This window comes from Schistocerca nitens, chromosome 3 (assembly GCF_023898315.1).
Source record: "Schistocerca nitens isolate TAMUIC-IGC-003100 chromosome 3, iqSchNite1.1, whole genome shotgun sequence".
Classification (NCBI taxonomy): Eukaryota; Metazoa; Arthropoda; class Insecta; order Orthoptera; family Acrididae; genus Schistocerca; species Schistocerca nitens.
The window spans coordinates 308,985,151-310,138,583 of record NC_064616.1 but is presented as its reverse complement, the minus strand read 5'-3'; the positions used below and the strand labels follow the sequence as shown (position 1 = coordinate 310,138,583).

The following is a 1,153,433-nucleotide window of genomic DNA, read 5'->3' as shown; positions in this document are numbered from 1 at the left end:
GGACAGAGACCATGTATATATAACTAAGTGGTATCTTCAGAGCAGGTGGATCAGGCTCGAACTCTTACAGGAATCAGCGAAATCTCGCAAATAATGAAGATAATGGGCAAGGGGCACTACAGTAGTGGTGCGTGGATAAGTTGAGAATTTAGGTCTGACGGGAGGCGTGCTAGGGTGGTCCGCGCAGTTACGCTGACAGCGTCTCTGGATGGCGGAGAGGTCAGCTCGTCTGCCTAGTAAGCAGGTGACCTGCGTTCCAATATCGGTCCAGCACCAATTTTCAACTTTCTCCACTGATTTATTTGATGCCCGCTCGCAGCTAATCTCCATAATTCTTTTGTGTCTTAAGTGGGATATGTTAGGCTCAGGTAAGCCTGCCCAGTTGGTGTGCGGCCATTTGCCACGCCGGACATTTGCCACGCCGGACATTTGCCACGACTTTACCTGCTACGAAGGGTTGGGTCCCTTGTCTCCCCCCCTCCTCCTCCTCTTCCTCCTCCTCATCGCTTACTGAGCCTTTCTGCTGGTTTACTTAACATAGAACCAGAATCTCTTTGGATTTCGACCACATTTCTAGGGAGAGTTTCGTTGTGGGAACTATTAAATGCATCTCGCATTGAAATCCGCACCAAATTTCGGGCCTCAGTAAAACTTCGCCAGTCTTGGAGATTTTGCGTTCGTCTAAATTATACGTGCCTTTTGCGGTGCTCCTGCAGCAGCTTTGTGTCGTGTTTTGTGTATCATGGGGGATCAGTTCCGTCTCTTATTAATTTATTTGGTATGAATCTCTCGAGTGCTGTTGATACTATTTCGTTGAACTTAAGCCACATATGGTCTTCACTTACATAGTTTGGAAGGATTGGATACTGTCTCTTAGAAAGACGTCAACAGAATTTTTAGCTGCTTTTATAAATAGACATATTTCGCGTTTAGTTTTGGTGAATTTCTTTATGGAACTGAGCCTCGCTACGACTCTGTGTTCACTAATCCCTGTATCCGTCGTGGTGCTCAGGATTATTTGTGGCTAAGAGGTCAAGTGTGTTTTCGTAACCATTTACAATTTGAATGGCCTCGTGAACTAATGGTCCCAAAATAATTTTAAAAAAAGCATTTAGAACAATTACGGAAGTTGTTTCCTATCTACAATAGGTCTGAAAATGTATTTTTGTCAACATACGGAAGGTAGATTGAAGTTACTGCCAACTTTAATTGTATGAGTGGGCTACCTATTTGTGATGAGACTCTTTGAACTGTTCAGCAACTGTTTCATCGGAGACCGGGGGTCGGTAAAAGGAGTCAGTTATTAATTTATTCCGGTTGTCGAATATAACCTCTGCCCATACTAAGTCACAGGAACGATCTGCTTCAATGTAGCTTGTGAGCTGGAACACACGTTACATTATTTTTCCTTAAGTTGTGCTTCTTGTTTCTGTTGTAGTGCAAATCATTACAATTACGGCTTTTCCCTCCAAAACCTAGGATGCCCTGTGACCCTGTAAATACCAGAGCTAAACAATGTAGAACAACAACGTACGTTACAAGCATAGCATTATGTAATACTTCATTTCCTTATTTCTAACATTTTAAAATTGTATGTCGACTTTAGATGACATGTCAATCATAGATGATCTTATCTCTGTTTAGTGAACGTATTTTCAGTCACTTTATCAACTAATGTTTCGCCGCAAGGGATATCGCATTTTAGAGAGTTAATTAATATGGAGTACGTCGTTCTTCTTTTCAAACATTCACATACCCATTTCTTCTTTCCTTATTGTCTTTTGGGCATGCAGTTGTAGTAATTAAAGTAGGCACAAATGCAGTGATCAAAAAGAAATGATTAGCCTACATTCGTATTCTCTTTACATCTATTCTTTCTGTTTCTATCGCAATCAGTAAGCGTGAAAGAAACCTACCGTACAGACACAGGGATCTATATTTATACTTGGCACAACTAATTACATACTGACATAATCATCGGTGTTGCTTTCCTTTCCCAAAAGTTTTAAATATTTCTATTTCGGAAAAGGAGCTCTGTATTTGGCCAAGATGTCGAAGAAGAAGGTCACTTACGTACTGGTTGTATCGAGTAAGATGTGGAGACGGCGGTTTGAAAGCGGACAGAAGTAGAAAGGGCGTCCCTTACATGAGGGATCGCTACCTGGCGAAGGGGCAACTGTAGCAAATGTCCGGCGCGGCAAATGTCCGGCATTCGCCCAGTTAGCCGTGCTGCTTTCCGGCGGATTAGTGTCGAGGTCCGGTTTGCCGGCCAGTCTATGGATGGTTTTTAAGGCGGTTTTCCATCTGCTTCGGCGAATGCGGGCTGGTTCCCCTCATTCCTCCTCAGTTACACTATGTCGGCGATTGCTGAGCAAACACTTTCTCCACGTACGCTTACACCATAATTACTCTACCACGCAAACATTGGGGTTACACTCGTCTGGTGTGGGACGTTCCCTGGAGGGGGGAGGGGGGGGGGGGGGTCCACTGGGGGCCGACCGCACAATAACCCTGGGTTCGGTGTTTCAGTGTGGGGCGGCGGTGGGGTGAGTGGACTACTGTAGCCTATTGTGGTGTTGTGTACCACTGCGAGCTACGGCGGGGACGATTAAATACAATACAATAGGTTAAGGTAATAAATTTAGCGGATGTCGGCGAACAAAGGCCCACTGTCACAGTGTGGTGTAGACACTTGTGGAGACATTTGGATCGTGGACATTGTTTGTGATAGATCTCACCTCCGCCGCTGTCGGTGTAGAGGCTACGTGGATTTGCCGATCGTATCGTTTCCGACCCTATCCTTGGTGACACATGTACCGTGGTACTTCCGACGAACTAGTTTCGACCGTGGTATTTCCGACCAGAGCCTCCCCCACTGCTGTTTTACGCCAGTCGTTCGTGAGTAGTGGATATGTCATCACCGTCAGTCTGACAGTGCCCTCGCCGACAGCCTTCGTTACCGTGCAGTTTCATATTTTACTTGAGTCTTATAATCTGTGAGGAATGGGTATAACGAAAATAACGAATGGGAAGGCGTGGCGTCTCGAGGATGGTCATCATTACTGAATGGACAGAAAATGTGATTAGTATACGAAATGGTTATGTGTGAATTCCGAAGGGAGTACGTGGCAGTTTAAAAAATGCAAATGGCAGAATCATAGATGAACAGCAGCATTCTTGTCCGTCTGTCGAAACAGATGTGCAGATTAAAACAGCTAACGCATAACTGCAGGAAAAGAGTTCGTGAACAAAAGACGGCACCTTTCTACCAAATTTTAAAGATGAATTTGAAGATTTGAAAGATAAATGTCTAGATTTCGTTGCAAATATGCTAAATTATGAGAACTAAAAGACTGAACTTGTAGAGCAAGAAGAGGAGCCATCGGGATGATCCATAAAACTGGTTGTAGTTCAGAGCTTCAACTGAGCGAAAACATTTGCAATTTTATTTTAAAAACTACTGATGTCTCTATACCTGACAAAAGAATGCTGGAGTTCTATTGTAAAGTTCCATCCCTATCTATGTTTAGGCCCTGCAGTCTGGAGCCGAGCGACCGCTACGGTCGCAGGTTCGAATCCTGTCTCGGGCATGGATGTTTGTGATGTCCTTAGGTTAATTAGGTTGAATTAGTTCTAAGTTCTAGGCAACTGATGACCTCAGAAGTTAACTCGCATAGTGCTCAGAGCCATTTGAACCATATCTATGTTTATTTAGCAATGCTGCTGGTACTTTTAACGTTTTCTTTATTATTTAGGTAAAAATTCATGTTTTTAAGCATGAAATGCACATTCCTGTCTGTAAATTAAAATGGGCAATATAAACATCTATGTCCTCCTGATAGTGCTCCATGAGACCTATACATAGACACTTTGTTTGTGAAAGTCGCTTAGGCGTTGTGAAGATGCTAATTTTAAAATTTCATCTTAGACGCAAAATACTTAACACTGAATAACTCACGAACTACTATGGCAATCGAGGTCACGTTCTTACCCACACACTCGTTTTAATTTTGTCTTGATACAGATGTTACTGGCTTCTCAGTAACAGGTTTGGTTAAGTTTTTATTGTATTTATTTAATATTTATGCTGGGCACTCAATTCAGCCATGGCGGTTACCCCTTCCACGTTTGTCGCCAACGTCTGGGCGCGCGGTTTTTTCTGACCACACGGCCAGAGCATGCATTTACATGCTAGCCGTTTTGTAGGCTTGGTAATCCTCATACTCAGTATCCGGTAATCACTGAGCCTCAGTACACCATCTATTGATGACACCGCGAGAGTAGCGTGGACCACTGAGCTGTGCCCCAGCGTGGCTTCCACGCCTCCTCAGCTGTCGAAACACGTCCAAGCCCAGCTGCGGCTGCGCTTCACATCACAACAGAACGCGAGCGCATGGCCGCGTATCCGTTTTTAATACTTTGCGGTCTTTCTTACAGGGATGTTCCCTTTCAGTACCCCCACTCGCTGCTCCATAAACGTATTCAACGGTGCCGCAAGTGGCACCAAACACTGTGATACATCCACAAAAATTTATTCCAGTACTTTCAAAAACTAAATTTAAGAAAAATTTGTCAGTTAACTTACGTGGTAGCATCTTCTACCCTAAACATTATCTTAAACATACTTAAACATCTGTATATCTGCAATACCAAAAAAGTCAGTGGATATCTGTGAATAAAACATAAACAACAAAATAGATTCTAGTAAACTAATGTTTCTAAACTCTCATGTGTTGTATGGGTGTGTGCGTAAAACTTGTCATTGCGAACAATATAAACAAATTAAAATTAAAGCCCGCATCTCGTGGTCGTGCGGTAGCGTTCTCGCTTCCCACGCCCGGGTTCCCGGGTTCGATTCCCGGCGGGGTCAGGGATTTTCTCTGCCTCGTGATGGCTGGGTGTTGTGTGCTGTCCTTAGGTTAGTTAGGTTTAAGTAGTTCTAAGTTCTAGGGGACTTATGACCATAGCAGTTGAGTCCCATAGTGCTCAGAGCCATTTGAGCCATTTAAAATTAAAATTCGGTGGCCACAGTTTCACCATGATATTACTTAAAGATCTCTGCGTATTGTCCTTTTCGTTTTGTAATTACTGTAATTACAATTACCATTTAGATCATTGCGCTTCCTGTATGCATTTTCATAACACAAACGAAAGACTTATCAAATCACCTTTGCTGTCTTCTTATGTGCCTCCCAGGTTTGTTATAACATTGCAGCTTTGGTCGTTGGCACTGCTGCAAACTATACTGGCAGCATCATAACTCGGAAATAAAGCAGTTTCAGACAGAACTTTATTCAACATTTCACTCTTATCTTGATGCATACATTACACCGACAAAGTGTGTATAGTTGCTTCCGAATCACCCTGGATACCGTAAAAGGCCCGTGTTGCGTTTATATTTGTATTTGGGGTATATATCGAAGTCTTTACTTGAAAGAATATACAATTGATGCAAATGATCAGCAGAGCCGACAGAGAGGTCAGAAGAGGCTAAAAATGGCGGTATCTAGGAACAAATGAAAAAAGGAGAAATGAAGGAAATGAAAGTAGAACATACAGGAACATGGTGAGGTGGGGGGGGGGGTGTTGTAAAGAAACATGAGGGCCCTCCATGTGAATGCTTTAAAAAGTGTTTCGAGCGTATAAGTGAAAAAGACAAGCAACACATATTCAGGAATTTCTAGCATCTGAACTGCTATGATAGGCGAAATGCATACCTACAAAGTTATTTAACATCAAAAACTGTTATTCGTAAAAGGACAAAAGAGGTTATATCGAGGAGACGTCAAAGTATTGCTTACACAATGAAGTCTGCACGGAAAGACGTCATTGTTTGCAAAAATGTATTTCTCAATATTCATGAACTCCAGAAAAATAGGGGTCATGTAGGAACTTTTGTGAAACGTTTGAACAATGGTTAGTTTCGCCTACGTTTGATGGCTAGGGCAAACACGGCAGACATCGTAAAATGTATTTAATGGAAGACATCAATGACGTGAAAGCGGTTATTGAGCCAATTTCCGAATACACGAATAACTACTCTTGAAGTAAATCAGATGGCAATATTTAGGTGTTAATATTCAACACAACATTATTATGACACATATGTTGAAGAACGGCCGGCCGGAGTGGCCGAGCGGTTCTACGCGCTTCAGTCTGGAACCGCGCGACCGCTACGGTCGCAGGTTCGAATCCTGCCTCGGGCATGGATGTGTGTGATGTCCTTAGGTTAGTTAAGGTTAAGTAGTTCTAAGTTCTAGGGGACTGATGACCTCTGATATTAAGTCCCATAGTGCTCAGAGCCATTTGAAGCATTTTTTTGTTGAAGAACGTGTGGCGGCAAACAAAACAGCTGTTTCTGTACACAAGTTTCGACAAATATTTACAGATGAGTACAACCTAATTGTACCCCCCTCACCCCCCGGCCCTCCCCCCCCCCCCCCCCCCATGGACCTTGCCGTTTGTGGGGAGGCTTGCGTGCCTCAACGATACAGACAGCCGGACCGTTGGTGCAACCTCGACGGAGGGGTATCTGTTGAGAGGCCAGACAAACCTTTGGTTCCTGAAGAGGGGCAGCAGCCTTTTCAGTAGTTGCAGGGGTGACAGTCTGGGTGACAGACTGACATAAACCAAAACGGCCTTACTGTGCTGGTACTGCGAACGGCTGAAGGCAAGGGGAAACTACAGCCGTAATTTTTCCAGAGGGCACGCAGCTCTACTGTATGGTTTAATGATGATGGCATCCTCTTGGGTATAATATTCCGGAGGTAAAATAGTCCCCCATTCAGGTCTCCGGGCTGGAAACAACTCAGGAGGACGTCGTTACCAGGAGAAACATAACCGCATTCTACGGATCGGAGAGTGGAATGTCAGAGCCTTTAATCGGGCAGGTAGGTTAGAAAATTTAAAATGGGAAATGGATAGGTTAAAGCTAGATATAGTGGGAATTAGTGAAGTTCGCTGGCAGGAGGAACAGGACTTCAGGTCAACTGACTACAGTATATAAACACAAAATCAAATACGGGTAATGCAGGAGTAGGTTTAGTAATGAATAATAAATAGGAACACAGATAAATTCCTAGTAACAGCATAGTGAACGTATTATTGTAACAAAGATAGATACAACCCACTACAGTAGTACAAGTTTATATGCCAACTAGATCCGTAGATGAGGAGGAGATTGAGGAAACGCATGATGAGATAAAATAAATTATTCAGATAATTAAGGGGGACGAAAACTTAATAGTCATGGGGGACTGGAATTCGATAGTGGGAAAGGAGGACAGGGAAAAGTAGTAGATGAATGTGGACTGGGGGAAAGGAATGAAAGAGGAAGCCGGCTGGTAGAATTTTGCACAGATCATAATTTAATCATACCTAAAACTTGGTTCAAGCATCACGAAAAAAGGTTGTGCACGTGGAAGAGACCTGGAGACACGGGAAGGTTTCAGACTGATTATATAATGGTGAGACAGAAATTTCGGAACCATGTTTTAAATTGTAAGACATCACCATGATATTACTTAAAGATCTCTGCGTATTGTCCTTTTCGTTTTGTAATTACTGTAATTACAATTACCATTTAGATCATTGCGCTTCCTGTATGCATTTTCATAACACAAACGAAAGACTTATCAAAACACCTTTGCTGTCTTCTTATGTGCCTCCCAGGTTTGTTATAACATTGCAGCTTTGGTCGTTGGCACTGCTGCAAACTATACTGGCAGCCAGTTGACACGACGCTAGCAGGAAACAAAAATCACTCAATGAGTCACTCATTATTTGCATGTCTCTGAATATGAAGGACCGGTCCGATCGAAATCCGCCTGATATGCTATCCAGTCTCTACACAATCAAAGACTAGGTCTTAGGGCGAAACTTGACAGAAACAAATAGATGGTAGTTTTCGCAAGGAATGCATGCTAAATATAGAATTTTCGTTTCAGCCTAGCGGGCGAGGCGTAACTGTTTACCCCGTTCCAGTTCACGACTTTAAGACAACGCTTTACCGACGTTCGCGTTGATTACACGCAAACGCAAATTAGTACGGCGGAGAACAACACGGAAAATGCAAGATGAACTGAGATGAATTAGCCGAGACGATGATACGATTTCTAAGAATTTTGTATCAAAAATATTAAATAAACAAATCTACAGCATGTGCAAGTTACTGAATAATTTATAACTTCAGAACCAGAGCAGGTACACAGAAGAGGGAATGCTCATTTTAAAGGTCTGGTCGAAGCGCAACAACTGACATACTTGTATAATTTGCAGCATTGATATTTCGCTGGTAAAACAGGAATTTTATTAATTTGTGGCTAATAATTCTTTAAAACAAAGACAGATACACGAAGCAAGGCAGTGTATGATAGCGGGTGTCGTTATACACATTTCAACATGATTTGTTTGTGATATTTCTAATTATTATGATACGTTGTCTTTGTTTATTAATAATTTTTGCATAGTTTTGCCCATATGTGTGTAATCTTTGTATATACATAAATTCTGATCGGTGCATCAGAAAGAGCACTTCAAATCCATGCGGAAACTGGTGCCTTACAAAGAACTGTAATGTTATTTAGTGGCACAAATGGACAAAGACAATTTTCGCACTCTGCAAACATAACTGCAAAACATTAAAACATTAATTCTTGGCAAACTACTGCAGCTACAAATGTGTGTAATGTATGTTTTTTGATGATTTCCATTCCATTTCCATTCCGCCGAATGTCGTCGTTGGCTCTGACGTTGACTAGTAGAGTGGTACCAAGGGGCCCTCACGCTAAGGTGGCGACATCGAATTGAACGGAGATTATGTTGAAAAATGGTATTTTCCAGCCAAAAGAGAGGGGAATAATATGGCGTATTGGAATCCTGAATAAAACCAACCTGCTTTTGGAAAAAAATGTGTTGCATTACTTATTGAACTCCCCTCGTATTTGAGCGCTCATATAATAGTGCAAACAGAATAGAGATTGCTCTTCGGTGTAAAAAGTTATACAGAGAAGTGGTGATCAATGACGTAGCTTGGGGAATTTCGGATCGAGGGTATTTAAGCGGAGCTGACACAAAGCTCCAGGACAGAGTTCTGCGCACCTTTGCCGATACCGGACCTGTGTTGTTCGAGGCGACACTTTGGTGACTGTTTTGCGGTTCCAGTAGAGTTGAACTTAGCCAGATATTGCGTGTGCGCGCAAACGGAAGGTAGAATTTTTCGTGAAGAATCCCGACTTAGGGTATTTTCCGTGTGGAACACAGTATGGACTTGTATCTTTTGGTGATTGTTTTTGCAAGCAAACGGGACTTCGCTGCAAAATCGTAGCTGTGGGTCTGTTTCCATTCGAGTGCCGTCACACTTTCCCGCTTAAAGGCTATTGTGGGTCACTGTTTATTTTTTAGCATTCCGAAGTGGGTTTTGGGATACCAATGGGACTTAGTTCCTATGTTGGACTCTAATTATTTTCACCAGATTTCCGAAACAGTGCCAGTGGACTTTAATTGTTCTTAAATCAGCCGGGACTTTGAATATTTTGTGGCATCCGACTCTTAGGAATTCGAGCTAGTGTCTAGTGAACTTAAGATCAGCGGGATAAGGCCGTGGTGTAGCGAGCTGTTCGATTTGCTAAATTTCAATCGATGTTCTTCAGCACTCAACAACTTTACTTAAATTTATAGCGTGTTCAGTATCACTACTGGGGGCTCGAGCAATAATTAAAACACACGTAACTGTTTGGAAGATACTACCAGTGAATTTTAAGGACCTTAACACACGCGTTCGATTCGTCGTTCGACTTCAGCCGCCTAGCCTCTGGTTAACATTTGTACTTGTCGGTCAGCACCATCGAGAGTATTTTATTTATGCAGTTTAACAAATGTTAAGCGCACGTGTCTGGTGTTGGAATGGGTAGGTCAACATCCCCGGGCTAGACGACGAGAGTCAACGAGCTAAAGCATTTGCGTCCCCATTTCCATTCCGCCGAATGTCGTCGTTGGCTCTGACGTTGACTAGTAGAGTGGTACCAAGGGGCCCTCACGCTAAGGTGGCGTCATCGAATTGAACGGAGATTATGTTGAAAAATAGTATTTTCCAGCCAAAAGAGAGGGGAATAATATGGCGTATTGGAATCCTGAATAAAACCAACCTGCTTTTGGAAAAAAAAATGTGTTGCATTACTTATTGAACTCCCCTCGTATTACCCAAATCCGATAATCATTTAACCCTTGTTCTTGCGTCTTCTGATTTTCAATCCGAATGCATGATCAAATTCATGTCTGTATCCTATCCACCATTTATAATAATTTAATATGGTTTGGAATCGTGTTTCATTTGGTAATTACACTACTGGCCATTAAAATTGCTGTCCGCAACTCGTGGTCGTGCGGTAGCGTTCTCGCTTCCCACGCCCGGGTTCTCGGGTTCGATTCCCGGCGGGGTCAGAGATTTTCTCTGCCTCGTGATGACTGGGTGTTGTGTGATGTCCTTAGGTTAGTTAGGTTTAAGTAGTTCTAAGTTCTAGGGCCCCCCATGAACCATGGACCTTGCCGTTGGTGGGGAGGCTTGCGTGCCTCAGCGATACAGATAGCCGTACCGTAGGTACAACCACAACGGAGGGGTATCTGTTGAGAGGCCAGACAAACGTGTGGTTCCTGAAGAGGGGCAGCAGCCTTTTCAGTAGTTGCAAGGGCAACAGTCTGGATGATTGACTGATCTGGCCTTGTAACAATAACCAAAACGGCCTTGCTGTGCTGGTACTGCGAACGGCTGAAAGCAAGGGGAAACTACGGCCGTAATTTTTCCCGAGGGCATGCAGCTTTACTGTATGATTAAATGATGATGGCGTCCTCTTGGGTAAAATATTCCGGAGGTAAAATAGTCCCCCATTCGGATCTCCGGGCGGGGACTACTCAAGAGGATGTCGTTATCAGCAGAAAGAAAACTGGCGTTCTACGGATCGGAGCGTGGAATGTCAGGTCCCTTAATCGGGCAGGTAGGTTAGAAAATTTGAAAAGGGAAATGGATAGGTTAAAGTTAGATATAGTGGGAATTAGTGAAGTTCGGTGGCGGGAGGAACAAGACTTCTGGTCAGGTGACTACAGGGTTATAAACACAAAGTCAAATAGGGGTAATGCAGGAGTAGGTTTAATAATGAATAGGAAAATAGCAACGCGGGTAAGCTACTACAAACAGCTTAGTGAACGCATTATTGTGGCCAAGATAGATACGAAGCCCACACCTACTACAGTAGTACAAGTTTATATGCCAACTAGCTCTGCAGATGACGAAGAAATTGAAGAAATGTATGATGAAATAAGAGAAATTATTCAGATAGTGAAGGGAGACGAAAATTTAATAGTCATGGGTGACTGGAATTCGAGTGTAGGAAAAGGGAGAGAAGGAAACGTAGTAGGTGAATATGGATTGGGGCTAAGAAATGAAAGAGGAAGCCGCCTGGTAGAATTTTGCACAGAGCACAACTTAATCATAGTTAACACTTGGTTTAAGAATCATGATAGAAGGTTGTATACATGGAAGAACCCTGGAGATACTAAAAGGTATCAGATAGATTATATAATGGTAAGACAGAGATTTAGGAACCAGGTTTTAAATTGTAAGACATTTCCAGGGGCAGATGCGGACTCTGACCACAATCTATTGGTTATGACCTGTAGATTAAAACTGAAGAAACTGCAAAAAGGTGGGAATTTAAGGAGATGGGACCTGGATAAACTGAAAGAACCAGAGGTTGTACAGAGTTTCAGGGAGAGCATAAGGGAACAATTGACAGGAATGGGGGAAAGAAATACAGTAGAAGAAGAATGGGTAGCTTTGAGGGATGAAGTAGTGAAGGCAGCAGAGGATAAAGTAGGTAAAAAGACGAGGGCCAGTAGAAATCCTTGGGTAACAGAAGAAATATTGAGTTTAATTGATGAAAGGAGAAAATATAAAAATGCAGTAAATGAAGCAGGCAAAAAGGAATACAAACGTCTCAAAAATGAGATTGACAGGAAGTGCAAAATGGCTAAGCAGGGATGGCTAGAGGACAAATGTAAGGATGTAGAGGCTTATCTCACTAGGGGTAAGATAGATACTGCCTACAGGAAAATTAAAGAGACCTTTGGAGATAAGAGAACCACTTCTATGAACATCAAGAGCTCAGATGGAAACCCAGTTCTAAGCAAAGAAGGGAAAGCAGAAAGGTGGAAGGAGTATATAGAGGGTCTATGCAAGGGCGATGTACTTGAGGACAATATTATGGAAATGGAAGAGGATGTAGATGAAGATCAAATGGGAGATACTATACTGCGTGAAGAGTTTGACAGAGCACTGAAAGACCTGAGTCGAAACAAGGCCCCCGGAGTAGACAACATTCCATTAGAACTACTGACGGCCTTGGGAGAGCCAGTCCTGACAAAACTCTACCATCTGGTGAGCAAGATGTATGAAACAGGCGAAATACCGTCAGACTTCAAGAAGAATATAATAATTCCGATCCCAAAGAAAGCAGGTGTTGACAGATGTGAGAATTACCGAACAATCAGTTTAATAAGCCACAGCTGCAAAATACTAACACGAATTCTTTACAGACGAATGGAAAAACTAGTAGAAGCCGACCTCGGGGAAGATCAGTTTGGATTCCGTAGAAATACTGGAACACGTGAGGCAATACTGACCTTACGACTTATCTTAGAAGAAAGATTAAGGAAAGGCAAACCTACGTGTCTAGCATTTGTAGACTTAGAGAAAGCTTTTGACAATGTTGACTGGAATACTCTCTTTCAAATTCTAAAGGTGGCAGGGGTAAAATACAGGGAGCGAAAGGCTATTTACAATTTGTACAGAAACCAGATGGCAGTTATAAGAGTCGAGGGACACGAAAGGGAAGCAGTGGTTGGGAAGGGAGTAAGACAGGGTTGTAGCCTCTCCCCGATGTTATTCAATCTGTATATTGAGCAAGCAGTGAAGGAAACAAAAGAAAAATTCGGAGTAGGTATTAAAATCCATGGAGAAGAAATAAAAACTTTGAGGTTCGCCGATGACATTGTAATTCTGTCAGAGACAGCAAAGGACTTGGAAGAGCAGTTGAACGGAATGGATGGTGTCTTGAAGGGAGGATATAAGATGAACATCAACAAAAGCAAAACGAGGATAATGGAATGTAGTCGAAGTAAGTCGGGTGATGTTGAGGGTATTAGATTAGGAAATGAGACACTTAAAGTAGTAAAGGAGTTTTGCTATTTGGGGAGCAAAATAACCGATGATGGTCGAAGTAGAGAGGATATAAAATGTAGACTGGCAATGGCAAGGAAATCGTTTCTGAAGAAGAGAAACTTGTTAACATCGAGTATAGATTTAAGTGTCAGGAAGTCGTTTCTGAAAGTATTTGTATGGAGTGTAGCCATGTATGGAAGTGAAACATGGACGATAAATAGTTTGGACAAGAAGAGAATAGAAGCTTTCGAAATGTGGTGCTACAGAAGAATGCTGAAGATTAGATGGGTAGATCACATAACTAATGAGGAGGTACTGAATCGGATTGGGGAGAAGAGGAGTTTGTGGCACAACTTGACCAGAAGAAGGGATCGGTTGGTAGGACATGTTCTGAGGCATCAAGGGATCACCAATTTAGTATTGGAGGGCAGCGTGGAGGGTAAAAATCGTAGGGGGAGACCAAGAGATGCATACACTAAGCAGATTCAGAAGGATGTAGGTTGCAGTAGGTACTGGGAGATGAAGAAGCTTGCACAGGATAGAGTAGCATGGAGAGCTGCATCAAACCAGTCTCAGGACTGAAGACCACAACAACAACACAACAACAACAAGTTCTAGGGGACTGATGACCATAGATGTTAAGTCCCATAGTGCTCAGAGCCATTAAAATTGCTACACCACGAAGATGACGTGCGACAGACGCGAAATTTAACCGACAGGAAGAAGATGCTGTGATATGCAAATGATTAGCTTTTCAGAGAATTCACGCAAGGTTGGTGCCGGTGGCGACACATACAACGTGCTGACATGAGGAAAATTTCCAACCGATTTCTCATACACAAACAGCGATTGACCGGCGTTGCCTGGTGAAACGATGTTGTGATGCCTCGTGTAAGGAGGAGAAATGCGTACCATCACGTTTCCGACTTTGATAAAGGTCGGATTGTAGCCTATCACGATTGCGGTTTATCGTATCACGACATTTCTGCTCACGTTGGTCGAGATCCAATGACTGTTAGTAGAATATGGAATCGGTGGGTTCAGAAGAGTAATACGGAACGCCGTGCTGGAGCCCGCATCTCGTGGTCGTGCGCTAGCGTTCTCGCTTCCCACGCCCGGGTTCCCGGGTTCGATTCCCGGTGGGGTCAGGGATTTTCTCTGCCTCGTGATGGCTGGGTGTTGTGTGCTGTCCTTAGGTTAGTTAGGTTTAAGTAGTTCTAAGTTCTAGGGGACTTATGACCACAGCAGTTGAGTCCCATAGTGCTCAGAGCCATTTGAACCATTTTTTAGCCGTGCTGGACCCGAACGGCCTCATATCACTAGTAGTCGAGATGGCAGGCATCTTACCCGCATGGCTGTAACGGATCGTGCAGCCACGTCTCGATCCCTGAGTCAACAGATGGGGACGTTTGCAAGACAACCACCACCTGCACGAACAGTTCGACGACGTTTGCAGCAGCATGGACTATCAGCTCGGAGACCATGGCTGCGGTTACCCTTGACGCTGCATCACAGACAGGAGCGCCTGCGATGGTGTGCTCAACGACGAACCTGGGTGCACGAATGGCAAAACGTCATTTTTTCGGATGAATCCAGGTTCTGTTTACAGCATCATGATGGTCGCATCCGTGTTTGGCGACATTGCGGTGAACGCACATTGGAAGCGTGTATTCGTCATCGCCACACTGGCGTATCACCTGGTGTGATGGTATGTCTCGGTCACCTCTTGTTCGTACTGACGGCACTTTGAGCAGTGGACGTTCCATTTCAGATGTGTTACGACCCGTGGCTCTACCCTTCATTCGATCCCTGCGAAACCCTACATTTCAGCAGGATAATGCACGACCCCATAGGTCCTGTACGGGCCTTCCTGGATACAGAAAATGTTCGACTGCTGCCCTGGCAAGCACATTCTCCAGATCTCTCACCATTTGAAAACGTCTGGTCAATGGTGGCCGAGCAACTGGCTCGTCACAATACGCCAGTCACTACTCTTAATGAACTGTGGTATCGTGTTGAAGCTGCATGTACACGCCATGTACACGCCATCCAAGCTCTGTTTCTCTCAATGCCCAGGCGTATCAATGCCGTTATTACGGCCAGAGGTGGTTGTTCTGGGTACTGATTTCTCAGGATCTATGCACCCAAATTGCGTGAAAATGTAATCATATGTCAGTTCTAGTATAACATATTTGTCCAATGAATACCCGTTATCACCTGCATTTCTTCTTGGTGTAGCAATTTTAATGGCCAGTAGTGTAGATGACAATTTGGCACAAATTAAATATGTTGCTACATTGTCAATCCAAGTCTCATGTTGCAATAGGCTGTCACCGCTAAACAAATTAATCTGTTGCGCACAATTCAATTAATGCATATGAGCTGTCAGAGACAGCAAAGGACTTGGAAGAGCAGTTGAACGGAATGGACAGTGTCTTGAAAGGAGGATATAAGATGAACATCAACAAAAGCAAAACGAGGATAATGGAATGTAGTCAAATTAAATCGGGTGATCCTGAGGGGATTAGATTAGGAAATGAGACACTGAAAGTAGTAAAGGAGTTTTGCTATTTAGGGAGTAAAATAACTGATGACGGTCGAAGTAGAGAGGATATAAAATGTAGACTGGCAATGGCAAGGAAAGCGTTTCTGAAGAAGAGAAATTTGTTAACATCGAGTATAGATTTAAGTGTCAGGAAGTCGTTTCTGAAAGTATTTGTATGGAGTGTAGCCATGTATGGAAGTGAAACATGGACGATAACCAGTTTGGACAAGAAGAGAATAGAAGCTTTCGAAATGTGGTGCTACAGAAGAATGCTGAAGATAAGGTGGGTAGATCACGTAACTAATGAGGAGGTATTGAATAGGATTGGGGAGAAGAGAAGTTTGTGGCACAACTTGACTAGAAGAAGGGATCGGTTGGTAGGACATGTTTTGAGGCATCAAGGGATCACAAATTTAGCATTGGAGGGCAGCGTGGAGGGTAAAAATCGTAGAGGGAGACCAAGAGATCAATACACTAAGCAGATTCAGAAGGATGTAGGTTGCAGTAGGTACTGGGAGATGAAGAAGCTTGCTCAGGATAGAGTAGCATGGAGAGCTGCATCAAACCAGTCTCAGGACTGAAGACCACAACAACAACAACATATGAGCTTATGGAAGTTTCGTTATGTACCAATCGATCGACATCTGGCAGCAGCAGAGTGGACAGTCGTATGGGTATCACGGGCGTGCAGATTCGTAAGGCCATATCACTTACCTTCAGTCCGGAATAGACTTTTCGAGCAACACTATCATCCACATGGACAGTGTGTGGTGTCATCCGAAGAGTGAGGTCCGAGAGTACAGTTGGTACCTCACAGCGGAGCCACGAGTGAGAGACGACGTTGTAGACAGGCCCTCGACATTTTTCATATGCTGCCTCTGCCGGAAGCTTGCTTACGTCAGAGCACAGCGCCGCTCAGCGCACTCTGTAATCATCGCAGATGACAGCAGCATCGCCTTAGCTCAGATCCGGGTGCGGCTTAACAGAGCTATTACCCAGAACTGCATACTAAATTTTATGGTCAATTGTACACTGAGCTATGACCATCATTCTGTTGTGGTGCACCAGATTTAATGAACAACATCGTCATTAATTTCCACTTGAGCGACATTAAGTAAACCATTATAATATATGCTTCAGACATGTAAATTTATTTATACGTTTTGTGTAATGAAATGTTGGCGTTTTCTGCATGTTTCATGTCGCACGGGGGAAATCCTGGCAGGTGATTCACCGGTGCTCCACCTTCGCACCAAATGGCCAGTGTCGGTCACTAACCACAAGAGCGCCGACGGCCCGCGGCGGCGAGAACTTCGGATTAAGGAGAGGATGCGGTACCAGTCGAAGGAAGTCTCACAGCAAATAACGGGATAGGTCATCTCTCTATACAGTATCAAGTGATAACAGTTATAGTATTCAGCGACAGTAACAAATACGTAGTGACTTCCTGTTGACATGGATTGTTTCCAGGTTAAGCATTGTAGATTGTTCAAATTTTAATAAAGTGATCTAATGTTTTTTGTGTGTTGTATTATCCGCTCGACCTTCTTCAGAGGTAGACCTAAGCTTGCTACGACACACTTTACAGTGTGCACATTGAGGCTCTAGTAGCTATACCACAGATACAAGTATCTTTCCTTTCCTATAACATAATATCTATGGCGAAAATACGTCCGTTTGACATTAGTATAAAGTATCATTTTGCTTTATCTAAATAAATATAGGAGCTCCTCGCAGTTTGGTTTATAGTACCATAATTCTTCCAACACAGTAGTGGAACAATTAAGTTCGTTTTCATAAAATTTCAAGGCCACATTCTGTTTACGTTCCTCCGTGGGTGCAACGAAAGGTCTCTTTAGGGTTGCAGGGTAGTAACGATGATTACCCCAGCTGGAATAAAACGCCATAGTTGTCACTAACTGAAATACCAAAGTTATTATTTAGAATCTGATGATTGGTTTCTTTTTACAGAATGTTATGTATATTATTGTCTTAACGATAAATGACAGATACTTTATTTCTGAACATATTTCATCGTCTTTCTTAGGTTCTAAACCAGAAACAAAAGCATCACAAAGTTTGTCTATATGATCCCAGTTAGTTAACTTATCTGCTACAACCGACAGCTTTAAGACTGAATGTGTAGCGAAAACGTGACGATTTTTTCCACCATATTTTTGTCAAGACCGGGAAGCTGAATCAAATCCTCGTAAAAAAAATTATTACTAAATGCTATCTTAGAATTTTTGTATAGTACCTAGTTCCTGAAAGAGTTTCCTGCTTATACCTTTCTCATTCGTTATTCTTTACCTACATTAATGAATGCAGTTTACATAAACCTTGACTTTATTAACAACATTACTATACATAATCCTAAAAAATCACATTTCGTCTTAAAGTTTATCTTGTGTAGATGTCGGGAAATTAAGTGAATATGTATCAAACTGCTGCTTTTTTCCGTACTGAAACATTGATGCGGCACAGAGCTTCAAAATGATAGGAAGTTTTCAACCAAATGTGCTAGAAAACATCACATATTTAGTCAATGGGCCAAATCACAGTACAATGGAACAGAATACACTAACGACTTATATAATCACGTTGCATTAGTCAACGTAGACTCATATTCATCAGACGAATGCGTGAATGGACGCCATATTTCCCCTGAGACGTATCCATAATCTCCGCTTCTACATCACGACAGTGTTTCAACATGGCAATTTGCATCAACAACATTTGAAAGGCTATTAAGACTTCATTGCCAATATAGATTTAATTTGAAGCAAATATACAAGTCCACACGCGTAATGGTAAGAACTGGCTTATATTTAACATTATATGTTACCAGTCTGCGAAGAATTGTCAGCGTGGCAACCATTGTTGCGTCTTTGTTTGACACAGCAACAGAGAGACACACTGAATGTGGTGCACCCAACACACTCGACACAGGAGAGGCACCACGTTCTCTTCTCAGGCGAAGTATTGGCTCTGTGTACAGCATCACTACGCGTATATTTGTGTGTGGAGGCTCCGAGGAAAATGAACGTTTCTATACCTCATGCGTCATCGTCATATTGGCCCAGCACACTTACGATGGTACACGCTGCCATAGGGTACACAAGACAATTGCCTTTGGTTCGCATAGCCGGTAATTTGGACAGTGCCTTTACATTTTTCACGGATTAAGGTCAGTGTCTGCACTAACTTCGAGGTTTCTGAGGCATTTTCTTTCAACAAGATCACGCAAGACCACACGTTGATTTTGTTGTGTTGACCCAAATTCCTACGTATCCTGGTCCTGACCTACCGCAATACAAACAGTCTCCACTATTGCCCTGGCCATCTCGTTCTCCAGATCTTTTACTCATTGTTGACATCTGATCATGAGTTTCCATGAGCATGTCGCGACATTTCTCGCCAGCCACTACGACTGATGAACACTGGGAGAGAGCTGAAGCAGCACGGAATTACTTAGTTATATCTTTCATAGATGCTGCGTTCGACTCAATGCCCAACCGCTTTTTCTGCCAGAGATGGCGGCTCTATGTAACAAATTTCGCACCCAGTATTCCCCAAGTCACCTAAATTTATTCAAAAATGGTTCAAATGGCTCTGAGCACTATGGGACTCAACTGCTGAGGTTATTAGTCCCCTAGAACTTAGAACTAGTTAAACCTAACTAACCTAACGACATCACAAACATCCATGCCCGAGGCAGGATTCGAACCTGCGACCGTAGCGGTCTTGCGGTTCCAGACTGCAGCGCCTTTAACCGCACGGCCCCTAAATTTATTCTTTCTACTATACTGCACACGCAGAATAAGTAAATTTTTCGTTATTTCCTGTCATCGCTGATGTAATTTTAATGGTGAACAATGTATGGTACTTTATGCAATAGTAAGAGAACCTAATTTTGTCGACTGTTTTAAGTAGCTTGCCTTTTTTTTTTTTTTTTTTTTTTTTTCTTTATTGTTATTTTAACACCTTATACAAAGGCGGGCTGTCAGCAGCACAATACGCCGCTCTTCAGCCTCGAGTTTGGCAACAAGTAGTACAGAAAGGTGGCACAGAGCAGACAGTAAAAACGGTGGTCAAAAAATGTAGACACTAAAAATCGAAAAAACATGGAGCCGTTCACGCCGGACGAGAAACATCACTAACACTGGGCGACACCATGCACAGAACACGGATGATGATGGCGACGGCATGTGAACGGTGGTGGCGTGACGGCGAACAACACTACACACAAACGAAGGCACACACACGAAACACTGACGGCGATGATCTCCGGCGCGCGAATGTTCACTGAGCGTGTACGAGTCCGGGGACCTGCCAAGAGAGGAGGTGGAGGAGGAGGAAGGGGAAGGGGAATGGGAGAGGGGAGAGCAGAGATGCCATGGGCAAAGGAGAGAGGAGGAGGGAGGAAGGGGTAGGGGAAGCCCGGGGGAGAGGGGAGGAGGGAAGGGGGAAAGGAAAGAGAAGGGAAGGGAAGGGAGGGAGGGAGGGTGCCTAAAGGATAGGACACAGGAGGTGGGGTTGTGGATCAAAGTTGATAGGAGGGGTAGATGCAGGGAAGGAGGACATCATCAGGGAGGGGGAGCTGGCGGAAGCCACCTTGGGAGAGGGTAAGGAGGGTGGAGAGATGGAGACCGGGTGGGATATGGGAGTATAGGCGCGGCAGCGGGCGGGGGTGGGAGAGGATCGGGGAGACGAGCGGGTGAGGAGGATCGAGTTTACGGGAGGTGTATAGGATTCGTATCCTTTCGAGGAAGAGGAGGAGGTGGGGGAAGGGGATAAGATCATACAGGATCCGCGTGGGGGAGGGGAGACGGATGCGATAGGCAAGGCGGAGAGCATGGCGTTCAAGGATTTGGAGGGATTTATAAAAGGAAGGGGGGGCGGAGATCCAGGCTGGATGGGCGTAGCAGAGGATAGGGCGGATGAGGGACTTATAGGTGTGGAGGATGGTGGAGGGGTCCAGACCCCACGTACGGCCGGAAAGGAGCTTGAGGAGACGGAGTCGGGAACGTGCCTTGGCTTGGATTGTCTGGAGATGGGGAGTCCAGGAGAGGCGACGGTCGAGGGTGACGCCAAGGTACTTAAGGGTGGGGGTGAGAGCGATGGGACGGCCATAAACGGTGAGATAGAAATCAAGGAGGCGGAAGGAAGGGGTGGTTTTGCCTACAATGATCGCCTGGGTTTTGGAAGGATTGACCTTGAGCAACCACTGGTTGCACCAAGCGGTGAACCGGTCAAGATGGGATTGGAGAAGGTGTTGGGAGCGTTGCAGGGTGGGGGCAAGGGCAAGGAAGGCGGTGTCATCGGCAAACTGGAGAAGGTGGACGGGGGCTGGCGGCGGCGGCATGTCCGCCGTGTACAAGAGGTACAGAAGGGGGGAGAGGACGGAGCCGTGGGGCACACCGGCAGAGGGGAAAAAGGTGTAGGAATCTGCGTTATGGATGGTGACATAGGAAGGACGGCGGGAGAGAAAGGAGCCGATCAGACGGACGTAGTTACTGGGAAGGGCGAAGGTTTGGAGCTTGAAGAGGAGACCGGAATGCCATACGCGGTCATAGGCACGTTCGAGGTCCAAGGAGAGGAAGATTGCGGAGCGACGGGAATTAAGCTGTTCGGAAAGGAGATGAGTGAGGTGAAGGAGAAGGTCGTTGGAAGAGAAGGACGGCCGAAAGCCACACTGGGTAACGGGAAGAAGGCGGTGCTGGCGGAGATGCTGGTGGATGCGGCGGGTGAGGATAGATTCCAGGACCTTGCTGAAGACCGAGGTAAGGCTGATGGGACGGTAGGAAGAGACGGCGGACGGCGGTTTGCCAGGTTTAAGGAACATGAGGATACGGGAGGTTTTCCACAGGTCGGGGTAGTAACCGGTGGACAGGACTACATTGTAGAGCCTGGCCAGGGTGGAGAGGAAAGAGACAGGAGCTTCACGAAGGTGACGGTAGGTGACACGATCGTGACCAGGAGCGGTGTTGCGTTTCGTGCGGAGTGTAGCAATGAGATCCTGTGTAGTGATAGGGGCATTGAGTTCCGTGTGTGCAATGTTGTCCAAGTACTGGAAACCAGGAGCGAGGGGAGGGGAAGAGGTGTCAGTTCGATCGCGGATATCCGGGAAGAGGGAGTAATCGAACTGGGGATCATCGGGGATGGAAAATACATCGGAGAGGTAGGAGGCAAAGTGATTGGCCTTACTAAGGGAGTCAGGGAAAGGGTGATCATCATGGAGAAGAGGATAATAGGGGGAGGGTTTAGTTCCGGTAAGGCGACGGAAGGCCGACCAGAACTTGGACGAGTTGATTGGTAGGGTAGCATTTAAACGGGTGCATGTCTGCCGCCAGTCCCGGCGTTTCTTAGCCGCGAGCAAATTACGAATGTGTCGCTGGAGTTGCCGGTGGCGTCGTAGTGTGTCCGGGTCACGCGTGCGGAGGAAGGCACGGTAGAGACGACGGGATTCACGGAGGAGGAGAACGGCCTGTGGGGGCAAGGTAGGACGGTGGGGGTGGATGGCGACAGTAGGGACGTGGGCCTCCACGGCCGCAGACAAGGTCTGCTGGAGAAAGGAGGCGGCTTGGGTGACATCGTCCGGGTGGTGGTAGGTGAGAGGGTGGCTATCGACCTGAGTGGAAAGGGTATCCCGGTAGGCATTCCAGTCGGCGCGGGAATAGTCGTGGACATACTTAGGGGGAGGGTCAGTACGAGGGTCGGGGCGAGGGCGACGACCGTCTGAAACGGTGAGGAGGACAGGGAGATGGTCGCTACCAATAGGCTCCAGGACATCCACCGTTATGCGGCCAAGGAGGTTGGGGGAGGAGAGGATAACATCAGGAGTGGAGTTGGATTCGGGACGGGTGTGCTGGGGGATGGGAATGAGGTCACCTTGAAGGGAGGAGAGGAACCGATGCCACCGCCGTAACTGGGCGGCGGAACGACTATGGATGTTGAGGTCGGCGGCGATCACGTAGGAGGAGAAGGTACGGTCAATGTGGGAGAGGAAGTCGAAGGGAATAGGGGCGTTAGGGCGGACATAGATGGTGGCGCAGGTAACGGTAAGGCCAGGGAAGAAGAGACTAAGGATCAGGTGTTCGGTGGGGTCGGGAAGGAGAGGTTGGAGCCGAACGGGGATCTGGCGATGGTGCCCAATGGCAACTCCGCCACGCGCAATGGGGAGGGGATTGTCGGAGCGGTGGAGGAGGTAGGGCGAAGTGTGGACGGTGTGGTGGGGTTGGAGGAAGGTTTCATTAAGGATGAAGGCGTCCACGCGGTGGGAGGCAAGGGTATGGAGAAAGAGGTTCTTGTTGGCGGGGATAGCTTGCCTTTAAGATTCTTGTATTTATATACACATCTCACTGCCTCACCTGGCACGAGCATCTTACGGCCTGGAGCTAGCGACTGTGGCGAATGTACTTAAACCATATAATGTCAAGTTGACATTCCAAGCGAAAATAGTGGTCACATACACACACATAAAAAAAAATTGCATCACCCCGATTCCTAGAACTCCTGAAGATAGTCGTTGACTGTGGATATTGTATCACAGGCGCAGTCCCTTTGACTGTTCAGAGATGTCACTAAACCCGCCCAAAGATGTAAACAACCATGCATGAGCAGCGCCTATAAGAAGGAGGGGGTCCGACAACCGACCAGTTCCAGTCATTCCACCAGGAAGGAGGTACACGGATCGTGTTGTCTGTAGTTCAATCATGGGGAGACGGTTAATATCGCGGTTCAATCGCGTCCACATTGTTACTTTGTGCCAGGAAGGGCTCTCAACAAGGGAAGCGTCCAGGCGCCTCGGAGTGAACCAAAGCGATGTTGTTCGGACATGGAGGAGATTCGGAAACACAGGAACTGTCGATGACAAGCCTCGCTGAGGGCGCCAAAGGGCTACTACTACAGTGGATGACCACTACCTACGGATTATGGCTCTAGCTCGGAGGAACCGTGACAGGAACGCCACCATGTTGAATAATACTTTTCGTGCAGCCACAGGACGTCGTGTTACGACTCAAACTGTGTGCAATAGGCTGCATGATGCACAACTTCACCCCCGATGTCCATGGCGAGGTCCATCTTTGCAACCACGACACCATGCAGCGCGGTACAGATGGGCAACATGCCGAATGGACCGCTCAGGATTGGCACCACGTTCTCAAAAATGGCTCTGAGCACTATGGGACTTAACATCTATGGTCATAAGTCCCTTAGAACTTAGAACTACTTAAACCTAGCTAACCTAAGGACATCACACAACACCCAGTCATCACGAGGCAGAGAAAATCCCTGCCCCTGCCGGGAATCGAACCCGGGAATCCGGGCGTGGGAAGCGAGAACGCTACCGCACGACCACGAGCTGCGGACGGCATCACGTTCTCTTCGGCAATGAGTGTCGCATATGCCTTCAACCATACAATCGTCGGAGACTGGTTTCTATTAGTCAAATATTCCTCGGGCCAGTCACTTAACCGGTTAGAAATTTACGATGTGGTACAGTATCGAACGCCTTGCGGAAAACTATGGAGACGGAATGTGCCTGTTCAGTTCCTCTCCGTGTCTCTGCGAATTTGCCTGTAGAAAAAAGTTAAAAATGCATTTGTCCACTAGCAGGTAAACTTTAGCAGGTCGCTTCTAGAAGCTACTTCTGTATGTCCTTCGACGTGGGAACACACCCAGCAAGTAGGTTTCCGCAAGTTTCGTCAGCTGCAAAAGTAACTTCCGCAAATTAGTGGAAACAGTTTTTTGTGTCTTGCTGTTACTGCTTGCCGAACTTCCCATTCCAGTTTCTGGGAGTTTTTCTCAAACCTGCGGAAACTGAGTGTGTTCAGCTCTGATAACAAAATTTCAGTGCCGAAAAGTGAGAAATATCTGTGGGCCAGTGATGAGAGAGAAAAGAGCACAGGTTGATTCTTGTAGAGAAAATGACAGCAACTAGCCAATTTTTATAATGTTCTTAATTAACATAAAAATCGCCGTTACAGGTTTCGAACCGACAGATTCATCATTAGACGGCTTGTTGACGTTAAGATACATTATTCTTGTAGTTTACATTAGTTTTCACTTTTTATTCTCCCATATGGTGGTGTCCTAGAACCAAAAAAATGGTGTGAGAAACTGGCAATTTAACTGTAATTGTGCCTCATAGCGATTTAAAAGGTTGTGAATAAATTATTAAAGTGAAAATGTGTTAGTGACTTAATGTGAACAAGCCGGTCGGTTGGAAACCAGTAACGGCGCTATTTATGTACATAAATAGAATTATAAAAAGTGGGTAGTTGCTGTTATCTTCTGTGCAAAAATCAACCTGTGTTTTGTACACAGCCACGGTCACAAAATGTCAGTTTGCGACAAAATATCAGATAGAAGAGTGCTTCTCTGTATGGTAGGACACGAAATACGTGAAATTTAAGAACAAGCTTGTATAAAGTAGGAGGCACTAGAAAATATTGCGACAGATTTTGGGACAACAGGAAATATGCGGGATAAGTTTATAAATTGCCGACTCAGTATGGACAAGATGCTACTAAAATGTTTCTTGAGAACATAAATATGTACCCCTCTTCTTGTTTTTCATCACGATAGTTCTTTAGTAGTAAGAATAATAATAATATAATGATACAACTACGGCGGCAGCTGCCCCGGTTTTTAAATACGACTTTGCAAACTTCTACTTGCCGAACTCACGACACGACTGTAGTGAAAACGCTTTTGCTAGTACTTGCAGCAAATATTTTAAACTAACTTTCCCAGACGACCAGACGAAGTGAATTTACGCAAGTTTAGGTTCTAATGTAGCAAGTACTTGCGGACGTTACTTGGTGGTCGACACTCGCCTAAATACTGTAGGGTTGTGTTGGGTTGGGTGCAGTGGAATTTTTGTGGCTTACGGCCCCTCGCTGTGGGATCGCGCTGTCGTCCGTTGCGTGGGGAGAAAACGGGACCTTAGTCGGCAGGCACCACCACAGCTTATCGCTTCGTCTCTTCCCCGAAACAAACTACGCTATGGCTTTCTTTCTGCTTCCGCCTAAATATTGTGACCAGAGATGCCTCGAAACATTCTTTTGCAGTGATCTCCAGTCCAAGTACTGATTTGATGCATCCCTCCACGCTGTACACTGACGCGCCAAATATTGTGATCACCTACTTAAAAGCGTGTTGGTCCACCTCTGGAACGCAATTCGGCAGTGATTCTGAGTGCCATGGATTCGACAAGTACTTGATTGGTTTCCAGAGGTTTGTGGTACCAGATGCTCAGATCACACACTTCCCGTAATTAACGGGCGGTTGGTTTGTGGGCGCGAAGCTGGCGCCCGACAGCGTCCCAATTGGGTTTCATCGGATTCAGATTAGACGAATCTGATGGCCAAGACATCAACGAGAGTTCACTATCATGCTCCTCAAACCATTGCAGCACCATTCTGGCCTCGTGACACGAACAGTTATCCTGTTGGTAGATGCTATCGCTGTTGGGGAAGACATGGACCATAAGGCGTTACAGGTGGTTAATAATAATGTTCACGTAGTCCAGAGCTACCGCAGGTGCCATTGAAGCCCAGGTGAATGTCCCCCATAACACAATACTGCTCCCACCGACCTTCGTCCACGGCGCGCTGTAGGTTTCGAGCAGCCGTTAGCCTGGATGACAGCGTCTCTGCACATCATCCTGATTTAACAATAAACGGAATTAATTCGACCAGAGGACACGATTCCATTGACCTGCGGTTCCATCTCCAAAATCCCGTGCCAACTCTAGTTATAATTGACGATGTTGTTGGGTCAACATGGGAAGACGTATGGGTGCTCTGCTGTGGAACACCATGTTCAAGTGTGCTCCAAAACACTTGTGCCTGCGCCAGCACTGTGGTCTGTTGTCAGATCTGCCACAGATCTCCGCCTATCCTGCTTCAGAGACCGGGCAGGCCTCCGATCCCTATGTTCTGTGATGAGGTATGGACGTTCAACTTCTTGTCGCCTACTCGTGGTTTCAGCATTCTTCAACCACTTGTCAGCCGGCCGCTGTGGCCGAACGGTTCTAGGCGCTTCAGTCCGGAACCGCTCAGCTGCTACTGTCGCAGGTTCGAATCCTGCCTCGGGCATGGATGTGTGTGATGTCCTTAGGTTAGTTAGGTTTAAGTAGTTCTAAGTCTAGGGGACTGATGACCTCAGATGTTAAGTCCCATAGTGCTTAGAACCATTTGAACCATTTTGAACCACTTGTCATAGATGTTAACGACAGTAGCATGCAAACAGCCGACCAGCTTCGCCGTTTCCGAGAAGCTCGCTCCGAGGCACTGGGCCAGAACAACCTGGCTTTCGTCAAGGTCGCTTAAAAGTCGGTGGACTTCCGCATTTGCGTCACTTATCGTAGCTAGAATGATTCCCCATTCGTCTCTGCTCCCCTGTTATACTTCTCTTACCGTGTCACGTGCCCTCAGCCGCACCAGGCAGCATAAAACCTTGCGTTGGGCAGTGGTCATAATGTTTTTGCTTATCAGTGTGAATTTATACTGTACAAACCTCTTCATTTCTGCATAGCGACGGCAGCCTACATTCATTTGAACCTGCTTACTTTCCTCAAGCCTTGGTCTTCCTCTACAGTTTTTACCCTCCACACTTTCTTCCATTACCACATTGACGATTTCTTGGTGGCTCAGGATGTCTCATGTCAACCGATTCCTTTTTCAGTCAAGTTGTGCCACAAAGTTCATTTTCCCCCAGTTCGTCTCAGTACCTCTTCATTAGTTATGCTTTCTACCCATCTGGTCTTCAACATTCATTTACAGCACTGCATTTCAAAATATTCTGTTTAGTTCTTGCCTGAACAGTTTATCATCCCTTTTTCGCTTCCGTACAAGACACACTCCAGAAAAATAGTTTCAGAAAACGAATCCTATCATTGAAATTTATATGCGATCTTTTTTGAAAAAGAATTTCTTCCTATTGCCCACCTGCATTTTATATCCACACTGCTTCAATTATTGTCAGTTATTTTGTTGCCCAAAGAGCAAAACGCACCTAGTACTTTTAAGTCTCATTTCCTACTTTAATTCCCTCATCATCGCCTGATCTAATTCTTCTACATTTCATTACCCTTGTATTATTTTTCGTTGACTTCATCTTATTGTCTCTTTTAAATATGCTACACAGTCCGTTAAAATGCTCTTCCAAGTCTTTTACGTCTCTGGCAGAACTAGAATGTCGTCGGCAAACCGCAAAGTTTTTATTTGTTCTCCCTGAACTTTCCTTTCCAAAGTTATCTTTGGTTCATTCACATTTTCATTAGTATACACATGGAAATGGTTCAAATGGCTCTGAGCACTATGGGACTTAACTTCTGAGATCATCAGTCCCCTAGAACTTAGAACTACTTAAACCTAACTAACCTAAGGACATCACACACATCCATGCCCCAGGCAGGATTCGAACCTGCGACCGTAGCAGTTGCGCGGTTCCAGACTGTAGCCCCTAGAAGCGTTCGTCCACCCCGGCCGGCTATAGACATGGAATAGGCTGCAGTCCTGTCTTACTCTCTTCTCAGCTACTACCTCCCACTCATGCCACTCGACTCTTACAACTGCACTGTGGTTTCTGTACGCCAATGGCCCTGCTGCAGTGGTAACACCTGTTCCCGTCAGATCACCCAAGGTAAGCGCTGTCGGGCTTGGCTAGCACGTGGATGGGACGCCGTCCGAGTCTGCTAAACGCTGTTGACAGGGGTGGTGCACTCAGCCCTTTTGGGGCTAACTGAGCGCTACTTGATTGAGAAGTAACGGCTGCGGTCAAGAAAACTGACAACGGCCGGGAGAGCGGTGTGCTAACCTCAGGCTCAGCCATATCTGCAGCCAGTGACGCCTATTGGCTGGTTGGCTGGGATGGCACGGCGGCCGGTCGTTAGCGTGGGGCCTTCCGAGGTCTGTTCAGAGAGAGAGAGAGACTTCAGTACAACTTGTAAGTAATCATCCGCTAGTCAACATTGTCAAAGAATTTCTGTCAATCTATAAATGCTATAAATGTAGGCTTGCCCTTCTTCAACCCATTTTCTAAGATAACTCATAGAGTCAGTTTTGCCTTGTGTATTCCTACATTTCCCTGGAACCCAAACTGATTTTCCCTGAGGTCGGCTTACAAAAGTTTTCCCATTTCCCTGTAAATAATTCTTGTCAGTATTTTTAAGCATAGCTCTTTAAACTGACTTTTAGGTAATATTCTCATTTTTCAGCACTTGCTGATTTTGGAGTTGGAGTTATTACGTTCTACCTGCTGTCAGAGGATATGACTCATAGATTTTGCACACTAAGCGGAATAGTTTTCTCATGGCTGGCTCTTCCAACGCCCTCAGTAATTATGGAAGAATTTCGTCTGCTCCAGGGACGTCGCTTAGATTGTGGTCTATCAGTGCTTTGTAGAATGAAGGCTTTCACGACCGGGTGACATGGCTGTTGATATACTTTCCGGGATGTGAGGTCGTGGTCCAAGAACTTTTCTGCTCCTTACGTTTCGTCCAGCACTGCGCTGGACTTCCTCAGAGGCGCTGCTCCGCTGAGTCTTGCCGACTGCAACAGCTATCAGTGCTTTGTCAGTTTTTCCTCTCACCTTCGTCTACTCCCTCTTCTCTTTCTATAATACACTCCTGGAAATTGAAATAAGAACACCGTGAATTCATTGTCCCAGGAAGGGGAAACTTTATTGACACATTCCTGGGGTCAGATACATCACATGATCACACTGACAGAACCACAGGCACATAGACACAGGCAACAGAGCATGCACAATGTCGGCACTAGTACAGTGTATATCCACCTTTCGCAGCAATGCAGGCTGCTATTCTCCCATGGAGACGATCGTAGAGATGCTGGATGTAGTCCTGTGGAACGGCTTGCCATGCCATTTCCACCTGGCGCCTCAGTTGGACCAGCGTTCGTGCTGGACGTGCAGACCGCGTGAGACGACGCTTCATCCAGTCCCAAACATGCTCAATGGGGGACAGATCCGGAGATCTTGCTGGCCAGGGTAGTTGACTTACACCTTCTAGAGCACGATGGGTGGCACGGGATACATGCGGACGTGCATTGTCCTGTTGGAACAGCAAGTTCCCTTATCGGTCTAGGAATGGTAGAACGATGGGTTCGATGACGGTTTGGATGTACCGTGCACTATTCAGTGTCCCCTCGACGATCACCAGTGGTGTACGGCCAGTGTAGGAGATCGCTCCCCACACCATGATGCCGGGTGTTGGCCCTGTGTGCCTCGGTCGTATGCAGTCCTGATTGTGGCGCTCACCTGCACGGCGCCAAACACGCATACGACCATCATTGGCACCAAGGCAGAAGCGACTCTCATCGCTGAAGACGACACGTCTCCATTCGTCCCTCCATTCACGCCTGTCGCGACACCACTGGAGGCGGGCTGCACGATGTTGGGGCGTGAGCGGAAGACGGCCTAACGGTGTGCGGGACCGTAGCCCAGCTTCATGGAGACGGTTGCGAATGGTCCTCGCCGATACCCCAGGAGCAACAGTGTCCCTAATTTGCTGGGAAGTGGTGGTGCGGTCCCCCACGGCACTGCGTAGGATCCTACGGTCTTGGCGTGCATCCGTGCGTCGCTGCGGTCCGGTCCCAGGTCGACGGGCACGTGCACCTTCCGCCGACCACTGGCGACAACATCGATGTACTGTGGAGACCTCACGCCCCACGTGTTGAGCAATTCGGCGGTACGTCCACCCGGCGTCCCGCATGCCCACTATACGCCCTCGCTCAAAGTCCGTCAACTGCACATACGGTTGACGTCCACGCTGTCGCGGCATGCTACCAGTGTTAAAGACTGCGATGGAGCTCCGTATGCCACGGCAAACTGGCTGACACTGACGGCGGCGGTGCACAAATGCTGCGCAGCTAGCGCCATTCGACGGCCAACACCGCGGTTCCTGGTGTGTCCGCTGTGCCGTGCGTGTGATCATTGCTTGTACAGCCCTCTCGCAGTGTCCGGAGCAAGTATGGTGGGTCTGACACACCGGTGTCAATGTGTTCTTTTTTCCATTTCCAGGAGTGTATTAAAAAAATGGTTCAAATGGCTCTGAGCACTATGAGACTTAGCTGCTGAGGTCATCAGTTCCCTAGAGCTTAGAGCAACTTAAACCTAACTAACCTAAGGACATCACACACATCGATGCCCGAGGCAGGATTCGAACCTGCGACCGTAGCGGTCGCGCGGTTCCAGGCTGAAGCGCATAGAACCGCTAGGCCACAGCGGCCGGCCTATAATATACAATTTATGTTTGTTTCCCATGTACAGACCCGCTGTATATTCCTTCACTTTTCAGCTTTCCATTCTTTGCTTAATATGGGCTTGGCATCTTGGCGCTTAATAATCATACAAGTCAGTTATAACTAGTTTTTTTATCTTAAGCTTACTGTTACATAAGATTGTTTTTCACCAGGCGCAGTCGCTTCTAGTTACAAAACATATTCAGTGGTCTTTTTGCAACTATGGTTAAATAATACACTGCTCAACAGAAGTTTGGAATACTGTTGTGAGGTCTCACTGACCTAGGCACTTCATGTATTATCCAGTTAGAGCCCATATACTGGACGGTGTTTACTGCTGGCAAGCTTTATGGCCGTATCCCAGTCGTGTAAACATTCCGCTGCCGCAGCGGCGCACCGCGAGCAGTCCAGCATCATTCAGTTTGTGTTGAGCACTGCAGTAACATGCCACGTAGAGGTATACGATACTTTGATAGAGTCAGGATAGTAGCTTTACTTTCATCAGGTCATACACAGCAAGATATTTCCGAACGGTTACATGTCACTCAAAGTGGTGTGTCTGAGGTGTGGAGAAAGTACATGTGAACGACAGATCTCGCAGTGGTCGTCCTCGTATGACAGCACCAGTGCTGGATCGTTTCCTCCAACTGTCGACTAGCAGGCGCCCAACATCAGCTGCGAGAAATATTGGAAATGACTTCTCCCGGGCAACAGGGATTCGTATCTCAAACCGAAAAGTGCGAAGAAGTTTGCATCAGGGTAGTCTTGATTCCAGAAGACCAATGTGAAGTTTTGCACTGAACCAACGGACACGACGCAATCGAAGGACCTTGGCTCTTCCACATCGACATTGGACCATTGCAGAATGGACTGCTGTCATCAGTGGCGGCTCGTGAGTATACATTGTGTCTGTCCACAAATTTTTAGATTAAGATAAATTTGAGAGTGTGAAATTAATAGCATCTGCTGTATAACAGTTATGCTTATTAACACTGATACAACCACAGCAACAGTAATAATAATAATAATAATAATAATAATAAGATGCATAGCTTGTTTGTAAAAAAAAGAATAGTTTTTGTGGAATTTTGTTCTCTTGTATATTATTAAGTACAGTTTAGGGCAATAACGAAATACTCTCTGTTTCACGTTTTTGTGTAAGTGGGCGTTTTCATGCTTTACCATTTTTCAGAAAAATGTAAAAGATCCCTAACAGATGCACTAGCTCACGAATTTACTTCCAGGCTGAAAATAAGATATTCTTACGCTGAACCCATGCAACAACTTGTGCTAACTATACACTTGCTTGTTAAATGTTCGCTTGTGGTCACGCTTATTTGGTTTCGCCACTCTCTCAATCAAAGGATCTGTTCACGGATACCCTAGTTCCTTTGCAGCTAATTTTTTCTGCTAATTTACTTTTCTGTTCCTAGAATGAGATTTTCACTCTGCAGCGGAGTCTGCCCTGATATGAAACTTCCTGGTAGATTAAAGCTGTGTGCCGGACCGAGACTCTAACTCGGGACCTTTGCCTTTTGCGGGCAAGTGGTCTACCGATTGAGCTATCCAAGCACGACTCACGACCCGTCCTCACAGCTTTTCTTTTCCGTTAGCATGTAAAATAGATTCAACGTTGCTCACGTTTACACTACACACGAAAGCGATTCCCCCCACGTCCGCAGCTCGTGGTCGTGCGGTAGCGTTCTCGCTTCCCACGCCCGGGTTCTCGGGTTCGATTCCCGGCGGGGTTAGAGATTTTCTCTGCCTCGTGATGACTGGGTGTTGTGTGCTGTCCTTAGGTTAGTTAGGTTTAAGTAATTCTAAGTTCTAGGGGACTGATGACCATAGATGTTAAGTCCCATAGTGCTCAGAGCCATTTGAACCATTTTTGATTCCCCCACAGTAAACAAACTGCCGTCTGTGGAAATGGTTAAACTCAAGTAGACGAATAAAAATGAGGCGCTGAGATCCATAAGGGCCTAAAGCACACCGCCATCAATCCCACATTTAAGTTAATATCAGAGAAACCAGCGATACAGCTGTTCGTGAATTTTCATAAATACAATGTGAGCCTACAGCACAGATAATTCTGATTCACCATAAGATCAGCAGATTTCAGAAGCATGAACGAATGCTACAATCTCACAGTCGACGATGATCTGCTTTAAGCCCTTATGATTGTCAGCGCCTCAAATGGATTACTGTATGATAAAATTAATAACTTAATACACTATAACTCATTCAGAAACCCATAAAATGGGTTTACTGGCAGTACAACTTTAACAGATATTGGCGTCCACTCTAATTTTATTATATAGTGAGTGAATTACCATATCTGAGGAGTGTGCCACCATCTAGCAAGATTTATGCGGAGTGAACAGGGATAAAAGTCTGCCGCAATGTACTACCACCTGGTGGCACTGGTGTAAACTTCTAGTTGAGTGGGAAGGGCTAGCCGTGCACAGCGTAAACCGTGCATGTTGTTTATCAAATCCTTACGTATTTGTCACGTAAGGTAATTACGTCACGCGAGTTGCAGTCACGCAAAAGATTCTTAAAACGTGCACAACTGAAGGTGTGCTCGCGACCCTGAAGCCAAGTTTCACAGAGTCTAAAAGAGCTATAGCGCGGTAGATTTAAGTGCCGTATCTCTCAAATGGTTCAAATGGCTCTGAGCACTATGGGACTCAACTGCTGAGGTCATTAGTCCCCTAGAACTTAGAACTAGTTAAACCTAACTAACCTAAGGACATCACACACATCCATGCCCGAGGCAGGATTCGAACCTCCGACCGTAGCGGTCTCGCGGTTCCAGACTGCAGCGCCAGAACCGCGCGGCCACTTCGGCCGGCGCCGTATCTCTCAGATTGCAGTATCTATGTTACGTTTAACAGCATTCAAATAAAACTTGAAAGGTCTCAGTTGGATTCCTTTCATGTTTAATTTCTTAAATCTGTTGTCATTTACGGCATAAATTCCTCTTATAAATTTACTGTGGCGTTTCTGACTATCTGGGAGGAGACTGAGTAGTGGAACGTGTTACTTTTACACATAAACAAGAACGATCTGTCACACTACTACACTTTAAAACACAGTTTATATGTAATTCATGTCACACAGTCTCATACGGTACCTACATCCGCTTTCTTTTATATACTGTATATGATAAGATACTGTCATCCCCCTTCCCTTCTGTGTGAGAGGATGAATGAGCAAACGTATTTCTAGTTGCATGCTTGAGGGTAGCAGACAAGGCTGTCTGCTAGAGAACAGTAGGACCAACGTCGGAACAGGTAGCTACGCTTTCTAAAAGCAAAGAGGTTTCTATCCTTAGTATGGTCCTGTCCGTCCGTTGTCATGTTGGTATAGGAAGCTGCCCCTCTGGCCACTTCCGTTTGTATTTGTGAGCCACCCTCAGGAAGCACGCTCGGTAGTAGCGGAGGTCAGTCTGTCCGTGGCGAGCGTCTGAAGTGGTAAGATCTCCGGCTAAGCGCGTGTCTGCTAAGTCCGTAGGACAATGGATTTCTTAAGTTCAGCCTAACTGAAAATTTAATCACCTTTATTTCAGGTTTAGCTCTAAAATATCTAATGTTATCTTAAATTGCAGCGCAGTGCAATTCTCGTGTGAAGTTCAGATTATTTTCCGGTAGTTGCTTTGTCACTACTTTATGAGTAAGGTGGAACCACGTGTTGATCAGTAACTCTAACTAAGATCAATCTTAAATGCGAATGCTTGTGTGATTATAACGTCTCGTCTCGACAATATTTTTCAATATAGCAACTTTTCTTTATGTTCAACCCACGTGGGGTGTACTTTGCGAGACCAGTACCACATGCTTATATAACTGTTTGACCCGTCAGGTTAACAGTAAGACGTTAGTAACCAGTTCGAGGTTTTTCTTTTGTAAATTGCTTTTCGATCTAATTTATTTTAATTATCAAAATTATTGTGGAGTTATACGCTTTGTGTAAACCAAGTTGACCACGTGAAGCATGTGGTGTAATCATCAAAGCAGCCCCCAGCTATTCTTTTTGGGAAGATTTCACAGAGAGTTAGTATGAATTTAGTATACCAGTGTGTGGTAATTACATGACGGACAGGATTGTGCTACGAACGTAATTTCTTTGGGTGAGAATTTGAATCTGTTTGTAGTGGTTAACTTTCTCTTGCATGCGTTTCAACGTTCTTTGTGTGTTGTTTTATAAATGCAGTGTTGTATGCAGTCTCCAAATCTTGGCTCCATATTTGATGTGTTCCGTAAGATTGCAATCTCACATTTTCACAATCCTAAATAAGGCACCAGTTTAGTTAGGAATCAAGTGTAATATGCTGAAATTTCAATGATCAATCTTAAAATAAATTTCGAAATATAAACTGATTTCTTTCTTTTTATTTAAATTCTCTTTATATATATATATATATATATATATATATATATATATATATATATATATATATATATATATATATATATATATTACCGGTTGTTGTATGACTATTAAAAGATTATAATTAATGTTAGTCTGTTTGGGAATTTGGTAAACCTAGACTAGATACCTGATGAAACAGTTGCTTAGTAATGCAAGATTAACTTCCCCAGACAGCTCACAGCTTTTAACCCGCTTTTATTGGCTAGCAGTAACGCTTTCATACCAAATTAAAGTAACAAACGTTACAAACTAACCAAAAAATCCTCGAGGTGTCGAAAGTTAGGGCGTTCACGTGCTCTTGTGCTCTTACACAGCAACCGCCACTGAATGCCATGTTTGCTGACGAGACCAGGATTGGTTTGCGAACGGACACTAGACACTGGAGAACTGCTTCGCGATACCAGAAACGCCGATACGTCCAGGAAGCCCATCCATTCAAATGGTTCAAATGGCTCTGAGCACTATGGGACTTAACATCTATGGTCATCAGTCCCCTAGAACTTAGAACTACTTAAACCTAACTAACCTAAGGACAGCACACAACACCCAGTCATCACGAGGCAGAGAAAATCTCTGACCCCGCCGGGAATCGAACCCGAGAACCCGGGCGTGGGAAGCGAGAACGCTACCGCACGACCACGAGCTGCGGACAAGCCCATCCGTCTGCAGGCGGAAATGCAATGTTCTGGGCGGCAATAATGGTGGGATGGCGGACCCCTCCAATTCCCATCTGCGGAAATTTGACTCGTTCCCAATACCTCCAAGAGGTCCTACAAACGATTGTAAGGCCTTACAATCGTCAATTCGGTGACAACTTCATCCTAGTCGTTGACAATGCACGATCGCATCGTACTCTAGCAATGTCTTGGAATCTTCAAGGATGCAACATTAACTGAATATATTAGCCAGCACAGTCCTCAGACACGAATGCAACAGAGCATGCATGGGACCTGTTGAAGGTGGCCATTGTACAGCGAATCAATCCGCCTGATAGTCTTCAGGACGTTACTGAAGCTGCCATTGAGGAATGGGACTTCATACCCCAAGATAAACTTGATGGTCTCATCCAGAGCATGCTTTGCACAATGGAAGAACTTATCCGTGTGCGGGGAAGACATACTCACTGCTAAAGACATAATTATCATCATGAGATAAAGATTTTCACTGTTTTTGTTTTCAAGACGTATACTTAGGACAGAGCCTGCTTTGTTTTGTAATGATTTTTTTGTAACTAACCAAAATCGTTATTGTTTTCAGAAGGACTGATGTTTATTTTGTTAATAAGGTATTGTACAAACCTCAGTGAGTGTACTATAAGAAGTCATTGTAGTAAACTCTGCGGTATTCCAAACTTATGTTGATGTGTGTATGTACCTACACTTTGATATTTATAGGTTCAAAACAGATGACATTTTTAATCATCTTGTTTTTTTTTTAATTCCATCTCATGCAAAATACTATTTATTTTTTATTCTTTCTGACATGTCTCGACACCTACATGTCATTCACATTCTGTGGATCAAATTTATTGCTGTAAAACGTAATTCAAAGTTTATGGTCGTTTATCTACTGTAGGTCTAAAAGTTATAAAAAATTCATGATGCAAGAGAAATTTCGACATCTGCCACAATCGGGCATTGAAATAAATCCGTTGAACTGGAGAAAAAGATGGTCTATTGTGTTTCAAAGAAACCGTGACTAACACTTTGGTGATCAAGATCTGCTGGCTGTCTGCCTGCTGATCAACTTATCAAGCTCCAGCCCAAGGCGTGCCACACCCATGGCGTAGCAGCTGCTGACCTTGGAAACTTTTCCATTGCGAGAAGCTAATGCGCAGCCAGCCTCCGCCGTCTGAGGGACTAAAGCCAACGGACTGCAAGCTGCCTAAGGGAGGCACGCCCTTACAGCCTCCTAGCCACCTAGACGTCATAGGCCACGGTCTTGGTCGCCCCTGATAGGAAAACGGGGCCACTGCTGCTCGCCATCGAGCATCTAGTGTCGGCTTCGCATCCAAGTGCGCGACATGGAGACCACGAGTAAGCGGGCATTCCTTCACCTGCTTGCGGGCTATATGGCGGTGCGGTAGCAGCCGCCCGTCGCCGATAATAACGGAAATCGCAGGTGCCGTCGGCATGAGGCATTCCGCAAGCGGCTCCACTTGTACGTACACGGGACAATCTAGATTCTAGAGGACGGCCGTCGCGCTGTACATTGCTGCTGGGTAAACACTTTTTGATTCTACCACTGTTTCACTATGCGCACCGCTGTAGTCCAAACCTCTCCCACACCATTCCTCTTACCCGTCCTGAAGCATACCGGCCCTGAATAAGCGGGATTGCTACAATATATGTGGTGTCTGTTCTTTCGGACATGTCCGGTACCATTCATGATCCTCCTGTCGTATATACACATGACGAAAGAGAAATTTCATCAGCCGCAATCGGGCATTGAAATAAATCTAAAGGCGACAAGTCAAAATTTGTGCCAGACCGGTACTCTGAACCGGATTTCCTGCTTATCACGAGCATTGCCGGCCGCTGTGGCCGAGCGGTTCCAGGCGCTTTAGTCCGGAACCACGCTGCTGCTACGGTCGCAGGTTCGAATCCTGCCTCGGGCATGGATGTGTGTGATGGCCTTAGGTTAGTTAGGTCTAAGTAGTTCTAAGTCTAGGGGACTGATAACCTCAGATGTTAAGTCCCATAGTGCTTAGAGCCATTTGAACCATTTTATCACGAGCAGTCACCTTAACAACTTCGGCTACCCGAGCATGCTTCCCGTCCAACACAATTTCCCATATGTCGCACACTACAGATGCAGTGTCCCCTGTCCGTTACCCTCATTGCTGGCAGCCTGAGTTGACTTCCGCGTGAGATCGAACGAAGGACAGTCAGAATACATCGTAAAACACAGACAATGCAAAAAACTAATGAGGAACAAGTTGTCGACCATGTCCCAGGTACACGTAAGGCGAATGCGGACGCCAGGCACCCATCGCCTTTCATCTACGTCTACATGTATACCTGTGCTACACAAGTCACGTAAAGGCGTGTGGCGGAGGGCACTTATGGTACCACTATCTTTTCCCCTTCACCTGTACCATTCACAAATGGCGAGTGTGATATCTTCTCTCTGAGTTTCTCATCGTGATCACTTTGCGAGACTTACGTGGGAGGACATAATATGTTACCTGACTCCCACACTCTCGAAAATTCAACAGTAAATCTCTCCATGATGCACAACGCCTCTCACGTAGCGCCTTCCACTGGAGCTTGTTGAGCATCTACACAACGCCCTTGCGTCGAGACAACGTTCTTGTTACGAAACGTGTCACTTTTCGTTGGATTTCCTTCACTAAAAAATCGGTCGAACGAATGAATGTCTTCTAGGCCATTTTGGAACATTGCTAGCACATTCCAACCAACTGTGAGCGGGAATTATCCTGCTTAAATTCTGCAGGAAACTAGCTAAATGTTCTCCTCCTCTGAATCAAGACTCATCAAACTGTCTGTACAGGGTGAGTATTCAGGAAACCGACAAAATGCAAGGACTGATTCCTGACTGGAAATGGAGGAAAAAAAGTCCTATGAACAGTTTTCCTTAATGCATCGAAGCCACGGTAGATGGCGCTGATGAATGATAGTTCCTCTGACTGCACGTCGTGTGTTCCTTGTGCGTTGCAGGATGTGTGATTAACACTGCGTACTGTAAGCAGCAGAAGAGTCCGGTATTCAAGTCGGGAACAAGCCGAAATGGCGTTTGTGTACGGCCGCACAGAGGGAAACGGTCTAGGGGTACAACGGATATACCAAAACAAGTACCCTCACAGACACCAACCCCATCACATATTATTTCAACCCGTTTTTGGGCGTTTGTGCGATCATGGGTACTTTCAGACAAACGAACGTGCAGGGAGACGGTGGACTGGGCATACACCAGACCAAGTTCTACAGGATATTGAGACGAACCCTAGTACAAGCTCCACGCATGTGGCCTGCCGGCATGACGTAAGCCAGAGTACTATTATGTGTATTCTGCATGACAACCGCTACTATCCCTGTCACCTGCAATCCCATAGAGACCACTTTGATCATCTATTGAGAGGTGGATGCGACGCTACTCTGTACTGTGTTCCAGGAGAATTTGTTGTCGTTGCACACACACCGTCCATTTCCGAACACATGTTCAGAGTACCACTGTTCCTCCATTTCCAGTGAGGAATCCGTCCCTACAGTTCGTAGGTTATATTAATGTTCACCCTGTATAGCCCCCATCATTATACAATCTTTTTCTTACCATAATGTCTGCCGCATTATTCTTGTATTTATCAATAATGATTTGTTCATTCTTTGCCACCTTTGCACATATCTACCCAGCTCCCCCCCCCCCCCCCCCCCCCCGCCGAGACTCTCAACTCTAATGTCTAATGAGTGCATGTGAGGCGAGAATGGGGTCCCAAGGCATTGTTGAGGACAGATTTCCTACTGAGAACCTAGCTTGCTCGTAGGATTTCTATTTCCCACATATTTTCAAACGTTCAAATGTGTGTGAAATCTTATGGGACTTAACTGCTAAGGTCATCAGTCCCTAAGCTTACACATTACTTAACCTAAATTATCCTAAGGACAAACACACACAAACCGATGCCCGAGGGAGGACTCGAACCTCCGCCGGCACCAGCAGCACAGTCCATGACTGCAGCGCCTTAGACCGCTCGGCTAGTCCCACGCGCCATTATTTTATACGACCTATTTCAGTGAACTTGTATTCGGACCTCTCATACGAATTTAACAGCCACCTTTCCAGAAAAATTTGCAGAAACGCAGCACGTATGGGGAAGTTCGTCTAATACCCAGCATAATAGACAGTCCATGTGGAGGTCGTCATGTGTCCGTACGGTGGTAGCCCCCTGAATACGTCGGGAATACAGTGCTGATACCTGAACTGTTAGCTCGTCGTACATGCAGACGACTAGATGTCTGTCCGTTTGGGTGCACCAAGACTCCAGGGAGTGGCCGTGAAGCCAGGTTGTACCCGTGGAGAGAGCTCCCGTTTAGAGTAGGCGTCATCATCACAGATATCCAGCACCATGAAAAATCATAAGCTATCAGTTGGTGGCCGTGAGCCTCCGGCAGTCTGTTCAGACACATCGGAACTCTTCAGTGTATATCGTTATGACGCTAAGAACTTCTGCTCCTGGGTCACGCCGAGGGAGGCAAGCAACTCGAAGAAACTTATTCCGCTCCGTTCCTGGTTTGCACCAAGACGGATAGGGGGTAGTTTCTCTCTACTAAGATAATGTTTTTTTTTTGTTGGTTAGCATATTGAAAACATATTTGGGGAAATCTGTTCGCTTCGTAAATTACGGACTTGCTCTCTCTTAATTAAAGCCACATATCTCACCCAATCCCTGTGTAACGCTCTATATCCTTTCTGTTTAATCTGACCGTTTTGATGATTATTCGTGATTTTACCTAAGGTTGTGGCTAAATTAGTGCTATGGACGAGTATAAAGATTAAAAGCAGTTGTCAGTCATAAATGGTTCAAATGGCTCTGAGCACTATGGGACTCAACTGCTGAGGTCATTAGTCCCCTAGAACTTAGAACTAGTTAAACCTAACTAACCTAAGGACATCACAAACATCCATGCCCGAGGCAGGACTCGAACCTGCGACCGCAGCGGTCTTGCGGTTCCAGACTGCAGCGCCTTTAACCGCACGGCCACTTCGGCCGGCGTCAGTCATAAGGAACACCGAAACTCGAGGACATATTTTTACCCAATCACAATGTAAAATAACTAATCACCAGTTCAATGTAATGGATAACTAATTTTCATAACTATTCTGAAATTCGGACACTGAAGAGCCAAAGAAACTGGTACACCTGCCTAATATAGTCTAGGACACCCGTGAGCACGCAGTAGTGCCGCAACACGACATGGCATGGTTTCGACTAAAGTCTGAAGTAGTGCTGGAGGGAATTGACACCATGAAACCTTCAGAGCTGTCCATAAATCCGTAAGAGTACGAGAGGGTGGAGATCTCTTCTGAACAGCACGTCGAAAGGCATCCCAGATACGATCAGTAATGTTCATGTCTGGGGAGTTTGGTGGCCAGCGGAAGTGTTTAAACTCAGAGGAGCGTTCTTGGAGCCACTCTGTAGCAATTCTGGACGTGTGGAATGTCGCATTATCCTGCTGGAATTGCCCAAGTCCGTCGGAATGCACAATGGACATGAATGGATTCAGGTTATCAGATAGGATGATTACGTATGTGTCACCTGTCATAGTCGTATCTAGACGTATCAGGGTTCCATATCACTCCAACTACACACGCCCCATACCATTACAGAGCCTCCACCAGCTTGAACAGTCCCCTGCTAACATGCAGGGTCCATGGATTCATGAGGTTGTCCCCATACCCGTACGCATCCATCTACTCGATAAAATTTGAAACGAGACTTGTCCGATCAGGTGACATGTTTCCAGTCAACAACAGACCAATGTCGGTGTTGACGGGCCTAGGCGCGGTGTAAAGCTTTGTGTCGTGCAGTCACTAAGGGTACACGAGTATGCCTTCGGCTCCGAAAGCCCATATCGATGATATTTCTTTGAATGGTTTGCACGCTGACCCTTTTCGATGGCCCATCACTGAAATCTGCAGCAATGTGCGAAACGGCTGCACTTCTGTCACGTTGAAGGATTCTCTTCCGTCGTCGTTGGTCTCGTTCTTGCAGGCTCTTTTTCCGGCCGTAGCGATGTCGGAGATCTGATGTTTTACCAGATTCCTGATATTCACGGTACACTCGTGAAATGGTCGTACAGGAAAATCCCCACTTCATCGCTACCTCGGAGATGCTGTCCCCCATCGCTCGTGCGCCAACTGTAATACCACGTTGAAACTCGTTTAAATCTGGATAACCTGCCAATGTAGCAGTAGTAACCGATCTGACAACTGCGCCAGACAATTGTTGTCTTATATAGGCGTTGCTGACTGCAGCTCCGTATTCTGTCTGTTTACATATCTCTGTATTTTAATACGCATACCTATACCAGTTTCTTTGGCGCTTTAGTGTATTATTGTACTTGACTGTAAGCATAGAATATAATAAACCCATCTCTGGTAAATTAAGCCTTCAGGGCCTGGACGGGGAGCATATTTTTGTGACAGTTCATACTAGCATATACTGTTAGGAGATAGCCTACACGCCCTTTTGTACGACCCATACTGAGTAATGCCATAAAAGGGAGTGAACAGAAATAACGGGGTGAACAGAAATGTAGGTTCCAAAAAAGGCATATGCAATTATGTTGGAAGATAAATGGAAATGTCATTCGAAGATTGTTTGTCTAGGCTGGTAGTGAACCAATCTAACACAGAAATTGTGGATTTGAAAGCTAGCGACACTGCCAGCCGATGTTTTGCTCACTCTAAGATAAATATCGTAATTGGAGCTAAATTTGCTTACTTTGAACTTTATATGCAAGTACCTACCTAAACTGTGTTTTTTTAAGTAGATGGTACGCAAATTTTCAAAACCATTCATTAACCTAAAGTTCAGTTTAAAAGTATACTTTAATCTGACTTGTGTTTCGGCTAATTGAAAATACAGTGTTGTGTTTTCGGCATTTGTGGGGTGAATAGATACAGTAAACGTCAGTGATTCTTCAGAAGAGAACCAAGAATTTGATGGAAATGAAGAACCACCTGGCACTATTCCCAACTCAGGAGATTATGCTGTGGTTAAAGTACAGGGGAAAAGTAAGTGGTCATTTAGATTATGTTAATTTTTTTTGACAAAACAAGACCGATGAAACACGTTTATCCGATTAAGCCATTTAGTTTAATAGACCAGGACTCATATTTCTTCAAGGAGAATTTGTTCGAAAGCTCTTCGTTACTCCTGGGGATACGACTTGCAGATTCAAAGACATCATTTTTAAATGCGATGTCAGTGACTCGATGTATTACCAAACAAGCCAAGAGCATCAGTTTAATGTTACAATAAAGTCATTAGAGATATAATAGTTGTTATTTGAAAAACAAAACAAAAAACCACAACGCATGTAATATTTTTAATTTTTGTGCCGAATTACACTTTTATTGAACCAGATAATTTTTTCTTTATTCACTTAGATCCAAAACAGGTTTTTACATGTCCCTATGCAATCCAAGGTCGAATAAATAGAAAAAATAACAAAATTAACACCAAGTTCTTAGTTTTTCAGTTATAAAAGCATGAGTTAGGTCGCAAAACTAATTGAAACTTTAGAGTTAGGCAAAAGACCTATAACCGAATATAATTTTGAATCTTCTATTTCTCTTTAAAATTATCAATTTTTTTATAATGTTGAAAATTCTCCCTATTCATCCCATTTTATGGTAACTATTTTTATTCAGTATTAATAAGGTCAAATACAAATAATGCTGATACAATGCCATTTCACTCCAGACCAGAAAAACATTACAAACATACTTTTACGCACCTTGACTGCAAATTTGTACGTCAGTCTGGTGATCTGACCCGTGGTGTAATTTATGAGCAGTATTCCAGAGGGTGTTTTCCAACAGGATAACGCTCGCCCACATACCGCTGCTGTTACCCAGCATGCTCTACAGAGTGTCAAGATGTTGCCTTGGCCTGCTCAATCACCAGATCTGTCTCCAATCGAGCACATATAGGACATCATCGGATGATAACTCCAGCGTTATCCACACAAACAGCGTTAACCGTCTTTGTATTGACCGTCCAAGTGCTCCAGGCATGAAACTACAAACTGACATAAGGCATGCAGGTATGCATGCTTGCATCCAGCGTTCCGTCGGTTACACCGGTTATTAATGTACCAGCATTTTACATTTGCAATGGCTTATCTCACGCTTACATGAACCTGCGATCCTGCAATGTTAATCACTTGAATATGTTACTAGACAAATGTATTCTCGAAATTTCATTACCCCACATTAATTATTTTTTGGTGTTGCGATTTTTTCCGTCAGTGGATTTAAAATCAATGTCAGTCATTTTATTATCAACAAGAAAAATGAAACGATTACTTAATATGTAGGAAGTGTGAAATGATATTTATATTTACGCTTCACCATGTATTACTCTCATACCAAAATTTGGTTATGTATAAGTTACAGTAACGCCCAATAAGAGCCTAAAAAAAGTGCAAGATTTAATTTTTCACCGGGTCTTAACGCTGTAGACATATGAAAAATTAGTTGAAGATTTAGAGAAGGCGGGTATTCACTTTTTTATGTCGTGTATAACGAGATCCGCCAGACAATAAGTTTCACAACGGAGCAATCATCCTCAATGTTGAGAGGGATTCTCTCCCAAAGAAGGACAGAATCAGTGTTAATCGCTGTGATCTGTGGCTATATTTGCCATCGTCAATGTGGTGCTTTAAATGCCGATGTTTCGCTCATACGTCTTCCCGGTTTACATAGATCCTTTTTGGCAAGAATGCTATCGGCCAATTCATGACTACGCACCTGTACGTGTCAATTGCACATACAACCACTCTCCTTCATCTCTGAAGTGTGCTACCATAATTAAGGAATGCAGAACCAGGGACTGAAGGTCACTAGCGCCTCTCATATTCTCAAGCTCGTAAAAAGTACGACCGATTATGTGCTGTCTGGATCATATCGACTTTTGCCACTACTGTGACCAGGTCGCTAGCAGTTCCTTGTGTATTTTCTCGCTCGACATTGATTTCTGGTAGTTGTGTAAGTACATGTGACGATGGGAGAGACAGGCTTTCCCCTCTTGTGGTTCCTGCAGTACTATCTTCACGGATCGTGACTTCTCACACCTGGCTAGAAAAGTGAATTCTCCTCCGGCATCCAGTGGTGAAGGCGCTCTCCTTCAGAAATCGACTCCCTATAAAGCCACGGACTAGTGACTTGAAACCAGCAAATTCCAGAAGAAGCGACGGTCTGTGGGTCCCAGGGCTGCCTGCTACTCTTTGTTTCCATGCCCTCAGCAGATAAGCCCAGGCAAGGGTCCTGACTACCTAGAATAGTGAATGAGAAAAAGAAGAAATCATGGGAGAAGGCTATTCTGGTGACTTCCGAGCCGGCCGTGGTGGCCGAGCGGTTCTGGGCGCTACAGTCTGGAACCGCTCGACCGCTACGGTCGCAGGTTCGAATCCTGCCTCGGGTTTGGATGTGTGTGATGTCCTTAGGTTAGTTAGGTTTAAGTAGTTCTAAGTTCTAGGGGACTGATGACCTCAGAAGTTAAGTCCCATAGTGCTCAGAGCCATTTGAAACTTTTTTTTTTACTTCCGAGGCGCCAAATCCGCCAACGCTGTCGGACTTAGAACCTTTGTTTGTTGAAGCTGTTCGACCCTCACTGGTGACAGACTTAAATCCTGGAGCGTGTCTTGTCCCATTAGCCCCTTCAGTCTCACGAAACTGCAATGGATATTACTGTCACCTGCCAGAATTACAACTAATTTCCTTCTGTTCTGCGATATGTGTTGCTCTTCAAGAAACACGTTTCATTGATGACCATCCTCCAACTCTTTGAGGTTATCGTGCATTTTGTCAGGCCTGTGCTGGTTCAAAAAAAGAAAAAAAAACATTTGGAACTGGTTGAATATTGATTCACACAGAATGTTGTCAGTGAGTGTACTCCCTTCTGTACCATGCCGGAAATAATAGCAGTGCGAGTGCGGAAAACCACATATATCACCATCTAGACTGTTTATTTACCTCCAGGCAGGGCACTTATTTACCTTTGGATGACCACTTTAATCCAACAGCCCCCTCCCTTTTCTCTTGCTTGGGGATATCAACTGCTGTGCCACGAATAAGAACAGGCAAGGATTTGGGAAATTTTTGCAAATTTCGGGCAGTTATTGCTGGAAGGCAGTAGTTGAGGGACCGGTTGGCGCATCGGATGGCAGGTGCGGCTAATGTTGATATTTTGCAAAAGACACGACTCGCAGGCTAGGAGCAACGGCCCAGCAGGCACTGTATACAGCTCTGAAGTAATCAGGGCAGCACAGGGCACCGACATGCTGTGAAGGACCCATACACTGCAACTGCAACAGCGCCTAGTGATCTGTGGATAAGGATCGAAGCGGGCTGAGGAAAGTTGACGATGTACTTATGAAAGAGCACTCCACTTGTCCCCTCCAGAGGAACTACGTCATAGGCGTAGGGAAAAATATAAATAAGCGAGCCCGGAGGCTCAAAGTGGGCAGTAGTGTCGCCATTCTGTCTGCGTCTAGAACCGAAGAGGACGACGATTGTTTAAAGGGGAGGCCAACCACGGAAACCTTTTGGTGATGGTCATCGGTGACCACTAAAGCTACCTCCAACCTCTTCTGCACGGACGCGTCATTCCTGTGACGGGGCGCATCGCACCTTGGAGCTACACAGGCGCGAGGAGCGAGAAGGCTGCAGGCCTCCGCTCTCTGGGTGACATCGTTCGGCGGACTGCAAGGTGCCGTCTGCAGGGGCGGAACTCGGGGGCCAACTGGCGGCCTCCAGGGTGCGGAGCTGTCTGCGGGCACTGAACGAGCTGTCCTGGGTGGACGGCCGGAGCTGCTAAGGCTCACTACAACGACGGCGATCGGCTGTTTGCCTTCGGTGCTCTACGTGTGGTCCACAAGACGCGCTTGAGGGACAGTCAGCCGTGTTCCGGGCTGTCGAGCGCAGCTAATGCACGCGGTGGAGCGCTACGTCCACAAGGCTGGGCAACCAGACACCGACGCCGCAAATTCAGGCATTTCGCGTTGGCACTGACCCACGCACGCTGCGCAGCGCCATCGCCGAGTTCAGCAGAAGACCCGTTTTGTGTCTTCAGTGTAATAAAGTCAATGGCACAGTTGCCTGTGTTTCTCTGTGCGCTTTGGCGTGAGTCATCTCTCTCTGCCAAACCGTACCTCTCGGTCGTTCTGACATATTACAACTCCTGAGCTCAGGGGGTTGTAACACAATGCACACCATACCATGTGGGGAAGTACAACTCTATGCAGTAGTGGCCTTCTGACTGACCAGCTTCTTTCCGATCTTAATCTGTCTCTTCTCAGTAACAGTAATCCTACCCGCATCAGTGCCGCGCATGATACCCTTCCAGCTGTTGACTTTACGATCTCTTCCCTCAGTCTTGTGTTTTCGCTGCAATGGTTGCTACACGAAAATATTTGTGACAGTGACCACTTTCTGGTGAACCTGTCACTTCCATGTCCCCTCTAGATTGACCAATCACCACGCTGGGCTCTCTGAAGAGCCCTCTGGCAACTGTGCATCTCTACCATCAACTACGTCCACTCTCTATTATACTGCATCGACGGGGTTGTGGGAAACGTCTCAGAACGCGATTACCGACACTGCTGGAACGGTTATCACCATTTCTATAGGCCCCCTTCAACGCTAGCTCGTGCATGGTGGACGAAGATATTGCAACAGCTATTCAAGGTCGTCCAAGGTCCCAGTAACGACTTCCTTCTCTAGATTGTCGCACAGATGACAAAATGGTTGATATCAAAATAGATGACAGAGGGATAGAAAAACAATTAAAATCGATTAAAATCGCTCAAAAGAGGAAAGGCCGCTGGACCTGGTGGGATACCAGTTCGATTTTACACAGGGTACGCGAAGGAACTTGCCCCCCTTCTTGCAGCGGTGTACAGTAGGTCTCTAGAAGAGCGTAGCGTTCCAAAGGATTGGAAAAGGGCACAGGTCATCCCCGTTTTCAAGAAGGGACGTCGAACAGATGTGCCGAACTATAGACCTATATCTATATCGTCGATCAGTTGTAGAATTTTGGAACACGTATTATGTTCGAGTATATTGACTTTTCTGGAGACTAGAAATCTACTCTGTAGGAATCAGCATGGGTTTCGAAAAAGACGATCGTGTGAAACCCAGCTCGCGCTATTCGTCCACGAGACTCAGAGGGCCATAGACACGGGTTCCCAGGTAGATGCCGTGTTTCTTGACTTCCGCAAGGAGTTTGATACAGTTCCCCACAGTCGTTTAATGAACAAAGTAAGAGCACATGAACTATCAGACCAATTGTGTGATTGGATTGAAGAGTTCCTAGATAACAGAACGCAGCATGTCATTCTCAACGGAGAGAAGTCTTTCGAAGTAAGTGTGATTTCAGGTGTGCCGCAGGGGAGTGTCGTAGGACCGTTGCTATTCACAATATACGTAAATGACCTTGTGGATAACATCGGAAGTTCACTGAGGCTTTTTGCAGATGATGCTGTAGTATGTCGAGAGGTTGTAACAATGGAAAATTGTACTGAAATGCAGGAGGATCTGCAACGAACCGACACATGGTATAGGGAATGGCAAATAAACCTCATTGTAGACAAGTGTAATGTGCTGCGAATACATAGACCGGAAGATCCTTTATCATTTAGCTACAATATAGCAGGTCAGCAACTGGAAGCAGTTAATTCCATAAATTATTTGGGAGTAGGCATTAGGAGTGACTTAAAATGGAATGACGATATAAAGTTAATCGTCGGTAAAGCAGATGCCAGACTGAGATTCATTGGAAGAATCCTAAGGAAATGCAGTCCGAAAACAAAGGAAGTAGGTTACAGTACACTTGTTCGCCCACTGCTTGAATACTGCTCACCGGCGTGGGATACGTACCAGATAGGATTGATAGAAGAGATAGAGAAGATCCAACAGAGATCAGCGCGCTTCGTTACAGGATCATTTAGTAATCGCGAAAGCGTTACGGAGATGATAGATAAACTCCAGTGGAAGATTCTGCAAGAGAGACGCTCAGTAGCTCGGTGCGGGCTTTTGTTGAAGTTTCGAGAACATACCTTCACCGAGGAGTCAAGCAGTATATTGCTGCCTCGTAAGTACAGGGCTATTACAAATGATTGAAGCGATTTCATAAATTCACTGTAGCTCCATTCATTGACATATGGTCACGACACACTACAGATACGTAGAAAAACTCATAAAGTTTTGTTCGGCTGAAGCCGCACTTCAGGTTTCTGCCGCCAGAGCGCTCGAGAGCGCAGTGAGACAAAATCGCGACAGGAGCCGAGAAAGCGTATGTCGTGCTTCAAATGCACTCACATCAGTCAGTCATAACAGTGCAACGACACTTCAGGACGAAGTTAAACAAAGATCCACCAACTGCTAACTCCATTCGGCGATGGTATGCGCAGTTTAAAGCTTCTGGATGCCTCTGTAAGGGGAAATCAACGGGTCGGCCTTCAGTGAGCGAAGAAACAGTTGAATGCGTGCGGTCAAGCTTCACGCATAGCCCGCGGAAGTCGACGAATAAAGCAAGCAGGGAGCTAAACGTACCACAGCCGACGGTTTGGAAAATCTTACGGAAAAGGCTAAAGCAGAAGCCTTACCTTTTACAATTGTTACAAGCCCTGAAACCCGATGACAAAGTCAAACGCTTTGAATTTTCGGCGCGGTTGCAACAGCTCATGGAAGAGGATGCGTTCAGTGCGAAACTTGTTTTCAGTGATGAAGCAACATTTTTTCTTAATGCTGAAGTGAACAGACACAATGTGCGAATCTGGGCGGTAGAGAATCCTCACGCATTCGTGCAGCAAATTCGCAATTCACCAAAAGTTAACGTGTTTTGTGCAATCTCACGGTTTAAAGTTTATGGCCCCTTTTTCTTCTGCGAAAAAAACGTTACAGGACACGTGTATCTGGACATGCTGGAAAATTGGCTCATGCCACAACTGGAGACCGACAGCGCCGACTTCATCTTTCAACAGGATGGTGCTCCACTGCACTTCCATCATGATGTTCGGCATTTCTTAAACAGGAGATTGGAAAACCGATGGATCGGTCGTGGTGGAGATCATGATCAGCAATTCATGTCATGGCCTCCACGCTCTCCCGACTTTACCCCATGTGATTTCTTTCTGTGTGGTTATGTGAAAGATTCAGTGTTTAAACCTCCTCTACCAAGAAACGTGCCAGAACTGCGAGCTCGCATCAACGATGCTTTCGAACTCATTGATGGGGACATGCTGCGCCGAGTGTGGGAGGAACTTGATTATCGGCTTGATGTCTGCCGAATCACTAAAGGGGCACATATCGAACATTTGTGAATGCCTAAAAAAACTTTTTGAGTTTTTGTATGTGTGTGCAAAGCATTGTGAAAATATCTCAACTAATAAAGTTATTGTAGAGCTGTGAAATCGCTTCAATCATTTGTAATAACCCTGTATATCTCGCGAAGAGACCATAAGGATAAAACCAGAGAGATTAGAGCCCACACAGAGGCATACCGACAATCTTTCTTTCCACGAACAATACGAGACTGGAATATAAGGGAGAACCGACAGAGGTACTCAAAGTACCCTCCGCCACACACCGTCAGGTGGCTTGCGGAGTATGGATGTAGATGTAGATGTAGATGAAGTGACGTCCTTCAAAGAACACCCTCATCGCTTTTAAGCGGCTCCATGCTACGGCTGTTCCAGGTCTCTTCTCTCAGAGTGGTCTTTGTACCAATGTGCAGGTTCTTGCCGAACAACTTGCGATCCATTTTGAGACAGTGTCGGACTCCTCTTCTTACCTGTCTATCTTTAGAATGCGTAAATCACAAGTTGAACACATCTTCCTATTCTTCACCTCTCACCCCGCCTAATTGTATAATGAACCTTTCACAGACTGGGAACTGCTTCAGGCTCTTGACTTGTTTCACGAGACTTGTTTCGTCGAGTACTGCGGTAATCTGGGGAGAGGTCCCATGCTTCCAGTATTTTAGAAAGGCACAGGTGTATTACTCGTGGCGTCATGCTGTTGGGAGCCACGGCTGGCAGTGACTGTGGGAACTCTGACGGCGAAGTGGTACGTCATAGACATCCTGCGTCATGATATGTTAACTCTCACGAGACAGTATCTTGGTGCCATTTACCATCACCACGAGTTGAACCATCTAACTTTTAATCAAAAGCCACTGTGACCTGTGCTACAGAGGCGGTTTTATACAGACAATAACATATCTCCAGTTGGTGCTGTGCCGGGCAGAATCATTCGTTTGCAAAACTCATCACCAGATAGGTTCCTGTGGCGCCACAGGAAACCTTCTGCATTCTCTGCGCAGTGAAAGCGTTTCCCGAGAGCCATAAGCTGACTTTGAGGGAAAAAAGTCATCTTATAAGGCTGACAAAAAAGAGAGTATACTAGTTTCTGAAAGTCATGGACGAAGCTTACCCTCACCTAGATGACTCCAGAAGCATGTCACGGAGCGCATAAAATTAGTCTCCGAATAGATGAAAGATCAGGTTTTAATATCCTGTAGACGAAGAGATCATTAGAAATGGAAAAATTTGCCATGTTGGCATGACGAAATAGCAGATGATCAGAATATAGTAAGTATTGTACAGTCTCAGTTGTATAGTAAGATGTAGCAAACGACCTGTTTCGGATGTCAAGCATCCATTGTCAAGATTCCTACAACAACATAAAATCTAATGTCAAAAACATAAATGTGAAAATTCTACAAGATATATCGAGGTTCCATTTTCTGTAAGATAGCGAATTTTGTGACGTAGGAAATCATTTTTAAAGTTTATAGCTATCGACGTATAACATTGGCTCCGTATTTTTAAACGAAACTACAATTTTTCTGCAGTGTAGAGAAGAGACCTCGAAGAGAATTTTGAAGACACAAAATATGTGAAATTTGATCAAATAGTAACAAGGTAACAGGTCCGCAAATCACTGTCCTCCCGTCAGGAGAAGACTTCCCTCAAACGTCTGCCCTGCTGTACCACATGTAAATAAACACATCACTCAGGTACGATCCATGTCTTTCTTTTTATGATTGTCGTGTGAAATGCTGAAATTTGCCGCTGAGAGATGTTATAAAACGAGTCCAGACAGGCAATACCTCAAGCAGAGTTTCATCTAACTACATCGTAGCGTGGGTCAGTGTTATACTGCATTTCATTTCTTCGAGAGTTATCGATGTTTCCTTGTAAACCTACCGTTTTAATTTTCTCCACAAATAAGAGTGCAAAGGTGTTAAGTCTCTTGCAGGACAGTTTATGTTTCTTGAATGGCCGATCTAACTGTCTCCTAAAGTTCTTTTTAGATGATGTGTAATTATGTGGGCGAAATGGGTGTAGCCGCCGCGCGGGATTAGCCGAGCGGTCTGTGGCACTGCAGTCATGGACTGTGCGGCTGGTCCCGATGGAGGTTCGAGTCCTCCCTCGGGCATGGGTGTGTGTGTTTGTCCTTAGGATACTTTAGGTTAAGTAGTGTGTAAGCTTAGGGACTGATGACCTTAGCAGTTAAGTCCCATAAGATTTCAAACACATTTGAACATTTTGGTGTAGCCGGCCAGAGTGGGCGAGCGGTTCGAAGCGCTTCAGTCTGGAACCGCGCGACCGCTACGGTCGCAGGTTCGAATCCTGCCTGGGGCACGGATGTGTATGGTGTCATTAGGTTAGTTAGGTTTAAGTAGTTCTAAGTTCTAGGGGACTGATGACCTTAATTGTTAAGTCCCATAGTGCTCAGAGCCATTTGAGCCCTTTGGAATGGGTGTACCAGGAGTCATGTTAGTGCCACACGGCTTGCTTTATTCCTAGTGGGATACAGCAGTTTATCTGTAAGGAACTGTCGATGGTTGTGATTATTTAGCGTCGCATCAGTTAAACAGGGACCGATGATGTGATTCTTGAAAAACCCACACCACACGTTGGGAGGTCAAGGTCGTGGTTTACCCATCTCTCAGCTAGTGTGAGTTTTCAGCTAACCAATACTCAATGTTGTGAAAATTGATTGACCCATGGTTTATAAAGGAGACTTCATGAATAAACAAAATCTTGCATAGAAACGCCGCATATTTTTCATTTTCGATAGTTACTATTCGGAGAACTGTAACCTATTCTGAAATTCATTGTCATATTTCTGTTGATGAAGTGAAATGTGGAAAGTATGAAATGCGCTGGAATGTAGCTCATATATGATGGGGCCCCTCCACGCCCACACCATCGTGGTGACCAGACCAAATGTTCTACTGTCACCTCCGTACAACATGTTAGTTTTTGAATCAGGAGTCACAGGATGCGGGCTGTGATGTTATCCATGCGTCTGGGTAAGATTACTCATTTACAAAGTCCATCAGGAGACAGAAGTGGTCGAAAACGGTCGAAGGGTAGCGGTTGTAAGGTCAAAGGAAAAAAAAAAGTGCCAAGGCAAGCGCCAAGGGAAAAAAAAGTCTCTGCGACGGGTAGTAAGGGCAGTAGCGGATTGCTAGCTGCGACAGAGCATGCAAGGTGAGGTAAAGTTAGTGTGAGGTAATGTGCATCGTACCTATGTTGCTGCGTGTTCGTCAAAGCTGGGTCAGTCCGGGTGCTGCGGCTGGGCCCGTGTGGATTCTCCTGGGCCCGCTGCAGTGGCTTCGTCCCTGTAACAAAGGAATTCAGTGAGGCAACGCCCTCTACTGTGCCGTGTCGTCAGCGACTTGGCACAGCTTCATCAGGCTGGTGCAGAACGGCGGCGGCCGGCCGCCATTCGGCGTCCTCCTCTACTGCACGGCGCAGCCCTTCTGCACCTGAGCCTCGAGCAGCTCCATTTGGTCGGAGAACTGCGCGGCTTCAGCGCCGGAGAAATGCACGCCGTTCGCTCGCAATCGTGCGATGAGGGCTGCTTTTTTGTCTTCTCAGTCCCTTTCAGGGGCCGCCCCCGCGGCGGTCGGCGTCGCCGCAGGTACCGTTGGGGCGGCGGTTGTCTTCTTCGCACCTTTCACCTGCGGTGCTGCTGGGGCAGCCGCTGGGACAGGCACGCGAACGTCCTTCTGCGAGGTCGCAGGAGTGTTCGCAGGTACTGCTGCACGGAGGCCACGGGCGAAGACTGCACGCAGTTGTCTCAAGGCCTCTTCCTTCTGTGCAGCCACGGCGGCTGCGAAGGCAGCCCTCTCTGCCGCCACGACGGCTTTGAGGGCTGCAGTGGCCTCTTTCACGGCGGTGCCGAGTTCGAGGCCACAGTTCTTCTCGGGAGCGCGAGCTGCATCCCGATTGCCCGTCTCCGGGCGGTCGTCCCCGCTCCAGGCAGGTGGAGCTGCTTCTGCGCTGTCCCGCAGCTGCGCCGTGATGGTCTGCGCCCTACGTCGTTGCCGACGTCGTCTTCTCTTCTTTCGCTGCGTCGGTGCGGCCGCGGCCGCCTCCGGCACGGTTGCGGCTCGAGAAAGCCGGACAGCCGCGCCAGCTGGCGACGTGCGGGCCGCCACACCGGAAGCAAGCAAACGCAAGTCGGCAGAACGTTAGTGCCGCGGTCGCAGGCGCGGCTGTCGTGCTCGCCGGAGCACTTGACGCACCGCGCAGCGTTGCGGCAATACTTTGCGATATGGCCTTCGCCCTGGCACCTGAAGCACTGGGGCTGGGGGTCCGTGGCGGTCGGGAGAGCTTCCGTCGTAACCGGGAAGCCCAGCAACTTCCGCAAGCTGAAGATGTCGCTCTCGCCGTCGGCCGTTTGCACGGTCTCTGCCTCGCAGCAGCCCTTCCCGGACCGCTGCCTCGTCACAGCACCAGGGTAACCCCCTGAGGAGTGCCTCGGTCGTCTTCATCCTTCCTACGGAAGGTGCCTTCTAACGCGCCGGCGGCGCGTCGAAAATGTGGTCGGCCACTGCGACCTTGATCGCCCTGTGGTCGGCCACGTTTGCAGCCCGAACGCAGATCAGCGAGTCTGTATCGGCAGACTCGTAGACCACCTCGTTCTTAGCGTAATTCGTCATAATGTCGAACAGCGCTGTCCACCCGCCTTTGCACTTGACGTACAAAGGGGGGACAGGCCGCGACTCGTCTTCTCGGGAATTCCTTGCTCGGTCGGCAGTCTCAGTGAGTTGCACAACCGAAGGATCCTTCGTAGCGGCAGGTTTCCTCTGCGCATACTTCTTTCCCATGCTGCGGGGCGCAGAGCACGACAATCTGCAGGCGCTGTGAAAACAACGCACGACAATTTGCTTCCCGCGGCGCCCACAGCAAAGAAACCTCTTCACGAGCTCTCAACGGCCGAGTAAGCGTAGCGCGCAACGGCAGCGATGCGCTCGCCTCGCTAGCTCAGGCCGCTCTGCCGACCTGCTGGAATGTAGCGTTCGCAGAATACTCCTTGGGCTGATTCCACTCGCACACTGCGCTACCTCGTAGAGACTTGGAATGTGTGTTACCGCTGCTAAAATATGCGCTGAATTTCTCTCACCAGTTGTTTAAATTTGTCCTTGGCGTATTTCATCATCACACCTACAGCTTCTTGAATTTTTTGATGATTCCTGATTGATAGACTTGAAGACTATAGGTCAGCACACGAAACGTACCTGGGATACATATTTGCTTAGATTTGGTACAGTAGTGCAGAAGTTTGTGGCACTACTTCTCCTGACGGTGGAACTGTGGTTTGTGGCGCTATTATCTTATTATTGCTTGTTCGCCGAAGTCTCTTCCCAATGACACAAAACATTTTATAACTTGCTATAACTTATAGAAAACCGCACTTCGATATATTTGCTCGTTCTGGACATATTTTGAAATGGTCTGCGAAATCGAAATGGTACAAAGCTTGTAATTAGTGACAGAGGCACCACTTGGTCACAGAGATTTTATATGGAGTTTCCGATGAGTTATTATGTAAATATCTATCTAAAATTATAGTAGCCATATCATAAAAAATGCAGTGTTAAATTAGCATGTAATGCAATATAAGAAAACTTTAATCGAATAATTTGTATTAAGGATCGGCACTCTCTTCATGTATCGACTTCTCTCGAGTAAACACGAACAGCAAGTCACCTACTATAGTCTGTTTAGCGTTACTTTAGGACTGACAGTTCGGCAGGATCACATGGAAGCGCGAAGTAGTGGTGCAACATCCCGCACGGAACACACGCGTGATCAGTTCGTCAAACAGGCAAACTATTCATTGTATAAATATGTAACTGGAATCAGTGTATTCTGAAAGAGCAACAGTCGCAAACTTATTTCAGTCATACATTTTTATGGTATGAGAACTATAATTTTAGAGACAGAGCACCCTATAGGCTTCGTAAAATCTCTGTGACGAAGTGGTTGTTTCATTACTACTTGTAAAAAATTTACCATTTCTATTATATAAGTATACTTATTGTAGAAATAGCTTTTTAGTGCCTGTAGACGTAGGTTTCATCTTGTTACAGGAAATCTGAAAATGAATGCTTGATAACCAAAACATGTCTATGGCAAAATTTACTGTGCAAGTAAGACAATGTTCTACGTACTATGAAAGACGGGTTTTAAGTGATGAAGGAAATCGGCTATCTTCTTTTCAATGGAACCAACCAATAACTTCCCTTAAGCGACTTCGGGGCACCACGGAAAATCTACAGCTGAACGGCCGGACGGTGATCCGAACTTCTGTCCTACCAAATCCGACTCCAGGGTCTTAAAGTCTGCGTCAACCCTTTCTGTCTCTTCGGAGCGAAGTTAGGAGCGAATTATTACTATTACGACAACCCGTCGTTACTGGCTTAAAAAATATACGTTATACTATTTTCGTTGGCCAATTGTCAAAATGAAAAAAAAAAAACAAATGAAATACACAGAAGGAGAGGTTTCAATAGTAAAGTACAGTAGTTTATTACTGCATTCTTACACTTTTGGACAAAATGCGCTTTGCAGCACTAGTTTTGTATATGAGAATGATCTGTCCACCAAATATAATAAATAATTATCTACATCTACATCTACATTCATACTGCGCAATCCACCATACGGTGCGTAGCGGAGGGTACCTCGTACCACAACTAGCATCTTTTCTCCCTATTCCACTCCCAAACAGAACGATGGAAAAATGACTGCCTATATGCCTCTGTACGAGCCCTAATCTCTCTTATCTTATCTTTGTGGTCTTTCCGCGAAATGTAAGTTGGCGGCAGTAAAATTACACTGCAGTCAGCCTCAAATGCTGGTTCTCTAAATTTCCTCCGTAGATCGCCTCCTTTCCTCTAGAGACTCCCACCCGAGTTCCTGAAGCATTTCCGTAACACTCGCGTGATTATCAAACCTACCAGTAACAAATCAAGCAGCCCGCCTCTGAATTGCTTCTATGTCCTCCCTCAATCCAACCTGATAAGGATCCCAAACGCTCGAGCAGGACTCAAGAATAGGTCGTATATAGGTGTGACCCAGGCGGCGTTTTTTAATTGTACTAGCAGTGATAGCGGTTTCCCGAAAACATCAGACACACGCGGCTGTGGCCCCTTCCATCCATTGGCATCACAATTTGGCAGTTCCGAACATGTTCCTGATGCTCGCACTGCAACAGCTAGACCTCAGCACCGCCCCAGAAAGGTAACACAAATTACGCTTGCGTTCTCTCCGTCATAAAATTTCGTTCTTTGTGGCCCGTAGGTTATAGTCTACCTCAGAATTCGTCACTGTCGGATTAACTGCAGCGAGAAGAGGCCCAGAAACGGAACTGTCATCTATTGTTGGGCGCCGAGCGAGATGCACAGTGCTTAAGTCGTAAGTATTGCATAACACAGGATGATCCCGTGATGATATTACAAATTTTCAGAGATGATGGAGAAGGGTGAGTGTACCAATTTGAAATAAGGGACCTTGCTCCAGAATCGAACGAGTCGAAAGTTGTAAGTGAAAATCGTTCTTATACCTTTAACAGTGGAACACGCGTACCGATATTGTTGTTGCTAAGACTGTAAGGTAGGCAACTTTCAGAGGTTATTGTTTGGACCAAACCAAGGAAAAAAATTTTAGTAAACATGGGCTCAAAAATGCGTACCTTAAAAGCTATGAGCACTTGTTCATCTTCGCGATTGTGAAACACTTTCTTCTACTGAACAAGTGCCCATAGCTCTTGCGGCATGCCGCTCCAGTCTGGAACCGCGCGACCGCTACGGTCGTAGGTTCGAATCCTGCCTCGGGCATCGATGTGTGTGATGTCCATAGGTTAGTTAGATTTAAGTAGTTCTAAGTTCTAGGGGACTGATGACCTCAGATGTTGAGTCCCATAGTGCTCAGAGCCATTTGAACCATTTTATTACGGCATGCACTTTAAAGACCATATTCAGTAGACTTTTCTTCTTTCTTTTGGTCCATACTGCCCCCTCCAAAAATTCGGAAACCAAAGAGCTCGCAGTACAACAGATGTGTTCCACACTATCGAAGATGAACAAGTGTTCATAGCTCTTAAGGTACGCAGTTTAGAGTCCATGTTTACTATTCTTTTCTTTTTCTTACTTTTATCCGTACAACCATCTATGAAAGTTGCCTACGCCACAGTCTTAGCAACAGCAGTACCAGTACATGTATTCGACTGTCAGAGGGCCGCGCGGGGTAGCCGCGCGGTCTACCGCGTCTTGTCACGGTCCGCGCGGCTTCCCCCGTCGGAGGTTCGAGTCTTCCCTCGGGCATGGATGTGTATTGTCCATAGCGTAAGTTAGTTTAAGTTAGATTAAGTAGTGTGTAAGCTTAGGGACCGATGACCTAAGCAGTTTGGTCCCATAAGATCTTACCAGAAATTTACAATTTTTTACACTGTCAGAGGTATCAGAACGATTTTCGCTTATAACTTTCGAATCTGTCGTTTCTGGGACAGCCTCCATAACCTCGAATTGGTCAACTCACTCTTGTCTATCATGCCTGAAACTCTGTACACGACCTCATCATCGAATCACCCTGTATAGCAATAGGATTAATATAGGGGCAATTTCACGTAGCAGGTAATCGTACGCATTCAATATTTGAAACCTGAGATAAATATGACCCCTTCCAATCTTCACTGCCATCTTCTGTTTCCTGTAAGTATCAAAGGGACAGGCGTCGTTTGAGCGGTGAAGTGCGTGTGTGTGAGGCTCATAAAACTGGCCAGTCTCTTCTTATTTTCAGCAGACAGAAAATAAAAACATAAGCTTACGGTTGTTATTACGATTTGCTTTAATCAAAATATGTTATTAAAACCTGTAATTCATTGTATCATTGCATGAATTTGCTTTCTAAATACAGCAGTTTTTCATACAGAATCTGATAACGTTGGTAGGTACAGTCCGTCTGTAAACTGAAACGTGAGCAACTCTCATACTGGAGGAAATCGCGTTTCCCGGTAGAACGCTACAACTATCTTACAGGATGACTAAGAATCAGTTTCCCCTGTAGTAGAACAGTGAGCAGAGATTTATGTAGAATCTGGCCACATGACTTTCTTGCATTTGTGTTGTGTCTGTATTCAACCTAGTGTTAACATACGAAATAAATCTCCCCCCCCCCCCCCCCCGCCCTCTCCGGGAGTGCCTGCGTATTGCACTGTCACTGATTCATAAGACGAGCTGCGAAAAGGTCGGTACATCATTGCGAAAAATATACTCCTGGAAATGGAAAAAAAACACATTGACACCGGTGTGTCAGACCCACCATACTTGCTCCGGACACTGCGAGAGGGCTGTACAAACAATGATCACACGCACGGCATAGCGGACACACCAGGAACCGCGGTGTTGGCCGTCGAATGGCGCTAGCTGCGCAGCATTTGTGCACCGCCGCCGTCAGTGTCAGCCAGTTTGCCGTGGCATACGGAGCTCCATCGCAGTCTTTAACACTGGTAGCATGCCGCGACAGCGTGGACGTGAACCGTATGTGCAGTTGACGGACTTTGAGCGAGGGCGTATAGTGGGCATGCGGGAGGCCGGGTGGACGTACCGCCGAATTGCTCAACACGTAGGGCGTGAGGTCTCCACAGTACATCGATGTTGTCGCCAGTGGTCGGCGGAAGGTGCACGTGCCCGTCGACCTGGGACCGGACCGCAGCGACGCACGGATGCACGCCAAGACCGTAGGATCCTACGCAGTGCCGTAGGGGACCGCACCGCCACTTCCCAGCAAATTAGGGACACTGTTGCTCCTGGGGTATCGGCGAGGACCATTCGCAACCGTCTCCATGAAGCTGGGCTACGGTCCCGCACACCGTTAGGCCGTCTTCCGCTCACGCCCCAACATCGTGCAGCCCGCCTCCAGTGGTGTCGCGACAGGCGTGAATGGAGGGACGAATGGAGACGTGTCGTCTTCAGCGATGAGAGTCGCTTCTGCCTTGGTGCCAATGATGGTCGTATGCGTGTTTGGCGCCGTGCAGGTGAGCGCCACAATCAGGACTGCATACGACCGAGGCACACAGGGCCAACACCCGGCATCATGGTGTGGGGAGCGATCTCCTACACTGGCCGTACACCACTGGTGATCGTCGAGGGGACACTGAATAGTGCACGGTACATCCAAACCGTCATCGAACCCATAGTTCTACCATTCCTAGACCGGCAAGGGAACTTGCTGTTCCAACAGGACAATGCACGTCCGCATGTATCCCGTGCCACCCAACGTGCTCTAGAAGGTGTAAGTCAACTACCCTGGCCAGCAAGATCTCCGGATCTGTCCCCCATTGAGCATGTTTGGGACTGGATGAAGCGTCGTCTCACGCGGTCTGCACGTCCAGCACGAACGCTGGTCCAACTGAGGCGCCAGGTGGAAATGGCATGGCAAGCCGTTCCACAGGACTACATCCAGCATCTCTACGATCGTCTCCATGGGAGAACAGCAGCCTGCATTGCTGCGAAAGGTGGATATACACTGTACTAGTGCCGACATTGTGCATGCTCTGTTGCCTGTGTCTATGTGCCTGTGGTTCTGTCAGTGTGATCATGTGATGTATCTGACCCCAGGAATGTGTCAATAAAGTTTCCCCTTCCTGGGACAATGAATTCACGGTGTTCTTATTTCAATTTCCAGGAGTGTACTTTAGTTGCTGTATGTGACATAGTACGGTAGAGAGAATGGGGAATTGCTTGCTCGCTCTTCATTTTGCATACCTATGAAGTAGGGAAGTGCATGGCCACAATCCGGCTCTCTACCCTTCTCAGGCTTCTAACTTCTATCCCGCCTTTCCACCCTGTTACACCCACAGCACTGAATTTATACCTTAATACGGTTCCATTGCACTTAGATGTTGTGCACACATTTAATATTTGTTCTTAACCCACTTCATTCAACAATAAACATCAATATCATACGATTAAAGCACTATGTTTAATAATCTCCGATTCTTCTATCCCCTGCAACGCGGAAACTATTGGTCCTAGAAACAAATGAATAGGATCTTTTTTCTAGGAAATTTAAGGTAGTTTAATTTTGTACTAGAAAATGTTTTCATTAGCTCCGCGCTTTTCGAGATATTCAAGAAAATCCTAAAAAAGTGACCTTTAATGGTCCTCGACCTCCATGCTCGCACTCAGTGTTTTGTTCATGACACTGCCCCCTACCAATGCACAAACATTTGCGCCTACACGAATTTTTCCCCCTGTAGACATTCTTTGGTCTTCGTTGAGTGGGCTGCATTATTGATGCCACACTGGTAGTGTTTGTTTCTGTACTTAGTTCTCTGACTGTAATGCTGTTGGCATACAAAGCACTCACACCTGCCACCTACATATCAGTTTGAGGTTGTCCTGGTATCACATTAGTGATTCCGTGGATTGCGAACAACGTAAAACAGTGAAATGGAATCCAGTTATACCCCCGGGAAATGGCAGACATACTATTCTGTTACAGTGTGCGAACCACGTCAGTCAACAGGCATAAACGACATGCTCAAAGCCGCATTTCATCTGAGAAAAATGACCACCAGGTCTTTCCAGAGAGTTGCAGAAGCAGTATCATTCGCAACCAGGACAAGGAATGGCGGTAGATCCCGTACAGTTCGCATGCCGAATATGGAAGTGCGTGCGTTGCGACGACTATAGCTCGTGTCATGTTGAAAGACGGCCCTATTTTCAGCCGTTCTGCACATCCCCCACCATTAACTGCTTGCAGCCAATAAGATTCATTCTCTTTCTGAGCGGCCAGCCGCGAGTTACAAGCTGCACTCCGAGAATCTCTCTCCCACGTGCTGCGCTGTTGCCGTATTTTGTGACAAGGCAGTTTCATTCACAGAGCGACCGAATTATTCATTCAGATATCGATGTTACTTTCTTGTAGCATTATAGCTGTGAGAATGTGTATCTGTAAACGTTTTTCTCTGCCTCGTGATGACTGGGTGTTGTGTGATGTCCTTAGGTTAGTTAGGTTTAAGTAGTTCTAAGTTCTAGGGGACTGATGACCATAAATGTTAAGTTCAAAATGGTTCAAATGGCTCTGAGCACTATGGGACTCAACATCTTAGGTCATAAGTCCCCTAGAACTTAGAACTACTTAAACCTAACTAACCTAAGGACATCACACACACCCATGCCCGAGGCAGGATTAGAACCTGCGACCGTAGCAGTCCCGCGGTTCCGGACTGCAGCGCCAGAACCGCTAGACCACCACGGCCGGCTGATGTTAAGTCCCATAGTACTCACAGCCATTTGAACCAGCCATTTGTAAACGTTTTAGTGTGATTTCCAAATGAAAATGTCATGTGACGGCAATAAACGTGAAGTTCCTCACAAGCAACTTTAATTAAATTGCATCCCTATGGAGCATCGTCTTAGTCGTGCTACTGGTTTCGTGATTTCCTGTCAGAAAGATCATTGTATGTAGTAATCTACGGAAAATCACCGAGTAAAATAGAAGTGATACAAGTTGATACAAATGATATCTGGCGTTTGCAAGGAAGTGTTAAAGGCGCTCCTCTGTTCCTGATCTAATAAGCGATTTAGGAGACAATCTGAGCAGCCCTCATAGACTGTTTGCTGTGGTTTACTATCTTATAAAGTCATCAGCGATTAAAACAAATTAGAAAACGACCTAGGGAAGATATTTGTATGGTGATAAAAGTGGCAATTGACTCTAAATAATGAGAAGTCTGAAGTCATCCGCATGATTACTAAAAGGAATCCGCTAAATTCGGTTTACAGGATAAAACACACGATTCTAAAGGCTGTAAATTCAACTAAACACGTAGGGATTACAATCACGAATAACTTAAAATGCAATTATGACATGGATAACGTTGTGTGGAAAGCAAACCAAAGACTGCGGTTTATTGGTAGAACACTTAGAAAATCCAACAGGTCCTCTAAAGAGACTAGTTGCACTATGCTTTTCCGCTTTCTTCTGGAGTATTGCTATCAGGAGTGGGACCCATAGCAGATAGAATTGGTCGAAAAAGTTCGAAGAAGGGCAGCTCGTTTTGTATTTTCTAAAAAATAGGGGATAGACTGCCAAGGATATGATACGCGAATTGGGTGGCACACATCAAAACAATGGTGTTTTTATTTGTGGCAGTATTGTCTCATGAAATTTCAGTCGAGTCGCCAACTTTCTCCTCAGAATGTGAAAATACTTTGTGGACGCCCACCTATACAGGGGGAGGGGGGGGGGGGAATGTACATCATAATAAAATAAGAGAAATTAGAGTTCGCAAGGAAAGATAAAAGCGTTCATGTTTCCTGCGCTCTGTTCGAGGGGGAACGGTAGAGAAATAGCTTGAAGGTGGTTCTATGAACGCTCTGCCAGGTATTTTATTGTGAACTGCATGTAGGTGTAGATGCTTTACAAGCAGTCGAGGAGGTGTATGTTCCTCATTTATAACTTATTCAAATTTGAATCTGAAATGATACTTCTAGTTTTGACATGTTCAAGAGTCACGAACAAACTGCAGAAGCACGTGTCAGCAAGAGAACTGTACAGAGAATAGTAAACAAAAGTGTCGGAACTGTACAGAGAATAGTGGAAAAATGTGTCGGAGCTGTAGGAAACTCAGGAAGTCGCCTGAAAATTATCGAAATCGCAAGATATCTGTAACACAAATGGATGGTTTTGCCAACGATGTTTTAAAGGGCTCCGTGCTTGAAATGCATACAAGAAGGGAATACCCAACATTACAAAAACTTGTTATAGTTATACCAGAGCAAACTGGTTTCAAAGGTAGCGCTTCGTCAATGTAAAGAATTTTAAAATACATTGGTTTTAAACATGTTAAAAAAGAGAGTTTTTAATTGAAAGAAATGACATAGAAACAGCACGAAGCACGTCCGTTATAAAGATGCACGATAAAAGAGGAGGAGGTAGTTCTACAGTATTATCTTGATGAAATATGGGTGAAGCAGAATTATTCTATGAGTATCTGCCGAAAAATGAGTGATAGTACTGGCGGTTTGAAAGTTCCCTTAGGAAAAGGTTCTCGGATATTTATTCTGCATGCTGGCTCTCTTCTGATTTCGTTCCTGGGAGTAAACTTGTATTTAGATGTAAGGAAAACAGTAGTGAGTATCATTCGGACATGAACGTTGTCATTTTCAAGAAGTGATTCACTGAACAATTATTGCCATACCTAGCTTCGAAGTCGGTTATTGTAGGCTCTGAGCACTATGGGACTTAACATCTATGGTCATCAGTCCCCTAGAACTTAGAACTACTTAAACCTAACTAACCTAAGGACAGCACACAACACCCAGTCATCACGAGGCAGAGAAAATCCCTGACCCCGCCGGGAATCGAACCCGGGAACCCGGGCGTGGGAAGCGAGAACGCTACCGCACGACCACGAGGTGCGGACGGTTATTGTAATTACCGTGCCAGTTATCATTTAGCTGTTACAGAGAAATGACCAAGTACGAGCACCAGGAAAGGGGATATTGTGCTCTGGCTGAAAAATAAAAATATTCTGGACAATATAAGCCAGACTCGTGCTGAGCTCTTGCAGCTCGTTAATTTATAATTCACGCGACAAAATGTATAAATTTGACTTTCTTGCATGTGAATGTGGTCACACAGTTTTGCGTCTACCCACGTATTACTGCCAGTATAATCTGATAGAATTAATTTGCGCACAGATTACAAGATATGAGGAAAAAAAACATTCTAGATAACGGACACTGAAAGGCTTGTGTTTGAAGCAATAGACAGCATACCCCTTTAGTGTGGGCAAACTGTGTGTGTCACACTGAAAAGTTTCAAAAATAAGATTTTCACAGGGAGGTGAAGGTGGATAAAAGCCTTGAACGTATCATCCTAAATTTACAATCAAATGGTTCGGATATGGACTCAGATAGTACATGGTATTACGATGTAGACTTTGAAACAAACTAATGATCTTTCTTGGTTTTAAGGACTCATGGTTTAAAAACCTTTTTGTCAACATATCAATTGCATACACTGTACATGAAGACTTCCTAACTTTTATTGATTAGGAATATGTAGCCTGTGAATTATTCGGACTGTAATGTTCAAGACAAGGAGTAGTTAAGCTTTTCCTAGCCTTATGTCTTACTTGGGAAAATGCGGATGGATAAATTCGTCAAAAACTCCAGTATTTCGACACGTAAACCCCTGTCATCTTCGTAGCATGAATTGGAAAATACTTTAAAATGAAAGGAAGGGTTAGCTGTCGAGATATCCGTGGTTTTCGACGTTGTCGGTCAGCATTCCGTCGAGTTATTCACAGAAGACGGTTAATTGTTAGCTTTTTCAATGGATCATAAATGCGTTCTCCACTGTAATGTTGTAAGAGTTAGTTTAAACTCATAATGCCTGTTGACACCGAAAAATATGATAACATACTGACAATTTTCACGATAGTCTTTTGCACTAGTGTCTGCTATCAGTAATTCTTTTTTATGCATAGTGATTTACACTGAACAGCAGTGAAACACACCCACTCGCGCATTATACACATTTAAAAATTTATATGGAGTAGAAGCAGGTGTCAAACAAATATAATGATTTCGGTTTAAGTTTGAAGTTTATTTCGTTACTAATTACATCTTTACTTATAATACAGCCCAAATCGCAAAAAAGGCAATTATTGCCACTATTTTTGATTATCTTGTTGTTAGACATCGTCGTTTTGAGAAAAATTGTTCTTGACGTCTTCACAAAGCTGTATCAGCTGTTCTCACCTTCCGACGTCACGCAGACAATTGCTGTGGAGCAGTGGATACAACCTCAAGACTCAAAAGTATCGCTCATGTAGACGAATGATCGAAATCGGTTTTAAAATGTATTATTCCCTCATAAATCTGCACGCATAATGCGATGTACCGAAGCCAAATAAACATGATTGTTGTCCGCAGCAAGACAGTTCGGCAACATGGACTTCGTTTGCCCGCACTCTGTCGCCACGCATGCGCAAACCTCATACCCTCCCCGCCTTCCTATCGCTCCGCTTCTAGAAGCGCCGCCTCAGATGTAGCGGGCTATAGAAGATAATCCTGAAAGCAATTTGGGAAGAAATGGAGATGCTGAAAGCATAAACGAAGCTGTCGTGTGGCCAATTCTGCACAAGCAGTACACGCCAGGCGTGAATCCACGTTTCGGTTCTGTGAGGTATCACAGCTTTTAATTCTCTCTCTCTCTCTCTCTCTCTCTCTCTCTATCTCTAGCTCTCTATCTCTATCTCTAGCTCTCTCCCCTCCCCCACCCCCACCCCCACCCATTCTCCCACAATATAACGTATCGTCATACCTACATTAAAAATGCATAGCATTTTAAACGAAAACGTAAACAACACTCATGGATTGGGCCTCAGACATATTTAGATGCCTGGTTACAAGGCAGCAGGAGGAACGATCTATGATCGACTGACATGTGACCAGCATGTCGCTAATCCCAGCAGCCATTATTGCCAGCGAATGAATCCTGGTGATGCACTCACTTATTCATTTGAGCAGCCCTTCATCTGGCCTAATGGAGGGCCTAGGATTTTAATAATAATAATAAAAGTAAAATATAAAAAACATTTAGAAATAAATATTATAATTCATTTAGCCTACATCAGTGGTCAGTACAGTGTTTTTGCTCTTGTATTTGGAGGGGGGGAGGGGGGGCAAGTACTCCGCCGACGGAGCTGTTCAAGCATGATTCACGACTTGGTCCCTATTCGGTAGAGTTTGTGAAAGACAAAATCCTGTATTTGAGTCCTGGTACACAGTTTAAACTGCCAGGATATGTCCTAATAGCGCAGCACTCTTCTTGAGGGCTATACTTTTAGTCTGGGAATGATACTCTAGGCTGTGGCTGAGCCATTTCTTCGCGATATCCTTTCATCTAGGAGTGCTAGCACAACAAGGTTGGACAGCTTCTGTGAAGTTTGAAAGTAGAAGAGAGGTACGGGTGCAAGTGGAGCTGTGTATTTCGTTTTTTAAATCGGAACGGAGCGCGAAAATAGCGACGAAGAACATTTGGAAAAGCGACTGAACGAAGTATACGCTTCAGTTGTGTTACTGGTAGGTGATGTGTGCACAGATGGGAGCCGACGCAGAGGATGAAGACTGTCTCAAGTAGTGGCAGGCACCGACCGCGTGTTCAGGTCATAACGCATACGCAGGAAATATCAATCAACACTTTACTGCACCGATACGATGCATCGTTTGACATGTTTCTCAGTGAGATTCCAACCAGAGCAAAAGTTTTACTGGCAGTGGACGCGCTGTTGTGGAAAACAAAGAAAGACAGCTGCTTAGGGGCGTAAAGATTTTGACGGCTGCTGAGAGAATAGGACCCATGCAGAAGTGTCGTGGGGGCATTTATTGCAGCAGCCCGGGCAGCGGTAGCGCGGGATATAAAAGAGAAACGAGCTGCGGTTCGTGAGGCAGCACCTGTCGTCCGCCAGCAGAGCGACACTTCCAACTTGAAATACGTCTGCCGCAGACGCGTCAGTTTTACTCCATTTCCGGCAGCGCGTGCAACAAAAAACACTGCTTCCCCTCAACTGCGTATAAGTGTGACCACGGACAATTTTCTGTGTTGGCATTCCGACGCCGGTCGGAGAACCTCTATGCATCTCCATCATCAAATAGTATACGACACGCGTACTTGCGACAACTTGGCAAGGGGGCTAGGAAATTGCATCTCTGCAGGCTATTAACGCATTTGTGCTCTAGTCTATTGAATGGGTGAGGCATACTTAGAGTTAGGGAATAAAAATAGCATCTACATTCATTCCTGACACAATACTGGATGCGCATTCGGGAAGATGATTCAAATTACCGTCCGGGGAATTATATTTATGTTTCCCATGGTTCTCCTAAATCGTTTAAGGTAAATACGAAGATGGTTTGTTTAGAAAGAACACAGCCGATTTCCTTCGGCATCATTTCTCATAACGACGAGGGTTGGTGATCCGGCTAGCCTCGATGTAACTTTTAGGCTGTTTCCCGGTACGTAATTACCAGACTGGTACCCACGTTCCATCTCAGATACACGCTACGTGAACATTTAGGAACCATTCTTACTCCTGCACATAGGATTAAGCAGACAGACGAAGATCTTTGATGTTTAGCTTCTTCAAAGCGTTAATCAGCATAAGAAACATCCTCATCATTTCCCAAATTCCGAACTTGTACTTTGTCTCTAATGACCTTGCCGTTGACGGGACATTAACAATTAATTTCTCCCTTTTTTCCAGAAACAAATGAAATTTGTCTTCTTGGAGATGATTCACGTTTTTGTTAACTTTTGGAACTGTTGAAAGAATTGCGTTTTTGAAAATGTTAACACGTTACTGATTAACTACCAAGTATTTATATGTTTAAAGTTATTGTAAATCTTCTGAAAAAGAATGTTATTAAGGGTCATGCGATCTAAACAACTTAGGTAAAATATACTATCTACAGTATATAGCTTACTGTTGTACAGAAACTAAATTTAGATCTATATTTGGACCACAGGTACCCCATTCAGTCGTTTTATGAACGAAGATACTTAAGCACAATAATGTTCCCGTTGTATAATGTTGTGTAATGTGGTATAGTAGCTTAGTCGTACTTTTAACCTAAACATCTACTGTGTAAATAAAAAATAATTCAAGAATAAGTCTTTTGTGTCTCATTAATAATATTGCAGGAGTTTTCAATCGTTGTGCGGATTGAAAGCTATACGAGTATACTGTTCGTCTCTCTGTTTATGAACCTTCACGTACAAAAACGCTCCAGTATGCCCCACCATTGGTCATCGTGTGCGTTCACAGGCATCTGGTGTCGTAAGACCACTAGACGTGGGCCTTACTTAAGTTTTTAAATTAAATTTGTTATTTACAACATTTTTCATCAACATAATTCGTTTAAGTAATATTTTTCAGTGGTGCTTCATTTTTATTAAGCCTACTTATAAAATTATAAAATTTATAAAATTTGCGGAAATGTTTCTCGGCGGAAGGGAGTGAGAGGGAGGCCCGGCACCCCGCTCCCCTGCTCTGCCTTCTATACTGGACCAAGCCAAGTCCCCACAACGAGCGAGGCGGTACAAAATTTTCCTTGATTTCCGTAAATTGCTCCACGTAAATACCAAGACATTTCGTTTCAAATGGTACGGCTGATTTCTTTATCCAGCCTTGATATAATACGAGATTGTGCTCCGTCTATAACGACCTTATTGTCGACGGGATAGTAAACCCGACTGTTGCTTCCTTCTTCTAAGTGTTTACGGTTCGGCATCTCGTCCACAAGGCCGTAATGGAACGTAAGAAATGTTGGCTCAATGGTTCAGCACTACAATGGTTATGGAACTTCCTTCGTCGACAGTTTGACGACATCTTTTTCTGGCTAGACCAAGAACTACGCGAAAGAATTCTGCCTCTAGTGACGTCACAGCCTGAGTGCTACACACAGCGAAACATGCGACCAAAGAGATGGGTGCTCGCCGCTGCCAGTTCACGTTCTGAATTCAAGAGTGATATTTTGCTCCAAAACTACACACTGTAATATACAGTGCATTTTAAGCAGATTACATTGTGCTATCCGCGCGGGGTGGCCGCGCGGTTAGAGGCGCCACGTCACGGATTGCACGGCCCCTCCCGCCGGAGGTTCGAGTCCTCCCTCGGGTATGGGTGTGTGTGTTGTTCTTAGCATAAGTTAGTTTAAGTATTGCGTAAGTCTAGGGACCGATAACCTCAGCAGTTTGATCCCTTAGGAATTCACACACATTTGAACATTGTGATATAGACTAGAGAAATTGAGAAGAGGGAACAGAAACTATATACACTATTTACCAATAATACTTTGAACACATCTCACCTACTAGGCGATTGATTACTTGCTTTATTTTCTGCCTTTTGTTAAATGTGCAGCCTTGTCATTTCATCTAACGTCAAAAATACAGTTTATATATTACGCTGAACAGAAAAACAAACATTCAGGAGGGAAAACTAGTAGGGAAAACAAACACCACTTCATAGAAGTCAGCGTTTGCATGGAAAACGTAAGTATATTCCATCAATTGTTGTTTACAAAGAGGTAGTTTCTTTTTTTACAGTAGTTTTTTGTGAAGTACAGAGTGTTTCAAAAATACACCCACAAACTTCGAGGGGATGTAGCAGGTGTCTTGAGGAACAAAATGAGGATAGGAACCCGTGTCCGGAAACGTCATCCGACGCTACACTGCGGTGAAGTTATAAACGCTGGCGCCTATTATCTCTTGTACCTTAGTGCTTTCCACATTTTGGGAGGAGATTGTATAGACCAAAACAAAACAAAAAGTCCAGTAAACATTGCCTCTAAAACGCATACCTTAAAAGATATGAGCACCTGTTCAGTAGAGGAGCTGTGTTTAACAGTAGCGAAGATGAACACGTACTGACAGATCCCAGGTATGCGTTTTAGAGCCCCTGCTTACTTTACATTTTTTTTCTTTTCTTTGTCCATACTACCACCCTGAAAGTTGCCTGTCCTACAATCTTAGCAGCAACGCTACCGGTACATGTATTCCACTGTCCGAGGTATCAGAACGATTCTCGCTTCTACATCTACCTCTACGTGGATACTCAGCAAATCACATTTAAGTGCCTGGCAGAGGGTTCATCGAACCACCTTCACAATTCTCTATTATTCCAATCTCGTATAGCGCGCGGAAAGAATGAACACCTATATCTTCCCGTACGAGCTCTGATTTCCCTTATTTTATCGTGGTGATCGTTCCTCCCTATGTAGGTCGGTGTCAACAAAATATTTTCGCATTCGGTGGAGAAAGTTGGTGATTGGAATTTCGTCAGAAGATTCCGTCGCAACGAAAAACGCCTTTCTAAAACGATTTCCATCCCAAATCCTGTATCATTTCTGAGACACTCTCTCCCATATTTCGCGATAATACAAAACGTGCTGCCTTTCTTTGAACTTTTTCGATGTACTCCGTCAGTCCTATCTGGTAAGGATCCCACACCGCTCAGCAGTATTCTAAAAGCGGGCGGACGAACGTAGTGTAGGCAGTCTCCTTAGTAGGTCTGTTACATTTTCTAAGTGTCCTGGCAATAAAACGCAGTCTTTGGTTAGCCTTCCCTACAACATTTTCCATGTGTTCCTTCCAATTTAAGTTGTTCGTAATTGTAATACCTAGGTATTTAGTTGAATTTACGGCTTTTAGATTAGACTGAGTTATCGTGTAACCGAAGTTTAACGAGTTCCTTTTACCACTCATGTGGATGAACTCACACTTTTCGTTATTCAGGTTCAACTGCCACTTTTCGCACCATTCAGATATTTTTTCTAAATTGTTTTGCAGTTTGTTTTGATCTTCTGATGACTTTATTAGTCGATAAACGACAGCGTCATGTGCAAACAACCGAAGACGGCTGCTCAGATTATCTCCCAAATCGCTTTATATAGATAAGGAACAGCAAAGGGCCACTTCTGTTTTACTCGATGACTTTCCGTCAGTTACTATGAACTGTGACCTCTCTGACAGGAAATCACAAACCCAGTCACATAACTGAGACGATATTCCATAAGCACGCAATTTCAATACGAGCCGCTTGTGTGGTACAGTGTCAAAAGCCTTCCGGAAATCAGAAATACGGAATCAATCTGAAATCCCTTGTCAATAGCACTCAACACTTCATGTGAATAAAGAGCTAGTGGTGTTTCACAGGAACGATGTTTTCTAAACCCATGTTGACTGTGTGTCAATAGACAGTTTTCTTCGAGGTAATTCATTACGTTCGAACACAATATATGTTCTAAAATCCTGCTACATATCGACCTTAACGATATGGGCCTGTAATGAGCTTTCAGCTCATGCGTTTCCAGACCAGGGTCTCTTAACTCAAATTGATAGATTTATCCTTCTCCATCACCCATTAAAGTCTGTAACATCGCCACGGAATCACCCTGTATGAACATTCACATACAGGCGAAGGCGCTTGTAACTTCGACGCTCTAACACGGTTTCCTATCTTCATTTTGTTCCCCAAGACACCTTTTACATCCAAGCAAATTTTGTCGGTGTAATTCTGAAATACTCTGTATATCCGAAAATGTGACATGTTTTTGAAGTGATTTCTTTCACATCTGTACCACAAGTATGTGTCTCTGAAAGGCGAAAATAGTCAACTGTCATTCCGAAAATCTGTTTAAACACATATTTATTATCTGTTCTGTTTAGGAACGAACTTTTAAAATAATCAGATATAAGTGTTAGGAAAAAATTATATCCTTCAACGACAGTTTGAAATATTTAAGCACACATTTGCTTTAAGGCGCTTCTGCAAACATTGTATAACTATGAGCTAATGTCCCAATGTCTCTATTTCTCTCGCTCGCACTGAACTCATTACCACTGCAGAAAAGTGATTTACATTTACTGCATCCATTTATGGATTTTCATAAACAGTGCAATCGTAATTCCTACATAGAAATGATAGAAGCTGAAGAACTAAATTAAAATTTGTGCCCCGGCTGACTTGAATCCTGGTCTCCTGCTTGCTACGCAGATGTGTTAACCATTATCTTTATGATTTTTCCATTTTTTTTCGTTATTGTTCGGTGTATTTGGTCGTAGCGGACGTCAAATGACATCCGTTGAAGTTCGTTATTGATCCCTTCACTAAGTTTTTTTATTTTTATTTTATTACAGAGACTAGGCAGCTCTCTGACAGAACACACTGAGCTAATGTGTCGGTACTATTACAGCACTATAGCAGCTTATATCACTATCGTCGATAAAGTTGAGACTCATATGTCTCAATGAAAATATAATTCCATCAGATCAGTTTAAGAATTATCCTACAAACTGTTAATACAGAACCATTTGTTCTCCTCATTTTTTCTTGAGTAAGTATATGCTTCTCGGCGAAATGTTTAGCACAAACTACAGCATTGTTTTCATATGTAAAATCTGCACGATGATTCGCCCGCAACTAGTTAGTGCGAATTTTCTCATCTTTTTGGTAAGAAAATGTTGAAGTATTTCTTTCCTTATTCGTCCTGTAATTTACATTAGGGGACAGCACTGTACCTTGGAACAGTTTTCAGTTTAATATATTTTCAGTTTAATACATTTTCTCATTGTATTTTTAAATGGTGGCAGTCATTTTCAGAAATTACAAAAAGTCCTTCGGAAAATTTAGGTTTTCCCAAATGCAAAAACATGCTCCGAGGTACAACGTGCTCATACGCTTAGGAACAAATATTCTACTGAAATTTGAGTGTTGCTATTGAGAAACTCCTGTCAGTACTGTATTTATTCGTCTATCTGTTAGATTATTATATTACTACATAACAACAAACAGTAAGCGAAATACAATTAAGCAAAAGTATTGTCAAAAACCAGTTTTAAGTTAAATGTATTTTGGAATTCAAGCTATTGAAAACAAAAAGAAATTTCCATTTTCAAGGTAGGTAAAATTGTTAAGACAGTAACGGAACTCAGTTAATTTGCAAATATCCCTCGTCCCTGGTAAAAGACCTTCTGTTTCAAGGTACAAGATGGTGTACGACAGACGAAGTATGGCTTTGCCGTCCACACGTTACATAACTAGTTTTAAAAATACATCGAATTCTACTTGCCATAAAATGCTGAAACTGAATAATCAACAATATATTCCAAATAGCTTTTAGGTACTACACAGCACTCAAATGCGTAAGGTTCAAAATATTTACAAATGCTGCACAAAACACAACCTCATATCCTGCATGAACAAAAACTATAGAAACTTATGGAAACTGCTTATGGCGGAGTCTAGTGTGCATCCCTTTACGTGATTTTAAAATCAGTCACTAGAGCGAAGTAGTCTCCCATACTACAGGGTATACTGCAGATACGTCCCAGTTAAAATACCTGGAACAAGTAACAGACTGTTATAGCCTTTTCAAAACACAAGAAAACATTCCTCTGATTATTAAACAAGAGCTACTTATATAATGTAAAAATTATAGGTATTGACTATCAAGTTTTTGGCTCTTTCAAATGGTTCAAATGGCTCTGAGCACTATGGGACTCAACTGCTGTGGTCATCAGTCCCCTAGAACTTAGAACTACTTAAACCTAACTAACCTAAGGACATCACATACACCCATGCCCGAGGCAGGATTCGAACCTGCGACCGTAGTAGTCGCGCGGTTCCGGACTGAGCGCCTAGAACCGCTAGACCACCGCGGCCGGCTTGGCTCTTTCATTAATACTCTTGCCAGCTAAAGCAGATCTTGCTCATTCTGTGCTATTAAAACTACATTATTTGTATAGGCTAAGGTGTTGGTCCTTCTGCCCAGCCGAATTCCTTTGTGTAGGCTTGTCACTTTTCTCAGTGCTGTTCCAAGTACCAGAGGTAGTCTCGCGCCGCAGTCCAACCCTCACCTAGAACTTCTCTGGCACATTTCTATCCACTTTCACCGTGCATGTCGTCACTGGTATACATGTTTGCGTTAGTTTTATTAGTTTTCTGGGAACCTGCGCCCTTTCCAGGTCTTGCCATACTGCTTGCCTGTTCGCGCTGTTATACATTGCATGGAAGTCCACAAAAATGAAATCCCAGCTCTTTCATAATACTCGGCTTATCGAATGCATTTTGTCTACGGTTGATTTTCCCTTTCGAAACACTGCTTGTTGGGATCCAAGTGTCTCATCGACGTATAGTGTCAGCCGCTTCAGCTGCAGCATGCTCAGGATCTTACAAGCTGTGCATACTAAGGTAATACCTCTGCAATTTCTGCATCTATGAAATATTTATACAGACGAAATTATTCCATTTTTACTTTCTGGCACAGTCTTTTTTATCTTTGTTCATCCTTAGAGAAACTAAAATTTCAGTTGCTCGTACACATTCACCAAGTACTAGAAATTTTATGGCTACTGTAGAATAAGCACTATAGTTTGAAAATATGGAAACACAAGAACACAACACATTGCCCTGCCTAATGCAGTGTAGGAAAACCGTTGGCATTCAAAACAGCTTCCAGTTGTCTCGGAATGGATAAATACAGGTCTTGTATGGTTTTCAAGGGAATCTTACACTATTTTTCCTTCAAAATAGTGGCATGTCCAGGTAAGAATGATGGAGACGTATAGCGATTGCGCACCCATCCCTCCAAATTAGACCACAAAGGCTTAATAATATTGAGATCTAGAGACTGTGTTGGTCAGGAGAGATGGGACAATTCATCCTCGTGCTCACAAAAGTAGTCCTGGTTGGTGCGAACTGTGTGAACAGGGACCATGCTGTCTTGGAATACAGTATCACCATTGGGAACAAATATTTTATCATGCGATGGATCCCATCAACCAAAATAGTCACACAATCCTTCGTAGTACTACGATCCTGAAGAGTAAGCATGGGGCGCCCGCCCGGTTAGCCGTGCGGTCTAACGCACGGCTTTCCGGATTGGGAAGTAGCGCCTGATCCCCGGCACGAATCCGCCCGGCGGACTTGTGTCGAGGTCCGGTGAGCCGGCCAGTCTGTGGATGGTTTTTAGGCGGTTTTCCATCTGCCACGGCGAATGCAGGCTGGCTCCCCTTATTCCGCCTCAGCTACACTATGTCGGCGATTGCTGCGCAAACAAGTTCTCCACGTACGCTTACACAACCATTACTCTACCACGCAAACATAGGGGTTACACTCGTCTGGTGTGAGACGTTCCCTGGTGGTGGGGAGGAATCCACCGGGTGCCGAACTGCATAATAACCCTGAACGAATGGTTCGGTGTGGGGCGACAGAGGCGTGAAGTGAACTGCGGTAGTCGTCGTGGAGTTGTGGACCACTGCGGCTGCGGCGGGGACGGAGCCTCTCCGTCGTTTCTAAGCCCCCGGTTAACATGCAATACAATACAATTATGGGGCCCGTGGAATATAACTATGTGGTTCCTATAGATCAGAAACCGAGCGAGTACAAGTCCAATTTTGTAGGTTACGTGCCTTAGAAGAGGGGTTCTCGAACTTTTTTCATCGTGTCCCACTTCTGAAGCATAAATATTTAGTTAAATTTTGTTTCCATCCATATTGATTTCAATTCATTTAGAATGTTTTCATATATAAAAGATCACGACCAACAAATGGCGACACAAAAATAGACGACATTTAAATGCCAATTTAAAAACTCTTATATCCAAACTGGTCGTTTGAAAAGGAAAACAAGAGCAAAGATGCACACGGCTCAAAATTCTAACATTTTCTGACATTTGTACATCTAGTGTGATGTGTGTGCTTGAATTTGTGAAGGAAGCTGATATATTCTTGGTTCCATCTTCGAAACAGCAACTCGCATCAGAGGCGTAGCGAGGGGGATGCGGAAAGTGCGGTCCGCGCCGGATAGCAGCTCCAACGGGTGACAAAACTTGCTAGGTTCTGTGGCAAAAGTTATAAAATAAACTGTTCTTTCCTCGTTTCGTTCCTGGAAATTATGGAAATGGACGGGCCACTAGCGAGGTTTCGGACTACTCCTGAATCATTTGCCCGCTATTATTTTACCACTAAAACAGTGTGTAAACAAAACACTGTATTTTCTTTTACTGTCGAAATGTCCGAAATAGCGTAATCGAAGTCATTGTTGGTATTATTGTTTCGCGTTAATTTGACATTATTGTGCGTCTGATCCGATAGTTGACATTTTTCTATGATCTGACGCGAGTGAGTGTCTTTTCCGTAAGATTTAGCTTACAGAAAATCCAATAAAATATTTACTCATTTGTACGTAAGTAAATGTATTATTTGTCAGTATTTTTGTGTGTCTTTTTCCTTCTCTTAGTGTATTGAAGGGGACAAAGGGATTCTTTTCCCTTGAAGCAAAATGCTTGAAAATTCTTACGGAGTTACTTTGTGACGATTATGATGTTGATGAATCTGAGCTGAAATGTGATAAGGTTAAAAAAGTGGATACGGTACTTATTCTGATATTACTGCCACTTCCATTGTTGAAACAGTCACTGTAAGTAATGGATTTTTTTTTCATCTAGACGTTAAATCCAAATGAATTAAGCAACCAGTTAGCCAAAGCAGCCCTGGTAGAGTAACACAGAATTATTATCACTAGTTTACCTGAAGCTAGGATGAGCAAGCGCTCAGACGCACAAAAGCAGGACCCAACAATTAAACCAGATCTGTTTTACGTCGTAGATACCAGTAAGATACGTTATATAGTGTAACAATACGACATTGAAAATGACAAGGAAATACTATGGGGGTTGGCTATTTAGTGCAACTGTGACCTTTGCTTCAAGGGACACGGCAGACTAATGAAACTCTCTTTCATAGTGTCAGGCCACATTAGCATCACCCCTGTTCGAACCTTTCGATAGGTACATCGAGCCGTGTGCGTGTTACGTGCCTCAGTTAGTTCAGCACTTTGCAGTGTACGATGTCTGTGGCGATGAACAACGGGCTTTCCTTTTGGCCAGAGCAGGTCCTGCCATCTACCAGCTCTTACAGCAGTTGCATCCACAGGCACAACCTCACGCCGTACCATATGTTTCCCTAAAGGAAAGTTTTGCTGACTATTTCGATGCGCAAATGCACAGTGCCATGACTCAACACAAAAATTTTTTAGCTGTCAAAAACTACATTCTGAGTCCTACAGAGAATGGACTGCCCGATTCCGTGGTCTCTCCCAAGAATGCCGGTTTCATTACTCTAAAGACCTCTTTTATGCTTCAGCCCTAGTTGGGGATATGATTTTAGTTCATGCATCCGACGATCTCAGGAAATTAAAGGACCCCACCTCGAGACATATCTCACTATTATAAGAGATTCTGAACAGCCCGTCTGAGCAGCTGCTTCCATTCAAGATCTGGCTCTCGTCTTTTCCGCCCAACCCACTTCTTATACCACCCACCAGCATACTGATGCTAAAGACAATTAAGATCCTAGTAGCAGCCATTCATTCAAAACCTTATCATCGTGCAACTGTTCTTTTGTTCACCATCCCTGGCATTAGTGTTCAGCAAGACGAAATGCTGCACCTGAGGAAAATCTGGGAACGAGGCTGAAGTCTGTCATCTGTCCACTTCCTTGCCTGTAGGCTGGAGTAGGAACCGTCTGCACACGTTTTTCCTGATGTGGCACTTGTGCAGGCCGTCTTTCCCTGTCCACAAAGTCCATGTCTCTACAAGTAGAGAATCTGTCACCCTACAGATTGATACTGGGTCGTCAGTAGGGATCATATATTGGGCCACATACAAAGCTATTGGGTCTTCCCCACTCCACCCTTTACCAAGGTGCGCAGCTTCAGCAATGACCTCCTTCTGGTGAAGGGTTACTTCTAGATCCAACTTTGTCATGCTTCCAAATCGACCCCAACTCAAATCCTGGTAGTGTACGCCCCTGGGGCATCCAGTCTATTAGGGCTCGACTTGTTTAACACCTTGGGCCTTGAAATAGATGATACATCTGAAGCTGTTCATGCACTGGATCAGTGCCCCTGTACCGAATACTGCTGACTAAATTTGGAGCAGTGTTCCAGAAGTCATTAAAGGGTGTTTCCAGGTTCAATGCCCATATTCCTCAGTTACTGACTGCTGTTCCAGAATCCTTCAAGGCCCATAGCATCGAGTTTGCCCTCTGAGACAGGCTTCGACTTGAACTGAACATCTCCATTATGATAATACCCTCATGCCAATCACACATACCCAATGGGCCTCTTCCGTTGTTATAGTAGAGAAACCTACAGGCAATCTTCGCATCTGGGGTGATTTCAAGGCCACTGTCAACGGCCAGTCGATCGTCACCGCATATCCCATACCCAAACTGGAGGAAATTGTTTTCCATCACACAGGTGGCTGAGTATTTGAAAAAATCGACCTTCACGATGCATATCTGCAACTGCCACTGAATGGCAACTCCCGGAACATGGCGATCATCAACACACCTTTTCGACTGTTCCAAAATATGCGGCTTCTGTTTGGCATTGCCAGTGCCCCTCCAATTTTTCAGCAATATTTGGAACAACTCCTGTACAATGTTCCAGGGACCATCAACAACCTTGATGATATTCTAGTTGCTGGAAAAGACACAGCTGATCTTGCCCAAATCCTTGAGGCTCTTTCTTCCAAATTTGTGGCATCCAACATTCGTTGTAATTTGGAGAAGTGTTCCTTCTTCGTCTGCCAGTTCGAATATTTAGGCAACATCTTTAGCGCCTCCAGCATTTGGCCCGCACCATAACATGTGTCTGCCATTCAGCAGTTACCAGCACCCACAGATGAATCCCTACTCCAGTCCATTTTAGGCCAGCTCAGTTAATACTGGCGGTTCATTCCACATGCCGCAGTGATTGCTGAGCCGCTCCATCGATTGGTCTGTAAGAACGTGCCATGGACGTGGTTCTGCGACTGTGACAAGGCTTCCATGACTTGAAGTGAGCCCTCCTTTGGCCTATGTGCTTGACGGCATTTGATCCAGTGAAATCACCTGCTCTGGCGGCGGACGCCTCTGCCAATGTGCTTGGCATGTTATCGTCACACAATGTGGATTGTGTGGAATGCCCCATCACGTTGATTTCAAAAACCTTAATGGGAGCCCAGTAAATTTACAGCTAGATTGAAAAAGAGACTTTGGACATCACTTTTGGAACTAAACGTTTCCATGATTACTTCTATGGCAGACGGTTCACACTTCTGACAGACCACAAGCCCCTTCTGCCTCTTTTCAAATCCTCAACGGTAATTCCGACCTGTACGGCGCGTCGGTTGCAGTGGTGGGCCCTGTTCCTCTCTGGGTACACATATGACATCCAATATCACTCTACTTCTGGCCTGTCAATACAGGCCTCCACTCATGCTTGCCTCTTGGTGTGGATCCCGACTTCGATGAGAATCCCAAAGCTTGCTTACATTTGGAGAAGGAAGACACAGATCTCATGTCCCAGCTCCCCATCGACACACACCTAGTGGCACAGCATACGCCAAATGACCCGTCTCTCAAGCTGGTTCTGAAATATACCACACAAGGATGCTCCACACAGAGGAAGCAGTTGTTTTTCCCTGATCTCCTAGCCTATCAGACCAGATGACAGGAACTTTCCTCCCTACATGGGATTGTGCTACTACACATTTCCACAAGGTCATATACGTGTGCTCATTCCCACCCTTCAGAAGATGGTTTTATGGCTACTCCATTAAGGACATTGCGGAATTGTCCTCACGAAGTGCCTTGCCTGGTAACATGTATATTGAAGATGTCTGGATATGAATATCACCCAGATGGTGCAGGGGTGTCCCACTTGTCAAAGTAAGCAAATACAACTCCCACATAGATAGTTTCTATGGTCCACAGAAACATCCCCTCGGTCACATCTGCATATAGACTTCACTAGCCCCTTTCTCAGTTCCATGTGTCTCTTGATTGTAGATTCAGGCAGTGGGCTTCCGTTTGTCTTCTGCATATAATCTACCACCTCTGCAAGCACCATATAGGACTTGGTATGGTTATTCACACTGGAAGATTTACTGCAAACATTGGCTTGCATCAATGCACACCAGTTTACATCAGTTGAGTTCCAGGCTTTCTGTTCCTCGAATAGCATCACGCTACACCACACGTTACCATTTCACCCTGCCTCCATTGGTATGGCTGCGCAGTTATTGCGAACCTTCAAGTCTCAAATAGAGAAGCTGGTTCGGCAACACTACACTGGAGATGCCTTTCATCATACCAGGCATTACCTCAGGATGGATCCTCGCCAGCAGAGAAATTGCATGGCCGGTAAGATCGATCACAGCTCTCTTTGATGTACATCTCGGCCAACCCCACACCACCAACAGCTAATCGACGACACCGTTTTTCTCCACAGAATCCAGAATGGGTGCAGACCTATGGTCATGGCCATCCACTGTGGCAGCCTGCCATCATTCTCTGGTCACTCGGTCAGGCGATAGCCGAAGTCCAGCTCCTTCAGGGAAGTCGCAGCCTCTGGCATCTCAACCAAGTCCAGGCACTTAGTGCCAGACCCGCAGACAGATCCTTTAATGATTTTCTCCACTCCAGATTTCCATGGTGAGGTAGACATATGTTCCCCAGTAGATACACCAGGCTAGGGTCCTCCAATGGAAGCTGCAGGTCATCACGCCATCCGCCCGACTACAGGGGATTTGGACCCTGACCCCTCCACTCAGACTGGTCGTAACTCTGACTTCATCGAGGCCACCGGGGCCTGTCGGCGCGTCGACGTCTTGATGAGGGAAGGGCTATGATGATCCAGGGGTACCATCCGCAACCCGCACGACAACTACGGTGCAGAGGCAAGGAACGGCGCCGCTCGTTCACGCGCCGTGACCATGCTGGACGACTAACTTAGTGGCAAGTCACCAGGAGGCGTACCGGGAGCGAGGAACCTCATCAGCCGTAGCCAGAGATCGCTGCAGTACCGCCTAGCCAAGCACCTACCGGCCGCGTGTGCGGAGATGTCAACACATCTCTTCCGGAAGAACGGATGCTTAAGCAGGCACAGCGACCACAGCGGGCAGTTCCCGTCGGCGAGAGCTGGCCACCTCATGCACCAGCTGCACTGCAGTTCCTCAACAGCTCTCGTTGGCGTGCCAGCGAAGTAGACGACCATCCGATGTGAAGCTTGGTTTATAGTGTTATCTGTGTAGATTGTTTATTTTCTGTCCGAATCTTGGGCACCCGCCAGAGTCCAGATTGTTAGTGCATGTGTCACTCCACAGTAGGAGCGAAATGTAGCTTCTGTGTAATTTTTGTTGTTGGTGTACCCTCCTGAAAGGAATAAAGTACCATTGTGAACTTCTACTAGGGCTAGTCGTTAAGACCCAATCTAGGAACATTGTAATCTGAAGAACAAGTTTGTCAACAAAAAATGGTTCAAATGGCTCTAAACACTGTGAGACTTAGCATCTGAGGTCATCAGTCCCCTAGACTTGGAACTACTTAAACCTAACTAACCTAAGGACATCACACACATCCATGCCCGAGGCAGAATTCGAACCTGCAACCGTAGCAGTCGCACGGTTCCGGACTGAAGCGCCTAGAACCGCTCGGCCACAGCGGCCGACGTTTGTCAACAGAACAATTGATCTTGAAACCAGGCAGCATCTGAAAAAGAAAAAAGAAAATGGAGGTATATTTTGAAAAGACTGATTGGCGTCAATGAGGAAAATCTTCCATTCCGTGGTCACAGAGAGTATATGCTGACAGAAACAAGAGAAATTTTCTGCAGCTGATTAAACTGGTATCTAAATATGACGCAATACAAGGGAAAATTTGATCAAATCAGAACAGATCACTCAGTCACAATCGGGCAAAATATTTACAAGCTATTTATCCCCCACTATTGTAAATGTATTTATCTTACTTCTGGGCTGAATCGTTAAGAAAAAGATTTTAAATGACAAAAATTATAAGTATTTTTGTATCACTTTTGACAGCACTCCTGCCATCTTGCGCATGGGTCAAATCAATGAAATCACTCGTTACGTTTATACAGAAGACATAAAAGTAGAAGTAGAGGAGTCATTTTTAGGTCGTTTTCATCAAGCTGGGAAGGTAGCCATTAACATAACGGAAGATATTTTACAAGTTATTCAAATGGATGGTCTGGATATTACAATGTGGTATGTACAAGGATACGACAACACTTCTACAACGGTGGGAGTTCAAGCAAGAATTTGTGAAATTAATCCCTACGCAACGCACTCTCGCGATGAATTACGTGTGACTTTTTCTGAAACCTTTGAAAGCTTGCACATATTTTACTCAGCTTCTACATACTGATAGATAACGCTTCTCGAAAACATTGGAGTTACAGATACATGACGGAGTGCTCATTACGAAGCTGTTAAACCAGTGTTCCAGTGTTTTAAAAAATTATCAATGCAACTGAGGAACTGCCTGATTCTTCGAGAACCGCAGCAACCAGAGGGGTTGCTCTAGCTGTTGCCTGCATTTTGTGTTTATGTAGTCCCATCTCAGAAATCAACCGTGCTCAAAAGTACCTACAGATCCAGCGAGTCAGCTTCGGAATGTGTATTACTAAGATTAGAAATTCAAAGCTCTTTTTCAAAGACAAGAGAAATTATCGTGTTGACGAAGCACTTCGATTTGCGAAGGACACATCTGACGTGATTGGCATTACTGTGGAAAAAGTAGAAATATCTAGTAGAAGAATATGATGCCTGGGGAGAAATTTGCAGAAGAGACGCTGACTTTGTACCAGGAACTCAGAAGGCCAATTTTAGGGTGCATCGACAAGTTTCTACAAGAGATCGATGCACACCTATTATTCTACTGTCTTGAAACATGATTGTGAGTGAATGTTGATACAAATTACGACTCCGTTTTTTCTAGTTACTCGTGGATCACACAAAAGTGTATCAGGCCCATCGAAACTATCGCCTCCTCTGAAATTCCAGAGGTACTCAAAAAGTGTGGACCATGTGCATAAACACAGCAAAGTACTACTGTACCTTTCAATCGCTGCTACTGAAAAGGTTAGAGAGGCGGAACTGATATTCTTGGATGGTGGAAAAAACATGAAAAGGTCTTCGCTGCACGTGTAGCTAAGAGCATAAGTCGTCTGGACTCTAATGTTCTGGATGTCATTTTGTTGGTTCACTGTAAGAATGATCCGTTAAATAATTTCGACTTAGGTTAATTGATGTCGATACTACTCAGAAATTAAAGTAATATTATGAGATAATGTTATTTAAATTTAATGATCCTTTCACGCCGGCCACTGTGGCCGAGCGTTTCTAGGTGCTTCAGTCCGGAACCGCGCTGCTGCTACGGTCGCATGTTCGAATCCTGCCTCGAGCATGGATGTGTGTGATGTCCTTATGTTAGTTAGATTTAAGTAGTTCTAAGTCTAGGGGACTAATGACCTCAGATGTTAAGTCCCATAGTGCTTAGAGCCATTTCAACCATTTGATCCTTTCAGAAGATCTAGAATCGCCTAGGTGGTGGACCATGGTCTCTCAGGAATTTCGTAAAGTTCCGATAACAAACGACAAAGAATTGTCGCGTTACTCTTAAGTATAGTTAAATGATTCCGGCTTGGTTTTTAACAAACGCAGCTTCAGGAAAGTTTATTTTAAAGCAGCCTCTATGGTTGGCCACGGTAGAGTGTTATGTACAACATTAATGGAAGGTGACTACTAATATATACTAAAAAGTCAGTCTGCGTATGCTTTTTGTCATGGCAATTTTCTTTTATTGGCTAATAGCGAGTTGTGCAGCGTATCGGCTATTCTTGCAATTTTTCGAAGACCAGTGTAAATTTATTTTAATATTTAACCGCTATTCAGAGAATAAACCTCATTCTTGTGTCCGCTTTCTTGTATTATCGTCATAGACTCAGTAAATTGTCGAAACTGTTTGTATGTCAACGTAATTATAGACTTTCTCTGAATAGAGAGCATATATTTAAATAAATTTACAGCTTTCTTCGGAAGAGTTTTATTGGTACATTCGCTCACAAAGAATAGAGAGCACATACTTCAATAAATTTACAGCTGCCTTAGTAAAACTTTGCCCGCATCTCGTGGTCGTGCGGTAGCGTTCTCGCTTTCCACGCCCGGGTTCCCGGGTTCGATTCCCGGCGGGGTCAGGGATTTTCTCTGCCTCGTGATGGCTGGGTGTTGTGTGCTGTCCTTAGGTTAGTTAGGTTTAAGTAGTTCTAAGTTCTAGGGGACTTATGACCACAGCAGTTGAGTCCCATAGTGCTCAGAGCCATTTGAACCTTAGTAAAACTTTTATTGAAACATTCACACACACACACACACACACACACACACGCACGCACGCGCACACACACACACACACACACACACACACACACACACACACACACACACCTCGGGTTTCTCTTTTACGTGACGAAGAACGTCCTCTTCAAAATGGAGACTGCAGCACGTCCATGGAGCGCCATAGCCAACCCTCCTAGTTTCGAACATACCAACTTCTCGCAGCTGTTATTGTAGTCAGACGAAGGTGATATGTGATTTCATAATTACAGGTGGGACTGACGGTGCCGCCGTCTTCTCAGGTTGTATTCGCAGCGTGAAGCGGGAGATCTGAAAGTGATCCGATCTTCAAACTCATTTTACATCCAAATGGTACAACTCCGGACTAGGATTTCTTATCAAAGCCTCGTCTACTAAGTTCACTCTACAATCCCTAGAAGCCTGTAATACGAATTTTGAATCACCATGTAGAATAATATTTACTACTAACCGATCAATATTAGTGAACAACATAACAATCCGCCCCGGGTCGCACGGGTAGCAGTATGTACCTACGGCCGGACGGATTGTCTGGCTTAGCGGTAATAAATTAGATTTACAACTTTTACTCGTGAATCAGTCTGCCTGTTAGTGAAAACTGTATCAAAATCCCCTACCTAAGTTCCTGAGGTCATCACTCACATACAGACAAAAAGATGCGGTGGGGACTTTAATTCAGCTCAGTCAATTCACTCTAAATATTTGTAAATTATGTACACATAGCCCCTGCCCCCCATGAACCACGGACCTTGCCATTGGTGGGATGGCTTGAGTGCTCCAGCGACACAGATAGCCGAACCGTAGTGGAACCACAACAGAGGGGTATCTGTTGAGAGGCCAGACGAAAGTATGGCTCCTGAAGAGGGGGCAGCAGCCTTTTCAGTTGTTGCAGGGGCAACAGTCTGTATGATTGACCTGGCCTTGTAACATCAACCAAAATGGCCCTGATGTGTCGGTACTGCGAACGGCTGAAAGCATGGAGAAACTAAAGCCTCAGTCTTTCCAGAGGACATTCAGTTCTGCTGTATGGTTAAGTGATAACGACGTCCTCTCGAGTAAAATATTCCGGAAGTAAAATATTGCCCCATTCGGATCTCCGGGTGGAGAATGCTCAGGAAGATGCCGTCATCAGGACAAACAGTACTGGCGTTCTACGGATCGGAGCCTAGAATGTTAGATCCTTTAATCGGGCACGTAGGTCAGAAAATTTGAAAAGGGAAATGGATAGGTTAAAATTAGGTATTTTGGGAATTAATGAAATTCGGTGGCAGGAGGAACAGGACTTCTGATCATGTCAGTACATGGCTATAAATGCAAAATCAGATGGAGGGAACGCAGGAATAGCATTAATAATGAATAAGAAAATAGGATTGCGGATAAGCTACTACGAATAGCATAGTGAAAGCATTTTCGTAGTCAAGATAGACACGAAGCTCAAACTCATCACAGTTATACAAATTTGTATGCCAACAAACTCAGCAGATGATGGAGAGATTGAGGAAATATATAATGAGACAAATGAAATTACTCAGATAGTTAAGGGTGACGAAAATTTAATTGTGATGGGGAACTGCAATTTGGTAGTAGCAAAAGGAATATGGATTAAGGAAAAGCAATGAGAGTGGAAGCCGCCTGTTAGAACTTTTGCACAGAGCTAACGCAAAAAGAAGGTCGTATACGTGGAAGGGACCAGGAGACTGCGCGAGGTTTCAGATTGATTATATAATTGTAAGACAGAGGTTTCAGAACCATATTATAAATTGTAAGGCGTTTCTAGGTCAAGATGTGTACTCTAACCACAATGTATTGGTTATGAACTGAAGAAGCTGCTAAACGGTAGAAAATTAAGGAGATGGGACGTACATAAGTTCAAAGAAACAAACTGAATTTTCTCATTTTCAGTGTATTGAAGGACTATCTGTTTTAATTATTTTAAACTATCCAAAAGCCAAGATCGCATAAGAAAATTCTTTATTTCAGACGACCGGTTTCAATAGTCATTGCTGTCACCTTCAGGTATTCAACATCTTTTAGTTGTAAAACATGTTCATTTTACGCTGAACAAGATGTCAAATGGATAAAACTAGGCACATTATTAATGTTTATCATTGCGAATCCACTTTAAAATCTAAAATGGATTTGCACTGCGGGGACAAACATTTATAATGTGCTGACTTTTTTATCCCCTTGGTATCTTGGGCGTGAGGTTCAGCGTAAAATGAACAGCTTTACAACAAAAAGATATTAAAGACCTGAAGAGAACAGCAATGATTGTTGAAACGGGTCGTCTTGAAAAAAGAAATTTTTTATGTGATCTTGGCTTTTGAATGGTTTTTAAGAAAGAAACAGAGATTGCTGAGAGTTTCAGAGGGAGCTATAGGCAACGATTGACAAGAACAGGGGAAAGGAATACAGTAGAAGACGAATGGGTAGTTCTGAAGACGGATTAGTGAAGGAAGCAAGGGATCAAATAGGTACAAAGATAAGACCTTGAGAAATCCTTGGATAACACCGGAGGTACTGAATTTAATTGATGAAAGGAGAAAATATAAAAATACAGTAATTGAAGCAGGTGAAAGGGAATACAAACGTCTAAAAAATGACGCTGATAGGAAGTGCAAATTGGCTAAGCTGGCTGTAGGACAAATGTAAGGATATCAAAGCACATACCACTAGGGGAAAGATAGATACCGCCTACAGGAAAATTAAAGAGGCCTTTGGAGAAAACAGAATCACCTATACGAATATCAAGAGATCTGATGAAAAACCGGTTCGAAGCAAATAATGGAAAGTTGAAAGGTGGAAGGAGAGGGTCTGTAAAATGAGTATGTACTTGAAGACAATATTAGAAGTGGAAGAGGACGTAGATGAAGATTAGATGAGAAATGTGATACAACGAGAAGAATTTGACAGAGCATTGAAAGACCTAAGTTGCAACAAGGCTCCAGGAGTAGACGACATTCCATCAGAAATGCTTATAGCCCTGGGACAATCAGCCATGACAAAACTCTTCCATCTGGTGAGAAACACGTACAGGACAGGCTAAAAACCTTCATACTTCAAGAAAAATGTGGCAGTTCCAATTCCAAGCAAAGCAGTTGCTGACAGGTGTGAATATTACGTAACTATCAGTTTAAATAAGTCATGGTTGCAAAACAAACACGATTTATTTACTGAAGAGTGGAAAGCTGCGGAGTCCGTCATTAGGAAAGATCAGTTTGGACTCCCGAGAAATGCAGGAACACGCGAGGCAACATTTACCCTACGACTTTCTTAGGAAGGCAAACCTACGTTTATAGCATTTGTAAACTTACAGAAAGCTTTTGACAACGCTGACTGGAATATTCTCTTTGAAATTGTGAAGGTAACAGGGGTAAAAAAACAGGAAGGGAGGGGCTATTTACAACTTGTATAGAAACCAGACGCAGTCGAGGGGCATGAAAGGGCAGCAATGGTTGGGAAGAGAGTGAGACGGAGTTGTAGCCTATCCCCACTGTTGTTCAATCAGTACATTGAGCAAGCAATGAAGGAAACCAAAGAAAAATTTGGAGTACCAATTAAAGTGCAAGGAGAAGAAATAAAAGCTGTGAGGTTTGTCAGAGACAGCAAAGGACTTGGAAGAGCACTTGAACGGAATGGACTGTGTCTTCAAAGAAGGATATAACATGAACATCCACAAAAGCACATCAAGGATAATGTAATGCAGTCGAATAACCGATGACTGCCGAAATAGAGAGGACATAAAATGTAGACTGGTAATGGCAAGAAAAGTGTTTCTAAAGAAGAGAGATTTTGTTAACATCGAATATAGAATTAAGTGTTAGGAAGTCTTTACTGAAAGTATTTTTATGGAGTGTAGCCGTGTACGGAAGTGAAACATGTTTAGAGAAGAAGAAATGTAGTGCTACAGAAGAATGCTGCAGATTAGATGGCTGGATGGGCACACCAGGAAATATTGAATAGAACTGGTAGAACAGAAATTTGTGGCACAACCTGACTAGAAGAAGGGATCGGTTGATAGGACACATTCTGAGACATCAAGGGATCCCCAATTTAATATTGGATCGAAGTGTGGAGGGTAAAATCGTAGAGGGAGACTAAGAGATGAATGCAGTAAGCAGATTCAGAACAATGTCGGTTGAGGTAGCTATTCGAAGATGAAGAGGCTTGCAGAGGATAGAGTAGCTTGGAGAGCTGTATCACACCAGTCTTTGGACTGAAGACAATAACGAAGTAGACAAGACTCCCTCGTGAATGAGTCTGTCTAATAGACAAAATAGTATCAATATCCCTACAGCTGCTACGTAGATTATCCTTCATAGAAAAACGAGGCGAAGGACTTTAATTTATATTATGCATAGACAGTCGTCATGCCCAGCCGCGCTGTGCGTAGTGCCAACGCCTCGTGTCCGCGGTTATACTTGCGCACTAGGTATACTTGCTCTCCTTTTATACGCTGGTGGGGTCCACTTGTACCCGAAAAGAATCAAGCGATCTGTTTACCGTTATAAACGACCAGCGACGAGACTGGCTAATTGAATCTCCGAGCCTACGGGAACAGCGAGTTCGGAGATAATGTCATAGGACCTGCTGGCGAGTTTAAAGCGAGTTTATTGTGTTGAATTCAAAGCGGAGCTCATTTCTGACCTATGATGGCTGCCCAAATCATCACTGAACCCCAGCCATGTTTCCCTCTTGAGACGTAAGCGTGGCCAGAAAGTGGAAACTGTGTGCAACAAGACTTATCCGACGAAATGATATTCGTTCATTGCTGCACAGACAGGCTTTGATTGCTTCGGCACCATTTCCTATTAGGGACACTTGCATCACTGATTACTGGTTTTGGAATTCCACGTCGCCCTGCAGATCCCAGCTTATGGAGCTTTACTTCGTGTTGTTTCGGCACTGACATTACTTCGTGTTGTTTCGGCACTGACATGATTCACGAATGTGACATTCAGTTCTGCAGTAACTTCTGCAGCGGTCGTCCTCTTATTTTTCATCACAATCGTCTTCATTGACCGTCCGTCACGAACACTCAACATACACCTTAGCCGCGCGGGGTAGCTGCGCTGGCTAAGGCGCCTTGCCACGGTTCGCGCGGCTCCCCCCCGTCGGGAGTTCGAATCCTCCCTCGGGCATGGGTGTGTGCGTCGTCCTTAGCGTAAGTTAATTTAAGTTAGATTAAGTAGTGTGTAAGCCTTGGGAACGTTGACCCCAGCAATTTTCTCCCATAGGAACTTACCACCACATACACCTTCGTTTGCTTCGAGACATAGCGGATTATGTTTTCCGCTTTCCCCGTATTCCGTATAAATATTCCACACAGTGCAGCTTGAAACGCCAAAGACTTCAGCTACTTTAATTACGAAAGCACCCAACATACGAGCACCAACAATTTTTTCCACGTTCGAATTCACTTAGCTCCGATATAATACATTCACAACTACACAGAACACTGTTCTGACCACGATTAACGCTTGCAAAGAATTGAGGACGCTGCACAGGTGCCATTCTTCGTGAAATAAAGTAAAATAAACAGTGTAGCCTAGAGGTCTGCCTAGCATCTGCATCTATGTTAAAGCATGAACTTCTCACGTTTTTTCCATATTTTTGTCCAACCTCTGTATAAATCTTATCTCCAATTGAACGTTTCTCGTATACATTTAAAGGATTCAGTGGCAGCACAATCCAACATTATCGAATTAATCAAGTTCTCATCTTAGCCCTACGGTCTTAATCATTTATTACGCTGGATCACTTCATCATACAAAACCCTTATTACTAGTGTAGTAGACGTAAAGGGTGTCCAGCAAAGGAGTCCCTGAATTCAAAATTAAATATCTCATAAACGAAGATCGATAGACGAATGCAACAAACGGTATGTTTATTGTACACTGAGGTGACAAAAGTCATGGGATGCCTCCTAATATCATGTTGCACATCCTTCTTCCCAGCGTAGTGCAGCACCTTGACGTGGCATGGACTTAATAAGTCGTCGAAAGTCCGCTGCAGAAATACTGAGCCATGCTGCCTCTATAGCCGTTCATAATTGCGAAAGTGTCGCCGGTGCAGGTTTTTACGCACAAACTGATCTCTCGATTATGCCCTACAAATATTCGATGGGATTCATGTAGGGTGATTTAAGTGGCCAAATCATTCTCCCCTATTGTCCAGAATGTCCTTCAAGCAAATCGCGAACAGCTGTGCCCTGTAACATGCCTCATTGTCATCTATAACATGAAGCTTATGAATGGCTGCAAATCGTCTCCAAGTAGCCGAACATAACAATTTCCAGTCAATGATCGGTTCAGTTGGACCTGAGAACTCACTCCATTCCATGCAAACTCAGCCCACACCATTATGGAGCCACCACCACCAGTTCGCATTGTTCCTTTGCTGACAACCAGCGCCACACTCGAGCCCTACCATCAGCGCTTTCCAACAGAAACCGTGGCTCATCTGACCAGGTCACGGTTTTCCAGTCGTCTAGGGTCCAACTGATATGATCACGAGCCCAGGACAGGCACTGCAGGCGATGTCCTGTTGTTCGAAAACCACTAGCGTCGATCGTCTGCTGCCATAGCGCATTAACGCCAAATTTCTCAGCAGTGTTCTAACGGAAACGTTAGTCATACGTCATACATGGATTTCTGTGGTTATTTCACACAGTGTTGCTTGCCTGTTAGCACTGGCAACTCTACGCAAACACCTCTGTTCGCGGTCGTTAAGTGAAGGCCGTCGGCCACAGTGTTGTCTGTGGTGAGAGGTGTTGTTGTTGTTGTGGTCTTCAGTCCTGAGACTGGTTTGATGCAGCTCTCTATGCTACTCTATCCTGTGCAAGCTTCTTCATCTCCCAGTACCTACCGCAACCTACATCCTTCTGAATCTGCTTAGTGTATTCACCTCTTGGTCTCCCTCTACGATTTTTACCCTCCACGCTGCCCTCCAATACTAAATTGGTGATCCCTTGATGCCTCAGAACATGTCCTACCAACCGATCCCTTCTTCTAGTCAAGGTGTGCCACAAGCTCCTCTTCTCCCCAATTCTATTCAATACTTCCTCATTAGTTATGTGATCTACCCATCTAATCTTCAGCATTCTTCTGTAGCACCACATTTCAAAAGCTTCTATTCTCTTCTTGTCCAAACTATTTATTGTCCATGTTTCACTTCCATACATGGCTACACTCCATACAAATACTTTCAGAAATGACTTCCTCACACTTATATCTATACTCGATGTTAACAAATTTCTCTTCTTCAGAAACGCTTTCCTTGCCATTGCCAGTCTACCTTTTATATCCTCTCTACTTCGACCATCATCAGTTATTTTGCTCCCCAAATAGCAAAACTCCTTTACTACTTTAAGTGTCTCATTTCCTAATCTGATACCCTCAGCATCACCGGACTTAATTCGACTACATTCCATTATCCTCGTTTTGCTTTTGTTGATGTTCATCTTATATCCTCCTTTCAAGACACTATCCATTCCGTTCAACTGCTCTTCCAAGTCCTTTGCTGTCTCTGATACAATTACAATGTCATCGGCGAACCTCAAAGTTTTTATTTCTTCTCCATGGATTTTAATACCTACTCCGAATTTTTCTCTTGTTTCCTTCACTGCTTGCTCAATATACAGATTGAATAACATCGGGGATAGGCTACAACCCTGTCTCACTCCCTTCCCAAACGCTGCTTTCCTTTCATGCCCCTCGACTCTTATAACTGCCATCTGGTTTCTGTACAAATTGTAAATAGCCTTTCGCTCCCTGTGTTTCACCCCTGCCATCTTTAGAATTTGAAAGAGAGTATTCCAGTCAACGCTGTCGAAAGCTTTCTCTAAGTCTACAAATGCTAGAAACATAGATTTGCCCTTCCTTAATCTAGCTTCTAAGATGAGCCGTAGGGTCAGTATCGCCTCACGTGTTCCAACATTTCTACGGAATCCAAACTGATCTTCCCCGAGGTCGGCTTCTACCAGTTTTTCCATTCGTCTGTAAAGAATTCGTGTTAGTATTTTGCAGCTGTGACTTATTAAACTGATAGTTCGGTAATTTTCACATCTGTCAACACCTGCTTTCTTTGGGATTGGAATTATTATATTCTTCTTGAAGTCTGAGAGTATTTCGCATGTTTCATACATCTTGCTCACCAGATGGTAGAGTTTTGTCAGGACTGGCTCTCCCAAGGCCGTAAGTAGTTCCAATGGAATGTTGTCTACTCTGGGGGCCTTGTTTCGACTCAGGTCTTTCAGTGCTCTGTTAAACTCTTCACGCAGTATCTTATCTCCCATTTCATCTTCATCTACATCGTCTTCCATTTCCATAATATTGTCCTCAAGTACATTGCCCTTGTATAGACCTTCTATATACTCCTTCCACCTTTCTGCTTTCCCTTCTTTGCTTAGAACTGGGTTTCCATCTGAGCTCTTGATGTTCATGCAAGTGGTTCTCTTATCTCCAAAGGTCTCTTTAATTTTCCTGTAGGCAGTATCTATCTTACCCCTGGTGAGATAAGCCTCTACATCCTTACATTTGTCCTCTAGCCAGCCCTGCTTAGCCATTTTGCACTTCCTGTCGATCTCATTTTTGAGACGTTTGTATTCCTTTTTGCCTGCTTCATTTACTGCATTTTTATATTTTCTCCTTTCATCAATTTAATTCAATATATCTTCTGTTACCCAAGGATTTCTATTAGCCCTCGTCTTTCTACCTACTTGATCCTCTGCTGCCTTCACTACTTCATCCCTCAGAGCTACCCATTCTTCTTCTACTGTATTTCTTCCCCCCATTCTTGTCAATTGTTCCCTTATGCTCTCCCTGAGCATAACCAATAGATTCTGGTCAGAGTCCACATCTGCCCCTGGAAATGTCTTACAGTTTAAAACCTGGTTCCTAAATCTCTGTCTTACCATTAGATAATCTATCTGAAACCTGTCAGTATCTCCAGGCTTGTTCCATGTATACAGCCTTCTTTTATGATTCTTGAACCAAGTGTTAACTATGATTAAGTTGTGCTCTGTGCAAAATTCTACCAGGCGGCTTCCTCTTTCATTTCTTAGCCCCAATCCATATTCACCTATGTTTTCTTCTCTCCCTTTTCCTACTACCGAATTCCAGACACCCATGACTATTAAATTTTCGTCACCCTTCACTATCTGAATAATTTCTTTTATTTCATCATACATTTCTTCAATTTCATCGTCATCTGCAGAGCTAGTTGGCATATAAACTTGTACTACTGTATTAGGCGTGGGCTTCGTATCTATCTTGGCCACAATAATGCGTTCACTATGCTGTTTGTAGTAGCTTACCCGCATTCCTATTTTCCTATTCATTATTAAACCTACTCCTGCGTTACCCCTATTTGATTTTGTGTTTATAACCCTGTAGTCACCTGACCAGAAGTCTTGTTCCTCCTGCCACCGAACTTCACTAATTCCCACTATATCTAACTTTAACCTATCCATTTCCCTTTTTAAATTTTCTAACCTACCTGCCTGATTAAGGGATCTGACATTCCACGCTCCGATCCGTAGAGCGCCAGTTTTCTTTCTCCTGATAACGACGTCCTCTTGAGTTGTCCCCGCCCGGAGATGCAAATGGGGGACTATTTTACCTCCAGAATATTTTACCGAAGAGGACGCCATCATCATTGAACCATACAGTAAAGCTGCATGCCCTCAGGAAAAATTACGGCCGTACTTTCCCCTTGCTTTCAGCCGTTCGCAGTACCAGCACAGCAAGGCCGTTTTGGTGAGTGTTACAAGGCCAGATCAGTCAATCATCCAGACTGTTGCCCTTGCAACTACTGAAAAGGCTGCTGCCCCTCTTCAGGAACCACACGTTTGTCTGGCCTCTCAACAGATACCCCTCCGTTGTGGTTGCACCTACGGTACGGCTATCTGTATCGCTGAGGCACGTAAGCCTCCCCACCAACCGCAAGGTCCATGGTTCATGGGGGGGGGGGGGGAGGGGGGGGCTTTCGGAATATTGAATTCTCTGTCAGTTTCCGAAGCAGACTGCTCCAACTAACATTCAGCTATCAAAATCTGTTATTTCCCCTCGTATGGACACAATCACATCGGTAACCTTTTCACATGAATCCCTGAATACAAATGACAGCTCCACGTTTTTTTTTACTTTATTGTAATTTCAATCCCCTACCCCTATGGGGCAGGGGAGGGCTGGCAGCGGCACAGTCTGCGAGGTGCCGGGGCTAGTAGTGTATTTATCACTAAATTCTACTAGAATCCACATGTGTAAATCATGCTCTAAGCCCCCCCTATTCTAACTCCGACTTTTGCTGTTGCACAAGGATAAAACAAATACGCGAACTGACTCTAATCAACCCTGCTAGTGGAGTAGAAGAGAGTTTGGCACCTGCAATAATTTAATTTGATAAATAAGTTAAATAAACAAAGGTTTCATTAGCATAGTGAGGAATGATAGGGTTGCTCTATTGATTAACAGAAAGAAAGTTCTGTCCAAAATAACAATATGATTTATTAAGATTAAACGCAGAATAGTAAAAGAGACACAGGAAATATAAAACATCAAATTGGCTAAAATTGGAGATTCATACCAACACAGTAAAGGTGAAGTTGTCCCTAACTTAGATCGTGAGGTTTAAGACGAAGTGGTATGTGGAGCCAATTCCTTTCCACTCAAATCTCAAGAGAGACACACAGCTAACCCAATAGTAATTGCTGCTACTCGAAACTGAACAAAGTTAGAAAAGGATGAACAGGCGCGCTCTGCTGAGCTCTGATTATCACCTAGGAAAATCCCTATCTGCCGGTGCTGCGGACGTACATTACCAACAGTCTTCTTATCTCCCAGAACACGATCTGGCGTACCGCAGGCGAGGGCTGGTTGCTCCGACGTCCTCGACCGAAAGGCGACTGCCGACTTTCCAGAGCACCCGTACAGGCCGAACACCGAACATTCCCGCCCCCCACGACAGTGGCCGTGGTTACGTTCCAATCAGCAACTCGAAAACCGGCGGAAATTCCACTCCATTGCCGGAGCACTACCATTCCACCAATGGAGATTCTTGGCGCCAATTTCTGTGCTGATTTTGCAGAAAGTGCGGGAATTTTCCCGCCACAACTGCGTGGGTACACAAGTCATTCCCACGCCTCGCTGGTAGCCCGCCAGAAAGTGTTTTCGCAAAGTTTCTCTGAAGTAACGGAACCTCTAGCCCAGCCGCTACTTCACACCCCAGCGGGCGTGTCTCTTGACAATGTCGGCGTCTGAAAAGCATACACTCGACTGCCTCACACACGTCGGCTTAACTCTCTCCCGTTCCACAGAGCCCGCCTGTCACCGGCCCACCCGGGTGACGAGAGACGCTGCGTGGGAAGTACGCGTGTTAAGGAAAAGCAACCCTCCACCGCATGCAACTAGAGAGGAGAATCGTAAGATAGAAATATGAGAGGGGGCTCATGCCACCTCTCATTGCCCCTACGCCATTTTAGATTGTAATTGGTGAGCGGTTGGCTCACTTAGGAGCAAGGTAGTGAGTCAATCGCCCAAGAACAATCTTACAAAGTGACTCCACATACCGCACTCTATAAAAAAGATCATTGCAACTGAAAAATGCAACTCATAGAGGGAGGATTATTTATGATGTAGCCAACTTCACCTTCTTAATATGGAACACTAACACTCACATCACACATCCATACCCAGGGAGCCCCTTCCCAAACACCGATTCACGCAGACATTCACTCTCTAATATGGCCCGGGCATCTGAGCCAAATATGGAGCAGTTTATTCTTTACAATCAGAGTTGGAGTGCTCCGCAATTAAATGCCCAAGATGTTACAACAATTTTAATCATTAAACTAACCTGAACTCACTCACACATGATACTATATAAGTTAACAATCTCTTTGTGAGCTTTCAGAATCTAATTACAACCTCCGATTCATTCTGTCTCCCTGCAGCAAGAATAACCTTTACAAAATGTTCCCTGAACTGATGGTCCATTCACAATGACAGTGGTGGTATCTGCTTCAGTTTATGGGGACTTCAGGCACACTGTTAGCATACACACAACAATAAACACAAAATACAAAAAAAAACATGATTTGGAGAACAATACAGTAATCTGTAATAAGAATTACAGTGTAAAACACAAACGCATACAAGGTATAACATACATTACAGAAACAACATAAGAGAAAGAAATTTAAGAAAAACAAAAAAAACAAGGTTCATGGGGCATCAAATTGTGCGTGCACATTGCACAAAGTTCACGACTGTGCTGAGAATGAGGCACTAAAACACATTGTTAGAAATATCCGTGGCACTTCACTGATTCCACTGTACTGACATCACATAAGGCTAAACGTCGGTTGTAGTTGCTACGTTGTGGCAACAGCAATAGGGAGTTCTGGAGTGTCTGCAGTACGCTGTTGAGATTGTAGTCAGACCCACGCATATGATCACGGCCGTATGGTAGGAAGACACAGTGATAGGCTCTCCTCACGTCGATTAATTGTCTCTGAGGTCTACTCGTTGGGATACATCACTAGTCTAGGTCTCTTCTCTCGCTGGACAGAACTTTATGTTTCCCAATATTGCAGTTCGACGAGGGATGATGGCACGTGGAGTGACTCCACAAGTGTGTGAGGTCATCCATACAGGATCGAACTAGGAGCGACTATTGTTAAAAACTGCTCTCTAATAGAGAGGAGAAGTAAGACATGAGACCATACATTTGTTAGTGTGGCACGATACTGCTTTGTGTATGCAGATCGGCCAATGCTAGTGAGTTGTAAAAACCCAAACAGGTGAGTATAGAGCGTCCCTTTCTGTCCTGAGGCACATGAGGCGCAGGTTCTGACACGATATGTGATGTTCTTCGTGTACTCACGACAACGTGGTCTGCCGCAGGGAATCCCTCCAAGCGGCTGCCGCGTCCGGAGAGCTAGCAGGCTGTCGCGTGTCAGGGTCAACGGCCAGCCCCACTTTCGCTTGTGGCGGGGCGAGGGTCCCGTGTAATCCCTCAGGTAGGCAGCCGGGTGACTGTCAGCGTGTAGGACGGGACGCTCGCCCTCTAGCAGGTAGCCGAAGACCTCTTGTTTTTGCGCTGGCTGGCCTCTGCATTGCCACGTTCCTCGTCATCTGTACAATTCTTACAAAAGTCTTATGCCTAACTTTTTCCCATGACCTTCTATGTTATAATAAATTTACATAATGAAACATTGATGGTCTGTCATTTCAGACACTCTTATTTTACTTTTATAGTTATTAATCTATGGCAATCATTATAACATCTAATCTAGACATGGAAATAATTTATTTTGATATATGTGTAGAGACCGATCTCAGTATGTACATGGTGTGTGATAACTGATGCTTTGTAATGGATGAACAACTAAATGTGCGGGCCCGCACTAATATTACTATTAATTATATAGATCGACAGTAGACATGCTTCAAGAATTAACTACCATATCCCAACGATCTACATTCTACGTCTTTTAATTAAATTATGTTGTTATGCAGGTCTAAGTTTTACTGTGCTATAAAGAACATGCAACTACGCTACTTTCGCTCGCCCGTCGTCCCTCCATCTCGGGTCTGTGGTTTGGTGACCTGAAAAATAGCAACTCAACAGGCGCGCGCCACACTTGTGGTAGAAAACCCCCACAATATTAATCTAGTTATTGTTAAATCCTACAGTTTAACTTATCCTAGTATCGTACTTTCCCTTTTATTTATTTATTTATTTATTTTATTTTATTTATTTATTTATTTATTTATTTTTTTTTTTTTATTTACCTTATACAATACCCTTACATAGTTCCTGTTACGCTGAGGTGTCTTGCTGCTCGCCGCTATTGACGACAGTGATGTGCGCGCCGTACGACATGACCTCCGAGTTTTCATTACGCCTCACTGAAACTCCAGAGACTGGGTTAGCCATGGCTATACACGACAATAAATTTATAGTTGCAACTTCCTTCTCTATGTGATGCGGTTTTCGCGATCAAAGCACACCTTTCCAGAAGCAATGTAATATGACCAAGCCAGGACTGGTTCCTGTTGAGGATTCAGACACCCAACACACGCCAGCTACACAGTATGTCACGAATATCCAAGTACAATTCCTTGGTGATTCATCTGTGACAAAAACGAGCAGCACGCTAAATCCCCAACCAGCACATTAGCATGGTAGGCTTTTATGCCCTCATTTCTCTCGTCTAGGGCACCATTAGAGTCAAATGCTCACAGGTTCACCCCGACTTGCAAGACAACGATACCGGCGCAGCTCTGCAAAAACTATACTGCCCATATTCACCCTCGAAATCGCGCAATATACCACAATCGTGCAGTGCACTGACGCGTGCCTGCAAGCATTGGTATGAACGTCTCACGAACTGGTTGTGGCCGCTATGGAGCGTATCACGACCTCTCAGAACGCTTCTAAAAGCACGTTCTTGTATGCGCCCGTTTGTGCGACGTCTCATCACTCATCCTTATCCCTTAACATGGACACCAGATAGGAAAGGACAAAAACATTGCTCATGAAAAGGTAGTGTCTCCTACTCCATCGACATTGGAGATCGCAAACATAAACAAAAAGAGGATAGCAGCAGTAAATTCTTATGCAAGACAACGCAGCGTGTTAATACTTTTGCAATCTTAATCTATTAATGTAACGATTATTGTTCCCCGAACAAAGGTTCATATATTTGCCTATTCTACTATGTACATTTTTTACACTACTACTATTCTACGAACTCCTTTATGTGAGATATGTGGTGGAGTCCTATGGACTTCTTTCCTTTCAGCGTCTCCAATTCATAAGCATTGTGGTGAGCTGCTCTCCTTATACGGTACGGGCCGTTGTAAACAGAATAGAATTTTTGGCATTTCATTTTTTGTTTGTTCGAAAGTCGGAAAGACTTAACGAGCACCTTTTGTCCAACTTGGAAGTGTCGTAGACGAGCTCCCCTGTCGGCACGTCTCTTCCTGACCTCTGCTGCAGCCCGTATCCTCTTGAGAGCCAAATCCACTATGGCTTGGTGCTGCGTTCGCGCCCTTGGTGGGAAGTTTACGACCTTGGTTATCAAGTCCTTAGGAATCCAGTTTTTTAGTACTGTAATGGGTGCCAATTTTGTTATCCCATGGGGTGCCTCATTGATCACCTCCTGGAAGTCTTTAAGGAAAACGTCCCATGTCGTGTGCTGTTTGTTACAGTACAACCGGCACAAGTTTCCGAGTTCTTTAATAACCCGTTCTGCAGCATTCGAGCTCGGATGGTGTGAAGATATAAAAATGGGATCAATTTTACATCGACGCAACGTCTCCTTCCATGTTTTTGACTTAAACTGTGGCCCGTTATCAGAAATGATTCTACTCACATGACCAACCTGTGGTAGGAAATCCCGGATGAGGGCTCGTGATACAGTTCGTCCTGTCGCCCTCTTCAGTGGCGTAAAGGTAACGTATTTGGACGTTAGTTCAACAAACACTAATACGTAAGTATATCCTCTTCTTGTTCTTGGCAAAGGTCCCATCAAATCTGTTGCTGCTAATTGTCTTAATTTGGTCGGTACGATTGGGTATAATGGTGCCTGCATGCTCACAGTGGTGTGCTTAGCCTTTTGGCAGTCTTTACACACCGACAGTACCCTCCGAATTCGACGCTCCATGTTTCGAAAGTAACACATGGTCCTTAGCTTGAGATTGCACTTGCGTGGTCCGAAGTGTCCATAGCTAAGGTGAGTATGCCATATAACCTTGTTTATTAGGTGTTCAGGGATGCATACCCCCCATTCAGTGTCATTGGTATAATTTCGGTGGAAAATTATGCCTTTACGCAAGAGGTAGAACTGCCTGATGGTGGCGTGTCTTCTGTCTATCCATTTCTGCTTCAATAACACTAGGGCAGGGTCCTTGTCTTGCTCCTTCTTGATGTCCTGCATACTACAGGTAATAAAATTCTCAAAGGCTACTTTCTGCATATAGTAAAGGCAGTAGTGATTTTCCTCTAGATCTTCTTCCATGTTGTGCTCAAATCCGATCGGTGACCGTGATAAGGCGTCTGCAATAATGTTCTGACTGCCGGGGATATATTCTATCGAAAAGTTGTACTGCTGTAGATATGATGCCCACCTAATGAGCCGCCTGTGATTAAGCTTTGCAGTCATCAAGAACTCGAGTGCCTTGTGGTCTGTGTAGACTTTCGTCTGGCGACCAAACAGAAGGTATCTGAATTTTTCAAACGCCCATACAATAGCCAGCGCCTCTAACTCGGTTACTGAGTAATTCCTCTCACTCTTGGCTAGTACTCTGCTAGCAAACGCAATTGTCTTCCACACCCTGTTTCCTTCATGTACATAGTCTTGGAACACCATGACACCCAGACCGGAGTATGAACTGTCCGTTACTATGCAAAGCTCTTCAGCTAAATTAGGGTGTGATAGGATGGGTGCTTGTAATAATGCGAATTTTAATGTTTTCCATTCGGATTCGGCCGCCTCATCCCATTCCCAAGGAATCTTCTTTCCTGTAAGTTGATGCAACCGAGGACTGCTCTGAGTTTTGACATGTATAAAGCGGTTGTAAAAATTTATGATCCCCAAGAACCCCCTTAACTGCTTCTTTGTCGTAGGAATGGGAAACTTTTCAATCGCTTCGATCTTTTCGGGATTTGGCGCAATGCCCTCACCCGTGATGATATGTCCTAGAAATTTCACAGAGGACGTCCCAAAATTCGATTTTTCGATATTGATAGTCACACCGTATTCCTTGAATGTCGCTAGGAGTTCACCGAGGACCGCATTGTGCTCTCCCCAAGATTTCTCCGCGATCAGCAAATCGTCCACATAGCTGGTGACATGACGTTTCAAATTATCGCTTAGTATGCCGTCCAGCCCCCGAATGAATGCGGCAGATGAAACGTTCAAACCAAATGGTAGACGACGAAACCGGTAACATCTTCCAAATGCTAAAAAGGCTGTGTACTGTCTGCAATTTGGATGGAGCTCGATCTGCCAGAAACTCGATTTTAGATCAACTGATGAGAAGATTGATATTCCATGGAAGTTTTGTAAGAGTTCCTCTAATCGTTCCGGTCTGTCTGTTTCGGGTTCTATTATGGTATTAATTTGTCGCGAGTCCAAGACTAAACGAATACTACCATCTGCCTTCTCGACTACTCTTAACGGGTTATTATAGGCTGAAGCCGTAGGTTCTATTATTCCTTCACTCAGCATTCGCGTAATTTCAGCTGCTACTTTCTGTCGATATGCCAAGGGGATTGGATAGGGTGGCACACGAAACTGGTTGTGCGGACGTACACGAAATTCATATTGGAAGTTCTTTATTGATCCTGTCTTGGGAAGGAAGACCTCCGCATGTTCTACTAGTAATTTATGAAGTTCTTTGCGGTGTTCGCCCCTTATATTCTTTATTGCTTCCACTTTTTCTCCTATTTTCTCCTTTATTTCTCCCATTATTCCGACTTCATTCTCATCCGTGTCCTCTCCCCTATCCGCAACGTCGTCCTGTTCTTCCTTTCTGTCTTTCAGACACGCATAGTTTATCCGAACACAGTTAGACGGTAGTTGAGCTGGGATCAGCTGATCGTCGAACTTAATGTGGACGGGATTCCCTTTCCTCAAAACCACTTCACCTCGTCCTAGATCAACTATCGCTTCATGTTCATTTAGGAAGTCCGTTCCTATTATCATGTCGATCGCCAGATTTGGCACGATCCAGAAGTTAGACTCTATTTTGTGTCCTTGGCAGGAGAATTCCAGTCTTGTTTGTTGGGTGACCTCCGTACATTTACCCGCTAATGCCCCTTTTATTTTGGTTTTCTTAACCGATAGGACAGGCCAGTCCATCTCCTGAGAGCACCTCTTGTATGCTGCCTCAGATATTGCTGTTATGTAGCTTCCACTATCTATTATCGCATTCAGACTCTTTTCAGCTATTGCTACTGTGATAAGAGGCTGCCGATCATGTCGAGGAGTTGCTTTATGTTCCTCGAGCAGGATTTCTGATAAATCTTCGTAATGTATCATCCGTAGTTGGCCAGGTCCGAGATTACGTGCGAAATTCCGGCGGCCTGTGTTCGCACTAGTCTGGCGTCAATCCCTAGTTAGGCTCCCCCTCCTCTGACGTGCATTAGGATTTGCGGGTCTGGTTTCAATCTCCTGGTTCCACCGTTGTCCTTGGTTTCGCTCTCTCCAATTACGGTCGCTTTGCCGTTCGTTATTCCTTCTATCCCAGATTCCTTGTCTAGATTGACCCTGCTCCCTGACGTTCTGGTTTCCGTGTCTTTGGTTTCCATAACCTTGAATAGCGTAACCTTGACTTCCGTAACCCTGGTTTCCTAACTGACCAGTGCGATTATGCAATCTGCTGTCGTCTTCTGTTCCTGGCCGGTGGTATTTGTTACTTTGCCCCTTCTTCCTGTCCTTTGCGTCTTGTTTATCAAAGACTACTTCGAGTTCGCGCAATAGAATCTTGAATGCTTCTATGTCAGCTCCACACTTGCCGACAAGTGTCTGTTGGTACCTAACTGGCAATTTGGAAAAGCAAAATTTAATGATTTCTCCGTTACTATATGGACTATCTAAAAATTGATTCTTCTTGAGTAAATCATCAAGAAATTTGGTTGCGCTCCTATGCCCGGACACTTCCAGTTCAGGACAAAATATTATTTCCTCTTTAATCCTATCTTGCGTTTCCTTTGACCAGTAGGTCCGCAGGAATGCACCAACAAATTCCTGATAAGTCCGACACGTCACTGCCACACCCCGCATCTTTTCCGCGGCTTGGCCTTCGATGTGTCCACACATGAATTCTAATTTTGCCTGGGTTGGCCATGATGCCGGTAATGAATTTGTAAACTGCATCACCCAGCTCTTCGGATGCATCGACCCTCCATTTTCTTTGAACTTCTGGAATTTCAGTATCGACAGGAAGTGATTGTGATCAAAATCCTGTCTGATCCTCGCACTGGTGTTGTCACTCGTTTCCGATACTTGCACGTCTGCTGAGTGTCCTGTTCTATCTTGCTGATAACTGTGATGTGCAACCTCTGTATCACAGTGGAAGTGGCACTCAGAATTCACTCTCCTAAGTGGGCTATAATTATTGGAGCTATTACTTGCTGTTTCTGCGTGTGCATTGTTAGTTCCGCACTCTGTCACTGGGCTAGAGCACGGCGGGCTTTTCCTCGGAGACACAATTCTGTGTACTCCATCATGGGTATCCGAACGCGCAGTGCTCGTGTGCCCGTTTTGCTCTAGTTTTGCTATCCGACTCTCTACTTCTTCCATTCGTTTCGTGGAGTTCGCAACCGCGATATTACCTTGAGTTTTTAAGAATGCTAGGGATTTTGAGTGGGATTGTGTTGTACGTCGCAAGCGCCCTGCGAGTTTAGAAGTTGCTTCCGCGACTTTCATTGCCCCTGTTGCTGCAGTTTTGGCAAGGCCTGCTACTTTTTGTGCTACCGTTGACATTTGTTTTGCTTCTCCACATTCTTTCTTTATTGTTAATAATTCCCCACGAATTTCCCCTATATGCGAAATTATTGCCTCCGTGTCCTTCTTACGCTGTTCGTCAGCTTCTTCCTTCTCCTTCTTACGTTGTTTCTCCTCTTCTTCCTTCTCCTTCTTACGTTGTTTCTCCTCTTCTTCCTTCTCCTTTTTACGTTGTTTCTCCTCTTCTTCCTTCTCCTTTTTACGTTGTTTCTCCTCTTCTTCCTTCTCCCTCTTACGCTGTTCGTCAGCTTCTTCCTGCTTCTTACGCTGTTCGTCAGCTTCTTCTTTCATTGATCGTAGGAAGCTCAGTATTGGGTTTACGTCATCTTCTTGATCCTCTTCAAACATGGGCGATGTAACTCTGGACACCTGGGCGCTAGAGCTCTGACGTGACCGAGCTGGCCTCTGTCTGCACTCGTTCGTTTGACTATAAACTTCTGCTACCGTCTCGACCTGTGTGCCTGTCTCTGTTTCATCCTCTACTTCACTATCATAATCACGGCCGCAACGCAGCTCTGAGATCGCGTCCAAATCACCTTCCTCATCAATGCCCCTGGCGTCCTGTCCTGCTAAAAATGTGCCCATCTCATCTCCGAACCTATTCCCGTCAGTAAACTGCCCCTTATCCATTATGCTATCCTCTTTTGTTTTAGCTTCGCCCGATAATAGTCGTGCCTTACTTCTCGTTATCATTCATAAAAACAAATTCATCTAAAATGCACAATAAAATTAATCTACTCCATATATTTTTTACACATAAACATAAAATTTCAACAACGCTGTTCCAACGCTGTAATCACAAACACAATTTGATGTGGTACAGAAACCGCACACAAATCCGACAAAGTGCGATGCGGTACAGACACCACATCAGCGAAACACAAAAAAAACAATGAACAAAAAATATATACACTGAAAACAAAAACTGTAGTCATGCGCCGCTACTTAAAACTAAACGCGGAACTACCAAAAAAAACTTGGGTATTAATCATTAAAAAAAATAGAGAGAAAAAAAATTGAATGTTCCTACTAAGAATCCTGTTTGTTTATCAGAGATTCACAGGAAAGATCCGAGGCCAAGGGTCGCCATATTATGCGAGGTGCCGGGGCTAGTAGTGTATTTATCACTAAATTCTACTAGAATCCACATGTGTAAATCATGCTCTAAGCCCCCCCTATTCTAACTCCGACTTTTGCTGTTGCACAAGGATAAAACAAATACGCGAACTGACTCTAATCAACCCTGCTAGTGGAGTAGAAGAGAGTTTGGCACCTGCAATAATTTAATTTGATAAATAAGTTAAATAAACAAAGGTTTCATTAGCATAGTGAGGAATGATAGGGTTGCTCTATTGATTAACAGAAAGAAAGTTCTGTCCAAAATAACAATATGATTTATTAAGATTAAACGCAGAATAGTAAAAGAGACACAGGAAATATAAAACATCAAATTGGCTAAAATTGGAGATTCATACCAACACAGTAAAGGTGAAGTTGTCCCTAACTTAGATCGTGAGGTTTAAGACGAAGTGGTATGTGGAGCCAATTCCTTTCCACTCAAATCTCAAGAGAGACACACAGCTAACCCAATAGTAATTGCTGCTACTCGAAACTGAACAAAGTTAGAAAAGGATGAACAGGCGCGCTCTGCTGAGCTCTGATTATCACCTAGGAAAATCCCTATCTGCCGGTGCTGCGGACGTACATTACCAACAGTCTTCTTATCTCCCAGAACACGATCTGGCGTACCGCAGGCGAGGGCTGGTTGCTCCGACGTCCTCGACCGAAAGGCGACTGCCGACTTTCCAGAGCACCCGTACAGGCCGAACACCGAACATTCCCGCCCCCACGACAGTGGCCGTGGTTACGTTCCAATCAGCAACTCGAAAACCGGCGGAAATTCCACTCCATTGCCGGAGCACTACCATTCCACCAATGGAGATTCTTGGCGCCAATTTCTGTGCTGATTTTGCAGAAAGTGCGGGAATTTTCCCGCCACAACTGCGTGGGTACACAAGTCATTCCCACGCCTCGCTGGTAGCCCGCCAGAAAGTGTTTTCGCAAAGTTTCTCTGAAGTAACGGAACCTCTAGCCCAGCCGCTACTTCACACCCCAGCGGGCGTGTCTCTTGACAATGTCGGCGTCTGAAAAGCATACACTCGACTGCCTCACACACGTCGGCTTAACTCTCTCCCGTTCCACAGAGCCCGCCTGTCACCGGCCCACCCGGGTGACGAGAGACGCTGCGTGGGAAGTACGCGTGTTAAGGAAAAGCAACCCTCCACCGCATGCAACTAGAGAGGAGAATCGTAAGATAGAAATATGAGAGGGGGCTCATGCCACCTCTCAAGTCCACTGCTCTTCAGCCAAATGGCTTTAATAAAAGTACAAGGGGAACCCTTACATTTAAAAATGGGGGAAAAAAGCGGGATATAAAAATACAGTAAATGGAGATGATGGGAGTTAAAATGGGGACAGTGGGGGACAATTAAAAAGTCGACATAAAGTTAAAAGAACACAGCTGCCAATTTGTTGTGTACCTAAAATCACTGGAGTCAAAGTTAAAAGTCGGCCACAGTATAAAAATCACACAGAGCGAGACACTTAAACAAAACCACTGGAAACAACGGAACACTCGCAAAGAATAAAAACCACTGGTAGGGACCTGCCAAAGGACTGGAGGTCGGAGAGGAAGAAGAAAGAGGGGAGGGGGGATGGGGAACGGAAGGAAGAGGAAAAAGGGGGCGGGCAGAGGGCACACCAAGAAGCAGGAGATGGGCAGGGCAGGAGATGAAGAGGGAAGACAAGGCAGGAGGGAGTGCAGAGACACTGAAAGGGAGCACAGGAGAGGGAGAGGGAATAGGAGGGGGAAAACCACTCAGGAGAAGGGAGGGGGAGGAGAGGGAGCCCTGAGGAAGAGGCAGGAGGGAGGTGGGGTTAGAGTTGGTAGGATGGGTAGACGTCAGGGTGAAGCTCGTCATCCAGAAGGGGTAGATGCTGGAAGTTGCGTTGGGCAAGGAGGTGGAGGGTGTGGAGATGGAGAGAGGGGGGGACACAATGGTAAAGGTGCGGCAAAGGGCTGGGATGGCGAGGAAGGGGGATCGAGGGGGTGAGGGGGAGCGAGTCGGCGGACAATATACAGGGTGCAGATGTGTTCAAGGAAAAGGAGAAGGTGGGGAAAGGGATGAGGTCATAGAGGATGCATGTGGGGAATGGAAGGCGGATGCGGGAGGCGAGGCGGAGTGCATGACGTCCGAGGATTTGGAGGACTTTATAGAACCTAGAAGGGGCAGAAATCCAAGCAACGCTGGCATAACAAAGGATGGGGCCGGACAGCTCCACCAATGCACTACCCCTTTACACCTTGAGCACACGATACTACCGCTATCGTCATGTCAGTGCAAAAGCTGTAAGAATATTACACAGAAGTTTTCAAATAGTTCGAAGAGATGCTAACAGATGACTCTGTAATCTGAATATGCAGTGCCTATGCAGTATAAAGTGCGCCGCGGCCCAGAGCGATTAATTTCACCATTGGACTATGAAAGGAGGTTAGTGTACTGAAGGAAGAGGTTGAAATTATGTATTCTACTGAACAACGTATTTTCTGGTACTAGAATACCACAGGTCAGAACACAGTCCTACGGCAACGAGACGAAGTTTTAAAACGCAATTTAATGTTCCAAAAGGACCCGATGCGGAAATGATTCGTAAGCTCTTCGCCGAATTCCAACAGCCTAAGGCAAACTATACTTACTCCTGAAAATGTCGCCACGCTTTCTGGAACTCTTCTACAAGATCTAAGAAAATCCGTCTGAAGAATTTCACCTGAGACTGGTTGTAAGCGTTTCAGCTCTCAGAGAATACTGAAACAGAGCCTAAACATGTGAATTTTTAAAATTTCCCCGGCGAATTGGGTGTTCAAAAAAAAATTCGGACGTCGTTTAATTTATTGCTCGATATTTCGTATCAGCACCTGCCAGTCATGTTCAAGTGAGCCATCGAAGACTGACGAAGACTTGCTCCGTTCCGCCCTCTATAGTACACTGTGAGTATTCCGCGCATGCTTCAGAATTCAAGTTGACAGACGGACCACACCTCAAGGCGGCGGCGCCCCGGCTCGTGGAACCGCGGAACTTCGCTATCCTCTGATACCGCTCGCCGTAGAGAGGCCCGCCGCAGCCGTTGGCGCAATCTATCGTGTTCGATTAGAACAAATCGCGGAGACTATGGGGTTCCGTGCACTGTCCAAGTGGTAGCCGCCATCACGGTTCATTAGACTTTCCGCCAGGCGTATTTTCACGGATTCTTTAATAATGGAGTCCCAAAAAGATATAGCTGTGTTCAGAACTACAGTTCTATCATATCTATCATATTCCATTGAATGTTCAGTGGAAATACAGTGTTCGGCAATAGCGGACTTTCCTTGGCTGCAAAATGCGAGTGCAATGTTGATGTTTAGTGCAGATTTCTTTCACATTGCGTGTGGTCAGTCCTATGTAGCCCATACCACACTGACAAGCTATTTTGTAAATTCCGGCATTTCTTCACCTTCCGCAATAAACGAACAGCGGGGAATGCGAGGATGCAGGTCGTCTGATTGACTCAGCAAAATGCGTGTCGAGAATCTGAAGAACAGGAGTTGTTACGTTGCGCACACAAATTTGCGGCCACCGTCCGACTCGAGGCCCACGAGAGAGACAGGCCGTGGCGCGTACGTCACATCACGTAACACTGCAGGTCTTACGAGTGCCAGCAGCCGTCTCCGGTGGAGAGCGAGTAACTACACTTAGGCCGGAACGCCTGTTATTTACACTGATTAGCCAGAACGTTATGATCGCTGCCCACCACTACGTTGAATGCCGCCTAGTGGCGTTGCGGGCACGTGACGCGATAACAAAAGTATGTAAGCGGAGCAGACACGGACGGGGATCTCCCTAGCGAAGATATGGGTTGACAGAGGGCAAATTCATTGAGATAAGCGGCTCTGGCAAAGGGCAGATTGTTGTTAGCCAGAGCCTGTGAACGAGTATCTCGAAAACGGCGAAGCCGGTCGAATGTTCACGTGCTACTGTCGTGAGCATCTGCGGAAAGAAGTAGAAGGACAGTGAAGCTACCATCAGGCGCTAAATTATGCGACATCCACAACCTTCACAGAACGTGGGGTTCGGAGGCTTGTCTGCTCTGTAAAGTAGGATACGTAGTTATCTGTGGCATCTCTTGGAAGAGCACAATGCTGGCACACGCACAAGTGTTTCGGAGAACACCTTTTGTTGTACATTGTTAACATGCAGCTCCGCAGCACACCTTCCCTACCTGTTGACATGTTGACCCAACGACATCGTCAGTTACGACTGCAGCGGGCACGAACCATCGGGATTCGACCGTCGATCAATGGAAACGTGTCGGCTTTTCGGATGAATCACATTTTTCCTACACTAGCTCGATAGTCGTCTCCATAAACGATGTAATGAACCGCGCGGCTGCTACGGCCGCAGGTTCGAATCCTGCCTCGGGCATGGATGTGTGTGATGTCCTTAGGTTAGTTAGGTTTAAGTAGTTCTAAGTTCTAGGGGACTGATGACCTCAGATGTTAAGTCCCATAGCGCTCAGAGCCATTTGAACCATTTTTGTATTTCAGACGAGTTTAATAATTTTTGACTGCGCGTTTAAATGCATGCAAGCTCTCGACAGCACGCAACAACTGAGACCACTAGTGGCTACCTTTCCAACTACATATTGATTTCCCATAGGCCCTGCACGGAGCCGAGCGTTCGCGAAGTGTGGCGGACAATCCGACTAGTGTAACGTAACAAGTTCGTTGCGAGGGCCTTATTTCTCGTGGGGCCCCGATCCGACTCGTATGACCGAATGGGCCAATCGCTCGTGGCGACCCCGCACCGCCCGGGTGTTAAAGTAGTTGGGCAAAAAAATTCACGGCCGACGGAGCGAAATGCGGCGCTCGGAGGAAATATGTAACGAAGGGAGCAGCACTGTTGGCACACTCCCCAAAGCATCCTGTCGCTGTCCCACCCCACTGATTTAGGGTCTTTCAGGATATCACAGGCATATAGTACTCCTGCCCTAGGTAGGATATTCAAGCGTTCTGTAAAACGACGAAAGGGAGATATTAGAGCGATAGCTCTCTGAATAAAATAACAGAGCGAGATGGTACAGTGGTTAGGAAACATGATGTATTCCCCTCTTTGTTCGATTTGAACTTATCCGACGGCCTCCTTGGTGTTGGGTAACGATGCTTTCTTTCCAAGTGGAGGTCAGAGACTTGAGTGCTGTTCGAGCACGAGTGTGGATTGTAAATGTATTTTTACTACGTGTGTTCACTATAGTGTATTGACTTAGTCAGGCAAATCATCCATATAAATGATAACTTACAACGTCCTGCAAGTTGTAAACAACTGGTTCAATCGCCAATGCGTCTACCGGAAGCATGTTTTCTGACATGCAGAAGTGTTATGTGGCAATGTACTATAGTACTGATCCTTAAAAGTTTCAGAAATTACATCTGAAAGGTGAGGAGTAGGATACCTCTATACCAGTAATCAATTACGTGCAGGAAGCTATTTTTATACTCTTTTTTTACACGGCATCTGAGCAGGACTCATACAGCCATCATCATACATATAAGATTTAATTCATTGTACATCAGAATCAAGATAAAATTATGATCGAATGATGTTAAAGGTCCACCTGCCCTTAAGAGGATGTGCTGAAAAGTCATTTTTGATGTGGAAACTCCTAAAGCTTTTTAAATAAAACAGGCGTTAATAACATTCTATATTTTTATTCTTTGTGTCTAGATATTTTTCTCTCAACATAATCACCCTGGTGAAGGACACATTTCTCCCTACGAGAGACCAATTTGTCTATACCGTCACTGTAGAACGTTTGACTTTGTGGACGGAGTCACAACCTCGTCTATGGCTGCACCATTTCATCACTATCGAAGGTGTTCTTTAAGTTTTGGAAGCAGATGATAATCGGATGGGGCAGAGCCTGGGCGGTACGGAGTGTGATCGATGGCAGCGATCCCAAGCATTGTTTCAGATGTCGCAGCGCTCGTGTGTGGTCTGGCATTGTCATGCTGAAGAAAAGGGTGCTCCATGTGTGACAGAACACTAGAACACTTCGAACTCTAAACCACAAATGTATACAAAAGCCGATATAAATTTAAAGCTTTCAAGCAAACCAGAGGTGAACAGACGTTATAGGTGACTTGCAGGGTTGTATCTGCTTGGGCAGCCAAAAAAGATGTCGTTGACAGCCCATTCTTTACCACAGTCACACAGTGAGGATGCGACCAGACCTGTGAGTGTATAGCATGCTATGACTCCGGTATTAATGCCCTGAAAATTTAAGTCCACAACGCTATTTTCTATCACCTGTCGAAAGAGAAATGGTTGCTCTGAAACCGAAGTCTCGAGTATTCATTGCTGCATCATGTGTCTCGATGTTCACTGTCACTTACCACTTACCTTTACTTAGCTGAAAGCTGTATATAAAATCGTAAAAAAGTGTGACTGCTCGCTGCCGTGTATCTAGAAAGACGAAGGAATTATCCGAATGGAACGGAATTCGATAGATATGACGTACAAGTACAGATAAACAAATGATTATAATTCCAGAAAAATTCGATGATTTATTCAAGAGAAAGAGCTTCACAAATTGAGCAAGTCATTAACGCGTTGGTCCACCTCTGACCCTCATGCAAGCAATTATTCGGCTTGGCATAATGCTTTAAGGATTTTCAACTGAGGAAAGATCCGGCGACCATGCTGGTCAAGGCGTAGATTGGTGAGCACGAAGACAAGCAGTAGAAACTCTCACCGCGTGTTGACGGACATTATCTTGCTGAAATATAAGCCTAGGATGGCTCGCCATGAAGAGCACCAAACCGGGACATACAAAATCGTCGACGTACCGATATGCTGTTAGAGTGCTGTGAATGACAACCAAAGGGGTGTTGCTATGAAATGGAATGGCATCCCAGACCATCACTCCCGGTTGTCAGACCGAGTGCTAGGCGACAGTCAGTTTGGTATCCCACTGCTGTCCGGGGCATTTCCCGAGACCTCTTCGCTGGTCATTGGGGTTCCATTCCAAGCGGCACTCACCACTGAAGATTCGTTGGTTGGTTTGGGATGTACAGGGGCCAAATTACAGGGTCATCAGTCTCTATCACTAAGACAATTTTATTCCAGTCAATAAGACTCCAGGCCGAAGCGTGTCTGCTTTGTAGACTTCATAGATTGCAGGTTGGATTGTTTTCTGATGCTGCTTTTAATGGGGATATCCGTTTTTATTTGAAGTATTTTTGCTGTAGTAATTTGTTAAACGTTTCTTTTTTTTCGATTGCTGTGGACTATCTTATTACTTTTATCCTTTAAGATTAATATTGAAGGGTCATATCTTTGTAGTTACCTGGTAAGTATTTTGTGGTAATGTCCTTAGTTCGTTTTCTCACTATTTGTGTCTATCATTAAATCTTCTTGGTATTGACATTTAACTCTTCTTATTATTTATTAGATTACCTGTCTTTGTTCTGTCAGTTCCAAATGTGGTTCTTCCGTTTTGTGACTCTGATACCTTAATCAGACTTGGTGTCTACATATAATAAGAAAGAACACGGAGAAGATGCGGATAGATATTGGGAGCTTTTAGATCAGATAGCAACAAACATAAATGAAAATCACAAGAAAAAAATAATTAGAGATTTTAATGTCCCGTTAGGAAGGGAAAACAAATAAAGAGACATAATAGAGAAATGTCCAACACAAAGAAGAACAAAGAGGAATGGCATGAGACTGGTGGAATCTTGCGCAAACCGTGACATGACCTCAAAGTCAACTTACTTCAAAGGAAGACCAAATAACCTCAAAACTTGGTAACATAGGGAATAGTATTATCATAATTTTTTATAAAAGTCCTTTTTCTTTAAACATGCATTTGTTTATTTGACTTTTGAATTTCTCGAGAAAACCTTCTCGGTGATTGCATGACCTTGCAATGACTTCGTGTCATGGTAAGCTAGCTGTAAGACATTATGGATCTTAAGAATTCTTCCACATTTCCCACAATACCACATTAACGAATAAATTTATCTGAAAATGGTCTTCCCCAGCTTCAAGAGGTCAAGAATCTGCGGCTGACAACAGAACTGGATTGCATGAAATGAGGAATGGAAGAAATCAGTTTACCACGAATTTCTATGAACTATTCTTTTAAAAGTCTTAGCCATTTTGCCAAATGAAATTTGACACAACATTGTAATAATGGTGCAAATCCCGTACAAACATAGGGTCAAGGTTCAAGGGCATAGGTCACAGACCTGAGACAGTTGTCCTTCAAGTTTGCTGGTCAAAGTCCTTCTTCATGGCCACAAGCTAAAGTTTTTCTGGAACAAGCAGTCCATTGCTCTTTACAAGTCAGCTACTCGACCTACCCTTCTTATCTCATATAAAAATATGTCACTTAAGATTATTTATTACCCATCAAACTTACTGCTTTTATTTATTTGTTAATTAGTGACATATCGGGTTTATCACCATTATTAAGGACATATAACTTCAGTCATCATTATTAATGCCGATCACTTTCATCACCATTATTTAATACACAGTTATCATGATTTATTGCCCAAAAATAAGATTTTTTCCCCATCAGTCCAGCCATCAAAATGATTCATCACTTATGTTCTCTACATCTTAGTAAGAGCATCAGATCAACACTCATGTTCTGCCTATTCACACACCTTACATTGACTGTGTTATGCATCACTAGACCAAGTGTCAAAATGTTATGAGTGAGATAATGGACCACAGATTTTCCATTTCCTTAAAAATGTATTTATTGTTGAATTTTTCCCAATATTTTGTACGAAAGGAGGGTTACTGGTGTTTCCTCAATGCAGTTGTAAGTTCGAAATAACATGAAAGAATAACAAAAGTGGTCATCAGCCAACTTAAACTACCGCTTGTGTGGTTTTGTTATGCATCAATAGATTAAAGACGTGAAAGTCCTTTTGTCTCATTATGCACAACTGAACGGTGTATTAGGCCTATTGCAACAATAAAACATTAGTAAACCACATGACTTTCTTTGTCTGACACTACCTGATGAGGACACTTTATTGGAAACGAAGCTTAAATAAGTAGCAAATTATGTTTTGCAAGCTAAATATTGTTGAAAAGCACGCTGAAGATAAAAAAACTGTAGTAATTATAGTATGGACGTATCTTTTATTGATTGTTATGAAACACAAAACAATTGCAACAATGTAAATAACATTAAAAACACAACATGGAACTTCCACGAAGGTCAAAGATAACATTCCTTACGTTCGAAATGGGTTTAAGTGTTACTAAATGTACGGCACAACAGGTCCTACTGTATATATGCAACAAAATAAAAGATAATGAAACTTATACAAACAAAATAACTACAATTAGTTGTCATTGTTCACATTCTATTTCGAAGTCAACTTGTCTACTGAAACCATCGATATCATCTTCCACATTAGTATCACTTTGGAAAGACCAGTACGTTTGTCTTGCATCTTTTGGGATCGGTGACTGTAGGGACTTCAAGTCATTTTTCTTTAGAAAATGTCTACTCAGTTATGAGAGGTGGCATGAGCCCCCTCTCATATTTCTATCTTACGATTCTCCTCTCTAGTTGCATGCGGTGGAGGGTTGCTTTTCCTTAACACGCGTACTTCCCACGCAGCGTCTCTCGTCACCCGGGTGGGCCGGTGACAGGCGGGCTCTGTGGAACGGGAGAGAGTTAAGCCGACGTGTGTGAGGCAGTCGAGTGAATGCTTTTCAGACGCCGACATTGTCAAGAGACACGCCCGCTGGGGTGTGAAGTAGCGGCTGGGCTAGAGGTTCCGTTACTTCAGAGAAACTTTGCGAAAACACTTTCTGGCGGGCTACCAGCGAGGCGTGGGAATGACTTGTGTACCCACGCAGTTGTGGCGGGAAAATTCCCGCACTTTCTGCAAAATCAGCACAGAAATTGGCGCCAAGAATCTCCATTGGTGGAATGGTAGTGCTCCGGCAATGGAGTGGAATTTCCGCCGGTTTTCGAGTTGCTGATTGGAACGTAACCACGGCCACTGTCGTGGGGGCGGGAATGTTCGGTGTTCGGCCTGTACGGGTGCTCTGGGTAGTCGGCAGTCGCCTTTCGGTCGAGGACGTCGGAGCAATCAGCCCTCGCCTGCGGTACGCCAGATCGTGTTCTGGGAGATAAGAAGACTGTTGGTAATGTACGTCCGCAGCACCGGCAGATAGGGATTTTCCTAGGTGATAATCAGAGCTCAGCAGAGCGCGCCTGTTCATCCTTTTTTCTAACTTTGTTCAGTTTCGAGTAGCAGCAATTACTATTGGGTTAGCTGTGTGTCTCTCTTGAGATTTGAGTGGAAAGGAATTGGCTCCACATACCACTTCGTCTTAAACCTCACGATCTAAGTTAGGGACAACTTCACCTTTACTGTGTTTGTATGAATCTCCAATTTTAGCCAATTTGATGTTTTATATTTCCTGTGTCTCTTTTACTATTCTGCGTTTAATCTTAATAAATCATATTGTTATTTTGGACAGAACTTTCTTTCTGTTAATCAATAGAGCAACCCTATCATTCCTCACTATGCTAATGAAACCTTTGTTTATTTAACTTATTTATCAAATTAAATTATTGCAGGTGCCAAACTCTCTCCTACTCCACTAGCAGGGTTGATTAGAGTCAGTTCGCGTATTTGTTTTATCCTTGTGCAACAGCAAAAGTCGGAGTTAGAATAGGGGGGGCTTAGAGCATGATTTACACATGTGGATTCTAGTAGAATTTAGTGTTAAATACACTACTAGCCCCGGCACCTCGCAAGTTTCATTGGGTGGGAAGAAGGTCTTCCTGTTTTCTTTTCCTTTTTCTGAATGCTTATCTCAGCTGCAGTCTCCTGGTCAAAGTCTCTTTTCATAGAGGTGCTTAGAGGTTTGACCTTTCGCTTTCCAGTTTCTCTATATTTATATTGTGTTATGTGAACTTTGCGATTTGTTATTTGTTTTTCCAGCATTTGTGTTCCAACGAATTCTCTCTTTCAACTCCGTGGACAAACAAAGCATTCCTGTTACGACTTACTTTCATGACATTCAATATATCGTCGACAGTGTACAATCGTTGTTGTAACTTCAGTGTACACGCTATGTCTCCAAAATCACTGTCATTCAAAGCTGTGCCCTTGGAGAACATAACGAAAAAGCAGTATTTTCTAACGTGGGCTGATTTTGGCCTCCACACGAGTCTGACCAAAGAATAATTTCCTATGCAGTAACAGTATGTTTTTGAGGCAGCTGATAACCTCCTGAGTGCCACAGCCAGCTTCATCCTCAACCCAGACATAGCAGTGGCCTTCGCCGTCCCTGTCACTGTGAATACCTAATTTATAAACACACACCGGCGTTTTATAATATACAATGTTTGTAGGAATCTCAGGCAGAGGAAATGTTTTTTGTACATCAGAACACAAGGTTTCGACATCAGAAATATCTTTACCTACTAGTGTGTCTTCCTTTCTCAAATCTTGTGCCTTCTGCCCTTTTCCAAATGACAACCTTTCTCTTCCCCCAACAGCTTCATATTATCATCACAATGTTTCATTTCTACTTCTGATCTGTCACACATATTACATGTATCTTTCTTAGATTTTTCCTATTTAGGTTGAATTCGGACAAAAATCTTTTCATACGAAGACAAGCTTACAGGTTTAGTTTTTTCCTCACAGTAGAATTGATGCATTTTTTCTACAGTTCTATCTTCTGTACAAAATTCTGTCCTTTTATTTGCCTTTCTATAATGTGATTTATATTTGAGGAATTTCTATGCGTGTTCAATTACCTCTTGTACACGAATATCTTCAGTTTCATTTTTTCGACCACGTACTCCATGACAAACAGGAACTCCTTCAGGGCGTTTATTATTTTGCACAGCGTTATTCACTTTACAACCTGATACCTTCAAAGTCCGTAAAAAGAAAGTTTTGCATATAGGCACTCCACATAGTTCGTATAACCTTCTAAACCTTCTCTGGTTTGATGTACTTACTCTTTTCCGTTTTGTTTCAAATTCAGAAACCATTGAGCAAATCAGTGCACCCCGGGTATCATGAGATTCAACACTATAAAATTCGTGAAATTCTTTCCTAGCATTCTCCTCTCCAACTTTTTCCTAACATTTGTAGGGGCAGGGGTAATGTCGGAACTCTTTATCATCTTTGAACACATTTCTTTGAATAAAATAGTATTTGTTTAGGATGCACCATTTTTTTCCTAGTCTGCCTGTCTTGGTTTTCGGATTCACGTTTCCGTCCCCTTTTTGTACGTAATTAGTACTCACATTCTTCTGTGGCATCTCTTCATTTTCATTTATTGGCCTCTCACCATTATCAACGTGGATCTGGAGTTCTCATCTTCACTATCAGTTACAGAATCATTGACAGTTTCCTTATCCACTAATTCACATGAGGTTAAATCATTGTTACGATTATTTTGGTTGGAATGTCAACGCTAGGAGATGTATATCCTCCCTACAGAACGAAGGGAGAACGGGATGACTAATATTTTTTACATTTTGTATAGGTCTCCTAGGGATAGTTTTGAGGTTACCCTCCGAAAGAAACTTATGTTTTCGTATCTTTAAAGCTCTAGACTCATTCAGCACAAAATCTAGTATTAAGTCCGTAAACACTAACAGCTCACAGACCAAGGAAAGAAGGCGTTTTGCTTGGTCTCTGCGCACAGCCGATGTTGTTTAACTAGCGTTGTCACCTGTGCGGTTTACCATCACTAGACCAGAGACCAGTAAGTGGTGCATGGTCTACTGTTGCAAAGCAATTTGGAATGTGGCTAGTGGATTTGTGATGTAAAACTGAAAATCAACGGACAGGCGAAGCGCCACTTATTCTTTTCTTGTATTTCATAGCAACCGTTGCTACGATGACAACAACGATTTTTTTCCAAACAGGTTATCTTGTTTCTCAACAGAATGAGCTCACATCAGAAAGTGTAAAGGAATGACGCTTGGTATGGTGATACATAACAACTTCCACATATGCATCAACCTTTGATGCAATTTCGTTTTTTGCAGTTTGCAGTGCCCAATAACGTTTCTGCAAGCACTCCATCGCATGACAGTCTTCTTCCATTGACATACGCACTTCGTGGGCTATTTGTTACTATTTTCCTGATTTACAAAAAATACAGTTTTTTTGGGTTCCTAAATGAACGTTTAACAAATACCACATGTATTCTACATCTACGTGTTTACTCTGCTATTCACAATAAAGTGCCTGGCAGAGGATTCAATGAACCACCTTCAAGCTGTCTCTCTACCGTTCCACTCTGAACGGCACGCGGGAAAAACGAGCACTTAAATTTTTCTCTGCGAGCCCTGTTTTTTCTTATTTTATCGTGATGATCATTTCTCCCTATGTAGGTGGCTGCCAACAGATTGTTTTCGCAATCGGAGGAGAAAACTGGTGATCCAAAGCGACACACGTCACTGGTACCGGCGTGAGCCGCCACCTGCAGTTGGCTGCACCATGTACTGTTCATGGCATCCGGAAGCACCCTTTCCACATCCAGAATGACTCCCCCGGAATGCACACGGAGTGCACACTGGCTTCCTTCCCCTCCTTGGCAGCCATGTTCCTAAGGGGCCTCATTACACGCCTAACGTTGGAGCCCCCAACTACCAGCAAACCCACCCTCTGTGAATTCCCAGACCTTGTGGGCCGAGAAGCTTCCTCTGGAACAGGGTGGACGACTGCATCTGGCTCAGAGACATCTTCAGCCACAGATAACGCCCGAAACCTGTTCGTCAAACGATCCGGGGAGGCCTCAGAAAGTATTTCGCTGCCTGCCAGACTTTGGAATGATCTCCCACTTGACCACGGGTGAGGGGACAACCTCAGTGCAGGCAGTACCCGGGGCGGCCACAGCATTGGACCGATCGAAGGACACGTGGGACGTGCTCGACGTCTCTCGCATCCCCGCGTTCGATCCCCCACAGTGACGCTCCTTGGCAGCAGCCTCAAGCTGTGTGACAGAAGCCAACGCAGCCTGGAACTGTGAGCGAAGGGTCGCCAGCTCAGCTCGCATCTGCACACAGCAATCACAGTTCCTATCCATTACTGCAGTCGCTCCTGTTAAGCTCATAAAAATATGTAACAAAAGAACGGTGTACTCCCCTTATTAGTAGCAGGAACTAGCGGTGCGCTCTAACCGAGGGTCTAACCGACACTGAGCTGTACTAACCAAACAAACAAAAGCCTGTACGATATGAGGGTCGATACAAGTGTCGATAACAACGGCGGTACTCTACGCTACACTGTTATTCAAATAAAAGATTGTGCCTAGTAATCACTCAAACACGCAAGAAATTACGAAAATAAAGTAGTAACTACCCAGATAACTGAAAATAAGTCGCTCCTGTTTGAAGCTCGTAAAATATGTAACAAGCTAACGGTGTACTCGCCTTTATAAGTAGCAGGAAGTAGCGGTGCGTTCTCGCTGACGGTCTAACCGTCTAAATTTAAACAATTTACATGTTTATACAACTGACAGTCTATGGTCTTGGAAATTGATACGTAACATTGATTGGAAGTGTACTAACCTGGTGCTCAGATATGATAGAAACTATGACATTATATGGGTAAGAAATGAGGGTTACTATACCTCCACACATCTCGTTTCTGCAATTTTCAAAATCATCCAGCTACCCTCTGTTTAGCGATGAAGCAAAAATATTTTCGGAAACGTAAGGAACTGCAGCTCACATCAGAAAGCATTATCAGCACTTGTGATACGTATATTTAATGTCCAAATAACTGTCACTACTGTTGGAATAAGGTAGTAGTAATTGCAGGGTATTTATTTTAGGGAACACATTGCTGTGGAGTGTCCCTGCGCACACTGAGTATCGCACCATCGCTCAATGAAACACTGCTGTGTCACATGGACAGTTGGACCTCGTGCACTTGGGCGCCAACCATGCACGAAACTCCCCTCATCGTTCGTCACTGCTGTGTAAGCCCAGTATCCCAGACACATAAAACCCTATGTAGCAGTTGCACTACGGGATATCACTAACAAAATTACACACTGATAATCACTAGCTGCAATTACTGCAAGTATTTTTCTATTCAGTCACATTGAGCCACCAGGTGTATTAGCAGGATATGACAGGCATGACAGATTTTTATTATAATACTAACATATGAATCACTTGGATATTAAGGTTTGTAGCCATCGCTAATAGGAGAGCTTTATGTGGGGGTCCCTTGCTGCGAGCGACCCTATCTGGATGGAGGCAGTGACCTCTCATGATATCAGCTTGTACCTGGGTGAGGGCTGTGGCTAGGCACTTTTCTCGGTGTTACTTCATTCTCCTCTCCGACACCTCATGGGCTGAACGCTGTAGTGCTTGCTATAAGTGTTTTATAATTTTGAAAAATTCCATTAGTGTCACAGCTTACTATTACACATGGCGGTACAGCGTGAATCAATAAAGAGATACCTACAGTAACTGTAATTAGGGGTTATCAGTCTATAATCTTTTTAGCAACTTCCTGTAGTGCTGTCGTTACATAGGGTTTTATGTGTGAGTGATATTGGGCTTTAATGGCAGCGGCAAGCGACGAGGGGAGTTGCCGGCACACCTGGTGCTCAAGTACATACCACAGGAATGCAGCAGTGCTGCGTTGAGAGGTGGTGCAGTACCCAGTATGCATGGGGACACCCCACAGCGCTCTGTTTGCTTAAATAAAGATGCTAAAACGTTTTCAAAAGAGCTCTTGTTCACCGCTAAATGAGGATAGACAGATGACTTTGAAAGTTACCGAAACTAGATATGCAGAGACATCGCAATCCTCGTTTCTCACATATATGACATCATTGGTTTTAACACACCTCCTATCGTTGTATTGTATTAATTTCCAAGGCCATAGTAGTGTAGTGTCCCGGAATAGTAAAGAGTTGGAAACGTGGAATATTGTCAAAGTTTCGTTGCCTATGCCGAGAGCCAGAGGCAGTAGGTTAGCCAAGAGCTAAGAGGATTGCACATGTATTGAATGTGTCGTCACGCAGGGACAATGGCCTGGTTACACAAAACAGGCGATAGGGAATTGCTTAGCACGCGGGTAGAGTGTAAGACAGAGGTATAGCGTCAGCTTTACTGCATTTCACAACTTCGCGTAAGTCTGCCGTAACAACACGTAACTCTGTCACAAGAACACCTAAGGGGCGAGTACGACAGATGAATCAGCAGTATAAGTGGAACGAATGCATTCATTACAAACGAGCATGACGTCAGGACGTCGCTCGTGCTTCCTTTAAATACGCCAGCTTTGATAGCAACAAGGCACTCGCAGTTAGACTTGCAGTTAGATGTGTACTGGGTCGCTGCGTAGCGCTCAGCTCGGTGATCTATATGTTAATCTTTATTAAGGAGATGTTGCAGTAAGGGCGGGCCATCCAGCAGCAGACGTGAGGGGACAGTACCAGCTCTGGTCCTCTCTGCTGCCGCTGTCAATCATCAACCCAGGATTAGCAGACATTGTGGCAGACTGGCTCGCTGCCAATGCTGACCACATCAGTGAGCCGTCATCGAGATCGTGCGGGGCCTAGGCCCTGTGCATCCGACTGCAGCTCGTTCCGCCCGTCCACCGCGGACAAGCCACCAGGAGGAGCAGGGAAGAAGACGGAGTGGGATAGAGTACACTCCGCACTACGAGAACGCCTCTCGTGCCGACAGCGCCGGGACTCCAACCCGGAGCCTCCTACGTGCAGCGTCTTGCTGTCCGCAGCCGAGCCGGCCGGCCAGCCAGGCGCCATCAGCCACGTGCGGCCGAAGTACGAAGTAAGGACATTCCTCCGCTACATAACAGCACGCGGCGCTGTGCTAGCAAGACTGGTGCGGCCCGGAGCTGGTGTCATCGCTACGCGTCAGCGAGGACTCGGGGAAGGTCGTTGATATCACCAAGCTCAGCCAGCCTGTGTTACACGGGCCACATTGTCCTCGGCAGGAATAAAGGTGTCATGAATTAATGTTTCTTTGGCGTTTCTGACGCGTCCACAGTCATTTCCTAGCATCCTCACAACTGGAGAGGTCACAGCTCGGCCTCCAGTCCACTGTAGGGAAAAACGACCAAAGCGTATATAGCAATGGAAGTAGTCTGTGATATGGTGGGGTGCTTGCAGAAATGTCATTGGGCACAATACTTTTTTTTTTAATCTTACACGTCCTTATGACCAAATTGAGGAGCAAATCTCCAAGGTCATGGAAACAGTTCAATACATGAAATTTCAGCATAAAAGTAACAACAGATAAAATAAACTGTTTATGAATCCAAAAAACAAGCCATAACTTTATGCAAACTCAGTCATCAATATAACACAGAAATCAGCCTAATTCTTCAAGGAACTCCTTGACAGAATCCAGGAAGGAGGTTCGATCGCTTCCGCATTGTTACTTTGTGCCAGGAAGGGCTCTCAACAAGGAAAGCGTCCAGGCGTCTCGGAGTGAACCAAAGCGATGTTGTTCGAACATGGAGGAGATACAGAGAGACAGGAACTGTCGATGACATGCCTCGATGAGGCCGATCACGGGCTACTACTACAGTGGATGACTGCTACCTACGGATTATGGCTTGGAGGAACCCTGACAGCAACGCCACCACGTTTTCGTGCAGCCACAGGACGTCGTGTTACGACTCAAACTGTGCGCAATAGGCTGCAAGACGCGCAACTTCACTTCCGACATCCATGGCGAGGTCCACCTTTGCAACCACGACACCATGCAGCGCGGTACAGATGGGCCCAGCAACATGCCGAATGGACCGCTTGGTTTGAACGTTCTCTTCACCGATGAATGTCGCATATGCCTTCAACCGGACAATCGTCGGACACGTGTTTGGAGGCAACCAGGTAAGGCTGAAAGTCTTAGACACACTGTCCAGAGAGTGCAGCAAGTTGGAGATTCCACCGAATCGCCGTTGAGGAGTGAGACAATCTGGACCAACAGTGCCTTTATGAGCGTGTGGATAGTATGCCACGACGAATACAGGCATGCATCAATACAAGAGGACGTGCTACTGGGTATTAGAGGTACCGATGTATACAGCAACCTGGACCACCACCTCTGAAGATCTCGCTGTATGGTGGTACAACATGCAATGGGTGGCTTTCATGAGCAATAAAAAGGGCGAAAATGATGTTTATGTTAATCTCTATTCCAATTTTCTGTACAGGTTCCGGAACTGTTGGAACCGAGGTGATGCAAAACTTTTTTGGTGTGTGTACTATACATTATAAGGGAATGAAAATAAGCAAAGCAACTAATTTTCGTGTCGAACTATCGCTTACTTCAGATACCGTTCGAATAGTAAAGATGGCAGCATTAAGTCTTTGAACAAGTTCCTGAATGTGGGCTTTCCATCTATCTTTCTATCTCAACACCTAGAAATTTGAATTGTTCAGTTTCGCTGATCATATGCCCCTTCTGTGAAATTAAAACGTCAGGCTTTGTTGTGTGTTACAAAGGATAAAAACTGAGTCTTACTGTGGTTTAGCGTTAGTTTATTTTCTACAAGCCATGAACTTGTGTTATGTACTACACTACCTGAAACAGTGCCAGTGTTGCACACAACATCCTTTACTACCAAGCTAATGTCATCAGCAAACAGAAATATTTTAGATTAGAATCACCTGTAATACTAGAGTGCAAATCGTTTATATAAATGAGGAACACGAGTGGCGCCAGCACTGATCCCTGGGGCACCCCCCCCCCCCCACTCCCATTAGACTGTACCCCATCATAGCTATTCTCAACACTTTGGATAATGACCTTTTGCTGTCTGTTGTTAAAATAAAAGGTGAACCAATTGTGTTACTCCCAGTATTTCGTAACGGTCGAACTTCTGGAGCAACACAAATAAATGGATTAGTTAAATCAAAAAACATGCCTAATGTTCGAAGCCTTTTGTTTAATCCATTTAGTAAATCAAAGAGAGTAGAGAATATAGCATTTCCAGTTGTTAAACCACTTTCAAAACCGACTGTACATTTGATAGCAAATTATGAGAAATAAAATATTCTATTATCCTTGCATACACAGCCTTTCCAATAATTTTAGTAAACACTAATGGCATAGAAATAGATCTAAAATTGTCTACATTATCCCTTTCTCCCTTTTCATAAAGCGCCTTTGCTACTGAGTACTTTAACGATTCAGGAAACAGACTATTCTTTAAGGAAAATGTACAAATATGGCTAAGTATAGAGCTAACACGTGCAGCATAGTACCTTAATATTCCGCAAGGTACTCCATCATATCCATGAGAGTCCTTAGTCTTCGGTGGTTTAATTATTGACTTACTCTCCTCTTGCCAGTATCACAGAGGAGTATTTCAGACATCAATCTCAGAAAGGCATTTTCCAAGAGAGTTATGTGTTTCCCTTAGTGACTAAGTTTTAATTTAATTCACCAGCAATGCTCAGGAAGTGATTGTTAAATACCGCAGATATATCTGACGTATCAGTAACAGAAATATTTTTACTATGAACTGATTTTGTACCTCGATCTTGTGCTGCTGACCAGACACTTCCTTCATGACTGACCATATGGTTTTAAAGTTATCCTATGGATTAGCTATTCTATTTGCGTACCACATACTCTTTGCCTTCCTAATAAAATTTTTAAGCACCTTACAACACTGTTTGTAATGGGCTACTGTAGCTCGACTGTGACTACTTCTAACGTTTTGATATAATAATTCCCACTTCGTTCTACATGATATCCTTATCCCACTAGTCAGCCACCAGGCTCCCTTTTAGGCGGTCAAAGGGGTCTTGTCACGGTCCGCGCGGCTCCCCTCCCCCCCCCCCCCCCCGTCGGAGGTTCGATTTCTCCCTCGGGCATGGGTGTGTTTGTTGACCTTAGCGTAAGTTAGGTTAAGTTACATTAATTAGTGTGTATACCTAGGAACCAATGACCTCAGCAGTTTGGTCCCATAGTCCTTATCACAAATTTCCCATTTTTTTTACTCCTAGCCCCCTATTTAGAACGTTCAACTTTCAAAGAGCATGAGAAATGTGTTAAAGAAAGCATTATATTTGTCATCTATGTTATCGACATCCTACCACTCTTGTTCCTTAACGAGGTTTAAAACCTCTCTATTGCCGTTGGATTAGCTTTCCTACATACTTTGTAATTATATATAACATTTCTTTGAGTACAAAAATATTTTAATGTTAAAATTTGTGCATCATGATCTGAAAGGCCATTAACTCTTTTACTAATAGAACGCCCAGCTAGTAATAAGGAATGAATAAAAATATTATCTATCGCTGTACTTTTGTTCCACTGCACTCTTGCTAGAAAAAACGCAGTCTGCATCAGATCATACGAATTTAGGAGATCTTCTAACATCCTTTTTCTTGCAGAATCACATACAAAATTGATATTGAAGTCACTACATATAACTAATTTTTGGTACTTCATATAAAGTGAACCAAGAACCCTCTCTAGCTTGACTAGAAACGCTCTGCAGTCAGACTTAGTGGACCTATGAGCAACAGCAATTGGAAGTTTAGTTTCACTAAATTCAACTGCCTCTGCACGACATTCAAATAGCTGTTGAGTGCAGCGCCATGATAGTCTACAGACTCAAATTGAATACTGTTTTTTACGTACAAATGGTCACTCCCCCATTCTGCAAAGAACTCTTAAAAAACAGCCAGCTAATCTGTATCCTGGTGAAGGAAGCCTCTGAATTGTCAAATTATTTAAGTGGCGCTCCGATATACCAACAATATCACAGTCAACATTTATAAGCAGTTCATTAACTTTACCTCTTGATGGAATATGCTAATTCCTTCACGACTAGAACATCTGATCTCCTTTGAAAGTGATTCCTTTGTTAGAGAGACTTCCTTTAAGCAGGAATACCTATCAACTGACTTCAATATGAAAAAGATGCTGCTCTGTCACCAACTACAAATGTTCAAATGTGTGTGAATTCCTAAGGGACCAAACTGCTTAGGTCATCGGTCCCTAGACTTACACACTACTTAAACTAACTTATGCTAAGAACAACACACACACACATGCCCGAGGGAGGACTCGAACCTCCTGTGGGAGGGGCCGTCACCAACTACTACACCCATGAGTGATCCCACCACCTACTACACTGTCACCTATAAGCTTTGTCACCCTCCCCTTCTCATACCTATTGAGGTGTAAGCCATGTCTAGTGAAACCCGATCTATTGATAGACTCAGCTGGCACCACTGCAATATGAGCCATGCCCTCTGCCCCATGTTAACATGCCTAACAGCAGCATTAAGACGAGGCCAATCATGACGCTGAAACAGTTGCATGAAGTGCACATTAGTGCCACCAGTTTGAGTAGCTATCTTTACCAGGTTATCAACTGAATCATACTCACCATTGTAACGTACACACAATAAATTTGCAGCAGCAGCGGCTAAATCTAACCTGAATAACACTGTGTGTGTGTGGTACGAGTGTCAGTTTCACTGTCATTTAAGTCCTCAACCGATCGTTACAGGAAAAACTTAAAACCAACATTTGGATAAGCAATCTGACTGTGTATTTGAATATGAAAAACTACAGGAACAAATGAACCTGTAACAATGTATACCTAAGCTATCTAACTGCGTTTTTGTACAAGAATTTTCCAATAATACAGAATCTGACGTTTGCAAATGAATTTACTGGACTAGAGTACATGACATGTTCTGGTGTGTCAGTGTCTCTGTTTTGGCTCTAAGTTGTGTACTCACCTCTTTAGATGACTGCCTTTTTCCGCGTGGTTTACAGCAATGCGCAGCAGCATGCAGCAGCGGCGGCTAAAGCTTATTGTTACTAAGAATTAATTTACGTATTGTTTTATATAATGGGGAGTTCTGACACACTCCTTAAATAGCCTCCCTGACGCTTCTTTAAGAATCTGAAAGGGACGTATGTAAAAATAGGACAAAAGGAGCTAAAAATTCTTTATTCAAATATTTAAACAAAATACATAAAAATGTAAAAGTTCTATTAAGGTTAAAAGGATTGTTCATTATTGGCTCAATTACCTTGTGACCATTTTGTGAGCCTTTTAAAATAAGTAATTAGGCACATTTTCATACATCAAAAATTTCAAACTTTAAAGTTCAGAAATATAACAAGAAAAACATGTAGAGTGTTAATGTTTTGAAAAAAGGGAATGTTCACTGCACATGGAGTTTTGCATTGTTTCACACTTAGCACACTTGTAGAAATACGATAGGAGAAGCAACGTCATAAACTGTGTGTAGAGGTGTGTTTAGTGTCTGTATCAAAAACACCTCAATGTAGAAACAGAGTGTAGTAAAATCATGCAGCGGTGTGTACAGTGGATATCTCACTGAAAATCTTTACTTGGAGAAACTGCAGTTTTGATGACACAGCGGCTTGTATTGTCATTGTCCTTTCACTGAGACTGCACAGTGTGATTGTGGCTCTCGAAGGCAAGGCTCAGCATTGGTCTATGATTGCCACTCAAGAACAGGTATTTACTGGAGTCATCCTTCATTATGACAGACCTCCTTGGTTGCTGCAATCATTGGAAGTGCCATCATTGTTGCAGCCATCACGTGATCATATGCATTTTGTAATTTGTTTGTGCTCTGGCAGATCCCAGTTACTTGATACTCTGCAGACAGAAAACACTTATCGTAACAGCTTCAGAAAAAAAAATTACATATTTCTGTAAACATAAGTGAAGACAGGCAAGTAAGTAACTGCAAATGCAGTTTATATGAATAAAAGTTTGTAAATTGTTTCAGCAATAAATTTGCAGCAGCGGTTAAATCTAACTTGCATAACACCCCGTGTGTGTGTTGTATGAGTATCAGTTTCACTGTCATTTAAGACCTCAACAATTCGTTTCGGGAAAAACTTAAAACCAACATTTGGATAAGCTATCTGACTGCATATTTGAATATTGAAAACTACAGGAACAAATGAAACTGTAACAATGAATGTCTAAGCTAACTGATTGCATTTTTGAACAAGAATTTTCCAATAATACAGAATCTGACTTCTTCAACGGAATTTACTGGACTACAGTACATGACACGTTGTGGTGTGTCAGTGTCTCTGCTTTGGCTCTACGTTTGGTACTCACATCTTTAGACGACTGTCTTTTCCATGTGGTTTACAGCAGTGCGCATCACCATGCAACAGCGGCCGCTAAAGCTTATTGTTACTAAGAATGAATTTAATAAAAAGGAGTTTGCTTGGCTCCTGTTAACTACTAAATAACTTTTGAGAAGGGACTTCCTTAATTAAGTCTATTTAAAATTTCAGAATCATCATGAACAAATATTAATAATAAAAATCACAATTGACATATGTCTCAATAATGAATGAGTACCAGATTAACAAATTATTTCAATTTCAAAATTGCACTAACATTTAGTACCCACAGAATATTATTTAGATATGAACAATAATTATTATTATTTGGTGGATAAGGAGACTTTTTTCACTGACAATCAAAGCATGGGATTATTGCAAACTCACACTAACAGTCACGAGCCTAACTCTGCAATTGCTTTTGCCGTATACTTTCGAAATTTTACCTTGAATTCTATCTTTAAGCGTATTGAGGCCATTTAAATCTCTTCTGGCTAAATAAACGAAATCAGACCTTGAGTGTGGTAAGATCTGCCATCACCTACGTTAGGGCAGCGTGACACGTCTTCTATCTCCGACCTCTCGACCGACACTACAATTTCCACTCTCGCAGACAGACCTCGTCTCACAACATTGCTTAGAAACGCGCTCCCATGTTTCGTCCTCAGATTTGCAATGCAAAGAATAGCGTTAAGTTGGACATATTGTTTTATGTAATGGAGAGTTCTGACACATTCCTCACACCGTCCCTATCAAGACTATTTCCAGCTCCACACACAATCACTAACTGATCCCCTTTCGTAAAATTCCTACATAACTCCCCTATGTTAACAGTCACCTGAGCCAATCATGAACTAAGCTTCACAATGCTGGTAACCTGGTACTCACTCCCCAACACTTCCTGCAACTGCTGGCCCACACTTCTGCTGTACGAACTACCTAGCACCAGAACCTTCTTCTTTCTGTTAGAGTTTGCAGCTGACTTAGGCTTCCTAACTGCTGAGGATTGCTGCATGTTTCCTACACCTGCAGCTACAAGAGGCTCCTCTCCACTAAACTCTGACACTTGGTCAAATCTACTGGTTACACGCAAAGTACAACTGCCTGAATATCTCCTCCTCCTCCTAGCTGCCTTCTTACCAACTGCCAGTTCCCATTCGCCAGCTCCTTTCACCCGCCTTAACCTATTTAGTTCCTCCCTTGCATTTTGTAACTGCATCTGAAGGGCACGGATCTTACGGTCCTGCTCCTCTATCAACTTATTTCTGCTACAAATTCTGCTTTCCCAGGAGAGGATCTCGTTAGAATGTCCACTGGCTTCCCCACTGCATCCCCCCCCCCCTCCCCATGAAAATAGGTTGAACAAATCTCACGACGTAACCCACTATCACAAACATATTACAAAGCCCACACTTCTCACTCATGGTAAAATGTTAACAGTTACTGAAATAAACCAAATTTTTACATTACTTAAGTTCAATTAAAACAGTAGAACTATTTAAAGAACTAACAATAGTGATCTCGAATTTAGATCGCTACTAAGAAAGCAACTATTTTTGTTAATACTACTTAACCACACTTTATACTAGTACTGCAAGTACTGTGCTGCAAATTGCAAGAAAAAGGTTGAGACATATCCAGGTGAGCAGAGAGGCATAACATGAGTGTGAAGTTGGTTCGATGCTCTTCATGAGTCAGGCTGCTGGCTAGACCGGTTGGGGAAAAATCATTATTTTTGGGTAACAAATCGTGATAAATAGATATTAAATGATGGTGATAAAGGTGATAGGTCATTAATAATGATGATTAAAGTTGCGTGTCATTAATAATGGTGATAAACCTAAAAGTCATTTATTAATGAACTTGTGATAGATTTTTGTTATGGATGGAAGGATAATAATAGATAGAAGTACAGTTTTCGAGAGAATATTGTGTTGGAATTTGATTTTGGCGCAAATTTCTAGTGGTGGTAGGCCTATAATAATGAATGATAATGAATGTTAATAAATGATTTTGAATGATAATGAATGATAATAAATGATAATGAATGATAATGAATGACAATGAATGATAATGAATGTTAATGAATGATAATGAATGATAATGAATAATAAACAGAAGTAAGGTTTTGCAGCCATTATCATGTTGGAATTTGAATTTGGAGGGAATTTGCTAGTGGAGGTAGGTCAATAATAATAAATAATAATGAATGACAATAAATGATAATGAATGGCAATGAATGATAATGAATGACAATGAATGATAATGAATGATAATGAATGTTAATGAATGATAATCAATAATAATAATAAAGACAAGTACGGTCTTTGCATGCATTATGCTGTTCGAATTCAAACTTCCCGCAATTTTTTCTTGAGGTTAAGTTAGTGGACGTAGCACAATTGAACTATTTTCCCGCCAAAATTCAAACTTCCCGACATTTTTCTTGAGGTTAGGTTAGTGGACGTAGCACAATTGGACTATTCTCCCGCCAAAAGCCGCCATCTTGGAAGACGTCATGCGCTGTTACAAAGTCTACATGCCGCCATCTTGGATGACGTCATCGCCGCCATCTTCAATAAATTTGGCAACAATGCAACGTGTCCTGGTACATAGGTTGTCCCCCTACTGACGTGAATCGTGCTTGGGTAGCTCAGATGGTAGAGCACTCGCCCTCGAAAGGCAAAGGTCCCGAATTCGAGTCTCGGACCGACACACAGTTTTAATCTGTCAGGAAGTTTCAGTGTAGGGTATGCTATATTCTGCCGAAACGCTGCATACCATCAACAATTTGAGTTCCCCATCGAAACGTCTGTCTTCTCTACGGTGAATATCCCATTCCAGAAGCAGTGTTATAGCTTTAAATCGTCTCAGACACAAATACAGTCCTGCAGTCTTTGCTGTTGTCGGGTGTGATGCATATACTAGTAAACTGACTCTCCATATCAAGAAAAACGCAGCTGTCTGCCAGGTACAATTCATGTCGGTAAGGGGCCACGCTGGAGTATAATTCAATGAACATGTCGACAGACTAGCAAAAGAGGTGAAAGACAAATCATAAAAGCCGGCCGAAGTGGCCGCGCGGTTCTGGCCCTGCAGTCTGGAACTGCGAGACCGCTACGGCCGCAGGTTCGAATCCTGCCTCGGGCATGGATGTGTGTGATGTCCTTAGGTTAGGTAGGTTTAACTAGTTCTAAGTTCTAGGGGACTAATGACCTCAGCAGTTGAGTCCCATAGTGCTCAGAGCCATTTGAACCATTTTTGAACAAACCATAAACACACGATTTCAATCTGTCACGAATTTAAATTAACAATATTTTTAATAAAACAAGCTTTCAAGAACACGGGTAAGAAAGTAGAATCAATCTAAAACTGTTAGAGGCAAAAGTTAATACAAACGTACAGGCGAACTAGCAGTTAACCCCAAAAGTAAATAAAGGTAATATACTGCGAATACACAGGAAAAGAAATCCACTACTATACAACCGCACTATGGGAACAGTAACAACCGTAAAATCTCTAGTACTATCTAGCTCCAGTGATGTTAAGTGGAATGTCAACATAAAACAAAAAGTAGTAAAAGCGAGACCCACACTCATTGGAAGAATCTTAAGAACGTGTAATTCATCCACTAAAGAAGTAGCTTACAATGCCCTTGTTCGATGGATTGTTGAGTATTGTTCATAAATCTGGGACCCTTACCAGGGTGGACTGATAGAAGAACTAGAGAAGATACAACGAAGGACGGTGTGTTTCGTCACTGGATCGATTAGTCTGCGCGAGAGCGTTACAGACATGCTCAATAAACTCTAGTGGCAAACGGTATGAGAGAGGCGTTGTACATCACGGAGAGGTTTGTTATTGAAATTTCGGGAGAGTACTTTCCGTGAAGGGTCGGACATTATATTACTTCCTGCCATATACGTCTCGCGGAACGACCACAACGAGAAAATTTGAGAAATTAAAACTAATACAGAGGCTTACCGAACAGTCATTCTTTCCACGCGCCGTGGAACAGGAAAGCGGGCATCAATTGAAGGGCTTATTTCAGTAGTGGTATAAGTCCATTACCTCCACTTTTCTGCCTCTAATGCTTCTGAAATTAATGATCCAAACATCTCTAGCAAGAAGCCATATCCTCGAATATTTCTGGTATCTCAACTGCAGATTTTTCAGCGCTCATTTAACTTTAGGACTCTGTATCTCACAATGAACAAAAACGGACTTGTACCACTGTTGAAATAAGCCCTTCAATTAGTGTTACCACAAGTACCCATCGCCATAAACCGTCAGGTGGCTCACGGAGTATTAATGTAGATGTCGAGTGCTAGTCAGTTTTAAAAACAGATGTCTCTCACAGACAAAGAGAAAGTAGATATGCCACTTATTTGGAATCTGCAGAAGGAACACGCAGAGAACCGTTGGCCTGTTTGACGCCACTTGCGTTTTTCTCAGGGGTAAACTCAAAGATGAAGTTTATGCTCAAGTTCCGATGACCCAAGAGGATTAAAAACATCGCACTTTTACGGCATGTGCAGTGATATCGAAGAAGAAATTAAGATTAGGGTTTAACGCCCCGTCGACATCGAGATTATTAGAGACGGAGAACGCGCTCGAAATGTTCAAGGGAATCGGCCGTGTCCTTTTGAAAGGAACCAACGCGGCATTTGCTTGGAGCGGTTTAGGGAAATTACGGAAAACAGAAATTGTATGAGCGAACGCGGAATGAAACCGTCGCCCTCTCGAATGCGAGTCCATTATGCCAGCCACTGCGCTACCAGGCTCGGTAATGATATCGAAGGAATTTCTTCAGTCTTTCCAGAAGGCCTTACAGAAGCTACTGCAAACGTGTGCTGCAGAAAGCGATGGGCACTTTAAGCAATGAAGACACAAATAGCCGGCCGCGGTTGCCGTGCGATTCTAGGAGCTTCAGTCCGGAACCGCGCGACTGCTACGGTCGTAGGTTCGAATCCTGCATCGGGCATGGATGTGTGTGATGTCCTTACGTAAGTTACGTTTAAGTAGTTCTACGTTCTAGGGGACCTCAGATGTTAAGTCCCATAGTGCTCAGAGCCATTTGAACCATTTTTGAAGACATAAATGGAATATTAAGGAAGTGCTTATGACCACATTCTTTTGTGATTTCCTTGTTGTTTCGCTGTTGATGTTATTTCACAATGTCTATCTTGAGATTAAAATCATGACGTGAAGTTAGTATTTAACAATTCCCTTACGCCAATCCTCTGATTTACAATTCCATTTCATTTTGGACATGTAGCAGTCTTTCAAGGCTCTGTTAGAAACAAGAGCAGAAATGCTACTGGTGAGTCATCCTTACAAGGGAAACTACCCCATCGCAGCCCCCTCTAATTTAGTGGTAAGAGGGCCCAGTGGAGAACTCGTCACAAACTGAACACAGATCAAGCATGAAAACAAGAAGAAGGTGTACTGGAATGTAAAAAAAGAAAAAAATGTAAACAGTGAACTGTTGAAGAACAAGAAGTACAATACAGAGCTGCACGGATCACAAATGAGGTCGTGGTTACGCCGCCACGGTAGCACAGCGTGTTTGGTCAGTTGACTGGTTGTCCTCCGTAATAAAGGAAAACTTAGTTAAGGGATCCACTTAAACGGATGTCATGCGCCGTCAGCCCAGACCAAACGCATCAGGAAAAAAAAAAAGTGGTTGCGGTGTTGGACTGACAAGTGGCCGAGCCGTGTTCAATCCTCCCTCCTGCCATTGTTTTTTCACTGTTCGCTTTATTCAAATTTGTGTCTGTGTCATGGTATAACGTCCGTTTGTAACAACGAGATGTAAAGTAGGGACCTATAACGACAGTTGATTCTGCACAACTACTCTATTAGCACCCGAAAGGAAGTGGCTTTCGAAGGGGAACCGGAAACGTTTGATGACAAGGCGACGAGTCAACCGAACCCTTCACCGGAAAAAATCTCTTATCGAAGCACCTAATTTGTACGACTGGTAAGTGTGTGAGATATACCTCCTTGCCCGATATAGTGTTCATGTGAATGTGATCACTCGCAAGAAAATGATGAAAACATAATAGTTTGTCACATAAGCTGCAACAAATGAACGCAACAGTTTCATAATCACACAGTTTCTTTGTGCTCTGTCAAAACATATGTTTTTAAAGTTTTTGAAGTTGCGTTCCGTTCTGGATGTCTTGACTTTTGAATTCCGTTGTTGTAACATAGTTTACACCCGTTTATTTGTTGTTTTCATTTCTGTAAGACGTCTATGTGATATCTTGCCTGTTCTCACTATTCATCACATTTACTTGCGACGGTAACGTATTCTTACCACATGATTCATATTCTGTAACGAATGTATAATATGACAACGGCCAAGACTACAGAAAGAGAACAAGCATTTCAATGATCGGACGGACAGTTCATAATGTTGTGGAAAAAATATGTATATGACACGCGGAAGCTTTGAACACGGCTCTCTCGCTTGGCAGCCCAACATGATGACCACTTACCCATGACGCCGCTGCTGTTACGGGCTGCTCCTTATTGCACTTCCTGCTCTTGGACCGTTCACTGTTTCTTTTTTGCTTTTCTTTCACAGTTCAGTAGACCTTCTTCCTGTTTTCTTGCTTGATCTGTGTTCAGTTTTTGACGGGCTATCCACTGGGCCATCTTACCCCTAAATCTAGAGGGGAGGGGAGGGGGGTGCGATGGAGAGTTTCCCTTGTTACATGTCCAACCCTTTGCCTTCGTGTTGGTGTATCAGTCGAGCCACATGTAACCAAGTGTGATTAGTGTCAGTTCTAAATTAAACTTTTCCGCAACATTTCACTTTTATCAGGGACAGTCAAATGTAAACGAGATGGACGAAAAAAAGTAAGTAAATTGTGTATTATTTCAAAAGTAATCGTTAAAAGTATTAATACATCTATCCAACTGTGGGACAAAATTGTCAATGCCTCCATGGAAAAATGTTCGCGGTTGCCTACGAAACCATGATTGTAGGCAGCTGGTGTGCACCTCTTCGTCAGAAGCAAATCGATGGCCACGGAGAGTTTTCTTCAGCGCTCAAAAGTATGGAAATCACATGGGGAGAAATAGGGACTGTATGGAAGATGAGTAATGGCTTCCCAGAGAATCTTCTGCAGCATAGTCGAAACAACTTGCCAACAAAATGCCCGCCCACATGTTGCCAAAGCTGCTTCGAGTACACCGCAGAAGTTTTGCTGGGAAGTCCATACACAGCCTCCATAAAGTCCCGATCTCTCCCCATGCGATCTCCATATTTTTAGAGCCCTGAGGAGAGATATTTGTGCTTGAGGCGAAGAGGTGCACGCATGGGTACAATGATGTTTCCATAGGCAATCGTAAATATTTTTCCGTGAAGGCAGTGACCCGCTTGTCTCGCAGCGGGGTGAATGCATAAACAGATATGACGATACTTTTGAAATAATAACAGTTTACCAATTTTGTTCCATATTTTTCGTTTTCATTTGACTTCCCCTTCTACAAGTAGATTCTCATAACTGCGTAGAACTCGAGCGCCTCACGACAGCAATCGGTCTCATGTTCCAAACAGACTAATCCTAATGTTCTAAATATTGTAATTTCTACAAAAATGCTAATCGGATTTTGAAGAGTGAAACGCCATGCAGTTCATCTCTTTTATGACTACGATACTAGCAGCTGGAGCTACTACAGCCGTATTTGAAAAAGAGAAGTTGATACTGACATCTTTGTAATTAATATAGCTATGATAGAAGAATATACACAATTTAAAAAGACTTTTTCACAATTTATGTGAAAGTAGAATTAAGAAATCTTGAACGCACAGCGCTACCTGTTCGCATTCGTGCAGAACATCTACGATGCGTCGTCCTGTCACCGTTCTTGCTTAATACGGCCTTATTACCTTCTTTAAAACGAATTTCATTCGGTTCTTAGTCGTAAATGTCATAATCTGAAAGTCAGCTTTCAGGAGAGAAACTGACGTATACTCCTTAACTTTTCTTAGATAGGACTTTTAAGGAATCAGCACGACCACTCCTTCGATTATGAGGCAAAACAATGGGTCGATAGTAGCTGTCTAAATTGTTGATCACAGCCCAACAATAATAAACCGCCATTGCCCGTACTTTATTGTGCCGTGAACTTCCGATTATGTTCTTCATTTCCTGACTTGCAATATTCATTAACAAGGGACCATCAGAGGTGTTAATCACGGATTTTGAGGACTCTTAGGTATATAGAAGAGGAACCTGTCGGAATATCTGGATAGCGGCTTTTCATGCGACGGCCACTAGTTCCTGAAAAAATCGGTGTTGAAATGTTATCCCTACAAAATATTATACCCGTAACGTTTGTCTTGATTCGGCCAAGTAAGCGCGGCACTGACCAAGGTCCACGGCTACCACTGTGGCTGTACGGATTGAATTTCTACCAGTGCACTTTTTTTCGATTGTTCATATATATTACGATCGATAGTTTTCCACTTATCCAAATGGGTTCCTCCTCGTTTACCATACTCTTTCCATCAATACACGATAGCTTTGTGATTCAGTCGAGAAATTCCGTGCGACAGAAAACTCTTCAAGCTCCATTTTGGTTGGACTACAGTGAGAGCAACTGCTCTTACTTTGTACGATGAAGGCACATAATCCGCAGGTTCCAGCGCGAATTCTTCGCAACGAACTCATTATCCCCCTCTAATTCCGTGCATTGTTTTATGTTTTTCTTTCTGCTCGCAGAAAAAAATAATCACACAAAGGTAGAACTTACTGCCTCATATTCTTTCCGTTCGGCTATTTATTCAACGTCTGTTAAATCACTCAAATGCTGATTTGTCTTTCAGCCAACATATCTTGTACTGTGCTGGATATCGCATCTCCAGATGCAATGGAATTACAAAAATCGTGCTCAGAGGTGTATTTGTAAAAAGGTTCGAATCGTGAAGCAATATTTGGTGTATATGATGCCGTTAGTGAGTTCGCCCTTCGATTGCTCATCACACTACTTTACTTCTGATGGATCTTCTTTTGGCTGTTCTTTTGTAGAAGTGATTGCTTTTCCATTTAATTGTACTCGTGTGACACACACAGCACTGACAACGCGTTGTGAACAAATGATACTGGGTACAAACATCAGTTGGCAGTTTACAGGACCTGGAAATTCCGTAACAGTCGTAACAGGCGTAATCACATCCAGGAAACGCAGGAACCATCGTTGTCCAAATATTTCGAATTTTACCTACGAACTACAAATATAATACACATTTGAAGGGAGTTTGCTGTAATGATTGATTTATTAATGAAATTACTGTAGTCAAACTGGCTATTTTTGAATAATTTTGCATGATGTACACTATTTCGTGATATTCTGTACGTTGAAATTGAAAACAAAAAAAAAAACAAAAAAAAAATACTCTGCCAGAAACTGAACTCGTACCGCAAGCGCGGTAGCCGCAAACATAGCCGCTGCGCTGCGCTCGCTTGGTCGAAACATGACTAACATTACAACACTGAACCATAATTAATGTAGAGTAATGAAATTTCGGAAATACATTTCTCTAGGTAAAATATTCAAGCGATTAACATTGTAAGATCATAAGTTCATGTAGGACAAGCCATTTCAAATATGAAATACTGGTATCTTAATAACTGGTGTAACCGCCAGAACGTTGAAAGCAAGCATGCCAGTGTGTATACATTGTGTTGCACAGGTCCAGGATGTCAGTTTGTGGGATGGAGAAGCATGGGTGGAGCACTTGGCCGATGCTGTTTGTGGATGTAGCTGAAGTTGTCGTCCGATGATATCCCATATGTGCTTGATTGGAGACAGATCTGGTGATCGAGTAGGCAAAGGTAACATCTCGACACTCTGTAGTGCATGTTGAATTACAACAGCGGTATGCATGAGAGCGTTATCCTGTTGGAAAACACCTCTTGGAATCCTATTCATGAATGGCAGCACAATACGAAAACACACCCCGGACCATAGCTCCAGGTGTAGGTCCAGTGTTTCCAGCACGCACACAAGTTAGTTGCAGCCCCTCCATTGGCCTTCTTCTAACCAATAAACGGCCATCACTGGCACCGAGGTACAACCAGCTTTCGTCATAAAACACAACAGACCTCCACCCTGCCTTCCAGTGATCTCTCGCTTGACACCACTGAAGCTCCAAATGGGATGGTTCCGGGTCAGTGGAATGCACACAGAGCGTCTGGCTCGGAGCTGTTGTTGAAGTAACCGATATGTTGTGTCATAGTGGTGCCAGCTGCTGCTCATATTGCTACTGCAGGTGTAGTAAGATGCGTCAGAGCCATATGCCGAACACGATGGTTTTCCCTCTCGGTAATGCCACGTGGTCGTTCGGAGCCCGGTCTTCTTGCGACCGTACATTCTCGTGACCACCGCTGCCAGCAATCATGTTCAGTAGCTACATTCCTTCTTCCTGCAATATCGCAGGAGAAACATCCAAATTCTCGTAACCCTATTACACGACGTCGTTCAAACCCAGTGAGGTGTTCATAATGGCGTCTTTGTCGCCTTAAGGGCATTCTAGACCAACACAGTCACCATGTCCAATCTCAAAGGTAACTAACGCTCACGACCGTTAGAGCGCGTATTTAAAGCAAACCTGATATGTATCCTCTTAGTGGCTCTATTAGCACCACTCTTATGGTTCAAATGGCTCTGAGCACTATGCGACTTAACTTCTGAGGTCATCAGTCGCCTAGAACGTAGAACTAATTAAACCTAACTAACCTAAGGACATCACACAAATCCATGCCCGAGGCAGGATTCGAACCTGCGACCGTAGCGGTCGCTCGGCTCCAGACTGCAGCGCCTAGAACCTCACGGCCATTCCGGCCGGCCCCACTCTTATGCAACTGGCACGAAATCTGCACTGACATTATCTTTCAGATGTAGAAACACGCCTACCAACTTTCGCTTATGTAGTGCAACTCCTTCTTGGTGTCGCGTTTTGTTTTCCATCAGTGAAATATTGTTGGTATGTACAAAACTTCAGCATCGATTTTCTCGGAAACTAAGTGCCGTCGCATGAAAAGCGACTAGTCAGGTACTCACAACAGGTCCTTCTACACCGCGAACTATTCCAGAGGGGTCCACAAGACGCTATTAGAAAAAAAAAATATATTTCGTATGATAAGAGATTTTTTGTTTTGGCTGCTTCCTGCATGAGCAGAGCTTTAGCGAACGCTAACTTCTGCGTCTAGCGTCTTCCTAGAGCCAACTGACACTAGCACACTCTAGCGCAAAACTAGAATTAGATAGAGGCAAATAGTTCTGCTGTATGCCGTTAGACTGCGCGCGCTGCCTCTTTGCAGCTGACAACTGACAGTCACTTTACAGAGAAACTCGCATTTCAGACGAGAATCGGCCATTGTTAATTTATTGCCAGTGCTTTCACAGACCGTGCTGTTTACCTATCCAATATTCTGTATTAAAACAGTAGTGTTTGTAAAGCTAACAATGATGGCTAAATTGAAAAAGTTTTGAGCTCAATATTTTTTTCAATAATGAATATGTCAGTGTTTTTTCTAAGTGCCAAAAATTGAAAACGTATAAAAAGACTCTTAATTTGGCTTTTTTAGGTTCTTGATACTGTGATATGACAGGGTACCAATCATGCTCGATGAGGGGGTCCTCGAGAAAATTTTGTTGGGAACCCCTGTTCTACACTATACCTAAGACTCGTCAAAATCCATGATTAACAGGTTTAATGCTGTCCTGGTAAGAGACTGTCATTGACGGCTAGAGGAATTTCATTTCGGCTGCTGAATAAATTGCTTTGTCGTATGAACTTCTACGATATGGTGCTTGGTTTCTTTTCGTTCTGGATATTTATTCCCTTTGTCATTTCTTATTTGCGAAATTTTCAGCGGAACTTCGCGATACTGGCAATGCTGTATTCAGTTTTCGGTGACCCCTTAATCGCCCTCGCCTCTCGTTTGTTTTCGATTTTCACGACATCCATCCCGACTATTCTTAACACTAGCACAGTCCTCTTCCATTTCTTCATTTCCAAAAACTGTAGGTTCCATATTTCCACCAAAATCCTACGTCTTTAATGCACTTCAGCATCAATACCAACAATAGTATATCTTTCATTCCCAACGCTAGTACCAAACATTTCCCCGCCGTCAACTAAAACTAAACTCAAAACACCGCAATCAGGCCCAAAAGACTTCACTACCGACCGGCCCCCGTGTCATCATATTCCACACACCGTCGTCAAAACTTCCATTAAATGGGGTCCATATTCCATATTGACTGTTAATACTACTATCGATTGGGAGGATCAAATTTGCATTCGCCAAATCTTTTACTTTGAACGGCGTCTTCTTTACTTTGATCAATTTTGAACAACTGTTAGCTTCTCACACCGCTCATCACTTTGGATGAAGCACTTTCTTAAGAAGAATAATAGCAAATAGGCGCACTGATGATAACAGACAACCAAAGAAATTTTGATTTGAACCCGAATCGATGGGAAACACATGGATACACAAGTTGTGACCACGGAAATTATCATTCGCCCTCTATATGAACGCAACAAAAACCAAACACCACTCTACCGAAGGTGCTACTGACTCACCTTTCTTGCTTTCAAATTACACGCAACTGTTTTTGTATGTGTGACTAAATCTTCCGCAAATACAAGCGCCGATCGGCATCCTCTTTCTCTCGGCACCCGAGACCCGGGCCTACCTACCCTATACGCAAATTCAGTCCTGGATACTAGGAATTAAATAGAACTTGTGACACAAGTTTTCATATGTTGCATATTGTTAAATGTTGTTAAATGTTAGTCACACAGTTCACTCATTATATACACTGTTGAGCCAAAACATGATTACCATTTGCTTAACAGCGTGGACTACCATACAACAGCAACTTTCCTAGAATGGATGGTACGAGTTCTTGTTAGGATTCTGGAGGTATGTGGTATGTGATGTCTACGCAAGGATCACACAACTCCCGTAAATTACGGACCGGTGGTTTGTGTGTGTAAAGCTAAAACCCGATAGCATCGCAGACGTGTTTCATATCAGTCGATTTTTGTGGTCAAAACATCAGCATGAGTTCACTTTCATGTCAACTGCAGTACAATACTGGCCTTGCGATACTCTTATTTATCTCGCTGGAAGATGCCATCGCCGTCGGGGTAACATCAATCATGAAGGAGTATTGGTAGTTCACAGCTGTGGAGGTGCCTTAGATTAATATCACAGATCTAATGGAAGCACAGGTGAATGTCCCCGATAGAAAAATATTGACCCCACCGGCCTGTGTTCGTGTCACGGTCCATTTTTTCGAGCAGTCTTTTGCCAGTGTGACGTCGTATCCAGACAGAACCATCGACTTGGTATAACAAAAAATGTCATTCAGCCGATCACGTGACACTTTTTCATGGATCTATGGTTCACGTTCATGATTCCGTCCCTATTGCAATCGTAACTAACTATGTCGTTGGTTCAACATGGGAACAAGTGTAGATCGTCTGTCACGGAGACCTGTGTTCAACGCTACCCTAAACGCCGTGCGTGCTCCGAAATACTTGTGCCTGCACCTGCATTATTCTGAGCCGTAATCTTCGCCACGTATTGTCGTCTATACCGATTTATAGAGTGGGCAATCCTTAAATTTCACGTTCTGTGATGACCGTGTACGTCCCAAACCTTGTCGCCTACTCGTGGTTTTCACCGTCTTTCTACCACTTTCCATAGATGCTCACGCCGGTTGCTAGTGAAAAGCCGATCAGATTTGTCGTTTCCGATATGCCCATTCCCCCGCGTCCAGCGTTAACAACGTTTGTCATAGTCGGTTATGTCAGCGGTTTTCCCCACTTGCGGACCGTACCATCGCAAGAACGATTCCCCATTCGTCACTGCGCTGGTTAGACACTTCCCTTATCGCGTCACGTGCCCGTAACAGCACCGGGCGACATTAAATCACGCACTGGGCAGTGGTCATAATGACTTGACTCATCAGTGTATATATGTTAGTTCACCCTAATATTAAATCATGTCAACGTGCTTCACTTACCATTGTAACAAGGACTGAACTGTGTGGTTTTAAGTATGTTTAATAATAACGTTGATGGATTCGGGGATTTTATACTGAATATTATTTATGTCGTACGTGTTACACAAACGGGTATCAAGCTATGAAGCGAAGACTCCAAAGAACGGCTTGTCTTATAACAGCTCACGTATCGCTTTGTAGCAGCTTTCATTAATAGCTTAATTGGGCTCTGTTACTGCAAAAGAAACAGGATGACTGAAACGCAAGGGAGCTGCTATTGGAACGGAAATTAAATGTTCATTTAACAGTATGGGAAACTAGGGAAACGGACATGTCGCAGTCTCCAACTCTTGCAGACATTAACAACGCATCAATCCTTCTCCAGGGCACTGCATATTCAAACGAAGTGGTATTCCGTCCCCAGTGAGTAATAATAGTGACATAAAAACAATAATGATGATTAGTGTTAAAAGAACATTCCGAAGGAAACTTGTGGCATTTGGCTTATTAAATTAAAGTGTCTGTTTTATATTTTGGAATAACATTACCGTCGCGCGTGTTAAATGTTTACATAGGTACACAACAAGTTATCATTGTTTAGTTTCATAACGTTGGAAAGGATTTCAGAGTTGAAAGTTCTTGTTGGGAACAGTAAAAATGCTAAAACTAATTTCGAAAGAAGTCTTTGATACAAAAATTATCAGAAGAAAATCATATATTTCCTTTTTCCATTTAATGCCCTTTCAAATTCTATAGAAAGTCGTACTACTTAGAAAATTAATGAATAACGCTGATATGTCGTAGAAAGACAGTAGAGTAATAGAAGTTGAACCTGTTTAGTTCGTAATTCTACTGTTCAGGGAAATAATAACATCAATTATCAGTGGCCTCAAAAAAGTGCGTCGGTCCTGTATTATTTGTGCTGCAGTAAGGAAGGGATCCTGGTTGCTGGAATCCAGGATATAATGTCTGCCAGCATGGAAGGATGTGGATATATTCCCTAACTCCACGACACTGGCTATCAGGTCATATTCTTCCACAAACTGGAGTACTTCGTTGATAAATGAAGGGCCCAAATGGTTCAAATGGCTCTGAGCACTATGGGACTTAACATCTGGGGTCATCAGTCCCCTAGAACTTAGAACTACTTAAACCCAACTAACCTAAGGACATCACACACATCCATGCCCGAGGCAGGATTCGAAACTGCGACCGTAGCGGTTGCGCGGTTCCAGACTGAAGCGCCTACAACTGCTCGGCCACACGGGCCGGCTAAATGAAGGGCGTTCAATAAGTAAGGCAATTCACTTTTTCTGAAAACAGGTTGGTTTTATTCAGGATTCCAGTACACTGTATTATTCTCCACTCTTTTGGCTACAAAATCCTGTTTTTCAACAATCTCCTTCCAATGCGACGGCCCTCCGCCACCTTAATGGGAGGACCTGTAGCCCGCATGGTATCATTCTAAAAGTCGGCATTGGGGCAAACGTTTTCCTGTCTCAGTACCCTCCCCATTACCCATGCACTGCTACCCACGGAGTGCATCCTTCTTTGGGCCAAACAGGTGGAAGTCGGAAGGTCCGAGATGCGTGCTGTAGGGTGGATGAGGAAGAACAGTCCAATGAAGTTTTGCGAGCTCCTCTCGCGTGGGGTAGATTTGTGTGAGGACTTGCGTTGTCGTGGAGAAGTTTGTTTGCATCTTTGTGACGACGGACACAATAAAGTCGTTTCTTCAATTTCCTGACGGGAACACAACTCACTTCAGACTTGACCGTTACACAGTCCCAGAAGACCGTCGCCATGACTTTACCGGCTGACAGTGCGGCTTTGAACTTTTTCTTCGGAGGAGAAATGGTATGGCTCCGTTCCATGGATTGCCGTTTTGTTTCCGATTCGAAGAGATGAACGCATGTTTCATTGCCTGTGACGATGTCCGACAAAAAATTAATACGATCGCCTCATAACGCGCAAGAAATTCCGTAGAGATGGCACTTCGTGGCTCTTCATGGTCTTCTATTACTCGGGCATGTGTGATGTCCTTAGGTTAGTTAGGTTTAAGTAGTTCTAAGTTCTAGGGGACTGATGACCTCAGATGTTAAGTCCCATAGTGCTCAGAGCCATTTGAACCATTTTCTTCTGTTAGGCGGCGAGGAACACAGCGGGCACGCACCTTTGAGTATCACAACTGAGGGACGATTGTGTCAGCACTACCAACAGAGACGTCCAGTTGAGCAGCGAGATGTTGGATTGTGATCTCTCGATCAGCTTGAATGAGAGTATCCGCACGTTCCAACATTGGAGGAGTCACAGCTGTGTGCAGCTGGCCAGCATGCGGTAGATCCGACAGGTTTGCGCGACCTTGTTGCGACGATGACAGATGCCTTGCCCAACGCCTCACGGTGATTTTGTTCACTGCTAGTTCTCAGTAGACATTCTGCAACGGCTTATGGATATCTGTGACGCTGTGGTTTCCCGCTAAAGGAACTCAATGACGGCACCTCCCGCCGGATGTTAAGAGTCCTCCCTCGGGCATGGGTGTGTCTGTTGTTCTTAGCATAGGTTAGTTTAAGTAGTGTGTAAGTCTAGGGACCGATGACCTAAGCAGTTTGACCCTTAGAAATTCACACACATTTGAACATTTGAAACTCAATGACAGCTCTCTGCTTGGAGCACTCCTCCGTTACTGACGCCATTTTGAAGGCTATGTACAGTGGCGTCACCTATCAGAACTTCAAGAAACTGTAGGGGCTGAAGCGGGAATATTTAACGATTTCCCACAACAATTCTGCATTTGTTTCAACCTAAATTGGCGGAGAAAATGAGTTGCATTAATTACTGAACGCTTCGATATTTCGTTGCGTCAGTGCTGATCTCTCTTAGATTCATCTTACGCCGAATCCTTAAATTGGTTGACAAATCCATCAGGTTTCTATTTCTTTGCAGGAACCGCAGATAAGGTCCTGTCACTGTCTTGCAACAAAATTTCTAGCTTCATTTATCGCTTCGCCTTTCTCAGCACTGTTAACAAATTTGAAGATTTTGCATTTAGGGCTTAAAAAGTTGAGAGTCTCCGCGTTGTTCGTATTTCCCACTTATTGTTCAAAAGTGGTTTTGCCTAGTTTTCAAATCAAGCACACTATTATCGGTTAAGACGACAACACTAGGAAGGATAAGAAATACCGAAATTCTACTTAATGTGTTTCTGAACTGAATTTGAGTGACGCCACTTCGTGCTGCTTTAGCTCTGCGACATTGTTAATCAGTCGTCGTGGTTGGTGAGTGGTGGCGAGCTAGTCGCTCGGCAGTGGTTGAGGGGTCTTGTAAACGGGTTGGCAGACTGGCCAGGGCGACATTCGAACACCCTCTGAAGGACGTATGAAAGGCTCTGAGCACTATGGGACTTAAGATCTGTGGTCATCAGTCCCCTAGAACTTAGAACTACTTAAACCTAACTAACCTAAGGACATCACACACATCCATGCCCAAGGCAGGATTCGAACACCCTCTATTTAGACAACAGCACAGGCAACATACAGTCGCTTTGTTGAAAGATAACATCACAGAAACCTCTAATTAGCGGCAACCTTAGCATGTCACGAATGTATTGCCCGTTCTCAAAATTACCGCCTATGCGAGCCAAAAGTCATTGTGTACCCAATAGGACTCCAAATTATCACGAAAAGTGCTAGGCCCGTACGACGATTTCAACGTTCGTTCTCCCCGGAGCCTCGACACACAAATGTGTCCATCGTAATATTGCATGCAGGACAGGAACTCTTCTGGAAAGGCGGCCTGGTGCCACTCCTACTTTCAGTGTTGTCTTCTCTCTGCTCCCGCATCAAAGTAAGCTGCGAAATGGTCGCTGTTCCGATAGTCCGTGCTGCTCCATATGGAGTTGCACTATCTTGTCTTTCTGCAAACAAACCCTTTTCCTGATCCAAGGAATGTAATGTGGCTGTGAGACCTTACACGACAGAGCGAACAGTGTGTCTGTGCGCCCTCCTGAAATGATCGATTCCGTATTTGCACGATAATCGTGTGATCGAGACCAACGGGAACAGCAATATCGAAGAACGGTAAACAGCAGTCTCGACAGGCCACTGTACTGCCGCTGTCAAATGGCTCAAATGGTTCAAATGGCTCTGAGCACTATGGGACCACTTCTGAGGTCATCAGTCCCCCAGAACTTAGAACTACTTAAACCTAACTAACCTAAGGACATCACACATATCCATGCCCGAGGCAGGATTTGAACCTGCGACCGTAGCCGTCGCGCAGTTCCAGACTGTAGCGCCTAGAACCGTTCGGCCACTCCGGCCGGCCGCTGTCAAATTCCGACACGTACTGGTAAACGTATCTCCTCCTTCCACAAGGCATAACACGACCTTTCAAGTAACTGCTGCTGCTGAACGAGAAACTCGCTGAGTAATCTTTCCTTACATACAGAACGTAGATGGCTTTACTCTTACCTATTTTGCGGGGTTGCGATGAAATGCTGGTTGGGTTAGGTTAGGTTAGGTTTCCTATCCTAGCATGAAACAGACGTTGAGCCAATGTGACGTTTGTTGCATAATGCCTTCATGCTGTTGCAATTTTAAAGGCTAGCAGTGTAGAAATGAGGTTTTTTCCTCGTTCTGCTCTAGAAAGGAGAACAGTTCCAACTACCACGATAAACACAGGTACACTGTTCGTGTTATAGGGGCATCGAGACAACATCAGGTTTGAAGCTTCCTGGCAGATGAAAACTATGTGCCGGACCGAGACACGAACTCGGGACCTTTGCTTTTCACGGGCAAGTGCTCTACCAACTGAGCTACCCAAGGACGACTCACGCCCCGTCCCCACAGCTTCACTTCTGCCAGTACCTCGTCTCCTACCTTCCAAACTTTACAGAAGCTCTCAAACATCAAGTTTGTTTAAATGGTGTGAGAAACCTTATTCAATAATAAAACTTATTTTTGCCAAGAGACTAAATTAAATCTTATCAGAAAAAAATGGCAAAAACTTTGAACCAATGTGAGTTAATAGGCTCAAACATGTCAAGTTGTGACAGTTCGACAGGAATCCATTAATCGCTGTACCTCATACCTCTCATTTTCACTGTCAGCTCGAATCGTGTACTCCGATAACATAACATTTGGACCCGTGTCGGCAAGAAAAGAACCGGTTGCATATCACTGAATAAACTGAACGGCCGAACTGTCCTTATCAGTTACAGTTTAACATTTTATCCCTTTTTTTCTTAGTCTCACGATCGAATTCTCTGGTGCACAACGCTCTGTCCACACGTTTTCTTTTTTAATTGTTAATAAAATGTAGTACAATCACTCCCATTATGATATTAATGGCATCACAGATCGATTGTTAGTCTCTTTCTAATCTCTGAAAACATTGCTTAGCTCCATAAAAAATTATTCATGCAGAAGAATGGCAGCTTCCTTTAAGTTCTGTAAATGGTGGTTGGATGAGGTATCAGCGCCTCAGCACTGACAGCATCGTATTTGGCCCCCACATCAATAAGGAACTGTGCACTTTCAAGAAAACTTTCATTGCGTGCAACTTCTAAACGTAAAAGTTTTTACTGACGAAGTAAGTGTGTGTTTTCCCTCAGCTACCTTCAAATATGGAAGAACCTCAGGAATTTTTACGTCTCCGTCCGTAATATAAAAGCTAATTACATTAAGTCGTCTAGACACGCACGTATGTTTTTAAAAATGTGAAGTTCCAGTTTTGTGTCTAGCGTGAGCATACACCTTTTTGAACGTGAAACAAGCCACTACAACTTTAATTTTCGTCTAGTAATCAAAATTGTAACCCAATTTCCGCCAGTCGATGATTTTAATTTGGTTTCTTGCATTAATGTCAAGTCACCCTACTTCACCTTACACGAAATTATGTCCATAGCGTTTATTTTATAAATGGACTCTAATGTTTACTGCAGTGCACTCCTTAACTGGCCACTACAGCAATAGAAAGAGTTAATAGAAGGTAGCAGAGACTTCACAATGCGTACATCGCAGGTAGCCAGCGATGTCATCCAGATCACACTTCAGAGATTGCACGAAAGATAAGGTCGCGGAAAAACAAGAGTCAGTAGGTGCACGATAAGCGGCCATAGGCAAAAGCTAAAGACAGAAATACACTCATGTTCAGAAAAAGAAAGAACACCTTGAACTACTTGAGATAGGACGCTCAGATTCCCAGAACGTGGACATTAGTGTGTTCTGCAGAACTGATTAGCAATTTAACCATGTCAGCCCGTCGGTTCAGGGTCAAAATCGATATCGCAGCGCACCACCACCTACCGGTAAAATGTGCCTGCGGCCCCCGTTATCGCTATAAACCGAAGGTAATGGATCAGTGTGACATGAGAAGGCGGGCAGGATGCCTCACAGACTTATGCGCGAACCGCACAGTCAGATCGGTGAGTTTGAAAGAGAGTGCATTATTGGCATGTGAGACAGCGATGCACCCGTCCGGGAAATTGCTGCTCGTATGGGACAAAGTGTATCGGCAGTGCAATGGCTGTGTGCAGAATGGTTCACTGAAGGCTGTAGAACACGACGAGATGGGTCAGGTCGCACCACCCAGACCACTCCCCGAGAAGATCCACACCACATCCGAATGGCATTGCGGGACAGATCTGTGTCGTCCTCAGCTCTGGCGCAAGAGTGGATCGGTGTAACACATCCTACACAATCATGGGTGGCAGTCCGCCGCCTTTTATTACTACGTGGGTTACGTGCGCGTCGTCCACTTCTCCGCCTACCTTCGTCGAATGTGCACAACCATGCTAGACAGCAATGGTGTTTGGAACGACGTTACTGGGGACAGGAATGACATCAGATTGTGTTTTCGGATTAATATATGTTCTATTTCTTTGAAAATGATGGCCGCATTTTGGTTCGCCGCAAACAGGGAGAGCGGCATCACAGTGAATGCATTCGCACACAAGACATACAGCGCCAACTCAAGGTCTTATTGTGTGGGGTGTTATTGCGTTACAACAACAAATCGCAGTTGGTGAGTGTCCAGGGCACTGTGATCAGTATCAGCTACGTGAATGACATACTGCGATCCATAGCCATACCCTTTCTGCACAACACCCCAGACGCCATTTTTCAACAAGACAATGCACGACCACATGTTGCTGCACGAACACTTGCCTTCTTCGTGTCACAGGATGTCAGCCTTTTTCCTTGGCCGGCCAGATCACCAGATTTGCCGCCTATCGAAAATGTGTGGAATTGGTGAAACGACGGGTGCAGCGCTGTGACCCAATGCCAACCACCACACACGAACTTTGGAACCAGGTGAATGCAACATGGATGGCTATACCACAGGACGCAACTCGCACCGATTATGCGTCGATACCATCACGCATGGAACAAGTTATCAGTGCCCATGGTAGACATTGTGCCTACTAGTCAACAGGACACATGCTGAACCGAGGTGACTGAAATGCTAATAATTTCTGCAGAACATACTAATGTACATTTCCTGAGAATATGAACACCCTTACTCTAATCGTTCAAGGTGTTCTGCTTTTTTTTTTTCCTTCTAAATATGAGTTTAGATTCCGCTGAATCTGGCCCTTGTAAACATTCCAAGAATGCCCACAGACTGCAAGCTTCGAGCTATCCTTGCAACAGACCTGCCCTGGCTGGGCAATGCAATCGCGTTCGCTGATCCCAAGTAACAAAATTTGACGAAAATCTTATTATATTGACACCGTCCTGTAAGTTTTAACCACAAATAAAATATTATTGCTGATATCTGCATTCACTCAAGCTTCTGTCAGCCACGTCCGTCTCTAATGACCTCGATGTCGACGGGACGTTAAACCCATCCTTCTTCCTTTCTTTGTCCGCCACGTAACTATCGCTGCAGATATCGACATGCAAGCAGACGTCTCCACCACACTCTAAACGGTAGCACTATTTCTATGGTAAAGACTCAACACTCAAGTTGTAATTGGAGACGGTAACATGCACAATGTAGTACCGGGACAGGCAACTATTACAAATGCGGTAGCATGACAATTTTGATATATTTCTGTGTGAATGTTATTTTGTTTCTCGCTTACTAAATGTGTGAGTATTTTTCTGTCGTGTTTTACGTCAAGAAATGTTTATCGTTGCAAACCAACGTGAAATGAGACCTAGAATTCAGTGAAAAACTCAGGAGTAGGTGGAAAATACACATTTCCTGATATAAGTGGAAGTCAGACAGAAACGCAACTTCTGATAATGTTAAAAACGAATAAAACGAAACGCGAGTAGTAAAACAAAAATGTACATTTTTAGTAGTTGCAAAGACAGATTAAATAATTAATATATAATGTCCGATCATAGGGGACTCTTTCTTTTCTTCTGAACACTCTTTTTATGCAGAAGTCCTCTTGCAAAGTTGAACATGTGTTTATATTTGTATATGCGGACGCTAGTGCTATTGGCTGTGTAATGGAGATTTTTGTGATGAGATTGTTTTCTTATTTCGAATGACCATTTACCGCACTGTGTAATGAAAATTGGGATGTCAAGTATGGTGGCGTGCTTGATGGATAAATCTAGCTCTTATAACGTTTGGACTGTTTGTCTTTCAATTTTTTTTTTCAATTTTTTTTGTTCACCTGGATTAAATTGTTGATAAAGTTTAATGAAGTTTGTATTTATTTTTTTTCGTCTTTTGTAATTTACGTGCATCTCGAACGTGACACAATATGCTCAGACCGAGCGATGTGGCGCAGTGATTAGCACACTGGACTCGCATTCGGGAGGAAGACGGTTCAAACACACATCAGCCATCCTGATTTAGGTTTTCCGTCATTTCCTTAAATCGCTTCAGGCAAATGCCGGGATGGTTCCTTTGCAAGGGCACGGCCGACTATCTCCCCGATCCTTCCCTAATCCGATGGGACAGATGACCTCGCTGTTTGGTCCTTTCCCTCAAGTCAACCAATCAACCAATATGTTCAGCTATACTAAATATGAAGAGATCTCAGAGTTGTTAAGCAGTCAGACCAAGGACGAAGAGCAGTTAGGACTGGAGACTGTAAACATTAGCTCTATTCTCGTAATCTGCTAATCGCATTCATGTTTCTCGTCGTCTAAAAATGGATGAGCCGGTTTTCCTAAGAGTAGGAATTTTTCGCTGCGCTGACGGGACAGGGCGTTCTTCGTTAAAGAAACCGCAAACGCGTGAAATATTCCGTCCACCCGTGATCCCTAGGAAGAGTGTTCAGTTAAAGTGTTGTTGCTTAAACCAAACTACTAATGTAATATACAATACTGATGGATCGCGTGGGAGAAAAAAGAACTCCTGGGTTTGCTGATAGCTAAACACTCACTGAGATGACAAAGTCATGGGATATCTCCTAATATCGTGCCAGACCTCTTTTTGTCCAGCGTAATGCAGCGGCTCAATGTGTCATGGACTCAACAAGTCGTTGGAAGTCCCCTGCAGGAATATTGAGCCATGCTCTCCCTACAACAGTCAATAATTGCAAAAGTGTTGCCGGTGCAGGATTTTACGCACGAACTGGCCTCTGGATTATGTCCCATAAATCTTCGATGGGATTCATGTCGGGCGATCTGGGTGATCAAATCATTCGCTCGAATTGTCTAGAACGTTCTTCAAATCAACAGCGAACAATTGTGACTCGATGACATGTTTGGGAACATAAATTCCACGAATGGCTGCAAATGGTCTCCAAATAGCCGCACATAACCGTTTCCAGTCAATGGTCGGTTCAGTTGGGACAGAGGACACGGCCCATTCGATGTAGACACAGCTCACACCATTATGGAGCTACCACCAGCTTGCATAGTGCCTTGTTGATAACTTGGGTCCATGGCTTCGTGGAGACTGCGCCATACGGGAACCCTACTATCAGCTCTCACCAATACAGATAGGGTCTCATATGACCAAGCCTGATCAGGCCACGGTTCTCCAGTCGTCTAGGCCCCAACCGATATGGTCACGAGCCCAGGAGATGTGCTGCAGCCACGCGCGTCGGTCTTTTGTTGCTATAGTCCATTAACGCCAAATTTCGTCGCTCTGTCCTAGCGTAGACGTCCGTAATGTTCCCACGTTGATTTCTGCGGTTATTTCACGCACTGTTGTTTGTTGGTTAGCAATGACAACTCTACACAAACGCCTCGGCTCTCGGTCGTTAAGTGAAGGCCGTCGGCCACTGCGTTGTCCGTGGTGTGAGGTAATGCCTGAAATTTGGTATTCTCGGCGAACTCTTGACACTGTGGATCTCGGAATATTGAATTCCCTGACGATTTTCGAAATGTAGTGTCCCGTGTGTTTAGTTCCAGCTACCACTCCGCGTTCAGAGTTTAATGTTTGTCAATTCCCGTCGTGCTCCCATAATCTAGTCGGACACCTTTTCACGTGAACCACCTGAATACAAATGACAGCTCCGCCAATGAACTGCACTTTTATACCTTGTGTAAGCGGTACTACCGCCATCTGTATACATGCATATCGCTATCAAATGGCTCTGAGCACTATGGGACTTAACATCTGTGGTCATCAGTCCCCTAGAACTTAGAACTACTTAAACCTAACTAACCTAAGGACATCACACACGTCCATGCCCGAGGCAGGAATCGAACCTGCGACCGTAGCGGTCGCGCAGTTCCAGACTGATGCGCCTAGAACCGCTCGGCCACCAACGGCCGGCCATATCGCTATCTCATGACTTTTGTCATCTCGGTGTATAACGGACGCTGGATTATTTACTCCATATTTCTGCGAAGAGCAGAAAAAAATCGACAATCTGTTCTTGACATTATGTCCATTAACAGTTTACCTTCCTCGGCATTGAAACGCACTTGTAGCTTTTTAGTACATTTTGTAGCCATTTTGCTTACGGCTCTTACCTTCTTGCTTGCAGCAACTGCTTCACTAGAAAGCTGCTTACAACGCACTGGACTCGTCCAGAACAAGGTGACCTGTCACGCCTGGCCTAAAGCGCTGGCGCACTACGCATTGCGCTCTGTCGGGAAACACCTTCACTATTTTGTCACTGTCGAGGGGACGACGCACCACGCCGAGCGTGTTACGTACTGTGCGAACCAAAATTCCCTTCCTGTGAAAACCAAGCTATACGAATGGAAGATGCTTGCTGTTTATGCGCAAGTCGACAAAGATAGTGAGTGTAGGGTGGGGCAGTGGAAATGAAGTGGACTTTATACACGACGGTAGGGAGTCTCCACGCAGTCGCTGCAGGACCTATTGTCTTCTCACTACTTCAATACCGCGCATATCTACATTTACATCTTACTTTGCAAGGCATCTAACTATTTGTGGCGGAGGGCACATCTGATACTACAAACCACCCCCACCCCCCCCCCCCCCTTTCCCTGGCTTGGCACGTGGGAAGAATGATTGCCTATTAGCTGTAATTTCTCAAATTTTTGCTCCGTGATCATTTCGCGAGATGTGTATGGAGGAAGTATTATGGTCTCCATCTCTTCTCGGAATCTGCTCACTCGAAATTTCAATAGTGAACCTCTCTGTGATGCACAACGCCTCTCTTGTAACGTCTGCCCTGGAGTCTATTGAGAGTTTCTGTAACGCTCTGCCGGCCGCGGTGGTCTAGCGGTTCTGGCGCTGCAGTCCGGAACCGCGGGACTGCTACGGTCGCAGGTTCGAATCCTGCCTCGGGCATGGGTGTGTGTGATGTCCTTAGGTTAGTTAGGTTTAAGTAGTTCTAAGTTCTAGGGGACTTATGACCTAAGATGTTGAGTCCCATAGTGCTCAGAGCCATTTGAACCATTTGTAACGCTCTCGCGCTGACTAAACGACCCTGTATCGAAGCGCATCGCTCTTCGTTGGATATTATCTGTCTCTTCTATCAGTCCTACCTTGTAAGGATGCCAGACGAATGAAGAATACTCAATAATTTGTCGAACAAGCGCTTTGTATGCCACTTCCTTCGTGGATGAGTTACATCTCCTTAAGATTCTTCGTATGAATCTCAGTCTGGCATCTGCTTTCCCTACTGTATGCTTTATATTGTTATCCCATTTACGCTCTCTATAGCTACGCCTAGATATTTTACGGTAGACACTGCTTCCAGCAATTTGTCATCAATAGTGTAGTTGTGCAGTTGTGGATTTCTTTTCCTATGTATGTGCAATACGTTGCATTTATTTACGTCTGGGGGTCAACTGGCAGAGCCGATACTGTCTTCTGGCGTTGCTACTTTCTTAAAGACAACCGCATCATCTGCGAACATTTTTAATGAGTTTCCAACGCTTTCTACTAGATCATTTATGTATATTGTAAACAGTAACGGTCCCATCACACTTCCTCGGGGCACTCAGAAAGTTGCCTTTGTATTGTATTGTATGTTAACCGGGGGCCTAGAAACGACGGAGAGGCTTCGTCCCCGCCGCAGCCGCAGAGGGCCACAACCCCACGACGACTACCGCAGTCCACTTCGCCCCTCCGCCGCCCCACACCGAACCCAGGGTTATTGTGCGGTTCAGCCCCCGGTCGATCCCCCCCCCCCCCCCCTCCCAGAGAACGTCTCACACCACACGAGTGTAACCCCTATGTTTTCGTGGTAGAGTAATGGTGGTGTACGCGTACGTGGAGAACTTGTTTGCGCAGCAAGCGCCGACGGAGTGTAGCTGAAACGGAATAAGGGGAGTCAGCCCGCATTCGCCGTGGCAGATGGAAAACCGCCTAAAAACCATCCACAGCCTGGCCGGCTCACCGGACCTCGACACAAGTCCGCCGGACGGTTTCGTGTCGGGGACCAGGCGCCGGGAAAGCCGTGCGTTAGACCGCACGGCTAACGGGGCGGCCTAAAGTTACCTTTACATCTGCCGATTTTGTTCCGTCAAGAGCGACGTGTTGAGTTCTCTCTACAAGAAAGTCTTGAACCCAGTTACAAGTCTGGTCCGTTACTAGGTAAGCCCGTTTTTTTTCACTACACTGCGGTGCAGGACGGTGTCAAACGAATTCCCGAAGTCAAGGAACAAGGCATCAACCTGAGGGTCGAATTCTACAGTGCTATGGATCTCATGGTGAAACAGAGCGAGCTGAGTTCCGCAAGGTCTCTGTTTCCGCAAACCGTATTGATATTGCGAAAGACATTCGTTCTCCAACAACGTTATAATTCTCAAGCATAAAATATCTTCCATAATTCTGCAACAGATTGACGTCAACAATAGAGACCTACAATTATGTGCATCTATCCTACGACCCTTCTTGAAAACGGGAATGACCTGTACTTTTCTCCAGTCGTTAGGTACTTTTCGTCGCTCCAGCGATCGATCTACGATAAACTTCTGCAAGAAAGGGAGAAAGTTCTTTCATGTAACCTTATGGTATCTCATCTGGTCCTGATACTTTCCACTACTAAGCGATTGTCGTTACTTTTCTATTCCGCGATTGGTTACCTCAGTATCTGCCACGATAGAAACGAGGGACCGTGTTACGATCATCCGCGGTGAAACAAATTCGGAAGACAGAATTCTGTGTTTCGGCATTCTGTCTGTTATCTTCCGTTTCGATGCCGGTATGGTCAGTGACGAGGAAACATTCCCAGGAGTCAATAAATGATCTTGATGAAACTTGGCGGGTGTATAGAGGGGCAAAATAGTACAAAACGTATTGTTTTTGTTTCTGCCCAATTTCACTTACAAGCGGCAAAACACACTGGCATTTTAGGTGTACAGGGAATATTTCCGAAACGATGACATATAAAAAAATGTTAGGCGCGTAATGGGGATCCTTAGGAACATGGCTGCCAAGGAGGCGAAGGAAGCCAGCGAGCACTCCGTGTGCATTCCGGGGGGAGGAGTCACTCCGGATGTGGAAAGGGTGCTTCCGGATGCCATGAACAGTACAGGGTGCAGCCAACTGCAGGTGGTGGCTCATGTCGGTAGCAATGACGTGTGTCGCTTTGGATCGGAGCAGATTCTGTCTGGTTTCGGGCGGCTAGCGGAAATGGTAAATACTGCCAGTCTTATTTCCGAGATTACGGCGGAGCTCGCCACCTGCAGCATCGTCGACAGAACCGACTGTGGTCCTTTGGTGCAGAGCCGAGTGGAGGGTCTGAATCAGAGACTCATGCGGTTCTGTGACCGTGCAGGCTGCAGATTCCTTGACTTGCACCATCGGGTGGTGGATTTCCGGGTTTCGCTTAATAGGTCAGGGTCAGGAGTCCACTACACACAGGAGGCGGCTACACGGGTAGAGGGGGTTGTGTGGAAGGCATTGGGCGGTTTTTTAGGTTAGAGGGTCTCAGGGAACCACAGAAGGGACGTCCGTCTAAATGTGGGCAGGTAAAACATAGTAAGGTAGTTGTAGAAACGATTGGTATTGTAGTTGTAAATTGTCGTAGCTGTGTTGGAAAAGAACCAGAGCTTCAAGCCCTAATAGAAAGCACTGAAGCTCAAGTAGTTGTAGGTACAGAGAGCTGGCTAAAGCCGGCAATATGTTCAGCCGAAACTTTTTCAAACGATCTAACAGTGTTCAGAAAGGATAGATTAAATACAGTTGGTGGTGGAGTATTTATGGCTGTCAGAGGTAGTTTGCCTTGTAGCGAAATTGAAGTAGTATGGGTAGAGGTTATACCTGACAATCGGACTAAACTATTAACTGGATCGTTTTACCAACCCCCCGACTCAGAAGATATAGTTGCTGAACAGTTCAAACAAAACTTGAGTCTCATTTCAAATAAGTACCCCGCTCATACAATTATAGTCGGTGGTGACTTCAATCTACCCTCGATATGCTGGAAAAATTATACGTTTAAAGCCGGCGGCAAGCGTAAAACATCATCCGAAATTGTACTGAATTCTTTCTCAGAAAATTATTTTGAACAATTAATTCATGAGCCCGCTCGAAGCTTAAATGGTTGCGAAAGCATACTTGACCTTTTAGCAACAAATAATCCTGGACAAATAGTGAGTATTGTGACGAATACAGGGATTAGCGGCCAGTAGGCAGTTGCTGCTAGGCTGAATACCGTAACACGTACAACCATCCACAAAAAAGGAAAGTATACCTATTTTTAAAAAAGCTGATAAAAATGCTCTTAACGCCATTTTAAGAGACAGTCTTCACTCCTTCCGATCTGATCATGTAAGTGTAGCAAAGTTGTGGAATGTTTTCAAAGAGATAGTATCAACAGCCATTGAGAGATATATACCACATAAACTAAAAAGTGATGGTACTGATCCCCCATGGTACAGAAAACGGGTCAGATCGTTGTTGCAGAAGCAACGAAAAAAGCATCCCAAATTTAAAAGAACGCATAATCCCCAAGATTGGCAAAGTTATACAGAAGTTCGAAATATAGCGCGTAATTCAATGCGAGATGCTTTTTATAATTACCACAACGAAATTCTGTCTCGAAATCCTGCAGAAAACCCAAAGAGATTCTGCTCATACATAAAGCACACCAGTGGCAAGATGCAATCAATACCTTCACTGCGCGATAACAACGGTGAAGTCACTGATGACAGTGCCACTAAAGCAGAGTTATTAAAAACGGTTTTCCGAAACTCCTCCACCAACGAAGACGAAATAAATATCCCTGAAGTCCAATCAAGAACAATTGCCAAGATGAGAAACATAGAACTAGATACCCTCGGTGTAACAAAGCAGCAAAAATCAGTTAATAAAGGCAACGCCTCCGGTCCAGATTGTATACCAGTCAGGTTCCTCTCAGAGTATGCTGATAAAATAGCACCATATTTAGCAATTATATACAACCACTCGCTCACAGAAAGATCCGTACCTAAAGACTGGAAAATTGCTCATGTCACACCAATACCCAAAAAGGGAAGTAGGAGTAATCCGCTGAATTACAGGCCTATACCACTAACGTCGATCTGCAGTATGGTTTTAGAACACTTACTGTATTCGAACATTATGAAGTACCTCGAAGAAAAGGAATTATTGACACATAGTCAGCACGGATTCGGAAATATCGTTCTTGTGAAACACAACCAGCTCTTTATACTGATGAAGTAATAAGTGCTATCGACAGGGGATTTCAAATTGATTCCATATTTTTAGATTTCCAGAAGGTTTTCGACACCGTTCCTCTCAAGCGTCTTCTAACCAAACTGCGTGCCTACGGAGTATCGCCTCAGTTCTGCGACTGGATTCGTGATTTCCTGTCAGAAAGGTCACAGATCGTAGTAATAGACGGGAAGTCATCGAGTAAAACAGAAGTAACATCCGGCGTTCCCCAAAGAAGTGTTATAGGCCCTGTATTGTTCCTGGTCTACGAGGTGTGGCTAGAAAAAAACCGGATTAGTACTGGTGAAACAATAAAACGAATGCAATAAGGCTGAAAGTCGCGTGGCCTGTCACGTGACTCTCGCTCCGCCTACTGCTCGAGTTTCATCTGCCTCCTGCACTCAGTCTGCCCGTGGCGTCTGTTTTAAGTAGTTGACGTTTTGTCTGTGCGTCGGAAAATGTTGAGTGTACAGAAAGAACAGCGTGTTAACATCAAATTTTGTTTCAAACTAGGAAAATCTGCAAGTGAAACGTTTGTAATGTTACAACAAGTGTACGGCGATGATTGTTTATCGCGAACACAAGTGTTTGAGTGGTTTAAACGATTTAAAGATGGCCGCGAAGACACCAGTGATGACACTCGCACTGGCAGACCATTGTCAGCAAAAGCTGATGCAAACATTGAAAAAATCGGTTAACTTGTTCGACAAGATCGCCGTTTAACAATCAGAGCAGTGTCTGAGTTAACAGGAGTTGACAAGGAAAGTGTTAGGCAGATTCTTCATGAAAGTTTCAACATGAACAAAGTGTGTTCAAAAATGGTTCCAAAGTGTCTCACAATTGAACAGAAGGAACGCCGAAGAATGATTTGTTCTGACATCCTGGAAAACATTGAAAGTGATCCCACCTTCTTACAAAATGTTATTACTTGCGATGAATCGTGGTTTTTTACTTACGATCACGAAACTAAACGCCAATCGATGCATTGGAAAACTCCTGGTTCTCCACGACAAAAAAAAGCACGAACGTCAAAATCGAAATTCAAGGCAATGATGATTGTTTTTTTTTTTTTTTTTTTTTGACATCAAAGGGATTGTGCACATTGATTGGGTACCAGAGGGACAAACAGTGAATCAGCATTACTACATTAGCGCCCTGGCTACCCTACGTGAGCGAGTACGGAGAAAACGGAACGATTTGTGGAGAAAAAAGTCATGGATCCTTCACCAAGACAATGCCCCAGCTCACAGTGCGTTGTCAGCGAAGACGTTTTTGGCAAAACACAACATTCCCATCTTAGATCAGCCACCCTACTCACCTGATTTGGCCCCCTGTGACTTTTTTCTTTTCCCTAAAGTCAAGTCAGCTTTGAAAGGAACTAGATTTGAGACTGTTGAAGCAGTAAAAGAAAAAGCGACGGAAGTAATGTATGGACTTACCGAAAATTATCTGCAGCATTGCTATGAACAGTGGAAAATTCGTATGGAGCGATGTAGAGACCGAGGAGGAGAGTACATTGAAGGAGATAACATGAAATTGTAAATAATTGTAAATAAATGTTTTTTCCAGCATCAGTCCGGTTTTTTTCTAGCCGCACCTCGTATATTAACGTCATAGGAGACAATCTGAGTAGCCGTTTTAGATTGTTTGCAGACGATGCTGTCATTTACCGTCTTGTAAAGTCATCAGATGATCAAAACGACTTGCAAAATGATTTAGGTAAGGTATCTGTATGGTGAGAAAAGTGGCAATTGACCTTGAATAAAGAAAAGTGTGAAGTTATTCACATGAGTACGAAAAGAAATCCGCTAAATTTCGATTAGGCGATAAGTCACACAAATCTGAGGGCTGTAAATTCAACTAAATACTTAGGGATTACAATTACAAATAACCTAAATTGGAACGATCACACAGGTAATATTGTGGGTAGAGCTAACCAAAGACTGCGATTCATTGGCAGAACACTTAGAAGGTGAAACAGGTCTACCAAAGCGACTGCTTACACTACGCTTGTCCGCCCTATTCTTGAGTATTGCTGTGCGGTGTGGGACCCGCATCAGGTGGGACTGACGGATGACATCGAAAAAGTACAAAGAAGGGCAGCTCGTTTTGTATTATCGCGAAATAGGGGAGATAGTGTCACAGGCATGATACGTGAATTGGAATGGCAAGCATTAAAACAAAGGCGTTTTTCGTAACGACGGAATCTTCTCATGAAATTTCAATCACCAGTTTTCTCCTTCGATTGCGAAAACATTCTGTTGGCACCCACCTACATAGGGAGAAATGATCATCACGATAAAATAAGAGAAATCAGGGGTTGCGAGCCGTTCGAGAGTGGAACGGTAGAGAGACAACATGAAGGTGGTTCATTGAACTCTCTGCCAGGCACTTTATTGGGAATAGCAGAGTAAGCACGTAGATGTAGATGTAGATAAAATTCATATGTAAGTAATGTTCTTCACAACTGTATAAGCAACTTTTGTAATAATCTGAAATTTTGCAAAATACTACACCACCATTAATTAATTTTGAAAACTGAAAACTTTTGTTACAACATAAATTAAAGAAGTTATCAAGCTACGTAGATCACTCTGCATTAAGCCTGGTTTCTGAAATACCATTTCTGGAAGCTGTACACAACGTGCTGTCGGATTATTTTCAACATACCTAAACATTCATTACAGTTCTAATTACTATGTTATTCGTTTTATGTTTTAAGTTGACGGAATGGGTCACCGCTGAATATCAATTTGACTTCATAGATGGTGGTGCCAATGGAGCAGCAGGTGATTCCTCAGTTTTTAAGTATTCGAATATGGGCAAAAAGCTGCAACGTAACCTTCTGAACATACCGAACGACCGTGGCTGCTGATGAAGCTTTTGGTTTATGGAGGCACATTTTGCACCCTATTGCTAAAAAAAACGCTAACCCCATTAAAGAAAATTTTCAACCGCAGGCATACAACTACTCGCCGTATGGTTGAACACACATTTGGCATAGTGGCGAACAAATGGCGTATTTTTCATAGACCTCTTGAAGCCACCATCGATTTTGCGATACAATAATCAAAGCATGTTGTATGCTCCACAAATCTATGCGCAGAAGAGATGGAATCAACTTTATAGATATGGCTTATGAATATCCACTGCAGAGTATAGACATTGAACACCAGGCTAGAACTATATGTGCTGTCAACATAAGCAACTATTTTGCAGCCTATTTTACGTCCTCTTTAGATTCAAATGGCTCTGAGCACTATGGGACTTAACATCTGAGGTCATCAGTCCTCTAGAACTTAGAACTACTTAAACCTAACTAACCTAAGGACATCACACACATCCATGCCCGAGGCAGGATTCGAACCTGCGACCGTAGCGGTCGCTCGGTTCCAGACTGAAGCGCCTAGAACCGCTCGGTCACAACGGCCGGCGTCCTCTGGAGAATCTGTTCCGTGGCAGTACGATGGACTCTGATTTCACTACGACTCAACAACATTGCAAAACTTACTTGTTCTATCCACAAAACATTATTAAGAAATGTAATATAATAACAATGTTAAAAATGTGTCAATAAAAGCAACTTTGTAAAATAAAAACTTACTTTTTTTTTTTTTTTTTTTTTTTTTTTTTTTTTTTTTTTTTTTTTTTTTTTTTTAGAGAGAGAGTTGTCCCAGCTCGTACTCCACACCTTTACACACACTTCTTCCCACAGTTCGCATTGCAAATTAGTGTCAGAATAATCCTTTAAAGCTTTATTGAACAATGCAGGCCTCTTTTCTACTTCATTTATGAACAATTCATCATCGATGTCTTCATCCCTCACAACAGACATTTTACGAACTTGAAAATTTCCAACTGTAAACAACAGAGACGGCAACTACACTGTCTCCCGTGTGCGCGCGCACGTATAGCCTGTGGGAGGGGGACAGGACGGAGACAGTTGCGTCGCCCTTCCGTCGCCGGCCAGAGCAACTGAAAAGTTGTGCCGCTGCCGCGTCGCTCCGTGTGCGCTTTTACATACGATTGTACAGACTCTGTGCAAAAGATGAGACAAAAAGTCTCCCGTGTGCGCCGGCCCTAAGGCATACTGAATGATGCTTTTAAATTTTTTCCACTTGTGCTCCACATCTTCATCCTCAGCACTAAATATTTGATGCTGACTACTCAGATACCCTACAATTTGTACCCTATCATTTCTGATAAGCAAAACTATTTTCCTACCTTAACGATCCCTGTACAACCCATAGTCGTAGTTGCTATCACAGCCTCATGATCGCTGATACCTTATACCATTCCCAAATTCACTGAGACAGTATATTCACCGCATGAGTAACAGCAATAAAAGAGCAGAATTCTATGTATTCTTCTTTCATAAATGAAGATGTATCAAGCTGTAATTGGTCTTTCCCTCTTATTTGTGAGGTCCTATGACAGGTTTTGGAATAAACATGTCAAAACGGAGCGGTAATTTAGTGCAGCGTTAGAAATCCATTGAACAACATCCAGAATGCAGAAACTACGTATTTGGAAAGCGCAGTTACTAGAACAGCACAATGACCATGTGACTCAGTTAAATAGCAACATACATCTGAGTTCAATTAATTGGATGTCTTACTACTTTAAGAGAATACTTACGCCTAGTCTTCCGTTGTGTAGCGCGCAGCTTGATGCCGTGTTCCTTTACTTCCCTAAAGCACAGATACAAATGGTTCAAATGGCTCTGAGCACTATGGGACTTAACTTCTGAAGTCATCACTGCCCTATAACTTAGAAGTACTTAAACCTAACCAACCTAAGGACATCACACACATCCATGCCCGAGGCAGGATTCGAACCGGCGACCGTAGCGATCGCGCGGTTCCGGACTGTAGCGCCTAGAACCGCTCGGCCACTTCGGCCGGCTGCACAGATACAGTTGCACACTGTCGTTTAGTGAGCAAAATATAACCTTACGAAGAACAAGACCAGATTTCTGACTTGATTTAGAACTTTCTTTGAATTAGAAGTCAGTACGTTATTCTTAACGGGCCGATTTCGACAGATACGGTATATTACACCGCATTACTATTTACAGTGTACATGGTGCAGACGATAACTGTTCACAACTTACCACAATTGTGTAGGGGAAGTCGAGAGAAACCATTTGATAAACGACACTTGTGGTCTTTCAAGCCGGGAAACGGCCTTAAATTGGCCTATAAAAGCCGTGTAATCAACTGCGCATGCGCGCCGCGTAAGATTTTTGAATTCCCCTCGCCCTCTTATGCCAGCGGCTTACTCGTGCAGTTAGAAATCGTAAAATTGATGCTTGTGTAAATTTTACCTCACAGTTTCGTGAGTTTTAAGAGTGCCAAATTAACAATTAAATGATTTTGTTCTTCTGGCCTACTTACTACGAGACCATTATGCTATAAGGATTTCGATCGAACTAGAAAAGTAATTAGTTTTTGCATAACATGTTCAAAATTATTTTTCCTTTCATTACCCTCCTAGGAAAGGTTAACTTATTAATGTTAACGAAAGCCGGTAGGCCGGCCGGGTTGGCCGAGCGGTTCTAGGCGCTACAGTCTGGAACCGCGCGACCGCTACGGTCGCAGGTTCGAATCCTGCCTCGGGCATGGATGTGTGTGGTGTCCTTAGGTTAGTTAGGTTTAAGTAGTTCTAAGTTCTAGGGGACTGATGAACTCAGATGTTAAATTGTTGGTTGGTTGTTTTTGGGGAAGGAGACCAGACAGCGAGGTCATCGGTCTCATCGGATTAGGGAAGGACGGGGAAGGAAGTCGGCCGTGCCCTTTGAAAGGAACCATTCCGGCATTTGCCTGGAGCGATTTAGGGAAATCACGGAAAACCTAAATCAGGATGGCCGAACGCGGGATTGAACCGTCGTCCTCCCGAATGCGAGTCCAGTGTCTAACCACTGCGCCACATCGCTCGGTAGATGTTAAGTCCCGTAGTGCTCAGAGCCATTTGAAAGCCGGTAGCAGAAGAGGGCGAGAGGACATTTAAAATTTCGCGCAGCGCTCATATGCTGTAGCTTAGGTGGCTTTTTTAGGCCAATATGAGACTGTTTCCCAGTTGCATAGACAAAAATGGTACTGTACCAAATTGTTCGTCTAGACTTTCCCTACAGCTCTGTGGTATGTGGTATCGTTTACACCCTGTAAATACACTCTAAGGCCAAAAAAAAAAAAAAAATAGTTGACTGCTGATGGATGAATGTGTGACGCCGCAGTGCGATTTCACCGCGCAGCTGCCTAGGACAGCCAAAGGGGGACATGTCGAAACTAGAACATAAAGTTTTTGCGAATCATTCCGTGTAGTCAGTTGGACAACAACTATTCCTCGCAGACAGACGCGTGAACAATATACGCCTTTGAGAGAGGACCTGTAGCTGGGCTCAGAGAAGTCTGTTGGAGAATCGGCGAATCGCTCGACATTTGAATAAGAGAGATAACACTATTCGATGATGTTGGCAGAAATGAGTGAACCATGGTCGAATACAGCGTCAAGAATGAAGCAGTGGACCTACAGAGAGGACCGAGCAATCGTCAGAGAGTCACTCAGAGTCCCGTTCTCATCATTATCATCGATCTGACGTGCAACTGGTGCTTCAGTGATCACAAAAACCGTTAACAGGCGGCTCGCAGAATGGCGGTTGAGCTCCCGGCGTCTCTTGCCCCGACTACCATCGGCCTCTGTGCACTAAAAAACCCGTCTGCAGTGGTGTCCGGCGCATTCGGCCTGCAATTTCATTGACTGAAGTAGACCTGTCTTCAGTGATGACTCCCACTTCGAACTGAGCCTGATGGCCAGCAAAGATGTGTCTGGAGACGCCCCAGTCAGCAGTGGGGTACCAACCTGATTGCAGCGCGCCATACGGCCCAATAACCAGGAGTGATGGTCTGGGGTGCCATTTCAATTTATAGCAGGATGACTTTGGTTGTCATCCGCGGCACCCTTAGGGTATAACTGTGCGTCGACGATATGCTAAGCTCCGTTTTGTTGTCTTTCATGGCAAGCCATCCTAGGCTTACATTTCAGCAAGATAATGTACGCCCTCACACGGCGAGGGTTTCTACAGCTTGTCTTCGTGCTTTCAGACACTACCTTGGCCGGCAAAGTAGCCGGATCTCTCCCCAATTTAGAACGTTTGGAACATTATTGGCAGGGTCCTCCAACCATCTCGGGATTTTGACAATCTAACGCACCAATGGGACAGAAACTGGCACGATATCCCTCAAAAGACATCCAAAGACTCTGCCTGCCAGTGGCACGCCGAATAACTGCTTTTATAAGGAGAGGTGGACCAACACGTTATTGACTTGCTCAATTTGTAAAGCTTTTTTCCTTGAATAAAGTACCCATTTTTTCTGACATTGTAATCATTAATTTGCCTGTACATGTACATCACATCTAATCATTTCCTTCGTGCTACGTCTTTTTTTTTAAGAGTGTAGATGACCTAGTGGAGAATGTTGCGATGTCCTTGAGGCTTTTTGCAGACGATGCTGTTGTCTACAGAAATAGGGTGACGGTAGGGAGCTGTAACGAAATGCCGGAAGACGGGTAGGTGATCGATGATTGGTGCAGGGACTGACAGTTAAAGCTGAATGTAAATAAATGTAACATGTTATGCGTAAACAGGCGAAGAGTTGCCTTACTGTTAGATGACGTTATGTTTGAATTGGCGGCGGTTACGTAATTACCTATAGGGTCACCCTTGACGAACAAGCCCTGGCTAAGGGGCCGGACGAAATGTGTCCTACAACGACCCATAATTACCTGTCCTTTCCTAATCCGCAAGAGCTAATTGGTGAACGAAGTAATTCTGAGTCTCCTGCTGTCCTTAGTTATTCCTTCTCTATCTTTTCCTGGCTAAGGTATGGTAACCCCAACAGAAGAGTCCCTGGTCCCCCTGACTGGAGTTTTGTGTAGGGCTAATAACCCTTTCACACAAAAACAAATCGTTTCTCTTACTTACGTCTCGGAATGATTTAAAAAACAATGCTGTACGACAACACGGCAAACGAAAATTGGACTTTCATATCGGTGCGTGAAACCAAGGAGTCTATGAAAACCTGGACATATGCAGCAATTGCAAGTCGAATTAAAGGAATATAATATAAAAATTGCTGCAATACAAGAAACAAGATTTCCTGGAGAACACACACAGAATCTCGGATAATACACTATGTTTAACAGCAATGTGCAAACTGAAAAGCATGGATCTGGAACAGCATTTTTCATTTCAAAGGAGCTGGTTCAAACAGTCATCAGGATTGAGACAATTAATGGAAGAATTTGCTACATATGGGTGATAAGTCGATGGTTCAATAAATCTACTGTCATCGTTCATGCGCCTACAAACGACAAAGAAGATGCTGTGGAAGACAGTTTCTATGAACACTTGGAGAATGAGTATGACAGCCTACAGCAGCACGAGATCCAAATAGTACTAAGAGTCTTTAATGCCAAGGTAGGAAAAGAAAGACATTTGCAACCGACGATAGGCAATGAAAGCGTCCATGACGAAACCAATGAAAATGGACTGAGAATGATTTCATTCGCCGAATCAGAAAGCATGAATGTTAGAAGTACAGACTTTCCGCACAAACATATATACACGAAGACACACAGATGGAACGACAGCAAACAACATCGACCATATATTAATCTCAGACAGACATTGGACTGCCGTCAGCGATATTCGTACGTACCGGGGCGCCGACATAGCCTCTGAATGTAACTTGGCGGTTGAATCTATGGTAGCAAAACTGGAAACAAATCACAGGAAGCACAAAGGATGCACAGTGCAGGTTGATGTCCAACCATTGTGGGACAATCGTGAACATTGTCAGTACCAAGTGGAAGTGAGAAACAGATTTGAAATACTTGACAAAACAAGAGACGAGACGAATGAAAGCGAAACTAAACACTTAAATGTAATCTGGGCAGATTTCTTAAAAGTTATTCAAGCGTTAGCTGGAAGCACGCTACCGTAAGTAGAACGGAAGAAGAAGAAGAAGAAGTGGTTCAACGATATGTGCAGAACAGCGGTAGAAGTTAGTACAACAGTCACGAAGGCATGCCTACAGGAAAGAAAAAACAAAGAATTTGAACATCGCTAAAGGGAGATACAGATGGAAACAAGCAAGACCCTACGAAGAAGAAAATGTCTTTGTTTGAGGCACCCCGTAGAGAATATTGAGAACAACAAGAAAGAAAACAACATTAGCAAAGTAGGTATACGGCACTATAAATGACATCGGGAAGGGATATCAATCGCGAACAGCAGCTCTTCACGACATCGATGGAAACATTATCGCTGGATCAGACGATATATTAAATCTTGGAAAGAATATTTTGACGACTTATTGAGCAGATCAGAAACAGAAAATAAGCTGGATAAAACGTGTCCTACAACAGATGAACCTCTTGTAAATAACCCAAAATACGAAGAGGTAACCAACAGTTTGAAAAAAACTGAAAAACCACAAACTGCGGGAACTGATGGAATACCAGGGCAACAGCTAAAATACGGCGGTCATAAAATTCACGAGAAATTGTTTCATCTTATTCTTAAAATTTGCCAAGATTAAAAAAATACCGCATGTATGGAGGGAACTAATCATTGTCCCTGTACACAAGAAAGGAGATAAATGGAACTGCAGGAATTGCAGAGGAATATCGCTATTAGTCACAGCATACAAAGCATTGTCACATATCATATTTAAAGACTCACACCGTATACCATAGTCGTAAATGGAACTACCAGAATGGTTTTCGGAAAAATAGATCAACAAGACCATCTACAAAAAGAAATAAGGAAATACAAGAGTGCCCATTACCTGTTCATAGACTTCCAGAAGGCCTACAATTCGGTGCCCAGCGAAATGGTATGGGAAATCATGGCACAGTACAGTATCTTCACGAAACTCATCAGCTTGGTCAAAATATGTATGGAGAAGGCAGTAACCAGGGTGACATCCTTAGGCTCTCTGTAGGACTGTTTTGAGAACAAAACTGGACTGAAGCACTGCGATGCTCTGTCCCCATTTATCTTCAACCTTGTCATGGAAAACGTGGTAAGAAAAACCAAACGAGCAACAAACGCAAACATCACAGATAAACAACCGAACATAGTGGCCTAGGCAGAATATATAGTTTTAATAGGATATAACAATGGCGAAACTGAAACGTTGTTCAAGAGCTAAATGAAACCTCCATGAAAACACGGTTAAAAATCAGTGAGGAAAAAATAGAATACATGATCATAAGAAGGGAAAGTATGACTACAGGACAACGTGATCAACTTCGCATAGAAAACTACACTTTGAAGAGCATTCCGAACTTCAAATATCTTGGTGTAAATGTAAATGATTGCAATAAAAGACAATACGAAGACCAAACTAGACTACAGAATGCAAACAAAGTCTACTTCTCCCTCCAAAAACTTCTAGCCTCCAAACTCTTGAAAAAGGAAACCAAGCTGAAACTCTACAATACAATCATCGGGCTTGTACTGCAATAGGGAGACGAGTCTCATGGAGCATGGTCAAAACAGAGGAGCACCCCCTCAGTCTTCGAAAATAAAGTGTATAGAAAAATCTTTGAGCCAACATTTGATCAAGCAACACGAAGATGGCTTTGGAGACCCAACGAAGATCTAGTTAAGCAGCCGACCAACCCTCAGTAGTGAACATCAGCAAAGCTAGACGTTTGGACTGGGCAGGCCATGTTGTCAGAATGGACCATGGCAGAATAGTTCGTCAGATATATGACAAGAAGATCGAGGGCTCAAGACCCCTGGAAGACAAAAAGCAGATGGCAAGACGAGGTGACCTCAGACTGCAGAGTTCTAGGTATCACTGAATGGGAGAAAGCGGTACAAGACAAAAGAACTGGAGGCAGGTAGTGAGACGTCCCAAAGAAACCAAGGGAGTGAGTGAGTGGGTGTGCGTACCCGCGAAAAAAATGGTCTACAAAACACGTTGATTATTGGGTTTTGTTCATCAGTATGGAACCTTTGCCAAGAAGAGATAGAGAAGATCAAATGAATAGTGGCCACTTTGACCTTGGTCAGGGCTGGATTTATGCATAGGCGAGGTAGGCCTGGGTCTAGCGCGCTGAGAGACATTGATCGGAATTTGTATTTTCGGTTGAACTGGTCGCAAAAAACGAATTTCTTCCCGTTCGAAAACATGGAAGGCAGCACTGTCGCTACCGTAGCGTTTTATTCAGTGTTGACTTCAGCTAGATTCCTGCCTCTGTCCGCAGCTGCTGTACAATTGCGTGACATCGATCCGTGTACTAGTTGACATTGCTCTGGCTGTCAGTTGTAAATAATTGCGCGAATTAGCTATTATTATTCTTAAAATGTAGTCAACCCAACACGATGGAGCTTACAAGGAGACGACACCTAGTCGTCATCACCGATTTCGTCCGAATATATGGTATATGCAGAACATGACCAGAAATGAAAGTGACAGAAATGAGAGCACCAAATGGCCAGGCTTTAGAAATAATAGCATTTTTGGCGCGGGTCGGGCGACGGATGAGTCATTTATAGCACCATAATTTCCATCCAGCCATCGGCATAGTGGAAGAAATTTAGAACGGGAGGGTCATGGGGTCGAGTCCATATGTGGAAAAGCTTTTTATTTTCCATATTTACGTCATTTACTCTGTTAATAAACCGAAATAATTCTCTCAATATATTGTATTTATTAGTATTTTCATAAAAGGTATTAAATGAGTTGAGAGCTAGCAAGCGAATGATCTTCGCAGTCGTAGCTTGGCCCCAACGGCCATTGAGCCGGTCTTACCTGCACCAAGGACATATTGTTCGCGTACATCTGCCGTGGGCTGCTCGAAGATCAAAATGAAACTAACGGAACACGAAGTCTTGCACTCTTTAATTATAATCACTCATTGAAAAGTTATTTGCAAAGTCCTAATGGACGCTGTAGGTACAATCCTTTCTTGGAAATTTATTAGCTACTCCAAATTTTCCTTTGCCTTTCCGTTTCATGCCTTTTACGAAAATATTAATCAGTGCAACATATTGAGCATTATCTCGGCTTATTTGCATAGTAACAAACACAAGAAAAGTAAATAAAAATAAAACAACGTTTCCGCATATGCACTCGAAACACGTTTCTCTTATTATTGTTCTGAACTCTTTTCGCTACGTTAACCGCTGCCTGACAAGGAAGTTCCCGCAAATGACTCCTGCCTCGCTCGACCCGCATCAAAATGCTTAAAAAAATTTAAAAAAAACGGCTGGCCGTGTAGATCTCCCACTTTTCCATCACTTCATTTCTGGCCAAGCCCTTCGTGTACCGCAATTTTTGATGAAATCGGTGGTGACGAGTAGGCACAGTCCCCTTCTTTGAGTTGACTGCTCACGTCGAATACCGCAATGACGTTGCAGGTCGTAATATACAAAAGACACGATTTGATTACTCGCGACATAATAACAGAAGGCATGTTTTCTACGAAATAGTTACTAGTATATTACATAATTTGGAGAAACGGGTGGAAACGTGCTCATCAATTTAACAAAAAGTTGTTTCCTGTCTAATCTTACATAGGCCGATGTAAATGAAACTGGACGACGAACGAAAAACCTTGGAAGCGTGTAGTCAAGCGATTTTGCAATGCACATAGAAAGGGAGTATATCTTGCGTGGTATTTGAAAAGCAGTACCAGTATGTACAAAGACGAAGGGTTAGATCCGTTGAAGCTGTGACTAATCTTGCAAGAAAATGAACTAGACGAATTGTATGCGATCGTTATGGTGGCTTATTCATTAGCGAAAAGGTCGCTATGTGTTTCAAAAAGACTTAAAAATTATCGCTGGGTTGTTGCTTAGCAAGGAAGACTTGAAATATCTTTGCATGGGAAAGTGAAAGTTTTGCAGAAGTTAGAAATATATCGCGTGCTTCATTGCGAGATGCTTTTAATAATTTCCACAACGAAACTCTGTCTCGGAATCTGGCAGAAAACCCAAAGAGATTCTGGTCATACACAAACCACACCAGTGGCAAGACGCAATCAATACCTTCACTCCGCGTTAACAACAGCGAAGTCACTTATGACAGTGATACTAAAGCAGAGTTATTAAACACGGTTTTCCGAAACTCCTTCACCAAAGAAGACGAAGTAAATATTCCTGAATTCCGATGAAGAACAACTGCCAAGATGAGAAACATAGAAGTAGATATCCTCGGTGTAGCAAAGCAGCTTAAATCACTTAATAAGAGCAAGGCCTCCAGTACATATTGTATACCAGTCAAGTTCCTTTCAGAGTATGCTGATACTATAGCTTCATATTTAGCAAATATATACAACCGCTCGCTCATAGAAAGATCCGTATCTAAAGACTGGAAAATTGCTCGAGTCACACCAATACCCAAAAAGGGAGATAAGAGTAATCCGCTGAATTACAGGCTCGGTCCAGGTTGTATGAGAGTCAGGTGCCTTTCAGAATGTCCTGATACAATAGCTCGGTATTTAGCAATTATGCAGGGTGAAGTGAAATTCGCGCACTCGGGCTTCCCAGCGCGACTCCTCACATGCCAACGATAAAAAAAAATAGCTGTCACAAAATTTCGTCCAGCGAGTACATCCATCAGAAAAAGGACGTTAAGGAGTGGCAATCTGGCAACACTGTAACCACATGTTTGGTAACTACCCTGTCACCCCACGCTATTGCTGCTGTACGCTTGGTACAGCTTTTGGGTTAGCATGCAGGAGGTCGAGGGTTCGATCCTGGTTTGGGGAGCACTTTTTTATTTGCTAATTTCATTCTGACGTTTCATACTGTATTATGCACCGTTTCTTAGTTCACATGTATCCTCAATTTACAACATTTTGTAACGCTGAAAATTTGTAATACGAGGTTTGACATGAGAAACAGATAGTTGAAACAAATTACCTGTCATAGGACAGAATAACTACAAAAAAATTATCAGTCCCAAGTTGCTAAAGACGATAGCACAGTGCAATAACACAACATCTACTTGTCATTTCTACTACACGTAATATGAGCACACAGACGTCGCACATTAGCAACCAGTGGCAATAATAATGTCCATATTAATGACCGCATGACCTTCACAACACAATACGTTGTCCTCAGAACAATAGATGCTCAAACCGACCTCCCTCCACATACAAACATTGTGCAACCCGCCAGATCACACTGCTCTGGACCCTTCACAGCAAAGCTGACTCCACAGTAACAAGAGCAGCATGAAAACGTGCTACCAATTCTTCCACATTCATCGGTGGAGTAGAGTACACGTGCTCCTTCAGGTGTCTCCACAGGAAGAAATCCAGGGGATTTAGGTCAGGTGAAAATGGTTGGCAAATGGCTCTGAGCACTATGGGACTTAACTTCAGAGGTCATCAGTCATCTAGAACTTAGAACTACTTAAACCTAACTAACCTTAGGACACCACACACATCCATGCCCGAGGCAGGATTCGAACCTGCGACCGTAGCGGTCGCGCGGCTCCAGACTGTAGCGCCTAGAACCGCTCGGCCACTACGGGCGGCTGAAAGAGGTGGCCATACAAATGGACCTCCATGTCCGAGCCATTTCCCTAGAAATGTTGTGTCCAAATACTGTCGCACATTAATTACAGACTGTGGAGGTGCACCATCATGTCGGAACCATATCCTCTGCTGAACATATAGTGGAACATCTTCCAGCACATCAGGCAGATAGTCTGAGAGAAATGCATGATTTTTTCGTGCAGTCAACTAGTCAGGCAACATGTAGGGGCCCAAACACCTGTTGCCCGATATTCCGGCCCAGACATTGATACCAAAGCAAACTTAGATAGCGACGGTCAAGGGTGACGTGCAGGTTAACCTCACACCAATGGCAGGCATTGTGCATATTGAAGACACCCTCACAAGTGAATGCTGCTTCATCCGACCATATTTGCAGTGTACACGAAGTCATCGTTAGCTTCCTGTTGTTGTTGGAACCATTCACAGAATTTCGTCCGCTGATGGCGATCTGCAGAGTGCAGGTGTTGCATGAAAGCGTAATGATAGGGGTGCAGCCCATGGTAGTGCAGCACGTAAACAACCTTGCGTTGCGAGACACACAGCTGTCTTGCTACACTATGTGTACTTCGCTGAGGTTCTTGGTGTATGACCTCCAGAATAGCTTCATCAGTAGCTGGAGTACGGCGAGTCTGTGGAAGACCTCTGTCACGCAATTGTGGAAGAAGAGAACCTGACTCTCGAAGGTGCAGCTCCTGATGACGAAACACATATTTATCTGGATGGCGTCGACGAGGATATCTAGCAGCATATCCACGATCTGGAACACCAGACCGATTATCAGATGCACCAAGGAACAGAAACATATCCTCATATTCATCGTTTGTGCATGCCATACGTCTGCCACACTGGTTTAGAGGTTTACAATGAGAAAATTCTATACGTACACGCAGGTATATTGGAGTCTGTCACAGGCGCGTTACTCCACTCGCAACTACTCTCTGTCTGGTGGACAGCACAAGCAGTATAAACACGTCGTCAGTCCTGCACGCCGTTGCACCCAACATTCATTACCCCTCTGACATATATTGTTCTGCATGATTCATCCCAACACCGCTAATTGTGAAATGTTCAGTTTCAAATTACACTGTTTGCCTAACTGTAATAGACATGATGTTTCCACAATCTCATCGATAATAATAATAATGCGTTGACATACGTACTGAACAGCATGCGGTTACCAGACTCAATGTTGAAAGGCATAATTAATGTGACCATGGTGATAACACATATAAATAGTAACTGAGTTTGGACAGCATTTTCAAATAATGTTGCTAGTCCTACTCGCCCTAACAAAATGTAATGGACCTCAAGGAGGTAAGAATAACAGTTGGTAGTAATCTATGGGACCATTGGAGAAGGGTACAAAGAAAACAGGTTTCGCATCTAGTAGATGAAATGGGGTGAAAAATTCACGCCCACGAAGTGGAAAGGGCTTCTTTCAAAGCTGACCAATCTTCCATTTCTATTATTGTAGTATGTAAGTGCAAATGTTTTCTAGAGGACCTGCTGCAATCGCTGTTGACGATTAAGATGCCAGATACCGTAACACCTGGACTACATTTACCAAATAAAAAACATATACCTGAATCTGGGAGCGAACCCTCCACCTCACGCATGCTAACCCAAAACTCTCTCCGCTGCACCTACTGTACAGCACAACAAGTATGAGCTGGCAAAGGTAGTTACCTTACATGTGGTTACAGTGTTGCCAGATTGCCACTCTTTTCTGCCGGATGTACTCGCCGGACGAAATTTTGTGCCAGACATTTTTTTGTCGCTGGCATGTGAGGAATCGCACTGCGAAGCCCGAGTGCGCGAATTTCGCTTCACCCTGTATACAATCGCTCTCTCATAGAAAGATCCGTACCTAAAGACTGGAAATTTGCTCAAGTCACACCAATACCCAAAAAGGGAAATAGGACTAATCCGGTGAATTATGGGCCCATATCAGTAACAGCGATTTGCAGTAGGGTTTTGGAACATATACTGTGTTCGAACGTTATGAATTACCTCGAAGAAAATGATTTATTGACTGACACATAGTCAGCACGGACTCAGAAAGTATCTTTCTTGTGAAACACAACAAGCATTCGATACTCATGAAGTAATGAGTGCTATAGACAGGGGATGTCAATTTGACTCCATATTTTTAGATTTCTAGAAGGCTTTCGACACCGTTCCTCACAAGCGTCTTCTAACCAAACTGCGTGCCTATGGGATGTCGCCTAAGTTGTGCGACTGGATTCGTGATTTCCTGTCAGAAAGTAATAGACGGAAAGTCATCGAGTAAAACAGAAGTAATATCTGGTGTTCCCCAAGGAACTGTTCTAGGTTCAAAATGTCTCTGAGCACTATGGGACTTAAGTCTTGAGGTCATCAGTACCCTAGGACTTAAACCTACCTAATCTAAGGACATCACACACATCCATGCCCGAGGCAGGACTCGAACCTGCGACCGTAGCGGTCACGCGGCTCCAGACTGTAGCGCCTAGAACCGCTTGGCCACTACGGCCGGCAGTGTTATGGTCCCTCCATTGTTCCTGATCTATATTATCGACATAGGAGACGATAAGAGTAGCCGTCTTAGATCGTTTGCAGATGATGCTGTCGTTTACCGTCTTGTAAAGCCATCAGATGACAAAAACGAATTGCAAAATGATTTAGATGAGATATCTGTATGGTGCGAAAGGTATCAATTGACCCTGAATAAAGAAAAGTGTGAAGTTATTCACATGAGTACGAAAAGAAATCCGCTAAATTTCGATTAGGCGATAAGTCACACAAATCTGAGGGCTGTAAATTCAACTAAATACTTAGGGATTACAATTACAAATAACCTAAATTGGAACGATCACACAGGTAATATTGTGGGTAGAGCTAACCAAAGACTGCGATTCATTGGCAGAACACTTAGAAGGTGAAACAGGTCTACCAAAGCGACTGCTTACACTACGCTTGTCCGCCCTATTCTGGAGTATCGCTGTGCGGTGTGGGTTCCGCATCAGGTGGGACATGCGGATGACATCGAAAAAGTACAAAGAAGGGCAGCTCGTTTTGTATTATCTGGAAATAGGGGAGATAGTGTCACAGACATGATACGTGAATGGAGTGGCAATCATTAAAACAAAGGCCGGATCCTCTCATGAAATTTCAACCACCAGTTTTCTCCTCCGATTGCGAAAACATTTTGTTGGCACCCACATACATAGGGAGAAATGATCATCACGATGAAATAAGAGAAATCAGGGCTCGCACAGAAAAATTTGAGTGCTCGTTTTTCCCGTGCACGATTCGGGAGTGGAACGGTAGAGAGACAGCTTGAAGGTGGTTCATTCAACCCTCTGCCAGGCACTTTATCGTGAATAGCAGAGTAATCACGTAGATGTAGATGTAGAAATTGTAAATACAATTAATTGTGTAGATAAAATTTATAATTGTGTTGTAAAGGTGTATCAAGCAACACAAGTGTATGTCTAAGCCAAATCTAGGTTCATGGCTTCACATTAAAATACATTTACTTCTTCAAACATAATCAGTCTGATTTGTCTTGCAGTTAGTGTAAGATGAAAACAGCTATTGCGTTTCTTTCCTACGTACCTCCCTCCCTTCCAATTCGAGCTTGTTCCTTCCCTCACGCCGATATAGTTCTTTTCACAACAGAAAGATCATTTTTAAATGTACTTCAAGCATTTGCATTATTGATTACATATTTTGCAATACGGCATCTTATTTTGTAGGGAAACAAAAAGTCCGGAAACTAAAAACCTGAAAAGTCGAAAGCAGACGAGTGTGAGGGGAGTCGAAAACCCTGTGTCCCAGGGCACCGCCACCCTGATCTTGATGTGGCGGTGATGACTTAGCTGACTCTCTCCACGCACCGCTCTGCATACATGTTTACCTCATACACAATTGTGATTAAATTCTGGAGTTATGCTGTTATGGTGGATTATTTATTAATGAAATAAACAAATAAAATTTCCTTTATTTAAATTTGTTTTGGAACAACACTTCCTTCTGAAAATGGCTCTGAGCACTATGGGACTTAACTTCTAAGGTCATCAGTCCCCTAGAACTTAGAACTACTTAAACCTAACTAACCTAAGGACATCACAAACATCCATGCCCGAGGCAGGATTCGAACCTGCGACCGTAGCGGTCACGCGGTTCCAGACTGTAGCGCCTTTAACCGCTTGGCCACCCCGGCCGGCCACTTCCTTCTGAAACACTTTCAAACTGATTGCTGTAGCACACTGCCAAGATGGAATGGGAAAATTTTTACCTTTATCTAAAAGTTATCTCTGCATAAAACTGTTTAAGAAATATCTACAAGTTTGTTTTCTAAAATTTAGCCATGAAGAATGAGACCACTTCAGCCGTTTATTTCTGGCTCTGAGCACTATGGGACTTAACTTCTGAGATCATCAGTCCCCTAGAACTTAGAACTACTTAAACCTAACTAACCTAAGGACATCACACACATCCATGCCCGCGGCAGGATTCGAACCTGCCACCGTAGCGGTCGCGCGGTTCCAGACTGTAGCGCCTAGAACTGCTCGGCCACCACGGCCGGTCTTTATTTCTGATCCAACTAGTTTCACGGCATTAGAGCCACCTCTTCAGGGATACAGATTTATACTTTATTACACACGATAAGCAGTTTATGACCCTACACTGTTTGTCCAATAGTGATGAAACTATTTAACCGTTAATCGGCTCGGTAGTTTTTTCCTCCAAAGGACGTCAACAAATGCTGGCAGCCAGAAAAAGAACTCTCAACCACTTATTGACAGTGTTTTATTTTGAGAAAGTCAGCGTGACACCAAGAGGAAAGACGATCCTGAAAAGTTGATTTTTAACGCCAAAGTTCGTTCATCCCTTCTTCCAAAATTTGTTATGGCTATAGCAGACTCACATTGTCGCATTTACAACACTGCTTGCTTTCCTTGGTAATTTTTTCTCTCCTAGTAACTTCTTCATTAGTTGTAATATATTGTACTGCAAAATCGCTTCTATGTCTTTATAGTAACTTCGTTCTGTACCCTATTTTTTCTTTCATTATTATGCTCACTATATTCCCAACCTCAGCTCTGGAGGATGGGAGATATAGAGTTGAAACAGCAACAAGTTTCAACTTGAGTTTCAGAGAAAGATTTCTCTGGAATATTTACCCTTTATAGCGCAGTACAACAGATCGGGTTACTGGCACTGTGCCTTCGGGGAGTGAATGAAAGCCGGTGCTGTTCAGTGATGAATCGATTGTGTCTTGGACTATGCGATAGTTATATTCCTGTACGTAAACTGGTAACTGATAAAATGTATCATGTAATCGTACTTGCTTTAAAATACACGGTGGGATTTATAATAGAGAGAGCAGTCTGTAACTCACTGTGACCAGCTCTGGCATTCATCCATGGCACACTAACAATTGGTTCGTACAACTGCGACGTCGGCAGAGGGAGCTATTTTCCAACAGGATAATACGCGCCATACAGCGCAAAGTTCTATACAATTTGTACGCATTTCTCTCTGGCCTTCCAGATGTTCGGACCTCTCGCCCATCGAGCACTCGTAGTATGTGGAGCCAGACGACCATCGCATTCTACATCCACATCGAACTGTAAACCATTGTCTAGTGCATGACTGAGCTTTCTTCCCATCGTACAACATACAGTAAAAAATGATCAAAGCGGAACGTGTACAATTTGGAAATCTGCCCAAATCGTGCAAGTATTTCAGTCCCAACGCGTTTTATATGCTTTTTTTTTTTTTTTTTTTTTTTTTTTTGTAAAGCTGAACGTGCTTAACTTAGAAACGGAATCCAAAATTTAAAACTTGATTAATAATCCATTGTATAATGCAGAAATGAGCTTATGGAGTACTACTGCATTACGGTATACAGTACATTAGTTGTTCACGGCTCTACAAGGACTGAAGTTTAGCGGAGCGAAAACAGGTTCAGCGTCGCGCGGCGCTGCGCGTGTGGACATCAAACCGCGCCGCTCTGTGCAGAAACGAACAAGTGACGCGTAGTGTCGGTAAATCAGAGGAAATGCTTCGTTCGTGAGCGCTCTGCTTGTCGGCGTTTCTGTTTTCCATTATTACTGACGCCCGCAGCCGCACACTGGAACATTGTTGCGCACCCTACTGCAATCTGCACAGTTAAAGAGGTGAGTGTTGTTCCATTAAACCGTGGTCTTACCCGGCAAGGTCAAGCATCCCAAAGAAATGCACTGTCTACATTATTTTCTGCCAGTTTCAGTTGACTAGTAGCACTTTAAGTGACAACATGATGTCGAACAAAAAGAATGAGTCGGTAACACTTTACGGAAAGAGTAAGGTAATCGAGGCGAGTGAAAAAACAAACTCTCTATGTGCGAAATAATGTTGCGTTTCGAATGTGGTAAAACACAAATTTATGATACTTCAAGAAACTAGGATAAGATGCGGGATGAATGGATGAAAGGGAATGGGCAAACGAAAAGAAGGAGCAGAAGACGAAAAATGAAGAAATTAACGGGATAGTGTGGGAATGGTTCGTAAGTGCGCGGGTAAAAAAACTTACTTTTGTCTGGATCCATATTGCAGAGTGAGGCTCTGAAAGTCGCTTAAAAGCTTGGAAATACGGAGTTTAAGGCATCCACAGAATGGCTGGACAGTTTATAAGCTAGGCAGAACATAGTGTGATATGTAGTGTGTGGGGAAGCCAAGGATGTGCAGGAAAGAGTAGCAAGAGAAAGGAAAACAATAATGTACAATTTAACTGCGAATTACGACCAGAAAGACATGTTCAATGCCGGTAAAACGGGACTGTTGCATCACGCACTGCCTTCAAAATCTCTAGCAGTTCGAGGTGAAAATTGCACCGGCGGAAAAATGTACTGTGTGGAAACATGTTAACTGAAATGGAGAAGCCAGTGGCGATTGGAAAGGCGGCAGAACCGCGTTGTTTCAAAATCATAGACGTCAGTAAGCTTCCAGTCACATGACGAAGCAATAAAAAGCCGTGAGAGGTGAGTGGTATTATGAAAGAACGGCTGAGCTCTTTCGATGAAGAAAAGGAAATTGTCAAGTTCTCCTTTCCTAGACAATGCCACCTGCCACCCGAAAGTCAAGTTATCAAATGTGAAAATGGCTTGGTTCCTGCCAGGTTCAACCAGCCTCAAATAACCCATGGACCAAAGTGTTAGTTACACATTCAAGTCCCATTGTCGGCGATTACTGATGCAGCCCGCTATACTTAGTGCTGAAGAAGCTAAAGTGAATTTACTCTTGCATAGTCAGTTTCTGTCCTGGATGCAGTAAACTGGATTGGCTTGGGAGTAACGGAAATAAAGCAAGAGACTGTCACCAAGTGCTTCAACAAAATGGAGTTTGCAGGTCAAGAACAAGACGCTTTGTGGCAATCGAACCTCAAGAAAATGCCGCAGCAATTGTTGAACTAATTACAATGCGAAACATTTCATGTAGTGGCGATGACTGCATTCGAAATGATGACTTTCTGTCAGCTCACTCCACTTTTACTTCAACAACAGATTTAATGGAAATCCGCAACACAGATGATGACTAGGAAGAAACAAAGGAAGAAGAAGAGAAGCAAAACGACGCCGCTAGAAAAATTAATACGTCTGAAGAAGCTATTGCATGCATAAACGATGTTTCGCAATTTCCAGCACACACAAATTCTCCCAAGTTGTTGGAACTATTGCATACAGCAAAAAACTGCGTAGATAAAACAATTGCCGGCCTCTGGTGGCCGAACGGTTCTAGGCGCTTCAGTCTGGAACCGCGCGACCGCTACAGTCGCAGGTTCGAATCCTGCCTCGGGCATGGATGTGTGTGATGTCCTTAGGTTAGTTAGGTTTAAGTAGTTCTAAGTTCTAGGGGACTGATGACCTGAGAAGTTAAGTCCCATAGTGCTCAGAGCCATTTTTTTAAACAGGTAATTCGAACAAGTTTGCATCGTTGACATGTGGCGGAAAAACTTAAATGTAAAGCAAATAAAGACGGGAATAATAAGTATGTACATACAACAATAAACGAATTTAAAATGAGAGTAAAAAATAGAAATACCGTATTGTTTATCAGTTTGTGTAATAGCCTAGTATTCTACTCTACAATATACAGTAAACGAACATCTACTGTGCAGGAGTAATGGTACATAAATACGTGCATAATTACAAATTTATAGTTTCTTATGTAGCCTAGTGAGTTTTACATTATGTATAAACTTGTCCAGTTTGGAAAATTATTTAGTCCTATGCAGTTCCGTTTTGAGGAAGTTTTACTGTATTTGGGTTTCTTCCAGTTCGATTTGCATGTAGAGTGAGGGGAGAATGACTGTTTAGTGATTGAGCGTGTGCTGTAATTAGTTTAATCTTGTCTTTGTAGTCCATAGAAAAGCCAGTTAGTTGTAAGGAGCTCTTGTAGTTCTCCTTTGATACTCGTCAATTAAATTTTGTAAGTAAGCGTTTGCAGGTTAGTCAGCATTGATATTTAAGCATCTGCCACGTCAGGGATATCCTGCATTTCCGTGGACACTCCCACAAGTCAAACAAACCGGTGGCCACTCATGTTGTCACTGTTAGACACATTTAGTATGGATCCATGGGCATTCACAGAAATTTTTCCAAGAGGGGGCAAGATTCAAAAATCGCTAATTTTGATATAACTGAGTTGATGGGTTTGAAAAGAAATGTGACAAGAAGTATGGAGTTATCTACTTTGTGGATAGTTACGTACTTAGTATTTAAAGGTAGATTACTTCAGTACCTATGCAGCAAACATACATCACTGGCATACAAAAAGTGAATCTTTTTATATTATTAATATGAATATGGACGCCACCTGTTTGATTTGATGATCTGAAATTCCATCCACATGTGGGTAAATCCAGGGTATCCAAAACTAGAAGATATTCACAAAACTAGTTTATTCATACTCCCACAATCTTAGGCTGAAACTAAAAACGAAAAATCAGAAATAGGTAAAAATCATAATGACTGAGAAACTTCCACCAGCTATCAACAAAAACGCCACTATAATACCTCTTGAAGTGGGGAAATAGGGAATAAACTTGAAAAAAGTCTTATTCGACTTTGATGCCATCTCTAACAATTTGTTTGCTTATAAAACTTCACATCTGTTCATGATAACTGATTTTGCATTGTTTCATTATTTGTTCTTTAGTGCTGACTATCTTAACTAAAACTTTATAAAATGCATTTGGAAGTTACATTTTTTGGGTTTGTTACATAAAGTGTAGTACAGAGCAAAAAAACTATTAGATGAATTTGAGAAATCTTCTAGAATCATCCTCAAACTTACCTGTGGAATCAACTTTTAGTACCTAGGACTGAACCAATGTAATCAATTGTCACTCAAGTTTGTGACATTACTGTGGCGTCATGTGATGCTGTGCTCTACTCACAAGAGAAGGTTCCAGTTCTCGAGAGCTCAATTTTTACCTTAAGATTTCATGATTTTCTCCCTCTCTTCTAGTGTGGAAAAGGTATTTTCTTTTTTCTAGGGATGTGTGTGTCAGGGCTGAATGAGGAAGCTACAGAAAAAATTGAAGATATTACTTTGGCACAGTTCTGCAAAGCTTCTTATCCACTTTGACTGCAGATCAGGCACCAAATCCATAGCTGCACCACAGGAATCAGCATAATTTCCCATGAATGGAGTGCCAACTAAGAAAACCCAAGATATATAGTGATTGCTAAGGTTGCAGTATTTCTTTTCCTGGTTAGCACTATTAAATCTGCAGTTTACTGCAGTTCCAGACAATGATTGCTACAAATTTGAGATAATTCTGTAATGAATCAAAAACATGTACCCAGAATCCATGAGTGGGCAAGTGCTTCCTCTTCTTCCCCCCCCCCCCCTCCCTTGCAGATGCCTATGTATGGGTCCCACACACTTGAGCAATGTTCTACAACTGGTCACATGAGTGTCTGATAACCAGCCTTTGTAGTTTGACTGATTCTCCCAGCCAATGAATTGAAATTTCAACCTGCTTTACCCGCAGTTGAACCTATATGATCATCCCATCTTATGTTCCCATAAATAATTACAACACAGTATTTGTGAGAGATCATTGACTTCTGCTGTGAATAATAGATTATGCGACAGAACTTTTTGCTTCTACGAAGTATGTAATTTTAAGTTACTGAACATTCCAAACAAGTTGCCCATATTTGGAATACTTTGAAATCTTATCAAAATCTGACCAGATGTTTTTTTCAGATAGTAGGTTAGGGTTAGGTTAGTGTTGTTTAACGTCCCGTCGACAACGAGGTCATTAGAGACGGAGCGCAAGCTCGGGTTAGGGAAGGAAATCGGCCGTGCCCTTTCAAAGGAACCATCCCGGCATTTGCCTGAAACGATTTAGGGAAATCACGGAAAACCTAAATCAGGATGGCTGGAGACGGGATTGAACCGTCGTCCTCCCGAATGCGAGTCCAGTGTGCTAACCACTGCGCCACCTCGCTCGGTTTTCAGATAGTACTTTACTACAGATAACTGCACCACTTGCTAAATATCTGAGGTTATGATTAATAATGTCTGCCAGATCATTCATTTGAGACATGTACAAGAAGTGTCCTAATGCACTTCCCTGGGTGCATGCCTCAAGTTACTTCTACATCTCACACTCACTCTCCATCCACCATAAAATAATGTATCCTCCTTATCAAGAAATCATCAGTCTAGTTACAAAATTCAGTTGATACACCATATGAGCATACTTTCACCAACAAGTGGTGATGTGTTAGTGAGGCAAAGGCTTCTCAGAAGCCATGGAATATTGCATCTTCCTGGCTGCCCTGATATATGGCTTTCATCTTGTCATAGACAGTTTGGTTTCAAATGAACCAAGTTTTCAGTATCCACAGTGGTTTACATTCAACAAATCATTCTGTCTGAGATACTTCATTATGTTTGAGCTCAGAACATGTTCTAACATTCTACAACGGATAACATGATACTGATATGATGTTACAATAATTCTGGATGGTAGTTTCTGTGGTAACTTTTGCCTCCTTTCTTGTAGATAAACATGAATTTCACCTAATGAGTGTAGGATTCTGTGTGCCTGAGAAACATTCAGCAATTTTTATTGCTGTGAACCCCAGCCATAAAAAGTTAAAACATTCAGCAGTTGTATTAAACTTTATGACTTAATGTAATTTTGTCGAATGAAGACACGGTTGGAGACTGAGGCTGTTACTTGAAATAAATTGTTGATGGTGTACAGTAACCAGCCACAAATTGGTTACACATTACTTTATTCAAAAAGTATCATCACCAATTTCAAATTAACAAACTTCATCATCAGACGGTGTTTATACTTTCTTCAAAACAAATTATACACTGGTTTACTGGTGAGATGTCCTAGGATAAACAATAATTCACAGTTACAAATGAGTGGCTGGTTGCTGTACATCATGGACAACATACATAACTGTATGACTGATTAGCTGCTTGTGTGGCATTTCACTGGCCCACACTTCACAATCAGGCTGCTGTGCCTTGCTCTATCACCAAATAATTGTTCGCCGGCCGAAGTGGCCGTGCGGTTAAAGGCGCTGCAGTCTGGAACCGCAAGACCGCTACGGTCGCAGGTTCGAATCCTGCCTCGGGCATGGATGTTTGTGATGTCCTTAGGTTAGTTAGGTTTAACTAGTTCTAAGTTCTAGGGGACTAATGACCTCAGCAGTTGAGTCTCATAGTGCTCAGAGCCATTTGAACCAAATAATTGTTCACTGAACCACAGTTAGCCTTTGTTTTCACCAGTGCAAAGTACAACCTTCCTAGCCATGCACACAAACAGATAAATCTTCATACCATTTTAGTCAGAGTATTACATTATCCCCACAGCACTGTGTTATTGCTTGCTTTTCTTGATCGATTATTTGTAGTATTGATGAAAATCACTGTGGTGTGCAGTTCATCAGTTGTAGAACTTTAATTACAAATTTTTACATGATCAGTGTTTATCTTCACATGAGGGAACATTTCTTTGAAGAGACTGTTCTGTGTGATCAGTCCTGTGATGAACTATGATGTCAACAGCTATACAGATCAATGGAAGTTCTGAAGGTGGATTCTGGTATAACCTCTATGAAACTTACCAAGGAAGAAAGCACAGTGGTTAAGAAACTTGACACTGACTCCAAAGAAGCAGAAATCACTTGCAGCAGTTTCCCAGGTGTTTACGTCAGCTTCACCTACCCATTTCCATTAAGACCAGTGCTCTGTCTCTAACAGCCTCAACAGCAACAGAAAAGTAAACCTGACTATTATTTTTCGTCATATAAATTAGTCAATCATCACATCAGGAGAGACGTGAAAATTTTCTGGAGAATCTGCCAACTATCTTTGTAGCCATTACACTAGTAGATTTCAAATTAGTAAACTTCAGAATAATTATTTTGTGAATATTAGTATATATTGGTTTCAGAATACGTTCTCTATGCAGTTAACTGATTTCCTCTTTCAAACTCAGTGTGCTGTTACTTGTTGACTGACTTTTATTTATTTGATAAGACATCTGATATATGTGTATACTGTGATAAATTATCAATTGTATGAGATTTTAATAGCTTTCTTGACAGTTTCATGAACCTAACAGCTATCAAATTCCACCTATCATTAAGTTACCACAAACAAACTGTACTATCTTTACACAAAAGAATTGAGACTTCTTGCATTACTGACTGGCCATCCACTGCAGTTTGGCAGATTGATTTTAATAATACTTGTCACATAGCAATGACACATTTCAGGTTTGAAATACAGTTAGCCATTAATATACTATGACAAATAATTTCTTAGTGTTGCAATCAGTCTATTTTCTTTTGTGCCCTTGTGGAAAAGCCCACACTGCATTCTAGCCTAAGTCCTAATTGAAGTGTTTAGCGAGTATTTATTATATGTACCTGTTTTGTATTGATGGCTTTGCTGAGTACTTGAGCATCAAAATGAACATTAACTGCAAGTGGCAAATTTATTGCAATCAGCAATCTAAGTACTGCGAGGGCTAAACAACAGAAGCACAGGTGAACTGCATTTGGGTTTTTTTGTGAAGAGAGCTATTGATGACTATGAAAGTTTATCAATCTTTTTGCTTCCTAGTGTTGTACTTGTCTGTACTCTGGACTTGGAACTCAGTATATGTGTGGGTTTATCATAGTGTGACATGATCACAGAGTGAAATGAGTAATTGTAATGAGTATCATCAAAAAATAAAAATACTTCTGTTACCTGCAAACACTATTTTAGTCCAGGGCAAAGCTTTTGTCAACCACTACTGTATAAACTGTACAGGAATGCTAGTCAATCATTGCAACATATGATGTAATTACCAGTGTGGACAGAATCATAAGCCAACTTTCCTGTCATCTGCACTCTCTGGAAACTCTGTATCATCTGGTCAGAAACAGTTTAGCATTAATGTTTGCACCTATATTTTCGCCACACAACTTATCAGATTAGTAATTCTTCCACAGCATCTCGATTCCTATGGAGAGCTCACCTTCTCATGCCCAAGGATGAACCAGGGACAATACAAGTTAGATACCTCTAGCCCACATCTGTTTTACAATTCTCCTTAGCAGTGGTATCATCTATGAGTGATGAACTGACTGAGGCAATCCTGCTAAATGCCACAGACAGAAAATCTATATCTTTTGTTCTAATGTCAACTAAAAATTCCCTGTACACTCAATCATTCACAAACATGTAGTATGAACACCTATTTAACTGTATGTAAGAAATTCCTAACATAGTGTTGATACATAATGTGATTTGTGGGTTGTACTAATAAGGCCTATGCAAACCATTTCACAGTCTGCAAAATTTGACTAATGTAAAGCAACACTAAAATGTTTTATTACATGTTCTTTGTGTGTTTTAATGTACATTATCACAAGTATGTTTGTTCCTTTTTGTGTAGGGAGCCCCTTCATAGTCCAATGCACCCAAGATTATGGAATATTTACAAGTTTAGCTTGAACACCTTTTTGAATGAAATACAATTTGTATTTGAAAATTATATGATGTTGTCCCAACCTATAAGAAATAATTAAATGGGCAGAGCTAATGCTATGTAAGAATATTGTCTGAGGTGACATGTTATATTTCATGTTTTTAGCAACTCCATATATAGTGTGAAATTAAAGTTATTTTCTATGTTAACTCTTAAGATGAATGTAGTATGTTTCCATTATTACAGACTACCAATCAACATCATAGCACTAAAAATAATGAGCAATGTGGAAGCTACAGAAAATCCAATATCTCCATTTATATCCACAACATATCCACTTGTGTGAATTTAATCATAAACCAATTGCTCCACAAAAGACAGCACATGAAAAGCAGCACTGGACAGCTCCATCACACTCGTATCCTGGTGTCCAGACAACTTTTGCCCTGGCCAGTTCTTGAGGATGGCAAGCAAGAATTTGAGGAAATGGTGTATTTATCAAAGGAGCTTTTGGAACTCATCTTGACATCAAAAAAATGAAACACCAAACAGTGGGTCACATTTAAAAATACAGAATATATATTATACATCAATATCTACTAAATATCAAAATATACACTGAAGCATACAATCAGTATATATGAGTCAATATTAATATACTTAAAGGAAGTGATTTTTCTATATAGGCTGTTCTTTTATTTTGCAATAAGCACTTTATTTCATCATTAGGCAGGTAGTTATTTTCACACCGAGGACACTATCAAGCTAGATTACAATAAAAACTGTTATGCTTACAGCATATTTAACCCACACAGCAGAGTGGCGAAAAAGTTAAATGTGATGATGTCCCTAAGAAGAGTTTCACACAGCTGTGTGGATTATAATACACTGTAAGTATAATAATTGTTATTATGATATACAACAATAATGTGCAAAATGGTGAAATCATCCAGTTACAGAATAATTAAATAAAGTGTTAATGTCAAAATAAGGAACAAGCTATTCAAGAAAGAGACATGATTTACGACAACTGCATAAAAATTGTATTAATATAGAGTGATAAAGAAGAAATGATTATAAATGTAACCACAAAAAAACATATAAACACAAAATATACAGGAATTACATAATTAATACATAAGATTAAGAAACAAATCACATAATGGTGTCTCAGAGAAATGAGTCGAAAATAGAGTATATTTTATTTAAAAATAGCTGTTTTAAGTATTCCAAATTCACATAAAATATATTGTTAAGTTTGAAATTGTTAATTTCTTTTCACATATCAAAAGTGTACAGTTTCATAACTATTGATCTTTATTCCTGTAGTACAATTGCATGTTCAAAAACTAAAGTTCCCATACATTTTCCACTGTGACTCAGAAACCTTATTACTCCACAAACTATTTATGTCAGTCTCTACAAAGATATACAAGACTGTTGGTGTGGAGATCTATATACAAAAATAGTTCCACATCTCATGACACAGCAGAAACAATGGATTTACTGAGAAGAACAGTAAAATTTCTTGTAATAACTTCTCATCACTCATGGAGATATGTAGGTACCGTCTTGTACAGTTACAATGAGAATTAGAATGACCTTGTAATATGAATTTTAAAAATTCCAGTTCTATCACTTGTACATACAACAGTAGGAACAGCCCAGACCTTGAAAAATTTTTGCAGATTCCTTATATGTGATTCTGATTATGACTGCAGTCACCAGCAGAAATAAATGAACTTAATAATAAGAAGTAACTTAACAGCTATAATATGAGCCTATTAATATTGATATCTATAAAGAAGTTAGATTTCTACTAAGTAAATACAGGGCAATTATTCCCATCATAGCACAAACATAATGTGGTAACATAATTAATCAATGTATGAAGGAGGATTAACTCTTTTTGTGCCATGGTAAAACATCATGTAAAATGTTATGCCATTTGAAAATAATTTGTTTTAGATTCTATTCCAAATAGATTTCTACACCTCTCTCTATGTTACCACTGATGACGGCACAGAGATGCTGAAATATGTGTGAATCAAGATACACATCACTTATCAGTTGATGTTTGTGCTGCAAAGGAAATACATTTTTTTGCAGATGACAGACACCAATAATACATATTAAATAGCATATTACACTAGCTTACTACAGTACTGTTGGGATATTGCTAACAACTAACACAATATAGGCAACATCACAATTAACACAGATAATTCCGTGAATAATAACAATAATATAAAACAGTCAATTTTTAATATTTGGTTCTAACTTGGCACATATTTCTTTTTAAGTCAGATAATCATTTCTTGAAGTAAATAAACCAGAAAGATGTGTTCATCTCTGAACTATTTCACATTTTCCTTCTCTTCTTTCGTCCAGCTTGTGATTTCCTCTTCACTTGAATCTTCTTCCTTTTTGTACGACCATTTGTTGATGGCCTCTGACGCTTAACAATCATTTTCTTGCCAGTGGGTACCTGTTAACACACATGAGAGTTTTAAGAAATTATATTATTAATATCAGACGTGTTGACATGAATGAATAATATGTATGGTAGAACTATATGTTAGATTCACTCTCATGGTAATGGAAAGCCCCGGTGAAATGCAAATACTTTAAGAATAAAGTTAACAACTCACCACTATACAGTTCAATGGGTTGTTACTTTTACTCCTTAAATTATTTAAATTCACAGTTGTGTGTCTTGCACAAGTTTTTACACTCATCTGGGATGTTCCTCAGTGCTATTGCACACAAAAAATACTATAGCCTAGAAAAGTTGGGAAAATTCTCTAAAATGATTAATAGGCTGCAAGGCTGCACAGGGGACTTTGAGACAAGACTCATACTATGTCTGTTTGATTTGGCAGCTGGGGAGGTGGAATCCTAGCACAGAGTCTAACTCATACAACTGTCAGGTACAAAATCACCAATATTTTTTGCTAAGTAATTAGAAAATTTAAGAAATAATTAATAAATGATAAAGAAACATGAGACTACGCAGATGAACAATGATTCAAAATCAAATCCTATCAATTATATTATCAGATATTAATAACAAAACCCTGATGTAGAAGTACTAAATATCATTGTTTAACTACATAGTTCACAACAGAAAACCGCAGTTTATCCACTAATGAAAGCATAATTAATGACTATGAGATTTTAGTAATTACAAAGGGAAAGATCAAAATCTTGTTACTTCATTTTCCCTTCTAACTTATAGTTGGAGTATAGATGGCTCATTAACCTTTCAAATGAAAATGATAGCGTCTTTTTTATTTATTGCTTATGCAGCCTGATCAGATTAGGGCACCATGGCCCCCTTTTGCACTGGACCAGGAACAACACATACCAAATCATACACATATAACACTAATAATAATAATAATGGACATTAATAATAATATTTCTTTGCTTTGACACATTTGAAGCTATGTTTGGCATCATCATATACAAAAGGGATCATGAAAGAGAAGATTGAAAATGAGACGGACTTGCAATAGATGAATCTGTGAAGAAGGTGAATGGAAGACGTGGGGAGGGGGGCGAGGGAGAGGGGGTAAGGGATGATGACTAGAGTGAGCTGCTAACAACTATATGGAAGAGATAGCTATTGTGATAGAAGATGGACCACTACCCGTCTTTTGAAGTTTGAAAGGAATTTAATTTCGCTAATATTTTGAGGATGATCATGCCAAACTCAGGTTTTTAATACAGAAAACGATTCTGACAAGATGGTAGTGTTATGCAGTAGTACAGAGAGGATTTCACTTTGTTGAAAACGAGTTTTTCTACTGTGCTGTTCACATAGTAGTGTAAGAATTGAAGATAAATAAGAGATAATACAATGATTGAGAAGACGATAGCGGAAAGACAGAGTATGATAGTCTCTACACTTCTTTGCATGCAGCCAGCTTTGAACTCAGGAGTGAGACAGTCGAAGTAGCAAACGTCATAAATGTATCGCCGCACAAGTACTCAAACCCAGTTATAGTTGGCGTGAGATCTCATACGAAACTTCTTGAAGAATAGGATCACCATATTCAAGTATGAGGAGTATTAGAGATTCTAGAAGTTTCTCATTAATATCTAGAGAAAATACTTTTTTATATTTCTGTAGCGAATAAAGTGATGCTGATATATTATTTTAGACTACATTTGTATGTTAAGTCCTATCTGAGTGATGGTCCAGAACTATCTCAAAGTTCTTTGCAGAAATATAAAACACGTATCATTGAGGGCGGAAGATATTCACTGAATTGGGAAGGGTAATACGTCTTTTGTTAGTAACTACGATAAATTCCGATTTAGATGGGTTAAGTTTCAAACATATGTTCTGGACCCACTCAGATAACGCAAACAAGTCAGCAACAACTTACATGATGGATGGCTGTTTACAGGTGTTTTGGAGTTGCACTTACGTATAACTGAAGGTCGTCAACATGTAAGCGATATCTGTAATGGGAAAGAACAACGGTGCATCATTAACATAGATTGAGAAAAGTACAGGACCCAGTACTGATCCTTATGGTGCCACTGATACTACATCCCTCCACTGTATATTTGTTCTGACCATTACGCGTTGTTGGAGGAATGTAAGGCATGAGTGGGACCACTGCACAGAACTTGAAGGAAAATTTTGACTGATGAGGTTAGCAAGCAGAATGTCAAAGTCGACAATGTCAAAAGCTTTTCTGAAGTCCAAAGAGCACATAATACTGTTGCCTCTTGCACTGCAATTTTTGCGAAACCTTAGTGGTATTTATCTAAACTGTTATTTATTTCACGTTAAGTAATTGGGAAGCTGATAATGAACTTGACTCCTTAGATAATGCTGGCTGAATGTGAATGGGTCATACGCGTAGGGTTGTTTGGCAGATTCCTTTTTTGGTAATGGTTTTCTGTGTCCCTACTTCAATGATTTTCGGATTGCTGGAGGTCAGATACACGTTAAAAATGTTCGTTATTTTGGGCAATAGCGGATCGATGAGGAAATTGATCATTTGCACTGTAATAACACCGTGTCCTGCATCTGCAGAACAAATGCGTGCAAATGTGTTACTTCCCGTATCAAAGGTTACGGTCTGAAGAGAAAATTATTCGTGTGTACCAATCACTGATGCTTTAAAGGAATCGATGGTTCGCGCCCTTGTGCGTTGGTCACGTAAAGTTGTCGGAGTAGTGAAATACTGATTAAGATATCCTCAGTAGGAACTAGAGGTTCACTTGTATATTTGGGTTTGTCTATTCCTAGGCCTCATCGACAGGCCTGTGATCGTCCTCTCTTAACGACTGAGCATGCCTGATTTTGCTGTTCTCATACATTGGCTAACTCGGTTACGTAATTGCTTATAATGGTTCAAATGGCTCTGAGCACTATGGGACTCAACATCTTAGGTCATAAGTCCCCTAGAACTTAGAACTACTTAAACCTAACTAACCTAAGGACATCACACACACCCATGCCCGAGGCAGGATTCGAACCTGCGACCGTAGCAGTCCCGCGGTTCCGGACTGCAGCGCCAGAACCGCTAGACCACCGCGGCCGGCGAATTGCTTATAAGTGAGATCGTTATCAGAGGTCGTCGGCTGCTGTTTACGTATGTCCTCTGTGCTGCGTCTCTGGTACTCACAAGGTGTTCAGGGTAATCTTAAGCCATGGTGCAGGTTTTCTCGTTATTCTTACAGGTTTTAAAGCAGCATGTTTATCGTATAAATTATTGAACCTCTCTATGGAATTTGATACGTCATAATTTATATTGAAGTTATTCCCCGTGGTTGCCTGTTAAGAAATATCATATGCGTCAGCAGCAAGCTCAGACATACTCATGAGCTATAAAATCTCTAAAAAAAATCGGCATTTGCGGTTTGTTCTTTGGACATTGCAACGAATAAGTCATGAATATTACAGCGTGAGTAGACATTCCAGTGTAGAGATCTGATCAGTATGAATTACTCTAGTTGGAGATTTTATCGCAAATATATCGATAACCGTTTTTTTCAGTTACAACATTTTGTTGATACAGGACCAGCAACTTTTTTTTAAATATTTCGTGAAGCGTTTATTAAACAAATCTGTCACCGCTGCAACACGTATGTTTGGTATCTAGTTTCGAACCAACTAGTCCATTCTCACGCCTGACCTAGTGAGGCTGCACTGAACGTGTCTGATCTTAGTAACGAACATCAAAATGGAAATACATGATTTAAAAAGTAATTGTAAATAACTGTCAAAAAATCAACATGTGCCTACTTAGCAGGTCAGAATTAGAGTAGGTACATATTGATTTTGTGACAGTCATCAAAAAATGGTTCAAATGGCTCTGAGCACTATGGGACTCAATATCTGAGGTCATCAGTCCCCTAGAACTTAGAACTACTTAAACCTAACTAACCTAAGGACATCAAACACATCCATGCCCGAGGCAGGATTCGAACCTGCAACCGTAGCAATCACGCGGTTCGGGACTGAAGTGCCTAGAACCGCACGGCCACCGCGGCCGGCTTGACAGTCATCTACGATTACTCTTTTACGTATGTATTGCCATTTTTATGTTCGTTACTAAGATCAGGCACTTTCAAAAAAATGGTTCAAATGGCTCTGAGCACTATGGGACTTAACATCTGAGGTCATCAGTCCCCTAGAACTTAGAACTACTTAAACCTAACTAACCTAAGGACATCACACACATCCATACCCGAGGCAGGATTCGAACCTGCGACCGTAGCGGTCGCGCGGTTCCAGACTGAAGCGCCTAGAGCAGCTCGGCCACACCGGCCGGCTCAGGCACTTTCAGTGCAGCCTTTGTAGGTCAGGCGTGAGAATAAACCAGCTGGTTCGATTCTAGATGCCAAGCATATGTTCTGCAACTCTGATAGATCTGTTAATAATTGCTTCACGAAATATTGATAAACATCTCTGTATATGCTGTACGATGAGTCGGTCCAAGTGGAAGCAGTGTAAGTTTTGAACAGTAAAGTACAGCACATACTCGAATTTTGAGTCGGACAGACTGCTGGTTAGAAAATTTATGTTCCTGTCTCCGGCTACAATTACGTGGTCATACAAAGATTGTAGACCTGAGAGAGCGGTTTCAGAGCTAGAGAGACGGCAAACTTTGGGTGGTTTGTATCTTATGCAGGTAACACCCTTTGCGTTGATAGGTTTAACTTAAATGAACATGTATCCAGGCTGTTTGTCTTCGTTTTTGGACATGAGCAGGACCTTGGGGAACATGTTTGCACTTATATATGCTGCCACATTGCCCCTCCACCTGTGACGCCTGTCATGTCAGAAAAACATAACCATTAAGACTTACAGAACTGGAGGGGATATTCTATTTCAGTTATGTCTCTGTCAAAATGACATGAAAGCTGAGGCCCTGAAACACACAGCGGAACTCTTATAAATGAGATGGTACGGACTGCACGTTTGTGTGCTCCGGTTTTAGTTGTTACTGGAATGGACGCCTATCATGCTGAATGGAAGCCTGTCTTGCTGATGGAATACTAGCAAGGAAGTATCTGACTGGTTGTACAATGGAGAGAACGTGTTCTGTACACACGAATAACGAACTATTGTCTGACTGATACTCCTTCCATTGGTGGTTGGTGTGGTTGTTGGATGACACGAATGGCAAGAATGAAGATGTTTCTGTTGGTCACCAAAGCAAAGTGCTGCAAGAGAAAAAACTCTTCTAGCAATACAAGGTTGTTTGGCATATGATATCCTGTGCACTGGGATAACAGAAGAAGATTTATAAAAATGTACAATTATACACAAAGGGATAATCAATAAGATGACAAGAGACATTCTACATTAAAAGAACATGCAAATTAGCCACTGTGTTATCCAGAAATATCTAGTAAACACATTTGCGCTCCACTGTCAGCCAAAGGCATGAGATAATTTTATCAAAGGAGAGAAACGCCTCGTATTAATTTAAACAGCTGTAGCGCTGCCGTTTATCGAGTCGGTGGCAAGAGCAAAGCTCTGTGCGCTGCGAGTGGATGAACGACAATCTGTATCAGAAGCATTACGAAACGTTTAAGCCACACAAGTCGTCGCAGGCAATCATATAAAGTACTCAGCAAATGCACAGCTTTGAATAGGGGAGAAAAAAAAGGCACAAAAAACAACTGAAATAACGAATGGTACGAAATGCACTGTTTTATTTACAGATGTCCTCATCACACATGGTGACCATATTGCAGTAAACCGGTTTGAATCTAACTTATCATCATCAAAACTAAAAAACTTGAAAAGACGAAAGCGCAAAATTACTGTTAAATACAAGCCATTATAATTTTTTGTTAAAAGTGCAGACTAAAGAGAAAAATACCCATCATCTTCCTCCGAAAGCAACACGTCAAGTAGTCTACAAGCACTTGTTGTGGTCACTTGAAATTAACTGCCGTGTTGCTCATATGTCGTACATCAAACTGAAACGGTTATGTTCGCACAAGGCGCGTGAGCATGCTCGGCTCATATCTGCGAGAAATGCAATTTAAAAAATATTTATGTTTAAATAACTGCTAAATAATCTTTATTTTTGCACTTCTTAACACTTTTATAACTGTACAAGCGACGCGCCCCGGCATGTCGCGGGTAGCACTAAATATCTGCGGCCGGAAAACTTGTATGTGTAGCGATAATAAATTACATGCACAACGCTTTCTCGTGAATCAGTCTATCTATTAATGAAAACCGTGACAAAGTTGCCACAGTTTACCGTACCTACAGAATTAATAGCCGCGCGGGATTAGCCGAGCGGTCTTAGGCGCTGCAGTCATGGATTGTGCGGCTGGTCCCGGCGGAGGTTCGAGTCCTCCCTCGGGCATGGGTGTGTGTGTGTTTGTCCTTAGGATAATTTAGGTTAAGTAGTGTGTAAGCTTAGGGACTGATGACCTTAGCAGTTAAGTTCCATATGATTTCACACACATTTGAACATTTTTGAGAATTAATAGTAATTTCGCATTTTTGCCTCGAGTTAACTTAAGAGACGGAAGAAAATGCCAGGTAAGATTATTTAAACCTCCTATTTCATGCACGTTTCGAATACAAATAACGTACAACTCACTCACGGATCATGGAAGTACGCACTAATTCCTACCGACCTAACAGACATGGGGGCAGTGGCATCGGAATTTTATGGATAATGTTCTGTCTTCACATCGGCTGTGAAATTTGCATCTATTCTGTTTGTTTTCGAATAAATTAATGACGATTTTCATTGTACGGTCTTCCGAATATTCGTTTATACTTAATTTGGAAGAACTGAAAGGTTTTGTCTGTGCACCGGAGTTAAGTAACAAAGAAAAGGCTTCCGGACTGGCGAGACGCTGACGTCGCCAGAGGTTGCCGAAGGTGCGTGCAGACAAAATTAGAGGATACTGCAGATCCCCACCTGCTGGGACTCCTCCACGCGCACCCCTAGCGTCACAGCGAAGGTCGCGAGGTGGAAGTGCCGGTAGGAACACTGTCGCAGCTCATGGTTCGAAACCGCCTCTCCAAATCCTTGTCGTTGTAAATGACGTGTGCAGGTGGAGGGATGTAGCTAAGTGTGCAGCGTACAGCGCTTACGGGCTGCAGCTGTGGCTTCGGCTTCGGCTGTGGCTGCGGCTGCGGCGGCTGCGGCTCCGTCTGCGTGGCGCGCGTCTTCCTGCCCCAGTAGTAGAGGTTGCCGCTGCGTAGCCGCCTCGCCAGCTCTGGAGGCACCCCACATCCCCCGCTGTTGGCCAACGCGTCACGCTCCACAGCCTCGACGTCAATATCAGGGACCACGTAATCGAACACGGTAGTCGACGAAGAGGTCGACGACGTACTCGACATTGGCGAAACGGGGCGTAATAACTCGCACGTCGGCCACCAGGAGCTGTGCACTTCCGGTGTTTCTACGGCGACCCGCTTGAAGTCTCGCGGCTGAGACTCGCCACCGCTAGACTCCATGAAGCGCACTGGCAGCACACGCGTCCGGCTATCAGTGAGGATAGGCAAGTCGACTGACGTGTTGTGGATTCGGCTCCTCCCCGCCGTAGCTCCTGCTTCCCCCTCCACACGAGAAACCCCGCCCCCACGTCAGTCGCTGGCCAGTTCTTGGCCGCCCAGAGCTTCCGCTCGTACCCTCACTGCCTCCGTTCACCTTTACCCGCACGATCTGATCGTTCCCACGCGGCTGCGCTTGCCTTCCAAGGTCATACATAGCGGAGACGCCTGCACTTGCCCGCCTCTCTTGCCTCTACTAGTGATTCAAAAAAACTGCCGTCCAGTGTCCTCGATTTGTTGTAAGGTCTTCTGAGTTCAAATGTAACGAGATATCTCGAACAAAATGACCTCCGTGCCAAATAACACGGATTCCGAAAATATAGATCATGTGGAAACCAACTCGCGGTTTTCTCGCAAGACATCCTGAAAGCAATAAATCGAAGTAGTCAAATAGGCGAAGTGTTTCTTGACTACTAAAAGGCATTTGACTCAGCACTACGCATTCGCTTAATGTCGAAAGCACGAGCATATGGCTTATCACTGGAGAGTTTTGACTGGATTGGAGATTTTGTGGTGTCACTGCCAGACACCACACTTGCTAGGTGGTAGCTTAAATCGGCCGCGGTCCATTAGTACATGTCGGACCCGCGTGTCGCCACTGTGTGATCGCAGACCGAGCGCCACCACACGGCAGGTCTCGAGAGACGTACGAGAACTCGCCCCAGTTGTACGACGACGTTGCTAGCGACTATACTGACGAAGCCTTTGCTCTCATTTGCCGAGAGACAGAATAGCCTTCAGCTAAGTTAATGGCTACGACTTAGCAAGGCGCCAATGGTCACAGTGCATGTATCTTACGAGTCTCATTTGTATAGTCAAGAGAGATGTATCACAAGGATTGATTAAAAGTTAAGTATATTCCAAAGATACGTATTTTCTTTATAGTATTCAATACGTATCCTGTTCCAGACTTGACGCCAGTCGGCGTGTGTGTACGCGTGCCTTTCGGCTTCCTCCTCAGTGTGGCGTGACTAGCTTGTTACGCCACAACAGATTTACTGGTGGAGAAGAGGACACGGTACGTTATCTTGGATGGAAAAATGTTTAAATGTGTGTGAAATCTTATGGGACTTAACTGCTAAGGTCATCAGTCCCTAAGCTTACACACTACTTAACCTAAATTATCCTAAGGACAAACACACACACCCATGCCCGAGGGAGGACTCGAACCTCCGCCGGGACCAGCCGCACAATCCATGACTGCAGCGCCTAAGACCGCTCGGCTAATCCCGCGCGGCCTCTTGGATGGAGAAAAGTCGACAAATGTAAAATAACTTTAGGTGTGCCTCAGAGAAGTGTGTTGGGACCTACGCAGTTCATATAGTATATTAACCCCAGAACACCTACGGGTGGGAAATGTTACATTGCTACTAAACCATCATAATAAACTGAACTACTCCAAATTTCTTCAAAGGAAGTCATAATTTTAAGGTTATGCATTAGATAATTACAATTATTAGATCTTCGATGGTATTTTACATACCAAATTAAGTACAAAATGTGCCGTTTCATACCCTACCGCAATCGTAAATTTTACGACGGATTAGTAATCGTGCGGGTTTAGCGGAGCGGTCTGAGGCGCTGCAGTCATGGACTGTGTGGCTGGTCCCGGCGGAGGTTCGAGTCCTCCCTCGAGCATGGGTGTGTGTGTTCGTCCTTAGGATAATTTAGTTTAAGTAGTGTGTAAGTTTAAGGACTGATGACCTCAGCAGTTAAGTGCCATAAGCTTTCACACACATATGAACATTTTTTGATTAGTAATCTAGGGTTAATGCTCTTACAGACAATGTTAACAGTAACTTCACACTCTTCGCAGATTGTGTGGTTATATACAATGAAGTACTGTCTGAAGAAACTGCACAAATATTCGGTCGGATCTCGATAAGATTTCAAAGTGGTGCGAAGGTTGTCAACTTCCTTTAAATGTTCAGAAATGCAAAATGGTGCACATCACAAAACTAAAACACGTACTAATATCAATGAGTTACAGTTGGAATCGATCAACTCATACAAATATTTAAGTGTAAAAATTTGTAGGGATATAAAGTGGCACGATCACAAAGGCTCAGCCAGAGGCAAATCGGGTGGCAGACTACACGGTTCATTGGCAGAATACTAAGGGAATGGAATCAGTTTTCAAAGGAAATTGGATACAAAACACACATAGACCCATCCTAGAACATTGCTCACGTGTCTGGGGCCTATACCAGATAGGACTAACCTGAGTAATTTTTAGGGATACAATGACGGACAGTATTGTTTGACCCACATGACAATGTCACGTGGAAGAGCTGAACTGGCAGGCACGTGAAGATAAGACGTAAACCATCTCTTGAAAGCATACGTAGAAAGTTTTTAGAACCAATTTTAGGTGATGAATCTAGGAAAATACTACAACCCCCTACGTATCACTCCTATAGGGATTGGGTTGGGTTGGGTTCGGTTGTTTTGGGGGAAGAGACCAAACAGCGAGGTCATCGGTCTCATCGGGTTATGGAAAGACGGGAAGGAAGTCGGCCGTGCCCTTTCAAAGGAACCATCCCGTCATTTGCCTGGAGCGATTTAGGGAAATCACGGTAAACCTAAATCAGAATGGCCGGACGCGGGATAGGGATTGGGAAGATAAGATTAGACTAAAAACAGCACGCTCAGAGGCATGTAAGCAATCTTTCTTCCCGCGATCCATACGTGAATGGAATGGAGAAATGGGCTAATAACTGGTACCGTGGGTACTCTCTACAATTGCACTTCACAGCGGTTTGTAGAGTACACATGTGGATGAGGGATAGTTATTTTTAATTATTGCTTTAAAAATTATTTACGTAATTATTATTTTTTGTTTGTTTGCAGATACATATCTGCAGTCCTTAAAGTCAGTCTGTTAACAGAAGAGCAAACAGCACTTGTGGTGGGGGAAGTGACCTATCCAGGAAGAACACTACAACTGCCGTACAGGATGACTAAGAACCAGTTTCCCGTCTAGCAATGCAGTGCAGCTTGTGATGATTCACGTAGACTTAATTGGCTCTGAGCACTATGCGACTTTATTTCTGAGGTCATCAGTCCCCTAGAACTTAGAACTACTTAAACCTAACTAACCTAAGGACATCACACACATCCATGCCCGAGGCAGGATTCGAACCTGCGACCGTAGCAGTCACGCGGTTCCAGACTGTAGCGCCTAGAACAGCTCGGCACCCCGACCGGCAGACTTGATTGGCGTGCGTTTATCTGTATGTTATATTGGTTACTAATTTTGTATTTTGACTTTTATGTTGCTGTGCTACTCTCTCTGACCATCATTTCTTTTTAGATTTCTTCACATTTTTCATGCAGCCATTTCGCTTTTGCTTCCCTGCATTTCCTATTTACTCCATTGCTAAGTGATTTGCATTTCTGTACTCCTGAATTTCTCTGAACATTTTTGTACTTCCTTCTTTCGTCGATCAGCTTAAGCATTTCTTTTGTTACCTATGGTTTCTTCGCAGTTACCTTCTTTGTACTGTTTTTCTTTCCAACTTCTGTGATTACCCTTTTTAGAGATGTTCATTCCTCTTCAACTCAACCGCTTAGTGAGCTATTCCTTATCGTATTATCTATAACCTTAGAGAACTTCGAGTGTATTTCTTCATTCCTTAGTGCTTCTGTATCCCACTTCTTTGCGTATAGGTTCTTCCTGATTAGTCTCTTAAACTTCAGCCTACTCTTCATCACTAATAAATTGTGATCCGAGTCTGTATTTACTCCTAAGTACGCCTTACATTCCTGTAGCTGATTACGGATTCTCTGTCTGACCATGATTTTGCGGTTGATAATGGAAGCAAGACTGAAGAAAAATCAGGATACGTTCATAGGATTTGTCGACCTGGAAAAAGCGTTCAACAATGTCAAACGGTGCAAGATGTTCGAAATTCTTAGAAAAATAGGGATGAGCTACAGGGAAAGCCGGTTAATATACACTGTGTACAAGAGCCACGAGAAAACAATAAGAGTGGAAGTCCAAGAACCAAGTCTCGGATTACAAAAGGTGTGAGGCAGGGATGTAGTCTTTCGCTCCTACTATTCAAACTAAACATGGAAGAAGCAGTGACGGAAATAAAAGAAAGGTTCAAGAGTGGGATTAAAATTCAAGGTGAAAGGATATCAATGATAAGATTCGCTGATGACATTGCTATCCTCGGTGAAAGTGAAGAATAATTACAGGACCTGCTGTATGGAATGAACATTCTAATGAATACAGAATATGGATTGAGAGTAAATAGAGGAAAGACGAAAGTAAAGAGAAATATCAGAAACGAGAACTGCGAGAAACTTATCATCATAATTGGTGATCAGGAGTAGATGAAATTAACGTATTCTGCTACCCAGGCGGCAAAATAACCCATGAAGGCTGGAGCAGGGAGGACATAAAAACAGACTATCACTGACAAAAGGAGCATTCCAGGCCAAGAGAAGTCTAATAATATCAAACATAGGCCTTAATTTGAGGAAGATATTTCTGAGAATGTATGCTTGGAGCACAGCATTGTGTGTTAGTGGAAAATGGACTGTAGGAAAACCGGAACAGAAGAAAATCGAAGCATTTGAGAAGTTGTGCTCCAGAAGAATATTGAAAACTAGGTGGACTGATAAGGTATGCAATGAGGAGGTTTACTGGAGAATCGGCGAGGAAAGAAATATGTGTAAAGCGCTGACAAGACGAAGGGGCAGGATGGTGGGACATCTGTTAAGACATGACGGAATAACTTTCACGGTACTAGAGGGAGCGGTTAGGGTAGAAATTGTAGAGCAAATAATTGAAAACGTAGGTTGAAAGTGCTACTCTGAGATGAAGAGGTTGGCACAGGAGAGGAACCCTTGGCGAACCGCATCAAACCAGCCAGAAGACTGACGATTAGTCAAGAAACAACAAACGAGAAAAAAGAAATACCTGAAAGATGTGCAATAAGATGCGGGCCTTGCTATTAATAGAAGCTACTGTAGTCATTATAAGGTTGAATTGATGCGCATAACAATGAATATAAATTGCATTTAGGTACTGTTTTTTTATTAAATTCTGTACCCCATTTGACATGTCACTCACGATGTTTACTCTGTCGTAACTCTGAGTTATTAGTTTTGCCCGGCCATCGGCAACTAGGGGTTCAATTTGTTTCAGAACATCCTCTGAGACATTATCAGCATTCTGACTTCCTGCATTAACAAAGCTCCAAAATCTTTCAACGGGTTTTTCATCAAAAACGTATCCGAAAACGAATAGCCAATTGAAATTCGCAAGACACGTCCGTGATTCCACCAGCGATTGCTGCAACATACGGTAATCCGCATGTATTATTTCCATTACGAACTTCCTTATGGTACGCTTACAATATGCACTGCAATAGTTCGTTCTGAAATACCTTTGAATACTGGTGCTTGACTGAGATGTACTTGAAGATCTTTATCCAGTGCTGCACTAAACTGCATTAGCTCACGAGAAACCCCCTTGTTTTGAGGGGCCTCAGATTCATCGCGGCTCCTCAGCCAGTTCCAATGCACCACAGAACCGAATACAGTTTACAATACGTACATACATACATCACATACATACATTAATCCTTGTTCCAGAGATCATGAATACGACATTTCGTAATGATGTGGAACGTGTCACTTTAACATAAGTTTTCTTTACACAAAATAATTAATTAATTTTCTTTTTTTGCAGCTACTACATCATATCTAAGAATTCATCTATTGAGTAGAAGGAGTTGTCATTCAGAAATTCTTTTAATTTGCTTTTAAATGTTGGTTGGCTATCTGTCAGACTTTTAATACTATTTGGCAAATGACCGCAGATTTTTGTGGCAGCATAATTCACCCCTTCCTGTGCAAAAGTGAGATTTAATCCAGAATAGTGAATATCATCCTTTCTTCTAGTGTTGTAGCTATGCACTTCGCTGTTATTTTTTAATTGGGATGGGTTATTAATGACAAATTTCATAAGTGAATATATGTATTGAGAAAGTACTGTTAATATCCCCAGTTCCTTAAACAACTGTCTGCAAGGTGATCTTGGGTGGGCCCCAGCTATTATTCTGATTACACGCTTTTCTGCAATGAGTACTTTCTCTCTTAATGACGAATTGCCCCAAAATATGAAAGCAGTGAATGAAAATAGGCATAGTAGGCTAATTTACCGATACGTTTATCGCCAAAATTTGCAATAACCCTAATAGCGTAAGTAGCTGAACCTTAATTAACTTCAGTATAAACTGTATTTGTTCTTTTCTACTTGCTGTTAACTGTTCGTCTATAATGAGAATCTAATTCCTGCTGAATGCTGGTTTTTCCTAGAAAAGAAAGACTCAGAACATTGTTCACGTGTTGCTTTGACATTTCATGTACTTACGTTTTAGACCATTTATGCCCAACATCAGTTATTCCGGTCTTACACCAATGAACATCTGCCGCAAATAACACTCAAAGAAAACTAAAAAACAGCATTGTTTCCCTCACAGCCACAAACTCATTTGCTCTTTTGTTAAATTTCCGGACTAAAATTACAGCATCGAGTTTTTGTTTGCTACTGCAGGTTCAGATTCGGGAGGTGCCTACCCAGAGTTTTTATCTATATCTTTTTCACTGAGAGAGCTGCTGCTAAATGGAATTTTTAATAATCCAGTTATATTGTTCATGTTCTTAACTTTCAAAGACAACTGATTTTTCACTTAAAGAACACACTCTACACAGAGCTATACTTTTTTAATTACCTGAATTCACGATGAACTACAACGTCTTTCGACTGAACTGTGATACACGAGTATTAACAGAAATACTTCACGATTGGTTCGATACCAGGTGCTCAACACATGCTTTTTTTTTCTTTTATTGAATTTCGATTCCCCCCGAAGGGGGCGGGCTGGCAGCAGCTTAGTACGCTGCTCTTCAGCCTACATAATTTTTAAAACATAAGAAGATAAGAAACAATAAAAGCAGGCGATAAAACGGTGACTTAAACTGTAAAACGGTGGAAAATTGTAGAAAGTTAAAACATAAACAAAGGGGGGGGGGGGGGGGAGGCGATGCGAATAAAATACACAGGAAGCAGACAGGGAAAATAGTAGACAGACAATTAAAAAACACGGCGACAGTCTGGTTTCTGTTCGCAAGAGACATAAAAATCACACCCAGAGACGGTATGATGACTTCGGAAAAGACGCACAACACGTTCGCAACACTTCGGAGAAGACGCACAACACTTAACAATCACTGGAAACACTGCACTAAAAAGTCGGCACGAAAATGGCACACCGCAGCCAAGGGCAGATGGGGACTCAGCATATGGTGAATCCGGTAGTTTTCTATTCTGTACCGACGACCCTGCTACTGTGAAATACGACCTCTTACGTACAAAATCTAGCGGCATAATTATATTCAAAACAATATACTTTTATTTATAAGGATATTTAAGTGTATTATTTCTGTATTCGATTTAATTAAGGATTAATTTGCGTTTCCAAATGCATCAGCATCAACTTGCAGGAAAATGGTAACATTGCATTAAAAGAAAGCTTGTGCCCGGAAAGTATTCCACTACTCTCGCTAGATGGCAGAATTGTGCTCCTGTAGCTTCTGTGCTTTACGGCTCTCTTAACGGATGGAACGTACTGTCTGAGTAATATTGGTTCAGCCTCTACCATAAGAACTGTGTAGAAATCGTCACCCTAGCCTTGATACACGGAGGTTATATGTGTAAACATTGTCAATCTGGAGTTGGCTGTAAGCACGGATACAGGCTCCAAGCTTCAGAAAACTGCCGGGAGAGCACTTAAAGCGCCTCTTCAAAACAGAAAACACATACTCAGAAATAACGTTTTATGCGCAATTCCTATTAACTTCCCTTTCCTTCTTTTTCATATAAGTGGTGCCACGGCAAAAGTGGCACTACCCCACGAACCGCCCGTGCCATTTCCCCGACGCTGTCAAAGCCGAGCTGGTGTTTCACTTGCAATGATTTTGACGTCGTCTCTAACTTTCGTCTTCTTCTTCCGAAGAAGGAAAGTCATGGGGTCGACAAACACGAAGATAACCAACAGTTCATTACAAGTGACTGTCCTACAGATAGACTCGGAAAAAGGAGTACTCAACTGCAGGGTACATATTATCTTGACCTTATGGTTAAACCATAGAAACTGAGAAAAACGTTCATTTCCAGAATGAATTTTCACGCTGCTGAGATATGCTGGTGTCATTAAACCTAACACTGAAGGGACAGTAGCGGGGAAGAACCAAGAGGCAGACAGAGACTGGAATACATCAACGAGATCATGGAGAACACCAGCTGCATCACCTATACCGCCGCCCCCCCCCCCCCCCCCACACTCCCCACACCACCCTCTCCCTCTCTCTCTTCTCCGTTTGTGCGCGCGCGGCGTGTGTGTGTGTGTGTGTGTGTGTGTGTGTGTGTGTGTGTGTGTGTTGTGATGTAAGAGAAATGCTACGACTGTGCAGCTGGATTTCTTGGAAGGAAAGGTAAATGGATAATGTTCTCTTTATTTACTCGTAAGGAGGACTGTGGGTTCTGGGTCCATGAGCCCTTCTGTAATGGTGGTTTCTACATGGTTTTGTTGGTTACTGAGGAGCTTCGATGATGGCCCGTGGCACCTGAATCCGGACCAACAGATTGAATATAACCCAGATGGCGGGTGGTCGGCGGGAGGTTTTCAATGGTGTCCTGGAGCTTATGTGTTGTCTTGCTGATAGTATCTCTGATGGGGACAATGCCAAGTTCTTGATGAAGGTCCCTCGTCCGAGCCCACCGAAAGGCTTTCAGAATGAGCTCGAAGACGGCGATTTTGCAACACCTGTACTTATTTGATGTTTGTGTTGCTTGTGATGCCCGAGGAAGTGCAGCCATATAACATGGAGGGTAGGACCGTTGCTCGGTATAGCTTAACTTTCGTGCTCACATGCATATGAGAGCTGGCAAGGAAAGGGTACAAGAAGTACATCAGGCGCAAGGTTTTAACCTTTTTAGCGTTGACATGTTCCTCGAAGAGTAATTTTTATCAATTATGACTCGTCTTCTCTGGTTATATCAGTCAAAATAGCTGCTGCTGTAAGCACCAAACTGCCGCGGTCATGCTTCGACTACTTGTTAACAACACGTCCGCGAACTACGCGGGGACAACTTGCGGAAACATCGACGTGTCATTCACGTACAATATGAAAAATCATTGGGGAGAGGCCGGATTCTTGTCGTAAGCCTTCTTTCAATTCTAGCGCGCTGGAGCGTTGTCCGTTTATCTTGTATACCGCTCTCAAGAGGAAGACCGAGGATATAAATTCGTGGCGAGCAGCTTCCAACCAACATAATTTGTTTTTGGATGCGATCCGCCTTGAGCAAACATGAATCTTAATCATATCATTCCCAGTCGTAAATTTTCGATGCAAATAACTTTTCTACATAAAGTTCTTTACGGTTGCAGGTCACCAACTATGAAACAAAAACAGCTGTAACACAAAATAAAGAAAACTACAAAAACCACAGCATGTGCTAACAAAGTGTACATAAAAACTGTTATCTATTTTCAGATGTGTGAATACTTGCTGGAAAATTCAAATTTCTACAGTTCAGATAGTAAACAGCAGTTTTCCCGTTATTTAATAGAAAGATAATAAAAACGGCCCGATGATGCTGTCTTCTGCGAAACATTCGTAAGTAAAAACGGATACACTAGAATAAGCTTCAACCTCAAGGTGAATTATTTTGAAATATGTCTCGAACTGATCAGTAGCTATAATGCGTATTTTACCGTACAACCATTGAGCTCAACGTGTCATCAACACGCACTCTGGTGATCTGTAGTTCCTATACAAATGAAGTTGTCAACACAGCAGTACATGCGAAACTACCTTGTCCTCTAGTGATCATTTTCTCTTCGCAGAACAGAAGTCTGAACTTATTGGTCACGAATTAAAGGAATGTAGAATACTTTCTAAGAAACAACAACAGCAAGTTTTAGCCGGGGGAGGGGGGGGGGGCGGAAGATTACAGTTTATAAAGACACTCGGATAGGACCACGATTGTGTAGGAATTCGGACATAATCTTTCGAGAGGAAGTATGCACGCACTCGCCATAACAGATTTAGGGAGACCACAGAAAATCTAAATTTCGATGGCCGGGAAGGGATTCGAACCCCCTCGACCCGAAAGTGAGTTGAGTGCCTTGCCACTTCGGTCTGTTCCTTCATGGACATTTGTGAAAGCTGCATCAGCCATACAAACCTCTCTGCTTATGTCTGAAGTTGAAAGTATCTGATATGTTACTGCATAGACAGCTGAAATTTATACGAACTGAAAACAGAAGAAGGGAGATATTTATTAACAGTAAAGTCGTACCCACGAAGCGTACAGACTTGTGGCGTACCAAAGTCAATTAAACGCGTGTGGGGTTGCTAAGAATAAAACATGTAACGAAATTGTAATACGCACTCTTGGAAGGATAACAAACAATGGCGAATCTCAGCAGTGGCTTAAAGAAAAGGCGAGTTAAGGAAAGAAAAACATGAGAATAATGGCACTGCAAGTTAGCAACTGGGCATGTTCGGCGCTTCTCTTGATCTTTCGAGGCCGTCGCAAACATGGGTTTTTCTTCAACTTGCATGGAGATAAGAAATAAAAGGTTTGGCCATCGAACTTCATTAATTTGCTGTTTTCGGCATGTAGAATATTTATAATGATGACCTTGGACCTTCGAGGTGTTCCTAAGAAAAACTTTGGAACTAATAGGACTCCCAAAGCTGACTCCAATGTTGTAACTCGCGGTTTTGATGATTCGTGAGACCTTTGTCGCCTCCTTGCATAAAAAGAAAAGAATAGGAAAAAAAGAGGAGAAAATCCAATATGTAGGGATTTTGTGATCTAGCCAAGTAACCAACCATCGTATTTAGACTAATAAAAACGTTGATTCCTGCTTATTCCTGGCAAAGAAACGGACGATGAATTTAAAGAGATCTTGTTTCAGAAGTCAAGTCGGGTTCAAGTGGTACAACAAAATATGGGAACAATTCGGGACAAGACTATGAATGCAGCTGTCCAGGCAATAGCTCCAGAATGTTATGTTCAGTTCTGTGGCCTTACATTCGTATTCACTGATTAAATTTACTATACTTTGTGGCAAACAGCTGCTGTTGTGCGCTTGTCTACTCCTAGCCACATTTATTCGCCACACGATGGTAATACCTTTCCATAGAAAAATAAATTCAATAAAATTTACCCTTTCTCACTTAAATGAACAAAATTTGCATTTTTAATGTCTTGTTCCCTTTTTTCCCTAGGATAAGAAGATAGATTTACTGCCGCTACTGTGACACACATTTACGTACCTCTACTTCGTGTGAAAGCGTACAAGTATTGCTTTGTTCCGTAACATTTGCATTCTTCTCTAATTTATCAGGAGTCATGTCCGCACACTGGTGACAGCTATTACGGGATGGTAGGGTAGTCTCGAGCAGCGGACTGAGTCACACAACATCTATTTTATAATAATAATTATTATTATTATTCTTTCGCTAGTTGACTGGCCTGAGGTTCTGTAACTTAACAGGTTATAAAGAGCAACGACACGCGTGAGTTTTGTGCTGCTGTACAGATAAGTGATTTAGACTGCAACAAAACTCAGTTTAGTTCAGGAAACTAGTTTAATACGTGTATTAGTGTTTTGCAAGCTTACTATTAAAGGTTTCACTTCTCTTTGCCTATTATTCAAGAAAACACGAAAGGAACATAAAGTAGGGTTACGGTCGTATTCTTGCATACATTTTAGCGCAGTAAAACTTATAGAATCTCATGTAATTGCCCTGTTCCGTTCCAGCAAGTTAAGAAAAGCGTATCCCTTTGTTTTTAACTATTATTTTGCGAAACACAGCGTAAATTTTAAGTCCCGGTATCTGGAAACTTAGCACATACGGTAGTACCTTTGTTTGCATACAGTTGCGACTAGGTATAATTTTTGTAAACGTGTTTTTCTTTTTTTTTATCGATAATCTAACTTATTGTCACTAAAGTAAGTTTGTTTACATACGATTGAGACTAGACCTAATCTTTCGTAAACGTGTTTTCTTGTTTTTCAGTAATTTCATTTGACTTATTGTCGCTAAAGTAAGATTATTACCATGAGTGAAAAGTGCCTGACGTGCCGTAGAATTGTTAGCTCCAAGGTTTGGTGTGATGGCTGCAGTAGTTTTTTCCATTGGGGTGACTGTAGCGGCGTGGAAAATGGGGAAGTTGATCAGACCCATCAGTGGTCCTGTAGGATATGCAGTAGAGATAGCAAAATAGTGGAACAGGAGGGTAAATCTGCTGCCCTTCAGGCACAGTTAGAGCAGGCTAGGGAAGATGTGAACAGATTAAGGAGGGAGAAGGGTAAAGAGAGGTGGGAAGTGGCAACAGGTAACAGGAGGAACAGACCTAGAAATTTGTCAGACACCCTTTCGGTGAATGTGAAGAATAAGTTTGACCAATTGCTTCAGTTAGAAACTGATGAGCCTCAGACAGAGGTAGGTGTAGAGAGGGCACAACAAACTTTCAGTAGAAAATTGAATAAGAATGTAGGGAAGTCAGCAAAGAGAAAGAAAGTTTTGTTATTATGTAGTTCACATGCCAGAGGTGTAGGCCAACTTTTGCAGGACCAGTTAGGATCGGAATACCAGATCACAATTTTTTTTCAAACCTAGTGATGGTCCGGGTCAGGTGACAGAGGATTTAGGTTCATCCTGTAACGATTTTACCATGGAAGACACCGTGGTTATTGTGGATGGGCCGGGCAATAGTATTGACAGAGATCCTGGGTACAATATAGAGTGTGACCTGGCAAAGATTGCATCAGCAACAAGACATACCAGTGTTGAGTTTGTGTCTGTTCTGAGACGCCATGATGGACCTCGTTTAAACTCTTCTGTCGGGAGAGTTAATTTGGAGTTGGAACGGCTACTTGGGTTGGGTGCGAGGTCACATACTGGTTTGGTTCCTGTTGATTCTCTCAGTAGGTGGGATTATACTAGATATGGCCTACACATCAACAGGAAACGGAAGAGTAAACTGGCTCGGCTAATAGCAGGAAATGTAAGGGGGGGAGGCACTGCCATGAGTGGTAATATACCAGTGGTCATAGGTGTTGGAGCAGCACCTTTTTTAGGGTACATAGTACAGAATGAAGTCAAGTTCTGAGAGAAATAAAGATTGAAACAAACCTTCAGTTTGAGAAAGAAATCAAACAGCAAAATCCTGGCACAGTGGATCAGCGAACACAGCTGTTGGTTAAAAATTTAAAACAATCAGCAGAAATTTTATTTCCACCCGATTTCATCTCGGTAAATGTGAAATGCCAACTATCTATAGTGCATCAAAATATTCGAAGGGTTAGAAGTAAAATTAATGAATTACTTATGTGCGTTGATGAATTAGAGTCATCAAACCCAGTTGATGTAATCTGCCTGAACATCATGTGACCACTGTTATAGATATGTTAAACCTTACAGAATTTAAGTTAGCCTCTTACTTCTGTAGACAAAATATGGAGAAATGAGGAGTTGCCACATTTGTTAAAAACAGTTTTTAAAAAAAAATGGCTCTGAGTACTACGGGACTTAACATCTGAGGTCACCAGTCCCCTAGAACTTAGAACTACTTAAACCTAAGTAACCTAAGGACATCACACACATCCATGCCCGAGGCAGGATTCGAACCTGCGACCGTAGCAGTCGCACGATTCCAGACTGAAGCGCCTAGAACCGCTCGGCTACACCGGCTGACAAACAGAATATTGACATTAATAAATTTTGCTTAGAGCAGCACTTATAAGCATGTGCAACAGAGATACAATTTCATAATAGGTCCTTTATAATAGTAGCCATATACAGAGCACCTTCAGGAAATTTCGATCTGTTTGTAAACAGTCTTGAAGATTTATTATCTCATCAAAATTAAAAAACAAAGAACTAGTGGTTGGTGGTGATTTTAATATAGATATCCTGAAAAACAGTCAGTGAACAGTTACTGAAATCAGTTACATTGTCAGTCAGTTTAATTTCTACTGTAAATTTCCCAACTAGGGTATACAAATGTTTTAAGACTGCCATTGATTATATCTTTATAGACAATACTAAGCAACTAAGCCACATTACAAAACCAGTAGTAAATGGGCTATCTGACATGCAACACCTAACATTCAATTTTGAAAATTGTCAGGATGAAACATCTATCAGAACTGAGTACAGAAGGCCAATAAAACAGTGAAAAACTGAGAAGGTTATCCAGAAATCTAAATGCCTGGGAAGAAGATAAATACATCCAGCAATAAAATAAAAACAATATGGGATATAGTGAAATCAGAGATAGGTAGGACCAGAAATGAGGAGGAACAAATAGCTCTAAAAATAAATGAAACCCTGGTAATAAACGCATGTTGTGTTGGAAACCATTTAAACAAGTATTTTGTCTCTGTTACTGATCGCATGGGGTTGTCAGGATCAGTAAATAATGCAATGGAATATCTGAGACCAGTGCACACAAGCAATCTCAGTAAAATGGAACTGACACTTACTTCACCTAAAGAAATAGAATCCATCATAAAGTCCGTGAAATCAAAACACTCTAGTGGTTGTGATAACATATCAACAAAGTTAATAAAAGAGTGTTCATATGAGCTTAGTCGTATCTTAAGTTATTTGTGTGATCAATCACTTATCACAGGAACATTCCCAGACTGGCTTAAATATGCTGAAGTTATACCTCTCCACATGAAAGGGGATAAAGAAATGCCATCACATTACTGACCGATCTCACTTTTGCCAGCTTTTTCAAAAATCTTTGAAAAGGTTATGTGAAGCACCTTAGTGAAAATAACACACTGTCAAACTCACAGTCTGGGTTTTTTAAGGGTTCTGTTATTGAGAAGGCTATTTACACTTACAATGAAAATGTCTGTAATTCATTAGACAGCAAATTAGAGGCAACTGGCATATTCTGTGACCTGTCAAAGGCTTTTGACGGTGTGAATCATAGCATTCTCTTAAGTAAATTAAAATATTATGGCATCCCTGGTGGTGCTGCAAAGTGGTTTCAGTCATATCTTACCAACAGAAAACAAAGGGTGTCATTACGTAACACTTCAGCTGTAGGCAATCAGACATCATCTGACTGGGAAGAAATTACATGAGGTGTTCCCCAAGGTTCCATACTGGGCCCACTACTTTTTCTTGTGTATGTTAATGACCTGTCATCTGATACATTACCAGATGCCAATTTTGTCTTATTTGCAGATGATACAAACATTGGAATAAATAGTAAATCAAATATACATTTAGAAGGGGCAGCTAATCAAATTCTTACTGGTATTAAGAAGTGGTTCATAGCCAATTCACTGTCATTAAACTTTGAAAAGACCCAATATATGTAGTTCAGAACTTCCAAGAGATTTCCTTCTAGTGTGTGTATAAAATAAGATGGCATGGAAATAGGAGAAGTTGAGAGTGTAAAATTGTTGGGATTACAACCTGATAATAAATTCAGTTGGGAGCAACATACTAACGAATTGCTAAAGTGCCTAAAGAAGTCCACGTTTGCAATGCGAATAATGTCAGACATAGGAGATATAAATATAAAAAAACTGACATATTTTGCTTATTTTCACTTCATTATGTCATATGGTATCATATTTTGGGTTAACTCAACAACTGAGAAAAAATTTTTAGAGTACAGATGCGTATAATAAGAGTAATGTGTGGTGTGAATCCAAGAACGTCATGTCAAAACCTATTCAAAGAATTGGGCATACTAACCACAGCTTCTCAGTATATTCATTTCTTAATGAAGTTTGTTGTGAATAATACATATATTTTTCCAACTAACTGCTTAGTACACAGTATCAATACTAGGAATAAGAACGATATATATAAAGATTTAAAATCACTTACTCTTGCCCAGAAAGGAGTCCAGTATTCAGTAACGAATATTTTCAATAAGTTACCAGCAACCATTAAGAGTTTAGTTCCTGACAAGGCACAATTTAAACATAATTTAAAAGAATTTTTTGTGGGCAACTCCTTCTATTCCATCCATGAATTTCTCAACAAGTGCAGTAGACCATTTTAACGAAAATTTATTATACTTTAATTTTTGACAATACTTTGGTTGTAACAGCCAAGTAACTACCTACTGTGTGAATGATGGATGTATGGAAAGCAGATTTAAGTCTGTAAATAGTGGAAGTTTAATTTTAAATCTTGTACATAATTTGACTGTTCTTAACTGAGGATCATTGAAATGAATAATTTACTTTAATTTTTGACAATACTTGGTTGTAATAGCCAAGTAATTAGCTACTGTGTGAATGATGGATTTAATGAAAGCAGATATAAGTATTAAACCTGCAACTATTAGAAGTTTAATTGTAATTCATGTACATAATTTTACTGTTTATTGACTGAGGATCATTAAAGTTAATGAAACTCAAGTTTTTCTAATTACATTTTTGTAATGTGTTTATCTGACGTGTTCCACACCCATCAGGATCCCCTCTTTTGTGGGTCTATGGAATTAATAATTAATCTAATCTAATTTAATCTAATCTAATAAGGCGTGGCACTGCAGCATCAACTGAGGAGTAGCAACACCAGTCATGTGATTTTAAATCAAAACAACAGTCTGTTTTGGAGTGGCAAAATGTTGTGCTTTGTTTGTGAGTCAACATACATATTAACTGCGTCTTTAGCTACAACTGACATTATTTTATACATTGTAGGTTATGACAGTGTTTAGCACAAGTAAAAACAATGTCCATGTTAAATTATCACAGTTGTATGTTCAGGTTGTACCAGGCAATGGGTTTTCTGGTTGTATCAGTCAAAACAGACATCGTAAAAAGTCGATTTTTTGTGTTTTTTTTTTTTCCTTTAAAAGGCAAAGATGGAGAATTCAGGACATAAATGCGATGAAAATAACACGAACGAAGTCATAGAAAAAGTCATAGACTTAACTCTAGAAGTGTATGACGGGGTCACTCTGACACAGCAGTGTGTTGTTCGATAATGCACATGCGCCACTGCCCATACACAGCCCGCTCCCAAAAATGTAAGTTCTCCGCTGAGTGAGACCTAGTAGGGGACAGGCATATGAAGTTGTGAGGCTTTGTTGCTTAATTAATTTGGCAGAAATACATTTTGAAGGGTGCATGTAACTTAGGAGCACACATTGCATAGCTGTTCTGTTGCTGAGTGTGTGTAGTTTGTTTATGTGGAAATAGCACATAGGAATGACATTTTACTAACTGAAGGTGCAATACGGGAAGCACTGTTAGAAGAACTCAATCATGAAAGTACTACTTAAGCTGATTTTCCTGGGGCATTTATGGACAATGGCCAAATTGATCCATCTGCCAAATCTTTCGAGAGAAATGAAGAATACACAGTCATTGTAGGAAGACAGCTGCCCCTAATAGAATAGTCTTGCCAGCTGACACTGTAGTCCACATTCCAAGAGTGTGGACATATTGAATTAATGGGTTTATGAATAATTGAGAACACCTCAAAATATTTGTGTAATATTTGCATTTTTTTAAATGAATAGCATCTTCCTCTAATTAAACAGCAAATAAGATCCTTAGACCAAGATCACTTTCAAGTTTCTTCATTGAAAAGTTTCCATGACAGACTTTGCTTGGTCTTGAATTCTTAATGCATTAATACTACTGTTGATTGAAAAAGTACACAAGAGAGGTGAAATAAAATTAGTTTAGTGCAGGGGAGTCCAATTTCATTATAAAATATTATGTTTTCAGGCAATTTCTCCAGTGAATAATTGAGGGTCACTGTGAACCTGGTGTACACTTCGTGTGACTATTTCAGGGATGTACACTACTAGGGTTAAGTACACTACTAGGGTTAAAGCTTTACAGGAAAACAAAGAGGTAGCAATGAAAGCTGTTTTAAGAACAGAACATCCAGTGACGAACTGTAAACAGTACTATAAAATCATGTTAAAATTTAGATAGTCAGCTTATGTCTTTGAGTAAACACGAGTTTTTCAGCCTAGTGCACAAATATGTAGAGCAATTAAAAATAAAATCTGTTCAATAAGACATGATGATTTATGGCTGAGGGCAGCTGTGTTTGAAGCAAGCAGCAGCTTTCAGCAAGGAGCAAGTTGACAGATACACAAGGTACACAAACTACACATGGGTGATTCCATGATGATATTACAAACTTTCAGGGTTGATGGAGAAGGGTAACTGTATCAATTTTAGGTAAGGGACTCTGGTCTGGAAACAACTGGGTCAAAAGTTATAAGTGAAAATCCTTTTGATACCTCTGAAAGTGGAATATATGTACCGGTAATGTTGTTCCTAAGATTTTATGGTAGGCATCTTTCAGGAGTGGTAGTACTGACCATAACAAGAAATAAATATCTAGTAAACATTGGCTCCACACAGTACTGGTACATGTATTGTGCTGTCAGATGCATCAGAATGATTTTCGCTTATGACTTTCAACTCGGTTGTTTCCAGACCAGGGATCCTTATCTCGAATTGATACATTTACCCTTGTCCATCACCTCTGAAAGTCTGTAGCGTCATCATGGACCCACCCAGTATAAAATATGCAAAGGAGAAAATATTCCGTGTCATTGCAGTGCAGTGTGTAAAAATCGAACACCTGTGTATACAAGAATGAGTGGAAATAATGTACGAGCCATAAAAGAGAACACTGAATATGTTTTAAATAAAGTGAAAAGTTATCTGGTTCAAACAATCCTTATACAGTCTAAAAAGACGGAATAATACCCACATTACCTGCTAATACAGCTAATTATTGACGAAATATGCTGCCTACTATGACTGCATGCACAGCAAATGATATAAAAAGAAGGTGCTTTTGCTAAATGTTGTAACCCAGAAGTTGCACCATCTTAAGTCGGAGACAGTTGAGCACCCACCCTATAGTACTGATCTCTTTCCATGTGATTATCAAACCTTAAAAAAAGGCCTTGAAGGGCCATTGATTCCTGCTGGATGAGGATGTGCAGCAGGCATCAGGACACGGAATTTTACCAAATGGGTGTCTTCAAACTGGTGTGTCATTGGGATGATAGCCTTAATGATCAAGGCAATTTAGTCTCATTGGCTTACCGATTCTGGACTGTGCAGCCTCCGAACTGAAACTTTTTGATAACCTCTTATATACAAAAGATGTAGCAGATGACATTTGTAGCTCCGTGAGGCTGTCTGTAGATGATGCATTTGTCTATAGAAAGGTAGAAACACTAGAGGACAGTATGTATTATTGCTGCAGTGACTGAATGTTGATCCTGTATATAAATAAATGTAAAGTAATGTGCATAAATAGGTGATTGTATACCATAATGTTGGATCGCAGAATGGGCAACAAATCACCGGAGACAGCAAATACCATAAAACATATAAAACTATCCGGAGTGACCTAACGAGGAATGACCACTTTAAACAAACTTTAAGAAACAGAGAGCTATGATGAAATTCATTGGAATAATTTTACTGAAATGCAATACATCCATGAAAGAAGTGGCTAACAAAATACTTGGTAGACAGATTCTTCAGTACTGCTTATCAGACTTGGACCCCCACCAGGTTGGATTAATGGAAGAAATGAAGAAAATATGATGACAGCTCCTTTAGTCAGTGCGAGAGGCTTGTGGAAATACTCAACAAGCTACAGTGGAAGGCACTACAAAACAGGGATCGACTGTCACAGAGAGGTCTCCTGTTGAAATTGTAGAACCGGGAAGAACCAGACAACATATTAATGCCTCCAACATACGAGGTGCATTCAAGTTCTAAGGCCTCCGATTTTTTTTTCTCCAGACTGGAAAGAGATAGAAACATGGGCATTGTTTTAAAATGAGGCCACGTTCATTGTCAATACGTCCCAGAGATGGCAGCACCGTACGGCAGATGGAATTTTACCGCCAGCGGCGAGAATGAGAACTGTTTTAAATACTTAAAATGGTGACGTTTTCCTTACTTGAACAGCGTGCAATCATTCGTTTTCTGAATTTGCGTGGTGTGAAAGCAATTGAAATTCATTGACAGTTGAAGGAGACGTGGTGATGGAGTTATGGATGTGTCGAAAGTGCATTCGTGGGTGCGACAGTTTAATGAAGGCAGAACATCATGTGACAACAAACCGAAACAATCTCGGGCTCGCACAAGTTGGTCTGACGACATGATCGAGAAAGTGGAGAGAATTGTTTTGAGGGATCGCCGAATGACTGTTGAACAGATTGCCTCCAGAGTTGGCATTTCTGTGGGTTCTGTGCACACAATCCTGCATGACGACCTGAAAATGCGAAAAGTGTGATCCAGGTGGGTGCCACAAATGCTGACGGACGACCACATGGCTGCCCATGTGGCATGTTGCCAAGCAATGTTGACGCACAACGACAGCATGAATGAGACTTTCTTTTCGTCGGTTGTGACAATGGATGAGACGTGGATGCCATTTTTCAATCCAGAAACAAAGCGCAAGTCAGCTCAATGGAAGCACACAGATTCACCACCACCAAAAAAATTTCGAGTAACCGCCAGTGCTGAAAAAATGATGGTGTCCATGTTCTGGGACAGCGAGGGCGTAACCCTTACCCATTGCATTCCAAAGGGCACTACAGTAACAGGTGCATCCTACAAAAATGTTTTGAAGAACAAATTCCTTCCTGCACTGCAACAAAAACGTCCGGGAAGGGCTGCACGTGTGCTGTTTCACCAAGACAACGCACCCGCACATCGAGCTAACGTTACACAACAGTTTCTTCGTGATAACAACTTTGAAGTGATTCCTCATGCTCCCTACTCACCTGACCTGGCTCCTAGTGACTTTTGGCTTTTTCCAACAATGAAAGACACTCTCCGTGGGCGCACATTCACCAGCCGTGCTGCTATTGCCTCAGCGATTTTCCAGTGGTCAAAACAGACTCCTAAAGAAGCCTTCACCGCTGCCATGGAATCGTGGTATCAGTGTTGTGAAAAATGTGTACGTCTGCAGGGCGATTACGTCGAGAAGTATCGCCAGTTTCATCGATTTCAGGTGAGTAGTTAATTAGAAAAAAAAATCGGAGGCCTTAGAACTTGAATGCACCTCGTACATCATGACAGACTACAAATAGAAATTAAGAGGAAATAGTACTCAGAAGGAAGTTTGCTGAGAGTACCAGTTGGAAATGGGACACAGAAAGGGGGGGAGGGGGGAGAGATAATGCCACCAGAAGCATCCTCCACCCACACACCATAAATGAGTTTGTGAAACGTAGATGTAGATGAGACCAGAGAAGAGCATTATCTAGCAGTGGATGTCTAATGGCTGATGATGATGATGATCTAATAACTGTTAAACTCTAACGAAATAGTGATGATTTTAATAATTTTCAGTCATGACAGCGAACGATTCTATTTTCCTGTTACCTCTGAGAAAACTCTTTCACCCTCACAATGGAAACTGCTGATACTGGGAACAGAATTATTTTCTGTGTCACTAAATGACTTCACATCTACATCATCTAATCAAAAGTATCCAGACGTCTATTAGTGGACATTAATATGGTATGTGTCCAACTTTCGCTTTATGATAGCTTGAAATCCACTGGGGCACTTTCAATGAGGTGTCTGAATGTCTGTGGAGGAATTACAGCCAATTCTTCCTCAAGAGATGAAACCAGAGAAAGTAACGATGATGGACACTGGTGTCTGGAGTGAAGTTGACGTTTTAAGCCATCATATAAGTGTTCCACTGGATTCAGATCAGGACTCTGGACAGACCAGTCAGTTTCAGGAATGTTATCATCCACAAGTCAATGCCTCACAGATTCTGCTTAGTGACTGGATGCACTGTCATGCTAATAGCTACTATTGTCATCTCTGAACTGTTCCTCTTTTGTATGCAGTACACAATGCTGTAAAATGTATCCATACCCTTCCACATTTAGCATTTTGTTAAGGGCAATACAGGAACCACAACCTCTCCACAAAAAACACATCCATACATAACATGACCTCTTCCATACTTCATTGTTGGCCACATTCTTCAGGCATACTCCATACCTAAACACTTACATTGGGCTTCCACAAGGTACAGAATGTTTCATCATTCCAAATAATTCATTCCCAGTCATCCACTGACCAGTGGCATTGCTCTTCATACCACCTTAAGCACTGCTTAGCACTGACTGCAGAAATGTGTGGCTTATGAGGAGCTAAGCGATCATTGTTCCCTTTTTGTTTTAACTCTACACACAGTCATTCTTCTAGATGGACTGCTAGTAGCACTTTTCAACTCATGAGTGATTTCTTCCACTTATTTCATGTGATTTTTTACAACCACCCTGCACAATTCTCGACAGACTCTGTCCATCAGTACATGAGGTCTGCCTGGTCTTTGTTTAGCTGCAGTTGTTCCTTCGCATTTTCACTTCACTCACATAACCAACAGTTCACTTGAGCAGATTTAAAAGGGTTGAAATGTCCTTGATGGACCTCCTCCTATACTGGTGGGTCCAGCTCTTGTGACATCTAGTGGTCAATTCCGCATTACATATTACATAGGGTGTCTGGATACTTTTGATCAGACAGTGTTTGGAAAGGCCATGTTAGAATCATCACACAAACCATGATCATAAGTACCTCTGCAATGAAACTGGAGGGAGTAATTGAATTATAGCACTGTTTCCTACTCAAATGTTAAAAGCCTGTCCTAAGGGCATTTTTTGATGAAGCACTAGATATACAAAAACTTAGTTTCAGAATGCTGCTGGTACTAGTTTTACATCTTCCATGTGTTTGCACTTATTATTTTCATAAATCTTATTGTTGGACACTGAGATCGTATGGGAACAGGAAAGTAACAATTCTCTAAGTATCCACAGTCCAGCATTGGTTCAGCACAGGGATGTGCTAACACAATTCAGCTGCAAGGCATAAATAGTTTGACATGGTTAGCTTGTCACCAACAGTGCAAAATCGACACTTCTATGTGAGAGTGCAAATGAGCTCAGAGGAGAAGTGTAAGACAAAAGCACACTGAACTGACTTCATTCCCCTCGTAACATTAAGTAAGATGCACTAGATAGTATGCAACAACCCATTCAGCAAATGTTGCAGGGCAGAGACCACTGAACACTAGTAATAAAGGGGACCGATTCAGTCATTATGAATGACATCTCACTGCAAAGCCTCTCCTCAGTTCAATATAAATACCCTGACTATCTAGCTTAGAGGCAGTCAATCAGTAGGATTGATGTCCTCCATGTCGTTCGCACTCGATTCTCATATTACTGTATTGTAACGTCTTGCGTAAGATTGTCTCAGTATTGTCACACTGTGTCAGTCATACTCTCACTGTCTGGCATAATGACAACAGTTCTGTAACCGTGTGTAACCGGCTCCACACTCCAGGACCGCAGCTGCCACCGATGGATCGTCCATAGGTCTACCACCACCGATCCAGTTCAGGGCACAAGCTGCTCTGATATTTCAGCTTTGTGTGGATCAGAGGGCCTACCTAACTGGCAGGCTAAGTTCAGCATACATTACAATATCAGATTTCATGTCGTCTGACACCATAGTCCATTTGATGGGAAAATGTGGGCAGTGACCAGTAAGGGACCGGACACTCTCAAGGCAGTGTATAAGGCAGTTACACATGTGCTGTGGTCACGCCTTCTTTGCAGCAATCTGCCACACAGGAAGTGCCTACAGACTAGGGTGCGGGCAATCCGCCACATCACAAGTCGCCAGCCGATGCTTCGGCTGATACAGCGACGTTCGGCAGCCCTGAGTCTGCCACTGATGACAGCAGGTTCATTTACAGTCTACATAGCAACTGGCCACCACAGTGACAGAGTAATAATTAACCTTGATTTATTGGTGTCCAACAATGCCCCTCAGCTCCTCTTGCCACATACTCTGACAAAACAGGAGAAGTTCCAGCCAAGGAGTGGCTGATCCCTACATTATGATTGTCTGTTTCTCTTTGAAAAACTGTTTTATTGTTCCATCAGTGGAAAATATGAAAAAAGTACATGATTTACACAACAAATTACTAGAAACTCCTTGTAATGGTGTGATGTTGCAAGACCCTTTCTTGTTTTTGAACTGTCACTATGCCGTGACATTTTCCATAAAAATTGATCAACTCACTTTGAAAGAAAACAACTGAAGAGTTCATTACACAACTGTCACATGTCATATTTTTCTTTTGTTTTTGTAGCATCAACGCATCCTCATAGCCGTGCTCAGGACTCACCTTTTGCTCTAATCAAATGTAGCAGAAGCTGCCCCTGTTCTGAGTTATTGCAATTCAAAGGAAATGTGGTTTTACAAAAACAACTCTTGTCATACACGATTCTGACAAAAACAGCCTCTGACAATTGGCAAGGGTTGCTTTTGTATAATGATTGGCGACATGTAACCTGAACATTTTGTGTTGCTATCTTAGTAATAAGTTCTGAAGATAGTGTCCTAAAAAAAGCAGTGAAACAGAAGAAGCTGTTGGGCAAGGCTTATATAAGCCAAGCTGGTAGCGGTGTTCCTGCTAAATGTGTGGGAGATGACTCCCTTTACACACTCCTGTCATTCTTTCCTCTCCTTCTCACATAAATTTTTCTCTAAGGAAACTATGTCCGAGAACTGATGTCTTTCCCCATCAGCAGCAGGTCAAAAAGATTGTAATGCTTTCACTAGGCAACAGTTGAACATCGGAACAAAATTTCTCAGGCTTCTGCACAATGGAGTAAAAACTATTCAAGACCTCCATTTGAGTGGTCCTATAACAGTTGATAATGTGAAACAATGTATGTAGGACGAAGTAGTGCTTAGAGATGAAGCAAGTGGTGAGTATGGTACAAGTTCATTGTCTGCTACCCCTTTTGTACAAGACATATCCTTTTATTATAAAGTCTGAGTGATTACTGATGCCACTGTGTAGAGAGGCATTTATGGTTGTCCATGCTACATCTTGAGGTCGTGTATGCACTGTACAGCAGTGACTGGCTTCGAACAACAGTTCTACAGAGGATAGGAGAAGAAAGCACAATAACAGACCTCATGCAGTCACTCGGCCACTCAAACACAACACTGAACAACAAATAGCCTTATTTAAACTATGAGCGTATCGTTACTCACTAAATAAAAATTCGGCTGAAATGTATGTCCCTGACACTAAGAAAATACATGCATTTTTCTGAACGAGTATAAAATCAATGTGACCTAAAAACTCTGCTGGAAAATGTTCCGTTATTTTAATACATCATTTGGATATCCTAGATCAGACACTTGTTCTACCTATGACTCATTAGAAAAGTGGATAACTGCTGTTGGTGCTAGTGAGAAAGTTGGATTGAAAGCATAAAAAGAAATACAGTTAAGAAAAGCGGAAGCCTTTTATGAAACCTTTGGATTACAGGTGAAACCTACCTCCATCCCAGTTAACAACTAATGCCATATTTTATGTGAGCTAACTATAGCATCATGTTTTTGGTGTTCATGACCTGTCCACTGACAAAGCCATAACGTTTACTTAACAGGGAGGAGTTGCCACATGGGGACAGAAAGAAGTGACCTGTTTACAGTTTCATTCCTTGGAAAAAAGTAGCATTTGGAAAGACATTTAAATTTTATTTCGAGTGGAAGCATTGGTCAGAATAAAAATTTTGTCACGATGTACTTTTTGTACATGTTGGTGCACTGCCTGCAAATGCTCAACAGAATAATCTAGCTGCTCCCCCCGAGTTGTCATTCTCTTTTGACCAAATATCAGCATCTCTACTTTGTTTCATGTACAAACAGAATCACATCATTAAAGTTTCCGATGATTGGAACACAGCCATTGGTTCTTCTTAACAACATCCTACACCTTTCAGAATCTGCAATGTAGACCAGTTATTGACATTCAGTGTGAAAGAAGTTAGTGATCGCTACTGTAAGTCATCTGCAAACAAAACAGTTAAATTGAAAGGATTAAGACTGTATAAAATAGAGGCATCCAAAAGTTACATTTTTATGCTGGACTGGGCCTTGTCATACAGTTCCAATCTGAAACAAACTGACATTTCACATGAGTTGACTTTTCAGTCAGCCTTATGATGTAATCAAAATTAAGAAATAAAAAAACGGAATACTTCAAGGCTGATTTTCCTTTAAGATGCACGAAACTTGGATACAACAGAATCTGGCAACAGTAGTACAGAGGTCCAGTGAAAGCTCGATTTGTTCAATTCTATGTACCTTCAATGTAACATAATGTTTTGTTTTGTGATACATGAGCACATCACGACATTCCTAATGTATAGTTACTGCAGCTACCGTAGTATTCCTTCTTACTGCCACTTAAACTTTCTGACAAGAACAGCGTTTGTCACTGAGGACTATAATGTGACAAAATTTTCCTTTTCGCTAGGCTACACATTAACTAAGGACAATAGCATAGGAATGTTTTAGATATACACTCCTGGAAATGGAAAAAAGAACACATTGACACCGGTGTGTCAGACCCACCATACGTGCTCCGGACACTGCGAGAGGGCTGTACAAGCAATGATCACACGCACGGCACATCGGACACACCAGGAACCGCGGTGTTGGCCGTCGAATGGCGCTAGCTGCGCAGCATTTGTGCACCGCCGCCGTCAGTGTCAGCCAGTTTGCCGTGGCATACGGAGCTCCATCGCAGTCTTTAACACTGGTAGCATGCCGCGACAGCGTGGACGTGAACCGTATGTGCAGTTGACGGACTTTGAGCGAGGGCGTATAGTGGGCATGTGGGAGGCCGGGTGGACGTACCGCCGAATTGCTCAACACGTGGGGCGTGAGGTCTCCACAGTACATCGATGTTGTCGCCAGTGGTCGGCGGAAGGTGCACGTGCCCGTCGACCTGGGACCGGACCGCAGCGACGCACGGATGCACGCCAAGACCGTAGGATCCTACGCAGTGCCGTAGGGGACCGCACCGCCACTTCCCAGCAAATTAGGGACACTGTTGCTCCTGGGGTATCGGCGAGGACCATTCGCAACCGTCTCCATGAAGCTGGGCTACGGTCCCGCACACCGTTAGGCCGTCTTCCGCTCACGCCCCAACATCGTGCAGCCCGCCTCCAGTGGTGTCGCGACAGGCGTGAATGGAGGGACGAATGGAGACGTGTCGTCTTCAGCGATGAGAGTCACTTCTGCCTTGGTGCCAATGATGGTCGTATGCGTGTTTGGCGCCGTGCAGGTGAGCGCCACAATCAGGACTGCATACGACCGAGGCACACAGGGCCAACACCCGGCATCATGGTGTGGGGAGCGATCTCCTACACTGGCCGTACACCACTGGTGATCGTCGAGGGGACACTGAATAGTGCACGGTACATCCAAACCGTCATCGAACCCATCGTTCTACCATTCCTAGACCGGCAAGGGAACTTGCTGTTCCAACAGGACAATGCACGTCCGCATGTATCCCGTGCCACCCAACGTGCTCTAGAAGGTGTAAGTCAACTACCCTGGCCAGCAAGATCTCCGGATCTGTCCCCCATTGAGCATGTTTGGGACTGGATGAAGCGTCGTCTCACGCGGTCTGCACGTCCAGCACGAACGCTGGTCCAACTGAGGCGCCAGGTGGAAATGGCATGGCAATCCGTTCCACAGGACTACATCCAGCATCTCTACGATCGTCTCCATGGGAGAATAGCAGCCTGCATTGCTGCGAAAGGTGGATATACACTGTACTAGTGCCGACATTGTGCATGCTCTGTTGCCTGTGTCTATGTGCCTGTGGTTCTGTCAGTGTGATCATGTGATGTATCTGACCCCAGGAATGTGTCAATAAAGTTTCCCCTTCCTGGGACAATGAATTCACGGTGTTCTTATTTCAATTTCCAGGAGTGTACCTAGAAAGCAATAAAAACATGTAATTGATAACAAGATTGTGTACAATGATTTAGAAAGTTTTATTGCTCTCCTGAAAAACGTAAATTTTTTTACAAAGACTACTTTAATCATGAACTCTTCAATTGGATGTAGCTGAGTTAAGAACGTATTCAATAGTTTTCCTGTAATTGATTGAAAATAGCAACATACAGTTTTCACAGCATGTTAACTACTGTGTGGCTATGGATTTCACTATCACTATCTGAGATGATACGGTTCATGAGACGGTTTGTGTATACAAGGAAACAAGGAACATTCAGAAAGCAAGTGTACTGTGACCATAACAGGCTGTGGATTTTGTTTTTTGAGTGTTGGCAACACTTACTGGTAAAGAGGAATCCCCCGGCCATAACAAGCATCGCAGGGCTGTGGTAGTATGTAAACTCACATTGTAGTGTCCTGTTGCATGAAAGATGTTGGTTAGAAATCCTGCCAAGTGCGAGCCATGTGCAGTGATCTGCTTCCTACTCATGGAAGGGAGGACACCTACCAAAATTTTTTTCTTACTCAAAACTGTTTATGGAAGAGGTTTGTTTAAGTGGTGTAGCGAGTTTAGTGGAGACAGAATAAATTCTCTTGATGAACACAGGAGTTGAAAATATTCTATCTTGACTGATGAGCTGGAACAAAATACAGGGGAACTAATCATGAAGACTGCTGACTGACAGTGGATGAAATTTCTGCAATGATTCCACATCTCTCCAGAACTGTCATATGCAAGGCACTCACATAATGTCTGGGATAGCAGAAATTGTGTGCTAGATGAGTCCCAAAACAACTGCCAAAGCAGCACACAAAAAATCAGGTCAACAGAGCCCTCGAGTTTCTTGAGCAACTTGAATTAGAAGATGAGGATTTTCTTAACTCTACTGTGTCTGGAGATAAAATGTGGGTAGCTCATTACATGCCTGCAACAAGAAGACGGTCACCACAGTCGCATCACATCAATTCCCTATCTGCAAAAAAAAGTCATGGCCTCAGTGTTTTGGGAGCAAAAAGGCATCATTTTGGTTGAATTTCTGCCTCAAGGGGAGACCATCATTGCACAACAATATTCTGAGACCCTAAAAATCTCAAAAAGAGCATTCAAAACAAAAGGAGGGGAATGCTGATGAGAGGAGAGTGCTTGCTGCATGACAACAACCATCCTAACACAACTTTTGCCACCAAGGCACTCTTGGACTCATTTGGTATTGCTCTGACTTGGCACTTTCACATCATTACCTTGCCACTTCCCTGAGGGCACACAAGTGGAATTAAATTTTCAACTGATGAGCAGATGCAGTAAGAGATTCTTAAGTGGGGTAAGGAGCTGTCAGGAGAGTTCTTAAAGAAGGTCATAAAGAAGCTTGTGCCATGGCTCACCACATGTATTGAACAAGTTGGCAAAAAAATAGTCAACAAGTGTAGCAACAATACCCTGTAATCTTTTTTAAAATACAACTTTTCTTAAAAAAAATATGAAAATACAGTACACTTACTTTCTGAACATGCCTTGTAGATAAGGGGTAATCAAAAAGTTTCCATTCAAGGGCTAAACTAACACCTCGCCTACATGTCAGTACTTATAACGGTACACCCACATCAAAGTTATGCTAGGATGCCTATCTGCTGCTGCAGCGCCCTCGAATGGAAACTTCTTGATCAGCCCTTGTAATTTATTACTGCTGCACCATACTGGTCATCTGGCCATAGATACTTAGTGCTGCCCTTGCAAAACCAGGCTGGGTCACTAGTAAAATTGTAAAAGACTATAGAAGGTTCTAATAATGAACACTTATGTACACAGATAAATAAAGCTATTGGAAATTTGGTTAAAAATTAATTGAAACTGTCAGATCGTATATCATTTATAAGGAATCCACAGGAATTTGAAAGATCAGAAATATGCAGTTAGTTTAAAGAGTATCTAAAAAAACTGTACATGCAGGAATTTTTCAAATAAACAGAGCAGACCAAGACCCATGACCTATTTTTTTTTTTAATAGTCTTCTGTGATTTTACAGCTGAAAATTTGGCATTTGGACTGTTGATTGATACTCTCCATTTCTAGCACAAATAAAAATATTACAGTTTGCTAGGTTCCCTAGTGAGGAAACAATTCACTATTTCCTTCAGTAATCACAGAAATTTATATATTGTCACAGAGAGACATAGAGCCCAGTGATTAGCCAGTCTAACCCACAAATACTGACTGCTAAATGGGAATTAGAAGTTCTGTTCATGGAGTGAATAAACAGTCAATTGTGAATCTGGAGACAAGTTATTATTTCTGAATGATGTGGGGTTAGTCTATGTGTGGTGAAAAATGTGTTTAGTCTTAGATGAGTTACATTTCGCTTGGTAGTGATTTGATTTTGGGAAAGTGTGAGCAACTTGGTTGAGTGCAGAAAAGTATAGCTATACTGTTAAAACATCTTGGTAACATAAGTCACAAGTGAGCATTGTATTACATTTTACTTGCACCATTGTCTTTAAAATTCCTTCAGTGTTATTTTGCTTGCCAAAAGAAAATTACACATGGCAGGAATGTTGCAAAACAGCAGGCTAGCTCTGTTGACAGTGCTTCTAATAACACTCCAAGAAAAACAAAACAATATCAATGCATTTCCACATTCAAATCAAGTACACAGAACGAAAAACTGTGTTTGCAGTGAGTTATATGCAGCATGCATAATACTGATGTATTGCTCGATGAGGTGGAGCTGAGAAGAAATTAGGGTAAGGCTAGTTGGTTTTGCATCTTTTTCAGCTGGCAGAGACAACAGTAACTAATTAAGTGCAATGTACTGAAAGTTGCCATGTTTCGCCTAGTTTTAGTGTGGGACATTTGATTATCTGAGTGTTCTGAGTGTGGAAGCACAAGCAAACAATGTCCAGGAAAAAAACACACTCTCTCTCTCTCTCTCTCTCTCTCTCTCTCTCTCTCTGACGCAAGTGGTAATGGCAGTACTGTGTCATTTCCATCAGAAACGGCACATTATTTTCAGACAATTTGATGCTGGGATACCTCAGCGTGCATGTGGAGATGTATGTCAAAAGAAGCAAGCATGGGGTTGTAAGTGAGGGGACACAACGAAGCTGGAAGTCTTCATCTGAGCACTGTTGAGCCAGTCGGTATAGGAGTACTAGCAAAAGTAGTATGTTGCACGTATGCCGGCTGCTCTACAATCTTTCACAAACCATTTTACAAAAATTATTTTATAAATTTATTGATAAATTGATAAATTATTTGATAAAAACTCTTAGTCAGCTTCATGGTGAATTGCCTATTTTTTCCATTAATGATCGTAATTGTTGTGATATCCTGAAATGATGTAAGTCCCTCCATGAAATTTGAGTAGTATGCACTGAGAAATAGGAGTCACTATGAGTTTATATTGGGTGTGTGTTAGTCATACATTGCAGTTACAATATATGTTATAGGAAGGAGCTTATGGGCACTCATCACCAAGATTATCAGCGCATATGTTACAAAAATGTAGGTATGTATGTATGTACATTATGTGATCAAAAGTATCAGGACAACCCCAAAAACATACATTTTTCATATTAGGTACATTGTGCTGCCACCTTCTGCCAGTTACTCCATACCAGTGACCTCAGTAGTCATTAGCATCATGAGAGAGCAGAATGGAGCATTCCACAGAACTCATGGACTTCGAGCGTGGTCAGATGACTGGATGTCACTTGTGTCATACGTCTGTATGGGAGATATCCACACTCCTAAATGTCCCTAGGTCCACTGTTTCCAATGTGATAGTGAAATGGAAACGTGAAGGGACACGTACAGCACAAAAGCGTACAGGCTGACCTTGTCTGTTGACTGACAGAGACTGCTGACAGTTGAAGAGGGTTGTAATGTGTAATAGGAAGACATCTATCCAGATCATCACACAGGAATTCCAAACTGCATCAGGATCCAGAACAAGTACTATGACAGTTAGGCGAGAGGTGAGAAAACTTGGATTTCATGGATGAGCAGCTGCTCATAAGCCACACATCACGCCGATAAATGGCAAACGACACCTCGCTTGGTGTAATGAACATAAACATTGGATGATTGAACAGTGGGAAAATGTTGTGTGGAGTGACGAATCATGGTACACAATGTGGCAATCCGATGGCAGGGTGTGGGTATGGCGAATGCCTGGTGAACGTCATCTGATGGTGTCGTCGTGTTTTTGTGGAGGGGGCTTGCACCCCTTGTTGTTTTGCATGGCACTATCACAGCAAAGGCCTGTATTGATGTTTTAAGCACATTCTTGCTTCCCACTTTTGAAGAGCAATTTGGGGATGGCGATTGCATCTTCCAACACAATCGAGCACCGGTTCATAATGCACAGCCTCTGGCAGAGTTGGATACTTTTGATCACATAGTGTATGTCCCACCTCTCCTCCTAAACCAATGGACCGATTTCAATCAAACATGGTTCACATGTCACTTACTGTTTGTGAAGAATCACTACGGTGTAATAACCATTTACCTACCAAAGGAGAGGGAGTGAAAAAGAATGATAGACCATGATGTGCGAATACCCAGACTTTATTCATCCTATATCTGAGAATGAGAACACTTCATCATTTGCAACAAAGTTTACAAACAATTTCAAACCTTTACCAAACTTTTTCTCACTGAAAACCCTCACAAAATGATGGATGGGTATTATCACTGTTCATGCAGTAAAATATCCACAGCCGATAAGACATTTTCAATTATTACTTCTTTAGAACTAACCATATTCATGACACATTTTGCAGACCGTACTTACATATACCTTTGAATATATCTGCAAAATTATATCATTGTTTAACACACATTTCAGGGGCTATGACCTCATAAACACCGGTATGCCTGATAGACTGCCATACCATGCATGATGCTTTGATTTACTTCTTTGCTACTAATTCTATGTGCAACACATCTTGCATACAGTATCTACATATCCCACTGAATGTACCTACAGAGTTGTATCATTCTATGGCACATAGTTCAGGACACATGATGTCACAAACATTGAGCTGCATCAAAATGTAATTACAGGGCAAATGTGCTAGAGATAAAGGTGAGACATGTGTCCAAATATGTGTGAAATATATTCAATGTACGTGAAACATATGTAAAATGTGTATGTGGCCAAGGCTGCAGATAAAGAAATTACTCCTAAACCTCAGGGTCGATTTCAACCAAACTTGGTACATATATTACTTGCCACCTGGATAGAAATACCATGGGCTTAAGAACCAGCAACTTCCTACTGTGGTGGGGGTTATACAGTGGAGACAGAATGGGGAGAGGAAATGATGGACAGACAGAGAGGGGGAAGGAGGACACAGGCATGGATATAGGGAAGAAGGAGATTGGGGGGGGGGGGGGGGGTACAAGGGCAGAGGAAAACAGTCAGACAAAGGGAAGAGGAGGGGGGCGAGCCGAAGTTTTAAATTTCACGTTCAAGATATCATATACGCAGGAGTATCATACAAACATACTGTCATCTGACCATCGGACAGACTCCCGTATGGACAATATAGTAACAAGCAAATAAAACACGAAGTCTAGATGGAACCCCAGTTCGATTTTACAAAGAGTACTCTATGGCATTGGCCCCTTACCTAGCTTGCATTTAATGTGAATCTCTTGCACAAAGCCCCAAGTGACTGGAATAAAAGTGCAGGTGGCTCCAGTATATAAGAAAGGTAAAAGAGCGGACCAGCAAAATTACAAACCAATATCCCTTACTTCTGTTTCTTGCAGAAACCTTGAACATGTTCTCTGTTTGGATATAATATACTTTCTTGTGACTGGGAAGCTTATGTCCATGAATCAGCATGGTTATATAAATCATTGCTTGTGCAAAACTCAGCTTCCCCTTTTCTCACATGATATACTGAGAACTATGGATGATGGGCAATAAGTGACAGATTCCATATTTCTGGAAATCATTTGACATGGTGCCCCATTGCAGGCTGTTAATGAAGGTACGAGCATATGGTATAATTTCACAGATATGTCAGAGGCTTGTGGCAAGTGTTCATCAGAGACAAGGATATCATCAGGAGTGTCCCATGGAAGTGTGATAAGACCACTGTTGTTCTCTATAAACATAAATCTGCAACAATCTGTGTTTGTTTGCCAATGATGCCATGGTGTATGGTAAGGTGTCAAAGTTGAGTGACCACAGGAAGACACAAGATGACTTAGACAAAATTTCTAGTTGGTGAGATGAATGGCAGCTAGCCCTATATGTGGAAAAAAGGTAAGTTAATGCAGATAAGTAGGAAGAACAAACCTATAATGTTCAGATACAGTATTACTAGTGTCCTGCTTGACACAGTCAAGTTGTTTAAATATCTAGGCATAATGTTGTGAAGCGATATGAAGTGGAATGAACATATGAGAACTGTGGTAGTGAAGGTGAATGGTTGATTTTGGTTTATTAGGAGAATTTTAGGAAAGAGTGGTTTACCTGTAAACGAGACCACATATAGGACACTGGTGCGACCTATTCTTGAGTACTGCTTGAGTGTTTGGGTTCTATACCAAGTCGGATTGGAGGAGGTTATTGAAGCAATTCAGAGGTGAGCTGCGAGATTTGTTACTGGTAGGATCGAACAACAATAAGTGTTACAGAGATGCTTTGGGAACTCAAATAGGAATCCCTGGAGGGAAGGCGATGTTCTCTCCCAGAAAAACTATTGAGAAAACTTAAAGAGAAGCAGCACTTGGAGCTGGCTGTCGAACTATTCTACTGCCAACAACATACACAGTGCGTAAGGGACACAAAGATATGAGAAATTAGGGCTCACATAGAAGCATACAGACAATCATTTTTCCATCACTCTATTTGTGAGTGGAACAGGAAAGGAAATGACAAGTAGTGGTACAGGGTGCCTTCCATCATGCACAGTATCTATGTAGATGTAGCGGAACAGATGGAAAGACGAAGGAAAGAGGAGGAGGTGGGTAGGGGGAGGGGGTGGGAGGAGATAGAGGCAGAAAGAATAGATGGCCTCAGAAGGGAGAGGAGGAGATGGACAGACAGAGGTGAGAGGAGAAGATGAATAGAGAGATGGAGGAGGAAGAGATGGACAGAGAGAGCGGGGCTGGAGATGGACATAGAGAGGAAGAGATGGACAGAGAGAGCGGGGCTGGAGATGGACATAGAGGGGAGGAGATGGACACAGAGAGATGGGAGGAGGAGATGGATTGAGAGACAGGGAGTGGGAGATGGAAAGAGACAAGGGGAGGAGATGAACAGAGAGGAGGGTGAAGGAGATGGACTAATAGAACTGGAACAAATACATACCCGGGAAACATGGGGTACTTAGCTAGTACATATATAAATGAGCTCCACTAACCTGGTCATCAGAAGAATCCTCCTCCTCTTCTTCTTCTTCTTCTTCTTCTTCTTCTTCTTCTTCCTCCTCCTCCTCCTCCTCAGAATCAATCTCTGATATTATGTTAAATTGAGCCTCTGCACCTTGTGAAAATGATATCTGCAGCAAGAAAACTCATATTAACTTTAAAGCAAATGGATACCAAAACTTCAAATGATTAACATCTAAGTTTTTGTATATATCTTCGCCATTAAAAAATTGTCAATCAGAACAGTATTACTTGTTGAAAGTCACCTCGATTACAAATTGGACAACTTAAAACTTTAGTAAGTATGGTAATGTTCTTAACATTCATTCTGGTCTACCAGAAAATACACAAATGAGCTCCACTGACCTGGCCACGAGTAGCATGACTTTCTTCCCCTTCATCATCAGAATCATTCCCCGCTGGCATGTACATGTCGATATCAGTGTCCTCATCAACTGAGCTCAACTGTGGAAGAATTCTCAAATAAATTTCAAGGCAAGCAGATGTGAAAATTTCAAGTGGAAAAAATCAAATCAGGTATACATACCTCAAAAATTCTGGACAAGTCCATAAGTTCCTTATATTCATAAACTTGTGTCACGTAGAAGTCAATACCTTTGTATATGTCACGCCTCCTCAAAAACTGCATAAAAATATCTTAGACTAATTTGTGCACAATCTGCTAGACATCATTTTTAAGACACACTGAAGCTGATTGCTTACCGCTATTTGACCTTTGCGAGTGTCAGTAGAAGGAACTCTTGAGCTCAGGTCCGTCTCATCGTATGAGTCATCCTATAAATATTTCATGAAATGTAGTAGTTAAGTCTATCACAATATTTTGGCCAAATTTCATACTATGCTAATTTCATATGGGAATAGCACTCTACTTTCATTAGCTCTGTAATCCTGGAGATGGGGAACGTGGCCTTCTGCACAACCCCGTGGTCACAGTTCACCACATTACACAATGTTGTCTGCTCTGGACACTATCTTGTAGAGAAACATTGGATTGTTATCTCTACCAGATCAGAATATTACTTCTAGATGGAGAATGAGAGGACACTGCAGAATGCTTGTCTACCAAATGAGACACAATGAGCTTGTAAGGTGAATGTCACCGAGATACAAGCTAAAAGGCAAGTCCCTTACAGTCACTGAAAATTCCTGGCAGTAGTGATGTTCAGAACTGAAGGACATAGGAGACAGGCAGTAGTTATGAAGAGAGTGAGGTTGGACTGCAGTCTGCCTGCCATATTACTGAATCTACATACAAACCAAGCAGTAAAGGAAACTAAGGAAGTATTTGGAAAAGTAATAAATAAAAAGAAATAAAAAGTATGAAGCTTGGTAACAACATTGTAATTCTATCAGAGATGGCAAAGGACTTAGAAATACGTCAGCAAGTGATGATCAAAGAAATTTCTGTGTCAAGAAGAAATCTACAGATGCCAGTGACTGAATGTTGACCCCTATTTTGGCTGTACCAGGGGTGGGGGTCTTCCTACATGTCGGTCAGGGGATTTGAAGGTGGTGTAACGTAGCTCAAGTAAAGTGACAACTGGAAATTTAGATGGCTGAAGGTGTTTTGATTCAACATTTTATACTGAATGGCCAGGGTCCCACAATCACCTGTATAAAGATGGACTTACAGAGATTTTTCAAATTTTATTCCATGCTTGAACACATCCCCCCCCCCCTCCCCCTACATTTTTATCTGCGTTTTATTAGACAGAATGTTTTTCTCTTCTTCAATAGGATTTGAATATTTTGTTTAATCAGTCAACACTGGTCAGTTAATGTAAAAATATAATTTATGGAAAGCACCAGTAATTATTCATACTCCAGCAACAATGGCCAACACCAGCAACGACAGTCAACCTCAGTAACAATGGTCAACCTTCAGCTATGAAATCAAATACAATTTGAACCTCTGAAGAAGATTCTGGTAAAGGCTCCCAGTCATCAAATTTTGTATCGAGAAATGACAAGGCTCCACCTTCCACTGTCTCCTGTCATCACCATGTGGGGTACTTGGATATGATGCACAGTTTTCTTGTGTAAAAATTTTGAGAAAATCAAACACTTCATATGTGCCCTAGACTCTATGGATGCAGCAGCCATCAAGCAGGACCAACAATTAGTCAAAAATGAACACCCAGAGTTGGAACTTTTTGCACTAAAGGAAATAAAGGAAGTATTTGGAAAAATAATTAAAGTTCAGGGAGAAGAAATAAAAAGTCTGAAGCTTGGTAACAACATTGTAATTCTATCAGAGATGGCAAAGGGCTTAGAAATAAGTCATCAAGTATTTGCCTGATGTGATTCACAGTTTGGGAGAAGACGTTATGGACAAGGAGGTACAGTGGAGTAGCTGATGTGTATTAGGGACATTCTTCAAAGATTTGCTGAAGACAAATTTGAATTAAATTTTAAGAACAATCTAGATGTGGAAACCTTTGCACCTTTGACTGAACTTCCTTTATGTACACTGACAAAATATGTTCCATTGGTTTCTGTAGATGTCAAGCAGAGTTTCTCCGTAGATAAGAAGCTATGGAGCTCAAAGTGCCGGAATCTCAGTATCAAAAACATTGAAATGATGTGTGTAATCCAGTATAACAGAAACATGTAAATAGGGCAAAGTAAGTTCATGTAGCTGGTTTAAACCCAAATAAAGTTATTTCAGCAGCACTTTCTTTACACCTTTTCATATGTATTTTCAGAACTTTTCCCCCATTTTCTGACCATAATTTACACCTTACAATCCTTTCACTAGTAATTAAACTGTCATTGGTGTAAAATATTTGCCTACTTTAACTTCGTCTTGCGGGTCAAAGCTGAGCCTGATGAGAATTACTGAGACTGATTTAGAAGCCTAGCAGTACTTAGAAGTGAGCCGGATCTGCTAGTAAGCATTTTCTTCCATATCAGTCATGTAATGAGCACTCTGGGCAAAATCTCTGTCACTCCCAGGAGACATCGCACTAATCCTGGGTATCAGAGCCTGTAGTTTTGATAGTGGTCTCAATTTGGCAAAGAGGGGAATCTAAAAGTTTCCCCAAAGCACACCATACGCTATTGAAGTCACTCATTGATGATTAGATCCCTTAGACTTAGAGCTATCCAATTGCAGGGATGTGGATTGGTCCATTTCGCCCGCTTTCCCAAATCATGCCACATATTCCCTATGGCAGTAAGATTGGGTAGCCAGTCGAGGTGCTGTAGGGTGTCTGATTTATCATCAAGTGATGAATGTATGCATCCAATCCTGCCAGCACAGCTATTGTCATCTTGGAAGATGGGAATGTTCACAGTATTTTCATCACAAAGAGGCAGAAAAAAGGGCAACACTTGCTCACCGAGAACACTGAAATAAACATCATAACCTCACAGAACCTAAGTTATGTGTGAAATGTCTCACTAGTTCACAGGTGCACTTGAAGCCTTACATAATTTGAAATGAGGAAAAATCACAACTCATTGTATAACAATACACATCTCAAGTCAACTGCCATTCAGTTTCTGTGTTGTGTGGCCCATTGAAGGCATGCAGCTTCACACACTGATGTGATCAACGACCTTGTGCAAGGTACCAGACTACAAAAGTCCATTGCATGTAGTTCCCCTCGCAATGTTCGCTTGGAAAGTGCCCGAGATGGACCTGCATTCACTGACAGCATCAATTCCTGTTAGGTTTGAAACAAATTGTCAATGACAAAGTGTGACCTCTTCACCTGTTCCTGTCTGTTAGGATCATCTACATTCAATATTCTTACACCAAGTTACATGGTTACAAGAGATCCTTCTACACCATTTACAGCACTCCAAAGCGACCAATTTGCTCTTTTACAGAAGATGACTAACTCTTTCTACAGTGAGCTTACTTTTAAAACTTTGTTGGTATGCTGCACATCACTAGGAGTGCACCTTTCATCCTGTGGCCTAGCATGGGACTTTGCGTGGCACCACAGAGGGGAAAGAATCGAAAGTCAGGCAACCCAAATTTCTGGTCCACAATAAACATAGTTTAATGCTAAAACACAGCAAAAAAAAAAGGCTGCAACTCCAATGAACATTAAGAAACAGACAGTATTCAGACCTATCCAGTGGCGCACCACTGATGAATGAATTGGGCTGAGGGAAGCTACTTAACCATATACTAACCACTGTGCAGGACTGAAATCACACCATTATTTTACCAAACTACTCCACTACATAATGTTATCATCACGTGTTGAGTTAATAAATCATTTGTCCTGAACCTAATTATTGGTCTAGTCTGAACCAGGCGATACAAAAATTTTGTAGCTCCTGAGCAAATTTTGTGCCCCAGAACTCTACCAAAACTTGCACAATGATAAGAGGTTACCTAGATCTGGTAGGCCCATAAAATCAGGCTTGATCCATGGACACAGGCAACAGAAACAAATTACAGAAAAAAAACCTGAATGTTCTGATCTCTATCCTAGACTCTGTTAGTTGTCAAGTTTTAGATCATATTTGGGGCTTGACTACAAAGTTCAAGGGAAAACATGAAACACAAATTAAGAAATGCTGCTTACTTGGGAAATATGTTTGTCTTTTCAAGTTTAAAAGATAGCTAGTTGTGAACTTTATTGCACAGGTAGATCTCACATTTAAATGTTCCTGTGAGCATTTGAGGCAGTCACTCAATATTAACTCATAAACAAAAGACAATCATGCTCTATCTAGAGTCATTACAATGTGAAATATCTGCGCAAACATGAAACGAAAAATAATACTCAACAGAATCACAGATGAACTTACTGAAGTAGTGTCCTCGGAGAATGAGTCTGCATCTCGAGAGTTGCCCGCCTGTGCTGTTCTAGAGGACCTCGCTGAGCCACTTGAGGACGCTGGTCCGCTGGGTGATGATGAACCACGTGACCTGGATAAGCCACTGGCTCGGCTTGAAGCAACTGACCCAGCTAAGCCACTGGCTTGCCTTGAACTATCTGGCCTAGCTGAGCCACTCGTGTGACTCGAACCATCTGAGTCAGCTGAGCCATTTGCTTGACTTGAACTTTCTGAATCAGTTGATTCACTAGTTTGGAGTGATCTATCTGATTCAGTCGAGCTGCTGGTTTGGTTTAAACCATCTGACTCAGACGAGCCACTGGCTCGGCTTGAATCACCTGATTCGACTGAGCTACTTCTCTCAGCTGAGTCCCTTGGCCATCTTGAGCCACCTGCCTGAGCTGATGGTCGGTGAGAGCCACATGAAGATGACGAGTGGCATGGTTGGGGATGGGCACGTGATGAGACTGGGCAACCTGGCTGGGCTGAGCCCTCTCCCCAGTATGAGCAACCTGGACGAGGCGAGAAACTAGCCTGGGCTGAACTGCCTTGCTGGGCTGAGCCACTTGGCTGGGCCTCGCTTTGCTGTTGCTGTTGATTGGGGCAGATAGCCTGGAAAAAAGCAAGACATGTTTACACTCAAGTACTGCAGAGAACATGCACTGACATTTTTGAAAATTTTAAAAATGCAGTAAAAATACGCTGAATGAATCCATACTGTGAGGACATATGGAATACTGTATAACAAGAAGACATCAGAAAGATGTCAGGTTCATAGATCCTGTAAAGCTCTGTGTACTGTGTCTGGAAAGCTCAGTGGTACACTCAACTCATTCACAGATATGAAACTGAAATGTGGAAGCAAGTGCCAATCTGCTTCTCTGGCATCAAGGGGTGCAATATAAAGAAATGAGGATGTCTGAATGTGGCAGCATTAATTACCACAAAATGTTGTTCTCACACTATGGCATTTTGGACTGTAAAGGATATGCTGGTAAGAAAATGATTTGTGTGTGTGCGAAATTAATCGGCAGAACAGGGTCATATAAAACTCTTCCATCTGGTGTGCAAGATGTATGAGACAGGTGAAATACGAGACAGGTGAAATACCGTCACACTTCAAGAAGAATGTAGTAGTTCCAATTCCAAAGAAAGCTGTTGCTGACAGGTATGAAAATTACTGAACTATCAGTGTACTGACTCATGATAGCAAAATACTAACATGAATTCTTTACACAATAATGGGAAAACTTGTAGAAGCTGACCTCAGCAGAGATCAGTTTGGATATCGGAGAAATGTTGGAATGCGTGAAGCAGTAATGACCCTACAACTCATATTTAGAACATAGATTAAGGAAAGAAAAAACTGTTTATAGCATTCGTAGACTTAGAGAAAGCTTTTGACAATGTTGACTGGAACATTCTCTTTGAAACTCTGTAGATAGCAGGGGTAAAACACAGGGAGTGAAAGGCTACTTACAACTTCTACAGAAAACAGACAGCAGTTATAATGGTCGAGGTCCATGAAGGAAAGGAGTGGTTGAGAAGGGCATGAGGCAGGGTTGTAGGCTATCCTAGATGTATTCAAGCTGTACATTAAGCAAGCAGTAACAGAAATAAATGAAAAATTTGAAATAGCAAACAAAGTTCGGGGAAATGAAATACGAAGTTTAAGGTTTGCAGATGACATAGTAATTCTGTCAGAGACAGCAAAGGACCTGAAAGAGCAGCTGAACAGAATAGACAGGGTCTTGAGAGGAGGATATAAGATGAACATCAATGGAAGCTAAACAGAAATAATGGAATGTACTCAAATGAAGAAACAATGAAATGTAGTGAAATGCAGTCAGGTGATGCTGAAGGAATTAGATTAGGGAACGAAACACTTCCAAAATAGTAGCTGTTTTTTGCTTTTTGGGCAGCAAAATAACTGATGATGGCCAAAGTAGAGAAGACATAAAATGTAGACTGGCCATGGCAAGAAAAGCATTTCTGAAGGAGAGACATTTGTTAACATCAAACATACAAATAAGTGTTAGGGAGTCTTTTCTGAAGGTATTTGTCTGGAGTGTAGACATCTATGGAGGTGAAACATGGATGATAAACCGTTTAGAGAGGAGAAGAATAGAAGCTTTTGAAATGTGATAATGCAGAAGAGTACTGAGGATTAGGTGTATTGATCACATTACTAATGACAATGTACTGTGTGGTGTCACCGCTAGACACCACACTTGCTAGGTGGTAACTTAAATCGGCCGCGGTCCTTAGTACATGTCGGACCCGCGTGTCGCCACTGGGTGATCGCAAACCTAGCGCCACCACATGGCAGGTCACAAGACACGGTATAGACCTCGCCCCAGTTGTACGGACGACATAGCTTGCGACCAGACGTACGAAGCTTTCCTCTCATTTGCCGAGAGACAGATTGAATAGCCTTCAGCTTAGTCCATAGCTACTACCTAGCAAGGCGCCATTTGTATCAGTGCTTATAGCGTACTAATATTCAAGAGAGATGTATTCCAACAAGAGAATAAAGTTAAGTATTATAAAACTACGTACTTTTCTTTAGTGCATTAATAAGTCTCCTGTTCCAGTACTTCAAGCCCGTCTGCGTTAGTTTAGCGTGCACCTAGCTACCTCATTGTGTCTAGACTGTATGAACTAGACACAACATACTGAATACTGGGGAGACAAGAAATTTGTGGTGCATCTTGCCTAAAAGAAGGGATCAGTTGCTAGAACACATTCTGAGACATCAAGGGATCGCCAATTTAGAACTGGATGGAAGTGTGGAGGGTAGAAATCGTAGAAGGAGACCAAGAGATGAATACAGTAAGCAGATTCAGATGGATTTATGTTGCAGCAATTATTTGGAGATGAAGAGGCCTGCACACAGCAGGGTAGCATGAGAGCTGCATCAAACTGCTCTTCGGACTGAAGACCACTGCAACAACATAATTTTTTCAGGAGTCCTCCTTCACCCTGCCATACAGAAATGGCAATGAGAGTATGTGTATGAGACATCACTGTAGTGGCTGCAGTGTGATAGCCTTCATTGTTGTATGGTAGTGCTGGCAAATGCTAAGTGTGTTGGTTTGGAGGCTCCACTGGCTACAACGTGTGATAGTCATTCCTACATATTGGGGACCACCTGATCGTCAACCATAATTTCAGGTTTTTAGGGCCCTAAGACACAGTGAGAAGACTGACAGAGTACTGAAAGACCTAAGTCAAAACCGGACACCCGGAGTAGATGACATTCTGTCAGAACTCTGATACCCTCAAGGGAGCCATCGGTGACTAACTCTTCCATCTGGTATGCAAGACGTATGAGACAGGCGAAATACGAGACAGGTGAAATACCCTCACACTTCAAGAAGAATGTAGTAGTTCCAATTCCAAAGAAAGCTGTTGCTGACAGGTATGAAAATTACTAAACTATCAGTGTACTGACTCATGATAGCAAAATACTAACATGAATTATTTACAGAATAATGGGAAAATTTGTAGAAGCTGACCTCAGCAGAGATCAGTTTGGATATCAGACAAATCACATGACATATTTAAGTCGACCCCCCCATGAACCATGGACCTTGCCATTGGTGGGGAGGCTTGTGTGCCTCAGCGATACAGATGGCCGTACCGTAGGTGCAACCACAACGGAGGGGTATCTGTTGAGAGGCCAGACATACATATGGTTCCTGAAGAGGGGCAGCAGCCTTTTCAGTAGTTGCAGGGGCAACAGTCTGGATGATTGACTGATCTGGCCTTGTAACATTAACCAAAACGGTCTTGCTGTGCTGGTACTGCGAACAGCTCAAAGCAAGGGGAAACTACAGCCGTAATTTTTCCCGAGGACATGCAACTTTACTGTATGATTAAATGATGATGGCGTCCTCTTGGGTAAAATATTACGGAGGTAAAATAGTCCCCCAATCGGATCTCCGGGCGGGGACTACTCAAGAGGACGTCGTTATCAGGAGAAAGAAAACTGGCGTTCTACAGATCGGAGCGTGGAATGTCAGATCCCTTAATCAGGCAGGTAGGTTAGAAAATTTAAAAATGGAAATGGATAGGTTAAAGTTACATATAGTGGGAATTAGTGAAGTTCGGTGGCAGGAGGAACAAGACTTTTGGTCAGGTGATTACAGGGTTATAAATACAAAATCAAATACGGGTAATGCAGGAGTAGGTTTAATAATGAATAAAAAAATAGGAGTGCGGGTTAGCTACTACAAACAGCATAGTGAACGCATTATTGTGGCCAAGATAGACACAGAGCCCATGCCTACTACAGTAGTACAAGTTTATATGCCAACTAGCTCTGCAGATGATGAAGAAATCGATTAAATGTATGATGAGATAAAAGAAATTATTCAGGTAGTGAAGGGAGACGAAAATCTAATAGTCATGGGTGACTGGAATTCGTCAGTAGGAAAAGGGAGAGAAGGAAACATAGTAGGTGAATATGGATTGGGGGGATGAAATGAAAGAGGAAGCCGCCTTGTAGAATTTTGCACAGAGCATAACTTAATCATAGCTAACACTTGGTTCAAGAATCATAAAAGAAGGTTGTATACCTGGAAGAATCCTGGAGATACTAAAAGGTATCAGATAGATTATATAATGGTAAGACAGAGATTTAGGAACCAGGTTTTAAATTGTAAGACATTTCCAGGGGCAGATGTGTATTCTGACCACAATCTATTGGTTATGAACTGCAGATTGAAACTGAAGAAACTGCAAAAAGGTGGGAATTTAAGGAGATGGGACCTGGATAAACTGAAAGAACCAGAGGTTGTAGAGAGTTTCAGGGAGAGCATAAGGGAACAATTGACAGGAATGGGGGAAAGAAATGCAGTAGAAGAAGAATGGGTAGCTCTGAGGGATGCAGTAGTGATGGTAGCAGACGATCAAGTAGGTAAAAAGACGAGGGCTAATAGAAATCCTTGGGTAACAGAAGAAATATTGAATTTAATTGATGAAAGGAGAAAAAATAAAAATGCAGTAAATGAAGCAGGCAAAAAGGAATACAAACGTCTCAAAAATGAGATCGACAGGAAGTGCAAAATGGCTAAGCAGGGATGGCTAGAGGACAAATGTAAGGATGTAGAGGCTTGTCTCACTAGGGGTAAGATAGATACTGCCTACAGGAAAATTAAAGAGACCTTTGGAGAGAAGAGAACCACTTGTATGAATATCAAGAGCTCAGATGGAAACCCAGTTCTAAGCAAAGAAGGGAAGGCAGAAAGGTGGAAGGAGTATATAGAGAGTTTATACATGGGCGATGTACTTGAGGACAATATTATGGAAATGTAAGAGGATGTAGATAAAGACGAAATGGGAGATAAGATACTGCGTGAAGAGTTTGACACAGCACTGAAAGACCTGAGTCAAAACAAGGCCCCGGGAGTAGATAACATTCCATTAGAACTACTGATGGCCTTGGGAGAACCAGTCCTGACAAAACTCTACCATCTGGTGAGCAAGATGTATGAGACAGGCGAAATACCCTCAGACTTCAAGAAGAATATAATTATTCCAATCCCAAAGAAAGCAGGTGTTGACAGATGTGAAAATTATCGAACTATCAGTTTAATAAGTCACAGCTGCAAAATACTAACGCGAATTCTTTACAGACGAATGGAAAAACTGGTAGAAGCGGACCTCGGGGAAGATCAGTTTGGGTCCGTAGAAATGTTGGAACACGTGAGGCAACACTAACCTTACGACTTTATCTTAGAAGAAAGATTAAGAAAAGGCAAACCTACGTTTCTAGCATTTGTAGATTTAGAGAAAGCTTTTGACAATGTTAACTGGAATACTCTGTTTCAAATTCTGAAGGTGGCAGGGGTAAAATACAGGGAGTGAAAGGCTATTTACAATTTGTACAGAAACCAGATGGCAGTTATAAGAGTCGATGAGCATGAAAGGGAAGCAGTGGTTGAGAAAGGAGTGAGACAGGGTTGTAGCCTCTCCCCGATGTTATTCAATCTGTATATTGAGCAAGCAGTAAAGGAAACAAAAGAAAAATTCGGAGTAGGTATTAAAATTCATGGAGAAGAAGTAAAAACTTTGAGGTTCGCCGATGATATTGTAATTCTGTCAGAGACAGCAAAGGACTTGGAAGAGCAGTTGAACGGAATGGACAGTGTCTTGAAAGGAGGATATAAGATGAACATCAACAAAAGCAAAACGAGGATAATGGAATGTAGTCAAATTAAATCAGGTGATGCTGAGGGAATTAGATTAGGAAATGAGACACATAAAGTAGTAAAGGAGTTTTGCTATTTATGGAGTAAAATAACTGATGATGGTCGAAGTAGAGAGGATATAAAATGTAGACTGGCAATGGCAAGGAAATCGTTTCTGAAGAAGAGAAATTTGTTAACATTGAGTATAGATTTAAGTGTCAGGAAGTCGTTTCTGAAAGTATTTGTATGGAGTGTAGCCATGTATGGAAGTGAAAGATGGACGATAACTAGTTTGGACAAGAAGAGAATAGAAGCTTTCGAAATGTGGTGCTACAGAAGAATGCTGAAGATAAGGTGGGTAGATCACGTAACTAATGAGGAGGTATTAAATAGGATTGGGGAGAAGAGAAGTTTGTGGCACAACTTGACTAGAAGAAGGGATCGGTTGGTAGGACATGTTCTGAGGCATCAAGGGATCACCAATTTAGTATTGGAGGGCAGCGTGGAGGGTAAAAATCGTAGAGGGAGACCAAGAGATGAATACACTAAGCAGATTCAGAAGGATCTAGGTTGCAGTAGGTACTGGGAGATGAAGAAGCTTGCACAGGATAGAGTAGCATGGAGAGCTGCATCAAACCAGTCTCAGGACTGAAGACCACAACAACAACAACATTTAAGTCGACTGCTCACATATGGTGAGGAACAATGGGTATCACAGTTTTCCTGGCACATACATATCTGGAATTATTGTTGTGTCAGTATCTCATTCATAGCATAATAATATTGTTGTGAACTACACTATAGGAAATACTACAACCAGCCAGAAGTTTTTCTGAAATGGTTTTATAGTACTAGTGTTAATTTCAGACCTGAGCCCATCATCAGACGGTAGCATTGACTTCTTTGCAAGTTTCATGTTTATGTCCTAAAATATAAGAAAGTTTTTATGATTGCATGGTTTACAAATGGTTTTACATTTGTCTCCTACAGTATGACAAAGTTTTTGTAATTACATAGTTTTACAGTTATATATGATCTATACATTGTACTTATTTAACAAAAGCTTGCCTTTACATATTGTAAGATGGAGGTTCAATTTCCTATTACAATCCATGCTGATCAGTGAGCTGAACTACATACAAACAACATTTGTTTACATTGACTGCTGATTTGATCTGCCCAAGAATGTGATAGGTGTACAGATATGGCACACTTCTGGAGTTACTACAAAAACATTTCTTTGTAGTACACATAATTTTATTATACATTTGTACATGTAATTATTTAAGTTTGAAAGATGCTGGTAATGGCCGATGAAGAATTTTCTCTCTGTCAAATAATTATTATTTCTATCACTTCAAATTATAGGAGTTGTATGAAATTTTGGAGGTACATTGTTTTTTTTTTCTTTTTTTCTTTTTTAAACTCTTATTGATCATTCACAATGCAGTCAGGTTTACTTTGAATGTGGTTGTATATTTCTAATTCCTTTAACAAATTCATCTGTAAGTATATGACATCTTGTATGTAGGCCAGTTCATTGATTAGCATAGATCATAAAAGAAAATCGAACCCCTGTCTTATAATATATAAAGGACAGCTTTTCATGAAGTTAAGTACAGTTTATAGAGCATATATAAGTGTAAAATTACGTAATCACAAAAACTTTATTATATTTTAGGATGCAGATGTAAAACCTTTTGTAAACTATGCAACCCAAAAACTCAGTTGTATTTTAGGACACAAATGCAAAACTTGCAAAGAAGTCACCACTACTGTCTGATGATTGGCTCAGGCCCGAAACTAGTAATGGTACAATAAAATCATTTTAAAAATGTGTGGCTGCTCACAGTATTTCCTACAACATAATTTAAGAAAACAGCTGATATCCAATTAATTACACAAATTAATTAAATTGATAGTGTCATGGTTTTTTGCCAGCTGGAACATGGGTCCCTTTCCCCTCCCTCCTCACCCCTCCCTTGGAAGTTGCAGCAAATCGAAATTTTGGCAGGAAATTGAAAAAATAGCGGGAAATTCAAATTTATTGGTGGGAATAACAAATTTTCTGTGTTCACCTTGAGGTTTGGAGACCAACTGACCTAGTTTATGACACCACCACCACCACCACCACAACAACAACAACAACAACAACAACAACCACCACCACCACCAGAGGGTGTTGTTGGACAGCTGCCACTCCCTATCTGGACCATGGCAGAGAAAGGACTCCGTCTGTGGTGGACTGCTGCATAGGATGGACTTAGATCTGTATTTTGTACGTAGTGGAGTATATTGTTTTTTTAAACAGTTTGAGATGCCACTGATAGAGGACTAGACAGTAGCTCCATCCAGTTTCATTAATAACTGCTAGATCACTGAAGAACAGTCTACAACTGAAAAGTTGCTGCTGGGAGGAACATAAGGATGGGTAATAATAATATTAGAACAGCGACCCATTGTGCCACTGTGCTCTTGCGCTTTTTCTTTTCTTTTTTTCCACTATGTAAATCGTAGTGCCATCATCGATGACGATCCAGACTTCATAGTGGAAGGTAATTAGGTGCTCGGGTTCACTTTATTATGAATAAAATTTTGGGGCCAATCTCATAGGACCTGTACATCAGCCTGTACGAAACCACCAGTTGGTGGAATGGATCAGAATGCAATTGTACCTACGTGGTACACCAAGTTACGCAAAGTGTCTGCTCTGTTGTGCAGGGTCATCATATGGAGAGCAGCGTGCAAGTCAACTATGCAAGTATAGCGGCTGGCATGAAGTATTTATCTGGGACCATATTTTGTAAAACTTGTAGATAGCTAATTTGTGTTGGACTGGCAAGACCCTAGATTGAGTTGCCATACAGTGTCTTAGAGAGAACCATCACCTTATATAATTGAAAGCTTTGCTATGGTACTAAGATCGGCACTCTTGAAAAACGGGTGGAGTTTCTTGTCAACGCCAGAATCTTTGTTCCTGAGAGAGTCAATATGTTTACAGATAAAGAAGTGTTTGTCCAACGTGACCCTCAGGAAAGTCATTGTTCCCCTCACAGGATATCCTGCCACGCAGTCTCAAGTTGGTAGGCATTGAGGGGTTGTTTCTTGCTGAAATAGATGGATGTCATTTTGGTGGGATTTAATTGCAATTTATTGGTCTTGCACCAAGCAGCTGTGGCATCTAGCTGATATTGATGGCTTCGAATGTTGGCGTGAATATGTCTTCCACTGGTGAGAAAAGCCATATCATCGGCAAACTGTGCAATTTGTAACCCTGTGATAGTTGGCATGTCATTTATATTGAGATTAAATAGTAGTGGGGATAAAACGGATGCTTGAGACAGCCCCACCTGCGCCAGTAGGGTATCAGGCAATTGCCCCTCTACTGTGACAATCATCTTTCTGTCTATCACAAAACTAGCTATAAGTTTCATGTTAACAATTAGGTATCGACGTCAGTTCATCTAGTTTCCGAATTAGTTGTTTCCTCCATACCTTATCATAGTAGTAGTAGCACTCCGTCGTCAGGCCACAAGTGGCCCATCGGGACCATCCGACTAACGTGTCATCCTCAGCTGAGGATGCGGATAGGAGGGGCGTGTGGTCAGCACACCGCTCTCCCAGTCGTTATGATGGTTTTCTTTGACCGGAGCCGCTACTATTCGGTCGAGTAGCTCCTCAATTGGCATCACGAGGCTGAGTGCACCCCGAAAAATGGCAACAGCGCATGACGGCCCGGATGGTCACCCATCCAAGTGCCGGCCACGCCCGACAGCGCTTAATTTCGGTTATCTGACGGGAACCGGTGTATCCACTGCGGCAAGGCCGTTGCCATACCTTATCATAGCCCCTTCAATATCTAAGAAGACCAATGCAGTTGCACTAGACAATTGAAAATTCTGGTAACATGTTCTGCGAATAGTTTATGTTGGAAGTCATACTGTTCTGCTCTGATTGTACCACCTGCCACCAATGGTTCCAACATGCAGGCCTGGATGAATGTCACGAAGATTTTGCCCAAACCACTTAGAAGACCAATGGGTCAGTAACCTGCGGCCACGGTAAAGTCCTTCTGTTCTTTGGGAATAGGAACTACCTTAGCGATCTTCCATGCAGTGGATAAATGCTTCGTCAAGAGACACCCATTGTAAATTGTCGTCAAGAGCACCAATAGTTTACACGGTAAGTTCTTCAGGTGTCAGTTGCTAATGTTGTCAACGCCAGGTGCGTTGGTCCCATTTAGCTTCCTGAGTATAGTCCTAATTTCACTAGGTGTAGTTAGATGGCGGCGGAACTGGTCGGGAGTGGTGCTGATCCAATCGACTAGTTGTATGATGGCATGCTCGTGTTCCCTCTGGTCTCTGTTCAGAGGCTCCCACAGAAGCGTCATTTGTCGCTCAAACACCATCGGGTTTGCAGGAGGAAGGAGAACATCTTCTCCTCGTACGTTTCTACTCATCATTCAAGAATCATCGTCTAAACTGTCTTTCCAGGCGATACACCCACCGGCGGTAAGCTCGGTTGCGAATCCTTTGCCATAGCTTCTGGTACCGGTTCTTTGTGGGCCTTCCGTAGTTTCCGAATTAAGTAATCGATGGCTTAATTAATTTGGGCCGTCATCTGAACCTCCATGGTAGGCACAATGTTGTTATTTAAGTACTTCTTGAACTGGGGCCAGTTATTTTCCTGATGAACTCGCTGGTTCAGTAGGCGATTCGTCCTTGGTAGCGTCGCCGGGACATTATCATGGTTCGACATTAAGTCACTGATAGTAACAAGACAGGGGTCAATCCCAAGTCCTTGGGTGACAACAGTGTCAAGAACATCTCGACGTTGATGGTTGGGGGAGGGCGTGAGGATCAGCTCAAGAAATCCCCAGACTTCCAGGTCAAAGTCCTGTTCCAGGTGATGCGGCACCAGTCCCCTAAGGTTGGTGGTACGTGAATTCCAGGTAGGATGGTTAGCATTCCAGTTGCTGCCAACAAACGCCTTGCTGTTTGGCGCTAAGATATGAAGCAACTCTTGTGCTATGAGCTGCGATGCGGGATGAAGATATACCAACACAAAAGCGACCTCTCCCAAATCTGACCAGACTGAAACTGGAGACGCCTCCAACTCCTATAGGTCGGGCAGGTCAACATGCCAGTGAGTACTAGTACAGTGAAGGTAAACTGCTGTGCCACCACCTTCGGAATGTCTGTCAGAACTCACCATATTTCGAAGTTTGAAAGTTTCATTTGGCTGTAGGTGAGTCTCAGATAACAAGATTACGTCGATCTTGTGGTGGCCAATGAAATCTTGTAGTTCATGTTTCTTATTGCGACCTCCAGTAGCATTCCATAGACATGTGCAAGGATCCTTCGTACGTGTGACCATTATGTTAATCTGACCCCTAAAGCTGAGCCAGTGTTTCCACCAGAATTACTATCTCTGAAAACTTGTCTTTAGTTGCCAACATCTTTTTCCCAGCAGTGATGAGTCTGTGTAAAAAGTTCTGGTTGATAATAAATTTGAGAATGGTTGTCACATCCGCAAGTGCAGCATCCAGATCTCGTTGTTGAATAACCAGTGTCACGCTGTACACCCTGCAATGCTGAAGCAAACGGTCGTCCCTCCCGTGTTGTAGTTGCAAATCACACCTGGTACTGAGATGGTGGAGGGGGGAACTTCTTGAGAGCTTTCTGAAATTCGCTACAGCCCTTCCAAGAAGCTGTATGCAGGCCCTGGCAGCCCATACATTTAGGAGGTGAGCCTGGAGGTAGTGGCACCCTGTGCTTGTCACAGGACTCCTGCAGCAATATCATCTGAGAACACTGATGCATGTTTACAAATCGCAAGTCGCATCCTGGTCAACAGAAACTTGGGAAATATATCGTGCGATATTTTTTACGAACGTAGTACTTATTATATTACCTGAACACAGTGGCTCAAGACGAAAAAGAAAACTAATCAGTCACCTCCAGCGCCATATACTGAGAGTATTGTGTACCTGGAGAACCGGACAGCCGGGAAACCTCTCCTTCCGGCCGCCAATGCCGCTGGCAGTGGCATGATGTTGTGTGACTCGGACTAACTGCAGCTCAATCCCTGGCATAGTCTCTTCAGTTAAAAAAAAAAAAATAAAATAAAATTCTTTTGTCAATACATCTCGAATTTCTCAAGTGAAATGTAGATTACTCCATTTCGAAGATAGAAGAAATCTGACGATACAAGCGTTTTCATATCGCTAATGTATCGTTACTTGTTGTGAAAATTCTGTACAACACTGTGGTGTAGGACATACTCATATTTCCTGCAACTATTTTCTCATCAGATAGAAAAATAATTTGTTTTATCTGTTACGTCCTGCATCACAGGACTAGAATATTAAAGTCGTTTCCGGCTGATATGGAGTGCTAAGAGCATACTCTACCTCTGTCACAGGATGTCTCCTCACTTTCGAACTTCCTCTTAACGTAAACAAATATCTCGTCACATCGGAGTCTCTCAAGATAACAGCGGAGAGAAGTTGTAAATAGATATATACTACGTATCACTTTATAAATTCGGTAATATGACTGATTTTATTACGATGGTCTCCCTGTGTAGGTGGGCGATTGATATTCCGTTAAAAGATCTTGCCCCAACGAAAAAATACCTAATTACCGCTACAACTCTCGAATCATATCAACGGTATCTCGCTCTCGCTTCCACCTGACCAACGGCACATCATTAATATCAAATTGATGATGATGATGATGATAATGAAGTCCTATACTCGACAGAGCGTAGGGGAACTAGGCAAGGTCCTAGTGGAGGTGGTTTGCCATTGCCTTCCTCCGACCGCAATGGGGACGAATGATGGTGAAGAAGACGACATAACAACACCCAGTCATCTCGAGGCAGGTGAAAATCCCTGACCCCGCCGGGAATGGAACCCGGGACCCCGTGATCGGGAAGCCAGAACGCTACCGCGAGACCACGAGCTGCGGACTTCCTAATTAATTAATTTGATCATGAGTGTCCCTTTGCACGGTGAGTAATCTTTTCCTGCAATCGGATTACACTCGCCAGGTAACTATTACAGACGCTGCCATGACTTCTTTGGAGGCTTTCCATAGGCTAGGTAGTCAATTCCTAAGATACCAAAATGGGTGGTATCGTAAAATAGCTGAAAACATTCAGCGCTCATTGCATTCTCTCTCTCTCTGTTGTCTTGTCATGCTGGTGGAGGTAAATCGCGCAGAATTCATGTATACTGCTCCCGAACTGATTCTGCTGAGACCTGTCGGCCTATGGGGACAGTAAGATGTTTCACTCTCTTTTCCACCCCTGCGACGCCTCCACCACCAGGTCGCATGTGAACAGCTGTCACCGGGACGCAGAACTCTGCCCGCGCGTCAAGGCTGTACCGCAGCTGGCCGATAACCCACCACTCGCCGTGCTGAACAGTTGTTAATGATTCCAGACTAGCAAAAGTTGTCATATCCTTCTCAGAAAGGCTGGGCCCTTAAATTTCGCTGGGGTAAACACTATGACGTTGAATAAAATGCTTCCCCTCATCCCTTCTGCAAACCAAAGGCGGCGTGAGATGTGTTTTCGAAATATCCCGGAAAAGCTGACACAGTGAGCAATAAGGTTCCCCTCATTAATACAGCCCTATAGCAGCATTCCTATTAGCACCTGCCATATTAGTGAGCGGATGATTCGAGAACTCGAACAGGAACCGCTGGAACGAAAACAATGTTCTTTTTGAGGAACACTGTTGAGTCCTGACATTTTAAACCCATGCTGCCAACATACTCTTCGTATAAGGACCACGAAGATAAGATACAAGAAATTAGCGCTCACAGGGATACATATAGGCAGTCTCCTTCCCTCACTATATTTGCGTCTGAAATAGGAAAGGGAATGACTAGTAGTCGTACAGCATTCCGTCCGACACACACCACACGATGGTTTGCAAAGTAAGCATATATATGTAAATTTAGTCTGCCTACTAAAATTTCAGTCCATCCATTTAGAGGCACACAGAACTCACGGAAGAATGTTGTCTCTTATTTATCACGAAAACAAAAGGTGGAACTTCTGTTGCCGATTGTGTAACTGTAGAAACCTTCATAATAGCCCCTAATTTTCTCGTTGCAGACACTTCGCGAGACATACATGAGTGTTCACTCACAATGCTTAGAAGAAGCAATACAGTGCTCACTTTTCAAATCCACTTTGAATCCACCTCATTTTGACAAGTGAGAGACGTCCCCCGTAAAGTTACAGACCTCTGGTAATTCTCTCGATATCTCGTCACATTCTGACGGCACAGTTTCATTAGTCAAGGATGCTGACAGGTAGAGAGGTATCACAATAATTAAAAATTCACAACCATACAGAGTATACGCAGACTGCACGCAGAAAGTCAGAAGCATAATACCTACAATTTATCGATACCGAATGACTGACTATAAATATCCCTCCTGTGCATGACCTAATCTCCTTTACCGTATTCCCATAATTACCATGCAACAAATACGACAGTGTGATGGTGTCAGAGTCTTCGTTGACAGCACAGTGTCTCCTCTCTCTTTCTCTCTCCCTCTCCCTCCCCCCCGCCTCTCTCTCTCTCCCATCGTTATTTTTTTAACACACAACTGAATAAAACTACGAACTATGAAAGCTTCGCTAATGTTACCTGGTAGAGAACTGAAATAAGATTTTACCGCGTCTCTCTCTTCCGATATATCGGGAAAAAAACACTGTCTGCTTGTTGACATCGACCATATGTGGTGATCCCATTAAATTACATGTATTGGTCCACTGGAGCAGGTGACCAGTGATCGAAGTTGCTTCCATGGACCTGTGAAAAGTTTTGTCACCTGTACGGGAGGAAGATCATATCGACGATCAATCACAAGGAGAGGTTTCATGTGTTGTTGTTTCGTAAGCAGTTTGATGTATTGTTTTTTGTAACACACTGAAGCAGTGTATGACTACAGCTGTGTACACGGCCAACCATTTTGTTTTCTACCATGACTTCGAGATATGTATCAGGTGCTAAATCAACATTAACACTTTCACAGAAAGTTGGACATCTCATAGTGTAGACTATGTGGCTCCCACAACACAGGATGCTTGAAATAAAAGACAAAGGAGGAGTTTCCCATTGACAAAAATGTGGAAGACATCGCAACATATAGAAACTGGAAGAGTTTGCATCATTGTGGAGCGTTTCCAAAAAGCTGCCCATAGGCGATAACTTCTACATTTAATTTCATCTTCCACAGTGATGGGGATAGAAGATGTCTCGGTGTCCCATTTCGAAGAGACCAAGAGATTTGATTCTCCATATTGCAGCCATGTATATGATCACCGTTTCGGTGCAGGCCATTCCTGGAAGGTGTTGCTCCCATCAAGACTCTCTCCATCTCAAACAAGTGGTGTCAATCAATCATTATGTGGTAATCAACAGTGTACCAGTGGACGGACTCAATGGGAATGACACTGTTGATATGGGGCGATGTACTGTAATAAGCACAAGTTGATAGTGCAATCAATTTTAGCAACTGTACCAGTTTTTCCATAATTTCAGCGCCACCCAATGACACAGTTGCATGCTTCCCAGTTTCTGTATCATTGCTAAATCTAACCCTTCACAACCCAGTCCCACAACTGGTAGATCCACTACAGACACAGAAAACACAATCCTGACATAAGGCGTGAGAGCCCACCTTCAAATGCTATCCCACATGTAACACACTGTGGGTCCACCTCTAGACACAATTTGGGATGTTACGTATGGCGGATCTACCTTCAAACCCTATCCCAGACACAGCATATTGTGGTTCTGCCTCCGAACATTGGGCCAGATGTAACACACAGCAGATTCACTTCCCGGACATAGCGTACTGTAGATCCATCAATCATCGCTCCAGATATAATGCATGGTGCATCCACACTCAAACGCGAACTCGGGTCTGCTCTGGGTCATGGGAGCCATCTTGGTCATGGGAGCCATCACAGATATACAGAAAATAGAACAAATGCAATGCAACTGCAGAATATCTTGTTGGAAGTGAGTGTTCTGTCATTCATAAGATAAAGTTGGAGATTGCAGGATGTCCCCACATTGTCTTTGACCAACCCTCCCAGCAACACTTTTGTCGATTTAATTTGCAACTGACCAGAATTAGGAGGGTACTATTTCCGCTACATTCCACATCTCGTGAAGGAACAGAGTGAACTGTGTCCTTAACTGCAGTTCAGAAAAGACTTTCTGCATCAATCTCACTCATAACACCCATCAAAGTGCACAACATCTCTACAGATGCATATTTGTCGAGGAAGTTAGCACCCCTTATTGGTGAATAGTAGATATGACAGTGTTGTGATGATGTAACAGAAGATTAAGAAGAAACGTGTGGTTTATGCATAATGGAGCTCCAAATGACGGAGTTTGTGGCATTTTACGTAAATAAACAGTGCTATTAATTCTGAAGTATTGTTCTAGTGTCTGGGTTCAGTACCAATAACGTATTGGCAAGAGAGAAATGGTTGAAGACTATCAACACATACACTCCTAAGGTTACACGGTTCTGCACTTACACACACGAAAATGTTAAAGCCATGTGGTATCTGAAATATTAGTCAAGTGGAGTGCAACGCTCTTAATACTCTAATGCAGGATATATATGTCCAACATCTGACATACATGGGTAGTGCAAGTTTTCTATCCCACTCTCTGCATTGACAAGCTGTAAGGTGATAAAACTACTTTCTTCTACACCAAAGATAAACATAGATTCTTTGTGACACAAGCACAATATACTTGCCGGAGGTGTATAGTGTCCAGTGCTCACACCCCATTATGATTCAGAAATTATGCCTTGCTCGCATCATTCCTATAAAATCATCAGCAGCAATGGGAAATGCATCTTATGAGAAAACAGATAAATGCATAGCAGCCATGTTTCACATGTGAAATTACACACCGTGCTGCACTAACTCTGTAAACAGGAGAACCGTCAAGAAAATGTACACACACAGTGTTTGCAGTGTCTCACAAACCTCTGTCAGTGAATTACAAAAGGAGTTTGAAACATTTTATGTAAATCACTTGTGCTAACAATTCTAAAGTATTGTTCCGGTGTTTGATGTCCATACCAAGAATGTATCAGAAAGAAAGAAATAATTGTGGAACATAAACACATTCCAAGGGCTCCATGGTCCACAGTACACTGCGTCTGGGATAGGGTTCGACGGTGAATCCATCATGCATTATATCCCAAACGGTGTCTATAGATGGACCCATAGTGTATTATGTCTGGGACAGGGTCTGAAGGTTGGTTCATCATGCCTTATATCCGGACATGTGTTCGCTAAAATTGAGCACACTATCGACTGTGTTGCTTATTACAGTACGTCGCCCCATATCACCAGTGTCATTTCCATCCCATCCGTCCACTGGTACACTGTTGATTACAACATAATAATTGACTGACACCACTCGTTTGAGATGCAGAGAGTCTTGGTGGGAACAATACCTTCCAGGCCTGCACCAAAACAGTGATCATGTACATGGCTGTAATATGGGGAGTCGAAGCTCTTGGTCTCTTTCAAACAGAACAACGAGACATCTCCTTCCCGTCACTGTGGAAGATGATATTAAATGTAGTAGTCATCACCTTTGGGCAGCTGATTGGAAACGCTCCACAATGCCGCAACCGCTTCCTGTTTCCATAGTTGCAATCTTCCACATTTTTATCAATAATAAACACCGCCTCTCTCTTATTTCAATCATCCCACGTGTTATGGGAGCAGCAGAGTTCACACTATGCGATGTCCAACTTTCAGTGAGACCCAATGGCTCGAAACATATTAATGTTGGTTTAGCACCTGACACAGACCTTGAAGTCATGGTAGAAAAACAATATGCATGGCTGTGTACAAAGCTGTAATCATACACTGCTTTGGTGTGCTACAGAACAAACAATGTATCAAAACGCTTACAAAACAACAACACATGAACCCTCTCCTTGTGACTTATAGTCAATATGGTCTTCCTCCAGAACAGGTGACAAAACTTTTCACAGATACAGGTAAGCAACTTCCATCACTGGTCGCATGCTACAGTGGACCAGTACATGTATATGTATTTAATGGGAGCATCACATATGGTTGATGTCAATGCGCAAACGGTATTTGTTTCCTGATATATCGGAAGAGAGAGACATGGTAAAATGTTATTTCAGTTCTCTACCAGGTAACGTTAGCGACGCTCTTATTGTTGTGTGTTGCAAAAATAACGAGGGAGAGAGAGAAAGCAAGACACTGCGCTGTCAGTGAAGACTCGGACAATTACACTGTCATATTTCTAGCATGGTAATCATAGGAACATGATAAAGAAGATAAGGTCATGTACAGGAGGGACATTTCTAGCCAGTCATTCAGCATCGATGAAGTATAGGTGTCATGCTTTTGCATTTCTGTGTGCAGTCCACGTATGCTCTGCATGGTTGTGAATTTCCTCCTGTACATTAGTGTGTTATTTTTCCATTTGTGACAGCTCCCTCCCTGTCAGCCTTCTAAACTAATGAAATAGTGCTGTCAGAACGTGATGGGGTTTCGAGAGAACTAGCAGGGATCTGTAACTTTACAGGGGACATCTCTTACTTGTCGAAATCAGTTGGAGTCAAATGGACTGGAAGATTCGTGAGAATACGACAGGTAAGCGATACTGTGACGAAAGGGCAGTTGAAAGATAAGGTCTATACAATTTCTTCTAAGAATTGTGGGCGAAAATATTAGTCTCTCTCATTACGTCTCATGAAGTGACTGCAATGAGAAAATTAGGGGCTAGTATGAAGGTGTCTACAGAGAGACAGTCGGAAGCAGAAGTCCCGTCTTTTGTTTTCTCGGTAAATAAGAGACCACTTTCTTCCGTGAGTTTTGTGTGCCCAGTAATTGATGAACTCACATTTTATCAGTTAGACTAAATTCACATTTATACACTTATTTCGCAAGCCATCATACGGTGTGTGGCAGAGGGTATCCTGTACCAAACGTAGACATTTTCTTTCCTATTCCACCTGCAAATACAGCTGGGGAAAAAGACTACCTATATGTATTCCATCTGCAAATACTGTTGGGAAAAAGGCTACCTATATGTACCCCTATGAGCGCTAATTTCTCGTATCTTATCTTCGTGGTACGGCAGTCAGCTTCAAATGTCAGGTCTCAATATCGTTCCTCAAAAAGAACATCATCTTCCTTCCGCTGATTTCCATTCGAGTTCTCAAATCATCCGCCAAATAATTTGGCAGGACCCAATAGCAATGACCCTATAGAGCACTATTATGAGAGAAACCTAGGTCTCAAGCTCGTACACGTTCGGGATTTGTCAGTCACTAACAGAAAGGTATTTTCTTATTGCTCACTGTGTCAGCCTTTCCAGGATATTTCGAAAACACATCTCAGAACGTTTCGGTTTGCAGGAGGGATGAGGGGAAGCAGTTTGTTCAAGATCCTGGTATTTACAACATCGCCATTTAAGCGCCCAGTCCTTCTGAGAAGGATAGGGCAACTTTTGTGAGTCTGGAATTATTAATAGCTGTCTGGCACGGCGAGCAGCAGGTTGTCGGTTGTGAGCAGTACAGCCTTGACACACGAGCCGGTGACAGCTGTTCACATGTGACCCAGTGGCGAAGACATCGTGGGGGTGGAGAAGAGATTGAAACATCTTACTGCCCCATAGACCAACAAGTCTCAACAGGAATATTTGGAAGCATTATACCTGAATCCTAAGTGACTTACTTCCACCAGAATGACAAGACAACCGAGAGAGAGAATGCAATGAGCACTAAATATCAGCAGCTATTTGACTGTGGTTACCACCCATTTTGGTATCTTAGGAAGTGACTACCTAGCCTGTGGGAAGCCTCCAAAGAAGTCACGAGAGCATCTGTAATGGTTACCTGGCGACTGTAATCCGATTGTAGGAAAAAAACTACTTACCATGGAAAGGAATTCTCATAGCCAAATTAATTAATTAGCCTATCAAATCTGTTATCAATGACTTGCCATTGAGCGGATGGAAGCGAGGGCGAGAGTACCAAGGATATGATTCGAGAGTTGTAGCCATAATCAGGCAGTTTTTCGTAGCAGCAAGATCTTTTAACGGAATATCAATCGCCCACCTACACAGGGAGACCATCGTAATAAAATCTCATATTACCAAATTTATAAAGTGATACGTAGTATATATCTATTTACAACTTCTCTCCGCTGTTATCTTGAGAGACTCCGATGTGACGAGATATTTGTTTACGTTAAGAGGAAGTTCGAAAGTGAGGAGACATCCTGTGACAGAGGTAGAGTATGCTCTTAGCTCTCCATATCAGCCGGAAACGACTTTAATATTCTAGTCCTGTGATGCAGGACGTAACAGATAAAAAAAAATATTTTTTCTATCTGATGAGAAAATAGTTACAGGAAATGTGTCCTACGCCACAGCGTTGCACAAAATTTTCACAAGTAACGACGCATTAACGATGTGTAAACGTGTGTATGGTCACATTACTTTTATCTTCGAAAACAGCTCGTATAAAATGTAGGAATCTACATTTCACTTGAGAAATTCGAGGTGTATTGACAAAAGAATATCCCAATTTCGAATTTTTTTTAAACTGAGGAGTTTCTGAGCTGCAGTTAGTCCGAGTCCCACCGCATTGTTCCATTGGCACGGGTGGACAGAAGTAGACGTTTAAGAAGGCCGCGGCTTCCTGGCTGGTCATTTCTTCACGTACACAATACACTTGGTAGCTGGCACTGGACGTGATTGGTGGCAACTGGTTAGTTTTTTTTTTTTTTCCGTCTTGAGACACCATGTTCAGGTAAGATAATGAGCACTACATTCTTAAAAAATATCGTATGATTTATTATTCATGTTTCTGTTGACTAAGATGTGAATTGCGATTCGTAAATAGAGGTAAGTATGGTTCGTTCTCAAATTATGTTGCTACAGGAGTAGTGTATAAAGGACAGGCACAATGACCCCCCCCCCCCCCGAGTCCTTTTGTATTCCCCTCCTCTTTTCCCCATCCCCTGTCGCGTCTGCCCAACACCCCCCCCCCCCCTCTTATGGGTCTTCGTCCACCATCGGCTACTTTCCCCCCTCCCCCCCTTCGTTTTTCCTCCCCTTCCCTCTTTTCTTTCCCGTCATCTGTCCAGGTTCCCCCCGTCTGCCCTCGGCTGTGGTATGTCATATTTGTGCCAACTTTTTAGTGCAGTCTTCAAGTGAATGTTCAGTGTTGTTCGTCTTTCCAAAGTGTTGCAAACAGAAATCATGCTGTCGCTGGGTGTGAATTTTATATCTCTTGCGAACAGAAACAAGACTGTCGCCGTGTTTTTTAATTGTCTGTCTATTATTTTACCTGTCTGCTTCATACGTATTTTATTAGCATCATCAACCCTTTGTTCTATGTTTTAAGTTCCACGATTTTCCACCATGTTACCATTCAAGTCTCCGATTTTATCACCTGTTTTTATTAGTTATTATCTTCATCTTTTGAAAACAAATTCTGTAGGCTGAAGAGCGGCATACTAAGTTATTGTCAGCCCGCCCCCTTCGGGGGGGAATAGAAACGCAATAAAAAAAACACAGTGGGTCAGTGTTGTAATATTATTGTTCCCCATCCTTATGTTCATCCCAGTAGCAGCTATTCAGTTGTAGATCGGAGGCTATTCCCTATACTTCAGTGATAGCCTGCTGTCGTATCATTATTACCTATCCATGAGATATAGGGCTACTGGCTAGAGTGGCTGGAGCAACTCTTTAGTGCTAGAGTAATAGCGAGAATATCCTCTCCATATCCAGATTGTATTCACAAGTAGATCAGCGTAAGGCTACTTCCCTGTACTTCAGGCATAGCTTGCTATGCTGTTATTATTATTATTACCACCACCATCGTACTCATACTCATATAGGGCTGTTGGCCAGACTGGCTGGAGCAACTCTCCAGTACTAGGCTATTAGTGAAAATATCCACTCCACATCTAACAGTTACTGACGAAACTGTCTAGTGCTCGATCAGTGGCAACTCAAATTGTGTAAATAAGCAATACACTGCACTGCATACAAAATAAAGACTTAGTCCGTCCTATCCAGCAGCCCAGCACTGCATACAAAATAAAGACTTACATCTGTACTATCCAACAGCCCAGCACAGACTGAGTCTTTTTTCTGCCAATTTCCAGATAGTGGAGGGGTGGGGAGGGGAGGAAAGGAAGAGCGAACAGCGCCCTCTGGTGTTGTGAACTAGGTCAGTTGGAATCCGAACTTCAAGGTGAACACACAAAATTTGATATTTCCGACAATAAATTTGAATTTCCCACCAAATTTTCAGTTTCCCGCCATTTCCAGAGGCGAGGGGAGGGGATGGGGAAGGGACCCATGTGCCGGCTGGGGAAAATAGATGACGTCTTTATGGGGTGGGGGTAATTAATTGATAGATTTAATTAATTCACATAATAAGATGTCAATTTGATATCAGACTTGTGGTAGGAGCCCGGTTACCCCACTACTGTGTTCTCTAACCAGACTGGATAACATTATGGCAATATTGATGTTCTGTGAAGTCAAGAACACAGTGAGAGGGACCGAGCGTGGTGGCGCAGTGGTTAGACACTGGACTCGCATTCGGGAGGACGACGGTTCAATCCCGCGTCCGGCCATCCTGATTTAGGTTTTCCGTGACTTCCCTAAATCGCTCCAGGCAAATGCCGGGATGGTTCCTTTGAAAGGGCACGGCCGACTTCCTTCCCCATCCTTCCCTAATCCGATGAGACTGATGACCTCGCTGTCTGGTCTCCTTCCCCAAACAACCCAACCCACAGTGAGATGGAGATCTGCAGACACACATTCAGGTTCTTACAGACTCTGTGCCATCACATTTAGAAGCTCTCGTTGCAGCACGCAAGTTTTTAAGTGGGTATGTCGTATACAGTTTTTTTTTTTTTAATACTAGTCACTCCTAAGGATCACTTCAGACAGTTGTGGCTATTTTGGTGTTGTAATTGCATAACCGTTAACCCTTTGAGTACCTTCGGTTTCCACGTGAAAGCACCATTTTATTAATTTCTTTAAGTAGCCTTGCCTTCCGTATGAAACCATTGACGCTTATTGCAAGAGAGAGACATCTAGTGGTACACTGTGGTACTTCTATGAATGTAGTGCATTGTAGCAGTCACTTATTGTTAAAGAGTTCACAGCAACAGTCACCACGGAGATTGTGCTACTTGATTCTAGGAGATTGTGGCATTTGGCTATATTTTATAGTGCTCATAATGAAGAGCTCATTGACAGCTTTGAGTTTGTACTACTGCTGTTGCGAGTGGTTCCGAAATGAAACCACTGGAGCAGTAACTACTTTTGATAAAAATTTATTAAAATTAAGGTCCATTTTTGCTTGTTATTTAGGAATATAATTTGTTTTACACATTTTGAGTTCATGGAAGTTCCAAGATGTGGGATTATGTCTAGGAAAAGTGTGAAATTGTTTTCAAATACCAGGGTTGACTGAGAAGTAATGCCTGCACCTTCGTAATTCTTCAGCAGTTGGCAGCATTGGTATGCGGCAGGTACTGGCTTATTCTGTAGTCTCTTCTCTACAGCTCCAGTTGGCGGGAAGCCTTAGCATTGAACGGTTGTGTTGTTACAGAACCCTGCGCAGACGGTCGGTCAATGCGATTTAAGCAACGTGCAGTCAATGAATTCTTGACAGCAGAAGGTGTCACCCCAAAGGAGATTGGAGATTCATCAGACAATGAAAGTAGTTTATGGTGATTGTGTTGATGTGCGTTGGGCGAGTACGTTTAAAGATGTTGAGGCGGAACATCTGACCTGCGTGACAAACAAAGAGTTGGACGGCCTGTAACAGCAACCGCAGAGTTCCACAAGCAAAATGGAGACAGATTGATTCAGGACAATCGTCGTATCACTCAGAGAGAAACTGCAAGCACAAACGGCATTTAACAACAACGTATGGATCACATTATTGCACAATGCCAAACCACACACTTCACGTGCCACCACAGCATAACTTCAGAGACTGAATCCCACCACTGTACGGCATCCTCCATATAGTGCAGATTTAGTACCATCTGAGGATTTGTTTGTTTGGGGAAGGAGACCAGACAGAGAGGTCATCGGTCTCATCGGATTGGGGAAGGATGGGGAAGGAAGTCGGCCGTGCCCTTTCAAAGGAACCATCCCGGCATTTGCCTGGAGCGATTTTAGGGAAATCACGGAAAACCTAAATCAGGATGGCCGGACGCGGGATTGAACCGTCGTCCTCCCGAATGCGAGCACCATCTGACTTCCATCTGTTCCCGATAACGAAAGACGATCTGCGGGGACATAATTATGCTTCTGATGAAGACGTTGAGAGAACTGTGAGACTGTGGTTGCGGAAACGGAATGTCGAGTCTTCCGTGACGGCTTCAGAGAACTTGTTCATCATTGGCAGAAATGTATCCAGTTTTGTGAAAAATTTTAAAAGTAATTTTTTCATATATTTGGAACTCAAAGAGTTAATGTGTAAGAGAGATCACGACCCAGGGGCAACGCTGGGAGTGCCGTTTATTTCTCATTGACAATCTCAAAACACTGCGTGAGTGCTAATAAGTTCCTATGAGGCATTATCGTCATTGCGGTTCACTGGAAACAGGAAGGCAGATTCGCTTTTAACGACAAGGTCAACAGAAACAGAGCACATGGACAGGTTTGGAAAGGATGGGGAAGGAAACCAGTCGTGGGCTATCGAAGGAACCATCCCAGCATTTGTCTTAGGCGACAAAAAGTAAGAGAATTTGTTTTACAGACTTGGATATTCTGAACCATACCAAATTTCATATGAGTAAGAGCACATAAGAGAAGAACACACAGAGAACAATATGCTACGTTAATGGACTTTTTCGGGACTAGATGCACCGATAGTACATGCTGCGGAATACACTATCAGATCAAAAGCTTCAGGGCACCAATTATTTAGACAGTAACATAGGGTTCGTCCGCTTTCGCCTTTATGATGCATTAAACTCTGCGGCGAGCACTTTGAATGACGTGTCTGAATATCTGTGGCGTACTGGCAGCCCATTCTTCAAGATCCGAAACCAGACAAGGTATGCTTCTCCTAGTTTCTTTAACATATTGATCTTAAGTAGTTACAACAACCAGTTGCTAAGGTGGGGCTGCCACCTTTGAGCTTTGGCACTTGCTCCCAATCAAGGTGTTATGGGTTGGGAGAAAAATGTCATTTCCCCTAGTTCCCATTGAGAGGTTTGGTTATACCGCCAGGGCTCTGATTAAAATAACTTTGTAATTGACAGACTGCAGTGCAGCCAGCCGCGCTATGCAAGCCTTCGCACGTACCTACATAACTGGCAACACAGCGAGCAGGTGCCGCTCTAGAAAGAACTACGATTGGCTGGCAGCTGGCCCCTACCTCTCGATTTGCTGAAAAGTCAATCACCAAGTAATTTTAATCGGAGTATAGCGATTTTTTTCTAAATTTATTTATTCTTCACAATTACAACCTATTAACTAAAAATAGGCCATGCAATTCATATTTTCATGGGTAATAATAAATGTTCATTATTTACTCCTGGTAATTAATTTAAAAAATGCTAGTACTACAAAAATGCTAATACTGCAATTACTTTCTACCGCTACAAAACTAGAATTAAACCCTTAACACATTACCTAACCACTAGTACTACTGTTAGTACTGTAGAATGTGTTCTGTTTTTGTCCACTTATTAGGGCGCATTTAAACTGTAGACGGTTGTTTCCACTACTGGATCCGCCCTCATACTACGCTGGTCAACAGCCATCGTCTGCTGGATTCCTTGGACACAGCATGTCAGCAGTGCTTCCACTGTAACAAGCTATTCCACGACTCACTGTCACGTCTTAGAATCCACGTACATTCTAGAAAAACCATTTCATTCAGTAGTCGTCGACCTCAGTTGTCTTCTCTCCATCTGTAGAGTATGTTGTCTAGGCAGGATGATAGCATGCTGGTGTACGACCGAATGCCTCGTCAAGTCTTAATTAGCCTTTCTGCATACTGCCGCTGCAGTATGGTCCAAGATGCGTCAGGTTGACTCCCTCCTCAGGGCTGCTTTGTGATCCAACACCCTTAATGCCTGACGGCCTTTATCCGTTGCGTCTTCGTAGCACATAAAGTCCCACAATGTATGCTCTGGACTGCTCACACTGCAGCAGGCGCAAATGTCATTCATTTGTATTTGATTTTCTACAGGTACAAAGCACAGGGCCATGATCGGTCAGGTAGTGTATCAATCCACTCAACAGGTTAAAAAATCTCACTTTTAGTTCCATTCGCCGGCCGCGGTGGTCTCGCGGTTCTAGGGGCGCAGTCCGGAACCGCGCGATTGCTACGGTCACAGGTTCGAATCCTGCCTCGGGCATGGATGTGTGTGACGTCCTTAGGTTAGTTAGGTTTAAGTAGTTCTAAGTTCTAGGCGACTGATGACCACAGCTATTAAGTCCCATAATGCTCAGAGCCATTTGAACCATTTTTTTAGTTCCATCCTAATGTTAGGGAGAAATTTGTAAGTTCTCCTGCTGTGCACGAAGTGTCCCATTCACTTTTCCACAGTTGCAATATGCAATTTTGTATTAACCATTATGTAGTGGCCTCAGTAACAAGTATCCTTCGCACTTCCACTTGATTGCCTTTCATTAACCATTAAATGGCTTCCCTTTTTCCCCTGATTTCCAAGTCCAATGGGCATATTTCTAGAATTACTCACAAGGCATCATTTGGGGTAGTGTAGTAACGCCCATTAATATTAATAGCACTCGTCGCTGAACTCTTCTGACTAATGATGCTGGCTTCTCCAGCGGGACTCTATAGTGCCCAAACTCTTGCACCATCATATCCTACGACTTACGCTAACAAAGATTGGTGACATTCTCTGAATGTATTCAGGGGAAGTAGAAATAGCCTATTTACGGTGGCTATAATGTTCATCACCTCTGTACCTTTTCTGCCTGCCTCCTCTATACAATGTGCAAAACTATGATGTTCGTCTAGGAATACCACTAGGTATATCATTACAGAGCTTCTTCTAATCGTTGCATCGTTTAATGTTATCTTAGGATTTCTTGCTAGGTTCCCTTCCAGCAGAAGGCACGTGGTTTTGTGAGGTGCTTGTGACAATCTGACACCATCCTTCAGTTTCATGGAGCGCCGAATTACACTTGTCTTCTATTAATTCTCCTGTAGTCACCGCTTACAACGAACGACAAGTAATTGGCAAATGAAATCAGTCCGCTTACATTGCCGCTGTGAAGTAACTTCCATAGTATCGGCTTCAATACCACATCCCAAAAGTCTGGAACACACACTAAGCCCTACGGACAGTTTGTCTTCGTTGTTCCCTTTCCTCGGCATATTAAAGATGCATGTCTCCCAGGCAAACAGTCCCTCAGGTACTTGTACAGAGTCTCTGGACACTTCAACTCCATAAGGCGACCAAAGAAAGACGGCAACCATAGATTATCGAAAACACGAGTAATATCGATTGTCATCGCTACAGCGTACGTAGGATGAATACCTATCGCTAGCGAGATCACCTTATTTATTACTTCTTCAGTTGACTTGCCTCTTCTAAACCCGTACTGGTGAGGGCTCATGCTGTATAAGTAGTCCGTTGCGGTATTCTGTCCGAAGACTGGTTTGATGCAGCTCTCCATGCTGCTCTATCCTGTGCAAGCCTCTTCATCTCCAAATAACTACTGCAACCTACATCCATCTGAATCTGCTTACCGCATTCATCTCTTGATCTTCCTCAACTATTTTTACCCCAACTCCCCCCCCCCCCCTCTTCCCTCCAGTGCTATATTGGTGATCCCCTGTATGAGAATATGTCCTACCAACCGATCCCTTCTTCTAGTCAGGTGGTGCCACAAATTTCTTTGCTCCACAATTCTATTCAGTACTTCCTCATTTGTTACGTGATCTATCCACCTAATCTTCAAAATTCTTCGGTAGCACCACACTTCAAAAGCTTCTGTTCTCTCCTTGTCTAAAGTGTTTATCGTCCACGTTTCACTTCCATACACGGCTACACTCCATACAAATACTATACTTGATGTTAAGAAATTTCTCTTCTTCAGAAACGGATTTTTTGCCATTGCCAGTCTACATGTTATATCCTCTCTACTTCGACCATCACAAGTTATTTTGCTGCCCAAACAGCAAAACTCTCATCTGTTTCTTTAAGTGTCTCTTTTTCTAATCTAATTCTCTCAGCATCATCTAATTTAATTCGACTACATTTCATTATCCTTGTTTTGCTTCGGTTGATGTTCATTTTATATCCTCCTTTCAAGACCCTGACCATTCCGTTTAACTGCTCTTCCAAGTCCTTTGCTGTCTCTGACAGAATTACAATGCCATCGGAAAATCTCAAAGTTTTTATTTCTTCTCCCTGGACTTTATTTCCTACTCCAAAATTTTTCTTTTGTGTCCTTTACTGCTTTCTCAATGAACATATCGAATAACACAGGGATACGCTACAACCCTGTCTCACTCCCTTATCAACCACTGCTTCCATTTCATGCCCCTCGACTATCATAGCTGCTGTCTGATTTCTGTACAAATTGTAAATAGCCTTTCTCCCGCTGTATTTTACCACTGCCAACTTTAGAATTTGAAAGAGAGCATTCCAGTCAACATTGTCAAAAGCTTTCTCTGAGTCTAAAAATGTTATAAACGTAGGTTTGCCTTTGCTTAACCTATCTTAGGGTCAGTATTGCCTCACGTGTTCCTACATTTCTCCGATATCCAAACTAATCTTCCCCGACGTCAGCTTATACAAGTTTTTCCATTCTTCTGTAAAGAATTCATGTTAGTATCTTGCAACTGTGACTTATTAAACTGATAGTTCGGTAAATTTCTCACCTGTCAGCACCTGCTTTCTTTGAAACTGGAATTGTTATGCTCTTTTTGAAGCCTGAGGGTATTTCACCTGTTTCACACATCTTGCTCGTCAGATGGAAGAGTATTGTCATGGGTGGCTCTCCCAAGACTATCAGTAGTTCTGACGGAATGTGGTCTATTCCCGGGGTTTGTTTGGACTTAGGTCTTTCAGTAGTCAGTCAAATTCTTCTCACAGTATCATATCTCACATCTCATGTCCATCTATGTCCTCTTCCATTTCGATAATACTGCCCTCACGTGTATCTTGCTTGTATAGACCTTCTATGCACTCCTTCCACCTTTCAGCTTTCTCTTCTTTTCTTAGGGCTGGTTTTCCATCTGAGCTCTTGATATTGATACAGGTGGTTCTCTTTTCTCCAAAGGCCTCTTTAATTTTCCTGTAGGTTATATATATATCTTTCCCCTAGTGATATAGGCTTCTAAATCCTTACATTTGTCATCTAGTCATTCCTGCTTACCCATTTTGCACTTTCTGCCAATCTCATTTTTTAGACGTTTGTATTCCCTTTCGCTCGTATGTTACGCAAGGATTTCTACTAGACCTCGTATTTTAACCTGTTTAGTCCTCTGCTGCCTTCAATATTTCAACTCTTAACGCTGCCACTCTTCTTCTACTGTATTCCTTTCCTCTGTTCTTGTCAAACCTTCCCTAATGATCCCTCTGAAATTCTGAACAACCTCTGGTTCTCTTAAGCTACCCCGGTTCCATCTCCTTAATTTCCTACCTTTTCGCAATTTCTTTAGTTTTAATCTACAGTTCGCAACCAGTAAATTGGGGCAAAGTCCACATCTGCCCCTGAAAATGTCTTACAATTTAAAATCTGGTTTCGAAATCTCTGAATAGTCAATAAGAAACCTTCCAGTGTCTCCAGGTCACTTCCACACATAAAACCTTCTTTCATGACTCCTAAACCAAGTGTCAGCAATGATTAAATTATGCTCTGAAAAAATTCTACCAGGCGGCTTCCTCTTTCACTCCTTTCCCCCATTCCATATTCACCTACTATTTTTTCTTCTCTTTCTTTTTCTTCTATCGAATTCCACTCACCAATAACCATTAAATTTTTGTCTCCCTCTATTATTCCAATAATTTCTTTTACCTCATCATGTACTTCTTCAGACTCGTCATTTGCGGAATTCGTCGGCATATAAACTTGTACTAATGTGGTGGTTGTGGGCTCTTTGTCTGTCTTGGCTACAATAATGCATTCACCATACTGTTCATAGTAGCGTACCAGCATTCCTATTTTCTTGTTCATTATTAAACCTACACCTACATCACTCCTATTTTGTTTTGTATTTATAACCTTGCATTCACCTGACCAAAAGTCCTTTTCCTCCATCCACAAACTTCACTTCTTCCCATAACCTATCCTTGCCCCTTTTCAGATTTTCTGACCTTCCTGCCCAATTACGGGATCTGACATTCCACGCTCCGATCCATGGAACGCCAGTTTCGTTTCTCGTGAGAACGAGTCAGTAGCAATCTATAATCTCGTAATTTCTTTCATAATAATTTTTCAAATATCTTGCCGAGAATGTTCAAAAGACAAATTAGTCTGTATGATGTGGGTAATATCGGATCCTTGTCTTGCGCTTTACTAATAATCATCACCTTAACATTCCTCCACAGTGCACGGACCCTTACTTACAAAAAAACACTTGTCGTACAGTTCACGTAATCAAATATTTAATTGGTCACGTAAGGCTTGTATTACTTCAGCAGGGATCTCATCCGGTCCTGCAAACATTTTGTTGTCAATATTTAAATTATTTGTCTAATTCCTTATTGTGCGAAGGGGTGCACGAAATTATTGTTTCTATAGTCTTCCTTTGACATTTTTCGTACGCTGTTCTGATTTTCTGTCTCATCTTCTTCTTCATCTTCAAGAAGCAGTGTTTCCACTAGCAGGGAGGATGAATGTTAAAAAAATTTCTGCTACCGTCCTATCATTTTTTTTTACACTGTTGGGGACAGTATTTCCTTGCAGACAGTTTTTTATGGTATTGTCCAGGGATCGGTTTCTAAGGTAATCCCAAAGAATTGTTTCCGTGATTCCATTTTTGTTTTATGACACTCTCCTTTAAAACACTGTTTAACATATCAGTATCCATGCAGCTGTCGGATTCTTTCTTCTTGGTTCATGCTACTCTGGTATAGCTTTTCGGCATTAGTTGTTCCACATCTTAATTTCTGCTGCGCCACGGTCCAGATACAAGGCACTCCTCTAGAAGGCCTCTCTCGATAGGTATCGATACCCCCATTGCTGTACGTGTTGCCACTGTCAGTTATTGCGCTGTAGCTTCTACATCATCACCCAGTAATAGACTACCCAGACACTGACGCACCCTCTTCAGTTCTTCGCAGTCGGCTTCCTTGATGTTGTATATTGGCTTTATGCGCACATTTCATATGGTGTCTTCGATTTCCCTACAGGTGATGGCACAGGGTACGCTACTGTGATCACTCGATGTTTTTTCCACTATCAGTCTTCCAGCCTTTCACACGTCGCGCTGCCGCCAGATTTTCTCGAGTGACGTGTGTTTTTGTGTATTTGACGTTGCCCTGACCCTTCCTTGGTAAGCTGGCGAATTGCGAGGTGCATTCAATACCTGTAGGCTGAGTTTCATAATGGCTTCTTCTAGTTGCCTTCCACAGTCATCAGTCAGGCGGCTATGCCACAACACTGACCTCGCATTTGCATCGCTGGAGTACACAAGAGGCTTACTTCGTCCTGAGTGACTAAAACCTTTTAGCCTTACCAGATACTCGTCGGCGTCTTCAATAAATTGAAAATATATGAAAAACAGGATGCAACTCTCCTTTCCGGTTAACATTTCCACACAGATTACGTACAAAACTGTGATACTGTTGTCACCGCAATGGCTTTATTAAACCCTATTATTGCTGCCAGAGTACGTTGCCCTTGGGTGACTATTTGGACTTTTATTGGTATAGTGAGGACATTTCCCGTCTCAACATACCGTTCTTGGAGACACAATACAATAATCTTCAACTCTTCTGCCACTTTTCTAGCTTAGTGTAATATGCCGACACTTCGAATGGCATTAAGCTATCCTATTTTTATTTCCATTAGGAATGATGGATGTTCAAAAATACTTTCACAAACTTTGGGGACAGGTTCCTTACTCCAAAACAAGGAAAAAGTCGATATAAAAATATGTCCGAAAATCCTTAGTTTACGAGTTATTAATAAAAGTTTATACTTTAAGTAATCGGAGCTTATCAACACATACACTCATAGTAAATGCTCGAAGTGTCCTCCTCTTGCTTCTAAACACGCATGCACTCGTTGAATCATGGACTGTTGCACTCATTCAATTATTTCCTGATGGTTTCGATTGATTTCACAGTTTTCCATGACACGTCGACGAAGAGTTTCTACATCCGGATGGTCTGCTGGATAGACCAGTTGTTTAAGATCCCCCTAGAGATAATAATCCAAAGAATTATGGTAGGGGGAACGTGCAGGCCATGGAACTGGTCCATTTCTTCTTATCCATATGTCATGGAAGATATACAGCCAGAGCATCTCGAACTCTGAGACTGAAATGTGCTGGAGCTCCATCATGCATAAACCACATATAAACCACATGCTTCTTCTTATTTGCAGGGGCACATCTTCTAACAGGTCCTGGAGGGTGTTCTGAATAAATTACCTGTAGACAGTACCTGTAAACGTGCTGGGAGAACGTACACCGTTACCAGAGTGCCACCTGCAATTCTAGCCCACACATTAAGATTAAATTGATGCTGTTGTCTAGTTTGTACTGTAGCATGAGGATTAAGATCGGCACAAATGTGTTGGTTGTGGAAAATTTGTTATTCCACCTCTGCCAAACGTTGCACCGTCTGTAAACAAAACTGCCGAAACAAACAACGGATTGGCAGTTTGTGCAACAAACCATCGGCAAAAGTTCTCCAGTGGTGGGTGACCAGCAGGCGTAAGGCTCTCTACAAGTTGAAGGTGATACGTATACATGAGCTGTGATACCTGGCTCTTCTTTGACAGCTCTTAGAACGTGCTCTTCCTGGTCAGGCGCCCGAGCAGCACACGATCTTACTCGATCAATAGACTGTGGTGCTACAGATCCTGTCTTGGCAACACGACGATACGCAGCACCAAAGATTGGATGTCACGGCATTCTTCGGTCTGGAAACGCCGTCTCATACAGCCGTGCAGCCCCATGTCCAACGCCATTCGTGCGGCCATACATAAAAATCATGTATGGCTGCCCACAAAATCAATATTCTGCCGTGATTGAACGGAACACCTTTTAGTTAATGTACAACTTGTAGCACATGTACATTATGGACACGTTGAAGACAGACAAATGCCGAATGGAAACAAGTCTCCCTTGCAACACAACGCGATCTAGGATACAATGCGTCGAACGGGTGCACGGATAAGTGAAGTTGATGGGTTGTTCCCGGAAAACCGCTGAACGTCAACTTTGATTAACAACTCGAGAACGAAGGATTTTCGGACATATGTTTCTATGAACTTTTTTTATTATTTTGCAGTAAGTAACCTGTCCCCAACGTTTGCGAAAGTATTTTTGAAACACCCTATGTATTAGACAATCTATCCATTCTCGTCTGTTATTCCCCTTAGTACGACCAAGCGTCATAACAAAATGCCAAAGAAAATAATTCATTTCGTCTGGAAGAAACCTGTTGCAATAAATTGTCCAGTTTTTCTACTTGTGGTAATATATTCTCCATTGGGCACATATTCCTTACCAGATGTCCTTACGCCGAAGTAAGCGTGATTGGCTCTTCCAGCCTATTGAGTTACATCACGTTGTCTATACTTTCATAAATCTGTCGCGGATCTGTTCCGGTATGTGTTCTATTGTCTACTTCTCTATAGTAGGTGTTTGTTTCCTGTGCGAACTGACTAGTTAATCTAGTACTGTTTTTGTTGTACATTCATATCTGACACTGTAAAATCTTCCTTTACTTTTGTATGCAGCGCAGTATTTTCATTGGGTTGTATGCTATCGTATTCTACAGACAACTGCCCACTATATGTCACCAAATCCTGTTAGCCTTTATCGTATGTCACTCTTACTTCCGCCTTTGATCTCGCTTCTCTGTTACACCACGTAGTTCTAAATTTTCGAACTTCTTTCCTGCTTTTTCGTTGGTGTATCAAGCTCTACTTTGGTCTGTATCCCAGGCCCTTTGCATGGTACTTACTGCTCGCTTTTTGGCAGAAATTCCTCGGTCTTTCGGCGTCCCTCCTCCTTGATGGTGATTTATGTTCTTTACATAGACCGCCCGTAATGGTGTTCCTTTCTTGTGTTATGAGACGCCTATGCGTGATCCGTTCTTAAAAGGTGCCTTGTTAGAAGGGTTTGATACGTTTCCCGTACACTTTTTACCCCATATTTACATGGCACACACACTACTGTTTGTTTGCTTTTTTGCAATCTTTTCTGATATGGCTTTCTTCCTTTCGGTGTCCGTAAATTTCTATTTGTTTATCACAATGTTTTGCCAGATGACCAGTCTCGGCATTGCGCACACCGTCTCACTAATAGGCAGTTTTCAAATGAAACTGAACGAAATGCAACATACTTTTTTCCGCTTCATGAGAACTGTTCTGACCTCAGGGCTCACTTCAGTAACTTGACGGACCACTTTTCCTCCGATTAGTCTTGTCTTGAATCGTACTGTGAAGCTGCTTTCGAAGTTTTCCTCGAACACTTCATCTTCAGGGTTCTGTTTGTATATTATGTCTTTTAGTGCCTTTGCATCTTGGTCCTCTGGGATGTCGTGAAGTATCATTACAGGTCTCTTTTTCTTAGGTTTTTCACATATCAGTGTGTCTTGCACCTTCCTGTTGTTCATTATCTTTTCCGTGTCACTTTGTGTAGTAGCTTCCAGGATAACTACATTGTTAATCGTCGTTTGTTTGATGTTTGCAAAAATTTTCTCTCTGGTGGGGTTTATTACGGTCTTCAGTTTTTATTGCACCACCTTTGTCTCTTAATTTGTCCTCGACTTAATGAACGAAGTATCTCGCTGCACTGCTTGCATTGCTGCGATTGCAACACTGGAGCGGTTTTAGTTGCATCTCTTCTAGGCGCCATCGTCAGCGCTGCACTTGCGTATAATGTTTTGTCTGCTTTTTAGTGAATTCTCTCTCTCTCTCATTTCCCAAGCGCCAATTAATATTACTTATCTTGTCGCCCATTGTGGTTATTTTCTCATGTAATACCATTTTTAATTCCCTTGCTCTTGCCTGTGCCATTTTTCGCCCAGAAAATTAATTTTCAATGAATACTATCAAATCTTCGTACCGTTGTTGTATAGGGTGATCAATCGTTAACGCAGTTGTTTTCGAGGCGCGCAGACGGCTGGCAAAGCCGGATGCTGTGCTAACGGCGCGGGTGACAGAAGTTTCGCAGAAAATACAGTATGGTTTGTCGCCTACGTTATCTCTAACATACATCACGTAAACCATTTAAAAATTTAAATTACTCACATATATTAAGCAAGGAGATGCTGGAACTGCTTCCCTTCGTTGTTCAAATATTTCTGAAACCTTCTTTGGAAATTGCTTATTATACTCTCCGGGTTTCTGTATCAAATAGCAGCAATTTCTTAACGAACGCTAATTTTAAGTTCATACAAACTGTGTGGGTTTGATCTGTACAAGTTCTCACTCCAATAGATAAAAATCGCAGGCCGTATGTTGTTAGTGATAATTCTATTTTGAAACACGTCATGAAAGCACGTTCTCTCTCAGTTATTTGGCCAAAAATGCCCGCAAAGTACAGGGTGATTCAAAAAGAATACCACAACTTTAGGAATTTAAAACTCTGCAACGACAAAAGGCAGAGCTAAGCACTATCTGTCGGCGAATTAAGGGAGCTATAAAGTTTCATTTAGTTGTACATTTGTTCGCTTGAGGCGCTGTTGACTAGGCGTCAGCGTCAGTTGATGCTAAGATGGCGACCGCTCAACAGAAAGTTTTTGTGTTATTGAGTACGGCAGAAGTGAATCGACGACAGTTGTTCAGCGTGCATTTCGAACGAAGTATGGTGTTAAACCTCCTGATAGGTGGTGTATTAAACGTTGGTATAAACAGTTTACAGAGAATGGGTGTTTGTGCAAAGGGAAAAGTTCTGGACGGCCGAGAACGAGTGATGAAAATGTAGCACGCATCCAGCAAGCATTTGCTCGCAGCCCAGGAAAATCGACTCGCAGAGCTAGCAGAGAGCTGCAAATTCCACAATCAACTGTATGGAGAGTCCTACGAAAAAGGTTAGTTATGAAACCGGAACGTCAACTACCCGAGGCGATGGATCGGCCGCCAGGCAGCCCGTGACAGAGCACTTCATCACTGGCCTCCAAGAAGCCCTGATTTTACCCCCTGCGATTTTTTCTTATGGGGGTATGTTAAGGATATGGTGTTTCGGCCACCTCTCCCAGCCACCATTGATGATTTGAAAGGAGAAATAACAGCAGCTATCCAAACTGTTACGCCTGATATGCTACAGAGAGTGTGGAACGAGTTGGAGTATCGGGTTGATATTGCTCGTGTGTCTGGAGGGGGCCATATTGAACATCTCTGAACTTGTTTTTGAGTGAAAAAAAAACCTTTTTAAATACTCTTTGTAATGATGTATAACAGAAGGTTATATTATGTTTCTTTCATTAAATACACATTTTTAAAGTTGTGGTATTCTTTTTGAATCACCCTGTATTTTCCACATATTTCTCACAGTTAATTGTTTCTTGGAAAAAAATTGGGCCTATTATTATCTCACCACTAACAGCACAATACACTCTTATTTTTGATCACGCTGGGGTGCTTCGTGTACTATGGTAGGCTTTTCAGCTTTCAGTCCAATAATGGTTATTTTGTAAATTAACGTATTCCCTTAGGTGAAACCATGATTCGTCCGAAAAGAAAGTTATGCGAGGACCTATTTCTCTGTCATGCACTCTGTTCAAAATCCATTCACAAAACTGCAACCTTTTGGCATGCACACCCGGTTTAAGTTCTTGCACTGCAATTATTTTATACGGCAGTAACTACGTAGCCGTTTGAACAGTGCCATAGGAAATACCCATCTGCTGTGAAAGACGTCAAAATGGTTTTCCAGAAGACCATTCCAGAGCATGCCCAATGTTATCCAGAGTTTCTTTTGTGAGTAGTGTAAGCGGTTGTCTATGTTTCCTGTCAAGAACACTTCCTTTTTTCATGAAATTTATTTATCACTCAATGAATCGCACTCCGATTAGTAACATGAACATCAGGAAATTCCTCTTGAAGTAATCTCTGTACTGCCGCATCGATTCTGTACCCACTACGAATCTTGGCGAATAGAATACTCGTATTTCGCCATTTCACTTGAAAAACTTTCACTCAGTATACTGCATTGCGTCGCCAAGTGCTGCCTGCCAAAGGCCCAGGAACGGAGGGGAAATATATTCCCCACCAGAGCCCCCGCCGGCTGGCTGTCGTCAGGGCAAAAAAATTCCCGCCAGGCTGTTGCGTTAAGAACTGATCAGCCCGTATATTCACCGCTCCTCTAATTGTTGCAGTTTTCTCTTCGGCATTATCATTTGAATTAGCCACGACAGTTGCCGCCGTTCCTTTACGGCAAGCCATCCTGACTATTTCTGTTTGTCCGTTTGACGTCGAACACACTGCAGTGCACGGTCTCTCCACGTTAAGCTGCCTCGCGTACTTACGCTACGTGTTCCTCGGTGTCACTATCACAATTGTTTAACGATTGTTGTTGAACAGTTAACCGTTGAACGATAATCGTCGGTTACCAATTTACTCGGAACGTCTGCGACTTGATTTTTCGCTAGTGTCGTGTTTCTATTCGCAGTCACATCTTTCTAGCGAAAGTTTATAAAATGAGCTAAAAGTTCACTAAGCGTAAAAGATTGTTATTTAAATGCATTTTTATAATGAGATGGAAACGAATTTTCCACATATATCCGACGAAAAGAGCCAAAATACACCGTATGTTTGAGCTCAAAAATGATAAATTAAGAGGGACTGTATCAAACATTGGTCGTCACCCATTGTGAGGGGACAGCAAAAAGTTCTCCCATTTTTCCGTCTTCCGGTTGGGCAGTTTGACTTTGTTCTAGAATTAATCAAAGACAATACCTACAGTGAATCCATATCACAGAAATCTGTACCCTGTAGCACCAGAAAAAAAATTGCTTATACCTTGGGGTAAGTGCTACCGTTATTTACACTCTGAAATTCTCTTGTCCTGCATTTTCAAACTTACACATTGCGCCGAAACGAATCCTCTCTACTTACTTTCCTCCTCCTACAGTTTGCTCTATTAGTTCTTGATGAATTTTTGTGCAGAAAGTGAAGTTCACCTACCTCAACAGACGTTGAGAAGTCCGTTACATTCACTCTGTGATAGCAGATATTATTGTTAGCCTGTGAAAAACAGCGTTGATGAATAATAGAAACAATGTGCGAAGTATGAAATTAATCGTATAAAATTTAATACTGATTCGGAGTATGATTGTACGTAGCGTTCTTTAAGCCAGGGCTGGGCCGCATCATACCACGACAGGTGCGCCTGCGTGAAAAAAAGAAAGAATACATCTCACTCCTAGTTGCATCACAAGCCACTGTTCTAAACTCGCATACCTTTACTCCATGAAATAACAGCTCGGAATAATCTGTTACGTTACAGTATGTTCAGTAAAAACAAGGACAATAAAAAGAAATGTATATCGAACAAATTTATTGAAGTATAAAGTTGTACAAACTGTAGGAAGAAAAAAATTCTACATCCATTAATTTATGTAAAAGCTTCATCTCCGTCGGCAAAACTTTGCGAAGTTCAAAAGGACTATGAGGTTGCGAGAAAGAAATTAGCTCTGTTAGTGAAGAGCTTTGATCTGAATAGCCTGCTTCAGAATTTGGCGATAATGACTGAGGCGCAACAGTAGCTGAAGAACTACAGCAAAAGCTTTGGCTATTGAAAATGCAGTAGGGACCATGCTGTATTGACTCTATCATTTCAATTTCCAGCCTTGCTATTACGTGTAACGTTTCAGTTTTTGCTCGTTGCTGTAGACCAGCTGTTAATTTTTTTACGAATCTGGCCAAACTTTTGAAACAGAGGTCAACATCATCTCTTTCTTCTAAAATAAATGTGCTCATCATTTCATTTCAATCTGATTGCCTCTTTTCTAGAATTTCTGTAATTTTTTCTCTATTGTTTGATCTTTTTTCTCGGCTTGTTATTGTATTACGAAGACGGAATTGCATTGTTGTTGTCGTCGTTGTTGAGGTTTGCATCAGTGAAATTTCCTCATCACTTGTCACACACGAATCTGCTTGAGAATGGTGAAGCTCCTGAAAGGAAATAATATACAATAAATGTCATCCATAACAGTTTTACGATTCATTTATTTTGAAAAATGGTTACATACCCACGATGTTCTTCAGACGTTAGAACTGATAATTTTTCCTCCAAAGCTCATTTTTTTTCTTTTCTCGTTGGAGCAGCCGCTCAGCCGGTGTTCTTTCTTCTTTTTCTATCATAGGGGTCTTTTATGTTTCTCCAGCGTTTTTTTACACTGATGAACTACAAAGAAATTTATAATAAATAAATCAACATAAAATAGTAATTTAGAATGTAATAACCGATAGTAAATTAATAAGTATTAATGGTTTGGTCGTTATTATTTCCATGTATTTGGCAACAGGTGACTCCTTCCATTCGGTATAATTTCAGTTTCGATTAAGTGTAAGTGAAATTAGTACACTCATAAAACACTCGTTAGCAACACTCAATGAGGCTTTAGTATCATTAATGCTGCCGCCACTGACTCAAGAAAAGTTGAAAAGACAAGCAAAATAATTTGAGTTGAAATGGGATTTCCCCAACTGTTCAGGAGCCATTGATACATATTCCAATTCTATGCCAAAAAATACCTGCTCTTTCTCATAACTACAAAGCGTTTTTGTCAATAGTGCTTCTGGCTGTCATCGACGCAAATTGTAAATTCATTTACATCGACGTGGGATCCTACGGAAATGAAGGTGATGCAGGGATTTTCGAACGATCTGCTCTGGGGAGAGTATTCTATAATGGAGCGCTGCTTCCAGCCCCAAGCAAGCTACCCAACTTCGACGTCGTCGTCGGTGATGATGCTTTTCCGTTGCATCAAAACATATTGAAACCATATTCGCGAGGAAGTGCGATCAGAGACAACTCTAAAGCTGTATTTAATTACAGATTGTGCTTTGTTCGCCGAACTTCTGAAAATGCGTTTGGATTACTAGCGCAAGCTTTTCGTATTTCCTATACCCCAAATAAATTCACTCGCCGAAACTGTCAACGATGCTGTAATAGTTTCCTGCTGCTTAAACGACATACTGAGGGATACCTGTACAGTAAAAACTGGATCTTCTGCTCGTGAGCCAGATCCTTCGCAAAATTGACCCACAGACAATCTGATTAGTTTGGCAAGTGGTCGTGGGTATGCTAATGTTGAACGACTTGGAAGTAAGAGACGCATTTGCTGCGTATTTCAGCACCGATGGGAGGCTGGGCTGCCAACATCAACAAGTTAACAGAACCGACAGAAATTAATTGCGGTACTGTTATTTTCATCCTTGTAGTACTGCAATATCAAAAACCTTGCTCCATTGATCTCAGTTACGAATAATATGTAACACTAACGTTTTAAAATTGTCTTGTTATTATAATTATCTTCTTTCCTTTCTCAGACCTTAGGTCTGGTTAAAATGGAAAGTGACGCGGACCTTGATCAAGCGTGACTTCCTTTTAACTGTACGGTATATGTTACACTGCATTTAGGAACTTTCGGGTAATTGAACATGTATCAATAATTACAGATTTCTGTAGTTGTATATATACGTTTGGATATAGCTGTATTGCGTTGATGTACTGGTGGATATTGTGTGGTATGACTCCTGTAGTTGATAGTATAATTAGTATAATGTCAACTTTATCCTGATGCCACATGTCCTTGACTTCCTCAGCCAGTTGGATGTATTTTTCAATTTTTTCTCCTGTTTTCTTTTGTATATTTGTTGTATTGGGTATGGATATTTCGATTAGTTGTGTTAATTTCTTCTTTTTATTGGTGAGTATGATGTCAGGTTTGTTATGTGGTGTTGTTTGATCTGTTATAATGGTTCTGTTCCAGTATAATTTGTATTCATCATTCTCCAGTACATTATGTCATGCATACTTGTATGTGGGAACATGTTGTTTTATTAGTTTATGTTGTATGGCAAGTTGTTGATGTATTATTTTTGCTACATTGTCATCCGCTTGTGATGTGATCTACTGTTTCTATTTGGTGTTTGCAAAATCTGCATTTATCTGTTGTGGTACTGGGATCTTTAATAATATGCTTGCTGTAATATCTGGTGTTTATTGTTTGATCCTGAATTGCAATCATGAATCCTTCCGTCTCACTGTATATATTGCCTTTTCTTAGCCATGTGTTGGATGCGTCTTGATCGATGTGTGGCTGTGTTAGATGATACGGGTGCTTGCCATGTAGTGTTTTCTTTTTCCAATTTACTTTCTTCGTATCTGTTGGTGTTATGTCATCTAAAGGGTTGTAGAAGTGGTTATGAAACTGCAATGGTGTAGCCGATGTATTTATATGAGTGACTGCTTTGTGTATTTTGCTAGTTTCTGCTCGTTCTATCAAGAATTTTCTTAAATTGTCTATCTGTCCATAATGTAGGTTTTTTATGTCGATAAATCCCCTTCCTCCTTCCTTTCTGCTTAATGTGAATCTTTCTGTTGCTGAGAGTATGTGATGTATTCTACACTCCTGGAAATTGAAATAAGAACACCGTGAATTCATTGTCCCAGGAAGGGGAAACTTTATTGACACATTCCTGGGGTCAGATACATCACATGATCACACTGACAGAACCACAGGCACATAGACACAGGCAACAGAGCATGCACAATGTCGGCACTAGTACAGTGTATATCCACCTTTCGCAGCAATGCAGGCTGCTATTCTCCCATGGAGACGATCGTAGAGATGCTGGATGTAGTCCTGTGGAACGGCTTGCCATGCCATTTCCACCTGGCGCCTCAGTTGGATCAGCGTTCGTGCCGGACGTGCAGACCGCGTGAGACGACGCTTCATCCAGTCCCAAACATGCTCAATGTGGGGACAGATCCGGAGATCTTGCTGGCCAGGGTAGTTGACTTACACCTTCTAGAGCACGTTGGGTGGCACGGGATACATGCGGACGTGCATTGTCCTGTTGGAACAGCAATTTCCCTTGCCGGTCTAGGAATGGTAGAACGATGGGTTCGATGACGGTTTGGATGTACCGTGCACTATTCAGTGTCCCCTCGACGATCACCAGTGGTGTACGGCCAGTGTAGGAGATCGCTCCCCACACCATGATGCCGGGTGTTGGCCCTGTGTGCCTCGGTCGTATGCAGTCCTGATTGTGGCGCTCACCTGCACGGCGCCAAACACGCATACGACCATCATTGGCACCAAGGCAGAAGCGACTCTCATCGCTGAAGACGACACGTCTCCATTCGTCCCTCCATTCACGCCTGTCGCGACACCACTGGAGGCGGGCTGCACGATGTTGGAGCGTGAGCGGAAGACGGCCTAACGGTGTGCGGGACCGTAGCCCAGCTTCATGGAGACGGTTGCGAATGGTCCTCGCCGATACCCCAGGAGCAACAGTGTCCCTAATTTGCTGGGAAGTGGCGATGCGTTCCCCTACGGCACTGCGTAGGATCCTACGGTCTTGGCGTGCATCCGTGCGTCGCTGCGGTCCGGTCCCAGGTCGACGGGCACGTGCACCTTCCGCCGACCACTGGCGACAACATCGATGTACTGTGGAGACCTCACGCCCCACGTGTTGAGCAATTCGGCGGTACGTCCACCCGGCCTCCCGCATGCCCACTATACGCCCTCGCTCAAAGTCCGTCAACTGCACATACGGTTCACGTCCACGCTGTCGCGGCATGCTACCAGTGTTAAAGACTGCGATGGAGCTCCGTGTGCCACGGCAAACTGGCTGACACTGACGGCGGCGGTGCACAAATGCTGCGCAGCTAGCGCCATTCGACGGCCAACACCGCGGTTCCTGGTGTGTCCGCTGTGCCGTGCGTGTGATCATTGCTTGTACAGCCCTCTCGCAGTGTCCGGAGCAAGTATGGTGGGTCTGACACACCGGTGTCAATGTGTTCTTTTTTCCATTTCCAGGAGTGTATATTTGTGGCATTGTGATCGTGTAAGTGTATTGAGTGCTTCTAGATCAGTGTTACTCCATTTCAATACGCCAAATTTGTTATTATTATTATTATTACTATTTTTCCAACTATACACACGAACTGCGCAACGTTACGTAATATTATGTTGCTGGATGTATTGAAACTTTGTTCATTATGTGGTGCATTTTCGTCAATAAATTTTACATTGCAGATTATAAAGTAATTACTAAGGATAAATACTGGTATTTAGATAAAAAAGACAAACTTACTTGTTTTTGCAGTTTCACTGGCAACCTCAGCCCATGTATTGTCCTTGACCCTTTCATCTCTATAGGACACATTTGACAACTGCCACAGTGACGGATGATTCGCCATTTTCTCGACAAGACTTTCATCATCTGCGTCAGAAAACGGAGAAGCCATCATGCACGTGGCCTTTCACAACAGAAATCAAAAGCGACTCACGACTACAGCCAGGCTTCTACCGTACGACTATGCGAGACGTACGATCGTCGTTAACGACTGTGTCGGCAAACAATCGAAGCAACACAGCTCCATAAGAAATGCAAAGCAACAGTGCTCTACGATTATCGTTGCACGTTGAACGGTAATCGCAACAGTCGCACTGCGGGAAACCTACCTTCACGTGGCGTTCCGCTGAGTCTCCAGAAGCAGCGCCGTACGTGTTGGGTGGGGCTCGCAGCGACGGCAGAGCTACTCACAAGGGACATTCCCAACACTCAATAAACCATCTCCATAAAACTTGGCGGGTGTGTAGAGGGGGCAAAATAATGCAATACGTACTTTTGTCTGCACCGTTTCATTTTGCAGGTGTAAAACACTCCCAAAAAGGTAACTTTGCAAATTAGGTTTGGAAGGAATATCTTCGGAACCATCATATATAAAAAATGTTTCTCATATAAAACCTGATATGTAATTAACGTTCTTGAAAATTGTATAATCTAGTTTTGTAATAATCTGAAATTTTGTAAAATACGCCATCACCACTAATTAAACTTGAAAAATGAAAACTTTTGTTACAACATAAAATTTCAATTTACAACCATCCATGTGTAACAAAGCTTGTTTCGGAAAATAAGCTGTACACAATGTGCGGGGAGAGTATTTTCAACAGACCTAATTAAATTTTCTAAACATTCATTTTAGTCTAGTTATTTATTTACTTATATTTATATTAAGTTTTAAATTATTATTTTACGTTTTACACAAATTTTTTGTTTACCATTTCACATACGTGTATTTTGTTAATTGAAACTAATAAGTAACTCACTATTATGATGCGAAATCATTACAATTATGATAATGTTTTATTACATCATGCACATAAAATGAACGAAATTTCCTCAGATAATAAACACGACAGAGAAAACAATATAAAACAAAATTCAGCAGGATTTCAAATTGTCGCTGGTGATCCTCTAAATATCCTGATTTGTATCAAGCACATTTCAGTACATTGGCAAGCCTTGGAGAAAAGAATTGATTATGTACTAGTGACAGCAGCTTAATTATATTGTTTCTCAAGTGCAGATTCGCACCAAAATCATTCAGCAGAACTATGTCTGAAAAACATCTCGCAAACCTCTTCCAAGATCGAAAGTCGTATACACCTCATGACTGTGCCTGTACCGTCGGGCTCTTTGGGATCACCGGATGAACAAGTTCCTTGTCCTCAGGCACGATGCTCTGTACTAGTGGTCGTCAAGTTGCGGCCCGAGGGCAGCATGCGGCCGAAATCAAGTATTCGTGCGGACTGTGATTCTCAGGACTGTTTTATAACAAAATGCATCTAGTAGATAAGAGCCGGATCCAGAAACTTCAATTAACGAAGTGAATCCTAAGCGTGTAATTTTCTACTTACAAGAAAAACTCAGTATTGCACCTCCCTTAGATTTAGTAGTAACATGGCCCAGTGGATAGTTCATCAAAAACTGAACATAGATCAAATATGAAAACAGGAAGAAGGTGTACTGAACTGTGAAAAACGATGCAAAATCGAAACAATGAACGGTCCAAGCTCAAGATGTGCAACACCGTGCGCTCTTAATAGCTACGCGGTCGTGGTTATGTGGTCACGTTGTAGCACTGCGAAAGGGGAGGTCCGTGTTCAAATCTTTCTTGTGCTCCATTTTTTCATTATATTACTTCCGTCCGGTCACTGACGTGTCTGTTCACTGTAATCAAATTTGTGTCAGTGTCGCGGTGTAACGTCCGTTTGCAACAGCGAGCTGTAAGGAAGGGACCTCCAAACTTATGTACCTCCTATTTGTTACGACTCTTGCGTTCCGTATCGGAAGTTTTGCATCTTGAATTCCTTTCTTTGTAACATAGTTCACACCCGTTTATTTTTTGTTTTCATTTCTATGAGAGATCTTTGCGGCATTTGGCCTGCTCTCACTATTCACCACATTTACCTGCGACGGTAATATATTTTTACCAATGTATAGTATGACAACTGTCAAGTCTGCAGAAGAAGAACAGAAACGTCAGTGACCGGACGGAAAGTTCATAATCTTGTGGAAAAAAAATTAAAAAATAAAATGGGGCACGAGGAAGATTCGAACACGGATCTTCTGCGTTACAGTCTAACACCGTGACCACACAGCCACAATACCACCATTCTTGCAGTTCGTTCGACGCTACATATTTTGAGCTTGAACAGCTCACTGCTTCTATTTTGCTTCTTTTTTCACAGTTCAGTAAACTTCTTCCTGTTTTCATGCTTTACCTGTGTTCAGTTTTTGACGGGCTACCCGCTGGGCCATTTTACCATTAAATCAGAGGGGGGAGGGGGGGAGGTTGCGGTGTGGAGTTTCCCTTGCCAGTAAAACCAAAAAATACTTACAAATACAGTAGTATTTTAAGATGTGTTCAATTTTAATAGACGTTGGTGAACTCGGCTGTGAGTTAAGTAAAGCTGGCCGCCTAGTTCAGGAGCTGAGGCTCATGTAGGGTAGCCCCTGCGGAAATAGAGCAGGTGAGGGGGAGGGGATGTTTTATTATTTGTCTTCCATTACTGACAACTCACGGGCGTGTGCGACTCGTATCGATCAGACGCTATTGTACAGATTTTGACACCGAAGTAACATGGATTTTGTGAATGCATATTACACAGACGGTCATCTTGAAATAAGGTCCTTATTTGTAGCAAAGAACCTTAAGTTAATTAAGGTTGCAGTGAGTAGAAGAAAATTAGTATTTAAATTATTTATCAAACTTTATAAGGACAAATGTTATTATTAATCAAAGTCACTCGTACACATAGTGAAACCGACAATATTTCACCATGCATTTATTATGCCACAACCATTAGACTGCTCAGGTTGCTAGAAATCTGAAATCTACCACAATCAACACCAAGTGTAATTTGGGACCGCCGGCCAGCTTCCCGCGTGTCTTCTATAGAATAATACTATCAATAGCAAAAGCGACCGATGATTATAGAAGAGCAGTTTCCGAGCGCTTTTCAGATTACAGAAACCTGTTAGGTTAAGGTTTCAATTAAAATTTCCTCGATGTACTTACCACCACGTAAAGGGCTAAGCGAGGACAGAGAAGTTTACCCAACGTGTTGTAGATATTAATAGCAACTACTGTGTGATTAATATTATAGTGCACTTGAAAATTAAGAACACGTGTTGTCGGTATGATACTGGACCAATCGTATGTTGCAGTCTTGCGTAGGAACTCCACATAGTTGGCATCTGCCCGACATTTAATTTATGAAAAAAATGAATGAGCTGTTACATTTTAAACCTCATGTTTAGAAAAAACTGAAATTTTGTAGTTAATTATCTCAATTTTTACCACAGTTTTTAAAAGATTTGGAAAATTCTAGAGTTTCAGACACCTGTAAGTATGGTTTGTATGCTGTGCAAAATTCATCGAAGAATCTGTCTTACTTATGAAGAAAAGTGTACCTATAGCAAAAAATGCAGCCAGTAGTAAGTGAAAAAATGATGAAACTTCACATGTTAAAAAAATTAATTTTGTTATGTTTCTGAACTTCCAACGGTCCGTCGACGATATTCTACGCCCCGTTTTGTTGCCCTTCATGGCAAGCCATCCTGGGCTTACATTTCATTAAGATAATGTCCGCCCGCACATAGCGAGAGTTTCTACTGCTTGTCTTTGTGCTTGGCAAACCCTACCTTGGGCAACAAGGTTGCCGGACCTCTACTCGGTTGAGAACGTCTTGAGCATTATGGGCAGGGCCCTCGAGCCAGCTCGGGATTTTGACAATCTAACGCCCCAATGGGTCACAATTAGGCTCGATTTCCCTCAAGACATCCAACAACTTTATCAATCAACGCCAGGCCTAATAACTGCTTGTATAAGGACCAGAGGTGGACCAACGTATTATTGACTTGCTCAATTTGTGAAACTCTTTCCCCAGAATCTATCATCCAATTTTTCTGAAGTTGTAGTCATTTGTTTGTCGGTATATGTACATCATATCAACCGATTTCAGCCCCTTTCGAATAATTTCTTCGTTGTGGTCGTTTTTTCCCCTCAGAGTGTATTTGTAGGAACGAATATAAATTTAAATTACGCCTGTTGTAACACAGCGCAATAAGTAGAACTGAAATGATATTGAAAATATTCAGTAAATATTTCTGATCGTGTCTCCTGTTGTATAATGCATTTAAATATAAGTACAGTACTTTTATTAATCAGTTACTCATCCGCTTGCACAGACAACACAACAACACATTGTCAGGCAATTACAGTGCCACAGTTTTAGGGTCGCTGTAGGTGGCAGCAATCTGATCCTGAGAAGAGGCAACATGAAGTGTTCAGGAGATCGGTTGTATCCAGTTGCAAATCTCGTACGACACTTGGTAAGCTGGTTTTTTTTCCCACTAAACAGCGGTGCAGGACAGTGTCAAATGCCGTCACAGCCTTATGATCACTGATGCCTTCCTCTGCGTTAACTGATTCGATAAGTTCAGGTCTGTTGGTTGCCAGAAGGTAGATGTTACCCTCACGAGTTGGTTCTCTAACTATCTGCTCAAGGTAATTTTCGGACAAGACATCCAGAACAATGTCACACGAATCCCTGTCTCTGGTACCAGTTTCGATGACATAACATTCCCAATCTCTACCTGATAAGTTGAAGTCACCCCCTTTAACAACGACATGACCAGGAAAATGATATTCTGCAGGTTCTGTCTGAAGTGCTCTACAACTACAGATCCTAGCCCAGGTGGTCTATAAAAGTATCCGATTACCATTTTTGACCGTTCTTTGATACTAAGTTTCACCCAGATTAATTCACATTCGGAATCCGTGATAACTTCTATAGATTTTATCGATTTTTTTTACTGCAATAAACACGCCGCCACCATCGGCGGCTAACCTACCCTTACGATAAACATTCCAATCTGAACTTAGGATTTCGTTGTCACTGGCGTCTGGCGTCTGGTTTCAACCAGCTTTCTGTTTCCAATGCTATCTGTGCGTTATAATCTTCAGTAAGCGATACTATCTGTGGAATCTTTACTTGGATGCTCCTGCACTTTACCAAAATAATATTAATCTCTTCTATCTCTGATCTGCGAGGATCAAGATTCTCTGACGTCACTGTGGTTGATTTAACAGGCAAATCGTCTTTGATCCTAAGGGAGGTATTCTCTAACTTAAAAAAGCCACATGTGCTCGGCCCACGTACTCCGCTACCCTAGTAGCCGCTTCCTGCGTGTAGTGCACGCCTAATTTGTTAAGGCTTAAGGGGAACCCTACGATTCTGCACCCGATAGCGGAGGTCGAGAAATTCGCATCCAGTACCATCGCAGAGCCGTCTGAGCATCTGGTTTAGAACTTCCATTCTGCTCCGCACCACAGGACAGTGATAAAACCTTGGTACGATGCTACAAATAGACAGCTTTGCCTGCACCCCGCGTACGTTGCTAGTTGCCTTCACCAAATTAGCCAGCCGCCGAAAGGAGTCGAGGATAGCCTCAGAACCCAAGCGGCAGGCTTGTTTTAAGCATTTATTTACGGGTCGCCATTATTGTAATGATTTTGCATCATAATAATGAGTTACTTATTATTTTCAATTAACAAATTACACCTATTGTAAACAAAAAATGAATGTAACATGTAAAATAATAGTTTAAATCACACAAGAAATATAGGTAAAATAAATAACTAGACTAATAATTAGTATTTAGAGAATTTAATTAGGTATTTTGAAAATTCTCTGACACCACCTTGTGTACAGCTTATTTTCCGAAATTGGTCTTTTAGAAACCGGCTTTATTACACATGGATGGATGTAACTTGAAATTTTATGTTGTAACAAAAGTTTTCATTTGTCAACAAAAAAAAATGGTTCAAATGGCTCTGAGCACTATGGGACTTAACATCTATGGTCATTAGTCCCCTAGAACTTAGAACTACTTAAACCTAACTAACCTAAGGACACCACAAAACACCCAGTCATCACGAGGCAGAGAAAATCCCTGACCCCGCCGGGAATCGAACTCATTTCTCAAAATTAATTAATGGTGGTGACGTATTTTGCAAAATTTAATATCATTACAAAATTCGATTATAAAATTTTCAAGAACGTTAATTACATATCAATTTTCATATGAGAAACATTATTTTGCATATCATCGTTTCGAAGATATTCTCTCCAAACCTACAATCCAAAATTATCTTTTGGGATGTAATTTATACCTCAAAAGTGATAATGGACACAAACAAAAAAATACCTGTTGCATTATTTTTCCCCCTTTACTCATCTGACAAGTTTCATCAAGATCGTTTATTGACTCCTGGAAATGCTATCTATTCAGGGCTGTCGTCCGCGTGCCTCTCCTCAGCTGATCTAGTACAAACGCCGACTCGCACTTCCCACCAAAGGGAGAGGGACGATTCCTCCACACTGGCGGCGACCGATCGCACTGAAACTTTAAACACTCGCCTTGCCTATTCACACCTCAGAAAACACGTACGTGGGTAGGTGACACTTCCATAACTTACGCGTGAAGGCACCATTTGCCTGTAACGACACTTGCAACACGAAAACACCGCTTCAGCATAGTGCCGATGTCAAGACACAACTGATACGACGGCCATCTTGTCACATGTATTGGTAGTGATGTTGGACGCTGAGCTCTGGAGTAAAGTCGACGTTCAAACTCATCCCAAAGGTAATCCATTGGTCTCAGGTCGAGACTCTGGGCAGGCCAATCCATTTCAAGAATGTTCTTGGCCACAACCCATTGCCTCACACATGCTGCCATACGTTTGGGAACATTGTTCAAAATGTTGAAATGTGTGTGAATTCCTAAGGGACCAAACTGCTGAGGTTATCGGTCCCTAGACCTACACACTACTTAAATTAACTTACGCTAAGAACAACACACACACCCATGCCCGAGGGAGGACTCGAACCTCTGGCAGGAGGGACCGCGCAATCCGCGACAAGGCGCCTTAAACCGCGCGGCTACGTACTGTCAAGCTGATACAAACAAGCATCGTCTTCGGACGATTCCTCTACTTTATGCAGTACACAAGGCTGTAATTATATATATATATCCTTCCACGCTTAGTGTTTTCTTAAATGCAATAAGGTGGCCACAACCACCCCAAGCAAAACACCCCCGTACCTTAACAACACCTCCCCGGAACTTCACTGCTGACAGGACACATGATGGCAGGTGTGAGGCAATGGGCAAGTTGTGGCGCTCTTAAAATATTCTAAGTTCGTGGCCGCACGGGACGCTCGGCAAGCCGGAGCCCGGCAGCAACTACGTGGTGCCCGACGTTAGCTGAGCTAGAGGGGTAGCCCCAGCGCTTGGTCCAGGGACCACGTGGCTGGGAGTTCCATAGTGACGCTGTGTCGATGGAGACATGCAGGGAATGCCAAAGATGGCGGACTTTGTGAAACCTTAATGGCAGACATTTTACAGTTCATATAGAAATTAATAGTAGCCAGAGGAATCATGATACTTCAAAAAGAAACATGTACATTACCATTATTTGCATGACGATTCTGATGGTGTAATCAGATTTTCAAGATCTTTATTAGTTTGAAGTGTAGTTGTAAATTGTACAAGTAACACCCAGCAACGAATTTCCAAACTCAGAACAGTTCAACCGATTTTGTCGATCGACATGTCTTTAGAAAGCTATTAGTGTAAACCAGAATTGGTATAAATTACAGGTACGTAATTGGAATAGTCCATGAGTTATTGGAGGTCAAAGTGGCCGATGACTATCGATCGCGTCAGGCCATAAGTACTCCATAGTTACACGAAAAAACGGTAGCAGCATGCTTATAAATATATTTATTCATCTATGTCTTTGTTTATATCCGATATATACTATTCATGAAGAAATTGGTCAATTATTTACTGTGTTTTAGAAAGGACAGAGACATTAGGCTACTGGCTTACTTCTGTTCTATTCCTTTGATATATGTTTATTTAATTTGTTTGTGTATTTAATAATGTGTGTTAGAGCGTGTTTATGGTCCAGCCGTAGAAATGTTTGTTTAATTTCCGGTTATTTCAATGTAAATCCAGTATTTCGAACGTGTTTCATTACGTTTGTAAGTGTGCGTTGGCGTGGAGAAATGGCGGGAGCGCTATAGCCAATCACAGCACTCATTAATGGGGAGACTGTATGGAAGTGGAGGAGTTCGGAACAGTACAGGTGAGGGCACAGCAGACGAAAGTCCTGGACAGTACAGTGCGACGGATGCACGGTCGCGGAAGAGACTGGGAAAGTGGAGCAGTTTGCACGTGGTCACGGGTGATACAAATATTTTTTAGTGCCGGCTACTGCACTTGTGAGATTTCCGTGGCTTCTGCAGTGAAGACGTAGTATGCGTTTAGAAGTGAATGTCTCGCGAGCTATGTTGTTGTTCATAACTAATTACGTGAAGCAGGAATCTATTGTTTCCCTGTTAGTCAATTTATAATTTATTTATTTATTTATTTATTTATGCATTTATTTTACCTGGCAAGATTAGGGCCTTCAGGCCCTCTCTTACACCTAACCAGGCATACTCAGATTCAACAAATTTCAGTTTCTACAGAACATTAAGGACATATTACATGTTATACAGTATTAATGTTAAGAAAAAAATAGAGATTATAAACGTAGTACAATGATAATTATAACAATCAAAAATTAATTATAACAATCAAGAATAATAATAATAGTAATAATAATAATAATAATAAAGACTATGTATATGAAAGTAAACATATTTTTCTTTTATGAATGTCAGTCCTATTGCTAGTTGGGAATTTTCTCGTTATATTCTTGCAGCTTGTGAGTTATTCTCATCAAGCAGAGACATAAGACGATAGAATGGGGTGAAAGAGATATAGAAGAGGTAGATAGGTTAGAGGAAGAGAAATAGAATGGTAAAATTCGAAGCTATGATGGAGAGGAGAAAGAAAGAGATGAGAGGGGCCCAACAATGGTGGCTATACCGTCCCTAATATGTAAGTCTTGAGTTCACTCTTGAATGTTGAGTGGTTCCGGATAAGACGCAGATCACAGGGGAGCGCGTTCCATAGTCGTATGGCTGAGATGGAGAATGACACGGAGAAAGATTTTGTGTTATGTAAAGGTACAGCCAAGATGCTAGACGTATCCGATCTGGTATTGCGGTTGTGGAATGATGATAGGTATTTAATGTGAGAAGATAAGTATTGGGGGCACCAGTGGCTAAGAAATCGATGAAGTAAGCACATCGTGTGGAGATCGCGTGCCTTATGTGGGCGTATCCAACCTAGCTGGCAGTATGAAGGACTGATATGATCATACAACCGTATATTGCATACGTATCTAACGCAAGCGTTCATCACTAGCTCGAGGCGTCTCGAATTTTCACTATTTGTGCCGTGTTGAACTACATCACAGTAGTAAAGATTAGGCAAGACTAGTGTTTGGACTAATTTTTGTTTAACATGGGTTGGAAATATTTTTCTAAATTTCTGAATTGCATGTAGGGAGGAGAGCGATTTCCGGCAAGCTGTAACTGTTTGTTCTTCCCAGTTTAGGTGTTCATCCAAGATTATTCCAAGGTCTTTTACTGTTTTTTGGTATGGTAGTTGGGTACCATTGAGGTGTATTTGAGGGACTGTTTCGTGAAAGTGCCGACTGATTAACTTTGGATGAGATATAAGTATGACCTGGGATTTCTTGGGGTTTAGTTTCAGACCTAGGTTCTGTGCCCATCGAGAAACAGAGCAAAGATCCGCATTCATACTCGCTACTGCGTCAGCAATGTTTTTGGGGCTTGCACTTATGTACAGTTGGATGTCGTCGGCATATAGATGGTAGTTGCAGGAGTGAATCACTGAAGAAATATCATTAATGTACAGTGAGAAGAGTAATGGACCAAGGACGGAGCCTTGGGGAACTCCAGAGCGCACGTTTTTCCATGATGACTTTTCCGACCCACAAATGACTTGTTGACTTCTGTTTTTGAGGTAGCTGTCGAACCAGTGTATTGCGCTGTTTGAGAAATTCAGCTGCTTCATTTTAATTAGTAATATATCAAAGTCAACTGTATCAAAAGCCTTGCTAAAGTCAAGCAGTGTTAGGATGGTAGCTTCACGTCTGTCCATAGCATGTTTAATGTCATCAGTTACTTTGATTAATGCAGTTGCTGTACTATGGTGCTTTCGAAAGCCTGACTGATATTTGTCATGGATGTTATGAGTTTTGAGGTAATCCGTCAGCTGTTCATGGACGATGTATTCTAGGAGGAGGAGGAGATTAGTGTTTAACGTCCCGTCGACAACGAGGTCATTAGAGACGGAGCGCAAGCTCGGGTGAGGGAAGGATGGGGAAGGAAATCGGCCGTGCCCTTTCAAAGGAACCATCCCGGCATTTGCCTGAAGCGATTTAGGGAAATCACGGAAAACCTAAATCAGGATGGCCGGAGACGGGATGGAACCGTCGTCCTCCCGAATGCGAGTCCAGTGTGCTAACCACTGCGCCACCTCGCTCGGTGTATTCTAGGGCTTTAGATATTGCAGGTAGTATACTGATCGGCCTGTAGTCACCTGGCGACTTAGGGTTGTCAGTCTTGGGTATAGGTTGAATTAAACTTTGCTTCCACTCAGTAGGATATGTACTACTGACAAGAGACAGGTTGAAGATGTCTGTGATAACTGGAGTAATAGTGTCTACGACGTTCTTGATCATGCCAATGCTCACTCCATCATTTCCTACTGCCTCGGAAGAGATTCTCGTAATTGCCTTGTGTACTGTGCCGGTAGTGACATGTTTTAGGAAAAACTTGTCTCTCGAGAGATTGATATCTTGGGGCTGGTAATTTGTCGCTGCGTGGCAGTTTACAGCTGTTGAGAAGAAATCGTTTAATTCTTCTGCAGACGCTTGATAAACAGCGTCAGATCTTCGCTTCCCTATACCGAAACTGCGCAGCTTTTTCCACAGTGCAGCAGGTTTTGATATGCCGCATACGACAGAGCGGGCATGTCTGATTTTGGCATTCCTCACGCTCTGCTTGGTTCTATTTCGGAGTTTCCTATAAGCTTCGTACGCCTCGGGAGTTGGGTTACGCTTGAAGGCCCTATGTGCAGCATCACGTTTATTCATTAACTGGCGTAATGCAGTGGTGAGCCACGGAGCGGGAGCTCTCTTTACCTTGACAGTGCGTTGAGGAGCATGTTTATCATACAGTGCAATGATTTTGCGACATAATTCCCGAATTTTTCCGTCTAAAGACGGTTCATTGCTTATATCATACCAAGGGATGTCTGAGCAATCCTTTTGAAGAGCGTCATGGTTAACATTTTTTAGGTTTCTGTAGGTTACCAGGTGAGATTTTTCTTTGGTAGTATGCACTGAGTAATTTAAGAATATCACGTCATGAGCAGAGAGTCCTGGAGCGGATGTCTGATTGGCGCGAATTATTTTATCTGGTCGCTTTGTTGCCATTATATCTATGAGTGTATGGCTGTGTGGCGTGTGATGAGTTGGGTCCAGCGGTGTTAAACTCATATCATTGGAGTGGAACAGTCTCCTTAGTTTTTCTGCAGAGGGAGATTTTAACTGTAAGTCGATGTTTGTGTCGCCCATAATGATTATGTGTTCATACAGTGTCACGAGCGAGGACAGGGCAGACTGAAAGGAGGACATAGCACCGACGTTTGGAGGTTTATAGATTACTCCAATTAGCAGTTTCTGATTTGATGTATTTATTTCGAAAAACAAGAACTCTGCTTCTCCTTCGCACTTTGCATCCGATGTGCATAGTACAGTAGGTCTCAGATCAGAGCGAACATAGGCACCCACACCACCCCCGCGTCGTGTTTCACGATCTGCCCTTAGGAGAGTGTAACCAGTGATTCGGATAGCGTCGGAAGAGATGTTTGGTTTCAACCAAGTTTCAGAGACGAGGATAATATGGAACAGCGATTGGCAGAACAGGTTACAGAACTCGTCGAAGTGAGCCGTTATAGTCTGTCGGTAAACTGAAGAGCGAGCGAGCGAGTCCCCACTCTGCCAACCCAGCTACGTCACGAGGCGCTTCTACAGGCTGCTTCACAACATAGTACCGGCCCTGCCGCGGCGCGCGCTTCAAATCTGTGGCGAAACAGTGTACAGATACGTCTCGGCTACGTTTATTTTTAGACAAATGCATTAAGAGCATAAGGAATACAAAAAACAATAGCTTCTTCCGAAACACAACATTATAGAGTAAATAATATTAACATAAGAACGGAAGTCAGGATTCTACTACAAACATAGAACCAAATGCCTGCCTGTTCATGTGAAAGTATGTTCGTCTATTGCTATTCGTAAAACGAACCCCATATAATGCAATCAGTCTGTAGAATTTAAGGCTTGTTCTTATTTCGTGTTTCTACTAAAAGGTAGAAGTTTTCTTTGAAGGACTGCATTGAAACTTAACAATTCTTGCAACACGAAGAGTGTCTTTTTTGTCACTGTCTTTGTAAACATGCCTCAAAAGTATGTGTACTATGTTATGCATTTTGGGTATTTACTGTGTTGTCAACTGTCAGAAAGGTTGTGTGTGTTTTGGTAGCATCAACGATTATTTGTTTTGTATAAAAATAAATTAGAGAATCTGTGTTAAATTTCGTTATAAGAGTGGAATAACGTGTATGAAATTTTTAGAAATGCTAAATATTGCTTTTGGTGAGGCTGTTATGAGTAAACCAAGGGCAGACAAGTGGTATAAACATTTAAAAGCAGGCCTTGAAGGACAGCGATTTTGCAAGCATGGATTAAGAGACCTATGAACTATCCCGAAGAAACAGCTCCTAAACTGCTTCGGGAATTGGGAAAAGCACTGGCATAAATGTATAGTAGGTATTAAGGAATATTTTGAAGAGGATAACATTGCTGTAAATTAACAAAGTTCTTACCAAAAAATAAAAATGAATATGTGAACGCACCTCGAATGTCAAGCTTTTTGCTTAGAAGTCCAAAATCGCTGTACATGTTTCGAAGGAAATTTCAGCTGTGTTTAGAATAGCTATTGCGCACATGTTTTAAGCAATATATATTATAATCAGGCGAATAGTGACCGAGATAGAGATTTAGTGTTCCATAAGCATAAAAGGTTTTACGTGATTTTTAAACTGTCTATAACGATGGGTATCCTCCCAAAATTATTAATTTTCCTTCGCGGCGATTCCAGTAAACCATGCGGCTTATTTTTCCGTTCCTTACTTATGTGTCCTATTGGGAGAGGCTGACGTTTGCATAGATTGCAGCCCTTTGATTGGGACTGATAATATTAACCAAGAGTTCTTTTTGGGCCTCCTCTTTAATACACGCTGTAGTAACATTAGAGACGATCGAACGCTCGTTACTCCCCAAATACCTCCACTTCTACGTATTCTGCACATTTTCTTGCAATGCTGGACGATTATCCGTCACTTCCGGATATCGAAGTACATCAGTAAGTATACAAAGTTATCTCACTGACACTGACAACTAAGATCCCACTAACAGAAATGACATATCACTGCACGCCGATCTACACCGCTAGAACGATAACGGGCAACAGATTTTGGGTACCCTGTAGGCCGGTGGCAGCTTTCTTCCGGGAAAGGCCACTTCCCCCACCAAAAGCGCTGGTCGCTCTTGAGTTTACAGACAGACTATAGCGACTGAGCGTTCGCGTGGGCCACAAAGAGCCCGCCGCCGGAACCGGTCAGTCCCATTGTGGCCGCCTGTAGGACCGAGCGCGCTCCGTTTACCTGCTGGCCGGAAGAGGGACAAAAGCTGGATTTCGCGGGGGAAGACATATTTTCAGGTGTGTCCAAGGTCGTGACTGACTCAAGCGTCTGTGGGCTAAAGGTGAAAGACAAGCTGGAGGTATCGGAGAAGGGAGCGAAAAGAAAGATGGAAAGTGGCAGTGGTGCTTACGAAAAAGATAATAGTAGTAGTAGTGGTAGTGACGAGGATGAAAATAACAGATATAGAAAGGCGGTTTTAAGGAGATTCCTGTTAATGGTGAATGTTAATTCCCGTTTGACTGACAATATGAATATACATGAGCACTTATGATACACAAATAAAGAAGCAATATCTATGTGAAACAATTGACTGATTTTAAGTAGAGTACTTATGGTACTTATAGAATTAACGAAGCAATATTTACGTAAAAAAATGAAAAGAAAGAATACTAATTAACTTATATTAGACAGAGTACAATATGAGACTTCGTGTCTCGCGAGATTTCGCTCAGTCTTTCAGTTCGGACATGTTCGTCACCGTTTTCCTCCCTCCTTCCATCTTGACTACGATCCTGCCATCCTGGGTCCATACATTTTGAAGGCCGAACTGTGTGATCGCAGTGTTCAAAATTTTTAGTCTTTCGCGCGTCAGATCTTCCCTCAGGGTAACCCCACTCTTGGCGAGTTTTCTTTTCTGAGCAAACACTTCAGCTCTTTTCCGATATGACACAAATTTAATTATTATGGGCCTGGGTTTCATGACACCTGGTATCCTGCGCCCAACACGGTGGCTTCTGTCAATATCGGTCACGTCGATGCGCACGCCAAGTTTTTCACGCACGAGGCTAATGACCAGGTCGTCGGTGTTTTCGCGATCGTTTTCAGCTACCCCGAACAAGCGCAAGCTGTTCCTTCGCTGATACTGCTCGATTTCATCGGTGGCCGCAGACAGTTTAGCTTCTAGGTCGGCGGCTTTTTTCTCTTGTGCGGCCAGGGACTTTTTAAGAGACTGGATTTCGGTGCTGTTGCGCCCGACAGACTCTTGCAGTTTGTCCATGACCGCGGCCGTCACAGAATCCGTGATGGATTGCACGATTACGTCTAGCGTGTCTTTGCTGTGCAGCGCCGCACTCACCTGGGACCGGACGAGCTCCCCAATGTCGGGAAGCGAGGCCTCACCTGCCGCCGGAGACCGGGCGCCATCGACACTAATAAGAGTTTTACACTAATAAACGGCATTCTTAAAGGTACTTCTGCTATCGTTCTCATCATTTAAAGTCGTTAAAATAGTACCTGCAGAATATATTTAATTGCAGTCTTTCATTTATAAATGTCTATATTACGTTAAAAATTCGCAATTGCCGAGTGATAGAAACCTTCGACCATTCGATTCATGTGTATATTCATATTGTATACTGTAGACTCAGCAGTACTTGGCTTGTAATGCAGCAGCTACGTATCCCAGCCCCTAGACAACGAAACCAGCCACAACTTTCAATATTTCATCTCTGAGTCGGAGGGTACGTAGTTGATGGCCACACCATCATTTCATTATTATTTTGAAAGCCCGCACAGGTAATGTTATCCAGGGCATTCCCCAAAACGAAACCTTTCCGACAGAACCTTTCCGTTCATCACTCCAAATCACTCGTTTCCACTGTCCAGGTGCGTCGCTTTAGACCAGCTCAAGCGTCGCTTAGCATAGACTAATGAAACGTGTGGCTTGGCAGGAGCTGTTGGACCACTGAATCCCAGATTTTCTAACACTTCACACACATTCATTGTTCTAGTTGGACTGCTAAGAGCACTTTGGAACCCACGAGTGTCTTCTTCCGTAGTATTCACGCGATTTTTTTACAATCCCCACCCTCCCCGCCGCGGTTCGATGATCTCTGTCGGTCAGTACATGAGGTCTGTGCGGTCTTGGATTAGCTATGGTTGCTCCTTCGCTTTTTTACTTCACAATCACATCACCAACAGTCGAGAGGGGCGGTTTCTGAAGGGGTGAAATGTTCGCGAATGGGTTTGTTGCTAAGTTGACATCCAATGACGAGAACTCTCCTCACCGACCCACTCTGCTGTTACTACTTCTGTACTGTCAACTCCTTTTATACTGGTGGTCCACCTCTCTCCACTTTACATTGTAGTGTTCGGATAGTGTAGACTGATGTAATAGTTTCAGTCTCGAAAAGGGTTATTGCTGGCAGAAAAAGGGGATAGTAAAAGATACGAAAAAAAAATGTTGATGTTTTATCTCTGCGACCAGCGGAATTGAAACGTAGTTGTCGCATTTCCAAAGACTGAAAAATAGCTCATGACCTTCATGCCCCATGTCAAAATAATTAATTAAAAAAAACTTCGAAGACAAATCGTATCAATCCTTTGATTGAATTCAAAACAAGCCTTCGATGAAAGTCTATATCAGCTTTTGGAAGGTTGTCACTTGTGTAAGGTAATCAATTGACATTACTTTCAGAAAAATATAGGGCGCGTTCAATAAGTAACGCATCACTCTTTTTTGTTCAATTTCGTTTGAAAAAATGCGGAATTTGTTGTGGGACATCCCGGAAAAATCCAATTTCAGCCCCTATAGTTGCATGAAGTTGCGATGGGTGGCGGCGCTACAGGTAGCCTCTCAAAAATGCTACCAGGAAAGCACAAGTGTGTAACGTCTTACCTATCAGCTAGGTGCAACGAATAGCGGTGAATACGATTATTTTGTCTGATCTTCCAGCGAGAGATCTCTCTAAAAAGGTAAGATATCACATAACTTATGATTAATTTAGTAAACATCAATATACTAAAATAATAGCCTCGAGCGTTTGAATACGACCGCTGCTCCACGACGGGAAACGCAAAAAGCAGCGCTGCCAGATGAAGTAAAGTATGAAAACCTGCGCCGCATGACGGCGAGAAAAACGTTAGGCAGCGCTGGCGTTAACGTGTAAAATAGAAATGCAATTACTGTTATTAATCAATAAATGACATGCACACACAGATAACACAACAAAACTTTGTCAGGCAATTACAGTATCACAATTTTAGGTCGCTGAATGTGGCAGCAATTTGAAACAGAGAACAATTGTCACGAAGTGTATCGAATGGTGCCGATTTTAATGATCAGTACTTGGGGGCTGCCGGCCAACATATTACAACCTTTCTATAGCTACTCTACTGGGGGCTCATAAAAAATATGTGGGTTACCAACTAATAAAAACATCGATACATATGTGACCCGATATCCCAGCCCCAATATCAGTATTGCTCCTTAAACAAAAATGTTCGACGGCCTCTGCTCTATATGATTCATTCATATAATGAATGTTTACACATTTCAATTAGGTATTCTCAAAATACTCTCACAGAACAATGTGTAAACCTTATTTTCCGAAAATGGTATTTTAGAAACCGGTTTTATTACACACGGATGGATGTAACTTGAAATTTTATGTTCTAACAAAAGTTTTCATTTGTCAAAATTAATTAATGGTGGTGCCGTATTTTGCAAAATTTAATATCATCACAAAATTCGACTATAAAATTTTCAAGAACGTTAATTACATATCAATTTTCATATGAGAAACAATTTTTTTGCATATCATCGTTTCGAAGATATTCTCTCCAAACTTATAACCCAAAATTATCTTTCGGGATGTAATTTATCCCTCAAAAATGATATTGGACACAAACAAAAAAATACCTATTGCATTATTTTGTCCCCTTTACACACCTTAAAGTTTCATCAAGGTCGTTTACTGACTCTTGGGAATGTAATCTAGTCAGAGCTGTCTTCCGCGTGCCTCTCCTCAGCTGTCTAGTACAAACACTGACTCGCACTCCCCACCGAACGGAGGGGGACGATTCCTCCACACTGGCGGCGACCCATCGCACTGAAACTTCAAACACTCGCCATGCCTATTTACACCTCACAAAACGCGCACGTGGATAAGTGACACTTCCACTACTTGCGTGTGGAGGCACCATCTGCCAATAAAGACACTTGCGACACGAAAACACATTTCAACACAGTGCCGATGTCAAGACACAACTGATACGACGGCCATCTTGTCACATGTAATGGTAGTGCTGTTGGACGCTGAGCTCTGGAGCAAAGTCGACGTTCAAACTCATCGCAAAGGTGATCCATTGGTCTCATGTCGAGACTCTGGGCAGGCCAATCCATTTCAGAAATGTTGTTGACCGCAAACGACTGCGTCACAGATCCTGATTTATGATTGGGCGCATTGTCTCGCAGATACAAAAAACCATTTTCTTCGGACTATTTGTCTACTGCAGTTCACGAGGCTGTAAAACGTGTATATATATCCTTATATGTTTAGCTTTTTCTTAAGTGCAATAAGGGGACCACAACCACACAATGGAAAACAACCTCATGTCTTAAACACGTCCTCCGAACTTCACTGCTGGCACTACACATGGCAGGTAACATTATCAAGGGAATTTCCTCAAGCCCAAATCCTACCAACAGCTTGCCCAGGGTATAGCGCCGTTCATCATTCCAAGCCATTCTTTTTCCACAGTCATATCCCACTCTCCAGGTGCATCGCTTTGCACCAGCTCAAGCGTCGCTTAGCATAGACTAATGAAATGTGTGGCTTATGAGGAGTTCTTCGAGCACTGAACCCCAAATTTTGTAACTCCCTTCGTATAGTCATTGTTCTAGTTGGGCTGCTAAGAGCACTTTTCTTCCCTATATTTGACGCGATTTTTTACAACCTCCACCCCCAGTCCCCCCGCCAATGCTCGACGGTCTCTGTCAGTCAATACAAGAGGTCAAGAAGTCTGTGCGGTCTTGGATTAGCTGTGGTCGTTCCTTCGCGTTTCCACTTCGCATTCACATCACCAACAGTCGAATTGTGCAGCTTTCGAAGAGTTGAAATGTTCCCAATTGGTTTGTTCCTATACTGTCAACACACTATTTCAACTCCTTTTATACTGGCGAACCACCTCTCGTAGCTCTTTAGCATTCAGGCCAAAAGTAAAAATAAATAAATAACAAAAACCTTAAAAGACAAGTCATATCAATTCTCTAGTCGAACCCAAAACAAGCCTTCGATGAAATCAGATTTTGGAAGGTTGTCACATGTGCAATGTGACCAATTGACATTAATTTCAGAAAAATACGACGCGTTGTTCAATAAATAACGCGACCCTTTTTTTCGGTCAATTTCAGTTTTAAAAAAATTCGGAATTTGTTGTGGAACATCATGGGAAATTGCCGCTTCATCCCCAATGGTTCCATGAAGTTCCCATAAGTAGCGACTCTATAGGAAGCATTGAAAATGGTGTCTGCAACGAAGTGCGTACCAAACAGAGAAAAGTTACTGAGTGTTCGCACTAACTAGACCATCGCAGATATTCATAGGCGCTTGTAGAATCTGTACGCAGACATGGCAGTGAAGAAAGGATGGTGAGTGGTTGTGCGAGGCTTCTGCCATCGTCACAATAAGATCGCGCAAAGCTCTCCGATCTACCGTGTGCCGGCCGGCTGCACACAGCTGTGACTGCGGCAATGTTGGAACGTGCGGACACTCTCATTCGAGGTGATGCGTGCCCGCTGCGTTCCTCGGCACCTAGCAGAAGAATATGAAGAGCCACGAAGGGCCATCTGTACGGAATTCCTCGCGCGTTATGAGGCGATCGTATCAATTTTTTGTCGAATATCGTCACAGGCAATGAAACATGGTTTCATCTCTTCGAACCGGGAAGAAAATGGCAATCCATGGAACGGTGCCATACCATATCTCCTCCGAAGCAAAAGTTCAAAGCCGCACCCTTAGCCGATAAAGTCATGGCGACGGACTTCTCGGTCTTCTAGGACTCTGAAGGGGTTATTCTGTTTGATGTCTTCGCTCACGGTGTAAAGATCAACACTGAAGTGTGTTGCGCTACCGTAAGAAACTAAAGAAACGACTTCATTGTGTCCGTCGCCACAAAAATGCAAACGAACTTCTTCTCCACGAGAACGCAGGGCCTCACACAAGTCTGCCCACGCGAGAGGAGCTCACAAAACTTCATTGGACTGTTCTTCCTCATCAACCCTACAGTACGTATCTCGCACTTTCCGACTTCGACCTGTTTGGCCCAATGAAGGCTGCAGTCCACGGGAGACAGCACGTGGATAATGGGAGATTATTGATGCAGCAAGATATTGGCTCCGACGTCTACCCGTAGAGTGGTAACGACATGGACATGTAGGCCCACCCAGTAATGTAAGGTCGTCGCATTGGACGGAGATCACGTTTAAAAACAGGTTTTTGTAGCCAAAAGAGTAGGGAACAACTTCTCTGTTACTTGGTGGAATACTTTTTACTCGCGAGATTATATTATTGGAATATCTGCTTCACCGAAGAAGATCAAAACGTGGTTCCTACGTTCAACAGTCGCACAGCTGCGAAATTGACAGTTATAGAAGTAACACCTGTACATTACGTCCCGTCGGAATTTCTGCGACTAAGATGACATCGGGCGAAAGTTCACCGCTACTGCTGCTGCTCCTGGAAGGTGAATCTCCCACGGCCTGTAATAGTGCAGACAATTTATCGTGACAAATGTCCATTTAATGACTCATTTCGCTCTTCTACAAAATTCAAACAACTGCTTGTATTCAGCTGTTAATATGGTGTATTGGAATCCTGAATAAAACCAATCTGCTTTCAAAAAAATGTTTGCATTATTTATTGTACGCCCGTCATTTGATAGTTAGCATCTTCGATTTCCTTTGTTGTATGGATCCTTGCATTAAACTTTTACTAAAAGAGTCCGCAGACCGATGACATATCTTCCCCGTGCTTGTAAGTTAAATATCAAGTTATGCCAAATGTGGATGGTAACTACTGGGAAAGGGAAAATTTTCCATAGAAGTTAGAATCGTAACAGCTAAATGCATATGTACACGATTTGTTTACACACAATAGCACTTGCAGTGATCCCATTCAGAGTAACTCACTAGAGCTGGGGGATCCGCTCTTGAACTAATTCATAGAGTTCAATCTTTCAAAGGAGTGAACAATCAGTGATTCAGAAAAAAAGAACGGTAGCTCCAAACGTTTCCCAGGCAGAGAGAGAGAGAGAGAGAGAGAGAGAGAGAGAGAGAGAGAGAGAGACGGAGCATATCAGCAGCGCCTCTGCTGGTCAGAGCACAGTGCACGCCACACAACACAGCCAGCGCCGGCCTCTGCCCTGCTTCTACCTTGGCTGCCTGCATTGTGCAGTGCCCCATTGGATTTTGTGTTTCACATATGCCGGGCCGTCTCTGTGCGTCGTCTGCAGTGTGCACTGTGCAGTGTCTGGCGCAGCTTAACTTCGCATCGCACTCTGTCGGCGATCGTTTCAGTCGCACGTCCTGCCCTCTGGGCAGTTGATGCCAGCAACAGGACAGAGAGCCACCTAGCGGATAACATAGGAACTACTTGCAAAAACCTGCTCGCAAGGGAGCGGACGATTTGTCTCGGAGCGGGTGAGCTCCCCCCACCCTCGGAACTCGCCCGCTCAACGCTCACCCCACCGTCTCGACTCTAGCCAGAGCGTCGAGCAAAGCGACTCTGGTGTCACTCTGGTCTCTGCGGTCTCAGCTCACGCAGTAATACAGCTCGCGGCTCGACCTGCTCGACTCAGCGCCTCTGCATCGGAGTTTGTCCCCACTGGATATTGTTCTTCATAGTAATAGCGCTATGTATATTACATTATTATGTTATGTATACATCAATTGTTTTTATTTTATTTTTATTTGTTTAAACTGATTAGATTAGGTTCCTGATGACTACTCTTACTATAGGATTTTTATTATGGACACTCGAATTTACGCTTTAATTACGAGCGAACCGATAAACGTATCGCAAAATGTGATACACCAATATTTTCCTTGTTTTATTCTGCGTAAGGCTATATGCAGCACTTTCGTTTTACAGTCAAATTTATATTTTTTTTTCTTATTCTGGTACGGATTTTGCGATTTTAGGCGTCTTCGAAAGGAAAAATATATGGCTTGCGATGTATTTGTATGAGGTTAATGAAATTTTAATACATTATAGCCAAATATATTGTTAATGTAAATCTCAAGTTACAACATTTTCCGATCACCCAAAAAACCACGCTAGTGCAAAATAAATCAATAATCAAAAACTTTGTCATATCGTGGAAATTTCAATAAACAATACAAAATTCTTACTCATTATCTATGTTACTTCAAAATAGGATCAAATAAGATCAAAATACAGGTATAGTACTGGAATAAACCAAGTTTAAAGGGCAATGTGCCTTTCATTTATTTTCTTTTGTAAATGAGTGGTGAGTCATGAAAAACAGCTAATTCATTTCAGGGAGTGAACAGTTCTGATCCAATCTCTGAAAAGAACAGTTTTGCCCATCTCTATAACTCACCCGTACATTACGTCCCGTCGGAATTTCTGCGACTAAGATGACATCGGGCGAAAGTTCATCTCTACTGCTGCTGCTTCTGGAAGGTGAATCTCCCACGGCCTGTAATAGTGCAGACAATTTATCTTGACAAATGTCCATGTAATAACTCATTTCGCTCTTCTACAAAATTCAAACAACTGCTTGTATTCAGATGTGACGTCCTTAAGTTCAAATGGCTCTGAGCACTATGGGACTCAACATCTTAGGTCATAAGTCCCCTAGAACTTAGAACTACTTAAACCTAACTAACCTAAGGACATCACACACACCCATGCCCGAGGCAGGATTCGAACCTGCGACCGTAGCAGTCCCGCGGTTCCGGACTGCAGCGCCAGAACCGCTAGACCACCGCGGCCGGCTGACGTCCTTAAGAAAATCACGTATGCTGCTACCTGGAAATGGTAGACTCGTTTAGTAGATTTGTGGTTAACGACAAGGACTTGTTTGAAAAGCATAGCAGTATCCAGTCGGCGCACACAAAACAGACGAACGACCGGTAACGTACATTTTCAATAGGCTTCGTCAAGATCTCACGGTCGTCAATTACCCACCATGGGTCTCGAAATCCAACTCGATGCCTTCTCTCCTTCCAAACAACTTCTCTGTTACTTGGTGGAATACTTTGTACTCGCGAGATTATATTACTGGAATATCTGCTACACCGAAGACGATCAAAACATGCTTCCTATGTTCAACAGTCGCACAGCTGCGAAAATGACAATTATATAAGTAACATGATTTTTTGTTTTTGTTTTAACAAATTCTAGGAATCTTATATATATATATATATATATATATATATATATATATATATATAATAAATTTGTGTCACGTGGCAGCGTTAAGTCGTCTCTCCTTATATAGTGCAGTAAGGGATACTTGCATACCTCAGCTATCTCCAATCGAGAGTCCATGCATCTTTTACTTACGTACTTGCATTTACTTTATGCAGCTTTCTGAACGCATATAGTGAACGCTGGAGTGTTTCAACTTCTTCCGACATACATACTGAATAAACATGTAGCACAAAAACCACAAACTGTGTTTGATAAGTTCGATGAATTCATCTGTTTGCGAAAGACAAAACGCATAAAAAGACAACAACAAAATAGTTTCATTTGCGAATTGTGGAAAGGGGCATGTACGAGCCCAGATAACGGTCTAAGTCAAGCTCAGTAACAACGCTTTTAGAACAAATGCGTTTCGTAATTTCAAGGTCGCTACGTAACCTGCTACATATCACTTGTCAAGATGAGGATACCCCCTTCCGATGCTCATACCTGTAGGCCAATTGTACGACATAAAAATGGCAGGAAAACGAATGTCACCCATCCACTTCCGAGATCACTTTCAAGGTCACACCACACTTCCGCTGATCTAGGCCAACATGATGACTTTAAAATGGCGGAACAAGTCCCCCCATCCTCCAACCCCTCCCCACCCACTTCTCTCTCTGTCCCATTGCGTGAGTTCTGTCATTCGAAGGATGTACACTATAATGAAAGGATCATAATGAAGTGCCAGCAGCAAAGTTATCCTACCCAAAAAATGGCGGTAAATATTATCTTAACTTAAGATCATAAATTACACGAGACACTTTGACATTACAAAGTGTCAATAAACAACTGCGGAAAATTCGAAGCTGGGCGTCAGTAGTGGGGTAAGGGGCTCCTAGGACAATTTTGATGTCAAATTGATATGCAAATTAATTCGCGGATGACGACATGGTTTTTCCCCAGACACCACATGGATCCCTTTCCCCTCCCCCACCAGGCATTGGAGGAAATTTCGAATTTTGGTGGGAAATTTAGAAAATGACGAGAATGTCAAAAATGGGGGGAATTTCTTTTCCCAGGGTTGTGCTGACGTCACACCCCACCCCGTCCCCAGAAACTGGCGTGAATTTCAAATTTGGGTAGGAATGTTTTTTCTCTGCTCACGTGACCAGAATTGGTGGGAGAGGTTCAGTTTATGCTTAGCTGTCATTGTGGAAGCATCGTGATATGTTTGATCAACGAGATGAATGTGAAGGGTAGAGTGGCTTTCAATAGTTTTAGCATATGTACGCATTCGAGGGTGGTCTGTAGCCACAGTTCACTACATGGGGGATGGACAATTATGATAATGTAAGAGTGTAGGAGAAATAAGCAGAAGAATTCGGTTCAGCAGATTGTGGCAATGCAGAGGGATGGAACTAGGACGTATATTGCAACCGATACATGCTCATATACATCAGCAAACTGCCGACATATTCCATATGAAACATTCACTCTTCTAAAATGGAACATATGGGCATCTGATGCTAATTCGCTTCAGTGGAAGCATATTCGTATGTGTAATATATACGACTGAAGAGCGTCAACTGCTATCCCCACCCACTTCCCCCTCCGTTACCCCATCCTCTCATCCCATCATCACTCGTTTGCCATCCCCGGTGCTGCGCGGAATGTGTTCTATCGAAGAGCTGCTGGTGTCTGACCAGGAGTAGTTCAACAGCCATGTTGCCTGTAAGCATACAGCCGACGACTGCGCCCATAGCCTCCTACATACAGAATGGAAAAGAGTTACATTAGACGAGTGCCTGAAGAAGAAGAGGAATACGTTCCATCAGATAATGGCTATGCAGCAGAATGGTATCAAGACGCATTCTGCGGGTCATGCAGACTTACGCTGTTGTTATAACTACTTGCTATTTTTTAAATTCACAGTCAGTTTTCCACCTCACAAGAGACGTCTGCCTCCGATCCAGAGGATCAAGCAACTGGTGTAGTTCGCAAATATGCCACAAGAGATGCTTGAAATTGGCAGTAGCCGATAGGAGCGCAGCATCTGAACACATCGGTGATATAGCGCTGGCCCAGGATCTCTGCAGCCTCAGCTGCAGCGTCACACAGCATGAAGCGCCAGCCAAGATCGTCCAGCGCTGCCCAACCACAGCAGCACAATAGGAAGACGCCGCTGAAGAGTAAGTACCCCTTGCTTAATATCTGTTTAGTGTCGTTGTGAGAAAGATGAATTCCTTGTGCTGCTATTATCGCTCATAACAGTTTTTCTCCTTTGCTTATCAGGGCGTACGGCGTCCTACTGCCTGTCGGGAGCCGCAGCAGCGGCAGCACCCTGGGATCCAATCACGCACCTGTTCAGCTTGTTGGAGCAGGACAATGAGCCGTTATTGTTGGCTGAAGACACCGATCCATTCCCTGACTCGTAGAACTGCACCGGGGTTCCTAAACAGCATGACGCAACTCGGTGTTGCACCCTACCTTACGCGCCATCACAGAATATTCCAGTGATGCTGCATGGACAAAGTGAGGATGGAGTGAATGAGAAGATACCAATTACACCCTGTGCAGCACTACTGTTTGCTTCAGTGTATAACTTAAATGCTAATGGTTCGAAGCGTTTACAAATTGGTATACAGAGTTATTTTTCCACTGTGTACAAACTCTAGGGATTGATCGATAAGAGGATATGGAACAAAAAGGTCTAATGAACTTAAGTCTGGACAGGCATGGTTTCCATGTTGGAGACCATTTATGCTATCATACATTGTTACAGAGACTGCAGTCTAATACGCACTGTACCATGCAGCCACAGTTACAGTATGCATGGCTTCATCCTAAAGGTTGGTATTATTCCTCGTACGTCATGCCCTAACTTCATCTCCTGCCATATTAATTGGAGGTGTTGTGTCTGATTCAGTTCTCTTGCTGACTCATCTTGTAGTGGATGTGATACAACGTTGTACACAATGGTTCCATATTCGAATTGAGAGCTTTCTGACATGATCTTTATTTACGAAAAAACAAATTCAGGATGTATACGTGGATAAGTAAAAAAAATTTCTAGATTTTTCCCGGATTTCCAGGTTAAAAAAATACAGATTTTTCCCGAGTGAAAATACACTTTTTCCGTGTTAAGTAGCAGTATACTTTCCCTCGGAACTGTAATACTTATCAACCCTTTGATGGTTAAGGTTTCTTACACCGGCTTAGAACTTTCCAGCACTTAAGACAACAAAAACACATTTCTGAAAGATCCCTGATATGCAGCAACATGTCCGCTGCATATTTTCGTATTACTATACGCTGCATATTATCGTATTACGAAAGTATAAATTTGAATTCCACTAAAAACAGAACATTCGTTTCAGAAGCATTGAAATCGAGATAGCGATGCGATTTTGTAAGCCAGTCATAGCTCATGTCACGTGATATAGTCAACCAATAGCAATATCACTGTTAAGTAGCACGAACACACAAATAGGAAACGTGAATGGTTTAAACTAATATACATGGTGTAGCTACAAGAAAAGTTAAGCTTTCACATATACTATTGGTCTCTAAGATTAATAAGCTAGAAGAAAAGCTAAGCTTTCGCATATAATATTGGTCTTTCTTTTCGAGTGTTACACTACAACAAACAAATCAAACAAATGTTCCAGTAAAATTTTAATAATGACATAAACCTCTGGTTCTGTGGGCTCGTAATTCTTCGAAGTCCCTGGTCCCCAAAGCGTTAAGTTTTAAATGAGAGTCAAACGCTCTATGATTTAATAAATTCATCGCACAGTCTCACACGTAACATAGTTCATCTTGCGTGAAAGGAAATTTACTTTGAAAGTAACGCTTTTCAAATTCGCAATATTTTCCTGCTACCTGCTGGAAACAGGTTCGTCTCAGCAGTTGCCAGAGAGCGCCAGAAAACAGCCGTTACTGGGTCTACGCAGCTTCGATGACGTCGTAAGCACGTACTTTCGTACGTATAAGGCATTAAGACGTCTTACATTACGGCATAAAAGAAATAGGACATCAGAAGATACTCCAAGAGCATAGGCACTTCGTTAACCATTCTAAAATGCATAATTCGGCTTAAAGTGCACGTTCTTATGTCCAGATTCACAATGAAGTAGGCTCCAACCTGATATTAAGCTTTCCAGTGTGGTTTTCGTGATGCAGATTTTCGTAAAATACCACTGCTATATTATCTCAAGTTGTGTTCTTTATTATGGCATAACGCCGTTTCGTGCCAGAAGATGAAAACATGCACTTGAAATTTAGCGAACAGTTGAAACTACCCAATAGTGTGGAACGAAACACTTCGTTTCAAATAAATTGACTGCCTCTGCGGGAAAGATTAGCAAGATTAGCAAGCCGACAAAAATAACTTCATTGTTCGGCAAGGTGATTAATGCTTGACTGCCAAAAACATGGAACTAAGAAAACTGAAACTAATGACATGTTCGGCCAGACTGTCTCAATCGACGTTTGCTCCAGGTCCCGACCAGTGACTCTACTCCCAAAGCGACGGTCACTTCTTTACCAGACAGCTACGCCACAGCCGTACGCAGCCCCGATGCGTCACTTCAGGAAGCGCCTGTTCTCCCCCCGACACTTCCAACTGGAAATGACGGTGCGGCCGCCGCTTCCCCGGCACCGTCTCCTCCGACGGCTACGAGACCACCAACTCTCCAGATAGACAGTTTCATAGAACACCTGGTCTACTGAACCTTATTTTCCTAAGCCCCACAAAAACTGTAAATTATTCGCTTAAAGATCTGGAAATGTATCGTGAAATATTGCATTTGACTGATCTGCAAAAGAATGCGAAAAGCTGAAGCAATGTGAGATACAAATCCATTATAAACCTATATTGGATAATGAAAAAAAAAAGCAGCGGTGATGGTATTGATATTCAGCATAAAAGAGTGAGCAGGCAACTCCCGCAGTATACAGGGTGTTACAAAAAGGTACGGCCAAACTTTCAGGAAACATTCCTCACACACAAATAAAGAAAAGATGTTATGTGGACATGTGTCCGGAAACGCTTAATTTCCATGTTAGAGCTCATTTTAGTTTCGTCAGTATGTACTGTACTTCCTCGATTCACCGCCAGTTGGCCCAGTTGAAGGAAGGTAATGTTGACTTCGGTGCTTGTGTTGGCATGCGACTCTTTGCTCTACAGTACTAGCATCAAGCACATCAGTACGTATCATCAACAGGTTAGTGTTCATCACGAACGTGATTTTGCAGTCAGTGCATTGTTTACAAATGCAGAGTTGCCAGATGCCCATTTGATGTATGGATTAGCACGGGGCAATAGCCATGGCGCGGTACGTTTGTATCGAGACAGATTTCCAGAACGAAGGTGTCCCGACAGGAAGACGTTCGAAGCAATTGATCGGCGTCTTAGGGAGCACGGAACATTCCAGCCTATGACTCGCGACTGGGGAAGACCTAGAACGACGAGGACACTTGCAATGGACGAGGCAATTCTTCGTGCAGTTGACGATAAACCTAATGTCAGCGTCAGATAAGTTGCTGCTGTACAAGGTAACGTTGACCACGTCACTGTATGGAGAGTGCTACGGGAGAACCAGTTGTTTCCGTACCATGTACAGCGTGTGCAGGCACTATCAGCAGCTGATTGGTCTCCACGGGTACACTTCTGTGAATGGTTCATCCAACAATGTGTCAATCCTCATTTCAGTGCAAATGTTCTCTTTACGGATGAGGCTTCATTCCAACTTGATCAAATTGTAAATTTTCACAGTCAACATGTGTGGGCTGACGAGAATCCGCACGCAATTGTGCAATCACGTCATCAACACATATTTGCTGTGAACGTTTGGGCAGGCATTGTTGGTGATGTCTTGATTGGGCCCCATGTTCTTCCACCTACGCTCAATGGAGCACGTTATCATGATTTCATGCGGGATACTCTACCTGTGCTGCTAGAACATGTGCCTTTACAAGTACGACACAACATGTGGTTCATGCACGATGGAGTTCCTGCACATTTCAGTCGAAGTGTTCGTACGCTTCTCAACAACAGATTCGGTGACCGATGGATTGGTAGAGGCGGACCAATTCCATGGCCTTCACGCTCTCCTGACCTCAACCCTCTTGACTTTCATTTATGGGGGCATTTGAAAGCTCTTGTCTACGCAACCCCGGTACCAAATGTAGAGACTCTTCGTGCTCGTATTGTGGACGACTGTGATACAATACGCCATTCTCCAGGGCTGCATCAGCGCATCAGGGATTCCATGCGACGGAGGGTGGATGCATGTATCCTCGCTAACGGAAGGCATTTTGAACATTTCCTGTATCAAAGTTTGTGAAGTCACGCTGGTACGTTCTGTTGCTGTGTGTTTCCATTCCATGTGATTTGGAGAGAATTAATAAAATGAGCTCTAACATGGAAAGTAAGCGTTTCCGGACACATGTCCACATAACATCTTTTCTTTCTTTGTGTGTGAGGAATGTTTCCTGAAAGTTTGGCTGTACCTTTTTGTAACACCCTGTACATATTACGGCGACCACAATGAGGTAACAGATCGGCTACGACTGCTTGTGGCAACAGAGTTCGAAATACAGTACGCAATCGTATTAAAATGCTAGATCCATGCAAACAGCAATTTAATGTAGGTGATTTAGTATGTATTTCAAAACAGAAGAGCCGGCCGGAGTGGCCGAGCGGTTACAGGCGCTACAGTCTGGAACCGCACGACCGCTACGGTCGCAGGTTCGAATCCTGCCTCGGGCATGAATGTGTGTGATGTCCTTAGGTTAGTTAGGTTTAAGTAGTTCTAAGTTCTAGGGGACTTATGACCACAGCAGTTGAGTCCCATAGTGCTCAGAGCCATTTGAACCATTTGAACCAAAACAGAAGAAAGCATTTGAGATGTTATAAATGCCACTCTGGTCAACCGAGATATTCACAGTCTCAAAAGTGCAGAGAACGGAATCTAGTACCTACCTCTTAAAGGCCAGCAGTAGTACTGAAATTTCAGGATGCTTTCACACACAAGAGTTACAGAAGAGCTCGGAACCAGAGGTGTATCCCGTGAACAGCTGGATCGACGCCAGCGATTTGCTATATAACGCCATGCGCAGACCACAACTACCTCAGTAGCATAACATGCCTGATAGGATATGCATTAGAGGAGGACGTGGTATTCTCGACAAACTACCAGTCAAATCACACATTCCTCGATATAACTCCTGTGGGCCTGGAACAAAACATCAAAAATAATTGGCGGTGACAAGGGGATAAATCTGCTCAACGAAGTGTGTATGGAATATAACTTTGCATATGCAGCAAATAAAGATCATCACACTGCAGATCGAATCTCAACTGATAAAGATTAGACAATGCGTGCGAGTAGGGATATTGATGCAGGTCATCGCATTGAAGAATTTACAGTTGAAAAAACTATGCATGGTAAAGTTAAGTTGGGCTTGGATGTGAAAAAGTTCAGCCAAGTTATGTGCGCTGCATGTCGGGCGCTAAGTAAGAAGAAGAGAACCAAAGGGTGCATGAAAAATTGCATCCTAACAGCGATGTATGAAGCTGAAAGCGCCCTGAAGCAGAGAGTAGCGAGAAAAAGAAGATCGATTAAACCATCCAGGGTTCTACCAATACCCAAGACGTCAGGTAGAGGATCCCCCTTCCTTATTCCTCCCATAGGCGGGCCCTTGGTGGTAGGGTCACTGGCTGGGGGTGCTGCTGCTGTTGACAGCACAGTCAAGATTGCATAAAACTCCTAGGAGCAAATGCAGGACGCAGAAAGACATAACCGCATGATGGGGAGAGTAGCCATTGGGAAAGGACTGTACTTGAAACCGTACAAAATAGGACTAGGTCTCTTCATAACGGACAGCCCCTTAGCAGCCCCACCAGACAGTTCGCTTACAAATAAAGATCTGTTTAAGTTTGTTAAGAAAAAATTCAACATTCCAAGATTACGAAGTGTGTTTATGCGGAATACATACCGAAGACTATGTGCAAATCTGGACCATGCGGAACTGTGAATCTAGATATAGCAGGAGGACCTGGCAGTCACTGGGTGGCATATGTTAAAAAAAGAAATACAAATAACGTCTACTATTTCGACTCATTTGGCAACCTGCAACCTCTTGAAGAATTACAACAATACTTCACAGTCAAAAGACATGTATTCTATAATTTTGGACGCTACTAAGACTTTAATACATTCCTGTGTGGTCATCTATGCATCGTGTTCCTTCTGACGTTTACAAATGGTATATAGGGAGGGGCGTTAAGCATCCTTCACGAGTTGATATTTAGAAGCAATGTCGTTCACTCTGACTTTAAAAGAATGACTGTCTCTATTATATGCAAATTACAGTGAAGCGCCAAAGAAACTCGTATAGGCATGCATATGTTAATACAGAGATATGTAAACAGGCACAATACGGCGCTGCGTTCGGCAACGCCTATTAAGATGACAAGTGTCTGGCGCAGTTGGCAGATAGGTTACTGCTGCCACAATGGCAGGTTATCAAGATTTAAGTGAGTTTGAACGTGGTGGTATAGTCCGCGTACGAGTAATGGGGCACAGCATCTCCAAGGTAGCGATGAAGTGGGGATTTTCCAGTACGACCAATTCACGAGTGTACCGTGAATATTACGAATTCGGTAAAACATCAGATCTTTGATATCGCTGTGGCCGGAAAAAAATCTTGCAAGAACAGGACCAACGACGACTGAAGAGAAGCGTTCAACGTGACAGAAGTGCAACCCTTCCGCTAATTGCTGCGGATATCAATGATGGGCCATCAACAAGTGTCAACCTGGGAACCATTCAACAAAACATCATCGATATGGACTTTCGGAGCCTAAGGTCCACTCGTGTACCCTTGATGATTGCACGACACAAAGATTTACGCCTAGCCAAGTTCGTCAACACCGACTATGGACTTTTGCTGACTGGAAACATGTTGTCCGGTCAGACGAGTCTCGGTTCAAATTGTATCGAGCGGATGGGCATACACGGGAATGGAGACAACCTCATGAATTCATTGACCCTGTATGTCAGCAGGGGACTGTTCAAGCTGGTGAAGGTTCTGTAATGGTGTGGGGCGTGTGGAGTGATACGGGACCCATGCTATGTCTAGATACGACTCTGACAGGTGACACGTACGTTAGCATCCTGTTTGATCACCTGCGTCCATTCATGTCCATTGTGCATTCCGACGGACTTGGTCAATTCCAGCAGGCCAATGCGACACCCCACACGTGAAGAATTGCTAAATAGTGGCTCCAGGAACAATCTTCTGAGTTTAAACACTTCCGCTGGCCACAAAACTCCCAACACATGAACATTATTAAGCATTTTTGGGATGCCTTGCAACGTGATGTTCAGAAGAGATCTCCATCCCCCCGTACTCTTACGGATCTATGGAAAGCCCTGTAGGATTCGTGGTGTCAATTCCCTCCAGCACTACTTTAGACATTAGTCGAGTCCATGCCACATCATGTTGGGGCACTTCTGCGTGCTCGTGGGAGCCCCAAACGATATTAGGCAGGAGCACCAGTTTCTTCGGCTCTGCAGTGTACTTCCCATCAATCGATTTAAGTATTGGAGACTGGAGTATCACACTGATTGGACAGGTGATATTGGCGATGTAAACGAAATTTTAAAACAGCCTGGAAAGGGATTGAGCTCCGAACAAACATCAGTACACTTAAATCTGAAATAAGGACGGTGAATGCATCGACTGATTTTAATCAGAAAGGTTCAACAGGCCGACTGTTGGGTTTCACGAACGGGAAGGTTTCGAAGACGGGTCCTAGTAAATTTTACAAATCTGATCAGACAGTGGATATTCTCCCTGTCAGTACAATTCGTGTTGAGTGTAACATTGCTATTAACTCATATCTCAACGAGAGATTGATGCATTCAGTTTACGGATTTTTCCCATCAGCTGGTACAGGGTATAAAATTGCTCAGACTCCTACCAACGCTACATACCTTCCAGTGGTAGTTCAGACATTGGACTACCTGGAGCGGTGTATTGTGAATCAGAATAACCAACCTGTTGATTTTCGTGGTGAGGAAATCATTGTACGACTACGTCCAAGAAGTATGGACGTAAGGAATAAAATCAGTGCACAAAGCACGGAGCACAGCACTTCGAAGCAGAACCGCATGGATATAACATGCGCGATCTACGAGGTAGGCTTGAAACTCGCAATGACGTCGCTGCTCATTGCTGTTCCAGAAAATATGATGTGAACTTAATGGGGCAGGAATTAATTGTAGTACTCGTAATGTAGGCATAGCATCAACCCCTAAAATATATGTGTCATCATCACCCTCAGATCTGAATGATTTAGAAAATGCAGGATGGTTCATGGACGAACCTGTGGGCAGAACAACAGAGGAGTACCGCCGATTTACTGCTTGCATACCTCTAAAAATGCTTATGAGGTACTTTGAAGAAATGCAGCGAATTATTATGAATTCTAGACAGGAACTTATTCTGGTACGGAGTCCAATGGAGAGAAACTTGTAAAGTCAAGGAGCTCAAGAGGAGAAACATATCATCGTCAATAAACACACATTACTGTGTCAGATAAGAAGCATTTGAAATTTTAAAAGCTCTGACTACCAGTACATATCTTGCATTAACTTTCTGCTCGCGGGAGCTTTTTGAGTATCCAGCGGTACCCACAGCAAGCAGGGAAACATGGGCTGTTAAAACTTCCATACAGCTGGAGACACAAAGATTCACCATACTTGTGTTTCAGACCAACAGAAGGGGGAACTTAGCAAACGATTCCACCGTATTTGACAACTGTAATTTAACTAATGCCAGAGTGGCGGCCAGGATGTATACGATCTAGCATTTGAAATGTAGGCAAGGGTCTGTGATTCTTACTATGAAGGTGTTGAAGAGGAAGGATGCCTACTCAGTCCACGGAAATTCAAGGAGCTGGCACCAATCATCGCAACAGACTGTTGTAAGGAGAATGAGATAATTAAATGAGGGCCAATACATATACGAATCGAATTTCAATCCTCATCAAATTTCCCAGAACACATTGCAGTGTACGCTCTAGTTCTCCATGACAGTGTGATTAATTATTGCCACTTACTTATTGGTGTTATGCAGTATACTGTGCAAATGACCAAGTGCTATGTCATACCCAGAGCATTACACAATGGAAACCTGAAGTGTCTAGGATGATGAGTGTAGACAATGCACATTTAAAGATGTTGCAATCATAGCATACACAGTAGATGCTGGTATAACAGAGACATTCTCAGTAAGCATTGCATCAGCAAGGCCCTTCAAGGATGTGAATTGTGCTAGAACACGGAGGAGCGCAAAATGGTTAACACGTTTCTTCCATCGACTCCACTGGGACAATCCTTGTATATCTTATAAAGATATGATGACATCACTTCGAATATTCGGTCATCCTGATACCATCATCTACATCAAAGGTGAGAAGAAGATCACATGGATGCAACAAATCTGCAAGTTTATCTCCATTCAGGACCTGGAACTCCACGAATTCCCTGCTATCCATAAGCTCAAGAAGAAGACGATATACTCGTATGAAAATAGTGCTGTGTCTGCTTATGAAAATTTAAATTACTTGTAAGTTGGATTAATGAAAATAAATGCATTTTTATCTCACATTCTCTGTTTTCTTTCTTTCTACCTATCTCCCACATAGACAGTATGTAGCTTTGACCAGATGCTACATCTGTGGCTTTGTTCAAACACAAGTGATATAATTTCAGACATTTTTGCTACATGTCTTTGGAAGCTGACACGATCAGGCACCGCCTGCTCCCAAAATCTATACATGCAGCACAACAGGCGAAATCCTATGCAACTATTACACATATTTTGTTTTCCTCTTATCTTAAACAGCACTTCCCTCATGCTTCAAACTAATATCTTGTGCATCCTACACGGCCTTTATACACATTTGTGAGTGTAGGGATTTGTGAAATAACACCAAAGACATATGGTAACGAATAACAATTGTTTTATTCAAACATAAATATTCACAGTGGTACTGCCTCTAATTATTTACATAAAGACTTATGTCCAGAGCTTCTCAGCATCTTGTGGCCATAACACGACACTAATGCTGTAGGTAGATAATAAATTTAAACAAATTTAATCAAATATACACAAATTTAAGAAAATTTTAACAAATTTATAAAAATTATATTCGTATTGAACGGTAATACCATACTAACTCGCCTCAGCTTTAGGAGTAAGCTCTTAGAGCAAAATTCGAAATTCGAAGAGAATGGCGAACACACTTGATGGTGGTACTGTCTATAATTGTTTAAATAAAAACTTATGCCCAGTTCCTTGGAAGAGGTGACTTAGTTTAGTGGAGATAGCCTTTTCTTTCCCGCCATTTTCTTAGGTAAGTAGAGGTAGCACAATTGAGCCATCTTCCCTCCAAAAGCCGCCGTCTTGGATAACAGTAGTCGCGTCATCAGCTGCTGTCAATCGCATCATCAGCTGACATCACGTACTTGCGTCACGGCCGCCATCTTGGATAACGGTACTTTGGGGTGACGCCGCCCCTGGGGTGACGGCAACCATCTTGGATAACGGTAGTTTGGGGTGACCCACTTTGGAGGGACACTCTCCTTGTCCTACTACTAGAAATATACTTTTCTAGACTCTCAGACAGGACACTGACCTGATCTTTTTTCATACTGGTGTTAGCCAGTAGCTCAACTAGTAAGTGAGCATCATACCCACTTAAATTATGGAAGAAGATGGGTATGTGTCACAGTAAGTTATACTTTACGTTGCATGCGTTGTGAGCTGCACAGCAGAAATTCCCCATAAGATGACAATGATCTCTACAGGGAGTTTCAGCTTTTCTGGCTAATGAGAGCCCACAAATATGTCAGTTAACCTCATCATTCCATAATTTTTTATCCTCCTCCGATTCGATCATGGAGATGTTGGTGCTGTAAAGGCTGTCAACATCCCATGAGAGTTCTTGAAGCTCGGTGAGTAACCAAACCACAGGATTATCCCCGACATAAGATTCATAGTGGTTAAGACTCGAATCATGTGAGAATTGAAGTTGGTACACCACCGCATACGGTACGTGTTTTTGCATGAAGGTGGTATGTGGGGCTAAGGGGTTCCCTTCACAGCGGGTGATAGGGGCAAAGAGACATTCAGACTCTGTGTATACAACAAATGGACATCGTTCTTGGTGGAGAACATTCATGAATTTAATGAACTTGTTTTCTTCTGTATGCATAACAACACGTAACTGTTCCTCGGATTCACAGTCCTTCAGATGCCTTTTTAAATACTTCTGTTCCTGAAAGGTATTGACACCTGAATCAAATGTGTTTTTTTACACTTGTTTTTATTGAGCTGGGAGTTAAGGAGGTGCGACATGTCTTTGATCCATACGTAATGTTGATTATCACCTTCAGATAAGAGCAGCATGTTTACATGAAGATCAGACTCACCCGCACATTTCGAAAAATGGAGTGGTCCAACTACAGTACGCTTATCCTTCTCCTGTTCCTGATTATCATCGTATGCTTGTCCTCCTTCTGTTGCTGATTATCATTATCATCAGTCATCTGGCTTGCTTTTCTGCTTCTTCAAGTCATAAACGTGAGCCGACATTCCAGGCTTTTGTGCCTTAATTTTTGGTGTGTCCTGAATCTTCACGGTGAGCTTGATACTGTCAAAGACATAACATCCATGAATGTTAAGGCCTATTCCATATCGAGATATGTGCACTGGACGTACACACTAATTTCTTTCGCAAGCAAAGATTTACCGTGTAAAACAAGCATGATCCTATCTATTTTCGACATTAATCCATGCCCTCTTATTAGCTATATCCTAAGTGAGCTTGATACAACTGGACCCTCCTTTTAACAGATCACAGACATAAATATGAATGTCGATATCTGGTATTTGGATGAGTGCTTTAGCTGACCCTCTTACTTCCATCTTGGAAAACTGGGCCAGTATAAAACCCCATGTTGATTCACGATATCACTCGGCGATCGATGTGCTCCAAGAAATAATTCCATTATCACCCCAGACGTAGTGCAAGCTTTTCTCCTCAGCAACACGCTGCTCTTTGGGTGGGTGAATCAACTCGCAGCAGAGTACTGCGTTACATTTAACAACATTAAATCTCAGATCGTCTAGGGCTTTGAGGAGCTCTGTCTCCAGTGCCGGGATGTACACTTGTAGAAACCCGACTGGATCGCGATAAACCCCTGCCGGATTCTCAGTTCTAGTGAAAGAGATTCGCCCTTCGAAGGCCCTACCAACCACCGAGTATTCTAGAGGGGGGCCATGAGGCCGCTAATCTCACATCCTTCTCAATCAGGACGGGAGAGAGCACTACCGCTAGCCACAAGTTATTTATCATTAACAGTATCAGTAAAACTATGTGTAGGGGAAGCCAACGACTGCGACCACTCGGTGGATGACGACATTGGGGAGAGGGCACCTGCTGCAGTGAGAGGTACGCACTAAGGCACACATACGTTTTGGTGCTAGCGAGGGCAAATAATTAGAGCCGGAGTACGGGGAGGTGGTGGTGGTGGTGAGGTACTGTGAGAGCACCCAGGCTGCGGAGAGAGCACTCGATGCTGCTGCATGCTGGAGCCCTCACCACGACCAGCCTGGAGGGGGGGGGGGGGGGAGATCATTGCTGTTCTTCTTCCGACTGAACCACCCAGAGACGCCAGAGAGAATGCGATGTTGCAGGGGCTGACACTGCAGCTGTGTCCACTGCCTCTCACACAGCTATGAGCAGTGGTTTGCACTCGGGTGCATGACTGACGCCTGTCCCCACAACCACACTTCTAGGCACCCATGTTACAGCAAGCTGTTGTAGTGGCAGTGTTGGCGACAACCTCTGTAACAGACGAATAATGAAAAAAATTAAGTACAATGCTCAATTTTTTTTAAATGTATGCTGTAAACAAATAACAACGATTAAGTACTACTAATAACAATAATTATATGCTGTGACGACGACGGTTGCATTATAGTCACCTTTTATACTCTGGGTTCAAGGATTAAGCAGTTCAGTCAGTGTTCCTACTAGTTCTCCCACACAATCCAGTATTTCCTCCTCCTCATTCAAAAGGGCGAGATGGCACTGCCTTTCGGCTTACTCAGAATCCACCATCTCATGTATGCACTCCGGTATTTCACCCTCCTCAGAAATGCCGTGGAGCCATTGATCCATCCCACTGAATTCGTCTACAACAAGATATTGATTATAATAACAACAAAAAAAGTTGGTACTGAATTTGCCTGCAACGAGATATTGATTACACGTAATTACAAAAAAACTTCATACCAGATGGAAGTGATGACTCCTGGTCCTTGACGCATACCCCTGCTAGATTCTCCTTCTCTTGCTCCATAGCAACACCTAAAACAAGGAAGAATATATGTTTCACACAACTGTATATGATGAAAAAATATTATCTAACATCAATATATTACAAATGAACTTACGTACACGCTGCTGTTGCCTTTTGGTCTCCAGCAGCCGTTCAAAGGCTGTCAACTGCTGCCCAAGTGCTGCAACAGTGAGATCAAAACTTTTATAAATACTTGTTACGATTTGAATACATCGAGAGTTGTTTTCTGACCACGTAAGCTATCACACACACAGGGAATTTGGAGATGCACTTACGTGAAGGTAGCATAACCTCTTCGACTTGCTGCTGCTATCAACTTTTAAGCGACAAATTCTGAACGTGTAAACCATCAGACACAAAATTTGGAAATGTACTTACATGGCTGCTTCTAAGCTTACAGCTAATGCGCTAAGTCTTCATTTGGTGAATGAATGCTGCAACAGCAAGAAAGAGAACTTTTATAACAATCTGATGCGAAAATGTGTCACAATCTCGAAAAATTTGAATACTTTGCTACGAAACCTTCAAACTGTCGCAATTTGAACTCATAATATTCTTTATAAACACTTACATGGCAGTTAGTCCAAGTCTGGCTGTTTCTCATCACCACTGCTGCTGGCGCTGCTACTGGTTGAACGTTTCATCTTGCGATGAGCACACGAACACAACTAGGCACTGTCAAAGACTGATGATGGTTGTGTGATTGAGGGGTGGGGGGTGGGGTGTTGGGCTTTATATACCTTCAGGCTCCACCCTGTATTTTGCAGAGGACCAGACGTTGACGTCGACTGGCTTGCCGTTTGGCGATCGGTGTGCGCTCCTTATGTTGACAATGACGTCCAGTCTGCATGGTACCTTACTGTCAATGGGAAGCAAGTATGCTGGTCACGCTTACATGAAATTCACCTCGCAAACACCCCGCTGTGTGTCGCCTGTGATGTTTTGGACACAGACGAGCACCGCCTGGTGTGATCGGCAAGAGGTGTCTGGATGTTGCTGCGACAGATGTTTCCGTAATTACCAGTATGACTTTTCATCAGATACCTACTAAACTGTTTCTCTTTCCAGACCCGGAATACTTTCCACAAGCCAAGACGAAATCTGTGAAGTGGATCTGTGGACACGCAGCTCACTATTTGTTTGCAGATGGAGAGGAAAGTATCCGTGATTTTTGGCAGTTCCTTAATGAACGCCATTGTGCAATTGTCCGCAATGCAAAATACAATTTTTCTCATATTTCCTTTGCAGTGTCTTCCTTAACCCACTGCAGAGCTGGGGTGTTTCTGTCATGAAGAGTTGATTCCCTGTCTCTTCCACACTTAGAACTGATATAGTCTCTGGTCATCGGAATGTTCTTCTCGGTAAAACTATACGTCTGTAGTCTCAACGAGTCTGACGTCTTCCTGCGCCGTCCTCCTCCCGACGCCGGTTTTCTTCTATTCTCAGTGGTATTAATGACATACACTCCTGGAAATTGAAATAAGAACACCGTGAATTCATTGTCCCAGGAAGGGGAAACTTTATTGACACATTCCTGGGGTCAGATACATCACATGATCACACTGACAGAACCACAGGCACATAGACACAGGCAACAGAGCATGCACAATGTCGGCACTAGTACAGTGTATATCCACCTTTCGCAGCAATGCAGGCTGCTATTCTCCCATGGAGACGATCGTAGAGATGCTGGATGTAGTCCTGTGGAACGGCTTGCCATGCCATTTCCACCTGGCGCCTCAGTTGGACCAGCGTTCGTGCTGGACGTGCAGACCGCGTGAGACGACGCTTCATCCAGTCCCAAACATGCTCAATGGGGGACAGATCCGGAGATCTTGCTGGCCAGGGTAGTTGACTTACACCTTCTAGAGCACGTTGGGTGGCACGGGATACATGCGGACGTGCATTGTCCTGTTGGAACAGCAAGTTCCCTTGCCGGTCTAGGACTGGTAGAACGATGGGTTCGATGACGGTTTGGATGTACCGTGCACTATTCAGTGTCCCCTCGACGATCACCAGTGGTGTACGGCCAGTGTAGGAGATCGCTCCCCACACCATGATGCCGGGTGTTGGCCCTGTGTGCCTCGGTCGTATGCAGTCCTGATTGTGGCGCTCATCTGCACGGCGCCAAACACGCATACGACCATCATTGGCACCAAGGCAGAAGCGACTCTCATCGCTGAAGACGACACGTCTCCATTCGTCCCTCCATTCACGCCTGTCGCGACACCACTGGAGGCGGGCTGCACGATGTTGGGGCGTGAGCGGAAGACGGCCTAACGGTGTGCGGGACCGTAGCCCAGCTTCATGGAGACGGTTGCGAATGGTCCTCTCCGATACCCCAGGAGCAACAGTGTCCCTAATTTGCTGGGAAGTGGCGGTGCGGTCCCCTACGGCACTGCGTAGGATCCTACGGTCTTGTCGTGCATCCGTGCGTCGCTGCGGTCCGGTCCCAGGTCGACGGGCACGTGCACCTTCCGCCGGCCACTGGCGACAACATCGATGTACTGTGGAGACCTCACGCCGCACGTGTTGAGCAATTCGGCGGTACGTCCACCCGGCCTCCCGCATGCCCACTATACGCCCTCGCTCAAAGTCCGTCAACTGCACATACGGTTCACGTCCACGCTGTCGCGGCATGCTACCAGTGTTACAGACTGCGATGGAGCTCCGTATGCCACGGCAAACTGGCTGACACTGACGGCGGCGGTGCACAAATGCTGCGCAGCTAGCGCCATTCGACGGCCAACACCGCGGTTCCTGGTGTGTCCGCTGTGCCGTGCGTGTGATCATTGCTTGTACAGCCCTCTCGCAGGGTCCGGAGCAAGTATGGTGGGTCTGACACACCGGTGTCAATGTGTTCTTTTTTCCATTTCCAGGAGTGTATATTTAAACGGAAAAAAAGGAAAATGTTCATTGTACCTCTACTTAAAGTTCCCTACGTTTTCCTTGGTTCCTGGAGGGTGGGAACGAGACATGGTGGCCAGGTCTCGGATAGGGACCCCTGCCCACTTTGCCCCCACCCATCCCCTTAGGCACTGGGAAGCTTCCTAAAAAACTTGTGGCGTCCTAGATTGATAATCGAGTGGGTTGGCGGGCGACGGTTCGAAACTCGTTGTGGTCTAAAAACTTTTTTTCTTCGGTTTCAATCTCTAAATCATTTAAATATGAAATTCATTAAATGTGTGGTAATTAACTCACACTTTACCATCATCTTTTCAAGAAAATTGCACGTCTTCGAGTTCCTAATTACATATCACACGCAAAACTCTGGTTTTCAACACACATTCTTAACTATCGACCGTTTATAAAAGACTGGTGAAGTTAAGAAAACATTACACAGTTAAGTCTTTTGGAGAAAAATGAAAGATCACATACACTTTGTTTGAACATGCTCATTGTTTTATAGGAAAGATGTGGTCTCACATGAGCCAGAGTGATAAGCGCCGTATAAACAAGGAAAACAATAATTTTCACGGCGCAGATCACGCTGTACAAATGTTGCATTTTTACAGTTGTCACCTTAACACTGCAATCTGAACCCAACAGAATTGATCTGGAGCCAAGTTAACGGACTTGTCGTGAGAAATTACGGGACATTTAAGCTGCCAAACGTACTGGAACTAATGCACGAAGCTTCGTGACACATCACTGCTGAACGATGGCGAAATGCAAAACAGCGCGTCATAAAAGAGGAGGAGGAAATGTAGACGTTTTGGTGGCTTGGCATTCTGTGGCTGATCGCCTCGTTATGAACGCAGCACTACTGAAATGTACCGTATTCCTTGGAGTCCGATATGGAAGGAGTTCAGAGATTACCAGACGACTGACTGTAATACTTCCAATGGCTTAAATATTTAACTACATGGTGAAATCCCAGTAGTGCGCTTTTACGCCACACATAGCTCAAGCAGAAAAATTACCCATGCTAAAGTGAGGAATTTCCATCACTCTTGTTTTTAATTACAGTACTACATTTGCTAAGATCGACAGCACGTTATGTTTTCCATCAGATCACCTAAAAAGCATATAGCTTGAGTTTTACCATTATTTCCTTCTGTTCAAAAATTAAATGACATTTAAGGCTTAATTGTTCTCTGCTGGTCTCTTTTTATGTCTTTACAACAGGTTAGTTGTACCAGGTGGCTGGCCAGTGCTGTCCAAGTTAAATGCGCCGGTAAAGCTGTTGTCCCGTATTATCGCTGAGTCGATTAAGGCCGGTATTACACTATCAAATTTCTTTGTCAAAGATTTGATCAAAGATGTGATCAAATATTCCGTCAAATATATTTGACAAAGATCTTTGACGTAGCGCTAGAAGGGGTATTACACTGTCATCATATTTTTCGTCAAAGTTCAAGATGGCTGACAACAACAACTTGTTATTAACCGCAGCAGTTGCATGTACCACAATTGCACTGTGTGCACATGCGGAAGAGAAGCGGGGAAAAAAAGGAGTTTTACCATTATTTCCTTCTGTTCAAAAATTAAATGACATTTAAGGCTTAATTGTTCTCTGCTGGTCTCTTTTTATGTCTTTACAACAGGTTAGTTGTACCAGGTGGCTGGCCAGTGCTGTCCAAGTTAAATGCGCCGGTAAAGCTGTTGTCCCGTATTATCGCTGAGTCGATTAAGGCCGGTATTACACTATCAAATTTCTTTGTCAAAGATTTGATCAAAGATGTGATCAAATATTCCGTCAAATATATTTGACAAAGATCTTTGACGTAGCGCTAGAAGGGGTATTACACTGTCATCATATTTTTCGTCAAAGTTCAAGATGGCTGACAACAACTTGTTATTAACCGCAGCAGTTGCATGTACCACAATTGCACTGTGTGCACATGCGGAAGAGAAGCGGGGAAAAAAAGGAAACATACCTGGGTGAAGCCGTGGGTTTTACGTCGACACGATAAAAGCAGTCAACAAAAGTTGTCACGTGAGGTTATATTGGAGGACGTCAAGTCGTACATCAATTACTTAAGAATGGATGAGCATACATTTCTGAATGTGCTCAGTGAAGTGTATCCTAATATCACAAAGCACAATATTCACTTAAGAACTGCTACATCTGCAGAAGACAGGCTCACTGTAACACTCCGATTCCTTGCTACAGGAGAGGGTGTTGTATTCAGGGTGCCTCACGTTGTAAAGCGCCTCATCAGCTTCATACATCTCCATTAATTTTGTAGTTGTCGGCACACACAAATTGTATTTACCGGCAATGTTTATAAAAACACTACAGACGACAGAACGCAGCAGCGATGCTAGTGCTCCATGTGGTAACATGTCACATTGCAGTGAACAGAAGACAAGCGACTTCTTTGATCAAATCTACAGCGAGGCCCTAGATTTGATCAAATATTGGACGACATTTCGCAAAGTACCCTATTACACCATCAAATATCTTTGACAAAGATTTTTGACAAAGATATTTGACAAAGAAATTTGATAGTGTAATACCGGCCTAAGCGTAACGCACAGCATAAAACGTAATCTCATTATCATACTTGACTGTAGTACTCGAGACAGCTTGGCTTCCGCTCCACGTGAAACTAAATCCAATAAGGTTCCAACAAACGCGGAAGAATATATAGTGTAGTGGTTACATGAGGTTTATTCTCGAGATGAACGGAGTATAGGTAATAAGGCAACGCGCGCTCACTGTTCCGCCTGCTCCCTCCTGTGTTTGTTCCGGCTACGTGACTACCTGGGTTTTACATTCTGGCAAGTTCTTTAACACCGCTCTTGTTCAATTTTTTAGTGTCTCCTCGTTAGCCTTTCTACCTCCTTGTCAACATGTCTTTACTGGCTATTGATGCTCTATTTTTTATATTTCAGGTTTGTTATTTTATTCTGATTGTTATCTGATCTGTTTTTTGTCTGCATACCACCGTATGCTATTGCCACACGAGTCTATGCCACATTATGTTGTTCTTACGATGGTGAGTTTACCTAATTATATTACGGTCCTCTTATTAATTACCTTCGTTTTAATAACACATTTTCAGACTCTGAATTTTATACCCTACCAATTCTCTTGCTTTTTTATTGTAGGATACCTTGCTATATGCGGTGGTCGCCTCCATCGTTCTATCGATTTTATTAGCTGAATACGTTTCTTCTACGGACGTTTTAATGTATATTGATTTGAATGAGAATGTTGGGTAGTCCATTTAATCATGAATTTTATACGAATTGACTGTCAGTCGTTTACTACATCCTTTTATACCTTGGGGTGAAGACAATATTTTTATTATATTTTTCCACGTTCTTTCTACTCACATGTATACCTGAGGATGCAGCTATAAGCTGCGAAACAGGTCGTTTTAATAAAGGATCATTTAACAGCCGTTACTGTTCTCCATTTATCAAGATGTAATTCCACAGCTGTGGCTGTCCAATGTTTAAAGTGTTTTGTAGTTCAATTCAAACTACAGTTTTCTAAGGTATATACACCCCCAGTCTCTATCATACTGATTTCCAAATGCATGTTGCTTACGATGAATAGTCAGTACTACAACAGACAAGTGGAATCATCCGCATAACATAGATTTCCACATAGTTAACAGGCAACGGTTTAAAACTATACGCACACAGAGCACACTTTATAACCTTTTTTCGGGCTTGAGTATTTGGAAGGTGTAGTTCTAGGCGAATCAACTTCACATTTTCGTATTACCCATGTATACTAAATACAGAACGACAGTAGTGTTACATATGTTTTATACTCGAAAGAAGCCAATTACACATACATCAAAAAAAGTTTTGCATCACTCCGGTTCCCAGAAGTCCTGAAGATAGACGTTGACTGCGGATATTGAATCACAGACACAGTCCCTTTGACTGTTCAGAGATGTCACTAAACCCACCCAAAGATGAAAACAACCTTGCATGAGCAGCGCCTATTAGACGGAGGGGGTCCGACAGCTGATCAGTTCCAGTCATCCCACCAGGAAGGGGGTACACGGTTCGTGTTGTCTGTAGTTCAACCATGCCTAGATGGTCAATACCGCGGTTCGATCGCGTCCGCATTGTTACTTTGTGCCAAGAAGGGCTCTCAACAAGGGAAGTGTCCAGGTGTCTCGGAGTGGACCAAAGCAGACATGAAGGAGATACAGAAAGACAGGAATTGTCGATGACATGCCTCGCTCAGGCCGCCAAAGGGCTACTACTGCAGTGGATTATGGCTCGAAGGAACCCTGTCAGCAAAGCCATCATGTTGAATAATGCTTTTCGTACAGCCACAGTACGTCGTGTTACGACTCAAACTGTGCGCAATAGGCTGCATGATGCGTAACTTCACACCCGACGTCCATGTCGAGGTCCATCTTTGCAACCACGACACAATACAGCGCGGTACAGATGGGCCCAACAACATGCCAAATGGACCGCTCAGGACTGGCATCACGTTCTCTTCGCCGATGAATGTCGCATATGCCTTCAACCAGACAATCGCCGGAGACGGGTTTGGAGGCAACCCTGTCAGGCTGAACGCCTTAGACACACCGTCCAGCGAGTGCAGCAAAGTGGACGTTCCCGGGTGTTTTGGGGTTGCATTATGTGGGGCCGACGTACGCCGCTGATGGTCATGGAAGGCGCCGTAACGGCTCTACGATACGTGAATGCCATCCTCCGACCGATAGTACAACAATATCGGCAGCATATTGGCGACGCATTCGTCTTCATAGACGACAGTTCGCGCCCCCATCACGCACAGCTTCTGAATGGCTTCATTCAGGATAATGACATCGCTCGACTAGAGTGGCCAGCATGTTCTCCAGACATGAAGCCTATCGAACATTCGGGGGGATAGATTGAAAAGGGCTGTTTATGGACGACGTGATCCACCAACCACTCTGAGGGATCTAAGCCGAATCGCCGTTGAGGAGGGAAACGATCTGGACCAACAGTGGTTTGATGAACTTGTATGCCACGAGGAATACAGGCATGCATCAATGCAAGAGGGCGTGCTACTGGGTATTAGAGGTACCGGTCTGTACATCAATCTAGACCATCACCTCTGAAGGCCTCGGTGTAGAGTGGAACAACATACAGTGTGTGGTTTTCATGAGCAATGAAAAGGGCGGAAATGATGTTTATGTATGTTTATGTTTATCTGTATTCCAATCCAATTTTCTGTGCAGGTTCCGGAACTCTCGGAACCGAGATGATGCAAAACTTCTTTTGATGTATGTAACTTGGTAATATCCATATTTTTGAAGGCACTGCGGAGAACAGTGTCTTGGACTGATACATAAATGTGTTTCTTCAGCTACTACAATGAGGCACTTCGGCATAATACTTGTACTGTCGCCTACACGAAGTTGTTGCAATACTGCAGGCAGTCAAAAATGGTTCAAATGGCTCTGAGTACTATGGGACTTAACTTCTGATGTCATCAGTCCCTTACAACTTAAAAATAGTTAAACCTAATTAACCTAAGGACATTACACGTATCCATGCCAGAGGCAGGTTTCGAACCTGCGACCGTAGCGGTCACGCGGTTCCAGACTGTAGCGCCTAGAACCGCTCGGCGATCCCGGCCGGCTGCAGACAGTCGATTCATTAGAATACCCATTACACTGTCGGCATTTCCAGTTCGTAGCAATAGTGTATTTGTTTATTTAAATGATGCACAGTGGTAACAGTTAAACATTAACTCACGGGTACCCCCAATAGGCAGTCACTGGCTATTAGATAGCGTCACTCCTCTGACGTTGAGTGGCAACACGTGATCGATACGGCTGTGGCGAGGCAGCACCGGTAGCATTAGGCACACCGCCGTGGCGCAGTTGCTAATGATATGCCATGGCGGCATTCGCGCGGACTGTGGAACAGACATTGCCGCATCGTTGGCCATCTCCAATGAACTGACTTTAGAATCTACGAATATGTGTCCCTAATGCAATGTAAACCATGAAGAATATGTTATCTTCTATGTCCTTCATATCCGAAGTATCATGTGAACTAATGTGCATATAGTAAACAGCATCGAATCCATTCCTTTTATGCAAAGTACACCAACGTACACTCATTCTCCTCCAAAGCCATTCAGGTTTATGTAAAAACCCGACAACTGCATATGTGAGTACTCCAAGACTTCTCAAGATACAGAAACCAGTACGTTGTCCTCGACGGTGAGTGTTCGTAAGAGACAAGGGTATCGTCAGGAGTGCCCCAGGGAAGTGTGATAGGACGGTTCTTATTCTCTATATTCATTAATGATTTGCGTTGTTTGCTCATGATGTTGTAGTGTACGGTACGGTGTCGAAGATGGGAGGATACAAGATGACTTAGACAAAATTTTTAGTTGGTGTGACGAATGACAGCCAGTTCTCAAAGCAGTAGGAAAAACAAACCCGTAATGTTCGGATACAGAGTTAGTAGTATACTGCTTGACACCATCACGTCGTCTAAATATCTGGGTGTGAGGCTGCAAAGCGATATGAAATGGAACGAGCACGTGAGGACTGTGATCGACTTCGGTTTCTTTGGAGAATTCTAGGTAAGTGTGGTTGATCTGTAAAGGAAACGCTTGTGCGACCTATTCTTGAGTACTGCTCGAGTGTTTGGGATCCCACCAAGGTCAGATTAAAGAAAGACATCGAAGCAATTCAGAGGCGGGATGCTAGACTTGTTACTGGTAGGAATGAACAACATGCAAGTCTTACGAACATGCTTCGGAAATCAAATGGAAATCCCTTTTTGAGGAACACTACTGAGAAAATTAGAGAACCAGCATTTGAAGCTCACTGCAGAACGATTCTACTGGCTCCAACAGACACTGCGCGTAAAGACCACGAAGATACGAGAAATTAAGGCTCTTATGGAGGCATACAGACAGTCGTTTCTCCCTCGCTTTGTTTGAGAATGGAACAGTAGAGGAAATGACTGCAAGTGGTACAGTGTACCCTCCGCCACACATCGTGCGGTGGATTGCGAAGTATCTACACTAATCAGCCAAAACATTGTGGCCATCTGCTTAATAGCTTGTTTGTCCGTCTTTGGAACGATGTACTTCACTGATTCTGCATATCAGGGATCCGACAGTTTGTTGGTATGTTTGCGGAGGTATGTCGCATTAGATGTCTACACACAGGTCATGTAATTCACGTAAATACACTGGTAGATCTAAGTCAAAACAAGACCCCGGGAGTAGACAACATCTCATTAGAACTACTGATAGCCTTGGAAGAGCCAGCCATGACAAAACTCTACCATCTCGTGAGCAAGATGTATGAGACAGGCGAAATACCCTCAGACTTCAAGAAGAGCATAATAATTTCAATCCCAAAACAAGCAGGTGTTGTCAGATGTGAAAATTACCGAACTATCAGATTAATAAATCACGGCTGCAAAATATTAACACGAATTCTTTACAGACGAATGAAAAAACTGGACGAAGCCGACCTCGAGGAAGATCAGTTTGGATTCCATACAAATGTTGGAACACACGAGGCAATATTTACCCTATGAGTTATCTTAAAACATAGATTAAGGGAAGGCAAACCTACGTTTCTAGCATTTGTAGACTTAGAAAAAGCTTTTGATAACATTGACTGGAATACCCTCTTTCAAATTATGAAGGTGGCAGGGGTCAAATACAGGGAGCGAAAGGCTATTTACAATTTGTACAGAAACCAGAAGGCAGTTATAAGAGTCGAAGGACATGAAAGGGAAGCAGTGGTTGGGAAGGGAGTGAGACGGGGTTTTAGCCTATCCCCGATGTTATTGGCTCTGAGCACCATGGGACTTAACATCTATGGTCATCAGTCCCCTAGAACTTAGAACTACTTAAACCTAACTAACTTAAGGACATCACACAACACCCAGTCATCACGAGGCAGAGAAAATCCCTGACCCCGCCGAGAATCGAACCCGGGAACCCGGGTGTTATTGAATCTGTATATTGAGCAAGCAGTAATGGAAACAACAGAAAAATTTGGAGTAGGAATTAAAAACCATGGAGAAGAAATAAAAACTCTGAAGTTTTCCGATGACATTGTAATTCTGTCAGAGACACCAAAGAACTTGGAAGAGCAGTTCAATGGAATGGACAGTGTCTTGAAAGGAGGATATAAAATGAACATCAACAAAAGCAAAATGAGGATAATGGAATTTGATCTACATCTACATCTACATGACTACTCTGCAATTCACAGTTAAGTGCTTAGCAGAGGGTTCGTCGAACCACAGTCATACTATCTCTCTACCATTCCACGCCCGAAGAGCGCGCGGGAAAAACGAACACCTAAACCTTTCTCATCGAGCTCTGATTTCTCTTATTTTATTTTGATGATCATTCCTACCTATGTAGGTTGGGCCCAACAAAATATTTTCGCATTCGGAAGATAAAGTTGGTGACTGAAATTTCGTAAATAGATCTCGCCGCGACGAAAAACATCTTTGCTGTAATGACTTCCATCCCAATTCGCGTATCATATCTGCCATACTCTCTCCCCTACTACGTGATAATACAAAACGAGCTGCCCTTTTTTGCACCCTTTCGATGTCCTCCGTCAATCCCACCTGGTAAGGATCCCACACCGCGCAGCAATATTCTAACAGAGGACGATCGAGTGTAGTGTAAGCTGTCTCTTTAGTGGACTTGTTGCATCTTCTGTGTCCTGCCAATGAAACGTAACCTTTGGCTCGCCTTCCCCACAATATTATCTATGTGGTCTTTCCAACTGAAGTTGTTCGTAATTTTAACACCCAGGTACCTAGTTGAATTGGCAGCCTTGAGAATTGTACTATTTATCGAGTAATCGAATTCCAACGGATTTCTTTTGGAACTCATGTGGATCACCTCACACTTTTCGTTATTTAGCGTCAACTGCCACCTGCCACACCGTACAGCAATCTTTTCTAAATCGCTTTGCAACTGATACTGGTCTTCGGATGACCTTACTAGACGGTAAATTACAGCATCATCTGCGAACAACCTAAGAGAACTGTTCAGATGGTCACCCAGGTCATTTATATAGATCAGGAACAGCAGAGGTCCCAGGACGCTTCCCTGGGGAACACCTGATCTCACTTCAGTTTTACTCGATGATTTGCCGTCTATTACTACGAACTGCGACCTTCCTGACAGGAAATCACGAATCCAGTCGCACAACTGAGACGATACCCCATACGCCCGCAGCTTGATTAGAAGTCGCTTATGAGGAACGGTGTCAAAAGCTTCCGGAAATCTAGAAATACGGAATCAACTTGAGATCCCCTGTCGATAGCAGCCATCGTTGCACAAGAACGATGGTGAAACCATGCTGATTACGTATCAATAGATCGTTCCCTTCGAGGTGATTCATAATGTTTGAATACAGTATATGCTCCAAAACCCTACTGCAAACCGACGTCAATGATATAGGTCTGTAGTTAGATGGATTACTCCTACTACCCTTCTTAAACACTGGTGCGACCTGCGCAATTTTCCAATCTGTAGGTACAGATCTATCGGTGAGCGAGCGGTTGTATATGAGTGCTAAGTAGGGAGCTATTGTATCAGCGTAATCTGAAAGGAACCTAATCGGTATACAACCTGGACCTGAAGACTTGCCCGTATCAAGCGATTTGAGTTGCTTCGCAACCTCTAAGGTATCTACTTCTAAGAAACTCATGATAGCAGCTGTTCGTGTTTCAAATTCTGGAATATTCCATTCATCTTCCCTGGTGAAGGAATTTCGGAAAACTGCGTTCAATAACTCCGCTTTAGCGGCACAGTCGTCGGTAACAGTACCATCGGCACTGCGCAGCGAAGGTATTGACTGCGTCTTGCCGCTTGTGTACTTTACATACGACCAGAATTTCTTCGGATTTTCTACCAAATTTCGAGACAATGTTTCGTTTTGGAACCTATTAAAGGCATCTCGCATTGAAGTCCGTGCCAAATTTCGCGCGTCTGTAAATTTTAGCCAATCCTCGGCATTTCGCGTTCTTCTGAACTTCGCATGCTTTTTCCGTTGCCTCTGCAACAGAGTTCGGACCTGTTTTGTGTACCAGGGGGATTCAGTTCCATCTCTTACCAGTTTATGAGGTATGAATCTCTCAAGTCGAATTAAATCAGGTGATGCTGAGGGAATTAGATTAGGAAATGAGACACATACAGTAGTAGATGAGTTTTGCTGTTTGGGTAGCAAAATAACTGATGATGGTCGAAGTAGAGAGGATATAAAATGTAAACTGGCAATGGCAAGGAAAGCGTTTCTGAAGAAGAGAAATTTAGTAACATTGAGTATAGATTTAAGTGTCAGGAAGGCTTCTCTGAAAGTATTTGTAAGAAGTGTAGCCATGTATGGAAGTGAAACATGGACGATAAAGAGTGTAGAAAAATATGGTTCAAATGGCTCTGAGCACTATGGGACTCAACTTCTGAGGTCATTAGTCCCAGAGAACTTAGAACTAGTTAAACCTAACTAACCTAAGGACATCACACACATCCATGCCCGAGGCAGGATTCGAACCTGCGACCGTAGCGGTCTCGCGGTTCCAGACTGCAGCGCCTAGAACCGCACGGCCACTTCGGCCGGCTAAATAGTGTAGACAAGAAGAGAATAGAAGCTTTCGAAATGTGGTACTACAGAAGAATGCTGAAGATTAGATGGGTAGATCACGTAACTAATCAGGAGGTACTGAATAGAATTGGGGAAAAGAGGAATTTGTGGCAGAACTTGACTAGAAGAAGGGATCGGTTGGTAGGACAGATTCTGAGGCATCAAGGGATCACCAATATAGTATTGGAGGGCAGACCAAGAGATGAATACACTACGCAGATTCAGAAGGCTGTAGGTTGTAGTAGGTACTCGGAGATGAAGAAGCTTGCACAGGATAGAATAGCATGGAGAGCTGCATCAAACCAGTCTCTGTACTGAAGACTACAACAACAGGCCGCTGATTTGCGTACGCGGTGATGGTGCCCGATAGCGACCCAGACAGATTTCATAAGGTTTATATGAGGCAAATTCGGTCGCCGAGACATATACGTGAGTTCACTATAATGCCCCTAAAACCACTGTAGCACGGTTCTGGCCGGAGATACGGACAGTTACACTGCTGAAAGATGACATTGTCGTCGAGGAAGACATCAAGCATAAAGGAGCGCGGGTGGTTGACAGGGGTGTCTTCGATTATTACCAGATCCCATGCAAGCGCAGAGTAATGTCTCCCACAACATCATTCTGTACCCACCAGTGTCAGTCGCGGGCTGCACGATTCGGGCCGCCGTTCATCTCGATGACGGCGTTTGTGCAGACGACCGTCGACCTAGTGTAGCAAAAATGTGATTCACCCGATGAGCCGACAGGTTTCCATTAATTGACGGTCGAATCTCGATGAATCCGTGCCTATTGCAATCGCAACTGACGATGTCATTGGGTCGACATGTCAACACGCAGGGGGGCTTTGCTGCGGATCTCCTTGTTGAACAATGTACGATGCATTGTGCTATTTCGGTAGAAATGCCACAGGTCACAATCTGTTCTACTTTACAGAGCAAACATGCTTCCGAACCCCACGTTCTGCGAACAGTCGTAGACGTTCAACCATTTAGCGCGTAGTGGTAGTTTCACTGACCTTCTGCGTCTTTCCATAGATGGTCACTATAGTGGAACGTGAACATTCGACCAGCTTAGCCGTTTAGGAGATACTTGTTCGTAATAGAAAGACGCTTATCTTAATGTATTTCCCCATTTGCAGCCCATATTTTCGCTGATACCCCGTCCGAGTCTGCTCCGCTTATATACTTTTGTTAGCGCCTCACATGCCGTGATGCCACCAGGCGGCATCCACCGTCGCGGTGGCCAGTGTTCATAATGTTTTGGCTTTTCAGTGTATGATACTTCGGACATGAAAGATACTCATGATAAGTTGGTGTTTATTTTACATAGTTTACATATACGCATTCGCAGAGACGGCGGACGATGCCGGTATGTTTTCTCCGCACTATGCGCGAATCCCACCAAAGCACATTCTTTTTAATTGTGCTTCTCTAACCAAGGTGCTGTGTAGTGGGTCATCCTGCCGCCATTGACTTGCAAGAGTCGCAACGATCACGTGCCGGCCGCCCAAGTCACAGCGGCGATGTCATAACAGCCTGCGAATGTCTGTTTGCGTCCCACGTTTTAATGTTTTACAATTACTACACTGCGTGCCTCAGCGATACAGATGACCGTACCGTAGGTGCAACCACAACGGAGGGGTATCTGTTGAGAGGCCAGACAAACGTGTGGTTCCTGAAGAGGGGCAGCAGCCTTTTCAGTAGTTGCAGGGGCAACAGTCTGGATGATTGACTGATCTGGCCTTGTAACATTAACCAAAACGGCTGAAAGCAAGGGGAAACTACAGCCGTAATTATTCCCGAGGACATGCAGCTTTACTGTATGATTAAATGATGATGGCGTCCTCTTGGGTAAAATATTACGGAGGTAAAATAGTCCCCCATTCGGATCTCCGGGCGGGGACTACTCAAGAGGACGTCGTTATCAGGAGAAAGAAAACTGGCATTCTACGGATCGGAGCGTGGAATGTCAGATCCCTTAATCGGGCAGGTAGATTAGAAAATTTAAAAAGAGAAATGGATAGGTTAAAGATAGATATAGTGGGAATTAGTGAAGTTCGGTGGCAGGAGGAACAATACTTTTGGTCAGGTGATTACAGGGTTATAAATACAAAAGCAAATAGGGGTAATGCAGGAGTAGGTTTAATAATGAATAAAAAAATAGGAGTGCGGGTAAGCTACTACAAACAACATAGTGAACGCATTATTGTGGCCAAGACAGACACAAAGCCCATGCCTACTACAGTAGTACAAGTTTATATGCCAACTAGCTCTGCAGATGATGAAGAAATTGATGAAATGTATGACGACATAAAAGAAATTATTCAGGTAGTGAAGGGAGACGAAAATTTAATAGTCATTGGGGACTGGAATTCGTCAGTAGGAAAAGGGAGAGAAGGAAACATAGTAGGTGAATATGGATTGGGGGGAAGAAATGAAAGAGGAAGCCGCCTTGTAGAATTTTGCACAGAGCATAACTTAATCATAGCTAACACATGGTTCAAGAATCATAAAAGAAGGTTGTATACCTGGAAGAATCCTGGAGATACTAAAAGGTATCAGATAGATTATATAATCGTAAGACAGAGATTTATGAACCAGGTTTTAAATTGTAAGACATTTCCAGGGGCAGATGTGGATTCTGACCACAATCTATTGGTTATGAACTGCAGATTGAAACTGAAGAAACTGCAAAAAGGTGGGAATTTAAGGAGATGGGACCTGGATAAACTGAAAGAACCAGAGGTTGTAGAGAGTTTGAGGGAGAGCATAAGGGAACAATTGACAGGAATGAGAGAAAGAAATACAGTAGAAGAAGAATGGGTAGCTCTGAGGGATGAAGTAGTGAAGGCAGCAGACGATCAAGTAGGTAAAAAGACGAGGGCTAATAGAAATCCTTGGGTAACAGAAGAAATATTGAATTTAATTGATAAAAGGAGAAAATATAAAAATGCAGTAAATGAACCAGGCAAAAAGGAATACAAACGTCTCAAAAATGAGATCGACAGGAAGTGCAAAATGGCTAAGCAGGGCTGGCTAGAGGACAAATGTAAGGATGTAGAGGCTTGTCTCACTAGGGGTAAGATAGATACTGCCTACAGGAAAATTAAAGAGACCTTTGGAGAGAAGAGAACCACTTGTACGAATATCAAGAGCTCAGATGGCAACCCCGTTCTAAGCAAAGAAGGGAAGGCAGAAAGGTGGAAGGAGTATATAGAGGGTCTATACAGGGGCGATGTTCTTGAGGATAATATTATGGAAATGGAAGAGGATGTAGATGAAGACGAAATGGGAGAAGAGTTTGACAGAGCACTGAAAGACCTGAGTCGAAACAAGGCCCCGGGAGTAGACAACATTCCATTAGAACTACTGATGGCCTTGGGAGAGCCAGTCATGACAAAACTCTACCATCTGGTGAGCAAGATGTATGAGACAGGCGAAATACCCTCAGACTTCATGAAGAATATAATAATTCCAATCCCAAAGAAAGCAGGTGTAGACAGATGTGAAAATTACCGAACTATCAGTTTAATAAGTCACAGCTGCAAAATACTAACGCGAATTCTTTACAGACGAATGGAAAAACTGGTAGAAGCGGTCCTCGGGGAAGATCAGTTTGGATTCCGTAGAAATGTTGGGACACGTGAGGCAATATTAACCTTACGACTTATCTTAGAAGAAAGATTAAGAAAAGGAAAACCTACGTTTCTGGCATTTGTAGACTTAGAGAAAGCTTTTGACAATGTTGATTAGAATACTCTCTTTCAAATTCTGAAGGTGGCAGGGGTAAAATACAGGGAGCGAAAGGCTATTTACAATTTGTACAGAAACCAGAGGGCAGTTATAAGAGTCGAGGGGCATGAAAGGGAAGCAGTGGTTGGGAAAGGAGTGAGACATGGTTGTAGCCTCTCCCCGATGTTATTCAATCTGTATATTGAGCAAGCAGTAAAGGAAACAAAAGAAAAATTCGGAGTAGGTATTAAAATTCATGGAGAAGAAGTAAAAACTTTGAGGTTCGCCGATGACATTGTAATTCTGTCAGAGACAGCAAAGGACTTGGAAGAGCAGTTGAACGGAATGAACAGTGTCTTGAAAGGAAGATATGAGATGAACATCAACAAAAGCAAAACAAGGATAATGGAATGTAGTCAAATTAAATCGGGTGATGCTGAGGGAATTAGATTAGGAAATGAGACACTTAAAGTAGTAAAGGAGTTTTGCTATTTAGGGAGTAAAATAACTGATAATGGTCGAAGTAGAGAGGATATAAAATGTAGACTGGCAATGGCAAGGAAATCGTTTCTGAAGAAGAGAAATTTGTTAACATCGAGTATAGATTTAAGTGTCAGGAAGTCGTTTCTGAAAGTATTTGTATGGAGTGTAGCCATGTATGGAAGTGAAACGTGGACGATAACTAGTTTGGACAAGAAGAGAATAGAAGCTTTCGAAATGTGGTGCTACAGAAGAATGCTGAAGATAAGGTGGGTAGATCACGTAACTAATGAGGAGGTATTGAATAGGATTGGTGAGAAGAGAAGTTTGTGGCACAACTTGACTAGAAGAAGGGATCGGTTGGTAGGACATGTTTTGAGGCATCAAGGGATCACAAATTTAGCATTGGAGGGCAGCGTGGAGGGTAAAAATCGTAGAGGGAGACCAAGAGACGAATACACTAAGCAGATTCAGAAGGATGTAGGTTGCAGTAGGTACTGAGAGATGAAGAAGCTTGCACAGGATAGAGTAGCATGGAGAGCTGCATCAAACCAATCTCAGGACTGAAGACCACAACAACAACAACACTGCGTTATTTAAGCAAACTTATACACTCTTACTGCAAAGTGCAACTGGCTGACGTTAAAATGAATGTTCTAATGGGTCGACTTCTCGGACTACTGCATCAGCTTCGTGCAGGTGACTATCGTCTTAGACAACCCAAGTACAAGTGCAATATTATTAAAGCTGCAGAAACAATTTTTTTCTCAATCCAGGACTTTGTTCTCCACAATAACATAAAAAATATGGATATTAACTGATTAGAATTGGGTCCTTTCTAGTATAAAAATATATGTAGCACTACTGTCAATCTGCAGTTACTCCACTGCGGTAACAAAACTCTCAAAAATTGACTGGTGTAGATTTACACCTCCCAGGAAATCATAGCCAAAAAAAAGGGAAAAGAAAAAAAAGCCGGCCAACTCAAGAATCATATCCGTGGTACCCTAGCCATCGCTTCCGCCCACCAGGCGACACGTCACTGGTATCAAATTGATAGACTAATTAATTAAATTGATCATGAGAGTCACTTTGCATGGTTAGTATTTTTTTTTTTTTTCAGCAGTAGGATCACCTTCACCAGGCAGCTCAGATGGGAATCGCTGGAGGGAAGGCGATGTTCCTTTCGAGGAACACTATTGAGAACAGACATTTGAAGCTGACCACAGAAGGATTCTACTGCCGGCAACGTACATTTCGTGCAAGGACTGCGCTACTGAAAACACTATCACAACAACTGAGTACGTTACGGTCACCATGCATTAAACGCGGTCTTGGGTCCACAGGCGTACACAAGAGCCGCTGATAGTGTTACGCTTTCTCGTAAAAATGCTGACTGCGATTTGGAATCAAGTTTATCCATCCAACCACATACTTGCGTTGGATCCTATGGGCACGTCTTTTGATGATTACAGCCACTGGTGAATCATGTTTCTGGCACTCTCATATCTGGAAAAGAATAACCTTCTCCAAACCTGTCTGCTACTAAGGACCCCATGCAGCAAAACTCCAGTGTCGTTTCCTAGACAGTCCCTCTGCATCATGTAACTGTTCCTCAATCTCTGTCCCGCCCTCCCTGCAGCTTTGTCCGTCTGATCGGTCCAATTTAAGTTGGAACTGAGGAGAAGTCAGAGACGGCTATATCTAAGAACGTCTGCATCCTGGAACTGGAAAAGGACGAAGATTTAGCTACTGCATTGCAGTGCGTCTCCAATCTGCATACAAGTACTGCAGTCCGAAGGAGATCTGCAACCCTTAGGGTGCATCCATGTCTGCCACCTAAACATTCTCTCTATCCTCGTTATTTTGTACCAGACAGAGGGAAAAATCTACAAACTATAAAAAATTCCGCAAATGCGACAGGATAGAGATCTTGATAAAATATTACTGCATCCCTCTCTTCCCATATATCGAGAACACATACCACCTGCATGCTGGCATCAGCCATATGTGCCGATCCTATTGGGTATGCACGTATAGATCCATTGGAGCAGGTGGTCTGTAATCGGAGTCGCTAGCACAAACCAGTGTCAGGTTTCGTCGCCTGTACTGTACGAGGATCATATCCCACAGAGTATCAATCGCAAGAGAGGGCCCCTGTGTGTTTGCTTGATATATTGTTCTTCTGCTGTAACAAAACCAAGCAGTGTATGATTAAAGCTGTGTACACAGTCATGTATTTCGTTTTTACCACCACTATTTCGAGATCTGTGTCAGGTGCTAAACTGACATTAACACGTCTTGATCCACTGGTTCTCACTGTAAGCTGGACATCGCATGTTGTCAACTATACTGCTGCTCCCACAACACACAGGAGAATTGAAATAAAAGACAGAGGCAGTGGATGTTTCTTATTGACGAAAATGCAGAAGAAATCACAACTGGAAGTGTTTGTGGCACTGTGGGGTGGTTCCAAACAGCTGAACAAAGCTGATTGATTACCTCTACTTTTAAACTCGTCTTTCACAGTGACAGGGTAGCAGATGTCTTGGCGTTCCATTTCGATTGATTCCTCATATTGCAGTCATGAATGCGATCACTGCAAGCATTGATTCATTTGCTAAACAGCTAGAAACTCTAGTACTATATACACAAGTATCAGGAGGAGAAGTTGCTGACATGCACTAAGTCCTTACATTTCTTTGCAAGCCAACTGCACTTCAGAAGCAGAACGGAATTTGCCGGTGTAAATGCCATAGAAGATTGCAGTTTCTATGAAACGTCTTGTTAATGGTGGGAGGTAGTATCGCATAGCAATACTCTACTAAAAATGGGTACTGACAGCCGTACATAAAGCAACTTGTAGGATACCCTACTAAACAAGAGGGCTGACAGGCATACTGTAGACGATCTTTGCTATACAGACTGCAACATAGCACAGCTTCCTGACAATCAGGATTGAGAAAAGCTTGCAAACTATTCTCTTTCCATCTACACTTTTAACTGAAGAGGTGCAGAAAAACAGGCAACCCACAATTAAAAAAAAAAAATTGGTAAGTGCTGCCATAAGTCGATGGGTACAGTAAATATCAAAATTTACATTGGTGTAACCCCTAACTATCACATTTGATTTTAATACAGCACGGAAAATTTCTTCCCTTTCTCTAGACATAATTTCTGTAATGTCAAAAACAGGCTAACCTTCCACCACACTCCAGCTTCCCTCTAGTGGAAAGAAGCTGCACAGCTGAGTCACAGGATAGCCAACACTATGCCAAAAGATAAACAGACAAAAGTTAATTAACTGAATTGTAAAAGGTTTGGAGGAAGAGACAGATTACATGGGAATAAAAAAAAGTATAAATAGGAAATACGAGTCTCGTATAGTATTTAAATAAATACATTTCTGAACCCATTTGAAGTGTTCAGTTGGGACATTCAATACAGAATACAAATAGTAAACAAGGAATATATAGAAATTGAAAAACTGACAAAAGCATGAAAATTAGTGGAATCTGATGAAGGGGAAATGTGATGTACAGAACTGGTGTGAAGAAGTTAGAAAGAGAACAGTGATAAAGAGGAAAGAAATTATAAGTATGTAGTAAAAAGCCCAAAAACACAAGGTTCAAATTGTGCTTGTGAAAGAAAATGCTTCAATATTCTACCTGCAGTAACATGGGAGAAGTTTTTCCTTCATTTTTAGAATATAAGTAACCATGATCTTCTAAATTCTTATATATTTGGATGAGTGAATATGAATCATGTCAAAGGACGTTACTGACGATCTAGCGAAGAGCAGGCAGCACACAACTAACATCTATAATGCTATTGTAGGTGACACAGACATTCACATTTGTTAAGACGTCTTCTCTAGCAGTTTCAGTATAAGCAATGGACACCTATCTAATGTAATTTGACAAATTAAATTCTGGAACGCCTGAGGTAAGTTTCTGTGTTTGATCATATATCAAAACAATAGACTTATATTAAACATGATAAATTTATGCAGGCCCACAGCCAGTGATGGACTAGAGGTGCAGTCTGCTCCCTGGGTTTTTGTTCTGGCCCTATTTTAAATAGAATATACATTTTTGTTCATTAAGATTATAATGTTCGTCTGCGAAATAGATAAGATAAAATCCCATGTCTTACACCCCCTCCCCCGCCCCCCACCCCCTCTATAGCTTTGTTAAACGCCATGAAAAACTATTTTAATAACATGAAATTTTTATAATGTGAAAATATTATTTTCATGAAGGATGAATAAAGGTGTGTGTGTGTGTGTGTGTGTGTGTGTGTGTGTGTAAATATTATGGCCCTCACTGCAGGTCTGAATACGTGTAACACGGCATTAAATACTAAATGTTAAGGTGTTGAAATGGGAGAGACATAACAATCGCCAAACTAAATGCAGCGAAAAAGACCAGGAATTTGCACAGGCTCATACAAATAGTTCTTCTACGCAGTCAAACCACTATTCCAGAAATAATAATGCCACCATGATATATTTGTGTGCAGATCTAAACATTAGCAAGACAACTACTTTCATCAAGGTAAGTTCAAAGACAACAATAAGGAAGCGCTTAGGCTTGGCATGTATCATAAAATATTTCGTCAGTTTTTCAGTATCGGCTTTACAACACCAAGTAGTGACGTCTGTCAAGTTTTTGATTGTGATCACCTTAAGGTAAATGGTCAGAAAAAATAATAGACTAGAAGGAAAACTTAACTTTCATGTTAACCTGGTTACTACTGCTACCGAAAATTTAACATCGGACACAAAATATTCAAAAGCTAAATCTACCTACGCCCCCACTTATCTGTAGGAAACGCATTCTAAAAATTCCAGCAATAGATATTTAACTTCTGCTTACAGAATGAATCTAATAATGATGAAACAATGTTTTTGTGGTTGCAGCAAGTAGTAGGTAGGGGGACAGATGACACTGTACCATATCTTAAGCAGTATATTATAGTGTCGATTCCTGACAATGTGCCTCGGCTTATGGCGTATTCAGAGTCTTGCTTTTGGCCAAAATGAAAACTTCTCTTCGGCTATTTTTTGAATATATCTAACACAGGCAGGGAGAATCGATGTTGTGGAATACAACTATGCAGTGTCTCCTCGTAAAATATTTACCCCATGATCACAATTTTGAATTAACTGAGAAAAAGCGAAGACAGGTATCTTCCATCTATTTTCCAGATCAGTGGATGGTGCTCCGTAAGAATACAAGAGTAAAGAAACGTTTCAATGTTTTAAAAAATTACATGTGACATGTTTGTTACTGTAAAACCTCTTCTTCATACGGTGCAGAAACGAACAGTATATGAATCTGGGCAGAAGGTTTTATTAAGTAGGATTACATGTTTGAAAATTATTAAAGCTCGCCCTTCTAAGTTATTCTTTAAATATAGTTATGACAGTTTTGACAAATTTGATCCTGTAGATATTAGAAAAACAAGCACCTGATAGCCCATCCATTACTAGTTTGATATTTCCTGTCAAATATGATGGTGCCAGACATATTAAACCTATTGAGCTCAAAGATTTATAAGAATTACTAAATTAAATCCCACAAGTGAACCATGAGTAATACAGATTCTGAGAATATTAATGACAATGCATTGTTTAATAATACCGATTATTGTTATTTAATGAAGTTTTGTGTGCTTTTTAGAATAAATTCATGTAAAATACATTAAACCTGTTATAAAGTGCTAAGGATATAAAAACGCATTTTACTAGAATTAGTGGTAATTTGTGATTGTGGATTCTTTATTACTCAACAATTATTTCTCATGTTAAGTTGCATTATTAAGGATATGACTCATTAGAAACACCAAGAGGTGATTTCTTTATGAATTCCTGTTAAAAAATAAGGTTGAAAACAATTCGATGTATTTTTGCAGGCTCACTTACAACAACCATTTCTAAAAATTGTGGGTTAGCCTGTTTTTCTGCGAATGTCATCAATTATATACTTATAAAAAACGAGGAGATTGTTATCACAGGAGATACAAGTGTTATACAGAAGTTGTGCTATGTATTTTTCATACACCACCATTTACAATATACTGATGTATGCTCTGATTATAGTGTAAACTGATACTCAGCCAATCATTTGCTAAAGTGCTAGAAACTCTAGTTCTATACATAAGAATATAGGAAGAAAAGTTGCTGACATGCACTAAATCCCCTTCCCTCGAATCGTTTTATTACTAACATTAGATTAGTGGAATGTTATTTGTCAGATACCCTTCATTTATGTTCTGAATACTGTATAATTCTTTCCCAATATCTGTGAGCAGTGAGTCATATGTATTTGGAATTGTAAAACACTTGCAAGTAACCATCTGAAAATCTAAAGTGGAATGATTCCATAAAACAAAATGCAAGGAAAAGGCAATACACAGAACGCATTTTGACATTATTATTGACAAAATCACGAGAAGTTTCCATATATCGAGGTGTGGGAGTGTCACAGGAGGTGAGTGCTCTGTGCATATGTCCAACACAAGTAGCAAAGTTCCAGCAGCAAATATCCCATGACTTACCACCAATAGTGTAACAGGACATTAGTGGGCCTCTTCACCTTTTGATATGCAACACATTACATTTACCTGCGTCAGGTCGTCGTCCTCTGTAATTCGCTATTACATATGAACTGCTGGAAAACCTATGTCAACGTAAAAATTCATTGATTTCAACATACAATTGAAAAAAACCATGTTGCATTCCCTCTTGACGAAGATGTATGTGAACTACGGCATTTTCCACTTAAGGCACGCTGCTCGAATTTTACGTAATACCCTATATCACCTTTCAACACCTAAAACAAATTCTATAAACAACATTCAACAATATATAGTTTTATTTGTATGTTCTTACGAGCAGACCCTGCATACCCTCCAGTCACATATAAATAAAATCACGTATTCGTTCTATTTATGTGTTCGTGCAAAGTTGTTATCTTCTTGGTATTGCAGCTAGCCATCTATTACATTTTATATGAGGACTCGGTTAAGAATATAATGTTGGTCAAAACATTAGACTGCTTTATGTTTATAAGTTTGACATGTGATCATAACTTAATTCTCGGTTATGAATCATTAATTTACAGCACAAATTGACACTATCTATAAAATCACACTACGTGAATAATTGGTTTGTGATGTTTTCGACGTGCTTTAGGTGCTACTATCACCTGTATGTCAGCATCCTTTCTGCCCAAACGCTACAAATACGTAACAGTGTATGCAGAAATGTGTTGCAGTCCCACTACTCTGTCCTCAATAAGCCATAGAATACCTAGGACTACCTATCAAGACCGACCAAATTATAACTGCACAGACAGAAAAAATAAATAATGTAATGATATATCGTGAATAAATTTGTCTAGGTAACATAAAAGTGATTAACAATGCAAAACCACATGTTAATGTAAGCGCTAGATAAGCCATTGCATTAATAATCGGTGTAACCGCAAAAATGTTGAATGCAAGCATGCATACGCGCATGTGTGGTGCAGTACACGAGCCGGATGTCAGTTTCAGGGATGGAGTTCCAAGTCCGGTGATCCAATAAGCCAAACCAACATGTCGAACTCTGTAGTGCATGTTGGTCTACAACAGCCGGATGTGGGCGAGCGTTATCGTGTTGGAAAACACCCCCTGTAATGCTGTTCATGAATGGTAGCACAACAGGTCGAATCACCAGATTGACGCAGAAATTTGCAGTCGGGGTGCGTGGGATGATCACGAGTGTGCCCCTGGTATCATTCAAAATCGCTGTCCCGAACCATAACTCCAGGTGTATGTCCAGTATGTCCAGTGCACAGAGAGGCTGGTCACAGGCCCTCAACTGGCCTCCTTGTAACCAACACAGGGCCACCAATGGCACAGACGCAGAACCAGCTTTCACCAGAAAACACACCAAGCCTCCACCCTGCCCTTCAATGAACCACTGAAGTCGCAAATGGCGGTGGTTTGGGGTCGATGGAATGCACGCTACAGGGCGTCTCCCTCGGCGCTGTCAAATTGCTGCTGCAGATTGAGTACGATGCGCTGGACCCATACGCCGAAAACGATGGTCTTCCTTTTCGGTAGTGTCACGTGGCCGCCTGGAGCCCGGTTTTCCTGCGAGTATACACTGTCGTGGACACCACTGCCAGCAGGCATGTACAGTGGCTAAATTCCTGCCAAGTATTTCTGCACTATCGTAGAAAGAACATCCACCTTCTCAGCCCTATTACACGACATCGTTCAAACTCAGTAAGGCGCTGATAATGGCGTCTTTGTCGCCTTAAATGTATTCTTGACTAATTTCACCACACAACTTCTAATTTCGATGGTAACTAACGCTCACGATCATTACAGCATGTATTTAATGCAAGTCTGATTTGCAACCTCACATCGGCGCTACTAGCTCCACTCTTGTGTGACTAGCGTGAAATTTGAATAGACGAAATCTTTCGTTTATCTCGCAATTTTTTTCCGTCACCTGCATGACACGTCATACGAAAAAGATTCCGATTTTCAGATGCGTTTTTACACTGAAGCGCCAAAGAAACTGGTATAGGCATGCGTATTCAAATACAGAGATATGTAAAGAGGCACAATACGACGCTGCGGTCGGCAACGCCTATATAAGACTACAAGGGTCTGGCGCAGTTGTTAGATGGGTTACAGCTGCTACAATGGCAGGTTATTAAGATTTAAGTGAGTTTGAAGGAGGTGTTATAGTCGGCGCACGAGCGATAGGACACAGCATCTCCGCGGTAGCGATGAAGTGGGGATTTTCCCGTACGACCATTTCACCAGTATATCGTGAATACAAGGAATCCGGAAAAACATCAAGTCTCCGACATCTCTGTGGCCAGATAAAGATACTGCAAGAATGGGACCAACGACGACTGAAGAGAATCGTTCAACGTGACAGAAGTGCAACCCTTCCGCAAATTGCTGCAGATTTCAATGATAGGCCATCAACAAGTGTCAGCGTGCGAACCATTCAGCGAAACATCATCGATATGGGATTTGGGAGCCGAAGGCCCACACGTGTACCCTCGACGACTGCACGACACAAAGCTATACGCCTCGCCAGGGCCGGCAACACCAACATTGGACTGTTGATGACTGGAAACATGTTGTCTGGTCGGACGAGTCTCGTTTCAAATTGTATCGAGCGGATGGGCGTGTACAGGTATGGGGACAGCCTCTTGAATCCATGGACCCTGTATGTCAGCAGGGGACTGTTCAAGCTGATGGAGGCTGTAATGGTGTGGGGTGTGTGCAGTTGGAGTGATATGGAATTCCTGATACGTCTAGAAACGATTCTGACAGGTGACACGTACGTAAGCATCCTGTCTGATCACCTGTATCCATTCATGTCCATTTTGCATTCCGACGGACTTGGCAAATCCAGCAGGACAATGCGACACCCCACACGTCTAGAATTGGTACAGAGTGGCTCCAGGAACACCCTTCTAAGTTTAAACACTTCCGCTGACCACCAAACTCCCCAGACATGAACATTATTGAGCATATCTAAGCAACGTGCTGTTCAGAAGAGATCTCCACCCCCTCGTACTCTTACGGATTCATGGACAGCCCTACAGGATTCATGGTGTCAATTTCCTCCAGCACAACTTCAGACATTAGTCGAGTCCATGCCATATGGTGTTGCGGCACTTCTGCGTGATATTGGGCAGGTGTACCAGTTTCTTTGGATCTTCAGTGTAGGATGTTATTCAGAAGGTTAAAAGGATTTTTAGATAGTAATTGCACTCAGAATCATTGATAAATAATACCACGCAGTTGGAGCTGTAAGCTTGCCATTACTTACAAAGATACATGTACATCAGGTTTTTTTCAATTGCCAATTCGAAACCACCATGTCCAGCTCCACACGAATTGTCTGTAACGAAAGTGTTTCACAACGGTCCACCGTATTCACGTGCATGGGAAATGAGAGGTAGTAAAAAGTTACTCAAGGAACCGGCATTACTGAAGGACCGTAAAACAGTTTTGATATGTTTCCGGTTTTTTCTTCTTTTCGTCGTATTGAACTATGGTAGGTAACAAATTTTGGCAATATCTTATAGGAATTAACGTGAGGACAAGTCTTCTACAGTTTCATGTGATACACCGCCATTAGACAGCTCATTAGACTCACCTGCCAGAATTTACCACTGTACACGTAAACAAAACGCAAATTTAATGATTGCATCACGGTCGTTAGCCGTGGTCAGGTGGTCACCATGAAACACCTCATTGTATAATTGTCACTGTCAGTGTCCCAGAATGTTGTCAGAACTGTCGAGTTAAAAAAATTGTTATAGTATAGGAGAACTTTGATGGTGGTGGTAGCATGGACGACGATCGGATGTTAATAATGAATCATTGTTGAAAATGTCCTCGAGAATTAGAGATACATGTAATAAAAAAATATCAGAGTGCTTTAAGATCACACGCATATTGTACTCACTGTAATCGCTCCATTCTCCTCTTCACGCATCGTTCAGTGACGGCCTGTTTGTGTTATCGCGATTGGAGGCAGTTGGCCGTCTCAGATGCGCTTTGTCGGCATGACAAAGAGCGGCCACTCTCCACCTCTCGTTCTAGCATTATCTATCAGGTGTGTTGGTGATTCTTCCTGGGCGATAGAGAGCGGCCACTCTCCATTTCATTTGTATTCCAGTAGCAGTTCAAGCTGTAGAACCGCGACTCTGGCATCAGTTGCGAAAGAGCGCAGTACGGTAGGCGGACAGTGCAGAGGCCGCGAGCACTTATGGAGCATAAAATGGAAGATAGCTTTTGCTTGTTTTTAATGAAGCGCGTGCCTCTGCCATTCTTATCCAATGCCAGTGGTGGTGGTAACAGCACAACCGAGGATATAGTTTATAGTGCTATTTAGCGATGTCTTCTGCGTGCGTTTTTAACGTACAAAACTTGCGTGTAGAAACGCTCCTACTCCCATTTCCCACCATTATTTACAAGGCTACTATAATCTTATAGTGTCAGATTCCTCTAAGGCAATCTTATAGTGACATCATTGTTTTTAACACACTATGTCATTTTTAACACACTAGTATTGAAGGGACATGTACTTCATATGAAACGTAGACCTGGTATGTAACGGGAGTCTGTTTGTCACAGCAGTGCACACACAAAATGCCACGATGTCATTAAAATATAGTAATTCAGCCATTTAGACAACACACCCCTTTGAATTTCCCGCCATTTTTTAGTTACACACTGTAACGTCAAAGTGTGTGATGCGTTTTCGGATTATAAATTAAGATGATATCGAATTTTTTAAGTAGTTTAACTCTGCTGCAGGCATTTCATCATGACCATTCCACTACAGTGTACAGAACTCGAATGACGAAAATCACACTATGAGACTAGAGAGAGAAGGGAGTGGGGAGGTGGTAGGGGGATGAGGGGCTTCTTTCCCCGCCATTTTGAAGTCATCTTGCAGGCCTATATCAAGTTGGGGGGATGACCTTGAAAGTGAGCTAGTATACCCACAGTGGATGGGTGACCTTCATCTCTCCGCCGTTCTTGTCAGACAACTGACTTATTGGCGAGGGTGGCGGAAGAGGTAAACCTTTTCTTGATACGTTGTACGTATCTGATTACATCATGACATCACGACGTTGGACTTAACACGCGCAACTGTCCTACAGACGTGGGCTGTGGCAATGACTAAGATTGTTATCTGGGCTCGTACATACCATGCTCCACTACGTCTGCTGCTATAAGCGTGCATTCTTCTAAGTCCACAGTTGCTACGTTATGAATGCAGACCATACAGCAAATGCTGCATGAAGCTGTCAGCGATCGACGAATTAGTAAACTGTCACATAGGCTACAAACCTTACAGCTAAATGTACAAATGCTCTATTGCCAGACACACAAACAGTCGAAATGACTCAACATGCAGTAACTCACCCTTGAGATACGAGATGGGGGCAGCTCTGCGAGGACGACGACTTCGGGTGAAGATGTATCGCGTTCTGCCTGCAAATAAGTGGAAAGTTGTCAAGGACATAGCGCTATCGCTTAAAAAACGAAGAGGGCAGTGTCACCTTTAGTATTAAATATACATTATAACGGATTCCATACAATCGAGGACAAGACGTCACCTGTAAAGAGAGTCGAGATATAACACGTTCATGAAATTCCAGACAGTATGTGGAAGTTTCAAATAGGAAAATTAAGAAGGAAGAACAATGTTCGTACAAAAGGGTTAGAGTGAATGTCATGGCAACCTGGTTATTAGTAGTATACTGTCAACAACAGACGAAAAGATCAGCGTTAGAAGTACAGTTATCAGCTTCTGCTGTTGCCTCGTGACCCTGATCAGAAAGAATTACCCTGCGGTAGCGAAGAAAGAATATATGTGTACATGCAATAAACACCAGCGCCATAGCGCTCATGACAGCAGTGATGGTGATTTTCAAGCTCCAGATACGAATACACAGTGTTAGCTCCTATTGTTGTTAAGAATTACTCTGCAAGACAAGAAAAAATGTGGAATTCGTCAGTAATACATAGCATTTATGGAAAACATAAGTAATAGTGATTATTAATTTCAGAGGTCTAATCGATATCAATGCCACAGACTGGGTATTCTGTTATACCTCTAGTTGCAATGCTTCATGGCAAGGAACCATATCAATGGCGTTTGATGCATTTATGGCATTTTGCTTGCAAGGCTTTTTCAACTGAGTTCACATTTCTAAGCAGAACTGAGATAATGCTATGTCAAAATACAAGGGCTACAGTGTCCAGTAGAGCCTTACAGCTCCTCAGTGCTCACTGGTGTTCGCTTTATAGACATGGCAGCAGGTAAAGTCGTGAAAGAAATACCGACTGTACGTGTTAACTAAGCAGGAGCTCACAAATCACTGCATAAATTAGGCCCATATTTTGAGGCTGCTGCAGATATCTGTAGTAATAGCTACTGCAGATATCTGCCTTGTATCTGCGGATATCCATTACAATAAGTATTTTAAGCAATACGAATTAGTCTATTTGCATTATATGAAATAGAAATTTATTATTATTATTATTAGTTTGGTTGTGAGTAACTATTATTGCCCGCTTGGGATGTAGTGCCACTATGCTGGTTTGAATGTCCTGAAATGATTAAGTACACTGATGATATCTGCAAGGGCTAAAGATGGCAACAGGACCTTCTTCTTTTCTGCACAATTACACAGGCATTCTGTTTGCATCGTGCTAGCCTTTAGTCAGAGTCATTCCTGTTCCGTTTGCAGTAACATAGGTCACTTATGCAGTCACCGAAAGTCAACACAAAGCTATCTGGAGGCTGTTCTAGGACATTCTATCCATTGGAATCTTCAGTGGTCTGAATGCTGTTTGTATATCACATGCAACACAAATAAAGTTCAGTGTAAAATCAGGAAAAATATCACACGTCCTCTTAAATAAATTGTACACAATCCAACCCTTATTACATTGATAAGTGTAAACACATTAATATGATTCAAAATTACGATAATTGGTGTATATTCGATTGATGAACAATATGAGTAACTTTAAACAGTATGCAAAGTGTGGCGACAACTTGTAACATGACTTCACTTGACTTCCAAACACTGCAGACATGTTCCGCACAAAACTTTTAAGTTTTCCGAGGGACTCTATTTGATACAGGTGAGATACAAATACACACTGGATGTATAGCAGAATCTGTAGCATAGTAGACTGATAATCTGCTGCAGTTTATGGATCGCTGGATCAAGTCTCATCCTAATCAGACTTAGTTTTCGATCCATTTGAAATACCTATCTCTCGTAATTGCAAAATTTATCATCATTTTCATGAATAATGCACGTCTTCTTGTTTTTAATTACATATCTGACATGAAATTCCTGTTTTCATTTCAAATATAATTCCTAATTGTCGATATAAAGATTGCTTAAACTGAGAAAACATAACAATTTAATTTTTAGAACAAAAATGGAAAACCAAATACTCTTCATCTGGATTATGTACATTGCTTCATACCACTGATGTACTCTCACACAAGCCAGAGTGATAAGTATCGTAGAAACATGAAGATAAGTGTTGTAGAAACATGAAAAACAATCATTTTCACTGCATCGAGCACACTATAAAAATGCTACGTTTTTACATTTTCCACTGTACCATTACGATACGAACCCATCAGAACTGATTTGGAGCCAAGTTAAGGAATCTGTCGCGAGAAATAACAAGACTGTTAGCTGTCAGGCGTACTGGAACAACAGGCCGGTTCCCACTAGGGCTGCGACGCATCAAAAAACCGCGCGGCAGAGCGTTGGTTGCCATGGAACTGCCGACAGCGGCGCGGCACAGCCGGCTCTGCGTCGCGGTTTGCCCATATCGAACCGCTGCCGCTGCCGCGTGCCGCGCTGCAGGTCCGCGCCGTCAACAGAACGTGCTGACGTGACAAGTACAGAACCATTGGCTACACGAACTTTCGCCGAAGTGCTGGCGCAGCGCTGCAGCACCTTTGAAATACTTATCATCTGATTTCGAGAATACTATTAGGTGAAAAAATTCGATTCTTCTGCATCTTACAGCCTGATATCTTCGCTCGATAAAGGGCTGAATTTCTTTTCGTTATTTATCGTCATTACTTGCTGTATCAATTTTAAGTGAACTACTACACGACATTTTATTGAAATGTGCAAAGGTAAAAACGCATTGTGTAGACATTGCGTATAGTTCGTTTTAGGTAATATACTGTTGCGTATTAAATTTAGCCAACATATCGAAATTGTTTCTAAAGTTGAGAGCAGAACGATAGCTATCACCATTCTCGAGATATTGGATGACATGTCGGCGGACAGGCCGCGCATTGGCTGTGCGCGGGTCGCGATGCGACCGATACTTCGCTGTGCTCGTCGTAAATCATTTGTAATCAAATTTCGTAAACGATTTAAGAAATCGAATCGTGTTTTTTTTTATTATGGAAGAGTTACGTATTTTGCCGCATAATAAGTAAGTATGCAAAATCTATTTATCTATCGAGATGTGAAAGTAATTACAGGTTTTCACAATGGATCGATGAACTTTTAGGAACAGCATTTAATAGCATGTGAAATGAGAATGACAGTGAAACGAAACACATTAATATTTACAATTCCCTATATAGTCCTACAGAAGTTCAATCGAAACTAATTTGCTGGAATGTCATAAGATGTAAGTTGCTAAGTATCTGCAAATATTGATTATTTCATTTTGTAAATAACAGACGCTTTTTTCTTACTGCAATGTGTGTTACTTGTTACCTTAAGACATCTTCGATGGAGTCTAGGATAATTCAATTTCGTTTTAATATGCGATATATGTAGATTATAAAAGAGTTCAGGTCTTATTTTTTATGTAAATAAGGGATTATTTACAGTTAATCGAGTTTTCGGTTGACATCTGCGTTTCCTATCATCTGCCCACATGCTGGAGGTCGCACTAAAACATAACTTGCGGAACATAAGCACATTTTCACATTCCTACTTTTTCTTCAGAATTTTCATGCTCATTACGCTAATTGGTGTGGAGCTTTATTATTCTACTGTCACTATCTGTAGACATTTTGCCGAAAACTATGATTTAAAGTCGTAACTATAGTACGTTCACTTTTGGCTCTTCCTATTTGGTTTGTTTATGTACATGTTGCCAACCTAACGAATTATATGCTGAAAACTAATGTCTGTTCATTTCTGTTCTCCTTATAGCCGTATGTGTGTGTAGCTAGTCAGTGCGAATTGTAGAAAGTTCAATGTGAATGCAACAGCTGTCAGAGAGTGGTTGAAAGTTTTTGTGTTCGGCTGATTTGAGTTTTGGCTTAAATATTCCGTGGAGGGGTTCATGTAGGGTAAACTCACTGCTTAGAGTAATAAATGAAATAGTGGAATAACACTCCAACAAAAGATTATTCTCAGAATATTATCACCCAACCCCTTTGTCCTCACTTTTACATCAACCTCTCCGCTAAACATTTAAACCAAAAGTCGAATCAGCTGAACACGAAAACTTTCAACCACTCTCTGACAGCTATTACATTCACAGTCAACATTCTACAATTCGCCCTGACTAACTACACACACACACACACACACACACACACACACACACACACACACACAGAGAGAGAGAGAGAGAGAGAGAGAGAGAGAGAGAGGGAAAACAAATGAACAGACTTTAGTTTTCAGACTTTAGTTTTCAGCATATACTTCGTTACGTTAGCAAGATGTACATAAACAAACCAAAGAAGAAGAGACATAAATTGAACACACGGTAGTTACGACTTTAAATCAGTTTTGGTAAAATATCCGCAGCTAGTGACACAAGAATAATAGTGCTCCACACCAATAAGCGGAAAAAAACATTGAAATTGTGAAGAAAAAAGTTTGTAACGTGGAACTGTGGTTATGTCACGTAAGTGATGTGGTGTGACTTACAGCCTGCGACCAGATGGGAGGAAACGCAGATGCCAGCCAAAAACTCGATTAATTATAAGTAATCACTTATTCATGTGAAAAAAAAGACGTGAACTGTTTTATAACCTACCAATATCGCAAAGATTCCACTGGAAATGCCTTAAAGTAAACGCATCTGGAACAAATAAAATACCGTACATCACAGGAAGAAAAAGACGTTTGTTATTTACGATACGAATATTTCTGTGCCTGCTGCTGGTGATGGCCGCTTAAACAAACTTGTAATTAATTATTTCGTTTCGCCTTAAGATATTTTATTTATTTGCATTTAGAATACTTTATAATTATATGTAATAACACCAGATTGCCAATTATTCTTTCCAGCATCGCGGAAATAGTCTTTACAGGTGGTATATATAGCCTCTGATAAGTCGATTTCTTTTACCGAAAGATTTTACATCCCTGATCGAATCTATGTTTCATACATTTTGGGCCCGCATCTCGTGGTCGTGCGGTAGCGTTCTCGCTTCCCACGCCCGGGTTCCCGGGTTCGATTCCCGGCGGGGTCAGGGATTTTCTCTGCCTCGTGATGGCTGGGTGTTGTGTGCTGTCCTTAGGTTAGTTAGGTTTAAGTAGTTCTAAGTTCTAGGGGACTGATGACCATAGATGTTAAGTCCCATAGTGCTCAGAGCCATTTGAACCATTTTTTCATACATTTTGTCATAAAGTACCAAATATAATATTCTATGCATCATCTTCAATATTATAAAAGTGTCACTGTTCCCAGTCTTGAAAGTACTTATGAAGGAACAATCATAGTAATTGATTTCACAGTTACTACCAATGGCCGATTCGATATTTAGTTGCAAAATGCCCTATTTACTTCCTGATTAACCCGCTTTCCCGACACAAAAGGTAATTAAAAATAGTTTCATACGATGTTAGTGCATCCTTTAATAGTCTGAGAATGGTCACATGATATTTGAAGTCAGCGGAAAAGCCTCCACTGTACAAAAAACTAGTGACAGTATATGCAGAACTGTATTACGATACATTAGCCACATAGACTTCTACACAGTTTGAGAACTGCCAGTCCATTCGAAAGTCATGGATAATACGTAACGAGTCACTGGTTGTTGGTTCATGAAGGAATACATGTTCTATTGAAAATGCCACAAATGACAGAATAGCCAATTCTATCATTTGTTAACAGTCGCCATAAGAAAACTGGATTCAAGTTGTAATTTTTCCCTAACATAAGGCTGTTTGCAGTGAGTAATAGAGATGCATACACAAATACATTATAAGTGATATGTGCTACACGCTATATTAAACAAATATCGTGGCTATAAATAAGCAACTGAATTACCTAATGAAAGGTAAAGCCTTGGTCTCTCTATTCCTCTTTACAATTTAGCTTCCATTACCAAACTGATCATTTCTTGATGCGTCAGAATATGTCCTGTCAACTAATCCCCTCTTTTAGACAAGTTGTGCTATAATTTTCTTTTCCTCTTCAGTTTAATTCAGTACCTCTTCTTTAGTTATACGATCTATATATCTGATCTTCAGCATTCTTGTTTAGCACCACATTTTGAAAGTGTCCATTGACAGAACTGGTCATCGTCCACGTTTCACTGACGAACAAGGCTACACTCCACACAAATACCTTTATAAAATACTACCCAAGCATTTAAATTTGTATTCAGTATCAACAAATTTCCTTTTCCAGAAATGCTTTTCTTGCTATTGGCAGTCTGATTTTATATCATCTCTACTTCTGCCTTCTCAATTACTGCTTCCCTTTCAAGTAAGTGAAGTCTTACAACTCCAGTTTGGGTTCTGTACAAGTTGTAGATAATCTTGTGTCTCTGTGTTTTTTAGCTGATATCTCCAGAGGTTCAAAGAGTGTCTTTCATTTAAGATTGTCAAAACCTTTCTCTAAATATACAAATACTATAAATACAAGTTTTCCTTTCTTCAGTCTGTCTACTAATTTAAGTGGTAGGGTCAGTATCACCTTGCGTGTTCAGACATTTCACAGGAATCTAACATTGTCCTCATAATACTTTGTATAGCTCCTTCCCCCTCTCCTCTCTGCATATTCCTTCCACCTGCTAGACTTCTCTCCTTTGCATAGTTTTGGCTTGCCAAATGACTTCTGGCAACCGCTTCTCTACTGAGCAAAGTTTTCTTTCCTATTTTTCTTATTTGGATTCGGCATCCATGTTTTCCGAGCGCAGAACTGCAGTTCGTATTTTGGACTCTGTCAGCGTCATTTTTTAGACATCTCGATTCCCTATGGCCTACTTTCTTTGCTTCATTTTCATCTTTTCCATGTTGTCAACTCAATTCAAAATACCGTGTTAGATCTAAGGATTTCTACTGCACCTTTTTCCCATTTCCATCCTCTGCTGCCTTCACAACTTCTTCTCTCACAGATATCCATTCCAATTCTATTTCAGTCAGTCGTTACCTAATGGTTCCTTCACGACTCCTGAAGAACTCTGGAACTTAGCTTATTCAGATTCGATCTCCTTAATTTGCTACTGTTTACTATCTCTTTACTCGTTGTTGTTGTTGTGGTCTTCAGTCCCGAGACTGGTTTGATGCAGCTCTCCATGCTACTCTATCCTGTGCAAGCTTCTTCATCTCCCAATACCTACTGCAACCTACATCCTTCTGAATCTGCATAGTGTATTCATCTCTTGGTCTCCCTCTACGATTTTTACCCTCCACGCTGCCCTCCAATACTAAATTGGTGATCCCTTGATGCCTCAGAACATGTCCTACCAACCGATCCCTTCTTCTGGTCAAGTTGTGCCACAAACGTCTCTTCTCCCCAATCCTATTCAATACTTCCTCATCGGTTATGTGATCTACCCATCTAATCTTCAGCATTCTTCTGTAGCACCACATTTCGAAAGCTTCTATTCTCTTCTTGTCCAAACTATTTATCGTCCATGTTTCGCTTCCATACATGGCGACACTCCATACAAATACTTTCATAAATGACTTCCTGACACTTAAATCTATACTCGATGTTAACAAATTTCTCTTCTTCAGAAACGATTCCCTTGCCATTGCCAGTCTACATTTTATATCCTCTCTACTTCGACCATCATCAGTTATTTTGCTCCCCCAATAGCAAAATTCCTTTACTACTTTAAGTGTCTCATTTCCTAATCTAATTCCCTCAGCATCACCCGACTTAATTCGACTACATTCCATTATCCTCGTTTTGCTTTTGTTGATGTTCATCTTATATCCTCCTTTCAAGACCCTATCCATTCCGTTCAACTGCTCTTCCAAGTCCTTTGCTGTCGCTGACAGAATTACAATGTCATCGGCGAACCTCAAAGTTTTTGTTTCTTCTCCATGGATGCTAATACCTACTCCGAATTTTTCTTTTCTTTCCTTCACTCCTTGCTCAATATACAGATTGAATAACATCGGGGAGAGGCTACAACCCTGTCCCACTCCCTTCCCAACCACTGCTTCCCTTTCATGTCCCTCGACTCTTATAACTGCCATCTGGTTTCTGTACAAATTGTAAATAGCCATTCGCTCCTTGTATTTTACCCCTGCCGCCTTCAGAATTTGAAAGAGAGTATTCCAGTCAACATTGTCAAAAGCTTTCTCTAAGTCTACAAAGGCTAGAAACGTAGGTTTGCCCTTCCTTAATCTAGCTTCTAAGATAAGCCGTAGGGTCAGTGTTGCCTCACATGTTCCAATATTTCTACGGAATCCAAACTGATCTTCCCCGAGGTCGGCTTCTACTAGTTTTTCCATTCGTCTGTAAAGAATTCGCGTTAGTATTTTGCAGCTGTGACTTATTAAACTGATAGTTCGGTAATTTTCACATCTGTCAACACCTGCTTTCTTTGGGATTGGAATTATATATTCTTCTTGAAGTCTGAGGGTATTTCGCCTGTCTCATACATCTAGCTCACCAGATGGTAGAGTTTTCTCAGGACTGGCTCTCCCAAGGCCGTTAGTAGTTCTAATGGAATGTTGTCTACTCCTGGGGCCTTGTTTCGACTCAGGTCTTTCAGTGCTCTGTCAAACTCTTCATGCAGTATCGTATCTCCCATTTCATCTTCATCCACATCCTCTTCCATTTCCATAATATTGTCCTCAAGTACATCGCCCTTGTATAGACCCTCTATATACTCCTTCCACCTTTCTGCTTTCCCTTCTTTGCTTAGAACTGGGTTTCCATCTGAGCTCTTGATGTTCATAGAAGTGGTTCTCTTATCTCCAAAGGTCTCTTTAATTTTCCTGTAGGCAGTATCTATCTTACCCCTAGTGAGATAAGCCTCTACATCCTTACATTTGTCCTCCAGCCATCCCTCCTTAGCCATTTTGCACTTCCTGTCGATCTCATTTTTGAGACGTTTGTATTCCTTTTTGTCTGCTTCATTTACTGCATTTTTATATTTTCTCCTTTCATCAATTACAGTCAATATTTCTTCTGTTACCCAAGGATTTCTACTAGCCCTCGTCTTTGTACCTACTTGATCCTCTGCTGCCTTCACTACTTCATTCCTCAAAGCTACCCATTCTTTTTCTACTGTATTTCTTTCCCCAATTCCTGTCAATTGTGCCCTTATTTTCTACCTGAAACTCTGTACAACCTCTGGTTCTTTCAGTTTATCAAGGTCCCATCTTCTTAAATTCCCACCATTTTGCAGTTTCTTCAGTTTTAATCTACAGGTCATAACCAATAGATTGTGGTCAGAGTCCACATCTGCCCCTGGAAATGTTTTACAATTTAAAACCTGGTTCCTAAATCTCTGTCTTACCATTATATAATCTATCTGAAACCTGTCAGTACCTCCAGGCTTCTTCCATGTATACAGCCTTCCTTTATGATTCTTGAACCAAGTGTTAGCTATGATTAAGTTGTGCTCTGTGCAAAATTCTACCAGGCGGCTTCCTCTTTCATTTCTTAGCCCCAATCCATATTCACCTACTACGTTTCCTTCTCTCCCTTTTCCTACTACCGAATTCCAGTCACCCATGACTATTAAATTTTCGTCACCCTTCACTATCTGAATAATTTCTTTTATTTCATCATACATTTCATCAATTTCTTCGTCATCTGCAGAGCTAGTTGGCATATAAACTTGTACTACTGTGGTAGGTGTGGGCTTCGTATCTATCTTGGCCACAATAATGCGTTCACTCTGCTGTTTGTAGTAGCTTACCCGCATTCCTATTTTCCTATTCATTATTAAACCTACTCCTGCTTTACCCCTATTTGATTTTGTGTTTATAACTCTGTAATCACCTGACCAGAAGTCTTGTTCCTCCTGCCACCGAACTTCACTAATTCCCACTATATCTAACTTTAACCTATCCATTTCCCTTTTTAAATTTTCTAACCTACCTGCCCGATTAAGGGATCTGGCATTCCACGCTCCGATCCGTAGAATGCCAGTTTTCTTTCTCCTGATGACGACATCCTCTTGAATAGTCCCCGCCCGGAGATCCGAATGGGGGACTCTTTTACCTCCGGAATATTTTACCCAAGAGGACGCCATCATCATTCAATCATACAGTAAAGCTGCATGCCCTCGGAAAAAATTACGGCCGTAGTTTCCCCTTGCTTTCAGCCGTTCGCAGTATCAGCACAGCCAGATCAGTCAATCATCCAGACTGTAGCCCTTGCAACTACTGAAAAGGCTGCTGCCCCTCTTCAGGAACCACACGTTTGTCTTCTGGCCTCTCAACAGATACTCCTCCGTTGTGGTTGCACCTACGATACGGCTATCTGTATCGCTGAGTCACGCAAGCCTCCCCACCAACGGCAAGGTCCATGGTTCATGTAGGGGGGTCTCTAGTCGTAAACTGCAGTTAATAACCAATTAATTATCGTCGGTCTGCGTCTGCACCGGAAATGTCTTACAATTTAAAATCTGATTTCCAAAACTCTGTTCCAAATATGCAACCTTCTTTCTTGATTCTTAAGTAAAGTGTTGGCAATGATTATATTACGTTCTGTGCAAAAATTCTATCAGTTGGCTTCCCCTTTCTTCCCTTCCCTCAAGCCTCTGTTTTCCTACTATTTTCGTTTCCTATACCTGCTATCGAATTCCAGTCTGTCATCACACTTTAAGTTTTTGTCTCTCTTAACTATCTGAATAATCTCTTTTTTTCGTACATTGTTTCAAACTGTTCATCATCTGTGGTGTAGGTAGGCATGTAAACTTGTATCACTGTGGTGTGGATGTTAGCTTTATGTCTACCTTGGTAATGATAATGTTAATGGCGGTTTAGAGATGGAGCTGAGTTTGGTGATACTACTTCATTGGTAGTTTCAATAACTGACACTCACAGAGTGGTTAAAATACATGATCTTAACACAGTAAATATGAGGATAAACTGTCAGATATTTTCAATTATAAATAAATGACTACCACGTAACAGGTAATGTACTATCGTTACAGTAAACTTCGTTTAGGTACTGCAATTTGCAATACTAAATGCTGTTATGAAAGTAACAATGTGTTTCTGTTCCGCGGCCATCGGTTTTCTAAATGAGACAGTAAACAGTTACGAACCATGCTCATCAAATCTGTTTCTGTTGAAATAAAAAAACATGAAATACGTGAAAGAGTACATCGTAAAGAAAATAAAAAGCCGGTATGTCTTCAGCCAACTTCGTCTTTCTTTCATGCAGATTCACGTTGTAGTTAATCAAATGCACCGGGCGTTTTAGTGGGTCCCCCCCCCCCCCTTACCGTAGTGGTGGTCCGTCATTGGCTACAGCTAGCGTCTGCCGCTTCCAGATAGGAACGCCAACTCAGCGAGTCACCGCGGCATTGCCGCGTGCCGCATTGCTGCGCTGTAATGGGAACCGGCCTTAATGCACGCAGCTTTCTCACAGGTCTGCCAAACGCTGGCGCGATACAGATCGGAACGCCATAAAAGAAGAGGAGAAATGCGGCGCCTGTGTGGCTTCGTGGATTACATTGTTGATCGATTCGTTATCAACGTAGCAGATGACAGTTCCAGAACTGAAACGTATTTCGCGGATTCGGATAAGGAAGGAGCTAAAAGATTACCAGACGACTGACTGTAATTAATACCTTCAGTGGCTTCAATATCCAACAATACGGTGAAATCCCTACAGTACACTTTTGCATCACACATAGCTCGCTCAGAAAATTTACCCTGTATTTAAGTTAGGAATTTTCATCACTCTCGTTTGTAGTTAAAATGTTATGTTAGGTGAGAACGAGAGCATTTTATGCCTTCCGTCTGGTCATCTAAGAAGCGTGCGCCGGTGCTCGAGTTTTGCCGAATATTATTTCATTCCCTTTAAAAATTAAATGACATTCGAAGCTATATTGTTCCTCTGCTCGTCTCTTATAACGTCTGAACTCTCACGCCATTGCAGTTTAGTTGGACTAGCTGGCTGCCCAGTGCTGTCCAAGTTAAATGCACCCATAAAGCTGTTGTCCCGCATTATCGCTCAATCTATGTGCGTGTAACAAAGCTTAAAACATATCCTTACGGACGTACTTGATCGTACTGGACACAGCTTGGCTTCCGCTCCACGTGAAACGAAATCCAATTAGATTCAAGCAAACGCGGAAGAGTACATGGTGTAATTTTACTCTATGGAAACACACTATTGTTACAAACATCGTAAACTAAAATCCCACTTACACGTAGCTCTGTTATATTTATAATAATTATTTACATGTTTAGGGGGTGGGGAGGCAACTTTCAACTCATTGTTTCTTCTCTGACTATACCTATTCTATATTTTGATAGGTTAGGGTGCCGCCATCTCTGTCTTAAGACTTCTACAGCCCTGTCAGCGAAGACCAAAAAAGTGTGATTAGGGGAAAAAATCGTGGAGTCGCGAACTTTTGTAGGGTGGGTGGGGGAGTGAGTGTCACGAAGAACATACTGAAAATGCCAACTTGGTTTTAAGCGTTGGGGTTGGGGGTGGGGCCTTTAAAGGTAACTTTTTAAAGTTTTTCTTGAATAAACCGAAAACCGTGGCTTCTAGCGAATATGTTTCCCAATAAAAAACTAATTGTTTTCCTTCAAAAAAAGATCCAATTCACTTGTCTCTAGAATTAATAGTTTCTGCGTTACAGGTGATGGATAAATTGCAAATTATTAAATATACACTGAGGTGACAAAAGTAACAGGATACCTCCTAATATCGTGTCGGACCTCCTTATTACCAATGAAACGCAGCAACTCGACGTGCCATGGACTCAACAAGTCGTCGGAAGTTCCCTGCAGAAATACTGAGCCATGCTGCCACTACATCCGACCACAATTGCGAAAATGTTGCCTGTACAGGATTTTGTGAACGAAGTTACCTCCAGATTATGTCCCATAAATTTTCGATGGGATTCATGTCGGGCGATCTGGGAGGCCAAATAATTCGCTCAAATTGTCCAGAATGTACTTCAAATCAACTGCGAACAACTGTGGCTCAGTGACATGGCGCATTGTCCTCTATAAAAATTCCATAGTCGTTTGGGAAAAAGCAGCCGAACATAACCATTGGCAATCAATGATCTGTTCATTTGGACCAGAGGATCCATTCCATTCCACATCATTATGGAGCGACCACCAGCTTGCATAGAGCCTTATTGATGGCTCTTTGGGTCTGTTCCACAAAAATGGTTCAAATGGCTCTGAGCACTAGGGGACTTCACATCTGAGGTCATCAGTCCCCTAGAACTTATAACTACTTAAACCTAACTAACCTAAGGACATCACACACATCCATGCCCGAGGCAGGATTCGAACCGGCGACCGTAGTGGTCGCGCGGTTCCAGACTGAAGCGCCTAGAACCGCTCGGCCACACCTGCCGGCTCTGTGCCAAACTCGAACCCTACCATCAGCTCTTACCAACAGAAATCGGGTCTCATCTGAACAGGCCTCAGGGTCGAACCGATATGGTCACAGCGCCACAGCGGTACGAACTGGAAGAGGCTAGCAGCCGACACAGGCATGCCAATGATTCGTTTAGAAGTCAACTTAGAATGTGTTCGAAAACCAACAAGGATGCGTTTAAAAATCATATGATTAATCGATAGACCGACTTAAGCTGGATGCTAGGCGCTTTGTGAAACAAGGTTTTTTCCTTCAAGAATATGAATTTGGCGTCCTCTGAAGTTGACGCCCTGGACACATACCCTGGGCCTGCTCAGTAGCGGCAGCGCTAAAGAGGTCACGAAATTATTGCTCGACTAGTACACTTCATTGTTAGCTTTGCTGTATTTCATTGTTCGGCAGTTGTTCTCGTATTTTATTTTATTAATCCACTTCCACCCGCATGAGCCATTGAACCACGGACCTTGCCGTTGGTGGGGAGGCTTGCGTACCTCAGTGATACAGATAGCCGTACCGTAGATGCAACCACAACGGAGGGCTATCTGTTGAGAGGCCAGACAAACGAGTGGTTCCCGAACAGGGGCAGCAGCCTTTTCAGTAGTTACAAGAGCAACAGTCTGGATGACTGACTGATCTGGCCTTGTAACATCAAACAACGTCCTTGCTGTGCTGGTACTGCGAACGGCTGAAAGCAAGGGGAAGCTACAGCCGTAATTTTTCTCGAGGGCATGCAGCTCTACTGTATAGTTTAATGATGATGGCACACAGATCGGAGCGTGAAATGTCAGATTCCTTTATCGGGTAGGTAGGTTAGAAAATTTAAAAAGGGAAATGGATAGATCGAAGTTAGATATAGTGCGAATTAGTGAAGTTCAGTGACAGGAGGAACAGGACCTCTTGTCAGGTGAATAAAGGGTTATAAATACAAAATCAAATACGGGTAATGCAGGAGTAGGTTTAATAATGAGTAAAAAAATTGGAATGCGGATAAGCTACTATGAACAGCATAGTATATGCATTGCTGTAGCCAAGATAGACACGAAGCCCACACCCAACACAGTAATACAAGTTCCGATGAGATGCCAACTAATTCCACAGATGAGGAGGAGATTGAGGAAATGCATGATGAGATAAAAGAAATTATTCAGGTAGATAAGGCAGCCGAATATATAGGATTATTGTAAATGATGGACCTATTTTCAAAACTTCATATTTATTCAAGTACAAATCTAAAATGAACAAGCTTTATACTAACTAAAAGAGCAAGTATCAAAGTTTTTAAATAATGTTTGACATCAATTTAATAAATTTAACAATTTTTAATAATTTGTAATTAGTTTTTAATAATTATTTAATAATTAGAAGTGTGATAAATGTTATAAATGTTAAATTTAGCCACCGTTGGCTGCACGGCAATCATCGACGCGGTAGCCAAACTCGTCCTGCACAAATGAAAGTGTATCTGCTGTTACTGAGTGCACGGCAGCAGTGATCCGGTTCCGCAGATCGTTCAGAGTGGTTGGTAGAGGCGGGACGAAAACAGCTTCCTTCACATAACCCCATAAGAAATAGTCGCAGGGTGTGAGATCAGGAGATCTTCGTGACCAGAAGTGCAGAGCCAGGTCCTCAAGTCCCCTGTGAGTGCTGAGAAGGGGAGTCATTCAAAAAGCCTCATACTCCACGGTGCTAATGGGGCAGAGCTCCATCCTGTTGGAAAATGAAGTCCTGGGAATCTTCCATAACGTGAGGGAACAACCGTTGTTCCAACATGTCCACGTACGTGATTGCTGTTACAGTTCTTTCCGCAAAGAGAAATGGTCCACAAACCTTTGTATGGGATACGGCACAGAAGACGTGGATCTTTGGTGAGTCTCCTTCGTGTTGCAATGGTGAATGTGGATTTTCCAAACCCCATATGCGAACATTGTGTCTGTTGAGTTTTCCACTAAGAAGGAACGTCACTGCATCGCTAAAAATTACACTCTGTAGAAATGTGTCATCCTCCGTCTTTGCTAGCAAATAACCACAAAATGCGAGACGCTTCTCTTTGTCATTCGGGTTGATAACCTGCACCAGTTGTAATCGGTAGGGCTTGTACAGCAAACGCCGTCTAAGAACTTTCCATACAGTTGTTTGGCATATTCGAACTTCTCGACTGGCTTCTATTGGTAGACTTACTGGGACTGCGCACAAAACTTTCTTGAATCTGTCGGACATCACCCTCCGACACACGCGATCGGCCTGTGCTTTTTCCTTTGTACACACTCCCTGTCTGTTTAAACTGCTTAAACCAAACGCTAATGCTTTTGAGAGTTGGTGGTCGAATACCGAATTTGGTACGAAATGTCCGCTGCACTACAATTTGCGACTCACTTTTCGCGAACTCAAGGACGCAGAAAACTTTGTGCTCCACAGGCGTCATCTCACTCACAACTTAAAAAAGACTAAGTGAAACAGAATGACGACCCTATTGCCAGTTGAGCGCGCGATGCCGATGAGTGCGGACAACGGAGCGCGCGCGTCCGAGCCAGCCGACTCGGTCGCGCCGGGGTCGGCCGTTGGCCGGTCGGTGGGGCCTGCCGCGACGACCCCTGCAACGACAACAGGTTCTGAAAGGCAAGATAATGACAGGACCACGACGAGCGCTATGCGAATGCAGAGCGGAGGACAACATACGTCAAACCCCTATAAAGAGAGGCATCAGATAACACAGGAAGATCGGCAACAACGGAAACTAAGACGTGAAATACAACACATCATTCTTCAAAGTCAAGAAGTATACCACAACCGTACTGGTACAGTTCCTGCTTCACAGTCTGAAGAACAAGACGACGACCTCGAACAATTTTCTCCACCAGAAGACGACGATGAAATGGAGGAAATCTCATCTGAAGAAGTTTGGACCATGCAGCCCACCGACGAAGAGGGCGATTTTACACTAGTTTGCCAAAGAAAACGACTCTACGCTTCTCCTAAGCAGAACAACCCTCGGAAGCGACAACGACCAGAAGAACTGAAAACTTCCAACCGTTATGCGGCTGTTGCGACAGAAGATACTACGGATGCTCCAGAACGTATGGACTAGACGAATGCCGTCAATCTAGAAGCAGCTAAAGAGGGGACAGATGGCTCTGGCCGGAACTCACTACGCAAAGTCCCGCCCGTTACTATTTACCACGCCAAGAACTACATGGAACTCAACAAGGCGAATATTGACGGCAGTCTTAAGGCCATCTACCAACGAAGATCAAATATCACTTTGACTCCTATGAAGATCAACGACTGGCCATCAATTTGTTTGTGTCGAATGACATCCACTTTTTTACACATCAGACCGCAGAGGACAACGACCTCAAAGTGGTTGTAAAACGTCTACCTGCCGAAGTTACGGAGAAAGAACTGAAAGATGCACTGATAGAGAAGGGTTTCCCGGCCATCAACGTCCACCAGTTTAAAAATCGAGACGACCACACGAAGGAATTACGACCTCAAGATGCTTACTGTGTCACGTTGCCAGCCAAAAAGGAAAACTACAAGATTTATGACATCAAATACTTTCTATATACTAAAGTCGTTACTGAAACCTACAACAGACAAGAAGGACCTGTTCAATGTCGCCACTGCCAGCGATTCGAACATACAGCTAATTATTGCAGCTTGCCTGCTCGCTGCGTTCGATGTGGAGGGCAACACAGATCCTCATTCAACATGTACTCTTCCCAGAGGGGCTCCACCGAAATGTGCGAACTGTGAAAAGAACCATCGTGATACATGGCGTGGCTGAGGAACTTCTCAGGAAATATAGACAACGGTCTTCGCCTCAGCCCTCTCCACGGAGGACTCTTTGTAGTACGGAACTCCAACCTGAAGACACACCCGCCGCCACACCGTCAGCAAACATCACAAGAACAGCCGGCGACGCCACGGCAGCCAGTAACACAGCTTCCTCCCGAAGCACGCCCACCACGACAGCACCGCCATCATTATTCATACGCCCACGCAGCATCACCACGACGACCGGAACCGGAAACCTACGTCTCACCAGCACATTTGATGGAATCTATAGCGCCAGCGCTCTCTGATGTCGCCAAACTTCTCACCACCGTGCAGCAACAACTAGTGGAGATACTTTCTTTAATCGAAAGTGCACTGAAGGCCTTTGGAACACCTTAAGATGGATCGCCCTGGGACCACGAGAGACCTGAAAATCTGTATATGGAACGCCAACGGACTGAAATACAAGAAAACAGAGATTACTGAATTTTTACAACGTCACAAAATCAACATCGCACTTGTATCGGAGACGCACCTTCGTCCAAAAACTGAGCTCAGATTTCGTAACATGTACGTCTATAGAACGGGCAGACAAGGCCGACGAGGTGGAGGGACAACAGTTCTACTTAAAAGGGAACTGCGTCATCATGATGAAACACTACCACACCTCCAACATCTGGAGGCAACAGCAGTAACGGTTCGATCGGCGGCAGGCAACACCACTTTCATCGCGACGTACAACAGCCCGGTAATCAACTGGTGCCAGACGACCTACGGAGTATCTTCACCAATTTTGACAAAATCTTCCTATGAGGTGACATTAATAGCAAGGATGTCGTGTGGAATTCCCGGCGTACGAACCCTCGTGGACGAACTTTGATTGCCATGGAAGAAGAACTGGGCATCACAGTCCATGGTCCGCGAGAGCCCACACGGATTCCTTACTACGAGCGGCAAGAAGCAGACGTCCTAGTTATTGCTCTCACGAAAAACATTGACACGAACCTCCAGCTCCGCACCGTTGACGATCTGTCGTCGGACCACCGCCCTGTTCTCAACATAGTGGAAAACGCAACGGCCAACTTTCCTCGTCCCCCAGTTCACAAACTCTCAACTGGGATCAATTTCGGACACATCTTGACATCAATATCCGCCCGACGCAGGACGTTTCAACACCGGAGGCCATCGAGACCGCCGTACAAACTTTGACGGAGAAGATAAGAAGCCAAACGGAGGGCAACTACTCACGCGCTCTACCCTGTAGTAGCTTTCGACGAGTTCCCGCCTCTACTTCAAGAACTGAAGAGACAGAGGAACAGGAGCAGGCGACGTTGGCTTCGCTATAGAAACCCGATCGATAGACGAGACACACATGTCTTAACACGAGAACTGCGCAGGGGAGTGGCCGGGTGGTGACAACAGGTCTGGGAAAATAAGATGGATGAATTCTTACTTCGAACCAATAACGAATGGCAGGTAGTCAAGAACATACAACACCAGCGGCCACATAACGAGCCATCAGAGGACCAGATGGCCTCTTCTATGACGAACTCGCCCAGGCGGAGCTTTATGCTACGACTTACCGAGAACTGATGTCTATACCAGCGACCCCCGTGAACGACGTCCGCCTGCAAGAAGAGGAAGCCGTCGTTACAGCAGAATGGACTGCTTTTCGTACTACGCCTGTGCAGAGCCGCCCACAACTCACTACACCAGCAGAGATCCGTAAAATTACCCGGAAGACTCGGAATAACGCGCCAGGCAACGACTTCATAAGTCGCCCAAGAAGCCAACTGTACTCCTTACCCGAATTTTCAACAGCTGCAGGGATATTTTCCTACGGCATGGAAGACGGTTCGAATAATTCCAATCCCAAAGCCAGGTAAAGACCTAGCAGAACCCAGCAGTTACCGGCCAATTAGCCTCTTGCCGACCCTTGGCAAGGTGCTCGAGAGGGTGCTGTTGAAGAGGCTCCATGACATACTCACAGCGCATGATGTTATACGACCCAAACAATTCGGTTTCAAGGGCAAGTTACCTGCCGAACTTCAACTTCTACGGATCACCGAACGGATACAAGGAGGATACAACAAGCAGCACTTCACAATTGGTGTATTCCTCGACATCGAAAAAGCATAGGATAAGGTGTGGCGGCCCAACCTTACCGTCAAACTACATCGCACTACCCCTATTGCGGATTGTTACATTGGACACATAGAGAACTTTCTGCAGGACAGGAAACTGTATGTCCGTGTCGACGATAAAAACTCCAAAATGAAACTGATCTCCGCAGGAATTCCGCAGGGCTCTGTCATTTCGCCTCTGCTTTTCAACTTGTATATAAATGACATCCCAACAGTCCCCCTTGTTATGGCGAGTTTTTATGCGGACGATACGGCCTTTCTGACGACTGGACGACGCTTGGACCAGCTAATCGCAGGTTGCAACGGCAACTTGATGTAATGGAACGCTGGGCGCTGAAAAATAAGATAACGATCAACCCGACGAAGACGGCAGCCGTTATGTTCACAGGGAGGAAACCGATTCTGAACGACAGACTCCAAATTGCTGATCAATTTATCCCATGGTCGCCGGGAGTGAAGTACCTCGGTGTCTACCTTGACAAAAAATTGCTCTTTACGCAGCATATTGACAAGAAGATGGCCAGGTCATTGATTCCGTTCGTGAAGAGTAAGGATCTCAACTCTCAGACTAAACACCAATTGTATAAGGTAACGGTGGAACCCACAATTTTATATGGCTCCACCTCGTGGGGAACTACGTGCGTCTCCAACTACAACAAACTCCAAGCGCTGCAAAACATTTGCTACCGATGGATCACAGGAGCTCCATGGTGGACACGAAACGTCGACATCCGCACCGCACTCCACGAGACCACTATACAGGTGAAGGTCCATGACAAGGCTCTACGGGTTTTTGACAAAATCGATGCCCTCAGGGACGAAGTTCGACAATTAAATCTACATCTACATCTACATCTATACTCCGCGAGCCACCTTACGGTGTCTGGCGGAGGGTACTTATTGTACCACTATCTGATCCCCCCTTCCCTGTTCCATTCACGAATTGTGCGTGGGAAGAACGACTGCTTGTAAGTCTCCGTATTTGCTCTAATTTCTCGGATCTTTTCGTTGTGATCATTACGCGAGATATATGTGGGCGGTAGTAATATGTTGCCCATCTCTTCCCGGAATGTGCTCTCTCGTAATTTCGATAATAAACCTCTCCGTATTGCGTAACGCCTTTCTTGAAGTGTCCGCCACTGGAGCTTGTTCAGCATCTCCGTAACGCTCTCGCGCTGACTAAATGTCCCCATGACGAATCGCGCTGCTTTTCGCTGGATCATGTCTATCTCTTCTATTAATCCAACCTGGTAAGGGTCCCATACTGATGAGCAATACTCAAGAATCGGACGAACAAGCGTTTTGTAAGCTACTTCTTTCGTCGATGAGTCACATTTTCTTAGAATTCTTCCTATGAATCTCAACCTGGCGCCTGCTTTTCCCACTATTTGTTTTATGTGATCATTCCACTTCAGATCGCTCCGGATAGTAACTCCTAAGTATTTTACGGTCGTTACCGCTTCCAATGATTTACCACCTATGGCATAATCGTACTGGAATGGATTTCTGCCCCTATGTATGCGCATTATATTACATTTATCTACGTTTAGGGAAAGCTGCCAGCTGTCGCACCATTCATTAATCCTCTGCAGGTCTTCCTGGAGTACGTACGAGTCTTCTGATGTTGCTACTTTCTTGTAGACAACCGTGTCATCTGCAAATAGCCTCACGGAGCTACCGATGTTGTCAACTAAGTCATTTATGTATATTGTAAACAATAAAGGTCCTATCACGCTTCCTTGCGGTACTCCCGAAATTACCTCTACATCTGCAGATTTTGAACCGTTAAGAATGACATGTTGTGTTCTTTCTTCTAGGAAATCCTGAATCCAATCACAAACCTGGTCCGATATTCCGTAAGCTCGTATTTTTTTTCACTAAACGTAAGTGCGGAACCGTATCAAATGCCTTCCTGAAGTCCAGGAATACGGCATCAATCTGCTCGCCAGTGTCTACGGCACTGTGAATTTCTTGGACAAATAGGGCGAGCTGAGTTTCACATGATCTCTGTTTGCGGAATCCATGTTGGTTATGATGGAGATTTGTATTATCTAAGAACGTCATAATACGAGAACATAAAACATGTTCCATTATTCTACAACAGATTGACGTAAGCGAAATAGGCCTATAATTATTCGCATCTGATTTATGACCCTTCTTGAAAATGGGAACGACCTGCGCTTTCTTCCAGTCGCTAGGTACTTTACGTTCTTCCAGAGATCTACGATAAATTGCTGATAGAAAGGGGGCAAGTTCTTTAGCATAATCACTGTAGAATCTTACGGGTATCTCGTCTGGTCCGGATGCTTTTCCGCTACTAAGTGATAGCAGTTGTTTTTCAATTCCGATATCGTTTATTTCAATATTTTTCATTTTCGCGTCCGTGCGACGGCTGAAGTCAGGGACCGTGTTACGATTTTCCGCAGTGAAACAGTTTCGGAACACTGAATTCAGTATTTCTGCCTTTCTTCGGTCGTCCTCTGTTTCGGTGCCATCGTGGTCAACGAGTGACTGAATAGGGGATTTAGATCCGCTTACCGATTTTACATATGACCAAAACTTTTTAGGGTTCTTGTTTAGATTGTTTGCCAATGTTTTATGTTCGAATTCGTTGAATGCTTCTCTCATTGCTCTCTTTACGCTCTTTTTCGCTTCGTTCAGCTTTTCCTTATCAGCTATGATTCGACTACTCTTAAACCTATGATGAAGCTTTCTTTGTTTCCGTAGTACCTTTCGTACATGATTGTTATACCACGGTGGATCTTTCCCCTCGCTTTGGACCTTAGTCGGTACGAACTTATCTAAGGCGTACTGGACGATGTTTCTGAATTTTTTCCATTTTTGTTCCACATCCTCTTCCTCAGAAATGAACGTTTGATGGTGGTCACTCAGATATTCTGCGATTTGTGCCCTATCACTCTTGTTAAGCAAATATATTTTCCTTCCTTTCTTGGCATTTCTTATTACACTTGTAGTCATTGATGCAACCACTGACTTATGATCACTGATACCCTCTTCTACATTCACGGAGTCTAAAAGTTCCGGTCTATTTGTTGCTATGAGGTCTAAAACGTTAGCTTCACGAGTTGGTTCTCTAACTATCTGCTCGAAGTAATTCTCGGACAAGGCAGTCAGGATAATGTCACAAGAGTCTCTGTCCCTGGCTCCAGTTCTGATTGTGTGACTATCCCATTCTATACCTGGTAGATTGAAGTCTCCCCCTATTACAATAGTATGATCACGAAACTTCTTCACGACGTTCTGCAGGTTCTCTCTGAGGCGCTCAACTACTACGGTTGCTGATGCAGGTGGTCTATAGAAGCATCCGACTATCATATCTGACCCACCTTTGATACTTAACTTAACCCAGATTATTTCACATTCGCATTCGCTAATAACTTCACTGGATATTATTGAATTCTTTACTGCTATAAATACTCCTCCACCATTGACGTTTATCCTATCCTTGCGGTATATATTCCATTCTGTGTCTAGGATTTCGTTACTGTTCACTTCCGGTTTTAACCAACTTTCCGTTCCTAATACTATATGCGCACTATTTCCTTCAATAAGCGATACTAATTCAGGAACCTTGCCCTGGATACTCCTGCAGTTTACCAATATTACGTTAACTTTTCCTGTTTTTGGTCTCTGAGGACGGATGTTCTTTATCAACGATGCTGATGTTCTCTCTGGTAAGCCGTCAGGTATTTTATCGTTTCGCCCAAGGGGGGGGGGGGTCCCTCTAACCTAAAAAACCCCCGTGTGCATGCCACACGTACTCTGCTACCCTAGTAGCTGCTTCCGGTGTGTAGTGCACGCCTGACCTGTCTAGGGGGGCCCTACAGTTCTCCACCCAATAACGGAGGTCGATGAATTTGCAACCATTATAGTCGCAGAGTCGTCTGAGCCTCTGGTTTAGACCCTCCACACGGCTCCAAACCAGAGGACCGCGATCGACTCTGGGCACTATGCTGCAGATATTAAGCTCAGCTTGCACTCCGCGTGCGATGCTGGTTGTCTTCACCAAATCAGCCAGCCGCCGGAAGGAACCAAGGATGGCCTCAGAACCCAAGCGGCAGGCGTCATTCGTTCCGACATGTGCTACTATCTGCAGCCGGTCACACCCAGTGCGTTCAATAGCTGCCGGAAGGGCCTCCTCCACATTACGGACGAGACCCCCCGGCAAGCACACCGAGTGCACACTGGCATTCTTCCCCGACCTACCCGCTATTTTCCTGAGGGGCTCCATAACCTGCCTAACGTTGGAGCTCCCTATAACTAATAGGCCCGCCCTCTGTGACTGTCGGGACCTTGCCGGAGAATCGGCCACTGGCCCAACAGGCGAGGCATCCTGTGGTGGCTCGGAAACGATGTCATCACCACTAGGAAGCACCCCGTACCTGTTGGAAAGGGGTAAGGCAGCTGCCACGCGGCCAGATCCCACCTTCGCCTTTCGGCCAGGCACGCGCGAGCCCACCACTGTCCGCCATTCACCCTGGAGTGATGGCTGACCGGTAAGATGCTCACTGCCGGAAGACGCAGCGACATCAGGGGTTCCATGTGATTCCAAGGCCACCGAAGTATGCACAGGTCTCACCACAGTTGCCCCAACGCCACTACGAGCCGACGCCTGCGCCTCGAGCTCGATGAGCCTAACAGACAAAGCCTCCACCTGCCCCCGAAGAGTGGCCAATTCTCCTTGCGTCCGCTCACAACAACCACAGTCCCTACACATGACTATGTTTACCCTACTCTATACGGTGACAAATTCCCAAGATAATCTTCTGATGAGCTACTCTGATAATCAAGAAACACTCACTGAAATACGAGACGCGAAAACTACGCTAGGTTTTCCCAGAAAAACTATTTAAAAGCTAAGCGCAGCAAATAAGTACAAAATAAATTTCTCTCCTAACGATCAAGAACTGTTAGTTTCTATGCAGAGCAGATAAACACTAATAGAATCCCTTCCTTAGTGGAAGGTCGTAAACAAAATGCAAAATAAACGCTTTATACAAACAGTACTCGCTGCTGCTGGTGCTCTCGCTCTGGCTGTCACAAGACAACTGCTGATTCAAGTGACTAGTGGCTAACGGCCGCGAAACAAACAAAAGACGGTTTTAGGGCGCTTTCTGTTCTAAACGATCAAGAAAACACTAAGAAATCTAACACGAAAACTACGTAAAGTTTTATCAAGAACTGTTAGTTACTATGCAGAGCAGATAAACACTAATAGAATCCCTTCCTTAGTGGAAGGTCGTAAACAAAATGCAAAATAAACGCTTTATACAAACAGTACTCGCTGCTGCTGGTGCTCTCGCTCTGGCTGTCACAAGACAACTGCTGATTCAAGTGACTAGTGGCTAACGGCCGCGAAACAAACAAAAGACGGTTTTTGGGCGCTTTCTGTTCTAAACGATCAAGAAAACACTAAGAAATCTAACACGAAAACTACGTAAAGTTTTATCAAGAACTGTTAGTTACTATGCAGAGCAGATAAACACTAATAGAATCCCTTCCTTAGTGGAAGGTCGTAAACAAAATGCAAAATAAACGCTTTATACAAACAGTACTCGCTGCTGCTGGTGCTCTCGTTCTGGCTGTCACAAGACAACAATTAGAATCGGTAGGAACGGTAAGCCCTGCAAGATGGCACAAGTATCGAGTACAGAAGTCAATAACGTTTCACCCCCCATAGGCGATCTGTCAGAACACGAGGAAGCAGTCATACATAACAGCCTAGACACATCTCACATCCACAGGAGATAGACATCACCAAAGACAGCAGGCTAAAGGACCCATTAAGTGTCCAAGCCTAACTGAATGTGTAATAAATACAGTGTTTTCCTTTTATCCTTACATCCCATCTAGAAGAATAAGTCATCAAGGATGATCTCTTCAGCGCACACTATATATAAAAAGCAACCCTATTGCCGCGCGAACTCAACAGGCCGCTTCTGAAACCATCACCGCCCGCCCGCCGCCGCCCGGCAAAAACTATGAAACTTTCTCTTTTCATTGGTGTAAAGCTTGTTCACTTTGGATTTGTACTTGAATACATACGAATTTTCGTAAATGGGTCCATCATTTAGAATAACCCTGCATAATAGTCATGGGGCACTGGGCTTCAATAATAGGGAAAGGAAGAGAAGGAAAAGTAGTAGGTGTATATGGACTTGAGGAAAGGAATGAAAGAGTAAGCCGCCGGGTAAAATTTTCCACAGAGCATAATGGTTTAAGAGTCATGAGAGAAGACTGTATATGTGGAAGAGACCTGGAGACACAGGAAGGCTTCATGTTTATTCTATAATGGTTAGACAGAGATTTAAGAACAAGGTTTTAAATTGTAAGAAATTTCCAGGGGCAGATGTGGACTCTGACCACAATTTATTAGTTATGAACGAGATATTAATACCGAAGAAACTGAAAAAGGCAGGAATTTAGGGAGCTAAGACATGTATAAACTGAAAAAGGTTGTAGAGGTTTCAGAGAGAGCATTAGGGAACGACTGACAAGAACAGGGGAAAGCAATACAGTAGGAGAATAACGGGTAGCTTTGAGAGATAAAATAGTGAAGGCAACAGAAAATCAAGTAAGTAAAAAGACGAGGGCTAGTAGAAATCCTTGGGTGACGGAAGAGATACTGAATTTAATCGATGAAAGGAAAAAAATATGAAAATGCAACAAATGAAGCAGGCTAAAGGAAATACAAACGCCTAAAAAATGAGATCGACACGAAGTGCAAAATGACTAAGCAGGAATGGCTAGACGACAAATGTAAGGATATAGAAGCATGTATCACTAGGGGTAATACACAGGGTGAGCCACTAACTATTGCCACCTAAAATAACTCCGAAAGTATGGTAGGAGCTGAATAGTTTGTAGGACAATGTTGCATGGGACGACGGGGGCCATAATATGACGTTGGTGTTTTGTTGCTATGTGGGGTCGCGTCATATATATGAAGGTCAACTTTTTTTTTAATGGGATGCTATAATTTGGTACTTATTTTCTGATAGTAGCTATCGAGACGAATCCAATGATGTATAACAGTAAGGTCTTTGAAGGTCAACGATGGTCAAAAAGCTGGCATGAACGTCCATTTACAGAAGGTGTTCGACGTGATGACCATTGATATCAATGCACTGCTGCAATCTTCTTATCATGGATTGAGTGGTATTGCTTATTACTTCGGCACTTATCGCAGAACATGCTCTGACAATTCTCTCTCGTACATCATGCAAATACTAAATATTCGCCGAATACAGCGTATCCATCTAACGTGCCAAAAAATGGTTCAAATGGCTCTGAGCACTATGGGACTTAACATCTGTGGTCATCAGTCCCCTAGAACTTAGAACTACTTAAACCTAACTAACCTAAGGACATCACACACATCCATGCCCAAGGCAGGATTCGAACCCGCGACCGTAGCAGTCGCGTGGTTCCGGACTGAGCGCCTTAACCGCGAGACCACCGCGGCCGACTAACGTGCCATTGAAATGTATACAATAATAGGTACGGTAAGACTAGTATCGCTGAATCGAGCGAATGTGAATGATGTATTCCTTCGAAGAACAAGTGGTTATGCTTCTCACTTCGGAGAAAGCCAACTAAATTCAGTGAGAGCTAGAGACTTATACGCTGAAAGATATCCTCGGCGTACTCACCCTTCACGTCGTACATTTAAATATGTATATGATAAACTGAGAACAACTGGATCTTTAACGCATCGGAAACATATCCGCCAAAGGAAAGTTACCAACAGGAAACGTAAATTGGCACTCTTGCCACTGTGGTTCGAGATCCTTGAGTTACTTCGAGTCAAATCGCAAGGGTATCTGGCATGAGCCAGAGTAGTGTCGTTCGTGTACTGCATCGCCATAAATATCATCCTTACCACATCAGTCACAACCAAAAATTAACTTGTACGGATTGTATGCGTCGCACTGAATTCTGCCAATGGGCTCATCTTCAGATTCAGAGGTTTGACACATTTATTAATTTGATTTTATTTACTGACGAGGCTACATTCACGAATCATGGAAATCTTAATCTGCATAACATGCATTATTGGGGAACTGAAAATCCATCTTGGCTGCGGCAAGTTACACACCTGAAACCGTGGTCGGTGAATGTATGGTGTGGGATTCTGGAGGACAGAATTATAGGCCCCTATTTCATCGAAGGAAATCTTAATGGTAGGAAGTACAACACATTCCTGCACGAAACATTAGGTCTGTTGTTGATTAGATTAGATTAGATTAGATTAGATTAATACTAGTTCCATGGATCATGAATACGATATTTCGTAATGATGTGGAACGAGTCGAATTTTCCAATATATGACATAATTAGGTTAATTTAACAACATACTTAAGTTAATATAACAACTTTATTTTTTTGTGTTTTTTGTTTTTCTTTATTTTTTATTTTTATTTTTTTAATATTTTTTTCTTTTTTTTCTTAATTTATATCTGAAAATTCCTCTATGGAGTAGAAGGAGTTGTCATTCAGAAATTCTTTTAATTTCTTCTTAAATACTTGTTGGTTATCTGTCAGACTTTTGATACTATTTGGTAAGTGACCAAAGACTTTAGTGCCAGTATAATTCACCCCTTTCTGTGCCAAAGTTAGATTTAATCTTGAATAGTGAAGATCATCCTTTCTCCTAGTATTGTAGTTATGCACACTGCTATTACTTTTGAATTGGGTTTGGTTGTTAATAACAAATTTCATAAGAGAGTATATATACTGAGAAGCTACTGTGAATATCCCTAGATCCTTAAATAAATGTCTGCAGGATGATCTTGGGTGGACTCCAGCTATTATTCTGATTACACGCTTTTGTGCAATAAATACTTTATTCCTCAGTGATGAATTACCCCAAAATATGATGCCATATGAGAGCAATGAGTGAAAATAGGCGTAGTAAGCTAATTTACTAAGATGTTTATCACCAAAATTTGCAATGACCCTTATTGCATAAGTAGCTGAACTCAAACGTTTCAGCAGATCATCAATGTGTTTCTTCCAATTTAATCTCTCATCAATGGACACACCTAAAAATTTGGAATATTCTACCTTAGCTATATGCTTCTGATTAAGGTCTATATTTATTAATGGCGTCATACCATTCACTGTACGGAACTGTATGTACTGTGTCTTATCAAAATTCAGTGAGAGTCCGTTTACAAGGAACCACTTAGTAATTTTCTGAAAGACAGTATTGACAATTTCATCAGTTAATTCTTGTTTGTCAGGTGTGATTACTATACTTGTATCATCAGCAAAGAGAACTAACTTTGCCTCTTCATGAATATAGAATGGCAAGTCATTAATATATAATAAGAACAACAGAGGACCCAGGACTGACCCTTGTGGAACCCCATTCTTGATAGTTCCCCAGTTTGAGGAATGTGCTGATCTTTGCATGTTACGAGAACTACTTATTTCAACTTTCTGCACTCTTCCAGTTAGGTACGAATTAAACCATTTGTGCACTGTCCCACTCATGCCACAATACTTGAGCTTGTCTAGCAGAATTTCATGATTTACACAATCAAAAGCCTTTGAGAGATCACAAAAAATCCCAATGGGTGGTGTTCGGTTATTCAGATCATTCAAAATTTTACTGGTGAAAGCATATATGGCATTTTCTGTTGAAAAACCTTTCTGAAAACCAAACTGACATTTTGTTAGTACTTCATTTTTACAGATATGTGAAGCTACTCTTGAATACATTACTTTCTCAAAAATTTTGGATAAAGCTGTTAGAAGGGAGATTGGACGGTAATTGTTGACATCAGATCTATCCCCCTTTTTATGCAAAGGTATAACAATAGCATATTTCAGTCTATCAGGGAAAATGCCCTGTTCCAGAGAGCTATTACACAGGTGGCTGAGAATCTTACTTATCTGTTGAGAACAAGCTTTTAGTATTTTGCTGGAAATGCCATCAATTCCATGTGAGTTTTTGCTTTTAAGCAAGTTTATTATTTTCCTAATTTCAAAGGGAGAAGTGGGTGAGATTTCAATTGTATCAAATTGCATAGGTATGGCCTCTTCCATTAACAGCCTAGCATCTTCTAATGAACACCTGGATCCTACTATATCCACAACATTTAGAAAATGATTATTAAAAATATTTTCAACTTCTGACTTTTTGTTCGTAAAGTTTTCATTCAATTTGATGGTAATACTGTCTTCCTCTGCTCTTGGTTGACCTGTTTCTCTTTTAATAATATTCCAAATTGTTTTAATTTTATTATCAGAGTTGCTGATTTCAGACATGATACACATACTCCTGGATTTTTTAATAACTTTTCTTAATATAACACAGTAGTTTTTATAATTTTTGATAGTTTCTGGGTCACTACTCTTTCTTGCTGTCAGATACATTTCCCTTTTGCGGTTACAAGATATTTTTATACCCTTAGTAAGCCATGGTTTCTTACAAGGTTTCTTACGAGTATATTTAACTATTTTCTTGGGGAAGCAGTTTTCAAATGCATTTACAAAAATGTCATGAAATAAATTATATTTTAAATTGGCATCAGGTTCACGGTACACCTCATCCCAGTCTAACTGCTGTAGGCTTTCCCTGAAATTTGCAATTGTTAAATCGTTGACTGAACGTACCACTTTGGAGGACTGTTTAGTATTGGTGAATGGAGCTATGTCATATATTGTAACTAGCTGTGCACCATGATCAGAAAGACCATTCTCAACAGGCTGAGCATTTATCTGGTTAAACTTATCTTGGTCTATAAAGAAGTTATCTATCAGTGAGCTGCTATCCTTTACCACCTGAGTAGGAAAATCAATAACGGGTGTCAAATTGAAAGAACCGAGTAATACTTCAAGGTCATTTTTCCTATTACCCTCTTTCAGAGAATCTACATTGAAGTCCCCACAAATAATAATTTGCTTCCCCCTGTCTGACAGATAGCACAACAAGGAGTCCAAATTTTTCAGAAATAGATGAAAATTTCCTGATGGGGACCTATATACAGTTACAATTATAAATGTGCCTTTATTTAATTTAAGCTCACAGGCACATGCTTCTATATGTTTCTCTACACAAAACTTTTTTGTTTCTATACTTTTTGCACAATGATAACTTTTGACATATATGGCAACTCCTCCTTTCTCCATATTTTCTCTCATTACATGTGCAGAGAGCTTATATCCACTTACATTTACCTTATCCATATCAGTAACAATGTGATGCTCAGACAGGCATAGTATATCTATTTCATTCTCAGCTTCTAAATCTTCTAAACAAACCAGAAGCTCATCTACTTTATTCTTTAAACTCCCAATATTTTGATGAAATATACTTACATTATTTTTAATTATACCTTTATGAGAACCTTTCCTTATTCTAACATTTGCAGTACTCTCCTGTCTGAGTTTCTCATTGTGCTTAGGCCTAGTTCCTATACCAGTGGTCACACGGTGTTCAGAGAGGCAGATTATGTCAACTGGGTTGGGTGACTTTAATTCATCAATGCAATTACCTAGGACTGAGCTACAACTTGGTGGAAATAAAATTTCTGGTGATTGGTGAAAATTTATAATTGATAGCTGTGATTGGTGATCCAATGTGCTAGAATTGTGCTGTTTAATTTCTTTCCTAAACTGAAGATTTGTTTCAATCCTGACCTCTCGTAGAACTTGACATCTTTCTGTCTTACCTATCCTAAAAAAGGTGCTGCTCCAACACCTGTAACCACTGGTATTTTACCATTCATGGCAGTGCCTCCCCCCCTTAAATTTCCTGCTATTACCCCAGCCAGTTTCCCCTTCCCTTTCCTGTTGAGATGTAGGCCGTGCCTGGTATAGTCCCACCTACTGAGATAATCAACAGGAACCACACCAATATGAGCCCCCGCACCCGACCCAAGCAGCCGTTCCAACTCCAAATTAACTCTCCCAACAGAAGAGTCCAAATGAGGCCGGTCATGACGTCTCAGGACAGATACAAATTCAACATTGGTGTGTCTCGATGCCGACGCAATCTTTACCAGGTCACACTCTATACTGTACCCAGGATCTCTGTCAATGCTGTTCCCTGGCCCTCCCACAATAACCACGGTGTCTTCCCTGGTAAATCCTTTACAGAGTGAACCTAAATCCTCTGTCACCTGATCCAGACTAGCACTTGGTTTGAAAAAATTTGTGACCTGGTATTCTGGTCCTAATTCCTCCTGCAGAAGTTGGCCTACACCTCTGGCATGAGAACTGCCTAACAACAAAACTTTCTTCCTTTTCGATAACTTTCCTACATTCTTTTTCAATTTCCTATTGAAAGTTTGTTGTGTCCTGTCTACACCTACCTCTGCTTGAGGCTCATCAGTTTCTAACTGAAGCAACAGGTCAAACTTATTTTTGACATTCACCACAAAACTGTCAGACTTAGTTCTAGGCCTGTTCCTTCTGCTACCTGTTGCCACTTCCCACCTCTCTTTGCCCTTCTCCCTCCTTAACCTGTCCAGATCTTCCCTAGCCTGATCTAGCTCAGCCTGAAGGGCAGCAATTTTCCCCTCCTGTTCCACTATCTTCCTATCTCTGCTGCAAATCCTACATAACCACTGATGAGCCTGATCCACTTTCCCAACACCCACGCCACTGCAGTCCCCCCAGTGAAAAAAACTACTACATCCATCACACCAAACCCCGGAACTAACAATTCTACGGCAAGTCAGGCACTTCTCACTCATGGCAAAAATAATACTTTAGCTAGAATAAATCAATTAAATTACCGAAAATAAAAAAAGACGTTACAAGAATTAAGCCTATTCACAAATGTATATAAGCAAGTTTCTGATTTAAAATTCCGCTGTTTTTCTGAGATCTGTATTAAAACAATGAAGGTATACGCTATTTATTATATATTTCACTCGATGGAATGAAAAAAAGGACAATTAAACGAGATACTTTAACTTTGATTCTCCAAAAACGTTACGAGAATTAGGCCTATAAACAAATGTATATAGGCAAGTTTCTGATTTAAAATTCCGCTGTTTTTCTGAAATCTGTATTAAAACAATGAAGTTATACGCTATTTGCGGTAGTTTACTTATTTGTTACCGAGAAACTAGTTAAATTACCGTGAAACAAGAAACAAACACGTTTACAAAATTTAAGCCTAAGCGCGACTTCGCGAAGTTACGATCTTTTTGTGTTTTCTGAAAAAATACGAAAAGAAAAGTGAAACCTTTAATGGCAAGACTAAACGATACACTAATGCACGTATTTAATTTGTTGTCGGCGTTAAACTAAATTATATTACTGTCTAAATCACTTATCTTTCTGGAAATGGTTTCTGGCGTCACTTACTCGGCGGCCATCTTGGAAGAAATACCTTTAGGAACAAGGAACAAATGGTTCAAATGGCTCTGAGCACTATAGGACTTAACTTCTGAGGTCATCAGTCCCCTAGAACTTAGAACTACTTAAACCTAACTAACCTAAGGACATCACACACATCCATGCCCGAGGCACGATTCGAACCCGCGACCGTAGCGGTCACGCGGTTCCAGACTGTAACGCCTAGAACCGCTCGGCCACCACGGCCGGCAACAAGGAACAGAACGTGGCATCAACACGATGGGTGTCTGCACATTTTTCGCTGATGGCTAGAAATGAGTTGCAGAGACAATTCCCAGATCGTTGGATTGGACACGGAAGAGATATGTCGTGGCCGGCTCGTTCGCTAACCCTGATGCCTCTGGATTTTTTCTTGTGAGGATTCAAAAAGACATCGTTTATAAAGATGTTCCAACTACACCTGAAAATATGCAAGAGAGAATTGTCTGTCAGAGCATATGCTTCGATAAGTCCCGAAGTGATAAGCAATACCACTCAATCCATGATAAGAAGATTGTAGCACTGCATTGATACCAATAGTCATCACTTCGAACACCTTCTGTAAATGGACGTTCATTCCACCTTTGTGACCTTTGTTGGCCTTCAATGACCTTACTGTTACACATCATTGGATTCGTCTAGATAGCCGCTATCAGAAAATAAGTACCAAACTATAGCATCCCATTTGAAAAAACAATGTTGACCTTCATATATCTGAAGCAACCCCACCTGGCAACAAAAAACCAACGTTGTATTGCGCCCCCTGTTGTCCCATGCAACTTATGTCCCACAAACTTTGCACCTCACGTCATACTTTCGAAGTTATTCTTGGTGGCAATAGTTTGAGACTCACTCTGTAGATACTGCCTACAGGAAAATTAAAGAGACCTTTGAAGAAAAGAGAACCACCTGTATGAATATCAAGAGCTCAGATGGAAAACAGTTCTAAGCAAAGAAGGGAAAGCAGAAAGGTGGAAGCAGTATATAGAGAGTCTATACAAGGGAGATGTACTTGAGGGCAATATTATGGAATTAGAAGAGGACGCAGATGAAGGTGAGAAGCGAAATGTGATACTGCGTGAAGAATTTGACAAAGTACTGAAACAATTACGTCAAAACAAGGCCCCAGCCACAGACAACATTCCGTTAGAGCTACTGATAGCCATGGGAGAGCTGACCATGACCAAACTCTTACTTCTGGTGGGAAAGTTGTACGAGACATGCGAAATGCCCTCAGACTCCAAGAAGAATATATTAATAATACCAATTCCAAAGAAAGCTGGTGCTGACAGGTGTGAAAATTACTGAAGTATCAGTTTAATACGTAACAGCTGCAAAATAGTAACTCAAATCCTTTGCAGAAGAATGGAGAGACTGGAAGAAGCCGACCTCAGGGAGGATCAATTTGGATTCCGGAGAAATGTAGGAACACACGAGACAATACTGACTCTACAATGTCTCGTAGAAGATAGGTTAAGTAAAGACAAACCTACGTTTTTAGCATTTGTAGACTTAGAGAAAGCTTTTCGCAATGTTGACTGGAACACTCTCTTTCAAATTCTAAAGGTGGTACGTCTAAAATACAGGGAGCTATTTACAATTTGTACAAAAACTAGACGGCAGTTATAATAGTCGAGGGAAGCAGTGGTTGAGAAGGGAGTGAGACAGGGTTATTCAATGTGTATATGTTATTCAGTCTATATATTGAGCAAGCAGTAAAGGAAACAAAAGAAAAATTTGGAGCAGGAATTACAGTCCAGAGGGAAGAAATATAAACCCTGAGGTTTGCTGATGAATTGAAATTCTGTCAGAGATGGCAAAGGACTTGAAAGAGCAGTTGAACAGAATGGGCAGTCTCTTGAAAAGAGGATATAAGATGAACATCAATAAAAGCAAAATGAGGATAATGGAATGTAATCGAATTAAATCAGGTGATGCCGAGGGAATTAGATTAGCAAATGAGGCTCTTAAAGTAGTAAATGAGTTTTGCTACTTGGGAAACAAAATAACTGATGCTGGTCGAAGTACAGAGGACATAAAACGTAGACTGGTAATGGCAAGAAAAGCAATTCTGAAGAAGAGAAATTTGTTAACATCGAGTATAGATTTAAGTATGAGGAAGTACTTGTATGGAGTATAGCCAGGTATTGAAGTGAAACATGGACAACAACACTTCGGACAAGAAGAGAATAAAAACTCCTGAAATGTGGTGCTACTGAAGAATGCTGAAGATTAGATGGGTAGATCATGTAACTAATGAGGAGATGCTGAATAGAACTGGGGAGAAGAGAAATTTGTGGTACAACCTGACTAAAAGAAGGGATTGGTTGGTAGGACACAGTCTGAGGCATCAATGAATCACCAATTTAGTACTGGAGGGAAGTGTGGGGGGTAAAAATCGTGGAAGGAAACCAAGAGATGAATACAGTGAGCAGATTCAGAAGAATGTATGTTGCTTTATTTATTCGGAGATGAAGAGTCTTGCACAGGATGGAGTAGCATGGAGAGCTGCATCAAGCCAGTCTTTGGACTGAAGACCACAACAACAACAATCCACTTCAGTAGTTGCTTACTACTCAGTCGTCATTTTCAGGTACTTTAGCCAATGTGTTGCTGCTGTAGTAATTCTATGTCTCTCACCTTCTTTACCATTAAGGTGTAGTTGCCACAGTAAATTCCACTGACAACACTTTTTCCCAATTTTTCCTTCCAAGATGTCTTCTATGAAGCAGCTCTGTCAAATTAAGAGTACAATTATTTATGAATAATAGCCACCTACACTGCTATGTAAGTTGTTTATATTTTATCTCATTCACAATGAGCCCATTTCAGCAAATTGCCATCGTCAGGTGCTCCTTAAAAATTAGATAAGCAATGGTCTTAATGTAATGATTTTGTAACTATGATCTGAAAATTAATAATAAATCATTAGGTGTTTTACCTTACACATAACATCGTTGCCGTCATGTCCTGTCTCTTTTGGAATTATTACTTTCTCCCTGGTGTAGAGTGGAGATGTATATCAGATGTTACTTGTTTCCCATATATGCTACTTTTCTGACAGTTGGATGACAGTGGGTCAGCAACGTTACATGTTTACATCGTTACCATTATAAATAAGAGATGTGTGAAATTCAGTTGTTCATTATTATTTTTTCATATAGGTTTGTTTCTAATTATGGTTCTGCCTAAAGTTAGTTTTAGTTTTATTTTACCTTTTTAAGTTTTCGTAATAATTGTTATTGTCTATGATTTATGTTGATGTTCTGTCTCTGTTTAACAGTACTCATGTTATCACTGTTACTATGGATATGTGTTGTTTAGAGTCACTGATATTATTATTTTACCCGTTTTCCCAATTTGTAATGTGGATAAAGTTTTCTACATACTTTTTGCGCTTTAGGTCGGTTTGTTTGTTCAGTAAATTTGTTGGGTTGCTGTATGCATGTGCAGCTGGCTATTATTCATAAATAATCATGTCATTAAAAGACATATTTTGCTCTGCGGGCCCCAAAGAACAAAAGAGTACCTTTAATTTAGGTTTTTTTCTCTGTAGCATGTTAACCGATGTCCTTTACTTTTAGTATTTGTTCATAGTGTTGAGAATTTATGCAATACTCATTGTAATAAGTTGTGGGTTATTTTAATGTTGGACAAAAACCACTGTTTTGAGGAAATTCACCATAAATAAATAATTCAATTATTGAATGCAGTTTCTGTCAGTCCAGGATAATTTTGGGTTCTTTTCCATTTGTATTGCGTCCTACTTTTGTCAGTCAGTGTTTTCCCAGATACCACCCTTCGCAACCACAGCTTGAAAAACTCTAAATAAAAACCTTAATGAATTTATCTCATGTTTATATATTAAGGTGATTACCTGCTGTCACAGCATATTCGATTACTAGCAAGGTCCCTTGGAAGTCCAGGTGAATGTCTCCCATACACGAAACTGCCCCCATTGGGTTGCATCCATGGCATGGTGCATGTTTCAAGCAGCCATTCACCTGGGCTATAGTGTAACCACACACAATCATCAACCTGGTATAACAGGGAATGTGATTCATCTGACTAGGTGACACTGTTCCATTGATATATGGTCCAACCTCGATGTTCTCATATCCACTGCAGTCATAGTTGACGTTGTCATTAGGTTGACATATGAACACTACGGGTCGTCTGCTGCGGAGCCCAATGTTCAATAATGTGTTTCAAAACATTTGCAAATTGTATTCTGTCGTGATATCTGCAACAGAATGTTACCAATCACAGAACAGGCAAGCCTCTGACCTCCACCTCTTGTAATTAATCATGGATGTCTCACCTGCTCATCATTTCATCAACTGTCAACCACTTTCAATACATGCTAACAACAGTACATGAACAGCCAACCAGCTTCACCATTTCCAAGATGTTCACTCCCAGATGACAGGCCATTAACAATCAGCACTTTGTCGACATTGCTTATGTCCATGGATGTACCCATTTGGAGCTCATATCATCAGTAGAATAATTACATATACATCTCTGTCCCTCTTATGAACTTTCTTGGGGTGCAAGGAAGGAGCCTCCATGAAGGTCATGCATGGAACATTATTCTCAATAAGCAAGATGAGATTTCAATGATCCAGTGTACTGTGGCCAATTTTAGGAGGGATCCTTGCAGCAGATCCTTCCACCACCAGGACCAAAAAGGTCAACGGCTTTCTTCAAAACCATGCTTTCTTCAAAACTCACCCTTACAATAATATCACCTAATATTGGCAGTATTCCAGCTGATAAAGTAGTATTATTGTTTAACATATGTAAACAAACAGCCTGTAATTTTCTGTTAATCCAAGAGACTCACAGAGGTTGAAACAATCCAAGACCAACAATAAATGGAATGAATCTCATCATGGAAAGATCAATTATAACAGATATCAAACAGAACAGCCAAAAAAAATATGGAAATTATTGAAGAGCTTCAACAATGACTCAGCCACTGCTCCTCCTGATCTCTCGAAGATAAAGCCAGACAAATTGACCATCAGTTATTTCTGAATGGTATGACAAAAGGAAGATCTAAAACAAGTCCCAACTCCTGAGACATGCTGATGGCAAAGACTACCTTGGCACTCCTTTCACCTTAAAGGAACTGGATATAGTATTTAAGTATATGAAGAACAATAAAGCTACAGAACTATATGATATATGAACACAAAAATTTAAAATGTTCAGACCTGCAACAAAACAGTGAATATTAAATCTTAAGAGCAACTGTGTTTTAAAATTGCAAATTTCTGAGATTTCACCAAAGCTAAATCAGTAGTGCTTCTAAAACCCAGGAAAAAGCCAACAGAACCAAAAAACATCTGCCGACAAAGGCTCATATAACAGCAGTCAAGTTTTCGTCCAGGACGATCTTGTTGTTCACAGATCCTTAATTTAATCCAACACATTGAGGATGGTTATGAAAGAGATCAAGTCACAGGTGTGGCTTTCACTGACCTCAAAGAAGCTTAGGATACAGTCAACCCCAAAAAGCTGGTTAGAAATGTGTATTAAGCCGCAAAGGATTATGGCTTAGCACAGTTCATCCAATATTTGCAGCAAAATGGGAGATACATTGTCACACTGCAAAATAAGGAAAGTCGATGCAGGACTCAGAGAAATGGCCTCCCCATGGAAGTGTGTTGTCCTTGCTGTTGTGCATCTACACACGTCAAGCCAATGAGCCATGGAACTAGAGCATTTATTTATGCTGATGATACAGTAATTGCTGCACAAGGCAAAACCTATGAGGAGGTGTGGAGAAAGCTTACTAGAGTTCTCAAGGAGCTGGCCCATTGCTATGATGCAAAGCATCTGAAGCCAAACCCTGGAAAAACACACAGTGTGAGGTCAACCTCAAGAAATGGAGTTTCAGCAGTTGTGATGAAATTTGCAAATGTGGTGACTTGCAGGAACAACAACGTCTGTTAATCTGTAGGAACCTTCCAGATACCTGTACCATTGGTGAACTTGTTGCAGATAACAAAACAGCAGTCAAAACCACCGAATACTTTGCACTGCACAGACTGTGAGGTGAATTATCTTGCTGTTTGTTTCTTTGTTCTATTTTCCTGTCTTTCTTTCATAAATTCTAGTTGTACACACAAATCCTTGTATTTGTATTGTTATTATTTTCAGTCTTTACTCTATTGAATTATGTGCAAAATGAATTCTTTGCACATAATTAATCTCTGTATGACACTACTGCTCTAGCAGTATTGTAATAATTTTATTTTCTGGACAAGTAAAATAAACAAACTTTATTTGCCGTATGGCATGCCTGCAAAGTGACTACGTGCCATTCAGTCCTGCAGTAGGTAGTGGTCATAACGTTTTGATTCATCAATGTATCTGTGCGTACTGGAGTGACTTAGCATGTGCTCAACCAAAGCTGACTTTTCTGTGTGTCCCAGTTTATGAACTCGTTTATGTTAGATGGCTCTGGTGTTGGATCCATCTTTCATCTCCATATAAACCTTCCCACAGCTACAGTCAGTAATGGAATAGCAAGACCTCTCGTCTTTTTGTTACGTTGAACTGCACAGATTTAGTGCCTGTTACACAGCATAATATTCAAGAAGACACAATGCTATCAACATCATATCAGCTCTCTTTCGGTCTCTAGGGAGCCACACAGGAAACAAAAAACGAGGTACCAACTGGTCAGATTCTAGAAGTTGGCAAAGAATATATTTTAAGTATAAACAGTTTGACAAAAAGGTCTGTTTTCCTCAAACATAAAACATGGAATGAAAATAGTCATCTGCGAGCATCATAACCAGTAATATCAACACTGTTTATGATGTGTGCTATTTGGTATGACATGAGCAGCAGCTCATAAATGGATGTACTGATAGATCCACACTTTTATTTTTCAGAAAGTGTTTTAAGCTCTTCCAACAGACACATGCCTTTCTAAATCCCTGTCATCATAGTTTCAGTGAATAGAGACTTAAGATGCTGCTGGTCAGGAACATTACTTGACATTTCTGACACACTGGAAGAAAATAGTGTATACATTATATGGGAATCTGTTAACTGAATGATGGGAAACGAATTACTGAACATAGCTAGTAGTCCAAATGACTGTCACCTTGATCATACCAGAGTGAGGAGTGAGTCAGCAATGTGCCGATAATAATAACGTTAGAGAAGGATGAGACAAAAGCCACAGGCATATTTCCTTTTTGATATTAACATGAATTTATGTCAATATACAGACTAAGTGATGTTCAAAGGTAATCCTCCTAGTTGTACTATGATCTGCTTAAAGTTTTCCTGTTTTACTGGCTGTCAAATGTGCTATTAAAATGAAAGGCGCTAACCACATAGACCAGTACTAGCAGCCCTTATTCAGTGATGGGACGGATAACAGGAATTATGTTTTATGTCTGAAGATTTATTGGTCCAAGACTCAGTTTCATACATTGTTTGTACATGTGATATAGGAAAGTGGTAAACCTAGTTAGTTTACAGTACAGTAGTCATTTGGCTACATTTTTGACATAATAAAATGCATAATAATGTAGGTTGGTGTACTACATTGCTTCTACATGTGATAATAGCAGTTATTAAGTGAGATGACATGATAAGCACAATGTAAACTATATTATGAATTGAGAATTAGTGAAATTTGGTAAATGATGTTTACTTATTATGATGTTCCATAAACACAGACAAAGAACACAAGGAGTGGTCAAGCAAGAACTGTTTTCACTTTATTTTAAATGCATTTAGTGTTGGTATGCATTTTAAGTAAGAAGGCATATGGTTATATAACATAGCTCCTCTTTTGCATAAGTTTGTATTTACTGTGTTCCTGTGTAGGTTCATCATCTGTCTAGTTTTATATGTGCGTATATTATAGTCGTGTTTGAAGAGAATTTCCTTTTTTAAGATGCTCTCTTTTGTGAAAATTAATATTTCTTATAGAGGGTGTTACAAAAAGGTACGGCCAAACTTTCAGGAAACATTCCTCACACACAAATAAAGAAAAGATGTTATGTGGACATGTGTCCGGAAACACTCAATTTCCATGTTAGAGCTCATTTTAGTTTCGTCAGTATGTACTGTAATTCCTCGATTCACTGCCAGTTGGCCCAATTGAAGGAAGGTAAAGTTGACTTCGGTGCTTGTGTTGACATGCGACTCATTGGTCTACAGTACTAGCATCAAGCACATCAGTACATAGCATCAACAGGTTAGTGTTCATCACGAACATGGTTTTGCAGTCAGTGCAATGTTTACAAATGCAGAGTTGGCAGATACCCATTTGATGTATGGATTGGCATGGGGCAATAGCCGTGGTGCGGTACGTTTGTATCAAGACAGATTTCCAGAACGAAGGTGTCCTGACAGGAAGACATTCGAAGCAATTGATCGGTGTCTTAGGGAGCACGGAACATTCCAGCCTATGACTCGCGACTGGGGAACAGCTAGAACGACGAGGACACCTGCAACGGACATGGCAATTCTTCGTGCAGTTGACGATAACCCTAATGTCAGCGTCAGAGAAGTTGCTGCTGTACAAGGTAACGTTGACCACGTCACTGTATGGAGAGTGCTACGGCAGAACCAGTTGTTTCCGTACCATGTACAGCGTGTGCAGGCACTGTCAGCAGCTGATTGGCCTCCACGGGTATACTTCTGCGAATGGTTCATCCAACAATGTGTCAATCCTCATTTCAGTGCAAATGTTCTCTTTACGGATGAGACTTCATTCCAACGTGATCAAATTGTAAATTTTCACAGTCAGCATGTGTTGGCTGACGAGAATCCGCACGCAATTGTGCAATCACATCATCAACACATACACTCCTGGAAATGGAAAAAAGAACACATTGACACCGGTGTGTCAGACCCACCATACTTGCTCCGGATACTGCGAGAGGGCTGTACAAGCAATGATCACACGCACGGCACAGCGGACACACCAGGAACCGCGGTGTTGGCCGTCGAATGGCGCTAGCTGCGCAGCATTTGTGCACCGCCGCCGTCAGTGTCAGCCAGTTTGCCGTGGCATACGGAGCTCCATCGCAGTCTTTAACACTGGTAGCATGCCGCGACAGCGTGGACGTCAACCGTATGTGCAGTTGACGGACTTTGAGCGAGGGCGTATAGTGGGCATGCGGGAGGCCGGGTGGACGTACCGCCGAATTGCTCAACACGTGGGGCGTGAGGTCTCCACAGTACATCGATGTTGTTGCCAGTGGTCGGCGGAAGGTGCACGTGCCCGTCGACCTGGGACCGGACCGCAGCGACGCACGGATGCACGCCAAGACCGTAGGATCCTACGCAGTGCCGTAGGGGACCGCACCGCCACTTCCCAGCAAATTAGGGACACTGTTGCTCCTGGGGTATCGGCGAGGACCATTCGCAACCGTCTCCATGAAGCTGGGCTACGGTCCCGCACACCGTTAGGCCGTCTTCCGCTCACGCCCCAACATCGTGCAGCCCGCCTCCAGTGGTGTCGCGACAGACGTGAATGGAGGGACGAATGGAGACGTGTCGTCTTCAGCGATGAGAGTCGCGTCTGCCTTGGTGCCAATGATGGTCGTATGCGTGTTTGGCGCCGTGCAGGTGAGCGCCACAATCAGGACTGCATACGACCGAGGCACACAGGGCCAACACCCGGCATCATGGTGTGGGGAGCGATCTCCTACACTGGCCGTACACCACTGGTGATCGTCGAGGGGACACTGAATAGTGCACGGTACATCCAAACCGTCATCGAACCCATCGTTCTACCATTCCTAGACCGGCAAGGGAACTTGCTGTTCCAACAGGACAATGCACGTCCGCATGTATCCCGTGCCACCCAACGTGCTCTAGAAGGTGTAAGTCAACTACCCTGGCCAGCAAGATCTCCGGATCTGTCCCCCATTGAGCATGTTTGGAACTGGATGAAGCGTCGTCTCACGCGGTCTGCACGTCCAGCACGAACACTGGTCCAACTGAGGCGCCAGGTGGAAATGGCATGGTAAGCCGTTCCACAGGACTACATCCAGCATCTCTACGATCGTCTCCATGGGAGAATAGCAGCCTGCATTGCTGCGAAAGGTGGATATAAACTGTACTAGTGCCGACATTGTGCATGCTCTGTTGCCTGTGTCTATGTGCCTGTGGTTCTGTCAGTGTGATCATGTGATGTATCTGACCCCAGGAATGTGTCAATAAAGTTTCCCCTTCCTGGGACAATGAATTCACGGTGTTCTTATTTCAGTTTCCAGGAGTGTATTTGCTGTGAACGTTTGGGCAGGCAATGTTGGTGATGTCTTGATTGGGCCCCATGTTCTTCCACCTATGCTCAATGGAGCATGTTATCATGATTTCATACAGGATACTCTACCTGTGCTGCTAGAACATGTGCCTTTACAAGTACGACACAACATGTGGTTCATGCATGATGGAGCTCCTGCACATTTCAGTCGAAGTGTTCGTATGCTTCTCAAGAACAGATTCGGTGACCGATGGATTGGTAGAGGTGGACCAATTCCATGGCCTCCACACTCTCCTGAACTCAACCCTCTTGACTTTCATTTATGGGGGCATTTGAAAGCTCTTGTCTATGCAACCCCGGTACCAAATGTAGAGACTCTTCGTGCTCGTATTGCGGACGGCTGTGATACAATACGCCATTCTCCAGGGCTGCATCAGCGCATCAGGGATTCCATGCGACGGATTGTGGATGCATGTATCCTCTCTAACGCAAGACATTTTGAACATTTCCTGTAACAAATTGTTTGAAGTCACGCTGGTACGTTCTGTTGCTGTGCGTTTCCATTCCATGATTAATGTGATTTGAAGAGAAGTAATAAAACGAGCTCTAACATGGAAAGTAAGTGTTTCCGGACACATGTCCACATAACATATTTTCTTTATTTGTGTGTGAGGAATGTTTCCTGAAAGTTTGGCCGTACCTTTTTGTAACACCCTGTATATACAAGAAAGGCAGTGGCAATATTTTCAGAGTTTTAAAAAGGGGTCTACAGGAATACTTACATGTAACTTTTATAAATCAGTGGACGCCACAGAGCCCAACCATATTCAGGCAGGCCCTGTGACAGTTTCCACACCTCTGACTCTATCAGACTTTATAACTGTAGCAACTGTTTGCATGTTGGGTAAATGGCAGTTTTCTTGAAAGTGATGATTTTAATTTTGATTGTCTGAATATCAAAAACTTATGACAGCAGATGCAGCACGTAATATATTAACTTAAATTTAAGACAAATATGAGCCAGCTCTGATGTGATTGATGCCAGTTTTCTTTATTGATACTTTTTTAACACAATAACTTATGAGATGTTGTGATCAATGTGGAAACAAGTTCTAACAGTACATAAAGAAAAATAATTTTCTGGAAATGCAGGTTACAGTGGTTATCAGTTTTATTAACAGTGAGTCTAGAATTTTCTAATTTCTGAAATTAGAGGCAAATTTCAGTCTCCTAATTGTTTATAATTCCCGTACATTAATATATACAATGAAAAATGTTGAATATTGATTGTGAACATTTACAGCAGTACCTAGGCCTTAAAATAATTACTGATATGCATACAATAGCATATTGGGACCAAATACTAACACGTGTGATTATTTGTCTGCCCAGCTGACAAAACAGTGGTCAACAAACACAAAATTTGATGGTTTGTGTCCTATCCTTATCACGTTTTTGTAGCATTTCTGTATACTGCTCACTATCATTTTGCCATCATGAAGAAGAACACATATGTAATTTTAATATCTCTTAAGAAATGCAAACTCTACCAAGAAATTCTAGTGGTCATTGGCAGTCTTGCTCTATAACCTTGAATGAATCTGGAAACTAAGAACAGAACAGAGAACTGTGCAGCACCCAACAGATTCCAAGAAACCATCTGGTTATAAATGGATAATATATTGTACATAAGCTAGTCACAATGCTACTTTCTTTGGAGGTGGACAAACTTGTTTCTAGATTTGTTGGAATCTTTCTGCTAGAGATGACCACTCTGTAGATCTTACTAACTGAAGCTACATTGGTATAAATGAGTTATATGTGCACATCATTCTGCATCTAAGTTAAATTTTACAAAAATTATGTTCAGCCACTGGAAAATGAAAAAAATTATTGAAAATGCTCTCCGTCCTTTTGGACATGTTCGAAGAACAGATACCATCGTGACCATGCAGCTCATTGGAATGAAATTACAATGAAATGAGTACCCTTAGCTGCATACAGACATTGATACAAGTCAACGGGAGCAGTTTAAAATGTGTGCCCAACTGGGACTCGAACCCGGGTTCTCCTGCTTACATGGCAGACACTCTATCCATCTGAGCCAATGCTGCCAAAAATAGCACTATTGGAATCATCACCACATCTCCTTCAAATTGGCCGATCAGTTTACATTTGTCACTAATATAAAATAAGAGGTGAGGAACTTCACAACTGCATTTTTGTTTGGTGTTTACTCCATAGTTTAGATGTTCTTCATTAGTATCTTGTATCTGCTGAAAATCGTAAATGACGATCTGAGTGGGGAAATATAGAAATCATTCTTATCTATTTACTCAATCAGTCTTATTATTAGTGTACAATGGTGCAGATTACCTGTACATTATAAAAACTGTACACTGAAGAATTTTTTCATGTAAATCTGAAACAGAAAATGTAGTGATTCCTGAGACAGTCCTTTGTTTATCAAATAGTTTTCTGTTGAGAAAACCTGCAGCTGCTGCAATCCATGCTTCTGAAATAAACCAATTTCAACTGTACATAAACTTTTACAGGAACATGACCAGTTTCTTGATTTCCAATCACAGTTTTAGGTGTACCTTCGCCAGTAAAACATTTAAGCCCTGATATAAGAAGGAGGGGGACTCAACCTTCTCAAAATAAAATACTGTTACCCACAACAAGTAGGGCATCATACTTCAAATTGCCCAACTGAGAAACTGACATGTTAAAAGCTTGTTCACTTCACACCAGGAAGTGGCAGACAGCAACCCTCCAACCATCTCGATATGCAGGGCCACAGGCTGCCTCATCTAAAGATGTGATTTGAAATCCCAAAACATTCATGTTCTTGTAAAAGTTTATATACAGCTGAAAGCAGTTTATTCATAAACCTTTGTTTATATCATTAATTTTTCATTGCAGTAATTTCTTCTTCAAAGGCATATGGAATAGTAGGTGAGTAAACCAGTGTCCAAAACAGATGAAATATATTACTTCACCTTCACAACTAGCACAGGTAATTGCTACTTCTCAAGTGCATCATTTTACACAGTGTATACATCTTTCATTTTGTGGCTTCACTTGATGTAACTTACTACTTCTACTAATAACTGATTTCTTCAATATCATCTTTGAAAACCAAATCTGACCTTCGGAAACAACTTGCAGGCAGTCATAGTGCATATCTACACTGTGTATCAGAATATTTTCTGCACTTAGAAATGTATTTCACGTACATCAGACTACTTCATGTTCAATGCAATCATCATCAGTGGGATTCTAAGGCTGTGTTCACACTTCACCCAAGACCAACAACATTCATATAGTTTAATATTGCTGGTGGAATCTTTCTTGGGCTTCTGCAGGATTCATGTCTCCCTTCTATCACTGTATCCCTTTCATGACTGACTGAATTACTGAAGAGCGCTTCCGTATAATTCTTAGTATTTTTCTGAAGAAAAGAGAAATTGTCTTTACTGGTGAAAAAGTTACAGGCAGGTATTCCCCACACAGCAAAATACATTCTCGGGTTTGTGTATCATTTGTCAAAAACCTGCTTCCAATCTCCTGAACTTTACCAAATATGACCTAAGTCAATATATGAACCACTGTGCATATAGTTTAAGCACTGATCATCTCTTCCAGCTCACAATCATTCGTACTGTATACGCATACAAAAACTCTCTCTCTATCTCTCTATCTCTCTATCCCTCTCTCTCTCTCTCTCTCTCTCTCTCTCTCTCACACACACACACACACACACACACACACACAGTGTGTTTCAATGTCTTTGCATCAAATGTACAGGAGAACAACTTTTGTTACACACGAAACTTTCATTGACACTTCCCAGTGATGCTAGGAGTCATTTTATTGGATTCTCCAACCCTAGGATGATATTTCAACAAACTAGTAGGGTTTACTAATCAGGTGTGCTGCATCTGCATAGTACCTACTCCAGTAAATTGATAGACGGATTGTCAATGCCTCTACACAGAGAAAGGCATTTTAGAAACTAAGCCCATCCTCCTTCACATAGATCAGATGCCTGGATTATAGGCAACACATATAGCATGTGAAAACCGCAGACTGCATATGCCCTACTCTCTCTCTCAAGGCTGTAACTTATAATTAAAGATTCCTAGCATCAGCAGCAAGTGTCAGAAAAAAAATTTTTCTAACAAAAGTTGTTCACCATGACATGATCTGTCACCCCTCAATGTTTAATGCATAGACATTGAAATACCTCATAAGTTTCTTGCCCAGACGGAAATGAAGTGAAAAGTGTAGAGTTAATAGTTAAGTAGCAACTGTTCCTTGTGATTCAGTATCCCAGTTAGCATTAATTAATATGAAATATCTTTCTTCATACTTCATAATGCTTTACTTATGATTAACTGATTTATACAAACAGTATAGTAAACTACATAATATTTCAAATTGTATAGCTATTTTTGAATATTTATTGAACAATTTAATTTTATATTTTTAACAAGCTATCCAACAAATAAATTTCTGCTGTTGTCAAACATGATATGGAATTCCTGTTGAAGACAGTATTAAATTTGTTAGAAAACTGTTCAGCTTCAACACAGTATCCTTCATTACAATGCTAAGATGCAATGCTACCATGTATAAGAAATCTGATTTATTCACTCAATACTTTCTTGAAAATTGATTGACAAATATTGCAGATTTAAAAAAATCATGGGAAGCAGAAACTAACCACATTTTTTTATATGCTGGGTGTCCTATTTAGCTTGACCACCCTAAATAACTGTTTCTCCATTTTTGAATAGATCTTTAGGAGAGGAAATGAATTACTGAATAAAAAATAAAGGGTGCCATTTAAAAAAGTCATACCGCTGTCCATATCTTTGTAAAAAACAAAACTACAATGAAGGGAATCATGCTGATTGATATCCCCCTGGCAGCTAAAGGACAACATTTTGTAATTTGCATCTGGACAAACAGTTATTTAGGGTGGTGAAGATAAATGAGATGCCCTGTATAAAATTAATACGACATCCATTTCTTGTCATTTTTATAAATATGTTACTTTCCTTGTGGAAAAAGAAAACAGCTGCTTTTCATTCTGAAATATTCAATTGATTTTGACTAAAGTATTCAGCTATTAAACTTAATTTTTCACACATGTTAGTGTAACATTTTAACTTCACTAGTGTCTTTTCATTACTGGTAATACTCATTGTAAAATGAGTGCTGTTTGTCAGCACATGTACTTCATTTACAAATACTGTATGGAATAAGTATGATCACCTGTAGCTTGCCGCAAAGATCATTTCATCCCATACATTACTGCATCTGAAATACAGTACCAAGAGTTTTTGAATTGCTAGTGATACAGTGTGTCTAGCAACTTTCAGAATTAAGCATGAGTTATTGAACAGCATTAATACTGCAACCACAAGTCAACACAGCAGGATAGAAAAAACTTGGTGACAAATGGTTATACTCTACATTGCTTTGCTGTGGTTTTACATGTGCACACACTCTACACTATAAAACCCAGCCAATTAATTCCTGTCCATGTGTTGTTGTGGTCTTCAGTCCAGACTGGTTTGATGCAGCTCTCCATGTTACTCTATCCTGTGCAACTCTGCTTAGGGTATTCATCTCTTGGTCTCCCTCTATAATTTTTCCTCCACACTTTCCTCCAATACTAAATTGGTGATCCCTTGATGCCACAGAACATGTGCTACCAACTGATCCCTTTTTCTAGTCAAATTGTGCCACAAATTTCTCTTCTCACCAGTTCTATTCAGTGATCTACCCATCTAATCCCACCCATGAACCATGTACCCTGCCACTGGTGAGGAGGCTTGCAGTCCTGCCGGCCGGTGTGGCCGTGCGGTTCTAGGCGCTTCAGTCTGGAACCGCGTGACCGCTGCGGCGGTCGCAGGTTCGAATTCTGCCTCGGGCATGGATGTGTGTGATGTCCTTAGGTTAGTTAGGTTTAAGTAGTTCTAGGTTCTAGGGGACTGATGACCACAGATGTTAAGTCCCATAGAGCTCAGAGCCATTTGAACCATTTTTTTCTTGCGAGCCTCAGCGATACAGATAGCCTTACCGTAGGTGCAACCACAACAGAGGGGTATCTGTTGAGAGGCCAGACAAACGTGTGGTTCCTGAAGAGGGGCAGGAGCCTTTTCAGTACTTGCAGGTGCAACAGTCTGGATGATTGACTGAACTGGCCTTGTAACACTAACCAAAACAGCCTTGCTGTGCTGGTACTGTGAATGGCTGAAAGCAAGGGGAAACTACATCTGCAATTTTTCCCAAGGGCATGCAGCTTTACTGTATTGTTAAATGATGATGGGGTCCTCTTGGGTAAAATATTCCGGAGGTAAAATAGTCCCCCATTTGGATCCCGGGTGGGGCTACTCAGGAGGATGTTGTTATCAGGAGAAAGAAAACTGGCGCTCTACGGGTTGGAGCGTGGAATGTCAGATCCCTTAATCGGGCGGTAGGTTACAAAATTTAAAAAGGCAAATGGATAGGTTAAACTAAATATAGTGAGGAACTACAGAAGTTTGGTGGCAGGAGGAACAAGACTTCTGGTCAGGTGAATACAGGGTTATAAATACAAAATCAAATAGGAGTAATGCAGGAGTAGGTTTAATAATGACTAAAAAATAGGAATGCGGGTAAGCTACTACAAACAGCATAGTGAACGCATTATTGTGGCCAAGATAGATACGAAGCCCACATCTACCATAGTAGTACAAGTTTATATGCCAACTAGCTCCAAAGATGATGAAGAGATTGATGAAATGTATGTTGAGATCAAAGAAATTATTCAGATAGTGAAGGGAGACGAAAATTTAATAGTCACAGGCAACTGGAATTTCATAGCAGGAAAAGAAAGAGAAGGAAACATAGTAGGTGAATATGGAATGGGGGTAAGCAATGAAAGAGGAAGCCGCCTGGTAGATTTTGCACAGAGCATAACTTAATCATAGCTAACACCTGGTCCAAGAATCATGAAAGAAGGTTGTACACATGGAAGAAGCCTGGAGATACTGGAAGGTTTCAGATAGATTATATAATGGTAAGACAGTGATTTAGGAACCAGGTTTTAAATTGTAAGACATTTCCAGGGGTAGATGTGGACTCTGACCACAATCTGTTGGTTATGAACTGTAGATTAAAACTGAAGAAACTGCAAAATGGTGGGAATTTAAGGAGATGGGACCTGGATAAACTGAAAGAACCAGAGGTAGTACAGAGTTTCAGGGAGAGCATAAGGGAACAATTGACAAGAATGGGGGAAAGAAATACAGTAGAAGAAGAATGGGTAGCTTTGAGGGATGAAGTAGTGAAGGCAGCAGAGGATCAACTAGGTAAAAAGACGAGGGCAAGTAGAAATCCTTGGGTGACAGAAGAAATATTGAATTTAATTGATGAAAGGAGAAAATATAAAAATGCAGTAAATGAAGCAGGCAAGAAGGAATAAAAACGTCTCAAAAATGAGATTGACAAGAAGTGCAAAATGGCTAAGCAGGGATGGCTAGAGGACAAATGTAAGGATGTAGAGCAGGGCGTAACAACTGGCCGGTTTTGAGCACGAGTACTCGTGTCTGCTCAGGCACCTGCTCGCGAGCAGCTGCAAGGTCGTGGAGTGTGGTGGGAGGGGAGGGAGGGGAAATGCGCGCGCACGTTTGAATAGGGGCCGCAGCGTGCCTATTGAATTCGCGCCGACTGTGTAACGTTTAAAGTACTACGATCAGCTCGTAACAGTCACTTCGCTGGTTAAGAATCATGTGAAGTCGCCGTTGTGTAACCCCAACCATGCTTTCGCAGTTTAACCCCCATTGGGAGGAATTGTATCTGTTTACTGAAAAAGATGGTGTTGCAAAATGATTAGTATGTCACAAAACGCTGAATTCTTTTACGAAATTTAATTTGCAGCGACATTATATGTCGTACCACGCGAAAGACTACGGACGTGGAAAATGTGACTGACCAGATCGTGCACAGGAAGTTATTAAACTTAAAAGGAAGCTATCCGAAGGAGATCTGGACGACGAAGAAAAATCAACTGAGGCAGCTCTCAGAGTGAGTTACAAAATTGCTTTATTTTTAGCAAAATCCCTGCGCCCCTTCACTGATGGCGATTTAATAAAAGATGGTTTTGTAGTTGCAGCGGAACATTTGTGTCTATCTCAAGCTGAACAGTTTCGGATTGTGCCATTATCTGACATGACCATTATGCGTCGCATACAGGACAGGGCAGACGACGTCCAGAGCCAGTTTGCAAATATCTGTAAAGATTTTATGGCGTATTCTCTAGCTCTAGACGAAAGTGTTGATATCACTGGAACAGCGCAGCTTGCCATATTTATTAGAGGTGTTAATAGAGATCTTCAGGTGAGGGAGGAGCTCCTCGATGTAGTAGCCATGAAGAACACTACAACCGGAGGTGATATTTTAAGTAGTGTTGAAGAAAATATAGGATTGTCGTGGAATTCTTTAGTTTCAGTGTCTACTGATGGTAGAGACATACACTAAGCTAATAAAATTATGAGGCACGTGTACATTCTCCTTTATTTGTTTCATTTGTCGCAGTAATAATTCGTGAGTGATATCCCTGCAGGTGGCCGCGGATTTACATCGACTGGCGGCAGCTGTTGTGTACCCCACGTGACTCTCTCCGCTCTGGTCCGATAGTGGGGGTAGCGTGCTCGTGCTGCTCAGTGCTCGCGCCTTGCTGCTCACAGCTTGCTCAGCGAGCACGTATGTTGTGAAGCCCTGATGTAGAGGCTAGGGATAAGATAGATACTGCTTAGAGAAAAATTAATGACACCTTTGGAGAAAAGAGAACCACTTCTATGAACATCAAGAGCTCAGATGGAAACCCAGTTCTAAGCAAAGAAGGGAAAGCAGAAAGGTGGAAGGAGTATATAGAGGGTCTCTACAAGGGCGATGTACTTGAGGACAATATTATGGAAATGGAAGAGGATGTGGATGAAGATGAAATGGGAGATACGATACTGCGTGAAGAGTTTGACAGAGCACTGAAAGACCTGAGTCGAAACAAGGCCCCCGGAGTAGACAACATTCCATTGGAACTACTGACGGCCTTGGGAGAGCCAGTCCTGAGAAAACTCTACCATCTGGTGAGCTAAATGTATGAGACAGGCGAAATACCCTCAGACTTCAAAAAGAATATAATAATTCCAATCCCAAAGAAAGCAGGTGTTGACAGATGTGAAAATTACCGAACTATCAGTTTAATAAGTCACAGCTGCAAAATACTAACACGAATTCTTTACAGACGAATGGAAAAACTAGTAGAAGCCGACCTCGGGGAAGATCAGTTTGGATTCCGTAGAAATATTGGAACACGTGAGGCAATACTGACCCTACGGCTTATCTTATAAGCTAGATTAAGGAAGGGCAAACCTACATTTCTAGCATTTGTAGACTTAGAGAAAGCTTTTGACAATGTTGACTAGAATACTCTCTTTCAAATTCTGAAGGCGGCAGGGGTAAAATACAGGGAGCGAAAGGCTATTTACAATTTGTACAGAAACTAGATGACAGTTATAAGAGTCGAGGGACATGAAAGGGAAGCAGTGATTGGGAAGGGAGTGAGACAGGGTTGTAGCCTCTCCCCGATATTATTCAATCTGTATATTGAGCAAGCAGTGAAGGAAACAAAAGAAAAATTCGTAGCAGGTATTAACATCCATGGAGAAGAAATAAAAACTTTGAGGTTCGCTGATGACAGAGTAATTCTGTCAGCGACAGCAAAGGACCTGGAAGAGCAGCTGAACAGAATGGACAGTGTCTTGAAAGGAGGATATAAGATGAACATCAACGAAAGCAAAACGAGGGTTATGGAATGTAGTCGAATTAAGTCGGGTGATGCTGAGGGAATTAGATTAGCAAATGAGGCGCTTAAAGTAGTAAATGAGTTTTGCAATTTGCGGAGCAAAATAACGGAAGATGGTCGAAGTAGTGAGGATATAAAATGTAGACTGGCAATGCCAAGGAAAGCGTTTCTGACGAAGAGAAATTTGTTAACATCGAGTATAGATTTAAGTGTCAGGAAGTCGTTTCTGAAAGTATTTGTATGGAGTGTAGCCATGTATGGAAGTGAAATGTGGACGATATATAGTTTAGACAAGAAGAGAATAGAAGCTACAGAAGAAATCTGAAGATTAGATGGGTAGATCACATAACTAATGAGGAGGTTTCCATAATGAGATTTTCACTCTGCAGCGGAGTGTGCGCTGATATGAAACTTCCTGGAAGATTAAAACTGTGTGCCGGACCGAGACTCGAACTCGGGACCTTTGCCTTTCGCGGGGAAGTGCTCTACCAGCTGAACTACCCAAGCATGACTCACGCCCCGTCCTCACAGCTTTATTTGTGCCAGTACCTCGTCTCCTACCTTCCAAACATAACAGAAGCTCTCCTGCGAATGAGGGGGTATTGAATAGAATTGATGAGAAGAGAAATTTGTGGCACAACTTGACTAGAAGAAGGGATCGGTTGGTAGGACATATTCTGAGGCATCACGGGATCACCAATTTAGTATTGGAAGGCAGACCAAGAGATGAATACACTAAACTGATTCAGAAGGATTTAGGTTACAGTGGGTACTGGGAGACGAAGAAGCTTGCACAGGATAGTATGGAGAGCTGCATCGAACCAGTCTCTGGACTGAAGACCACAACAACAAACAATCTATCTAATCCTCAGCATTCTTCTGTAGCACCACATTTCGAAAGCTTCTATTCTCTTTTTGCTTTACTGTTTATCGTCCATGTTTCACTTCTATACATGGCTACACTCCATACAAATACTTTCAGAAAAGACTTCCTGACACTTAAATCTATAGTCGATGTTAACAAATTTCTCTTCTTCAGAAACACTTGCGTTGCCATAGACAGTCTACATTTTGTATCCTCTCTACTTCGACCATTATCAGTTATTTTGATCCCCAAACAGCAAAACTCATTTACTACTTTAAGTGTCTCATTTCTTAATCTAATTCCCTTAGCATTACCTGATTTAATTTGACTACATTCTGTTACCCTCGTTTTGCTGTTGTTGATGTTAATCTTAAATCCTCCTTTCAGGACATTGCCCATTCCGTTCAGCTTCTCTTCCAGGTTCTTTGCTCTCTCTGACAGAATTACAACATCATCGGCAAACCTCAAAGTTTTTATTTCTTCTCCATGGATTTTAATACCTACTCGGAATTTTTCTCTTGTTTCCTTCACTGCTTGCTCAATATATAGATTGAATAACATCGGGGAGAGGCTACAACCCTGTCTCACTCACTTCCCGACCAGTGCTTCCCTTTCATGCCCTCGACTCTTATAACTGCCATCTGGTTTTTGTACAAATTGTAAATAGCCTTTCGCTCCCTGTACTTTACACCTGCCACCTTCAGAATTTGGAAGAGAGTGTTCCACTCAACATGGTCAAAAGCTTTTTCTAGGTCTACGAATGCTAGAAATGTAGGTTTGCCTTTCCTTAACCTATCTTCTAAGGTAAGTCATTGGGTCAATATTGCCTTGTGTTTTCCAACCTTTCTGCAGAATCCAAACCGATCTTCCCCGAGGTAAGGTTCTATCAGTTTCTCCATTTGTTTGTAAAGAAATGGGGTCACTATTTTGCAACCATGACATATTAAACTGATAGTTCGGTAATTTTCACACCTGTTAATCCCTGCTTTCCTGTCCATATGGTATTATTAAGTGGAATGTACATTTCGTACTTCAGAAGTGAAGAATGTTCCATCAATAAATTAATGTAAGAAGAGATTTTCCAAGCCTCCATATCAACATTCTACTTTATTGCTACGTAACTGGAGATGAAAATCAGCAGATGCCAAAAGTACAAATATGTGTAGATATGTTCGATGAGGTTTTGGGATTGTAGCTGAATCACATTGACTTCTAGCCACAATATTTCGGATGGCAATCGTCCAGCCATCTTCAGGTGAGTGTCCGCCACTAGAGACTGCAAGGTTTATTCCTTTCTTTTTTGAATTTAGATTCCATCCCAGAGACGGGGAGGGGGGCGGGGGGGCTGACAGCAGCGTAATACGCTGCTCTACACCCGACAGAAAAATTAAAAACGTAATGAGAAGTAACAAACAATATAAAAATGTGATAATAAGGTGACTTTGTGAAAAACAGTAAAATGGCAGACAGTTGTGGAAGTTAAAGTAGAAGAAACACGGTGTTGACGATGCTAATGAAGACAAACAGGAAGTAGGCAGGCACAATAAAATAACAAAAAAATGGTTCAAATGGCTCTGAGCACTATGGGACTCAACTTCTAAGGTCATCAGTCCCCTAGGACTTAGAACTATTTAAACCTAACTAACCTAAGGACATCACACACATCCATGCCCGAGGCAGGATTCGAACCTGCGACCGTAGCGGTCTCGCGGTTGCAGACTGCAGCGCCTAGAACCGCACGGCCACTTCGGACGGCAATAAAATAGCATGGCAACAGTATCGTTACTGTTCGCAACACTTCGAAAAGGGGGTGCACAACACTGAACACTCAAACACTGCACCAGAGATTAGATATGAAGATAACACACCACAGCCTAAGGCAGATGGGAGGGGGGGGGGGCGGACAAATGAGGGGAAAAAAGGGGGGAGCCGATGGTGGGAGAGGACACAGAAAAGGCGGTGGGGGCAGAGAGGGCGCGAGAAGGAGTGGGGAAGGCAGTGTAGGGGAAGGAAAAAGGACTCATTGGAGAGAAAGTAGTCAAAGAGAGGGTAGGCTGGGAAAAACAGGCTGGAAGGGGGGGGGGGGGGAAGGGAGCCCAGGAAAAGGACAAAGGGGAGGAGGGGGAGTTGAGGATCAGAGTTGATAGGAGGGATAAATGGAGGGAGAGAGGGCGTCATCCAGGAAGGAGAGTCGAAAGTAAAATTCTATGTACCGACTTGACAGAAAATCCTAGGAAGTTCTGGTCTTACCTTAAATCAGTAAGTGGCTCGAAACAGCATATCCAGACACTCCGGGATGATGATGGCATTGAAACAGACGATGACACGTGTAAAGCTGAAATACTAAACACCTTTTTCCAAAGCTGTTTCACAGAGGAAGACCGCACTGCAGTTCCTTCTCTAAATCCTCGCACAAACGAAAAAATGGCTGACATCGAAATAAGTGTCCAAGGAATAGAAAAGCAACTGGAATCACTGAACAGAGGAAAGTCCACTGGACCTGACGGGATACCAATTCGATTCTACACAGAGTACGCGAAAGAACTTGCCCCCCTTCTAACAGCCGTGTACCGCAGGTCTCTAGAGGAACGGAGAGTTCCAAATGATTGGAAAAGAGCACAGGTAGTCCCAGTCTTCAAGAAGGGTCGTCGAGCAGATGCGCAAAACTATAGACCTATATCTTTGACGTCGATCTGTTTTAGAATTTTAGAACATGTTTTTTCCTAGAGTATCATGTCGTTTCTGGAAACCCAGAATCTACTATGTAGGAATCAACATGGATTCCGGAAACAGCGATCGTGTGAGACCCAACTCGCTTTATTTGTTCATGAGACCCAGAAAATATTAGATACAGGCTCCCAGGTAGATGCTATTTTTCTTGACGTCCGGAAGGCGTTCGATACAGTTCTGCACTGTCGCCTGATAAACAAAGTAAGAGCCTACGGAATATCAGACCAGCTTTGTGGCTGGATTGAAGAGTTTTTAGCAAACAGAACACAGCATGTTGTTATCAATGGAGAGACGTCTACAGACGTTAAAGTAACCTCTGGCGTGCCACAGGGGAATGTTATGGGACCATTGCTTTTCACAATATATGTAAATGACCTAGTAGAGACTGTCGGAAGTTCCATGCGGCTTTTCGCGGATGATGCTGTAGTATACAGAGAAGTTGCAGCATTAGAAAATTGTAGCGAAATGCAGGAAGATCTGCAGCGGATAGGCACTTGGTGCAGGGAGTGGCAACTGTCCCTTAACATAGACAAATGTAATGTATTGCGAATACATAGAAAGAAGGATCCTTTATTGTATGATTATATGATAGCGGAACAAACACTGGTAGCAGTTACTTCTGTAAAATATCTGGGAGTATGCGTGCGGAACGATTTGAAGTGGAATGATCATATAAAATTAATTGTTGGTAAGGCGGGTACCAGGTTGAGATTCATTGGGAGAGTGCTTAGAAAATGTAGTCCATCAACAAAGGAGGTGGCTTACAAAACACTCGTTCGACCTATACTTGAGTATTGCTCATCAGTGTGGGATCCGTACCAGATCGGGTTGACGGAGGAGGTAGAGAAGATCCAAAGAAGAGCGGCGCGTTTCGTCACAGGGTTATTTGGTAACCGTGATAGCGTTACGGAGATGTTTAATAAACTCAAGTGGCAGACTCTGCAAGAGAGGCGCTCTGCATCGCGGTGTAGCTTGCTCGCCAGGTTTCGAGAGGGTGCGTTTCTGGATGAGGTATCGAATATATTGCTTCCCCCTACTTATACCTCCCGAGGAGATCACGAATGTAAAATTAGAGAGATTAGAGCGCGCACGGAGGCTTTCAGACAGTCGTTCTTCCCGCGAACCATACGCGACTGGAACAGGAAAGGGAGGTAATGACAGTGGCACGTAAAGTGCCCTACGCCACACACCATTGGGTGGCTTGCGGAGTATAAATGTAGATGTAGATGTACAGTTGACGGAAACCAGCTTGCGAAAGGAGATGAAGGATGTGACACCTATCGAAATCCACACCCTCAGCAAGTACTGTTCTATCTGTGGCATGCAGGCACATGCGTAAAGGTGAAACTATAAGTCCACCATCTGTCAGAATGCTCACTCATGTCGCTATAAAGCAGACGTCAGACGTCACCAGTCGTGTCATCATGAATAAACTGTCTTCTTTCAGTAGAAATTAGAGAGAGCACTGGGTCACAAGCCTTGTCCAATTGAAAACCACCATCATGATTTAAAAGATTTTGTGATAAATGTATTTCCACAGATTCTTTCATTACTGAATCCCAAAAAGTTGTAGCTGGGACTAAAATAAATTCTCTTACCTCATAAGCATGTGAGCGGTTTCGCTGCGATGGATTGCTACCATCAATAACCACTCCCTCGGCCTCATTATCAGTGTATGTGCGAAGCCAGTGCTGTGAACAGAGCCCCCATTAACCTCTCACCAGTAAGATTATAGTATGAAATCAGCAGCTAAGAATATTGGCTTACTTACCATTCCGCGTGGAAGCTCTTTAACAATTCGCCTGTTGTCCTCATCGACTGTTGACTGAAAAATGAGTAAAAGGCTGCAATCAGAACATGCACATAGATTTACAAGAGCATCTACATTTTATACTCAGTCGCTAAACTATGATAACCGTAGTATGAATGTGACAGACACAAAAGGAAAAGCTTCAATTAAAGGAAACAGACTTATGCCACCACGGTGCACTTTCTGCCATGGATCAAATTCGTCAGGCAAAGCGCAGCAGTCGAATAAGCTATTCATTGAATTAAGAGACTATGCCATTGATACACAATGTGGTCTGTCTTTCAACCATTACTCTTGCTTCACAAATAATCTAAATCTAGAATGATACACTTGTAAGTAGCCCAAGTACGCATTTTTACTTTTCAAACTGTGCCATACAGTTCCTTGTATTCAAAGTCAAATCTTACCCATCAGTACTGTAGTGTGTTTAAAATAAGTTACGAAGTTTAACAGTTTTGTGAAGATTGACAGGAGGGGAATGCTTCTGCCAACAAAAGCTGAGTGTGGTACGCTTACTTTTGGCGAGGGTCATCAACCAGTCATCAGTGGGACATTTTAAATAATAAACAAATGACAATACCTAGAAGGGCACATATATTTTATGAACACGTACGGTTCTGGTGTAAGAGGAGCCACAGAAAGGGAAGAATCATAGGTGTCCTCCTCTTGGAACCAGAAGTGGTGATAAGAGCTGATGCTGACAAAAATCACCATCTCTCCAAATTTTCCCTCTAGGAATTCCTCATAGATGTGTGTTTCCTCCTTCTTGGTTTGTCTCACTACTCGAGATCGGTCCTGTAGGGTAACATTCGCAATAGTATCTCCACCTCACTAGGCTTAAACCTTTTTATTTTTTTTTCTTAACACATACATGAAGCCCCATCAGGTTGAGTCATTTCGCCGATGTGGTAGGTCTAGGTTTTATACCTGTACAGTTTTACAAGTTCCATTAATTCCATCTTATTTATACTGTATTCAGTTTAATTCGATGGAATGTTAGTATTGGGGCAAGGGGGACACCACACCAAAGTACCGTTATCCAAGATGGCGGCGATGACGTCATCCAAGATGGTGGGCATGACGTCATCCAAGATGGCGGCTTTTGGCGGGAAGTTTGAATTTTGGCTGGAAGATGGGTCACTTGGACTACCTCCACTATCCTAACCCCCCTCCTCCTCCCCTCCCCCCCCAGAAATATGACGGGGAGTTCAAACTCCAACAGGATAGTGCATCGGACAACGGTTATCTCTGCTAAACTAAGAAAAATCGCGGGAATATGGGTCACCTGGGCTACCTCCACTAACCGCCACCTTGTCCTAGGAAATGGTGCCACGTCTGAATTTTGGCAGTAAAGAAAGGTCACTTGGGGTTTCTCTACCAACCAAAGAAAATTGCAGGAAACAAAGCTCACCTCCGCGAGCCGAAGTCACCTGACCGCCACCTCTTCCTAGGGATTGGTGGGAAAAGGACTCAGCCTGCACTGGGCTGCTGGAGAGAGAAAGGAGTGTACTTTATTTATTTTGGAACAATTTATTTTGGGATGGAGTATATTTATCACAGTGATACAGAACACACGCTCTGACATGCCACACAGCATACAGACCTGCAAACTACGTCTCCATAACTCTGTGTAATGCTCTGCACACACACTTGCTAATTGTAAACTGTCAAAATAACGCATTGCACAGTCCACAGACATGCAAACCACTCATAAATAATGCAATACATTTACATCCAGAGAGCAAACAACTCGTAAATCGTCAAAATAATAATCCATCTAAAAGACTCTGCAAACTTGCATGCTAATTGTCAACTGTCGAAATCATGCACCAGTCTTTATTTAAACAATTAGAGGCGGCACCAGCATCCAGTGTATTCACCACAAGGTCCGCACTCTAACTGACCTAGTACACAGTACAGAGAGTGCTGTCGTCCATTTTGTGATGTAATCCAAGATGGTGGGAAAACGACCCTGACCCTGCCTGTGCTGAGCATGAGTATTTATTTTGCAGACAGTGCCTCCACCATGAGATCCAGACTCCAACTAACCTAGTATGCAGTACTGCCACCAGAGGGTGCTGTCATCCCTCCTGTGACATAATCCAAGATTGTGGGGGAAATGGCAGGAAAACGACTCTTCCTGTGCTGGATATGAGTCTTTATTTTGCAGGCAGTGTCTCCACCACGAGATCTAGACTCCAACTTATGTAGTACACAGTACCACCACCAGATTGCACTGTCATAATCCAAGATGGCAGCCATGACGTCAGCTGATGACGCAAGTAGCGTTATCCATGATGGCGGTAGTGTGTTCACCACGAGGTCTAGTCCTAGTACACAGTACCACCTCCATTTTGTGATGTAATCCAAGATGGTGGGTGGAAATGGTGGGAAAAGGACTTTGCCTATGTTGGACATGAGCCTTATTTTTCAGTTATCCTCTCCAACATGAGATCTAGACTCCAACTCCCCTAGTACACAGTACTGCCACCACAGGGTACTGTCATCCCTCCTGTGACATAATCCAAGAGGGTGGTCTGGAGGGAGAAAATGGCGCGAAAATGACTCAGCCTGCGCTGGGCTGCTGGGGAGAGTAAGGAAGGAGTGCACGCTATTTATTTTGGAACATTTTATTTAGGGGTGGAGTATATTTATCACATAGATACAAAACACTCGCCCTGATGTTCTTGGGGTCATGCCACACATCCCACAAACCTGTAAACTACTCCTATATCGGATGAAGTTAGTGGAGCTTTGATAGTTCGTAATTTTTCTCTGTTGGATGTTGCAGAATAATGATGATAGCATGTTGGGGAGATAGATGTGAATGAACGTGGATGTCCTTAAGATTTTAGTATCTGTATCTAGTTTGGAGATGTGCCACATTGCGCGCATTTCCATCAAATGGTCAAAACACGCTCCTGTTGCACTAACTCAGGGCATTCTGTTTCTACACGGGTTGCAGAAGGTGGCGGATATGTCTTTCTACGACGTCTGCTCAGTTCTGACTTAAATTGGAACGATCAGATGCGCAAAGCTGTAGAAATGGGAGTAGTGCAAGATGCGTTGGGGGTGACTAAACCAGGTTGGAATTTTACTGTAGGAGACGGTGTCTCGTTTTGAGATATGAGAGTTCCAGAAATGTGATTCACTTGTGGGTGTGATCTGGGGCAGGTATGTAAGTTGAATGGAAACATTTGATTCCAAATAATGGACATCATTTCTAGCATAAATGTAACACTAGAGATCAGAAAAGCTTGTGTACATTTTCTTATAACCTCAATCAGCACATCAGCTCATCGCAGAACCTGTGATATGGTATCAAGTCAGAATATGTCACAAGTACTATATAAATATATATCTTGGGCAGTGTGAGGGAGTCACAAATACAGCTTACATACCACATCCCTTAGGCGAATCACTTTCAAAATTCTGCGATTGTATAATGAGGTTGCATCATGAGCTGCGTGTAAATGGAGTGCTGGTCTGATAATATACACTCCAGCAAACACAATCTCGGTATTTGTCTGGATAGAAAAACCACATCATTCAGAGATCATGTTGTACCTCGATTTATAAAGCCAGTATAGCTTTTAACATGAATACTTGTGTGCACCTGTAGAATCATGAACGCTTGTGACAGTAACATACAGTAGTTGTTGGGATAGAGTTCTTTTAAGATCTGACCGATTACGTCTCTCTTTCTAGGGCGCTGGCTGGGTTGGCTAAGCGGTTCTAGGCACTACAGTCTGGAACAGCGCAACCGCTACGGTCACAGGTTCGAATCCTGCCTTGGGAATGGATGTGTGTGATGTCCTTAGGTTAGTTAGGTTTAAGTAGTTCTAAATTGTAGGGGACTGATGATCTCAGCAGTTAAGTCCCATAATGCTCAGAGCCTTTCTAGGACACAGTGGTAACAGTCGCAAGAAAAACTTATGATACATGTCCACCCACGATTGATTTTCTCTCAGTATTATTTCGTATCGTCAGATTAGTTGCTGACGAAGTATTATACTTAGTAGTAGAGGTTGCATGATATGTTCACATTTGAGCATCAGGCTTATAAAGCATGTGTTTGTGTTCTGACATGTGCAAAGGAAATGACTATGTCCAGTCGTAAGGTAGGTATGGATTTGATGTGGAGTACTGTGGTAGCATGGGAAGAGTATGTCAAGTCATGAGAATGGTACTGATATTTCTATTTGCAGAGCCACAGCCGTCAACAGAGCGTATTTCCAATACTTTGCTCATTGTCGAATGTCATTCAACTGAGACCACGATTGTAACATTTAGTTGTAAGTACAGGAATAAAATATATATGTGACCGATTTCTTAGGATAAACATTATACCTATGCGTGCTCGGCCTGCAGCACTGGTGACCTGTGCAGGGGTGATTCACGTTTCCCGTTGGAGTGTGTAGGAATGTAGATGAATTAACCGCATTGTCCTCTAGACAACCGAATAGCGAACTAATACTTAGTATGTGTTGGATAGCTTCTGTGATTGCATGGAAATTTGAAAAGATTGACTATGGAGGTGTGTTTGCACTGGATCATTATTTCCTCCCAAATAAACTGTTCAGTTGCCTGCTTCTGCACATTTCGCGCCTTTATTTAGTTGAGGGAAGACCGATTGTGGTGTGTGCATCTAGTGTGTGGAAGACAAGTTTGCCGGTTCTCTAGATATGAGAAATACTTTAGTTGACCTTGTAAATTATAGGGATGATTTGGAATCTACCATATCACAGCCATCGGTATTCGAGAGTGGAAATATCAGTTTCCTCTATTTGTTTTGAGTAAATATCTTCGCAGATGTGACAAGTATCCAGTCAGTCAGTGGTTTACAGCATGCCCCACCTAGCTAAAGTTTTGGGTTTGTAGAGAAATAATTTCCAGTCTATATCTTGGAAATTATGTTGCGCTGGTAGGATGCTGCCTAGTGATTGATATCGAGAAGTACCGTGAAAGAAAATACGTGTGTTCTTATAATCCCCGTGTCTGAAGATGTGTGTGGAAAAGCGAGCAAGCGAGGAAGCAGGTTTGGACCAGAAACAGTTACATGTTTCTGCCGAGGGGAAACGAGTCCGAATTTGTAGAACAGTTCTGAGAGTGACTTCAGTCCACTGAGGGTGCTCTGGTCATGCATTGCGATTGGATGACTTGTGATCATCGGCTGCTGTGAGGAGTATATACGGTACTGTCCGTCTTCGTGGTATATGTACAAATGATGTAAAAAGGATGATTTTGTTTGGCGCAGGATACGAATTGTATGTTTACTACATTGACATGGTACGCAGTGATATATTGCTGGGTTGGAGATGGGTTTCGCACACTAATATTCAAGCTCCTGTCCTTGGTGGGAGAGCAGTCTAATTGAGTAGGAGTCTTTCTGTGTTTGATGATACTTAGTGTACGTGGTGATATATTGATGGGTCGTAGGTCGGTTTCACATTCTAATATTCAAGCCCCTGTCCTCGGTGGAAGACCAGTGTAAATGAGTAAGAGTCTTTCCGTATTTGATGATGTGTATGGCAGTTTGTAAGATTTAATAGCCGGCGCAATAGTGCGATCTGTGTAAAATAACTGCTGAAAGTCTCGTCTGCAGAAGGAAAAAAGGCGGACGGTGCTTCGATACCAGTGGCAACAGTAATTCGGCGAGTAAATTCGATAAGAGCGAATTATAATGCTCGATTCATTCACATCCTTTGTGCTGGGATATAGGGGCCTCTACATAGCGGTGGAAACGTTTGTGTGTGTTGAAAGCAGGAAGGGTAACACGTGCAACGTGAGGAAGACTGCATTCGACGTTATTCTGGGCTATTTTCGTAAATAAGTTCTGTTAGTGCAAGCATCTCCGTGCATACTAGCTGCGACATCAAGAAAGCGAGCGTTAACTATTTCTAGGACAGTATACAATTTCCGCGATGTCGAGTCAGTTCTTATTTTTTACATAGTCATGTGACATCAGTATCAGATTGAGAACCTTGTTAGATGTGCTTGCAATGGTCTGTAGCTACACGAGAGCACTTTGTGGCGATGCATCAGTCACAATAGGCAGTTAAGCACGGTTACATGCGTCTCTCATGTCGCGCGTTAGGAACAATGCGCCCTGTGCTACTCTATCATCAATGGTAAAAACACATGCTGCCCAAAGGCATCTTGCATATAAGACTGGCGTGAGTGTGCCTTGGAGTTCTGTGACGTCAGTATAACACTGACTATATACCCGAAAATAGAAACAACTTTCAGGGCGAGTTTCTTTGTGTCACTGTGATAAATATACACTATCCCTAAATTAAATGTTCCAAAAAAAAATAGAGTACACTCCTTCCTCACTCTCCCCAGCAGCCCAGCTCAGGCTGAGTCTTTTTCCCGCCATTTCCCCCCACCATCTTGGATTACATCATGAAATGTACGACAGCACTCTCTGGGGGTGGAACTGTGTACTAGGTCGAGACCTCGTAGTCAACACACTGTTTGCCGCTATCTTGGATAATGGTACTTGCGTCATCAGCTGATGTCTTGGTTGCCATCTTGGATTACATCACGGACTGGATGACAGCGCCGTCTGGTGGTGGTACTGTGTACTAGGTCAGTTGGAGTGCAGACCTTATGGTGAACACACTGGATGGTGGTGCTGCCTCTAGTTGTTTCAATAAAGACTGGTGCATGATTTCGACAGTCAACGATTAGCAAGTATGTTTACAGAGTCCTTTAGATGGATTGTTACTTTGACAAATTACGAGTTGTTTGGCTCTTTGGACGTAAATGTATTGCATTATTTATGAGTGGTTTGCATGTCTGTAGGCTGTGCAATGCGTTATTTTGTCAGTTTGCAATTAGCAAGCGTGTGTGTAGAGCATTATACATGAGTTATTTAGGACTAGTTTGCAGGTCTGTATGCTGTGTGGCATGTCAGAGAGTGTGTACTGTATCACTGTGATAAATATACTCCATCCCTAAATAAATTGTTCCAAAACTAAATAAATTGTTCCAAAATAAATAAAGTACACTCCTTCCTCTCTCCAGCAGCCCAGTGCAGGTTGAGTCCTTTTCTCACCAGTCCCTAGGAAGAGGTGGCGGTCAGGTGACTTAGGTTAGTGGAGGTAGCTCAAGTGACCCATCTTCCCGCGATTTTTCTTAGTTTAGTAGAGATACCGGTGGTGTGATGCATTATCCTGTTGGAATTTGAACTTCCTGCCATTTTGCTAGGGGGTCGAGGGGAGGGTGGTTAGGTTAGTAGAGGTAGTCCAATTGACCTATCTTCCCGCCAAAAGTCACCATATTGGATGACGCCATCACTGCCATCTTGCAAGATGTCATCGCCGCCATCTTGGATAGCAGTAATTTGGTGTGGTGTCCCCTTTGCCCCAATACTAGTGTTTCTCTGTACTAAAAAATACATAAAAAATATAAAATTATCATCGTCTTTCCTCATCTGCACTATCAGATTTTTGTCTAACACAATGGAGTGTGCGGTGCATAGCCCATTAATAATGTCGATTTTGGTGAAATACTTTGAAGCAGCAAATTGGAAACCCATTCCCTGAAAACTTCTGCATTCATTCCCTAACAATAGTCATCTTGCAAGAAACAGTCTGATATGAAAGCACGAGCTGAGCCAACCTGAAGAACGGTTACCCTGACCCCCTTTCCTTTCTTACTGGTACTATTGTTGTTCCTTCATCTGTGTAGTCGATCTTTTGTTAATGCGTGGCACACACTATCTCATGTCTCATCAAGCGAAACATAAATCATCGAATGAAATTCTCCATATCACGCAGATACCAGTATCTGCAGGGGACTATGTCACTTCTCTTGATGATAAACTTCCGAGACAAAAACTCTCCGTGCCATAAATCAAGCTCCTGAAGACAGTTTTCGAACAGATGGTTATCTATCGTTAAATATTCATGCATGGGGTGTACCCAGAGCTCGCAATTCGCAGCATTGTTCCCAGAGTTGATCGAGGCACTTTGGTTTGGAGACGAGTGTAAAGTCTTAACCACAGGGTTCGTCGACTCTGTGACGGTCTGTTCTGCAGAGCTCTAGACATGCGTTATCAGTCAGGGATTTGTAGGACTCCCTTTAAAAGATCAGGGGTGCACTATACAAAGGAAGCAGCTACTCAGGTAGCAGAGTACTTGCGGAGTACATATGAAGGGTCTTTAGGCTAGACGGTAGTTTGAGGCACTCCGATGAACACTCCTCAGTAGATACGCAGCAAGGGAACTCATACTGTGTTCAGAGTAAAGATACTTCTACCGTCAAAATTTTATGAGTTACTTGTGGCAAAGTTTTCAATTTACTGCCCTCCATGAAAGTTCTCGCACTCAAATTCTTCTCAGGACCGAGGGCTGGCTGAAACCCTAAATTGAAAGCTCTGAGATGTTCAGCGAGTATATATGAAAGATAGATTACAGGTCACAGAAGAGGGAGTGTTCATTGCAGGTGACAAAATATTGTCTTTATTGAGATCGAAGTTGAGTGTGACAGTGAAGTTATCTGGTCGCGTATAACGGGACTAGGCAAAACGAAGGTAACTACTGGATGTTTTTACCAGCCACCCGATTCTGCTATGACAGTTCTAGAGTCAGTCAAGGAATTCCATGGTCTGTAGTGCATTAATACCCATTACTAGGAAGCTAGTTCGGCAGCCGAAACCCAATGGAAATATCTTAGACCTTGTAGCTACAAACAGGCTGGACCTTATTGACAACGTCAGTAAAGAAATGGGGATTAGTGATCATGATGTCATTATAGCAACTATGGAAGTTAAGCCGAGTATTTCTGCTAGAGAGAGCAGATAAGCAGTTGTTAGCATCTCACTTAGACAGTGAACTGACACCTCTTAGTTCCAGTAAGATGGACGTATAGGAATTATGGCCGAAGTTTATGCAGGCTATAAATCGTTGGATAATGATGTGCCTAATAAGTGGATTAAGGATGGGAAAAACCCACCATCGTTTAATCAAGAAGTTCGAAAAATGCTGAGGAAGAAAAGGCTGTTGCACTCGCAGTTCAAAAGAGAACGCACAAAGACAAGCAAATGTAGGAGAGATTTGTTTGTCTGTGAAAGGATCTGTGTGTGAAGCACACAATTACCACTACTGCCATACCTTAGCAAAAGTCCTGGCAGAGAACCGGAGAAAATTCTGACCCTATCTAAAATTGCTATGTGGGTCTAAGCTTCCATCAAGTCACTTGTTGACCACTCTGGCCTGAAGATAGCAAAAAGAAAGCCAGAGTTTTAAATTTTACATTCAAGAAATCGTTCACATAGGAAAATCTTACAAATAAACAGTCGTTTGACTATCGAACCGACTCTCATATGGACAACATAGCAATAAGCATCTCTTTCTCGGAGAAACAACTGAAGGAGCTCAAAACTTAAGTCGCCCAGTCCAGATGGAATCCCAGTTAGGTATTTCAAAGAGTACTCTACGGCATTGGCCCCTTACTTAGCTTGCATTTATTGTGAGTCTGTAGGCCAGCAGGAAGTCCCAAGGGACTGGAAAAAAGCACAGGTGACACCTGTGTATAAGAAGGGCGAAAGAACGGACCAGCAAAATTACAGACCAAATCCCTAACATTGGTTTGCTGCAGAATCCTTGAACACATTCTCAGTTCGAATTTTATTGAGACCGTGAATCTTATATCCACAAATTAGCATGGTTTTAGAAAGCATCGCTCACGCGAAACTCAGTCTCCCATTTTCTCACATGATATACTGCAAACGATGGATGAAGGGCAACAGGCAGAGTCCATATTTCTATATATCCGGAAAGCATTTGACACGGTGCCACGCTGCCGACTGTTAATGAAGGTACGAGCATATGGAATAGGTTCACAGATAAGTGAGGGTCTCGAAGACTTCTTAAGTAACAGAACCCGGTATGTTATCCTCGACAGCGACAAGAGACAAAAATATCGTCAGGAGTGCCCCAGGGAAGTGTGGTAGGACCGCTATTATTCTCTGTCTACATAAATGATTTGCGGACATGGTGGGCAGCAATCTGCGGTTGTTTGCTGATGATGCTACAATGTGTCGAAGTTGAGTAACTGCAAGAGGATACAAGACGACTTAGACAAAATTTTCAGTTGATATGATGAATGGAAGCTAGCTCTAAATTTAGGAAAACGTAAGTTAATGGGGACGAGTAGGAAAAGCAAACCTAAATGTTCACATACAGCATTAGTAATGTTCTACTTGACATAGTCACATTGTTTAAATACCTGGGCGTAATGTTGCAAAGCGATATAAAATGGAACGAGCAGGTGAGTATTGTGGTAGGAAAGGCGAATGATCGACTTTGGTTATTGGGAAAATTCTAGGAACGTGTGGTTCGTCTGTAAAGGAGACTGGTTTGGAGGCTAGTGCGACCTTTTCTTGAATACTGCTCGATTATTTGGGATCTGTACCAGGTCGGATTAAAGGAAGACATCGGAGCAATTCAGAGGCGGGCTGCTAGATTTGTTACTGGTAGGTTCGAACGACACGCGAGTGTCACGGAGATGCTTCGGTACTCACATGGGAATCCCTGGAGGAACATTATTAAGAAAACTTAAGAGACCGAGTACTTGAAATTGACTGCAGAACGATTGTGCTGCCTCCAACATGCATTGTGCGTAAGGATCATGAAGATAAAATACGAGAAATTAGGGCCCATACGAAGGCATATAGACAGTTTTATTTGCAAGTGGAACAGGAAAGGAAACAACTAGTAGCGTTATGTGGTACCCTCCGCTATGCACCGTGAGATGCATTATGGAGTATCGATGTAGATGAAGATGTAGATGTAGATTTTTTGAGGCTAAACAGAAATCTGTTTAATGTACAGTATAACTTGCGTTAACAATAACCATGTATAAGTCTGAATACCTCATCCCGCTGAAATGCATCTTAGTTATTTGTCAGGAGCAAAATTTTGTCTTGCTTAGTGTTTCCAGGTGAGAAATGACCAGTGAATGTTAGATTAGATTAGATTAGACTAGGTTCAGTTTTCATTCCATAGCGTCAAAAATGAGATGATTCTTGTGGGTGTGGTACAAGTCAGAAAGTATAACATAAAAAAACATAAAACATTAGAATATATAATACTCACTGTCCTGATCATGTCAGGAGATTGTCGGAATAGGTGAATATATTACTGTAAACTGGAACTGCTAAACCTGGCAGTATTAATACACTGTCAGAATGAAACATAGTGATGCACTTTTAATAAATTTATCATACCCAAAATATCTAATCCTGACTGTTGTGACCAAGTGCTGTCAAAACTGAAACGTAACAGACATGCTTACTTCAGCTGGTCTACTAGTACCTGTTATGATAATCTTCTAACAGTCCCTGTTAAGACATTCATCTACACAGTAGAAGGAGTTGCCTGTCAAAAAGTCTTTCAAACTCTGTTTGAACTGTGCTTTATCTGAAACCAAGTTTGTAATGGTCACTGGCAATTTATTGAAAATTTGTGTTCCTGAATGTTGAACCCCTTTTTGGACCGAGATAAGTGATTTCAGTTCTTTATGTAGATTGTTCTTATTTCTAGTATTCTACATCTACATCTACATTTATACGCCGCAAGCCACCCAATGGTGTGTGGCGGAGGGCACTTTACGTGCCACTGTCATTACCTCCCTTTCCGGTTCCAGTCGCGTATGGTTCGCGGGAAGAACGACTGCCGGAAAGCCTCCGTGCGTGCTCGAATCTCTCTAATTTTACATTCGTGATCTCCTCGGGAGGTATAAGCAGGGGGAAGTAATATATTCGATACCTCATCCTGAAACGCACCCTCTCTAAACCTGGACAGCAAGCTACACCGCGATGCAGAGCACCTCTCTTGCAGAGTCTGCCACTTGGTTTGCTAAACATCTCCGTAACGCTATCACGCTTACCAAATAACCCTGAGACGAAACGCGCCGCTCTTCTTTGGATCTTCTCTATCTCCTCTGTCAACCCGACCTAATACGGATCCCACACTGATAAGAAATACTCAAGTATAGGTCGAACGAGTGTTTTGTAAGTCACCTCCTTTGCTGATGGACTACATTTTCTAAGGACTCTCCCAATGAATCTCAACCTGGCACCCACCTTACCAACAATTAATTTTATATGATCATTCCACTTCAAATCGTTCCGTGCGCATACTCCTAGATATTTTACAGAAGTAACTGCTATCAGTGTTTGTTCCGCTATTCGCAATATATTACATTTGTCTATGTTAAGGGTCAGTTGCCACTCCCTGCACCAAGTGCCTATCCGCTGCAGATCTTCCTGCATTTCGCTGCAATTTTCTAATGCTGCAGCTTCTCTGTATACTACTCCGCGAAAAGCCGCATGGAACTTCCGACACTATCTACTAGGTCATTTACGTGTATTGTGAAAAGCAATGGTCCCATAACACTCCCCTGTGGCACGCCAGAGGTTACTTTAACGTCTGTAGACGTCTCTCCATTGAGAACAACATACTGTGTTCAGTTTGCTAAAAACCCTTCAATTCAGCCACTCAGCTGGTCTAATATTCCGTAGGCTCTTACTTTGTTTATCAGGCGACAGTGCGGAACTGTATCGAAAGCCTTCCGGAAGTCAAGGAAAATAGCATCTACCTGGGAGCCTGTATCTAATATTTTCTGGGTCTCATGAACAAATAACGCGAGTTGGGGCTCACACAATCGCTATTTCCGGAATCCATGTTGATTCCTACACAGTAGATTCTGGGTTTCCAGAAACGACATGATACGCGAGCAAAAAACATGTTCTAAAATTCTACAACAGATCGATGTCAGAGATAAAGGCCTATAGTTTTGCGCATCTGCTCGGCTACCCTTCTTGAAAACTGGAACTACCTGTGTGCTCTTTTCCTATCATTTGGAAACTTCCGTTCCTCTAGAGACTTGCGGTACATGGCTGTTAGAAGGGGAGCAAGTTCTTTCGAGTACTCTGTGTAGAATCGAATTGGTATCCCGTCAGGTCCAGTGGACTTTCCTCTGTTGAGTGATTTCAGTTGCTTTTCTATTCCTTGGACACTTATTTCGATGTCAGCCATTTTTTCGTTTGTGCGAGGTTTTAGAGAAGGAACTGCAGTGCGGTCTTCCTCTGTGAAACAGCTTTGGAAAAAGGTGTTTAGTATTTCAGCTTTACGCGTGTCATCCTCTGTTTCAATGTCATCATCATCCCAGAGTATCTGGATTTGCTGTTTCAAGCCACTTACTGATTTAACGTAAGGCCAGAACTTCCTAGGATTTTCTGTCAAGTCGGTACATAGAATTTTACTTTCGAATTCACTGAACGCTTCACGCATAGACCCCCTTACGCTAACTTTGACATCGTCTAGCTTCTGTTTGTCTGAGAGGTTTTGGCTGTGTTTAAACTTGCAGTGAAGCTCTCTTTGCTTTCGCAGTAGTTTCCTAACTTTGTTGTTGAACGACGGTGGGTTTTTCCCGTCCCTCACAGTTTTACTCGGCACGTATCTGTCTAAAGCGCATTTTACGATTGCCTTCAACTTTTTCCATAAACACTCAACCTTGTCAGTGTCGGAACAGAAATTTTCGTTTTGATCTGTTAGGTAGTCTGAAATCAGCCTTCTATTACTCTTGCTAAACAGATAAACCTTCCTCCCTTTTTTATATTCCTATTTACTTCCATATTCAGGGATGCTGCAACGGCCTTATGATCAATGATTCCCCGTTCCGCGCTTACAGAGTCGAAAAGTTCGGGTCTGTTTGTTTTCATTAGGTCCAAGGTGTTATCTCCATGAGTCGGTTCTCTGTTTAATTGCTCAAGGTAATTTTCGGATAGTGCACTCAGTATAATGTCACTCGATGCTCTGTCCCTACCACCCATCCTAGACATCTGAGTGTCCCAGTCTATATCTGGTAAATTGAAATCTCCACCTAAGACTATAATATGCTGAGAAAATTTATCTGAAATGTATTCCAGATTTTCTCTAAGTTGTTCTGCCACTAATGCTGCTGAGTCGGGAGGTCGGTAAAAGGAGTCAATTATTAACCTAGCTCGGTTGTTGAGTGTAACCTCCACCCATAATAATTCACAGGAACTATCCACTTCTACTTCACTACAGGATAAACTACTACTAACAGCGACAAACACGCCACCACCGGTTGCATGCAATCTATCCTTTCTAAACACCGTCTGTGCCTTTGTAAAAATTTCGGCAGAATTTATCTCTCCCTTCAGCCAGCTTTCCGTACCTATAACGATTTCAGCTTCGGTGCTTTCTATCAGCGCTTGAAGTTCCGGTACTTTACCAACGCAGCTTCGACAGTTTATAATTACAATACCGATTGCTGCTTGGTCCCTGACTTTGCCTCCCACCCTTTGAGGCTGTTGCCCTTTCTGTACTTGCCCGAAGCCATCTAACTTAAAAAACCGCCCAGTCCACACCACACAACCCCTGCTACCCGTGTATCCGCCTTCTGTGTGTTGTGGACTCCTGACCTATCCAGAGGAACCCGAAACCCCACCACCCTATGGCGCAAGTCGAGGAATCTGCAGCTCACACGGTCGCAGAACCGTCTCAGTCTCTGATTCAGACCTTCCACTCGGCTCTGTAACAAAGGACCGCAGTCAGTCCTGTCAACGATGCTGCAGATGGTGAGCTCTGCTTTCATCCCGCTATCGAGACTGGCAGTCTTCACCAAATCAGATAGCCGCCGGAAGCCAGAGAGGATTTCCTCCGATCCATAGCGACACACGTCATTGGTGCCGACATGAGCGACCACCTGCAGATGGGTGCACCCTGTACCCTTCATGGCATCCGGAAGCACCCTTTCCACATCTGGAATGACTCCCCCCGGTATGCACACGGAGTGCACATTGGTTTTCTTCCCCTCCCTTGCAGCCATATCCCTAAGGGGCCCCATTACACGCCTGACGTTGGAGCTCCCAACTACCAGTAAGCCCACCCTCTGCGACCGCCCGGATCTTGCAGACTGAGGGGCAACCTCTGGAACAGGACAAGCAGCCATGTCCGGCCGAAGATCAGTATCAGCAGGAGACAGAGCCTGAAACCGGTTCGTCATACAAACTGGAGAGGCCTTCCGTTCAGCCCTCCGGAATGTCTTTCGCCCCCTGCCACACTTCGAGACGACCTCCCACTCTACCACAGGTGAGGGGTCAGCCTCAATGTGGGCAGTATCCGGGACAGCCACAGCCGTAGTCCGATCGGGGGATGCGGGACGAGCTGGTCGTCCCCGACAAACCCCCGTCCAGACCCCCACAGTGGTGCCCATTGGCAACCAGCTGTGTGACCGAAGCCAACACTGCCTGTAGCTGGGAGCGAAGGGATGCCAACTCAGCCCGCGTCCGAACACAGCAGTCGCAGTCCCTTTCCATACTAAACACTGTTGTGCAAAGAACGTCTGAACTAATCTACAGAGATCACAAACAGTTCGACACAAAATTTAAACGGTTATTAAAATACAAGACTGTATAGTAAATGCAGTAATGCTGCTACTTGTGCACTGCTGACACACATCTCGGCGGCAGAAGGCTAACTGTACTGTCAGTAACGTACAAAGACTATTTGAAAGAAATAAACAAATGACAGACGACTACGCGACTTTATTCGTCACAGATATTAAATGCAAATCTGCCCCTGCTAATTACGAAACTACACAATGATTTTCCGGATTTAACTAAACAAGTCCGCAAAGAACGCTCAAGCAAATTTTCAACTTGACTACTACACTAATATGAACGCTAAATAAGCCACTTTCTGCTACTTGCGCACTGCTGACACACTGCTCGGCGGCAGAAGGCTAACTGATACTACATATTGAACTATTGGTTGGAAATAAGAGATATACACTGAAGACCAAAGAAACTGGTACATCTGCCTAGGCTAAGCCCAAACTGATACGCGTATAGCACGTGTGCCATGACACGACACTACAAAGCGAGGCGCACGTTTCACACGTGTCGTGCGGTCCAACGCGTATTCACGCGGAAACACACTTTGCACGCGTCGGTTGGCGACGCCCTGCCCTGACAGAAACGAAGCGCGCGCACCACTGTATAATGTTTCTCAAACGCTTTTACAGAAACTATTCAGTAAAACTATTTCATTTTTACCTTGCTTGTAGCGTTATATGTCACCTTCGTGGCGAAGTGCCCATCATCTCGCTAATGTTACACTTATTGTGGTATACACATTTTATTAAGACACTATGCAAAACATCAAAAGTTTGCAATGAGAAATAGGGATCGCTAAGATTTTGCGTTTGGTGCGTATTACACCATACGTTGCTGCGTATGGAATTTAGCTAACATGTTCAATTTTTCTTTAGACTTGGGAGGAAGTCTCTATCTGCCTACGATCTCGATAACTTGGATCCCATGTAGCGCTCTCACTGCCGATCTGTGAAATATTCACATCTCTCATATCTCCTAAACCACTTGAGACATCGAAACGAGAGTTTCGTGTATGATAGTACAAAACGAGGAGAGTATTTTGCCAATTCGTAAGCACACGGAACTTTCTTATCTATGGCGATATACCAGTAGTTATACTTCCCTTTTTATTTTTTTCATTCCAGTCACTAAGTTATCGACAGTTAGTGAAACAAGAGTTTCCTAGTATGAAAATAAACATGAAATTTCTCCTCTTATGTTACTGTAAACCGACAGTATGAGGGTTTTCGTAAGCTATTGAGCCCTTTTTATTTGCCAATTGCTTGTTTAATGAGACACTCTGTTTCAGAATTCTGTCGCAGTAGCTGCTGTGAGATGAGTTTGTGCAAATTACACTGTGCTTTGGCAAAGGAAGTACAATTAACCCTGTCAACAAGAGAAATGTGGCCATTACTCATAAATGGTGATGCTTCTTCGAATGAGAGAAGGTTAACAATTCACACAAAAATAAATTGCCAACTCTGTTGGAATTTTGGTTGAATGCCCGTAACCCATTGTATTTTCAACACTGAACGACTGAAATGGAAACCTACCAGAGGATTTTATTCCTTCTCCTGATCTGAGCAGTATTAAAATAATGACGACCATTCCCTTCTGTTGGAATGATAGGCACATTCCATATGCTGGTTACTCACCTACGGCTTACCAAACTAACAACGTGTGATTCGCGAATAAAATAGTTGTTACTGAGAAAAATAAACAATTGATCTGTCGCCCAACACAATGGTCAGTGCATTGTGAGCAGCTGAGCATAATGCGCGCGAAATGATTGCAGAAGCTAGCCAAATGTGCCTCGTGAACGGGAGTTCAAAAACATTCTCATGAAAGTAGATCTTCCTTTGTCAGCAATACATTTCAACAAATTAAATATATCTTATCACCACACTCTTTCAGAATACTCCTACTTTCTTAATAATACCGACCATTTTTTTTCATTTGTGGAGCCTGTTGTATAATTAGTTTATTAATGCTGATAATGTATATGCAACAACTGAAAAGTTGTATCTCAACAAGGGGAGCCAATTAAAACATTGTTATTTGTGACTGCTTTTCGACGTTTCTAGCTTGCAGTGGAAATGTGATGTCCACATGTACATAGTATAATGTCTCTTATTTCATCCATATCCAAGTAACGATAGTGAAACTTACGTACTTCATTCCTTGGACGCTTTTTATCAGATGCACAAAGGGGTCATATCTGTGGAAATTACGCCTTTTCGACTTTTTGCAACACATCGTAGAGATACGTCAGAACAACAGGCAGTAAGTAGATAACCTTGTTTTACTTTCCTGCTTTGCTTCTAAATCACGTGATTTTTGTATTATTCCTTACTTCCTCATTTACTAAAGAGAATGCTGTGATACACACAGTCAAAGGCTATTGACAGGTCACAGAAAATGCCAGTAGACTCTAATTTGTCATCTAGTGAGATAAGTACATTCTCACTATACATGTAAATAGCTTTCTCCATATAGCAACCCTTAAGAAACCCAAACTATGACTTCGACAATATATTATTTGCATTTAGGTGCTTAAGGAGATGCCTGAACAAAACCTTTTCAAATATTTTTGAAAAATCCTGCAAAAGTGAAATTGGCCGATAGTTGATGGTATCTCTTTATCCCCCTTCTTGTAAAGAGGCTTAATTTCAGCATATTTTAGGCAGTCTGGAAATGGTCCGCTGATAAGAGACTGATGACACAACTAACTTAAAATAGAACTCAACTCGCATGAGCACTCTTTGATTAACTTCATTGATATGTTATCATAACCATTATAATACTTAGATTTTAAGGATTTTATGATGGATGCTTCTTCTTTGGGAGATGTGAGTGTCATTTCCATTTTACTAAAGTTATTTGTAAAGGCTGGACCCAGATACTCCATTTCACTGTTTACCAAACCTGATAACCCCAAGCTGTCAGTAAACGAAGTACTTGTTTAGGAGGTTTGCAACACTACATGCACTTGTTACCGATGTCTCATTTATTTTTAGAGCTATGTGTTCCTGTTCCTTTTTGGCTCCACCTGTCGCTGTCTTCACTATATCCCATATAGTTTTTATTTTGTTGCCTGGTATAATTATCTTTTTCTCATAATAAAACTGCTTAGATTTCTGGATTAATTGCTTGAATATTTTGCAATATTCTTTGTAATTCGTTATAATGCTAACATCAGAGCTATTCCTAGATAATATATAGAGTCTCCTTTCTGTCCCAGATTATACCTTTTATGTGTAATTCATAGTTTATTTTTAGACTTCTGTTTGATTTGAGTTACCCTTAGGGGAAAATAATTCTGAAAAGAGGAAATAATTTTATTTATGAGTGCTTTGTATTTTCCATTTGAATCAGAAGTACTGTAACATCTATCCAGTTCATGTCTTTGAACAATCTTCTAAAATTCTCAATTTTTGACTGATATATTACGCTCAGATAGCCCATTAACTATTGGTTTTGTGGTATGACTTTTTTTCCTAGATTTGTCTACAAAGATGTCATCAATAGCAGTCTCAGAACATTTACTTTCCCTTGTTGCAAAGTTCACAACTGGAATCAAAATGAATGACAGTGTCACTGATTTCAATACTTGTTCACTGACAGAGCTTTTCAATACAACCACATTAAAATTCCCAGCAACCATAATTTCCTTGGTTTTTACTGTGAGATGGGACATCAGAGCTTCCAGATTTTTTATGAAGAAGTTAAAGTTTCCTGAAGGGGCTCTTTATATACTTACTATTATATTTATAAAGAAACACTACTTCTATTGCACAAGCTTCCACGTGCTGCTCTCAGTAAAGTTTCTTAACATCAATATTCTTGAAATCAAAAGAGTTTCTGACAAATGTGGCAACTCCTCTTTTTTCCATATTTTCTCTAAAGAAGTAAGAAGCTAAGTCCAATCCTGTAGCATTTAACATATCTATACCAACGGCTGTTCTATCCATCACTCTTGGAACATCTAAAATCATACTCCCACTACTGCACTCCAGTTCAAAGTACTTGCGCACAGAGCACGAAAATTCACTGTCGTGTTAGCGAGTTGGAATATTCGCCTTCCAGCTTTTGACACCTTTGCAGCCGGTGAGTGAGTTCTCTGATGTCATTTTTTACTTCAAACTACATCTTGAGACATACCATATTGCTGCTAAAACAATGCTAATAATACAAAAATACTACTAGAGCTGACGATCGCAAGACCCTCTAAAGGTCGAAACAATAATTAAAAAAATACATTCACTAGGTAATGATGGTGGTGCATGAAGGGAAAGAGGTTTGTCATTGGTGTTACCTGAGCAACCATGAGTAGTAGGACTAAGAGAGTGTCAGCTCACTCTGCATTGTTGCCAAATTTATTCAAGATGCCGGCGATGACGTCATCCAAGATGGCGGCTTTTTGCGGGAAAATAGGCCAATTGCGTTATGTCCACTAACCTAACCTCCAGAATAAATGGCGGTAATTTTGAAATTTGGCGGGAAAATAGACCAATTGGGCTATGTCCGCTAAACTAAGCGTCCAGAAAAAATAGGCACGAAATTCAAATTACAACAGGATAATGCACGCAAAACCTTACTTTTCTTTATTATTATTCATTATCTTTTATTAACATTCATTATCATTCATTATTATTTATTATTATTGACCTGCCTCCACTAGAAAATCCCCCCCCCCACCCAAATTCAAATTCCAGCACGATAATGACTGCAAAACCGTACTTCTCTTTATTATTATTATTCATTATCATTCATCATTTATTATTATTATTGGCCTACCTCCGCTAGAAAATTGCATCAAATTCAAATTCCAACACGATAATGTCTCCAAAACTGTACTTCTATTTTTTTATTGTCATTTATTATTTATTCAAGATGTCCGATTTTCTCGGCGAGAAACCCATTTGCGTTACATCCATGGCAAAAAATCTATCACAAGTTCAAATCCCAACCCCATAATCTATCACACGTAAAACTTTCGCTGTCACTTATCTTTTTTCACTGGTAACCTATCAGAATCGCGTCAAATAATAAATTGCACTTATAGTAACCTATCTCACGTCCTTTGATTTTGTAGGTGAAAGGGACTGAAGTCTTCATTTCAAGACTTGCGGTCATCACTTGTTCTCCAACACAATCAATACACATGTTCGAGTCCCAGTGCAGTCGCCACGACGTCCACGCCGGCCAGCTCGCGTGCTGCTGATGCCTACGGCGGTGCGCGGGGGGCGGCCCGCGCTAGCCGCTGGACCAGCGATCGCTCCCACGTCGTAAACATGTTTTTCGCAGGACACACTGGAAATTGCCGAGTTTGACGTCACAGCGGTCCCTTGTCCGTTCACCATATGTATTCGTTGCCTCCGCACGTTTCCCGCCAAAATTGGTGCCTCGGAGATGAATCACACAACGGTCGGCCGTCCACAAAGAATGCCCTGCCACACTTTTGGCGCGAAAGTTGTTTTCCTGGGCACGTTCAAACCTGTCGATGCCGACCGTTCACCGTCCACCACGTGTCTTTGTGGGACCGACAACGCCGTGCTACACTTTTGGTGCCAAAGTTTGCTCGACAGTGGAATCCGCCATGACTGTATAACAGCACGTTTGGTCGCCACGAGAACGCTTGCTAATTGAATCTCTCCAGCGCGCGCGTTATAACTGGACACTCGCCGCGCCGCCGCCCCACTTACGTCGCACACCCTCCACACACGCGACGGGCATAGTCTTCTGTAAATATGCTAACTCCCACATCGATCATCTAACCTATCAATTACATAAGTACTTAATTCCATTTCAATTTTAATCATATTAAATAATTCAATTTATAATTTCATGTACGTATGCAAACGTGTTCAACTCCATAATTTCAACTACTTTTCGAGGACCAGACCGCCATCTCTTCCTAGGAACCAGCGCCGAGTTTGAATTCTGGCAGTAAAGAAAGGTCACTTCCGCTTTCTCTACAAACCTAAGAAAATGTTGGAAAGAAAGGACACTTGTACTAACCTCAGCCACCCGACCGCCACTTCTTACTACGAACCAGCGCCAAGTTTGAATCCTGCCAGTAAACAAAGCTCACTTCCACTTCCGTCACCAACCTAAGAAAATTGTTGCAAACGAAGCTCATCACCACTAAACTAAGCCACCAGGATTCAACCTCTTCCCACGCGTTTTGGGTAAAAGGACTCACCCTGCACAAGGCCCATGGACGGACGAACCAATTTACTTTATTTAGGAAAGGAGTATATGTATCACACCGACATGTCCCACGCCATACAGACCTGCAAAACACTCCTACATAACTCATTTATAATGCTCTAGACACACGCTTGCTAATTGTAAACAGTTTAAAATAATGCATAGCACAGCCTACAGACATGCGAACCGCTCGTAAATAATGTAAAACATTTACGTCCAAATAGCCAAACAACTCCTAATTTTCGGAAGTAATTTCTGTGTATAGGCTGATGGATGGAGGAACGAGTGTACTTTATTTATTTGGGACATCTCTTTTTGAAACTTTCGCATCCCATAGGTTTCGATATGTAAGGCTGACCTAAGGCAGGTTCTAAACTCCAGGTGTGCACTACACTTGGCAACACAACCACACCCATCAAGTTATTCATTCCAATCCAGACCTGTAACTTCTCTACAGATAAATTTGTCCAGTTATTTGTTGACTCACTCACAGTCTGACCAGATTGCCGTTTTTGTACAAAAGCGTGCGACAGGGTGGGGATCACGAAAATGAAAGTGCGTTTAGAGGAATGTGTCAAATTTCGTCAAACATGAGATGGAAATTCTCTGATAACCGACGGGTTCACCGTTAACGATCGCAAGTAGATACTGCTTTAAACCACATACGGAACACGTAGCTGTTTACGACTAGAACGCAGGCTATATCACGTGACTAAAGCATCCAAGTGCCGACATTGTGCATGCTCTGTTGCCTGTGTCTATGTGCCTGTGGTTCTGTCAGTGTGATCATGTGATGTATCTGACCCCAGGAATGTGTCAATAAAGTTTCCCCTTCCTGGGACAATGAATTAACGGTGTGTATATGAAATTGCAAATTGAATTATTTAATATGATTAAAATTGAAATGGAATTAAGCACTTAGGTAATTGATAGGTTAGATGAGCGATGTGGGAGTTAGCATAGTGATGACTGGGTGTTGTGTTATGTCCTTAGGTTAGTTAGGTTTGAGTAGTTCTAAGTTCTAGGGGACTGATGACCATAGATGTTAAGTCCCATAGTGATCAGAGGCATTTGAACCATTTTTGAAGTTAGCATATTTACAGAAGACAATATCCATCGCGTGTATAGAGGGTGTGTGACGTAAGTGGGGCGGCGGCGCGGCGAGTGTTCAGTTATAACACACGCGCGAGAGAGAGTCAATTAATGAGCGTTCTCGTGGCACCAAATGTGCTGTTATACGGTCATGGCGGATTCCACTGTCGAGCGAACTTTGGCGCCAACAGTGTAGCACGGCGTTGTCGGTCCGACAAAGACACGTGGTGGACGGTGAACGGTCGGCATCGACAGGTTTGAACGTGCCCAGGAAAACAACTTTCGCGCCGAAAGTGTGGCAGGGCATTCTTTGCGGAACGGCCGACCGTTGTGTGATTCATCTCCGAGGCAAACAATTTTGGCGGGAAACGTGCGGAGGCGACGAATACACATGGTGAACGGACAAGGAACCGCTGTGACGTCAAATTCGGCAATTTCCAGTGTGTCCTGCGAAAAACATGTTTACGCCGTGGGAGCGATCGCTAGTCCAGTGGTTAGCCCGTGCCGCCCCCCCCCCCCCCCCCCGCACCGCCGTAGGCATCAGCAGCACGCGCGCTGGCCGGCGTGGACGTCGTGGCGACTGCACTGGGACTCGAACATGTGTATTGATTGTGTTGGAGAACAAGTGATGACCGCAAGTCTTGAAATGAAGACTTCAGTCCCTTTCACCTACAAAATCAAAGGACGTGAGATAGGTTACTATAAGTGCAATTTATTATTTGACGCGATTCTGATAGGTTACCAGTGAAAACAGTTACGTGATCGCGAAAGTTTTACGTGTGATAGATTATGGTGTTGGGATTTGAACTTGTGATAGATTTTTTGCCATGGATGTAACGCAAATGGGTTTCTCGCCGAGAAAATCGGACATCTTGAATAAATAATAAATGATAATAAAAAAAATAGAAGTACAGTTTTGGAGACATTATCGTGTTGGAATCTGAATTTGATGCAATTTTCTAGCGGAGGTAGGCCAATAATAATAATAAATGATGAATGATAATGAATAATAATAATAAAGAGAAGTACGGTTTTGCAGCCATTATCGTGCTGGAATTTGAATTTGGGTGGGGGGGGGGGGGATTTTCTAGTGGAGGCAGGTCAATAATAATAAATAATAATGAATGATAATGAATGTTAATAAAAGATAATGAATAATAATAAAGAAAAGTAAGATTTTGCGTGCATTTTCCTGTTGTAATTTGAATTTCGTGCCTATTTTTTCTGGACGCTTAGTTTAGCGGACATAGCCCAATTGGTCTATTTTCCCGCCAAAATTCAAAATTACCGCCATTTTTTCTGGAGGTTAGGTTAGCAAAAGCCGCCATCTTGGATGACATCATCGCCACCATCTTGAATAAATTTGGCAAGAATGCAGAGTGAGCTGACACTCTCTTATTCCTGCTACTACCATGTCACGTCCCTTTCACTTGGCTGAACTGCCAAAAGCCGAAAGTCATTTTAATTAGACAATTGTAAATAATCTGTCGACAGTAATAATGACTTAAGATAGGATGACTTCTGTTTTAATGCGCCAGATAGCAATAAAAAATGAATATAACATTGCTGTCATTACCGAAAAGGACAGAGTAAATATTTTTACAGCGGTTCCATTTGTGAAACTGATGTGATAAAATACACATTTGACTACTCTATTACTATAAGATTCACAAATATTAGCTGCACTGAATGTACATTGCACAAAACAGCGGAAGCTTAAAACACTTAACGTGTGTTACTGAAGTAAGCACACAGTAACTCGCAATTTTAGCAAAGTGATTATATTTTGAACTCATATTTATAATGTTAGCCCTATTCTGCCGATATGTCAACACCATTAGGATGGACACCTTTTTGAAATCTTAATACCAAATACTGGTAGATTCCCCCTACAATACTCAAATACACACACAGGGGCAAACTGAAGCTGATCTCTCTAAAAGACATCTCTCTATCAACCTGCCTCAGGAGCCACTCAAGAACATCACCCACAGTGCTTTCTGTATCACTTTAGTCCATATCACACAGCAATGAATTAGATTTTCAGCATTAAAAAAGGCAATTATTACACAAAAAAACAATCTTACTTACATCAGGAGGCTGCCACCTGCCCTCACCCTTCCGACGACCCCTGCTAGTGCCAGCTCTCCTGTTGGCCGCACTCATGGATTGTGCGCGTTGCACTACTACGTGTTGCCTGGCAATACGCACAGGTTGTACACGATGCTCTCCTATGCTTATTCCAGAAACAGCTTCACCACAGCATCCTTGCACTGGCTGTGCCCCCTGCTCTACAATTCCAACTCTGGCGGAGCTACTACTGATGGCTCGTCCCACAGCCTGTGCTCGTTCTGCATTTCTATGCCTGGCACTAAGTAGATTACTTTCTCCATCCCTACTGCCGTAGCCAGCTCTGTTGTTGCGTTCTTCCACTGGCACAGGTTGTGCAAGATGCTCTCCCATGCTCCGCCTCCTCACAGCTTCTGTGTTGGATCCTTGCACTGGCTGTGCCCCCTGCTCTACAATTCCAACTCTGGCGGAGCTACTACTGATGGCTCGTCCCACAGCCTGTGCTCGTTCTGCATTTCTATGCCTGGCACTAAGTAGATTACTTTCTCCATCCCTACTGCCGTAGCCAGCTCTGTTGTTGCGTTCTTCCACTGGCACAGGTTGTGCAAGATGCTCTCCCATGCTCCGCCTCCTCACAGCTTCTGTGTTGGATCCTTGCACTGGCTGTGCCCCCTGCTCTACAATTCCAACCCTGGCGGAGCTACTACTGATGGCTCGTCCCACAGCCTGTGCTAGATGACTGTCTCCATCTCTATTGCTGGAGCCAGCTCTGTTGCGTTCTTCCACTGGCACAGGTTGTGCAAGATGCTCTCCCATGCTCTGCCTCCTCACAGCTCCTGTGTTGGATCCTTGCACTGGCTGTGCCCCCTGCTCTACAATTCCAACCCTGACAGAGCTACTACTGATGGCTCGTCCCACAGCCTGTGCTACATGACTGTCTCCATATCTATTGCTGGAGCCAGCTCTGTTGCGTTCTTCCACTGGCACAGGTTGTGCAAGATGCTCTCCCATGCTCCGCCTCCTCACAGCTTCTGTGTTGGATCCTTGCACTGGCTGTGCCCCCTGCTCTACAATTCCAACCCTGGCGGAACTACTACTGATGGATCGTCCCACAGCCTGTGCTAGATGACTGTCTCCATCTCTACTGCCGGAGCCAGCTCTGTTGTTGCGTTCTTCCACTGGCACAGGTTGTGCAAGATGCTCTCCCATGCTCCGCCTCCTCACAGCATCTGTGTTGGATCCTTGCACTAGCTGTGCCCCCTGCTCTACAATTCCAACCCTGGCGAAGCTACTACTGATGGATCGTCCCACAGCCTGTGCTAGATGACTGTTTCCATCCCTACCGCCGGAGCCAGCTCTGTTGTTGCGTTCTTCCACTGGCACAGGTTGTGCAAGATGCTCTCCCATGCTCCGCCTCCTCACAGCTTCTGTGTTGGATCCTTGCACTGGCTGTGCCCCCTGCTCTACAATTCCAACCCTGGCGAAGCTACTACTGATGGCTCGTCCCACAGCCTGTGCTAGATGACTGTTTCCATCCCTACCGCCGGAGCCAGCTCTGTTGTTGCGTTCTTCCACTGGCAAAGGTTGTGCAAGATGCTCTCCCATGCTCTGCCTCCTCACAGCTCCTGTGTTGGATCCTTGCACTGGCTGTGCCCCCTGCTCTACAATTCCAACCCTGACAGAGCTACTACTGATGGCTCGTCCCACAGCCTGTGCTACATGACTGTCTCCATATCTATTGCTGGAGCCAGCTCTGTTGCGTTCTTCCACTGGCACAGGTTGTGCAAGATGCTCTCCCATGCTCCGCCTCCTCACAGCTTCTGTGTTGGATCCTTGCACTGGCTGTGCCCCCTGCTCTACAATTCCAACCCTGGCGGAACTACTACTGATGGATCGTCCCACAGCCTGTGCTAGATGACTGTCTCCATCTCTACTGCCGGAGCCAGCTCTGTTGTTGCGTTCTTCCACTGGCACAGGTTGTGCAAGATGCTCTCCCATGCTCCGCCTCCTCACAGCATCTGTGTTGGATCCTTGCACTAGCTGTGCCCCCTGCTCTACAATTCCAACCCTGGCGAAGCTACTACTGATGGATCGTCCCACAGCCTGTGCTAGATGACTGTTTCCATCCCTACCGCCGGAGCCAGCTCTGTTGTTGCGTTCTTCCACTGGCACAGGTTGTGCAAGATGCTCTCCCATGCTCCGCCTCCTCACAGCTTCTGTGTTGGATCCTTGCACTGGCTGTGCCCCCTGCTCTACAATTCCAACCCTGGTGAAGCTACTACTGATGGCTCGTCCCACAGCCTGTGCTAGATGACTGTTTCCATCCCTACCGCCGGAGCCAGCTCTGTTGTTGCGTTCTTCCACTGGCACAGGTTGTGCAAGATGCTCTCCCATGCTCCGCCTCCTCACAGCTTCTGTGTTGGATCCTTGCACTGGCTGTGCCCCCTGCTCTACAATTCCAACCCTGGTGAAGCTACTACTGATGGCTCGTCCCACAGCCTGTGCTAGATGACTGTTTCCATCCCTACCGCCGGAGCCAGCTCTGTTGTTGCGTTCTTCCACTGGCACAGGTTGTGCAAGATGCTCTCCCATGCTCCGCCTCCTCACAGCTTCTGTGTTGGATCCTTGCACTGGCTGTGCCCCCTGCTCTACAATTCCAACCCTGGCGAAGCTACTACTGATGGCTCGTCCCACAGCCTGTGCTAGATGACTGTTTCCATCCCTACCGCCGGAGCCAGCTCTGTTGTTGCGTTCTTCCACTGGCACTACCTGTTGCTCTAAGACTCTAGATCTACTTCCAGATGCAGTGTTAGCTCCTTGGATGGGCTGTGGTTGATGCTCCACCACTTCTTGCCTGGCAGCAGTTACTCTGTTGTCTCCTACCATGGGATGTGCTGCTTGCCCTACAAGTTTTTGCCTGCCTCCAGCTGCACTAGTGGATACTTGCAAGTTTGGTGGCTGTTGCTCTACCTCACCACGTCTGTTGCCATTTCCATTGTTGACTGCATCTGTGGGCCGTGCCTGATACCCTACTTGACCATATCTGGCTATAGCTATATTGTTGACTGCCTCCAAGGGCTGTGCTTGTTGAGCCACCACTCTGTTCTGGGCCTCTTCCATAGGTTGTATCCATTGTTCTAACACTACTTGTCTAGTGTCGGTTATGTTGTTGGCTTCTTCCACTGGCTGCTCTATTTCAGCTAGTATCAATGGCAGCACGGCATGTCTGCCACAGCACTTTCCTACTTTGGATGCTTCGTTTTCTAGTGTTGAACTGTCGTCAGGTGTGTCGTCGGTTTCTTGCACAAGCTGTTCCCGATTCTCAAGTACTTCTCCTGTGGCTCCAGTTCTATTGTTAGCACCTTCCATTGGCTGCGACTTACGGTGTACAACTATGTAAGTGGTTCCAGGTTCAACCAAAAAGTATCCATGTGTTTGTCCAGGGTCTACATAATAAGGTTTGATTCTAGTTTTATCCGAGGGCAGTGGCTGAAAATTTGCCAGACCATATCTGGCGACAGATGTATTGTTGACTCCCTCTGTGGGCTGTGCTTGTTGATCCGTTACTACCTGAGTGACTCCAGGTCTATTGTTGGCGTCTCCCATTGGCTTTCCGCGTTGTTCTAAAGCTCCTTGTCTGGTGACAGTTCTATTGTTGGCGCCTTCCATCGACTGAGTCGACTGCCCTCCTGCCACCAGCAGTATCTGTTTGGTATTGAAGTCTGCTATTATGGTTGCCTCCATGGGCTGCCACTTTTGCTCTAATACTCTTGGACTGTCGCCAGCACTATCGTTGGCCTTTTGTCCAAGTTTTTCCTGTTGCTGAAGTCTTTCTTCCTGGGCGCCAGTTCGATTGTTTGGCACTTTCACTGGCTGCGACTGTTGATGTATAATTCTGTGATTGGTACCGACCACATTTTGGGCTCCTACATGTTGATCCTGCTCTACCCGACAATGTCTAGTGCCATCTCCATTGTTTGCAACTAGAATGTGCCCTTCCTGTTGGTCTGTCAAATCGTGTCTGACACTTGCAATAATGTTGGTTCCACCCAGAGGCAGCGTCCGTTGCTCTGCCCCTTGCAGTATGACACCAGCTCTACTGTTGGCTTCTTCCACAAGCTCTGGTCGTTGCTTTACAAAACCGCGACTAGTGCTCGCTTTACTACTCTCTCCATGTATGGGCTGTGATACATCATTTACCAGCCCCCGCCTGGCGCTGTCTCTATTGTTCGCTTCTTCCATTGGTTGTGTGTGTTTCTTGTAAACTATCTGAATAGCACCAGTTCCGCTGCTGGCTCTTTGCAAAGACTGTGTCCGCTGCTCAGACAAACCATGGGTGGCAGCACCTCTATTGTTGAATACTTCCATGGGCTGTGCCAGTAGCTCTACCACCTTATACATTGAACCAGTCGCAGCATTCTCTCTTTTGTTGAACTGTGTTCGTTGTTCTGCCTGTCCATTTCGGATGACAGACGTTTTGTTAGCTTCTTCCACGCCATTTATCGATTGGCCTTCCATTTCATGTCTTACTCCAGGTAGATTATTATTAGCTTCTTCTAGAAGCTGAGCTTCTTGATCTTCCACTTCGTGACCAGTAACAGCTGAATCTCTGCCGTTATTCATTCTGCATTCATGTGCTGGCACAGTCTTCTCCTGCAGCCCTTCATCATCCTGTGGATGAAAACGCATCAACAATCCACTCACAACTGACAGTCATAACAAATACGAACTTAACAAATTACTATTACATTCATTTATTTCCTAATATTTCAAATTCTGTGGGGGCATAATGTTTTAAATACACACAAAGTGAATTCGCTACGTACTATTACATACTAATATACCAGTGTCCAAAAGGATATTCATAAAGCAGATAAATAGAATGAGAAAATGTGAATTGCACTATCTAGGAAAGAAATTCCTCCTTCTTCGGTGCTGCACTTGACTTAAACATGAAAACATCTTTGTTGTGGGCGTAGTAGCCTTTCGATATAGCGGTCAATTTCAACCCAGTCTCGATAGTTATAATCTTCAATCACTGTGTAGCAGTTGAGACATACGTTTTATTCTCAGCAGTATCATGTGAGCCAAACAGTACCATTTCACAGTTTGGATACCGGTCCCAAAACACAAGAAATGTTCATAATAGTGCAGTAGAAGATAGCCCAATAGAGCCGATATCTGATTTAAATGCGTGACATTATCCAAAGATGCCGGGAAGGTATGTGCCTGCCAAGCTTATAGCTAGCTCAAAAGATGTAGCTTCCCGACAACCTGTGTATCAAAGACTCGGAGAAATTGGACTGTGGGCTACATCTCCAGTTGCATCTGTCAGACTACCGGTACAGCAGAGATGGGTCCTTTTATTGATGACTTAGCAACATGCAAGTCTGACTATGAACAACTAAAGGAATGTGCTATTTACAGATTATGGTTCGGTTTGAGTGAAGATGCGTGATGGCACTAAGAACTATTTTTTTTCTGTGAAATGACGTAATGGAGAGAAAGTTCCTAAAACTACATTTCTTATTTCGTTCAGAAACGATTCCAACATAGCCCACTTACGAGGTACAGCCCAGCTTTCTAGATGGGGTGTTGACAATGACCAGCGGTACTATTGATAACAGTCTGTGACTGCACTAATCAGTACAAACTTTTCTTGTCTTAGGCGCTGCTAGACAGGTGTGTGCAGAGCGAATGAAGAAAGCTCCGTCCAGTATACTGCCTGCGGTGGTGCGGAAGCAACAAGCTCCGCCTCCAACATGTTATGCAACCAGTAGTCCAAGACCCACGATTTCTGCTTCGTATCGAGCGCACATCATTACTGCAGGCATGGAAAGATGTCTGGAATGCAGGAACAACAGGACAACGCCTCTGTGAGTTCTTTCCCATTGTGAGGGAAAGACGTCAAACGAGATACATTCCACCCTCGAGAAGTATGAACCATTTTCTTGCAGAACACAGATCTGAACACTATGACTGCGGAAAAGTTGTAACTCAGGACGATACCGTTTGGCACTGCATTCATTTCAAAGACGTCGTTCAATACAAAAAGAGCAGAAATAGGGAATAAAACGAGTCACAGTATCATGCGAGACAAATAAAAGTCGCACAAGTTAAACAAAATAGCCAAGAAGGTATTTAGGAGAGCGCTGGAGATTTATTTTCAAAAAGCACAAAGGGATAACATTGATTCACCACATATCTAGCCGCGCGGTCAAGGCGCCTTGCTACGGCTCGCACGGCTCCCCCCGTCGGAGTTTCGAGTCCTCCCTCAGGCATGGGTGTGTGTGTTGTCCGTAGCATAAGTTAGTTTAAGTCATATTAAGTAGTGTGTAAGCTTAGGGACCGATGACTTCTGCAGTTTGGTCCCATAGAACTTACCACAAATTTCCGAAATTTCCACGTATCTATACATACTATGTACTGAATTAGTCTTCCACCACGTTTTTCTGTCTGTATGTGACGGCTAACCTCAGGAACCACTGTAGGGATTCTTATGCGGTTTTCAAGAATAGATAAACTGACTCATGAGGAAGACTTGTGTTTATAATCTATAATTATGACAACCATGAGTGTGTAATGTATTTACTGATATCTCCATATTTTATATGCGTTTGGAGTGACATCTCGTGAGAATGATAGGAGCTACGAGATGGTCAACTTCACAGGAGTCGGTATCTAGCATGAAAAGCAGTGAAGCGAACAGCCGCTGCAACTCCAGAGAGCAGCGAACCTTTACCAGAACCACTGTGGTTACAATGTCTGTGTTTACGCAGTGTCTGTATCTTCACACAACGATGTCCTTTAGACAAACATGGATGCATGCATGCATTTTCCAGTGTCTGCTGCCCATAATGATCGCAGAACTATGTGATTCCCGCACACGGAGAGACATATATTTTTCTCGTCTGATTGCCTTGGCTTTGGCATGAAATAAGTAGTGCAAAGTCTGTATTTGATGGTGTCTATATAGTTCGATGTAGTGTTCCTTCATACATGGGTGTATGTCTGAAGAGATTGTCATGTGAAGATACAGACACTATATAAATGCAGACATTGCAACCACCAATCATGTATCCATGTCTCGACGGGTTAAAATGACAATAAAATATTTGTCTCTCTCTCTCTGTGGGAATTAGGAAAAGTGCGGCTGTAAGGGTTCTGGAAGGACTATGGAAGGTTGAATCGGTCCTGGAGGTACGCTCGGATAGCAAAATAAAGCGACCACTCGCGATTTGCGGGAAATCCGGGTTCGAGTCTCGGTCAGGCACAAATTTTCATGTGTCAAAACCAGCTGACGTCAATCCGGATTCTCAAAATACGAATCCATTTCCTATTATTGACCAGAATGGATACACATGAATATCTATACATATTATAAATCGATGTCCTCCACCGGATTTTTCTGTCTGTTTTCCCGGGTTAATATCAGGAAATAATATAGTGATTTTGATATGATATTCACTAATAGATGGACTGAGTCAAAAAAAAAAAATGGTTCAAGTGGCTCTGAGCACTATGGGACTCAGCTGCTGTGGTCATCAGTCCCCTAGAACTTAGAACTACTTAAACCTAACCAACGTAAGGACATCACACACATCCATGCCCGAGGCAGGATTCGAACCTGCGACCGTAGCAGTCGCACGGTTCCTGACTGCGCGCCTAGAACCGCGAGACCACCGCGGCCGGCGATGGACTGAGTCACCAGAACGGTTTGTGTGTATAATATACAGGGTATTACAAAAAGGTACGGCCAAACTTTCAGGAAACATTCCTCACACACAAAGAAAGAAAATATGTTATGTGGACATGTGTCCGGAAACGCTTACTTTCCATGTTAGAGCTCATTTTATTACTTCTCTTCAAATCGCATTAATCATGGAATGGAAACACACAGCAACAGAACGTACCAGCGTGACTTCAAACACTTTGTTACAGGAAATGTTCAAAATGTCCTCCATTGGCGAGGATACATGCATCCACCCTCCGTCGCATGGGATCCCTGATGCGCTGATGCAGCCCTGGAGAATGGCGTATTGTATCAAAGCCGTCCACAATATGAGCACGAAGAGTCTCTACATTTGGTACCGGGGTTGCGTAGACAAGAGCTTTCAAATGCCCTCATAAATGAAAGTCAAGAGGGTTGAGGTCACGAGAGCGTGGAGCCCATGGAATTGGTCCGCCTCTACCAATCCATCGGTGACCGAATCTGTTGTTGAGAAGCGTACGAACACTTCGACTTAAATGTGCAGGAGCTCCATCGTGCAAGAACCACATGTTGTGTCGTACTTGTAAAGGCACATGAAATCATGATAACGTGCTCCATTGAGCGTAGGTGGAAGAAACTAAAATGAGCTCTAACATGGAAATTAAGCGTTTCCGGACACATGTCCACATAACATCTTTTCTTTATTTGCGTGTGAGGAATGTTTCCTGAAAGTTTGGCCGTACCTTTTTGTAACACCCTGTATAACCACTACGCCAGGTAAAATGAGGTGCTACAGAAGAATGCTGAAGATTAGATGGGTAGATCACATAACTAATGAGGAGGTATTGAATAGAATTGGGGAGAAGAGGAGTTTGTGGCACAACTTCACTAGAAGAAGGGATTGGTTGGTAGGACATGTTCTGAGGCATCAAGGGATCACCAATTTAGTACTGGAGGGCAGCGTGGAGGGTAAAAATCGTTGAGGGAGACCAAGAGATGAATACACTAAGCAGATTCAGAAGGATGTAGGCTGCAGTAGGAACTAGGGGATGAAGAAGCTTGCACAGGATAGAGTAGCATGGAGAGCTGCATCAAACCAGTCTCAGGACTGAAGACCACAACAACAACAACGCCAGGTAAGTCGTGCAGCTGTAGATACTTAGTGTACTCGTGTGTGGCCGGCGTGGATGAGTGGTAAATAAATACATAGACCCTATATGTGAAGAACCTTGACGCAGACACATGTCGAGCTGCGTGTGGCGGGATCCTGCCTCGGGCATGGATGTATGTGATGTCCTTAGGTTAGTTAGGTTTAAGTAGTTCTAAGTTCTAGGGGACTGATGACCTCAGATGTTAAGTCCCATAGTGCTCAGAGCCATTTGGACCATTTTTGCATGTGGCGGGGTGACAAGCGTTAGATTGTGTCAGCAGTTCTTTTGTTGGACTCCGAGGCAACTGCGACAAGTTGCTGTACAGCGACCAAATGGAGCTGGAAAACTAAAACATTAGCCGTTGTTGCAACATACACTCCTGGAAATTGAAATAAGAACACCGTGAATCCATTGTCCCAGGAAGGGGAAACTTTATTGACACATTCCTGGGGTCAGATACATCACATGATCACACTGACAGAACCACAGGCACATAGACACAGGCAACAGAGCATGCACAATGTCGGCACTAGTACAGTGTATATCCACCTTTCGCAGCAATGCAGGCTGCTATTCTCCCATGGAGACTATCGTAGAGATGCTGGATGTAGTCCTGTGGAACGGCTTGCCATGCCATTTCCACCTGGCGCCTCAGCTGGACCAGCGTTCGTGCTGGACGTGCAGACCGCGTGAGACGACGCTTCATCCAGTCCCAAACATGCTCAATGGGGGACAGATCCGGAGATCTTGCTGGCCAGGGTAGTTGACTTACACCTTCTAGAGCACGTTGGGTGGCACGGGATACATGCGGACGTGCATTGTCCTGTTGGAACAGCAAGTTCCCTTGCCGGTCTAGGAATGGTAGAACGATGGGTTCGATGACGGTTTGGATGTACCGTGCACTATTCAGTGTCCCCTCGACGATCACCAGTGGTGTACGGCCAGTGTAGGAGATCGCTCCCCACACCATGATGCCGGGTGTTGGCCCTGTGTGCCTCGGTCGTATGCAGTCCTGATTGTGGCGCTCACCTGCACGGCGCCAAACACGCATACGACCATCATTGGCACCAAGGCAGAAGCGACTCTCATCGCTGAAGACGACACGTCTCCATTCGTCCCTCCATTCACGCCTGTCGCGACACCACTGGAGGCGGGCTGCACGATGTTGGGGCGTGAGCGGAAGACGGCCTAACGGTGTGCGGGACCGTGGCCCAGCTTCATGGAGACGGTTGCGAATGGTCCTCGCCGATACCCCAGGAGCAACAGTGTCCCTAATTTGCTGGGAAGTGGCGGTGCGGTCCCCTACGGCACTGCGTAGGATCCTACGGTCTTGGCGTGCATCCGTGCGTCGCTGCGGTCCGGTCCCAGGTCGACGGGCACGTGCACCTTCCGCCGACCACTGGCGACAACATCGATGTACTGTGGAGACCTCACGCCCCACGTGTTGAGCAATTCAGCGGTACGTCCACCCGGCCTCCCGCATGCCCACTATACGCCCTCGCTCAAAGTCCGTCAACTGCACATACGGTTGACGTCCACGCTGTCGCGGCATGCTACCAGTGTTAAAGACTGCGATGGAGCTCCGTATGCCACGGCAAACTGGCTGACACTGACGGCGGCGGTGCACAAATGCTGCGCAGCTAGCGCCATTCGACGGCCAACACCGCGGTTCCTGGTGTGTCCGCTGTGCCGTGCGTGTGATCATTGTTTGTACAGCCCTCTCGCAGTGTCCGGAGCAAGTATGGTGTGTCTGACACACCGGTGTCAATGTGTTCTTTTTTCCATTTCCAGGAGTGTATGTCGTTACTGGAGTCATGGAGGCAACTCCTGAGACTGACGACGTACTGAACTGATAGCATCGAAAAGAGACAGTTATTAATGGAAGCCTTAAAAGAAAGGCAGTAGTTACCATTTTTAAACTATTCAGTCTGTTCGTGGCCTTCCGGATTCCAATACGCTAGTGATTGTGACATCTATTTTAAAGGATGTGCAGCTAAGGAACGACCGAAACCTTAATAAGTAAGTTGTTAGTATGTCAATAAATTTAATTAGTAGATATTGTTATCTTAGTAATTAATGAATCAGCTGAAAATTTTTACCCCTTTCAAATAGTTACCAAATGAAACTATAGTGTAATAGTTATTATACACAATAAAAAGACAAAGGCTGCTTTAGTTTCTAGGTAGCTGACTTATACGTAAGCAATCTAGCTATAAATACCCTGACAGCGATCCTTGTTTTCCGTAAATGCCCACAAACGACTTCACAATATTTCATCACTGATTCTAACACGAATAGCCTGAAGACTGCAGCAGTGCGAAATTAAACTCTGCTTACACTGCAGTCGACTGTACACAGTAGTATTTGATCATTAATGTTAGCAACATCTATATTAACACTAGCATACTGAAGTCTTCATAATTCTGCGGATCTACAGACTGTCAACACATATCCACAGTTATTGAAGAAAACAGAAGAGAGTTTGACTTACATCAGCAACAGGAAAGTTTTCATCTATGCCCTCAACATTCTCGTCATCTCGTCTAACAACGCGCAGATCGAGAGCTGGTACATATACGTGGTCCTGAAAATATCGTAACATTGTCATTTCATTCAGGAAAATGAAAACTTTCTGTAATGTTTTACAATTTCTTGCACGTAGCCACTGAATGTGTCATTCAGTAGCTGTGCATTTACATAAGATATGGTAAAGTTTAATTAAAACGAGTTTTTGTACTGATTCATACCGTCTACATCTACATCTACAAACTCTGCAATCACAATTCTCTATTACTCCAATCCCGTACAGCGCGCGAAAAAAACGAACACCTATATCTTTCCGTGCGAGCTCTGATTTCCCTCATTTTATTATGGTGATCGTTTCTCCCTATGTAAGTCACTGTCAACAAAATACTTTCGCATTCGGAGGAGAAAGTTGGTGATTGAAATTTCGTGAGAAGATTCCGCTGCAACAAAAAACACGCCTTTGCTTTAATGATGTCCAGCACAAATCCTAGATCATTTCAGTGACACTCTCTCCCCTATTCCGCTATAATATAAAACGCGTTGCCCTTCTTTGTACTTTTTCGATGTGCTCCGTAAATCCTATCTGGTAAGGATTCCACACCGCGCAGCACTATTCTAAAAGAGGACAGACAAAAGGTCGCAGGCAATCCCTTTAGCCGATCTGTTATATTTTCAAAGTGTCCTGCCAATAAAACGCAGAACATAAAGGAAAAAAGAAACTTGTAAACTTGGGGACACATTGCTTGATTGATCAGGTGCTATAATGAGTCGAGATTGTTTGAGAACGGCGCGGACCTTTCACTAACGAGGAGAACACGGCACGTGCCATAACAAGATTTCCCAAAATCTTCGCTCAGAAGAAGAGGAGTCAACATAACCGAATACGTCTCTCAGCTTATACGTAGACACTCAACCGTTTTGAAAAAACGGCGGTCAGAGTTTTCGAGATATTTTCGAGGTACTCGTACGTGTCTTGCCGTGTGATATATTCGGACGAAGTAGTGTCACACCGGTTAGTGCCGCGGCTTGTAAATTTTGCTCCCCGTGTTTGATCTCCGATAACTACTTTTATTCTTGTTTTTCACTTACATACCCATGTCTGTAGAAGATTACAACACGAATGTTTTCCAGTGTATAGTAATATAACGTTGTCCTTATTAATCTAGTAATTGTTGCGTCAGATGAATGTATTTTAAAATAATGAGAAAATTATTTTGAATTGTTTTCGGTGAAATTCTTGTAGTGTATCTTGATTCATAATCAATTACCATCGACAGTTTTCGGAAAAGTGATCCGTTACGCATAGTTTGTAGCGAAATTATTGCCTTCGCGCACTGCTCGTGGTGTTCGGAATATCTGTGGCTCGAATGTTTCTACGATCTCGTAAGATCGGTATCATCTAAGGGAATGAACCAAAGCCGTCCTGGATAGCCGCGCGGTCTAAGGCGCCTTGCCACGCTTCGCGCGTCTCCCACGTCGGAGGTTCGAGTCCTCCCCTGGGCATGGGTGTGTGGGGTATACCTGCTTCGGAGGAGGAAGAGATTAGCGTTTAACGCCCCGTCGACAACGGGGTCGTTAGAAACGGAGCAATAGTTCGGATCAGGGAAGGGCGGAGATGGAAATCGATCGTGCCCTTTCAAAGGAACCATCGCAGAATTTTCCTTAGGAAAATAGGGGAAAAACAAAATCTGGATGGTCGGAAGAGTGTTCGAAGCGTCGTCCTCCCGAATGCGAGCCCAGTGTGCTGACCACTGCGCTACCTGGCTCGGTCTGCACCTGCTTCGGCAACAGACCGCACCTCCGCTTAGGAACAGTAGTGCTACTGCCACCGAACTGCACGGCGAACGGAGAGTTCTTTTACGGACCAAAAATAGCGAATTCATCAGTGAAATTGAGTTTTTCAGACTCCGGTGAAAAAAGATAATAAACGGTGTGGCAAAATATTCCGTAATTTATGACCCACGACGTGAAGACAACAGAATCTTTTAGTTGAAGATAACGTCCAGCAAACTATAGTAAAGGAGTTAAATAAAATAAGTAAGTACACTGTTGGCCATTAAAATTGCTACACCACGAAGATGACGTGCTACAGACGCGAAATTTAACCGACAGGAAGAAGATGCTGTGATATGCAAAGGATTAGCTTTTCAGAGCATTCACACAAGGTTGGCGCCGATGGCGACAACTACAACGTGCTGGCATGAGGGAAGTTTCCAACCGATTTCTCATACACAAACAGCAGTTGACCGGCGTTGCCTGCTGAAACGTTGCTGCGATGCCTCGTGTAAGGAGAAGAAATGCGTACCATCACGTTTCCGACTTTGATAAAGGTCGTATTGTAGCCTATCGCGATTGCGGTTTATTGCGTCGCGACCTTGCTGCTCGCGTTGGTCGAGATCCAATGACTGTTAGCAGAATATGGAATCCGTGGGTTGAGGAGGGTAATACGGAACGCCGTGCTAGATCCCAACGGCCTCGTATCACTAGCAGTAGAGATGTCAGGCATCTTATCCGCATGGCTTTAGCGGATCGTGCAGCCATGTCTCCATCCCTGAGTAAACAGATGCGGACGTTTGAAAGACAGCAACCATCTGCACGAACAGTTCGACGACGTTTGCAGCAGCATGGACTATCAGCTCAGAGACCATGGCTGCGGTTACCCTTGACGCTGCATCACAGACAGGAGCGCCTGCGATGGTGTACTCAACGACGAACCTGGGTGCACGAATGGCAAAATGTCATTTTTTCGGATGAATCCAAGTTCTGTTTACAGCGTCACGATGGTCGCATCCGTGTTTGGCGACATCGTGGTGAACGCACATTGGAAGCGTGTATTCGTCATCGCCATACTGGCGTATCACCCGGCGTGATGGTATGGGGTGCCATTGGTTACACGTCTCGGTCACCTCTTGTTCGCATTGACGGCACTTTGAACAGTGGACGTTACATTTCAGATGTGTTACGACCTGTGGCTCTACCCTTCATTCGATCAGTGCGAAACCCTACATTTCAGCAGGATAATGGACGACCGCATGTTGCAGGTCATGTACGGGCCTTTCTGGATACAGAAAATGTTCGACTGCTGCCCTGGCCAGCACATTCTCCAGACCTCTCACCAATTGAAAACGTCTGGTCAATGGTGGCCGAGCAACTGGCTCGTCACAATACGCCAGTCACTACTCTTGATGAACTGTGGTATCGTGTTGAAGCTGCATGGGCAACTGTGCCTGTTCACGCCATCCAAGCTCTGTTTGACTCAATGCCCAGGCGTATCACGGCCGTTATTACGGCCAGAGGTGGCTGTTCTGGGTACTGATTTTTGGGATCTATGCACCCAAATTGCGTGAAAATGTAATCACATGTCAGTTCTAGTATAATATATTTGCCCAATGAATACCCATTTATCATCTGCATTTCTTCTTGGTGTAGCAATTTTAATGGCTAGTAGTGTATATTAAAGCTGTTATTTATTAACGAATAGATTCATATATGTTCGCTGTTTATGACAATTATAACACGAGTACGTTCATAAGGTAAGCGTGTATGTTTGGCCACGCGGGGTAGCCGCGCATTATAGGGGGCCTTGCCACGGTTCGCGCGGCTCCTCCCCCGTCAGAGGTTCGAGTCCTCCCTCGGGCATGGGTGTGTATGTTGTCCTTAGCGTAAGTTACTTTACGTTAGAATAAGCAGTGTGTAAGCCTAGAGACCGTTACCGTTGACCTCAGCAAAATGGTTCAAATGGCTCTGAGCACTATGGGACTTAACTTCTGAGGTCATCAGTCCCCTAGAACTTAGAACTACTTAAACCTAACTAACCTAAGAACACCACACACACCCATGCCCGAGGCAGGATTCGAACCTGCGACCGTAGCGGTCGCGCGGTTCCAGACTGTAGCGCCTAGAACCGCTCGGTCACCGCGGCCGGCTGATCTCAGCAGTTTAGTCCCATAGGAACTAACCACAAATTTCCAAATTTTTTCCGTACATGTTTTGTTTTCTATACACCATTATTTACAATCCATTGTTAACAGCTACCGCCTGTCACGCCACAGGACCGTATTCACTGCAGAATAAAATCTATTAAATTTGTCTCTAATTTCATATCCAATGCTGTTTAGTAATCCTCCAAAACGAGAAAAGCTAAGCATGTTGTTTTGATTGTGTCCTTCATTAAAATCGTAACTATAAAAGAGAGTCCATTTCTCTTCAAGGTAACGGTCACCTATCAAATTGTGTAAAACAACACGCCGATAATATCAGGTCGTGAGCAACGTCAGGCACCACAGCAATAGGGTTGTAAAAGGATCCTGTCACCGGCGGAGTTTTCTGTCACTCGACGAGCACGGCATAATGTATAGCACTGGTCGTCAAACCCTTTTTGCTCAAGGACCAATACTGACACTGTGAGCAGGCTCCTCGTACCACATGTGTACCGATCTTATTACTAACAGTTGGTAACCTGCATAAATTAGTGTGTTATGAGCAAGGCTGCAACATATTGGCCGCCGGCCCACATACACTGATCCTTAAAAGTCGGAACCATTCGAAACACTTCGTGCAAACTGCTCTCTGTTTCAGATTACTGCCCTACTCAGTGACCCAGAGCTGTATTACTGTTATTTCCTGACGAAGTCTTGTTGTGTTACGTGTGTGAGCAGATAATTCATTGATTAATAATAGTAACTGGACTTACATTTAACACCTTCACGCCGGCGCTGATAAATGTTTTTCTCGCCATTGTGCGGCGCGGGTATTCATTCATTACTTCATCTGACAGCGCTCCTTTTCGCGTGGGACGGCGGTCGTATTAAAACGCCCGAGGGTACTACTTTAACAAATTGACTTTTACTAAAATAACTACAAATTATGCGATATCTCATTTGCTCAGAAACCTCTCTCGCTGAAGAGTCACAGAAAGTAATTGTATTCACAGCTGTTCGTTGCGCCTGGCTGATAGGTAAATAGATTACAAGTTACTATTTTGCTGTAAATGGGAGGCGATAAGGCTGAGCGACCTGCCGCTCAATCTCATTTGCCGTTCGCGGAGAATCATGTGAACGGCGGTACAAATAAAGACAACAAACGGATGTACACCACTTTCAAAGTAAACGGTTCTTCTTAACAACACGGGCACTGCAACATTGTATTTAGCCGCCGATACCAGGCAGCGATTTTCAGTTAAAATGTCCTCCCCAGTACGCGAATTACATATGTGTGTTTGAGTACAGGTTGTGACGCTGTGAGTCGTGCATGGAGAGCCAAAGCGGTTAAGGCAACCGCTCGCGTAATGCGAAAAATGCGGGTTCGAGCCCCGGTCCGGTTCAAGTTTTCATTGCTGTCATTCCCTTATGCAGCTGATGGTTCTTCGTATTCGCAACTGCGAATACATTTCATCTATAATGAACGGGTATTTAGACGGAACGACAAAACCAAGTGTATTTGCTGTGTTTGCAGTAACCTGTTGAATTATATTCATACCAGTTCATATTGAACCATCAAGTTACTTTCTTTTACCTCCACCAGCCTCATATTCAATAACCTATTCGACTGTTACAGCTTCGTTTTGAAAGCTATACAAAACTCGTGACATTTGTTCATCCTGACGATCAGCTACGTCAAATAATAAAATCCATGTATTTGTGAATATTGTAGTACGTAGAATGCCTCTGAACGTTAATACTGACAGTTTTTATAATACGAATCAGTGCACTGTTTAGCATATTTTACCACTGACGATGTAATTTATATAACTGTTTGAAAAGTGACAAATTCATGGCTTTTATAATTTGATGCCATTCATTTCATACCGCCGAGTATGATTTAAATGTTTTATGAACCTGATGATGGTCCTTGGACCGAAACTGGTTGCTCAACAAAGAATATTTATCAGCGCTCTTGGAGGTAAAACATCACGTTTTTCAAACAGTGGCGAGAGTTGGATTCGTCTCAGTTTTGGCTACGACAATACGTTCACTATACTGTGCATAGTAGTCTAACCGGAATCCGATTTTCTTACTCATTGTTAGATATATTTCCGCTTATAGTACTCTTATTGTTTACTGCCAGACCTGAGGTGCTTACGCGAATTACTTATTTGTTTCACCGCATGTATTACAATCTTCCTATGCTCGACTCAGCTCAACGGTCACTGAGCATGTAATGATACTCATGGAAGGCGGTACACTTGATCTGAGCTTATTTGGACACGTTTTTCTTGAAATGTAATTTGTAAACATTTGTTATTTATTGATCCATGAAGTTCTGGGAATGCTATCAATCCACTTCTCCTCTTGTGGTATTTCGGCTGTGAATCGTCGAGCCATCTTTAGAATGAACCATAAGATACACTATACATGTGTTTTTTTATACTGACCGTCACCAGAATGAATTTTCACTCTGCAGCATAATGCGCGCTGATTTAAACTTCTTGGTAGATTAAGATTGTATGTCGGAACTGGACAGAGGTGAGTAGGGATCGGGTGAGTCTTTCACAGTTGTAGAACATGCTGGGAGCACGTAATTCCTACGTACGGTCTGTTAGCAGGTTGGTCTACTGAGGTCAGGGTATGCTGGAGGCCGAAGTACAGTTTCTGCTTGACCCATGCAGCTTGGACCGTATGGACGCGTTTGACGTCGTCTTACGTCAGCGGCACATGTGCGGGTTTCCCACTGTGCATGTAACAGTAGCCGTCAAAATTTTTTTCTCAAGAGCCAATAATACTGACACTGTAGGGTGGCACCTCGGAACGCAGATTTATCGACCTTCTTATTAACTGGTAACGTACATAAAGTAGTATGCTATGAGCCCCCTATAGACTAGCTATAGTAAGGGAGTAATGAGTTAGTACCTGGACCCCAAGTACCGATCGTCAAAAATCAGCACCATTCGGAACACTTCGTGTAGGCTGTTCTCTGTTCCAGACTACTGCCACGTCCGCAGCTCGTGGTCGTGCGGTAGCGTTCTCGCTTCCCGCGCCCGGGTTCCCGGGTTCGATTCCCGGCGGGGTCATGGATTTTCTCTGCCTCGTGATGACTGGGTGTTGTGTGATGTCCTTAGGTTAGTTAGGTTTAAGTAGTTCTAAGTTCTAGAGGACTGATGACCATAGATGTTAAGTCCCATAGTGCTCAGAGCCATTTGAACCATTTGAACTGCTGCCACCCTCAGCGACCCTAAGTTGTGACACTGTAGTTGCCTAACGATATGTTGTTGTGTTGTCTGTGTGAGCGGATGATTATCAACAGTAACTGCATTTATATTTAAATGTATTCTTTCTTTCTTTCACTGGTGCCATATCCCGCGCTAACGCAGGGTCGGCATTGTTAGGAACGGATGTGGCAACGTTAGTGGAAAGGGGTGGCCGATTGCCCTTCCTGCCGCCACCGCGTACCCACCAGGAAGGAATTAGTGTACCCTTGCTGTCTGCGTCGAGTGTAATTAGTGGAGTAGTGCGAGCGTGTTCAGATGTCTGCGAGTCGTGTAACTGAGGCGGAACGTGGGGACCAGCCCGGTATTCACGTAGCGGGACGTGGAAAACCGCCTAAAAACCACATCCAAGCTGGCCGGCACACCGACCGATGACGGTAATCCTCCGGGCGGATTCGATCCGGGGCCGGTGCGCCTACCCGAGTCCAGGAAGCAGCGCATTAGCGCTCTCGGCTAACCTGGCGGGTTTATATTTAAATGTATTATACAATAGGAAACAAGATCACAAATATTTACTGAATTTTCTGAATGTCATTTTCCTTCTGCTCATTGCGTTGTATTGTAACCGCCTTAATCTCATATTCGTTGCTACAAGTATATAATGCGTCTGAAGATGACTGTCTCTATAACGTACACCCACGAATCCGTGTTACTTCAGTTTGAAATTTGCACTACAGTAGGCACAAACGCCCATGAGCTGTCAGCACTTGAAGGGAAACAAGAAAACTTTCCTCCTATCAAACGCCCTCTCAGTGCGACGACAAATCTATCCGTTACTGCACCCAGCTTCGTCCCTGAGGTGATTGGCCAACTTTTCGCACACTTACTATTATTGCTCCAGTATATTTCCGATTCGACGTAGAAGTTAGATACAGTCAACAATTGCAAATGGTAAGTATTTATCCTTTACCAACAAATTTATGTATAAAAATTATTTGATTAATGTGTCTTTTGGTGTACTTTCTTGTCTTTCTCGTCCGTATTTGTACCTGTTCAAATGTATAAAATCCATATTGCATCTTCTAAATGCGGAGTCTTAGACTATCGTGCGAGACAGCATTCTCATTATACTGCGATTAAAATTACTTTGTACGTGACTGCCGACGAAAGGGATGCACTGCGTTGCCACCTGCAGCGGTGCACCGGCAGTTGCAACAGAGGGTGGTCAGGTTCAAATGGCTCTGAGCACTATGGGACTTAACTTCTGTGGTCATCAGTCCCCTAGAACTTAGAACTACTTAAACCTAACTAACCTAAGGACATCACACACATCCATGCCCGAGGCAGGATTCGAACCGGCGACCGTAGCGGTCGTGCGGTTCCAGACTGCAGCGCCTTTAACCGCTCGGCCACTCCGGCTGGCAGGGTGGTCAGGAAGATGCCCATTACGCAGAGTTCGTAAGCTAGGCAGCAAGATATGGCCCAGTCAGATATTGGCAACACGTGATCATAACCGTCAAGGCTCAGACGATTCTGCGACTGTGTAGGCTGCAGATTCCTCGACTTGCGCCAAAGGGTGGTTGGGTTTCGAGTTCCTGTGAATAGGTAGCAAGGGTTGTGTGGCGTGGACTGGACGGTTTTTTAGGTTAGAGGGTCTCGTGAAAACACAAGAAGGGCTTCAGTCACAAAGGGTGCAGGCTGAACACAGGAAGAACGTAGATAACAGGAACCGTTGGTATAACACTTGTAAATTGTTGTAGCTGTGTTGGGAAAGTACCAAAGCTCCAAGCGCTAATAGAAAGCACTGATGCTCAAATCGATATAGGCACTGAAAGCTGGCTAAAGCCGGATATAAGCTCAACCGAAATTTTTGCGAATAACCTATCGGTGTTCCGAAAGGATAGGCTAAACACGGTTGGTGGTGGCGTTTGTTGCTGTCAGAATTAGTTTATCTTGTCGCGAAATTAAAGTAGATACTTCCTGTGAGTTAGTATGGGCAGAGGTCATTGTTGGAAACCGGAATAAAATAATGATTGGATCCTTTTACCGACTTCCCAATTCAGATGATACAGTTGCTGAAAGGTTCAAAGAAAACTTGAGTTTGAATTCAAACACGTACCCGACCCATACGATAACAGTTGGTGGTGACTTTAATTTACCCTCGATATGTTGGCGAAAATACATGTTTAATTCCGGAGGAACGCATAAAATATCACCCGCAATTGTGCTAAACGCATTCTCTGAAAATTATTTAGAGCAGTTAGTTCATGAGTCCACGCGAATAGTAAACGGTTGTGAAAACACACTTGACCTCTTAGCAACAAGTAATCCTGAGTTAATAACGAACATCAAAACCGATTCAGGGATTAGTGAACACAGAGTTGTCACGGAGCGAGATTGAATAATGTAATCTCTAAATTCTCGAAAAATAAGCGAAAAATATATCTATTCAAAAAAGTAGATAAAAATTCACTTGACCCCTTCCTAAGAGACAATCTCCACTCATTCCAAATTAATAATATAAGTGTAGACCAGATGTGGCTGAAATTCAAAAAAATAATATCGGTTGCAGTTGAGAGATTTATACCAAATAAATTAACAAACGACGGAGCTGATCCTCCTTGGTACACAAAACGGGTTAGAACACTGTTGCAGAAACAACGAAACAAACATGCCAAATTTAAACAGACGCAAAATCCCCAGGATTGGCGATCTTTTACAAAAGTTAGAAATTTAGCGCGGACTTCAGTGCGAGATGCCTATAACAGTTTCCACCACGAAACTTTGTCTCAGAAAATCCAAAGAGATTCTGGTCCTATGTGAAGTATGTTAGCGGCAAGAAACAATCAATGCCTTCACTGCGCGATAGCAATGGAGATACTATCGAAGACAGTGCTGCCAAAGCAGAGTTACTAAACACAGCCTTCCGAAATGCCTTCACATAAGAAGACGAAGTAAATATTCCAGAATTCCAATCGAGAACAGCTGCCAACAAGAGTAACGTAGAAGTAAATATCCTCGGAGTAGTGAAGCAACTTAAATCACTTAATAAAAGCAAGTCTTCTGGTCCAGACTGTATACCAATTAGGTTCCTTTCGGAGTATGCTGATGCATTAGCTCCATACTTAACAATCATATACAAGCGTTCGCTCGACGAAAGATCCGTATCCAAAGACTGGAAACTTGCACAGGTCACACCAATATTCAAGAAAGGTAGTAGGAGTAATCCACTAAATTACAGGCCCATATCGTTAACGTCGATATGCAGCAGGATTTTAGAACATATATTGTGTTCGAACATTATGAATTACCTCGAAGAAAACGGCCTATTAACACACAGTCAACATGGGTTTAGAAAACATCGTACCTTTGAAACACAACTAGCTCTTTATTCACATGAAGTGTTGGGTGCTATTGACAAGGGATTTCAGATCGAAAACACAACTAGCTCTTTATTCACATAAAGTGTTGGTTGCTATTGACAAGGGATTTCAGATCGATTCCGTATTTCTGGATTTCCGGAAGGCTTTTGGTACTGTACAACACAAGCGGCTCGTAGTGAAATTACGGAATATCGTCTCAGTTATGTGAGTGGATTTGTGATTTCCTGTCAGAGATGTCACAGCTCGTAGTAACTGACGGAAAGTCATCGAGTAAACAGAAGTGATTTCTGGCGTAGGTAGTGTTACAGGCCCTTTGCTGTTCCTTATCTATATAAACGATTTTGGAGACAATCTGAGCAGCCGTCTTCGGTTGTTTGTAGATGACGCTGTCGTTTATCGACTAATAAACTCATCACAAGATCAAAACAAACTGCAAAACGATTTAATAACGATTTAAATAACGAAAAGTGTGAGGTCATCCACATGAGTGCTAAAAGGAACTCGTTAAACTTCGATTACACGATAAATCAGTCTAATCTAAAGGCCGTAAATTCAACTAAATACCTATGTATTACAATTACGAACAACTTAAACTGGAAGGAACACACAGAAAATGTTGGGGGGAAGGCTAACCAAAGACTGCGTTTTATTGGCAGCACACTTAGAAAATGTAACAGACCTACTATGGAGACTGCCTACACTACGCTTGTCCATCCTCTTTTAGAATACTGCTGTGCGGTGTGAGATACTTACCAGATAGGACTGACGGAGTACAACGAAAAAGTTCAAAGAAGGGTAGCACGTTTTGTATTATCGCGAAGTGTAAGAGAGTGTCACAGAAATGATACAGGATTTGGGCGGGAAATCATTAAAAAAAGGCGTTTTTCGTTGCGACGGAATCTTCTCACGAAATTCCAATCACCAACTTTCTCCTCCGAATGCGAAAATATTTTGTTGATACCGACCTACATAGGGAGGAACGATCATCACGATAAAATAAGGGAAATCAGAGCTCGTAAGGAAAGATATAGATGTTCATTCTTTCCGCGCGCTATACGAGGTTGGTATAATAGAGAATTGTGAAGGTGGTTCGAGGCCGGCCGGGGTAGCCGAGTGGTTCTAGGCGCTACAGTCTGGAACCGCGCGACCGCTACGGTCGTAGGTTCCTATCCTGCCTAGGTCATGGATGTGTGTGATGTCCTTAGGTTAGTTAGGTTTAAGTAGTTTTAAGTTCTAGGGGACTGATGACCTCAGCAGTTAAGTCCCATAGTGCTCAGAGCCATTTGAACCATCAGGTGATGACGCAAGTAGCGTTATTCACGATGGCCGTACCCAGTGTGTTCGCCACGAGCTCCAGAGCCCAACTGACTTAGTTCATACCGTCGCCACCAGAGGGCGCTCTCCTGACGTCACATCATGACGCAGGTACCGGTATTCTAGATGGCCGTATACAGTGTGTTCATCGCGAGCTCCAGAGCACAACTGGCTTAGTTCATATCGTGGCCACCAGAAGACGCTACCGTGACGTCGGGTGATGACCCAAGAGCGTCCGCTCTGTCTGGCGCCGCGCCACCGGCCCGCGGACGTCCGACCGCTTACGTTACACACCCTCGGCCGCCACCTCCACACACGCGCCGGACATAGTCTTCTGTAAATATGCGAACCAATTTAACTGAACACAAGTGGCCAACATCGCTCATCTAAACTATCAATTACCTAAGTACTTAATTCCATTTCGATTTTAATGATACTCAATAAATCAATCTACAAGTTCAATATTCAATGATCAAATGACAAGTTCCACATTTTCCCACTATTAGCGCGGTGTTCATTCATGACCTAGCACCTCCATCCCTAGAATGCTGCACTCCTACTGGCTACTGCATTAGTCACGTGATTCGACCTCATAGAACCTAGGACTTGGAATCAATTTTCACCAATGCCACACCCACCTGGACTTGGAATCAAATAATTAAATTCTCCACCACGATCATCAACCCAGCACCACGCCCCCTTACCGACCCCTGTTAGTGGACTAACGTGCACTAACCTGTATTAAAGTGTACTAACGTGCGCAGCGCATTGTGTCATCCAAGATGGTGGGGCGAAATGGCCGGAAAACAGATCTGAACACAAGTTTTTATTTTGCAGGCGGTGCCTCCACCATGAGATTTCCTGTCCAACTGACACAGTACACATTACTGCCATCAGTTCGTACTGTCATCCCTCCTTTGACCTAATCAAAGATGGTTGTCTGTAGGGCGTTGAAAATAAGAAACATCCTTGTTCATGGTAACTCGAATGAGTTGGCCCATATCGTGGTACCATAAGCATCCCCACAACGTTGCATAACTGCCACCATCCTGAAATACTCCTTCAACACACTGCGGATTAAATACTTCACTTGGCCGTCGGTAGACCCAACGCTCTGTATTGTTTGAAAAGAGACAAAATCACGACTCTTAAAACCACACCAAACACATACAGTCAGATATTGCCCAGTTTCTATGTTTTTGTTCCCATTGAAGACGTTTAGATTTGTGCAGCGCTGAGAGTAGTGACTTTTTGCGAGGTACCCTATTCCAAATATCCACCTTGCAAGCAGTTTCATTCGCAGCGTTCACTCCTTACTGACAGCAGAAACTCTTTAAGTCTTTGAAACCAATGGTCACTGACAAGCCGTGACAGTCTTCTCCCCTCCCTGTCTGTTAAGATTTTATTAGGACCACAGTTCTAACTCCATGTTACATGGCTACCTGTGGCTCGCCATTTCTTGTTGAAATGGTAGAAAATCCGCGTTGATACACCAACAAATGTAGCAACTACATTCACAACGTGGTCATCGGCACTTTCAGACACCATAGTTCCTTTCTGACATTCTGTCAACCCTTCACGTCGAATCATCATAATGCCTGAATCCATCAACCGACTGACATACAAGCACAACTCAAAACCATAATTTACGTCAGCGGTGCAGGGTCACATGACTGCTTCGTACTAGATCCAAGTCATCAACAGTACCCTAAGTATTCAGAGTGCTCTTTCAAGGGGGTGACTAATTTTTTTTTTCCAGGCAGCATAATACGGCATTTCTGTATTTCACCAACACGTTGTCTTTAGAGAACGAGTAATGGAGTTATTTTAATTTTCCTTTGACAACAATAAGGCAAGTAAGAGAAGATTAGAGCTTCACGTCCTGTGGACGATGGGATGGTTAGAGAAGGGAGACACTACCGTATCTAAGATAGAGGAGGAAATCACCTTGGCTTCGTTCAAGAAGACGCCCTGATTCAACTCGAGAGATTTGAGAATATCACTGAACATCAAAATTATAATGTATGGATGGCGATTTGAACCCTGCTCTTTCCGAATACCAGTGCAGATTTCTTGCAACAGAGCCACGTCGAAACTACTATAAACGTGAAGAGGCCTTTTGACATATACACTCCTGGAAATTGAAATAAGAACACCGTGAATTCATTGTCCCAGGAAGGGGAAACTTTATTGGCACATTCCTGGGGTCAGATACATCACATGATCACACTGACAGAACCACAGGCACATAGACACAGGCAACAGAGCATGCACAATGTCGGCACTAGTACAGTGTATATCCACCTTTCACAGCAATGCAGGCTGCTATTCTCCCATGGAGACGATCGTAGAGATGCTGGATGTAGTCCTGTGGAACGGCTTGCCATGCCATTTCCACCTGGCGCCTCAGTTGGACCAGCGTTCGTGCTGGACGTGCAGACCGCGTGAGACGACGCTTCATCCAGTCCCAAACATGCTCAATGTGGGGACAGATCCGGAGATCTTGCTGGCCAGGGTAGTTGACTTACACCTTCTAGAGCACGTTGGGTGGCACGGGATACATGCGGACGTGCATTGTCCTGTTGGAACAGCAAGTTCCCTTGCCGGTCTAGGAATGGTAGAACGATGGGTTCGATGACGGTTTGGATGTACCGTGCACTATTCAGTGTCCCCTCGACGATCACCAGTGGTGTACGGCCAGTGTAGGAGATCGCTCCCCACACCATGATGCCGGGTGTTGGCCCTGTGTGCCTCGGTCGTATGCAGTCCTGATTGTGGCGCTCACCTGCACGGCGCCAAACACGCATACGACCATCATTGGCACCAAGGCAGAAGCGACTCTCATCGCTGAAGACGACACGTCTCCATTCGTCCCTCCATTCACGTCTGTCGCGACACCACTGGAGGCGGGCTGCACGATGTTGGGGCGTGAGCGGAAGACGGCCTAACGGTGTGCGGGACCGTAGCCCAGCTTCATGGAGACGGTTGCGAATGGTCCTCGCCGATACTCCAGGAGCAACAGTGTCCCTAATTTGCTGGGAAGTGGCGGTGCGGTCCCCTACGGCACTGCGTAGGATCCTACGGTCTTGGCGTGCATCCGTGCGTCGCTGCGGTCCGGTCCCAGGTCGACGGGCACGTGCACCTTCCGCCGACCACTGGCGACAACATCGATGTACTGTGGAGACCTCACGCCCCACGTGTTGAGCAATTCGGCGGTACGTCCACCCGGCCTCCCGCATGCCCACTATACGCTCTCGCTCAAAGTCCGTCAACTGCACATACGGTTCACGTCCACGCTGTCGCGGCATGCTACCAGTGTTAAAGACTGCGATGGAGCTCCGTATGCCACGGCAAACTGGCTGACACTAACGGCGGCGGTGAACAAATGCTGCGCAGCTAGCGCCATTCGACGGCCAACACCGCAGTTCCTGGTGTGTCCGCTGTGCCGTGCGTGTGATCATTGCTTGTACAGCCGTCTCGCAGTGTCCGGAGCAAGTATGGTGGGTCTGACACACCGGTGTCAATGTGTTCTTTTTTCCATTTCCAGGAGTGTAAATTATGATAAAATTACTCAGGCTGCGCTAGGCTGCTGGGGAGAGTAAGGAAGGAGTCCACTCTATTTACTTTCGACATTTTATTTAGAGATCGAATATATTTATCACACTAAGGCAAAACATTCTCCATCTTATACTTGTGGTCACAATACAGTCTCCAGACACCCAAACACCTCCTACTTTACGGAAATAATTTAATTTCAGACATTCAGACTCCTAAATAATGCCTCACTCTGATGTGTAGACACGTTCAGTACTCCTAAACTGTCTAAATAGCGCATAGCACGGCCTACAGACTTGCTCGCGAAATAATCCAATCAACGCACGCAAGCACAGTCCGCCACCCCCTGTCCAATAGAGTACACAGGAGGTAGCGGTAAGTGACGCATCCGTCAGATGTCAAACCACGCACAGGCCCCCCGCCCACGTCACACAAGCGGCCACATCCCTTTCATACTTCATTTCCGAGAAATTGCTATCGAAATACGTGTTCACCTTGACGCCGATGATGACGCGATCGGACGGGAGCGAAGACATACACTACTGGCCATTAAAATTGCTACACCGCGAAGATGACGTGCTACAGACGCGAAATTTAACCGACAGGAAGAAGATGCTGTGATATGCAAATAATTAGCTTTTCAGAGTATTCACACAAGGTTGGCGCCGGTGGCGACACCTACAACGTGCTGACATGAGGGAAGTTTCCAACCGATTTCTCAAATGGCTCTGAGCACTATGGGACTTAACATCTAAGGTCATCAGTCCCCTAGAACTTAGAACTACTTAAACCTAACTAACCTAAGGACATCACACAACACCCAGTCATCACGAGGCAGAGAAAATCCCTGACCCCGCCGGGAATCGAACCCGGGAACCCGGGCGTGGGAAGCGAGAAAGCTACCGCACGACCACGAGCTGCGGACACCGATTTCTCATACACAAACAGCAGTTGACAGGCGTTGCCTGGTGAAACGTTGTTGCGATGCCTCGTGTAAGGAGGAGAAATGCGTACCATCACGTTTCCGACTTTGATAAAGGTCGGATTGTAGCCTATCGCGATTGCGGTTTATCGTATCGCGACATTGCTGCTCGCGTTGGTCGACATTCAATGACTGTTAGCAGAATACGGAATCGGTGGGTTGAGGAGGGTAATACGGAACGCCGTGCTAGATCCCAACGGCCTCGTATCACTAGCAGTCGAGATGACAGGCATCTTATCCGCATGGCTGTAACGGATCGTGCAGCCACGTCTCGATCCCTGAGTCAACAGATGCGGACGTTTGCAAGACAACAACCATCTGCACGAACAGTTCGACGACGTTTGCAGCAGCATGGACTATCAGCTCGGAGACAATGTCTGCGGTTACCCTTGACGCTGCATCACAGACAGGAGCGCCTGCGATGGTGTACTCAACGACGAACCTGGGTGCACGAATGGCAAAATGTCATTTTTTTCGGATGAATCCAAGTTCTGTTTACAGCGTCACGATGGTCGCATCCGTGTTTGGCGACATCGTGGTGAACGCACATTGGAAGCGTGTATTCGTCATCGCCATACTGGCGTATCACCTGGCGTGATGGTATGGGGTGCCATTGGTTACACGTCTCGGTCACCTCTTGTTCGCATTGACGGCACTTTGAACAGTGGACGTTACATTTCAGATGTGTTACGACCTGTGGCTCTACCCTTCATTCGATCAGTGCGAAACCCTACATTTCAGCAGGATAATGGACGACCGCATGTTGCAGGTCATGTACGGGCCTTTCTGGATACAGAAAATGTTCGACTGCTGCCCTGGCCAGCACATTCTCCAGATCTCTCACCAACTGAAAACGTCTGGTCAATGGTGGCCGAGCAACTGGCTCGTCACAATACGCCAGTCACTACTCTTGATGAATTGTGGTATCGTGTTGAAGCTGCATGGGCAACTGTGCCTGTTCACGCCATCCAAGCTCTGTTTGACTCAATGCCCAGGCGTATCACGGCCGTTATTACGGCCAGAGGTGGCTGTTCTGGGTACTGATTGTTGGGATCTATGCACCCAAATTGCGTGAAAATGTAATCACATGTCAGTTCTAGTATAATATATTTGTCCAATGAATACCCGTTTATCATCTGCATTTCTTCTTGGTGTAGCAATTTTAATGGCCAGTAGTGTATTTACAGAGCGCAAACGCTAGAAGCTAGTCCGCGCGACTGCGGTCGACGCGGCCGTTAGCTGTCAAAGCACGCAGCGCTCCGTCACAGCCCCGAGGTGCGGCCGCCGAACGCAGGTGAAAGTCGGGTCTATACAGTCAACATTATACCGACGTCGCAGAATTCCAAGGCGCAGCTCCCATAAGCGAGACACCTCCTAGCAGGCAGATGTCTTTACAGCCTATGACACAATAGCACAGGGCGCATTGCTCCTAGCGCGACATGACACACGCGTTTAACGATACCTAACTACCCAGCGTAACTGACGCAACACCGCCAAGTGCACACACATACTTGCAAACGCATCTAACAACGTTCCCAATGTTATTCTGACATCACATCTCTTTGTAAAAAAATAACAGCCAAGTCAACCTCTCGAGAATTGTATACTGTTCCAGATATAGTTAACCCTCCCTTTCTTCATGCCTCAGCTTGTATGCACGGAAATTCTTACCCGAACAGAACCTGTTTACGAAAATAACACCGAATGCACTCTCCCCAGCGATCCTAGCGTATTACCTTTCCTGCTCCCAACATATGCAAATGTTCCCTACGCTATATCCCTGCACAAAAGATGGAGCATTATGATTAGCTCTTATAGAGTTTACCCGACGAATTACTGATGCCGCCGGTATCGAAGGACCATCCACCTATTCTTTCGGGACCGTTCAGAGATAAAATTATTTTCCACACATCGCTAAATTTCATTGAGAGTTAAACCCGCAAAGTTGTATACAGATCATAAAATACATACTATACTCAGAAGAATATTCGAAGCCAAGACGATATTTACCAGTATAACTAGATTTAAATATTACAATTGCTGCTACAGTCTGACACCGATAGGGAAGTACCGTCAGCCTTTTCTGTCATTCTACAGACACGACATTCAAAACCTCGCAAAGTTGTCTACAGATACCGAAGTCACTCTCAGAACTGATGTGCAAAGACAGGCTCCTTTCCCCATCGCCGGCCGCAGTGGCCGTGTGGTTCTAGGCGCTTCAGTCCGGAACCGCGGGACTGCTACGGCCGCAGGTTCGAATCCTGCCTCGGGCATGGATGTGTGTGATGTCCTTAGGTTAGTTAGGTTTAAGTAGTTCTAAGTTCTAGGGGACTGATGACCTAAGATGTTAAGTCCCATAGTGCTCAGAGCAATTTGAACCATTTGAACTTTCCCCATCGATACAAACGCCATACTGTTTCTAGTCCGAACCTGTCTGCTTGCTTGCCGTTCTACACCCATCTCCATACTCGTCGATTACAAGAACACACTTATTTTCACTATAATATTATTTCATTAATGCCCGATAAAAAGCACACAGCAGTAGCCTCCCGATCGCTCACGCAACATAATTCCCAAGATATAGACTCGAAATTATTTCTCTACAAAGCCGAAACTTTAGCTATGTGGAGCGTCCTCTAGACCACTGAGTAACTAGAAACAAATAGAGGAAACTGATATTTCTACTCTCGAATACCGAAGTCCATCATGTAACAGATCCCAAATCATCCATATAATTTACAAGCCAACTACCGTCTTTCCCATGTATAGAGAACAGGCAAACTTATCTTCCACACACCACATTCGATCTTGTTCAAATGGCGCTGAGCACTATGGGACTTAACTTTTGAGGTCATCAGTCCCCTAGGACTTAGAACTACTTAAACCTAACTAACCTAAGGAGATCACACACATCCATGCCCGAGGCAGGATTCGAACCTGCGACCGTAGCGGTCGCGCGGTTCCAGACTGTAGCGCCTAGAACCGCTCGACCACTCCGACCGGCAAAGTTCGTCAATAAATCATTGCCTACGATACTAAATAATACTGACCCAAAATCAACGATGGGTGTGCATGTCCCTTAGGTTCTTCTTGGGAGTCCTACCACAGTGTCATAGAAAGAGAGACGTAATCGACCAGATGTTAAAGGAAAAAACCCCATCCCAACAACTACTGCATGTTACTCTCATAAGCGCTCTTTGTTCTACATATGCACACAAGTATCCATTTTAAAAGCTATACCCGCTTTACAAATGGTGGTACGACATTACCTCTGAATGAGGTAGCTTTCTTTTATGGGGACAAATACCATGACCGTGATCGTAGGAATATGTAAGCCCACAATGCAACCTCGGGATAAAAACAATGAACTTTGCAAGTGATTCTGCTAAGGAACGTGGCGTGTAAGCGGTATTTGCGATTCCTTCACACTGACCCCAACTAGATAATTCTTTATTATGTGCAGGCACATTCTGTCTCGAGACCATATCAGAGGTTCCACGATATATCCGCAGAGTTATAGGTCATGACTCATTGAGAAGCAACACCAACAGTAGTAGTAGATGATATGCTGATTGAGGTCGTAAGAAGAAAAATGTACACTGCCTTCTCAGATCTCTAGTGTTACGCTATATATGTTAGAAATTATGTCCATCATTTGGAAACAGATCTTTCAATTCAAGCAAATAATTGCACAGGCTCACAGTCACAAGTGAATCATATTTCAGGCACCCTCATATCTCTAAACGAGTCACCTTTCCTCAAACCTGTCTGCTACAGTAAAATTAAAACATATTTTTAGTCACACCCTAGGCATCTTGCAACTCCTCCCATTCCTACAGCATTCCGCATGTGATCGTTCCAATTTAAGTCGGAATTGAGCAAAAGTCGTTGAAAGACATATCCACCACCTTCTGCAACCCGTGTAGAAACAGAACGATCTTAGTTAGTGCAACAGGACCGTGTTTTGACCATTCGGCGGAAATGCGCGCAATGTGGCACGTCCCCAAACTACATGCAAGTACTACAGATCCACGGCCATTCAAATCAGTCAGCCCAACATACTATCTTCCTTATTCTCTACACCCCAACAGAGAAAAATTACGAACTATAAAAGATCATCCCATATAGAAGTCAACTAGGCTCCGATGCTGGTGCAACGACATAGAGCTGCGCTGCGCTCCAGCGCGGAGAAAGAGATTTCACAATACTCCCTAGAATAGCGCAGCGTGCAGCCAGCCAAGCATTCCTAGCGGTATACACAGTCCCTCTGCGAATTTTCACCTCAAACTGCTGCTGCTACTGCCTCCTGTGTCTTACGGAAGAAACCATTAACATGCCACACATCTGCTGATTTTAAATAAACGACACTTACAACATAAGCAAACTGGAAGACTTTTACGGCGTTGGCGTAGGTCTCCAAACTATAGTCCGAAGATGATTCACGAGCTCTACATATAGACTCGTCTCTCACACTGCCGGAATAGCTGACAACTATGCGTTCCCTTTCGACTCATTCCTCATATTGCACGCATGTACGCGATCACTCTTTCGCTGCTAGCAACCCCCGGAAGTTGCTGTCCAGAACTTTTGCATCCTAATACATGCTGCCAGCAGTTTTTGAGGTTATAGTATTGCATTAATAATAGTATTCATAGAAATATCAGTTGGAAAAATTACACTTTAGTATTAAATATTAGTGTTCACGTGGCTGTCTGAAAATGGCAAATGGCTCTGAGCACTATGGGACTCAACTGCTGAGGTCATTAGTCCCCTAGAACTTAGAACTAGTTAAACCTAACTAACCTAAGGACATCACAAACATCCATGCCCGAGGCAGGATTCGAACCTGCGACCGTAGCGGTCTTGCGGTTCCAGACTGCAGCGCCTTTAACCGCACGGCCACTTCGGCCGGCGGCTGTCTGACATTTGCAGTACAGCTGTAATAATTGTCCTTCAGTATGTCATCTACAATCAATAAATATTTTTCAGTGTTGTGTTGTGTAATTTGCCAATTTAGTTCTGTGTGTCCCGGGCGGAAATTTCGAATTTTGCAGTGCCACTATGGCTTTTTGTGTATGGTAATTTTCTGCTAATGTCAGTTTCTGCGTAGAGCTTTTGATGCATTTAACAATTTTTAAGTCTGTGCGTATGTCTGTCGGTTTGTGTTTCATGTCCATGATAGGATCAGTAAATGTAGAATGACTGCTGTTACCTTTAAGTGCCCTTCTGTGTTTAGTGTATCTGATGCTGAAATTTTTACTTATCTGTCAAATACAAGTTGAGCTGCAGTCCTGACATGCGAGTTGGCAGATTACAGACATGTAGTGTTTGTCTACGTTAGTTACCCTCAGTTTCTTTTATATAGAGTGGTCTTTTCTTCATGCTATTTTCAGTTCTTGTTTTCTGAATATGCTGCCATTCCTGTTTGATGCTTTGTTGCTATTGGTGAGTGTGTGCCATTTGTTCTTTTGGATGCTTCTTTTGCAGATGTGTGTGTGTGTTTATGTTTTGTGTGCCTCAATTTATATTGGAAAGACGCCTAGAAATCTCAACATTAGATACACTGAACACAGAATGGCACTTCGAGTAACAGCAGTCATTCAGCATTTGCTGACCATCTCGTGGACATGAAAATATACCAACAGATATAAACACAGATTTAAAAATTCTTGACTGGAGCAACGACCCTCCACAGAAACAAATTACCATACACATAAATTCATAATAGAAGGAAAAGAAGTCATGAATGAATGCCCAGCATTGTGCAATAGAACTCTGTTCTCAGCACTAAAAGAACTATCAGAAGATCAACACACACACACAAGTGTCACTGCAAATTTCGGAGTTCCCCTCCAGAACACACAGCACAAGATGGCGCAACAACAGTGTATGTTGGGATGCACAGCTCAGCCATCCAGTAGAAGCACGAAAACGCGAAATCTACAAAAGTAAGTACACACAACTTACATAAAACCCCACAACTCACCATTTCACAAAGATAGCGAACCTTTGTTGGCAACAGAATGTAAAACAATGACAGTCACGTGATAATTTCATATTACGCCAAAAGAAGGCAAATTACGTAACGTAACGTTGAAAAACCCTTATTCATCGCACAGGACATACTGGAGGACAATAATTGTAGCTGTATGCGACTGACAGACAGCCTCATGAGAACCAGTATGTAAACTAAGATATATATTTTGCCTGCTAATATTTCTGTGAATACTTTATTAATGTAATACATGATCTCAAAAACTGTTACTTGTGCCTATTACAATGCAAATTATTTATATGATATTTAACAGAGAATAAATGAACCCACTGAAGATGGAGAAACTTCTACGACACATCTATGGATACTAAAACAAGAAGAACTGTGTTTGCTCCAGGCAGAAGCACATTTCCATATTATATATTAGGAAGAAAAGGCGGACAAGAGAAGAGTCTCAAACACAAGATGTTTACACTTGTTTCATTTTTGTTGGTGTTCATCTGGTAACCTCCTTTCGAAACATTACCCATCGCATTCAAATGATGCTGCAAATCGTTTGTCGTCTCTGACAGAATTAAAATATCACCGGCAAACGATTCCTTTTTTATTTCTTCTCACTGGACTTTAAGTACCTTTCCCAGTTTCTCAGGGCTTCCTCTCTTGTTTTCTCAACGTACAGAATGAATAACTTGGAAGATAGGCAACAACCCTGTCTCGTTTCCTTCTCAATTACTCCCTCCCTTTCATGTATTTAAATTTTTCTAACTATTGTCTTCTTCCCGTACAAACTGCACGTAAGCTTTCGTTTCCAGTATATTATGCCCGCTGCCTTCAGATTTTCAGAGTATTCCAGTCAAACTTATCTAAACCATTCTCTAAATCTACAAGTGCTACAATAGAAGATTCGCCTTTCTTCATCTGTCTCTTAAGACAAGTCTGAGAGTATTTCACCTGTCTCGTCGATCTTGCATATTGGGTGCAACAGTTTTCTCATGGCTGATTCTCCCAAATATGTTAACAATTCTGAGGGAATGTCATCTCCACGTGCCTTGATTCGAATTACGTCTTTCGGAGCTAAGACAAATTCTTCTCATAGTATCACATCCTCCATCTCCTTTTCATTTACTTTCTCATCCCTTTTAATAATATTATCTACAATTTTCTTTTCTTTACAGACCGCTCCTACATATCCCTTCAGCCTTTGAGCCCTTCTTTGCTTAAAATCGATGTTCATACGCTTTTTCTCTTTTCTCCACAAGTTTCTTTAAATATACTATATGCCGCATCTATCTTTCCCATGTCCATACATACTTATACAGCTTTGCATTTCCACATTACACATTCCTGCCTTGCTATTTTACACTTCCTGTCAGTCACAAAAAAATGGTTCAAATGGCTCTGAGGACTATGGGACTTAACATCTATGGTCACCAGTCCCCTAGAACTTAGAACTACTTAAACCTAAGGACATCACACAAGACCCAGTCATCACGAGGCAGAAAAAATCCCTAACCCCGCCGGGAATCGAACCCTGGAACCCGGGAACCCGGGCGTGGGAAGCGAGAACGCTACCGCACGACTACGAGCTGCGGACTGTCAGTCTCAGCTTTTTGACTTTGTATTAGCTTTTGCCAGCTTCATTCTCTGTATATTTTCTCAACTCATCAATTAAATTCAGTATTTATTCTGGGTATCGTCTTTTTGCCTATTTGATCGTCCGTTGCCATCACATTGATTCAGTTAGTAGTTGCATACTTCTAGCTCTGAAACTTTGAACAACCTATGGTTCTTTCACCTTATCTATGTCCTAGATCTTTAAGTTCTTACCTTCCTGCAGTTTCTTCAGCTATGGTCAAAGTCCACATCTGCTCTCGTATATGTTTAACACTTTAAAATCTGGTTCCGAAATCTCTCTCTTACAATTACATAATCTACCTGAAACCTGCCGGTGTCCCTACGTCTCTCTCACGTACAAAGCCTTCTTTCACGATTCTTGAACCAAGTGTCTGCAATGACTACATTCGGTGCTGTACAAAATGCTACCTGATGGCTCCCACTTTCATTCCTTTCACTTAAGTCCATATTCCCCTAATATTTTTACTGCTCTTTCTTTTCATAGTAACGAATTCCACTCCCCCCCCCCCCCATCACAATTAAAGTTTCTTCTCCCTTAATTAGCCACATACTTTTCCTTATATCATCATCATTCATACTTTCAATCTCTACATCATCTGTGCACTTAGTTCGCATATAAGCTTGCACTACTGTGGTGGCGATTGGCTTTGACTCTATTTTGGCTACGATAATACATTCGTTTTGTTTTTCCTAGTGGTTAACCAGCATTCCTTTTTTTTCTTATCCGTTATTAGACCTACACCTGCATTACACTTATTTATACAGTTTTTACTGCCACCACACTTCACTAATTCTTATTATATCCAACTTCCGCCTATCCATTTATTTTCTTAAATTCTCTAACGTGTAAACTATTTACCGGAGTAAGATATCATACATCCACGCTTCGACTTGTAGAAATACATATTTGTCGTTCTCCTGATGACGAAATCGTCCTGGATGCAGTTGCCCCTCCCTTGATTTCAGCCATAGTCCGCAGGTAGCGGTCATCCACTGCAGCAGTAGCCCTTGGGCGGCCTGACCAAGACATGTCATCGACAGTTCCTGTCTCTCTGTATCTCCTCCATGTCCGAACAACTTAGCTTTCGTTCACTCCGAGACGACCGGACACTTACCTTGTTGAGAGCCCTTTCCGTCACAAAATAAAAATGCGGACGCGATCGAACCGCGGTATTGACCGTCTAGGCATGGTTGAACTGCAGACAACGCGAGCCGTGTACCTCCTTCCTGGTAGAATGACTGGAACTGCTCTGATTTCTGACCTCCTCCGTCTAATAGGCGCTGCTCATGCATGGTTGTTTACATCTTTGGGCTGGTTTAGAGACATCTCCGAACAATCAAAGGGACTATGTCTGTGATACAATACCCACAGTCAACGTCCATCTTCAGGAGTTCTGGGAACCGGGGTGATGCAAAACTTTTTTTGATGTATGTAGAACAGTGATGCCGGTCGCGGGGGCCGAGCGGTTCAAGGCGCTTCTGTCCGGAACCATGCGGCTGCTACTGTCGCAGGTTCGAATTCTGCCTCGGGCATGGATGTGTGTGATGTCCTTAGGTTAGTTAGGTTTAAGTGGTTCTAAATTTAGGGGATTGATGACCTCAGCTGTTAAGTCCCATAGTGCTTAGAGCCATTTCAACCATTAGAACAGTGGTAATGCACCTCTTGAGCGGCACGACTTCAAGAATACTCTGTAATGGTCGCCTCACCACGCCTCTAGAGATCGAGCGCTCTGTCCGACAGGGTTGCGCACCTTCCACGATACTGTATGCTTTGGCACTAGAGCCTCTACTCCAGAGACTTCGCCAACGTCTGGTTGACCTGACATTGGATGGGCACCGCTTCTGCTGTACGCCTATGCTGACGATCTAGTCCTCTAGCTCCGCAATGAAGACGATGTTCGCGCGGCTCAGACTTGGGTGGCGACATATGGGGAGGCATCGGGCAGTTCTCTTAACATTTCCAAATCGAAGGTTCTGCTCATTGGTGAGGGCCTACCTGAGAGATATGTCGCTACTCTAAGTGTGGCCACCAGCGTCCGCTGTTTGGGCACTGATTTCATGAATGACCTCCGACGTTTAGCGGCAACAAACAGTAAACGTCTCCTCCAAACGATCAGGGTGGACCACCGGCTTAGATGCCTTGACAATGAACAGCGTGGGCAATACGTGAATGTCTAACACGCCTTTCGCATGCCCCATGTGGCACAAGTGTTCCTGGTTCCGATTACTCTCGCCCACTGTATGTTGATGGCGATGGGATCCTTTGTCTGCACCGGGATGTTATTTAACTTTGTCTGTACCGGGATGTTATTTAAAGTTTAATATTCCTCCCTTGCCCTCTCACGGGAGCGTGGTGAAATGGGCTTATTACGCGTGCCAGACAGAGTTACGGCACTTTTTGTTAGTTCCCAACTGAAAGTCTGGCGCCCAACGAGCCTGACGGGACTGCTTTTGTATGAATATGCGCCACGCTCCATGTCAGCCCTACTCATGTTTATCAAACATTCCACCCCCGCCCCCTTTTATCACTTTCGGTATTTCTTTCTTGAATTAAGTTACATCCTCCAATCCTTACCACTTCCACGTATACTCTGAACAAACACTGTACATGACATATTACAAATATGTTGAACCCCCAACCCCATCGAACACAAGTTTCCCCTCGTGTGTGGAAAGCGGTTCACGCAGGTTTTCTCGACACCTGTGTCCGGTCTACCTGGTATATCACCGTCAATGGCTAACAGGTCAACCAATTTCGTTTTCACCGCATCCGCCTCGCTGAGACACCCCTCTGTGTTCACTGTAGTGTAGATGACACAGACGCTCATCGATTTTCATGTGGTCTGACGTCTGGGGGCTCGCGCAGCGTATCTTGGCTTTTCTTACCCGACAGACACCTGCTCAGATCACTTTCCAGAGGCTTTTATTCCCAGATGAGGTTCATTACCTTGCAACGAAAACTAACATTGTGAACCTTTTTGGCTCCGACGAGAAATCAGAACTGGGTTATTGGACGCGCCTTAACGATTGACACTGTGCACTTGTTCGCAACCCCAGATATAAGCAGTTATTTTCCAATTTTCTATGGAGCGCCTTTCATGAGCGGCCTTCCAGCTGGAACGTCCAAGCCATGAGATGCTGATGCTTATTTTTCCGACATGATGCTCTGAACGCACTACAAACGGAACCTCTATTAAAATTTCAGGAAGATACGTTTGGATGTTCCGCCAATCGGAAGGTGCTAGCGACTCCTGGAATTCTGGTACATAAAATAATTTAATAAAAAATTAAAAATAAATAAAAAATACACAAATAAAAAACCGAAAATTAAAAAACAAAAATAAAAACAAGAAATGAAATATTAAACTAAAGAAATACAAAAGCCCGTACATGACTACTTTCATTTTCGTCGCTAATCTATATGTCCTTCCTCCCTACTTTCTTCCTTTCCTACACCCTTTTAAAATAGGGCAGCTGTTTTGGGATAGGTGTAGATAGGTGCCAACGCCTGAAGAGGTGCAGTTTTTTTTTTCCCCCTTTCCTGTCCAGGGACGGAAAAAAAGTGGCTAGCATTATGGTCTCTTACCTTCGCGCTCTTTCATTTATATAGCCATTTCCGTAGGTTACTACACGGACAGTTCTTACCACGTTAGGGGATACAAGGGTGTTATATTAATTGTAAAGTTACAAGTCGATTTCACAATAAGTGTCACATTTATTATACAGGGTGTCCCAGCTATCTTGTCCACCCAAAATATCTCTGGAACAATAACAGCTGTTGGAAAACGACTTTCACCGGTATCAATGTACGGCTGGGGCCCATGAATGTACATATTTGGAAACATTCTAAAACGAAAGCATATGTGTTTTTTAAAACAAACTTATGTTTTTTTAAATGGACCTCCTATATTTTTTTCTTCAGCAATCCATAGCATGGCAAAGCACATACACAATGGCGTTGACTGCGTGGCAATATTCCCTTTACATCCCGAGATATTAAGACGCGAAGTTGACGCTTGAAACACCCGACATGCGCAGCTAGCGCACGTCCTGAGGCTCAGGCGTGAACCCCATGCTGCCCGTAATCGCGATGTGATTGACACGCGTACTCACACTTCCATACTTATCAAGAGGTCCGAAACGAATAACACAGTCTGCTGCCATCCTGCATTAACGTCGTACATTCCAGCAGGTATTTATCCCATAGGCTAGGGGTGATGCGGTTCTGTAACATATCTGTGTACCGCAACGTTAGTCACAAAGTGAACTTCGCTTATCGTTAATCCGTTACTAAAAAGGTAATGCCGTTCAACGTTAAAACAGGATAAACAAGACAACCTGACGGGTGTACACCGATCGGTACTGGTTCATATTGTGTTCGTAGATACGTAAAACGTGCAAGAGGGAAACCATTATGTGCTTATGAGAGTTGATGGCAGCAGACCGTATTATTCGTTTCGGACCTCTTGATAAGTATGGAGGTGTGATTAAACATGTCAATCACATCGCGATTACGGGCAGCATGGGGTTCACGCCTGAGCCTCAGGACGTGCGCTAGCAGCGCATGTCGCGTGTTTCAAGCGTCAACTTCGCGTCTCAATATCTCGGGATGTAATGGGAATATTGCGATGCAATCAACAACATTGTGTATGTGCTTTGTCATGCTATGGATTGCTGAAGAAAAAATATAGGAGGTCCATTTAAAAAAAACATAAGTTTGTGATAAAAAACACATATGCTTTCGTTTTAGAATGTTTCCAAATATGTACATTCATGGGCACCAGCCCTACATTGATACCGGTGGAAGTCGTTTTCCAATAGCTGTTATTGTTCCAGAGATATTTTGGGTGGACAAGATAGCTGGGACACCCTGTATATAATGCGTGTATGGTATGTTGAGTGGTTACAGTCTTAATGAATTCTCATATGCTGATATTTCATTCTCTTATCAATGCTTATATCAGTTCTTATATTCTATTAAGAAGATTTGGTACACTCCTTTGGACGATATCAATCGTGGAAACATCCGAAAAATAGAAATTCTAACCACCACGAGCATCGCGCAAAGACAGGTTTGCCACAGCGACATTTCTTTGTATGAATTCCACTCCGCTTCAGCCTGGAACCGCGCGACCGCTACGGTCGCAGGTTCGAATCCTGCCTCGGGCATGGATGTGTGTGATGTCTTTAGGTTAGTCAGGTTTACGTAGTTCTAAGTCTAGGGGACTGATGACCTCAGATGTTACGTCCCATAGTGCTTAGAACCATTTGAACCAATTCCACTCGGGGAAAAAACGACGTTAACATTGCTGAAAATCCATGCGTCGGCAATATCGCACTAAAGCACGCATAACGGATCAGTTTTCCGAAAACTGGCATTTGCAATTGATTGAGAATGAAGATCCACCATACGAATATCATAGAAGAAAATTTCAAATAATTTTCTCATACGTTATTTTTTTATTCGTTCACCAAAGTTAGTGGACGAATGAGGACAACGTTATATCAGCGTACATTCGAAAACATTCATGCAGTAATATTCTACGGACATGGGCAGAAAATAAACATAATAATCGGGTTTCAAACTCGGGGCGCAAAAGTGTGAAGCAGCGACACTAGGCAATGCGCCAGCGATTCGGTCGTACTGTTTACTCACTATGAGGCACATAAAATAGCTGGAATATATTGACCGCCGTTTTCTCAGAAACGGTGGAATATCTACGGATAAGCCGAGACACGTGTGCGCTTAATTGGATCACTCCACCACTGAGCGAAGTTTCTAGGAAACGGGTTTACTGCACCTACCACGTTCTTATCAGTCACTGCCGTTGCCCTTCTGATGTATTTTATTTGTTGTAATAAAGAACTGTAAAGTTTTTGGCGATGAGGTTGTTCAGTTTCCACGCGCGTTCCCAGAGTACAATGGATTCAGCGTTGGTTCAGTTACAACAGCAGCAGCGGCAGCGTACTCAGCTGCAACATTATGAATAACGGTAGTTAGATTTGCTTCGTCAGTTGGTAACGACTTCACAAGGAGCCACGGTCACTCCGCAACTGCCCTCTGCATCCCCAACGCCTCCCCCAGTGCTTCCATCGTTCCAAGAGCAGAAGGGAGAGCGGGACTAGTACGTGCTGCCGCTTTTTTCGTTAGTGACAAAAGAAATAGAGTCTGCCCTATCAAGTGTGGGTAGCTGACCTCCGAAGATTAAGTCGGAAGTGGATTTATTTGTGCTAATTGTGAAGTAATTCTGAAGGTGGCAGGAGTAAAATACAGGGAGCGAAAGGCTACTTACAATTTGTACAGAAACCAGATGGCAGTTATAAGAGTCGAGGGACATGAAAGGGAAGCAGTGGTTGGGGAGGGAGTAAGACAGGGTTGTAACCTCTTCCCGATGTTATTCAATCTGTATATTGAGTAAGCAGTAAAGGAAACAAAAGAAAAATTCGGAGTAGGTATTAAAATCAATGGAGAAGAAATAAAAATTTGAGGTTCGCCGATGACATTGTAATTCTGTCAGGGACAGCAAAGGACTTGGAAGAGCAGTTGAACGGAATGGACAGTGTCTTGAAAGGAGGATATAAGATGAACATCAACAAAAGCAAAACGAGGATAATGGAATGCAGTCGAATTAAGTCGGGTGATGCTGAGGGAATTAGATGAGGAAATGAGACACTTAAAGTAGTAAAGGAGTTTTGCTATTTGGGGAGCAAAATAACTGATGATGGTCGAAATAGAGAGGATATAAAATGTAGACTGACAATGGCAAGGAAAGCGTTTCTGAAGAAGAGAAATTTGTTAACATCGAGTATAGATTTAAGTGTCAGGAAGTCGTTTCTGGAAGTATTTGTATGGAGTGTAGCCATGTATGGAAGTGAAACATGGATGATAACCAGTTTGGACAAGAAGAGAATAGAAGCTTTCGAAATGTGGTGCTACAGAAGAATGCTGAAGATTAGATGGGTAAATCATATAACTAATGAGGAGGTATTGAATAGGATTGGGGAGAAGAGAAGTTTGTGGCACAACTTGACTAGAAGAAGGGATCGGTTGGTAGGACATGTTCTGAGGCATCCAGGGATCACCAGTTTAGTATTGGAGGGCAGCGTGGAGGGTAAAAATCGTAGAGGGAGACCAAGAGATGAATACACTAAACAGATACAGAAGGATGTTGGTTGCAGTAGGTACTGGGAGATGAAGAAGCTTGCACAGGATAGAGTAGCATGGAGAGCTGCATCAAACCAGTCTCAGGACTGAAGACCACAACAACAATTGTAAACAGTGCTACGCCGACTCTTTTATTTGTGACGTCGTTGAACATTCTGTTCCGGACAGAGGTGCGTCGGGAAGCGTTGCGTTTAGAAGATTCTACAGTCGACGATGTTCTGGCTATCGCTCACGGATTCGAAGTGCCCGAGGCTGTGATTGATCAGCTGCGTCCAGTTCCACGGCAGAGGCGCTGTTCACCGACACTCGCCCTGCTCATCCTGTTCGCACCGTTCGCAATCGGACCCTTTTCTGACGCAGGTTCCCCTCGTGTGCCCATTGTTTCGTGCGCGTGCCCGTCGTCGCTTCCCCCATCGGGAGACAGTGTGCGGCTTACAATAAATACGGCCACGTGGCAGCTGTTTGTTGTAGCTGCCCGCGCAGCCAGCCACTCTGACGTGGGGGAGGTTCACAGTGTTCGGGTGCGCACAGAAAGCGGGTTCCCTGCGCAGGGGGGCCAGCGCGAGTCTAACTGGCCCAGCGGGGTAAAATACCCCTTGTTATCTAATGAGGTAGAACACAATGGCAGCCGGGTGGCGCCGCCGTCTGCCTGCCGGCAAACCGGAATGAGATTCCTTGCCCGCATTCGGCGCACCAGTTAGCGACGTGCTTCGGTAAAAAAAAAAAAAAAAAAACTACGTCACTTATAGCTTTTGTCAGCTTCATGGTGAAATGCCCATCATCTCCCTCATGGTCATACTGTGATAACTGGACTTACGTAAGACAGTGTGCGAACTCGAACAAGCTCGGAATCAAAAGTATGGGTTGCCATGATTTTGTGTTTGGTCCACATTAAATCACAGGTTGTTGCGCATGAAATTTAGCTGAGATATTTAATTTTTCTTTAGGCGTGGGAGGAGGTCTCTCCTCAATCTCGAGAAAATGGACTTCATGTGTTACGTTCATTTCAACAAAAACTGCATATAAGTGACTACCAAAACAAAGGCGTGATCCTGTCACAGCAGAGCCACTCTGGTTGTGCCGGAAATACACGATCGGATTATTGTTGGAATGGCAACTGCTTGGATCAGAACTACCGCACAACGTTGTTATTGCGATTGTAAAGAAACTATTGCTAAAAAAATATTCGTACCCTCACGGTGTAGCTTAATAAAAACTAGCTTTCCATTTACGCCTGTAATCCTTAAGTTTTTTCATTATCTTTTGGTTTGGCGAAAGAAGCAAAATTTAACGTGGCATGTACCGTATACGTCACTCAAAACTCGTCATTGATGACACCCTGCCGGCCGGAGTGGCCGTGCGGTTCTAGGCGCTACAGTCTGGAACCGAGCGACCGCTACGGTCGCAGGTTCAATCCTGCCTCGGGCATGGATGTGTCTGATGTCCTTAGGTTAGTTAGGTTTAATTAGTTCTAAGTTCTAGGCGACTGATGACCTCAGAAGTTAAGTCGCATAGTGCTCAGAGCCATTTGAACCATTTTGACACCCTCAAGAAAAAAGGTTTAACAAGTCAGATGAAAATAAATCGCTAATTTCCTTGCAATTCCAGGGGAATCCTGTAATAACCCGGTGTATCGTTAACAATGAACGGCTGGGACCGAAACTACCAAAGGATTTTATTTTGAAACTTCAGTTATGTTTGACATGTGAAAAAGTACAGCAAATAGCGTGCCATCTTTCCGTCCTATCCCTGTAGAGTGACCGAATGAATCTGTTTACTACAAATATGTTTTCAGCCATCAGTGACAGTGACTTTGAAGACTAGTTGGCAAGATTCCGCAAGTAGTCAAAGTGTTTACAGCTTCAGAGTTACGAATTTTATTGAGTCAGTTCTACACCGTAGAAAAATTGGAGCACTGCCCTATTAGAAACAACACCGAGTGAGGTGGCTCAGGGTTACGAAATATCATAGTCGTTAATTTACGAACCGCCTCAAACTACTCATTAAAGTTTAAATAATTATGAATCTATCCTTAACACATGAAAAGGTAATTGGGGTAAAATACTTCACCGCTTCACTCTGAATGGGGACAGGAACACAAATGCTGTAAACTATTTGCTGCGAATTTCCATATTTCTCAGATGAACAGGGAGAAAATCCCTTGGTAAGTTTCCCCTCCATTCGTTCACTATTAAAAATACTAACTACAGGATTCCGCCGAAACTGCAACATAAATGGCGATTTCTTTGAATTGTTAACCATTTCTCATTTGAAGAAGCATCAGTTATGAGTAACGGCTACATCTCTCTTGTTGACAAGTTTAATTTATTATGTAAATTGCAGGTAGAGGAGGAAGGAAAGCAGCTGATATCAGCTACGTCGAGACTTTGTGCGGAATCGGCGGCGACGAGTGAAAATGTGTCTCTAACCCGGGATCACCTGCTTAATAAGTAATTGCTATAACCAATACGCCATCCGGACACAGTGCTTAATGCAATTGCAAGGACTATCTCGGCACGCTCGCCGGCCAATCCACATTTCCACCTAAGGTATCCGCATTCCCCGAATATGTCCTCCATGCTTGCTAATTTTATAGTCCCGCTTGGGGTCAACAGATATTGTGCGTCTGCACTGAAGGCTGTGGAGCCATTGCCCATCGAGGCGAATCAATTATATGAATGTGTGGTGTCTGGTCTTTCGAACATGCTAAAACACAGTATAAATTGCACAAACTCACTTTGCAATAGCTACTGCGACAGAATCTTGAAATAGAGTTTCTTATTAAACAAGCAATAGGCGACCAGAGAGGTCAATATCTTACAGAGTATCTAATTTTCTTTTCATTAGCTGGTGATGACTTTTTAAACAAATATAATACTGTACTGAAGAAATATTGAATATCAACTGTAGCTTCGGTTGCATCACCGTGGATAAGAAAATTTCGTATGTTAATCATATAGCAAAATACTCTCCTCTGTGTGCCATCATTTGCCAAAATCTTGTTTAGACATCTCTAACGGTTTAGGAGACTGAGTAATTTTATCAATATTTCATTCTTGCGCCCGTGCGGTCGGGAGTGAAAGTCCTACATAAAATCCGTTTTCTCCAGGCTGGAGATACGAGTGTCGTCCAATAAGTAATGCCTACACATTTTTTTTCTCAGAAAATATTTATTGTTAAGAGTCAGAATGTGGTGACAATATAAATCACCATGTCTTGTCCATGTTCTATTCTTCTACGTAGTCTCCAACACGTTCTATGGCCGTACGCCAACGTTGTGGAAGAGCAGGTATTCCCTGCTGGTAAAAGCTCTTGTCCTGTAGGCGTAGCCACGTTTTCACTGCACGACTGACACTCTCGTCATCTTCAAAGTGTGTTCCCCATGGAAAATCTTTAAGCGGCCCAAAGAGATGGAAATCCGAGGGTGCCAGGTCTGGAGTGTAGAGTGGATGAGGCAATGATATCGCATCCAATTTGGAGATGTCTTCCCGGGTTCTCAGACTTGCGTGTGGGCCTGCATTATCGTACTGGAGCAAGATTTCTGCTGGATTCTTGTCCGATCGAACACGTCGGAAACGGTCCTTGAGATCATTCACAGCCTTCACGTATGCCTCTGAATTGATGGTTGACCCTCTTGGCATCACCTCCACGAGACTGACGCCATCACAATCCCAGAAGACTGTCACCATGACTTTTCCGGTAGAGATGGTTGTCTTGAATTTCTTCTTTTGTGGTGAATGAGGACGATGCCACTCCACGGACGGCCTTTTCGTTTCTGGAGCAAAGTCTTGCACCCATCTTTCGTCTCCTGTAACGATCCGTGACAGAAAGGCCTCACCGTCGGTCTCAAAACGCTCCAACAGTTCAGATGAAATGGTCTTTCTTCGAAACTTGTGGTCCGCTTTGAGCATTCGTGGAACCCATCGTGAGCACCTCTTTGAATATCCGAGAAAAAAATGGTTCAAATGGCTCTGAGCACTATGGGACTTAACATCTCAAGTCATCAGTCCCTTAGAGCTTAGAACTACTTAAATCTAACTAACCTAAAGACATCACACACATCCATGCCCGAGGCAGGATTCGAACCTGCGACCGTAGCGGTCGCGCGGTTCCAGAGTGAAGCGCCTAGAACCGCTCGGCCATACCGGCCGGCCCCAAACTCTACTCCTAGCAACAGCGGCATCGCCATACACTGCACACAAACGTTTTTGGATGTTCACCACCCTTTCTTTTTCTGCACACAAGAATTCAATAACAGCGCACTGCTTTTGACGTGATTCGTATGTAGACGCCATTTTGACTCTGTACTACGGTTCTGCCATCTGTCAGAGCAGTTCGAAACATCACCGGCGCACAGAACAAACATCAAACGTGAAGCACCAACAAGGACGTTTGTCTACGATATTAATGGCTTTTTAATGAAATGTGGAGCGTTACTTACTGAACGACACTCGTAGATACGACATGACCATTAGCGAGATGATGGGCATTTCACCATGAAGCTGACATATACAGCTACATATAACGTAAAAATCATGTACTTAATAGTTGCTGTTAAATCGTGAGACTGTAGAGCTAACGGAGCGCGCTTGACGTTGTACTCGCAATGGCAGTGCTCCACCTTGACGAGTAGGCTTATCAGCGTTCTGTGCGCATCCATAGGCACGTAAAGTTGCGCTGGACAGCGCGTCGATTTGGCATGCAGACTACCGGTTTTCTTTGTTCTTACACTAACACCGATGCAGGGTCAGGAACTCAGCGTTCCCAGCAAGATCTGTATTGGGTAGCAAATTCAGCGAGAGCTGTTTCTTCTCCACGTCGATACCGAGGCTTCTCTCCTGACTCTTAAAACATATCATCACTTGTCGCCCTGCTCTTCCCTCTACAAATCGTTTGCTCGGTTACAGCTATCAGCCGATTCATGTCAAAAAACCAGTTCACGATCGACGTCGAGTATCAGCATGAGCCACGCGCGGTAACCGAGCGGTCTCAGGCGCCTTGTCACGGTCCGCGCGGCTCCCCCCGTCGGAGATTCGAGTCCTCTCTCGGGCATGGGTGTGTGTGTTGTCCTTAGCGTAAGTCAGTTTAAATTAGATTAAGTAGTGTGCAAGGTTAGGGACCGATGACCTCAGCAGTTTGGTCCCTTAAGACCTTACAACAAATTTCTAAATTTCCTATCAGCTTGACGAGAGGGCGACCATGTTTTTGGCCGTCAAAAGTGCGACATCAGAAAACGTTCACGGTATTTGCGTTTCAAATTTAGCCTGCTGCTCATCTCGCTTCCATTTCCATTCCGTTCGGGGCGTTATACGACTTTAGCCATGACTTCAGGAATGTTTCCGCCTGGACTGTATGCTGCAAAAGACTAAGAGGCTTACATCATCCTTAAACCGTCTACCGACCCCAAATTTTGTCGTGCTTGGCCTTCTCCTTATTCTGTACGACCGGCTGTCAAGGAAGAACTGCACAGGTTGTGTGGTCTAGGCATCACTGAACCCGTTTCTTCCCGCCAGTGGGCTACGCCTCTGGTTATTATTTGTAAGCCTATGAGGGATTTTGAGTGCACCGTTAACGCCCAATCGATTGGTTGCTACCCTATTCCCCGGCCCGAAGAATTACTCGCAAACTGGCGGGCAGTGAATTTTTCGAAAATTGACTTGGCAGAGGCGTACCGGCAGCTTCGTCTGGCTCCGCATCTTTCCTGGGAAGGGAGTGATCCAAGGGACCCCTTCCTAGCGAGAGGAGCCCAAGGAGACTTACATTTTTCCAGCTGAGAAGTGGGGACTGGTGTCCTCGATGGTTGGGGGGACAGTGCTCCCAAGGTAGGTGGTGCGGGAGCAACAGGGTGGGAAGTGCCCCCCCCCCCCCACCATCAAGGGGGCAGGTGTAGTCTTCTGACTCTGAGAGCCGACTGGAACTCGCAGAACTGATGGGGCTACAACTGTTCTCGTAGCGGCGGCATAAGAGGAGGTCTTAGCCACAGGATGTAGGCGCTCAAATTTCCTCTAGGCCTCAGTGTAGGTCAGTCGGTCCAGGGTCTTGTATTCCATGATTTTCGTTTTTCACTGTAAAATCCTGCAGTCTGGTGAGCAAGAGGATGATTCTCTCCGCAGTTGACACAGATGGGAGTCAGGGCACACGGGGTATTGGGATGGAATGGACGTCCACAATCTCGACATGTGATGCTGGAAGTACAGTGGGAAGACATATGGCCGAACTTCCAGCACTTAAACCACCACATTGGGGGAGGGATAAATGGCTTGACATCACAGAGGTAGACCATCACCTTGACCTTCTCGGGTAATGTGTCACCCTCGAAGGCCATGATGAAGGCACCAGTGGCAACCTGATTATCCCTCAGACCCCAATGGACGCGCCGGACAAAATGAACTCTAAGTTGGCGCGCAGCTCGTCGTCGGACTGCAAAAGGAGGTCCCTGTGAAATATAATACTCTGGACCATATTTAAGCTCTTATGAGGCCTAACGGTAACGGAAATATCGCCCAGTTTGTCACAAGCTAGTAATGCCCATGACTGGGCAGAGCATGCCGTTTTAATCAAGACTGACCCTGGCCGCATTTTGGACATGCCCTACACCTCCCCAAACTTGTCCTCTGGATGTTCTACAAAAAACTGAGGCTTCATCGAGACAAATGAGTCCCCATCAGCTCTCGTACATACAAGGTACCAGGGCGAATAAGGTTCGCTGCCATCCTTAGCCTGGCGTTCCTCCCATGGTGTGGCCAGGAAGGGGAACGATTTAGAATCATTCTTCCTTGCACTGTACTGAGTCTTGGAACGCTTACAGACTGGTGGTGTTTGATCACCAGTAAGTGATGACGTGGTACGCTTCATCGCGCGTCATCCGCCCTGATGCCACCCACTCCGACCAGGGGCCCTCCCCACGGGCGCCACCCAGCCACAGCAAAGGCCACCTGGCAGGATGTCCATTGCCGGGAGTCCCGATGCCCCAGGGTGACGGGCATCTACTCCTTGGCATACGTGGGGAGTTAACGGTGCAGGCATCAGCAGAGCAATCCCTGTGTAGTCAGGGGCTACAACCAACAGGGTACATGGCGGTCCCACCACAACGGCCTGGCTACCATGCTGGATATGAGGGGCAAAGAATTCCATGGTCCTCGTCGGTGCAGAAAACGACACTTCATAGTGGGTGGAGGAATACGCGCCCAGGAAGGTGTCCTTACTCAAGAGATGGAGGATGAGCGGGACTGCAATGCCACGACGAGAAAGTGGGCTAAAGGTCTCAATGCACCATGTAAGGCGCCCTTCCCCAATTGGCTCGCTTTTCGGGAACATTTTGAAAAATGGAGGTCCCCTGTAGGGGGACATTTCCGATACTTGTCGAAAAAAATCTAAAAACCGAAAGGTGTGAGACTCCTTTTAGTCGCATCTTACGACAGGCAGGAATACCTCGGGCCTATTCTAACCCCCGGGCCCTCAGGGGGGCCGTTTGAAGGGCTGTTGTGCCAACCGCAGGACAAAACTTCGTCTTTTGTCACTGTGCGCGGGATTAAATGATAGTTTAATGTACATGATAGAGTGGGACGTGGACGAAATTGACAGATCTTCTGGAGAAATTTAAAGACTGCAGATGTCTGTGAGACACGTCGTGCGAAGAATATAGCAACAAAGACACAGAAATGAAGCTCTTGTTTAATTTCTTACCAGATCCATAATGGTTTCACGTGGCACATTGAGTAAAACATATTTTATGAATAAGAAGTCCGTAGCCACTGTGAATTTCGGTTTTTAGGTTTCATTTCCGATACTTATCGAAAAAAAAATCTAAAAACCGAAATACGGATTAGATTGAATATTCGATACGTATCGGACGCAAAGCCTAAAAACCGAAATACAGACAGTCAATTGACGTTTATTCATAAAATACACTTGCTTCATGGTTAAGCTTTAAAATACAGCCTATATCCGAGACTTCTGCTGTGAAGAGTCAAGTTTGGGATTTTTACAGTTGTAACAGTTGCCAAATGATTCAGATCTTATATATCTGTTGTGTTTATTAGATGATGTAGCTACCACCATTTGTGGTCTTCTGATTTGAAATGAGTTTCTTAAGCTTACAGGGCATCTTTTACGCTACATACATATATGACTTCAATTTTACATGGACATAGCTTATATTATTGATTTTGCTTTACCATGACATATTTCCTCAGGCAACTATAAATTACGTTGCAGGTTTGAGGAATCATTTTAGATAATTGTGGGGATACAACAGCACTAAATTCGAGGTGCCGGCCGGTGTGGCCGTGCGGTTAAAGGCGCTTCAGTCTGCAACCGCGTGACCGCTACGGTCGCAGGTTCGAATCCTGCCTCGGGCATGGATGTGTGTGATGTCCTTAGGTTAGTTAGGTTTAATTAGTTCTAAGTTCTAGGCGACTGATGACCTCAGAAGTTAAGTCGCATAGTGCTCAGAGCCATTTGAACCATTAAATTCGAGGTCCTCATAACTTCTGTGGTAATATTTCTGACTTTACAGCCGTCATACTCAGCTACAAGAACTTCTTCTCATCCTCCATCTCTTGAGTAAGGCAGGAGTGGGACGATGACGTAATGTGGTGTGAGGTAAAGATGATAGTTGGTTTGTTCGCTACGGGTATTGTGAAAAAGCCAGCCTAAATCGTGGTCCTCCACCGCGATTGGTTGCTGCGTTCGGAAGTAGCGTGCTAAAGTTATAAATTTTGTTATTAATATTAGAAAAACTAAAGAGTGAATTTACTTGCAGTTTATATAAAAGCTGTTCTCAATAGCAGGTTATCATTCCATTATTTCAAAAGTGTTAATTACATTAACCAGCGGAATAATAGGCCTAAACAATAGCCAAACGAAAAGGCACACGAAGCACTTCGGAGATCTTCGGATCGCGCCTAACTTGGAAGGCGAGTGAAGTGGTTCGGGTATAGGATCAGAGCTGGTTCGGCAGCCTCGATGGATAGACATGGGGTCTGCCGCGGTCAGTGTCAGTTAAGACTTTATTAGCCATTTTATGTGGACATGTAACTGAGAACAATTTGACAGTAATTACGCAAATATGCAGTTCATTGTTTTGTTTTTATTGAAGTCTGAAGACTGGAGATTATCTGTGACTCAAAGCGTAAAATAACTGTGCAGTTTCTCGTATTCTGCTAATAAAAAGGGAGCGGCATCCCGTTTATAGAAACCAGTTTAAAATTAATTTATGTACACAATACTAGTTCCTCGCTAACAGTTTATTACAGCCTCAAGACAACGAATTCAAGACCTGTTTTCTGCGCATGGCACAAAAACTATAGAGGACTGCATTTTGGTGAACATTATTCAGAACTTAGCATTCCACTCAGGGCGATGGAAGCAACTAGGAGCCTGGCGTGTACTGCAATCTTAGTACAAATGAGATCAGTGGCACGTCATCTGTATCATGAAAGTAATATCGGTGTAAATCATAAATAGGAAGTACTGAAGTGCTACGTGAATAAAAGTTAACTCTGTGTACGCGGTCCATGGGATTACGTTATAAACGCCCCCATAAGATTCTTCATGCTACGAGAGCCCAGCATGCACAGGAGCGCGAGCCATCTGTGTTAACTTCAGCACACCACAACAGCGGAGTTGGCAGCTAACAGCGCAGCCCGCAGCACTCGAGAATCAGCGCTTGTACGCCGAGAAAGAAAAGTAGTGTGTTGCGCTTGCATATAGCAGTCTTAAGATTTGAAACTGGAACATCAGTACTGGCAAAATGTCAGGGGAAAAGGAAATGACATACGCTCTCAGTAGTAGAGAAGGAGTTCAGTCGCAGCGATATTCAGGAAGATCTGCAGCGTATAGGCACTTGGTGAAGGGAGTGGCAACTGACCCTAAACATAGAAAAATGTAATGTATTGCGAATACATAGAAAGAAGGATCCTTTATTGTATGATTATATGATAGCGGAACAAGCACTGGTAGCAGTTACTTCTGTAAAATATCTGGGAGTATGCGTACGGAACGATTTGAAGTGGTATGATCATATAAAATTAATTGTTGAGATTCATTGGGAGAGTCCTTAGAACATGTAGTCCATCAACAAAGGAGGTGGCTTACAAAACACTCGTTTGACCTATACTTGAGTATTGCTCATCAGTATGGGATCCGTATTAGGTCGGGTTGACGGGGGAGATAGAGAAGATCCAAAGAAGAGCGGCGCGTTTTGTCACGGTTATTTGGTAAGCGTGATAGCGTTACGGAGATGTTTAGCAAACTCAAGTGGCAGACTCTGCAAGAGAGGCTCTGCATCGCGGTGTAGCTTGCTGTCCAGGTTTCGAGAGGGTGCGTTTCTGGATGAGGTATCGAATATATTGCTTCCCCCTACTTATACCTCCCGAGGAGATCACGAATGTAAAATTAGAGAGATTCGAGCGCGCACGGAGGCTTTCCGTCAGTCGTTCTTCCCGCGAACCATACGCGACTGGAACAGGAAAGGGATGTAATGACAGTGGCACGTAAAGTGCCCTCCGCCACACACCGTTTGGTGGCTTGCGGAGTATAAATGTAGATGTAGAATAGTAATATCGACCCCGTGGGTCAGATACAAGTAAATGGTATTGAAGTCAAATATGGGTTTAATGGTATGTCAAATTTAGTCGAAAATAATTCATGTAACAACGTAGATTCAAACTCTGATGGCGAATCCAAAATAGTAAATTTAATAACCAATGATCTCATTGAGCATTCTGACGTATCCATGAATAATTGCACTAGAAATTTAGAGTTAACGAATAATAAGGACAGTGAGAATGTCGATTTAGTGGCAAACAACAATAATGTAAACCCAGGATATGTAATACCTTGTCAAAATGACTGACGTCGACATTACTAAAGAGCCAGCAGAGGAGTTATGTACATCAAGTCAAGGTACAGCTTTAGCTGACACTTGAATAACTCTGGATGATCTCTATACAAAAATTAATTTTGCAAGAACAAAAAGAAGCGCAAAATAAAATAGATAAGGGTTAAAGGAAGTTAATGCGGGAACAGCTCAACGCTAAGCTCAGTGCACTGGAACACAAGGTTACAAATCTCGAAGCTAAAACTGAGGGATGTTGCAAGAATATAGATTATGAAAAAAAAGAATGGGGTAAAAAATTAGAGTTTTGTAAGTCAGAAAGAAACCAAAAGGTTGATCATGAAATCAGGAAGTTAAATAAGGATTTGTAGGATCAAAATGGTGCAATACAAAAAACAATCACAATAGAACTGTAAGAAAGCTATCAAAGCAGTTAATGATAAACATAGAATACACTGGAATAATTTACAAAGTATCAAAAATGATCATGAAATATTTAGTCGTAGTATTTCACATGTAGACGACGCTTGTAACGGCAACACAAGTACGATCCAGGGTAAACTGAGAGAAATAAAGCAAAAAGTGCTTACTGAGACGTAATAGACACAATAGAGACACATTAGAAAATCGAGTTAAACAAAGTGCGTCGAAATTTGGTGTGAACAAGAAAGGTATTATTCATGTATTTGACGTAGCAGATCACGCTAATGTGTATAAATTCCGTCATTTCTGTAGTTACGGAACCATACATCCAGTAGCCTTCATTAGACAATCTGAGAGGGTCATTCCTGAAAACGTGAATCAACAACAAAAAAACATATTTGTTGTCAGTAGATTAGAAGGAGAAGTAAAATCATCGGGAACAGGGAGTCAGTAACACATGTAAACATATAAAGAATTCGTTCAAGCATTCTTGAATCAATACTGGTCTTGCAACACACAAAATAGAGTGAGAGGTGAAGTAGTTGAGAACAGAAGGTTTGATGGTGAAAATGCCATTTTACCACAAATGGATAGGAGTAAGGTATTAGAAGATCTTGTACCAAAGTTCAATGGCGTCAAGATATTAATAAACAGAGACCTGACGCCAGCTTCTGTCAGAGGTCGCTAGCAAAAAATGGTCAAAGGTATACTACATCCGTTTACGGGAGACAAAGTTGTCAGCTCAGTTTTAGGAAGCATCACATGGGGGTAGATTACGTGGCTGAATTTGAGGAAGTTGTGAATGACATGCATCATTCTACTACGGAAATAACGCCATTACATTTATTGGATGAAATGTCGACCAGTGACACGAGAAAATATGACTCAGTGGGCAATGGCGTTCTTTGTATTGCTAGGTAACTGACAGCATACTTTATATTTTTGCTGTTGTTAATTCTTCCCCTCCTTTCATTCAGAACTACATCTGTCTTCTTTAACATTGGATAAGGCTGTGATCGAAACAAAAACAATGATAAACCACTCCCGTGGTAGGATGTAAACTGTGGCATTGTTTATAAACAGCCAAAATCAAAACAAAACATTTTGTATTATATATTTCTATTGTAATAGTGTATGAAAATATGTTTATTTAAAACTTGTTTCAACTTATTGGGAAACTAATTTTAGGCATTTTGAGTTGTTACATGGAACTGTACAGGAGCTGTACGCTGAGGTTGGAGATGGCAGAATGGACTGACAGTTGAACTTAACACCAGTTGGAAAAGTGTGGAATTTCACGATGCAAGACCACACTGTGGACAACAGAATCATCAATCTGTTGTGGGCTGGTTGCGTATGTTCTGGTAAAAGGTGTGAGTGCAATATTCTTTTGCCTCCACATATTTGTGAAATACAGGGTGATCAAAAAGTCAGTATAAATTTGAAAACTGAATAAATCACGGAATAATGTAGATAGAGAGGTACAAATTGACACACATGCTCGGAATGACATGGGGTTTAAAAAAAAAAAATACAAAAGTTAAAAAAATGTCCGGCAGATGGCGCTTCATCTGATCAGGATAGCAATAATTAGCATAACAAAGTAAGACAAAGCAAAGATGATGTTGTTTACAGGAAATGCTCAATATGTCCACCATCATCCCTCAACAATAGCTGTAGTCGAGGAATAATGTTGTGAACAACACTGTAAAGCATGTCCAGAGTTATGGTGAGGCATTGGCGTCGGATGTTGTCTTTCAGCATCCCTAGAGATGTCGGTCGAACACGATACACTTGCAACTTCAGGTAACCCCAAAGCCAAAAATCGCACGGACTGGGGTCTGGGGACCTGGGAGGCCAAGAATGACGAAAGTGGCGGCTGAGCACACGATCATCACCAAACGATGCGCGCAAGAGATCTTTCACGCGTCTAGCAATATGGGGTGGAGCGCCATCCCGCATAAACATCGTACGTTCCAGCAGGTGTTTCTCAGCGAGGCTGAGGATGATGCGATTCTGTGACATGTCGGCGTACCTCTCACCCGTCACGGTAGCAGTATTGTTGTCCAGCGCGATCTGTCGGACATTTTGTGAACTTTGTTTTTGTTCTAATAAAACCCCATGTCATTCCAAGCATGTGTGTCAATTTTTACCTCTCTATCTACATTATTCCGTGGTTTACTAAGTTTTCAAATTTATACTGACTTTTTGATCACCCGGTATATAACTGTTGTGATTGCTTTATTTGAGACCATGTGAAGTGGACATCTTTATGATGCATTTAAATAAAAATAACTGCAGAACAGCATGGTGCCGATATAACAGTGAGGAAAAGGGTGAAGTGTAAAGAATGGCATGACGGAGGCATCTGATGATGCAAATGTTTCATCGAATTGATAGGACGGCGATGCGCCGATAGTAGAGGTACAGCAATGTAATTTCTCATGACAAAAGTGTCATTGAATATAATGAACGGTAATGCGCGATGAAAGGTTAACAGCAGCATAAAATTTTGCGATTGAAATGGGCTAGGGGACAGTGGACTGCCATAGAGAATTTTAGTAGAAATAATAGACTGTAAGTGAACAACTGACCACCAACAACATAAAGGTGCAGAATAATGCTACTTTGAAGATCTTTACTATTACAAGAATAATGTAGTTAGTATAGAAAGTGTAGGTATATATTAATGATTTTGGAATACAAGGCTGTACATGAATTTGTTGAGGATAACAATTGGTATTTTCTAATCACAAAATAATTACGTCATTAATTATATAGATGAATTAGTAATTTGAAAATGAAATAATATAAAGCAGATTCAAGTTCTGAAAAATATTAACGAACCACAAGAATAACGGAATGGTATGGCTCTTGAGAGATGATAACTGAAATATTTATAAAAATCTGGGTAAAAATTTTATTTCCACAATTGAGTGTTGGCTGCGAGAACATCCCAATTTTTGTAAATCTCAGAAGGAAGCGGATGTGTAGTATTTGTGGCGTTACAGTTGTCATATTCAGCTACAAGAAGCGCTTCTAAGAGCACCTGAAAAGGTAGCAGTGGGACGATGACGTAATGTGGTGGTAAATTCCTATGGGACCAAACAGTTGAGGTCATCGGTCCCTAGGCTTACGCAATACTTAATCTAATTTAAACTGACTTACGCTAAGGACAACACACACACCCATGGCCGAGGGAGGACTCGAACCTCCTACGGGGAGGGGGGGGGGGACCACGCGAAGCGTGGCAAGGCGCCTCAAACAGCGCGGCGGCAACGTAATGTGGTTCAAAATGGTTCAAATGGCTCTGAGCACTATGGGACTCAACTGCTGAGGTCATTAGTCCCCTAGAACTTAGAACTAGTTAAACCTAACTAACCTAAGGACATCACAAACATCCATGCCCGAGGCAGGATTCGAACCTGCGACCGTAGCGGTCTTGCGGTTCCAGACTGCAGCGCCTTTAACCGCACGGCCACTTCGGCCGGCCGTAATGTGGTGTAAGGTGCCGATGACAGACGGTTTGTTCGGCACGGGTATCGTGAGAAAGACCCCCTAAATTGTGGTTCTCCTCCGCGATTGGCTGCTGGTTTCGGAAGTAGCGCGCCAAAATGATAAATTTCTTTTACTAATATCACAAAAACTAAAGAGTGAATTACTTGCATTTCATATAAAAGCATCTCTGACTAGCAGGCTATCGTTCCATTATTTCAAAAGTTTTAATTACCAGCAGAATAACAGGCCTAAACAATAGCTAAACGAAAAGGCAGATGAAGCACTTCGGAAATCTTCGGATACGTTCGGATCGCGCCCAACTTGGATGGCGGGCGAAATGGTTCGGCTGTAAGAGCAGAGCTCGTTCGGCAGTCTCGGCGGGTAGACATTTTATCTGCCGCGGTGGGTATCGGTGAAGTACTTAATTAGCAATCTCTGATTATTAGGACGTGTAAAAGAGAACAGTTTGATAGTAATTACACTAATACGCAGGTCTTTATTTTGTTTATTTTCGACGAAAGTGTGAAGAACGGAAATTGTGATTAATAAAGTTTACTACAAGTGCGCAGTTTCTCGTATTGTGCTGATAAAAAGCGAGTGACATCCCGTTTAGAGAAACCAGTTCATTATTTGTGATTCATAAAGTGTACTATAAGTGAAAAAAAAGAGTTCAAAATTTATTTATACATCACCAGTTCCTCGCTAACAGTTCATTAGATCCTCAACACGACGGACTCAGGATCTACGTGCTGTTTACTGCGCATGGGACAACTACTATAAAGACTGCAGGTTGGTGAACATTAGTCAGAACTTCCGCATTCCACTCAGGGTGGCAGAAGCAACTAGGCGCCTCGCGTGTACTGCAGTCATAATACAAATGAGATCAGTGAGACATCTGTGGTAACACAGACGAGGTATGAGGGAGGGAAATTTTCGAGTGAAAGTAAGCCCAATAAATCTCGCTCCCTCTCTTTCACTTGCCTTACTACCAGTGGCTAGAAACGTAATGTAGTTAACAGCCTCTGCTTACAGCCTCTCTGACTGTATTTTTCCTTATTAGTTCGAGTATGTTCAGCAGTTCAGAAATACGTTTCATCCATTCTTAGGTAACTGAAATCATTGGCTCCCAGCTTCTTAAGTAAGAGCGTTGGTTAATTTCTTCCTTTACCCACAGCTTTCTCTCGGCTTTCTTGGTCTTGTCACCTCTAAAACAATCGAGACAAACACCAGATTTTGTTTCTGCGTAAAACCAAGCGGGATCCCGTAGAACATGATAAATTCAGTGAACTTCAGATAAACACATAAGAGGGCCACTGTAATACCTGAGTGCGTCGATCGGAATGTGTGAAAGCGGCCACTAATTGTAAGTTGATCGGTCGGTCGGCCGATAAATTGGCCCGTCACCATAATTAATTAGTTTCGCAGTGAGGTACAAAAATATGAGAAACTACTACATACGGCAACACTCTCTGGGTTAACCGGCCAATTAACTGAGTACATGGGGTGGCAGGAAACATTTTGAACAGTAGGTTTTACGTGTGCACTTTAAAATTAGCTACTGCACAGGATGATTGGAATGGTAAAGGAGGCGCGCGCTCGCACACAGACAGGAGAGCTTCTTTGTCGTAGCGCTGGGCCGCTTTGATCTGCCGCGCCGCCGTGTTTCGGTTCCGTCATGGGAGTCGGATCAGCTGAATACCTCTTTTACTGAAGAAGAAAATCAAACGGGTAAGTTTAAAGTACGTACTATTTCCCGAAGGAAGCGTAGCTAAAGGTTTACTAAAAAGGCAACCAGTTTACCCATGTGTTTACAAATAGTAAACGTATACGTTACGTGTGATCAAGCTGGGTCGCTACATTACAACAAAAACATTTTCTCGATATTGCTACGGCCATGTGATTCCCGCCACAGACTCGTGTTCACCTACGCTAGAGGAAACTGAAGAGCGCCAGACTGATCTGTGTTCAGAATTGATTGCTTCGTAAGGTAACTGTCAATGAAACTAAATTTCCTAGAAGTATGCAGTTGTATGAAGGCTGTGATTCCTTTCCTCTTGTAATCGTTGGTGGTTCAGGTTTCGGTATGTTATTCTTACTGCGTTAATACGGAGACTCTTTTTATTATTATTATTATTATTATTATTATTATTATTATTATTATTACAAAGAGTTTTCAGATACAGTCTCCGTAGGGCTAGAAAATGTTGGATGTGTTTTTTGCATTCTTGCTACAGACTGCGGGATTTTTTGATCGGCCTTCGAATGTATCTCCAGAATTTGGTGAACATTTAAAAAAACTTGTATGTTGCACAGTTTTGTTCGTGATACATACAAATTTACACACACTTTTGAGTAATTCTGTTACATGACACTTCGACAGACCCGCCATAAGCGGGAAGAAATGTGACTATCACCAATCGTCGTCTTCTAAAAACCGTTTGCCTCCAACGTCCGGCGAACACTTTTAAATTTCGTGCAGTTTATCTGAATATTCCTCACACTCCACGTTGTATACTGGTGGCTGTTACTCAGCTTCAAAGACTTAGCCAACAGGGCGATCTACACGACCCTACTATCAAAGAACAGCAAGCAGCAATGCGAGTAAGTCACGAGCAGACTGTTGACATGCGGCGTTACCGGCTGCTTGGCCGGCCAGCAGCGCCTCCAAGCGGCGTCGTGTGAAGGCCACTATTGGAAGCAGTGTTCCGCCAACGGTGGCGGTATTTTGCCACTGAGCGCCACAGAAGCGCGTTGACGCTGCACGACTGAAGGCGCCCATTCAAAAACCAATGCTCTTCTAGCGGAAGCGCCACCCAAAAGCGCTTCAGTGGCTCCGTGTGAAGGCGGCGACCCCCTCCCACACTCCTACAGCCGAACCCCCACCACTTCATGTAGTGCTGTAGCGCCAACCGCCCGACAAAAGCAGTCTTTTGTCACCGCGGCGCTGTAATCACTCGATAGAGTCGTTTGGGAAGTGTGTAGGCTACACACGAGATTGGTCGATCGATCGGTCGGCCGGTCGGTTGGTCAGTCGGTTGGTGCGTGTGTAAGGCCCTTTGCAGTGTTTCAACAGTAAATATTGCGTTTGAATTTTGCATGTAGCCAGTGAACTGTGAATTATTATGGCTGGAAACATTTTCAACCAAGACAAATTACATATGAACTTTGTAAATCGCCACTGAACAATGAATAGTTGCTATGGTGAAAACTGTTTTGAATAAGTGATACACGTGGCAACGTTGATTACACTGGACGTCAGGAGGAACTTCTTTGATTTTGAACTGGCACTAAGGATTGCGTTGTTGTTAAATGGCACTGAACATTCCGGCATACTGCGTGTGGCAATGTTAATTACAGTGAAAATGCTAATGGAAGGCACCGACTGCTTACTGTTGTGAAACACTGTGGGTATTAGGAACTGAGTGGATGTTTATTGTCACAATATTAATGTGGTGACGACGTGTAAACTGAGATTGGAGCTGGGCGAGTGAAGAGGACGTGATCATCAGACGGCGCGGATGGCTAAGAGTGTGGTGATGGGGGCTGCCCGGGTTGGCAACGCGACTCACGCATCTCCCTTCAGCTTTGTGACAACGCGGAGGTGTTTTATGTAAGTTGTATTTACGAAATTGTTACAGAAAGGAACGTTCGTTGTAGTTCATGGGATTTAATTGTGCAATTTTAAGAATCATATATTTTGCAGCTTTTTGCAAATATTTGCTATTGCAAATCAAGCAAGATGAGTTCAGTTAGTGAAAATGTGGGAAATGTTGCTAATAATGGACAATATTGAGTTAATTAGCAGCGAGAATGATAGTAATTTAATGGAGTAAGTTCAGAGTGTAGAGTACTAGTGCGGTTCTAGGCGCTTCAGTCTGGAGCCGAGTGACCGCTACGGTCGCAGGTTCGAATCCTGCCTCGGGCATGGATGTGCGTGATGTGATGTCCTTAGTTTAGTTAGGTTTAATTAGTTCTAAGTTCTAGGGGACTGATGACCACAGATGTTAAGTCGCATAGTGCTCAGAGCCATTTGAACCATTTTTTGTAGAGTACTCTGACGACGTTGTTTGGCAAATTAGTGGCCTTTTGTTCAAGATAGGACTTTCAATGAGATTCTGTACTAATTTTTTGGGCCATTTTAGGATTTACAATTCATGGGCTGTTGTTATAAAGTAACTAAGGCAAGATGAGTGATGATAATGAGAACACGGGTAATGAAATACCCTTGAGGAAAAAACTTGCCACCATGAATAGCAATGTTAATAAATATTTGGGATGCGAATTTCTCGACCTCCGCTATCGGATGGAGAATTGTAGGGTTTCCCTTAATAAGTCTGGTAGGGATGAGGTCAGGTAGGCATACACTACACGCGGGGAGCAGTTACTAGTGCACATACGTTTTTTACGTTAGATTCTCCCCCCCCCCCCACCTCCTCCTCTTGATATTAGAGACGAAATGCCTGTCGAAATTGGAGATACATCAGCCACACTATTCTCCGGGAATGTTCGTCGTTGTAGATCTTCAGTAACACAGAACATTTTAAAACATTTTGCTTGGAGGATGTCACTTGTGCCTCATGTCGCCCCTTTTTTTAATTACATTTAATCATACAGTGTAGGAAGGCTTACGTTTTTGTACGACAGCAATCAGTTAGGGTCGTTAGCCATCTCCATCCCATAAAACGAAAGGTGACGGAGCGCGAGAACGGAGGCGAAAACAGAAGCCGAGTCGTACTGGTGCCGTGATGAACACTGCGTGATTGGCGGCAAAAACGGACATCGATTCAGCGATAATACGCGATAACTGCTCTACGGTCCCATTTAACTTGGACAGCACTGGCAGTCATCTGGTGTAACTTAACAACAGTGAAGTGAACGGTGACGTTAACGAGTCGAGCAGAGAAACAATTTATCTTCGAATATCAGTTAATTTTTAAACAGAGTTGAATAATATACGGCCAAACGTCAGCAACACGCTACTTACGGGAACAGACGGAAAACATTAAAATGCTCTCGTTCTTAACCATCATACACTGTAAATAGAGATGAATGATGCAAATGCCCTAATTAAACACAGCCTATTGAAAATGCCTAAGTTAAACAGGGGGTAATTTTTCTGCTCTCCTACGTCTGACGTAAAAAGCAAATTGCAGGGATTTCACCGCATAGTAATTACTCTGGCTCGTGTGAGACCAACATATGTGCTATAAAACAAAGGACATAATCCAAATAGAATATTTGATTTTTCATTTTTGTCCTAAAATTTAATTTAAACAACCGTTATTAAAAATCTTTTATAAAATAATGATAATTAAGAATTTATATCTGTAATTAAAACTGTAATTTTAAGTGCACTATGTAATTAGAAACAAGACGTGCATTTTGCGTAAAAAAATGACGATTACATGTGTGTCCATTACCATAATTTTGATGAATTTTACATGTGAAAGATGTAGGTATAAATATTTGGAAAAAAAAATCGAAGTGAGTTTTCAACCACATACATTGTATGTATCCCGTTACTTTTCTGCTTTTTTCGTTCGTAAGCCAAGCCGTCTGCTATTCACTTTTATGTTTTATTTACTTCTTTATTTTTTAAACCGTCAGTCTACCCGCTTTGTTTGCTTGTAGGTGTTCGAAATCAACTATAAGAAAAAAAAGATAAATCACTGCCCTGATATTCGAATCAGCGAATGAAACTGCCTTTCTGTTGCAGCTACAAAGTATAAGCTGAACAGTTTGACTATAAACCAGGCTGACATAAAACTAACATCGTAATAAAGTAGTATATTTTGGAAAGTTAAACATACATCAGAAATCGGAAAACTCAATAAAATCACAGTAAAGGAAATAATTCTCCAACTATGGTTCAAATGGCTCTGAGCACAATGGGACTTAACTTCTGAAGTCATCAGTCCCCTAGAACTTAGAACTGCTTAAACCTAACTAACCCAAGGACATCACACATCCATGCCTGAGGCAGGATTGGAACCTGCACCCGTAGCGGTCGCGCGGTTCCAGACTGTAGCGCCTAGAACCGCTCGGCCACCTCGGCCAGCAACTATGTTTCAAATTTTAATGAATATCTTTCACATATTGAAGCGAATCCTAGTCCACATACAACAGGTAAGTAAAATTAAATTTCAGTAACAACCACTTCATTGTCATGCCACAAATAATATCTCCGTATTGCTTGAAAGCTACATTAGCTTAACACTATTCTCACATAACATACGAAGAAAGATACACACTCACAATGGAGAACCGTATTTCCAACTCCCCCGTGCTGGCGCTATCATCCAGGTATGTCTTCTCGCATGCACAACGGATTCACCGATTCTTCATCTTCCGTTTATTCTTTTATCGCATCGATAATATAACTTCTGCCACCCTGGACGTTCCAGCTAGGGGGGACGGGGTGGGGGACGCTTGAAACGCACTCCATAGGAAGTTAGAGAAATACTGTCGATATTTCGGATTGCTCACGATCTGCTGCTGTAGTTCCTGTAATAAGGTCCAAAAGTCCATCACATTCCTTGGGCCGTCTCAGAACATATAGAGCACAGTCTGCCCTCGAAGCCACGTTACTGCATTCGTTTTAGTACGTCCCGTCCGGGAAGAACATAACCCCTGGTACAATGGTGTGCTGTCCCATTCGAAGAAAGAAAGCTAAACGCCACACTTCCGTCGAGGGGCCGTATATGAGGTGGCGTTCATCGTTGTCCAGAGTTTGGCACTGAGGGCACAGAGGTGAACCTATCAAATGAATCGCATGGAGTCTGGCTCGAGTGACTTTTTACCATTAACTGTTAGGTACCACAGTGCCCGTGTCTTTGTGTCTAAGGAAACGTGGTGTATCGATTGCCTTACTACATGCCAAGTGATATTTGGATGATACCTCCCAATTTTTTTAATTTTTTTTTATAGTGTGTGTGGTGTGGGCTGAAGAGATCATCCTTGATGACTTATACCTCTCAAGGGGACTGCGGCGTTGTCGGATCGTTAGTACCCGATAGATGTCGCGCGCTGTTGCAGGTGTGGCTTCCGGCAATGGTTTCCGGCATAGCCAACTGAACGCCCTACTGATACAGAAAGGCGCGTACATGGTAAAGTGACTCGGAAAAGTGCTGGACCGCCACTGGCGCCATACGAGAAACTGGTGCAAGTTCTTCTATTCCTATTAGACATACCTGATGTTGTCTCCACAGTTTTAACATTGTGCTGATATATATAGCGCCACCACTCGATCGTGAACATGCGCAGACCAAGTACACCAGCGTAAGTACTGAAGTAGGTTGAGTCGATGCGTCGGCACCCTGTGTTGTACCAGCTAGATGATGTACCCCGGGCAACAGACTGCTAAGGCAGCCATACTAGATCACACTCTCATGGCTACTCAAGACAACAGCACAAGACGGTAATATATTCGTACCACATGACTCATATTCTGTAACGAATAGTGAGAGCAGGCAAGTTGCGCATAGACCTCTCACAGAAATGAAAATAACAAGTAAACGTTTGTAAACTATGTTACAAGGAAGGAATTCAAGAGTCACAACTTCCAAAAGGAAACGCAAGAGGCATAACATATTGTACCTGTGTAGTACAAATAGAGGTATGTATGTCTGGAGGTCCCTTCCTTACACATCGCTGTTGCAAACTGACGTTACGTCGCGACACAAATTTGAATACAGCGAACAGGCACGCCAGTGACCGGTCAGAAAGTTCATAATTTTGTGAAGGAAAAAAAAAAAAACACCGAGTGAGATTTCAACCCCGATCTCCCCTCGTACTCAAACACCGTATCCACACAACCACGACCCGACGATCATTAACATTGATATTGCACATATTAAATTTGGGTCGTTCCCTGTTCCTATTTTTCTTCTTTTTTCCATAGTTTAGTACCCTTCGTGTTTTCATGCTTGTTCTGTGTTCAGTTTTTGACAGGCTATCCAAAGGGCCATCTTACCACTAAATCGGAGACGGATGCGATGGGGAGTTTCCCCTGATAAGTAATAAGATAGCCGGTCGTTGTGGCCGAGCGGTTCTAGGCGCTTCAGTCTGGAACCGCGCGACCGCTACGGTCGCATGTTCGAATCCTGCCTCGGGCATGGATGTGTGTGATGTCCTTAGGTTTAAGTAGTTCTAAGTTCTGGGGGACTGATGACCTTAGATGTTAAGTCCCATAGTGCTCAGAGCCATCTGAACCAGTAAGCCGGCCGCGGTGGTCTCGCGGTTCTAGGCGCTTCAGTCCGGAACCGTGCGACTGCTACGGTCGCAGGTTCGAATCCTGCCTCGGGCATGGATGTGTGTGATGTCCTTAGGTTAGTTAGGTTTAAGTAGTTCTGTTCTAGAGGACTGATTACCACAGCAGTTGAGTCCCATAGTGCTCAGAGCCATTTGAACCATTTTTTTGAACCAGTAATAAGATATCTAACACATAAGGAAGATCTGCTTCCAAGAGCGTGACACCAGTACACGTGCTCTACGGCTGCTGACCAGTCATCACGTTTGTGTTTGTGTAAATTAGGTTTATTCTTCTGATGAACAAAGTACAGCTCACTAGGCAGTCTCGGACTTGATTTCGGAGAGGCAGCACAGCACGTATGTGCAGCGGGCTGATCATATTTTCACGCAAAAGATTTAGTGAGTTAGAGTGCCTCGGATAACGTTAAAATCGGAATTCCTGAAGATTCGACTCTACGAACTTACGTTCAAGCATTGTCTTAAATATGGCTCTAAAGACTGTTTTTCCGAATTTTTATTAAAAAAAGATTGCATCCTATTTTTTCGAGACTTTAGGTGAAAGTAGCGTTGAGATTTTCCCACTTGCCACTCCATCATTCAGTTGACAGTATGCTCGTTTGGAGCCACGACCGGTGGAGAAGACAACTAGGACATCGAGACAACTTTACAGGACAAGATGTAAGCAAATCTCGTAATGGTGAATTAGGAAACTTGCAAGTGTGCTGGACCTTCTTTTTGAGTGGGTCAAAGTGGGCCTCCACAAGGAAAAATTCGCAGGAAACAATCTGGCTGTCAGCATGTCAGACGCAGTAATGCCAGGGTAGGAAAACTCGTTTAGTTACGCAGTGAGGTATAAAAATACGAGGTGATTCAGGTGCCCCTAGCCGGCCAAGGTGGCCGAGCGGTTCTAGGCGCTTCAGTCCGGAACCGTGCGACTGCTACGGTCGCAGGTTCGAATCCTGCCGCGGGCATGGATGTGTGTGTGATGTCCTTAGGTTAGTTAGGTTTAAGTAGTTCTAAGTTCTAGGGGACTGATGACCTCAGATGTTAAGTCCCATAGGGCTCAGAGCCATTTGAGCCACCAGGTGCCCCTACCGCTGTCGTTTTATGCAACCCGTAATATGGCAGTTGGCCTTCATAAACCACGCGCGAGATTTTCCCTCGCTCTATGTACAAACTGAGTTTTACAGAAAAAAAATGAGCAGTGCCTTTTGGTAGGAAATTTAATGCAGTTAAATTATGTAGTGGGATACGTTTTGGCCAAATGCCACGGTTTTCGAGTTATTTAAGAAAATTTGCAAAAGTGACCTTCAAACGCACTTCCAACCCACACTCATCCCTCGCCAGTCAGGATGTCTTAGTATGTCACTCACGGCACTCCCTCCTATCACTGTTAAAAAATTTCCAACTACATGAACTATTCCGGACATTCGACATTTTCTGGTCTCTGTTGATTGGGCTACTTCATTAACATTATTAATTTAAACGTGCCCATGAGGATAATGAATGAAAAAGACTTCTGTAAATGTTACGCTAAAACTAATTACGTTGGTAATTCGACCCAAAGCTAAACCTTACAAGCCGCGCGGGATTAGCTGAGCGGTTTAGGGCGCTGCAGTCATGGACTGTGCGGCTGGTCCCGGCGGAGGTTCGAGTCCTCCCTCGGGCATGGGTGTGTGTGTTTGTCCTTAGAATAATTTAGGTTAAGCAGTGTGTAAGCTTAGGGACTGAAGACCTTAGCAGTTAAGTCCCATAAGATTTCACACACATTTGAACAAACCTTACAAGTACAGTAGTTCCGTAGTCCGAAGGCCTGACGAATACAACGGTGTAAATGTTTATTTTATTCTGTTAAAACTCACAGCATTGTTAGGTAAAATTTACATACACAGCAGTTTTACAATTTACAAGTCCTCTACTAAGCCGGTAGCGTAATGAGGCCAGCCAGTGAAGACAGAAATCGAATGTGGGATATGACACGTTCAGTCGTAAATACGACGGTTAGAACTTTAATAGTGACAGCTATTTATTTACAGCTCATACAAAATAGATACGTGTTTCGAAGTTTAACTGACCTTCAAAGTAGTCATCAGCATTTGGTATAACCCGTTGCCAGCGATATGGAAGTCGTAGGCTGCTCTTAGCAGTGCCCGTTGTGTTGCCAATTCGAGCGGCGCGGTCTATTGCCTAACGAATTAGTAACAGTTCTGAAGCGAATGTCGTGATGTGTTCCCTTCAGTTTAGAAATCGAGTTGAACTTACGAGGGCTTAAGTCAGGGGAGCGCAGTAGGTCGCATAGCACTTAGCAGCCCCATCAGTCAAACAAATCAGTAACAGCTTGCACCGTACGTGTTTGAGCATTGTCCTGCAAAATGATGGTCATGTCCTGCAGAAAGTGTCATCATTTCTGTCTCTATGCTGTTCATTTTTGGAACACCACCTACGACCAGCTTAGAGATAGAAGCGATGACACTTTCTGCAGGACCTGACCATCATTTTGCAGGACAGTGCTCAAGCACGTACAGTGCAAGCTGTTATTGATTTGCTTGATTGATGGGGCTGCTGAGTGCTATACCACCTACTGCATTCCCCTGACTTAAGCCCTCGTGTAAGTTCAACTCGATTTCTAAACTGAAGGAAACACTTCACGGCACTCGCTTCAGCACTGCTACAAATTCGTCGGGCAATAGACCGCGCCGCTCGAACTGTCAACACAACAGGCACTGCTAAGAGTATCCTACAACTTCCATATCGCTGGCAACGGATTATACACAATGCTAGTGACTACTTTGAAGGTCTGTAAAACTTTGAAACACGTATCTATTTTGTACGAGCTGTAAATAAATAGTTTCCACTAATCAAGATCCAACCCTCGTATTTGTACGGCGGTAGGAGGGAGTGCCGTGAACAACACAGTAGAAATCCTGTCCGGGGGGGGGGGGGTGTATGATAGCGGGGATGCGTTTGAAGGCCACTTTCGTACGTTTTTCTTGAATAACTGAAACTAAGGCCTCTAGCGGAAACATTTCTCAGTACAAAATTAAACTGCATTAAATTTCATACAAAAAGATCCTGCTCATTTCTTTTCTGTGGAACCAAGTCTGCCCGTAGTGAGCGAGAGAATATGAAGACCTCGGGCGTGGTTTGTGAAGGCCAGCTATGACACAGCGGGGTACAAGAAACGGCAACGGTAGGGGTAGCTGAATCACCCTGTGTAAGAGGAGCAGCAACACGCTCCCACCATGATTGAAGCTACTGTGCGGGCTCTCACACAGGTTTTCTTTGTGTGTTGCACATCGTCGCCGATAATGGCCCACAGTTCACTTCGACGTTGTTTCCTCGCAGTGGTATTACCCGCATCACATGCGCACAGTTTCATCCGCGGACGAACTGGGAGGCGGAGCAGTGTTGCGCCCTTTATTTTCCGATAATGGTGAGGTGATTGTCCTTTTTCCTTCAAAGACACTCCCTGCAGATAAATGATCTTACTCTTCTGGTCATTATGGCAGTAACAGATGTTGGGTTTTTTGACCGATGAGCTATAACAGAATCAGCCGTAATTTATTTCAACTTCTTTGTGGTGATCCTATAAAGAATTTTATACCTCATCCATTTAATCCGAGGAAGAAAATATTTTTGCTTTTTGACACTGTTAATCTGTTTAAAAGCACAACACTGTTAATCTATTTAAAAGCACAAGTAATAACTGGTCAAATCAGCGTGATGAGGAACGTAACAATGTTTTCAGCACTGCTGCGGGCTGCAAATGTTTGTTGGTAAGTTTCAGACAGATCCTCTAGCGCACGGGTTTCATCCGGCCCGCGGAAGAAATTCGTGGCGAGAAAGCGTGACGCATATTCGGATATTTCAGTCGACGCTCATTTTCGGATATTTCAGTCGACGCTCTGGTCGCCTTCGGTTTGCAGTACTCGCGAAATATGCCGATTTGAATAAAGGCAGCAGGGTCCATAACGTGAACAAATTAGTTCACGCGCACTAAGTACCGTGCTAGTTGTTTGCACGAAATTAACTATGTTTCCGTACATCTGTAAGCCGTGGCCCGAGTGAAGCGCAGCGGGAAGCGTTGAAAGCTGTTTTCCCCGCAGCGTGCAACACAAATCTAATTGGCGATAGGGGAGCGTACAGGCGGCAAGCGTTTCGGAGGGGGGCGCGTGCAGCTGGCAGGGAACAGCCTTCAGCGGAGCGTGCGCCTGCAACACAAACCTGTTTGGCCGTCCGCACACGGGTCGAAGCGCACTCGTCTTGGACGACACTCTTTCTATACGCGATTCTATCCCCCCCGCCACCACATTCGATTGGCCACGACGTAAGTGAATGGGTGGCCGCCAACGGGTCGCCTTGCAGTCGTCTCGAAGTCACTGAGGTACTTTACCTTGTACATGCTTTTTTTTCCGAGTGCAGAGCCCATTAGATCTAAGTGCAATAACTGAAATGAAATTTCAGTAAATACAGGATGTACCAGAAGTGATGGTCAATATTCAAGGATATGACAGGAATGGTAATTCGAAACAAAAAAGTCAAGTAAAAATGGGCTCTAAAACGCATACTTTTTTAAGAGTTTGAACTTAGATAGTGTGAAACAAATCCCTTCTACTGCAAGCTCTTTGCTTTCCAAATTTTGGAAAATGGTAGTAAGGGCCAAGACAAGAAAAAAAGTCCAAAAAACATGTGTCCTAAAATGCATACCTTAAAAGTTATGAGCACTTCTTAATTACAAGACTTGCTTGAAAGTAGCGAAGATGAACAAGTGCTCATACCTCTTAAGGTGTACAATTTTGAGCACATGTTTACTGGGCATTTTTTTCTTGTTTTGGTCCATACTACCACTTCCCAAAATACGAAAAGAAAAGAGCTTGCAGTAAAAGAGATTTGCTTCACGGTATCGAAGATCAAGAATTACTCATAGCTCTAAGGCGTGCGTTTTAGAGCCCATGTTTACTTCAATTTCTTGTTTTGTATGATCATTCCTGTTAGATCCCTTAACATTGGCCATCGCTTCTGAAACACCCTGTACATCGTAAGATCAGGCAAATGCACAAATTTTAGATCATTCCTCTGAATCAACAGGCAATAGTTTCACTGAGTACGTGCCAACAAAGCCAGATCCCACGCCGAATGATAGCGATTCTAGAATTACCTTCAAGGTTCTACACAGATTGTTTCAGTACCACGGAATAAAGTTAAGGTCAGTACAAATGCTCCACTCTAATTGTTCCGCATCAGATATGTGGGAGAGGAGGAGAAACATCGTGAGCTATACAATTATACCATATAAAAATATGCAAGGAGAGATAATTACGGATAAAGCGGGGAATGACGTTGCCAAAGAAGTAAACTTGTCAAGTATATTTATTCAAATTTACAAAATGTTCAAGTGTGTGTGAATTCCTAAGGGACCAAACTGCTTAGGTAATCGGTCCCTAGACTTACACACTATTTAAACTAACTTACGCTAAGAACAACACACACACCCACGCCCGAAGGAGAACTCGAACCTTCGGCGCGAGGGGCCGCGCAGTCCGTGACATGGCGTCTCAAACCACGCGGCTATTCAGTTTTGCTTTAACTCTATACTTCTTCCATACCTCATTACATTGCTAAACACAAACAAAGCATATACAAATAAAGATGAGTCAAATAAAAATAATAGAGTCGCGCATGATTAACAAGAACTTAGACCCATATGATCTAAAAAATGCATTGGCGAAGGCTCTACCGCTGAGCCTGCACAAAAAATTCCAAAATAATTCGATCAAACTGAATTTAATCTGATCACGAACCCTCGTAAATGTTTTCAAATATTTTACATGTGAACTTCTTACATGCCCCTGCCAGTATAATGAATCACTGCTCTAGTTTTGCAACCAACTGCAGTTCGGAATTCCGTGCTTTTTACGCGCAGTAAGCCCGTTTCTTTCACGTGGCGGACTGGGGTTTCTACAGCGTAGATACGTTTTTAAAAGCTGGCGTTTCATTTGTTTCTGCTTCTTGCCAACAAAAGAAATGGCTCTGAGCACTATGGGAGTTAACATCTGAGGTCATCAGTCCCCTAGAACTTAGAACTACTTAAACCTAACTAACCTAAGGACATCACACACATCCATGCCCGAGGCAGGATTCGAACCTGCGACGTAGCGGTCGCGCGGTTCCGCACTGAAGCGCCTAGAACCGCTCGGCCACCGCGGCCGGGTTTTCGTTTTAGCACGACAAGAAATAGCTCGCAGAGGTCATACGAATCTGGGCTGTCAGTAAGTAAAGGAAATTATGTAGAACTTCAGGATTTCTTTGTAGAAGAAGAACCACACATGAAAGATCATTTAGCATCCGATGGAACGTTTAACCCCGCAGTCTTGGGATATTGTGTCATTGTAGGTCGCGTGGCGTCTCACAGACGCCATAAGCATTGAGCCAACAATGTACATTTAGTTTAATCTGTTCAAGTTTATATTTGTAAAAGCACTAATCAAGTGCTATAAAAGAGATGAGTAGTTTATGACCAATGGAAAATAATTTATTTTTCTTATTTTTCAGTATAAATGTGCTTCACAAAACTGTTGATTGTCACATTACGTAATTTTTAATGCTTTCATCACAAAGGTGAAAAACTATCATACATTATTCAAAAAATTTCATTACAGTCCTTGTATTGAAACGTTGCTAGTTAATTGCGTTGTACAAATTGTAACAGAAATATCACAATCAGTGAGCACTACTCTCAGCAGTCAGCGCATACTTGCTGCGTATGTTTTAAACACACACAGTTCTTACAGCTGCGCCATCTGTACTTGGTGTAGCGGTTTTTTGAACGAGACTTCTGTCTTTTTAAGCTTTGGTATTCTTCTGTAGGTTGGACAGCGGCTGCATCTGGAAAAAGATTCTGAATATTTTGTCTGTGATTTCTTGGCAACGATAAGCACTGGGAACGTTGACGCAAGTAATCGTCAGATAGATTACGTGCCAGAAGTTTCAGAAACTCGGTGCGCCTGGAGCGAGCACTTCTGTTATTTGCATGTTATATTATTTGCGCATTTACACCTGCAATGTTCATCATGGCCTAAAAAAATCACCATTGGCCATCTGTTGGTTTTTCTTGGTATCATGTAGGCGCTGCATAGTTGACCGACAGTATTATCATCCTGATTTGGTTGCAATATAAAATGTTATCATTTCTGGCTTTTTTTATGGCCAGAAGTGGCATCAGTTGCGATATCGTGTTACATTGTGGATAGTATCAGAACCGCCTTGTTTTTCTTGGCGACATACGGCATTAGAATTGAGTTTTTCTGAAACCCAAACAGTGTTATTCTTACAATGTAGGCTTTCACGGCCGGTGTTGTCTTCAGCTGAAATTTCCGGGCTGAGAGGCCGTGGTCGATGTATAAAATTTCCACCTGACATTTCGTCTCCATCTGCGGGAGACATCTTCTGAGGTCGTCTGGCTACTGCCACTGAGGCTCCAGGTACTTTAGCATTTTATAGAGCGCATAGAGGGCACCACCATTCGTCACGTGATGCCGACGGTATGCCTATCTTTGGAAGGCGTCATCATTCTCGATAAAGAGTAATCGATTCTTATTCTGCTGGCGCAACGTTGACATCCATATTTTGTCCAACTTTAAAACTTCCTCTTTTCTATTAAAATTGTTATGGTGTTTGTGAATCTCTATTGCTTCTCTATACATGCGCGTATGATAATGGGATGTTCGTGCTAGAACGCTTGTCTTATTAAATTTAATTTCAGGATTCCCATCTCGAAAAACTTGCTCAGCTACGGCCGATTTTTCGATGTGTCCTAAGCGACAGTTGCTTTTATGTTCGGCTAAGCGCGTGTTTACACTTCTTTTCGTTGTTCCAATATATACTTGTCCACAACTGCATGGAATTTTGTACACCCCAGGTGTTGCTAGGGGGTGTCGGGCGTCTTTTGCAGTTCTTAAATATTCCTTAATCTTCTTGGTGGGCCTGAAGATTGTTTTGATCCCATACTTGGCCAGAACTTTCCCGATACGGCCCGTGACTTTATTAATGAACGGGAGGAAAACTTTTCCAGTAGGTGACAATTGTTGCTCTGGACTTCTGGCTTCTTTTCTTCTTTGATGGAGGGCTCGATCAATTTCCTTGCTGGTATATCCGTTTTTCATGAAGGCTGACCGTAAGTGATTAAGGAGGGAAGACTCGAACCTCCGCCGGGACCAACCGCACAGTCCATGACTGCAGCACCTGAGACCGCTCGGCTAATCCCGCGCGGCAGACTATAACTGAGAGGAAACAGTAGCTGTGGGGTATACTGTAAATCAATGAGAGAAAAAGGTGGCGGTGGAAGAGAGACATGTGTAGACAGTGACCGTGACAGTGAGAGAAAGACTGGGTGAAAGGATTTATATATTAAAAAACAATGTTCTGCGTTAATGGAGCCTAAAGCTTTGGTGAGGAAGGCGGAATGAGGAATCCGCAGTTCTGTCAATCTGTCCGACATGAGCATTTTTTCCGATGGCTGTATTTTTCGCTCGCTATGAGCTTGTTGCGCGGCAGGGGCGCTCGGCTACGGACATCCTATAACTTCGCTACTGAGAGGTTTCTACGAGAACGTGTTATTTATTTGTATAAATGTTTTCTACTCGTTACTGACATCATGACAGTTCCGTGTTAACTTACGTTGCCATCGAAGCCTATCTGTGATAATTGGTAGCCAACCTTATTCCTAATGTTTTGAGTATTAAGTATTTTGAGTGGCCCTACTCGGACTATACCGTGTTTCTTAGAAACACTGGTGATTACTGTTAGAAGTTTTTTTTAAGGACCTAGCTGGATTTGAAATAATAATACACATTATGTAATTACTTTAAAAAGGCAAATGGAAATGGCGCCATACAGCTGACAATTTCAGGGTATTTTGTGGCTTTCGCAAATGGCCACTTTGAAAATTCAGCTCGATAATTTCTGTATAAGTAATTCTGTTCTGAATTTCCTTTTAATGACCGTGTTCTGAGGTTACAATAAGCTGTGAATTGCACTGTATGGATAACTGTGAGGGGAGTCTCTTGATTCTGATTTGTCAGTTAAGATTTTACGTGATTAATAAAAATGTTTCCTGAATGTTGTTTGCACACCTCTCAACCCAGCACCACAGTAACAGAACTTTCAGTAGACGGAACCTGTGTTCCAATTCCAAATATTGAAACAGTTCGACAGTTCAGCTGCTGATATTTTGCGATACTGATCTGAATGAACATCTTGTAGTTGAGCAGAACTGAACATGTTCCCCAGCCCCCTCCTCTGAAGAAAAAATTATCTACGCCCCTGTTCTATAGGGACTAAAAGCGTTCAGCAATTATTTTCCACTGATCTTGAGTAGGGCATATTAGGCGTTTTTCAACTCATTCCATATGATCTGCGTGGTTTGGTACTATTCGCTCAAATTCTCCCCGACGAAAGTAGAATCCCAGTGAAAGGAATGTATACTCAGTAGGGAAATACCTGAGATATAAATATAAGCGAAATGATTAAATAATTATCATCTTCAGAACATCACGAGAAAAAAATATTCATTTGTACACAATTATATCCTTATCAATCTAAAATTATGTACTTAGTTTTCGGTTACAGTAACTGAATGCAAGGAAACACGTAGGAACCTGCAGAGTACGTTCGTGATGAATTTCACGCCCAAACCGAGTGGTAGTGGAGCAACAAAGAAGAAACCCTATTACCTGATGGATGCAATGCAATTTGCTATTCCTTTCGTAAAATTATCGAGCGTCCCTACTGGTAATCTACTTAAAATCGGTCATCCCTCACCAACACCAGACGTTTCGGAAACGGAAAATCTCTACAAAATAACCCTCTTCTCAGAAAATATTTTGTCCGCGCTTGAAGTTCTCAGTACTGGCCAGCAACAGCCACCCTACCCCAACCATCAAGTCAACCCACATCTCCGGTCGTGATGCCAGTATCACCTTCGACAATTAATGAGCACAAGGTGACACCATCACCTGATCCCATGGGTAAGAGAAAACGAGTCAGGAAGAGAAAATGTTCAAATTTTCGAAGGCTGGAACGATTTTAAACGCCTGCACTGAAAAAGATGAGAGGCAAAATTTTCTGGCCAGCGTCGTCTCAGACCTCTTGCCGATGAGCGATGTTCAGCTGAGGTGTTATAAAAGTAGGGAATTGCTTCTCATAGATGAGGTTACGGGGATCTCTCCGGAAATCTTGTATCATCCCACTAGACGAGTGGCGCGCCCATCCCACCAGGGCACGGCAGGATTCAGAGTCAACCACAGCCAGTTTCACCAATCTTCTCTCACTGAAGACAGACCAACGGGAAGTGGTTTTTCCATGTCGACAGAGCCAGCAAATCACTCTGAACAATCCCTCTCCTCAGTAAAGAACGAAGCAATTTTCCACAATTTGTAAAGTGTTTTTCATATACTTTCATATTCTTTTACTTTATAGTGTAATAATTACCTTCACAAAAATTTAATATCGTTAGAACATATATATATAGATAAACAATATTTTTCATGCTTTTATACGTTTACTACATATGTATATTAAAAGTATCTTAATGTCACAAGTATTCGTTTTTCTGCACTCATACATTCCCTCATATTTCTATTCATATGATGAATAGCTGGAGCTAAAATTTTCACTAAGGTGGTGTAAGATTCTTTAGACATTGTGCAGATGCTAAAAATTTTGAATCACTCTCGTGCAGTTCTCTAGCACGAACCAACAACCGCTGATGAAAATTCTGTTCTATGTACGGATGCACCCACAACACTGTCTTTTTCTTCCGCTGCTATCAGGACATCACAGCATCCCACTCAACATTAGACTTGTTCATTATACAGGTGGTTACTGAAGGAAATAACTAACCAAGTTTTGTTTCTCCCAGTTTCAGGTCGCAAGCTGACTGAAGGAAAATCGCGCCCACGACGAGTGCGAATCGACCCGTGTGCAGACGGCCCTTGTTTCTCGAGCGTGCACCGAGCTGCGAGCCATGTCCTTTGAAGAAATTATCACAGCAGTACAAGAAATGCCAGAAATTTGGCAGTCTTGTCTGTGGAGTGAAATAGCAACGACGCTTAATACAGACGGTAAGTAAATATTTTCATTTCATTGTCATTCTGAACGACAAAAGTAATTGTCTCGCACATTTCTTGCCGTTAGTAATGTTAGATGCAATGGATTAAATTGTGTATACTATTTTCGTTTAAAATAATATTTGAAACAGCGAAAAATATAATTCACTTTTACTTACATCAAGGTAACTAATATTTTCCTCCGGCGATACAGTTGAAAGGAAATTGGTGAAGGGTACTCTCAAGTGAGCATCGATCTTTCTCAAGACGTAATCAAATGTTGACCCAGAAATTCTCGTGCACTCCTGGAATTTATCAGGATTTGATCGTAAACTCTGATACGACGTATTAAACTCTCTAAACAATTCTCTCCGTTTCATTACAATACTTGGACCTATCCTTACACAAAATATATCGACTTTCTGACATGTATTTCCTTCTAGTATCAAATCGGATAGCAATGTGTCTGACATTATTGTTTGTCTGATCTCTGCATCTTGTACATTTCAGATGTACTATGTCCCGATACGGAAACAACCCATGCCTATGTGATCAGTCACTTAAGTATTTTTGGAGAATTATTTAAAAAAATTGCTTGCTAATAGCTTTGATGAACAGGAACACACTAAATATGAAACAAATGACCTGCCTGCTGCCAAAAGCCGCAAAGCCACTCCTAATTGTCGACTGGGATTGCCTATCTCGTTGACCTATTTTGTTTCGATATTCTTTCTCGTATAAAGACGGGTAAACAATACTTGTCTATTGCGGACGTATTAGAAAACTGCAGCTGTTGAAACCGAAGGAAAATTATTATGTATTAGCTACAGCCAGTTGCTTTTATACGCGCTTCTTTTTCCATGATGACATTTCTAGATGCTTGGCGTCCGATCTTCTGATATTTACAATTATTTATGTGTCGTGAACATTGTTTCTTTACTAACGGCGGCGAAACTTCGTAAGTACAGGTACAATGTTCACGACGCATAAATAAATGTAAATATCTATGGAGGAGGTGAACGTAAAATGAATTTACTCTCGGAAACGCTTGTTTTGTGGCGTAATTCGCTGCAGTGTCGGGAAAAGGGTGCTTTTCATACCAGTGCGTTTCCTGTAAATATTCTCGGACGCTATAGTTTTGAATTCATGAGCTAGGAGCGCTGCTGTCACGTCACTTTGACGAGGCGCCCCCCTAGCATAAAATGTGACTGCGAATCAGGCCCGCATGTAACAAACGATTGTCCTTGCCTGCTCTAGAGTAGATCTGATCACTGCAGAGTAATGTGTACATGTTACCATGTGTCAGTTTTTCGGAGTCTTGTTTTGCTTCGAAAAGAAACTGAAAATAATGTATATTAAAAGTTAGATCTTTTTAGGGGACGTCGGTGTAAAAGATCTGACCATGAGTTCAGTAGAAAGACCTGATGAACAAGTGTCTCTTAAGAATATAGAACGTGTTAATGGACATGCAAGTAAAGTAGAAGCCTCTGAAAATGATTTAAGTGTGCTGTCCTATATTGGAGGTTATGTATCTAACTTTTTATTAAAATTCGTGTGTGTGATAAATGTAAAGCACTTTTTTTCAGTGCTGATGAATTCACTGCAAGCAGGATAAACAGTGAGATTAGATCATACTTCCTGAATCTGTGCAGATCTGCCGTAAAGCAACCATTTGATTTTATATTTCAAATTGTCGTTGAAGGATACAAATTATTTCAAACACTTATATCTGATGGCTTTGAAGGTTTGTTTCTAGGCAGCACACATCACAGGAAAGTATTCAAACAGCGCCGCCAGTGTGGCCGAGCGGTTCTAGGCGCTTCAGTCTGGAACCGCGCGACCGCTACGGTCACAGGTTCGAATTCTGCCTCAGGCATGGATGTGTGTTATGTCCTTAGGTTTAAGTAGTTGTAAGTTCTAGGAGACAGAAGACCTCAGATGTTAAGTCCCATAATGCTCAAAGCCATTGAACCATTTTTTTGTTCAAACAGCTTCTGGAAATGACAGTTAAGTGTTACTGCTTTTAAGAGACATGCACTTATTGTAAAGATGTGAATGAAATAATTTCAAAAACGTCACATTTTGAGAAATATTTTCATAATTATTCTAAAATAAGGAAAAACCGCTTTGTAACCAACAGCAGACGAAAGTTGCTTAAATTTTTCAAATAAATGCAGATTTGTGTGCAGTGAAGTTTTCTTTTGAATTTTTTCCGTTGCCACGTGATATAAAAACAGCAATTTTTACCTTAGATAAAATTCCAGGATTGCTTGTTTTAACAAAATCTCCACACAAGCCCTTTTAAGAAATAGCCTAGGAGATAAATTGCACTGATACTGCTAAAAGTGGTTGTAATTTCAATTTCCCTTTCTGATTTCCTTTACAGCTGTTATGTAATCTGCGTGAATTGTGCAATGTTTACACGTTTGAACCCAAATTTCCAACTGGAAATGGCACAGGGAACGGCTGATGTCATGCCTGCGCCTGTGTGTAGTAGGGCTGCTGAAAAAAAAAATATTGATGCTTTTTCAAAAATTTCGATATATATCGGCAATAGTGTCCTTCCCTATGTATCAGTACGAAACAGAAATAGGGAGTGCCGATATTTTTATTTTATATTATATATCTTTCGCGATTTTCGGTAAATATTTGAAAATGCTTTTTTGAAACTATAGTAGAACACAGTTTTACTTTCACTGTGTGAAGGAACCTTACTGCTGTATGAGTGTCCACCACGTCCAGTGTTTCTCACTGGCTGTGTGAAACACGTATAGGTGGCACAAAGCCTTTCTCTTTGACTGGTGGCACAAAGTAGTAGTCCGATTGCTCTGGAAGGCGGGGTGTGAATGGATTAACAAGTTTTCCTATGTGAAGAAATAGCACACCAGTTGCGCTAAAAAACAATTTTTATCGGAACTAGTGTGCCATTTCTTCACACTGCCGTTCTGGAAAAAGAGTTGCTGAAAATGATGAGCAAAAATCTAAATGACAAGACTGGTCTTTGCGCTACGTGTGAGGTGAAATGCTGACGTAATCGTCGCTCGGCGTTACTACGAGAAACTGCACCGTTTAGCTTCACCACGTAATTTTGACACTACAACTGCTAGATTGCTGGCGTTTACAAAAATGAAAAAAACAGGGAAGTTGACATGAAGTGTTCCGGACATTTCCAATACGTGACGAAACGAACGACGGACTTATGGGACACATTTTATTGTGCGACTTACAGTTACCATTGTCAGCAAGGTGGTTATCGCCAAGAGTGGACGCGTATCGTTTTCCTGCAAGCTTGTTGATGTACAGAATATCTGATAATATGCAGCTCTGAAACCGGCAGTATATTAAAATGTGCAGCCGGATTCCCGATATTTTTAAAAACATCAACAGTCCTCGTGACGTCACTAGACGCAGTCGCATGCTTCACTTCACGTAGGTCTCGGCCAGCGCCGAGTTGATGTTTGTGCGCTGGTCGAGTCCGGCGTGACGTCATAATCACGTGTACATGCTGTATCGAAGACGACAGAGGCCGTGTATCGACTCCTGTGATCGTTAGAGACGCTTAACAACTGTGGTAGTCATTCTTGTATACGAATTGAAGGAGCAGTTCATCGTATCTTAAATTTGTATACTGTATTTACTACAATTTCGGGAGCTACTGATGTCAATTTCTTTGGAAGTGTGAATTTTCCAACTTTCGGAAAAATGACCTCAATACAATTTGTAAAATCTGTAAACGTTGCTGTGCCTGTCAAGGTGTGTTGTCCAAGGCGTGACCTCCCCCTCCCCCCGCGGGCATGCCGTCAGCCGCGAAAGGGGTTGCCTGCTCGCGCATGCGCAGTTTGTTTTGACTACGACGCGCGGTTAGTGCTAATGCCGCCCTAAAAACGCACCAGTGACTGACTACCACAGTGCTGCAACCGGGCGACGCAAGCCGCGCCACTGAAGTGTCCTATGTAGGGTTGTCGCTTGATGTCTAGCCAAAGAAAACTGCAATGAGCAAATAAAATTATACTCAGTGAGTTAGTCTCTCAGCATCGGTGTTTTCAGATTTAAAGCATAAGTACAAGGGCGTTGTGTTCCAGCACCGTCACGGCTGGAAAACTGCCATTTGGAAGAAAATTACCCTGCTTGTTACAAAACATTTTCTGTTCAACCAACTGAGAAATAAGTAGGTGACAGTTTATGGAGTAATGCGGACAGTACTTCTTCCACAATTCTGCTGACTTATTTTGTAAATTCGAAAGAAAAATACTACAAATAGGTAAGATTCTCCTGTTGGCAAAACTTAAAAAAATGATGATTAAGCTAGTATGCTTTTATTTTTTAATAAACCTGTATTTCATGACATTTTATGTGATATTTTCAAGAACATACGGCGAAAGATTATGGACTCATGTCGATGAAACAGAAGAGAAAGCAAGCTTGTAACAGTATCAAATGTGTCGGCGAAACTAGCTTTTCCTGGACATATTTCAACACGAAAGACAGTAAGTAAATCAGTTGATATACAGCATACTGCCTTAGCCTATCAATGATTTCTGCTTCCTTGCCTTTAGGAGTAATAAGTATCACCTGTTACAGCGCTTGCAGAAAATTTGACAAATCAGATCGGCATTTTCGGTTAAAATATCACTTCTGGAGCACTAATACCTTGGGAGTGGGAATGTTTTTCTGTTTGGTAACAGAGCCAAAAAAATCTCGTTTTCTGACAAAAATGTCTCCTTCCTCGAAAACTGCTACTCCTGTAGCTCTGAAATTTTTGCTGCTGTTTTGTTAAAACACAGATTTCATGCAGACACTAAAATATGAGTGGTTCCTCAAACTTGGAAAAAAAATCCCTGATAATTCCAGGTGTAAGGATGAAAAATGGTGTGAAGAAGTTCCTGATAACCTCATGGAAATTAATGGTGAACAGGGAGAGGGTAGCATACCATAATAATGACTTTTCTTCCCGCTCAGCTGAGCTCTTCGTTGTTGTAAAACTGTTCATGGTGGGAGAGTAAATAGGAATGAGAAATATGACAAAATGTAACACAAAGGAGTTCAAATTGCCATCTGAAAACATTCGCTCTTAATAAGAAATAAGAAATTACTCAGTGCCCTATGATGTCTAAAACGTTACAGGTTGGTAAACCTTATTTCTGAACGAGCAGACAGTCCCTTTCGCCCCGGAGCGGGCTGTCGCTGTGGCACCTTGAACAACGCACCTTCCGTTAAACGCATTTGTACGGTGACTGAGATCCAGTGTTCGAAACTATTACCAAGGGAGACTCCATTCCTATTACCAGTGACAAGATGGCCCACTGGATAGCCTGTCAAAAACTGAACACAGATCAAGCATGAAAACAGGAATAAGGTGTACTGAACTGCGAAAAAAAATCAAAATAGAAACAGTGAACGGTCCAAGAACAACAAGTGTAATAAAGAGCACCCTGCTGCAGCAGTGGCAACGTGGGTAAGTGGTCATAGTGCTGGACTGCCATGCGGCCGAACAGTGTTCAAAACTCCCTTGTACCAATGGCTTTTTCCCCCCACAACATTATGAATTTTCCGTCCGGCCAGTGTGATGTTTGTTCTCTTTCTGTAGCCTTCGTACTGTCACAATGTACATTTCTCCGGACGACCTCCCCTCGGCCCTCCCGCTGGGAGGAGATTATTTTAACTCGGCTGCGTAATGGGCACTGCCGTTTTTTTACTAATGCACGTTCCATCCTGGGTTTGCCACCTGATTTCTCAGCTGCTTTAGCAAATGAGGCGCAGTCTGTCGCCCGCGTTTTACTTTTTATCCGCCGAAGCAATATGGTGAAGGCCATTTAAATTTTAGTTTTGGATCTCCATTTTTGTATGGTGACTTTTTTAGCCCTTTTTCCACGTGCCTTGTTTAGATGTCTCCTATTCTTCCCATTGGGACTGACATATAGTCGTATTCCTTGTCTCTGTGTTTGTGTTCTATAGTTTCGTCTTGGGCGCGTATGACCTCAGTTGTTTTATGCACCCTGTGGTAAGAACACGTTACCGTCGCAAGTAAATGTGATGAATAGTGAGAGCAGGCGAGATATCACATACAAGTCTCACAGAAATGAAAATAACAAATAAACGGGTGTGGACTATGTTACAACAAAGGAATTCAAGAGTCAATACTTCCAAAACGCAACGCAACTTCAAAAACGTTAAAAACAGACACTGAAGCGCCAAAGAAACTGGTATAGGCATGCGTATTCAAATACAGGGATATGTAAACAGGCAGAATAGGGCGCAGCGGTCGGCAACGTCTATATAATATAAGAAGTGAATGGCGCAGATGTTGGGACAGTTGCTGCTGCTACAATGGCAGGTTATCAAGTTTTAAGTGAGTTTGAACGTGGTGTCATAGTCGATGCACGAGCGGTGGGACACAGCATCTCCGAGGTAGCGATGAAGTGGGGATTTCCCGTACGACAGTTTCACAAGTGTACCTTGAATATCAGGAATCCGGTAAAACATCAAATCTCCGACATCGCTGCGGCCGGAAAAACATCCTGCAAGAACGGAACCGACGACGACTGAAGAGAATCGTTCAACGTGACATTTGTGCAACCCTTCCGCAAACAGCTGCAGATTTTAATGCTGGGTCATCAACAGGTGTCAGCGTACGAACCATCGACGAAACATCGTCTATATCAGCTTTCAGAGCTGAAGGTCCACTTCGCCGGCCGGTGTGCTCGAGCGGTTCTAGGCGCGTCAGTCTGGAACCGCGCGACCGCTACGGTCGCCGGTTCGAATCCTGCCTCGGGCATGGATGTGTGTGATGTCTTTAGGTTAGTTAGGTTTAAGTAGTTCTAAGTTCTAGGGGACTGATGACCTCAGATGTTAAGTCCCATAGTGCTCAGAGCCATTTGAACCATTTTTTTTTGAAGTTCCACTTCATGTAGCCTTGATGCCTGCAGGACACAAAGCTTTAAGCCTCACCAGGGCCCGTCAACACCGACACTGGGCTGTTGATGACTAAAACATGTTCCCTGGTCGGACGAGTATCGTTCCACCCTGCATGTCAGCAGGGGACGGTTCAAGCTGGTGGTGGCTCTGTAATGGTGTGGGGCGTATGCAGTTGGAGTGATAGGCGACCTCTGATACGTCTAGATACGACTCTGACTGGTGACACGTACGTAAACATCCAGTGTGATCGCCTGCATCCATTCATGTCCATTGCGCATTCCGACGGACTTCGGACATTTCAGCAGGACAATGCGACACCCCAAACGTCCAGAATTGCTACAGAGTGACTCCATGAACACTCTTCTGAGTTTAAACACTTCCGCTGGCCAGCAAACGCCCCAGACATGAACATTTTTGAGCATATCTGGGATGCCTTGCAGTGAGCTGTTCAGATGAGATCTCCACCCCTCGTACTCTTACGGATTTATGGACAGCCCTACAGGATTCATGGTGTCAATTCCCTCCAGCACAACTTCAGACATTACTTGAGTCCATGCCACGTCGTGTTGCGTGCTCACGGGGGCCCTACACGATATTAGTCAGGTGTACCAGTTTCTTTGGCTCTTCAGTTTATGTTTTTACAGACTACAGAGAAACTGTGTGGCTGTGAAACTGTTGCGTTCATTTTTTGCAGCTTATGTGACATACTATTAAGTTTTCATCATTTCCTTGGGAGTGATCACATTCACATTCGCCCGAACACGTATATCGGGCACTTGCCAGTCGTACACATTAGGTGTGTCGATAAGAGATTCATATCATATGGCACACGTACTGTCACTAATGCCGTGTATGACACAGCAGACGTGTTTCACGGAGGACGATTCGGTTGACTTGTCGCTTTGCCATCAAACGTTTGCGGTTCCCGTTCGAAAGCCGTTTTGCAGAATCAGCTCTCGTTATAGATCCCTACTTTATACCCCGCTGTTGCACACGGACATTACCCCACGACACAGACACAAATTTGAGTGAAGCGAATAGCAGAAAAAAGTTAGTTTATTGATCCTTGCACTCAGGGTTTTATTATTATTATTAATACAGAGGCCAGTCAGCTCTCTGACTGAACACGCTGAGCTACCGTGCCGGCAACCACTTAACCACGACCCCATTTACTCTTCCCGGCTGCTCTATGTTGCACTTGTTCTTAGAACGTTCACTGTTTCTCTATTGCTTTTTTTTCTCCTCAGTCCAGTACACAGTCTTCCTGTTTTCATGCTTCATCTGTATTCAGGTTCGAGCAGTCCATTGGGCCCTCTTACCACTAAACCTGAGAGGGCGTGCGTTGGCAGTTTCCCTTCTAAGTGTCTGATTTTTTAAACGCGAGAATTTCAGCCAAGTAGCAGTGTGGTGCGGAGTCCACGTTAACCTAGACGCAAGTAGGAAATTAACTTCAGAAATGATTCTGTTGTTAAAGGCTGAAATGTCTAATTTCAAAGCGTTATTTGACAGATATCCTCCATATTGTCAACCAATTAAAAATACCTGTATCGGTATGTCTGCAGTTGTTATAGTAGTTTATTTGTAAGGATTATTGAATCTGACCTTCAAACACACTTCCGAAATTTTCAGTATCACAGGGGAGAATGACAGGTGCCAGCCTGACTTATTTGCATTGCGACATCAGGGAAGTCATTAGTCACATCTAATGCTAAATTTAACTTGAATTTTCGTTTCTGTGTACATGATGGGTACATCATTTTTGCTGAAAATAGGTGATGAAAGAGCTTGTTTCTGAAATACCAATGTCAAGTGACTGTTCTTAGCTGACAATAATTACAAATAACTCTTTACATCGGTAAAATGCCGAATTTTTTTAACGTTACTCATCACGATCATAATGAAAATTAAAAAAAATAGACACACAAACCTCTAAAAAGAACAAAAATGTCTATTTCCCTTTTACGTTTAGCGTAAGTAATAATGTTCTGGTCCAACCATCATCGCGTCGGGGGACCGCTAAGTGAAAAAAAAAATAGTAAAGAAGTTAACAGCAGCTATCCTTTCTACAACAGCACACTTTCATTATTGCTGGGTATAAGCCTCTTCTGTTTGGCGTCAAGTGTTCCAGTCCCGCATCCACATCTCAAAATCCTTAGTGAATTTATAATTACTTATTACATAAAGTATGCCTACCAATCCGCCTTTAAGTAGCCTAACATTGTTATAAATAATTATCTATTTATTTTATATTATATTTTTGCATAATTACGTACAAACTTCGTTCCATACATTTATCTATCTAACGAGGGCAGTGGTTTCATTGACGATTGTGTCTATATTACCAATTTTTAGGAGTAAATTAAGACTTAGGCTCGACGGTTAGATATTGTTTTGATACTGACCTACGTTACCTAGGCAGCTTACTTGTATTTAAATTTCATGGTTTTTTAGATGTATTCTGTTTTTACTTTATTTACTTAACAATCCTCTGGATGCGACACTTGGCTCGAATACTATTTACATTAAACTTAAATGGACTGGAAATGGAAAAAAGAACACATTGACACCGGTGTGTCAGACCCACCATACTTGCTCCGGACACTGCGAGAGGGCTGTACAAGCAATGATCACACGCACGGCACAGCGGACACACCAGGAACCGCGGTGTTGGCCGTCGAATGGCGCTAGCTGCGCAGCATTTGTGCACCGCCGCCGTCAGTGTCAGCCAGTTTGCCGTGGCATACGGAGCTCCATCGCAGTCTTTAACACTGGTAGCATGCCGCGACAGCGTGGACGTGAACCGTATGTGCAGTTGACGGACTTTGAGCGAGGGCGTATAGTGGGCATGCGGGAGGCCGGGTGGACGTACCGCCGAATTGCTCAACACGTGGGGCGTGAGGTCTCCACAGTACATCTATGTTGTCGCCAGTGGTCGGCGGAAGGTGCACGTGCCCGTCGACCTGGGACCGGACCGCAGCGACGCACGGATGCACGCCAAGACCGTAGGATCCTACGCAGTGCCGTAGGGGACCGCACCGCCACTTCCCAGCAAATTAGGGACACTGTTGCTCCTGGGGTATCGGCGAGCACCATTCGCAACCGTCTCCATGAAGCTGGGCTACAGTCCCGCACACCGTTAGGCCGTCTTCCGCTCACGCCCCAACATCGTGCAGCCCGCCTCCAGTGGTGTCGCGACAGGCGTGAATGGAGGGACGAATGGAGACGTGTCGTCTTCAGCGATGAGAGTCGCTTCTGCCTTGGTGCCAATGATGGTCGTATGCGTGTTTGGCGCCGTGCAGGTGAGCGCCACAATCAGGACTGCATACGACCGAGGCACACAGGGCCAACACCCGGCGTCATGGTGTGGGGAGCGATCTCTTACACTGGCCGTACACCACTGGTGATCGTCGAGGGGACACTGAATAGTGCACGGTACATCCAAACCGTCATCGAACCCATCGTTCTACCATTCCTAGACCGGCAAGGGAACTTGCTGTTCCAACAGGACAATGAAAGTCCGCATGTATCCCGTGCCACCCAACGTGCTCTAGAAGGTGTAAGTCAACTACCCTGGCCAGCAAGATCTCCGGATCTGTCCCCCATTGAGCATGTTTGGGACTGGATGAAGCGTCGTCTCACGCGGTCTGCACGTCCGGCACGAACGCTGGTCCAACTGAGGCGCCAGGTGGAAATGGCATGGCAAGCCGTTCCACAGGACTACATCCAGCATCTCTACGATCGTCTCCATGGGAGAATAGCAGCCTGCATTGCTGCGAAAGGTGGATATACACTGTACTAGTGCCGACATTGTGCATGCTCTGTTGCCTGTGTCTATGTGCCTGTGGTTCTGTCAGTGTGATCATGTGATGTATCTGACCCCAGGAATGTGTCAATAAAGTTTCCCCTTCCTGGGACAATGAATTCACGGTGTTCTTATTTCAATTTCCAGGAGTATATATATATATATATATATATATATATATATATATATATATATATATATATATATAAGAGGTTTTTGTGTCTGGGTTTTTTACGTACAATCTACACCATCCCTACATTCACACAGATGCTTTTGAGGACGCAACGCGAGTGACGCAAGATCTTACCTCATCCAAATCTGTGTATTCTGACAATAGATGTATTTTAAAATATAATTGTAGTTGCAAGATTTTGGCATTGTAGTATTGCACATGTGGTTCTTACTGTCAACCTGAAATTCTGACTTTCCTCTTCTTTGGTATTTTTTAATAGTGGTATTGGGGCTGTGTATTTTCTGGCGGAAAGTACCATTATCCAAGACGGCGACGATGATGTAATCCAAGATGGCGGCCATGATGTCAGCTAATGATAGAAGTACCGTTATCAGATGGAGGTTTAGGCGGAAAGTTTGAATTTTGGGAGGGAAGATAGGTCAGTTTGGCTACCTCCACTAACCTAAACCCCCTCCCCTCCCCCCGAAAAATGACGGGAAGTTCAAATTCTGGCAGGATAATGCAATACACCTCAGAATATATCGGAAAGATAGGTCACTTGGGCTACCTCCATTAACCTATTTTCGAGTATACAGTCATGGTTATGCAGACGTCACAGAACTCCAAGGCACGCTCACGCAGACCCCATATGCAAGACACCCCAGGGCAGCATGTCTCTTTACCATTGATGACAGGATAGCACAGGTTGCTTTCCCACTAGCAATACTAACGGAACATAAGAGGTACGTCCTGGCATGCGTACCTGACCCAGCATGTCTGACACCTTGAAGTGAAATGTCTGCGCAGCTACTCGCCATCTAAAAGGTTCTCAGTCTTATACTGGTGTCAGGTGACTATGTAAAAAGTAAGAACAGAGTCGACTTTCCAGAAACTGTATTGTGTCCCAGAAATAGTTAACGTTATCTTTCTTAATGTCTCACTTTGTATGCCCTAAAATAACCTGTACACGAAAATAGCGCAGAATAACATCAAATACACTCTTCCCTGGGCTCCTAACGCGATAGCCTTCCTGCTCTCAACATACGCAAATTCTCTCACTGCTATGTAGAGGCTCCTATATCCCAACACAAAGGAATGTTAATGAATAGAGCATTATTAAAAATGGTTCAAATGGCTCTGAGCACTATGGGACTTTAAACATCTGAGGTCATCAGTCCCTAGAACTAAAAACTACTTAAACCAAACTAACATAAGGACATCACACACATCCATGCCCGAGGCAGGATTCGAACCTGCGACCATAGCAGTCGTGCGGTTCCGGACTGAAGCGCCTAGAACCGTTCGGCCACCGCAGCCGGCAGAGCATTATGACTGGCTCTCATCGAATTTACCTGCCTAATTACTGATGCCGCTGGTATTGAAGCACCATTCACCTTTTCTTTCTGGGACTTTCAGCGGTAAAATTATTTTGCACGGATCACTAAATTGCATTGTCAGTTAAACCCTCAAAGTTGTCTCCAGATCATCAAATACATACGAGACTGACATGAATACTGGAAGCTAGGAAGGTATGTACCAGTGTAACTACAATTAAATATTTCGATTGCTGCTACAGTCTGATACCGATCGATGTACAGGTAATGTCTCCTCTTGACGACTGTGCTTCTGGAATGAATCTCAGTATCAATAGTGCACATAATTTTCCACATAAAAAATCTCTCATACCCTTGCGGTTATCAATGTGATGATTCTGTATGTCCCTCACAATAGGACACACAGTCATCCACTCCAGTCATGCCACAACATAAACCACAGTAACTGTACACACAGTCACCCTCTCTAGTCAAGCCACAACATAAACCACAGGAACTTTACAATGCAATATATACACATTTTACACAACGTAAGCCTCAGTAACTCTACAATACAATATATACACATTTTACACAAACAGTGCAGTTATCTTTTATATCTGCACAGCACCCGAAAAATTATGGTTTGCCTACACTAACGCGGCTATATGTCACGATGCTCCTCAGTCCCAAGGAAGCACCGTCAGCGTTTTCTTGCGTTCTACAGACATGACATTCAGGGGCAATAAACTATTTTACACTGATCACCATACTGCACCGACAACTAAACTTTGCAAAGTGCTATACATATCGTCAAATACGGAAAGACTCTTACTCAATTACACTGCTCTCCCACTGAGGACAGGAGCTTGAATATTAGAGTGTGAAACCGTTCTCCAACCCAGCAATATATCACTGCATACTGTGTTGACATAGTGAACATACATTTCATATCCTCCGCCATACAAAATCATCTCTTTTACATCAGAATACCCTCAGTGGACTGAAGTCACACTCAGAATGTTCTACAAATTCGGGATCGTTTCCCCTAGGCACAAACGCATTACTGTTTCTGCTCCAAACCTGCTTTGTTACTTGATCGCCTTTCTACGCACATCTCCAGACTCGAGGATTACAATAACACACGTATTTTCGCATGGTTCACCATAATATTATACCATTTTCACAGTACTTCTCAATATCGGGCACTAGGCAGCATCCTACCGATCACTAGCACAACATAATTCCCAAGATATAGACTGGAAATTATTTCTCTATAAACCCCAAACTTAAGTTAGGTGCAGCATGCTGTAAACCACTGAGTAACTAGAAACAAATAGAGGAAACCGATATTTCCACTCTCGAATACCGATGTTGGTGATGTAGCGGATTCCAAATCATCCATATAATTTACAAGCCAACTAAGGTCTTTCCCATGTCTAGAGAACATCGCAAACGTGTCTTCAACATCTTAGGTGCACACACCACAATCTATCTTCTAAATAAAGGCGCAAAATGTTCAGAAGCAGTCAACCAAACAATTTACATAGGAGGGAATAACGGTCCAGCACAAACGCACCTCCATACACAATTTTCTCAAATTTCCACATGATCACGAAAGCTGCTCAACACGTACTAAGTATTAGTTCGCTAGTCGATTGTCTAGAGGGGGAAATATGAACTCAGATACATTCCTACACTCCAACAGACCTCTGCATTTGGACGGCTGCTGCCTTTAATGGGAAACGTCAATGATTCCCACCACAAGCCATGTGTACACGGAATCATTCTAGAAAACTGTTCACATATATGTTTTATCATTATACTTACAATTAAATGTTACGATCGTGGTCTGAATTGAATGGCATTCGCCAATGAGTGAAATATCAGAAATACAGCGCTGAAGGCTGTGGCTAAGGAAATGGAAATATCCATACCTTCCTTATGACTGGACATAGTAATCTCCTTTACACACGTCAGAACACCAACACATACATTATAAGCCTGATGTTCAAATGCGAACATATCACACAACCCCCACAACTAATATGTATAATATTTGACCAATAAATGATTCCACACGATGCAAAATAATACTGACCGAAAATCAACGATGGGTGGGCATGTCTCGTAGGTTTTTCTTGTGAGTGCTACCACTGTGTCTTAGAAAGAGAGACGTATTCAGCCAGATGTCAAAACCCGATCGCAACAACTATTGTATGTTACCGTCGAAAGTGGTTTTGGCTCTACAGCTGCACACAAGTATCCATGTTAAAAGGTATACCTGCATTACAAATCGAGGTTCAACATTACCTCTGAATGAGGTGGTTTTTTCGGGACAAATATCATGACGGTGATTGTAGGAATGTGTATTATCAGACCAACACGTTGCCCAGGATCAACCTCATGATAAAATTACCGCATTTTGAAAGTTATTCGGCTAAGAAACGTGGTATGTAAGGGGTATTTGCGACTCTCTCACAACGCCCCAGCTAGATAATTCTATAGTATTTGTAGCGCATTCTGTATCGATACCGTATCAGAGGTTCCACGATATATCCACCGAGTTATAGGCGATGACTGATTGAGTAACAACACAAACAGTAGTAGTAGATGATGTGCTGATTGAGGTCTTAAGAAAATGTACACTAGCTTCTCATATCTCTAGTGTTACGCGATCTGCTAGAAATTATGTCTATCATTTGGAATCAGGTCCTTCCATTCAAGCACATACCTGCATTGGATCCTATTGACAATTCCTTTAATGATTACAACCATTACTCAGTCATGTTTCTGGCACTCCCACATCTCGAAACGAGTCACCTCTCCCAAACCTATCTGCTATAGTAAAATTCCGACGTGGTTTTAGTCAACCCCTAGGCATCTTGCAACTGATCACATTTCTACAGCTTTCTGCATGTGATTATTCCAATCTAAGTCGGAACTGAGCAAAAGTCGGAGAAAGAGAAACCCATCACCTTCTGCAACACGTGTAGAAACGGAATGACCTGAGTCAGTGCAACACGACCGTGTTTTGACCATTCGGCGGAAATGCGCGCAATGTGGTACATCTCCAAACTAGATACAGATACTACAGTCCAAAGAAATATGACTGAGTAGTTGTTGTAAGCAGTAAAGGAATTGTCAATAGGATCCAATGCAGGTATGTGCTTGAATGGAAAGACCCGAGTCCAAATGGTGGACATCATTTCTAGCGGATAACATAACACTAGAGATCTGAGAAGCTAGTGTACATTTTCTTACGATCTCAATCAGCACATCATCTGCTACTACTGTTTGTGCTGTTTCTCAATCAGTCATCGCCTATAACTCAGTGGATATATCGCGGAACCTCTGATACGGTATCGATACAGAAAGCGCTGCAAGTACTATAGAATTACCTAGCTGGGGCAGTGTGACGGTCGCAAATACCGCTTACATACCACGTTCCTCAGCCGAATCACTTTCAAAATGCGGTAATTTTACCATGAAGTTGCATCGTGGGCTACGTGTTGGTCTGATAATACACATTCCTACAATCACCGTCATGATATTTGTCCCGAAAAAACCACCTCATTCAGAGGTAATGTTGAACCTCGATTTGTAATGCAGGTATAGCTTTTAACATGGATACTTGTGTGCAGTTGTAGAGCCAAAACCACTTTCGACGGTAACATACAATAGTTGTTGCGATCGTTTTTTTAACATCTGACTGATTACGTCTCTCTTTCTAAGATACAGTGGTAAGATACAGATACTCACAAGAAAAACCTACGAGTCAAGCCCATCCATCGTTGATTTTTGGTCAGTATTATTTTGCATCGTGTGGAATCATTTATTGGTCAAGTACTATACTTAATAGTTGTGGAGGGTGTGTAATATGTTTGCATTTGAGCATCAGGCTTATAATGTATGTGTTGGTGTTCTGACATGTGTAAAGGAGATTACTATGTCCAGTCGTAAGGAAGGTATGGATATTTCCATTTCCAGAGCCACAGCCTTCAGCAATGTACTTCCAATACTTTGTTCACTGTGGAATGCCGTTTAATTGAGACCGCAATCAAATCACTTAATTGCAAGTACAATGATAAAACATATATGTGAACAGTTTTCTAGAATGATTCTGTGTATGCATGGTCTGTGGTGGGAATCATTCATGTTTCCCTTTAAAGTCAGCAGCCGTCCAAATGCAGAGGTCTGTTGGAGTGTAGGAATGTATCTGAGTTAACTTTGCCCCCTCTAAACGACCGAATAGCGAACTAATACTTTGAATCTGTTGGGTGGCTTTCGTTGTCAAGTGGAAATTTGAGAAGATTGTGTATGGATGTGCGTTTGGGCTGGACCGTTACTCCCTCCTATGTAAATTATTCGGTTGACTGCTCATGCAAGTTTCACGCCTTTTAGTTGAAGACACATTTGCCATATTCTCTAGACATGGGAAAGACCTTAGTTGGCTTGTAAATTATATGGATGATTTGAAATCAGTTACATCACTGACATCGGTATTCGAGAGTGGAAATATCAGTTTCCTCTATTTGTTTCTAGTTGCTCAGTGGTTTACAACACGCTGCACATCACTTTTAAGTTTGGGGTTTGTAGAGAAATAATTTCCAGTCTATATCTTGGGAATTATGTTGTGCTAGCGATCGGTAGGATGCTGCCTAGTGCCTGATATTGAGAAGTACTGTGAAAATGGTATAATATTATGGCGAACCATGCGAAAATACGTGTGTTATTGTAATCCCTGAGTCTGGAGATGTGCGTAGAACATCGAGCAAGCAACAAAGCAGGTTCGGAGCAGAAACAGTAATGCGTTTGTGCCGAGGGGAAACGATCCCGAATTTGGAGAACGTTCAGAGTGTGACTTCGGTCCTCTGAATGTGCTCTGATGTAAAAGAGATGATTTTATATGGCAGAGGATATGAAATATATGTTTACTATGTCAACACAGTATGCGGTGTTATATTGCTGGGTTGGAGATCGGTTTCACACTCTAATATTCAAGCTCCTGTCCTCAGTGGGAGAGCAGTGTAATTGAATAAGAGCCTTTCCGTATTTGATGATGTGTATGGCACTTTGCGAGGTTTAGTTGTCAGTGCAATATGGTGATCAGCGTAAAATAATTTATTGCCGCTGAATGTCATGTCTTTAGAAAGAAAGAAAAGGCTGACGGTGCTTCCTTAGAACTGAGGAGCATTCTGACATGTAGCCGGTATAGGCATACCATAATTATTCGGGTGCTGTGCAGATATAAAAGATAACTGCATTGTTTGTGTAAAATGTGTATATATTGGTTTGTAAAGTTACTGTGGCTTACGTTGTGTAAAATGTGTGTATTGCATAGCAAAGTTACTGTGGTATATGTTTTGAGATGACTAGAGAGGATGACTGTGTGTCCTATCGTGAGTGACGTTAGAATCAGCACATTGTAACTGCGAGGGTATGAGAGAGTTTTTACGTGGAAAATTATGTGCGCTATAGATACTGAGAATCGTTCCAGAAGCACAGTCGTCAAGAGGAGGCATTACCTGTACATCGATTGGTGTCAGACCTTAGCAGCAATCGTAATATTTAATTGTAGTTACACTGGTAAATATCTTCCTGGCTTCCAGTATTCTTGTCAGTCTTGTATGTATTTGACGATCTGTAGACAACTTTGCGGGTTTAACTGTCAATGCAATTTACTGATCTGTGCAAAATAATTTTACCGCTGAAAGTCTTGTCTGCATAAAGAAAGAAAAGGTGGATGGTACTTCGATACTGGCGGCATCAGTAATTGGGTGGATAAATTCGATAAGAGCCAATCATAATGCTCTATTCATTTACGTTCTTTGTGTTGGGATATAGGAGCCTCCACATAGCAGTGAGAACATTTGCGTATGTTGAGAGCAAGAAAGGTATCATGTTAGGCTACGTTCATGCTGCCTTCTCGCAGCTGGCAGCTCGCTGCTGGCACACGGCACCTCGCTGCTCGCCGTGTGTATTCATCCTTCAGCTATTACATCACGGAAAGTGCACAACTGCAGTGGCGTCAAGCGTAAAACATGTTCTCCACATCGTCTGACGACAGTGACAGCGATTCGTTCCCTACAAGAATGTGGTTGTTGGAAAGGAGAAGGAAGAGGAAGTACGGAGTGCACCCTTTGAATGCTGAACGTCCTCACTATGGATACTTTCACAAGTATTACCAACAGCTCAAAAACTATCCATATCGCTTTTTCAGACATTTACGAATGTCGCAGGAAACTTTCCAGTACATTCTAAATCTCATCGAACCAGGAATAGCTAAACAGATGAAGATTCGGCCCAACATTGTTAATGCAATTTCTGTGGAGGAGCGCCTGGTACTCACTCTGAGGTGATATTCGTCAGATTTTATTTATGTCTACTTTATGTACTACATCTGCCATCTGCTTAGGGTTGTCCTAATAGTAAAATTTATAGCTTAGATGCAACTATAACTTTAAAAAATATTACACCTAATTACTAATGACAGATCCTATACAATATTTTTCTGTCACATGATTTTGAATTACAGGGATACGAAAGACTTAACACGATAGCTACAAATAAAAACAATAATAAATACATTTCTGATAGTTTTATTTTATTTTAACCAATTCTAACTACATTTCAAAAGTGCTTTATAATATGACAATGTTTATTTAGTCCCCTTTTTAAGCTCGGTTGTAATGCGGGTCCATTACATTCACAAAACTTACTTCCGCCTCACCTGGGCGATCGTAGTCTGTACCACCAGTTATCTTCTCACCTGGGCTTGATGATTGTACACTATTAACTGTGCAATGTTGGTTACTAAGTGCTGTTCCCGGTGCAAATCCGATGGATCCATTCTCAGTGCTAATATTTGAAGTAGATGGATGAACATGTATATACCGTTGCGAAGCTTCATCGTATCCTGTGTAACTTCGATCTGAAGATCCGTATACTCTTTCCATAACTAGTATCTTCACATCTATTCTGAACGACATTTTGTCGAAAGGAATCCTGCGTCTCACGTGAGGAAGAAGAGACATGAAGGAAGCTACATCTTCATTTTTTTCTGATAACAGGGACCTTTTTCTTTGCGCATTCGCAACTTCTCTTTTTCGATTTCTATCAATTGAATTTCAGTTGGGTCTACAGGTCGTGGCCTCTTCCTAAAGGCCCTACGTTCAGCAGGTGTAGAGTTTGGTGGTGCCTCAGCGCTATCAGAAGACACTGGTGAAAGTGGTGATGCTAAAGATGTTGTTGGTTGGCTATGAGCTTCATCAAAATGAGATTTATATTCGCTGTCGTGTTCAGTCGTATCGCTGGTTTCCACGGGATTCAAATTCCCACTAGTCGCTCTAGGTTCAAAATTATCTCGTAAGAACATCATAGCCTCGAAATACGGCCACTGTATTGGAGCCGTGTGAGCAGCACCGCCTGAGGCGTGTCTAGGAAGCGTGTTCAGCCTTTCTTTGAACTGCTGTCGAAGACTTTTCCATTTTTTTCTTAACATCGCAGACTGATGAAATAAGAGGAAAAATATCTTTGCAGAAACATTAAAGAATAACCAATTCCACTAAGTACACAATGTAGTTACATAAATACACAATGGTAAGTAACACACTTTTCTTTTTTTTTTTTAATTTCAGGTTCTTGGCAACAGGGAACTCGTATGCAAGCCTAACAGGAGAGTTTACAGTAGGAATAACTACTGTTTCTCAAATTGTAAAACAGGTTTTATCAGTGTTGTGGCAAACACTACAACCATTGCATATGAAGCCACCAACGGAAGAAGAGCTCAGAGAAATAGTTGAAATGTTTTATAATAAGTGGGGGTTTCCAAATTGTCTAGGTTCTATTGATGGGAAGCATATACGAATTGTAAGCCCTAAATGGTCTGGTTCTATGTTTTTCAATTATAAAAAATACTTTTCAATAGTTATGCAGTCTATGTGTGATGCAGAATGTAAATTTGCTTTCATTGAAGTTGGAGCATTTGGGAAACAAAGTGACGGAGGCACTTTCAGGATGTCTGTTTTGTACGATAAAATGGTGAAAGCCATGCTTCACATTCCTGAAGACGACTTTCTACCAGGTACTGCTGTTAAAGCCCCCTTTGTCTTCATAGGAGATGAAGCGTACCCCCCTCTCAGAACCTGATGAAACCTTTTGCCAGGAGAAATCTTGATTGCTCGAACGAAAAGTTCAACAAAGTTCTTTCACAAACAAGAAAAACTGTTGAATGTGCCTTTGGAATTGCGGCTGCAAAGTGGCGATTACTAAACAAACTAATTGAAACGAAAGTAGAGACTGCAGAACTGATTGTGAAAGCTGTTTGCGTTTTACATAATGTGATTGTGGACAAAGAGAATGTACTGAACAATGTGGAGTACAGAGACGTACTTCCTGGAGTTCAGCCATCAAGAAGAAACAATGCAGCTCCTGCTGAAACTATCGAGATAAGGAATCTGTTTAAGCGTTTCTTTATTGAATAAAATATTGTGTAATGCAACAGACAATATGCTGCTTATGTTTTACATAAATAAGTAATATGTTTGTGTTCGTTTAATGAAGAAAGTATTGTGTAATGAAATTAAATTGAAATGCAACTTACGTGTTCCACATTTTATTGCAACTTCTTTCCACAGTTTATCCAGTATGAAACGGTTGAGATGATCTGCATGCCTCTGGTCCCAGATGGCGTTACGTTCAAAAACGGCTGAAATAATCATTTGCTTCAAATCTTCACTAATTTTTTGTGGCCTATACGTAAACTGCATCCAACAAACAATATTGTGCGCGATGGGACACGAAAGTACCACGAGAGCAACAAGCAAACAGCGCTCTGCTAGAGTGACCTTGAAGCACCCAATCACAGTAAAAGTTTCAGGCCGGGCGGCGATGGTCGTAGCGCGAAACACAAACCAGCTTGATATCATCGCCTGGCGAGGATCGTAGCGAGTAGCGAGCGGCGCGAGCTGCGATGTTGCACGCTAAATGGGGCGGTAGGATTCTGTGGGTTTGATTCATCATCGCCGTGCCATGCCAGCGAGCAGTGAGGTGGCAGCATAAACGCGCCCTTAGGAGCGCTGGGAAGAGTGCATTTGGTGTTATTCTGCGTTATTTTCTTAAAGAGGTTCTGTTAGGGCATGAATTTTCTTGCATAAAAGCTGAGACATCAAGAAAGCAAGCGTTAACTATTTCTGGGACACAATACAATTTCTGCAAAGTCGACTCGGTTCTTACTTTTTTCAGTCACGTGACATCAGTAAAAGATTGAGAGCCTTTTCGATAGTGAGTCGGCACTCAGACGTTTCGCGACATGGTGTCAGTCACGCTAGGGCGGGTATGCACAGCTGGACGCAGCTCATATGTTCCGTTAGTATCGCCAGGGGGACAGCAACCTGTGCTATTCTGTCATCAACGGTAAAGACACGTGCTGCCCGGAGGCGTCTCGTGTATGTGGTCTGCGTGAGCGCGCCTTGGAGTTCTGTGATGTCAGTATAACTGTGACTCTATATTCGAAAATAGAGGCAACTTTCACCAGTGTCCGGCGGCGGCTCGCGGCTGTGAAGGCGCGCCCCTGGAGCTCTGCGCTCCCACCTGGTCAAGTCAGTACCGGTGTCTAGGAGAACACGTATTTCGATAGGAATTTCTCAGGTGTAAAGTATGAAGAGGATGCCGCCGCCACATGCGTGCGGGACCCTAACGTGCTTCTGTGTGTGGTTTCCCAGCTGACGGTCGCATCACTTCATGGGGGCTGTCGCTAGCCTCATGTGCGCTCTACTGGCCAGGGGGTGGGGGCTGTGATTGCGCGTGTTTATTGCGTGTCTGTTGCATTATTTTGTGAGCGGGCCTGTAGGCTGTGCTATGCGCTATTTTGACAGTTTACGAGTTGATTTCGTGTTTGCACATCTGTGTACTGCATTATTTAGGAGCAGTTCGCAGGTCTGTACTTAAATTATTTCGGTAAATTAGGAGTTGTTTGCGTATCTGGAGAGCGTTATTTAGAAGTAGTTTACAGGTCTGCAGACTGTGTGTTGTGAATCCAAGCACATGAGGGCGAGTTTTTTGTGTCAGTGTGACAAATATACTCCACCCCTAAATAAAATGTTCCCAAATAAATAGAGTACACTCCTTCCTCACTCTCCCCAGCAGCTTAGCGCAGGCTGAGTCATTTTCGCGACATTTTTCCCCTCCAGACCACCATCTCAGATTATGTCACAAGATGGATGTGAGCACCTTCTGGTGGCAGTACTGTGTACTACATCAGTTGGAGTCTAGATCTCGTGGTGGAGACACTGCCTGCAAAATAAAGACTCATGTCCAGCACAGGCAGAGTCGTTTTCTTGTCATTCCCCCCCACCAACTTGGATTATGTCACAGGAGGGATGACAGCACACTCTGGTGGCAGTACTGCGTACTAGGTCAGTTGGAGTCTAGATCTCGTGGTGGAGGCACTGTCTGCAAAATAAATACTCATGCTCAGCACAGGCAGGGTCAGGGTCGTTATCCCACCATCTTGGACCACGTCATGAAACAGACAACAGCGGTCTCTGTACTGTGTACTAGGTCAGTTGGAGTGTGGACCTCATGGTGAACACACTGGATGGTGGTGCCGCCTCTAATTGTTTAAATAAAGACTGGTGCATGATTTCGACAGTTGACGATTAGTAAGCATGTTTGCAGAGTCTTTTAGATGGATTATTATTTTGACAATTCACGAGTTGTTTGGCTCTCTGGACGTAAATGTACTGCATTATTTATGAGTGGTTTGCATGTCTGTAGGCTGTGCAATGCGGTATTATGACAGTTTACAATTAGCAAGCACATGTGTAGAGCATTATATATGAGTTATGTAGTAGTAGTTTGCTGGTCTGTATGCTGTGTGGCATGTCAGAGCGTGTGTTCTGTATCACTGTGACAAATATACTCCATCCCTAAATAAATTGTTCCAAAATAAATAAACTACACTCCTTCCCCTGGGAAGAGGTGGCGGCTTGGTGACTTAGGTTGGTGGAGGTGGGCTTTGTTTCCCGCAATTTTCTTAGGTTGGTGGAGAAACCCCAGGTGACCTTCCCTTACCGCCAAAATTCAAAGCTGGCGCCAGTTCCTAGGGGAAAGAAAAGTGTGTGAAATCTTACAGGACTTGACTGCTAAGGTCATCAGTCCATAAGCTTACACACTACTTAACCTAAATTATCCTAAGGCCAAACACACACACCCATGCCTGAGGGAGAACTCAAACCTCCGCCGGGACCAGCCAGTTACTAGGAGTTGGCGGTCGGATGATTTACGTTAATTGAGGTAACCCAAGTGACCTTTCTTCCCGCCACTTTCTTAGGTCTTGCATTATCCTGTCGGAATTTGAACTTCCCGCCATTTTTCTGGGGGAGGGAGGGGGGTTAGGTTAGTGGAGGTAGCCCAACTGACCTATCTTCCCGCCAAAATGCAAACTTCCAGCCAAAATCCGCCATCTTAGATAATGATACTAGCGTCATCGGCTGACGTCATAGTCGCCATATTGGATGACGTCATCGGCGCCATCTTGGATAACGGTACTTTGCGCCCGAACATGCACAGCCCCAATATACTGTCAACCTGAAATTCTGACTTTTTTCTTTTCTTTGATATTTTGTAAATAAACATGATTAAATTCAGTTCAGTAGGAGGCTTATGGTGATTGATCACAAAAACGTACCAGTTTTAATTTCCCAGATTAATTTTTTGGCCGAATGAAAGTATTCTTCCTAGGTTGAGTACTGTCCATAAGTTGGAAGAGACCACTGTAGAGAAAGCTGTCATTTATTTAGGCAAAAGAACTCTTGCCGCAGTCCAAGCTTGTGTGTCCTTAAGTCGCATAAAAGCTTGCTGGTTGTCGCTGTTTGTGATCTCAAAGAAAGCTGTTTAATAATCCTAATTACAGATCGGCTTCAGCAGAATTGCAAAGACTGAGAAGCAGTACTTCAGTAATTCGCCGGCCGCGGTGACTGAGCGGTTCTAGGCGTTACAGTCTGGAACCGCGCGACCGTTACGGCCGCAGGTTCGAATCCTGCCTCGGGCATGGATGTGTGTGATGTCCTTAGGTTAGTTAGGTTTAAGTAGTTCTAAGTTCTAAGGGACTGATGACCTCAGAAGTTGAATCCCATAGTGCTCAGAGCCATTTGAACCATTTGAACTACACACTCCTGCAATAGGCTGCCTAAACTATTAGGCCAAAAATTATTTGATTTAGTAATGAATTGCTGACATAAAAAAGCTACAAAAAAGTCTGCGACAGAATATGTTAATCTTTTAGGAGTTGAGTTACAGTCACCCTTTTTCTGCTTCGTAGGTGCTGAAACGGGCAACTTCAAAAGACAAGTCATCAGTTCTGCTCAACTGTAAAAGATAAACATATCCTCTCGGACTTTTATTTGAGCTTTTTTGAGATTTACAATTTGGTACTACAAAACTCGATGTAGCTTTCATGTATTACACAGCGTTTGTCAAGAGAGCGAGGGCCGTAAAACTTTTTAATTGATTCAGCTGACTGAATTTAAACGGATGAACAGACTTTCATGGAATATAGCCAGGAACCACTCCGATTAAACAAGCTTTCAAATAAATAAAACTGCATTAATATCGGATTTTCCGTTTGAGAGCTACGATGCCGCAGGCGGATGCAGATACACATGTTAAACTTTTAACGCCCCTCTGTTTGCGTTCGATTAAAAACTTAGGGCGTGACAAATGACAGTGCATATAAGAAAAATAATCTATCTGATACCCGAAACATAACCTGCTGGCCGGCCGCTGGTGGCCGAGCGGTTCTGGCGCTACAGTCTGGAACCGCGCGACCGCTACGGTCGCAGGTTCGAATCCTGCCTCGGGCATGGATGTGTGTGTTGTCCTTAGGTTAGTTAGGTTTAAGTAGTTCTAAGTTCTAGGGGACTTATGACCTCAGCAGTTGAGTCCCATAGTGCTCAGAGCCATAACCTGCTGCTCGTAGACGTAAAAGGGCATAGCATGCCATAGATTATTTTTCCTGGTACTTTAATATCTTCGTCCCATTTTACTCGAAAGTCAACATGTACAGAAATTTTCAATCTAGTATTGATCATCATTTGGAAACTGCAATAGAAGTACTATTGCAAATTTCAAAGTTTGTTTAAAGTCAATGTCAGATGATTAATTTACTGATATAAAAAATCATTTGAAAATTTTGCCGACGCAGTACAGGCACTTGAAACTGGTATTTGAGAAAGAAGCTGTTTATTTACCTATCTTCAGCAAAAATGCTGAACCCATGTACACAGAAACGAAATGAAGTTAAATTTAGCAATAGAGGTCACTAATGACTTCCCTGATGTCTCACGGCAAATACGTCAGACTACCTGTCTTTCTCCCTGGTGAGATTTAAAACCTCAGACGTGTATTTGGTCAGATTAAATAATCCTAATAACCTATTCGGACAACTTCGGACACACTGATGCAGTTCTCCAAAGATACCGGTATGTATAAGAGGTTGACGATATGGAGGATATCTGTCAAATTATGATATGGCATTAGACAGTTCAGTCGTTAATTTGAACAACTTAATCATTTCAGAAGTTAATTCCCTAGTTGCGTCGAGTTTAACGTGGGCTCCGTACCATGCTGTAACGGCGGCAATATTCGCGGTAATTTCGAACACGAATCTCTACCGTTGTATAACTGGAGTTAACTGACTGTGCCACAGTGACATTGCTTCCAAACTGCAGTTTTACCGTTTACGCATCATCTCATTTTTTCTAAACGTTGACAAGTTCACACCTCCAAAGAAAACAGACATCAACAGCTTGCGAAACTGCAGTTAAAATACCAATTGGATATAATAAGCTGTTCCTTTAATTCGTTTGCAAAAATGGCTACCGGAATTTAGCGCCACTAACGATTACGAAAGTAGATGCGCGGCCTCTGTCCTCTTTGGTACAGCATGTACACATCATAATACTAGGTCTTACATTACCAGCAGCAACCACTCACCCGCTGGGCACCTCCACCTGATGTGCTGTTGGGCGTCGGAGTCGGCTGCGCCCGATCCTCCGCCGATGTCTGGCAGCGGTTGCCCGGGCGCCGCCCTGTCCTCCGAGCGCCCGGCCTCCCCTCCCCAGCCGCCGCTGTATCCGCGCAGTCGCCACAGCCTGGGTCGTTCCCGCGCACAGCTCTATCGATCAGGCAGCTTCCGGCCCGGCCGTCTGCAGCGCCGGGCCGGGGACAGCTGCCGGTCCAACCCCGCTACGCCCTTTCGAACGCAGATGGAGGCTAACAGGGTCCCTGTGCAGCTGCCTCTGCTGCAGTCACCTGTGGCCTCGTTGGCCACGCCGACCCGTCATACGAAACTCTATAGTCAGCATCCACAGCACACCTCACGCATGCGCGAAGCCTCTCTGTAGCTTGCACGCGCACCTCACAGCTGTGTTTGTCGTACCGATGTTCAACCCGGTCGTGTGGTTGGATACGTCGAACTACAGTGAGCATCAAAAGCTGTCGTCTTATATTCCTGCCAAATCAAACCCTCAGAAATCGCCACATATTCGGAAAAACTGCCAAATATTTGTGACTAGTAGGAATACCAATATCCAGACTCTGTTGTAAACGCGAAAAAAAAGTTAGCATACAGCAGGACGCGAATCCTCTTCCTTCCGCTCCGTAACTTGACATTTCTACCCACGTAACAACGCTGAATAATGGAAACTGGGTACAGTATTATTATTCGATTATAATTCATCTTAAGATTTCCTGAAGGCCTTCACTGCCAAAGGGTCATGAACTGACATTTAATTACAATAAATCCCACCAAGGGTGATGTGGTTATGAAAAATCTTCAATGCGCCAAAAATTGTGAGTGCGCATGAGCAAGATAAGGGGCGGCTGCTGGCTGTAGCGTCTCGTGCCCGTCTCAAGCAGTGGGTCCCGCGCCGGTACCACGACCGCAGAATTTGTATTCAGGGGTCGATGTAATATTTCTGGCTTGGCAGCCATTATATTCGGGTACAAGAAGCTCTTCTTAGAGCAGTTGAGAAGGCAGCAGTGACAAGATGACGTAATGTGGTGTGAGGTACCGATGACAGATCGTTTGTTAAGATAGGGGTATCGTGAGAAAGACCTCCTCGATTGGCTGCTGCGTTCGGAAGTTGTGCGTCAAAATGATAATCTTCTGTTATTAATATTAGACAAACGAAACAGCGTATTTGCTTGTATTTCAAATTAAAGCAGCTTTAAATAGCATGCGATCATTCCATTATTTCACTAGTATTAATAAGCAGCAGAATAATAAACAACTGCTAAACGAAAACGAAGACAAAGCACTTCGGTTATCTTCGGATCGCGCCTAACTTGGATGGTGGGCGAAGTGGTTCGGCTGTAATATCAGAGCTGGTTCGGCAGTATCGGAGGACGGACATGTTGTCTGCCGCGATATTATTTAAGACTTAATTTGCAATGTTTAGTTTGTAAATGTGAGAGCTGTAATAACACAAATACTCAGGTCATTAATTTGTTGAAGAATAGAAATTATTTGTGACTCTTAAGTGGAATCTAACTGTGCAGTTTATCGTTTTCTGCTAATAAAAAGCTAATGACATCCCGTATAAACAAACTGATTGGAAATTTAATTATTTCTAAAATAACAATTCCTCGCTAAGAGTTTCTTACAGACTCTAGATAACGGATCCACGAACTACGTGCCGTTTCCGGGGCAGGGGACAACAACTATAGAAGACTGCAGATTCCACTCGGGGCGGTGGAAGCAAATAGGCACCTCGCGTGTACTGCAGTCTTAGTACAAATGAGATCAGTGACACGTCATCTGTGGTAACACAGAGGAGGTATGAAGGAGAGAAGTTTTTGAATGAAGGGGTTTATCATACGGACGTAATATCTCAGTCTATCTCTCCCTGACACTCTCTTGTTTTCAACTTCCCGTAACTACTTTTTGCAGAACCTAACATAATCGTGACGTAATGACGTTGTGAAGGCGATCTGAAACGAAGCTATCGATTTGTCGATCGCTATAGCGAGCTGATGTTCGTGGATAAGACAGGAGAATCCCACAGTTTTGGTTGGGCAACATTCGAAATATTTGTGACAATGAAGAATATGAAGGTTACTGCTCATCGTTTCACTCGCTGCAATTTGAGCTGTCCTCTTAGGTTCCTACCTATCCCTGCACTCGGAAATCGCATCGTGTATTGTGTGTCATGTTCCGGTTATCATTATTTATTCAAGCGTTATATCGTTACTGCGTTATTAACCGGCATTCAGTGATACGGGTGACGTGTTTGTGATGAAATTTCAGTGAGCCATTGCTTTGAAATGGCATACTCCGGCACACCAACTACAAAGGAAATCAATAATCGAAATGCGCACAGTTTTTCGAAAGCTGATAATTGAAAGCCCACAACTGACATCAAGACTGCAAAAAGTAGTGTGAAATCTACTCGACTCTGTATTCAGCGACGCCGGCGAGAGGTCGAAACGACAGCGCCTGTCTGCTTCGCTCGCTGTGAGCGCCACTACCGCCGAATGATGCCAGCGGAACGCTGCCTTGCGCTCCCTCGTTCCAGCGGGGCTCACAATCGGTGAAAAGTTCCGCTTACCGACTAGGACAGTTCCGTCATTTGTATGATGAACGTGGCATGTTATCGGAGTCGGCTTTGACTGCTGTGTAATTGTAGTGCCCAGCCACCTTCGTTATACTTCTTGTTTAGTTGGTATTTGTAATTAAGAACTATAGATACTACATAAAGTAAATTGTAACAGGAAACATAGTGAAGCAGTATTGTGTTTCTTGTTAAGGTAGGCTATATGTGAAATTTGAGCACAATTAAATGAGGACATAATCGAAAAGGTTACATTTCAAATGCAGATATTTGTCAATACTTCATACGGAAGTCAGTGGCAACTCGCAACCACACATTCGCAATTATCTCGCAAACGGCCCTTTGCGAAGAACACGTTAAGAATTTTGCTTTGGGCATTACTAAACCCTGCCATAATAGCAAGTTCCTTTAGCAAATTCCGTGAAGATTCAAAAACTTTCATCTCTATATTTTTGTATTCGTGACTTTCTTGAAAGCGGCCGGTATCTCATCTCACATTGGCAGTTTACTACTGGGCTAAGCGACTTAACCCTGTGACGACCTCCCATTGACGTCGGCTATCAGTAGGCATTCACATTAACATAAAGAACCGACAGATGTACAGATCGCACCGCTGCAGCCACGTAGACTGGCAGTGTAAATTTCTAAAAGCTCGTACACACTAGGCCAACGAACGACAGCCAACCGCATCGTTGGCCGAGACTTGCTTATTGTGTACAAGCGACAAATCGGAGCGAACGAAGCGGTTGGCTTTGGCTGCGGTTCGGTCTGCTGGCGGTAAAATCTGTGTTGGCGTCTGGTTGGCCTTGGTACACGTCTCCTAGTGTGGACGACGGGTCAAATATTCGTTGGCTCAGTAGCGATTTGCTGTGTCTCGAGGACGGCTGTGAATTTGTTTTTCAGGACAGCCGGAAGTCGCACTCAGTATGTTTTGTTGACCGGTTTCGCTCTTTAATTTAACAAGACCATCATCAGAAACTCTGAAATTTACAGTTTAAAGTACAGTAGTTGGCTGTTAAACTGAAGAGCGAAACCAGTCAGTAAAACATACTGAGTGCGACTTGTGGTTCTCCTGCAAAACTTGATTTCAACAGTCGCTGTTTCCCTTTAGGGCAATTCCTGCTCTCGCTAAGGGCGTGTATACATTGCATTTAAAAACACTGGGGTATGGAGTCGAATATGGAGAGAGCATTAAAGCTGGCAGTTTTAACTTGAACGGGAATGCTTATGGGCCCCTACGAACTGCGATTATAAAAACGCAAAAGATTAGACGCTTGGAGGGAAATAACTCTGCTATTAGAAAGTGATATGCACGCTGTGGAAAAAAATGAGTCTTTCATTGACAACTTTTCGCCATGAATGACGAAGAGAAAAAATGGTTCAAATGGCCTGAGCACTATGGGACTTAACATCTATGGTCATCAGTCCCCTAGAACTTAGAACTACTTAAACCTAACTAACCGAAGGACGTCACACTACACCCAGTCATCACGAGGCAGAGAAAATCCCTGACCCCGCCGGGAATCGAGCCCGGGAACCCGGGCGACGAAGAGAAAGAAACAAAACTGGGAGTGACCATTAATGTTTATGCTGCAGGTGCAGCCATCCTAAATGAGGTGTCATCTTTGGAAATTTTAGGGCACAATTCAAAAACAATTCAAAATTGTAGGTTTCATTCGGATTAAAATATGAAATAGCCCACATTGCAGTTCAGCTTTAAGGTCAGACAGTAATTTTGTCCCACCACACACACTGTTCCATACTTTGTAACGGATTGGTTGCGCACCAACATCGTTTCTCCATTGTCCTTTTCTGAGGATCAGCTTCTTGCACTAAAATAAACACTGCACCTGCGACGACTGCTAAATCCTCTTCTTCCTTCATATAAAATCGTCCGGTGAAATTGTAATTCAAACGCAACTTTATTATAAACGGAAGTAACGTCGGAAAGTTATCACAACTGCGATTCCACACGGCCGAATCCCTTAGCCCCAAGCCCTTCATTTACTGTGGATGAAAAGCCGAACTCCAATGCATTGGCGACCAACGTTCGGCCGAATCCGGTCTCTGTAGTTCGTTGGCATAGTGTGTACGCGTCTTAACTCTAACCTGGATACCTGTCTTTTGCTAGATACAGCAGAATATCTGAATAATTATTTTTTATTAACTATGGCCTGCGCACATGATGACTTTAGCCATTCCTTAACACATGATGATGCCCTACAAATTATGAGCGTACTACACACGCTCTAACTCTCACATATATACACACTATAAGTTTCTGAACTAGTGATTCGTCCAGCCGCTAAAAACTTAAAAATATAGCAAGCTCCCGATTATCCGGGTGCGGATTATCCGATTTGTGTATTATCCCTGCTTTCTTCAGCGATTTTTGAAAAATTAAAAGCCAAGCCTGCAGTTTTATTATAATCACCAAATACTTTCGTTTTCCAATTTCATCTTCTACCCTTGTAGCACGCCCACGGGCCACATCCTGTCTATTTTTCTTCTTCGTCCTTTAGCTAGTGGCCAACCCGTTGTTTCTGAAATTTAACAAGTAATGCGGAGGGCTTTGAAATGTGGCATGTAGCATGTTTAGTAAATACTACAAAGAGCCGTTTCTAGTTAAAGAAACATGTGTATTTTGTATTATAGGTATATGTCCGTTATCCACGCAGTCTCAGTTCCGCGTTAACCCGGATAATTAGGAGCTTTATTTATGTTTACGTACTGACACATTATTTGTTGCTAATAGTGTCTTCATCCTGGTAGGTAGGTAGCTGTCCACAAAATACTACATACGGCAGTAAATTACTTATCCCATGTTACCGCAGGGCCAGCTGGAGATGATGATTTCGGTATCCTCCTCTGCACCATAACCACGTAGGGGATTTATCAGTCCGTTGTAGAAATTGAGGTGCGCTCGGAGCCTTCCGTGGTTAAAAGCGGAGGCGAAATCGGTTGACGAGGAACTTCCAGTGGTCCAGTTCAAGGTAGTACCATGGTTGTGCAGGGATGTTGTGTACTATATCGGAATAACGTTGTTGATGCTGCTGTTTTCAATGTTCTGTTTAAAGAACGTGTGGATACTGATAGTAGCTTTGATGAAAAAGGGGTAGGGGTGAGTGTGGTAGAGCGACGACACTCAGCACTTCTACATGCCGCGAGAGTTGCGGAGTTGGCACGGGGGAACTAGTAGACTCTTCCTCGACCATTTCTGGGTGCAAATTTCACTGGGCGCAGTTTACGGGACACTGAAAGACTCGAAACCATCGATGAAGAAATGAGTCGTTCTGTCAACGACTCCGCCACGAATCAGCCGTCTGTGTGGAGGTAAGCAGGCTCAAGGATCACAGTATTTACTTTAAAATTCGTAAATTCATGAGTCTATTCCTGTTTCATAACAATAATAATTGATTACATAACAACGTAGTAATGTGTAATTCTGTTAAGATTCATAGGATTCTGGGGCGACAGAAATTTTGGTGTGCCGCGTTGAGTCTAGGCCTGTCGGGATTCACCTCGAGTAAAAAAGGGTGCGGAACATTTATATTTAATATGAAATGTGATTTTCTCAACATATTTACCTCACGATCGTCTTAAATTAGTAATGTTATAAATCGTTTTATTAAACTTAATACAGTAGTATTAATTCAATGTCAATTTCTCCTCATACTCACATCACGAGTGGCTTATATTATTGATATTAATAGTGTGTTCTATTAACTATTAAACTAATATTACTGGTTGATCGTAAAACGTTTTCTGATAAAGTGAATTTTTTGTTTTTTATTCCTTCTCATTTTAAGCCCAAATTAAACACAACTCGTTTTTTTCGTGAAATCCAACAAAACGAGGTAGCAAAAATAAAAATAATAAAACTCGAAAATTAAGTGCCGCCGTAATGCACATGTTGGAGGAACACCGTATCGAATGTTACAGAGCAAAAGATTTTGATTTCACAGATGTTCATTTTCGAACTGATTGATTTTCTTTTGGGTAGCATTTTCTTTTTATTTCACAGTAAATTTTTTAAGGCTTCTATTCTTTCCTTTCCCGCTGTCTTTGAGTCTGAGGCCACACATCTTCGCTGATATGCGAATGATGAAAAAAACTGAGGTTTGTATGGCAGATCGTCCATGATTTAGGATGCAGTAGCCGGCCGATGTGACCGAGCGGTTCTAGGCGCTTCAGTCTGGAACCGCGCGACCACTACGGTCGCAGGTTCGAATCCTGCCTCGGGCACGGGTGTGTGTGATGTCCTTAGGTTAGTTAGGCTTAAGTAATTCTAAGTTCTAGGGGACTGATGACCTCAGATGTTAACTCCCATAGTGCTCAGAGCCATTTGAACCATTTTAGGATGCAGTAATTACGCTGAAATTAAGAAGATAACTGAGAAGTGACAAAAATGGAGAATCGCATCAAACAAACCGAGATCACATGTGCACTGAGTGCGAAAGTTACTACAAGTGTTACTTAACGATTTGAAAGATGAAGACGTCCTGTCGACAACGTGTCCATGCAACAGCGCAGTTAGGCAAGGCTCACGATGAGGCGGGCGACCCATTCAAAGAGAAAACTGCAATCCCAAGCCAGAATGGAAGCTGCTAACCCACCGGGCGCAGCTGTTAGTCCCAGATTACAGTGGAGGGGCGCGACAGAGAAGAGCGGAGCGTCGGGCAGGTGTCGCAGCGCCCCAAGTATTGTGGCGACAGAGACCGGCGAGGCAACATGCAGGCTGGCGACTGAGGTCGGCAAACGTGTAAGCCACCCGACCTGCAAACTTCCTCAAATTTGATTTTCGCGCATCTCATAGCTATATTCGTCAGCTTCATCATGAACTGCCAATCATTTCTTTAATCGTCATAGTTATTGGGATATTTCGCGATGATGTAAACTACTGAAAGAATTTCGGAAAGGCAGCATTGAAAAATAGGAGTCGCCGTGAATTTGCGTTTGGTGCATGTTAGACCCTATGTTTCTGGGAATGAAATGTAGGTAACGTACTGAATTATTCTTTAAACTTAGAAGGATCTCGCCATCTATCACCAATCTCGAGAAAACGGATTATATGTAAAGGGCTTCGTCCCGAACTCGCGCGCCAGCGAAAAAGCTAGAATGAAATATTCGTAACATTTCTCGGATTTTGGCAAATGATTGTACGTAAATGAAGAGTATTTTGCCAGATGCCAGACTGAGATTCATTGGAAGAATCCTAAGGAAATGCAATCCGAAAACAAAGGAAGTACGCTTGTTCGCCCGCTGCTTGAATACTGCTCAGCAGTGTGGGATACGCACCAGATAGGGTTGATAGAAGAGATAGAGAAGATCCAACGGAGAGCAGCGCGCTTCGTTACAGGATCATTTAGTAATCGCGAAAGCGTTACGGAGATTATAGATAAACTCCAGTGGAAGACTCTGCAGGAGAGACACTCAGTAGCTCGGTACGGGCTTTTGTTGAAGTTTCGAGAACATACCTTCACCGAAGAGTCAAGCAGTATATTGCTCCCTCCTACGTATATCTCGCGAAGAGACCATGAGGATAAAATCAGAGAGATTAGAGCCCACACAGAGGCATACCGACAATCCTTCTTTCGACGAACAATACGAGACTGGAATAGAAAGGAGAACCGATAGAGGTACTCAAGGTACCCTCCGCCACACACCGTCAGGTGGCTTGCGGAGTATGGAAGTAGATGTAGATATGATTAATAGTCGAAATTTTCATATGTAACAGATATTTAAGTAGCTACAAATTTTTTCGATGAAATGTAATTTTTTAAGGGCAATCGAGAATTGTTACAGGTTGCTAGAAACCAGAACTAGTTTTCGAGGCATGGCTCTGACGTTCACAATAGGATTCACAACCGTTGTAAGAATTGTGGAGTCAACCACCAAAGTGTTAGTGGGGTTGCCTCCAACCACTCCACATGCGAGTGCTTTCTCAAGATGACTTCTTAAATACTGTAAATGATTTATACAACACACAGAACTTTCTAAAGCAATCGGTGATGTTGACAGAAAATACATTAGTCTAAAACGCCCAGAAAATTCTGGTACAATGTCTTACAGGTATAAAAATTTCCGTTCAGTCGTACTGAAAGCAGTTGCAGATCCTCTTGGGAAATTCATTATAACCGAAGTTGGAGACCGAGTGAGGTGGTGCACTGGTTAAAACACTAGACTCGCATTCGGGAGGCGGACGGTTCAAATCCGTGTCCGGCCATCCACATTTGAGTTTTCAGTGATTTTCCTAAAACGCTTCACGCAAATGCCACAATGGTTCTTGGAAAAGGGCACGGCGGTTTTCCTTCCCCATCCTTTCGTAATCCGAGCTTGTGCTCCGTCCCTAATTTTCCTTTCTTATTTTATGCAGGGGATTTTTGCTATACAACAGCTACAGCGAAACAGTCGTACGACTTCCTGCTTCACACCGCTCACACCAGATAAGGGTGTAAGAATGTATTGTGGCTGAAACTAAAATTGATGATACGCAAATTGTTGCGTTCTTGCCACCCCACTTTTTATTAGCTTTCCCATACACTTCATTTAAAAACAACCATACACTTCATTTGAAAACAACGCTATTTACTGCACTATCACAATAGAAAAACTAGTCGCGTTAAGGTTATTATAGCGTCGCGGGATCACCGTAAGCCATACTGAATATTCTGACTGGGTATCACGAATCCCTTTAGTATACGCTTTACCAAGTCGTAATGAAAATTTACATTACGACGTAAGGTTCAAAAGCAGGTTTAGTGTTTTATTTATGTACAGTAAAGGTATTCACCTCACTTTTTTAAAATTTGAATAAGTACACCGTTTTTGTTCTACAGTGTACTTGTTATTTAATCTTAAATAAAATGTACCACTCCTTGAAATAAATGAAAATCGCCTCAGTTCTTGAACCGTTTAGGATATGGCAATTCCGTATTAGCCGAATTAATTGCATAAAAGTCCCCACTAAACGACGTACAGTCTTCTTTTATAGCTATTTTAATTATAAAGATATACTTGGCTTTTTCAAATGGATCTGTAGTAATTTTTGCTGCTGTTACCGTAGATCTGAAGAGAAGAGTTCAACGACGTTTCAGTCTTCAGATTCAGATTAGTTGTTTTAGAGTAGTTAAGATATTTGGAACTTAGGATTTACTTGTTTACATCATGAAACCTATTGCTGTCTGATGTGGAATTATCACGTCTGGCTGACGGGACTGACATATCTAAGAGTCTATTTGCAAATGCGGAATAGTGAAGAAGAGTTCTAAATTACATTGATACTAATCACACTTGGCTACGTGTGGTTTGAGCGACACATCAAAACTAGTTCGCCTCCTCATGGTGCACCCTGGATAACGCTGAATGAGCTAACACACACAACTGGTAGTCAAACAAAGAGAAAACCTAATTAGAAAGATCGGACCTATCATCCGAATTTGTCGAGTACAGAAGGCATTAGCAGAGCGAAATGACAATCAATACCTGTGTAAGATCATTAATGAGAACGATACTGCGGGCGGTCTAAGGCGCTGCAGTCATGGACTGTGCGGCTGGTCCCGGCGGAGGTTCGCGTCCTCCCTCGGGCATGGGTGTGTGTGTTTATCCTTAGGATAATTTAGGTTAAGTAGTGTGTAAGCTTAGGGACTGATGACCTTAGCAGTTAAGCCTCATAAGATTTCACACACATTTTTGAAGAACGATACTGACGTCGTCGTAATTCAGGGCACGTACGTTGGCAGCGAAGAACAGGTGAATCAGAGGGGAAAGGTAAACTAGTTGGTGCCACTCTCCACCAATCATGGCACTGCTACATGTGTACGAAACAACATAGAAGTTGCAGCTTTAGTAAATACCTCCTCAGCTGACATATATACAAAAGTCGGGGAAGTAATCATTAATAATTTTTATAAGCCACAAAATATTCCATGGCCCCAGCAATCCTTCAATCAGTTCCTGATCCACGTATTTACTCGTAAGTTGGTGACTTCAACTGTCACCACGATCAGTGAAAATACAGATATATAGATATAAACAGCGAACAACTGTCAAACTGAGCAAATGAAGATAACATGCACTTAAACTTTGATGTTAAATACCATGGAACTTTCGGTCATCAGCTTGGGGAAGTTGCCCAAATCTGTGTTTTGGAACAGCTGATATAGATTCTCCTCTGCCTGCCTATCGCAAGGTTTTGATGGATTTCCCCCACTCTCAACACAGACCTGTAATCACTGAAATAAGTATCGCTAGCCCATTCTTCTCTTCATGTTCTCGGTGCATAGGAAACTTCAGAAAAGCAAACTGGAACACATTTTTAGACATTCTTGATAAAACACTTGTTTGGATAGGCTTGAAATATAACAACTTAAGATTTGTCGGAACCGTAATAAGTCCTGCTAAGAAAAGTATTCCCCAGAGGCTACAGAAAACAATGTCTTCCAGGGTGGAGTGAAACTACAGAATAACTCTATCAACGCTCCCTGGAGAGTGAAGATCGTGAAATCTGGATGAATTGTTACGTAATTTGGAGACGGCTAAATTACACGGAGACCGTTGAGCAAGTGAACTTTGCAACATCAAGTAGGAAGGCATGGTCGTTAATGCGTAAGCAGGAAACAAATCCACCCACACTGGTTCAACCACCTCGCCAAATGTAATAGCTGACCATATAATAAAAAGGTCGAAAATACCTTAGGATCGCAGTCATACCATTCAGATTAAGCGGGATGTCAGTGCACTGAAAGAAGCAGCAGCAATAACTTCATATTCAGATCCCTTCACAGTAGGTGAAGTGAATAGAGCCATAAATGACAAAAGACTTAGAAAGGTCCCAGGTGAAGACGGTAGCCATCCACAGTTTTTAAATATTATAGCAAAAATACAAGAGTGTGGTTGTCAGTATTTCTTAGCCACATTTTACAACCTGGTATATAAGACAGCAAAAATTATTGCCATTCTCAAGCCTTGTAAACAGAATGATACACCTGAAAATTACCACCACATATCGCTACTTACGATGATCTAAAAACTGCTAGAGAGTATACTGTATTACAGGACTGCTCTGAAAATACTGACCATTGTACCCCTTGAACAAGGTGGTTTCCGACCAGATAGAAGTTGCGTCTATCAGGTTGTGGCTCTTAAAACACTCATTGAGGCGTGGTACCAAAGAAAATTCGAAAGCTCAGTTGAATTTGTAGACCTTAAGGCAGCGTACGACACCGGAGACAGGATTTAATTTACAAATTATTATGTATTATCGCGTGTAAATGACTGGCAAAGCTGATAAGTGAAATGCTAACCGATAGACTATTACTATGGAACACGCCACAAACAAAAGAAACAAACTCAGTAATGGCTTTCCACATGGGCCAGTTCTGGGACCGCTGCTGTTTACCATGTATATCGATGATATGCCTTAAAACACATCCTTAAAATTTTTATATACTGACGACTGGGCGCTGGCCACCCAGCGTGAACGGACAGAGGAAACTGAAAAGCACATTGACATACGATCTTACCATCATGACTAATTATTTCCGGAATTGGAGGCTATATCTAAGCCCAACAAAGTCACAAGTTACAAGCTTTCACTTGAATAATATAACTGCTAATAGCTCGTGTAACAACCATTTACTCTCTCATAATATGACACCAGTGTATCTAGGAGTCACCTTGGACGGGACTCACAGTTACGCACAGCACTTGACAAAGCTATGGGGGCACAACCTGGGTTTCTACGGCATCCATTCTACGGCATCTGCTCCGGGACTGGTCTACTCGGCGGCAGAATATTGTTCATCAGTATGGCTAAACGAAGAAAATAGACGTGAAATTGAATAGAACCAAGCGAATGATAGCTGGGATAACAAAAATACACCCGTCCCTTGGCTACCGATACTTACTCATGTCCTACACCCCCTCACTTGCGCTGACAGCATGCATTAGAGATTGCAGAAAAATACAAAACAACGCCTAGCTTCCTATTTATTCTTTCTCTGAAGACGGAAATATCAACAATCCATCAAAGAATCCTCAAACTGTTACTGCTGTAGACTTGCAACAAGATGACTTCGACATGAGAGAATGTTTGTTGGCTTAGTGAGAGGTAAAATTGCTTTACTGACACGTCCCACAGAGATTCAGTACATATCCGAAAAACCTCCACAGTTGGACTTCCAAGCAGATTGTGGACTGGGCTAAACAGGATAAGAACGAACCAAGGAAGATGTGCGGACTCCGTGTATAAATTGCACATGGTTACTTCACGTGGCAGGGCTGTTGAAAGACAAACGATTCGACACATCGTCGGGGAATGCTCTATTAGAAAGAACCACGGGCAGATAGACAATAACCTGAATTCGACCGATGAGGCCCTCGAATACATTAGTAATTAGGAAATACACTGATCAGCCAGAACTTTATGACTACCTACCTAATAGCCCGTATGTCCACCTTTGGCACGGCTAACAGGAGTGACGCGTCGTGGCATGGAAGCAATGAGGCCTTGGTAGGTCGCTGGAGGGAGTTAGCACCACACCTGCACACGTAACTCATTTACTTCACCTAAATTCCGGGGAGGGGGCGATGAACACTGACGCCACGTCCAATCAAATCCCAAATGTGTTCGATCGGGCTTAGATCTGGCGAGCTGGGAGTGGGGAGGTGCAGCACATTAATCGGAACTCACCACTGTGTTCCTCGAATCACTTCCTCACACTCCCGCCCTTGTGACATGGCTCATTGTGTTACTGTAAAATGCACTCACTGATACTACATGCACCCTGCGTGTTTCTGACTAGCAGTCACTCCTCACCAGGTAATACTGCTATCGCCTGGACTGGGTTTATGTCGATAATAGGTCGGTGATCATAATGTTCTCGTTGATCAGTGTATGTTTGTGATGTGTATCTTGTTAGGCACCCAGACTTTTGTGTCTTTATATGTATATTTATATATATATTTATACCTATGTACCATAAATTACGTTCATATTTTTCTTTGCATATTTGTGATCTACATGAACCTTTAATTTGTATTCGTCTTCCGCATTTGCAAGTTTATGTACTTCACTGATATCCTTCATAAATTCTGATATGTGGCATACGCTAAATAAATACCAACTGGTAGACAAATGATGTCGCATCTAAGGATCTCTGCTCTTGTTTCTGCCACAGCCTTGAAAGAAAGTTGAACGCTAAAAATGGAATGAATTTGTAAAACAAATAATTGAGGTATAGGGACTATTGACAACTTCGCGTCATGAGTTCAATGCCAAGATATACATTCTAAATAGAAACAGCAGCACCATAAAGGAAATCACAAAAGAATATGGTCAATAAACACTTCCTTAAAATTTTAATTTTGTCATAATGTGTTCGAAATGTCCACCGTCTACAGCAATACTCGTTTTCAGTCACTGGCGCAATCACTTCTAGACAAACTGAAGCGATTCCTTCGAGATCATTGCACATGCTGCAATAATGCAACGTTTTCAATGCCCTTGGGTCGTCGGAACTTGTGCACACTACATTTTCAGTTTGCCTCAAAGAAACTCCAGAGGCGTCAAATCAAGCAGTCGCGCAGACCAACTGTTCTGTTCTTGTTCCTGTACATTTTCGTAAAGAAATAGCGTATCTAGTTCCCATTGCTTCCTGTACAATATTTATTTTTTGATTCGACACGCGTGAACAACACAAACAGAATGAAAACTATATCTCCTCTCTGAACTTTTGATACCAGTATCGCGGCGATGTAAAACTTTCTTCCTTATCGGACGTGAGGTATTAATTTATTTGGGTATGAAATCACTAACTTCCGCATGAGGTCAGCAATGGGTTTTCTGTCAATTCGTAACTTGGCGTCCTTCTACCCCACCGCTTTCCTTGGTCCACCCACGTGAATTTCTCAATATATTACCTTTAACAGGAAAGGGACACGTGGCAGCTGCCGACCTACAGCTTTCGGTGTTTTCAAATAGCCTCGGAGTTCCCGAAATTGCTGTTCCATAACAATAACAGGTGTCGCATAGCTTCGAAGCAAACACTCCATAGAAGAGGTTAAAGTTGCTGTGTCTGGCGTTCCCAGAACACCTGTACTTGAGTGCGTAGGTAAGCCTGCCATCCGGCTTCACCCGGACGTGGCACAACACGCACAGATCCCACTCTTTCGTCAGAGACCATTATCGTGGGAGATATTTTCCTTGCAGCTAAGGTAGCAGGTTTCTCACATTCCCCATTCAAACAAAGAATAACCAGTATGCAGCTTACCGATATCTTCAGATTAAAGCCTCACTTTATGAGCCGTCACAAGCTAAGTTGATACCGATATCTCTGTCATTACTATAGCTATGAAATAAGACTGTGCGTCGTTTAGTGACGACTTTCTAACAAGCAATCTTGCGACTCACGAATGTGCATATACAAATGTTGGTTAAAAATGTTATTGCAAATTTTGGCTCTCGCGTAGGCCTCAGGGGATGATTTCCACACTTGGTGCATTAGTACACTGTTCCACACCTACGCATTAGTTATAGTTTTTGAATTAACTATTCACTCAGATATGAGTACAGTTTATGCTAGGGAACAAAAATTAGGCGATTATAGCAAAATCAGTTTTTCACGATACAGTTCAATCACTGTTTATTGGCGTTGTCCTTTTCTTTCACACAATGAAATTAGCACTGGTAAGTAGGTATATTATGCACACCACATTGTTTCCAATCAATCTATTCACTTTGGAACACGGATCATATATCTATTTGTTTCACAAGCACTATCACTTCTCACTGCCTAAAATGTTTTCCAGGGATGCCCCCCAGACTAGATGTAGTGTCACAGCTCCCCACTCTGGCGCTATTTCCTGTCCTCCCACTAGCCAGTTTATGGAGCACTACCAGGGAACACACAAAATCACCAATGAAAATCTCATATACACGAAAGTTTTCCCCATTTACCATAGAGTGGTCCAGCCTCGACCTATCCTCATGCAATCCAGAGCTGACACAGCTAAGACAGAATTTCAGGGCAAACCATCACTAAGAAACAGGCTAGAGCAACAGCTGGGTAGTTGTGCCCAACAATCTGTTCAATACTAGATTAGAAATGCCCACGTTATTGAGGCAGTACTGCTTGGCGACAAAGCCTCCCTAATCTAAATGATACTGAGGAATCATACAGACTTTAAATAATATCTGACTGTTGTCGTGGCTTGACAGCAGAAACTAAAGAAAAAAAAAGCTTTACTTGATTATTACAGGCAATGAATTAAATTCCAGGGTTTGGCAATGTTTCCTAAAAAATGACTTAATCTACTTTTAAAAATCTCTATTAAAATTCACGTATACACTTCGTTAAAATATCCTCTATTCATATCATCTAGCCCAGACTGAGATTACAAGCAGCAAAATGAACTAACTTTAATTTTACAATCCCCATGCTGTGTTGCTTACCCTAATATTCAGTCCACCAACTTGACCCCCACGCACCAAAGGAAGTTTGGTGTATCTACATACAGAACCCAGTGCAAAATATGTTCAAGTCAACAATTACGCCCCCAAATGTCTCAAACAACATAAACCTTGTGCTGGACCTCCCATGGACCAAAACTTAAGCATATATATATATATATATATATATATTAGTCAGATACCACAGTATGTAATGTTTACTTCTCCAAAAATTCTTATTAGGCTCATGAGGCTTCACCCTGAGTATATGTTCAAAATTAACCACTCTCCCACGTCTCTCTGAGAACACATCTTTATTCTCTACCAGTAAATCATACAGTTCTTCCCTCTCACTGTCACCAGACCCCCTGTCTCATAGACCTTCCTTTTTACCTCCTCCTCAATCCCTACTTCATCCAACATGCACTGGGCCATGTGCAAGCTTGCCACTAAATCATCACCTGTTGCATTTACAAATTTTGTCTCCTTTATACATCCCCCAACATTCAGTTCCAATACCTGACCCCACAGTTAATATTTGCCCCATATTTATTTTAAAAAAATTGTACCCAGAACCATATTTATACTTAAATTTTGAATCACCAGGAATGGGTGGCTAAACAACTCTCCACCAATGTTTACATCTTACACAGCCCCCTTCCTCACTGGCTTGCTGTAATTACTAGTAGCATTTTTTATTCTAACTACTGTGACTGGGAATTCTACCATTTTATCATTCCTGATATAACAGTAGAAACCCTCTGCTATCCCACTGACTGTACTACCTGTGTCCACCAAGGCTTTTTCACTGACTTTACCTATCTGAACTTTAACTATTGGTTGCACCTTCCTAAAATTTTTCTGCTTGAGCTCTACTTCTGCTAAAAGATCCTCCTCCACTTCATTAGCAAGTACTTTTCCATAGTGCATACCTGCTCCCCATTGAATGATTCTATTTCATTATCCCCTTCAAATATTACTTCAAAATCATCTTTGTGTTCTTCTTTTTCTAAGACCAACCATCCTAATTTTCTGGCAAAACTAAACTTCTCCTTCTCCCATACCTTTGGTCCCAACTTCCGTATATACTTAGAAAAATCCACACAATCACTTGTATCAAAATCACACTCACTCTTCCCCATCCAACCAGTATTCTGTTCAGCCCCTTCCATACCCCCATACTTTCATCCTCATACACTGCATAATTATTCACCTTTTCAACTTCATCTCCCTTGTCACACACTCATTTTCCACAATCTGTAACCCTGCAGTTACTCTCCACAGCACATCCTACCATTTCATTTATAAAATCCCCCCTTAAACCATCAAACTTCTTATCCCCATCAAATATTTTCTTGAGTACATCATAATATGCCTCATCCTCAACATTTAACTGCTTTAAACTGTACACATAATTATATTTCCCTACTGTCCAATTTTCTGGAGTATATTTTTGCATCCATTTTGCCCTTGCTACCCAACCATTTAAGTTCAATTCAGATTCCCCCTTAGTTCTCCATTGTTCATCATTCTTTGTTTGCTGTTTAACCCCATGCATGTAAACACTAGCACAATTTGTTTCATCATGTTTCATGGATTCAGATACAGCTTTCCCCACCAAAACATCACTTGCATTACTCTCCTGCACATTACAAACACTTTCACCAGACATCTCAGAACCAGCCCCTTCTGGCTGCTCACAGCTAACCTCATAAATTTCACCAGATACACTTTCTGGTACATATTCATTTATCGCTACATCAACAATAGGCAATACGGCCCCAAAATCATTACCACCATCTACAAAACCATTAGTTTCAGGCACCTTGGCCCTCTCAGAATTAACATTATCATCCACTGTATCCGCTTCCATTACACACAACTCAACAAATTTCGTACTATTACTTTCACACACACTTTGGTCATCACAACATCCATCTATACCTTCAGACAGTGCCTTAGTCCCTAACCTGTTAATAATGCTCACCAAACCGATATTATCTTTCTCGGAATTCACATTCCCGAACTCTTTACAAAAAACATTCTCAGCATTGATTTCTTCCATTTGGGCCTTTAAACCCCTAACATTCTCCCTCTTTAAAGCTCTCCTTTTGCCATGCTCCATGCACCAGCTCCCCAATACATTTTCATCATTTAAAATGGCCTCCATACCACAAATTCTTTCCTCTCTACTACTTCTATGATTATTGTCATACGCCCTTTTAGAATAACCACCCGTAGTCTGATTATAATTATTATCATTCCATCTCTTGGCCCTATTGTTTGCAACTGGTCTTGTCCCAAAGTGTACCCCATATGAGACAACTCCTAGTTTAAAGGATGCTGTCCCTCTTGTGTGCTGTTGTTCTGTCCCCCTCTTCCAGGTCCATTTCCCAGCATTGGCCTTGGTTCATTTCGCACATCACTGCCCCTAAAATCCCTTTGACTGTGGCTCTCTTCATTATATCTTCCCCCATTTTCTCTCCAATGTTCATTTATATTTCTGTCACCATGATGGCTCTGATGATTATTTCCCCAATTCCTATTTCTGTGACAATTTGGATGATTGTTACCCCAATTCATATCTCTTCTCTCATCCAGATCCCAATGGTTATTCCCTGGATTGTTTCCCTTTGAGCCAGGCCTATAGCACATAGCCTGCTCCATCCTCTCAACAAAGTCTAAAAACTTCTCCACAGAATCAGTGGGGCAATGTATGAGTTCCCATTGTAACTCCTCAGGTAATCTCCTCCTTAAAGTAGATATTTCTGTTAACACACCTAAAGGCTGATCCAGATGTACTAATTTATTCAACTCTTCCTGGCAAAATTCAGTCATAGTTTGTCTGCCTCCCCCGTACACAGGTCCATTCAAAAACTCATTTTGCAAGCAACACTCCTTATTTTTACTCCAGCATTTGTCTAGAACCATTCGTTCAGATATTTCAAATGAAATTAACTGTTCCTTAAATTTGTTAGCCCATGTCTGAGCTGAACCTCCCAGCATTCTCTTTAAAAATTTTACGTTTGCATCATCTGATATCCCAGGCAGAATATAGTCCTTGCAACTGGCCAAAAAAAACCATGGCATGATATCCGTTTTCGCCTGAAAATGGTTTTCCACTAGTTCTGGGTAATTTTATCATTTACTTTTGAGGTGACAGTTGCCATTTCCTTTCTGAGATCATCAGCTGTGCTATCTAAATACTTGTCAGCACAGCTTTTGTCTCATCATTGCTAGCCACTATTTTTGCATCCACTTCAACCAAAGATTGCCTTGTCGCCTCTTTCCTACCATCACACATCTTCCTTCCCGAAACAATTTCACCCCTCTGCTCAGCCTCAACTGCTTCAACCTTGGAATGCCAGCTTTCTTCTATTTTTTCTAATCTATTATCTAATCGGTCACAATTTCTTGTTTCATTGACCCCAATTGACTATTTATTTGGCCCACATTAGTTTTTAGAGAACTTAATTTCGAATTTTAGTTCCAAAATCAGTGTCTAAACCACTTAATTTATTATCCATATCAGTCTTAAATGAACCTGTTTAGCTACTCATACTTTGGAGAAGAGCAATTACTTTGTGATTCACTACTACTCCCTGACGACACGCAATAACTAAGCGATTTTTTAATTTCGTGCTCCATTGCCCTGGCTAGCACAAGAACTGAAAACAAGGAAACCAAAAACAAAAATTGCGCCTGCTGTGATCACTTATCTTTCTGGAGGGGCTGCGTCAGTCTCAGTGCTGCTGAAGAGGCTGCGTTTCGGAGCGTAATCACGGCCGCCGGCAGCCCGTTGCCCGGTTGAGAATCGGCTGCGCCCGCACTCTGCTGGCGCTGGGTCCACGTCCGCTGGTCGCTTGCTCTCCGCTCCACTGCATAGCGTCGTCGAACGGCGAAAGTAGGAGCGCACGCGATTAACGGAAACACACGTTTCCACGAATGTTCATGCTTTGCCTAGTTCCACTAGCCTTCGGGCCTAGTTGCCTAGCACACTAGTATCCCGGACGAGCACCCATATGCGAGGGGGTGATAAACAAAGAAGTGCGGTTGAAGAGTTCACACGAATGTTCATATACAAATGTTGGTTAAAAATGTTATTGCAAATGTTGGCTCTCGCGTAAGTCTCAAGGGATGATTTCCACACTTGGTGCATTAGTACACTGTTCCACACCCGCGCCTTAATTATGATTTTGAATATTATAGTTTTTGAATTAACTATTCACTCAGACATGAGTACAGTAGGGAACAAAAATTAGGGGATTATTATAGCAAAATAAGTTTTTTCACGACACTGTTCAATCACTATTTATTGGCGTTGTCCTTTTCTTTCACACAATGAAATAAGCATTGGTGAGACGGTTTACAGTTTAACTTTAATAATAATTTGACTCTGAGGCCCCAATAGCAGCAATGTAGGCTGCTATAAACGAAAATTACTCATTCAATTCGAACAGAACCACAAGTCCCACTCTCCTCTTTGTTCTAACAGTTTTGGCGCGAAATCACAGTTCGCCACATGTTCACTTAGGACGATGTATACCTCGTAAATCGTACTCGCACAAATAATCGTAACACTTCCAGATCACCAAATATTTACTTGCACTATTAAACAATACTCTTTGTCGAAATAAATCGGCGCGAAAAATTCTTACTCGAACAACCACATGGGCCACCCAAAAGTGGGGCTTGCACGCCACCCACCCTCCAAAACGACTGACCTCTGGCCAAGATGGCAGCTCACTTATATAGGCTCGGATGTCCACCCCCCCTCGCCGGCCGGGGTGGCCGAGCGGTTCTAGGCGCTACAGTCTGGAACCGCGCGACCACTACGGTCGTAGTTTCGAATCCTGCCTCGGGCATGGATGTGTGTGAGGTCCTTAGGTTAGTTAGGTTTAAGTAGTTTTAGGTTCTAGGGGACTGATGACCTCAGAAGTAGTCCCATAGTGCTCAGTGCAATTTGAACCATTTTGAACAACCCCCCTGGTTATTTAAGTACCAATCTCACCAGTTAGGGTTACAAATTTTGATACATACATCCCTCGACAGAAATAAGTACATCATCAGAACCGCATTAAAAAGTACATCTTATTTACTATTTTACATTAATTTCTAGGATTATTCTATCGCCCATAAATCGAGTTTGTTTTTGCAAAATTTCGCCACTTAGCGCAAATTTGTTTGTTTACATCTGTGCTGAAAAGTTTTAACATAGAACTGCATATAGCACCGTTTTTAGACGTAATCTATAGCGATCTACACACTGCGCTGCTCAAAATCTTCCTATCTATAATAATTAATTAATTATGGGCGATAAATGTTAATAATAATAATTTGCAAACAATGTAAACTATTGCAAGTTAAGTGTATAGTATAAGTTAACTAGTTTAAAATACGTATGATGCCACCCAAAATATTATATAGTACCATTCTTTATGTCATGAATTTTCTGTTGAATTTTATAAACAATTTTCCCTCAAACTTTGTTTATTGCTCTTTACGGGCTTAATTATTTATGAATCTTAACATATGACTACGACACTCGATCCGCTATGACGAAACGTTTTTAATGAGTGCTCGCTCATCCCTTTGAGGTTACCATAACTTTTGCGTCTCGTGACTTGAAATAAAGATCGATCGACCATCCCACCGACCGTTACAAATCTCGCGCGTGCGCGCCACGGGCTTTCGCGAACCGCGCGCAATGTAGCGCGCTCGCTCTCCATAAAGCAATCCTTGTATTCTAGAAATATTCATCTAGTGACGGGGGTTTGTACCGTCACACCGTCAGGTGGCTTGCAGAGTATGGATGTAGATGTAGATGTAGATGAAACCAAAATTACTATATCTTAAACGACTCTGGTAATATTTGAGGTGAACAGCTTGGATGAGCCAGTCCACATATGTCAAACATTGTCGCTATGGGTACGAGATTCACTCAACATAAAAACAACCAGAAAAAGTAAACGTGTGGCTTCTACTGATTCATGTTTAACCCTAGGACGCCTAAGGGGGGGGGGGGGTTCGTTGAACCCACAATTTTTTTATGTACCCTGCTTTTGCCCAAGGAACTTTCATACTGCATATTCCCTTTGAGTTATTGTTTGTTGGCTATTTTATGAAACGCTAGTGTCAATATATTTTATAGAAAATTCCTGCTTTGAAAGAAAAATAAATAAGCTAATTATGGGTCCAACAACCCCCCCCCCCCCCCTTATGCTTCAATGCTATAGAAAATATCCCTTAGTAGGATTTCGTACTTCTCATCTCTACAACAATGCAAGTTAGTTTCTTGTTGGTTGGTATTCTTGATATTTTCAACAATCGGTTTACTTTCAGAGGAAGTGATTGTTGATGTCAGTCAGCTGTTATTTATCTTGTAAACTTGCAGGGAGTTAGTGCAGTTCCCTACTGTTCACACCCAGACTTAGAAATGATTAAAAGAATACGTCACTCGTCTTTAGAAAATGTTGTAAATGAAGTTTTAGATGAAAATTCTGACTCGGGGAGTGATTGTGAATATGAGGATGGTGTTATGGAGTATGATTCAGATCGGGAAAGTGATGTGGATGTTAGAGAAGGTGAAGATAGCGCAGCTTCAGGCAGTGACCATCACGATGTTATAGTGGCGAAGTCTGGAAGAAGGTACGTAACCACACAGCCTAGAATTCCTCGGAGGTCTGTTGCTAATATAGTAAGAGAGCAGGAAGGAGTAACTCCAGTTGGTGTTTGCCATTCACCTGGAGAAGCCTTGAAGTTACTTCTTACGCGTGACATCATGGATGTTATAGTAAAACAATGAAGAGGCAGTTAGGCAAAACGTTACTTTGACTAATGAGGAAGAATTGTATGCCTTTATAGGAATCCTGATACTTATTGGATCATATAATGACAATTCTATCAGTGTACACGATCTTTGTTCAGACCTAATGGGTCGGCCAGTTTACAAGGGTATTATGGCAAGAGAATGTTTCAAGGAAATTATTGCAATCATAAGGTTTGATGACAAAAGTACCCGCCAGCTAAGAAGGGAAGCAGACAAGTTCACAGCAATCCCTGATGTTTTGAACAGCTACTGTATAAACCAGGGGTCCACCTCACCATTGATGAGATTCTCAGCTTGTTTAGAGGGCGCTGCCCCTTCAAAGTATTTATGAAGGATAAACCGGGCAAGTATGGCATCCTTATACGCATGATGTCCGATGCAGTTGACAGATACATCTTGAATATGGAACCCTATGCAGCTAATGTTCAGAATTTGTCGAAAGAAGAATGGGGTTCAGCAGCTGTCGTCAAACGTCTGATAGCACCTGTGAAAAATACTGGTCGAAATATTACTACAGACCGATACTACACATCGGTGGATTTGGCGGAAGAGTTATACCAAGACTACAAAGTTACTACAGTAGGAACTCTCCAGTCAAACAGGAAGCATATTCCAGACATAATCAAGAACACGTCAAATCGAGAGCTATAGTCATCATTGTTCTTGTTCACAGACCCATCAACAGATAGGCCTCCAGTAACTTTGGTGTCCTACATAGCAAAAACGAAACCAAGTAAAAGCTTACTGATGTTGTCAACAATGCACCAAGATAAAGGCACTGTTGGAGGAGAGAAGAATAAAACCGAGATAAATGCATATTATAATTCCACTAAAGGTGAAATTGATACCATTGATCAAATGACGCATATGTACACCTGCAAGAGGGGAACAAAGAGATGGCCTCTATCTATATTTTACTCTCTCATCGACATTTGTGCTACCAATGCAACCACCATATTCATCCAGCAACATCCAAGATGGAATGAAAAGAAACACAACAAACGGAAACTTCATCTTCTGCAAGCTGGGATGGAACTAGTGAAATTGCAGGTAGAAGAAAGAAGTACCAATGCAAGAGGGTTATCTAACCAAATTGTTCAATCAATGGAGAATACTCTACAAAAGAAAATCAATGAAGTGACAACAGAAGCACGTCAGCCTCCTGCAGGGAAAGGTCGGTGCCATATTTGTGTAAGAGAAGCTAAAACAAAGAAGCAGAAGTACAACAATCTAAGTAAACCAAAACAGTATTGTGGACAGTGTCATAAACATGTGTGTAACACACATTCAGAAAAAATTGTGAAGTGTGTCTCTTGCCTTGAAGTTGAGGACTCAGATTAGTCTATTGTATATGAACACATCTGTCTTTTGCATTGTAATATGTCAATTTTTTATTCACTCAATCCAATATTTATAACAATTAGCAACATTTATAAACCGATGCCTTAGTTAAAATACATAAACCATTTGAAAGTTGTAAGTTTTCGTCAGTAAACTTATTTAATACCTGTGGGCTCACAGAACCCCCCCTTTAGGCATCCAAGTTAGAAAAAAGGCTTGGGCGTCCTAGGGTTAAGACATCTGCTGTAGTCTGTCTCTAGATCATAATTTGTTAATGACACTCTAAGACAGCTTACCTTGACAGCTAATATGGTTCCTGCTAATATGCTTCCTTGCCGATCTGCCTGATGCGCACCCGGAGGAGGGAGCTATAAAAAGAACAAATATTCTATAATACAGTACGAAAATCGGTTGTATACAAACTACACTGCATTTTAGAAACGATATTCAGGTCAAACACTTTTATCAAGGTGTGTTCAAGCTGTTCTCTTAGTGTTTAGTGAAGTCTGTAACAACGGCGTAGGCGCTGCTTTACAAGCATTGTTCAAAATCTCAATCACACCTCAAGTATTGTTCAAAATGTTGACCATTATGACCACAGCAAAGTGTATAGCCGATATGAAATGGCAGTGCCAGTGGTATTTTAAAAAGTACGATGCAGTGTTACTTCGGACATCATGTATGTCCGAAGGAACAGCGACTGCAGCGACTCCAGTCGTCAAGAAATACAGAAAATGCACTCGCAGTCGCATGCACGTCCGAAGGAACATTGCATCGTATTTCTTAATGATAACACAGGCACGACTATTTCGTGTTTATTCGCCAACACCAGTCTCTCGACTCTCAATATGTCCATCCCAAACGAGAAAATACGTAACGTACCAAAGCAGGTTGTGACACATGGACGATGACATATGGAAGTTTTGGTCTGGGCGTGATTCGTGCTCGGATGGCCCAAGCGGTTAAGGCAACCACTAACGTAAAGCGGAAAATCCAAGTTCGCTTCCCCATCCGGTATAAATTTCCATTGTCGTCATTCTAATATACAACCGAACCTGACGTTCCCAATAAGTCTTGTAGGATCAAGAATTCCAGGATTTTTGCACGGGACCACCACAACCAGTCCACTGTTGTACAAGCTCTACATCAATTTTGTTCATAACATCGACTGCAAAGAATACCGGCACCCCGTAAGTTCAGACAACACAAGCTGACGAATTTTCGGCGGAACATATTCTAGGAACAGTGGAGAACATGTTCAGGGAACGATTTTTTCACAACTCAGTTCAGTATATCTGTAACCAATCACATAACTCAATCGCCCCACATATACGTGTGGGTCTTCGTCACCTCATACATGGCTATTTCTATTGTTACACATGCTTTATCTTGTAAAATGGTCTCGTCAGTAAAAAATACGAGAGTGGAAAATAATGGTTGTCTGCAAATCTCTGAAGAAACCAATTTGCAAAACTCCACTCGGTATTGTAAATCAGCTGATGCAATGATTGCACCTTCTGTGTATGGCAGAGGTACAGTTGTTCATGTAAGATTCTCTTAACAGATGTTTCACTTCTGTTCAGAGCTAATGCGCCGTGCCGACTGCTTACGGCACAACTGTTATCAATCAGGTGTGACGCATTCTCTTCTGGATTCCGGAGTTCTGGCATAGCTCGCATTCCCTGTATCTTCTGTTCTAACACGGAACGATCGGGTTTCTCGTAGGTACCTATGTGCAGATTGAAATGGTCTGTAATGTCGTTCCAGTCGCTGTGGAAACAGTTCGGCACAGTGCCGTTCATAGGGTGAGCCCTGTGAGAGAACGGAAACACTGGGATGTTCTCCTCATGTAAACAAACTGCTCGTTTCTCTGTGGCTTTTACATAAACCAAAAGGACGACAGGTTACTTTAACCTAATATAGAGCCCATAACTGTCATCTTAATTACCATATTGTACTATCCAAAACGGTCGTCTCTCTTCCTGCACTTCTGTAGAGCAATACTAGTGGTGGGATTTGACCCCGTGCGGTAGCGTTCTCGCTTCCCACGCCCGGGTTCCCGGGTTCGATTCCCGGCGGGGTCAGGGATTTTCTCTGCCTCGTGATGGCTGGGTGTTGTGTGATGTCCTTAGGTTAGTTAGGTTTAAGTAGTTCTAAGTTCTAGGGGACTGATGACCATAGATGTTAAGTCCCATAGTGCTCAGAGCCATTTGAACCATTTGACCCTCCCTCTCTCCCCAACCACCGCCACTCTTCGGGATATGGTGGTCATGGACTTAGCATTGATGCTCTGTGCCGTTGGTCGATCAACTCCATGAATATCTGCAGCAGCAAATTCAGGTGATAGTTGCAATTTTGTTTTCGCAGTTTGCAACACTATGCGCCCAATGTTGTTTTCTGCAAGTACGGCAATGTATGACGATGCCGTTTACAGCTTTGGAGCAATTTATTACTATTTTATCGATTTTCTCCCACTTTTAATTAAAGATTGACATCCTGACACACACTTAAATATAGTCGCGCGGTCTAAGGCGCCTTGTCCCGTTTCGCGCGGCTCCCCCCGTCGGAGGTTAGAGTCCTCCCTTGGGCATAGGTATGTGTGTCGTCCTTATTAGCGTAAGTTAGTTTGTTAGATTAAGTAGTGTGTAAGCCTAGGGACCGATGACCTCAGCAGTTTGGTCCCATAGGAACTTACCACCACCACTTAAATATATATCAGACTTTATTTGTTAAACAATTTTCACAATGTGAACAGATATACCGATATTCCACGTTAAACAGTAATTAACACAGTGCGAAATTTTAACAAATACACTGATATCTTATGTTAAATAATTAGCACAGTGCTACAAATAGGCTCTCTCTATATACGAAGTTTATGTTTCACTGTAAGTAACTCGTCCTTGCATTATTAGTGGTTTAAAACCAATGACGTCACTATCAGGTCGCCTATGATGAGTCTAACACCATCAAATTTGTTGTGGACCTGTAAATAATGGCTGGGAATCGAAGTATGTGCGTTAAAAAATCGCTAAATGACACTACTAGGGATACGATTGTAATGGTAGAGGCTTTTACTTTATTTGAAATAAGAAAAAAAGTCTTGCATACTGTGCCAACGCCGGCCATATGGGCTGTCAGGGAACTTTTGCTCACACCAGACAATTTTATCAGCACTAGTGATACCTATCTTTTATGGTTAAACAGCTGTCACAACTGCTGGTAGTGTATATGTGTAATTACAAAATCTATATTTAAACAAACACCACAATGAGTAGTGACACCCTGTGCTCCGAAAAGTAACGCGTCGCTCGCATTGACAACAAATGTCGTTGCGATGTTCTCCATCCGGGCTCTGCTACGAGTACGTCAGTTGAGTCGCAGCCACCGATCCTTCGCTGAGCTACTGACTATGTTCCTTTTTCTGCCAGTCACCGTGCAGGCTGCCACAGGGACCAGCAGTTTTAAAACATACGCTAACACTTCGAGAATGATACATACAAAACACTTTATATGTATTCGAACAAAGCGCATGCACGAATTTGCTTCCTTCCTAGTTGCTAGTATTGTGATCCGCTTTCTGCACACACTATCAAATCAAAAATATCTGCACATCTCCGCAGTGCTATGCTCCTTCTGACTACCGCAGCGTGTGCTCCAGTGTGCATTTTTACGCGCACTATGGTGCAGGTGGATAAACAGGAATATGCCCTCATCGCACGACCACCCAGTACAATGTTCCTCTGTTTCGGTTCATCATGCAGCCTGCAGCTGGCTGCAGGGTCCAGCCAGTGCCACCTGTGTTAATACACGCACTCTAACAATTTATGTAACTTGTCTGCTAGTCATGGGGGTAATTCCAGAAATGAGACATTACTATTCCATCACCCTGACATATTTTCTCCGTAGCAAGCCCTGTACAGTACACAATTTTACGTAGTCTGTACTATATTTCAACGATAAATGATGTCTAGCCAATGTCATTACAGTAGTGCATTGCACACAGCCACGGATGCTTTGGCTAAGGTCATAGGTCGCTGATAGACACGCTGTGTTTTCCCCAAGCGTCGAAAAAAAAAGTTATTTTATAAACAAGTGCATTACTTACATTTCGCATCATCTTAAAACGTCTCTTTTAAAGTATAAATATGGGAAGTCTTCTCCCACTTGTATCGTAATTCCGTTCAGCATTATGTTCACACCTTATTTAATCAACTGACTAAGAATTGACGTTCCAATTATAGGGCACAGCTTTACAACGTTCAAATACTATAATGTTAACACTACTGGAGCGATCAGAGATAGTGTGCCATAAAATCTGTACGTGTAGTCAGTCCAAACAAACACTGCTGATCGTGTCTATAATGCGCCGTGCAGTGTTGATGGAAATCATCGGTCTGTTTCCCGTTATGGACGTAATGATTTTCACTTGCCCATTCGACAGTGCAGTCCTAAATTAGTCTTGTTCGATATTCGTCCAATCGGTATGTATTAACAAGGACACTGAAAACACGAAGAATAGTCAGTACTCCAGAAGAGCAAAGCGCAGCACACCGATAATGTCTCCATGTCGGCTAATTACCAAATGAGAATGAATTAACACAGATTTCCGCCATCCCATTAACATACATGCTACCTGATCAAGGGTATCTAGACACCTACTAGTGGACATTAGTATTGAGTGTGTTTTCCAGTTGAAACACGTACCATATTTAAAAAAGTAATATCTTTCTCATAACATACTCCATCTGGTTTCTGAAAGAGTAAACCACTCCTTGATACGCAGTGCTTCTCTTGTAGCGTCTACCGCTGGAGTTCGTTGAACCTATTGGACCAGTAAAAATCCCATTACAAAACGTATCACTCTTCTTGACATTTCCTATTAATCTGAACTGGTAAGGGTCCCTCACTGACGAGTAATATTTCGAAATCGGTCAAATAAGTGTTTTGTAAAACAGCCTCTTTTGTGGATAAGATAGCCCTTCGGCAAGGCATCTGTTTGTCCTAGTATTTGCTATATGTAATCACTGCACTTTAAGATGGCTCCGGATCCTTACTTCCAGATATTTTACAGCTGCTACTGTTTCTAGTGATTTACAGTCAATAGTGTAATGGACCAACAGTGGGTCTCTTCGCCTATTTAGGTGCAGTAGTTACATTTATTTTCGTTCAGATCCAACTGCCATTCTCTGCACCAGCCGTTAATCGTTCGACAATGGCTAGACCCTACTTGTGTTGCAGCCATCCTATACGCTTATATCTAAACATGTACTCCACAAGCCACTGTGCAGTATGTTGGGCGGAGGGAAGGAGGGGGGTGGTAGACATCGTAGCTGTATTACATGATTGTCTTACCTCCTCACAAGCCCTAATCTCCCTTTCCTACGCCGGATATAGTTTTGTAATGGCGAAAATGTAGGCAGGGTCGGCAACTTCGGAAGTACTCGGTACAGTGCGACATTTCATGTAGCAGTGCAGATCGGCATTTTTCGGTCGGCATGACATTCATCAGTTCGGCACAATCAATGCCAGTGCTCTTATCCTGGGAGGCAGTCTAGCGACCTTTCGTCTACAAGCGTTTAGAAATGAATGGAAGTGGCAGAAGAGAAGGATGAGAATTCGCAATATCTATAATGGATAAGATACAGCAAATTTGCAGGCATGGAGCATGTGATGAAATTGGTGGTACAAATAGTGCATTTTCTGAAGTCACACGCATTATTACAGTGTCAACTGCAACAGTGTTCGATGGAACTGAACAAAGAGTTTAGAGACTTTATACATTTCAGCAAAGTACGTTGATGAGTCAAGAGACGTGTCTGGAACGATTTATCGATTTAGAACCCGTTATTTTTGAAGTTATGAAGGTAAAAGCAAAGCAGGAACTAAAATCAGAACATCCGGAACGGATTGTGGACCTCGCATTTTACACTGTCTAGTCATATTAACGTGGCCACTTCTCATAAGCCTGAATAACCACCTTTTGTAGCGGGGACCGCTACGACACGTGCAGGAAGAGAATCAGTGACGTTCGGGAAAGTACCAACAGGGATGTGGAGCCATGCCGAATCCAGTGCAATAGCTAATTTCTTCGTTGAGGATCCATGGCGCGAACAGTCCGATCGAAGTGGTCCCACAGATTCTCGATTGGTTTTCAATCCGGTGAGTTTGGTGACCAGGAGAGTACGGTAAACTCAACCTGAGGTTCTTTGAACTACGTACGCACACTGCGAGCTGTGTGACACGTTGCACTGCCGTGCACGTAGATGCCATCGTGTCGAGGAAAAATAAACCACATTTGAGTGTGGACGTTGTACCAACCTTAGTCATAATTGCGTTGATCCACTGTGCCTTCTAGAATAACACCAAGGGAATGCCACGAAAACATTCCCCAGTGTATAACTCTCCCTCTCCGGCATGGAGCCTTCGGACGATTGTTGCAAGGTGTTTGCTTTCAGACGCATCATGCCGTATGCAGCATAAAACGTGATTCAACTGAACCTGTCAGCACTCGGCGGATGTCCAGTTGCGGTGGTGATTCCAGCCTTCGTTGCGATTAACAGCAGTCAGCATGCGTGTATGAACCAGGTGCCAGCTGTGGAGGCCCTTATGCAGCGACGTTCGCTGATCGGCCGTTGAGACACTGCTGGTAACCCCTTGGTTCATCTGGACAGTCAATTGCTCAACAGTTGAACATCTGTTCGCTCGCACACATCTCTGCAGCCGTCGTTCATCCCCCTGTCATCTACGGCCCGTGGTGCACCAAAGTTACCTCGGCGCCAATTTTGGAAATGGCCATTTTGCCATGCACGGTACAGCCGTTTCGGCAATGTGTAGACTCTTGGCCCGAAAGCCAATGATCAAGCCCTTTTGGACGTCAGATAAATCGCTCCGTTTCCGCATTACGACAATGTTTGCGCTGTTTCGCGCGTCCACCGACACCTTTATACATGCTCCAATGTTAGTGCTGCCACCTGTCGTCTGTGAGTGGTTACTGACGTTGGCGTCGAATAGGCGGTGGCCGCATTAATGTGACTGGACCGTGTAAGTGCACGCTGTCCACAGTACGATGTTGCAAGTAGAGAAACAACTAATGACTGGTTTGATGCGGCTTCGCACTGTGAAAGGGGAAAATTCTGACAAAAACACCGTCCATTTTTCTAAGCTCAATGGCATAAGAAAAGGCGATTTTTTTAAGAATTCATTGTTGCGCTGAAAGAATTAGTTTGCCATATCAGCTGAAAGCGACCTTGTGCATATGCAGATGGAACTGATCGATCTGCAATGTTAACTCCCATTTAAAAGACATGCCTCTACGTTAAAATCATCCAGGTGTTCTACGTTGTTTTCCTCGGGAATAGTTTCCACTTCTCCATATGTGGTTGCAAACGTGATAGAATACTTCCGTCAATATATGTGCATGTAGCGATCTCTTCTATTATGAAACTAAATAAGTCACGATTACGTGGCTAACAGAGACGAAAAGCTGCGATATTGTCTGCATCTGTCGGTATGTCGACAGTTTCTACAAGATAGAAACTTCATTATGTTTTCAGCTACCCAAAGGTAATCAAGCAATAGTGAAAACTTGTTTTGTTGTGATCTGTGTTATCCAGAAATACGAAGCACGTCACCAAGCCGCATACAACGTTCCCTGAGTGGCTGTATTGCTATTTAAATGCAGCACTGTTGGCATTTCTCCTTTCTCCTCTCGCCGTTCAGACAGTATGGCATCAAACTGTGGGAGAGTGCAGCAAGGCCAGAGTGCAGAATTCTTGGCCATCCCTGCTATAGGGGAAGGTAGTGTAGTAGTTCTCCTGAGCACTGATCAAGTAAGCCATGCTGCTGCACCCTTAACCCTTCGGTGGGCACGCCTGCAGCAGATAGCCGCAAGATTTAGTTTTCTGCTAGTACCACAGATAGCGTTACAGTTTCGTCCACGTCTAGATACGTATTTGTTGTTTTCAACGGATGTCACCACTTACTACATTTGCGCTATTCATGCTTTCAGCAGTTTGGTCCCTATTCTTGTTTCAAACGTGAGTGTTGCATTTGCGGTGTGTTTGCCGCTACGCGCCTTGTGATGTAAATATTTTCTATACTTGTGTTTTTCTTTCGCCTCGAGGCAATCTTTCTTTTATATTAGTATATAATGAATATTCGAATCGAATCAAAGTTCCCATATGCAGTTTTCATTACTTTTTACAGTCTTGGATATTGATTTACTACAATATATTACTTTTACAAAAACATGTTTCTCATTGCGTCTCATAAAAGCGTGGAAATGGAGAAAAAGAAGGCATCTTACAGGCACCGTCTAAGTGTACGTCCTGAGGACTATGAGAAGGTACTGCGAGAATTGTCAGAAGAAGAATTACAAGAATTGTCAGATTCATGTGAATCTGAGTCGGAAGTTACTGAAGAAGAAAACCACAGTAGTGTTCCGAACACGCAACAGAGGAAACAGATGACCACCTGGTAGAAGAGGGGAGACAACAAACAAAGAATTACCGATTTCACGTAGGAAAAGATAAAGAAACTGTTTGGATAAGTAAACCGCTTCCTTCTTCTCCTAAAACCATGGCCCAGAAGATCATAAACGTTTTTCCAGGTCCAAAAACAAGTTCTGAAATTGCGGAAAAAGAAATTCATGCATTTTACCTATTTATTACTGATGGGATGATTATTTTTCCTTAGGTTAAAAATGTAAAATTGCGGTGCAAAAGCAGCAACGCGCCCACTCGTGGAAGTTTAAAAGGCGCGCCCACCGAATGATACCGGACTTCGGCAAGAATGAAGTATCTCACACCCGCTCATGGACACTGAACGTGTGAACTAGTGCGTCCTTAGTTACCTGATAGTACCAGTACGCTGTGTGATCTACATTATGCATACACTATTAGAGCAACAATATCTGGACTCCTACTAGCGGATATTAATACTATAAGTGTCTTCCAGTCGAAACGCAGACCGTCTTTAAAAACTAGAACTGACATGTGATTATATTTTCACGCAATTTGGGTGCATATATCCTGAGAAATCAGTACCCAGAACAACCACCTCTGGCCGTAATAACGGCCTTGATACGCCTGGGCATTGAGTCAAACAGAGCTTGGATGGCGTGTACAGGTACAGCTGCCGATGCAGGTTCAACACGATACCACAGTTTATCAAGAGTAGTGACTGACGTATTGTGACAAGCCAGTTGCTCGGCCACCATTGACCAGACGTTTTCAATTGGTGAGAGCTCTGGAGAATGTGCTGGCCAGGGCAGCAGTCTAACATTTTCTGTATCCAGAAAGGCCCGTACAGGACCTGCAACATGCGGTCGTGCATTATCCTGCTGAAATGTAGGGTTTCGCAGGGATCGAATGAAGGGTAGAGCCACGGGTCGTAACACATCTGAAATGTAACATCCACTGTTCAAAGTGCCGTCAATGCGAACAAGGGGTGACAGAGACGTGTAACCAATAGCACCCCATACCATCACGCCGGGTGATACGCCAGTATGGCGGCTGCACCCCTAATTATGCATAACTTACACATGTTTCTGGAGACAGAGCCAGACTGTAGTTCCTAGATTCCGTAGGTGAGTTGCGACCGTTTGCCTACAGCACATAAGTCAACCTGCAAGTTCTTCGAACATACATAACTTTTTCCCATACGATGCTATATGGGTATCTAAATTCACACGCAACATTATGGTATGTGGTGGAAAATACCTCTGGCATTTAACCTATGCCCATGTTCCATTCACACAGAAAGCATAATTATCGTTAAAAATGACTACATTAGCTCTAAGTCTCCGTTGTTGTCAGTTGTGTGTGGGAGGAAGTAATATATCGGTTTGGTGCCTAAGTTCGTAGCGTTTTTCGATAAGTTTAATAAACGCAACAGTTACGCAAGTGTTGTATACATGAAAGAAGCCTCGAGATACTGACAGGTTTCAGATAGATTATATAATGGTAAGACAGAGATTTAGAAATCAGGTTTTAAAATGTAAGACATTTCCAAGGGCAGATGTAGATTCTGACCACAATCTATTGGTTATAAACTGTAGATTAAAACTGAAGAAACTGCAAAAAGGTGGGAATTTAAGGAGATGGGACCTGCATAAACTGACTAAACCAGAGGTTGTACAGAGTTTCAGGGAGAGCATAAGGGAACAATTGACAGGAATGGGGGAAAGAAATACAGTAGAAGAAGAATGGGTAGCTTTGAGGGATGAAGAAGTGAAGGCAGCAGAGGATAAACTAGGTAAAAAGACGAGGGCTAGTATAAATCTTTGGGTAACAGAAGAAATATTGAATTTAATTGATGAAAGTAGAAAATACAAACGTCTCAAAAATGAGCTCGACAGGAAGTGCAAAATGGCTAAGCAGGGATGGCTAGAGGACAAGTGTAAGGATGTAGAGGCTTATCTCACTAAGAACTACTTAAACCGAACTAACCTAAAGACATCACACACATCCATGCTCGAGGCAGGATTCGAACCTGCGACCGTAGCGGTCGCGCGGTTCCAGACTGAAGCGCCTAGAACCGCTCGGCCACCCCGGCCGGCTATCTCACTAAGGGTAAGATAGATACTGCCTACAGGAAAATTAAAGAGACCTTTGGAGAAAAGAGAACCACTTGTATGAATATCAAGAGCTCAGATGGAAACCCAGTTCTAAACAAAGAAAGGAAAGCAGAAAGGTGGAAGGAGTCTATAGAGGATCTATACAAGGGCGATGTACCTGAGGACAATATTATGGAAATGGAAGAGGATTTAGATGAGGATGAAATGGGAGATACGATACTACGTGAAGAGTTTGACAGAGCACTGAAAGACCTGAGTCCCCAGGAGTAGACAACATTTCATTAGAACTACTGACGGCCTTGGGAGAGCCAGTCATGACAAAACTCTACCATCTGGTGAGCAAGATGTATGAGACAGGCGAAATACCCTCAGACTTCAAGAAGAATATAATAATTCCAATCCCAAAGAAAGCAGGTGCTGACAGATGTGAAAATTACCGAACAATCAGTTTAATAAGTCACAGATGCAAAATACTAACGCGAATTCTTTACAGACGAATGGAAAAACTGGTAGGAGCCGACCTCGGGGAAGATTAGTTTGGATTCCGTAGAAATATTGGAACGCGTGAGGCAATACTGCCCCTACGACTTATCTTATAAGCTAGATTAAGGAAAGGCAAACCTACGTTTCTAGCATTTGTAGACTTAGAGAAAGCTTTTGGCAATGTTGACTGGAATACTCTCTTTCAGATTCTGAAGGTGGCAGGGGTAAAATACAGGGAGCGAAAGGCTATTTACAATTTGTACAGAAACCAGATGGCAGTTACAAGAGTCGAGGGGCATGAAAGGGAAGCAGTGGTTGGGAAAGGAGTGAGACAGGGTTGTAGCCTCTCCCCGATGTTATTCAATCTGTATATTGAGCAAGCAGTAAAGGAAACAAAAGAAAAATTCGGAGTAGGTATTAAAATCCATGGAGAAGAAATAAAAACTTTGAGGTTCGCCGATGACATTGTAATTCTGTCAGAGACAGCAAAGGACTTGGAAGAGCAGTTGAACGGTATGGACAGTGTCTTGAAAGGAGGTTATAAGATGAACATCAACAAAAGCAAAACGAGGATAATGGAATGTAGTCTAATTAAGTCGGGTGATGCTGGGGGAATTAGATGAGGAAATGAGACACTTAAAGTAGTAAAGGAGTTTTACTATTTGGGGAGCAAAATAACTGATGATGGTCGAAGTAGAGATGATATAAAATGTAGACTGGCAATGGCAAGGAAAGCGTTTCTGAAGAAGAGAAATTTGTTAACACCAAGTATAGATTTAAGTGTCAGGAAGTCGTTTCTGAAAGTATTTGTATGGAGTGTAGCCATGTATGGAAGTGAAACATGGACGATAAATAGTTTGGACAAGAAGTGAACAGAAGCTTTAGAAATGTGGTGCTACAGAAGAATGCTGAAGATTAGATGGGTGGATCATACAACTAATGAGGAGGTATTGAATAGGATTGGGGAGAAGAGAAGTCTGTGGCACAACTTGACTAGAAGAAGGGATCGATCGGTTGGTAGGACATGTTCTGAGGCATCAAGGGATCACAAATTTAGTATTGGAGGGCAGCGTGGAGGGTAAAAATCGTAGAGGGAGACCAAGAGATGAATACACTAAACAGATACAGAAGGATGTAGGTTGCAGTAGGTACTGGGAGATGAAGAAGCTTGCACAGGATGGAGTAGCATGGAGAGCTGCATCAAACCAGTCTCAGGACTGAAGATCACAACAACAACGCATAACAGAGACTACAGTCATCAATTATGTAACGACGAAATGTCATAATCGTTACGCTTATAACTTGAATTTTCATCGGTGTATTTTTGTAATTTAAACATTTAAAAAAAGTTTGTACGTCTCTTAAATACATATTTTTATAACTACGTAGCTTAATGCAATATTTTGATTTCTGTTTAATCTGTTACTATTCTGTTATCTTTATTTATGTCGTTACTGCATTACACTTATGTACATATTACTTTCTAATTTCAGTGGTGGAGAAGAGGGAGACGTTACTGCAACTGTTACTGCAACTGAACGGGGTTGTTTTTCGGTCGGATCAGCGACAGCGGATGCAACACGGCTTCCTGAAATCCCCAATGAGGTTACATTTGCTCTACTTCCGCGGAGACCAGTTCCACAGTTACCAAAACTTTAAAAAGAAAGGATTCACAGAGACCACGGACAATAAACCTATGCAAGGATAAACCGAACTTTAAAAAGAAAGGATTCACAGAGACAACGGACAATAAACATATGCAAGGATAAACCGAAGGATTTTTTTAGAAGGATGTATACTGAACTTAATCAAGTACAGAGACGTAAATTATGCTATTCAAAAATAGTCAACGAAGAGGCATTGATGAAATATTTTTTTGTACGTGACTGGTTTGCTCAAGCCGGCTGAGCCCATACTATCGCTGAAAAGCTTATCGAACATTGTGTAAAGGACATTGTTGAATGCATGTTGGGCGAAAAGGCCACTCAAGTTTCTTTATCAGATGATACGGTTTCACGACGAATCGGGGACTTATCAGAGGATGTGAAAGCTACTTAATTTTACGTATAGCATACACTGCATTTTCACTTCAAATGAATGGATCAACCATATTAATGGTATTTGTGCGCTATTTATACATGGACTCTTTTCAAGAGGATCTACTTCTGTGCAGACCATTAAAGACTATCACAATCAGCAATGAAATTTTTAAAATATTGGCCAATTTTTTCACAGAGACTAGCATCCCTTGGGATGACTGTGTCGATGTGTGCACAAATGGAGCAAAAGCGATGACTGGTAAGACGTCTGGTACAATCGCAAAAGTAAAAGAAACAGCGAAGGGGTGCAGCAGTAGTCACTGCGTACTTCACCGTCAAGTTCTTGTAATGACGAAAGTTCCACCTCCTATAAAAACACTTCTGGGTGAAACAGTAACAATCATAAATTTTATAAAATCACGAGCTAAAAATAGCAGGCTGTTCAAAACCTTGAGTGATGACATGGGTGTTCTGTATACTTCTTTGCTTTTCACACAGAAGTAAGGTGGCTCTCCCGTGGTGAAAGTTTAATGCGCCTCTTTCAACTGAAGAATGAAGTGAGAATCTTCTTGACTGAAAATGACTTCACTTTGGGAGAGAAGTTAGATGATCGTTGGCTAATAAAGTTTGCGCATTTATCATTTTTTTGTACAAAAATTAATGTTTTATGTCTGTCAATCGAAGGAAAAGCAGTAACTCTTTTTGATGCCACTGATAATGTGGAAGGATTTAAAAAGAAGCTAACGTTTTGGGCAGAATCACACAAAAATGGCAGTCTGGGTGGTTTTTCAGTTACAAAAGTATTTAGAGAAAACCTCGTATCAGACATTCCTGCGGATAAATACCATAATGCAGTGCCTGTATTATTCCGAATTACGATGCAAAATTCCTTCGGACATGCATGCACGTACGAAAGAACAGGCACTGCGGTCGTTATGAAATACATAAATGTATTCGCAGTGGCAAATATGGACTTCCATCAGCTGTATAATGGAATGACGACAATGAAAATGTTTCCCGCACCGGGACTCGAACACGGATTTACCGCTTATCGCGAGCGATCCCCTTACCATTTTATTTATTTATTTATTTATTTACTTTTTGTTCGTTGTGTTTGGTCTGGGCGGACGCCACAAGACATCCGTTCAAGTTGATCGTTGATTCCTTTACTCAGTTCTTTTATTACAGAGGGTAGCTAAACCCTCTGACCGAACACGCTGATTTACCGTGTCGGCACCATTTGGCTATCCGAGCACGACTCACAGCCAGACCCAAACTTCCGTTGTCAATCATCGGTATTGCAGTGCCTGTGTTACCCTAATTACGATGTAAACTTCCTTTGGACATGCATGCATGTCGCCGGACTGCCTGTGCATGCATGTCACCGGAGTGCCTGCTCCTTTGGACATGCATACATGTCCGAAGGAACGTTGCATCGTAGTCAGGAATAATACAGGCACTGCAATACAGTATTTATCCGCCGACACCCGGCGACAGACCTTCAAATAAAATGTCTCGCCTGTACGGGAATGCATATAACGGATGTACGAGTAACGGTTGCAGACAGATGGTTGACTACATAAGGAATTTGGGTCGGGCTGGCGTTGTGGCAGTTGTAGGGAGCACAGCACAGGAGTGTCAACATATTTTTGATTGGATAATGTATACAGAACTAGGAGTGAAGAAGCAACTAGAATGGAAGCAAATCCGTGAATGCGCTCTGCTTGATACATTTTATTTAATTGTTTTTGTTAATTCTAGTCTGAAAAGCTCGTAAGACTGTTGCAGGATAGGCTGTGTTGAGAAATAATTGTCACGAAAAGAATTCGATACGATGTGCCATTTCCGAGTTAATTACCATTTAAGTTAGCCAATCAGGCCACTGCGTGCGCAAATTCAAGTAGCCCGTTAGAGGCAATGTCGCCAAATATGTTCTTAGTTTGGTTTCCTATAACCGAGCAAAGCAATAAAAAAATTGGACATCGGGCGGTAGTAAGGATCGAAATCCAGCCAAAGGCTGAACTGTCTCATACGCTATCATCTACGCTAGTGTTTCTCAACCTTTTTAAATACGCGACCCCTTTCCAAGTAAAAAAATATTCTGGCGACCCCCCTCTCCTCCCCCTCCCCGACCTAACTGTTAAGAAAACTATGTCAGTGTTTGAAAGGCAACAAAAGGTAAAATGCACTGTTTATGTTAATCGCGGCGCCTGTGATTATAAATATTCCTTGCTGAGGTGGAGGTGTGGGGGCGAGAAGGAGTCGTGTGTTTTTGCTCGCTTCAGTCAGCTGTCGGATTATGCCAGCGGGTACAGACGTGATTATTATGTCTTTGCGCTCGGCTCCGGGCGCGAGCATAAAATGGAGAAGTTAGTCAAAACATCTGCGCAGCCCTCCATGTCTGATACAAATGGCGGCGGCGGAAGCGAATCAAAATCGAGAAAATACACTTTATACTGCTTATTTCAAGTATGGTTGTGCTGTCATGAACCATGAACCTCAGTGTGTAATTTGCGGCCAGGTATTGTCACATGAGAGTATGAAATCATCGAAGCTTATGCGTCATCTCTCAACTAAATATTCCAAGGAAGCTGATAAGCGGTTGGATTTTTTCGAAAGGAAACTGAAAACACTTAACCAGCACCAAACTACTATGATACAGTTAATAAAGCAGTACTGTAATTTTTTGGTTAAATAATATTTTGTTGCTATTTATTTGTTTATAAATTTATTAAATATTTTAACTAATTTTAAGTATACCGTGTCAACGAGAAAGCGTTATTAAATAGCTATACAATCGCACACCGAGTCGCTAAAGCAGGGAAGCTGCATACAGATGCCGAAAATCTTACGATATTTCGACAGCAGCTCAGGATATGGTTGAAATTATGTTAGGAAATTTTTTTTCACACAAGTGACTTGTCATTTGGCGACCTCTCCCTCGTCGCTTTTCCCTCGTACGCTTTCACTCGTGTCAGTTTTTGCTACTAATTGTGACGCATTGTAAGTGCTCCTCTCAACTTGGCGCCCCGAGCAGCACCTTGTGTCGTTTGTGCTTTAAACCGGCCCTGAACAGAAGGCAAACAAGCTGAAAAGCATTCCACCTTCTGATAATGCCACTGAATGCAGAAAAACGATAGGGCTGGTGACACTGGAGTACAATTAGTCGAAAAATTACAGAAGAACCCACATCTTGCTTTGCAGTTTGATGAATCTACTGATTTTTGAGATTGTGGGGAATTTATGGTATTTGTGCGCTTTCGAGCAGATGAAAGGAAGACATTTGATTTTGTAAAGCACTCCCTGCAAACACTGCTGGCCACTTTTTGTACAAGATGGTTTTAGAAAGGCTGACAGTAAAAGTGGGCTCACTGCGAAATGAAATTCAGTAATGCAAAAAAAAAAAAAAAAAAAAAAAAAAAGTTCAAATGGCTCTGAGCACTATGGGACTTAACATCCGTGGTCATCAGTCCCCTAGAACTTAGAACTACTTAAACCTAACTAACCTAAGGACATCACACACATCCATGCCCGAGGCAGGATTCGAACCTGCGACCGTAGCAGTCGCGCGGTTCCGGACTGCGCGCCTGGAACCGCTAGACCACCGCGGCCGGCAAAATCAGTAATGCCAAATGTTTCGAGGACACACTGTTTTTTTTTTGTGTTTTTTTTGTGTTTTTTTTTTTTTTTTTTTTTTTTTTTTTTTTTTTTTTTTCATCGACGAGCTCTGGCAGTCTCTGTTTTACCTTCTGATTTAAATGATATTCTAAAAGGGATGATCAAGGTTGTGAACTTGATTAAGGGTAAAGCGTTACAAACTCGACTGTTTACAGTCATTTGTGAAGACATGGGTGCGGTCCATCAAAATGCCTTTTATCATACACAGGGCAGGTAGCTTTTCAAACGAAATGTATTGACACGAGTTGTGGAACCAAAAGCTGAATTGTTAATGTTCTTACAATATTCTAACTCTCGATATGTGAATTATTTTGTGACCCTATTTGGCTATTAAAATTAGCATTTCTGGCTGATCTTTATAACCACGTAAAATTTTTAAACAAGTGTCTCCAACGGAGAAAAGAAAACATTATAACAGTCAAGGATAAAATCAAAGCATTCCTCGCAAAACTTCTTTTGTGATCAACACCCTTGAGATCAGAAGATTGTCGAAGAAACTGCCATGGTCGGTGGTAGTAAGTTCTCATATTCCTTGCATGATACAGAACTTGCATAACTCGGAAGAGAAACTATTAAGTTACTTTTCAGAACTGAACTCCAAAGCTGACAACGGGCATAAATGGATACTTTCTCAGTACAGCTGTCTGATCTGAGCCCGTGAATGAAAGAAAAACTTACAGATTTTTGTGTTGACTGCATCCTTAAAGTGGAATTTAATTCGGAAAAGAGTGACGTCTTATGATTAAAGAGAGGAAAGGAGAATATCCACAGTTGACAAGGGAAGCTTTGAAATTATTAGTGCCATGCGCCCCTTCATAACTATGTGAATTAGTGTTCTCTTCAATGGTGAACATGAAAACTAAGAAGAGAAATAGGTTTCAAATAGAAAATAATTTGGTTATTTATCAGAAATAAAACTACTATTTGACAAATTATTAATAAATAAAGAGGCACGGCCTTTTCATTGAAACTGTTGTGTTTTTATTGTTGTGTAGGACCTACAACCCTTGCTTCCACGCCGGCCGCGGTGGCCGTACGGTTCTAGGCGCTGCAGTCCGGAACCAGGGGACTGCTACGGTCGCAGGTTCCAATCCTGCTTCGGGCATGGATGTGTGTGATGTCCTTAGGTTAGTTAGGTTTAAGTAGTTCTAAGTTCTAGGGGACTGATGACCTAAGATGTTAAGTCCCATAGTGCTAAGAGCCTTGCTTCCACGAAACAGTGATTTCCTTGTGACATGTCTGCCGTAGTATATCATTGTCGCGAAATATACAATGAGGAGACAAAAGTCATTGGATAGTGATATGTGCTTATACGGAAGGCAGTAGTATCACATACACAAGATACAAAACGGGCAGCGCGTTGGCAGAGCTGTCATTTGCACTCACATGATTTATGTGAAAAAGTGTCCGACGTGATTATGGCCGCGCAATGGGAGTTAAGGGACTCCGAACGCGGAATGGTAGTTTTGAGCTAGACACATGGGACATTCCAGTTCGGAAATCGTTAGGGAATTATATATTCCGAGACCCAGAGTCGAGAGTGTCCCAAGAATACCAAATTTGAGGCATTACCTCTCACCACGGACAGCGCAGTGGTCAACGGCCGTAACTTAACGACCGAGAGGAGCTGCGTTTGCACCGAGCTGTCAGTTCCAAGAGACAAGCAACACTGTGTCAAATAACCGCAGAAATCAATCTGGGACGTACGACGAACGTATTCGTTAGGACAATGAGACGAAATTTTGCGTTATTGGGCTGTGGCAGCAGATGACTGACTCAAGTGGCTTTGCTAACAGCACGACATCGCCTGCAGCGCCTCTCCTGGGCTCGTAACCATATCGGTTGGACCCTAGACAAATGGAAAACCGTGGCCTGGTCAGACAAGTCCCGATTTCAGTTGATAAGAGCTGATGGTATAGTTCGAGTATGGCGCAAACCCCACGAAGCTATGGACTCAAGTTGTCAACAAGGCTCCATAATGGTGTGGGCTGTGTTTACGTGGAATGGACTGGAGCCTCTGATCTAACTGAACCGATCGTTGACTGGAAGTGGTTATGTTCGGCTACTTGGAGACCATTTGCAGCCACTCATGGACTTCATGTTCTCAAAATGTTCAAATGTGTGTGAAATCTTATGGGACTTAACTGCTAAGGTCAGCAGTCCCTAAGCTTACACACTACTTAACCTAAATTATCCTAAGGACAAACACACACACACCCATGCCCGAGGGAGGACTCGAACCTCCGGCGGGACCAGCCGCACAGTCCATGACTGCAGCGCCTGAGACCGCTCGGCTAATCCCGCGCGGCCATGTTCTCAAACAACGATGTCATGTCACTAGGCCACAATTGTTCGCAGATGGTTTGAACAACATTCTCGACAGTTCGAGCGAATTATTTGGCCAGCCTAAACACCCAACATGAATCCCATCGAACATTTGTGTGTCATCATCGAGAGGTCAGTTCGTGAACATAATCCAGCACTGGCAACACTTCCGCAATTATGGACGGCTCAATATTTCTGCAGGGGACTTCCAACGACTTGTTGAGTCCATGCCACGTCGAGTTGCTGCACTACGCAGGGCAAAAAGTGGTCGGACACGATATTAGGAGGTATCCCATGACTCACTGTATGTATTGACCATGCTGCGAATTCTGGTTGCAGCATTTAAAGTGATTAAACTGGAGTCATACCTGCGACCGCGACCTCCCGAGCCAAGACTCTGCGATCTCGCTGGATATCGCGACGTACAGGTTGAAAACCACTGATCTACCCTACAAGAACAACTGACACTTCTTGTTTGTGGTGGGCTGCTTGAATTTGCGCGAGGAACGACCTGATTGGCTTACTTCAATGCTAATTAACTCGGAAACAGCGCGACGTATCTAATTCTTAACAACTATTTCTCAGCACAACCTACTCTGCAACACTGTTACCAACCTTGCAGACTGTTTCTAACCACCCTGTATATCGTTCTCGGAGTATTAGCGGGCGTTTTAAAAATGCTGGTCCCTGCGGCAGCCTACAGCCTGCGCGGTAACTGGAAGACAGTGGGTCATACATAGTTCAGGGCATTCGAAGCGGGTATTATTGTTTATACACCTGCCTGTCTCACTTCTGTTCGTAGGTGCAGCCGCACAGCCAAGAACCAGTGGCTGCGCAGCGATCGACAGACTCGTAGCAGAGCCCGGAAGTAGTACATCGCGACGGCTTTGGCAACTTTTCGGTGCGCGAGGGCTCGCTCCACAGAGTGTGTTTGTTTACATACAGTTGTTGCAATTAGTTCTATAATATGCCAGGCGTTGTGGCAGCTGTTTAGCCATTAAATATTACTAGTGCTGATAAAGCTATCCGGTGAGAGCAGAAGTTCCGTTAAAGGCTATATGTCCAGCGTTGGCAATGCACGGAAGTTATTTCTTTTGCTTACTTTAAACAAAGTGAATACGTCAACCATTACAATCCTATCCCTAGCGGTAGCAAATTGTTTATATTGTTATTTAGCGGTGTTTTTTAATGTACACATTGGGATTTCCCGCCATTATTTACAAGTCCACGAAACGTCATTGCGTTAGACTCATCTTAGGCGACGTGACGTCCTTATACTCTTAGTGGGTTAAAAGCAATGGTGAGTCCCTTACAGTGAAACGTAGACTTGGTACCCAGCAAGAGCGTATTTGTTCCACTATGCTCATTGTTTAAACTGGGATCTCGGTGTATTTGTTAAAATATCATAGTGTGGAATTTGTTTAACGTTTTAAGATTCGGTTATCTCGAAGAGTTGTAGGGAGGGGTAGGGGAGGGGGTCAAATCCTACTAATAGAATCACCCTACTGAAATGGATGAGGTGAAGTGGCCATTTTGGAGAATAAATTATGGTAATTAAGATCACAGTTATGGGTTATAAATTAGATTTGGTTAATAGCATTTGGCAGAAATTCTGTTTGTATAAGGGCACAGCCAAGAGAGCGGTTTGTTTATTGGCGGGACTAACAAGTCCCGGCAGATTCTGTGGGGAATTACGTAACTCAGCAGCCCGTTAGACCTACAGGGACAGCAAGGTCCCTTTCCACACAGTTCGTGCTTCCTATTCTGCATGTCAGCACAGCATGCACGCCATTCCGAAACCTGAACATCAGCCTGGAATGTGAACAACTGCATTTCAAATGGCTGCTTGGTGTTTGAAACAACACTGCATTGTTACGTAAATAAAAGTACGGTTTAAATGTGGACTGAGGTCAGCTGCACGATGTAAATAAAAGTTTTTGGGCTACAGTGATTTCAGTCTTGATTAAAACCCAGAGTACACAGTTGAGTACAAGGCAAATTTTGAAAACAGGCACATGTATTTGTAAAATTACTACTAGTAAAAATCATTTAAAAAGCACCTAAGAGCATCAGAGCATTAAAAAAATTCATTCCTCCAGAAAAAATTCAGGTCTGAAAAGGTTAGTTAGGCTAGAGGCATTGGTGGCCTTGTTTTGCAACAAATATTTTTTATGTCCTCAGCAATCTGATACAGCCGTTTGGTAAACCATTCTATAGTCAGAACCTCAATACAGCTGAAACTCCGAACATTTCTCACTGTAACTGTATGGAAGCAAATGCCACATGATGAGTAAAGAAAAAATAGCTCATGAACGACAATTTCACTTTCCGTTAGTGGTGTACCTTTGAGGGACAGTATGAGAAGTGAGTATACACGGAAACAATTGCAAGAAATATCATACAAAGTCCAAACGCACTACGGTTGATTACACTACCATGTTCTTAGAACAAAGAAGAAGTAGTCACTGTCAAGCGAGAACTACTCCAACACCGATACTGAATTATAATCACTATAATTATGTATAATCAACACAGCTCACACTCCAAAAAAAGACGAATCCAACGTCAATAATACACTTTTGGTGTTAGGACTAGACAAGACTGGTGCAAATGGAGATGTAAATTATACTGAGAGAATGGCAACTTACCGGTTTCCACAGGTCTTCCTCGCTACTAAGCTCACAAAGCGGTGGTTCGTCAGAAGGCAGTTTCAATTTCCACCAGCTGAAACAAATTGAAAGTCATTAATCTTAAGCATTTTTTATTCTTTGTCTCCCTCGTCCCCGGCTGATTGGTTCTGAGGGGACGTACTATGGCATCTAAAAAGCTGGTTTACGCATTGGATTGACGGCGTTAAAGGGACCGAGCTACGAGATCATCAGTCCCTTCATCCTTTTAGCGTCAAGCCGCGAAGGATCCTCAGAGACAAAGGACACAGAAGAAATATCCTGATGGACCGGATTGTAACTGAAAATCAATAAAACCAGGAGACAGAAGTATGTAGAAGTGAGAAAGGGACAACAGGACGAACGTGAGTGAGTTGCTCCCCGGGACATGTCGTGCTATGTGAGATGCACCCTCTGCATCCGACCGGTTTTCCTCACCCTCCATTACCGCAAGAAAACTAGCAGACAAGCTGATAAAATCTGAGGAAAGAGAATCTCGATGACGAGACAGTAAATCAGCGACAGGTGTAAAAGAATAAGAAGAATTTAAAAAGATGGGAAGGGCAGGGGCCAGGGCGGACCGCCGAGCAACGGCAGTCATGGGTCCCTTGTATACGAGCAGGCATCGCAGCACACCTCCAATCCCTCAAGCGGCCAAAGAGACTTATGTGCCCTACCTCATAGAGAGGAGATAGAAACCGTCTTCGGGCTATTCCATTTCAAATTGAACGTTAAACGAGAAAACTGACCTCGCATTTTTAAAATCATTAACATTTTTTACATGTGTCAGTTAATGTAAAATAAAACACCCTTTATAAATTTATTTCTTAAATGTTTACTAAATTTAGAGATAAAAGTCGGCAAAGTTTGCTTTACTTTCCGAACGCGACAATTTGTCTGCCAGGTACTTCTTGAACCTTATATCGGATTACAGCGAAGTAAGATTCAGTTTGATGCTGAATGTCTATTGTTGATAGAAGTATATAACAATAACAAAACGGTAATTAATACAGTTCTTAAAAACATTTTATTCGTGTATTAACGTTAACACGCCGTTTTCATATTTAAATTTTATGGAGCCCTTGCTGAAACGTGGAAAAAATAATTAAATAATTATTTACGCATGGGTTGCGATGGACTGACATCTCCCATTCAACATGGGGTGACGCCTCGGAGATAGTGACAGTGAAGAGCAGGCCTCAAGGACTGATTGGTTGCGTCTGCTTGCAAATCGTAGTAGTCTCTGCACCCACTGTTACAGGCAAAGATGTCTTTGTCAACATTTCTGACTTCGGAGGTGGAATGCAAGCAAGCGTTGTTTAGGTCAGCGTAACAGAATGTTACAGTTGTCAAAGTCAACATTACCTACGGATGCTATTCGTAAGGTGTTAAAAAATGGTTAGAATTGCTCTGAGCACTATGGAACTTAATAGCTGAGGTCATCAGTCCCCTAGATCTTAGAACTACTTGAACCTAACTAACCTAAGGACATCACAGACATCCATGCCCGAGGCAGGATTCGAACCTGCGACCGTAGCGGTCGCGCGGTTCCAAACTGAAGCGCCTAGAACCGCTCGGCCACTCTGGCCGTAAGGTGTGACCATTTGATCTTGTCTTGGACATTGGCGACTTGTTCGAGCTCCTCGTCTCTTGACAGTTCCCCCAACACCATTGCACGGCCCCTTTCCATGACGTATTGCAAAAAAGTGCGATTCTGCATTTATTCCAAAATCTCCTAGATGACTGCATAAATTTTTAAAGTTTTACAGATTTTTATATTGGGAGGAAGCACCATCACAAAAGTAATTTTTTTGCCAAATTTTGTCATTTATTTTTGAGGAACTTTATTTCATCTCTCTTAAACAAGTTAACTGCGACTGTATCGTACTTCAAAGAACTGAAAATTGTAACGAACGACGTACAACTAACAGAACCACCATCACTGTTGTGGATAACAACAGTACGTAGCGTGGCCTAATAGATGCTGCAGTGGAACCCGGGAACTTCATCTTGTGTGGCAATTGAGTAATTTTCCGAAAAATCTATTAAAATAGCAATTTCTTTTGCTTTTAGGCTGTTTTTCGTTTCCTGGTAGTATAAAGTTTGCTGTGACGCTACAAACTAGCGTTTTTTCCAGTAGAGTAGACTTTCCATCAGTCCAGCAGCCAACGTTCCGGAATGCCCGATGGTCCGGCACCATCCCAGGTTCGGAACCACTCGGAAGTGCCACACTGTTAGACGCACGCAAACGTCATTGTTCGGAATCAGTCAGAAGCGTTCGGACTTTACTCGGCTGATCTCAGTTGTCACCACACAGTTTCAGTTCATTGTTTTGATTGCGAGCGGTTTTCGCTATTTTTACTTGCGAAATCGGATCCATATTACAGAAGTGAACGTAAATATCAAAGTGACATGGAGAAGTTTTATTGACATCTAAGCAGTGACAGTGTTCTCGAAACTGAAACCTTCTTCAAGTTCTAAATCAGGAGAGAAACGTAAGCACGTAACTCCGACCATCAACCAGAAACAAAATCATCGAACGCCTGCAGAAAGATGAGAACAGAAGTATTTTGATGAATGAATTTAATACTGGCCTGTCGGATATCTCCGGCATAAAAAAACAAGCAAACAAAAGATGAACTAATGAAATCTGTTTCTCAATCAGTAACAACTGAAAAAATTAGCTTCCAGATGACAATTAAAAAACTACAACTGGATCAGTGAGACAGCGTATTGTACAAATGGTTCAATGCAGTATGCTCCGAACGAAAGCCGGTTACGAGGCCAGTAGTTAATGAAAAGGAAAAGAAAATTGGGGAAAATTTAGGAGTAGCAGAAAGTGAATGCAGTTTTTCTAGTGGTTGGCTCAGAAACTTTTTAAGTTTAGACATGGAATTCTAAGACTTGATCCTAACTGGCGAAACACTTTCAGCAAACAAAGACTCAGCGGAAAAATACAAAGACTAGTTTGAAGAAATCATTGCAGATAACACTAACAGTTGACTAGAATTACTATGTCGATGAAACAGGCTTACTGTGGCTTTGGAGCTGCTTACCACCATCTACTCTAGCTGTGGGAAGTAAAAAGGCAGCTAAACAGTTTAGAAGAAACAAAGACAGACAGACTGACAGTTTTGTTATGTTCTAATGTGTGTGGAAGCCACCGAATAGCTCCTTTTGTAATTGGTAAATCTGGAAAACCTCGGGCATTTAAAAATGTTACGAACTTGCCTGTTTGTTATGACGCTAAATCAAATGCGTGGATGATTGCCACCCTTTTCAAAAATTGGTTTTTTCATCTTTTTATGCCACAAGTCAAAGGAAGCATCAAAAACCTTGGTCTACCAGAAGACAGCAAAGCCATACTTCTTTTCGACAACTGTGAAGAACAACCGCAATTAGCTGAGTTAGTTTCAGGAAACATATTTCCTACACTTCTCCCACATAGTGTAACGTCACTCTTTCAACCGCTGGCTTCAGGTAATCCAGAACTTCAAATGTTTTTATAGGAGGTCTTTCGTTCACGGCCCGTTAAAACGCTGAGTGTGGTATAATTGACTTTGTGCTGTCTATTCTATCGAACTGTCTTGGCTCAGGTACAAAAAGTTACTTTATAACGATGCCGTAGAAAACTTTGGCCAACTGCAGATCCTACATTTGATTCAACACCACTGACTGTTGAGTAGGACGAACACCTCGAATCAGTATCTGAAGTTTTGGATGCTGTAAGAAGTATAGCCAATAACAATCCTTTGGGCAACGTATCTGAAGAGGAACTCGCGGAGTGGATTCAAATGGATAACAATGAACTTATCGAGCAGGAGCTAACCGATGAGGACACTATCCAAAGTGTAGCAGACCCTCAACCTATACACGATCTTTAAGAGACTCAATCAGATGAAGAAACGGAAGAAAAGGAGAGAGTCAACTGGACAGAAGCCGCATAGTCTTTTGCTGATTCTAATGCTAATTATAATGTCTCCAAACGTATTGATTTACATATCATTAGAAATAACTTTTATGCCAAGCGACAACGACCTCGAAAACAAATAGATATTCGAGATTTTTTTAAGTCAAACTAAAATATTGTATAGTACATGTATGTAAACTAAATGTGTTGAAAAAAATTTGGTACTGGCCGAAATTAGAGCTAAAGTTATTAACCTAATAATTCTGCTAGTCAACATTTTACTTCAAAACACCGTGTTAAGCTGTTTTCGCTGTACAACATGACCCATACCAGTAGTAAGAGGTACTGCCCCATAGTCCGGTATTTTCGGCAATCCAGCAGCAGACCCGTCCAGAACGTGCCGAACAATGGACTTTGTAATGGTACTTGAATTACGCAACCATTACGGCACCTCACCTGAACCTCTCGATACCAGTAATATTCTACTGTGTTTCTGCAAAGTAGTTGACATATTTCTGAGACAACATTCAGATTTGATTTCACTTTTGATACATCGATATGTTTATATTGCAATGATATTATTCTTATGTGTATTCTTTCTTTTGTCACTATGATCTTTGACGTACTTGTAACTCTGATTTTTGGGCGCGTAAGCGATTATTAGTTAGTTAGTTGTTAACTTGTTAGAGAGTCGGACCCTGAAAAAGTCAAGTGTTGGACGAAATGTTAGAAAGACGCATAACGTAGTCAGCTTATTAAATGTGAACTTTAACAGTGACTGTGAGGAAGATGTTTTCAAGTATGTTTTGTATTGTGAAGTGATGTTTAGTGTGTCTCGTGATATTGCAATAAAAGCAATGAAAAGGAAGTGTAACTTCATTTCGGAGTGCTGATTATTTTTTTACATCACCATTGTCCAGCAAAAGTGTAATCTCCATGAATGGTTTGTGAAGCGCTTTTTTAAATATAGCAGGATAAAACCTAGGCCTCTTTGCATCCGAGCTTGGAATCATAACCACCTAGATTTTCAACGATTGAGCCATGATTTTACGACGAGACAGACCAGCGTGGGAAACACAAAAAGATGAATGCCTAGTTTTTTGATTATTACATGAAATGACTTTATTAACTGTGCTCTAATGACAGCTGCCACATAATATGACTGTTATTGCCCAAAAATGCAGTATTTAGCAGCGTGAGCAACACCACAATCGGTATTAAATTCAGACCTTTGTTGTGGTAGGGTTGTTAGAACTTCTACTGTACTATCAGCTTCTCAAACAAAATGTCAATAAATTCATCTATAGTTTTCTCCTACGTCACTGTTGTTCTTACAGTCGTAATCCACTGTTTGTCTACTAGTGTACCCAAATTGAAAAACAAAACACACACACACAGCGTGTGAGCCACCAGATCCCCTATCTTCTTGGTAGGATATTTGTCACTGATATGACGACAGAGTTCCTTTAGATCACACAGTATTAGTTTCTTGTGCACCTTTTTTCCGTACTTGCTGTCACATAATCTTCTTTTTACAGGTATTTGTCCGCTAACTTCTTCCGACAGGTAAACGGCAGTCACTAAAGGGGATGACCAGTCCTTCTTCCCGGTATACACCTTAATAATTCCTTTGATGCCACGTTTTGCCGCTGAAATCATGTTTTGTAGCATTTTCAGTTTGTGCAGTAAATCAGTGAACGGAAGTAGAGTGAGGTTCTGAATTTGAAGAGTTTCTTTTCTAAGCAGAAATAAATGCTTTAAAAAGGTTTTATAAAATGTCTCTTAGATTCATGTGTTTAAGATCCATGTGTTTCTGACTGCTGAAAAACTTTAGCCTTTCATGGAGTTGCTATTTTTCGGCTTTGACTTTCCCATATTTTTTTATGAAAGCTTTTTCGTTTTAATTGGAAACTCGACGAGCAAGACAAGAGTCTCATTTGATCCTGCTTCTGTAGTTTTCTGTATCACTTCAGTTGAGCTATCCTAATGATCCTTTTTCACTACTGCTGTCACTATACTTATCACTTACATTCACACAAGAGCTTGGTTGCACATTTACTTGTATATCTTGTGTCGCGCAAGTATCAGCACTAACTCGCTGAGTTCCTATTAATTTAAGTCTACAGGCAGAACAAATTTTAACAATTCCTTTGTATCGGGCCAGGATATCATACTTTTCCATCATTTGCGGCGTTATCTTGCGAACAGATTTAACATCTACTCTTTTGTGGTGGGGAATTGAATCAGTGGTGAGCTACGTGACGTTTTGCTTCCATTTTATGCAAATTGTGAAGAACGTATTGAATTATATGAAGCAGTGTTGGGAGGGGAGGTCGTTTATTATAGCACTTAAACTTTTCATCTAACAACTTATTTTATAGTAACATGGATATTTTCTTACCTTAAAGCAGTAAATTGCCATGGGAAATTAATGAAAACTATTATACACTAAAAATAACTTTACAACTTTATACAATACACATCCGTATCACAGTCACACCTGGCAACGAAGTAACATGCTTAGGTCCGCGGAACAAATGAGGGTTGTTCGTTTATTGACGGTCGTAGCGTCCACTTGTTGGCATCCTCTCACAGTGCTATATAAGCAGCAGTCGATCGACATCGGCCTCGTCATTATTCCTGAGCCTTGTGTCCTATGGCGTAACGCAGCCAGTGGGATTTAGGTTCCTATTTACTTTTTATTTTGTTCAAAAGCTCCTCGTTTAAGTTTTTGCTAATAGTGCTTTTAAATCAAATGCTGCACAATATTTCATAATTTTTATTTCATTTAAAACCACATTTTTCAATTAAAAATATGAAAAATGACGAAAATTACATACAATGTATGTTCTAAAAATACCGCATAAATAACACCTCAAAATATACAATATTACCTTCATTTTGAATTTTATTTGACAAGTTTACTTTGAATAGTTTCTGAGCTACGTGTCTCAAGATAGCGTAAACTTATTAAATTGCTATATTTTTCACCATTAAAAAACCGGAAGCACTTGTTTATAACAGCTCAGAGTTTGCAAAAGATGTTAACTTAACGTCTACTTTAGACGACAGAAAATTGAAACGCATGCAAAGTCTCTTGCTGTCCGATTTGCAATGGAATAGCCTCTTCACGGGTAAAACGTAGAACCAAATCAGCCGCTTCTGCGTCGTCGTCATCCGCTAAACACCAGAGGCAGAGTGGAATTAAGTTTAAGGTTTCGCTGTAAGGTGGTCAAATTAGGGCAGCCCCGTGGGATGTGGGCCATCATCAGACGGGAACCACACCGATAGTGGGGGGGATCCTCACGCCCTAGGATGTGGCAATGGGACAGCCAAGTGTGCCCAATGCAAAGCAGACAGAGAACGGCGGAGTCCCTGGGAGAAGCACGAAGTGAAGATTGTCACATGGCCTCAGTCTCTCCTTTATTACTCGCTATTTGTTCGATGTGTTCGGAGAAATCGGAGCACACCAGTCCGTGCTCCAAGCCTCCGAAAGTTACGGTGTAAGGTAGAGGTACCTAGAGGAATTTTTGGGTAATTTAGTGTTGATAACGGTGCATGTGTGATGCCGGCATCGACGTTACTTTGCGTTTAATAGATTTTTAGTGTGTCTCTGTAATTGCCGAACGAAGAGTGTGCTGGGTGGTTTTGATACATGGCCTCCAATGTGATGTGAATGGATATGACGTGTGTAATACATACTCCAAGAAAAAAAAAGTCGACGACGCACCACTAAGGGAGTTACGGAAATTGGTCAGAAATTGATACTCGTACATGTATCGACCGAAAACGCAAAATTGTAAACTTTGGTACCCGATGGATGACTTGCTGTTACAATGAAGCGCAGTTTCACTCTGCAGCTGGCAAGGATAGTAAATACGTGGCATTTCCATAACAGGGCATAAAGTTTTTGTGAATTGAATTTCGTGTACTCCGACAGTAACTATGCCTACAGACAGGCGCGTGAACAATATACGCAGATAGCGTTTGACATAGGACGTGTAGTTGGGCTCAAAGAAGCCAGTTGGAGTAATCGGTGAACATTGGAATACGAGCGATGCCACTATTCAATGATGTTGGCAGGAATGGGTGAACCATGGCCGAACACAGCGTCAAGAAGGAAGCATACGATCTTGAGTGACGACAGAACGTGGAGAGGCACTCGGAGTCCCGGATTTATCATTACGATCTATCCGACTTGCAACTGGTGCTTCCGTGCCCACAATGAACATTAATAGGCGGCTCACAGGAAGGAGGCTGAGCTCTCAGCGCCCCTTCCTCGGACCATCATCGACCTCTGTACAACACGAAGCCCGTTTGCAGTGGTGTCAGGCATAGTCGGCCTGGGATCTCATTGACTGGAGTAGAATTGTCTTTAGTGATGAGTCCCGCTTCGAACTGAACCCCGATGACCACCGAAGACGTGTCTGGGGGCCCCGGACAGCCGTAGTATAAAACCTGACTGTCGCACGCCATACGGTCCGACAATAACGACTGATGATCTAGGGTGTCAATTCATTTCATAGCAGGACCCCTTTGTTGTCATCCGTGCCACTCTTACAGCACACTGTACTTCGACAATATTCTACGCACCGTTTTGTTACCCTTGTATGTATGTTGTATGTTAACCGGGGGTCTAGAAACGATGGAGAGCCTCCGTCGCAGCCGCAGTGGTCCACAACCCCACGACGGCTACCACAGTCCACATCACCTCTTCGCCGCCCCACACCGAACCCAGGGTTATTGTGCGGTTCGGCCCCCGGTGGACCCCCCCACCCCAGGGAACGTCTCACACCAGACGAGTGTAACTCCTACGTTTGCGTGGTAATGGTGATTGAATCCAATCGCAAGTCTGCTCCGATACTCCGTAAGCTCGTATTTTTTTCATTAAACGGCAATGCGGGACGGTGTCAAATGCCTTACTGAACTCAACGAACACGGCATCAACCTGAGCGCCGTTGTCCACTGCGCTGTGGATCTCATGGAGGAACAGAGAGAGCTGTGTTTCGCTGTATCTCTGTTTGCGGAATCCGTGTTGATTTTTATAGAGGAGATGCTCATTTTCCAAAAACATCATAATTCTTGAGCATAAAACATATTCCACAATTCTACAACAGATTGAAGTTAACAATATAGGTCTACAATTGTGTAGATCTGCCTTACGGCCTTTCTTAAAAACAGGAATAACCTGCGCTTTCTCTCCAGCCTTTAGGTACCTTCCGCTACTCAAGCGATCTACTATAAATTACTGCTAGAAGGGGAGCATGTTCTTTCGCATAATCTTTATAGAATCTTATAGGTATCTCACTTGGTCCTGACGCCTTTCCACTACTAAGTTATTGTAGCTGCTTTTCAATTCCTCGATCGGTTATCTCAATACCTGCCATTTCGATGTTCGTGCGACGATTGAAAGGAGGACAGTGTTACGATCTTCCGCGGTGAAACAACTTTGCAAGAATGAATTCAGTATTCCTCCTCTCCCCCCCATGAACCATGGACCTTGCCGTTGGTGGGGAGGCTTGCGTGCCTCAGCGATACAGATGGCCGTACCGTAGGTGCAACCACAACGGAGGGGTATCTGTTGAGAGGCCAGACAAACATGTGGTTCCTGAAGAGGGGCAGCAGCCTTTTCAGTAGTTGCAGGGGCAACAGTCTGGATGTGTGACTGATCTGGCCTTGTAACATTAACCAAAACGGCCTTGCTGTGCTGGTACTGCGAACGGCTGAAAGCAAGGGGAAACTACAGCCGTAATTTTTCCCGAGGACATGCAGCTCTACTGTATGATTAAATGATGATGGCGTCCTCTTGGGTAAAATATTCCGGAGGTAAAATAGTCCCCCATTCGGATCTCCGGGCAGCGACTACTCAAGAGGACGTCGTTATCAGGAGAAAGAAAACTGGCATTCTACGGATCGGAGCGTGGAATGTCAGATCCCTTAATCGGGCAGGTAGGTTAGAAAATTTAAAAAGGGAAATGGATAGGTTAAAGTTAGATATAGTGGGAATTAGTGAAGTTCGGTGGCAGGAGGAACAAGACTTTTGGTCAGGTGATTACAGGGTTATAAATACAAAATCAAATAGGGGTAATGCAGGAGTAGGTTTAATAATGAATAAAAAAATAGGAGTGCGGGTTAGCTACTACAAACCGCATAGTGAACGCATTTTTGTGGCCAAGATAGACACAAAGCCCATGCCTACTACAGTAGTACAAGTTTATATGCCAACTAGCTCTGCAGATGATGAAGAAATAGATGAAATGTATGACGAGATAAAAGAAATTATTCAGGTAGTGAAGGGAGACGAAAATTTAATAGTCTTGGGTGACTGGAATTCGTCAGTAGGAAAAGGGAGAGAAGGAAACATAGTAGGTGAATATGGATTGGGGAGAAGGAATGAAAGAGGAAGCCGCCTTGTAGAATTTTGCACAGAGCATAACTTAATCATAGCTAACACTTGGTTCAAGAATCATGAAAGGAGGCTGTATACATGGAAGAAGCCTGGAGATACTGACAGGTTTCAGATAGATTACATAATGGTAAGACAGAGATTTAGGAACCAGGTTTTAAATTGTAAGACATTTCCTGGGGCAGATGTGGATTCTGACCACAATCTATTGGTTATGAACTGCAGATTGAAACTGAAGAAACTGCAAAAAGGTGGGAAATTAAGAAGATGGGACCTGGATAAACTGAAAGAACCAGAGGTTGTAGAGAGTTTCAGGGAGAGCATAAGGGAACAATTGACAGGAATGGGGGAAAGAAATACAGTAGAAGAAGAATGGGTAGCTCTGAGGGATGAAGTGGTGAAGGCAGCAGAGGGTCAAGTAGGTAAAAAGACGAGGGCTAATGGAAATCCTTGGGTAACAGAAGAAATATTGAATTTAATTGATGAAAGGAGAAAATATAAAAATGCAGTAAATGAAGCAGGCAAAAAGGAATACAAACGTCTCAAAAATGAGATTGACAGGAAGTGCAAAATGGCTAAGCAGGGCTGGCTAGAGGACAAATGTAAGGATGTAGAGGCTTGTCTCACTAGGGGTAAGATAGATACTGCCTACAGGAAAATTAAAGAGACCTTTGGAGATAAGAGAACCACTTGTATGAATATCAAGAGCGCAGATGGCAACCCAGTTCTAAGCAAAGAAGGGAAGGGAAGGCAGAAAGGTGGAAGGAGTATATAGAGGGTTTATACAAGGGCGATGTACTTGAGGACAATATTATGGAAATGGAAGAGGATGTAGATGAAGACGAAATGGAAGATAAGATACTGCGTGAAGAGTTTGACAGAGCACTGAAAGACCTGAGTCGAAACAAGGCCCCGGGAGTAGACAACATTCCATTAGAACTACTGATGGCCTTGGGAGAGCCAGTCATGACAAAACTCTACCATCTGGTGAGCAAGATGTATGAGACAGGCGAAATACCCTCAGACTTGATGAAGAATATAATAATTCCAATCCCAAAGAAAGCAGGTGTTGACAGATGTGAAAATTACCGAACTATCGGTTTAATAAGTCACAGCTGCAAAATACTAACGCGAATTCTTTACAGACTAATGGAAAAACTGGTAGAAGCGGACCTCGGGGAAGATCAGTTTGGATTCTGTAGAAATGTAGAAACACGTGAGGCAATACTAACCTTACGACTTATCTTAGAAGAAAGATTAAGAAAAGGCAAACCTACGTTTCTAGCATTAGTAGACTTAGAGAAATCTTTTGACAACGTTAACTAGAATACTCTCTTTCAAATTCTGAAGGTGGCAGGGGTAAAATACAAGGAGCGAAAGGCTATTTACAATTTGTACAGATACCAGATGGCAGTTACAAGAGTCGAGGGGCATGAAAGGGAAGCAGTGGTTGGGAAAGGAGTGAGACAGGGTTGTAGCCTCTCCCCGATGTTATTCAATCTGTATATTGAGCAAGCAGTAAAGGAAACAAAAGAAAAATTCGGAGTAGGTATTAAAATTCATGGAGAAGAAGTAAAAACTTTGAGGTTCGCCGATGACATTGTAATTCTGTCAGAGACAGCAAAGGACTTGGAAGAGCAGTTGAACGGAATGGACAGTGTCTTGAAAGGAGGATATAAGATGAACATCAACAAAAGCAAAACGAGGATAATGGAATGTAGTCAAATTAAATCGGGTGATGCTGAGGGGCTTAGATTAGGAAATGAGACACTTAAAGTAGTAAAGGAGTTTTGCTATTTAGGGAGTAAAATAACTGATGATGGTCGAAGTAGATAGGATATAAAATGTAGACTGGCAATGGCAAGGGAATCGTTTCTGAAGAAGAGAAATTTGTTAACATCGAGTATAGATTTAAGTGTCAGGAAGTCGTTTCTGAAAGTATTTGTATGGAGTGTAGCCATGTATGGAAGTGAAACATGGACGATAAATAGTTTGGACAAGAAGAGAATAGAAGCTTTCGAAATGTGGTGCTACAGAAGAATGCTGAAGATAAGGTGGGTAGATCACGTAACTAATGAGGAGGTATTGAATAGGATTGCGGAGAAGAGAAGTTCGTGGCACAACTTGACTAGAAGAAGGGATCGGTTGGTAGGACATGTTCTGAGGCATCAAGGGATCACAAATTTAGCATTGGAGGTCAGCGTGGAGGCTAAAAATCGGAGAGGGAGACCAACAGATGAATACACTAAGCAGCTTCAGAAGGATGTAGGTTGCAGTAGGTACTGGGAGATGAAGAAGCTTGCACAGGATAGAGTAGCATGGAGAGCTGCATCAAACCAGTCTCAGGACTGAAGACCACAACAACAACAACTCCTTTGCGTCGCAAGTTGTTGTATGTTCTGGACTGAAGTCTCCGCCTTCTCGATTCTTTGCTTATCGATGATCTGCAGTATCCGCTCAGTGAAGACTTCAGGTGTAAAGTCCAACTTGCTGAGGATGTGAAGTCTTCCCACATTCTCATCATTAAACACTGCTGCAGCTTCCAAAGCAGAAATCTTCACCACCAAATTGGAAACAAACACAGTCTTTGGACATCTTTTCCAAATAAGAGCATTGAAACTTTCATTTGGGTTCTGTGTTTTCCCATGCAGACACATTTCTAGCAGTTCCGGTGAAGCCAGTGCTCTAAAAGTTGGTTTAATGGCCGCTGAAACCTCATAAGGAAGGTTATTTTTATGGGTATAAGCTTCTCCACTTTCCTTACTTTTCAAAAATTTGCAACATTCATTAGAACAGAGGCCATGTTGAGGCGTAGTGTCTGTCGACAAGTAATAAAACCAAATGGCCCATACTGCTTTCCTCATACTGCCCAAGCTTGTGAGGTTACTTCTAATTGCAGCACGATAGTAGACTTGTAAGCTGTCAATTCTCTTCTTTGTCAGTCTGTTTTTACCTCCCAGTGGTTTCCCATCCTCTTGTAGCTTGCCTTTATTGTCTGCAACAAGTCTTCGGAGTCGTCCACACATCCTCTTCTGAATATGGCCTAAGCACTCCAGTTTCTCAATGTGCAATCTTTTCCATAGGGCTGACTTTCAACTACATTCTTGAAAGCACTAGAGTCTCCATCTCCTAAATACTGTACGTATCTTACTCCATACTTTTGCAAAGATCTATGGAAAATGAATTTCATACCTGCAGCTTCCATCCAACCACTGGAGCCTGCATAATTTCTGCTACACATAGCTTTATGGGCTTCTTGCCATTCTATTTCTTTACCTGCATTAATATATTTCTTGTGCAAGGAACATGTAGAACAATATTTAGACATCACCTCTAAGTCTAATACTTTTCCAGTATCGACACTAATGCTTGTTGAAACTCCATGCAGTGACGTATGCCCCCTCTTCATCCAGGAACTGTCAAAGGAAAATGCTATATCGTTGCTATTAGTTGCTTCACAATTTTCTTGAAATGCCCCCAGAACTTCCATTTTCATGCTCTCTTCACTTACTTCTGCAACTGCATTGCGGCGAGCAGTATTCATTGCAGAAAATTTTAGGGGAGGACCAGGCATGTTTATAATACCACATAAAAGGTTTCCACCATCTCTTTCAATCCCTATACATCTTAGTCCATAAGCATATCTCATATTGGTTGCATAGATTCTATTACTGACCTTTGATGTCTTGAATGGTCTGTCAGCATCACAGTTTTGACACAAAATGTGCAATGTGCAAACCAAACCTTCTCTCTTTCCATCATCAACCAAATCCACAAGTCCTCCACAAACAGAGCACTTGCAGGCTTTTCTAAGGGCTTCTGCCACCATTTCCAGATCCGCATTTCTGAAACCTGTATTTCTGTCATGATTTGTTTCTTCTGACACAATCCCTGCCCCAAGTTTTATTTTAGATGCACTTCGAGACAAGCTAATCTGCGGGCCCGACCCTAACCTCAATGTCAGTTTTTCGCTTTATATTGGAAATATGGGACTTACTATATTTTTTAAATACTTTACCAGGCCTAGGCAGTGTGAAAGGGAATCAACAGATTCAACCTTGCACAAAGAATGGCACAATAAATCAAACATCACTCGAATTCCACAGAACAGCGCAAAACTTGTTTACAACACTCCACAGCCTTCTATACCACACTAATTGAACCAGAAAATTGCTCCACAGCCGTCTTTACAACATTGCTGTTATGTATACAAAAAATCACAGCCTTCTAAAGCTGTATTTTCTAGGTTCACAGGCCAAATTCTGCTATAAAATTTTTCCTCCATTTGGTACACTAAAATGCGGGATTGGCGCATTACACTGCTTAGGATTTTAATTTTTTATGCCATGTGTAGTTCGAATTTCAAGGGAAAAAATGGTTCAAAAGGTTCTGAGCACTATGGAACTTAACATCTGTGGTCATCAGTCCCCTAGAACTTAGAACTACTTAAACTTAACTAACCTAAGGACATCACACACATCCATGCCCGAGGCAGGATTCGAACCTGCGACCGTAGCGGTCACGCGATTTCAGACTGAAGCGCCTAGAACCGCACGGCCACGCCGGCCGGCCAAGGAAAAAATTTGGGATAATAATCTCAATTATACTTACTATCAAATAAGCAAATAAAAATAATTTGTAAATATTTCATTATTTCTGCCACTATCTCCCCTTAAACATTCCATTGACAAGGAGATCATTTGAGACTGAGCAAACGTTCGCATTGTGGAAGGAAATCGCTCGTACCCTTTCCAAGGAACCATCCCGCCATTCATCTTAAGCCATTAAACGAAATAACAGAAAAGCTAAATCTGAATGGCTGAACGAAGATACTAGCGGCCATCCTCCCGCATACGAATCCAGTGTCTTATTACTGAATAACTGACGCCCTTTCGTACGAACGGCGATCTCTTGTTACAATAAAAAAATCCGCTATCTGCATCACAACTTCTGCGCTGCAGACGTAACCCGGTAGTCGGTTACAAAGGAAGTTGTGATCCACACGGCGTTTACTTACGTATCTTACTACGGTGCCACCTTGCCCTTGACACTGCAGCATACACCTACGTACCTGACGCTTGTATGGAAAGGCACTTGTGCAGAAACGGCTGTTCCAACAAGGAGGGCGCACCACGGTCTGCCGGCCGCTACCTGCGACGTACTGCCGGGAAACGCCGCTAGCCTGTATTGATTTGCAACAGGCAGGGGCGAAGATACGGGTGGGGGAAGGACGATGACGGGTGGGTCCAATCCCGGCCACCCCCAGCCGCCGCCCACCCTCTCTCCCAGGGAAATGAAGTTTTTTCTTTCTGAAGTGAGTTTAAAATCGCTCATGTTACAAAATGTAATGAATATGAGATTAAATTCTGACTCCTGAACACGTACAATGACTGTTAGGTTGGAAAGTTTGGCAGTAGCGAGGAGTGGCACGGTGCCCATGAGTTGTCGATGATAAAACTGAGCTTCGGCTTCATACTTCTTATCGGTATATGTTGGTACACTTTGTGTCGCCTTCTTATGGTTACGCCTGCTGCCAGCTTCAGTAATCTAACAGTTGTAGCGCTACAGTAGCGGGGACAAGTCGTGTTGCGTGTCAACTGAAAAATAGAAAAATAAATAGCGTGCCGGTATCAAGTGTGTTTGAAGATGAAGAACTCTGCGATATGCTTTCACGTAACCTCGTTACTTCAGTGTGTAATTTATACCATAGCTGCTGATTATAAGCGCGCACACACGCGTACAGTTGGATGTTTCTGTAGGAGACACACATCATTTCCTGTCTTACGTCCCTCCTTAACGTTTCAACAAAGCTCTCCTTCCTGCTTTCTTCGCACCTCATGCTCTACCGACAACTCATACCTACAGAGTGGAACTATTGCGTCTGAGATAACTAAAACTTGAAATAAAAGAAACATAGGTTAAATATAGTAGCTAATAAAAACATGATTTTTGATGCTTTAGACTTAAGAGTGTCTCACCGTTTCATTCGTAGTGATGCAAAAATGATAGACGTAATCCGTAAGTTAGACCTATTTCCAGTGGCGTAACACTTGATGATTGCGCCCTAAAGTCACTGACGAATCACCGCGTGTGTGTTTGTTTACATGAGCGTTATTGAGATAGTGTTGTTTGTCCTGTTCACATGAAGAGATAATTCCGGATTAAGTTTTTAATGTATATTTCGGAAGAATGAAGTGTTATTAAATAATTGTTTTAATTTAATCACGCTAACATTACATGACAATAAATGTAGCCTTGTCACGGTCCGTGCGGCTTCCCCTGTCGGAGGTTCGAGTCCTCCCTCGCGCATGGGTGTGTGTGTTGTCCATAACGTAAGTAAGTTTAAGTTAGATTAAGTAGTGTTTAGGCTTAGGGACCGATGACATAAGTAGTTTTGTCCCATAAGACGTTACCACGAAATTTCCAATAATGTAACTTAATCCATTCACTATTACGGTTTGAGGATTTACCATTTAAATAAACCACAAATAGTTTATCTGTAGTGGTTTTTAAATGCATTAAAAATAAGGGTATTGCTCCAGAAAACAGACCCATTAGGGGAAAAAGCAGAGTGGAAATGTGGCTTCAAAAACCAACACTGTGAGAGAGGCAATGGTAGCAGCTGAAGACACTACATAACTGGTCTGACGCTACAATAACTTTCGGGACTGTCTTTGAGAGAGAAACTGAAATTTGTCAACAGCGAGACATCTCAATTTTGGTTCCCTGGTGGTTAACCTCTAACAGAGCAGACCCAACTAGTTGATGCATGACCTGAGCAGTACTACCAAGGGACAGTCTTTATTCCATGTTTGGACTGCTTTATAACATAATTAAAGATCCTGATCTCAACCATTGAAGTACTCTTAAATAGCGTAGAACGAAAAGAGTTAGAGGCCTTAACTGAATTCTACATTGAAGACACTGAATGTGCAGTTGAAGACGTTATTGCTGAATTACATTTATGGAGAAAGAGATCTGTGAAAGGAGATTCCAGACCTTCGTGAGACGTGGAAGCACTGTAATTATACAACGGACATGCATCCAAATATCAACAACATTAATATATTGGCCACAATTCCTATAACTACAGCCACAGCAGAGAGGTCATCTCTACTTTTAAGTGAATCGAGACATAACTAATAAGTACGAAAGGTCAGGCAAATTTTGAATTTTATTGCCTCACGTTTTCATATAACAACTCTTAGATTCTCATGTATTAATATTTACAGCTCTAAAAATAAATGTTTGCTTCTATATCGGCTGGATTAAGTTAATTGCGTTTCATGCTTGCAGACAAGTATATGTGGATTAGCCCTCTTGTCCATTCATCGCTCAGTATCTATTACACCACTGGAGGTGATAGACAACCTCGCCAAGAGAAACTTGATATGTCATTATAGGGAAGGTATTTTATTATATCCTGGTATCTTTGTTTTGATTTTAGTTTTTTAGACCAGGACTTATTTATTCATCTGTAGAACAAAATACTTGGTGTCGATGTCGTCGATACCTCGAACTACGCTTCTTATATTTAGTCCTAAAACACTTTTCAGAAACAGTAATCTTCAGGCTGACAAATTGTTTGACCCTGTTTTAAGATGCCTGCTATATTTAGCAAAGTGCTCTCTTTCCACATCAACTATGCTGAAAGAGAAAGAATTTGAAGTGAACTTTCGTATAACAAGCAGTTCACAGACACTAAATACTCGCGATTTACTTCAACATCAATATCAGTTGGAATTTTCTACTACAGTGTTATCATCTCCATTCATTTTTATTTGTGACGGTACAATTCCGACACCTCACCGAGCAGAAACACCCGCCGAACGGCTCTGTCGCGTCCTGCGGCAGTACAAACGCTCGCCGCAAAAGCTGAGAGGACGCTCGCGGGGGCCCGTTTCGGCCTTTACGTTTCGCCGGCACGGCTTCCCGGGTGTGCCATCACCTGTTGAGCTGCTTGCAAGAAGACATCGTCTGTCATCATACCGGTGGCCCTTGGGTTGAGTATGCCGCCTGTCTCGACCTGCCGACACATGCACTGACCAACACGATTTACCGATGACATATTTCCTTGGATTGGGTCGGCTGAGTTTGGTTTGTATGAAAAGGATCTCAAGTGTATCGGTCGGTGCACGACAATGCACGGTACCAAAATGTTTCAAAAAGCCGCGCGCAAAAAAGCGATTTTTCAGGGGGCATATCTTCGCTTCCATTGATCACAGAGGTAAGGGGTCATCTGTTTTGGATAGTCCTTCGTTTAGTAACTATCTATATGCCCATCGGAAGAACGGGCATACTCTTGCTATCCGACAGTACTGGGTCAAAAATTAAACATTACTCTCTTCCACCATCCCAGGCAAATTGAGAAAATCGGCTGGTTCTTTAGCATTAGGTGGGGTCTAGGGTGGACCTTAAGCCGGCTTAAAAAAGCACCATTTGTTAGTGGGCGGTTCCTGAGAAAACACCGAAAAACCGTGATTTTGCTTAACGAAAGTACCAGTTGTGGGGACGTGCACCTCTATAATTTCTGTTCACGGCAAATCGTCGAAATCTTACCATATCTTGTTAAGATGATCACATTATTCATCACCAAGATCCAGAGGTTCAAAGTTACCGTAATTATGCACGTAAAATATGCACTTAATATCCAATCTGAGGCGTAAATGTAGCTTTAACTGACGTGGTGTACTCATGGCAAGGGTTCTAGGGCCTTCGCCAGCATTCTGAGATTAGCAAACAATGTTTTTAGGCAACATTTTCAGTAAAAAAAATTCATGCCGTACTGCCTCTGTATAATGGGCACTCCACACCCACTCAAATGTAGATGAAGTGACAGTGACAAAAAATGGACTGGAAAGGGTCTTAACATGGCTGAAAAGAACTTAATATGACTGTAAAAATTATGTAAAACTGGAAAGACTGCAAATTCAGTGAAATAGTTATAATAACACTTTTACTTTTTTAAGATACAAATTATAAGCCGGGCCTTTTCGATCAATTACGATCGGTGTGCAAAGTATTCAGAAAAATGTGAAACAAACGCTTTTGTGTTAACCGTATATTATGCATACTTATTTGTTGTTCATGTGTGTCAAAATATTTAAATAAACTGACAAAACTTTACTGACCTATAGAATTCGTTTTTATAAGCTGCACAACCAGCTGTAGCAGGAAAAAGAAGAGGACCAGCGGAAAAATGCTTCAATCAGAACAAAAGAAGGGAGAATATGTTCCTTTTTAAAAGACTCTTGACAGAAAAGTGGGGCACCAGCTGCCTCACTCCCCATTCCACTTTCGTCACCAAAAATTTTGGCATCCAAATATATTTGCGCTTTCTTGTGCAGAAAGAGAGTAGGAGACAGACAGTAATGGTGGAAGACAGAGCCAGTAGAACAGAAAGAGAGAGGAGACAATTGTAGTAGGAGAGAGAAAGGGGTAGTGAAAGAGAAAGAGCATGGACGAAGAACAATGGCAATGGGAGCCAAAGAGAGAGGAGAGAGTGGAAATGAAAATACAGTTGTGTGGAGACCATACATGGGCTTGTGGGGTCTAGACCCTCCCAGTCCGGCGAAATTTAAGACGTTGGCGTAGAGAAGGGAGCATTTCGATCGAAATTTGTAACACGTGGTTATGGGGGAAAATATAACTTGGACCCCCAGGAATTTTTGAGCTGCTGAGGTGTGATGGAGACAGTGGCAGTGGAAAAGAAAGATAAAATGAGTCAGTGTAATTGAAGAGGAGACAGTAGCAGTGGGATACACTGGAAGTCAATAGAAGAAAAAAGAGACTGAGAAAGACACATACGGGTGGTTATAATTAAAGTGTAGCTACTCATAGACGTCCAGTGTGGCCTGTAATTGTCGTATGACAGCGAAACTTGGTAGATAATCCAATGGGTAAGTGCGGAAGAGAGTTAAGCTGGAAAAGATTAGTTCCAATTTTGGCCACCAGGTGAAAATCTGTCGCTGTGAACAAAGGAAGACGTGTAGAAACTTTTCCACATGTAATGGATTAGAAACTGGGCGTGGGCAGAAAAGTACAAACAAGTGAGAAAGGCATAATGCTGATTTTATTATTAACCGTCGCTTAACACAATATTTTCAATATGAGCACTGGAGACGTCGACGAGATGCTGTACAGCGCCAGATTTGCACCCTGTAGGCCAAAATAGGAACTAATTTTTTCCAGCGTAAATCAGTTCCGCATAAACGGATTAGCATATCTGCCAAGTTTCGATGCCATACGATAATTACAGCCCACACTAGATGGTAGTTGCACAATAGCTACAACCACCTGGTATATAGCAGCGCTGAGATGCTGAGTAAGACAGCATGATTACAACGAGAGAGTGGGTGAAAAGATTTACAGGAGGAATAGAATGATCTGTGGTAATACAGCCTAAATTTTTGATAAGGATGGCGGAATGAGGATTGAGGAGCTGGATCCCCACTTTTCTGTCAGAGTCTTTCAAAGAGGTACATATTCCTCTTTTTTCTGCTCCGACAGGCGCATTTTTCAACTAGTTGTATTTTTGGCTCGCTAGGAACTTGTTGGGTGTCAGGGCACTCGGTTACCGACGTCCTATTAACTTAGCTATTGACAAGTTTAAAGGTGATTGTATTATTTATTTGTGCAAATGTTTTCTATTCATTACTGACATCATGACAGTTGCATGTTAGTTTACGTTGCCATCGAATGGCAGTAGTTTTTTTTCTAAGCCCGTCTGTGACAATTGGCAGCCATCATTATTCCTTTCCTAATGTTTTGAGTATGACATATTTTTGGTGGCCCTGTTTTGACTAGCGGCCGCGGTGGACGAGCGGTTCTAGGCGCTTCAGTCCGGAACCGCGCGACTGCTACGGTCGCAGGTTCGAATCCTGCCTCGGGCATGGATGTGTGTGATGTCCTTAGGTTAGTTAGGTTTAAGTAGTTCTAAGTTCTTGGGGTCTGATGACCTCAGATGTTAAGTCCCATAGTACTCAGAGCCAGCCCTATTTTGACTGTACTGTATATCTTTAAGAACTCGTGCCATTACTGTTTGAAGTTGACTTTTTTCTTTTTATAAGTACCTAAGTGGATTTGACATAAAAATGCACAATACGTAATTGCTTTAAAAAGGAAAATATAGAATCCAGTTTGATATATTTCTGTGTAAGTAATTCTGTTTTAGATTTTCTTTTAATTACCGTATTTTGAGGTCACTAAGCTTTGAATTGTACTATATGGTCAACTGTGAGAGGAGTCTCTTGATCTTGATCTGACAATTAAGATTTGATGTGATTAAAGAAAATGTTTCCTGAATGTTGTTTCATGCCTCTCAACCCACCACAGAATTTTCAGTAGGTGGAATCTGTGTTCCAATTCTGAACGATATTTTGCGATGCTGATCTGAATAAGTATTTTGTACGTGAACATAACTAAGCTCGCCCCCCCCCAAACGCATTCCAGAAGAAAAAAATTATCTACGCCCCAGACAACAGGCATAAGTATACGGGGTGTTCAATTTATCTGAAGACATGGAAATATCTCGAAAACTACACATCTGATCCAAACAATTTAATAAAATCGATGTAGCTGATTCCTGTGAATTAGCATGGGTAGAGGTTATACTTGACAACTGGAATAAATTAATAAATAACTGGTTCCTTTAACGGACCCCCGGCTCAGTTGCTGAACATAAAAAAAATTGAGTTTCATTTCAAATAGGTACCCCACTCATACAGTTATAGTTGGTGGTAACTTAAATCAAGCCTCGATATGTTGGAGAAAACACATGCGTCAAGTCGGAGGTAGGCATAAAACGTCATCCGAAATCGTTCTGAATGCGTTCTAGGAAATTATTTTGAACTATTACTTTAGGAGCTCACTCGAAGTGTAAATGTTTGCGAAAACATTCTTAATTTCTTTGCAACAAATAATCTTGAGCAAATGGCAGCATCACGACGGATACAGGGATTAGTGACCACATGTTGTAGCGAGACTCAATACCGCAACATCCAAACTCACCAAAAGTAAACGTAAATTACATCTACTTAAAACACTAGATAAAAACTCGCTTGAGGCCTTCCTAGGAGACAATATCCACTCCTTCCGATCTCAATATGTAAGCGTAGACCAGATGTGGTTTAAATTCAAAGGAATAATATCGACGGATACTGAAAGACATATGCCAAATAAACTAATAAGAGATGGTACAGATCTTCCATGGTACACACAACAGGTCAGAACACTGTTGTAGAAGCAACGATAAAAGCATGCCAAAATTAAAAGAACGCAAAACCCTCAAGATTGGCGAAGTTTTACAGAAGCTCGAAATGTAGCGCGAACTTCAATTCGAGATGCTTATACTGCGTTCGAACATTATGAGTTATTTCGAAGAAAACGATTTATTGACAAACAGTTCACACAGATGCAGAAAATATCGTTCATGTGAAACGCAGCTAGCTCCTTAATCTCATTAAGTTGTGACTGCTATTGTCTGCGGATCTCAAATTGGTTCCATATTTTTAGATTTCCAGAAGGATTTTGACACCGCGCCTCACAAGAAACTTCTAATCAAACTGCGTACCTATTGTGCTACTGGGTTCGTGATTTCCTGTCAGAAAGGTCACAGGTCGAAATAATTGACGGAATGTCTTCGAGTAAAACAGAAGTAATATCTGGCGTTCCCCAAGCAAGTGTTATAGGCATTCTGCTGTTTCTGATCTACATAAACGATTTAGGAGACAATAAGAGTAGCATTCTTAGACTGTTTGCAGATGATACTGTCATTTACCGTGTTTGAAGTCATCAGATGATCAAAACAAATTTCAAAACGATTTAGACAAGATATCTGTGGTGCGAAAAGTGGCAACTGACTCCAAGCAATGAAAAGCACCTGAGTACCAAAAGGAATCCGCCAAATTTCGGTTACACAATAAATCACACAGATCTAAAGTCTGTCAAATCAACTAAATACTTAGGGATTACAATTACGAATAATTTAAGTTGGGACCCTCACTTAAATAATGTTATGGAAAAAGCACACCAAAGACTACGATTCACTGGCGGAACACTAAGAAAAGGTGACAGTTCTACTAAAGAGACTACCTACACCACGCTTGTACGTCCTCTTCTGGAGTGGTGCTGTACGGTGTGGGATCCGCATCAGATAGAATCGACGGAGCACATCGAAAAAGTTCAAAGAAGGGCAGCTCGTTTTGTACTATTGCGACATAGGGGAGAGAGCGCCACGGATATGATACGCGAATTCGAGTAGCAGACATTAAAACAAAGACTTTTTCGTTGCGACAGGATCTTCTCACGAAATTTCAGTCACCAGCTTTCTCCTCAGACTGTGAACTTTCTTCTCAGACTGCGAAAATATTTTGTTGGCGCCCACCTACATAAGGAGGAATGATCATCATAATAAAAGAAGACAAATCAGAGCTCGCAAAGAATGATTCAAGTATTGTACAAGAGTAGAATGGTAGAGAAATAGCTCGAAGGAGGTCCGATGAACCTTCTGCCAGATACTTAACTGTGAATTGCAGAGTTATCATGTACACTATGTGATCACAGGTATCTGGACACCTGGATGAAAATGACTTATAAGTTCGTGGCGCCCTCCATCGTTAATGCTGTAATTTAATATGGTGCTGGCCCACCCTTAGCCTTGATGACAGGTTCCACTCTCGCAGGGATACGTTCAGTCAGGTGCTGGAAGGTTTCTTTGGGAAAGGCAGCCCATTCTTCACGGAGTGCTGCACTGAGGAGAGGTATCAATGTCGGCCGGTGAGGCCTGGCACGAAGTCGGCGTCCAAAACATCCCGAAACTGTCCTATAGGATTCAGGTCAGGACTCTGTGCAGGCCAGTCCATTACAGGGATGTTATTGTCGTTTAACCACCCCACCACAGGCCGTGCATTATGAGCATGTGCTCGATCGTTTTGAAAGATGCAATCCCCATACGCCAATTGCTCTTCAACAGTGGGAAGCAAGAAGGTGCTTAAAACATCAATGTAGGCATGTGTTGTGATAGTGCCACTCTAAACAAGGGGTATAAGCCCCCTCCATGAAGAACACGACCACATCATAACACCACCCCCTCCGAATTTTACTGTTGGCACTACACACTCTGGCAGATGACGTTCACCGGGCATTCGCCGTACCCACGCCCTGCCATCGGATCGCAATATTGTGTACCGTGATTCGTCACTCAACACGACGATTTTCCACTGTTCAGTCGTGTAATGTTTACGCTCCTTACACCAAGCGAGGCGTCGTTTGGCATTTACCGGCGTGATGTGTGGCTTATGAGCAGCCGCTCGACCATGAAATCCAAGTTTTGTCACCTCCCGCCTAACTGTCATAGTACTTGCAGTGGACCCTGATGCAATCTAGAATTCCTGTGTCATGGTCTGAATAGATGTCTGCCTACTACAAATTACTACCCTCTTCAACTGTCGGCGGTCTCTGTCAGTCAATAGATGAGGTTGATTTTCATGATCATTCCTACTTATGTAGGTTGGGCTCAACAAAATATTTTCGCATTCGGAAGAGAAAGTTGGTGACTGAAATTTCGTAAATGGATCTCGCCGCGACGAAAAACGTCTTTGCTGTAATGACTTCCATCCCAATTCGCGTATCATATCTGCCACACTCTCTCTGAAATCTTAAATGGGAACCCCCATTTTTTTATTACAGATTCGGATTATACAGAAAAAATAAATAAGTTTTATCTGAAATCTTTTTCGTTCGACAGATGGCGCTGTAATAAGAAGAGTCAAAATGGGTAGAGCACCGTATGTTTCAAAATGCTATCCAATGACACTTGAATTAAACCATTAAGCACCCACCTCCACGCTGTGAGGGTAGGACAGGCAGTTATTTCATAACTTTTAATGGGAAACCCCATTCTCAACGTTGTATTCCTCCGACAAAATGAGAACAGCTCGACGCGCCACTGTGACCATGTAGCGAACTACATCCTATCATAACATGTAGTGTAGCGCTATCAGAAAAAGGTTCATTGATTCGTTTTAGCATTATAGGTCAAAAGCTACGTGTAGCGTTACCCATGAACAACATGGACGTAGTAGTTTTCTGTTCTCTTTGGAGAGCTTTATGAATTTGAGTCCCCTTGCCTCTCCGATATCTAGTCGTTTTTTTCCAATCAGAGTAAGTGTTCAAACGTTTGATCTTCAACTTCAATACACTTATTGTTGCTTTATTTTTTGATCTTCAACTTCAATACACTTATTGTTGCTTTATTCAGATGAATGTGCACAGAGCAGAAGCACATATGCTGGCATTTGAGCCAAGCGTTTCTTATGCGTTCTACCACGTTTTCACCGTCTATTGGCGCTGTTGATAAACCTTATCTTTTAGATAACCCCTCAGAAAGAAATCCGGCGATGTCAGATCAGGCGACCTAGCTGGCCTATTACTAGAGCCACCTTTTTCAACGCATTGACCACTGTAAACACGGTCTAATACTTCCCGTGCTTGAATTGAGTATGCGCTGGGCAACCGTCACGCTGAAACTACATACTTTCGCGCGAACGTCAAAGGCAACATCCTCAAGTAGTATTGGTAGGTCCTGGTCCAAAAAATTTCGATATTTGATTCCATTGAAAGTGCCTTTAATAAAATAAGGACCAAAGAGGCTGTTAGATATGACTCCACACCAAACGTTAACTGAGAAAGGACGCTAATCTTCAACTTGTCGTAACCACTAAGGATTTGCTACACTCATGTAACGCATGTCATGCTGATTAATGCTACCATGGTTTGTGAATGTGGACTCATCTCAAAACCGTACATTAGCAAAGAAATTGGGGTTTTTTGTATGTCTTGAAGTGCCCATTTATACCCATTTATAAAATACCACTCAATTATGAAAATCATCGCCATTAAGTTCTTGATGCAGTGAAATGTGATATGGATGATACTTATAACGATGCAATATGTTGACAATACTACCTAGGGAAATTCCGGAATCGCTTTGTAATTGCCGAGTGGTTTTGGTGAACAGCTTGTTGTACAGCTATTTTATTATCTTCTCCTGTAACAGTTTCTCTTAGTTTCCCGTGGTATTTACGCTGCCATCAGACATCAAAGCATTCACAACTTTTTTACAAAGTACGAGAGATGCTTTCAGTTCTACTCTTGAAAGAAAAGTGAGCTATAATCGCATTGCACTGCCTGTTATGATACGACGGAGTTCGCTACGTGGGCACAGTGGCGTGTCGAACATTCCCCCTTTCGTTTCAGCGGAGAAGTATAATATTGAGAACGGAGTTTCCCATTAAACGTTATGAAATACCACTGAAACGCGGAGGTGGAGGTTTAATTGAAGTGTTATTTGATAACACTTTCAAACATACGATTTTCTAACTTTTTAATTTTTCCGATTACACCGCCATCTGTCGCGAAATCAAAAAAAATATTTCATTAAAACAAATGTATTTTTCCAGAATGAGATTTTTTCAAATATATTTTTTTCCGTAGAATCCGAATCTAGAGTAAAAAATGACAGGTTGGAGTGGAGACTGAAGTTTGATATCAATGGATGTCCCGCTCCGAGACGAATAAATTTTAACTATAAATTGTTTGGATCCGATCTGTAGTTTTCGTAATATATCAATGTGTTCATATAAATTGAACACCCTTCATAGTAGACTATATAAACAAAGAAGATATAACTTACTGGTGTTGTGTAAACGTTATAAAGAATAATTGTAAAGAAAGACTACCCACTAAAAGTAACATAGCTTTAGGCGCAGGTAGCCATGTCTTTATTCCAGATGAAGCAGCAAATGAAGTTCGAAAACATTTTGCTATCGCAAAAAAGCATGTAAAAGAAATAGATTCTTCAATTTCATCAGTTTTTAGGCTGAAGAAGTAAGGCAGGTCTTCAATCAAGACTACGATTTAGTAATATAGTTACCATCGCACAGATGCATGAGACAATCGCTATATCGCATTAGCCGAAAATAAATGGGAATTACACAAAATCCGACCGATATTGGAGGAATATTCTTCCAAGAAAATAATTTACTGTTGCATGACGACAGCAATTTTTTACTTGCAGATGTTACGGAATATTGGTGTTTGCCAACGAAGAGGGAAAATCATACAAGAACAGCTAGTTTCGTGCCGATCTGATAAAATCTCTCGAACTGTAGCCGCCTGACTCCAAGGCCATTGTCGAGTGGTGACTGTCTTTTGGCTCCTGCTACCGTCCCTATATTGCAGTGCGGCTGTTGAGGATGGTAGCAGCAACCAAAAGACAGTCACCTCTTTACAATGGCAGAGAAGCACTCTCCCGAAAGCTCATGGACTTTAAACCACTTACGTGGCTCGAAACCTGTGAATCATTCTTTGTGGGCGCAACGTTCAAGAGTTCCAGCATGAGTTTGACTGTTTCTACCTCCCGTCGATCTTACAAGTTCCGGGAGTAAAGGAATACTATTTCAGTTGTCTACGCTTTGCTGCTGAACAAAAAGCTATTAAAAACGAAGTGCCTGGATGAAATCCTGCGTCTCTCGTGATGAACCTCGAAATTTCTATCGTTCAGTCAGCTAGAAGTTTGCTTTCTGAAACAGAAATTATGGGTTGCAATTATCAGTTTAATCAATTTTTGTGGAAAGAAGTTCTGCCTTGCGACCTTGTTCCTGGAAATACGTTGTTTCATAAGAATGCGTTCAGCTCTAACACATCTACCACTGGGAGAAGATGTCTCTGAATTGTAGCGTGTAACATGGCAATGTGTAATGTAACTATGTTGGTTTGTGCGAAACAGCCTGCTGTAATCGAGTTTCGAATTCGAAGAATTCGTCATGACATCACACGAGCGCTACGACATCTGCAACAATTCGCCCCTTGTGTTCACTGTCATCGATCATCCCGCATACAGTCCCCCGACTTGCCCCCATCTGATTATCATCTGTTTCCAAATTAGCAGAACACCTTCGAGGACTTCAGTTTGACAGTGATGAAGCAGTACAAGCAGAGGTGAAGTTGTAGTTTCGTCAAGAAAGTCAAACATTCCATAGTGATGGTATCAAAAATTTTGTCTCTCGTTGTGAGAACTGTGTTCGTCGCCAGAGTGACTGCGATGAGAAATAAATACGTAAACATGAAGAATAAAGATGTACAATGTTATGTTTTATTCAAAATTTTTATGAGTTTTCACATAAAATGTTTGGAGACATTACTTTCAAGCACGACCTCGTATTTGGAATTGCAGTGGAAGGCCCTTCCTTGGAAATATCAATACGAGAACATCTAATCCAACACACATATTGAGCTCTCTCAATCGCAGCTAAGCATTTTACTGTTCAGGTATATTTTTCAACCCCTTCTTATGCCATGCACCTTTCTTCGAAATATGCCAAAAAGGCAGCTTCTAAGCCAAAACACTAATTTATCTCTCAATCACAGTTCTCGCCTTTAATGTCCAATCGCGTTTCTCAGCTCTTTTCCAAGCCAATCCTATCTCTTGGAAACAGGCCAGTCACGGAGCTTCTGTAAGCCGAATATGCACTTGCATAATAGCTAATCATATGGGTATAGCCGGCCGAAGTGGCCGAGCGGTTCTAGGCTCTACAGTCTGGCACCGCGCGACCGCTACTGTCGCAGGTTCGAATCCTGCCGCGGGCATGGATGTGTGTGATGTCCTTAGGTTGGTTAGGTTTAAGTAGTTATAAGTTCTAGGGGACTGATGACCACAGAAGTTAAGTCCCATAGTGCTCAGAGACATTTGAACCATATGGGTATAAGGATTGCAAACACTCCTACCATTTGCCTTACAGTTTTCAGCAACAGAGTATAGAAGTTCAGTTGGCCTCTTAAGTTAAATGTATCACTCAACTGTAAATTCCTACTTCCCATGTCATGTGAGGTTACGGAAGAGTACAAGAATAGCAAGCGCGTATCTGCATCGCCGAATCAATGAATGGTATTCAACGGACCGGCTTTTAAAAAGCTGGAAACGTTCTAAATTCAAGTTGCTATTGGTCATTAAATACATGTTGAAACTTGAATATAATCATGAATAGAAATATTTTGTGCAAGGACACACAGAATATTAACAAACTAAATGCAAGCAAAGACCCTGTAATAAGTTTTGATTCAAAGAATGATATTTATTGCCCCATTATAGCTGTTTTGTACTCATCAAATGACCATGTGAGCCATATACTAGCTTCCTTATACAGAAGCAGTGAACTTTGCAAACATTACATCTCCTATAAATCTGAATCACATGGAACTATTTGAGAAAAAGTACGAAAATGTACCTGTTAAAGTGTACAGTACTTAATATTGTGAGCGAGTGATAGTTATAAGAGGGAAAAAAAAAGAGTACGAAGGAAATTTGTTTAAAGTGGTTGCATTGTATGTCTCAACACACCATAATCGCAGTAAATACACTGATGAGCCAAAACATTACAACCACCTGCTTAATCGCTTGTTCGTCCGTCTTCGCAACGAAGTACATCACTGATTTTACGTATCAGGGATCCGACAGTTTGCTGGTAGGTTTGTGGAGGTATGTGGCATGAGATGTCTACGCCCATGTCATGTAATTCGCGTAAATAACGGGCCGCTGATTTGCGTACGCGCTGATGGCGCCTGATAGTGATCCAGATGGGTTCCGTAGGATTTTCAGCACGTGATAACGCTCCTCAAACCACTGTATCACGGTTCTGAATCCGAGATACAGACAATTAATACTGCTGAAACATGACATCGCCGTCGGGGACAACATCAAGCACGAAGCGATGCAGGTGGTTCGCAGCTGTTAGCATGTCTTCAATTACTACCACATGTCCCATGCAAGCGCAGGAGAATGTCTCCCACAGCGTAATACTCCTCCCACCAGCTTGCTTCGATAGCACACTGCACGTTTCGAGCCGCCGTTCGCCTCGATGACGGCGTTTGTGGAGACGACCAGCGACCTAGTGTAACAAAAATGTGATTCACCCGAAGAGCCGACACGTTTCCATTGATCGACTGTCGGATCCCGATGTCCGGTGACCATTGCAAACGTTAATTCATATGTCATTGGGTCAACATGAGAACACATTGGGGTGGTCTGCTGTGGAGCTCCATGTTCGACAGTGAACAATGAACGGTATGCTCCGAAACACTTGTGCGTGCACCAGCATTGTGCTCTTTCGGCAGAGATGCCACAGATCACCATCTGTCCTATTTTACAGAGCAGACAAGCCTCCGAACCCCACGTTCTGTGAAGAGTCGTGGACGTCCAACCATTTAGCGCCTAGTGGTAGTTTCACTGTCCTTCTAGTTCTTTTCTTAGATGCTCACGCCAGTAGCACGTGAACATTCGAGTAGTTTCGCCGTTTTCGAGATACTCGAATAATAATAATCTGCCCCTTGTCAAAGTCGCTTAGCTAATGGATTTCCCCATTTGTAAGCCATATTTTCGCTAGGGTGCACCGCTTACATACTTTCGTTACTGCTTCACGTGCTCGCAACGCCACCAGGCGGCGTCCAACGTCGTGGGCAGTGGTCATAATGTTGTGACTTATCAGCGTATGTTGATATTAATGCTTCAGGAAATAAGCCATTTTTGTTACATAAAAAAATCTTTAGAGGCTGGCGCATAGTATCAATACTCCTTCTCATTATTCTATTGTCGTATATGAGCGCTGTTTGAGGTGTTTTCAACCTAAAGCTACTTGAATGCTTATACTTCTTCATTTGTTGGTTCTACTTCACGATTCAAAGTAGTGGGTGCTTTAATTTTTGATTCAGAAGAGTAAGGCGACAGAACAAGGGACTGGAACTATAAATGACATTTCAGTTTTTGTAAAGCCACACACAGGATATCACTATCGACAACCTGATATATACATATAAAGTTTTGAAAGAATTTTCAAATCTACATACAGAGCTCTGGTTTCTGAAGCGGTACAGGATCATGCTTGGACATAAAAATACATAGCGATGAGGAAAACACGAACAGAACAAACTGCAGTCCGTTCTTGTGGTCGTTATTCAACATCGTCAAGGAAGATAAACTTTTTCAAAACATAATGGTTTTCGTCATCCCTTGTATGATGGATCCCTTTGCAGCATGGGAAATTACTCCATGAGCTGGTTCTTTAAAAAAAAATTTCCAGCACTGAACTAAAGTGGATATACCTTTTCTTTTATTTCAAATACATCTGTGTGTAAAATTTTGTCTTTTAAGTACATTTAAGACATAATTTACTGACTTCTAGATTTTCATATTCGTTTCACTCTCGCCTGTTAATTGCTGCCTGTGCTAGCTCAGAAGTCCTCTTTCCCAAATGACTAATTATTGATTTCATGCATGTACCTTGGGGCGCTTTTCAGCTGCTGACTGATCAAAAACTGGTGATGTTTTACGATTTTAAAGATCTTCAAAGCAATGACGCGTGCTTTGTCGCATGGTTTTGAAAAAAAAGTCCTTTTTCTTTTCATTTGTTAAGTTTGGACGATATCCGACCATATTTATGTAGTTGCCGCCGTTGCTGATACAAACTTTCTAATTTCAGTATGCAGTTCAGGTCCTGTGTAGGAAGACGTTACTTTTCCAAATAAATTTTCACTTCTCACACAGTATGACACTTTGAGACGTAGTTACTTTACAATCCCGCAAACTGTAAAAGCAAACTGTTCATGTTTTCTTTACCGATGTTAGTTTCAAATGTTCAAATGTGTGTGAAATCTTATGGGACTTCACTGCTAAGGCCATCAGTCCCTAAGCTTACACACTACTTAATCTAAATTATCCTAAGGACAAACACACACACCCATGCCCGAGGGAGGACTCGAACCTCCGGCGGGACCAGCCGCACAGTCCATGACTGCAGCGCCTGAGACCGCTCGGCTAATCCCGCGCGGCAATGTTAGTCAACTTCCAGTTATTACACGCTAGTAATGGACACACAAATGTATATAACTTTTTCTGTAAACGAATTGAAAGCCAAGACACTGTACTTTCTATGACTACAGGCTTCCCTCGAAAGTGAACGAAGATTGAGGTTGCCCGCACTGGGTCGTAAAACAAGTTCCGTAATCCGCACTTCCATTCAGCTTGTCCTGGCCTGTCTCTGCCTGGCTTCCGGTCACTGCTTGTCACATCACCCAGATAACTAAATGTCTTCTGAGAACACATTCAGCAAAATAAATCGAAGTAAGTAAAGTAAACAATGAATTTATCAAGCAGGCGTAATACTTGTGTGTACTGGATACTTTTTTCTAGAATTTTATTTAAAATCCATATAGCATACAATTAGATAAAAAAGGAACGGTCAACGAATAAAAATGAACAGTTCCAAAAAAGGAACGATCACCAGTGAACTATTTCCCAAAGATGAAAGAGTTTGTTCATTCCTAATAACAGCTATTCAGCAATTCAGTTTTGTGGTCTTAACTTTTTTCGCGCAATTCTGCAGAACTATTCAAATGTTCTACAGAGAACTCTAGAACTATTGCATATCCATCCCAGACACATGGACCGACGAATACAAGGGTAGAAAAATGGCTCTGAGCACTATGGGACTTAACATCTGTGGTCATCAGTCCCCTAGAACTCAGAACTACTTAAATCTAACTAACCTAAGGACATCACACACATCCATGCCCGAGGCAGGATTCGAACCTGCGACCGTAGCGATCACGCGGTTCCAGACTGAAGCGCCTTTAACCGCACGGCCACACCGGCCGGCTACAAGGGTAGAACCAAAAAAGATACGGCATGGCACCATATTTGCCGTGAATTATTTCTAGATTTCGCAGAACCAAGTTGAGAGAGGGATTCTGTTGGAATTTCTTTTCACCTCATCATTCTTATGAAAATACTCTGGATTACAAAATCAGTCGGAGTTAAAACAGAATCTGCGATATAGTTTCCATAAGCAGGTTACCCATTTTTATTTAGAAATTCGCCAATAGTGACAAGTTTCTCTTTTTGCTAGCACGCTACATCTTGCTTATTCTTACACAATCTAGCAAAAACACTCAGTTGCAATTACGATGGAATCCAATAACGAGGTTATAAAAAAAGAAAAACACGGAACTAAGGGCAAGGCAGATTTAATATTTGCGAAAGTTTAAAATGTGATTCCTGAGGTACAGATCGACGGTTGGATACTGGGTAAATATGATCAGTATACTTATTGTTAGTATAAAGATAAATATGTAAGCTGTTAATTACGAGGTTTGGAACTTAAATAGTAGCAACTATTTATTCACAACTGATACAAAAGAGTTACATGTTTGCACCTGTTACTTTCCTTCAAAGTAGTCACCAGCGTTGTGTAGAACCCGTTGCCAGCGATGTGGAAGGCGTAGTACACCGTTAGCAGAGCCTGTTCTGTTGATGGTGCGAATGAAGCAGTCTAAAGTTATGGTGATTCTCATATATGATTGTGATGATGTTATCCTAACACATTACGTTCCACGGCAGCGGTTCTAGGCGCTTCAGTCTGGAACCGCGCGACCGCTACGGTCGCAGGTCCGAATCCTGCCTCGGGAATGGATGTGTGTGATGTCCTTAGGTTAGTTAGGTTTAAGTAATTCTAAGTTCTAGGGGACTGATGACCTCAGAAGTTAAGTCCCATAGTGCTCAGAGCCATTTGAACCATTTTTCTTATTTTTATCAACAACCCAACTACTTAGCACTTGCAACAAAACATTGGCTATGCCTTGCGCACTCCGGTCTTTCGATACGTCATAAAACCCTACGAATCTCCCCTTATTTCTCCTGATTCGTTATTTGCAAAACGAAAAATTAATCTCATTTGACTTGTAGTTGAAATATCCGGTGTTTCGTCGGCTTGTACTGATATCAAAGGACAATTTTTAACATCACTTGGAATTTGTTCTTCAAAAACATTCGTAATACAAGCTATTAGTTTATTCTGTGTGTCAAAGAAAGAGCCTTGAAATACACCATTGATTACTAAATGACCTTTCATGTGTGGTTCTTCTCCTGCCAAGAAATCCACAAGTTGTACATAATTTCCTTTATATACTGACAGCCCAGATTCGTAATGACCCTTAAGAGTTAACTCTTGTCGTACTAAAAGGTACATAGTCGAAATAAGTCTTCATCACACATTCATGTTTCGATCAACCTACTCGTTATGTTTCAATGCTTCCAGGGGAATGGCATGGAATGGCTCTGAGCACTATGGGACTTAACATCTAAGGTCATCAGTCCCCTAGAACTTAGAACTACTTAAACCTAACTAACCTAAGGACATCACACGACACCCAGTCATCACGAGGCAGAGAAAATCCCTGACCCCGCCGGGAATCGAACCCGGGAACCCGGGCGTGGGAAGCGAGAACGCCACCGCACGACCACGAGCTGCGGACGCTTCCAGGGGTGTTGCTTCTGAAACTGCAGGGTTAATTCTTACTGTACCTCGCTGACTGTATTTAACAGCTGCTGTGATATGGAAATGGATCATACATGCTGTTTAGCTTTCGAAAGGAAATTTCGAAGACACACTTCGCCGACTCCCACTTACGCCATTCAAAACCGTCGTTACCCATTCCAATAGTTCACAGTAAAAACAAAAAAAGTTTGTTCCATACAACGCTGACACTTAACCACGGCTTTGAATTGTACTACTGTGTTTGGAAACAACTTAAAATTTTCCTTAAGATTTTGCAATAGAAATGCTTGGCGTCGAAGTTCGGTGTTTCACCAGGAGTTTATCTTTCAAAGAAGGACTACAGAAGAATGCAGGGTTTTCAGTTAAAAAATTCAGTGGATCTTGTGATGAAATAAAAACGTTTTGAGGTAGTTAGCAATATATTAGACAACTTACAGAATGACAAGACAAATTGACGATGACACCTTACACGTGACATGGCACTCCGAGGTATACGTCACTAATCAGTTAATAACTACCACTACTTACTACATTTTCACTACAAAATTTATGTTCCAGATTTCACCATTAAGTACGTCTAGTACTGTTGATATGAAAACTTACAGACACGCTATGGAACTGCCAACGTTTGAAATAAGTAAGGATACTAAATTTTAATCTGAGGAACAATGAATCCGTTAGGGAACTGCTGAATGACTTGTCATTCCGCCTAGGCATGTATCTACCTGCTGGCGAGAAGTAGAAACAAATCAAACGCCAGCTTTTAAAAACGGTATCCACGCTGTAGAAACCCCAGTCCGCCGCGTGAAAGAAAGGGACTCAGTGCACGTAAAAAGCACGGAATTCCGAGCTGCAGTTGGTTGCAAAGCTACAGCAGTGATGCATTATACTGGCGGGTGCATGTGTGAAGTTCAGACGTAAAATACACTCCTGGAAATGGAAAAAAGAACACATTGACACCGGTGTGTCAGACCCACCATACTTGCTCCGGACACTGCGAGAGGGCTGTACAAGCAATGATCACACGCACGGCACAGCGGACACACCAGGAACCGCGGTGTTGGCCGTCGAATGGCGCTAGCTGCGCACATTTGTGCACCGCCGCCGTCAGTGTCAGCCAGTTTGCCGTGGCATACGGAGCTCCATCGCAGTCTTTAACACTGGTAGCATGCCGCGACAGCGTGGACGTGAACCGTATGTGCAGTTGACGGACTTTGAGCGAGGGCGTATAGTGGGCATGCGGGAGGCCGGGTGGACGTACCGCCGAATTGCTCAACACGTGGGGCGTGAGGTCTCCACAGTACATCGATGTTGTCGCCAGTGGTCGGCGGAAGGTGCACGTGCCCGTCGACCTGGGACCGGACCGCAGCGACGCACGGATGCACGCCAAGACCGTAGGATCCTACGCAGTGCCGTAGGGGACCGCACCGCCACTTCCCAGCAAATTAGGGACACTGTTGCTCCTGGGGTATCGGCGAGGACCATTCGCAACCGTCTCCATGAAGCTGGGCTACGGTCCCGCACACCGTTAGGCCGTCTTCCGCTCACGCCCCAACATCGTGCAGCCCACCTCCAGTGGTGTCGCGACAGGCGTGAATGGAGGGACGAATGGAGACGTGTCGTCTTCAGCGATGAGAGTCGCTTCTGCCTTGGTGCCAATGATGGTCGAATGCGTGTTTGGCGCCGTGCAGGTGAGCGCCACAATCAGGACTGCATACGACCGAGGCACACAGGGCCAACACCCGACATCATGGTGTGGGGAGCGATCTCCTACACTGGCCGCACACCACTGGTGATCGTCGAGGGGACACTGAATAGTGCACGGTACATCCAAACCGTCATCGAACCCATCGTTCTACCATTCCTAGACCGGCAAGGGAACTTGCTGTTCCAACAGGACAATGCACGTCCGCATGTATCCCGTGCCACCCAACGTGCTCTAGAAGGTGTAAGTCAACTACCCTGGCCAGCAAGATCTCCGGATCTGTCCCCCATTGAGCATGTTTGGGACTGGATGAAGCGTCGTCTCACGCGGTCTGCACGTCCAGCACGAACGCTGGTCCAACTGAGGCGCCAGGTGGAAATGGCATGGCAAGCCGTTCCACAGGACTACATCCAGCATCTCTACGATCGTCTCCATGGGAGAATAGCAGCCTGCATTGCTGCGAAAGGTGGATATACACTGTACTAGTGCCGACATCGTGCATGCTCTGTTGCCTGTGTCTATGTGCCTGTGGTTCTGTCAGTGTGATCATGTGATGTATCTGACCCCAGGAATGTGTCAATAAAGTTTCCCCTTCCTGGGACAATGAATTCACGGTGTTCTTATTTCAATTTTCAGGAGTGTATTTGAAAACAGTTATGATCGTACGTGATCAGATCGGATTAAATTCAGTTGGGACGAATTATTCTGGAATTTTTTGAGTAGGCTCGGCGTTAGAGCCTTAATGGACACTTCGCCACTTGAATAGCGATCTGCACGTGTTCAGAAGGCGCTAGTATCGCGCACACGAGGTATAAAAGGGTAGTGCACTGACACGGCTACCATTTGTATTCAGGTTATTCGCGTGAAAAGGTTTCCGACGTGATTACGGCAGCACGACGGGAATTACCAGAACATGAACGCGGGATGGTAGTTTTGGCTAGACGCATGGGACATTCCAGTTCGGAAATCGTTAGGGAGTTCAGTCTCCCGTAATTAAGTGTCGAGAGTGTACAGAGAATACTCAAATTTCAGGCATTACCTCTCACCACGCACAACGCAGCGGCCGGATGGCCCTCACTTAACGAGTGAGAGCAACGGTGTCTGCGTAGACTTGTCAGTGTTAACAGACAAGCAACACTGCGTGAAATAATCGCAGAAATCAATGTGGGACGTACAGAACGAACGACGTTAGGAGAGTGAGGCGAAATTTGGCGTTAATGGGCTATGGCAGAAGACGACAGACGGTGTGCCTTTGGTAACAGCACATCGCCTGCAGCGAATCAGCTGGGCCCGTGCCCATATCGGTTGGACCAGAGACGACTGAAAAACCGTGGCCTGGTCAGATGAGCCCTGATTTCAGTTGGCAAGAGCTGATGGTAGTGTTCGGGTGTGGCGCGGACCACACGAAGCCGTGGACCCAAGTTGTCAACAAGGCATTGTGCAAGGTAGGGGTAGCTCCAAAAGGTATGGGCTGTGTTTATATGGAATGGAATGGGTGATCTGGTCCAACTGAACCGATTATTGATTGGAAATGGTTATGTTCGACTACTTGGAGACCATTTGGAGCGGTTCATGGACTTCAAGTTCCCAAACAACAATGTCATGAAACGGGCAATAATTGTTCGCGATTGGTTTGAAGAACATTGTGGACAATTCGAGCGAATGATCTGGTCACCCAGATCGCCCGGCATGATTCCCATCGAACGTTTATGGACCACAATCGAGACGTCAGTTCATGCACATAATCCTGCACCGGCACCATTTTCGCAATTACGGATGGCTACAGACGCAGTACGGCTCCATATCTCTGCAGAGGACTTTCCAACGACTGGTTGAGTCCAAGCCACGTTGAGCTGTTGGACTACGCCGGACAAAAAGAGGGCCGATGCGATATTATGAGCTACCCCGTAACTTTTGTCATCCCAGTGTGTATTGTAAAATGCGCCAAACTTAAACTAGCTAGTGATGACTTTTGTACTGAAACTTTTCAAAGTAAGCGTTGTGTTTTACTTTACTTCGAAGTATGACAATAAGTCTGGGGAATAAGGAAAAGAAAGCATTTCATTATCAAGCTGTGATATCAGACTAAGAGGCGTAAAAAACTCTTATTTTTTAACGAATAGTTTCCTCGCAATCGAATGACAAGAATTTCATAGCACAGAACACGTCCAAATCCGGAAAAAAGTGCTTTAATTTTTTGCGCGAAAAGAAAGTTTTAGTGAGTGGGTAGCGTGAGCAGCCCACTGTCCTGCCAGTTGCACTCATATTTTTGTAAATCCACATCTTTGCCATTTTTTGTTCACTCTCATTGAAATTTTGCACACTTATGTATAGAGATCTAATATGATTTTTTAAAAAAATTCAAAATTTTTAATAACAATCTAATGCAGTGTGATAATTTTGAATTTTTTATTGCATTATTATTTTAAGGTACACATTTTCGTAATTTCGAGGCAAATTTGGCAAATTTTTTTAATGGTACAATAATCTACACTAATAGGTGTACAATTAAGTACAGTAACGTTTTGCTAAATTAATGCTATTATTTTCTGTGATATTTTGAATTCGAACACTTTTTACAAGCAAACTTTTCAATATATTATCAACCACAAAACTGTGTATAATATCTCGATTAATATTTTGTTCCACTTAAATATTGCTTCAAAGTAAAAGAATAGGTGTGCCAAATTTCATTGCAATCCTTCCATTAGTTTCTGATATATGTGTTCCTGAAAGCAGAAAACCTTAAGTTGCAAAAAAATCATTTTAAATTTTGCATGAAATGTAAAAAAAAAAGTATCATACCTTAGCTAAAACTGCCCATATCCATATTCCATTTCTTCCTCATCATTCTCTACAGCGCTTTTAGCTTATCTACTCCTTTGCGTAGCAATTTGTTGTATGTTCTGGACTGAAGTCTCCGCCTTCTCGATTCTTTGCTTATCGATGATCTGCAGTATCCGCTCAGTGAAGACTTCAGGTGTAAAGCCCAACTTGCTGAGGATGTGAAGTCTTCCCACATTCTCATCATTAAACACTGCTGCAGCTTCCAAAGCAGAAATCTTCACCACCAAATTGGAAACAAACACAGTCTTTGGACATCTTTTCCAAATAAGAGCATTGAAACTTTCATTTGGGTTCTGTGTTTTCCCATGCAGACATTTTTCTAGCAGTTCCGGTGAAGCCAGTGCTCTAAAAGTTGGTTTAATGGCCACTGAAACCTCATAAGGAAGGTTATTTTTATGGGTATAAGCTTCTCCACTTTCCTTACTTTTCAAAAATTTGCAACATTCATTAGAACAGAGGCCATGTTGAGGCGTAGTGTCTGTCGACAAGTAATAAAACCAAATGGCCCACACTGCTTTCCTCATACTGCCCAAGCTTGTGAGGTTACTTCTAATTGCAGCACGATAGTAGACTTGTAAGCTGTCAATTCTCTTCTTTGTCAGTCTGTTTTTACCTCCCAGTGGTTTCCCTTCCTCTAGTAGCCTGCCTTTATTGTCTGCAACAAGTCTTCGGAGTCGTCCACCCATCCTCTTCTGAATATGGCCTAAGCACTTCAGTTTCTCGATGTGCAATCTTTTCCATAGGGCTGACTTTCAACTACATTCTTGAAAGCACTAGAGTCTCCATCTCCTAAATACTGTACGTATCTTACTCCATACTTTTGCAAAGATCTATGGAAAATGAATTTCATACCTGCAGCTTCCATCCCACCACTGGAGCCTGCATAATTTCTGCTACACATAGCTTTATGGGCTTCTTGCCATTCTATTTCTTTACCTGCATTAATATATTTCTTGTGCAAGGAACATGTAGAACAATATTTAGACATCAACTCTAAGTCTAATACCTTTCCGGTATCGACACTAATGATTGTTGAAACTCCATGCAGTGACGTATGCCCCCTCTTCATCCAGGAACTGTCATAGGAAAATGCTATATCGTTGCTATTAGTTGCTTCACAATTTTCTTGAATTGCCCCCAGGACTTCCATTTTCATGCTCTCTTCACTTACTTCTGCAACTGCATTGAGGCGAGCAGTATTCATTGCAGACAATTTTAGGGGAGGACCAGGCATGTTTATAATACCACATAAAAGGTTTCCATCATCTCTTCCAATCCCTATACATCTTAGTCCATAAGCAAATCTCATATTGGTTGCATAGATTCTATTACTGACCTTTGATGGCTTGAATGGTCTGTCAGCATCACAGTTTTGACACAAAATGTGCAATGTGCAAACCAAACCTTCTCTCTTTCCATCATCAACCAAATCCACATTTCCTCCACAAACAGAGCACTTGCAGGCTTTACTAAGGGCTTCTGCCACCATTTCCAGATCCGCATTTCTGAAACCTGTATTTCTGTCATGATTTGTTTCTTCTGACACAATCCCTGTCCCAAGTTTTATTTTAGATGCACTTCGAGACAAGCTAATCTGCGGGCCCGACCCTAACCTCAATGTCAGTTTTTCGCTTTATATTGGAAATATGGGACTTACTATATTTTTTAAATACTTTACCAGGCCTAGGCAGTGTGAAAGGGAATCAACAGATTCAACCTTGCACAAAGAATGGCACAATAAATCAAACATCACTCGAATTCCACAGAACAGCGCAAAACTTGTTTACAACACTCCACAGCCTTCTATACCACACTAATTGAACCAGAAAATTGCTCCACAGCCGTCTTTACAACACTGCTGTTATGTATACAAAAAAATCACAGCCTTCTAAAGCTGTATTTTCTACGTTCACAGGCCAAATTCTGCTATAAAATTTTTCCTCCATTTGGTACATTGAAATGCGGGATTGGCGCATTACACTGCTTAGGATTTTAATTTTTTATGCCATGTGTAGTTCGAATTTCAAGGAAAAAAATGGTTCAAAAGGTTCTGAGCACTATGGAACTTAACATCTGTGGTCATCAGTCCCCTAGAACTTAGAACTACTTAAACTTAACTAACATAAGGACATCACACACATCCATGCCCGAGGCAGGATTCGAACCTGCGACCGTAGCGGTCGCGCGGTTTCAGACTGAAGCGCCTAGAACCGCACGGCCACACCGGCCGGCCAAGGAAAAAATTTGGGATAATAATCTCAATTATATTTACTATCAAATAAGCAAATAAAAATAATTTGTAAATATTTCATTATTTCTGCCACTATCTCCCCTTAAACATTCCATTGACAAGGAGATAATTTGAGACGGAGCAAACGTTCGCATTGTGGAAGGAAATCGCTCGTACCCTTTCCAAGGAACCATCCCGCCATTCATCTTAAGCGATTAAACGAAATAACAGAAAAGCTAAATCTGAATGGCTGAACGAAGATACTAGCGGCCATCCTCCCGCATACGAATCCAGTGTCTTATTACTGCATAATTGATGCCCTTTCGTACGAACGGCGATCTCTTGTTACAATAAAAAAATCCGCTATCTGCATCACAACTTCTGCGCTGCAGACGTAACCCGGTAGTCGGTTACAAAGGAAGTTGTGATCCACACGGCGTTTACTTACATATCTTACTACGGTGCCACCTTGCCCTTGACACTGCAGCATACACCTACGTACCTGACGCTTGTATGGAAAGGCACTTGTGCAGAAACGGCTGTTCCAACAAGGAGGGCGCACCACAGTCTGCCGGCCGCTACCTGCGACGTACTGCCGGGAAACGCCGCTAGCCTGTATTGATTTGCAACAGGCAGGGGCGAAGATACGGGTGGGGGAAGGACGATGACGGGTGGGTCCAATCCCGGCCACCCCCAGGCCGCCGCCCACCCTCTCTCCCAGGGAAATGAAGTTTTTTCTTTCTGAAGTGAGTTTAAAATCGCTCATGTTACAAAATGTAATGAATATGAGATTAAATTCTGACTCTTGAACATGTACAATGACTGTTAGGTTGGAAAGTTTGGTAGTAGCGAGGAGTGGCACGGTGCCCATGAGTTGTCAATGATAAACTGAGCTTCGGCTTCATACTTTTTATCGGTACATGTTGGTACACTTTGTGTCGTCTTCTTATGGTTACGCCTGCTGCCAGCTTCAGTATCTAACAGTTGTAGCACTACAGTAGCGGGGACAAGTCGTGTTGCGTGTCAACTGAAAAATAAATAGCGTGCCGGTATCGAGTGTGTTTGAAGATGAAGAACTCTGCGATATGCTTTCACGTAACCTCGTTACTTCAGTGTGTAATTTATACCATAGCTGCTGATTATTTGCGCGCACACACGCCTACAGTTGGATGATTCTATAGGAGACACACATCATTTCCCGTCTTACGTCCCTCCCTAACGTTTCAACAAAGCTCTCCTTCCTGCTTTCTTCGCACCTCATGCTCTACCGACATCTCATACCTACAGAGTGGAACTATTGCGTCTGAGATAACTAAAACTTGAAATAAAAGAAACATAGATTAAATATAGTAGCTAATAAAAACATGATTTTTAATGCTTTAGACTTAAGAGTGTCTCACCGTTTCATTCGTAGTGATGCAAAAATGATAGACGTAATCCGTAAGTTAGACCTATTTCCAGTGGCGTTACACTTGATGATTGTGCCCTAAAGTCACTGACGAATCACCGCGTGTGTGTTTGTTTACATGAGCGTTAAATGACGAAACGAGTCTTGTGTAAGTTTTAAAACGTTTCGCCACTCTGACAACAAGAGGGGGGCTGCAGTACTTAGCGTGATTGAGATAGTGTTGTTTGCACTGTTCACATGAAGAGATAATTCCGGATTAAGTTTTTTAATGTATATTTCGGAAGAATGAAGTGTTATTAAATAATTGTTTTAATTTAATCATGCTAACATTACATGACAATAAATGTAGCCTTGTCACGGTCCGTGCGGCTTCCCCTGTCGGAGGTTCGAGTCCTCCCTCGGGCATGGGTGTGTGTGTTGTCCATAACGTAAGTAAGTTTAAGTTAGATTAAGTAGTGTTTAGGCTTAGGGACCGATGACATAAGTAGTTTTGTCCCATAAGACGTTACCACGAAATTTCCAATAATGTAACTTAATCCATTCACTATTACGGTTTGAGGATTTACCATTTAAATAAACCACAAATAGTTTATCTGTAGTGGTTTTTAAATGCATTAAAAATAAGGGTATTGCTCCAGAAAACAGACCCATTAGGGGAAAAAGCAGAGTGGAAATGTGGCTTCAAAAACCAACACTGTGAGAGAGGCAATGGTAGCAGCTGAAGACACTACATAACTGGTCTGACGCTACAATAACTTTCGGGACTGTCTTTGAGAGAAAAATTGAAATTTGTCAACAGCGAGACATCTCAATTTTGGTTCCCTGGTGGTTAACCTCTAACAGAGCAGACCCAACTAGTTGATGCATGACCTGAGCAGTACTACCAAGGGACAGTCTTTATTCCATGTTTGGACTGCTTTATAACATAATTAAAGATCCCGATCTCAACCATTGAAGTACTCTTAAATAGCGTAGAACGAAAAGAGTTAGAGGCCTTAACTGAATTCTACATTGAAGACACTGAATGTGCAGTTGAAGACGTTATTGCTGAATTACATTTATGGAGAAAGAGATCTGTGAAAGGAGATTCCAAACCTTCGTGAGACGTGGAAGCACTGTAATTATACAACGGACATGCATCCAAATATCAACAACATTAATAGATTGGCCACAATTCCTATAACTACAGCCACAGCAGAGAGGTCATCTCTACTTTTAAGAGAATCGAGACATAACTAATAAGTACGAAAGGTCAGGCAAATTTTGAATTTTATTGCCTCACGTTATCATATAACAACTCTAAGATTCTCATGTATTAATATTTACAGTTCTAAAAATAAATGTTTGCTTCTATATCGGCTGAATTAAGTTAATTGCGTTTCATGCTTGCAGACAAGTATATGTGGATTAGCCCTCTTGTCCATTCATCGCTCAGTATCTATTACACCACTGGAGGTGATAGACAACCTCGCCAAGAGAAACTTGATATGTCATTATAGGGAAGGTATTTATTATATCCTGGTATCTTTGTTTTGATTTTAGTTTTTTAGACCAGGACTTATTTATTCATCTGTAGAACAAAATACTTGGTGTCGATGTCGTCGATACCTCGAACTACGCTTCTTATATTTAGTCCTAAAACACTTTTCAGAAACACTAATCTTCAGGCTGACAAATTGTTTGACCATGTTTTAAGATGCCTGCTATATTTAGCAAAGTGCTCTCTTTCCACATCAACTATGCTGAAAGAGAAAGAATTTGAAGTGAACTTTCGTATAACAAGCAGTTCACAGACACTAAATACTCGCGATTTACTTCAACATCAATATCAGTTGGAATTTTCTACTACAGTGTTATCATCTCCAATCATTTTTATTTGTGACGGTACAATTCCGTCACCTCACCGAGCAGAAACACCCGCCGAACGGCTCTGTCGCGTCCTGCGGCAGTACAAACGCTCGCCGCAAAAGCTGAGAGGACGCTCGCGGGGGCCCGTTTCGGCCTTTACGTTTCGCCGGCACGGCTTCCCGGGTGTGCCATCACCTGTTGAGCTGCTTGCAAGAAAACATCGTCTGTCATCATACCGGTGGCCCTTGGGTTGAGTATGCCGCCTGTCTCGACCTGCCGACACATGCACTGACCAACACGATTTACCGATGACATATTTCCTTGGATTGGGTCGGCTGAGTTTGGTTTGTATGAAAAGGATCTCAAGTGTATCGGTTCAAAAAGCCGCGCGCAAAAAAGCGATTTTTCAGGGGGCATATCTTCGCTTCCATTGATCACAGAGGTAAGGGGTCATCTGTTTTGGATAGTCCTTCGTTTAGTAACTATCTATATGCCCATCGGAAGAACGGGCATACTCTTGCTATCCGACAGTACTGGGTCAAAAATTAAACATTACTCTCTTCCACCATCCCAGGCAAATTGAGAAAATCGGCTGGTTCTTTAGCATTAGGTGGGGTCTAGGGTGGACCTTAAGCCGGCTTAAAAAAGCACCATTTGTTAGTGGGCGGTTCCTGAGAAAACACCGAAAAACCGTGATTTTGCTTAACGAAAGTACCAGTTGTGGGGACGTGCACCTCTATAATTTCTGTTCACGGCAAATCGTCGAAATCTTACCATATCTTGTTAAGATGATCACATTATTCATCACCAAGATCCAGAGGTTCAAAGTTACCGTAATTATGCACGTAAAATATGCACTTAATATCCAATCTGAGGCGTAAATGTAGCTTTAACTGACGTGGTGTACTCATAGCAAGGGTTCTAGGGCCTTCGCCAGCATTCTGAGATTAGCAAACAATGTTTTTAGGCAACATTTTCAGTAAAAAAAATTCATGCCGTACTGCCTCTGTATAATGGGCACTCCACACCCACTCAAATGTAGATGAAGTGACAGTGACAAAAAATGGACTGGAAAGGGTCTTAACATGGCTGAAAAGAACTTAATATGACTGTAAAAATTAAGTAACACTGGAAAGACTGCAAATCCAGTGAAATAGTTATAATAACACTTTTACTTTTTTAAGATACAAATTATAAGCCGGGCCTTTTCGATCAATTACGATCGGTGTGCAAAGTATTCAGAAAAATGTGAAACAAACGCTTTTGTGTTAACCGTATATTATGCATACTTATTTGTTGTTCATGTGTGTCAAAATATTTAAATAAACTGACAAAACTTTACTGACCTATAGAATTCGTTTTTATAAGCTGCACACCCAGCTGTAGCAGGAAAAAGAAGAGGACCAGCGGAAAAATGCTTCAATCAGAACAAAAGAAGGGAGAATATGTTCCTTTTTAAAAGACTCTTGACAGAAAAGTGGGGCACCAGCTGCCTCACTCCCCATTCCACTTTCGTCACCAAAAATTTTGGCATCCAAATATATTTGCGCTTTCTTGTGCAGAAAGAGAGTAGGAGACAGACAGTAATGGTGGAAGACAGAGCCAGTAGAACAGAAAGAGAGAGGAGACAATTGTAGTAGGAGAGAGAAAGGGGTAGTGAAAGAGAAAGAGCATGGACGAAGAACAATAGCAGTGGGAGCCAAAGAGAGAGGAGAGAGTGGAAATGAAAATACAGTTGTGTGGAGACCATACATGGGCTTGTGGGGTCTAGACCCTCCCAGTCCGGCGAAATTTAAGACGTTGGCGTAGAGAAGGGAGCATTTCGATCGAAATTTGTAACACGTGGTTATGGGGGAAAATATAACTTGGACCCCCAGGAATTTTTGAGCTGCTGAAGTGTGATGGAGACAGTGGCAGTGGAAAAGAAAGATAAAATGAGTCAGTGTAATTGAAGAGGAGACAGTAGCAGTGGGATACACTGGAAGTCAATAGAAGAAAAAAGAGACTGAAAAAGACACATACGGGTGGTTATAATTAAAGTGTAGCTACTCATAGACGTCCAGTGTGGCCTGTAATTGTCGTATGACAGCGAAACTTGGTAGATAATCCAATGGGTAAGTGCGGAAGAGAGTTAAGCTGGAAAAGATTAGTTCCAATTTTGGCCACCAGGTGAAAATCTGTCGCTGTGAACAAAGGAAGACGTGTAGAAACTTTTCCACATGTAATGGATTAGAAACTGGGCGTGGGCAGAAAAGTACAAACAAGTGAGAAAGGCATAATGCTGATTTTATTATTAACCGTCGCTTAACACAATATTTTCAATATGAGCACTGGAGACGTCGACGAGATGCTGTACAGCGCCAGATTTGCACCCTGTAGGCCAAAATAGGAACTAATTTTTTCCAGCGTAAATCAGTTCCGCATAAACGGATTAGCATATCTGCCAAGTTTCGATGCCATACGATAATTACAGCCCACACTAGATGGTAGTTGCACAATAGCTACAACCACCTGGTATATAGCAGCGCTGAGATGCTGAGTAAGACAGCGTGATTACAACTAGAGAGTGGGTGAAAAGATTTACAGGAGGAATAGAATGATCTGTGGTAATACAGCCTAAATTTTTGATAAGGATGGCGGAATGAGGATTGAGGAGCTGGATCCCCACTTTTCTGTCAGAGTCTTTCAAAGAGGTACATATTCCTCTTTTTTCTGCTCCGACAGGCGCATTTTTCAACTAGTTGTATTTTTGGCTCGCTAGGAACTTGTTGGGTGTCAGGGCACTCGGTTACCGACGTCCTATTAACTTAGCTATTGACAAGTTTAAAGGTGATTGTATTATTTATTTGTGCAAATGTTTTCTATTCATTACTGACATCATGACAGTTGCATGTTAGTTTACGTTGCCATCGAATGGCAGTAGTTTTTTTTCTAAGCCCGTCTGTGACAATTGGCAGCCATCATTATTCCTTTCCTAATGTTTTGAGTATGACATATTTTTGGTGGCCCTGTTTTGACTGCCGGCCGCGGTGGACGAGCGGTTCTAGGCGCTTCAATCCGGAACCGCGCGACTGCTACGGTCGCAGGTTCGAATCCTGCCTCGGGCATGGATGTGTGTGATGTCCTTAGGTTAGTTAGGTTTAAGTAGTTCTAAGTTCTTGGGGTCTGATGACCTCAGATGTTAAGTCCCATAGTACTCAGAGCCAGCCCTATTTTGACTGTACTGTATATCTTTAAGAACTCGTGCCATTACTGTTTGAAGTTGACTTTTTTCTTTTTATAAGCACCTAAGTGGATTTGACATAAAAATGCACAATACGTAATTGCTTTAAAAAGGAAAATATAGAATCCAGTTTGATATATTTCTGTGTAAGTAATTCTGTTTTAGATTTTCTTTTAAGGACCGTATTTTGAGGTCACTAAGCTTTGAATTGTACTATATGGTCAACTGTGAGAGGAGTCTCTTGATCTTGATCTGACAATTAAGATTTGATGTGATTAAAGAAAATGTTTCCTGAATGTTGTTTCATGCCTCTCAACCCACCACAGAATTTTCAGTAGGTGGAATCTGTGTTCCAATTCTGAACGATATTTTGCGATGCTGATCTGAATAAGTATTTTGTACGTGAACATAACTAAGCTCGCCCCCCCCCCCCCAAACGCATTCCAGAAGAAAAAAATTATCTACGCCCCAGACAACAGGCATAAGTATACGGGGTGTTCAATTTATCTGAAGACATAGAAATATCTCGAAAACTACACATCTGATCCAAACAATTTAATAAAATCGATGTAGCTGATTCCTGTGAATTAGCATGGGTAGAGGTTATACTTGACAACTGGAATAAATTAATAAATAACTGGTTCCTTTAACGGACCCCCGGCTCAGTTGCTGAACATAAAAAAAATTGAGTTTCATTTCAAATAGGTACCCCACTCATACAGTTATAGTTGGTGGTAACTTAAATCAAGCCTCGATATGTTGGAGAAAACACATGCGTCAAGTCGGAGGTAGGCATAAAACGTCATCCGAAATCGTTCTGAATGCGTTCTAGGAAATTATTTTGAACTATTACTTTAGGAGCTCACTCGAAGTGTAAATGTTTGCGAAAACATTCTTAATTTCTTTGCAACAAATAATCTTGAGCAAATGGCAGCATCACGACGGATACAGGGATTAGTGACCACATGTTGTAGCGAGACTCAATACCGCAACATCCAAACTCACCAAAAGTAAACGTAAATTACATCTACTTAAAACACTAGATAAAAACTCGCTTGAGGCCTTCCTAGGAGACAATATCCACTCCTTCCGATCTCAATATGTAAGCGTAGACCAGATGTGGTTTAAATTCAAAGGAATAATATCGACGGATACTGAAAGACATATGCCAAATAAACTAATAAGAGATGGTACAGATCTTCCATGGTACACACAACAGGTCAGAACACTGTTGTAGAAGCAACGATAAAAGCATGCCAAAATTAAAAGAACGCAAAACCCTCAAGATTGGCGAAGTTTTACAGAAGCTCGAAATGTAGCGCGAACTTCAATTCGAGATGCTTATACTGCGTTCGAACATTATGAGTTATTTCGAAGAAAACGATTTATTGACAAACGGTTCACACAGATGCAGAAAATATCGTTCATGTGAAACGCAGCTAGCTCCTTAATCTCATTAAGTTGTGACTGCTATTGTCTGCGGATCTCAAATTGGTTCCATATTTTTAGATTTCCAGAAGGATTTTGACACCGCGCCTCACAAGAAACTTCTAATCAAACTGCGTACCTATTGTGCTACTGGGTTCGTGATTTCCTGTCAGAAAGGTCACAGGTCGAAATAATTGACGGAATGTCTTCGAGTAAAACAGAAGTAATATCTGGCGTTCCCCAAGCAAGTGTTATAGGCATTCTGCTGTTTCTGATCTACATAAACGATTTAGGAGACAATAAGAGTAGCATTCTTAGACTGTTTGCAGATGATACTGTCATTTACCGTGTTTGAAGTCATCAGATGATCAAAACAAATTTCAAAACGATTTAGACAAGATATCTGTGGTGCGAAAAGTGGCAACTGACTCCAAGCAATGAAAAGCACCTGAGTACCAAAAGGAATCCGCCAAATTTCGGTTACACAATAAATCACACAGATCTAAAGTCTGTCAAATCAACTAAATACTTAGGGATTACAATTACGAATAATTTAAGTTGGGACCCTCACTTAAATAATGTTATGGAAAAAGCACACCAAAGACTACGATTCACTGGCGGAACACTAAGAAAAGGTGACAGTTCTACTAAAGAGACTACCTACACCACGCTTGTACGTCCTCTTCTGGAGTGGTGCTGTACGGTGTGGGATCCGCATCAGATAGAATCGACGGAGCACATCGAAAAAGTTCAAAGAAGGGCAGCTCGTTTTGTACTATTGCGACATAGGGGAGAGAGCGCCACGGATATGATACGCGAATTCGAGTAGCAGACATTAAAACAAAGACTTTTTCGTTGCGACAGGATCTTCTCACGAAATTTCAGTCACCAGCTTTCTCCTCAGACTGTGAACTTTCTTCTCAGACTGCGAAAATATTTTGTTGGCGCCCACCTACATAAGGAGGAATGATCATCATAATAAAAGAAGACAAATCAGAGCTCGCAAAGAATGATTCAAGTATTGTACAAGAGTAGAATGGTAGAGAAATAGCTCGAAGGAGGTCCGATGAACCTTCTGCCAGATACTTAACTGTGAATTGCAGAGTTATCATGTACACTATGTGATCACAGGTATCTGGACACCTGGATGAAAATGACTTATAAGTTCGTGGCGCCCTCCATCGTTAATGCTGTAATTTAATATGGTGCTGGCCCACCCTTAGCCTTGATGACAGGTTCCACTCTCGCAGGGATACGTTCAGTCAGGTGCTGGAAGGTTTCTTTGGGAAAGGCAGCCCATTCTTCACGGAGTGCTGCACTGAGGAGAGGTATCAATGTCGGCCGGTGAGGCCTGGCACGAAGTCGGCGTCCAAAACATCCCGAAACTGTCCTATAGGATTCAGGTCAGGACTCTGTGCAGGCCAGTCCATTACAGGGATGTTATTGTCGTTTAACCACCCCACCACAGGCCGTGCATTATGAGCATGTGCTCGATCGTTTTGAAAGATGCAATCCCCATACGCCAATTGCTCTTCAACAGTGGGAAGCAAGAAGGTGCTTAAAACATCAATGTAGGCATGTGTTGTGATAGTGCCACTCTAAACAAGGGGTATAAGCCCCCTCCATGAAGAACACGACCACATCATAACACCACCCCCTCCGAATTTTACTGTTGGCACTACACACTCTGGCAGATGACGTTCACCGGGCATTCGCCGTACCCACGCCCTGCCATCGGATCGCAATATTGTGTACCGTGATTCGTCACTCAACACGACGATTTTCCACTGTTCAGTCGTGTAATGTTTACGCTCCTTACACCAAGCGAGGCGTCGTTTGGCATTTACCGGCGTGATGTGTGGCTTATGAGCAGCCGCTCGACCATGAAATCCAAGTTTTGTCACCTCCCGCCTAACTGTCATAGTACTTGCAGTGGACCCTGATGCAATCTAGAATTCCTGTGTCATGGTCTGAATAGATGTCTGCCTACTACAAATTACTACCCTCTTCAACTGTCGGCGGTCTCTGTCAGTCAATAGATGAGGTTGATTTTCATGATCATTCCTACTTATGTAGGTTGGGCTCAACAAAATATTTTCGCATTCGGAAGAGAAAGTTGGTGACTGAAATTTCGTAAATGGATCTCGCCGCGACGAAAAACGTCTTTGCTGTAATGACTTCCATCCCAATTCGCGTATCATATCTGCCACACTCTCTCTGAAATCTTAAATGGGAACCCCCATTTTTTTATTACAGATTCGGATTATACAGAAAAAATAAATAAGTTTTATCTGAAATCTTTTTCGTTCGACAGATGGCGCTGTAATAAGAAGAGTCAAAATGGGTAGAGCACCGTATGTTTCAAAATGCTATCCAATGACACTTGAATTAAACCATTAAGCACCCACCTCCACGCTGTGAGGGTAGGACAGGCAGTTATTTCATAACTTTTAATGGGAAACCCCATTCTCAACGTTGTATTCCTCCGACAAAATGAGAACAGCTCGACGCGCCACTGTGACCATGTAGCGAACTACATCCTATCATAACATGTAGTGTAGCGCTATCAGAAAAAGGTTCATTGATTCGTTTTAGCATTATAGGTCAAAAGCTACGTGTAGCGTTACCCATGAACAACATGGACGTAGTAGTTTTCTGTTCTCTTTGGAGAGCTTTATGAATTTGAGTCCCCTTGCCTCTCCGATATCTAGTCGTTTTTTTCCAATCAGAGTAAGTGTTCAAACGTTTGATCTTCAACTTCAATACACTTATTGTTGCTTTATTTTTTGATCTTCAACTTCAATACACTTATTGTTGCTTTATTCAGATGAATGTGCACAGAGCAGAAGCACATATGCTGGCATTTGAGCCAAGCGTTTCTTATGCGTTCTACCACGTTTTCACCGTCTATTGGCGCTGTTGATAAACCTTATCTTTTAGATAACCCCTCAGAAAGAAATCCGGCGATGTCAGATCAGGCGACCTAGCTGGCCTATTACTAGAGCCACCTTTTTCAACGCATTGACCACTGTAAACACGGTCTAATACTTCCCGTGCTTGAATTGAGTATGCGCTGGGCAACCGTCACGCTGAAACTACATACTTTCGCGCGAACGTCAAAGGCAACATCCTCAAGTAGTATTGGTAGGTCCTGGTCCAAAAAATTTCGATATTTGATTCCATTGAAAGTGCCTTTAATAAAATAAGGACCAAAGAGGCTGTTAGATATGACTCCACACCAAACGTTAACTGAGAAAGGACGCTAATCTTCAACTTGTCGTAACCACTAAGGATTTGCTACACTCATGTAACGCATGTCATGCTGATTAATGCTACCATGGTTTGTGAATGTGGACTCATCTCAAAACCGTACATTAGCAAAGAAATTGGGGTTTTTTGTATGTCTTGAAGTGCCCATTTATACCCATTTATAAAATACCACTCAATTATGAAAATCATCGCCATTAAGTTCTTGATGCAGTGAAATGTGATATGGATGATACTTATAACGATGCAATATGTTGACAATACTACCTAGGGAAATTCCGGAATCGCTTTGTAATTGCCGAGTGGTTTTGGTGAACAGCTTGTTGTACAGCTATTTTATTATCTTCTCCTGTAACAGTTTCTCTTAGTTTCCCGTGGTATTTACGCTGCCATCAGACATCAAAGCATTCACAACTTTTTTACAAAGTACGAGAGATGCTTTCAGTTCTACTCTTGAAAGAAAAGTGAGCTATAATCGCATTGCACTGCCTGTTATGATACGACGGAGTTCGCTACGTGGGCACAGTGGCGTGTCGAACATTCCCCCTTTCGTTTCAGCGGAGAAGTATAATATTGAGAACGGAGTTTCCCATTAAACGTTATGAAATACCACTGAAACGCGGAGGTGGAGGTTTAATTGAAGTGTTATTTGATAACACTTTCAAACATACGATTTTCTAACTTTTTAATTTTTCCGATTACACCGCCATCTGTCGCGAAATCAAAAAAAATATTTCATTAAAACAAATGTATTTTTCCAGAATGAGATTTTTTCAAATATATTTTTTTCCGTAGAATCCGAATCTAGAGTAAAAAATGACAGGTTGGAGTGGAGACTGAAGTTTGATATCAATGGATGTCCCGCTCCGAGACGAATAAATTTTAACTATAAATTGTTTGGATCCGATCTGTAGTTTTCGTAATATATCAATGTGTTCATATAAATTGAACACCCTTCATAGTAGACTATATAAACAAAGAAGATATAACTTACTGGTGTTGTGTAAACGTTATAAAGAATAATTGTAAAGAAAGACTACCCACTAAAAGTAACATAGCTTTAGGCGCAGGTAGCCATGTCTTTATTCCAGATGAAGCAGCAAATGAAGTTCGAAAACATTTTGCTATCGCAAAAAAGCATGTAAAAGAAATAGATTCTTCAATTTCATCAGTTTTTAGGCTGAAGAAGTAAGACAGGTCTTCAATCAAGACTACGATTTAGTAATATAGTTACCATCGCACAGATGCATGAAACAATCGCTATATCGCATTAGCCGAAAATAAATGGGAATTACACAAAATCCGACCGATATTGGAGGAATATTCTTCCAAGAAAATAATTTACTGTTGCATGATGACAGCAATTTTTTACTTGCAGATGTTACGGAATATTGGTGTTTGCCAACGAAGAGGGAAAATCATACAAGAACAGCTAGTTTCGTGCCGATCTGATAAAATCTCTCGAACTGTAGCCGCCTGACTCCAAGGCCATTGTCGAGTGGTGACTGTCTTTTGGCTCCTGCTACCGTCCCTATATTGCAGTGCGGCTGTTGAGGATGGTAGCAGCAACCAAAAGACAGTCACCTCTTTACAATGGCAGAGAAGCACTCTCCCGAAAGCTCATGGACTTTAAACCACTTACGTGGCTCGAAACCTGTGAATCATTCTTTGTGGGCGCAACGTTCAAGAGTTCCAGCATGAGTTTGACTGTTTCTACCTCCCGTCGATCTTACAAGTTCCGGGAGTAAAGGAATACTATTTCAGTTGTCTACGCTTTGCTGCTGAACAAAAAGCTATTAAAAACGAAGTGCCTGGATGAAATCCTGCGTCTCTCGTGATGAACCTCGAAATTTCTATCGTTCAGTCAGCTAGAAGTTTGCTTTCTGAAACAGAAATTATGGGTTGCAATTATCAGTTTAATCAATTTTTGTGGAAAGAAGTTCTGCCTTGCGACCTTGTTCCTGGAAATACGTTGTTTCATAAGAATGCGTTCAGCTCTAACACATCTACCACTGGGAGAAGATGTCTCTGAATTGTAGCGTGTAACATGGCAATGTGTAATGTAACTATGTTGGTTTGTGCGAAACAGCCTGCTGTAATCGAGTTTCGAATTCGAAGAATTCGTCATGACATCACACGAGCGCTACGACATCTGCAACAATTCGCCCCTTGTGTTCACTGTCATCGATCATCCCGCATACAGTCCCCCGACTTGCCCCCATCTGATTATCATCTGTTTCCAAATTAGCAGAACACCTTCGAGGACTTCAGTTTGACAGTGATGAAGCAGTACAAGCAGAGGTGAAGTTGTAGTTTCGTCAAGAAAGTCAAACATTCCATAGTGATGGTATCAAAAATTTTGTCTCTCGTTGTGAGAACTGTGTTCGTCGCCAGAGTGACTGCGATGAGAAATAAATACGTAAACATGAAGAATAAAGATGTACAATGTTATGTTTTATTCAAAATTTTTATGAGTTTTCACATAAAATGTTTGGAGACATTACTTTCAAGCACGACCTCGTATTTGGAAATATCAATACGAGAACATCTAATCCAACACACATATTGAGCTCTCTCAATCGCAGCTAAGCATTTTACTGTTCAGGTATATTTTTCAACCCCTTCTTATGCCATGCACCTTTCTTCGAAATATGCCAAAAAGGCAGCTTCTAAGCCAAAACACTAATTTATCTCTCAATCACAGTTCTCGCCTTTAATGTCCAATCGCGTTTCTCAGCTCTTTTCCAAGCCAATCCTATCTCTTGGAAACAGGCCAGTCACGGAGCTTCTGTAAGCCGAATATGCACTTGCATAATAGCTAATCATATGGGTATAGCCGGCCGAAGTGGCCGAGCGGTTCTAGGCTCTACAGTCTGGCACCGCGCGACCGCTACTGTCGCAGGTTCGAATCCTGCCGCGGGCATGGATGTGTGTGATGTCCTTAGGTTGGTTAGGTTTAAGTAGTTATAAGTTCTAGGGGACTGATGACCACAGAAGTTAAGTCCCATAGTGCTCAGAGACATTTGAACCATATGGGTATAAGGATTGCAAACACTCCTACCATTTGCCTTACAGTTTTCAGCAACAGAGTATAGAAGTTCAGTTGGCCTCTTAAGTTAAATGTATCACTCAACTGTAAATTCCTACTTCCCATGTCATGTGAGGTTACGGAAGTGTACAAGAATAGCAAGCGCGTATCTGCATCGCCGAATCAATGAATGGTATTCAACGGACCGGCTTTTAAAAAGCTGGAAACGTTCTAAATTCAAGTTGCTATTGGTCATTAAATACATGTTGAAACTTGAATATAATCATGAATAGAAATATTTTGTGCAAGGACACACAGAATATTAACAAACTAAATGCAAGCAAAGACCCTGTAATAAGTTTTGATTCAAAGAATGATATTTATTGCCCCATTATAGCTGTTTTGTACTCATCAAATGACCATGTGAGCCATATACTAGCTTCCTTATACAGAAGCAGTGAACTTTGCAAACATTACATCTCCTATAAATCTGAATCACATGGAACTATTTGAGAAAAAGTACGAAAATGTACCTGTTAAAGTGTACAGTACTTAATATTGTGAGCGAGTGATAGTTATAAGAGGGAAAAAAAAAGAGTACGAAGGAAATTTGTTTAAAGTGGTTGCATTGTATGTCTCAACACACCATAATCGCAGTAAATACACTGATGAGCCAAAACATTACAACCACCTGCTTAATCGCTTGTTCGTCCGTCTTCGCAACGAAGTACATCACTGATTTTACGTATCAGGGATCCGACAGTTTGCTGGTAGGTTTGTGGAGGTATGTGGCATGAGATGTCTACGCCCATGTCATGTAATTCGCGTAAATAACGGGCCGCTGATTTGCGTACGCGCTGATGGCGCCTGATAGTGATCCAGATGGGTTCCGTAGGATTTTCAGCACGTGATAACGCTCCTCAAACCACTGTATCACGGTTCTGAATCCGAGATACAGACAATTAATACTGCTGAAACATGACATCGCCGTCGGGGACAACATCAAGCACGAAGCGATGCAGGTGGTTCGCAGCTGTTAGCATGTCTTCAATTACTACCACATGTCCCATGCAAGCGCAGGAGAATGTCTCCCACAGCGTAATACTCCTCCCACCAGCTTGCTTCGATAGCACACTGCACGTTTCGAGCCGCCGTTCGCCTCGATGACTGCGTTTGTGGAGACGACCAGCGACCTAGTGTAACAAAAATGTGATTCACCCGAAGAGCCGACACGTTTCCATTGATCGACTGTCGGATCCCGATGTCCGGTGACCATTGCAAACGTTAATTCATATGTCATTGGGTCAACATGAGAACACATTGGGGTGGTCTGCTGTGGAGCTCCATGTTCGACAGTGAACAATGAACGGTATGCTCCGAAACACTTGTGCGTGCACCAGCATTGTGCTCTTTCGGCAGAGATGCCACAGATCACCATCTGTCCTATTTTACAGAGCAGACAAGCCTCCGAACCCCACGTTCTGTGAAGAGTCGTGGACGTCCAACCATTTAGCGCCTAGTGGTAGTTTCACTGTTCTTCTAGTTCTTTTCTTAGATGCTCACGCCAGTAGCACGTGAACATTCGAGTAGTTTCGCCGTTTTCGAGATACTCGAATAATAATAATCTGCCCTTTGTCAAAGTCGCTTAGCTAATGGATTTCCCCATTTGTAAGCCATATTTTCGCTAGGGTGCACCGCTTACATACTTTCGTTACTGCTTCACGTGCTCGCAACGCCACCAGGCGGCGTCCAACGTCGTGGGCAGTGGTCATAATGTTGTGACTTATCAGCGTATGTTGATATTAATGCTTCAGGAAATAAGCCATTTTTGTTACATAAAAAAATCTTTAGAGGCTGGCGCATAGTATCAATACTCCTTCTCATTATTCTATTGTCGTATATGAGCGCTGTTTGAGGTGTTTTCAACCTAAAGCTACTTGAATGCTTATACTTCTTCATTTGTTGGTTCTACTTCACGATTCAAAGTAGTGGGTGCTTTAATTTTTGATTCAGAAGAGTAAGGCGACAGAACAAGGGACTGGAACTATAAATGACATTTCAGTTTTTGTAAAGCCACACACAGGATATCACTATCGACAACCTGATATATACATATAAAGTTTTGAAAGAATTTTCAAATCTACATACAGAGCTCTGGTTTCTGAAGCGGTACAGGATCATGCTTGGACATAAAAATACATAGCGATGAGGAAAACACGAACAGAACAAACTGCAGTCCGTTCTTGTGGTCGTTATTCAACATCGTCAAGGAAGATAAACTTTTTCAAAACATAATGGTTTTCGTCATCCCTTGTATGATGGATCCCTTTGCAGCATGGGAAATTACTCCATGAGCTGGTTCTTTAAAAAAAAATTTCCAGCACTGAACTAAAGTGGATATACCTTTTCTTTTATTTCAAATACATCTGTGTGTAAAATTTTGTCTTTTAAGTACATTTAAGAAATAATTTACTGACTTCTAGATTTTCATATTCGTTTCACTCTCGCCTGTTAATTGCTGCCTGTGCTAGCTCAGAAGTCCTCTTTCCCAAATGACTAATTATTGATTTCATGCATGTACCTTGGGGCGCTTTTCAGCTGCTGACTGATCAAAAACTGGTGATGTTTTACGATTTTAAAGATCTTCAAAGCAATGACGCGTGCTTTGTCGCATGGTTTTGAAAAAAAAGTCCTTTTTCTTTTCATTTGTTAAGTTTGGACGATATCCGACCATATTTATGTAGTTGCCGCCGTTGCTGATACAAACTTTCTAATTTCAGTATGCAGTTCAGGTCCTGTGTAGGAAGACGTTACTTTTCCAAATAAATTTTCACTTCTCACACAGTATGACACTTTGAGACGTAGTTACTTTACAATCCCGCAAACTGTAAAAGCAAACTGTTCATGTTTTCTTTACCGATGTTAGTTTCAAATGTTCAAATGTGTGTGAAATCTTATGGGACTTCACTGCTAAGGCCATCAGTCCCTAAGCTTACACACTACTTAATCTAAATTATCCTAAGGACAAACACACACACCCATGCCCGAGGGAGGACTCGAACCTCCGGCGGGACCAGCCGCACAGTCCATGACTGCAGCGCCTGAGACCGCTCGGCTAATCCCGCGCGGCAATGTTAGTCAACTTCCAGTTATTACACGCTAGTAATGGACACACAAATGTATATAACTTTTTCTGTAAACGAATTGAAAGCCAAGACACTGTACTTTCTATGACTACAGGCTTCCCTCGAAAGTGAACGAAGATTGAGGTTGCCCGCACTGGGTCGTAAAACAAGTTCCGTAATCCGCACTTCCATTCAGCTTGTCCTGGCCTGTCTCTGCCTGGCTTCCGGTCACTGCTTGTCACATCACCCAGATAACTAAATGTCTTCTGAGAACACATTCAGCAAAATAAATCGAAGTAAGTAAAGTAAACAATGAATTTATCAAGCAGGCGTAATACTTGTGTGTACTGGATACTTTTTTCTAGAATTTTATTTAAAATCCATATAGCATACAATTAGATAAAAAAGGAACGGTCAACGAATAAAAATGAACAGTTCCAAAAAAGGAACGATCACCAGTGAACTATTTCCCAAAGATGAAAGAGTTTGTTCATTCCTAATAACAGCTATTCAGCAATTCAGTTTTGTGGTCTTAACTTTTTTCGCGCAATTCTGCAGAACTATTCAAATGTTCTACAGAGAACTCTAGAACTATTGCATATCCATCCCAGACACATGGACCGACGAATACAAGGGTAGAAAAATGGCTCTGAGCACTATGGGACTTAACATCTGTGGTCATCAGTCCCCTAGAACTCAGAACTACTTAAACCTAACTAACCTAAGGACATCACACACATCCATGCCCGAGGCAGGATTCGAACCTGCGACCGTAGCGATCACGCGGTTCCAGACTGAAGCGCCTTTAACCGCACGGCCACACCGGCCGGCTACAAGGGTAGAACCAAAAAAGATACGGCATGGCACCATATTTGCCGTGAATTATTTCTAGATTTCGCAGAACCAAGTTGAGAGAGGGATTCTGTTGGAATTTCTTTTCACCTCATCATTCTTATGAAAATACTCTGGATTACAAAATCAGTCGGAGTTAAAACAGAATCTGCGATATAGTTTACATAAGCAGGTTACCCATTTTTATTTAGAAATTCGCCAATAGTGACAAGTTTCTCTTTTTGCTAGCACGCTACATCTTGCTTATTCTTACACAATCTAGCAAAAACACTCAGTTGCAATTACGATGGAATCCAATAACGAGGTTATAAAAAAAGAAAAACACGGAACTAAGGGCAAGGCAGATTTAATATTTGCGAAAGTTTAAAATGTGATTCCTGAGGTACAGATCGACGGTTGGATACTGGGTAAATATGATCAGTATACTTATTGTTAGTATAAAGATAAATATGTAAGCTGTTAATTACGAGGTTTGGAACTTAAATAGTAGCAACTATTTATTCACAACTGATACAAAAGAGTTACATGTTTGCACCTGTTACTTTCCTTCAAAGTAGTCACCAGCGTTGTGTAGAACCCGTTGCCAGCGATGTGGAAGGCGTAGTACACCGTTAGCAGAGCCTGTTCTGTTGATGGTGCGAATGAAGCAGTCTAAAGTTATGGTGATTCTCATATATGATTGTGATGATGTTATCCTAACACATTACGTTCCACGGCAGCGGTTCTAGGCGCTTCAGTCTGGAACCGCGCGACCGCTACGGTCGCAGGTCCGAATCCTGCCTCGGGAATGGATGTGTGTGATGTCCTTAGGTTAGTTAGGTTTAAGTAATTCTAAGTTCTAGGGGACTGATGACCTCAGAAGTTAAGTCCCATAGTGCTCAGAGCCATTTGAACCATTTTTCTTATTTTTATCAACAACCCAACTACTTAGCACTTGCAACAAAACATTGGCTATGCCTTGCGCACTCCGGTCTTTCGATACGTCATAAAACCCTACGAATCTCCCCTTATTTCTCCTGATTCGTTATTTGCAAAACGAAAAATTAATCTCATTTGACTTGTAGTTGAAATATCCGGTGTTTCGTCGGCTTGTACTGATATCAAAGGACAATTTTTAACATCACTTGGAATTTGTTCTTCAAAAACATTCGTAATACAAGCTATTAGTTTATTCTGTGTGTCAAAGAAAGAGCCTTGAAATACACCATTGATTACTAAATGACCTTTCATGTGTGGTTCTTCTCCTGCCAAGAAATCCACAAGTTGTACATAATTTCCTTTATATACTGACAGCCCAGATTCGTAATGACCCTTAAGAGTTAACTCTTGTCGTACTAAAAGGTACATAGTCGAAATAAGTCTTCATCACACATTCATGTTTCGATCAACCTACTCGTTATGTTTCAATGCTTCCAGGGGAATGGCATGGAATGGCTCTGAGCACTATGGGACTTAACATCTAAGGTCATCAGTCCCCTAGAACTTAGAACTACTTAAACCTAACTAACCTAAGGACATCACACGACACCCAGTCATCACGAGGCAGAGAAAATCCCTGACCCCGCCGGGAATCGAACCCGGGAACCCGGGCGTGGGAAGCGAGAACGCCACCGCACGACCACGAGCTGCGGACGCTTCCAGGGGTGTTGCTTCTGAAACTGCAGGGTTAATTCTTACTGTACCTCGCTGACTGTATTTAACAGCTGCTGTGATATGGAAATGGATCATACATGCTGTTTAGCTTTCGAAAGGAAATTTCGAAGACACACTTCGCCGACTCCCACTTACGCCATTCAAAACCGTCGTTACCCATTCCAATAGTTCACAGTAAAAACAAAAAAAGTTTGTTCCATACAACGCTGACACTTAACCACGGCTTTGAATTGTACTACTGTGTTTGGAAACAACTTAAAATTTTCCTTAAGATTTTGCAATAGAAATGCTTGGCGTCGAAGTTCGGTGTTTCACCAGGAGTTTATCTTTCAAAGAAGGACTACAGAAGAATGCAGGGTTTTCAGTTAAAAAATTCAGTGGATCTTGTGATGAAATAAAAACGTTTTGAGGTAGTTAGCAATATATTAGACAACTTACAGAATGACAAGACAAATTGACGATGACACCTTACACGTGACATGGCACTCCGAGGTATACGTCACTAATCAGTTAATAACTACCACTACTTACTACATTTTCACTACAAAATTTATGTTCCAGATTTCACCATTAAGTACGTCTAGTACTGTTGATATGAAAACTTACAGACACGCTATGGAACTGCCAACGTTTGAAATAAGTAAGGATACTAAATTTTAATCTGAGGAACAATGAATCCGTTAGGGAACTGCTGAATGACTTGTCATTCCGCCTAGGCATGTATCTACCTGCTGGCGAGAAGTAGAAACAAATCAAACGCCAGCTTTTAAAAACGGTATCCACGCTGTAGAAACCCCAGTCCGCCGCGTGAAAGAAAGGGACTCAGTGCACGTAAAAAGCACGGAATTCCGAGCTGCAGTTGGTTGCAAAGCTACAGCAGTGATGCATTATACTGGCGGGTGCATGTGTGAAGTTCAGACGTAAAATACACTCCTGGAAATGGAAAAAAGAACACATTGACACCGGTGTGTCAGACCCACCATACTTGCTCCGGACACTGCGAGAGGGCTGTACAAGCAATGATCACACGCACGGCACAGCGGACACACCAGGAACCGCGGTGTTGGCCGTCGAATGGCGCTAGCTGCGCACATTTGTGCACCGCCGCCGTCAGTGTCAGCCAGTTTGCCGTGGCATACGGAGCTCCATCGCAGTCTTTAACACTGGTAGCATGCCGCGACAGCGTGGACGTGAACCGTATGTGCAGTTGACGGACTTTGAGCGAGGGCGTATAGTGGGCATGCGGGAGGCCGGGTGGACGTACCGCCGAATTGCTCAACACGTGGGGCGTGAGGTCTCCACAGTACATCGATGTTGTCGCCAGTGGTCGGCGGAAGGTGCACGTGCCCGTCGACCTGGGACCGGACCGCAGCGACGCACGGATGCACGCCAAGACCGTAGGATCCTACGCAGTGCCGTAGGGGACCGCACCGCCACTTCCCAGCAAATTAGGGACACTGTTGCTCCTGGGGTATCGGCGAGGACCATTCGCAACCGTCTCCATGAAGCTGGGCTACGGTCCCGCACACCGTTAGGCCGTCTTCCGCTCACGCCCCAACATCGTGCAGCCCACCTCCAGTGGTGTCGCGACAGGCGTGAATGGAGGGACGAATGGAGACGTGTCGTCTTCAGCGATGAGAGTCGCTTCTGCCTTGGTGCCAATGATGGTCGAATGCGTGTTTGGCGCCGTGCAGGTGAGCGCCACAATCAGGACTGCATACGACCGAGGCACACAGGGCCAACACCCGACATCATGGTGTGGGGAGCGATCTCCTACACTGGCCGCACACCACTGGTGATCGTCGAGGGGACACTGAATAGTGCACGGTACATCCAAACCGTCATCGAACCCATCGTTCTACCATTCCTAGACCGGCAAGGGAACTTGCTGTTCCAACAGGACAATGCACGTCCGCATGTATCCCGTGCCACCCAACGTGCTCTAGAAGGTGTAAGTCAACTACCCTGGCCAGCAAGATCTCCGGATCTGTCCCCCATTGAGCATGTTTGGGACTGGATGAAGCGTCGTCTCACGCGGTCTGCACGTCCAGCACGAACGCTGGTCCAACTGAGGCGCCAGGTGGAAATGGCATGGCAAGCCGTTCCACAGGACTACATCCAGCATCTCTACGATCGTCTCCATGGGAGAATAGCAGCCTGCATTGCTGCGAAAGGTGGATATACACTGTACTAGTGCCGACATCGTGCATGCTCTGTTGCCTGTGTCTATGTGCCTGTGGTTCTGTCAGTGTGATCATGTGATGTATCTGACCCCAGGAATGTGTCAATAAAGTTTCCCCTTCCTGGGACAATGAATTCACGGTGTTCTTATTTCAATTTTCAGGAGTGTATTTGAAAACAGTTATGATCGTACGTGATCAGATCGGATTAAATTCAGTTGGGACGAATTATTCTGGAATTTTTTGAGTAGGCTCGGCGTTAGAGCCTTAATGGACACTTCGCCACTTGAATAGCGATCTGCACGTGTTCAGAAGGCGCTAGTATCGCGCACACGAGGTATAAAAGGGTAGTGCACTGACACGGCTACCATTTGTATTCAGGTTATTCGCGTGAAAAGGTTTCCGACGTGATTACGGCAGCACGACGGGAATTACCAGAACATGAACGCGGGATGGTAGTTTTGGCTAGACGCATGGGACATTCCAGTTCGGAAATCGTTAGGGAGTTCAGTCTCCCGTAATTAAGTGTCGAGAGTGTACAGAGAATACTCAAATTTCAGGCATTACCTCTCACCACGCACAACGCAGCGGCCGGATGGCCCTCACTTAACGAGTGAGAGCAACGGTGTCTGCGTAGACTTGTCAGTGTTAACAGACAAGCAACACTGCGTGAAATAATCGCAGAAATCAATGTGGGACGTACAGAACGAACGACGTTAGGAGAGTGAGGCGAAATTTGGCGTTAATGGGCTATGGCAGAAGACGACAGACGGTGTGCCTTTGGTAACAGCACATCGCCTGCAGCGAATCAGCTGGGCCCGTGCCCATATCGGTTGGACCAGAGACGACTGAAAAACCGTGGCCTGGTCAGATGAGCCCTGATTTCAGTTGGCAAGAGCTGATGGTAGTGTTCGGGTGTGGCGCGGACCACACGAAGCCGTGGACCCAAGTTGTCAACAAGGCATTGTGCAAGGTAGGGGTAGCTCCAAAAGGTATGGGCTGTGTTTATATGGAATGGAATGGGTGATCTGGTCCAACTGAACCGATTATTGATTGGAAATGGTTATGTTCGACTACTTGGAGACCATTTGGAGCGGTTCATGGACTTCAAGTTCCCAAACAACAATGTCATGAAACGGGCAATAATTGTTCGCGATTGGTTTGAAGAACATTGTGGACAATTCGAGCGAATGATCTGGTCACCCAGATCGCCCGGCATGATTCCCATCGAACGTTTATGGACCACAATCGAGACGTCAGTTCATGCACATAATCCTGCACCGGCACCATTTTCGCAATTACGGATGGCTACAGACGCAGTACGGCTCCATATCTCTGCAGAGGACTTTCCAACGACTGGTTGAGTCCAAGCCACGTTGAGCTGTTGGACTACGCCGGACAAAAAGAGGGCCGATACGATATTATGAGCTACCCCGTAACTTTTGTCATCCCAGTGTGTATTGTAAAATGCGCCAAACTTAAACTAGCTAGTGATGACTTTTGTACTGAAACTTTTCAAAGTAAGCGTTGTGTTTTACTTTACTTCGAAGTATGACAATAAGTCTGGGGAATAAGGAAAAGAAAGCATTTCATTATCAAGCTGTGATATCAGACTAAGAGGCGTAAAAAACTCTTATTTTTTAACGAATAGTTTCCTCGCAATCGAATGACAAGAATTTCATAGCACAGAACACGTCCAAATCCGGAAAAAAGTGCTTTAATTTTTTGCGCGAAAAGAAAGTTTTAGTGAGTGGGTAGCGTGAGCAGCCCACTGTCCTGCCAGTTGCACTCATATTTTTGTAAATCCACATCTTTGCCATTTTTTGTTCACTCTCATTGAAATTTTGCACACTTATGTATAGAGATCTAATATGATTTTTTAAAAAAATTCAAAATTTTTAATAACAATCTAATGCAGTGTGATAATTTTGAATTTTTTATTGCATTATTATTTTAAGGTACACATTTTCGTAATTTCGAGGCAAATTTGGCAAATTTTTTTAATGGTACAATAATCTACACTAATAGGTGTACAATTAAGTACAGTAACGTTTTGCTAAATTAATGCTATTATTTTCTGTGATATTTTGAATTCGAACACTTTTTACAAGCAAACTTTTCAATATATTATCAACCACAAAACTGTGTATAATATCTCGATTAATATTTTGTTCCACTTAAATATTGCTTCAAAGTAAAAGAATAGGTGTGCCAAATTTCATTGCAATCCTTCCATTAGTTTCTGATATATGTGTTCCTGAAAGCAGAAAACCTTAAGTTGCAAAAAAATCATTTTAAATTTTGCATGAAATGTAAAAAAAAAAAGTATCATACCTTAGCTAAAACTGCCCATATCCATATTCCATTTCTTCCTCATCATTCTCTACAGCGCTTTTAGCTTATCTACTCCTTTGCGTAGCAATTTGTTGTATGTTCTGGGCTGAAGTCTCCGCCTTCTCGATTCTTTGCTTATCGATGATCTGCAGTATCCGCTCAGTGAAGACTTCAGGTGTAAAGCCCAACTTGCTGAGGATGTGAAGTCTTCCCACATTCTCATCATTAAACACTGCTGCAGCTTCCAAAGCAGAAATCTTCACCACCAAATTGGAAACAAACACAGTCTTTGGACATCTTTTCCAAATAAGAGCATTGAAACTTTCATTTGGGTTCTGTGTTTTCCCATGCAGACATTTTTCTAGCAGTTCCGGTGAAGCCAGTGCTCTAAAAGTTGGTTTAATGGCCACTGAAACCTCATAAGGAAGGTTATTTTTATGGGTATAAGCTTCTCCACTTTCCTTACTTTTCAAAAATTTGCAACATTCATTAGAACAGAGGCCATGTTGAGGCGTAGTGTCTGTCGACAAGTAATAAAACCAAATGACCCATACTGCTTTCCTCATACTGCCCAAGCTTGTGAGGTTACTTCTAATTGCAGCACGATAGTAGACTTGTAAGCTGTCAATTCTCTTCTTTGTCAGTCTGTTTTTACCTCCCAGTGGTTTCCCATCCTCTAGTAGCTTGCCTTTATTGTCTGCAACAAGTCTTCGGAGTCGTCCACCCATCCTCTTCTGAATATGGCCTAAGCACTCCAGTTTCTCAATGTGCAATCTTTTCCATAGGGCTGACTTTCAACTACATTCTTGAAAGCACTAGAGTCTCCATCTCCTAAATACTGTACGTATCTTACTTCATACTTTTGCAAAGATCTATGGAAAATGAATTTCATACCTGCAGCTTCCATCCCACCACTGGAGCCTGAATAATTTCTGCTACACATAGCTTTATGGGCTTCTTGCCATTCTATTTCTTTACCTGCATTAATATATTTCTTGTGCAAGGAACATGTAGAACAATATTTAGACATCAACTCTAAGTCCAATACTTTTCCAGTATCGACACTAATGATTGTTGAAACTCCATGCAGTGACGTATGCCCCCTCTTCATCCAGGAACTGTCATAGGAAAATGCTATATCGTTGCTATTAGTTGCTTCACAATTTTCTTGAATTGCCCCCAGGACTTCCATTTTCATGCTCTCTTCACTTACTTCTGCAACTGCATTGAGGCGAGCAGTATTCATTGCAGAAAATTTTAGGGGAGGACCAGGCATGTTTATAATACCACATAAAAGGTTTCCACCATCTCTTCCAATCCCTATACATCTTAGTCCATAAGCAAATCTCATATTGGTTGCATAGATTCTATTACTGACCTTCGATGTCTTGAATGGTCTGTCAGCATCACAGTTTTGACACAAAATGTGCAATGTGCAAACCAAACCTTCTCTCTTTCCATCATCAACCAAATCCACATTTCCTCCACAAACAGAGCACTTGCAGGCTTTTCTAAGGGCTTCTGCCACCATTTCCAGATCCGCATTTCTGAAACCTGTATTTCTGTCATGATTTGTTTCTTCTGACACAATCCCTGCCCCAAGTTTTATTTTAGATGCACTTCGAGACAAGCTAATCTGCGGGCCCGACCCTAACCTCAATGTCAGTTTTTCGCTTTATATTGGAAATATGGGACTTACTATATTTTTTAAATACTTTACCAGGCCTAGGCAGTGTGAAAGGGAATCAACAGATTCAACCTTGCACAAAGAATGGCACAATAAATCAAACATCACTCGAATTCCACAGAACAGCGCAAAACTTGTTTACAACACTCCACAGCCTTCTATACCACACTAATTGAACCAGAAAATTGCTCCACAGCCGTCTTTACAACACTGCTGTTATGTATACAAAAAATCACAGCCTTCTAAAGCTGTATTTTCTAGGTTCACAGGCCAAATTCTGCTATAAAATTTTTCCTCCATTTGGTACACTGAAATGCGGGATTGGCGCATTACACTGCTTAGGATTTTAATTTTTTATGCCATGTGTAGTTCTAATTTCAAGGGAAAAAACGGTTCAAAAGGTTATGAGCACTATGGAACTTAACATCTGTGGTCATCAGTCCCCTAGAACTTAGAACTACGTAAACTTAACTAACCTAAGGACATCACACACATCCATGCCCGAGGCAGGATACGAACCTGCGACCGTAGCGGTCACGCGATTTCAGACTGAAGCGCCTAGAACCGCACGGCCACACCGGCCGGCCAAGGAAAAAATTTGGGATAATAATCTCAATTATACTTACTATCAAATAAGCAAATAAAAATAATTTGTAAATATTTCATTATTTCTGCCACTATCTCCCCTTAAACATTCCATTGACAAGGAGATCATTTGAGACTGAGCAAACGTTCGCATTGTGGAAGGAAATCGCTCGTACCCTTTCCAAGGAACCATCCCGCCATTCATCTTAAGCGATTAAACGAAATAACAGAAAAGCTAAATCTGAATGGCTGAACGAAGATACGAGCGGCCATCCTCCCACATACGAATCCAGTGTCTTATTACTGAATAACTGACGCCCTTTCGTACGAACGGCGATCTCTTGTTACAATAAAAAAATCCGCTATCTGCATCACAACTTCTGCGCTGCAGACGTAACCCGGTAGTCGGTTACAAAGGAAGTTGTGATCCACACGGCGTTTACTTACATATCTTACTACGGTGCCACCTTGCCCTTGACACTGCAGCATACACCTACGTACCTGACGCTTGTATGGAAAGGCACTTGTGCAGAAACGGCTGTTCCAACAAGGAGGGCGCACCACGGTCTGCCTGCCGCTACCTGCGACGTACTGCTGGGAAACGCCGCTAGCCTGTATTGATTTGCAACAGGCAGGGGCGAAGATACGGGTGGGGGAAGGACGATGACGGGTGGGTCCAATCCCGGCCACCCCCAGCCGCCGCCCACCCTCTCTCCCAGGGAAATGAAGTTTTTTTCTTTCTGAAGTGAGTTTAAAATCGCTCATGTTACAAAATGTAATGAATATGAGATTAAATTCTGACTCCTGAACACGTACAATGACTGTTAGGTTGGAAAGTTTGGCAGTAGCGAGGAGAGGCACGGTGCCCATGAGTTGTCGATGATAAACTGAGCTTCGGCTTCATACTTCTTATCGGTACATGTTGGTACACTTTGTGTCGCCTTCTTATGGTTACGCCTGCTGCCAGCTTCAGGAATCTAACAGTTGTAGCGCTACAGTAGCGGGGACAAGTCGTGTTGCGTGTCAACTGAAAAATAGAAAAATAAATAGCGTGCCGGTATCGAGTGTGTTTGAAGATGAAGAACTCTGCGATATGCTTTCACGTAACCTCGTTACTTCAGTGTGTAATTTATACCATAGCTGCTGATTATAAGTGCGCACACACGCGTACAGTTGGATGTTTCTGTAGGAGACGCACATCATTTCCTGTCTTACGTCCCTCCTTAACGTTTCAACAAAGCTCTCCTTCCTGCTTTCTTCGCACCTCATGCTCTACCGACAACTCATACCTACAGAGTGGAACTATTGCGTCTGAGATAACTAAAACTTGAAATAAAAGAAACATAGGTTAAATATAGTAGCTAATAAAAACATGATTTTTAATGCTTTAGACTTAAGAGTGTCTCACCGTTTCATTCGTAGTGATGCAAAAATGATAGACGTAATCCGTAAGTTAGACCTATTTCCAGTGGCATAACACTTGATGATTGTGCCCTAAAGTCACTGACGAATCACCGCGTGTGTGTTTGTTTACATGAGCGTTATTGAGATAGTGTTGTTTGCCCTGTTCACATGAAGAGATAATTCCGGATTAAGTTTTTTAATGTATATTTCGGAAGAATGAAGTGTTATTAAATAATTGTTTTAATTTAATCACGCTAACATTACATGACAATAAATGTAGCCTTGTCACGGTCCGTGCGGCTTCCCCTGTCGGAGGTTCGAGTCCTCCCTCGGGCATGGGTATGTGTGTTGTCCATAACGTAAGTAAGTTTAAGTTAGATTAAGTAGTGTTTAGGCTTAGGGACCGATGACGTAAGTAGTTTTGTCCCATAAGACGTTACCACGAAATTTCCAATAATGTAACTTAATCCATTCACTATTACGGTTTGAGGATTTACCATTTAAATAAACCACAAATAGTTTATCTGTAGTGGTTTTTAAATGCATTAAAAATAAGGGTATTGCTCCAGAAAACAGACCCATTAGGGGAAAAAGCAGAGTGGAAATGTGGCTTCAAAAACCAACACTGTGAGAGAGGCAATGGTAGCAGCTGAAGACACTACATAACTGGTCTGACACTACAATAACTTTCGGGACTGTCTTTGAGAGAGAAACTGAAATTTGTCAACAGCGAGACATCTCAATTTTGGTTCCCTGGTGGTTAACCTCTAACAGAGCAGACCCAACTAGTTGATGCATGACCTGAGCAGTACTACCAAGGGACAGGCTTTATAACTGCTTTATAACATAATTAAAGATCCTGATCTCAACCATTGAAGTACTCTTAAATAGCGTGGAACGAAAAGAGTTAGAGGCCTTAACTGAATTCTACATTGAAGACACTGAATGTGCAGTTGAAGACGTTATTGCTGAATTACATTTGTGGAGAAAGAGATCTGTGAAAGGAGATTCCAGACCTTCGTGAGACGTGGAAGCACTGTAATTATACAACGGACATGCATCCAAATATCAACAACATTAATATATTGGCCACAATTCCTATAACTACAGCCACAGCAGAGAGGTCATCTCTACTTTTAAGAGAATCGAGACATAACTAATAAGTACGAAAGGTCAGGCAAATTTTGAATTTTATTGCCTCACGTTGTCATATAACAACTCTAAGATTCTCATGTATTAATATTTACAGTTCTAAAAATAAATGTTTGCTTCTATATCGGCTGAATTAAGTTAATTGCGTTTCATGCTTGCAGACAAGTATATGTGGATTAGCCCTCTTGTCCATTCATCGCTCAGTATCTATTACACCACTGGAGGTGATAGACAACCTCGCCAAGAGAAACTTGATATGTCATTATAGGGAAGGTATTTATTATATCCTGGTATCTTTGTTTTGATTTTAGTTTTTTAGACCAGGACTTATTTATTCATCTGTAGAACAAAATACTTGGTGTCGATGTCGTCGATACCTCGAACTACGCTTCTTATATTTAGTCCTAAAACAGTTTTCAGAAACACTAATCTTCAGGCTGACAAATTGTTTGACCATGTTTTAAGATGCCTGCTATATTTAGCAAAGTGCTCTCTTTCCACATCAACTATGCTGAAAGAGAAAGAATTTGAAGTGAACTTTCGTATAACAAGCAGTTCACAGACACTAAATACTCGCGATTTACTTCAACATCAATATCAGTTGGAATTTTCTACTACAGTGTTATCATCTCCATTCATTTTTATTTGTGACGGTACAATTCCGTCACCTCACCGAGCAGAAACACCCGCCGAACGGCTCTGTCGCGTCCTGCGGCAGTACAAACGCTCGCCGCAAAAGCTGAGAGGACGCTCGCGGGGGCCCGTTTCGGCCTTTACGTTTCGCCGGCACGGCTTCCCGGGTGTGCCATCACCTGTTGAGCTGCTTGCAAGAAAACATCGGCTGTCATCATACCGGTGGCCCTTGGGTGGAGTATGCCGCCTGTCTCGACCTGCCGACACATGCACTGACCAACACGATTTACCGATGACATATTTCCTTGGATTGGGTCGGCTGAGTTTGGTTTGTATGAAAAGGCTCTCAAGTGTATCGGTCGGTGAACGACAATGCACGGTACCAAAATGTTCCAAAAAGCCGTGCGCAAAAAAGCGATTTTTCAGGGGGCATATCTTCGCTTCCATTGATCACAGAGGTAAGGGGTCATCTGTTTTGGATAGTCCTTCGTTTAGTAACTATCTGTATGCCCATCGGAAGAACGGGCATACTCTTGCTATCCGACAGTACTGGGTCAAAAATTAAACATTACTCTCTTCCACCATCCCAGGCAAACTGAGAAAATCGGCTGGTTCTTTAGCATTAGGTGGGGTCTAGGGTGGACCTTAAGCCGGCTTAAAAAAGCACCATTTGTTAGTGGGCGGTTCCTGAGAAAACACCGAAAAACCGTGATTTTGCTTAACGAAAGTACCAGTTGTGGGGACGTGCACCTCTATAATTTCTGTTCACGGCAAATCGTCGAAATCTTACCATATCTTGTTAAGATGATCACATTATTCATTACCAAGATCCAGAGGTTCAAAGTTACCGTAATTATGCACGTAAAATATGCACTTAATATCCAGTCTGAGGCGTAAATGTAGCTTTAACTGACGTGGTGAACTCATGGCAAGGTTTCTAGGGCCTTCGCCAGCATTCTGAGATTAGCAAACAATGCTTTTAGGCAACATTTTCAGTAAAAAAAATTCATGCCGTACTGCCTCTGTATAATGGGCACTCCACACCCACTCAAATGTAGATGAAGTGACAGTGACAAAAAATGGACTGGAAAGGGTCTTAACATGGCTGAAAAGAACTTAATATGACTGTAAAAATTATGTAAAACTGGAAAGACTGCAAATTCAGTGAAATAGTTATAATAACACTTTTACTTTTTTAAGATAGAAATTGTAAGCCGGGCCTTTTCGCTGAATTACGATCGGTGTGCAAAGTATTCAGAAAAATGTGAAACAAACGCTTTTGTGTTAACCGTATATTATGCATACTTATTTGTTGTTCATGTGTGTCAAAATATTTAAATAAACTGACAAAACTTTACTGACCTATAGAATTCGTTTTTATAAGCTGCACACCCAGCTGTAGCAGGAAAAAGAAGAGGACCAGCGGAAAAATGCTTCAATCAGAACAAAAGAAGGGAGAATATGTTCCTTTTTAAAAGACTCTTGACAGAAAAGTGGGGCACCAGCTGCCTCACTCCCCATTCCACTTTCGTCACCAAAAATTTTGGCATCCAAATATATTTGCGCTTTCTTGTGCAGAAAGAGAGTAGGAGACAGACAGTAATGGTGGAAGACCGAGCCAGTAGAACAGAAAGAGAGAGGAGACAATTGTAGTAGGAGAGAGAAAGGGGTAGTGAAAGAGAAAGAGCATGGACGAAGAACAATAGCAGTGGGAGCCAAAGAGAGAGGAGAGAGTGGAAATGAAAATACAGTTGTGTGGAGACCATACATGGGCTTGTGGGGTCTAGACCCTCCCAGTCCGGCGAAATTTAAGACGTTGGCGTAGAGAAGGGAGCATTTCGATCGAAATTTGTAACACGTGGTTATGGGGGAAAATATAACTTGGACCCCCAGGAATTTTTGAGCTGCTGAAGTGTGATGGAGACAGTGGCAGTGGAAAAGAAAGATAATATGAGTCTGTGTAATTGAAGAGGAGACAGTAGCAGTGGGATACACTGGAAGTCAATAGAAGAAAAAAGAGACTGAAAAAGACACATACGGGTGGTTATAATTAAAGTGTAGCTACTCATAGACGTCCAGTGTGGCCTGTAATTGTCGTATGGCAGCGAAAATTGGTAGATAATCCAATGGGTAAGTGCGGAAGAGAGTTAAGCTGGAATAGATTAGTTCCAATTTTGGCCACCAGGTGAAAATCTGTCGTTGTGAACAAAGGAAGACGTATAGAAACTTTTCCACATGTAATGGATTAGGAACTGGGCGTGGGCAGAAAAGTACAAACAAGTGAGAAAGGCATAATGCTGATTTTATTATTAACCGTCACTTAACACAATATTTTCAATATGAGCACTGGAGACGTCGACGAGATGCTGTACAGCGCCAGATTTGCACCCTGTAGGCCAAAATAGGAACTAATTTTTTCCAGCGTAAATCAGTTCCGCATAAACGGATTAGCATATCTGCCAAGTTTCGATGCCATACGATAATTACAGCCCACACTAGATGGTAGTTGCACAATAGCTACAACCACCTGGTATATAGCAGCGCTGAGATGCTGAGTAAGACGGCATGATTACAACGAGAGAGTGGGTGAAAAGATTTACAGGAGGAATAGAATGATCTGTGGTAATACAGCCTAAATTTTTGATAAGGATGGCGGAATGAGGATTGAGGAGCTGGATCCCCACTTTTCTGTCAGAGTCTTTCAAAGAGGTACATATTCCTCTTTTTTCTGCTCCGACAGGCGCATTTTTCAACTAGTTGTATTTTTGGCTCGCTAGGAACTTGTTGGGTGTCAGGGCACTCGGTTACCGACGTCCTATTAACTTAGCTATTGACAAGTTTAAAGGTGATTGTATTATTTATTTGTGCAAATGTTTTCTATTCATTACTGACATCATGACAGTTGCATGTTAGTTTACGTTGCCATCGAATGGCAGTAGTTTTTTTTCTAAGCCCGTCTGTGACAATTGGCAGCCATCATTATTCCTTTCCTAATGTTTTGAGTATGACATATTTTTGGTGGCCCTGTTTTGACTGCCGGCCGCGGTGGACGAGCGGTTCTAGGCGCTTCAATCCGGAACCGCGCGACTGCTACGGTCGCAGGTTCGAATCCTGCCTCGGGCATGGATGTGTGTGATGTCCTTAGGTTAGTTAGGTTTAAGTAGTTCTAAGTTCTTGGGGTCTGATGACCTCAGATGTTAAGTCCCATAGTACTCAGAGCCAGCCCTATTTTGACTGTACTGTATATCTTTACGAACTCGTGCCATTACTGTTTGAAGTTGACTTTTTTCTTTTTATAAGTACCTAAGTGGATTTGACATAAAAATGCACAATACGTAATTGCTTTAAAAAGGAAAATATAGAATCCAGTTTGATATATTTCTGTGTAAGTAATTCTGTTTTAGATTTTCTTTTAATGACCGTTTTTTGAGGTCACTAAGCTTTGAATCGTACTATATGGTCAACTGTGAGAGGAGTCTCTTGATTTTGATCTGACAATTAAGATTTGATGTGATTAAAGAAAATGTTTCCTGAATGTTGTTGCATGCCTCTCAACCCACCACAGAATTTTCAGTAGATGGAATCTGTGTTCCAATTCTGAACGATATTTTGCGATGCTGATCTGAATAAGTACACTGCTGGCCACCGTAAATGCAACACCCTGAAGGAAGCATCTGAATCAAGTGAAATTTACACCATGAGTTTGCAGCGATGAGATATGCAACTGATTAGAATTTCAGCGCAGACGAACATCGCGCGCGCCTGTGGCGCCACCTCATAGCGCCATTTAAGGCTTGGAGATTTCGACGAGTGTACGTTCGGCACGTGTGTTTACCTTGTGGTTGTTTCACAAGACGATCAGTTATGCCTCGTAGACAACAGCGAACATCTTTTGATCAAGTATCCGGGTTCGACAGAGGAAGGATAGTGGCTTACCGAGATTGTGGATTATCATACAGAGAAATCGCTAGTCGTGTTGGATGAAACCAAACAACTGTAATGCGGATATGTGACCGTTGGATGCAGGAGGGTACGACGGACCGACGTGGTCGATCGCATTCACCTCGGTGCACCACTGCACGTGCTGATAGGCAAATTGTGCGCATGGCAGTGACGGATCGCTCAGTGACATCCCGAACCATAGCACAGCACATTGCGTCTGTAACGCATCATCCAGTGTCTGCGCGTACCATTCGACGCCGTTTACAGCAGAGTGGTCTGTCCGCAAGACGTCCATTGCTTCGTCTACCACTGACGCAGAACCACAGACGTCTCCGTCGCCAATGGTGTGATGACAGACGGATGTGGACGGCAGAATGGAATGACGTTGTCTTTACTGACGAGGCACGCTTCTGTCTGCAGCACCACGATGGTCGGATTCGAGTGTGGAGACACCGTGGAGAGAGGATGCTGGACAGCTGCATTATGCACCGCCACACTGGTCTTGCACCGGGTATTATGGTATGGGGCGGTATTGGATATTACTCTCGCACGCCTCTAGTACACATTGCCGGTACTTTAAATAGCCGGCGCTACATATCCGAGGTGCTGGAGCCAGTTGTCCTCCCTTACCTTCAGGGCTCGGCCACAGCCATATTTCAACAGGATAATGCGCGACCACACGTGGCACGCATTGTCCAAAGGTTCTTCGTCAATAACCAGATTGAATTGCTTCCCCGGCCGGCTCGCTCTCCGGATCTTTCGCCGATAGAAAACATGTGGTCCATGGTTGCTCAACGAGTGACCCAGATTACATCCCCAGCTGCCACAGCAGATGATCTTTGGCAACGTGTGGAAGCTGCTTGGGCTGCTGTACCCCAGGAGCACATCCAACGTCTCTTTGACTCAATGCCGAGACGTGTGGCAGCGGTGATCTCCAACAATGGCGGGTACTCTGGCTACTGATTCTGGCAGGAACCACATGTCACAGACGTCTGTAAACGTTATCATTTGATACTTGGTCAACATGTTATCTACAAAATAAATTTTGTTGTGCTACCTCTTGTCGTTCTTGGTGTTGCATTTACGGTGGCCAGCAGTGTATTTTGTACGTGAACAGAACTAATCTCGCGCCCCCCCCCCCAAACCCATTCCAGAAGAAAAAAATTATCTACGCCCCAGACAACAGGCATAAGTATACGGGGTGTTCAATTTATCTGAAGACATAGAAATATCTCGAAAACTACAAACTGATCCAAACAATTTAATAAAATCGATGTAGCTGATTCCTGTGAATTAGCATGGGTAGAGGTTATACTTGACAACTGGAATAAATTAATAAATAACTGGTTCCTTTAACGGACCCCCGGCTCAGTTGCTGAACATAAAAAAAATTGAGTTTCATTTCAAATAGGTACCCCACTCATACAGTTATAGTTGGTGGTAACTTAAATCAAGCCTCGATATGTTGGAGAAAACACATGCGTCAAGTCGGAGGTAGGCATAAAACGTCATCCGGAATCGTTCTGAATGCGTTCTAGGAAATTATTTTGAACTATTACTTTAGGAGCTCACTCGAAGTGTAAATGTTTGCGAAAACATTCTTAATTTCTTTGCAACAAATAATCTTGAGCAAATGGCAGCATCACGACGGATACAGGGATTAGTGACCACATGTTGTAGCGAGACTCAATACCGCAACATCCAAACTCACCAAAAGTAAACGTAAATTACATCTACTTAAAACACTAGATAAAAACTCGCTTGAGGCCTTCCTAGGAGACAATATCCACTCCTTCCGATCTCAATATGTAAGCGTAGACCAGATGTGGTTTAAATTCAAAGAAATAGTATCGACGGATACTGAAAGACATATGCCAAATAAACTAATAAGAGATGGTACAGATCTTCCATGGTACACACAACAGGTCAGAACACTGTTGTAGAAGCAACGAAAAAAGCATGCCAAAATTAAAAGAACGCAAAACCCTCAAGATTGGCGAAGTTTTACAGAAGCTCGAAATGTAGCGCGAACTTCAATTCGAGATGCTTATACTGCGTTCGAACATTATGAGTTATTTCGAAGAAAACGATTTATTGACAAACGGTTCACACAGATGCAGAAAATATCGTTCATGTGAAACGCAGCTAGCTCCTTAATCTCATTAAGTTGTGACTGCTATTGTCTGCGGATCTCAAATTGGTTCCATATTTTTAGATTTCCAGAAGGATTTTGACACCGCGCCTCACAAGAAACTTCTAATCAAACTGCGTACCTATTGTGCTACTGGGTTCGTGTATTCCTGTCAGAAAGGTCACAGTTCGAAATAATTGACGGAATGTCTTCGAGTAAAACAGAAGTAATATCTGGCGTTCCCCAAGCAAGTGTTATAGGCCTTCTGCTGTTTCTGATCTACATAAACGATTTAGGAGACAATAAGAGTAGCATTCTTAGACTGTTTGCAGATGATACTGTCATTTACCGTGTTTGAAGTCATCAGATGATCAAAACAAATTTCAAAACGATTTAGACAAGATATCTGTGGTGCGAAAAGTGGCAACTGACTCCAAGCAATGAAAAGCACCTGAGTACCAAAAGGAATCCGCCAAATTTCGGTTACACAATAAATCACACAGATCTAAAGTCTGTCAAATCAACTAAATACTTAGGGATTACAATTACGAATAATTTAAGTTGGGACCCTCACTTAAATAATGTTATGGAAAAAGCACACCAAAGACTACGATTCACTGGCGGAACACTAAGAAAAGGTGACAGTTCTACTAAAGAGACTACCTACACCACGCTTGTACGTCCTCTTCTGGAGTGGTGCTGTACGGTGTGGGATCCGCATCAGATAGAATCGACGGAGCACATCGAAAAAGTTCAAAGAAGGGCAGCTCGTTTTGTACTATTGCGACATAGGGGAGAGAGCGCCACGGATATGATACGCGAATTCGAGTAGCAGACATTAAAACAAAGACTTTTTCGTTGCGACAGGATCTTCTCACGAAATTTCAGTCACCAGCTTTCTCCTCAGACTGTGAACTTTCTTCTCAGACTGCGAAAATATTTTGTTGGCGCCCACCTACATAAGGAGGAATGATCATCATAATAAAAGAAGACAAATCAGAGCTCGCAAAGAATGATTTAAGTATTGTACGAGAGTAGAATGGTAGAGAAATAGCTCGAAGGAGGTCCGATGAACCTTCTGCCAGATACTTAACTGCGAATTGCAGAGTTATCATGTACACTATGTGATCACAGGTATCTGGACACCTGGATGAAAATGACTTATAAGTTCGTGGCGCCCTCCATCGTTAATGCTGTAATTTAATATGGTGCTGGCCCACCCTTAGCCTTGATGACAGGTTCCACTCTCGCAGGGATACGTTCAGTCAGGTGCTGGAAGGTTTCTTTGGGAAAGGCAGCCCATTCTTCACGGAGTGCTGCACTGAGGAGAGGTATCAATGTCGGCCGGTGAGGCCTGGCACGAAGTCGGCGTCCAAAACATCCCGAAACTGTCCTATAGGATTCAGGTCAGGACTCTGTGTAGGACAGTCCATTACAGGGATGTTATTGTCGTTTAACCACCCCACCACAGGCCGTGCATTATGAGCATGTGCTCGATTGTTTTGAAAAATGCAATCCCCATAACCCAATTACTCTTCAACAGTGGGAAGCAAGAAGGTGCTTAAAACATCAATGTAGGCATGTGTTGTGATAGTGCCACTCTAAACAAGGGGTATAAGCCCCCTCCATGAAAAACACGACCACATCATACCACCACCCCCTCCGAATTTTACTTTTGGCACTACACACTCTGGCAGATGACGTTCACCGGGCTTTCGCCGCACCCACGCCCTGCCATCGGATCGCAATATTGTGTACCGTGATTCGTCACTCAACACGACGATTTTCCACTGTTCAGTCGTGTAATGTTTACGCTCCTTACACCAAGCGAGGCGTCGTTTGGCATTTACCGGCGTGATGTGTGGCTTATGAGCAGCCGCTCGACCATGAAATCCAAGTTTTGTCACCTCCCGCCTAACTGTCATAGTACTTGCAGTGGACCCTGATGCAATCTAGAATTCCTGTGTCATGGTCTGAATAGATGTCTGCCTACTACAAATTACTACCCTCTTCAACTGTCGGCGGTCTCTGTCAGTCAATAGATGAGGTTGATTTTCATGATCATTCCTACTTATGTAGGTTGGGCTCAACAAAATATTTTCGCATTCGGAAGAGAAAGTTGGTGACTGAAATTTCGTAAATGGATCTCGCCGCGACGATAAACGTCTTTGCTGTAATGACTTCCATCCCAATTCGCGTATCATATCTGCCACACTCTCTCTGAAATCTTAAATGGGAACCCCCATTTTTTTATTACAGATTCGGATTATACAGAAAAAATAAATAAGTTTTATCTGAAATCTTTTTCGTTCGACAGATGGCGCTGTAATAAGAAGAGTCAAAATGGGTAGAGCACCGTATGTTTCAAAATGCTATCCAATGACACTTGAATTAAACCATTAAGCACCCACCTCCACGCTGTGAGGGTAGGACAGGCAGTTATTTCATAACTTTTAATGGGAAACCCCATTCTCAACGTTGTATTCCTCCGACAAAATGAGAACAGCTCGACGCGCCACTGTGACCATGTAGCGAACTACATCCTATCATAACATGTAGTGTAGCGCTATCAGAAAAAGGTTCATTGATTCGTTTTAGCATTATAGGTCAAAAGCTACGTGTAGCGTTACCCATGAACAACATGGACGTAGTAGTTTTCTGTTCTCTTTGGAGAGCTTTATGAATTTGAGTCCCCTTGCCTCTTCGATATCTAGTCGTTTTTTTCCAATCAGAGTAAGTGTTCAAACGTTTGATCTTCAACTTCAATACACTTATTGTTGCTTTATTTTTTGATCTTCAACTTCAATACACTTATTGTTGCTTTATTCAGATGAATGTGCACAGAGCAGAAGCACATATGCTGGCATTTGAGCCAAGCGTTTCTTATGCGTTCTACCACGTTTTCACCGTCTATTGGCGCTGTTGATAAACCTTATCTTTTAGATAACCCCTCAGAAAGAAATCCGGCGATGTCAGATCAGGCGACCTAGCTGGCCTATTACTAGAGCCACCTTTTTCAACGCATTGACCACTGTAAACACGGTCTAATACTTCCCGTGCTTGAATTGAGTATGCGCTGGGCAACCGTCACGCTGAAACTACATACTTTCGCGCGAACGTCAAAGGCAACATCCTCAAGTAGTATTGGTAGGTCCTGGTCCAAAAAATTTCGATATTTGATTCCATTGAAAGTGCCTTTAATAAAATAAGGACCAAAGAGGCTGTTAGATATGACTCCACACCAAACGTTAACTGAGAAAGGACGCTAATCTTCAACTTGTCGTAACCACTAAGGATTTGCTACACTCATGTAACGCATGTCATGCTGATTAATGCTACCATGGTTTGTGAATGTGGACTCATCTCAAAACCGTACATTAGCAAAGAAATTGGGGTTTTTTGTATGTCTTGAAGTGCCCATTTATACCCATTTATAAAATACCACTCAATTATGAAAATCATCGCCATTAAGTTCTTGATGCAGTGAAATGTGATATGGATGATACTTATAACGATGCAATATGTTGACAATACTACCTAGGGAAATTCCGGAATCGCTTTGTAATTGCCGAGTGGTTTTGGTGAACAGCTTGTTGTACAGCTATTTTATTATCTTCTCCTGTAACAGTTTCTCTTAGTTTCCCGTGGTATTTACGCTGCCATCAGACATCAAAGCATTCACAACTTTTTTACAAAGTACGAGAGATGCTTTCAGTTCTACTCTTGAAAGAAAAGTGAGCTATAATCGCATTGCACTGCCTGTTATGATACGACGGAGTTCGCTACGTGGGCACAGTGGCGTGTCGAACATTCCCCCTTTCGTTTCAGCGGAGAAGTATAATATTGAGAACGGAGTTTCCCATTAAACGTTATGAAATACCACTGAAACGCGGAGGTGGAGGTTTAATTGAAGTGTTATTTGATAACACTTTCAAACATACGATTTTCTAACTTTTTAATTTTTCCGATTACACCGCCATCTGTCGCGAAATCAAAAAAAATATTTCATTAAAACAAATGTATTTTTCCAGAATGAGATTTTTTCAAATATATTTTTTTCCGTAGAATCCGAATCTAGAGTAAAAAATGACAGGTTGGAGTGGAGACTGAAGTTTGATATCAATGGATGTCCCGCTCCGAGACGAATAAATTTTAACTATAAATTGTTTGGATCCGATCTGTAGTTTTCGTAATATATCAATGTGTTCATATAAATTGAACACCCTTCATAGTAGACTATATAAACAAAGAAGATATAACTTACTGGTGTTGTGTAAACGTTATAAAGAATAATTGTAAAGAAAGACTACCCACTAAAAGTAACATAGCTTTAGGCGCAGGTAGCCATGTCTTTATTCCAGATGAAGCAGCAAATGAAGTTCGAAAACATTTTGCTATCGCAAAAAAGCATGTAAAAGAAATAGATTCTTCAATTTCATCAGTTTTTAGGCTGAAGAAGTAAGGCAGGTCTTCAATCAAGACTACGATTTAGTAATATAGTTACCATCGCACAGATGCATGAGACAATCGCTATATCGCATTAGCCGAAAATAAATGGGAATTACACAAAATCCGACCGATATTGGAGGAATATTCTTCCAAGAAAATAATTTACTGTTGCATGATGACAGCAATTTTTTACTTGCAGATGTTACGGAATATTGGTGTTTGCCAACGAAGAGGGAAAATCATACAAGAACAGCTAGTTTCGTGCCGATCTGATAAAATCTCTCGAACTGTAGCCGCCTGACTCCAAGGCCATTGTCGAGTGGTGACTGTCTTTTGGCTCCTGCTACCGTCCCTATATTGCAGTGCGGCTGTTGAGGATGGTAGCAGCAACCAAAAGACAGTCACCTCTTTACAATGGCAGAGAAGCACTCTCCCGAAAGCTCATGGACTTTAAACCACTTACGTGGCTCGAAACCTGTGAATCATTCTTTGTGGGCGCAACGTTCAAGAGTTCCAGCATGAGTTTGACTGTTTCTACCTCCCGTCGATCTTACAAGTTCCGGGAGTAAAGGAATACTATTTCAGTTGTCTACGCTTTGCTGCTGAACAAAAAGCTATTAAAAACGAAGTGCCTGGATGAAATCCTGCGTCTCTCGTGATGAACCTCGAAATTTCTATCGTTCAGTCAGCTAGAAGTTTGCTTTCTGAAACAGAAATTATGGGTTGCAATTATCAGTTTAATCAATTTTTGTGGAAAGAAGTTCTGCCTTGCGACCTTGTTCCTGGAAATACGTTGTTTCATAAGAATGCGTTCAGCTCTAACACATCTACCACTGGGAGAAGATGTCTCTGAATTGTAGCGTGTAACATGGCAATGTGTAATGTAACTATGTTGGTTTGTGCGAAACAGCCTGCTGTAATCGAGTTTCGAATTCGAAGAATTCGTCATGACATCACACGAGCGCTACGACATCTGCAACAATTCGCCCCTTGTGTTCACTGTCATCGATCATCCCGCATACAGTCCCCCGACTTGCCCCCATCTGATTATCATCTGTTTCCAAATTAGCAGAACACCTTCGAGGACTTCAGTTTGACAGTGATGAAGCAGTACAAGCAGAGGTGAAGTTGTAGTTTCGTCAAGAAAGTCAAACATTCCATAGTGATGGTATCAAAAATTTTGTCTCTCGTTGTGAGAACTGTGTTCGTCGCCAGAGTGACTGCGATGAGAAATAAATACGTAAACATGAAGAATAAAGATGTACAATGTTATGTTTTATTCAAAATTTTTATGAGTTTTCACATAAAATGTTTGGAGACATTACTTTCAAGCACGACCTCGTATTTGGAATTGCAGTGGAAGGCCCTTCCTTGGAAATATCAATACGAGAACATCTAATCCAACACACATATTGAGCTCTCTCAATCGCAGCTAAGCATTTTACTGTTCAGGTATATTTTTCAACCCCTTCTTATGCCATGCACCTTTCTTCGAAATATGCCAAAAAGGCAGCTTCTAAGCCAAAACACTAATTTATCTCTCAATCACAGTTCTCGCCTTTAATGTCCAATCGCGTTTCTCAGCTCTTTTCCAAGCCAATCCTATCTCTTGGAAACAGGCCAGTCACGGAGCTTCTGTAAGCCGAATATGCACTTGCATAATAGCTAATCATATGGGTATAGCCGGCCGAAGTGGCCGAGCGGTTCTAGGCTCTACAGTCTGGCACCGCGCGACCGCTACTGTCGCAGGTTCGAATCCTGCCGCGGGCATGGATGTGTGTGATGTCCTTAGGTTGGTTAGGTTTAAGTAGTTATAAGTTCTAGGGGACTGATGACCACAGAAGTTAAGTCCCATAGTGCTCAGAGACATTTGAACCATATGGGTATAAGGATTGCAAACACTCCTACCATTTGCCTTACAGTTTTCAGCAACAGAGTATACAAGTTCAGTTGGCCTCTTAAGTTAAATGTATCACTCAACTGTAAATTCCTACTTCCCATGTCATGTGAGGTTACGGAAGTGTACAAGAATAGCAAGCGCGTATCTGCATCGCCGAATCAATGAATGGTATTCAACGGACCGGCTTTTAAAAAGCTGGAAACGTTCTAAATTCAAGTTGCTATTGGTCATTAAATACATGTTGAAACTTGAATATAATCATGAATAGAAATATTTTGTGCAAGGACACACAGAATATTAACAAACTAAATGCAAGCAAAGACCCTGTAATAAGTTTTGATTCAAAGAATGATATTTATTGCCCCATTATAGCTGTTTTGTACTCATCAAATGACCATGTGAGCCATATACTAGCTTCCTTATACAGAAGCAGTGAACTTTGCAAACATTACATCTCCTATAAATCTGAATCACATGGAACTATTTGAGAAAAAGTACGAAAATGTACCTGTTAAAGTGTACAGTACTTAATATTGTGAGCGAGTGATAGTTATAAGAGGGAAAAAAAAAGAGTACGAAGGAAATTTGTTTAAAGTGGTTGCATTGTATGTCTCAACACACCATAATCGCAGTAAATACACTGATGAGCCAAAACATTACAACCACCTGCTTAATCGCTTGTTCGTCCGTCTTCGCAACGAAGTACATCACTGATTTTACGTATCAGGGATCCGACAGTTTGTTGGTAGGTTTGTGGAGGTATGTGGCATGAGATGTCTACGCCCATGTCATGTAATTCGCGTAAATAACGGGCCGCTGATTTGCGTACGCGCTGATGGCGCCTGATAGTGATCCAGATGGGTTCCGTAGGATTTTCAGCACGTGATAACGCTCCTCAAACCACTGTATCACGGTTCTGAATCCGAGATACAGACAATTAATACTGCTGAAACATGACATCGCCGTCGGGGACAACATCAAGCACGAAGCGATGCAGGTGGTTCGCAGCTGTTAGCATGTCTTCAATTACTACCACATGTCCCATGCAAGCGCAGGAGAATGTCTCCCACAGCGTAATACTCCTCCCACCAGCTTGCTTCGATAGCACACTGCACGTTTCGAGCCGCCGTTCGCCTCGATGACGGCGTTTGTGGAGACGACCAGCGACCTAGTGTAACAAAAATGTGATTCACCCGAAGAGCCGACACGTTTCCATTGATCGACTGTCGGATCCCGATGTCCGGTGACCATTGCAAACGTTAATTCATATGTCATTGGGTCAACATGAGAACACATTGGGGTGGTCTGCTGTGGAGCTCCATGCTCTTTCGGCAGAGATGCCACAGATCACCATCTGTCCTATTTTACAGAGCAGACAAGCCTCCGAACCCCACGTTCTGTGAAGAGTCGTGGACGTCCAACCATTTAGCGCCTAGTGGTAGTTTCACTGTCCTTCTAGTTCTTTTCTTAGATGCTCACGCCAGTAGCACGTGAACATTCGAGTAGTTTCGCCGTTTTCGAGATACTCGAATAATAATAATCTGCCCTTTGTCAAAGTCGCTTAGCTAATGGATTTCCCCATTTGTAAGCCATATTTTCGCTAGGGTGCACCGCTTACATACTTTCGTTACTGCTTCACGTGCTCGCAACGCCACCAGGCGGCGTCCAACGTCGTGGGCAGTGGTCATAATGTTGTGACTTATCAGCGTATGTTGATATTAATGCTTCAGGAAATAAGCCATTTTTGTTACATAAAAAAATCTTTAGAGGCTGGCGCATAGTATCAATACTCCTTCTCATTATTCTATTGTCGTATATGAGCGCTGTTTGAGGTGTTTTCAACCTAAAGCTACTTGAATGCTTATACTTCTTCATTTGTTGGTTCTACTTCACGATTCAAAGTAGTGGGTGCTTTAATTTTTGATTCAGAAGAGTAAGGCGACAGAACAAGGGACTGGAACTATAAATGACATTTCAGTTTTTGTAAAGCCACACACAGGATATCACTATCGACAACCTGATATATACATATAAAGTTTTGAAAGAATTTTCAAATCTACATACAGAGCTCTGGTTTCTGAAGCGGTACAGGATCATGCTTGGACATAAAAATACATAGCGATGAGGAAAACACGAACAGAACAAACTGCAGTCCGTTCTTGTGGTCGTTATTCAACATCGTCAAGGAAGATAAACTTTTTCAAAACATAATGGTTTTCGTCATCCCTTGTATGATGGATCCCTTTGCAGCATGGGAAATTACTCCATGAGCTGGTTCTTTAAAAAAAAATTTCCAGCACTGAACTAAAGTGGATATACCTTTTCTTTTATTTCAAATACATCTGTGTGTAAAATTTTGTCTTTTAAGTACATTTAAGACATAATTTACTGACTTCTAGATTTTCATATTCGTTTCACTCTCGCCTGTTAATTGCTGCCTGTGCTAGCTCAGAAGTCCTCTTTCCCAAATGACTAATTATTGATTTCATGCATGTACCTTGGGGCGCTTTTCAGCTGCTGACTGATCAAAAACTGGTGATGTTTTACGATTTTAAAGATCTTCAAAGCAATGACGCGTGCTTTGTCGCATGGTTTTGAAAAAAAAGTCCTTTTTCTTTTCATTTGTTAAGTTTGGACGATATCCGACCATATTTATGTAGTTGCCGCCGTTGCTGATACAAACTTTCTAATTTCAGTATGCAGTTCAGGTCCTGTGTAGGAAGACGTTACTTTTCCAAATAAATTTTCACTTCTCACACAGTATGACACTTTGAGACGTAGTTACTTTACAATCCCGCAAACTGTAAAAGCAAACTGTTCATGTTTTCTTTACCGATGTTAGTTTCAAATGTTCAAATGTGTGTGAAATCTTATGGGACTTCACTGCTAAGGCCATCAGTCCCTAAGCTTACACACTACTTAATCTAAATTATCCTAAGGACAAACACACACACCCATGCCCGAGGGAGGACTCGAACCTCCGGCGGGACCAGCCGCACAGTCCATGACTGCAGCGCCTGAGACCGCTCGGCTAATCCCGCGCGGCAATGTTAGTCAACTTCCAGTTATTACACGCTAGTAATGGACACACAAATGTATATAACTTTTTCTGTAAACGAATTGAAAGCCAAGACACTGTACTTTCTATGACTACAGGCTTCCCTCGAAAGTGAACGAAGATTGAGGTTGCCCGCACTGGGTCGTAAAACAAGTTCCGTAATCCGCACTTCCATTCAGCTTGTCCTGGCCTGTCTCTGCCTGGCTTCCGGTCACTGCTTGTCACATCACCCAGATAACTAAATGTCTTCTGAGAACACATTCAGCAAAATAAATCGAAGTAAGTAAAGTAAACAATGAATTTATCAAGCAGGCGTAATACTTGTGTGTACTGGATACTTTTTTCTAGAATTTTATTTAAAATCCATATAGCATACAATTAGATAAAAAAGGAACGGTCAACGAATAAAAATGAACAGTTCCAAAAAAGGAACGATCACCAGTGAACTATTTCCCAAAGATGAAAGAGTTTGTTCATTCCTAATAACAGCTATTCAGCAATTCAGTTTTGTGGTCTTAACTTTTTTCGCGCAATTCTGCAGAACTATTCAAATGTTCTACAGAGAACTCTAGAACTATTGCATATCCATCCCAGACACATGGACCGACGAATACAAGGGTAGAAAAATGGCTCTGAGCACTATGGGACTTAACATCTGTGGTCATCAGTCCCCTAGAACTCAGAACTACTTAAACCTAACTAACCTAAGGACATCACACACATCCATGCCCGAGGCAGGATTCGAACCTGCGACCGTAGCGATCACGCGGTTCCAGACTGAAGCGCCTTTAACCGCACGGCCACACCGGCCGGCTACAAGGGTAGAACCAAAAAAGATACGGCATGGCACCATATTTGCCGTGAATTATTTCTAGATTTCGCAGAACCAAGTTGAGAGAGGGATTCTGTTGGAATTTCTTTTCACCTCATCATTCTTATGAAAATACTCTGGATTACAAAATCAGTCGGAGTTAAAACAGAATCTGCGATATAGTTTCCATAAGCAGGTTACCCATTTTTATTTAGAAATTCGCCAATAGTGACAAGTTTCTCTTTTTGCTAGCACGCTACATCTTGCTTATTCTTACACAATCTAGCAAAAACACTCAGTTGCAATTACGATGGAATCCAATAACGAGGTTATAAAAAAAGAAAAACACGGAACTAAGGGCAAGGCAGATTTAATATTTGCGAAAGTTTAAAATGTGATTCCTGAGGTACAGATCGACGGTTGGATACTGGGTAAATATGATCAGTATACTTATTGTTAGTATAAAGATAAATATGTAAGCTGTTAATTACGAGGTTTGGAACTTAAATAGTAGCAACTATTTATTCACAACTGATACAAAAGAGTTACATGTTTGCACCTGTTACTTTCCTTCAAAGTAGTCACCAGCGTTGTGTAGAACCCGTTGCCAGCGATGTGGAAGGCGTAGTACACCGTTAGCAGAGCCTGTTCTGTTGATGGTGCGAATGAAGCAGTCTAAAGTTATGGTGATTCTCATATATGATTGTGATGATGTTATCCTAACACATTACGTTCCACGGCAGCGGTTCTAGGCGCTTCAGTCTGGAACCGCGCGACCGCTACGGTCGCAGGTCCGAATCCTGCCTCGGGAATGGATGTGTGTGATGTCCTTAGGTTAGTTAGGTTTAAGTAATTCTAAGTTCTAGGGGACTGATGACCTCAGAAGTTAAGTCCCATAGTGCTCAGAGCCATTTGAACCATTTTTCTTATTTTTATCAACAACCCAACTACTTAGCACTTGCAACAAAACATTGGCTATGCCTTGCGCACTCCGGTCTTTCGATACGTCATAAAACCCTACGAATCTCCCCTTATTTCTCCTGATTCGTTATTTGCAAAACGAAAAATTAATCTCATTTGACTTGTAGTTGAAATATCCGGTGTTTCGTCGGCTTGTACTGATATCAAAGGACAATTTTTAACATCACTTGGAATTTGTTCTTCAAAAACATTCGTAATACAAGCTATTAGTTTATTCTGTGTGTCAAAGAAAGAGCCTTGAAATACACCATTGATTACTAAATGACCTTTCATGTGTGGTTCTTCTCCTGCCAAGAAATCCACAAGTTGTACATAATTTCCTTTATATACTGACAGCCCAGATTCGTAATGACCCTTAAGAGTTAACTCTTGTCGTACTAAAAGGTACATAGTCGAAATAAGTCTTCATCACACATTCATGTTTCGATCAACCTACTCGTTATGTTTCAATGCTTCCAGGGGAATGGCATGGAATGGCTCTGAGCACTATGGGACTTAACATCTAAGGTCATCAGTCCCCTAGAACTTAGAACTACTTAAACCTAACTAACCTAAGGACATCACACGACACCCAGTCATCACGAGGCAGAGAAAATCCCTGACCCCGCCGGGAATCGAACCCGGGAACCCGGGCGTGGGAAGCGAGAACGCCACCGCACGACCACGAGCTGCGGACGCTTCCAGGGGTGTTGCTTCTGAAACTGCAGGGTTAATTCTTACTGTACCTCGCTGACTGTATTTAACAGCTGCTGTGATATGGAAATGGATCATACATGCTGTTTAGCTTTCGAAAGGAAATTTCGAAGACACACTTCGCCGACTCCCACTTACGCCATTCAAAACCGTCGTTACCCATTCCAATAGTTCACAGTAAAAACAAAAAAAGTTTGTTCCATACAACGCTGTCACTTAACCACGGCTTTGAATTGTACTACTGTGTTTGGAAACAACTTAAAATTTTCCTTAAGATTTTGCAATAGAAATGCTTGGCGTCGAAGTTCGGTGTTTCACCAGGAGTTTATCTTTCAAAGAAGGACTACAGAAGAATGCAGGGTTTTCAGTTAAAAAATTCAGTGGATCTTGTGATGAAATAAAAACGTTTTGAGGTAGTTAGCAATATATTAGACAACTTACAGAATGACAAGACAAATTGACGATGACACCTTACACGTGACATGGCACTCCGAGGTATACGTCACTAATCAGTTAATAACTACCACTACTTACTACATTTTCACTACAAAATTTATGTTCCAGATTTCACCATTAAGTACGTCTAGTACTGTTGATATGAAAACTTACAGACACGCTATGGAACTGCCAACGTTTGAAATAAGTAAGGATACTAAATTTTAATCTGAGGAACAATGAATCCGTTAGGGAACTGCTGAATGACTTGTCATTCCGCCTAGGCATGTATCTACCTGCTGGCGAGAAGTAGAAACAAATCAAACGCCAGCTTTTAAAAACGGTATCCACGCTGTAGAAACCCCAGTCCGCCGCGTGAAAGAAAGGGACTCAGTGCACGTAAAAAGCACGGAATTCCGAGCTGCAGTTGGTTGCAAAGCTACAGCAGTGATGCATTATACTGGCGGGTGCATGTGTGAAGTTCAGACGTAAAATACACTCCTGGAAATGGAAAAAAGAACACATTGACACCGGTGTGTCAGACCCACCATACTTGCTCCGGACACTGCGAGAGGGCTGTACAAGCAATGATCACACGCACGGCACAGCGGACACACCAGGAACCGCGGTGTTGGCCGTCGAATGGCGCTAGCTGCGCACATTTGTGCACCGCCGCCGTCAGTGTCAGCCAGTTTGCCGTGGCATACGGAGCTCCATCGCAGTCTTTAACACTGGTAGCATGCCGCGACAGCGTGGACGTGAACCGTATGTGCAGTTGACGGACTTTGAGCGAGGGCGTATAGTGGGCATGCGGGAGGCCGGGTGGACGTACCGCCGAATTGCTCAACACGTGGGGCGTGAGGTCTCCACAGTACATCGATGTTGTCGCCAGTGGTCGGCGGAAGGTGCACGTGCCCGTCGACCTGGGACCGGACCGCAGCGACGCACGGATGCACGCCAAGACCGTAGGATCCTACGCAGTGCCGTAGGGGACCGCACCGCCACTTCACAGCAAATTAGGGACACTGTTGCTCCTGGGGTATCGGCGAGGACCATTCGCAACCGTCTCCATGAAGCTGGGCTACGGTCCCGCACACCGTTAGGCCGTCTTCCGCTCACGCCCCAACATCGTGCAGCCCACCTCCAGTGGTGTCGCGACAGGCGTGAATGGAGGGACGAATGGAGACGTGTCGTCTTCAGCGATGAGAGTCGCTTCTGCCTTGGTGCCAATGATGGTCGAATGCGTGTTTGGCGCCGTGCAGGTGAGCGCCACAATCAGGACTGCATACGACCGAGGCACACAGGGCCAACACCCGACATCATGGTGTGGGGAGCGATCTCCTACACTGGCCGCACACCACTGGTGATCGTCGAGGGGACACTGAATAGTGCACGGTACATCCAAACCGTCATCGAACCCATCGTTCTACCATTCCTAGACCGGCAAGGGAACTTGCTGTTCCAACAGGACAATGCACGTCCGCATGTATCCCGTGCCACCCAACGTGCTCTAGAAGGTGTAAGTCAACTACCCTGGCCAGCAAGATCTCCGGATCTGTCCCCCATTGAGCATGTTTGGGACTGGATGAAGCGTCGTCTCACGCGGTCTGCACGTCCAGCACGAACGCTGGTCCAACTGAGGCGCCAGGTGGAAATGGCATGGCAAGCCGTTCCACAGGACTACATCCAGCATCTCTACGATCGTCTCCATGGGAGAATAGCAGCCTGCATTGCTGCGAAAGGTGGATATACACTGTACTAGTGCCGACATCGTGCATGCTCTGTTGCCTGTGTCTATGTGCCTGTGGTTCTGTCAGTGTGATCATGTGATGTATCTGACCCCAGGAATGTGTCAATAAAGTTTCCCCTTCCTGGGACAATGAATTCACGGTGTTCTTATTTCAATTTTCAGGAGTGTATTTGAAAACAGTTATGATCGTACGTGATCAGATCGGATTAAATTCAGTTGGGACGAATTATTCTGGAATTTTTTGAGTAGGCTCGGCGTTAGAGCCTTAATGGACACTTCGCCACTTGAATAGCGATCTGCACGTGTTCAGAAGGCGCTAGTATCGCGCACACGAGGTATAAAAGGGTAGTGCACTGACACGGCTACCATTTGTATTCAGGTTATTCGCGTGAAAAGGTTTCCGACGTGATTACGGCAGCACGACGGGAATTACCAGAACATGAACGCGGGATGGTAGTTTTGGCTAGACGCATGGGACATTCCAGTTCGGAAATCGTTAGGGAGTTCAGTCTCCCGTAATTAAGTGTCGAGAGTGTACAGAGAATACTCAAATTTCAGGCATTACCTCTCACCACGCACAACGCAGCGGCCGGATGGCCCTCACTTAACGAGTGAGAGCAACGGTGTCTGCGTAGACTTGTCAGTGTTAACAGACAAGCAACACTGCGTGAAATAATCGCAGAAATCAATGTGGGACGTACAGAACGAACGACGTTAGGAGAGTGAGGCGAAATTTGGCGTTAATGGGCTATGGCAGAAGACGACAGACGGTGTGCCTTTGGTAACAGCACATCGCCTGCAGCGAATCAGCTGGGCCCGTGCCCATATCGGTTGGACCAGAGACGACTGAAAAACCGTGGCCTGGTCAGATGAGCCCTGATTTCAGTTGGCAAGAGCTGATGGTAGTGTTCGGGTGTGGCGCGGACCACACGAAGCCGTGGACCCAAGTTGTCAACAAGGCATTGTGCAAGGTAGGGGTAGCTCCAAAAGGTATGGGCTGTGTTTATATGGAATGGAATGGGTGATCTGGTCCAACTGAACCGATTATTGATTGGAAATGGTTATGTTCGACTACTTGGAGACCATTTGGAGCGGTTCATGGACTTCAAGTTCCCAAACAACAATGTCATGAAACGGGCAATAATTGTTCGCGATTGGTTTGAAGAACATTGTGGACAATTCGAGCGAATGATCTGGTCACCCAGATCGCCCGGCATGATTCCCATCGAACGTTTATGGACCACAATCGAGACGTCAGTTCATGCACATAATCCTGCACCGGCACCATTTTCGCAATTACGGATGGCTACAGACGCAGTACGGCTCCATATCTCTGCAGAGGACTTTCCAACGACTGGTTGAGTCCAAGCCACGTTGAGCTGTTGGACTACGCCGGACAAAAAGAGGGCCGATACGATATTATGAGCTACCCCGTAACTTTTGTCATCCCAGTGTGTATTGTAAAATGCGCCAAACTTACAACTAGCTAGTGATGACTTTTGTACTGAAACTTTTCAAAGTAAGCGTTGTGTTTTACTTTACTTCGAAGTATGACAATAAGTCTGGGGAATAAGGAAAAGAAAGCATTTCATTATCAAGCTGTGATATCAGACTAAGAGGCGTAAAAAACTCTTATTTTTTAACGAATAGTTTCCTCGCAATCGAATGACAAGAATTTCATAGCACAGAACACGTCCAAATCCGGAAAAAAGTGCTTTAATTTTTTGCGCGAAAAGAAAGTTTTAGTGAGTGGGTAGCGTGAGCAGCCCACTGTCCTGCCAGTTGCACTCATATTTTTGTAAATCCACATCTTTGCCATTTTTTGTTCACTCTCATTGAAATTTTGCACACTTATGTATAGAGATCTAATATGATTTTTTAAAAAAATTCAAAATTTTTAATAACAATCTAATGCAGTGTGATAATTTTGAATTTTTTATTGCATTATTATTTTAAGGTACACATTTTCGTAATTTCGAGGCAAATTTGGCAAATTTTTTTAATGGTAAAATAATCTACACTAATAGGTGTACAATTAAGTACAGTAACGTTTTGCTAAATTAATGCTATTATTTTCTGTGATATTTTGAATTCGAACACTTTTTACAAGCAAACTTTTCAATATATTATCAACCACAAAACTGTGTATAATATCTCGATTAATATTTTGTTCCACTTAAATATTGCTTCAAAGTAAAAGAATAGGTGTGCCAAATTTCATTGCAATCCTTCCATTAGTTTCTGATATATGTGTTCCTGAAAGCAGAAAACCTTAAGTTGCAAAAAAATCATTTTAAATTTTGCATGAAATGTAAAAAAAAAAAAGTATCATACCTTAGCTAAAACTGCCCATATCCATATTCCATTTCTTCCTCATCATTCTCTACAGCGCTTTTAGCTTATCTACTCCTTTGCGTAGCAATTTGTTGTATGTTCTGGACTGAAGTCTCCGCCTTCTCGATTCTTTGCTTATCGATGATCTGCAGTATCCGCTCAGTGAAGACTTCAGGTGTAAAGCCCAACTTGCTGAGGATGTGAAGTCTTCCCACATTCTCATCATTAAACACTGCTGCAGCTTCCAAAGCAGAAATCTTCACCACCAAATTGGAAACAAACACAGTCTTTGGACATCTTTTCCAAATAAGAGCATTGAAACTTTCATTTGGGTTCTGTGTTTTCCCATGCAGACATTTTTCTAGCAGTTCCGGTGAAGCCAGTGCTCTAAAAGTTGGTTTAATGGCCACTGAAACCTCATAAGGAAGGTTATTTTTATGGGTATAAGCTTCTCCACTTTCCTTACTTTTCAAAAATTTGCAACATTCATTAGAACAGAGGCCATGTTGAGGCGTAGTGTCTGTCGACAAGTAATAAAACCAAATGGCCCACACTGCTTTCCTCATACTGCCCAAGCTTGTGAGGTTACTTCTAATTGCAGCACGATAGTAGACTTGTAAGCTGTCAATTCTCTTCTTTGTCAGTCTGTTTTTACCTCCCAGTGGTTTCCCTTCCTCTAGTAGCCTGCCTTTATTGTCTGCAACAAGTCTTCGGAGTCGTCCACCCATCCTCTTCTGAATATGGCCTAAGCACTCCAGTTTCTCGATGTGCAATCTTTTCCATAGGGCTGACTTTCAACTACATTCTTGAAAGCACTAGAGTCTCCATCTCCTAAATACTGTACGTATCTTACTCCATACTTTTGCAAAGATCTATGGAAAATGAATTTCATACCTGCAGCTTCCATCCCACCACTGGAGCCTGCATAATTTCTGCTACACATAGCTTTATGGGCTTCTTGCCATTCTATTTCTTTACCTGCATTAATATATTTCTTGTGCAAGGAACATGTAGAACAATATTTAGACATCAACTCTAAGTCTAATACCTTTCCGGTATCGACACTAATGATTGTTGAAACTCCATGCAGTGACGTATGCCCCCTCTTCATCCAGGAACTGTCATAGGAAAATGCTATATCGTTGCTATTAGTTGCTTCACAATTTTCTTGAATTGCCCCCAGGACTTCCATTTTCATGCTCTCTTCACTTACTTCTGCAACTGCATTGAGGCGAGCAGTATTCATTGCAGACAATTTTAGGGGAGGACCAGGCATGTTTATAATACCAGATAAAAGGTTTCCATCATCTCTTCCAATCCCTATACATCTTAGTCCATAAGCAAATCTCATATTGGTTGCATAGATTCTATTACTGACCTTTGATGGCTTGAATGGTCTGTCAGCATCACAGTTTTGACACAAAATGTGCAATGTGCAAACCAAACCTTCTCTCTTTCCATCATCAACCAAATCCACATTTCCTCCACAAACAGAGCACTTGCAGGCTTTACTAAGGGCTTCTGACACCATTTCCAGATCCGCATTTCTGAAACCTGTATTTCTGTCATGATTTGTTTCTTCTGACACAATCCCTGCCCCAAGTTTTATTTTAGATGCACTTCGAGACAAGCTAATCTGCGGGCCCGACCCTAACCTCAATGTCAGTTTTTCGCTTTATATTGGAAATATGGGACTTACTATATTTTTTAAATACTTTACCAGGCCTAGGCAGTGTGAAAGGGAATCAACAGATTCAACCTTGCACAAAGAATGGCACAATAAATCAAACATCACTCGAATTCCACAGAACAGCGCAAAACTTGTTTACAACACTCCACAGCCTTCTATACCACACTAATTGAACCAGAAAATTGCTCCACAGCCGTCTTTACAACACTGCTGTTATGTATACAAAAAAATCACAGCCTTCTAAAGCTGTATTTTCTACGTTCACAGGCCAAATTCTGCTATAAAATTTTTCCTCCATTTGGTACATTGAAATGCGGGATTGGCGCATTACACTGCTTAGGATTTTAATTTTTTATGCCATGTGTAGTTCGAATTTCAAGGAAAAAAATGGTTCAAAAGGTTCTGAGCACTATGGAACTTAACATCTGTGGTCATCAGTCCCCTAGAACTTAGAACTACTTAAACTTAACTAACATAAGGACATCACACACATCCATGCCCGAGGCAGGATTCGAACCTGCGACCGTAGCGGTCGCGCGGTTTCAGACTGAAGCGCCTAGAACCGCACGGCCACACCGGCCGGCCAAGGAAAAAATTTGGGATAATAATCTCAATTATATTTACTATCAAATAAGCAAATAAAAATAATTTGTAAATATTTCATTATTTCTGCCACTATCTCCCCTTAAACATTCCATTGACAAGGAGATAATTTGAGACGGAGCAAACGTTCGCATTGTGGAAGGAAATCGCTCGTACCCTTTCCAAGGAACCATCCCGCCATTCATCTTAAGCGATTAAACGAAATAACAGAAAAGCTAAATCTGAATGGCTGAACGAAGATACTAGCGGCCATCCTCCCGCATACGAATCCAGTGTCTTATTACTGCATAATTGATGCCCTTTCGTACGAACGGCGATCTCTTGTTACAATAAAAAAATCCGCTATCTGCATCACAACTTCTGCGCTGCAGACGTAACCCGGTAGTCGGTTACAAAGGAAGTTGTGATCCACACGGCGTTTACTTACATATCTTACTACGGTGCCACCTTGCCCTTGACACTGCAGCATACACCTACGTACCTGACGCTTGTATGGAAAGGCACTTGTGCAGAAACGGCTGTTCCAACAAGGAGGGCGCACCACGGTCTGCCGGCCGCTACCTGCGACGTACTGCCGGGAAACGCCGCTAGCCTGTATTGATTTGCAACAGGCAGGGGCGAAGATACGGGTGGGGGAAGGACGATGACGGGTGGGTCCAATCCCGGCCACCCCCAGGCCGCCGCCCACCCTCTCTCCCAGGGAAATGAAGTTTTTTCTTTCTGAAGTGAGTTTAAAATCGCTCATGTTACAAAATGTAATGAATATGAGATTAAATTCTGACTCTTGAACATGTACAATGACTGTTAGGTTGGAAAGTTTGGTAGTAGCGAGGAGTGGCACGGTGCCCATGAGTTGTCAATGATAAACTGAGCTTCGGCTTCATACTTTTTATCGGTACATGTTGGTACACTTTGTGTCGTCTTCTTATGGTTACGCCTGCTGCCAGCTTCAGTATCTAACAGTTGTAGCACTACAGTAGCGGGGACAAGTCGTGTTGCGTGTCAACTGAAAAATAAATAGCGTGCCGGTATCGAGTGTGTTTGAAGATGAAGAGCTCTGCGATATGCTTTCACGTAACCTCGTTACTTCAGTGTGTAATTTATACCATAGCTGCTGATTATTTGCGCGCACACACGCATACAGTTGGATGATTCTATAGGAGACACACATCATTTCCCGTCTTACGTCCCTCCCTAACGTTTCAACAAAGCTCTCCTTCCTGCTTTCTTCGCACCTCATGCTCTACCGACATCTCATACCTACAGAGTGGAACTATTGCGTCTGAGATAACTAAAACTTGAAATAAAAGAAACATAGATTAAATATAGTAGCTAATAAAAACATGATTTTTAATGCTTTAGACTTAAGAGTGTCTCACCGTTTCATTCGTAGTGATGCAAAAATGATAGACGTAATCCGTAAGTTAGACCTAGTTCCAGTGGCGTTACACTTGATGATTGTGCCCTAAAGTCACTGACGAATCACCGCGTGTGTGTTTGTTTACATGAGCGTTAAATGACGAAACGAGTCTTGTGTAAGTTTTAAAACGTTTCGCCACTCTGACAACAAGAGGGGGGCTGCAGTACTTAGCGTGATTGAGATAGTGTTGTTTGCACTGTTCACATGAAGAGATAATTCCGGATTAAGTTTTTTAATGTATATTTCGGAAGAATGAAGTGTTATTAAATAATTGTTTTAATTTAATCATGCTAACATTACATGACAATAAATGTAGCCTTGTCACGGTCCGTGCGGCTTCCCCTGTCGGAGGTTCGAGTCCTCCCTCGGGCATGGGTGTGTGTGTTGTCCATAACGTAAGTAAGTTTAAGTTAGATTAAGTAGTGTTTAGGCTTAGGGACCGATGACATAAGTAGTTTTGTCCCATAAGACGTTACCACGAAATTTCCAATAATGTAACTTAATCCATTCACTATTACGGTTTGAGGATTTACCATTTAAATAAACCACAAATAGTTTATCTGTAGTGGTTTTTAAATGCATTAAAAATAAGGGTATTGCTCCAGAAAACAGACCCATTAGGGGAAAAAGCAGAGTGGAAATGTGGCTTCAAAAACCAACACTGTGAGAGAGGCAATGGTAGCAGCTGAAGACACTACATAACTGGTCTGACGCTACAATAACTTTCGGGACTGTCTTTGAGAGAAAAATTGAAATTTGTCAACAGCGAGACATCTCAATTTTGGTTCCCTGGTGGTTAACCTCTAACAGAGCAGACCCAACTAGTTGATGCATGACCTGAGCAGTACTACCAAGGGACAGTCTTTATTCCATGTTTGGACTGCTTTATAACATAATTAAAGATCCCGATCTCAACCATTGAAGTACTCTTAAATAGCGTAGAACGAAAAGAGTTAGAGGCCTTAACTGAATTCTACATTGAAGACACTGAATGTGCAGTTGAAGACGTTATTGCTGAATTACATTTATGGAGAAAGAGATCTGTGAAAGGAGATTCCAAACCTTCGTGAGACGTGGAAGCACTGTAATTATACAACGGACATGCATCCAAATATCAACAACATTAATAGATTGGCCACAATTCCTATAACTACAGCCACAGCAGAGAGGTCATCTCTACTTTTAAGAGAATCGAGACATAACTAATAAGTACGAAAGGTCAGGCAAATTTTGAATTTTATTGCCTCACGTTGTCATATAACAACTCTTAGATTCTCATGTATTAATATTTACAGTTCTAAAAATAAATGTTTGCTTCTATATCGGCTGAATTAAGTTAATTGCGTTTCATGCTTGCAGACAAGTATATGTGGATTAGCCCTCTTGTCCATTCATCGCTCAGTATCTATTACACCACTGGAGGTGATAGACAACCTCGCCAAGAGAAACTTGGTATGTCATTATAGGGAAGGTATTTATTATATCCTGGTATCTTTGTTTTGATTTTAGTTTTTTAGACCAGGACTTATTTATTCATCTGTAGAACAAAATACTTGGTGTCGATGTCGTCGATACCTCGAACTACGCTTCTTATATTTAGTCCTAAAACACTTTTCAGAAACACTAATCTTCAGGCTGACAAATTGTTTGACCATGTTTTAAGATGCCTGCTATATTTAGCAAAGTGCTCTCTTTCCACATCAACTATGCTGAAAGAGAAAGAATTTGAAGTGAACTTTCGTATAACAAGCAGTTCACAGACACTAAATACTCGCGATTTACTTCAACATCAATATCAGTTGGAATTTTCTACTACAGTGTTATCATCTCCATTCATTTTTATTTGTGACGGTACAATTCCGTCACCTCACCGAGCAGAAACACCCGCCGAACGGCTCTGTCGCGTCCTGCGGCAGTACAAACGCTCGCCGCAAAAGCTGAGAGGACGCTCGCGGGGGCCCGTTTCGGCCTTTACGTTTCGCCGGCACGGCTTCCCGGGTGTGCCATCACCTGTTGAGCTGCTTGCAAGAAAACATCGTCTGTCATCATACCGGTGGCCCTTGGGTTGAGTATGCCGCCTGTCTCGACCTGCCGACACATGCACTGACCAACACGATTTACCGATGACATATTTCCTTGGATTGGGTCGGCTGAGTTTGGTTTGTATGAAAAGGATCTCAAGTGTATCGGTTCAAAAAGCCGCGCGCAAAAAAGCGATTTTTCAGGGGGCATATCTTCGCTTCCATTGATCACAGAGGTAAGGGGTCATCTGTTTTGGATAGTCCTTCGTTTAGTAACTATCTATATGCCCATCGGAAGAACGGGCATACTCTTGCTATCCGACAGTACTGGGTCAAAAATTAAACATTACTCTCTTCCACCATCCCAGGCAAATTGAGAAAATCGGCTGGTTCTTTAGCATTAGGTGGGGTCTAGGGTGGACCTTAAGCCGGCTTAAAAAAGCACCATTTGTTAGTGGGCGGTTCCTGAGAAAACACCGAAAAACCGTGATTTTGCTTAACGAAAGTACCAGTTGTGGGGACGTGCACCTCTATAATTTCTGTTCACGGCAAATCGTCGAAATCTTACCATATCTTGTTAAGATGATCACATTATTCATCACCAAGATCCAGAGGTTCAAAGTTACCGTAATTATGCACGTAAAATATGCACTTAATATCCAATCTGAGGCGTAAATGTAGCTTTAACTGACGTGGTGTACTCATAGCAAGGGTTCTAGGGCCTTCGCCAGCATTCTGAGATTAGCAAACAATGTTTTTAGGCAACATTTTCAGTAAAAAAAATTCATGCCGTACTGCCTCTGTATAATGGGCACTCCACACCCACTCAAATGTAGATGAAGTGACAGTGACAAAAAATGGACTGGAAAGGGTCTTAACATGGCTGAAAAGAACTTAATATGACTGTAAAAATTAAGTAACACTGGAAAGACTGCAAATTCAGTGAAATAGTTATAATAACACTTTTACTTTTTTAAGATACAAATTATAAGCCGGGCCTTTTCGATCAATTACGATCGGTGTGCAAAGTATTCAGAAAAATGTGAAACAAACGCTTTTGTGTTAACCGTATATTATGCATACTTATTTGTTGTTCATGTGTGTCAAAATATTTAAATAAACTGACAAAACTTTACTGACCTATAGAATTCGTTTTTATAAGCTGCACACCCAGCTGTAGCAGGAAAAAGAAGAGGACCAGCGGAAAAATGCTTCAATCAGAACAAAAGAAGGGAGAATATGTTCCTTTTTAAAAGACTCTTGACAGAAAAGTGGGGCACCAGCTGCCTCACTCCCCATTCCACTTTCGTCACCAAAAATTTTGGCATCCAAATATATTTGCGCTTTCTTGTGCAGAAAGAGAGTAGGAGACAGACAGTAATGGTGGAAGACAGAGCCAGTAGAACAGAAAGAGAGAGGAGACAATTGTAGTAGGAGAGAGAAAGGGGTAGTGAAAGAGAAAGAGCATGGACGAAGAACAATAGCAGTGGGAGCCAAAGAGAGAGGAGAGAGTGGAAATGAAAATACAGTTGTGTGGAGACCATACATGGGCTTGTGGGGTCTAGACCCTCCCAGTCCGGCGAAATTTAAGACGTTGGCGTAGAGAAGGGAGCATTTCGATCGAAATTTGTAACACGTGGTTATGGGGGAAAATATAACTTGGACCCCCAGGAATTTTTGAGCTGCTGAGGTGTGATGGAGACAGTGGCAGTGGAAAAGAAAGATAAAATGAGTCAGTGTAATTGAAGAGGAGACAGTAGCAGTGGGATACACTGGAAGTCAATAGAAGAAAAAAGAGACTGAAAAAGACACATACGGGTGGTTATAATTAAAGTGTAGCTACTCATAGACGTCCAGTGTGGCCTGTAATTGTCGTATGACAGCGAAACTTGGTAGATAATCCAATGGGTAAGTGCGGAAGAGAGTTAAGCTGGAAAAGATTAGTTCCAATTTTGGCCACCAGGTGAAAATCTGTCGCTGTGAACAAAGGAAGACGTGTAGAAACTTTTCCACATGTAATGGATTAGAAACTGGGCGTGGGCAGAAAAGTACAAACAAGTGAGAAAGGCATAATGCTGATTTTATTATTAACCGTCGCTTAACACAATATTTTCAATATGAGCACTGGAGACGTCGACGAGATGCTGTACAGCGCCAGATTTGCACCCTGTAGGCCAAAATAGGAACTAATTTTTTCCAGCGTAAATCAGTTCCGCATAAACGGATTAGCATATCTGCCAAGTTTCGATGCCATACGATAATTACAGCCCACACTAGATGGTAGTTGCACAATAGCTACAACCACCTGGTATATAGCAGCGCTGAGATGCTGAGTAAGACAGCATGATTACAACTAGAGAGTGGGTGAAAAGATTTACAGGAGGAATAGAATGATCTGTGGTAATACAGCCTAAATTTTTGATAAGGATGGCGGAATGAGGATTGAGGAGCTGGATCCCCACTTTTCTGTCAGAGTCTTTCAAAGAGGTACATATTCCTCTTTTTTCTGCTCCGACAGGCGCATTTTTCAACTAGTTGTATTTTTGGCTCGCTAGGAACTTGTTGGGTGTTAGGGCACTCGGTTACCGACGTCCTATTAACTTAGCTATTGACAAGTTTAAAGGTGATTGTATTATTTATTTGTGCAAATGTTTTCTATTCATTACTGACATCATGACAGTTGCATGTTAGTTTACGTTGCCATCGAATGGCAGTAGTTTTTTTTCTAAGCCCGTCTGTGACAATTGGCAGCCATCATTATTCCTTTCCTAATGTTTTGAGTATGACATATTTTTGGTGGCCCTGTTTTGACTGCCGGCCGCGGTGGACGAGCGGTTCTAGGCGCTTCAATCCGGAACCGCGCGACTGCTACGGTCGCAGGTTCGAATCCTGCCTCGGGCATGGATGTGTGTGATGTCCTTAGGTTAGTTAGGTTTAAGTAGTTCTAAGTTCTTGGGGTCTGATGACCTCAGATGTTAAGTCCCATAGTACTCAGAGCCAGCCCTATTTTGACTGTACTGCATATCTTTAAGAACTCGTGCCATTACTGTTTGAAGTTGACTTTTTTCTTTTTATAAGTACCTAAGTGGATTTGACATAAAAATGCACAATACGTAATTGCTTTAAAAAGGAAAATATAGAATCCAGTTTGATATATTTCTGTGTAAGTAATTCTGTTTTAGATTTTCTTTTAAGGACCGTATTTTGAGGTCACTAAGCTTTGAATTGTACTATATGGTCAACTGTGAGAGGAGTCTCTTGATCTTGATCTGACAATTAAGATTTGATGTGATTAAAGAAAATGTTTCCTGAATGTTGTTTCATGCCTCTCAACCCACCACAGAATTTTCAGTAGGTGGAATCTGTGTTCCAATTCTGAACGATATTTTGCGATGCTGATCTGAATAAGTATTTTGTACGTGAACATAACTAAGCTCGCCCCCCCCCCCCCCCCCCAAACGCATTCCAGAAGAAAAAAATTATCTACGCCCCAGACAACAGGCATAAGTATACGGGGTGTTCAATTTATCTGAAGACATAGAAATATCTCGAAAACTACACATCTGATCCAAACAATTTAATAAAATCGATGTAGCTGATTCCTGTGAATTAGCATGGGTAGAGGTTATACTTGACAACTGGAATAAATTAATAAATAACTGGTTCCTTTAACGGACCCCCGGCTCAGTTGCTGAACATAAAAAAAATTGAGTTTCATTTCAAATAGGTACCCCACTCATACAGTTATAGTTGGTGGTAACTTAAATCAAGCCTCGATATGTTGGAGAAAACACATGCGTCAAGTCGGAGGTAGGCATAAAACGTCATCCGAAATCGTTCTGAATGCGTTCTAGGAAATTATTTTGAACTATTACTTTAGGAGCTCACTCGAAGTGTAAATGTTTGCGAAAACATTCTTAATTTCTTTGCAACAAATAATCTTGAGCAAATGGCAGCATCACGACGGATACAGGGATTAGTGACCACATGTTGTAGCGAGACTCAATACCGCAACATCCAAACTCACCAAAAGTAAACGTAAATTACATCTACTTAAAACACTAGATAAAAACTCGCTTGAGGCCTTCCTAGGAGACAATATCCACTCCTTCCGATCTCAATATGTAAGCGTAGACCAGATGTGGTTTAAATTCAAAGGAATAATATCGACGGATACTGAAAGACATATGCCAAATAAACTAATAAGAGATGGTACAGATCTTCCATGGTACACACAACAGGTCAGAACACTGTTGTAGAAGCAACGATAAAAGCATGCCAAAATTAAAAGAACGCAAAACCCTCAAGATTGGCGAAGTTTTACAGAAGCTCGAAATGTAGCGCGAACTTCAATTCGAGATGCTTATACTGCGTTCGAACATTATGAGTTATTTCGAAGAAAACGATTTATTGACAAACAGTTCACACAGATGCAGAAAATATCGTTCATGTGAAACGCAGCTAGCTCCTTAATCTCATTAAGTTGTGACTGCTATTGTCTGCGGATCTCAAATTGGTTCCATATTTTTAGATTTCCAGAAGGATTTTGACACCGCGCCTCACAAGAAACTTCTAATCAAACTGCGTACCTATTGTGCTACTGGGTTCGTGATTTCCTGTCAGAAAGGTCACAGGTCGAAATAATTGACGGAATGTCTTCGAGTAAAACAGAAGTAATATCTGGCGTTCCCCAAGCAAGTGTTATAGGCATTCTGCTGTTTCTGATCTACATAAACGATTTAGGAGACAATAAGAGTAGCATTCTTAGACTGTTTGCAGATGATACTGTCATTTACCGTGTTTGAAGTCATCAGATGATCAAAACAAATTTCAAAACGATTTAGACAAGATATCTGTGGTGCGAAAAGTGGCAACTGACTCCAAGCAATGAAAAGCACCTGAGTACCAAAAGGAATCCGCCAAATTTCGGTTACACAATAAATCACACAGATCTAAAGTCTGTCAAATCAACTAAATACTTAGGGATTACAATTACGAATAATTTAAGTTGGGACCCTCACTTAAATAATGTTATGGAAAAAGCACACCAAAGACTACGATTCACTGGCGGAACACTAAGAAAAGGTGACAGTTCTACTAAAGAGACTACCTACACCACGCTTGTACGTCCTCTTCTGGAGTGGTGCTGTACGGTGTGGGATCCGCATCAGATAGAATCGACGGAGCACATCGAAAAAGTTCAAAGAAGGGCAGCTCGTTTTGTACTATTGCGACATAGGGGAGAGAGCGCCACGGATATGATACGCGAATTCGAGTAGCAGACATTAAAACAAAGACTTTTTCGTTGCGACAGGATCTTCTCACGAAATTTCAGTCACCAGCTTTCTCCTCAGACTGTGAACTTTCTTCTCAGACTGCGAAAATATTTTGTTGGCGCCCACCTACATAAGGAGGAATGATCATCATAATAAAAGAAGACAAATCAGAGCTCGCAAAGAATGATTCAAGTATTGTACAAGAGTAGAATGGTAGAGAAATAGCTCGAAGGAGGTCCGATGAACCTTCTGCCAGATACTTAACTGTGAATTGCAGAGTTATCATGTACACTATGTGATCACAGGTATCTGGACACCTGGATGAAAATGACTTATAAGTTCGTGGCGCCCTCCATCGTTAATGCTGTAATTTAATATGGTGCTGGCCCACCCTTAGCCTTGATGACAGGTTCCACTCTCGCAGGGATACGTTCAGTCAGGTGCTGGAAGGTTTCTTTGGGAAAGGCAGCCCATTCTTCACGGAGTGCTGCACTGAGGAGAGGTATCAATGTCGGCCGGTGAGGCCTGGCACGAAGTCGGCGTCCAAAACATCCCGAAACTGTCCTATAGGATTCAGGTCAGGACTCTGTGCAGGCCAGTCCATTACAGGGATGTTATTGTCGTTTAACCACCCCACCACAGGCCGTGCATTATGAGCATGTGCTCGATCGTTTTGAAAGATGCAATCCCCATACGCCAATTGCTCTTCAACAGTGGGAAGCAAGAAGGTGCTTAAAACATCAATGTAGGCATGTGTTGTGATAGTGCCACTCTAAACAAGGGGTATAAGCCCCCTCCATGAAGAACACGACCACATCATAACACCACCCCCTCCGAATTTTACTGTTGGCACTACACACTCTGGCAGATGACGTTCACCGGGCATTCGCCGTACCCACGCCCTGCCATCGGATCGCAATATTGTGTACCGTGATTCGTCACTCAACACGACGATTTTCCACTGTTCAGTCGTGTAATGTTTACGCTCCTTACACCAAGCGAGGCGTCGTTTGGCATTTACCGGCGTGATGTGTGGCTTATGAGCAGCCGCTCGACCATGAAATCCAAGTTTTGTCACCTCCCGCCTAACTGTCATAGTACTTGCAGTGGACCCTGATGCAATCTAGAATTCCTGTGTCATGGTCTGAATAGATGTCTGCCTACTACAAATTACTACCCTCTTCAACTGTCGGCGGTCTCTGTCAGTCAATAGATGAGGTTGATTTTCATGATCATTCCTACTTATGTAGGTTGGGCTCAACAAAATATTTTCGCATTCGGAAGAGAAAGTTGGTGACTGAAATTTCGTAAATGGATCTCGCCGCGACGAAAAACGTCTTTGCTGTAATGACTTCCATCCCAATTCGCGTATCATATCTGCCACACTCTCTCTGAAATCTTAAATGGGAACCCCCATTTTTTTATTACAGATTCGGATTATACAGAAAAAATAAATAAGTTTTATCTGAAATCTTTTTCGTTCGACAGATGGCGCTGTAATAAGAAGAGTCAAAATGGGTAGAGCACCGTATGTTTCAAAATGCTATCCAATGACACTTGAATTAAACCATTAAGCACCCACCTCCACGCTGTGAGGGTAGGACAGGCAGTTATTTCATAACTTTTAATGGGAAACCCCATTCTCAACGTTGTATTCCTCCGACAAAATGAGAACAGCTCGACGCGCCACTGTGACCATGTAGCGAACTACAACCTATCATAACATGTAGTGTAGCGCTATCAGAAAAAGGTTCATTGATTCGTTTTAGCATTATAGGTCAAAAGCTACGTGTAGCGTTACCCATGAACAACATGGACGTAGTAGTTTTCTGTTCTCTTTGGAGAGCTTTATGAATTTGAGTCCCCTTGCCTCTCCGATATCTAGTTGTTTTTTCCAATCAGAGTAAGTGTTCAAACGTTTGATCTTCAACTTCAATACACTTATTGTTGCTTTATTCAGATGAATGTGCACAGAGCAGAAGCACATATGCTGGCATTTGAGCCAAGCGTTTCTTATGCGTTCTACCACGTTTTCACCGTCTATTGGCGCTGTTGATAAACCTTATCTTTTAGATAACCCCTCAGAAAGAAATCCGGCGATGTCAGATCAGGCGACCTAGCTGGCCTATTACTAGAGCCACCTTTTTCAACGCATTGACCACTGTAAACACGGTCTAATACTTCCCGTGCTTGAATTGAGTATGCGCTGGGCAACCGTCACGCTGAAACTACATACTTTCGCGCGAACGTCAAAGGCAACATCCTCAAGTAGTATTGGTAGGTCCTGGTCCAAAAAATTTCGATATTTGATTCCATTGAAAGTGCCTTTAATAAAATAAGGACCAAAGAGGCTGTTAGATATGGCTCCACACCAAACGTTAACTGAGAAAGGACGCTAATCTTCAACTTGTCGTAACCACTAAGGATTTGCTACACTCATGTAACGCATGTCATGCATGATTAATGCTACAATGGTTTGTGAATGTGGACTCATCTCAAAACCGTACATTAGCAAAGAAATTGGGGTTTTTTGTATGTCTTGAAGTGCCCATTTATACCCATTTATAAAATACCACTCAATTATGAAAATCATCGCCATTAAGTTCTTGATGCAGTGAAATGTGATATGGATGATACTTATAACGATGCAATATGTTGACAATACTACCTAGGGAAATTCCGGAATCGCTTTGTAATTGCCGAGTGGTTTTGGTGAACAGCTTGTTGTACAGCTATTTTATTATCTTCTCCTGTAACAGTTTCTCTTAGTTTCCCGTGGTATTTACGCTGCCATCAGACATCAAAGCATTCACAACTTTTTTACAAAGTACGAGAGATGCTTTCAGTTCTACTCTTGAAAGAAAAGTGAGCTATAATCGCATTGCACTGCCTGTTATGATACGACGGAGTTCGCTACGTGGGCACAGTGGCGTGTCGAACATTCCCCCTTTCGTTTCAGCGGAGAAGTATAATATTGAGAACGGAGTTTCCCATTAAACGTTATGAAATACCACTGAAACGCGGAGGTGGAGGTTTAATTGAAGTGTTATTTGATAACACTTTCAAACATACGATTTTCTAACTTTTTAATTTTTCCGATTACACCGCCATCTGTCGCGAAATCAAAAAAAATATTTCATTAAAACAAATGTATTTTTCCAGAATGAGATTTTTTCAAATATATTTTTTTCCGTAGAATCCGAATCTAGAGTAAAAAATGACAGGTTGGAGTGGAGACTGAAGTTTGATATCAATGGATGTCCCGCTCCGAGACGAATAAATTTTAACTATAAATTGTTTGGATCCGATCTGTAGTTTTCGTAATATATCAATGTGTTCATATAAATTGAACACCCTTCATAGTAGACTATATAAACAAAGAAGATATAACTTACTGGTGTTGTGTAAACGTTATAAAGAATAATTGTAAAGAAAGACTACCCACTAAAAGTAACATAGCTTTAGGCGCAGGTAGCCATGTCTTTATTCCAGATGAAGCAGCAAATGAAGTTCGAAAACATTTTGCTATCGCAAAAAAGCATGTAAAAGAAATAGATTCTTCAATTTCATCAGTTTTTAGGCTGAAGAAGTAAGGCAGGTCTTCAATCAAGACTACGATTTAGTAATATAGTTACCATCGCACAGATGCATGAGACAATCGCTATATCGCATTAGCCGAAAATAAATGGGAATTACACAAAATCCGACCGATATTGGAGGAATATTCTTCCAAGAAAATAATTTACTGTTGCATGATGACAGCAATTTTTTACTTGCAGATGTTACGGAATATTGGTGTTTGCCAACGAAGAGGGAAAATCATACAAGAACAGCTAGTTTCGTGCCGATCTGATAAAATCTCTCGAACTGTAGCCGCCTGACTCCAAGGCCATTGTCGAGTGGTGACTGTCTTTTGGCTCCTGCTACCGTCCCTATATTGCAGTGCGGCTGTTGAGGATGGTAGCAGCAACCAAAAGACAGTCACCTCTTTACAATGGCAGAGAAGCACTCTCCCGAAAGCTCATGGACTTTAAACCACTTACGTGGCTCGAAACCTGTGAATCATTCTTTGTGGGCGCAACGTTCAAGAGTTCCAGCATGAGTTTGACTGTTTCTACCTCCCGTCGATCTTACAAGTTCCGGGAGTAAAGGAATACTATTTCAGTTGTCTACGCTTTGCTGCTGAACAAAAAGCTATTAAAAACGAAGTGCCTGGATGAAATCCTGCGTCTCTCGTGATGAACCTCGAAATTTCTATCGTTCAGTCAGCTAGAAGTTTGCTTTCTGAAACAGAAATTATGGGTTGCAATTATCAGTTTAATCAATTTTTGTGGAAAGAAGTTCTGCCTTGCGACCTTGTTCCTGGAAATACGTTGTTTCATAAGAATGCGTTCAGCTCTAACACATCTACCACTGGGAGAAGATGTCTCTGAATTGTAGCGTGTAACATGGCAATGTGTAATGTAACTATGTTGGTTTGTGCGAAACAGCCTGCTGTAATCGAGTTTCGAATTCGAAGAATTCGTCATGACATCACACGAGCGCTACGACATCTGCAACAATTCGCCCCTTGTGTTCACTGTCATCGATCATCCCGCATACAGTCCCCCGACTTGCCCCCATCTGATTATCATCTGTTTCCAAATTAGCAGAACACCTTCGAGGACTTCAGTTTGACAGTGATGAAGCAGTACAAGCAGAGGTGAAGTTGTAGTTTCGTCAAGAAAGTCAAACATTCCATAGTGATGGTATCAAAAATTTTGTCTCTCGTTGTGAGAACTGTGTTCGTCGCCAGAGTGACTGCGATGAGAAATAAATACGTAAACATGAAGAATAAAGATATACAATGTTATGTTTTATTCAAAATTTTTATGAGTTTTCACATAAAATGTTTGGAGACATTACTTTCAAGCAGGACCTCGTATTTGGAAATATCAATACGAGAACATCTAATCCAACACACATATTGAGCTCTCTCAATCGCAGCTAAGCATTTTACTGTTCAGGTATATTTTTCAACCCCTTCTTATGCCATGCACCTTTCTTCGAAATATGCCAAAAAGGCAGCTTCTAAGCCAAAACACTAATTTATCTCTCAATCACAGTTCTCGCCTTTAATGTCCAATCGCGTTTCTCAGCTCTTTTCCAAGCCAATCCTATCTCTTGGAAACAGGCCAGTCACGGAGCTTCTGTAAGCCGAATATGCACTTGCATAATAGCTAATCATATGGGTATAGCCGGCCGAAGTGGCCGAGCGGTTCTAGGCTCTACAGTCTGGCACCGCGCGACCGCTACTGTCGCAGGTTCGAATCCTGCCGCGGGCATGGATGTGTGTGATGTCCTTAGGTTGGTTAGGTTTAAGTAGTTATAAGTTCTAGGGGACTGATGACCACAGAAGTTAAGTCCCATAGTGCTCAGAGACATTTGAACCATATGGGTATAAGGATTGCAAACACTCCTACCATTTGCCTTACAGTTTTCAGCAACAGAGTATACAAGTTCAGTTGGCCTCTTAAGTTAAATGTATCACTCAACTGTAAATTCCTACTTCCCATGTCATGTGAGGTTACGGAAGTGTACAAGAATAGCAAGCGCGTATCTGCATCGCCGAATCAATGAATGGTATTCAACGGACCGGCTTTTAAAAAGCTGGAAACGTTCTAAATTCAAGTTGCTATTGGTCATTAAATACATGTTGAAACTTGAATATAATCATGAATAGAAATATTTTGTGCAAGGACACACAGAATATTAACAAACTAAATGCAAGCAAAGACCCTGTAATAAGTTTTGATTCAAAGAATGATATTTATTGCCCCATTATAGCTGTTTTGTATTCATCAAATGACCATGTGAGCCATATACTAGCTTCCTTATACAGAAGCAGTGAACTTTGCAAACATTACATCTCCTATAAATCTGAAGCACATGGAACTATTTGAGAAAAAGTACGAAAATGTACCTGTTAAAGTGTACAGTACTTAATATTGTGAGCGAGTGATAGTTATAAGAGGGAAAAAAAAAGAGTACGAAGGAAATTTGTTTAAAGTGGTTGCATTGTATGTCTCAACACACCATAATCGCAGTAAATACACTGATGAGCCAAAACATTACAACCACCTGCTTAATCGCTTGTTCGTCCGTCTTCGCAACGAAGTACATCACTGATTTTACGTATCAGGGATCCGACAGTTTGCTGGTAGGTTTGTGGAGGTATGTGGCATGAGATGTCTACGCCCATGTCATGTAATTCGCGTAAATAACGGGCCGCTGATTTGCGTACGCGCTGATGGCGCCTGATAGTGATCCAGATGGGTTCCGTAGGATTTTCAGCACGTGATAACGCTCCTCAAACCACTGTATCACGGTTCTGAATCCGAGATACAGACAATTAATACTGCTGAAACATGACATCGCCGTCGGGGACAACATCAAGCACGAAGCGATGCAGGTGGTTCGCAGCTGTTAGCATGTCTTCAATTACTACCACATGTCCCATGCAAGCGCAGGAGAATGTCTCCCACAGCGTAATACTCCTCCCACCAGCTTGCTTCGATAGCACACTGCACGTTTCGAGCCGCCGTTCGCCTCGATGACGGCGTTTGTGGAGACGACCAGCGACCTAGTGTAACAAAAATGTGATTCACCCGAAGAGCCGACACGTTTCCATTGATCGACTGTCGGATCCCGATGTCCGGTGACCATTGCAAACGTTAATTCATATGTCATTGGGTCAACATGAGAACACATTGGGGTGGTCTGCTGTGGAGCTCCATGTTCGACAGTGAACAATGAACGGTATGCTCCGAAATACTTGTGCGTGCACCAGCATTGTGCTCTTTCGGCAGAGATGCCACAGATCACCATCTGTCCTATTTTACAGAGCAGACAAGCCTCCGAACCCCACGTTCTGTGAAGAGTCGTGGACGTCCAACCATTTAGCGCCTAGTGGTAGTTTCACTGTTCTTCTAGTTCTTTTCTTAGATGCTCACGCCAGTAGCACGTGAACATTCGAGTAGTTTCGCCGTTTTCGAGATACTCGAATAATAATAATCTGCCCTTTGTCAAAGTCGCTTAGCTAATGGATTTCCCCATTTGTAAGCCATATTTTCGCTAGGGTGCACCGCTTACATACTTTCGTTACTGCTTCACGTGCTCGCAACGCCACCAGGCGGCGTCCAACGTCGTGGGCAGTGGTCATAATGTTGTGACTTATCAGCGTATGTTGATATTAATGCTTCAGGAAATAAGCCATTTTTGTTACATAAAAAAATCTTTAGAGGCTGGCGCATAGTATCAATACTCCTTCTCATTATTCTATTGTCGTATATGAGCGCTGTTTGAGGTGTTTTCAACCTAAAGCTACTTGAATGCTTATACTTCTTCATTTGTTGGTTCTACTTCACGATTCAAAGTAGTGGGTGCTTTAATTTTTGATTCAGAAGAGTAAGGCGACAGAACAAGGGACTGGAACTATAAATGACATTTCAGTTTTTGTAAAGCCACACACAGGATATCACTATCGACAACCTGATATATACATATAAAGTTTTGAAAGAATTTTCAAATCTACATACAGAGCTCTGGTTTCTGAAGCGGTACAGGATCATGCTTGGACATAAAAATACATAGCGATGAGGAAAACACGAACAGAACAAACTGCAGTCCGTTCTTGTGGTCGTTATTCAACATCGTCAAGGAAGATAAACTTTTTCAAAACATAATGGTTTTCGTCATCCCTTGTATGATGGATCCCTTTGCAGCATGGGAAATTACTCCATGAGCTGGTTCTTTAAAAAAAAATTTCCAGCACTGAACTAAAGTGGATATACCTTTTCTTTTATTTCAAATACATCTGTGTGTAAAATTTTGTCTTTTAAGTACATTTAAGACATAATTTACTGACTTCTAGATTTTCATATTCGTTTCACTCTCGCCTGTTAATTGCTGCCTGTGCTAGCTCAGAAGTCCTCTTTCCCAAATGACTAATTATTGATTTCATGCATGTACCTTGGGGCGCTTTTCAGCTGCTGACTGATCAAAAACTGGTGATGTTTTACGATTTTAAAGATCTTCAAAGCAATGACGCGTGCTTTGTCGCATGGTTTTGAAAAAAAAGTCCTTTTTCTTTTCATTTGTTAAGTTTGGACGATATCCGACCATATTTATGTAGTTGCCGCCGTTGCTGATACAAACTTTCTAATTTCAGTATGCAGTTCAGGTCCTGTGTAGGAAGACGTTACTTTTCCAAATAAATTTTCACTTCTCACACAGTATGACACTTTGAGACGTAGTTACTTTACAATCCCGCAAACTGTAAAAGCAAACTGTTCATGTTTTCTTTACCGATGTTAGTTTCAAATGTTCAAATGTGTGTGAAATCTTATGGGACTTCACTGCTAAGGCCATCAGTCCCTAAGCTTACACACTACTTAATCTAAATTATCCTAAGGACAAACACACACACCCATGCCCGAGGGAGGACTCGAACCTCCGGCGGGACCAGCCGCACAGTCCATGACTGCAGCGCCTGAGACCGCTCGGCTAATCCCGCGCGGCAATGTTAGTCAACTTCCAGTTATTACACGCTAGTAATGGACACACAAATGTATATAACTTTTTCTGTAAACGAATTGAAAGCCAAGACACTGTACTTTCTATGACTACAGGCTTCCCTCGAAAGTGAACGAAGATTGAGGTTGCCCGCACTGGGTCGTAAAACAAGTTCCGTAATCCGCACTTCCATTCAGCTTGTCCTGGCCTGTCTCTGCCTGGCTTCCGGTCACTGCTTGTCACATCACCCAGATAACTAAATGTCTTCTGAGAACACATTCAGCAAAATAAATCGAAGTAAGTAAAGTAAACAATGAATTTATCAAGCAGGCGTAATACTTGTGTGTACTGGATACTTTTTTCTAGAATTTTATTTAAAATCCATATAGCATACAATTAGATAAAAAAGGAACGGTCAACGAATAAAAATGAACAGTTCCAAAAAAGGAACGATCACCAGTGAACTATTTCCCAAAGATGAAAGAGTTTGTTCATTCCTAATAACAGCTATTCAGCAATTCAGTTTTGTGGTCTTAACTTTTTTCGCGCAATTCTGCAGAACTATTCAAATGTTCTACAGAGAACTCTAGAACTATTGCATATCCATCCCAGACACATGGACCGACGAATACAAGGGTAGAAAAATGGCTCTGAGCACTATGGGACTTAACATCTGTGGTCATCAGTCCCCTAGAACTCAGAACTACTTAAACCTAACTAACCTAAGGACATCACACACATCCATGCCCGAGGCAGGATTCGAACCTGCGACCGTAGCGATCACGCGGTTCCAGACTGAAGCGCCTTTAACCGCACGGCCACACCGGCCGGCTACAAGGGTAGAACCAAAAAAGATACGGCATGGCACCATATTTGCCGTGAATTATTTCTAGATTTCGCAGAACCAAGTTGAGAGAGGGATTCTGTTGGAATTTCTTTTCACCTCATCATTCTTATGAAAATACTCTGGATTACAAAATCAGTCGGAGTTAAAACAGAATCTGCGATATAGTTTCCATAAGCAGGTTACCCATTTTTATTTAGAAATTCGCCAATAGTGACAAGTTTCTCTTTTTGCTAGCACGCTACATCTTGCTTATTCTTACACAATCTAGCAAAAACACTCAGTTGCAATTACGATGGAATCCAATAACGAGGTTATAAAAAAAGAAAAACACGGAACTAAGGGCAAGGCAGATTTAATATTTGCGAAAGTTTAAAATGTGATTCCTGAGGTACAGATCGACGGTTGGATACTGGGTAAATATGATCAGTATACTTATTGTTAGTATAAAGATAAATATGTAAGCTGTTAATTACGAGGTTTGGAACTTAAATAGTAGCAACTATTTATTCACAACTGATACAAAAGAGTTACATGTTTGCACCTGTTACTTTCCTTCAAAGTAGTCACCAGCGTTGTGTAGAACCCGTTGCCAGCGATGTGGAAGGCGTAGTACACCGTTAGCAGAGCCTGTTCTGTTGATGGTGCGAATGAAGCAGTCTAAAGTTATGGTGATTCTCATATATGATTGTGATGATGTTATCCTAACACATTACGTTCCACGGCAGCGGTTCTAGGCGCTTCAGTCTGGAACCGCGCGACCGCTACGGTCGCAGGTCCGAATCCTGCCTCGGGAATGGATGTGTGTGATGTCCTTAGGTTAGTTAGGTTTAAGTAATTCTAAGTTCTAGGGGACTGATGACCTCAGAAGTTAAGTCCCATAGTGCTCAGAGCCATTTGAACCATTTTTCTTATTTTTATCAACAACCCAACTACTTAGCACTTGCAACAAAACATTGGCTATGCCTTGCGCACTCCGGTCTTTCGATACGTCATAAAACCCTACGAATCTCCCCTTATTTCTCCTGATTCGTTATTTGCAAAACGAAAAATTAATCTCATTTGACTTGTAGTTGAAATATCCGGTGTTTCGTCGGCTTGTACTGATATCAAAGGACAATTTTTAACATCACTTGGAATTTGTTCTTCAAAAACATTCGTAATACAAGCTATTAGTTTATTCTGTGTGTCAAAGAAAGAGCCTTGAAATACACCATTGATTACTAAATGACCTTTCATGTGTGGTTCTTCTCCTGCCAAGAAATCCACAAGTTGTACATAATTTCCTTTATATACTGACAGCCCAGATTCGTAATGACCCTTAAGAGTTAACTCTTGTCGTACTAAAAGGTACATAGTCGAAATAAGTCTTCATCACACATTCATGTTTCGATCAACCTACTCGTTATGTTTCAATGCTTCCAGGGGAATGGCATGGAATGGCTCTGAGCACTATGGGACTTAACATCTAAGGTCATCAGTCCCCTAGAACTTAGAACTACTTAAACCTAACTAACCTAAGGACATCACACGACACCCAGTCATCACGAGGCAGAGAAAATCCCTGACCCCGCCGGGAATCGAACCCGGGAACCCGGGCGTGGGAAGCGAGAACGCCACCGCACGACCACGAGCTGCGGACGCTTCCAGGGGTGTTGCTTCTGAAACTGCAGGGTTAATTCTTACTGTACCTCGCTGACTGTATTTAACAGCTGCTGTGATATGGAAATGGATCATACATGCTGTTTAGCTTTCGAAAGGAAATTTCGAAGACACACTTCGCCGACTCCCACTTACGCCATTCAAAACCGTCGTTACCCATTCCAATAGTTCACAGTAAAAACAAAAAAAGTTTGTTCCATACAACGCTGTCACTTAACCACGGCTTTGAATTGTACTACTGTGTTTGGAAACAACTTAAAATTTTCCTTAAGATTTTGCAATAGAAATGCTTGGCGTCGAAGTTCGGTGTTTCACCAGGAGTTTATCTTTCAAAGAAGGACTACAGAAGAATGCAGGGTTTTCAGTTAAAAAATTCAGTGGATCTTGTGATGAAATAAAAACGTTTTGAGGTAGTTAGCAATATATTAGACAACTTACAGAATGACAAGACAAATTGACGATGACACCTTACACGTGACATGGCACTCCGAGGTATACGTCACTAATCAGTTAATAACTACCACTACTTACTACATTTTCACTACAAAATTTATGTTCCAGATTTCACCATTAAGTACGTCTAGTACTGTTGATATGAAAACTTACAGACACGCTATGGAACTGCCAACGTTTGAAATAAGTAAGGATACTAAATTTTAATCTGAGGAACAATGAATCCGTTAGGGAACTGCTGAATGACTTGTCATTCCGCCTAGGCATGTATCTACCTGCTGGCGAGAAGTAGAAACAAATCAAACGCCAGCTTTTAAAAACGGTATCCACGCTGTAGAAACCCCAGTCCGCCGCGTGAAAGAAAGGGACTCAGTGCACGTAAAAAGCACGGAATTCCGAGCTGCAGTTGGTTGCAAAGCTACAGCAGTGATGCATTATACTGGCGGGTGCATGTGTGAAGTTCAGACGTAAAATACACTCCTGGAAATGGAAAAAAGAACACATTGACACCGGTGTGTCAGACCCACCATACTTGCTCCGGACACTGCGAGAGGGCTGTACAAGCAATGATCACACGCACGGCACAGCGGACACACCAGGAACCGCGGTGTTGGCCGTCGAATGGCGCTAGCTGCGCACATTTGTGCACCGCCGCCGTCAGTGTCAGCCAGTTTGCCGTGGCATACGGAGCTCCATCGCAGTCTTTAACACTGGTAGCATGCCGCGACAGCGTGGACGTGAACCGTATGTGCAGTTGACGGACTTTGAGCGAGGGCGTATAGTGGGCATGCGGGAGGCCGGGTGGACGTACCGCCGAATTGCTCAACACGTGGGGCGTGAGGTCTCCACAGTACATCGATGTTGTCGCCAGTGGTCGGCGGAAGGTGCACGTGCCCGTCGACCTGGGACCGGACCGCAGCGACGCACGGATGCACGCCAAGACCGTAGGATCCTACGCAGTGCCGTAGGGGACCGCACCGCCACTTCACAGCAAATTAGGGACACTGTTGCTCCTGGGGTATCGGCGAGGACCATTCGCAACCGTCTCCATGAAGCTGGGCTACGGTCCCGCACACCGTTAGGCCGTCTTCCGCTCACGCCCCAACATCGTGCAGCCCACCTCCAGTGGTGTCGCGACAGGCGTGAATGGAGGGACGAATGGAGACGTGTCGTCTTCAGCGATGAGAGTCGCTTCTGCCTTGGTGCCAATGATGGTCGAATGCGTGTTTGGCGCCGTGCAGGTGAGCGCCACAGTCAGGACTGCATACGACCGAGGCACACAGGGCCAACACCCGACATCATGGTGTGGGGAGCGATCTCCTACACTGGCCGCACACCACTGGTGATCGTCGAGGGGACACTGAATAGTGCACGGTACATCCAAACCGTCATCGAACCCATCGTTCTACCATTCCTAGACCGGCAAGGGAACTTGCTGTTCCAACAGGACAATGCACGTCCGCATGTATCCCGTGCCACCCAACGTGCTCTAGAAGGTGTAAGTCAACTACCCTGGCCAGCAAGATCTCCGGATCTGTCCCCCATTGAGCATGTTTGGGAGTCGATGAAGCGTCGTCTCACGCGGTCTGCACGTCCAGCACGAACGCTGGTCCAACTGAGGCGCCAGGTGGAAATGGCATGGCAAGCCGTTCCACAGGACTACATCCAGCATCTCTACGATCGTCTCCATGGGAGAATAGCAGCCTGCATTGCTGCGAAAGGTGGATATACACTGTACTAGTGCCGACATCGTGCATGCTCTGTTGCCTGTGTCTATGTGCCTGTGGTTCTGTCAGTGTGATCATGTGATGTATCTGACCCCAGGAATGTGTCAATAAAGTTTCCCCTTCCTGGGACAATGAATTCACGGTGTTCTTATTTCAATTTTCAGGAGTGTATTTGAAAACAGTTATGATCGTACGTGATCAGATCGGATTAAATTCAGTTGGGACGAATTATTCTGGAATTTTTTGAGTAGGCTCGGCGTTAGAGCCTTAATGGACACTTCGCCACTTGAATAGCGATCTGCACGTGTTCAGAAGGCGCTAGTATCGCGCACACGAGGTATAAAAGGGTAGTGCACTGACACGGCTACCATTTGTATTCAGGTTATTCGCGTGAAAAGGTTTCCGACGTGATTACGGCAGCACGACGGGAATTACCAGAACATGAACGCGGGATGGTAGTTTTGGCTAGACGCATGGGACATTCCAGTTCGGAAATCGTTAGGGAGTTCAGTCTCCCGTAATTAAGTGTCGAGAGTGTACAGAGAATACTCAAATTTCAGGCATTACCTCTCACCACGCACAACGCAGCGGCCGGATGGCCCTCACTTAACGAGTGAGAGCAACGGTGTCTGCGTAGACTTGTCAGTGTTAACAGACAAGCAACACTGCGTGAAATAATCGCAGAAATCAATGTGGGACGTACAGAACGAACGACGTTAGGAGAGTGAGGCGAAATTTGGCGTTAATGGGCTATGGCAGAAGACGACAGACGGTGTGCCTTTGGTAACAGCACATCGCCTGCAGCGAATCAGCTGGGCCCGTGCCCATATCGGTTGGACCAGAGACGACTGAAAAACCGTGGCCTGGTCAGATGAGCCCTGATTTCAGTTGGCAAGAGCTGATGGTAGTGTTCGGGTGTGGCGCGGACCACACGAAGCCGTGGACCCAAGTTGTCAACAAGGCATTGTGCAAGGTAGGGGTAGCTCCAAAAGGTATGGGCTGTGTTTATATGGAATGGAATGGGTGATCTGGTCCAACTGAACCGATTATTGATTGGAAATGGTTATGTTCGACTACTTGGAGACCATTTGGAGCGGTTCATGGACTTCAAGTTCCCAAACAACAATGTCATGAAACGGGCAATAATTGTTCGCGATTGGTTTGAAGAACATTGTGGACAATTCGAGCGAATGATCTGGTCACCCAGATCGCCCGGCATGATTCCCATCGAACGTTTATGGACCACAATCGAGACGTCAGTTCATGCACATAATCCTGCACCGGCACCATTTTCGCAATTACGGATGGCTACAGACGCAGTACGGCTCCATATCTCTGCAGAGGACTTTCCAACGACTGGTTGAGTCCAAGCCACGTTGAGCTGTTGGACTACGCCGGACAAAAAGAGGGCCGATACGATATTATGAGCTACCCCGTAACTTTTGTCATCCCAGTGTGTATTGTAAAATGCGCCAAACTTACAACTAGCTAGTGATGACTTTTGTACTGAAACTTTTCAAAGTAAGCGTTGTGTTTTACTTTACTTCGAAGTATGACAATAAGTCTGGGGAATAAGGAAAAGAAAGCATTTCATTATCAAGCTGTGATATCAGACTAAGAGGCGTAAAAAACTCTTATTTTTTAACGAATAGTTTCCTCGCAATCGAATGACAAGAATTTCATAGCACAGAACACGTCCAAATCCGGAAAAAAGTGCTTTAATTTTTTGCGCGAAAAGAAAGTTTTAGTGAGTGCGTAGCGTGAGCAGCCCACTGTCCTGCCAGTTGCACTCATATTTTTGTAAATCCACATCTTTGCCATTTTTTGTTCACTCTCATTGAAATTTTGCACACTTATGTATAGAGATCTAATATGATTTTTTAAAAAAATTCAAAATTTTTAATAACAATCTAATGCAGTGTGATAATTTTGAATTTTTTATTGCATTATTATTTTAAGGTACACATTTTCGTAATTTCGAGGCAAATTTGGCAAATTTTTTTAATGGTAAAATAATCTACACTAATAGGTGTACAATTAAGTACAGTAACGTTTTGCTAAATTAATGCTATTATTTTCTGTGATATTTTGAATTCGAACACTTTTTACAAGCAAACTTTTCAATATATTATCAACCACAAAACTGTGTATAATATCTCGATTAATATTTTGTTCCACTTAAATATTGCTTCAAAGTAAAAGAATAGGTGTGCCAAATTTCATTGCAATCCTTCCATTAGTTTCTGATATATGTGTTCCTGAAAGCAGAAAACCTTAAGTTGCAAAAAAATCATTTTAAATTTTGCATGAAATGTAAAAAAAAAGTATCATACCTTAGCTAAAACTGCCCATATCCATATTCCATTTCTTCCTCATCATTCTCTACAGCGCTTTTAGCTTATCTACTCCTTTGCGTAGCAATTTGTTGTATGTTCTGGACTGAAGTCTCCGCCTTCTCGATTCTTTGCTTATCGATGATCTGCAGTATCCGCTCAGTGAAGACTTCAGGTGTAAAGCCCAACTTGCTGAGGATGTGAAGTCTTCCCACATTCTCATCATTAAACACTGCTGCAGCTTCCAAAGCAGAAATCTTCACCACCAAATTGGAAACAAACACAGTCTTTGGACATCTTTTCCAAATAAGAGCATTGAAACTTTCATTTGGGTTCTGTGTTTTCCCATGCAGACATTTTTCTAGCAGTTCCGGTGAAGCCAGTGCTCTAAAAGTTGGTTTAATGGCCACTGAAACCTCATAAGGAAGGTTATTTTTATGGGTATAAGCTTCTCCACTTTCCTTACTTTTCAAAAATTTGCAACATTCATTAGAACAGAGGCCATGTTGAGGCGTAGTGTCTGTCGACAAGTAATAAAACCAAATGACCCATACTGCTTTCCTCATACTGCCCAAGCTTGTGAGGTTACTTCTAATTGCAGCACGATAGTAGACTTGTAAGCTGTCAATTCTCTTCTTTGTCAGTCTGTTTTTACCTCCCAGTGGTTTCCCATCCTCTAGTAGCTTGCCTTTATTGTCTGCAACAAGTCTTCGGAGTCGTCCACCCATCCTCTTCTGAATATGGCCTAAGCACTCCAGTTTCTCAATGTGCAATCTTTTCCATAGGGCTGACTTTCAACTACATTCTTGAAAGCACTAGAGTCTCCATCTCCTAAATACTGTACGTATCTTACTTCATACTTTTGCAAAGATCTATGGAAAATGAATTTCATACCTGCAGCTTCCATCCCACCACTGGAGCCTGCATAATTTCTGCTACACATAGCTTTATGGGCTTCTTGCCATTCTATTTCTTTACCTGCATTAATATATTTCTTGTGCAAGGAACATGTAGAACAATATTTAGACATCAACTCTAAGTCCAATACTTTTCCAGTATCGACACTAATGATTGTTGAAACTCCATGCAGTGACGTATGCCCCCTCTTCATCCAGGAACTGTCATAGGAAAATGCTATATCGTTGCTATTAGTTGCTTCACAATTTTCTTGAATTGCCCCCAGGACTTCCATTTTCATGCTCTCTTCACTTACTTCTGCAACTGCATTGAGGCGAGCAGTATTCATTGCAGAAAATTTTAGGGGAGGACCAGGCATGTTTATAATACCACATAAAAGGTTTCCACCATCTCTTCCAATCCCTATACATCTTAGTCCATAAGCAAATCTCATATTGGTTGCATAGATTCTATTACTGACCTTCGATGTCTTGAATGGTCTGTCAGCATCACAGTTTTGACACAAAATGTGCAATGTGCAAACCAAACCTTCTCTCTTTCCATCATCAACCAAATCCACATTTCCTCCACAAACAGAGCACTTGCAGGCTTTTCTAAGGGCTTCTGCCACCATTTCCAGATCCGCATTTCTGAAACCTGTATTTCTGTCATGATTTGTTTCTTCTGACACAATCCCTGCCCCAAGTTTTATTTTAGATGCACTTCGAGACAAGCTAATCTGCGGGCCCGACCCTAACCTCAATGTCAGTTTTTCGCTTTATATTGGAAATATGGGACTTACTATATTTTTTAAATACTTTACCAGGCCTAGGCAGTGTGAAAGGGAATCAACAGATTCAACCTTGCACAAAGAATGGCACAATAAATCAAACATCACTCGAATTCCACAGAACAGCGCAAAACTTGTTTACAACACTCCACAGCCTTCTATACCACACTAATTGAACCAGAAAATTGCTCCACAGCCGTCTTTACAACACTGCTGTTATGTATACAAAAAATCACAGCCTTCTAAAGCTGTATTTTCTAGGTTCACAGGCCAAATTCTGCTATAAAATTTTTCCTCCATTTGGTACACTGAAATGCGGGATTGGCGCATTACACTGCTTAGGATTTTAATTTTTTATGCCATGTGTAGTTCTAATTTCAAGGGAAAAAACGGTTCAAAAGGTTATGAGCACTATGGAACTTAACATCTGTGGTCATCAGTCCCCTAGAACTTAGAACTACGTAAACTTAACTAACCTAAGGACATCACACACATCCATGCCCGAGGCAGGATACGAACCTGCGACCGTAGCGGTCACGCGATTTCAGACTGAAGCGCCTAGAACCGCACGGCCACACCGGCCGGCCAAGGAAAAAATTTGGGATAATAATCTCAATTATACTTACTATCAAATAAGCAAATAAAAATAATTTGTAAATATTTCATTATTTCTGCCACTATCTCCCCTTAAACATTCCATTGACAAGGAGATCATTTGAGACTGAGCAAACGTTCGCATTGTGGAAGGAAATCGCTCGTACCCTTTCCAAGGAACCATCCCGCCATTCATCTTAAGCGATTAAACGAAATAACAGAAAAGCTAAATCTGAATGGCTGAACGAAGATACGAGCGGCCATCCTCCCACATACGAATCCAGTGTCTTATTACTGAATAACTGACGCCCTTTCGTACGAACGGCGATCTCTTGTTACAATAAAAAAATCCGCTATCTGCATCACAACTTCTGCGCTGCAGACGTAACCCGGTAGTCGGTTACAAAGGAAGTTGTGATCCACACGGCGTTTACTTACATATCTTACTACGGTGCCACCTTGCCCTTGACACTGCAGCATACACCTACGTACCTGACGCTTGTATGGAAAGGCACTTGTGCAGAAACGGCTGTTCCAACAAGGAGGGCGCACCACGGTCTGCCTGCCGCTACCTGCGACGTACTGCTGGGAAACGCCGCTAGCCTGTATTGATTTGCAACAGGCAGGGGCGAAGATACGGGTGGGGGAAGGACGATGACGGGTGGGTCCAATCCCGGCCACCCCCAGCCGCCGCCCACCCTCTCTCCCAGGGAAATGAAGTTTTTTTCTTTCTGAAGTGAGTTTAAAATCGCTCATGTTACAAAATGTAATGAATATGAGATTAAATTCTGACTCCTGAACACGTACAATGACTGTTAGGTTGGAAAGTTTGGCAGTAGCGAGGAGAGGCACGGGGCCCATGAGTTGTCGATGATAAACTGAGCTTCGGCTTCATACTTCTTATCGGTACATGTTGGTACACTTTGTGTCGCCTTCTTATGGTTACGCCTGCTGCCAGCTTCAGGAATCTAACAGTTGTAGCGCTACAGTAGCGGGGACAAGTCGTGTTGCGTGTCAACTGAAAAATAGAAAAATAAATAGCGTGCCGGTATCGAGTGTGTTTGAAGATGAAGAACTCTGCGATATGCTTTCACGTAACCTCGTTACTTCAGTGTGTAATTCATACCATAGCTGCTGATTTTAAGTGCGCACACACGCGTACAGTTGGATGTTTCTGTAGGAGACGCACATCATTTCCTGTCTTACGTCCCTCCTTAACGTTTCAACAAAGCTCTCCTTCCTGCTTTCTTCGCACCTCATGCTCTACCGACAACTCATACCTACAGAGTGGAACTATTGCGTCTGAGATAACTAAAACTTGAAATAAAAGAAACATAGGTTAAATATAGTAGCTAATAAAAACATGATTTTTAATGCTTTAGACTTAAGAGTGTCTCACCGTTTCATTCGTAGTGATGCAAAAATGATAGACGTAATCCGTAAGTTAGACCTATTTCCAGTGGCATAACACTTGATGATTGTGCCCTAAAGTCACTGACGAATCACCGCGTGTGTGTTTGTTTACATGAGCGTTATTGAGATAGTGTTGTTTGCCCTGTTCACATGAAGAGATAATTCCGGATTAAGTTTTTTAATGTATATTTCGGAAGAATGAAGTGTTATTAAATAATTGTTTTAATTTAATCACGCTAACATTACATGACAATAAATGTAGCCTTGTCACGGTCCGTGCGGCTTCCCCTGTCGGAGGTTCGAGTCCTCCCTCGGGCATGGGTATGTGTGTTGTCCATAACGTAAGTAAGTTTAAGTTAGATTAAGTAGTGTTTAGGCTTAGGGACCGATGACGTAAGTAGTTTTGTCCCATAAGACGTTACCACGAAATTTCCAATAATGTAACTTAATCCATTCACTATTACGGTTTGAGGATTTACCATTTAAATAAACCACAAATAGTTTATCTGTAGTGGTTTTTAAATGCATTAAAAATAAGGGTATTGCTCCAGAAAACAGACCCATTAGGGGAAAAAGCAGAGTGGAAATGTGGCTTCAAAAACCAACACTGTGAGAGAGGCAATGGTAGCAGCTGAAGACACTACATAACTGGTCTGACACTACAATAACTTTCGGGACTGTCTTTGAGAGAGAAACTGAAATTTGTCAACAGCGAGACATCTCAATTTTGGTTCCCTGGTGGTTAACCTCTAACAGAGCAGACCCAACTAGTTGATGCATGACCTGAGCAGTACTACCAAGGGACAGGCTTTATAACTGCTTTATAACATAATTAAAGATCCTGATCTCAACCATTGAAGTACTCTTAAATAGCGTGGAACGAAAAGAGTTAGAGGCCTTAACTGAATTCTACATTGAAGACACTGAATGTGCAGTTGAAGACGTTATTGCTGAATTACATTTGTGGAGAAAGAGATCTGTGAAAGGAGATTCCAGACCTTCGTGAGACGTGGAAGCACTGTAATTATACAACGGACATGCATCCAAATATCAACAACATTAATATATTGCCCACAATTCCTATAACTACAGCCACAGCAGAGAGGTCATCTCTACTTTTAAGAGAATCGAGACATAACTAATAAGTACGAAAGGTCAGGCAAATTTTGAATTTTATTGCCTCACGTTGTCATAACAACTCTAAGATTCTCATGTATTAATATTTACAGTTCTAAAAATAAATGTTTGCTTCTATATCGGCTGAATTAAGTTAATTGCGTTTCATGCTTGCAGACAAGTATATGTGGATTAGCCCTCTTGTCCATTCATCGCTCAGTATCTATTACACCACTGGAGGTGATAGACAACCTCGCCAAGAGAAACTTGATATGTCATTATAGGGAAGGTATTTATTATATCCTGGTATCTTTGTTTTGATTTTAGTTTTTTAGACCAGGACTTATTTATTCATCTGTAGAACAAAATACTTGGTGTCGATGTCGTCGATACCTCGAACTACGCTTCTTATATTTAGTCCTAAAACACTTTTCAGAAACACTAATCTTCAGGCTGACAAATTGTTTGACCATGTTTTAAGATGCCTGCTATATTTAGCAAAGTGCTCTCTTTCCACATCAACTATGCTGAAAGAGAAAGAATTTGAAGTGAACTTTCGTATAACAAGCAGTTCACAGACACTAAATACTCGCGATTTACTTCAACATCAATATCAGTTGGAATTTTCTACTACAGTGTTATCATCTCCATTCATTTTTATTTGTGACGGTACAATTCCGTCACCTCACCGAGCAGAAACACCCGCCGAACGGCTCTGTCGCGTCCTGCGGCAGTACAAACGCTCGCCGCAAAAGCTGAGAGGACGCTCGCGGGGGCCCGTTTCGGCCTTTACGTTTCGCCGGCACGGCTTCCCGGGTGTGCCATCACCTGTTGAGCTGCTTGCAAGAAAACATCGGCTGTCATCATACCGGTGGCCCTTGGGTGGAGTATGCCGCCTGTCTCGACCTGCCGACACATGCACTGACCAACACGATTTACCGATGACATATTTCCTTGGATTGGGTCGGCTGAGTTTGGTTTGTATGAAAAGGCTCTCAAGTGTATCGGTCGGTGAACGACAATGCACGGTACCAAAATGTTCCAAAAAGCCGTGCGCAAAAAAGCGATTTTTCAGGGGGCATATCTTCGCTTCCATTGATCACAGAGGTAAGGGGTCATCTGTTTTGGATAGTCCTTCGTTTAGTAACTATCTGTATGCCCATCGGAAGAACGGGCATACTCTTGCTATCCGACAGTACTGGGTCAAAAATTAAACATTACTCTCTTCCACCATCCCAGGCAAACTGAGAAAATCGGCTGGTTCTTTAGCATTAGGTGGGGTCTAGGGTGGACCTTAAGCCGGCTTAAAAAAGCACCATTTGTTAGTGGGCGGTTCCTGAGAAAACACCGAAAAACCGTGATTTTGCTTAACGAAAGTACCAGTTGTGGGGACGTGCACCTCTATAATTTCTGTTCACGGCAAATCGTCGAAATCTTACCATATCTTGTTAAGATGATCACATTATTCATTACCAAGATCCAGAGGTTCAAAGTTACCGTAATTATGCACGTAAAATATGCACTTAATATCCAGTCTGAGGCGTAAATGTAGCTTTAACTGACGTGGTGAACTCATGGCAAGGTTTCTAGGGCCTTCGCCAGCATTCTGAGATTAGCAAACAATGCTTTTAGGCAACATTTTCAGTAAAAAAAATTCATGCCGTACTGCCTCTGTATAATGGGCACTCCACACCCACTCAAATGTAGATGAAGTGACAGTGACAAAAAATGGACTGGAAAGGGTCTTAACATGGCTGAAAAGAACTTAATATGACTGTAAAAATTATGTAAAACTGGAAAGACTGCAAATTCAGTGAAATAGTTATAATAACACTTTTACTTTTTTAAGATAGAAATTGTAAGCCGGGCCTTTTCGCTGAATTACGATCGGTGTGCAAAGTATTCAGAAAAATGTGAAACAAACGCTTTTGTGTTAACCGTATATTATGCATACTTATTTGTTGTTCATGTGTGTCAAAATATTTAAATAAACTGACAAAACTTTACTGACCTATAGAATTCGTTTTTATAAGCTGCACACCCAGCTGTAGCAGGAAAAAGAAGAGGACCAGCGGAAAAATGCTTCAATCAGAACAAAAGAAGGGAGAATATGTTCCTTTTTAAAAGACTCTTGACAGAAAAGTGGGGCACCAGCTGCCTCACTCCCCATTCCACTTTCGTCACCAAAAATTTTGGCATCCAAATATATTTGCGCTTTCTTGTGCAGAAAGAGAGTAGGAGACAGACAGTAATGGTGGAAGACAGAGCCAGTAGAACAGAAAGAGAGAGGAGACAATTGTAGTAGGAGAGAGAAAGGGGTAGTGAAAGAGAAAGAGCATGGACGAAGAACAATAGCAGTGGGAGCCAAAGAGAGAGGAGAGAGTGGAAATGAAAATACAGTTGTGTGGAGACCATACATGGGCTTGTGGGGTCTAGACCCTCCCAGTCCGGCGAAATTTAAGACGTTGGCGTAGAGAAGGGAGCATTTCGATCGAAATTTGTAACACGTGGTTATGGGGGAAAATATAACTTGGACCCCCAGGAATTTTTGAGCTGCTGAAGTGTGATGGAGACAGTGGCAGTGGAAAAGAAAGATAATATGAGTCAGTGTAATTGAAGAGGAGACAGTAGCAGTGGGATACACTGGAAGTCAATAGAAGAAAAAAGAGACTGAAAAAGACACATACGGGTGGTTATAATTAAAGTGTAGCTACTCATAGACGTCCAGTGTGGCCTGTAATTGTCGTATGGCAGCGAAAATTGGTAGATAATCCAGTGGGTAAGTGCGGAAGAGAGTTAAGCTGGAATAGATTAGTTCCAATTTTGGCCACCAGGTGAAAATCTGTCGTTGTGAACAAAGGAAGACGTATAGAAACTTTTCCACATGTAATGGATTAGGAACTGGGCGTGGGCAGAAAAGTACAAACAAGTGAGAAAGGCATAATGCTGATTTTATTATTAACCGTCACTTAACACAATATTTTCAATATGAGCACTGGAGACGTCGACGAGATGCTGTACAGCGCCAGATTTGCACCCTGCAGGCCAAAATAGGAACTAATTTTTTCCAGCGTAAATCAGTTCCGCATAAACGGATTAGCATATCTGCCAAGTTTCGATGCCATACGATAATTACAGCCCACACTAGATGGTAGTTGCACAATAGCTACAACCACCTGGTATATAGCAGCGCTGAGATGCTGAGTAAGACGGCATGATTACAACGAGAGAGTGGGTGAAAAGATTTACAGGAGGAATAGAATGATCTGTGGTAATACAGCCTAAATTTTTGATAAGGATGGCGGAATGAGGATTGAGGAGCTGGATCCCCACTTTTCTGTCAGAGTCTTTCAAAGAGGTACATATTCCTCTTTTTTTCTGCTCCGACAGGCGCATTTTTCAACTAGTTGTATTTTTGGCTCGCTAGGAACTTGTTGGGTGTCAGGGCACTCGGTTACCGACGTCCTATTAACTTAGCTATTGACAAGTTTAAAGGTGATTGTATTATTTATTTGTGCAAATGTTTTCTATTCATTACTGACATCATGACAGTTGCATGTTAGTTTACGTTGCCATCGAATGGCAGTAGTTTTTTTTCTAAGCCCGTCTGTGACAATTGGCAGCCATCATTATTCCTTTCCTAATGTTTTGAGTATGACATATTTTTGGTGGCCCTGTTTTGACTGCCGGCCGCGGTGGACGAGCGGTTCTAGGCGCTTCAATCCGGAACCGCGCGACTGCTACGGTCGCAGGTTCGAATCCTGCCTCGGGCATGGATGTGTGTGATGTCCTTAGGTTAGTTAGGTTTAAGTAGTTCTAAGTTCTTGGGGTCTGATGACCTCAGATGTTAAGTCCCATAGTACTCAGAGCCAGCCCTATTTTGACTGTACTGTATATCTTTAAGAACTCGTGCCATTACTGTTTGAAGTTGACTTTTTTCTTTTTATAAGTACCTAAGTGGATTTGACATAAAAATGCACAATACGTAATTGCTTTAAAAAGGAAAATATAGAATCCAGTTTGATATATTTCTGTGTAAGTAATTCTGTTTTAGATTTTCTTTTAATGACCGTTTTTTGAGGTCACTAAGCTTTGAATCGTACTATATGGTCAACTGTGAGAGGAGTCTCTTGATTTTGATCTGACAATTAAGATTTGATGTGATTAAAGAAAATGTTTCCTGAATGTTGTTGCATGCCTCTCAACCCACCACAGAATTTTCAGTAGATGGAATCTGTGTTCCAATTCTGAACGATATTTTGCGATGCTGATCTGAATAAGTACACTGCTGGCCACCGTAAATGCAACACCCTGAAGGAAGCATCTGAATCAAGTGAAATTTACACCATGAGTTTGCAGCGATGAGATATGCAACTGATTAGAATTTCAGCGCAGACGAACATCGCGCGCGCCTGTGGCGCCACCTCATAGCGCCATTTAAGGCTTGGAGATTTCGACGAGTGTACGTTCGGCACGTGTGTTTACCTTGTGGTTGTTTCACAAGACGATCAGTTATGCCTCGTAGACAACAGCGAACATCTTTTGATCAAGTATCCGGGTTCGACAGAGGAAGGATAGTGGCTTACCGAGATTGTGGATTATCATACAGAGAAATCGCTAGTCGTGTTGGATGAAACCAAACAACTGTAATGCGGATATGTGACCGTTGGATGCAGGAGGGTACGACGGACCGACGTGGTCGATCGCATTCACCTCGGTGCACCACTGCACGTGCTGATAGGCAAATTGTGCGCATGGCAGTGACGGATCGCTCAGTGACATCCCGAACCATAGCACAGCACATTGCGTCTGTAACGCATCATCCAGTGTCTGCGCGTACCATTCGACGCCGTTTACAGCAGAGTGGTCTGTCCGCAAGACGTCCATTGCTTCGTCTACCACTGACGCAGAACCACAGACGTCTCCGTCGCCAATGGTGTGATGACAGACGGATGTGGACGGCAGAATGGAATGACGTTGTCTTTACTGACGAGGCACGCTTCTGTCTGCAGCACCACGATGGTCGGATTCGAGTGTGGAGACACCGTGGAGAGAGGATGCTGGACAGCTGCATTATGCACCGCCACACTGGTCTTGCACCGGGTATTATGGTATGGGGCGGTATTGGATATTACTCTCGCACGCCTCTAGTACACATTGCCGGTACTTTAAATAGCCGGCGCTACATATCCGGGGTGCTGGAGCCAGTTGTCCTCCCTTACCTTCAGGGCTCGGCCACAGCCATATTTCAACAGGATTATGCGCGACCACACGTGGCACGCATTGTCCAAAGGTTCTTCGTCAATAACCAGATTGAATTGCTTCCCCGGCCGGCTCGCTCTCCGGATCTTTCGCCGATAGAAAACATGTGGTCCATGGTTGCTCAACGAGTGACCCAGATTACATCCCCAGCTGCCACAGCAGATGATCTTTGGCAACGTGTGGAAGCTGCTTGGGCTGCTGTACCCCAGGAGCACATCCAACGTCTCTTTGACTCAATGCCGAGACGTGTGGCAGCGGTGATCTCCAACAATGGCGGGTACTCTGGCTACTGATTCTGGCAGGAACCACATGTCACAGACGTCTGTAAACGTTATCATTTGATACTTGGTCAACATGTTATCTACAAAATAAATTTTGTTGTGCTACCTCTTGTCGTTCTTGGTGTTGCATTTACGGTGGCCAGCAGTGTATTTTGTACGTGAACAGAACTAATCTCGCGCCCCCCCCCCCCCCAAACCCATTCCAGAAGAAAAAAATTATCTACGCCCCAGACAACAGGCATAAGTATACGGGGTGTTCAATTTATCTGAAGACATAGAAATATCTCGAAAACTACAAACTGATCCAAACAATTTAATAAAATCGATGTAGCTGATTCCTGTGAATTAGCATGGGTAGAGGTTATACTTGACAACTGGAATAAATTAATAAATAACTGGTTCCTTTAACGGACCCCCGGCTCAGTTGCTGAACATAAAAAAAATTGAGTTTCATTTCAAATAGGTACCCCACTCATACAGTTATAGTTGGTGGTAACTTAAATCAAGCCTCGATATGTTGGAGAAAACACATGCGTCAAGTCGGAGGTAGGCATAAAACGTCATCCGGAATCGTTCTGAATGCGTTCTAGGAAATTATTTTGAACTATTACTTTAGGAGCTCACTCGAAGTGTAAATGTTTGCGAAAACATTCTTAATTTCTTTGCAACAAATAATCTTGAGCAAATGGCAGCATCACGACGGATACAGGGATTAGTGACCACATGTTGTAGCGAGACTCAATACCGCAACATCCAAACTCACCAAAAGTAAACGTAAATTACATCTACTTAAAACACTAGATAAAAACTCGCTTGAGGCCTTCCTAGGAGACAATATCCACTCCTTCCGATCTGAATATGTAAGCGTAGACCAGATGTGGTTTAAATTCAAAGAAATAGTATCGACGGATACTGAAAGACATATGCCAAATAAACTAATAAGAGATGGTACAGATCTTCCATGGTACACACAACAGGTCAGAACACTGTTGTAGAAGCAACGAAAAAAGCATGCCAAAATTAAAAGAACGCAAAACCCTCAAGATTGGCGAAGTTTTACAGAAGCTCGAAATGTAGCGCGAACTTCAATTCGAGATGCTTATACTGCGTTCGAACATTATGAGTTATTTCGAAGAAAACGATTTATTGACAAACGGTTCACACAGATGCAGAAAATATCGTTCATGTGAAACGCAGCTAGCTCCTTAATCTCATTAAGTTGTGACTGCTATTGTCTGCGGATCTCAAATTGGTTCCATATTTTTAGATTTCCAGAAGGATTTTGACACCGCGCCTCACAAGAAACTTCTAATCAAACTGCGTACCTATTGTGCTACTGGGTTCGTGTATTCCTGTCAGAAAGGTCACAGTTCGAAATAATTGACGGAATGTCTTCGAGTAAAACAGAAGTAATATCTGGCGTTCCCCAAGCAAGTGTTATAGGCCTTCTGCTGTTTCTGATCTACATAAACGATTTAGGAGACAATAAGAGTAGCATTCTTAGACTGTTTGCAGATGATACTGTCATTTACCGTGTTTGAAGTCATCAGATGATCAAAACAAATTTCAAAACGATTTAGACAAGATATCTGTGGTGCGAAAAGTGGCAACTGACTCCAAGCAATGAAAAGCACCTGAGTACCAAAAGGAATCCGCCAAATTTCGGTTACACAATAAATCACACAGATCTAAAGTCTGTCAAATCAACTAAATACTTAGGGATTACAATTACGAATAATTTAAGTTGGGACCCTCACTTAAATAATGTTATGGAAAAAGCACACCAAAGACTACGATTCACTGGCGGAACACTAAGAAAAGGTGACAGTTCTACTAAAGAGACTACCTACACCACGCTTGTACGTCCTCTTCTGGAGTGGTGCTGTCCGGTGTGGGATCCGCATCAGATAGAATCGACGGAGCACATCGAAAAAGTTCAAAGAAGGGCAGCTCGTTTTGTACTATTGCGACATAGGGGAGAGAGCGCCACGGATATGATACGCGAATTCGAGTAGCAGACATTAAAACAAAGACTTTTTCGTTGCGACAGGATCTTCTCACGAAATTTCAGTCACCAGCTTTCTCCTCAGACTGTGAACTTTCTTCTCAGACTGCGAAAATATTTTGTTGGCGCCCACCTACATAAGGAGGAATGATCATCATAATAAAAGAAGACAAATCAGAGCTCGCAAAGAATGATTTAAGTATTGTACGAGAGTAGAATGGTAGAGAAATAGCTCGAAGGAGGTCCGATGAACCTTCTGCCAGATACTTAACTGCGAATTGCAGAGTTATCATGTACACTATGTGATCACAGGTATCTGGACACCTGGATGAAAATGACTTATAAGTTCGTGGCGCCCTCCATCGTTAATGCTGTAATTTAATATGGTGCTGGCCCACCCTTAGCCTTGATGACAGGTTCCACTCTCGCAGGGATACGTTCAGTCAGGTGCTGGAAGGTTTCTTTGGGAAAGGCAGCCCATTCTTCACGGAGTGCTGCACTGAGGAGAGGTATCAATGTCGGCCGGTGAGGCCTGGCACGAAGTCGGCGTCCAAAACATCCCGAAACTGTCCTATAGGATTCAGGTCAGGACTCTGTGTAGGACAGTCCATTACAGGGATGTTATTGTCGTTTAACCACCCCACCACAGGCCGTGCATTATGAGCATGTGCTCGATTGTATTGAAAAATGCAATCCCCATAACCCAATTACTCTTCAACAGTGGGAAGCAAGAAGGTGCTTAAAACATCAATGTAGGCATGTGTTGTGATAGTGCCACTCTAAACAAGGGGTATAAGCCCCCTCCATGAAAAACACGACCACATCATACCACCACCCCCTCCGAATTTTACTTTTGGCACTACACACTCTGGCAGATGACGTTCACCGGGCTTTCGCCGCACCCACGCCCTGCCATCGGATCGCAATATTGTGTACCGTGATTCGTCACTCAACACGACGATTTTCCACTGTTCAGTCGTGTAATGTTTACGCTCCTTACACCAAGCGAGGCGTCGTTTGGCATTTACCGGCGTGATGTGTGGCTTATGAGCAGCCGCTCGACCATGAAATCCAAGTTTTGTCACCTCCCGCCTAACTGTCATAGTACTTGCAGTGGACCCTGATGCAATCTAGAATTCCTGTGTCATGGTCTGAATAGATGTCTGCCTACTACAAATTACTACCCTCTTCAACTGTCGGCGGTCTCTGTCAGTCAATAGATGAGGTTGATTTTCATGATCATTCCTACTTATGTAGGTTGGGCTCAACAAAATATTTTCGCATTCGGAAGAGAAAGTTGGTGACTGAAATTTCGTAAATGGATCTCGCCGCGACGATAAACGTCTTTGCTGTAATGACTTCCATCCCAATTCGCGTATCATATCTGCCACACTCTCTCTGAAATCTTAAATGGGAACCCCCATTTTTTTATTACAGATTCGGATTATACAGAAAAAATAAATAAGTTTTATCTGAAATCTTTTTCGTTCGACAGATGGCGCTGTAATAAGAAGAGTCAAAATGGGTAGAGCACCGTATGTTTCAAAATGCTATCCAATGACACTTGAATTAAACCATTAAGCACCCACCTCCACGCTGTGAGGGTAGGACAGGCAGTTATTTCATAACTTTTAATGGGAAACCCCATTCTCAACGTTGTATTCCTCCGACAAAATGAGAACAGCTCGACGCGCCACTGTGACCATGTAGCGAACTACATCCTATCATAACATGTAGTGTAGCGCTATCAGAAAAAGGTTCATTGATTCGTTTTAGCATTATAGGTCAAAAGCTACGTGTAGCGTTACCCATGAACAACATGGACGTAGTAGTTTTCTGTTCTCTTTGGAGAGCTTTATGAATTTGAGTCCCCTTGCCTCTCCGATATCTAGTTGTTTTTTCCAATCAGAGTAAGTGTTCAAACGTTTGATCTTCAACTTCAATACACTTATTGTTGCTTTATTTTTTGATCTTCAACTTCAATACACTTATTGTTGCTTTATTCAGATGAATGTGCACAGAGCAAAAGCACATATGCTGGCATTTGAGCCAAGCGTTTCTTATGCGTTCTACCACGTTTTCACCGTCTATTGGCGCTGTTGATAAACCTTATCTTTTAGATAACCCCTCAGAAAGAAATCCGGCGATGTCAGATCAGGCGACCTAGCTGGCCTATTACTAGAGCCACCTTTTTCAACGCATTGACCACTGTAAACACGGTCTAATACTTCCCGTGCTTGAATTGAGTATGCGCTGGGCAACCGTCACGCTGAAACTACATACTTTCGCGCGAACGTCAAAGGCAACATCCTCAAGTAGTATTGGTAGGTCCTGGTCCAAAAAATTTCGATATTTGATTCCATTGAAAGTGCCTTTAATAAAATAAGGACCAAAGAGGCTGTTAGATATGGCTCCACACCAAACGTTAACTGAGAAAGGACGCTAATCTTCAACTTGTCGTAACCACTAAGGATTTGCTACACTCATGTAACGCATGTCATGCATGATTAATGCTACAATGGTTTGTGAATGTGGACTCATCTCAAAACCGTACATTAGCAAAGAAATTGGGTTTTTTTGTATGTCTTGAAGTGCCCATTTATACCCATTTATAAAATACCACTCAATTATGAAAATCATCGCCATTAAGTTCTTGATGCAGTGAAATGTGATATGGATGATACTTATAACGATGCAATATGTTGACAATACTACCTAGGGAAATTCCGGAATCGCTTTGTAATTGCCGAGTGGTTTTGGTGAACAGCTTGTTGTACAGCTATTTTATTATCTTCTCCTGTAACAGTTTCTCTTAGTTTCCCGTGGTATTTACGCTGCCATCAGACATCAAAGCATTCACAACTTTTTTACAAAGTACGAGAGATGCTTTCAGTTCTACTCTTGAAAGAAAAGTGAGCTATAATCGCATTGCACTGCCTGTTATGATACGACGGAGTTCGCTACGTGGGCACAGTGGCGTGTCGAACATTCCCCCTTTCGTTTCAGCGAAGAAATATAATATTGAGAACGGGGTTTCCCATTAAACGTTATGAAATACCACTGTACGCGGAGGTGGAGGTTTAATTGAAGTGTTATTTGATAACACTTTCAAACATACGATTTTCTAACTTTTTAATTTTTCCGATTACACCGCCATCTGTCGCGAAATCAAAAAAAAAAAAATATTTCAGATAAAACAAATGTATTTTTCCAGAATGAGATTTTTTCAAATATTTTTTTTCCGTAGAATCCGAATCTAGAGTAAAAAATGACAGGTTGGAGTGGAGACTGAAGTTTGATATCAATGGATGTCCCACTCCGAGACGAATAAATTTTAACTATAAATTGTTTGGATCCGATCTGTAGTTTTCGTAATATATCAATGTGTTCATATAAATTGAACACCCTTCATAGTAGACTATATCAACAAAGAAGATATAACTTACTGGTGTTGTGTAAACGTTATAAAGAATAATTGTAAAGAAAGACTACCCACTAAAAGTAACATAGCTTTAGGGCCATGTCTTTATTCCAGATGAAGCAGCAAATGAAGTGCGAAAACATTTTGCTATCGCAAAAAAGCATGTAAAAGAAATAGATTCTTCAATTTCATCAGTTTTTAGGCTGAAGAAGTAAGGCAGGTCTTCAATCAAGACTACGATTTAGTAACATAGTTACCATCGCACAGATGCATGAAACAATCGCTATATCGCATTAGTCGAAAATAAATGGGAGTTACCGATATTGGAGGAATATTCTTTCAAGAAAATAATTTACTGTTGCATGATGACAGCAATTTTTGACTTGCAGATGTTACGGAATATTGGTGTTTGCCAACGAAGAGGGTAAATCATACAAGAACAGCTAGTTTCGTGCCGATCTGATAAAATCTCTCGAACTGTAGCCGCCTGACTCCAAGGCCATTGTCGAGTGGTGACTGTCTTTTGGCTCCTGCTACCGTCCCTATATTGCAGTGCGGCTGTTGAGGATGGTAGCAGCAACGAAAAGACAGTCACCTCTTTACAATGGCAGAGAAGCACTCTCCCGAAAGCTCATGGACTTTAAACCACTTACGTGGCTCGAAGCTCGAGAGAATTTTATCAGGGAAAATCATAAACCTGTGAATCATTCTTTGTGGGCGCAACGTTCAAGAGTTCCAGCATGAGTTTGACTGTTTCTACCTCCCGTCGATCTTACAAGTTCCGGGAGTAAAGGAATACTATTTCAGTTGTCTACGCTTTGCTGCTGAACAAAAAGCTATTAAAAACGAAGTGCCTGGATGAAATCCTGCGTCTCTCGTGATGAACCTCGAAATTTCTATCGTTCAGTCAGCTAGAAGTTTGCTTTCTGAAACAGAAATTATGGGTTGCAATTATCAGTTTAATCAATTTTTGTGGAAAGAAGTTCTGCCTTGCGACCTTGTTCCTGGAAATACGTTGTTTCATAAGAATGCGTTCAGCTCTAACACATCTACCACTGGGAGAAGATGTCTCTGAATTGTAGCGTGTAACATGGCAATGTGTAATGTAACTATGTTGGTGTGTGCGAAACAGCCTGCTGTAATCGAGTTTCGAATTCGAAGAATTCGTCATGACAACACACGAGCGCTACGACATCTGCAACAATTCGCCCCTTGTGTTCACTGTCATCGATCATCCCGCATACAGTCCCGACTTGCCCCCATCTGATTATCATCTGTTTCCAAATTAGAAGAACACCTTCGAGGACTTCAGTTTGACAGTGATGAAGCAGTACAAGCAGAGGTGAAGTTGTTGTTTCGTCAAGAAAGTCAAACATTCCATAGTGACGGTATAAAAAATTTTGTCTCTCGTTGTGAGAACTGTGTTCGTCGCCAGAGTGACTGCGATGAGAAATAAATACGTAAACATGAAGAATAAAGATGTACTATGTTATGTTTTATTCAAAACTTTTATGAGTTTTCACATAAAATGTTTGGAGACATTACTTTGAAGCACGACCTCGTATTTGGAATTGCAGTGGAACGCCCTCCCTTGGAAATGTCAATACGAGAACATCTAATCCAACACACATATTGAGCTCTCTCAATCGCAGCTAAGCATTTTACTGTTCAGGTATATTTCTCAACCCCTTCTTATGCCATGCACTTTTCTTCGAAATATGCCAAAAAGGCAGCTTCTAAGCCAAAACACTAATTTATCTCTCAATCACAGTTCAAATGGTTCAAATGTCTCTGAGCACTATGGGACTCAACTGCTGTGGTCATCAGTCCCCTAGAACTTAGAACTACTTAAACCTAACTAACCTAAGGACATCTCACACATACGTGCCCGAGGCAGGATTCGAACCTGCGACCGTAGCAGTCGCACGGTTCCGGACTGCGCGCCTAGAACCGCGAGACCACCGCGGCCGGGTCTCAATCACAGTTCTCGCCTTTAATGTCCACTCGCGTTTCTCAGTTCTTTTCCAAGCCAATCCTATCTCTTGGAAACAGGCCAGTCACGGAGCTTCTGTAAGCCGAATATGCACTTGCATAATAGCTAATCATATGGGTATAGCCGGCCGAAGTGGCCGAGCGGTTCTAGGCTCTACAGTCTGGCACCGCGCGACCGCTACTGTCGCAGGTTCGAATCCTGCCGCGGGCATGGATGTGTGTGATGTCCTTAGGTTAGTTAGGTTTAAGTAGTTATAAGTTCTAGGGGACTGATGACCACAGAAGTTAAGTCCCATAGTGCTCAGAGACATTTGAACCATATGGGTATAAGGATTGCAAACACTCCTACCATTTGCCTTACAGTTTTCAGCAACAGAGTATACAAGTTCAGTTGGCCTCTTAAGTTAAATGTGTAAATTCCTACTTCCCATGTCATGTGAGGTTACGGAAGTGTACAAGAATAGCAAGCGCGTATCTGCATCGCCGAATCAATGAATGGTATTCAACGGACCGGCTTTTAAAAAGCTGGAAACGTTCTAAATTCAAGTTGCTATTGGTCATTAAATACATGTTGAAACTTGAATATAATCATGAATAGAAATATTTTGTGCAAGGACACACAGAATATTAACAAACTAAATGCAAGCAAAGACCCTGTAAAAAGTTTTGATTCAAAGAATGATATTTATTGCCCCATTATAGCTGTTTTGTACTCATCAAATGACCATGAGAGCCATATACTAGCTTCCTTATACAGAAGCAGTGAACTTTGCAAGCATTACATCTCCTATAAATCTGAAGCACATGGAACTATTTGAGAAAAAGTACGAAAATGTACCTGTTAAAGTGTACAGTACTTAATATTGTGAGCGAGTGATAGTTATAAGAGGGGAAAAAAAAGAGTACGAAGGAAATTTGTTTAAAGTGGTTGCATTGTATGTCTCAACACACCATAATCGTAGTAAATACACTGATGAGCCAAAACATTACAACCACCTGCTTAATCGCTTGTTCGTCCGTCTTCGCAACGAAGTACATCACTGATTTTACGTATCAGGGATCCGACAGTTTGCTGGTAGGTTTGTGGAGGTACGTGGCATGAGATGTCTACGCCCATGTCATGTAATTCGCGTAAATAACGGGCCGCTGATTTGCGTACGCGCTGATGGCGCCTGATAGTGATCCAGATGGGTTCCGTAGGATTTTCAGCACGTGATAACGCTCCTCAAACCACTGTATCACGGTTCTGAATCCGAGATACAGACAATTAATACTGCTGAAACATGACATCGCCGTCGGGGACAACATCAAGCACGAAGCGATGCAGGTGGTTCGCAGCTGTTAGCATGTCTTCAATTACTACCACATGTCCCATGCAAGCGCAGGAGAATGTCTCCCACAGCGTAATACTCCTCCCACCAGCTTGCTTCGATAGCACACTGCACGTTTCGAGCCGACGTTCGCCTCGATGACGGCGTTTGTGGAGACGACCAGCGACCTAGTGTAACAAAAATGTGATTCACCCGAAGAGCCGAGACGTTTCCATTGATCGACTGTCGGATCCAGATGTCCGGTGACCATTGCAAACGTTAATTCATGTCATTGGGTCAACATGAGAACACATTGGGGTGGTCTGCTGTGGAACTCCATGTTCGACAGTGATCAATGAACGGTATGCTCCGAAACACTTGTGCGTGCACCAGCATTGTGCTCTTTCGGCAGAGATGCCACAGATCACCATCTGTCCTATTTTACAGAGCAGACAAGCTTCCGAACCCCACGTTCTGTGCCGGCCGGAGTGGCCGAGCGGTTAAAGGCGCTACAGTCTGGAACCGCACGACCGCTACGGTCGCAGGTTCGAATCCTGCCTCGGGCATGGATGTGTGTGATGTCCTTAGGTTAGTTAGGTTTAAGTAGTTCTAAGTTCTAGGGGACTTATGACCACAGCAGTTGTGTCCCATAGTGCTCAGAGCCATTTGAACCCACGTTCTGTGAAGAGTCGTGGACGTCCAACCATTTAGCGCCTAGTGGTAGTTTCACTGTCCTAGTTCTTTTCTTAGATGCTCACGCCAGTAGCACGTGAACATTCGAGTAGCTTCGCCGTTTTCGAGATACTCGAATAATAATAATCTGCCCTTTGTCAAAGTCGCTTAGCTAATTGATTTCCCCATTTGCAAGCCATATTTTCGCTAGGGTGCTCCGCTTACATACTTTCGTTACTGCTTCACGTGCTCGCAACGCCACCAGGCGGCGTCCAACGTCGTGGGCAGTGGTCATAATGTTGTGACTTATCAGCGTATGTTGATATTAATGCTTCAGGAAATAAGCCATTTTTGTTACATAAAAAAATCTTTAGAGGCTGGCGCATAGTATCAATACTCCTTCTCATTATTCTATTGTCGTATATGAGTGCTGTTTGAGCTGTTTTCAACCTAAAGCGAATTTGGCTGCAAATTTAGTTGTTTGTTACAATTCAAACCACTCAACGGTGCCATGCCCAATACAGAGATATAGTGCATAAAGCTCGACTGGTACATCAAGCTATTAAAGCCACTGTCTGTTGTACATACTGATATAGAAACTCATGCTACAACCAGGTGTCCGTGACGAAATTCATGTGACTAAATCATACGGTAGTGCTTTCTACGCACACTACAGTTACAGTGAGAAATGTTCGGAGTTTCAGCTGTATTGAGATTCTGACTATAGAATGGTTTAGCAGACGCCTGTATCAGATTGCTGAGGACATAAAAAATATTTGTTGCAAAAGAAGCAAATGATTATTAGCCTCGATGAGGAAGAATCATTTGAAACAGTACAAGGAACTGTAATTTAAAAGCCAGCCGGAGTGGCCGATCGGTTCTAGGCGCTACAGTCTGGAACCGCGCGACCGCTACGGTGGCAGGTTCGAATCCTGCCTCGGGCACGGATGTGAGTGATGTCCTTAGGTTAGTTAGGTTTAAGCAGTTCTAAGTTCTAGGGGACTGATGACCTTAGAAGTTAAGTCCCATAGTGCTCAGAGCCATTTGAACCATTTTGTAATTTAAATTACAGACCTCATTTTAGAGTGCTAGTAGTGTTGCACAATCTCATGAACCACGATGCTCATATCATAATTGTGAACCTAAGAGGACAAATGGAAGAAACTTAGCATAATAAAAAGATGAAAATAAATCCAGGGAATTTTTATATGATTGCGGCAAACATGGAAAGGTATAAAACATTTACTAAAACTATCACAATGGAACATCATTGTGAAATAAAATTTCAGTTTCCCGGTTCCCTTTTTGTTTAAAATAGAATGGAAATATGGCACCAGGCATACCAGCCATTCAACATTTGCTGAGTATCCCCGGCAAGAAAACGACCATCCTACAACAACAGTAAAGTTCCAAATTTAAAAAGCAGTACTAGAGAAGAAACACATAATAAATCAGCCCAATATCAGCAACCAGATGTTATTTAAACCAATAAACTTACTGTAGAGAAACAACGATCCTCCTAGACATAATATCATAAACTACTATCCGTTCCATAATGACTGACCCCTGACTTTGAGCTCGTGTTCTGGTTATGTCGCATGACTACTATCGATGTGTTGTATCTTGCCGTAATTGTGAAAGCGTCTACCTTTGTTTGGTGTATTAATATCACATTTTCATTGAAAAGCGGCGACATACGCGGTAATATTTAAGAGAAAGCGCGGTTTTTAGAATATTTTTTGGCGATTGACAGAAATCAGATCGTAAGTAGGAGAAAAATTTCCTTTGTACAGTTTCGAGGAACAACGTTTTTCTATTCACAGGCGGATTTTCATTGTTTTATGTTTATCAGTTTCGCCACTGTACTGTCAAACGCAAGACGCTGAGATTGAGCTTACCATTGTTACTGCGGCGGAGGTAGCTCGGGTTGTAAAGCTTGAACTTTAGTTGACTGTTCGTATGTAATTATTGAAGAATACTACCGGTGTTTGTCAGTTAATAGTTTGTAAAGCAATTGTGTTAGTAGCTGCAATGTATGCGGGGCTGTGGTGGTGCGTAGTTGTCATGCGCTGCCATTGTTATGTTCGATAAGTGCCTTTCAACAGCGAAAAAGGTCTGCTTCGTTCTAGCATTCCAATACACAATAGAGCAATGCCGGATTCAGTTGTTGTTGCAAGTAGGAGCAACAAAATGCGAAATCCCAAGTGAACGTTCAATATACAAGCACCTCTCAATACATGAACACTGAAAGGTACGGTACATTTTAACAGTAAATGAAAAATCGCTATCTCGCGTAAATTTACAGGAAAGAACAGTGAATGTAATAACACATGCCTTAATCGCTTTCGCCGCTGTCTAAGGTGTCGATGCTGTTATTCCAGTCGTCTACTTGGATCAGTAATGCTTCTATTGCAATGTAAAGGCAGTGGACTCCTTGTGCGTATCTGTTTTCAGGTTCGTCAACGTGACTCTCTGAATTCTTCCAGACACTTTGGGAATAATTTTCCCCTTTCCACAACTGTAAAGTATCATTTATCTTAATGTTCTTGTCCTCTTTTGGTGCCTTGTTCTTCATAAAGGTCCAAATAAATCCAATGGCATTGAATGTGCAGTCCGCCACAGGCCCACTGGGCGCAGTATGCTTTCCAGAAGATATTCTTCTGACCTAGTGCGGTCCCGCATGTTCCAGTACGCTAGGTTTAATAAATCCCTCGCATGACGACTTCAGACGAAGGCTTTACGTTACAGCTTTCTATCCATTCGATAATAGAACCCATCGTCCATTTCACAAATGGATTTCGTGATACCGGACTTATCATGGTGTGGTATGGAGCCTAATCTATAACAGTTGCAGATGTGCATGGCAATTTTTCAAGAACTCTCCTGAATCCATCTTCTTAGTGTCTGGCATTCATCTCAGAGTGATAATCTGCACCTTCTTTTTACGAAATATATAAGCTGGCGTTTTGCATGAATCCATCTTCATCGCCAATGTGGCACATTATAATCCTTTTTTTCCAGAACCGGAAGGAGTTTGAATTCTTCCTTTCTAGCCAGTCCACTCTTGAATACTTTCTCTGCGATAATAGTATACATTTCCATCAGCACGGCTCTTTTGTTGAAATATTGTATCTGAAGCCAATTCCCAAATATCATGCCAAGGGGTTATTTGACACATATCAGGAAAGTCTTCTATTTCAATCTTCTACTTTTTCAATACGGCTGCTACTGATGGAAACTGTTTTTCCACACTGTAGTCGTGGACTGTCCTTCCTTCTTTTCCTTGTGTGAACTTGTCCAATGCATACATCTGTGGCCTAACAGTACACTCCTGTTGGTGATACAAGACATGGCGTTCCGCTACATTCTCACAGCATTTGCTTCACTATACTTTCACTAATATCGAGACATTCAAAAGTTTCCTTTATTGGCTGTAATACGGAACTGTACACGTCTTGTTCTTTTTCGGCCGCAAAGTAAGCACGAACACTGATCACATGGACTTTTCACAACTCAGTAAAAGATTCACGGTTTCGAACAAGTGCAAGGCAACTAATTATATCACGAAGACTTTCTCACATAAGTACAAATGACAGCTAGACGGTAGTATTAGATACTCTGGTGAACACTTGCCATTCGATACTAGGCAAGGAGAGTCAAACGTCGTTCACAATAATGACACTTCGACTGACATAATTTGATCAGTAAACTGTCGAATTATTCATAATAAAGTTCCCGAATTTACTGCCTTCCAGAGAAGTTCGTCCCGCGCCCAAATTATTCTTGGGGCCGAGAACTGGCTGAAACCCGAGGTGGAAAGATCTGAGATATTTAGCGAGTCGTGGAACGTATATCAGAAAGACAGATTAGAGGCCATAGGAGGGAGAGTGTTCACTGCAGTTGACAAAAATATTGTCTCTATTAAGGTCGAAGTTGAGTGTGACGGTGCAGTTATCTGGTTGCATATAGCAGGTGTAGGTGAAACTAAGTTAATCGTTGGATGTTTTTATCGGCGATCCGATTCCGCTGTGACAGTTCTCAAGTTATTCAAAGAATATCTACGGTCAGTAGCACGTAAATTCCCAGATCATGCAATACTAGCTGCAGGCGACTTTAACCTATCGAGTATAGACTAGGATAGGATGTCTATGGATTCATTGCGGAGAATACAGAGAGACAGTCATGCGAAACACTTCTGAAACGTTTTCTGCAAACTGTCTTGAGCAGCTAGCTCGGCAGCCCACACACAATGGAAACATCTTAGACTTTGTACCTACAAATAGGACGGATCTTATCGACAATCAGTATAGAGACGGAGATTAGCGATCATGATGACATTATAGCAACTATGATTACGAAAGTTAATAAATCAATCAAGAAGGCTACGAGAGTGTTTCTGCTAGATCAGATAAGCTGTTATTAACATCTCACTTAGACAGTGAATTGGCATCACTTATTCGAGTAAGATGGAGGTAGAGGAATTATGGGCATAGTTTAAGAAGACTGGAAATCGTGGTCTGGAGAGTTATGTGCCTGGTAAGTGGATAAAGGATGGAAAAGATCAACCATGGTTTAATAACAAAATCCGAAGATGCTGACGAAGCAGAGGTTGTTGCACTCTCGGTTCACAAGAGAACGCGCAAATGACGACAAGCGAAGGTTAGTAGAGATCCGTGCGTCTGTGAAAAGATCTATGCGAAAAGCATACAACTAACACCGGCACTCCTTAGCAAAAGGTCTACAGAGAACCCCCGAAAATTCTGAATGGGTTTAAGGCTGCCATTCAGTCACGTTTTGACTAGTCTGGTGTGGCAGCTGAAGACAGCAAAACGAAAGCCGAAGTTTTAAATTTCACGTTCAAGAAAGTGTTCACATAGGAGAATCGTGCAAGAACACCGTCTTCTGATCATCGGATAGACTCTCGTATGGACGACAAAGTAATAATCATTCCTGGGATAGAGAAACAAATGAAAATTTTGAAAGCAAGTAACATCACCAGGTTCTGGCGAAATCCCCATTTGGTTTTTCAAAGAGTGCTTTACGGCATTTGCCCCTTCCCCAGCTTGCCTTTATCGTGAATCTCTCGCCCAGCACAAAGTCTCAAGTGACTGGAAAAAAGCGCGGGTGACTACAGTATACGACAAGGGGGAAAGAATGGACCCGCAAAATTACAGACAAATAATCCTAACATCTATTTGCTGCTGAATTCTTGAACATATCCTTAGTTCGATAACTTTCTTGAGACCGGGAAGCTTACGTCCACGAATCAGCATGGTTTTAGAAAGCACCACCCCCTGCGAAACTCAGCTTGCCCTTTGCTCACACGATATACTGCGAACTATAGTGAAGGGTAACAGGGAAATTCCATATTTCTACATTTCCGGAACGCATTTGCCACGGTGCCCCATTGCAGGCTGTTAACGAAGGTACGGCCATATGGAATTAGTTCGCAGGTATGTCAGTGGCGGAAGACTTCTTAAGTAACAGAACCCAAGTGTGATTGGATCGCAGTTGTTCTTCATATACATAAATGATTTGGCGGACAGCGTGGGCAGCAGTCTGCGGTTGTTTACTGATGATGTTGCTGTGGCGTACGGTAAGGTGTCGAAGTTGAATGGCTGCAAGAGGATACAAGACGACGTAGATAAAATTTCTAGTTAGTGTGATGAATGGCAGCTAGCTTTAAATGTGAAAAAATGTAAGGTAATGTGGATGAATAGGAAGAACAAACCTGTAATGTTCGGATACAGTATTACTAGAGTCCTACCTGACAGTCAAGACGCTTAAATATCTGGGCATAGCGTTGCAAAACGAAACGAAATGGAACGAGCATGTGAGAAATGTGGTAGGATAGGTGAATAGTTGACTTCGGTTCATTGGGAGATATTTAGGAAAGAGTGGATCACATGTAAAGGAGACCGCATATAGGATGCGAATTATTCTTGGGTACTGCTCGAGTGTTTGGGATCCGTTCCAGGTCGGATTGAAGGAAGACATCGAAGCAATTTAGAGGCAGGTGGGCTGCTAGATTTATTACCTGTAGGTTTGAACAACATGTAAGTGTTACGAAGATACTTCTGGAACTCAAATGGAACTTCCTGTAGTGAAGGTGAAGTCGTTTTCGAGGAACACTCTAGAGAAAACGTAGAAAGTCGGAATTTGAAGCTGATTGCCAGACTATTCTACTGCCGTCAACATACATTGCGCGTCAGGCCCACGAAGATAAGATACAATAATTTAGGGCTCATACGGAGGCACATAGACGTCGTTTTTCCCTCGCTCTATTTGCGAGTGAAACAGGAAAGGAAATGATTGGTAGTGGTACAGGGTACCCTCCAATACGCACCGTATTGTGGCTTGCGGAGTATCTAAGCAGATGTAGATTTCTTTTCCTATTTTACAGGAGGCTCAAATGTAAATAATGCAACAGTGAGTACTGAAATGAAAATACCGTTCAGAGGTCCGGCAACATAGCGTACGCGAGCACGCGGGACCTAAGGACGCAAAAGTAAATAAATTAAACACGTGATTACCTCTTTATGTAGAATTATGTGCATAAAAACATAAAGAGTTGTGAAAGGCAACAAGAGAGTTAGCATTTGAACTTTTCGTCTTGTTCGTATGTATCAGCATTAGGCGAATCGCGGCAGTTTACATCCGCCATTAGTACGACAAAATGACTAATCGGTAACCAACTAAAATTCGCCTTTCATTAGAGAATGGTTGTATCTTTAAATTGGGGAAACGAAATTTTTATTCTAGTTATGACTTGGCCACTATGACTTCTCAAAGTTGACACACTCCAAAAAATGCTCGAAAAAGTACGCTTTCTCTTAAATATTATTTTGTACGTCGCCCCTTTTTCATCTAAAAACATAACATTCAGACTCTAAATAAAAGTAAACATTTCTGCGCTACGTTCAACATATCGACGTCATGCGATGTAAACAGTCACGGGTCAATCATTATGAAATGGATATTAGGTTAGCCACCTAGCCACCCACCACCGTACCATAGTAAAGCAAAAATTTACACACATAACAGTTGGAGCATCAAAGCTCTATTCCCAGACCTCTGCTCGTAAGATACTCGATTAAAGGTAGCTGCTGTGGTGGAGGGATCGGTTTTGACCCCACAGCGAGACATATGGCTGCGGTGTTGCCAGACCTAGCCACAGCGAGACATATGTGGGCGCCTGTGACATGTGAGCCCAACGTGTACGCACTGGCAGAATCAACTGTCGCGAGAAACAACGTCTTGATGATAAGGTTCACTGTTCACTTTGATGTATTATAACGCCGGATAGGCAGATCAACAACCTGTAAAGCTCAAGTTTTACCAACCCCCCCCCCCCCCCCCCCGCCTAGTTACAGCCAACACTTCTTCCTCTACCACGTGTCCTGCGGGTCCACTTACGTACTACTCTATGGTCCATACATTGGCTTGACTTGTTAAGACGCATGTGCGGATTGTGGCATTAATTCTGCAAACATCTGATAAAGCATATCTTGCCACTGTCATGTTTATCAGGCATAGTCAGTGTGGCCTTAGTAAGCAGTTTTGAAAATGAACCTTTAAGGTTTGAAATTAGTCGCCTAATATAAGTACTGCAATTGCTGACATATTAGTTAACAAACGCTTTATGAAATTTAATAAAGTTGCTGGTTCCCTGTCAGCAAAATCTTGAAACAGAAAAAATAATCTGCATTTATTTGTAAAATTTAAGTACCCTACGTGTGCGATGGGTTAAAAGACGGTTATTCCTAATTTTAGAACAATTATTTGTGACAATGTTGTCCAAAATATGGCATACTTTCGAATTATTCCTTTCATATCTTTACTACAACTGCTTATCTATAAAAAACAAGAACAATTAACTGTCATTTTCAGAAGTTTTTTAACATTTTTCTATGGTTAATGCTGTTTAGGAACAAACATGTAAATGTTTGAAACAATTTTTGTCCTTCAAAAACAAGCTGAAATATTAAGTCAAATGGGAGTTTTATAGCGCCTCTGCACAGAATGAGTAAATATAAGTTAATGTCACTGTTTATCCTGTCTGCAATGAACCCATTTGCAGCAACAATAAGTGCTTTACATTTATCGCACCCATTTAGAAATTTTAATAAGTTGTGCAATACGTAACCTCCAATATAGAACAACACATGAAATCAATCATTGTGATAGGTCTCTATTTTATTAGCATATTCATGAACATGCTTTATATGTTTTATAGACATTTGTTCATTAAGTGTTTCTGCAGAACTCTCTGTCAGGTCCTTTACACAGAAGTCCCCAGACAAACTGAACTCATTATTTTCAATTGTTTTTTTTTCGTAGACCTGCAAAACTGGCACATGGTAATATGCACCACATTTTTTCGTAGCGAACAAACCTACTCCCTAGAATGATCTATCTGAAAGTATCCAATAAAAAATATTTGCACCCTACAATAAAGCTGAAAATGTTATTAAGTCGTTCTTCGTTGTTGTTGTTGTTGTTGTTGTTTACAGCAAGGGGAAAAATGAATCGAGTGAGGATGTAATACAGTGTTCGACAATGATAGAACTAACTTGATCAGTTTACTCTTTTCCACATTAACAGTTAAGACTTTAGATAAACCCTGAAAACAAAAAAGTTAAAACGTTTGTTCCTCATCGGATTGATTTAACCAGTTAGTAAATTTGCTTTTCCATATATTAACAGTGTCAAAAACCTAAAATATTTTCTCTGTCAGATTAAATTCTTCTTTATATTTCTTTTCTTTATAAAATAATTCTTTACAATGTTGATGAAAAAATTGAAATAAATAAGACTGAGTCTTCTGTTATCATTTATCAGTGACAAAATGATGTACCCCACATCTGCTAGTGCCTTAAAGACTTTAAGGCCAAGATCTTTGCGTTTATTTCGGTTAAGTGTCTTTAAAGGAAAAAGCCTAATCACATGGTCATTATCGCAAAATGAAGAAGTCAGCATATACACCTGAATTTTTGTAGCAACTTCGCTGCTTTCCGAGATTCCCTGTAAATATCCACCTTTGCACATAAACTTTCGCAAAATATGTATTTCATCTAAAACGACATTCAGAGTTTTGTCGTGGGGTGCAACCGATTGCATTTCTCTCTTAAATGCGCGCGAACTGGCCCGCTTTCAATCCGACTTCACTTTTCATGTCATCTGAAAATTTTCTTAAATATGGCGTATGGCTTAACGATAAGTATAAATTCCCAGTGTGCTTGCAAGCATCTGGAAATAGAAGCAACATTGAAGAAACCGACAGAATAATGGTCTGACTCATGTCGGAGTCAATCAAGTAAACTGTTTTCAATGTGATATTTCACTTGCTAGTAAAACCTAGCTTGCTAGTAAAACCTAACTGATCACTATCACTTTTTAAATCATTAATGCACTGATCCATTGTGGAACAAATATTGATCCAATTTGACTTTGATATTCACAGTGTCACCATTCTGGCTGCTACTCATCCGGCAAAGCAAGTTCTCTAATGTAAAGTACCATGTGAAAAGTAGAGCATTACTTAGTACCTACCTGTAGTTGCTGGAAGGCATCTTAAAGCTGTTTAGACGCTTCTGAAAACACCTGATTCGTGAAATCATCATAGTTTATAATGTTGTACTAATCGCACCGCACACTAAAATTTTGTCGCTCTCGATACAAAACATTTTTGCTCTCTTCTCTGGCGACTTCCTTTCACCAGAAAAGAGAACATATGTGGGATGTTTGTCCAGGAAACAAAGAAGGAAAGAAGGAACAGTATTCGCCGTCAACCAGTGGCGGATCATGTGCCTAAATTCTCGGGAGGCCGGGAAAAAATATTCGAAAATTCCCTTCCCTTTTAACGTAAGCAGAACTCTCCCCATTGTCAAAGAATATTTTTGGCTCAGAAACGGGCGGTTCGGGCGATAAGTGGTGTGACTTCGCAGCCTTTTGTCGACTCCTGTTAGTCTTGGTATTCTAACATTGCCCTCTAAATATATATATTCTTTTCTCCACGCACTTTCGAATCCAAACTGAAGAGCTTCCTCATGGGTCAATTCTTCTATTCTGTCTAGGAGTACCTTGAAAAATGAAGCTAATTCTTGTTACATTAGTGATTGGGTTCACATAAGGTTGAAGCTTGTCGTATTTTTTTGGATTCATAAACGTTTTACTTTATCTATTATTACTTTTTAGTTGTAATTTCATGTACTGACACGATCTATGACCATGGAGATGTGCTCTTCAATTTGGTCCCAGAGTCACAACAAAACGATCCAGAGGCAATTTCAGTTGAATAGCTGGACCGTAAAATTAAATTTTGACCATTAACAGGAAGCAATTCTCAGCAAATGAGCCCGAATGTAGTTCATATCAGGAGCTCAGTTTTTACCACTGTCTCACTGTTTGCAGTATAATTTCTGCAATACTGGGGTAGAGTATTTTGCAATTTTTTTTCCTTTCTTTCAAACTCTTTTAAGTTTTCTGATCTCGACTAACTGGCATTATTTTTTATTGCGGTAGAAATAAGTAAAATTCTGTCCAGAAAGCGTAATAAAAGGTTAATTATAAATCTAACGATCTGTTTCTCGCAATGAAACTTAACGGGCCACGATACGCTACATCTTCGTCTACCTGTATGCTAGCAAAATACTGTAACGTGCATGGCAGAGGATACTTGTATGGCAGAGGGTACTTCCCTTCGTTACAATTATTAGGCCTTTTCCCCCATTCCATCCCCGCGTTGAATGACTACTTAAACGCCTCTGTGTACGCTGTAATTAGTCTAATCTTGTCTTCGCGATCCCTACGAGCGCGATACGTAGGGGGTTGCAGTATATTCCTGGATTCATCACTTACAGTTGGTTCTAGAAACTTAAGGTTTTCAAAGGATACTTTACGTCTGTCTTCAAGCGTCTGAAAAGTTGAGTTCGTTCAGCATGTGGCCGAGCGGTTCTAGGCGCTTCAGTCTGGAACCGCGCGACCGCTACGGTCGCAGGTTCGAATCCTCCCTCGGGCATGGATGTGTGTCATGTCCTTAGGTTAGTTAGGTTTAATTAGTTCTAAGTTCTAGGGGACTGATGACCTCAGAAGTTAAGTCCCATAGTGCTCAGAGCCATCTTTTTCGTGCAGCATCTCCGTGAGAGTCTCTCATGGGTCAAACAAGCCTTTGACCATTCTTGCTAAACGGTCTATATCCCCTGTTAGTGCTATTTGGTACGGGTCCCAAGCACTTGAGTAATTTTATAGGACGGTTCGCGCGAATGGTATGTATGCAATTTCCTAAGTGGACTGAATTACCCTACTATTCTACCAACGAACCGCAGTCTGCCACCCGCGTTACCTACGACTAACATATGTGATCGTTCCAGTTCACACCCTATAAACTGTTACTCCCAGGTATTTGTATAAGCTGACAGATTCCATACGTGCGTCATTGATATTGTAGTCGTACGACGTTACGTTTTTCCTTTTTATGAAATGGAAAATTTTACATTTCTGAACATTTACAGTAATTTGCCAATATTTGCACCACTTTGTAATATTATCAAGATCTGACTGAATATTTGTGACCTATTTTTCAGATTACTTCATTACAGATAACTGCATCACCTGCGAAAAGTCTGAAATTACTATGAATATTTTCTGAAAGGTCATTAACATACAACATGAAAAACAATGATCCCAACACACTTCGGAGGAACACAACTGTCGATGACACGCCGTCCAAGATAAAATTCTGTGTCCCCCCCCCCCCCACTAAGAAATATTCAATCACGTCGCAAATGTCCCTTGATATCCCGTATAACTGTACTTTTGATAATAAGCTTACCTGTGGTACTGAATCAAATGTCTTTAGGACGTCAAGAAACACTGCATCTACCTTACTGTCTTAATCCGGGGCTTTCAGAATGTCATGTGAGAAAAGTGCGAGTTGCGTCTCGCATGAACACTGTTTCCAGAATCCATGTTGGTTGCATGGAGGAGATCACTCTGTTCGAGACACTTCATTATATTTGATGTCATGATACGTTCTATGATTCTACAACAAACTGATGTCAAGTATACTGAACGGTAGTTCTGTGGACCATTCTGCGACCCTTCTCGTAGGTGCGTGTGCCCTGTTCTCTCTTGCAACCTATAGGCACAACTTTTTGTTCCAGGGAGTTTGGGTGTCTTATGGTTAAAAGAGGGGCTAGCTCATCCGCAAATTCAGTACAGAATCTGATAGGCATTCAATGAGGACCTGGAATTTTGTTCAGTTTTAAAGATTTCAACTGTTTCTCAACGCCACGGACACTAATATCTATTTCATTCGCTTTTGCATTTGTACAAGAATTAAACTGGGACAAGAATTCAAGTGTTCCCTTTGTAAAAGAACATTTCAGAACAGAGTTAAACATTTCGTATGTTGCTTTGCTACCCTCAATTTTAGTTGCTGTCTTGTCCGATAATTTTTTCTTGTCAGATAATTTTTTCTTCCAAGAGGAGGGAGGGGGGGAGTTTATTTCTGTTCAAGTAGCATCTGGTATAGTAATTCAAAACAGTATCAAAAAATATTAGCAGCTTAACTGTCATTAACTGTGTCAACGTTTAGAATCTGAACACAAGTTGCATCTACTGAAAATTCTGATACAGGTGAGTGGGTGTGAAAGACCTGTAGTAGAAAATTGCGATGCTTATTGATGTTGATGTAAATCACTTAGTAAATTTTGAGTATCTAACACCTATAAACTGCATGTTATGTGACAGTCCGTTTGGAATGTTATTTCTCACCATGGTTTCACATATATTGCTTAATATTTTCAATCACTCAGCATAGCTGAAGTTACTTTTGCCAATAAAAGAAGAAGTTATTAATGAAAACACAACACTGGTGCAATATTCTATAATATTTGTTATTTATTGTACAAACCGCTTTTCGCGTGTTCTCCATCATCAGATGTGGTGCAGTAAAATTTTAATGGTTCAGAGATTTTAAATTACAGCATGTACATAGTATCTCCATTTCCAGAGATGAAAAATATTGACTTTAGATTTAAGAATAAAACAAGATTGTTTATTTCAGTGTAAATTTGATGCAAGGTTATTTAAATAAGATAAAATATGACACACATTGACTAATAAACTATATACAAATTACAATAGCTGTTCATAGAAGAAAATTAATTGAACAATAAACTTTGGTGACATGTTGCAAAGATGAAGCTGCACATAATAATGTTGCCTTTAATAGGTCCTAAATTACAAACAGATAACATATACTAGTGATATTAAGCGGGTAAGTGGAGCAGCTGTGATTATACAAAGTAAAATTTTTAACACAACTCAGGTCAAGGGAAATAGGACATGTAAGTAAGAGGGATAATTTACAACATGGCCTGGATGGGATTATGAGTAGAATCTGCAGTTAAAAGTGGCGAGTATTGTTTGACTGCATTTAATTCCGTTTGGAAGTTGTCTTCACTCATGGGGGTGATATTAGACAATGTCATATTGAATGAAAGGCAGCATGTTTATGGGTCACTGGGCGTTGACACCTGGCAAGTATTACAATAGCTGCGGTGGTATGGCTCGAAAGAATGCATACGGTCACTGTTGTCTAGGTTAGATCTATAAATAATTTATGCAAGTACCTACAAACTCCATTGTGAATTTTATACAATTCTTTTAACAATTTAGGTGCTTCAGGAATTAAGTTGTCTGGTAGTGCCTGTCTATAAGCACAAAACCTCATCAACATAGCTATGTAGACCAGTATCCAAGCCTGGAAGACAGTGGATTAGTTTCCAAAAATTGTAATTCAAATTTGTCCATGAAGATTTCAGCGGACTGGACTGAGGGGGATCCCATAGCCAGACCATCCAACTGTATATATATCCTGCCACTGAAACGGAAATAATTTTATGTAAGACAAATTTGTGTAGATAATCTAATTTCATCTGTGACAACTGTGTAACTCCTGATTTCTCTAGTAAGTCTGTTAGAATGTTATGGCACTCCTACAGAACTGGACGTCTAGAAGAATAAAATAAATACAAAAGAAGGAACCCTAGCGCTCCTAACGAGCACTACTATTACTAATACTGGTAGTACTACTACTTAAGACGACGACTGCCACTACTACGACTACAGCTAATAATAATAGTAATAACAATGACGACACTCACTTTTATTTACAAACGAACAGGTAGAGTGGGCGTTTGAGCGTTGTTACTTGTAAAACAAGTTAATTCGACGGTCCTTCTTCATCCCGAATCTTTCGATGACTTTGAGCATTCGTAGTACTAGTTGTTCATCTGAGGTATAAGCAAGAGGCCATACCGTCCCTCAAATAAGTTTTTACGCGTTTAAGACAAGATAAACTCCTTTCAGCTCAAACACTTGTTGCAGGAATGGTGGCAATTAGACAAAATAGTCTGAGAGCTCCTGGAAGAATTTGGTCCGCTTCGTTCTCAATCGTTCTTCTGATAACGTCTCCCAAATCGAGCGAGTGATATGTTTCTTAATGCTATAACGAAAATACAGCCTCCAGTTGTACACAAAACCGCGACCGATTGAAGGACTCCTATAATGAATGCAAACCGTCTACAGAGAAATGCTGAGCATGATTTGCATCGCCTAATTTAAGGAAGAGGAATTTATCACCATGAGAAAAATCTTGTTTACAACTGTGTTACAATATTATCCAATACATCGAAGTACACCTCTTCGTATTTTGACATCAATGGATTGCCAATGCATTCATCCATCATTTCAGCTCTATTCGTGGAAGCTTCAGGTCGCGAATTAGTAGAGCTTTTTGTGGAATTTAAAAAGTAGATCAATTTATCTTCATTTCTTAAGTGTTTCACGTAAACCGTGCATTCTGGGAAGACAAAACTGTCCCCAATTGGTTTTTTCCTGAAGAATGACCAGAAGTTCAGCCTTCAAAAACGTGCTTTGAAAAACAGAGAAAAGAAAACAAAGTCAAAGTCTAGGAGGCTATTTTTGAAACTACAGACTTCTCTTGTAGTCGTTGCACTAAAGTCTGGACTGTCAATTACTTCATTTAAAATCTCAGTCAGCTCCGGACGGTTTTCGTGAATGGCAGATACCACTCCGGCGTGGCGAGGAGAAAACAATCCTTACTGGTATTATACAAGAACAGCTCTGCTGCGAAACTAAATTTAAACGATTTGCAAAACACTGAGTTAAAAGAACTTGGGAGAAGAGGGCATTTCACGGACCTTACTTTGCAGCCAATTTAATTATCCATATTCACTACACACGGGACAACTAACGTATGAGAGACCTAGCGAGGCGGCACCATAGCTGCTGGCCTTCCTAAACGTAAGGCAACACCGCTAAGACACTCTGTACCCAGCCTGTACCCCCTCTTCTGTTCCTTGTAGTGACGTCAGGTTACCACGACAACAGAGGGTTTACCGGGGGCCTGGAGACGAGACTAGCCCGCACCCATCCCTCCCGTTGCGCATGCGCGTAGCCTCGCAGTAGCTATCCCACGCACCTCACCGCTGCTTTTCGCGCGCCGATATTCAGCGTGGTCGTGTGTTATGTTCCTGCCTAACTACACCCTCGGATATAGCGACATATTCTGAAATAAAGAGCCAAATATTTGTGATCTGTAAGGAATTATAAATCTCTTAGGTTCCTGCCAAACTACACCCTCGGATATCGCAATATCTTTGAAACAAAAAGCAAATACTTGTGACAAGCAAGGAATTATAACTGCCATTGCTGCCCGTTGCGCTCGGAACAATTTAAGCTGTACTCTTCGATTCCTGCCAACGTATACCCTAAGAAATCGCTACATATTCGGAAAAAAACGGCCAAATATTTGTGACAAGCAAGAATACAAATGTCATTACTGTTTCCAGTCTGTTACAATCGCGAAGATGCGAAAAAAAGTTAGCGTAGAGCAGGACGCCTACCCTATTCTTTCCAGTCCTTAATGTGACATCTCTAACCACACGACCACGCTGAAGAATGGCTGTAAGTGACAGTATTATTCATCTTACGATTTTCTGAAGGCTCTTACCGTCAATGCGTCATGAACTGACATTCAATTATAAGAAATTCTACCAATGTTGACGTGTTTATGATAAATACTCAAAGCGTGAAAAACAACTGTCAGATGCGCGTGTTGGCTACCGAGAGCCTTTGAGCATTCGCACAGTGAGATGAGGGTGTTGGCTATAAAGGTTTACTGTAAAAAGTTATTGCGACTACTACTGCTAACACAGAAAAATGAGAAGGCCCGGCCTCCCTTGCCTGTTCTGATCAACCATCATTGCCATCAACTAGGGAATTGTCCTACAAACTGTTAGCACAGAACCATCTGCTATCCTCATTTTATCTTCAGTAACAATCTACTTCTCTGCCATATGCTTAGCACAAACTACAACTTTCTTCGAGGTGAAATTTGCGCTAGGAATTGCTCGCAACTACTTAGTTCGAATTTTTTGTACATCAAAATGTTGAAATATTTCTTTCCTTGTTGGTCCTGTAATTTTCCGAACAGCTCAGTACACAGTAGGTACGCCCTTTTAAAACACTTACAAGATGTAACAGGCCTATAAATATCACTCGGCAAAGCGAAGTGGTAATCTGGCTGTCGTCTTGACTCTACTTTGTTAACTCGATCAAATACGGTCTCAGAGTGTGACTTATGAAACCGACTGGACTATGTAAATCTGTTGTTCCGATTTAGTAAACTCTCTGTGAAGTGAAAGTATCATCACCTTCGTAGGTTTTTTTCTTTTAACAGAGAGAAGAGTTTGTTCAAGAAGATATGTTTAAAAATCTCATCCATACGAGACTGTTTTATTACTCCCACCAGATCACGCTCATTATGTAAAATACTTCCAAACTGATCGATCATTATTGTAATGAAACATTTTGGGCACTAACAATGACTAGAAGTATTCCGAATGAGTACAGACATTTTGAGTGATCAACAAAAAGTATTTCTCGTGATGCTCTAGTACATTAAAATTAATGCTGTTGTCCAAAGCAGTGGCACAAAGTTGGGGTTAAGATACGCTAATGACAATATGAAGGTTGGATTCGAGCCCCTCGAGGTGCTCTGAAATTTTTATTTTTAAATCTTTATCGAAATTACTTTATTCATTACTTTTACTCAGTTAATGATATTTATTTCATATCTAATCTTTTACGGCATCATTTGATCATCGTATTAACTTTTTTTATTTGCCCACCAGGTTCTAGACGGCTTCGAAACGTCGATCCCACTCTTCCCCTTATGAGTTACCGAATGTTTCGTCACCAGCAAATGATTGTGGGCGAAAACTATTGCCCAGTAAGAGAATGTGGGTGTAATTATTCACAAATTAATTTGGCAAAGAGAATAATACTGTTGTCGACAATTAGTTTTGTTTTGTTAATTCAGCAGATCCAGAACGAAAATTTCACTGTGCAGTGTAGTGTGCGCGGATATGAAACTTCCTGGCAGATTAAAACTGTGTGCAGGACCGAGACTCGAGCTCGGGACCTTTGCCTTTGGCTGGCAAGTGCTTTACCATTCTTTTTTTAATGATCTCACTTTCTTCGTTATTGTTCGTTGCATCTGTCCGCGGCAGACGTTCCATGACACCCGTTCCAGTTCAGTGTTGATCCATTCACTCAGTTTCATTATTATTATTATTATTATTATTATTATTATTATTATTATTACAGAGGACAGCTGACCCTCAGACCGAACTCTGAGCTACCGTGCCGGCGAATACTAACAAGGGGAGGCCACGACGTTTGGAACGCGGATTTACTTCAAACTTCGCACACTCGTCGTACTCCATTTGGACAACAAAATGTGTAAGCAGTAGCGCGTACTTCTCAACGGTTACTGAGAAAATCGCAAGATAGTTTTGGTCGTCAAATATATACCTGCGCGTGGCCATTTTTATCACGAAGCTGCGGCAGACGAGTGGTTGGCGTTCAAGCCCCGTAATCGCTGTATCGAGTCCCGGTCGTCAGTTTTTTTATTTTCAATACAGTCATTTTCTTTCCTATTTATATTACAATTGATCTAATGGGAAAAATACGTGTAATCGGACGAACTTTTATTAAATTGACAATGTTATTTGGCAGTCTACAAATTTTTATCATCACAGATAATATAATATTCATAACTTTATGTTTTCCATGTTATGACGAAAAATACCATCCTGCAAGTTGTACTCGTAATGTCGAAAGCGACGATTAATTGTACATCTTTCGAAAGCCGTGTGTGCCGGTCAAAACTTGCAGATAATAAGAAGTTTCGGGCTTCTTCCAGGTATAAGGGATTTCTCAAATCACGGACAAATATACATTTTCAGTATCACTTTATGCGTTTGGTCGTTTACTAGTTGAAAGTTATGAATATTATATTATTTGTGATTGTAAAAATTTGTAGACAGCCAAATAACATTGTAAATTTAATAAAAGTTCATCCGATTACACGTATTTTACCCATTAGATCAATTGTACTATAAATAGTAAAGAAAATGACTGTATGGGGAAAAAAATAAATAAAAAAGAAACTGACGACCGGGACTCGATCCAGCGATTACGGGGCTTGAACGCTAACCACTCGGCTGCCGCAGGTTCGTGGTAAAAATGGCTACCCGCAGGTATATATTTGACGACAAAAATTATCTTGCGATTTTCTCAGTAACGCTTGAGAAGTACGCGCTACGGCTTACACATTTTGTTGTCCTAATGGAGTACTACGAGTGTACGAAGTTTGAAATAAATCCGCGTACCAAACGTCGTGGCCTTCCCAGTAAGTGAGCTACCACAGCACGACTCACGACATCTCCTTACAGCTATACTACCAGCAGTACTTCGCCTCCTGCCTTCCAAGCTTAACAGAAGCTCTCCTGCGAAACTTTCGATACTAGTGCATGGGAGGTGGAAAATGCACGCAGTGGCGCAGCAGGGTACCTGGATTGGCAGCACAATGGGATTCTGTGTGCCAGGGCTAGGATTTTGCGATTAATGTATTGGATCCGAAGGTATTCTAGGAAGAGAAGAAGGTGTAGGAAGTGGATAAGTTGGTATAGGATGCGAGTTAGAGAAGGTAGTTGGATGCGGAAGGTGAGGCGGAGTGGGTGTCTTTCCAGGATTTTAAGAGACTTGTAAAATTTAGGGGAGACGTAGATCCAGGCAACGTTTGCGTACGTGACGATGGGGCAGATGAGGGTAGATGCCAGGCGCGGCCTGTTAGTAGTTTCAGTCTGTTACAGGTTTTATTTTGAATAGTAAGGAAGTGTGCATTCCATCTTAGTTTCCTGTCTTGAGTTAGTCCTAAATAATTTACTATGTTAGTCACAGGGATGTGTTGGTTGTAGACAACAGCTGTAGAAGACCTGTAAACTGATGGATTTGTTACACAGGTGAGATCCAATGACTAGTACACGTTCGAAGTCACTGAGCTCTCATGACTGCGCCAGTCTGCAGTTACTGCTTCTGTACTGGCAACGCCGGCCCGAGTGGCCGTGCGGTTCTAGGCGCTGCAGTCTGGAGCCGAGCGACTGCTACGGTTGCAGGTTTAATTAGTTCTAAGTTCTAGGCGACTGATGACCTCAGGAGTTAAGCCGCATAGTGCTCAGACCCATTTGAACCATTTTTTTGTACTGGAAACACAACACCCCTCCTTCTCCTTCTGTAGTCGCCTATCGTGACATCTAGTGATTCAACCCGCATTACACAGGCGTGCCCGGATACTTTTGTTCAGATGGTGTACGTTCATACACACAGCGATTCATCAAGTAATCAAAGCTGGGGTTGTGTAGGATGGGGAGTGTATGTTCCAGTTAGGATAAGACGTGGTTATCTTTAGTGAGGTTGTCAGGAAGGTTCTGTTGTTGTGTAACATGGGATACGTGGGAGTGAGAGTGTTTCCGGAGTACCTATGGAATGCTTTCCAATACTCTATAGAGTTTATAGGTCGGGGTATCTGTGTCAGGCCAGTTGTGCGACAACGAGGCGGAGCACAAGCTCGGATTTGGGAAGGATGGGAGAGGATATCGACCGTGCCCTTTCAAAGGAACTATCCTGGTATGTGCCTGTAGCGATTTAGTAAATCACGGAAAACCTAAATCAGGAAGGCCGGAAGCGGGTTTGAACCATCGTCCTTCCGAATGCTAGTCCAGTGTGCTAACCACTTCACCACCTCGCTCGGTAGTTGCAGCAGGTTGAGTGCGGCAGCTTCGCGCACCTACCCCAACCAATCACGTGGCGCAATATTGTGCGAACGTCCCTATGGTTGATATTGTGTTGGCTCAGTGTTGTCGCAGCTTTAAGATTCGTTCGTGTAACGGGTACAACCGCTGGAATCACGTGAATGCGTTCGGCGAAGGCATTCTCGCAGCACCCGTGGTTTGTGACTGGGCGACTGCACTGGCGGCCAATAGGCCGTTGCAGATAGTTTCGACAGACCAGAGCAATTTCTTCTGGTGATCCCAAAGCGTTTTCCGAGCGAGGTGGCGCAGTGGTTAGCACACTGGACTCGTATTCGGGAGGACGACGGTTCAATCCCGCGTCTGGCCATCCTGATTTAGGTTTTCCGTGATTTCCCTAAATCGCTTCAGGCAAATGCCGGGATGGTTCCTTTGGAAGAGCACGGCCGACTTCCTTCCCCATCCTCCCCTAATCCGATGAGACCGATGACCTTGCAGTTTGGTCTCTTCCCCCAAACCAACCCAACCCAACCCCAAAGCGTTTAATAACCTTGATTCAAACAGAGAAGCTCGCGCATGTGCAAAGTTTTTTTGTGTTCAGTCTCATAGCCTTTTCGTGGAAGATAATAAGTATTAGGTTCCTGCCTTTTAAAGGGACTGTAAATCTGAACCTTATGATAATTTAATACATCCTCGAATAATTTTGTTCCCTTGACGGTTTGTTCTGTAGAAACGTGGTGTATATATAAATCCTGGAGTACCAAAGCAGTTGGGGCTCACTATCCTCGGTTAACTTCACATTCAAAATTAATAAATTTTCCCTCTTCGATACAAGGATCAGGTCACAAGAGCCGTTAATTTTGCGTCACAGTCTATACTCGTGAATGACTTATATACATTAACGTTGCTCGTTATAGAAGGGAGATGGCATACATAGAAATATGCATGCTATACTGTTGCACATACATCGTGACGTTGGATGCCGCCTGGTGGCGTTACGGGCAGATGACGCGGTAACGAAAGTATTTAAGCGGAGCAGACACGGGCGGGGGATCACCCTAGCGAAAATATGGGCTGCAAATTGGGATATCCATTGAGATAAGCGACTCTGACAATGGGACGATTACTATTACACAGAGCCTGTGAACGAGTATTTCGAAAACGACGAAGCCGTCTTTCTGAAGTCACAAGGTACCGTGCCTTCTCCATTATTCAGAGAACCACACACACGCAATCACTCATACTGTTTGTGAAATTTCACACCGTGTACGTGTGGTTTTGTGCATACTAGAGGCGGCACAGTACCTTATAAGGCCATGTACACACTAGTATGCAAAATCGAAAGATTTTTCTACCTACACAGTGTCTATAGACAATCGTCCGATTTTGTATATAGACAACTGAGAGATATTACTCGTCTGTAGACTCGCTTTTGCAACAAAATCGCAAAAAAATTGACTCTCGTTTGAACTGAGAGATACACTGAAGCGCCAAAGAAACTGGTATTGGCATGCTTATTCAGGTACTGAAATATGTAAACAGGCAGAATATGGCGCTGCGGTCGGCAACGCCTATATAGGACAACAAGTGTCTGGCGCAGTTGTTAGATCGGTTACTGCTGCTACAACGGCAGGTTATCAAGATCTGAGTGAGTTCGAACGTGGTGTTATTTCGGCGCACGAGCGATGGGGCACAGCATCTCCAAGGTAGCGATGAAGTGGGGATTTTCCCCCTACGACCATTTCACGAATGTACTGTGAATATCAGGAATCCGGTAAAACATCAAATCTGCGACGTAGCTGCAACCGGAAAAAGATCCTGCAAGAAACGACGTCTGAACAGAATCCTTCAACGAGACAGGAGTGCAACCCTTCCACAAATTGCTGCAGATTTCAGTGCTCGCCCATCAACAAGTGTCAGCGTGCGAACCATTCTACGAAACATCATCGATAGGGGCTTTCGGAGCCGAAGATCCACTCGTGTTCCCTCGATGACTACACGACACAAAGCTTTACGCCTCTCCTGTGGCCCGTCAACACCGACATTTCACTGTTGATGACTGGAAAAATGTTTCCTGGTTTCCTGGTCGGACGAGTCTCGTTTCAAATTGTATCGGGCGGATGGACGTGTACGGGTATGGAGACAACCTCATGAATCCATAGACCCTGCATGTCACCACGGAACTGTTCAAGCTGGTGAAGGCTCTGCAGTGGTGTGAGGCGTCTGCAGTTGGAGTTATACGGGACCCCTGATACTTCTAGATACGACTGTGACAGGTGACACGGCGTAAACAGTCTGATCACCTGCATCCATTCATGTCCATTGTGCATCCGACGGACTTGGGCAATTCCAGTAGGACAATGCAACACCTCACATGTCCAGAATTGCTACAGAGTGGCTCCAGGAACACTCTTGTAAGTTTAAACACTTCCGCTGGCCACCAGACTCCCCACACATGAACATTATTGAGCGTATCTGCGATTCCTTGCAACGTACTGTTCAGAAGAGATCTCCACCCTCCTCGTACTCTTACGGATTTATGGACAGCCCTGCAGGATTCATGGTGTCAATTCTCTCCCACTACTTCAGAAAGTAATCGAGTCTATTCCACGTCGTGTTGCGGCACCTTTGCGTGCTCGCAGGGGCCCTATTCATATCAGGCAGGTGGACCAGTATATTTGGCTCTTCAGTGTATGAGACAATTCTTAGAAAATGTTGCGCAACATTCCGTAATGAGTATTTGTTGGTAGTCATGGCCTGCAGTTATTCTGACTGCGCCGTGGAAAACGCTTAGTTGGAGTTTTATTAATTTTGTTATTCTTATTGTTAAACATCACTCATCAACGTATGCCCAATGGAGAAAATGTTGCAGCTGAGTAATGATTTCCTCACGGCATCATGTTTGTGACAAGTAGTAACACCGAATACAAAAACCGCAACAACAAGAAGTTGGTTATCGAAGAGATGGCCAAAAAATATTAAGTATCAGTGAGAGATGTCGAAAGAAACATGCTGTCTTCTACTTTCAGAGTCGAAAGTAAATTACATTCGAAACGAGGCCCTCTGCACATAGTTCACGTTTCCACCCACATATCCTCTTTTGATTTCTTTCACTACTGATTATTAGCACTGCACAAGCCGCCATCGCTATAAGGTCATCCATATTCTGCAAATATAGAGGAACAAGGCATTCAAGTGTACACACGAGACATAGTATCTAGACTGTCTATATACATCGCTCGCTACATGTCTGTAGACAGTGCGTCTATAATGTCTGCAGACAATCACTCTGTACAAGTGTGTACTTACCTTAACCTCAAAAAGACGACACACAGCAATTCATGAGAGGCACAACACACATACAAACATCACACAAAATAGTTATGTAAGTACAGTAGAATCTCGATTATCCGACTTTTGATTACCCGACTCCTCGGATAATCGGAACAGGGGTCCGCCCATTCGTCTGCGCACCGCGCATGACAGCGCGCCGGCGTTATCGATCGCTTTTGCTCCTCTCTGGGCAGGTGTCCGCCCGTCTGAGTCACGCTCCCCCGCACGCTCAGCTGACATGACTTCGGTACTGTCGGACTGATCGCTTTGCTATACTCAGTAATCCGCTCTTTTATCTGTGCGCTTTTAAAGTTTATTACTGTTTAATTTTAAAGTTAGAGTGTGGTATTATACAGTTTAAAATATGATTAAGGAGTATGAGGGATACTGAAAGACTAAAAACGGCTACATATCAGAAACCGAAACGTGTTGTGCACACAATCGAACAGGAACTAATTGTTGGAGTGGTTAGACTGGAAGAAAACGAAGAGATCTTGAAGTTTCTTCATTAACTATAGATGATGAAAATGCTTTAAAAACTAGAGAAATACTGAAAAAACTAAAACTTGAGTCTGAACTTCAACAAGGTGACAAAGAAGCTATGCCTCCCTCCTACCTCCACCTGACTTCAATAATCCAACCAATGGACCAGGGTGTTACTGACAAGGGAAACTCCCCATAGCGCCCCGTCAGACTTAGTGATAAGATGCGCCGGCCGAAGTGGCCGTGCGGTTAAAGGCGCTGCAGTCTGGAACCGCAAGACCGCTACGGTCGCAGGTTCGAATCCTGCCTCGGGCATGGATGTTTGTGATGTCCTTAGGTTAGTTAGGTTTAACTAGTTCTAAGTTCTAGGGGACTAATGACCTCAGCAGTTGAGTCCCATAGTGCTCAGAGCCATTTGAACCATTTGAACCAGTGATAAGATGGCCCAGTGGATAGCCTGTCAAAAACTGAACACGGATCAAGTAAGAAACCAGGAAGGAGGTGTACTGAACTGTGGAAAAAAGCAAAATCTAAACAGTGGATGGTCCTTGACCAAGTAGTGCAATATACAAAAACTTCAGAGAGTAACGACGTTGTGGTTAATGCTGGCACGGTAGATCAACGTGTTCGGTCACAGGGTTAGCTGCCCACTCTAATAAAAAACTGAGTTAATGGATCAACGACGAACCTGAAGATGCGTCATGGGAAATCCGCCACGAACGAATACAACGACCATTAACGTACAAAATGAGAACAAAAAGAAAAAAAAAAACAGTGGTCACTGTGTTGGACTGTTAAGTGGACGAGCCGTGATCGAAACTCCCTTGTGCCATTTATTTTACTTTTTTTCCCCACAACATTATGAACTGTCCGTTCGGTCATTCAAATGTTTGTTCTCCTGTAGTCGTGGCAGTCATACTATACGTGGGTTATAGAATATGAATCATGTGGTAAGAGTACATTACCGTCGCTTATGTGATCGCTAGTGAGAGCAGGCGAGATACCATACAGACGTCTCACAGAAATGAAAACAACAAATAAACAGGAATGAACTATGTTACAACAAAGGAATTAAAGAGTCAAAATTTCGAAAACGGAACGCAACTTCAAAAACGCTAGAAACTTATGTTTCGATAGAGCACAGAGCAACTGTGTGGTTGTGAAACTATTGCGCTTATTTGTTGCAGCTTATGTGACGAACTATTGTGTTTCCATGATTTCCTTGGGAGTGATCACATTCACATTCGTACGAACACCGAAACACCGAAATCGGACAAGAAAGGATATCTCACTCACTCACCAGGCGTACAGACAAATTGCGCCGGTAAGAGATTCCTGCCGTATGACACACGTAGTGTCACTAATGCCGTGTACGACACACAGATGTGTTTTCCGGTGGAGGATTCGGTTAACTTGTCGCATTGTCATCAAACGCTTGCGGTTCCCATCCTATAACCACTTCCTTTCGGCTGCTAATAGAGTAGTTGCGCAGACTCAACTGTCATTATACTCCCCTTCCTTACACTTCGCTGCTGCAAATGGACGTTAGATCACGACACAGACACAAATTTGAATACAGCGAACATAAAAAAGGCCCAAGGGAGGTCTGAACACGGCTCGCCTGCTTAGCAGTCCAACACCGTGGCCACATTTTTTTTAAATCTCATTTTGTTCGTTATTGTTCGTTGCATTTGTTCGGGACGGACGTCCCCTGACACCCGTTGAAGTTCACTGTTGATTCATCCACTCAGTTTTTTTATTGCAGAGGGCACCTGACCCTCTTAACAGCATCTTACCCTCTCCCGCTGCTCTATACTGCACTTCTTGTGCTTGAAAAGTTCACTGTTTCTATATTGCTTTTTTCACATGGGGAGTTTCCCTTGTGAGTGGTTAAAGTGACACTGCAGGAAGAAATACGTCAGTGCTATGTTAGAGAAAGCAGAAGAGGGTTGTGATCTTTTTTGAAGCAATGAAAACCGTCAACATGAAAGGTGCAATTTACACAGTTGATCAAGCCTGGTAAGAACTTCAGAAAACCAATCTACAAAAATCATGGAAGAAGGTTTGTCCTACCCGAGACCAAGAGCAAGAGCTTCCAGAAACTACTGAGTAATACATTGCAGATTTACTCCCTGATTTTCAGACTCTTCAGAATAGTGTCTAGCCTGTTGATGCAGAGGTATGGCTAGCAGAAGTTGACATAGCTGCTGTTACCAATGAAGAACCTGAAGATAATCAGATCGTCGATCTTGTTTTGTAATAGTATAGTGTTCAGAAATAGCAGTCAGGTGATGAAGAAAAGGAAGAAGACGAAAAGATCAGCCACTCTGCCCTCAAATTTTTGGAAAAACGGCCATTCGCCACAGCTATGGACATATTGAGACCAAAGAAGTAGCGCGATGTAGCCGAAAAGTCAAGCTTTAAGAAACTGAAGTAACAAAGTCCTTTTCCACTTTCTTAAATAGATTTTCGGTGTCTAAAATTTTCTGTTTTCTTTTCTCTTTACTCTAATTTATTCGAGATGTAACTTTTTTGGTTAATTTTGATTTATTACATCGTTCTGAGCTCTGTAAATGAATTGTTTCACTCTCCTCTGATTATCCGACCTTTTTAGCGTTCCGACCACTCCCTGATTTCAAAAGTGGCGGTTAATCGAGGTTCTACTGTATTTGCAATTGACAATCAGAATAAACTCTCCATACGCTTAGTGCTAAGCATGGGAAAAATACGTAGTGAATGCAGTGTTTCATTATTTAAACCAGAAACGTTTGTGAAACGCGAAGAGAGCAAAGGTGTCACATAGCGCTACGGGTCGCCAACCAACGATACACACGATATATGCGTTCGAATGACGCAAAGGTTTCTGACGGTTGCAACTATCGCGAAACTGCGCATACCTAGTAAAGGCTTTGAAAACGGTTGCAATCGTCTGTGGTACCTTTACACTAACGAACCTATGGACCAGGTAGCCTCCAAGTAGGGGTGCGGCGATCCCCTGGTGGTGGTGGGGGGGGGGGGAAGGGGGGGGGAGCGGGGGGGAGTACAGAGTAATGCAGGGAGTCGCCGGCTTTCATTGAAACAGTCGCATTTCATATTATGTAAGATAAAGACCTCTGGTGAACAAATATTGCTAGTGTCAGATTCTCTTTTCCATGAACCAAGTTAGGAAGCTCCCCCATCGAGATTTACCATCTTATTTCATAAAAACTGACCAGTAGGTCCCGTCAGCAGGAAGGCCGAGAATCTGTCAACCACCTTCAGGCTTAGCTACTAACCAAGCATTCAGTAACCACTAATGCAATAGGCCGCTTGACAACGTGACCGCCACTACCTTGCAACGCTGACTACAGTAATCGGTTGATAATCACAGCTGTTGTCACTGTCCACTCGATTTCAGCCAGGCTTCGGAAGTCAGTTCAAAGGTAGTAAGTTAGCTAGCAGTTGGAGAAGTTAACCGGATTTAAAATTAAGTGATACAAGTTCCGCCATTCCCATGGATAAGTGGCAGATCCTCAGCATTAACAAGAGATCCAATGTTAGTGAGTCACCGAGCGTCCCTTCTCCTTCAAAAGTGTACAGTTCTTAATCAACGTACATTTTTCTTCTGTGTCTTCCTCTGTTCCTATCAGCAACGTTAGTTCTAAACGCAAAACCGAAGTGCGTGAATATCAAGTTGGTTATCTGACATTAGGCTTCACCTGCACTCTTTTGAATAACAACGAAGACCACATTGTGTTTTTGAGTTTAGTCAACGACAGCTTGAACAGTATAAAACTAAAGAGACACCTGGAGACGAAACTTCCAGACTATGTGCGTAAACCCATCGAATTTTTTTTAGAATCATAAGTTACAACTAAGAGGAAGCGTCAGATTCCTCAAAATAAAAAAAGTCCTACGATCATTGAAGATTTAACCTACTACACTGCAACGTCCAAATCACCTTGCATTATTGGCGAGAAATTACTTCTTCCTGCAGCCGTCAAAATGCAACGAAAAGGATCTGACGAGGTTCTGAAGTCGATACGACTCTTCGATGATACCGTGTGGTCGTATTGATGCTACAGCCTCGTACATGTAAAACTGCTTGCTACCACGTCTTCATGACGCCCAAAATTCTCCTTGCAGCTTCGTGTCAGTACTGATATCGAAAATCTTACCCAGCTTCTTGTTTTTTTTTATGGTAAAGTTACGAAAATGAAATGCACGCCTTATTCTGTTAAGTTCTGGAAGCGAGTACAACAGGCGAAGATATTTTCTTTCTTGCCAGTGCCTTTTACGTTGACGACAATCTGTACGGACAAATTGTGTTGGTAGATGTACCGATACGTTCACTGCATTCACTGGAATTAAAATTGGATTGAAATGAATGTGCGCTGTTTCTCCTACTGTAAAATTCACACAGTGCATGATACACAAGGAGGCGTTGCCTTATAAAGTTCTACAATCTGAATTCAATGAAGTGCTGAATGATGGAGTCATTACAAAATTGTTGAGGCTTTCGTGGCCACTTGTTGACAAACTGCCTATTGGCTTCTGTCTCGGGTTCTTCGGCCGACGTTCATCTACTGATTTTTCTGACGTTTCGCCAGCACGAGTGGCTGGCATTGTCAAAGCTTCACCCTCCATTGCCGGTGGTGAACTGGAGCCGAGCTCGCGGGCGCAGACTATATGTACCTGGCGCGCCAACGTCCGAGGGCTTCTCCGCGGTCATTTCCGGTGCGGTTCTCCTCTTGCTACCTGCGACGGTCGTTCGCTGCAGTACGGGAAGCCAGGATCCGTTGACCTTAAGGCTTTCCTCTTTCTTGTTCAAACTGTTCGCGTGTTTTTGTATTTCTACAGCTTCTCTGAACAAGCGCGTGTGATAGTGGTTCTCTACAGCCAGAACTTCCGTGTCGGCGAATTTTATTACGTGGTCGGTCTCATTCAGTGCGTGTTCTGCCACGGCCGATTTCTCCACCTGCCCCAACCTGCAATGTCGCTTATGCTCCTTGATCCTGGTGTTAATGGATCGTCCAGTCATCCCGACATAAACTTTTCCGCATGTGCATGGTATGCGGTATATTCCCGACATTGAAAGTGGGTCTCTTTTCTCCTTCGCCGATCTAAGACACTCTTTGATCTTCCTTGTCGGTTTGAAGATCGTCTTTACGCCATGTTTGCGCAATATACGGCCGATTCTGTCCGTCACTCTGGGAATGTATGGCAGAAAGGCCGTACCCGACATTTCTTTTTCTGGTTCCTTACTTCGCCGAGTGTTTGGCTCAGTTACACTTCTAATATAATTTGTGGAGTACCCATTGCTCCTCAGGACTGTTTCCAGGTGTTGCATTTCTCGTTTGAGGTGTTGCGGCTCACATATTCGACTTGCTCTCGTTACGAGCGTACTAATCATGCCCCTTTTCTGGTTCGGGTGGTGGTTTGACAGTTTGTGCAGGTATCGGTCCGTGTGAGTCGGTTTTCGATACACGCTGGGACACAGCGTGTATCGAAAACCGACTCACACGGACCGATACCTGCACAAACTGTCAAACCACCACCCGAACCAGAAAAGGGGCATGATTAGTACGCTCGTAACGAGAGCAAGTCGAATATGTGAGCCGCAACACCTCAAACGAGAAATGCAACACCTGGAAACAGTCCTGAGGAGCAATGGGTACTCCACAAATTATATTAGAAGTGTAACTGAGCCAAACACTCGGCGAAGTAAGGAACCAGAAAAAGAAATGTCGGGTACGGCCTTTCTGCCATACATTCCCAGAGTGACGGACAGAATCGGCCGTATATTGCGCAAACATGGCGTAAAGACGATCTTCAAACCGACAAGGAAGATCAAAGAGTGTCTTAGATCGGCGAAGGAGAAAAGAGACCCACTTTCAATGTCGGGAATATACCGCATACCATGCACATGCGGAAAAGTTTATGTCGGGATGACTGGACGATCCATTAACACCAGGATCAAGGAGCATAAGCGACATTGCAGGTTGGGGCAGGTGGAGAAATCGGCCGTGGCAGAACACGCACTGAATGAGACCGACCACGTAATAAAATTCGCCGACACGGAAGTTCTGGCTGTAGAGAACCACTATCACACGCGCTTGTTCAGAGAAGCTGTAGAAATACAAAAACACGCGAACAGTTTGAACAAGAAAGAGGAAAGCCTTAAGGTCAACGGATCCTGGCTTCCCGTACTGCAGCGAACGACCGTCGCAGGTAGCAAGAGGAGAACCGCACCGGAAATGACCGCGGAGAAGCCCTCGGACGTTGGCGCGCCAGGTACATATAGTCTGCGCCCGCGAGCTCGGCTCCAGTTCACCACCGGCAATGGAGGGTGAAGCTTTGACAATGCCAGCCACTCGTGCTGGCGAAACGTCAGAAAAATCAGTAGATGAACGTCGGCCGAAGAACCCGAGACAGAAGCCAATAGGCAGTTTGTCGATGGAGTCATTGTTATAAATTTGGTGAAAGCACGAGCTTTAAACCGTGAGCTTTTTTCCGTTCTTTGCGAGGAGACAGGTTTTACTCAAGATTCGCTTCTACTGCACACGTAGGTTCTTTGGTTGTCTCGCGGTAAATTTTTTCGTCGCGTTGTGGATCTGAAGGATGAACTTCATCTTTTCGTACTGAAAAGCTTTCATAAACTCGCCGCTTTGTTTCTGGATGAAAAATGCTTCTAATGCTGTGCTACTTGGCTGACGTTTTTGAGAAACTGAATGATTGTAACGCATCACTTCAAGGCCGAAATGGTAATACAATTGCACTTTCTTATAATGACATCGGTTGCAAGTACAACTCGGCTATGGCGTCGTGATTTCTGTGGTACGGCCATATTCCTCGTAAGGAACATACTTATCACCCTTGCTTAATAATACAAACGTGTATGTATGTATGCATGCATGCATGCATCTCGTATATAACGTCATTTTCAGCCTCGGTTAGCAACAAGATTTTCCGTGAATCAATGTTCTGTAGACGAAAATCTGTTGTAATGATATGACAACCTGGCATATTCTTCTCTCTGCGCTTCCGTCAACACAGGTGTAGTACAGACTCCTGACCTCAGTGTTACCCTAGCGCATTCATAGTACAGTAGTGGTGACAATCACAGAACTCGTCGACTGTACACGTGAAGACAGTTTACATAACAATTTGTTACGAAGTGGACACATTTTAGAACAGTAAAAAAAAAAATTGACGGTGGTAGAAAAAATGGAAGTGTTTCATGAAATCGGGAATGGAGCTAAAAAAAGTTGACGTATGTCGTCAATTTGGCTTCCTAAATTCCACAGTCCAAACGATTTGGAAGAACAAGGATAAAATTGCTCATTGTTACTGCGTTTGAACAAAATTGATCTAAAAGTAAGCGTTTACGAAAAGCTGAAGAATTTGCCAAGAAATTAATTGACAGATTCAGGCAACGTCACGGCATTACTTTTGGCAAATAGAGCGGTGAAGCCAACACTGTGAATACTGAAACAATCTGTGGTATCGATAGCTAGGATGCCACGGCGTAGTTCCCAGTTAAGTTGGCACTACGACAGACAACGACGACAGCTCCCTCTAGCAGGCGCTGTTCAGCTCTACGAGCACCACTGAAGAGTCAGCCCCTTTGATCAAGAGCAGATGGTCGGGGCACTTCGCACCTCATTGCAAAGTTATGTATTCTTCCTGCTAGAGTAAAGGTGCTTTAACTGTATTTGCAGTACCGACGTGTTTTACCTTTTTCTGCTCCCACTCACTTCCTACATTCGGCCAACCTTTCAGTTTGCAGGAGCAGACCCACGCGCCGCCTTCCAGGCGGGATACAAAACAATCAAACAATGGCTCACTAATTAGTGAAGGATATGCAGACTGTCAAATCTTTAAAGCAGAGGAGACTGACATATCCTTTAAATTGAGGTCTGGAAAAACTCTGAATTTCAGAGAGAAAAATGTGTTGGTGGCAAGTAATCTAAAGAAAAAATAATAGTTCTGGTTTGTGCTAACGCAGATGGAACTAAAAAGAAAAAATTGCTTGTGCTAGGGGAATCAGAAAATCCTACGATGTCAATAAAAAGTACTAGATGATCTCCAAACTTTCTGGAGCTGAAATAAGGTACTGGGATCGGGAGATCAGAAGTCAGAAAAGGAAGATACTGGTTCTTGTTGACGACTGCCCAGCACATCCTGCACTCTGGTCTTGAGAATATTAAGTTGTTTTTCTTCCTGCAAATACAACATGCGTAATGCAGCCCATGGACCAAGGAGTAATTGGATTCTGAGATGCGACTGTGGTAAGCTCATATTACTGAATATGAATGATGCATTCAGAAAAAGACGAGTGTGATCTACAACAAAGACTGCCTACGCTACGCTTGTTCGTCCTCTGCTAGAGTATTGCTGCGCGTTATGGGATCCTTAGTAGATAGGACTGACGGAGGGCATTGAAAAAGTTCAAAGAAGGACAGCTTGTATTGTATTATCGAGACTAGAGGGACAGAGTGTCGCGGATACGATACGCGAACTGGCGAGGCAATCATTAAGACACAGACGTTCGTCGTTGCGCGTGATCTTTTCACAAATATCAGTCGTCAACTGTCTCCTCTGAATGCGAACAATTTTTTTTGAGTCTGACCTCTGTAGGGAGAAACGACCATCGTAATAAAATAAGAGAAATTAGAACTCTCTCTCTTACAGATTTAGTTCTTCATGTTTCCAATCTACCGTTCGAGAGTGAAAGTTGCCTTTAAGAACTGAAGTGACTAACACCCAAAATGAGATATCTATAGCGAAAAGTTAGCTCAAGTGAAAATCTGCAAAATGACCACTTTGCCCGGTAGCTAGGGCGAAAAGGCTAGAGACAGAGAAAAGGAATAAGACTCAGATGAAATGGAATCTGGGTTTCTAAGGCATATGTTTGGACGCCTATTCGCGTAAATCAGTTACTGATGTACCATAATGTCTTTGTTCCGTGTAATAAATATCTTTAAGGTGGTCTTCTTTCTGCTCTTTGTTGAATACACATATGAAGTTCTCGAGAATCTTCTTATCTTGAGGAGCACCTGTTTTTTTTAACTCTTCTTTTTTGTGTGTTTCTTGGAACACTGAATAGTTTGGCTGCTGTAGCGAACAGCATCTTTTCTTACAGCATCCGATGACTGTTGCATAGCTTTGGAATCCCACAATAGTTGTAGTGATTATCTTAAATAATTTGATGGCATTTCAACATAAAAGAGGTTGATTCTTCCAGAGATGAAAACAACCAGTCCCTATTGATAATGCTATTTATTTACACAAGTAGCGCCGTTAACTCTCAAGACAAACCTATCGGTTCGAAACCGGTAACGACGCTAGTTGTATAAATAAATACCATTATTAACAGTGGCCGGTTGCTATTGTCTTCTTTGTAAGAAGGGTCATTCCATGTCAAATCAACACGCTTTAAATGAAAATTTGACCTCACCCTTTTACACTTTGCGGAAAGCTGGCATACTTATAGTGGGAGCTGAAAGTAAGAAAAATTCCAAATTTCTATTTTTTACCTCAAACCATTCCTGAAACAGGGTCTGAAACTTTTCAAAAACTGGCCAAAAATGTGTGAATGGACGTTTTTTAAATTGCCCTAGAAGCTGCCCTAATTGAGCTAGAGAGCTGGGAAAGGTGTGATTTTGCAGCATTTTTCATGCTCTTTCCAGTGATATAGAATAAAACATAGGTTCTAATTAATAACCTTTTTCAAAATACTAATAAATATTTCGATTTAATTTATTAACAAAAAGTACATAATTGAAAATTTTAAAAATACTTCATAGTGTTGTAAATCACATGGCAAAATATAAATGTGGGATGATGATGGGTTCATTGTTAATAAAAATTATTCGAGACTCTTCTTTTTCACTAATAGCCGTAGTTTGACCAAATTGATCTTTAACAAACAGGAATTTCATTTAAATATAATGAAAGGTTAGTAAAAAGGTAGGAGAAATATCAAAATATCACCTTCTTGAAACAAAACTAAACAACATTTTCTGTAATTGATAGCTTATTTTTTTAGTTTCTTACAGTTTAAACTAGTAGCCTATTAACTGCAAAACGAAATGTTGAGTGTGGGACCTATAGCTAAGATTTAAATAAGGTGTGAAAAACTTGTAAGTAGACTGTTGATGTAATACTTCTGGTCCAGAAATGCACATTTCATTAGCACAGACTTTAGTCACTGTAGGAAATGTAATGATCGTATGGCATTGTTGGCCGGGAGGCCCCATTCGGGGGAGTTCGGCCGCCGTATTGCAAGTTATTTCTAGTTGACGCCACATCGGCGACTTGCGAGTCAGTGATGATGAAAATGATGATGAAAGACACACAACACCCATGGAATCGAACCCAGGCCCCCTGCATGGTAGGCGGTAACGCTACTGCTACGCTACGGAGGCGGATAGAACTATTATGTAAGTTCTTTTACTTTTTCATACATTCTTTCAGTCTGTAGGTAAATGCTCAAACTTTTTTGTTTTATCAGTTAATATACTGTTAGCTAAGTTGTATGAAATTAAAATAAGCAATCAATTATAAAATATGCTGATTAGTTTTGTTTTAATAAGGTCATGTTTTGCTTGTGTTCCTGTCTATGTATGCAGCAGGCTGTGAACAAGTTGAAACAAGCACAGTGGTTGATGTCTGTACAATCATTCTGAGACTGGAGCCATTGTTGAGAGGATATAAGACTGTTACCTTCTAAGGCTTAGTGTGCCTACAGCATTATTGTGCACTGTGGTTTTAGTGCAAATCAATTGTTGCCTCTGTGTTGACCAGTTTCTATCTAGTATATTTAATAGTTCATTTACAAGTAAATCTACAAATTGAAGGATAGTTTAGTTTATAAGTGGTTTTTGTACCAATATGGAGCCAAGTAAAAAGTGCTGTGCTGTAAGAGTGCAGTGTTGTAATCCATTGAAGAAGTTAATTCATTTTATTAGAGACAGAAAGAAAACTGAGAAATGTCACAGCATGGATGCCCAAATTATTTCCACAAATACCTAGTGGTGACAGGATTTGTGATAAATGTGGAAAAGATGTAACCACTTTGAAAAATACACCAGAGCCCATCAATGATAGAAGTGTTGAAGATTCTTCTGGATCAGAGATAATCATCCCAGACCAAGACCCTGACTTCACTGCAACTTCAGTGGATGTTCAAACACTTAACACATCACTTCAAGAACTAGGCGAGTTCCCAATTGATAAGAAAAAAGTAACATTTAGGTGTTACACCAAATCCAAAGTGAAAAAATCTCATCAGTGACACGTAAACTTTTTGTTTCTGCTGAAACTTCTTCGTCAGTACCGGTACTGATGAATCCGTTCTTAAAAATCTCAAAACAAACTTTAATAATTCTATAAGTAGAGTAAAAAAACGGATGATACTTACAAGTTTGCCTGAAAAGTGGAGAATCAGGAAAATAATGAGGAATTTAATGCTCCTAATTACATTGTTCGGGAGTTCAAAAACTTTGAAAGAGAAAGGATTCATGTAAGGTCCAAACCCAAAACCAGGGAAGTGTTTGCCAACAGAAACTGTCAAAACTATACATTCATTTTATGAAAATGATGAAGTTAGCCGGGCAATGCCAGGTATTAAAGATTGTGTGACAATTACAGAAACAAGTGGAAGTAAAACAAAAATATCAAAAAGACTTATTTTGTGTAACCTTAAAGAAGCTTACAAACATTTTGAAGACAAGTTTCCTAATATACAAATATGTTTCTCTAAATTTGCTGAGTTGATCACGAAATATTGTGTATTTGCTGGCTGGAGTAGCACTCACACTGGCTGTGTGTGCACAACTCACCAAAACATAAAATTAACGATAGAAAATGCCAGACTAAAGACAGTAATAAACAGCAGCTGAAACAATTATAAGCAGTGCATTGCAAAAATTCTTTGCAACATGGGAAACTGTCACATGTAAAATTTTACAAGACTCTTTTAATGAAAACTTAATTGAACGATTTCAGTTCCGACAGTGGATGTCAGTTGACCGCTGTAATCTGGAAATTGTTCAGAAAACTTCTGAAGAATTCATAGATTTATTTTGTAGTAATATATCCACTTTGATTCAGCATGACTTCATTGTCAAGCAACAACGAACATTCCTTAACTCCACAAGAAAAAACATTATGGAATCTGAATCTGTTGTCATAAGTGATTTTTCGGAAAATTATAGTATAGTTCTACAGGATGAAGCTCAAAGATACGACTGGACAAGACAACAGATTACCATTCATCCTTTTGTTATATATTACAAACAGGAAGACAAAATTGAGCATATAAGCTTTGTCATTGTTTCCGATTGCCTGGAGCACAATACAGTTGTGGTTTACTCCTTTCAAAAGAAGCTTATTTCTTACCTAACAAATAAATTTCAAAAGCTTCCAAAAAAGATATACTATTATTCTGACGGTTCTGCTGCTCAGTACAAAAATAAGAAAAAGTTCCTGAACCTTTGCCTTCATGAGGAAGACGTCAACATAAAAGCTGAGTGGCACTTTTCAGCCACAGAATATGGGAAAGGGCCTTGTGATGGAGTAGGTGGTTCAGTTAAGAGACTGGGAGCTCGTTCAAGTTTGCAAAGGCCATACCAAAATCAGATCCAAACCACACTAGATCTATTTGAGTGGGCACTAGATAATATACCAAAGGTTGATTTTTTTGTATTCCATTCAAGAAGACTATGCTGCTTCAGAAATATTATTAAAAAGCCAGCTTGAAGAGGCATTGACAATCAAAGGAACACAGCAATTTCACGCTTTCATTCCCAACACTACATCAAAATAAGTAGTCAAATACTCTTCAGGTGATATGCAGAGTTGGAAGACGGAAGTAACTACATCACCAGACAAACTGAAGTCACAAGATGTATCAGGCTATGTCACCATTGTATATGGCAGAAACTGGTGGCTTGGGTACATTTTAGAAAAAAAGGAAGAACTTGACGAAGTGAAAATAACTTTTCTTCATCCATGTAGACCAGCTAAGTCATTCTCCTATCCTGCACATGCAGATGTCCTATGGGTGTCAGCTGTGGATGTTCTCACAAAAGTAAATCCATTATTCCAACTGGGAGAACATACATTCTTAATGAAAGTGATGTAAACCAAACCCAGTCAGTTTTGTTAAAATGTAATCTGTGAAGTTCCAAGACAATATATTGGGAAACTGCTTTCAACTCAAAACTTAATTTTTGTCTCAGGTTAGTGTTAATGTATATTTTATAGAAAGTTGTTTCAAAATTACTGTTAGTGCTTATTGTGTTAAATTTAGCTATGTATAGATACTTGTTACTGAAAAACATGCATTATGTATTTAATTTTTTTAATAGTTTCATTCCAAACATCATGGACCAGAACTATTATGTAAGTACTTTTACTTTTTCATACATTATTTCAGTCTGTAGTTAAATGCTCAAACTTTTTTGTTTTATCAGTTAATATACTGTTAGCTAAGTTGTATGAAATTAAAATAAGCAATCAATTATAAAATATGCTGATTAGTTTTGTTTTAATAACGTCATGTTTTGATATTTCTAATACTTTTCTTACTTACCTTTCAGTGCATTTTAATGAAATTCCTGTTTGTTAAAGGTCAGTTTGATCAAACTACAGCTGTAACAAGAGTAAGGAATAATTTTTTAAACAATGAATCCATCATCATCCCACATTTATATTTTGCCATGTGATTTACAACAGTATGAAGTAGTTGTGGAAATATTTTGGAAATTTTCAATTATTTTTTTAAATTAAATCAAATATTAATCAGTATTTTGAAAAAGGTTATTAATTAGAAGCTATGTTTTGTTGTATATCCCTGGAAAGAGCATGCAAAATGCCGCAAAATGACACCTTTCCCAGCTCTCTAGCTCAATTAGAGCAGCTCCTAGGGCAATTTAAAAAAGTCCATTCACACATTTTTGGCTGGTTTTTGAAAAGTTTACACAGCCATATTTCAGGTATGGTTTGAGATAAAAAATTGAAATTTGAAATTTGGAATTTTTCTTAGTCTCAGCACCCACTATAAGTATACTAAATTTTAGCAAAATCTACACTCCTGGAAATTGAAATAAGAACACCGTGAATTCATTGTCCCAGGAAGGGGAAACTTTATTGACACATTCCTGGGGTCACATACATCACATGATCACACTGACAGAACCACAGGCACATACACACAGGCAACAGAGCATGCACAATGTCGGCACTAGTACAGTGTATATCCACCTTTCGCAGCAATGCAGGCTGCTATTCCCCATGGAGACGATCGTAGAGATGCTGGATGTAGTCCTGTGGAACGGCTTGCCATGCCATTTCCACCTGGCGCCTCAGTTGGACCAGCGTTCGTGCTGGACGTGCAGACCGCGTGAGACGACGCTTCATCCAGTCCCAAACATGCTCAATTGGGGACAGATCCGGAGATCTTGCTGGCCAGGGTAGTTGACTTACACCTTCTAGAGCACGTTGGGTGGCACGGGATACATGCGGACGTGCATTGTCCTGTTGGAACAGCAAGTTCCCTTGCCGGTCTAGGAATGGTAGAACGATGGGTTCGATGACGGTTTGGATGTACCGTGCACTATTCAGTGTCCCCTCGACGATCACCAGTGGTGTACGGCCAGTGTAGGAGATCGCTCCCCACACCATGATGCCGGGTGTTGGCTCTGTGTGCCTCGGTCGTATGCAGTCCTGATTGTGGCGCTCACCAGCACGGCGCCAAACACGCATACGACCATCATTGGCACCAAGGCAGAAGCGACTCTCATCGCTGAAGACGACACGTCTCCATTCGTCCCTCCATTCACGCCTGTCGCGACACCACTGGAGGCGGGCTGCACGATGTTGGGGCGTGAGCGGAAGACGGCCTAACGGTGTGCGGGACTGTAGCCCAGCTTCATGGAGACGGTTGCGAATGGTCCTCGCCGATACCCCAGGAGCAACAGTGTCCCTAATTTGCTGGGAAGTGGCGGTGCGGTCCCCTACGGCACTGCGTAGGATCCTACGGTCTTGGCGTGCATCCGTGCGTCGCTGCGGTCCGGTCCCAGGTCGACGGGCACGTGCACCTTCCGCCGACCACTGGCGACAACATCGATGTACTGTGGAGACCTCACGCCCCACGTGTTGAGCAATTCGGCGGTACGTCCACCCGGCCTCCCGCATGCCCACTATACGCCCTCGCTCAAAGTCCGTCAACTGCACATACGGTTCACGTCCACGCTGTCGCGGCATGCTACCAGTGTTAAAGACTGCGATGGAGCTCCGTATGCCACGGCAAACTGGCTGACACTGACGGCGGCGGTGCACAAATGCTGCGCAGCTAGCGCCATTCGACGGCCAACACCGCGGTTCCTGGTGTGTCCGCTGTGCCGTGCGTGTGATCATTGCTTGTACAGCCCTCTCGCAGTGTCCGGAGCAAGTATGGTGGGTCTGACACACCGGTGTCAATGTGTTCTTTTTTCCATTTCCAGGAGTGTAAAATGGTGAGGTAAAATATGTGTGTTGATTTGACATCAGAACCAAGCTCTATTATTTTACATGGTCACTGTCTCAAAACAGTTTTCGACAAAATAGCACGTTAACATACACCTATAATAGAGGAAAACAATTTTTGACCAAGCTCTTAATACAGCAATGCCTAAGTATACTTATACGATTAAATATTCCGTTGTCTTAAAACAATGTAAATGCCACTTTGCCCTGTATTGCCACTGGCCACTGTGCCCAGTCAACCAAGACCAAAAACTGCCGGCTGGGGGAAAAAATTCGTATAGTCGTAAATTTTTGTACAATGGTAGAGGGAAGTGGTATGAACAATGAACTAAAGGTTCGTTTGAGCAGTTGCCAGAGCGCCAGAAAACAGGCGTTACTGCGCATGCGCAGCTACGATGACATAGGAAGTCCGTGCTCGGTGTCTGCTGTGCTCATAAGCTTTTGTCGCATTTCTGTTTGCAATTTCGTGCGTAACTGGACGTCACAACCATGTGCAGCACTGCGGCATGTTGTTCAGAAGGGACATACAGAGTTACTGTACTTCGGGCAACTGTTTTTTCATATCGTATCCACATAAGGAATACAAAATACGGAAGGAATTCTTGGCATGATATTTATTTTAGAACTAAACTGTAAAGCTCAAAGTACACTAACATTTTACTGTGTGGTGTCAAAACACGTTTTTTTTTTTTTTGTTCGTATTCTACAATACTGTTATGTAGCATTTCCTATCAAGTTTACACCTACAGGGTTTACAGTACTAAAAAAAAATACAAACTTCTTGCACAAAAAAACAGTTCCTTGTATACACCAGAACTAAAGACAAGTTATTTCACGAGTATTTCACATTGTATAAAAAATTAACAAGGTTATCTGTGAAGCCAGGAAACTGTACAACTGGCAGTTTATATTAAAAAAAATGGTCCAAATGGCTGTGAGCACTATGGGACTTAACATCTATGGTCATCAGTCCTCTAGAACTTAGAACTACTTAAACCTAACTAACCTAAGGACATCACACAACACCCAGTCATCACGAGGCAGAGAAAATCCCTGACACCGCCGGGAATCGAACCAGGGAACCCGGGCGCGGAAACCGAGAACGCTACCGCACGACCACGAGCTGCGGACGTTTATATTTTACTCTAGAAATAAATATAAAGCGATGTTGGGAGTTACAATGATAAAACACAGTATGCTGCCAGTCTATAATTTATCAAAGAATGGCATTCTGTAAATTTACGAAGTAAAGTTTGGATGAGTTTGGATGATCGAAAACATTACGTTTCACTGAAAGAAGATTTGCAAAATTCTGCTAAAGCCCTCAGTATATTGGAAAAAAATATTTTACTCAATACTACTAACCAAATTTGCCTGCTTGGTCATCTTCAAGTGAAGATTTACGTATATAGCGTTGAAATATCTTACATTATGCCATAAAAGAAACAGGATATCAGAGAATACTCCAAGAGCATCGGAATATTTATGATACAATGCCATACGTGCTAGAAAATGAAAATGTGCACTTAAATTGAGCCAATAGTTGAAACTAGGCAATAGTGTGGAATGAAATACTTCGTTTCAAATAAATTTAATGTCTCTGCGGAGAAGATTAATAAAAGCGAAACTTCTTTAGCAGATCGACAAAAAAAAATCCCCGTTCTGCAAGAAGATAAATGCCTTATTGCTAATAACGTGGAAATAAATTAACATCAGAAAACTAAACTAATAACATATTTTAGTCTTCCGGCGCGCCAGATAATTTTTTTCCGGATAGCGTTTAGGCACTTGCTGCTACTGCTCATACAGCAGTTTCAACTAGCCAGACGCGGGAGAAGGCGCTGTTCATGCCCGACTCCAGCCTTGCGCATGCGCGTGAGCCAGCTGGCAACTGCTCAAATGAACCGTAAAAAACCTGCCGGTGTGGTGCGACGTGGGGGAGAGGCATTGGGAAGGCGTGTAAATAATCCTTTTTTTGGAATATCTCTAAAACCGTGGCATCTGGCGAAAAATGTTTCTTAGTACAACATTAAAGTACATTAAATCATCTACGAAAAACGTCCTATTAATTTTTTCTCTAGGGCTAAATAGCTTCAGCGTTGCAGTTGTGTTGATTGGTGTGAATGTAATGCAAGGACGCCACTACGCTAAATGTTGTCTGAACACGAAATTACATAACCTAGACAATTCATAAACACATTATTTCAGAGGCTAAAATATAACGTTTTACGAGCATTGTAGTAATAACTGTCACAATATGTATATTTTTTAACACATGCAAATGAATTTCTCACTTACCTTACACCAGACACAGAGAAAACACGAAATTTCATTGCAGAGGAGTGCAAGCAGCTATCGCCGTGAAATTTGCTGCGAAACCATTCTCTCTGGACAGTTCTAAATATTCGCCACCAGGCTGCAGCAATCTGCAAGTGCCCGCACTGGCCGCGATGGCCATCATGCCCTATACACTCCGCTTAAAACAGAAAACCAATGAGAACCAATCTGTTAGCTATTTACAGCAACAGTAAATTACAAACGTCGATTTACTGCACGCTAGATGACAAAATGCGCCATTTTAGTTCAGACTGTCTCGTGTTAGAGATATCTGACAGGGTTTGAGCGTGGAGTTTATGGTTGATGTGGAGGAGGGTAACACACAGCGGGGTCGTTGGTTCCATCGGTTTAGGGGAGGATGGGAAAGGAAATCGGCTGCGCCATTACAAAGGAACCATCCCGGCATTTGCCTGAAGCGATTTAGGGAAATCACGGGAAACCTGAATCAGAATGACCGGACGTGGGCTTGAACCGTCTCCCGAATGCGAGTCCAATGTGCTAACCACTGCGCCACCTCGCTCGGTGGAGTTGATGAAAATGTGACTTATTCTTGAGGTTTTGTTCGCATAATATGTGCACCCGAATTCAATAAGGTAAAACTATTTCCGCATGGCGAAAATCTGCTAACGCAATCAGGAAATGCATTTTCGTAAGCTTTCCATAGATCACCTTAATAATTTGTTCCCATAAACAAAACTTAAATCAGAACATAGTTCAGTTCTTCCAGGACGCACTGCCAGTTTCTCTTTGAACGCTAAACACTTTGTACACGAGATTTACACACTCCTAAATATCCCTAGATCCATTGTTTCCGATGTGAAGGGAAGTGTAAACGTGAAGGAACACGTACAGAACAAAAGAGTAGAGACTGACTGACTGTTGACTGACAGCGCCAATAGTTGAAGAGGGTCGTATTGTGTAATAGGCAGACATCTATCCAGACCTTCAGACAGGAATTCCAAGCTGCATCAGGATCCGCACTGTCGCCTGATAAAGTAAGAGCCTGCGAAATATCAGACCAGTTGTGTGGCTGGATTGAAGAGTTTTTAGCCAACAGAACACAGCATGTTGTTCTCAATGGAGAGACGTCTACAGACGTTAAAGTAACCTCTGGCGTGCCACAGGGGAGTGTTATGGGACCATTGCCTTTCACAATATATATAAATGACCTAGTAGATAGTGTCGGAAGTTCCATGCGGCTTTTCGCGGATGGAAAATTGTACTGAAATGCAGGAGGATCTGCAGCGAATTGACGCATGGTGCAGGAAATGGCAATTGAATCTCAATGTAGACAAGTGTAATGTGCTGCGAATACATAGAAAGATAGATCCCTTATCATTTAGCTACAAAATAGCAGGTCAGCAACTGGAAGCAGTTAATTCCATAAATTATCTGGGAGTACGCATTAGGAGTGATTTAAAATGGAATGATCATATAAACTTGATCGTTGGTAAAGCAGATGCCAGACAGATTCATTGGAAGAATCCTAAGGAAATGCAATCCGAAAACAAAGGAAGTAGGTTACAGTACGCTTGTTTGCCCACTGCTTGAATACTGCTCAGCAGTGTGGGGTCCGTACCAGATAGGGTTGATAGAAGAAATAGAAGAAGATCCAACGGAGAGCAGCGCGTTTCGTTACAGGATCATTTAGTAATCGCGAAAGCGTTACGGAGATGATAGATAAACTCCAGTGGAAGACTCTGCAAGAGAGACGCTCAGTAGCTCGGTACGGGCTTTTGTCGAAGTTTCGAGAACATACCTTCACCGAGGAGTCAAGCAGTATATTGCTCCCTCCTACGTATATCTCGCGAAGAGACCATGAGGATAAAATCAGAGAGATTAGAGCCCACACAGAAGCATACCGACAATCCTTCTTTCCACGAACAATATGAGACTGGAATAGAAGGGAGAACCGATTGCGGTACTCAAGGTACCCTCCGCCACACACCGTCAGGTAGCTTGCGGAGTATGGATGTAGATGTAGATGTAGATATATGACGCTGTAGTATACAGAGAAGTTGCAGCATTAGAAAATTGCAGCGAAATGCAGGAAGATCTGCAGCGGATAGGCACTTGGTGCAGGGAGTGGCAACTGACCCTTAACATAGACAAATGTAATGTATTGCGAATACATAGAAAGAAGGATCCTTTATTGTATGATTATATGATAGCGAAAGAAACACTGGTAGCAGTTACTTCTGTAAAATATCTGGGAGTTCTCGTGCGGAACGATTTGAAGTTGAATGATCATATAAAATTAATTGTTGATAAGGCGGGTACCAGGTTGAGATTCATTCGGAGAGTCCTTAGAAAATGTAGTCCATCAACAAAGGAGGTGGCTTACAAAACACTCGTTCGACCTATACTTGAGTATTGCTCATCAGTGTGGGATCAGTACCAGATCGGTTTGACGGAGGAGACAGAAAAGACCCAAAGAAGAAAAAAATGGTTCAAATGGCTCTGAGCACTATGGGACTCAACTGCTGAGGTCATTAGTCCCCTAGAACTTAGAACTAGTTAAACCTAACTAACCTAAGGACATCACAAACATCCATGCCCGAGGCAGGATTCGAACCTGCGACCGTAGCGGTCTTGCGGTTCCAGACTGCAGCGCCTTTAACCGCACGGCCACTTCGGCCGGCCCAATCCAAAGAAGAGCGGCGCGTTTCGTCATAAGGTTATTTAGTAAGCGTGATAGAGTTACGGAGATGTTTAGCAAACTCAAGTGGCAGACTCTGCAAGAGAGGCGCTCTGCATCGCGGTGTAGCTTGCTCGCCAGGTTTCGAGAGGGTGCGTTTCTGGATGAGGTATCGAATATATTGCTTCCCCCTACTTATACCTCCCGAGGAGATCACGAATGTAAAATAAGAGAGATTCGAGCGCGCACGGAGGCTTTCCGGCAATCGTTCTTCCCGCGAACCATACGCGACTGGAACAGGAAAGGGAGGTAATGACAGTGGCACGTAAAGTGCCCTCCGCCACACACCGTTGGGTGGCTTGCGGAGTATGAATGTAGATGTAGATGACACAAGTGACACCCAATCACCTGACCATGTTCGAAGTCCGTGAGTTCCACGGAGGGCCCCATTCTGCTCTCTCACGATGTCTAATGACTACTGAGGTCGCTGATATGGAGTACCTGGCAGTAGGTGGCAGCACAATGCACCTAATGTGAAAGACGTATGTTTTTGGAGGTCGCCGGATACTTTTGATCACATGTTGTACAATAGAGTCGAAAGACGTAATCCTTGTTAAGGTTACTTTTATGGCTGTTTGGCCTTCAGGTGAAAAGCCAAATAAAAAAAATAAAGGTTGATTTTATGCTGGTGGCCAATACCTTAAGCCACGCTCCTCAAACCATCAAGTGATTCATCTATGTGACAGTCTGGTTGAGTCCTTTAAGAAAACCGCTGTTCATTTTGTTGCACTCCTGCTTATCATAAGGGATAGCAATACGCATCAAGTGGGTTTACAATCATCTCGATTACGAACCAGACTATAAATAGTTTCCCGCTGATGATACAATACTTCTAGAGGAGCCTGGAAGCCAATTAATCAGCCAGGCCGTAAGAGCACAGATGACAATCCAGCTACTAAGTTTCAATATGAAAATGCCTTTGTTACTCATTCTTTCGGTGCGGAACTAGTGTTACACATAATTAAAACTTTCTAAATCAATACACTTGTTGAAAAATGGAAAAACCAATCTTTCTTCTCTCTGACAGGTTTTCAACGGCTACTGAGAACAAACTATGTTCTGGACATGTGCGTGTCTGTACGTAGTAATGTGATCAAGGGTAAAACAGCTGAGTTTGTCGGATGGTAATAATATTGCCGCAGGAGGTAAAAAGAAGTCGAAACAGAAAAATACGTTAAGGATGGTAAACCTACGTCCATAGCAGTTGTAGATTTAGAGAAAGCTTTTAACAATCTAGACCGGAGTACGCTCTTTCAAATTTTGAAGGTAAAAGGGATAAACACAGGGAGCGAAATGATATTTACGGCTTCTACAGAAACCAGACTGCTGTTACAAGAGTCGAAACACATGAAAGGTATGCAGTAGTTGAGAAGGGAATGTGATACGGTTGTAAACTGCCCCCAATGTTACGTAATATGTACATTTAGCAAGTAGTAAAGAAAACAAAGGAGCAGTGTAAAGGGAATTTAAGTTCAGAGAGACGAAATAAAACCTTTGAGGTTTGCTGATGACGTAATTCTGTCATAGATGCAAAGGACATGGAAGAGCGGCTTTACTGTCATGCAAAGAGTTTATAAGATGAGCATTAACAAAAATAAAACAACGGTAATGGAATTTAGTCGAATTACATCAGGCGTTGTTACCAACGGAATTGGATTAGGAAATGAAGCACTAGTACTAATTTTGGCAGCAAAAGAACTGATGATGGCCGAAGTAGAGAGGATACAGAATGCTAACTGGCAATACCATGTAAAAGAGAACTTCCGTTTGCATAAAATATAAATGTAAGTATTAGAAAGTATTTTTCTGGAGGCATTTATCTCGAGTGTAGCATTGCACGAAAATGAAACGCAGCTAAGCAGATAAAACAAGAAGAGAACAGAAGTTTTTGAAATTTGGTGCTACAGAAGAATGGTGAAGTTTAGATAGGTGGGTCGCATAACTAATGAGGAAGTACTGAACCGAACTGGCGAAAAATTGATTTATAGCACAACTTGTTTAAAAGAGATGCTCAGTTGATATGATACGTCCTGCGCCATCAAGGAAACGTCAATAAGGAATGCAGGAAACCAAGGGATGAACAGAGCAAGCGGGTTGCAGAAGTTATTCAGAGATGAATAGGAATACACAGGATGAACTAACGTGGAGAGCTGCATCGAACCTGTTTTCGAACTGAAGATCACAACAGTAATTATAAATTTGCTGATTGCGTTATTTTTTTCAAGTTATTTAATCCACAGCCACGGAGATAACCACTATCATCATGGATAAGTTAATAAAGAGTATGGTTGATTACGGACGTACTGCAAAGGCGTCAGCTTAATTCTGGCATGCACAATGCATTTAACCGTGTCGTAGAAGTGTTGAAAATATACGGCAACTAGACGGAGTTCCACACAGCTGGCCGTATTACTTGAAAGGAGGAACTTATCACTGATGCCGTCAGAGAGAACTACTGCACGCCTCTGAATCACATTTCCGATCTGGATGGTAACTTAATGTGCGGGAGAAACCAGACGTGGAATTAGGCACCAAGAACGGCTTAGGGCATTCGTGTAACTGCTTTTGGTCACATGTTTCCCGGACGGATCGAGAATTGACACTAACAGCAAAGGTGGCTGTCTCCGCATTGAGAAAGAAATTGCATACATCTGTGACGAGGTAGGGTGCACAAATACTTTTGGGGGAGATATGTTGGAAAATGAAGCAGAGCACAAAGCATTCTGTACACGTAGTTGCTTGACACACTGTTTTCAGAAACAAAATGAATTCAGCAGAACCTAATGTCCACGTGCGGAGTTCAATCAAACAGAGAATTAAATATAACACGCTACGGTCGCAGGTTCGAATCCTGCCTCGGGCATGGATGTTTGTGATGTCCTTAGGTTAGTTAGGTTTAAGTAGTTCTAAGTTCCAGGGGACTAATGACCTCAGCAGTTGAGTCCCATAGTGCTCAGAGCCATTTGAACCATTTTTTTAAATATAACAATAAGAACAGTATATTTTAAAGTGAGTTGAAGAGTACTCATTTTGATGACCAAAAGAAACTCTACAGCATGCTAAAACGCTTTTGTATTTGCCAGCAATCTTCAGTGGTCATTCTGAAAATATGGAATACATAATATGTTTCCATATTTTGCTATTCACATATTAAAAATAACTTGTTTTATAAATTTGGTGTACAATTAATTTACTTCACTCATTTTTCTCTCGTTATTAGTGGCCGGCCGAAGTGGCCGTGCGGTTAAAGGCGCTGCAGTCTGGAACCGCAAGACCGCTACGGTCGCAGGTTCGAATCCTGCCTCGGGCATGGATGTTTGTGATGTCCTTAGGTTAGTTAGGTTTAACTAGTTCTAAGTTCTAGGCGACTGATGACCTCAGCAGTTGAGTCCCATAGTGCTCAGAGCCATTTGAACCATTTGAACCGTTATTAGTGGAGGTTCATGTCGGGACAAATACTTGGTTTCACTTTCACCATTCGCGATTTTACGAACCTGCTTTGCTGCATTTGCGTTTTTTTCTACTTCGATCTCTACCAACAAGTAAGGGAACAGAAATGGATTACAGATCATGTAAGCCGGCCTGGGTGGCCGAGCGGTTCTAGGCGCTACAGTCTGGAACCACGCGACCGCTACGATCGCAGGTTCGAATCCTGCCTCGGGCGTGGATGTGTGTGATGTCCTTAGGTTAGTTAGGTTTAAGTAGTTCTAAGTTCTAGGGGACTTATGACCTCAGAAGTTAAGTCCCATAGTGCTCAGAGCCATTTGAACCATTTGAACAGATCATGTAAAATCAGGAGAAACACCAAATATATAAAGAAAACTGTTTTTCTCTACATATAACAAAATGTGAAAGCACGTTATATATCAGATATTTCCAGAATAACCACTATGGATGCCTTGTAAATAAAACTTAATGCATCTGGTGAAAAACAAATTTCAGTAAGCTTAAGACAGAATCTGATATATAACAGCTGCTGCAGAAGATGACCATGCAAATAAACACGTTACTTTCTTAACTGATACTAACGTTGCTTGTTGGTAGAATATCATCACTACAAATTAAAAACACAATGTTGTATATGTAATACATGATTAGTTTATTTAGTTAACCAGATTACAAGGTGGTCATGAGAATTGAGCTACAATTGGAAATTTGTGGTAAGTTCTATGGGACCAAACTGCTGAGATCATCGGTCCCTAGGCTTACATACTACTCAATCTAACTCAAACTAACTTACGCTGAGGACAATACACACACCCGTGCCCAAGGGAGGACTCGAACCTCCGACAGGGGGACCCATGCGAACCGTGGAAAGGGCCCCGAGACCGCGCGGCTAATCTATCATCTTAAAAGAAGTTACTCATCTATACTGAGGCAAAAACACACTGTAAATGTCATCGTTCGTTGTGCAATAATAATGCAATTAAAAATAGAAAATGTTGAACAATAAATATAAAGGGAGCAAACCAGGGAAAAACATTAACACTGAAAATTAAAAAAAGCACTGCCCATATAACAATTCAAATTTATTAACAATCTGAATAAAATAAAATTAGTCTTTGACAAGACTACTAAATAATAGCTTGAAGAGAGATTATATGCGGAAGGTTATACAGAAACAGAGTAAAGGACAGAATCGACAACTGTAACAACAGAATATTTGGAGTACACAGGCAATAACAATAAATTAAAAATAAATAAATACAGACAGATGGAGGAATAAAAAGTGACAGACAGTGAGGAAAGCAATGGAAAACTGAGAGGATTAAATAAAGCTTGGAAGAGGGGAAGTATTGAGCTGCATTTGGTCATGCAACATTAAATCAGGACTGTTGGCCAGATGCCTGTTGATTTCCAGGCATTCCAATAGGCTGAGTTTTTGGCCTTTGTTTGCCAAGTCATGTTCACGGGACAGTGGCTGGTAGCTGTGGCCCTCACCCAGTCAGTATGCTCAGCAAATGCAGAGAAATAATTCTGCAACCTCCAGCTACATTCATGTACAGCCAGCTTACCTGCAGTGGCCAGCTTACCTGCAGTGCCTCTGCCTGATTGACGAATATAAAACTTATCCCAAACAGGACAAGTAATTCTGTATATCCCACTTTGCTTGTAATTACGTCGTATCTTTTATACTAAAATACACTGGGTTGTGGTGTTCTTCAAATAGCAGAAAATTCTACAGATGCAGAATTTCTGTGTGTTTGCTGCACTCTGTGCTACCTCCCCAAGGTGTGATATTTTACACTACTTCCTGCAGACAGTTGAAGGAACAGCAGAAGGATCATAGAGAAGGGCTATAATTTTTAATTTTTGATTTCCATGCAAGATGTGAGCAATAAGGACAGGATTGTAGCCATTGGATGAGCAATAAATTGTATTATATTTAGCTCTGCTTTGAAATCTTCTTTCAACATTGGAACAAATATGCGATGGTGCACCATCGAGTGGAAAGCTGCATGTTTCTGTGTTATTGGGTATTGTGAACAAGAATGTATTCCTTTGTTTGTAGCTGTAGCTTTTCTATAAATTTTGATAAAATGTGTTTGTGTACTGATATCATTGGTGAGATCTAGTAACTTTATGGATTTGTTGCCAATCTCCATTGTGAACCGAATATTTTTATGTTGACCATTTAAGTTATGAGTAAATATGTTGAGCTGCCTTTTAGTATCTGTCCACATACATTGTACATCATCTACCCAGGAATAAGTATAGAGAACACATTTTAATTTGGATGATTTTTGGGGGTACAGGGTGTAGGTGAAGCAAGAGACAGGAGTGATGCACAGACAACATGATTTGTAACAACTGTCTACCCTCAACGTGGATAGTTATCTTTCTTTTCTGAGAATGAGCTGTAGGTAACATTCATGATGCACTGACAAGTGTAATTAGAAATAAGCAGTACCAATTGCCTCATTGACTCATTAGTTCATGGTTTAATGAATGTGCAAAAACTATATTTCATTCACATTTCATCATTTTGAGAATGCAAATTTCATCATTTTGAGAATGCAAGTATTCTCAAAGTAGTCTACTATTGGCTGAAATATTCATGAACCATTTTGAGTAAGAATTTTTTAGTAAAAAACTTGAGTGCAAGTATCATATACTGACAGATGTGTAATGTATGTGGATAGATACTAAAAGACAGCTCAACACATTTTCTCATAACTTAAATGGTCAATGGAGATTGGCAACAAATCCATAAACTTCCTAGATCTGACCGATGACATCATTCACAAACAGATTATATCAATTCTTGAGGGTTTTTTTGTTCTGCCATTGCAAATACAAAAATGCATGACAGAACAAAAATATCCTCAAGAATTGTAAAGCAACAACAGACACTATGGTCAAATAAATGAAGCACATTATATCAAAATTTATAGAAAAACTACAGCTACAAACACAAGAAAACCTTCTTGCTCACAATGTCCAGTAACACAGAAACATGTAGCTTTCTACTCAATGGTGCACCATCTCATATCTGTTCCAACATCAAAAGAAGATTTCAGAGTGGAGCTAGATATAATACAATTTATTGCCTCAACCAATGGCTACAATCTTTTTCTTACTGCCCACATCTTGTACAGAAAACAAAAATTGAAAATTATACCCCTTCTCTACAATCCCTCTGCTGCTCCTTCCAATGGTTGCACCCCAAAGTAGTGTAGAATACCACACCTAGGGCAGACATCACAGAGTGTAGAAAAACCATCAAAATCCTGAATTCTATGATTTCCTGCTATGTGAATGGATTTTCAGTATCAAAGATAAGAGCCAATAACTAGCAACAGTGGGATATACAGAATACTTGTCCTGCTTGTGATGTTTTATATTTGTCAGTGAGGCAGAAACATTGTAAGTACATGAATGTAGCTGGAGGTTGCAGAAGTATTTCTGTGTATTTCCTTAGAATGCTGTCTGAGTAAGGGCCACAGCCACCAGGCACAGTCACATGACCTTCACTTAGCAAACAGAGGCCAAAAACTCAGCCTATTGGAATGCCTGGAAATCAACAGGCATCTGGCTTACAGTCCTGATTTAATATTGCATGACCAAATACAGCTCAATAATTCCCCTCTTCTAAGCGTTATTTAATCCTCTCAGTTGTCCATTGCTTTCCTCCTGTCTGTTCCTTTCTATTCCTCCATTTGTCCGTATTTTTTAATTTATTGTGATTGCCTATGTACTCCATATATTCTGTTACAATTGTCGATTCTGTCTTTTACTCTGTTTCTGTATGACTTTCCATATATAATACCTCTTCAAGCTATTCTTTAATAATCTTGCAAAATACTAGTTTTATTTTGGTCAGATTGTTAATTAGTTTGAATTGTTATATGGGCAGTGTCTTTTGAGTTTCGGTGCTAATGTTTCTGCTGGTTTTCTCCCTTTATATTTATTTATTGTTTTTGTTTTTAAATGAATTACCACTGCAAAACTGCATGATGAAATTTAATGCGTGCTTTTGCCTCGGTCTAGATGAGTAACAGCTTTTTAATGTTGTTTACAAATACTATAACTTCGTTGGTGGTGATACTTTGTGTTTGATGATGGCACTGTAAACCACAAACCGTCTAACTAAATAAATTAATGCAGGAGAACGTTCACAATATTGTGCTTTCATTTTTAAAAAAATTATTTCATTATTAGCTGAGTACCAAGTGTCACCTGGGTATGTAGTTATTCCAGTTTCATTAATCCATCTCCTCCTTTGCCCTCTTCCTGTCTATCTCCTCCTCCTCCTCCTCCTCCTCCTCCTCCTCCTCTCTGTCCATTTCCTGTTCCCCCCTTCTATGTTAACCTTCTCCACCCCCACTCTCTATCATCTCCGGCCCCCTCTCTATCCATATGCTAAACCCCCTCCCTCTGGTCATCTGCTCATCCCCCACTGTCTAACCACCTGCCCCTCCCCCTCTCTGTCCTCTGCTCACCCCTCTGTCTAACCCCTCCCCCCCCCCCAAGTTCGTCGCCCCCTGCACCATCTATCTCCTTCTCTGTCCCATTAAGTCCATTTTTTCCTCCCCCTCTCTCTGTTCATCTCACTCTGTCCATCTCCTCCTCCTCCTCCTCCTCTCTCTGCCCATCTCCTGTTCCCTTTATCTGTTAATTTCCTCCTCCCCGTCTCTCAGTCCATCTCCTCCTCTTTCCTTACTTTGTCCATCTTCTTCTTAGTCCTCTCTCTGTACATCTACTCCCCTTCAATTCTCTGTCCATATCTCCATCCCCTCTCTCTAGCCATCTCCTCTTTCCACCTCTGTCCATCTCATTCTCCCATCTCACTCTGTCCATCTGCTCCTCCCCCTCTCTCTGTCCCTCTCCTGTTTCCTTTCTCTATCCATTTCCTCCTCCCCATCTCTAGCACATCTCCTCCCCTTTCCTTTCTCTGGCCATCTTCTCCTCTGTCCTCTTTCTGGTCATCTCCTCCACTTCGCTTTCTCTGTACATTTCTCCCCCTTCCTCTCTCTGTCCATCTTCTCTTCCCCCTACATTTCTGTCCACCTCCTCCTTCCCCATCTCTCTCTGTCCATCTCTTCCACCCCTCTTCACTCTATGTTTTGTTACCCCTACCCCAATAGGAGGTAGCCCATTCTTACCATCACAGAATTTCTTTCCGGACAGTAAGTAATACGTATACCAAGTTTGGTTGACATCGACGTAGATCTTTAGATGGAGCTTTTTCGCAGCTTTGCTGGCATACGCAAACTTCACACATATTTCATACATTCTTGACAAATTTCATACAAATTTGTACACATATTTCATCTGTGGCTCTAGCGAATTTCGCTCTGCGGTTTCGTTTTCATGCAGCTCAATGTCTGTGACGGCATATTTCCAAAATTATGTGTCGTACAATGATATAATTTTGCACATAAATCTAGTGATATATGTGGATAGTGTCTGCGAAATGCGTTGCGAATAGTCAGTAGTAAAGAAGTAATAAACGAAAACGTCGTGAATTATGGGGTAGTTTTTCACGCATCTTAGTGTTAATGACGTCATATCTCTTCAATCGTGGGCAACGAGGTAACAGGGAAGGAGCGAGTTAATACAACGAAGGAATAAAAAATCCAGCTTCCAGTAGCCCTATTAATGCGACTTCGTTCAAACTCAGTGAGGTGTTGATAATTGCGTCTTTTTCGCCTTAAGAGCATTCTCGAGTAACAACACCTCAACGCGTCTAATCTCAAAGTTAACTAGCGCATACGACCGTTACAACGTGCATTTAACGCAAGTCTGATTTGCACCCTCATAGTGGCACAGTTGCCAACTTCGTTCACGTCGCACAACTCCTCCCTGGTGCCGCGATTTTGTCCTTTTTCTGTCAGTGCATCTTAGACCAGTTTAATACTTCATAGATACGCGTTCAAATACATTCACGCGCTCGGTAACGCATGACAGCTTTAAGGACTTCGTTGAGTATATTTCCACTGACGTGAGTTATTGATTTTCCGACTAGCGCCGAACGGCCACGGAAGTAGCCGAGCGTTCGACATGTATGTCGCGCGAGGCAACTTACAGGGCGTGGCCACGACGCCGGGATCACGGATTTATTTCAAACTTTGTACACCTTCAGTTGACCATTAATAAACATAAACGTGCAAGTAGTAAGGTGCATTACTCTGGCAAATTCCGAGAAAATCGCAACAGAAGTTTATGCGTATACTATGTGGCTTATGTATATGTGCGTAGGTGACTGACGTTCATGGTGGTCAAGTGATTACTGTTCGAGCCTCGTAAGACGAACGTGTATGAGGCGACGGTTCGTCTCAAGCTAAAACTTAATTATTAATCTATTTTTACATCACTGGTTATATTATTTAATTTATATGACGTTTGAGAGGTAATATAATTTTAAAAAATCACGTGAATTTGCATGAAGTTTTATTGAATTTCATATTATTTGACTAATTACTATTTGTAATTAAATTTAATTATTAGAACACACATATTTATAACTATCGACAAGTAAAAGAAGAAACATAGTTTTCTTGAAGTTGTATGCCTGTCGTGATTTTCGGAATCCCTTACCCGTGCAATCTGGAAAGGTACCCTACTTTGCACCTAGACGTTTTGAGCTGCAGTTAACATGCATAGTGGTGAGACGTTTCTGATGTAGCAATAATAAATAGTGTAGGTGCAAATGTTTTTAATGTCACAGAATTTACACTTGTACTACAGAAATGAAGGTTTCTCCCTGTTCTTCGATAACTGCAGGTAATGAATGTCATGACGATTCAAAGCATAATGCAGTTACAAAACGTCTATTAGAAGATGTGTTCGTGTATTGTGAAAGTCTTCTTGAAGAAGCGGACCTTATTGATACAGAGCAATCACCGACGATTTTTGCAGATGCAATGGCAATTGGAAAAGTACTTTACCATTCTGTTATCGAAATATTAGGGGAAATGAGACTTATTACTGACGAGGAACTCATTCATTCCGACGAAGTAGATAAAGAAAGTCTCTTTTGTGAAGCTGACGGTATTTCCGGCGATGAGAATTTTGAATCAGCCGAAAAGGAGGCATTCTGTTCGAGATTAAAATAAAAGTAGTAACGCTGGCAGAAGAACGCCACGTGTGGAATCTACAAACTCTCTAGAGAAAAGGATCTCTAAGTTAAAAAAGAAAGGACCATTTGAAGAGATGGGAAGAAAACATAAAAAGTGGAGTATCAGCGATCAATAAATATGCATTAATTGATTAGTGGACCAATGACCGCTCCGTGGACCGTCGCAAAAAGCATGAGCAAGTAAGTTACATTTTTGCCAACTTTTCATCTAATTTTTTTATCTTCAACAACCGTACGTTGATTTTACGTTTCAGGTAACAAGGATTTTACAGCCGTGGGCTTTGGCTGCAGGCCAGTTTCAATCAGAGGACTTCATCTTCAAAGCATCACATTCATGGACTAAACAATTGAAACATTGGCACAGAATACGGCAGACGAAGATTACAGCATATCTGAGCAACAGGGAATCTGTGCCGTGGGAAGAAACACTGGAAGCCGCAAAAAAGTTTCAACTGCAGGTGACAGAACTTATCCCTAATGTCGACAAAAAAATTTCGATTAATACAGAGCAGACAGGTTGCCAGTACCAGTAAATTTAGACAACTCTCGCTGAAAGAAGTTCAAAAATTGTGTTTGCTACAAGGCGCGATACGAACAAGGTAATGCACTCACGCACAGCGCAATACGTGATAAACATATCTGGTGAATTACTACCGCAAGTGTTCTCGTGTTTGCGAGAGGCCACGGGCAAGTTTGGACCAAAAGTTCAACGAGCTGTTGAGAAATTAAAGACAGACTTTCTAAATGTCGCTGTAACTTGTTCGAAGTCTGGGAAACTTACCATACAGGTCTACAGTTCGTATTTAACCAGCGTCATGCTTCCTACTTCCTTACGTGTGAAAGGAATCATTCCTCCTACTAATAATTTTTTTTTGGGGGCGGGAGGGGGATGACACGAATCCTGATTTATACGATGGCACCTTTACCATGTAACGCGTGTCTTCCAGCGTGCACAGTTAAAGTCGTACCCCCCTATCGCCTAGTACAAAACTTCATCTAGCGCCTTCAGAACCGTTCATTTCTGATTGACAAGCGAGATATTGCTTCCCGTGAAGATGCTATTAAAATCCTTTCCACCGTACATCATCAATTTTGAGCACTTCTATTTGCCAAAATGTTGTGTTACGCATGGTTTGCATCCAAACTATCGGCAGAAAGAGAAATTTTTCAAAATGTCAACGAGGTGTGTTTTCCCTTAGAAACTCTGAACATTACCTGTAAATTCGGGAAAACTGCATTCATTCGATGTGTTAGATGCCCTTTCAATTTATGTTTTTCATGTCTATTTGACAAATATCATCTTGAAATGTATGATGCGGAAAGCATATCAGACGCGTAATTGTGTGGTCTGGCACATTGTGATTTACTACATTACTGTTTGTGAATAACGTCATTCGCATCATTATTTATCGAGGTTTGACTTGGGCTTTCCAAGCCTGTCCTTCGTCCCTGAAAATTTAATTAAAAATAGTAAATAGTCAAATAACATGAAATTCAAGAAAAATTCATGCAAACATGTATTTTTCAAATGTCATATAAATTTAATAATACGACCAGTGATGAAAAAAATAGATTAATGATTGTGATTGATCGGGAGTCGAGCCGTCGCCTCATGCACATTCGTCTTACAAAACTCGAATGCTAATCACTTGACCACCATGAATTCTAACGTCCGTCATCTATGCACAGATACGTAAGACACATAATAGACGCGTAAAACTTCTCTTGCGATTTTCTCGGAATTGCCAGAGTAGTGCACCGTACTACTTGCACATTACGTTGTTTTAATATCCCACTAAAGGTGTACAAAGTTTGAAATAAATCCGTGATCCCAAAGTTGTGGCCTCCCCTTGTTAGTGTGAGGCCCCAAGTTTGTTGTGGGAGCTCGTATTTCCCGTGGACCCTGTCCTGAACTGTGTTGCACAATCACATATTTTGCGAGCACATTTAATAGTATACGTGAAAACTGTCGGCAAAACGTGTTGCGAATAGAGTTAGTAATGAAGTAATGATCTAAAATGTCATGCCTGATGCGGGAGTTCTATTGTATGAACAGCGAAAATGCCGTAAGCGATACACGTTTCTCCTCTTCAACATTTTGTGGGGATGTGTGTGTGTGTGTGTGTGGGGGGGGGGGTAAGAAAAAAGCTCATAATGGGTTTAAATCACGTGTAAAGTTTGTTGCAAGTCACTAAGTGCTCTCATTCTGAGATACTGGACGAATACAGTAAGGCTATTTGGGAATGCGCGTCGAATCCTACGCTTGCCCCCTATCCCGCCCCCTCTTCTCCATCCGCTTGAGAGATAAGTGGTCGTTTCCAGATAGTAAGTGATATATGTGTACAAAGTTAGATCATCTTTTATAACATACACGCATTTAGCAATTAGTTAATTTCGCCCTTTTTGACATCATCAAACTACATCACAACAAAACCTGTTATGTTTACGGTATGTTATATTGCCTCCTTATTTAACTGGCGACAGAAGATTTCCACACAGGCCCTTGATTGTAAACGCGCCAAACGGACGCTTAGCGCTGAAATTGTTACTAATTGCTTGTGGCTCAATGGCCTGGTGCAAAGCTTTCATTTGGACGCCACTTCCGAGACTTGCGCGTCCCTGTACTTTGATTAAAATTACTTTGTAACAGACATTTCAGCGAGTCGAGTGGCAGATGACAGCCACCAGCCAATTGCAGTTCTTTCTCGAGCGCCACGCGCTCGCCGTGTTGCCTGTTTTGTAGGTACCTATAGCGCCTCGTGAAGCATGGCTGGCTGCACGCAGGCAACACTGCACCTGTCACTGCACGTCAATCACTAAGTGATTTTAATGGGAGTATAACGTACCTGCGCAATCCAACCGGAGAAAGAGGGGCCAACAGTTTTAAGCGGAATCCGATCCACGTGTCGTTTCTACCGTTGGGTCCAAGCACACATACTTTACCGCTAGGCCCAACAACACTATGCCGCATTCAACAATGTTGGCTCGTGCTCAACAATGGAGCTCTGGTGGTTACATAACTACGGCGTTGTTGTATCACAAAGTATGGCGCTGGGGTAGGGGAGGGGATGAGGGTGGGGGAATGGCGTGATGATTCTGATTCTCGAAAGCTTCCGATATATCTCGATTGATTACGGTGAGAAAACGACGGTGCGAGGAACAATGCAAAAAAGGTAGAGGGATTACACTTCTTATTGCACCCCCAGGTGTCACTTCCGCTATTATATTTTACTTGCCCTACACGAGCGACACAATTTACCCAAACTACGCATGTCGCAAAAACTATTTCATTTCACATCAATTACTGGTGAGTGTGAGTGTGTGCGAGAGAGAGAGAGAGAGAGAGAGAGAGAGAGAGAGAGAGAGAGAGAGCATCCGTAATTACGACATAAAAAAGTTACCACGACACATGAGCTTCACTAGAGCCAGAGCCACTGTAGGAGATCAATAGCACACAGATCAGTCGTTCTGCGAATCCGTGTAAGTTACACACACAGAGATGTCTGCAAAATCTAGCCGGCCGGAGTGGCCGTGCGGTTCTAGGTGCCACAGTCTGGAACCGAGCGACCGCTACTGTCGCAGGTTCGAATCCTGCCTCAGGCATGGATGTGTGTGATGTCCTTAGGTTAGTTAGGTTTATTTAGTTCTGAGTTCTAGGCGACTGATGACCTTAGAAGTTAAGTCGCATAGTGCTCAGAGCCATTTGAACCATTTTTATTTTCAAAATCTACTGTCATTCTTGTAACAGGAAGCGATGATGTCCAGTAGGTACGGCTCACAAATCAACAGTCCTTGCTTATAACTATTCTGCTAAACCGTAACTTAGTGATTCTTGAACTGTTTTGACTGGGAAGTTTTTGATCAACATTTACATATCAGAGGATACTTTTATCCCTCACATACGGAATTAAAACCTACTAATCCGATGTTAAATTAAATTTACTAGGCTGTTCAACACAATTGATATCTCCTGTCCGCTATACGAACACTCAAATCGTTAGGCAGCCGCCTAAGGCTTATAGATGTACAAGTATTGCAGTCGGGAAATAATTCCATAATGGGGCTGACATGTTTCTGAAGTAAGGTTACCTTTTGTTGTTAATTGTTCTTCTAGCTAAGCATAAGTATGCCGCTTGAATTCCTCTAATCTTACCGACCTCTAATGTAGCGGTATGCTTTGGCTGCGGGAAAAGGTAGATCTGGGAATGTACGTTCCTGAAATTTTACAAATAAACTCGTTCCAGATACGCAGCGCCTTTCTTCGAGCGTCTACCAAGTTGCTATTGTCCTATATCACTTCACCGTGAGACATCCATGCAGCAATCTACATTACCTTCCTCTATATACGCTCAAATTTCCTATTACTACAGCCTGTTATTGATTTTTTTCTCAGTACAGAAATGCCAAGTAATTGTTATCGAGGTGTCCTACATCAATTTCTCTACCCTTATTACTAATCTAAATCTTTTATTTAGTTTTCCACATATGACCAATATCTTTTCATATCACCAAGCACTATTACTCTCAGTTATTCGGAAGATTCAGTTCCAATCGCGACACATAAATATCATTGTGTAGAAGATTTCGCTTTTCTACGTTTATTGGTTCCTTTCCCTTTTCTCTAAGCTGGAGTCAATTGCCTATCTTTCAAACAAGCTAATGGCCTTGTCAAGCAAGCTTTGCCTGAATTTCGTGTAGGTTTTTTAATAGAACGCTTCCTGCGAAATACCACATGTTGCTAGGGATGGGAATGATATTTAATAGCCGCGCGGGATTAGCCGAGTGGTCTCAGGCGCTGCAGTCATGGACTGTGCGGCTGGTCCCGACGGAGGTTCGAGTCCTCCCTCGGGCATTGGTGTGTGTGTGTTTGTCCTTAGGATAATTTAGGTTAAGTAGTGTGTAAGCTTAGGGACTGATGACCTTCGCAGTTAAGTCTCATAAGATTTCACACACATTTGAACATTTTTTTGATGTTTAATACGTACAGTATCGTATCTATAACGCTCCCCTGAGGCAACCCAAAGTTACCTAGTTGTTCATAGCTCTCTGCCAAAGATTCTGCATTTTCGTAGTCACTTCTGACAACACAATTTATTAGCTGAAAGAAATTCGTCTGACATGCTCAGCGTACAAAACAGGCTCAAGGCAGTCAGCTCAAATTTTTTTATTGGAAGCCATGGAATGGTTCACAGAATTAATGGTATACAACATGTGGAACAAGCCGTAATAGATTTTATTCAAAAGAAGAGAAGAGGTTTCCAGTACGTTCTCAGTAGCGCTGAAAAAGAATAGGCATTGAACAGAGAGAAAAAATATCGCCATGAAGACATGCTGCAGTACTTCGTACACTGCAGGCTGGACAGCCGTCATATTGGTACCACAGGTTCCTCCTGCTCTGCCTTCTAGCTTCCGTGGAAGATGGTCTTTAGGAGTCTGCGATGCTTATGCGCGTTCAGTGTTCTGTCTATGAAAAACGGTCTTATGAGCTGATGGTTCACTATCCCACAACAGATGTTTACACTCCGTGGACGCTGACGTTCCACCTGACGAAGCCAACTGAGATTGTCAACAGAAGAGTAGTGCACGTTATGGGGTTTACCTGGCCATGATTGGTAAATATGGCTTCATCACTAAACAAGATACATGATAATCTTAAGTTTCCTGTCTATTTGTCCATGTGCAATGACAGGCAAGAAGACTGCACGGACCGAATAATTTAGTCCACGAACGGAGCATTGCGCATGCTCAAGTTCAGAAATGCCTGTGTTCCACAACTCTAGCGCGCTGCAGTCTGGAACCGCAAGACCGCTACGGTCGCAGGTTCGAATCCTGCCTTGGGCATGGTTGTTTGTGATGTCCTTAGGTTAGTTAGGTTTAACTAGTTCTAAGTTCTAGGGGACTAATGACCTCAGCAGTTGAGTCCCATAGTGCTCAGAGCCAGCCACAACTCTAGCTGTCGTCAAATACAAACAATATAATAGTTAGGTTACGGTATTATGTCGAAGTTCATTGCAGTTTACCTCTTCGTGCCATTTCTTTTGAAAATCATTATTGTAGCACGTAGAAACGGTTGAAATATAAGAACTCCACGTCGGATGAATTACCACAACGACGAGCGTTTGACGTCTTGTTTCAGTGGCTGAGTGGATAGGCTGACAGTTTACGAAAGCCTTCGGATCTGACTGGAGTCAAGTCATTTTTTTATTCTACCTGTGCAAGAAATATGTTAAACCTTAATTCGCTACAAATTGTGCAGTTGTAGGCTTAGTCGCGACCTCGTGCTCAGCTGGTGTGAACGTGCGGTGTAGCTGACTGGTTAAGTAAACAAATATTACGGAACGTGTATATTGTGTTCCTTGTGTAGCTCTCGAACTCATAAGTAGTGATACTTCTTGTTCATCTTCCTAACCGTCTTTGTGTATAGTTCGTGAAGCGGAGACTCCACTTCGTACCCGTAAATTATGTCCATGGATTCGATAACGAAAAATACTTTGAGGTTCGTCTTTGACGAGAATACAAAACGTGTGCAGGCCACAACTTTGGATGTTAATGACTGGCTACATGAAAATTTGGGTATTTCTGGTGATAATGCAGAGTTCATTCAAATGCATAATGAGAAATACTGGTTCAAATGGCTCTGAGCACTATGGGACTTAACGTCTTAGGTCATCAGTCCCCTAGAACTTAGAACTACTTGAACCTAACTAACGTAAGGACATCACACACATCCATGCCCGAGGCAGGACTCGAACCTGCGACCGTAGCAGTCCCGCGTTTCCGGACTGCAGCGCCTAGAACCGCACGGCCACCGCGGCCGGCAATGAGAAATACTGTGTTTTTGCTGATTTGCATAGTTCTGCTATGTTAGATAGAAATTACTGATAACCCAGAGCAAATTTGAATCTGGGCAAACTCCCACGTGTGCAATGAACCATGGCATCTTCAAGAGAAAACTGCCCACGGCGGGTGTTTATTCTGTGAAATAATATGCAACAGCGGACAATATTGCAGGCACAAGAATTGATTCCTCCAAGTACTGCAACGGGCAACACCGAGAATACTCACGTGGAATCCACTGGCCACTCTCATAGTTTGGTTGAAGAGGAACTCTCACCCTTGAACAAGAGACTAGCAACAAATGAAGTACACAAGGACGCAGGCAACGATCAAAAGCATGAAATCGAGAGACCAGTCTGCAACTGTTGTTCAGGAAAACAGCTATAAAGTCCATGAGATTTCAGTTCAATACCAAGAAAACGAAACAGATATGGAATATTAAAGTCTTTCTTGTTTTCATCGAAATCAGAACAAGAAACGGCTATTAGAAAAGGGCAGTACGAGCTCCGAAGAAGACCCTGAAGAAAAATCGGCGCAGATACCAAGGAAACAAAAGCTCGATAACGTTCCAGCAATACAGGGTGGACCTGAGATGAAGGTGGAAAGTCAAGCGGACACAGATATTCTTCAGTCCCGACAACCACACGTGGCGAGCCCCTTGAGTCGTCCACAGCAGGGAAGTAAACATTAACCACTGCAGAAACAACACACCAGGAAACAACACAGGAACAGCTGAATGCAACCACAGCAGCCGTCACTGGCGTTTGTAAGAGGAACAGTAAAGTAGAAGATAGTGCGGAAACAGCTATCAGTGTCAGCACGATGCGGACAGAGAATACCAAGGCGGGGAATATGAATGGACGTGGAAAATGACAAATCGCTCGCAATGGACAATAGGAGGGTGCTTACTCTATTCACGCTAAATATCTGCGGAATAAAAAGTGAAAAAATGTGAGGGTTCTGAGGAATTTCTTAAAAACCAATGACGTAGACATTGCCTTCCTTCAGGAAGTAGTTTGCGAAGAAATGAGTCTACAACAGCAATACAATGTGTACAACAATGTCGGCTCTAACGGTAGGCGTTGCTGCATTTTAACCAGCATGGGACTGGAATAAGTGAACTTATAAAAGCAACCGGATGGACGTGTTATCAAAACAGAACTAGTAGAGAAACGTTTTTGTATAGTGAAATTGCCCCATACTTTATGAGACACACAAAGGGTGACATAATAATGGGAGGAGATTTCCGTTGTGTTGTAACTCCGGCAGACACACCAGGATCAATCCCTAATTGCGGCCCTTTAATTACCATCATTGGTGAACTAAAACTGATAGACGTCATAGATCGACTAGCCTTCACGCGAACCCTCTATACGTACGTATCTCCACTGTCAGCCTCGAAATTGGACAGATTTTATACCATAATAGGAATAGCTCTACAGGACTCTGAAATAATCGCAGTCAGATTCTCGGATCACCATACAGTTCTCGTTAAAATAAAAGGCTTACCCCGCCTCACCGTAATGGGAAATGGATACTGGAAGTTAAAATGCAACCTGCTCAACGCTGACTGGGCACAAACAGAATTTTGCGAATGCTGTCGAACATGGGTTCGTCGGAAGCGGTTCTTTAGTAGCGGTGGAATAAACTAGTGAAAGGTGGAATTCGTAAGCTGTTCAGAAGCGTAGCGTATAGGATCAGTGAGACTAGAAGGAATAGCACCGAATTCTATTATGTGATTGTTAGAGAGCTCCAAGATAAAGTGGATAACGGAGAAGACTGACCTCGCGAATTGAAGAAATTCAAAAAGAGAAGACTGATCTCGCGAATTGAAGAAATTCAAAAAGAAGATCTTACAACTGCCGGAAAAAGATGTCGAAGGCAAAATAATCACAAAGATAAGGGATACAGTCCAGGCGAAAAACGGAGCATCTGTCACCTCAGTAGAGAACGGTAACACTGCGGACAGAGATTTATCGAAAATCTAATGTATCCCGGCGGGAACGACACCGCTAATATGGAAGATATTAAGGTCCATTTCCGGAGATCGTTCGAAGAACGATCATCAGATCCTACCAATACCGCAAGTTTGCTACAGCACTGCACGACTTCCCTCACCAACGAAAATGTCACTACGTTGATAGAGCCCATATCCGAAGAAGAAACTGCAGACATTATAAAGCAATTACCACGAAATAGGAGTCCGAGCATTGACGGCGTACCATACGAATTTCGGAAAGTATTCTGGTCAGTTATCAAAGCGGAATTCACGGAGATTATGAAAGAGAAACAGAGTGGGGCAAGTATATTCAGAAAATGAACCAAGGGTTATACTTTGTACCCAAACCTTCGAAACTAAGAAGAATAACAGATTCCAGGCCAATAACTGTGTTATGTGACGACTCAAAAATAATGGCTCGCAAAATAGCAGCAAGACTAAAAGAGACTCTTCAAGAGATAATCGGGTCTGGCCAAACTTGCGGTGTTCCCAACAGGAAGATCACTGATGGACTCTGCTATCTGAGAGACGCGACCTTTTTCTCATGAATATACCAAACCGAAACAATGGGATTGTTGACCATCGACCAAGAAAATGCCTTTGACAAAGTCAGTCGATAATATCTAAGGAATGTGTTGCAACGCTATAACTTTCCATAGGACGCAATAGACCTGCTAGTACCAGACCGGAATACAATAGTCTCCAAAATACATATAAACGACCACTTCACGGGAGAATTTTCAATTAAGGGCTAAGTCCGGCAGGGATGCCGGTTATTCATGACATTATTTGTAATTTCCTTGGAGCCAGTGACCCGTTCAATCACCAACTAGATCTGTGGGACAAATGTTGGTACACAGAGGTTCGCCGTTAACACTTATGCAGACGGTATAACAATTATACTCACGCGGCATCAAGACATGGGGAAGATATTAGGAAATAACAGATTCTTATAAGGAAGCAGCAGGAGCAATAATAAACAACAAAAGAACTCGGCTCCTGTGGTTGAACAAAACTTTACAACTGGTTGAGGATAATTCCAAATCAATGGTGGAGAAAATAACAGATACCCTTATTGCGAACAGTACTAGGAACTTGTATCTTATTCAAAGGATACAATATGTCAATATTCTGGCACTTTCAAAAATGTAATATACGACTCAAATAATACCCACAGAGCGACAAAATATTGCTCAAATAAAGAACTATATAGGATGGTTCATCTAGAAAGCGATGCTACTTCGTGTAGCCCGAGACCAGTTCACAAAACAGTCAAATGGAGGTGGATTAGGCTTAACAGATTGTGAGATAAATGCACCGCCCTCATAGTTAAAAAAATTTATAAAATTCTTGAAACAACTAACAAGTCAGACGGATTTATTGAAGGCCGCGTAGAATTTAACGATGGACACCCACGTATATTACTCGCACTCTTAAAATCACAATGGGAAATGTGGAAAAACTCCCAAATGAAAAGAACTTCACCAAAAGAGATTATGGGAGAACTACAGAAAGAATCAGTCCAAACACCAGTCCGCCAGATAAAACACAAAGATCTTAACTGGAAGCTAGTGTGGTCCAACTTTTCAGATGTGAATACAAGTTCAACGGCGCTCGGCCGCTTACATACTTTTAAACGATCTGTTTCCGACAGCATCACGGCGACAACACCTGAGACTTACGGGAAACCCTTACTGTGAACGTTGTGCCTTGACTGACACAGCGCTGCACCGAACAGAAGGCGTTTCCCGAATCCTAGGCTTGTGGAAGTGGAATGGCTCTGAGCACTATGGGACTCAACTGCTGAGGTCATTAGTCCCCTAGAACTTAGAACTAGTTAAACCTAACTAACCTAAGGACATCACAAACATCCATGCCCGAGGCAGGATTCGAACCTGCGACCGTAGCGGTCTTGCGGTCCCAGACTGCAGCGCCTTTAACCGCACGGCCACTTCGGCCGGCTGTGGAAGTGGATTAAATTTAAAAGTGCCATGTTATTAACGACAACAACGGCTGAAGTCAACGCCAAGAAGATAATGTCCACGGATTTCAAAACGTTCCCGGCTTCAAAGACGAGAATCATGTGACTCATATATTCCTATATAATCTACATCAACGATGAAGGTGAATTTGTAATCGGATTCAAATTATACTTGCAACAAGAAAGCAACAAAGTTGTCCGAAACAATTAGAAAAAGGAAAACTTTGGCCAATTCATTCACTTTTTATAAAAATAAGACCGTTTAAAGAAGTGAAGCACCAAACAGTTACTTTTTAAAGGAAATGTGTTTATGTAGACGTCCAGCTTAGTTCCCATACTTCATATGCAATCAGAACAAAAATTTAATTCTTCTAAAATCCCACGAATTACATAATATGATACCCCTAAGAAGGAGGTTTTGGTTTAGAGAGAAAAATAGGAACACACAACAAACAAAATGATATTAAGAGAGAAATGACAATAATGCTGCATACTTGTATGACTCAAAAATTACGAAATGGTACTTGTTTTGAAACATTTAGCTGTAAATTTTTTATAAATTATAAATAAAGTACATACATCAAAAAAGGTTTTGCATCACCCCGGTTCCCAGAACTCCTGAAGATAGACGTTGACTGGGGATATTGTCTCACAGCACAGTCCCTTTGACTTTTCAGAGCTGTCACTAAACCCGCCAAAAAATGTAAACAACCATGCATGAGCAGCGCCTACTAGACAGAGGGGGGTCCGACAGCCAATCAGTTCCAGTCATTCTACCAGGAACGAGGTACACGGCTCGTGTTGTCTGTATTTCAACCATGCCTAGACGGTCAATACCGCGGTTCGATCGCGTCGCATTGGTACTTTGTGCCAGGAAGGGCTCTCTACATGGGAAGTGTCCAGGCGTCTCGGAGTGAACCAAAGCGATGTTGTTCGAATATGGAGGAGGTACAGAGAGACAGGAACTGTCCATGACACGCCTCGCTCAGGCCGCCCAAGGGCTACTACCGTAGTGGATGACCGTTACCTAAGGATTATGACTCGGAGGAACCCTGACAGCAACGCCACCATGTTGAATAATGCTTTTCGTGCAGCCACAGGACGTCGTATTACGACTCAAATTGTGCTCAATGGGCTGCATGACGCGCAACTTCACTCCCGACGTCCATGGCGAGGTCTATCTTTGCAACCACGACGCCATGCAGCGCGGTACAGATGGGCCCAACAACATGCCGAATGGACCGCTCAGGATTGGCATCACGTTCTCTTCACCAATGAGTGTCGCATATGCCTTCAACCAGACAATCGTCGGAGACGTGTTTGCAGGCAACCCGGTCAGGCAGAACGCCGTAGACAAAACTGTCCAGCGAGTGCAGCGAGGTGGAAGTTCCCTGCTGTTTTCGCCGCTGGTGGTCATGGAAGGCATATTGGCGAGGCATTCTTCTTCATGGACGACAATTCACGCCCCCATCGTGCACATCTTGTGAATGACTTCCTTCAGAATAACGACATCGCTGTACTAGAGGGGCCAGCATGTTCTCCAGACATGAACCCCATCGAACGTGCCTGGGATAGACTGAAAGAGCTATTTATGGACGACGTGACCCACCAACCACTGTGAGGAATCTGCGCCGAATCGCCGTTTAGGAGTGGGACGATCTGAACCAACAGTGCCTTAATGAACTTATGGATAATATGCCACAACAATTACAGGCATGCAGCAATGCAAGAGGACGTGCTACTGCGTGTTAGAGGTACTGGTGTGTACAGCAATCTGGACCACCACCTCTGAAGGTCTCGCTGTATGATGGTACAACATACAATGTGTGGTTTTCATGAGCAATAAAAAGGGCGGAAATGATTTTTATGTTGATCCCTATTCGAATTTTCTGTACAGGTTCCAGAACTCTCGGAACCGAGGTGATGCAAAACTTTTTTTGATGTGTGTATATGTTGTAAAAAAATGTGGATAGGCTGACGGTTTACGAACGTAAACTTGAGTCAATTGTCATTTTTTTATTTAGACCTGTGAAGGTAATATTTTAAACCTTAATTCGCTATAAATTGTGCAGTTATAGGCTTTTCTAGGTTCCACATTCTTTCGAAAGATTCCATTTTGTAATGGTCTAATCTTTAAACAAACAGACAAATGGTCATAGTACAGATATTGAAAATGTACGTATTTGTAATTACTTCGACCGCCACCTGGTGTAGAGAATTAAGCTTTAAAATATTACCTCCACAGGTATAAATATTGACTCCAGTTATATCCGAATGCTCGCCCTTTATGTTCGTAAACCGTCTGGCTCACCACTCAGCCATTGCAACAGATGTCAAATGGTCCTCGTTGTAGTAATTCTACCGACGTGGAGTTCTTATATTTCAACTGTTTCTACAAATAATAATTTTCAAAAGAAATGTGCGATGAGATAAATTGCAATGAATCTTGACATAGTACCATATCCTAAGTATTAAATTGCTTCTATTTGACTATGGAAACACCATGCTGAAGCTCCAAAGACCGCTAGAGTTGTGAACACTGGCACTTCTGAACTTGGGCATGCGCAATGCTCTGTTCGTGGACTCAATTATTTGGACCGGGCAATCGTTTTGCCTTTCACTGTACAGAAAACACTATTCTCACAGTAGTTTCTATGCAGCTCTTGATGTAGAGAGATGTGACACGGATGATGGAACCTATGTCGATGGAGAAAGCTTGCTTGAGGCACTTACCTGTCATGACAATTCCTCGTGCGATTGCGCGAGCGCTCATGTGCGGATTAACCGTGACAGCAGTAAGAACATTGTTTTCGCCCTCTTCTATCGTCACTTGTTTCCTTCTGTTACGTTGTCTAAGTGTTACACTGCCACTTTCACTTGAATAGTTGAAGAGGTTGATAAATAAGTGCCAAGATGGTTGATGTCTGTTGGAATATCTTGCCGCGTACGCCGTACAAAAACGAACTGCATTCTTCCTACGCTCTCCATACACCATGAGCATGTCGGCTTTTTCTCCATTCGTAAATCCCAGCATCCACGCGACCTATTGATTTGATTGTCACACACTGACTGGCAAGTCGCAGTGTACTCAAGGAATGCGCAAGCCCACAGTAAGAAAGCATAACATCGTACCTAGCAACTACGCAGGTTGAATGCCACAAATGTCAGTGTGGGGCTTCGTAAAAGACTCGCACTAGGATCCTGCAACAAACACCACTGAAAAAAAAAAGTTCAAATGGCTCTGAACTCTATGGGACTTAACATCTGAGGTCATCAGTCCCCTTGAACTTAGAACTACTTAAACCAGGATTCGAACCTGCGACCGTAGCGGTCGCTCGGTTCCAGACTAGCGCCTAGAACCGCACGGCCACTCCGGCCGGCGATTGGTAACAATACGAGCCCCTGATTACCAATCCATTCTGTGAAAACTTCACATCAACAGCACTTTCCATTTATGCAATATTTGTGGTGCAACATTTAAGTGATTTAGTCTGTATGCGTTTCCAGGTTTTCTTCGTAAATGCACGCTATAAAACACTCGCTATATGTGGACTATTGGTACACAAGGCCATTACTCTTCCACTACTTACATGAACGAAAAAGAAATGCTGTACGTACAGTTAGCATGAACAGGAAAGGTACGCCAAAACTTAAATCCAAAAGACAAAGAGGAGAGATGGAATTTAGATCAAAAGACACTATGATGGCTTTGAAGTGGGATGACAGAAGAGGTGTATGTATGTTGTCGAGCTGTCACACAGCTGCAATGAAATCAGCTGTGAAAATGGACCGCCAAACTAATACGGAAAAAATTAAAATAAAATGTGTGTTGCGTGAGAAGTATATGGGTGCGGTGGACAAATACCACACGCTACTTAGCTCGACGGAATGTACTCGGAAGACACTGAAATGGTACGAAAGACTGTCTTTTCACTCGTTGGACACTTGCGTTCTAAATTCCCATGTTATTTACAAGGTTCATACTGGAAAGAATACTTCAATCACCGAATTTCATCTCTGCCTCATTCGTGAAATCTTAGTCACATAACCAAGAACGGATCGTCGATCAGACAAGGAAAATATATTGCGGCTTTGAGAAAGGCGCTTCCCAAGCGCCGTTGAATCGCCATTAAAACAACACGGACCTGTAAGCAGAATAAGAACAAAAAAACGAAAAGAATCGCGTTACTTCTGTAAACGATGTGGTTTGGGACTGTATATTGTGCCTTGTTTCAAAATACGAGAACATAAGACAAAAAAGACTTTCTGTAATGTGGTTCTTTGTAATGTTAGCTAGTTCTAGGAACTTCAGCAATAAAGTCTATACAAAGCACACTTTACTGAGGCGATAACGACTCAGCGCAGCAAGTGCCAGAGCCCACACGAATGTGCGCAGTAAGGCGCACTCGCTTGTGAAAGGGTTCATTACAGTCTCTTCACAATAAGAAGAACGGATTCTGAGAGGGATGTGGGGAGCGGAGGACGCCTGCCAGCCGACTCCCAGCACAAGCTGCCGCCGTGGGTATAGGGGGGACCAAGCAGTGCGGGTGCGGGTGCACTTGCACTCACACGCCAGTTAATGCTCCAAGCGGAGGTGACGGTGCGATCTATTGGCCGCCGTACCAGCTGTCAGCGGCCGTTTATTGCATGACTACGAAAGTAAAAATCTGAGACAGGGGCGTAACAAAAGCTTCCAGGCTTCGTGAAATCGAAATTAATAGTTTCATGTTGAATAATAATGCTTGTTGCTAACAATCCCGTATCAATTCTCATGGACAATTCGAAGATAATTGTTATTGCGACTTTTGTCATGTAGTGGACCGTTGGCGACTTTAGTCATGTAGTGGATCATTGGAAATTCTCATTTATTAATTTTCAACGACTGCCCACTGTAAAAGATTGCAGGGTGTGATAATACCTGAGTACCCAACGTATACAACAGCATACGTGGTTTCAAAAAGTCTCCGTTTCGTGGAAACAATACCAGGAATTTCTGCGATTAATAACGGTGGTTTTACACACACTAACAAAATTCAAATGTTCAATCGTGCGTTAATTCCTAAGGGATCAAACCGCGTAGGCCATCGGTCCCTAGACTTACACACTACTTAAACTAACTTATGCTAAGAACAACACACACACCCATGCCCGAGGGAGGACTCGAACTTCCGGCGGGAGGGGCCGCGCAGTCCGTGGTGGCATGACGCCTCAAACCGCACGGTCACTGCGCGGCCAAGCAAAATTCAGACAAAGCGGAAAGCAGTTTTAAAGCACTGTCGAACCGAATAATTTGAATTGAAATTTACGGCACCTCTTTTTTCCAAGAGTTTACGGTAATTCCCCAGGATTATCTTTGCAAAATTTCCGAATCCTACTCACAGGGCTGAACCTTGCTTCCGTGCACGTCACAGTTCGTCCTATCGGCTGAGCATGACGGTAGAGCAACTCTATTTTTGCTCTCCTGTTCGCAACATTCACTGACGTTATTAACTATTTTTCTCGCCCCACTGTATGGTACTACGCTTCGCCAACTCCCTCGAGAGGAAAGAGGATCTGGCGCTGCCAGTGATGGGCTAGGGACTGCTTCGTCACTCATCAGTACGTGTGTTGTGCGACACAACACGGCACAACAGTCACCTCGCAATGGCTACGTACGCAAGTTTCTGTATTATATTCCTCGAGGTTGGAACGTATGGACACAAAACATGACGACTGATTCAGAACTAAGGAACCCTCTTTGTTTTGCAGAACAAACTGTACGTGGGGTTAATCGTTTAGAATCTGGAACCCTTACCCTGTCGGTGAGATGTGGTGGAACCCCTCCTCCTACCCCCCCTCCCCCCACATCAGGTGTACCCCGTAGTCGAATAAAAATCAGTAAAATGATTTTTTCGTTCTGAACATTGGTTAAAGCACTTTAATAAATGTACGTTTTACTTATAAAGTGTATTAAACAGTGTTTGAACTCCTATTAAAAACACCATATTAAATATGCCAAACATGAGTAGAATTCGGACGGACGGAGACAGACGCACAAAAAGGCTCCACGAAAATAGTATTAACAGTTTTGACGGACCGCTTCCTCGCACATGTTTTTCGACTTGTCGGCACACTGCGTCGCTTAACATACGAATCGAAAAGGTTTTGATACAAATTCATGTTTAACACAATTACATCGATTTAATATGCGTTACAGAATATCACGACTGACTCACTGACTAACAAAGTGATTTCGACCGCCACGGCAGGGAACACGGCGAATGAAAGCTGACACTTGTGCTCGCTGGACTTTGCTCAAATCGAGGGGAATAGTGGGCAGTAATATTGTCTATGCTTGGGATTGATTTTTTAAAACAAAATGTTATTCTTTATAATAATCTTTGAATGAAAAAGTTGACGTGGGATTTTCATTGCCCCCCCCCCCCTTCTTTAAATGAGATTTGGTGAGATTTTGCCGGAACCCTTCCGCAAAGGCCCCTCACGTAATTAATGGATATCTCCATACCACAAATAAAATAACCACGTTAATAGATCACCTGAACACATTAGAATATGAATGAGACCCAGATCAAACCTTTCCTTTCAGTCATCTACATACAAAGATTAGGAAGAAATAAACGCATTGAGTAGATGAATCAATTCACCAAAACAAGGCCTTGGGAGTTCGAAAGTCGGCACATTTCATGTGTGTTGTGTGCCACAGTAACAATGAGAGGCGACGGCACCGACCACAAGAAGGCACGTAACCGCCCAAGTGAAAGCAGGAATATGCTAATGTAATTAACGCATTTAATGCGCTGGTGAGTGTGTATTCCTACATAAGATACTTAATACTGGTTCATGGAATGTTGTATCTACATGTTTACGAAATCTTAATTTTAAAACTTCTTCAGAGCAGTATATTGCAAGGTGATGGTTCAAATGGCTCTGAGCACTATGGGACTTAACTTGTAAGGTCATCAGTCCCCTAGAACTTAGAACTACTTAAACCTAACTAACCTAAGGACATCACACACATCCATGCCCGAGGCAGGATTCGAACCCGCGACCGTAGCGGTCGCGCGGTTCCAGACTGTAGTGCCTAGAACCGCTCCAGACTGTAGCGCCTAGAACCGCTCGGCCACCCCGGCGAGCTATTGCAAGGTGAAATACTCAATATAAACTAAACCATTTACCGACAAAGTAACATAGAAATTGCGGAACATTCCTTCATTTGATGCAGTTTCGTCAAATAACCACATCTATGGAAAACCGTGCCTGCTATGGGTTACAGAATGTTGAAAGTACACAGCAGCAACCAGCCTCATGTGGCTGGTTGCTGCTGTGTACTATCATTATATTAAACTTCTTATACAGACGCACACACGCAGACACGCGTGCTACACGCGCCCTGTCTGTAACTGTAGAAGTCGAAACTTAAAGAGAAGAGGCTATAGTCCGATTAAATATACTTGATAGTTGACGTCTATCACTTGCCGCTATAGTTTTGCCACATCTGCTGCCAGTTACTGCTCGGTTATGGCCGACAAAGAAACGCGGCGGATCACTTCACAAATGTCGTTAATGTGTAACCGCGGACCAATGCCGGCGGCGGCCGCCGGGAGATGTGACAGAAATGGAAGGTTCTCTTTCGACATCTGGTTTTAAGTGACTAATGGCTGAACTGCGACAAACGGCTAGTTTTGTAGCCTCATGTCCTAACCTAACCTCAACCTCGTGATGTGCAATATATCCGAGAAAACCGCGATTAACAATCTGCGGCAGTACTAAAATCACGGGCGCTTTGTTAATTGCGTTTAAGGGTAACATCTACGAGCAAACTCAAGACAGAAAAATTTCAGTTTCAGCGGTTAATGCAAATTGTAATTTCTCGTTGTCATTCGTTACCTGAAACTATTCTCACACAGGCTACACGAGTTGCCGATAAAAAAGTCAATACGATGATGAGAATGACGAGACATAGTATTAGAAATAAGAAAATTACATTTAAACCCATTAATTCAATAAGAATAAGAATAAGAACCAAGGTCTTTTGATTTGATTTAGAATAATAAAACATTTTGTTGGAATAAAAATAAGAGCAAATAAAAAAAGTCAATGCAGTGTTGAAAATTACGCAGCACAGTATTAGAAATAAAAAATTACATTTAAAGCGATTAATTGAATAAAATAATCCAAGACTTTCTATTAGATTTAGAACAAAAAAAATCGTGACCTAAGGTGGGATTCGAACCTTGGACCTCGCGCACGAACGATTGCAGCGCTATCGCGTTTTTTAATTGTTTTACTTTATTTATTTATTTTTTTTTTAATTTCAATTTGTTCATTATAGTTCGTTGTAATTGTACGTGGCGGACGGCCCCTGACGCCCGTTGAAGCTCATTATTGATCCAGACCCTCAGCTCTTTTTATTACATAGGGCAGCTAACCCTCTGACCGAACACGCTGAGCTACCTTGCCGGCACACCCTAGCTATGCTTCCACAGCTCTTCGCTCTCTTGTATGTATGGGTCTTAATCTTTCAGTCGCAACTATTACCTGCATCCATACAAAAATTGCAAGTGACTGACTATTGTGACAGTTTGGCAACGGCGAACGGTTCGGTCGTGACATTCAGTGCTCTGATTGGAGGAAACTAGCAACTGCGCATAAAGTGTCAATTATCAAGTGATTTTAATCGGACTATAGTAGCGATATTGCTGTAATACTTACGGAGTCGAGTAGCGACAACGTTTTCGTGGCGCCATAGCAGCATTTATGACGACAGCATCAGTGCTAACACCCTTCACGCTTGGCGCAAGGTTCGTGACTCACTGCGCTGCACGGCGGCTCCTCTATCGGCGCTTCGGGGAACGACCTGTGCTCCGCCCACTCTGTGACGTAGACACCCAATCGCGTACCAGATGCTTGTGAAGCCCTGGGCGGCGGGGGCCCTGTTGCCAGCGGCCATCTTCTGCCAGCACCGAACAGAAGCTACTATCGACACATGTGTACTGGCGAAGCAACAGATAATAATGAAGCATACGCAACAGTGCTATGTCCGCAGAAATTACCGCGGAAATGAACACTGCTCCTCGGAATCAGCAGCCGTAACAGAAGAAAGACATGTACATGGGGAATTTGCAAGCATTAATTTTCAGGTAGCCATTTTCAAGGGGTTGCAAATATTCCTAGCATCTTTAGGGACAGCAGGTCGCTGTAATTTTGAAGGTAGTTTTCCATAAGGAATTTGAAATTTATTTCCGAATGTCTGACGGTTCAGACTTCCAACTTACCTGTGCCATTCTCTCCTTATACAGACAAATCTGTCATAACTATCTGTAATGGTGTTACGAGACGAAGTCAGGTTTGGTATATGACCCACGCACCAAAGACTCGGCAATTGATCCAACTGCACACGCGTGCGTACAAATCTTAAACTTTCCATTGGATCTTCTGCATTCCTGTCACTTACACAAGAGAAACTCCCCATCAAATCCCTCAGATTTAGTGGTAAGATGGCCCAGTGGATAGCGCGTCAAAAACTTAACACATATCAAGCTTGAAAATAGAAAGAAGATGTATTGAACTGCGAAACAAGAAGCAAAATAGAAACAGTGAACGGTCGAAGTTCAAGATGTGCAGTAACTAATGCATTTGAATAGTAAGGCCGTCGTGGTTATGTGGACATGGTGTTGGATAGCGTAGGAGGAGAGCTGTGTGCAAATCTCCAGCGGGCCCCATTTTTTCTTTTTGAAAATTATAAACTGTCCGTCCGGTCACTGGCGTGTCTGTTCGCTGTATTCAAATTTGTATCTGTGTCGTGGTGTAAGGTCCATCTGCAACAGCAAGGTATCTGCAACAGCAAGACAAACGTATCTCCTATTTGTTCTGCTAGTATCACTTGTTATGAGTCGTGTTTCGTTATGGAAGTTTTGACTCTTGAATTCCTTTGTTGTAATATAGTTCACACCCGTTTATTTGTTGTTTTCATTTCTGTAAGACGTCTATGCGGCATGTCGCCTGCTCTCGCTTTTCATCATATTTACTTGCGACGGTAATATTTCTTCCCACCTGACACATCTTCTGTAAGCTATGTGTAGTGTGACAATTGCCAAGACTACAGAAGGAGAACAGACTTGTCAATGACCGGACGGACAGTTCATAAGTTAGTGAAAAAGAAAAGGGCACGAGGTGGGTTTGATCACGGATCTCCCGCTCCGTAGAGCGACATGTTGCATGTCTTAAGCTTGGACCGTTCATCGTTTCTATTTTGCTTATTTTTCAAAGTTCAGTATACCATCCTCCTATTTTCATGCTTGATCTGTGTTCAGTTTTCGACAAGCTATCCACTGGGACATTTTACCACTAAATCTGAAGGGGGTGCGATGGGAAGTTTCTCTAGTGAGTATTCTGTGGGACTAACAAATTCAGGGGAACGGGTATGAGTCGACACAAACTGGGTGTCAACGGAACGTAAAGGAATGTCACTGCTGCTTTTCTGAATGTAAATAAACACGTAACTCACAAGGGAAGATCAGGGCTGTTGACAAGGAGAATAGAACAAAATTATTTTTGTTTTGTTACCGACTAGAAAGAAAAACTGTTTGTGAAGTTTTAGCTGCGAGCGATAATGCTGAGGACTGCTGAGTTCGGCGTGAAGTGTGGTTTGTCTGTTGTCAACTTGACTTTGACAGATGGCGCGGAATAGTCGCAGCGCGCTATATTATTTCGGAACGGAGCAACTCTTCGTCAGTCTTCCATGGCTCAGCTAAAGATGACTGGCAGGTACGCAGTTGAAATATTGTGGGATATATTGAACGACGCCGGGCTGCAAGCCCGAAATTTGTTTGAACACCCATACTTAAATCATCCAGTATTTGAGAAGGAGAGCACTTAGAGACTTGCAACACTCTTTATCCATACTTTCAAACCTTTTACGAAACATTTTCTCGTTAACGATCCCCACAAAATAATGAAAGGAATAAAGTTTATCGTTTACTACATTTAGGCTGTTCATGCACTAAAACTGCCCGAGGCAGGATTCGAACATGCGACCATAGCAGTTGTGCGGTTCCAGACTGAAGCGCCTGGAACCGCTCGGCCAACAAGGCCGGCTATTCGCGACACATTTCGCAAATAGTAGCTACATATGCCACTGAACCTATTTGCAAAATTATATCATTCTACAGTAGATACTTCAGGAGATACATCATCATAAACATTGAGCTGCGTGAAAATGAAACTGCGGAGCGAAATTCGCTATATATACAGGTGAAATATGTGCACAAATACGTGTGAAATATGTTAAATATATGTGAAATATGTTTGAAATGCGCGTACACCGGCAAAGCCAGGGATGAAAAGCTCATCCTAAATTATTTCAACCAAATTATATACACATATTAGTTACAATCTGGAACGAAATACTTTGAAGGGAAGAATCACGAGCTACTTATTGGGGTGAGTGCGATAACGTGGAGAGAGAAGATGGACAGTCAGGAGGAAGGAAGAGATGGCACAGACAGTTGGGAGGAGCAAAGGGACAAACAGAGGAGTGGGGGAAGTGGACATAGTGAGTGGAGAGGAGATGGACGGAGAAAGGGGAGGAGATGAACGGAGAAGATGGAATTAGAGGAGGGAGGAGGAAGGAGGTGGACTGATGGAAGGACAGGAGGAGATTGACTAATAGAATAGTCGAATACTACGGTCGCATGTTCGAATCCTGCCTCGGGCATGGATGTGTGTGATGTCCTTAGGTTAGTTAGGTTTAAGTAGTTCTAAGTTCTAGGGGACTGATGACCTCAGAAGTTAAGTCCCATAGTGCTCAGAGCCATTTGAACCATTTTTGAATAGTCGAATAAATACATACCTGGCAACGCCAGGTACTCAGCTTGAATGAAATAAAGCGGTTCTGGACAGACAATCCTGCAGCCTGGATGTCATCTTGTCACAGCACATACGTCATTTCATGTCTTCAGAAGTCGTCAGTGTTTCCTTTTAGATATCTTGTTTTAATTTTATCCGGGGATTAAAGCCCAATGGAACGAAGTCTAATGAGCGATGCTGGCCATTTTATGTTTCCAGACCGATCGACCCAACGATCTCTGTTAAGAAGGTCAGTAATTATCTCTGCAGAATGCCGGCACCACTTTGATAGCTGTGGGATATCCTGCAATAACTACTGGATCAAGGGGTCCCGGTTCGATTCCCGGCCGGGTTGGGGATTTTTTCTGCCCGGGGACTGAGTGTGTTGTCCTCATCATTTCATCATCATTATCCGTGACAGTGGCTAGACTGGACTGTGTGGAAAAATTAGGCTGTGTAAAAATTGGGACTTTGTACGGGCGCTGATGACCGCGCAGTTGAGCGCCCCACAAACCAAACATCATCATCATCCAATAACTATGGCAGCATATCTGGAACTGCAGACACTTGTAACTATTTAAAGTTCCAACAATAAAGCAGGGTCCAGTGATGTGATTCTTGAAAACTCTGCACAACCCGTGGGCAGAGCAGGGTCGCTGTTTATCAACTTCTCTGAGCCAGTGTGGATTTTCAGCGGGCGAGCAGTGCATATTGTGAAATTGTGTTATGAGAAATGTATGAGTCTCGTAATTCGAGGTCTGTGTCGAAGGATCATCATGAATTGCAAACAGCAGTTATCCTCCTCAAAAAATTGCGGTAAATATTATCTTCTTTTTGATCTAAAATTATTTAAGATACTCTGACATTACAGTGTGTCACTAAGCAATTGCGGGAAATTCGAAGGGAAACATTGTCCTACTGCCTGAATTACAACAATTTAATGACGTCATGGAATTTTCCCTAAGCACTCCTCCGAATGACCACCTCCCACTGCTGTTTACGACTTTGAGATAATTTTTACATTTTTCGGCCGTTTGCCCGCCCCCCCCCCCTTTCCAGGTATTTCGAATATCTACTTTTCGAGATTGTAAGACAAACATAAATACGAGCCTCTTAATGATAAACAATTACTATAATGCATTATTTATACAAATAAACTATTGGTACATACCAAGTCTATGAGAAGCTCGATATTGTGTGACGTCGCTATAAAACGGCCTTACTGTAGTATGACATTATGAGATTACTGTAGACTTATAAATAACAGTAGGAAAATTCAAGCAGCAGCGTTTCTACATATAATTATTTTACACTGAAAAAGATGCTAAGGAGCACTGTAAACAATCTCCCCCACCTCTGCTGTTTCTTCCACTATTGGCATTGGATAAGAATGGTGGAAGGTTGCACTTTACTTAAAACAAAACAAAAAAAACAAAAAAATTCTAGCCTTCGCTCCATAACAGCGCGCACTGTCCACCCGCACCACACTGTGCAGCCCCTCGCAATCATTCTCGGGGTTTGGCCCTTTGAACTAAAAAGAAGTTACGACACTGAACTGCGAATGACGTGTAGAATGACTTCTCTGTCGCATAGACAGAAGCGTCTCACATACCTAGGAGAGATGGACAATGGCCGCTCTTTGTCGTACCGGCAAATGCATCTGAGATGGGCAACAGCCAGCAATAGTCATCAGCGATTCACTCACCTGAGATGGGACTGGCAGCCCGCTGGTATTGAGATGTGGGAAATGTGCAACCAGCAGCAATCACAGTAGCTCTTGACAGGCTGCAACACGCAAATTACGGACATAGAATATAGCTATATTAATCGCTCTAATGTTTTTTTTATTATTATTACATATCTCTCTAATTCTTGAGGATATTTCCAGTAATGAGTAGTTATTAACATTCAATCACCTTGGCGTATTTTTCCAAAACAGGACCTGTTCAGTAACTTACAGTAATTATTTTTGCATCAACTGTATTCTCTGACGATATACACTATATGAACAAAAGTATCTGAACACCTACTAGTGGACAGTGGACATTAGATGACAGAGTACTGGGGCTATGAAATGAGACTCGGGACAACAATAGGCTGTCCAGTGCTTACCTGTATTGTGCTGGAGGAAGGTTATAACATTCCGTGGCTGGAGTACCATACACTATCTGATCAAAAAAGTATCCAGAGACATCCATCCATCTTGGTGATTATAGATACAGTGTGTCCTTCGTAAGAACTGTCAGATGGATTTTCTCGGGTGTCTTGGTATATATTATTTCTTCACAACGAGAAGAAATGGATTCTCCGATGTGTGCAGGGAGCGAACGAAGCAAGCTCCGCCCGCCGAATCTCTAGGGACTTGGGGGAGAACGAGGCGAGGCTACGCAGCGCAGTGCTGGCAACATACTTGCCGCCACAAATAAACTTATGTTCCAAGAGGCGCTGACAGTGCCATCTGTTAGCCACCATAACAACTGGTAAGTACTCCCGCGGCAGTAGCGTCGACGAAAGTAAAAACAGAGCAAGAGACAGGGCGTTACAAATGCTTATAAGATTCGTGATATCGTTATTGACAGTACAATGTCAAATGAAGGGGCTTGCTGCTACTAATTACGTATCGGTTCTCATAGACAATTCGAAGTTAAAAGAGGCAGAAATATAAGTTACATTGCAGGAATAAGAAAATGCGATAAAAATTTCGAAAATTTATCAACGTATGCGTCACATATTTATAAAATATAAAATAATTATCAAAAACATTATAATTATAAACAACACGAGAATAACTCTGAATCTATCTTATTACATCCCTCATTAGTGCAAGGTTTGCTGTTATCGTCGCTACTGCGCGATTCGGCAGGATCAATAATGAATTGGTCTGTCGCGAGTTCCACGACACCGTCGCGCATCCAGTAATCTTCTTCCATTTGCTGGGCTTTCCTGCAGTATGTTTGCCATTCTTCAGCAGTTGCTACCAGCGAGGATTCACTGGCGATCTTAAACAATTTTCCTTTGATTATCGCCAGAAGTATTTCACTCCCTAAATATTCTCTTAAATGTTGCCCGTGCTAGTTTCACCGTATTTAAGTCGCCACTATATGGAGGCAAGCGGACAATCATGTGGCCTTTCTCTTTTGCCATTTCGTCGACCACATACAACTTCTTCGCAGATTTGTTTTCTTGATTCAAAGAGAACAGGGCCTGCTTTCTCATGCTGTCATTACACTCAACATTCCTCTTCTACAACCATTCCAAGATCCCCGCTTTTGTGTCATTCCGTGTGGGTGGTTTGTCCACCTGTATGTTGTGGTATGGAGCGTTTTGTTCATCACAATTACTGAGTTAGGGGGAAGATTTGGGAGAACCATATTCATAAACCATCTTTCAAAGTTTTGTGAGTTGATCTGCCCATGGCACCCACCTGTGGAAGTCTTTGCTCAGAATTTTCCCTGACGAACCCCTGCTTAGAAGCAACACTTACAACAACAAGTCTTTTAGAGGAGGTTCCCCATTCCATAACGTCGAAAACATCATCCTTTTGACAGCATTTCCCAACTGTCATGTTGCTGTCAATCCATGTTTCATCCAGATAAAATATTTCACTTCCTGCTTCCTTAATATGTTTCATTTCTACAATGAAACGTGAATGTCAATATATAATGTCTCGACGCTCTAACAATGAAGCCCCTTTATTTTGCACCTTTTCCAAGTAAATCTCATTGACAACAAAAAGTTCAGTAGAGACGTACTGCCTCAAATCCAGCCGGTCTTTTCCTCTAGTACTGGCCGAAGTCTACGAAGACTGGGAGCAATTTCTTGCATCAAGTAAAAATCTTCTATGTTTTTTCTCACGACACCTCTGTCAAAATCATCCGACTGTACTTTCCCAGTCGATTTTGGTCTACATGAAAAAGAAATGAAAATATCATGTCAGAAAGTAGGACTACATTCTATTAAGAACATATAGATGCAGTTAGCAAGTATGTTCCCCTGGCCGGCCGCGGTGGCCGAGCGGTTCTAGGCGCTCAGTCCGGAACCGTGCGACCGCTACGGTCGCAGGTTCGAATCCTGCCTCGGGCATGGATGTGTGTGATGTCCTTAGGTTAGTTAGGTTTAAGTGGGCATGGATGTGTGTGATGTCCTTAGGTTAGTTAGGTTTAAGTAGTTCTAAGTTCTAGAGGACTGATGACCACAGATGTTAAGTCCCATAGTGCTCAGAGCCATTTGAACCGTATGTTCCCCTGGACTGGGATCAGCATTTGGAAACAACATATATGGTTATGTGTCACATCACACAGCTCTAAGTTGAGGTCTTCAAAGTTAAGCTTATTATTGCAGCTGTAGTCATCCAGTGGTTCGCAGGCTTTCTTTTGTTACTCACAAGCGAAAGGTCATTGACGTAATGATTGTAACTTGCGATACCCTGTCTAGGGACATAACCTGCACAGCTCCGTATATACAGAAGTTCGAAAACGTCGATCCTTCCCATGGGGAAGAGAATGGGGAAGAGAAATATCTTTCCGCAGTGCTGCTTCTTACAAGAAATGTGCACAACAATTTACATAAGATTCTAATATTTGGCAGCGCCGTTGCTGTTTCATAGGCCTCTACTGGAGACTTTTCCATATTTTCGTCTGTTTGTTGCCAAATTTGTAGCTCTCACTTCAAAGCTACAAAACAACGGAGATCGTCTTTGTATGATTCAGCATGCTGCAGAACATGCTCTATATTCTTATCAATAAAAGCTACAAAACAACGGAGATCGTCATTGTATGGTTCAGCATGCTGCAGAACGTGCTCTATATTCTTATCAATAAAGTTTTGCGATATCAGTTTTTGTAAATGTCTGATTCTTTGTAAGGAGTCTTAACGACATTTCATTTCACAACTGATCGAGAAAAGGCATGAACACTGACAGACGGTAATACTCTTTTACAGACTGTGTCTGAAAATTTGGTCTGTTAGTCTGTCCAAAACATAGATGTACACTGATGTGCCACCTGTATTTCCGGAAGTTCTCCATTGATTAGTAATAGTGTCTGTTCGTTTATATATTCATATAGATTTTAGCCGCTGCTTCGTTCGCTTGTTAGTGGTATTGTTATGATGAGCAAGTATCGGAGAAACACAGATCGCCATGTGTGCTGTCCCCTCCGCTGCCCCATCACACAAAATCAGGTATTATAAGTTTAACGTCTTTGGATGTCTATGGCATCACAGCTCCGACACGAATGCATCGATTTCAGTGCAGGGCTTTTATTTATTTGGAGGCTAGTTTAATCAGAATTGTTGTGACATAGGTTTGATGAAAGTTTGTTCAGTCGTTTAGAGGTAATCTGCTATATAAAGTAAAGAATTTGCCAACAGCAACATGCTGCCGAACCAATATGTGGTAAACTATTTGATGTCACACTGAAATGAAGACATCAAAAACTTCTACAAAAAAATCCGCAAGAACATTTGTTTATCTTTTATTATTCACCCACAGTCACCATTTTTGTGATGTCTCTCGGATTATTTGTGTCGGGTGCAATCTTGTGGACTTTCGTATACATCTTTTTGAGATCTACAGTTTCATACTTTCAAATTTAATGTACCCCTTATCGCCTGCGCAACGTATTGTAAAAGAGTGCATTGCCAACAAACTTTCTGCTTTATTATCAACTGTTAGCAGCTCTGTCTACTGACATAATTTTTTAAGTAGTCTGTGTTCTTCCTCAGAGTACAGCTATCTCCATACCAAACTTTATCAGTTCGAGTCAGTGGTTGAACCGTGGAAAGGTGACAAACAGGCAGAGCTACATTCACATTTATAATACTGGTACCGTATGGATTACTCAATGCGTCTTTCAGCAAAAAGTGAAATTCAGTATAATGACTGAAATACGGTGGTTCCTAATAAAAACGCTAAATAGGACGCAAGGAACTATTTGCCAACAAGAGGACTTTAGTAGTGGCATGACGGGGTTCCAAACGCATTTTTGATATAAAATTAATTATGGAAACTGTTTAAATTGATCAATTAATTACACCCACCCCCTGATGATGTCATGGATTTTCCGCAGCCGGCATGTGTATCTTCCCCTTCCCCTCTCCTCCTTTCCGTCCACCCCTACCCCTGAAATGGCAGGAAATTGAAATTTAGGTGGAAAATTAAAAAAAAATGGAGGAAATTCAAAATTTTTGGCGGGAATTTCAAATTTTGTGTATTCACCTTGAGGTTCGGAGACCAACTGACCTAGTTCACAACACGACCACCAGAGGACGCTGTTGGTGCTCTGCTCCACTCCGCTCCCCCATCAGGAAATTTGCGAGAATAGGACTCAGTCTGCACAGGGCTGCTTGATAGGACAAACATAAGTCTTCATTTTGCACACAGTTCAGTATTCTGTTTATTCAAACAATTTGAATTGCCCTTGATCGAGCACTAGACAAAAACTCCATCCAGTTTTATCAATAACTGGTAGATATGGAGTTGATATTTCCGCTAGTAGTCTAGCCAATAGCCCAATATGGGGAAAAAAAATAATACAACAGGGATCTATCACTTAAGTACAAGAGAATAACTACTGCTCCTACTAGGAATATAAGGATGGGTAATGATAATGACGCCCGCCCGGTTGGCCGTACGGTCTAACGCACGGCTTTCCGGGCGGGAAGGAGCGCCGGTCCCAGGCACGAATCCGCCCGGCGGATTTGTGTCGAGGTCCGGTGAGCTGGCCAGTCTGTGGATGGTTTTTGGGCGGTTTTCCATCAGCCTCGGCAAATGCGGGATGGTTCCGCTTATTCTGCCTCAGCTACACTATGTCGGCGATTTCTGCGCAAACAAGTTCTCCACGTACGCGTACACCACCATTACTCTACCAAGCAAACATAGGGGTTACACTCGTCTGGTGTGAGACGTTCCCTGGGGGGGTCCACCGGAGGCCGAACCGCACAATAACCCCGGGTTCGGTGTGGGGCGACGGAGGGGTGAAGTGGACTGCGGTAGTCGTCGTGGGGTTGCGGACCACTGCGGCTGCGGCGGGGACGGAGCCTCTCCGTCGTTTCTAGGTCCCCGGTTAACATAACATAACATAACACAATGATAATAACACAGTGACCCACTATTCCACTGTCTGGTATACTTTGGTGTATATGTTCAAGAATTAACAATGATTGGATGTACTGCACAGTCAACTCTCTACATTTACATTCTAGTATATGGTACATGCAAAGTAGTGAAGGGGTAGTTTAGCGATCATACAGGAATTGGGAAGGATGCATTCGTGTCGTTGGTTGGCGTTGAAATTCGGAAAAAGCTGGTAAAATTGCTAAAATTGATCGCATTACCTACTGTAGTGCATATTACAGTACATTGTCCCATATCGATGGTGTCTTTTCCATCTGATCCGTCACTGGTACGCTGTTGATTATCACATAACGATTGAGTGACACCACTTTTTTGAGACTGAGAGAGTCTTGGTGGGAGTAACACCTACTGGGTATGGCCAGCACCAAACTAGTGATTGTGTACATGCCTGCACTATAATGAATCAATGCTCTTGGTCTCTTCAAAACAGAACAACGAGACATCTACTGCTCCATCTCTGAAAGATGAAATTAACTGTAGAGGTCATCACCTTTGGGTAGCTGTTCGGAAACGCTCCACAACGCCGAAAACTCTTCCAGTTTCCATATGTTGCAATGTGTTCCACATTTTTATCATTGAGAAACACCACCTCAGTCTTTTATTTCAACCATCCAGTGTGTCGTGGGAGCTGCAGAGTTTACACGATGTGATGTCCAGTTTTCTGTGCGAGCCAACAGATCAAAATGGGTTAATGTCGGTTTAGCGCCGGACACAGACTTTGAGGTCATGGGGGAAAATCAAAATGTATGGTTGTGTACACAGCTGTAGTCATACACTGCTTCGATGTGTTACAGAAAAAACAATGTATCAAACTGCTTATGAAACAAAACAGCACAATAACCCTCTATTACGACTGATAATCTGTGGGATATGGCCCTGCTATAGTACACAGACGAAACTTTACACAAGTTTGTGCAAGTGACTCTGATCATTGGCCACCTACTCCTGTGGACCAATACCTGTATATTTAATGGGATTGCCATATATGGTTGAGGTCAACACGCAGGCTGTAATTGTTATCGATATATTGGAAGAGAGAGCTGCAGTAAAATCTTATCGAGTTCCCTACTGTGTGGCGTTAGTGGAGCTCTTATAGTTTATAGTTGTACTCCATTGGATGTTACAAAAATAATGAGGGGAGAGACACACTTCACTGTCGGTGAAGACTTGTTCACCATTACTCTGTTGTATTTCTGGCATGATAATCATAGTAACATGATAAAGCAGATTAAGACATGTATGAGGGCTGTTCAATAATGAATGATCATAATTTTTTATGCTCATAACTTCGCATGCTAAAATTTAATCTTATGATATTCTGTTAGCTTAATGTGCAACAAACACGCCATAGTAGTTTCATTGTTGGGACTCCTGGTTCCCGCCTGTGAGAGACAGGCTAGGTCAGACATGTTCAGTATCACTTACTGCTGCAATGGAGGTAACATGTGAGGAACAAAATGGGTTCCAAGACTGTTGATTCCCAAACAAAAGGACATTTGCGTGCAGGTCTGCATGCAGTTAAAGTTGATGTTAGAGGAAGATCCAGAGCGTCTTTGAAATGTAATCACTGCTGATGAGAACTTGGCTACATCATTTTGATCCTGAGAGCAAACAGCAAAGCTCAGTGTGTAAATTTCCTTCATCACCAAACCCTAAAAAAGCAAAAGTAGTTGCTTCTGCTGGGAAAGCTATGGTCATCTCATTCTTTGATATTCATGGAATGGTTCATCAGCATGTTGTGCCTGCAGACACATCAGTAACTGGACAATACTACAGGAATGTCCTGAAAACATTGCAAGTCCATATCAAGCGCAAAAGACCACATTTCCGTGAAGCAGGCTGGATGATGCACTAAGTGACTAAGATAATGCGCGGCCGCATATTGCCAATGTTGTTGCCGAATATCTTGCAAAAACTAATGTAAAATGCATCCCTCAACCTCCCTATAGTCCAGATTTAGCCCCATGTGACTTTTCTCGATTCGCTAACATAAAAAACGCCTTCGTGGGAGGCATTATCAGTCATCAAATGCAGTGATGAAGGCTGTGGAGGCGATTTTGAAGGACCTCTCAAAAAATGGTTTCCAGCATGTATCTGAAGACTGGCAGAAATGCCGGGACAAGTGCATCGCATTCATGGGAGACTACTTTGAGAAGCACAATCGAAATTATGAGGATGAGTAAAGGTAAGTTGTGAAAAAAAATTATGAGCATACTTTATTGAACAGCCCTCGAACATAATGATATTTATAGACCATCATTCGACGTTAATGAATTGTAGGTGTTATATTCATCTTTTGTATTTGCAGCACTTGTATTTCTTCCGTGTTTGCAGTTAAAATTATTGGATATAGGTTCCACCATTTATGCAGCACACAGTTTTTTCTTGTTACCCAAACATGTTTCAGCACCTCTGCGTCATCAACTGTGGGTTTTGTTTATTGGACAACTGTAAAAATGCCCGCATCTCGTGGTCGTGCGGTAGCGTTCTCGCTTCCCACGCCCGGGTTCCCGGGTTCGATTCCCGGCGGGGTCAGGGATTTTCTCTGCCTCGTGATGGCTGGGTGTTGTGTGCTGTCCTTAGGTTAGTTAGGTTTAAGTAGTTCTAAGTTCTAGGGGACTTATGACCACAGCAGTTGAGTCCCATAGTGCTCAGAGCCATTTGAACCATTTTGAACTGTAAAAATCAACATATTTTCGGTTGTAACTGATCTAACAACATGAAGCCTAAAGACAGTTCTTGTTTGTTTTTGTTCTTATCTTGATTTTACATTACACCTTTTTCTGTGTGTGTGTGTGTGTGTGTGTGTGTGTGTGTGTGTGTGTGTGTGTGTGTGTGTGTGTCTGTGTGTGTGTGTGTGTCTCTGTGTGTGTGTAAACTCCTTTAGCTGTTTTGTTGCCTTTTCTGTAAAAGGACATGGCAGCAAACCATCACTGAAGTGTAGTAAAGCCAACACACTCTACCACAGTTGTTGCAAATTGCTTCACTGTTCTAATTACGCATCGAAATTTTCGTGAAAAAAAACCAGCACTTATAAACAACAGGTCATAATGCAACACATTTACTGGGAATTCAGAAAAATTGTAATAACACAACTACTGCACAAACCGCCCGCAGGAGATTGCATCAGGAAAGAGCTGGATGGGTGCTCACATCAATGTGCAGTCACGAATTAACCAACTTAGAACCCCCCCCCCTACGTCTCCTCATCCCTCCCCCTCGTCACTGTAGGAAGGGATGCAGGCCTTTTCAATTCTATCACTGATGCTCCACAAAGAAATCCGTGTGATGGCAGTGACTTACTGTCTCCAGTCTGCAGAAATCAGTCACAGATGGACATAGGACTCAACATGATGCTCCCTGCAAGCTGTTAAATGTATTTCTCGGGAAGACTGCCCCTCCGGAACAACAACGAAATTCCAGAGAACTCTCTAGAACGCTTTTTCCAATGTCTGCTGGTTACGAAACCGGCAGCTGCCCCTGCCCCTGTTGGCTGCAGCCTCTGCCGTGTCTGGTAGCAGAGTCTTCAGCCAGCCGGTAGCCCGAGGCTCCGTGTGTCAGGCGGAGCAGACCGACGGTCAGCAGGCCACAGAACAAATCGAGATAAATGATGGCTATCCCAACCACATGTGGTTTGCTTAAAAGTTCAGCTGTGCCGCACTCCCCCTGCCGTGACCGATGGCTTCTGCTGGCACTCATCGTTCTGCGAGAGACATATCAGTGTGGTGGTTGTATTTAACGCCAATGCGAGCATCTATTAAAAAAACACAATCAAGATGACAATAAAGAACAGCTTCGTTTCCATTAAAATAGGCGCAGTCCATTTTCTTTTAGTTTTATGAGCAAATTCGGTATAGTCTGAGCATTCTACTTATTAAAATTATAAACTGTTGCTCGAGGGCATTACATTATTTTCAGTAGACTGAATTATCAATACAGAACGGCATCTGTAGAGTCATTCTGTTACGTTCGCCTGCAGGATCACTCTCCCCACCTCCTTTTATTTTGTGACATCAAACTATGTGAAAAAAAACTACAGTACTGCCGCCGGTTACAGATGACCGAAGTGCAGAGGTAGGATCTCTATGGCGATACATCGGACAAATGTATTAACTTATCATACATCTCTTATTCATGACCACCCTGTGCAAAATCGAAAAAAAACTTGCACTATTTTACTGTGAGAACTACCAATCACTGCAGAATGTCCTCATTATTTCAAAACTTTCATCACAATAAAGAAAAAGCGAGAATTTAAACTACAAAAAAAAGCAGTCTGACGAAACATCTACATTAACCAATAACTTTCAGTTTGATGGACAAAAATGCATGGCCTGAGGACATTCCTGGCAATAAAAACACTGCCTGTAAGTAAATTGTCATGCATGTGGGTATTAAAAACATTTCAGACTCTTGAAATAACATTACAGAATACAGTCTTTCATATTATCTGTTCACAGGTCAGACAAAATATAGTCTTTTTACGATCGGCAACAACAAGCTATAATTCAAGAGGACATTGTTGTTTTGTACACTATGGCAGGTCCTGTATTACCATTGGCATGGTACGTCATGCTGGCGTTTACGAAACATAGAAAGCAAATCTTGAGAGCATACCCTGTAGTGTCGCCTAGTACAGAACTCCACAGGATTCCACTGATACATTGATAGCCGACCGCGGTGGCCGTGCGGTTCTAGGCGCTGCAGTCCGGAACCGCGGGACTGCTACGGTCGCAGGTTCGAATCCTGCCTCGGGCATGGATGTGTGTGATGTCCTTAGGTTAGTTAGGTTTAAGTAGTTCTACGTTCTAGGGGACTGATGACCTAAGATGTTAAGTCCCATAGTGCTCAGAGCCATTTGAACCATTTTTGATACATTGATAACAAATACTGTCTGTGTGCTAATATCTTACATTTTTCCTCCATAGCTCGCCTGTGCCGACATGTGTGAAAAGCTTCTGTCACCTATACTTGGAGAAGACCACATCCAGCTGGCCATCATTCGCAGTAGCAGCAGATTCTTGTGTTGTAGCTTCTTAAGCAATTTAGCCGTCACAGAAAATCCTGTTTCATGCAATCTACTCACGTATCATTTCTGCTCATAAGCCACACATCACGCCAGTAAATGCCAAACGACGCCTCGCTTGGTGTAAGGAGCGTAAACATTGGACGACTGAACAGTAGAAAAACGTTGTGTGGAGTGAAGAATCACGGTACACGATGTTGCGATCCGATGGCAGGGTGTGGGTATGGCGAATGCCCTGTGAACATCATCTGTCAGCGTGTGTAGTGCCAACAGTAAAATTCGGAGGCGGTGGTGTTATGGTGTGGTCGTGTTTTTCATGGAGGGAGCTTGAACCCCTTGTTGTTTTGCGTGTCACTATCACAACACAGGCCTACATTGATGTTTTAAGCAACTTCTTGCTTCCCACTGTTGAAGTGCAATTGGGGGACGGCGATTGCATCTTTCAGAACGATCGAGCACATGTTCATAATGCAGGGCCTGTGACGAAGTGGTTACATGACCACAACATCCCTGTAATGGACTGGCCTGTACAAAGTCCTGACCTGAATCCTATAGAACACATTTGGGATGTTTTGGAACGCCGACTTCGTGCCGGGCCTCACCGACCGACATCGATGCCTCTCCTCAGTGCGACACTCCATGAAGAATGGGCTGCCATTCCCCAAGAAACCTTCCAGCACCTGATTGAACGTATGCCTGTGAGAGTGGAAGCTGTCATTAAGGCTAAGGGTGGGCTAACACGATACTGAATTCCAGCATTACCAATGGAGGGTGCCACGAACGTACAAGTCATTTTCAGCCAGGTGTTCAAAATGGTTCAAATGGCTCTGAGCACTATGCGACTTAACTTATGAGGTCATCAGTCGCCTAGAACTTATAACTAATTAAACCTAACTAACCTAAGGACATCTTACAAATCCATGCCCGAGGCAGGATTCGAACCTGCGACCGTAGCGGTCGCTCGGCTCCAAACTGTAGCGCCCAGAACCGCACGGCCACTCCGGCCGTCTCAGCCAGGTGTCCGGATACTTTTGGTCACATATTGTAGATGACTGTGCAGTATGTCCATTGGGTCATATACATCAAAGTACACCAGACAGCGTCCTATACCAATTCAGTTCGGTTATATACATATTTCTAGCACATAAATCATAGTGAGGCATTTGTGATTGGTAATGGCCATCTTTTCCTATGTGGATGGGAGTAATAGAGTATTCTCTAATTCATAGGATGAAGTTGGAGATTGAAAGATCTCCCCGCCTTGTCCTTGGTCAACCCTCCCTGCAACACGGTCGCCAATTTAATTTGCAGCTGAGCTGAGTCTGTAACTGCAGTTCAGGAAGACTTGTGCACCAATCTTACTCACAGCACCCACCCAAGTGCACAGGATCTCACCAGGTGCGTGTACGTCGATAAGGTTACACCCCTTATCGATGTATAGTAGAAATGAGAGTGTTGTGGTGATAAAACAGACAGTTAAGATGAAACGTGTGGTTTATGCATGATGCAGCTCCAGAAACACAAGAGTTTTAAACATTTTACGTAAATGAACTGTGTTACCAATTGTGGAGTATTATTCTAGGGTCTGGAGTCAGTACCAAGAACGTACCAGCAAGAGAGAAATGATTGCAGAGCATAACCACGCACACTCCTAAGACTATATGGTTCTGCACTTAAAAGCGCTATAGTGATAAAGCCATATGATTTCCGAAGTATTAGTCTTGCATAATGCAATGCGCTTAATATTCTAATGCAGGACATATATGTTTAACATCTGAGACAACCGCCCTGCAAGTTTTCTACCCCAATCACTACATTGATAAACTTTAAGATGACAAAACAACTTCTTTCTACATTATTCGGGTGTCCTAGGAAGTGACCGAGCTGTTCCTCACTACAAAGGTATCGTCGGTGTATATCCGCCGCTCATACTGCTAATAAACCAACTAAAACGAAGTTGGAAGACTGCTGTTCTGTCTTATAGAAAATTGGTGGATTTTATACGTCTTTTTAAGTCGGAAACGTATGTACCCTTAATCACATTTCCCATGTGAGTCGTGCTAATTATTAGTAGTAGCGGTTTTGACGGATGCGGCTATGCCTCACTAGGAAATAGAGCGATGAAAAACGACATGAATATTTTCGATAGTTGATACATTCAGTTACATCCCACACCCTGCTGCACGAAAATGCACACAAAGAAAGAGCGACTTCTGACGTGGGAGTAAGCACCACAGTTAGTAGCCGAAGGAGATGTAACAGGCTTATTGCTGTTTACAGTAACAGTCTGGCGCCGCGCGACCGCTACGGTCGCAGGTTCGAAACCTGCCTCGGGCATGGATGTATGTGATGTCCTTAGGTTAGTTAGGTTTAAGTAGTTCTAAGTTCTAGGGGACTGATGACCTCAGCAGTTAAGTCCCATAGTGCTCAGAGCATTTAAACCATTTTTGTTTACAGTAACGCTCCTCTTGCACACAGAAGTCACAGTCTGATGTTAGGTAGTTTTGCTCATGTGTGGGATAATATAGCAATTTCGTCCTAAACCCACATCTCTAGAGTATATCCTACTCGCACTATTAAGGCAGATGTATGTGGCATCAGTTCTCTCTCCTACAGAAGACGCTAGGGAATGGCTTAAGTCTGCTAAACACACTCAATATTTATGGAACACCATAGCTTGTGAAAACCAACCGTAATTCGGTAACATCTATGGTCTTCTGCATGTGTGAGAACACTGTCATGGATTGGGATACGTATGTTTAATATAGCTCTTCAGTGCAATTCTTACATCGCCATTGTTGAAGCATGTGTTGCGAAATCCCACATAGTTTACAGGGGAAAGTGGAGGGTTAGAACTGAAAACAGACAGAGCCTAATTTTTAAGCTTTTCTCGGTCTTGAGTGTCTAGGTACCCCAAACCACCTCAAAGCGCCAAATTTCGTGGTATTTTTTTCTAATTTTATGTATTCTCAGTCAATTAACGTTATTTTGTACGGCTTTCGCGATTTTATATATTTCGTTGTATATCCCTCAATTTTACATATTTCCCATTGCCTAAATCAAACTCCGTCCAAACAGACCTTGGAAGGCCCAATGGTACCGACCAGGCGCCGTATCATCCTCAGCCCCACAGGTGTCACTGGATGCAGATATGGAGGGGCATGTGGTCAGCACACCGCTCTCCAGGCCGTATTTCAGTTTACGAGACTGGAGCTGCTACTTTTCAATCAAGTAGCTCCTCAGTTTGTCTCACAAGGGCTGAGTGCACCCCGCTTGCCAACAACGCTCTGTGACCCATCCAAGTACTAACTAGCCCAGCCCGACAGCACTTAGCTTCGGTGATCTGACGGGAACTGGTGTTACTAATCCAGCAAGGCCGTTGGCATATTTCCCATCGATTTGTCGTACTTATACCAGGTTTTCCTCGATTTTTACAGACTTTGTCATTTTTCATATTTTTTCGACACTTTTCCATATGTATATGGTCATATTGCTGACATAACCATGCATTGTTTGATTTTATACAGGGAAGTAATCCTAAGAATCCCCCTCTTCCCAATGATCTGCAAATAGTAACACAAAGAGAGAGTTGGCGCAATTTGTTGGTGTGGGTTGCCTACATCAGGGGCAGGTATGCCCTTCTCCTTTGATTGACAGGTCCTTAACTTATTGTTCTGCTAAAAGGATCCCTCCGTTTGATTGACAGGCACTTAACAATTTGTTCCCCCACCCCGTCCCACTCCCCTCCCCAATCAGGCAATCTCAAAGTGTGGAAAAAGTTCCACATGTTCATTTGACTTCTACTGTATCATGCAGGAATCTGCAATAGGGAGTTGACATGTGTACAGAGTTGATTTCTGTGGCTGCTCTGATATTTTTCCATAAGTATATGCTGTTACTGTTTACCAGATGAGTGTCGCTACTTCTGTTTGTACCTTACAATTCTTATACATTCCCACATCCCTGTCACGACATTTACAAACTGTAGATTTCAGGTATATTTTTACTCTAGTAATAAGTCACCCGTTAATTGAGAGTATGTATGATACACATCCTGGACCATAACAGTTTCTCTTCTCCGTATCTGCATAGTTTGTCTCCCTGACAGTGTAATTTTCAGACGAACAGCTTAGTAAGTTATGCATTCGAACTGCAACCGTCCGCCACTCACAGCTTTACACACAATCACATTGAGACTGTGCGTGCATATTATCAATCACGAAGACTGAATTTCAACCACTTACCAAAAATTATGGTAACTACAACAGTCACTTCATGCGTATCGGAGGAGAAACAATGGAGGTAGTTCCCCTTGGCTCCCAAACGTCGGCCGATGGTAAACGCAGCAACGATATTAAGAGCTGCTTGTTACTTGGCAGAATTTTTGCTCGTTGGAGGTTATGATACTGAAACAAAAACCGACCGATTTTGGGCTCACTACGAGAGGATTCACTGGAAAAGATGTAAATGCTAGGAAAGATCGCAGTCACAGGGAGAAGGGATGGAGGACCCAAGCTTCCCACGTAGAGGTAAGCTTAGCAGGTAGCAGGACCCATGCCTCCTGAACAAGTCAAGTACCAGCAGGTATTAGCCCCGAGACCTCTGTGCCTCCTGGTTTCGGATTCCCAAAATTATTAAAAGGTAGTGTAGTGCGATGGACGCGCAACGTTAAGAATTGCAAAAGTTTTATTTTAACTGCCTCCATTCAACACATCGATGTGCTCTAGAGTCAAAACAACCACAACTATGCAGAAATAGCTGGTGATAAACGTCAGAGGCAGAACATAGTTTGTGATCTGAAAAGGAAAGCTACAGATTTTATATGTGAGAGAGCATTAAATCATAGATTGATTAGATAGAACATTTTGACCACTGACCAACTATCAATATAAATCCATCCAAGCGATATCAGAGTAGTCAGACACACGGCACGATGCACGTAGTATCAGTGAGCGTACCGTCCGTGTGTAGAATGGGGAAAGCGCACGATCTGCGTTTAACCGAGGGCAGATTGTCATGGCCCAGAGGCTCGGCACGAGCATTTCGGAAACTGCACGACTTGTCAGGTTTGAGGACTGCTGTGGTAAGTGTCTTCAACATGTGGCGAAACCAAGGTGAAACCACGTTCATACATCGTGGGGGTGGGCGGCCACCCGTCATTACACATGTCAGACGTCGTTGGCTGGACATCTCGTAAAATAGGACAGGCGGAGAACTGTGGCAGAACTAACATCAAACTTTAATGCTGGGCAGAGTACAAGTTTGTCTGAACACACGGTGCACCAAACACTCCTAACGATGGGCCTCCACAGCCAACGACCCGTGCATGTACCATTGTTAACACCACGACATCGGCAACTACAAATGAAATGGGCACTTGACCATCGGTAATGATCGTTGACGCAGTGGCTGAGTGTTGCATGGGCTGCTGAATCCTAATACCTTCTTCAGCATGCGGATGGGAGAGCGTGAATCCGTCGTCTTCCAGGGGAACAGCTTCTTGACACCTGGACTGCAGGCCGTAGATAAGCTGGCGGCTGCTCCATTATGCTCTGGAGAGCAATCGTGTGGGCATCCATGAGTCTAGTGGAGCTGGTGCAAGGCACCATGACGCCCAACGAATATCATTCACTGGTTGCAGACCACGTACACCCCTTCATGATGATCATATTTCCCAAATGCAGTGGCATTTTTCAGCAAAATAATGCACCATGTAACAAGGCTAGAAGTGTGACGGAGTGGTATGAGGAAGACAGTAGCGAGTTCCGATTGATATGCAGCCTCCCAACTCGCCAGATCTCAATCCGATCGAACACATTTGGGATGTGACTGAATGTGGCGTCAGAGCTCATCTGCCCCCTCACTGGAATTTACGACCGGCCGGTGTGGCCGTGCGGTTCTAGGCGCTTCAGTCTGGAACTGCGTGACCGCTACGGTCGCAGGTTCGAATCCTGTCTCGGGCATGGATGTGTGTGATGTCCTTAGGTTAGTTTGGTTTAAGTAGTTCTAAGTTCTAGGGGACTGATGACCACAGATGTTAAGTCCCATAGTGCTCAGACCCATTTTGGAATTTACGAAAATTAGGTGACTTGTGTGTGCAGATATGGTGCCAACCCCCTCCAGTGACGTACCAAGGTCTCATTGCCTCCATGCCACGACGAATCGCCGCTGTTATCCATGCTAAATATGGACATATAGCGGCTATTAGGTTGGTGGTCATAATGTCCTGGCTAATCAGTGTATATGTAATCAACTGGGAGGACATCACACGGAAAAGATTACCATTAATGATGTCGATAGCTTTCATAAATCCAATTACAAAACTTGGCTGAAAATTCTACAGAATTTATCTACAAATATTCATGAGATTCGTGTTGTTCTAAACACATTAAGTGTGAAAACTACAGGGGGGACGGATTTGTTGCCACAGAATGATGCTGAAAAGAACGTTGTAATATTCTTTGAGGCTAAAAAGCTCAAAATACTTAGTGTGAAACGATATTTGTTGATTGAACTTTCAAGCATCGCACACAGCTTTTTTGGCAGCTACTTAGGATTCTTGAGCTTGCTAATGGACGTACACTCCTGGAAATGGAAAAAAGAACACATTGACACCGGTGTGTCAGACCCACCATACTTGCTCCGGACACTGCGAGAGGGCTGTACAAGCAATGATCACACGCACGGCACAGCGGACACACCAGGAACCGCGGTGTTGGCCGTCGAATGGCGCTAGCTGCGCAGCATTTGTGCACCGCCGCCGTCAGTGTCAGCCAGTTTGCCGTGGCATACGGAGCTCCATCGCAGTCTTTAACACTGGTAGCATGCCGCGACAGCGTGGACGTGAACCGTATGTGCAGTTGACGGACTTTGAGCGAGGGCGTATAGTGGGCATGCGGGAGGCCGGGTGGACGTACCGCCGAATTGCTCAACACGTGGGGCGTGAGGTCTCCACAGTACATCGATGTTGTCGCCAGTGGTCGGCGGAAGGTGCACGTGCCCGTCGACCTGGGACCGGACCGCAGCGACGCACGGATGCACGCCAAGACCGTAGGATCCTACGCAATGCCGTAGGGGACCGCACCGCCACTTCCCAGCAAATTAGAGACACTGTTGCTCCTGGGGTATCGGCGAGGACCATTCGCAACCGTCTCCATGAAGCTGGGCTACGGTCCCGCACACCGTTAGGCCGTCTTCCGCTCACGCCCCAACATCGTGCAGCCCGCCTCCAGTGGTGTCGCGACAGGCGTGAATGGAGGGACGAATGGAGACGTGTCGTCTTCAGCGATGAGAGTCGCTTCTGCCTTGGTGCCAATGATGGTCGTATGCGTGTTTGACGCCGTGCAGGTGAGCGCCACAATCAGGACTGCATACGACCGAGGCACACAGGGCCAACACCCGGCATCATGGTGTGGGGAGCGATCTCCTACACTGGCCGTACACCACTGGTGATCGTCGAGGGGACACTGAATAGTGCACGGTACATCCAAACCGTCATCGAACCCATCGTTCTACCATTCCTAGACCGGCAAGGGAACTTGCTGTTCCAACAGGACAATGCACGTCCGCATGTATCCCGTGCCACCCAACGTGCTCTAGAAGGTGTAAGTCAACTACCCTGGCCAGCAAGATCTCCGGATCTGTCCCCCATTGAGCATGTTAGGGACTGGATGAAGCGTCGTCTCACGCGGTCTGCACGTCCAGCACGAACGCTGGTCCAACTGAGGCGCCAGGTGGAAATGGCATGGCAAGCCGTTCCACAGGACTACATCCAGCATCTCTACGATCGTCTCCATGGGAGAATAGCAGCGTGCATTGCTGCGAAAGGTGGATATACACTGTACTAGTGCCGACATTGTGCATGCTCTGTTGCCTGTGTCTATGTGCCTGTGGTTCTGTCAGTGTGATCATGTGATGTATCTGACCCCAGGAATGTGTCAATAAAGTTTCCCCTTCCTGGGACAATGAATTCACGGTGTTCTTATTTCAATTTCCAGGAGTGTAATATTCCAATGATTTTTTTTTTTCGTTGAATTACGAGAATGCTTTGTCTTATTAGCATGACTTTACAACAGTTTGCGATAAATGTGATAATTTAGATTTGAAATTATCTCCGTCAGCAATGTTTTCAGATACTTAATTTAGAGAGATCCGCTTCAGTGGTACTAATATTTATTTAAACTACGACCAGTTTCGAGATTTTAAAATCCCACCGTCAGGTGTATGAAATTATAGTATTTCGTATACATAACATGCAGTCGGGCCAGTCGGTGCAAGAGTTCCAATCATTGCCTGTTGGTGGAAACTGTCTGCCTCTGGGCAGCCGCACAGTAGGTACACCAACCACTACATTAAGAACTGCAAAAGTTTTATTAAAACTGTCTCCATTGAACACATCGATGTGCTCGAGAGTCAAGACGACCAAAACCTTGCAGAAATAGCCGGTGATAAAATTCAGAGACGGGAAATAGTTTGTGTTTTGAAGAGGAAAGCAACAGTATCGCCGATGGAGACCCTTCCAATTATTAGGAACAAATAATACGATGTCCAAATACAGTAATTATAGCTAATTAAAATATCTCATTTCGTCTATATTGGTATTTATTGAGGTTATGCAAGTTTTGTTTCTGATTTTGTTTCCTTTCATTAAGAAAATGATCCTGTAGAATAAGAAATTTTCGACTATCTCTTCACACTCACGTTAAAACAATTATTCACACTACAAAAGTAAACTGCACACATTTACGTTTTCAGGTCGGGAGAGTTAATGCAATCGCTTAGGTGATCTCATCTGAAAAATATTAGCTACTCACTTAAAAGAGCATACTGATCGCTTTGGAACGCTGTACATGGTTTATAACTGGTACAACGCAATCAGGTGACCTTCCACAGTTGATGTAAGTCGTGTCAGTAAAGTGGTTTGTAAGTGTCAGGAGGTTATATGGTATCAGTGCAGCTAGATGGGTTGACGTGGAAACGTGACAGAAGGGCAGAAATGAGTTACTGTTTTTGGACGGGTCTATGACCGCACAGTGAGCGAAGTTGCCGGATTTGTTGGTGTATCAACGCAAATTGTCCAATGTGTCTAACGGAATGGTGTACTACTCGCAGCGATATAACGTGGAGTAAGAAGAGTGATTGTAAAAAGATCTTGACCAGAAAGCACTGGAGATGTGCTTCACTACTTGTTTCCGAACCAACAGAAATTTCTGATGTCAGTGAATGCAGGTCCATCTCAACCAGTTTCCGAGCACATGTTGAGAAGGGAACCGCATGCAATGGACATTTGGAGTCTGGTATCCCGCAAAAGGCCGTTGCACATAGCAGCACAGAAAGCTGCACATCTTCAGTGAGCATGAAATCACGGGGACTGTACAGTAACTGACTAGAGGCGTGTGAAAAGTGACCGACAAAAGTACAAGGACTAGTTAGGAATTGAACCCAAGACCTTCGGATCTGTGCCGGCCGAAGTGGCCGTGCGGTTAAAGGCGCTGCAGTCTGGAACCGCAAGACCGCTACGGTCGCAGGTTCGAATCCTGCCTCGGGCATGGATGTTTGTGATGTCCTTAGGTTAGTTGGGTTTAACTAGTTCTAAGTTCTAGGGGACTAATGACCTCAGCAGTTGAGTCCCATAGTGCACAGAGCCATTTGAACCTTCGGATCTGTGGTTTGGCACTTAGCAATTAAACCACCAGGGCACACATCACATTAAAAATACTTCGAAAAAAGTCTTGTTAGGGTTATCGGTTCGTTTATTTAATGACTGCTATGGGCACGTTTTTTTTAAAAAAAAGTATGCATGCCGAAAGTTATTTTATTCTTACCTACATTAAGATATTGTCTGAAGCGAACATTGAAATATCTACCCGTTTGGTCTATGTCAAATTTTGAAAAGGTGTCACATTTTGTCTTGCATACACCACAGTTGGCGTTTTTATTATGACTTACTCTTTCCTTGCGTCGTGTTGTATGTTGAAGTTGATTGCTCGTTTTATTCTTAGGTAAAAAAGCAGCAATTTGTTCAAACGCTTTTCTTCTGTACTTAATATTACACATTTCTTTCCTTGGTTTTCGGGTTTTTTATCTACATTTCTCATCCACTTCTTAATTGTTTTGCTATGCAAGCTAATGACGTCCTTTACTTTATAACCGTAAGCCATTGTTACATCTTTACTATATGGATTTCATGATTGTACTCTTCTTGATTTGGATATAGACTGTGTAATCTTTGTATTATAGACGGGAAATAAACCTATTTATATTGCGGCGGATGCATGGTCTTTTGCTTAATGATAGTATCTGAACAGATCAGCCAATGGCAGGAAGCGAAACTGTAGTAATATACTTGTTTGAATATAGTAAGATCCAAGAAATTAGTGGTGTTATTTTTTTCTATTTCCGAAGTGAATTGAGTTTTAGGATGTATTCAACTTCCCAGTAGCCTCTGTTAATTTGTCTACGATACTAATCCACAATACGACTGTATCATCGACAAATTTATAATGATAGACTGTTTTTCTTTATTAAACTCTGCGTTTCGGCTGAGAAGCATGTTCATAAAGAAGATTTTGACCATTAAGCTCGACAGACTACTGACCATAGCGAGACCTTCAGTTTGTTAACAAATCTTACGGTCAAGACTGATGTAACTGAAAGTGATGGACAGCTCCATCATCTCTATTAACTCATTGAATTGTCCTATGCTTACGGTGTTACGTTTAAGCAGATTACATCCAACAGTACAGAGTACCTCGTGTATTAGAACGTCTGTAAGTAAACTGACGACACCGACAAAATGGAATTTCGACATCTTTAGTCATACGAACGAATACCGTATTATCTGAAATACTGTGTGACTCTTTGAAAACGAATACCTTTCTCAGGTTGTTATTGGGTGATTTATTTTACTCCTGCTTCGGGCTTTATTCGTTATTACTAATAAGACGAACTGCATTCTTTTTCTTTGGGCAACTTTATCTGATATCGCCCAGTTGGTATTTGCGGGTGCATTACTTTACGTCTCCATTTCTTTACTGGCTCGAAAAAGAAACACGACGTATCTGTTATGTTTATGAGAGCCTCTCTCTTTCATTCTGTAGTCGTTTTTTGTGCGTGTCGTTGTTCGCTAATGATAACAGCAGTGTTGCCTTTGCTCTTTGTTATAAATGCAGAATTATTGTTTTCTAATTTCTCGTTAAGACGTTTTACAGGTCTTTCTTCCTCTGAACTATGAATTTCGTTGGGCACATTTTTTATCTAAAATTCTTTTGATATTAACTTGTATTACATTTTCTTCATAATGTGTAAGCATAGGTAAATTACATGCTATCTTAACTTCGACTATAGTTCTCGTAAAGTTTCTGAAATCAAAGTCAGTCTGAAAGTTATGTTGCAAACGTTTATTTATCAAAGTAAGTTCCTGAGTTGACAGTAGAATATCAGTTATGTTAACGACGCGGCCGTAAAAATGATGGCCTTGCCATGGTACGAGAGATTCATACGAAAAATTACTGCCTTCAAGCTACTGGAATATTTTCTCAATTTGACTCCGTAAAATTTCGTTTTTGCACTATTCACCCTCTGACTGGTCCCACATCTCACGTACTCAAATTGTAAGAATGAAACCAATTTTTGTAACATTTGTCGGATGTCATGTTTGGGGAGTGCGTTTATTGCTACTTCATCGTATCACTGCAACTGACCAAAACATGTCGCCAGCGCTGCAAACCGGACCAAACTACCCTCTAATTCATGACCATCTTCAATTCCGGCACCATATGGACGGAACATATTAGGCGAGGCGCCTAACTATTACATTTCACATACCTTCCAGCTCGTTAAAAATATTTGTAATCTCTTTTCACCTTGACAAATAGTGGCCTGAACAGCCCAAACGCATTTTCAAAACTTCATTAGTCACCGAAATACAGTCACCATCTATTTTAGAACGGATTTGTGGTATTTCTTTGTGCCAGACTAGCAGATTTGTATGAGCCAAATTCAGTGATATAATTCTTTTTTACGTGTGACAACAAATTACGTAGTAAAAATCCATTGCATTTGAGTTTTATCCGCTGCTGCTGTGGCCCTTTTGAGTACAGCGCCATCCGAAAGTGTATGGTACTTACCACGGAAATTAGGCCACTGCGGCAAGCGATACGTGATGTTTACGCCATTCTCGATAGAAACTGTCATTAAAACTAAGTTATACTTCTGTTTTTCGCTGATTAATGAATTTGCGAAAACGTATTGCTCTTTGTTTCATGACCTCCTTGTTATTATTCGTTTGGGAAAAAGAAATCACAAGTATCTTTAACGAATTAAAGATTATTTGATGTGAAATGTTTAAGCGCCTCACATTGTTTACTGTCATCTAACGCAAATGAATATTTCACAGTCTTTTTATTTCACGTCACGGTAAAAGCCATGAACTGCAATTTCGAGCAAAACCTGTCTGAATCTAAAATTATGCTATAATTTTCCCTCAGCGTGTGCAATAAAACCGCTGCTGCACATTAATCATAGAATTTACAAGAGTAAAAATAAAACTAAGTAACAACATATTACCAAAACACAACTGCTGCAACAAGCACGTAACAAAAGCGCTACATATGCTTGTAGTTACATTTTATGTACAGTTAATAAAATTCTTCTGGATCTAACGCAAATGAAAATTTTACAGTCTTTTTATTTCACGTCACGGTAAAAGCCATGAACTGCAATTTCGAGCAAAACCTGTTTGAATCTTGTAACGTCCCTTAGCAAAAGACATATTTTGTAGGAAAGAGAAAACATTGTGTATCATATTTTGTTATTGTATGGAATTATGTATTTTTTTATTATTATTTATTTTAGATAATATCTGTGTCGGCGAGTACTGAAACCGCACAGACGATAAATATCATACAAAGATGAAAAAATACCACTAGTATAAATAATACAGAACGAACATTAATTTCTCTGTCTTCTTCTTGGAGTTGTACGAGTAAGATAGCCTGTGACGTTGCAGTATATGCTAGCGTAGTCTTCTTTTGTCATGGTCAACAGATGTACGCCATTACGTACTCATTGTAAAATGTGTGTATTAGTTAACATATTTGAATGTTTTGAATAGAGTTATTTAATGAAACCTTGCATTATTATTTGTAGTAGCTTGCTTGGAATATGATCCCATCCTTTTAAGACATTTTCGCCGTGCGGTTAAAGGCGCTGCAGTCTGGAACCGCAAGACCGCTACGGTCGCAGGTTCGAATCCTGCCTCGGGCATGGATGTTTGTGATGTCCTTAGGTTAGTTAGGTTTAACTAGTTCTAAGTTCTAGGGGACTAATGACCTCAGCAGTCGAGTCCCATAGTGCTCAGAGCCATTTGAACCATTTTTTAAGACATTTTCAGTTATTTAAATATTATCCGTGGTGCAGAGCTGCGCTACGAACGAACGAGCCGCTGCCGCGGCGCATTCAAACTGCATTAAAAGAAATCTATCATACCGCAAAGAAGCGGGAAGGTAGTAGTGAGATAAATCATCTTTTTCAGCTTCCGGACTTGCAGAGCAGAGCAGCAGATTTTATGATGTGTTTTGCAGGTTGACGCGGGCTGCTGATAATATATTGCTAACAGTACAAAAGAGATAATTTACCTTCGTAACTTAATAGGAATTTTGCTGTGCTTAGTTCTGGTCTGGCAAACCTTATAGTGAAAACGTATTTTTCTCCGACAATAGTCTCATGTTCTTGTGCTAGCCGTGGTAATTATTGGTGTTTTACTCTTAACAAAAATCCACTGCAAAATTTTGATGTGAACAATCTTCGTGAACTGTAACATCAGTATTCATAACAAAGTAATTTTCATTTTCAATAGCTATAAAGTAGGGAAGATATGTTGACTTTTATAGTGAGTTACAGTAACGGAAAATGTTCCTTTAATAGAAAGCCAGATACAGAACAATAAGAATCCAATATATTCTGTTTGTTGAAAATTAATGATTATAAAGAAATTCAAGGCACAGCATTAATAAAAGGTGTTTCGCGGCTCTTTTCGTATATGCGTTATTACGCGAACAATAATAAAACAAAATAATAGAAAAGAGTTTTTACGAAAAGTGAAACTGTCGCCCAAAAACGCGGGGCCCGAATTTGCAGTGGCCACGAAAATAAATGTTTATGTAATTTCTTTCAGTGTCTATTGTTATATATATGTATGTATTTAGTGATAAATGTATGTATGTGTATCATGATTAATGCCATGTATTAATGAATGTACAAAAATTTTTCATGAAAAACCGCACCACTGCAAGCAAGTCAGAGGAAACGATCCTGATAGTACTGAGAAACTGTAACGACTACATAATCCGGGGGCAGCCGAACCCCGAGATCAGATAAATTAAAGGTAAGACTACAGTGTAGTTGTCCTGTTTGTAGAAGCTTAACTCCAGTGAAGTGATCTCATATCGCTAGTGGTGTGTAGTTTGATGTTAGTGTTTATGACAGGACAAAGTTGATTGTAGATAGTAATTTTTAGTGTGCAGTGCATTGCAGATAAATTAACATATTTTGTGTGCAAGTGAAGAAACTGTCCGATCTTGTGTTCGAGTAGGTAATTTATGAATATGGTTAAATTGCGTAGTCAACGTCCGAGCAATATGGATACTGAGGAACAGCCATTAGTTAGTGCAGGAAATGTAGAAGCGGGTGCATTAAGGAGTACAAGTACTCTCTTTGAGGATATACCATGCGAAAATGTGGGGGCAGCGGCACAGGAAGTGATGCCACCGCCCACCAGTGCTCAAGGAGAGGTAGATAAAGAAATAGCACCAACTCCAGAAAAGCAGGAACCAGAGAGTGGTAATCTGCCTGGGGGGTATTCACTTCAGGCGATATTAGAGCGCGTGCTGGATTACCAGGCAAAATTTGCGCAACAACAAGCTGAAAAGGACGAAAAAATTGAGATCTTTCTCGCACAGCAAGCTGAGCGAGATCGCCAGCAAGCTGAGCGAGATCGCCAGTTAGAGGAAAAGTTTCTTGCGCAGCAAGCTGAGCGAGATCGCCAGTTAGCAGAAAATTTACTTGCCCAGCAAGCTGAGCGAGTTCGCAGACTAGAGGAAAATTTACTTGCCCAGCAAGCTGAGAGGGACCAGCAACTTGTGCAATCGTTAGAAAATATGAAAAAAGAGATTGCCTGTATGAAACAGAATTATGAGTCGATTCCTAAGGCCGTGCAGGAGTTGACTGTACAGGTCAACAACTTGCAAGTAGCAAACACTAACAGGGTAGACGAAATAGGTGTCTTAGCCAACCGATTAGAAAAGCTAGAAGTAGATTCCACACAGCTTGTAGAGCAGAAGTGGAACGAACAAGCGACTAAAATTGAAACCGAATTCAACTCATGGCTAGAAGTAAAGGAGAGTGAGATCGAAAAAAATATTAATTCTAAGGTACAAGCAGCCATAGCAGAGCTGCGCTACGAACGAACGAGCCGCTGCCGCGGCGCATTCAAACTGCATTAAAAGAAATCGATCATACCGCAAAGAAGCGGGAAGGTAATAGTGAAATAAAATCATCTCTTTCAGCTTCCGGACTTGCAGAGCAGAGCAGCAGATTTTATGATGTGTTTTGCAGGTTGACGCGGGCTGCTGATAATATATTGCTAACAGTACAAAAGAGATAATTTACCTTCGTAACTTAATAGGAATTTTGCTGTGCTTAGTTCTGGTCTGGCAAACCTTATAGTGAAAACGTATTTTTCTCCGACAATAGTCTCATGTTCTTGTGCTAGCCGTGGTAATTATTGGTGTTTTACTCTTAACAAAAATCCACTGCAAAATTTTGATGTGAACAATCTTCGTGAACTGTAACATCAGTATTCATAACAAAGTAATTTTCATTTTCAATAGCTATAAAGTAGGGAAGATATGTTGACTTTTATAGTGAGTTACAGTAACGGAAAATGTTCCTTTAATAGAAAGCCAGATACAGAACAATAAGAATCCAATATATTCTGTTTTGGTGAAAATTAATGATTATAAAGAAATTCATGGCACAGCATTACTAAAAGGTATTTCGCGGCTCTTTTCGTATATGCGTTATTACGCGAGCAATAATAAAACAAAACAAAGAAAATAATAGAAAAGAGTTTTTTACGAAAAGTGAAAATCTAAAATTATGCTATAATTTTCCCTCAGCGTGTGCAATAAAACCGCTGCTGCACATTAATCATAGAATTTACAAGAGTAAAAATAAAACTAAGTAACAACATATTACCAAAACACAACTGCTGCAACAAGCACGTAACAAAAGCGCTACATATGCTTGTAGTTACATTTTATGTACAGTTAATAAAATTCTTCTGGATTTGGGATCGCACTGTCAACTACAAAATTCCGAAGTTTTGGCGACTATTGCAAGATGCCTTCCTGCAATTAGCAATACACCCTGAGGAAGGCATCTTGCAATAGTCGCCGAAACGTCGAAATTTTATAGTTGACACTGCGGTACCAAACCCCAGAAGAATTTTATTGACTGTGGCAACGGCCGCGGAAGCCTACGTTTACATTCATGTACAGTTCATTATTTTCGCTGTTAAACACTGTAGGGAGATAGAAATCAGCTTCATTCATTCTACATCTTGATGTCAGAACACGGGGATATTTTTACGTGCGAACTGATTACATCCGCAACGGATTATTAGCGAGAGTAAACATGGAAGTATTAATGTAATCGAAATCAGCAGTTCAAGATAAAATGTTATTCATTCGATGAAGGTCTGGAACCCGCGAAATAAAGCGTAATTCTTTCCTAAAGTGTCGCTGACAGCTGTTTCTTCCGTTTCCTTCAGTATAACCATGGTACTTGAGATAAAACTACTTTGCAGCTGCATGTAGCGTATGGAAGTGGTCAGCAGTGGTCTGAAATACAAGGGCATCATTGGATTCCCTCCTCCCACCTCCCCCCCCCAACCCCCACCCCTTCCTCGTCACGATTATTGGAATCCAGGGACAACCTACACGCACAAACAACAAAGACGATTTTCACAGAACCTGTCGTTCCTTGTTCCCGTACCGCAAACTGCGCAGACGCCGTGAGAAGAGTGCAGATGGCAACACTGCTCACTGCAGTTGACAATAAAAGAGACACTCGCGCTTCAGTTAGTGAGAAGTGACGTTATGAACAGTGGAATGCGCATGCAAATGCTACAAGAGCCAGGTGAAATGCACCGCCAACTCATAGCTCTACATGGCACAGCACAGAGCGGACTTTACGATAATAGTAAGTAAAAGACTAACAGAAATAAAGGAGTGGCAGGGTTTGCATGAGCACCAGAAGTTGCTTACGACCTGAAACAGAAACAAATCTCGAAACGTAAATGAAACAGTGGTTTCAAAATTACGCTTTACGTATTATGTGTTGTCTGTATGCAGTCTAATCATGCATTTCAGGGAACTGAGACATTTTGAAAAATGAATGAAGCCAAACGTGTATGGATGATTTTGAAGTCTCTTTTTCCCCTGTAAAGATAGGGCTTACAGATAAACGATACTCGTACCTGACTGACTCGTGATTCGTCATTGAATACTCACGGCTGTTATTCGTTTCATTAATTATTGGCCCCTGGGTTCGAGCTTCTCTTGTGGCTCCATCGCACAACGAGTGTTAATGTACCGCATCTCATCGGAATCGTAGAAGTGTATTCTTTAATTTGGCTGAAAATGGCATGATATACGTGGAAATATTTACGTGAAAGCGTGTTCTTTCCGCCATTTTTTGGAAACTTTCAATTTTCTAGAGACGCAAATGCCAGAACGTATTTTCGTGAATAGTCCCCTTCTCAGAACTGAAAGCTATGGCCTTTCTATATTTACTGGCCGATTTTAGTTGCTTTCTGGTGAGACGTTATGTCGAAATAAAAGCAGATGTTGATCAATGCCATCGCCTTATGGCGAAACATATGAACTAGACGGAAAGAGGCAATGCCCCTGTTTTATATTTTTACAATAGTTGTTATATTTTCATGCACATAATCTTGCATAGAGCGTTAATACCACTGTTTAACTCATTTGCACCGCGTGCTCATGGATGCTACATTGGGCGATCTGTGATCTGTATTTCGAATGTAATTGTCACCGTGCTTACATCGGAATTTCTTGTCACAAGTAACAAACGTGCTGCCATTCGTTGTTACGTACTCATGTGAGATAGTTGTGATACAGCTCGTTGCGTGGTGCTAGTGTGAGACCATGCATCATTTGTGATAAGTGCGGGTGCTTATTGTGAAGCCGGAAAAGCAGAGCGTGAAGAGTTCCCTATCACAGGCACTAAAGAGAACTGCTAAATGTCTCAGTATGAGTGAAAGTACGGTGAAATGAAAGGAATATCGAGAAACTTAAAAGTTTTGTATCACCAAAAAAAGAATCCTGGTAGGCGGCTGTAGTTTGTATAGGACGAATTTACTCGAAGGATCATTAAAAGGAAAATGCATGACTTCAGAGCAGTTTCCAACTGTAATGGGTCTATTGGAAAAGCTAAAAACTGAAGGGGAACGCTTTCCTGATGTGAGTGAAACAACTCTTTGACGTGTTATTAGGAAATTGAGCTACAGTTACAATTAGTTAAGCAAAAGGCCTATGCTGATGGAAAATAATCTAATAGCAGCGAGAGGGACGAGATTTTGCTGGGAATTAGACACTTGGGAAATACTGGATGACTATTTATTACGCTGATTAGTCTTGGTGTTGTGGAAATCGTTCCGGATAGCTTAGATGATAGAAACAAATAATTCCTTATGCATCGGGAAGCGAACTCTCTGTTCATGACAGTAATGACTGGGGAGGCGGAATTTAAACACCTTCCGCTTCTGGAAAAAGAATTATAACGCGCCCTATTGGGAACGAAGATAGGTTGGTGCGTCTCCGTGACGAATGGTTTTAGAAGCGTTCCCGACAAGTTGTCCAATAAATTCATAGATCAGGCTCCATATCAATTATGTAAATCCGGTGTAATGAGATCCGTCTCTAAAGTGGAAGAAGGAATCCGTTACTGAATCGATGAAAAATAATAGCTTACAAATTTCTTCTACAGTAATAAAACTTTTTAGAAGGAATTTCCTAAGGCATGTCTACTGGAACACGCGCAACCAGACTTCAGGTCACAAGACTTCCTTTTGAAAAGTGTATTGCGTTCAGCGGAAAAGGAACCTGAACTTCTGTGGTGCACTACGAATTCAATGCAACTGAAATTTTTTGGAAATTTATCAAGAACAAGGTAGCGAAAGAGAAGAAAACTTCTGAGATAAATGATCTGCAACAGCTGCATCGCTCATCTCTGCAAAATGTTTCCCAAATTGTCTTGAGAAATTTGGTGAGGCTCTTGCGAAAACTACAAAATAGGCATGCACAAAGAGTTCATTGTTTTGAAAAGGCAACAGAACCGTCGCAACTTCAAGTAGAAAACTACGGCAGTGGCGAAATGTTAGACTTTGTTTCTTAATTCATCATTTTCTCATGTAAAATTTAGTTCAGCCAATCGCTACACACAACAGTTCAATTTTTCATTTACTGTTACAAATGTACAATAAATTTCATTGTTCATTTACTGAAAACTATTTGTACAAAAGTGTTCATACACAGTTTCTCATTTCAGTGCCTCTTAAAATCTATATCTACAACACACGACAGTCCCTGAACGCCTATCTGGGTAGGTAGTGTAGGCACTTGCATCATATCACAACGGCGCGGCGACAACGCGCTGGTGCGCCAGTTACATTCGACCACAGCCTCGCAACAGGTTTCCGAACTCCTAACTTATTGCAAAGATTCAAATTTTACAGCCGTGTTTTCTCCGTCGCAGTAGCTGCAACGATAAACTCAATTGCAGCATTTTGCATTTCACAGTAATGTGACCAGAAAACATTGAATATCCTCCAGTAAATAGAGAATCGATTTACCTTTAAATTATGCACACAATATTGTTTACTAAGGTACTGAAGAAGCTTGCACAGGATAGAGTAGCATGGAGAGCTGCATCAAACCAGTCTCAGGACTGAAGACCACAACAACAACAACAACAAGGTACACTTTGATGTATGTGGCTCTTTAAAGTTTCACATAAAAAATTAAAAAATCACGCTTTCTCCTAAACATCTACATGTATGTTGCCCCCTTTTGAGCCAAATATACATTTATCAGCCAGAACATTATAACCACCGACCCACTATCGATATAAACCCGTCAAGTCGATAGCAGCATCACCCGGCGAGGAGTGACTGCTAGTCGCTCAAACGTACGGTGCATGTAGTATCAGTGTGTAGAATGGGAAAGGCGTGCGACCTATCTGAGTTTGACCGAGGGCAGACTGTAATGGCCCGGAGGCTCGGCACGAGCATTTCGGAAACTGCACGACTTGTTGGATGTTCGAGGAGTACTGTGGTGTTTTCAACACGTGGCGAAACCAAGGTGAAAGCACGTCCAGACGTCGTAGGGTTGGGCGGCCATCCGTCAGTACAGATGTCGGACTTCGTAGGCTGGGCGGACTGGTAAAAGAGGACAGACAGCGAACTGTGGCGGATCTGCCATCGGACTTTAATGCTGGGTAGAGGACAAGTTTGTCTGAACACACAGTGCAAACACTCCTAACGATGGGCCTTCAAGTGGACGGCCCACGCATATGCCAATGTGAACACCACGGCATCGGCAACTAAGACTGAAATGGGCGTGTGAACATCGGCACTGGACGTCGGCGCAGTGGCAGAGCGTTGCATAGTATGATGAATCCTGATACCTTCATCATGCTGATGGGAGGGCGCGAATCCGTTGTCTTCAAGGGGAACACCTCCTTGACACCCGTACTACAGGACGGAGACAAGTTGGCGGCGGCTCTATTATGCTCTGGGAACATTCACGTGGGCATGCATGGGTCTAGCGGAGCTCGTGAAAGGCACCCTGATGGCCAAAGAATACCGTACACTGATTGCCGATCACGTACACTCCGTCATGACGATTATGTTTCCTGACGGCAGTGGTATTTTTCAACAAGATAATGCGTCATCTACATCTACATATATACTCCGCTAGCCCCCAGGCGGCGTGTGGCGGAGGGCACAATTCGCGTCAGAGTCATATTTCCCCCCCTCTGTCCCACTCGCGGATCGCACGAGGGAAAAATGACTGTCTGAACGCCTCAGTACGAGCTCTAATTTCCCTTACCCTTGAGTGGTGACCATTGCGCGATTTGAAAGTTGGTGGTAATAATATATGCTCTACATCCTCGGGCGAAGATCGGATTTCGGAATTTAGTGAGCAGCCTCTTCCGTCTAGCACATCGTCTATCTGCAAGTGTATCCCCCTTCAATTTTTCTATGAGATTTGTAACGCTCTCGCGATGGCTAAATGTACCAGTCACGAATCTTGCTGCTCTTCTTTGGACCTTCTCAATTTCTTAAATCAGACCCAACTGGTAAGGGTCCCACACAGACGAATAATACTCTAAGACTGGACGAACTAACGTATTGTAAGCAATTTCCTCTGTTGAAGGACTGCATCGCTTCAGGATTCTAGCAATAAACCGCAATCTAGAGTTTGCCTTGCCCGTTACTTGTGTAATCTGATCATTCCATTTGAGAGCATTTCGACTAGTCACACCCAGATACTTGACAGATGTTACAGCTTCCAAAAACTGGGCATTTATTTTGTACTCGTTCATTAATGGGGTTTTTCGCCTTGTTATACGCAGTAGGTTACACTTATTAATATTGAGAGATAGCTGCCAGTCATTACACCACGCATTTATTTTCTGCCGGCCGGAGTGGCCGAGCGGTTCTAGGCGCTTCAGTCTGGAACCGCGCGACCGCCACGGTCGCAGGTTCGAATCCTGCCTCGGGCATGGATGTGTGTGATGTCCTTACGTTAGTTAGGTTTAAGTAGCTCTAAGTTCTAGGGGACTTAATGACCTCAGAAGTTGAGTCCCATAGTGCTCAGAGCCATTTATTTTCTGCAAATCCTCATTGATTTCTTCACAACTTTCGTGTGACACTACTTCCCTGTAGACTCCAGCATCATCGGCAAACAGCCTAATGCCGCTGTCAATACCATCAACCAGATCGTTTATGTTTATGTAAATCGTAAAAAGCAGCGGTCCTATTACGCTGCCCTGGGGCACACATTAAGTTACGCTTGTGTCTGTTGAAGTCACCCCATTCAGGACGACATACTGCTCTCTGGCTGTTAGAAAACTTCCTATCCAACCACCTATGTCATTGGATGTACCATAAGCGCGCACTTTTTGGAGCAAGCGATAGCGCGGAACTGAGTCGAACGCCTTTCGAAAGTCGAGAAATATGGCATCAACCTGGGAGCTGGTATCTGGAGCCTGTTGTCTATTATGCACAAAGAGGGCCAGCTGTGTCTTGCATGACCGCTGTTTCCTAAAACCGTGCTGGTTCTGCAGATGAGCTTCTCAGAGTCTAGAGTCTGAACACAAAATATGTTCCATAATTCTACAACAAATCGGTGTCAGTGAAATTGGCCGGTAATTATGTGCATCCGATTTTCTGCCCTTTTTATAGATTGCTCTGACCTGGGTCTTCTTCCAGTCTCGTGGAACTTTCCGCTGTTCCAATGATCTCATAGATGATGGATAAGAATGGTGCTATATTTGTAGCATAGTCAGTATATAATCTCTGGGCCAGATGCCTTCCTGGCGTCTGAGGATTTTAACTGTTTTACAATCTCTTTTACACTAAACACTGTGTCAGCCATCCTTGCATTTGTTCGATAATTTAAAGGGGGAAAGGTGCTGCAGTCATATACCGTAAACGAGTTTTTGAAAGCTAGGTTTAGAATTTCGGCCTTCTGTTTATCATCAACCGTTACATTACCCGTACTGTCCGCAAGAGACGGTGTTGAATTATTTGTAGCGTTCATAGATTTTACGTACGACCAAAATTTTTTGGGGCAAATTTTAGAATCTGCAGATAAAATATTGCTTTCAAATTCGTTAAAAGAATCTCTCATTGACCTTTTGACAGCTGCTTTCATTTCGCATAATTTCTGTTTGTCAGCGGGGCAGTGACTACGTTTAAAACTACTGTGCAAAATTCTCTGGTTTCTCAGCAACTTCCTAATATGTTTGTTGTACCAAGGTGGATCCTTTCCCTCCCCTATATTTTTGCTAGGCACATACTTCTCTAGCACGTGGTGGACAATACCTTTAAATTCCAACCAAATATGTTCAATATATCTGTGTCGCGCGGTGAATGCTTGGACCTGACTATGAAGATATTCATTAATTACACTTTTATTTGCTTTCCCAAACAAGAAAACTCTACGCTGTTTTTTTTTCAGACTTCCACTGTCATAGAAGCCACAACGACATTATGGCCGCTGATACCTTCTTCTAGATTAACTTCCTCAAAAAGGTCAGGTCTGTTTGTCGCTGAGATATCTAATGTGTTCCCATCTCGAGTTAGTTTTCTAACCAATTTCTCAAGGTTGTATGTTGAGAGCGCTCGTAGAATAACTTCACATGCGTCTTTGCTTCTGCCCCCTGTGATAAACGTGTAATTTTCCCAGTCAATGGATGCCAGATTAAAGTCTCCACCTATAACTATTAGATAATTAGGATATTTATTTCCTATGTGCTCAAGACTTTCACTGAAACGTTCTGCGACGTTTGTTGCGGGTACTAGTAGTCTATAAAAACACCCTAATACAATGGTCAATCCTTGTCTGATTGACAGCTATATCCAGACTATTTCACAGTCCGACCCAGTATCGATGTCAACTGCTTTTAAACAGCTTTTAACTGCACCTCCCATAGCATCAGTCCTATCCTTCCTAAACATTGTCCAATTCGAGTTCAAAATTTCACTGCTATTTATGTCTGGTTTCAACCAGCCTTCGGTACCTAATACAATATTGGCATTGCTACTGTTTATTTCGGAGAGTAACTCGGGGATCTTGCTACAAACACTTCGACAATTTACTAACATGAGATTTAGCATATTGAAATACTTTGGAAAGACCTGTTTAGGCGAACTAACAATTTTTACAGTTGGCACACCAACATCATTGTCATGAACTGGTAATTTTTCAGGCTAACGGTTTGTTTCCTGTGGGGAGGAAACAAACGTGTTACAAGGACAGGCGTGTGATGGAGTGGTTCGAAGAACGCAGTGGCGCATTCCAATTGATGTGCTGGCTCTCCAACTCGCCAGATCCGAGCCCAATCGAACACATTTCGGATATGACTGAACGTGGCGTCAGAGCTCATCGACTCCCTCCCCGGAATTCACGGGAATCATGTGACTTGTGCGTGCAGATGTGGAGCCTATTCCCTCCAGCGACCTACCAAAACCTTATTGCAAGCCATGCCACGACGCGTCGCCGCTGTTATCCTTGCCAAAGGTGGACATACCGGCTGTTGGGTAGGTGGTCATAATTTTCTGACAGATCAGTGTATTTTTCACATAGGAAAGACAAATAAACATTTCAACGAATCCAGCGCGGTGCAATACACAATGGTTATGCGTTGTAGTCATAAGAAAACCTCGGAACAAGGGGCCAATCATTGTGAAATGGATACGCAAAAGATTGCTCAGGTGCGGGGAAAGAGTTTCTTTCTCATCAGTAGAAATAATAACACAAAGCACGAGGATCTGAAATTTGACAGTCATTCAAATAGAGGAGACAGTAAGGGTACATCTATAGTTTTCTGACATAAACGTAGCTCAGAGTTTGTGGAGAACCTTGAATTTTGATAAGAAGCGACATAAAATCGCAAATTGAAGTGTTCGAATAACCCATCTTAAAGGAATACGGCAACAGTATCGCCGATTGAGACCCTTCCAATTAATAGGAATAAATAATACGGTGTCCAAATACAGTAATGATAGCTAAGTAAAGTTTCCCATTTCGTCAGTATTGTTATATATCTGACGTTATGTATTTTTTGTTTCTGATTTTGTTTCCTTTCATTAAGAAAATGATCCTGTACAATAAGAAATTTCAGACTATCTCTTCACACTCACGTTAAAACAATTATCCACCCTACAAAACCAAACCGCAAGTCTCTGAACACTATTTGTTGGTAAGAAAAACAAAATCTCTCCGCCGTAGCCCCATAACTGATCGCTTTACAACCATAAAATAGTGTCCTAATGGTTTTTACACTGATTATGTAACGCAGAGAGTACGTTTTGCACAAGTCACTTTCTCTGTACGATAGCTTCTTCAAGCCGAAACCAGTTTCCTAGCATAAATACGATATTGTGGTGTAGCTTCCACCGCTGAGTGAAGGTTTTCCACCACGAGCGCTGTGGCAGACGACTTCCGGCGGCGAGGATACGCAGGTAGCGGCCGGGCCCTCTCCCTTCTCAGCAGTGGTCGTAAATCTTAACGACGTTTACACGGGCAGTCCGCTTTGCGACTTATTTGCCGCTGGATGCCTCCAAAGTGCTGGCTCGTTCCCACAACTTTTCGTTCTAACACAAAGATACGAAATGTTCGCAAGCCTCAAAGTTCGAGTTGAAGATTTGAACAACATTGCTCAAACCTGTGGGGGCAAATCAAATGTGCGCTGACAAATCGTAGCGTTGGGCTGGAAATAGTCGCAAATCTGCTGCACAAAACGTGTGTGAGACAGCTGTTTGTCCAGTCTAGTGCATCTCGTCTTTGCGTGTTAACTACATACTAAAATGGCTGATACGCGTTAGTGGTCTAGAGCGTTTATTGCTGCGTTTTTTTCAAATGTATGGTAGTTTCACATGTTTGTGATTTAGAAGGTCATCAACGTGTAGCCGGCCGGTGTGGCCGTGCGGTTCTCGGCGCTTCAGTCTGAAACCGCGTGACCGCTACGATCGCAGGTTCGAATCCTGCCTTAGGCATGGATGTGTGTGATGTCCTTAGGTTAGCTAGGTTTAAGTAGTTCAAAGTTCTAGGGGACTGATGACCACAGATTTTAAGTCCCATAGTGCTCAGAGCCATTTGAACCATCAAAGTGTGAATGCTCTTATTCATGATACATTTTTGCGACAGAACAAGAAATTGTTTATGATTCATAATATGAGTGCACCTTGAATTCCAAATTGCAAACGAAAGTTTTCCCAAAGTGTAATTAACCTACCGAACTTGGTTCTGTCGTCAAATGAACAAAAAGTGCTTGAGAAAGTTTTTAAATATGTTTTTTCGCATCCTCCATCAGAAAAATAACTGGACGTTATGAAAATAGGTACTGAATATGACCTAATGAAAGACACCACTGTAAAATATTATAGCTAGTTGGCCCGCATCTCGTGGTCGTGCGGTAGCGTTCTCGCTTCCCACGCGCGGGTTCCGGGGTTCGATTCCCGGCGGGGTCAGGGATTTTCTCTGCCTCGTGATGGCTGGGTGTTGTGTGCTGTCCTTAGGTTAGTTAGGTTTAAGTAGTTCTAAGTTCTAGGGGACTTATGACCACAGCAGTTGAGTCCCATAGTGCTCAGAGCCATTTGAACCATTTTTTTTATAGCTAGTTGAGGTCAATAAACAATCATTAAGACAATATTCTATAAATAAATAGGAAACTTCAGGAGTCTGACAGACAGCATGATACCAGTTACAAAATCGTATGACACCAGAGGATGTTCAATCCATCTGTGGTATTCAGTCGTGTGGCTTGATTTTATGTCCCGAAACACGTTGACAAGATTATTGGCTCGCTGCAGTGCTCATTCTCCCGACCATGTTAACACACAGAATAGCACAGGTGATAGACAAACTGCATTTCATACTTTTAAAAATATTTCAAGTCAACTACGTAAACGAAATAAATACCAGCAGGTCGTTTTCGATCATTCTTACGTCAGCTCTTCTCATCCACACCCCTACCCCTAGTAGTAGTGGGGAGGTTTTTTTCAGTGTTTTCATACAAGTAATAAGTTATGTATGTACCTAACAAATGTGACTGAAATTGCTCCAGGTGTTGCTGAGCTACGCTTCAATTTTACCCTCCCTTTATTCTCATCCCTGTGGGATGTAGGTGGTTGTTAACCTCACAGTGCTTCTTTCCAAACACTAAGTATGTTAATTTCTTAAATATTTCTCGTTAAGCACGTAAACGAGGAAAAGTTTAGATAAAGTGTAAAATTATGTTTAAAGTTTGTTAGAAGTCACTAAGTGCTCTAATTATAAAATACTGGAAGAATTTAGACTGGGTAATTTGCGCTCTGTTTTAAGAAAACCTAGTTCTCCACGCATCTCAGTGGCTTATGACGTCATATCTCCTGAAAAATGGGTCGTACAAAGATATAATTTTGCAGGTACATTCGCTGGAATATTTGGATACTGCCTGTAAAATATGTTGTGAATAGAGTTAGTAGTAAAGAGGTAATAAATTAAAACTTCATGCTTGATGCGGTAGTTTTTGAGGCATCTCAGTGTTTATGACGTCATATCTCCTGTACCGGGCCTACGGGAAAGACAGGCCGCGGCGCGTATGTAACGAAGGTAGTCCTGTGCTCGCTCAAATTAGCAGACAAACTACTTTTCTACATCTGTTAATTCGTAACTAGGCGGGTCCGTACAAACGAAAACTAAATCTTCTGCTGGAATCCGCTATTATGGAATCTTACTGTTATTAGTCCAATAATGATGCGAAGTCCATGGGCCTACTTATAATTTGTTACGGCTGTACTGGCGTAAAATAAAATAAAATCATACTAAATTGATTATCAGTTGCATAAGGCACCACATCCAGCATGTAATGAGTACTGTTAAGCAGAAGAGACTAAATGCTATTAACACGCCGTTATACCATTTATATCGAGTATTGATATTGAATTAAATTTTGCTGTCGCACTGTTGATCAGTAAGACTTCATAATAGCAGATTCCAGTGGAATATTCAATTCTCGTTAGTACTTACACGCCCAGCTGCGAGTTAACAGGTTTAGAAACGCATTTTGTCTGCTGAGCTGAGCGAGCGAGAGAGTTCAGGACTACCTTCGTGACGTACGCGCCACGGCCTGTCTTTCTCGTGGGCGTCGCCCTGTACTACGTTTCGTACAGTAATGTAACTTAGCAGATACATTCAGTGGTATGTGTGGATACTGTCTGCGAAATATATTGCGAACAGAGTTACTAGTAAAGAAATAATACGTCAAAATGTTATGCTTGATACGACAGATTTTCACGGATCTTAATGTTTATGTCATAATATTTCCTGATATATTCATCGTACGAGGATTTAATGTTGCAGGCACATTAAGTTGTGTGTGTGAATACAGTCGGCAAAATGTGTTGCTAATAGAGTTAGAAATAAAGATGAAATAAATTAAAACGCCATGCCTTATGCGGCAGTTTTGCTGCATGAACAGCAAAAATCTAATAAAAGGTAAACTTTTTCCTTTCTTCATTTCGTTCGATTTTTTATTTACTGTTACAAATATACACTCCTGGAAATGGAAAAAAGAACACATTGACACCGGTGTGTCAGACCCACCATACTTGCTCCGGACACTGCGAGAGGGCTGTACAAGCAATGATCACACGCACGGCACAGCGGACACACCAGGAACCGCGGTGTTGGCCGTCGAATGGCGCTAGCTGCGCAGCATTTGTGCACCGCCGCCGTCAGTGTCAGCCAGTTTGCCGTGGCATACGGAGCTCCATCGCAGTCTTTAACACTGGTAGCATGCCGCGACAGCGTGGACGTGAACCGTATGTGCAGTTGACGGACTTTGAGCGAGGGCGTATAGTGGGCATGCGGGAGGCCGGGTGGACGTACCGCCGAATTGCTCAACACGTGGGGCGTGAGGTCTCCACAGTACATCGATGTTGTCGCCAGTGGTCGGCGGAAGGTGCACGTGCCCGTCGACCTGGGACCGGACCGCAGCGACGCACGGATGCACGCCAAGACCGTAGGATCCTACGCAGTGCCGTAGGGGACCGCACCGCCACTTCCCAGCAAATTAGGGACACTGTTGCTCCTGGGGTATCGGCGAGGACCATTCGCAACCGTCTCCATGAAGCTGGGCTACGGTCCCGCACACCGTTACGCCGTCTTCCGCTCACGCCCCAACATCGTGCAGCCCGCCTCCAGTGGTGTCGCGACAGGCGTGAATGGAGGGACGAATGGAGACGTGTCGTCTTCAGCGATGAGAGTCGCTTCTGCCTTGGTGCCAATGATGGTCGTATGCGTGTTTGGCGCCGTGCAGGTGAGCGCCACAATCAGGACTGCATACGACCGAGGCACACAGGGCCAACACCCGGCATCATGGTGTGGGGAGCGATCTCCTACACTGGCCGTACACCACTGGTGATCGTCGAGGGGACACTGAATAGTGCACGGTACATCCAAACCGTCATCGAACCCATCGTTCTACCATTCCTAGACCGGCAAGGGAACTTGCTGTTCCAACAGGACAATGCACGTCCGCATGTATCCCGTGCCACCCAACGTGCTCTAGAAGGTGTAAGTCAACTACCCTGGCCAGCAAGATCTCCGGATCTGTCCCCCATTGAGCATGTTTGGGACTGGATAAAGCGTCGTCTCACGCGGTCTGCACGTCCAGCACGAACGCTGGTCCAACTGAGGCGCCAGGTGGAAATGGCATGGCAAGCCGTTCCACAGGACTACATCCAGCATCTCTACGATCGTCTCCATGGGAGAATAGCAGCCTGCATTGCTGCGAAAGGTGGATATACACTGTACTAGTGCCGACATTGTGCATGCTCTGTTGCCTGTGTCTATGTGCCTGTGGTTCTGTCGGTGTGATCATGTGATGTATCTGTCCCCAGGAATGTGTCAATAAAGTTTCCCCTTCCTGGGACAATGAATTCGCGGTGTTCTTATTTCAATTTCCAGGAGTGTACAATAAATTTCATCGTTCATTTATTGAATGCTAGAAAGTTTCCTAAGGGTTTGAAATTATGTGGAAAGTTTGTTGCAAGTAGGTAAGCGCTCTCATTCTAAAATAGTGGATGAATGTAGTCTGGCTTTTTGCGAGTGGTGCGTTACGCTTCTTTTTCATTTCCACCCCTTTGAGAGATAGAAGGTTCTTCCACTCACAGTGCTTCCTTCCAGACAACGAGTGATATATGTAACAAGGTTTGGCTAAAATCGATTCAGTAGTTTAGAAGACGTTGAACATAAATACAGACACATTTTATAAAATATAGAGATATACAGTGCTGGAAAAAGTGCAACATTATCAAGGACTGTATTCAGTGGCACCTGGATATAATACGCTACTAGCTATTAAAATTGCTACACCACGAAGATGACGTGCTACAGACGCGAAATTTAACCGAAAGGCAGAAGATGCTGTGATATGCAAATGATTAGCTTTTCAGAGCATTCATACAAGGTTGGCGCCGGTGGCGACAACTACAACGTGCTGACATGAGGAAAGTTTCCAACCGATTTCTCATACACAAACAGCAGTTGACCGGTGTTGCCTGGTGAAACGTTGTTGTGATGCCTCGTGTAAAGAGGAGAAATGCGTACCATCACATTTCCGACTTTGATAAAGGTCGGATTGTAGCCTATCGCGATTGCGGTTTATCGTATCGCGACATTGCTGCTCGCGTTGGTCGAGATCTAATGACTGTTAGCAGAATATGGAATCGGTGGGTTCAGGAGGATAATACGGAACGCCGTGCTGGATCCCAACGGCCTCGTATCACTAGCAGTCGAGATCGCAGGCATCTTATCCGCATGGCTGTAACGGATCGTGCAGCCACGTCTCGATCCCTGAGTCAATAGATGGGGACGTTTGCAAGACAACAACCATCTGCACGAACAGTTCGACGACGTTTGCAGCAGCATGGACTATTAGCTCGGAGACCATGGCTGCGGTTACCCTTGACGCTGCATCACAGACAGGAGCGCCTGCGATGGTGTACTCAACGATGAACCTGGGTGCACGAATGGCAAAACGTCATTTTTTCGGATGAATCCAGGTTCTGTTTATAGCATCATGATGGTCGCATCCGTGTTTGGCCACATCGCGGTGAACGCACACTGGAAGCGTGTATTCGTCATCGCCATACTGGCGTATCACCCGGCTTAATGATATGGGGTGCCACTGGTTACACGTCTCGGTCACCTCTTGTTCGCATTGACGGCACTTTGAGCAGTGGACGTTACATTTCAGATGTGTTACGACCCGTGACTCTACCCTTCATTCGATCCCTGTGAAACCATACATTTCAGCAGGATAATGCACGATCGCATGTTGCAGGTCCTGTACGGGCCTTTCTGGATACAGAAAATGTTCGACTGCTGCCCTGGCCAGCACATTCTCCAGATCTCTTACCAACTGAAAACGTCTGGTCAATGGTGACCAAGCAACTGGCTCGTCATAATACGTCAGTCACTACTCTTGATGAACTGTGGTATCGTGTTGAAGCTGCATGGGCAGCTGTACCTGTACACGCCATCCAAGCTCTGTTTGACTCAATTCCCAGGCGTATCAAGGCCGTTATTACGGCCAGAGGTGGTTGTTCTGGGTACTGATTTCTCAGGATCTATGCACCCAAATTGCGTGAAAATGTAATCACATGTCAGTTCTAGTATAATATATTTGTCCAATGAATACCCGTTTATCATCTGCATTTCTTCTTGGTGTAGCAATTTTAATGGCCAGTAGTGTATGTGCATACTGAGGGCTGTAGTGTTAGTGATTCGTTTGTCACTGTCATCGGCGATCAGATGGCGCTCAGGTTGCCTGTCTGTGCACCCTCTGTTGACAGCAACTGTGCTGAGTTGAGACGTTAACAGTGGCTGCAACATCAATGCTAGGGTACAGCCATACCCAACCGACGAGTACATACTCCTACTGAACAGTTTCAACCATTACAGCGTGTCGCATTTTGACCATGCAGGAATCTGGATGGACGTATTGATGGACTGCTGCACATTCTGGGCACAATGTGTCGGTGGTGTGTCGCTGCTTTCAACAGTGGTCTGTGGAACTTCCCCATCAGGTTCTGGACGTCCGCGTAGTACAGACGCACGTCACGATCGAAGCAATTAGCGAGCAGCAACGGCCTACCGAACGTCATCTACCGACGAAATTCGGCCACCTGTTGCATCTACTGTGTCATCAGGGACCGCTGGGAACCGTCTGCAGCAGGCTAAGATCACCTGTGGCTCTGGCCACAGGCTACCACTGAAACCACGACACGCCAAACACGACTGCTCTGGTGTGATGAAAGATTCGGCTAGAGAGTGGAATCGTGCTCTGTTGTCTTCAGTGGTGGGAGTACGTTCTCTCTGTATGTGAGTGATGGACGTACTCGTGTAAGGTGTTGACCTGGTGAGCTGCCTACCAGAGTGCATTCGCCCACGACCCGTAAGTTCCACCACAGGTTTCATGATGCGAGGGGCACCAATTACGACTCGCGGTAACGTCTGGTGTTTCTGCTGGCTAAAGAAATCAATGCCCGCTATGTTGCACTATGTTACCCCGTGCTACTGCCATTTCTTCGACGACCTGTCTGCAGAGATATCTACCCAGATGTGCATGCCTGCATGCAATAAACCACCGCACACGACACATCTTCAACCTACTGCTGGCCTGCCATCTGTCGATTTACGAAATGAATTTCTGAGGCAGGCGGCTATACTCGCAAAGAATATTTCAATCTAACACGTAATGTAGGAATCTGTGGCTGTGTATGCAACAGATCTTGCGAAAAAAACGCAAACGCAGTGTCAGAGGCAGAAAAAACGATTTAAGTGACCTAGACAGTGGCTCTTTAAATAACTGCCGTTTTACATGTTAATTTACTTCGAGAGTTGTAAGACAAACATGACGACTGGAGAAATTATTTGCGAATGGACACGGAGATTTACACATAGCTATTGATGCTCGTAACTCCTCACATTCCGTTTACTTCCCAATTTGGTCCTCACTCGTGTTCCTGCTGGATCTCTGTATTTCCTGATCGATTAGGAACCACAAGAGGTCAAAGTACAACTAAGATATCTTATATATATTTGGTCTTCCCCAGCACCTCATGGAATAGGTTGCGTTACGTTACATAGCTTTTTAGCGGTAAGGACGCGCGGGGTAGCCGCGCGGTCCAAGGCGTCCTTTCACGGTTCGCACCCCCCCCCCCTTCCCCCCCGTCGGAAGTTCGAGTCCCCCCTCGGGCATGGGTGTATGAGTTGTGCTTGGCATAAGTTAGTTTAAGTCAGATTAAGTAGTAGTGTGTAATCCTAGGGACCGATGGCCTCAGCAGTTTGGTCCAAAATTTCCAAATTTTGCGGTCAACAGTCCGCAACGAATCTTTTCTTTATTACCGTTTTCCTGTTTCCCGCCGGGTCAACTGCTCTTATCATCTTTATTAAAGTATTTTAAACAGTTGCTATCTTATCCAGATGGCTCTTAACTTTCTACTAAAAAATGTGGCTCCTATACGTTTCAGAAAATTTGGCAATTTAATCGCTAGAATACATTGGCAGATTAAAATTGTGTGCCGTACCGAGACTCGAAGCTCAGAGAGCACTTGCTCGCGAAATCCAAAGGTCCCGAGTTCAGTCTCGGTTCGGCATACAGTTTTAATCTGTCAGAAAGTTTCATATCAGCGCTCATTCTGCTGCAGACTGAAAATTTCATTCTGGGAACATCCCCCAGGCTGTGGCTAAGCCACGTCTCTACAATATCCTTTCTTCCAGGAGTGTTAGTTCTGCAAGGTCTGCAGTGAAGTATGAAAGATAGGAGACGAAGTACCGGCGGAATTAGAGCTGTAGGGACGGGTCGGGAGTCGTACTTGGGTAGCTCAGATGGTAGATCACTTGCCCGGAAAGGCAAAGGTCCCGAGTTCGAGTCTCGGTCAGACACACAGTTTTAATCTGCCAGGAAGTTTCTTCGAAACCGGATTACCGCACGCTGTTTCTCACGCACCGACATAGTTGCGTTGCACACCGCCATGTTACACGTTACAATTCGGAGGCCTCTACAGGCACCAGACTGCTAATATGTAGTCATGAAGAATAAAGATGTAGAATTTTAAGTTTGTTTCATTTAAAAAGCCTTGTATTTTCACACAAAAAGGTCGGAGGCATTAATTTTCAGCATTCCCTCGTATATTTATGTTATATAAGAGAAAGAGAGAGAGAGAGAGAGAGAGAGAGAGAGAGAGAGAGAGAGAGAGAGGCGGGGGGGGGGGGGGCATATGGCGATATCGGTATTGGGTATTGATTCGGTGAGAGCTCAGAGCGCCATCGCTTTACCTGTCGCTTATTTATTCTTGCTGAAGTAAAATGCGCGGTGCTGTTGCAGGTCGGTTTTAACACTCCCATTACCGATTCCATGGCATAATTATCTGCAGGTAGAAGTACAATAGGTCTTTGTACTGTTCAGCGTGTCCTTTGTCAATTCATTTGGCGTACTTCAACGTCGATTAAAGAACCGTGTTGTGAGTCGAATCTGCAGCTATAATTGACGGTTTAGTTTCTCCACACCAATTTTTAGACTAACAATTGATTGATAGGAGATTTAATAAATGTAATTAATGTAGCTTACATAATTTTAAGGACAATATATAGCAATTCCATGTCGTGCAGTTGTTAACTATAAAAATTGTAGTGATGGTGGCTTTATGCCTTTAGTATTTCTGATAAATGAAGAAAAACGCAAACAGTGGTCAGCTGAAGTTAACCCAGAAGACTGGAGTTGTAAAGGCGGTTTGCGGAAATCGAAAAATTATTCCTTTCTGCTGGAAGTACGTATTTTGTACTGTGATACGGCAATAAAATATCTAACCGATAAAATTTCCCTGTATCTACCATTATTCCAAGTCTATTCAGTGTTGCAGTGTAGAATTTGAATGTTTCTGTCACAAAAGATAATAAAAAAAGTCTATATAGGTTCTCTAGATACCGTGATCATTCGTAGCGTTAGCACTTCGAGCAGTTGAAGTAAGGCAGTAGCTCGTTATATCGTCAAGCGGTACTTACATTGCGATTTTTGAAGCAGTTACTGCCTTTTCTTACTTTGTAAGTAACATTCTCTCTACTTACATGATTTCCATGAACAGTGATAACAAGTTCATTTCCTACTGGTAAATGGCTCTATGAGTATGATAGGTCGTAGAGCCTGTCGCGATTGGTAACTGAGGCTACTGATATACAAGTCTGGGGTTCAATTGTGCGTTGATGTAAAGTTTTTCGTTTTTTTTTTGTTTCTTTTGTTTTTCCCGCCGGCAGCGATTTATTAACGAGAAAAATGCCACGTTAAACTGGAAAAGTGAGATCTGTCACAGGAAGAAGACAAGGGCATGTGAGAGACAACAGGACAATTCAGATGGCAGCAATATTCATTTATTACAGTGCCCCCTCCATCTACTGTACTACTCTCAAAACCTTACTTTTGCGTATAGAGTGCGGAATTATGACTGTTTAAATGACTCTGAGTACACTGTATTTAGTGTAATGTAGCCATCGTTATCCCTACGGTTCTGATACGTATGAAGCTGTAGTATACTCCTAGATTTTCCCCTTCATACTGGTTCTTGAAAACTTGTAAGTAGGCTTTCGATGCACAGTTGTAATGTATGTTCAATCATCTGTAAATAATGGTATTTCAAAATTTCTGTGACGTTCTCTTTCGTGCAGGCCTTTCTGTACGTTTGATATCCCCTGTTAGTTCTATTTGGTATGTGGAATGGGACGCTGTTTTGTTGGCAGTTTCCTTTGCAGGCGCCTTCTTTATTAGTTATTGGAGCACCCTGCTTTGCAGATCTAGAATTAGTTTCTTTTCGATATGAGTCATCCATTTTTGCCGGCCGCTGTGGCCAAGCGGTTCTAGACGCTTCAGTCTGGAACCGCACGACCGCTACGGTCGCAGGTTCGAATCCTGCCTCGGGCATGGATGTGTGTCATGCCATTAGGTTAGTTAGCTTTAAGTAGTTCTAAGTTCTAGGGGACTGATGACCTCAGATGTTAAGTCCCATAGTGTTCAGAGCCATTTGAAGCATCATCCATTTTTCGAAGGTTTCACTGTCTAATAGCAAACTGTCTGTCTCCATAGTAACTCTATGTTACTAGCAATGCTCTGGATCGTTTTTCTTTCTAATTTGCATCCCCAGACTTGACATAATTCAGTTCTTTAAGGCGTTGTCCTTCTCACGCACCGAAAAATCAAATGCATCACGAACCAAAAACTATGCTCACATGACAGCGAGAAGATTCTTTCATCTATTTAATACGCGACGCATGTGTTTGAAGATTTGCGAAATTCGTTCAACACTTCGCTACGAAATCAATTTTGAATATTATCGGTACGAATAGCCTCGGTACCGTGCGCAAACTGCAGGGACAAATATCGGTTCACTGAGCAATGTAGCCTACTTGGGGGTTTTCCTTCTGAATTTAGGGGGAGTCAGCTGCCTTAAGGGGGAATTTAGGCGGATAAACGATACAGGGAGAAATGTAGGGGGTAGTGTGGTTTGTGAGGAATTCTTAGGGGCTTCTCGAATATGAATATTGCATATCAGTTAAAATTTTTAACCCTTGCTAGCATTGAAATATTTCATTCTTGATTTTTCTTTGGCAGCCCTACTTTACGGTGAATTCCGTAACTTAAACTGTTCCTGAATTGGGAATTTCCCCGATTACGATTGGCTGTGGACCCAGACAGAGAGAGTATAGATCCGATGAGTTAGTAGCAGTCGATCAATAAAAGGAAAACGTACAGTGAAGCTTGTGAACTGAAACGTTTAAAGTGTAAATGTGTATATTTTAAGTGAATATGCCATCCAGAGACAAAAGGTATTCCCTGAGATATACAAAGATGTAAGAAGCTGATCCCTTGCTGAAAGGTGGCTTGCTTGTTTGGTTTTACGTGTAATGACAATGTTTATTTAGCTTGTCCTGTAGCCTATATGCTATGGTTTGCATCTCCATGTCACAGTACTGCTTTTCTAGTGAACACTAAGGCACAGAATATTAAAAATTAGCATTTTCCCTCAATGAACTATTGGAATGAATGCACAAAAATAGTGGAGTAGAGAGAGCATCAGCACAAGTTGTTAGTGCGAGTTTCCTACATCACGGGCAAGCATACCTTCAGGGGCAAACCTATTGTTCTCTTTTGATTGACAAGACTTGTTGTATTGTTCTGATAAGAGAACTATGACCAGCTAGGGGTAATACGTCCTTAACATATTGTTCGATTCAGCAGTTTTCCCTGTCACCCCACCGCTCTTCCTCCTCCTCCTCCAACCCCTCCCCCACAATTCACCCCAACCACGCTGGAAACCTCCAACGCTAACCCCTCCCCCGCGCCGATACAAGTACACTTTTGATATCAAATTAATTGTCTAATTAATTGAAGTGACCCCCCTCTGGGAAAACCCCACCCCTCCCCCACCTGTAAAATGGCGGGAGAAAGACTTCGTTGATTGGTCATTTGGCGGGAAATCGATTGCAGTGTATGGAATATTGGGTAAACAATTTAGATAATGTGTGGAATATTGTCTATTTAAACAATTTTTAGGATACACGACAGTGTATGGAATATACACTCCTGGAAATTGAAATAAGAACACCGTGAATTCATTGTCCCAGGAAGGGGAAACTTTATTGACACATTCCTGGGGTCAGATACATCACATGATCACACTGACAGAACCACAGGCACATAGACACAGGCAACAGAGCATGCACAATGTCGGCACTAGTACAGTGTATATCCACCTTTCGCAGCAATGCAGGCTGCTATTCTCCCATGGAGACGATCGTAGAGATGCTGGATGTAGTCCTGTGGAACGGCTTGCCATGCCATTTCCACCTGGCGCCTCAGTTGGACCAGCGTTCGTGCTGGACGTGCAGACCGCGTGAGACGACGCTTCATCCAGTCCCAAACATGCTCAATGGGGGACAGATCCGGAGATCTTGCTGGCCAGGGTAGTTGACTTACACCTTCTAGAGCACGTTGGGTGGCACGGGATACATGCGGACGTGCATTGTCCTGTTGGAACAGCAAGTTCCCTTGCCGGTCTAGGAATGGTAGAACGATGGGTTCGATGACGGTTTGGATGTACCGTGCACTATTCAGTGTCCCCTCGACGATCACCTGGTGTACAGCCAGTGTAGGAGATCGCTCCCCACACCATGATGCCGGGTGTTGGCCCTGTGTGCCTCGGTCGTATGCAGTCCTGATTGTGGCGCTCACCTGCACGGCGCCAAACACGCATACGACCATCATTGGCACCAAGGCAGAAGCGACTCTCATCGCTGAAGACGACACGTCTCCATTCGTCCCTCCATTCACGCCTGTCGCGACACCACTGGAGGCGGGCTACACGATGTTGGGGCGTGAGCGGAAGATGCCTAACGGTGTGCGGGACCGTAGCCCAGCTTCATGGAGACGGTTGCGAATGGTCCTCGCCGATACCCCAGGAGCAACAGTGTCCCTAATTTGCTGGGAAGTGGCGGTGCGGTCCCCTACGGCACTGCGTAGGATCCTACGGTCTTGGCGTGCATCCGTGCGTCGCTGCGGTCCGGTCCCAGGTCGACGGGCACGTGCACCTTCCGCCGACCACTGGCGACAACATCGATGTACTGTGGAGACCTCACGCCCCACGTGTTGAGCAATTCGGCGGTACATCCACCCGGCCTCCCGCATGCCCACTATACGCCCTCGCTCAAAGTCCGTCAACTGCACATACGGTTCACGTCCACGCTGTCGCGGCATGCTACCAGTGTTAAAGCCTGCGATGGAGCTCCGTATGCCACGGCAAACTGGCTGACACTGACGGCGGCGGTGCACAAATGCTGCGCAGCTAGCGCCATTCGACGGCCAACACCGCGGTTCCTGGTGTGTCCGCTGTGCCGTGCGTGTGATCATTGCTTGTACAGCCCTCTCGCAGTGTCTGGAGCAAGTATGGTGGGTCTGACACACCGGTGTCAATGTGTTCTTTTTTCCATTTCCAGGAGTGTAGTTTATTTAAAGAATTTTTGCAGGGAAGTTCTGTGAAGTACCACACTAATCTCCGGAACGAAAGCACACATCCTGTCTGCGTACCCTGCCATGTCAAGTGGTCACGTCATGTTTCTGCATGCGTGAACCAACCTGTCCGATACCAGTGCACACGTGACTCCTTCCTTCCAAAGCAAATTCCTGAGTGGTAATCGATTCAGAAATACTGCTGAAATAAATAAATAATTAATTTCCGGTTACATGATCGTGATTAGGGGATATAAGGCGAATGCGGTAGCTGTTTCTCACACAAAAATTGACGATATCACAAAACTAGTAGCAGGCTGCCTCGAAATACACTTTAAGAAAGATCAGAACTAAATTTTGTACGCAAAAAGGGAGAGAGAGAGAGAGAGAGAGCAGTAGTTTGCTTTTCAGATGGCATAGGAAATAGTATGGAACGTTTACACAATTACATTTCTTCATTCCGCCATGGACTCTAAACTGGCCCAGCCTTCCTGGTTCGCTTTCTGTGTGGTAGACTTGCCACTGAACATGAGCTGCTTCAGGAATTATTAAATCTGGTGTTAGGCAGTGTGCGGAATATCGTCAAACACACATATCTTAAAGATGTCACAAAACTCTGCAAATGTTGCTTCAGATGTGCTACAGAAAATATTAATTAAATCGTTAACATAGCTGTTTAAACAATTTGCTTCACACACACACACACACACACACACACACACACACACACACACACACACGCACGCACACACACGAAGTTCAAAACTGCTCGAAATAAAAAGATCGGTACTGCACTGTAGTAGAATATTATTATATTTTTGATGAGAAAATTCATTAAATAATCCAGACCTATTATTATTTGGCATTACGACTGGAAGCAGTGATGTTTAAAATGATAGTTGGAATTTCAGATTTCGACGTGAATTTATACCGTCACGGTTATGGAATTTCCAACCACAACAGGCCTGCTAAGCGCATTTAAAAAAAAAAAAAATACGCAGGTTGGAACTTAAATAGTGGCAACTATTTATTCACAACCGATACAAAAGAGTTATATGTTTGCACATGTTACTGTCCTTCAAATTAGTTACCAGCGTTGTGTAGAACCCGTTGCCAGCGATGTGGAAGGCGTAGTATACCGTTATCAGAGCCTGTTCTGTTGATGGTGCGAATGGAGCGGTCCACTGCCTGTCGAATCTCTAGAACAGTTCTGAAGCGAATGCCACGAAGTGGTGTGGAGTTAGTTAGAACTACTGTGTATATGAGAGCCACATCTGTTTGTTTTATAGTGCACTGTAGCTGGCTGCAGGACTGGTCACGAGGAGTCGGTGACCGGAAGTAACGGATTAGCTCAACTTGTGATGGGCATTTAGCTATAAAAAATTTGCCAACCTTGAATGTTCCTGTCTGCAGGAGTGGTGGCTAGTGATATGACCAGTGTGCTGGGTGAGTAGGGATAGCATCAGAAGTGTATTGCGAGAGAGAAGATTCAAAATGATGGGTGTTTGCACTGGACATATTGATAATATTCGAATTTCTATCACTCCAGTCATTCGCAGATCCCCTCATATCTGGGGGTGGTGTGTTCTGGCATACACGCGTGTCCATGGTAGCGGCTGCGGCTGTAGTTCTCACTGCCCTCTGAGCGCTGAAGCCGTTGGCATATGAGGGGACTGGCGCGCTGCCTGTGAACATCGGGACATGAACGCATGGGATGTATGAGTATTTCAGCCGTGACAACTACTGCCACGGACTGTATCATGGTTTAGGTGTGCTGTGTTTAGTGCTTCTCAATACATTGCAGAGTTGTTTGTTGTTGTTACTAACCTGTCACATGGTGGACTCTGCTGTAACTGCGAAAACCAGTCAACTTAGGAATTCTATAGTACTTAAAAGAAAAGTAGACTTAATAGGCCTGTAGGCGTCAGAAATTCCTTAACTGTGACAGCATAAATTCACGTCGAAATATGATATTCCAACTATCATTTTATACATCACTACTTCCAGTTGTGATGTCAAATAATAATAGCTTTGGATTATTTAATAAAATTTCTCATCAAAAACATAACACTATTCTCTATGTACGCAAACTACCGTGCGGGGGTGATAGTTTTATTTCGACCAGTTTTAATTATGTGTGTTTGTGTGTGTGTGCGAGGCAAATTGTTTAAACGCCTATATTAAAGGTTTAATTAATATTTCCTGTGCAATATTTTCTGAATCAACATTTGCAGGGTTTGTGACATCAAGATATGCGTGAGTTTGACAATATTCTGCACATTCCCTAACACCAACATTGATAATATTCTGCACATTCCCTAACACCAGATTTAATAGCTCCTGAAGCAGTTCACGTTCAACGCAAGTGTAGCTCAAAGAAAGTGCGTCAGGAAGGCTGGGGCGGGCCGGAGGCCAAGCGGTTCTAGCCGCTAAAGTCAGGAACCGCGCGACCGCTACGGTCGCAGGTTCGAATCCTGCCTCGGGCATGGATGTGTGTGATGTCCTTAGGTTAGTTAGGTTTAAGTAGTTCTAAGTTCTAGGGGACTTATGACCTCATCAGTTGAGTCCCATAGTGCTCAGAGCCATTTGAACCATTTTGAAGGCTGGGGCTGTTTAGAGTCCATGGCGGAATGAAGAAGTGCAATTGCGTAAATATTCCATGCTAGTTTCTATGCCATCTGCAAAGCAAACTACAGCTCTCTCTCTCTCTCTCTTTGTGTACAACACTTACATCCTATCTTTTATAATGTATATTTCGAGTCAGCTTACTACTAGTTTTGTGACATCATCAATTTGTGTGTGTATGAAATAGCTACCACATCCGCTTTACATCCTCTAATCACGATCATATGACCAGAAGTTAATTATTTATTGACTTCAGCACTATTTCTGAATCCCAGTCAGGAATTTGCTTTGGGAGGAAGGCGTCTTGTGTGCACTGATATCCAACAGGTTGGGTAATGCTTGTAGAAGAAGGACTTGAGATGGTGGGAGACACAGACAGGACGTGAGCTCTTGTTCTGGGGATTAGCACGGTACTTCATGGAGCTGTGGGGCAGGCGACAACTGATAGCAGTGTGGCGAGCCCACTGGCGCTTCCAAGTCCCTCCGGCACACCCAGACTTTGAGCGGCCTCCATGGGTGGCGAGACATGAGGAAGTTTTTCAGTTACGTTTAAGACCCTTGCGCAATCGGAATGAAAATTGGTGCAACTGTTTAAATATTCCATACTGCCTCTTTACCCTCAAAATCTTTAAATATACCCTGCTTTATATCCTACAAATTGTGTAAATACACAATATTCCACAAGTTGTCTAAATTGTATAAACAATATTCCATACACTGCAATCTATTTCGCGCCAAATGGCCAATCAGCTGAATCAGTTTCCAGGTGGGGGACTGGTGGGGGCTTCCCAGAAAAGGGCAAGGTTAATTAATTGATCACTTTAATTAATTAGTCAATTAATTTTATATCGACAGTATACTTGTATCGGCGAGGGGGAGGGGAGAGGGTTGGAGCGTTCTAGAGGGGTTGGGGAGGTGGTGGGGAGGGGAGGAGGAGGGGGAGGTGTGACATGGAGAACCACGTAAGTATAATATAGGTTAAGGATGGATTATCCCCAGCAGGTCATAATCTTCTTAGCATAACAGTGGGATAAGTACCTGTCAGTCAAAAGAGAACAATATGTTTGCTCCTGAATGTATGCTTGCCCCAATGTAGGCAACCCACACTTACAAATGGTGCTGATGCCCTCTGTACCCCACTACTCACAAATACATACTTTGGCTTACAGAGTTGTAATTGGAAGGTTTCATCAGTGGAAATAAATACTAATTACCGCTCTCTATGCGTTTAATGCATGTTATAAAGTAATTTCTTTTAAGTAGTAACTGATTTCCCCCTCCCTCCTCATTGCTTTCAAGACTGGTTGGTCCCTGACTTTTATAGTGAAGAATGGAGAGCCTTTTTGCAAAAATTGACATTCTTCTCGTAAAGCTTATAAAAAGGATCTGCTAGATCATGTGTAAAGCATGAGAAAAAACGGAAAATGGAAAAAATAGTAAACTCATGCCGAAAAATGAATCCTCTTCAATAACCATGTTAAAAGGGCAGCATTAGAAGTTTCTGTTGGTGTTGCACAACATTCCGCCATTAACAGTGTAAATCACCAAGAAGAACTGCTGACAATGTTAGGGTCTTCAGTTTCTTTGTAGGGTCTAAAAATACAAAATGTGCCATGGTCATTAAAATGTAACTGATGCTAATCTGCAAGAGGATTTAATTCTAGAAACACATCCACGAAAATTTGCAAACTTCGCTGACTGGCGTTCTGATTATCAGAACGCAGGAAACTTCCATATCAGAGACTGAAATTCCGGCAGATTTCAGTGTGAGGTGCATCCATTCGCTGGTCTGGCCAAACCAACTTGACTCACAGGCACGATGGTGCATGCTGTAATTGTCAAATGTCAGACGACAGACTCAGAACGAATAAGTTCACCACTGTGACACATGATATGTCTGAGATGACATGCAGTTCCACTGTCAGTACAGTTGGAAACTGCCACTGGCTCTTAGTCCAACACATGTTTCAGACCACATGTTGAACAAACCAATCAAACTATCCTCTACTCTAACATATTTTTTTGAGTGGGGTCCGCCTTTAGCAAAACACAATTTTGTTTTTTGTCCCAGACATGTTTCACTGCAGTTGAAGCATCATCAGTGGTTTTTTTATTATTATGGCTGTTAAACATAAGGAATGTTCTTTAATGTTTAAATACATATACAAATTCGTTTCTAAATCGTATGAACAAGTTTTTAAAGATCACATAAAATTGTGTATTCATACCTTCTTACCTTTATGGTGTGGTTTCCCTGCTGTATTACGTTTTTTCAGTGACTGCTTTCCTTTACAATTTGTCACCTACAACTATATACAACTTAATGTTGGTTGGTTGGTTGGTTGGTTTGGGGAAGGAGACCAGACAGCGTGGTCATCGGTCTCATCGGATTAGGGAAGGATTGGGAAGGAAGTCGGCCGTGCCCTTTCAGAGGAACCATCCCGGCATTTGCCTGGAGTGATTTAGGGAAATCACGGAAAACCTAAATCAGAATGGCCGGACGCGGGATTGAACCGTCGTCCTCCCGAATGCGAGTCCAGTGTCTAACCACTGCGTACAACTTAATGTAGGCAAAACATTTACGCAAAAATTACGATTTCTAAACTGCTATGGCTATGCCTGAGATTAATAATTTATGTGAAAGGTTGTGTGTGTGTATCTATTTACATTATGTTTCACTTACGGTTTCTTTTTTCGTCATCTTCTTCATTGTCAAGTTCTATGTACTGAGTTGTCACTGTCACTGTCACTGTTTAGCAGCTGTAATAACAAGATGGCGGACAGTGGAACAGTTGAACGTGTCATTGGCGGTTGTTTTGCAATTTCTCAGGTGTGTGTGTCTGTGTTTTTCCTATTAACCCAGATACATTCACAAACGAAGATTACTTGCCTGCTGAAACAATCTTACAACATGATGAAATTCCAGAAATAGCGGGCGGCCGCTGTGGCCGAGCGGTTATAGGTGCTTCAGTCCGGAACCGCGCTGCTGCTGCGGTCGCAGGTTCGAATCCTGCCTCGGGCTTGGATGTGTGTTATGTCCTTAGGTTAGTTAGGTTTAAGTAGTTCTAAGTCTAAGGGACTGGTGACCTCAGTGTGCTTAGAGCCATTTGAACCATTTTTGAACCAGAATCAACGTACAGTGTTCGTTTGGCTTTAGTAATAACTCAAGGAAACTCTTGTCATCATTTGCCAACCAAAATATAAGTCTAATTCAAACTCTGAAGAGCTATTACAAATACCGTCTTCATAAGACCAAGACAAACTAAAGCAACAAAAAGCAAAACCCAAACAACATTCAGAAATGTTGACTGGAAGCACTCAAAAGAAAAAAACCGGAGGACAAACTGATAAACAAGTAATCCTCAAAGGAACGTAGGCCGAAAGAGACAATGCGAAAAAAAACAAAGAAGATGCTGAAAGCTAAATTCAGAGTTTGGTTCAGATACTGAAAACAGTGAAATTAGCATAAACGAAGATGAGTTGTGTGACGATGACGAACTTGATGATTTGCCGGGCAGTGAAGATGAAGATACGTGCTTCGTTTGCGGTGAATCTGCGAAAAATGCCGAAGAGCGCTATAGGTGTACAGTCTGTGGGCTTCGGAACCGTACTGTTCGCCGTGAGGCTGATTCAGCTGTGATGTGACATTTGCTTGAAGAAATAGTAGGCCTAAGCTTAAGTTTAAATAAAAAAAAAACTGACTCAAACTTTTATTTGTTTCCCTCAGATAGGCTAAATGCATTGTTACAATAACTGCTCAGTTAATTTTCTTGCAAGTACTATTTGCTTATTAATATTTGCAGTTAAACCATTACATTCTTAGTTTTTAACATGTTAGTGTCGGTTTGTAATTTTTCTTGTAAGCAATGAATTTAACAGTTTACAATCCTACAACATGATGAAATTCCAGAAATAGCGGCCGGCCGGTGTGGCCGAACGGTTCTAGGAGCTTCAGTCTGGAACCGCGCGACCCCTACGGTCGCAGGTTCGACTCCTGCCTCGGGCATGGATGTGTGTGATGTCCTTAGGTTGGTTAGGTTTAAGTAGTTCTAAGTTCTAGGGGACTGATGACCTCATATGTTAAGTCCCATAGCGCTCAGAGCCATTTGAACCATTTTGAAACAACGATCACAAGTTGATTTTAATATTTTATTGTGGTTCACCAGTACAGTAAGAAAAGTATGAATTTCACAAATGCGATTTATCTACGACCAGAGCGGCGTCATACTAAAAGGAATTGGCAGGTTGCTGCTAATGAACACAGAAACACGTGTGATGAGGTTTAAAAAGTGTAGGAGTTTAAAGAACATATATAGAATACATTTGTAGCTCACTATTGCAGATCTACTGAGACGGTAGCAGCGAGAATGTCCTTTAAGACTGCAGTCCTTGTACACACGGTGTTCATTTTAACTGAAGACATTGAAATATCTCGAGAAAACTACACATCGAATCAAAACAATTTATAATGCCAATTCAATTTGTTTGTCTCAGAGGGGGCATCCAACGATAACACAGTCGATCTCCCACTTCACCTGGTGCGTGGGTAGCGGGACGCAATTTTGATATCTGAAATGAGACTCCCCCCCCCCCCATTTTTTTATTGCAGATTACGATTCTACGGCAAAATTAACATAGGTTTTATCTGAAGCATTTTCTTCGTTTCGCTGTAATCAGAGGAATAGAAATGGATACACACTCGTAATTTGATGGCTCTTGAATACACAGTTGCACATGGGACCCCACTCCCATGCTGCGAGGGTAGGCCAGGTCAGTATTTCATAACTGCTAATTGGAAACCCCATTCGCAACGTTGTGTTTCTCTGACATGTCGACGAGGGGACTATTCGATGCGCCACCGTGGCCGTGTAGCGAACTACGACGTATAATAAAAGGCAATACACTGTGACCGAAGCTAACGTATCGTGTAGATGTTGAACAGATAGCGGCTCTAAACATTACTGCGAATGTTGCAACAGCAGGAGAAAAAATTGAAATGATCTTGATTCACGGATAATCTAGGAGAAATGCTGAGGCTGCTGTTGCCTTACGCTGAGCGTTTTTCCGAGAAGCTCGCTCTCATTCATTCTTTTACAAGGTTGTGAGCGCTGATACGTCTGATGGCAGCGTACAGACTTGCGAAAGGAAAAGAAGCCAACTAGTTACAGGAAAAGCTTATGAAATAGCTGTTCTAGCGGCAGTGCACAAGAACCCATGGATTAGATTCCCTTATGTCCATAGGTAGTATTGTCACAATGCTGTATCGTCATAAGTTATCATCCGTACCATGTGTCATTTCATCAAGAACTTCATGTCGCCGATTTCCTTAACCAGGTAGTGTTTTGTGAATGAGCAAATCAACAAATGCAAGCGAAACCCACGTTCTTTGCCAGGGTACTATTTTCCGATGAGTCCACATTCACAAAACATAGTAGCGTTAACTGACATAACGTGCATTACTAGAGTGTAGACAACATCCACTCGCTACAAGTTGACCATCAACATCCTTGGTCGTTTAATGTACTGTGTGGCACCGTGGGGAATAAACGCATTGGACTGTATTTTATCGACGGAACGTTGAATGGGCGCAAACATCGAACGTTTTTGGAACATAAACTACCTGTACTATTGCAGGATGTTGCCCTGGGTGTTCGACAATGTATGTGGTTTCAACATGACGGTTGCCCCAGCAATTGAAGCACGGGAAATATTAGACCGTGTTTACACTGGTCTGTAGATCGTCAAAGGTGGCCCTATTAACTGGACAGCTAGGTCGCCGGATTTGACGTCACCGGATTTCTTTCTGTGGTGATATTTAAAAGATAAGGTGTACCAGCAAGTGCCACAGGCCGTGAAGACATGGCTAATCGCATCAGAAACGCCTGTGCTGACATACCCGCAGATATGCTGTGTACGGTCATTTGAAAAGCGGATCACTAAGTGTATTGAAGTTGGCGGTACTTTCTTTGTACACTTACTCTAATTGGAAAATCAGAGCAGCATTCGATACGTGCCACAGGTACATTGGCACATTGAGTAGTCCTCTGTCCAATATGTCTGTGGAATACAACGTTGCGAATGCGTTTTCCAGTTAGAAGTTACGATATACTGTCTTATGCTACCCTCGCAGCATGGGGGTGGGTTACCACGTGCCACTGGATATTCAAGGGCCATTAAGTAGTACATCGTAAATTACGATTGTGTACCCATTCCTATTACTCCGATTATAGCACCATCAGTGGCGAAATGAAGAAAATGCTTCAGACAAAACGTATGTAGATTTTTCCTTAGAATCGTAATCTGCAGTACAAAACGGGGGGTCCCACTGAAGACTGCTAAGTTGACCTCGCCCCCCGCTACCCATGGATAGGATGGGGTGGCGGTTCGACTGTGGTGTCATTAGATGTCCCCCTCCAAGACAAACAAATTGGAAGTATAACTTTTTTGATCCAATGTGCAGTTAAAATGAACACCCTGTTCATTACTTTATGTGTCCCATATAGCTCTCGTCATAGATATATCACATTTATGAAATTTGTCTCCATTGTCCAGTTCTGCATTCCTGTAGACCAAGAACAAATAGAGTGTGCCCCAAAGTGCACGCGATATCTTTCTAAATGAGGCGAAATATGTTTATGTGTATGAATGATGTTTATCAAATGGTTCAAATTGCTCTAAGCACTATGGGACTTAACATCTGAGGTCATCAGTCCCATAGACTTAGAACTACTTAAACCTAACTAACCTAAGGACATCGGGAGGACGACGGTTCATTCCCGCGTCCGGCCATCCAGATTTAGGTTTCCCGTGATTTTCCTAAATCGCTCCAGGCAAATGCCGGGATGGTTCCTCTGAAAGGGCACGGCCGACTTCTTTCCCCGTCCTTCCCTAATCCGATGAGACTGATGACCTCGCTGTTTGGTCTCTTCCCCCAAACCAACCAACCAACCTAAGGACATCACACACATCCATGCCCGAGAGAGCATTCGAATCTGCGACCGTAGCAGCAGATATGGGACGTTACTTTCGTAGCGTGCTGGAAATGGGAAATTGGATTGAGGGGAGAGGCGTGCTAGGGTATTCCTTGTAGGTGAAGGTAACCAGTGTACGAAGGTGGCGCAGTTAGTTAATGCATCTGCCTAGTAAGGAAGCGATCTGGGTACGAATCCCGGCCTGGTACGTATTTTCATTTGTCGCCAATGAATTCTTTCATCATTGCCCAAATGTCGCAGAGATCGGAATTTCTCCTTTCTCAACGAAACAATATTGTTTCATGGCTCACATTACGTAACTCGGAACTGGATCGCTGTCGGTGTTAAAAAGAAGAAGCAAGGGGAAGTATTTCCAGACAAATATAAATCCTTAATCGTCGATATTATATAAAAGATTGTTAATAAGGATTGCTTAAATTAAAAATCATACATTTATTAACAATATTTTGTAAAATATCGATAATTAAGAAGTTGTCTTTGCAATGAACTCTGGAACTTTTTATGTAATTAAAAACAGGACGTGAATTTTCATAAAAATGATTAAGTATGTGTTAATTATTATATCTTTGATGAATATTATATTTAAACGACGTAGGTATTCGAATTAAACGATAAAATAGAAAAAAAACACAGAAACATCCGAACGCGCGATCCACTGATGCCCTATTTACCATTCTTTGATGCTTCTGAGGGAGTCACGCTGCCTGCTGAACGAGTAACCTTCGTTGTTTGCATGTTATGCTTATTTAGTAGGTACTGTAACAATCATTCTTTTTAATTTTGTCTTTATGATCTGCAGAATTGAAGAATCACAAATTATGTTTGTTTCTCATTAGCCCAATCGACTATTGTGCTAACGCAAACGCGTATTTATTTCTCATTAGCCTAATCAGCTATTGTGCTAACGCAAAAACGTACAAGAAACTGATTCTTTCAACTACCCGTTGCAGACAAGAAATCAATAAACGGAGAGAACCGCGGACATGCGCATTACTGGTGCGCATGCCTCCCCAGCTCCTGCGCTTGCGCACAAATCAAATCAATATATGAATGTTAACAGTACTTCTTCACGCCCGCGAAATACTGTAGCTGCTACCTTTCAAAGGCTGTAAAATGAAAACAGATTTTGTGTGCGTAAGTATGATTTGTACGAACTCAGCCGGTACGTTATTTTCTACTCGCTTATTTACCTACCACACAAATAAACTGGCTGAGCCGGCCAGTGTGGCCGAGCGGTTCTAGGCGCTTCAGTCTGGAACCGCGCGACCGCTGCGGTCGCAGGTTCGAATCGTGCCTCGGGCATGGCTGTGTGTGATGTCCTTAGGTTGGTTAGGTTTAACTAGTTCTAAGTTCTAGGGGACTGATGACCTCAGATGTTAAGTCCCATAGTGCTCAGAGCCATTTGAACCATTTTTGAAACTGGCTGAATAATTGCTCAAGGTCACGCAAAAACGTGCAAGAAACTGATTCTTTCAACTACCAGTTACAGACAAAAAATCAATACACGGAGAGGACCGCGGACATGCGCATTACTGGTGCGCATGCCTCCCCAGCTCCTGTGCTTGCGCACAAATCAAATCCTTATACGAATGTATACGCCCGCGAAATACTGTAGCTGCTACTTTTCAAAGGCTGTAAAATGAAAACAGATTTTGTTTGCGTAAGTATAATAATAATGAGCGTATGGCATTGGTGGCCGGAAGACCCCTCGCGGGCGTTTTTTTTTTTAATTTTTTTTTTTTAGATCTAATTTTGTTCGTTGCATCTGTTCCGGGCGGACGTCGTAAGACATCCGTTTAAGTTCGTTGGTGTTACATTGACTCAGTATTTTTTACTACAGAGGGCAGCTAACCCTCTGACCGAACACGCTGAGCTACCGTGCCGGCTAAAAAGTTCAAGTGTGTGTGAAATCTTATGGGACTTAACTACTACGGGCATCAGTCCCTATCCTTACACACTTTACCTAAATTATCCTAAGGACAAACACACACACCCATACCCGAGGGAGGACTCGAACCTCCGCCGGGATCAGCCGCACAGTCCATGACTGCAGTGCCTTAGACCGCTGGTTCGGCCGCCGCTCCACAAGTTCTTTAACGCCACTACGAAGACTTGCGAGTGCATGAGATTGAAATGATGATGAAAGACACACAACACCCAGTCATCTGAAAGCAGAGAAAATCCCTGACCCTACCGGGAATCGAACCCGGGGCCCCTTGTGCGGGAAGCGAGAACGCTACCGCAAGACCACGAGCCGCGGCCTGCATAAGGATGATTTGTACGAACTCAGCCGATACGTTATTTTCCACTCGCTATATTTACCTCCCACACAAATAAACTGGCTGAATAATTGCTCAAGGTCACGCAAAAACGTGCAAGAAACTGATTCTTTCAACTACCACACACACCGTCAGGTGGCTTGCGGAGTATGGATGTAGATGTAGATGTACCAGTTGCAGACAAAAAAATCAATAAACGGAGAGAACCGCGGAGATGCGCATTACTGGTGCGCATACCTCCCCGGCTCCTGCGCTTGCGCACAAATCAAATCAATATATGAATGCTAACAGTATTTCTTCACGCCGGAGATGCGCATTACTGGTGCGCATGCCTCCCCAGCTCCTGCGCTTGCGCACAAATCAAATCAATATATGAATGTTAACAGTACTTCTTCACGCCGGACATGCGCATTACTGGTGCGCATGCCTCCCCAGCTCCTGCGCTTGCGCACAAATCAAATCAATATATGAATGTTAACAGTACTTCTTCACGCCGGACATGCGCATTACTGGTGCCCATGCCTCCCCAGCTCCTGCGATTGCGCACAAATCAAATCAATATATGAATGTTAATAGTACTTCTTCAAGCCCGCGAAATACTGTAACTGCTACTTTTCAAAGGCTGTAAAATGAAAACAGATTTTGTGTGCGTAAGTATGATTTGTACGAACTCAGCAGGTACGTTATTTTCTACTCGCTATATTTACCTTCCACACAAATAAACTGGCTGAATAATTGCTCAAGGTCTAGACTCAAATGCTTTTTAATTAATGGACATCGTCATACCTTTTCAGTGAAACGAAATGAAAACATCGCTAAAATTTGGCAATGTTCCTTTCTTTTTCACGTATACTTAAGTAAAAGTACTGTGATGCTCAACTTCGTATCCCCAACAATACACCAGCCTCGTTAGTTACGTGTTAAATGCATCTGGAACCACTTAATCCACAGCAATATATTAATCAATTTTAAATGATGAAAATAAGGAATTGTCTATTGACTACATAGTTAAATGTTACGTATAATGTGGTTGCAGTCGTTAGTGGTAAACGGAGAGGCTTGCCCATGTCAGCATCAAAGGAATTATCACACTGAAGACCACAACAACAACATGTATGTGTTGTATACCACTGCTTTAGTTTAACTAACGGAACTACTACAAATTCGTTTCACTCAAAAGAATGAATGGATAGCTCAATCAACTAAAACACAGTAAAGAGTGATTTCAGTTGAAAGAACTGGTATACGTATATTGTTCAACTGGCAGAAAAAACTACAGACTAGTTTCATCTCAAAAGAACGAATGAATAATATAATTCAGTCAATATGTAAAACTACAACGGATTGGGTCGACGGTTTTCATTCGTTTGCCCACACAGAATGGCTTTACTCGAAAGAAATGAATAATAATAATAGTAATAATCAAGCCGATATGTAAACCTAGAATCGACTAACTCGGTTGTTTTCATTCAGTTCCTGCCTCAAACTGGTTTCACTCAAGAGAATGAATGGATAGTCCACCCGACTGAATCGACTGTTTTCAGTAGGTTACTCCCATAGACTGGTTTCAGTGAAAAGAGTGAATGAATGATTCAATCGATACGTAAAACTGCAACCCAATGAGTCGGTGGTTTTCCAGCGACCGACTGACTCCATTGTCTTTCTTCGGTTGATCTCATCACTGAGTGTTGACAACAACACTATTGCGGACACACATTAGTGTAAAAAATGTCCCTTGCAAAGGCCCCACGCCCCTTTCGACTGGTATTTGGGAGAACGTTGGTCCAAATTGGATACGTCTGAACTGCGTCCAGTGAAATTTGTGCTCATATAGAAATCTATGCAATTTGCGCCCAGTATTTCTGGAAAGAATACAGGAAAATGAATCGCAATGTGGAATGTGCGAACGCTACTGAGGCGCGACAGCTAGAGAACCTCAAGCTGGAAAAGACAAGAATGAGAACTAACATAGTAGGAGTAAGCGAGATGAGATGGCCAGATGATGTCTTCTGGAGTGGCGACTACAGAGTTATATACAGGAGCTGACAGAGGAGCGACCGAAAGAAGGTCATGGAGGGGGGTGGGTGGGGGGTGGGGGGGTGGGGTGGGGGTGGGGGGTAGGAGTACATGGTTACCAACAAATAGACGGAAGAATCCTACTTGTACAGTTGCACACAAAACCGAACAAGACAGTGATAATCCAAGTGTACATGCCGACATCAACGTATGAAGAAGAAGGAAGTGGAAAGAGTGTACAGTGAGATAAAAGGCGCTATAAATACGATTAAAGGACAACACAATCTTATAATTGGGGGGGGGGGGGGGATGCATCAGTGGCAGAAGGAAGAGATGGCCCTATAGTGGTCCCTTTTGGGCTTGGAGAAATAAATGAACAGGGGGATGGATTAGTAAAATTCTATACAGGACATTAGCTAGTAATATCTAACACGTGGTTCCAACACCATCCACGAGAAGGCAGAGATATCAGCTGGACTACATTCTAGTTAGACAAAGGTTCCAGACTCAAATGAGTTCCTGAAGAAGACATTGATAGGAAGCGTAACATAGTGATAGAAGAATGTGATCTGAAATTAAAAAAAAAAAAAAAACTGAAGGACAGGACTTGTGAGAAATGGGATATGAAGAGACCAAATAATGATATGGTTAGGTCGACATACAAGGAACAAACAAACATAGCTACCCTTATGAACACCACGAGAAATGTTGCAGAAAGATGGGAGTCCTTGAAAAGCAATATCCTAAGAACAGCAAATGAAGTATTTGGGAGACAGAAGGCAAAGCATAAAAGAGATTGCCTTATGGAAAGTATAATTACAAAAATAACTTTACGACGTTGGCTGAAACAAGATGACATTGAGGAAGGACAAACGCAATATGGAGCACTGAAGTATGAAATCAACCGTGACTCTAAAAACACTAAACAACTATTCTTGGAGGACCAATGCAAAGAGGTGAATGAAATGATCAAGGTAGGAAAGCCGGAATGTGCTTGTAACAGTTCTTTGGAAACAAACGAATAAAATGCAATGAGGACAAAATAAAGATGGAGGGACCTAGAGAACGCTGGGGAAGTTGGTACGGAAGAAGAGGGAGACTATCCTTAAACGATGAGCTCGACCTTGCAGTGGGGCAGCTAAAACCTGGAAAAGCCGCTGGAGTTGATGATACACTGAAGTAACAAAAATCATGGGATAACGATGTGCATATATACAGATAGTATTGCGTGCACAAAGTAAAAGGCTAGTACAGTGGCGGAGCTGTCATTTGTACTAAGGTGATGCGTGTGGAAAGGTTTCCGACCTGGTTATGGCCGCTTGACGGAAGTCAACTGACTCTGAACTCGGAATGGTAGTTGGTGCTAGACGCATAGGACATTCCATTTTGGATATCGGTAGGGAATTCACTATTCTGAGATTCGCAGTGGCAAGAGTGTGCCGAGAATACAAAATTTCAGGCATTACCTCTATTTTTTCCTTTAGAGTAAATCCCTTTGATACAAAATATGGGGGGGGGGGGGGGGCAGCAGCGGCTTACAGACGCCGCTCTTCGGCCTATAGAATAACAGAAATCGTACAGGAAGACATAAAAACAGATAGACATGGATGTTAAAAACAGTTGGTATACATAAGTATGTGATGGAGGCGTTCGGTGGAAGCACATGACACAAAAGCAAGGTTGACAGAGCACACAAACGAAGGCAGTCAGTTGTCCACGGAACGAAGGAGCACACCGAAGAGAACGCTGACGCACAGTAACGACGAAAAACACTGTTTCACAAAAAACTGGCGACGATCTTCGGCGCTGAGAACACTGAACACAAGGGGGACCTGCCACTGGGGGGGGGGGGGGGGAAGAAGCCAATAGGAGAAAGCGAGGGTGGAGGGGAGGGGAGAGGGTAGGGTTGGGTGTGGAAGCCCGGAAAGGGAGGAGGGGGAGGCATTATCTCTCACCGCAGGCAGCGCAGTGGCCGACATCCTTCACTTAACGACCGAGAACAGGGACGTTTGCGTAAAGTTGTGAATGCTAACAGACAAGTAGCAGTGCGTGAAATAGCTGCAAAAATCAATGTAGAATGTGTTCGTTAGGACAGTGCTCTGAATCTGGAGTTAATGGGCTATGACAGATGACAGCAGACAACTGACGTGAGTGCCTTTGGTAACAGCGCCCCTCCTGTGCTCGTGACCTTATCAGTTGAACCCCAGACGACTGGTAAATCTTCCTCATGTCAGATGAGTCCTGATTTCAGTGACAAGAGATCAGGATAGGGTTCGAGAGTGGTGCAGGCCCCTGCGAAGCCATGGACCGAAGTTGTCAACAATGCACTATGCAAGCTGGTGATTTCTCTATAATGGTGTGGGCCGTGTTTATATGGAATGGCCTGGGTCCTCAAGTCCAACTGAACCGACCAATGACTGGAAATGCTTATGTTTGGCTACTTGGAGGCCAATTGCAACTATTCATAGACTTCATGTTATGGATGACAAAGTGCCAAGTCACTGGGCCACAACTGTTCGTGATTGGTTTGAAGAACATTCTGGACAATTCGAGACAATGATCTGGCCACCCAGATCGCCCGACATGAATCCCATCGATCATTTATGGGACATAATCGAGAGGTCAGTCGTGCACAAAATCCTGCAGCAGCAACACTTTCGCAACGATGGACGGCTGTAGAGGAAGAGTGGTTCAATATTTCTGCAGGGGATTTCCAACGACTTGTTGAGTCCATGCCACGTCGAGCTGCTGCACTACACCAAGCAAAAGAAGGTCGAACACGGTTAGGAGGTGCCCCACGAGTTTTGTCACTTCAATTTATGTCAGCAGAACTCATCAAAGCTGCTGGAGAACAGCTTCACTGTTCCGTCTCATACAAGCTATGTACGAAACCGGGGAGCTCCCAAAAGACTAAAAATGTATCACATTGTTAATACCAAAGAAAGCATCTGCAGACAGATCTGAACAATATAGGACCCACAGTTTGGTAGGACACGCCACTGTCATTCTAAGGCGGATCAAAGTCAGCATTGACGCAATGGTCACGGACGACCAGTTTAGAAGAGGTGTAGGCACACGAGAAGCAATACTCGATTATTTCTTGAGAAAAGACTCAAGACAGATATGTTACATGCATCAACTGAGAAAAAGCATTTGACTGGATAGACTGGCGACAAGTTTTAAGATGCTGAGAGAGAGTGGCATAAAGTGTAAGGACAGAAGAGCAGTGCAGACTGCAGAAACTGTATAGAGAAGAGGTGGCTATGATAAGGTGTGAAGAACATCAACAAGAAGCGACTATTAAGCAGCGTGTATGAAAGGGATGTTCATTGTCTTGTTCAATGGATAAATTCAGAAAGCAATAGATGAAGCTAGGGAGAAACTAGGAGCTACAGGAAGTATTAAAATTCATGGTAAGAAAACAGACATGCTGAGATTTGGTAATGATATCGCTGTGTTAAGTGAAGATGCAGAAGAATTAGAAGCGATACTGGCCCAGATCGGAACCGCTATTAACTCTTCCTATAATATGAAAATTAATAAGTGTAAAACAAAAATATTAGTGGTGAGTAGACCGAACACCATTGTCCAATGTTCCTCTAACAATGAGTGACTGGAGATCGTAAAATCCTTTACGTACCTAGGGAGTAAAATTACTTCTGACGGAAGATCAAGGAAGGATATTGCAAGCGGAATACACCAGGCAAAAGTTGCTTTTAAAAAGAGAAGAAATCTTTTCAGATCTTGCAGCATAGGCAAATGACTCTGAAAAGACCTCATAAAGACGTTTATTCGGAATGTGCTGCTGCACGGAAGTGAAACATAAACACTCTGAGAAGCACAAAGACATAAAATAACAGTCTTTGAGATGTGTTGCTACCGCAGAATGCTCAGTATTTCCTGGGTAGACAAGATTCAGACGAAGAGGCGCTCCACAGAGTAGAGGAAGAGAAGCCTTGTCTCCTGAGCTCATCAGTGTCGGTCAGACCGTCAGTGAGAGCAGCACTGCTAGTTCCTGCTACTAATAAGGCGAGTACACCGTTCGCTTGTTACATATTTTTACGAGCTTCAAACAGGAGCGACTGCAGTAATGGATAGGAACTGTGATTGTTGTGTACAGGTGCGAGCTGAGCTGGCGACCCTTCGCTCACAGTTCCAGGCTGCTTTGGCTTGCACCACACAGCTTGAGGCTGCTGCCTAGGGGCGTCACTGTGGGGGATCGAATGCAGGGATGCGAGGGACGTCGAGCACGTCCCACGTGTCCTCCGATCGGTCCACTGCTGTGGCCGCCCCGTGTACTGCCTGCACTGAGCTTGACCCCTCACCCGTGGTCGAGTGGGAGACCATTCCAAAGTCTGGCAGGCAGCGAAAAACTTTCCGAGGGGCTGATCGCAGGGCCTTCCCTGTTCGTTTGACGAACAGGTTTTGAGCGTTATCTGTGGCTGACGATGTCTCTGAGCCGGATACAGTCGTCCACCCTGTTCCAGAGGAAGCTTCTCGGCCTGCAAGGGCTGGGCATTCACAGAGGGTGGGTTTGCTGGTAGTTGGGAGCTCCAACGTTAGGCGCGTAAAGGGGCCCCGTAGGAACATGGCTGCCAAGGAGGGGAAGGAAGCCACTGTGCACTCCGTGTGCATTCCGGGGGGAGTCATTCCGGATGTGGAAAGGGTGCTCCCGGATGCCATGAAGAGTACAGGGTGCAGCCAACTGCAGGTGGTGGCTCATGGCGGTACCAATGACGTGTTTCGCTTTGGATCGGAGCAGATTCTGCTGGTTTCGGGCGGCTAGCGGAAATGGTAAAGACTGCCAGTCTTGCTTCCGAGATTAAGACGGAGCTCACCATCTGCAGCATCGTCGATAGAACCGACTGTGGTCCTTTGGTGCAGAGCCGAGTGGAGGGTATGAATCAGAGGCTCAGGCGGTTCTGTGACCGTGTAGGCTGCAGATTCCTTGACTTGCGCCATCGGGTGGTGGGTCTCCGGGTTCTGCTTAATAGGTCAGGAGTCCACTACACACAGGAGGCGGCCACACGGGTCACGGTGGCTGTGTGGAAGGGATTGGGCTGTTTTTTTAGGTTAGAGGGTCTCAGGGAACCACAGAAGGGACGTCGGTCTAAAAGTGGGCAGGTAAAACACAGTAAGGTTGTTGTAGAAACGATTGATATTGTAGTTGTAAATTGTCGTAGTTGTGTTGGGAAAGAACCAGGCTCCAAGCCCTAATAGAAAGCACTGAAGCTCAAATAGTTGTAGGTACAGAGATCTGTAAATAAGTTCAGCCGAAATGTTTTCAAACGATCTAACAGTGTTCAGAAAGGATAGATTAAATACAGTTGGTGGTTGAGTATTTATTGCTGTCAGAAGTAGTTTGCCTTGTAGCGAAATTGAAGTAGATAGTTCGTGTGAAATAGTAAGGGGAAAGGTTATACGTGAGAATCGGACTAAACTATTAACAGAATCGTTTTACTGACCCCCCGACTCAGAAGACATATTTGCTGAACACTTCAAAGAGAACTTGAGCCTCATTTCAAATAAGTACCCCGCTCACACAATTATAGTCGGTGGTGACTTTAAATCTACCCTCGATATACTGGAAAAGTTATACATTTAAAGCCGGCGGCAGGCCTAAAACGTCATCCGAAATTGTTCTGAATGCTCTCTCAGAAAATTATTTTGAACAATTAGTTCATGAGCCCACTCGAAGCGTAAATGTTTGCGATAGCATACTTGACCTTTTAGCAACAAATAATCCTGGACAAATAGTGAGTATTGTGACGAATACAGGGATTAGCGACCACAAGGAAGTTGGTGCTAGGCTGAATACCGTAACACGTACAACCATCAAAAAGAAACGCAAAGTATATCTATTTAAAAAAGTTGATAAAAAGGCTCTTAACGCCTTTTTAAGAGACAGTCTTCACTCCTTTCGATGTGATCATGTAAGTGTAGAAAAGTTGTGGAATGTTTCCAAAGAGATAGTAGCGACAGAAATTGAGAGATATATACCACATACATTAATAAGTGATGATACTGATCCCCCATGATACACAAAACGGGTCAGATCGCTGTTGCAGAAGCAGCGAATAAAGCATGCCAAATTTAAAAGAACACAAAATCCCCAAGATTGGCAAAGTTTTAAATGGTTCAAATGGCTCTGAGCACTATGGGACTTAACATCGGAGGTCATCAGTCCCCTAGAACTTAGAACTACTTAAACCTAACTAACCTAAGGACATCACACACATCCATGCCCGAGGCAGGATTCGAACCTGCGACCGTAGCGGATGCGCGGTTCCAGACTGAAGCGCCTAGAACCGTTCAGCCACATCGGCCGGCGGCAAAGTTTTACAGTAGTTCGAAATATGGCGCGTACTTCAATGCGAGATGCTTTTAATAATTTCCACAACGAAATTCTGTCTCGAAATGAAAATTCCAGTCTCTCTTTTTAAAGTCGTCCAGGCCCCTAAATTTTGTACCATGCAGTTATTTATAAAGATTTGGTGATGTGTTTTAAGGTAGAAGATCTGCAAGTGAAAAGAGAGAGAAGTACAGAAACTCCAGTTAAAAGTTGACATCGGGAACAGTGTAAGTGCAGTATTTGAAGATACACGCAAAAGTCGATCTATGTATTATAGTGTTTTAAAAATATCCATCTTGTGCGTATACTACTGTTAAACATTTGCTAAAAGTTACGTAGTCAACCCCTGCATTTTTCTTAGGTTATATCCGATACAAGTCTACAATACGCATCAAAATACTCGTCGGAGCCTCGTCCATTATTTAATATATGTTTTCTGAATGTACCTTGCAATTTTGGTTTTTATAATGAAAAGTGCGTCAAGTGTGTTTAAATATGGAGCGAACGTGGAGTGCGCTACAGATCCATTTTCACCATAAACTTTATTTGGCATTCATGTTCGTTGACTCCGCCAATTCTCAAGCGAATTATCACTTTTCAACCTAACCTAGACCGCGGACTAGACTACACAACCAATCAGTGCTGCTGCCAGGCAAAACAACGTATGTAATTTGTTTCTCGCAGTAAATTATATTCTTGGTTCATTTCTTCGGCCATAAGTTATAAATCCATAGCGTGACACAGGAGATACTTAGGGCAAAATATGAACGTTGGTCAACAAATGACACATGGCGGAATATTAAATGCTACTTTTAGTTTTACTTGCGACCTCTAGTTCTGACTGGAACTGCAGCCAGATACTGTAAAGTTGTTGCTGTAAAACTGTGACTCCTCAATCACCATGATTTGTAACAGATACGTGATATCTTGCCCACCCCTACTGAGCCATTCTGTCCGAGCCCCGTCGACGTCACCATGCAAAGGACCAGCAAAGTAAAGATCCTGGTACTGGAAGAAGAGCGCCACCAATGGTTGTCACAACCTTCGACACGTATTGCACTTGTTCTAGTATTTTTAACGTTTAAATCCCGCCTTTTCTTATTTTATGAATCATAATCTGTCTTATTATGAAAAATTATATTATGCAATGCACCTTAAAAAATTGTTTCTTTGTTGTTACGTAAGTTATTTGATGGTAAATGCTCTATTTTTTGAGTATATCGCACTTAATATACAGTTTTACAATGCTCATACGTCTTCCAGTTGGCAATAATAGCAATGATATGCGAAATTATAATGATTAAGAAAATTGTTTTCGTGTTTTGGCGCCACATATAGAGGACGCGCGTATATGGCGCAAGGAGTGGGAGGAGAAACTATGTAGACTGCAGCGGTTATGTAACCTGTATACGTGCTTACTCTTGGCCTTTTAGCTTAGTATGAAAACGCTCCTTATATTCATAAGAGTGAGATGACCTACGGGTATGGCCCATATTTTACCTTAGGTTTATTTTAAAGTGTGATTTATCGGGTACAAGAGATAGGATTTTTAAATTCCGTTTTCGTAATTTGGTTCTCATATTTTCTGTTTTTGTTTCCGAAGATCCAGCCATAAGTAAAATTTTTGTGATTGCGTCAGACATAAAATAAAGTAAATTATCATCACTTCCGATTGTAAAAAATTATGCATTACAGTTCTTGTTCGATGATCTACAGACCTCTTCCCCAGTAGTTATTATAAAGTGCAACACCAAGTAAGGGCCTTCGGTTCTTCTACCTGCAGGGCAAGCTGCGGTATTCTGACAGCGGGATTAGTGGAACTTCCCGACACCTTTCCCGGGCGCGAATTTGACTGGGTCCAGTCTACGGTCCAAATCACCGTCCGTCCCTCCAGATTAACGGTTTTCGTAATTTTCCTAAATTACTGAAGGCGAAAGCCGGAGTGACTCACTTTCCATTCACTTCTGTCCGAGCTTGTACCTTGTCTTTAGCGACCTCGTCGTCATTTTCCTGCCTTCCTTCCCGGCAATAATGTGTTAAGTAATGTTATACAGTGTTTCTGTCATATGTGAAGGAAGGAAGATTAAGGTTTAACTTCCCGTCGACGACGAGGTCACTGGAGATGGCGGTCAAGCTCCGATTGGAGAAGGAAATCGTCTGTGACCTTTCCGAAGGTACCATCTCGGCAAATCCGGATGGACCGACAGAGATTCGAGATGACGCCTTCCCGAATGCAAGTCTGTGTTACCACTGCACGTCCTCTGTAGATCTCTGTCAGATAGGAGTAATGAGGTTACTAACAGAAAGGCGTGAGAAAAAGAAGCATCTGCACAAGAGGATAATTAGATAAATTGGGATAAAGGTGAAAGAAGAGGCGGAAGAATAAGAACCAGAAAATAATAAGGATGAGGACAGTGTAGTGTGTGTGACACAGGTACTAGTTCACTGCTGGTCAGGAGGCGGACAACTGGGATATGCCGATAAGGAAGCTACAACGATGATGACAGGAAAAGTGTTTGTTTCTTCTTGAATGCAGTGTGATTTTGGACTGCATGTTACTGGATAATTTGTGCAACAGAATTATGACTGCAGTCGAAAAGGCAATGAAAAATAGTTTTAGTTATGCATAGATACAGCCAAGATGCTCGACGTATCAATGCTTATATTGTAGTTGTGGGATGATGATAGGTATCTGATGTGCGAGGGGAAGTACAGGGGACGCAAGTGACTAAGAACAGCATGAAGAAAGTTAAGTGTGTAAAAACTTTGTCTCCTATCTCCCAAAATTCTAATTGAGCATAAGAAGGACTTAAACCATAAAACAAAAGAATGTCATACACATTATCTTACGCAAGCATTAATAATGGCCTGTTCCAGACATCTTGAGTTTTACATTTTCTTTTCTACATTGTATACAGGCGAGACAGGCTTCCTGCATATTGTTATTGTTTCGTCTTCCCAGCTATTGATTTATATTAATTGCAGGACATTCCTGCACACTAACTAATAAAAGCCTTTCAATGATTACAAGTATTATTACTGTAGTTGGTTTTCGTAATATTTAGATGACACTATCATTATGAGTGCTACAGTGAAGCAGAAGTGTTGCAATATTTCTGGCTTTGCAGTCATAATATGCAGGTACAAGAAGCTCTTCTTAGAGCAGCTTCTCAGGAGAGCGAGATGACGTAATGTGGTGTGAGGTATCCATGACAGATAGTTTGTTCGGTACCGGTATCATGAGGAAGATCGCCTAAAATATGCTCCTCCTCCACTATTGGCTGCTGCATTCGAAAGTTGCGGGCCAAAATGATTATCTTCTGTTATTAATACTAGAAAAACTAAAAAGTGTATTTATTTGCATTTCATGTAAAAGCATCTCTCAATAGCAGGCTATCATTCCATTATTTCGAAAGTGTTAATTACCAGCAGAATAGTGAATAGTTGCTAAACGAAAATGCAGAGGAACCACATCGGAGATCGGATCACGCCTAACTTGGTTGGTGGGCGAAGTGGTTCGGCTGTAATATCAGAAATGGTGGACGTGTAATTGAGAACAATTTGATAGTAATTACGCAAATACGCAGGTCATTGTTGTGTTTTTATTAAAGTGTGGAGATTGAAGATTATTTGTGACTCATAAAGTGGAAAATAATTGTGCAGTTTCTCGTATTCTCCTAATAAAAAGTTAGTGGCATCCCGTATAAACAAACTAATTGGAAAATAAATTATTTATAAAATATCAGTTCCTCACTAAGAGTTTATTACAACCTCAAGCTAACGGATACACGAGCTACGTGCCGATTTCTGCGCAGGGGACAACTATAGAAGACTACAGGTTGGTGAATATTAATCAGAACTTACGCATTCCACTCAGGGCAGTGGGAGAAAATAGGCACCTCACGTGTACTGCAGTCTTAGTACAAATGCCATCTGTGGTAACACAGAGGGGGCATGAAGGAGAGAAATTTTCGAGGGAACGGGGTTATCATACGCTTATGTATGACCCTCCCACTCCCTCTCTCCCTCTCTTCTTCAAATTGCCGTAGTGTGCTGAAGCCGTTAAGCGGGCTGTACGACGTGCTGGGATAGCTTGACAAGAGCATTGCGTACGAAAGGGAGATTCCCTATTCAAGTCCCGCGCTAACATGAACTCTTAATCTGTCAGTAAGTTACATATACTATCGAAATATTATACACGGAGTAGCATCGATGGCAAACGACAAACACTATTTGGAAGGTTAATACATTATGTCGAATATTAGATAAAAAAATCATCAACGTGGGACACATAGTCGTGTAACTGAATACAAGATGGTGTAACTTCCACGACAGGCACATGACTCGGACCGGCATCGAATCGTCTCGCCGCATTAATGACCCTTAATCTGCTACACTTGCTAGTCCCATTATTGCTTTTATGCGGTTTCCCACTCTAGTTCAGGAGAATATCAGTCTGCTCGCCAATTTCGGCCCCAGAAAACATTACACATGTGAGTGAATTACAATGAACAACACCACCATCACTAAAGTTGTATATGTATGTATGTCTACTAGCTGAGCAGAGGATAAAAAGAGTGTGACTATCTATCAGATAATAGAAATTATTCAGTTTCTGAAACGAAACGAAAAATTCATTATGAATAGGGAAATAATTTGATAGCAGAACAAGATAGGGAGATGAAAAAACAGCAGCAGAACATGGCCTAGAGAAAAGAAATGAAAAGGGAAGCTGCGTGGCAAAATTTTGCATAGGCCAAAATTTAATCATTGCCAGCTCTTTTTTTAAGTCATGGAACGAGGCAGTGTTCGTGGAAGATACCTGGGTACACAGGAAGGTTTGAAATAGGTTATGCAACGGTAAAATGGTTCAAATGGCTCTGAGCACTATGGGACTTAACTACTGTGGTCATCAGTCCCCTAGAACTTAGAACTACTTAAACCTAACTAACCTAAGGACATCACACACATCCATGCCCGAGGCAGGATTCGAACCTGCGATCGTAGCAGTCGCGCGGTTCCGTGCAACGGTAAGACAGAGATTTAGAAACCAGGTTTTACATTGTGAAACAGTTAAGTATTGCAGAGTAAAGCTTACCAAATCTCAGGAATGTAGGAAGTTTAGGATGTGGATAACTTGAAAAAAGGAAGGGAAAAAAAAACAACGAATACTGAGTGGTTCAAATGGAGCATTAGGCAACACCTGACTGGGTCAGATGAAAGAAACACAACAATAGATGAATGGGTACCTTTGAGAGATAAAATAGTGAAGTCAGCAGAGAAACAAATAGACAGAGAGAAGGAACAGTAGAAGTCCATGGGTACCGGATAAGGTCATAAATTTAATTTACGAAAGGAGAAAGTATTCAGATGTAGTGGGCGAAACAGGCAAAATGGAATATAGACATCCAAAAAATGAGATTGACAGATGCGGCAAAGCGGGAATGGCTAGAAGAGAAATGCAGGCTGTAAAAGATTCTGAACATAGGGAGATTTGAAGAAACTTCTAGTGGCAAAGCGGGAATGGATAGAAGAGAAATGCAGGCTGTAAAAGATTCTGAACATAGGGAGATTTGAAGAAACTTCTAGTGGCAAAGCGGGAATGGATAGAAGAGAAATGCAAGCTGTAAAAGATTCTGTACATAGGAAGACTTAAAGAAACTTCTAGAAAAAAGAGAAACGGGCGGAATAAACATCAAGAGCTCATGTAGCAAGCCAATACTAAGAAAAGAAGGGAAGGCTAGAAAGCGGAAGGAATGTTCAGAAACCCTGTTTAATGGAAAATGCCGCGCGGGATTAGCCGAGCGGCCTTACGCGTTGCAGTCATGGACTGTGCTGCTGGTCCCGGCGGAGGTTCGAGTCCTCCCTTGGGCATGGGTGGGTGTGTGTTTGTCCTTAGGATAATTTAGGTTAAGTAGTGTGTAAGCTTAGGGACTGATGAACTTAGCAGTTAAGTCCCATAAGATCTCACACACATTTTTTAATAGAAAATGAAATGAACGTATGGCATTGTTGGCCGGGAGTCCCCATCCGGGGAAGTTCGATCGCCGAGTGCAAGTCTTATTTTAGTCGACGCTACATTGGACGACGTGCGCGCCAGTAATGAGGATGAAATGGTGATTAGAACAAAGCAACACACAGTCCACGAACGGAGAAAAATCTCCAACCCGGCCAGGAATCGAACCCGGGCCTGCTGCATGGGAGGCAAGCACGTTACCACCTCTTTTTTTTTTTAAAAAAAAAAAAAGAATCTCATTTTGTTCGCAATGCATCGTTGTATCTGTTCGGGGCGGACGTCCTATGACACTTGTTGAAGTTCATCGTTGATACAGTAACTCTGTTTATTACAGAGGGCAGGTAACCCTGTGACCGAACACGCTGAGCTACCGTGCCGGCAAACTCTGCTACGCAGGCGGACTCTTTAATGGAAATAAAGTGGAAGACAATATTATGAGCAGGGAAGAGCAAATGGATGAAGATGAGATGGGGATGTGGTAATGCGAGAAGAATTTGACAGCGCACTGAAAGACTGAAGCAACGCACCCTGAGTAGGCGGTAATCCCTTAGAATTGGGAGAACCACCGATGACAAAACAGGTATAACTGGTATATGGGAATTATGAAACAGGCGACATACCATTGGACTACAAAAAGAATGTATTAATCCCAGTACCAAAGAAGGGAAGTTGTATTACCGAACCACCAGTTTAGTAGTCCATGGTTGCAAAATACTGACATTTATTATTATGTACGGAAAGATGAAACGACTGGTTGAACTTATCGTGGGGAAAGACCAGTTTGGGTTGCGGAAAAATGGGGATCACGCGAAGCAATAGTGAGCGTGCGATTTATCTTAGAACGTAGACTGAAAGAAAGACAACCGCACATTTATTGCATTTATAGTTTTAGGAAAAACTTTTGACAATGTTGCCTGGAATACTCTCTTTGACATTATGGCGAAGGATAAAATACAGTAAGCGAAAGGGTACCTACAACATGTACGGAGACTAGACTGCAGTAATAAGAATCGAAGAACGTGAAAGAGAGACAGGAATTGAGAAGGGACTAAGATAGGGGTGTAGCCTCTCCGCGATGTTGATCAGTCGATACATGGACCAAGCAGTAAAGGAAGACAAGGAGAAATTTCGAAAGAGAACTGAAGTTAAGGGAAAAGAAACAAAATCTTTGACCTTTGCGATAACATTGTAATTCTGTCTGAGAAGAAAAAGTACATCGGTGACTAGTTGAATGGAATGAGTGATGTCTTGAGAAAAGATTTTATAACTTTCACGTAAATAAAATTATAACAAGGTAGTCGCGTCAAATTAAATGAGTCGATGCTGAAACAGTTACATTAGGATATGACACACTGCCAGTAGTAATGTTTTCCTACTTGTGCAGGAATACAGCAGACGATGGCTGAATATAGAGGATATGAAACGCAGAGTTGCTATAGCTAGAAAAGAATTATTGGCACCAAATATAAATATGAGTGATTGAAAGTCTGTTCTGTAGGAGTTTGGAGTCTAGCAATACAATGATGCGAAACGTGGGCTATAAATAGTACAGAGAAAAAAGAATAGACTTTTCTGAAATGTGGCGCCACAGAAGTACACTGAAGGATACATGGATAAATTTAGTAACAGATTAAGACAAAGTGCACTGAATTAGGGTGAAAGGATCTTTATGGCACAACTTGACTGAAAGAAGAGATAGGTTGGTAAGATACATCCTGAGGCACCAAGCCAAAGTTAATCTGGTAATAACAGAGAGTGCACGGGATTCACAGGCAAATGGTGCACATGAACATGGCGGTCTTCCACTCTTCCACTGGATTAACTGACGACTGTGGTAGGAGTAAGTGCATACGAACAGTAGAAATATATAAAAATTGCCACCGAAGGAGGCAGCGAAGTAGTTAGCGTACTGGACCCGCATTCGGCACGACGACGTTTCAGATCCCCGTCCGGCCATCCTGAATTAGGTTTTCCGTGGTTTCCCTGAATCTCGTTAGGCAAATGCCGGGAGCTTTCTTTGAAAGGGCACGACAGTTATCTTTTCCCATCCTTCCCTAATCCGAGTTTAAACTCCCTCTCTAATGACCCCGTGGTCGACGGGACGTTAAACGTTAATCTTCTTTCTTTATAAAAATTGCCAATTCGTTAAACAGTGAATTCCAAATACAGAAGCGTTCCCTGGTCTCCGAACAATCGATAGGGATAAGGGTTGGGTTGTGTGGGGGAGGAGACCAGACAGCGAGGTCAACGGTCTCATCGGATTAGGGAAGGACGGGGAAGGAAGTCGGCCGTGCCCTTTCAAAGGAACCATCCCGGCATTGGCCTGGAGCGATTTAGGGAAATCACGGAAAACCTAAATCAGGATGGCCGGACGCGGGATTGAGCCGTCGTCCTCCCGAATGCGAGTCCAGTGAGCTAACCACTGCGCCACCTCGCACGGTGATAGGGATAAGAAACGAAGAGAAAAGGTCATCTAGGTGTAAGTCATATTGCTATGCAGTGGTAACGACACTGCATGCTCGCTCGTTAATTTTCTGTCTCTGTAGATGCAAAAGATTTCACAGTGTTTTTGTTTTTTTAATTTCTTTTCTTTTATGAGAGATAATCCGGACGTAACAATGAATTCAATTTTAAAACTGCAATACGATGCTAACGTGCAATCATGATTTCAGACGAAAGGCAACCAAGCTAATAGGGTCTTTCGCCTACACTGGTAGCATGTTTTAACAAATCTGCCTCCTATAAGAACTGCTTTTCGTTCTATTCAGCAGAGCCGGCCGGAGTGGCGGTGCGGTTCTAGGCGCTTCAGTCTGGAACCGCGTGACCGTTAAGGTTGCAGGTTCGAATCTTGCCTCGGGTATTGATGTGTGTGATGTCCTTAGGTTAGTTAGGTTTAATTAGTTCTAAATTCTAGGCGACAGACCTCAGAAGTTAAGTCGCATAGTGCTCAGAGCCATTTGAACCATTTTTATTCAGCAGAGCGACGTACGCCCGTAGACAGCATTGCGCCACGAAACAACGACACCGCTGTAACTTACCTATTCTGAGACGATGACACGGGCGTGAGGAACGGTAGTGGCACGGGTTTGCTACTCAGAAAGCACTGTTCGGTGCGCTCTGAGCGGCTGCCTGATACGACTGCTTGCGGCCTTCGTTTGAAGAGAGGGGAGATACCATTAACGCTGCCGGAGTTACGCAACTTTTAACGCGGCCAATCACCAGCGTTTACAGCGGCGACGTGACTCAACTGCGGTTTCTTACACGCGGAGGTGGGAGGTATAGCGTGACATCATGTTGCGGAATTTCCTTATATTCCACAATGGCGACATTCGCACAACCCGTCAGTAAAACAGTCAGAGGCAAGGAGTATCGGGAAGGAGATTTTTTATGGTGGCGTCGTCTACTAACGGCGGAAGTTTAGCCCTCTTCGCTGCACTCACTCACATTACAGCACTAGATCTGAGGTTGTTGTAACTTATTCATCATTAGAATAAAGCTTGCTTTGTTTACGCGGCACACTGCGAAGGTTGCTCGAGGTTCAAAAATGGCTCTGAGCACTATGGGACTTAACATCTGAGGTCATCAGTCCCCTAGAACTTAGAACTACTTAAGCCTAACTAACCTAAGGACATCACACACATCCATGGCCGAGGCAGGATTCGAACCTGCGACCGTAGCGGTCGCGCGGTTCCAGACTGAAGCGCCTAGAACCGCTCGGCCAGTTGCGCGAGGGCTTGGTATTTCTTCTGCTAGTGCTCTCCCACGAAAGAAATCAAATATTTGAAAGAGAAACGTGATTCAGGTTTTACCATACATGAATGAAGGAAAACTGTACAATTTACACAAAAAAGAACATAAATAGCTGAAAAGTTGATAAAATTTGTTTCAGCTGTCAGTGCCGGTTGGAGAACATTTTTCCACCCCCCCCCCTCCCCAGTCCCCAGCCCCCACCCTCCTCCCTTTTCCCTAGTACTCTTTAATCCCTTTCACTTTTCACTAATAATATTGTGATACGCACTGTAGACAAGTCTTGCTCGACGCTCTTTGTGCCCCTCTCAGTTTGTTTTTAGAATGTGAAAATCACAGCGTTCATGATGGAAAAATGCAGTTTTTTTGCCGTTATTTGGTACTGTCAAACAAAACTCGTTGAAGGTGCTGTGCCTACCTTTTAAACACCATTTCATGTGTATGTAAGCACATACGAGGCCGTGCTGAAAAGTAATACCTCCGAGTCTTTTTATGTGGAAACGCTTAAAGCTTTTTAAATAAAACAATCTTTATTAACAGTCTTCATCGTTGTTCTTCAAGTCGCCTTCTTTATTTCTCAACATAGTCACCCTTGCGACGAACACATTCCTCCCAAAGAGAGACCGATCTGTTGGTACGATCACTGTACACTGATGAGCCCGCATCTCGTGGTCGTGCGGTAGCGTTCTCGCTTCCCACGCCCGGGTTCCCGGGTTCGATTCCCGGCGGGGTCAGGGATTTTCTCTGCCTCGTGATGGCTGGGTGTTGTGTGCTGTCCTTAGGTTAGTTAGGTTTAAGTAGTTCTAAGTTCTAGGGGACTGATGACCATAGATGTTAAGTCCCATAGTGCTCAGAGCCATTTGAACCATTTTTTTGTACACTGATGAGCCTGAACATTATGACCACCTGCTTAATAGCTTGTTTGACCGTCTTTGGAACGAAATACATCACTGATTCTTCGTATCAGGGATCCGACAGTTTGTTGGTAGGTTTGTGGAGGTATGTGGCATTAGATTTCTACGCGCAGGCCGTGTAATCCGCGTAAATAACGGGCTGCTGATTTGCGTACGCGCTGATGGCATCCGATACCGACCTAGATGGGTTCCATAAGATTTACGTCAGGCGAATTTGGTCGCCGTGACATCAACGTTACTTCACTATAACGCTCCTAAAACCACTGTAGCATGGTTCTAGCTCCGAGATACGGACAGTTATACTGCTGAAAGATGACATCGCCGTCGGGGAAGACATCAAGCATGAAGGGATGTAGATGGTTTGCAGCTGTTAGTGTCTCCGATTACTGCCAAAGGTCCCATGCAAGCGCAGGAGAATGTCTCCCATAGCAGAATACTGCTCCCACCAGCCGGCGTCCGACTGGCAGGGGTGGCCGAGCGGTTCAAGGCACTACAGTCTGGTACCGCGCGACCGCTACGGTCGCAGGTTCGAAACCTGCCTCGGGCATGGATGTGTGTGATGTCCTTAGGTTAGTTATGTTTAAGTAGTTCTAAGTTCTAGGGGACTGATGACCTTAGAAGTTAAGTCCCATATTGCTCAGAGCCATTTGAACCAGCCGGTGTCCGTCGAGCGCTGCACGTTTCGAGGCGCCGTTCACCTCGATGACGGCGTTTGTAGAGACGACCGTCGACTTAGTGCGTCAAAAATGTGATTCACCTGAAGAGCCGACACGTTTACATCGATCGACGGTCGAAGCCCGATGGTCCCGTGCCCACTGCAATGGTAACTGACTATGTCGTTGGATCAACATGTGAACATATAGGGGTGATCTGCTGCGGAGCTCCATGTGCAACATTGTACAATGAACGGTGTGCTCCGAAACACTTTTGCGTGCTACAGTACTGTGCTCTTTCGGCAGAGATGCCACAGGTCACCATCTATCCTACTTTACAGATCACACTAACCTACGAACCCCATATTCTGTGAAGGGTCGTGGACGTCCAACGATTTAACGCCGAGTGATAGTTTCACTGTCTTTCCACCTCTTTCCGTAGGTGATCACGACAGTAGCATGTGAACATTCGACCAGCTTCGCCGTTTTCGAGATACTCGTTCACAGCTCTGCTTAATAACAATCTGCCCTTTGTCAAAGTCGCTTATCTCAATGGATTTCCCCGTTTGCAGCTCATATCTTCGCTAGTTTGATTCCCCGTCAGTGTTTGCTCCGCTTACATACTTTTATTACCGCGTCATGTGCCCGCAACGTCACCAGGCGCCATCCAACGTCGCGGTGGGCAGTAGTCAAAATGTTTAGGCTTATCAGTGTAGAATGTCTGACTTTGTTCACATCCCTGCTTGCAGCACTTCATCGCTATCAAAGTGAAGTCCTCGAAGATGTTCTTTAAGCCTTAGAAACAGATGGAAATAGGATGAGGCCAACTCGGGACTGTCTGGATCACGATCGATGACAGTAAGCCCAAGGCGTCGGATTGTTGCAGATTTTGCAGCGCTCGTGTGTGATCTGGTATTGTCTTGCTGAAGAAGAGTGTGTTCCATGTATTGACGAACTCTTCGAATTCGAAATTCGATTACAGTACGCTGTTTCTTACGCACCGACATAGTGAATCCATGGATTCATGAGGTTGTGTCCAAACCCTTAGACGTTCATCCGCTCGATACAATCTGGAACGAGACTCGTCCGACCGGGCAACATGTATCCAGTCATCAACAGTCGAATGTCGGTGTTGACGGGCCACAGGACAGGCGTAAAGCTTTGTGTCGTGTAGTCATGAAGGGTACACGAGTGGGTCTTCGGCTCCGAAACCCCATATCGATGATGTTCCGTTGAATGGTTCGCACGCTGACACTTGATGTCTCAGCATTGAAATCTACAGCAGTTTGTGGAAGTGTTGCAGTTTTGTCATGTTGAACGATTCTCTTCAGTTGTCGTTGGCCCCGTTCTTCCAGGATCTTTTTCCGGGCACAGCGATGTCGGAGATATGATGTTTTACCGGATTCTTGATATTTGTAGTACACTCGTGAAATGGTCGTACTGGAAAATCCCCACTTCATCGCTACCTCGGAGATGCTGTGTCCCATCGCTCGTACGCCCACTGTAATACTACGTTTAAATTCACTTAAATGTTGATAACGTGCCACTGTAGCAGCAGCAACCGGTCTAACAATTGCACCAGACATTTGTTGTCTTGTATAGGCGTTGCCGACCGCAGCGCCGTATTCTGCCTGTACAATACGCATCCCTATACTAGTTTTTTTGGCGCTTCAGTGTATAAAGCTTGTCTGGAGGACGCTTGTCTGGAGGACGCGGAAGTAGTGCAGTCGATGCCGTAATACGGAAACGGAGCAATGTGTCTGACGTCCAAAAGGGCATGATCATTGTTTTTCGGGTTAGGGGTGGAGGTATATCCGAAACGACTAAGTTCGTAAATTGATAGCGTGCGGCTGTGGTTAAAGTATACCGTGCGTGGAAAAATGGCGCTGTCCAAAAGCAGCGCTGAGGTAACTGTGCTGTACCACGGGCCATAGATGACAAGAGTGAACGACGGTTGATGTGTACGAGCCAGAAGACATGCAACTGTTGAGCAAGTGATCACCCAGATGAAAGGGGCTACCAACTGTACAGAGCACACTGCTGCGCATGAGCCTTCGCAGCAGGCGCCTGGTTCATGCACACATGTTGATTGCTGTTCATCGGCGACGAAGGCTGGCATTTGCACGACAGTACCGCAGCTGGACGCCCACAGACTGGCAACAGGTGGCCTCTTCAGGTCAGTCACGTTTTATGCTCCATCGGTGTGACGCATCTGAAAGCAAACATCTACATCTACATACATACTCCGCAATCCACCATACGGTGCGTGGCGTAGGGTACCTCGTACCACAACTAGCATCTTCTCTCCCTGTTCCACTCCCAAACAGAACGAGGGAAAATGACTGCCTATATGCCTCTGTACGAGGCTTAATCTCTCTTATCTTATCTTTGTGGTCTTTCCGCGAAATGTAAGTTGGCGGTAGTAAATTGTACTGCAGTCAGCCTCAAATGCTGGTTCTCTAAATTTCCTCAGTAGTGATTCACGAAAAGAACGCCTCCTTTCCTCTTGAGACTCCCACCCGAGTTCCTGAAACATTTCCGTAACACTCGCGTGATGATCAAACCTACCAGTAACAAATCTAGCAGCCCGACTCTGAATTGCTTCTATGTCCTCCCTCAATCTGACCTGTTAGGGATCCCAAACGCTCGAGCAGTACTCAAGAATAGGTCGTATTAGTGTTGTATAAGCGGTCTCCTTTTCAGATGAACCACATCTTCCCAAAATTCTGCCAATGAACCGAAGACGACTATCCGCCTTCCCCACAACTGCCATTACATGCTTGTCCCACTTCATATCGCTCTGCAATGTTACGCCCAAATATTTAATCGACGTGACTGTGTCAAGCGCTACATTACTAATGGAGTATTCAAACATTACAGGATTCTTTTTCCTATTCATCTGCATTAATTTACATTTATCTATATTTAGAGTTAGGTGCCATTCTTTACACCAATCACAAATCCTGTCCAAGTCATCTTGTACCCTCCTACAGTCACTCCACGACGACACCTTCCCGTACACCACAGCATCATCAGCAAACAGCCGCACATTGCTATCCACCCTATCCAAAAGATCATTTATGTAGATAGAAAACAACAGCGAACCTACCACACTTCCCTGGGGCACTCCAGATGATACCCTCACCTCCGATGAACACTTACCATCGAGGACAACGTACTGGGTTCTATTACTTTAGAAGTCTTCGAGCCACTCACATACTTGGGAACCAATCCCATATGCTCGTACCTTAGTTAGGAGTCTGCAGTGGGGCACCGAGTCAAACGCTTTCCGGAAGTCAGCGAATATGGCATCCATCTGATACCCTTCATCCATGGTTCGCAAGATATCATGTGAAAAAAGGGCAAGTTGCGTTTCGCAGGAGCGATGCTTTCTAAAGCCGTGCTGATGCATGGACAGCAACTTCTCTGTCTTAAGGAAATTCATTATATTCGAACTGAGAATATGTTCGAGAATCCTGCAACAAACCGATGTTAAGCATATTGGTCTGTAATTTTGAGGATCCGTCCTTCTACCCTTCTTATATACATGCGTCACCTGCGCTTTTTTCCAGTCGCTGGGGACTTTACGTTGGGCAAGAGATTCGCGATAAATGCAAGCTAAGTAAGGAGCCAATGCAGTAAAACCGAATTGGAATCCCACAACCCATTCCGCTGCTTCACAACGCCAGGGGTGTCTATCACTATGTCCTCCATACGGGAATCTGTACGAGACTCAAACGACGGTATGTTTGTACACCCTGCAACACTCGTTGGAAGAGTCCGCGCCGGAGGGGGAGCGTTATGGTCTGCGGAATGTATCCGTGGCATCCCTTGGTGATGTCGTCATTATGAAAGGCGCACTGGATCATCAAAAGTATGCATCTATCCTTGGGGCCATCACCACCCCTCCATGCAGTTTGTTTTTCCTCGCATCTACCAGCATGACAATGCAAGTTGTCGCACAGCTCGCAGTGTACATGCATGGTTCGAAGAGCACCAGGATAAGTTTACCGTACTCCCTTGGCGACCAAACTTCCCGAATTTAAACCCAATCGAGAATCCCTGGGACCACTTTGGTGGGTCTGTTCGCCCAATGAGTCCTCAGACGAGAAACATAGTGCATTTGGCCACGGCACTGGAGTCGATATGGCTCCACATCCCTGCCGGTATCTTCCAGAAACTCACTGACACTCCTCCTGCACATCTAGCAGCTGTCCGTGCTGCAAAATGTGATTATTCGTGCTTTCGATAGGTTTTCACGAATTAATGTCACAGGATAGTGTAATTCTGTCTTTCCCCACGTGAATTTTAAGGAAGACGCAATAAATGATACATAGCATTTTTCAATAGCAGTATTAATTACAGTTATGTCAGTATCCACGCTGTGGGTGTTGGGCGGTTTCCCACATCCAGATAGCCGGCCGAAGTGGCCGTGCGGTTAAAGGCGCTGCAGTCTGGAACCGCAAGACCGCTACGGTCGCAGGTTCGAATCCTGCCTCGGGCATGGATGTTTGTGATGTCCTTAGGTTAGTTAGGTTTAACTAGTTCTAAGTTCTAGGGGACTAATGACCTCAGCAGTTGAGTCCCATGGTGCTCAGAGCCATTTGAACCATTTGAACCCACATCCAGATAGGTAAATACCGGTGTGGTTCCCACGTCGCGACTCAGATACACGATGTACAACCGTTTAGAAAATGATGTCGCGCTTGACCATGTGCTTCACTATAGACCAGTGGTCGTCAGACATCGGGCGAGTTAAAGTCTTCGTGCTGCTCGGGGTTCTCAGCCATATTTTATAATAGTATGCGTCTAGCAACTACACACACAAAAAAAAAGGTTTTGCATCACCCTGGTTCCCAGAACTCCTGCAGATAGACGTTGACTGTGGATATTGTCTCACAGATACAGTCCCTTTGACTCTTCAGAGATGTCAGTAAGCCCGCCCAAAGATGTGAACAGCCATGCAGGAGCAGCGACCATTAGACGGAGGGGGGCCCGACAGCCGATCAGTTGCAATCATTCCACCAGGAAGGAGGTACACGGCTCGTGTTGTCTGTAGTTCAACCATGCCTAGACGGTCAATATCGTGGGTTCGATCGCGTCCGCATCGTTACTTTGTGCCAGGAAGGGCTCTCAACAAGGGAAGTGTCCAGGCGTCTCGGAGTGAACAAAAGCGATGTTGTTCGGACATGGGGGAAATACAGAGAGACAGAAACTGACGATGACATGTCTCGCTCAGGCCGCCCAAGGGCTACTACTGCAGTGGATGACCACTACCTACGGATTATGGCTGACAGCAAAGCCACCATGTTGAACAATGCTTTTCGTGCAGCTGCAGGACGTCGTGTTACAGCTCAAACTGTGTGCAATAGGCTGCATGACGCGCAACTTCACTCCCGACGTCCACGGCGAGTTCCACCTTTACAGCCAGGACACCATGCAGCGCGTACAGATGGACCCAACAACAAGCCGAATGGACTGCTCAGGATTGGCATCACGTTCTCCTCACCGATGAGTGTCGCATATGCCGTCGGAGACGTGTTTGCAGGCAACCCGGTCAGGCTGAACGCCTTAGACACACTGTCCACCAAGTGCAACAAGGTGGATGTTCCCTGATATTTTGGGGTGGAATTATGTGGGGCCGACATACGCCGCTGGTGGTCATGGAAGGCGCCGTAACGGCTGTGCGATACGTGAATGCCATCCTCCAACCGACAGTGCAACCATATCGGCAGCATATTGGCGAGGCATTCGGCTTCATGACTTTGTTCAAGATAACGACATCGCTCGACTAGAGTGGCCAGCATGTTCTGCAGACATGAACCCTGTCGAAGATGCCTGGGATAGATTGAAAAGTGCTGTTTATGGAAGACGTGACAAAAATGTTCAAATGTGTGTGAAATCTTATGGGACTTAGCTGCTAAGGTCATCAGTCCCTAAGCTTACACACTACTTAACCTAAATTATCCTAAGGACAAACACACACACCCATGCCCGAGGGAGGACTCGAACCTCCGCCGGGACCAGCCGCACATGTCATGACTGCAGTACCCTAGACCGCTCAGCTAATCCTGCGCGGCTATGGACGAAGTGACCCACCAACCACTCTGAGGTATCTACGCCGAATCGCCGTTGAGGAATGGGACAATCTTGACCAACAGTGCCTTGATGAACTTGTGGATAGTATGCCGCGACAAATACAGGTATGAATCAATGCAAGAGGACGTGCTACTGGGTGCTGGAGGTACCGGTGTGTACTGCAATGAGGACCACCACCTCTGAATGTCTGCCTGTATGGTGGTTTTCATGAGTAATAAAAAGGGCGGAAATGATGTTTATGTTGATCTCTATTCCAATTATCTGTACAGGTTCCGGAGCTCTGAGAACCGAGGTGATGCAAAACTTTTTTTGATGTGTGTAATAGCCAAATCCAGAAACGTCAAGTAAACTTAAGAACTGTAGTTTCCCTGTTCATTAACAAAAAAATTACTTACAGAGACAATAATATTTTAAGATGTGTTTAACTTGAAATGACGTTGGCGTATTTTAAGATGTGTGTAATTTTAAATGACGTTGGCGTATACGGCTGTGAGGTAAGTAAAGATTTTTTTTTTTTCGGTACCTGCCCATACAGTCATCTCAACAGTGGAGAGTCAGTTACGACGATTCGAACGTAAGGACGACATAATACTCAGTCCCCGAGAGGAGAAAATTTCCGACCCGGCGATAAGTAAAGTTGGCCGCTTACCTCAAGGACAGACGGATAAGTAACACGGCCACTGCGCGATTATAAGATGTGGGAGGGAATGTTTTATTGTGTGCCTTGCAGTACTAGCAACTCACTAGCTTGGGTGAAAGTATCGATCAGCAACTATAGTATACATTCTGACACGGAACTAACTTGAATTCCTGAATGCGCATTAAGGAAACGGTCATCTTCAAATACAGTACATATTTGTAGCAAGGAATATGAAATTAAATTAAGGCTGCTGTAATACAACGCAGTAAGTAGAGGAAAAGTGACATTCAGAACATTTAGTAACATGTGTAATCGTGTTTCATAGTACATAATGCGTTTAAATATAAGTACAATTATTATTATTAATTAAATCATCCACTCACTTACAGAACAGAACAGTACTCACAATTAGTCATGCAATTATAGTGTCAGAACTTTGGGGTCACTGAGGCTGGCAGAAATCTGAAGTAGAGAATAGTCGACACGTCGTGTCCCGAATGGTGACGACTATTAACGATCAGTACTTGGCGGTCAGCTTATCACGCCCTGACTATAACTAATCTATCGGGGGCTCATAACGCATTAATTGATATAGGTTACCAATTAATAATAAGATCGTTACATTTGCAGCCCGACGTGCCGCAACACAGTGACAGTATTGGCTTTTGAGCAAAAAAGTTTGACGACCTCTGTTCCAGTCGGAGACTGATGTTGTTGTGGTCTTCAGTCCTGAGACTGGTTTGATGCAGCTCTCCATGCTACTCTATCCTGTGCAAGCTTCTTCATCTCCCAGTACCTACTGCAACCTACATCCTTCTGAATCTGCTTAGTGTATTGATCTCTTGGTCTCCCTCTACGATTTTTACCCTCCACGCTGCCCTCCAATGCTAAATTTGTGATCCCTTGATGCCTCAAAACATGTCCTACCAACCGATCCCTTCTTCTAGTCAAGTTGTGCCACAAACTTCTCTTCTCTCCAATCCTATTCAATACCTCCTCATTAGTTACGTGATCTACCCACCTTATCTTCAGCATTCTTCTGTAGCACCACATTTCGAAAGCTTCTATTCTCTTCTTGTCCAAACTAGTTATCGTCCATGTCTCACTTCCATACATGGCTACACTCCATACAAATACTTTCAGAAACGACTTCCTGACACCTAAATCTATACTCGATGTTAACAAATTTCTCTTCTTGAGAAACGCTTTCCTTGCCATTGCCAGTCTACATTTTATGTCCTCTCTACTTCGACCATCATCGGTTATTTTACTCCCTAAATAGCAAAACTCCTTTACTACTTTAAGTGTCTCATTTCCTAATCTAATTCCCTCACCATCACCCGACTTAATTTGACTACATTCCATTATCCTCGTTTTGCTTTTGTTGATGTTCATCTTATATCCTCCTTTCAAGACACTGTCCATTCCGTTCAACTGCTCTTCCAAGTCCTTTGCTGCCTCTGACAGAATTACAATGTCATCGGCGAACCTCAAAGTTTTTACTTCTTCTCCATGAATTTTAATACCTACTCCGAATTTTTCTTTTGTTTCCTTTACTGCTTGCTCAATATACAGATTGAATAACATCGGGGAGAGGCTACAACCCTGTCTCACTCCTTTCCCAACCACTGCTTCCCTTTCATGCCCCTCGACTCTTATAACTGCCATCTGGTTTCTGTACAAATTGTAAATAGCCTTTCGCTCCATGTATTTTACCCCTGCCACCTTCAGAATTTGAAAGAGAGTATTCCAGTCAACATTGTCAAAAGCTTTCTCTAAGTCTACAAATGCTAGAAACGTAGGTTTGCCTTTTCTTAATCTTTCTTCCAAGATAAGTCGTAAGGTCAGTATTGCCTCACGTGTTCCAACATTCCTACGGAATCCAAACTGATCTTCCCCGAGGTCAGCTTCTACCAGTTTTTCCATTCGTCTGTAAAGAATTCGCGTTAGTATTTTGCAGCTGTGGCTTATTAAACTGATAGTTCGGTAATTTTCACATCTGTCAACACCTGCTTTCTTTGGGATTGGAATTATTATATTCTTCTTGAAGTCTGAGGGTATTTCGCCTGTCTCATACATCGTGCTCACCAGATGGTAGAGTTTTGTCATGACTGGCTCTCCCGAGGCCATCAGTAGTTCTAGTGGAATGTTGTCTACTCCCGGGGCCTTGTTTCGACTCAGGTCTTTCAGTGCTCTGTCAAACTCTTCACGCAGTATCTTATCTCCCATTTCGTCTTCATCTACATCCTCTTCCATTTCCATAATATTGTCCTCAAGTACATCTCCCTTGTATAAACCCTCTATATACTCCTTCCACCTTTCTACCTTCCCTTCTTTGCTTAGAACTGGGTTTCCATCTGAGCTCTTGATATTCATACAAGTGGTTCTCTTCTCTCCAAAGGTCTCTTTAATTTTCCTGTAGGCAGTATCTATCTTACCCCCAGTGATACAAGCCTCTACATCCTTACATTTGTCCTCTAGCCATCCCTGCTTAGCCATTTTGCACTTCCTGTCGATCTCATTTTTGAGACGTTTGTATTCCTTTTTGCCTGCTTCATTTACTGCATTTTTATATTTTCTCCTTTCATCAATTAAATTCAATATTTCTTCTGTTACCCAAGGATTTCTATTAGCCCTCGTCTTTTTACCTACTTGATCGTCTGCTGCCTTCACTACTTCATCCCTCAGAGCTACCCATTCTTCTTCTACTGTATTTCTTTCCCCCATTCCTGTCAATTGTTCCCTTATGCTCTCCCTGAAACTCTCTACAACCTCTGGTTCTTTCAGTTTATCCAGGTCCCATCTCCTTAAATTCCCACCTTTTTGCAGTTTCTTCAGTTTCAATCTGCAGTTCATAACCAATAGATTGTGGTCAGAATCCACATCTGCCCCAGGAAATGTCTTACAATTTAAAACCTGGTTCCTAAATCTCTGTCTTACCATTATATAATCTATCTGAAACCTGTCAGTATCTCCTGGCTTCTTCCATGTATACAGCCTCCTTTCATGATTCTTGAGCCAAGTGTTAGCTATGATTAAGTTATGCTCTGTGCAAAATTCTACAAGGCGGCTTCCTCTTTCATTCCTTCCCCCCAATCCATATTCACCTACTATGTTTCCTTCTCTCCCTTTTCCTACTGACGAATTCCAGTCACCCATGACTATTAAATTTTCATCTCCCTTCACTACCTGAATAGTTTCTTTTATCTCGTCATACATTTCATCTATTTCTTCATCATCTGCAGAGCTAGTTGGCATATAAACTTGTACTACTGTAGTAGGCATGGGCTTTGTGTCTATCTTGGCCACAATAATGCGTTCACTATGCTGTTTGTAGTAGCTAACCCGCACTCCTATTTTTTTATTCATTATTAAACCTACTCCTGCATTACCCCTATTTGATTTTGTATTTATAACCCTGTAATCACCTGACCAAAAGTCTTGTTCCTCCTGCCACCGAACTTCACTAATTCCCACTATATCTAACTTTAACCTATCCATTTCCCTTTTTAAATTTTCTAACCTACCTGCCCGATTAAGTGATCTGACATTCCACGCTCCGATCCGTAGAACGCCAGTTTCCTTTCTCCTGATGGGGAACACGAATTCCGAGTCGGAGGGAAGGAGTGGCGTCAGGCAGGGCATCCGGGCATCCACTGTCACTAGCATTACTTCACCCCGAGTAATAGTGCCGACCCCGTAGTCGAACGGGACAAGAGGTGGATGAACAAGGAGCATATCGGTATCTACATCACTTACTTTCTTTCGAAATTGTGTTACATTAATTTTTTTGGTGGTAGTATTGTAGGTCTGAAAGAGAATTATTCAACAGCATTTCACTCTATGAAGCCCGGTAAGTAGTTTCGGAGAAATTAGAGAGTTTAGAAATTCAGATTTATACGACATAAACATTAAGCTGACTGCTGTCGTATGAGGATGTTGGTAACGAAATATGGAACAGTTGTGCCTGGCTAATGCTTAACTCCAGCATGATGTGCTAATAAAGACTTACAACAGGTTATAAATAGGGTAGAAGAATTTTAATTAAATTGTTACTGATCGCATTGGGGTACATCAAGTTCGACCGACAAAAAACAGTAAGCCAAAGGAGTGGCCTCTCGGGAGATTCACCTATTAACTACAAAAACAGTTCTGCATGTTTCTGGAAGAACCTTGGAAAAAATGAATTTCACAAATAGAACGCATATATAAAATAAAAAACTAAGGTATAAATTTGTTGTTATAAGTTTACACAAACAGAAGAATAATATTATTTTAGTTTCGGGATATGCTTTCACTAAAAAATTACAATGTCAACAACAGTAATAAAACGGAAACCGTAAAAGAGAATAGTCATAACTATTTATATAAAATTGAATTTATGGCGTCAAGTATTCTAAATGTCCATCGTCCACCTCGTTAGACGGTTACTGTCGCTTGTGCAAAGACATCAGGCCGCACTGAAGAGATTCCCTAGATATTCCTATGTTGTAGTTAGGACAACCAAAGCTTAGATTATACATTGTTAATGTAAAGAAATTTCCAATAGTCCTCCAGAATAATCTTCAAAATGCTTTCAAAGATTTTTTTGAAAATTAATGAAAATTCTTCAAGTCCTCACGAACTGTATAGGGGTTCCTATGTTAGGCACCACAACAGGCTTCATACGATTATAGGTGCGTCTTCAGGTGATAATCTGTATTGAACACAAAAAAGTTTTTATAAAAGGCAATTAATACGTAGTGTATAAGATCGAGAAAACAGGAACAGGTTTTTAGTCACAACTTTTCACTTCGTAAGACTAGAGAGAACATATGATGTCACAAAGTTCAAGCTGTAAGCCTGTTAATTGCGTAACCTCTTAAACGTTGACCATCGAATGGCTAAATTCGGAATTATACACCATAGAGTGAACGTCGAAAACGTCAAAACTCATGCTCTAATATAAAACCTGGGGAACGAGAGCAAATCACTGCAGGTAAAACATATAGTGCCAAAACAGTGATAATGGACCCCGTGTAGTGAAAGACGCCACTCACCAAAGCTGTGTTATAACAGACTCAGGGTTTAAAAGGTTGACTCCTTATTAAACGTGGTCCTAAAATGCAGTCTCCATTAAAAGACGAGGGCAGTCAGCACATACAAGGTGTCCGTCATTGGACTGCACTTCACGACCACGTTTAATGAGTCAACTTTTAGACCCTGAGTCTGTTATAACACAGCGTTGGTGAGTGACATCTTTTACTACACGATACCCATTATCACTGTTTTGGCCCTCTATGTTTTAACTGCAGTGATTTGTTCTCGTTCCCTAGGCTATTTTTTGTTTTTTATTGGAGCATGAGTTTCGACGCTTTCGACGTTCACCTTATGGTGCAAAATTCTGATTTTAGCCATTCGATGATTAACCTAAAGAGGTTACGCAATTAATCGGTTTACAACATGAATGTTGGGACATCGTATATTCTGTGTAGCCTAAAACATTTTTTTTTTATTCAATACAGATTATCACCTGAAGATGCACCTATAATCGTGTGAAACCGGCTGAGTTCCCCGATAAAGGAACCTCTGTAAGGCCTTGAAGAATGTTCATTCATTTGAAAAAAAAAAAAAAAATCTTGGAAATGTCGTTACAGTAACAATCTTTAGATATTGTTGCACATACTACAGTTATATGATGTTTTAAATCGTCTGGAGTCATCGAAACTTGTGCATAGAGTTCACCTTTAAGCGTACCTCATAGGAAAAAATCCAATGACGTCAAATCAGGTGAACAAAGCCTTCAAGTCCTATCCAGCGATCAGGATGAGCACCTGTCTTCACAAGCGACTAGTGAAGTAGGTACCCGTTATGTCGGTATCACATAATCTGATACTTCCTCTAGAAGAATCTGTTGCACTTCAGTAAGGAACTGTGCTAATCATTTACCTGCTAAGGTTTCTGAGTTATGTATGGTCCAATTACGTAGTCACATAAGTGTTCACAAAAAGTTCCCAATCCACATCCTGTGTTGTTCAACCCGCTTCAGCCAGACTGGATTCTCAGCAGTTCTTTAATGCACATTTCTTGTATTCACGTTTCCATTATATTTCTTTGAAGAAACAACCTACTGTCCCGTTGTCACATCAGAATAGAGAGATAGAGTCCCCTAACTGTTCTGTTAACCTGCAGATTAATCTGATAGCGAAGTGACGCGTGATACGAATAGAACCTGCCTATACGCATTATGTGCAGATATTCTGGAGCTAAAATGTGGATATTCAGGAAACTCTCCCGGACCCCGTATTTCTTTCGTTTTGCTCGTTGCTGACCTGCATGTTACCCTCTGCTCAGCATTATGGTGCCTTTCCAATAATAACTTCCTTGCACATTAACAAATTTATCATTGTTACTGACCACCGTCTGTCAGGAAACTTTCGTGCGTAAAATTCTTCGCGCTCCTCCTTTATTCTCCATAAAGAAGTGACACATCTAATTTCCCTTTTTGTGAAAGACCTTTCTAGAGTTCCGTGCCTCAGGCTGTAAAAACGGAATCCTAATAGGATCGCTTCGTTGTCCGTATGTCGCATATTTTGATACTCAAAAACTCACTCATCAAAACCTACAGGATACTTCCCGTTGACCTAGAATCAAGCAATTTGGCAAGACACAAGGTTTCACAGTACAAATAAAGAAAAAATCCAAAAACTGTTAATCTGTAATTATATAACACGAAAAAATATTTTTTGTCATTTTTCATTCATTTGCCTGTCTGTCCGTCTGTTACGACCCCTTTTTCTCTTGAACTGATTGGTGTATCAAGTTCAAATGTATGACACTAACTGAGATCTGTGGTACCTTGGCAGTTTAAAAATTTGAAGCGTCTGTCAATGCAGTCAAAAGATACGGCCGTTTATGTCATATATTTTGATACTTGAATACTCACTCATCAAATCTTAATAGGGTACTTCCCGTTTATCTAGAATGATGAACTTCTTAAAGACGCACAGTTTCACACTACACGTAAGTAAAAATCCGAAAAATGTTGATTTATAATGATTTTTTTATCATTTTTTATCATCTGTCTGTCCGTCAAGACCACTGTTTCTCTGGAATAGGTTGACGTATCAAGTTCAGATTTATGTCTCATACTAAAGTCCATGATACCATAGCGTGCAAAACACTTAAGCTTCGAAGTCAGTTCAGTCAAAAGAATCGGCTATGTATGTCACATATTTTGAAATTCGCAAACCTTGTCATCAAAACCCACAGCTTATCATGAAATGTGGCAAAAAGCAATGTGTCACAGTACAATTAACATCTGAGGTCATCAGTCCCCTAGAACTTAGAACTACTTAAACCTAGCTAACCTAAGGACATCACACACACCCATGCCCGAGGCATGATTCGAACCTGCGACCGTAGCAGTCGCGCGGTTCCGGACTGAAGCGCCTAGAACCGCTCCGCCACCGCGGCCGGCTTTCTGTCGTTAGAACACATTGCATTCATCATCCGTCACAAGCAAAACAGACCAACATTACTGCATGAAAACATAAAATGTAAGCTGTAGTCATGTTTCAATAAGTAAATAAAAATATTTTGTTAAATATTTTATATCTACATGTATAAACTGAAGTCTCCTGCTCGTTTCTTTTTGTGTCGCTTCTTTTTGTGAATCTGGGCTAGTCTAATTAACTACTACACAGATTTTGATACGCTCTTGGAATCCCTAGGACAAATATCTTGTCAGTATCTGTATCTCAAAAACAGGCAAGAATCGTTGAGATTCTCGATTCCCAGGATGGATGAATTATATGTAAACACATAATTAAGTTTACACTTAACCCGCAGTGTGCGAGTCCTGTTCGCATGTGGCCAATTTTTTCAAACTAACCAGCTCTCGGTCGGCAAAAGTAGTGGCAATAAAAATTACATCACCATGAAGACGGCGTTCAACAAATGTCTAACTGGCATGAAGTGTACTAAATGCTTGGGTATACAAATGAATACCATTTCCGCACAATCGCAGCAAATAGGCAGGAGTAACGCTGTCGTAATTCGATACACAAGGAACGAATACGCAGCATTTTTCCCATTCAAAATTGGCTCTAAGCACTATGGGTCCCCTAGACTTAGAGCTGCTTAAACCTAACTGACCTAAAGACCTTCACACACATCCATGCCCGAGGCAGGATTCGAACCTGCGACCGCAGCGGCAGCGCGGTTCCGGACTGAAGCGCCTAGAACCGCTGGGCCACAACGGCAGGCTTTCTCATTCAGAAATCGCATTTTATTATTGGTTATCTGTGAGAAGATCGTGTTACACATCGTGTAAAGACCAAAAAAATCGATCAGCACGTTGAGCATCGAAACTGGGGTGATATTGCTGCTCGGGTTGGTTGGGATTCCACGACTATCATGAGAAAATGGAACTGATGGAATGGAGACGGGTCCCATCACGATGGATGTATTCGTGTGTGGAGGTTCCGGAGAGAACGAATATAGCCAGATTGCATTCGTCATCGACTTGCGGGCCCAGCCGTTAGGTACATGAACATATGTGACGCGTTAAGGCTGGCGGCTTCCTATATTCGAGTTGTTCTGTTTCAACAACAGAACGCAAGATCGTGTGTTGCCCGTTTTGTCCTTACCTTCGATACTGTGCTCTGGCTATCAAGTTCTTCTGTTCCGTCACTAGAGGTTTCTGGAGCCCTGGACTGGCCCTCGAGAGATACATGACGTTTGCGCTTGCTCGAACTGCTTGGCTGCAGAGAGTTCCGCAAAAGCCCGGCAGATGTCAGCTCACGGTCGTTACGCTCAGCTCGTCTAGCTGGGCCGGGTATTGAATCGTGTGTTTACAGGCCGACACCAGGCTGCGCGCAAGTACGCTACCGCCAACTGCGCGCATATGCGGCGCGAGTTTAAGCTGCGGTTTGGTGTTATTAAACTGTTTCGACTTGTTCCAACTTCAGCGACACTAGTTGCACGTGTCTGAAGTTAAGCAGAGCGGCAGACTGAAGTAAAGTGGAGAGCGGAGGAAATTGTTAGCTTTTATGGATATCAATGCTATGCATACTTATGTATAGGATTTCGGTTATAATGACAAAAAAAAAAGTCGGGCAAAGACTTGTTGCTGCGTTTGAGGCCGCTCTAAGCGATCTGAACAGCGATGGGTTGACAATATCTGAGCTGCAGAGCAAAATTCATTCAATAGGAATCCATACGCAAATGACGCAAGGGGGAAAAAAAAAACAGGCAATAAAACGCCTGACCGTGAAACAGCCCAAGTCTACAAAACAAGAATCCCGTGGTTGTTTTATAAGAAAAAAATGTGTACAGAAAATATGGAAGCCAGAATTCCGAACGCATTTTCCACAACACGGCGAGCTCTCGACAGTCTGTAATTGAAAATTCTTTCTTTGAAACTTAGTGGACCATACTTTGAAAATGGCTTCATTAAATATAGTGCATCATCACCAACTGTAACTGCGTAGGCCGAGAGTTCTGGACTCCATTGCCAGTTGTAGAGTGCCGGTACTGCTTGCAAAAATAGCAGCATCGGATGCTTTCCTGCTTCACCTACACTGTCGGAGAAAAATCCAACAATCTCAAGGACAAGGTCATTGTTTACCATTGCAGAAATATATGATAAGTAATTCAGGCCTATTAAAACACACATGTCAAAATAATGAGTGCCTAAAAAGTCGCATCAACACACAGTCTGTACCCCCGTGGGCAATTCAGGCCTGTATTCTCACATATAAATAATCATAAAAGTGTAGAACGACATCCTGCGATAAATTCTCTCAAGCATTTTGCACCTTTTGTTGCAATTCAGCAATAGTTCTTGCATGCCCTGGAGAACAAATAAGTTTCCGCTTCATCATATACATATTCAAATGCCGAGATATCTGGTAAACAGCCGGCTGCGGTGGTCTCGCGGTTCTAGGCGCACAGTCCGGAACCGCGCGACTGCTACGGTCGCAGGTTCGAATCCTGCCTCGGGCATGGATGTGTGTGACGTCCTTAGGTTGGTTAGGTTTTAGTAGTTCTAAGTTCTAGGGGACTGATGACCACAGATGTTAAGTCCCATAGTGCTCAGAGCCATTTGAACCATCTGGTAAACTTACTGGCCAAGCAGCTGTTTTACAACACGAAGAGCACGATCCGTCCGAGCAGCAGTATGTAGACGTGCGTGCATGTGTGCTCACAAACAGGCCTCCTGAGCACCATCTGATAGCACATGACTGTGGCAAATGAATCACTAACACTGCAACCCCTCAATATACACATATTATACCCTGATGCCCCAGAGAACACAGTCCTTTAGGCAGTGTATACCAGCAAAGTTAAACAGGAATTACTGTCTGTAATTTCGAAGAGGATAACGCTAAATTTGCGAACTGTTGAATTTGGAATACTATATCGGTACTGTAGAGACGAATATGAATCCCATTTGCTAAGAAACGCATGTTGTGGTGGTGTGGTCTTCAGTCCTGAGATTGGTTTGATGCAGCTCTCCATGCTACTCTATCCTGTGCAAGCTTCTTCATCTCCCAGTACCTACTGCAACCTACATCCTTCTCAATCTGCTTAGTGTATTCGTCTCTTGGTCTCCCTCTACGATTTTTACCCTCCACGCTGCCTTCCAATACTAAACTGGTGATCCCTTGATGCCTCAGAACATGTCCTACCAACCGATCCCTTCTTCTAGTCAAGTTGTGCCACAAAAGAAACGCATAGTGGTTTGTAATTTCAGTTGTGGGGACAATGTGTCACGCATTACAGTACTCTTCTTCCTTATTGCATTATTAACTCTATTTACAATAAACGTGACCCAAACTCGTGTCTTGTTTCTTTTCTTATGGAGCGATTTCACGCAGACGAGCATTAACTCCTCCGACGGAACTGAAGTGGACACGGGGTGTTGTTGTGTCTACTACTGTCGTATATGAAACCACATGCGCGAAACTTGTTACGCGAAACGAATTGCACAACCTAATGTCGTGTAAAGTGGCTTTAATTGTCCCATCGCCACTCAGATGAACGCTCCAGGAACATGGTGCGTGAACTTAAGCCTAAAGAAAATGTGAAAATGAGCTAGATTGTATAGAATACGTCCACAGTCTGAAAGATGGGGCTCGTAGTAGTTAATGAGAAAGATTTTCACTAGTGACAAAATAGGATGGATATCATTTTGATTACGTGTACTCGCGTTAGTTACGTCTACTGTGGCATGTGCTCTACTCTTCCCTCTTTCAGTTACGCTATGACGCGTCTGAAGGCACATTTTTGCAGAATGCGCCAGAGTCATGAAGGATTACCTGTTGACATGTGTGTAGAAATCTGTGCCAGATATCTCCGCCCATTTAGGTCTACATTGATGTCAGGTAGAGGATTTGGTGCTTTATGTCAGGGGGTTGCAGATATCAGTTCGTAATTTGGACGAGTGTACCTCTTCAGCACGCTGCCTGATCCTACAACGATGTCCGCAACACTGAAAGAAAGGCCGCTGAGATACGGGCGAATTTGATTTCCTGCATTGTCGACGTCTTAGGAGTGAATGTCTGTTTCTGTACAGGAGAAATGTGGACTGATCCCCATCTAAAAATTCATGTCAATAATTACACTCTTCGTTGCGGACGCCAAAGGCGTTGCCGCAGTGGTAACGCTGGTTCCCGTCAGGTTAAAGAAGTTAAGCGCTGTTGGGAGTGGCTACCACTTGGATAGGTGGCCGTCCGTGTCTGCCGAGTGCTGTTGGTAAGTGGGATGCAATCAACCCTTGTGTGGCCAATGGAGGAGCCACTTGATTGAGAAGTAGCGGCTCCAGTCACGAAAACTGACAACAGCTGGGAGAGCGATGTGCTGACCTCATGTCTCTCCATATCCGCATCCAGCGACGCTCATCGGCTGAGGATGACACGGCGGTTGGTCGGTACCGTTGGGTCTTCTGAGGCCCGTTTGGGTGCAGAGAGAGTTTTTGTTGCGGGCAGTAGGAAACAAAACTATAACGGTGGCGACAACTCTCTTATCTCAAAAGAAAAAACTCTAGGGAATGTATTAAACGATGCTTAAATTAGGAGTTTTTGAAACTGTTTTGTTTTTATGTTAAATTTTTAATTTTTTATGGCAACATTTTTGCTAGTGTTGACAAATTTTTGTATCTAAATCTGATTAAAGAAATGAGGGCATACTGTAAAAAACAGCAGATCGTGACCCGGCACTACGATAAGTTTCTTGCTAAGCTGACCGTCGTATAAGGAAAAAAAATGCCATACGTGACAGCTGTATATCTGCGGATGCGTATGTTGCAGCCCTTGCGGAGGACTTGAAACGTAAGTCAACTGGTTCGTGTGCTGCTTGCGCTGCCCAGTCTATTTACCAGAAAATGAGCTGCATTTTCATTTTCGTTGTAATCCACAATGGGTCCGCCGCTCCTAGCGCGCTCGTGCTTCCCTCTTACTGGCTTCAGAACTTATTCAGGTAGTTTATATTTTATACGGATACACTAGATTACTAACAATATTTCCCAAAAACTGATCTTCGTTACAACTTTTCACTGTAGTTATATGTAATTTGTAGCTACGTAAACAATATATCTCAGGGGCCAAAAAAGGTGAAAAAAGAAAAGGTGAAGATGTGTATTTCATCGTTATCAACGTTGCTGAACCAACCAGCTGTGGTATCGTACAGTATCGATACCACACCAGGCAAAACGCACTCCAAAGTTTAGTAAACCATATGACGGCCTCGCCAATCCGCGGTCGTCTTGAAGCTACACATCCGGCTGTACGCATACATACCGCCACCACCAAGCCGGCATAAGAAGCCGCCGCAACGAAGCCCACTGTACTAGAAATCAGTTGAGTGCGCGATGCCGATGAGTGCGGACAACGGAATGCGCGCGTCCGAGCCAGCCGGCTCGGTCGCGCCGGGGCCGGCCGCTGGCCGGTCGGTGGGGCCTGCCCCGCTCCCCACAGGACGGATACAACGGCGACGACCCCTGCAACGACAACGGATTCTGACAGGCAAGATAATGAGGACAGGACCACGACGAGCGCTATGCGAATGCAGAGCGGAGGACAACATACGTCAAACCCCTATGACGAGCGACATCAGCTAGCGCAGAACGATCGGCAACAACGGGAACTAAGACGTGAAATACAACACATGATTCTGCAAAGTCAGGAAGTATACGACAACCGCACTAGTACAGTTCCTACTTCACAGCCTGAAGAACGAGTAGACGACGTGGAACGCTTTTCTCCTCCAGAAGACGACGACGAAATGGAGGGAGTCTCCTCTGAAGAAGTTTGGACCATGCAGCCCACCGACGGAGAGGGCGATTTTACACTAGTTCGCCAAAGAAAACGACTCAACGCTGCTGCTAAGCAGAACAACTCTCGGAAGCGACAACGTCCAGAAGAACTGAAAACTTCCAACCGTTATGCGGCTATTGCGACGGAAGATAATACGGATGCTCCAGAACGTATGGACCAGACGAGTGATGTCAATCTCGAAGCAGATAAAGAGGGGACAGATGGCTCTGGCCGGAACTTACTACGCAAAGTCCCGCCCGTTACTATTTACCATACCAAGAACTACATGGAACTCAACAAGGCGCTGAAAGCGAATATTGACGGCAGTCTTAAGGCCATCTACCAACGAGACAGGATCAAATATCACTTTGACTCCTATGAAGATCAACGGCGGGCCATCAATTTCTTTGTGTCGAATGACATCCACTTTTTTACACATCAGGCCGCAGAGGACAAGGACCTCAAAGTGGTTGTCAAATGTCTACCTGCCGAAGTTACGGAGGAAGAACTGAAAGCCGCTCTGATAGAGAAGGGTTTCCCTGTCATCAACGTCCACCAGTTTAAAAATCGAGACGACCACACGAAGGAATTACGACCTCAAGATGCTTACTGTGTCACGTTGCCAGCCCAAAAGGAAAACTACAAGATTTACGACATCAAATACCTTCTATATACTAAAGTCGTTATTGAAACCTACAACAGACAAGAAGCACCTGTTCAATGTCGCCACTGCCAGCGATTCGAACATACGGCTAATTATTGCAGCTTGCCTGCTCGCTGCGTTCGATGTGGAGGGCAACACCGATCTTCAGCATGTCCTCATCCCCGAGGGGCTCCGCCGAAATGTGCTAACTGTGAAAAGGACCATCCTGCCACATGGCGTGGTTGCCAGAAATACATCTACATCTACATCTACATCTATACTCCGCGAGCCACCTTACGGTGTGTGGCGGAGGGTACTTATTGTACCACTATCTGATCCCCCCTTCCCTGTTCCATTCACGAATTGTGCGTGGGAAGAACGACTGCTTGTAAGTCTCCGTATTTGCTCTAATTTCTCGGATCTTTTCGTTGTGATCATTACGCGAGATATATGTGGGCGGTAGTAATATGTTGCCCATCTCTTCCCGGAATGTGCTCTCTCGTAATTTCGATAATAAACCTCTCCGTATTGCGTAACGCCTTTCTTGAAGTGTCCGCCACTGGAGCTTGTTCAGCATCTCCGTAACGCTCTCGCGCTGACTAAATGTCCCCATGACGAATCGCGCTGCTTTTCGCTGGATCATGTCTATCTCTTCTATTAATCCAACCTGGTAAGGGTCCCATACTGATGAGCAATACTCAAGAATCGGACGAACAAGCGTTTTGTAAGCTACTTCTTTCGTCGATGAGTCACATTTTCTTAGAATTCTTCCTATGAATCTCAACCTGGCGCCTGCTTTTCCCACTATTTGTTTTATGTGATCATTCCACTTCAGATCGCTCCGGATAGTAACTCCTAAGTATTTTACGGTCGTTACCGCTTCCAATGATTTACCACCTATGGCATAATCGTACTGGAATGGATTTCTGCCCCTATGTATGCGCATTATATTACATTTATCTACGTTTAGGGAAAGCTGCCAGCTGTCGCACCATTCATTAATCCTCTGCAGGTCTTCCTGGAGTACGTACGAGTCTTCTGATGTTGCTACTTTCTTGTAGACAACCGTGTCATCTGAAAATAGCCTCACGGAGCTACCGATGTTGTCAACTAAGTCATTTATGTATATTGTAAACAATAAAGGTCCTATCACGCTTCCTTGCGGTACTCCCGAAATTACCTCTACATCTGCAGATTTTGAACCGTTAAGAATGACATGTTGTGTTCTTTCTTCTAGGAAATCCTGAATCCAATCACAAACCTGGTCCGATATTCCGTAAGCTCGTATTTTTTTCACTAAACGTAAGTGCGGAACCGTATCAAATGCCTTCCTGAAGTCCAGGAATACGGCATCAATCTGCTCGCCAGTGTCTACGGCACTGTGAATTTCTTGGACAAATAGGGCGAGCTGAGTTTCACATGATCTCTGTTTGCGGAATCCATGTTGGTTATGATGAAGGAGATTTGTATTATCTAAGAACGTCATAATACGAGAACATAAAACATGTTCCATTATTCTACAACAGATTGACGTAAGCGAAATAGGCCTATAATTATTCGCATCTGATTTATGCCCCTTCTTGAAAATGGGAACGACCTGCGCTTTCTTCCAGTCGCTAGGTACTTTACGTTCTTCCAGAGATCTACGATAAATTGCTGATAGAAAGGGGGCAAGTTCTTTAGCATAATCACTGTAGAATCTTACGGGTATCTCGTCTGGTCCGGATGCTTTTCCGCTACTAAGTGATAGCAGTTGTTTTTCAATTCCGATATCGTTTATTTCAATATTTTCCATTTTGGCGTCCGTGCGACGGCTGAAGTCAGGGACCGTGTTACGATTTTCCGCAGTGAAACAGTTTCGGAACACTGAATTCAGTATTTCTGCCTTTCTTCGGTCGTCCTCTGTTTCGGTGCCATCGTGGTCAACGAGTGACTGAATAGGGGATTTAGATCCGCTTACCGATTTTACATATGACCAAAACTTTTTAGGGTTCTTGTTTAGATTGTTTGCCAATGTTTTATGTTCGAATTCGTTGAATGCTTCTCTCATTGCTCTCTTTACGCTCTTTTTCGCTTCGTTCAGCTTTTCCTTATCAGCTATGATTCGACTACTCTTAAACCTATGATGAAGCTTTCTTTGTTTCCGTAGTACCTTTCGTACATGATTGTTATACCACGGTGGATCTTTCCCCTCGCTTTGGACCTTAGTCGGTACGAACTTATCTAAGGCGTACTGGACGATGTTTCTGAACTTTTTCCATTTTTGTTCCACATCCTCTTCCTCAGAAATGAACGTTTGATGGTGGTCACTCAGATATTCTGCGATTTGTGCCCTATCACTCTTGTTAAGCAAATATATTTTCCTTCCTTTCTTGGCATTTCTTATTACACTTGTAGTCATTGATGCAACCACTGACTTATGATCACTGATACCCTCTTCTACATTCACGGAGTCGAAAAGTTCCGGTCTATTTGTTGCTATGAGGTCTAAAACGTTAGCTTCACGAGTTGGTTCTCTAACTATCTGCTCGAAGTAATTCTCGGACAAGGCAGTCAGGATAATGTCACAAGAGTCTCTGTCCCTGGCTCCAGTTCTGATTGTGTGACTATCCCATTCTATACCTGGTAGATTGAAGTCTCCCCCTATTACAATAGTATGATCACGAAACTTCTTCACGACGTTCTGCAGGTTCTCTCTGAGGCGCTCAACTACTACGGTTGCTGATGCAGGTGGTCTACAGAAGCATCCGACTATCATATCTGACCCACCTTTGATACTTAACTTAACCCAGATTATTTCACATTCGCATTCGCTAATAACTTCACTGGATATTATTGAATTCTTTACTGCTATAAATACTCCTCCACCATTGACGTTTATCCTATCCTTGCGGTATATATTCCATTCTGTGTCTAGGATTTCGTTACTGTTCACTTCCGGTTTTAACCAACTTTCCGTTCCTAATACTATATGCGCACTATTTCCTTCAATAAGCGATACTAATTCAGGAACCCTAGATTAGGAAATGAGACACTTAAAGTAGTAAAGGAGTTTTGCTATTTAGGGAGTAAAATAACCGATGATGGTCGAAGTAGAGAGGATATAAAATGTAGACTGGCAATGGCAAGGAAAGCGTTTCTCAAGAAGAGAAATTTGTTAACATCGAGTATAGATTTAGGTGTCAGGAAGTCGTTTCTGAAAGTATTTGTATGGAGTGTAGCCATGTATGGAAGTGAGACATGGACGATAACTAGTTTGGACAAGAAGAGAATAGAAGCTTTCGAAATGTGGTGCTACAGAAGAATGCTGAAGATAAGGTGGGTAGATCACGTAACTAATGAGGAGGTATTGAATAGGGTTGGGGAGAAGAGAAGTTTGTGGCACAACTTGACTAGAAGAAGGGATCGGTTGGTAGGACATGTTTTGAGGCATCAAGGGATCACAAATTTAGCATTGGAGGGCAGCGTGGAGGGTAAAAATCGTAGAGGGAGACCAAGAGATCAATACACTAAGCAGATTCAGAAGGATGTAGGTTGCAGTAGGTACTGGGAGATGAAGAAGCTTGCACAGGATAGAGTAGCATGGAGAGCTGCATCAAACCAGTCTCAGGACTGAATACCACAACAACAACAATTCAGGAACCTTGCCCTGGATACTCCTGCAGTTTACCAATATTACGTTAACTTTTCCTGTTTTTGGTCTCTGAGGACGGACGTTCTTTATCAACGATGCTGGTGTTCTCTCTGGTAAGCCGTCAGGTATTTTATCGTTTCGCCCAAGGGGGGGTCCCTCTAACCTAAAAAACCCCCGTGTGCACGCCACACGTACTCTGCTACCCTAGTAGCTGCTTCCGGTGTGTAGTGCACGCCTGACCTGTCTAGGGGGGCCCTACAGTTCTCCACCCAATAACGGAGGTCGATGAATTTGCAACCATTATAGTCGCAGAGTCGTCTGAGCCTCTGGTTTAGACCCTCCACACGGCTCCAAACCAGAGGACCGCGATCGACTCTGGGCACTATGCTGCAGATATTAAGCTCAGCTTGCACTCCACGTGCGATGCTGGTTGTCTTCACCAAATCGGCCAGCCGCCGGAAGGAACCAGGGATGGCCTCAGAACCCAAGCGGCAGGCGTCATTCGTTCCGACATGTGCTACTATCTGCAGCCGGTCACACCCAGTGCGTTCAATAGCTGCCGGAAGGGCCTCCTCCACATTACGGACGAGACCCCCCGGCAAGCACACCGAGTGCACACTGGCATTCTTCCCCGACCTACCCGCTATTTTCCTGAGGGGCTCCATAACCCGCCTAACGTTGGAGCTCCCTATAACTAATAGGCCCGCCCTCTGTGACTGTCGGGACCTTGCCGGAGAATCGGCCACTGGCCCAACAGGCGAGGCATCCTGTGGTGGCTCGGAAACGATGTCATCACCACTAGGAAGCACCCCGTACCTGTTGGAAAGGGGTAAGGCAGCTGCCACGCGGCCAGATCCCACCTTCGCCTTTCGGCCAGGCACGCGCGAGCCCACCACTGTCCGCCATTCACCCTGGAGTGATGGCTGACCGGTAAGATGCTCACTGCCGGAAGACGCAGCGACATCAGGGGTTCCATGTGATTCCAAGGCCACCGAAGTAGGCATAGGTCTCACCACAGTTGCCCCAACGCCACTACGAGCCGACGCCTGCGCCTCGAGCTCGATGAGCCTAACAGACAAAGCCTCCACCTGCCCCCGAAGAGTGGCCAATTCTCCTTGCGTCCGCTCACAACAACCACAGTCCCTACACATGACTATGTTTACCCTACTCTATACGGTGACAAATTCCCAAGATAATCTTCTGATGAGCTACTCTGATAATCAAGAAACACTCACTGAAATACGAGACGCGAAAACTACGCTAGGTTTTCCCAGAAAAACTATTTAAAAGCTAAGCGCAGCAAATAAGTACAAAATAAATTTCTCTCCTAACGATCAAGAACTGTTAGTTTCTATGCAGAGCAGATAAACACAAATAGAATCCCTTCCTTAGTGGAAGGTCGTAAACAAAATGCAAAATAAACGCTTTATACAAACAGTACTCGCTGCTGCTGGTGCTCTCGCTCTGGCTGTCACAAGACAAATACCAGGAACTTCTCAGGAAATACACACAACGGTCTTCCCCGCAGCCCTCTCAACGGAGGACTCGTGTAATACGGAACTCCAACCTGACGCCACACCCTCCGCACCACCGTCAGCAAACGCCACAAGAACAGCCGGCGGCGACACGGTAGCCAGTAACACAGCCTCCTCCTGAAGCACTTCCACCTCGACAGCACCGCCAGCATTATTCGTACGCCCACACAGCATCACCACGCCGACCGGAATCGGAAACCTACGTCTCACCAGCTCATTTGATGGAATCTATAGCTCCAGCGCTCTCTGATGTCGCCAAACTTCTCACCGCCGTGCAGCAACAACTAGTGGGGATACTTTCTTTAATCGAAAGTGTATTGAAGGCCGTTGGAACACCTTAAGATGGATCGCCCTGGGACCACGAGAAACCTGAAAATCTGTTTATGGAACGCAAACGGAATGAAACACAAGAAAACAGAATTCACTGAATTTTTACAACGTCACAAAATCGACATCGCACTTGTATCGGAGACGCACCTTCGTCCAACAACTGAGCTCCGATTTCGTAACATGTACGTCTATAGAACGGACAGACAAGGCCAACGAGGTGGAGCGACCGCAGTTCTGCTTAAAAGGGAACTGCGGCACCATCATGAAACGCTACCACACCTCCTACATCTGGAGGCAACAGCAGTAACGGTTCGATCGGCGGCAGGCAACATCACTTTCATTGCGGCGTACAACAGCCCCGGTAAAAACCTGGTGCCAGACGACCTAAGGAGTATCTTCACCAATTTTGACAAAATCTTCCTAGGAGGTGACCTTAACAGCAAGCACGTCGCGTGGAATTCCCGGCGTACGAACCCTCGTGGACGAACTTTGATCGCCATGGAAGAAGAACTGGGCATCACAGTCCATGGCCCACGAGAGCCCACACGGATTCCTTACGTCGATCGTCAAGAAGCAGACGTCCTAGATATTGCTATCATCAAAAATATCGAGACGAACCTCCAGCTCCGCACCGTCGACGATCTTTCGTCTGACCACCGACCTGTTATCAGCATAGTGGAAAACGCAACGGCCAACCTTCCGCCCCCAGCCTCACAAACTCTGAACTGGGGTCAATTTCGGACATATCTTGACAACAATATCTGCCCGACGCAGGACGTTTCCACACCGGAAGCCATCGACATCGCGGTACAAACTTTGACGCAGAAGATAAAGGTAGCCAAACGGAGGGCAACTACTCAAACGGTCTACCCTGTAGTAGCTTTCGACGATTTACCGCCTCTACTCCAAGAACTGAAGACACAGAGAAACAGGAGCAGGCGACGTTGGCTCCGCTATAGAAACCCGATCGATCGACGAGAAACACACGTCTTAACACGAGAACTGCACAGGAGAGTAGCCGAGTGGCGACAGTAGGTCTGGGAGGATAAGATGGATGAATTCTTACTTCGAACCAAGAACGAATGGCAGGTAGTCAAGAGCATACGACACCAGCGGCCACCTAAACGAGCAATCAGAGGACCAGATGGCCTCCTCTATGACGAACTCGCCCAGGCGGAGCTGTATGCTACGACTTACCAAGAACAGATGTCTACACCAGCGGCTCCCGTGAACGACGTCCGCCTGCAAGAACAGGAAGCCGTCGTTACAGCAGAATGGACTGCTTTTCGTACTGCGCCTGTGCAGATCCGCCCACAACTCACCACACCAGCAGAGATCCGTAAAATTATCAGGAAGACTCGGAATGATGCGCCGGGCAACGACTCCATAAGCAACACCGATTTGAAACAGTTGCCCAAGAAGCCAACTGTGCTCCTTACCCGAATTCTCAACAGCTGTCTTCTGCAGGGATATTTTCCTATGGCATGGAAGACGGCTCGAGTAGTTCCAATAACCAAGCCAGGTAAAGACCCAGCAGAACCCAACAGTTACCGGCCAATTAGCCTCTTGCCGACCCTTGGCAAGGTGCTCGAGAGAGAGCTGTTGAAGAGGCTCCATGACACGCTTACAGCGCATGATGTTATACGACCCGAACAATTCGGTTTCAAAGACAAGTTATCTGCCGAACTTCAACTTCTACGGATCACCGAACGGATACAAGACGGATACAACAAGCAGCACTTCACGATTGGTGTCTTCCTTGACATCGCAAAAGCTTACGATAAGGTGTGGCGGCCCAACCTTATCGTCAAAATGCATCGCACTACCCCTATTACGGATTGTTATATTAGACTCATAGACAGGTTTCTGCAGGACAGGAAACTGTATGTCCGAGTCGACGACAAAAACTCCGGAATGAAACTGATCTCCGCAGGAATTCCGCAGGGCTCTGTCATTTCGCCTCTGCTTTTCAACTTATATATAAATGACATCCCAACAGTCCCCCTTGTTACGGCGAGTTTTTATGCGGACGATACGGCATTTCTGACAACTGGACGACACTTGGACCAGCTAATCGCTAGGATGCAACGGCAACTTGCTGTAATGGAACGCTGGGCGCTGCAAAATAAGATAACCATCAACCCGACGAAGACGGCAGCCGTTCTATTCACAGGAGGAAACCAGTTCTTAACGACAGACTCCAAATAGCTGACCAATTTATCCCATGGTCGCCGGGAGTGAAGTATCTCGGTGTCTACTTTGACAACAAATTACTCTTTACGCAGCATATTGCCGACAAGAAGACGGCAGCCCAGAAGATGGCCAGGTCATTGATTCCGTTCCTGAAGAGTAAGGATCTCAACCCTAAGACTAAACTCCAATTGTATAAGGCAACGGTGGAACCCACAATGTTGTATGGCTCCACCTCGTGGGGAACTACGTGCGTCTCCAACTACAACAAACTCCAAGCGCTGCAAAACATTTGCTATCGATGGATCACAGGAGCTCCATGGTGGACAAGAAACGTCGACATCCGCACCGCACTCCACGAGACCACTATACAAGAGAAGGTCCATGACAAGGCTCTACGAGTTTTTGACAAGATCGATGCCCTTAGGGACGAAGTTCGACAATTAGAATCGGTAGGAACGGTAAACCCTGCAAGATGGTACAAGTATAGAGTACCGAAGTCAATAACGTTTCACCCCCATAGGCAATCTGTCATAACACGAGGAAGCAGTCACAGATAACAGCCTTGACACATTTCATCCTCCACAGGAGATAGACATCACCAAAGACAGCAGGCTAAAGGACTCATTGCGTGCCCAAGCCTAACTGAATGTGTAATACATAAAGTGTTTTCCTTTTATCCTTAGATCCCATCCTAGAAGAATAAGTCATCAAGGATGATCTCTTCAGTCTACACCACACAATATATATATATATATATATATATATATATATATATATATATATATATATATATATATATATATATATAATGTACTTACGAGCGGGGGTAGCCGAAGCCTCATCAGCAGTTTCTGTGTTGTGATTATTTATTACAAAATGGTTCAAGTGGTTCTGAGCACTATGGGACTTAACATCTGAGGTCATCAGTCCCCTAGAACTTAGAACTACTTAAACCTAACTAACCTAAGGACATCACACACATTCATGGCCGAGGCAGGATTCGAACCTGCGACCGTAGTGGTCGCACGGTTCCAGACTGAAGCGCTTAGAACCGATCGGCCACACCGGCCGGCTTATTTATGACAATTAGGCGTCGTAACTGCCGTCTGCTTCACGTCTGCTGTGCAGTGAGCTACCTTAATTTAAGTATTAACTGTATTTTTCTTACTTGTCACTTCTTCTTCCGTGTGTTTTTGCTTTTAGGAAGCTTTAACTGTCGAGTGCTAGTAATAGTGTTCCATAGATTTCGTGTTTGTTTTGAATACAGTCAGAGAGAGTCCCTTTAGTCAACCATAGTGCCAGTAGTGCTAGTGTTTGTTTTCAATACAGTCCAGAGACAGGTAGTGCTATTTTCATTGTTTTCTACAAGAAGTGGCTAGCAACCACAGTTTAGTCAATAAACAGCCGCCTTTAGTGAATTAGCAGTCTAGTTAAAAGTTGATTAAATCTCTTCAGTAAATTGATTCCTTAGGATGGATAGGATGTGTGAATGCTGTGTACGGACGCAGGAGGAGCTGGCCACTGTTCGCGAACAGCTAAGCGTGTTGATGGTCGCGGTCAGCCGTCTTTAGGCTGCTGCCTCGGAGTGTAGCGGCAGTAGGGAGTCTGGTGCGTCGCAAGGTACACCTCAGGTGTTACATGTTTCACCCACTGTCCCTGCTGTCGAGACATCTTCGCGGATACCGGGCGCGGTTGGGCCACCCTCTCCCCAAGGGGAGTGGCGGGTTCAGCGGCGTTAGCGGCGCACGAGGCGGAGGGTAAATGTGGAGGCTGGCCGTGTGGCATCGCCCGCTCTGCCTGTGAGTGGACATGTGGCTGCTCCTTCAGCAAGGTCCGAGCAGGCACACGGGGGGAGGGGTTTATTACTTATTGGGAGCTCCAACGTTAGGCGGGTGATGGAGCCCCTTAGGGAAATAGCGGAAAGGTCGGGGAAGAAGGCCAGTGTTCACTCTGTCTGCTTGCCGGGGGGTCTCATCCGAGATGTGGAGGAGGCCCTACCGGCGGCGATAGAGAGCACTGGGTGCACCCGACTGCAAATTGTTGCTCATGTCGGCACCAATAACTCCTGCCGTCTGGGTTCAGAGGTCATCCTCAGTTCGTACAGGCGGTTGGCGGAATTGGTGAAGGCGGAAAGCCTGGCTCGCGAGGTGGAATCAGAGCTAACTATTTGTAGTATCGTTCCCAGAACCGATCGCGGTCCTCTGGTTTGGAGCCGAGTGGAAGGCTTAAACCAGAGGCTAAGACGACTCTGCGGAGATCTGGGGTGCAAATTTCTCGACCTCCGCTATCGGGTGGAGAAATGTGGGTCCTTCTGAATAGGTCAGGCGTGCACTACACGCCGGAAGCGGCTACAAGGGTAGCGGAGTACGTGTGGAGTGCACATGGGGGTTTTTTAGGTTAGAGAATTCCCTCCCTAGACCCGACAAGGCGTCTCCTGAGACGCGGCAAGGTAGGAGTAGGCAAAATGCAACAGAGAATAACAATATTAATGTGCTAATAGTAAACTGCAGGAGCGTCTATAGAAAGGTCCCAGAACTGCTCTCATTAATAAACGGTCACAAAGCCCATATAGTACTAGGGACAGAAAGTTGGCTGAAACCAGACGTGAACAGTAATGAAATCCTAAACTCAGATTGGAATGTATACCGCAGAGACAGGCTGGACAGTGAAAGGGGAGGCGTGTTTATAGCGATAAGAATTGCAATCGTATCGAAGGAAATTGACGGAGATCCGAAATGTGAAATGATTTGGGTGAAAGTCACGGTTAAAGCAGGCTCAGACATGGTAATTGGATGTCTCTATGGGCCCCCTGGCTCAGCAGCTGTTGTGGCTGAGCACCTGAAGGATATTTTGGAAAATATATCTAGTAGATTTCCCCACCATGTTATAGTTCTGGGTGGAGATTTTAATTTGCCGGATATAGACTGGGAGACTCAAACGTTCATAACGGGTGGCAGGGACAAAGAATCCAGTGAAATTTTTTAAAGTGCTTTATCTGAAAACTACCTTGAGCAGTTAAACAGAGAACCGACTCGTGGCGATAACATATTAGACCTTCTAGTGACAAAGAGACCCGAACTATTTGAAACAGTTAACGCAGAACAGGGAATCAGCGATCATAAAGCGGTTACGGCATCGATGATTTCAGCCGTAAATAGAAATATTAAAAAGGGTAGGAAGATTTTTCTGTTTAGCAAAAGTGACAAAAAGCAGATTTCAGAGTACATGACGGCTCAACACGAAAGTTTTGTCTCAAGTACAGATAGTGTTGAGGATCAGTGGACAAAGTTCAAAACCATCGTACAATATGCGTTAGATGAGTATGTGCCAAGCAAGATCGTAAGAGATGGAAAAGAGCCACCATGGTACAACAACCGAGTTAGAAAACTGCTGCGGAAGCAAAGGGAACTTCGCAGCAAACATAAACATACCCAAAGCCTTGCAGACAAACAAAAATTACGCGAAGCGAAATGTAGTGTGAGGAGGGCTATGCGAGAGGCGTTCAATGAATTCGAAAGTAAAGTTCTATGTACTGACTTGGCAGAAAATCCTAAGAAATTTTGGTCTTATGTCAAAGCGGTAGGTGGATCAAAACAAAATGTCCAGACACTCTGTGACCAAAATGGTACTGAAACAGAGGATGACAGACTAAAGGCCGAAATACTAAATGTCTTTTTCCAAAGTTGTTTCACAGAGGAAGACTGCACTTTAGTTCCTTCTCTAGATTGTCGCACAGATGACAAAATGGTAGATATCGAAATAGACGACAGAGGGATAGAGAAACAATTAAAATCGCTCAAAAGAGGAAAGGCCGCTGGACCTGATGGGATACCAGTTCGATTTTACACAGAGTACGCGAAGGAACTTGCCCCCCTTCTTGCAGCGGTGTACCGTAGGTCTCTAGAAGAGCGTAGCGTTCCAAAGGATTGGAAAAGGGCATAGGTCATCCCCGTTTTCAAGAAGGGACGTCGAACAGATGTGCAGAACTATAGACCTACATCTCTAACGTCGATCAGTTGTAGAATTTTGGAACACGTATTATGTTCGAGTATAATGACTTTTCTGGAGACTAGAAATCTACTCTGTAGGAATCAGCATGGGTTTCGAAAAAGACGGTCATGTGAAACCCAGCTCGCGCTATTCGTCCACGAGACTCAGAGGGCCATAGACACGGGTTCCCAGGTAGATGCCGTGTTTCTTGACTTCCGCAAGGCGTTCGATACAGTTCCCCACAGTCGTTTAATGAACAAAGTAAGAGCATATGGACTATCAGACCAATTGTGTGATAGGATTGAGGAGTTCCTAGATAATAGAACGCAGCATGTCATTCTTAATGGAGAGAAGTCTTCCGAAGTAAGAGTGATTTCAGGTGTGCCGCAGGGGAGTGTCATAGGACCGTTGCTATTCACAATATACATAAATGACCTGGTGGATGACATTGGAAGTTCACTGAGGCTTTTTGCAGATGATGCTGTGGTGTATCGAGAGGTTATAACAATGGAAAATTGTACTGAAATGCAGGAGGATCTGCAGCGAATTGACGCATGGTGCAGGGAATGGCAATTGAATGTCAATGTAGACAAGTGTAATGTGATGTGAATACATAGAAAGATAGATACCTTATCATTTAGCTACAAAATAGCGGGTCAGCATCTGGAAGCAGTTAATTCCATAAATTATCTGGGAGTACGCATTAGGAGTGATTTAAAATGGAATGATCATATAAAGTTGATCGTCGGTAAAGCAGATGCCAGACTGAGATTCATTGGAAGAATCCTAAGGAAATGCAAACCGAAAACAAAGGAAGTAAGCTACAGTACGCTTGTTCGCCCACTGCTTGAATACTGCTCAGCAGTGTGGGATCCGTACCAGATAGGGTTGATAGAAGAGATAGAGAAGATCCAACGGAGAGCAGCGCGCTTCGTTACAGGATCATTTAGTAATCGCGAAAGCGTTACGGAGATGATAGACAAACTCCAGTGGAAGACTCTGCAGGAGAGACGCTCAGTAGCTCGGTACGGGCTTTTGTTAAAGGTCCGCAGCTCGTGGTCGTGCGGTAGCGTTCTCGCTTCCCACGCCCGGGTACCCGGGTTCGATTCCCGGCGGGGTCAGGGATTTTTTCTGCCTCGTGATGACTGGGTGTTGTGTGCTGTCCTTAGGTTAGTCAGGTTTAAGTAGTTCTAAGTTCTAGGGGACTGATGACCGTAGATGTTAAGTCCCATAGTGCTCAGAGCCATTTGAACCATTTTTTTTGTTAAAGTTTCGAGAACATACCTTCACCGAAGAGTCAAGCAGTATATTGCTCCCTCCTACGTATATCTCGCGAAGAGACCATGAGGATAAAATCAGAGAGATTAGAGCCCACACAGAAGCATACCGACAATCCTCCTTTCCACGAACAATACGAGACTGGAATAGAAGGGAGAACCGATAGAGGTACTCAAGGTACCCTCCGCCACACACCGTCAGGTGGCTTGCGGAGTATGGATGTAGATGTAGATGTAGGCTCTGTTTAACGGATTTTCTTCAGATTACGTGTACTTTTAATAATTTCTGCATTCTGCCTACACACCCACCTACTCCTCGGCACCCACTTCTAACGGACCCAACATTAACAGTAAAGAAAGTGCTGAGGAGCAACATTATTGTGCACACAGGTAAAGATTATATTTAACGATAGATTGCTCTTCAACATATTAAAAATGAAGGACAAAAATAACAAGGGCCAGTTGCTGTGCTTATCAGAGTTTACAGACTTCAATTACGTTTCGTATGTTTTTGTAGGTTGGGCTAAATCTCAGGTAATAAGGAGAGAGGATGAGGAGGTTATTAGCGTTTAAAGTCTCGTCAACATTAGAGACAGATCACAAGTTCAGATTAGGGAAGGAAGGAGAAGGAAAGCTGCCGTGCCCTTTCGAAGGATCTATCCCGGCATTTGAATTAAGCGATTTAGGGAAATCACGGAAAACCAATATCAGGATGACCGGACGCGGGTTTTATCCGTCGTTCTCCCTAATACGAGTCCACTATGCTAACAATTGCGCTACCCCGCTCGGTGACATAATAAGAAAAATTGCCTTGCAATCATCCTTGTTGAAACTTAGCTATGACTAGTCCCATAGCCGCGCGGGATTAGCCGAGCGGTCTCAGGCGCTGCAGTCGTGGACTGTGTGGCTGGTCCCGGCGGAGGTTCGAGTCCTCCCTCGGGCATGGGTGTGTGTGTCTGTCCTTAGGATAATTTAGGTTAAGTGGTGTGTAAGCTTAGGAACTGAAGACCTAAGCAGTTGATTCCCATGATATTTCACACATTTATTATTATGATTTACTAGTCCCATACTCTGAAGTTCGTACGTATCGCATTTCGTAGAGTATGTGTGACCAAGGGCACCCACATGATAGTTTGTATGGAACGGCCTAGATTTGAGGGTAGGGAGTATTTTTAATACGTTCTAAGGCGAATGGCGACTTGTAAGTACCATAAAAAAGTTCCAGTTCCGACCCTGGTAAAAATTGCATAAGAAAAACACCCGATTACATCAGATCTCTTCCTTTCCATGAAAGATAGGGGGAGAGGCAGTTCCCCCTTACTCCGGGTATGGACACCCTTGTGTATGACGCATGGATAAGAGCTGTTTCTCAGTACTAAAGTAAGCATAAGGCCATTTGCGAGAACGTTCCACTTAAAATTTCATTTCGGTTCCTATATCCGACTGAAAATTAGACTATCAGAATTGCGAAACTCTAATGTATTTAAGAATGCAAATGGAAATGAATTTTACCACTGTTTTTTAAAAAACTGCCGTCATTTGTCAAAATCAGGCTATCCGTAATGTTTGATGGTTCATAAAGTAATCCACCGGTATCACGAGGGTGATTCAAATGAAAACCTTTAAATGACAATACAATTTCTGTAAGTGATATTACCGACTTAGCAGGAGTTATCCTTGTTTTTCAACAAACAACCGACAGTTGGTAGTTTGTTGTTGCATCATAGAAAAGGAAACGGTGTCAGTGCAAAGACAACCGCCTCGTTGTCGACTTGTATCATGTTGGAGCAGCGAACTGTGGTAAGTTTTTTGACTAGTGTAGCTGGTGAACGTGTGGAAACGCATCGCAGGATGAAAGCACAGTACAGTGATTCGTGTGTGGTCCTGCAGCAAGTGTACGAGTGGTGCAGAAAGTTTAAAAGAATCGTTACTTCTGTGGAAGACAAAAGCGGCGTAACTTCTGTGGAAGAAGCTCTGGGCCCCGGGGCAGGCACACCGCAAAGTAAGGAACGAAAACATTGCCGCTGTGGAAGAGCATCTGAAGGGAAACAGGCGGTTGACTGTAAACGAGAGAGTCACTACTCTGGATATTAGCATCGCTTCAGCACACAATATTGTCCGTGATGTGCTGTGGCTCAATAAAGGACCCGCAAGATGGGTGCCACTTCAGTTCACTGTTGAATTGGAAGATCCTCGCGTTGACGCGTATGAGGAATTTTTGCGTTGTTTCCTGGTCGAAGGTTGTGGATTTTTGGACAGAGGTGAAACGTGGACGCACTATCACCAACCTGAAAAGATCGAACATGGAATGGCGCCGTAACTCTTTGAAAAAAGGAGAAAACCAACTCATTCAGACACCGGCAAGAAAAGTCATGGTCACTCTTTTTTTGTGATGCAAAAGGCGTAATTGGGAGCATTATGTGAAAAGGGGGTTAACAGTGACCAGTAATTCACACTCAAATCTGATATGAAATCACAGTCGCACTGCAGTGAAAAGTAAATGACGGGTCTTATTTTCCTGTCTATCGATCGCTGCTTTTTATTTCAAAATTATTGGTTTCGGGCAACGTGGCTCATCATCAGATCATACGTAATGGAACTATCACTTCACTGCCATATAATGAGTACACTGACAGTTTCATTACGAAAGGTTACTCTGTGACTACGCCATATGATCTGAACGTGGTCGACATTGCCCAAAACCAGTCATTTCGAAATGAAAAACAGCGATCAACAAACAGAAGAATAATTGTATTTTGTATAACTAAGGGTCGCCGATAATTCTCTTGCGACAGATACGTCCAGTTTTGGTGAACGATGCGGACTTACGACTGCAGGTGTTTTTCTGCAACACAACAAGGCTCGTCCCCAGGCTGCAGCCGGCCGCTGTGGCGAGCGGTTTTAGGCGCTTCAGTCCGGAACCGCGCTGCTGCTACGGTCGCAGGTTCGAATCCTGCCTCGGGAATGGATGTGTGTGATGCCCTTAGGTTAGTTAGGTTTAAGTAGTTCTAAGTCTAGGGAACTGATGGCCTCAGATGTTGAGTCCCATAGTGATTAGAGCCATTTCAACCCAGTCTGCATATTGGACCATGGCAAAAATACAGGACATGTAATCTGAATTTCTCCAACATCCAACTTAGCAGACCTCGCCACGATGACTTTCATGTATTCGAACAGCTAAAATAAACGCTGGAGGCAAGAATTTCAGAAGCGGTGAATTGGTGAAAACCACGCTGCACGTGTCGCTTCATTCACAACCAAAGTAATTCTTCTCATGAGTGTCCATGCACTTCCGAAAAGGTAGACAACGTGCATTACATGTCATGAGGAGCACATCGAAAAATGATATATATCTAATTTTTCCGTTTAACCTAATATGCGGCCGGCCGAAGTGGCCGTGCGGTTAAAGGCGCTGCAGTCTGGAACCGCAAGACCGCTACGGTCGCAGGTTCGAATCCTGCCTCGGGCATGGATGTTTGTGATGTCCTTAGGTTAGTTAGGTTTAACTAGTTCTAAGTTCTAGGGGACTAATGACCTCAGCAGTTGAGTCCCATAGTGCTCAGAGCCATTTGAACCATTTTTGAACCTAATATGCATAATAATAAATAATTGTTTCCATTTGAAACACCCCGTACCATGCACCTGTGATGTCTTTGTCGGATTCATCTTGTTATTAACTTATCGGACCCGCTGTTTCGTTAGAGCAGCCCAGTTGAGACTTTGTTCCAGAGTGACCTACAGATATTTTGCCTTTCTGTTGGCCTTAGGTGTGCATTCCGAAGCCTGCACTAGACATTCGGATTTTGATTTAGCAACTAATTAACTCATCAATGCTATTAATACTTCTGCTGTCTTATTTTCTTGAATATATATAACACTTTCTGAAATTTTAGTGCCTCTAAGCGTGACGTAAGGAAATGGATGGGTTTAATAGTTACATAAACGTGATATTGATATGGGTGCGACAGAAGATTACTAAAAATCGACGGACCTTGAAGGTGATGTGCTGGAAGAGGTAATATACAATGAATAAAACAGAAACTGAAAATCAGTGTCTAATAGAATTTTCAGTAACTGTAACTGATGCTTTTTTTTTTAAAAAAAAGAAAAAAAGCTGCAAATAGGTTCGTTCTTTACGAAATTATTTGTTCCAAAAATTCGATGAACGTCATTTCTAGCAGTTGCTATAATATTTTAATCACGCTGCAAATTAAGTAGCAACTAGTTGTCATATTCAGAGAAATTCGACCTACTTCCACTGTCAATATTTCGGGTCGTTTCCAATTTAAAGGGTAATACACGATTTCAAAGGAGTTAGGCCCGTATTACATTATCGAAGTTCTTTGACAAATCTTTTATAAAAGGTAGGACCACACTCTAACAATTATGAAAGATATATTATGAAAGTACCCAGTACACAGACAGAAGTTTTATAAAAAGTCTCCCTATAATAGTAACGCAATTTGAGGGTTAATGTCTCACTGGCTTTAGCAACCCGCCCGGATAGCCATCCGTGTTAAAACGCCACTTCCGAAGCGGGGAGATCCGCCGACTCCGGATCGAATCGACCCGGCGGATTAACGACGAAGGTCGGTGAGCCGGCCATCTAGAATGTGGTTTTTAGGCTGTTTTCCACATCTCAGTAGGTGAATACCGGGCTGGTACTCAAGTCCCACCTCATTTACACGATTCACGAACATTTAGAAAAATTTCATCCACTTTCACGTGAACAACACTGCCCTTAGACATCTGGGGTACACATATTTCGTCCCGGAGAGTAACGGGGTGGCGACAGGAAGGGCATTTGGCCACCCCTTAAGCTAACCATGTCAGATTCGTTGATAACAATGCCGATCCTATGCTGATGCTGGACAAAGGCACAAGGAAAAGGAGGTCTTATTAGGTTTAGCAACATTTCGGGCGTATTATAGTACGAGGGCTATCCACAAAGTACATTACGTTTTGGAATTAAAAATAAATAAAGTATTGGAAATTTTTTTTCTATATACAGATGAAAGCCACACTTAAATACTACTTTTCTACATAGTTGTCATTTAAATTAAGGCTCTTATCGTAGCGATGGACGAGCTTGGAAATTCCTTCGTCGTAAAATTCGGCCGCCTGCGCCTTCAACCACGTAATGACTGTCTTTTGGGACAGAAAAGGTGTGATTTTTGTGGATTTCCTGGAAAGAGGCACTACAATAAACTCTCAAAGGTATTGCCAAACTCTGCACAACCTCAGAAGAGCAATACAAAACAAGCGCAGGGGAAAGTTGGGCTCAAAGATCTTGCTGATTCACGACAACGCCCGGGCGCACACGGCAAATGCCACTCGTGAAGTTCTCGAATCTTTTAAGTGGGAGTTGTTCCCTCTTCTGCCGTACAGTCCAGACCTGGCACCGAGCGACTTCCACTTGTTCCCAGCAATGAAGAAGTGGTTGGCTATGCAGCGTTTTGATGACGACGCACAGCTTCAAGAAGAGGTAACCACGTGGTTGAAGGCGCAGGCGGCCGAATTTTACGACGAAGGAATTTCCAAGCTCGTCCATCGCTACGATAAGTGCCTTAATTTAAATGGCAACTATGTAGAAAAGTAATATTTAAGTGTGGCTTTCATATGTATATAATAAAAAAAATTTCCAATACTTTATTTATTTTTAATTCCAAAACGTAATGTACTTTGTGGATAGCCCTCGTATTTGAGAGTTGTAGCATCGCGTTTTAGTACCTGAATAGTGTAAATTCGCGTAGTCGTCTGTCTTCTATTTTTGTTTTTAACGGCCAGTGTCGGTTGGTCACAGCCAGTGTGCTCCCTGCTGCCGTTGGATAAGCAGTTGCCAGCAGCAAGTCGTATACTCTCAACTGTTGGTAAGGCGGGTGCCAGGTTGAGATTCATTGGGAGAGTCCTTAGAAAATGTAGTCCATCAACAAAGGAGGTGGCTTACAAAACACTCGTTCGACCTATACTTGAGTATTGCTCGTCAGTGTGGGATCTGTACCAGGTCGGGTTGACAGAGGAGATAGAGAAGATCCAAAGAAGAGCGGCGCGTTTCGTCACAGGTTTATTTGGTAAGCGTGATAGCGTTACGGAGATGTTTAGCAAACTCAAGTGGCAGACTCTGCAAGAGAGGCGCTCTGCATCGCGGTGTAGCTTGCTGTCCAGGTTTCGAGAGGGTGCGTTTCTGGATGAGGTACTGAATATATTGCTTCCCCCTACTTATACCTCCCGAGGAGATCACGAATGTAAAATCAGAGAGATTCGAGCGCGCACGGAGGCTTTCTGGCAGTCGTTCTTCCCGCGAACCATACGCGACTGGAACAGGAAAGGGAGGTAATGACAGTGACACGTAAAGTGCCCACCGCCACACACCGTTGGGTGGTTTCCGGAGTATAAATGTAGATGTAGATGAACATGTATTCGTCGTTTTTGTGGAGAAAGGAAGCGACTCCGCGGAGTCAAAAACGGGTAATTCCATCCATCATCGAACTACTTGACAATTGTAATTCAGTGTAAAAGAATGAGACTGCAAAATAACTAAGTCCCTTAACTAAGAATTAAATTATTTATTTAATACCCAGAAGTCACATATGAAATAATTCAAGACGTTCGGAAAGCACCGTTTTTTTCCTGCATATTGGTGAAGTCGATCATATAGAATAATCAAACATCTGTTGCCAGGAGAGAGATCTGTCGCAGTAGAGAAATTTAATTTTGTTCTAAGAACTTACGGATATTGCGATCTTAGGATTTAGTTAGAACGCTACAGATCTGAGTTTAGTGGTTGTTTATTGTTCTCGTTTATATCTTGCGTACATCCCAGCATCAGTAGCGCCACAATCGAATAATTTTCTCTTTTGCGGGGTTCAGCTTGTTCTTTCTCAGTTAGTCCGGACTGCTTTGTTCGTATTTTTTGAGATTTCATACAGCTTTTTACACAGCAGGACTGTGTTTGAGCGCGTACGGAAGGGGAACTGGCCGCTGTGTGTAAACAGCTGGAAGCTGTATTGGCTATGGTCAACAGGCATCGGGCTACTGCTCTAAGTTGTGGCGATGTCGGGGCACCGGATACGAAACTTGTGAAACCTTTGGTGCCGTTGGATTCCCCTGGTGACCCGGTTGTCACTGTGACTTCCGATACACAAAATATGACTCGTCTGTCTTGACTTGGAGTGAGTGGCAGACAGCGGTGGTTTTGCGCGTCTCTGGGTGGAAGCCAAAAGTGGGAACTGGTCGCATTGCTGATACCCTACGCATTAGCAACATGCACGATGTGCTCCCCAGTGTTAATAACACTTCTGAGCCAGCACGGGACGCTTCTCCTATTGGGAAAGTGGTCGATTTTCCTACCTAGATCAGGCAAGTGCAGAGGGATGCTATGGTAGTCATCTGTCTACAGACAGATTGCTGATTTGTTGAAGACAACTAGCTATGCTCACTATTTGTAACATCGTACCCAGAGTCGATCGTGGTCCTCTGGTTTGGAGCAGAGTGGAAGGTCTAAACCAGAGGCTTAGACGATTTTGCGATGGTATCGGATGCGAATTTCTCGATTTCCACTATCGGGTGGAGAGTTGCAGGGTTCCCCTTAAAAGGTCAGACATACACTGCTGCACGCGGGAAGCTGCTACTAGGCTAGCCGAGTACGTGTGGCGTGCACAACGGAGATGCATCAGCTGCATTATTCTCAGAGAATGCCCGTCCTGCAGATCAGATACAGAAAAGGTTAATATGATATTAGTAAACTGCAGGTCCCAGACTTAGTGTCGCTTATTGAAGGTTATAATGCCCAGATAGTATTACGAACAGGAAGTTGGTTGAAACCGGAAATGAATAGCAACGAAATCCAGAATTCAGATTGGAGTATTTGTCGTAAGGATAAGTTAGTCACCAATTGTGCCGGCAGTAAAGAATTCGGTAACATCTAGCAGGGTTATCAAGGATCCGAATGTGAATTACACTGGGTGAAAGTAAGTATCAATGACAGGTAAAAAACGATAATCTGATGCTTTCATAGACCATCTGCATCAGGAGCTGTACTGCTAGAGAGCTTCAGAGAGAACTTGGGTATTTACTATTAAAAACAGTCTTGATCACGATTTATTTATCAAGGTGACCGGTTTCGACCACTACTGTGGTCATCTTCAGACCATTGAGTAGGAACATCTTTCTGTTGGAGAATCACTACTGAGTAGTGATTCTCCAACAGAAAGAGGTTCCTACTCAATGATCTGAAGATGACCACAGTAGTGGTCGAAACCGGTCACCTTGGTAAATAAATCGTGATCAAGACTGTTTTTAATAGTAAATATTTGTAAGACATTGATCACTGCCTTTCCCGTAATGTATTCAAAAGTAAGAACTTGGGTAATTTAGTGAATAAGTTCGCTGATCATGCTGTTGTAAAAGGGGGTGACTTCAACTTGCCCAGTATAGATTGAGAGAGACATGTTATCAAAACTGTTACCAAAGAAGGGATTCGTGTGGCATTATCTTATCCGAAAATTGCTCCAAACAGATAGTTGGCGAACCAATTAGTGAAGGTAAGTCTTAGACCTCCTAGCAACAAACAGACCTGAACTTCTCGAATCAATTAACGCAGAGAAGGATATCAGTGAATATAAGGATGTGGTAGCATATATGACTACGGATATTTCAAGGAATGTTAAAAAAGTAGGAAAATATTTTTGCTTACTAAGAGTGACAGGATAAAAACTGCAGAGTATCTGAGTAGTCAACATCAGATACTCAGTGCCGGGAACGAAGATGTGAAATCAAATGGAAAAAATTCAAAAGCATAGTTCAGTATGGCTTAGACAAGGATGTTCCGAGCAAGGTCTCACGAATGGGGAAGACCCACCGTGGTTTAATAGCCATGTTAGAAAAATGCTACGTAAAGAAAGAGAGCTTCATCACAGATTCAAGAGAAGTCAAATGCTAGCTGACAAACAAAGTCTGAACGAAGCGAAAATGAGTGTAAGGACAGCAATGAGAGAAGCGTTCAGTGGTGGAAGATAACAGAGCGAAGGCAGAAATACTGAAGTGGGTCTTCTGAAACTGTTTCATTGTAGACGATCGTAATATAGACCCTCCTTTCAGTCGTCGTACGATCTTCTAAATAGCAGGTATTAACATACCTGACCGCAGAACAAAAACAGCTAGAATCGCTTTGTAGTGGAAAGGCATCAGAACCAGGTAGGATACCTATAAGTTCTACAGAGAGTATGGGAAGGAACTTGCTTCCCTTGTAGCAGCAGTTTATCGTAGGTCACTGGAGCAATGAAGGGTACCTAGCGACTGGAAAAAAAGCCCAGGTAATTCTCGTTTTCAAGAAAGGTCGTAGGACAGATGCACATAATTAGACGCCTATATCGCTGACGTAAAGCTGTTGGAAAATTGAACATGTTCTATGTTTAAGAATTATGACCTTTTTGGAGAACTAAAATACTCTTTATAAAAATCAAAAGGATTCTTCAAACAGAGATTTTGCGAAACTGAGCTCGCTCTGTTCCTCCATGAGAACCATAATGCTGTAGACAACGGCGCTCAGGTTGATAACACGTTCCTTGACTACAAGACGTGATTTGGCACCGTTTCGCACTGCCGTTTAGCGAAAAATATACAAGCTTACCGAGTACGGGACCCGATTTGCGTCTGGACTCAAGACTTCCTTACAGGCACAACTCAACACGTCGCTCTTAACGGAACAAAATCGACAGATGTAATTTCCGAAGTATCTCATGGAAGTGCGATAGGATCGTTACTGTTTACAGTGTATATAAATGATCTTGTAGAAAGCAGTGGAAACTCCTTAAGACTGTTCGCAGGTGATACGGTTGTCTATGAAGAAAGTAGCAATGCCGGAAGACAATGTCGATTTGCAGAACGGCCTGCACAGGACTGATGAATGACCCAGAGACTGGCAGTTGAACCTGAACGTAAATAAATGTAACATATTGCAAATACTTAGGAAAATAAATCCATTACTGCACAGTTACACTGTTGATGACAAATTGCCGGAAACAGTAAGCATCGTAAAACGTATAGGAGTACCTGTCCGGAGCGACCTTAACTGGAATGGCCGCATAAAACAATTAGTAGGAAAAGCAGATGGTAGACTGAGACTGATAGAAAGGATCTTAAGAAAATGTAAGTTATCCATTAAGGAAGTGGTTTATGGGGCGCTTCTTCGACCGATTATTTACCAATCTGAGACGCTTGCCGTGAAAGACTGATAGAAGAGAGATAGGTGATCCAATGAAGAGCGGCGCGTTTCATCGCGGATCGTTTAGACGGCGCGAGACGTTGTAGAGATTCTCAAAGAGCTCCAGTGGCAGACGCTACAGGAGAGGCGTTGTGCATCAAGGAAACGTTTAGTGTTGAAATTTCGGGAAAGTACTTCCTGGGAAGAGTCGTATAACATATTACTTCTTCCCACATACGCCTCACAAATTGAGCATTCGAGAAATTAGAGCATTTTGTACATAGGCTTATCATTCTTCACACGCGCCATTCGCGAATGGAATAGTACCAGAAATGCCCACCGCCACACGCCGTCAGATGGCTTGTGGAGTACTGATGTAGATGTAGAACAAAATCTCGTTCTTGTTACCTTTCACATGGGTAGAGACATACAAATCATTTACACTAAAGAACCGAAGAAACTTGTAAACCTGCCTAATATGCTGTAGGGCCGCTGCGAGGCCGCAGAAGTGCCGCAGCACGACGCGGCATAGACTCGACTAATGTCTGAAGTAGTGTTGGAGGGAGTTACCACCATGAATGTTGCAGGGCTGTCCATAAATCCGTAAGATTTGTGTTATAAGGCATCCCAGATATGCTCAATAATGTTCTTGCCCGAGGAGTATGGTGCCCAGTGGAAGTGTTTAAACTCAGAAGAATGTTTCTGGAGCCACTCTGTAGCAATTCTGGACATTGTTGTGCTGAAATTGCCCAAGTCCGACGGAATGCACAGTGCACATGAATAGATGCAGGTGATCAGACAGGATCCTTACGTAGTGTCACCTGTCGGAGTCGTATGTAGACGTATTAGGGGTCCCATATCACTATACACGCCCCACACCATTACAGAGCCTCCACCAACTTGAACAGTCCCCTGCTGATATATAGAGTCCATGGATTCATGAGGTTGTCTCCATATCCGTACACGTCCATCCACCCGATACAATTTGAAACGAGACTCGTCCGACCAGGCAACATGTTTCCTGCCATCAACAGTCCTATGTCACTGTTGATGGGCCTAGGCGAGACGTAAAGCTTTGTGTCGTGCAGTCATTAAGGGTACACGTGTGGACCTTCGGTTCCGAAAGACCATATCGATGATGTCTCGTTGAATGGTTCTGAAGCTGACACTTGTTGATGACCCAACATGGAAATCTGCAGCAATTTGTGGAAGGGTTGCACTTGTGTCACGTTAAACGAATCTGTTCAGTCGTCGTTGGTCCCGCTCTTGGAGGATCTTTTTCCGACCGCAGCGATGTCGGAAATTTGATGTTTTACCGGATCCCTGATATCCACGGTACACTTTTGAAATGGTCGTACGGGAAAATCCCCACTTCATCGCTACCTCGGAGGTGCTGTATCTCATAGCTCGTACGCCCACTGTAATGTTGTTGTTGTGGTCTTCAGTCCTGAGACTGGTTTGATGCAGCTCTCCATGCTACTCTATCCTGTGCAAGCTTCTTCATCTCCCAGTACTTACTGCAACCTACGTTCTTCTGAATCTGCTTAGTGTATTCATCTCTTGGTCTCCCTCTATGATTTTTACCCTCCACACTGCCCTCCAATGCTAAATTTGTGATCCCTTGATGCCTCATAAAATGTCCTACCAACCGGTCCCATCTTCTTGTCAAGTTGTGCCACAAACTCCTCTTCTCCCCAATTCTATTCAATACCTCCTCATTAGTTATGTGATCTACCCATCTAATCTTCAGCATTCTTCTGTAGCACCACATTTCGAAAGCTTCTATTCTCTTCTTGTCTAAACTATTTATCGTCCATGTTTCACTTCCATACATGGCTACACTCCATAAAAATACTTTAAGAAACAGCTTCCGGACACTTAAATCTATACTCGATGTTAACAAATTTCTCTTCTTCAGAAACGCTTTCCTTGCCATTGCCAGTCTACATTTTATATCCTCTCGACTTAGAACATCATCAGTTATTTTGCTCCCCAAATAGCAAAACTCCTTTACTACTTTAAGTGTCTCATTTCCTAATCTAATTACCTCAGCATCACCCGACTTAATTCGACTACATTCCATTATCCTCGTTTTGCTTTTGTTGATGTTCATCTGATATCCTCCTTTCAAGACACTGTCCATTCCATTCAACTGCTCGTCCAAGTCCTTTGCTGTCTCTGACAGAATTACAATGTCATCGGCGAACCTCAAAGTTTTTATTTCTTCTCCATGGATTTTAATACCTACTCCGAATTTTTCTTTTGTTTCCTTTACTGCTTACTCAATATACAGATTGAATAACATCGGGAAGAGGCTACAACCCTGTCTCACTCCCTTCCCAACCACTGCTTCCCTTTCATGTCCCTTGACTCTTATAACTGCCATCTGGTTTCTGTACAAATTGTAAGTATTTATTTATTTATTTATTGTTCCGTGGGACCACATTTAGGAGAAGTCTCCATGGTCATGGAACGAGTCAATACATGAAATTATAACACGATTGTAGAAACAGAATGAAATGAAATATGAGAAACATATTCAGGCGACAAGTCGTTAGTTTAAATAAAGAAAATCAAGAATGTAACACTGGAATTTGCTTAATTTTTTAGCTCTTCCAGGAGCTCCTCGACAGAATAGAAGGAGTGAGCCATGAGGAAACTCTTCAGTTTAGACTTAAAAGTGTTTGGGCTACTGCTAAGGTTTTTGAGTTCTTGTGGTAGCTTATTGAAAATGGATGCAGCAGAATACTGCACTCCTTTCTGCACAAGAGTCAAGGAAGTGCATTCCACATGCAGATTTGATTTCTGCCTAGTATTAACTGAGTGAAAGCTGCTAACTCTTGGGAATAAGCTAATATTGCTAACAACAAACGACATTAAAGAAAATGCTAACAACAAACGACATTAAAGAAAATATATACTGTGAGGGCAATGTCAAAATTCCCAGACTATTGGATAGGGGTCGACAAGAGGTTTTCGAACTTACACCACACATAGCTCGAACAGCCCGTTTTTGAGCCAAAAATACCCTTTTTGAATAAGAAGAATTACCCCAAAAAATAATACCATATGACATAAGCGTATGAAAATATGCGAAGTATACTACTTTTCGTGTTGAAATGTCACTTATTTCAGATACTGTTCTAATGGTAAATAAAGCGGCATTTAGTTTCTGAACAAGATCCTGAACATGGGCTTTCCACAACAACTTACTATCTATCCATACGCCTAGGAACTTGAACTGTTCCGTCTCGCTTATAACATGCCCATTCTGTCTGATTAAAATGTCAGTTCTTGTTGAATTGTGAGTTAGAAACTGTAAAAACTGAGTCTTACTGTGATTTAGCATCAAATTATTTTCCACAAGCCACGAACTCATATCATGAACTACATTATTTGATAATGTTTCAATATTACACACAAGATCCTTCACTACCAAGGTGGTGTCATCAGCAAACAGAAATATTTTTGAATCACCTGTAATACTAGAAGGCATATCATTTATATAAATAAGAAACAGCAGTGGCCCCAGCACCGACCCTTGGGGAACGCCCCATTTAACAGTGCCCCATTGGGACTGAACATCATTACCACTCTCAATATTGCGGAGGACTACCTTCTGCTTTCTGTTCTTAAAGTAGGAGGCGAACCAATTGTAAGCTACTCCCCTTACTCCATAATGTTCCAACTTCTGCAGTAATATTTTGTGGTCAACACAGTCAAAAGCCTTCGTTAAATCAAAGAAAACACCTAACGTTCGCAACCTTTTATTTAATCCGTCCAAAACCTCACAGAGAAAAGAGACTATAGCATTTTCAGTTGTTAAGCCATTTCTAAAACCAAACTGTACATTTGACAGCAAATTATGTGAATTTAAATGCTGCAGTAACCTTGTATATACAACCTTCTCGATAACTTTAGCAAACACCGATGGCATAGAAATAGGTCTATAATTGTCAACATTATCCCTGTCTCCCTTTTTATAAAGTGGCTTCACTACAGAGTACTTTAATCGGTCAGGAAACCGACCACTCCTAAAGGAAAAGTTACAGATATGGCTAAGTACTGAGCTAACGTACGTGGAACAATACTTCAGTATTCTGCTAGATACCCCGTCATATCCATGAGAGTTCTTGGTCTTTAGTGATTTAATTATTAACTCAATCTCCCTCTTGTCAGTATCATGGAGGAGCATTTCAGGTAACAGTCTCGGAACACTTTTTTCTAAGAGTGCTATATGATTCCCTGTTGGGACTAGGTTTCTATTTAGTTCACCTGCTATATTCAGAAAGTGGTTATTAAGTACTGTACATATATGCGACTTATCAGTAACACGGACATCCCCACTACGCACTGATTCTATATTCTCGACCTGTCTCTGCAGACCAGCCACTTCCTTTACGACTGACCATATGGTTTTAATTTTATCCTGAGACTTAGCTATTCTATCTGCATACCACATACTTTTTGCCTTCCTAATAACTTTTTTAAGCACCTTACAATACTGTTTGTAATGGGCTGCTGCATTTAGATTGTGACTGTTTCTAACGTTTTGATATAATTGCCACTTTGTTCTACAAGACATTCTTATCCCTTTAGTCAGCCACCCAGGCTGCCTGTTTGTGCTAGTACCCTGTTTTGAACGTTCTAACGGAAAGCAACTTTCAAAGAGCACGAGAAAAGTCTTGAGGAAAGCATTATATTTATCGTCTACTGTATCAGCACTATAAACATCTTGCCACTCTTGTTCCTTGATAAGGTTTACAAAAGTCTGTACAGCAACTGGATCAGCTTTCCTAAAAAGTTGGTAACTATTTTAGCATGTGTTGCAGCACAAAAATCTTTTAGACTTAAAATTTGTGCATCATGATCTGAAAGGCCATTCACCTTTTTGCTAACAGAATGCCCTTCTAATAATGACGAATGAACAAAAATATTGTCTATGGTTGTTCTACTGTTCCCTTGCACTCTAGTTGGAAAGAATACGGTTTGCATAAGATTATATGAATTAAGGAGGTCTACCAGCATCCTTTTCCTTGCACAATCACTTATACAATTAATATTGAAGTCACCACATATAACTAACTTTTTGTATTTCCTATAAAGTGAACCAAGAACCTCCTCTAGCTTTAGCAAAAATGTTGTGAAATCGGAGTCTGGGAATCTATAAATAACAACAGTAAGAAGTTTAGCTCCACTAAATTTAACCACACCTGCACAACATTCAAACACCTTTTCAGTGCAGTACTTTGAAACATCAATTGACTCAAATGGGATACCGTTTTTCACATACATGGCTACTCCCCCACACCGCAAAGAGCTCCTAGAAAAGCTGCCAGCCAACCTGTATCCTGGTAAAGTAGCCTTTCGCTCCCTGTATTTTACCCCTGTCACCTTTAGAATTTGAAAGAGAGTATTACAGTCAACATTGTCAAAAGCCTTCTCTACAAATGCTAGAAACGTAGGTTTGCCTTTCCTTAATCTTTCTTCTAACGTAAGTCGTAGCGTCAGTATTGCCCACGTATTCCAATATTTCTACGGAATCCAAACTGATCTTCCCCAAGGTTGGCTTCTACCAGTTTTTCCATTCGTCTGTAAGGAAATCGCGTTAGTATTTTGCAACTGTGGCTTATTAAACTGATTGTTCGGTAATTTTCACATCTGTCAACACCTGCTTTCTTTGGGTTTGTAATAATTATATTCTTCTTGAAGTCTGAGAGTATTTCGCCTGTCTCATACATCGTGCTCACCAGATGGTAGAGTTTTGTCAGGACTGGCTCTCCCAAGGCCGTCAGTAGTTCTAATGGAATGTTGTCTACTCCCGGGGGCTTGTTTCGACTCAGGTCTTTCAGTGCTCTGTCAAACTCTTCACGCAGTATTATATCTCCCATTTCTTCTTCATCTACATTCTCTTCCATTTCCTGAATATTGTCCTCAAGTACGTCGCCCTTGTATAGACCCTCTATGTACTCCTTCCACCTTTCTGCTTTCCCTTCTTTGCTTAGAACTGGGTTTCCATGTGAGCTCTTGATATTCATATGAGTGGTTTTCTTCTCTCCAAAGGTATCTTTAATTTTCCTGTAGGCAGTATCTATCTTACCCCTAGTGAGATAAGCCTCTACATCCTTACATTTGTCCTCTAGCCAACCCTGCTTAGCCATTTTGCACTTCCTGTCGATATCATTTTTGAGACGTTTGTGTTCCTTTTTGCCTGCTTCATTTACCGCATTTTTATACTTTCTCCTTTCATCAATTAAATTCAATATTTCTTCTGTTACCCAAGGATTTCTACTAGCCCTCGTCTTTTTACCTACTTGATCCTCTGCTTCCTTTACTACTTCATCCCTCAGAGCTACCCATTCTTCTTCTACTGTATTTATTTCCCCCATTTGTGAGAATTGTTCCCTTATGCTCTCCCTGCAACTCTGTACAACCTCTGGTTTAATCAGTTTGTCCAGATCCCATCTCCTTAAATTCCCACCTTTTTGCAGTTTTTTCAGTGTCTTACCATTATATAATCTATCTGATTCCTTCTAGTATTTCCAGGATTCTTCCATGTGTACAACCTTCTTTTATGATTCTTGAACCAAGTGTTAGCTATGATTAAGTTGTGCTCTGTGCAAAATTCTACCAGACGGCTTCCTCTTTCATTTATTTCCCCCAATCCATATTCTCCTACTATGTTTCCTTCTCTCCCTTTTCCTACTCTCGAATTCCAGTCACCCATGACTATTAAATTTTCGTTTCCCTTCACTACCTGAATAATTTCTTTTATCTCATCATACATTTCATCAATTTCTTCATCGTCTGCAGAGCTAGTTGGCATATAAACTTGTACTATTGTAGTAGGTGTGGGCTTCGTGTCTATCTTGGCCACAATAATGCGTTCACTATGCTGTTTGTAGTAGCTTAGCCGCACTCCTATTTTTTTATTCATTCTTAAACCTACTCCTGCATTACCCCTACTTCATTTTGTATTTATAGCCGTGTTTTCACCTGACCAGAAGTCTTGTTCCTACTGCCACCGAACTTCACTAATTCCCACTATATCTAACTTTAACCTATCCATTTCCCTTTTTAAGTTTTCTAACCTACCTGCCCGATTAATGGATCTGACATTCCACGCTCCGATCTGCCGATCGCCAGTTTTCTTTCTCCTGATAACGACGTCCTCTTGAGTAGTCGCTGCCCGGAGATCCGAATGGGGGACTATTTTACCTCCGGAATATTTTACCCAAGAGGACGCCATCATCATTTAACCATACAGTAAACCTGCATGCCCTGGGAAAAAGCGGCTGTAGTTTCCCCTTGCCTTCAGCCGTTCGCAGTACCAGCACAGCAAGGCCGTTTTGGTTAGGGTTACAAGGCCAGATCAGTCAATCATTCAGACTGTTGCCCCTGCAACTACTGAAAAGGCTGCTGCCCCTCTTCAGGAACCACACGTTTGTCTTCTGGCCTCTCAACAGGTACCCCTCCGTTGTGGTTGCACCTACGGTACGGCCATCTGTATCGCTGAGGAACGCAAGCGTCCCCACCAACGGCAAGGTCCATGGTTCATTGGGGGGGCCCACTGTAATACTACGTTTAAACTCACTTAAATCTTGATAACCTGCCATTGTAGCAGCAGTAACCGATCTAACAAGTGCGCCAGACACTTGTTGTCTTATATAGGCGTTACCGATCGCATCGCCGTATTCTACCTGTCTACATATCTCTGTATTTGAATACACTTGCCTGTACCATTTTCTTTGGGGCTCAGTGTACTTCGTTTACCGAAGTAGAGTGTCATCTGCATCAGGCCTCTAATAGCTGATAATCGAATTCATAAAATGAAATAGCCTAGATCTCAGCAAATTTCCCGCTGAAGGCTAAGATGGAACATTCGTCTTGAATGCAGTATTAAGTGTAGTACGAGAAAGAGTTAGAACATCATTTCTGCTTGGCCCACTGAGCAAGTCACGATTTAAATTTAGCTCTTGCAGACGCGTCAGTGTCATGTTTCCTTCGCGGAGTCTGCGTTCTGTCTTAGCAGTGTCTATCCAGTGTGGGTGACTAATGAGGGCGTATAGAGTTTAGTGCCACGTTTATATTCTTGCTGTCGATGAGTGGAACGGGATACTGGGGGGGGGGGAACCTGGTCCCAGCACATAACCCACAGGCGCGCCGACTTGATAGTCGCCATCCGCTGGTTGAACCACAGTGTCACATACCCTCATTCCGTGAGTCACTGTGACAACCCAGAACATTGGTGCAAAGTCTGGATGTCATGACGTGAAACACAACTGTGCACTCGTTATCGGCCAAATACTGGCCACGAAAATTTCTTCCACTACAGGTATTCGAACTGAGAACCGTCGAGTCAGGCGGAACCACACAAAATGTATGATAGCGACCTCGGGTACGTGGACCGCCAAATAATAAAGGTAATACTGTTACAAAATAATCGGTGGAAAAAGAGACGTCACATGACCTTGCGAGGTGCCGGGGCTAGCAGTGTATTTATCACTAAATTCTACTAGAATCCACATATGTAAATCATGCTCTAAGCCCCCCCCCTATTCTAACTCCGACTTTTGCTGTTGCACAAGGATAAAAAAAATACGCGAACTGACTCTAATCAACCCTGCTAGTGGAGTAGAAGAGAGTTTGGCACCTGCAATAATTTAATTTGATAAATAAGTTAAATAAACAAAGGTTTCATTAGCATAGCGAGGAATGATAGGGTTGCTCTATCGATTAACAGAATGAAAGTTCTGTCCAAAATAACAATAGGATTTATTAAGACTAATCACAAAATAATAAACAAAAACACAACATTTACAATAAATCAAATTGGCTCAAATTTGATACTCATACAAACACTGTAAAGGTGAAGTTGTCCCTGAACTAGATTGTGAAGTTTAAGACGAAGTGGTATGTGGAGCCAAATTCCTTGCCACTCAAATCTGAAGGGAGACAGACAGCTAACCTAACAATAATTGCTGCTACTCAAGACAGAACACAGAAAAAAAACGAACAGGCGCGCTCTGCTGAGCTCTGATTATCACCTAGGAAAATCCCTATCTGCCGGTGCTGCGGACATACATTACCAAAACTGTCTTCTTGGCTGCCAGAACACGATCTGGCGTACCGCAGGCGAGGGCTGGTTGCTTCGACGTCCTCGACCGAAAGGCGACTCCCGACCACTAGAGCACCCGTACAGGCCGAACACACAACATTCCCGCCCCCACGACAGTGGCCGTGGTTACGTTCCAATCAGCAACTCGAAAACCGGCGGAAATTCCACTCCATTGCCGGGGCACTACCATTCCACCAATGGAGATTCTTGGCGCCAATTTCTGTGCTGATTTTGCTCCGTCACGGAGCTATGCCCTGAGCACGCCAATCACAGTCCTATTTTGCAGAAAGCGCGGGAATTTTCCCGCCACAGCTGCCTGGGTACATAAGTCATTCCCACGCCTCGCTGGTAGCCCGCCAGAAAGTGTTTTCGCTAAGCTTCTGCGAAGCAACGGAACCTCCAGCCCAGCCGCCACTTCCGGCTCCAAACGGGCGCGTCTCCTGACAATGCCGGCGTCCGGAAAGCATTCACTCGACCCCCCACGCCTGTCGGCCTACCCTTTCAAAGTCAGAAGAGCCCGCCTGTCACTGGACCACCTGGGTGACGAGAGACGCTGCATGGGAAGTCCGCGTGTGAAGGAATAGCAGCCCTCCACCGCATGCAAATAGAGAGGAGAGTCGTAAGATAGAAATATGAGAGGGGGCTCATGCCACCTCTCAACCTTATGTTGGAAGGGTGCTTAAACACAACATTCCAAACAAAAATTTCTGTAATTCTGGCTCCTTTGACGTGGTCTAGCGCCAAGAAAGTAGGTCACTCACATAAACATACTTTTGAAATTAAAAAAAGAAATTATCCGTACGTCTAGGAGGAGAGAGAGAGAGAGAGAGAGAGAGAGAGAGAGAGAGAGAGAAAGAGAGAGAGAGAGGTCGTACGTTAACGTTATAGTATGTTCACTAATTTATGTCCAATGAATTCGGCGTGCAGTCGATTTTCATGCTTATTTTTCATGGAATCTGTAATCGTAGTGAGAGGGATATAATGTATTATGCGCAAGGCAGACTTTATTTGTGGCTCTACACGAGAATTTTGCGCTGGAAAGTTAGTATCAGTGTCTTCTTCATGCACAACGTAAACTGTAATATTCTGGAACTGCTCTGGAACGAATGCTTCGAGGTTGTTTGCGAGTGGCTCCTTCGGCTCTTATCTGTCTAATAAGGTTCCTGAATTTCATCACCACAGGGAGGAGACCCCTGGAAGACCGAGGATGAGGTGAAGGTACAGCCTCCATGAAGACCAGTGACAGTCAGCGGTAGAAGTGGACGGGTGGCAGATGGCAGCGAAGGATAGAAGACGATGGAGAAGGAAACTCGTAGCAGCGCGCAGTCCGATGGCCCTATCGCGTAAAAGTAAGTATCTCTCAAATAGTTGTCTACATTTTACTGTGGACCGACGTGTAAGTCCTAGCTCCTTTTCAATTGTATTTTAACTAATAATTTTACTATGGACCCATGTCTAAGTGGTGACCGGACACATCCGAACGCGGACACTTGTGACCCTGGACGTCGCGAATTCACCTGCTCTGAAAGGTTGGGTACTCTTGATTCCTCTTCCACCCGCACCACCCGGCCCCTTGTATTCCCCTGCACGATGTCCTCACACTTACGGTTTTACCTGATTCGAAGGGTTAACGCCACGCTGGTCTTAACGCAAGTCCTTATGCTCACTTTGCACACGAAGTTCGTAGTGTGACCGTCAGCATGGAAGTTATTACAACGAACAGGAACAGGCCTTCTGCTCATTACAGTGGTTATGCGTATCGTAAAGTGAAGGAGTCTAAAGGAGTTGGTGTAACATGGGTGTGCTTACGCCAAAATACGGAGCATTGCGAGCGAATGATTCATTCGAAGAACGGAGAAGTGTTCAACATATCATAACGTTTTTATGGACCACCTGATGACGTAGCACAGGAAGTGAAGAAGACACGTGGAGAGGGCCAAGAGGAGGGCTCGAGAAGAAACTACGCAGTTATTCGAGATATACGTGGATGAAATTGTAAATCTTCATAATAAAGGTTATGACGTGTACAGGGATTAGTGACCACGTGTTGCCGTAGCACGATGCATATGGAGGTGAGCGATTTGGCTGCCTTGTCGGAGTGTCAGACAAGCTGACAGATGGCTTCTTACAGATCTTCAAGAATCTATAATAATTTACGGTCAAATACTAAAGTAAATCTGAATACATCTGCGATCTCAGAAAAATTAGGTGCATCCAATAACACAGCGGCATTTCAATATCTTTAAAACAACAGAAGTTAATCTACAGAAGTTAATTTTTTTATTACGCAGATGTTTGTCACAACATTGCATCCTCGACGGTTACACAGCAAATGAATACAATATGACTACCTCATATTTTGTCGTACTTGTGTATTTATTTAATGACCAGTTTATTATTTTTCCAGTAACTTTATTTAAATATTACATGCAGTAGAAATACAAAATCATGGTAATTTAAGAAGTGGTCAATCGCATGCATTAGCTGACACCACCTTTCTGAAGGAGTGCCAAAAGACCCTTCTGACAAGGAGGCCTTGTAGCTGCTTAAATAATATTAACGACAATAAAATGGTTCAAATGGCTCTGAGCACTATGGGACTTACCACCTGAGGTCATCAGTCCCTTAGAACTTAGAACTACTTAAACCTAACTAGGACATCACACACATCCATGCCCGAGGCAGGATTCGAACCTGCGACCGTAGCGGTCGCGCGGTTCCAGACTGAAGCGCCTAGATACCGCTCGGCCACACCGGCCGGCCTACAGAAAATCTGTTGCCACATATCATGGGTGCATTTGTGCAAGAATACTGGGTTATTTATTTATGAATAAACCTATATTTATAAAATGGCTCTGAGCACTATGCGACTTAACTTCTGAGGTCATCAGTCGCCTAGAACTTAGAACTAATTAAACCTAACTAACCTAAGGACATCACACACATCCATGCCCGAGGCTGGATTCGAACCTGCGACCGTAGCGGTCGCTCGGTTCCAGACTGTAGCGCCTAGAACCGCACGGCCACTCTATATTTATATTTATTGTGAATAGTCTGAGTGTGGCCGAATGTTTATGACATTTCTTGATTTAAATGTTATTATAATATATTATTTTAGTCCGGGGAGTGCTCAAACTGAGTCAAATGATGTCTGTAGAGCTTACGAACGATGTGATTTTGGTGGTAATGGCTTTCAGCCAATGGAAAAGCAGACAGTAGCGGAACCCTACGGGAGTCAAGAGGAGAGGGACACCTTTTAGAGTGAAGAACTCAAGGGAACTATTCTACTCACTTTTACGCATGTTCTGGAAGGAGACAGACCTACCTGTGGTAACGAGTGATATTCGATCGTGGAGTTGTTTTGTTCTAGGTAGTGAACGGCCACTGCCATACTTTAACTTCCGAATAGACTTTGTATTTCGAGAAGTCTAAATGTGCTTCAGAGTAGGACTAACTGTTTCCGCCTGTATTACAGAACTGAGGGCAGACAGAGTATGAGTTACTATTCTTTGTATCACATGTGATAATTAGTAAATTATCATGTTGAACTCTGAACTGTTTTGAGATGGTGAATATTTCGTGTATTGTGATCACGAAATGGACTTAGTTTACGTGTACCTTTGATTACAGCTAAATTTGGTGGTTTTGCTATCATTTTCGTAATGCTCTTAAAGTAACTTTACTGCGTTTGATAAGGGCATTTTTGTCTGTATTTAAACTGAATATCGTAGGACCATTTTCCATTTATTTGAGATGCCCTTTCTTGAATAAACATTATTCGACATAATTCTCTCTCGTCTACATCAATTACACACGTTAGAATAGGATGCTTATTAAATTATTAATTTATCTTCCTTGTTTTATATTTTAGAATATTTTATCGAGTCGCAGCTATAGGTTATTATTTGCAGTGAATTAGTTGTGGGGCATGGAAGTAGACATGCACTGCTGGATCCTATAGCTAAATCGAGCTATTCTTCTTAAACAGAGCGATGCATAGCCCAAGTACCTGAAGTACGAGTAACCGCAGGTAAAGAAGCAACCGGTTTGCTCGTATGGATGCTATTTAGAAGATCAACTCAGCAGCAGAAAACCGTTGGATACAGACGCACTCTGGAAGTGAAGAAGCAAGTGGAGGAGGCAAAGAGGAGGGCTCGAAAAGAAACTACGCAGTTATCCGAGGTATACGTGGCCAAAATGGGAAATCTACACAATAAAGGTTATGATGGGTACGGGTGTTAGTGACCAAAAGGTTTTTGTAGCGAGAATGAATACCGTAACATCCAAAACTAGCCAAAAATAACCGCAAAGTACATCTATTTAAAAAAGTAGATGAAAACTGGCTTGACGCCTTTCTTAGGCCACACCGGACGCGCCTCACTTGGCACCTACGTGCCTCGCGACTCCCCTGGTGCCAAGTGCTTGGATGCTCGGTGGCTACACCGGAGAATCGATGCCAGTCGCCATAGCCGTGTTGCTTTTTCATACTACCCAAGTGTCACTTCAAAAGCTGAGTAAGGAAAAGTTTCTGGTAGAAAATATTACTTTGATATATGAACTGTTCTGGAAACTACCACCATGCTGGGAACATAGTATTAATTGTGAGAAAAGTAAAGTCGTGAAATCAACTTCTGGAGTTTCAAGACAAATTGTTTGCTTATTTACGACCGACTGTAAAATCGTTCGACATCCTTCTCATGGCTATTACAGAAAAACTACAAAAACAAAATACTGTTTAGTGATCTAGTATATCCCCTGAGGGGCGTCCAGTGGTATCATTAAGGTGAGTAAATATAAATTCAATACATTTGTTTCATGTTTTTAAGGACGTTGTATAGGATGAAGCAATATTGCAAAATGAGTTAGTAAGAAGAGACTTTCTAAAACGTAATTTACATTTCCAAGAAATTGAAGCAAGCATAAGTAAAACTGACATGATGGTACACTTGTATGGGGAATGGTACGAAAGACTGCAGTAACACAATATCATTTGAAGTAGGGTTGAAGGAAGGGGTTAAATTGATTGTTTTTCTTACTGTGTTAGCTGAAATGGTGTATTGATGTTTGATAAATAAGTGTCTGAAAGTGGTTGGTAAACGACATCTTGAACCAACTGAAGTGCTGCAGCAAGTTATTTTTAATTTTACTTCGCAGTTTACGTGTTTTCAATGGTGGAATCACACCCATATATTGTATCAATCTCTGAAAGAACAGAAAATCGCCACGCTTCTATCAGTATCTTGCTCCAGTATTTGAATTTTTTTTTTTCGCGAAGGCTCAACAACTGGTCACCTTTGCTTGTAGATACAGTGGAATGCATTTTTCCCCTCTGTGGTTCAGGTATGTTCACTGTCTGAGGAACATCTGTCAATTCCGCAGATTGAACATCTTGAAAGAGGGTAGCATTTTCATCTGTTGATGATGGGTTTTCACTTTCTATAATACTAGAATCTCTGTATTCGTCGGTCGTTGTAGTATTTAAAAAAAAAACTGTAACTGTTCAAAAAAGTTGCAAGAACTTGGAGCAACATAATCTGCTTTGCCTCCACTTGATGCTTTGTCGACTTTTCGCAGTTCCATAGGAAAGCAGGACCGGAAATTATTCCACCTCTCTTTTATATTTTTTCTACAAAACAAAAAAAATCCTTGATTCAGTTTGTTTTATAAGGATTAGAAAGCGACTGTAAAATTGGTAAGGACTAGAGAGCGACTGTAAAATTGGGTCACTGCCCTGACAAATGAACTGTCTGCCTAAAAACATTATCGAACGTGGTGGTCATTAGGTGCAATTTATTCAGCACTGATTTTATTGCAAAATTTAAAATAACGCAAGGACTGTAATTACTATGCAATTAAGATTGTTAATGAACTGTAGTTACTTCCATAAATAAAAATAAAACTAACTTACCGGAGGTGCCAGTTACCTTTTCAACACCTTCTCACATTCTCTTCAGAAAAATCACATTTTTGTAAAGAAACTGCCGATATTAATGCTTTGTCATCTATGACAGAGAAGAAACAAATGAAATTACGTAATTACGAACGTTTATCAGCTAATACAATCTTCGACAAGCCAGGAAGAAGCAACACGACCGTTCGTCTAGTGACAACCCAGGCGACTAGCTTAGTCACCTAGCGCTCTGTGCTACCGGCCTCCTATTCACAGCTGTTTGTTTAGCAAGGTGAGTCGCCTGGTAAGTCGTGAGGTACCTAGGCGCCAAGCGAGGCATGTCTGGTGTGACCGTAGCCTTAAAGACAATCTCCACTCTTTCCAATCTGACAATGTAAGCGTAGTCCAGATGTGGTTTGAATTCAAAGAAATGGTATAGACGGCAATTTAGAGATATGTAACAAATAAATTAATAAGTGACGGTATTGAAACCCCATGGTACACAAAAGGGGTCAGAACTCTGTTGCAGAAGCAACGAAAAAAGAATGCCAAATGTAAAGAATTAAAAATCTTCAAGATTAGCGAAGTTTCACTGAAGCTCGAACCTTAGCGCGACCTTCAATGCGAAATACTTTTAACAGTTTCCACAACGAAACTCTCCATCGAACACATCAGAGCACCGCCGGCCGGTGGGGCCGAGCGGTTCTAGGCGCTTCACTCCGGTACCGCGTGGCTGCTACGGTCGCAGGTTCGAATCCTGCCTCGGGCATGGGTGTGAGTGATGTCCTTAGGTTGGTCAGGTTTCAGTAGTTCTAAGTCTAGGCGACTGATGACCTCAAATGTTAAGTCCCATAGTGCTCAGAGTCATTTGAACCATTTTGAAATCGGGCAGAAAACCCAAAGAGATTCTGGTAATATGTAAAGTACACCAGCGGCAAGACGCAATGAATACCTTCGATGCGCGATAAAAATAGTAATGTCACTACTAAAAGTGTCACTAAAGCAGAGTTACTAAACACGGTTTCCCGAAACTCGTTGACCAAAGAAGACGAAGTAAATATTCCAGAAATCGAATCTAGAACAACTGCCAACGTGAGTGATTTAGAAGCAGATACGTTCGGTGTAGCGAAGCAGCTTAAATCACTTAATAAAAGCAGGTCTTCTGCTCCAGTTGTATACCAGTCAGGTTTGTTTCAGAGCATGTTGATGCAACAGCTCCATAATTAGCGTTCACATGAAACCGCTCGCTCCTCGAAAGATCCGTACCCATAGACTGGAAAGGTGCGCAAGTCACATCAATACCCAGGAAAGGAATTACGAGAAATCCGCTGAATTACGGACCTATATCACTAACGTTGATCTGTAATAGGATTTTGGAATATATGCCGTATTCGAGCATTATGAATTACCTCGAAGAAAACGATTTCTTGACGAATAATTGTCACTGATTCAAAAATATCATTCTTGTGAAACTCAAATAGTTCTTTATTCTCACGAAGTAAGGAGTGATATCGAATGGGATGGTTAACTGATTCCATATCTGTAAATTTCCAGGAGGCTTTTGACATCGTTCTTCACAAGCGATTTCTAAACAAACTGCGTGCCTATGGAGTATCACCTCAGTTGTGCGACTGGAGTTCCAGTCAGAAAGGTCACAGTTCTTAGTAATTGACGGAAAGTCGTCGAGTAAAACAGAAGGAAGTGTTACAGGCCCTCTGATGTTCCTGCTCTCCATAAACGACATAGGGAACAATCTGACCTGCCCTCTTAAGATTATTTGCGGATTATGCTGTCATTTACTGCCTTTTAACGTCATCAGATGATCAAAACTAGTTGCAGAATGATTCATACAAGATATCTGCATGGTGAGGAATGTGGCAGTTAACTTAAATAATGAAAAGTACACGAGTACTAAAAGAAATTCGCTAATTTCGGTTGCGCGATAATGTTGTGGGAAAAGCAACCAAAGACTGTGGTTTATTGACAGAACACTTAGAAAGTGCAACAGGTCTACTAAAGAGACTGCTTATACTACGCTTGTCCGCCCGCTTTTGGAATATTGCTTTGCGGCGTGGGATCGGCATGAGATAAGACTTACGGAGGACATCGAAAAAGTTCAAAAAAGGACAGCTCGTTTTCTATTATCGAGAAATGGGGAGAGGTTGCCACGGACGTGGTATCTGAATTGGGGAGGCAGTCATTAAAACAAAGGCATTTTTCGTCGCGGCAGGATCTACCCGTGAAATTTCAATCACCAACTTTCTCCTCCGATTATGAAAATATTCTGTTGGTGCCCATATACATAGGGAGAAATGATCATCGTGATAAAATAAGAGAAATCAGAGATCGCACAGAAAAATTTAAGTGCTCGTTTTTCTCGCGCGTAGTTCGAGAGTGGAACGCTGAAGAAATAGCTTGAAGGAGGTTCAATGAACCCTGTGCCAGGCACTTTATTGTGAATTGCTGAGTAGTCATTTAGATGTAGATGACTTTATTACAGTGACGCCTAAATCAGAATCTATGAAGATGACCCTGCGTCGTCAGCAGAGTCAAGCGCGGGGGAACCAACAAGAGCCCAAGAACTCTTACGAAGTTGATCTTCATGACGATCTCTTAAATGGGAGATGGCAGTAGTTTTCATCTAGAACACGACAGATTAGAGGAGAGGATCATTTTTAGTACAAACAAAGAAAAAGAAGCTTAAAAAGTCTTCCATTTTTTTGTGAATGGAGCATTTAAGAGCTGCAGCTAGGATTTTGCACAGATCTGTGCTATACACGCAGAGGTAGGAGGCTCGAGTGACGAAACGAATGTCCTTCCTGCCGTGTTTGCACTGTTCCCTAACAAGAAGGAAGACACATATGTTGTCGTGTTTCGTCCGAATAAACAAGCAGCTCCTCAGAGGTGTCCCAGAGAAGTGAACGTCGATTGTAAGGCAGCTGCGATATCGGCGCTTCCTCAAGTTTTCTCGTGAAGTGAAGTAAATGGTTTTCAGTCTAAATGAGGATTACGAAGATTCAAGACTTCACGTCAGCATGTGTGCAGCGTTATCATTTGTGAAATCGGACGTTGTAAATAACGGGAGGGTTGGGATTCATGCACAAGCTCCTGATAACGAAAGGCTCTCTCAATTTTTTGGCTACTATGTGGACAACTGGCTGCAGAACGTATATATCCCCACAGCAATGCAGAATTACTACGGAAAAAGGCACTTAACGACGAGTGACGTTGAAGGGTGGCACAACTAAATAAATTATAATATTGGAAACCCTCACCTTAGACTCACCTATTTGGTGGCTGCGCGAAGAAGGAGGAGGAGCTCACAAATTGCGCGTACCTGAAGTTGGGGGTGAATTTTGAAGGGAAGAAGTGGAAGAAGAGGTACAAACAAAAATAAAAGGTGTTGGAAACTAATGTATTAAAAAGCTATGAAGACCACTGAGTCGTCGAAGATTATTTAGTTGAAATTATTAAGTATAATGAAGTAGCAATATCGGCGCTAATATTAATTTATAGTTATAAATAAAGAGTACTGTATATCTCGAATACAGATGAAGCCTATTTAGGATGATTTTAAAAATGCTAAAATGGTAAATGATCATTTATCATTTTGACAGTCCCAAGCCTGTGCATAGTGTAATGGTAATCAGCCTCTATTAGTTATAAAAATTAAAGAGTGTTTCAGGCCTCACTACAGTATCCCTATGGTTCCCTCGAAAGGGCACGGCCACTTTCCATCACCATCCTTCCCTAATACGAGCTTGTGCTGAGTCTCCAATGACCTCGTTGTCGACTGGACTTAAACACTAATTTCCTCCTACTCATTCCAAAAAGTTTTAAATATTTCGATTTCTGGATATTGAATGAAAAGAAGCTCTATATTTCAGTGCAATGGAACGGTAGTTGGAAATGTGTCGGTATTAGATACAGCTACTATATCTAAGATTCATCTATGTAGTGGGGCACCATCAATAATAATATCAGTAGTTTCAGGTGGCAACTTGATCTCAAGAAGCCAATATGGCGAAGAAGGAGGCACCTTCGTACTGGCTGTGTCGGATACGATGTGGAGACCGCGGCCTAAAAGCGGACACGACAAGTATGAGGAAGGATCTCCCATGCCTGAGGGTGTAAGATGGCAAGAACTATGCCCCTTACATGAAGTCATTAAAGATCATCTAACTCACGTTGAGCGAACAGTACGGCTGAACAAAAAATGACTGACAAGGCAAAATGCGTCTTGTAGAGAGTATAGTATGGACGTATTGGAATAATTAATGTTGGTTGATGGTTGTGGAAACGAGTCGATTTACTGGACTCTAGTTTACCCCAGGGAAGCATTTAGAGTCGACTGTGGCCGGCTGGGGAACGGCGAAGGGAAGTGCCAATAGGCAGCTTAGGGCGGCTTAAGCTATGAAAAAGCGGTAACACGGCGTGGCCTCCAGCCGCCTTAAGATGAGTGACAGTGAGTGGGTGGTTGACCCCGACTCCATGCTGGTGTACCGGGAAACAGACGGAGAACTTGTACGCCTGTTGATAAATGTCCGTCGTCCCGTTTTCTGTGAAACATGCGAGAAAGCTGCGCAAAGCTACAGTGGAGGGGTCAACAGAGGTCAAAATATGCGTGTTCGTGACTATAGCAACTTAACGCTGAATTCACGGTCCGCAGAGCCTGAAGTAAATCAGGTGAAGAGCGACAGCATGAAATATGCCGGCCTCCCATGGGAACGTAGGACCAAGGAATTTGAAGTACTGTCCTGGGAGTCAGAATTCCGGAAAAATTGGTGTTTGAGCAGACGCTAACCTTGATGGGTGGCCTGGGAGGAGCGAAATAGCAGAAGTTGAGACGAAGGGAAATTTTGTGGGAATTTGTTCACTTCCCAGAGCAGGCATTGGTCGGCGCTGGGAAGCGACGCATAATTAACGCGACTTGCACTGCAATTGGCGTAAGTGATTTTGCTGGAGGGGAAACCGAGGCGAAGAGCAGACTGTGAGAAGTCTCTGTAGAGGTCTTCCATCCCCAGCTTACCTAGAGTGCAGACGTGGCGTTCTTTACTCAGCTTGCCTGAGAAAGAGTTAGCATCTCTGCAGTTTCGGACTTAGCAAAGGGAACGATTGAGCTTGGAGATAGGAAGTTTTGGTTCAGCTATGTACTGAGCAAGATAGCTAGGAGTGAATAGACGAGTGCAGCCTTGCAGCACCACGAGGTCGGCCGACGTCCACACAACGACGCCGCTCCGCCATGCTGTATTCGGTGATATTGCGCCCGCTCCGGCCACTGATTAATTTGTTGGATCACGTCGGCAAAGTTTCCACGAGGGTTTCATGGGCCGTGTATTGTAGAATTCATCTCGCACTTCGCATTACGCCTGGGTCAGTCGATAGGAATTACTTTTGATTATCGCGCTTTACTCCACGCAAACGCAATTTATTACCACTGCCTGATAGGAGAGTATTGTAATGTCATGATTGAAGGTCTTGAGTTAAAATAAATGTGTGCTAATCGACTGCATCTGCTTTCAATCAAGTAGCTGAAATCCCAAGTCACTTTCTTAATTAATTTTATGTTCCACATTTGCATATGGTGTTCAATAGCTGAATAAAACATCAATGTGCACCCCTTTTTAATTAAAAGTGATCAATTCTGAATAAATTAATGTCAACACTGCCACCGCAGTTCAGTCAGGAGTCACAGGGCCATATTACTTTTTTGCGTTATCCGATATTGCGGCAGTTTGCACTCTCTGTTGATCAGTTAGTCAATTAGTTGGGTTGAACACACGCCAAAACCAGCTAAGTGACGGGTGGGGTGTTACAAGGGATCGCTGCTCAAACTACGCGGCTAAGGAGGTGACCACAAATGTCCATAAACCCTGCCGACCGCAAATGTCCGTGATCACAAATGTCCGGCATTCGTACCTGCACTCCGAAAGTCATCGTCCACACAGTGACTGACCGATTGGACCTTCGCAATCAGTACGACACCAATAGGGATGGACTAAACTGTGATTTTCCTGTATCAGTGGTTTTTCGGTAAGTGCGATTTTTAATTGTGGTTTGTCACAGTTAAAATCAATTTACGAATTCAGAACTAGTAACCATCCGCAAAGTTAAAATGACATTTCAGTTATTTTCCACTGTAGATGTTACACTGTCATTAGTCAGAAGTAGCAGCTAACAGGCACTGGCAAGTACATTATCTGTGTCAGGGACTGATGACCTTAGCAGTTAAGTCCCATAAGATTTCACACACATTTGAACATTTGAACTGTGTCACTGCAACGGAACTGATTTGTTCTCGCCTGTAAAGTGTGTAAACTGAGTATTTCAGCAATATGTCATTAAAGTCATTATGTGATTTGGAAGGGATGATAAATAAATGTGAAATACACTGCGAGCCAATAACGAAAATTCCATTCTCCCCTTGTTAAAGCCGTTCCAGACCTCTAAATTTTCTGCCATATAGTTATTGACAAAGACTTGGTTATGCGTTTTAAGATCGATCACCTGCAAATGAAAAGAATGCGAAGTATGGATCTTCGATTTAAAAGTTGACACCGAGAATAACTTAAGTGCAATACTTGAAAATACACACAAAAGTCTACCTGTGTATTGTAGCGATGAAAAACATTCATCTTGTGAATACACTACGGTTAAATCTTTGATAAAAGTTACTTAGAGGTGCTCCACTCCCCTTTGAATTTTTCGTAATTTACGAGCGATTGTGTGCAATACGCAACAAAATACTCACCATAGCCTTAACATAATCTAATATATGTTTTCTGAAGTTAACTTTCAGTTGAAGATTTTATTGTGAAATGTGCGTTAAGTGTGTATAAATATAGCCCGCATATTAACGTTAGGTTATGCTATAGGTCAATCCGTTACCACAACCTTTATTTGGCATTCACATTCGTTGGCTTCACTAACTTTCAATCGATTGATCACCTTTCAGCCTAACCTAGACCTAGGGCAACGCTGCAGAACGAATATTTCAGGATGGTGTCTAATATCAGACTGTAATAAACATATCAGTGCTGCTGCCACGTAAAACATTAACTGTAAAATTTCCCTTACAGCAAATTATCTCTTAGGCCCGCAGTTGGCACAGGTGTTGAATGTTATATGCTATTTCTAGTTGTTACCTGCTATATGTGACTTCTAGTTGTGACTGAAATTGCAGCCAGATACTGTAAAGTTTTTATTGTGAAAACTGCGACTTCTCAACACTGTGATTTGTACCAGATACGTGATTTCTTGTTCATACCTAGGCAGGATGATACAAGGCGGTACCCAGCGCAGTACCTGGATTATGCAAATTGAAGTGTAGTTCTCATAATACAATAGCTGGACTCTGTAGCGTGGAGCGCGGAACAATGGATGCAGTTTCTGAACTATGCAATGTGCAGCATAATAGAGTCCGTGCAGAATACTGTGGCTGGTAGATGAGCAGTCGGCAGGGCACATGTGGAGAGAGTGGTATGGTGGGTGTTACGGGCAGGCGCTCTAGGGGAAATATTAAATAGAGCCCTTCCATGCCCACACCTGCATGGTGATAATTCAGGAAGATCTACTGTCATCTCTTCATTGGTTAGTATCTAAAATGAATTCCGCTGAGACGGTGACAGATAGAGACCTCCATCCAAGTCTAATGAAAAATTCAGTATCTTAGCTAAACTTCATACACAGCAACATATTATGTAATATGCATCAAACGCAAAATTATAGCGGCCATATTTTCAATTGCAACTATTTGTAACTTTCAGAGGAGCGACATGAGTGGCGAATTGTGAGTAAAACCTACACATTTCTGTTGTTCCCACGTTAAAATGTGCTTCTTTTGCCGAAACACAGCGGAGTTTACACAGTGTCACCTCAGTAGCATGTAATCAGATGCAATTGCCAGAGAATTCTGAAACAGTGGTTAATTTAAGTGCATTAAATGAGGAATTCAGGGAAAGTAAGGTCAGTAGCTTTTGAAAAAGCACATACTCGATACAAAATAAACGTGTTATGCCTTCACTCATGTTGTTCGAAAACCCATAGCATTTCTCGTTTCACCACCTATTGATGGCTCCCAAAAATTAAATTTTTTCATTGAAAAGGGCAGTAGTTAATGGAATAACTCGGTAGATAATGAAGTTTTGCATACTGACCATGTGACAAAATACTCTCCACTTCGCTTGTTATCATTTTCCAAAATCCCATTTCATATCTCAAACCGTTTATAAAATATGGGGAATGTTTTGGGTATTTGTCGCCGGCGCGGCGCAATTGCAAATGAGTGTGCTACATCAGATAAATTTCCTCGAGACGGTGACAGATAGAGACCTCCATCCAAGTCTAATGAAAAATTCAGTATCTTAGCTAAATTTCATACACAGCAACATTTATAGCGGCCATATTTTTAATTGCAAACTTCGCGCAGTGTCTTACTTCCAAGTAAATATCACAATAACTACGACCATTAACGAAATGATGGGCACATCACCACGAGCCTGACAAGTAAAGCTGTAAGTAACACAAAAGTGATGTTATTTTACCGAAGAGCTCCTGTAAAATCGTCTGAGAAAGATTGCAGGGCGTGCGCCTGGATTCTGTGATCGCTGACCAGCCGAAAGTTGGCAAACAGTGTCGGCCTCCCCTTTCAAACAAACGAATGAACTCGCTCAGCGCTTCGGACGAAGATTGATCACTGCACATCAGCTATCTTATCCTGTACAGACATTACCCGTGTACGATACCCGTGACACACGTGAGTGGCCTCCCTCCCAACACAGACATCTTGCACGGTTTACCTATACATAATTTAATTTTTGAGTAACCACATTCCACAAAAATTTTGTCTCTTGTAATAATGAATTGCTAAGTCCAACAACAGCTAAAAATGCATCAACTGCCAAGTTTCTCTAGTATAGCGATAACAAATGAAAATGTGTAAACTGTTACGTCTCTCACTCTGACATTGCAGCAGTTGAACTGTTAAGTTTCATCTCATGTAAAATGTGCCAAGTCCCGTCAACATAGCAAAAAAATGGTTCAAATGGCTCTGACCACTATGGGACTCAACTGCTGAGGTCATTAGTCCCCTAGAACTTAGAACTAGTTAAACCTAACTAACCTAAGGACATCACAAACATCCATGCCCGAGGCAGGATTCGAACCTGCGACCGTAGCGGTCTTGCGGTTCCAGACTGCAGCGCCTTTAACCGCACGGCCACTTCGGCCGGCCCAACATAGCAACAACTTGGGCTGTAAAGTCCTTCTGTACGTGTAGTCTTACGCTTTTACACCCATTACGCATTGGACGTCTGAGGTTGTCAGTTTTTAGGTTCAAAATGGTTCAAATGGCTCTGAGCACTATGGGATTTAACATCGGAGGTCATCAGTCCCCTAGAACTTAGAACTACTTAAACCTAACTAACCTAAGGACATCACACACCGTCATGCCCGAGGCAGGATTCGAACCTGCGACAGTAGCGGTCGCGCGATTCCAGACTGAAGCGCCTAGAACCGCTCGGCCACAACAGGCGGCTCAGTTTTTAGGGTTCTCTACAGAAAGCTATATAAAATTTAGGTGTACAGAAACCGCCAGCCGGAGTGGCCGAGCGGTTCTAGGCGCTACAGTCTGGAACCGCGCGACCGCTACGGTCGCAGGTTCGAATCCTGCCTCGGGCATGGATGTGTGTGATGTCCTTAGATTAGTTAGGTTTAAGTAGTTCTAATTTCTAGGGGACTGATGACCTCAGATGTTAAGTCCCATAATGCTCAGAGCCATTTGAACCATTTTTGTACAGAAACCACGAGTAGGCGATGAGTTGGACATCCACGCCTCATCACAGAATGTGATGGAGGAGGGCTTCACGATCTGTAAGGCAGGATAGGCAAATGTGATGACAGAGTACAATGCTGCTGCAGGCGCACGTGTTTCAGAGCACACTGTATAGTGCACACTGCAGCAGGCGACCCCAATATCTTCCTGTGTTCACAAAATGACAGCATCAATTACGACTGCAGTGGGTATGACATTGAACTGTGGATCAGTGGAAACATGTTCTGGATGATCCGCATTTCTTGGTACACTAGGTTAATTGTCATGTCCACATATGCCGTCATCCAGGCGAACAGTTACAGGCTAGTGGGGGCAGTGATACGCTATGAGAGTATGCACCTGGGCGTCCATGGGATCTATGGTACTAATCGAAGGTACCATGACACCTGCGGATTGCACAAACATTACTGCAGATGACGTGAATCCGTTCATGCTTGATGACAGCTCTGATGGCAATGTCATCTTCCATCAGGATTGAAAAAGATCATAATCATGCTGCAGTATTTTGAGGCGCACGGAGAAGAACTCAAGTTGATGTCTTGGACTTGGATTTTACATTCTCTATATAGTTGATGAACCAAGGACATAGCAAAAATTTTGAATTTTGTCAAAAAGAGGCGTGGGTGTCCAATTTGTTAAAGAGGGTCTTGAAATGGATTCATGTTTCTCATTGTATTCTCCAATCATATTTATTTATTAATTCTGTGTACGTAATTTGCTTTTGGGAGGCCTTCGTACAAATAGTATTTAGTTTATAAAGAAGGAAAGCTTTGTCTTAAGAAAGTGTAGCATATATTCTTAACAGTATATATATATAGCGCACACACACAGGACGGGCTTCTTATATAAGTTTCACTATAGTAGATCAGAAGAATCTTAATATTGAGCTGAATAACTTGCAGAGTTAAGTGGGTTCAAATGTTTTTTGACAATAGCTATCTTTCTTTTACTCCAACCTTGTATTTAAAGCACCACGTATCTGAAACCGAGTTAGATTTTCTTCAGCACTTCAAAGCACCCAAACGTCCCCAATTCAAACTCAAAATTTATGAAATTGTCTTTCATTTCATTAAAATTCTTCAGTGTCCTTAGGTGATCAAGGACTCTCCTTTAAAGTATTATTTCAATTGTCAAGTTGCAACTTTAACAACTAAATGTATTTGTTAAACATAACGGAATACATAAATATTACGAGCTACAGTTTTGAGATCTTAACAGTGATTCGTACATTAACTTCAACTATACATATAATATATGCGACCCCATAAATGAGTTTGTATTTATCCCAGATAATATGATTAGGCAGTTTTTGATGCAAATGAACTCCTCCACGACGTAAAACGTGTGATGTTGTTTATATGATGTCTATTTACAAATACACTCCTGGAAATTGAAATAAGAACACCGTGAATTCATTGTCCCAGGAAGGGGAAACTTTATTGACACATTCCTGGGGTCAGATACATCACATAATCACACTGACAGAACCACAGGCACATAGACACAGGCAACAGAGCATGCACAATGTCGGCACTAGTACAGTGTATATCCACCTTTCGCAGCAATGCAGGCTGCTATTCTCCCATGGAGACGATCGTAGAGATGCTGGATGTAGTCCTGTGGAACGGCTTGCCATGCCATTTCCACCTGGCGCCTCAGTTGGACCAGCGTTCGTGCTGGACGTGCAGACCGCGTGAGACGACGCTTCATCCAGTCCCAAACATGCTCAATGGGGGACAGATCCGGAGATCTTGCTGGCCAGGGTAGTTGACTTACACCTTCTAGAGCACGTTGGGTGGCACGGGATACATGCGGACGTGCATTGTCCTGTTGGAACAGCAAGTTCCCTTGCCGGTCTAGGAATGGTAGAACGATGGGTTCGATGACGGTTTGGATGTACCGTGCACTATTCAGTGTCCCCTCGACGATCACCAGTGGTGTACGGCCAGTGTAGGAGATCGCTCCCCACACCATGATGCCGGGTGTTGGCCCTGTGTGCCTCGGTCGTATGCAGTCCTGATTGTGGCGCTCACCTGCACGGCGCCAAACACGCATACGACCATCATTGGCACCAAGGCAGAAGCGACTCTCATCGCTGAAGACGACACGTCTCCATTCGTCCCTCCATTCACGCCTGTCGCGACACCACTGGAGGCGGGCTGCATGATGTTGGGGCGTGAGCGGAAGACGGCCTAACGGTGTGCGGGACCGTAGCCCAGCTTCATGGAGACAGTTGCGAATGGTCCTCGCCGATACCCCAGGAGCAACAGTGTCCCTAATTTGCTGGGAAGTGGCGGTGCGGTCCCCTACGGCACTGCGTAGGATCCTACGGTCTTGGCGTGCATCCGTGCGTCGCTGCGGTCCGGTCCCAGGTCGACGGGCACGTGCACCTTCCGCCGACCACTGGCGACAACATCGATGTACTGTGGAGACCTCACGCCGCACGTGTTGAGCAATTCGGCGGTACGTCCACCCGGCCTCCCGCATGCCCACTATACGCCCTCGCTCAAAGTCCGTCAACTGCACATACGGTTCACGTCCACGCTGTCGCGGCATGCTACCAGTGTTAAAGACTGCGATGGAGCTCCGTATGCCACGGCAAACTGGCTGACACTGACGGCGGCGGTGCACAAATGCTGCGCAGCTAGCGCCATTCGACGGCCAACACCGCGGTTCCTGGTGTGTCCGCTGTACCGTGCGTGTGATCATTGCTTGTACAGCCCTCTCGCAGTGTCCGGAGCAAGTATGGTGGGTCTGACACACCGGTGTCAATGTGTTCTTTTTTCCATTTCCAGGAGTGTATGTTAGAGTTGTGACGGTTGGACTCACTGCTCCAAGGATATTATGAATAAGACATTTCACAGTAGAACATCTTTCTTATAGTAAATCTTGAAGACATAACATATCGCCGTTCCACAAATGAGCCCTCTTCATGCACAGAGAAATAGCACAAAATTTCGAACGCTAGCCGCCTTCCAATGTAAATATGGCGTTTAGTGCCAGGAGTCTCCGAAGAGATGTTCGGCTCGCCTTCGATGCAGCTCTTTTCGTTGAAGTAGAGAGATTGTATCTTTAAGGGAATTGGAATCTACCAGGAAAGAAAGGAATTCGGTAAAGGGCCAACCCCGGCATTTGCCTAAATTAAAAATGGGAAACCACATAAAATCATTTTCAAGGTGGCCGGCTGATAAATTCCAGTTACCTCGCCTCCTGAATCCAAGGATAGCTAGCTCTGCGCCTCACGAGACAGAGCTACCCTGTTCGGAGGAGAATAGTGAAAAACTGGGTGTTGTACATTGTTTTCAAATAAAATAAAATGCATCACAACAAAAGATGGAATTCTGATGTTGCTTGATTTTCATTTAATTATGCATGTTTCGTCATCTGGTAAGAGCATGAATTCGTGCATATTATAAGATTTAATTGTGCAGAGAATTTATTGCTCCAGTTATAGTAGTATTACAAGAGAGTCAATATATTTTGGACGAAAGGGGAGAGTGGGGGGGGGGGGGAGGGGTAGGAGGCGAAGATGCAGGGTGCAGTCGGCTCGGACAAATTTATGCAGGCCGCTGAAAAAATCTTTTAGAAGCGAACGAACTATAGTATGTGCTATTATCACATACTCCTTCCGCATTCCACAAACCCCTCTCCATCGTTTCGTTTCGCAACTGGTTTACATAACTGAGTGCCGCCCGGGTGCCCAGATTGAGCGTTATTTTGGTGTTTGGGCTACTAGTGATAGCCTTTTGAGCAATTTTCTTAAAAGAAATGCTACCCTTGCCATTTGGGCTATATTTTTGTTGAGCACCGCGATTTTTGGGCGACGCAGGCAAATCTAAATGTATTTTTATTCACTGATTTTAATTTAATGTTATTTGTAATGATGTTTACCACTCCGCTACCTTATAAAATATTGAAGTATTTCAACCCGAAGTTCTAATAGTATCCAAACAACAACCCCAGTGCTAACATTAAACTACTATAGATAGTAATTAGGCTATTATAGTAGTGCGGACATATTTTTAAATTGTCATAACGCTAATGAATGAATCAAAATCGGTTTTCAACTTCTTTATTAGGCAATAGCCCATAGTGCTATCGATATGTAGATAGCATAACCTTGTTGACTATCGATAGCACATTTCCCTTTTTCGCCGTATCGTTGAAAATCAGAATATTAGGGGCTATCAGAAAGTTTCCGTTCGAAGTCGTTCAATACAGAATTGATATGCCACTAAGGCAAAATCGCAGTGGTCGTTGTGGCAAACATATCACCTATGCACCAGGTTGTAGACACCCGTGTGGTGCAACACTGTGTCCTGTTGCGAGAAGAAGTCCATCACTGCATGCCGCATATCCTCGTCCGACAGGAATGGGCAACTCTTCAAGGCCTGGGGAGAGATTAGGACTATAGGGCGGATGCCCGAGTGTCTTCCATGTGGGATGGCGTAACTTCTGCGTTACGACAATACGAGGTGCCGGGGTGGAGAAGAGTTTGTACCTCTTTAATTCAGACGGATTTTGCATGAGAACGAGACATGCACTCGACCCCCTCCTTATCTACCAGCTAATTAATTATGCGCACAACAGTAACGGAAGGAAATGATGGTGGATCCTGGTAGTTGGTAAAATAAGGAGTGCACACTCATAATAATTTAATAAAAATCGTAATCTACTCAAAAAAGAGAACTTTATCATAATTAACAACAGGAAATTGGAATCTACCTACATCTACGAAATGATATGCGGATCAATTATTACAATGAGATTTATTATACATCAGAACATAAATGCACATGATTGTCGACACACACAATAAGTTAAAGGGTAGGGTATACTGAAATATTATGAGAATAAGGGTTGGCTCGAGAACAAGGGGCTCCTACTCTCTGTGATGCAATAGAGTGACGATAATGACTGGAGGTCCTAATGAGTCAAATATTAATCTCGCGACTATAAAGCAGTATCGCAATTAGTAGAGAGAGCTCAAATGGGATCACATGGAGAAACAAGCAAGGTGGACTTGTAGCAAAGGGAGCGCGTGTGCTGCTGGGGGATTCAGTATAAAACTGATAAGGTCCTACAATGCCGGAGCCCAAAAATACTGTACCAGTGCAGAAATCTGCAGCACGTCGTCGGTAGGCAGCGTCCTGATGATGTAGGCGCCGACTTCTGCCGTGCAGCAACTCTGTGTCAACCCCTGGCCACGAAGGCTGTCCGAGAATTCGGAGTTCTTCCGAAAACGAGCGACCAAGTCGCAAGACCGTCCGACTCCGAGGAAGATCAGATCCCGAAACCCTCTCTGTGATGCGATGCAAGCAGCGAAGGCAGCATTGCTCAAGTCCCCACTCTCCTCGAAAACCGCGAATCAGCATTCAGTTCTGATTCCAAAATTCCCCCACACTGTCTCAGAACATCATTCGCGTCAATAGCGGCCGTTCCCTCCAATTTCGAGCAGGGCTTTATGACGTCAACTAGCCTCAGTTTAAGTTGACCAATCATGCCTCTGCTATTCGCTGAGGGCACTGAACTTGCCGTTTGACCGATTACGAAAACAACCTGCCTAGACCACCGGCCAGTTGGATGCATTTGGTAGTAACGTCGCCATTGTTCACGTTTCCGCATTGCCCACATGTCGGTGCTTATTATACCCACATCGGAGTCGCGCTACGTTGCAGATACGAAGCAACGCACTCAAATGGAAATATTTGATAGACCCTTATAGTTTCAGTTTCACGACACGGCAGCTAGATCGTGTGTAATTTCATTTAGGCGATGTGTGTGTGTGTGGGGGGGGGGGGGGGGGGGATCTTGGGACTCTCTGGACCCAAACCTTGGCTACGTCCTTGGTTGGATGGTGGATTTGTACTCAAGGCAGACTCATTTTTGACAGAACTGGGCCCTGGCTATGAACAGTGCAGGTTACTGTTGGTTTAATCTCACTCATTAATTTGTTAGTGATGAATTTTATAAAAATATCACCCAAACTTATTTTGGCTCCACAGCCATCGCATACAGTCTCAGCAGAGGACGAGAGCGATTCAGTTTTTTAATTCCTTTGGAGAATTCTTACATGGCCCATTGGCCATTTTAAACTTAGAACAGTTTTAATATCCTGAATTTTAAACATAGTACATGTTAGCTCTTGGGTTCTAAACTTGAGACTCGATGCTCATGTTCTGCAGGGGTGGTGGAGGTGGTGTAAGAGACAGAATCGTGGAGGAGGAGAGCTACACTAGTTATTCTATTTTTAACTTGAATTTCCCACCAATTTATACTTAGTATAGGAGGGGGGTCATGGATTATAAACTTCGGACACGGTGCCTGTGGTCTGTGGGGGCTGCTGAGGTGGTGTACTTGGCGTGGCTGTAACCACCATTGTGGCAATGCGGTGAAGCAAGGCGTCACGGCGTGGGGCCTTACCGGCAATGGCGCGGCATGGAACCCCTCCGACACGTGAGGTCGCACTCCCTGGTATGGTGCTTGTTTGGACAAAAACGCAGTTTTCTCATCCTATCCTATCCTATCATAGGTCTTTCAACATCAGATATGAGTATAGCACAAGTGGACTTACACGTAGGGTAACTGGGGGACGGAAGGACAAACTGTTTAAACACATGAGCTGTGATGTCAGTGAAGTGTGTGGTGGGCGGGCGGGGGGGGGGGGGGGCTATAGTTTAAACTTTGGACTAGCGGTGTGTTACGTAAGGGGAAGGAACAGTAGCCATCTCTTGATTCTAAACCTAGTACACAAATGATCTGGCAGATATGTAGGCTGTTCTTGGTTTTAAGTGTCACTGACATAGACGGTCTCAAAACTGCACTCAATCTTCAGATCCACCCTCTCAGATCACCATATTGAGCCATAATAAAGGCTGTGCTTGTATCTCCAGGTAAGCCACCTTGAATTCGTGAGCTTACATGGCAATTTTGGCTGCACCAGTATTCACATGGCTGCCATCTTGGATCGCCATCTTGGAATAGATAAAAAATCTCAAAACTGTTCTCATATCCTCATGCTCCCCCCTCTCCCATCTTGGACTGACAGAATTTTACGACACGTTGGACTGCATGTGTATTCCCAGGCCACCAATCCTGGATTTTATATTTATCACAATTGGATTATTTTTGAATTTTTTGCCATTTTATACGTAAGGCAATATGTCAACGCCTTCCTCTCCTCTCCCATCCCCTACCCCTCTTCCTATACCCTCAGCTATGATGGCATTATAGGTAAGACAATTGGCGGACCTATACAACATTTTAGACTGCACTTGGAGAGTCACAGCCACCCTACTGATGTGTTCTATCAAGGACAGATTTGGAGGTCTTACTGTCCATACCTCAACATGACGCAGACAGCTTATTGAGACATATCCGCATATGACGTCGAGCATTATCCTGTTTAAAAATGGCGCCAAGATGCTTGAGAGCCAGCATATGAGGACGCAGGATGTCTGTGCTGTACCATTGTGCCATCAGAGTTTCCTCAATCACTATGACCTGAAGCTATACCCGATGGCTCACCAGACCATGACGTTACGAGTGATACAGCTGTGCCTCTCCGAAACTGTGATAGAATGAAGACTGTTTCCATGTCGCTGCCATACTCACCAATGATGCTTGTCCAGGGTAGTGTAGATCAGCAGTTCATCACTGAACACAATAGGATGCCATTTATTAGCAGTCCATGAACCCCTGTCACGCCACGACTCCAGATTCAGTCATTTGTCTTGTGGTGTTAACAACATCCCCCGCATGAGACTGTGATTCCCTAGACCGGCTGTTGCTAGTCTCCGACTGATGGTTTGGCATGACACAGAATGTTCAGGGAGTCCACTACTTGTTCACGGACAGCAGGTGCATAAATGAGCGGGTTACGATGTGCTTGGTGCAGAACACGGCCATTCTTCCTTGTGATGGTCAGAAATGGTCGACCAGAATCTTGACGATGAGTATGCCTGCCCTCACGTCCCCATGCAGTCCACCATCGAGCCACTGTCACATCCGAATGCCTCACAAATCTGGATATTGGACGATTCGACCAAAGTGCCAAATGGAGATCCACAAAGAGGTCCCTTACAAACCCTGTCAGATGCTCTTAATACTGTCTCACACGAGTATGAGGCATTTCCGTGTCCTTCGCAGTGATCACTCAACATCTGACGCCATTCACGCCACTTACATGCTCTACCAGGACTGGTAACAACAGAAAACACAAACAGCATTAATGCTCTCTGGCGGCCGCTTTACGTGTCCCAGAAAATGGGAACTCCAATTATTTGCATACCCCGATGGTGTGTACGAGTATTAAGCTACTTTTCATCCGACCATGTCTTCTTGGTGCTTCAGTTTTTCAGTCAGGTAGTGCATTTCAATTTATGACACTTCTACACACCATGTTAGAGAGCCCAATATGTTGAAGTACATACTACTTATTTTTCTTATTTTTTTGTAAATAATTTATTGTAGTAGTCCATGATCTTGATACTTCTTTCTGCCGAATCATTTACAGCTTTCAGTTTATTGACTAGGTGTAGAGCATGGATAAAATATTCATTTTCATGTCGCTGCCAAGCACCTGTCTTAAGGAACTGGTCACTAATTCAAGTATAATAAAAATAGTCTTTTTTAATTAGAAACAAAACAGTCAATCCCATTTTTGATGATTTCTGGGATTTTATTGATTCGTACTTGAATCATTTTCATATTTTCGTTTGATGGCTCATCGCCATGATTCAACGCTTTGACTGTTTTCATTTTTAAATAAGACGACATATTACATCAAAGAATGCAAATGCGAAAGATTCGGGTGTTAGGTACCATGAATAGTTCTTAATTTTTTTCAAGCCACAAGAGAGATATCACAATCGAGAAGCTGACATTTATAAAACTTTTAGAGGATGATGAACGGTGTTTTCGCCGTAGAAGGGGCAGAGAACCACTTTTCGATATGCATACTGACAGGGAAAATACAAGTATCACAGATTGCGTTCTCTTCTTATGGAGATAATTCAAATTCATCATAAAACATAACAAATATTTTCAAGCAATGAATGGATTTCTCCGTGCACCTTGGCTTTGGGTAGCCCTTGAAGCACGAAACGGTGCTTTGCTAATACTGCAGGTAACTCCGAAAATTCCGTGTAATCCTTTCTTAGCTGCTATTATCTCAACGTTTAATCGAGTGTCTGAGACACATTGATGTGATCAAAGTGTTTCATGGATATACCGTGCTAATTTCCAGTTTGGAATTCCAGATCAAGTGTCATCAAATATTTGCCGTCTTTTCCTCTAAAACATTTCAGAGAGTAGTCTCCTATATGCAGTACAAAAAATTTCAATCAAAACACACGTACCTCTAAAAGTATCTGTATTTGATGCTGATATGTCACCAACTAATTCTTTAACATGAGACTGAAAGTCCTGTTCAGTGAGAGTTTCATATACTATTGTAGACTGTTAACATAAAAGCTCTCGGCATATGGTACCGTGTTATATTGTAAAATATCACTGGATGAAACAGACGGCCGGCCGCCGTGGCCGAGCGGTTCTAGGCGCTACAGTCTGGAACCGAGCGACCGCTACGGTCGCAGGTTCGAATCCTGCCTCGGGCATGGATGTGTGTGATGTCCTTAGGTTAGTTAGGTTTAAGTAGTTCTAAGTTCTAGGGGACTGATGACCTCAGAAGTTATGTCCCACAGTGCTCAGACCATTTTTTGATGAAACAGACGTTTCGGTCACTGTTAGAATGACCTCCTTCTACGTCTGTTTAGATTGTTCGAGTTGTGTCGAAAAAAGGAACAGTGCGGTACGCTTTACCTGTGATATGATCACTGATCCACCCCGTCAACCAAGCATTGCAACCTGTGAAATGAGAACACGTTCACTTAAGGAGACTGAGGTACAGAAATCACCTTCACTGGGTAATGAACGAATCTGCACATTCAGACGTAATGTTTTGAAAATTTAATTTTATTTTTACCGATATTCAGATTTTGACGGCCTAGGGGCACCATTCCTGTTATTCTACGAAGCCCAAGTTCCACATAGCTAGTTTCTACATGGAATGGATCAAAACTAGGGGTTTTCCAAACTAGTGGTAGCCCAAAAATATTACAAACAGAAATGAAAATGTGCAACATGAGAGCCATCCTTACACGATGCCACCTTTTCTAATCTGTCCTGCCAGATATTGGCGGTAAATGTTTCCTCCATCAACATGACTCGAACCGGCTATCTTCTAGTCAAGCGCCGCAGAACTGCACCAACAACATCAGTATTTAATGAACACGCTTTATTTTAATTTTATTTTATCTCGTCATTTCACAACTTGGCAGTTCATCAGTTCATCATTCAAGATGAGAATCGTAACAGAATTCTGTCTGTATCAGTGCTATCGAATTTCGATCGTAGTAGTCGATTACTTCGTCGCTAACTGTTCTGAACCGCTGAAAAACAGACATGTTTGGTTATTTTATGTGCTTGCCGAATATTATTTACACATTAAAACTGAGTTACTAATCGCGAGTTTGCTTTATTTGATGAAATGTGTAGTATTTTCAGTTACTTGTTTCACGGAATGAAATTTTAAATCTATGTGTTTTTAGCACCGTAATTCGTCTGTGGATAAACTAAGTTCTATACGAACTTGCACTTCGTCTCTAATGATCTCATCGTCGTCGGAACGAAAAATCCTAACCGTCTTCACTTCTAATAAATTTGGCATGATCTTAAGGCAGATTACTTTGTCTCTGACGTTTTGAATTGTGTTGGTGACATGTGCATGTGATAGTTTTCCAAGAGCCATATCGTTTGATGTAAAGACTATGATACTTTTCATCGTGTGTGTTATAGAAATACTGAAACGGTCTTTCTTCGCATATAATGAAGTGGCACCGTGCAAAGTTTCCCGTCTATGTTTGACAAGAATTTATCTTCTCCTTGCGATCGTACGACCTGCAAGCTACATCGTGCGATGTTTTGCATGATCACCAAGCAGATGTGTATGGCAGATTAGGATCACTTCGAGGCACTACTACTCTTGCAAAACGGTGTTAATAATTGTTGCCAGCCTCGCTTTGACCATGAGACGGACTTAAAATAGTCACACAGAATGCGAACCAATTCGCATACTGTGCTTAAAATATTCCTTTCCGCAGCATTATAGTATTGGGTCGACTACCTGGCTGTGGACTTGGTTCAAAAATGGTTCAAATGGCTCTGAGCACTATGGGACGCAACTGCTGAGGTCATTAGTCCCCTAGAACTTAGAACTAGTTAAACCTAACTAACCTAAGGACATCACAAACATCCGTGCCCGAGGCAGGATTCGAACCTGCGACCGTAGCGGTCTTGCGGTTCCAGACTGCAGCGCCTTTAACCGCACGGCCACTTCGGCCGGCGTGGACTTGGATACCAATTTGGATACAAATGTGTGTGTTTGTACATTGCTTACGACAGAGTTGCTATCCAATCTGGAATTACACGTCTTGCAATTTACTGGGTGAAGTAGCGGATCGCCGTCTCGCGGCTTGTACCGTTTGTGAACGTGTTCCGCACCAATTTCAAATTTACTCGAAGCACTAAATACTTGCCCATTGTTGACATAAATAACAATTTTTTTCCTTTTCACTGGAAGTCTTGGGGACAGTGGCCGTGGTGTTTATTTGCTCGTAAGATGTCACTGTTCCTTCGGATGCATTTTCGGCTGCGGCGATCATTTTATGGGACTGTTGTGAACATATCATAATTTCCGAATCGTACTTGAACTTCGTAAACAGCAGGCCTCATACACCTCTGGAAACCTATGCCGTGTTTGTGTTACAAAGAGTCGATGTTTTCTTTGGTGTGCAAGGTAGTAGTTTCATCGGTTTACAGTCTGGCACTATAGTTTACGGTAGAGAAACTTGCAGGGAGAATGTACGTCGTGCGCTGGGAATATATTTCTTACATTTCAATATTAACAGCGTTGCATTCCACACGACTAATAGATCGGCAACCGCACCGCTCTAGCATTATAGCGTGTTTCAAGTGCAGAAGCGTGTAGCCTTAGGAATGGCTCAAATGGCTCTGAGCACTATGGGACTTAACATCTATGGTCATCAGTCCCCTAGAACTTAGAACTACTTAAACCTAACTAACCTAAGGACATCATACAACACCCAGTCATCACGAGGCAGAGAAAATCCCTGACCCCGCCGGGAATCGAACCCGGGGCTTAGGAATGCATGTGTTTATGTTCCACGATCATTTCTCTCGTGCCAATACCTTCTCGGTACTGACTCCACACACTAGAACAATACTTCGAAATTGATAGCATAGTTGATTTATGTAAAAAGCTTCAAACTACGTCCGTCTGGAGCTCCATGACGCATAAACCACGCGTTTCTTCTTCATAACCGTCTGTTATATCATCATAACACTATCATATTTATTATACACCCATAAGGGGTGCTAACCTCCTCGACATACGCGCATCTGAAGAGATCTTGTGCACTTGGATGGGCACCATGAGTAAGATTAGTCTTCGCTGAACAACAGTTATGGGCTCAGCTCGCTCTGTTTCTTCACGAGACGTGGAATGTAGCGGCCAACTGCAAATTAAATCGGTGACAGTGTTGCAGGGAGGGCTGGTCAATGACAATTCGAGGAGATCTTTCAATCTCTATCTCTAACTTAATAATGCGAGAATTCTCTGTGACTCACATCCGCATAGCAAAACATGGGCAGTCGTAATCGTAAATTATGCAGTATGATCAAAGTGCTAAAAATATGTAGATCGGTATTGGACGCTGTCTGGTATACTTTGGTATATATATATGTTCCTTCAATGGACGTACTGCACAGTTATTTCTCTACATTCGCACTCTAGTATATGGCACTCGCAAAGTAGTGGAGGGATAGTTTAGCAATGATAAAGAAATTGAGGAGCATGCTGCTGTGTCATTAGGCGGCGTTGAAATGACGGAAAAATTGCTAAAATTTCTAAAATTGATCACACTATCAGTTGTGGTGCTTATTACAGTACATCGACGGTGTCTTTTTCCATTCCATCCGTCCACTGGTATGCTGTTGATTACCACATAATGAATGACCGATATCAGTTGTTTGAGATGCAAAAGGAGTCTTTGTGGGGGTGGAGCAACACGTTCCGGGGATGGCCTACACTGAAACAGTGATCGCGTACATGTCTGCAGTATGAGGAATCAATCGAAATGGAACACCGAGGCATCTGCTACCCCGTCACTGTGAAAGACATGTAGAGGTCATCGTTCACCTTTGGACAGCTGTTTGGAAACGCTCCACAATGCCGCCAAACTCTTCCAATCTCCATATGCGTCACTATGTCTTCGGCATTTTTTTTTTCAGCAAGAAACGCCGCCTCAGTCTTTTATTTCAATCATGTAGTGTGTGGGGGGAGCAGCAGTTGCATAATTTGCACCATGATATTCCAGATTTCTGTGAGAGTCAATGGATTGAAAAGTGTTAATGTCAGTTTAGAACCTGACACACATTAAAGTCGTGGTGGAAAAAACAAAATGTATGTCGGTGTGCAAAGCTGTTGTCATACACTGCTTTGATATTTTACAGCAGAAGAAACAATGTATCTAAAAACAACACCTCTCTTGTGACTTATAGTCTGTGGGAAATGGTCCTCGTACAGTACAGGCAATGTAACTTTTCACTGGTCTGTGCAAGCGATTTCGATCACTGGCCACCTGCTCCAATGGATTAACACCTGTATATTTAATAGGATCGCCACATTTGCTGGCTGTCGGCATGCAGACAATATTTGCTTCCCAATAAATCAAAAGAGAGGGACGTAGTAACATCTTATCGAGTTCTCTACCGGATGACGTTAGCGGAGTTTTTATTGTTCATAGTTGTTCGCTGTTCGATGGTATAAAATAATGAGGATACAGAGAATGTTTGGGCGACAGACATGAATGTACCCTGACAGGTGCAGATCTCCTTCGGATGGCAGTACCTGTATCTAGTTTGGAGACAGACCGCAATGCAGTAGCAAAATTCTCGTCCTTCTTCCAGTTCCTGTATGAAGTGGAGTCATCCTAATTTTCCCGATAAGAAACACCACCATATCTGCTCGTACTATCTTTTCTACAACCTTGTGTTGCTGGAGAACTCTTTGTTTGGCGCTGGCCTTATACATTGTACATGGATGGCAGAGCTACGTGAACACATCTACATCTACATCATATTCTGCAAGCCACCTAGTAGTGTGTGGCAGACGGTACTTTCGGTACCACTATCTGATCCCTCCAATCCTGTTCCACTCGCAAATAGTGCGCGGGAAGAATGATTGTCGGTAAGCCTCTATATTGTCTCTGATTTCCCGAATTTTCTCTTCATGATAACCGGTAAGCCTCTGTATTGTCTCTAATTTCCAGAATTTTCTCCTCACGGTCATTACGCGTGATGTATGTGGAGGGAAGTAATATGTTGTCCGACTCCTCCTGAAAAGGGCTGTCCCCAAATTTCAGTAGTAAATGTATCCGTGATGCACAACGCTTGTAACGTCTGCCAGTGGCGTTTGTTTAGCATCTCTGTAACGCTCTCTGGCCAGTTAAACGATCTCGTGACGAAACGCGCCGTTCTTCGTTGGATCTTATCTTTTCTATCAGTCTTACCTGATAGCTGAACAATACTCAAGAATCGGGCGAACAAGCGCCTTATAAGCCACTTCTTTCGTGGATGACTTACATTTCCTTAAGATTCTTCCGATGCATTTGAGTCTGGTGTCTGCTTTTCCCACTATCTGTTTCATATGGTCATTCCACTTACGGTCGCTCTGGATAGTTACGCCAAGATACTTTACGGCAGACGCTGTCTCCAGCTGTTTGTCATCAGTAGTGTAGCTGTACAGTAGTGGATTTCTTTTCCTATGTGTGTGCAATATGTTACATTTATTTACGTTCAGGGTCAACTGCCAGAGCCTGTGCCATTCACCAATTCTCTGCAGGTCGTTCTGCAAATTCTTACGATCTTCTGGTGTTGCTACTTTAGTATAGACAACTGCATCATTTGCGAATAGCCTTAAAGAGCATTCGACACTTTCTGCTAAATCATTTACATATATTGTAAAGAGTGCAGGTCCAGTCATACTTCCCTGTGGTACTCCGCATGTTACCATTACACCTGTCGATTTAGTTCCGTTTAGAGCGACGTGTTGAGTTCTATCTGCAAGAAAGCCTTGAATCCAATCGCAAGTCTGTTCCGATACTCCGTAAGCTCGTATTTTTTTTTCATTAAACGGCAGTGTGGGACGGTGTCAAATGCGTTACTGAAATCAAGGAACACGGCATCAACCTGAGCGCTGTTGTCCACTTCGCTGTGGATCCCATGGAGGAACAGAGCGAGCTGTGTTTCGCAGGATCTCCGTTTGCGGAATCCTTGTTGATTTTTATAGAGAAGATGTTCATTTTTCAAAAACGTCATAATTCTTGAGAATAAAACATATTCCATAAATCTACAACAGATTGAGGTTAACAATATAGGTATATAAATGTGTAGATCTGTCTTACTGCCATTCTTAAAAACAGGAATAACCTGCGCTTTTTTTTCAGCATTTAGGTACCTATCGTTGTTCAAGCGATCTACTATAAATTACTGCTAGAAGGGGAGCAGGTTTTCGCATAATCTTTGTATAATCTTATAGTTATCTCATGTGGTCCTGACACCTTTCCACTACTAAGTTATTGTAGCTGCTTTTCAATTCCGCGATCTGTTATCTCAATATCTGCCTTTTCGACGTTCGTGCGACGATTGAAAGGAGGGACAGTGTTACGATCTTCCGCGGTGAAACAACTTCGGAAGACCGAATTCAGTATTTCGGCCTTCTCTGTTATCTTCCGTTTAGGTGCTGGTGTGGTCGCTGAGAGAATGAATAGATGATTTTGACCCACTTACCGATTTTACATACGACCAAAATCACTTAGGTTTTTTACTCAGGTCGGTTGACAACGTCTCTCTGTCATTGAACGCTTCTCTCATTGCTCTCCTTACGCTCATTTTCGCTTCGTTCAGCTTTTGTCAGCTGGGTTTTTACTTATCTTGAATCTGAGATGAAGTGCTCTTTGTTTACGTAACGCTTTTCAAACACGGTTGTTAAACCATGGTGGATCTTTCCCACCCCTTAAAAACCTTACTCGGAACATTCTTCTCTAGGGCATATTGAACGATGTCTTTGAATTTTTTCCATTTGTTCTCCACATCTTCGTTCTCATCACCGAATATTTGATGCTGACTGCTGAGATGGTTGGAACTTTAATAGTGGCAACTATTTATTCACTACCGATACAAAAGAGTTACATGTTTGCACCTGTTACTGTCTTTCAAAGTAGTCATCAGCGTTGTGAAGAACCCGTTGCCAGCGATGTGGAAGGCGTAGTATGCCGTTAGCAGAGCCTGTTATGTTGATTGTGCGAATAGAGCCGTCTAGTGACTGCCGAATCTGTAGAACAGTTCTGAAGCGAATACCACGAAGCCAAAACTGAAACGCCGTGAAAGTCGAAAGTGCGTCAGAGTCCCAGTATGGTGAAAGTTATGGTGATTCTCGTGTACGACTGTGATGGTGTTATCATAACGCATTACATTCCTCCACGTAGACCGTCAGTGCACAGTATTACTGTTAGTTTTTGGAGCATCACCTGCGACCAGCTTTGCGAAAGAAGCGGAGACCCTTTCTGCGCAACCCACTCATCATCTTGCACGACAATGCGCGGGCGCATACAGCGCAAGCTGTGGCTGCTCTGTTTGGTCGATGGGACTGGGAAGTACTGTACCATCCACCATACTCCTCGGACTTTAGTCCTTGTAACTTTGATTTGATTCTGAAGATGAAGGAACCACTTCGTGGCATTCGCTTCAGAACTGTTCCAAAGATTCGACAGCCAGTAGACGGCTCCATTCGCACCATCAACAGAACAGGCTCTGCTACCGATATACGACGCCTTCCACATCGCTGGCAACGGGTTTTACACAACGCTGGTGACTACTTTGAAGAACAGTAACAGGTGCAAACACGTAACTCTTTTGTATCGGTTGTGAATACATTACTGGCCATTAAAATTGTCATTAAAATGCAGATGATAAACGGGTATTCATTGGACAAATATATTATACTAGAACTGACATGTGATTGCATTTTCACGTAATTTGGGTGCATAGATCCTGAGAAATCAGTACCCAGAACAACCACCTCTGGCCGTAGTAACGGCCTTGATACGCCTGGGCATTGAGTCAAACAGAGCTTGGATGGCGTGTACAGGTACAGCTGCCCATGTAGCTTCAACACGATACCGCAGTTCATCAAGAGTAATGACTGGCGTATTGTGACGAGCCAGTTGCTCGGCCACCATTGTCCAGACGTTTTCAATTGGTGAGAGATCTGGAGAATGTGCTGGCCAGGGCAGCAGTCGAACAGTTTCTGTATCCAGAAAGGGCTGTACAGGACCTGCAACATGCGGTCGTGCATTATCCTGCTGAAATGTAGGGTTTCGCAGGGATCGAATGAAGGGTAGAGCCACGGGTCGTAACACGTCTGAAATGTAACGTCCACTGTTCAAAGTGCCGTCAATGCGAACAAGAGGTGACCGAGACGTGTAACCAAAGGCACCCCATACCACACGCCGGGTGATACGCCAGTATGGCGATGACGAATACACGCTTCCAATGTGCGTTGACCGCGATGTCGCCAAACAAGGATGCGACCATCATGATGCTGTAAACAGAACCTGGATTAATCCGAAAAAATGACGTTTTGCCATTCGTGCACCCAGGTTCGTCGTTGAGTACACCATCGCAGGCGCTCCTGTCTGTGATGCAGCGTCAAGGGTAACCGCAGCCATGATCTCCGAGCTGATAGTTCATGCTGCTGCAAACGTCGTCGAACTGTTCGTGCAGATGGTTGTTGTCTTGCAAACGTCCCCATCTGTTGAATCAGGGATCGAGACGTGGCTTCACGATCCGTTACAGCCATGCGGATAAGATGCCTGTCATCTCGACTGCTAGTGATACGAGGCCGTTGGCATCCAGCACTGCGTTCCGTATTACCCTCCTGAACCCACCGATACCATATTCTGCTAACAGTCATTGGATCTCGACCAACGCGAGCAGCAATGTCGCGATACGATAAACCGCAATCGCGATAGGCTACAATCCGACCTTTATCAAAGTCTGAAACGTGATGGTACGCATTTCTCCTCCTTACACGAGGCATCACAACAACGTTTCACCAGGCTACGCCAGTCAACTACTGTTTGTGTATGAGAAATCGGTTGGAAACTTTCCTCATGTCAGCACGTTGTAGGTGTCAAAAAATTGTTTAAATGTCTCTGAGCACTATGGGACTTAACTTCTGAGGTCATCAGTCCCCTAGAACTTATAACTACTTAAACCTAACTAACCTAAGGACATCACACACATCTATGCCCGAGGCAGGATTCGAACCTGCGACCGTAAAGGTCGCGCTTTTCCAGACTGTAGCGCCTAGAACCGCTCGGCCACTCCGGCCGGCTGTTGTAGGTGTCGCCACCGGCGCCAACCTTGTGTGAATGCTCTGAAAAGCTAATCATTTGAATTTCACAGCATCTTCTTCCTGTCGGTTTAATTTCGCATCTGTAGCACGTCACCTTCGTGGTGTAGCAATTTTAATGGCATGTGGTGTAAATAGTGGCCACTATTTAACTTCCAACCCTCGTATATCTTCCTGTCTTTCTTAACAATCCTTGTAGGACCCGTCGTCATTGATGCTGTCACAGTCTTATGATCACTGATACCTTGCTATATGTTAATTGATTCGATAGGTTCAGGTCTGTTTGTTGTCAGGAGGTGTAAGATATTACCCTCACGATTTGGTTCTCTAACTATCTTCTCAAGCTAATTTTCGGACAAGACATCCAGAACAATGCCACACGAATCTCTGTCTCTGGCACCAGTTTTGATGGCATAACACTCCCAATCTATACCTGGCAAGTTGAAGTCAGCCTCTAATGCAACGGCATGATATTCTCCAAGTTCTATCTGAAGCGCTCTACAACTACAGACCCTGGCCCAGGTGGTCTATAAAAGCATCCGATCACCATTTTGGACCGTTCTTTGATACCCAGATTAATACACATTCGGAATCCGTGATAACTTCCCTAGATTTTATTGTATTTTTTACTTGTAATAAGAACGCCATCACCATTGGCGACTAACCTACCCTTTCGATAAACATTTCAATCTGAACTTACGATTTCGTTGTCATTGACGTCTGATTTCCACCAGCTTTCTGTTGCCAATACTTGCGTTCAGTAAGTGGTACTAATTCTCGGACTTTTCTTGGATGATCCTGCAGTTTACTAAAATCATATTAATCTTTTCTACCTGTGATCTGCGAGGACCAAGATTCTCTGAGGTCACTGTGGCTGATTTAACAGACGAATCATCTTTGATCCCAAGGGAGGGGTTCCCTAACCTAAAAAATCCTCATGTGCACGCCACACGTACTCCGCTACACTATTAGCCGCTTCCTGAGTGTAGTGCACGCCTGACCTATTAAGGGGAACCATACAATTCTGCACCCGAGAGCGGAGGTCGAGAAATTAGCATCCGATACCGTTGCAAAGTCGTCTGAGCCTCTGGTTTAGACCTTCCACTCTGTTCTAAACCAGAGGACCGCCATCAACCCTGGGTATGATGCTACAAATAGACAGCTTAACTTGCATACCGCGTGCGTTGCTAGTTGCCTTCATCAGATCAGCCAGCCGCCTAAAGGAACCGAGGATGGCCTCAGAACCCAAACGGCAGGCGTCATTCGTGTCGACATGTGCCACTACATGCAGCCGGTGGCAACCTGTGAGCTCGATAGCCGCTGACAGAGCTTCCTCTAAATCACAGATGAGACCTCCCGGCAAACATACCGAATAGACACTGGAATTCTTTACCACCATGCCTGGTATCTCCCTAAGGGGCTCCATCGCCAGTCTAACATTGGAGCTCCGGATGACAAGTATACCCACCCACTGGGCAGGAAAATCGACCGCTGACCCAACAGGAGAGGGATGCCGTGCTGGCGCAGAGTTAAATCATCCACACAGGGTAGCACCTCATGTCTGTTGCTAAGACGTAGGGAGACAGCCACACGGCATGCTCGCCCTTTCGCCTTCTGTCCAGTGACACGCTGTAAGGTGGCTATAATTTCGCACCTTACAAGCACTCATCCATATACATTGCTGTGATCTACAAACACAATTAGGTATCATGTATGAGTTTGTGCATCGTATATATGAATATATAAAGGAGACTGACATTGTCACGTATGCCTTGTAAATAATTGTTAACGCTAATAGCATGCAAGGTGATGGAGTGTCATTATTATCAGAACGGCGTAATGAATGATTGCCTACACTAGTAGAGGTTGGAACACCAGTGGACATGAAATGGCAGGCAGAACTCAAGCTCTGGGTGGAAGGCCCGCACAGGTGTTGGTCCTGCTTAAAAACAGGAAGTAGCTAGACGGACGTCGTGGCACCTGAGCTCTGGAGCACAATAGGGTGTCGGCCGGCCGCTATTGTAGCAGGACCGGAAGGATAACCGGGAACTCTGCAAATCTTGGACGCAGGTGAGAGGAACGAAGAAGCGGCACCCCGGAAACCACGCAGGCTGTGTTATTTCCAAGGATTTGTACTCAGAAGCGTACCGTTGTACGAGTATAGATTTTTCCTCGCAAACTTTCCGCGCTGGAAGACAAAAGACTAAAATATGGTTGGTCGGCGATCGGAAGAATCTGTAGAGAGGGAGAATATTCCGTGGTTTCCAGAATATGATTCGTTTTCGGAATTACGAGGGTGGGGAAAAGTAGTGTCTTCTAGTGTTTGGTACGTAGATGATGTCAGTCATTTAGCATTAGTGATATTAGACCGCGCAGTCATAATAAGGGGCAGAGTTGGGCAATTGATTAATAATTTTAGTTGGGAAATATACACAATTATACTTAAAGGGTTTATTTTAATCAATAATAAATATATATTGGACAACAACGTTTATCATTTAGTAGTATTAGTTGCCTTAATCATTCATTTATGCTTAGATTGTAATTTATATGTAAAAAAGAGCATTAAGAGATCCCAATATCTGCTTCAGGGGGTAGTGAGACAGGGCCAAATCATCATTTTAGCATTTATTATTTTCCGTTGCGCACATTCATTTTTACACCCGCCTGGAGTAATATCTTGGAACGCGAACCCAACACTGTCTGCCACCCACCCTGGAGTGAGGACGGACCGGTCAGTTGTTGCGTATCAGAAGACGCAGCGACGTACGGGTCACCAGGGGTTTCCAGTGGCACCAAAGCTGTGGCAGGTCTCGTCAGTGACTCCCCGACGTCAGCGCAACTTTTAGCATTAGCTAGAAGCTTGTTGACGGTAGCCAACGTGGCTTCCAGCTGTTTACAGACAGCAGCCAACTATCCTTGTGTCCGTTCACAACAAGCACAGTCCCTAGCCATATTGTATTGTGTATAAAATAGATAACAAGTCGCAAATGGCGCTACTGAGTTTGAAATGTATACAAATTATACCAGACGCGAATAAAGTAGCACTAAAAGTTGCTGTGCAGATTTCTCACTGTACTCTGAGACCTCAAGCTATTAAACAGAAACAAATTTCGCTACTGAAGTTGAGGTATTTACACATACCTGTTATTAGAAATCCTGTTTACCGAAAAGTTACTGCATGAGATAAATATTCAAACTGGAATGCTCTGATATAAACTGTATGCTGTCTACTAGCACAAAATTAAAACTTAATGGCGTGACGGAGTTTCTGGCGACGGGAAAATTTACACTAGGAAGCCATCCTACACAAGGATATTCACAAGACTTACGGAAAAACAAAAACTACGTTTAATTTTCTAACCACTAGTCTACACAGTAAAATACACAGGTATAGTTCACTACCTTCAGAAGCACTTGGATAAAAAAAAAAAACCAAAAACAAAAACAAGACTCAAATGGTTATAAGCACTATGGGACTGAACATCTGAGGTCGTCAGTCCCCTAGACTTAGAACTACTTAAACCTAACTAACCTAAGGACATCACACACATCCATGCCCGAGGCAGGATTCGAACCTGCGACCGTAGCAGCGTCGCGGTTCCGGACTGAAGCGCGTAGAACAGCATTAACTCAGCTCAACCTGTTTCTCCACGGTATGCAGAAGGTATTAGATATAGCGCTCTCTGACTTCTACTCAGTTTCGGCTTAAACTGGGACGATCACGTGGACAAAGCTGCAGGGAGGGCGGGGAAGAGACTGAGGAACAGTTACAAGAAGCAGAGGGATTCTCTAAAACCACGTTGGAGGTTTCCTGTATGGGATCCTTAGGAGATAGGTTCGAAAAAGCTTACTCTTTTCCAGATATGAGAGTGTCACGAATATGATTCAACAGTGACTGTGATCATTATAAGACGTCTCCAGGGGATCCAACACAAGCATGTGGTTGAATGGATAGACTTGATTCCAAATTGCAGACAGCGTTTCTGCCAGTAAGTGTAACGCTATCAGCGACTCTCGTGTGTGGCTGTAGAACCAAGACCACTTTTTATGCGGGCTGATGTTAACACAGTCGTTGTGATCGTGTTTTTAATAGCGTGGTCCATACGCGAAGCCGGCCATGGCCGGTATGGCCGTGCGGTTCTAGGCGCTTGAGTCTGGAACCGCGTGACCGCTACGGTCGCAGGTTCGCCTCGGGCATGGATGTGTGCGATGTCCTTAGGTTAGTTAGGTTTAAGTAGTTCTAAGTTCTAGGGGACTGATGACCACAGATGTTAAGTCCCATAGTGCTCAGAGCCATTTGAACCATTTTTTCCATACGTGAAATGTATGCTGCTGGCGGTTGAATTCTTCTGCGGTAAACTTCAAATGTCGGTTCTCAATAGTGTTCCTCAAAAGGAACATCGTCTTCCCTCCAGGCGTTCCCATCTGAGCTACCTGGTGAGTGTAATCCCACTAGTAAAAACGAAAAATTACTCGCCATGTAAAGTGACTCTCATGATGAATTTAATTAATAAATCTATCAATTTGATATCAGATGGATGGAAGCGATGGGTAGGGTGAAACTGATATGATTCTTGACTTGGAGTGTTAAAGAAGCGTTTTCTTTGGCTCTGAGCACTATGCGACGTAACTTCTGTGGTCATCAGTCGCCTAGAACTTAGAACTAATTAAACCTAACTAACCTAAGGACATCACACACATCCATGCTCGAGGCAGGATTCGAACCTGCGACCGTAGCGGTCTGTCGGTTCCAGACTGTAGCGCCTAGAACCGCACGGCCACTCCGGCCGGGCGTTTTCTTTCTTAGTGGTGATATCTTCTAACGATATTTCAATCTCCCACCTACACTGGGGGAGATAAACATCGTCTTCGTATGTGGCAAGGCGTTTGACTACTTTAAGAGAGATTTCGAAAGTGAGGAGGCGTCTGGTGACAGTAGTAGATCGTAGTACTCTGTCATGAGCCAAAAATGAGTTTAATATTCTAGTCCTATGATGCATGAGGTAACAGATAAGAAAAGATTTTTTCCTACCTGATGAGAAAATACTTAGATGTAGCCTATGCCATACTGTTACAAGATTTTCACAATAAGTAACGATACTTCAGTGATGTGAAAACGTGTGTATGCCCTGATTTCATCGGTCTTCGAAAATGCAATGTATAAAAGATAGAAATGTACATTTCGCATGAGAACTTCGAGGTTTATGGTCAACAACATCGCTGTCAAGGATTGGGTAAAGTGGATTTTTTAAACTGGAGAGCGTATGTATGCGTGGAATTGGTTAGAACTACTATAGACGTCCAAGTTGCAGTTGCTGTTTCGGAATGCTCCGCGGTTGGCTCCAAGGGCGGTCACGAGGTTTCAGCTACCGGAAGTAGAGGATTAGTTCAGCCTGCGACAGGCGGTTCGGTACAACGAATGCGCCGATCTGTGTGATCTCGTCTGCGGTAGTGGGGACTAGCGAAGTGATCAGTGTGGTGGGTGAGCGGCGACAGAAGCGGACGTGTGTGTTGTGTGATAGAATATTGAAATGACGCATGTTTGTGCTGGATGTATTGGTAACATCCGAATTCCTACCCCTTCAGTCATCCTTGATGCCCTCCATGGCTGGGGTGATGCCCTTTGGCATACACGCGTGTCCACGACTATGGCTGCAGCTGGAGTGGTACTTTTCACCGACCTCTGAACGATGGTGCTGGCAGCGTATGAGGGGATTGGCGCACTGTGTGCGGACCTAGGGACATGAGTGCGTGGGATGTGCGAGTGCTTCAGCGATCTCTGACATCTAGCTGTGGTAACTACTGCTACGGACCGGATCGCGGTTTAAGCGCGTCATGTTCAGTGCTTCTCAATACATCGCAATGGACTCTGTCTTGCAGTGGTATTCGCTGTTGTCTCTATCCTATCATGCAGTGGACCCTTCCTCCTCCTTCTCCTTTGAATGTAGTGGAAAGAACCAATTTAGGAATTCAATAGTGTTTTAAAAACCCAATCGCGACGTTAGATTCCCCATTGATGGCGATCTCTGACATGTAGCCACAACTACTACTACTACTGCGGTGTGGATCGTGGTTTAAGTGAGTCGTGTTTAGTGCTTCTCAATACATCGCAGAGGTGTGTGCTTTTCTTGTCTCTATCCTATCACGCATTAAGCCCTTCCTCCCCCTTCCAAATGCAGCGGAGACAACTAATTTTAGGAATTCTGTAACGTTTTAAAAACTCAGTTTCGACGTCAGATTCCCGAGTGTAACCGAACTCTGACATCTAACCATGACAACTTATTACAACGGATTGGATCGCAATTTAAGTGTGTAGTGTTTAGTGCTTCTCAGTACATCGTAGTGGACTCAGTCTTGCAGAGGTATTTGTTTTGTTACTATCCCATCACGTAGTAGACCCTCTCCTCCCTCTTTCTTCGTCCTGGTGTAGCGGAGAGAACCAATTTAGAAATTCTATAGCACTTTTTTTTAGTCATCAGTCTTCTGACTGGTTTGATGCGGCTTGCCACGAATTCCTTTCCTGTACCAAACTCTTCATCTCAGAGTAGCACTTGCAACCTACGTCCTCAGTTATTTACTGGATGTATTCCAGTCCCTGTCTTCCTCTACAGTTTCTGGCCTCTAAAACTCCCTTTAGTGCCATGGAAGTCACTACCTGATGTCGTAACAAATGTCCTATCATCCTATTCCTTCTCCTTGTTAGTGTTTTTCCACATATTCCTTTCCTCTCCGATACTGCGTAGAACTTCCTCATTTTTTACCTTATCAGTCCAACCAATTTGCAACATTCGTTTGTAGCACCACATCTAAAATGCTTCGATTCTCTTCTGTTCTGGTTTTCCCACAGTCTATACAATGCTGTGCTCCAAACGTACATTCTCAAAAATTTCTTCCTCAAATTAAGGCCTATGTTTGATACGAGTAGACTTCTCTTGGCCAGAAATGCTCTTTTTGCCAATGCTAGTCTGCTTTTGATCTCCTACTTGCTCTGTCCGTCATTGGTTATTTTGCTCCTTAGGTAATAGAATTCCTTAACTTCATCTACTTCGTGACCATCAATCCCGACGTTAAGTTTTTCGCTGTTCCCATTTCTGCTACTTCTCATTACTTCGTCTTTCTTCGAATTTCTCTCAATCCATATTGTGTACTCATTAGACAGTTCATTTCATTCAGCAGATCATGTAATTCTTGTACTCTTTCACTCAGGATAGCAACGTCATCCGCTAATAGTAGGATTGATATCCTTTCACGTCGTATTTTTACTCCACTCCTGAACCTCTCTTTTCTTTCCATCATTGTTCCTTTTATGTACAGATTGAACAGTAGGGGCGAAAGGCTGCGGTCTCGTCTTACACTCTTTTTAATCCGAGCACTTCGTCTTGGTCGTCCACTCTTATTATTCCATCTTGACTCTTGTACATATTGTACATTACCCGTCTCTCCCTGTACCTTATCCCTGTTTTTCTCAGAATTTCGAACATCTTGCACCATTTCACATTGTAGAACCCTTTTTCTAGGTCGAAAAATCCTATGAACGTGCCTTGATTTCTTTTTGGCCTTACTTCCATTATCAACCGCAACGTCAGAATTGCCTTGCCTCTCTGGTGCCTTTACCTTTCCTAAAGCCAAACTGATCGTCATCTGACACATCCACAGTTTTCTTTTCCATTCTTCTGTATATTATTCTTGTAAGCAACTTGGATGCATGAGCTGTTAAGCCGAAAGTCAGATGTTATGTCACCTGACTCATACATTCTGCACACCAACGTGAATAGACGTTTTGTTGCCACTTTCCCTACTGATTTTAGAAATTCTGATGGAATGTTATCTATCCCTTCTGCCTTTATTGATCGTAAGTCATCCAAAGCTATCCGGCTGTGGTGGCTGAGCGGTTCTAGGCGCTTCAGTCCGGAACCGCGCGACTGCTACGGTCGCAGGTTCGAATCCTGCCTCGGGCATCGATGTGTGTGATGTCCTTAGCTTAGTTAGGTTTAAGTAGTTCTAAGTTCTAGGGGACTGATGACCTCAGATGTTAAGTTCCATAGTGCTCAGAGCCATTTGAACCTCCTAAGCTCTCTTAAATTTTGATTCTAATACTGGATCCTCTATGTCTTCTAAATCGACTCTTGTTTCTTCTTCTATCACATCAGACAAATCTTCCCCCCTCCCCCCATAGAGGCCTTCAGTGTACTCTTTCCACCTATCCGCTCTCTCCTCTGCATTTAACAGTGGAATTCCCGTTGCACTCTTAATGTTACCACCCTTGCTTTTTATTTCACCTAAGGTTGTTTTGACTTCCCTGTATGCTGAGCCAGTCCTTTCGACAATCATTTCTTTTTCGATTTCTTCACATTTTTCATGCAGTCATTTCGTCTTAGCTTCCGTGCACTTCCTATTTATTTCATTCATCACCGACTTGTATTTCTGTGTTACTGAATTTCCCTGAACATTTTTGTACGTCCTTCTTTCATCGATCGACTGAAGTATTTCTTCTGTTACCCATGGTTTCTTCCCACTTACCTTCTTTGTACCTACGTTTTTCTTTCCAAATTCTGTGATTGCCCTTTTTAGAAATGTCCATTCCTCTGCAACTGTACTGCCTGCTGAGTTATTCCTTATTGCCGTATCTATAGCCTCAGAGAACTTCAAGTGTATATCGCTATTCCTTAGTACTTCCGTGTCCCACTTCTTTGCGTATTGATTCTTCCTGACTAATCTCTTGAACTTCAGCCTACTCTTCATCACTACTTTGCTGTGATATGCGTCTATATCTGCTCCTGGGTACACCTTACAATCCAGTACCTGATTTCGGAATCTCTGTCTGACCATGATGTAACCTAACTGAAATCTTTTCATATCACCCGGTCATTTCCAAGAGTACCTCGTCCTCTTCTGGTTCTTGAACATAGTATTCGCTATTACCACCTGAAATTTATTGCAGAACTCAATTAGCCTTTCTCCTCTCTCATTCCTTGTCCCAAGCCCATATTATCCTATAACCTTTCCTTCTACTCTTTCCCCTACAACTGCATTCCAGTCCCCCATGACTGTTAGATTTTCATCTTCCTTTACACACTGTATTTTCAGTATCCTCATATACTTTCTCTATCTCTTCTTCTTAAGCTTGCGACATCGGCATGTATATCTGAACTATCATTGCCGATGTTGGTTTACTGTCGATTCTGATAAGAACAGATCTATCACTGAACTGTTCACAATGACACACTCTCTGCCCTACCTTCCTATTAATAACGAATCCTACTCCCGTTATTCCATTTTCTGATGCTGCTGATATTACCCTATACTCATCTGACCAGAACTCCTTGTCTTCTTTCCATTTCACTTCACTAACTTCTACTATATCTAGATTGAGCCTTTGCATTTCCCTCTTCAGATTTTCTAGCTTCCGTACGACATTGAAGCTTTTGACTTTCCACTCCTCGACTCGTAGAACGTTATCCTTTCGTTGTTTATTCAATCTTTTTCTCATAGTCACCTCCCCCTCGACAGTCCCCTCCAGGAGGTCCGAATGCGGGACTATTTCGTAATCTTGTGCGAAGGGAGAGATCATCATGACACTGCTTCACCTGTGGATGCACGTTATGTATCTTAAAAGCAGTGGTTTCCATTGCCTTCTGTATCCTCATGCCGTTGATCATTGCTTATCCTTCCGTCTTCAGGGGCAGTTCCCCATCCCAAGGACAAGAGAGTGCCCTGAACCTCTGTCCTCCTCTCTTTGACAAGGCCGTTGGCAGAATGAGAGTAACTTCTTATGTCGGAAGTCTTTGGCCGCCAATGCTAATTATTAATCGAAATTTCAACACTGGCGTGTTTCGGACCCGGGACCGAGGACGTTTTGATTACTAATCAAAGGCGCTATCTTAGACCATGCGGGTGTGCTTTAAAAAAGAAAATACACGTAGCAGACCTTTAGTGTTTGCAAATTCCTTAACTGTGACTGTATAAATTCAAGTAAATTTGAAATTCCAACTATCATTTCATGCACCACAGCTTCCAGTCGTGATGTCAGATGATAATAGTTTTGGATTCATTAATGAAATTTCTCGTAAAAAAAAAAAACATAACACTGTTGTTTATGCATGCAGACTACTGTGCAGTGTCTATCTTTTTATTTCGAGTAGTGTTGAACTGTGTGAAGCAATTTGTTTGAACGCCTGTATTAGGCAACGTTTGTGACATCTTTGTTTATGTGATGCCCCGCACCAGATTTAATAACTCTTTAAGCAGTTCGTAAAGTGTACCACAAGAAAGTGCACCAGGAAGGCTGTCGCAGTTTAGAGTCCATGGTGGAATGATATATCCGATGCTAGATCCTATGTCATATGCAAAGCAAACTACAGCTCTCTCTCTCTCTCTCTATCTCTCTCTCTCTCTCCCTCTCCCTCTCTTTTTTGTATGCAGCGATCTTTCTTTAAAAATGTATTTCGATTCGAGTCAGCATGCTACTAGTTTTGTGACATAGTCAATTTCTGTGTGTGTGAAATACAGTAGCTACCGCATAGGCCTTTTATTTCCCTACATCACGATCATGTGACCGCAAATTAATTATTTATTAACTTCAGCAGTATTTCAGGGTCAATTCCCAGTCAGGCATTTGCTTTGCATGCAGTGGTATGCGACTGACTGGTTCACGTATGCATACACAGGACGTCACCACTTGAAATGGCGGCCGACCGCTGACAGCGGTGCGGCGTGCCCAGTGGTGCTTCCAAGTCCCTGAGGCGCACCCTGACTTCGGGTAGTCTGCACGTTTGGCGAGATGCGAGAAAGTATTTCAGGTATGTTTAAGCGATCTGTGATAGTGTAATTACGTGTTTCTTTATGCGATCGGAATGAAAAAGCGGCGCAATTGTTTAAATATTCCATACACCACCATCCCGTAAATTGTTTCAACAAACAATGTTCCACACATTGATTAAATTCTTTAAACAATATTCGATACACTGCAATCGATTTCCCGCCAAATTCTTTAAATAAATGAATAAACTATGTTTTATGCACTGCCTCGTACCCTATACGTTGTTTAAATAAACAGTATTCCACACATTGTCTAAATTGTTTACACAATATTCCACACACTGCTGTAGGTTTTCTGGCAAATGGTCATCAACTGAGTCATTTTCTCACCAATTTCCGAGTGGGGGAAGGGGGGGGGGGGAGGGCGTGGGGGTTTCCCAGAGGTTTTATTGATTTAATTAATTAGTCAACCAAATTGACATCAAAAGTGTGTTTGTGTCTGGAAGGAAGTTCCCAGAGGGTGGGGGAGGAGGAAGGGCAGTGGAAGGGGTGGGGGTTTCTTGGAAAACGACTAAACGGAACAGTAGGTTCAACCAAAGGGACGGACTATTCCCAGGCAGTCATAATCCTCTTAGCAGTAATAGGTTAAGGACCTGTGAATCAAAAGAGAACAATAGGTTTGCCCCTGAATGTATACTTGCCTCTGATGTGCAGAACCTGCAGGTCCATGGGAGAAGCTGACAGTAAATTATGTGTTGCCGCTAAATCCAAAAATCAGAGCACAGTTGGTTGGACAGGAAAGAATATACATTGGATTTCAATCAACCATTGTGAAAGATTACGTTGCTGTCACGAAATGCTGTAAGCGCCACGACAATGTGCACATTGCGAAGATTGTAAGGAAAGCATACCGATATGCTCCCACTGTGGAGAATCTGACCATTTGAAAAAGGACTAAAAATAGCTAGCGGGGTCCAGAGTGCAAGTCATGTGCGAAAAAGAGGAAATCTTGCAGACAACGATGTAAAGACTGTGCGACGTACCTAATGTCCTTGATGCGGGAATTTTAAAAAACGTAATAAGGATTCTGAAGCATTTCGTAATCTGCTAACGGTCATCACAGAAAACCACAGAGTAAATACAAACGCAACAAATATCGGGTCGCCTGTCGAAGAAAATGAAACTCTGTACAGGAAGAAAAACTATTAAACCCAAGCCCATTGATGAAACCGATTATAAAATTATGTGTCGTATTTGTAAGAAACGGAAATCTCTGTCGAAAAGAGAGTGGGATGCAGAGAGACATTAATAAAATCTTCTGGTCCAATGGGAAAGGTAGAACGAGAAGAGACATGGCCACACAAGCCGACAAAGTGACTGACCATATAGTCAAGGCGATAATGAAGTGGACAATGAACAGGCCAATAATAAGAATAATAGAGAGAAGGAGTGGAGTTCCTGGAAGTGCCTAAGAAGAAAGGAAAACGAGGAACGGCCTGCATGTCTACCTCTACACAATGAAGACTTAAAGAGCAACATACACTCAAATTCAGAAAAGACCGGAAGTTCAATGAGTGCAAGATGCGACAAGACGCCACACGTTATAGTAGCGGCGTGTGATAGTACAAAACAGCTAATAGAGAAAGATTATGTAAATACACAGATCTTAGGAGAACATGCAGATGACAACATGAATTACGAAGAAGATATACACAGTGATCGAAATGACATCAGAAAAGAAAGAAGTTTATGGCCGGACTCGCGGTGTGTTTACGAACTGGGTGGAAACGCAGTTAGACTGGCTAAACTGGGGGAGATACATGTGTTAATCATAGCAATAAGACACCTGGTTAGGCACATTCATCCAAAAGACTGTTCCATAAATTTTATTCTCACGGAGTATGTTAATCATATTCAACTCAGTGTCAAAAAGTTGCCTACAAATGCAGAGGAACTACAGACGTTGTCTTTAAGTGGAGGCAGAAGACACTTGATTCTCAGCATCTGTAGAAGCAATTAATGATGACACATGCCCGAATTATTTATCATAGATTAGAATGTTCCCATAGCTATGTACTCGCTAGATTCCTGTAGAATTCACATACAATCAACTCGCACACCATTGAAAATGGAACATAGACAGATAATGAAATTCGGCCAGAGAAATGCGATGCACAGTGCCATAGTGATGCAAGAACTCGGGAAAGTGTTAGAGATGGACCTACACATATTGTGAATGCAAGGGCCACATTCCAGAAACTGAGCAATGCTCCACGTGCCAGTTACAGCACAGAATATATCTTCAAAAAATGGTTCAAGTGGCTCTAAGCACTATGGGACTTAACATCTGAGGTCACCAGTCCCCTAGATTTAGAACTACTTAAACCTAACTAACCTAAGAACATCACACACATCCATGCCCGAGGCAGGATTCGAACCTGCGAACGTAGCAGCAGCGCGGTTACGGACTGAAGCTCCTAGAACCGCTCGCCCACATGGGCCGGCACAGAATATAGGGTGTTACAAAAAGGTACCGCCAAACTTTCAGGAAACATTCCTCACACACAAATAAAGAAAAGATGTTAAGTGGACATGTGTCCGGAAACGCTTAATTTCCATGTTAGAACTCATTTTAGTTTCGTCAGTATGTACTGTACTTCCTCGATTCACCGCCAGTTGGCCCAATTGAAGGTAGAGAATGTTGACTTCGGTGCTTGTGTTGACATGCGACTCATTACTCTACAGTACTAGCATCAAGCACATCAGTACGTAGCATCAACAGGTTATTGTTCATCACGAACGTGGTTTTGCAGTCAGTGCAATGTTTACAAATGCGGAGTTGGCAGATGCCCATTTCATGTATGGACTAGCACGGGGCAATAGCCGTGGCGCGGTACGTTTGTATCGAGACAGATTTCCAGAACGAAGGTGTCCCGACAGGAAGACGTTCGAAGCAATTGATCGGCGTCTTAGGGAGCACGGAACATTCCAGCCTATGACTCGCGACTGGGGAAGACCTAGAACGACGAGGACACCTGCAATGGACGAGGCAATTCTTCGTACATTTGACGATAAACCTAATGTCATTGTCAGAGAAGTTGCTGCTGTACAAGGTAACGTTGACCACGCCACTGTATGGAGAGTGCTACGGGAGAACCAGTTGTTTCCGTACCATGTACAGCGTGTGCAGGCACTATCAGCCGCTGATTGGCCTCCACGGGTACACTTCTGCGAATTGTTCATCCAACAATGTGTCAATCCTCATTTCAGTGCAAATGTTCTCTTTACGGATGAGGGTTCATTCCAACGTGATCAAATTGTAAATTTTCACAATCAACATGTGTGGGCTGACGAGAATCCGCACGCAATTGTGCAATCACATCATCAACACAGGTTTTCTGTGAACGTTGGGGCAGGCATTGTTGGTGATGTCTTTATTGGGCCCCATGTTCTTCCACCTACGCTCAATGGAGCACTTTATCATGATTTCATACGGGATACTCTACCTGTGCTGCTAGAACATGTGCCTTTACAAGTACGACACAACGTGTGGTTCGTGCACGATGGAGCTCCTGCACATTTCAGTCGAAGTGTTCGTACGCTTCTCAACAACAGATTCGGTGACCGATGGATTGGTAGAGGCGGACCAATTCCGTGGCCTCCACGCTCTCCTGACCTCAACCCTCTTGACTTTCATTTATGGGGGCATTTGAAAGCTCTTGTCTACGCAACCCCGGTACCAAATGTAGATACTCTTCGTGCTCGTATTGTGGACGGCTGTGATACAGTACGCCATTCTTCAGGGCTGCATCAGCGCATCAGGGATTCCATGCGACGGAGGGTGGATGCACGTATCCTCGCTAGCGGAGGACATTTTGAACATTTCCTGTAACAAAGTGTTTGAAGTCAGTCTGATACGTTCTGTTTCTGTGCGTTTCCATTCCATGATTAATGTGATTTGAAGAGAAGTAATAAAATGAGCTCTAACATGGAAAGTAAGCGTTTCCGGACACATGTCCACATAACATATTTTCTTTCTTTGTGTGTGAGGAATGTTTCCTGAAAGTTTGGCCGTACCTTTTTGTAGCACCCTGTATATCTTTTCGTTTCTTTTAATATTTGTAATGGCGCTGATAACCTCGCCGTTGAGCAGCCAGACACCCCAAAACAACAACAGATCGTAACATCAGGTTATCATCTAGTGGCGGCCATTGTGGTGCCATATAACAGTGACAACTGTGTGACGAACACGCGGTGACAAAAGAAATCAGGACTACCGCAGGTAAAATTTACATAACTAATCAATATTTTCAATACAGTTAGGAGATACAATCAGTTATAGAAAAGTTAAAAACAGCAACAGTACTGGGTCGACACAACAGACACACTTACGTAACGGACGAAAATGGAAACCGACATTGTGGCATAGCAGAATAATTGATGAAAAAGGACTCTGTCTTCAGGACGGTACACAAGAACTTGGTGTTTATGTCATGAACAGGCCTCTCAAACTGCCTCCTTTGCAAAATCACGCAGCTGCGGCAAAAAATGTAGATATCACCCTCGCAGATTCGAAAGTGATTCACCACATTGAAAATTGGAAGGTCTGTGATGGACCTACGAGAAGTGACCATAGTCTCATTTATTTCACAATTAGAGACGCAGATAATGACTTAGACACTAACATCAAGCCCGAGGACGATGAATCTACGCAAAGCGAATTCGGAACTTTTAAAGGCAGGATTAAACATACAACCACTGTAAGGAATCGGGTTTGATGCCGACGCCAAAGCCGACGAATTGGAGCGAGCGTTGCAGACGGCCCTAGGCAAGGCGATCCTGACATCTGCCGGGAAGTCAAAGAGGTTTAAAGTTTCCTGGGGTCCCGCCCAACAGTTTAAGACACAGAACAAGTCAGCGACAAGATACTACCAGAGATACTCAGGGGAAACAGAACGACAAATAAGGCTGAGTTTCCATTGAACAGTCAAACAACAATATATAGAAATATTACGTCAAACAAGAATTGAAAATGCGAGGCACACTTCAAGGACGAAATGGTAACAGATGATTGGTTTTTTCCCTAAAACTTGCAACGAGCTCGGTCACCCACTGTAATATCAACTCTGAGACAACACAATGGCACGATGAGACAGACTGGGAGACCTCAACACAGTACCTACTCAAAACTCTGTTGCCGGTCGATAAGACGTGGAAGACACAGAGCACCGCCGGCCGCGGTGGCCGAGCGGTTCTACGCGCTTCAGCCCGGAGCCACGCGACTGCTAAGGTCGCAGGTTCGAATCCTGCCTCGGGCATGGATGTGTGTGATGTCCTTAGGTTAGTTACGTTTAAGTAGTTCTAAGTTCTAGGGGACTGATGACAGCTGTTAAGTCCCATAGTGCTTAGAGCCATTTGAACCATTTTTGAACACAGAGAACCACCAGCACCTTCGCTCTAAATTTCTAGAGTAGTATGTGAATAATAGTGTTGTGATTCCATTTGCCCAGAAGGATAGAATTATGGCAGAAGTGTTATTACACGAATGCCTTTTGCAGGGACAGGTGTCCATAATCTGGAAAATCGTGAATATCTTTGTACTTAAAAAAAGAGGAAGCAAAGACCCATGAGAACTGAAATCTTACAGGCCGATTTGTTTGGTTAATGTTCTAGCCAAAGCACAAGAAAAACTTCTGTGCCTACGCCTGAGAGATCACTGACACCCAATAGGTATGGGCCCTGTGCAGTACGGTTTCAGGAAAGAAAAATACACCGAGGACGCGATAAATCACACAAAGAATATTTTGAACACCTCAAACGACAAGTATGTTATAGGTATAATGGCTGATGTAACTGGGGCATTTGATAACGTACGGTGGCCTGCCCTGTTAAACTGATTAAAACAAACGGACTGTCCCAGATTTCCCTATAGCACCCTACTAGGTTACTGTGGAGACAGGCCGCTGCAGTTAAAGTGTCCTAGAAAGAAATGGTGAGAAACATCGCCAAAGGTTGCCCGCAGGGTTCTGTTTGGGGTCCAGAGTTCTGGGATGTTAGCATGGAGCCATTATTGAACGAGCTTCAGAGTATAAAAAGCACTAGAGGCTGCATCACTAACGCAGACGATCTCCTAATTACAGTAACTGCCGCAGCAAGGGTTGAGTTAGAGGAAAATAGTAGCGTAGTTGTTGAAAGATTAACTAACTGGCGCATAGAAAACAAAAAATATAGCATCACACAAAACACTTTATATGTTGATCCAGGAATGTTGCGTAGTAAAGTAGAACAGTAGCATGTGTCTTCTGGATTCCGAATGAAAGTTTGTACGTGTGCAAGATGGCCAAAGGTTAGGATGTAGAATTTTTTTCTTTCTTTTAAAAATTATTTTTAATGAAAACATTTTATGCAGATATTTCCCTCTGAAACACTATAACACCTATTTATACTAACACATTTGAAATTATGTTAAAAAATTATGTGCTGTATCAATGCCAGTTGATATGCAACATTTGGTCCGTTCTTGTATCTAATTAACAGACTAAAAGAAAATAGGAAGTAAATAATTAAGGGTCCAGTCAGAATTGCGGAAGGACACAGCGGACGCTGATTTGAAGCCCAGTTGTCGCAACTTGCCCAGCCTGGTCGGACGGCTAGCTTTTATAGACATCAAGGCAGATACCGTTGCAGCTGAGGTCACGTTCAGCGCCTGCCAAAGCGCCACTGAAACTTCATGAAACGCCGGTTGTTGCCCGAGCGCCTTGGTCGTGGTTGAAGAGCCGTTGGCATGGCTTAAGGGGTTAGTTAGAGGGTGTCGGCAAGCGCCTGAATGTCAGCTTCGTGGGACTTGATCCCAGTCGCTACATATCCTTGAAACAGCCCCCGTTTTGTGGCTACCTCATTTGTCCTCGATATCCTTTCTTCCAGGACTGCTTGGCCAGCAAATTATTCGGAAAGCTTATATGAAGCAGGGAAAATATGGGAGAGTATTGGCAGAAATGAATCTTTGGGGACGGGTTTTTAGTCGATGCAGTGTACAGTGGCTTTCGGTCTATATACACTTACCAGCCAAAAAATTATAAATATTGCTCACCATGAATTTCAATGTCGCCTGGTGACGTTGAGGTCACGTGACGCGGTAATCAAACTATATAAGCAGAGCAGAGTCGAATAGGGTGTTATTATAGCGAAGATACGGGCCGCAAATGAAAAATCCTCTAATGTAAGCGATTTTGCAAGGGCGGACTGTTATGTCCAGCAACTGGGAACGAGCTTCACGGAAACAGCGAAAATGATCAGTGGTTCGCGTGCTACTGTTGTGAGCATCTACAGAATGTGACTGAAGAATGGCGAAACCGTGTGTAGGCGACAAGTAGTTGGACGTCCACCCCTCATCACAGAGCTTGCCAACTCTGTAAATCAGGATAGGCGAGGAACTATGGCAGATCTGACGTCAGCAAAGCAGGCACAAGTGTATTGCACCACACCGTTCAGCACACATTGTTGGACATGGGGCTCTACAGCAGACGACTGCTGTATGTTTCTGTGTTGACCAAAAGACATCATCAGTAACCATTGCAGTGGGCGCAGGATCATTGTGATTAGGCCATGGGTCAATGGGCACGTGTGGTTATGTCGGATGACTCACGTTTCTTGTTGCATCAGGTCGATGGCCGCGTCCGCGTATTCCGTCATCCAGACGAACAGTTATTCGCACGCCGTGCAGCGGGTGCAGGTCAGTGCCGGCAAAATAATGCTATAGCGGATATTTACCTGATCTTCCTTGATACCTGTGGTCGTAATCGAGGACACCAAGACAGCTGTAGACTACTTAAATATTATTGCACACCATGTGCATCCTGTCATGTTCTATGTCTTCCCCGTCGGTAATGGCATTTTACAGCAGGATAACCAGTAACCTCAACGACTTTTCCTTCTGTCAAATATTAGGTGACGTAAATCTACCTTATGACCGCCCGGTTAGCCGAGCAGTCTAACGCACGGTTTTCCGGAGTGGGAAGGAGCGCCAGGTCCCCGGCACGAATCCGCCAGGCGGACTTGTGCCGAGGTCCGGTGAGCCGGCCAGTCTGTGGATGGTTTTTAGGCTGTTTTCCATCTGCCTCGGCGAATGCTGGCTGGTTCCCCTTATTCCGCCTTAGCTACACTACGCTGGCGATTGCTGCGCAAACAAGCCTCTCGGTCGTTTCTAGGTCCCCGGTTAACATACAACACAATACAAATTCTACCTTAAAGGGGTCGTCTTTTTTAACTGTTATTCTTCGAATGGTTAAATTCGTCTACAAGCGATACATACAGTATCGTCTTGGTAAATGAAAAGTGAATGGTCCAATCCGATATGTCGAAACCCACCCTGAAATTTTTTACACAGGAAGAACAAAACGCAGGATATGCACTCTCAAAATTTTAGCTGCTAAGACGCACTGCAGGTATTTTTAAAAAAAGTTAAAGCTACTAATTTTTGTGAATAAGTGCTTATAACGGCGGTTTGTAGGCCCCCTACAGCCCTTCCTGCCTAGCGCTCGGTCGGCGAATATGTAGACGAAGCCGTGACATGAGAACGTAGCGTCTCGTAGCGCAAAGTCCAACCTGCATATATATTACACAAATTCCATCATTTGAGACTTTTTTCACTTTAAATGTTTTATAACAATTCCCGTAGTACGTTTCTTATGATAATTTTTGAATAATGTATATATATGGCTAACAATGGAACAGTTCCTTGTTTATTTGTCACAAAAATGCTGCATACCAGGCATAACTGATCAGATTTGTAAAATATGATGATGCAAATTGACTATGCAGAAATGAATGAAGTTTAACAATACTCTTCCGCTCATAAGCTTGAAGTAACAAAGAGCTGTCGGAAATCATTGTGTCCGACCATTTTCTGAAGAATGCTTTACACTGTAGAAAAGTTTTTTGTCAAGAGGCGGGTGGAATCGGAATTACATTAATAGTCTCTTCGTCATCCTCATAAACACAGAGATGTCGTTATGTCCAGGCCAAGAGTGTAACAAAAGCAAAGAACTATTTTTTGCAAATGATAAGAGGCGTTTCGGACGCAACATTGAAAACTATCCTACTCCATTTTTCCAGATTTTTTGCTAAGTATATTAAAACATTTTTGCAAGTAAACAGTTATTTTTTAAATTTTTGGCGCTAATTTGTCTTGATGTTCTTGAAGGCAGATTTAAAGCTGCGGAAACAGTAATCCACTGATACGTATCACTGGCATTATTGTATACGAATGTGTCATAGCATTCATCGACTGCGCTGCATTATTTCGCTCGAAATGATAAAGTGCGGTTTGCACACAGTTCTTGCAAGAAAATCGGACCGATTGGCTTTATATACGTCATTTTAGGGAAAAACATGAAGCTTCGTTTTCACGTTGGCTACGAATTTATATATAGTATTATCTATTAATGACATCTCCTCTACACGCTTACTTGAGGTAAACTTCGTAATTTCGCGATTTCCTTAATTTTGTTGGATATACGTTCCTCCTATTATTTATTGTTGCCCAAACATGTTTCGACACCTCTGTGCCATCATCAGTGGGTTTTGTTTATTGAAAAACACTAAAAAGTTAACATATTTTAGGTGGTAACTGATCTAACAAAATGAGGCCTAAGGACAGTTTTTGTTCGATTTTGTTCTTCCATTGACTGCACATTATACGGTTTTGAAGGGTCATCTGTATGGTGTGCTGCACTGATAGCTTGTCATCTGCAAACCAAATTATGTAAATGTGAATTTTATCAGCGAGTTAACACATTCCTTGATTTTTAAAAACGTGATTTTGGGGTGGTAAAATGTTTTGCGTATATATTTGTTATTAGTCATGTTTTGTTGTGAATGATCCTTCGTCTTTCGCACTGCACACACATATTAAATGTACAGTCGTGGACAAAACGAGCGAGACCCCTCGCCTTTCCGTTATACTGATCCGCACGGCTGTAAAGTCTGCTACACAGCATAACAGGCAAGGCGACGAAGTGCTACCAACATACTATGCACAGGTGTGTTTTCAATCATGTGTAAGACTATATTAATGCTGATTAGTGTGTTAAACACAACACGTAAATATAAGATATAAATGAAAGAAGAAACGCTAATTAGTATGAACTGTATTAATACATATGAATTTCAGCTTATCGAGATAACATAACTGTTTTAGTAAGACAAAGTACCCCAGATCGTTACGAATTAGCAAAACACTATGCGCATTCGGCCGCGAAACGGTCTATGCAACGTTGAGACCAATCATACTGGATTACCGTTGCTGACTTACCATGAAAGTGTGCAAATTAAGCAATGCGTGAAGATTCAGAAAGAAATTCAGTTAAAAATCATTCAGTGCCATACGTAAGTAAATTCAATTTTTGACAGAAGCGGAAAAATTAGGCAGTAACAAGTATGAAATTCTACAAGATTTTCATATATACATCCACAGGGCGCCGGTGCAGAATAAAGGTAGCAATAAAACGTATTGGGGGCGCGAGAATTTCTTAAAATTGCTTTACTGATAGTCCATCTACTTCCATCGAGATTAGAACCGAAAAAAAACCAGACCTCCCTTGCAGTAGCAAACACCTTTCACTACGCTAGCAGACAACCCAGGCAAACAGCCCTCTATTATTACCCCAGACATGAATAAGCCTGCAATTTCGCAATGAAAATGGCAAAATGATCTGCAGTTTCTGTTGCATAGAGCTTTCTGGTCTCAAAAACAGGATTCTTTTACCTTTATGTCACCACTTATGTGACAATCATTCTGGATGTTTATCGAAATAACAAAATATTGTTATTAGCGAGTAAATTTAGTAGGATAATTCTGCACCAATCCAGGAAATAAAGGGCTACATAGCTGCCAAACGTATTCTACAATGTTTCGAATTCTCCATTAGACTCGCCACAGCCAGAAAAAGCTCAATAGCCGAAGTGTTTCTTAAGCTAGCTGGCAATGGGAATGCTCGCGCTTCTAAAGCTCGGTGGCATTAATACTGGGATTTGAATTACCACGTGTATAGGCAAATGGATTTGATTTGCATTCCTGTAAACGTGATTTGGATCGAAAGCGTAGCTACGATTAATATGCTCATGTATCGACTGCAACTAGAACATTTCGAATAAATAGTAGGGGGAATTATTTATGCGGCCCTCATCTTCAGTAACTGTCGTAGCTATTTTCGTCGTTAGGATTTCTTCAACTAAATCGGTAAAAATGGAACCCTACTAGTATCACTTTCTTGACCGTCTGTCTGTCTACCCAACCCTTAAAACCCGTTTACCTCGAGTACGGGTGGACATAATAAACGAAACGTATCGCACTTCCTGCGGTATACGGTACCTTGGTGGTGTAAAAAAATGAGCTTCTATGTCAACGCAATGTAAAGATACGGCCGTTTATGAAAAGAAAATTTACGCGAAAGGTCAAAAAATGGCTCCAAGTGCTATGCGACCAAACTGCTTACGTCATCAGTCCCCTAGACTCTGAATTTGAATTTTGTTTACTTTCATCTCTCTTTTTCTGTGTGTGTGTGTGTAAGCTCCTTTAGCTGTTTGCATTGCCTTTTCTGTAAAGATCCTTTAATGTATTAAATAATGCGCCTTTGCAGAGTGTTTTTTAAATGTCCGAGAAATTAACTAATACATGAGTCTTCATGAGAAACAGTGATTTCATTGCACATCGCGTTATTCATATTTCACCTTTGCAAGGTTGAAAACATTAACTGGATTCCACTTTACTACTGTGAAACGTTGGAACCTGCACGAAGACAGATGCTATTAGCAATCACTGTTAATTATTATTGATGTTTAATGAGTCCAGATTCAAGCGAATAATAACTGCGAACTACTGTGTCAGAGAGACTGTCAACGGAGACTGAAATTCGCGTTACAAATTACGATCGTGTTGTGCCGTGTTATCTGTTTACCAGTGTGCCGATAACTAAGGATGTGTAGCCGCCGTCTTCTACAGCTACGGCAGGGTTATACATTACTGCAGCAGCATGGCGAGCTGCGAATTTGGCAATTTTCAACATTTTCAAAATACTTGTAGTGTGTCTTGGCAGCTATAATTTTTACGTTGTGTTTCTTTCGGTGTACTCTTCATGTACAAAAAATTCCCGGTCAGATTTCGATATGTCGAATTGGACCGTTCCCTTTTGAGCTGTACCCATTGAACAAACAATGCTTGTATTCAGCGTCAGGATGCGAGCAACATCTAACTTACCTTTAGTATTTCCGTCTGAAACAAGTACTGGGTATAAAAATGATGGTTACCTGTCCTGATGGGATAAATTCTGTATATTACATTTATAATGTACTGAAATATTTTAGTGAAAGCTTTTCTTTTATTATTGCAAAGTTGCTTGAAAAGCAGGTTGGACACCAGTAAGATTTCTACTACACAGCCTTCTAGCTGCCATGTTTCTAAAATGATCCGAAATAATTATTAAAGATAATTTACAATAAACTTGAAATTTGACAGAAAGACGAATTTAACCAAAGCCGACCGCTCCAAATAGACTTCCCCATATTTGACCGTTTGTGCCACTATACACTTTATTAAATAAACGACGTATTAAAATTGTTGTCTTAGGTAATAACATTTGTTATTACATTGTCGTTTCTGATAATAAAGTTTATTACTATCGCAGTTACCCAACAAATCATTTCTTTCTAAATGACACAAGAAATATAGTAAGTGATATCTGTGAGTAACCTTAATAAAAAAAACGCTATTTGGAGTTATCAGACTGTATTATTTCAAAATTCAATATGCAAACACTTTCAATGTTATGACTGATACTCCCTACACAATTCTAAATACGAGAGTACATGAAAACTCTTTCCTTGTAGCAGATGATCAGTCTTAATTTGTGGTGACGACAATGTTACACAATTTTTTCACGTTTCTGTTAATGTAGGAAAATATAGATCGTCATGACGCCATCCAGAACGATTGTCCTTGTCGTATCAGTGGCAGAATTACTTCGCCAGAACTGATGTCCGGAAATTCTTATATCCACGACGCATATTTTGTTGAGATGACTTACAGCTTTGCAACTTATTGACCATTTTATCAGAGTTTCGTTGCACTATAATAAACATTTTTAACCATGTGCTTCAGAGCATGGACTGCACAAATTCAGTTTCGACAAGCCAGTTTTACCCTGCTTCCAGTTCTGCTCTGCAATCGACCGCTAAACGCGTCAAGATCATCCAAGGAAAAAATGCCAACGAAACAGACGCTGTGGTTTCCCAGTTTATATGGATGATTATTCAGAATATGAATTTCATATAATGTAGCTCCCTGAGGAGTAGAACAGTCATTCGCAATTAATAATTATATATATGATTAAAACATTTAGATATTTGAGACAATAGATGCTATCATTGTTGTACAATTTTCCGTCACAAGTTCGTATCGATCCTAACAATATCGATACTTAATTAGATAAAATTTTATCAGAATTTGTTTTTTAAATGTGTAGTTTAATTACGTATTCTGCTGTCGTTATGTTACAAAGTGTGTGTGTCACAGGGTTGGAATGATGCAACAGCGGTTAGAGGGGCATGATAGTGGACTCACGTTGACGTCTTTCGTACCAGATTTGACTGACCTGAACCCGGTGGATCGCATTTAGAACGATATCGGCTCGTAATTTACGGAAATTACATCATCTGTGCGTAGCCATCTCATGGCATATACCTCCAGAACCCTACCGAGGGCTTGTAGAATCCATGCCACGCAAAATCGCTGTAGTTTTGCGTTCCATAAGCGAACCAACGCACTATTAAGCAGTTGGTCATCATGTTTTGGCCCAGCAGTCTATGGAGATATATTGTTCGCGAAAGACAAGGTTCGGGGTTAGAGCCCTGTCTGATTCACAGTTTTAATCTGTCAGGAAGTTACATTTTTCAACATCCCTACATACGTCCGACCCTTTCACCCACGAAGCGCAGACGACTTCCAGATGTAAGGAATTTTTTGAGAGACCTCTCTGGTGCACAGTGATTGGTCTTTGCCTCAAATGATGCTGTAATAGTTTTAGACACGTGATGCTCTATAGGAACTTCATTTTTATAGCAAAAAGTCGACATCGGAGGCACAGTATTAATTTTTATTTTTTTTCTGTTGACGATTTTGTAACTGGTCTCCGTTCGATTAGAACGGCATGAGACATGTCGTGCCGTACATATATACATGTGATTCTGTGGTGATTTTATAAACTTTCAGGGATGATGGAGAAGGGTAAATCTTGTTGTTGTTGTGGTCTTCAGTCCTGAGACTGGTTTGATGCAGCTCTCCATGCTACTCTACTCTGTGCAAACTTCTTCATCTCCCTGTACCTACCGCAACCCACATCCTTCTGAATTTGCTTAGTGTATTCATCTCTTGGTCTCCCTCTACGATTTTTACCCTCCACGTTGCCCTCCAATACTAAATTGGTGACCCCTTGATGCCTCAGAACATGTCCTACCAACCGATCCCTTCTTCTTGCCAAGTTGTGCCACAAACTCCTCTTCTCTCCAATCCTTTTCAATACCTCCTCATTAGTTATGTGATCTACCCATCTAATCTTCAGCATTCTTCTGTAGCACCACATTTCGAAAGCTTCTATTCTCTTCTTGTCCAAACTATTTATCGTCCATGTTTGACTTCCATACATGGCTACACTCCACACAAATACTTTCAGAAACGATTTCCTGACACTTGAATTTATACTCGATGTTAACAAATTTCTCTTCTTCAGAAACGCTTTCCTTGCCATCGCCATTTTATATCCTCTCTACTTCGACCATCATCAGTTATTTTGCTCCCCAAATAGCAAAACTCCTTTACTACTTTAAGTGTCTCATTTCCTAATCTAATTCCCTCAACATCACCCGACTCAATTCGACTACATTCAATTATCCTCGTTTTGCTTTTGTTGATGTCCATCTTAATCCTCGTTTCAAGACACTGTCCATTTCGTTCAACTGCTATTCCAAGTCCTTTGCTGTCTCTGATAGTATTACAATGTCATTGGCGAACCTCAAAGTTTTTATTTCTTCTCCATGGATTTTAATTCCTACTCCGAATTTTTCATTTGTTTCCTTTACTGGTTGCTCAATATACAGATTGACTAACGTCGGGGAGAGGCGACAATCCTGTCTCAGTCCCTTCCCAACCGCTGCTTCCCTTTCATGCCCCTCGACTCTTATAACTGCCATCTTGTTTCTGTACAAATTGTAAATAGCCTTTCGCTCCCTGTATTTTACTCCTGCCACCTTCAGAATTTGAAAGAGAATGTTCCAGTCAACATTGTCAAAAGCTTTCTCTAAGTCTACAAATGCTAGAAACGTAGGTTTGCCTTTCCTTAATCTATCTTCTAAGATAAGTCGTAGGGTCAGTATTGCCTCACGCGTTCCAATATTTCTACAGAATCCAAACTGATCTTCCCCGAGGTCGGCTTCTACCAGTTTTTCCATTCGTCTGTAAAGAATTCGCGTTAGTATTTTGCACCCGTGACTTATTAAACTGATAGTTTGGTAATTTTCACATCTGTCAACACCTGCTTTCTTTGGGATTGGAATAATTATATTCTTCTTGAAGTCTGAGGGTATTTCGCCTGTCTCATACATCTTGCTCACCAGATGGTAGAGTTTTGTCAGGACTGGCTCTCCCAAGGCTATCAGTAGTTCTAATGGAATGTTGTCTACTACCGGGGCCTTGTTTGACTCAGGTCTTTCAGTGCTCTGTCAAACTCTTCACGCCGTATCATATCTGCCGTTTCATCTTCATCTACATCCTCTTCCATTTCCATAATATTGTCCTCAAGTACATCTCCCTTGTATAGATCCTCTATATACTCCTTCCACTTTTCTGTTTTCCCTTCTTTGCTTAGAACTGGGTTTCCATCTGAGCTTTTGATATTCATACAAGTGGTTCTCTTTTCTCCAAAGGTCTCTTTAATTTTCCTCTAGGCAGTATCTATCTTACCCCTAGTGAGATAAGCCTCTACATCCTTACATTTGTTCTCTAGCCATCCCTGCTTAGCCATTTTGCAGTTCCTGTCGATCTCATTTTTGAGACGTTTGTATGCCTTTTTGACTGCTTCATATACTACATTTTTGTACTTTCTCCTTTCATCAATTAAAGTCAATATTTCTTCTGTTACCCAAGGATTTCTACTAGCCCTCGTCTTTTTATCTACTTGATCATCTGCTGCCTTCACTACTTCATCCCTCAAAGCTTCCCATTCTTTTTCTACTGTATTTCTTTCCCCCATTCCTGTCAATCCTGTCAATTCGCTTATAACTTTTGACTCTGCCGTTTCGGAACCTCCGGGCCAGCGTCTCTTACCTCAGACTGATACATTTACCCTTCTCCATCATTCCTGAAAGTCTGTAACATCATCATGGAATCACCTCATATACTATCATTTGTAATACGTGGGGTCTTTAAGACAGTTCATATGGCATAGTGATACTTAAAGTGTACCACTGAATGGGTATATGACCTGAGATTGGTCTGACATTGAAAAATTGAAAAATAAATCACATGCAGCCGACGTCGACTTTTACTTAGGAAGAAGCACAGCTAAGGATTGCTGACCGACAACAGACTACGGTCCACGCACTATGCTCTAAATGGTTCAAATGGCTCTGAGCACTACGCGGCTTAACTTCTGAGGTCATCAGTCGCCTAGAACTTAGAACTAATTAAACCTAACTAACCTAAGGACATCACACACATCCATGCCCGAGGCAGGATTCGAACCTGCGACCGTAGCTTTCGGTCGGCTCCAGACTGTAGCGCCTAGAACCGCACCGCCACTCCGGCCGGCCACTATGCTCTAATAAGGATATAGTCGTCAAATATGATAAACCACAAATCACACCGATCTACAAAAAAGGAAGTAGAAGTGATCCCATTGACTCACTCCTATTGGGGGCATGTCTACTGTGTGTGGTCTCCCACGGGGGTGGGGTGGTGCTGCTAAATTTCCTTTTTGTGTTGGCGAAGGGCAGATGTTTGTACCGCCGCCTCACCACTAGCTCGTCCACTAGGGGGATGGCAGTAGGCCGCAGCAGCTGAGGAAGACTGTTCTCCCATATACGGCAGGGTCTGTGGTCGCTTTAGGCGGAGGACTTCCTGTTTCCAAAGTCGTTGTTGTTCCATTGCGGGTCCAGTCTTTCCGAGAAATACGTTTAACACATTGCATGAAGCGTCTTGTTCTTGTCTTTTGTCTATCTGAAAAATTCCATCATTGCAACACAGGCTATCCGGCATGTCATTGAGATTTGAATTCCTATAAGATCGCATTATATTTGAAATCCCATTACACTCCGCTGGGGCACACAAGATGTTACTTCAGAGGCTCTAGATGCACTCCATCCACGACAACGTGCTGCGGCTTACCTACCAGGACTTTCTGTATTTATTATTATTTTTATTTACACGTCATGTTCCGTGGGACTAAATTGAGGAGCAAATCTCCATGGTCATGGAACGTGTCAGTACATGAAAGTACAACATAAAAGTAGTAACAGATAAAAATAAAATGTTCATGAACCCGAAAAAAGTCAATCCTTAAGCACAAGTAAACGCAATCAACAGTGCAACAAGAATCGGCTTACTTTTTCAAGGAACTCCTCGACAGAATAGAAGGAGTGACCCATGAGGAAACTCTTTAGTTTCGATTTGAAAGCGCGTGGATTACTGCTAAGATTTTTTAATCCGCGTGGTAGCATATGCAGCAGTATACTGCACACCTTTCTGCACAAGAGTTAATTAAGGAAGTCCGACCCAAATGCAGGTTTGATTTCTGCCGAGTATTAACTGAGTGAAAGCTCCTTATTCTTGGGAATAAGCTAATATTGTTAACAAGATTTGACGGTGAGGAATATACCACGTGATAAAAAGTCAGTATAAATTTGAAAACTTAATAAACCACGCAATAATGTAGATAGAGAGGTAAAAATTGACACACATGCTTGGAATGACATGGGGTTTTATTAGAACAAAAAAAAAAAAAAACACCCCATATTGCTAGACGCGTGAAAGATCTCTTGCGCGCGTCATTTGGTGATGATCGTGTGCTCGCCGCCACTTTCGTGATGCTTGGCCTCCCAGGTCCCCAGACCTCAGTCCGTGCGATTATTGGCTTTGGGGTTACCTGAAGTCGCAAGTGTATCGTGATCGACCGACATCTCTAGGGATGGTGAAAGACAACATCCGACGCCAATGCCTCACCATAACTCCGGACATGGTTTACAGTGCTGTTCACAACATTATTCCTCGACTACAGCTATTGTTGAGGAATGTTGGTGGAAATATTGAGCATTTCCTGTAAATAACATCATCTTTGTTTTGTCTTACTTTGTTATGCTAATTATTGCTATTCTGATCAGATGAAGCGCCATCTGTTGGACATATTTTGAACTTTTGTCTTTCTTTGGTTCTAATAAAAACCCATGTCATTCCAAGCATGTGTGTCAATTTGTGCCTCTCTATCTACAGTATTCCGTGATTTATTCAGTTTTCAAATTTATACTGACTTTTTGGTCACCCAGTATATATTGGGAGGCCAATGTTAAAATACCCAGACTCGTGAACAGGGGTCGCCAAGAGGTTCGTGAACTTACACCATTTATTGCCCGAACCGCCCGTCTCTGAGCCAAAAATATCCCTTTAGAATGGGAAGAGTTACCCCAGAATATAATACCATACGACATAAGCGAATGAAAATGATCAAAGTAGGCTAATTTTCGTGCCGAACGATCACTCACTTCAGATACCGTTCGAATAGTAAAAAAGGCAGCATTAAGTCTTTGAACAAGATCCTGAACGTGGGCTTTCCACGACAGTTTACTATCTATCTGAACACATAGAAATTTGAACTGTTCAGTTTCACTAATCATATGCCCATTCTGTGAAATAAAAACGTCAGATTTTGTTGGATTGTGTGTTATAAACTGTAACTGAACATTACTGTGATTTAGCGGTGGTTTATTTTCTACAAGCCATGAACTTCGGTCATGAACTGTACTATTTGAAACAGAGCCAATTTTGCACACAGAATCCTTTACTACCAAGCTAGTGTCATCAGCAAACAGAAATATTTTAGAGTTACCTGTAATACTAGAGGGCATAGCATTTATATTAATAAGGAACAGGAGTGGCCCCAACACTGATCCATGTGGCAACAACCCCCCCCCCCCTACACACACACACACACACACACACACACACGACTGTACCCCCCTCAGACCCCACATCACAGCCATTCTCAACATTGTGAATAATGACCTTTTGCTGTCTGTTGCTAAAGTAAGAGGTGAACCAATTGTGAACTACTCCCTGTGTTCCATAATTGTCCAACTTCTGGTGCAATATTTTGTTATCAACACAATCAAACGCCTTAGTTAAATCGAAAAACATGCCTAGCGTTCGAAAACTTTTGTTTAACCCATCCAGAACCTCACAAAGAAAATAGAATATACCATTTTCAGTTGTCAAGCGACTTCTAAGCTGAACTGTACATGTGATAGCAAATTGTGTGATATAAAATGATCAATTATCCTTCATATGTATGACGTTGTGGTCTCCTGACCTTCATTGCTTACATATTCCGCCCTCACAATCATATTCCGCACATCAAGAGGCTTCATTCAAACCAGAACTCGATAAGATAAAGTCAATGTTGTAAGAATTCATGTAAACGATGCAAACAACAAGTGCGCACCGGGGTTGAAATATTCGAGGCTGGCGTACACACATACATTCCAGACACGACGATCACAGGAGCTTTTAGTTCAGGAGAGGCAGACCACACACCGGGAGGCCAGTCCCTTCAGAGGACGAGTCAACCTCGGCCACTCGTGTGCCCGAGTGAAAGGGGGAACGATCCCGTATTGGGCTTAAAAGCAAATTCCGATACATTGTGTGGGAGCGTCCAACCTATGCATTCTTTACACATAGCATGCAGTTTCAGAGAATTTCACAGGGAGACAGCAAACGCCAAACGCCGACACTACAGATTTCTGGATTGGTCGCCCTAAACGAAACGTCATTCTCCCATTTTATAAGAGCAATCCTGATTGGCAGACAATATTCTGACGCCTTGAGCTGAAGGAGTAATGGAAGAGACCGAAAGATACACCCCTTCACGTCTGGCGTGGAGAGGCGCCATTCCGTTGTCGCTCTTGGAGCGAGGAACAAGTCTCTCCTCAGTACTTCACTGGGAGGGCACCTCTGTCGAGAGCGAATCGAAGTGCGACTCTATATTGAGTCCTTGCGATTAAGCGTTGTTCACTGTGTTGGCCGACACACTTACTGTGCGGTGTGAACGGACAGACTTATAGTTAAACGCTTGCGAGCGAATTTTTGAGTGGCATCGCGGTGGACTGGTTATCTGACCAGTGTACCACGCCAGTAGTTAGACTAGGGGCGAATAGGAATCCTTGACTTCATCAAGGTGTAGGGAGAGTTTGATTGGCGAAGGTCAATCCAGTTAGAACGAGTTATCTTATTTGTCAGCAGCGAGCGGCGCAGACAGCAGTCATCACAGCTTACGGTATTGTACGCTACAGCTATTGTGAGCCCCATATTTCCTCCACAACAGTAGACTTCAGTGCATTTCACACGAGACAGCCTCGACTGTTCCTAGCAACATTCTAAAGGATAATTATTCAGGTTGAGTAGGCGCGCCTCTCAGCCATTCTGCCAAGTCAATAACAATCTTAAACTTTGTATAGAAATTTCATTAGCGAATCATATCCTTGAGAGGTAACTTCACATACCGAAAAGAACCAGGAAATAACTTGTTCAGTTCATAACTAAAAGTGTCATTGTGATTTCTCAGAATTTTTGCAAAATAAATAATAAATTTCGTTAGTTTCATGTTTTTCTTACACTAACTAGCACTACTCCAGTACCCAAGCATCCCACTAGTTACGTAAGAAATTTTGTGAATTTTTGTGTCATTTCCTAACAGCAGACGACTTCAGAAGATATTTATTGCTGAAAGTTTTTCAGACATTTCTCTTTAGAACGTTAGGAGCGCCTGTCTGACTTCTGTAGTAGTGTGGGGGTGGAAATTGCATCTTGCAGGAGCCACAGGGTAAAGGGTACATCTCAGATTAATCCGTTGCGCAGAATAACAGAATAGCAGATCAACCCCACGCTCACACATACACAGCCTTTTCAATAACTTTAGCAAACACTGATGGCATAGAAACAGGTATAAAATTCTCTACATTATCCTTTTCTCCCTTTTATGAAGCGGCTTTACTACTGAGCACTTTAATCGTTCAGGAAACTGACCATTCCTAAAGGAAAAATTGCGAATATGGCCAATCCCTAATCCCTACCTTGTCTGTATCAAAGAGGAGTACATCTACATCCATATTCTGCAAACAACTGTGAAGTGCATGGCAGAAGGTACATCCCAGTGTACCATTTATTGGGGCTTCTTCCCATTCCTTTCACGCATGTAGCGTGAGAAGAATGACTGTTTAAATGCCTCTGTGCGTACTGCAGTTGATCTAATCTTGTCCTCTCAATCTCTATAGGAGCGATATGTATGGGGTTGTACTATATTCGCCGACAGGAGTGGCCGAGCGGTTCTAGGCGCTACAGTCTGGAACCGCAAGACCGCTACGGTCGCAGGTTCGAATCCTGCCTTGGGCATGGATGTGTGTGATGTCCTTAGGTTAGTTAGGTTTAAGTAGTTCTAAGGTATAGGGGACTGATGACCCCAGATATTAAGTCCCATAGTGCTCAGAGCCATTTTTGTACTATATTCCTAGAGTCACTACTCGAAGCTCTTGAAAGCTCATTTAAAGTTTTGAAACTTCGTAAGTAGGCTTTCTCTGGATAGTTCGTCTGTCTTCCAGAGTCTGACAGTTCAGTCCTTTCAACATCTCCGTGACACTCTCTTAAGGGTCAAACAAACCTGTGAACATTCGTGTTGCTCTTCTCTGTATACGTTCAATATCCCCTGTTAGTCTTATTTGGTTCGGATCCCACACACTTGAGTTATATTCTAGAGAGGGTCGCACAAGCGTCTTTTTAAGCAATTTTCTTTGTAGACTGATTGCATTTCCTTAGTAGTCTACAATAAAACGATGTCCGCTACCTGCTTTATCCACGACTAAGCCTATGTAATAGTTCCATTTCATGTACATAGAAAGTGTTACACCCAAGTATTTCTATGAGTTGACTGATTCCAGTTTCATCTCAGTGATTCTCTAGTCACAGGATGCAACTTTTTTCGTTTTGTGAAGTGCAAAATTTTACGCTTTTGAACATTTAAGGCGAGTTATCTTAGCAGCACTCATGAGAACCTGACTGAATATTTGTGCAGCTTCTTTCGGATAGTATTTCGTTATAGAAAATTGCATCGTGTGCTAGGGGAACTATTAATATTGTCTGCAAGGTCATTAATACACAACATGAACGGCAAGGGATCCAACATACTTCCATCGGACACACCCGAAGTTACTTCTACATCTGTCGACGAATCTCCATCGAAGATAACTTGCTGGGTCCTTTCTACCAAAAAATCCTCAGTCCATTCACATTTTGATACAGTCGGAAACTCAGTTGGAAATACCGTGTGTTACTGATTCGAGAGCTTTTACAATGTCTATAAATACCAGATCAACCTGTTTTCCTCTATTCGTGGCACTGATGGTATTGTTTGCGAAGAGCGCGAGCTGAGTTTCGTATTATCTATATTTTCGGAACATATGCTGATTTCTATCATAATTTTTGTTTTCCTATTCGGTCATAATTTTTGATGTCGGAAGGTGTCCTAGGATTCTGCTAGAAATGGGTATGAGTGATATAGGACAGTAGATCTGTGGATCGTTTCTACTTACTTTACTGTAGACAGATGTAACTTCTAATTTTTCATATTGGGGGATGTCATTATCTGGGTGCAACGAGTGGACTGTAATGTTCTGTCGGTCACCAGTCCTTGTCCGTAAGGCTTCCTAAGAAATGCCACATAATCAGCTGTATGAAGACTACTACAGCGACCTGAAACGGCAGAGCGAATCTTTCTGGCAGTAAGCCGATTTCTTGGAAGCGAGGGGTAGGCTCGAGTCAAAAAAGCGTGTTGCTTCCAGGCAGCGCAGGTTCGTGCGGCGCAGTTATCTTCCAGGTACGGAAGGCATTCGTCGTAGCCGTCAGCGATTTTGTGGCACCATCTTTCGCATTTGCGCGATGCTGTCTGTTGTCGTACTTGCTAATGGTCGGCCAGAATGTGGCAACAAGTCGAAAGTGTCAAATGGTCACTGAAACAAATATTGCTACTCCGAATCGTCTTATTATTTATAAATATTCTCATCTTTTACCGTCACTAAATTTCGTTCTTGCAGTATTACAATAGTTTTTGTTATACTTTCGAGTCTAGAAACCCTGGACATTATGCTCAGAAAAAACTTATTTAGAGAAAAGAGGAAAAAGGTTCAAAATGGCTCTGAGCACTATGGGACTTAACTTCTGAGGTCATCAGTCCCCTAGAACTTAGAACTACTTAAACCTAACTAACCTAAGGACATCACACACATCCATGCCCGAGGGAGGATTCGAACCTGCGACCGTAGCGGTGGTGCGGTTCCAGAATGTAGCGCCAAGAACCGCTCGGCCACTCCGGCCGGCGAGGAAAAAGGAAAAAGTTTTTTAAAATTTTATTTTACACGTCTAGTTCCGTAGGACCAAACTGAGGAACAAATCTCCAATGTCATGGAATGTGTCAGTACATGAAATCACAGCATAAAAGTAATAACAGATAAAATAAAATGTTTATGAACCCAAAAAAGACAAGCCATAAGTTTATGTAAACGCAATCAACAATATAACACAGGAATCAGCTTAATTTTTCGAGGAACTCCTCGACAGAACAGAAGGAGTGACCGACGAGAAAACACTTCAGTTTCGATTTGATTGCGCGTGGATTACTGCTAAGATTTTTGAATTCTTGCTGTAGTTTGTTGAAAATGGATGCAGCAGTATACTTTCTGCACAAGAGTCAAGAAAGTGCAATCCAAATGCAGATTGGATTTCTGCCTAGTATTAACTGTATGAAAACTGCTAATTCTTGGGATTAAACTGATATTGTTAACAAGAAACGACAGTAAAGAATATATATATATATATATATATATATATATATGCCAATGTCAGAATACCCAGACTAAAGAACAGGGGTCGACAAGAGGTTCGCGAAGTTATTGCCCGAACCGCCCTTTTCTGAGCAAAAAATATCCTTCGAAACTGGAAAGAGTTACCCCCAAAATATAATACCATACGTCACAAGCGAATGAAAACAAGCGAAGTATACTAGTTTTCATATAGAACTATCACTTACTTCAGATACCGTTCGAATAGTAAAAATGGTAGCATTAAGACATTGAACAAGATCCTGAATGTGGGCTTTCCACGAACACCTAGAACACCTAGAAATTTGAGCTGTTAAATCTCAGTAACCGTATGACCATTCTGTGAAGTTAAAACGTCGGGTTTTGTTCAATTGTGTGTTACAAACTGTAAAAACTGAGTCTTGCTGTGATTTAGCTGAAGAAAAAATGAAAGTCATAGCCCGAATTCCTGTAGTAAGGAGCAGTCGGAAAGAAACGGAAATAGACATCCGAGAACCGACAACAACCAGCTGTTATACTGGTCTCGTTTTGGTCCCGAGTGGTGCTGATCAGCAACATGAAACTGGAGGACGTGAACTGAAGGCGCACAGCCAAAAAAATAGATGTGATATTGCCTGAAGGGGCGCACAACCTTCCGGATATAGTCGTTGCTGTTGAGATTAGCCTCATTACGTGCTAGACGATTTGATATTTTGTATACATTGACCTCTGAAACCATCACAAGTGGCGTTGTATTCTATGTCTAAGTTGGATGTCATATTATGGTAGTGTCTAGCAAGTATGCAGTTATCGTTGCATGATATGTTGTCCGAAACCATGACATTTTCCCTCTTAGAGCGCCAGAGACTGCGTCCACATAACCAGTGTTTGTAATCTGTGGCAACAGTGGTTTGTGGTTTGACACAGCCTGATGGTTGATACCAGATGTACCCAAAGAAGATGGCGTCGGCACAGACAGGTGCACAAAAGCGACGGAAGGAATCGAGAACTTAAATCGAGAATGTTTTTCTCAAAAACGAAATCAATCCAATACATAGCCCAGAACCGAAGACGAAGACATTTTACGAGTGCAGCCTAGTTGCTAGGGGCACTGCACACTTCGCAGTTTTCGGTTCTTTGAATGTGTATCTAGCGAGCTTACGTCCATAATTCAGTGTCATATGCTACACCTCTTAAGAGAAGTAAACATCTTCAATATTGTCATTAGTACTTTCTATCAAAATTGCTTAGTCCTCTAGTGTTTTATAATCGGTTTTTAAAACTGATGAAACTCTTCTAACAAATTCTACTGGGTTATGTTCATGCAGATATGTAGTATGCGTGATCAATTATTGTTTTCTAATACGTATTACAGTTCTACGTTCTTTTTTTGTATAGCAAGAGAAAAATTTAAGATCATTGCCCGAATTCCTGTAATAAAGAGCAGCCTGAAACAAACAGAACGACCCATCCGAGAACCGAGAACAACCAGCTGTTATAGTGGTCCTGTTTTGGTCCCGACTGTTGCTGACACGAGCCGATCAGTAACATGGCACTGGAGCGCTTGTCCTCGAGTGTGGCATTCGAATACTCGACGTCAGATCTTGACAACTTCTCAGCTCTCGGTTTTTGGGTTGCCCTTCATTAGTTCATTCACTACAGTGCTATGTCGTTGGGTCAACATTGTCGTCGAAACTATACGGTCTGTTATCGTCAGTGTTATTTACATACACGCTGTTACATTGCGTGGTTTATTACTTGCTCATTGTTGCTTAGCACTCTCTTCGACCCATCGTTGTCACAGTCGTACCAACATGTCTGAAATGAGACGGGATAACAAACCCATTTTCCAAATAGTAGGCATTCTGGTCCGCTCAAACTCACTCACATGCTGAATTGCGGTCTCTGACATCGACGAGGCGTTGAGGTATTTGCTTTCACCTTTCATAGCATAAACCTGGTGTGATACTGACTTCTCGGGTCTCAGACCTACGTATACGTCATCTCTATGCAATATTTCTGTCTTTTACTATAACTTGATTCTACACATACTCCGAGCTTGGCTTCATCCAGGCCATTCTTTATGTACATACAAACAATCGTTGACGTATGTGATAGTGTTGGAGTAGCAAAAGCGTTAAGACAAGTAGTGTGTTTCATTCCTGTTAGCATGGGATTGTAAATGAGGCGATACATGCCTTTGAGCTCTATCACCATTATCGTTATTATTATTATTATGAGGCACTGCACTTGCACTCGGAACGACGGCGGTTGAAATTCCAGTTGGGCCTTATAGATTTAGTTTTCTCGTGATTTTCCCCAATCGCTTAAATAATTTTTTCTTTGAAAAGACCACTTTTCGATTTCCCAATCCGAACTTATGTTTCGCCTCTGAAGACGTCGTCATCGACGGGACCTTGTACCCTGAGCTTCCTTCGTCCTTCCGTCCAGGCTGTAAGTCAGCAAAATTTGCTTTATCGTTATGAGTTCCTTCATTTTTTTTACATTCAGTGCCCGTGGAATAGCATCTGATGGAGGAAAAGCAACTTCATAAGTGTAAGCCAAATGAAATTTCAGCGGTTTAGACGTTTTCCTCAACTGTACACTGTTAATGATTGTTTTTCGGTTTGACTTAGTGTAAGAGACGTGAAATCTCGTATTATTCCACAAGGCGCTCCTCTTATTGATGTTTCATGTGGCAAGAGTGTTAAGAAATAGTACGTTAGTTTTATTCGCTAGTAATTGTTGCAGAAGCTCGTGTACTTTTCACATTGTGAAGAAGGCTGATCTTGTCCTCTTCACGAACAGCATCACTATGGCAGGACAAAGCATTGAATGTAGGCCCAATAACCTGTTTAAAGTGATTTATTACAAAGCTATAAAAATATATTATATCCATGGGCAGCTGAATAAGACATTTACTCTGTAACCAAACAAATATATTTCTGATCAAACCGATGATTTGGGAAAATAATTGTTGTCTCAGAAGTTTAGAAGCGGCATTGCTTGGTAGCCATTTGTCGGTACTAACCGACAACGAAAATTAAATCTCAAATAATGTTCTTGCTATTTCTAAAGTGATAAACGCACATTAATCCGTACATAGATACGTATTACACTGATTTGACAAAAGTCATGGGACGGCGATATGCACATATACAGATTGCGGTAGTCTCCCGTACACAATGCGGAAAAGGGCAGTGCGTTGCCGGTGCTGTCAGTTGTACTCAGGTGATTGATGTGAATACGTTTCCGACGTGATTATGGGTGAACGACAGGAATTAACAGACTTTCGACGCGGAATGTTAGTTGGAGCTAGACGCATGGGACATTCCATTTCGGAAATTGTTAGGGAATTCAATATTCCGAGATCCACAGTGTCAAGAGTATGCCGAGAATACCAAATTACTGGCACTACCTCTCACCACGGGCAATGCAGTGGCCGACGGTCTACCTTAACGACCGAGAGCAGCGCCGTTTGCATAGAGCTGTCAGTGCTAACAGACAAGCAATACTGTGTGAAATAACCGCAGAAATCAATACGGGACGTACGGCGAACATATGTGTAGGGCAGTACGGCGAAATTTGGCGTTAATAGGCTATGGCGGCAGACGACCGACCCGAGTGCCTTTGCTAACAGCACGACATCGCCTGCAGCGCCTCTCCTGGGCTCGTGACCGTATCGGTTGGACCCTAGATGACTGGAATACCGTGGCCTCGTCAGGTGAGTCCCGATTTCAGTTGGTAAGAGATGGTGGTAGGGTTCAAGTGTGACGCAGACCCGACGAAGCCATGGACCCTAGTTGTGAACAAGACACTGTGCAAGCTGGTAGTGGCTGCATAATGGTGTGGACTGTGCTTACGTGGAATGAACTGGATCCTCTCGTCCAACTGAACCAGTCATTGACTGGGAATGATTATGTTCGGCTACTCGGAGATCATTTGCAGCCATTTGCAATGGAATTTTTATTGGTGACAACACGCCATGTCATCTGGTCACAATTGTTCGCGATTGGTTTCAAGAATATTCTGGACAATTTGAGCGAATGGTTTGGCCATCCAGATCGCCCGACATGAATGAATGGATGGGCATAATCGAGAGGTCAGTTCGTGCACAAAATCCTGCATCGGCGACACTTTCGCAGTTATGGACGACTATAGAGGCAACGTGGCTCAATATTTCTGCAGGGGACTTCCAAGGACTCGTTGAGCCCATGCCACGTAGTTGCTGTACTACGCCAGGCAAAAGAAGGTCCGACACGATATTAGGAGGTATACCGTGACTTTTATCCCCTTAGTGTATAAACGTGGATGCATGTGTGTATGTTTCACATCTCCTCCTAAACCACTGGATCAATTTCGACCAAATTTGGAGCACATTATTACTTACTGTCTGGAAACAACCACTGTGGCGTTAAGAAACACCTATCTCGCAAAGAAGTGGGGGTGAAACAGAAGCATAGCTCACAAAGCGCAAATAACCAGACTATATTCATACAGTATTTAAGATTGACAGCATTTAGCGAGTTGTAACTAACTTTACACAAAATATGAAACCTCTAAGAGACTTTGTCTCTACTCAGATCATTGCAAAATGGAGCAACGCGTTAACATTAAGTTTTGCCTCAAACTGGGGAAAACGGCAACGGAGACTCATTGAATGTTAGCGAAAGTGTACGGTGTTGGAGCAGTGAATACAAAATGTGTGAGCTTGAGTGGTTTTCAGGGGTTTAAACGTTTTAGAGACGGAAAGGACGGTGTCAAGTACGAGCAGCATGCGGATCAGCACTCACATTCTGAGACAATAGCGAATGAATGTGACGGATGATTGCGGATGATCTGCGACTGTCTTTGAGAATGAGAGCAGAAATGTTGAAAATAAGCAAAGTTAAAGTAAGCGGTATTGTTCACGAACATCGCAAACGTTGCGGATATCTAACAACGGGTGACCACGGCGCTTCGAGCGATTCCACAAGAAGCGTTTGCTGACAATTTCCAACAGCTTTACAACAGATGTTAGAATTGTGTTGCAGCTACTCGTGACTACTTTGAAGGCTAGTAAAGCTATTTTGTTTGCCACTTGTGTTTCCTTTATTTTCTGAGACCATTTACCAAAGTTTTCAGATGTGGAAAAAATGACCTTGCTTCCCCTGGGGAGACGGTTGCTTCCCTTCATGTTGGTCTTCTGTCTCTTTCTCCACGTCGACTAGAATGCGGCAATGGAAAACTAACCGGCTGTTTTCTAAAACTACTGGCAATTGGCAATTAGGAATTGCATCGTGCCGGCCGTGGTGGCCGAGCGGTTCTAGGCGCTTTAGTCTGGAACCGCGCGACCGCTACGGTCGCAGGTTCGAATCCTGCCTCGGGCATGGATGTGTGTGATGTCCTTAGGTTAGTTAGGTTTAAGTGGTTCTAAGTTCTAGGGGACTGATGACCTCAGCTGTTAAGTCCCATAGTGCTTAGAGCCATTTGAACCATTTAAATTGCATCCATCACTTATTTATAGGCATGTGGGTTTTGTTCTAGAATACGACCATGCCTGGGAGAAATACACAGCAGAAATTAAGGGAGCACAGGGATAGCGGGTGCCACAAACTAGGCTAATAAGCAGTCAGACATAGGGAAGAAAAACGCGACTGTACTCCTCAATTAACAATGAGACTCTTTCAGAATAGGGAATACAGACAAAATATGGTGTCGTTTACTATATAAAACAGTTACTGCACCTTAAGGATTCATGAGAATCCTTTAACAGATAATTTAATCTCAAATTCAAAATAGGATATCTCCCTACCGATAGCAATGTAGTTAGCACAACAGTCATCGCTTCTGACTACAGTCTACCTCTGACATGGAGACCACTTGAACACACTAAAAGTCTGATTTGCAAGGTGAAGCGGCTAGAGTTCGAAAACACAAATGTAGGTGTAGTAATGATAATTCATATGGAGAACTGAACTCCGGAGATACCTTCCTTACCTGGCTTGGCTGCGAGGTCTGGAGAGCAGGCGGCGGCAGCTGGCACTGTGGCAGCTACTGCAGTGGTGAATTACCAATAGCATCGCGATGCGGTTGGTAAAATTTATGTTCCGTAAATCACGGTTTAAATTGCAGATGAATGCCTGAATTCCTCTGGTTGCCAACATCTGCTAAACAACCCGCCTCTGTGGCCGAGGTCGATAAAGCACACATGCACGATTGCGGCCGACTCAGAGGTAAGCTGGTTCGAATACTGTTAGTGGGAAATTTTCACGGCCTGTATTTGGCAGGCAAGGGAAGAAGAGGTGGTGGCGCCAAAGCCTTGATTACCAGTCTTTGCAGCAATGTCCTGGATCGCATACCAAACCATTCCATAGTGTCTCATGAAGTGAGGGGCATATGGCACTATTGATGCTGATCCGTCCGTTGCGTGGGGACGTTATACTCGGCTCCCACCCTAGGCCTGTTCCAGAGGAGTATAGCCTATGTCGTGGCACCGGGTTTCGCTGTCTCCCTTCTGTTATCCTGATCATACAACACAAACATAACACTGTACGCACATTTAATACACTCATCTGCACTCTTCAAATATTCCATATTCTGATAGTAATGTGTCAAAGAGAGAGTGTCGTCTATGAAGTTTAAGGGCTTCTTAGATTCCACGAATGTGACCACAGTGTTGTTCGTCTGTGTGGCCTTCAGTAGCGGTCGCAGGTTCCAAATCTGTTCGATACAGGATCCTCCTTTTCGGACTCGTGCGTAGTATTTTCTTATTTTTGCACAAGTTTGTGGTTTTAGTCTGTTGAGTAATGCCTTGAAGAGAATTTTGGAAGTGATCGGTAATAATGAGACACACCTCTGATTATTAGGATCTCTCTTGTGACGATTTTGTGAGTTGGTGTATCACCATTCATTTCCATCCCTGTGGAATTTTCTCTGTAATCCATATTTCTATCAGAATTTTATGAATTTTCTTTGTGATGTCTTGGTCTTTCAGTTTCCAGAACTCGGCGGTAATGCCGTCTTCTATTGGGGCTCTGTTGTTTTTTAGTGATTTCATTATCTCCTTTACCTCTGTGGTTATAAGCGGTTTCGAATCTGTATCTGGTATCGTCTTCGTGAAATGGAATTTTTCTTTAGGCTTCTCGCAGTTGAGGAGTTTATTGCAGTACTTTTTTAAAGAATTTTGCAGATTTATTTAATACTTGTCTCTAGAGATCGGTCTATTCTTTTGAAGCAGATTCTTGGAGACAGATACATCTTTATATTTTCCCTGAATATTCTGTAGAAATTTCTCATGATATTTCTCTGGAAGTCTTCCTCGATTTCATTTTACCTGCTTTTGTCGTAAGCCCTCTTCACTCACTCTTCTAATATCTTTCGAGGATTGTTAGCAGATTTTGTGGAAATCCTGTCATGTTTTTTCTTGTTCTTCTTCTTATATGCCTGGATTCTTCGTTCAGTGGACTGATCACAAGTTACGTTCTACCATCTATGTTTGCGCTTCCTGGGAGGCTGCCCCAACGCATTGCCTTCTGAATTGTCTTCGCGAGGTCTCTGCAATTTTCTATTGTATTTAGATTAATTTCTTCAATATTTTGTCTTTGTTTATCTTCAAGCATTCTAGGTGTGGCCTTATAATTTTGTCCTGTGTGGTCTTTCTGTTCCTTGGGACTGGCCTAATCTTTACTTGCAGCAAATGATGGTCGTAATCGAAGAATCCTATACGTGTTATCACGTTCATAATTTCTCTTGTACTTCTATTTTTTATAGCTACTGATCTATTTGAAATTCTCTCCATATCTTTTTGGGTGTTTTCCATGTTGTGACCGTTCGTATTGGCTTTTGAAATGGCGCTGACCTATTTTTAAGACTTCCTCTCTTTAACGAGAGCGTGGTGAATGGCACAGAAAGCTTTTTAAAAAAGCTTATTAACATCCTACATCTTTATTCTTCGTATCTGCGTGTCTGCAGCCCTCTGCCGCTAGATGGCTCCGAATTGTAGAGTGTAAAATAGTGCGTAACGTAACTATGTCGTTGCATGAGGAACAGCTTGCTGTAATCAAATTTCGAATTCGAAGAGTTCGCTCTCACATGGAGCACCCTCTCCTTTTGAATGAAAGTGCTAGACCATACACGAGCGCTGCGACATCTGCAACAAACCGACGCCTTAGTTTCACAGTCTCGACTTGGCCCCTTCCGATTTTCATCTGTTTCTAAAACTTAAATAAAACGTTCGAGGATTACACTTTGATAGTGACGAAGCGCTGCAAGCAGAGATGAGGTTGTGGCTCTGTCATCAAAGTCAAATATTTTACAGTGATGGTATCAACAAACTGGTGTCTCGTTGTAAATATGGTTCTCGGGCGAGGTGACGGATGTTGTGAAAATTCCACAATATTTCGTCGGTGCAACTGATCGGCATTTTCAGGTGCGGCGAAGACACTGCTCAGGTTGTGACCGAAGCCTCCTATTTATGACAGTCAGAGAATAAATTGCACAGGCTTGATCGCTCCAAATTTCGGTGACCAATAGCGCAGATATCGGTAGCGAGAGAGACAGCTGCCCTCCTGTCGGACGATGAAAGTTCGCGGGAAAGCCTCAAGCAAAACAAATTGGTGTCTCGTTGAGAGAAACGTGTTTGTCAAAATGGTTAAAATGTCTCTGAGCACTACGGGGCTTAACATCTGAGGTCATCAGTCCCCTAGAACTTAGAACTACTTAAACCTAACTAACCTAAGGACATCACACAGATCCATGAATGAGGCAGGATTCGAACCTGCGACCGTAGCGGTCGCGCGGTTCCAGACTGAAGCGCCTAGAATCGCTCACGTGTTTGTCGCCAGGGTGACTGTGGTGAGAAATAAATATGAAGACATGAAAAATAAAGACGTAGAATGTTAATAACGTTTGTTGTATTTAAAAAACTGTGAGTTTTCACATAAAAATTCGGAGCCATGGATTTTCAGCACGGCCTTGTATTAACGAAAAGCTCTCAATGCTTATGGTGTTAGAGACTGATGCCTGATGGCATTGTAGGTTAGTGACGCAGTAAGGAAAGTACAGAAGCGGAACAGAGACGAATGAGGAGTCATTCTAGCAACGGAACGGGTCGCAAATCGGGAACGCCACTGACATAAGCGGATTTGACAAAGAGCAGATTGTTATGGCCTGGCACCTGAGTATGAGCATCTCGAAAACGAAGAAACTGGTCGGCTGTTCCCTTTCTAATGCCCTGAGCATCTATGGAAAGTCATTGAAAGACTGTGAAACCAAGAGTAGGGGGCATACAGTTGGACGTCCACGCCTCATCACCGAACGTGGAGGTCTGAGGCTTTCATGCTCTAAAGTAGGAAGGGCAGCGATCTACGGCAGATTTGATGACGGAGTACAATGCTGGTGCACGCGTAAGTGTTTCAGAGCACAGCATTCAGTGCACATTGCCAGTATGGGGCTCTGCAGCAGACGACCCTTATGCATTCTCATGTTGACACAGCGACATCGTCACTTACTATTGTAATGTACACTGGATCCTCGATTTTGCACCGTGGATAAATGGAAACATGTTGCATGGTCATATGAGTCACGTTTGTTGTTACATGAGGTCGATAGTCGTGTCCAGATGCTCCATCATCCAGGCGAACGGCTGCTCGAAACATGCACCGCGCCACGGACGCGGGCTGATGGGGACAGTATTAATAATGAACATTCACCTGGGCTTCTGTGGTGACTGTGATAGTAATCTAAGGCACCACGATAGCTGTGGAGTACGTAAATTACTGCAGCCCATCTGCCTCCCTTTACGTCTGGTGTCTTTCCCGGCGGTGAAGGCATGTTCCAGTAGGGTAACAGTCCGTTTTCAAGGTCAAAATCGTGCTAAGGTGCCAAGTACTTACGGAAAACTGCCAAGGGCTTGTCGAAGCCATATCACACAGAATCGCTGCTGTATTGAGCTCCTAAAGTGGATCAGCACGTTATTATGCAGGGGTTTTAATATATTGGCCAGTCAGTGTATTTTTGAGGGCTAGACCATTTTGCTGCATTGATTGTGTTGCTATGAAAAAAGTGGTCTTAAAATCATCCGATCACACCTTAAATTTTCTAGTCTGGATGACACGTATGCGGAAACGAATGTCGACCTTGTGTGACAAGAAACATGGTTCATCCGTCCAAGCGACAAGTTTCCATTGATCCATAGTCCAATCTCGTTGATCCCGTATTCATCGCAGTCGTAATTGACGATGTCGTTGGGTGAACATAGCAACACGTAGGGTTCGTCTGCTGCGGAATCCCGCATTAACGGTGTGCTCCGAAACACTTGAGCCTGCACCAGCACGGTATTCTGTCGTCAAATCTGCCAAAGATCACGGTGCCTATCGTGCTTTAGAGAGTGGGAAAGCTTCCGAGCTCTACTTTCTATGATGGGGCGTAGACGTCCAACACCTTGTAGCCTACTCGTTGTTTCACTGTCCTTCAGTCAATTTCCAGAGGAACAGCCGACCAGTTTCTCCGTTTCAGAGATGGTCGCACCCAGCTGCCGGCTCTTAACAGTCTGCCTTTTGTCAAAGTCGTTTACGTCAGTGGATTTCCCCGTTTACTGCCCGTATCGCCTCTAGAATGGTGTTCCATTCGTCTCTGCTCCAGGCAGCATTCAATCTCGTGGTGGCCAGTGGTCATAATATTGTGGCTCATCAGCGTATTTTGAGCAGTGTTCGGCTACGATCATGAAACAGACACGCAGCTCCATTCTTTGGAATTTGAATTCAATAACAAAATATTTATTTAAGAACTAGCCAGATAATTCCACCCATCAGTTTAGGAGAGATAAATTTAGAGTTGCAGGGTGCAGAAACTTCTTATTGTGCCTTCAAGTAAAAAGTGAAGTGAAATCACTTTCAGTTCACCAACGGAGGTATTTAGTTTAGAAATATCAGCGTCCTTTGTTCAGTTTAGAAGAAATCAAAATCTTTGTTACGTAACATTTGTAAACACTGTAATACTGCGAGACGAGAACTGAGGCGTCTCCTGCAAGAGGCAAAGTGAATCCTTAACTTACCAGAGTTAGGAACGAGGCTATGACTCATGTTTAATTTTATATCTGAAACATTTTCATGTAGGCCTGTGTATGTACATCGAAAGACGATGAATAATCGGCTGAAGCAGCTAGGAGGACTACTTGCAGAAAAGCAAAGTTAAATTTTCCAATATAAAGAGTCCGTAATATGTGCAGTGTTACTGCTAGACACAACAGGAAAATATATTGTAAAATTGATGGCAGAGAAGTCAGGCCGGCAATACCAAAATTGGCAAGTGGAAGAAATGGCACTAAGGGGTGATTGGAGACCTGTAAGTTAAAAAAAAAAGTAATGAAGGTGATTGTTCGAGGTAAGCTGTAGATCCAGTGAGAACCCAAGTCTGTCAAGACATTATTTACTATTTTGGTACAGCCTCTCTTCATTTTATTGCAGTATCTTTAACATCATTTGGTAGATACCTCGTAAACAAGACAAAAGTGGAAAGGGTTAGGCGGTTAGCTTGATGACTCAGGGAAGCGGCCGCCTGCCTGATGTCGACACGACTGACCAGTTGCGCGCAAACCGGATGAACATCAACAGTTTGTTCGCGCGCGTGGTGACGTGCGTTTGACTAAACGACGGGAACTATGAGCTGGCAACGCACTTGATTCACTCTCTGGATATATTTGCTCAAGACATCGATGATTAATATGCTAGTAACCCTCCCGGTTGGCCGTGCGGTCTAACGCACGGCTTTCCGGGAGGGAAGGAGCTCCTGGTCCCCGTCACGAATCCGCCCGGCGGATTTTTGTCGAGGTCCAGTGAACCGGCCAGTCTGTGGATGGTTTTTAGGCGGTTTTCCATCTGCCTCGGCAAATGCGGGCTGGTTCCCCTTATTCCGCCTCAGTTACACTATGTCGGCGATTGCTGCGCGAAGAAGTTCTCCACGTACGCGTACACCACCATTACTCTACCACGTAAACATAGGTGTTACACTCGTCTGGTGTGAGACGTTACTGGGGTTCCACCGGGGGCCGAACCGCACAATAACCCTGGGTTCGGTGTGGGGCGGCGGAGGGGTGAAGTGGACTGCTGTAGCCGTCGTGGGGTTGCGGACCACTGCGGCTGCGGCGGGGACGGAGCCTCTTCGTCGTTTCTAGGTCCCCAGTTAATATACAATACAATACAAAACAATATGACAGTAAGCATTAAACTGTCTGCTCCGTTATTTTATATTATATTGCACTACTGACACGTAGTCGGAGACTTTTTGGTACGGCAGCAGCGTCTCTGCTAGGAGACTAAATTTAATCTTTCGTCACGTAAATTTTGCTGAGCGTCACCAGTTGTGAAACATGACTGCTCACTGCGTGTAATACTAACAGAGTACATTAATGTGTGTGAAGCGTGACTGTTCAGTGTCTCACCTTTGAAGGGAGCAGACCTAAAATCAGAAGTGGTAGACACTTACTTAAGGCAGATATAGAGGAAGTCTGTTGTGCTGAACAGAGGTTGCAAAGCCGCAAATTAAAAAAAAAATGCAACATTTAATGGGTAAAAAAACAATACCTATAACAGAAAACGTCTACTTGAATGCAACTTCACACATCTATGTGACTTACATAAAACATCGTAAGATTTGACGGACATCCTCAGAATAAAACGCTCCAAAGTCAAAATAAAATATGTAATTCGACAGTAATTACAAGGCGTCCGAGTGTGAGTCTGTAAAACTAGCATCACGCATCAAAACATTTCAATGTGTCTTATAGTTAAGGAAATAAGAAGGGCCCTACAGAAGATATTCACCAATCTAACACACAAACAAGAAGACGCCTATACCGTTCTGAGCATTTTTAAAAATTATCTTTTAAATATTTTACAGGTGTTTACTCGCAACTAAAGTAGTATGGACGACACAAGGTCTTCTTCTATCAAAGATCTCAACAGAAATTAACTGTAATGATAACAGTGCCATCTTGGAGAATACTAAAAATGCGCCGATCGAATTATTCATCGCTAATTCGCAGTGGAAAAATGCCGCCAGCGTAGATGGCACGCCAACCGAATTTTTTGCTCACTATTGGGACCTGATAGGAACGGACATCTCCGTTATGTGCAATAAGCTACTCTGTACAGTATGCTTCCTTCACGATTTGTTGCAGGTATGTTTATCTTAATCTAAAAAGAATCTCACACCAACATATTGCAAAATTATTGAGCGATTACTCTGCTCAACGTCAGTTTTAGAATCACGGAAAGCCATTGATCTACGTAGTACTCCTAAACGTGGACTTTTGATACGTACGAAGATATTACGCTGAACTTGGTTACGTAGAATAAGACTCTCTGCTACGCAGTCTATCAAACTTTACGGGGCGCTGCAGAAGTCACCCTACGGAAATACCACAACAGCTGGACAAATGTGTGGAAAAACATACACGACAACTTCCTCGAAACACGGGTAAGCTCAGTATGGTAAGATAGTGTAAATGACACAATATCCACCGATGGAGAACTTCAGAAAATTAGAGTAAGACTCACCCCTACAATCACTGCCAGTTCGTTGTGACGAAAGCACTCGCATTCAGCTGCAGACACCAAAGACCTGGAACCGAACCACCAATAAATTAACTCTCATTACCAGAACCGTCACGTCTGACATAAGCAAACAAAGAATATAATTTCATGTCACTGGCAACTGTAGCCGTGCAAGACACAAAAGTTGCACCTAGTTCATTAGTTAATATGGACACTATGCCTTCAAAAGCAAAACGCCGTCATCTATACGTATTTGTTAATCGTGTCAAGGTTAGGGCCACATGGTCCTCTGTTATAGGTATCCAGGTATTCTCCATACTCTACATTCCATTTGTTGTAACACACGTGCTACAAGAGGTCTTACATCTAAAACAGAATTCAACATTTTAAAACTGTTTGACATAAATAGAGGAGAACAGTAGCAGATATACCAGACAAAACACAGTTTATGTTTGTCAGTGCAAAGTGTTATGGCAAAAATAAATTACAAACAGGTAAATTTAGAATGTGATGGGGCATGGCTACAATAGCACCGAGAGAAGGGATGGGACTGACGGAGAAAGAAGGAAAGAGGTTTAGTGTTTATCATCCCGCCGACGTCGTGGCCATTAGAGGCGGATCACAAGTTCTTAATATTTCAAGGATGGGAAAGGAAATCGGCCATGCTCTTTCAAAGGAACCAGCATTATCCTGGAGCGATTTAGGAAAATCACCTGGACGCGAATTTGAACCGTCGCCCTCCCGAATGCGAGTCCAGTGTGTTGCCCACTGCGCCACCTCGCTCGGCGAGAGAGAAAGAGGAACGTAGTGCAACACAAGTAATGATCCACACTTAGAGGGGTTATGACAGAGTTACCTCTCAATTTAGCATATTTTTCAGATTATTTTGCGAATATTTTCAAACTCAGCATTGTTGTATCACTATCCTCCATTTTTCAAAAGCTTCTGAATGCTGTTAAAAACGGATATCGGTGCATTAAAAGGAAATACTTGCTTCAATGTCTCGGATGATGCAAGAGTTAAGCATTAACTGTATAGCAAAAAGACGTGCCCCATTTACTAAAAATGTCGTTTCGAAATCTTAATACATTCTGGTAGGCAAAAGGAGAGGACAGGAGGAGTGGGGTTACATCTTATGCGACTAACCTTGTAAGGTGTTGTGGCTGGTCTGTCCTGTGAAAACCTCCTCATGTCTGCAAAACTACTGCAACCTACAACCATGTGAAGCTGTTTATTGTAGTCAAGCCTTGGTCTCCCTCAAAGTTTTTTAATCGTTACATTTCCTTCATTACCAAACTGACTATTCCTTGATGCCTCAGGCAGTATCATATGAAGCGATCCCTTCAATTCGTCAAGCTGTGTCATAAATTTCTTTTCTCGCGATTCGATTCACCACCTCTTCAGTAGTTATCTGATCTGCGTAACAAATCTTCATCATTCTTCTATAGCTCAACAATTCAAAGCTTCTATTTTCCTCTTTTCTGATACGTTTATCGTGTGTGTTTCACTTGCTTTATTACTATTCTGCATTCCAAACTGCGGAAAGTTAAAGTCTGATAATGGTGTTGTGAGCCGAAAACCAGTTAACGAAATAAATTAATACCGTAAAACGTCCACAGTTTTGTGCTTTTCATTTATAATCTCCATAAAAGACTTCCTAAAACATAAATTCATATTCAGTGCTAAAACATTATTTTTTTTTCAGAAACGCTTTTCTTGCTCTCACCAGTCTCTATTTTATATGCTCTCGACCATTGGAAGTTACTTTGCTGCCCAAACACACCCACCAAAAAAAGTTTTGCATCGCCCCGGTCCCAAGAACTCCTGAAGATAGACGTTGACTGTGGGTATTGTATCTCAGATACAGTCCCTTTGTTCAGAGATGTCACTAAACCCGCCCAAAGATGTAAACAACCATGCAGGAGCAGCGTCTATTAAACGGAGGGGGTCCAACAGCCGATCATTTCCAGCCATTCCACCAGGGAGGAGGTACACGGCTCGTGTTGTCTGTAGTTCAACCATGCGTAGACTGTCAATACCGCAGTTCGATCGCATCCGCATTGTTACTTTGAGCTAGGAAGGGCTCTCAACAAGGGAAGTGTTCAGGCGGTTCGGAGTGAACCAAAGGACGGTTGTTTGGACGTGGAGGAGATACAGAGAGACAGGAACTGTAGATGACATGCCTCGCTCATGGCGCCCAAGGGCTACTAGTACAGTGGATGACCGCTACCTACGGATTATGGCTCGGAGGAACCCTGACAGCAACGCCACCATGTTGAATAATGCTTTTCGTGCAGCCACAGGACGTCGTGTTACGACTCAAACTGTGCGCAATAGGCTGCATGATGCTCAACTTCCGCCGGCCGAAGTGGCCGTGCGGTTAAAGGCGCTGCAGTCTGGAACCGCAAGACCGCTACGGTCGCAGGTTCGAATCCTGCCTCGGGCATGGATGTTTGTGATGTCCTTAGGTAGTTAGGTTTAACTAGTTCTAAGTTCTAGGGGACTAATGACCTCAGGAGTTGAGTCCCATAGTGCTCAGAGCCATTTGAACCATTTTGATGCTCAACTTCACTCCCGACGTCCATGGCGAGGTCCATCTTTGCAACCATGACACCATGAAGCGCGGTACAGATGGACCCAATAACATGCCGAATGGACCGCTCAGGATTGGCATCACGTTCACTTCACGGAGACGTGTTTGGAGGCAACCCGGTCAGGCTGAACGCCTTAGACACACTGTCCAGTGAGTGCAGCAAGGTGAAGGTTCCCTGCTGTTTTGGGGCGGCATTATGTGGGGCCAAAGTACACCGCCGGTGGTCATGGAAGGCGCCGTAACGGCTGTACGATACGTGAATGCCATCCTCTGACCGATAGTACAACCATATCGGCAGCATATTGGCGAGGCATTCGTCTTCACGGACAACTGTTCGCGCCCCCATCGTGCACATCTTGTGAATGACTTCCTTCACGATCACGACATCGCTCGACTAGAGTGTCCAGCATGTTCTTCGGACATGAACCCTATCGAACATACCTGGGATAGATTGAAAAGGGCTGCTTATGGACGACGTGACCCACCAACCACTCTGAGGGATCTACGCCGAATCGCCGTTGAGGAGTGGGACAATCTGGACCAACAGTGCCTTGACGAACTTGTGGATAGTATGCCACGACGCATAAAGACATGCATCAGTGCGAAAGGACGTGCTACCGGGTATCAGAGGTGCCGGTGTGTACAGCAATCTGGACCACCACCTCTGAAGGTCTCGCTGTATGGTGGTACAACATCTAATGTGTGGTTTTCATGAGCAATGAAAAGGGCGAAAATGATGTTTATGTTGATCTCTATTCCAATTTTCTGTACAGGTCCCGGAACTCTCGGGACCGACGTGATGCAAAACTTTTTTTGATGTGTGTAGCAAGTGAGGGCACCAGAGGGACAAGTAGTCAACGACCAGTAGGACCGCTTAAGTGTCACTTGGGATGTTGCTGTAACTGATAAAAGTATAAAATATAAAAATACCGCAAGTGCATCTTGCAAAACGTAATGCAGACGTCCAAGAAATTAGACTGATAGGAAGTGCAAAATGGTGAAGCAGTAGTGGCTAGAGTAGAAATGGAAAGTCGTAGATGCATGCAAAGATAAAAACTGATGCCTCATATAGCAAAATTAAAGAAACCTTTGCAGCAAAGAGAAATACCTGTTTGAATAGCAAGAGCTTAGATGGCAAACCAGTACTGGAAAAGAAGGAAAGTCTGAATGGTGTAATAAATATATAGGGCAATGTAAATGAACTCGAAGACAATAGTCTAGAAATGGAAGAGGCAGTAAATGAAGATTAGATGCGCTAGCCCGACGAGAGGGGGAGGGAAGGGGGCAGCAAAATCCCTGGAACCCAAGCCTAATGGGGGGTGGGGGGGCGGAGGGGCGGCAAGTCTCTCAAGGATTCGAATACACCACGGCGCTAAGTTGACATAAATTTGGCTGCTATTGTAAAATAAATTTTGTATCGTATAATCAATAAAAAAACATTCCTCAAGCACCACCAATCTAACTCTTTCTATTTGAGTTCTTCAGTTTTATGAGTCATACTGGCCAGTTGCATACGATTCTATTTCGTGTTTAATTGTGAACGAACTATATTTTCTTTAAACATCGTGCACGAAAACCACGTTGCGATGGAATCTAAAACGCGTGTTCTTTAAATGTTGCTGGAAATCGTACAAAAACATTTCCCCCAACAAATGTACACGGCAACAGCTGTGAAACGTAGTTATGATTTGGTAGGTTTGCCGACAACATTTAGAAGTAAGGCACTTCTGATTCCATCACAAAGTGATTTTATACGAAAAACGAGTACGCATACCAAATTTTTCATTCAAGACTAAACACAAAATAAAATATTTCTACTGTATTTGTAAAAAGTTGTCCAGGAAGAATCGTGAAAGTGAAGAACTAAAACGACATGAAAGAGGTACATTGGCGATGCTGTTGCTCAGAAGTAAAGACGTAACGTTCTTCTTTTGTTTGCCTGTAGAATATCCAACATACAAGGGAACTCTCATGTTACTTGATGGGACATTATTTCTTGGTCAAAGAGGCTTGGCGTTCAGAGGTTCAGCTCATAAAATTGGAGATCCGAATAATGGACATTTCCTCAGAATATTAGCGCTCTTGTTCACAGTGATCCATTTCTTGCGAAACACATTAGCAAGGTCACAGACCGAAGCTGGAAAGTGATACTCAAATGAATTTATTTCTAGTTCTGTGGATCATGTCAGTGGTGCCATCTTGGAACACTGGAAAAGAGAGAAAATGAGAAATATTATTCAATTATTGTTGCTGCAACTCGTAACTGAAATCATATAGAACAAGCAACAGCCATCCTACTTTATATTTACTTCAATAAGGAAATTGATAAATAAGAAATAAATGAACGGTTTTTGGAATTCTTGGACTGTAATTAGAAAACGAAAATTGCTATTGCACATTTAATTCGATCAACACTTGTGAAACAGTCAATTTCTATCAGTGAACTCCGCGAACATGCTTATGGTAATGTAAGTAATATTAGAGGGTCTTATATAAAGGAGCTCAGACACATTTTTCAAGGGATTAAATATCTGAAAACTCATCATACTTCAGACTTTCAATACATCAGTTTGGAACCATTGTAACTCTTGAATAAGATGCACAAGCTTAAAATTTTATTTCCGAATGTATGTATAGCTACGCGCATCGTTTACACTCTTCCAGTATAAGCAGAAAGGTCAAACAGCAGTCTAGTGTTAAGTTTTCTCCGATCAACTATGCGTCAACAACGTCTCACTGATTTATGAACGCTGGCAACTGAATATAATTTGGCAAGGCAACTAGACTTTGATGCCGTGATTCAAACTTTTGCAGAAAGAAAAGCTCGGAAAGCGCCATCGACAATGTTACAGGAAGGCAGATTATAATATTTTGCCCGTTGCACGACTAATGGCGGTTTACATGTGACTGCGATGATGTCTATTTACTGAAATAAGTGTGTACTCCAGGGGACGGATGGAGACAGAACACTCAGTATCGTATCGTTATTGACATTAGACCTTTCGTCGATGTACGAGTCAATATAATATGTAGCCTTCTGTTTTAATGTGGAGTGAAAGAAAATTAAACTAATTTAAAAATTAAATTAAATGGAGCAAACGTACGTTTTACAATAATTCGTTACTGAATAGTATCTGAAGCCGAGCTTATACGTTTATCAATCGTATCACTTTTCTCCCTTGCCGTGTAGGTCATGGTAGAGCTATCATGCAGTTCCCTGTAGTGGTCTTGGGGTCCTGATAACTTTCTTCGTCCATACTTTTCAAACCAATTTATAACTATTATGTCGGTCTCCTACTCCATGATAAATGTATACTTTGCACACTCTTTCATGATTCATCATGATTCAGAGCTGTAGTGGGAAACTAGAGATACGGTTTACGACTATTATTTGTTTTACTACATTCCAAATAATCTTGATTGTAACAGAACATTGTACAAGGTGTATCATAATAGCTATTACTAGTTTTCTGAAATAAGAGAGGGCATGAAATTAATCGTGTTTCGTAATAAAGCAATGTCCAGTACCGCTAATGCGCCATTTTGAATGCAACTGGGATGACGGAAGGTGTATATGGTAATAAAAGTGCTGGAAGGACTTCATTGCATGATCTTAGCAACGACACATCACGCAGCTGTGCTACTATTTTGCTTTTATAAAATTTTTATAATTAAATACAATGCAAATCCCAAATACATTTATACTTGTTATTTAAATTTGTAGATACAGAAGTCTTATTCTGATTTAAAATGTGTGTGGACATCAGAAATGTGCATGCAGAAAATGTGCTCGGAAAAAAATTATGCACTGGAGGCAGCAAATTTAACTCTCAGTGTCAGTTCTGTAATTAGAAATACTGTCTTTCCCCATTTTCGTAGAAAAAAATGTTACGTATTTTTATACCCGAAAATAAATACACAAATTTCACAGAAAATATTCTGCCATTAGCAGCAACAAATTAACTTCAGTAGTTCCTTGTTTCCGTATTAAGAAGAACAGCTGAAGCAAAAGCATCTAAAGTAGGAGTGATGAGCACTGTTTTTTCTACAGTAAACGAAGTATTGGCAGACATTATTGATGAGTGTTGTTCTTGTCTTCTGACATCAGAAAATTAGGCGCAGTTGCTCCGAGCCACCTGTATATATCCTTCCTGCTCTGCGTCAGAACACTTCGCGGTATTTCTTCGAGGGGGGAGGGCATCTGTTTTCTAAATACAATCCAGTGACATGTCACAGTCTGTATAATTCTCGCCAATGTTCACATGTTCTGTAACGCAGGATAACACTACATCCAACATGCAACCGAAGTTAGTGCTGTTAATAGTGTGGCTCGATGGTACAAGTGTGCATGCTACCGCGTGCCCTGATTCAACCTACTGCACCATGAACAGTAGTTAATGCGCTCAAATGCCGCCGGAAATATTTCGAGAAACGTATAGTACCATAGTGTGAACCAGCGCAAAAGGGTGAATTGGTTCCTCTCAAAAGACTCTGACACAAAAGTGGGGAACGAGTTGCCTCAAACCTCGTTCCGCCTTCCTCACCAAAAACTTTGGCATCCGAACATATTCGCACTCTTTTGACAATGAACATAACAAATCCTTTTATCCAGTGTCTCTTTGAAGTTAGGCCATCATACCGAGCATCTCCTTCTTACTGGCACTGTTAATGTGTGTCTGTCACCCACTGTCTCTTTTTTTCTCTTGTTGACTTAAAGTATGTCCCACTGCCAATGTCTCCCCTCACTTACACTGCCTGTGTTTAAAATTGCGTACTTGTGCAACGCAGCTAGCTCTTTATACGCACGAAGTAATGGCCGCTATCGACAGGGGGATCTCAGGTTGATTCCGTATTTCTGGATTTCCGGAAAGCTTTTGACACAGTTCCTCACAAGCGACTTCTAATCAAGCTGCGGGCCTATGGGGTATAGTCTCAGCTGTGCGACTGGATTCGTGATTTCCTGTCAGGAAGGTCGCAGTTCGTAGTAATAGACGGCAAATCATCGAGTAAAACTGAAGTGATATCAGGTGTTCCCCAGGGAAGCGTCCTGTGACCTCTGCTGTTCCTGATCTATATAAATGACCTGGGTGACAATCTGAGCAGTTCTCTTAGGTTGTTCGCAGATGATGCTGTAATTTACCGTCTAGTAAGGTCATCCGAAGACCAGTATCAGTTGAAAAGCGATTTAGAAAAGATTGCCGTATGGTGTGGCAGGTGGCAGTTGACGCTAAATAACGAAAAGTGTGAGGTGATCCACACGAGTTCCAAAAGAAATCCGTTGGAATTCGATTACTCGATAAATAGTACAATTCTCAAGGCTTTCAATTCAACTAAGTACCTGGGTGTTAAAATTTCGAACAACTTCAGTTGGAAAGACCACATAGATAATATTGTGGGGAAGGCGAGCCAAAGGTTGCGTTTCATTGGCAGGACACTTAGAAGATGCAACAAGTCCACTAAAGAGACAGCTTACACTACACTCGTTCGTCCTCTGTTAGAAAATTGGTGCGCGGTGTGGGATCCTTACTAGGTGGGATTGACGGAGGACATCGAAAGGGTGCAAAAAAGGGCAGCTCGTTTTGTACTATCACGTAATAGGGGAGAGAGTGTGGCAGATATGATACGCGAGTTGGGATGGAAGTCATTAAAGCAAAGACGTTTTTCGTCGCGGCGAGATCTATTTACGAAATTTCAGTCGCCAACTTTCTCTTCCGAATGCGAAAATATTTTGTTTAGGCCAACCTACATAGGTAGGAATGATCATCAAAATAAAATAAGAGAAGCCAGAGCTCGAACAGAAAGGTTTAGGTGTTCGTTTTTCCCACGCGCTGTTCGGGAGTGGAATGGTAGAGAGATAGTATGATTGTGGTTCGATGAACCCTCTGCCAAGCACTTAAATGTGAATTGCAGAGTAGTGATGTAGATGTAGATGTAGATGCGGTCCAATATGTGACTTTCCCTTACCCACTTGTTAAAATTTACCAGTATGGGAGAGTACAGACACCCCCCCCCCCCCCCCAAGCCTATGTATGGTCTCCACTTATCTATATTTTCATTTCCACTGTCTCCTCTCTCTTTTGCTCCCATTTCTTCTATCTCCATCCATCTTTCTTTCTCTTTCACTGCGACTTTCTCTGTCCCCCCATCACTGTCTCCCCTCTCTTTCTCTCCCATTGCTACTGTCTTCTGTCTTTCTTCCACTGTCACGGTCTCTCTGCAAGTCTCTTTCAGCACAAAAAAGCGCGTTATGTTCGCATGCCAAAATCTGTGGTGAGGAGGGCGGAATGCCCACTTTTCTGTTATAGAAAAAAGGTGAAAACGTTTATGTTTAAAAAACATGAAAACGCCTTTGTTTCTATGGCGACAGGAGCTTCTTTCCACTGGTTCACTTCTTCTCCCTGCTACAACAAGGTTCGCTGCTTATGTCAAATGAATTCTGCAGGTCCTTAAAGTTTTGATAATTTCTTTATATACTTCGATTTATTCATATACTTTGACACGTATAAATAACAAATAATTACGCGTAATACAAGGTTAACCTAAAATCGTTTGCTTTACATTTTTCTGGATACTTTACTCAGCGATTGCAATTCATTGATTTGTATCATAAAAGAGTAAAAATGTTATTAGAGACATTTTCCTGAATTTCCGGTCTTTCCAGTCTTTCCAGTTTTACATAATTTTTGGCTATCATTTTAAGTTCTTTTCAGGTATGTTGAGACCCTTTTTGATCTATTTTTTGTTGCTGCTGTATCACGATGGGCATATTTGTATAGACGTGAAGAGACCACTGCGTAAAAAAGGTTTACTGGTCAAAAAATGCTAAGAACATAGTTTGGTGACGTCAGAACTTCTACGATGACCCTAGAACTCTTGTCATGTATCCACAACACTAGGTAAAACAACGTTTCTGCCTCATACCGGACACTATGTCCATATTTTACTGCATCAGTATGACAGTTTTCAACTTCTGGGTCTTAGTAAAAGATAATAATATCTAAAACGTTTCGAAGTTCCTTTAGAATATCATCTTAAGAACATATGGTAACATTTTCTGTCATGAATAGAGGTTATACAAGTGGCCACCCCTACGATTGTTACTTTTTGTACCAGAAAATCGTGGTTTTCTGGGGTTTTCTCAGGAATCACCCATGAACAGAAGGTGCTCTTATAAGCCGCCTAATGCAACCGATTTTCTCAATTTGCCCGGGCTGGAGAAAGTGTGTAAAGTTTAAATTTTGACCTTGTACACTAGGATAGATATAGTATGCTAGCTCGTCCAATAGGTATTCAAATGGGCGCTAGGGCGAGGGCTATCCAAAACAGTTGACCGCTGATTTATATGATCAAAATAACCAGAGATATCATCTCCTGAAAAATCCAGCTTTCACGGGAGCCTTGTTGGAACACATAGCACAGTCGTGCACAGACAACTGCATTTGTGAAGTTAGATTTAATGTTTAATAAGAAATTATATTTGTTCTATATTTCATCGCAGTGAGTATTTCTTGTGTATCTCCAATATTCACCTAATTGCGTTCCGTTTAATCATGTCAGACTTACTTTAAAATAACAATAAAATTCGGTTACTGTATTTGGAGATGGGTCCAATCACGCATCTTTCCCTGTGCCCAGCCCTGGCTCCCAGCAGCCCTGGAGATGGGTGTGGTACTGCGAGAAGAATTCTGAAATACATAAATTGAAACAAAGCACATGGAGTAGACGATATCCCTTAGACCCTTGGGAGAACTAACGATGATAGAGTTTCGCACCTCTTACGTAAGGTATGTGAGTCAGGTGAAATACCTTCTGACTTCATGAAGAATGTAATAATTCCAGTACCGAAGAAAGTAATGTGTTGACTTGTATGAATATCACCAAAGCATTGGCTAAACAAGCCATGGTTGCAAAATGGTACCACAAATGGAACTAGCAGGTAGCCGACGTGGGGAAAGATAAATTTTGTTCCAGAGAAATTTGGGAACAAGTGAGGCAATAAAAGCCATACAATGTATGTAAGAACTTAGGTTGAAGAGAAGCAAGTGCAGATTTGTAGCAATTGTAGATGATCTTTTAAAAAGAAGCTTTTTTCAGTGTTTACTAGCATACACTCTTGCAAATTCTAAAATTATTAGTAATAAAATATGATGTATTATCGTTAGCCGCTTTTATGTCGTCTCATTGTCTCTGTATAGCTGTACCATGGAAGCAAGGAGAGGATGTTGATTGGTGGCGGTATCCTCGTTCTATAACACAAACTGCAAGCAGTTAGAAAAGCACTCCGTATTCAGGCCACAAGAGGCCCATCGGGACCATCCGACCGCCGTGTCATCCTCAGTTGAGGATGCGGATAGGAGGGGCGTGTGGTCAGCACACCGCTCCCCCGGTCGTTATAATGGTTTTCTTTGACCGGAGCCGCTACTATTCGGTCGAGTAGCTCCTCAGTTGGCATCACGAGGCTGAGTGCACCCCGAAAAATGGCAACAGCGCATGGCGGCTGGATGGTCACCCATCCAAGTGCCGGCCACGCCCGACAGCACTTAACTTCGGTGATCTCACGGGAACCGGTGTATCCACTGCGGCAAGGCCGTTGCCCCCAAGCAGTTAGAGACTGGTTCTTTATTGATAAACAAATAGCTACTTAACTTAAATTTCCATGTGCTGTGGCACAGGCTCTCTTCTGTATAGTCCATGTAGCCTCAATGCTGTTGAAGTAGAAGTCCGCCATGTTCACTACAAAGTTCCTATGTGCTGCCTGTCTCTGTGCTAGACGCTAAGTTGGCGGCTCCGTCTCGGTGACACGCGTAACACGCTCGAATTAACTGGCGTTACTGAACTAACTGGCTCTCTGGTCTTTTGTGTTTCTTTATTATAGTTTCATGCTCCTGCCCCATAGGGGCAGGGGAGGGCTGGCAGCTTCACAGTCCACCGCTCTTCAGCCAAATGACTTTACAAAATATATAAAAAGGGGAGCTCCTACATAAAAAGTGGGGTAAAAGGGAGACATAGAAAACACAGTAAATGGAGATGATGGGAGTTAAAATATACACTAATACGGGAACATGCACTGGGGGACAGTTAAAAAGTCGACTTAACCTTCACGCGCTCGCGCGGGTGGTGAAGTGACCGCATTTTTGCAATTTCGCGCCGTACTTACTCCACAAAGGTAACGAGGCGGCGGGAGGGACATTTATTCTCTAGTTACACCTTTTTCCGACAGATGCTGCTCAAAGTTCGTCCAAGTCGCACCTCTCTGCCTCTCAGGACAAGTTCAAATAGGTCCGAACACGTTCGGCGGTCAGTTTACCGCCTTGCGAGCGCTTACGGCACTTACAAACACGGTCAGTTTACCGCCTTGCAAGCGCTTACGGCACTTACAAAAACGATCAGTTACCGCCTTGCGAGCGCTTAAGAGACTTTGTTCTACTCGTCTACTTCGGAATGTAAGTATTTCTTTTTGTAATTCCCCTATAATTCCTCAATTTTATAGACTTCCAATTCTCTAGTGAATATGCATTACTTTCAATAAATTTTGCCCTTCACAAATTCTGTTTTTCTTTCTACTTTAGCACTTCATCATTCTAAGAAATTTCTGTTGGCAAAAGTAACAATTATTTTTATTTTATTTTTTAAAGGGAACGACGAAACCTTACGTCTGATGACATACATAGAATCTTGGCTGAATTGGAGAGAGAGGAAGCAGGGGGGATAGGCCATGAGGAATCCATAGAAGATGACGTTTCCGATGACCCAGATTATGAACAAGAAGGGATTGAAGATGATATACATCAAAGTGAGTCGGAAATTGATTTGGAAAACGGGGGAGAAAATGACATAGATCAACAGGAGCTACCAACAATTGACATCAGATTTTTTATACGTAAGGACATGGACACTATTTGGGCTAGTAGTGCCAATATTACCAGTACAAAATCAAAGTCAAAAAATATAATCAAAACTCTACCAGGTCCTAGAGGACAAGCCAGACAATGTGAAACTCGACTGGAAAGTTTTCAGTGTATAATAGCTCCCGAAATGGTAGAAGGGATCGTAAGGTACACGAATATTTATATTGAAAGGAAAAAATTGGCACGTCGCGCACTGGCAGAAGGAAGCAGTAACTCTGAAGTACGTGAAAGGGTTTATAAGCCGACAACAACGGCTGAAATGCTAGCATTGTTTGGTGCTCTGTTTTTGATTACGGTCAAAAGAGGAAACCGTGCAAATTTCTCTGAACATTTCAATAGCAATGGAACAGGTCTGACAATTTTGCGAGCCAATTTCAGCCTAAATAGATTTAGATTTATGCTACGCGCTATAAGATTTGATGACCTAAACACGAGATTGAAACGTCAAGCAACAGACAAACTTGGTCCTATACGAGAAATTTTGTCTTCTTTCATTGCTAACAGCAAAAAATCATTCAGTTTAGGGAATTTGTCACTGTTGATGAGATGTTGGTTGCGTTTAGAGAAGTTCATTCATCCAGTACATGTCTCGAAAACCAGCCAAATACGGTTAAAAATGTTTGCATTGCGTGATGCACGCACTTTTTATACATATAATTTAGAAGTGTACTGCGGAAAACAAGTGCCAGGCCCTAACGTACTCTCCAACAAACCATACGACTTGGTCGCTAGATTGGTTGAATGCATAGAAGAAACAAATAGAAATGTAACAACTGATAATTATTTTTCAAGTTACCCGTTGGCTGAATACCTCCTTAGCTCACTTTTTTAGGTACAATGAGAAAAAATAAAAAACAAATTCCCCCAGAATTTGTGACAGTGAAAGGAAATGCAGTGGCAGGAGACTACATGTTCGGTTGTCAAGATGACAAAACTTTGATTTCTATGATTACAAAAAAAAGGAAAGCTGTAGTAGTGCTCTCCACAATGCATGATACCGACATCATTGATGAAGATACCAAAAAACCTGTACAAATCACAGACTATAATTCAACCAAAGGTGGAGTTGATACTATAGACCTCATGTGCTCCAGAATTTCAACATCAAGAAGAACATAAAGATGACCTGCATGTATATTTTTCCGCTTACTTGACTTGGCAGGAATAAATTCGTTACGCATTTTTCAATTCAACACAGGTAATATGAAAGAAAAAAAAGAGAAGACAATTCTTACATGCGTTATCTTTGGAACTGATGAGCGAAAACCTGAAAGAAAGAGCTAAATTGAAGCATTTACCAAAAGATTCGTTAGTATTTTTGGAAAATTACAGAGAGTGACGTAGTTTGTCCAGCTGTATGAACCCCTGCAAGGAGAGGGATATGTTATTTGTGTGGCTCACAAAAAAATATAAAAAAAAGCGAGAATGCGGTGAATGTGGAAGAAACGTTTGTCTAAGACATTCAACCACGACAGTTACGTGCCATAATTGTTGTCAGCCTCAAAACGAAAATGAAATGGATACAGACTGATCAGCATTTTTCATCTGACAGAAATGTTTGTGACGTTTTCAATCAAAAAATTTTTTTCAAAGCAAAATTAGCTTTTCTTGTGACGAGTTAAGACAGTGAATAATTCTAGTCTTAAGTATCACATTATATAGTTCCAAAACATTACAATGAAAAAAATTTTCTTATATTTGATTTGGGTATTTGGCTTCCTTTTTGTATTCCATTGTATATTTTATTGTTAAATAAATAATTTTGATTACAAATGTGTTCGCAATATTGTGTGAGATATCCTATGTCGATATTTTATGGAAATATGACCTTTAAAAACGGAAAACCTCAAGAGATTGATAAAAACTCTTAGGCGGTCGTCCGACCGTCCACGCGAGCGCTCGCGTGACTATTCCCAGCGCGAGCGCATGAAGGTTCAAGTTAAAAGAACACAGCTGGCAATTCGTTGCATGCTTAAAATCATTGAAGTCAAACACAAATTAAAAGTTGGCCACAATATAAAAATCACACAGAGCGAGACACCTGGGGCAGGAGCGAAAAACAGGGGAGGAAGTTGCTGCCCTCCGGTCCTCGGCGGCGATCCTGAATACTGGCGGCTGAGAGGGTGCTGTCAGTGCGTTTCCAGCGAGTCTTGTCGTTGGCCTCGATCGATCTCTTGTAACCTTTATGCCACATGGTGTGCTGGCGCCAGCGTACACCAGCACAACATACAGTAAGCAGAAGGCTGTTTTCAACTTGTGTAAAAAGCATACTGCAGTCATAAGAACAAAAAGATATGAAAGGGAGGAAGTAATTGAGAAACGATTGGGACAGAAATACAACCTATCTCTCATGTAATTCAACGTGTGAAAAGAGCAAGCAGTAAAGGAAAAAAATGGTTCAAATGGCTCTGAGCACTATGGGACTCAACTGCTGAGGTCATTAGTCCCCTAGAACTTAGAACTAGTTAAACCTAACTAACCTAAGGACATCACAAACATCCATGCCCGAGGCAGGATTCGAACCTGCGACCGTAGCGGTCTTGCGGTTCTAGACTGCAGCGCCTTTAACCGCACGGCCACTTCGGCTGGCGATGTCGGAGATTTGATGTTTTACCGGATTCCTGATATTCACGGTACACTCGTGAAATTTTCGTAGGGAAAGTCCCCACTTCATCGCTACCTCGGAGGTGTTGTGTCCCACCGCTCGTGCGCCAACTATAACACCACCGTTTAAACTCACTTAAATCTCGTGCGCCGACTATAACAGCACCGTTTACACTCACTTAAACTTTGATAACCTGCCAGTGTAGCAACAGTAACCGATCTAACAACAACATCAGACACGTGCCTTATATAGGCGTTGCCAACCGCAGCGCCGTATTCTGCCTGTTTACATATCTCGGTATTTGAATACGCATGCCTATACTATTTTCTTTGGCGCTTCTGTATAATAGGCTATTCATGGCAAGATGGAAAAGATTGGAAGGAGGGTGGCTGTTCGTTGACTATCGGGCTTGTCGATGTTTAGTAACAGTCTCGAAATCAGCGTTGGCTTCTGCTGGGTTTGTTTTCTTCCTTGTCTGCGCTGAAATACACTTACGTATTCTCTATATATTTTTATTTAGGATGTCGCATCCGTGCTCCGCTACCGCTTGCGACCCGTCGGACTGCGATAGCCGGCGGCCATGACGTCGGAAGTTTGTGGCCATCCTCTCTATTAACGTTGTCAGGCTGCTTAAATGCAGTCACCTCTCGGATTTTGCGTTGGTGCGACCACGACTCTTTCGCCTGTACACAGGCTTCCTGGAACTTGTTAGGCTGTCCACAGACACGTTTGTGTTCCGCTATCGCCGATTTTTGTGCTGTGCTGATCGCACGTAGTGTCCACGTTCTGCTAATCATGTGCTGAATGGCATCCCTGTCTTACCTATATAGGCAGCTCTGTAGCCACAACGTACAACATACACTTCTGCAGTATTACAAAACAAACAAACGCTGTCCGAACAGGCCTTTAAGTCCCAACGGTACCGACCAGCCGCCGTGTCATATTCAACCCATAGGCCTCACCGGATGCGTATACGGAGGGGCATGTGGTCAGCACACCGCTCTCCCGGCCGGTGTCAGTCTTAGTGACCGGTGTCGCTCAATCAAGTAGCTCCTCAATTGGCCTCACAAGGGCTGAGTTCACCCCTAATGCCAACACCACTCGGCAGACCCGGACAGTGACCCGTCCAAGTGCTAACCAAGCCCGACAGCGCTTAACTTCGGTGATCTGACGGAAACCAGTGTTACCACTGCGGCAAGGCCGTTGGCTTCTGCAGTAGTAACCCTAGATTATTAAACCCTCGTAAAATCTACTACTGCACTTGGTACCATTTCGCAGTTACCGCCTATCTGGTATTGTCAGTATAGGGTGTAAGACAGGACATTTTGTACTTATTTTGTATGTGACATACTACGGAAGACCTTATAACTTTATTTAACTCGTGCATAACTGTAAATTATGACTTCCTTTGACTAAAATATGAAGTAGTAAAATTTACCTTGGTGCAGTAACAGTGTAATATTTTCGCTCCTTTCTAGGGCTAAGGTTGTTCGCTGAGTCCTTGGTGGAACCTATCATACCGCGGATCATGTGGGTGCTGCTGAAAATCGGTATGAAACGTCGTCAGCGCAGGGCGTTGCGTACCCATTCACTGACGCCCTTCGCGTGCGGTAAGTGCTGCAGCTGAAGATTCCCTTCCTAACCTCCTTATCTTGCTTTATTGCGGTTGGCCTAGGCTGCCTTTCTTATAATGTCGTTAACATGCCCGCTGGCGCGAAAGTTGTGATGTAGCCCACTCAGTTCTTCTCTGCAGACAGTCGCCAGTCGTTGACAAGCCGGGTAGTCCACAAATAGCTTCCTGCGTTCCTATGGGAACCTTTCCTCCTGTAAAACCAATTTTGCCCTGAGGAAGGCTTCTGTAATACGGCCGAAACATCGATTTAATATTGTATTTTTAAGCAGTTTATACAAAGACTCGGACCAACACCCCGAAGAATTGTAATCATACTCTGCCACTTTGCCACCAAAGTAACTAATGATGACCGAAATAATGTGGATACGAGAGGCAGACACTAAGAAAAGCTTTTCGGAAAAGATGAGTGTGTTAACATCTAACATAAGTTTAGGATTTCAGATATTTTTCTGGAAGTATTTATGTGAATAACCTTACATTTAAGTGAAAATTGGACGATAAATAGTTCAGAAAAGAAGAGAACGTAAACTTCTGAAATGTGGTGTCGAAGATCAGATGGATAGATCGGGCATCCTGAAGTCAGTATCCTGCACACAGACAAGAAAGGCTTCAGAAAATTTTCAAGCATTTCTCTCTTAATGAGAGTTTCATTCAGAATGAACAGTTTCAGCTGCGTAATAAAAATAGCTTCAATGGTGTAAAGCCCTCACTCAGAAACGCCTAAAACTGACTCCTCTTTTCCTCGTAGTAGACTGTAAAATGTCGTCTTACTCTCTCCTTCTTCTTCATTACATTGCAATCGTTTTCATACAAAATGTGTATAATAATTGCTATTACACTGCCCTGTATAAATTAAGATTTGCGTAATATTGGCTATTGTGAGATGAACACTTGTGAGCTATTTAAAATACTTTTGTAATTTAAGTAGATGATTTCTTCGATTGTTAATAGATGGTGCGACTTGTTTCGTGTCCACGTTGTCCTCTTACAAGGGAAACTCCCCGTCGCACTCCCCTCATATTTAGTGGTAAGGTGTCCCAATGGAGAGCCCGTCAAAAACCTGAATACAGATCAAGCATGAAAACAGGAAGAAGGTGTACTGGTCTGTGAAAAAAAAAGCAAAATAGAAACAGTGAACGGTCCAAGAACAAGAAGTGAAATCTAGAACAACCTGGTTCAGTGGTCGCGATGTTGGACTGCCAAGCGGGCGAGCTGTATTCAAACCTCTCTCGTACCAATTTTTTTTCGCTATTTGCTGTTTTCAAATTTGTGTCTGTGTCGTGGTGTAAGGAAGGGACGTATAATGACAGTTCATTCTGCACAACTACTCTTTTAGCAACCGAAAGAAAGTGGCTTCGAATGGGAAGCACAAACGTTTGATGAAAAGGTGACAAGTCAACTGAATCCTCCACCGGAAAACAGGTCTGGTATGTCATACACGTCATTGGTGACAGTACGTGAATCGTATGATAGGAATCTCTTACCGACGCACATAATTTGTACACCTGGTAAGCGAGTGAGGTATGCCTCCTTGTCCGATTTCGGTGTTCGTACGAATGTGAATGTAATCAAATGGCTCAAATGGTTCTGAGCACTATGGGACTCAACTTCTGAGTTCATTAGTCCCCTAGAACTTAGAACTAGTTAAACATAACTAACCTAAGGACATCACACACATCCATGCCCGAGGCAGGATTCGAACCTGCGACCGTAGCGGTCTCGCGGTTCCAGACTGCAGCGCCTAGAACCGCACGGCCACTTCGGCCGGCAGTTACTTTGTTGTAAGATAGTTCATACCCGTTTATTTGTTGTTTCTATTTCTAGGAGACGCCTATGTGGTATTACACATGCTGTCACAATTCATCATGTTTACTGGCGGTGGTAACGTATTCTTACCACGTGACTCATATTCTACGATGAATGTATAGTATGACAACTGCTTAGACTACAGAAAGAGAACAAACATTTCAGTGACCGGACAGACAGTTCATAATGTTGTTAAAAAAAGAAAAAAGGCACCACGGAGTTTCAATGCGGCTCTCCCGCTCGCAATAACAACACCAAGATCACTTTCCGACGCCGCCGTTGTGTTTCAGGCTGCTCTTTATTGCACTTGTTCTCGGACCATTCACTGTTTCTATTTTGCTATTTTGTCACAGTTCAGTACACCTTCTTCCTGTTTTCATGCTTGATCAGTGTTCAGTTTTTGACGGGCTAACCACTGGACCATCTTACCACTAAATCTGAGGGGGATGCGATGGTGAGTTTCTCTTGTTAGTCTGACGCCACCTCCGGTGAGTGTTTCCTCTAACGCTCGATCCACAGCAGCGAGTAACGGCCGCGCTCTCGCAGCGCACACACAACGCCACCACACCGACACTTGCGCGGCAGTACTAGATTGGAAGCCAACGAGTATGGACGTAGGAAAAAGAAAGCAGGTAGTTTTTGATTGCCGGCCGGAGTGGCCGTGCAGTTCTAGGCGCTACAGTCTGGAGCCGTGTGACCGCTACGGTCGCAGGTTCGAATCCTGCCTCTGGCATGGATGTGTGTGATGTCCTTAGGTTAGTTAGGTTTAAGTAGTTCTAAGTTCTAGGGGACTGATGACCACAGCAGTTAAGTCCCATAGTGCTCAGAGCCATTTGAACCATTTTTTTAGTGTTTGCTTCATGAATATATTAACAAACGCAACAGGAAGTTTTGGACTCACCCAATGGTTAGTTCACGGCTACTGAAAGGAGCTTTGGTGACACTGTTTATAAAGAAAATTGTATACTTTTTTATTTCATCTGTCTTAGTCGCCTTGATATAAAATTCTGCCGCAGTGGGAGTGTAAGCTAGCTAGCGTCCGCAGTAGAATACTGCACGTGCACCCTGGTAACGCTAAATGAGCTATAGCGGTTTTCGGCACCCAGACTAATCTTTGATCTCCTGGCTAACATATATGGATCCAAGAAGACCAGTAAATCAAGGTCCTTATCAGGCCCAAATGACAAAGAACGTCGGAAAAATAATCCGTATCTGCAAACTAAATTCTGAGGGACTTAGCAGAACCAAGAGTGGATACACCTCGAAGTTCCTGCTAGAAGAAAATATTGATATGGCCTTGATCCAGGGAACTCATATAGAAAACGACAGCCAGCAACACTATAGGAGTAAAACGCATGGATATGAATACTCGGCGCAACCTATCATCGATCATATGGTGTCGCGACCTATGTCCGGAAGAACATCGAAAACGCTCAACTAGTACACTCAAGCACAGATGGCGATATCCACCAATTAACTGCCAAAATAGCCGATATAACTGTTGTTAACATATATAAGCCACCGCAAATATAATGGCCCCAAGGGATGTTATATGTCCATCCACACCCACCTATATAGGCGGGCGAATTGAATAGTCATCATAGAACTTGGAAATATAGAACAACAGATCAAAATGGTGAACAACTTTTAAATTGAGCAGATTCCCATAATCTCAGCTTAATTTTCGGTGCAAAAGATAGGGGAACTTTTAGAACGGCGGCATGGAACACGGAAACAAACCCAGACCTATGCTTTGTTACACAGGACACCCAAAACCGTCCGGTCACAGTTTCAAGGAGGGTATTGAACGACTTCCCACATACACAGCATCGCCCTATTATACTTGAGGTTGGCATAAAAATTCCAGTTATTCATTCCACTCCCAGGCCCAGATGAAACCTGATGAAAGCAGATTGGGACAAGTTTGCAGCACAGTTTAAAGGATCTGAAACTAAATTTGTGGCTGGTTGCTGTCCCAACACCATCAACATTTGTCTTCAAACAACAGCCACGATCTCCATCATATCAAATGACAAAATTGAATTACAGTTAGATGGGTTGTCAAGTGGATATCTCCCAAAAGTTCTAACTACGACCGGTTTACAAGAGCTGTCATCTCCACAGCAAAGAGGTTTGTACCACGTGGCTTCTGTAAGGAATATATCCCTGGTTGGAACAGCGAAACTGAGGAGCTGTATCAGGAGTCCCAGAACGATGGAGACCCTGAGGTAGCAAATGAGCTTCTCAACAGACTTGATATGGAACAACGTAAGAAATGGGAAGAAACCACTAGCAATACAGATTTTAAAAGATCGAGCAGGAAAGCTTGGAGCCTGTTGAGGAAACTAGGTAGCAGTAATACCCCCACCCGGGAAATACCAGAGGTAACAGCCGACGACATCGCCGCACGAATTGTAACGCTCTCCAGGGCTCCCAGTATGAAACAGCACACGAAAAGTCTCAAAAAACAGCTAAAAACTCTTCGTCGGTCAACAGGAGATCATCCAGAATACTCGAGACCTTTCACCGTAACAGAAATGAACAGAGCATTAGATGACACAAAATCTGATAAGGCCCCTGGGTCTGGTGGGATACACCCAGAATTTCTCAAAAACTGTGGAAAACATACAAAGATGTGGCTGGCTAAATTTTACTCAAACATCTTATCAACAGGATATCTCCCGCAAAATCTAAAAAGAGCCAACATTACCTCAGTATTAAAACCAAATAAATGGAAGGACCTGCCAGACAGCTACCGACCTATTGCATTTCTTAGAGAATTCTACAAATTACTAGAAAGGATGCTTCTAAACAGATTAGGCCCTCTTATACTGGAAAGTATCCCAGTGGAACAAGCAGGTTTTAGACCACAGCGCAGCTGTGTTGACCAAGTATTAAGCCTCACAGCGCACATAGATGCTGGATTTGAACGTCAACTAAAAATCACTACTGTTTTTGTCGACTTAATAGCGGCCTTTGATACAGTTTGGAGAGAGGTCCTTCTTTACAAACTTCCGAGTGAAATACCACGCATCCAAATAGTATCTGTAATTAATAACATGCCTTGTGACCGGTTTTTTCAAACAGTCATGGGAGAAAGCAAGAGCAAAATAAGGAAACTGAATAATGGCCTACTCCAAGGATCGGTGCTCGTACCTACTCTATTCAATCTATATATCTCTGACCTGCCTCAAACAAGATCCAAGAAATACGGTTATGCTCAACAATGGACAAGCAAATAAGCAGCCAGTAGTATATTTTAACAACCACCTCCTAGAGCTACAATCCTTACCTGAAATACCTGGGCGTTACACTGGATAGAACGCTGTCGTATAAAAGGCACTTGGGGAACACTGCAGCCAAAGTCAATACTAGGAACAACATAATCCACAAATTATGCGGCACAACCTGGGGTGCAAACGCTTCCATACTTAGAATTTCAGCTCTTAGCGTAGTGTATTCCTTTGGTGAATACTACTCCTCCCGGCTTGGCTAAATAGTTGCCACACAAAGAAAGCTGACATCAAGCTGAATGAAATTATGAGAATAATCAGTGGTAGCTTAAGAAGTACTCCAGTTCCCTAGCTTCATGTCATGTGTCATATTGCTCCCCCCCTCCCTCCCCCCACATTCACAGACAAGAACACCTCCTTAGAGAATACAAAAAATATTAGCAAATCACAGTCTACCTGTCCACGAAGACCTCTCTGGTATAGCTCTGAAAAGACTTAAATCTAGGTCTCCTCCACTCCTTACTGCAGAACAACTGCTAGCAGAAAATTTCAATACAAATGACAGATAGAGGGACTACTGGGAGTCCACTATGCAAGTCCTTGCTCCCCACACCATCGTCCCTACTGAGATGATGCCAGGAATGGAACTGCCTCGCCACGTATGGAAGACACTTAATAGAATAAGAACTTCACATGGTGTCTGTCAGGATGCACTTTACAAATGGGGATTTGCAGAATCATCTTCCTGCGACTGTGATGAACCTCGCCAGACTATCCGACACATTACAACCACCTGCCCACTAAGATCATATCCTGGAGACCCAGCCGATTTCTTCCAAGCTGCAGACACGGCGCTGGACTGGATCAATGGCCTCGATATTACAATACGAGGTGCATTCAAGTTCTAAGGCCTCCGATTTTTTTTCTAATTAACTACTCACCCGAAATCGATGAAACTGGCGTTACATCTCGACGTAATCGTCCTGCAGACGTACACATTTTTCACAACGCTGACGCTATGATTCCATGGCAGCGGCGAAGGCTTCTTTAGGAGTCTGTTTTGACCACTGGAAAATCGCCGAGGCAATAGCAGCACGGCTGGTGAATGTGCGGCCACGGAGAGTGTCTTTCATTGTTGGAAAAAGCCAAAAGACACTAGGAGCCAGGTCAGGTGAGTAGGGAGCATGAGGAATCACTTCAAAATTGTTATCACGAAGAAACTATTGCGTAACGTTAGCTCGATGTGCGGGTGCGTTGTCTTGGTGAAACAGCACACGCGCAGCCCTTCCCAGACGTTTTTGTTGCAGTGCAGGAAGGAATTTGTTCTTCAAAACATTTTCGTAGGATGCACCTGTTACCGTAGTGCCCTTTGGAACGCAGTGGGTAAGGATTACGCCCTCGCTGTCCCAGAACATGGACACCATCATTTTTTCAGCACTGGCGGTTACCCGAAATTTTTTTGGTGGTGGTGAATCTGTGTGCTTCCATTGAGCTGACTGGCGCTTTGTTTCTGGATTGAAAAATGGCATCCACGTCTCATCCATTGTCACAACCGACGAAAAGAAAGTCCCATTCGTGCTGTCGTTGCGCGTCAACATTGCTTGGCAACATGCCACACGGGCAGCCATGTGGTCGTCCGTCAGCATTCGTGGCACCCACCTGGATGACACTTTTCGCATTTTCAGGTCGTCATGCAGGATTGTGTGCACAGAACCCACAGAAATGCCAACTCTGGAGGCGATCTGTTCAACAGTCATTCGGCGATCCCCCAAAACATTTCTCTCCACTTTCTCGATCATGTCGTCAGACCGGCTTGTGCGAGCCCGAGGTTGTTTCGGTTTGTTGTCACACGATGTTCTGCCTTCATTAAACTGTTGCACCCACGAACGCACTTTCGACACATCTATAACTCTATCACCACATGTCTACTTCAACTGTCGATGAATTTCAATTGGTTTCACACCACGCAAATTCAGAAAACGAATGATTGGACGCTGTTCAAGTAAGGAAAACGTCGCCATTTTAAGTATTTAAAACAGTTCTCATTCTCGCCGCTGGCGGTAAAATTCCATCTGCCGTACGGTGCTGCCATCTCTGGGACGTATTGACAATGAACGCGGCCTCATTTTAAAACAATGCGCATGTTTCTATCTCTTTCCAGTCTGGAGAAAAAAAATCAGAGGCCTTAGAACTTGAATGCACCTCATATAGTTCTAACTGTCAGATATCATAATAAATTCTAAATATGTACATAGTTGTTTGTATTTAAACTGTAAAATTATAAATATGTATATGTATATAGTAGTTGGTTTTGTAACTGTAGCCGGCCGGGGTAGCCGAGCGGTTCTACGCGCTACAGTCTGGAACCGCGTGACCGCTACGGTCGCAGGTTCGAATCCTGCCTCGGGCGTGGATGTGTGTGATGTCCTTAGGTTAGTTAGGTTTAAGTAGTTCTAAGTTCTGGGGGACTGATGACCTTAGAAGTTAAGTCCCGTAGTGCTCAGAGCTATTTTTTGTAACTGTACATGATCATGATGGCTTAGATATCTGTACTTGATTGGATGTTATTATTTGATCCGTGTAAGCCATACGCTAAATAAACAATCTGCCGCAGTCGGTACCGGTTTTGGGCTGACACGCCCACTATCAAACCACACACCTTGCTATTAACCGTAATTATTCGTACAATATGATGCTAAATACAGAAGCTGTTCGTGCCTTTTGGCACCACATTGTATGAATAATTACGGTTAATAACAAGGTGTGTGGTTTGAAAGTGGGCGTGTCAGTCCGAAACCGGTGATCACTGCAGCAGAATTTTATATCAGTGCAACTGAGACGGAAGCAATAAAAAATTATCCAGTTTCCTCAGTACTGAACAGTTGTGGACCTATCATCCCGTGGCAGCATGCCCCGAATAAGCAAAAGCTGTTTATAGATTTAAGAGAAGATGAAAGTAAATTCTTTATTTCCGAATAAATGTACAGACGTTTCATGAGTTAACGGTAAAATAACAACTGTAACGTTAACTGCTCATCTTTTCCAACATCTGTGTTGTGGCTGCGCTCTGATATGCATTACTAGGGGGGGACGTTGATGAAATTGACCAAAAATGTCAATTTTAGATTTATTTTTTATTTGTTAGCACAACTCATGGACAATAAGTTCCCAAAGTTTCAATGTTGAAATCGGATCCGAAGTGCCTGAAAACTATTGAAAAGTGTGACGCGGCCTCCCTGCCACGCCCACGTTTTGAAGCAGCACTTCAATACCAGCTCAGTGAACATCGATTCTGTATATTCCTTTCAACCAAACGTGTGCGGGATACGTGTAGAAGGCCGTGACACATATTCTTTAGTTTTATAGATCATCTTCGGCAGATCCTGCACTTCTCAAAAAGTGTGTTCATGGCAAAACCCAAAATCCGAATGAGTCTCTAAATTCACTCATATGGAAACGATGCCCTAAAAACACATTTGCATCTGCTACAGTTGTCAGAATTGCAACTTATGATGCAGTTATTGTATTTAATGATGGGAACGTCAAGAGGATGAAGGTATTAGAAAGAATGGGCTTCAAGATAGGAAATTTTACACAAGACATCCTGAGAAATATAGATTTACAGTGCGTCTATGCAGCTGAATAGTCAGTTGAAGGCCTGGTAAAGGAAAGAAGACAGACAACAAGAGACCAGGAGGGAATCCTTAAATGGAAAGACGACCCAGAAAACAAGTGCGGTGCCTTCTGAAGAAGTGACATAAGGAAAAAAGTTAAGTTGAACTTTAAAACGTGTTTCCTAGAAAGTTTGTTTCTTAAAGTTTATGTACCTTTTCCTGATTGTATGAATGCTAGAATTATGAAATTTTGTGCACTTATTTCTGTAAACCTAATAAACGTTGTCTCAAGAGCAAATTTTGAAATTCTGATTGCAAGCTGAGATATTGGTCAAAGTGCTTTGCAATTTTGCATCAATTTAAAATTGTACTTGAGGAATTATAATTAAAAATATATGAATGTTCACCTATTTGACCTATTCCAAAAACCTCATGTGACAAGCTTACAACATATAAAGAGATGAAACAGGGAAATTTTTGTAGAAATCTCTTGAATACTTTCTGAGAAAAAGGGACATACATTATTTTTTGAAAATAAAACTTCAAATTTCATTAAAAAAAGTTGAATATATATAATCAAAGGATTTCATTTGTAAATCTGTTACTTTCATGTAAAGCGTGGTACAAAATTTCATTGCCATATCTCCAAAATTGTGGATTTGGTGGATTTTTGAAATAGTGTGTGTTTTTCATCAACGCCCCCCCTTAATACAGAATCGGCTACACTACACTGTACAATAGTAAGGAAAGTTGCTAAAACTGTGTGGGAAGTCTTACACAAAGAATACATGAAGGAATTGTAATTCACAGAAAAAAAGGTTGCTGAAAAATGCCAGGGGATTTTAAAAGCACGTTGTGTGATCTGAACGGATAATTCCCATCAATTCAAGGAGGATCACTTAACAGTAGAAGAAATGTTTTCGTTGATTACTTTATAGTGAAAGTACCATGGCAAGACAAATGTATCTAAATCTGGTCGGTAACAATTGTGGTGAACAATGAATCAATTTATTCCCGAACATGAAAGACTATTCAATTTACATTATTTTTAAATGTGTGCAACTATGTACTTTTTAGCTGCAATGCAATAAAACATTGGTTACATTGACCCGGCTAAGGGAACAGAAATTATTTTAAACTATTGTTATTAACTGAAATTTATTCATTCAGATGAAAGGGATCTCGCCAGGGAGCAAAGCATTTGCTTCTTAGTGCTATTTCAAGTTTTAAATGACCATATTTGAGCAAAAACGCCACCTCTAGTAAACAAGCACAAAATAATTTAAGCCACAAAAGAATTACAGACATTGGATGCGCTTGGGTATTAATTTAAATCAATGCGGAAATTTGAAAATTTGTGCTGGACTGGGATTGGAGCCCGGATGTCCTGCTTAGTAGGCAGATGCTCTGACCACTAAGCCATCCGGACGCAGAGGTCATCGCAACTGCACGGGCTATCCTAGCACGTCTCCCTTCAGATCCAAATTCTCAACTTAACCACTCTCTACTGATGTGCTAGTGCAGTTGTAACGATCACTGTGACCGGATGGCGTAGTGATCAGTATGCATTAGGCAGTGACGCGGTTCGGACCTGTTGTCCCGGCCGTGGGCGGGCGTGGAAGAGGAAGTGTTTACAAAGATGTTACTCGCGCGTGTTTTTCTCTACACAACACGTGTCACGCTTTTGAAATAGAGCGTGTTTTGATGGAAGAAGTTCGTATACCTGTCACAGATCTAGTTGTGCTACACCTATCCACTGTAAGCAGAACAATGTACGTCAAGATGACCGATGAAGTTGCATGTGAAAGAACTACCGCCGGTGTTCAAAGCGGATTTAAATTTCGACAATCTGTTGGCCATATCAGCGATGTCACAGTAGATCCTTCAGGTTTGGGAGGGAGGCTCATTGGGATATTTGAACTGCCGTTTGAGGTACCACAATCGATGGCTATTGAATCGCTGCGACCATATGGGAATGTACTCAGTCATACGCCTGAACTCTGGGCGAGTTTTAGCACCTTTCCCGTGCTAACCGGCTTCCGAAAGTTGTCGATCGTCATAAATAAACATATCCCTTCAAGTTTATACACTGAAGAGCCAAAGAAACTGGTACACCTGCCCAATATCGTTTAGGGCCCCACGCGAGCACGCAGAAGCGTCGCAACACGACGTGACATGGACTCGACTAAGGTCCGAAGTAGTGCTGGAGGGAATTGACACAATGAATCCTGCAGGGCTGTCCATAAATCTTTAAGAGTATGAGGGTGTTGAGATCTTTTCTTAACAGGACGTTGCAAGGCATCCCATATATACTCAATAATGTTCATGTCTGGGGAGTCTGGTGGCCAGCGGAAGCGTTTAAATTCAGAAGAGTGTTCCTGGGGCCACTCTGTAGCAATTCTGGACGTGTGGGATGTCGCATTGTCCTGCTGGAATTGCCCAAGTTCGTCGGAATGAACAATGGACATTAAACGATACAGGTGATCAGACAGAATGCTTTCGTACGTGTCACCTGTCAGAGTCATATCTAGAATTATCAGGGGTCCCATGTAACTCCAGCTGCACACGCTCCACATCATTAGAAAGCCTCCACCAGCTTCAGCAGTCCCCTGCTGACATCCAGAGTCCATGGATTATTGAGGTTGCCTGTATACCCGTACACGTCCATCCGCTCGATACAATTTGGAACGAGACTCGTCCGACCAGGCAACATGTTTCCAGTCATCAACAGTCCAATGTTTGTGTTGACGGACCCAGCCGAGGCGTAAAGTTTTGTGTCGTGCGGTCACCAAGAATACACGAGTGGGCCATCGGCTCCGAAAACCCATTTCGATGATGTTTCGGTGAATTGTTCGTGCGCTGACACTTCTTGATGGTCAGCATTGAAATCTGCAGCAATTTGCGGAAGGGTTGCACTTCTGTGACTTGAACGATTCTCTTCAGTCGTTGTTGGTCCCGTTCTTTCAGGATCTTTTTCCGGCGGCAGCGAATTCGGAGATATGATGCTTCACTGGATCCCTGATATTGACGATTCACTCGTGAAAAGATCGTATCGGAAAATCCCCATTTCATCGCTACGTCGAAGATGCTGTGTACCATCCCTCGAGCGCCGACTATAGCACCACGTTCAAACTCACTTAAATCTTGATAACCTGCCATTGTAGCAGCAGTAACCGATCTAACAACTGCGCCAGACACTTGTTGTCTTATATAGGCGCTGCCGACCGCAGCGCCGATTGTGCCTTTTTACGTATCTCTGTATTTGAATACGCATGCCTATACCAGTTTCTTTGTCGCTTCAGTGCGTATTGGAGGATGGAGAGCTATTCTGATTTACGATGGCCAGCCGCGGGCATATTCTATCTGTGGTGGTGAAGGATATATCCGCTCGGAGTGCATACAACGCCGCATCATGCAACTACCACGTGCACAAGCGTCACAGCGAGAAGTTCGTACGCAGCTGCCGATGACGTATGTGTCGGTGGTCAGCCAGAAGATGTTGCCGAGTTCGGAGCGTGACACGGACGTGTTGATGCAAGAGCAGACCGAGTTAGGGGAGCAGGGAAGTGACACGGGGAATGCTCTTACACCCATCTCACGGCAGATCAAGGAGGAACCTTCCGCACCCTCACAAGTAGCATGTGGCATGGAAGTGGAAGTCGAGACTGTGGTGGCACCAACGGACCAACGAACGCCCGATGAAGACTGTGAGACGTCGGCTTCGGCGGCAGAGGGCAGGGCGCGCAAACAACTATCGCCGAAGCGTCGCCAAAAGAGGCACCATAGTTCGGGTGATACGTCCTCCCCTAGCCCAAGGGACACGACACGGAAGTTCTTCGAGCCGAAGAGACTTCTGAAATGGGACACGTGCCTTTACAGAACGTTGAAAGAATTCCTTCAGATGGTGATCGGATGTCCTGCCTTTCAGACGGTCTCTTCATTGGCACCGACTGACCTGGTGCTGCCAACGGAGGAGTCAGTGACAGTGTCCCGGCATCCACATCCGAATGCAGTAGGGGGTGTTTCTGGGATTGATGACAAATGTGACTGGGTAGGACAAATCGAAGAGATACCGCCGGCCGGGGTGGCCGAGCGGTTCTAGGCGCTACAGTCTGGAACCGCGCGAGCGCTACGGTCGAACGTTCGAATCCTACCTCAGGCATGGATGTGTGTGATGTCCTTATTTTAGTTAGGTTTAAGTAGTTCTAAGTTCTAGGGACTCATGATCTCAGATGTTAAGTCCCATACTGCTCAAAGCCATTTGAACTTTTTTTTTTTTTTTTTTATAGAGATACCGGAATTGGAACCCCACTTGATGGTGGCTCACTTTACAGGACGCACACACCACGGAACAAACACGATGGAGGGAAGCGCGTTGGCGGGCAACCCTCTGAGCACGAGTAGTGGACTAAAACCTTTGGAGTTCACAGTGACATGAGCATGACGACGACAACGAACCAAGCATATATGGTGGGAAAAGTGAACACGAATACCGTAGATCGCTTGCAAAGTTGCAACTTTTCCGGCACATGATTCGTGCCACAGACATGGATATTGGTTACAACACTTACCTAGCGCCGATTAAAGACGTAGGACGTCGCACGGCGGTATTAGTCCGAAAAAGGGATTCCGGTGAGTGACCTCGATTATCTCCCTTCGTCCCGGGGTTTGGCGATGACCGTCAGCGGTATTCGTATTGTCAACATCTAATAACCCTCCAGATCTGACAACCGACGAGCGTGTGCGCAATTCTACTCGGAGAAGATTGCGCTCCTATTCCGTGGCAGATATGATCACATCTTGGTAGGAGGGGATTTTAGTTGTGTTCTCACACTGAAGAATCAAACCCCGAATTTTGACTCCTCCTATGCGTTGCGCTCGATATGCCGAGACATTACACTAATGGTCACATGGGGAAAGATGCATGAGCAGCGTGAGGGCTATCGAATTTTTACTAGCTACTCGGCGAGCAGATCGAATCAGATTTATGTTTCTGACGGATTACGAGATCACGTGTTGGCTGCTGATTGTTGACCCACAGCTTTTACGGATGATTTTGCATATTTATGCACGTTAAACCTCCCACGGCAGAGGGTCTGGCGGCGCGGTAGTTCGTGGGAACTTCATTGATCCTTATTGGTGTATCGAAGAAGCGTGGCAGACATGCACTCGCCGTCTCCCGTTGCACCGTACGGTTCTTTCATCTTGGTTGCAAAGTGCAAAACCGGCGATACCAAGAGCTCTCATAACTTATGGCAACGAAAAAGCCGGATGGCTTCTACATACACTTGAACATTACTACGAGGTCCTTTGTGACCTATCCTTCAGGGCTCCATCGCCCAAGTGTCAGGCGGAAGTCCATCGCATTCAGGCATGCGTTTTATCCATCACCAGATGTCGATTGGAGGCACTTTCGATCCGTGCTCGGTATTTGGACAATGTCGATGGAGAACGTATTTCCATGCATCATGTGTCCAGGGGACACGCATGTAATCGCCAATCCTTGATCACAGTGCTCCATGATGGGGATGATCTGCGCTAGATGTCGCAACAAGACGTTGCTGCTGTGTTTCTTGATTATTATCGCCTCCTTTTCACCGGGACGCCGACGGACGATCGGATACGAGGAGACATTTTGCGACAGATGTAAACGGGGGTGGATGGTACGGATGCAGCGGCATTATTGGAACACCTAATAGAAGATGATATACGGATGGCACTCACGAAGGGTGCGGTGCATAAATCCCCTGGGCCAGATGGGTTGACACTCGAATTTTATCGCGAATTTGCGGATATAATGATATTCCAATGGTTGTTGACGTATAGTGAGTTATTGCACCCTGACACTGACGTCCCGTCGCCATTAATGGCGGGAGTGCTTATACCAATACCGAAATCGGCAGAGAGTGTCAGCTCCTATTTCGACCGCTCACTTTGCTCAAGTCTGACTACAAGATCTTTGCACGAATGTTGGGGCAAGGCTCAGGACTGTAATATCCAAGACATTACCAGGCTTGTGTAAGGGTTCGGAGCAACATACATTCTATCCTAGGTGAATACCGTAACATCGTTGCTCTTATTGAAGCATATCGCATGGGAGCGGCTTTCATAAAAGTAGATTTTGATAGTGCATTTGACAGGATCAACCATGATTTCCTTGACTCGACCATGCGACGCATGGCGATACCCCAGGATTTCATTATAGCCTTCATGCGCCTCCTTCACTGTGCTCCTTCAACGGTGAGAGTCAATGGCAGGGAGGTAGGGACGATTCGTGTTTACAGCTGAGTTGGGCAAAGATGCGTTTTGTCGATGGTGCTGTTTGCAATGGCGCTCCAACCACTGATGCAGACTCTTAGACGGACTCTTACAGACGTCCGACTCCACGCGAATTCCTTTACGTCTCGCGCATATGCCGACGACTTGATGATATTCGTCCGATTGCATAACGAAGTACGTAAGGTAGTTGCTCTTCTTTCTACAGACGGAGTGGAGGTGGGTAGCAGGGTCAACATGAATAAAACCAAGATTATGTACATCAGATGAGGCTGGACTCTCTGCACAGTTCCGTTTACGACGATGGACATCATGCGATGCTTAGGATTTTTGTTCACCCGATCGCTACGGCAATCAGCGGCGACGAGCTACTGGCGACTGCCCAAGCATGTCCGAGTGCACATACGCAACAATTCACTTCGAACCAACGACTTGCTCCAAAGGGTGTAGTATACTAATGTTCATCGTGCCTCACGACTGCCACACCTGGCACAGGTACTGCCAGTGCCACATGGTATTGCTGACAGGTTAATGGCGGCCTTTGGATATTATGCCAGCCAAGGCATGCTGTTTAAGGTCAAATACGAGACTTTAACTCTCCCACTCCATTCCGGAGGACTTAATCTTATGAAAGTGCGGAACAAGGCTCTCGCCCAATACCTGCCTGCAACGGTATGGAACTTGAAGCACCGGCAACACGCCATCACGTCGGCGATCCTGGAAGCTCCTTTTCGCCGCCCTTTGAATCACCGGTGGCGGTAGGCACAATATTGCCTTCTTTTTCTCACCTCACGTGATTCTTTGTTGATGTTTAGTTATGTTCAGTTACAAATTACCTTATACGAGGATCCCCACAACCCGTGAAATGTATCGGTACTCGAAGCGTCATCATGGCAACATCCCGCCGACGATTGTACGACGTTCACATAGTAGACTCCCCACTCTGCCTTATACGTATGTGGCATGCAGGACACCAACGAACCTTGTTAGCAGTGCGGTGAGGCGAAGGATGATTGGCGGCTGACGCAACGCAGCATCGCAGTCCTCCAAAGCACCAACGATTCCGCAAACACGGCGGACGGTTTATTTTTCCCGGACGCCGTCTTCTTCCCGTCACAGAAAGCGTCGCAATCCGTTGGATTAGAGGGCACGCATCGCGCTACGTGCTCTCGCGGACGGTGATACTGGAAATGGACAACTGGCTCTATCTACTAGAACAACACGAGATCATTGGACGTCATTAAAAATACAAAACGCACATTGAGAACTTTCTACGCAGCGTGTTTCATAACCTCCGGAGCAATGTGGAGTCCCAGGTTTGCGTAGTTTCGTAGGCTAGGACATTCCTCCCAGAGAAGTGACGAGGATGTCACTTCGACCCTACATTTCTTTCTTTCTTTTCTTTTACGTATGTAATTTTTTTACCTGGGCTATTAAAACTAAAATAGAAAAGAAAGAATTTAAATAAAGGTACAATGTTTCCTTCTCGCTGCCTTAATCTTATCCTGTCAGAACAAGACAGGCGTCGAAGCACGACCCCTGCCCACTCTGCCCTCTGACCCATACCTAATTTTTAAAAAAGTGGTCAGAGCAGCTGTCATGCAAGCAGGAGGTCCGGGTTCGAATCTCGACCCGGCGCAAACCTTCAACTTTCCCCATTGATTTAAATCAATGATCACGCCCAGCAAATGTCTGTAATTCCTTCGTGGCTTAATTCATAGCGGCTGCTGGATGAAAATGGTGTCTGTTCTTTCGGACATGTCCGAAAGAACAGACACAACATACTATACATATTAATTGAAGTGGTGTTTATCTATAGGTACCATTTCTCTCTTGATATTGTTAGCAGCTAAACCCTCACAAAACTTTAACACACTTGAAGCCACGCCGCTCTCTTTCGTGTTACTTCTTGCGAGATGTGCTCCTCGTTTCACAGTATTTTTTAGCGTAGTCAATGAACAATTCCACGTTCAAACCGGGTGCATCTGCGGGTGGCTGGCGGCAGCTGTTGCTGAGGCTGCGAACTCATGTTCTAGGCGCTTCAGCCTGGAACCGCGCGACCACTACGGTCGCAGGTTCGAATCCTGCCTCGGGTATGGATGTGTGTGATGTCCTTAGGTTAGTTAGGTTTAAGTAGTTCTAGCTTCTAGGGGACTGATGACCTCAGATATTAAGTCCCATAGTGCTCAGAGCCATTTTGCGAACTTGTGTTCCCTGCCGCGCAGATTAGCCGAGCGGTCTAGGGCGCTGCAGTCATGGACTGTGTGGCTCATCCCGGCGGAGGTTCGAGTCCTCCCTCGGGCATGAGTGTGTGTGTTTGTCCTTAGGATAATTTAGATTAAGTAGTGTGTAAGCTTAGGGACTGATGACCTTAGCAGTTAAGTCCCATAAGATTTCACACACATTTGAACAAATTGTGTTCCCTGCCCCATTCACCTACAACGACAACTCCGCGGCGATCTGCGAGATAGCTGCGATGCAGCAGTGGGTTGGCGAGCGCAATTCTCTCGCCATTTTCTCTCGACCAGTCCCGGCGTCACTGCTGTAGGGTGCGTACCTCCCCAGTTCCAAATGCACTGCAAAAACGCTAAAGAAATTACATCCCCTAGCGGCATGTAGAATCTGCTACGCCATGTAGCTATAATTTTACTAACAATTAACAACTTTATGTCGTTTCCAAATTCTGTAATTGATATGGTGTAAATACTATCGTCTTATGAAGTATTTTGTATGACGAGAGCATTTTGCTCTTAAATGTGTCCATCTGTTTCTGCGTGTGAGTATAGTCTTCTCCCAAATCCGTAGCTGTCCGCTGTGGCCGAGCGGTTATAGGCGCTTCAGTCCGGAACCGCGCTGCTGCTGCGGTCGCAGGTTCAAATCCTGCCTCAGGCATGGATGTGTGTGATGTCCTTAGGTTAGTTAGGTTTAAGTAGCTCTAAGTCTAGGGGACTGATGACAAAATGGTTCAAATGGCTCTGAGCACTGTGGGAGTTAACATCTGAGATCATCACTCCCCTAGAACTTAGAACTACTTAAACCTAACTAACCTAAGGACATCACACACATCCATGCCCGAGTCAGGATTCGAACCTGCGACCGTAGCGGTCGCGCGTTCCCAGACTGAAGCGCCTAGAACCGCTCGGCCCTACCGGCCGGCGGGACTGATGACCTCAGATGCTACGTCCCATATTGCTTAGAGCCATTTGAACCATTTGAACCCAAATGCGTTCAGTATAATAACCACCTGTTCTTGGTTTTTCTCTATAGTACAGGCTTTGTGATGTTTTTAGGTAATTGTTCGGATTTTCTGATGAAGACACCCATAATCGATGTCGAAACCAGGTTAAAGTAAAATCTTGTTCCAACCAAGTGGCTGCATTACACATATCATATTCTTGCACAGTTGCTGTCTCACAGCCATGTTTAAAAGTGTAATGAAGAGGTATTGGACCGAATTAGGGAGAAAGAATTCTGGGACACAATTTGACTAAAATAAGGAATAGGCTGACACTATATATTCTGAGGCATCAAGGAATTGTTGTATTCGTAATGAAGGAAAAGGGACGGGGGGGATAAAAAAATTAGTGGGAGACCAACGTTCTATTACAGCAGCAAGCAGGTTCAAATGGGCGTAGGTTGCAATACCCATGCAGGGATGAAGAGACTTGTAGAGTACAGACTAGCGTGGACCGCTGTTTCAGACAAGGATCCGCATTGAAGTCGAGGAAAACAACAAGGCTCATAACTAGAAGGACGTGCTGAAAAGTAATGCCTCTGAAATGTTATGTGAAAACTCATAAAACTTTTAAAATAAAACAAACGTTATTAGTATTCTACATCTTTATTCTTCATGTCTACATATTCATTTCTCAACATAGTCGCCCTGGCGACGAACACTTTTCTCCCATCGAGATACCAGTTTGTTGATACCGTCTGCGTAGAAAGTTTGACTTTGTTGATGGACCCACAACCTCACCTCTGCTTGCATCGATTCATCTCTATAAAAGTAAAGTCCTCGAAGACTTCTTTACATTTTGGAAACTTGTCTGTCCTCTGGTCGTACTGGAGTACTCGCCTACTCACACTTTAAATTTCTCTCAACGTTTCTTTGATTTTTTTTTAAGTCCAACCGTTTGCATCAGAACCTGTAAAGTTGTACAGAGTTGGCATTTTCTTTACTATTTCCGGGATTGGTGACTACTGCGTCGTAGACCATTTTTACAAATCGTCGATGCGATATTTGATTTAAACACTCTTCACTTTCTTTATACTCTCTGGAGAATGTAATCACATTCCACTCACCACTGCACTGTATTCTTTACATCGTCCTCTTGTACCATAATATCGGTTAACCACATTCCATGACCTTTTTCTCGAAACTCTTTTCCCTCTCTGGTCGTCCGTCGAGAAAGTTAGTAGCAGACTCGGATGTGATTTTTAAGAAATCGTAATAGTTATTTCGCTTTTGGAATGCACTATCAGTCTTCGTTGAATGCTGTGCTGCAGATGAATCTTGTCTTGTGAAAAAAATTTACTGAACTATTACAGTATTGTCTTGTTCTTTTCTACTTCTCTTCAGTTAAGCTAAGCGAGGCTTTAACGTACAATGAGGCTGCACACGCGCGTTATGGAGTCCGTTCGATATTGGAATTGTGTATCTAAGAATGTTTACTTTTTACCACAGTTTCTCAGTCATTTTTCTGATGTAGGTTTTCAAACTTCACATGTACGTTTCTGTGGTTATATAAAGTACGCTTTCGTGATAACATCCAACTACACTGCAGCGCCAAAGAAACTTGTATAGCCATGTGTATTCATATAGACAGAAATGTACGAGTAAACAGGCAGAATACGGCGCTGCGGTCGGCAACGCCTATGTAAGACAAAAAGTGTCTGACGCAGTTGATAGATCGGTTACTTCTGCTACAATAGCAGGTTAACAAGATTTAAGCGAGTTTGGACATGGTGTTATAGTCGGCGCACGAGCGATGGGACATAGCACCTCCGAGGTTGTGATGAAGTTGGGATCTTCTCGTGCGACAATTTCACGAGTGTACCGTAAATATCGGAGGATCCTGCAAGAACGGGAGCAACGACGACTGAAGAGAATCGTTCAAGTGACTGAAGTGTAACCCTTCTGCAGGTTTCAATGCTGGGCCATCAAAAAGTGTCAGCGTCCGAACCATTCAACGCAACATCATCGACGTGTGCTTTCGGAGCCGAAGGCCCACTCGTGTACCCTTGGTGACTGCACGACACCAAGCTTTACGGCTTACCTTGGCCCGTCAACACAGGCATTGGACTGTTAATGACTGGAAACATGTTGCCTGATCAGACGAGTCCCGTTTCAAATTATATCGAGCGAATGGACGTGTGCGGGTATGGAGACAACCTCACGAATCCATGGACGCTGCATGTCAGCAGGGGACTGTTCAAGTTGGTGGAGGCTATGTAATAGTGTGGGGCGTGTGCAGTTGGAGTGATATGGGACGCCTGATACGTCTAGATACGACTCGGACAGGTGACACGTACGTAAGCATCCTGGCTGATCACCTGCATCCTTTCATGTCCATTGTGCATTCCGACGGACTTGGGCAATTCCAGCAGGACAATGCGACATCCCACACGTCCAGAATTGCTACAGAGTGGCTCCAGGAACACTCTTCTGAGTTTAACCACTTCCGCTGGCCACCAAAGTCCCCAGACATGAACCTTATTGAGCATATCTGGGAAGCCTTGCAACCTGCTGTTCAGAAGAGATTTCCACCTTCTCGTACTCTTAGGGATTAATGGACAGCCCTGCAGGATTCATGGTCTCAGTTCCCTCCAGCACTACTTCAAGCATTAGTCGAGGCCCTGCCACGTCGTGTTGCGGCAGTTCTGCGTGCTCGCTGGAGTCCTACTCGATATTAGGCAGGTGTAACAGTTCCTTTGGCTCTTCAGTGTAGAAACTTTATTTTTAATTAGTTGGGGTTCCTACAACTGGGGTTAGTACGTGAGGCCCTGAGATGTCTGTCTTTGTGTTAACGTTGCTAGTAATGTTAATTGCATAACGCGGCCAGATAGTTGTACATGTCAAAGCGCCGCTTCCTGCACGGGGCCGGCTGGATGGTTGTACGTGTTAAAAGTGCTGCTTCCTGCACAGGGAGGAGCACCGGTCCTGGATGGACTCCCTCCGGTAGACTAACGAGGAGGGTCGGTGTGCTGACCGGCCTGGGTATGGTGTTTAGGCAGTTTCCCACATCCCATTATGTGGATAACGAGCTGATACCAAAGTCATGTCTCAGTTACACGATTCGCAAAAATTTAGAAAAGTGTCACTCCGTTTCACACAAGTAACGCTACAAGCAGACAGTTGCTGTACACATATTCCATCTCAGGGGTAATGCGGCAGCGACAGGAATGGCATCCGGCCACCCCTTAAATTAACCTTGCCACATCTGTTTACAACCATGCCAGATATGTTTATAACCATGCCAATTCTGCACCGATGCGGGACAAAGGCAAAAGAAAAACAAGAAGAAGAATGTTGTACTACATAATTTATATCTGTACGGTTCCCCGGTGCGAGCTGATACTGAATAGAGGCAATGCTTTTGTCATTCGGAAACATTCCTTTCTTTTTCCTGCCATTTGGATGTCGAAATTTTGTTGTTATTGTGTAAGTCGTTACGTCACGTTCTGTTGCGTTATACAGGCATTGGCGATGGCGTGTCCTCAAACCACTGTCGCAGGCAGCAGCTCTATCCGTTCCCCACGGCTCGCGTCACGCCGCTGCTCTTTGGCTGCTGCGCTAACAAAGCCACGTTTCTGGGAGGGGGATGCACGACCTATCGATCACGCAAAGGGGGCGGCGGGGTGTATTCCAGCGTCCCGCACCACTGCCTACTGGCCGGCTTCGCGGGGCATGACGTCACTGGCCAGCCACAGATGGCTCCCGTAAATCGTAAACAATGACGTGTTGCGCTGTCAAATTATTATTTTTTATGATGTTGTGAATTGTGTAACTTACTCAGCCAATAAAACGAATAGAAATGCATCATATTGTGCTGTCATTAAAGAAAAATCTACAGGATGGTCCATTGTTCGTGACCGGCCCAAATATCTCACAAAATAAGCGTCAAACGAAAAAACTACAAAGAACGAAACTTGTCTAGCTTTAAGGGGGAAACGAGATGGCGCTCCATAGGTCAAACGGATGTCAACTGCGTTTTTTTAAAATAGTAACTTCCATTTTTTATTACATATACGTGTAGTACGTAAAGAAATATAAATGTTTTAGTTGGACCACTTTTTTCGCTTTGTGATAGATAGATGGCGCTGTAATAGTCACAAAAATATGGCTCACAATTTTAGACGAAAAGTTGGTAGCAGGTAGATTTTTTAATTAAAATACAGAACGTAGGTACGTTTCAACATTTTATTTAGGTTGTTCCAATGTGATACATGTACCTTTGTGAAGTTATCATTTTTGAGAAAGCATGCTGTTACAGCGTGATTACCTGTAAATACCACATTAATGCAATAAATGCTCAAAACAATGTCAGTCAACCTCAATGCATTTGGCAATACGTGTAACGACATTCCTCTTAACAGCGAGTAGTTCGCCTTCCGTAATGTTCGCACATGCATTGACAATGCGCTGACGCATGCTGTTAGGCGTTGTCGGTGGATCACGATAGCAAATATCCTTCAACTTTCCCCACGTCAGATCCGGTGAACGTGCGGGCCATGGTATGGTGTTTCGACGACCAATCCACCTGTCATGAAATATGCGATTCAATACCGCTTCAACCGCACGCGAGCTATGTGCCGGACATCCATCATGTTGGAAGTACATCGCCATTCTGTCATGCAGTGAAACATCTTGTAGTAACATCGGTAGAACATTACGTAGGAAATCAGCATACATTGCGCCATTTAGATTGCCATCGATAAAATGGGGCCAATTATCCTTCCTCCCATAATGCTGCACCATACATTAACTCGCGAAGGTCGCTGATATTCCACTTGTCGCAGCCATCGTGGATTTTCCGTTGCCCAATAGTGCTTATTATGCCGGTTTGCGTTACCGCTGTTGGTGAATGACCCTTAGTCGCTAAATAGAAACGCGTGCAAAAAATCTGTCATCGTTCCGTAATTTCTCTTGTGCCCAGTGGCAGAACTGTACACGACGTTCAGAGTCGTCGCCATACAATTCCTGGTGCATAGACATATGGTACTGGTGCAATCGATGTTGATGTAGCATTCTCAACACCGACGTTTTTGAGATTCCCGATTCTCGCGCAATTTGTCTGCTACTGATGTGCGGATTAGCCGCGACAGCAGCTAAAACACCTACTTGGGCATCATTATTTGTTGCAGGTCGTGGATGACGTTTTACATGTGGCTCAACACTTCCTGTTTCCTTAAATAACGTAACTATCCGGCGAACAGTCCGGACACTTGGATGATGTCGTCCAGGATACCGAGCAGCATACATAGCACACGCCCGTTGGGCATTTTGATCACAATAGCCATACATCAACACTATATCGACCTTTTCCGCAATTGGTAAACGGTCCATTTTAACACGGGTAATGTATCACGAATCAAATACCGTCCGCACTGGCTGAATGTTACGTGATACCACGTACTTATACGTTTGTGACTATTACAGCGCCATCTATCACAAAGCGAAAAAAGTGGTCCAACTAAAACATTCATATTTCTTTACGTACTACACGAATATGTAACAAAAAATGGGGGTTTCTATTTAAAAAAACGCCGTTGATATCCGTTTGACCTATGGCAGCGCCATCTAGCGGGCCAACCATAGCGCCATCTGGTTTCCCCCTTCAAGCTAGACGAGTTTCGTTCTTTGTAGTTTTTTCGTTTGATTCTTATTTCGTGAGATATTTGGCCCAACCACTGTCAATGGACCACCCTGTATATTTACATACATATACCCTTCAGACCACTCCGCCTCCATGGCGGAGGGTACATCGCATCAATCTTAACGATTTTCATTCCTATTCCATTCACGTACTAATCGAGAGAAAATGCTGCCTATGTGGCTCTGTACGTACCCAAATCTCTCTTATCTTACTCGTGATCCCTATGCGAGACGTACGATGGTTGCGTAATGATCTCAAAGTCTTCTTCGAATACAGATTCTATGGTTTCGCGAGGGGCGTAGTTTACCTTCGCTTTCCAAAAGACGTGGAGTTACAACATTAATGAGTACACAGGGCGATAGAAGTGATACCAATAATTCAAGGATTTGATTCGAACATTATCTTCCATCTACTGGGAACGAGTTACTGGATCTTTGGTTAAATGTAATGGCTATAAATCAGATGCTGCAGGCTGTAGCTATACAAAAGATAATGTTATAACACAAAGAGAACGCCGCCCTGTCATAAGACTAGTGCGGAAGACGGCACTCACAACGTTGGTTTCTTGTCTCTAAACTAACTTGCCAAATCGAATAATGTAGAACTTAGTTGTGTCTTGACCGTTTTAATCATATGTCAAGAAACTAAAGAAAAAAAAAGGCTATTGGAAAGTATACAGATGCTTCAATGGATGAAATTATTGTTTCTACGAAAACAGTTAATGTAGTGTCGGCAGACTTGCCAACACTACGCACACTAATTGAAAGAGACGGCTAAGATGCACGCGCTAACTCACGAAGGATGGAGTGAGGTCTGAAACAGGAGACTTAATGAATGTGATAAAGAAAATACGTATCTTTGGAATATACTTAACTTTTAATACATCCTTGTATACATCGTTCTTGATGAGACATCTGGAGATTGTGGCGATACAAGTGACTCTTTATATACAAGCTATTTAAGGCTAATGGCGCCTTGCTAAGTCGTAGCCATTAACTTAGCTGAAGGCTATTCTAACTGTCTCTCGGCAAATGAGAGAAATGGCTTCGTCCGTATAGTCGCTAGCAACGTCGTCGTACAACTGGGGCGAGTTCTCGTACGTCTCTCGAGACCTGCCGTGTGGTGGCGCTCGGTCTGCGATCACACAGTGGCGACACGCGGGTCCGACATGTACTAATGGACCGCGGCCGATTTAAGCTACCATCTAGCAAGTGTGGTGTCTGGCAGTGACACCACAGTTAAAATACATTGTAACACAATTATCGATATTACCTATAGCGGTCTTATCTAAATTGTTTTTCTGTTTTCACTTAATTTGGTTTCTGTATGGCTATGCTCTTTGATGTAACATCAATGTAAATGTTTTATTCTTTGTTTATGATAATTTATGTAATTGTAATTAATGTATTAATATAATTTCAAAAGTATTTTGCTGTAAAAGAACATAAAAGCAAAAAATTTTGTTGTCATACTGGTTCATGCATAGGGAAAGTACGTTTGTAATCACGTGAAACTTGGAGGGAAGTCTCTCCGCAACGGAACTGGCTAGGCGCGAATAGAAAAGGTGGATCTGGCGGTCGAATTGCAAGGCTTCTGTGTGGCAAGTGTCAGTCGGTGGCCAGCACTGAAGGAGGCGAGAAGAACTGCAAGATTATGTAATATAATCTCGGATGAGGAAGTGATGTGGCTTATTATTCATGTCATACTCTGGTACTATGAAAATCTGACGCTAAGAAGAGAATTCTCAGAGCTTGTTGCACAGGAAGAGCCATGGATACTTTCGCTGCCTTTTCTGAATAGCACAGGAGATCGACGGTGCCATCACCTTATCAGTTGAGCGCTGTGTAACTGCATGGACCAGTTATATGGTTTCAATAATAATTTTGTGTTTTGTAAACTTTGTGTTGAGGCACCGTATTTGATCCCTAGTCATTTACCTAGACAGGGTCTTATCCCAAGTACTACGGTGAATCCGAATATCCTGTTTTACTGAACTGAAAAGCAACTATTTTCCTTCACAAAAGTCAACAGACTTGGTTGAGTGGTAATGAACATAATTATTTATTGAGCATAAGCTCTGAAATACTCCACGTAGGTTTCATGAATGGACAGCTAGAGCATTCAATTCAAAGGTTCTTTTAATTGAAATAATAGTGTTTTCAATTTCATGTGTAATGTAGTTAATAGTGTTTCCCATTTTGTGTTGCGCCTAAAGTGTTCAGCCACGTTCTGACTCCACCGATAAATTAGTTTCTGGATCCCCGTGCGGTTCAAAAAATGGTTCAAATGGCTTTGAGCACTATGGGACTTAACTTCTGAGGTCATCAATCCCCTAGAACTTAGAACTACTTGAACCTAACTAACCTAAGGACATCACACACATCCATACCCGTGGCAGGATTCGAATCTGCGACCGTAGCGGTCTCGCGGTTCCAGACTGTAGCGTCTAGAACCGCTCGGCCACCCCGGCCGGCGATCCCCATGCGGGTTGTTGAGCCAAATTTAAGTGGCATATTACAATATCAGCAATCAAAAATAAGCAACTGGCTACAATTATTCAAACAATACTAGACCCAGCTGCCACACATTCCATTTGAGCCAAATAATATGTTGTTGTTGTTGTGGTCTTCAGTCCTGAGACTGGTTTGATGCAGCTCTCCATGCTACTCTATCCTGTGCAAGCTTCTTCATCTCCCAGTACCTACTGCTACCTACATCCTTCTGAATCTGCTCAGTGTATTCATCTCTTGGTCTCCCTCTACGATTTTTACCCTCCACGCTGTCCTCCAATGCTAAATTTGTGATCCCTTGATGCCTCAAAACATGTCCTACCAACCGATCCCTTCTTCTAGTCAAGTTGTGCCACAAACTTCTCTTCTCCCCAATCCTATTCAATACCTCCTCATTAGTTACGTGATCTACCCACCTTATCTTCAGCATTCATCTGTAGCACCACATTTCGAAAGCTTCTCTTCTCTTCTTGTCCAAACTAGTTATCGTCCATGTTTCACTTCCATACATGGCTACACTCCATACAAATACTTTCAGAAACTACTTCCTGACACTTAAATCTATACTTGACGTTAACAAATTTCTCTTCTTCAGAAACGATTTCCTTGCCATTGCGAGTCTACATTTTAAATCCTCTCTACTTCGACCATCATCAGTTATTTTACTCCCTAAATAGCAAAACTCCTTTACTACTTTAAGTGTCTCATTTCCTAATCTAATCCCCTCAGCATCACCCGATTTAATTTGACTACATTCCATTATCCTCGTTTTGCTTTTGTTGATGTTCATCTTATATCCTCCTTTCAAGACACTGTCCATTCCGTTCAACTGCTCTTCCAAGTCCTTTGCTGTCTCTGACAGAATTACAATGTCGTCGGCGAACCTCAAAGTTTTTACTTCTTCTCCATGAATTTTAATACCTACTCCGAATTTTTCTTTTGTTTCCTTTACTGCTTGCTCAATATACAGATTGAATAACATCGGGGAGAGGCTACAACCCTGTCTCACTCCTTTCCCAACCACTGCTTCCCTTTCATGCCCCTCGACTCTTATAACTGCCATCTGGTTTCTGTACAAATTGTAAATAGCCTTCCGCTCCCTGTATTTTACCCCTGCCACCTTCAGAATTTGAAAGAGAGTATTCCAGTTAACATTGTCAAAAGCTTTCTCTAAGTCTACAAATGCTAGAAACGTAGGTTTGCCTTTTCTTAATCTTTCTTCTAAGATAAGTCGTAAGGTTAGTATTGCCTCACGTGTTCCAACATTTCTACGGAATCCAAACTGATCTTCCCCGAGGTCCGCTTCTACCAGTTTTTCCATTCGTCTGTACAGAATTCGCGTTAGTATTTTGCAGCTGTGACTTATTAAACTGATAGTTCGGTAATTTTCACATCTGTCAACACCTACTTTCTTTGGGATTGGAATTATTATATTCTTCTCCAAATAATATAAGGCAGTGAATATTCCTTGAGAATGCAAATAATAATGAGTACAAAAGATACTATTAATTCATAACTGTTTCAATAATAGTAATTTTCTATAATCAAACTGACAAAAGAACCTCTTGCACATGTCAACAGTAACCATTTACCTATAATTATCATCATCTTATCTTGTAATGTGCAGGTAGTAAGTGTTATGGAGAGCCAGTTGTTGCCTAAACACATTAATACTTCTCCAGTGTAGTTCAGGTCAATTCACTGGAAAATTACTTGTTAAATTGTGTTACTGTCCTCTATCTTTTCAGCAGAACAGAAGTTTAATATCAAGTAAATCCAACGCACGTAGTTAACTTTCTTAATGAATCATGCTAGTTCCGCGTACAACTTTACCTACTTAGGCTGCCGACCGTCTGTTTTTACGTGATTTCAGTTTGCTTGATTACTAATAGAACCTTGGTTCGATTCCCGTTTGTTTTGCTGTTGTTTCCTTTCAACAACAATTTTTCCAGAATCGAAAAATAGTCCGATACCATTCCATTATACACAGTCACAGTTAAAAATCCGTTCACAGGTATAACATTTTTGGCATAGTACTAATAACATAGCAGCTGGTTGTGTTAAAACATCTGTTATCTTTCGAAATGTAAGCAACCTTACGATAAAAATAAAGTAAAATATACATAAGGGCTGAATATTACAAAGTCACTCTGCCTCACATGAGGCCAAATTCAGCGTCTGTTCAAAAAGTGGTAGGGGAAGTTCAGAGGACGTAATAAATGCTTTGTGTCTCCAAAAGCATATGCTGATGTCAGGAGATAGTTATATCTTTTACATGCCGCTTAATGATTTAGGAATGGGCAAACCTTCTTGTCGGTCAGGCGTTTTAAAATCAGCTAGGTATTTAATTTAATTAAAGCCGGGTCAGAAATGTCAGCACAATTTAGGGCAATGATCATCCAAAATTTCTATAAAAACGTCGCGAGATCTGATGATGTGATCTGCCGGCAATGTCTTAATAGCCATGGTTTCCAGTTATTTCCAAAGTGGAAGTAGACATTCTAGTATCATAATGTCAAGAGATTTGTTGCAGACAAATATCGTGGAAGTTGAAGAACCAGTGACTTATTTTGTAGCTGCAACGTGTCCCACGAGCGGCTGAGAATGTGGAAACAAGTTAGATTATCCACAACTCAGACATATTTTTCAAACTCTGTAGGCAACAGCAAGAAAGGCTGTTTCTTTTCATAGATTCTAAGACAAAAAAAAAAGACGCACCATGAAGGAATTATCGGAATGGGACGGAAGTCGGTAGATCTGCCATAAATGCACAGAAAAATAACTGATTGTAACGTCAGAAAAATTGGATGATTTATTCAAGAGAAAGCGCTTCACAAACTGAGCAAGTCAAAAACACATCGGTCCGCGTCTGATACTTTTGCAAGCAGCTATTCGACTTGGCACTGATTGACAGAATTGTTGGAGATCCTTCTGATGGATATCGTGAATAATTTTGTCCAATTGGTGCGTTAGATCGTCCAAATCCCGAGCTTTTTGGAGGACTCTACCCATAATGCTCTAAACTATATCATTTGGAGAGAGAGCCGGCGACCTTGTTCACCAGTGTAAGGTTTGGCAAGCACGAAGACAAGGAATAGAAACTCTCGCTATGTGCGGGTGGAAGTTATCTTGCTGAAATGTTAGCGCAGGATGGCTTGCCATGAGAAGCAACTAAACGGGATGTAAAATATCGGCGACATACCGTTGTGCTGTAACGGTACTGTGGATTACAACCAAAGGGGTCCTGCTGTGAAGAGAAATGGCACCCCAGACCATCACTCCTGGTTTTAGGGCCATATGGCGGGCGGCATCCAGGTTCAGCTTGTAATCCCATTGACTGGAATAGAATTCTCTTCACTGATGAGTCCCGCTTCGAATTGAGCCCCCATGACCAGCGAAGACGTGTATGGAGACGCCCCGGACAGCGATGGGATACCAAACTGAATGTCGCCCGCCAACAGCGAGGAGTGACGCTCTGGGGTACCATTTCTCATCATAGCAGGACCCCTTTTGTTGTCATCCGCGGCACCCTTACCGGACATCGATACGTCGACGATATTCTACGCCCCGGTGTGTTGCCTTTCATGTAAAGCCAGCACAGGCTTACATTTCAGCAAGATAATGCCCGCTCGCACACGGCGAGGATTTTCTACTGCTTGTCTTCGTACTTGCCAGAATCTACATTGGCCAGCAATGGTCGCTGGATCTCTCCGCAATTGACAACATTTGCAGCATTTTGGACACATCTCTCCAAACAGTTCGGAACTATGACGATTTAAGGCGTCAGTTCACATAATTTGGGCCGGACGGGGTGGCTGAGCGGTTCTAGGCGCTACAGTCTGGGACCGTGCGACAGCTACGGTCGCAGGTTCGAATCCTGCCTCGGGCATGGATGTGTGTGATGTCCTTAGGTTATTTAGGTTTAAGTAGTTCTAAGTTCTAGGGGACTGATGACTTCAGCAGTTAAGTCCCATAGTGCTCAGAGCCATTTGAACCATTTGACATAATTTGGCACTATAACAAAAAATGATTCAGATGGCTCTGAGCACTATGGGACTTAACTGCTGAGGTCATCAGTCCCCTAGAACTTAGAACTACTTAAACCTAACTTACCTATGGACATCACACACATCCATGCCCGAGGCAGGATTCGAACCTGCGACCGTAGCGGTCGCGCGATTCCAGACTGAAGCTCCTAGAACCGCTCTGCCACAGCGGCCGTCGTTCGTGGTCTTTTGTTACACATACACAGGAGGAAGCAACATAGTGGTTGACATCTTGGGTTGTCGGGTGTTCTGCCGGATATCAGCGTCGTACTTGCACGATATTTCGGTCACGTAGCTCGTAACCTTCATCAGGTGCGACCTGAGACTGTTTCTCGAGTGGACCTGGTCCAGTATTTATGCCTATGGCCTTCCCCCTCCACCAACGGCTGCAGGCGCTTCCTCTGTGGTCCGCGCCCATTCCCTGCGACCTGCTGGGGCGTTGCTGCTTCGTTTTCCGTCCGCTGCGGTTCTAGGTGTTCCCTCTGCGGTCCGCGCCCTCCGAACCCGCTCCTGGGGGTTTCATCTACGGTCTGGGGTACCAAGCGTTCCGCCTGCGGTCACCGTCACCGTCACTTGTCCATACGGGTCTGCCGTGACCCGTGCTGGGAGCAGGCTAAGCATACACTGCTATTCCTGCATAATCCTGTATCTGTGGAGTGGCTTCCTCACGGTACGAATTGGCCTGAGGGGTTTTCTGGGGTGGAGTTGTCCTCTCTCTGCCACGAGATATTAATCTCGTAACACGTCAGGCCAACGCGTGGTTGGCCTGTGGTGAATAGGATGGCCCAAGTCCCTAATGAGCCTATTGTCGGACTGTACAGTCCGCTCATAGAAGAGCCGCGCCGATTGTTTAAATCGGTAGCGGAGGAAGGGGATGCCGGTTTGGCGGTGTAGCCGAGCGGTCGAATAGAGCCTCGGTAGGCGCAGAGCGAGCTTGAGCGCCCTGTTCTGCACCCTCTGCAGCTTGTTGATGTGTGTGTCGGCTGCGTTGCCCCACACCACGGCCGCATATTCCAGCACTGGACGAACCAGCGCCAGGTACAGCGTGATGCCGTGGTGGGGAGGCAAGGCAGACGACGGGTTGAGCAGAGGGTACAGAACGCGTAGGCGCCCTATTGCTCTGCCCCTGACGTCCTCGATGTGGGCTTTCCACGTTAGCTTCTGGTCAAGAAGGACTCCCAGGTAGCGGCCAGTTCTGCTCCATGGGACGGGGCTTCCCATGACGGTGACTGGCGGAAGATCTGGTGGCAGTGGTCTTCGCGTGAACACCACTGCCTGGCTCTTCGCCGCATTCTGTTTCAGGCGCCACTTCGTCGACCACACACCAAGGGCGTCACATCCACGCTGGAGCAGGCGGCGCATCTCGACTGCCTTCATACTCCGCACGAATAGCGCCGTGTCGGCGTAGAATGCCAACTTCACCGGCGCCACGCGCGGAGCGTCGGCCGTGAATAAGGAGTAGAGCAGGGGGCCGAGAACGGACCCCTGCGGCACTCCAGCACGGATGGGTCGGTGCGTGGACGTCCCCTCGTCCAGGCGGACGTGGAAAGTCCTGTCAGCCAGATACGACCGGAGGAGGACCCCGTGCGACGTCGGGACCCCGTGCACAAAAAGTTTGTACACGAGGCCGTCGTGCCACACGGAGTCGAATGCCCTGGAGACGTCGAGGAACACCGCCCCAAGGTATTCCCGCGTCTCCAGGGCGTGCACGGCCACTTCCACCAGCCGCAGCAGCTGATGGACCGTGGAGTCACCCCTCCGGAAGCCGAACTGCTCATCCGGTATCACTCCTTCTGCTGTCACGTGGCGAAGCAGGCGCCTGGCGTAGAGGCGCTCGAACACTTTGGAGAGGGCCGGGAGCAGACTGATGGGTCTGTAATTGGCAGCTTCACGTGGGTCCTTGTTCGCTTTCGGGATGGCCACCACCTCTGCATGTTTCCACACAGAGGGGTAGACACCTGAGCGAAGGACCTGGTTGAAGATACCCGCCAGCAGCGGATGGGCCCCTGCTGGAAGGTTCCTCAGCAGGTGGTTGGTGACCCCATCAGCGCCTCCGACCTTCCTAGTATTGAGCGCCTGCAGCTGTGCGGCCACCTCCGCCTCGGAGATGGCTTCGATGACGTCCCCGTCGTCCCTTGCCTCCAGGAACACTGGGAGTTGCTCTGCTACCCGCTGGATGTGGTCTTCATCCAGATTGTCGTCCACCGGGGTGAATGACGATTGGAATTGGTCCTCCAGGACACCTGCTTTGCCGTCTTGGCTGCAGACGACGTCTTGCCCAACCAGTATTGGTGGTATGCGCTGTCGTCGGCGCAGGAACGACTTCACCGTGCGCCAGATGCTGCCGTCCTCTGGGTTGAGGGAGGCGACGAAGGCCGACCACACGCTGTTCCTGTGCACCTCAGCCGCTGCTTTGATGTCTCTCCTCATGCGGTTGAGGCGTCGCTTCGTCGCGGGTTGGCGGGTGAGCTGCCACTCCCGGAACAGCCTGTTCTTCTCCCTGATTGCTTCCCGTATCGGAGGCGGTAGGTTGCGGGAGAAGTCCCTGGGCCCCTGTGGCTGGGGTGGGGTGGCTGCGTCGGCTGCGTGCAGTAGCTGGCGGCAGAGGACACGCAGAGCGGCGTCTGCGCCCACTGCGTCGGGATCGAGTGTGTCCGCGGTCGATTCCAGGACTATCTCCTGGAAGCGCTCGCAGTCCATGCGCCGGTACGTCTGTCGGCGTGGCTCCGGCGACATCTATGTCGAAGACCACCGGCAGGTGGCCCGACGACAGGGCACACCGTGTGGAGGTGGTCGTGTGGTGCCCGATGCCTTTTATGACTGCGACATCGAGCACGTCCGGCCGTCCCCTGGCTGGGTAGCCACTGACATTCGTGAGGCGGGAGTTCCATTCCGGGTGCTTCGCACTGAAGTCACCCGCAATGAACACCCTCCCCCCAACTGTCAGCAGCGCGTCGACGTCCGCCTCCTGGAGGTGTCCGCGTGGTGGCCTGTAGACTGCCACGAACGTGATCTGCCCGGCTGTCGTGGTGACCGTCACCCCAGTGGCTTCCAGTGTTGCCAGGTCCGGAAGTTGCACCGGGTGGTGCCTGAGTGATGCACGTACATAGATGGCGGTGCCACCGTCGGCTGTTGGCCTGTCATTGCGGTAGCAAACGTAGTTTGCTACACGCACGTGGACCCCAGGTTTAAGGTGAGTTTCGCCGACCAGGCAGAGGTCAATGGCCTCGTCCTGCATGAACTGGCGAAACTCACCTTGTTGGGGGAACAGGCTGTTTGCGTTGAAGCCATGGATGAGTCCATGGATGAGTAGATTATCCATGGTGCGGCTTCATGGTGACGGTAGCAGCCTGGAGGGCCTCCGTGACTGCCGTGACTAGCACGGGCAGTTGTTGGAGCAGGGCAGAGAGAGAGCCCAGAAGGGCTCCCAGGTCTGCGGCTCCTGGTCCTGTTGATGGTGCAGGTACAGCCGCAACGGTGGGCGCGGGGACGGCCGGGCGCGGCGTCGCCGTCGCGTCCGTTCGCTGGACCGCGCGCCCAGCGGCCTGCGGCGCGGGAGTGTTGAGTGGACGGGCAGTGCGTCGTCCACCCTGGTGGTGGTCGGCCTGGGAGGCAGCCTGTGGGGCTGACGAGCCAGGCGCGGTGGATGGTGCGGTCTCGTTCCAGTCCCGTGGCGGAAGTGGCGGGAAGGCCGCTTGTCGTCTCGGGGTGGCGTCAGCGGACTCCCCCTTGGTGGCGGAGGCGTAGCTGGTGCCAGGGTGCACCTTCCTGGCAGGTGCTGATCGTCCGTTCTGCCGTGGGCGGCGGCGGAATGCAGCGCAGCCTCTGTAGCTCGCCACATGTGGCTCGCTACAGTTGCAGCACTTTGGCGCCTCCTCTCTCTTCTTCGTACAGTCCCGACTCTGGTGGGAGTCGGCGCACTTGACACAGCGGGCCGGCATGGAGCAGTAGCGAGCCACGTGGTCAAGGCCCTGGCAGGAGAAGCACTGGGCGCGCCTCCCTTTGGCCTTGAGCGGCTCCACTTCCACCACAATGCGGGCCACCATCTGCAGCTGGAATATTTTTCGGTTTTCGAAGTTGTCTGGGAGGACAAGTAGGAAAAGAGGCATGTCTCGCCTCGTCCTGGGCGACTTCATGATGGTCACGGAACTGGCCATGTAGCCCAGCCCCGTCAGTTCTTCTTTGAGGTGCGAGGGCTCCATTTTCAGCGGGAGGTGGCGGAAAACCACCTTCAGCTGCTTCACGGGCTCCGCATTATGTGTAAAGCAGTGGAGCTTGTCGGTCTCAATGATCTTCATGGCTGCGCGGTAGTCATCCATGGTGGCGCTCGAAACCCGGTATAGGTCTCGCCCGACACATTTGACCTTGGCGGCGGACGCAACTGTCTCAAATTTATCAAGGAAAGACTTGTAAGTGCCCGTCCATGAGACAGTTATCGGCGGTGGGGCGGGTGCCCGCCTCTTGGGTGGCTCAGTGGCCTCCATGGCCTCTGGCTCGTCGAGATCGATGAATGAGTTCGTTGTCGGGAGCGGCTGCACTGTTTGGAGCCTTTTGGCCCGAGCAGTGTGCCGCCGCTTTGGGACGGTGAACCCGTCGTCTTTGACACTCCCCAGCAGGTCCACAGAGCACGTGCCCTGACAGACCAAGAGAATCTACCTATAGAGATAGAACGTCTCAAAACAGTTTTCTCCAAGAATTGATACACGGACAGACAAATTGAGAGGGCACTCCAACCAGCCACTATACCACAGGTTCCTGAAGAAGACCAAGATGAAGCAAAGAAGGTGGCATATCTGCCTTATGCTGGCTCTATTTCTGCCAGAATCAGTAGGATCCTCCGTAAACACAATATCAAGTGTGTTTTCTGTCCATCCAACAAGATCGGGGGACTGCTGGGGAGTGTCAAAGACGACCTGCGGTTACGAAAACCAGGAATTTACAATATACCTTGTCAATGTGGCATGTCCTACATTAGCCAGACGACAAGAACTGTGGAGATCAGGTACAAAGAACATCAGAGGCACACTAGATTAAGACAGGTGACTAAGTCATCCATAGCTGAACACTGTCTAGAACTAGATCATGCCATGAAGTATGAGGATACCAAGATTCTAGCACAAACACCCAGAGTTTGGGACAGTGTTATAAGAGAATCGATAGAAATTAAAATGGCTGACGATCTTATGAACCGTGACACAGGGCACCAGCTAAGCAGAGCCTGGGATCCGGCTCTGGAATTGTTAAAGGAGCAACAGGGCCAGCTGCAACACTACACAAACAGAAGAACCATAGACATGGAGATGGAAAACGAGCCCCTATCGGACTGCCAGGCGCACCAGACCGAAGATGGAACACCCAGAAGTGGGACCGGTGGGCGCGGACCGCAGAGGGAACATCCAGAGCCGCAGCGGACGAAAAACGGAGCGGCAACGCTCCAACAGGTCGTGGTGAGCAGGCGCGGATCGCAGGCGGAACGCTTGGTACCCCAGACCGTAGATGAAACCCCCAGGAGCGGGTTTGGTGGGCGCGGACCGCAGAGGGAACACCTAGAACCGCGGCGGACGGAAAACGGAGCAGCAACGCTCCAGCAGGTCGCAGGGAATGGGCGCGGACCACAGAGGAAGCGCCTGCAGCCGTTGGTGGAGGGGGAAGGCCATAGGCATAAATACTGGACCAGGTCCACAATGGCGCATCAAACCCAACCCCACCAAAACCCAACTCATCCTATTCAAACACCGCAACATCCATAAAAAGACGAACCAAAATCCCGACCACATCTCCCTCACGCTGTGGGGCACCCAGCTCCTCCCGTCCTCCAATGCAAAATACCTAGGCGTCCACCTAGACAAGTACCTCAACCTGAGCAACCATATAAAGGAGACCCTGAGCAAAGTCCGTCAACGCGAACACCTCATACGACGTGTCCAAGGCAAATTTACAGGCTGCAATGATAAGACAGCTGCAAATACCTACAAAACGTTCGTCCGCCCACTATTTGAATACGCGGCAGCGCCTCTCGCCTGCATCTCCAAAACCCAAGCAGAAAGAAGCTTCCGCACCGAGAGACGAATTCTACGCAGCATCCTACGACTCCCACCCTCCACCCCCAGACAAGAGGTCTTTGAGGAAGCAAAAGTCACCCCCCTTCAAACAAGACTAGCTATCCTGAGAGCCCGCTATGGGAAAACCACCCTCACCTCCCGACCTGACCCACACACAATATACACGCACAGAACCAGACACAGAAACAAACCCAAACACAAATACACCTACCCACCAAGAACAATCATAAACAACACCCTCCACACCTTCCCTGACACAATACACCAACACGAACACGCAAGACAATTACACACACAGAACAACGACACCCCCCCCCCCCATTACCAGGCGTTGAACCCCGACCGCCCGCCACCATAAACCCCACCTAGTCGATTGCAACAAAACGGCGAATAAATCCGCCTCCACTGTCATCCTTATTTCTTTTTCTATTTCTATTTTATTTCGATTTCTGGAAAAATTGTAATTAGTCTTGAAGATAACAAAACAATTATATATTGCTAAATACTATTTTAAGAAAACTATAATTAGTATGTAAGTTAGCAATAAGTACAAAATAAATAAAGAAAAGAAAAATGTAATACCTTCATCTCTGGCCCCAATAGAGCAATAAGCTCTCCAGCGGCCCATCCGCCTCCCTTTAGGAGCGGAAATGAATAGTATAAAAAAAAAAATTAAAAAAAAGAAAAGTCGAGGAACGGTCTCAGATCGCACCTGATGAAGGTTACGAGCTACGTGACCGAAATATCGTGCAAGTACGACGCTGATATCCGGCAGAACACCCGACAACCCAAGATGTCATTAGATCGCCGGGAAAGCCTGAAGAGTTGTATCAAAAGTCTCTGCGGGGAGGAGATGTATCAGAATATCAAGAAGCTGGACAAGCTTCGGCAGAAGAAAGGGAAGATGCTGAGTTCTCTCAGTTTTTTGCTGAGATGTCGAGATGGAGAAGTGGTACCAGTATTTACCAGAATTAAACATCACATCAACTCCAGAGCGGCGAACAAGATAAAACGCAGAGCCAGCATGGCACTGGTGAGAAAGAGGATTCGAGATATGCGCCACAGGTTAGATGTTGTGGCCAGGGAGCTGTTACACATTCATCTGTACATGGCAGCCTCCTTAACCAGAGAAGATTGGGATTGGGTAGACCGTGCCTCCTGGTCTTTAGCGGAGTGTGCTACAAGGAATGCCTCATCTTGCCAATCTGCAAAGTTTGACCGCATGAGTAAGAAAGCACAGCAGATGGAAGAGACACGCACTGTGACGAATTTGAGTGGCATACAGTTTGATGATACAACCTTAAAGTTACTCAGCAAGGGTCTCAACTTTGCTACGACCCCTAGAAACGTACCCATTTCAGGTTTCGTCAGTGCAGTAGAGCAAGTTGCAGCGAAGAGTGAAAACGTGTACCAGACCAGGGTTCCAATCCAGTGTCTCTTGGTTACTAGGGAGGTGCATTAACCAATGCACCATCCGGGACACAGTGTTATCGCAACTGCACGGACAATCTCGGCACGCCTCACTGCCTGCCCATATTCCCACTGAGCGCCACCTGTCTGCAGCCCCTGTCCATTTCCTCCATGCCCACTACTCTGAGATTCCCACAGGAGGTCGAACGTATTTGTGCATCCGCAATGAAGAAAATGGATCCATTGCCTATCTAGACGAATCAATTATGAGGGCTGTTCAGAAAGTAAGGTCCGATCGGTCGCGAAATGGAAACATCAGTGAAAATATCAAATTCGTGGCGTTGTACCAACTTTGCAACATCCTCGTCGTAGAAGGCAGCGCCCTGTGTTTTCCTCCACTTCTCTGCGCTGGTCTGCAATTCGTTGTCTGGGCCAAAATGTTGTCTTCATAGCCAGTGGTTCATGTGGTCAGAGATGAACATCAGAAGGAGATAGTCAGAACTGGCACCAATCCCAAACTAACGAGTGGGGTACTGGTCGAACGGGCTGTATGTGGATGATAAACAATTCCCATCGAAACCGTTGCAGGGGTGTCCTCATTGCCCTTACAGTGTGCTGCCGAGAATTCCAACACATCTCTGCAAAGCTGCTTCGGATTTTCACTGTCGTTTCCATTCCACGACCCATCGGACCTCACTTTCTGAACTGAATAGTCCTCGTATATGAATACGTGGTGTCTGTTCTTTCGAATATGTCCGAAAGAACATATACCACGCGGAACACGCAGCTGTCATACATTATATGTAAATCGAATGCGGGGGGGAGAAGGAAGTCAAAGGGCAAAGGGAAGGATTAGATTACGTTGTTAGCTGCGTCGGAACATGACGTGGAATCATTCATATAAACAAAACAGGATCAACATAATTCATCCATCACTAGAGTATTTGCCAACATTATAGCTAGAAACTTTTTCTTTGAGCAAATATTTCCCGTTGTAATGATGTAGTGGAAACTTTAGTAGCTGTTATACGTCTAGAATGTGCCTATTTCACTATATAAAGAGCAATACCAAGAGTTACGTTTAACTTTTATCCACAATTGGCGTATGAATAAAAGAGCTATTTGACGTAAAATGAAGCGGATTTCTACAAAAAGGAACTTCTTCATCACTACGCCGAGTTCTATAACATTGGTTGAAATTTTCTCTATACATTCAGATAATACTCTCTATTTGTCCGCCGAGTATAGCTGGTGCATTAGCTGTAAGCACGATTGAGGAATACTGAAAACTAGTTTTGCTTGATGACAAGGATTGTCATAATATCTGTTACTGATCAACTTTTTCTTTCGACTATGTCATGTATTAGTTGTTTAAACGAATGCTGGACTCCGCCATGTTATTGCTATGTATGAAATAGGGCTTGAGAGAGATGTAAACCTGCAGTTACCGTCAGAGCTTGACGCTAGGAAGGCTGAGGCGTTTGCGTACTGGCTGCGTAGTGACGTAACAAGTCGCTAACCAATGATAGCGCACCGCCTCGGAATGGCCTGCCTTTCTGCTGTGCGTACCTCGTACGCGGGACTGATGGCCGTTGTGGCGTTTAAATATCTGCTCACACCGATATCTCATACGGAAACGAATCGTGACGCATGGCACACTACTGTCAGAAGGCTGGCATAATACTTTCCAAGGTCGTTTTTTAATCGGTACATTTGTCTTTCAACCATCTAACCAAGGACCTTTTTTGTAGGGAAATCCATCAGCCTTTCGATATACTATACGTCGATTAGGGTACACTAACCTTGTGCTTGAAGTTCAAGCTAGCCGAATGGAAGGGGACAGCCGCCAACTAGTCACAGTTCTTTCTCGACTCTCACGTGCTCAGTTGTGGTGCCTGTTTTCTGGGCATATGTTGAACTTTGCTCGGCACACCAGCTTGCACGGGGTAATGAGGGAAAAGCCAAATACCGATCGATTTTGTGCCATATTTCGCGTCTTTCTAAAATGTATTGTTGTATAAATAAAGCAAAACTCCATCCTTTTCTGCAATTAACCAACCATCAGAGCTCGAAACTTTTCTTTGAGCAAATATTTCCCAGTGCAACAATGTAATGGAAACTGTAGTATCTCTTATACATTTAGAATGTTATTTTCTTAGATCAACGATAAAACCATGAGTTACATTTTGTAAGAATGGCTCTTATACGCATTTTTTATTCAAATAAAAGAGCTAAATGAATCGGACTTCGACAAACGGAATTTTCTCTGCCATCTCCGCTTTCTATAACTTTGAGAGAAACTTTTCTTCGTTAGTTTAGATATCATTCTCAGTTTGTTCACAGAATATGTCTGGTATAAAGCATCACTCAAAACTGTAAAATGTTCATAACAGTAGTGTGGTGCATAAACTGTAAGCACGATTGTGGAATACTGACAACTCGCAAACCTGTCAGAACTTGACGCTAGAAAGGCTGGGGCGTTGCCGTGCTTGCTGCGTAGTGACGTAACAAGTCGCTGACCAATGAGAGCGCACCGCCTCGGAATGGCCTGTCTTTCTACTGTAGGTACCTCGTCCATGGGACTGACGGCTGTTGCGGGATTTAAATGTCTGCTGACTCCGATATGTAAGGCACGGCACAGTACCGTCGGAAGGCTGGCATAACATTTTCCGAAGCCCTTTTTTAATCGGTGCTTTTGACTTTCGACTATCTAACCAAGGATCTGTTTTTTAGGGAAATTCTTCAGCCTGTCGATATACTATACTACAAGTAAAGTAACGTGAACTGCATTTACATCTACATTGATACTGTGCAAATCACATTTAAGTGCCTGGCAGAGGGTTCATGGAGCCATATTCACAAGTGTCTATTATTCCAATCTCGTATAGCGCGCGGACAAAACGAAAAACTATATCTTTCCGTGCGAGCTCTGATTTCCCTTATTTTATTATGGTGATCTTTTCTCCCTATGTAGGTCGGTGTCAACAAAATATTTTCGCATTTTGAGGAGAGAGTCGATGATTGAAATTTCGTGACAAGATTTTGCCGCAAGAAAGACGCATTTGTTTTAATGATGTCCACCACAAATCGTGTGTCATTTCATTGACGCTCTCTCCAGTATATCGTGATAATACGAAGAGTGCTGTCTTTCTTTGAACTTTTTCGATGTATTCCACCAATCCTATGTGGCAAGGATCCCACACCGCGCAGCAGTATTCTAAAAGAGGACGGACAAGCGTAGTGTAGGCAGTCACTTTAGTAGATCAGTTACATTTTTCTATGTGTTCTTTCCAGTTTAAGTTGTTCGTAATTGTAATTCCAAGGTAATTAGTTGATTTTAAGGCCCCTATATTTGACTGATTCATCGTGTAACCGAAGTTTAACGGATTACTTTTAGCACTCATGTGGATGACCTCACACTTTTCGTTATTTAGGGTGAATTGCCAATTTTCACACCGTACAGATATCTTTTCTAAATCGTTTTGCAATTTTTTTTGAATTTCCGATGACTTTACTAATCGATAAACGACAGCGTCATCTGCAAACAAACTAAGACGGCTGCTGAAATTGTCTCCCAAATCCTTTATATAGATAAGGAAGAGCAAAGGGCGTATACGGACTGCGCGGCCCCTCCCGCCGGAGGTTCGAGTCCTCCCTCGGGCATGGGTGTGTGTGTTGTTCTTAGCATAAGTTCGTTTAAGAAGTGTGTAAGTATAGCGACCGATGACCTCAGCAGTTTGGTCCCTTACGAATTCACACACATCATCACTTCTGTTTTACTCGATGACTTTCCGTCAATTACTACGAACTGTGACCTCTCTGACAGGAAATCACGAATCCAGTCACGTAACTGAGACGATATTCCAATAGCACGCAATTTCACTACAAGCTGCTTGTGTGGTACAGAGTCAAATTCCTTCCCGAAATCCAGAAATACTGAATCAATTTGAAACCATTTGTCGATAGCACTCAACACTTTGTGCGAGTAAAGAGATAGTTGTGTTTCACAAGAACGATGTTTTCTAAACCCATGTTGACTGTATGTCAATAGACAGTTTTCTTCGAGGTAATTCATAATGTTCGAACACAATATATGTTCCAAAATCCTGCTGCATATCGACGTTAATGGTACGGACCTGTACGTAAGTGGATTAAACCTGCTACCTTTCTTGAATATCGTTGGAACCTGTGCAACTTTTCAGTCTCTCGGTACGGAACTTTCGTCGAGTGAACGGTTGTATATGATTAAGTATGGAGCTATTGCATCAGTAGATTATTCCTACTACTTTTCTTGATTATTGGTGTGACCTGTCCAACTTTCCAGTATTTGGCTATAGATCTTTCTTCGAACGAACGGTTGTGTATGGTTGTTAAGTATGGAGCTGTTGTATCAGCATACTCTGAAAGGAACCTAACTGTTATACAATGTGGACCAGAAGACTTGCTTTTGTTAAGTGATTTAAGTTACTTCACTACTCCGAGGATATCTACGAGGGCTATTCCGAAAGTAAGGTCCGATCGGTCACGAAATGGAAACGACTATGAAAATCCGATAAAGCTTTGCACAGATGTGTTGGGTAGTGTCTCTAGTATAACCCCAGTTAGCATCACGTCGCTCTTCTCATTTCTGAGCTCGCAGTGAGTGCGTAAAGATGTCTAGAAAATAGTGTCTGCCGCCAAGTACGGGGGCCTGGTGAGAAATTTCCCCTGAAGCTATGCAGCTAACATTACATAACTGTCGTGCTGTTTCGTCTTCAAGACAATTCTCAGCCGCATTCTGCAGGGGCAATGAAGATGCTCCTGCATCGTTTTCAAATGGAAATGTGAGATTACCCACAATACAGCCCGTAATTGTCTCCCTCTGAGTTTCAGCTCAGGTCACATGAACCGCTGGTTATGAAGACAACATTTCGGCACAAGACAACGAGCCGTAGGCCAGCGTAGAGAATTGGCGGAGAGCACTGGCGGCTGCCTTCTATAGCGAGGGTATGGGAAAGTTGGTACAACGCTACGATACACGTCTAAGTCGGGTCGGCGACTATGGAGATAAGTAGCTGCAAGGTGTATCTAACTGTTGCAAATAAAACATTTTTGATTTTTACCGTGGTTTCCATTTCGCGACCTATCGGACCTTACTTTCGGAATAGCCCTCGTACTTCTACGTTACTCATGTTGACAGCTGTTCGTGATTCGAATTCTGAAATATTTACTTCGTCTTCTTTGGTTAAGAAATATCGGAACGCTGTGTTTAGTAACTCTTGTTTTGCAGCCTTGTCTTCGATAGTGTCTCCATTGCTATCGCGCAGAAAAGGCATTGATTGTGTCCTGCCGCTAGCATACTTCACATACGAAGTGCCAGGTTTCGAGTCGAAGTTTCCTTGTGGAAACTATTATAAGCATCTCGCATTAAAGACCGCGCTAAATTTCGAGCTTCTGTACGAGCTCGCCAATTTTGGAGATTTTGCGTCCGTTAAAATTTGGCATGTTTCTGCAACAGTGTTCTGACGCGTTTTATGTACAAAAGAGGATCAGCTCCGTCGTTTGTTAATTTATTTCGTATAAAACTTTCAATTGCTGCCGATACTATTTCCTCGAATTCAAGCCACATCTGGTCTACACTTATATTGTTGATTTGGAAGGAGTGGAGATTGTCTCTCAGAAAGGCGTCAAATGAATTTTTATCTGCTTTTTTCAGTAGTTGTATTTTTCGTTTATTTTTGGAGGATTTGGGGCTTACAGTGTTCAATCTCGCTACCACAACCCTGTCTTCACTAATCCCTGTATCCGTTTTGATGCTCATTATTAGCGCAGGATTATTTGTTGCTACGAGGTGAAGTGTGTTTTCGCAACAGTTTATTATCCCTGTGGGCTCATGAACTAACTGCTCCAAATAATCAGAGAATGCGTTTAGCACAGTTTCGGATAATGTTTTATGCGTACCCTCTGGAATTAAACCTGTATATTCGCCAACATATCGTGGGTAAATTAATGTTACCACCAACTGTAACTTGATGAGTCGGGTACGTGTTTGAAATCAAACACAAGTTTTCTTTGAACCTTTCAGCAATTGTATCATCTGAACTGGGAGGTTGGTAAAAGGATCCAATTATTATTTTATGCCGTTTGCCAAGAACGACCTCTGCCCGTACTACCTCGAAGGAATTATCTTTCAATTTCGGGACAAGGTAATCTATTTCTAACAACAACAAACACGTCACCGCCAACTGTGTTTAACCTATCCATTCGGAACACCGTTAGGTTCTTCGCAAAAATTTCGGCTGAACTTATCTCCGGCTCTAGTCAGCTTTCAGTGCCTGTAACGATTTAATCATCAATGCTTCCTATTAACGCTTGGACCTCTGGTACTTTTCCAACACAGCTACGACAATTTACTACTATTATACCGATGGTTCCTGTATCAACGTTTTTCCTGTGTTCGGCCTGCACCCTTTGAGACTGAAGCCCTTCTTGTGTTTTCCCGAGACTCACTAACCTAAAAAAACTGCCCAGGCCACGCAGCACAGCCCATGCCTGATACACGTGTATGCGTCTCCTGCGTGTAGTGAACTCCTGACCTATTCAGCGGAACCCATCCTATGGCGGAAGTCGAGGAATCTGCAGCCTACATGGTCGCAGAACGGTATTAGCCTGCAGATGGCTGCACCCTGTGCCTTCCATGGGATCCGGAAGGACCTGTTCCACACCTGGAATGACTCCACCCTGTATGCACACGGAGTGCACATTGGCTTTCTTCCCCCTATTGCCCGCCATATCAATAAGGGGTCCCATAACGTGCCTAACGTTGCTGATGTGATCAAAAATATCCGGACACCTGGCTGAAAATATCTTACAAGTTCGTGGCACCCTTCATCGGTAATGCTGGAATTCAGTATGGTGTTGGCCCACCCTTAGGCTTGATGACAGCTTCCATTCTCGCCGGCATACGTTCAATCAGGTACTGGAAGGTTTCTTGAGGAATGGCAGCCCATTCTTCACGGAGCGCTGCACTGAGGAGAGGTATCGATGTCGGTCGGTGAGGCCTGGCGCGAAGTCGGCGTTCCAAAACATCCCAAAGGTGTTCTATAGGATTCAGGTCAGGATTCTGTGCAGGCCAGTCCATTACAGGGATGTTATTGTCGTGTAACCACTCCGCCACAGGCCGTGCATTATGAACAGTTTCTCGGTCGTGTTGAAAGATGCAATCGCCATCCCCGAATTGATCTTCAACAGTGGGAATCAAGAAGGTGCTTAAAACATCAATGTAGGCCTGTGCTGCGATAGTGTCACGCAAAACAACAAGGATTTCAAGCCCCCTCCATGAAACACACGACCACACCATAACACCACCGCCTCCGAATTTTACTGTTGGCACTACACACGCTGATAGATGACGTTCACCGGGCATTCGCTATACCCACACCCTGCCATCGGATCGCCATCTTAAGTACCGTGATTCGTCACTCCACACAAAATTTTACCACTGTTCAGCCGTCCAATGTTGACGCTCCTTACACCAAGCGAGGCGTCGTTTGGCATTTACCGGCGTGATGTGTGGCTTATGAGCAGCCGCTCGACCACGAAATCTAAGTTTTCTCACCTCCCGCCTAACTGTCATAGTCATGCAGTGGATCCTGATGCAGTCTGGAATTCCTGTGTGATGGTCTGGATAGATGTCTGTCTATTACACATTACGACCCTCTTCAACAGTCGGCTGTCTCTGTCAGTCAACAGACGAGGTCGGCCTGTACGCTTTTGAGCTGTACGTGTCCCTTCACGTTTCCACTTCACTATCACATCAGAAACAGTGGACCTAGGGATGTTTAGAAGTGTGGAAATCTTGCGTACAGACGTATGACATAAGTGACACCCAATCACCTGACCACTTTCGAAGTCCGTGAGTTTCGTGGAACGCCCCTTCTGCTCTCTCAAGATGTCTAATGAATACCGAGGTCACTGATATGGAGTACCTGGCAGTAGGTGGCAGCACGATGCACCTAATATGAAAAACGGATGTTTTCGGGTGTGTCCGGATAGTTTTGATCAATAGTGTATCAATAACCCCACCCTCTGTGATTGCGCGAATCTTTCAGGCTGAGAGATTTCCTCTGAAGGAGGAAAGGCTTGTAGTTGAAGCGAGCCCAATGGAAGGGGACAGCCGCCAACCAATCATGGATCTATCAGACCTTAACGTGCTTAGTTGTGGTGCCTATTTTCTGGTACGTCAGATTGCACGGGGAGCAGAGGGAAAAGCCAAATACTGACCGATTTTGTGTCATCTTTCGCATCTCTCTAATAAGTATTGTCACATAAATAAGCAAAACTAAATCCCTTTTTTAAATTGGTATTTTGGTAAATGTTTCCTTTCGGCATAAAAAAACTCAAAAGCCCTATATTCTGACCCTCATGTTTTCTCCATGAGATGGCCTCTATCAAGCGATCGGTAGTTATTACGTCAAACTGCACACTGAAAGTCTCATTGCATCAGCACGTTGCCAGAATATTCATGTGTGAAATTATGTTGCATTTGAACATAATTCAGGTGTAGTAGTCAAATCTGTCAAATTGGCGGGCCGATTTACTACGCGGTATGCGAGTTTCTTACACCTTAAGACTCCGAGATTGAAAAGCAAGTGTTTAGAAAACGGCAGCATTAAGGCATCAGCCACAAGCACCGTAAAACCGGCGGACTGGGAACATCATAAATCATGCCGCCACAGCTCCGGCAAAATGTAGCGACTATATCACACCCACAGACCGCACTAGTTTTATTCAGATGCCTCTGAGCACTATGGGACTTAACATCTGAAGTCATCAGTCCCCTAGACTTAGAACTACTTAGACTTAACTAACCTAAGGACAGCATACACATCCATGACCGAGGCAGGATTCGAACCTGCGACCGTAGCAGTCGCACGGTTCCGGACTGCGCGCCTAGAACCGCGAGACCACCGCGGCCGGCCTAGGCAATGTAGCAAACGTGACTGATTTCCTGTACATTTTGCTTATTTGGCATTGTGAATGAATTTTTATATTTCAAATAGTCCAGGAAACGGAAGGAAGTGAATAATTTCGGAGTATTTTCGGAGGTTTTTTCCGACGTGTATTCAGACGTTTCCAGTGACTCTGAAGATCGGAATTACTGTGTGAAAAATCTATTTATGGTTCTAAGGATTAATTAAGTGACAATGATACTTTTAGGCCTATAAAGAAGCGTAAGGCGGCAGTCTTATGAAACAATGTCGTCAATAACGATGGTTATTCTGTTCGCATGAATGGTCCGTACTGCCATAATGATAACAATGATTGGTGTGAAATTGACATTAAACCACACTTGCAAGCGGTTGAAAGTTATCCTAGTGTCACTGCATTTCCAACGCAATGTGCCTCTGTAGCTTCTGTGATTAGCCTGATGTTTGGTGGCGATTTGTTTGAACTGATTTGCAAGGAGTAGTGCGCCTATCATGATCTAATCTCAGTGAAACGTGAAACCTCGTCTAAAGCTCTCAAGTGATCTCCTGTTACACAAAGAGAGATGAAGAAGTTTCTTGCCTTAATTCTTCTAATGGGACGAACAAGAAAATATAGATGGAAGGATTGTTGGTCACCAGACCCTCTAATAGACACTTCAGTATTTTCACAGACTATGAACCGCGATAAATTTGAACAGATTTGGATATTATGGCACTTTAATCACAACGGGAAATTAACCAATAACTCTGGAACACTCTTCAGAGTTCAATCTGTGCTGCATTATTTCTTCAATAAATTCAGGTCACTTTACAAATCAAAGCAACAGTTAACTTTGGACGAGGGGTTCTTTCCATGAACGCCTGAGTTCTCGAACGTACAACCCTACGAAGAATACGAAGTATGAGTTGCTTGTCAGTACGGTGTGCGAGAGTGGCACAGGATATATCTGCAATATGGAGATTTACACTGGCGAAATGAAGAAACTGGAAGAATCTATTCCGATTCATCTTGTTATGTTGTACCTTCAGTGCAAAGGTACTACTGAAAAGCAAAACTAGATTATGTGATACTATTAGGGTTAGTAGAGGTTTACCGCAAACCCTGAAAGCCAAAGCGTCAAGACTGAAGAGAGATGACATAATTTTCTGTAGAAAAGGTGACATTATTCTCCTTGTTTTGAAAGACAAGTGGGATGTCAGAATGATATCAACAATTCTTGTCGCTCCTGTCTCAAATACAGGAGAGAAAAATTGAAAATCTGGAGTGTGTGTGTGTGTGTGTGTGTAAATATATCAATACTGTACGCACATGGAAAGTTATTCAAGAAAAACGTACAGAAGCGACCACCAGGCGGACCTCTACCCAACGCTCATCCCTCACCAGTCAGGATATCTACTATGTTGCTCGTGAGACTCCCTCCTACAACTATACAAAAATTTCCGAAAAAAACGTTCAAACATGTGTGAAATCTTATGGGACTTAACTGCTAAGGTCATCAGTCCCTAAGCTTACACACTATTTAACCTAAATTATCCTAACGACAAACACACACATCCATGCTCGAGGGAGGACTCCGCCGGGACCAGCCGCACAGACAAAAATTTCCGACTACGCGAACTATCCCCAATATTCAACCTTACTTGATCTCTGTTGACTGGGTTATTACGACACCAGCACAGTCGGCTTAAACGTACCTGTGAGGGTAATGAACGAGAAACGACTGTTGTAAACGTTACGTTAAAACTAATTACGTAGACAGTTCCATCCAAATTTAAAACCTTACAAGCACAGAAATTTCGTAATCAGAAAGCCTGAGGAATACAAGGATGTAATTGTTTATTTTATGCTGTTAAAATGCACAAAATCGTTACGTAAAATTTACACAAATGTCAGTGTTACAATTTTTAAGTGCTCGACTAAGCCGGTGGCATAACGAAGCCAGTCAGTGCAGACCACAAGAAGTCGAATGTGGGAAATAATACGTGCGGTCGCAAATATTTGTACAGTGGCAGGAGAGAGTGACATAACAACATAGTAGAAATCCTGAACGGTGGGGGCTGAGTGTAGGAGAGAGGGTACATATGAAGATCACTTTTGTGCATTTTCCCTTGTAACTCGAAAACTACAAAACTTAACTACATTAAATTTCATACAAAAAGATCCTGTTCTTTTTTTCTATAGGACTAATATTTCGCGCGTAACGAGTGAGAGAATATGAAAATGTCGCGCGTGGTGTATGAAGGCCAGCTTATCATTGGAGGTTGCATGAAAGGACAACGGTAGGGGCAGCTGAATCACCATGATATATACTGAGATGACAAAACTCATTGGACACCTCCTTATATCACCTCGAAACTCCTTTTTGCCGGCATAGCCCAGCAGCTCGAAGTCTCATGGACTCGATAAGTCGTTTCAAGTCTCCTGCAGTATTGTTGAGCCATGCTGCCTCTATAATCGTCCATAATTGAGAAAATGTTGCCGGTGCACTATTTTGAGCACGAACTGACTGCTCGATTACGTGCCATAAATGTTCGATTGTATTCATATCAGGGGATCTAGGTGTCCAAATCATTCACTCGAATTTTCCGGAATGTTCTTCAAACCAATCGCAAACAATTGGGGCCCGGTGACATGGCACATTGTCATCCGTGCAGATTCCATCGTTATTTGGGAATGAATGGCAGCAAACGGTCTCCAAGTAGCCAAAAATAAACCGTCTCCAGTCAATGATCGGTTCAGTTGAACCAAGGGACCCAATCCATTCCATGTAAACACTGCCTACACCAGGTTACCTTCCATTCGGAAAGTGGATGCACTTATTGACTGTATGTGACTTATAAATTATAGAGCGCAGCAATCAGTTGTCCTTTTTAGATTCTATTGTGCAAATCCAGATTTCAGCTAGTAGCTAACCATTCTCAATGCGCTGTTTTTTTATCCTCAATGCATGTAAGTCCCAGTTGTTCGGGCGTCAGTCACTGAGAATGGCTAACTACTAGCCGAAATCTGGATTTACATAATAAAATCTAAAAAGGACGACTGATTGCTGCACTCTATAATTTATAAAACAGCCTACACCGTTATGGAGCCGCCACCACCTGGCACAGAGTCTTGTTCACAGCTTGGGTCCATGGCTTCGTGGGATCTGCGCCACACTCGAACCCTACCTACTGCTCTTACCAACTGAAATCGAGATTCATCTGACCAGGGCACGGTCTTCCAGTCGTCTAGGGTAGAACCGATGTGGCCATGAGCGGGCGAGGGTCGTGCTGTTAGCAAACGAATCGCGTCGGTAGTTTGCTGCCATAGCCCATTAACGCAAAGTTTTGCCGTACTGTCGTAACGTCCCACATTGATTTCAGCAGCTATTTCACACAGTGTTGCTTGTGTGTTAGCACTGACAAATCTACCCAAATGATGCTCTTCTCGGTCATGACTGAAGGCCGTCGGCCACTGCGTTGTCCGTGGTGAGAGGTAATGCCTCAAATTTGGTATTCTCGGCACACTCTTGACACTGTGGATCTCGGAGTATTGAATTCCCGAAGATTTCCGAACTGGAAAGTTCCATGCGTCTAGCTCAAACTACTGTTCCGCGTTCAAAGCCTGTTAATTCCTGAAAATGACAACTCCGCCAATGCACTGCCCTTTTGTGTTAAGTGTACGCGATACTACCGCCATCGGTATATGTACATATCGGTATCCCATTACTTTTGTCACCTCATTGTAGCGTCAAAGGTAAATACAGTACAAGAAATAATAGTAACTGTAAATGATATGGTATCCTCGATAAATAAAGCCAAAGGGCTTAGAGACAATATTTTCAAATTGAGATTTTCACTCTGCAGCGGAGTGTGCGCTGATATGAAACTTCCTGGCAGATTAAAACTGTGTGCAGGGCCGAGACTCGAACTCGGAACCTTAGCCTTTCGCGGGCAAGTTCTCTACCAACTTTTTTAATTTTTTTATTTTTTTTTCTTTTTTTATGGGGGGAGGAGGGAAGGAGCCAATGGAGGATGAGGACCCATAAGAGAGGTGGGGGGTGCAGGACCAACTGAGCTACCCAAGCACGACTCACGCTCCGTCCTCACAGCTTCACTTCTGCCAGCACCTCGTCTCCTACCTTCCAAACTTTACAGAAGCTCTCCTGCGAACTTTGCAGAACTAGCACTCCTGAAAGAAAGGATACTGCGGAGACATGGCTTAGCCACAGCCTGGGGGATGTTTCCAGAATGAGATTTTCACTCTGCAGCGGAGTGTGTGCTGATATGAAACTTCCTGGCAGATTAAAACTGTCTGTCGGGCCGGGCCGTGAGTCGTGCTTGGGTAGCTCAGATGGTAGAACCCTTGCCCACGAAAGGCCAAAGGTCCCGAGTTCGAGTTTCAGCCCGACGCACAGTTTTAATCTGCCAGGAAGTTTCATATCAGCGCACACTCCGCTGCAGAGTGAAAATCTCATTCTGGAAACATCCTCCAGCCTGTGGCCATGCCTCTGCAATTTCCTTTCTTTCAGGAGTGCTAGTTCTGCAAGGTTCGCAGGAGAGCTTCTGTAAAGTTTGGAAGGTAGGAGACGAGGTACTGGCAGAAGTGATGCTGTGAGGACGGGGCGTGAGTCGTGCTTGGGTAGCTCAGATGGTGGAACATTTGCCCGCGAAAGGCAAAGGTCCCGAGTTCGAGTCTCGGCCCGGCACACAGTTTTAATCTGCCATGAAGTTCCAATATTTTCAAATTACCTATGTTTCTCAGTGCAGTGCTAAGTGTCTTGTAACGACAATAAATTTTGTAACAATGGAACAGATTAACAAGTGGACACTGAAGAAGTAGATGTTTTTTGTTTGTATGATATAATGGATTCATTATTGCCCTCACTAATATTGTGAATTACGTTGATTATTTTTATACGTAATTTACTCTTATACTTACATCACGATTATAACTTATAAAAAGTGGTACTCTTATAGACGCATATAAAATTGCTGTTTCATAATGTGGAGAAACATTTTATATTCAGACACTGAAAGTGTAAAATAAAAACTATGCAGAGTTAACGAGATGTAAATTTATTTATGGTTACATGCAAAAACAAAACCGTTAGCGGAAAACAATACCGTTTTGTGCAGTCAAACGACTGTACCGAAGGGAGATTAGAGGACCTTCAAGACAGTTACGTTGTGCTTGATGCCTGCAAATCAGGCAACACGCTATACCCAGTAAGTTGGAACAAACATATCCGGTCCTTAACGTGTTAATAGTGAAACTGCAAAAAGTGAAAGAATCCGACAATAGAAGCAAAAATAACCCAGTAAACTCGGGTCCGTAGACGAGACGATTGCGAAATAATTGTGAACTTGCTGTTACGGTCCGTCACTCCGTTCAGTACCAAATACTGCCCTAGCTAACACAAATGTATTTGAAATGTAAACTTCTCGATTATTTCCCCCTCTGAGTGGGCTTAAATTTAACGTAAACCTATATGCTACTCATGAATCGCCACATTAATAACAATTGTCATTCATTGTGCGTTTGAGTACTAGGTGATCATCTCACTGGATCACACATTCTTCCAAGAAAACTTGATGGACGAGCGCCGCTTCGGTATATGCGACGGGACCTTTCAAAACTGGTTCAAGATGTCACCGTGCGTACCGTCGCAGAAGGTGGTACAGGCATAGTGGGGCATAGGTACAGTTTTCTTGCTGATATAAGATGCCATGGAATGTTCCACTATACTCCGAGATGGATAGCGGAGCAGGGCCTGTACTTTTGACACATGTTTACTGGAAGATGTTCACATCCACGCTTTCTGACAAAAAAAGTGAAGCATCCGGAAGACACGGTCGGATCTCAGTGTACCTCCGTACACGTACACGCCATCGGTGGGTATGTAAATGATTAAGAGTTGCAATTCTCCGAATCAGGTTGAACAGCCACCAGTTTGCATTAGTGTTGTTATCAGGACTTGTAGGCAATATAAGAGGCGTAAATGGCGTCGGTGCGAGGGCAGTCACGCTCGTTGTCTACGTTTTGGTCGACCTCGTCCGACTATCGTAACGCAACCGCATCGGTGTCTGCCAACTGACTATAACCAAAACTACATGCAACACACTGTATCATCTCGCACGTTGGCCGGAGACTTGCAGCAGCCGGTCTAGCGAATTTCCGTCCCGTGCATAGGCAACACCACAACACAAACGGCTGCGTGCGTTTGGAGCCGTGCCGTGACGTGGAAGCATTGACAGCTGATGAACGGCGTCTGACTGCGTTGAACGATGAATCGGAGTTCTGCATTACCCCGGCGAATATGGAGGTGACCTGGGAGGCGTGACATTCTTCCAACGTTTTGGAAAGGCACAGCGGTGACACTCCTGGCGTCTTTGTGTGGGGAGCCATAGGACAGATTTCATGTCACGGCTAGCATCGATTGAGGGAATTCTGACAGGGCAACGGTACGTGACGGACATCTTGTATCCTAGTGTGTTACCTCTCATGTTAAAGTATTGTGGTGACATTTTTTAACAGGAAAATGCTTATCCACACATGGCTAGTGTGAGTATGAAATGCCTGCGCGATGCTGAGATACTCCCATGGCCAGTTCCCCAGATATGTCCCCAATAGAGCTTGTGTGGGACCAGCTCGGACGTCTACCCCGTCCAGTGCGGTATCCAGGATATCAAGGACCAGTTCAACGTTGTGAGCCATCTTGCTTCAGAAGAGAATACGACGGCTTTATTACACCCTTCCCAACCGAATCAGTGTATGGATACAGATCAGAAAGGGTGCAACGTCACATTGATGAGTAGCCTAATACTGCCAAGTTCATTCACTTCGACTTGTTTTTGGAATCACTGAAATAACATCACATAACCTTTCAACACGTGAAGTTTCATTTCGTTTCCTCTTCCCCTTCTGGGTGCATCAATTTTTTTATTATATAATCTATTAAGGTATACTTTCACCAGTATCAGATTGTAGCATTGAGTACGATACACCCTGTATACATGTTTTAGGCCGCGCGGTGTAGCAGCGCGGTTTGAAGCGCCTTGCCACGGCCCGCGCGCCTATCCGCGTCGGAGGTAAGAGTCCTCCCTCGGGCATGGGTGTGCGTGTTGTCCTTGGCGTAAGTTAGTTTAAGTTAGATTAAGTAGTGTGTAAGCCTAGGGACCGATGACCTCAGCAGTTTGGTCCCATAGGAATTTACCACCACCAGGTTTTGTGGCCTGATGACGATTTTCTCGATCGTTAGAACCTTTCGTTTTCACACATATTATAAAAGGTCGTATATTTAGTATGCAGCCAACACTAGCACATGAAATAAGTACTGACAAACAGTAATACATTACCAAAACAACATTTTCTGTTTGTTAGTAGAAAATAGAATACTGAAGACAAAAATATACCATTAATGTTGTTTTAGTGGACCTGTTCAGAGCCTTGTGACACTCACAGATAGATAAAATACAGAAAGATGGAACAAGATTAATCAGGAATCCAAAAAACTGTCATCTTACAATGCTCATAATGCGCTTACTATAACAGCGGTGCCAGACAGTTCACATATGCCAACGATTCTTGCTGCAATATATGCAGTCTATGGGAAGGGAGTGAGACAGGGTTGTAGCCTATCCCCGATGTTATTCAATCTGTATATTGAGCAAGCAATAAAGGAAACAAAAGAAAAGTTCGGAGTAGGCATTAAAATCCATGGAGAAGAAATAAAATCTCTGAGGTTCGCCGATGACATTGTAATTATGTCAGAGACAGCAAAGGACTTGGAAGAGCAGTTGGACGGAATGGACAGTGTCTTGAAAGGAGGGTATAAGATGAACATCAACTAAAGCAAAACGAAGATAATGGAATGTAGTCGAATTAAGTCGGGTGATGCTGAGGGAATTAGATTAGGAAATGAGACACTTAAAGTAGTAAAGGAGTTTTGCTATTTGGGGAGCAAAATAACTGATGATGGTCGAAGTAGAGAGGATTTAAAATGTAGACTGGCAATGGCAAGGAAAGCGTTTCTGAAGAAGAGAAATTTGTTAACATCGGGTATTGATTTAAGTGTCCGGAAGTTGTTTCTGAAAGTATTTGTATGGAGTGTAGCCATGTATGGAAGTGAAACATGGACGATAAATAGTTTAGACAAGAAGGGAATAGAAGCTTTCGAAATGTGGTGCTACAGAAGAATGCTGAAGTTTAGATGGGTAGATCACATAACTAATGAGGAGGTATTGAATAGAATTGGGGAGAAGAGGAGTTTGTGTGACAACTTGACTAGAAGAAGGGATCGGTTGATAGGACATGTTCTGAGGCATCAAGGGATCACCAATTTAGTACTGGAGGACAGCATGGAGGGTAAAAATCGTAGGAGGAGACCAAGAGATGCATACACCAAGCAGATTCAGAAAGATGTAGGTTGCAGTAGGTACTGGGAGATGAAGAAGCTTGCACGGGATAGAGTAGCAGGGAGAGCTGCATCAAACCAGTCTCAGGACTGAAGACCACAACAACAACAACATGTTTTTATCAAGTCATAATTGTAGGTTTAGTTTTCCGACAGAGACATTCGAGCCTACTTGTGTTGCAGATGGCACACCGTATTAACTATAGACATGTGGCTGAAATGGGCCGACAGCATGACTGACGAAACATAATATTAACGTAATATATCATAATACATACACGCAGTGTCTACAGCCGCAATAATCCAGTGTTCACCATTTCAAATAGATACAATTCTACCACTTATATTACCAGAGAAAGTAAATTAACGCCCACTGAGGATGCCACAACTGTGGAACATCGTGTTTGGCCAAACACAATCATTGACTGGAGCCATTCAACTCGTACTAATGGCCGGAGCTAACTGTGTGAAGATACGAAATGTAGACATTACAGACACTCAGTTGCAGCTGAAATAAATGGCAGCCTTCACCTTATATTGGAATAATGTATTAAGTATGTGAGATTCATGTCAAGTGCAACTTATAGCAAATATAGAATGTGTACAAAGAACGGAAGGCGGGTGGCCACAGACCTGTGTGCGTCGAGAGAAGTTCTTAACTGACACACACTAGAAGAAAGATACCAAGCGGTCTAAGGCGCTGCAGTCATGGACTGTGCGGCTGGTCCCGGCGGAGGTTCGAATCCTCCCTCGGGCATGGGTGTGTGTGTGTGTGTGTTTGTCCTTAGGATAATTTAGGTTAAGTAGTGTGTAAACTCAGGGACTGATGACCTTAGCAGTTAAGTCCCATAAGATTTCACACACATTTGAACATTTGAACAAAGATACCAAGTACTTCTCGAAATCGTACTTAAAAAATTCCAAGAGTTTATTTTCAAGTAGAATCTGTGAATATTCTTTATTATTATATGCACTACTACGGTAGAAACAGAAATTAAAATTAAGATCATGGCTAACAGCTCAAAAAGGATTATCTGCAGCGCATTTTACAAGGCAACATCCTGTCTGACTGAAACTTTGTGCCGGACCGCAACTCGAAACCGGAACTTCTGCGTTCCAGAACAGTCAAGTCAGTGTGTTTGGCGATATCTTGGCTCACAGTCAAAAAGAATGCTTTAAAACATAGTCAGGGAATAAGAGGTAAAAAGATCTTTTTTCGAGACGAGGTCTAGTGTAAGGTGGCGTTTATTTAATAAATGTCGAAGTCCGGCTAAGACGGAAAAGGAGGGCTACTGCACACTAATACGCCGCGACGGTCTCGGTCACTCTGTGGAATGATGCCTGTAAAACTGAAGCGACACGAAGGTGAAGGAATTAGAAGATCCAGGTGGAGACTCCTTAATCTGTTGAGAAAAAGTACAGGATAATAAAGGAACGGAATTTTTGATGGCTACGTCTTTACCTACTAACATAATGAGATGCCAGAAGAGGAATATACAGCACAAATAATGTTACATAACTTTAGATGCCAATTTTTTGTTCATTATGCACTGTATATTAGAAGACAGATTATTGATTTCTTTGTTTGTTATTTTGGTTAGGGGTAGTGTTGTATTTAACAGAGAGACTGAAAGGGGAAGTGGTGATAAGTTCCTATGGGACCAAACTGCTGACGTCATCGGTCCCTAGCTTGACACACTACTTAATGTATCTTTAACGTACGCTAAGGACAACACACACACACACACGCCCGAGGGAGGACTCGAACCTCCGACGGGGAAATGGGAAGTGTTACACCCTGGACAACTTCACCGAACGGACCAAACTGATACTCCAATATTTACATGCCTGTGAGAGATACTCGTATTAAGTTAAATTTCATACTTATGCTAGCTAATTTTCACTGCACAAAAAGTCATTCCCACCGAAGAACTGGGAGAGTACATGAGGACTACTGGGTGTGTCTAACGTTACTACAACAGTTCAGGTGGAGATCGCAACACAGAATGCCCATAGAATGTGCACGTCCAGCTTATCGTTATTTTTCGGACGTTGAGATGGGTCAAATCACTGGCATGAGCGACATGCGAGACTGATACCGACGGGTCGTAGAAGCTGTTGGCTGCATTACAATGACTGCAGAACAAGGTGGTGATGAGGCCGACTCAGGGTAACAGTGTGGCTAGACGAGTGGTCATAGATCCTTTGAGAAGAATCTATCACGATAAAATCGTGGGATCATTTGACTGACTCTGGCCTTACACAGATGACGTCAGAATCAACTGAAATCCAAGTTGAGGTTACACCGTCCACGGACCGTCGGGAACAGGTTACTAGAAGTTGGATTGATATCTCTAGTTGCAACGCGTTGTTTACTGCTAACAATATACGAGGATTATCCGGCAAGTAAGGTCCGATTAGCCGGGAAATGGAAACCACAGTGAAAACCAAAAACGTTTTGTTTGCAACAGATAGCTACACCTTCCAGCTATTTCTCTACGTAGCTGCCTCTCCGATCTAGTCATCTGTCGTAGCGTTGTGCCAACTTTCAGTGTGGTGGGTGATGAAACACTTCTCATCGAAAACGCTGCACGAGTGTCCTCATTGTCCCTGAGGTGAACAGCCGAGGATTGTCATGTAGAAGGAAATGCATGACAGTTACGTTATGGGGGGTTGCATGAACTCCGGAGAAATCTCTCGGCAGGCACCCATTTGTGCTTTGAGGACTGAAAAGAGCGGCGCGACTGTATCTACGGGCATACTAGAGACAATGCCGAACATATCTGTGCAAAACTTAAATGGGTTTTCATTGTGGTTTCCATTTCGACACCGATCGGATCTTATTTTCCGAATAACTTTCGCACCACAGAAAACAGAGGCTTTCAGACTTAGAGTCACTTGAGGCACTGACTGACATTCTCTGGTGTTTCGAGACGAGTCTCACTTCCGTTTGTGATGGTCAGATGGACACCAATGTTTGCAGATGACTTGGTGAATGGTCAAGGAGGCAGTAATTCTCAAGATGTATACCACTCCAACTCAAGGAATCATTGTATGGGAAGCAAATAGATGTCACAAAAGGACTGGTTTTGGTAATTATGGATGGAAGACTGCATGTTCATCTGTACGTGGCAAGGAATGATAAGTCCTGTTGTCGTACCCTTCCTGACGAGAGTCCCAAATAGCGTATTCTACCAGAATAGTGCAAAACCCCTCATTGCAGATCACATCACATACGCTTTGAGAAATCTATGGTTCCCTGACTGGTCTGCCAACTTCCCTGACTTTTCACCCATAAAACATGTCTGGGGTGCAACGGGAAGACGTATACTTTCATATCAGCCTCCAGCCTACAGTCTTCATCAACTAAGACAACATGTGTTTCAGGCAAGGCAAGAAACTTCTCAAGATAACTTTCGGAGACCGTTTGCTTCGATACCACAATGAACACAACAGTGTATTCGTGTCTGTGGGCTCACACCTCATAACGATGGACATCAGTTCCAAATGGAATGAAATTTCAACCATTTAATAGCTTTTATGTGATAGACATCTCCACGAAGTTTGGTATATATTGGACTGTTGCATCATGGTGTATCACTTTCGATTTCCGTCAGTGTTTTTTGGCGGTCGTGTAGTTACTGATAAATCGTCCACTTATCCGTGGCAGGGACGAGAACTTTTATTTTTGCATGCCAGTTGCCGGATAAAATTGTGAAGATGTAAATTATACATTTTCGTAAGTCATGTCAAACACGCTGTATAGTTAAGAATTGTAGCCATTGTTTAGCACAGTAGCCCAGCCCTTTATTGAAAACTAAAGTTGAATAGCCTATATGTACATTTCTTCGATAAGAAGTTCCCGGTGATGGTGAGATCACTGACACTTCAAAGCAGCACTTCAGAACATGGCCACGAATGGCACACCATCTTTTTCCTCGCCCATGGAAAATTTCTCAGCTGTACGAAGATATTCTTAATGACATCTTTGCTGAGTTGAATAGTAAAAAAGTCGCATCCAGCATATCACTAACCGCCAGAAATAAAATTTGGAGCATAGGCTTTAGCGACAACTATCGTAGAGGGCCAAAATGAGATTTTAACGTTCTTCTAGAACAACAAGTAATTGTGCTTAAGGCTTCAGTTTCGCAATAAAACGTAAAATCTGAAGAAGTACTCCGCCAATATTGTCTATAGAGTAAAATTGGCATTCCGAAAGAGCATAATACAAGATTAAGTGAATAAATAGTTAACTTACAGGCAAACAGTGTTCCGAAAGCAAATTAGAAAGTGAGCAGAAAAAGCAGGAAGAGGGAAATGTCAAGCTGCGACTGGAAGGAAACCCAATTCCGGCTATACCATGTGCGTCTGTGGCAGCAGCAGTCAATGACAACAAACTGAAAACGCGTACTAAAACTGAAGTCAACGGGCGAAACTAAAGCAGGGAACCATTTCGTTCATTGAGTCCACTACGCAAAAAGATTCCAAAACAGTGAGGGAAATCTTGACCAAGAACATCAGTCCCAGGAAAAAAAAGCTCAAAATAAAGCAGTAATAACAACAAAAATTTGATTATAGTTGAAGCAGAGACTCAAGACTGCTTTAGAATCAAGCAGGAAATACAAAGAATTTGTGACTTAATTTTCGAGGAACCCAAGAAAAGACCGGGTACTGGAAATCCATCACGTCCCTACAACAAGAACATCTCAATCTTTCTTGGGAAAACTGTATGATCTCAAGCTCTGTGACCAGTTGACTCTTCAGAATTAGAATCAAAGGTGAAACTCCGCTTCAGAACGGGACAAAACGGTCCATCAACGGTCAACATCGTGAAGAAGTCGACCCACGCGTAAGAAGACACTTACTTCAAAAAGACTGCGTCTTCCTTAGCAATCTGTCATTAAAGTTTAATGCCTACCTTGCTGTAACCAAGTGTTATGAGTGCTGCAACCTTCAATCCGCCAGTGCCTGCAACGAGACCGACACAGAGTGGGGAAAGTGTGCAGGTCACGGACACGAAGAAAGAGACTGCAAAAAGAAGGAAGACAGTGCAGTGTGCGTCGCCTGCAAGAAAAGAACTTGGATAGGCTGCTGGAAAGGATTGAATTCGACTAAATTAAGAAATGGACAGAAGTAACAATAACACGAAAGGTAGACTATCATTACACCACTCCACATACAACGCTGAAATGGGACACACGGAGGGCACAAGAAACAATAGATACTTACAGCAGCACAGGTACAAACCACCCTCAGCGAGGGAACGTGCCCCGCGCAGAACTGTCTCAAGGCGGGGGCAAGTGGTTTTACTTAATGAGAACCAACATAATACAAACATTCTCAATCCACTGACATATACACAAGTGGTTCAGTTGAGCTACGTAGACACTAGAGAATACATCGATGATTTGACGATGGCAAGTTCAATTAACCATGAGATGGTAAGGCAAATGAAAGGGAACTCTTCCAATGGGCCACCTTTCAGGCAAGTCTACTGCTACGGATTGAAGGGCTAGAAGAAGAGATACTAAACAGTTCAGCCGAAGTGCGTCAAAGCAAACGCTTAAACAGAAACAAATATACACTACAAATAAACTTTGAGGACTTCAACTGATAACCTAACACACGGAACTATACAACAAATACAGATCCACATCAAGCTGAAAATACTCATGCGTGGAAACTGCAGGAATCAAAAACAAAAAATGAACCATCAGTTGGGCGGAAGATTCCATATGACCGGAATTATGGCCAACTGCAAGATGACGACTTATGAAATAATGACACAAAATGCTTACGCAGACAGAAAGTATGAAATGCAAGGACCAGCTATAGCTGGATATACCGTGGTAAATAAAAGTCAGACGCTATACGACAATGCAAAGTGTAGCGGCTACATAAAGCCAGTAAGCTCCGTCTCAGGTGGACTTACAAACGTGAATACACAAACGAATAGTGCAAAACCAAGTGATGTAAGTGTGAGCGACCGCTCCACAATCCACAATACCCATCCCGGCACCTCAACATCGGAGCTATATATATATTTAAAAAAAAAAAAGTTCAGATGGCTCTGAGCACTATGGGACTTAACAGCTCACGTCATCAGTCCCCTAGAACTTAGAACTACTTAAACCTAACTAACCTAAGGACATCGCGCACATCCATGCCCGAGGCAGGATTCGAACCTTGCGACCGTAGCGGTCGCGCGGTTCCAGACTGAAGCGCCTAGAACCGCATGGCCACACCGGCCGGCTCGGAGCCATCAGTCAAGAATAACTGCTAGGAGAGAAACAGCTCCTCGATACTGGATGTCGCTGTGTCAGCCTCTGCACCATCAGACATCAGATGGTGCGGAGAGGCTGCCTCCACCAGTGAGGTGCTACGAAAACGCTGAAGGCACAAACAACGCGGCGAAATCAACCCCATCATCACAGTCGACCAACAAAGAAACAGCATCTACCTGGCACCATCTTAATTATGAGACTATACAAGAATACAGACTAACTACTCTTGAAAACAAAGATCTGGTTCAAACAGCGGAGCGACTGATTACACGACTAATACATCCCTAAAGAACTGTATCTGTTACCCAACTACGCAACAGACTGATCGTATGATGTTATGATTAGAAAACATACTACGGACCCTAGAGAAGTATGTGACATTCTAACAAAAATATGCAGAAAGAGGTCTGAAACATTGAACATTTAGCAAATATAAAAGTAAAGAGCAAATGGCAGGACAGACATTGATCATACAATGACTACACCGCAGTGTTACATATTTACTAGGGGCCCATAATTAAGATATTACAACGTAATGCAGTGAGGAACATCGCTGCACGGAGTGACCGCGCAGTTTGAGGCGCTATGTCACGGGTTGCGCGACCCCTCGGGCATGGCTGCGTTTGTTGTTCTTAGCATAACTTAGTTTCAGTTGTGTGTAAGTCCCTTAGGAATTCACGAACATTTGAACAGTTTTTTGAGGAGCATCCTTGTAAGCAGCGAAATAGGCAGAGCGGTGGAAGGGCTTGGTGTGAACCTGCTGTGCCGTGCCTCCAAGAAGCTTATACACGGAATGGGAAACTGAAATCTTTCCCTTCTCGGGTCAGAGTGATCTCTGGAGGTCATCAAGCCATGGCAGCTGTAGCGTCGGTAAATAAATGTGACAACAATTAGACAGTTGACCACTAGTCATGTTGTGACAGTAGATATTAAGTCAAGAACCGAGACATGGATGGTAGCAACAATTTATGCCCAATACAGCCATCGAATAGACTCTTACGCTCACGTAATACAAGACGTAGAAGACTACGCAGCAAACAGGCCGTTAATTACCTGCGCTCCACACTGTGGCATGCAACAACAACAGACAAAAGATGACAAATAATGACTGGCGTTTTAAACGAATCAAACCTGTACATACTAAACAAAGAGCGTCAGCCGCCCACGGGCTGGCCGTCCAAGCAACATGGATATCACATCGGTGAATGACAAGGTCCTGAGATCAATAGTCAATTGGACAGCAGAGTAAGGACTTACGCAGAGTGACCATCATACCACACTCATAGAGACTGCAATTAACAGACACACAAGCTTCGACAAGAAGAACAGACTTCTTCTGAATAAGGCTGACTGGCCACGACGCACGAGAAAAATAGACGACACTTTGTTACAGAGAAAACAAGGAAGCAACGACTTTAAAATTCACCTGTTATCGGAGCTAATGCAAAAAGCGCAAATTGACGCGGTACCGACTTCTGATAGCACACGGGCGAAACTTCTAAGGAACCCTGAGTTACCAAAGCTGCGAAAACTAACAAGAAAGACGCGAAAGCAATACCAAAAGGCAAAAATAGTATGGGACAGAGAAGCAAGACTCATCATATATAGGAAACTAAATTCAGGTAAAAACACTACTCTTGGGACAGTTATTTACAAACGCAGCTCCAAGACAACATCTACTGAGTATCATATACTGTTGACAGAAAGAGTGAAGACCCCATTAGTTTAGTCCACGCTGAGGCAATCAGACGTTGTCATGACTCAAGGACGGAGAAGCAACAGCACAATAACTGCTGTAAACGACCCGCAAACAGACAGCCACACAAAAGCATAAATGAGGAGTGAAATGGGACAGGAATACACGTCAGACACCTTCTTTTGCCCTTTCGCGTGAGAGAAGGTCGCTCTGATGATAGCTAAGCTGAAAAGGAAGAAAGCCCCAGGTCCTGATGGCATCCATGCAGAAGTAGTACAATTTGCGCCACAGATTATCCCATATCTTACAAAAGTATTAAATGAAGCCCAACGGCTAGGGAAGTCACTTACAATGTGGAAAACTACGATTATACTCATAATTAAGAAATTGCCAGAATCAGACCCCAAAATCATATAGACCAATATGTATACTAAATGTACTAGCTGATGTCCAGGAGCGGCTCCTGTGCTATAGTCTGCGGGCACGCAGGCAACTCCGGGGCCTTAGTCAACATCAGTTTGGCTTTAGAAAAAAACAAAGCAATAGATGATGCAGCCAACCGTACTCTTCACTTATTTCGAAATTCAGAACATAAATATGTTGTGTTAATCCTAATTGACATCGGATGTCAATCTATGTTTGCCTGCGATGTTCGCCCGTCTTAGAGAATTGTAGGTACCTTCGGCACTGTATAATAGTCTCCCTGACTGTTGTAAAAACAGAATGGTAGAGTGGCTAGCGGGGCATCCCAATGCTGTGAAGAAAATCACTAAGGGATGCTCACAAGGCTCTGTCTGTAGACCAGATTTCTGAGATACTGCCTTTGAATCACTTCTGCAGCTCGCATAGAAAAGTGAACACACCAGTGTAGTCGTTGCTTATGCAGACGACTTACTGGCGATAGTAGTGGCCGACTCAAGAGCACATCTAGAAAATAAACCAAACAACGTACTAAAACATATATACATAGCAGCCAAAAAAACAGTCTGCATAATGTCACAAAGAAAATGCATGATCAAACTAGATAACACTTCCATAACACCTAAAACAACAACACGATACCTTGTTGTACACATTGACGAACGACTAAACTTTCATAACCACATACAAACTGTTTCCGACAGGTGAACAACTATTACATCCACTAGCCAGGCTAAACACTGAACAGTTTAGATTACCACTTGTCACACTTCGTGCATACCACTGTGCGATCTTTGAGTCAATTGTATGCTTTGCAGTCAGCACACGGACACATCTCATGAGCTTTGTTACTAGTAGAACAGCTGATGGGCGTAGGCAAACGTAGTGTGCTGCTCAGGCTATCGGAGGCTCCGTATGTGGCCTTGGAAATCTACTCGATAGACTACACCCTCAGCGTATTGGCTCAACACTGAAAGACTTGACAAGAGAACTACCATAACAGGGCAAGAAATAAGAGACAAACGCCACTTAAAGAGGTGACGGTCAGATAGCTGGCAACGGGAATGGGGTAGCTGTGATAACGGCCCGAGAGTTCATACCTTATTCCCCAACATCAGGGAACGGTTAGGAATGAGACACATCGACCCAAGCAGTGACATCGTCCACTCCTGACTGGACATAGCCCTTATCCAATGCATTTACACAGCATGCATCTCAGTGAAAGGGAAGAATGTACTTGTGGGTAGAGAGGTTCCCCAGAGTAAGTTGTAATACACTGTACACTTTTCACACAGACCAGACGACTAGAGCACACATACGAGGACTTGTACAATGCGAGTAGAGACGAAACTGCGTGGCAAGAAATAAACAGCACGGTAGGCTCGATCCCAAAGGCCCTGCACCTTCAATACGTAAACGAATGGCAAAATAAACCTGATATTAGACCCAGGACACAGCAAACAATCAACATGACACACACCTCAGAGGAAGATGGCGAAACTGACCCAAGAAACAATACAGACGATGATGACAACAAGTTCCTTGACCAAAGCACCTTCTGACAGATTTTTTTGTACCTAGAGGCGCGTAACATCCGTACGGTAGATATTGGCACTTAAGCTAGTAACAAAAAGAACCAACAGTGGGCGCATGGTTTGATGGCTTTCCGTCTGAGGCCTCCTCCTTCCCCTCTCCCCCCCCCCCCCTCCCCACCATGGTTGACTTCGTTGGTGGGAATCTACAACTCAACTCTAATATTTCCTATCATCTTTAAAATTCCTTCGATTTCAAAAAATTACTCTCCGTTTTCGTTAATTACTTTAAATTTTTCTATGTAATTCACTATTATTACTTCCACTTTTATTGCTGAATTCAATATTCTTGGAATAAGGAACAATTCATGTTGTCATATAAAAAAACTATAAAATGTACCATCTGTTCTGAAATAGTAGGCAACAGGTTTCTATAAACGCAATAAATTAAACGAAAAAAAGAACTTCAAAACTGATGAAACCCCTTTATGATGTGGTATCCACGTGTCGACGAATTGGCGGATGGTAGGGCTGTTCTATTAACATTTCGTTATTTACATTTATTACTGATACTTTTTAAAGTTTCCCAAAAAATGTTCAGGTGTGTGTGAATTCCTAAGGGACTAAACTGCTGAGTTCATGGGTTCCTAGACTTACACACTACTTAAACTAACTTATATTAAGAACAATAGACACACACCGATGCCCAAGAGGCAGGAGGGGCCACGCAATCCGTGAATTGCGCCACAAACTGCGCGGTCTCTCCGCGCGGCAAAGTTTCTCATATGATTGCTTGCAGATGAGGATCAGAATACTGGGCACGCCTCTGTGCCAGCACCTAGCGTCCCGTAGCGACATTGTATTTTGTACGCTGTTCGCTAGGCCGCGTATTACGCCAGTATATTAGGAAAGACAGTTTCGGAGGCAGACGTGCACGTGACCCGTCCGGAAGAACTGGCGATGAGTAATAACCCGCCGCGAGCAGCACCGACCGAATTCCTACGGCTCGGCCTCTCCTAAGCAGCTGATCGAGCGGAAGTAAGCCTTATATGGGCGGACGCGCCCAACTTGCAGCAGCACGCTCCCCTGAGTCACGCCTTCCCTTGTTTCTAGCAAGTCGCTCTCGCGCTCTATCGAGCTGACACGATGGAATGTCTTCTTCCTGCCGCTTCACGTTGCTCTAGCGGCGCTGATTACGCGGCATTTTCTGTGAAGAATCACGCCCAGGGACTGATGACGAAGAATAGACTGTGAAACAGCTGTCAATACCTAATAAGGCTATCATCACCTAATGTGACAATATTCTAATTCACAACTATAAAAAAAGGCAGCAGGACTAAGCCACAGAACGATCGTTGTATGTCACTCTCATCTATTAGTAGCATAAAGCTAGAATAAATTCTAAGTTCAATTTTTGTGACCTGCCTGGAACAAAATAACCTTCGCATGGAAACAGCAATTCGTTCTGAAAATATGGATCAAATGAAACTCAGTTCGCTTGTTAATTCGCAGTGTAGCCGAAAAAAAAACGCCTCATGGCAAATGTCTTGGCGTCACGTGGCGTTTTTGAAAACAGAGCGAAGTACACAGGGGTAGGAATAACTCCTTTTATTCCATGATCAGTTTTAGTGCCTTTTCTCTAATCTTGATACTGTATTTGGTGACTGTGATTTTATTCTCAGACGTATTATTTTTCTCATTGTATTGTTTACTTTATGTATTTCTTTGTCTTCTGATTTTTCAACGGTTAGTAAAAATGTAAGATCTATACATAAGGATTGGAAAATTCTGAAATAGATAGGGGAGCAATTGAGTTTCCCGTTCTGTGGAATGTCAACGGGCGTTAATACATCCTAATACATTGCAAGTACTTAGCAAAACTAGATCACTGTTGACTTCTTTCGTAGACTGAATGAGTTTTCTGTCCTTAAGGAAATATGTACTTAGCCGGCCGCTGGTGGCCGAGCGGTTCTGGCGCTACAGTCTGGAACCGCGCGACCGCTACGGTCGCAGGTTCGAATCTTGCCTCGGGCATGGATGTGTGTGTTGTCCTTAGGTTAGTTAGGTTTAAGTAGTTCTCAGTTCTAGGGGACTTATGACCTCAGCAGTTGAGTCCCATAGTGCTCAGACCCATTTGAACCATTTTTTTGAAATATGTACTTAGCACGGGAACTACTGACGCTGGCAAAATTATTTTCGAATAATTATCATTATTATTATCCTTCTTTTCGTCTACTGCAAATTGAGAAAATTTTTAACCAGATGCCCTTTTCGGTTTCCTTTATAGTTCACATGATAGGAAGCAGAACAATAATTGTTATAACGGCTGCTTCCTGCCTATTGGCTACAGCGCTGTACCATCTAAATTACACACCACTGATCAAAAATCATAAATTGGTATTATTTTTGCATAACACGAAGCATTAAGGTAATATTGTTTAAATATGTGCTTCAAGTCCTCTTTACCTGAGAAGACAGAAAAAACCCAATTTCATGATTCCTCGTTAAAAACTGCCATTTCTGCGCTATGTTGTTAAAAGGAGTCATTTTTTCATCATTTGTCACGTTGTCATTTAGACGAAATTTAAATGTCCCATAGATTACAGCAAAACATGGTGGAAAGCTCATTTCCGTATGACTCGACTTAATTAATCTGCCCACTACAGGTTTCTGAGCGTTACATCTCCATCAAATGAAGTATTTATTTCTATTAATGAAACAGTCGATTTCTGCTTACAATTTCGAGAGAAACCTGTGGTACTGTATCTCAGTGGTCACAGGCTGTTTCTTCGAATAGCATTTACAGAACACATTTCAGTTCTTTACACTTATTTCCTTTTGGTTCAGTACACAATCTGTATTCATTTTAGTTTATGAAAAATGACCCTTGTAATGCAAATGTGATACGGAAAAGCAGTCCGCGACCACTGAAAGACAATGCCGGAGGAATTCGTATTTAGTAATTCGTTTGTGTGGTTAAAATAAATACATCAACTCAATGATGGAAGCAAATATTTACTTTAATAACTGGTTGCAGTTATTTGTGTATATAAACTGATACTCTTTAACAGTCATGGATAGATCTAATCTAACAAGTTCTCACACAAAACCACTTCGATGTGTTAAAGCTCTTACGAAATTTTAGAAGTGTCCGTTTTACGTTGATTTCTCACACAAAACCACTTCGATATGTTAAAGCTCTTACGAAATTTTAGAAGAGTCCGTTTTACGTCGAGGCCGCTGTATAAGATCCTTTGCAGCGTTATCTGTAAACTGTGCTGACGGTGATACTACACTACGTGTCATTAGTGTTTTTTATCACACAGTTTGTTATGTTGTACATTTTCATCAGTGCCTATCTTGGCTAAAGGATATACGAGGGTTATTTTCTTCAACCTCCCATCGGTCGCGAAATTAAAATCAGAATGAAAATCCGGTGAAGCTCTGTGCAGATGTGTTGTGCAGTGTCTCTAGAACAACTGTCTATCTCGTGATATAGCGCTTTTCAGTTCTGGGCGCAGCGTGAGCGCGTAAAGATGTCTAGAAAACAGAGTCTCCCGCCAAGTGTGAAGACCTGCTGAGAGGTCTCGCCTGTTTCCATGTAGCTCACACACTGAAGAGCCAAAGAGACTGGTATAGCTGCCAAACATCGTGTGGGAACCCCGCGAGCACGCAGAAGTGCTGCAACACGACGTGACATGGACGCGACTAATGTCTGAAGTAGTGCTGGACGGAACTGACACCATGAATCCTGCAGGACTGTCCATAAATCCGTAAGAATACGAGGGGGTGGAGATCTCTTCTGAACAGCATGTTGCAAGGCAGCCAAGATATGCCCAATAATGTTCGTGTCTGGGGAGTTTGGTGGCCAGCGGAAGTGTTTAAACTCAGAAGAGTGTTCCTGGAGCCACTCTGTAGCAACTCTGGACGTGTGGGGTGCCGCATTGTCCTGCTGGATTTGCCCAAGTCCGACGGAATGCACAATGGACATGAATGGATGCAGGTGATCATACAGGATGCTTACATACATGTCAACTGTCGGGGTCGTATCTAGACGTATCAGGGTTCCCCTAATCAGATGGGGCCAAGTCACTGTCATCGATCATCCTCCACGCAGTCGTGTGGAAGACGATCGATGACAGCGAATCCAAGGCGTCGGATTGTTACAGATGTCGCAGGGCTCGTGTGGGGTCCGACATTGTCACACCTTGAATATCCCAAAACACGTTGATCAATAATTTGCCTGCTGATGGCATGGTTTGAACTTTTCTGGCGTCGGTGCTCTTTGTGGCGGAACTCCATTGATGTCCTCTTGTTTTTGGGCTCGAAATGGTATACCCAGCTTGCATCAGAACCCGACGTCGCACTTTACTGAAGTCGATACAGTCACCGTAGTACATAGCTTTCATTCTTCTGTGGGTTTCAACTGGAGGCAAGTTTTCTGCGGTTAGAAACTGAATTGCGGCAAGCTGTTACTCACGCACCGATATAGTTACGTTACACACCGCCATCTTAAACGCTACAATTCAGGGCCCTCTAACGCCAGAGGGATGCAACTTGCGCCAGTGAAGCAGGAAATGTTTCAAATGGCTCTGAGCAGTATGGGACTTAACTTCTGAGATCATCAGTCCCCTAGAACTTAGAACTACTTAAACCTAACTAACCTAAGGAAATCACACACATCCATGCCCTCGGCAGGATTCGAACCTGCGACCGTAGCGATCGTGCGGCTCCGGACTGTAGTGCCTAGAACCGCTCAGCCACTCCGGCCGGCGAAGCAGGGAAGTGAGCCAAGTAATATGCGTAATATGTAACACCTCAACCCATATTGAGAACACAATAAAAAAATTCTGATGCATTACTTCTGGGCACGACGTCGTATAACTGCAAAATTCAAAAATATAGTCATTAGCGAAGCACTGTTACTTACGATTACCATAAACCATATATATATATATATATATATATATATATATATATATATATATATATTTTAACTCAGAGCTCCTGTAGAACTTCCCGCATAGTCACGCGCGTTAGCACGTCGCTTCCGGGATTCGGGGAGACGTGCCGGCCCCGGATCGAATTCGCCCGGCTGATTGACAACGAGCGCCGATATGCCGGCCATACTGAATGTAGTTTTTAGGCGGTTTCCCACATCCGCCTAGATGAATACCGGGCTGGTACCCACGTGACGCCTCAGTGACGTGACTATTCACAAACATTTCGAGAACACGTTAGTTGAAACTTCGTGGCAGATTAAAACTATGTGCCGGGCCGAGACTCAAACACGGGAGTGCTATTCCTACAAGTTTGGCAAGTAGGAGATGAGGTACTGGCGGAAGTAAAGCTGTGAGAATGGGCTGTGAATCGCTGTGGCACTTACCCGCGATAGGCAAAGGTCACGAGTTCGAGTGTCAGTCCGGCACACAGTTTTAACCTGCCAGTAAGTTTCATATCAGCACACACTCCGCTGCAGAATGAAAATTAATTCGGAAAACAAATTAGTTGTTGGCAATTTTTCCTCCGTTCTGGTGAAAGTTCCACGAGGTGATGGTGCCGCCGTAATTCCTGCGTCCTTGTGTTGCACTGTTGACTGCTTGTGTTCAGAAAATAGTAACACCATATAACGCACATTTTTATTTATAAAAAGCACATAGTGTAGAGAACCACACGCTCACCAAATAGTTTCTGCCACGCGTAAGACTGTATTTCTGTATTTTTCACCATTCTGTAAACACAAGCGGTCAATGGTGCAACATACACTGAGGTGACAAAAGTCACGGGACGGCGATATGCTCATATACAGATGGCGGTAGTATCGCGTGCACGAGGTATAAAAGGGCAGTGCAAGAGACTCAGGTGGTTGATGTGAAAACGTTTCAGACGTGACTTTGGCCGCACGACGGGCATTAACAGACTTTGAACGCGGAATGGTAGTTGGAGCTAGACCATTGGGGCATCATTCCATTTCGGTTATTGTTAGGGAATTCAGTATTCCCAGACCTATCTGTCAAGAGCGCACCGAGAATACCAAATTTCAGGCGTTGCCTCTCACTACGGACAACACAGTGGCCGACGGCTTCAGTTAACGACCGAGAACAGCGGCGTTTGCCTAGAGTTGTCAGTGCTAACAGACAAGCAACTCTGCGTGAAACAACCGCGAAATCAATGTGGGACGTCAGACGAACGTATCCGTTAGGACAGTGCGGCAAAATGTTGCGTTAATGGGCTATCATAGCAGACGACCGATGCGAATGCCTTTGCTAACAGCATGACATCGCCTGCAGGGTCTCTCCTGGGCGTGGGCGTGGGCGTGGCCTGGTCAGATGGATCCCTATTTCACTTGGTAAGAGCAGATGGTAGGGTTCGAGTGTGGCGCAAAGCCGCACGAAGCCATGGACCCAGATTGACAAAAAGGCACTGCGCAAGCTGATGGACGGCTGTAGAGGCAGCATGGCTCAATACTTCTGCAGGGGACTTCCAGCGACTTGTTGAGTCCATGCCACGCCGAGTTGCTGCACTACGCTTGCCTACAGCAGCAGGTCCGTCTTGATATTACGAAGTATCTCACGACTTTTGTCACTTCAGTGCAATGACACGGGAATTCCGACGGCACCATTGCCCGAAGGAACTTCCGCCACAAGCGGGGTAAAACAGCCAACAACTTATGTAAACAACGACAAATGTGATATAAACCTGAACAGCAGTCTGAAGATGTATCTATTGGTTCGAAACCGGTAACGATCTTGTGTAAAGAAGTGACATTGTTGACAGTGATTGTTTTCTTCTTTTCAGTAATCAACTTGTACTTTGTACACAGCCAAAGTCTCAAAATGTGGGTTTTCAATAAAATAGCATTTCACACCTTCACATGTATAACACGAGATGCAGACAGATAGGGTGCACCAGAATGAGATTTTCACTCTGCAACGGAGTGTGCGCTGATATGAAACTTCCTGGCAGATTAAAACTGTGTGCCGGACTGAGACTCGAACTCGGAACCTTTGCCTTTCACCGGCAAGTGCTCTACCATCTGAGCTACCCAAGCACGACTCACGACCCGTCCTCACAGCTTCACTTCTGCCAGTACTTCGTCTCCTACCTTCCAAACTTCACAGAAGCTCTTCTGCGAACCTTGCAGAACTAGCACTCCTGGAAGAAAGGATATTGCGGAGACATGGCGTAGCAACAGCCTGGGGGATGTTTCCAGAATGAGATTTTCACTCTGCAGCGGAGTGTGCGCTGATATGAAACTTCCTGGCAAATTAAGAGCACTTGCCCTCGAAAGGCAAAGGTCCCGAGTTCGATTCTCGGTCCGGCACACAGTTTTAATCTGCCAGGAAGTTTCAGATAGGGAACACATTTTCCGATCTGGTTAAGAGTGGTCGGGGGAGGAAAGGGGTGGCGACAGGGCATTCGGCCCCATATACTGCTATCATTGCGAAATCCAAATGGTTCAAATGGCTCTGAGCACTATGGGACTTAACATCTATGGTCATCAGTCCCCTAGAACTTAGAACTACTTAAACCTAACTAACCTAAGGACATCACACAACACCCAGTCATCACGAGGCAGAGAAAATCCCTGACCCCGCCGGAAATCGAACCCGGAAACCCGGGCGCGGGAATGCGAAATCCAGATTAATATGCCAACACCGTGAAGATACGGGATAAAAAGCAGGAATAAGATGGAAGCCGCACAGGTGTTACTAGGCAAACAACAGAAGCTAAAAAGGAAATAAAGAAAGTGTTCGAAACAATTGTTGTGAAGCATCGGTAGACAGTCTACCCATGACAGTTAACTTTGTAGCTCAGTGCGTCTTTATTGCACGCGTTGGGAACTTTCATAACGCTCCGAGCTTAAGGTAAGGCGCACTTCTTTATTCGCATGTTTCCAGAATTCTGTTAGAGGCTTCTGCGTCGGTCACGTTACCGCAGCGACGGCAGAAAATTCCAGCAGAAACGCAGCCAGCGAGTGAGTTCTTTATCTTGCTAGCGGAGATAGTTGGCTACAACGAAACTGATGATTGTTTCCGTGAAGGGTGTCCAGGTCCCCGCATTCAGCTGACGCCTCCTTCTGCCGCTTGCGCGATTTCCAGACGCGCGGCCCACTGCTTTTCTTATCTGGGCTCGGTGTGTGAGGCTCGTGAGGCCCGGACTTCGCAGAAAGGAAGGGTTCTGTTTATCACGCATGGGCCACTCTCGTGCCGTACCTGCATTCCGTAGCCTTTTGATCATCTCAGTTCAGAATGAAAGGATTACGAGCGTGGCTTTGTCGATTCATTGATGAAAAGAGAAAAAAACATTTACATTCACAATACACGTACTATTAATTAATGTATAATGAGGTTGCAATATGAAGACCAACAAAACCTAAACAAGGGTAATGGAATGTAGTGTAAGTCAATAGGTGATACCGAAGGAATTATATTAGGAAAAGGGACACTAGAAGCAGTCGATAAGCTTTGCTAACTGAGAAGCAAAATGGCAGATAATGGCCAAAATAAAGAGGATATAAAATACACAGTGTCTATAACACGAAAATAATTTCTGAAAAAGAGGAATTTGTTAACATCTAACTCTTTTATGAAGGCATGTATCAGGTGTGTATTCTCGTATGAGAATGAAACGTGGACAATGAGCATATGAGACATGAGGCTTTAGAAACGTGCTGCTACAGGCGACTGCTGAAAATTACACAGGAAGATCGAGTAACAAATGAATAGGTACTAATTCGAATTGAGGAGAAAGGACCTGACTAAAAGAAGGACTCGGCTCATCCTGAGACATCAAGGAATAGTCCGTTTGCTAATAGAGGGAAGACTAAGGCGGAAAAAATACCTGAGGGAGACGTAGAGATGAAGGCAGTGGGCATGTTCAAATGGATGTATGTTGCAGTAGTTTATCGGAAATGAAACGTCTCGCACCGTATAGAAAAACGTGGTGTCTTCTGGATGAAGATGCAACAACAAAAATGGTTCAAATGGCTCTGAGCACTATGGGACTTAACTTCTGAGGTCATCAGTCCCCTAGAACTTAGAACTACTTAAACCTAACTAACCTAGGGACATCACATACATCGATGCCCGAGGCAGGATTCGATGCAACAACAACAATATCCTTAACATTCTAAAACTACTATATTTCCACATGAATTTAAAACGCACAGACTAAAAACCTTAGGAACAATTTTTTGTACCGTTTCTGTGATTCTCTCTCATTAATTGTATATTAAATCATATATTAGATAATGCAGAAAACTGTAGCTACCAAGCAGGCGCTGGGACGATGCGGAGGGGGAGGCTGCTTCAGGCTGGTCATGAAACCTGCCCCCCCCCCCACCCCCAAGAAAAGCAAAAGGACTGTACTTATCACTGATGTAAGCAAATTATTATCTTACATCATTTCTTGTGTATATATATTTTCTTCTCGAATGGGTCAACTAGGGATGACGTGCACATTCAAGTCCTTATTCGTTGTTAACTTATTTTCTTCCAGTACGCTTTCATCTGTTCACTAGGTTTTTCTCTCGTGTTTGCTGACCACTTCAGACCAGTTTTTTACTCTCCTACTTTGAAATACTTCCGTATTCAATACTCCTTCCCGAAACACTTTCTCTGTCAGTTGTTTCTTCAGATTTTATATAACTTTTTTAAAAAATCAATTTTAGCGCGTGGGCCTAGTTTGTAGTGTATTTCTTATCCCAGAAATATTTGAAGATCTTTTTGGTTAATACACTGTCTTGCGTCCCATATAATTGCCAAAAAAGTACAAGTTTTCTTTTTCTCATTACTTCTGCTATGTCTTCTATGTTTCGAGAAATTTCATCATTACTACGTAACTTCCAACCTGCCATAGTTTTTCGTGGGTCTAATATTTTCCAAATGTTTTGCCTTTCTTATATTTATAATATATCCAAATTGTAATTTACATCCGACTACCTCCATTGCTCAGTAGTCACCGTGTTTGGCTGCTGCTATGCAGAGGGCGCCACTGGCAGCGACTTCACGTTGGTGGGAGGACTGGGACGGGGAGTACTGAGCCGCGTGATGCCTGTTGACGAGCTTCTTGACTGACAAGTACGGAGTCCAAGGTCTAGAAAGCCGACAACGACCGGGAGAGCGTTATGCTGACCTCATGCCACTCCACATCACACGCAGATGACACCACTGAGAGAGGATGACGCGGCGGTCGACCGGTCCCGATGAGCCCATAAGGGCTAGAACGCGGAGCATAATTTAATGCGAGATATTCAATTAAATATAGACATTCCAGCTTCACTACTGTATCGTACTCACTTATTCTCGCATTTTTAGAGACGAATCTTTTGTTGTAAAAGTCTTCAGTTATGCCATGTGCTCTTCTTATTTTGTGTATCCTTTCCTCTATAGCAGCTGTTTCCCAACCATTTTCTCGGGTTATCTCCCGAAGATATTTAGATTTTCTAACCGTTTCAATTTGGCGTGTATCTGTATTCAGAAATGTCGAAGCTCTTTTTTTTTTCAGAAATTCTACAGCCTGTCCTACAGGCTATTTCTTCTAAATGATAAATCTGTGTTACTCCAGATGTGTCATTCTCAGAAAATATAGCGAAGTCATCTGCAAATGCGAGACAGTTTATTCCAATACTTTTGTTTTCTCTTCCCATCATTATTGGTGAAATCTTACATTCATTCAGTATTTCATTCGAAGTTCTCGCCGTTTTCTCTAGAACACAATTAAAAATAATTGGGGATAGGCCATTACCTTGTGTTCACCTGTATTTATTTCGAAGGGATTAGATATTTCTCCCGTAAGTTTCACTGTAGATACTGTGCCTGTAAGTGTTTCACGAATTAGATTTGCTAATTTAGACTTTACACCAGATTCTCGGATGATTTTATTAGTATTAAAATCCAAGGCATCTGTTGCAGGGTAAATATGGGACTGACTGTCAACGGTTTTTGGGACGGGGAGGGGTACGATAATGAAAAACTGTATTACGCACCCAGAACCGAACACTGGATCCACGCTTGCTACGAAAATTCGCAGATCCACACTTCTGTTAAATTCACTCAAATAGTACGGATGGAATCGATGACGATGAACTTAAAGAAATGCGATGATATTAAATGATATCACTGAACTACTCGCAGAAATGCTAAACAATGTAATGAGTACGTAATGAGAAATTGAAATACTGTGTCTGGCTGGGACGTGTGCACGAATCTTCTGCTTTTCGCGAGCAGTCATTAGGGCAATGAGCTTGCCTCCAAGACTGACTCAAATTTTCACTGTCAGTGCAGGATAGGTAGTAATTCGTCACTACGCTTTGCAGGCTCTTTAGTTATGTACTATATTCACTGATATTTCCTGTCATTGCATATTCATTGATTTCATCCATATTAACTTTGTTCTTTTAATTTCAGTGAATTTAATTGATATACACCTACGACAGTATAAGCCATGTTCCTCCTCAAATCCGTCCTCCCAGCGGTAGCTATTTAGACATGCTACATGTGAGAACTATGATTGTAGCGGTCGGAAGTAGTAGGAGGAAACTTTTAGCCGACAGCAAAAGTTTTAGTCAAGTCGTGACGAATGCTCAGTCGGTATAACAGATCGTGCGACAGGTGATGACTAGCTGGTTATCCAGTTTTGAGTCCCACTTCACCATAAATTTTCATTCGCCTGATGTTAAATTTTCATTCGCCTTATGTATTCATTAAATTTGAAATTGACGAAAAATAGTGGTAATTTAATAATTTTCTTAAACGAAAATAATACGCTGTGATTGTACCAGCACCCTCAAATATGAACGATTAGGTTCCGAATTGAATTTTACCCTTCCTACACCACTAACATCGTCATGTCCGAAAATTACTATGCCGATCCCTTAACGATATGGGATAAAGGTCAGGAATAAGAAGAAGAAGAAGAAAAGAGAAATGTGACCGAAACCTGCTTTTGTTCACAGTTTCGTAGTCTTTCATTCAGTGAAACAAAGGGAAGTTATGCAAATGACGTATCAGAAATTCAGCAGCGCATTTTGTGTTTCAGATTTTTAGCATTCGTCATGATAGTACAGAAATACAGCGTGAGCCAGAACTTACGCAACCCTGAATTCAAGAAATTCAAATCTTTATTTATGTACTTCTAATGTATTCGCTCACAATCTATATTTTCTCATACCAGATGCTGGAAATGTCCTGCATGAGCTGCAACAAACACCTCGACACGTTTCTTTATGTTGGATACTACTTTTTGCATAGTTGCTACACTTAAGCTGGCTATTTCGCCTTCGATGTTGCGCTGCAGTTGGTCGATTATGCACCGATTGTTTTTGTAGATGTTGGCCTTCAGATGTCTGCAGAGAAAAAATTCGGGGTGAGATAAAACCGGAGATCTAGGCGGCAACAGGTCGCTTGAAATGACGTGCCCCCAAAGAACTCGCGCAACATTATCACGGTGCCATTTGCTGTGTGTACTATTGCACCATCTTGCTGCAGCCAGTAGTGTCGTTCATCAGCCTCTAACAGTGATACTATTTGCATAATAATGTCGTGTTACCACTCAGCTGTTATCGTTCCAGAGAAAAAAATTGGGCCTACGAATCTTTTGCGCGAAGTTGTACACCAAACTCCAGCTTTCTGTGAATGTAATGGGGTATGGAAACGTGAGGGTTTTATGAACTCCTATATCTATCGTTGTGGCTGTTTACATAGCTACTTGCATGCAATCATGCTTCATCGTAATAGAAAGCATAATCCAACGCCCAAACACTATTACGAATAAAACGCAAAAACCATTGACAATCATGTAGTCTTTTCCCCTATCAGGTTCTGAAAGCTCACGCAAAACGTGAATGCGATACGGACGGAGTTTCATCTCTGCGAAAACTCCCGCAAGACATTCCAGTTTGCAGACAGTTTTCATGTCGTCTTCCTTGGTGAACGTAGGGAGAGTGCGTGGATATTATCCAATGAGACATCACTTAACACTGAAGGTCGGCCGAAACGTTCGTTCATCCACAGTACCAGTTTTTCTGAAACGAGCGACTATGCTTGAAATCTTTGATTTGTTGGGCACCTATGTTTCAGGAAAGTCTGCCTTAAAGTCTTCCAGAAATTTTAAGAAAGATAGCGATTTGATGTAATTTTCAAGAATGAACACACGTTCAGCCTAGAAAAAGACGCATGTTTGTTCGTACACATCTAAATCGACACTAACATCAAAAGGGCGTGAAAGTACTTAGATATCACGTGCTACGCTTCTCCCACAAGGTCATCCGTTGCCAAGACAAACATTCCCGCCGTTAAGAAACTCACTTTCCCTCCATACATATTTTTTTTTTTTTTCAATTTAGAGTTGCATAACCTGCGGCTCACCCTGCATATAAAAATTGGCGATAACAGTTGAGGTCTTTGCACTACTAAAACGAAAACTGAAACATGCCCTGTACACTATGAGAACAAGTGATGTATCATATTACACAAACGTTTCTGGCCTACCGGCACGCTTCACTCTTTGTTACAATAATCTGAATGTGGTAATTTTTTTAGCAATACTGCTAATATTTATGTTCAAATGTGTGTGAATTCCTATGGGACCAAACTGATGAGGTCATCGGTCCCTAGACTTACACACTACTTCAACTAACTTATTCTAAGAACAACAGACACACACCCATGCCCGAGGGAGGACTCGAACCTCCGGCGGGAGGGGCCGCGCAATCCGTGACATGGCGTCCCGAAGCGCGCGTCCACTCCCCACGGCTAATATTTATAAACGCTTGTGCGATAAAAAACAATTTCCATGACAACTGCGTTGACGTTCCAGACAGTGACAGATATCCGCGTTATAAGAAAAGCGTGTGTCGGTTTGAGCGATTTTCTATGCTACTCGGCATTGGTAGAACAGTTTATGACCACCTGCACTGGCGGTGACGCAGAGACCGGAGGTACAAACGGGACATCCCAGTGTTCGACAACGGCGGAGCCAGCCAAAAGCCAAGTCCAGAGCTTAGCGAAAGTCGTCGTAAGCGTGCGCAGTCCAGACAGCTTTCCGAGTATAAAAACGTAAACGCGAGCAACGTCAGTCGCTCTACTATCAAAGGCGCGGATGGAAGGCTTCAGAGAATCGCGAGCACTGCCCGACAAGCGTGGGAACGCGGTATTTACAGACACTGCCGTGACAGGGGCGGTCCCATGTGAGATGCCCGCCGCGGCACCTTCCACGGGAGCAAGCAGCAGCCCACGAGAAAGACAGGCGGTGGCGCGTACAGCACACCGCACGTGACACTGCAGGTCTCCAGCAGCCGTCTCCGGCGGGGAACGAATAAGTATCTAAGACGAATTTAATAATTATGGAGAGCGAGTTTAAACGCATGCAAGCTCTCGATACCACACGACAAAGTTAAGTCCTTTTGTGAGTACCTTGTCAATTGTGTACTGATTACCCGTTGGTCCCACACGAAGCCGAGCGTTCGCGAAGTTTAGGGGACAAGCCGACTAGTGTGACTTCGCAAGTTCGTCGTAGGGCCTGTATTTATCGAGGATCGCGAATCTGAATATCTCTGACCTATCTTCCATATCGACATTCAGGCTGGGCAGGGAATATGAATCACTGTAGCAAAGTAAAAGCGATATTTTCGATTATGACTCATTTTTTGTTATGGAACACAACGCGTTGTTGTGTATTTCCGCCCAAAATCTGTTTATTTCTCCTGCAACGGTTCATTCTATTTAAGAAAAATATTTCTTTCACATACGGCGATAAGGTACTCGTTCTGTCACGTCTAAACTACCACTTAGGACAATGCCATTCATCACACCAACTAGAAATTTTGTCAAAGTGATCTTGTATCCTCATACAGTCAACCAACAACGACATCTTCCCATACACCGCAGCATCATCAGCAAACAACTGCAGACTGCTGCTTTACCCTGTCCGCCAGATCCTTTATGTATGTAGAAAATAACAGCGATCCTATCACACTTCCTTGGGGCACTCCTGACGATGCCCTTGTCTCTGATACTGGAAAACTAGTACACAGATATGCTTATCGAATTACGAAGAGTAACCTACCTCAGTTTGAAAGTGATAAGTAACCTGTGAGAAATATTCCTCGTGCGATAGTATGTGTTCTAGAAGTATCCTGCAACATCCTCATGAAACTCTTTGACAAAAAAATTGAAAAAATATTCCGGTTCAAGCCAATAACATTATGACAACATGTGCAAAATTTCGTTCAATTGTCTCTCAAACAGTAAAAGATACATAAGCTTATATGCACCTGTGATTTTTTCATACGCCCCCTTCCCCCTTAAAGGGGTAAGGTAAAATACTAACAAAGTTGTCTAAGAGTTAATATGACGTTATTCGCTGTTTACAATATATTTTCGTCACTCGTGACTGTACAACAGCGGTCTCCCCCGATTCTTACTCCAACACTTTTCGTTTCGTTCTTCAAAGGAGTAAAGCCACTAAATCTTGTACGGAATAATTCATTTTGGCATATATGTTTCGTTCGGTTTGACACTTTTGACTAAATTTAAAAAAAATGTAGTAACATTATCGCTTTAGAGCCAACATTCAGGATTGGAGAGCATTGGAGGAGGGAGTGGGCGTCGGCCGACTCCAGGAAGCGATGTCGCCTATTTGTCGTCGGCTGTAGCGCTCTGGTGGGGGCTGCGCCCAACAAACGACAATCGCTCCCGCGTTTATATAAGGCCGCAGCTTGGGGCGCGAACTTCACAGTGGCAGTGTCGTGCAGCAGGTGGTTCTTCCCGCAGTCGTCTCAGAGGTAAGTCAGTCTCAGCTGCTTCCTAGACAAGGTCACTCATTTTATTTCCATCCACATTATTTTTCATTTTATACATTTATTTTAATTTTTTGCCGTTTTCGTTTAAGTTTTAGCAGTTTATAAGTGTTTTACAGCTTTATTATGTGCTGCACCAAGTTTTCCCATCCATAAAATTTTTATGGGTGTGGTTGAAGTGTTGAACTGGCACTGTGTTACTGGAGAAAATTGAATCTTGAACTCTTTCTGTGCTTTTAATTTTATATCAGCCACGTAATTATAGCATATTGTTGCGTTTTTTTCTTCGCGAATCGGTGATGGACCAGAAAACTGTGCCTACAGAATGTACACAATTTTCGCCAAATGAAAATTCCATTATTAGTCCGGTAGCTGCTTCAGCGTAACTTTTTCACAAGTGTTAGTCTATGATAAGAGTTTATTTTCTTTACAAATTTTCTTTTACCTGTAGTTTTTAAGTGTTTGGTTTTCAAGCGACTTAAGTTAAACGTGTGAAGCAAACATGTAAAGGATTCTATTTCTGTTCGTCGTTTTCCTCGTGTATCTTGGGTGGATCCAGAAGCTAAACATAGAGACTGTGCACAACTTTTGGATTTAACACTTCTGTCGCGCCTACCGAAACATCTTGGAGTTTAGTAACTAGAGAAATTTCAGTTCTGAAATTTTTCTCTGCGTATTTCGTTAATTAACCTGATTTTCGCTGTTCAATGTGGCATTTTTTATTCGTGTGTCTTTGGTGGACCCAGAAACTGGATACGGAGACTATGTGTTGTTCCACCCACAACAAACTTCTAAATTTAGGTTATTGGGGAATTTTGATTTCTAAACTTTTTATTTTTATAATTCAATTGCAGCACGATTGCTGCCTTCGGGTATGCACTTTGTTTTCGTGTATCTTTGGTGGTGCCAGAAACTGTACAGACAGATTGTGCACAGGTTTTCCATTTAACATTTCTGTCACATCTGCAGGAACTTCTTGAAGCTTAGTTACTGCAGCAATGTTATTTGTGATCTTTTTCTTTCGAAGTTTATTATTAGTTTGATTTTCACTCACAAATGAGGCACTTTTCGTTAATTTTTATGTTCTGCACCCAAAAAGAGGATACATTGACGTGATCTTTAATTTTCACAAGTACAGATGGAATTATCATATCTATGTCAGCTGATATGTTTTACAGTTCTTTATTTTGACTATGTAAGCTGCGTATTTTATTTACAGATATTAAAGTCACATTGTGGTTTTCGATACCTTTTTAACTCAAAATGCGCTGTTACCTCGTGAGTAACTGTGATCTAGATTAAAAATAGCAATCCGACTGGTTGTAACATAATTAAACATTTACAGTGTTATACATCGTCCAGTATTTCTGTTCAACTGCAGTGTAATGTTGGTTTATAATTTTTGTTTCAGATTCAATACTTAACAGTTACGAGTTTATATTCGTGTGTTTTCGCTACGTTAGTGATGGTATCCGCAGTTGCGCCGTGCTGAATTAGTCTTCGAGGGGTTCACAAAAACTTTTATCAGAATGAAGTGCCCTGTTAATAATTCTCATTATTGATTTTGTTAATTATTTGCAAAGATTAACAATAATTTTCATTTCTTTTAAATGCGTGTCAGAATACAATCACATTTTTCTCGCTTACAGAAGATGCATTAAGTGACGAATAGTTTATTTATCATTTTTATATGTGACTAATGAAGTACTTTCGTGTTTGACACCTATGAAACCCAGTAATTTGATAACGTTACGTAGTTATTATCCATTACTGACGATATTATTTTGTTGACCCAGAAAGTCACAAACCGTATCTGTCAAAAAGTGTCAAGTCCCTCAGTACTCTCAATCGTATCACACACAACATTTTTCATTTCCCTATTCAGAGTTAACATCGCAGTGTATTAAGAGCGATGTCTGTCTGTAATGAGAGCATTATAGACGGGATTGTAAACCCTAATCTTCCTTGAGAGCGATGTAATTGTTTTCCGCTTCATGCTGGAATCCGATTCAAATGTTTTACATAGCCGCGAAGCTAAACCATTGCTAATTACCCCGAAGACACATTTTTCAAAGTGGAGGTATACAAAATAGGGAGAGTGGTGAGAAGACACCGCCCGTCAGGCGAGCGCTTCAGCTGACGCCTGCAATTATAGGCTTCCCCTCGCTGCATGCCCAGGCCTAGCAGTTCGAACAATACCGGCCGGCTTCGCGGCGCTGTTTTTCCCTCAGTACTGGAAACAATTTTACACGCGATATTAGTTGCAGAGGAAACGTACTTTACCGGCGTTCAGCATGTCTGTGATCGATCCATCTATTTTTCGCGAGTAATGTGGGGAGGTTTGATGGCTTCAAATTAACGACTCTTAATGGATGGGTCATTACTCAGCACTGTCTTATAGTCTAAAAAAACCAACCGAGAGAATTTAAACCAAAGGTATTCAAAATATTTGACAATACTCAGGGATCGGATTTCTCAAGCAAAAATAACAGCAAAAAGTTACACCAATTTTAATCTGTAAGTGCTTAGTATCAGAGTTATAAGACTTCACGTGTAGTACAAGAATTGAAGCAATTTTAATTGCATTCGCCATTTACGGTATTTTTGCGAATAACTCACGGAGGTCAACACTAAGTGTTCGAAGTAGTCACCTACCGCCTGAATACACGTGTCGAATCGCCAGTGAATTCCAAACACGCTCGAATTCGTCTGGCGTAGAGCGTAATGTCTCAAATCCTTCCACAAGTCGATTGCAAGCCGATTGTGAAGAAATTCGGTGTTAACCTTCCGGTTGACACATCAAATAAGATCTGAAAATACAAGTTTTCCATAGACGAATGTTTGATTACCATTCGTTGCTCTTGCCGTGCTATTACTAGTACGGCAGCATTTCTGATATGCTCCCGTCGGAAACACTGCGATCAGAATTGTTCTTCTGTACTATTTTTTTGTGTTACAGCACTCTCTACCAATGGAGCGGGAGCACCATTACGGTGCCGGATCGCCTGATGACCGGGAGAGGGCTGCGTTACAGGCCGCAATTGATGCTGAAATATATTCTCGCAGCATGCGAACATTTCAGTGAGTACAGCCATAGACAAAATTTCTTTTACGTCTCAGTTCCAGTCATTGCACATTATCAGTAAATATTGTATAGCAGTCTTCACGTTCATGAGGTAGGGATGCTTCCTGAGAAACTGGACTTCGCAGATCCGAATCTAGACTAGAGCTTAGTTATGACTTTCATGTTAATCTGTGTACACACTTCTTACCAAACATAACAGCAGTGAATACATAATGAGTTTCATAGGACTCTAGTGACAACGGGAAACATTGGTTATGCTCCCCTTAAAAAGAAAATGTTGTCTAAACATTGCATCCAGTTGCCCCAGTATCTCACAGAGGAAACTGACTGTCCAATATCTGAAGCACCCGGTCTTATACATCAGTCTGACAGCTCCCATTTCATTATAAGATATTGTATCCAGTCAACACTGTCGATTAGCACCCACGATCAGTGTACGATCACTCTTTCCATCAAACCCACTCAGACATCACATGGTACAGCTTGGATCGCCAGGTGACCCTGCACCCTAACTGGGTTCAAATACAACAGCTTCTTGACCATAACTTATGAGGCTGCCACAGCTCCATGCTGACCTGCCAGTGTTTGGCTCTTCAGTCACATCACATGCAAAGGTGAATTGTGCTCCAACATTATGTTTATGTCGAACTGCACGCATTCCCTATTTTGTCTAATACAAATTGCAATCTTTTATATATCTATTGCCCACAATTTTTGCTTCTGAGTTTGGATTTTTGCTATCTCTCTTCTTCTGTGGACATTAATGTATGAGTACTCTATTTACTATACCCTAATATTTTTCTACCCACCATCATATATCTTCATACACTACCACTTACCAGAATTGCAACTAATGGATTTTAGTTAAATCACAATCAATAGGCAGAATAATATACTTCCAACTATACCATACAAATGTGCTATTATACTGTCAGTGTAAGGATAGATGCACCATCTGACTCCAGTGTGTGTTTAAAGTGAAAATATTTGTGATTAATTTGCCACCCTGATTCAAATTCATTTGCTGAATATGGATTAGAAGGGCGGAACGAAAAACATTTTACTTTCTTGGAGGAACCAGCCTAATGTTCACTTGAATGGCAATAGATTTGTTTTCCAATATAGGTGTCACACAGTGCACTAACATTTCTTTTGCAAAGTCTCACACATTGGTGATATGCAGTAGCAAAATATTTCTGCACAGTAGATAGTCAGACATTGTTCTTATCCTGTACAGAGATTGTCACAACTGTCAAATCTTGAATATTGCAGGATGGTTACAAAACATCCTAAATATCTCACTCAAAACTTAGTTTGTTCAAAATTTAAAGTTGAATTGTGCTCACTGGCCTCCATGAAGTATTGCTATCTTTTAGAAGATTGCCTCACCACTAAATTGCCTTGCTCAGCAAGTGAGGCTAGTTCAGACATAACAGCCCGACAGCACAGAAAACAGACCTGATGAAGAAAAGTTCTACGGAAATATATTATGCTCTCTGAACATATCAGCCTTTAAGTACTTATCATCTTCCTTTGCAATAACTCTTACTTTAACTCTTTTTGTGTTAGCCTAGTCGTGTAAAATTTATTACTCACTGCATTAATTATTCCTTTTGAATGATGCTGAAAACTTCAAAACGTTTTCTTCACAGAACGGTTCCAGTTTATGGTCCTCCTGTCCATGGCATGAGACCTGTACAGTATCATGGAGTTGGACATGCCGCACCACAAAACTTTGCTTACAATGCAGTTTTTGGGCACAATATAATGGCTGGAGGAAGATTCCTGCATCCCACAAATCCATTTCCTAAGTATGCACAATCTTTGCCAGGATGTAAACTTTCAATTTAACCTGCACTTACCACATGCCAGACATTAAATTTTAACTTGCCTCGGCAGCACATAACAGTAATATTTATCTTCACAGCTATCTAGTAGTAGCACCATCACCACCACCACCACCACCACCAGTACTGCCACCACCAGCTTCTCAACTTGCACAATGGCAGATGATGCATAGAGCTCTGCAGGAACTGGGACAAACACAAGCCAGACCTGAGAGTGGAGCTTATGGCCCAGGTACGGCAGGACAAGCATTTTTTAGAGGAAGACACGCACCTTCTTCAAGCATCCAAACAACTGGGTAAGCAATTTTCTCTGACACTGAAATACCATTGTGTGCTACACTATTATTTATTGCAAATCATGAGTGATATATAATTATTTTGTAAGTGTAATCAGATATACCAGATTATATTCCATCCTTGAATTATTTATATTTAGTCTTGTATTTATCTCTCACAGTGTCTGTTTTGGTCATTTGTGGACAAGTAAGCTATTTTCTCTCATGCAGTATGTAACTTTGTCACTGTAATGAAATTTTAAACATTCCAAGGTGGTTGTAAAATAACCTAAAAGTTTTCCAGAGCTCGGTCATATTCCCATTATTGTTTCTCTTTTGAGGCCGAACTTACCTCATCAGTGCAGACTCTTGGTGCAGGAAGCACACAGTTTCTTATCAGTTATGGAAAGGGGAAATTAGTGTTTAACCTGCTACTTACATTGATATAACTGGGGTTTCCCACTGATTCATTTTAGAGGAGATAATTAGCTATGGTCTTATCAAAGATTCTATGCCGATATTTGCCTCAAGTGATGTACTGGAAGAACAATAAATCAGTCATGATAGCTGAAACAGGATATGAACTCAATTTTTCCTTAATAATTACACACACACACACACACACACACACACACACACACACACACACACACACACCTTTGATCCAACTGTTTCATGTTCAGTCTAATGTAAAAACAATTCAGCAGTTACTCTTCACGTTTTTGCTTCATCTTTCCGTGTAATTTTTGTAGGCATGTTCCAGCAACATCATTCTGTTATACCATAGACAAGCCTGTTCTTTATATGGTATTCAACTCTCATAAGATTTTCTAGGATCTCAGATGTACAATTTGGCCTAAAGTTCCCTGTAGTCATTTCAGTTATACTTATATTTTAATGTGTAGTGTCATCTGTATACATAGTCTGCTCTCAAACTTTTTCCCTCTCATAGCCCCCCACGACACGCTTTTATATTTCAACGCAGGACGATGGGAGAAGACTTGCACAGCCAAGGTGAATCCGTAGCTGAAACAATGACTAGATCAGAGCCTTCAGAACCTAATGGAGCTACTGGATTATCTGCTTTCCCTCCAAACACTGGATTCATGATCGAGTGAGTGCTCTTACTTGATTCACATATATTATTGTTCAAATCTCAGGTTTCTCAATTACCAGACTACAAAAATCAAAGGGTTGTTGCTGTCATCAATTACTAATGTTGGAAAGTTTACAGAAGCCATTTCTTATATGTAGACTGTAGTTTTACAGTAGTCTTAGGTCATATTTCTCATGTCCAAAAGAACAAACACCACATATATAATAGCTATTTGATTAAATTTAGTTGGGATAAATGTGAGCAGCATTAAGCAGTGTTTCAATAATGTGTTTGTTAATACCATACATAGATTAGATCTCTTTGGTTAATCTGACTTTTGTTAATGTATAAGTAGTTGTGTTTCACATACCTGGAGGTTCTCCATCTTAGTGGCACCTACAGAATGTTGTGAATAAATTAATTTATAGAAACATACTTGCATAAAGTTTTTGTGAAAATATAATTTACTACCTCTAGGCAATTTTGAGCATGAGATTCACATTTGACACCAACTTACATAATTTGATTTTTTAGTGGTTTCTTCATATCAACAAGAGTGAGTTCTGCAATGGCTTCTGAAGGTTGACCATTATTAAGGATCATTTTCTTTTCAGGCCTCAGATGAGACAAGATAAAAGTATGCAGTTGAATTATTTATCTTGGTATTAATTAATTTTCAATCATGTTTTACATACAAATTAAGGTATCTCAGAACCGTTTCTCTGAGATAGTGCAACAGCTTTTTTGAACCAGATGTGGCCATTACTAGGAGGTATTTTGTGTTTACCATCTTGTACTCTTGGATAAGCCATAAATTAATGAAATGACCTACTGTGTTTGACTCATGCGTCATAACATATCCTTAAAAATATGTGATATATTATATATATGGGAATATGACAGTGGAATTTATCTTAATAGGGTTTGAACGTCAGTCACATTTCTGCAACTGCTGTTGATCATCCATGCAGTGCGCACATGTTTCACAGTCACTTTTTAGAACGTAATAAAATATGAGTGTAAAAGCTATTTCTGGTACTACAGAGATTTGTATGCCTAGTGAATGGAGAAACACCACCTGTTAGGTCCAGGAGAGAGACCATGCACAGCCTCTGTAGACATCTAGTGTCCTTTTTCGCTGAAAGTAGTTTAACAACTTTTAAAGATATTGATGAGAGTGACCAAGTTGATAATCAAAATTAATGAGCTGAATAAATCCCAAATTAGCAGATTTAAAAATTGATTTTAAAAAGAGGAAAAATGCCAAGAAACAATTCACTTTTATTCCCACTGTTTGATGCAATGTTTTAAAAGTGTATCTTATGTTGTAAAAGGTCTGTGTCAAACATCTTTTATGACAGAATTTCATAAAATCTTTGATTGTGTACTGTTGTACTTTCATAATCTCTTGTATGAAAATTATAGCATAGTCCTATATTTTATAGAAGATTTGCTCAAGAACTTTGACAGAACCTTAGGGAAAGACTTCCACAGTTCTCTGAGTACTCAGCATTCACAAAAATTTAAACCTCAGACAGCTTAAGATATTGATTCATATTACATTTATGAACTTCTCAATGTTTATAACACTGTCTAAAGTACCTGCCTTTTCTTTTTCAGTCAACTGGATTACAGTGGTTTGCAGCCACACACACAGTATTTTCATCAGCCAGTATTTGACAATGAGGAGAACCCAATGATGGGTAATAATCCACCACCGACACCTCCCAGGCCAATTTTTGGTGACCCACATGCAGCAGTCACCTTTTATCCACCATATCAAGGTACAATGACCTATGATAATCAGCATCATACTAATACTGAAGATTTTTGGCAAGAGCATATCACAACACAAGCCACCTCATCACGTAATGATGAGCCAGCTGGCTATGGCATGCCGCAAGTGTTGCAGCCTCCAGATAGTGCTTACAACCCATTCCCCTCATGCAGCCAGCAGCACGACATTTCCCCTCCAGAGTCTGGTGTTTTTGCTGTCACCCGTGAGGAACCACCTGTAACTGAACTGAAAATTGAACTACCAAGATCCTTCACCTCTCCTTGGCCACTTATGGGAGAGGAAATTTACATTCCACGTAAGCCCTATTCATATCAGCTAAAAACAATTGACATGGATGACCATATTGAATTAGAAAAAAACATGCAAGAACTTTCAGAGCGTATGATGAAACTTACAAGTTTTGATGATGACACTGTACAGGAATCTGATGATACTGCTGCAGAGCACACTATACCATACACAGAAAAAAATCGCCAATCGTTTCGATCCACAGCTAGAGGCAGAAGACGTACCCCAGCACGTCGAACAAGGAAATCAGCTCGTGCTAAGAGAATCCGTTATTTTAGAAAGCGTGCTGATTCTAAAGAAACTAAGCAGACTGCTCGTGGTAAGAAGGGTCCAAAGGAAACATGGACCAAAGGAACTGCACAGGTTGATGCTGCAAAAGAAACCAGCACCAAAGAAATTGCACCCACTGGCAGTACTGTAGAGGAAACTGAAATCACAGAAACAGAGGAAGCTGCTCAAGATACTGAGCAAACCAGAAACAGGACACGAACCACTCGACGGAAGAAGCAAAAAAGAAATTTTGACAAAAAATATGACTGAAGCTGTAAGACCAACTTTTATCAGCAAACTTATTCATACATAATGGTCTCATCTATTCAAAGAAAACACGGGATAGTTTTCCTCATTAGAAATTATACTGTCTCTTCCTCTACAAAATTAGTACTACTTTTGAGGTCTTGAAATTGTAGTATAATGAAATTCATATTTATATAATTTTCATTTCCTAGAAAATTTGTTGTGAAGTGAAGCATTCGCATTCTGTTCTATAATCTGTACTTCATACTCAAGCTTATGCACAGAACTCTAACTGAGAAATGGTCTATGGGATTAAACATCTAAATTAGAAAAGTATGCTTTTTCCCTTTCATAGAACATGCTTTCCATTGCGCAGCATTAAGGTTATTCCACAAAAGTACCTATTTCTTGGCTTTGTCAAGTGACAGATGTGTTAGTATGATAATTATTATGAAACAGGTAAATGATCAGCATGTCATATCATAATATATGAGGCCAACTGTGGAATGAGTATTTGAATGTGGAAGACATCAGTAGGAAGGCAGTGTTACTAATACTTCTGTAAAAATGTATCACAGTGATAGGAGAGAACACAACTTACTTGTGTCCCTATTTATGCCAGTGCAGATCAGCGAACGTCTGCAAAACATGTTACACTATGTGGTTTTCTAGCTTCTTCCAGTGTACTTCATGACAAAATAGCTCTCAGTTGCATGACCAGATGTCACTGTCCAATGGTCACAATATTTCAGCCAACAACCATATTGACGTCATCAGTGTATCACAGCATTAAAAGACTTGACAAGCTGTACCACTGGAAGTCACCTGATGATGGCTGCATGATTGCTTACTGAATATTGCGCCTGTTGGACACTGGCATCTGGCTGTTCATCCATTAACCATTTCATCAGATTACTCTGTGTCATTTACGTAAACATATTGCTGAAATACAGTTGCTTTATTAGTAGAAACATTTATAAATCACTGTTACATTGAATACAGCTGCTACTTATTATTTCCCACTCTTCTGTAATGACTGCAAGAGGTGACAGTTTACACTTCTGTCTGAGCGCTTTATAATTTTGACCCCTGTTCCATCACAGCTAAATAGAACTGGCATGTAGCAGAAATGTGTTACAGTTGTACAGATGTATTTACTAGGTAACTTAACCTTCAGAGGTCTTCTCTCTGGTGCGAATAGACCATTAAGAAAGAGGTCTATTGATAATTGATGGTACAATGTTTCAAGATAGGGTGCATGATGTTCTTATCTTGTTGGTTGCTTCACTGTCATGGTTTCTTTTTGTTCACTCATACAGGCTATGTTTTGTGTTCCAATGATACTCTTGAATGAACGAATGTCCTCCAAGTGTATATAATATGAATAGTTATCATTGTTGTTCGGTTACTATTTAGGTCATTTTTAATGACTCCAATATGATTCATTTGCAGTTTATTGAAGCAGGGTCAGAAAAAGCTGGAACAAAATATGAATTTCATTCTCCAATTCTGCATCTTGCATATAAAGTATAAGTTCAAAAATATTGTATAACTTGAATGCAATAGAAATGACTTAAGTGAAATGTATTCAGAACGCATGTTGGAAGAGACAATAGCCTACCCACTCTCAATAACTAAAATATTTATCTCTTACAACATTTGAGTTGGTGGCTGAATAACCAACACACTAAAACGTGTTGGTGTACAAAACATACACCAACTAACACCATATGATGTCCCTTTTACAAACATAACTATCTCTTCTCTGAAGATTTGACCACTAGGAGTGCTGGTGTTTCTGCATTTGATTCAGTAACTGTGGTTACAAACTTCACTTAATCTGCCTTATTCAGTGTTACTTAAACCATACTTACTTCTGTGAGGTAATAGCTCAGTTATCAAAGACTAAGTTAACTGCATGATACATCATAATTACTTAGAGATATGAAAGAAAAGATGCTTTATGGACTCAATGATATATACGAAGTGCTTTTATTCATATTTGTTACTTTTAAATAACAGCTCTTTTACTGAACAAGAGCTCATAGCTTTTAAGGTATGCAATTTAGAATGGATATACTCGACCATTTTTTTTCTTATTTTGATCCATACTATGACCTCTCTAAATGTGGAATAATTTTTAATACCATGAATACGTTTTATTCCTAGTTAGAGAAAAAATTATTAAATCAGCTGTATTGTTGGGTATAGATATAAATGTAGCTATAGATGTAGATTTAGAAATAGATGTAGATCTATGGACACAGGTGACTTGAACAATTTGTTTCTGCAATGCTGCAGTTTGTATGAAGATCTATACAAATCAGTTTTACATAAGTGAGTTGGCTGTTGAGAAGGGTATGGTGGTATTAGCTACATACAAATAGTTATCTCAAACCTCAATTCTGGGAGAAACAAACTGAAGGAAGTGGTAACACAAACTGAATTTTCCAGAATTAGAATGTTTCAAAAGACAGCTGCAACAAATTTACACATAATACCATCTTCTTAATATTGTGAATACAGGAAGTATGTGTACATGTGGTTCTTGTTTTCAGAGTGAGAAATAATGATGTTATTTTTTTAAACAACCAACATAATGTTACTTAAGGTAGTATATGTGTCTTAATTATCATGTTAGGTATTGGCAAATACTTTTAGCAATTTTTTGTGGACTATGAGAAGTGGTTTACTTGGAAGAACCTTTTATTTTTGTAAGTTTCATCTCCACTGACTTGCAATTCATGATTGTCAAAATGTGAAAAACAGTGAAATCTATGTAAAAGTCAGTGCATGCACTTTGTGAAACATTTGTTGTGGGATATTAAGTGTTTCTTCTATCTTAAAGTGATAGACAACTGCTTTGCATAGGTTCTTCCTTTTCATATTTAGTGGTGAAGCATTTTTGATGTATTATGTATTAACCTCTTATGGTAACCATCAAAGGTGTCATAGGTAGAAAAAATTATGTTCTTTTGTTTTTAAAATCTGATAAATACAGATGTGCATTTTAAGTGTAGAAATGGCTGTGATAATTGATAAGTACATCAAAGACTTACAAACAGAGTTTTGAAACAAATATTTAGTTATTGTGTTAACAATTATCTTGTATTTTATGATTGTTCAATAAAATTTCAATAAAAATTTGATTCAGTGACAATTTTTTGTGCCCTTTCAATTAGAATTAAAGGTAATAGTCAAATTATTCAAGTACAATGTTACTTTAAAATCAGTGTATGAGAGTAACAGGTCATGTGATCATTGATTCTGGTACTTCAGTGATCTGAAATTTTCTCATCTAGATCCAGAGTAGAAACACACATCTAACAATACATTCACTTGCCAGTGTGATATAAGTTACTGTGTAACATAAAGTTACCAGATACATAAAATTTTAAGGCTTAGTCACCAATAATGAATGCTCACTCCAAAAGAAGATACAATAACTCATTTTATCACAGAGAAACGTTGCTTCCCATAATTAAATGCCAATGAACTCTTTGAAACTGTTCATGTACTGTATTACCTCATATGATAGCACAAAAGTCAGCAAAATGTATGGTACTATAGAAGAGATTTTATACAGCTTAAGCAGTTTCATTCCTCTGGAATAACACAAATGATAGTGCTTTTCAACTACTTTAGCTCAGATTTGTTTGTATTAGTACAACTGAAGGTGACTGAATATGGCATGTACTACACATATGTGATGGATTAAGTCACTGTTAGTGGGCATGCCTGTCAATCTGTTTGTTCACTACCCTGCACCATTGGCTAGATAATTTACTGTAGAAGTATCTCTTATTTTGAATGTATGCTAGTGAACATAATTTCCATTAAATAGTTCACAAAATAAAAAGAAATATTCTGAAAGCCAGAAAAAGGCAAAAGTGAGGTGTTTTAAAGCATGATGGAACAGACTGCAACAATTCATGATGGAATGGAAAGGTGCCAGGAAAACACTAAACCATATTTTATTAACATTACTTTCAGAACAGCCATAATGCAATACATTCACTGGAGAAATGTACATCTTTTTGTAGAAATGCCAGATGATTTGAAAGATTATGTTCCAGTGCATCTCAGGGAATAAACTAATTTCAAAATATTCAGAAAGTGCATGAATATCTAGGATGTTATTGTAGAAACAAATATAAAGCCAATGAATAGCATATTAACATAAAACCCATTTTATTCATTGCATTTACACACACAATTTTCTTGTTTACAATAGTCTGAATTCCACTTTATACTTTACCTCAGACTGCCTTAGAAAAGTATTTGCTACCCAAGTACAATATGCCCACGAGGCTAGCCGTGCGGTCTAACTTGCAGCTTCCTGAAAGGGAAGGCATGCTGGCCCTGGGTATGAACCCACACGGTGGAATGGTGTTGAGGTCTGGTGTGCCGACGAGCCTGTGGATGGTTTTTAAGGTGATTTTCCATGATGTACCTCAGCGAATGCAGGCTGGTTTTCTTTATTCCATCCCAGTTACACTATGTCAGTGATTGCTGTGCAGACACTGTCTCCACATACATGTACACCATAATTACTGTACCACACAAACATTTGGGGTTACACTCTGCTGGTATGGGACATTCCTGGCAGTGGGTGGGGGGGTTCCACTAGGGGCTGAACCACACAGTAACCCTGGGTTCGGTGTGGTGCAGTGGAGGTGGAGGTGGATTGCTGTGGCATGTTGTGGGGTTTTGAACCACTGAGGGCTATAGTGGGATGAAGCCTCTCCATCGTTTCTAGGTCCTCGGTTTAATGCACAACACACACCCCAAAGTACAATACTTGTTGAAACTGTGGGAGGAAATACTTTCAAAAGGAATAATTTATGAAAAACTTTGCAGCAGAAAACAAATTAGAATTGTTTTGTTACGCAAAATGAGGTTTAACAAAGCCTTTTCCCCAAAAAAAGTTGCTTTGGGAAAAAGTTTAGCTTTTAGCTACATCTGTGTATGTTATTTTATACGAAATTATTTGTCCTTATATTTGGAGATATTAAAAAAGAATGAGAGTTCTGTTGGTGGATGTTGAACAAAATTATCTGTTCCAGTTATGAAGAATACAAAAAGATTATCAACATATTCTGACGTTTCTAAGTGCACATGGAGTGTTAGGATGCTCTCTGTTTTGATCCGTGGTTTATTTTTGCAGAGTAAAAGAGTTTTCTTTCCTTTAGAAGAAGAACATTTAAAAATATTGTGTAGGATAACAAAGTATGAAAACATTTGTACATATGCATTATTACAGTGATAGAAGTTTTTAAGTGCCAAGCAAATTATATCAAACAGTTTCTGGAGCAGCCTATGGAACCTGGCTTTCACTTCGCTTGATTAAATGAGACCATTCAATTTCTACAGATGAAGCAGACTGCAAAGCAGTGCAAGCACAGGACTGCACTGGTAACTTAATGAACTTGTGTAGATCTTGCATCTAGTATATTTCTTGGATTGTCTTTGTTGTAACACAACTAATCAAAACAATCATTGAGGTGCAGAATAACGTTTGTTACATGGGGTACAATTTTGCTTTCGTCGTTTTTTCCCCAACATTTGAGGCTTTAATGAAACAAATTGGTTACACATGTATCATCCAAAGTATTTTCCATTGCTGGCCACTACTTTAATCCATCTTTTGGACACTGTATGAATTCCGCATCAAGAAAATTGTTCATCTTTTGAAGCAATCCATGAATCGATCCAATTTGTGACTTCTTCATGAGATTTGAAGTGTTGGTCAGCCAGGACATGCGCCATTGATCTAAACAGGTGATAGTCAGAGAATGCGGAGTGTCTGGAGAATACGGTAGGTGGGCTAGGACTTCCCATTTTAACATTTCCAACAACGTTTTGACCTCTTTTGCAATATGGGGTCGAGCGTTGTTGTTTTGCAAAATCACTTTATCGTGCCTCTTGCTGTATTGCAGCCATTTGTCTTGTAATGCTCTGCTCAAACGCATTAATTGTGTTCAATAACGAGCACCTGTGATTGTTTCACTAGGTTTTAACACCTCACAGTGCAGGGAAGCAGCCTTCTCACGCCGTATAGAATACATGTGTGTCATTGTGTGCCAGCCTACTCCGCTGTAATTAGCTATGACGTCACGAATGTTGCGCAATACCTTAAAAGTTAATTAAATAACTTGAAAAGTTAATAGCATGTCAGGAGTGATGCTAAAACAATAGTGTGTTAAGTTTCAGTTCAGTAACTTCAACAGTTTTTGAAATGTGGACGTTTTACGTAAAAATCATCGGCGCAACAGGAAGGAGCTAGAAACTTCAAAATTTATATTCGGATTCCCTTTCCATTGTAATGTAATGGAAACAGCATGCTGGAACTCACAAAGTAATATTTTGGTTGAAATTTATGATTTTCTGGTTTTGTGTCCTAAAAGTATGGAAGCACGGTAGATTAAGTAAGTGATTAGACAAAGATAGAATGTTTAGATTTAGGTAGAATGGAGATACGCTATAATAACAAAGATGTGAGAAGTTTCCAAAAGGTAGCTATAAAACTATAGCTGTAGCGTCTCTCCAAAGGGTAAGTTCAGAGCTCATCTATTGCGTGCAGTGCAACTAAAATAATTCTCTCGCCATAAGTATTTAACCTAGCCACATCAGAATTGTATTACAGATACTTACCGGTGTGCTGATAGCACAATAAATTGAGAGCTTCATTGGCCTTCAGCGAATGAAGCAATTAATTATTTAATAACTTGATGTGGTTCTCTGTTAGCCCCAGTGGCTAGTCAGGAAGGCAAATTTTGTCGGCTGCACCTTCGGCAGTCCGCACCGCGGCTATATAAATAAGAGTGCTGCAAGCTACAGTCAAACCCCAGTTCTCTTCTAGATTCGTATTAGTGCGCACTCCGTGTTGGAAGCCGCGTCGCGTCTGTGCAGTTGCAAGGAACAGCCTTGGATGCCGTATTATGTAACCCGGTATGCACGTAACAATAAGGTCTCACTGTGGTAAAGTGTTAATTGCTGGACGACTTCAGTGATTTATTCTCATTTTGCTTATGTCGTATTTTCACGTGTCGCCTCAGGACAGACCTATCATTACGAGCGTGGCGTTTGATGAGTATTAACATCAAATTTTGGCGAGCATTTACTTTGAACATTTATATCGATAACGATTATTGAACAGTTTCGTTATCTAGGGATAATAGGATCCGTGCAATAGACTCTGAACAGCTCTGATAATACAATAGCTGATTGTCGCATTGATTGGATAATCATTTGTCTGGAATTTTACGCTTTATCGTTTTCAGAATATAGTGAAAATTGTTACAGTAAACTGCATTTTCTATGGATCCCAGACATCCTAAATCGTCAGAGTAATGAACTTCAATGATCAATAACTTTATTTCTCTGAGTGGGCACAGTGAACTTTAATTACAGGCATCACGTTTTTGCTAATCACTTTCTGGTTGCCAACATTGCAGAGAGCCTGTGTTGAGAACGGCAACAATATGATAAAGATAAAAATTTTTCCACCCGCCGCCCCACAATAGTACATGACGCCGAGCTGGTCCCACCAAATGCAGAGCATGCTCTTGCAGCCGTAACTATTCGGTTTGGCCGTCGACGTGGAAGCGTGGCCAGGATATCCCCATGATTTTTTGCGTCTAGGGTTATTGTAATGAACCCATTTTTGTCCCTGGTCACAATGTGAAGCAGAAATTCCTTCCTTTTTTGCCTCTGAAGCAACTGTTCACAAACACACAAATGTCATTCAACGTCTCTTGGTTTCAGCTCAGATGGGACCCAAGTTCCTTCTTTCTGAATCAAGCCCATAGCCTTGAGACGTTTTGAAATGGCTTACTATGTCACTCTCACTAATTGTGCCAATTCTTCTTGCGTTTGACGAGAGTCATCACTCAGCAATGTCTCCAATTATGCATCTTTGCAAACATTCTCTCTTCAACCACTATGCCGGTCTATGACATGAAAATCATAGTTCTTGAAGCGTTGAAACCACTCACTACACATTCTTTCACTAACAGCGTCCTTACCATATGTACTTGAGAGCATTCGATGAGTCTCAGCCGCTGTTTTTTTCATACTGCAACAAAACAGTAACACCTCCCGCAAATGACGAGAATTAGGCTCGTAAACTGACGTTTTCAATCAAGAACAACTTTATGATGCAGACACAAATCGACAAATGTTTGAATGAGGTTATGTTGACCGAGGTCCAAGCTAACTGCCTGACGTCTGTGATCTGTTTCTTTCGACCACTGCTTACCGTTGTGGCCACCTATCGGCAAACGGCGGAATCAAATTTGTACACCTTGTATATTCTTTCTGCCTTCCTGTCTGTTTGGTGTCTGGCATGCTGCTTATATACTGTTTTCTCTTGTGTTTCATGTACCAGCAAGTGAGTTGTAATAAACTGCATTATATTAAAAGGACAACATTTTCTAATGTTCTGCAAAATTATATTTGTTTGGTCTCTAACCAGTTTTGGCTTCTCAGGCCATTTTGTCACTTAAAGATGGCCTGAGAAGCCAAATACGCATTATTGATGAAATAAATATAATTTTATGGAACATTAGGAAGTGTTTTCCTTTTTAATACTACTATCATATTCTGCCAAGCACCAACAGAAAAGTGCATGTCCAATGACTTGCAATACGTGATTGCCAAAATGTGAAACATAGTGAGCTTTATGTGAAACCAGTACATGTACTTTGTAAAACATTTGTTATGAGGTGTTAAGTTTTTCTTCTGCCTTAAGGTGATACAGAGGTGCTTTGCATTATTTCTACCTTTTCACATTTACTGGTGAAACATTTTTGATTCATTATGTATTAACCTTTTATTGTAATCATTGGAGGTGTTGTAGGTAGAAAAAATAAGGTACCTTTGGGTTTGAAAACTGATGGAACACATCTGATGAGATGTCTTTGTAAATACATTTGTGCATTCAATTGAAGAAATGGCTGTGACAATTGATAAGCACATCTAAGACTTACAGAGTTTTGAAGCAAATAATTAGTCACTGTGTTAACAATTATCTTGTATTTTATCGTTATTCAATAAAATTTGTTTCAGTAACATTTTATTGTGCCTCTTCATTTAAAATTACAGATGACACTCACTATTAGGAAATACTTACTGTATTCACTGTGGATCAACATTTCCCACAGCTTCTTTGAAGTAAAGAGATAGTGAGACTCTGTCTTTAGATATACGCGTTACCTAACATTTGCCACATGCACTTTTTCTTCTCAGTGGGGGGTGTTGGCAGTTACGCCAGTGATGGCTGGTCACAGGAGGCAAAGAAGGCTGAATCTCCTCACTTTTCTGTGAGAGGTGGTAGTGGTGGTAGTAGTTGTAGTAGTGTTAGTAGTAGTAGTAGTAGTAGAAATAATTATTTTACAGTAATTTACAATAAACGTTTATGCACTTTAGCCAGTAAGAATGAAAGATGTGTTATTTCTTATAAACTGCCAGTAAAACAAAGCATGTCAAAGTGTAGAAGCTGAACCCTAACCTAAAGCCACCCATTCATTGCCTGACCAATACGTCCGTTTGCTTGGCGATCCGTTAAACTGTGTATGGGCAGTGGAGACTGATTGTTGGACCCCACCTACCTGCACTGATAGAGTGTGGGCTGGCAGTCAGAAATCTGTATGTGCCAGACTATATGTAAACACTCAGTTGCCTTCGTAACCATGACATCACTACTAGGAACAAAGGAGGGACACAGTCTATGGTAGCTATGTTGCCATGCACTTTGATGGCAAAGGAGGCTAGTAGCAGTGGTGCTGCCACTGTAAGTTTCTCCTACGTAAGCTGTCTTGAGTGCAGTAGTTGTCTCATGTGCCGTGAATATGGATAAAGCATTACATCAGTACTTCTAGAAGGAAGTAATGATGTAATGTTTTCGATTCAGGACATCATTACTTACCTGCAGGAACTGTCATTTTCAAGGAGATGTGAAACTGAACAACATTACATTTTGAGAAAAAGATGCCCAGCAATGGCACAATATCGACTTCAGAAAGATAAGTTCAAAATACTTGCATTCCAAACTTTATGGTATCAGCAGCACAAGTGGTTGTGTTTTAGCCATACAAAAGGAAGAATTATTTATTATATGAATGTGAGGTGTCTGTTCTTTTCGACATGTACGAACGAACTGACACCATGCATGATATGCTATTGTGGTACATATTATGTAAATTGAAGGTGGAGGGAGTAGAAAGGAAATGAAAATAAAGAAATGATTGATGTCAGCTACATCGTGACTTTAAGTGGAATCAGCGATGATGAGTGAAAATGTATGTCGGACCGGGATTCGAACCTGCTTATTAGGCAGTTGCATTAACTACTGTGACCCTCTGACACCATGCTTATCAAAACTGCATGGATCCCCCAGGGGGCTCGCCACTCTTTGGCGGGTCCATGCTTGGCTACCACGGGGCCCCATCCTTTGCAGCGTTATTTCCCTTCCATGCTGCATGTCTATCCTCTTGCTATTCCTTTTCCCCTCCCTTGGGGAACTTGTCTAGGATGTTATTGGGAATGTTCAGCATTGTCTGTTGCTGACGTAAGAAGTCTCACCTTTGCTTTTCGCTTCCTTTTCCTTTCTTTATTTCTCTTCTCCTCTCGTTCCTCCACTTCGGCGTTTGAGGTTCCTCTTTTTCTTCTTTCTTCCTGTCTGCTCTTGAAGGTGGGACCACACATCTGACGCATAACAGGTGACTGGGTAACACATTATTCCCAACTCCGGGCCGACAGGTAGGTTCCTCTTGTGAAGGGGACCCCTCGTTGGAAGGAGCCCGCCATTTGAGATGCTGGCAATCATGGGGGATTTTCTCGCAATGAGTCAGCCATCTTCCCAATCAGTGTTTATGGAATGTAAATGTAATGAGGCTAATGATTCAAAGACCCTTCCTGCTGGACCATGGTTCCTCATGGTCTCACATACTGAACAGGCCTTCGCCACAGAAAATCCGTTTATTATTCAGAAAGGTGTTGATGCAGTTGCCAGCCCTATGGAATCCTGCTCTATAGGATAGCACTTTGGTTTTAGAGACTGCTTCTGATCCTCAAGCACAACAACTGCTTGCTGCCTCACTTCTCCACGGCTACCCTGTTTGTGTCAAGGCCCATAGAACTTCGAATTCTTCCTATGGTATAATTAACACTGCACAGCTTCACGGTCTAACTGGGGCCAAAATTCAATCTTACCTCTCTGATAAGGGTGTTATTGCCGTCCATCATGTAATGAAAAAGGTAGATTCCTCCTTAGTGCCCACCCACACTCTTTTACTCACCTTTGATAGTGAGGGGCTGCCGTCCAAGATCAAATCAGGCTATGAAATTATCACAGTCTGGCCGTACATTCTGAATTCGATGCACTGCTACCAGTGTCATCGTCTCAACCACACTAGAACGTCTTATCGACACTCAGCCAAATCTGTAACCTGTGGTAGGGATGCACACGAGGGCAATGGTCCACCTCCTCCTCCCCACTGTATCAACTGCAATGGCGGCCATGTCGCCTCCTCAGGGAATTGTCCCATGTACCTTGATAAGCGGGCTGTCCAAGAGGTCTGGGTAAAGGAAAAAGTGCCTTATCCAGTAGCTCGCAAGTTACTGGCTAGTCGCAAACCCTGTGTTCTCTCTTCTGGCACCTGTAGTTCTGTTCTTGGAAAGGGCACGAGTACTGCCGTGTAGTCTTCCTCTGTCCCTCCAGCCAAACAACACCCAAGTCTTCCTCTAACCGGAAAGGTTCGAAGAAGTCCACTAAAGGCAAATGGTCTTTTCCTTCGCCAGCGCGAAGATTCTCTTTGGTGATGTCGCCCTGTGGCACCTTACCCCAGCTAGCCTCCATATTGCCAGTACGTAGCACCAATCGTTTTCAGCATTGGAGTCTACAGACCGAATGCACAAGCAAGCCGATGTTTCTGTGGACCCCATGGACCAGGATCCTCCTGGTTCTGTACCACAGCGACTCTACATTGGCTGTCACTCAGCAGCCGGCGAGTGGTCACCCACACAGCTCGTTCTCATCATGACTGTCCTCCAATGGAATGTTCGCGGCCTTCGGTCCCACAAAGGGAATTTACAGCTGCTTTTAGCATCACAGAATCCCCTTGTACTCTGCCTTCAGGAAACGAAATTATGCCCTCATGACCGCGTTGAACTTTCACATTACTTATCGATTCGTTTTGACCTTCCCCCTGAGGTCGGCATTCCGTCTCATGGGGGTGTCATGCTGTTCATACAGAATGACATTCTTAGTCAACCCATCTCCCTGACTACCCATCACCAAGCTGCTGCAGTTTGCCTTTCCCTTTCCCACCTGACCTCTCCTCTCTTTACCATTTTTGTTCCTCCATCACCAGGGCAGACATCTTTCAACTTATTGGGCAGATACCTCCCCCATTTTTGCTACTCGATGACTTTAATGCACATTATCACCTTTGGGGTTCTCACAGGACCTGTCAGAGAGGTGTCCCCTTGGCTGACACTCTTAACCAACTTAACCTCTTCTGCCTTAACACTGAAGCACCCACTTTCCCTTCTGACTCCTCGCACACCTATTCCCATTTTAACCTATCCTTTTGCACTGCCCAGCTTGCCCATCATCTTGAGTGGTCCATTCTTTCTGAGATGTACTCGAGTGACCATTTCCTGTGTGTTATCTGTTTGTTGACTCCTACCCCATCTGCATGCATACCCAAATGGCAGCTTAATAAGTTTCACTCCTCCCTGGCGACCTTCGAAGAACAAGATTTCCCCAGTTGTGATGACCAGGTGGAATATCTCACAAAGGTTATCCTTACTGCTGCAGAACGTTCCATTCCCTGCACTTCCTGTTTACGACATTGTGTCCCAGTCCCTTGGTGGCATGCCATGACGCAATTCGCTCACGGAGATATGCTCTCTGCGTTTTTAACCATCATCCTACGATGGCAAACTGCATTCATTATAAACAGATGCGTGCAAAGTGTCGTCGCATTCTTCAGGACAGCATAAGAACAAGCTGGATTTCATTCACTAGTTCTTTTAACAGTTCTACCCCTTCCTCCGTCGTGTGGGCTAACCTCCGACAGCTCTCTGGGACCATGATCCATTTCCCCATTTGTGGCCTCACAGGAGCAGTCGATGTTATTGTGCACCCTATTGCTACCTCCAACACCTTGGGCTACCATGTTTGCGGAAGTTTCGAGTTCTAAACAAATTTGTGGTAAGGTCTTATGGGACCAAATTGCTGAGATCATTGGTACCTCAGCTTACACACTACTTAATCTAACTAAACTAACTTACGCTAAGGACGACACACATACCCATGCCCAAGAGAGGACTCAAACCTCCGCCGGGGGAGCTGTGCAAACCATGACAAGACGCCTTAGACCGCGCAGCTACCACGTGTGGCTTCAAGTTCTTCCCATAATCACCCTGCCTTCCTCCATCGGAAACGAGTGGAAGAGGCTCGGGCGAAACCTTTCTCTTCACCGAATCGTGAGTACTACAATGCCGCCTTTACTGTGAGGGAGCTAGATCATGCTCTCAGTTCATCCCGATCCTGCACCCCAAGGCCAGATGTCATCCACATTCACATCTTACAGCGTCTTTCTCTTGCAGGCAAGCACTTTCTGCTTAACACGTACAACTGCATCTGGGCAGTGGACACATTTCCCGGACGCTAGCGTGAAGCCATCGTCATACCCATACCTAAGTCTGGTAAGGACAAAATCCTTCCTTCTAGCTACCGCCCCATCTCTCTTACCAGCTGCATTTGCAGGGTGATAGAACATATGATTCATGCCTGGCTGGTACAGTGGCCTTCGTTAGGAAAATATAAATTATTTTTAGTATTTTTCATTAACAGGAAATGAACAAAACTGATAATTTTCAATTTTATTCATGACGAAGTCTAAGCTGGCTTTGCTGTTGCTGACTTATGAAGGAAAAGATTTTTAAGATATCTTTAAGATAACTGTTACAGTAGCACCATTAAAGTCAATTAAATGATCATTTTCACCAGTTATAGTAACTTCTACATCTTGAATTGTATTAAAAACAGTAACATTTACAGGATAATTTGGTTTATAAATTATTGGTCCAACAACTCTGCATTATATTTAAATGAAGCGATAATATTAATTTCTTAATGAAAATGATCATTATGTTTTACATACATTCCATTAGCAAGATTAAAATTTATATTTATTAATTGAAAAGGAATTATTTTATTAACATCATTAGCTACAGCTTTTTCATTAGCTTGAACAACTTAATTATTAAAACCAAGTAAACTTCCAATACTACCTGCTGTATCCATATACAATTTTACATCACTTTCAATAGCAATTCTGTTTAAAATTTCATTTGCTTTAATGTGTATATTGGTTTTGTTTCAAATGTACAAAGTTTTTAAATTTTTAAAACAATATTGACCTACAGGAATTTCTATTGTTTCTCCTTCACAATAATGTTTAATATTTTTAGCTGTAGTATTTGGTGTTAAAAAAGTTGAATAAAAACCAACTAATGAAACATTAGTATAATTATCACGTATTGGAACAGTAAACCTGTTTCTAAGTATAGAAGATTTATCACTAAGTTGAAATAATTTAGTTATTTACTACTGAAAAATATATTAATGCATGAAAAAATTACGATTAAACGAAAAATGTAAATAAATGAAAAAATATAAATAAATGAATAAAACAGATTGGGAATCTAAAGTAAGAATTCCAGGACATAATTTAAAAAACAAACATGGCTTCTATAAGATGTGCAATAATTGGACCAAGCGGTTGCAGAAAAATAACATTAATGAATGATAATTATATTTTACCGCCAGGATGGTTAAACTGGAATAAAATTAAACATTTTTATGTTTACTCATAAAGTTTAGAAGTACCAAAATAACAACAATTTATTAAAAAATGTAAGAAAATGAAGATAATGTAAATCAAAACATTGTTAGTTTTATTGAAAATAATGAAGAAGTTATTCTTTTAGATGAATGTGAAGATAATTCAGTTGTTGTATTTGACGATTTTATATTGGAAAATCAAGATATTGTAAGAGAATATTTTACTAGAGTTAGACACAAAGATACAGATTGCTTTCATTTGGCACAATCTTATTCAAATATACCAGAGGATTAGGAAATACTGTAATTAACAAATTACCATTTGAAATGCATCTTTGAGGTTGTAATTATTAAGGTCGAGGTACAAAATTAGAAGAAAAATTAAGTAAAGGTGATGAAGGTATAAATCCAATAGATGAAGATTGTAAATAACATGATATTACTTACAGAGATAATAAAGATTTAGAAAAAAGACATATAGCTGATAAAAAAACTTTAGTTACCTGCAAAAGAAAGAATGTATGCAAATGATGCTTCATTTGCTGAAGAAGATGGAGCTACAGCTGTTAGAGGAAACAGAAATTTAGGTACAGGAATTAATATTGATGTAAATGGTTGGGGATTATAAAAATCTTTAGAAATCTTTAAAGTATAAAAAAAATCTTTATAAAATTTTTTTGCTATAAAAAAATATTTAAACATTTTTAAACAATATAAATAATCTTTATAAATTTTTAACGATATAAATTTTAACTATATAGATTTTAAACTATATACAAAATCTTTATAAAATTTTTAACTATTTATATGAATAATTTTAGAATTGATTATACTTTACTATCTAGTGATAAAACTAAACCAAAATAAATTAAATTAAAATTAAATAATCAACAATTAAATGCAATTGAACCATTTTTAACAGATGTCCAAAAAAGCAAAAACTAAAAGTAAGTTGGTGGAAATTTAATTGTTACATTAACTATTTCTCTTGTAAAAAATTATTGAATATTTAACAACAAAGAAAGATGGTAAAAGACTACCACAACATGAAGGTGTATTTGTACCTATATTATTAGCTGCATTACCATATTTAGCGACAATTGGTTCATTAGATGGTGAATCTGCAGCAATTATAAATATAGTATTAAACAAAAAGAAAAATGATGAAGAATTAATAGTACAAAAAAGAAATAACTTACAAATGGAAAAAAGTTAGTAATGGAATAAAGAAAACAAAAAAAATTTAAAAAGTAATTGATAAATATCCTAATGAATTAATTGAATTTGATATAGAAAAACTTACTAAACAATTGAAAATACAAAATTTTCATGGTGTATACATCATTACTGAATTAGTAAATGAACCATATAAATTGAATGTGGTGTACTAAATATAGGTACACATGATAATCCTAGTACTCATTGGAGTTGTTGTTATAACACTAATGATAAAAAAATTGGTTTTGACTCATTTGGTGGTAGTATATCAAAACAATTAGTTAACTGTTTAAGAAATAGTGAAATATACCACAATACAGAGAGAATAAAAAATTTTGATGAAGTAATATGGAGTCATTTATGTTTATTTGTTTTAAAATTGCTATGTGAGAATTACAATTTTAATGATAATTTACATTTAATGAATGGTCATTTTTGGATATAAGATACATTTAATTAAAGAAACTGAACAAATACTTAATATACCTACATTCAATTATAAAAAAATTGAAAATATTATTAATCAACTTCAATTATCAATAGATCCAAAGATAACTAATGCAATTAAAAAATTTCAAAAAGAATTTAATGCTATCATTATAATAATTAAAGATCATATTGGTTTTAAAAATAGAAGACTTAATAATGTAAATGATCCAATTGATGCAGAAGATGTAGTTTCTAAACAATACTTAGAAAAAGAATATGTTATAAAAACAGAATACATAAGCATTGTAACATTGTTCAGTAATTATAAGAGTACATTTTTGCTCTCATACCACAAAATTCTTCTATTACTTTCCTACTAAATTCATCTTTCATTTTACCAAAACTTTTTTGTTTACTTGTGAAATATTATATAAATCTTATATGTTGTATAATCACTTGTATCAAAGTAATAAATCATTGATTTCATAACTTCATACAAATCTTCAGTTTTAAAATTATAGCACTCTGTATCTTGATAACAAAATTAAATATTTTAGGTCTCATAACTCTATAGTGAAAATCACATAGTAATTCTTTAGATAAATTAAGTATACTTAATCCAACACAAATAGGTTTATCAAATGTTATTCTACTTATATTTGTATGAATATCAGCAAGATTTTCATTAAATTTAGGTCTACATTTAAAGTTTAGTTTAGCTACAAGTTTAACACATATTTCACTATTTGAAGCTAATTTTATATCTTTTCTATTTCTTATATTGTTTTACCAAATACAGAGTTAGTCATTGATTTGTAGAACTATTTTTCATAATTATTTGTAGCTTTGGTCATAATCGTGTGTTTAAATCTATATATTTCTTTAACCAATCAGTTTATTTTAATTTTAAAACATTGTTTTTTTTGTAATTGCATTCCTAAAAATAAGTATTTCTATAATGTACTACATAATTATGGTTTTTATCTAAAGTAATTACTAATTTACTTTAATTTGTACCTGGACAAGTTTTGATTCAAGAGCTAATGGTAAATCTTAATGTAAATCATGTAATTATTTTGGATATTCTAAATCTACTTCAAATATATAACCATTTTCACATTGTGTGAAATTTCGTATTTTTTGTACAAACAAAAATATTTGGTTCATCCTACTGAAATCCACCATATTATAAATACTGATTCATAGCATAACTATATAAATTATTTGCATCTAAATATGTTATATAATTTGATATTTTTTATTATTAAAATCCTTTAAATATTTATTATTCTCTTTTACATATTTTTTACAACATCGTGAAATACCTCCTCTTATTCCTTTTTCAACCATTAAAAACATATCATAACCATATAATAATTCAAGTTCATTCTCAGTATTTTTTAACATTGCATCCCAAGATAAACCTGGAGCTGTAAAATTCCAAGAATAATCTTGATTATATGTTTTTACACATGTTTTTCTAAAATTTTCAAAAACACCAATTACTAATAGTACATCAGTTTTAAGATACAAATCATGACATTCACCAAGATTTTTTATACTGATTATTTCCCAAACTAATTTTGCATGTTCATAATATTGATCAGCTGTGTTACAATTATTTAACTTTTTGAAAAAATTTTCTTTATTTGGTAACTGTGTTTCTAAAAATTATTTCCAAGAATCAATATAACCATATGGATAAACACCTTCTCTAATTTCTAAATTAAATAATTCTGGAGAAAAATGCTTTTTAATATTTTTAATTAAATTTACTTTAAATTTGTTAAAGATTATCAAGTGGAGAAGCCACTCATTAACAAATCTCATTTTTAAATTTTTTGTATGTTTACCACAACTATTGTATTTTTTTCATTATTTGGTAATAATTCTATTTCTATATTATTATAACCAAGTTTGTTTACAAAAAGATGAGAATCATAATCAGATAAATTATGTAAATAAATAGGTACAAAATTAGGCTGTTTTAGTTTTAAATTACAACTATTGCATAATGGAGCAATATGTTTTCCAGTTAGATGATCATGATGACGAACTTTTTTGTCACTTTTGTATAATTACATTTAAAAGTCATGGGTGACTGGAGTTCAAGAGTAGGAAAAGGGAGAGAAGGAAACGTATTAGGTGAATATGGATTAGGGGTAAGAAATAAAAAAGGAAGATGCCTGGTAGAATTTTGCAGAGCATAACTTAATCAGGCTCTGAGCACTATGCGACTTAACTTCTGAGGTCATCAGTCGCCTAGAACTTAGAACAAACCTAACTAACCTAAGGACATCACACACATCCATGCCCGAGGCAGGATTCGAACCTGCGACCGAGCGGTCGCTCGGCTCCAGAACCGCACGGCCACTCCGGCCGGCATTTGCGTTGTGACTTAGAGGAAGATGTTTTGCAGCTTTCCCTATGTACGGTATAAATCTTCGAGACTGTGCCTCTTGAAGTACCAAACACTTCGGCTACCATCGTTATGGAAACACTCACCACACGAGCACCAACAATTTGCCCACGTTCGAAGTCGCTTATCTCCGACGTAGTGCACTCTCAACTACACAGAACACTGTTTTGACAACGGCTGACATTGCAGTGTATTGAGTACACTGCGTAGGGCCGTTCGTGGTCAAATACAAGGGGGCAACCTGCAGATTTGGGTAGCATCTGTGTTTATTTTGAAGCATACATCTCTCACTGTGTTACCATATTTCTTTTACAACCCCTGTATACGAACTTATCCTGTCCGAGCACAAGAAAAGGAAGGAATTCGTAGAAGAAGCACGGCTGAGATTCCAAACCGAACCCTGAGAGAAAAGCTGTGTCATTTGCATAGTGAAAGTCACTCCTTGCGTTCGAAAACTTCTATATACAAATTTGTGGATTACAGTTAATTTAATTGCACATAATAAAGGAACTCAACTTCGTCTGTAACAGCAAGTGGACGCTCTGGGTATCAAACTAACGTCAGCACTTCCGAAGAGCAAAGTGGAAGAATAACACAAAGTATTACTTTCACAGTAGGCCGGCCGGAGGGGCCGAGCGGTTCTAGGCGCTACAGTCTGGAACCACGCGACCGCTACGGTCACAGGTTCGAATCCTGCCTCGGGCATGGATGTGTGTGATGTCCTTAGGTTAGTTGGGTTTAAGTAGTTCTAAGTTCTAGGGGACTGATGACCACAGATGTTAAGTCCCATAGTGCTCAGAGCCATTTGAACCATTTTTCACTGTAGAAAATGATAAGCATGCCTCTAAAACGTAATTTAAAGAATTTGTCAAAGAACATACAATGGCCACAGAAGCGGCTATGTATAAACTCGAGGGTTGCCAAGGCACACGCATATGCTGGTGCGTCCTATTCTTGAGTACTGATCGAGTGTTTGGGATCCGCAGCTGGTCGGATTCAAGGAAGCCATCGAAGCATTTCAGAGGCGGGCTGCTGGATTTGTTACCGGTAGATTCGAACAACACGTAAGTGTTACGGAGATGCTCCGCCAACTCAAATGGGAATCCCTGGAGGGGAGGCGACGTTCTTTCCGGGAAACACTATTGAGAAAATTTAGAGAAGCGGGATTTGAAGCTGACTTCCAAACGATTCTACTGTCGCCAACATACACGCGCGGAACGACCACGAGAAATTAGGGCTTATTCGCAAGCATATAGATAGTCGTTTTTTCTTCGCTCTGTTTGCGAGTGGAACGGGAAAGGAAACCACAAGTAGTGGTACACGGTACCCTCCGCCACGCACTGTACGGTTGCTTGCGGAATATCGATGGAGATATAGATGAAAATAACAAAGTATGGTCGGAACCATTAGCTCCTCAGATATTTATCATCCAAACTGCAACAGGAATAGTATTGTGAGCTGTAAAGTCATATTCCAGCGAATTTTTGAAGTTTCTGAGAGTCGTTTGAAAACTGTTTTAAGCGCAGTTAATTCCGGAGCGCTTGCAGTAGAAAATAATACAGGGAAACACAGCAACAGACCGCATGTTCGTAGTACCGGGAATATGGGAAATAATGCGATCTTACTAGCACCAGTTTCCTTTCAGATCATCGCATTATTGCCAAGGCAAATCTCAAAGGAAATATGTTGGCAACACTCACCTTAGCGTTTGCAAAATTATTCAAATCTCTCCAATTTTTTTTTCTCGTTCAAACTAATACGGTACTCCAAACTTAGTGTGGGCAGGGCCTCCCGTCGTGTATACTGGTCGCCTGGTGCAAGTCTTTCGAGTTGACGCCTCATCGGCAACTTGCGCGTCGATGGGGATGAGGTGATGATGATGAAGACAATACAACACCCAGTCCCTGAGTGCAGAAAATCTCCGACCCAACCGGGAATCGAAACCAGGCACCTTGACATGACAGTCCGTCGCACTGACGACTTTTTTAAAATTTTATTCGTTGTATTTTGGCGTAGCGGACGTCGCATGACATTCATTGAAGTTCGTTGTTGATCCTTTCCCTCAGTTTTTTATTATAAAGAGCAGCCAGCTCTCTGACCGAACACGCTGAGCTACTGTGCCGGCACCACTCAGCTAATGGGGCGAACAGTACTCCAAATGAAGTATAGACACTGAAACTTATCGTAAGTTCTTTAGAGAGAATAACCCGTGTTCATTTAGAAAACCAGGGACTGATAGCTGTGGTTCCTAGACTATGTGCGCCTGCTTAGCTGGATGGTAACGTGCTGGCCTCCCGTGCAGCGGGCCCGGATTCGATTCCCTGCCGGGTTGGAAATTTTCTCCGCTCGTCGAGTGGGTGTTACGTTGTCCTCATCACTATTTCATCCTCATCACCGGCACGCAAATCGCCCGATGTGGCGTCGACTGAAACAAGACTTGCCCCGAAGGGGTCTCCCGGCCAAAATACCATAGTCTCATTTAATTTTCATTTCTGGAATACAAAATTATATTAAGTGTCAACTCAAATGATCCTCTAAAGAAGTATATGAAGAATACAAAACAAAAGTTACGCAGTACAATAAACTAAAGGAAGTGCCGTCGGTTAAACTTGAAAAGACAGATACCTTAGTGCTTGGCTTTGATTATGCACAGAAACTCGAGGAACTAAACTACCAAAGCACACAGATGAAACTGCACAATTCGTTCCTGGTTAGGAACTTGTAAAATGTCACAAAATCGGGTACTCCCCTGTTGCTGCTTGTGTATCGGCCGGCTGCTGCTGCCTGGCTGATCAATAGTACAATCATATTACAATCACCTTAAATGCGTTTAGCACCGAAATACCTCTATAATATGGCCGTAGCAGAAGGTTACTTTAATTTAGATGATACCGATTAGAAGAACTATGTATATGATACGAGTGGTAAAAACAGTCTTACTTGCCAAGTAACACCGAAAACGTTAAGAGTCAACCGTCTGAGAGAAAGCTGAAATATCGAATTAAAACTAGCTCCTCGTCCAGGCTTTGAAGGCCCAAGGGATGTCTACCGGCAGTCGTGTCATCCTCTGCCTTGAGGCGTCTTGCGGATGCGGTAAGGAGGGGCATGTGGACAACACACTGCATTCTTCGCCGTTTTGCAGGCTTTCCAAACCGTGGAGCTGCTACTATTTGGACATGTTGCTCCTCAACTGCCGTCACGAGACTGAGTCACCCCGTATCAAAGAAAAATTCTTGGTATTATCTTGATCTTCTGCGTGGCAATCACCTACGCTGACCACTGAACTACGCAGGTGAACGAAATACTGAATTAGGTATACTTCAGTTTACAAACTGCCTATCGGCTTCTGTCTCGGGTTCTTCGGCCGACGTTAGATGAACGTCGTCCGAAGAACCCGAGGCAGAAGCCAATAGGCAGTTTGTCAACAAGTGGCCACGAAAGCCTTAACAATTTTGTAATACTTCAGTTTGTTTCACTTTGCATGATCGTAATACAGTTCCTTCTTTCAGTCTTCTCAGGAACGTTGAAATGACAGATATTAAGCGTGCCACAGAACAGAAAATGAACTAAAATCTGTCAACAGAGAAACTGCATCTTGACCTGGTGAGACATCTGTACGATTCTATACAGATTATACGAAAGAAAATGTTCTCTTTATAGCAACAGTTTATTGTAAGGTCGCTGGGACAACGAAACTGGAATCTGATCGACTGGAGTATAATTGTCTTCAGAGATGAGTCCCCGTGAGAAATGGCCCCCGATGATCAGCGAAGATGTGTCTAGAGACACTCCGGAGAGCAGCAGGGTACCAACCTCACTGTTTCCCGCCATACGGCCCTAAATCCAGAAGAGATGGTCTGGGTTGCCATTCATCTAATGGCAGGACCCCTTTGGTTGTCATCCGCGGCACCCTTGCAGCACAGCGTTACATCGACGATATTCTACGTTCTGCATGCTCGGTTTCGTTGCCTTTCATGGTAAGCCATCCCGAGCTTACATTTCAACAAGATAACGCCCACATACACACTGCGATAGTTGCTACTGCTTGTCTTCTTGCTTGTCAGGCCCTATCTTGACCAACAAGTTCGCGGGATCTCTCCACAATTGAGAACGTTTGGAGCATTATGGCCAGGGTCCTCCAACCAGCTCGGCATTTTGACGATCTGACGCACTACTTGGACAGAATCTGGCACGATATTCCTAATGAGGACAGTCAAAAACTCTCTCATTCAGTGCCAAGCCGAATAACTTCTTGCATAACGGTGAGACGTGGCCCAAGGCGTTATCGACTTTCTTAATTTGCGAAGCTCGTTGTCTTGAATAAATCACCGGCCGGTGTGGCCGTGCGGTTCTACGCGCTTCAGTCTGGAACCACGTGACCGCTACGGTCGCAGGTTCGAATCCTGCCTCGGGCATGGATGTGTGTGATGTCCTTAGGTTAGTTAGGTTTAAGTAGTTTAAGTTCTAGGGGACTGATGACCACAGATGTTAAGTCCCATAGTGCTCAGAGCCATTTGAACCATTTTTTTCTTGAATAAATCACCCAATTTTTCTGAAATTTGAATCATTCGTTTGTCTGTATATGGAAATCACATCTACCGATTTCGTTCCCATTCGGATAATTCCTTCGTGATGCTTAGTTTTTTTTTTTTTTTGCGTGTATTTGACCACAAACGCCACCTATGCTACGTCCTAAAACCGTTGCAAGTGTCAGTCGCGTTCACAACAGTATTACGTTTAGTTGTCAGTGTGTTATGTCAGAGCTAAGCGGCTTCGAACGTGGGCAAATTGTTGGTGCTAGTGAGGTGGGTGCTTCCGTTATCCGTAACCAAGGAAGTCGATGTGTTTGGTGTTTCGAGATCGAAGATCTATACCGCATACAGGGAAAACGAAAAAACAGCATCCGATAAGTCACAACGTGGACGAAAGTGTATGTTGATTGATCGTGGCAGGCAGTCATTAAAGAGAAATGTGAGAAAAAATAAGAGGACGACAGCTGTGGAACTCACTGCAGAACTGGACGCCACACTCGCGAACCCTGTCAGCATCAAAACAGCGCGAAATGAGCTCCAGAAACAGGGAACTGCATGGCGAGATGGAATTCCAAAACCACACATCTCATGGAGCAATTGAAGAAAGTAATTTGGCCGGATGAGTCATGTTTCACACTGTTTTCAACTTCTGGCCGACTTTACATCTGATGTGCGCCGTCCCAAGCCTACGATGCAAACTGCTTGCAGCCAGAAGTGAAACACGGCGGGAGTTCGGTGATGATTTGGGCAGCCATATCGTAGTATTCCATGGACTCCGTGGTTATTCTTCAAGTTAGCATTACTGCCAAGGATTATGTGACCGTTTTGACAGATCTGGCCCACCTCATGTCATAATATTTCTTCCCAAAGGTGATGTTGTGTTCCAAGACGATAGGGGCCCTGTTCAAACACCTCGCATCGTCCATGACTGGTTTTGTGAGCACGAAGTGTATTGTCGCATCTTCCCTAGCCAATATAGTAAACTTACCTCTATATTACCGAGCATTTGCGGTCTGCTTTGGAAAGAAGAGTGTGTGATCGCCAGCCACCTGCATCATCGCTACCTGAACTTCTCATTATTTTGCAGCAAGAAAGGTATAAGATACCCTTGAAGCCCAACAGGAATTGTATTTATCGATTCCGAAACGACTGCGAGCTGTTTTGATTGCCAGCTGTTTTCCTACACCGTATTAGGCATATTAATGTATCGTGTTTGTGGTGTTTCCACATTTTGTCCACCCCCCTGTATTTCGCGCCTCGAATCTGCGAACAGTGCAGACCAGTTACATGCTACGAACATTTTTGTCCATCGACCATTGTCCATTAGTGAATGATATGCGTATGAATTATACCGGATGGTTATAATTAAGCTTTCCCTATTTAACACGTTATAACACGGGAACCAATTACCGTACGAGTACCAAAGTTGATAGCTTTAATGTCCAGAGTATGGGGTGCATGGTTTCCATGTGTCACAGCGCCACCGTCCAGTTCCAATTACGGCCACCGGGTGCCGTGATCAGTCATCGTAATTCATAGCTCACACATCTGACCAGTCTCAGTACACTTGTTGACGTGTTTACAAAATGTTCAAATGTGTGTGAATTCCTAAGGGACCAAACTGCTAATGTCATCGGTCCCTAGACTTACACACTACTTAAACTAACTTATGCTAAGAACGACACACACACACCCATGCCCGAGGGAGGACTCAAATCTCCGGCGGGAGAGGCCGCGCACTCCGTTACATGGCGCCTCAAACCGCGTGGCCACTCCGCTCGGCACGTGTCAACATGAGCTTGGACAAAGGGAGCAGGGCGTTATTAGTGAAGCTCTATTATCAAATGGTTCAAATGGCTCTAAGCACTATGAAACTTAACATCTGAGGTTATCAGTCCCCTAGACTTAGAACTACTTAAACCTAACTAACCTAAGGACACCACACACATCCATTCCCGAGGCAGGATTCGAACCTGCGACCGTAGCAGCAGCGCGGTTCCAGACTGAAGCGCCTAGAACCGCTTAGCCACACCGGCCGGCCTCTATTATCAAAACAACAGTAATACTATAGCTGCACTTCGAGAATATCGCCGACTGAAAGGATTACGGAAGTGTCCTCTTTCTCCACCTGCTGTGCGGAACATGATGAAGAAGTTCGAACCAACTGGAGAACTGGGCGTCGCTCCGGGGAGAGGCTGACGACCGGTTGCACCACAGGTGGTTGATGAAATCGCTGTTGCTATGGCACACAACGCTGCACGCAATTCCCGATCGTCAGGAAGTGCGTGTGCTGTGTCACGACAGGTGAACATCTCGTGGTTCACTGTACTGCTTCTGTACTGCGGTGCTTCGAACCGTTCTCAAATGGTATCCGTACAAGATCCATATCGTACCACAGGACGCACAACGACGTGTTGACTTCGCTTTCCACTTTCTCGCAACGATTGAAGCTGACGAGGAGTGGCCCTGGACCATCCTGTGAACAGACGAAGCTCATTTTTTCCTGACAGGTGAGGTGAACACACAGAACTGCCGAGTGTGGGGATCTTCGCCTCCAGTCACTGTGCATGAAGTTCCTCTGTATGGTGAACGTGTCACCGTATGGTGTGGCTTTACAGCTACGTTCATCATTGGCCCATTCTTTTTTGATCAGGTTGGTGCTCAAGGGCCAAAGACGTGCACTGTGACTGGCCAGCGTTACTGCGATATGATTCGCCAGGATGTCATATCCGTCCTTCAGGAGAGAGACGCATTGAACTCAACAGGTTTCATGCAAGATGGGCATTAACCGCACATCGCTCGTGAAGTTTACCTGCTTCTCCGAAACACATTTGGAAAAGATCGAATTATCAGCCGATAATTCACACATGTACTGATCTTAAGCGCAGCATATGGAGAGAGGAAGTCAGCATACCTACGGACATGCTTCGTTCTGCTGTGCAGAATGCAATCATGCGCTTTCAGACTCTTCTGGACACTGATGGGCACCATATAGAGCCTCTTTTGTAGCAGTAATGGTACCGGTATGTAATGGTATGATGTACCGTGGCAGCACTTTAAAAGTGTTTCAATTGAATTGATTCTTCATTATTTCTCTTTCCCATGTCCTTGATATAAATGCTACCAAGTTTGATACTTGTACGGTAGTTAGTTTCTGTGTTATAACGTGTTAAATAGGGAAAGTTCATTCATAAACACCCAGTATATGTGGATTGTTGTGGGTGTGAATTTATAAATCGCCTATCAATGTGAACACACAACTTTGTAATGACTGTGTTTTTCTTTATTATTGAAAGCGACGTAACTTCTTGAATAAAATAACCGGAAATACTTGTGAAACCCTGTCATTTAAAAGTCTGTCTGAACCTTAAGATCCACGTCACATACGCCGGCCGCGGTGGCCGTGCGGTTCTGGCGCTGCAGTCCGGAACCGCGGGACTGCTACGGTCGCAGGTTCGAATCCTGCCTCGGACATGGCTGTGTGTGATGTCCTTAGGTTAGTTAGGTTTAAGTAGTTCTAAGTTCTAGGGTACTGATGACCTCAGATATTAAGTCCCATAGTGCTCAGAGCCATTTGAACCATTTTTGACTTTTTTTTATGTTGAGGCTATGAACTTCAACGTAACTCTCACACTCTCGCGCGCCAACCATTACCCTACGCCCCATCTTAAAGTACCGATCAATAATTTAACTTAAAACTTCTGCACTTGCAAATACAGTATCTAGGAGTAGCAGTAAATTGTGATTTAAAGTGAAACGATCACATCGGCTCAGTTCAAGTAAATTTAATGTCAGACATCCATTTATTAGTAAGACACAAGGTTACTGCAATCTACAAAAGAAGAAGGTTATAAATCATTTTATGCTGGACTGTTATTAATTTTTTTACAATCCATAACAAGCTAGACAAATAACGAACATCGAGCTTATCAAAAAAGGGCATCTAGCAAAACATCAAACTTATCTTTCTAGGCAATCGAGCTTAAATGAAACACAGACATGTCTGAACTGCAGACAGTCTATGAAAGGTACGTACTATCTCCCTAAAACCTGTTTAGAAAAAAAAAAACGAGAATAGGTTTCCATGGCGCAATGTACAAACATTTTGCAGTCCGCTGCATACCGCTACCGTGAGGACCATAAAGATAACGTTATACTAATAACAGCTCGCAAAGAAACGTGTAAGCAGTCATTGTTCGTACATTTTATGCGTGAACAGAAGGAGAGGTATACTTAAAAGATTTGTGCCTACCTTACCTTGAATTAGAAGAGTATAGATATAAACGTCCCCCAGAGAACCATGGACTTGTCTCGGTGGGATCGCTTTCGTGTGTTAACGATATAGTTGGCCGTACCATATGTGCGACGACATCGGAGGTGTTTCTCCGGAGGAGCCCGATCCCTGTCTGTCTGTTCCCTGAAGCGTGGCAGCACCGTTTTGAGCAGTTATAGGGCAACAGTATGGATGACTGACTGATCTGATATTGTAAAACCTTCCAACATTGAGCTGCTATGTAGGAACGGCAGGACGGCAAAAAGCAAGGTGAAACTACAGTCATTATATTTCCCAGAAGACGTGCAGCTCTGCTGCATGGTTTAGTGGCGTGATGAGAGAGTCCTCCTAGGTAAAATATTGCAATGGTAAATAGTCCCCCATTTGCATTTCTTAACGGGAACTGTTCAGGGTGTTCAAATGGTTCAAATGGCTCTAAGCACTATGGGACTTAACATCTGAGGTCATCACTCCCCTAGACTTAGAACTACTTAAACCTAACTAACCTCAGGACGTCACACACATCCATGCCCGAGGCAGGATTTGAACCTGCGACCGTAGCAGCAGCGCGGTTCCGGACTGAAGCGCCTAGAACCGCTCGGCCGCAGCGGCCGACATTCAGGGTGTTGCCATAAATAAAAACATAACTGGTGTTCCACAAATCGGAGAGTGGAATGTTAAATCTTGTAATCGTATAGGTAGTCTAGAGAACTTCTAAACGGGAAATGCGTGTTAACTACCATGAACAGCATTGTGAACGGACTATCATAACCTTGATGGACGAAAGGTCACCGAGCGAGGTGGCGCAGTGGTTAGCAGACTGGACTCGCATTCGGGAGGACGACGGTTAAATCCCGCGTCCGGCCATTCTGATTTATGTTTTCCATGATTCCTATAAATTGCTTCAGGCAAATGCCAGGGATGGTCGACTTCCTTCCCTAATCCGATGGGATCGATGACCGAGCCGCCCGCATCTCGTGGTCGTGC

The 1,153,433-nt window shown here is 42.9% G+C and overlaps 1 protein-coding gene, 1 long non-coding RNA gene and 2 pseudogenes across 2 annotated transcripts; all 4 read right to left on the bottom strand.

Moving 5' to 3' along the window:
- Positions 1-188,277: 188,277 nt before the first annotated feature.
- Positions 188,278-796,708, bottom strand: LOC126249201 (uncharacterized). Its single transcript, XM_049950854.1, has 16 exons — positions 796,637-796,708; positions 581,848-581,923; positions 560,392-560,463; positions 444,334-444,426; positions 433,002-437,651; positions 408,152-408,205; positions 407,979-408,071; positions 350,006-350,074; positions 304,014-304,112; positions 281,649-281,777; positions 237,885-238,526; positions 233,817-233,888; positions 233,641-233,736; positions 233,460-233,558; positions 233,087-233,224; positions 188,278-190,187 (listed from the first exon to the last, which is right to left on the bottom strand). Exons 1-16 carry the CDS (start codon positions 796,669-796,671, stop codon positions 190,062-190,064), a joined length of 6,543 nt encoding a protein of 2,180 aa, XP_049806811.1. The 5' UTR covers positions 796,672-796,708; the 3' UTR covers positions 188,278-190,061.
- Positions 247,824-247,941, bottom strand: LOC126249831 (5S ribosomal RNA; annotated as a pseudogene).
- On the bottom strand, positions 316,895-321,700 carry LOC126248281 (uncharacterized). Its single transcript, XR_007545456.1, has 4 exons — positions 320,366-321,700; positions 320,205-320,279; positions 319,895-320,104; positions 316,895-319,754 (listed from the first exon to the last, which is right to left on the bottom strand). It is a non-coding gene; the product is annotated as an uncharacterized LOC126248281 (long non-coding RNA).
- Positions 796,709-1,034,337: 237,629 nt separating the features above from the next.
- Positions 1,034,338-1,034,456, bottom strand: LOC126250511 (5S ribosomal RNA; annotated as a pseudogene).
- Between the last annotated feature and the right edge of the window lie 118,977 nt (positions 1,034,457-1,153,433).

Excerpts from the sequence above, each read along its gene's own strand:
- LOC126249201 (XM_049950854.1), bottom strand. The coding sequence starts at position 796,671 with ATGGCGCCACGAAAACGTTGTCGCTACTCGACTCC. Across the intron at positions 581,924-796,636 it reads CGTTGTCGCTACTCGACTCC|CTGGTGGAAATTGAAACTGC; the intron begins GTAAGTATTACA and ends AATTTGTTTCAG. Across the intron at positions 238,527-281,648 it reads CAGTGAAACTGCAAAAACAA|GCTATCTGCCCCAATCAACA; the intron begins GTAAGTTTGTCT and ends GCTTTTTTCCAG.